Below are 1,143,689 nucleotides of genomic sequence, written 5' to 3' on the forward strand. Positions count from 1 at the left end.
TGAGTCCAGGGCATCCTCTGAGCCCAAGGACATGGGCAGGGGTATCTTCTGGGTGAGGTACTGGCTGGGTGAAAGTGTATGTGTCTTTGGCAGAGGAATAGCCTGAGTGGGGGATTCATTCCAGGTGAGTAACTCAGCTGATGGGAGAGGTCACATTCCTGAGGAGAGTCAGTTTGCTTACTGAGGAAGTAACATTCCTGACAAGAGTCAGTTGCCTGCTGGTCTTGGAGCAAGAGGAAGCAACATGCTTGTATTTCTCTCCTAAAGAAGATATCAAGACAACAAGGAAATAAAATAAATAAATAAATCACCAAGGAAACAAAAGGGGAAGCCAAGTTTGTTACAGCTGGTGATTTTCTAGGGTTTGATTTCTGGCTGGGTGGAAGTGTTTGAGGAGATTCTCACGATCGGGCAAAAGCAGGCTAAGGGAGCCTAGCCTGCTTTTGCCCAATCGTCTGCTGCCACGGGAGCTGTGCAGCTCCCAGCTGCAAACCCTCCTAATTCCCCCTCCCCTTAGACAGGGTTAGTGGAGCGGGTCGACATGTTTCAGATAAACCAGAAGGGGACAGAGTAGAGCCAGGAGTTGAGAAACCAGGAGTTGAGAGCCAGAAGGAAACACATGACAGCTTGCCAAATAGGTCAGATGATGGTAAGGGGGATAGCACATGCCAACACCAGGTGAGGTGTTGGACATGCTCAGCACATATGCAAGTGGAGAATTGCCAAGGAAGTCCAACACAGATGCGCTGGACTTCAGAAGAGGAAACTTCTGAAAAATGAGGGGACTGGTAATAAGGAAGTTGAAAGGGAAAGTCAGGAGGCTCAAATCACTCCAGAAAGCATGGAACTTATTTAAAACCATAATACTAGAAGCACAGTTGGAATGTATACTATGAAGGAGGAAAGGTACCACCAGGTTCAGAAGGATGCCAGCATGGCTAACAAGTAGAGTCAGGGAAGCTACAAAAGGGAAGAAGACTTCCTTCAGAAAATGGAAGTCCTGCTCAAATGAAGAGAACAAGAAGAAACTCTGGCAAAGAAATGCACAAAGACAATAAGGGATGCAAAAAGAGAGTTTGAGAAGCATATAGCTAGAAGTGTCTTGGGGAATAACAAAAACTTCTTTAAATATATGGGAAGTAGAAAACCTGACAGGGAGGCAGTTGGGCCTTTAGATGATGAAGGTGTGAAAGGGATTATTAATGAGGATAATGAGATTACAGAGAAGCTGAATACATTTTTTGCATCTGTCTTCACAGTGGAGGATACTGACCCTATACCCTCTCCAGAATTGAGCTTTTCAGGTTTAGCAGCTGAAAAACTGGGCCAATTTGAGGTGACAAGGGACTATGTTCTAAAGATGTTGAAAAACTAAAAATTAACAAATCGCCAGGGCCAGATGGTATTCACCCAAGAGTTCTGAAGGAACTCAAATGTGAAAATGCTGATCTCCTAGCAAAAATATGTAACTTGTCCCTTCAATCAGGCTCTGTACCAGTGGACTGAAACCTGCCAGGGAGGCGGTTGGACCCTTAGATGATGAGGGTGTGAAAGGGATTATTAAGGAGGATAAGGAGATTGCAGAGAAGCTGAATGAGTTCTTTGCATCTGTCTTCACGACGGAGGATACTGACCATATACCCTCTCCAGAACTGAGCTTCTCAGAGGCTGAAGAACTGGGCCAATTTGAGGTGATGAGAGAGGATGTTCTAAACTGAGTTGAAAAACTATACATTAATAAATCACCAGGGCCAGACAGCATCCACCCAAGAGTTCAGAAGGAACGCAAATGTGAAATTGCTGATCTCCTATCAAGAATATGTAATTTGTCCCTACAATCAGGCTCTGTACCAGAGGACTGGAAAGTAGCCAGTATTACTCCAATTTTCAAAAAGGGATCCAGGGGTGATCCGGGAAATTACAGGCCAGTCAACTTAACTTCGGTGCCAGGTAAACTGATGGAAAGCATTCTTAAGGACAAAATTGTTAAACATATAGAAGAAAAGGCCTTGTTGAAGGAGAACCAGTATGGCTTCTGCAAGGGAAAGTCTTGCCTCACTAACCTTTTGAAGTTCTTTGAGAGCGTCAACCGGAATTTGGATAAAGGTGATCTGGGTGACATAGAATACTAGGACTTCCAAAAAACTTTTGAAAAAGTTCCCCACCAAAGGCTCTTGAGTAAACTTAGCGGTCATGGAATAAGGGGACAGGTTCATGTGTGGATCGGTAACTGGTTGAAAGACAAGAAACAGAGAGTAGAAATAAATGGACAATTTTCACAATGGAGGTAGGTAGGAAGTGGGGTTCCCCAGGGACGGTACTAGGACCAGTGCTCTTTAACTTGTTCATAAATGATCTAGAGGTTGGGGTAAGCAATGAAGTGGCCAGATTTGCAGATGACACTAAACTATTTAGGGTAGTCAAATCCACAACAGATTGTAAGGAGCTCCAAAAAGATCTCTTCAAACTGGGGGAGTGGGCAACAAAATGGCAAATGTGGTTCAATGTAAGCAAGTGTAAATAAAGTGATGCACATTAGGGCAAAAAACACCAACTTCACATATACGCTGATGGGATCTGAGCTGTCGGTGACTGACCAGGAGAGAGATCTTGGGGCCATGGTGGACAGCTCACTGAAAGTGTCAGCCCACTGTGCGGCAGCAGTGAAAAAGGCTAATTCCATGCTAAGAATCAATAGGAAGGGGATTGAAAATAGAAATGCTAATATTATAATGCCCTTTTTACAAATCTGTGGTGCAGCCACGTCTGGAGTACTGCGTACAGTTTGGTCACCGTATCTTAAGAAGGATATTGTAAAACTGGGAAAGGTGCTGAAGAGGCCAACCAAGATGACCAGGGGCCTAGAGCACCTTCCTTATGAGGCTAGGCTACAGCATCTGGGGCTCTTTACCTTAGAAAAGAGGCGACTAAGGGGAGACATGATCGAAGTGTATACAATTATGCATAGAGTGGAGAGGGTAGACAGAGAGACATTTTTCTCCCTCTCTTTCTCAGCACTAGAACCAGGGGTCATCCAATGAAATGGAAGGTCGGGAAATTTAAAACCGACAATAGGAAGTACTTTTTCACACAGCACATAATTAATCTATGGAATTCTTTGCCATGGGATGTGGTGATGTCCACCAGCTTGGATGGCTTTAAAAGAGGCTTAGACAGATTCATGGAGGACAGGTCTATCAATGGCTACTAGTCTGGTGGCTGTGGACTACCTCCAGCCTCAGAGGCACGATGCCTCAATACCAGTTGCAGGGAAGCAACAGCAGGAGAGAGGGCATGCACATACCTCTTGCTTTGGGCTCCCCAGAGGCATCTGGAGGACCACTGTGTGAAACAGGGTGCTGGACTAGATGGGCATTGTGCCTGATCCATCAGGGCTCTTCTTATGTTCTTATGTACTGGAGATGGTTCTTCTGGATCAGGTATCTCTTGGGTTCTTCATCCCCAGGGATCTCATCCCTTGGTCCAGACTCTGCTGGTGATACAATTGGGTTCTTGGAGAGAGCCTCAGGACCAGGTTGGGCAGCTGATTCTTGGGGACCTGAGGTCCATAGTGGCGCTTCATCCTCAGAGCTCTCAAGGTCTGACCCCAATGGGTGTGGTGACAGGTTCGTGCCCATGTCAGGGATTTGGGTTCATTCTCTACTTGTGACCATTTCTACCATGTTGATGTTCCAGTTCCCAATGACCACATGTTCTTTAATTTTTCATTGTTGATAGTCCCACCTCTTGGCCATGACTGTATTTTCTAACTTCTAGAACACCGATTTCTGTCTCCATGCTCAACTTGTCATAAAAGCTAATTGCTGGAATAATTTGCAGTTTTGACTCTGTTCAAGAGTCAATAGGGAGTTATTTGGCTGTTTTACAGGTAAATTCTCACAGGGGCAGCAGCAATGGGCTTCCATGGTCCTTGTATTTGTGTGCGTGCTTGGCTGAGCTGAAATCAGGTATTCCACAAACAGCAGAGCCTTGAAAAGGTCTAGACCTTTAAAGATTTCAGGCCTGAAAATCAACTTTATATATATCAAATCCACAGTACTGAAGATCATAGTGGCTTTGTGACACCTCCTGGAGAATGCTGGTACCACAAATTGACACATGAGATGTCAACTGCTTACAAAGAAATGTGTAGGTTGAATTTGAGACTGCTGGGACAAAATCTAGTTTTTTCTACAGCATTTTAATATGAGGTCAAAGTATGCTTTTCCTGCTTTATTACAGACAGAGTGCTAAATAAGTCTCTGTTTGAAGAACTGGCCACCATTTCTCATTTTCTTTGCATTTTAAATTAAAGTATGTAATAATCAAAGTTGTAAAACACATACCAGATAAAACTTTAAAGAAGTTAATTCCAAACGTCTTCCCTCAAGCAATCCTTTTCACATGGATTTGTCTCCCAAGGAACCTCCTATTTAATGTGGGCTCATTCTTCTCATGCAGAGGATTGTGAGACATGTTTTAGGAGTGCAGTCACTATTCATGCAGCGTGCCTGACAAGCCTATTGCCTGCAGAAAATAATAGTTCAGTTTCATGGAAGGGCTCTCCCCCGCCCCAGTCTTCACCTGTATCTTGCAGAGGCAATGGGGAGAGATGACCTCAGGGGAAAGGAGCAGAATTTGACTCACCTAGTTCCTGATCTTACAAAGTCTTCAGCTGGAGCTCTCACATTTTTCTGGCCGGCTCTGCAGACACTTCATATATAGTGTCCCAGAGTCCCCAGCACCAAGAAGGCAGGAGACAGTTCATCCTAGTCTGAGCGTTCCCTTCCTCTCCACCTTGGCACCTTCAGTGAAGTTGGCTTTAGTTCCTAGCCAGGTACCTAGTGGCCAACTGCCTCACATCTCTAGAACATGCCCACTATTCCTCTGTGTGGCTGTGCATAGCGGGAGAAGATTGAGAAGGTTAAAAAGGGTGCCCAATCTTTGCATTGTGGAACTGCACATTAGCTTCTGCGGGACCCAAGGGCTGCAAGGAGCTGGAAAGCCAGTGCATGAGGTTGTTCAAACGACCGGGTGGGTGGGGTGGCGGGCAGATGGGGGGAAGGCTTGTTTAACTCACCTTCCCCCCACAGACGGGCACTTGACAATGCTGGGAGTGTGGACTGAGCCCCCAGGAGCTCTGGAGTCCAGGAAGACACATCCCGGCTTCCAGAGATCCTACAGTGCACCATGCAATACATGTGATGCATTGGGAGAGTCCAGTGCTGGTCTGGCTGGGCTTTAGGTGCTCATCTCTGTGAGCAGAGATGTTATATGCATGTGCTCTCATATCTGCATGTTTGTGTACAAGCATTGTTAGGGAATTTTGCAAGATGAGAAAGTGAAGCAAGTGAGGTCCTAGCATAGGAAACTCCACCACCCCCATGTCATTTAATCCAGCCTGGTCAAAATGGTGATTCAAATTGTCTCCCACTAGCCATTAAAACTAATGCAACCGCATTGAAATGAATGAATTACACCAGTATAAGATTGCCTTATTAGATTTTCTATTATTCCACTGGGCAGAGAAGCCCGCTCCACAGGTACAAGCATTCTTGGGGAATGCAAGCAGAAGGGATAATAAACATATTTGTTTCATTACGACGTCTTTAAAAATGTAAAAATTCTTTTAAAAAACTCAACCAACTGTAAGCTGACCTCCAGCCAAAGTACACATTAATTATCCAGCTTAAGTCAGGCGGATGCTCAAGGAAAAGGGAGATAAAGTTACCCTCAGCTGGATACTTTGTAGTTAGCACAAATGTAATATAAAGCGTTCCAGAGTTTGTCAAGTGTCTGTCTGGATTTTCAGTTTTCATTAGTGCTCTAATTAAAGCCACATTTCTCGACTATATTACCTATAACAAGAAAGGAATGAGAAATGAGGTTGTCAAGGTCAGTCGCTCTCTGCTCTTTATGCTGAAGATCTGCAGGCCACGAGCCGGAGTTTGGTGTAAACCAGAGCAACTGGGGTGGAATGTCGCATTACAACTAAATCTTTGTGGTCCAAAAGACAAACCTATGAGGTCACTTCCTTCTAATCACCAACAGAACATGTTTATCTGAATGGCATACATAAGGCAGGGAAATGGACAGGCCGATGACAGGCGGAAACAACAGGCTTCCTGAACCCATGCCTCCCGACCTCTTAAGGTCTAAGACAAGGGACAGCAAGGCCTTAATCAGGACTAGGTCTAACTAGGATTTAGCCCTAGTACCAGTTTTCAGTACTAAAACTCAGCCTGAAAGCTGGGAGCAATGACACATTTTCATCTGTGTATTCCATGTATCTGCCCTTTTCCCAACTAAATGTTGAACTTCAGAATTCACCAATTTCTTTCACACACACACACACACACACACACACACACACACACACACACAGCTTATTTGGGTAAACAAATGAAGGAAACTGAGAGATAATGACAGATGCTAGCCACTACACACAGCCCTGCAAAACTGTATTGCATTTGAAGTGCATCATACAGATAAAAATGAGAATTCCCTTTTATTATAGGCAGTGCCTGCCTTTTTTTTTTTTAGCAATTTATATTGCCCAAATAATTTGGCTCTTAGTCGGTGATTATTTACACACAAGTAAAAACTGCAGAGCTGCACCCTGAATTCCCTAAATCTTGTTCTATGAGCTGTGAACTGGGCCCCTTGTTCTAGGGTGATCAAATGCAAAGGAAAATGAGATTCCTACACTTTTAACAGCTGGGGAGAAGAGAGAATGTTGACAGGGGTTGACTTCACTCAGATTCATTGAAATTTTAATTTGATGAAATTAAATGGATGGAACTGATTTTGTTTTGCTAGGAGCTTTCCCAGACAGCATGCTTTATTGCGAGTTCGAATTTGCCCAAAAAACCCAAAGCAAAAAGTGGATTTTTTTACCCTGGATATAAATCGGGCTAGGCTCTAACACACAACAAAAAACCTAAATCATGTGTGAAGTGCTCCTCAATATCTCACATGGACTTCAGCATGAATCTGGTCGATGTGCAAACACACACCCTCCATTCTGGTGGATGAGTGAACTAAAAGCCCTGTCTGGGAATGCTCTTGGAGTTTTTGGCTTCTTCTTCTCCTCCTCATACAGATTCAGGATAGCATTCAGCATGCTATCAGTCTTAATAAAGGAACACAAAAATCAACATAAGAACAGCCCTGCTGATTCAGGCCCAAGGCCTATCTAGTCCTGTATCCTGTTTCACAAAGTGGCCCACCAGATGCCTCTGGGAAGCCCACAGGCAAGAGATGAGGGCATGGCCTCTCTCTTGCTGTTGTTCCCTTGCAACTGGTATTTAGAAGCATCTTGCCTCTCAGGCTGGAGGTGACAAGGCACATGTGATATCCTAAAAGGGTTGCAAAACATCTGTAGCCTTTTTTCCCTCCATAAAAACTAGATGTAGTTTGGAGCATGTAATTTGTTTTAGTAATATGAGGTCTAGCAGCTCACCTGGGTGCTTTCCAGATCATCCAATACAACGGTAGTAAAATGCTTCGGCTTGGCAGATAGGATTCAAAACGTAAAAAAAGGATTGAAGCTGTTTGTTGTGCAAAACCGCCAGCAGGGAGAGAACTATTGTCTAGCTTGTGCAAAACTCCTACAATGAGAAAATGTAGCTTTTTTTTCTTTTCTTTTCTTTTTTTTTTGCGACACACATGTGACATTATAGGATTGTAACAAAGCAATAAAACCCAGAAGAAGGCATCAGAAATGTGAACGGTACCTTGCTAACAGTGCAGGGACTGCGATGTCGAAACACAGGCTGTACGGAAACACACTTGGAGGACACGTAGTGACTCTGTTGTAGCGGGGAATCTGGAAAGTGCCCTGGTGATGAATGCACAAAGCCACTTGGTCTCTATGAAGGCAAATGAGCTGCACCACTATTACTGCAGATGACCTCCCTTGACAAGCATTTTTGTGAATTAATCTGCTTACAACTGGACATGGTCTTCCAATGCTCATTTTCCTCTCTCACAACTCTGTAATGCTTCCCTATGTCTCCAGGAAGAAGCAATCTATGGCAGTAAAAAGATTAAGATAAGAATGGGAAAAGTTACAGCAGGACTGGCAGAGCCAGCCTGGGGGAAATGAAGACACATACTTGCCCACTGAAGAATCACCATCCTTTGGGATTTGAGGCCCAGGAATCAAAGCTGACCTCATAGGCAAGAGGGACAGAGAACAAGATTGTGATTTATGACAAATAAAGTCAAAGCAGCCTGCCCTCTGAGCCTTCTTTACAATGCATCTTTTGCATTTGGGTCTTTCATCGTATTCCCGGCACATTATTTGGTAGGGTTTCTTTTTTAGCTTCCTAATACTTCACTCACCTCTTCTGTGTAAAGAAGTCTGGGCACAATTTAGCCAAAGTTTAAAAACTTGTAAATCTCATGTCCCATTGATTACAATGACAGTTTTCAGCATGCATTTAAATCCCTTCTACTAAAATTCACAGGACTTAAACATATTTCTCTTTGTCCAAATCATAGTCACATGATTTGGACAATCTTTCCAAATCATTCTGTCCCTCTCACCCTTCCTTAGAAGGCTAGCCAGGAATAGTTTTGTTTTTCATTGATTTTGAGGCTCATGTGAGCTGGAAATAATGTCTATGGTTGGAGACTTGCTTTTCAAGATGGAATTAGTCCTTCCCTCTTCAGAGAAGCCATAGAACCACCAACTGTCGGGCGGGGAGAGAAGAGGAGGAAGAGGGAAAGAAGTGAAGTGAAAGGTCACTATGGCCACCACCACCTGCTGCAACTTTTCAAGTTGAAATTATTATTATATTTTATATGTGCATGATGTTGTAAACCATTTTAGGGTCTTCAGACAAATGGTGATATCTAAATGTAATCAATCAATAAACGAGACAGTGTTCACACTTGCAGAGTTGACATTATGATTCCATTCCTGCTCTTCCAGTCCTTCCCCTCCTCACTCCCACTTACATTCTTGCATAGCCAGCAGGATGCTGGGGCTTTGGTATGACTTTCAGCTTCCCAAGCATGAGGCTGCCCACAGAATGAGCAGCTGCATCAGGGTTGTTTGTGGCAGGTGGAGAGGTGTCTGGCATGGCTGGGGGCTGGGAACCCTAAGAACAACTTAAGTAGAAAGAATGAAGCACATCAACTGCTCTGCTACCACGACAATATCACAAAGCCCATTGTAGCTCCTGGCACTGAGCCAGTGCTATGATGGGCTTTCAGACAGATAAACTGGTGAAAATGTTCACGATTGGTGAGCCGTCAAGCAGTCTTAGAGCCTTGCACTGGGATAGGACAGGAAGTCCATGCAATGGTTGTTCCAGTTGTTTGGGCTCCAAAGAGAATTTAGGAAACATAGGAAACTGCCATATACTGAGTCAGACCATTGGTCTATCTAGCTCAGTATTGTCTTCACAGACTGGCAGCGGCTTCTCCAAGGTTGCAGGCAGGAATCTCTCTCAGCCCTATCTGGAGATGCTGCCAGGGAGGGAACTTGGAACCTTCTGCTCTTCCCAGAGCGGCTTCATCCCCTGAGGGGAATATCTTGCAGTGCTCACATATCAAGTCTCCCATTCAGATGCAACCAGGGCAGACCCTGCTTAGCTATGGGGACAAGTCATACTTGCTGCCACAAGACCAGCTCTCCTCTCCAATTTAAAAGTAGGGATGTGCATGGAACAGCTCGTACAGAAACAGACGGGGTGGGGAGTGGTTTTCCGGGTGCAGTGCTTGCTCTAGCAAAGGCTGCACGCAATTGCGGCACTGCTCCCCGTAGGCTGCGTGAGGCATCAGCGCATGCATGGATCAGTATTGTGTGTTGCCTGCAAGGATCAGTGCTGCAGTTGTGCACAGCCTTTGCTAGAGTGAACGTTGCACCCGGAAAAGCTCAAATTGAAAAATAAAATGGGGAATTCAAAGTAGAAAGAAGGAGATTGCATTATATTCTTAGCACCAACTGTGTCATCTTAGTGTCAGGGTGTACAAGAAAGAACCTTCTTCTGAACTCAGTGTCTACTCAGAATCAGACCTTCTTACACTAATGGCTGCTCCTGAGTTAGGGAATGGCCAAGATGCAGGGTCTGATGTATTTGTTTTTGAGAGGGCCTTAAAAACACATCCCTTTAGCCAGAAATTTAATCTGTTGTTTTGACTGTTTAAATTGTGTTTTATTAATTTAAATTGTTGTTATAATTCTCCATTAATGTAATAATACTGTAAATAAATAAAATCTGCTGGTAATCTGCAGCAATGAGTGAAACAACCATGAAACAGCCATCCTTTTTCAAGTTAGAATAAAAGGAGTGTGAGAGAAAATGGGGGTTTCACTGACTGTCATAGCCAGCAGAGCGTTTTCCAGATTACACACTAAAACGGTTTTGCAACATGTCCGCTAAGTGTGCTTCCGTATTGCTTGTGTTTCGACACTGCAGGTGCTGTGCTGTCAGCAAGGTGCAATTCATATTTTTGATGCCTTGTTTCAGATTTTATTGCTATAACATTGTATATGCATTGCAGGAAAGTAACTGTATTTTTCCATTGTAGGAGGCTTGCCCCATCATTTATGCGTTGCAGTGTGGTGTGGTATGGATGGTTCAAACTGCAGTGCAACTACTGGTTGATTTTTACAGCCCCTTTATTATGAAATCATATGAAATAATTTTTCCATCTCATTCATGAAATGATGTATTTTTCCCCCACCCGAATTCTTCCACAAAGGTACAACCTGATTTTCACCTGCTTTCAGCTTTTGATTTCGATCATATTTGCTTTCGTTTTTCATCAGACTTATTTTTTGGACACATTTATGTTTTCCTGTTCTAGCATGCTATGGATTGGCTGGCTCAATTTGCAGATCAAGGATGTGTTGATATATAAAGTCACATTTTAAAAAATATATTATCGCTCTGTCTCTTGCACAAGGGCGCAATCTTCTCTCGATTCCATTTCAGCTTTTGGCCACATTTGTCTCTGCAAATTGATATGTAGAGCCACATATGCTTTTTAAAAATATATTATCACCCCGTTTCCTGTGCATGGGTGCAATCTCTGCTCGGTTTTGTTTCAGCTTTGTGCAAAGGCACTGAGATTTTTTTAAAAAAAGAGTTCATTGCCTCAGTGGTTCCCCGCCCCCTCCATGACCCCATTGGCCTGAAATGGAGGAGGGGGCAGTGAATGCAATTCAGGTAGAATAGGGACACCCCCTGCCTGGAAAATCCACTGCAGTGGTGGGCAATATGAACGTCCACAACCCTGTCATGATGCATTGAAAAACACATTGAAAAATGCTGTATTCACGGTTTCAAGCCACTGCCTCATACCATCACACTTTGCCACACTTTTACCAGCACAAAGCTCGTAATCCGGAAAACGCCCAGATGGCACTTAAGAATACAGCATAATGTTACCTCCCCCTCCTGACTGTGGATTCCCCATTTTATTTTTCATAGTAATTTGACCTGATGTTGGAAAATATCAGCATCTCAAAGATCCTGATTATTGTGTGAATAAAGTGCAATAGTCCCATGCATTTCAGTCTGAGCCCCGTGGAGGCAGGATGGAATCTAAATTTTTAAACATACACACACTAAAAGAAATAGTGAGGATGGGAATTCATATTAGTTTAAACATGATAAGTATGACAATAAAGCATTATTTGGTGTGTGTGTGTGTGTGTGTGTGTGTGTGTGTGTGTGTGTGTGTGTGTACACACACATACATACATATCAAGACAAAACATTCTCTCTTTTGAGGGGCCATGAACTAGGGTTACAATGCAGTTTTCCCTTTGTTCTCTCCAGAAGAATGGAGAAAATTACCAGTTCATAAGAATATAAGAACAGCCCTGCTGCTGGATCAGGCCCAAAGTCCATCTAGTCCAGCATCCTGTTTCCCACAGTGGCCCACCAGATGCCTCTGGGGAGCCCACAGGCAAGAGGTATGAGCATGCCCTCTCTCCTGCTGGTGCTCCCCTGCAACCGGTATTGAGAGGCATTGTGCCTTTGAGGCTGGAGGTAGCCTTTGAGGCTGGAGGTAGCCAGACTAGTAGCCATTGATAGACCTGTCCTCCGTGAATCTGTCTTAGCCCCTTTTAAAGCCATCCAAGCTGCTGGCCATCACCACATCCCATGGCAAGGAATTCCATAGATTAATTATGCACTGTGTGAAAAAGTACTTCCACTTATTGGTCTTAAATTTCCCAACCTTTGCTTTCATGGGGTGACTCCTGGTTCTAGTGTTGTGTGTGAGAGAGAGAAATTTCTCTCTGCCTACCCTCTCCATTCCATGCATAATTTTATACACTTTGATCATATCTCCTCTTAGTTGCCTCTTTTCCAAGGTAAAGAGCCCAAGATGCTGTAGCCTAGCCTCATAAGGAAGCTGCTCCAGGCCCCTGATCATTTTGGTTGCCCTAATCTGCACCTTTTCCAGTTCCACAATATCCTTCTTAAGATATGGTGACCAGTTGTACGCAGTACTCCAGATGTGGCCACACCATCGATTTGTATAAGGGCATTATAATCTGTTCTTACAGAACTAGCCACATCAGCCCACCTAGCCATAAGAGCAACTTAGCAACATAGGAAGCTGCCTTATGCCAAGTCAGACCATAAGCTCAGCATTGTCTACACTGACTGGCAGCAGCTCTCCAAGATTTTGGGCAGGAGTCTTTCCCAGTTCTATCTGGAGATGCCAGGGATTGAACCTGAGACCTTCTGCATGCAAAGCAGATGCTCAGCCACTGAGCTATGGCTCCATCCCTTAAACAGCTTGCACGAGATATGAAAGAACATGTAATCTATTGAATGTTATTGTTTTGCTCTGGAAAATAATCTCTTAGGTTAAACATTTTTAAACAAGTAAGTGATCTGTGTGGTGATGTGGATTGCTCAGATTAGTACAGATGAGACCCAGGTTCAAATCCCTGCTCAGCCATTAAGCTCCCTGGGTGGCTTTGGGTAATTCACTATTTCTCAGCCTAATCTAACTCACAGGATGTTATTTATTTGAGAGAGAGAGAGAGAGAGATACAATTTTTTATGTAACACATTTTATACCATCCCATACACAAGTCCCTGGGTGGTTCACAATGAGAATAAAATGTGATAATCCTCGTGCACGAGCACCTTAGAGAAAGGCAGAATACAAATCTGAAAGCATATTGGAATAATCAGAGCTCCTGAGCATCACAGCAGCAGCATCACACAGTCCAGAGTCAGTTGAATTCAGCAAGGTGTCATATGTTGTATATGTATTAATGCATCAACAGTAACCACCCACTGTGGCTACAGAGAGCAGATGGAAATTTGCATTCCTATCCAAATCACCAGACAACTGGGAAGATGTTTTCCTATCCACACAATACATTTGGAATGGAGATGACGTGCATTGGATGTGCTATATAGAAATTTTCACTGGCACTATTACCCTATTCAGACTATGTTGCACATGCATACAGATTTCTGCACACATTCAGATCAGATTCACTTGGCTTGTATAGTTTTGCCACTAACGCTTGCAAAATTTCTGAGGAGATCATAGTAGGGATGTGCACAAAATGGATTTTGTGTTTTCTTTCTAGCTCGAAACAAAACGCAGATGGTCGAAATGTTTCATCGAAACAGTGGCTGAATTGGCTGTTCCGACAGGAAAAAAACTCAAAATGTTCTGAGTGTTTCGGCCATAGGGAACAATGGGGAAACTCGAAACACATATTGTCCCCCATGGGTAGCTCCTAGGGACACCAAAGTGGGTTGCGTGGTAGGGCATGATGGTGCTACCTACCACCCAGGCCACAAAAGAAATGGGCAAGCAAGCAATTTTAAACTCATTTTTAACCTTTCGCTCAAACCCCTTATGGGGGGGTTGGGGGAAAGGTTCACATTTGGTTTAAAATTGCCCACTTGCCCATTTCTTTTGTGGTAGATGGGTGGTAGGTAGCACCCATCACGTCCTACCACTTAATCTACTTTGGTGGCCCTAGGAGCTACCCATGGGGAACAATGGGGTGTTTCAAATTTCCCCATTGTTCCCTATGGCTGGAACAAACTGCACTCACAGAGTGCACACAAGTTTTGCACTGTAATTTGCAAGGCATTTTGCAACCTTGCCTTGAAAAACACTGCAGAAGCACACAGTAAAGGGGAATCTATCCTCCCAACACATTTCAAACACAATCCAAAAATGGCCCCAAAATAATTACTGACCCAGAATCTACTGCCAGCCACAGGGCCTGCGCTGCAGTAACATCATTGGCACAAGCTGCTCTCTCACATGCAATTATGACTCCTTACATTACTTCCTAGCATTGCAACAGCTGCCACTGTAGCACCCTTAGCAGCAAGCATAGCCATAAGCTTAGGTAAAGCAACTTCCTCCTATGGAAGGAGGGAAGGAGACTCAAGAAGCAAGGAGATTGGAAGCCAGTGCCAGACAACCAATCAGCAAGAGAAAAACAGGCCTCCAAAATGGCGCTCAAAACATCAAAACGTTTCAACTCAAAACGAGGTTGTTTTGTTCAGAGCTCAAAACAGACCATTTATTTAAAGGGTGTTTTGTTTCAAGCTTGAGACACTCGAAACAGCCCATTTCAAGTTCTAATGTTTCAATGTCTAAATATTTTGTACATCCCTAGATCACAGTTCTTGGCTGCTGAATATTAAAAACAGGGTGTGGGGGAGGGGAAGAAGGCTGCGGGGGACTATTATCATTTGTCCCATGGCTCTCTCTGACCTTGCTACACCCATGTGTATAAGCACTCATTTTAAAAGTGAACCTGGGTAGAGGTGCCCTCAAATGCAGGGTACAGATAGGAAACATATTACTGTATGTATGTTAAACATGTGTGAATAACTATACATGCATATAGATAATAATAATAAACTTTATTTTTTAGTCGCCCCATAATAAATTATTTTCTGGGCAGGTCACAACAACACAATAAAAACATCCAATTAGAACACATAACACAAAACAAATTATAGTACAAAATACAGTCCAAAGCATTTTAAAACTTTTTAAAAATCAAATTTAAAAAACCTGAGTGAACAAAAAGGTCTTCACCTGATGTCTAAAAGAACAAAGTGATGATGCCAGGTAAGCCTCTCTGGGGAGGTTATTCCATGTGTGTATATGTATGCCTTGATCTGTATGTGTGCATTGTGCACAGATTGTACATGCGCTGAACAGAACATGTAAATAGGGCTTTTGTTAGCAGCTGATTCAGTATCAGGATCTGCTTGTGCAGCCCTGATTCCAGTGTGGGCGCGTCTAATTTCTTATGTTGGCATCTTCATTTATCCCGAACATTTATCCAGCAGTGTGACGCAGCTGCTTAAAAAGCAAACGCAATTGTAGGCTGCATTGACAGAGGCATAGTGTCCAGATTACAAAAAGTAACCACTCCACTCCATTATGTGCTGGCCAGTCTCACTTCTAATACTGTGCCCAGTTCTGGGAACCACATTTTAAGAAAAAAACACTGAAAACTGGAATGGTTTCAGAGGACAACAAAGATGTTGTGGGATCTGGAAACCAAGTCTTATGAGAAATGGTTAGAGAAGCTGGGTACATTCAGCCTGAAGAAGTGAAGACTAAAGGGGGCATTTTCACTCTCTTCAAAGCATATAAAAGAAAGACAGGACTTGTTCTCTGTTCCTTCTGAGGGCAGGATTAGAACCAATGGTTTGAAATTACAAGGAAACAGATTTAGGGGAGACATTAAGGCCATATTTTTAGGGTAGTGGCTGTTGCTGGTGTCTCTCTTATACATCTTTAAAATGCATGGAAATGTTTTCTCCTTTTCTGAGAAATGATAATGCTTATATGTCAGTTTTCATATATTTTTGTTTCATTCAAAAGATAATAGCTATTGACTGTTCATTTGTTTTCTTTTTCTTTTTTTAAGGATAATATAGGGTAGGTGGAAACTGTTCTAACTTTTACACTAAAGTGGGTGATGTAAAATGTAACAAACTGTGAATGGTTTATATTATTTTGAATATCATTCTCCTGTAATTGTATAGAATCACACATATTTATAGTTACATTTATATTTATAAAGCAAGGGTGCCCTCTACTGTTACAAAAGTATTGTCACAAAATGCACTATTCTATTTACAGTAATTAATAAAAAGAGGAGAAATAAATAAATCCTATAGTTCTGAAAACCTAGAAACCTATGATGGGTACTTTTCGATCACAGGGCTCTTAAGTTGTCTGAAATGTTAAAGATGTTCTGTAGAAACAAAAATCAATTGCAGAAAATAATTTTGTAATTGAAAGAGAGAGAGAAAGAGATCTGAAAAAGAACATTTTTATCGCAGATGTTGGCCTACAGTTATTGTTGGACCCAGTTACTGATGGAATGTTTTGACAAAATGAAAACCAACTAACACAGCTGTGGGGGAAAGCTAGAGCAGGTGTTCCAGTCTTGAATCTCCAGTCGCTATTGGACTATAACTCCCATCATCCCAAGCTACAATGGTTTCTGGTCAGCCACAAACCGCTGTGTTTGAGGATCGGATAATTATCAGCACTTTCTCCAAACTAGAACTCCCAGGATAAGAGTGGTACAAATAGTGTACTGTAGATAGGTGCCCACCAGGTACATCTCTCTCCAGTGCTGAAGGATGACACTTTGCCCCCACCACTGCAGGCGGCAGTTATGACATCACCTGTGATTTCTCTGCTATAATGTGCTCATTGAGACTCTTCACACAAGCAGTGTGAAGAGCCTAAAGGGGGGTTGCGTGGAGAGTGGGTTCGACCCGCTCTCCCTGCAGACGATTGCTCAGTCGTCTCAGGGAGACCATTATGAAGCTATGCTGAAAGGGGGGGTTGGGGGGGCCTCCTGGCCCCTGAAAGTCCCTGAAAGCACTGCACAAGTGCTTTGTTGTTGTTGCCCTCACGTCCGAAACCCGGGTTAAGAGGTGGGCTATGCAGGAGGGTTTGCCACCAAGCCACCACTGGGAGCCACATGGCTCCCGTTGGTTCTCACACGGAACTAAAATCAGGCTGGGCTTCCCTAGCCCAATTTTAGCCATGCATTAGAATGGCCTTATTGTCTCTTTGGTGATGACTAAAGCTCAAAGCCAAAGGGTCAGACTCAGTGGTGTGGAGGATGCAGAAGAAGAAGTAGCATCTCACAGGGGCAGTTTGCTTCTCCTCCTCCTCCTCCTCCTATACCAAGAATAGATGGGCTAATCATGGCAAAGTTGTTGTGTTCCTTTTAAATATACAAATGAGTGGTAAGGCTGCCAGGTAAGAAGTATCTTTCTGTTCTAGAACAGGAATTTGTAACAGCTGGAGGCAGTTTGAGACCAAGCGATGGTCTCAAACTGCTCTCCCTGCAGACGATTGCTCAGTTGTCTCAAGGGGACCATTATGAAGCTATGCTGAAAGGCGGGTTTGGGGGGGGGGGGCTCCTGGCCCCTGAAAGTCCCTGAAAGCACTGCACAAGTGCTTTGTTGTTGTTGCCCTCACGTCCGAAACCCAGGTTAAGAGGTGGGCTACGCAGGAGGGTTTGCCACCAAGCCACCGGGCTCCCGTTGGTTCTCACACGCAACTAAAATCAGGCTGGGCTGCCCTAGCCCAATTTTAGCCATACATTAGAATGGCCTTATTGTCTCTTTGGTGATGGCTAAAGCTCAAAGCCAAAGGGTCAGACTCAGTGGTGTGGAGGATGCAGAAGAAGAAGTAGCATCTCACAGGGGCAGTTTGTTTCTCCTCCTCCTCCTATACCAAGAATAGATGGGCTAATTCATGGCAAAGGAGTTGTGTTCCTTTTAAATATACAAATGAGTGGTAAGGCTGCCAGGTAAGAAGTATCTTTCTGTTCTAGAACAGGAATTTGTAACAGCTGGAGGCAGTTTGAGACCAAGCAATCCAGCAGATGAGGCAAGTATTTAGCATTTCTACATGCCAAATTTTCCATTTCCTTTCTTTGTTTGGCTCTGTAAATAACCTTTGTCAAGACTTAATTCTAGAGACAGTAGGGGGAAAGTTGTCTGGAGAAGTATCTTCACCCTAGAAATAAACTAACTCAAGCATAGAACTACAGACAAATTGACCACAATAAGACAACCATTGTTTTGGGAGTTATCTGGAAAAGCTAAAAAAAAAAAGGGGGGGGGAGCAAAACAAAACAAACTCCATAGATTTTGTCAAGTTTAAGAAATTCATAAGAAAAATTATGATGCAAGGTAAGGAACATAACTAGTTGCACTGTTTTAGAAAAAGGGATGTGAAAAACTTCAGATATTAACATCACTAACAGAGGTAAGTGGTTTATTGCTAAAGAAAGAAGCTATTTGGTTTATTTCCTAGGGAATGAGAGGGAATACTATCACAATGTGCTTCATTAGCAGGAAATGCCTTGGCTTGAAATGCATGGTTTTCAATCAGCTTAAAAGAACACACTGATAACAAAAAGTCCAATGATACACATTGTTGCACTGTTTCAGGAAGGAGGAAGTTTAAAAGATCATAGGTGGTCACCATCAACATGGAGGCAAGTTCTTTCTTGCCAAATAAAATGGCTACTTGGTTTCTTTTCTGGCCCACTGGCCTTTTCCAACCAATCACAGAAGACATCTATCATTGTTAAACATTGATCTGACCATTTTGATTACTGTTCTTGCAAGAGAAAAAGAGATATTTCTCCAAGGTAAGAAAAAAAAGAAACATTAGTGTTACTGTGAAGAGTTCTTTTTTTAGGTGGATGAAGATAATCAGCTTAGTGTGGGTTCATCAGTCATCATATGGCTTGAGACAGGCTAGAGTTACCTTTTTTCTGCAGGCTAGCTTCTTATTAGACAGTAGGTAGCACCAGAAACCCAGTTCCAGGCCTGTAGCGTAGAAAGGTAAGATAGAAGAAACAGAGGCAAAGCAGTTATCCATTCAAGGTGAGAAAGAAAATACTATGAAGTCATAATAGTGGATAGATGACTCAATTGTCCCTGAGGGTTGCTCCCTACACCCAAAACTGGCACCCCAACCATCAAGTTTATATAGGGTGGGTCTGATGACCTTCGTCCACCTAAGAAAAAGAACTCTTCATGGTAAGACCAATGTTTCTTTTTCCTTATGTTGGATGAAGGTCATCAGCTTAGTATGGTACATACCCAAGCTAGCTAAGAGAAGAAGGAAGGGAGTGGATGGTCTAGACCACATTCTGTAGAACCGTGCGGCCAAACACCGCCTGGGCTGCATGGAATGAAAAGATCTTATAGTGTTTCATGAATGGAGAAACAGAAACCCAGGTGGCTGCTCTACAAATCTCCATGAGAGGGACATTTGCAGAAAAGGCAGCTGAAGTAGAAGCACTATGAGTGGAATGAGCTGTAATGCCCGTTGGAGCAGGCAAGCTCCAGAGATTTGTATGCTAGCGTGATAGTTACAGTACCTATATCCATTGGGACATGGTCACTTTGGATAACCTGTTACCCAGAGATGAAGGAAGAAATGACACTAAAAGAGAGTTCATTTGGCATAACATGGCAGTATGTCTTAGGTAAATTCTGAGTGCCCTGCACACATCTAGAGAGTGCCGTAATTTTTCTTTGGGGAGCTGCAGAGAAGGGCAGAAGGATGACCTCCTGCATCTGGTGGAGCGTAGAATTAACCTTTGGGAGGAAGGTAGGGTCTAATCTTAGCACCACTGCATCCTGATGTAACGTGCACAGCTCCTTACGACTAGAGAGCACACCCAATTCGGATACTCTTCATACTAAAGTAATTGCAGCCAGGAAGTGCACCTGGAATGAGAGAGGTTTTTAAAGGTACATAGAGGAGCGGTTCGAAGGGTGCTCTAGTGAATGCATTAAGAACCCCATTGAGGTGCTGGGGGAATGTTGACGGCCCCCTTAAGGAACCTCAAAAGGTGAGGATGAAGGAACATCTGAAGCAGACCATTTGAGCACTGAGGAAAGGGCTGAAGTTTGATGTCTCAGTGCACTAGGTCATAGTTTAAGTTCCAAACCAGACTGTAAGAAAGCCATTACTTTGGGGACCCCTGCAGTCAACAGAGATACGTGCATCAGGTGCACCCACCACGAAAAAGCTGACCAAGTAGACTGGTAAATTCTACTGGTGGACGATCTTCTAGAAGCTAAGATAATCTTCTGTACTTAAAGTGAGTATCCAGCTTGAGCTAGGGCCAAGCGCTCAACCTCCACACGGAGAATTGGACCCATTGAGGGTCTGGGTGGAGAATGCGGCCCTGTGACAGAAGGCCTTGTCGTGGAGGAAGATGCCAAGGGGGACGAATTGAGAGATTCAATTGGTTGGAAAACCATGGCCTCTGGGGCCAATAAGGTGAGATGTTGATCAGGTCTGCCCTTTCTAACAGCACTTTTTGAATGACTCTTCAAATAATGGCCATCGGGGAAAACACATCTAGCAGGCTGTGGGGCGGGGACATGGTGTCATTAATGTATCCGTGGCTTCTGCCCAGAGGAACTGGAACCTTGTGAAGAAGCATGGAAGTTGATGGTTGCTTGCTGACGCAAATATGTCCACTTCAGGAAGGCCTAGTGCCTTGGTCATCTGATGGAACACATCCAGGTGAAGTGACCATTCTGTGGGATCTATCATCTGATGACTTAGCCAATCTGCATGTACGTTTGCCATCCCACTGAGGTGGTCTGCTGATATGGACAGGAGGAGGTGATTCTCTGCCCTGGCAAAGAGATTAGATTCCGCCATGATTGCTCTTGACCTTGTTCCCCCTTGGTGATTGACTGGGACTTTGCGGTGATATTGTCCGTCTGGACAAGCACATGGGTGTTTGTGATTTGTGGTAGGACATGAATGAGTGTTAGGCAGATTGCACGGAGCTCCAGCAAGTTGACATTGTACAGAAGCTCTGGGGGAGACCATTTGACCTGTGCATAATGGCTCTAGTAATGAGTTTCCCAGCCGGAGAGGCTTGCATCTGTGGTGATGGTTGTTTGCTAGGAGATTGTGAATGAAAGCTCCTTGTCGAGTGCCGGAGACAGCCACCATTCGAGTGACCTGAGGGGTTTGTTCGTGAGTGGGAGCTGCACCTGCCTGCGTTCCATGATGGCCTCCTGATGTAGTAGGATGTGCCATAGGAATGTTCTTGAATGCCATTTTGTCCAAAGGGCGCATTCCATGCAAGAGATTATTGAGCCTAGGATCTGCACCAGGAGCATCAGGTCTGCCGACTTTTGACACAGGAGAGGATGAATTAGTGGTCTCAGTTTGTCTTTGCGTTTGGAAGGTAGAGACACTGTTGCATTTTGAGTGTTGATGAGGGCTCCCAAGTATTGCAGGGACGGGGAGGGCAACAGATGATTTTTCTGATCACTGATGACAAATCCGTGGTTCAGGAGCATTTGTGTGGTCTGCTGAATGTCCTTGTAGGCCTGTTGATGGGTCTGAGAACTGATAAGCATAACAACCAAACAAGGGTGGATATGAATGGCTTGCAGGCGTAAGCATGTCACGGGGGCCGCCATCAGCTTCGAAAAGCACCCACAGGGCCAATGAGAGGCCGAAGGGCATGGCCCTGTATTGAAACTGGGGATTGTTGTAAGCAAATCTGAGGTAGTGAGTGCATATCAGGACATGTAGGTAGGCCTCCAAGAGGCTTCCTTGATGGATGGCACAGATTCCATGCAGAATGGCTTCTTTTTAATGAATCTGTTCAGGCGCTTGAGGTCTAGGACTGCCCTCCACAACCCGTCTTTCTTGGGTTCCAAAAACAATATGGAAAATATAACTTGCCATAATTCTATTGATGGTAAAACAGGTTGCTTACGTGTAACAGGTGATCTGGTAGTGATCCGTTGAGTCCATAAGTGAATGGACCCTATCAGAGCGGTGGCTTCCCTGGTTCCTTGGAGTCGAGGAAGACTGTTGAGGAGTGTGTGCAGGGGAGAGGGAGACACGGTGTGCAGTCTCTCTCGGCGCCGAAGAGTCACGGTTGCTCTTCGCCTTCGATGTCGAGCTCAATGGCAAAATGACCCCGGTGCGCTCACTCCTCGATGTCGAGGGCTTCGGCGTCGAGGGTGTTGGTACCGATGATTCGCCTTTTCGTTCACCTCTTGATGTCGAGGGTGTCCTCGACGTCGAGGCTCTCGGTGTCGAGACCGGGCTTGAAGTGCAATGCTCTGTATTCCACTCACCCTCCGATCCTTGCACTGAGGAAGGTGATGGAGTTTTCAGCCTATGTCCAGTCTTCTCACCTTCGTCTCGTCGATGTCTTTTTTTCCTTCCGCTTGTGCTCCTTAGAAGTGACTTCCAAAGGTCTCTTGAAAGCTTTATCAGACACGGTTTTAGACTGTACTGCGACAGCTCCGTGACTCCCTGCGCCCGATGCCGTAGCCGATGTCGATGTCGACTGATCTATAGGGCGAGGGGTCGGCGGGCGGAGTGCGTCTTCATAAAGTGCGGCTCTAAGGTGCAACGCCCGATTTGTTCTCGTTTGTTTCGAGAATGCACAGCAAATTTTACAAGCTGCCGTGTTGTGCTCCTCACCGAGACACAACAAGCAGGCATCATGATGGTCGGTGGATGGCAACTTTGCCCGACACCTCACACAACGTTTAAACGTAGTTTTATTCTCCATTTTCCGTAAAGCAGTCCAGGTTGAGAAGCAATGAATAAGTCTGTTTGATCTTTCATCAACACCGTCCGTGAAGCAGTTTGCAAGATCCAACAACAATCCAAGTAAAGCCAGAGAAATCAGTCCGATCTGTCGTCTAGACTAGTCCGTTAAACAAGTTTCCGATTCCGTTTAGCAGTCCAGGTAAAGCCAGATAAATCAGTCCGATCTGTCGTGTAAACTAGTCCGTTAAGCAAATATCCAAGTCCGTTTATCCTGTCCAAATTCAATACCAATTTTCAAGCCGTATAAGTAAAGTTTGTTATTTCTGTCTACCGAGGAGCCCAAACGAGGTCTGAACGCTGTGGCGGTCAAACAGAAACTAACGGAAGACGCCCAACCGCACTATATAGATGGAATGCAGGAGCACGTGCAGAAAGGCGGTTGGGCGTCGCGAGGAGCTACCTAGTCGGCCCGAGAGGTGCCTGCACAGGCGCAGAACCCATTCACTTATGGGCTTAACGGATCACAATCCAGATCTGATTGTATTGCCTTGATCTCCAGCAGATGAAGAATAGCCAGGTGCATCTGTAATTGTTTGGGTCAGTTTTGGGGGATGGGTGTGGGTAAGAAACTGTCATGGCTCAGACTTCTGACTCAGAAGAGTCAGAGCAGGAGGATTCGCCTGCTAGTGAGGGCTCAGAGGCACAGCAACAGGATTTTGCAGGGAGACCAGACTCTGGAGCTGAGGATTTACAACAGCTGCCAGACATGATTTCTGATGAGGAGGAGCTTGGGATTTCACCTGTCTTGAGAAGGCGTCTCAAGAGGCAAGCTCAGTGGCAGTCACGCAGGCGCAGGAGATCACAAGAGAGGAAGCTGAAGTGCTGACTCAGGGAAGCCTGATTGGCTGCTGGTTCTCTTGAGCCATATATATTTAGCAGTCTCTCAATTGCTCAGATGCTGTTTGCAATGTTTCGCTGGCTGCAGACAGTGTGCTATTCGAATTCCAAAACTTTGTCCGAGTTCCAGTTTGCCTTGTTTATCCTTTCCTGCTTTGTTCTGTTAATTCCTTGCTTCTGTCGTCCTTCGCTATTTTCATTCCTTGCTCTGTGTTTTCTTTTCACTTATTACTCAGTTATTGTTAGAGGAGGTTACCTAGTTCAGTTCAGGGGACTTAATTCATTTACTGTTTTCCTTTGTGAGCCTTTTATTTTTCATTCGTGCAGTTCCGCTGCCGCTTTCTGTTAACTCACCAGGGAGTTTTGAAGGGGGTTGTAAATCCTGTTGGGTTAGCCGAGCTAACAGATTTATGACAGAAACTGGTCGGGGGGAGGCATCTCAAACTCTAATGCGTAGCCATTTTGGATTGTGTCAGTAGTGGAGGCCCACCAGGCTCACAAGTGTAGGGCGAGTCTGCCCCTGACCAGAGCAGAGTGATTGTTTATGTGGTTGGTAAGCAGGGGTGGAGGGGAATCGTCTGAACTGTTGTGGTCTGGAACAGTGTTTCTCAAACTTTTTGGAGTCAAGGACCGCTAAATTCTTCGTGCAGAGTATCAAGGACCGCTACATTCTTCATGCACAGTTTCCCGGACCAGCAGTTAGTAAAGGGGTTTCAAGTCTGTCTATCTATCTATCTGTCTATCTATCAGACTTCTATACTGCCCAAAACTTGCATCTCTGGGCAGTTTAGAATGAAAATAATATAAGCATTAAAATAATTAAATTTGGAATCTTTTGCAAACATGGAATATTAGGGGTTCTTAACCTTGGGTCCCTCAGTTAAACTCCCATAACCCCTAACAACAATGGCATTTGGCCATTATGGCTGGGGATTATGGGAGTAGAAGTCCACCAACGTCTGGGTACCCAAGGTTGAGAACCCCTGAATCTAAAAGCCTGGGTGAACAAATTTGTCTCCAGTATGTCTGGAGTGGAGGTGCTTGTGATTACTCAATGGAGAGGGGATGTTGGGCCATTAGAAAAATTCAAAAGCTACATGGGGCCAATGAAAACAACATACAAGCAAGCCCCACTGATGCAAGAGGGAAACAGCGTTCCCTCTCAAGGCGCCTCGACCACAACAGGCAGCTGGGTTTCAATCAACCAACCTTTGGCTGCAAACAATGAGCATGCAAGAACCAGCAGCCCTTCAAGTGGCGCCCACTGCCATACTTTTTCCTCCATGCCCCCGCATCGCATACAGTTTGAAGCTGTAAAGATAGGGAATAAGATAGCTGTAGGAAGATCTCAGCAGCACGTGGAGGCAAGGCACAAGAAGGGTCCCATGCCTCCGTGATACTTTTCCTCTTCCGTGCCATGTGCAAAATTGAGGAAGTGAGTGCCTTGATTTCAGTTGGGAGGGGGTGTTGACTCCCAGTCAGGGACCAGCACTCAACCCTTCAGGGACCGGCAGCGGTCCAGGGACCGGTGGTTGAGAAACACTGGTCTGGAAGATCCCCTTGCACAATGCTGCCATGCATTGATTCCAAGATCCCCTGGTGCATTGATGCCAAACAGGTTAGTTGGTTATGGGTCTCTGATCTCTGAAGGAGGCTCCTGTGTTTCTAGAAAATGTTCTGTAGGGATGAAAGATATTATTGAAACGGAAGGACTTCTGTGAATCTTGGCACCCTAGGGGAATAACTTTTTTCTTATCCCTGGTCTCGACTATGATAGACTCTAGAGATTCACCAAATAGCTTGGTCCCCATGAAGGGGAGGGCTGCTAGGCTGAGTTTGGATTTAGCATCTGCATTCCAATGTTTTAGCCAGAGGCTCCTATGCACTGCCATCACAAAGCCATAGCCCTGGATACATATTGGATAGAATCCCGGCTGGAGACAGCCATGAGTGTGGCTGCCTTGGCTAGTTTATTAATGCCCTGGCATAACTTCTTATTTTCCAAAGGAATGTATTGCACTAATTCTTTTGCCCATGGAACGGAGGCTTGTGCAAAGATTGAAGTGGTAGTGGATGTTCTAATTATTATAGCTGACACCTCATGAGCCTTTCTTAGGAAAGAAGCACACTTTTTGTCCTCTGGAGTTTTTTAACTGTTCCTCGCCTTCTTTGTGTATGATTGCTCCTGAGACTAACTGGGCCGCTGGTGCATCACTTTGGTGACCAAGAGCAGGTCCATTATATCAGGTGAGAGGTTAAAAAAATTTTAGGGAATGATGTGGAAGGATGGGAAGACTTGTAGGTATAGGCCAGGAGGAGGTCAAGGAACATCTGGAACGGAGACATCATTGATGACTCTCTTAGCTTTGCCAGTAAAACTTCAAGTCAGCTGGTGCAAAGAAGTGTGAGGAGCTTGGTACTTGTGGTGTGGAGCCCTTCTCAGACAATTTCTCATCTTCTGATGAGGAAGAGGGAGGGTTCTCTCCCAATATACTTTTCTTTTACCCAATGGTGCCTTGGCCCGAGGCTTGAAGCACCCTCTCTTTGTGGAGAGAATGGTCCCACTACCCTGACTGGAATCTGGAGAGGAGTAGGCTCCCAGGTTCTGTCGCCATGTGGGTCTAGCCCTAGGGGCTGGAACCGGTTGGGGTAAACGGGGCTGAAGTGGTACAGAGAACTAGAGTCCTGCATTCAATTGAAATAAATGCCTTTAGCCATTGAGACATGTTTTCTGTGGAGATGATTTTTTTTTTCTTTTACTGCCCCCCTGGCAAGTTCTTATTCATCTGCGTGGCGCTCTGTGAAGTTCGTATAGGAGCAGAGGCAGTTTGCACAGGCTGTGTTATCTAGGATTGTGCAGCGTCAGGGACTAGCAAGCTAGAGCCATGGTCTAATGCAGAAGGAAGCCTGGCATTTTGGGATATGGGGAGCAAAAATGGCACAGCCGCAGCTCCCTCCCCAACTTCCACAGGAGCAGCAGAAATATCTTTGGTTAAAATGGCACCCTTGTGCTGTGTGCACCTTTGCCCATGTTGTCTTGGGGCAATATGGGAGGTGGGCATCTGGGCTGCTTCTGCTGGCAGAGCGCTTGTAGCAGGAAATGCTCACTGAGGCACAGAGCAGAGGAAGGAGGCTGTTTTTTGCAGGGTTTGTTTTTTAAAACAGTGTGTTCCTTGCTAAGTGTTTGCTATTCTTCGCAACCCTTCTATGTTGCTTAGGGCTCACTGGGGGCCCAATCAGCTTGGGGGGAGAGAGGCAACATTTAGATCCTTAAAGGGCTTTTAAAAAACACACACACATGTGCGCTTTTTCCTCCTTTGGGTCTGAGTGGGGACCTTCCAAGCAGGAGTCCACTAACATCTCTCCCAGCTGAGCCGCCTCCATAGGCTTGAAATGGGGGGTGAGTGTGAAAGAGTTAACGGGGGGGGGAGGAATAAAAAAGCTAACCAAGGCAAAACTGAAAGTAACTGACCAGTTTTAACAAACAGACCAAATTAGAACATAAAGCAATGTTTTTTAGAACAAAATGAAGTTACTCCCTTCCCACCCTGGCACATAAGAAGAAATAAAGCAGGTATGAGGGTGGGGAGGAAGAACAAACTAGCCTGATTTTTTAAGAAGTTGAGCAGGAGCTCTTCAAAATCACTGTCTTTTGAGCCACACAGAACATGAACTGGGTTTCTGGCACCACCTACTGCCTAACAGAAAGCTAGCCTGCATTAAAAAAAATTAACCCTATCCTCTCTCAAGCTATGTGATGACTGATAAACCCATGCTAAGCTGATGAACTTTGTCCACCATAAGGAAAAATACACCTTTTCCTCGCAAAAGGAACAGACTTCTGCAAAGAACTAGATTGAGGGCAATCTTTATTTGCGGGAAATGGCTTAGCTTGGCTTGAAAAGCATGAAGCTATTTGTGGTTTCTCACAAGCTCAAGAAAGCAACAAACAAAAAGTCTGGCATGAAATAAGGAACATAAAAATTGTTGCTTTGCTTTGGGAAGAACGAAATGTGAAACATCACCAACATGGAAATTGACCCTTAAGAAGTAAATCCTTTATTGCTAATGAAAGTGGCTACCTGGTCTTTTTCAATAATTAAACCTATCATTGAAGCACCTATAATGTTGTCATTAATGTTAAGAGTCAAGTGCAGAGTGCTTTTCAGTGCTCTTGCTGCTGGCTGTTTGTTAGTCCCTCCTCCATTCCAGGACTGAAATACAAGTAACTAAAGCCCCATTCAAAAGCTGGCCTGGATCAAGGAATGGGTTAACCAAACACACCACACACAGCATGAGACAAGCACCACTGCCATCACCAAATGGTACAAATATTTTGAATAGTTCCAACAGAGACATCCTGAAACCAAAGCAGAGAGAAGATTCCCAGTTCCAAAAGAAGGAAGTATGAAAGTTCTTCAGAAGGCTAAAGAAGGAAATCCTTATCCATCTGATAGTACAGAAATCTGTCAAATATTGATAACTGCAGAAGATCATCAAACTCCAGAAGAATAGTTTTTATAATTCTCAATTATTAGCTTTTAAAATAACATATTAATTTGAAATGTAATTCTGATTGTGGTTTTAGCCTCACTGTTAACTTGTTTACTTAATTTGGTTAATTTTATTACTTTTATTTTACATTGTATCTATTTTATTGTTGTGAGCTGCCCCAAGCGGTAGTGTACTGGAGGGGAGAGGTATAAATATTTTTATTTATTTATTATTAATTAATTAATTAATTAATTTATATACCACCTAGTATAAAAATCTCTAGGCGGTTTACAGAATTAAAACATACAATAAAACACATTTAAAATTCATAAAAAGATAAAAATTATAGATAAAAACCCGTTAAAAACACATTACAATCAATTTTAAAATACAATCTCAGTTGAAGGCCTGGGAAAACAGGTGCGTCTTCACTTCAGGGTCCTCCTAAAAGCAAACAGAGGAGATGCTCTTATTTCAGCAGGGAGCGTGTTCCAAAGCCCTGGGGCATTTATTTTAAATAAATAAATAAATAAAATAGTGAAGGAAAAAAAGCAGAACCAGTCACAACCAATGAGATGAGCAGAGAAGATCAGCTTTTCTGTTGGTCAGAGAAAAAGCCACAGTACCCTCTGAAGTCAAATGAAGTCATTGCAGTTTACCAGGCTAAATTGAAGCAGAAATGACTGCACATTCCTCTGTATTGCATGAGTGTGCATGGAAACTATTCACCTCAGCAGCTCCATTCATTTCTGGAACGCCCGTTTTGTTTATTCCTGGGCCCAGAACAATCCATTTGGGGACCCATTTGGATGGTGCTGACTTGTTCCTCTTCATTTGCTCCTATAAAATAACAACAGCAACAATAAAAACTTTGCTAGCCATGTTGGAAAGTTAAAGGACTTTGCGCTGTCTCTTGTCTCAGACAGTGGAGGACAGACTAGTAAATCAGAGGGCTAGAGGGTCAAGACATTTGTCATCACTTCTCCACTGCTCTGATGCTATCCCTTTGATGTGTAGATTGCTAATCTCAGGGGATTCAAACTTCCTTCCTCCTCCTCTCTCTTGCTACCTGCCCACCTACCTTGCAACATGGCAAGTTCCTCTCCCTGCACCAAATGTGCAGAGAGGATGCAGAATCCATCTGCATCTAGTTAGATAGATAGATTAGAGATCCTAAATCCTCACTTTCCTATCTAGAATGGAGTTCCTTAATAAATGCCTTTTATATTGATTTGAAACTATGAATTGGCTCCAAGTTACTTTACTCTCAGCACACACGCATGCCTAACTAATCTACCGCTGTGTTGTGCCTCTGTGCACTCTACTATATTGAGCAAGGGATTCTCTCACCACAAGAGAATTTCCAACAAGCTACCCCATAACAAATTGTGGATGAATGAATTTATTATTACAGTCAGTGACCAGCAATCAAAAAATAAAATGGAAAATAAAATTAAAGTAAAATATAATCAAAAACGACTGGGTAATAAGAGTATCAAAACATATACATACAGAGGTCTCAGTTATAATTAATCAACTGCTCCCATCTCAGTTTGCATGCTGTGGCACAGAATCTTGCTACTCCGTCTAATAGCTGTATACTGGTCTGCCGGAAGGAAGGAAGTCTTCTGATCGACCTGGCATGTTTTTTAAAAGTGGTTCAATCCAGGCAATGTGAATGTTCCTATAATATAAACAGTATAAAACCACATGTGAGATGGACTCAATATTTGCCCGAACCGCATGGACATAGCTGGTTCCTGAGCGGTATTCTCTTAAACTTGCCATCCAAAATGGCAAAAGGCAGGGCATTAAACCGCGCCAGCGAGAACGCTCTCCTCTGATTTAGAGTGGTCAAATTTGTAAGGTATGCCGCTGGCTGAGGGTAGTATGAGAAGCCACCTGGAACCATAACAAATTGTTCTCTGGGTGGCTCACAATAAAACATCAATATAATAAAATGTACTGTACAATTAAAATACATTTTAAAAATACAAAAAAAATACAAAATACAATCACAAAAGCATTTTTTAAAACTTAAAAAAACCCTATTTTTAAAGTGAACAGAAAGGGAAGAGAGCTGGTCTTGTGGTAGCAAGCATGACTTGTCCCCTTAAGCTAAGCAGGATCCGTCCTGGTTGCATACAAAAGGGAGACTAGAAGTGTGAGCTCTGTAAGATATTCCCCATATTCCCCTTAGGCCTTAGGGGATGGAGCTGTTCTTGGAAGAGCATCTAGGCTCCAAGTTCCCTCCCTGGCAGCATCTCCAAGATAGGGCTGAGGGAGATTCCTGCCTGCAACCTTGGAGAAGCCACTGCCAGTCTGTGTAGACAATACTGAGCGAGAAGGACCTATAGTCTGACTCAGTACATGGCAGCTTCCTGTGTTCCTTCCTTCACCTGGGCACTTTCCAGACTAGACCCTACAATGGGGTCAGGACAAATCTTGGAAGTGTGCTTCCATACTTCCTATGTCATAACATCGCAGTCCCTACACAGACAGCAGGGTGCTGTTCACATTTCCAATGCCTTGTTGCGAATTTAATCGCTGTAATATAGAGCAAGGACCTCGCATATCCAGTGTGAAAAAGTTGCTGTTTTTTCGGGTTGTTAGTTGCTGCAAGACTGCTCCCCCTGCTGTTTTTGGCCCAAATGCGACTTGCCCAAATGAAGGCATTTTGCTGCTAATGAGCAGCTAGTCTGGAAAGTGCCCTGGCGTCTAAAAGAAGAGTGATGATACCAGGTGAGCCACACTGGGGAGGATATTCCATAATGGGGTACCACCACCAAAAAGGCCTGCATCCTAGTAACCACCCACCTCACTTCATTTAGCGGGGGCACTTGGAGCAAAGCCTCTGAAGATCTCTAGGTTCGGGTAGTGATATATAGAGCTAGGCGCTCTCTCGGGTAACCTGGTCCTAAGCTGTTTAGGGCTTTAAAGATTAAAACCAGCACTTTGAATTGGGCCTGGAAATTGACTGGGTGTGAGAACATTAACTCTGGCAGGTCTTGGTTAAAAGGGGGGGGCAGTATCATCCACAAATAAGTTTATGAGGTATTTTCTGCCATCTGTCTTTAAAGCTATTAGTTATGGTTGCTGTGTATGAAGTTTGTAAGTTGCTTCATCCAAGTACAAAAGCAGCAGGGATAAGAAGCCCCTGTTTTGGGCCTCTGTTAATCCGAAAACGTGGGGAGTCTAAGTTGTTGATTCTGAAGCATTATGGTGGCAAAATTGAGTTACTGCCTTAAGGAAGCACAAGCCAAACTTCATTTTTTCAAGAAAGGCCAAAAGAAAAGACTGTTCCAACTGGTCAAATACTTTTGCAAGTATCTAGTGATAGGATGGCTAAGGGGAGTTTGGTTTTATTCCAGTTATAGACAAAATTAGAATGCAAACAGCTGTCAACATGGCATACATTCATTCTGCATAGTCATTATTGGCATACAATGTTACAATCTCATTCAGTCTTGCTGCTAATAATGCTGTGAATATTTTTGCAACCTGATTTCACAGGGCTGTAAGGATTTCTGTAATTATTTCAAGATTTGTACCCTGCCTTTCTGCTCAGAAAATAAGGATACATTGCAATGATAAAATCAACAATAAAGCCAATGAAATAAAGCAGCAGGAAAACCAGTAACAGATGTTACTACAACTACTTCAGCTGCTGTTATGCTATGGGGGGATGATGTAAGATGTCAATTCACCAGGTCTTAGGTGTTACTGTATAAAGGGATTCATTAGACTAAGGTGAGGCAGAGATGGATCCACCCAAAGAAGCAGGGGGTCTTCTTCACTATGAGCCCTGACCATTGAGATAATCAAGAGAGGTCTATATGCAGCTGCCACCTGCTCATCGGATGGCTGCTCAGGGATGAGCTTTCTCTGTGGCTGCCTCGAAAATTTGGATACGCTCCATGCCAAAATAAGAGCCTCCCCATCTCTGACAACTTTTAAAAAAGGCTCTAAAGACAGAGTTATTCACCCAAACACTTTAACTAGAATTGTGGTTTTAAATTGTTTTTAACGCTTTAATTTCTGTTTTGTCTTGTGTTTGTTGAAGGAACACTGGGGTTCCTGCACATTTGCTAGTTGTGTAAAAGTGGGAATTTTGTCATGCACAGCTTTTCTCACCTGTATTAGTACCTGCCAAAATTCCCTCTCTGATGAAACTACTGAAGGGAGAAGAGCAGGTTGCTATGAAAACAAGAACAGGAAGATGGACATGCATAAACAAAATTAAAAGTGGGTTTCATGTTGCAGGTCATAGATAAGGACAAGGGTAAAGTAAAAGGTAAAGTGTGCCGCCAAGTCGATTTCAACCTGGCGCCCACCGTGTCCTGTGGTTTTCTTTTGGTAGAATACAGGAGGGGTTTACCATTGCCTCCTCCCGCACAGTGTGAGATGATGCCTTTCAGCATCATCCTATATCGCTGCTCCCCGATATAGTACCAGCGGGGATTTGAACCGGCAACCTTCTGCTTGTTAGTCAACCATTTCACTGCTGCATTACTTAAGGTGTAAGGGTATGGGTATGGGAATATAAAGTTAAGGCTCAATAATTAACCAAGCTTTTCTCTCTCACTGCAGGTGTTAATTTGTGTTCTAAAGCTGAAAAGATTGCATCCTGTGGCCACTGACTACTCTTGTGAATCTTGTACACACTTGAGCGTTGCATAGAAATATCACAGGTTGGATCTCTTGCATTTCAGGGCCTTTTGGTCTCATTATATGTGTACAATTGTGTGTGTGTGTGTGTGTGTGTGTGTGTGTGTGTGTGTGTGTGCCCGCACATGCATGCATATGAATAACAAAACAGAGATCCATTTCAGCTTCCATCTTCCTCAGTAACACAAAATTGTGATTTAAATGAGCACTCCGAGCCATAGTGAATGCTGAGTGTGGTAGAATTCTCAGCATACTATAGTGGCACATGGAAAAGAATTTTACTCAAACACACATGCACAACACACACACACACACCTTCAAGACTGAAGATGTCAGGGTCTTAAAAGTCTATAGATCCAGAAGTACTATCTTCTTCTACTATCCTGCAACTAGATGGCTTTTCTATAAATTTTTGCAAGTCAGAAAAATTGTAGCTATCAGAATTAAAATGTTTTGCAATTTTAATTGTTCATGGTTGTTGAACCTTCTTTGTTGTGATCGTTCTTTTGTGGGTTCTAGATCATGTATGAAGGTCTGCTGTTTCTGCAATGTGGCATCCAGGGCGCTTGCATTTTATAAAATATATTAGGTTGTTTGACTTGCAGGTGATATTCTTTTTAATAAAGATATCTGTGCCAGTTATTTTTATTATTATATGACCCGCAGTCATATAATATTTAAAAGAGACACCTTTTAAAGTGGTAGCTCCCTTATCTTTGGCAAGGGGAAAGCAACTCCCCATTGATTGATTGATTAAGTGCCATCAAGTTGGTGTGGACTCTTAGCGACCACATAGATAGATTCTCTCCAGATGATCTGTCTTCAAATTGGCCTTTAAGGTCTATCAGTGGCGCATTCATTGCTGTCATAATTGAGACTATCCACCTTGCTGCTGGTCATCCTTCTCTTTCCTTCAACTTTCCCCAGCATTATGGACTTCTCAAGGGAGCTGGGTCTTTGCATCATGTCTCTGAAGTATGATAGTTTGAGCCTGGTCATTTGTGCCTCGAGTGAAAATTCTGGATTGATTTGTTCTATGATCCATTTGTTTGTTTTCCTGGCTGTCCATGGTTTCCTCAAAAGTCTTCTCCAGCTCCAAAGTTCAAAAGCATCAATGTTTTTTCTATCTTGCTTCTTCAAAGTCCAGCTTTCACATCCATATAGTGTTACGGGGAAAACCATGGTGAGAACGATTCTAATCTTTGTAGGTATAGACACGTCACAGCATCTAAATATCCTTTCCAAGGCCTTCATTGCAACTCTACCAAGTGCTAGTCTGTAGTGTATTTCTTGACTGCTGGATCCTTTACTGTTGACGGTCAATCCTAAAAGGCAGAAGTTGTCCACCAATGTCTTCATTGTCAATTACCCCCCATATCCAACCCCAATGTAGCATATTTGCAATGGATGTTGCTGATGTCTCCCTTGGTTTCTTTTTGGATTGTAAGCCCATTTGGAACAGGGAACCACCTTCTTCTTCTTTCCTATGTAAAACACTCTGAAAACCTTTTTGCTGGAAAGTGGTATACAAGTAATAACAATGATAATGATAATAATCATCTACTTTTGAAGATGACTACCCCTCAAGTAAATGCAGTTGATATGAGGCATAAATTCACAGTGATGTGATCGAGGATTCATAATGGGTGATTGATTTCAGTTCTCACACATAATCTATGTAAATTAAGAAACAGGTGTTGGCAAGGTAGCTTTTAGCCAAATAATAGGACATGCTGTGTGGAAAATCAACCACAAAAGGAATATGGTGTCCTTTGCTGGCATTCTCTGCTTTTTGGTGAGAGATTCTTGAGAACATGGATGTCCTGTAGACATTACAGTCAGTAATATACAGAGGACATCCCTTTTGAAGAAAACTCCTTATTAGTCTCTTGCAATATTTATTGCTGCACATGTTTAATTCTGAAAGCCAAACCAATGATGTTTGTTTTTACACGCTTGAGGTGGCAGGAACTCCAAACCAAGGAAAGCAAACATGAGTATCAGTTGGCTTGCTAAATCTTGTTTTGCTCAGTGATCAGAACATCAAGGAATATCCAGTACCACACAAGACTCTAATGTGTTTTTGGTATAACAGATAATCAAAGATGGTTTGTAATAAGGCAGATGACTCTCCAGCTGGCTTTTCTTAATCATAAAAAGAATGCCAATATATCGAAATGTCCCGGCAGGGGGGGATTCCCCCCTCAGTCTTGAGCAACTACCGAAGAGCTCTCTCTGCAGTTGAAAGCAGGGAGAAAAAGAAGGCGCTTTAAAAAAAATTCTTTTTTCAAAAGGCATCGTCCAATAAAAAGCGCCGTTTCAAACTGAATAGGGATGGAGCTTTATTTCCTGTTGTCTGGTAGGGTGAGTGAGAAAGGGTGTGTGCGTTAGGGTCGGCCAGTGGACCAATCCGCATTCTCGGGCAGGGGTGAGCGCGAGAACCCGGGGTTTGACACCGTTGGTGGCTAACGGCGTTTTTTAAAAGGCGGCGCGAGAGCAGACGTTGGAGGTGAGGAGGAGGAGATTGTAACCTAGCAACATAGCGCGGGGAAGGGTAGCTGCCAATCCGGTTCCCATGTTTTATTATATTGGCAGGAGATGAAAGGTTTCTTTCCCCGCTTTCTGTCGTGACAGGCACTTGTCTGAGCGACTCAGGGCAGGGCAATGGCTTAGTTGATTCTCAGCTCCACCGCATAGATATTTTCGGTACTGAGGCTTGCAAAGTACATTTATAAAGAGTGCCTCTGAGCATGTACTGCACAGTAAATTTCCCTCAGTACTGCGTGACCACAAACCACCCTTCAGAGTTTGGCAGGGATTATCGAAATTGGGTCCCCAGATGTTGATGGACTACAACTCCCATCAATCCCATCCTTTGACCACTGAGGCAGGGATTGATGGGTGCTGTAATCCTACATCATCTGGGAGCCCAAGTTTGAGGATCCCTGGACTAGGGATTGGGGAAATGGGCCTCAAAACCTCTCTTGAGAGTTATAACATTCTCATATGACTGCTTTTGTGTTCATATTTTAATTATATATTCCTCATTTTAAATAATTGTTATCTTGCCCTTCATAGCGTAGTGGTTAGAGTGTTGGACTAGGACCGGGAAGACCCAAGTTTGAATCTCCATTCAACCATGAAACTCACAGGGTGACTCTGGGCCAGTCATGTATCTCTCAGCCGCGCCTACCTCACAGGGTTATTGTGAGGATAAAAATAAGCATGTACAACACTCTGAGCTCCTTGGAAGAAGAGAGGGATATAAATGTAAATGTTTTTAAACCATATAATTTGCATAATATCAGGGTGGATTTGATTTAAATCAAATCGATGTAAATCACTAGTCACTAAGACTAGATTTAAATCATGGCTTTTTACATAAAGATTCATTCTGATGTGAACATGGTTCATCCCTGGGTCTGCCTCTTAGTCAATCAAACAGACTCAGTGGGCATAATTTAGAGGCTTTATTGCTACTGCAGTTTAGCAATAGGTAATCAATAGGCTTACGCTCTCAAACCGATTACAGTTTGGTTACAGGTGCATCTTACATTTATACAAACAATCTGAATGATGCTGATATAGTATACGCGACAATAAAATGGTGGTCTAAGTATCTAGTACACATGCGAATGATTCATTGTTCATCTGGTGATTACTCCTTATTTGGTTAAATCCTGTTTTCTTAACTGTCAGCGAAAAACAGTGAGAACCTTGTGAGAACCAAGTTTCATAGATACGGTTTAGTGGAGAGAGATAATGACATTGATCATGAGAGGCAGTGATGTCCCTGAGCTGGGCTGGGGTTACTTTAAGTTAGAATGAGGTATTCTGGGCAAACATGGAGTTTCTTTGGTTTTCTAAACACAGCAATTCTACATAATTAAAAACTAATCCATATTTCTTGATGAATACCTTTGGACTATAATGTATCTTAAATAGAAAACTATCTTTAGATAGATTCCCCCCCCCTCAAAAAGCATTTGATTTAAAAAGTCTGATTTAAATTTTAAAAATCTGATTTATTTATTTATTTTTAATCATTGATTTTTATCCACCCTGCATAATATGCAAACTAGACTGCCCAGATTTCTTAGCTTGCCTTCTCACTCTGTGTAAAACGCTAGTGAGTGAATGAGTGTGTATGTGTGTATACATGCATGTGCGCACACACAAATAAATAAAGCACACTAGTTTCCCTTCTATCCTATGCAATAACTGCCTATACAGCTAATTAGTTGTTGGGTGTATAAGCTGTAGCTGTCCTGCATATAATTCATAATAAATGGTGACTGGCATACTGCACAATGGTGTGTGTGTGTGTGTGTGTGTGTGTGTGTGTGTGTGTGTGTGTGTGTTGCAATGCAATGTTTGTGCAGTTGTGGGAAAGTGTTCTTGCGCAAGCACAAAAATGGCACAAATACAAGTTGCGCATCTTGTATGGCCACTGGAAAAAATGAAAAAGCGAACTGTTACAGCCATTATCCTATTAAACCTGCTTTGAAAACCAGTGTTGGGCTGGCTTTCAGAGTATTTACACCATGCAGGTGGACAGAGAAGATGTGATGAACATAAGGTTGATATGATACGGGGAGTCGAAGAGTGCAAGCTTTGGCTGTGTTCCTTGGGATGGGCAGCATCCAGACTAGTACTTGTGTGAACAGAAGATCTTCTGCTTGTGCAAGGAGAGGATTTTCACTGATCCCCCTTTCCTTTTGCAGCTCCCTACAAATATGTCCCTTAACCCTCAAGGGCATGTTTTCAATTGGCACAGGAGGAGTTCAAGAAAAGTGCATGCATCTAAAATCACACACACATTACACAAGCAAAACATCTAACATTTGTGCAACCTCTAGTCTGGATACTGCCTGATGAGAATAAGGTTGTTAGATGTACACAACATAACACAAACATGTCCAGTTTTTAAATATGAAATTTGATTTATTTTTTAATTTAACATATTTTATACCGCCCAAAACTTACGTCTCTAGGAGATTTACAACAAGATAAAAACATTAAAACATTAGTTTAAAACAAAAACAAATTTAAAACACAATTAACATTTTTTAAAACAATATTCTAAAACATTAAAAACAATCAAAACAGGATCAGTTAAAAGCCTGGGTGAATAGATGTGTCTTTAAAGACTTTTAAAAATTTTTCAGAGATGGGGAGTCTCTTATTTCACTAGGGTGCGCATTCCAAAGCCTTGGGGCAGCAGCGGAGAAGGCCCTATAAGGCTATAAAGGCATTAAACTAACAGTAAAATTAAGACATTATGAAATAATTTGGGCCTGGTTATTATTTAAAATAAACAACTCACTGGGTAACAATCCTTATTTTGATGAATGGTGGCCAGTGTTCAATAACATTTCATTGTCTAGTTTTGGGTTAATCAGCTGCTATGCAAAGGTATAATTCATACAGCTATTAAATGCTCATTAAGCTGCATAGACATGTTACTTTGTGTCCCTTAGGTAGTGTGTGCAGAAACTGTGTTCGTGGTGTAAATATCTTTTGTGCTCTTATCTTGAGGCTCACATGATGCAGGCAAACGAGTTCGACTCATCTGATGAGGAACTCATGGAGGAAGAACAGATGCCCTTTCAAGTTTCTTGGTAAAACCAAAAAGTGCTGGAGCAAAAATGCGGCTTATTTTTCCTGGGGAATCTCTACTAGAGCCTTCCAAACAACCATCACCTCATTTCATTACTGCTGTTTACACTCCTTAATTCTGTCCCATCTCAGTTTTTATGGTCAGGTGACAGTGGCTTCCCAAGGGTTCCGTCAGGAATCAGATACACACAGAGACGTTCTCAGCAGTTGCTTCCGTGGAACTCCCTGCTCCAAGAAGCCCGCGAAAGCTTGAACCTGTGTGTCTTCTGGCTCTTCATCTTATTCGAGAAAAGCATTTAGCATCCACGCATTTTGTTATTAAACATTGTTCCCCTTACTGAACTTCTGCAGAAAGCACAGCAGAGTAAACAAGAGTAATGGACAAATCTAGGCCATGCAGTAAAGTAGAATTCATTAAAGCCTTCTATGTCTCAAACACTTGGCCTCCTCCATTAAGTTATTTACATGGTAACTTTCTCACTGAAACAACTTCAGCAAGCAGTACCCCACAATTCATTTGGCTGCCTGCACAAGAAGTTTCCCCTGATCCCCACATTTTCTCAGGGTCGTATATCAGTGTAAAGCTAGTAGTTCTTGGATTGTGTTAAACAAGTCTTCTCATATATCTCTATCCTAGGCAGCCCTGAAGGCAAATTTTACATCCCTCTGCGGGCCTGGCTAATAAAATCTTTGTGTGTAGCTATCTCAAGGACCTTTGAACCAGATTTTAAACCCTCTGCCTCCTGAACAGTGGACAAAACATATAGTAGTAGTTAAGAAAATCTGCTGCTTGCAATTTACATACCATTGTAAATATTTTTAACTTTCTTCTGGTAGGTTAGACTTATCGCCAATCTATTGCCAGTTCCGGGAAATATGTTCACTACCAGGTGCTCACATGGTTCTAAAAGTCTATGAATTTATTTGAAAGAAGAGATTAAGAAAGAAAAAGATTTCCCCCAAAAACAGTATGCATGGAATTCCTGCAGTAATCTTCCTAACTGTGAACACGGAATGTTTAGTTCCTTGGCATGGAATTTGAGCCCTGTATTCTCTCTCCTTGGTCTTGTGTCAATACGTCCTCTAGTCCTGACCCTCTTTGGAGGGTCTGAAAACATACAGTTAAGTCACTCTGTTTAACCATTCTTTTTATATTGCTAGCAGTATTTGTACCTGAACGCTTTTTTCCTTGTATGGACATTGCTTCCTTTGAGGTTGCTGATTCAAAAGTATTAGAAGCAGCCTTCAAAAAGTCACTGGTAACTATATGTCCATGCCTGAGGAGTTTTTGAGCTCAGCATCTGCTTGCCCTGGTTTTTCTATTTCTTATATCTTATCTCAACCCTGACCACAACAATCAAATTCCAGGACCAGAGGCGCTATAACCCCCAGACCTTGGGGCCCCAGTCCGTGGCCTCCAAGGTGTTTTATTGGGGGGAGGGCCTCCAAATGGCGGGGGGGCTCCTGTAGCCATGGTGAACCTCCTTCCTTTGTTTTATTTCAGCCACTGTGCGACCAGGGGGGTGGTTAGCCAAGCAGTCATCCTCCCCCGCCGCCCTCGGCGATGGCAACGGCAGCAGGAGCAACCACTGGCCCTATCCTTTCGGTCCAGCAGCTGTTGCTAACTGCGCGGCGGGCCTGTGCAGTTGAGAGAGATCATCGCAAGTCCGTGATGTCACAGGCTTGCAACGCTCTCTCTCAACTGCGCAGGCGCACTTCGCAGTTAGCAACAGCCACTGGGCTGAAAGGACAGGCTCAGCTGTTGTTCCCGCCACCGGGGCGGGGGGCGGGGAGGATGACTGCTCGGCTCACACACACCCCAGTAGCCACCCCTTGGCCATGCGGCGGCTGAAATGTTTTTTAAAAAAATGTTTTGGGGGCCACAGGAAGCCCCCAAAAGTAGGTTTCAGGGGGCCTGAAAGCAGGGGGGGGGCACCTCGCAGAGGGGGCAGCCCAGGCACCAAAATTACCCAGGGGCACCCCAGGCCAGGACAGAGTCCTTCCATTTCAGTTATTAGAATTAGCAAACTTCAAGCATAGTATCTTTAATTTGCTGAAAAATTGGGTCACAGAATATCCGGTTTCCTTCCTGCAGAGTCAATTTGGAATTATTTTTTAATTAGAATCCATAAGACCTTTCTGATTTAATCTAGTTAACAAATAAATATCTTGGGGTTTTTTAAGGAGAACTGAAGAGCTATGGAGTGCAGGATATCTTGGTACCAGAGTGGAACTCTCAAAGTACCGTGTTTTCAGCCTCCTAGGAATATCAGACCATGGGTTCACTGTGCACCATCACCCAATTCCTGATGGAGATGCACCAGACATTGCCATATGCTGCATGATTCTGCAACTACATGAAGTGAAGAACTGCCTGAAATATACTTAGAAAACCTTAATACAGTGAGTTCCATTGCACTGATTGTTTTTAATCCTCCTTCATACATGTGGATAGTCGAAGCATGCACATGCATGCACGCGCGCACACACACGTGCACGCGCACGCAACAGGATGCTGCAACCTTTAATTTTTCTGCTGTCACCACAGTTCCCAGATTTGCCTCTGCCTAGCTGCTGCCACTCCCCACTACAGCATCCCAGTATTGCTGGGAGAAAATAAAATAAGTACAGATATACCTTATGGAATCTTCCTGCATAAAGAAGATTCAATAACAAGGCAGTTTGGGGGGAAATGGAAGTAAAGTGATAGTAACATAGGAAGCTGCATTATACTTGGCCATACCCTTGGTCCATCTAGCTCAGTATTGTCTACACAGACTGGCAGTAGCTTCTCCAAGGTTGCAGGCAGGAGTCTCTCTCAGCCCTAAATTGGAGATGCTGCCAGGGAGGGAACTTGGAACCTTCTGCATGCAGGCACACAGGTGCTCTTCCCAGAGCAGCTGCATCCTCTAAGGGGAATATCTTACAGAGTTCACACAGGCATCTGCCATTCAAATGCAATCCAGGACAGATCCTTCTTAGCAAAGGGGACAATTCATGCTTGCTACCACAAGACTAGAAAGGATGTGAAGGAAGATGTCTGCTATTACAAGATGTATTCCTGTTGACTGCTGGTGGGTGCTTCAACTTCAAGTATATGCTGATGGGATCTGAGCTGTTGGTGACTAACCAGGAGAGGGATCTTGGGGTTGTGGCAGACAGCTCGTTGAAAGTGTCGACTCAATGTGCAACAGCAGTGAAAAAGGCCAATTCCATGCTAGGGATCATTAGGAAAGGGATTGAAAATAAAACGGCTAATATTATAATGCCCTTATACAAAACTATGGTGCGACCACACTTGGAGTACTGCGTACAATTCTGGTCACCACATCTAAAAAAGGACATTGTAGAACTGGAAAAGGTGCAGAAGAGGGCAACCAAGATGATCAGGGGCCTAGAGCACCTTTCTTATGAGGCAAGAATACAACACCTGGGGCTTTTTAGTTTAGAAAAAAGACGACTGCGGGGAGACATGATAGAGGTCTATAAAATCATGCATGGTGTGGAGAAAGAAATTCTTCTCCCTCTCACATAACACTAGAACCAGGGGTCATCCCATGAAATTTCCAGGAAATTTAGGACCAACAAATGGAAGTACTTTTTCACACTTTTTCACGTGATCCACTTGTGGAACTCTCTGCCACAGGATGTGGTGACAGCCAACAACCTGGATGGCTTTAAGAGGGGTTTGGATAACCTCATGGAGGAGAGGTCTATCAACGGCTACTAGTCGGAGGGCTATAGGCCACCTTCAGCCTCAAAGGCAGGATGCCTCTGAGTACCAGTTGCAGGGGAGTAACAGCCAGAGAGAGGGCATGCACATACCTCTTGCCTGTGGGCTCCCCAGAGGCATCTGGTGGGCCACTGTGCAAAACAGGATGCTGGACTAGATGGGCCTTGGGCCTGATCTAGCAGGGCTGTTCTTATGTTCCTATGCTTGTTTCCAAAATTGTTCATTATACTTGTAGCTTGACCTTCCTCTACAGAACTCAAGAGCAACATGCAAGTGATTTCCAGCAGCCTCCCAGCCAGACACTGGGCAAACCATTGGCTTAGCTTCAGAAATTAAGCTAAATCATGTGTCTTCTGATCACAGAGAAGCTACTGTTTTAGAACACGTATTATGAGAAATCTAGAGAGCACCTATTATTAATCGTTCTAGGATAGGACATTGCTTTCAAGGTGAAGCTCCTGACACTTGGATCCCCATCAGTATATTAAGGGTTGCCTACCAAAACCAATCTGGAAACCCGTGGCTAGAGCAACATAGAAATGGCTCTGACTTACAACACTGACTGTGATTGCAATTCAGTTGTTTAAAATATCTTTCAGCTGCTATGGAGTACTTTGACAATCCTATCTCCGTAATCCAAAAAAAAAAAAAAAAGAAAAATTCCTACTGCACATTTTAGTTTGATTTCACGACTATTTCCACCCCCTGCATGAACCAGTCTGAGCATGAACTAGTGTCCTCTTGATACAAAATTTCCTTCAGCATTACTCAGGGATGCATCCTCACAGAAGGCTCCCTTTCACTGCTGGGTAGAAGGAATTCTCAGTGTTCTCCTGTTCCCTCCTACAGACTCATTGTTTTTGTGTTTTGAAGAGCACCAGACCCTCTCCTTTCACAACAATTTACCGAGAGGCTGAAAACTATGAGGCTCTGGAACAAGAGAACCAGAGAGTTGTGTGCCTAGCTAAGCTCTGCCTCTCTGGGCCATTTCACACAGCCACCTTCAGCTAGCACAAAGAAGTGAGCCAAAATTGACTGCACCATGTGGTGAAAGAATGACTTTATCAACATGTGTCCAAATCACAATTTGATATGTCTGTGCACACCTCCCCAAAATTAGCTTAACGAAGGTTGTGGTTAGCTGCAGTTTGGAGAGTTTGAAACAATCACACAATTGATTTCACCTGGTGGACAACTTGGGGTGACATCACTATGTTAAAAAAAGGTTCAAAATGCTTCACCTTTGGATGACAAGTAGGCTTGTGAGAAGTCAGGGTTTGACCTGTCAGTTCTAACTTGGGCTGGTTTGTCTGTGAAAGGCAGGAGTGGAAGACAGTTGCTGTCTGGGCTGCAGTGTCCATGTATATATGCTGTGGCACATATTAACGTAAGAACATAATAGATTTTGTTTGCTGGACATTGTGACCAAATACTAATTGGAACTCCTTTGTGCAAACTAATGAACACAGGACTCCCTTGTGGACAGCACAGTAGTCAATGCACTCTACCAGCTCTTGGATCCAATTTAATATTCTACTTTGGTTACAAGTCACATAAATGAAGAAATAGTTATACTTTTCCGCTTGTCTGAGGTCATCCTTAACCATGGGTTGCGCACCGATCATGCCTCAAGAAATAGATTTTCAAAGCAGAACTCATATCTGGTAGTTAGGCTGGAGGTGCCAAAAACCCCAGTTCTGATCCTGTCTCACCTCAGTGAACAGCGCTTTGAGAGAGCTCCGACTCCTTTTGCAGGCTTGCCTTTCTCCCTCCCTAGCCCTCCCTCTTTCCCTAGCCTTCCCTCGTGCCAGGGTGGGGAGTCATGTTTCTGCAGTTTGGTTCCTAAACATTTTTTGAGTTTTCCTATTTGATCAATTGGCTCCATTACCTTTTAATTGGTTAATTTTCTTTTCTACCACTTCCATGGTAGTGTTTTTTCTGCCGCTCTACCATGGAGCTTTTTCACACCCACGTCAAAGCTTTCTGGCCACCAACTGGGGGAAGGGGAACCCATTTTGACTGTCATTCTCCCTCCCCCACCCATCCCAGCCAGCAACACCGACAACTGAATCTGCGGATACACCTGACCTGGGTGACCCGATCTTTAATGCAGCTCCACCACCCTCTGTTGAACAGCCACGCTTGCCTCAAGGGGACGTGAGTACCATCCCTTTGGGAACCCCCAGACCATGGAAGCTGGTTAAGGGAATTTATTCAAAGGAACTTAAAGCTATGGCATCTCCTCCCCCCCACCTCCTCCCCTCATTCCCGTCCCGGCCCTAGCAGCACCTGTCCTGCAGCAACTGAAATGACTCTCCAAGCTGGTGTTCCTTTCATCTTTGCTGGGCTCCAGCCCTACTAGAGGGGTCATTCCATTGGATGAAAGGGATGCTTTATACCCAGACACTGAAGGCTTACACACAAAGAGACCCCCCTCCCCCCCTTCATCACAGGAGGATCCTCCTCCCCTCCACAAGAAACCTCCCCTTCCGCCAGCTACACTGACTCTGTCCTTACTGGCCCCCCGTCTACCTACTAGACTCCTGAATCCTCCCATCCCTCCTGTTGTTCCACATAAAACGGCCTCAGAACCCCTCCCTCCAGTTCTTCTCACTCCCCTTCAGATTCAGATACTGAGGAGGGAGAGCTTTCTGATGAGGAACCTTCCCTTCAACCAGCTAATTCAGTTAGACTTTTCTCAGCAGCAGAATTTGAGATACTCTTAACCAAAGCAAGGAGAGCCATTAAGGATGTCTCTTCCAAGGCTGTGTCACAAGCTCAAGCGAGTCTGGACCAGGTTGTTTTTCCTTATACTTCTTCCTCTTCTTCTGTTCCCTTCCTCCCTGTTTAAGGATACCACGCTGGTGGAATAGAAGGTCCCCTTCTCTGCTAAGCCTTCCTCCCCCTGTCCCAAGAAGCGTTATACTCTCCCTGATGACGTCATGGCTTTACTAGTATCTCCCACTGTAGAATCTCCAGTGGCGCAGTTGGTTTCAGGAACACTCGTGAATAAGGACGGAAAGGAGCAGCTCTAGGTACCCGAGGATAAGAATCTCCTGATTGTTTTTGCACGGGCCTCAGTCTTATGGGCTAAGGAACTTGTGCTGCTCATTCCTCCTGAGAACAAGAAGCTTAGACAAGGCATCAACAAAATAGCCATGGCAGCAGCCTTCATGGTCAATTCTAGTTTGGATTGCATCCAACAACCAGGTCTATGGCGGTTGGTGTAGCAGTCAGGAGATGCCTCTGGTTAAAGAACTGGCAGGTTGCCTCAAAGTCCAAACTCAATCTCGCCTCCACCCACTTTACAGGGGCCAAATTATTTGGGGAGTCTCTTGAACCAGTTCTCATGGAGATGCAGGACAAGAGAAAGGCCATGCCCTCAACTAGAAGGGACTTTAGAAATAATTCCAATACTTTTCACTCCTACAGGGCTTTCCCCAGGTCCTCCTCTACTTCTTTTGGAGATAACAGAACATACAACCAATTCCAGACCCTCTTGGCGCCCCCAGTGGCAGCAGAGAAACAAGGGAAATCCCAAACCATCTCTGTCAGGCATGGGCTTGACAGCCTGGATTTGAATTAGATGCTGAATCACTTAAGACATCCGCTGCATCTTCATCAGATTTTTGGAAGAGGGAGTGGGTGTGTAAGAACTTGAGGGTGAGGAGGTGAACTCTCGAGGAGGCCTTGGGATACAGTCTTCAGGACACAGGAGGTGGAATGGCTCCAAGCTATAGAAAAAAAGACAGAGCCAGCCTCCGACCTGGAAGAAGTCATTGCTTCCATCCTTGCTGGAGGTTAGAGGCATTGGCTGCCTAAATGGGTGGTTTCTGGGATTTCCCTTGTTTATCTGCTGCCACTGGGGGTGCCAAGAGGGTCTGGAATTAGTTGTATGTTCTGTTATCTCTGAAAGAATCAAACCAAGGTACAGCTTTGTAAGAATCCCAGTAAGGAGTGGTCCACAAAGAATAGGCTAGCTATCCAGAGGATCATCACTAGCTAGCAGTGGGCAGAACCTAGGCTGCTTAATGCAAGAAGTCCTGTTTTCAGGCTGCTGGTATAGAGATTTGCTAAAAAAAAAAAAATCAGTTCAGCACTTTGAAAAACCCATGCAGAAGAAGCTACACTTTATTTTACTTTGAGGTTTTTATTGTATTGCACTAAGGAACAGCAGGGATAATTGCCCAACGTCGCATGTGCTTCTCAAACTGTCTGCAGTTCTACTTGCAAACACAAAATTTATCACCGCATTTGATCCAGGTTCTAAAGTAGTCTGAAACTGTTGCACGATGCTTGTTTCTTTTGTTTAAAAAAGGTGGTTTTCAAAATGTACTCCTTCACAGATAACTATTCCCCCTGGCACATCCACTGGAAAATTAAAGCAGGGGTTTTTTACTGCTTGCTCTAAATATGGAAAGTTTGAGCCATGCACATTACAGGGAGAAAATATCCAAATATTAAAAAATTGAACTACAATCCTTCCTGCAATTGTACTCATGTATTCATCTATAAGACACACAGAGGTTACCTAAGAGATAACATACAGAAAAGCATCCAGTCCTTCAGAAGCACTTGGTACCTACAGCTGACAGCTAGATGGAGGTCCATAACGCAAATGAGCCACTACAAAATCCAGAAAACAAAAAATAAAATTAAAAGATCCTCTATTATACTAAGGACAGCAATTAATACAATTATTTCGAGGGTACGGCTGTTCCTTATTAAGTCCAAGGTCAAAACTATTAAATTCCAGAGGCAATTGCTTTACATTATTTTGTATGCAATTCTTTTCACTTTAAACATCCCAGTAAATAAGATTTAAAAAAAACCCAGTCTTTGCATGAGTAATAAACGGTGGACATTTTTAAGAGGGGAAGAAAAGGGTGTGATTTTTCTCTCTCTATTGAACTGTGATCGTCAGATTCCATAGCTAAATCTTGATAACAGATTCTTTTCGGAAAACGATCCTTTGTTTTGTAGCTTCTCTGCATGCACTGTGGTGGAACCAATCTGCTGGACGTCATCTTTTAAGAGCTCACCAAAACATAAATCATGCTGTGGTGGGAAGAAGGGGAAACTAATATTAATTTTAGCGACATCATTTCTCACAAGTTTTCATTTGTTGAATGTATAGGTACATCAAACACAAGGTATTTCCCCCTTGTTGGTCAATCTCCTCCAAGGAGTTTAAGGAGCTTGGCTGGGGTCAGACACTCGATTAGCGTCCCCACTACTTCCATGACCAAGGAAACCTATATCGACCCCCCATTCCCAACAACATGAGAACACTTCCACCCACCTTTTAAAATAGGGATGCTTTTTGTGCACAACCTGGGAGGCGGAGAGCACTTTGAGAGGAGGAAAGCAAGTCTTACCTGTTCTTCCATGGCTCCTCCACTGCCCCAGCGTGGCACTGTCAGGATTGAATGCCCTGCCGTGGGGCTGCAGGGCTGCTCCCAGCAGTGAGTGGGGCATTGTTGTCACAGAAATGGTGTCTGAGCATCAATCCACACCATCTTAAGTAGTCAGCCACACCATGCTAACCACTCAAGATGGTGTCCGCTCATGCTCAGATGCCATTTCCATGACAACGATGCCCCATGCACTGCTGGGAGCAGCCCTGCAGCTCCACAGCAGGGCATTCAATCCTGACAGCGCCACACTGGGGCAGCAGAGGAGCCATGGAGGGGCTGGAAAGACCTGCTTTCCTCCTCTTAAAGTGCTTGTTCATCCCTGACAAAGTGATTCAGCAGGGGAAGCTTGAAGCATTTAGTGCACATCCCTAATTTTAAACTTCCATCAACTCATTATGGCCTGTTTTTTTGTTTCCCTAGGGCTCAAAACGTGGCCCCGGACCACACATTTCATTTAAGACCCTCCTGGCAGAGTACCAAGCAACTCTGTCCTTTGGTCACGCCCATCATTTTAGCTCAAGGGATTTACCAAATCAAGTTATTACTGCTGGAAAAGCTGTACTATATGAGTTATAATCAAGAAAAATGAAATATTAGTCGTATGTAAATATTTGGCATATGTAATTAGTGACTTACCCATATAGGTAGTAAAAAAAGGATAGAAGGTAAAATGCTAGTTTGCACCATCCTTCCTTCTGGCAATATGCTAAAATATCTGCATTCATGATAGTTGTCGGATCATACAGTCCTGGTCCACTCATCACGGGCCTACTCATATACCTGGAAAAAGTGAATGTCTATTGATTTTTTTTAAGACTTCAAGGAAAGGAGTTTCTCTTTTTAAACATCAATATACATGCAAAAAAAAAAAAGAAGAAGAACTGCACCTACAATTATATGGCAGAAACACATGGTCTATCCCACAATTTATTCAGTGTCTGTGCAATGCTCATACATCAACTTGCTTTAATCAGCAGATACACAAAAATGCAGCTGCATTCATGGAACTGACAAATCTCTGCCTAATTCATCTTTGCCACTTTTCAAGGTTTCAAACTTATCAAAATGTATGAGCTGAGCAAAGCTTTGGCCAAAAGAAATTGCACTGATTTAGAGAAATGCATGCTATCAAACCTAACCTAGAAAAATCCTGTTATCTGCTTCAACATTAGTCACTTTTCTAGAGCTGGAATGGAATGGAGTCTCTTCCATCAGGCATTTGAGAGTTAGTCGCCCGTTAAAAGTGCTGAGCTGGCTTCTCTGTTCTTGGTTTTTCTTTTCTTTTAAAATTAAAATATTAAGTACACCTTATAATGGGTTTTTAAAAACATTTTATGTTTTAAGCCAATGATCTTCACTGTTTTTCAAGTGAGGGCCACTTCCGCAAAAAGCCTTCAAAGTGAGAGCTATTTCCCACTACGCTGACCTCTGCATAGTACTGGGCTTTTCTCAGTGCTGAGAGGGCCCTCTAAGAGAAACAGATCTCTCTTAAGAGTGCTAGGAGGAAAGCACTGGGGCTACCCTGGCCAGCACTCTCTTCATGTCTTCCGAGATGGTGCAGGGGCTGGAGAGAGCTCCGGTTCTCTCAAAGGGCAAAGCACAGCACTGCATGGAGAGAATGGTCACCTCCACAAGGTGCCACGGGAACTGTGTAGAGTATTCAGCTTTGGCCAAAGTTTCCTACAGACCCAATAAACAGTTAAGCAGGGAACTGCACTTCTGATTGATGAGGGCCACCAATGGGTCTTACAGTGAAGACCACCGATTTAAGTTGCTGGGGAGGGGAGAACAGAAAGCTAAAATGCAGGGAACAAATGGCTACCAACCATGACAGCAAAGTACAGCCTCTGTATTCAGAGGCAACAAATTTCTGATGACCAGATCCTGGGGACAAGCAACAGGCAGTTTTCTCCATTTTGTGAGCTTCCTGGGGCACCCAATTGACCACTGTTGCAGATATAGTGTGGGACTAGAGAGACTCTTGATATGACGCAGCACAGGCAATTATGTACTTATCTTTAAAAATAAGAATATAACCCCAATTGAAGCAATACCGACAGTGTGTAGGAGCTTGTGTTAAGGCCTTGCTCCTGTGCTGTGATTATCAGAGCAAACAGCTATCTCCGAAAACAAACATCATGGAAAGGACAGAGACCTGCATGGTGCACCAAAGCCTTCATTAGGCTGGTCCACACAATTATGAATAGTGAGGGAGAAACCTCCTACCTTAGATCAGGATCTGCTTGCTTGAGGAACAAGGCCGGAGGTGTCGGCAGTGAGCCTGTGCTAAGCAACAGGTTGGTGGAGGACTTCCTCCTACCCAGCAGCCGTACCCAAGCCTTGAACAAGGTAAGAGAAAAAGCCTGCTGCTTAGTACAAGAACACTGACACTGCCTTGACCTTGTTTTTCACTCACACATGAGTAGAGAACTGGAGCACATGCAGCTCCCAAACAAAGCTAGGAGGCTTCTCCTACCTATTCATAATTGTGTGGACCACCTATTCAGTTGCAACTTACATCATTTACGGTTTCTCTGCAACTGTGAGAGACTGAAACTTGCTTTTCCTTCAAAGAAATGACACAGCCCTAATTTCTGCACATACTTAGTTTCCACAGAAAGTCAACGGGGTAGTTCAAATGAAACAGTACAGCCAAAAGTGTGTTTCCATGCATAAAATGATACCCGCATTACCTCCAAATGTGGTAAGCCAACAATGGCATATTGAGACCCAGGGTAAGCCATTCTGTTGCACACAGAAACATTACACAGAAGAACGCATGGATGAGGTACTCTGGGAGTACAAGCTGCAAAGGAAGATACACCAGTCAGAACAGTCAGTTTGAGCATTTAGTGAATTAGGTTACATTTGGAACAAGAAAAAGTGTCACAACAAACAAAGCCAGCATCAGACAAGATACGCCAATGTCAAGAACTCCTGTTAAATGTGTCCTGATGATTTTCCTATGGTATAATCCATATAAAACTTGGGGACCTGTGTTAGCACCAATACCATTTATACAATCTGCAGTAAGAAAATAAGCAACCTTTGCATACTTCACAGAGGCTCATCAGTTATGTTGAAGGCGTATACACACCTTAGCTTTTCCAACTTCCATCCCAGAGGGAAACTAGGTTTACTCTGGAGCAGTTTCCATCTGTCGCCATATCACATTAGCAGATGGTCTACGGAAACAAGCTCTGGAAGATTCCTGATTACCTCTAACAAGCTACCTTCAAACCCACGGTTTACAAGAAGGATTTCAGTTACCTAGCAGCAAAAGCAACCTCTACTTCATCACAACATGTAATGGCTAACATAACAGCATACATGTCTAAATTGCATGTGCTTTCATGTCCAAGTTACACACAAGAGAAGAAACAATGTTTGACATTTCATTTTCAGAAAACAATTCCAGAGATAACAAACTTTGTCCATTGCATCTCTCAGTCAGGGCTAAACCACATTGTATCTCTCAATCAGGGCTAAGACACTGGAAGTAATGCATTTTCTCTGTTAAACAGTAGCAATGAAAGTCTTGATTCAGAGTGCAACTGTATGGGGAGGAGTGCTTTAATACTCTGCCCTGCCACGGTCTGGTTCCAGATTGGGGTTCCCCAATTGCAGCTTTCCTCATGGGTCAAACAGCCACGGTAGAAGTAGAAAAGACTGATGGGGTTGCAGCAGGAGCAAAGGCTGAAGGCACTCCCCCTCCACTGTCCTGATCCCAAGCAACTATTCGTCAAAGAAAAGTTAGGCATGTCATTCCTAGTGACACATGTAACATAACATGGTGGTTAGGCAAGACAATACTAGCAGGGCTAACTCTCTGAAAGACATGAAACAATGAGCGAGCTCGCTCTAAAAAAAAAAATCATTATTTATATTTATATTTAAACTTTTATTTAGTAGATTTTAACATTTTTGAGCTTTGTTTGCTTTCTGGATTCTAAGGCTTTAGGAAAGAACCTAAAGATGGAGTATCCTAAAGCCTACTCTACCATCAGCTTCTTTCCATTGACTCCACTGCCAGACTCAGGACTGTACAATACTATGCTACTCTTATACGTCTACATTTTCTGGGTGTTTTGGATGTCCCAGAGTACTCAGATAAAGCTGTGCTCTACTGTTTGTCTGCATTCTGAAATTAAAAGTGCTGTGTATGTTAATAACAAAATGCTTTCCAGAAGACCTTTTCCCCTTACAAAGAATTAGACAGAGCTGGGTCCACTACTATAGTACAAACTAGGGCTACTCAACTTCGACCCTCCTGCAGATGTTGGCCTGCAATTCCCATAATACCTGGCTATTGGCCACTGTGGCTGGGGATTATGGGGGTTGTAGTTCAAAAACAGCTGGGGGGGGGGGCTAAGTTGAGTAGGCCTGGTACAAACTAATGCATACAAATAATAAGTGCAACTTCTGCTGTGCAGAAGGGAGTAAACAGGCCTGGAAAAGTATTTCAAACTTGTCTGTGCAGAAATAAGCACTCAGGAACTATTCCTATATAAAATTGTGGGTAGTAGGCAGTGGGGAGAAAAATCACATTCCTAGACATTAGCAACAAGTATTTTGGTGCCGGGGGTGGTGGGTTATGCACTATGGAAAACACATATTCAACTCACATTTCTGATAACTACCTCCTTATTTATTTTTATTTTTTATTTATTTAACATATTTGTATACCGCCCAAAATGCAAGTCTCTGGGTAGTTTAAATAAAAACAACAAGAAAAAAAGGTTTAAAACATTACAACAATTTAAAATGTAAAACAATGATAAAACTATTAAAAACCATCAAACTATTAGAACTTCTTAACCTGATGCATTTCAATCAACACATACAGATTAGAGTACACTCTGTTTTTGTGGGTGCCCAACATGGACAGTCGTCTATATTCAACAAAACTGGCAATGATTCACAACAGATGATACTAGAGGATGCAGTTTTGCTGGATAATCTTCAATTTGAGTTCGCAACTATCAATACATCCCAAGTACAAGACAGGTTTGTGCACTGCATTTAGCACAGGGTACTCAGAGTCACAAGTAGAAATCCCAGCTACAGGTGCCAAACAATATGGAGACTAAACATGTAAAAGTAACATGTAAAGCAACTCAGCCAGGAAGCATTTGATGCTAACAATTTTGTCCAGTGGCTGGCCATTTCTTATTCTTGCAGGTTATTTCTGTCCTACATTCTGCACATCCTTCTTACACACTGCTTCTATGCTCCCGCCCCCACCGATCCAATTTAGTTACATGAAGGTGATCCAAAGACTCTCACCTGTTTAAAGTAATTAAACATATATCTCAGAAAGGCACTGATAGTCACGTCTAACATGCATATGGTAATTATTTTTTTGGTTTGTGAAATTTTCCTTCCCATCAAACAGTGAATGAGAGATGACTGAGTAGGGTAAACTGTTCCATGCACAACCACTGTCCAGACTCACTGAATTCTCTCTCTTCCATACACCTGCCTTCTAGTGGAAACACCTACACAGCCTGTGATCTCTTTTTAGGTCACACAAGAAAGTTTTTTTGTGCTAAAGCAAGTTCTTACAGCACCCCTTCTGCTTCAAGTAACAGGGGTAACATTAGAAGTTGGACTACTTTGTGTTGGCCTTCCAACACAAGTAAGTGTAGATTGATATATATAAATAATGTATTTTGCTCACTATCTGACCAACTCTACCCTCTCCAACAACTGTCAACTGTGAAAACGCCACAGTCTTCGATGGATAGCTTCTCCTCACAGGCCAAAGACACTGCAGGGTTTGAATTTCCATCAAGAAGGAACACCTCAAAAGAAGAGTCTTTGGACTGCATGTTATCCAGCTATGGCTTTAAACATTTTGCACAGATACAAGATACAAACTTAGATTGCACTTGTTCAAATGTTATGCAGACCCAGGATTAAACCTTGGTTTCATGCGATGACTCACAGCCCCAGGTGCACACACTCCCCTTTCACCTTCGCGTCTTGGAAGAACCCTTCTAATGAGGGTTAGAAACATGGTTGATTTGGACATCACAACCAATCCAGGCTCATTTCTACTCACAATCAGAATTCATTCAATGCTCATGTGCAAAGGGAGGAAGGAACATGTGCTCCTGAAGCTCTGAGTCTTTGCATGAAGCCAAGGTTTAATATCTTGGATCTGTGCAATGACCAGCCCAGTCCATTATGTCTCTTATTAAGGTCTGATGTAGATGCAGCACTTATTCCCTGCAGACCATGTATTGCAAATGAAGGCACCAATCTTGGGAGGCTATGTTCCCCATCATCCCCTCTCCAATCTGAATTTCCTTGTTAGATTTAATCCTGCTTAGCATTACATCTACTCAGACGTTAACTAAAAATTCCATCTTAACTAGGGTTTGAAACCAGGCTATGCAAATCCTGATTAGAAGTACCTGGTTGGATGGTTTTGTTTTTTCCATATAAAAACAAACCTTTTAAATATAACAAAGGTCTGTTAGCAACTTTGACTAATTATACAATCATTTAAGCATGTAACAGTTTTCCCCATCTCTTACTAAGCAAGTGAACTTACAATGCACAGAGTCCATGAAGTTATTACAACCCCTGAATAGACAAGACAGGCAGATGAACAAGCACACTGAACAAAAATAAGTTAACATAAGTCACACAGATGTTCCTAACAAATGGAAAGCAAAGAAGAGTGGCATTAAAACATTAAACTAAAAAGCAGTACACACCTTTAATGCAATTTTGACTCTTTTAATCTTTTTAACCTTTTCAATTGTCTTTGTGCCGAAAATGTAAAAAGCAGATTGAAAGAATGTTAGTATGACAGCTGACAAGATCACCAGAAGATAAATAAGTCAGAATTTCAAGCTTGGAAAAAAAGGGAGACAGAGAAAGAATTCTGCCAAGGCATTTTAAGTCTATTAGATATTAACAAACAACTTTTTACTGACATACATCAAATCAGCTTTAATTACGATTACAAAAAGAGAGAGAGAACCTGACTAGGAACTCATGCAAAGAGATCTCTCTCATGTAGACTTACAGGGTTGAGTGTATTACACTGGTCTATGGGATTCTTGTAGTCAGTCTTCAGCTCATCAAAAGCTATAATCTAAAATAAAATTACAACAGTTAGACAGCAGTGTGAGAGCAGTTCAACTGGGTGAGTAACCCCATCCAAAAGCACCACACCCTGACCAAACCAAGTCCTAAATCCAAACTCAGATGGAACCCTCCCATCAGAGAGGGCTAGACAGCCTCACAAACACGAGCCAGGCTCATTTTAAATACAAGAGAGGGAACTTCCTCTCTCATGAACACAAGCAGAGCCCTTGGCTCACTCCCCAGGCTTGAGCAGAATCGCTAAGCTCACAGGGCTGTTTTTTGTAAATGATTTGTAACCTGGCAGAATGAGAGGACAGGCAGAGTACAGGTTAGGTTTGAAAGCTGGCAATGTTTTTGAACAATTAGGTAGCCCAATGGCCATAGCTCAGCAGCAAGAGCATCTGCTTTGCATACAGAAGGTCCCCAATTTAATCCCTAGCAGCTGCCTGAAAGCCTGGGAGAGTCACTGCCAGTCAGTGCAGACACACCAATGGTCTGACTCGGTATACGGCAGGTTCCTATGCTCCTATATAATTCTACAGGCAGAAGACTGCTAAAATCCTAAAAAGGCTACTTCTTTACACATTTGTAGAACACAGACCCATGGACACATTTTATCCTGATGCAAATTAGTAAATGCTTTCCTTTTCTGTACAGTGTAACACCAGTCCAAACGGATTTGCTGGGAGAGCAAGTTTTTCAATCGTGTGTGTACTTCAGAAATGGGTAGCAAATGGCAGGTGAATAAGAGATGAGAGATTTGGAAGGAAGGTACTTGGGATAACTTTAAGACATAGCACCTAAAGCCTTATTCCATCTCTGCACAAGCCTAGGATACACACACCAAGTGATGGCACAGCACCACCCAGCAACTTCCTGCTGAATCAGAAATAGTATATGAAATAAATACATGACCATAGGCCATCAGATGGTAACCCTGTAAAAAAGTGTCACTTCTAACAACTCCCAGAAATGTGCTCCATCCTCCTTTTCTAATATTTGGACAAAGTTGCTGTAATGCATCCTCCAGCATCAGAGAGGACAAAACGACACTGTTCTGCTTGGGGAATGGAGAAGTGGGCAGAAGGTGTGTGAGGAAAGAACTCCCCACAGATACAAGAATAAGACCTCTTACAAACACACACCCTATAGCACTCCATATCTCCCTCTGACACACACTTACTTCCCCATTATTTCAGACAGCTTTTAGCTGCTGCTTACCGCCACCCACACCCACACACCCCTAAGCTCCCTATTCGCCTCCCCCGACCCCCATTGCTTTGATACTTCCCCCTTTACACCCCATCCTCCCATAAACACTATATTCCACCCCCAGGCAGCGCTCCCTGTAAGAGGGATCCCCAGATGTTGTTGACTGCAACTCCCACCATCCCCAGCCAAAGGCCACTGCAGCTAGGGATGCTGAGAGTGGTCCTGAACAGCAACTGGGAATCCCTGCTAGAGGGAACACTGCCCCCAGGTATTCCCCACACCTCTCCACCTAGACCCCTTGCTGGCACCCCAAATTAAACTTCTACCCTTCACACACAACTCAGAAACCACCACCCCCAGGAGCTCACACACACCCCACACAGGGACTGACCTTCTCTCCCACAACCCACCCCCCTTAGTTTTGTCATGTTTCTCATACCCCCCCCCAGCTCCGTTGCCCCCAGATACACGCATGACGCCCCCCACTCCTTCCCAGCTGCTTCCTCGCTCCCCCTCCCCAAGTCAAGCTTCCACCTTTTTCACGGCCCCCTCGCAACCCTCCCCCACCTGCCCCCCACCCCTCACCCCAACTGCCACACACCCCCAGCTGTCCCCCCGCCCCCAGCTCCCATCGCCTCTCAGCTCAGGACCCCCAACACCTCCCCCCGCGCTTCTTCCCATGGGGGGGGTGGTTCTTGCCTCCCCCTCCCGCCAGGGGGGCCCCCCTTGCCCTCCTCAGCCACTCCTCTCCCCAAGCACACAGGACCCCTCCCCTCGCCCCACATATCTCCTCCCCCCGCACCCGCCACTCACATGCCAGATGGCGAAGAAGATGAGGGCGGCGGTGAGGAGCAGCGCCAGCATGTAGCAGAAGGCGGCGAACGTGAAGGCCATGGCGGAGCGGGCCCAGCGGCGGCGGCGGCGGCGCGCGGGGGATGCCGGGCCGGATCATTCAGGGCCGCCGGGCCTGGAGGAAGAGGCAGAGAGCGGCGACTGCGCAGGCGCTGTGGCGGGCGGGGCGGGGCAGAGGAAGGGCCGCGCCACAGCGGCGGCTGGCGGAGGTGGGTGGGATTGCATCTGCCTCGCCCGCGCATGAGCGGATGGGAAGCTGCCCGCGGTCGCCAAATTGGCTCGTTCTAAGCCAAATCCCAGAAATCTGGCTTTTCCCTAAGGCGTCTGGCTGGAGGAGATTGCCCTGGCTTTTTCCTGCGGACACCTCTGGCTTTGAATTTTGGCTTTGTTCCTGGCGTCCCCCCGAAAAACTCCCCTCTCCTCCCCACCCCCAGAAACAAACAACCAATCCCGTAAGAGATTGTCTATCCCCAGGACCTCAAGTTTTGGCCCTAATTCGCCTCTTGGCTTATTTTTGCCTTATCTGGCTGTCACACTAACGTCCTATCTGGCAGCCACCTAAGGCGCAGAGGGGAAATGCTTGACTAACAAGCAGAAGGTTGCCGGTTCGAATCCCCGCTGGTAGATGCTGAAAGGCATCACCTCACAATGTGCGGGAGGAGGCAATGGCAAACCCCTCCTGTATTCTACCAAAAGAAAACCACAGGACACTGTGGGCGCCAGGAGTTGAAATCGACTTGACAACACATTTTACTTTACCAGTTGCAGGGGAGTAACAGCAGGACAGAGGGCATGCCCTCAACTCCTGCCTGTGGCTTCCAGCGGCATCTGGTGGGCCACTGTGCGAAACAGGATACTGGACTAGATGGGCCTCCTTGGGCCTGATCCAGCAGGGCTGTTCTTATGGCCACATTTGACCCTGCTCGCCTCTTGGCTTATTTTTGGCTTATCTGGCTGCTACATTAATTCCCAATCTGGCCACCCCCCAGCGGCTGCTTTCTGGTGCCTGCAGGGCCTGGCTGGCAGCGGCTGCTCTCTCTAGGCCCCAGGGGCCTTTCCTGGCTGCATGTACTGCCCGCCGGGGACTTGACTTGACTTGGGACATTGCACATGCAGAGCCTCTGCTCTGCCGCTGGCCCGCCTACAGTCCCCATCCAGCGGACTAACAGGGGTTCCCAGATGTGGTTGACTACAAATCCCAGAATCCTCAGCTGCAACAGCTTTTGCTTGGGACTTATGGGAGTTGTAGTCATCAACATCTGGGAATCCCTGTTAGAGGGAACACTCTGGTCCTTCCCGAATGAATTGTGTTGGAAACCAATCCAGTGATTGGCGGTATATAACTGGAATAAGCAAACCAATCAAAGCCATGTCCTACTGAATCAAGCCACCAGCCTGCTGTGCAGCTGAGTATCCTCTACTACTCTGACTGGCAGCAGCTTTTCAAGTGGCTTTCCTAGCCTTACCTGGAGGTGGCAGGGAATGAATCTCACACAGGCCTGCTCAATCCAGCCACCCCCCACTCCAGATGTTGCTAAACTACGACTCCCACAATCTCCAGCAACAGTGGCCAATAGCCAGGGATTATGGGAATTGTAGGCCAACATCTGCAGGAGGGCCCAAATGGAGCAGCCCTACTCTAGGACCTTCTGTCTGCAAAGCCTGTGCTCCGCTGCCACTGGGCTATCTACGGGCCCTCCTTCCTTTCTCTGGTTGTTCACACACGGCCACTAAAGGAGTGCTGGGTGTGCTTCCCTCTCCCACCGTGTCCCACTTCCCAAGAGCGCTGAGGGCACGCTCTGGCCTGTGTGCTGCTTTGGTGGCCATTCTGGTGGGATCGCAGACTGTGGCTCACTTTCGTCACGCGTGAGCTGATTGTGTGAATGAGCCCAGGGGGCAGGAGGAGCAGGACTGCATTCAGAGCAGGTGTGCACTGTAATTCCGTGGTGGTGGCCCATGATGAGTCACCACCTGATGTTTAGGGAAAGTGCAGCAGCATTAAGCAGGATGATTCCTGTGGCTGCGGCCATAAAAGCCTCCAGTTTCATCCAGGCTGATAAAACGTACGGTGGCTGTCGCACTGGGCCCACATTCATCCGACTTGGCAGACTCCGGCTCATTCGAAGCTTCTGCCATTCTACACTTGTTAGGCACAAAGGTACAACCATGGCTGTCGGGTGGGGGGACAAGGGGGAGCGAGCGAGCTGTCCATCCGTCTGTCCGTCCCCCAATTGAGCCAGTTCCCATTGAATTCAATGGGGCAGGGTGTGGCTTAGTGCAGGGTTTCTTAACCTTAGGCTCCCAGTTGCTTTTGACTACAACTCTCATCATCCTCTGGCCACAAAGGCCATATCTAGGGATGATGGGAGTTGTAGTCCAACAACATCTGGGAGGCCCAAGGTTAAGAAACCCTGGGTTATTGGATTGCTAGCTGCACCATCACCCCCACCACCGGCTGAAAGATCGGCAGACGTACAGCCAACTTCTTGCTGCAGTCCTGCAGCAAGTCAAACTTCCATGGGCTTTCGTAGCAGGAACCACCACACCCCTTCCCAGATTCTGGGGACAAAAAACTGGCACTGCTTCTCTACACCAGGTCTTGTTTATGAGCTTTACCTGAGCTGTCTTACAGGTAGACTTGCTCTTAGCTTTTCTGTAGCAGCTTAGACAGAAATCCCATCAACACACCTTTTTTCCAGTGTGACCGTACACCGCAGAGGGGAGCTGAAGCACATGTAACTCCTTTGAGTGCTTCCTTTTGGGACTGGAAAGGGACACTATTCATTCTCCAATAGATCCACGAATAGAGAAAGGGGACCATTTAACAACCCAATGGATGTTACATATTCTTGGGAAATGAGTGAGGAATAAGGCAGAGGCAAGGAACTTCCTGGCAGGAGGTTGGATGTTAACAGGCTAAATTCAAGATTGAATGTACTTGGTGGTGAATGATGAAGAAAAATCTGGTAGGTAAGTCACCACAATCAGTGTTTTTCCTGTAACAGGGACTCTCATAATCCACAGCTGCAATGGCCTCTGGCCACTGGATTATGGGAGTTGTAGTCATCAAGATGGGACGAACTTGTCTGCCGTTGCAGGGGAAGGAATATAGGCCAAGGTAATGGAATGTTTTTGTAAAAGGTGCAACTGGAGACATTTACAGCAGTGTTGCTGTTAAGGCTGGACTTTCAGGCAAAAGTCCAGAGCCCCCCAGCACTGCCCCAGCCCGGGTGCAAGGAAACCCCCCAGCTTGTTTCTGGAGGAGCACAGAGCATGCCTGAAGAAGTCCTCTCCCCCCCCCCACCTTCTTGCCTGAGATTCTGTTCAGGCTGAAAGGCAGCAGCCAGACGAGTCGCAGTCAGAGGCTAGGCCAAGGATCTTGCTCTGCCGGCAGCCACAACACCAAGGCCCCCTTGGGGGACCTTGGAGGACTGGGCTCCCCAAAGTCTGCAACAGAACTTTCTTCGATTTGTGGCTACACCCTGCAAGATACAGGTTAGGGCACCGCTTTGGGAACTTTTGGTGAGAAGCAAATATGTATATACTGTCGTATTTGCATTGAGGGTCATCACTGAACACGATGCAAGATTCATGCTAAGCCACAGCCTTGAGTTTAGCTAGCTAGGTAACCCTCTCTTCACTCTGATCGTATTATGTATGTATTAATTTCCCTTATCTGTAAAATTTTTTATTTAAATTGCTTTAAGAACTTTTGTTAATGAGGGCCCCTGTAAGGCCATTATGTCCAGAGTCTGAAATTGCCTAACTGCATCCCTTGTTTACAATCCTCTGCAACCGATTTTTTTCTCTCCAGGAAAATTACAAGGTTGGACATTGTCAGAGTTGAATATTGAAAGTATGACTGCAGTCAAAGGAACATAGGAAGCTGCCTTATTCTGAGACAGGCCACTGTTCCATCTAGCTTAGTGTTGTCTACACTGACTGGCAGCAGCTTCTTCAAGGCTTCAGCCAAAGGCTTTTCTCAGCCCGATCTGGAGATGTTGCCAGAGATTGAACCTGAGATCTTCAGTATGCAAAGCAGATGTTCTACCCCAGTCGGTCATACAGCATTAATTTGAACCATCCATGGCTTTAATTTATGGGCCAGTTCTTACATAAGAACAGCCCTGCTGGATCAGGCCCAAGGCCTATCTAGTCCAGCATCCTGTTTCCCACAGTGGCCCACCAGATGCCTCTGAGAAGGCCAGAGATGAGGGCATGCCCTTTTTCCTTCTGTTGCTCCCCGCCTCCAACTGATATTCAGAGGCATCTTGCTTTCTCTTTAAACCGATATCTACACATTTACAACCAAACAAATATTTGAGATATTAATATAGAGGTTCCTTCCAAGAATATGTAGTCAGTATATTGATCCAGGATGGATTTGTAATTACAAGCTCATTAAGTGCCCTGCATGATTATACATCTCCTGCTGACTACATGGTACCAACTATGTCCAGAAACAGGCTACCGAGTCAGGAGAACTTATGGCTGTTCATTTTTCCACAGCTTCAGTACAGGAAGTCTGTACATTTTACCCTACCAGGTGAAGAATAAGGACATCAAAAAGTTGATAGGCTTTTATTCATTAACATTTTAAAACATTTTTTCCATTATCTATACTGATACAAGCACCATGCTTAGCAAAAAAAAAAGTTAAATTTTGGTTTAAAATAAGACATGCAGAGTCAACTAAGCAGAGCATTTAAAAAACATATACAAGTGTGCGGACACCGTGACAGCTGTCAAGATGGATAGTTTCATGGAATTGTCAGGACCTTCTCATTTGGTCAATTCAGTTCATGGAACAATAAAATGGACAGTTGTGCAAGATCCAGATGTTTCCCACTCAAGGAAGTGCCTTCTGTTTCCATACTATATTGTAACTGGGGAAAGGAGATGTTCCCCCGCCCCCACACACTGAGAAAGGACATTGCAATAGAGAGGGGGCACCTACTGGATAGTGCCCATGACATCACCGATGACAGATACAACTCACTCCATTGCATCTATTGGCGATGTTTATTTTTGCTTAACACTTAGGCCTTGTAGTACATTTCATTTGTTCAAAATCCTGTAAACACCAGCTCAGAAACCCAACCCTATCAGGTGGTTGTAATGATTGCCATACTGCAGATGGAGGACAGAGAGCAGTGACTGGTCCAAAACCAAACCATCAAGTTAATGGCTGAGCAGAGACTGGAAGGTGAGGTGTTGTTGTCCACACTCACCCTTAACCCTTCCTGATCACTGGGCAAATAGCAGCTGGGGTGGTAATTAAGTAAGAGCTTCCACAGAAGTTCATGATTTCTGATCTGACCTAGTCTCATGTATCTTTATCACCTCTGGATGCACACAGAAATGGCTTTAGAAGCATTCCAGTGTCAGGTTATCCTTGCATATGGAAAGCTAAATTGTCAGTGTGAAGTGTCCCAGCCTAGCATTTTCTGCATCACAAAAACAGCAAGCAAACACTTGCTCTGTGTGGCCAGACTTCTCTTGATAGCTATATGCTATACATCCATTTGCCAAGCCCTACATAAACAATGGGGGGGATCTCTTGTCCCAGTGATCCAGTCCAGAAGATCCACAAGGCTGGCTTCCTACATCAGAAGTGGACCTCTGTACATTAGAGAGCAGCAGTGAGAGAGAGCATCCAGATCAGTTTGCTACAGCATTTTAACTCAAACCATTTTTTGTTTGTTTGTTAAGAGCATAGCAGCTTCATAAGTAGATGCTCAAACACACTCTTCACTCACAACAGGCTGGTAAACAAATCATTCCCATTGATCAGCATCACATGCTAGAGCCAACAACATTTTTAGGTCAACACGCCTTCTGTGCACAACAAACGGGGAAAACGAGAACTGCCAACTGAGCTTGGAACAACATTAAGAAAGCTCGTTTCTGCCAGCTAGAAAATAATTCCCTTCATTGCACAGCATAGGCCAAACTGTTCAGTTAGACCATGCAAGCCCCCCGCCCTGCCCCCACATCCCAAGCCTAATCAATTTGGATTACAGAAGGAATATGACAACCTAAGTGGAGGAAAAATTAAACTCATTCCCTAATCACCATCACATCCTGCCCAATTTAGTTTAGTTTGCTACACCCAGCGTCTGTAGTTCAAGTAAACAATCCTATAGCACAAAGGGGCCTAGTTAATACACAAACACATCTTGGGCGTACCAGTGAGCGTAGAGCATATAAGCACACTTGCTGTGAAACTAGGGTCTGCTGCAATTCCCTGCTGAGTGTTCATAACAACAAACCCAGGTGTGCCACCAAAAGGCAATAAGAGAAAAGGATTTCAAGCACTGACTGTCAGTGCTACACTATCAGCTTGGAATGGTGAATGGTCTACCCTGTGCCCAGTCCCCAATTCAAGCATTTACAAGTCCCTTCCAGGAGAGGCAGATACAGGATTGCCAGTTGCAACCACTACACCCTATGAAGTTACAAAAAGGCGAGCCTCCAATTTGGAGAAAGCGGGTTTGTTTTGTTTTGATTGGATCACCTAGTTCTAAAGCTCTCCCTTAATGCTCATTTTTATCTGCTGCTTACTGAAGCTTTCAAGATTAGGATTCAGTTTAACGCAAATCACTTCTTCAAATTTAGTTGCTGTAGCCTCAAAACTTGTACTGAAAATCTGCATGTGCGTTGGGCACTTCTGGTTTGACGCTGACCGGGGCAGCAAGGAGATAGGGTGCCACCCTGCGCAAGCGATTTTAAAGACAGTGCTGGTGGGGAAGGTAAAGGTAAACCATGCCCACATGCTGAACCGGTTCGGCGGTCTGCAAAAGGACTGCTGAACTGGTTCGTGCACATCCCTATTCCAGGGAGGTATAAGATCTTCACTGAGTGGAAGTCCCGGTTACAGCATGGTTAAGAACCATGGTTACAGCTGCCAACTGAATGTGGCAACACAATGGTTAGGATGGGGGAGAAGGGAAGAAAGAGAATTAACTGCAAAGGAGAGAAAGTTGTAGGAGGGGATAATCCTGCAGCCCACTCTCAAGACACTTGAGAACAGGGGATTCCCAGGCTTGGACCCCCTTGCTGTGGGACAACAACTCCCATCATCCCCACCCACAGTGGAGACCCAAGGCTGAGGACGACTGTCTCAAAACATGGTTAAGAGCAAGTCTACAACAGTCCTTGGAGTAATTGTGCAGAGACAGCAACTTGTCTGCCCCCACAGAAAGAGAACTCCAATCCTGGCTACAAGCAGAAGCTAGTCAAGAGTTTAGATTTTGCCAGGCTAGATTAGATTTCCGCTCCGTCCCACCCCGGGACTCTTCCACTCCAGTTAAAGAAGAGAGCAGGAGGGTTTAGGGGATGTCACATGGGCTGGAGAAGCAACTGCACAACTTGACCCTGCCATGTGTGAGTAAATGGATGCAGCTCACCACCACCAAGAGAGACATACAAGTGGTCAGAATGGATTCTCTGGAACGGCAGAGAAGAGCAGAGCCCAACCATTTTCGGATCTGAGACAGGAAAGCCAAAGGGTATCCTGCTGCCCATGACGAGGGAGACTTCTAGCAGCAACAGCATCACAAAACCGGAAGGTGGCCAACTCAGTGGGTCTACTGGCAAGGCGGACCTTGGTGGCAATCCACACGGAGAAGCCTCTGCTCTTATATGCTACGTCCCCTCACGCCAATATCAGGGGTGGGGCCCTCTCGGCGCCCTTGGCAGCCCTGCCCTTCCCCATCTGCCAGCTCACAAACATTTTCCCCTCTGCCCTCCTGGGGAAAGAGAAAGGAAGCCGCCCAGGCAGCCAGCAAAGCCCTTCCAAGCCAGCAGAGGAGGAGGAGCTGGCTCCACACGCCAACAGCTACACATCCCTTGCATGGGCCGCTCATCCCCACTTGCTGGCTTGCAATCGTCCCACCAGCTCCCTGCATGGCTGCCTTTCTCTCTCTCGCTCCCTCCACCTTGCTGGTGTGCAAAGCGAGCAAGAAAGCCATTCAGCCAGCGAAGTGGTCGCAAGCAGACAGAAGTGGGAGGGAGGTATGGAGCCACAGCAGGCGAACCAACGCCCGCAGGTGGTGGGATGGGATGCCTGCACTCGATGCTCCAGGGTGCCGGCGCCACTGAGGCCAGAGGGTCCCAATCTGTGGTACTCTAGATGTTGCCAAGCTCCCATCACCCGCAATCACAACAAATTGTAGAGGGTGGGAATTGTAGTCCGGCAACATCTGGAGTACCGCAGGTTGGGAATCTCTGGCTTAGGCCATCACCTCACCTCGTGGACAAGCCTCCTGGCTGTTGGGCATGTCTCCTTCACAAGCTCCTTGAAGCAAACCAACAAAAGAAACTCCAGTTTTAAGTAGGGCTTAGACCAGGGCAGGAAACTGTAGCTCTCCAGCTGCTGCTCAACTACAACTCCCATCATGCCCAGCGGCTGGGGATGATGGGAGCTGTAGTACTACAGCAGCTGGAGAGCCAATGTTGCTTAGCCCTGGCTTAGACAGAGGTGGTTCTTGGTGGATGATGGGGCACTGTGTTTTCCCAGCACAGGCTTCACAGTACAAGAGGGGACTCCTACTCCCCACACACCCCATTTTATTCCTTAAGAGCCCTAGAATTTAGGGACAACAGACTTCCCACATGTTTTTCCAGTGAAATTGCCCCTTTATTTATGTATGAGGCAGTTTTAGGCAATGCTTCAATAAATCCTTCAAAGTTATAATAGAGATACTATTAACAGTTTGTTTTTTGCCATTTGGGTGCATCTCTAGCAAAGATCTCCTGAACTACTGTTGTACATGTATATGAAAAAGCTACACCAACCACCCACACACTCAGTTTTCCCTGTAACAGGGATTCTCAGCTCCCATCATGGCCAGCTGCAATGCCCTCTGGCTGGAGGTGATGGGTTGTTGACTACACTGCTCCCCTCCCAATAAAAAGGTTTATCAAATTGGTTATAAAAAATCCTGCTTTCTTACTGGAATCTTGACGAAAGAAGACAAGGATCTTCCAAGGAAGGAATATATTCTCCCAATTAAGATTTTTTTTCAAAACTCAGTGACAAAGGCCAACAGTTACTCAGAGACACTGTTCTAAAATTAATGTCACGTACAAAAAGCTCAATGTAGTCCAATATTTTCTACTAAATTTTAAGAGCCTGGATTTTGTTTTATTAACATCTGTGTCAATTGCACCATTAGGTGCCTCCAGACCAATGGTGCTGGTTGCTGAATGAGCCAACTTCTTGCAGGATTAGGCAGCTGGAACTTAGCATAAAAAGGCACAAGCTAAAAGGTGGCCATCCAGCGTTAGGGGTGCGCACAAACTGTTTGGCTCAGTTTGGTTCAAATTCGGACTGAATCACACCAAGGCAAACTGGTTCGGTTGCACTGATTTGGCTGGGCCAGTCGGTTCAACAAACCGTTTCGTGATCGAACCGGCCTGGTTCATGGCAGTCCAGTTTACGAGTGAATCGGTTCTGCACATCCCTATCCAGCATCCTTGCCAGAAGGTACTGTGCCACGCTGGGGCAGAGACAGGCTGTCTTTAAGTTGGTATAAAGCAGGGGTTCTCACACTTGGGTCCCCAGATGTTATGGACCTACAACTCCCATCATCCCCAGCCACAATGGCCTTTGGCCACAAAAGGCCATTGTGGCCGAGGATGATGGGAGGGAGTTGCAGACCAACAACATCTGGGGACCCAAGTGTGAGAACCCCTAGAATGAGGAAAGGGCTCTTCATCCTACTGGTCTAGCAAGCAGCTTGCAGCTCTAGAGAATGCCCCTCCCTTGTCCTCTAGAACTAGGATGGCCACCTGGCAACCTGTCCCCACCCTCAAGCCAGACCTTGACAGTAGAGCCGTTTTATCCAGCTGCTGGTAGTCCTACCCAATTTTAAGCAACATCGGGCCAGAAAAACCACCTGCATTCTCAAGGTAAAAGAAATTTGGGCGTAAAAAGAGAGAGAGGGAGATTTCACGCTTTAGTATTACAGAACTCAAAGAGATGTGCATGGCACTGCATCTGGGGCACATGCGCTCTATCAAGAACACAGCCCTTACTGCTCGATCAACTGCGGGGGGCACAGTGGGATGGACAACTGAGGTCACAGACATCTTTGTAGCCTGCAGATTACTGCTTGGGGACTACAGAAGCTGCCTCGCCTTCCTTGAGCAGCACTATTTGCTCCTCTCTCCCCTGCAGCTCTACCTGGTGAATGGCCAGCCTGCAGGCAGTATGTGGGGCAGGAGAGAGAGAAGCAAACAGCACTCTGGGATGGAGAGGCAGCTGTGCCTTCTTTATTGTGCGCACCCCCCCCACACACACACACAAGCTGCTCCTGGCCATAGCGGCTAAAAACTCATTTTAAGGAAGGAAGAAGAAAGGTATCTATTCTAGCTTTTTTCCTGCTGAGACCACAATATACGGAGCCCTGCTTATAAAGCCATGGAGGTCAACACAAAGCTTTGCTGGACCCTGTTAAACATTTAGAGACTGGGGATAGAAGCAGTTTGTCAGGCAAAGCAAAAGATCTTGCTTTAATCTCAACAATCTAAGAGCCACTGTAGCTGAAAGGGGTTTGGGTGGGGTGGAGAATCAGGCCACAAGACAATGCGGGCTTCTTCTTTTAGACCAAGTTGGCCTGTATCCAGTTAAGCGTTTAAAAAAATGGCAGTGAGATTCTCTTACAATCAATTGGAGAGAAAAACGGTTTGTTTTATTTTTGTTGTGTTTTTTTTTAAAGGCACACAGATTGAGAAGTGCTTGTATAAAAAGAGACAGGACAATAGAAGTCGAGAGAGAGTAATTCATAAGCCTGTGTAGAAAGACTTCTGGAATGGATGTAACCAGAGAGTGTTACTGAGCCCTTAGAGATGTTTCGCTGAAACCGTTAAAACTATTTTCCATTGGACTAATAAAAAGGCTATCACACACACAAAATAGGCAGGTCAGACTTTTTTCCTGACATGCTATTATACTGACGTGAGATCAACTGAGATAACAACTGGAATTTGGGAGAAAAGCAAACGGTCAGTCCTGAAAGCTGGAGGACTTTAGGATGTTGCACAACAAAGTACCCATACTAAGGATTCAGGAGGACTGTATTTGGGTCAGTAAGGAATGTGTTATGCCTGGCGGGATTAAGCATTTGAACACAATGCTGTTTTCACATACAAGTCCTTAGTGTCCAGTATCTGTCAAAGAGATTCGTTTGTAGCTTAGGAGAAAAGCTATTGTCAATTGCTAGATTATGAATGTCATCCACTGGAAATATCTCCTGCAGAAGCCCCCAATGATATAAGCAGAAGCTAACACAGAAGGTTTCCATTTGTTTCGCTGGGGTTTGTGCAGGAGATGTTCCTTCGGGGACTGTGCCCCACACTTGTAAACAGTTACAAATTCTGGATCTAGCCATTATGGAAACATTAGTCATGAGTGCAAAAAAAAAAAATTAAAAAAAAGTCCCTGCAGAAGAGATTCTTCCCTTTTAAACCGTAACAGAGAGAGGAGAACCCTGGTCAAAGTTTGGTTATGCAAGAGACGCTTCCTCCCCGAGTTGGTAGAAACTCTACACGCACAAAAATATATATGTACATACATACACACTGCAGGAAACAACTGTGAGTACAGTGCATTCTTTGTAGGTCTATAAGGAGTCAGGTCTGCTTCCAGTTAACACCAGGGTGGAATGCTTAATACTGCGTTCAGTGGAAGAAGCCCAACTTCTCACGGAGCCACTCCTCAGTGAGGTCTTCTGTATTCCTTATTTCAAATACCTTAAGGACAGAGCGGGTGGGGGAGAGAGTGTATAAATGACAAAAGAAACTCTAGACAATTAACACCACTCATGCTACAATACGTTCAAGCTTTAGAGCTGCTACAGGACTGTGAAGATTATCAGACCAGAGAAGGATCTGAAAACCCCTGTGTGCGAGGCCAAAAACCTTTATTCTGTGGACCCTGCAGACCAGAAAGCCACCTTCTTGGGCCCTAGGAGGCTATTGTGCAGGCTGGCAGGGACAAACTGCAGGGTTACTCCGGCAGGTGGTTCTCATAGTGGTGGTAAACCTGTGCCTGGACCATTTCAGCTGCAGGTGTAGGAACACAGGAACATAGGAAGCTGCTATATATTGAGTCAGACCATCAGCCAATCTTACTCAGTACTATCTACACAGATTGGCAACAGTTTCTCCAAGGTTGCAAGCAGGGATCTTTCTCAGCCTTATCTTGGAGATGCCAGGGAAGGAACTTGGAACCTACATGCTCTTCCCAGAGCGGCCCCATCCCCTAAGGGGAATATCTTACAGTGCGCACAATTCTAGTCTCCCATTCAAATGCAACCAGGGCAGACCCTGCTTAGCTAAGGGGACAAGTCATGCTTGCTACCACAAGACCAGCTCTCTTTGTAGACTCTTAACTAGATACCTGACCCTACAAAATATCTCTGTGCACATGGAGAGTGAACATGTCAGGGAGAAGCTGGGCCAGAATCATTGCCGCCGACCCATTTGGTGGCTACACAGAGACGGGCCTTCTCAGTCACTGCCCCGAGATTGTGGAATGCGCTCCCTGCTGAGTTATGATCCTCCCCATCTCTGGCTATTTTCAAAAGACACCTGAAAACCCATCTTTTCACGCAAGCTTTCTCAGCTTCCTAAATTTGGGGTTTTTTAATATTTGGTCTATTTTAAAATTCAAAACCCGATTTCGTGGTTTTTAATTACTGTAATTGTTTAATTGTTGTTTTAAATTGTCTTTAAATTGTTAGTTGTTATATTGTTTTTTAATTTGTTTTAGCTCTTGACTGTTTTAGTGGTTTGTTTTAATTGGAAACCGCCCTGAGCCATTTTGGAATACAAACAAACAAAAACTATTCTAGTTTTCTATGTGCAAAGAATTTATTCTTTTTCTGTTAGGGAAGGACATTGAATCATCCAAGCCCCCACTTAGCCTGGGTTGGACCATTTCAGATTACAGGTTTCCCCACCTCTGTGAAGATCAAGCCTCTTGCCCTCATTTTAGGCCCAGCCAGAGATGAGGCCAGGGAGAAAGAACAGTAATAAGGGAACTTTAGGTTGCTGGGACTCGGACACCTCACCTTCACTGTGCCAAAAGGTAGTGGGAAAGCCACAAGAGCCAGCTCAGGCCTGAGCACCCCTTGCATTACCGGGGTGGGGAGGCTGGTCTGGACCAGGAATCACACTTGGGTCGCAGGAAGAGAGAGGGGTGCACCAGCTATTGTTCCCCCACCCCTCCAAATGGAGACCACGCCGACTCAGCCTACACTGTGACCATTGACTCAAAACACTGATCTTGGGCATTTTGCATCTTCATATTTCAATTCATCCTAGACACTGATCTCTCTTAACAGGAGGTGGCTATTCCATTCAGAGACAATCCAATCCAATTGAGAAATAGGAGAGGGGAGGGGAATGGATACTAGGCTAGGCAGGAGAGCAGGTTTGTTCCAAGAACAGAACAGCTATGCAGAGGCTGGAGTTGCTGCTTGGCCTGAGAATTAAGGGCACAGCAGACGAGACGCCTAAACAGTTTGCTCCAGCCTCCTGTCAGCTGCAGTGCATAACCAAGAACTCTCCCCACCCTGCCCTCCAATCACAATGCACTTGCAGTAAATGCAGGCTTAAGCTGGTCCCCAGTAGCCATGCATACTAGTGAGGACAAACAAGAGTAGAATCTCCCACCCATCCCCTCTCAACTTTGGAGATCAGAAGTGTGAAGACATCTTTCCTGAAATCCTTAAAACCAAGGCCACTTGGTTGTGCCTGCATCAAGAGAACGAGCCATTGACCAGGGCAGTATGCAATCCCCAAGTCATACCAGCTAGTATTGGGCACGGCATTCAACAGCCTGGCCTTTTCATTCACAGAGACTCACATTTCTGGACTTTAGATGAAAGACTGTGAGAATTCCTAATGGAATTCAGGAACTGTCCTCACAGTACTCCCCATGACTAGCAAAAGCAGAACTAACTTTGCATCGTTCTAGACCGAAATCTGCCTTGTAATGTGCATACAGGCCGCAAGGTTTTCCTTAAAATTTTAGGCATACAAGATATACACATCTTCCCAAAGACATCAGTGTCTAAAGAGAGGAATCCCAATGCTAGTTTAAATAAGGAAAACGTCACAAATGCATCAAATCTGTTCAATATTGCTTCAGTTTTACCTTTGTAAGTTCAGCTGTCTGTACTAGCTTATTTTTGCTGCCAGCATACATCATCTGTTGCTCAGGCTTACACCCTAAAGTTGTAGAGGAGAAGAGGGAGGGGGAGAAAAAAGCAGAGGCAAAGTAAGCCGCATTAAGATAGTTCAACTGCAAGGGTTCTTCAGCCCATACTGCATTTCCAAGACGTTCTGGAAGTGACCCGAACATTAATCTAGCTGGGAGGCTTTGCTTTCGCAAAGGGAGGAAGCTCAGCAACAGCCTAGGCCCTGGGTATTTAAGAGAATGTCTTCTTCTCATGAGCGCCATTGCTCATTGAGATCTTCTGCAGAGGTACGTCTATGGTTGATACTGGTCTGGTGGCTACTTAGGGATGGGCTTTCTCTGTTGCTGCCCCTAGGCTTTGGAATGTGCTCCCTGTTGAGATAGGAACATAGGAAGCTGCCGTATATTGAGCCAGACCCTTGGTCTATCTAGCTCAGTATTGTCTACACAGACTGGCAACGGCTTCTCCAAGGTTGCAGGCAAGAATCTCTCTCAGCCCTATCCTGGAGATGCTGCCAGGGAGGGAACTTGAAACCGAGATGCTCTTCACAGAGCGGCTCCATCTTCTGAGGGGAATATCTTACAGTGTTCACATTTCTACTCTCCCATTCATATGCAACCAGGGTAGCCCTGCTTAGCTAAAGGGACAAGTCCTGCTTGCTACCACAAGACCAGCTCTCCTCTCTGAGATAAGATAAGAGCCTCCCCATCTCTGGCAACTTTTTAAAAAGGCACTGAAGACATATTTATTCACCCAGGCTTTTAATAATCAGAGTTATAGTTTTAATACTTTTAATGTTGTGTTTTAAATGATTTTAATGTTAATGATTTTAACGTTTATATGATTTTAATTGTAAACCACCCAGAGATGCAAGTTTTGGGCGGTACAGAACTATGTTAAGTAAATAAATAAGCATAATCTGCAGTGGACAATGTGTTAAAAAGCTGTATGGGAGGGCAAGACACCAAAGCCTTGCTGCGCAGCAGGCTTGGATATCCAACAGAGGACAGGCCGGCCACTTTCCTGCTACATTAGCACTTGGAAAGGACAAGCTATGAATTGCTCGCTGGCCTGCTGTTAATGGAGATTGGGCTGGAGAGAACGAGAGACAGCGTCTGCTCAAGGGCACCATGGCAGTTGCTGAACTCTCCCATTCAGAGAGAGGGAGAGACAGGTGGGGGCTCCCTCCCCACCCCCCACATCCCCATTGTCAGCACATGCTGAAGTCCTGCTTCAAAAGGGCTTAGGCTCTGCTGTTTGAAGTAGTTTCATCTTTTGCTGTATTCCTAGACAGCTGCCAGCCATTCCTTAGGTTTGCTGATTTGTTTCACCCTTGCTCTGAAAAGCCACGGGTATGTTTAGTTTGGAAGCAGGCTATAAATGAATGAGATAAGCTGCTAAGAAGAGATTTGCTGACTGGGCGAGAAGGACTGCACAGATCCACAGTGCAGGCCAGTTCCATTGGTACCCATCATCAAGTACGTGTTTTAAAGGCAGGGATCCCCACCTCCACGTTCCCAGATATCGTAGGACTGCACTTCCATCGTCCCCAGGACCAATGGCCTTTGGCTGTCCAACATTTAGGGGCACGGGGTTGGGACCCCCTGCATTAGGATATTATACTACCTCCATACACACACAGGGTTGATTCAGACAACCACCAATGAGGAGGTGGGAACGGGCAGTTCTAGGCTACAGTCCTGCGACAAGCCAGTACTTCCAAGTCACCAGAACCCAAAGGAGTCAGGCTGAAAGTGTCGGATTCCCTCCACCCAACTTCAAATGCTGGTTACAGATGTCAGGCGGAAGAGGAAACCCAACATTTCCAGGTCTGGACAACATCTGGCCGGAAGAACCAGCTGATGCCAGGAGTGTACGTCCCTCAGGAACCTCCAGTTCCTCTCCTACTTGCTTAGCAGTGGTCACCTAAGCCTGGCCATTGTCCGTCATCCTCACAACAAACCTGTAAGGTAGGTCAGTATGAAATGTGGCTGGACTGCAGCCACGTGCAATACCATCTGCACCCCCAGCCCCCCAAAAGCACCACTAGTTTTGAGGGCCAGGGCCAGAAACTGGAAATAGCTACGGCTACTCTGCTCTATCCCTTTCCAACTGTAAATGCAGTCAGATGTTTGGGAAGCCCATCTAAGCAGCGACCAGAAAGCAAATGCATGCTTCCTGTGTTTAAGGGCCCTGCATTTTCCCTGCTAGTTTGCTTCCATCCCTCACATTTTAGTGCTGGTAACGTCATCTACGAGGGTTCTCTTGTACAAGCCCTGCTGGAATGGACAGAAATGGCTCAGACGACGTGCGCAGGAGAACCCAAAGCCATCAAGCATGATCCCCCCACCTCCTGCCCGCAAAAGTCAGGAAAAAGGAGTGAATGAAACACAAGGGCAAAAGGCGAGGACCAGCAAACCCAATTGGGGTTTCTACTCCACACCTGGTTTGCTGCCACTTGAACACCCAACAGCAATGCAGGGGGGAAGGGCATGGAATAGGAGTCACCCTCACACATACAGGTGGCCCTCGTTATCTGAGGGCCTCGTATCCGCGGCTTCATGTATCTGTGATGGGTCTTGAGCCATCTTATTTTTTGTTAGATTTATATACCGCCTTTCATCAAAAACAATCCCAAGGCGGTTTACAAAAGTTAACACATATATAATAAAAATGAGTTAAAAGTATTTAGCTTAAAATATAAAAACAAATCTGATATTAAAAATATAGTATACAAACACAGAAAACTATACATGGATAAAAACACACAGAAGCAGCAATAAAACAATCATGTAAAGGCCTGGATAAAAAGCCAAGATTTAAGAAGCTTTCTAAAAACTGTGACGGAGTCTGAGGAGCGAATGGCCACTGAGAGAGCATTCCAAAGCCTGGGGGCAGCAACAGAGAAGGCCCTGTCCCAAGTGCACGACAACCAAGCCTCTCTCATTGTCAGCACCCGGAGCAGAGCCCCCTCAGATGATCTCGTCAAGCGGGCAGCAACCCTTGGGAGCAGGTGGTCCCTCAGGTATCCCGGGCCCAAACCATTAAGGGCTTTAAAGGTCAAAACCAGCACCTTGAATTGGACCCGGAAACACACTGGTAACCAGTGCAGCTCTTTCAAAATAGGTGTGATGTGATCCCAATGGGCAGCTCCAGAGAAAATCGTAGCTGCCGCATTTTGCACTAGCTGCAGTTTCCGGATATTCTTCAAAGGCAGCCCCATGTAGAGTGCGTTACAGTAATCCAGCCATGACATGACTAAGGCATGAGTAACTGTGACCAGATCTGCTTTCTCGAGAAAGGGATGCAGCTGGCACACTAGCCGAAGCTGTGCAAAGGCACCCCTGGCCACCGCCTCCAGCTGAACTTCCAAAAGCAGAGCCGGGTCCAGTAGTACCCCCAAGCTGCGTACTTGCTCCTTCAAGGGAGCATCTTATTTATTTATTATTTCTCTATGTAAACCACTTTGAAAACTTTTATTGAAAAGCGGTATATAAATATTTGTTGTCGTCTTAGAGACCCCGTTTAATTATCCACAGGTAGAAAAAATAAGCGAAATTCACCTATCCATGGTTTTGAGTGGCTGGAAGTGACTTCCGATGTCATTTCCGGCTCCCATTTTCCAGTGGAGAGCCATTTTGGGGGTGCATTGTTGGAGAATAAGGTACTGTCCTTTTCTTCTCTTATTTCTGCCCCCATTTGCTTTTTTAGCCCTTTCCGACTGACTCAAGATTCCGTTATTTGCAGTTTCCGTATCCGCGCCTACAGGCAAGAACGGAACCCCTGCAAACAACAAGGGCCACCTGTACACATGTCTCAAGGTAGCGCACCCTTCTGGAGAGCACTAGATAGCTTGACTTGTTCTTCACTGGTTTATTGGTGCTTATGAAGCTGTCTTGCACCAAGGCAGAGCCTTTGTCCATCTCTCAATGTGGTCTATGTTGACTGGCAGCAGGTCTCGGACTTCCAAGGCCTTCTCCTGCCCAGAGATAGAGATGTCCATGAACCTGTTCGGAGGCCCTTTTATGGGCCTCCAAACAGGTTTGAACACTGGGATGGGGGGGTGGGATTGGAAGGTGAGCAAATTCCACGCGCCAGCTACTTTCGGCCAAGGAGCAGACGGGGCGGCAGGGAAGTACGCTGCTGCCCTGTAGGATGTTAACAATACCGAGCGTCAGTAGGGGGCAAGCAGAGGGAGGGGTAAGTGCACCCTCCCCCACCCTTAAAGTGAGACACATACACACCCCACCATCGAGCCACCCCCGCCTGGTTCCATGCACATCCCTACCCAGAGATGCTGCCAGGGGACAAACCTGGCCCTTCCTGCCAGCCAAGCAGGAGCTCTGCCACTGAGCAGCAGCCCTTCCCCTCCTAGTTCTCTAGCCAGCTAATGACCTTGGCCTAGTAGGCTTACCTGCCACTTACTGTTTAAGCAGGGAGGAAATGCATGCCTTCCCTGCTTGCTAGAGAGGGGGAAAAGCAACCAACCACCAAAGACCACAATTTTTCCTTCCCAGAGAGTCCAGATGTGTAGTTTTACCCTGAGGAAGCGAGTGCATGCTCAAAAGTGTACACAAGTGAGAAAAATTCCAAAGAATGGTTTTTTAAAGCACTAAAAGGCCCCCTGCTAACTGGGCAAAAAGCCACCTTTTTAACATGGTGATTCTTTTTACTGAGCATGGGGAGAGTAACTGGCCCTCTCCACCGCCAGCACAGAACCTCCAGTGACTGTTGCTGGTGTCTATCTTATGTTTCTTTTTAGATTGTGAGCCCTTTGGGGACAGGGAGCCATCTTATTTATTTATTATTTCTCTATGCAAAACACCCTGAACCATTTCTGGAAGGGCGGTATAGAAATCGAATGAACAACTTGTTGCAGCCTTAGAGGCTTCACATATATTGTTCCCCACTGTGTGCCATGCAGAGACAAAACCACTGCCTGCACCCAAGGTAGGAATGCATCTGAGCAGCAACGGAGAGGCGAAGTGGGGAGCTCCCCAGCCCCACCCGCTCCTTCGTGGACCTCCCCATTGGCAGCCTCCTCTTCCTTGCTCTACCAGCCTCCCATCTTTGGCATCGGTTCTGCTTTGCTCCAAAAGCCAGTGGCTAAGAAACAAGGGCAGCAAACCCTTGTTGGGTGGTCATCAACCTCGCAGGGCTCCCACCATCACACGCGGCTCCAAGCCACACATCCCTCCTGGGACAGTCGGGCGGCGGTTTTCGGCACGGCCAGCTTTCCGTGCGGCCTTAAGCAGCGTCCATCTTGGCCGACGCATGGCATCTGAACCAAAAGCAAACCTGACATCCGTCAGCCTGAGTGCCACTTACCAACAGGGCTGGAGAAAATGAAGCAGAGTGGGTAAGAGACTCTTCCATCATCATGCTGGCACTTGTAGCTATAGACAATGAATGTTTTCTCAAGGTTAAGGAAGCTGGGCAAGGAACGGGGGCAGAAGCAGAGAGAGCAAAGTTATTCTTCGAATTTAGCCTTGGCAAGGGCTCCCCGAATGCCAGGTTTACTTTTTAGACAGAGCTTGAAGTGTGGGACATGGACTCCTACTGGAGCTTTCGCAAGGCCAGGAGGAAACATTTTAGATGTCTCTTTACACCAGTATGGCAGGATTACTCCAAGCAACGTAGCGGGTGAATTTAGCAGGCTTCCTTCTGGATTCAGTTCCTTAGGCCAACCTGCAGCCCTCCAGATGTTGCTGAACGACAACTCCCATTGTCTCTAGACACAATTTATTGTGTTGTAGTTCAGCAACAGTCACCTTAAGTGGCACAGCGGGGAAATGCTTAAGTAACAAGCAGAAGGTTGCCGGTTCGAATCCCTGCTGCTACTATATCGGGCAGCAGCAGCAGCAATATAGGAAGATGCTGAAAGGCATCCTCATCTCATTCTGTGCGGGAGGAGGCAATGGTCAACCCCTCCTGTATCCTACCCAAGAAAACCACAGGGCTCTGTGGGAGACAGGAGTCGGAATCGTCTTGACGGCACACTTTAGTTCAGCAACATCTGGGAGGTCTGCAGGTCGGGGTCCCCTGGCCTAAGCAGAAGAGACCACTCACGTAAGCAGGAGCAGCTCAAGGAAAGCCCCCACCGGAGGCAAGGAGCAGTCTGCTGCCTCTGCCGAGTGGCCCCAACCCCTACAGCACACCAAGGACGGCCCTTTTCCCTCCCAGCTGGGCTCGGCCTACCCGCTGCTCACTCAACACTGCTGCAGCAACAGTTGGTATCTTAGTTCCTTTTACCCTTCTAGCTCGCTCTTCCTCCGAGGAGCCCTACGCGGGGTATGTGCTGATGTCAATTCCCACCACAACCCTGCGAGGCAGGTCAGGCCTCCAACTCTGCCCCTCCGGGACCCCTCACTGCCACTGCACGGCTGCTCCACATACCACTGCCTCACTTGCCTGCCGCTGCATGGCTGCCACTGCAGGGCTGCCACGGGCTCCCCAGCAGCTCTGCACTCGCCCGCTTCATCTCCACGCGGAGGAGACCGCCACAGCCCGAGAGCAACAGACACCGGCGGGCGGGCGGGCGGACAGGCAAGCCAGCCAGCTGCTCTCTGGCTGAAGCAGACAAGCGCAGTGTTCCTGGAGAATTGGCAGCAGCCAGAATTGGGCTCCCCTGCTTTTCTCCATCAGGGAATACTCCTGCGCACAAGAGCCATCCCCAACTCACGGGAAAGCACTGCCCTGTGCCCACAAAGCTGTGCATGCTCCTTACAACCTGCCCAGTGACTTCCGTTCAGCTGTACAGACCTGCGCACTCCGGTCAGGCTTCCCCATGGACAGAGAGCTCCCACCACCACCCGTAACGTGCCAAGAGCCTTAGACGGTGACTTCCAGCACGCCAGGCCCTGGCACCTCACTTCCTGAGCCACCAAGGCAGTGGTGCTGGCACCAAAGATGCCACCTAGGGAGCAATGCCAGCCAACTCTGCCACCACCGATAAAGCCCCATCCCCAGGACCCTTTCTTTAGTCTGAGCAACTGGTCCACTAGCAAAGACCTACGGTCCCCAGATGTGGTTGGACCCCACCCCCCATCATTCCTTCAGCCGCTGTAGCAGGGGAGGATAGGAGCTGTAGTGCTGGGAACCCCTGCACGAGTGAGAACACCTAGCCAGACAGACCTCTGGATGGGCACCCATCCTCACCTCCCTCTACCTGAGCTGCTGCTTCCGTAACCCAATCGGACGCCTGCCGTTAGGCCGTATCACTTGCCTCCCACTCTAATCTTGCTGACGGCTTGCTTCCACCTGACTTTGGGCCCTCGATTCTGTGATCACCTGGGACCCCGACCCCAAACAAATCAAGGTCCGAGGTCATTCACACGACCAAAAACTGGGCAGGAAAAGTATCCTACCCAGGTTTGGGTGCCGTGAGGGTTCGCAGATCTTGGTTGTGTGGGAGCAAACAATGAGGCAGGAGAAATGATTATGTGGAAGTAAGCTAGGAGGAAAAGATGCTTTTCTGCCTCCCTTGGTCAAATGCTGGGTAAGACAGTGCTGCCTCACCCAGCTTGTCCTCCTACCTTGCTTCCACACAATCCCTTCTCCCTCCTCCTACCTACAGTGAGGGAAATAAGTATTTGATCCCCTGCTGATTTTGTCCGTTTCCCCTTTGACACAGAAATGACCAGGCTATAATTGGAATGGTAGGTTTATTGTAGCTGTGAGAGACAGAACAACAACAAACAAACCCTCAAAAGCCCAGTGCCCAAAAGTCAGCGATGGATTTGCATTGTAGTGAGGGAAATAAGTATTCGATCCCCTATCAACCAGCAAGATTTCAGGCTCCCAGGTGTCCTTTCACTATATGCAGGTAACGAGCTGAGATGAGGAACACCCTCTGTAAGGGAGTGCTCCTAATCCCAGCTTGTTACAGTACCTGTATAAAAGACACCTGTCCATAGAAGCAAGCAATCACTCAGCTTCCAAACTCACCACCATGCCCAAGACCAAAGAGCTGTCGAAGGATGTCAGGGACAAGGTTGTAGACCTGCACAAGGCTGGACTGGGCTACAAGACTATCGCCAAGCAGCTTGGTGAGAAGGTGACTACAGTTGGCACGATAACTCGCAAATGGAAGAAACACAAAATAACTGTCAATCTCCCTTGGTCTGGGGCTCCATGCAAGATCTCACCTCGTGGAGTTGCAATGATCATGAGAACGGTGACAAAGCAGCCCAGAACTACACGGGGGGAATTTGTCAATGATCTCAGGGCGGCTGGAACCATAGTCACCAAGAAAACAGTTGGTAACACACTACGCTGTGAAGGACTGAAATCTTGCAGTGCCCGCAAGGTCCCCCTGCTCAAGGCAGCACACGTACAGGCCCGTCTGCAGTTTGCCAATGCACATCTGAATGATCCAGAGGAGAACTGGGCGAAAGTGTTGTGGTCAGATGAGACCAAAATCGAGCTCTTTGGCATCAACTCAACTCGCCGTGTGTGGAGGAGGAGGAATGCTGCCTATGAGCCCAAGAACACCATCCCCACCGTCAAACATGGAGGTGGACACATTATGCTTTGGGGGTGTTTTTCTGCTAAGGGGACAGGACACCTTCACCGCATCGAAGGGACGATGGACGGGACCATGTACCGTCAGATCTTGGGTGAGCACCTCCTTCCCTCAGCCAAGGCATTGAGAATGAGTCGTGGATGGGTATTCCAGCATGACAATGACCCAAAACACACAGCCAAGGCAACAAAGGAGTGGCTCAAGAAGAAGCACATGAAGGTCCTGGAGTGGCCCAGCCAGTCTCCAGACCTTAATCCCATAGAAAATCTGTGGAGGGAGCTGAAGGTTCAGGTTGCCAAACATCAGCCTCGAAACCTTTCTGACTTGGAGAGGATCTGCAAAGAGGAGTGGGACAACATCCCTCCTGGGTTGTGTGCAAACCTGGTGGCCAACTACAAGAAATGTCTGACCTCTGTGATTGCCAACAAGGGTTTTGCCACCAAGTACTAAGACATCTTTTGTGAAGGGATCGAATACTTATTTCCCTCACTACAATGCAAATCCATCACTGACTTTTGGGCACTGGGCTTTTGAGGGGTTGTTTGTTGTTATTCTGTCTCTCACAGCTACAATAAACCTACCATTCCAATTATAGCCTGGTCATTTCTGTGTCAGAGGGTAAACGGACAAAATCAGCAGGGGATCAAATACTTATTTCCCTCACTGTAGTTGTTTGCTCCCACACAAGTGAAAACTGGGAGCACACACAGCTCCCAAACCTGGGTAGGGCACTTGTCCTACCCAGTTTTTGGTGGTGTGAAGGACTAGTGTCTGTGAGCTTGATCAGCCATAGCAAGCAACAGGGGCCACGTTTATGTCCAGCACTGTTGATTACAGATGCCTTCTTTTTAGGAGGCTCAAATATTAGTTGCTCTATAGATTTGTTTTCCACACATCCAAAAGAAAATGCACTGATTCGTTGGCTTCCTAGGAGCCCTCTTTCTGTCGTTACACATTCCAAAATAGGCAGACTTACTCAAAGCCCAAGTAACACTCCCAGAAATGCAACAGCTCCTGAAAGGCCGAGACACCTCCTAGATGGGATTGCAGGAATGCAGAACAAGGACACACACACAGCCTGGCTTAATGTTTAACAGGGCTTCGGACTACGCCCTAAGTGCAGTCACGCCTGGTGGACTGGGCAGAGAAGTCTCAAGGTCAGCAGCCCCCCTTTCCTGCAGCTGCCTTAGAGAACTGCAGCAAAGCCCTATCCCCACAGAGAAAGAAGTCCTCCGCCTGCCAAGTATAAGCCTAGGAGCCCATTTCCCCTAGGGCTATTGCTGCAGACCTGGGGAAGCAGGAAGAAGGCTGGAGAAGAGGACCTTGGGCCTCTCCCTCCAACCACAGCCTCTCAACAGCCATTGGCCGAGAGGTCCAAGGGCCAGGAGCGGACTATACCATCTACTCAGAGCTAGGGATGTGCATGAACTGGTTCGGAGACCCATTTATGGATCTCCGAACTGGTCTGGGGGTCAAGCTGGTTCGGCGGGGGCGGGTAGGGGTTGGTTTACCTTTAAGGAGCAGGACAATCCACCAACCCCCCAAGTAACGAGGTTCTCTTGTACATCCATTCTTCAGGAGCACCCACAGCTGAGCAGCAGGACAAGTGCTTTGTATACGGATGACCCCAGGCTCAACCTCCAGCATCTCTGGGAAGAACCAGAGGTCCATATCCCTTCACCCATATCTCTGGAGAGTCACTGCAGACAATACTGAGCTAGATGGACCAGGAGAAGGCAGCTACTCAACTTTCTCCCTGGGGTTGGTGGATCACCTGGTGCCAACTTGGACTAGATCCAGGTGCCAGGTTAGCGCCTTTTAATTTACCCAGACTTTATAATAATAATACTGTTGGTTTTCACTGTTGTGTTGTTCGCTAGTTTAGTAGCCTGCCTTCCTCCCACTGAAATAAAAGAGATTTGCCAGCCTGCCCGCACGCGTACACATGTCTAAGCTGGTTATTTAAGACATTTCCATTGTGCTTTCCAGGCAAGCCTCCCAAAGCAGTTTGCACAAAAGCGTCAGGACTTAATAGACATCTGTAAAACGCTGCTCAATAAGTCAAGTGGGACTTGGGGAATTGGCATTAGCAGCTCCCAAGGCTGTGCATCTCTTCTCTCCGGACAGCCACAGCACGCGCAGACGTTCCCAGTTCACAGAAGCCATCCCTGCCTCGACACAGCTCTTACTGGGCAGAAATTTTCTTTACCTATGTGGGTGTTAGAATCTGCCTTGTACCAAGTCAGATCATTCGTCTGTCTAGCAATTGTGTACATTGACTGGCAGCAGCATTCCAGGGTCTGACTTGTCTTTCCTAGCCCTACCTGAAGATGCTGGAGACTGAACCTGTAACCTTCCTCATACAAAGCAGGAGCTCTTCCACTGAGCTACATACCCATCTCCATCTCTATGCCCAATCCTCTGTTCCAAAGCAAAGCACAGGTCCCTAGGATCAGGCCTTTATAGTCACCAAGAGCAAAAACAGAAACTGGTTTTCTTCAGTGAAAAGCCAAAACGTTAGCACCAGAAAGGATATCGAGGCTGCCTCTCTGGAAGCTCATCTTTTAGTTCATCAGGAGAAATGCCCTGCAAGATTAAGACACAAGAGAGAGTGTTTGACACAAGGAGTCACAGGCTTACACAACAGCTACAAGGCAGGCAACGTGATGGGTAAAACCCACTGCTATAGATCTGGCCCATTTTTAGCTTTGTCGATGCAAACATCTGAGAGTGGGGAGACTTGGAGGTCAGCATGATGTGGTTAGCAGCTCTCCATTTCTAAGTGCCATGTGTCACCTTGCGTGCTTATGGCAAGAGAAGACACAGCTGATAAATGCTAGCAATGGAATCAATGCACTGACCCCCAAACAAGTGGAGAGCTCGAATCTCTTATTCTACATTTGACAGCCACGAGGAAGGCAAAGAGCTGCATAAAGTACTGAAGCCCAGTCTAAAGACCACTGAAGTATTAGACTGTCTCCCTCCAATTGAAAAAAAAATGGCACCAGAAATTTTATACACTTATATATATATGCAGCAATGAGAACTAATCACTTATTTTTCATGGGGCAGAGGAGAGGAGAGTTACACCTGTCAGAATACTTCGTGCAGGGGTTCTCACACTTGGGTCCTCCGCAAAGGTTACACTAAAACCCCCATAATCCCCAGCCACAATGGCCTAAGGCTACAGTCCTGTAACGTCGGGGAGCCCAAAGTGGAGAACCCCAGATGTGCATGAAATGAAAATTGAAGACCTTATCATAATAGTGCCAATCATCATCTTTATTTCGGTCTGCTGGTCAGAGACCATTTTATTTAAAAAGATTCTACTGCAAATATTTATATACGGCTCTTCAACCAAAGTTCTCAAAAGTGGTTTATCGGGGGAGGGGGGGATATACATAAAGAAGATGGTCCCCTGCCCCCAAAGGGCTAACTACTACTACATTTCTGTCTCCAACCAGCTTCACAACCTGACACACACCAAAACCAGTAAAATTAGGACTGCTAACCTATCCTTCCCCTCACCCTTCATAAAGGACGATGAAACATTTTAAAAAAACCAAAGGGTCAACCCACGTTTCCCAGAACTAGCACACTCCCTGCAATACCGAAGTGCTTTTGCCTTTCCCATATGGAGCGATGCCTCTCAATACCAGTTGCAGGGGAGCAGGAGCAGGAAAGAGGGCATGCACATACCTCTTGCCTGTGGGCTCCCCAGAGGCATTTGGTGGGCCACTGTGTGAAACAGGATGCTGGACTAGATGGGCTTCCTGGGGCCTCATCCAGCAGGGCTGTTCTTCTGATCCTAAGTTGGTCTTGCAGTTCCTGGCCAGAATCTAGCAAAGAACTTTTCTTCTATGCTAAAGCAGGCAAGTTTCAAACCATTCATAATTTAATCTGGGGCCAGAGACTCCACCTTGCGGTAGGTAGAGTACATTTTATTATACAAGCCCATTCACAAACCTCATGTTCTTCATCCAGAACCACCAGCTGCTTATCCTTGTCAATCTTCACTAGAAAAAAAGGGGGGGGGATAGAGATGAGCAGCCTGCTTATTACACACACCACCACTATTCACTGCGCTTGCTTCTCTCTCTCTCTCTCTAAAGTGGGGAGGGGGAGTGAGGGAGGCAGCACGCCACAGAGAGCGGCATCAAGGATGGGGAACATTGGTGTCAATGCTTGCTCCATCACCTGTGAAAGTGCCTACTACTCACCAACAGAACTTGCCTCAAGCCAGGAATGACGGTTTCCACCAACTGCAAGCCGGAAACCCAGCTAAGTGTTGCCCTCCATCACAGGGCACCCTCACCCTCCCCCTCTCCAGCGGCTCGCAGGCGAGATCCCCTTCTAACAAGCAGGCCACCAAGTCTGTTGTCACGAGCAGTCAAGGCCAGGCTAGGGCAAAACCCAGCCCACGCTTGGCTGTCCATGGAAACTGTTGGGAATCATGCGACTCCTGGCATCAAGTCTCCCATTCATATGCAACCAGGGCGGACCCTGCTTAGCTAAGGGGACAAGTCATGCTTGCTGCCACAAGACCAGCTCTCCTCCTCTTGACACAGGCTGCCAGCCAAGCCCATTAGACCTTGCCATCAGCCCACAAGAACTGGGAGCAAAGGTGGACCTCGTTATCTGCAGGGGTTCCATTCCCACCAATTTCTGCAGATAATGAGTCAGTGAGCGAATGGGAATTGGGGGGCTAGGTTCCTGGAGGGCAAAAGAAGTCAGAAAAATTGGTGGAGATAAGTGCCGTGCTATGCTCCACGGGTCTCCAGCTGTCCAGCAATGCACCCCCAAATCGCCAATTCTCTGCAAAAAATTGTGGATTTTTTTTTTAACTGAACAGCCACAAAGTGGCTCCTTTAAACAAAATGGTGGCCAAAAATTATATCTGAGGTCATTTCTGGCCACCTAGGAACCGTGAATCTTAACCCTTTCTGTACCCACAAATATTGAGGTTGGGTGCATATTTTTGGACCATGTATACACAGAACTGTATGCAAGGTCCACTTGTACACCCCATGATTCCCCCAGTACTATGCCCCATTACTCCCTCTAGCTATGCATTGTAGGGGATGACTGACAGTAGAAGACAAAACTGTCAGTCAGGGAAGTGTGTCTACCATCACTGATCTGCCCTGCAAGGATCCCCTAATAATCTTGCAGTGATCCCCAATAGTACTCTCTAAGGAGCGAGTTCGAAAACCCCTGCCCTAGAGTTATCAGGCAATCACATTCCAAATCACAACATAATAGTTGGAGGAGTGGGTAAGAATGCACTCTCGTCCAGGAGATTGGGGTGATTTCTTTTTACACAAGAACTTGCCTTATTTTATTTGGCAGATGTCTAAACCGCCCCCATATACAGGTATCCGGGAGGTTTACAATTTAAAAACACAATTAGGACAATTTAAGAAATAGATTTAAAGTCCTAAAACTTTAAAACTATAAGTTTAAAGGCCTGTTTAAACAGGTATGTTTTCAGATTTTTCTTTAAAACATCCAGAGAAGAGGAGACCTTAATTTTGTTAGAGAGCGCATTCCAAAGTCCTGGGGCAATCCTAGAAAGGGGTTGGTTTTGAGCTGCCACCAACCAAGCCAGTGGCAACTGCAACCGGACCGCCCCCAATTATCTTAATAAGTGGCAGCGTTCATAGTCAAATTAATCAACTTCTGAATGGAAAAATACCACTGTTATCACTAAGAAGCTTAACATGATCCAACCCACCCAGTACTGCCTACTCTAACAGAAAGCAGATCTCCAGGGACTTAAGAAAAAGTTCCTCTCCAAGCAGTGCAACCCAAGGTCTTTTTAAATCGGACCCATCAAGGACTAAACCTGGGACATTCTATACACAAAGGTGCGTGTTCTCCCCTCTGAAGTACATCCCTTTGGCCCTTCCCTAAGCTGCTCATACTATTTGACCCTCAATTGGAGCAGTATAAACTCCCATTATTAGAAAAGCCCCCCAAATTAGCAGATACCACCCCAGCAAACTCTAGCTCAGATGTGTTTGTTCAGCGGGCGTGGGGAGGGCGAAGCAGAAGAAAAGTACACATTAGAAACAACAGGAAATTTATCTTTGTAATCATGAGGACTATAAACTTTTTTAAAAACCTTCAAGATTATGGTACTCTGCAGGCTGCACAGAAGAGCTTTTAGAGCTCAAAATCTGCCCTAGACTGACAGGCCCAAATTTTAACTACACAATTAACAGCATTCAGAAGGTAGAGTAGTCATGGTGGTACTGTTGCTCAGTTTCTGTTGGTGGGAGAAATTTGAAAACGTATGGCAAGCATTCAGAGCACTTCACAGGCATTTTCTCAAACAGCCACCCAGTAGAGTGTCTCAGTATTATCCCCATAATACTGGGCTGAGATGGAGAACTGGCATGCCAATGGGGAGGAGGGCATGAATCGCCTCCTTTGCTAAGTGGGGTCCACCCAGTTGTGCATCTGGATGGGAGACTACATCCGAGCACTGCCTACCGCAATATGTTCCTCTTAAGCGACGGGACCCAAGCTCAGTGGTAGAGTATCTACTTAACATGCAGAAGATCCCAAGTTCTCTCCCTGGCGGCATCTCCAAGATAGACTCCTGCCTGAAACCTTGGAGAGCTCAGTGCAGACAATACTGAGCTGGACGGACCAACAGTCTAACTCAGTTAAGGCACTTTCCTATACCCAAGGCCAGCCATGACAAAGAAGAGATTGGAGCCAAGGACATCCTAGATATGCTCTCCTCTACATTATACTAGCTTGACATCATTCACGGAACCAGTTTGCCCAACAAATTGATTGTTGGCATCAGTGTGCATGCTCTCTCTCTCTCTCACACACACACACCTTTGAAATTCGGAAACATCTTAAACTGGAAGCAGAGCACATGAGGCTCCGCTCCTCCACAGCTGACCCCCACCCCCTGAAGACCTAGTAACTCTGGTTGGCAGCTCCTTTCGTCTTACTGATAATCGCAGCATTGTTAGTCTCTTTGCGGAAACGGAATTTTCTCAGCTTCTCCACAAGGTCTTCAGCAACGTCACAAACCACGAGGGATTCACTCTGAGGGAGAGAGGCAGGGAAAAAAAGGTGAAGGTCACACCCATCTCTTAAGTGTGCAATCCAAGAGAGTAGAAGTATGTTGCTGGAAGGGAGAGAAAGAGAGTGCAATAAGCAGCCAGTTGAGGCAGAAGTATTTCACGGGAACACTGGCCTCGCCCCTCCATAGTATTGGCGGGGGTGGGGGGGTGAGGTTTAGAATCCAAGAAACAAATGTGAGTTTTCCAGAAACATTTCCCACACAATTTTCTCATTAGCATAAATTAGTATCCCCCCCAAAATATTACAGTGCAACATTTCCAAGTACCCTAAATTGAGTGGTATATTACATGCCCCTAGACATTCAGTAAGAAAATCTCAGCATATTCGTCTCCCATGCTGTATCTCAAGGTTTTTCCAAGTTGCTAAACTGAAATAGTTGATTAAATTTATATCGATTCCTTTGCCCAAAAATGGCTTAAATGTTACACTGAAACAAGTTCAAAGCTTTGTCTACAAAAGAAATTTAGAAGTAGAAAAAGCTTCCAGCAAAGTGTCAATTCAAGAAAATTTTCCACGGAAAATTCTTAACCTCACATCTTCACCAAGAAAGTACATTATTATGTCTTCACTGTAAACAGGTCACTGTTTTTTAAGCAAACATGCATAAAGATCACAGCTTCTGTATCATTTTAATTTATTTATTACATTTATATTCTACTCTTCCTCCAAGGAGCCCAGAGCGGTATACATAGTTAAGCTTCTCCTCACAACAACCCTGTGAAGTAGGTTAGGCTGTGAGAGAAGTGATTGGCCCAGAGTCATCCAGCAAACATCATGGCTGAATGGGGATTTGAACTCGGGTCTCCCTGGTCCTAGTCCAGCACTCTGACTACTACACCACGCTGGCTCATGCCTTCACTTCATTCCCCCACCAGAAGAGCCATAAACACGCAACTATTACTATGGACCACCAGCAAGTGAAACATAGCACAATCTTGGGCGGGTTTATGTTGCAGTGAATCACCTTGTAGGGTCTTCGGAGCCCAAAGATGGACTTCTGTATAAATATATGTATGTATGTATGTATGTGTATACACACACACACACACACACACGTTACTCAGATGCACGTCTGAATCCACACCTACATGGGAGTCTGTTCCACTGCACATATGAAACTGCCTTATGCAGGGCCAGCATAAGCTTTTGTGATTGTGAAAGTCCATTCTGGCTGGGGGTGATGGGCACTGTAGTCCAACTAGCTTGGAATTACCAGTATTCCCTGCTGTTAACTACAACTCCCACAATCCCCAGCTGCAATGGCTTTTGCCTAGAATTATGGGAGTTGTAGTCAACAACATCTAGGAAACCCTGTTAGAAGGAACACTGCTACCTACTCCAGGTGGGTTCTCTAACTTAGGTTCCTGGACAGAGTTGGACTACAATGCTCATCATCCCCAGCCACAGTGGCCTTTCACAATCACAAAAGCAGATGCTTTATGTCAGAGCTACCAGTGGATGTTCCCAGTGGGTCGTACTCCCCCAAGAGGCAGCTAAGACAAGACAATGCATCCTCCTCTTTTCTTCACAAGGGATAGCCATTTGGGACAGCCGTTTTCCACAAAGAAGGGTGAAAACCAGTATAAGTTATTAGCCATCATTCAGACTTGAAAAAACACTTGTGCAACAAAGATCACATCGCTGCACTAAGTCACAAGGATTTTCACATTTTTGCTCTTGCACAAAAGTTCCCTGCAAAACATGAGGCATGCCACAGGCTCCAAACGCTGTTGCCCTCGTGCAAACGAGTCTGCAATGCAAGCTCCCGACTTCGCACAACAGCCTTGCACTAGTGCAATATGTTTGCACAAGAACGTCATACGCCTGGATAGCAGCCACTGCAATACTGACAACTGTGTACGACATGCCAAGTAGGTCAGAAGGATGCGTGCCGATACCATCCTGCCCCTTCAGGGGAAGAGAAGAGTCAGAAGGTGATCACAGAATGTATTCTGCAGGGTTCCAGCTTCCACCTGTCTTGTTTGTACACAGACTGAAGAGCTCTTACTCTTGCCAGTGTTGTAAGCTGCAGGGTATCTTTTCATGCAATTACAAGTGTGCCCAATTAAGAAATTACATCAGATGAGCCCCAGCCGGCTTCCTGAACAATCTGCCTTCAAGGGTTTTTTTACTGGTGTGAATTTACCACTCAGAAAGCATTTGCTCAAAATAGGAGGTTTAGACACTGCAAGACGTCTCAGAACAGCGTATCACAACCCTGTTGCCAAGGGAAAGAGAAGAGGCAGAATTTGCAGGTCACCAATATACACAGCTATTTAGAACCATTTTTGCCCTACACTTTAATCCAGAGCAAGTGCCTGACCAGGGGGAAATTGTTAGCTTGGCCCCACTTTCCTCCTCCCACATTAGAAATCGAGATTGTAAGCGCCTCAGGGCAGGGGCTCCCCCCTCGTCCCTGTCATTACTCTAAAATGCACATGGTAGACACTTAATACTCCTCTAAGGGAGCTCGAGGTTTGGCAGAGTGCCCTCCCGGAACTATAGCACACACAGTTGCTCAGGAGGAGGAGAATTCGACAGCGAAATTGGATTCGGTTTGCAATACAGACATGCTATACATTCTTTTTCTTAAAGACAGCCAAGCTTTAGACAAAGAACTCCCACAAGTGGTTGGCCTGAAGCCACTCAAGTCTTGTCCTTCTAGGTGAAGCTGGTTGAAAGAGTTACCCCCACAAGGCGATACACCAGTCCTTTCGACAACCGGCTTCTGAGCATCACCAGTTAAAAAGTTAAGCAGAGTGAGACCCTGCTCATGGCACCCAAGTTAGAAGCAAAGCAGTGAAGAGACCAGAGGCCATCTGGCCCAACCTCAGAGGAAAGCCACTGACTCTTATCCACTAACTCAGGAGTCCCCATGATCTGTTGCAGGGTGGGGAACACAAGAAGCTGACTTATATAGAGTTAGACCCTTGGTCCATCTAGCTCAGCATTGTCCAGACCAGTGTTTCTCAACCACCGGTTCGCGGACCGGTGCTGGTCCGCAAGGCGCTGGGTACTGGTCCGTGAGGCATCGCCAATAAAAATCACTCCCCCAAAAAAACTATTTTAGGCCGATGGGGGCCGGCAGGAGCTCTCTGGAGCTCATTTCCAGGCAGCTAGATAACGTTTGTTTTGCTTGGAGAGCTGGTCTTGTAGTAGCATGACTGGTCCCCTTAGTTAAGCAGGGTCCGCCCTGGTTGCATCTGAATAGCAGATGATGTGTAGGCACTGTAAGATATTCCCCTCAGGGGATGGAGCCACTCTGGGAAGAGCAGAAGGAACCTGGCAGCATCCCTGGCAGCATCTCCAAGATAGGGCTGAGAGAGATTCCTGCCTGCACCCTTGGAGAAGCCGCTGCCAGTCTGTGAAGGCAATACTGAGCTAGATAGACCAATGGTCTGATTCAGTATATGGCAGCTTCCAATGTTCCTTGAAATGAACATTACTCAGCCGCTAGAGTTGCCTGGAAATGAGCTCCGGAGAGCTACCTGGAGTTGCTTTTTCGGGGGTGCCTGGGGGTAGGGTTGGGGGCGACCCCCTTACTAATAGCTGGTCCAGGAAACTGCGCACGAATAATGTACCGATCCGTGACTCCAAAAACATTGAGAATCACTGGTCTATACTGACTGGCAGCAGCTTGTCCAAGGTTACAGGCAGGAGTCTCTCTCAGCCCTATCTGGAGATGCTTCCAGGGAGGGAACTTGGAACCTTCTGCAAGCATGCAGATACTCTTTCCAGAATGACCTCCCATCCCCTAAGGAGAATAACCTACAGTGCTCACACATGGTCTCCCATTCAAATGCAAACCAGGGCAGACCCCAAGCGCAGGTAAAACCCATTCACCAAGACATCTCAGCCACAACAGCCATTTCTCAGCAGGGCCAAAACAAAAAGCGATTTTGAAGAGTCATGTTATGCTTCCTTCCCTTTTCTCCTGGAATCAGTTACCCAGCAGCAAAGCTGTTTCCCTCTCTCCCCATCCCCACCATCTGCTGTAGGGGTGTGCGCGAACCATTCGATATTGAACCGGTTTGCGTCGAACCGGGCTGGTTCGGCAGCTCGATCACATGGCCACGCAAATGGTCCCACACATCCGTGGAGGCCAGATCAGCCCTGCCGCCACACAGGCAACCTGCTTAAAGAGCAACTCAGCAGTGATTGGGCTGAACTGGGGAAGAGAGTGGCAGCACTAGCAGCTGTGCCAGACCAGGCTGGTTAGAACCCTACACTACCTTTCTTGCTGCTCCCACACCACCCTTCACTGGATTCCCCAACCCCTTGACTTGTAAAAGGGAATCCTCACCAGGCTCCCCTTTACAAGTATTGCTGCCCGAACTGCCAAACTGGTTCGACTGAATGGACCGGACGGTTCAACCAAACAGTACGCAGTTTGGTTCAAATACGAACCACGATTTGGGGTCCGTGCACAGTCCTAATCTGCAGCTGCAGAAAAGGAGCAACGGAGTGCTCCGGTATCTCAACCAACACAAAGCCACACCCTATAACCCTGATGCCCAAGGATAAGCAGCTGTATGTTACACAGAGATCTTGTCAGTTTGATCCAACACGCTGAAAAGTAAGGAGAAGAGAATAGTGTACAGGATTAGGACAGAGCTATGCTGCATGCTAGGAGAGGGAGCAAGGAATTTGACAACAGCATTTAGAGAACAGAAAGGGACTCTTCCCCAAGAGATCAGAAGCAGTAGATCAGGCATCCCCCCATGAAGTAATCCAGCCCCTCCCTTGCTGGGCTCCATGAGTCCAGAGGCAGGGAGGGAAGATCCTAGCTGCAAAGTAGTTTCCCAAAGTGCTGCAATTATTATTCAAGCTTAGTCTTCCTGGAGTGACCATAATACATGGACAGGATGCACAAATGGAACTTTTAAATGTTTGGGTTTTAAGACAGGTGGCACGGACCCCTGCTGCCTGGGCCAATAAACATCTATTTGGTAGCGACACAAGGCCTTTTCAATGGCAACACCCCCACTTGTGGAATTCTCTTCCTCTATGACTAAAGGGAGACATGATAGAGGTCTATAAAATTATGCATGGTGTGGATTGAGATAAATTTTTCTCCCTCTCTCTGAACACTAGAACTAGGGGTCATACCATTAAACTGATGGCAAGGAAATTTCGGACTGACAAGAAGTACTTTTTCATCCAGTGCATGATTGATCTATGGAATTCTCTGCCACAGGATGTGATGATGGCCACCAGCCTTTGAGTACTTTAAAAGGGGCTTGGATAAATTCATGGAGGACAGATCTATCAATGGCTATTAGTCTTGATTACTATAGGCTACCTCCTGGTTCAGAGGCAGGATGCCTCTAAATACCAGTTGCAACGGCAGAAAAGAGGGCACACTTTCATCTCTTGCCTGTGGGCTTCCTAGAGGCATCTGGCGGACCATTGCGTGAAACACGATGCTGAACTAAATAGGCTTTGGGCCTGATCGAGCAGGGGTGTTCTTATGTCCTTCTCCATTTTCAAACATAAGCTAAGCTCCACTTTTTTGCTTCAAAATATTTATTTGTTTATATGTATTGTTATGTTTATATACCGCCTTTCATTAAAACCATCCCAAGGCGGTTTACAGGATTATACAAATAACACAATTAAAATATAAGCTAAAAATATAAAAACAAATCTGATTAAAAATTTAAAACACAAGCATAAAAACAGTACAGAATGTCACACAGAAATGATTTAGCACATTTTAAACATTATCCTTGTAACCTCTGTGCTTAGTCTGCTGTTCTACTTGATCATACAAGCATGTTCAATTTTAACTTAAGACCTATCTAGTCCAGAACTCTGTTTCACACAGTGGCCCACTAGATGCCTTGGGAAGCCACAAAGCCAGAAGATAAAGGCCTTCCCCCTCCTTGAATTTGTCTAAGCCCCACTTAAAGCCACCCAAGCTGGTGGCCAACACCACAGCATGTGGCAGGGAATTCCATGGATTAATTACGAACTGTGAAAAAGAGTACTTCCTTTTGTCAGTCCAAAATGTCCTGGCATCTGTTTCACAAGATGACCCCTGCTTCTAGTGTTCTGAGGGGGAGGGGGGAATTCTCCCTTTCCGTGTTCTCCAAATCATGCATAATTTTGTAAACCTCTACCATGAATTCCCTTTAGTAGCCCTTTTTCCTTAACCAAAAAAAGTCCCAAATGTAAGGGCCTTGTACCTTGTAAGGAAGGAAGAGTGAATACTCAGAACCACTGAAAGTGGATTCCTCAGCCCAGGGGCCTCCTGCACTGGGTCTCCCAGCTGTTATCGGGCTACAACTCCAACCATCCCCAAGGTTGGGAACCGGCAACTTAGCCACATATTCACCACCCCTGGATTCATGCTTGCAGTGGGGTGACAAGGGGCAATTTAATCTACATTCGCAGAATGGGAGCAGAGAGGAAAAGCACTCATTCTGAATTAACCAAAAAGAAGTAAAGTTTGCATGCAGACATGCGGGGCAAAGAACACATCCACTTCAATCCTGCAAAGAGAGCCAGCGTGGTGTAGTGGTTAGATTGCTGGACTAGGACCGGGGAGACCTGAGTTCAAATCCCCATTCAGCCATGAACCTAGCTGGGTGACTCTGGGCCAGTCACTTCTCTCTCAGCCTAACCTACTTCACAGGGTTGTTGTGGGGATAAACATAAGCATGTAGTACACTAGTCTCCTTGGAAGAAGAGTGGGATGTAAAATGTAAAATAAATAAATAAATAAATAAAAGAACACTACGATTTATTGGGATTATTATTATTGGGAGGCAGAGTTCTAAGAGAGCCCTTTCCAGGGCTGAGGAGGCAGCAAACACCTTTGGTTTCACCCAAGGAACAATGCGGTGTGTCGAAGAAGAAATTCCTCCCGCCGCAGGGAGCCGTAAACATCAAGAATGGTCACATCATCCATGCAAGTCTGCAGTATATGCAACATTAATTTTTTTTTGGGGGGGGGGCGGTCCACAAAGCGACTCACAGGCTCCGCTGCACCACCGTGGCCGTCTTCTCTGCCCGTCCCTTTCCTACCAGGATCCCAACAGCTTTCCCTGTTTCGGCTCATGACTTCTTACTGTCTTTTTTTAGGGAAAGGAAGGGTCCCCATCCACCCCCTATTACAGGAAGAAGGAAGATTTCTGCATTTATAGCAAAGGCGACCCCCCACCCCAGGCAGTGAAGAGAGAGGCAGCCAGAGCCTCCCCCTCCCCCAGGAGGAACTCTGCCAGCAAGCAAGAAGCCCCGCACTCACCATCTTGCAGCTGCAGCCGCCTTCCTCCAAATCCCTTCAGCCGCGCTGTCCCTTTAAGAGCCCAAGATGCTCTCCCCGCCACTTCCAATCCGGCTCCAGGACCACTCACTGCGCATGCCCCCGCACAGCCTGCCAGCCAATCAGCGTTGTCCTGCTGGCTCGCGAAGTGACGTCACCAAGCTACGGCAAGCGGGAGATAGCGGTTTTGAAGCTCCTGTTATCGACGTCTCTCACCCTCCCGAGCATCCGCCCACGCCTAGAGAGGCCTAAAGTTGACAGGCACCCTCAGCCTCGTCGGTTTCTCCCTCTCTCGAGTCTGATTGTGGGCGGGGCGAGGAAGAGCACTTCCTCCCCATCCCCGCTCACGAGCTCATAGATGTATGACATGACTTCAATAGACTGACATACAGAACATAACTTCCGGGATCCGTTGACTTCTGAAGATCGCCAGAATTTGTAACGTAGTTCACAACAAGTTCTATTATTTTATTTTATTTTATTTTGCATTTATATCCCGCTCTTCCTCCAAGGAGCCCAGAGCGGTATACTACATACTTCAGTTTCTCCTCACAACAACCCTGTGAAGTGGGTTAGGCTGAGAGAGAAGTGACTGGGCCAGAGTAAGTATCCTGGCTGAATGGGGATTTGAACTCGGGTCTCCCCGCTTCTAGTCCAGCACTCTAACCACTCATTAAGAACTCATCTGCCTATTTTGGTTTCACTGTCCCTACAACTGGACTGACAGCCACCTACTGGTGCAGCGGGGAAATGTCTTGACTTGCAAGCCAGAGGTTGCTGGTTCTAATCCCTGCCGGTATGTAACACCTCTATCGGGCAGCAGCGATATAGGAAGCATAATCTCTACCAAAGACTATTGATTGATTAAGTGCCGTTAAGTCGGTGTTGACTCTTAGTGACCACATAGATAGATTCTCTCCAGGATGATCTGTCTTCCACTTGGCCTTTCAGGTCTCTCAGTGGTGCATTCACTGCTGTCGTCATCGAGTCCATCCACCTTGCTGCCGGTCGTAGTTGTCTTCTCTTTCCTTCAATGTTTCCCAGCATTATGGACTTCTCAAGGGAGCTGGGTCTTCGCATCATGTGTCCAAAGTATGCTAGTTTGAGCCTGGTCATTTGTGCCTCGAGTGAGAATTCTGGATTGATTTGTTCTAGGATCCATTTGTTTGTTTTCCTGGCTGTCCATGGTATCCTCAAAAGTCTTCTCCAGCACCAAAGTTCAAACGCGTCAATGCTTTTTCTATCTTTCTTCTTCAAAGTCCAACTTTTGGATCCATAGAGTGTTACAGGGGAAACCACTGTCTGATCTTGGTAGGTATAGACATGTCATGGCATCTAGATATCTTTCCCAAGGCCTTCATTGCAAGCCTACCAAGTGCTAGTCTACAGTGTATTTCTTGACTGCTGGATCCTTTACTGCTGACAGTCGATCCTAAAAGGCAGAAGCTATCTACCACTTCAATGTCTTCATTGTCAATTCTGAGGCTGGTGCTGTGCCTGTTGTCATTAGTTTAGTCTTCTTGACATTTAGTCACAGTCTCATTTTTTCACTGTGCTCCTTGACTTTCATTACTGGAGCCTGCCAACCATCCACATTCTCAGCTATCAGAGTGGTGTCATCAGCGTAGTGCAGGTTATTGATGTTTCTTCCTCAAACTTTAAAACCACACTTATCTTCTTCCAATCCAGCTTCTCACAGTATATGTTCAACATATAAGTTGACTAAAGAAGGAGAAAGTATACAGCCTTGTCTTACTCCTTTGCCGATCTGGAACCAGTCTGTTTCACCGTGTTCCATCTGGACTGTGGTTTCCTGCCCTGTGTATAGGTTTCTCATGAGAGCAATGAGATGTTCTGGGACACCCATTTTCCTAAGGATATTCCACAACTTGACATGGCTGACACAATCAAAGGCTTTTCTGTAGCCAATAAAGCACATATTGACTTCTTTCTAGTATTCTTTGGCTTTCTCAATTATCCAGCATGCATCAGCAATGATGTCTCTTGTTCCTCTGCCAGGAGCGTAGCTATAATTGAGCAAAAGGGTTCAAAGAACACAGGCCCCCAGCTCCTGAGGGCCCTCCAGCTCCACTCCTCCCTATTTTTTTCATTATCTCCCTCACTCTGGGCGGCCGCCACAGAGAGGGATGAACACGGGCCCCCTCTCCGCTAGCTACGCCCCTGTCCTCTGCCTTTTCTGAAACCAGCTTGAACATCCAGCATTTCCCTTTCCATGTAGGGCTCTAATCTGTGTTGGATGATCCTGAGCATGATTTTGCTAGCATGTAAAATTAAGGATATTGTGCGCGGTGGTTTGCGCAATCTGTTAAGTCTCCTTTCTTTGGTATGGGAATGTAGACTGACCTCTTCCAATCTGTTGGCCACTGTGTTGTTCTCCAAATTTGCTGGCACAGTTTGGTTAGAGCCTTGACTGTTTCTTCTTCTGTTGTCTGCCATATTTCTGTAGCTATTCCATCCATTCCTATAGCCTTCCAACTTGGTACTGACCGGAGTGTTGATCTAACTTCATCTTCCCGTACTAGAAGTTCTTGCAAGTAGGGAATATCTTCTAGAGTATATTGGATGTTGTTGATGTCCCTGCTGTACAGATACTCCTTCCATCTCTGTTTGATCTCTTCTGAATCAGTTACTATCTGTCCTTTGGCATCCCTTAACATACCAATCCGAGGTTGGAACCTCCTTTTGAGTTCAGAGATCTTTTGGAAAACTTTGCTAGTTTTTCCATATCTGTTTCCATCCTCACGGTCTTTACAGATGTCATTGTGGCACTGCTCCTTGTCTCTTCTAACAGCTTTCTGAAATCCCCTATTAAGTTCCTTCCTGAGGCCTTTATCTTTCTTAGCTGGCTTCTCTTCTTTTCTTGGCAATTTCCACTGTCTGTTCTGACATCCATTTTGCTGTCTTTGACAGTCTCTTTTCACATTCGTCCTTAACAACTTCTTTGATTTCATTCCACAGTTCCTCTGGTTCCCTATCAATGAGGTTCAGAACTTGAAAGCGGTTCCTGATGTTCTCCTTGAAAATGGTGGCCTCAGCTGCCACACCTCTAACATGCAGTATTAACAGTGGACTATACTGCAGGGCTGTCATAAGCCATTTTCAGTCATAGATTTCCCCCTTGACATTCCATGAAAAGTTCTCAGAGCAGTTTACACAGTTAAAAAGGCTCCCAATCTGAAAGAAAAACCAGGTACACAACAGCCACTAGATGGATTCAGTCAGTTGCTGAACTGATCCTTTGAAAGGTGTCCCCTTAAACAGGCAAGGCAATTTATAAAATATGTAAAAACTAGGAGGTCCTGTCTTTTGTTTGGAGATACAGGGCTGCCCCATCACAGCTGCGTCATTTTTGCCCCGGGAGAGGGGAAAAGTCGCTTCAAGTTCCATTCCCCTGTAAGGCAATGAATTTGTTTACTCTCACATTTTCTTATCTCTATTCACCAACCAGTTACCATAGGAACTACAGAGCTTTCCTGCAGACTGAACTGGATAAACTTCCAGATTGTATATATCTCCAAAATATGGGGCGGAGTCTTTTTTTAATTATTATTATTTTTGCTTCCTTTGTCCAAACAGCCCTTTGTGCCTTGAAACACTGATAACCCCTGCTAACTTGGCAAAGAGGCACCTTTTAACGTGGTGATTCTCTTTATTTAGCAGGGGGAGAGTAACTGACCCTCTCCACCCCCAGCACAGGACCTCCAGTGACTGTTGCTGGTATCTATCTTGTGTTTCTTTTTAGATTGTGAGCCCTTCGGGGACAGGGATCCATCCTATTTGTTTATTATTTCTCTGTGTAAACCACCTTGAGCCATTTTTGTAAGGGTGGTATAGAAATTGAATATATAACAACAACAACAACAACATGACCAAGTCTCAGTGGTCATGATTACTTGCATAAATACTGGGTTGCCAAAAACGAGCTATTCTGAGTGTGTTTTATTCACAGTAAAAGTCCTTATACCTCCCTTGATGTGGAAGCAAGGCATACCACATTCAATGGGCTTAGTCCTAGCTTTGAGGCCTACATCTGCAACCCTGTGCATGCACCCTGCCCTGCGAATAAGAACTCAGTGGAAGTTCCTTCTGAGTAAACATGCATAGGATTGGGCTGCAAAATTATTTATTGTCATGAATTAAAGCCTTTGTCTCAGAGCAAGCTCATGTGAGGGAAAGAAATCTGATTCAAAAATTCTGAATCATCCCTGCTGAGCTGCCTGGCTAGGCTTCGCCTGAAGAGAGTTGCCATATGTCCCCTGGAATTTAGGGTAGCCCCCGGATTTTGGCTCCTCCACCCGGCTGCTAGATTCCACCCGTATTTACACGGATTTCAAATGTGCTGCTCAGATTGCCCGGATTTTACGCTGGATCCCATCATATGAGAAGGTAGAAAAGGAGGGGGAAGTATACAAATCTGTCAAATTAAAATGCAAAATAGTTGCTGCATAATTTGCATGATATGCAAATTAGGCCACCTGGATTTGGGAAGCTTGAAAATGGCAACCCTAATCCTAAAACTATTCTGTATTATCTGTCACCCCTCTTATCAACAGAGCTTGAACCTCCCTGGGCTTGGGGTGGAATCCCAGGGAAAACTAACTCTATTTTGCTATTGTATAAATACAAACATCTTCCATGTGCAAGCTTACACGTGGTGAGAAACTGATAGCTGCTGAACGTCTGAGGACATGTTTGCACCAGAGAACTCTCCTCTTCACCCCTGCTTTTCTTTTCCTGAGTTAAAAACCAATTCGGAGATGCTTGTAAAAAGAAAAGAACTAAAAAAAATTACAATTTTATTCAATTACTACTGACTGCTTCCATCTGAGGCTTTCTCAGCTTTTAGGTGCAGTTAAGAATACTTAGTGGAGTTACTAAGATAGGTTGCCTTAATGCACATTTAAATTTTTATAGAGTTTTTTGCAATGTCCTAGGTAGGATGGGCATAGGCTAGTATTTTTTTTATTTCCAATTACATTACAGATAAACAATAATAGAACAGTATCAGGAATATGCAAAATACACACACCAAAGAAATATATTTCCCTAATGCAAAGTCTGTCTAAACAAACTTTTCCCTAAATTAATCTTCCTGAAGCCAAAGCCCAGGCTTCCTTTCCTTGAACTCACCAAACTCCAGCTGAGAATTCAAGTTTCCTGCCCTCCTGTCTTTCAAGGCTCTTCAGAGTTATTCTTCTGCAGCCAACTTCCATGGCAGCATGTCCTCCTGAACACCTCCAGCCTAACTCTTCCTCTCTGTCAAAGAACTCCCTTACTCCTGGCAACACCTCTCTAGGTCCCACCCACCTGGTGTGCTGATTGGCTGAATCCTGGAGTTCACCAGCCTGTCTGTCAAGACAGGGTTCACTTCTGGTTAACTATTTAGTGGGAGGGGAGTCTGATCACTACATTTGTCAATACTCCTGATATAGATAAATATTTCTGCAGTGTCATATTTTTTTGTAATGTAAAGAACCCAAGGAAACTGCCAGAGTTTGTTCAAACTGTAACACTATCCCTCACCCAACTTTTCCAATGGGAGAGTTTTTCTGCATTTTCTGGGACATGAATGAAATTTTCTGGAATTTATTTTTATTTTTTAGTAGTCTGGGTGAGATCTAGAACCTAATTGTGAAAATGGCATGATTCTGTCTTTCGTGGTTTGGTCTGGGAGTTTAATGTCAGCAAGTAAGTGAGGCCCAAGCAGCTTTATATTATAGATGTACTTCTGGGAAACATGCAAAAGATAGCATTGAGAACCTGCAATTTGGGGATAATAGAAAAAGTACCTTGCAGGGTTGTTGTAAAGACTGCAGTACTGTGAACTCTCAAAAATGCTACCCCAAAGCTCATTAATCTTAAGATTGTTATTTTAAATGAAAAATGTTATTGTGAACCGCCCAGGAACTTTTTTGTATGGGGCGGCATATAAATCTACCCAAAAAAAAAAAAATAAAAAAATGTTACTTTGGATATACTGATGTCATCTGATGGAAGTGAGATTTTAAAAAATAAAAATAAAAATCCTGAAGTGCTTTGCAATTGAATCGAATTGCAATCGAACGCTGAATCGTTACTGGATCGTTAATGATACATTTCTTAGATGTGTTGTCAGTCTTTTGATATGCTTATTATCGGCGGGGTTTTGTGCGGCTGCTGAAGAAATTGCGAGGTATCGTGTCTTCGTCTGTGTTCTGCAGCACAAGCCTCTGGTGGACTCAGAAGAAAGACCCCTTAAGCTGAATGGGGTTTTTCCTCCTCCTCCTCAAGGGGGTGGGTATACACGGCTGCAGCTTCAGGCGCTTTGGAGAAAATAAAAGCGGCTTAGAGACATTGCACTGTGGAAATGATGAAGCCTCCGTCCGCAGTCAGCGGGCCTGAACTGTGGGCAAGGCAGGGCGATAAAAAAGAGACGGGAGCGGCTTCTTTGCCCGGTTCTACGCAGGCGCGCACGTCGCGCAGGCGCACTCGTCTGACAGGAGCAGCCGGAGCCGGGGGGCTTGGCTGCTGGGCGGCCCGGCGGCGGAGCGAGGACCTCCGCGGGTTCTCCTTCCCGATGGCTGCCGCCCTTCTGGTGGCGCTCTACGAGTACTCGCCGCTCTTCTACATCTCCGTGGTGTTCGTCTGCTTCTTGGTCACCAGCGGCCTGGTCATGGGCTGGTCAGTGGGGCGAAGGCTGCGGAGGGGGGCAGTGGGGGAGGAGGGGGCTGAGAAGTCCATTGAAAAGAGTGGGAGGCAGCAGGCAGTGTTCCCTCTAACAGGGATCCCCCGATGTTGTTCACTACAACTCCCAGCTTCCCCAGCTGCAATGGTCTTCGGCTGGGGATTCTGGGAGTTGTAGTGAATATCTGGGGAGCCCTGTTAGAGAGAACAGTGATGGGAGGGCTGAAAGGGGTCAACGGAGGGAGGAGGTAGGGAGTGGGATCCCCCAGGGACTGATACTGGGACCTGTGCTCTTTAACTTGTTCCTAAATGATCTGGAAGTTGGGGTGACCCGTGGAGTGGCCAGATTTGCAGATGACACTAAACCATTTAGGGAAGTGAAATCCACAATGGATTGTGAGGAGCTCCAAAAAGATCTCTCCAGACTGGGGGACAGAATGGCAAATGCAGTTCAGTGTAAGGAAGTGTCAAGTGATGCATATTGGGGCAAAACCCCCAACTTCATATATACGCTGATGGGATCTGAGCTGTCGGTGACTGACCAGGAGAGAGATCTTGGGGTCGTGGTGGACAGTTCATTGAAACTGTCGTCTCAGTGTGCGGCAGCTGTGAAAAAGGCCAATTCCATGCTAGGAATCATTAGGAGGGGAACTGAAAATAAAACTGCTGATATGATAATGCCGTTATACAAATCTATGGTGCAGCCACATCTGGAGTACTGCGTACAGCTTTGGCCATCGTATCTTAAGAAGGATATTGTAGAACTGGAAAAGGTGTAGAAGAGGGCAACCAAGATGATCAGGGGCCTGGAGCACCTTCCTTATGAGGCCAGCTACAGCATCTGGGGCTCTTTACCTTGCAAAAGAGGCAACTAAGGGGAGACATGATCAAGGTGTATATAATTATGCATGGAGTGGAGAGGGTGGGCAGAGAGGAATTTTTCTCCCTCTCGCACAACACTAGAACCAGAGGTCACCTCATTAAAACTGAAGGTTGGGAAATTTAGGACCAACAAGAGGAAGTACTTTTTGACACAGTGCATAATTAATCTATGGAATTCCTTGATGTGGGAGCCAGCGTGGTGTAGTGGTTAGAGTGCTGGACTAGGACTGGGGAGACCCGAGTTCAAATCCCCATTCAGCCATGATACTAGCCGGGTGACTCTGGTCCAGTCACTTGTCTCTCAGCCTACCCTACTTCGCAGGGTTGTTGTAAGGAGAAACTCAAGTATGTAGTACACCTCTCTGTGCTCCTTGGGATATAAATGTAATAATAATAATAGTTAATAATATGAGATGTGGTGATGGCCACCAGCTTGGATGGCTTTATAAGGGGCTTAGACAGATTCATGGAGGACAGGTCTATCAATGGCTACTAGGCTGGTGGCTGTGGGCCACCTCCAGCCTCAGAGGCACGATGCCTCTGAGTACCAGTTGCAGGGGAGCAACAGCAGGAGAGAGGGCATGCACAGACCTCTTGCCTGTGGGCTCCCCAGCGGCATCTGGTGGGCCACTGTGTGAAACAGGATGCTGGACTAGATTGGCCCAATCCAGCACGGCTGTTCTTGTGTTCTTATGTAAGGTAGAGGAGGGTTATGTTAAGGGAAATGGGGGGGGTAATAATGGAGCCCCCTCTTTGAGGTTGGGTAGTATAGTGATTAGAGTCCTGCAAGACCCACGTTCAAATTACCACTTGTCTGCAGCATGGACCAGTTGGTCTGTTTCCTTATCCTACCTTGCAGGACTGTTGTGAGGACAAAAGGGAGGGATCTCCGAGTGCCCAGGGTTCCAAATCACACGAGTGATGCCTTTCCAGGTTTAGACAAGAATGCTAGGGGGTGGGAGGCAGTGTTCCCTCTAACAGAGATTCCCAGATGTTGTTGACTACAGCTCCCAGAATCCCCAAGCAAAAGCCATCGTAGCTGAGGATTCTGGGAGTTTTAGTCAACAACATCTGGGAATCCCTGTTAGAGGGAACTCTAGTGGGGAGATAGCAAATCATGCTCCTGTTCTCTGTGTGCAGGTGCTTGGGTGGTGGAGAGAAGGATGGCGAGTACTGTTCCCTCTAAGGCATTAGGGGTGTGCATGGAACTGCAGAGCTGCGGTCCGGCACTGTGGGGTGGGGGTTCCTTTAAGGGCGGGGAGGGTTTACTAACCCCTCCCGCCACTTGTCCCCCTCCAGCGCTCGTATTTCTTGTAATAATTGGGGCGGCAGGATACCTCCCTGCTGCCCCTTGTCCCTCTGCAATGCAAAAGGCTCCGGCAAGCCTTTTGCGCACGCGCACGTCGCGCGCGAGCTTCATGTCTCCCTGCGCGCTGAAGGGGGACAAGCGGCGGGAGGGGTTAGTAAACCCTCCCCGCCCTTAAAGCTACCCCCTCCACCCGAACCGAACCGGCCAGTTCTGCACTGGTCCGGACGATCCGGAGGCCTTTACAATGGCCTCCGGACCGGTCCGGACCCATCCCTATAAGGCATGCACACGTGTGCACGCTCACAAGTTTTTGGAAGTCTGCTCAGTTCACTTTAGATCCCACTCAGGTTGAATCAGGAAGGCCCCACTCTGAATGCACGTGCGCGCACCCTGCCTTGATACTGCCACCCTGAACAAAACGCATTCTGCACAGAGATGGAAAAAATTAGAGGGACCGCTGATGGCAAGAGACCTGGATTTAGTGGGTAGCTGGATAGGTGCACTGTTCCCTCTAAGAGGGATCCCCAGCTGTTGTTCACTACAACTCCCAGCATCCTCAACCACAATGGCCTTTGGCTGGGAATTCTGGGAGTTGTAGTCAACAAGATCTGGGAATCCCTGTTAGAGGGAACACTGGATAGGTGGGGAATTTGGTGGGGTCTGAGAAGCCTTTATGAATGAGGAGTACTCTCTTTCATGCTCTTCATGGAAGGCAGCAAATAAGAGAAAGTTGAGGGGCCAGACCATAGTGAAATCCTGATTGAGGGGTGACTGAGGGGAAAAGGTAAAACTGAAACTGGTGTAAATAAAAGTGAGCTGCAGTCAGTGTTCCATCTCCCAGAATCCCTAGATGCAATGGCTTTTGCTTGGGGATCATGGGAGTTGTAGTCAACAACATCTGGGAATCCTTGTTGGAGGGAACACTGATCACAGGCTGCTTCCGTTGATGGCTTTGACTTTCCTATGTTAGGAATGTAGGAAGCTGCCTTATACTGAGACAGCGGCCATACCATTGGGCCATCCAGTTCAGTATTGACTGGCTGGCTGTGACACGCCAGGGTTTCAGGCAGGAGTCTCTCCTGGCCCTTTGTGGCGATGCTGCCAGGGACTGATCTTGGGACCTTCTGCAGGAAGCATGTGGATGCTCTACCACTGAGCTATAGCCCCCCTCCGCTATAATCTTACAGGGCTCACGTGTAGTCTCCCATCCAAGTTCCACACCAAGGCAGACCCTGCTTAGCAAATTCTTGCTTGCGGCCACAAGACCAGCTCTCCGGTCCTAACCTCTGCTATTTTCATGATGTCCTGCTGCTTAGGTTTGGGTGGGATGTTCCTGTGATTCTGAGAAACTCGGAAGAAACTGAATCAAACGTGAAAGTGTTCCAGAAGCAGATGCGACAAGTGAAGAACCCCTTCAGCTTGGAAATTCAAAACCCAGCAGCAGCTTCAGCTGCAAGTCAGTGGATTGGTTTTTGTCATCGTCTCCTTTCCACCCTTTGCTCCCTGTTATTTATTATTTATTTATTCGATTTCTGTTATACCAAGCCTTGGTTCTTGATTTGCCGGTTGTTAACTGTTGGTGCTGGATGCTGTTGAAAGAAGCAGAATATTATAAGATGTTCCCTGCTGTGAGGAAAAATGGATTCCCTGATCCCACTAACTAACCTGAAGCATCATAAAGCTCTACAAGTGGAGGAGTGCCATTTATAATCGGGATGAGCATTCTGGCCAATGTAGGTTTTACTTCTACATTACAAAACCAACGGAAGCAAGAGCCATTTTAAGGGCCAACCCATTTGCACCACTAAAAAGCGCTCTCTCTGTCTCTTTTAAAGCAGCTTCAGGGTTGGGATTGGGACCTATGCCATTCCCCTCTTCATATAAATTGCACCCCGCTCCCAGCTGCTATTTGTCTCATTAGTAGGGTTGCCATGTCCCCCAGAATGTAGGGTAGCCCCCGGATTTTGGCTCCTCCGCCCGGCTGCTAAATTCCACCCAGATTTACACAGATTTCAAATGTGTTGCCCAGATTTTACTCTGGATCCCATCACATGGGAGGGCAAAGAAGGGGGAAGTATACAGATCTATCAAATAAATAAAATGCAAATTAGTTGCTGCATACAGAGGCGTATCTAGGGAAAATAGCGCCTAGGGCAAGCACTGAAATTGCGCCGCCTGTCCAAGCATCTGACACCCATCTTTCAGATAACTTTACCATAATATCAGCTCAAAAATACAAGTCAGGTTCGTTAATCTTTTAATATTTCAAAAACTATTTAGCAGTGGACTTAGCCAGACCAAAAAATGCTGGAAAACTACAAATTTCAGTATGTGGGGGCTCATGAAATACCCAAATACTATGTGGAGGTGTACTTGGAAAACTAAACAGAAGTGCCTGTCTAATTCTCTACTATGCATTGTAGCATCACCATTACATAAGTTTTAAAAATCAATGGAGAATTTGACTTTTCCCAGATACTCTGTAAATAATTAAAGGATATGCAGAGTAAACTGTGTCACTGCTTGGAATATATTCTAGTCTTTCAGAAAGACAGTTAAAATGAGAGAACGAGAGCAAGAAACTCCCAGTGGGCCTTAATATTAAGGGTTTCACATTGATTCAAAGACAAACTCACCATTAATAGCCATATTAGCAAGACATCACATTTAACTCACTTATCACAAGAAGCAAAGTAAGAGCAAATGAATACAATCCTAGCTCAAAAGCATCAGCTCAGTATTCACAAGCCCTGATTCTCTGTACATAGTGCCAATCTGAATATGTGTACAGTGTCTTATATTATATTTTTATTATTATTATTTTTACCTGTAGCCCCTTTGGGGGGCTTCCTAAAGGCTGGGGGGGTTTGCAAAGATTCCTCCTCACCCCGCTGGCCTCTAGGGCCTCGCAGGGACCATTTGAGCATGTGCAGTGGCCGTTTTTAAAAATAATCTTTTTTTTTTTTTAAAGGCCACTGAAAACAAAATGGCCACCGCGCATGCTCAAATGGCCTCTGCAAAGCCTGGCATGACCTAGAGCCTCACAGAGGCCATTTGAGCATGCACGGTGGCCATTTTGTTTTTGGCAGCCTTTTTTAAAAAAAATTAATTTTACAGAATGGCGCCCCCCTTCAAGAGGCGCCCGGGGCACGTGCCCTGCCTGCCCTACCCCTAGATACACCTCTGGCTGCATAATATGCAAATTAGGCCACCCGGATTTGGGAAGCTCGGATATGGCAACCCTACTCATTGGAGAAAGACATATTGCCGTAGGTACCACGCAGCCCCTTGCTCTTCCATCAGTGGGACGTGCACACTGGCTCTGTGAGTGTGGAGAGCCTGTCAACATTCTTTGCAAATACACAAAGCCTCAGTGGCGCTTAAGAATTGTGTCCACACTATCGGACACTCTCCCCAAAATTCCCAATGGGGGAACCGGGGTGGTTCAAGTCGTCTGGGTTCGAACCAGACCAGTCCAGGGGTCTATTGTAAAGGGAAATCCAGTGAGAATTCCACAGCCGATTCCTTACTGGATTTCCCTTTACAAGTAGACCCTGAATCGATCTGTGAATCGGTTTGAACCAGTCCATGAAGGGTCCGTCCAAATCTGGTTCGGATTCAAACCGAACCAGCCTGGCCAGTTCTGTGCACATTCCTTCTTGATGCTAGAGGACTGGATACAAACACATTAGCAAAGATTCTTCAACTGGTATTTAGACTGCCCCAGCCAAATCACAATTGCAACACGTTTTGCGCTTGACAGCTCCTCTGCAGGGGATGATATCTAGACATGTTTAGAACTAAGCCTCAACTGAAATAGGTCATGTGCTTTGAGGTGAAGCTGGTTGCTAAGAATTGTTTGCCGTTCATTACCAGAAGAAGAGGTACTGAGCTTGTAAGACTTGCGGGGGCTTGGTGGTTGTCATCTAGAGCAGGGATTCTCAACGTTGGGTCCCCAGATGTTATTGGACTTCAACTCCCATAATCCCTAACCAAAGGCCAATGGGGCTGGAGATTATGGGAGTTGAAGTCCAATAACATCTGGGGACCCAACGTTGAGAATCCCTGAGAGTGGTCTAGAAAAATAACATGCTCTGCGTGGAAATGTGAAAGAAATATTCTTGCTTTTTGCTTTTGGCTTGTTCATATTGACCAAACCTCTCATCATGCTTGTGTTCGGTTCTTTCCCCCAAGGTGGCATCACCCTAATGCTTGATTGTCTGGAAAACTGTCTCCTTACCTGCTACTGGGGTTGCAGTGTGCAAAAGCTCCACGAAGCCCTGCAGAAGCATGCCTATTGTTTCCGGATTAAAACCCCCCAGACGTTTGAGGATGCATTGCAGAATGAGTATCTCTACTGCCAGCAGTACTGGTATCCTTTTGCCACGCTTGCATGTTTCCAGTGTTGGGATCCAGCATGGGAACTTGAACGTCCATTTGTACACAGAAGTTTTGAAGTGGGTTTCTAGCCTCTGTCGTTGTAGAGCAAAGTTGGAAAAGCCAAGGGGTGCAGTTTCAGAGGATGGGTGTCCAGTGCTCTTGCTACCAGGCTAGCAATAATCTTCATTGTTTCTGTTCTGTTTTTTAAAAATCAGGTTATTTGAAGACCCAGCTGCCGCGCTTCTTAGATGTGGCTTCCTTTTCTCGCCTCTATACCAGCTGTTGGCAGCAATGTTGCCAGTGGCCTGCTCAGAGTTCTGTGTGTGGAGCCTGCTGCCGCCACCAGCATCACCTCCTGTTGCAAGCCAAGGTGTGGTGCCATAGCCAGCAAAGAGAAGCAAGCCAGGCCTGCGATGGCTACTAGGACTGAGGTCTTAGTGGAGCAGGCTTAGCAGAGCTGCTGTGGAAGTGACCAGGGGGCCCACCCAGAGGGGAAAGGTGGCAGGTCATCTCAGGGGGAACGGGGAGAGGGGGCCCTTAGTGGCCCCTTTTCTCGGGGTGGCGGTGAGTGTGGGTGGGGAGGTAGGTGGCTCGTGTTCTTTGAATACATCCGCCTAATTACAGTTATACTCCTGCTCTATACAAGGTAAGGTTGGGAGTCTTATACTTTTATTTCACCGCACGTAGAAGTGAATGTACAAACTGATATCTTCTGTGTCCGTCTGGTCTGCAAGTGATCTGACTATTGGACTTGTTTTGAGAGCAGGGTTCCCTCTAACAGGGCTTCCCAGATGTTGACTGCAACTCCCAGAATCCCCAGGCAAAGGCCATTGCAGCTAGGGATGCTGGGAGTTGTAGTCAGCAACATCTGGGAATCCCTATTAGAGGGAACCCTGTTGGAGAGCAGTCTGCCATACCTCCTGGCACATTTCCTCTTAACTGGCTGCTATTCTGCCACTGAACAACTGATGAGCAGAATGTAGGGCAGCCCCCTGGAGCTGTTCCCAACTGATAGTCAATATGATGTCCTTCATAGAGCTCCATGGATGTTTTAATATGGACTTTAGCATATTGTAAAGAATTATTGGACATATTTCTCTGAAACAGTCGATATTTCCATATGGATTTGGTGGGTGGTGGGGGTGGGGAGATATATCCATGGAGCTCTGTTAAGGGCATCTTATTGACTTCTACTGCACTGACTGGGAATCATAGAAGAAAGATTATCTGGACTCTTTTAGAGACTGTGTTTATATACTTTTTACAATAGGAATGTATTTTTTTTAATGTGTGATTATTAGGAAGGATTTTAGCATTTGGGATCAATACACTGGAATTCATGAAGCGTTATTATTTATCACGCAAATTGGTTTAAAATGGGATCATTTGTGGTTTAAACATACTTTTAGACTGAGATTTCTAGTTGGGGTTTTCTTGTGTACAGCTTACAACAAAATTCATTTTAAAACATAATAAAACACAACCTCTAAAATCATAGACATTCAGGATAAGCAGAATCATTAAATCAGGGCAATCACAGAGAAATGCATAGACTTGGGGGAAGGCCTGCTGAATTTTTTTTTAAAAAAAGTCTTCAACTTACATTTAGAATTAAACAGACAAGCCTAAGATCAAGGGGCAGGGAGTTCCAGAGAACCATGGCCACCACTGAGAAGGCTCGCTTTTATACTAACTTCATAAGGTTTATACTAAATTTTGTATAGAATGTATACAAAGTATACATATATACTATTATGTTGTTGGCATTATTGATTCTGTAACTGGTAGTCCTGAAGAAGGGGAGGAAACTTACAGTATGCAAATCACCAAAGCCATGTACCCTGAGTACTGGGAATTCTGCTCACCTTTGCTGCTATAAGGACTAGTAATTTCTTGGTTTTTTAAAAATACCGGGGTGTGTGTGTGTGGGGGGAGAAAGTGCATATTGTTAGAGGCTGAATTTTGCATCCCATACTAAATGGGATCACAGAGTAAAGCGGAGTACGCACGACTCTGCATTTTTCTGTCCCGGTTTTGTCCCAGACTAGAATATCTTAGGAGAGTTGAAGTCAGGCTGGTGTGTGTTTTTACCCTTGCCTTCTAAGTGAGTCCAAGAACACGAAAATGTTCTTGTCGCCAAAGATGGCATCTATCTATGCAGTGTGAGCATTCCTTGACACAAACAAAGCATTAAAAAACCTGACAAAGAGGAAACGTGTTGTCAGTTGCCGGAAGAGGCACACATCACTGACTTTGGCCCTGTGCCTCGATCGCGGTACCCACTGGTAGCACTGCTGACCTTAGCTGATGAAGACAACAGAGAGATCTATGATATTGTAGGTAATCTTTATCTTTATCTTTTTCTTTTTAATGAAATAGCAGTTTGTGTAGAACTGTGTGCGCTGACGGGGTTGCTTCTCTCCCCCGCCCCAGCCATTGTTGCATAAGGTTTGGAGCTGACATTCACAATTCCACATAAAGGTCACATCTCTGCCTGGAGCAGGGTGACTACAAATAAATGAAAAATGATGATGGAGCCTGCCGTATCCCGCAGGACCCTGGGTCTGTTTCGAGTAAGTTAGAACTGCAACAGTGCACGCAATGAATCCTACGTTTGTACCTGAGTGAACTTTAGCCTACCTCGTCAATTAATAACGTTGAATTAACTTGCTTGAGTTAGTCTTAAAATAGTCCAGATTTTACTTGGTAGAATTCACTGTCACCATGGCGTATTTCACTAAAAATGTATGGTAAGAGACTTGGTAATTGCAATGATTTCTAAAAGAATAAATGGAATGGACACTACTTCGAGTTTTCCTTCCTTTAAAAAAAATTTTTTTTAATGCCTTCAAAAATAAGATACTTCATATCAAATATAATCGCTAATATTAAATATCTATCAAATATGACTGTTGCACAGAACCAAAATGAGACAACTGAAGCAAATAAATGGTAGGTGCAATAAAATGGTAATTAAGTATAATAAAATGGTAATCTTAATTACCATTAAGACTGGTAATTAGAATTGGGTGAAGGGAGTGGGACCCTCTTCTTATTTACCTAAAACATATTATAAAATGGATTTCTATCAGGCTTTTGAGTGGTAACAAAAATGTTTTTAAAATGCCCTAGAGCTGACTTTCGTATGATTTATCGGGGGGAGAACGATTAAATTACAGGCAAGACTTGGGTATTGTAACTGATACTTGTTCTAATGATGAGATGGAAGTCCTTTTGTTGTTGTTTTGTTTGTTTGTTTTGTTTGTGTTTTTTTCCCTTTCTTTTTTTCTCTTTTTTCTTTGTGTGTGTGCGTGTGTGTATCATATGTTGTGAAAAACTGAATTAAAAGTTATTTTTTAAAAAAAGAAGAAGAATTGGGTGCACTCTGTGCACACTTACTGAGAGTAAGTCCCATTAAACTCAGTAGGTCTTACTTGTTTCATTTAGAGAATTTGCTAGCCATTCTTCAGTATAAAACAGCATGCAGCCAAAAGATAAAAAAAATATAACAAAGCTAGCAGAATCGTTAAGACATCATGAGATCACAGAAGCTGTTGTCACCAGATGATAAAGACCAATGGGAACATAAAATGCCAACTACAATCAGAACTTTTACATGCTGGAAGACTTGAGCAAATAAAAAGGTCTTCATTTGGCATTGAAAGGACATCAGGATTTGTGCCAGGGAAGTTTATCTAGGGAGAGGCTCCATATGGGGCTTTATGACTGAACTCTAGCACTGTTTAAGGTATGTTTCCAACAACTAATGTCAAAGCCTCATACAGATCTTGTTGGATTTTTTAGGGGTTGAAAGAGAGACCCAGTTTTGTTGTGCCTCCATGACATTCAAACTTGGGGAAACTTCCAGGCATTATTTTATTTGCAATTCCATGCTTCACAACTTATTATTAAAATGTACATATGACCTTTTCAACTAGACATAAACAAATTTCCTCCTGTACAATAGAGTCCTGTGCATACTTGCTCAGATGTAAATGTATCTACTACACAAGGCGCCTCTTTCCATCCACGGGACCCTCCTCTGAGTCCCCCTGGCATCCAAGATGAGTTGGGGGAGGGTGATCAAAGATATTTAATTCTTGGGAAACTGAAGCAGTTAAAAACAAAATCTGATTGGAATTATAGGGAAAATAAAGCAGAAATTGGGAATACCAAGAAAATTGGGAATACCAAGAGGAAACTTTTCCTTTTTTTCTTTTTTTTGGAAGATTGCGATGGTGTCCATAATTCACATTCCTGATGACAGTTACAGGCTTCCCTGCAGAATACTCTATCAGTACCTCCTCCTGGCTCAAGGTCAGCTTCATGATCTAAAGGTAAGCTTTGGGGTTAATTCTTTATTTTACATCTCAAAAGAAGGCAAAGGATCTTTAGGGTAAAAGTAGCTGCTTTGGCATATATATCACACCAATGGTTAGGTCTTCCTTAATTCTGCCAGCTTGGAACCTTAGCTGAAGAACACAGTGTTGGCAGGTAGAACATTTATATATACAGAGCATGCGTTCCATCACTGGAGCGGTGTCTCCTTTTTTTCCTGGATGTCAAAAATCAAAAATTTGCAACCCAGAAAAGCCAGTTCTCTAACTGCTGCAATGAAGGTAAATGAGACGCAGGCTGTGGAAGTGTTCAATGGAGACCTGGTCTACTACGCATGCAGCAGATTTAAGTGGGAGCAAGGTGGTAGAGCTTTGAGGTGGCAGAATGGATTGGGCACTTTAGCTGCAGGTGGGGGAGCCATTTGTTTTAAACACACACACCCCTTCTCTAAAATATTCCATACAAGTACAAACACAAAAACCATCACCTTGGGAGTGAGGTTCTAGCTCCGTTCACTTTTCTTGGGCTAACGTTCTACTTGCAAGGTGCTTTTCATGTTGGAGAATACTTTTTTAAAAATGCACACACCCCTTGCCGCCGCAAAGTGGTGTAGTCCATTCTGCTGCATGTTTTCTTGAGGCCTAAGTATTTCTTACTGGAGAGACAGGCAGACAGGCGCTGTAGAATCAGCAAACATGGAAATGGCTTATTCAAAACCACGTGGCCGGTGCTACTTTAAGATACTCTGTCCTTGTTATACACAGTTCAGTTTTAGAAGGGAAGGCAGGATGGGCATTTTGATTTGTTTGTGGATCATTGATAGGAGCAGATCAGGATCTGTGGAATTCTGAATAACTGAGTCTCTCACCATTGCCTCTAGAAGATCCTCTCAAATCTTCGTTTGTGCTTGTGCAAAAAAACAAGAACACCCCACACTTCACCTTCTACACATCTCCTCAATGCTGAGGGCTAGAAACATGTTTAAAATAGCAGCTGAGTAAATTTTAACAGGCTCTGAGTACTATGCTAGAAACCGGATTCCATACTTAAAGTTATGGAACCATCAGTTACCCACTGTGACATTATTAATGAGTTCTTTGTGGATAAAATATCATACACAGAACCCACAATTACTGCAGTGTCTGATGCGGAGGTGTCCATCACCTCCTCTTATGTAGTTAGGCTGGATCAGTTTCACTTTGTGACTCCTGAAGATGTGGACAAGTTGCTTAGAGTGGTGTGGCCTATTACCTGTTCTCTTGACCCTTGTCTGACATGGCTTATACTCTTTGGCAGGGGGTTGTTGTAGAAGGCCTGGCAGACATTATAAATGCTTCTCTGAGGGAGGGCAGGATGCCTTCCTGTCTTAAGGAGGCAATCATTAGACCTCTTTAGAAGAAGCCTACATTGGATCCCTCAGAGGTAAGCAACTACAGGCCTGTTTCCAACCTTCCGTGGTTGGGCTAAGTAATTGAGAGGGTGCTGGCCTCCCAGCTCCAGGCAGTCATGGAGGAAACTGATTATCTAGACTCATTTCAAACTGGCTTTTGGACTGGCTATGGGGTGGAGACTGCCTTGGTCGGCCTGACAGATGATCTCCAATGGGAAATTGACAGAGTTAGTATGACTCTGTTGGTCTTTTTGGATCTCTCAGAAGCTTTTGATATTATTGACTGTAGTATCCTTTTGGAGTGTCTGAGAGGGTTGGGAGTGGGAGGCACTGCTTTGCAATGGTTCCACTCTTACCTCTCAGGCAGATTCTAGATGATGTCGCTTGGAAACTGTTCTTCAAAATCTGAACTTTTATATGGCGCCCTCAGGGCACCATACTGTCTCCAGTGTTCGTTAACATCTACATGAAACCACTGGGAGAGATCATCAGGAGATTTGGTGCAGGCTGTTATAAATATGCTGATGATACCCAAATCTCTTTCTCCATGTCAGCATCATCAGGAGAAGACATAACCTCCTCAAATGCCTGCCTGGAGGGGGTGATGGGCTGGATGAGGGATAACAAACTGAGAATGAATCCAAATAAAATGGAGGTACTTATTGTGCAGGTTTGGAACTCAGGAGACAATTTTGATCTGCTGTTTCTGGATGGGGTCACACTTCCCCAGAAGGAACAGGCATGCAGTCTGGGGGTGCTTCTGGATCCAAACCTCTCCCTGGTGTCCCAGGTTGAAGCGGTGGCCAGAGGTGCTTTCTATCCACTTCGACTGATATGCCAGCTGCGACTGTTTCTTGAGATAAATTACCTCAGAACGGTAGTACATATACTGGTAACCTCCAGACTTGACTACTGCAATGTCCTCTGTGTGGGGCTGACTTTGTTCGTAGTCTGGAAACTGTAGTTTGTACAGAATGTGGCAGCCAGGTTAGTCTCTGCGTCATCTCGAAGAGACCATATTATTCCTATATTAAAAGAACTACACTGCCTACCAGTAGGTTTCCGGGCAATATACAAGGTGTTAGTTATAACCTATAAAGCTCTAAACAGCTTAGGCCCAAGGTACTTAAGAGAACATCTTGTTTGCTATGACCCCCATCACCCATTGAGATTACCCAGAGAGGTTCATCTGCAGTTGCCACTGGCTCGTCTGGGGCTACACATGGACGGGCCTTTTCTCTTGCTGCCCTGAGACTCTGGAATGCACTCCCTGCTGAGATAAGAGCTTCCCCTTCTAAGACAACTTTTAAAAACTCTCTAAAGATGCATTTATTCACCCAACTTTTTAACTAGATGTGGTTTTTGTTTTAAGGTTTTAATTTCTGTTTTAATTTGTTTTATGTTGCTGTAAACCACCCAGAGATGGAAGTTTGGGGCAGTGTACAATTATAATAAGCAAGTAAACCAGCAGACCTGGGCTTGAGAAAAATTGGGGTGGTGCCTCCCTGCCTGGGAACCCATTGTGTTCTTCTCTTTGATCTCCTTGAAGGAAGGATGGGACACGAAAATAGCCAACTAACAGAAGATATGCACACGTGATTTTCCCTTGATTTGGGGAGATATGGTCCTTGGTGGCGGGGCTGACCCTTGTGCATTGTTGAAATTCATTTTTAAACTATCTTGAAATTTGTGAGTTATGGGTTCGGTCAGACTTAAAGCAAATGAACATTCCTGCTGGTGGGGTGTTGCGTCCTTGTCTTCTTCCCACCAGTGTTCCCTCTAACAAAGATTCCCAGATGTTGTTGACTACAACTCCCAGAAGCCCCAGCTGCAATGGCTTTTGCTTGGGGATTATGGGAATTGTAGTCATCAACATCTGGAAATCTCTATTAGAGGGAACACTGCTTCCCACCCTGGGCCTGCTGGCGCTCAAGACTTGTTGTGCAAATATAATTTAAAATGTCTGCGTTTCCATTTTTCTGGTAAAGAGGGAAAGGAAGGAGAACATTATGCTTTAAAAAAAAAACACCAACCGGAGATTCTTTACAAAGCATCTAGGGAAGAAAACCTCTCCTGGGGGACACTTGGGGTTGGAGGATCCCTCGTGGAGGGTTGCCCTCCCTCCTTTTTCCAGGGTGCCAAGGAGTGGAGGTTTTCCCTACTGCTTGTCTCCTTTTGAAGGGCTGCACCCTGGGAAAGGGGAGGAAGCACAGCCCTCCATGACGGCTCAGAGGGTTTCCCATGGAGGGCTGCCCTTCCTCCTCTTATGGGCATTTTTAGTCCTACTTAGGCAATGCCAGAGTTCCACCTCTGAAGCAAACTGGCCCTCCAGAGTGGATCAAAGGAGCACAGTGCAGCGTGCCACTGAAGAAGCCGATCCCGTCCAAAGCGGCTTCAGAAGCAAATATATTTCCTGCATGTAGGCCTGCTCTCTACCAACAGGGCCTTGAATCCGAGCATGGACAAGGAGAAGTTTTTCTTAGGGCGGGTTCACACAGCCACCCCAAAGGTGGTACGCTGGGAACCAGAGCTCCCTGGCAAGCATACGTTCCTACCTGGTGAGTCATCTGAAGCCACCCAAGTCCTGTTCCCATGCTGTGTTGCCCAGATTCCCGCGACTTCTATAGCCAAGCTTTGAAATTGAGCGGAAGAGTATCTCAATTATGTGGCGGGGGGACTGGATTTGGGCAGCTTCAGACGGGAAGCCCATGGAATTCCTGGCCTGTGGGGCAGTAGTGTGAAGCTGAGCTTAGTCTCTTATAATACTAGACCTGGGGTCATCCACTGAAAGAGGCGATGGAAATGTACATACTTGTGCAGCACACACTGAAGAATTCCCTGCCACGAGGTCTGGTGGCCGCTAGCTTAGTCGGCTTTCAAAGCGAATTGAAGAGATTCATTGAAGAGTGTTTAAGCCTTAGACCTAAATGGAAAATATAAATGACACTGTATCTCGGAATAACCAATTGTGGGAAGAGACAGTGAGAGAAAGAGATTGTCTTCATAAACTACTGGTGGGCTTCCTGGGGGCATCTGGCTGGTTGGCCCCTAGGGCAAGGGTTCTCGACCTTGGGTCCCCAGTCATTGTTGGACTATGACTCCCATAATCCCCAGCCACAGCGGTCAAGATTGAGAACCCTTGCCCTGAGAGGAACAGAACAGAACAGGACTGGAACTGAAATTGAAACAGATCCAGTGGGACTTCTCTTGTTTTATATGTTGCCTTCAACTTTGTCCAGCACTGTATGGGCAACTAAAGTGTTTGCACTGCGGTTTCTCCTCTTCCCCTCTTGCAGCAACTCTTCATGTCTGCCAACAACAGTGGCTCCCCTTTGAACGTCCCTCCTCCAGGAGAGAGAACCAGAGTTGGCCAGCTGCTCGAAAAGGCTGGGTTGGAAGAGGATGAGCCGGAGTTGCCGGAGGAAGGCTGCAAGGACTGCATCGTCTGCCAGAACAAGGCAGTCAACTGGGTGCTGCTCCCTTGCAGGCACACCTGCTTGTGTGACGACTGCATCCCCTATTTCCAGCAGTGCCCCATGTGCCGGCAGTTTGTGGGAGAGTCCTTCCCCCTGTGTGGCCAAAAGGAAGGGGACCACAGAAGTTAGATGGAGGCGTACGTCTTGGAGAAGAGCTGAGATCCGGCAGCTGTGTTTGGAACAGGGGAAAGGCCCTTTTTGTGTGCTGTCTTCCACTTGGAGTGCTGGTGGTCCATGAGTAGACCAGATCGGAAGCAGTGTTTGCTGTTCCCCTTAGCAATCCATCCAGAAACAAAAACGTTACAGCTTGTGGATGCAGGAGCATGATTCTTGCCTTCTGGAGCAGTGTGAAAGGGCAATCGTGGCAGGCAAAAGCAAGATGTTGAACTTGTATGCACGTGTGCGCACACCACACACACACAGACACAGAGCAACGTCTTGAGTATTTTCATGAAGTCTTATTCAGAGGCTTATTCCGACAAACTGACACAGAGAGAACTTGCCAGAAAAGATACCCCCTTGGGGGACCTAGCTTAATATTCTTTATTTATATAAATGCTCAAGCAAGTAATGTTAGGATAGTTTGACTTCCAGCTGTTAGCAGCCTTGCGCTTTAAGTCTTAGCAAACAGAAAAGGAGAAATATATATATATATACACACACACTAGTAAAAGAGCTTGCCATCTGCAAGCGTATGAACATTATATCTCTCTGTAATTCTAGTCTCTTTCTATCATGTTTGCCAATGAGAAGGTTTTCCTGCATTTTCCAGGACATTAATGAATTTTCCCCAGGGTTTGGATTTTTGTAGTCTGAGCAAGGTCTGGAGCCTTCCTGCAAAAACAGCAGGTTAATATTTTTCATGGTTTGGCCTGGGAGTTTCATGTCTGCATGAATCAGTTCACAAGCATATTTATTTGTTTGTTTGTTTGTTCATTCGATTTACACACTGCCTTTCCTAAAGTGGCTCAGGGCAGTTTACATTAAAATCAAAAAGACATAACAATTAAACTTAAAAAACCATTTAAAAGCAAATTAAAATTAAAACTAGATATCATAAGCCAGGCTATAAAAAGTCTTTAAGGCTCTTCTGAAGGCCTCCAAGGACAATAATCCTCTTATATCCCTGGGGAGCCCATTCCACAACCCATGGCCAGCAACTGAGAAGGCCTGATTCCAGGTCGCCCCTAGATGAACCAGTGGCACCCGAAGATGGCCCCCTCCTGATGATCTCAATGAGCGGTGGGGATCTTGTAGAGAAAGGTGCTCTCTCAGATAACCCACACCTAAGTCATCCAGGGCTTTAAAAGTAATAACTAGCACTTTGTACTTGGTCTGAAAAAATATCGGTAGCTAGTGCAGCTGTTTAAGAACAGGCATAATGTGGTCTCTCCCTGATACTCCACAGACCAATATGGCTGCCACATTTTTAACTAACTGAAGTTTCTGAACTACGTACAAAGGCAGCCCTTTGTAGAGTGCATTGCAGTAGTCTAGCCCGGAGGTTACCAGCTGGTGTACCACTGTATTCAGGTCATTCTCCTCAAGAAACGGGTGGAGTTGTTGAATCAATTGCAGCTGGTAAAACGCACTCCTGACCACAGCCTCAACTTGAGGCACCAGGGTGAGACCTGGGTCCAAGAGCAATCCTAAACTATGGACCTGTTCTTTCTGGGGGAGTATAACCTCACCCAGAACAGGATGTTCTATCCCATCTTGCAGATAACAACCAATGAGCACCTCTGTCTTGCTTGGATTCAGCTTCAGTTTATTATCCCTCATCCAGCCCATTACTGCCTGTAGGCTGTCATTTTAGAGGCGAATGCCATTTCCTGATATTGATGACAAGGAGAAATTGATTTCGGTGTCATCGGCATATCGCTAACATCCAGCACCAAATCCCCTGATGGCCTCACTCAGTGGTTTCCTGTTGATGTTAAAAACGTGGAGCCAGCTTGGTGTAGTGGTTAGAGTGCTGGACTAGGTCCGGGGTGACCCGAGTTCAAATCCCCATTCAGCCAGGATACTTGCTGGGTGACTCTGGGCCAGTCACTTCTCTCTCAGCCTAACCTACTTCACAGGGTTGTTGTGAGGAGAAACGTAAGTATGTAGCACACCGCTCTGGTCTCCTTGGAGAAAGAGCGGGATATAAATACATCATCATAATAATTAATAATTAATAAAGCATTGGTGACAGAATGGAGCCCTGAGGGACTCCATATAGTAGCTCCTGTTTAGAAGAGCATCTATCACCAAGCACCACCATCTGAAATCTGGCTGAGACATAGGAGCAGAACTACTTTAAAACAATACTTCCTGTCCCCAAATCGCTCAGGCAATCCAGAAGGATAACATGGTCAATAGTATCAAAAGCTGCTGAGAGATCCAAAAGAACCAGCAGAGTCACACTCCCTCTGTCAATTCCCTGGTGAACGCCATCTATCAGGCTAACCCAGGCCATCTCAACCCCATAGCCCACTCTAAAGCCAATTTAAAATGGGTCTAGGTAATCAGTTTCCTCCAAGACCACTTGGAGCTGGTCAGCCCCCACCCTCTCAATCATCTTACCCAATCATGGGAGGTTGGAGACAGGCCTCTAATTATCCACCACCAGGGCATCCAGAGTGGACTTCTTAAGAAGGGAGTCTAACCACTGCCGCCTTCAAACAAGGTGGCATCCTGCTCTCCCTTAGTGAGGTATTAATGATATCAACTAGGCCAGCTCCAGCTACCTCCCTGCAAGATGAAGTCAGCCACGTTGGGCAAGGATCCAAAGAACAGGTGGTAAGCTCCAAGCAGTTTGTCCACATCCTCGGGAGTCTCAACCTGAAACTGATCAATTTCATCTTGCAATAGGGATTGCCTAGCTGGATGCTCAGAAATACTGGAGTCCAGGACAGCCTAAATGTGAGAAGTTTTGTCTGCAAAGAACTGATTGAATGTGTCACAGTGAGACATTGAGGCTATTCTCACGATCACTGGAAAGCGGGCCAAGGGAGCTTAGCCTACTTCCCAGGCATCATGGGAAACCCCGGGCTCTCAGGCGAGCCTGGTGCTCCAAAGACAGCTAGCCCGACTAATTCCCCCTCCCCTTACATGAGGTTAGTAGAGCAAGTGCTCCGATAAACTCATCTGGTTGCCCGTGGGTCGCCACGGTGTGCAGCAACACACGAGTAGACCCCCAACCGGGAGGCTAAGCCCACTCTCCCCGCAGACCCCATTGAGGTGCTTCACAGCAATCATGTAAAGTGCCTCGTTCTTTTTGGAAACAGATTTGAAACAGAAGGGGCTTGAGTTTGGTAAAAGCTAGTGCAGTGCCAAGTGTGAGCTGCCACGTTTGAAAAGACCCCACCCCCCGCCACCAAAGCAACCTGAAATCAAGATATTTATTGATCTGCAATAGATCTGCCTTGTTTATCTTTCACCATGAAAGGTGAGTTTCCAGCAGGTGGTTTTCTTTGAGTAAATCCCATGAATGAATTATATAGTCCCTGCCTAATATGGTGTCCTAACTCACTTTTGGTATGAGTTTTTACGTGGTATGACTACACAACAGTACATAATTTATTATAGACATATTACATAGCATAAATATTGCATATACATGTTATTGAAGAGACTTGTATTCCACTTTCTGACTAGAGCCCCCAAACCAGCCCACACCATTAAATAAACTGCTACGAATAATTGATAGCCATACACTTAAAACCCGTTGAGCTGAACTTTTCCCTGTCTCTTCCCTCCAGATTACACGTGCTAATTCTATTGAAAGGTCTCTCACTACTTACAGCAGGGTGGTAGCAAGCATGAATTGTCCTCTTTGCTAAGCAGGGCCTGCCTTGGTTTGCATTTGAATGGGGTGTAACGTGTGAGCACGGTAAGATATTCCCATCGGGGGATGGTGCCTCTCTCCTTGTGTGCAGAAGGTTCCCAGTTTCCTCCCTGGCAGCATCTCCAAGATAGGGCTGAGAGAGACTCCTGCCTGCAACCTTGGAGAAGCCGCTGCCAGTCTATGTAGACTACACTGAGCTAGATGGACCAAGGGTCTGACTCGGTAGAAGGCAGCTTCATCCTATGTTCCTACCTTTGTGGCTGGGGATGATGGGAGTTGTAGTCCAGCAGCATCTGGGGACCCAAGCTTGAGAACCCGTAACTTCCAGTGTCTGCTTCAGGAAGACCTTTTCACCACTCCTTCCACCCTGAACCACCCACCGCCACAATCCTATTCAGGCTTCTAATCTTTTAACATGTTTAAATCTGAGCACACATTGGCCTCTTAAGTGAACAATGAGCAGGGATCCACCAATTTAGGCTTAGCTCACTAGCCAGCCATTATGTGTGGCTGCCACCCTCGGATTCTTTTGTGGCCCACAGGCAGCAGAGAGCTTAGGAGAGAAGGGTTTCTTCTACCATTTGCACTGGGAGAGGGAGATGGCAAGGAACAGGGAGGACCCTCTCCAACTCAGAACAATTTCCTGCTGTTTCTTAGCTTCTAAAAATGAGATCTGGGAGGTGCTGGGTGTCCTGCTCACCAGAGAGCTGGGGACACTTGCCACTGGCAAGTGGATTTGCAGATGCCTGTCAATGAAGCAACTTCCCAGCATTTTTTGTACATTTGATTGATTGATTAAGTGCCGTCAAGTTGGTGTTGACTCTTAGCGACCACATAGATAGATTCTCTCCAGGATGATCTGTCTTCCACTTGGCCTTTCAGGCCTCTCAGTGTGCATTCATTGCTTTCGTAATTGAGTCCATCCACCCTGCTGCTGGCCATCCTCTTCTTCTCTTTCCTTCCACTTTCCCCAGCATTATGGACTTCTCAAGGGAGCTAGGTTTTCACTTTGTGTCCAAAGTATGCTAGTTTGAGCCTGGTCATTTGTGCCTCAAGTGAAAATTCTGGATTGATCTGCTCTATGATCCATTTGTTTGTTTTCCTGGCTGTCCATGGTCTCCTCAACAGTCTTCTCTAGCACTCCAATTCAAAAGGGTCAATGCTTTTTCTATCTTGCTTCTTCAGAGGTGCACATACATGCATTATTTTTTGGCAGTTGCACAGAGATCCTGCCTCAGGCCCCTTTTAATTTTGAACATTCCTGGAACCAACTGGCTCCCAGTGGAGCACATGTGTGACACTATCCATTTCAGTATGTGTTAAAAACATCATGTCTGGTGAACGCTATACTGGAAAGGGGACCTCATGTCATGCCTAACACACTGAGAAAGGAAAAATGCCTTTGGGGGGAGAACAGAACCCAAGTCCTTGCAAGGCAGAGGCTCTTGTGTGGTCCCAGCATTAAGCAATTCGGCAAAGCCAGGCTCTTCTCTTCCTGATGATGACTGCTAGTAAGAACCATCCTCTGGGAAGAACATCCCTGTGCTTCTTCCTGGCCACTCTGCTCCGGTTTCCAGCCTCCCTGCATCACTCCCTGCCTGCCTCCAAGAATCTCTGCAGCTGCCCAGTTTTCCCCACCCCACTGGTGCTGGGGCAGCATTGAAAGAACCCCACCCCACTGCACCACCTGTGGAAATTATCCCATTAGCTGCCTCCTTGGGGGTGGGGGTAGAGTTGCCATGTCCCCCGAAGTTCCAGGTTTCACCCGGATTTCAAGCATCTCAGCCAGCTTGCTTAGCCCCAGATTTCAGATTTCACTGTTTTGTTCTTTTTTTTTTATTTTTATTTTTTATTTTTATAAAGCAAAACTCCAGCCCTTGTAGAAGTGGAGTTATGGTGCAAAATGTGCAGTCACTCTTCTGCTCAGAAATTATTTCCAAGCCAATTTGCATAATTGGCTTGGAAATAATATGTAAATGAGGCACCCGGATTTGGAAAGCCAAAATATGGCAACCCTCCGGCCTCCATGGAAGGGGATTCCAATGTGCACCTTCTGCATCTTCCGAAGTGCACAGTCCTAACTGGGAGGGTAGGAGAAGCAGGGGGCGCTTCCCTCCACCCACACGCGGGAGCTGGGAACAAATGCTGGGCTCGCTGCTGCCATCCACCTCACAGACGAGCCTTTCCCCCTCCTACCTTGCTTGTAGATTTTTCGCGATGGCCAACTGGGAGCGCGTACAGCTCCCAAAATAGGGCCGGAGGCTTCTCCTGCCCTAGTACCCATCTAAGAACAGTCTTTGTTGGTTTCTATGCGGTGAGTGGCTCTTCTGCCTGACCTTATATCTGGTGGGAACAGAATTCAATGACAGCAGGGGAGATGCTTGAGACAACGAAACAACGATGCTTGAGACAACGAAAGAGACCCACTAATGCTTGCTGTTAAATGTGCATCCTGCTCTTCCTCCAAAGCCAGTGAGAGTCAGTGAGGTGTAGTGGTTAGAGTGCTGGACTAGGACTGGGGAGACCCGAGTTCAAATCCCTGTTCAAAACATAACCATGTATACCACTCTGGGCTCCTTGGAAGAAGAGCCAGATATACATGTAAAAAATAAATAAATAAATAAATAAATAAATAAATAATAACAAGAAGAAGAAGAAGAAGAAAGAAAGAAAAACAAGTGAAAATAATCGACATAGTAATACCAGGGGATAGCAGAATAGAAGAAAAAATAGAAAAAATCACCAAATAGAAAGATCTACAAATTGAAATTGAAAGGCTGTGGCAGAAAAAGACCAAAATAATCCCAGTGGTAATTGGCGCCCTGGGTGCAATTCCAAAAGACCTTGAAGAGCACCTCAGCACCATCGGGGCCACAGAAATCACCATCAGCCAATTACAAAAAGCAGCTTTACTGGGAACAGCCTATATTCTGCGACGATATCTATAACAATTGACAATAAAATTCAGCCATCCCAGGTCCTTGGGAAGGACTTGATGTCTGTGTAAAACAAACCAGTCAATAACACCTGTCTGACTGTGTGAACAAGAAATAATAATAATAATAAAATAGGAACATCGTTTTAGCCCCCTGGGAGCCCTGTGAGGTAAGTTAGGCCGAGATGGTGGCTTGCCCAAGCCTAACCAGTGGATGTCATATCTAAGCTGTAATTGGAACCCAGATCTGTCCACAGCTGAAACCCAGACATTCTACAAGTTGTGCTGCACCTAATATTTTCCTGAGTCATATTCATAGGAAATAGTCTTTCTTTGGAGTGACAAATGTGAAATTGTTTTGTGATGGGAAATCGTTGCCTCTCCCCATCCCTCCGTTCCCAAGAACAAAGGCGTGTTTGCTAACAGAAATGTTTCTAGTATATGTTTATTTCTTGTACTAAGGGGTCTCGGTTGCTTGCTTTCAGCCTGTTTTGCAATCTCATTGAACAACAGAGGTCACAACTCAGCCTCTGAACCTGCTTTCACTGCCAAGGCACTTCTCTAGAAGTCCTGCGCACTTTCTTCGCCCGATGGAGTGATCACCAACACCTCACAACCACGTGGAATTAGGGCGAGAGACTTCAGGGGCAGGGTTGTCGTTTCCCAGAGATATCAGCAGCTGAGGCCTTGCTTTGCAGGCTGAGGTTTGGCCTCTGGCATCTCCACGTGTCTGGTCTGACTTGGAAGAAGGAAGATGCACACGTTCAAGAGATGCAGCAGCAGGGAAATGCTTGACTAACAAGCATGAGGTTGCCTGTTCGAATCCCTGCTGGTATTTTCCCCAGACTATGGAAAACACCTGTATTGGGCAGCAGCGATATAGGAAGATGCTGAAAGGCAACATCTCATACTATGTGGGCGGAGGCAATGGGAAACCCCTCCTGGATTCTACCCAAGACAACCACAGGTCTCTGTGGGTGCCAGGAGTCAAAATCGACTCAACAGCACACTTGACCTTGACCTTTAGTGCCATCAAAGTGCTTCCCATGACAATAACCAAGCCAGTGCCTCGTCCAGGTAACCCTGCCTGCATTGTGTCTCTTGGTCATGCAAGAGGCTGACGCAAAGATGGAACCCTGGATCTGGCGCACAGGTGGGTGTCCAAATGTATATGTTACTACTGTAAAGGCCATGACATCTTTCAGGCAGGGCGAGCATCCTGATGTTGCTGCCTGCCACATCCCTTACTTCAGCCCAGGGGTGGCCCTTCTGTGTGACAAGCTGGGACAATCTCCTCCGGCAGCAGAGGATTGGGGCGCCAACAAGGCAGCAAGAAGCCCCTTGCTGGGGTGCCCAGGGCCGCTCTTGGAGACCTGTCTGAGCCTTGCAAGGAGCCCCTCCCCCCACTCTCCTTGCCATGCTTACAAGGAGCACAGAGAGAGGAGCCTGCTTGACTCCGAAAGGGGGCTGGCCCCCAGTGGAGTAGGGATGTGCAAACAGGTTCAATCTCCAACCCAACCCCCCCGGTTTTACTTTCGAACCAGTCTGGAGGTCCATAAAGGGCCTCCAAACTGGTACTGTGCACATCCCCATCGTTTGCTTTGCCAGCCTCTCAGGCTGTTCCTCAGCTGTCAACCTCTAGGCTGAGGAAATGCGGGGTTCCTTGAAATGAGGGATGAGAGGCTGAGCTGTAACTCTTCACAGATGGCTCTGTTGTGTTGGCAAGCACGCCGCATGTTTGCTTAATTAGTCGCATGTCATATTGAAAGCTAAAGCATGTTTGCGTGCCACAGTATGTGAGCACAGTTGGTCCTATAGCCCTCTGCCTTCCTATACAGGGATGGGTCTCCAAGCGGGAAGGAAGCTGGTCCTGGGCGCTGTGGCCCCTTCCTGACTCCTCCCAGTGTGGGAGATAAGGTGACAAGGTAGCAGCCCCTCCCATTTGGCACATTCGGAAGCTGCCTTCTACCTCGGTCAGGCCCTTGGTCCATCTAGCTCAGTATTGTCTACCCAGACTGGCAGCGGCTTCTCCAAGGTTGCAGGCAGGAGTCTCTCTCAGCCCTATCTTGGAGATAACAAGGAGGGAATCTGGGACCTTCTGCATGCAAACATGCAGGTGCTCTTCTCAGAGCAGCCCCATCCCCAAGGGGAATATCTTCCAGTGCCTCACATGTGGTCTCCCATTCAAATGCAAACCAGGGCAGACCCTGCTTAGCAAAGGGGACAAGTCATGCTTGCAACCACAAGACCAGCTCTCCTCATTCCAAGAGGCAGCAGACCCCACCAAAATATGGAGGCCATTCACCTGGTATTGGGGGGGGGGCTTAGCTTATGTGCCCAATGGAGTACATACTTTTTCCAGGTTCCATCTCCAGCTACTGAAGTCTGAGTAAGATCTCTGCCTCTAGTGGACAAACCAATGATCTGCCTCAATAGAAAGCAGCTTCAAGTGTTAAATGTTCTCTCTTGGTTGGTTTCCAGATTACACCCTGCAACAAGGTCATGGCGGATCTCAGAAGTGTGCTTCCACACTTCCTGCGTTGTGACACCACAGTCCCTGTGCTGTGACAGCAGGGTGCCGTTCACATTTCTGATGCCTTGTTTCGAATTTAATTGCTGCGATAAAGTGCTATGACGTTGGTATAAAACTATGAAGTCAGCATTAAAAAGTTGCTTGTTTTTTCGGGTTGTTAGTTTGCTCGAGACTGCTCCCCCTGCTGTTTACCTTTTGAATGCAATTTGTCTGAATGGAAACATTTTGCTGCTGTTGATCAGCTAATCTTGAAAGTGCCCTAGTGGCAAATTCCAAAACTCCTAGCTGTGTTTTTAGAAATGACATCTAAATCATTCTTTACTACTATGGTTAGAGTGCTGGACTAGGACCGGGGAGACTCGAGTTCAAATCCTCGTTCAGCCATGATACTTCACAGGGTTGTTGTGAGGAGAAGCTTAACTATGTACAATGCTCTGGGCTCCTTGGAGGAAGAGTAGAATATAAATGTAATAAAAATAAAATAAAATATTTATACACGGTTTCTCAACTAAAGTTTCCAAAGCTGTTTATGCAGAAAAATAAATAATAAAGTTGGCTTCCAGTCCAAAAGGGCTTACAATTGATAAAGAAACATAAGAAAGACACCAGCAGTAACCACTGTCAGGATGCTTGTTGGGGCTGGATAAGAACATCAGAAAAGCTCTGCTGGATCTGGCCAGAGGCCCATCTAGTCTAGCATCCTGCTGCACGTAGCGGCCATCCAGGAGTATCTGAGAAGTCTGCAAGTAGGGGAAAGAGGGCAACACCCTCCCTTGGGTGTTCCCTAGTACCTGGTGTTTAGGGGCATGTCTACTGATCCTGATGGAAATATAAAATATACAGCTATCCAGGCTAGTAGCCATTGATAGCCCTATCCGCCATGAATTGTCTAATTCCCTTTTAAAAAACTGTCTAGATTGGTGGTCATCGCCACATCTGGCAGCAGCAAAGACCACAGTTTAACAACTCACTGTAAAAAGAATAAGTTCCTTTTGTCTGTCCTGAGTCTCCCAACATTTAGCTTCAATGGATGACTCTGGGTTCTAGCAAGAGAGAAAAACTTCTATCAACTTGATCCATCCCATGCATAATTGTATACATCTCTATCATGACCTGCCCCTGCTTACCCGCCTTCCAAAATAAAAAGGGCCAAATGCTGTCGTCTTCCTTCCCACCCTTATAGGGGAGTTGCTCCAGCTCCCTGATCATGTTGGTTGCCTTTCTCTGCACCTATAGAGCCAGTTGCCCCCCCCCCCCCCTTAACTATAAGAGAATCCCCACTTTAAACACCACTTTTGCTCAGTTCTTGAGACACGCATCCCAAGATTTAGTGGGCTAGGTCAAGGAGTGCCATTCTTCATCTCTTTACTTGGCTGAACCTAGAATTCCCATCCTCTGAAGCTCCCTTGCCTGTTCCAAGATTTCATGTTAAATCCACCATCAGCAATTTGCACCCACGGGGGTGCAAGGCGGGCCAAAATGCTAGTGTTGCAGTAGTAATTGGGCACACCTCCTGTGCCATCACAATCACCATCACAGTCTCTAAAAGCACAGAAGAGGACATTCAAGTGGTGGGACAGGCGGGAAAATGTAGCTTCCCCTTCCACAGAACAAACTTGACTTGTGGCAGCAATACCTGACCAGTGCCAGAATGGCATCTTAGCCAATGTTTCTGGAATGCACAGACAATTGCCAATAGGTTTCTGGGCAAAATACAAAGTGCTAGTTATAACTTATAAAGCCCTAAACGGCTTAGGCCCTGGGTATCTAAGAGAGTGTCTTCTTCATTACAAGCCCCACCGCCCATTGAGGTCATCTGAGGAGGTCCGTCTCCAGTTACTGCCAACTCGTTTGGTGGCTACACAGAGACGAGCCTTCTCGGTCACTGCCCCAAGATTACGGAATGCACTCCCTGCTGAGATATGATCCTCCCCATCTCTGGAAATTTTTAAAAAACACCTGAAAAGCCATCTTTTTGCCCAAGAGTTCTCAGCTTCCTAAAATTTTTTAGGTTTTAATCTCTGGAACATAGGAAACTGCCATATACTGAGTCAGACCCTTGGTCTATCTAGCTCAGTATTGTCTTCACAGACTGGCAGCGGCTTCTCCAAGGTTGCAGGCAGGACTCTCTCTCAGCCCTATCTTGGAGATGCTGCCAGGGAGGGAACTTGGAACCTTCTGCTCTTCCCAGAGCGGCTTCATCCCCTGAGGGGAATATCTTGCAGTGCTCACACATCAAGTCTCCCTTTCATTTGCAACCAGGGCAGACCCTGCTTAGCTATGGGGACAAGTCATGCTTGCTACCACAAGACCAGCTCTCCTCTGGTTTATTTTTAAATTGTTAAATTGTTTTAAGTTTTTTGTATATGTTTTCAACTTTTTTTATGCTATTGTTAACCACCCAGAGACTAAAGTTTTGGGCGGTGTACAAATCTGATAAACATAATTAATTAATTAATTAATTAAAATTGCCTCCCCTCTCGAGTTGATCAATCTATGGACTTCATGATGTGCTATGCAGTTTTGTCCTGGGGTTCTGATTATCGCCCACTAGGTGGCATTTCTCTCTCACTTTACCTACATGAAGTCCCACAGTTCTCAGAGCACCTTTTCAAAAGTCTATTATTGCCCCATTCACACAACATATACCTGGGTAGGAGGCTGTACCCTGTGTGTACAAAGTTATGCAAATGGAGTCTGTATCTGTGTTGATTTCTGCACAGAAGGGATACTATCCTGTACAACTCTCTCTGCCACTTCAGAGTGAGGATTAAACTATGGCTGTTTCTCTTGGGCTCTCATTAACGCGGGGGAGAGAGGCGCAAACGAAGCTATGGGAAGCAAAGGCAGCAGTACCTCCTTTGGTGCACACACACACACACCCACTCAAGGGACCAACCGCTCCTGCCAGATATTAATAGTAATTATTTATCACTATTTATAATATTTACATATCACTTTTCAATAATCTTCTCAGAACACTTTGTCTTTTGCCCAGAAACACACCGGCCGCCAGTGCAACTATTTTAAAACAGGCATGATATGGTCACTCTGAGAAACCCCGGTGACCAATCTGACCGTTGCATTCTGACCTAACTGAAGTTTCCGAACGACATACAAAGGTAGCCCCACGCACAGCACATTGCAGTAGTCAAGCTGAGAAGTTACTAGTGAGCGCACCACAGTGGCTCTCCCCCTGCTAAATACATGAAAGCTGCTGCTTTAAAAGGTGCCTCTTGGCCCACCGGTCAGCAAAGGATAACATTGCTCATAAACAATGTACGGCCATTAGGGATGTGCACGGAACTGGCCCAGGGAAGTTTGAAGGCGGCGGGGGTGACTTTGAGGGTGGGGGAGGGTGCACTTACCCCTCCCGCCACTTTCCCCCCACTGGCGCTCCATTGTAAACCAGTCCAGCGGGGTGGCAGTGTACCTCCCAGCCACCCTGTCCATTCATCGGACCGGAAGTAAGCGGAAGCAGAAGTACCCAGCGCCTGTGTGCACGTTGGCTGCCTGTGCAACATGCACATGCATGTGCCCGGTGCACGCTGGGTCTGCTTACTTCTGGTTTGCCAAGGGGATGGGGTGGTAGGGAGGAATGCTGCCGCCTCACTGTACCGGTTCATGATGGAGCACCGGCAGGGGGGAAGCAGCGGGAGGGGTCAGTGCAGCCTTCCCCGCCCTTAAAGTCATCTCCTTTGAACCGACGGAACTGCCGGTCATTCGAACCTTTATGGGCCTCCGAACTGGTCCTGTGCACATCCCTAACAGGCATACCTCGTTATCTGCAGATCTTCACATATCTGCTGCCAGGGAACTGACATCCAACCTCGGCATACATGGGGGAAAGGCGGTGGAATGGTTTAAATTTGTGTATTTGCAGGTCAGGGTGGCTGGAAATGACCTCAGAGGTTTTGGCCATTTTCAGCATGGGAGCCATTAAAAAAAACCCACCTATTCCCCCACGGAAAATCATGGAATAATGGCAAAATGTGGTCTTCTGGAGGGCATTGCTGGACTGCTGGAAACCTGCAGAGCACAGCAGGGCACTTTGCTTTGAGTTTTTTGTCCGTTTTGGGGAAGATTTGCAGGCCTCCAGGAACCTAACCCCGCGACCCCATAGACCTTAATGCCTCAGTATCCGTTGTTTCAGGATTATCGCTGACTGGAACTCCCGCGGATACCAAGGTCCCCCTGTACCACATTTCAGTGCCAGCTTGTGCAGCTGCATCAAACACTCAATTCACAGCAACAAAGTGACATCCAGAAGATAGTCTTTGCCCATGGCACGACTCACACCCAGATTCACCCACCTGTCCATAGTGGTGGTTAAAAAACAAGCTCTTATAATGTTTGGTATTGTATCTTAGATTTAGTAGATTTGTTGTTTGCCTGTCTTGTTTTATGTGTTTTTATTGGGTGTTTTTTATTTGTGTGGTTGTAACCCGCCCAGAGGACAATTTGTGATGAGGCAGCTAACAAATAATTATCTTTAATTAATTAATTAATTAATCATGTATTTGCTTGCCTGGGCTAATAGGTTAGCAGCCAGACAAGGCAGCTGTTGTGGCGAAGCGTCTCTTTGCCACATGACATTCTCCTCCACGGAGAGAACTTGTACAAGGAGGGAACTGAGGGGTGCAGAATAACAGCTTACGGTTTAGCCCATTAAGGTTCGCCCTGAACTTCCCTCAAAATGATGGGCCTTATTACAGGCATTGCTGCCCAGGAAGGTGGGAGTTGTGTTCAATTCCTAAAACGTGAGGAGCCAGGACTTGGGCCTCTATGGGCGCTCTGCCCTCTTCTCTAGGAGGCATCCTTAATTCGAAATGTTTAGGGACAGGCTGCAGTAGGTTGGGATGAGGGACGGATCTCTGCACATGTTTACAAATATTTTTCTGTTATTTGTATTTGTTCCTGTAAAGAAAAGAAAAGAAAAGAAAGAAAGATCTAGGGATCATGGTCACAAACAGAAGTGGATGGTGCTAAATCAATGCAGCTAAGAGGGCTGGAGCGGTTTTAGAATGCAAGCTCCTTGGGGCGAGGACTTTCTCCTCATACTCTCTAACGCCTTGTGCACTTTGAGAGTGCTAGATAAACAAGGAAGCAAGCTACAAGCCCAACAGTAAAAGCAAGGGACTTTTCCCGTTATATCACTTGTGCAAACACAACTTTGCAGCCATGTGATGGGTTTGCTGTCTAGATTAGCATGAACGGGCCTCTCATGACGACTGACTGACTCTAACGGGCAGTCTAATGGGGGAGCCGACTCAAGAACATTAATCCTCCCTTACTGGGGACTTTGGGGACATTTGTCTCCTTGTATTTGCAAAGCTAGTGGGAACATAAGAAAAGAACAGCCCTGCTGGATCAGCCCCAAGGCCCATCTGGTGCAGCACCCTGCTTCCCACAGTGGCCCACCAGATGCCTCTGGGAAGCCCACAGGCAAGAGGGGAGGGCAGGCCCTCTCTCCTGCTGCTGCTGCTCCCTTGCAACTGGTACTGAGAGGCAGCCTGCCTCTGAGGCTGGAGGTGGCCCAGGGGAAGAGGAGAAAGAGTCTGCAGCCTGCGGGCTGAAGGTAAAACTCCTGGGGTGTTCGAGGTCTCCCTGGAAACCTGGGGCCGGATGTCCCTTGGGCCCCCCCTCTGCCCTCTCCTGCTTTCTCTCATCCCAGCAGAGAAAGGAAAGGCAGCAGCATTGCCTGCCCCACTGCTGGGGGGCCTGGGGAACACCCGCGAGAGCAGCTTTCCAGAAGGTGCCTTGGCACTGTCCCCTCACCTGCCGCAGGTGTGCCTGGTGCTGCCAGGTGCTGGTTAGGAGCGCGTGAACAGGGGGGTTCCCTGCTTTGGGCCAGGCAACCTGGGTCTGCAATGCAGCAGTGTGTGTGCGTGTGTGGGGGAGTCCACCCCAGGGTCCCATCCTGTGGGGCAGGAGGGATTCTCAAAGGTGGGTCCCCAGTTGTGCCTGGGCTAATCCTCCCGCAGGCCGTGGCGGCTGGGGAAGATGGGAGTTGTAGTCTGGGGACCCAAGCCAGAGAGCCCTTGCTGGAGAAGGGGGAGTCTGTCTCCCCCCTCGCGCTTCCCGGCTCCTCCGAGGCCGGCTCTGTTGCAGGCAAGGGCAGCTCTGGGGTCGCAACTTTCTTTTGCCCCCGGCTGGGCGGCGAGGGAGCTGGGGGCCCGGCGCCCTCCGTCCGAAAGCGCCTTGGCGCAGCAGCGCGTCCGACTCGCCCCCGAGATCCGCGCAGAGAGAAGCAACCCGGAGGTGGGCGGCTGGCTGCTGTCAGTGCACGGGCAAGGCGGGGGGCGCCGGGGGCTCTAGCCCGGGCACTAGCGCGCAACAAGCCGCCGGGCGGACGAAGCAGAGTCGCGCGAGCGAGGACGCGCGGCCGCCTTGCCCGCTGCCTCCCGCTTGCCCCCCCCTTCCCTTCGGCCCCCTCCCTGTCCAGCGGAGCAGCGGGGGGGGCTCCAAAGGCGGGACGCCGAGTGCCTTGCCCTCCCCCCTCCCTTCCGTCTAGCGTGTGGGACGCAGCTGGGCGCCCAGTGCCCATCGAGGGACGTTGCCCTGCTGTGCCGTGCCGACGCCCCCCCCCCCCGCGCCGCCCCTGCACCGCAGCCAGGCGCGCCCCGCCGGCCAGGGCTGAGTCAGCGGCGGAGGAGCGCGGGGAGGGGGAGGAGGCGGCTCCGCAGGCACCCCCTCCCCAGCTCCCTTCCCTCCCCCCTCCCTCCCGCTCGGGGGAGGGGGCGTTGCACCTCCCGGCCATGACGTCATGGCTGCCGGCGGGGCGGGGGAGCGGGGGCTCTGCCGGGCGCGCGGCTGCTGCTCACTCGCGCCTGAGCGCCGGAGAGGAGAGAGCGGCCGGCCGGCCGGCGGGTGCACAGACGGCGCGCACGGGGCTGCCGCCGCCGCCTCCGCTGCTGCACACACGCTCGTCGCCATGGCCCAGCCCGGGCCCCGCCGGGCGCTGCTGCAGCCGCCCCCTCGCCCCACTCCTCCTCGCCGCCGGTCCCCTCTGCCTCCTCCTCCGCTCCCGCCGCCGCCTCGTCAGTGAAGGGGCAGCCGACGAGCGACGGGGCGGCACGCAAAGCGACCCAGGTGGGCACTCGCGGCGGGGGGGGGGCAAGCAAGCAAGCGAGCGAAGAAGCTCCCGAAGGGCCGCGCGTGTGTGTGTGGGGGGGGGCACGAGGCAGCAGCGGCGAATGCGGGGTAGAGAGAGTGGGGCGCGCGGGTGGGGGGCAGCTAACCCTCTCGCTCGCCGACTCGGTCCGCTCCCTGGATGGCAGCCCGGAGGGGAGTCCCGCCGCTCTTAACTTTCCTGGGCGCCCGCTCGGCCTCCCCCCACGGCCAGCCCCATTCGCCACCCCGCGGAGGCGGGGAGGGAGGGTCCTCTCGGGGCATGGCTGGGCTGCGCCCCCAGGAGGGACCGAGCACAGCAGCCCCCCCCGGAAGGAAGCCGGCTCGCCGCCCTCCCCACTTTCTGCGCTGGTCCCGCCGTCGCTTCGCTCCGCACAGCCCACCTGCCCCTCGACGGCGCCCTTCCCCGAGCCCGGGCTGCCCGCCGAGCCGGGATTCGGGGACGGCCAGCTGTTGCCCAGCGGAGCTGCGTCTCCGGGAAGCTCCCGCAGGAGAGGGACCCGGAGCGGGGGGGGGGGGGGAGAGGAGCATCCCCCGCTCCGCGTGTGCGGATGTCGGCTGCGATGTCCTCGCTCAAATCGGCCTGGCTGCCGCCGCCGCCCCCCCCCGCCCCCCTGGCTCGAGCAGCTGATTGTGGGGTGGGGGCGGGGGCCTGATTCCTTTTTAGCAGCTTGAAAGGGGAGCTGGAAGAAGCCTCTCCCCCACTCGCCCCCCCCCCCCGCTCTGCTGTGCTCTTGAGCCGGCCGGAGTTTATTTTGGTCTCGCGCTGGTGCTGCCAGGGCTTGCTCGGGGCCTCCATCCGGGGGGCGGGCGGATGCTTTCAGGTCTGCCGAGGGAGCTGCGGCGCTTCTGGCTTGCAGGAGAGCCGAGCAGCCGCCGCCGCCTTGGGGCTGGCTGCAACATTCGCTTTCTGCCGCCGCCGCCGCAGTGTGGGGCTTCCCCCCGTCTCCCCCGCTCCCTTGTGCCTGAGTGATCGGCTGCAGTCCTGTCTCCCTCCCCACCTCGCCCAGCCAGGTACATGCCTCTCCGGGAAGAAGCATCTGCCCAGAATGTGCAATCAGCAACAGGGAGCTCCGTCCGCCGCTGCCGCCGCCTCCGCACTGGGGAGGGAGGCGGGAGGTTTCTTGCAAGCCAGCACCTCTCAATCACTCCCTGGCTTGCCTGCGTGTGGGCTGCATTGGGAGAGTCTCAGCGGCTCTCCCCCCCCCGCTCCTCCTCCGGCTTACCCGAGATTTTGGGGAGGGGCTTTGAAAGCCTCCCCCGCTCCGCCCGCCCGCCCGCAGTTATCCCTGATTCCAAATTTCCCTCTGTCATATTAGGAAGTGAGCTGTGATTTCGGCCCTGCTGAATCATAGCTTGGCTTTGCAAAGTGTGTCATCCTTACCATCAGGCAAAATTCTTTTCTCTCTCTCTCCCCCTTCCTCTGTTCCTCCCCCCCAACAGTTGTGGATGCTTCTTTTTTTCTTTTCTCCACTGGGCGAGGAATGTTTGCGGCTGTGGATAGTCCAGATCACTGCCCGAGGCAGGAGAGCTCCGGAGAGACGAGGCTTGGCTGAAATACCCAGACTGGGGAAAGAGCAAGGGGAGAAGGGAACTGAGGAGAAGCAGCAGCTACGCACTGACATACTCTTCACACATTGCTGTGCCTTGTTGAAAAATAGAGCTGCATAAGTACACACACAACCACGCATCGTGTCTGTTTTTCTTTGCTGTTGTCATCGTCTTGGAAGGAATTAAGAGACAGCCCCTGACATTTTGCCCGGAAGAAGGAGAATACGAAAGAAGAGAAAGCAAACCTCAAGACTGGTGGCCGGGATCTCATTTCTGCAATAGTCACACAATTGTAAACTAAACCTGAGGGGTAAAAAGGGAAGGAGGGAAATAAGACAACTTTGGAAGGATCTTTTTTTTAAAAAAAAACACCTTTCCCCCCTTGCAGAAATCTCTATATTTTTCGCCTCTTCCCAATATTCCACTTGCACGCACATTCACACACACAACTGCCAACCATGATGTTTCGAGATCAGGTCGGAGTGCTGGCAGGGTGGTTCAAAGGCTGGAACGAGTGTGAACAGACTGTTGCTCTGCTCTCCTTGTTGAAGAGGGTGAGTCGGAGCCAGGCTCGCTTCCTGCAGATCTGCCTGGAGCATTCCCTGGCTGACTGCACCGAACTGCACATTCTGGAAAATGAAGCCAACAACCCTGGTAAGTTTCTCCCCCCCCTCCTCCCCACCTCTTTTGGTGCAGACAATCAATTCTGAACTCTGCACTGTTCCCTGATTGATGAGGGCTATAAAGGATGGTGTGCACCACTCCGGGAGGAGGGGAGTTTAGGCGCCATACAGAAACAAAAATACAGAAATCATGCCCAAGTGTCCTGCTTAGTTTCCTTTAAAACCAACCAACCAACCAAAGGTGGGGGGGGGGGAACACTGGAAGCAACTTGTTGGATTCTTTTTTTCGATGCAGACTTCTTTAGCGTAAGCTTTGCTGAAACCACGGCAGCATGAATGATTAATATTTTTTCCCTTCCATGCAACTTCCTGTCAAATAAGAAAGTCAGGTCACGTAGAGTCTGGATTTCCTCTGCTTCTTTTGGACAGTGTGGTTCACTGAAGCTTTCAGCAGCACATGGAAGACCCAAGTGCTGCCTTGTGTGGGTTGTTGGGGGACTGCCCCCTTGGGGATGGGAGAAACTGAATGTCGTTTAATTTTCGTGCATGTGGGAATGCCTAATACATGCTTCTTCTCTTTGGAAAAACCCTGTATGTGTGTCAATCCTAGCCGCTCTGGGAATAGCATCATATCTTACAAGCACTCTTGCGGAATACTGCGGCAAAAAGGTTAAGTTGTGCATAGTAATACATCAAAAGGGCATATAGTTATGCAGTATATGCATTAGGGCAGTTTGATGTGATTTTTTTAATTATTTAAGTTGGTCTTCTTTCTTTTCTGTTAGGAGTAACTTCCTAGGTGGAGTTGTCAGGGGGGGAAACAAGCAGTGTGGAGGAAATGATAAGACTTGTGTTACAGAGCAGAAAAATCCCAGCTGCCTGGTCTCCCGCGTGCAAAAGAAATTAGGGCCGGTGCCACTGGGCAGAGGCTCCCAATCTTAGGTCCCCAGATAATGTTGAACTACAACTGCCATTGCCCCAGCCACAGCAGCAAGGGATGATGGGCGTTGTAGTTCAACAACATCTGGAGATTCAGGGTTAGAGATTCCTGATCTAGGGACTTCTGTGGGTTTTCCTTATCTCTGCATGGGACTGACGTTGAAAGATCAGAGGCTGACGAGTTTGTTTCTGCTGATAGAAAAACAGGCGGTGATGCTGCATCTGTGTAGCATGTCAATTACTCCTTTACATTAATTATGCCATCCGTCTTTGTTCCAGAGCCCTGCAAGGTAGATCAGTATTATTTCCCCCATATATTGCCCACCTGGAAGGTGGAGCCGGCTTCCCGAAAGACTTTTAAACGGGTCCCTGAAGTGAGACAAACTGGGGTCTTCCCAGTTCATGCACTTCACTTACCATGCAAGTGTTTTGCAACAAAGCCAGGTGAGGGGCGAGGAGAAGTACAGCCAATATGGAGCTGTTCGGACTTGCAGATGGAGATCTGGTCCAGGGTAGGGGCTGGAAGGCTGCGAAATCCTGAGTTGAATTTTGCACTGCTGTGAACTCACAGGGCATCCTTAGACCTCAGCAATATGGATCTGCAATAGGGGCTTAATAAGATCGATCCACCTTACAGGATTGTTGTAGGAGAGGAGAGCTGGTCTTGTGGTAGCCAGCAGGGCTTGTCTCCTTAGCTAAGGAGACTCCTTAGGGTCTGCCTGCTTGCATATAATTGGGAGACTGGATGTGTGAGCACTGTAAGGTATTCTGGGAAGAGCAGAAGGTTCCCAGTTCCCTCCCTGGCAGCATCTCCAAGACAGGGCTGAGAGAGACTCCTGCCTGCAACCTTGGAGAAGCCGCTGCCAGTCCGGGTAGACAATACTGAGCTAGATAGACCAATGGTCTGACTCAGCAGATGGCAGCTTCCTATGTTCTTAAGTTGTAAAGCTTGCGAGGTGATGGATTGGAAGTACTTTGAAAACTCAAAAGCATGTTTGTTATTCTTATTAGCCGACGAAATGGCCCTCAGGAGTAGGTACTATCTTGATGCCTCCCAATTAGCCCCTTTTCTAAAGAATGCGTGTGAGCCCTTTAAATGTCCCCAGATCCAACCACATGTGTCAGTTACAGCTCCTATTGAGTGCTGAGAGCACGTGTGCAAAATGCAGCTCGTTTTATTAATGGAGGGGAAGCCTATGGTAGTTTCTATTAAAAAATTGTTTATTTTCTTCTTCTTTATCATCATCATCATCATCATTATCATTTCATTAAATGCAAAGTTGGCTGAATGCCCTCTGCTCTGGGGTCTCAACAGAATCAGCAGCATGTGCAGGTTTTTGGAAAAGCCAGTGCAGTCTGTTAGCTGTGCTGTTGTGGACCATTTCTGTGCAGCTCTGATCTGGTTTTGGGACTTGCCTCCTCGTTTTTAGGGTGGTCTCTTCTTGGCTAAGGTTAAGAGACGTGGTTGACAACCTGTAAGAACTGAATTACCTCTGAAGAAAAGTGATAAAAGTATTAGATAGGGATGACACCGAGGAGTGCTTTTGTATGTCATTTGCTAGTTCTTCCTCCTTGCATTAGATGTGTGTGGTGGTTGAGGCACTCTGCATGTGCTCAGATGCACTGTATTCACTCACATGGCCTTAGGCTGGGTCCTACTTAGACTTGAGGTGACTCTGTGTGTGAGAGAACACTTTTAGCTTTCAAACATTGATATAAACAGGTTTGCATTATACATTAGTTGGGTTTTGTGGGGCAAGATAAGTAATTGTTTGTTTTAATCTCGTTAGCTGCCTTTAGCTCTCAAGTGGAGGAAAAGCAGAACAGATTACCATTAAGAAACAGAACACCATCAGCTGCCCTGTGATGCTTCATTTCCCTACCCCATAGCTGGTTGTAAATTGCCGTGTGTACTCTGATAAGTGTTGGAGTCATTTTGACCCCCAGTTGCTTCCAATGGGAAACTGACATTGGCCATCACCTATTTTTGAATATTGAAAAATATCCGCTCTATTCCTGTACTGCCAACGGGAAATATTTGAACCACCAGTGTTTCTCCCAAACACTCCCCCTCCCCGCCATTACAGATGGTGTCATGTTCAATGCAACCTTATTTTTTACTTTTGATTCTATTTGACCACAACACTGGGTTAGCAAAGTACGTATTATATCTGGGCAATGCTGTATCAGTATTGCATCACTTCTCATAGACATTTGCAGAGCAGTCTCTTCTGTTGGCATGCTCTAAATGGCTAAACTTAGGTCTGGGTTGGCAAGTGGACTACAAGAAAATTTGGGGGCTAGTAGCTTATTTGCAAGGTTGCCTGTGTTTACCAGATATTCTGATCTTGTGTGGTGTGCTGGTGTGTAATGTTTCACGCTTGTGTTAGACGTGACTTTCTAGGGTTTTTAATTGTTAATTATTTTTTATGCTTTATCATTTTTGTTTTAATTATTAATTGATTTTAATGGTGTTTTAATGTAAACCGCCCTGAGCCTTTTGGAAGGGCGGTATAAAAGTTTTAATAATAAATAAAAATAAATAAATAGAGGTTCTGGAGTTAACGTGGGACCAAAGCTGGCAGAGTTCAGACTTGTGGCAGTGAGGAGCCTTTCTTTGGGGGCTGCGGAAAGTGGGGGCAGTAGACACGTACAGCATCCCAGGGAGTGAGCTTGCAGGCCTGGCCACTGTCCTGCTGGGCTCTACAACCCCCATTCTCGATCCTTGTAGCATTTGTCTTTTCAAAGTGTGGAAAGTGGGTGGGGGGTAGCATTTGCCCTGGCAGGGGTGGGCGTTCTGAGCATGTGCCCAGAGACCGGAGCATAGCGGGCTTAGGGCTAGCCTGGGGGCAACCTGTGGCTTGCCCGTGCTAGCCACGCCCCCTGCACTGGTGACAGAGGCATGCTGATGCAGGAGTGTGGCCAGTACTGGGAAGGTGAGCCACGCAGCCCAGCCCAGCCGACGCCTCCTTCACCGGCTGAGTGCTTTCTTACCCTTTCTTGGAACAAACAAAGTGCTGTGGGTGAGGGGACATACCTGGCACTCCCAGCTGGCGAGCAAATCCATTCCCTGACTGGGTGTAGGAGGGGGGCAAGGGGGGCTCTGTGCAAGCCCCCTGACCCTGTCGGTCCAGGGACATTTGTTCCCCCTTGTCCAAGGGTAGCTGCACCCCTGCCTAAGGATGCTGTACAGAAACACCACATTCCCACCTTAATTTAAATCTCCTCTTCAGTCCTCAGATGTGAAGGCTGGGGAAAACTGGAGGGTGGGGGGCGCTGGGGGAAAAAAAGGGGATTTTCCCATGTTTTTCGGGGATGACGACCCCCCCCCCCATTTCTCCCCAGTCCTTTGCACCTCTAATTCAGACATTATGCTGAGCATGCATACAGGTGTCTGGACACATGTTTGTGTGAACAACTGCATGCATTGATTCTAAAAGTGAACCTGGCTGCAGGCCCCTTCAAATGCATGGTACAGATGGGAAGTAGACTGCTGCATGCGAGCTGAACGAGTGTGGAGGTTGCTTCATTGGCCAGCTGCCTGCATGCAGTGAGGACCTAAGTGTGCTCTCTCCCCTGCCCTGAGACCTCCTCTCCTCCCCAACTGCGTGAGAGCAGGGCTGGTTCATTTAAGCCACTCCTCCACACAGATGGCCCAAATATTTATTTATTTATTTATAAATATTACTTGAAACAAATATTTGGACCACTTGTAGAGGAACCGTGCAGATTCCGAACTGCCTCCCTCATGGAATTAGAGATTGGCTTGTCAGGAGACCAGAAGGACGTGTACACGCAGGGTGCTTGTGTATCCTCATTGCATTTGGCCCATCCATGGCCAAGTATCATCCGGATCAGCCCGATGTGTGAGTTACTGTAGAAGTTTCCAGCCTTTGCCCACATGATGGGAGTTGCAGTCCAGCAACTTCTAGGGACCCTCAAATACTATGCATGTGAGCTGTCGGTGACTGACCAGGAGAAGGATCTTGGGGTTGTGGTGGACAGCTAATTGAAAATGTTGACTCAATGTGCAGCAGCTGTGAAAAAGGCCAATTCCATGCTAGGGATCATTAGGAAGGGGATTGAAAATAAACCTGCTAATATTATAATGCCCTTGTACAAAACTATGGTGCGACCACACTTGGAGTACTGCGTACAATTCTGGCCACCACATCTTAAAAAGGACATTGTAGAACTGGAAAAGGTGCAGAAGAAGGCAACCAAGATGATCAGGGACCTAGAGCACCTTTCTTATGAGGCAAGACTACAATACCTGGGGGTTTTTAGTTTAGAAAAAAGATGACTGCGGGGAGACATGATAGAGGTCTATAAAATAATGCATGGAGTGGAGAAAGTGGAGAGAGAGAAATTCTTCTCCCTCTCACATAACACTAGAACCAGGGGGCATCCCATGAAATTGATTGCCAGGAAATCTAGGACCAACACAAGGTGGTACTTTTTCACACAACGCATAAACAACTTGTGGAATTCTCTGCCACAAGATGTGGTGACAGCCAACAAGCTGGATGGCTTGAAGAGGGGCTTGGATAACTTCATGGAGGAGAGGTCTATCAACGGCTACTAGTCGGAGGGCTATGGGCCACCTCCAGCCTCAAAGGCAGGATGCCTCAGTACCAGTTGCAGGGGAGTCACAGCAGGAGAGAGGGCATGCACATACCTCTTGCCTGTACGCTCCCCAGAGATATCTGGTGGGCCACTGTGCGAAACAGGATGCTGGACTAGATGGGCCTCCTTGGGCCTGATCTAGCAGGGCTGTTCTTATGTTCTTATATGTACATTGTGCAGAGGTTGTGCATATGCTGAGCAGAACACGCAACTACAGTTTGGAGGGAGGGTTGCAGCTGTGGGGGCACCAGGGGGAAAAAAGCTGGAGAAGCACAGAAGGGGGAAAGCACGTTTATGGGTGGTTGAGCTGCAACCCACCTATTAGATTTCTGAAACAGAAATGGGGGCAGGTGGCGGGGTGCAAACTACTTGTTTGAGGGGGCGCTTGCCTGCCCTCTTGCCTTCCCCCCTTTGGACCCACCCTTGGAGGGTGGGGGCGGTGCATGTGTATCTAGTGAAAGGCATCATCTGTTTCCCTTAAAGAAGCTTTCTGGAAAACCTTTCGTTAAGTGCTCCTGGTGAATGGGGAGTTGTAGCCTGCTCGTAGATAATTTGGCTCCGTCATTTGCCGAAGACCAAATGAAAACCCTGTTTTCTCTTCTTCTTAAAAGAGCAATGAAGCCCAGTCGGACGCTGGTTGCAAGGTGAAATGTTTACACCCTGGGGCTTGCAGGTGGCTGCTCGAGGGAGGGGGCAAGGTGGGTGGCAGAAGTGTGTGGGGCCAGCCCCACTGTGCAAGAGGGGGGGATGCTGGAGGCCCACCTGCAGCAGGAGACGGAACAGACCCCCCCCCCCGCCTTGACTCAGAGGAAAGAATGCTGGGTGTTCTTCCAGTTGTTTGTACGAGAACACAGGACCTGCACTGCTTTTGGCAGCTCCTGCCGGTGACATTCGGTGGTCGCTTCTAGCAGAACGCTACAAGGCTTAGGAGGCCACTCCGAAATCTGTTTTTGGGAAACCCATACAGGGGCTTTTTCTGGACAGCGAGGCTGCGGATGGTTGAGAAGACCACGAATGGGAAGGAGCCAGGGGTGTGTGTGTGTGCACGTCACACAAGGACTGAAAATGATCTAATCTCCTCTGTTTAGGTATGAGAGCTCTCTATAGATTGTGATAAGGTGTAGATAGAATTCTGTTCCGTGGGGAGGAGAGCTGGTCTTGTGGTAGGTAAGCTAAAGTGTGCCATCAAGTGGATTTCGACTCCTGGTGCCCACAGAGCCCTGTGGGGTTTTTTTGGTAGAATTCAGGAGGGGTTGGCCATTGCTATCTCCCGCACAGTCTGAGATGATGCCTTTCAGCATCTTTCCTATATCACTGCTGCCCGATATAGGTGTTTTCCCATAGTCTGGGAAACACACCAGTGGGGATTCGAACTGGCAACCTTCTGCACTACTTAAGGTGGCAGTCTTGTTGTAGCACGTATGAATTGTCCCCTTTGCTAAGCAGGATCTGCCTTGGTCTGCACTTGGATGAGAGACTGCATGTGAGAGTGGCAAGATATTCCCCTTAGGAGATGCAGCCATAGCTTAGCAGAAGAGCCCCTGCCTGCCTGCCTGCCTGCAGAAGGTGCCAAGTTCCCTTCCTGGCAGCATCTCCAGGTAGGGCTGAGAGAGATCCCTGCCTGCAACCTTGGAGAAGCTGCCGCCAGTCTGTGAAGACAATACTGAGCTAGCTGGACTCTGACACAGTATAAGGCAGTTTCCTGTATAATTTCTTCAGTCGTGAGCAATGCTGTGGATTTGTGAATGGGCCATCTCCGCTCTCATGCCACAGAGAGCACTTTGATATCTCCTTGCATCACCTCCGGCATAGGAGTCCACAAGTGCAGCAGTCACCAGGTTGCTCTGGGCAACCACAAATCTCTTCCTTGCAGTTGCTTACATGACGTGCAGACAGATTTCCCTGCCCTGAATTATCCATGCCTTGTACAGAGCTCAGGCAGGGGAGGGGGGATCTCCCACTTGGGGCCAGCTGGGTGTAGGGGCCAGGCCCTTCCTCACGTCCTCTGGTGTGCACATAGGACTCGGAAAAGGGGGGCAGTCAGCTTCTCATTTTGCATTGGGCTTTAACTTCCACCTTCATTTGTTGACCTTTCCCCGATGCCAGGCACAAAGCGAGAGCAAATCGCTTCATGCCAGGTGTTGAGAAAAGTCTGAAGTGGCAAGACAGAGAATATTTTGGGCCTTCTGGCCACCCTTCCATCTAGCACAGAGGAAAAGAATTAGGCTGCTCTTCCCCAGGTCCTGCAGGCAGACGCTCCCCAGCTCAGTTAGCACTGATCCTCAGCGTTGGAGGCTCAGTGCTAACTGGGAAGGTTTGCCCGGGTCCTTGGAGAGGTGCTACCTGTCGGTGGCTCAAAGGTATGACTCGGCATAAAGGCAGTTTCACAAGCACACCTGTTCTATTTAGGATATTTCTGTCCTCAGGTTCCGCAGCAGAGTTCAGAGAAGCATTTGTGAGGTTGGCTTTTTCCTTGTAACAACCCTGCATTGTAGGTCAGGGTGGGGGAAAGTAGCTTGCCCGAGACCACCCATCACACTTCACTGGCGTAGTTAATGCACCAGGTGTGAATGAGGGAGAAGAGCACAAGGAGGACCCTGCTGGGCACACACCAAAGAAAGGCCTGTTTCCCACAATGGCCCACCGGATGCTTCTGGGGAGCCACCAGCAGGCAGGGAGAGCGTGCCCCCTCTTGTGCTGTTGCTACCCTACAGCTGGCACTCAGAGGCATCCTGCCTCTAGGCCTGGGGGTGATGCTTAGCCATCAGGACAAGTAGCCATCAGTCAACTTGTCTTCCATGAATTTGTCTAAGCCTGTCTGAAACCATTGGGCATTACTACATCTTGTGGGAGTAAGCTGCACTCCTCCAAATGTGCAGTGGGCATGCACCAAAACTCTGCGTCTCCAAAACTTCATGCAACTCCAAGGGGAGTGAATTTGCTTTCTCCTCCCTCTCAGAGGAGTGCATTCTTAGAGTCATCTCGGGCTCTTCCCTATGCTTCTCCTGCATCCAGGCAGCTTTTGACTCCAGCTCCCTTCCTCATTTCCTGCAACAGGGAGAGGAGAGCTGGTCTTGTGGTAGCAAGCATGACTTGTCCCCATAGCTAAGCAGGGTCTGCCCTGGTTGCATCTGAATGAGAGACTTGATGTGTGAACACTGCCAGATATTCCCCTCAGGGGATGGAGCCGCTCTGGGGAGAGCATTTAGGTTCCAAGTTCCCTCCCGGGCAGCACCTCTGAGATAGGGCTGAGAGAGATTCCTGCCTGCAACCCTGGAGAAGCCGCTGCTCCCAGTCTGTGAAGACCATACTGGGCTAGATGGACCAATGCTATGACTCAGTATATGGCAGCTTCCTATGTTCCTAACACTTAAGTTTAGGTAAGGAAGATGAGGCTTTTACCCAACTCTGGTGGTTGTTCCTGTCTTGCTGCTTCCATTGCAGAATCTTTCGAAATCTCTTCCGGGGTCCTAGCTGGTGTAGGAGAAGAGATTCGGATGGAGGCTGAAATCATCTTCCTAGTGCTGAACAGAGTGACTCCGGGCGGGGCGGGGCGGGGCAGGGGGTTCAGCCTGGAAAAATAAGACTCAGCTGTTTCTTGTGGGTTCTCCCTCTTCCCCGCCAGTTTTTCATCCACCTGTTAGCTCTGATCTTATTCTTGGCTTGCTGCAAGTCATATTCGTAAGAGACGTAAGTTTTGGATGGTATAAAAATCTGCCAAATTAATTAAATAAATAAATAAATAAATTCAAGCTTTTTCATTCTAAAATGTGCCTGTTTAAGGTCCTGATATATGATTACGGTTTCTGGGCTCTACAGCTGTGGAAGTATTTTAGACGGCACTCCCGAGCATGGATGCATAGGCAGCTTCATTAATGCACATGGCATGATACTTTAAAGGTAAAAAGTGGCGCCGTCGAGTCAGTGTCGACTCCTGGTGACCCCAGATCCATGTGGTTGACTTTGGTAGAATGCAGGAGGGGTTTACCATTGCCTCCTGCCGCGCAGTATGAGATGATGCCTTTCAGCACTTTCATGTATTGCTGCTGCTTGATATAGGTGTTTCCCATAGTCTGGGAAACATACCAGCGGGGATTCGAACCAGCAACCTCTTGCTCTCCAGGCAAGTTACTTCCCTGTTGAGCCATTAGGTGGACCCATGCTACTTTACAGAGCAACAACAACAACAGAAGACCTTTGGCAAAAAACAAAAAAAGGTAGATCCTTGTCCCAAGCACTGTTCCAAATAAGGCGTGTGCACATGCACGCTTTCACACATGTTTGGATGTCGGTTCAGTTCATTTTAGATCTCGCTCAGGTTGAATCAGGAAGTTCCCATTCTGAATGCTGGTGCAAACACTGCCTTGATACAGCCGCCTAGAACAAAACTCATTCTGTATAGAGATGAAAAAAATTAGAAGGACCACTGGTCCCAAGGACCTTGCAGCCAAAAAGCAAAAGAAGTGAAAGCCAAAAGAGTAGGCACAAGTGACAATGGATTAATGTCAACAAATGGAGTTCCATGTTTCATCTGAAGGGGAGGACCAAGGGGCTAGGCCAAAGGCTTCATAGAAAAGGCCAATTTTGAGGGGAAATACATAGAAATGGATCATAATTTTTCAGGCTCTACATCTGTTAGGACCATCTCATTTATGTATTATTTATTTTTTTTCTATGTAAACCACTTTAAGAACATTGGTTGAAGAGTGGTATATATAAATATTAATACTAGTAGTAGTTTTGGCATTTAGTATGATTCAAGCTCATCAACATATGGGTGAAATTAGGGTTGTCAGTAGTGTTCTCTCTGACCTTTTCCATCTGTGTGCGGAATGAGTTTTGTTCTGGGTGGCAGCATCAAGTCAGTGTGTGTGCACATGTGCATTCAGAGTGGGGTCTTCCTGATTCAACCTGAGTGGGATCAAAAATGAACTGAGCCCGCATCAAAAAAAAAAAAGTGTGAGCGTGTGGACATGTGCATGCCTTAGAGAGAACACTGGTTGTCTACAATCCAGAGAATACAGATGTTCAAACTCCAAACTGTTTGGGGCATTGTGGGGAAAATTCTTTGGAGACATCACAGGCACCAGCCAGTCCACCCTGTCCATCGTTAGCTTTTCTTTCAAATTTATAGAGCTAGGGTTATTTTTCCCTCCCTCTTTTGATCTTGTCCCTAGAGAGGAAACATACATTGGGATTGCATACAGTAAGGGTACTGTTGACCCTGCCGGTCAAAAACATTATGTTAGTCTTCAGTCTTAAGTTATTGGAATGCTGCCTTTAGATCACCTGGGCATGTGGCATTCTGTCCTGAGCATGTGGCCCTCTTGAATCATCCACACAAGCCTTCTTCCCTGCCCCCAGTCTTGGGTCTGCCAATCCAGTGCACTTTATCCCTGCAAAATGCACTCTGGACCTGTTAGAACATAAGAACATAAGAACAGCCCTGCTGGATCAGGCTCAAGGCCCATCTAGTCCAGCATCCTGTTTCGCACAGTGGCCCACCAGATGCCGCTGGAAGCCACAGGCAGGAGTTGAGGGCGTGCCCTCTCTCCTGCCATTACTCCCCTGCAACTGGTACTCAGAGGCACACCCTTGAGGCTGGAGGTGGCCCACAGCCCTCTGACTAGTAGCCATTGATAGATCTCCTCCTCCATGAAGTCATCCAAACCCCTCTTAACGCCATCCAGGTTGTTGGCCGTCACCACATCCTGTGGCAGAGAGTTCCACAAGTGGATCACAGACTCTGCTTGGCCCTCGCCTCCCTCACAGCAACATCAGGAGCCCATAAGGGAAACCGTGGTGCTGGGTTCCTGCTCTTTCCTTGAGCTTTGCTCACATGAGCAGAGGAGACGTGTGATGCTCAGAGGCGCACTTGGGTAATTTTGGAGCATGGGCCTAAAGGCCTTTGGTGCCCCCCACCTGCAAGTTAGTGCAGTGTGCAATGCGGGCCAGAGGTAACCACACCATTCAGGACAGACTAAAGAGGATTTGGGGGCCCCCAGGAGGTGTGGAGGCTCTGGGCTTCAGCCCCAAGTCCAGTGGGTAAGAGCGCCACCGGTGATGCTCATGTGAACAACGTACTCCTGCCCAGTTTGTTCATGCACCCTTGGGGGATGAGAGTAGAAGTCTCACACGTCTCCCTCCCTCCCCCCAGCAGACCCAGTCCAGGGTGCCCACATTCAGATAGGTTGTGTGAGGGTCTCCCCCATTCTACTCTGCTCTCCAGAGGAGAACTTGCCTCATTCCTGGTTTTGTACAGTGGGAGTGCCGGGAACAGGACCGTCCCTTGGACTGAAGCTGGCATGCAGGGTAATCTCCTCCCTGGGGACAATTAGTCGACGTTTCCTCCAGCGCGGTAGCTGAACCTGTGTTTTGCAATCGCTGTTCCGGACTAATTGGGCCTCCGGTCAGGTCTCTTCCAGTGATTATTGCCTCCTGGTTGTGAAGCCGCCCAGCCGGCCTCTCTCCTTTTCTGCTTTGGTTTTCTTTCCTTCCTTGTGGTCCGCCAAGGTGAATCTGACATTCCTTCCACGCCAAGAATTGCATTACGCCTTGCAATCAGCCTGAGTAACTGAAATAATAATTAGTCTGAACGTTTTGCTCTATTTTTAGGGTGTGTTAGTCAGCGCTTTAGCTTCCCCTGTTCGCTGAGTGCTTCTGTTCAGCAGGTGCAGCTCAGGGTGCAGGCAGGGAAGTCCCTGGTTCGAATCTGGCTTCAGCTGCCATCTCACCGGGTGGCCTTTGGCAAAAAACCCCCCGGCTGATCATCATATTGCAGTGCTTGGAGCACTTGCATAGGGGGCTGCCTTATACGGAGTCAGACCTTTGCCCCATCCAGCTCAGAACTGTCTACCCTGACCCGCAGCAGCACTCCAGGGAGTCAGGCAAGAGTCTTTCCTAGCCCTAATTAGAGATGCTGCCAGGGATTGAGCCTGGGACCTTTTGAATGCCAAGCAAAGGCTTTACTACTGAGCTACAGCTCCATCCCCTAAAGAGCCGGGTGTCGCAGGAAGCTGATTTACATTCAGAAGAATATAAGGACAGCCCTGCTGGATCAGGCCCAAGGAGGCCCATCTAGTCCAGCATCCTGTTCCCCACAGTGGCCCACCAGATGCCTCTGGGTGAGAAGACCTCAGGCAAGACGGGAGGGCCTGCCCTCTCTGCTGCAGTTGCTCCCCTGCAACTATCCATCGAGCTTATATTAGCAGCAGCTTTCTAGGGATTCAGATGGGGTCTTTCCCAGCCCTACCTGGAGATGCTGCCAGGCCATGAGCCTGGGAACTTCTGCAGGCAATGCAGGGGGTCTCCCACTGAGTGGTGGTCCCAACCCCCCCCCCGGGGGGGGCCTCCTGCCCCTCTTCCTTTGGAAGGATGCTGTAGTCATGGTTAAATATTATTAGCTCTCTAGATATCTATTGCCACCTAATGGTGCAGTGGGGAAATGACTTGACTAGCAAGCCAGAGGTTGCCAGTTCGAACCCCTGCTGGTAGACTATGGGAAACACCTCTATCGGGCAGCAGCGATATAGGAAGGGGCTGAAAGGCATCGTCTCATACTGTGCAGGAGATGGCAATGGTCAACCCCTCCTGCATTCTACCAAAGACAACCACAGGGCTCTGTGGGTGCCAGGAGTTGACACCGACTCGACGGCACACTTTAGCTTTACCTAGATAACTATTAAGAAAAGGGGGAAATATTTATTTTGCTGTTATAGTGTGTGTGTTTTCTGGTAGAGCACAAGCTTTGCGTGCAGAAGGTCCTGGTTTCAAGACCCAACATCTCCAGTTGAAAAAAACCCAAATCTTTCTGTTTGAGATATCGGAGAGCTGCTGCCAGTCAGAGTTGACCATACTGGGCTGGTTGGAGCAATAGTCTGACTCGGTATAAAGCAACTTAATAAGTACATACATTCTCATCCTGCTCTTCCCCTGCTACCCCCCCAATATCATGGTAATTTCTTTTATGTCTGGAAGGTCAGGTTTCCTCTTGTGAGGATGCCCAGAAAAGCCTCTTCTGGTAACGTTGTGTGTGTGTGGGCGGGGGGGGGGGGAGAGAATCTACCATTGCATTTGCTCCCTTTTTATATAATAATAGATTAGATCACGGAATATACCAATGCCAAATTCCAGAGGTCTGACATGCAAGCTGCAAAAGAGAAGGCATTTACTGGACACTTACATAAAGTGTTGCAATCCTGACTCCAAATGTTTCAGATCTGGTGCATCTCTAAAAAATGTGTTCCACAGTAGTCTTAATTAGAAACACATCACATGGCAGTGATTGGGACCTGATAGCAGGACTGCCACTTTTTGAGCCAGTGGGTAGAATGAAGGTGAAGGTAAAGTGTGCCGTCAAGTCAATGTCGGGCGAGCGCTCTGTTAACCTTGTTTATTTGATTGTGTCTCAGCCGCGACTGACGCACTGGGGTGGGGTGGGGACCCCAGGAAGGCACCGTGCTAAGCCCGCTCTCCCTGCACAAACCCTGTCTGGCGCTTCACACCAATTGTGTGAAGCGACTCTCCAACAACCACCTCTGAAAAGATGCTGTCCTGAGATTGCTCTCCCCCTGCTAAATGTAAGAGAATCGCCACTTTAAAAAGTGCCTCTTTGCTCAGTTACCAGGGGTAGTCTAATTCTGGAGGGAAACGGTGGAGGACATCACTCCATAGTTGTGGAGTCTCTCCACATAAGCAGTGTTTGGAGCTGGATGGGGTTTGGCGGGCAGAGTGGGTCAAGCCTGTTGGGAACACAGCGGAATTTGGTTAGGTATGTGTGTATGCTGAGAGTAAAGTAACTTGGAGCCAGCTCATAGTTTCAAATCAATATAAGTGGTATTTATTAGAGAACTCCATTCTAGATAGGAAAGTGAGGAGTTAAGATCTCTAATCTATCTATCTAGCTGGATGCAGATGGATTCTGCATCTCTGCACACATGGTGCAGGGGACAGGAGCTTGCATGTTGCAAGGTAGAAGGAAGGGAAGAAAGGGGAAGAGAGGAAGTGCAAAGCAGGAAGTAAGTAAGTTAGTCCCTGAGAGTAGCAATCTACATTCCAAAGAGATAGTGTCAGAGCAGTAGAGAAGGGATGACCAATGTCTTGACCCTCTAGCCCTCTGACTCACTAGTCTGTCCTCCACTGTCATTGAGACAAGAGACAGCGCATAGTCCTTCACTTCCAACAAAGCCCGCACACGAGCGGCAAGCCCTCCCTGGGCGGCCGGATTGGCCACTAGGGATGTGCACGGAACTGGGCAGAGGAGGCTTGAAGGTGGGGGGTTTCTGCTTTAAGGGTGGGGGAGGTGCACTTACCCCTCCCTCTGCTTCCCCCCCGCCAGTCATCCGTGTTTTAAAAGTCCTCCCTGCAGCCCTGTTGCCTGCTTGACTGGAAGTAGGCGGAAGTATCCAACATGCCTGTGTGGGCACACATATGCCTGTGACTTGCCCGCGTATGCGTCTGGATGTGCAGGCGCATTGGATACTTCCGCCTACTTCCAGTAAAGGGGACAATGGGGCGTCAGGGAGGTACGCTGCCACCCCGGTGGACTTCTAAAACACGGAGTGCTGGCAGGGGGAAAGCAGAGGGAGGGGTAAGTGCAGCCTCCCTTGCCCTTAAAGCAGAATGCCCCCGGCAGAACCGCCCACCATTCGAACTGGTTCGGAGGCCCATAAAGGGCCTCTGAACTGGTTCCGTGCACATCCCTATCGGCCGTCCACATGATTACTGGCCCTGTCACGAAGCTGGTAGGGACGCTGGAAATTGGGGGCCATCCAGCGCCCGGAAGTTCCAGAATGCCCCACGTAAGTTTGCGGGCCATTCTGGGGCGACCCCCGACGCTGGGAGGCTTGCTACCAGCAGACGCAGAGCCGCGCTGCAGTGTCTCATGATAAAAACAAAAACAAAAAAGGGGTAGCGGAGTGCTCGCTCGGCTAACCCCATTTTAGAGGAGTGCTACTTTAGCTGCCGTTAAACCACCGGGCTTGCCAGTGAGCCCAGTGGTTCTCACGATGGGGGAAAACCGGGCTGGGCTCCCCGGTTTCCCCTCATTGTGAGAATAGCCTCGTGGTTTGGTAATTCCAGAATGAAGGGCCAGGAACTGTTCAGCTTAAGAAGAACAGCCTCCTCTCCCCTGGCTCAGAAAGTGAAGGCTACCCCAGATCATAAATGGATGTGTGGACCTGCGCGTGTGCTGCTGGCGGACATCTCCCTGTCTCTGTTCCATTCTTGTGTTCTGCGTTCATAGATCCAAAATAACCACTGCTCATGCTTGAGGCTCGCTTTCTCGCCCCCGTCATCGCTACTGACGAGAGGGTTCACTCCTAAGCCTGCATGTTTCCCACACTACTGAGGACAGTGGAACAGCTGGCGGGAAGCAAAGTTGTGCCAAGCGGGGTTTTAATACATACCCAGAGACTGGCTGATATATACACAGAGCTGGGTGCAATCTGTGCTATAAAACCAAAATAATGTTCTGCACTGATAGACGTTGACTTCTGTAACCTATGTGAATGTGTGTGTGTGTGTGTGTGTGTGTGTGTGTGTGTGTGTGTGTGTGTGTATGTGTTTGTTTGTTTAATTTAGCTAGCATATTTTTATACCGCCCAAAACTCACGTCTCTGGGCGGTTCACAGCAAAGCAAACAAAACAGAAAAGGTTAAAACACCAGTTAAAATAAATGACAACAAAAATTAAAACACCAATTAAAACAAAATAAATGATACAGCAAAAGTTAAAACGCTACAACAATTCAAAGCTTAAAACATTTTAAACAATGTTAAAACTATTAAAACAATATTTAGTTAAAAGCCTGGGTGAATAGATGTGTCTCTAAAAACTTTTTAAAAGTTGTCAGAGATGGGAAGGCTCTTATTTCAGCAGGGAGTGTGTTCCAGAGCTTTGAGGCAGCAGCAGAGAAGGCCCGTCCCCGGGTAGCCACCAGACGAGCCAGTGGTAACTGCAGACAGACCTCTCCTGATTATCTCAATGGGCGGTGGGGCTCATGGCGAAGAAGACATTCTCTTAAACACCCAGGGCCCAAGCCGTTTAGGGCTTTATAGGTTATAACCAACACCTTGTATTTTGCCCGGAAACCTATTGGCAGCCAGTGTAGATCTTTTAAGATAGGAGTAATACGGTCTCTCCTAGATGACCCAGAGACCAACCTGGCTGCTGCATTCTGTACCAATTGTAGTTTCTGGACTATACACAAGGGCAGCCCCACATAGAGCACATTGCAGTAATCCAGTCTGGGGGTTACCAGCATATGTACCACTGTTCTGAGGTCGTTTGTCTCAAATGGAGTATATCTGCTGCACTCAATACATTATTTAGATCAGTTCTCAAACTAGGGTCCCCAGAGGTTGCTGGACTACAATTCCCATCATCCTCAGCCCCAATGGCCAAAGCCAAAGTTTGATAACCCCTGCTATATATTGTTGAGCAAACATCTCTGCAGGGTTCCTGTACTGAGATTTCAGCAGCATTTCCCACAGACTTCCAGTCCTACCCTGGCAGTCTTAAGGACTAGAGCCTTGCTTTTCTATTTATAGTTTCATTTGAAATAACTATAAGTTGAGTTTCTCAGGGTGCAAAATCCATTCTGCATTTTATAAAGTAGCAGAGAGGCTGTTTGTTTCAAGCTTGGGAGGGAAGAAAAGTGATGAGGGAAGGGAGCTCGGGATCAGTAGTAAGTTGTCAGAGCGGAGCTGGAAGCCGGAGGGTCAGAACAAGCCAGGAACTGAGACTCGTTGGTCAGAAAGAAGAGTAAGAGGCTATTCACACAATTGTAGAAAATTGGGCTAGCCTCCACTAGCCCGATTTTCTACAATCGTGAGAACTACCGGGCACGGCTGTGAGCCTGGTGGTTCTTGAGCAGGTAACCCGCTCAAGTAGTCCGCCCCTTTAACTGAGTTTGCGGAGCGGTTAAATCCACATAGAGAGATGCTCTCCAGGATGATCTGTCTTCCACTTGGCCTCTAAGGTCTCTCGGTGCATTCATTGCTGTCGTAATCAAGTCCATCCACCTTGCTGCTGGTTGTCCTCTTCTCCTCTTACTTTCAACCTTTCCCAGCATTATAGATTTCTCAAGGGAGCTGGGTCTTTGCATCATGTGTCCGAAGTATGCTAGTTTGAGCCTGGTCATTTGTGCCTCCAGTGAAAATTCAGGATTGATTTGTTCTATGATCCATTTGTTTGTTTTCCTGGCTATCCATGGCATCCTCAAAAGTCTTCTCCAGCACCAAAGTTCAAAAGCATCAAAGGCCAGCTTTCGCATTCATAAAATGTCATGGGGAAAACCATTGTCCGAACAATTCTAATCTTTGTAGATTGAGCCTCCTGCTCAAAACCTTGGAGAGCCACTGCCAGTCAGTGTAGACAATACTGAGCTAGATGGACCAATGGTCGGGCTCAGTAGAAGGCAGCTTCCTATGATCCAGTCTTTCATATGAAGAAGAACCAGTGGCTGGCCTGGGTGAGTGGAACCACGCCTGAGAACCCTTCACAGCCCATAGAGCGGCTCCAGCCCGTAGCCTTCGTGGCTTATGGCACAAGGCAGCTGTGCAGAGAGCTGGAATTCCTGCCTCTGGTCCCAGCAGCTTCTAAGACAAGATTCAAAGGTCTATATCCTTTGACAGGTTAGAGCTGGAATTTTGAGCAGTCAAGTATGGTTGAATGATTAACTTTTATGAGAACGAAAAGGACACTTTCATTTTTAAAGGTTTGATATGTGGATTGTAGAGAGAAACTGTGGTGGTGATACAATGGCGGACATCCTTATTAATTGAGCAGGGCATTGCACTAGCAGAGGCGCTCTTACCCCTGGACTTTGGAGCCGACAGTCAGGGCCTCGACACCCTCTGGGGGCCCCCAAATCCTCTTTAGTCTGTCCTGGATGGTGTGGTTCCCGTGCTGGCCTGTGCTGAGCCGGGTAGCCGAGTGTGATTGTGACCTGCGCTGGGTGCTTTAGAGACGCGGGGTGTGTGTGTGTGTGGATAAATATGTGGGATGGGGATATGTTAAGTTGTGTGTTGAAATGTTTCTGCTAATGCATATTTGCATCCCGGTTTTATATTCTTACATTCTTGTGAGTTCAGTTGCGGTTTGTGCCCTCAAGAACCCACGTGTTAAAAATGCTGCGTGTGTCACTGTCTGTGTGTGTGTAGAAGGATGATGCAGGTGGGGTGGGCGGGCTCCAAAGGCCTTTAGGCCCAGGCTCCAAAATTACCTCTGTGCACTAAAATAGCAGTCCCCAGCCTTTAAAACAAATGTACCCCTTCTATCACAGACCTTCAGCTTGGGCTTGCAGTTTGTGGTTCCTCCTGCGCCGCAAAATGGCCATGGACTCTCCCTTCACTCCTTGGTAGTTGATGTGAGGAACAGGAGCGTAGGGAGGCCCCTTGGCCCCACCCACACATCTGACATCAGGCGCAGGGGGCTGTCTAGCCACACCCCTGCACTGCGGGGTTGTGGTCACCTTCCTGCGGCCCCGTTTGGAAGGGAGATTGATCGGCCAGGAGCAGCTATGCCTGCCTTTAAGGGAGGGAGAGTCACTCCGGCCACGCTGCCAATGCTGCGCAGGCTGATTTTGATTCCAAATGGGGCCGCACAACCCTGTTTGGGACCGAAATAATGCCGCCCCCGCGTCTGACGTCAGACACAGGAGGCATGTCTGGGGCTGCACTCGCGGCCCCTGATTGGTGGAGGCCCGGGTTCTTTGAACCCATTCGCCCAGTGGTGGCTCTGCCCCTGGTGAGGAAGTGTATATGTGTTTAGAAAAATGTATTCCTATCTCCAGCTTTTTTTCATTTGTTTTTCAAATTCTTAAGTGATTTTCGAGGAAATGTGACACGGATTGAAATGCAGTGAACTGGAAAAATATAGCTTATTTGTTGCTTCATAATTCAATCAAAGTCCAGACTTTCTGTCTCAAAAAGTACCTGAGTAAGCTGCCAAGGTTTGTTGGAAGGTATCATTCCCCATGTTTTTCCAATGGGGGAGTTTTTCCACATTTCCCAGCAAAGTAATCATCCCACCCCTTTATTCTTTATTCACGGGGGTTCCATCCGCCTATTTCCGCGGATAACGAGACCATGAAAAAAGACACCTTAACCCTAATGCTCCGATTAGTCTTTTTTGAAGTTTAAAAAAAAATTTTTACAGAAAAGAGCCACAACATTGCTCAGCATTATGAAATGGAGGCTGGAAATGACATCAAAAGTCCAGCCACTCAGGAACCACAGATAGGCAAAAGTAACCCTAATTTTGCCCCCCAAATAAAGAAACTGGGTCCCTATATCCCAACTGCAAATACGCGAAACTGCAGGTGCCGGGACAACCTGTATGAAGGCCACCCGTATAAGATCTCTCTCTGTCTCTCTCTCTCTCTCTCTCATGGCTACTCAAAACACTGGCTTACATCCAGACTAAGTTGTTCATGATGACTCTCATTGAAATTAGTGGGGGTACTCAGTTTTCTACAGCTGTCACCCTCCTCCCTCCCTCCCCTTCTGCAGCAGACACATCACTGAGGATGCATCGGCTTCAAGCCAGCAATCCTCATATGGGGCAGCTGCAGTGTGGAGAGGCAGGAGACCCCCAGTTCAAGTGCCCCATGGGGTTCTAGTACCCCTTGTTGGGAACCCCTGCATTCATGCAGAGCTGTTGCCTTAGGCACTTGCACTAATTCTGGAGACGGCTTTCCAGGCTAGTGTTGTGCAACCACAACCATACTTGTGCAGCAGTGGCAGGGAATCCTCGCACAAGAATGCTGCAGTGCAAGTGCACAACCCCATTTTTTAAGGCAACTCTGCAGTCTTCTTGTACTAGTGCAACTTTTTTAGGCAAGTGTTTTGTTAGTCAGGATGTCGGCCGATGTCAATAACTTCTTTAAAAAGAACAGAAATAAGGAATTACTGTAATCATGAGGCACCCCTTCTGTTTCATAAGGAGAGAGCAGTTGTCCACGCAGCCCAGCACAGCATCTCTTCAGTGGCTGGCACCGGTGTCTGAGTGTGTGTGTGGTTTCGGCGATTGTGAGCCCTTTTGAGACAGGGAACCATTTTCTCATACTTCTTGCTACACGGACCACTTTGAGAATGAATCGCGGTATATATGTATTTTAGCACTTACACAAGTGAGTGATATGTGTCTGTAATTCACACTTAATACACTGTAATTCACACTCTTGCTGGTGTCTATCTTATACCCCTGCTAACTTGGCAAAGAGGCACCTTTGAACGTGGTGATTCTCTTTATTTAGCAGAGGGAGAGTAACTGGCCCGATCCAGCCCCCAGCACAGTACTTCCAGTGACTGTTGCTGGTGTGTGTCTTTTATGTTTCTTTTAGACTGTGAGCCCTTTGGGGACAGGGATCCATCTTATTAATTTATTATATCTCTGTGTAAACCGCCCTGAGCCATTTTTGGAAGGGCGGTATAGAAATTGCATTATTATTATTATTAAATCATCATCATTATTTTAATATTGTTGTATTGCTGGTCTACGACCGAAATAAAGTTTTACTTACTTACTATTATTATTATTATTATTATTATTATTATTATTATTATTATTATTATTATTATTATTTCTTGTTTACACAGTCAGACAGGTGTTATTGACTGGTTTGTTTTATCCAGACATGGAGTCCTTCCCAAGGACCTGGGATGGCTGGATTTTATTGTAAATTGTTATAGATATCATCGCAGAATATAGGCTGTTCCCAGTAAAGCTGCTTTTTGTAATTGGCTGATGGTGATTTCTGTGGTCCCTATGGTGTTGAGGTGCTCTTCAAAGTCTTTTGGAACTGCACCCAGGGCGCCAGTGACCACTGGGATTATTTTGGTCTTTTTCTGCCACAGCCTTTCAATTTCAATTTGTAGATCTTTGTATTTGGTGATTTTTTCTATTTCTTTTTCTTCTATTCTGCCATCCCCTGGTATTGCTATGTCGATTATTTTCACTTGTTTTTCTTTCTTCTAAACTACAGTTCTATCTGGTGTATTGTGTGGCAGATGTTTGTCTGTTTGTAGTCGGATGTCCCAATATATTTTTACATCTTCATTTTCTTCAACTTTTTCAATTTTATGGTCCCACCAATTCTTGGCTACAGGTAGCTTGTATTTTTTGCAGATCTTCCAGTGTATCATCCCTGCTACCGTGTCATGCCTTTGTTTGTAGTCAGTCCGTGCGATCTTCTTACAACAGCTGATCAGGTGGTCCACGGTTTCATCTGCTTCTTTACAAAGGCGGCACTTGCTGTTTGTGGTTGATTTTTCTACTTTGGCTCTTATTGCATTTGTTCTTAGTGCCTGTTGTTGTGCAGCCAGTATTCAACCCTCTGTTTCTTTCTTCAAGTTGCCATTCTTAAGCCATTGCCAGGTCTTGGTGATGTCTGATTTTCCACTTATATTGTGCAAATATTGACCATGCAGGGGCTTATTTCTCAATTTTTCTGCTCGGTTCTTGACTTGTTCTTTCTTGTAGGCCTGCTTTGTTTCATTGGTGTTGAATAGTTTCGCGTTCTTGACCATTTGAAGTGCATCTTCTTCACTTTCCTTGATATATTCTTCAAGGCCTCTTTTCTTCTCCTCTACTGTTTGATGGACTTGCAGCATTCCTCTTCCACCTGAGCTGCAAGGGAGGTATAGCCTATCTACATCACTGTGGGGGTGCAGAGCATGATTGATGGTCATGATTTTCCTGGTCTTACGATCCAGCATCTCTAGCTCTGCCTGGGTCCAGTCTATTATTCCTGCAGTGTATCTGATAACAGGTATAGCCCAGGTGTTTATGGCTTGTATGGTGTTCCCGCCATTGAGTTTGGACTTGAGGATTTTTCTAACTCTCCTGATGTATTCACTTCCAATTTTTCTTTTAACTTCAGTGTGTGCGATGTTATCAGCCTGGAGAATGCCCAAGTATTTGTAAGGTTCTTTCTCTTCCAGGTTCTTGATCTTGCTTCCATTGGGCAGTTCGATTCCTTCTGTTTTTGTTATTTTTCCTCTGTTCATTATTAATGCAGCACACTTGTTTAGTCCAAACTCCATTGCTATATCGCTACTGAATATACGGACAGTGTTTAGCAGTGATTCGATTTCTGACTGGGACTTTCCATACAACTTCAGATCGTCCATGTACAGCAGATGGTTGATTTGACTTGATGTTTTAGATGTTTGGTATCCGAGGCCTGTTTTGTTTAGTATTTGTGAAAGTGGGGTATTATTATTATTATTATTATTATTATTATTATTATTATTATTATTAATAATATTACAGCACACTACTGAACTTAAATAACTGTTCTTTAAGATTCATATAAATACTGTGTTTACCTGAATCCAAATCTAGGTTTCCCCCCAAGTTCTTTGATATTAGAAATCAAGGGGTCATCTTGGATTCAGAGTCTTCTTCCTTCAGGGTATAAATGTCATCTTTTTAGCTTAATACTTTAAACTGTCATTTTTATTATATGTTTTTTAACTTTTGCAAACCGCCTTGGGATTGTTTTTAATGAAAGGCGGTATATAAATTTAACTCTCTCTCTCTCTCTCTCTCTCTCTATATATATATATACACACACTGTATATATATATTTAACCTCTATTTTTTAAGGGGCTCGTTGTAAATTCAGAGTCGTCTTGTATTCAGGTACATTATAGAACTGCAAAATATGATACAACAGCCATTCTTCACATAACCTAAAGTTACTATCCTTCTCAAAATACCTCTAATGACATCTCAGACAAAGGTCGTTTTGTATTTCTTTGTTCTAATGTGTGAGGAAGAGACAGCCTTGATTTCCTAAACAACAGGTTGTTGATCTGCCTCTCATCCCAAACCCTGTTGGTTGATTTGGCAATATAGACTAAAGATATATGTTGTTGGACTGCAACCCTCATCATGTCCTTTGGACATCATGGGTGGGGATTATGGGAGCTGTACTCCAGTAATATTTGGGAATTCGAAGTTGCGAACCCCTACCCTAGACAGATCATGGACACACCATCCTCATCTGGTGTCAAGAGCTTCTAAAGCACCCTGTAGTAAGACCGATTTAGCAGTTGTTAACTCTGATTCTTGAACAAGAACAGCATTCATAGTGTGGTGCAATTTCAAGATGGCATTCGGCCAAGGTTTGTTTGCATTGCCTGAGATTTTCAGAGGCCATGATGGGGAGTTGTCTCAACATCTGGGGACCAAAAGTTGAGAACCCCTGATCTAGACTGAACCATGTTCTGAATTATTATAACTTTCAACAATGCTGGGTACCGTTTCAGTAAAGAGAGCTGATTCCCTGGAGTGTCCTCCTCTTGAGGTTTTTACCTTGGGTCAGCCTACAGTTGCAAAATGTACTAAAAATGTCTCATTTTTAAAAAATCGGTTTTTGTCCCAACCTGTGTCTCCATCCTACAGTATCAGGTTGTGAAGGATCCATCCCTCGGCTCGTGGGGTTAACCTAGTAGCCAGTTACGATCATACAAAGAGCCAATGAACAGGCTTAAAGAGCTGCTCTGTGCCTGAGCTTCTGAAAGTCCCCTCTGTCTGCTAGTAACAGGTGGCGTGTGGTGGAGCACTGAGCTTCTGTTTCCTAGTAAAGCAAATGTCGAATTAATGCAGCATTTGAGATTGTGGGGGTGGGGAGGGATTTGAAAGCCCAGAGCCGTGTGCTGGTGTTCCGACATCTTTCTTTCCTTCCCCCCCCCCCCTTGGGGTTATCCCCAGTTTTGTTGAGGCAGAATACTGAGCGATCTCCTGGGAGGATAATGCCCAGCAACTGAAGGATCCGTCTTTCTCTGCAGCATTGAGGAATGTTATCAGAGAGAGTATTGTTCAGCTCTTGGAGTGCCTGGTTTGGAAACTCATTAACCTTTTCTCTGCTGCATCCAAAATAAATGTTGAACCATGATTGCTTCTTCTCTTTAAAACATTTACATTTTAAAACTATGTTCTTGGTTTGGAAAGCAGTAACTTTTAGATTCAGTGCAATATTCCAGCCCTCCCCTCTCTCATGAATTTCCCTTGCCCTTTCCTCTGTAGATTTAACCAGGGTTAAGTAGCCTTAACCACGGTTAATGCTAACGAAGGTTCTCTCTTAATCAGGGTTTGTGGAACTCTGATAAGTGTTAATTTTGATTGAGGGCGGTGTTGCTGTAATCCTTAACTGCTTAACTGTGCTTAATGCTAGTCAGGGAAGAGCATTGTCTGTAAGCAGACTAACCATGAAGTTCAACAGGTCTGGCCTAATCTTTGAGTGGGAGACAGCTTAGGACCCCGTGTATATAATTCATTACGCTTCTCTCTCTCTCTCTGTGTCTCTCTCTCTCTCTCTCTCTCTCTCTCTCCCTCCCTTTAAGAAAGTTAGATCGATGTTGTGGATTCCTGTGATGTATGATTAGTGAGTGTCATAGCTAAGTAGGAATTTGAACTTGGGTAGCCCCGTATCTGAACTCAGTGCATCTAAACTACTTTCTCTTAAGAGAGGACATATGACAATGCCTTAAGCACAGTGAGAACATTGGCCTTTCTAGCTCAGTCTGTCTACTTTGGCTGGTAATGGCTTTCCAGGCAGAGGTCTCACCTCTCCTGTGACTGAAGACTCTGGGGGTCTGAACTTCGGACCTACATGCAAATCATGCAGTCTTCAACTGAGTTAGGACCTTTCCAAAGGGCAAGATACAAACGTGGCAAAGAAAGGAAACCACTACAGACCAACAACCATCGGCACACAATTCTCTATGTGTCCACTTCTGCCCGGGGTCTAGGGATATAGTCTGTCATTGGTCCTGAAGCCAAACAAATGGTTCTCCACTCTGGTAAAGGTGTTCCAGTGGAGAAGTCTTCTGCCAGGTGCAGATCTTTCCCCATATCTTTTGGATTTGTCTGCGTGTTTTATTTATTTATTTGGCATATTTGTTTACCACTCAAAACTTGCGTGCCTGGGTGGTTTGCAATAAAACAGATGAAAAACAAATTTAAAACATTAATAGAGTCTAAAAAAACAATGAAAGATTCTATAAATTGTTTCTGGGAAACTTTGTCCAAAGCTTAAGGATAATGGGATATGGCTTTCTATATAATCAATCCTGAGATAAGTTTTTTTTGGATATTTGAAAAGTTTTGTTAAACTACAATGAATACTGCAACTTTTTAGAAAGCCTTGACACCATTTTTTATTTTAGATCGGTTAAGCTGTATATGGACAGTTGCTTTTATGATGAAACTTGCAGAAAAATGGAAGGAAGAGACTTTTTAAGTATGTTGAAAAACTGATTTTATTTATAATTGGAACAGCATTTCTTAGGACAACATATATAGCTCTACTTTAAAAATATGATGAACTTGTATATCTGTTTTTAAAGGAGTCTTTATATAATATTATATAATATAGAAATGTTTGTATTTAATAATAATTCAGAAACTATGGAATTGGAGAACATGTCCCTATGGAAAGGTGTGCCGTGTTGCACCTTGGAACTTCACATTTCAGCACATCTTTCCACAAGAATGTCTGCTACAACACAGTAATGGTTGTGACGCATCAGCGAAAGAGAAATGTGTTTTGGTCTGACCTTACAGTGCCCAGCATTGCGCTGTTTCCCACCAGAGGATGTGGTTAAAGCATGAAGGTCCACTCCAGGAGTTGGCAAATACTTAGGCCCCAGGATCATGTAAGATTTATGCACTGGCTAATCTGCCAGTTGTGGTTGAATGAGCCAATGGTTTGCCTGTCATTTTTGTGAATGAGTTGGCTGCCAAGCCACACTTAGCCGTACTTAATCTTAGGATGTTTTTTTTAAAAAAAAAATTTCGAGTGCCATCAGCGTGTATGAGGCTGCACTGAATAATATAAGCCCAGGACACAACAAAACTCAAGCAAATCCTTGTCTAAAGGAGTTTGCAATCTAATTTATTCTTCTAGAGCAGGGATTCTCAAACTTGGGTCCTCAGGTGTTATTGGACTTCAACTCCCATAATCCCCAGCCTCAGTGGCCTTTGGTTGGGGATTATGGGAGTTGAAGTCCAATAACACCTGAGGACCCAAGTTTGAGAATCACTGTTCTAGAGTGTGCTAATCTGGAATGAATGTCCTTATTACATTTATATCCCACCTATGAAGCTCAAGGCTGTTTAGTGGTCTCCCATCCAGGCACTGACCAAACCCAGACTTGCTTAGCTTCAGCAGGGTGGCTGCATCATGTGCCTTTAGACCATGCCTGGGTGGGGCCATAGCTCAGTGGTCGAGCATCTGCTTTGCATGCAGACGGTCCCAGGTTCAGTCCTTGGCAGCGTCTCCAGACAGGGCTGAGAGAGACTCCTGCCTGAAACCTTGGAGAGCCGCTGCCAGTCAGTGTGGACAATACTGAGCTAGATGGACCAAGGGTCAGACTTAGTTGAAGGCAACTTCCTATGCCCTGGCATAACAGTTGAGCAAAACAGTTGCTTGCAGGCCTGGAATTCACACAGCACTAATAACATGAAGGAATGTGGACTCCCCCCGCTAGTTGCCTTCTGTTGTCTTATGCAAGAGACAGTGGCGAGTGTGTGATCTTCTGCTCTTCATGCTCTGATGTTGTGGCATTAGTTTTTGTGGACTGTCTGTGCTCATTTGTATGTACCCACAAGTAACTTGCCTAGTGAGCCAGAGGTTGCTGGTTTGAATTCCCGCTGGTATGTTTCCCAGTAAAGGATCCAGCAGTCAAGAAATACGCCGCAGACTAGCACTTGGTAGGGTTGCAATGAAGGCCTTGGAAAGGATATTTAGATACCGTGATGTGTCTGCACCTACAAAGATTAGAATCGTTCAGACAATGGTTTTTCCCGTGACACTCTACGGATGCGAAAGCTGGATTTTGAAGAAGCAATATAGAAAAGGCATTGACGCTTTTGAACTTTGGTGCTGGAGAAGACTTTTGAGGATACCATGGACAGCCAGGAAAACAAACCAATGGATCATAGAACAAATCAATCTAGAATTTTCACTTGAGGCACAAATGACCAGGCTCAAACTAGCATACTTTGGACACATGATGCGAAGACCCAGCTCCCTTGAGAAGTCCATAATGCTGGGGAAAGTTGAAGGAAAGAGAAGAAGAGGATAACCAGCAGGAAGGTGGGTGGACTCGATTATGACAGCAATGAATGCGCCACTGATAGACCGTCAAGGCCAATTTGAAGACAGATCATCTGGAGAGAGTCTATCTATGTGGTCGTTAAGAGTCCACACTGACTTGACGGCACTTAATCAATCATCAATCAATGTTCCCCAGACTATGGGAAACACCTATATCAGGCAGCAGAGATATAGGCATCCTCTCATACTGCGGCTTCTCTGACTGCAGAACCTTATTCTGCAGTCAGTTTGCTAGTATCTAAGCTGTAACATCACACACTTCATTGCTGTAACAGACGAACACAGCTACCTTTCTGCAGTCATGACTCAGAAGTTTATATAGGAATACAGGAAACTGCCATATACTGAGTCAGACCATTGGTCCATCTAGCTCAGTATTGTCTACACAGACTGGCAGCGGCTTCTCCAAGGTTGCAGGCAGGAATCTCTCTCAGCTCTATCCTAGGAGATGGCAGGAAGGGAACTTGGAACCTTCTCCTCTTCCCAGAGCAGCTCCATCCCCTGAGGGGAATATCTTACAGTGCTCACACATCAGTTCTCCCATTCATATGCAGCCAAGGTGGACCCTGCTTAGCTAAGGGGACAAGTCATGCTTGCTACTACAAGATCAGCTCAGAAAACAGACTTACTTTGGATGGCTTTGTAAAAGGATGATGCACCACTTTTAAAATATGTAATATTTTACTAGTAGGTGAGGCCTGTTACTGACTGGGCAAAGTCATTTTGCATTTTTAAAAAAGTTATTTACAGCTCTCCCTCAGCATATTCCAGTATAAAAAGTAGTGCATCTGGCCCCTTTAAGTGGCAGGATTGCTTATGCAAAATTTGGAATCTGTAGGTAATTGGGAAGTTTGACTTCATTTTGTGCAAGCAAACGCTGAAATAAACAAACAAACATGTAAGATAAATTTTTATTATTGTGCTTGCAAAAAGGAACTAAAAGACCAGTTAGAAATGGGTAGGATGTCAACTAGAAACATAATTCATTTTATTGAATAATATGTGTGGTAAATTTGAATTGTAGTCAATTTGAATCTGAGAATGATTTTCTGTTTCTCTTGGGAATGAAAGTCTTTATTCATCTGAGAGTTAAAAATTTGTTCAGAACAATAATAGTTAAAATCTGGTAGTTATATTTAGATTTTTTTCTAAAAAATAAAAATATATATTTTGCCTATCATATTCCAGCATAAAAAGAAGTTCATTCAGCTAATATTCAGTGGCAGGATTGTGTATATGAAATGTGGTGTCTGTAGGTAATCGTGAAATATAATATAATATAATATAATATAATTTTATTTATTTATTTAACATGTTTTTATACCACCCAAATTCATGTTTCTGGGTGGTTTACAACAGAAAGGTTAGGACAGAATAAATAACAGAAAAGTTCAAACATTAATTAAAACAAAATAAATGGTAACAGAAAAGATTGACACATTACAACCATTTAAAATTTTAAAACAATGTCAAAACTATTAAAACACGATTGAATTAAAAGACTGGGTGAGCAGATGCGTCTTTAAAGACTTAAAAAGTGGTCAGAGATGGGGAGGCTCTTATGTCAGCAGAGAGCGCGTTCCGAAGCTTCGGGGCAGCAGCGGAGAAGGCCCGTCCCCGAGTGGCCACCAGATGAGCCGGTGGCAACTGCAGACGGAATTCTCTGGATGATCTCAATGGGTGGGGTTCATAACGAAGAAGACATTGAGGCGGTTCCCACGATCCGTGAGCCCCGCTTTCGCTCAGACTGCGGGGAGGGCGGGCTAAGCCGGATCGGCCGCCCACACAATTGCCGGTTCTGTGACGGAGCCGGTGGGGGCTGGGGGGAGAGGGTGCCGATCGCCCCCGGAAGCTCCAGCATGACCTGCGTGAGCGTGCAGGACATGCTGGCGAGACCCCCGGAGCCCGGAGGCATCTTTTCACCTCCCCTCCGGGAGTCTCCTTGTGAGGAGACTCTGCAAACCCGGTTTTAGGGGAGGGGTACTTGAGTGAGTTACCCGCTCTAGAACCAACAGGCTCGCAGCCGAGCCGGGTGGTTCACACGATTGCAGAAAATCGGGCTCACGGAGGCTAGCCTGACTTTCTGCAATCGTGTGAATAGCCTCCTTGTCACATAAACATGCTCTCAAACTCTTCAAAATACAGAATAGACTATATGCAGTAATTCTAACCACACCCTAGCTATGAGGAGCAGGATGAATAAAGTTACACTTGTGGCTTCCATGGCAAAACAAGTGTGACTTTGTGTGGGGTAGACCACAGGGTTCTCACACTTGGGTCCCTAGATGTTGTGGGACTACAACTCCCATCTTCCCCAGCCACAATGGCCAAAGGATGATGGGAGTTATAGTCCCAACCTTGGAGACTCAAGGTTGGGAACCCTTGTGGAAAGCAATGCTGTTTTATGTGTTTCTGCCACTTACCCCCCAGGACAGACCAGCAGAGCCAGCAGGAGACATGACTGAACGTCTAATGTAAAGGTAAAAGGTAGAGTGTGCCGTCGAGTCGGTGTCGACTCCTGGCACCCACAGAGCCCTGTGGTTGTCTTTGGTAGGATACAGGAGGGGTTGACCATTGCCTCCTCCCACGCAATATGAGATGATGTCTTTCAGCACCTTCCTATATCACTGCTGCCCGATATAGGTGTTTCCCATAGTCTGGGAAACATACCAGCGGAGATTCGAACCGGCAACCTCTTGCTCCCTAGGCAAGTTACTTCCCTGCTGCGCTATTAGGTGGCCCAAACTTCTAATATATGCAGTTTTTAAAACTGATGACACCAAGGCACGGGCCGGGCTTTGGGTTGCTAGTTGACAGTATTGCCTCTTCCCTGCATTCCACAGGTTAGCCTTTTGGTTTTTGTTAATGTTGCAATGTTTGACACAAACCCAAAGCTGTGCTGTGCAGAAATTAATTGCTGCTTAAGCTGCACAGGGTTCTCCCCCCCCTCACCATTTCAGTTGGCCCCCAGCGGCTGAAAGGAATATGAAGTTTATAAATAAAGAGCTAAAGATGCTTCAGCAGCTCTTGCAAATGAAAAGCAGCTCTGTTTCAGCATTAACTTTTATGGAAAGCGGTGAAAAATTCTAAGGGTAAGATTTCCAGGTTTGGTTTGCTTTGGCTGAGAGTGCAGTGGTGACTTAGGGTATCATTCTCATATTGGCTTTACATCCAAATATATGAGCAGAGCAGAAACAAATATATTCCTATAAACAGATCTCAAGATAGCAAACAGCTATCTTCTCAAATAGCAGATACCGAAACAACTGATCCTGGGGTAGGGTGGAACAAGAAAGAAGCCATGCAGGGTGTGGACGTCAGCCGGCTGCCAGCTTTATAAGACCCCAGTGTGGTTAACAACGAGATAAAAACAACCACAAAATGTCAATTAAAACAACCTGAACACAAAACAGAACACAGATACAATTTACAAGAAGAGCCAGGCGCAACTCACTGGCCAAAAGCCTGGATAAAAAGGGTAGCCTTCAGTTTCTTCCAAAAGACCTGGGGGAGAGGGAGCCATGCAGATCTCAACTGTGAGTGAGTACCACAGTCAGGGGGTAATCACCGAGAAGGCCCTGTCCCAGCATGCTCAACGAATGGGCTCAGCAGGTATTGGCACGTGCAGCAGAGCCTTCCCAGCCAATCTAGTCAGGTGGGGAGATTCAGCTGGGAGCAGGCAGTCCTTGAGGTACCTGGGGTCTAAGGTACCTCTTTACAGCTTTATAGGTAATCAGCACCTTATATTGAACTTGGAAACAGAATGGCAGCCAGTGCAGTGTGTTCCTTGAAATCAGTCTGGCAGCCTATAAGGGTAGAACTTACCTGCAACCCATAAGGGCTAGAAACTTGATTTGGCAGAGAAAATGTCACGATGTTGCCTAGTATGTGTCAAACATACTATCTCTACCCGAATACAAGGCAACTCTGAATTTAAGACGAGCCCCTTAAAAAGCAGCTTACATCTAAAAAATACATAATAAATAAGATGGTTCCCTGACCCCGAAGGGCTCACAATCTAAAAAATAAACACAAAGGAGACACCAGCAACAGCCCCTGCAGGGATGCTGGGCTGGGCTGACAGTTGCCCTCCCCAGTATCAGCTTGTCCAAGCGGGCCAGTGGGGCACCAAAGATGGCAGCTCGGGTTGCTCCTCCCTCCCCCTCCCTCTCCCCCCATGCACAGTTAACTGCGCAGCTCGACCTGACAGATGGCCAGCCTGCAGGCAGCGTGGCTCTCAGGGGTGATGGGGGAGAGAGGAGCAACCCCGACTGCCCCCTTTGATGCTCCCCTCTGTCTCGTTTGGTGTCCCCGAGTGGCTCCTGGCCCCTGCTAAATATAAGAGACTGGCCACGTTGAAAGGTGCCTCTTCACTTAGTTAGCAGGGGTTAGTATGAGCCCCATTGAATTCAGTGGGACTTGCTTCTGAATACGTATCATGACTCACATCTGTGATGCAGCACACAGTATTTTGTGGGAGGAAAGAGCAGGGAGCTTTCCAGATTAGCTTCTCAACAGCAGCAAAATGCTTCCGTTCAGGCAAATTGCATTCGAAACGTAAACAGCAGTGGGATCAGTCTCGTGGAAACTAACAACCTGACAAAAAAGCAACCTTTTTGATGCCGATACACCACATGCTAGCACTATGTCTCAGGGATTAAATTCGAAACAAGGCATCGGAAATGTGAACGGCACCCTGCTGTCCGTGTAGGGACTGCGGCGTCACAACACGAGAATTGTGGAAGCACGCTTCCGAGATCCCACGTGACCCCGTTGCAGAGTGTCATCTGGAAAGCACCCAGATCCATTTTGCTTCTTATTAAAACACCAAGTTCCACCGCTCAAAGCAGAGGTGCACCTAGGTAATTTTTGGAGGCCTTTGGAGCCTCCCACCCCACCCACACAGTATTTTTTAACATATTTCTAATGCCACCACACCCCCTGGGACAGACTAAAAGGGATTTGGAGGCCCCCAGGGAGTGTGAAGGCCCTGGACTTCGGCCCGGAAGTCCAGGGGTAAGAGCCCCTCTGGCTCAGAGCCAACTGCAAGATTGTAGCTTGAGAAATTCAGGAATGGTGATGGTGTGTACCTTGAGCTGAGCTCAAGGATTTGCTTTCAGTACCAGAACTGAGTCCACGATCCCTTCGCTCCAAGACCCGCCCCTACTTTCCCCCCAAACTCTGTTCATTTCAGCAGCCTAATTGTTGCTATTAGACAACTGGGACTCAAAAACCCTAGTCTAGTAAGGGAGGAGAACTAGTCCTGTGGTAGCAAGCATGACTTGTCTGCCCTGGTTGCATATGAATGGGAGACTAGAAGTGTGAGCACTGGAAGATATTCCCCTTAGGGTATGGAGCCACTCCGGGAAGAGCATCTGGGTTCCAAGTTCCCTCCGTGGCATCTCCAAGATAGGGCTGAGAGAGATTCCTGCCTGCAACCTTGGAGAAGCTGCTGCCTGTCTGTGTAGACAATACTGAGCTAGATGGACCAATGGTCTGACTCAGTATATGGCAGCTTCCTATGTGCCTATGTATCTATTGCAATAAATATAACCATGTACTCCACTCTGGGCTCCTTGAAGGAAGAGCAGGATAGAAATGTAAGAAATAAAAATAAAATAATATCACCCAGGGATCCACCAGTAGATCCCAGAAAATACTTTGGAATATGCGAATACAAACCTCCATACATGCCATCCAGCCAAACAGGCAAGAACTTGATGAACTTGTTGCAGTTGTCTGCCCTTTTTTTGCCGGGTTAGTTGCAGTCCTTTACTGTAAACCCAAAGGTTCTCAAACATAGGCCCTCGGATGCTGTTGGACTACAGCTCCCATCATCCCCAGCCGCAGTGCCTGCTCTCAGTTGCACTTCATGTGGGGTAATTAAACACCCAAACCAGCCTGCTGAGCTCTCTTTCTTAGGCAACTTTTGGGAGTGTCCCAAGTTCATTTGTTGCCTGTATGGTTTCTGATTTTAGTGTGTACTATGGGTGTGTGTATATTAGCCACTTTGGGTACCTTTGGGCTGGGAAAGTGTGGTGCAAATGCTTAAAATGAAAATGGCCAGAAACCTGTGGATTTTTAAAAACAAAGTGCAAATGAGCTGTTGGTAATTCTTGAGCAGCAAGCAGCTTCCAATATTTTATCCCCATCCTACCCCGCTCGTGAAATCCTTGACTAACAAGCAGAAGGGTTGCTGGTTCTAATCCCCACTGGTACTATATCAGGCAGCAGCGATATAGGAAGATGCTGAAAGGCATCATCTCACACTGCGTGGGAGGAGGCAATGGTCAACCCCTCCTGTATTCTACCAAAAACAAACAAACCCCACAGGGCTCTGTGGGCGCCAGGAGTTGAAATCAACTCGACGGCACTCTTTACCTTTACCCCCCTCATAGTGCTGCATGCAAAACATACAGTTTGTGGGTGTTGGAAATGTTTTTGAAGAGCCAGTATTTATACACCAGACTGTATATTCATGGAGATTCTGCAGGAGAACAGAGAAAGCAAACTGTAATGTTGGGTGCTGCACTCTGCTTCAGTCTCCGCTTTGGGTGACGAGGAAAAATTCCCTGACTGGGAAATGTTTTCGCAGCTTTGTGGAACTATGAACTGCATCTGAGCTGCAGCTAGGGACTGGGGAGAGTGCCGTTTCTGCTCCTTTGCCAGTTCAGCTGCCACACAGCCTGCCACAGTAGAAGCCATTCACAAGCGGGCTGCTTGCAGAAAGAGACGCCTGTGTGCCGCTGACACCGTAACCCAGTTTCCTGCCAAAGGGGGCTTTGTAGAGCTCAGTGGGCAAAGGCGAGAACGAGCATCTCGGCTGCTTCTCCTGCCACACAATGAAGAATTATTTGGTTCTTGGCGCTGGAGCTGACGGCAGTGAACGGCGGCTTGTGCAGCCAGAGTGCGCTGATCTCTAGGGGCGGAATTGCTGCAGCCAGAGGCCTCCGCACCAAACTGAGCCCCCCAAAGGGTGCTGCCTGCCCTCGCCCAATCGCCCACCCAAAGGCAAAGAGCAGAACGGAAGGGGGGCAGTTAGGGTGTGTTTTCATGGCTTATGGTGCGCCAAGGTGAATTCAGGTCCCCAGCCTTGGATTGGGGTCTACTGGGTGCTTTGTGCTGGGACTGCAAGACCAGCAAAATGCTCCCATTCAGGCAAATCGCCTTCAGAACGTTAACAGCAGGGGGAGCAGTTTCCTGGAAACTAAGGACCCGGAAAAACAGCAACCTTTTTACACCGGATATACGACGCCCTAGCTCTATATCGCAGCGATTAAATGCGAAACAAGACATTGTAAATGTGAGCAGCACCCTGCCGTCCACCTAGGGACTGCGGTGTCACAACGCAGGAAGTGTGGAAGCACACTTCCTAGATATGATGTGACCCCGTTGCAGGGTCTAGTCTGGAAAGCACCCTAGCCTTTACTCTCCCAAACTTTTTATATGCTTCCGATTCCTCCATCTTGTGCAGCATGTGAAAGAAACTGGTCCTTGTTTGGAAATATACCAGATCAAGAAATAAACGAACATGTGAAGAGGTAGAGAGGGTCTCATCCCCCTCCCCCCACCCGCCCACCATGACTTCATAATTTCCAGAAATTTTACATCCCTAGCCCTTGGCATCTCCAAACGAAGAGGATCTTGGGGCACCTGACAGAGATCTAGGGCCAAAGTAGACCTGGGATTCTCACACTTGGGACCTCCCTGATGATATTGGTCTACAATGCCCTCCATCCCTAGCCACAGTGGCCTTTGATGATGGGGGGGGGGAGGTTTCAGCACCCCATGGACCATACTGATCTGATTGGACCAATGATCTGAGTTGGAATAAGTCAGCTGCTGTTCAGATCTTTCAGCAACTTACACCTTAAGTAAGCAAGTACCTCCACCCGCTGAAGATGCAAGAAAGTGCTCCTGTAATGTACTTTGGTGTCATCTGTCTAACTGTTATGAAGCAGCATGGGCTGTTGGATGCAACGTTAATAGACCTGGCAGTATACATTATTGCTGTTCGTTATGTTTCTTATATTCATCGTAGATGGTTTGTAAATGCATCCCAAGGTAGTGTACAGCAATTTAAAACAATAAAATGAAACACAATTGAAAATATTTAATGTTATTATAGCATACATTATAATTATAGCCTTCATTCTCATGGCCGCCCCAACACACCTTCAAAAACATCCTCTAAGCAGTTACAGTCGCTGAAGGACTTGGGTCTCTTTGAACCCGGGGTAATCCTAGCCTGCCGTTCTCAACCCCTCTCCCCTTCTCAAAGACCACCACAACCCAAACCTCTGAAGTCTACACGCTGGTTATTTTCGAGCAGGCAAACTTTTTCCTTTGCAGGGAATGGGGGAAACATCCCCTCACTTGCTCGACAAGACTCTGGCATGCACCGCAAACAGATCTATTTATGTCCATGAACAATAAGGCCAGACGTTGGAGGGGAAAAATTCCTTTTCCAGCGCCCTGGGCCTCTCCGAAAGAATGTGTGCATTCCTCCGTTTTCCTCTCTTGGCAGTAGGTAGGCTAGAAGGGAAGAATCTGCAAAGGAAGAGTAGCACCAAAAAAAAAGAGAGAGAGAAGATTCTGTCTGAAGCTGTCCTTTCTCACAGGAAAGAGAGGTGGAGAAAGCAGAGGTGGATTAGCACGGGAAGTTCACTACAGATGTAGTGTTTAGGATGATTCTAGTTATCTAAACCAGGGGTTCCCAACCTGTGGTACTCTACTGTAGCTGTTGCTGAATTACAACTCCCATAATCCCCAGCCACAATGAACCGTAGTGGGGGTTTATGGGAGTTGTAGTCCAGTAGCATCTGGAGCACCACAGGTTGCATCTAAACCTATGAAGCTGCCTTATGCTGACTAGGAATAAACACAATATGATAGATTATTGCTATCATAGAAAATATATTCAGAGTAGATCGGTTGATAGGAATGGGCATTGAACTGGTTTGGAGGCCTTTATGGGCCTCCGAACCGGTTCAAAGAACCGGTGATTCCGCCGGTTCAACAGTGGGGGTTGTCTAACTTTAAGAGCGCGGCAAGGTGCGCTTAGCCTCCCACTGCTCTTCCCCCCCCCCCCGCTGGCATCTGTTTTTTGTCAAAGCCCATCGGCGTGTCAGTGTACCCCCCTGCTGCCCTGTTGTCCGGATATGACCAGAAGTATCTGATACGCCACAGACACCTCCGCCGCCTTTGAGCCTCTCCCGTGTGGTTCCACATCCCTGTCAGTCGATGAATATGGATAGAACAATTGTATTTTCAACAAGAAACAATAGGAACCATAGTGGAAATGAGTAAGACACATAGATGACAGAGTTTACAAATTATGCATCAAAATGGAGCAGTGGAGTCCACACGGTGAAAATATGAATGAAGACGTCCACAGACAGTGGACATTGGTCTTGTGAATTGACATTGGTCAGCGTACTCCAGATGCCCCCAGATGATGTTGGACTACAACTTCCATCATGCCCAGACATGGCCTTTGTGGCTGAGGATGATGGGAGTTGTAGTCCAAAATCATCTGGGGGCCCAAGGTTAAGAAGCCCTGCTCTAAATGACTATTTGGTTTAATTGGGACTAAAGGTAAAGTGTGCCGTCAAGTCTATTTGGACTCCTGGCGACCCCAGGAGTGGTTGTCTTTGGTAGAATACAGGAGGGGTTTACCATTGCCTCCTCTCATGCAGTATGAGATGATGCCTTTCAGGATCTTCCTATATAGCTGCTTCCCAATATAGTACCAGCGGGGATTTGAACTGGAAACCTTCTGCTTGTTAGTCAAGCATTTCCCTGCTGCGCCACTTAAGATGGGTTAATTGGAACTACATGGGGGTAATTTAGTCTCAATGTCAGCCAGAGAGCTTCATGGTGACTTGAACCCAAGTCTCCTAGATACTTTCGCTCTTTCTTTGCATGATTCTCCTTCTGACAGTCAGAGGGAGGAGTTCATAAGAACAGTCTTGCTGGATCAAGCCCAAGGCTTTTCTAGTCCAACATCCTGTTTCAAAATCCACACAGTGACCCACCAGATGACCCTGGGAAGCCTACAGGCAAGAGCTGAGGGCATGCCCTCTCTCCTGCTATAACTCCCCTGCGACTGGTCTTGAGAGGCATCTTGCCTCTGAGGCTGGAGGTGGCCTATAGCCACCAGACTAGTAGCCATTGATAGACCTGTCCTCCGTAAATTTGTCCGAGCCCCTCTTAAAGCCATCCAGTCACTCCTGTCACTTACATTCTGTTCAGCCATCCTTTCAGCTGGTCTCTTTTTTTTCTGGGCTGTAATCAATATGCTTGCCGCCCTCAAGACCAGGGCCCCAATCCAACGAGGGCCCCAATCCAACTGGGCAGTTTGTTAACCGCCCAGAGACGAAAGTTTGGGCAGTATACAAGTTAAATAAATAAATAAATAAATGTTCGGCACCTCTACGCCTCTTGTTTGTGATGGGTTTAAGCACTCCCAAACTCTGTGTTGGGTTGCAGCCTGCAATTTAGCACCTTTTTAAAATGAAAACCGAGGTTTTCCTGAAGCTCAGTCCTGCTGCCTCTGCACTCCCTTGCAGCAGAGACAGCCCTTCGTGTCTGGTGAGAAGCCTTGGCACCCGCTTCCTTTGGCAGCCAGCTTGAAGTCAGTGAGTGTTGTCGTTGTGTCCACTCCTACCCCTGCCACCCCAGGCGTGGCTCATCCTAAAGCGCCAGTGGGGCGCCAAGCAAGGTCTCGGCTTCCCGGCAGCTCTGCTTGCTCCTCTCTCTTATCCCGCTCCAGCATTAACGAGAGCCACACTGCCTGCAGACTGGCCATCCGTCAGGTAGAGCTGTGCAGGCTCTACCTGAAAAGTGGTCAGCCTGCAGGCAGCCGGCTTGTTAATGCTGAGGCGGGGCGGGGCAGGAGAGAGAAGAGCAAATGGAGCTGCCTGGAATCAGAGGCACCTGCACCTCGTTAGGCTCCTCCCTCCTGACCCGTCAGGGCAAGCCACTCCTGCCCCATACAAGCATCCGGCAGTCAAATTAGTGGGCGGAGTTCTGGCCAGAAACCACTTGATCCACCCTGAGAGTCGTAGCCACGTGTGAACATCCTCCATCCACCGCTGCCGTCAGCTTTCCCTGCACCCCAGCAGGCTCCCCTTCTCCTTTCGGGAGGACCCGCAAGACCTGCTGAAACGATCTTGACATTCACAGCGGCTCCGTTTCCTGGGCTGCGCCCTCTGCCCGTGCAAAGGGGAGAGAAGCCAGCAACGCAAACAGACTGAAAACCGGGAGAAAACCTGCCAGCAGAACGTCCGCTCTGTATTCCAGCTGCTCCCTCCCCTTCCGAAGTTCCAGGCTCCCCTTCCAAGCCCACAGCTAAGAGTCTAAAAGAGTTCGGATGTTGCACAAGCGGCTAGTGGAAGGTTTCCCACCCAGGATTTAACCTCCTGCAGTCCGTTGGCAGTGTGGAGATCTCCCTCCCTGGGCTGGCCGGCCGGCCTGCTGAGGTTTCCCTGCCTCCCCCTGATTTCAGTGCCCTTCGTGGAAAGGTCACAGGAGTTGGAAGCTGCCCAGTGAGAGCGAACCCAGCCTCCCTTCGCTTTGCAGCCCCAGGAACTCGGCCCTTTCTGGTCTGGTCTGCTACCCAGTGAACTTCCGCTCCACCTTCCCGTTGCGCCTCTGCCGCTTCCACCCTGTTCTAACCCTGGGTCCCGTCTTTGCCCTGCCTGGCACGATTGTAACAAGAAGGAGCTGGTCCCTGAGATGTGATGTTCAGCCAGAGTTCTGGCTCATTTTTACAGGGACGTAGGAAGCTGCCTTCGACCGAGTCAGACCCTTGGTCCATCCAGCTCAGTGTTGTCTGCACAGACTGGCAGCGGCTTCTCCAAGGTTGCAGGCAGGAGTCTCTCTCAGCCCTATCTTGAAGGTGCTGCCAAGGAGGGAATCTGAGACCTTCTGCTCTTCCCAGAGCAGCCCATTCCCTAAGGGGAACGTCTTACAGTGCTCAAATGCACTCTCTCCCATTCCATTGCAAACCTGGGCAGACCCTGCTTAGCAAAGGGGACAATTCATGCTGACTGTGGGAAACACCTGTATCGGGCAGCAGCGATATAGGAAGATGCTGAAAGGCATCATCTCATACTGCGCAGGAGGTAATGGTCAACCAAAGAAAAACCACAGGGCTCTGTTGTCACCCGCAGTCGACACCGACTCGACGGCAACCACAAGGCCAGCTCGTCTCCCATTGGGTTGCGTCATCCAAGCACCGTGTAAGCAGTTGTCAAGTGCAAAACCGGCCTCGTGAGCATCTGCTGCAGCCGTGTGATGGAGACGTTTTAGTTGTGGGTGGGTGACAGGTGATGCCAGCCCCACATGACCCTCCAGGCTGCTGCAAGAGCACCAAGGCTGTCTTTCAGCCGGAAAACCTGGCACCGGACATTCGAGAAGAGCAGTTGGCCCCTGGCAAACAAACTTGAAGGGACCTCTCCGGTGGATTTCATGGGACGTTTGTAAGGTTTCTTCCCCCGAGCTGTGAAATGAAAGGGGGGGGGGCCCTGAGATCCAGCCACTCCCTCCCTTGGCATCTGCTTAACGTTGCGATCGCTGGCAGTTGCTTCAAAGCTCCTGGCGCTCAGCTGTTTTAAATTCAGTAGACAGCTCACCCGGCTTTCTATTATCAGCCCTTGCACGGGAATAGAATTGGAGCGTCCATCTTTGTTGCCTTTTGCCCCTTGCCAGCCCAGAGAACCACCTGCCACTTTTTCTACCAGTGTATTTTGCAGATTTCACACACGGCCCCAAACACTGATGCTGGTCTCTCTGGAACAGAGGGAACTGCCTTCTACTGAGCCAGACCCTTGGTCTATCTAGCTCAGTGTTGTCTACACTGATTGGCAGCGGCTTCTCCCAGGTTGCAGGCAGGAGTCTCTCTCAGCCCTATCTGGAGATGCTGCCAGGGAGGGAACTTGGAGGAACGTTCTGCCTGCAAGCATGCCGGTGCTCTTCCCAGATCCAGTGGGCCCTCTAATTATTTCCATCTCTGTGCGGAATGAATTTTGTTCTGGGCAGCAGTATCAAGGCAGTGTGCGCGCACCTGTATTCAGAGTGGGGCCTTCCTGATTCAACCTGAGCGGGATCTAAAATGAACTGAGCGGACATCAGAAAATTTGTGAGCACGTGCACACACCTTAGAGGGAACAGTGGCCCCATCCCCTGAGGGGAATAGCTTACAGTGTTCACACATGTAGTCTCCCATCCAAATGCAAACCAGGGTCGGCCATGCTTAGCAAAGGGGACAATTCATGCTTGCTCTCTGCCTGCAGTGCTGAGTCAGTTGTGGGCTCATAGAGAGTTGGAAGGAACCAAAGGTGAGCGAGCCCAACCCTCCAGGTCCAGCTGACCATCCACACACATGCCTCTTCCCCTCTGCTAGAGAGTTCCACAGCCAAGGACAGGTACATAGAAGAAAGAGAGGGGAGCTGGTCTTGTGGTAGCAAGTATGACTTGTCCCCTTAGCTAAGCAGGGTCCACCCTGGTTGCAAAAGAATGGGAGACAATGTGTAGGCACTGTAAGATATTCCCCTTAGGAGATGGAGCCGCTCTGGGAAGAGCATCTCGGTTCCGAGTTCCCTCCCTGGTAGCCTCTCCAAGGTAGGGCTGAGAGAGATTCCTGCCTGCAACCTTGGAGACGCCTCTGCCAGTCTGTGAAAAGACTGAGCTAGATAGACCAATGGTCTGACTCAGTATATGGCAGCTTCCTATGTTCCTATGTAAAGCCCTTACCTAGCCAATAATGCAAGATGACTCTTGCAAATGACCCAAGTTTCATAATACAGTGAAGGCAGAAGTGTAGGGCGGTGGGGGGGACGACGACTGTGGGATAACTCCCCACCTCAACCCCAAAGGCAGTGAGCAGTCATGTTGACTAGGAGCAAAACGTATCCCCCGAGGCATCCCCAAAGGAAATCTTCATTGACCCAGCTCTGTAATCCCCCACGGACATTGCACAATGCAAGTATAGCATCACAGCTTGCAGGGTTTCTCTGAGGTTGCGGGAAACCGCATGTGGGAAACCTCTAGGTTGCTGGAAACCGCATCCCATTCAGAATGCTTTTCAGGGCTTTATGCAGGTGCGAACCCAGGTTTTCTAGACGTGTTCAGCAGGGGGCTGCAGCTAACACTTTGCTTGCTCCCTGAAATCACCTGTTCTCCATGCTTTGCACTTTTAGGTGTAAACTTTGTGGGGGGACATGCAGGTCTACACTCAGTGAATGTGATGCGTGAAGCGGGTCTTCGCATATGTCCGCATGGCCGTGTGCTGTGCGGTCCATTTCGCTTGTAGCCTGGAAGGGTGTGAGGTGCGTGTGTCTCTCTTCCCCTCTGCTTTCAGCCAGGGAGAACAGTTATGCCGGTGGGGGCTGCAGGGCCAGTCCCGTTCCTTGGCCGCTCTGTGGCACGAATCTGACCTGCTGGAAACCGGAAAGGTGACCCGCCCAGCAGCTCCTCAGCAATGCATGACGCCCTAGGAGCCGGGCTGGTTTTTTGGGACCTCTGGCTTCTGTTAGGAGATAGACTCCAGCTGCACCATGCATTCAATAGGGTTCTTCTTTGGCCCTGGGGTTGTATAAAATTTCCCCCTTCACATCTCGCTCTGACAGCTCGGGGAAAAGGCTCCTTATAAAAATGCTTTATTTGTCCTTCCAGTGCCATTGGGATGGGGTGGGTGGTGGGGATCTTGTTTGGTTTCTTTTTAGAACCACAACAAAGTTTCTCTCAATAGACGCCATGCTTCCTGGATTTGGGGTGGGGCAAAAGGTGTCAGAGACCAAACCTTCTGCCTGTAATTCAGAGCGTCAAAGGTACAGGGTGTGTGTATGTTTTTGATGACGACTTGGGGTTGTGTGGAGGAGGCAGGAGATTAATGGTTTTCTCTATATTTGAACGTTGTGTTTGAAGGCAGTAGGGTGCTCTCTCTAAAAGGTCATATTTATCCAAAATGGAGAGGACTCTCAATTTAAGACAACCTCTCGATTTCTAGTTACGAAGGATTTGGAAAAACCCTAGCCTTAGGTTCTCATAAATACAGTACCAAGTTGGACCCTTGATCCATTTAGTTCAGTATTATCTATTCCCTGACTAGCAGTGGTTCTCCAGGGTTTCAGAGAGGGATTTTTTCCAGCCCTACTTGGAGATGCTGCCAGGGAGTGAACCTGGTGTGAGCAGATGCTTTACCACTGAGCTACAGGCCCTGAGAGGGTCTCCAGTGATCAGCCTTTTGGACATAGTGCGCTCCTTCCAGAGCACACCTCTCCCCACTTTTCGCTGCAGACCCTCTTTTGTGCTGGAGCTGGTCTGATTGATTTATTCCAAAGTTTTAAAATGTTAAAGTCCACTTTGTGATGAGATATATTGTCTGTATAACAGCATTGTCCTCAAGCAAGCTCCCTCTATGAAAATAACACCATGGATTTGAACTGTTTTAAGGTTATTATTGAATTGTTAGGTGTTGAAAAGTTTATGGTTTTTAATCTGTCTTGTGGGCCATATTTTGGGTGTAAAGGTATTGCAGAAATGATTGAAGAATCCAGTTATATACAGAATAGCAAAATGGTGGAAGGGCCCATTCATTGGTGGGAACCCAAAACTTTCCCCAAACTGCTATGGGGGCAGGATTTGCCCGCTTTACTGTGATGTTTTCCAAGTGTAAAATTTCACACACACACACACCCGCAAAGTAAATGGCAGTCGTTTTTCTTGCTTGTGGGGAAGTAAAGGGTAGTGCATTTATTTCTGGGCTGGGGGCTAAAGTCATTCCGGAAAGGTTCAGTTTGCTACATGTTTATTGCAAAGTGTGAACAACATACAAACATACCCTGGGAGTTGTAGTCCAGCAACAGCCGAAGACCCCCAGGTTGCTTACCCCTGAACGGAAGCTTTAGTTGATCGGTACATTGAATAAACCGGTTAACATCTTGCTGCCTTCGTTATGACACAGAGAGAGAGAGAGAGAGAGAGAGAGAGGTGTATGCATATAGATATACATATGCATAAGAAGCTGCCTTATACGGAGTCCATTTATCTCAGTATTGTCTACACTGACTGGCAGTGGCTCTCCACGGTTGCACACAAGAGTCTTTTCCAGCCCTACCTGGAGGTGCCAGGTAGTGAACCTGGGGCTTTAAGCACACATGCACACAGATGCTATTCCGCTAAGCTATGGGCCCATCCCCTAAGGGAAATACCTTACAGAACTCACATGTCATCTCCCATCCAAATGAAAACCAAGGCAGGCCCTGCTTAGGAAAGGGGTCAATTCATGTTCCGGAGACCACCAGCCCCTTCCTTCCTTCTCTTCCCCTCTTTCCATCTCTGCTTGGTGAGTGGCTTCCTTTGACTCCCAACACCAGATCACACAGAGAAGGAAAAGTTGGAGTCCATAAAACGTCTTGACATTGCAGGGTTATTTTGAAGGCACCGTGACCTCCAGGCGAGGGTTCAGTGCTTTCCAACTCCTCAGTTTCCTGTCTGAATTTTTAAATAGCAACACTTGAGCTGCATAATCACAGGGTATGTCTTTGTGCTGGCTTGTGAGTGCCGATAATAAAACCAGTCCAGCCTTTTTATATTTTGAAAAAGCCCCATGCGGCGTTTGAAGTGGTGTTCTATGTTTCAAATGCTCGTCTGGAGATGAAAAAGCCTCTCTAGGATCGGCACACATGAAGGGCCTCTTGTTGCTCTCTCGCCTCTCTTTCCATCCAAAGATAATAACGGCTCTGGGTTGTGTCCCCCATGAAGCTGCAGGGAACTTCTGCTGCTCTGGGCTGCGTGTGTGTTTGGGACAGGAATGAACCCCAAGGTGCAAGTCGTCTTCCTTCAGAGCATCCGAGTGAAATCAAACCCTTCTCAAGTGGAGGGGAGGAGGGGTTCAGCTTTCCCTGCTGCCTGCTTTTGCAATACATTGAAAACAAAACGGGTATTCACACGGGCAGCCTCACCCAGGCCAGGACACCTCTGACGGGGAGGGTTAGGCTGTACCCCTACTAAGCCCTGCTTTCAAACCCGGCATTTAACCGAGGTTAAGCGTACCTGCGGTTCTCTTTGCTTCAGCCAGTGATTATCTGGGCTGTCGCCGGCGGGTTAAACGACTCCCCACTGCCTGCCGCCATTTCTGGCAGTGAGCCTGGGGGGGTGGGGTGGGGGGAGAAGCGGTGTGCTGAGTGCAGCCGCTGTGCTCGCAGCTAGCGAGAGCAACCGCTGTGCTCGTGCCCTGGGGCACCCTGGAATGCGGGAGGGGAGAAGTCCGCGGAGGGGGATGCTGGGAGCGAGAGGACTTCCCCCCTCCTGCATTGCGGGTTGCCCCAGCGCACGAGCACAGCGGCTGCTCTCGCTCAAGCAGCTCCGCACTCGGGACACCGCTTCTCCCCGCCGCCCCCACCCCGCTCCCGGCTCACTGCCAAAAATGGCGGCAGGCTGGGACATGCGGTGTGGCAGAGGGAAGGAGGGCAGCTGCTCGTCTGTCGGGGAAGGCAGGTGGGCTCCCGCCTTCCCCGCAGCCTGCCCCCCAGCGAGGGCGTGTGCATGACCTCAAATGGTTTTTGTTTTGTTCTTTTAATGGCTAGGGTTGGTTTAATTATGGTTAATTAACCACTCTCTCTCTCCCTCTCCCTCTCCCTCCAGTGGTCTAATTGAAATAGGTTGACGGGTGGGGGGAATAGATGTGGATCATGGTGGCAGGATGGCAAATTATTTGTCACATTGTTACAGAGCCAGCATGGTGCTGTGGTTAGCACGTTGGACTCGGACCAGGGAGACCTGCGTTCAAATCCCCATTCGGCCATGAAACTCGTTGGGTGACTCTGGTAAACTCATCTGAGTTCTCTCTCAGCCCAGCCTACCTCACAGGGTTCTTGTGGGGACAAATATAATCATGTAAATCCTTGGAGGAAGAGTGGGATATAAATTTTATACCTGTGGTAAATAAATGTGGTTGCATTTGAATTTCATTTTTTCTTCCAGTTGCTTCCTGGGGTGTTCTGGCTTGACAAAAACCCCATGAGGTAAGTTAGACTGAGAGAAAACCCAAGGCCCAAGCTGAGGAGGGCGATTAGAGCCGGTGCTTCTCTCATCCAAACACACAACACTCTAGCCCAGGGGGTCTCAAACCGAAGCCCTCCTGCTGGTGTTGGCCTACAACTTCCATCCTCCCTGGCTGCTGGCCATTGTGACCGGGGACAATGGGAGTTGTAGTCCAGCAGCAGCTGCGGGGCTGCAATTTGAGACTCCTGCACCACACGGGGCTCAAACATAGCAGCCTTTAGTTCAAGGCCAAACTAGCAGCCATGTTGGTTGTTCCTGCATCTGCCCAATTCCCTTTGAAGGCAAGGCCTGTGCAGATGCTTGTGTCAAGTTTTAACATCAAAAGGGGTGCATGATTCATGCGTAGGAGGTGACTGAGCCTCATACCTTCCTGCAGTCTCTCCCTCGGCCTCGGCTTTCCCACAACATGTGCACTGTCTTCCTCTGCCTAACATGCTGGTTTTGCAGGTACTTTTCTGTTTTTGATATGGAGGCAGCACATTCAAACGGACACCGGTAGACAGAGCTCGCGAGGATTTCACATGTGCCCCACCAAAAAGTAAAAGTCCCATTTGCGGGGTTCAGTCTGTGGTTTGTTCACACAGGCCAGTCCTTGCTTGATGCAGCGGTCCTCATGTGATGGCCTCTTAGGTGTGGATGTGGAACAGCCTAGAAAAACGGTCCTGAGAGCAGCTGTACCACTTAAACTGTGGTCGGGTTGCCGCGTAAACTCACCCTGAAATAAAGTTTCTTCATATGTTTAGCTATATCTTACTGAGCTTATTGTTTTCCACGTTTCACTTTTGACATTAAATCACCCCCCGTGGTTTAAATAATGGAAACTCACTTTTCGTGCCAAGTGCTTGGTTTTTGCTGCTGCTTCTGTTGCTCTTAGAGCTATTTCCTCCTCCTCCTCCTCCTCCTCCTCCTCCTCCTCCTCCTCCTCCCCACTACACCAGAGGCGTACTTAGCCACAGACCTTGGGGATGAGGTCCGTGGCCTCATGTCTCGGGGGGGCCCTCCAAAGGATCATCTGGGGGCCTCCCCAGAGCCCTGCCACTGCCCCACGCCTGCCTCGTTGCAGCCCTGAGCCTGCCACTGCCCCACCGATATTTACCATCCTCACCGGCTTGCGACACTCCGTACTCATACTGTGCAGGTGCACCCATCCATCACACCTACCAGCCGCTGCCACCACCAGGGAGGGGAGGGGAGGCCTGCTCCGCTCGGCTCAGCCCCCACCCCTCCGGCGGTGAGGATCGCAAATATCGGCGGGGCAGCAACGGTGCGGGGAAGTGGTGTGGCTCTGGGGAGGCCCCCCAGATGATCCTCTGGAGGCCCCCAGCAGAAACAGGAGCAGCAGCAGGGTGGTGGCAAGTATTTTAAAAAAATATTAAGGGGGGGCTCACAGTGGTGGAGGGGAGGGCTCGCGGGGTGGGGGGGGCTCCACAGCCCTTCAGGTCCGGGCTCATTTTGGACCTCGGTGTGCCACTGCACTACACAGCCACTGTATATAAAGCAGAATGGAAAAATTCACATTTTATGTTACCTCTGATCCATATTTTCTAGATATGACTATTTCAGGCCCAGGTTGTAACTTTCAGAACCCACTGGTAGTTTTTTAAAAATCCAACATAAAATACAAACAATTTTTAAAAAGGATCCCCCTTTCCACTTTTTTAAATGGGCAGGAAGTGAAAATATTATCCCGTGTCAAATCATCTTTTAATGGATGATTCCATGTAACTAAAACAGCATACATATTGCGAAGCCTCCATGAAGGAGCTCACTGAAGAAAAGGAGGAGTTTTCATTTACAAATTTATTTGCTTGGTGGATTTATAGTCCACTTCCCAATTATTCAGATTCTCAAGGTGAAGAGTAGAAGTTTAAAACACCATTTAAAACAATAATCACATACCTTTAAAAAAAATTATAATTCGCCAGTCCAGTTATCTGTTACATTTCCATAGACATGAGGAAGCAGAGAATCCCAGGTCTATTTATAGAGAATACTGAATCTAGGAGCTTTGTTGGAGGGCAGCTAATAAAGGCACTAAAACAAACTTTATATTAACATTTTTATTCTGCTTTTCTCCTGCGGTAGAAATGGCCAAAGCAGCTAACAATGATTAACCACAAAATAATGATGCAGTGACCATAATAAAAGCAGCTGAAATACAAAATACAAAAGACAGCAATAAAATAATTCTATTTTGTGCAGGAAGAGTGCAGAATCAAAATGCATGCTGTCAATTTCCCCCACATTTGGAGATTGAATCAGGCCAAGTGTAGAGATCTGGCAAATTTCAGGTAGCAGAGATTTTGCCAGTAGAGCCAGGTCATCACACACAAAAAAGCTCTGTCAGGTTTTGGCAGTGATTAATTTCTAGTAAGGGAGATACTTGCATCTGAGTCTCAGTTTTAGGCCCCGGAGAACTGGGAGGTGCAGTTATGGGAGAGGGTGTGCTTTGTTAGGTAATCTGGGCCCAGGAATTTGGACTAAGAACCTTGACTTTGCCCAGAAACAAATTGGTGGCCGGAGGAGGAGTTCTGGCAAATACTAGAGTTATGCCTGTGTGCAGGTACATAACTGTGGTTCATAGCTACTGTCACAAGTGGTAGCTGAAGAAGCTGCCAGAACCCAAGGGGTATACTCGTGGGTCAAATGGGCCGTAACCCAAAATTTGGCTTAAAATAAGCCAAATCTGGCAACAACCCGCCGCCAGCCCCATTGACCTAATCGCAGTTCTGCAAATACTCAGGAGCTGGACTTTGGTGCATTCTATGCATTTGGCAAACCTCTCCAAGAATGGCATGCTTTCCTCATTTTTACTTGCCACATAAAAGACCCCTCCAAGAGGACACTCCTTGACTGTAATGGTAACAACTGGATGCAGGGGACAGGGTGGTTTCAAAGAGGTGCAGGACCCTAACTGATTAGGACCTTGAAGCTCTTCTCACAATCAGTGAGAAGAGCTTCTGGCGGGTCTGCAGGCTTAGCCCACTCTCCCCGCAGACAATCTTGCCTGGGCTGCCGGATCGGCCACCCACACGGCTACCAGCTCCGTCACAGAGCCAGTGGGGGCTGCGGGGATCGGGGGCTGCCTGGCCCCTGGAAGTTTCAGGATGCCCCACATTCTGGAGAGACCCCCGAAGCTGGGAGGCTGGCTGCAGCCTCCTGGTCGGGGGTTTACTCGTGTGTCGCTGGAGGTCGCGGTGGCACACGAGAAAATGAGGATAGCTCCCTTAACCTCATTTAAGGGGAATTAGGTAGGCTAGCCACCTTGGAACCACTGGGCTCGCCTGCAAGCCCGGTAGTTCCGACAACCAGTAGAAAGTGGGCTAGGTTCCCTTAGACCACTTTCTACTGATTGTGGGAATAGCTTCCTTGTCTGTTGAAACCCATATCAACATTTGAAAAATAAAACACAGAGGTCATTCACACAATCACAAACTGTGTTGTACCCAGGTTTGGGAGCTGTATGTGCTCCCTGTTTTCGGCTGTATGGAGCCAGGTAGGAGGAAATGCTACCCAGGTTGTCCTCCTACCTTGCTTCCACACAGTCAAAAATTGGGAGCACCCACAGCTCCCAAACCTGGGTAGAACACAGTTTTTGATTGTGTGCATAGCCTCACTGTCTGCAGTGTGATTTGTTCCTTCTGTAAGGAACAAACACTGTGGACGTTTTGAGTGTTGAATACTTGTTGTATAGGCTTGAGCTACACATATGAGCCACACATTTTCCAAAAGCTGGTTCATACTTGTCAATCACTTGCCTTCTGGTAAACTCTGGGGCTATTCTGACGATTGGGAAAAATCGGGCTAGGAAAGCCTTGCCCGATTTTTCCCAATTGTAAGAACCAACGGGCTTGGCTGCGAGCCCTGTGGTTCCTAGGTGGGTAACCCACTTTGGTAGCCCACCCCTTAGCCCGGGTTTGTGGAGCGAGTGCTCCGCAAACCTGGGCTATTGAATTGTGAGTAGCCGCAGCTCGGCTTTGCGCCGCAGCTACTCACGAGGAGACCCCCAGAGGGGAGGGGAAAAGCCACCTCCCGGCTCTGGGGGTCTTGCCAGCATGCCCTGCGCGCTCGCGCTGGAGCTTGCGGGGGGCAATTGGCCCCCGCTCTCCCCAGCCCCCACCGGCTCTGTCACAGAGCCTGCAATCGTGTGGGCAGCTGATACGGCCGCCCAGGGCCCTACAGAGATCGTCTGCGGGGCAGTTTCTCCAAAAGCGGGTCTCATGGATTGTGAGACCCGCCTCTGTGTAGTGTTTGGGAGGGAATGTAGCTGTAAATGCAGGTGGTGGTGGTGGTGGGTGGGGTGCCTTGAGCCACAGCTTGGCTGTAACTTCTTGTTGTGTGTGTTCAGTGTGATTACAGACAAGGGGATCCTTTCCAGACATTTTGGATGTTCATAGGCATGTATGCATTGGACAAGGTGCCTGCCTGCCATGGGAAGCAGTGAGAGCTGTTTGAACGTAGGAGCCAAGAGGCTAAGCTGTGAGCCAGCAAGTCTTGAGTCCAGATCTTTCTGTTGCCATGAACTCACTTGGTGATTCTGATATGGGGGTAATACTCTTGGCCTCCCTTACTGGGGTCCTGTATGGATTATGGAGCTTTAACGCAAGTGCTATCTAGGTGCTAAGTGTTATTAAAAGATAAATTGGCCTTAAAACAAGTTTTGAACTGGGTCTTGTGAGGCTGCGTTCTCATTTAAAGTACATGTGCGAGGCCCAAATTCTGGGCCCTGGTGACTTGTGCTGCTAGTCTCACATTTCTCCAAAATGTAGGAAAAACAGGAGCCTTTTTACAAAAACAAATCCCAACCAAAAACATGCTCCAAAATGAGTGGCTAGTTTGCGCCAAGGACTGGAAAACCTGTGGGGTTCCTTGTTACGTGTGTGTTGCAACCAAGAATAGCTCTTTTCTGACTGGTTACTTAAAGGTCACTGACTTGAAGGTTTCCCAACATGCAGCCAAATGTTTTTCCACAAGAAGTTTGCCAGTGCTGGTTGCACTGCTTTATTCCTGTCCAGTTAGTTCCTCCTGTGAAGTTGTCAGGACTCACCTGAACTCTGACCCAGAGGAGGCTCTCTCAGGGGTAGGGGAGGATGAGCTCCCCAGCTGAGAGCCCCATTGAAGGCCCCTTACAGCGAATAGAGCTTGTTATCCCCTCGGAAGTGTTAAGAGAGCTTGGAGGGGAGATTTATCTACCCCATCTGCAGCAGAAGTGCACAGGTAAAGAGAGCACTGCTAATTAATATTGAGGCTGTTCACTCGATGGGGTGAAATCGGGCTAGCGGAGGTTAGCCGAATTTCGCTCCATTGTGTGAACCACCAGGCTCGGCTGCAAGCCCGGTGGTTCCTAGGCGGGTAACCCACCTAAGTACCCCTCCCCTAAAACCAGGTTTGCGGAACGAGTGCTCCACAAACCTGGTTTTGAAGATTGTGAGCAGCTGCAGTGTGGTTCCACGCCACAGTTACTCATGAGTAGACCCCCGGAGGGGAGGTGAACAGCCTCCTCCCAGCTCCGGGGGTCTCTGGAGCTCGCGCAGGGCATACTGGAGCTTCTGGGAGCTGCACGGCCCCTGAGCTCCCCAGCCCCCGCCGGCTCCGTCATGGAGCTGGCAATCGTGTGGGCAGCCGATCCGGCTGCCCAGGGCTCCCTCCCTGCTTGTGTGCGGGGAGAGCAGGCTTAGCCCGCTCTCCCCGCACACTCTCAAGAACTGGGTCTCACTGATTGTGAGACCCGGCTCATTGTCTGGAGACATAGAGGCTCTACTCACAATCAAGGTGTAGAGCCTCAAGCTGGGGAGAGAGGCTTTGCCCACTCTCCCCACATACGAGCAGTCACTCATTGCTGGGCAGCTGGATAAGTCGCCCAGACAAGCGACGCTTTCTGTTATGCGCTCCCGCACCCAATCGTGGCTTGCTGGGGAGCTCTGGGGGAAGGTGAGCACCGCTACGTGGTGCCTTCCTGGAGTCCCCGCTCCCCCACCTCACCCCACCCTGAGTGTGTCAGCTGAGGCTGCAAGCAGCCACAGCTGACACACGATCAGCATAACGAGGTTATCGGAGCACTCACTCCATTAACCTTGTTGAGTGGGAGGGTTACTCAGGCGGGCTAGCCGCCGTGGGCGAGCTCGGTGGTTCCGACGATCACTAGAAACCGGGCTGGGCTTCCTTAGCCTGGTTTCTAGTGATTGTGGGAATAGCTTCATGGATTTAAAGTTCTAAATAAATTAGTTTATTTAGGAAATCCATCAGGGAGATAGATTAATGCCTACATGCCTTGCTGCTAACTCCATTCAGGAAGTGGGAAGGGAGAAAGTGGAAGTGTCTCTCTCCTGTTCAAAGAATGAAACCTATCAGTCTAACAAAGGAGAGAAAACATGGTCAGAGAGGGAATGCCCATACTGGCTGTCTCGCTGTCATAAATCTGTCAGGCTAGCCAGACAGCGCGTAAAACAGGCAGAGGCAGAAGTAGAATAGCAAAGTCTTATAGGAAGAAATTCTCCAAACCAGGTTCAGTCTGAGTCAAATCCAATCAATCCGACAGAGTCCAAATCGAAGTCCATGGGCAAGGTCAACACGGTCCAGGGTCCAAACACGATCAAGGCAAAACACGAACACAGCCAATTGGCTCACTGGAAATTGACGTTGCTATCAGCAGGAAATTGACGTTGCTGTGTGGTGCAGTCATCTTAAATAGGCTGACCACCAGTGCTGTTAATCAAGAGTTCCTGAGTCAGCAGCTTTGCCTGTTGTTCTACGCATGCGGTTCCTTAACTCTTGCTGTCTCTCGGACCGACGCCTCTCCATAGCTTGACCGACTACGCCTTCACCCTGCCTCACCTGGCTCTAACTCATTTTCAACTCCCCGTGCGTCGGACCCACTCTCCCTTGCAACTTCTGGTCCGAGCCCCCCACCTCTACTGTAACCTGCATTCCCTCCTTGGAGTCTTCCAGCATGCCCATGACACTCTGCCCCAATGCCCCTCGTGGTCAGTAGTGTTGCTGGGTGCTTTCCAGACTAACTGCTTAACATCAGCAAAATCTCTCCGTTCAGGCAAGTCACATTGAAAATGTAAACCGCAGGGGGAGCAGTCTCGCAGCAACTAACAACCCGAAAAAACAGCAACTCCTTTATGCCGGCTATATGATGTCCTAGCTCTATATCGCAGCAATTCAATTCGAGACAAGGCATTGGCAATGTGAACGGCACCCTGCTGTCCATGTCGAGACTGCGGTGTCACAACACAGGAAGTGTGAAAGCACACTTCCAAAATCCGACGTGATTCTGTTGCAGGGGCTAATCTGGAAAGTGCCCTGGTGCTAAGAGTAGATGCCATTGGGAGTTGCAACTCCAACAGGAAGAACCCTGGAGCTGCTGTACTCCAGTGAGGCTCGTGTCCCCAGGAGTGGAGGTGATACTGCATCAGGGCTGAGCTCCAGAGGGAGAGTCCTCGCCTGGTTGCTTGAGGCTTGCCTTCCAGTGAGCCTGCTCAGGAGGAGGGGGAGGTCAGCTCAGGTGCCTCTTCTAGAGCAGAGGTTCCCAACATTACCCAGCAGGGTATTCCTGATTTTGTTGAACTACAACTCCCATCACCTCACCCGGCTACAATTTATTGTGGCTGGGGATTATGGGAATCGTAGTTTAGTAACATCTGGAGTGCCACAGGTTGGGAATCCCTGCTCTAGAGCAGGGCTGGCCAGGAGATCCAGGGAAGGGGTGGGGCTTTCGCTGGCTATAGAGCACCTTCAGGTGGCCCCAGCCTTTTGCTGGCTCAACAGCTCTCGTTGCGATCTCCTGCCTCAGCTGCCTTGCTTAGACCTGGGTGGGGACAGAAGTTCTGGGGACCACTTTTCAGTGTTAATTACAAAATCTGCTCACTTAACTCCTGTGCCAGGAAAGGTGGAAATAATGTGTATGTCTCGAGACCCGGAACCAGTTCATGGGACCAAACCGGAGCTCCACGTGTGTGGGTAAAGCAGATCTGGGCTGAGTTTGTTACCCCAGGATTGGGCTTAGTGCTTCTCTGTAGGATCTGCTCCTCTGGTGATCAAACAGGAAGGTGGAAAACACCGCTTGTTTTGAATCTTCCCAAGTATAAGCAACCAGGCCAAAGTGTTAGATTTGAGAAATGCCAAGTAGACATAGCCATGAAGCCCCGTTAAGGTGGGCACCAGACAAGCGTCCGAACCAGGGTGAGACTGGGTGTAGAGGAGTCAGTAATGGGACTGGCAGACCTAGAGGTCAGAGAGAGCTCTAGCAAATCTAGGAATGGGCAAGATCAAAGTGAGGTACTGAATCAACGCATAATCAACAGAAAGCCCAATTAACCTGTGGAGTCTGTTACCACAATCGTAGATAGGATAGGAAAAAAGATTAGACAAATTCATGGTAAAGAAGCCTATAACCTTGGCTGTTGGTCATAAGGGATAAACAGAACCTCCTGATTCCGAGGCAGTATACATTTGAGTTCCTGTATGCTGCATCAAGTTTCAAGGGAAGGCCTTTGCATTCATGTCCTGCTTCAGAGCATCCTGGCGCATCTAGATTAGGGGTTCCCAACGTTGGGTCCCCAGCTGTTGTTGGATTACAACTCCCGTCATCTGTAGCCACGATGTCTGAAGAGAATGATGGGAATTGTAGTCAAACATCAGGGGACTCGAGGTTGGGAACCCCTGATATAGTGGTCGCCACTGGAAACAGAAAGCTATAATTGGGAGAGGAGAGCTGGTCTTGTGGTAGCAAGCATGACTTGTCCCCATAGCTAAGCAGGGTCCACCCTGGTTGCATATGAATGGGAGACTAGAAGTGTGAGCACTGTAAGATATTCCCCTTAGGGGATGGGGCTGCTCTGGGAAGAGCAGAAGGTTCCAAGTTCCCTCCCTGGCAGCATCTCAAGATAGGGCTGAGAGAGATTCCTGCCTGCAACCTTGGAGAAGCCACTGCCAGTCTGTGAAGACAATACTGAGCTAGATAGACCAATGGTCTGATTCAGTATATGGCAGTTTCCTGTGTTCCTATGAATTGCTCGACCATGGTGTGATTCAACAGGGCATGCTTCTGACAGAGGTCAGAGGCTCAGAGGTGGTGGAGGACTCCGGTTGGCTGCTGTTGTGTGGCCAGATTCGGACCAGCAGAATAGTGGCCCAAGAGAGCAGCCCACGACAAGGATGGGCAGGGAGGAATCTGCTTTCTAGGGCCCTGATTTGCTGCCACTCTGGTGTCATGGAAAGAGCTGTTGTTGATGGATAATATCTGTTTGTATTATTCTTTAGGACTCTCAGAGATGTAACCTTTTCTGTTTCTATAATACTAATAAAAACATATTTAAAAACAAAAAGAAAGGGGGGGGGAGAAGTAGCTCCTGATTGCAGAGCTTGTTCCCCAGAGTTCTCGAAAAGGCAGACCCTGCCGGAGTGGGTTTCTTGAATGAATCACTAGGATGCTGCACTGGTTGCAGTGTCTCTGTTTTGGTTTCAGCCACCAGAGCAAACTGGGAACATCTGCAATTCAGGCAGGCAGAGATGACAAAAAGGAGGAAGCCCTTTCAAACTCCCCACTCTGTGGTTCCGTTGAGGGCGCTTTCCAAAACATTCGTGGTGTGTCCTAGTTGTGTATTCCTTTAAACTGGCTGCTACAACTCTGTATTTAAAAATAGATCTATTTCCCCCTTTTTCCTTTTTGTTCTTCCATGCCTTTAGAAGGGCGATGAAAATAAACATTTTTTTTAAGCCTTTCCTAAAACTTGGGCCAGTTGCTGTCTTTGTTAGATACTTTCTTCAATTGTAAAGTAGCATGAGGGAAGAAAGGAAGGTGAGAGAGTCAGGAGGAGAGGATTCCTATCCATGAAACATCCAAGAACTTCTCGAACTTGTGTGCAGCCCTGAAAACACAAACATTTGGGATGGTTGTGCACAGTCAGCGGGGCACGTGGGTTTGTTCCCCTCACCTGAATTCTAGGTGTGTTTTTAATCATTTGTATTCAAACCCACACGGTGGCGGGGGAGCCTGCTCTAACCGTTTTGGGGGGAATCCTTCCCCCAGCCCAACACACAAGGCCCCCTCATTGGGCTGGCCCATTCTGGTTTTCCCTCAGTGTTTGCTTGTTTGGGTAAGCACAAACCCAAGTAGATGTGATTGCAGCTGTCTGGTGGCTGACATTTTGGCTAACACTGCGCGCGTACTTCTGACATCAGTGTACATGCAGTACTAGCCACTGTGCTTATCTTCCCGAAGCATGGACGGTCTTGCACAAGAGCGCAACAACTTTCAGAGCTCTGGAAATGCTCGCTTACAGTGAAAACACATACCGGGGAAGTGTGGGGCCTGCATGTTGATGTCAAAAGCACGCGCACAGCGTTTCTCAGCCTGTGTGTCTAAATGCGGAACTGCCCTGGTTGCATAGAAAGAAGGTGAGAGATTAGATGTTAACTGTGGAAAAAGCATCCTGCACTCTCTCTCCTTGGGGTTTTCACCCAAGCACTTTTCTCCTCAGCTGAGCTCCACTATTTATTTCTTTATTTAAAATATGTATACCCCACCCCTTCAGTGCAATACTGCTTGGGGCAGCTTACAACATTAATAAAATAGATACAATATAGGATAAAACATTAACACAGTTATTAAACTGAAAAGGCCCCAAACCGTGTAGGACTTTAAAGGTTAAGACCAGCACCTTGAATCTAGCCTAGATGTGGACTGGTAACCAGTGGAGCTGCCACAGGCTGGGTGTGACACTCATGAAATGACATGCGCTCACAAGCATCCTAGCAGCAGCATTCTGGACCAGCTGAAGCTTCTGAACTGTCTTCAAGGGCAACCCCAAGTAGAGCTCATTGCAGTAGTCTAATCTGGACATCACCAAAGCATGAGTGAATCCGATTTCTCCAAGTGGGGTCACAGCTGGCATACCAGCCATAGCCGTTAAGGAGCACTTCTGCTGCACACTGTCAGCACCTGTGACTCCCAAGGAGAGAGTCGGGTCCAGAAGATCCCCCAAGCTGCGGACTTTGTCTTTCCAAGGGAGTGTGGCCCCATCCAAAACCAGATTAACGTCATTACTCGGATAATCAGTTTTACCAACCCAGAGCACGTCTGCCTTATCTGGATTCAGCTTATTTGCCCACATTCAGTCCAGGACAGCCTCCAGTCCCTACTGAAAGTGAGCCCAGCTACATTAGTGAAAGTGAGCTCAGTTGAACGAAAAGCGCTTGGGAAAACCATAGTATCATAGAAAGGTAGAATTGGAAGGGATCTGGGAGGTCTTCTACTCCACCGCCTGCTCAGTGCAGGAAACGCATCATTCCTGACAGGATCCTGTCCAGCCTCTGTTTGAAAACCTCCCGCTGTCGAACAGCTCTTGCATTTAGGAAGTTCCTCCTAAAGTCTAGGATGAATCTGCTTCTTTGCCACTTCAAGCCGTTGGTTCTAGTCCTACCCTCAGGAGCAACAAAGGACAAGTCAGCTCCTTTTTCTATGTGGCAGGCTGTGAAGGAATCACCCTTTCCCATTAGGTTCTGTGGCTTGTTTAATTTGTTCTGCGTCCCCTCCAGGCTCTGCCGGGGTTAAAAGGTCTTACAGCCAAGTCTGAGGTAAAAGTTGTCTGCTGCAGAGTTTTGGGGGGGGGGAAGTTACAATGTGTTGCGCCCAGCAGGAGAGCAGTCATGCAAAAACTAACAACTGAAAAATACAACCACCTTTTTACACCGGACAGACAACATTATAGCAATAAATCACAGTGATAAAATCCGAAACAAGGCATCGGAAATGTGAACGGCACCCTGCTGTCAGTGTAGGGACTGCGGTGTCACAACACAGGAAGTGCGGAAGCACACTTGGGAGTTACATCTTGACCCCGTTGCAGGGTCTAATCTAGAAAGCGCCCTGCAGGGATTTTTCCCCAATGCAGGGAATTCTAGCTTCAAAAATCAGGGGAAAGGGGAAAGGGAATCTCACCTCAAAAGTGGTGAAATGTAGGAAAAATACAGGGGGAAATTCAGGTGATGCAGGAAACTTTAGATAAAGTTTCTTTTCCTGTTGTTCCTTCTTTGACTAGAGGAAATGATTTTTCTCCTTTTGAGCGACTACATCTAGACGCAATACTGTTGCGGACACTTTCACTTTAATTTCCAAACTTGTGAGGCTTGAGTAGGCATCATATGATTGCATATACATATTTGCATTTGCTGTAATACTCTACATGTGGAAAAAGAACACTTAGACATTCATGAACAGGGGGATACAAAAGTACAGTAAGCTAAAAATTTCTCAGTAAGATCAGATCTAAATACTGATATAATGTTCCTTCATTCTTTAGTTTTACTATGATTATGTCCAGGAACATGAGGTATTGTTGTGTGTTCCTAAAGTGCACACATACACTACTTCTTAAATAAACATATCTTATTATTTTGAAATTGAGTATATATAATTCTCCTAGTGTGTTTTGATATGGGATGTTGATGGAAAATGTGTGGCCTTTTGCTGAGTCAAAATCATGTGTGTGTATACACACACAGAGAGAGAGAGAGAGAGAGAGAGAGAGAGAGAGAGAGAGAGAGAGAGAGAGAATAACTGATCAATTTCCTGTCTATTGCATATATAATTTTTAATTCCTGCAGAGAATTCCAAGGACAAAAAAAAACAATTCCTGCAGGGAATTCCAAAGGCAAATAGGGAATTTCTGGGCCTCTGGTAGGGAATTTTGGCTTCCGGTACCGCAGAACACTGAGGAGGAGGAGGAGGAGGAGGAGGAGGCGGCGGCGGAGGAGGAGGAGGAGGATCTCCTCCAGCCTCAAAGGCAGGATGCCTCTGAGTACCAGTTGCAGGGGAGCAGGAGCAGGAGAGAGGGCATGCACATACCTCTTGCCTGTGTGCTCCCCAGAGGCATCTGGTGGGCCAGTGTGCGAAACAGGATGCTGGACTAGATGGGCTTCCTTGGGCCTGATCCAGCAGGGCTGTTTGTATGTTCTTATGAGGAGGGCTGTGTGTGTGAGACAGTGCTGCTGAGGGTTGTATGAGCTGGAAGGCTGGAACACCAGGGAGGGGAGGGTCCGTTTGAAACAGCTAGTGAAGGTAGCCGTGAGGGTGCCGGTCCTACTGGAACCTGCTAGGCCATGGGAGAGAAGGCTAGCAAGCTTGTTTTATATTTTGTACTTTGTACTCTTGCCAGCTGAACTTTACATCATTTGTTCCTGTACTACTTTTTGATTTTTTTTGCAATTTTTTATTATAGTAAACCTGTCCTTGTTTTTATACCATTTCTCTGGTGTCTGTCTGTTGTTTTAATCCCACCTCATGCCTACCTGCGCATTTTATTTACTAGACTATTGAGTTTTGATACTGTTTTTGAAAGACAGAGGCTTCAGTGACTGAGAGTGGAACCAATCACACAAGCGGAAGATCTTATTTTGGTGGCAGAGGATGGTTTGACCGAAGGTCAGCTGCGACAGGCCTTCAGATATTTGAAGACGGTTATTGTATCTCCCCTGAATCTTCTCTTCTGCAGGCTAAACATACCCAGCTTGTTCAACCACATAGTTCATTCAGCATCTATCTATCTATCTATCTATCTATCTATCTATCTATCTATCTATCTATCTATCTATCAATCATATTTTTATGTACACCACCTGATATGTACATCTCTAGGTGGTGCCTAGATATATTGTGTTGATCCAGTAGATATTGGGGCTATTCTTACGATCACAAAAATCGGGCTAGGAAAATCCTAGCCTGATTTTTGTGATCATTAGAACCACCGGGCTCGCAGCTGAGCCCGGTGGTTCCGGAGCGCCTAACCCGCTCCTGTAGCCCACCTCTTAGCCCGGGTTTACGGAGCAAGCACTCCGCAAACCCGGGCTAACTGCTCATGAGTAGGTGCAGCTCCGCGCTGCGGCTACTCGTGAGTAGACCCCCGGCCAGGAGGCTTAAAAGCAGCCTCCCGGCTCAGAGGTCTCCCCAGTATGGAAGGGATGTGCACGGAACCACAGAAGCGTGGTCCGGCACTGAGGGGACTGTCACTTTAAGCGGGGGGGGGAGGTAGTACTTTCCCCCCCACCACCGCTCTTCCCCCTCTGGCGCTGGTGCTTTTAAAAATCTGCTTGGGGCGGCAGAGTTCCTCCCTGCCGCCCCTGCCCCCGTCGTCGTCCTTCTAAGCTTGAAACGATGAAGGGTTAGCGGCGCGCATCTGCCCTTCACGGCGCGTGCGCTTGTCTCCGCCGCTGGCGCGCCCGCGCTGCATGACTGTGGCGCGCCAGCGGCAGTGACAAGTGCGCACGCCGCGAAGGGCACATGCGTGCCGCTAACCCTTCATCATTTCAAGCTTAGAAGGACAACGACGGGGGCAGGGCCGGCAGGGAGGAACTCTGCCGCCCCAAGCAGATTTTTAAAAGCACCAGCGCCGGAGGGGGAAGAGTGGCGGGGGGGAGTACTACCGCCACCCCGCTTAAAGTGACAGTCCCCCGCCCTTCCGAACCTCCGGAGCGCCGGAATTCCAGACCAGTCCGGAGGGCTTTTCCATTGCGCTGAATCGAACCTTGCGCACTGCTATAGCACACTACTACTGCGCTCGCGCAGGGCATACTGGGGCTTCCGGGGGCCGTGCAGCCCCTGAGCTCCCCAGCCCCTGCCGGCTCCGTCTCGGGGCTGGCCATCGTGTGGGCAGCCAATCCGGCCGCCCAGGGCTCCGTGCGTGCTTGTCTGCAGGGAGAGCGGGCTTAGCCCGCTCTCCCTGCAGTTTTGACAAAACCAGGTCTCATGGATCGTGAGACCCAGCTCATTGTATACTTGGACTTTCAAAAGGCTTTGACAAAGTCCCTCATCAAAGGTTCTTGAGCAACTTAGCCGCCATGGAATAAGAGGACAGGCCTTTTTATGGACTGATAATTGGTTTAAGAACAGAATTCAGAGAGTAGGAGTAAGTGGAAATTTTCCTCAGTGGTGGGATAGGAACATAGGAAGCTGCCTTCTATTGAGTCAGACCCTTGGTCCATCTAGCTCAGTATTGTCTACATAGACTGGCAGCAGCGTCTCCAAGGTTACAGGCAGGAGTCTCTCTTTCATCTCTATCTGGAGATGCTGCCAGGGAGCATGCATATGCTATTCTCCTGAGCTGGTAGTCTCCCATTCAAATGGGAGGTGGACCCTACTTAGCAAAGGGGACAATTAATGCTTGCTACCACAAGAGACCAGCTCTCCTATACAAAACTGGGTCCCCTAAGGACCTGTATTCAGACCAGTGCCTTTAACCTGTTCATAAATGATTTGGAGTTAGGGGTGAGTCGTAAGGTGGCCAAGTTTATGGGCATTGGGTGCAGTGCACCACATTTATGGTTGAATACTTGAAATAAATGCTATACAGGAACACTTCTGTGTGTTCCTACGAAATAATATTTGTTCCTTGAAATAAATGCTATGCAGAAACCGGTTTCTGTGCACCCTTCTGCTACAGCAGTGGTGGCTATAGCGGTGGAAGGTAGGAGCTCTTGAGCTATACTTCAGTTCGTGTTGGAATGTAGGAAACAAGGAAGTCTCTCAGGTATGAAATATATATCTTAGGGGTACCATAGGGACTGCCTGCTCCTGGCTGAATCTAACCATCTGACTAGATCTGCCACCTGCTGAGGCCCATTTGTTGAGCACCAAGGACAGGGCCTCCTCAGTTGTTGCCTCCAAGCTGTGCAATTCTCTCTCAGTTGAGACTCTCTCCCAGTGCCTCTCTCTCTCTCTCCCAGCCTTTGGGACAGTGGTTCTTAATCTTAATGTGGGGCTCACCAGATGTTGCTGAATTACAAATCCCCACAGTAAATTGTGGCAGGGGATGCTGGGAGTTGCAGTTCACCAACATCTGGCGTCACCCATGTTAAGAACCACTGCTTTAGGAGGAAAGTGAAGACTGCCCTTTTTATCCAGGTTTTTGGCCAATGAGCTGTCCTTTGCTCTTTTAAAACTTTTCGCAGCATTTGTTCTGTTCTTATGTTTTTACTGATTTTTTTAATTTTTATTTTAGCCTACTTTCCTTAAGGAAAGTAAGCTTATGAGATCACCCGGGGTGTGTGTGTGTGTGTGTGTGTGCGCTCTCAACTTTGCAATGCCTGGACCAATATGAACCAAATTGGGTATAGCTGTAGTGAGTGACACATAGGGTCACCTCAACAGCCTAGTTTGTGATGATGTCATCTACCTCGATTCAAGACGGCAGACGCGAAAACATTTGAGGTGCAAGTGGGCTAACCTGTGGACCGTCTAACCAATTTGAGCCAAATTTGCTACAGCTGTAGGGACGCCTCAGTGGTGTAGTTTGTGACGATGTCATAGGGATACCTCAGTGGTGTAGTTTGTGACGATGTCATAGGGATACCTCAGTGGTGTAGTTTGTGACGATGTCATAGGGATACCTCAGTGGTGTAGTTTGTGACGATGTCATAGGGATACCTCAGTGGTGTAGTTTGTGACGATGTCATAGGGATACCTCAGTGGTGTAGTTTGTGACGATGTCATAGGGATACCTCAGTGGTGTAGTTTGTGACGATGTCATCCACCCCAATTCGAGATGGCAGATGCATAAACATTTGAGGCACAAGTGGGGCTAACTTGTGAACTGCAAAACTGATTTGAACCAAATCTGGTACAGTTGAAGTGAGTGACACATAGGGACACCTCAATGGCGTAGTTTGTGATAATGTCATCCACCCCAATTCAAGATAGTGGATGTGTGAACGTTTAAGGCTGAAGTGGGCTAATTTGTGAAGATGGTTATCATCGATTAAGATTATAGTGAAAGGACAGTAGGCGGGTTAGTTCTCAACAGAACAACTTGCTATCTGGTTGTTAACCGCCCTGGGGTCTTAGGATGAAGGGCAACATACAAACTCAATTAATTGATTGATTAATTAATTAATTAGAACGGCCATCCACCGAGTTTGCGGCAGAAGGAAACTCTGAACCAGAGAGACTTCCGAGCTCAGCCTCACGGGGGCAAGAGCTCCCGCCTGAGCTCCGTAAAGCACAATCTCAAAGCACTGTGTAGGTCCCAGGGCATGATCTGATGATGCAGCATCTTTGCCTAAGCTCAGCAGGGCTGAGCCTGGATAATACCTGGATGGGCAGCTGCCTGCGCACTCCACATGTGTTGGCTCAAATTCCAAGATGGAAGAAAGCAGGATGTCCATAAATGTGGAGCATGGCTATGGCTTTTTCTCCCTTGAGAATTGGCAACATGTTAGCTGGGCCATGGGGAGGCCAGAGGCTTCGAAAAAAGCTATCAGAAGAACAACCCTGCTGGATCAGGCCCAAGGCCTCGCTTGTTCAGCATCCTGTTTCCCACAGTGGCCCACCAGATGCCTCTGAGAAGCCCACAGACAAGAGGTATGTGCATGCCCTCTCTCCTGCTGTTGCTCCTCCGCAACTGGTATTGAGAGGCCTCTTGCCTTATAGCCCTCAGACTATGTGTGACAGAAGAATACCAAATGGTAGGTACTTTTGCAGGCCATGTCTGGCCAGAAACAAACCTGGCTGTAAGACCAGTGAAGCTTGGGCACTGGGAAAGAAGTTCCTGGCCTCTTGGAGGAACAAAATAGTATTTGGTTTGCATGGCTGCCCACGGAGCCTGAAAATTTAAGTGTGGCGTCTGAGCCACACTCGGGTGGATGCAACCAGGAGGATGGAGACACCAGATGTGATGCAGATGTGACCTCTGGGTCATAACTGGGGATGGGCAGGTGGGGCCAGGCTCTGAGTGAGCACACAGAGCAAGCGTGGGTTGCTCCCTCCTCCTCCTCCTCCTCCTCCTCCTCCTGCTGGTCTCATTGGTCCATAGGCTGCCTGAGCTGGATGGATGCTACCAGCCTCAGGAGGGGGTATCTTCCGCTTCCTTGCTTGCTCTCTCCTCCTCCTGGCCACATCCCTCTGACTCATGGAGGAGGTTTTTCACACATGGCTTTATGCCTCGGGGTATCTGAAGAGCGAATCTGCTTCGCAGGAAGACATTTTTTACTTGGGGGGTGGGGGCGGGATCAGTTTGACAGTTTTGTTTGGGGTATGGTCTGTACAGTTCACATAGCTGCTGGCCCCCTTCACGCCTAGACAACAAAGGGCTCAGTTCTGTTCTGCATCCGTTCTGCATATCTAAAGCTTATGTAAAACATAGCAAGACACACATTTTGCAGTCTGTGCTTGTGTTTAACTCAGGAATTTCTCCCTCCCGCTCCCTCAGCAGAGTATCACCAATCTACAACAACACACACACCCAGTGCTTGGAATTGCAAATCTCTTAGCGCAGACCATACCCCAAACAGCTGTCAAACTCCCCTTCATTGAGTTTTGTAAAAACCCTGATTTACTGGCATGACCACCCCAAACATAACAGAGAAAACTGCAGGGCATAAACACAAGCCCCGGGTTATTTTTCAAAAAGGCTCTGAAACCAGAGGATTTTTAAAAAACCAGACATACTTCGGGCTAAGCCAGAATTCGCAGCCTCCATTGGGGAAAATCAAAGTCCTGTCTGTCTTGGTCTCTGAGAGCCTGCGGGGAGGTCGGGGTAAATCCAGCGAATATGTAGACTCACTGGCACACTCCACTCAGGAGTGGATCCTATATAATAAAACCCTAAGTGAGTGTCCGTGGCCTTGGAACGTTGGGAATCTGCGTCCCTGTCTCCCTGGGCGAAGCACAGGCCCAGAACAGCCCAAGGGAGACAGGACCGCCGACGCCAGTGCTCCAAAGCCACCAAACACTCGACCTCCTGCCGTCGCCCGCCTGCCCTCCACCACCGTTCTGGGCCCACAGGCGGCCATTTCCCACCCAACACTGCCGTGGGCTGCCCGCCCGCCCTCCCTCCCTCCCAACTGCCGAGCCCTCCTTACCCCGGCTATGTCCGTCGGGCGAAAAACTCCTAAAATTCAGTGAGAGAGAGGAGCTCGCAAGCAGAGCTCCTCTCTTTGCAACGGCTCTGCCCGAACTGACACTATGGCCGTAAAGGACGCAATAGGCGTCCTTTGCGTCCAAACTGACAGTACGGGCAGAGGCTTTGCAAGAGAGAGCAGCTCTGCTTGCGAGCTCCTCTCTCTCTCTGAGTTTTAGGAGTTTTTCGCCCGACGGACATAGCCGGGGTAAGGAGGGCTCGGCAGTTGGGAGGGAGGGAGGGCGGGTGGGCGGCCCACGGCAGTGTTGGGTGGGAAATGGCCGCCCGTGGGGCCGTGCAAGGAGGACCTGGGATTGGTCTGAAATGGCCGTGGGTGGGGCCAGGACAGTGATGGAGGGCGGGTGGGAAGGCAGCGGTGGCGGCTACGTGGGCCAATTTGGCCCGGGCTAAGGATTCCAAACTTTGGAGGAAGGGCGGCCGGGAGGGCAGCGGAGCCGGCGGCAACGGCACCATTTCCATGGGCCGATCTGGCCCTTAATACTGAGGGGGGGGCACTCGGAGTAACACACAAGCACACACACCCCCTCAAATCAAATAAAGTTTCAAGCAGCGGCCAGGTCCAACTCCCCCCCCCAAGTGTCAAATGAGCGTCCACAGCCACCATTCCCTCCCCCTCTCCCCGGACAGCCAATAGCAAACTCTAACAAAGGGAACTAGCGCCCGTTATTTCAACGGGCTTAACAATACTAGTCCTATATAATAAAAGGCTAAGTGAGTGGCCGTGGCTTTGGAACGTTGGGGATCTGCGTCCCTGCCTCCCTGGGCTGTTCTGGGCCTGCGCGAAGCGCAGGCCCAGAAGAGCCCAAGGGACACAGGACCTCAGACACCAGTGTCCCACAGCCACGGGCAGCCATTAGCCGGTGTGTGGCGGCGGGGGAAAGTGGCCGAGGCGGTGGCGGAGCCGCCGCCTCGGCCATGAGCTGCAGCACGGCGAGAGGAGGCCGAGACAACCAGAAGCGGCCGCCCTGAAAAAGGCGAGGGCAATGGCGGCGGGGGAAGACCGAGACGGGGGACAGGGAAGCTGGGCGAGGTGGGGGCGAAGCCGCCAACAAGGCCCCCGCCCGCTCACAGCCGTCGCCCCCGCCTGCTCACCCGCCCTCCCAGCTGCCCAAAATCACCTTCCCCACTCCCCCCCAAAAAAGATTAAGGGCCAAAATGGCCCATGAGAAGGTCGCCGCCCCCGCCTATCGCCCTCCCAGCTGTCGAAGACCACCTTATCCGCTCCAGCCCGAGGGAAAAGAGAGGAGCTCACGAGCAGAGCTCCTCTCTGTGCTAAGTCACTGCTCAAACTGCCGCTATGGACGCAAAGGACGCCTATTGCGTCCATTGCGACAGTATGGGCAGCAGCTTAACACAGAGAATAGCTCTGTTTCCGAGTTCCTCTCTTCTCCTTCGGGCTGGAGCGGGTAAGGTGGGCTCCGGCAGCTGGGTGCACGGGAGGGCGATAGGCGGGGGTGGCCACCTTCTCATGGGCCATTTTGGCCGTTATTCATCCACCCCCCCCCAAAAAAAAGTAAAAGCAAAATAAGGAAGAACAAAAACAGAGACAACAACAAAACAAAAAACAAAAAGAGAGAGGAGACAAGGGGGAAAAAAGAGACAGAAAGAGAGAGAGAGAGAGACAGAAAAGACAGGATAGAAAGCTAGCGCCCGTTATCATAACGGGCTTAAAAATACTAGTCTGCAATAAAAGCCCTGTGTGAAAAGCACGGCCAGGAAAAGGCGTGCAAGCAATGCTGGGGGTGGGGGGTGGGGGGAGGCAAGCTGTTCTCTCCTCCTCCTGGTTGCATCCATCCATTGCTTGCCTGAGCCAGATGGATGCCACCAAAAGGAGCAAGCAAGCGGTGAATCTTGGTGTCCTCATGGAGTGGAGGACATAGATTGGGGAGACCAGTAAGTCCACCCCCCCCTTGGAGTGGAGGGCATTGCTGGAGGCAAACAGAGAGTCCTCCGCTCCCCAAACCCCCATAGAAGAGAGGACGGTCTGGCTCCTGGATTTTTGGGCTGGTGACTCAGCCAGTCACTTCTCTGTCAGCCTAGCCTACCTCACAGGGTTGTTGTGGGGATAAACCTAAGCATGTAGGCTACCCTGAGCTCCTTGGAGGAGAAGTGGGATCTCAATCTAACATAAAATAAATTTTTAATAAACAAAACCAAAGGCAGCGGAGGCCTGGCATCACCCTCTTCTGTTCCACCTGTGCTTGGTGCTTTGGTGGGTGGTGTTTTAGAGCCCTTAAACTGCTAGCTCCTTGCCCTTGGCCTCCCCTCTTCTTCTCCCCCGCTCCCTCCATCCCTGGTTTCCACTGCCGTGATTTCTAAATGGGAATCGGTGATCTCGGAGTAAAAGAATGCAGCTAACCACTGTCATTTGGGATCCTCTGAAGCACGATGCTACGGAAACGCCGCATTCTTCGGGCCAACTTGTGGTGCGCCAGCGCATTCCGATGCTGTGAGGTGGAAGGGAAGAAGTGGTCCTGTGTGCTGCAAGTTGGACGCTGGAGTGGAGAGAGGGGCCGGGCTTTTAAAAATCCTCTTAATTATATTCTTTCTCGGCAAGTTAGCTTCCATACCATTTTTAGCTCGTTGCAAAGGCTGTGATTCTCTCTCCTTTAATTTTTAAACCAGACCATTATCTTATTGACCTAATTCTCTCTTTAAAAAAAAAAAAAAAAATTCTAATCTTTCTGCCAGAATCCTTTTGTCTTTAGAGTCTAAGAAAAAGGGCAAAATGTGTGGTCACCACCAGCTGCTTCTTTCCTCTTTTGGTGGCGTTCAGTGTGGTTTTTAATCACAAGTCGCTGAACAGCATCCCTCTTCATTGTTCCACTTCTGGATTTTGCTCCCGGTCTCTTAATTTCTACACCACAAATTGGTCGTCATGAGATTCTACTGGGTCACTTTATTGCTGGCTCTTGGCCAAGGGTTTACACTAGGGAGGATTTGACAACTATTGATAGGGTAAATCAGGGGTTCCCAATTCTCATCATCCTCAGCCATAATGGCCTTAAGGAGTTCTAGACTAGCAACCAACTGACGACCCAAGGTTTGGCCATTGTGGTTGGGAAGATGAGAATTGTAGTCCAACAGCATCGGAGACCAGTGCTCCCTCTATTTTTTCCCCCATCTGTGTGCAAAATGAGTTTTGTTCTGGGTGGCACTATCAAGGCAGTGTGTGCACATGTGCATTCAGAGTGGGGACTTCCTGATTCAGCCTGAGCGGGATCTAAAATTAACTGAGCAGACATCAAAAAAACTTGTGTGTGCATTCCCTCGTGAGAAATCTATCTGTCTATCTATCTATCTATCTATCTATCTATCTATCTATCTATCTATCTATCCCATCCTTCATAAATGAATTCATGGTAGCTTAGAACAAAATTCTTTTAAAAGCACAGTAAAACACAACCTCTAAAATCATAGAAATATGGGATAAGGGGGAAAACCACGACAGTCACAGAGAAATGCATAGAATTGGGGTTAGGCCTGCAGGAATAAAAAATCTTGGACTGTCATTTAAAATTTAACAGGGAGGGGCAAGCATAAGATCAAGGGCAGGGAGTTCCAGAGAGTCGTGGCCACCACTGAGAAGGGCCTACCCACATATCACTGACAGTTGTGCTTCATAAGAACATAAGATCAGCCCTGCTGGATCAGGCTCAAGGAGGCCCATCTAGTCCAGCATCCTGTTTCGCACAGTGGCCCACCAGATGCCGCTGGAAGCCACAGACAGGAGTTGAGGGCATGCCCTCTCTCCTGCTGTTACTCCCCCGCAACTAGTACTCAGACGCATCCTGCCTTTGAGGCTGGAGGTGGCCTGTAGCCCTCCGCCTAGTAGCAATTGATAGTCCTCTCCTCCATGAAGTTATCCAAACCCCTCTTCAAGCCATCCAGGCTGTTGGCTGTCACCACATCCTGTGGCAGAGAGTTCCACAAGTAGATCACGTGTTGTGTGAAACAATGCTTCCGTTTGTTGGTCCTAGACCTCCTGGCAATCAATTTCATGGAGTGACCCCTGGTTCTAGTGCTGTGTGAGAGGGAAAAGAAGTTCTCTCTCTCTCTCCACTTTCTCGACACCATGCATGATTTTATAGACCTCTATCATGTCTCCCCGCAGTTGTCTTTTTTCTAAACTAAAAAGCCCCAGGTGTTGTAGTCTTGCCTCATAAGAAAGGTGCTCTAGGCCCCTGATCATCTTGGTTGCCCTCTTCTGTACCTTTTCCAGTTCTACAATGTCCTTTTTAAGATGTGGTGACCAGAATTGTACGCAGTACTCCAAGTTTTATATAAGGGCATTATAATATTAGCAGTTTTATTTTCAATCCCCTTCCTAATGATCCCTAGCATGGAATTGGCCTTTTTCACAGCTGCCGCATATTGAGTTGACACTTTCAACGAGCTGTCCACCACCACCCCAAGATCCCTCTCCTGGTCAGTCACCGACAGCTCGGATCCCATCAGCATATACTTGAAGTTGGGGTTTTTCGTCCCAGTGTGCATCACCTTACACTTGCTAACATTGAACCGCATTTGCCACTTTGTCGCCCACTCCCCCAGTTTGGAGAGATCCTTTTGGAGCTCCTCACAATTCATTTTGGATTTCACTACCCGGAAGAGTTTGGTGTCATCTGCAAATTTGGCCACCTCACTGCTTACCCCCACTTCTAGATCATTTATGAATAAATTAAAAAGCACCGGTCCCAGTACAGATCCCTGGGGGACCCTACTTCTTACTTCCCTCCATTGTGATAACTCTCCATTTATCCCTACGCTCTGTTTCCTGTCTTTCAACCAGTTAGCAATCCACACATGTACTTGTCCCCTTATCCCATGACTGCCAAGTTTCCTCAGGAGTCTTTGATGAGGAACTTTGTCAAAAGCTTTTTGGAAGTCCAGGTAGACTATGTCAACTGGATCACCTTGATCCACACACTTGTTGACACTGTCAAAGAACTCCAAAAGGTTGGTGAGGCAAGATTTAACTTTGCAGAAGCCGTGCTGGTTCACTCCCAGCAGGGCCTGTTCTTCTAGGTGCTTTACAGTTTTATCCTTGAGGATGCTTTCCATCAATTTGCCCAGAACGGACCTTAGGCTAACCGGCCTGTAATTTCCCAGATCGCCCCTGGATCCCTTTTTGAAAATCGATGTTACATTTGCTACTCTCCAGTCCTCCGTTACAGAGCCCGATTTCAGGGATACGTTATATATCTTCTGAAGCTTCAGAAGGCTTCAGCTTCTGTACATGATCTCCCGAGCCAGGCATAGTCGGGGGTTCTTCAGGTACCTTGGCCCTAAGCCAAGATAGAATTCATTGCTTTAATTGAGCTTTTGAGGGAAGAGACTGTGAGGGCCAGACCCCTTCTCATTTGCCAGAACCCCCAAATGCAGGAACATTGTCCATGGCAGGGGTAGAAGAAAGAAAGAAAGACAGAAAGAAAGCGGAGTGGGGAGCATGAAGGAGCCCCATGGGAAGCCGCGGTCTGCTTCCCAGGCAGCTGGTTCCCTTCAGCCAGGGGACCAGGACAGCAAGAGTCATCAGCATCTCTGAACCACTGCCGAGGGTCCACTGCCAAACCTTTGTGTCCATAGCCTTTGAGGCTCTACACATGATCTGTGCGTGGAGCCTAACCGGGCTCTCCCCGCAGACGAGCAGGGTGCTTGCCCTGGGCGGCCGGATTGGCTGCCCACACGACTACCGGCTCCGTCATGGAGCCAGTAAGGGCGGCGGGGAATGGGGGCTTCCTGGCCCCCACAAGTCCCAGAATGCCCTGTGCAAGTGTGCGGAGCGTTCTGGGAAGACTCCCGAGGCCAGGAGGCTTGTTGGAGCCTCCCGGTCAGGGGTCTCCTCATGAGTCACCGCGGCACGGAGCCACGCCATGGTGACTCACGGTTGCCAAAACAGGGTTAGCAAATGGCTCGCTCCGCTAACCTCATTTAAAGGGGTGGGGTGGGGATTAAGCAGGCCAACCGCCGGGAGCCACACAGCTCCCGGTGGTTCTCATGACCGCTCAAAAGGAGGCTGGGCTCCCTTAGCCCGCTTTCGAGCAGTCGTGCAAGTAGCCTCCCTGTGTGCTAGTGGTCCAGCCGGACTTGAACCAAACTGGGCCAGCCAGTTCCATGCACACCCCTACTGAGTGCCTGGGATTGCAGCCCAAGGACATGTCCCAGAAATGATTATACTGTGAGAGAGGGAGAAGTAAGACTTGCTTTTTTGTTTTTTTAAGTATACATACCCATATTTGTGAGAAGAAAGGAAACTAGTGAGCTCTCTGCGTGGCCAAATATAGGACCGGGTCTCACGATCAGTGAGACCCGGTTCAGCAGGGGGGCGCGGAGAGTGGGCTAAGCCCTCTCTCCACGCACACAAGTGGGGAGGGAGCCCTGGGCGGCCGGATTGGCCTCCCACACGATTGCTGGCTCCGTGATGGAGCCGGCGGGGGCTGGGGAGCTCGGGGTCTGTGCAGCCCCCGGAAGCCCCCGTATGCCCTGCGCGAGCACGCAGGGCATACTGGGGAGACCCCCGGAGGCGGATTTTCGCCTCCCCTCCGGGGGTCTACTCGTGAGTAGCCTGATCACAGAGCCACGCCGTGGCTACTCATGATCAGATAGCCTGGGTTTGCAGAGCGCTCGCTCCACAAACCCAGGCTAAGGGGAGGGGTACTTGAGCGGGTTACTCGCTCTAGAACCACCGGGCTCGCAGCCGAGCCCAGTGGTTCTCACGATCAGCAAAAATCGGGCTAGCGGATCGTGAGAATAGCCCCATAGTGTGGTATTTTCAATCAGTGTCAAACATGTATGCAGGCGCTCAAGGAGCCAGCGTGGTGTAGTGGTTAGAGTGCTGGACTAGGCCTGGGGAGACCCGAGTTCAAATCCCCATTCAGCCATGAGACTTGCTGGGTGACTCTGGGCCAGTCACTTCTCTCTCAGCCTAACCTACTTCACAGGGTTGTTGTGAGGAGAAACTTAAGTATGTAGTACACCGCTCTGGGCTCCTTGGAGGAAGAGCGGGATATAAAATGTTTTTTTTAAAAAGAGATTCACCACACACACACACACACCCATTGATCTGGGCTGAGATTGCAAGGAGGGGGAGAAATGGAGGCAATGCGGATAGAAGAAGGGATGGAGCTACTGAGGGGAAGGAGAGGCATCAGGAGTTTAGTGGGGGGGGAGAGGGGGGCATTGCTACTTTGCACACTGACACCCACAGGATTCATTTACTCACAGCCAACCGAAGGGTGGATTTAGCACTAAATCAGCACTCAACAGCCAGCTGCCAAGTGCTGCTGGTGTAAATGATGGAGCTTTGGTTGAGGCAAGTAAACAACTTTATAGATGGAGAAAACCATGGGCTGGTTCTTTCTAACTTAGGGTTGGACCTGCCTACTATTAGCCCCGCCTATGGCTACCCCCACTCCCCCCCCCCCCGCCCAGCCACAGGAGGCAGCAGCCACCACTGCTGTACTGCAGATTATTTACTTATTAAATGTAAGATAAATAAACTAAGGTGCTTTCTCTCACGTGCTTATTTAAATACTAATGTACTGATTTTCCTCATGCTTCAAGCATTTTGCATACAAATAAAATAACTACACGCCTCCATCCTAAAACTGGCTAATTTAATTCAAGTCAATTTGTGAAATTATGACCTCTGTGAACCTCTCAAGTATGCAGCCTGCCCCCGAAACGAAGGCCTTATGCACCATGGGAGGTTTTAATCCCACCCAGACAACTTGTTCTTCTTTCACAGAAGATGGACTGCAAACATTCTGACAGCTTTGTTTGCTGTTGAAATGCATATTCCCTTTTTGTACCACCACTTCCCTCAGTCAGTTGATTTCGGAGGCTTTATTGTCATAAGACAATAAAGCTTCCCACCAAGGCCTATTTCTTACCCCCTCCCCACCCCAATCATGGGATAAAAACAGAGCAGCGCTGTTACAAAGGAGCTGGTGTGCCCCTGGTTTATTCCTGGCTCTTGGTGAGGCTACAGATGTATTTTTAGGAACACAGTCATGTGTTTGCTATATCCAGTGTGTGGCTGTACATTTTCTCTCCATCTATGCAAGAGGTTTGTGGCCTTCCTTACTCTCGATTGCCATTCTCAGGGAATGCTCACACACACATTTGAAACAGCAGCAGCAGCAGCAGAGCCTACTCCTTGAAGGGATATGTGGCCATTTTCCTGTTAAATAAGCCATTTTAAAAAGCATCCTACTATTAAAAAGGGTACCTAGGAACATAGGAAGCTGCCTCTACCAAGGGAGACCATGGGTCCATCTAACTTAGTATTGTCTACACCAGGGTTTCTCAACGTGTGGGTCCCCAGATGTTATTGGACTTCAGTTCCCATAATCCCCTGCCCCAGTGGCCTTTGGTTGGGAATTATGGGAGTTGAAGTCCAATTACATCTGGGGACCCACATGTTGAGAATCCCTGGTCTACACTGACTGGCAGCAGCTCTCCAAGGTTTCAGGCAGGAGTCTCTCCCTCCCAGCCCTACCTGGGAATTATTTGCACATGGCTTCATGCTGCAGGGTAAATGTTGAGCGAAGCCACTTTGAATTCCACTCGCGGCATTGAGGGATGCAGCCCCTCCCCTCTGCTCTCGGGTTTTATTTTGGTGTAGGTTCACATTGCATGCCTCCGTGTTTTCCTTCTAGCCAATGGCGGAGGGGGAGCGATATAAGAAGCCAATATCTGCATTCCTAAAAGAGTGTATCCCTCTTATCATACTAATGATTCTACAGCAGTGCCTCTCCCTATTTGCTCTGGGTTTTTCAGAAAAACTTGCTTAAAACTAGCATTTTAAAAACCCAGAAATCCATCGAGATAAGCTAGAATTCGGAAGACAAAGCCCGATTTGTGTGCGGAGTGCTTCCAAGGATCTGGAATGGACTTCGGGTCGGGGTAAGTTTGGCTGGTGTGTGAACGCACACACTCTCTTCTGGAGGAGATTCGGGGTAACAGCCCTTTCTGTAAAGCCCCCTGGAAATGCTGGTGGTGGGGTGGGGGCGGTTGCCCTGACCTTCTGGGTGCAAGCAGACAGCTGCTCTTTTGCTGAGCTACTTACTGCCCCATCCTCTGAGGCAGTGGGTCCCAACCTGGGGGCCTCCAGATGTTGCTGAACTAAAACACCCATCACCCCGCCTGTAATTTATTGTGGCTGGGGATGATGGGAGTTGTAGTTCAGCAACATCTGGAGTGCCACAGGTTGGGGACCCCTGCCCTAAGGGAAATAACAGCACTCAGTCACCTGTGGTGTCCCATCTAATTGCAAGCAACGGTGGATCCTGTTTGGAAAGGGGATAGTTCATCATTACTACCACAAGACCAGCTCTCCTTCCCCAGTAGGTGAGCTGCCATACAATGCAGATTAACCATGCATGCTATGGATGTCTATATTTCAATTCAAGGAGGGGGTATAGTTGTGTGTGCTCTAGGCCCAGATGTATCATCTGGTGCAATCAAGTGTGCAGTCCACAGGGGTATCATCCTGTTTAAACCAAGTTCCAGGGATCCTCTCAATCATGGGCCCCAGGATGAAGTTGGTCTACTGTTGTAGTTCAGCTAGTCTCAGGACCTAAGTTTGAGATTCCTTGACCTATTGAGAAATAAATTGTAGCTCTGCAAGTCCTTCAGAAGCTTCAGCTTTCAGCCCCGTTCATTGTTTTGTGACTGTTCTGTGTGGTGCAGAGTGCATTGGTTCATGTTTCCTGGGAATTTCTGCCTCCAAATCTAGCATGGATCGACACCCAAACACTCCAGCTTTGATAGCTGTGATAGAGCCAGTCCTGGTTATAATCAAGGGCACTGCTCCCTCTAAGGCATGTGCACGCTCACAAGTTTTTGGATGTCCGCTCAGTTCATTTTAGATCTCGCTCAGGTTGAATCAGGAAGGCCCATTCTGAATGCTGGTGCGCATACACTACCTTGATACAGCCGCCCAGAACAAACCTCATTCCACACAGAGATGAAAAAAACTAGAGGGACCACCGCTCAGGAGCGTGTGTATGCTGGGATTTCACAAGAGTGCAGAAAATCTGTGATTTTTAAAAGTGTCTGTGTCTGTGTTTATAGAAGAACCATAAAGTAAACATACTTTATGGTAAAATACGGTAAAAATACTTTATGGTAGGGAGTCTCAAACTTGGGTCCCCAAATGTTGTTGAAAGTTGTGTGGGTGTGATGGGAATTGTAGTCCAGCAACATCTGGAGACCCAAGTTTGAAGGTCTCTGCTTAATGGAATGAATGTAATTTTCCCCTTCTCCAATCTAGATAGAGAAATATGTTTTTTCCCCTCCTGTCTAAGTGAAGAAAAGCCCTGCAGGGGAATGGGTGATAACAGTTTTTAACCTGGAGGCTGCTGCATTCTCTTCAGAGACATGAAAATTTTGCAAAGAAACAGTCAGCACTTGCAGGCAGAATATGTCGATAAGTGTAGCTATAAAACAGATTGTATCCGCACACTCACTGATGGAAAATCGTTCATTAATCACCCGGGAATAACATATTCCAAAAACAGCTGCCTTAGACAGGAGGAGTCTCTAGATGCCGAAGTCAAGATAGATGGCTCTGTTCGCATTTACTTAAGAAAAAGGAACAAAATAAAACAAAACTCTTGCACTGCACTCTTAACAGCAGTGTTTCTAAATTTCATTTCTATTGCTTTTAAAATAAGATGCAGAGCGGGGAGAAATACGTTTCTTGGGAATGATGTTAAACTGGAGGGGAGATTTCAGGAAGTCTGTCTTATTTTATCAGCCCTGTCAAAGTTGGCCTGCTTGTTAAGGCCGGAATTTGTTCAGCTATTAATGTGCACTAAATGAGATGGTATGGGACAGAATTTCTTCAGAAACCAGGCGTTCCCGTGACTGCTTCTGCTTTTTCACATTAAGGCAGTTCATGTGAGCATAATAATAATAATAAATAATAATACTGTATTTAACTGAATCCAAGACTAGATTTTTTCCAAGTTATTTGATGTTAGAAATGGGGGTCCTCTTGAATTCAGAGTAATATTCTTTTCAGGAAAATAGAGGTATAACCTGTATTTAACCTCTGTTTTTAAGTGGGCTTTCTTCAATTCAGTGTAATCTTCTATTTGGGTAAATAGAATAATAAACTTTATTTGTTAGCTGCCCCATAACAAATTGTATATGATCAGTATCCTCTGCTGTGAAGACAGATGTAAAGAACTCATTCAGTTTCTCTGCAATCTCCTTAGCCTCCTTAATAATACCTTTCATGCCCTCATCATCTACGGGTCCAACTGGCTCCCTGGCAAGTTTTCTGCTTCTGATATATTTAAAGAAGTTGCAGGGAGCAACAGCAGAAGTGAGGGCATGCCTTCATCTCCTGCTTTTGGGCTTCCCTGAGGCATCTGGTGGGCTACTGTGGCGAACAGGATGCTGTACTAGATGGGCCTTGCACCTGCAAAGCTCTTAATAGAAGTATTAAACCGTAGGGCAGTTAACACAATCGACAGTAGGATATGAGAAGCTTCCTACCCTAATTTGGGAGCTGAGCACGCTCCTGATTTTGATTGTTTGTCAAACAGCCAGGATGGTGTAGTGGTTAGAGTGCTGGACTAGGACCGGGGAGACCCGAGTTCAAATCCCCACTCAGCCATGATACTTGCTGGGTGACTCTGGGCCAGTCACTTCTCTCTCAGCCTAACCTACTTCACAGAGTTGTTGTGAAAGAGAAACCTTAAGTATGTAGTTCACCGCTCTGGGCTCCTTGGAGGAAGAGCGGGATATAAATGTAAAAATAATTAATAATAATAATAATAATAATAAACAAGGTTGAATGCTGGGAGCTTGATTGTGAACTAAATGCCAGCTGGGTAGGCTGATTTTTCTTCCTACCTCATTCTAAGGCTGGGGGCAGAATCTGGGTAGGGCATAATTACCTTATGCAGCTGTGGGGCTTAGCTCACGAACAAGCTCCGAGCATTCAACTTTGTTTTTGACGGACACACAACTGGCAAACATTAGCACGTGCAGCTCCTGAATTCGGGTTAGAGGCTTTTCCTACTCTAGTGTTGATCATGTGAACTGCCCTAGTATGTAGTCCGGGCTTGCTAACACTGACTACAAGGGCATGATCTTGTGTATATTGTTGTGGGAGACAGAAGCAAGTAGAGAAACAGCAGGTCTTCTTGCTGTTTGCTACATATCAGTAATAGGATTGGATGGCTGTGAAGAAATGGTGGAGGTTCATTTCTGGCCAAGGAGCAAAGGAGAAGGGATTGTGAGCCCTTTGGAGATGGGACCATTTTATTTATGTATTATTTATTTTTCTATGTAAACCGCTTTGAGAACTTTGGTTGAAGGGCGGTATATAAATATCTGTTGTAGTAATAGTAGTAGAAGAAGAAGAAGAAGAAGAAGAAGAAGGGGGGGGACCTCTAAGGCAGGGGTTCTCAAACTTGGATCTCCAAATGTTGGACTTTAATCCCTGCACTAAGGTGAACAAGAGACCAGCTTATTCCACCCAACACACTTATAATTGAAAATTACCCCTGCTAACTCAGCAAGGAGACTCAGTGAAGTGGCGATTCTCTTATAATTAGCAAAGGGAGAGCAACTGGCCCTATCCATCCCCAGCATAGCATTCCTCCAGTGGCTGTTGTTGGTGCCTACCTTATGTTTCTTTTTAGAGCCCTTTGAGGACAAGGAGTCACCTTTATCTAGTATTTATTTTTCTCTGCGAACCCTTTGAGAACTTTGGTTGATGAACAGTATATAAATATTCGTATAGTAGCAGTAGTAGGAAAAAAAATCATTGTGGCATTACAGAATGTACAAAAAACAAAACCAATTCATAACCAATTACACGAAACACTTTTAAAATGTAATAAATCTGAATACAGTCACTAGCACAGTTGTATACTGTGGATTTGGGCACAGTGTCCAGGGCATTGGGATTGTCAGATTTGGCTTTTTAAAAGCCAAATTCTGGCTTACAGCCCCTATTTCACACGAGTATACCCCTCAGGTTCCAGTTTACTACTGTCGCCCATATATAGTATCCTTGGATAATGCACAGCTTTATGTCATGACAGACTGTGTGTGGGGCTGAAGCAACAGTATCCTCTGATGGCTTGAATATTGATGGTCATAAACAGTTAAGGAGATCTGGATTCAGGTTTGTGTTCTACCATGACACTCTGCTCATTGAGTAAGGTAAGGCAAAGTGTGCCATCGAGTTGGTGTCGACTCCTGGCGCCCACAGAGCCCTGTGGTTTTCTTTGGTAGAATACAGGAGGGGTTGACCATTGCCTCCTCCTGGGCAGTTTGAGATAATGCCTTTCAGCATCTTCCTATATCGCTGCTGCCCGATATAGGTGAACAGATATAGGTGAACAGACCAGCGGGGATTTGAACTGGCAACCTTCTGCTTGTTAGTCAAGCATTTCCCCGCTGCGCCACTTAAGTAGCTTTGGGCAAATTGCTTCTTTCTCCTCTAACCTGCCATGCCAAGCTCACAGGCTTGTTGTCAGGATAAAAACGGGATTATCCCCATTTACATTGTCCTGATTTCCAAGTTGGAGGAAAGGCATGATGCCAAGGTGAAATATAAATATATAGCAAATATATTTTGTGTACTATCCTTTGGTCTCATGAATCTTTTAATTCAACTTAATCCCATAAAGGGGAAATGGGAAGGCAAGTGGATAGGCCTGTGCGCTGCAAAGAAGCTGTGATATGATTACAGAGCTGTGCATACATCACCCATCTATTTTTATTCTCACCTCCCAACGCCTGAGGTTCAAAGAGTCAGCGCTGGGTTCAGCTGGTCTGCTGCACATTTTTAGATCTTTTGCCAGGTGACTCTGCCATGTAATGAGAAGCGATCTTTCAGTGGTAAAGACAGTGCCAAGTCTCTCTCTCCCTCCCTTTGAAATGGCAACGGGTGTGAATTGCAGGCTATCGGAACTGCTGGGCAGAATGGGGGCTGCAGCCACTAATGCCAATTCTAATAATCTGCTGCCAAGATATGCATTCAGCTGACTGGCATCTCTCTCTTTTTTTTAATTCCACAAACAGCCCAAAGCAGTAAAATAAATGTATATTGAGCTGTCCTTAAATGGCATCTGCATTTATCTTAGTACACGAGTTACAGGTATTTACTACATTTACTGCTCTTCTTTGGAGAAGCCTAGAGTGGTATAGTACATGGTCGTGTTTATCCTCACAACAACCCTGTGAGGTAGGTTATGCTGAGCGAGAAGTGAGTTTCATGGCTGAATGGGGATTTGAACTCAGGTCTCCCTGGTCCGAGTCCAACACTCTAACCACTACACCACACAAGTTGCATGTATCTCAATATGCAGCATTATAGCTCTATGTTAGTATGGAGGCAGAGTACTCCTAATGTAGGGGCTCCCAACCAGTGGTGCTCCAGATGTTGCTGAACTACAACTCCCATCATTCCCAGCCCCAATAAATTGTAGCTGGGGATGATGGGAGTTGTAGTTTGGCAACATCTGGAGTACCACTGGTTGGGAACAGTGTTCCCTGTAAAAGGGAATCCCAGATGTTGTTGACTACAGCTCCCAGAATCCCTAGCTGCAGTGGGCTTTGACTGAGGAAGCTGGGAGTTGTAGTCAACATCTGGAATTCCCTCTTACAGGGAATACTGGTTGGGAACCCCTGTCCTCATGCCTTTGAGAAGTATCCATAGTACAGTGGTGGACACCTGCTTTGCATGCAGAAGGTCCCCAGTTCAAGCCCCACCTCCAATTAATGGGTCTCCGGTGGCAGGGTCAGCAGAGACCCCGCTCTGCCCAAGACCTTGGAAACCGTACTAGGCTAGGTGAGGCAATGGTCTGAGAGTTAACTTCAAGAGTTATGACATTTTAACTTTCTGTTGTTATGTTTTCTCTTGTTATAATTTTGTATCCCTTCAGAAACCAGTGACAGTATTATCAACTGGGGGGAAATATGTATTAAACATTAAGATTACTGGCTGAAAGAGTACTTATATCTTGAATTCACAGAGGCTGTTCTCACGCATACTCTTAACCCAGGCTAGGGAAGCCCAGCCTGTGTTAGGCTGTGCATGAGAACGGCCAGGATCGGGCCCAAACACAGCTGTGCTGCCTAGCCTAGCTTTTTAACCCGGCTTTTAGCCTGGGTTAAAGGCTCGAGCAAGCCCTTGAACCGGGCTCCGGGATTGTGTGCTTGCTGGGGCTGCGTTCAGCCCCAGTGGACACAGAGAGAGATGCCTAGAGTGCCTGTCTCCTGGGGGAATCCCCCAATGCACCACGCATATTGCGCGGTGCATTGTGGGATATCCGGAGGCCAGGATGCATCTTCCTGGCCTCTGGAGCTCCACGCTGTACCATGCAGTGCGGATTGTCTGGGAGCGCACTCCATGCTCCCAGCAACATTTCAGCAATCGTCTGTGGGGAAGGTGAGTTGGGTCATCCTCCCCACCACCTGCCCGGTCGTGTGAATGGCCCCACAATATTATGTTATCCTTCAACAATTTTGAAAACAGTTTAATAGTTTAAAACATTTTGAAACTTGAAAGAACAATTTGCTTAGTCTTTGGTTCAAAGAGCTTCCAAAGTGACAGTATTTTCCAAACGCATGTCCTAACTTTTTTGCTATACATATTCCTCACAGAGCAGCTTGGGTGAGGTGTGCTACACACAAGCAAATCACTGGTGCTCTTCACACCATTGCAGGGTCAGGAACACAGTGTCTGCTTAAGCTTGCAGCATCTTCTACTGTGGTGGGTTATGAGCAGTATTCCCTGAAGCAGGGATTCAATAATAATAATAATAATAATAATAATGATGATGATGATGATGATGATGATGATGCCAACCAACCATGTTCAAATTATTAACTGGAATAATAGCAGATGAAGTGATGCAACACTTATTAACTAACAAACAGCTTCTAGTTGAACAGAAAGGAAATTTCCCGAACACCAGAGGCACAAAAGACCAGCTGCTAATTGACAAAATGATTTTAAAAAATTGCAAGAGAAGAAAAACAAAATAAGTTTTGCATGGATTGACTACAAAAAAGCCTTCGACTCATTGCCTCACACATGGATACAGAAATGTTTAGAAACAACTGCTGTCAGCAAAAGCATTCAGATATTTATTTTAAAAGCAATGAGCATGTGGAGTACACAGTTAACAATCAATGGTGAGACACTTGGACAGCTTAGCATTAGAAGAGGCATTTTCCAAGGGGACTCGCTATCCCCTCTGTTGTTTGTAACTGCTATGACCCCACTTTCACAAATACTAAACAAAACAGGTCTCGGATACCAAACATCTAAAACACCAAGTAAAATCAACCATCTGCTGTACATGGACGATCTGAAGTTGTATGGAAAGTCCCAGTCAGAAATTGAATCACTGCTAAACACTGTCCGTATATTCAGTAGCGATATAGCAATGGAGTTTGGATTAGACAAGTGTGCTGCATTAATAATGAACAGAGGGAAAATAACAAAAACAGAAGGAATCGAACTGCCCAATGGAAGCGAGATCAAGAACCTGGAAGAGAAAGAACCTTACAAATACTTGGGCATTCTCCAGGCTGATAACATCGCACACACTGAAGTTAAAAGAAAAATTGGAAGTGAATACATCAGGAGAGTTATAAAAATCCTAAAGTCCAAACTCAATGGTGGGAACACCATATAAGCCATAAACACCTGGGCTATACCTGTTATCAGATACACTGCAGGAATAATAGACTGGACCCAGGCTGAGCTAGAGACGCTAGATCGTAAGACCAGGAAAATAATAACCATCAATCATGCTTTGTACCCCCGCAGTGATGTAGATAGGCTATACCTCCCTCGCAGCTCAAGTGGAAGAGGAATGCTGCAAGTCCATCAAACAGCAGAGGAGGAGAAAAGAGGAGGAGGATCAGTAGAGCAGGAGAAAAGAGGCCTTGAAGAATATATAAAGCTCAGGTGGAAGAGGAATGCTGCAAGTCCATCAAACAGTAGAGGAGGAGAAAAGAGGCCTTGAAGAATATATCAAGGTCAGTGAAGAAGATGCACTTCAAATGGTCAAGAACGAGAAACTATTCAACACCAATGAAACAAAGCAGGCCTACAAGAAAGAACAAGTCAAGAACCGAGCGGAAAAATGGAAAAATAAGCCACTGCATGGTCAATATTTGCACAGGATCACCGGAAAATCAGACATCACCAAGACCTGGCAATGGCTTAAAAAAGAAAAGCCGGCTCCGGGGGTCTCACCAGCATGCCCTGCATGCTCACGCAGGACATGCTGGAGCTTCCAGGGGCCAATCGGCCCCCACTCCCCCCAGCCCCCGCCGGCTCCGTCACGGAGCCGGCAATTGTGTGGGTGGCCAATCTGGCTGCCCAGGGCTCCCGCCCTGCTCATGTACGGGGAGAGCGAGCTTAGCCTGCTCTCCCCGCTTTGCTGCACAATCCGGGTCTCACTGATTGTGAGACGCAGCTCACAGTCTGCCTTCCTGTATTAAAAATGTTAACCTCTGAAACACTGCTCAAGATATGCATATAGGGTACAAAATTACTCCAGTGCTCATATGGGGTGCAGAACTACCCCATGATACCCTTTGAAGATAGCGTTGATAATGGTCATATATGCTCCACATATTTGTGGGTAAACCCAGGGATCAAGCAATCTTGGCTCAGTTCACCAGCCAGACAAAATATTTTACTCGTCAGATGGTTTCTCAAGCTATGTTGGTATATTACTGCTCGGGACTTTTTCTCACTTGTCAGGTATCATTTTTTATTCATCACTAGTGGATTTCTTGAGCCCTGGGTATGCTTGTCCTCCATAGATGCATGCTGAGTGGATCGGGTCTCAAGGGTGAAGGCATGACCAAATTCACCCCAGTGAACTTCACGGGGATTGTAACTCAGGGCTGTCCAGTTCTAGTCTAAGCATATTGGCTCTGTGAGTAACAGTGATGATTGCTCCGCTGTCGTTTTGCAGCAACAGAGTTATACGGTGATGCAAAGCTTTTCACAGGGTAAAGGATAGGGTTTTTTGCTACCTCCAGGCCCAGGGGTCATATGTACTCTTGCTAATTAACATTTCTCTCGCTGGTTAAAATTGGCCCCATCAGTTCTATCCATTTAAAGCTCTAATTGATTAATTTACCAATTTGAACCGCTTAAAGCTTGCAGCCCTGCTGTGAATGAATTTAGCTCCTAACTGGTACAGACAAAGGTGCTATCCTGGGGGTCTTAGCAAGCAACAGGCAGGGAAAGGCCCTGTGAAAGAATCCACAGCAAAAATGAAATGGCTTTCTGGTGCTAACTGAGCAAAGGGACTCCTTTTAAAAGTGGTGATTCTCTTTATTTAGCAGGGGGAGAGCAACTGGTCCTATCCAACCCCAGCACAGCACCCTTCCAGTGGCTGTTGTTGGTGTCAACCTTATGTTTCTTTTTAGATTGTGAGCCCTTTGGGGACAGAGGACCATCTTATTTATGTATTATTTATTTTTCTATGAAAACCGCTTTGAGAACTTTGGTTGAGGGGCGGTATATAAATATCAGTAGTAGTAGTAGTAGTAGTAGTAGTAGTACACAGGAACATAGGAAGCTGCCATATACTGAGTCAGACCATTGGTCCATCTTGCTCACTATTGTCTACCCAGACTGGCAGCGGCTTCCCCAAGGTGGCAGGCAAGAATCTCTCTCAGCCCTATCTTGGAGATGCTGCCCGGGAGGGAACTTGGAGCCTTCTGCTCTTCCCAGAGTGGCCCCATCCCCTGAGGGGAATATCTTCCAGTGCTCACACAGCAAGTCTCCCATTCAAATGTAGACCAGTGAATGGGGACAATACTGAACTAGATGGACCAATAGTATGACTCAGTACAAGGCAGCGTCCTAGGTTTCTGTGGTCTGTTGGTGGTCTCTGTCTTGCTTGTTCCGGGGCCATCACACCCATCCTTCGTTTAAATGCCTTGACTGAAACTTATTGCTGAGTTTGTTTTTATCAAGAGCTTGCGCCAGAGAAGCAATCCTGTGTGATGCTCCTATTCAGGAAGAAAGATAGCTGTGCTGGCCGTAGGTATAACACAGAAACTGCAGCATGTGTAGGTCTTCTGACGCATGTCAGTCCAAGAACTGAAAAACCCGATCTCCAGGCTGGCTGAGTGAAATGCAGATCAGATGTTAATCTCAAAATAACTTTCGTTGGATGTAAACAGTAGCAGCAGTTGTGAGGTTCAAGATCTAAACTTGGCTTTGGGTGGGTGACTTTATTAAGCTGCAAAGCTGTTTTGACTTCTGCTTTAAAGAAAATAACCATTAGACCTCTAATGGTGCTGGGTGCTTGACAACCCTTCTGTGTTTGCAGCCCTAGGTAGGCAGTGAAGACAGCAGATTTTATCAGGCTCCTACCAAATCCCATGAGTGTGTCCTGATGTGTCAACTTCCTTTTAAAAAATCTGCAACGCAGCCTAGGACTGCCCCTTTAGTGGACAAGTTGCCCCAAATCCCACTTTGGCTTAAAGCGTGTGTTTATAGATCCCTGCTCTAGTGCTGCGAATGTGCAGTGAGTGTGTGTACATTCACACAGCTGCAGAAGAGGGCAACCAAGATGATCAGGGGCCTAGAGCAGCTTCCTTATGAGGCTAGGCTACAGCATCTGGGGCTGTTTACCTTGGAAAAGAGGCAACTAAGGGGAGACATGATCAAAGTGTATAAAATTATGCATGGAGTGGAGAGGGTGGGCAGAGAGGAATTTCCCCCCCTCTCTCACTACACTAGAACCAGAGGTCACCCCATGAAACTGAAGGTCGAGAAATTTAGGGCCAGCAAGAGGAAGTACTTTTTCACACAACGCATAATTAATCTATGGAATTCTTTGCCATGGGATGTGGTGATGGCTACCAACTTGGATGGCTTTAAAAGGGGTTTAGACAGATTCATGGAGGACAGGTTTATCAATGGCTACTAGTCTGGTGGCTGGGGCCACCTCCAGCCTCAGAGGCACGAGTTGCAGGGGAGCAGCAGGAGGAGAGAGGGCGTGCACATACCTCTTGTCTGTGGGCTCCCCAGAGGCATCTGGTGGGCCACTGTGTGAAACAGGATGCTGGACTAGATGGGCTTTGGGCCTGATCCAGCAGGGCTGCTCTTATGTTCTTATGTTATGTGTGCCTGATAATGTAGGTCTCTGCTTTCCTTGGCTCTTGGAGCTGTAGATATTGTGTGCATCCGAGTTGGTGGGGCAAAGAGGAGAGAATAGGATGTTAACATGCCTGTTGATCTGGCATGTACTAATGATTCGTGGCTGGCTCTTGAGAGTGTGGCATTGTGATGAGGAAGATGTTCTCTCTTGCCATTGGGAAGTTGATTGGTTGATTGATTGATTAGGTGCCATCAACTCTTAGCGACCACATAGATAGGTTCTCTCCAGGATGATCTGTCTTCAGCTTGGCCTTTAAGGTCTCAGTGGTGCATTCATTGCTTTTGTAATCGAGTCCATCCACCCTGCTACTGGCCGTCCTCTTCTTCTCTTTCCTTCTGCTTTGCCCAGCATTATGAACTACTCAAGGGAGCTGGGTCTTCGCATCATGTGTCCAAAGTATGATCGTTTGAGCCTGGTCATTTGTGCCTCGAGTCAAAATTCTGGATTGATTTGTTCTATGATCTGTTTGTTTTTGGCAAGCTAGGTCTGTGTAAAGACAGGTGACCCCACAGCACAAGCAATGGAGATGACCTGACATTTTTTTCCTGCTTTGCCAGGAAAGATTATAGTAGGAATCTGTTCTGTGTCAGAGAGCCCGTCTTCCTCATAATCATCCAGCCAGAAACCACCTCCACAGTTTCCAGTCCCTCATTTATCGCCAAAGTAAAAGTACATTTTCTGCTTCTTTCCAGAACTTTGATCCTAAACTTTGGTCAGATCAGCTGTGAAAAGATTTTGTCCACAAATTCTGCATAATTTCCTCCTTAATTCATAGAGGTTAGGAAGGGATCTTTGAGGCCATCCATCCCACCTTCCCTTTCACCTGCCACTACCACAATTAGTGGTAGGGTTTCCTTGGTGTTAAACTACCCATAAGAGTTGCTCATCCTTTCTCCTCCAGTGCTAATTCCACTGGTTGCCATCGTGAATGCATAGTGGGCCACGAACTCCCCACTTTCCTGCCTGATTTGCCATGGTGGTTGAATTGGGCAAAGTATGGTGAACACTAACCAGAAATTGCCTCTAAACCTTGTCTTGAAACCCCTGATTTCAAAACAGTTCCCAGGAGACGATTTTGATCTGCCTGTTCTGGATGGGGTTGCACTTCTCCAGAAGGAACAGGTAAGCAGTCTGGGGGTGCTTCTGGATCCAAGTCTCTCCTTGGTGTCCCAGGTTGAGGCAGTGGCCAGAGGTGCCTTCTATCAGCTTTGGCTGATACACCAGCTGCATCCGTTTGTTGAGATAAATGACCTCAGAACAGTGGTACATCTGCTGGTAACCTCCAGACTGGATTACTGCAATGCGCTCTACGTGGGGCTGCCTTTGTACTTCAATTGGTTCAGAATGCGGCAGCCAGGTTGGTCTCTGGGTCATCTCGGAGAGACCACATTACTCCCTTGTTGATGGAGTTACACTGGCTGCCAATAGGTTTCCGGGCAAAATACAAAGTGCTAGTCATAACTTACAAAGCCCTAAACAGCTTAGGCCCTGGGTACCTAAGAGAGCGTCTTCTTTGTTATGAGCCCCACCGCCCATTGAGGTCATCTGAGGAGGTCCGTCTCCAGTTACTGCCAGCTTGTTTGGTGGCTACACAGAGACGGGCCTTCTCGGCTGCTGCCCCAAGATTACGGAATGCGCTCCCTGCTGAGATACGATCCTCCCCATCTCTGACAATTTTTTAAGAACTCCTGAAAAACCCATCTTTTCACCCAAGCTTTCCCAGATTTTTAAAATTGTCTGTTTTAATTTTATGGTTGATTTTAAATTGCTGAATTGTTTTAACTTTTTATATGGGTTTTAATTGTTTTATGTTAACTGCCCAGAGACAGAAGTTTTGGCAGTATAGATAGATAGATAGATAGATAGATAGATAGATAGATAGATAGATAGATAGAAGCAGCCAGGGAAGAGGCTGAACGAATCTGGGGGGGAAAAGTGTTCCAAAGAAGAGGGGCCGCCATAAAGAAGGCCCTCCTACGGGCCCAGGCACCAGCACAACTTGTAGCCCTACCTGGCCCTTTCCTCCTAGAGCTCTTCAGAGAGGGCTCTGTCTAAGGGCCCTCCCAGCACTGAGAAAGGTGCAGTACTATGCAGAGGTGAGCACAGAGGGAATGGCTCTCACATCTTTCTATCTATCTAATTGATCCGTCCGTCTGTCTTGTCTGTCTGATTTCTATACCGCCTGATATAGGAATCTCCAGGCAGTGTACAAGTTAAAACATAATATAAAAACAATATAAAACAGTTAAAATCCATAAAACAGATAAAAACAGTCTCAATAAGTAAAAACATATTAAAATTAAAATTTCAGTTAAAAGCCTGGGAAAACAGGTATGTCTTGAGGTTCTTCCTAAAAGCAAACAGAGAAGGAGATGCTCTTGTTTCAGCAGGGAGCATATTCCAGAGCCCCGGGGCAGCCACAGAGAGGGCCCCATTATTTCAGCCACATTGAAGACTTGTTTTTGCCAAAGTGGCCCCCACTTGAAAAATAGCGAAGATCACTGCTGTGGGAGGGAAGCGGGTTGGTGGGCTATGTGGTGGCAAAGTAACGAGGCCGTGAAAGAACTAATCCGCCCTTCTCACTACTACTTCTGTATTCCATAACACTCTCTCTTGAAGCTGCATCCCCCTAGAACAGGGGCAGGCCTTGGGTCGCTTGGGAGGTACTCCTGGTATTATCTGAAATTGCTCTCCAGGCTTTGGGGCTTGTTTCTCCTCACTTCTCTTCCAGCCCAAACTTCTGATTTGATTGGCTGGCGGTGCCATTTACAGTCTTTCTCTTTCTCTTTGAATGCTTGGAGTCGCTTTTAGTTCACAGAGGAACAGAGGAAACTGCCATATACTGAGTCAGGGCATTAGTTCATCTAGCTCAGTATTATCTGGCAGGGACTTCTCCAAGGGTACAGGCAGGAGTCTGTCTCAGACCTCTCTGGAGATGCCGCCAGGGAGGGAACTTGAAACACACAATTGTTGTATTTTAACTTTTATATGTGTTTTAATTGTTGTTAGCTGCCCAGTGATGTAAGTTTGGGCGGGGTATAAATAAAATAAAATAAATAAAGTAAAGTAAAGTAAACCTTCGATGCTCTTCCCAGAGCGGACTCATCCCCCAAGGTGAATATCTTCCAGTGCTCACATGTAGTCTCCCATTCAAATGTAACCAGAGTGGACTCTGCTTAGCAAAGGGGACAATTCTCCTCTTCCAGCCAAAACTGGAAGGACCTCCAGCCAAAACTAGGACCTTCTGCGTGGAAGCATGCTGGTGCTCTTCCCAGAGTGGCTCCATCCCCTGAGGGGAATATCTTACAGTGCTCACATCTCCCATTCAAATGCAAAGCAGAGCAGACCCTGCTTAGCAAAGGGGACAATTCATGCTTGCTACCATAAGACCATCACCTTAATTGGCTCAGCAGGGAAATGCTTGACTAAGAAGCAGAAGGTTGCTGGTTCAAATCCCCGCTGGTACTATATTGGGCAGCAGCGATATAGGAAGATGCCGAAAGGCATCATCTCCTACTGTGCAGGAGGAGGCAATGGTCAACCCCTCCCGTATTCTACCAAAGAAAACCACAGGGCTCTGTGGGCGCCAGGAGTCGACACCAACTCGATGGCACACTTGACCTTGACCTTACCACAAGACCGGTTCTCTTTTCTCTCCCATTAGTTTCTCTCGCATTCTTCCCCAAGAAAACAACCGCTCTTGCTCCCCTTCTGCCCTGCAGTAAAATTCTCCTGGAATTCCGGAGTTTTCATGTTAAAATCCCTTACTGTTGATGGAAATTTTAATATATTTTGTGACCAGTGTCCCCTGTAACAGGGATTCCCAGATGTTGTTGACTATATCTCCCATAATCCCCAGCTGCGGGTTGTAGTCAACAACATCTGGGGATCCCCGTTTCAGGGAGTGCTGTTTGCAACTGCCCCTCTCCCATGCCACCATTCTGTGACTGATTCCGCCTCCCTGCTGGTAGCTTCCAAGGCTCTGGCAAAAAAAGAGCCATAAGTCTGCCCACCTCTGCCCTAGAAGAAGCAACCGCTGGAGTTTAAACGTGTATTTGGTCCTTCCAGTCCTTGTGCGTCTATGGACCCCTACCATTCTGGGTTTGAAGAGGTGATCTAGCAGCAAAATCCATCCTAAGTGAGGATCGTGGTGAAAACAAGCCAACTTAAACGCCCAACCAGCCTGCTCCATGCGTTATTCCTCCTTGAGTTCAGCAAGCATTTTTAGCTCTTTTTAAAAAAAAATTGTGTGTTGAGATGCAGCTGGGAAAGGGAGAGGAATTTAGGATGTTCTAACCCTTGCTTCAGTTAACTTCCCTTCCAAGAGGTCCCCCCCCCCCCCCCGCTTTTAAATTTCCAATTGGCCAGGGAGGGCCCAGCCAATGGCGTTCCATTTGGCAGGCCTTCCTTCCAAACTGGCTTGAACACTGGAATGATTTCACCCTGTCCTTTTTTATGTGGAAGTCATCATGGCTTTTGCGTCATATGGCAGGGAGTTCAGGCAAATTTTATTCGCGTGTGAGTCATCCTTACTTCTCCAGCTCTAATGTCACTCGCTTGGAATTTCTGCCTGATAGTTTCCCCTCTGCACCATTTGCTACAGTTTTTGCTTGGGTGGTTGTTTCTTAGTGTGATCCCCTCCCCAACTTGGTTCTTTGAAGGAAGGCAAGGAGACCAGGGGAGACTAGGGTTGCCATCTATCCCTATGCTTTCAATAACGACACACACAATAAAATGTTTATTCACAAAAATGCACAATTAACTTGGGAAATTGGCTGCGCCAAGGTGATATGCTGGCCACTGGCTGTGGAGGCTTTCAGAAGGAGTCAGGCAAATTAATGGAGGAAGACCAGTCTATTAGAGTCTATTAGCCCTAGGACACACAACTGATTGCCAGGAAATTTAGGACCAACAAAAGGAAGTACTTTTCCACAGTGTGTAATTTATCTATGGAACTCTCTGCCACAGGATGTGGTGATGGCCACTAGTTTGGAGGGCTTTAAAAGGGGCTTGAACAAATTCACGGAGGACAGTTCTATCAATGGCTACTAATCTGGTGGCCCTAGGCCACCTCCAGCCTCAGAGGCAAGATGCCTCTAAATACCAATTGCGGGGGAGAAATAGCAGGAGAGAGGGCATGCCCTCACCTCTTGCCCTTGTGGGCTTCTCAGGGGCATCTGGTGGGCCAATGAAACAGGATTCTGGGCTAGGTAGGCCTTGGGCCTGATCCAGCAGGGCTCTTCTTATATACTAAGAAAGACCTTTGGTCTGCCAAGCTCAGTGTCTAAGCTGAGCCTAAGCCTAAGCTGACTGACATCAGCTCTCTAGAGTTTCAGGCGTGGGATTTTCCAAGCCATAGTTGGAGATGCTGCCAGGGATTGAACCTGGGACCTTCTGCATGCACAGCAGATGTTCTTCCACTGAGCTATGCCAGGGCTCAGAAAATCCACTAGTCTACTTGTCTGTGACAAGTGAAAAAATGATGCCTAATGAGTGAAAAAAAAATCCTGATGAGTAATGGACTAGGACCGGGGAGACCCGAGTTCAAATCCCCATTCAGCCATGAAACTAGCTGGGTGACTCTGGGCCAGTCACTTCTCTCTCAGCCTAACCTACTTCACAGGGTTGTTGTGAAAGAGAAACTCAAGTATGTAGTACACCGCTCTGGGCTCCTTGGAGGAAGAGTGGGATATAAATGTAAAATAATAATAACAATGTACCAACATCAACGAGTAAAATTTTTGTCTGGCTGGTGAACAGAGCCAACATATCTTGACCCCTGGCTGTGGCCCTCCCCCTGTGGCCTTTGACTATGAAGTTTCCGCTTCAAGCCCAGCTGCGCTGGCCGCTTCCATGTACTCTCTGTCCCTAGGATGGGCAATGTTTTGGACATAATTTAAAACTAATGGATGTATTTGTGTGATAGGTGTTGGCAACAGTGTTCCCTCTAAGGCGTGCGCACATGTGGGCACTCACAAGTTTTTGGAAGTTATTTTTAGATCCCGTTCGGTTTGAATCAGGAAGGCCCCATTTTGAATGCACATGCGCACACACTGCCTTAATACTCCCTCCCAGAACAAAACTCATTTTGCACAAAGATGGGGAAAAAATCAGAGAGAACCCTGGTCGGCAAGCATGTCCATGAGTGATGTTCACACCTACCTTAAGAAACAAGAAGGTTGTCCACACGACCAAAGTGGCTGGGGCTGGTGGGGGCTGGGGAGAAGGAAGAAGCCTGCCTCCCACAATCTGAGCCCCAACAGGGCTCTGCCATCCACACGCCCAGGTGAGTGGTGTGGCGGTGAGCAGTGCAGCAAGCAGGAGGCAAAGAAGCTGGGCCGCCAGGTAGCCCATAATGCGTGGTGCATGGGGAAATCTGCCTGCTGCTGGATCCTTCCCCCAGCCTCTATGGTTAAGATGGCTGCTGGCAGCTCACATGACCGGGGAGTGAGGTAGGAGGTGCATGCTCGTCCGGCTCCTACCCCACTTTCAGCCCGGGTTTCAAAACAGGGCTACCCAGTGGAGGATTGGCAGGGTCGGGAGTCATCCTGGCACACGGCCAGCCCTCTCCGAGGTAGTCCTGTCCTGCCCCCGTAGGATCGTCGGGATGGTCATGTGAATGTCAGAATTACCTCCAACATCTCCTCAGAAGAGGAAGATCCGGACTCTGAGATCAGAAGAGGGACTCCCGAGACCCCTGTCCGAGACACCAGCCCTGACCCAGGAGAAGCTGCAGATGAGCAGCACCCTCCAGAGTTCCCTGAGGAACAGGAAGAGAGGGAAGAAACCCAGCAGGACCCAGAGACCCCTTCATCAATAGCCTCCCCAGGACATAAAGCCCAGTGAGCAAGCATTCCCGGAGGAGAATCGCCCATCGGAGTGCAGGGGACCCTCCGCTGACCTCCCCTCCAGGGATTCTCCCCCTTCGCCTCCAGCGGAACCCGAGAGGTGAAGACATCGAGGCAGTCACGAGCCACAGCAGCGGCAGAAGAGTGCCAGATGGGGCGGTCGCCGCCTTGCCTACAAAAGGGCTACTTAAGAAGAAGGGTCATCTACTCAGGAGGAAGACTGATAAATACAAGCCAGTTGTGGGAGGACTGACTCTGGGAGGACCCGGGAAGGCTCAGAGCTTCCATTTAGCTCTCAGGAAGGGGAAGGGGAAGGTGCTGGTTCAACAACTCATTGACAGAGAGCCTTCATGTGGGCACTTGCCCTGTATCCGTGCTCCCGAGACTCTTGCTTGACTCGGGGACCTGCACTGCCAGTGTGAGTACTCCCGCCCTGCTCTTGCCGGACTGTGGCCTGCCCTCACCAGCCACCCTTGCCTCTTTGAGGGCTCGCTTACCTCTCAGGGGTTTGCAGCTCCATTTCCCCAAGGCCAGCTGAGTGGGTAAGCGAACCTGATCGTGAATGGCCTTCAGGTCTAAAACGGGTGGCTTTGAAAGGCAACCCCAGGTACTATTCAAGATGATCCCATGTTTTCAAGCTGTGTTCTGGGGAGCCCCACTTATCAGGGGCTTCTCACTGAGAAGGTCAGGAATTGCAAGCAAATTTCCCATCATGGCATTGCATGATGGGAGTTGTAGTCCAACAAGAGCCGGAGTGCCTCAGGTGAGCCACTCCCCACTCTATTCCGTACTGAGCATCCGAGGCTGTGACTTGCATAGTGAAAAGAGTTCCCGGAAGGCTGAAAGTTTAAAAACCCAGATCTCTAGATCAGCGCTTGCATTGAGGGCTGGGCCTGACAGCATGAAAGAAGAGTATTGTGATCATGGAAAATGGGAAAGTCAGGGGAGAGAGCCTCTCTCTGCTTGTGTTCTGCTTAGTGGGGCGGAGAGAGGCCAAGTGAAACTGTGATCTAATTTTGGAGCAGTGTTATTACAGGTCACAGAGTCAGCTTTGCTTTGAACACTGGCCGGGCACTCACAGAAGCTGCAAAAACTAGTTATGTGATGCTGTCGCACAGAGAGCTTGTGCAAGTTGTGTGAAAACAAACAAAAGCGGTGGGGGCTGGGAATTGTCCAGTTTGGTGTCCCGTCCCCCCCGCAACAACACAGCCCTCCCCCTGTGGCCTGTGCCAGCTCTCCGGACAGACGGGTTTATATATAAGTCCAGCTTCATCATTCTTTGCTGCTTCACTTGCATTATTTTTGTACCGGAGGAATCTCGCCACTGATTAGCAGGTTAAGTCACAAGCTGCATGGAAATATCCCACATACTCTTACTAGCTCCTTTTTATTTTTAATACCGTTCCTTTCCCCCAGTCCCTCTCTTGTACGTGTTAAGCTGAACCGTTCCAGACTGAGTGTCCCCAAATGTGGACACGTTGGGCACAAGGCCTGAAAAAAACCCCGGCCTCTGCCGGCCTGAAGCTGGGAATCTGGAGCCCAAGAATGTGGATGTATATTTATGAACAGAGGAAGCTGCCTTATACGGAGTGAGACCGTGGGTGCATCGAGGCTGGTATGGTCTGCTGTTCTGACTGGCAGCTGCTGTCCTGTGAAACGCAGGCACTGGCTTCTACAGCTGTTTTCGTTCAGTCCCTTGGAATTCCAGCCTTGCTTCCCTCCCCCCGCCCCCGGATATATACGTACGTGTGTGTGTGTGTGTGTGTGTGTGTGTGTGTGTGTGTGTGTGCGCACACAACACACACCTACACACCTGCATTGTAAGTAAAAAGATATTGTCCTTTTCTAACAGAGCAACCACATGCATATTTACTAGGAAATACATAGAAAGCTGCCATATACAGTCAGTCCATCAAGCTCAAGGTTATCTACTACACTGACTGGCAGAGGACCTCCCAAGGTTTCAGGCAGGAGTCTTTGAGATGCTGCCCGGGATTGAACCTGGCACTTTCTGCATGCAAAGCAGATGCTCTCCCACTGAGCTTCTGCCCCACCCCTGTAAATTCCATTCTGTTCAATGGAGCTGACTACCTAATAAATGGAAGAACATAAGAACAGCCCTGCTGGATCAGGCCCAAGGCCTATCTAGTCCAGCATCTTGTTTCATTGTGGCCCACCAGACATTGGTGGGCTTCCCAGAGGTAGGGGATGAGGGCATTCCTCTCTCCTGCTAGAATTCCCCTGCCACTGGTATTGAGAGACATCTTGCCTCTTGGGCTGGAGGTGGCCTAGAGTCATAGGAACATAAGAACAGCCTTGCTGGATCAAGCCCAAGGCCCATCTAGTCCAGCATCCTGTTTCGCACAGTGGCCCAGCAGATGCCACTGGAAGCCACAGGCAGGAGGTGAGGGCATGCCCTCTCTCCTGCCATTACTCCCCTGCAACTGGTACTCAGAGGCACCCTGCCCTTGAGGCTGGAGGTGGCCCACAGCCCTCCAACTAGTAGCCATTGATAGACCTCTCCTCCATGAAGTCATCCAAACCCCTCTTCAAGCCATCCAGGTTGTTGGCTATCACCACATCCTGTGGCAGAGAGTTCCACAAGTGGATCACGCGTTGTGTGAAAAAGTACTTCCGTTCGTTGGTCCTAGACCTCCTGACAATCAATTTCATGGAGTGACCCCTGGTTCTAGTGTTGTGTGAGAGGGAAAAGAATATATCTCTCTCCACTTTCTCGATACCATGCATGATTTTATAGACCTCTATCATGTCTCCCTGCGTTCATCTTCTTTCTAAACTAAAAAGCCCCAGGTGTTGTAGTCTTGCCTCATAAGAAAGGTGCTCTAGGCCCCTGATCATCTTGGTTGCCCTCTTCTGTACCTTCTACAATGTCCTTTTTTAGATGTGGCGACCAGAATTGTACGCAGTACTCCAAGTGTGGTCGCACCAGACTAGAAGCCATTGATAGACCTGTCCAGGGTCATAGCTGTGGGAGAGGGTCCCTGTGTTCACCCCTCTCCCCAGCAGTCTCTCAGAGTGAGGGAGATAATGAAGAAAATAGGGAGGGGTGGAGCTGAGGGGCCCAGGTTCTTTGGACCCATCCGCTCAATTATAGCTACACCCCTGGACCTGCCCTATTTGACCTTAAAGCATTTTTATATGCTTCTGTCCCAGAAATCTTTAGTGTCCCTGCAAGGCAGGCTAATATTATGATCTTCATATTCTAGCAGTGAGCTTGCCTACAGTGAGTTCATGGCGGAGGGGAGAGTTGAACTGAGCAGTTCACAACTCACTCACTTAACGGCTGTGCCAGAAGAACGGTTGGAGAAGCAATGTCTACGGCACACCAGAAATGGGTTATTTTTTGGGACCGACATGTCTCCATTTGGCACACATAATACAGAAGAGAGTTCCCTTCTGGAAGAGTCTTATCTTGAAATGTGTCAGATCTAATAAGTTCCACACTTCTAGTGCATCTTGGATGTCTCTCCTGTTGTTTCTGCTTTGGTGCCTTTTTTGCTGCTGCTGCTGCTGCTCTGATTCCAGGGTACTAAAGGTAAAGTTGATTTCAACTCCTGGCACCCACAGAGCCCTGTGGTTGTCTTTGGTAGAATACGGGAGGGGTTGACCATTGCCTCCTCCCGCGCAGTATGAGATGATGCCTTTCAGCATCTTTCTATATCACTGCTGCCTGATATAGTATCAGCTGGGATTCAAACCGGCAACCTTCTGCTTGTTCATCAAGCATTTCCCCACTGGGCCACTTAAGGATACTACAAGGCTAATAATCTTGGCCTTTGTAAATGCGGAAAAGCCGATGTCTCTCCCAGTTAGCCTTTCTAATAGGGATAAATGGCCAATGGCAGCCATAGGCCAGATCAGGCTTTTGAGGCAACTTCATTTGACCCATTTAGTTGTGTAAATCAAGCTCAGTCCCACTTGAAAGGCAAACAAAATTGTTTCCAGAAGTTGTGAGAGAGTCTGTGCTTCAGTGCGTATTATTCTCTCCCAATCTCCATTTGGCTGGTGTATGCAAACGCCCTGGGCAGCAGCAGTTTGGAGAAGCAATAAAGGACTCCATGGGTCCCATATGAAATGGTATTCCACTGCTTTGTTGTGCACAGCCTCTTCCTCCCGGGTCCGCCCCACCCCCCAAATGCATGGCTGGGTCCAGAGGACTGCAAATGGCAAACCCTTTCCTACCAGGGGTCAGCATCTTATTGCACTCAGTCCTGGCATGGCAAAACACACTTCCGGTCCCCGGGCCAAATGCCTGGAGATTAGGACCGCTCCCTCAGAACACTGAGGCGGGCTGAACCTCTTTTCAAACATCAAAGCATAGCCAGCCTCGTGATTTGGGCGCTTGCTACACAATTCAATTGTGTTTGATCCCTTTGGCCTCTGCTAGAATGTGGCTGCGCATTCTGATTGTGACAGGGCAGGGTGCGGTAGCCTCTTGCTCAAGGTCCAGCCATGTCTGTGTTCACTGTCTGGAGGAGGAGAACTCGCCACGTGCCTCTCATATATTAACTCTTACACGGACTGTATACTTTCACATGCTGCGTGCCTTTAGCTGGCATGCTGAATGGAGCACTGAGGGTGGTTTTGCGGCATTTGCTCAGTTTGGTTTGGGTTTTAGCTTACATGTTTTGTGTTAAAATCATCATCTGTAAGTTATTTTAACATCTTTTACGCATTAAATAAGTCATTTTGAAGGGGTTTTTTTTGGAGCAGTGCAATGTGTATTTCATTGCTGGTATAGCATCTTATTCATACTGAGTATATAAAGCAAATATGTAACGTACTGGTAGCATTCAAGTTGCTACCAGCAACCTGAATACTGTATTGGTGGGTTGCTTCCCATGCCAAGAAGGTTTCCAGTCCTTAGCTTTGCTCCATCACATGCATCAGGTAAGGGAGGTGTGTGTGTGTGTTTTCTGTTTGTTGGGGCTGGCTTTCCTTTTGGGGGGAATTGTGTTTGTCAATTCCTTCCTTAAACGACCAACCTCTTTCAGCCATGCAGTTGATGTCCCCCCACCCCCGAATACCTTTGTAGACATGCATGTCTAATTCCCAGCTGTTCCTCTCGCCTGAGGAAATCAACTTGGGAGGGAAAGGAGCATTTTATGGAGTATGTTGTTAAACTGAATTAAAGGGTGTAATAAAACAGCAATTTAAGGGCTGTTGGCTAACAACTGGAGCCCTTGAATGCCCTGCCGAGTTATTGTGGAGGAATAATACATTATTTAGTGCTGTGTGTCACTCTTGGATTCCTAGGGCCCTGTCTGTTTCTCTTTTAAAAAAATACTCATGGCATTTAATTATAGTCCTTGCCACTTGTTATAAATTGCTGTCTTGTTTATGAATTGTAGAGAAATCACTGTGGGATTTTTTGGGGGGGTGTATGTATCGGCATTGGAACTCCTGGCTGACACATTTGAATTAATTACTGATTTGTGTTCAGAAAAAAACTTTTATGAGTCTAAGGACTGCTGCCTCTTTGGTGCGAAGCTTTCAGTGAATGTGATTTTACGTAAAAACAACAAACCTCATCTCAGCTGGCTGCATAATCTTTAGATGAAGGTTTCCCCAAATTTTACCCAAATCTTCAGAGGTGGGACATGGTTGTGAGTCCAACCTTAACCAGATGGTAGTCCGTCCATGACAATGGGGAAATCACAGGCGTCCCCACCCACAGAACACCACCTTGATCAGAGTGAAAGACCAGCTGAAACGTGTGACCAGCAATGGGATGCCCATAGTTGTCACGGCTGCTATAAATTCCTGAACCGCCCCTGACAAATTGGTCCCAAAGTGAACATTGAGGTCCCCCACTACCACAACCTGGGAAACTCCAACATCAAGCCCAAAACCAAGTCCATCAGCTCAGTTAGGGACTCTGTTGGGCGGTGGGGTGATGGACCACCAACAGAAGTTCCAGTCTATCCTTGGTTAAATACACACATTCAATATGGCGGCCAGACACTTCAACCAAGATCCTGGCAAGGAAAATGTTGTACTTAGAGACCACATCCACTCCACCTCCCTGCCCATGTCCCCTCACCTGCTCCTCTCTGGAGAGAGAAGCTGAGACCAGACTGGGCCACCAACCTCCCCACCGCCCACGTCTCTGTGATACATACCAGGTCAGCTCCTTCATTCATAATCAGTTCATGGATGATTTCTGATTTATTCTGGACCGACCTGGCACTGCAGAGGAGCAAGGTGAGGCCTTGCGGGTGGTTGGCACTGCTCCCCGAGGTCAAAGAGCTGGCAGGACCGCCAGAAGGGGAAACAGCTCGTAGATTTCTGATTTTCCTTCCCCTGTGACAGCCTGCTGACTTCTATTGCCCACCATCACCACATATTAAACCACCCTGAGCTGTTTTTGGATGGGCGGCATATGAGTGAAATAAAGCCCAATTTCCAGCATACATTGTCTGTGCCGTTTAGGAAATTGCCTAGCTTTCTGAAAGGTGTCTTCTGAGTCAAACAGGCTGTGGTGTGTGATGCCTGGCCAGAAACTGTCCTGAAGTGGGCAGGTGAATTTTAAGCTCATTCTTTTACTGGAGGTGTGAAATTTGAGAGCTCTGTGGGATTTGGGCTTGTTCTGTTGGAGGCTGTTGCATGACAGTCATCGGACTGTGTGGGTCTCAGCTATTCAAGCACGTGCGTGCCTACAAAATGGGACGTTCATCATTCTTCTTTCCTACGCAGAGTGTCCAGCTTCCTTCCTCCCGCAGCAGCTACCTTCAATTAGCCCCCAGTTTATGTATGACCCAACTATAACCCACGTCCTGAGGCATTTGGCTCTCTGTCAGCTTGTCTGCCCTCTGCCTCCGGGTGGAATCTGCAACATGCTAGCACAAGGCAGCCGTGAATGGATTCCTGGATGACCCAGACTCGAGTCACTGCAGGCGCTGAGCCCCAGGACTCAAAACTATAACCAGGATTATGAATGATTCTGGGAAAACCAGAGTGGGAGGTTGAGTTGGTGGTTTGATTTAAATCAGGATGATTTTAATCGCTAGAAGAAAAGGGAGCTGATTTTTAAACCAATTTTCCTGTTCGTACTTCAATTGCGTCTGAAGTAAGAGGACATGTTAGTTCCTTGATGCCATTGCAACTGAATAGAGCCTTATTTGTTTTTCCAGACAGCCTGTGAGAGGTCACTGCAATGGAGTTTTCTTGAACGGGTTTATAAATAAATTGAATATTCCCTTGATGGGGATTCATATCGAAATGTGTTGGGAACACCAGTCATAGCAGCTGTGCTGCCTGGACACTTGTGAGTTCACAGCTGTCTCTGGTGCTTCTTGTTTGCAGAAAAAATTGAGACTGTTGCATCTCAATATCAAGTCTTTATTTCTTTTTAAAGCCCTGTACCCTACCTTTCCCTTTCTAAAAAGTAAGCTCTCAAAGCAGTTAACAGTAATCAAAATATACCAGAATTAAAACAGGCAGCAAAAACATCAAATCAGAAAGTAGCAGCCAGTTTGGAGAACCCTACAGCAAAATGGACACAAGGTGCAAAAACCGAAACCAAATCCAAAAGCAAGTCACAGGACAAATTCAGAGCAGTGTTCAGAAAGGCTAAATGGAGGTGATGATGGGTCTTCCGTTGTCAGTGAGGAGTCTGATCTCTTGGGACAAGGAGTTCCACAGAGTGGGCTGGCCTACCGTAGCCTAGAGAGGCAGTGGATGTCCTAAACAGGTTGCTGGAGGTGATGATGGAGTGTGATGTGGGCTAGTAAACTGAGACTGAGTCCAGACAAGACGGAGGTGCTGTTGGTCCATTGGAGAGCCTCTCGGAATGAGGGGATCCAACTGCCTCTGGATAGGGCTACACTCCCCTTGAAAGAGCAGGCTCACAGTTTGGGGGTACTTCTGGTACCGGTTCTTCATTTGATGGCCAGGGGTGGCTTTGCACACCTGCATGCCTTTCTTGAAGGCAGATCTGAGCGTGGTAGCCCATACCTTAGTCACATCACGGCTGGATTACTGCAATGCACTCCACATGGGGCTGCCCTTGAAGAATACTGAATTGTTAAATATTGGGGGGGTGCAGTTTGGGTACAGGTATAACCTGTATTTAACCTCTTATCTTTTAAGGCAGCATCCTTCTTTTGGGGTAAATACGGTATTTGGAAACTGCAGCTGGTGGAAAATGTGGCAGCTAGGATTTTGTCTGAAGCTGCTGATTTGCTTCTGGATCCAGTTCAAGGTGCTGGTTATTGCTTTTAAAGCCCATAATGGTTTAGGCCCTTTGAAGGTCTGCTTGCCACCAAATGTTTTTCCTCACCTGACAAGATAATCAGAGGGGGTTCTGCTCTCTGTGCCAACACTGAGGAGGCTAGATTGACCTGCATATGGGGCAGGGCCTTCTTGGTCATTGCCCCAGGTTCTGGCATGTCTTTTCAATGAAAATCTGCTCCTCATCCTCCCTCACTGCCTTTAAGAGGCAGCTTAAGACCTGGCTATTTAATTAGGCCTTTGTCCTCTAATGGGTGCTGTTTCTGCTTTTGCTACTGCTTTTCTGGGCTGTATTTTATGCTTCTATTGGTGGTTGCATTTTTATTGTGATAGGTTTTATCATTGTGTTTAATATTAGTCCTATAAACCAGCTTGAGATCTTTTATGAAAGGTGGCATAGAAATTTAACCATAAATAAATTCAAATTGTCTTTGAATCTGGGAACCAGCCCCAAAATTTAGGAACCAGAGCGGTCACTTGACAAAATCACTGGCCCTAGTGACAGACATTATGGGGAGCGAGGGTAAAAGGACTTCCCTTTATCCTTCGCAAGTAACACACTTAGAGAATCAGGGCTGCCTGGAACAAATAAAGATTTAATTAAATAACTCTACCGCCGAATATCCCAGTCTAGGCACCACGTTTACATTTCTAGGCACCACGGCTCCCTTGTGCCTGGGATTTGTGAAGCTCTGTGATAAGTAAAGAGGCCCCCTCATGCATTACCATGAGCAGGGCTTCTACTGGGAGTGGTCTATGCAAGCAGGCCGCACCAGGCTGATCTTGGGAGGTGGCTACTCCATATGTGGAGAGGCAGTCCTTCAGATAGACAGAGAGGCTGTTCACACAATTGTAGAAAGTCGGGCTAGCCTCCGCTGTGAGCCTGGTGGTTCTTGCACAGGTAACCCCGCTCCGCAAACCCGGTTTTTCAAATTGTGAATAGCCGTGGCGCGGCTCCGTGGCACGGTTACTCACAAGTAGACCCCCTGTGGGAGGCTGAAAAGCAGCCTCCCGGCTCGGGGGTCTCCCCAGTATGCCCTGCGCACTCGAACTCCCGAGCCCCCACTGGCTCTGTCATGGAGCCGGCAGTCGTGTGGGCGGCTGATCTGGCCGCCCAGGGCTCCCACCCTGCTCATGTGCGGGGAGAGCAGGCTTAGCCGGAAAGACCATATTATGCTTGTTTTAAAGCAGTTGCACTGGCTGCTGATTTATTTCAGGGCAAAATACAAAATGCTGGCTATTACCTTTAAAGCCCTGAACGGCTTAGGTCCACGTTACCTTACAGCACCTTCTTCTGTATGATCCGCACCACACATTGAAGTCATCTGGAGAGGTCCGTCTCCAGTTACCCTCAGCTCGTTTGGTGGCGACTCAGAACTGGGCCTTCTCTGCAACTGCTCCTGGGCTGTGGAATGCACTCCCGGCAGAAATTCGCCGTTTGGGCTCATTGTTGGCCTTTAAGAGATCCCTGAAAACTTATTTGTTTGGCCTGGCCTTCCAAGGGTTTTTTTTAATTGTTCTTGAATGTTTTTAACTGTTTTTTATATTGTTTTAAATGGTTGTTTGTTTTGGTTTGTTGGTTTGTTTGTTGTACACCTCCCAGAGCCTTTGGATGGATAGGGCTGTATAGAAATGTTATATATAAACAATGTGTGACCGTACATGCATCGAACTTAATGCATGAATAACTGTACAGATGTATGCACTGGTGGTGGGTGTGCTGAACATAATGGAGCTCTTCTCATGATTGGTGAGAAGAGCTCCTTTGAGGTCTATGAGGAGAGTGGGTTTGCTCAACCTTCCCCGCAGACAATCACTTACTCTTCGCTGGGTGAGCGGATCACCCGCCCAGATGATCAGCAGCTCGCCGCGGCTCTTCCGTGGCTCACCCGGGGGTCAGGTGCAGGGGAGGGCTGCCATGTGGCGCCCTACCCCCAGAGTCCCAATAATGCACAGTGCAAGTACACAGTTCTTTACTGGGATTTCTCCCCCCTCCCGTGTGAGTGTGTGTGTGTGTGTGTGTGCGTGCGTGCGTGCGTGCGTGCGTGCGTGTGTGTGTGTGTGCGTGCAAAACCGGGCTGGGCTCCCTTACCTTGGTTTTGCACGCTCGTGTGAATAGCCTCAATGTATGAATAGGTCTCTGAATCAATGGTTTGTTCTACCATCAATCCAAGGCTTACTGGGGTGACCTAGGAAAATTACTGAGTTTTCTCCACTCACTCCTTTACAAGATCAACCCCAGGAAAGTGGCTTTCTAAAAAAGACTTTAAAATGCTTGGCCTTTTGTCAAAAACTTTACTTAGTAAAGCACCCCACCCTGTTTTATACCCAGAAGGGATTGTTTTTTAACATGCACACATTCATCATAGCATCAGTATCCTCGATCGCAAAAGCAGCAGTCTTAATAATATGGTACAGGGGTCTTTTTAAATTGGACTATTGTCTGTTAATGCAGGAGCTCTGTGTGCAATTGCACATCGCCTGAAGGATCTGTGTGACTTGAAAGCCTGCATACTTCTGCTAGGAGAGTGATGTCCTTTTCGTGCATGTTTAATTTATATTTTTCCCATTGGGAGGGGGACATTTAGACTGTGTGTCTTGTTCAGCAGGTTTGTATCTGTCTTGTTTGAATCTGCCCATGTTTGAATCTGTCTTTGCATATTAGAGTTGTTTGCTGATTTCACAACTCTTGTTTCTCCTCCCTGCCCCCCTTTATTTTTCGGCACCACAGGAATCATTAACCAGTGGCAGCAAGAATCGAAGGACAAAGTGATCTCTCTATTGCTCACTCACCTGCCATTGCTGAAGCCGGGGAATATCGAAGCAAAAGTGGAGTACATGAAGCTGCTTCCCAAAATCCTGGCTCACTCGATCGAGCACAACCAGCACATAGAGGAGAGCAGGCAGCTTCTGTCCTACGCCTTGATCCATCCTGCCACGTCCCTGGAGGACAGGAGCGCTCTGGCCATGTGGCTGAACCACTTGGAGGATCGCACGTCAGGTACCTTCGGCAGCCAAAACAGAGGTCGGTCCGACTCGGTGGATTATGGGCAGTCGCACTACTATCACCAAAGACAGAACTCGGACGATAAGCTCAACGGCTGGCAGAGTTCGCGGGACTCTGGCATCTGCGTGAATGCCACTAGCTGGCAGGATAAAAATCTGGGGTGCGAGAATGGCCACTTGCCCCTTTATTCCTCCTCTTCCGTCCCCGCGACCATCAACACGATCGGAACCGGAACAGGCACAAGTAAGTCATCAATGTTGACACAGGTAGTGGTTTCAGACAGCCACCCCCAACCTCGAATCCCATCATCATTAAGGCCACAATGACCTTTGGCCGTTGTGGCAGTGGTTGATGGATGTTGTAGTCCGTCAGCATCTGGAAACCCAAGACTGGGACCCTCTGGGCTAATACCTGACAAAAGGGAGAGGTTGGCCCAGCAGCGTCCTCTCCCCAGACAGCTGACACAAGTCACACTGTCACATCCACGTGTCGGTTCTCAGCAAGCATCAGATCCTGTCCGTCAGGTCAAGATCCAGGGAGAACTGGAGTCCAAGTCGGCCAGAAGCAAGTGCATGCTCCAGATCAGAAACCCTAGTCACACATTATGTTCAACACTTGTACAATCTGTACAGATCTGCATGCAGATGCAATTGTTCAACGGTTAGGTTGAATGCAGATACGGCAGTACACTGCCTATCTGTATCCTGCATTTTATGGGGCCTGGGCCCAGGTGTACTTTTGGAATGAACACAGATGCAGTCACATGAAAATATGTACAAGTGCACAGACTTCTAAATGCAGGTACAACATAATGTCTGAATAGGACTAGAGTAAAAAACCCAACGAGCAATAAAAGACCAAGAGGCCAGAATCAGTCAAACAGGCAGGGGTCAAGATCCAGGTCAGTCAGGAGGACCTGGGAATAGGCCCTAAGAACATCATAGCATAAGAACAGCCCTGCTGGATCAGGCCCAAGGAAGCCCATCTAGTCCAGCATCCTGTTTCCCACAGTGGCCCACCAGATGCCTCTGGGGAGCCCACAGCCAGGAGTTGAGGGCATGCCCTCCCTCCTGCTGTTACTCCCCTGCAACTGGTATCCAGAGGCATCCTGCCTTTGAGGCTGGAGGTGGCCTATAGCCTTCCGAGTAGTAGCCATTGATAGACCTCTCCTCCATTATGTTATCCAAAACCCTCTTAAGGCCCTAGGCAGCATCCTTGCCCTGGAGACAAATCGCTCAGACTGAAGATCCAGCCCTGAGACCAGGGCGTTATAGGGTCTAGTGGGCTGGGATTGGCCCTCGGCAGGGTCAGCTGACCATGTGTTCAGGCAGGTTGGTGCCACCGTCTCAGTGGTAGCCTCCTAGCCCAGCCTGCCAGACTTTCAGTGAAAGCAGAGCCCCAGCAGGGCAGGAGGTAAGTTGCTGGCAACCCTAGGTTGAGACCCTCCTTGTTTCTTGACCTCATGTCTTTTCCTGAAAGGTTGGGTTCGCTCTCTGCTTTCTTGCAAACCAAAGCACAAAGCTTGCAAGCCGCTTGGAAGTCCTTCTGCACAAACCTCACTGAAATAGTAGTGCCTTTTGAGTGGCTCTTGTTTCAATGAGATTTCTGCAGGAGGTTTGCTCAGTGAATGGTTCCCAAAGAGCTTAACTAGATTACTGTAGATCAGGGGTTCTCAAATTTGGGCGCTTGGGTGGTGTTGGATTACAATTCCTATCATACCCAGCCACAATGGCCAGAGATTGATGGGAGTTGTAGTCCAACATGTGGGCACCCAAATTTGAGAACCCCTGTGGTGGGGATTGATTGGTGGTTTCTTATCTGACAAGGTGACCTAGAGATGTCCATGCTCCTGTATTTCTGTGCATCAGGGTTCATCCAACCATCTCTTCGTTGCATTTCATCTTTCCCCCAGTGACTCAGTACTAATCTCTGCATGTTTCCCATGCATATGGACTCCTCTTGAAATGTGAGGCTTGTGTTTGTGGAAGAGGAGGTGAAGGTGTTGGTGAGCCAATTAAAAAACAATCTTCTGTATATTTATTTCTCCTAGGCATACCCATCGCTAATCCCATGCGTGGCAGTTCTTGTGAGAGTTTGCGAGCAGCTGCTGATTAGCGATGGGGACGGGAGAGAAAATAGGGGTGCTGACCGCTGGCCAGCAGGCGGGAGCAGGTGGTGGCGGGCCGCCCAGCCAATGGGAGCAGGCAGCGGGGAGTCGGGCCGGGCACCGGGAGCAGCAGGTGGTGGGCCGGCCTGGCCACTGGGAATTGGCGGGCGGGTGGAAGGAGGTGGCGGCCCGGCTTTCTAGCTGGCCCGCCAGCCAGAAACTGTGGGGCGGGGAATGGGCTGGGCAGGCCGGCGGATGCGCAGATGCTCTGCGCCGAGCCCAGCTAGTTGCTTACTAATCCTCCAGCCGTTCTGAAGAGGAAGCTATAAAAACAGGCTGAGCCCACAAGAATGTTTTTATTTTTAATTAATGGCACGGTAGCCTTTAAAATTATTGTCAGTTCTTTGCCTTTGGACACTGGACAGGCTGGCTCTGTAGTTGCATTTTGCAGGAGAACATAGGGAGCTGCCATATCCCGAGTCAGACCAGCTCACTGTTGTCTACACAGACCGGCAACGGCTTCTCCAAGGAGGCAGGCAGGAGTCTCCCTCAGCCCTATCTGCCAGGGAGGGAACTTGGAACCTTCTGCATGCGGGTGCTCTTCCCATCCCCTAAGGGGAATATTTTTCCCAGTGCTCACATGTAGTCTCCCATTCAAATGCAAACCAGGGTAGACCTTGCTTAGCAAAGCAGACCATGCATGCTTGCCACTACAAGACCAGACCAGTTCTCCTCCAGAAAGAGCACTACAAATTAGTATGAAAAACCATAAGAGGAAAGCACAAAAGGGTTTGCGTAACTTCTGTCTACCTGTAAACACACACACATACCTGCCTTTTTCTTGCCAGTGCCTCTTTCCCCTCTCTGTTGAGCACAACCTTTTCACTTTAGCAGAAGGAGTTGTAATATCCAGCAAGAGGGTAGCACCCAATTGATGCAGCATAAAAGAAGTCAGTCAGTCATTAGTTGCAAAAGCAAATGCATTGTTTTCAAGGCACACACAGCTCTTCCTTGGGCTTTCTACACAGAGCGCAAACAGACAGTGATCAGTTTAAGACATTTTCTCCTTTCTGTAATACAAATTTGCTTTGGTGAAGCGCTGTGTTCCGCTCAGAAAACACAACAGGCATTCTCTCTCAAAACACTCTCCTCAGCAGGATGGTGTGGGCAGGAGCATGTGGTGGACAGAAGCCGATTGATGTTTGCATAAGTGATGTCAGGCAGTCAGAGGTAGCCCGGGCCGGCTCTTACCAGTAAGCAGATGATGCACCACATTGGAGGGCAGTCTGCAGGAGGGCGTCGAGCTGATGATACCTCCTTAAAAAAAAATTTTAATTCCAGCTGCCGCGTGACTGAGGAGATGGCTGCAGGGGTGCATGTGTGTCCTGCCGCCTACACACACACCCCAATGGCAGTGGCGGCCGATACAAGAGCAACGCTGTGGCCTTCCCAACTGTGAGGCGCTCTTGGCAGTTAAGTCTCTTAACTGCGCAGGCACGCCACGCAGTTGGGAGGCGACGCCGGGCCAAGCAGCAGGCCATGGCGTTGCTCTGATATCTTCTGCTGCTGCCACCGGGGTGGGGGTTGTGTAGAAGGACACAAACGCACCCCCGCAGCCATCCCCTCGGCCGTGCAGTGGCTTGAATTGGTGGGAGGCGGCGAGAAGAAAATGGCACCAGACGCAGTGATGAGAGAGAAGGAGGAGGTGGCCGGCGGCCCCACGAGGGAGCCTGGCGGCAGGTGGGTGGAAATGGCAGGGAGGGAGGGAGCCCGGTGGGGAGAGAAAGCGCTGCTGGGGGGAAGGGGAAGCTGCCTGTGGCGGGAGGAGGACGGGGACCTCCAGAATGACGGGGAATGGACTCTCTCTCTTTTTCACCAAGACTGCTCCTCCATTCTCATTCTCTCTCTCTCTCTCTCTCTCTCACTCACTCACTCAAGCCAAGACTGCTCCATTATCTTAAATACCCAGGGCCTAAGCTGTGAAGGGCTTTATAGGCTACAAGTGAATTTCGGCCCGTTAAATAACGGGCGCTCCAGCCCCCCACCGCCATTCCCCCTGCCGCCGACAGCCTGCATGCCGCGGCCGATCTCCCGGCCGGGCAAGGGCCCCAAGGTCTCCGCGGTGGCCGCCACCCGCCCTCCCTCCCAGCTGCCGAGACCTCCTTACCCGAGTATGCCCGCGTCAGTCGGGCGATAAAAGTTCCTATTTAGAGAAGGAGAGAGGAGCTCGCAAGCAGAGCTCCTCTCTCTGAAAAGCCTCTTCCCGAACTGGCGCTTTGGGCGCAAAGGACGCCTATTGCGTCCTTTGCGTCCAAAGCGCCAGTTCGGGCAGTGACTTTGCACAGAGAGGAGCTCTGCTTGCGAGCTCCTCTCTCCTCCTCTAAATAGGAACTTTTGTCGCCCGACTGACGCGGGCATACTCGGGTAAGGAGGACTTGGGCAGCTGGGAGGGCGGGCGGTTGGCGGCGGCGGGAGCAATTTATTGCTACGATGATGGGGACATCAACCGTCGTTTGGGGCACTTCAGCTACTTTGGCCAACATGGCCGCCCGTGTCTGGGCGGCCGTATCTTTCTTGCATGGGCTCCGCGCATGCCCAGAACTGCCGAGAAAGACACAGGCGGCACGAATGCACGCCCAAGCCTTTTATTATAGAGGATAACCAGCACCTTGTATTTTGCCCAGAAGCGTATTGGTAGCCAAATAGCTCTTTAAGTATAGGAGTAATATAATTATGATTATATTATATACAATGTTATGTACATAATTAAGTAAAATCTTTGTGTATTAAATTTTGAATGCACACTAATTGTATTTATTTTGAATTTTTATTTTTTACTATAACTGGGTGGGGGCGCTCAACAGAATGTTGCGTCGGAGCGCCGGATCCCCCGGAGCCGGACCTCAGGTAGCTTGTACAGCCACCTCCAGAGCAAAAAAGCCAACATGCGGTATGTAAGCAGGCAGGGAAACCTTTATGGTTGTTAGGCTCTGTCTAACCTTTCTGTCAGCGTGTGGAAATCCACAATGAAAAGAACCAGTGTCCCCTCTAAGGCATGTGCATGTGTGCGTGCACACAAGTTTTTTAAATTTCCGCTCAGTTGATTTTTAGATCCCGCTCAAGTTGAATCAGGAAGGCCCCATTCTGAATGCATATGCACCCACACTGCCTTGATATTGTTGTCCAGAACAAACCTCATTCTGCGTACAGAGGGAGAAAATAGAAGAGACACTGATGAGGATGTCACAGTTGCTCAGGGAAGCAGATTTTTGCCTTATACAAACACCACTCTCTGTCCACCACCTTGAAACCAGCTTTTTTAGAACTTAGCATTTTAATTCTGCATTTGTAACTGATTTTTTACCTCCCTGTACCTGGGAGCAAAGTTCTTTGTGGTTTATCTTTACTCTTTTAAAACTGATATACTCTGCTGCTTTCAAAGGCGAACAATTCAAATTTAAAGAACAAATTTGTTAGGAAATTTTTCATCTTGTCATCACTGGTATACAATGAAGCCGTATTTCTGTAAGAACATTTTAAAAGGCTTTAAACCAAGGCTTCTCAACTTGTATTAAATCAAAGCCTGTCCTGGCACCTAACATCATGATGCCGACCTATGACTGAAATTGGCATTTTTAGGGGGCAAAAAATGAATTTTAAACACCCTATTAATGAAATACCTAAATTAATATCCAATTATTGAAATGTTAGCCAATTCATTGCACACAACTTAGGTGATTGATTGCTCAATTAAATACACATTTGCATATTGGTAAAAAATGATAGTTCTAAAGCAAGAATCATCCTTTGTTTTTAGAGGATGCTCTTCTGCCCCAGGCAGGGTCAATGACCAAGCCAGGGTTTTTGCTGAGGCAGGAATCCAGATACTGGTAGGAGTTCTGGCAGGGACAACAGGGCTCAGACAGCTCCAGGGAAGCACAGTCAATGGAGGGATCAGGACCTTGGATAGTGCCAAGCAGCGGAGGGGAAGAGAACTGGGTACAATAGGGGAAGTTAGATGTTGCTCCAGCAGATGCCGAGAGCTGACTGCTGGTTGTTGCTGCCCAGACAGAGTGGTTTGGTCCCACCCCGTCCATGGAGAAAGCTCTGTATTTTAAAGAAGTCTGATGCAGGAACCTCTACTTGAACTGTGAGATCTTCAAAGGACTCCTCGGAGAATGAAGGCAGGTCTGTGTTCTGGGATGTGCTGGATCTGGCTCTTCGAGTTCCCCTGTTGCGGGGTGCAGGCAGTGGCATGGGGTCACTCGGGGCCTCCCACCCTGCCCCATCCCGCCCCCTGAACTCTCCATCCAGGGTTTTAACAGATTCGTGTGTATGCCAGTGGAGGCGTTTCCTGATTTTTGAGAGAAAAGGCGGAATGCCTCTCTTAACATAGTACTTGCTATCTGCACTTTTTATAAGTAATTGTGTTGCATATACTTTTAAAAAAATCTGATGCTTGATTAGTCAGGCTAATTTTCCCAGTCAATTGATAGCTTTTTTAAAATGGCTTAATCATGAGTTATTATGGTTAAATGCTGCAGCCCTACTTTTTTTAAAAAAAAAGAACAGAAGTGCTGTGTCTTATGGCAGGCAGGCATGACAGGTAAAACTTCTTTTCTGTACTGAATACAAATACGATGGATATTTATATACTGCTTTTCAACAAAAGTCCCCAAAGTGGTTTGCATACATATAAACCAAATGACTCCCTGTCCCCAAAGGGCTCACAATCGAAAAAAAGAGCATAAGATAGACACCAGCAACAGCCCCTGGAGGGATCCTGCGCTGTTGGGGGCGGCTGGGGCCAGTTGCTCCCCCTTGCTAAAGAATCTTTACCACTTTACAAAGGTGCCTCTTTGCTCCGCTAGCAGCGTTGCCGGCTTGCTCTTGTGGGGTAATGGAGAGAGGTCTGGACTGGGAAGCTCGGCTCCAACTCCCCTCTGACATATGAATCCATTTTTAAAACAATGTTGTTTCTTAAGATCCCCAAGACATTCTGCTTAGCCCCCTTGACAGGCAGACAATATTTTAGATGACTAAAGAACAACAAACCCCAAACCCCTCTGTAGTCTGATCCGTACAATTTTCAGAAGAGGTGCAACAAAACTGGTTAAAAAAATCAGGCCCTTTCCTAAGATGAATCTTCTAGAGTTTGGGGATGGGGGTTTGGCGGGATTCCGTTGAGGGTTATTTGGGGTTTTGTTGGGGGGCTCTTGGCCATCCCTTGCTCTGCCTCCTGCACAAAGCTCTCGACTGAGCTGCGCTTCTGGCATCCACCAGCCTTTTCCACCCAGGCAGCTGCCTCTGGAGGCTTTCCCCTCTTTTGCCTCAGTATTCTCTCCGCGTGGTTCCTGCACAAACAGCCCTTCTCCCAGCCCAGGGTCCTTCCTGGCGGCGTACAATAAGGGCATTTTGCTCTCGCTTTGCAGGATGGTGCTCTCAGGCCAACACACAGCTCTCCTTCTGCTGAAAGAATCTCTGTCTCTTGCTTAGACCTTTGCAAGCAGCATTTCAAAGACACTCGGAGCATCTCCAGGCTCTGGGAAGGCGGTTTCCATGCGCACAGTTCCCGTCATCAGGGTCCTAGCCAAGGGGAGGCCTCTGTGGGCCTGGCACCTTCCTGAATTCTAAGTTTTTAACAAAGGGGGGTGGAAACAGCTCTCTTGCTTGCAAGGAGCATTCGCAGAATGTCACCAACGTGGCAAGCAACAACTAGAAGGAGGAGTGGACTTGTTCTTGAGGGTAGGAGGACAACCCATGGTTTAAAAGTACAAGGCAGCAGATTCAGGCTAGACATTAAGAAGAATTTTCTTGTTTTTAAGAGATGTTTGATAGTGGAGCAGTCTGCCTAATGTGGCGGTGGAGTCTCCTCCTCCAGTGTTCCTTCTAAGGCGTGCGCATGCGCACATACACACAAGTTTCTTGATGTCTGTTCAGTTGACCTTAAATCCCGCTCGGGTTGAATGGTGAACTCTGAATGTGTGAACTCTGTGCACACGAACGGCCTTGATACTGCTGTCCAGAACAAAACTCATTCTGCGCACAGATGGGAGAAGAGCTGATCTTGTGAGAGCAAGCATGAATTGTCCTCTTTACTAAGCAGAGTCTGCTTTGGTTTGCATTTGAATGGGAGACTCCATGTGGGAGCATGGATCTTCCCCTTAGGGGTTGGGGCTGTGCTGGGAAGAGCATCAGCATGCTCGCATGCAGAAGGTTCCAAGTTCACTCCCTAACATCTCCAGGTAGGGCTGAGAGAGATTCCTGCCTGCAACCTTGGAGAAGCCGCTGCCAGTCTTTGAGGACAATACTGAGCTAGACGGACCCAATGGTCTGACTGAGTATATGGCAGCTTCCTATGTTCCAGATGAAATAAATTAGAGGGAACTTGCTTTGCAGGTCTTCAAACGTCAGCTAACTGACCACCTGTCCAGGATGCTACAGCAGATTTCTGCACTGTGGAGTCAATGGTCTCTCAAGTTCCCTTTCAACTTTAAGATCTACAATCCTACCTTTCTGCAGCAGCATGGAGATAAATATACTGACTGGCCTTCTCTAGTCAAGAGTTTGGGCATATCTGCACCATTCTAGGTGCTTCAGACCGCTTGATTGAACCTTAGGGTTCCTGAAAGGCTGGTGAAGACCAACAGTCAAAATTGTGGCTGGTGATGAAAGGAGTTGTAGTGGCACAGGTTGGCTACCCCTACAATAAACCACTGAGCAAGAAATATATAAGTTCTGCCTTTGGCCATTATGGGTGGGAATGATGGGAGATGTAATCCAACACTGGAGATCCAAGGAGAAGAACCTCTGAATTAAAAGGTCTCAGGAACATAGGAAGCTGCCATATACTGAGTCAAACCATCTATCCATCTAGCTCAGTATTGTCTACCCAGACTGGCAGAGGCTTCTCCATGGTTGCAGGCAGAATCTCTCTCAGCCCTATCTTGTAGATGCTACCAGGGAAGGAACTTGGAATCGTCTGCTCACCCCAGATCAGCTCCATCCCCTGGGGGGAATATCTAACAGTGCTCACACTTCTCGTCTCCCATTCATATGCAACCAGGGCAGACCCTGCTTAGCTAAGGGGACAAATCATGCTTGCTACCACAAGACCAGCTCTCCTCTCTGTCTTAAGTAGCAGAGCTGGGAGAGATCTCTGCCTAAGATCTTACAGACAGGACTGAAGTAGAACCTATGGTTTGAGTCAGTATCAAGCAGCTTAATATATTCATAATCAAGCCACTGTGTACGGCTTGCTTGTGTTTTGAGTCACCATCTGCTTGATACTTGAGCCTTTCATAAGACCAGTTCAACACACACAAATCCACAGAGTGGATCAACCTGTGTTCCCAGCAACACAGAGAACAACTGTTCATGGGAAACAGCCCTCAAATGTTCCAGCCCAGGGCCAGACGCGCAGAGTATGTTTTGAACGGGTCTCCTCACTTTCACAAAGACTGGCTGTTTTCTCCTGCCTTCAGGAACTCCTCCTAAGCTATTAATACATCATTTCAATATCCCCCCACCCCACCCCCAGCATGAGGCAGTGGAACGGCAGAGTCTTTTAAAGAGCTCAATTTAATAAAGCCAGCATCAATCTTCGGTTCTTCCCTTGGCGACCTGTTTCATGGCAGCAGACCTGCTTCAAGAGCCAAAGAGACTGTGGAAGTTCCAGACCATCAGGGTTTTTGAAACACACCGTCATCCTAGGCATTTCCTGCTCCTGCCGCTTAGTTATAATTGGTTCTGTCTGAATAAGATCTTGCTGCTTTTGAGGTTGCATTTGTCAAATGGCGATATGGTAACAGTTAGCATCTTTTTGTGGCTTGTGGGTCTCATCTAGGGATCCCATAAAACCAGAGCTGGGAACCTGACAACATGTTCAATGTAAATAGGAGAAAATAAATAAATAAATAAATAAATAAATAAAGGCCTGCTCAACTTAGGCCCCCCAGCTGTTTTTGGACTACAACTCCCATCATCCCCAGCCACAACGGCCAATAGCCAGGGATTATGGGAATTGTAGGCCAACATCTGCAGGAGGGCCAAAGTTGAGCAGCCCTGATCTAGTAGGAGCTGTTGCCATGTTGGAATACAATTTTATTCCTGACTACCAGTTAGAGTATGGGTGTCAAATTGCGGCCATCATAAGAACATAACAACAGCCCTGCTGGATCAAGCCCAAGGCCTGTTTAGTCCAACAGCCTGTTTCACACAGTGGCCCTCCAGAGTGCTTTCCAGATTGCAATGGGGTCACGTCGGATCTCAGAAGTGTGCTTCCGCAGTCCCTACGTGAACAGCAAGGTGCCATTCACATTGCCAATGCCTTGTTTCGAATTTAATGGCTGCAATATAGAGCTAGGACGTTGTATATCCAGCATAAGGAAGTTGCTGGTTGGGGGGGGTTGTTCGTTGCTGAGAGACCACACACACACGCGCGCGCGTTTACGTTTCGAATGTGACTTGCATAAATGGAGGCATTTTGCTGCTGTTGAGCAGCTAGCCAGGAAAGCACCCAGATGTAGAGTTGTAGTTGGCCTACAACTCCCATCTTCCTTGGCTACTGGCTGTTGTGACTGGGGATTATGGGGGCTGTAGACCAACAACAGCTGGAGCCTTGCATTTACAATCCTGAGTTAGAGGGTCTGTCTCTCCATTTTCTTCCTTCATTATTTTGACAATATCATAATAAGTATCTTTTCAGGGATGGATAAGTGCACTAATTTCTTTCTCTCTCCCTGCTTGAATAGATCTGAAATGTTAACTTTCATAAATATTTGTGCTGTATTAACATCAGTAGATTACATTCATTCGAGTGGCACGGTCCCAAGCGGTGTGTGTGTGTGTGTGTGTGTGTGTGTGTGTGTGTGTATGAACCAACCACATGGGCGGGGCTAAACTGTCATGAACCCAAGCCTGCTGTCTCATACATCTGGCTCAAGTGCAGAGAGCTCAGGGGAGGGGGGTGCAGAATGGATCACAGACCCCCTTGCAGACTCAGACAAACAGCCCTCAGTACTGGGATACCAAGAGGGGGAGTCAGAACAGACACCACAAGAGACAGCCGGACCAGAACCACCACTGCTGCCCCCCCACGCCCTGAGGACACCCCTCTACCCATATCATCTAATTCCAGGGACTCCCTAGAAACCCGCTAGAGGTTTTTGGGAGGAGAGCTGGTCTTGTGGCAGCAAGCAGGACTTGTCCCCTTTGCTAAGCAGGGTCCACCCTGGTTTACATATGAACGGGAGACTACATGTGTGAGCGCTGTAAGATATTCCCCTGAGGGGATGGGGCCACTCTGGGAAGAGCACCTGCAGGCTTGCATGCAGAAGTTCCCAACTTCCCTCCCTGGCAGCATCTCCAAGAGAGGGCTGAGAGAGACTCCTGTCTGCAAACTTGGAGAAGCCGCTGCTAGTCTGTGTAGACAGTACTGAGCTAGATGGACCAGTGGTCTGACTCAGTATAAGGCAGCTTCCTAGGTAGAGGAATCACCACCCCGTCGCAGGAGCCTGTGGTTAAGAAACCAATCACAGCCCCTTTAGGTGACTGCTGCTGCTGGAACTATAGGGAGAAACCAGAGACTGAAGGCTGGCCTATACAAGACCTCAGTTTAGCAGAAGCAGTTGCTAAAGGAACATTGTTTTGAAAGTCCTGTCCTGTCTTGGCCCGGCTCAGCCGAGCTTCGCTCCTGCTGGTTCCTGACCTTGGTCTGTGTGACCTATATTCTCGTTTTCCTCTCTGAGACGATGACTTCCCAGTTCCTGACCTCAGCTTGCTGGCCACGGCTACACTTAATTCTCAGAGATCAGCCCCTACAGCCTGCCTTCCACCTGGGTGCTTTCCAGATTAGCCGCTCAAAAGCGGCGAAATGCCTCGTTCAGGCAAATCGCAGAAAACCTGTAGGGGGAGCAGTCTTGCAAAAACTAACAACCCGGAAAAACGACACCTTTTTTAATGCCGGATAAACGACTTCATAGCATTAAATTGCAGCGATTAAATTCAAAACAAGGCATCCGCAGGGGTGTATCTAGGGTGGGGCAGGCAGGGCACATGCCCCAGGCGCCACTTGAAGGGGGGGCGCCATTTCTTAAAATTAAAAAAATGGCCGCCAAAAATAAAATGGCTACCATGCATGCTCAAATGGCTTCTAAGAGGCCCTAGGCCATGCCAGGCCTCACAGAGGCCATTTGAGCACGTGCAGTGGTCATTTTGTTTTCTGAGGCCATTAAAAAAAAAAAATTAAATGGCCACTGCATGTGCTCAAATGGTCCCTGTGAGGCCCTAGGTCCTGCTAGGCCTCACAGAGGCCATTTGAGCATGCATTGCAGCTTCCAAAATGGCCACCAAGCCGATCTTTGCAGGCCCGAACAGGCCCGAAAATCAGCCCGGGATGGGCTGTGGCGGTGAATTAAAAGGCCGGCGGGGGGAGGGGGAATGGTGAGTTTGTCTTTGCATCAGTGTGAAATCCTTAGTATAAGGCCCACTGGGAGTTTCTTGCTCTCTTTCTCTCATTTTAACTGTCTTTCTGAAATACTAGAATATATTCCAAGTGGTGACACAGTTTACTCTGCATATCCTTTAATTATTTTCATCTGGGAAAAGTCAAATTCTCCATTTATTTTTAAAACTTATGTAATAGTGATGCTACAATGCAGAGTAGAGAATCAGACAGGCACTTCAGTTTAGTTTTCCAAGTATACTTCCACATAGTATTTGGGTATTTCATGAGCCCCAGCATACTGAAATTTGTAGTTTTCCAGCATTTTTTGGTCTGGCTAAGCCAGACTGCTAAATAGTTTTTGAAATATTAATAGATTAACGAGCCTGACTTGTATTTTTCAGCTGATATTATGGTAAAGTTATCTCAAAGATGGGTGTCAGATGTTTGGACAGGGGGCGCAATTTCAGTGCTTGCCCTAGGTGCTGTTTTCCCTAGATACGCCTCTGGGCATCCGACATATGAACGGCACCCTGCGGTCAGAGTCGGGACTGCGGTGTCACAACAGAGGAAGTGTGGAAGCACACTTCGGAGATACGTCCTGACCCTGTTTTAGGGTCTAATCTGGAAAGCACCCTGGCGACTCAACTTGGCAGCTGGGAGTGAGTGTGCCACAGGACTGCTGTGCCCCATCTCGGCAGGCCCCAATACAAGCAGGTGGTTGCTTCCTACCCAAGTGTGCCTGGACCTGGGTCTGGCAAGGGAATGGCTGGAGGCAAGATCTCAAAGAAGTCGCTGTTCAGCCCGCAGAGGCTCACAGGAGTTTATATAGAAAAGGCATGACTGTCCCCAAAGGCCTCACGGTCTGAAAAGGAGGACGAGATGGACCTCAGCAGCAGCCGTTGGAGGGATGTTGTCTTGGGATGGAATCCCACTGGAGGGGGGTTCTGTTGTTGGCAGTTGCATATTTAGTTTCCCTGAGACTTGTGTTTTGGGTGGCACGCAAATATGTCAAATAAATAAAGATTATCCTGACCAATCGGGGATTATACAATGAACAGGATAGCATCAATGTTTGGTAGCCAGTCAGATATGTGAGGAGGACATGGTTGCAGGGGCCTTCCTGTCAGGGACGGATCCTCCTGCAAGGACGGATCCCCCTTCTCCTCTGAGTTGTCGCCATTCTCCAGGTTGGTATCTGGGCCAACTCTTGACACCTTGGCTGCTCCAACCGCACAGGTTCATTCTCCTTTGTGATCTTTTACCCTTAATGAACAGTTCCAAATTTATGACCCTATATTTGTAAAGGTAAAGTGTGCGGTCAAGTCGGGGTCGACTCCTGGCGCCCACAGAGCCCTGCGGTTGTCTTTGGTAGAATCCAGGAGGGGTTGACCCTTGCCTCCTCCCACGCAGTATGAGATGATGCCTTTCAGCATCTTCCTATATATAGGTGCTTCCCATAGTCCAGGAAACATACCAGCAGGGATTCGAACCTGCAACCTCTGGCTTGCTAGTCAAGTCATTTCCCCGCTGCGCCAGTAGGTGGCTATTCGTAAAGGTAGATGATCTAATTTCGCATTCCAAATTATTTTGTGCCTACCATATTAGGCATTTATTGCGGTGGTGGGGAGGGCAGACAATCTTGAGGTATCTTTCCCTATTATAATTCTACTTGAAAAGGCTCCCATCAATCCAAATGAGCAAGAATCCATCTTATTTATTTATTATTTCTCTGTGTAAACCGCCCTGAGCCATTTTTGGAAGGGCGGTATAGAAATCAAATGAATGAATGAATAAAAATAAATCTGTGGGGGGATGTGCAAGAATGTGAAATACGGAGTTTTGGAATGAACTGCAGAGACCATGTCGGGGCCGGGGGGACAGAAAATGCTGCAAGGAAAGCACGCTATAAATAGCCGGTGTGATGGCAGCTGTCACAAGGGCTTTCCAAATGAATGAAACGAGGCCACCCTCTTTTAATGCCGCGGCTCCTGTGAGTCCACAAGCCAGAGCTTAATTAAAGGCTACTGTGGCCCCCTTTGCGTGCCGAGATGTGTGGGAGCAGCTGCTCTGAGCGGCAGACCCACACTTCTTGGGAGTGTGTGTGTGTGTGTGTGTGTGTGTGAACGAAGCAACCACCTGGCATGGCAGACCGTGTGGGTCTTCCCGAGTTTGGCTGTTGCTTTCCTTCCTAGCAGGGATGGCTGCTCCTAGCGAGCCGGGGGAGTGCAAAAGCAGCAGCAGCTGCCCCTGCTCCCTGGAACTCCGTTTGCTCCTCTGTCTCCTGCCCTGCGCTGCCTGCAGGCTGGCCATTCATCCGGTAGAGCCAGGGGCGGATTAAGCTTTGAGCTGCCCAAAGGCGGCCAAGATTTGCCACTGGGCAGGGGCAGGGAGGGAGTTAATTTTTTCCAGATCGGATGAATTTGTAGTCCACAAGTCAGAACAATAAATGGGCACGTAGGGGCGGGGGTGGGGTGGGGAAACGCCTGCTATATTTTACAGGGAACTTTTATGCAAGAAGTGCAATTCCAAAAATCCCTGTGCTTTCATAGGAACATAGGAAGCTGCCATATTCTGAGTCAGACTATCTCGCTCAGTATTGTCTTCACAGACTGGCAGCAGCTTCTCCAAGGTGGCAGGCAGGAATCTCTCTCAGCCCTCTCTTGGAGATGCTGCCAGGGAGGGAACCTAGATGCTCTTCCCAGAGCAGCTCCATCCCCTAAGAGGGGAATCTCTTCCAGTGCTCACACATCAAGTCTCCCATTCAGATGCAACCAGGGCGGACCCTGCTTAGCTAAGGGGACAAGTCCTGCTTGCTACCACCAGACCCGCTCTCCTCTCACTCACTCCAACACAAAGGCTGGACTCCTTGGGGTCTCCCTCCCAATATGTGCTTGCTCAGAGTCCCACAAGCGAACTCCTAGTATTGAAAATAATGGGGGGGGAAGTCAGGTCCCACTTAATTGGTGGCACCTTTCCCACCATCGAAATGTTTTTTAGTGGATTAAACCAACTGATTTACTGTCCACCTGTTGCAGCCCTGCCCATATATGAGCTCTGTGATGAGAATGACTGTATATTTTGATATTTTATTTAAGGGTGTACGTATCCCGCGCAGGCAAGTCTCCTCTCCAACCCAATTTTGTTACTCATTTATTTCTTGCAGAGAGCAGTAAGCAGGTTGCAAGGAAAACCCGTCTTTTCCCACCTGCGTAGCGGATGTTCCTGTACTGCATCCCAAGGAGAACCGTTGGGAAGCCCAGAGAAGCCAAGCAGTAACTGAGCAGTTCCGAAATTGGCAGCCAAGCCGTTGAACTGCTGGCAGCAGCCCCGCCCCGCCCCCCCCAGCACTGTAGCACACGCAGTGGGTTCGCGCAGGGAGGTGCGTGTCAGGGAAGTGCCTTGCCGGGAGTCGGGCATCCAGAGTGGGCCAGCAGATCCTTTTGTAAGTTAATTATGGGCCAGAGGATGTTTCTGAATGGCTCCGTTAATATCGAGGTCAGATGCCAGACTTGGCGTCACAAGGAGGCGGAAACTACCTGGCACAAGCACGCTGAAAACCGGGGAACAGGAACATGGCGTCCTCCTTAGCTGCATGCCCCTGTCCTCCCTGAGTTAGCCATACCCCTGCTAAGTGAGTAAAGGGGGACCTTTTTGAAGTGGCGAGGAAGAACAACTGGCCCTCTCGTAGGGTTTCAATTCAAGCTTTCCAAATCCAGGTGGCCTAATTTGCATATTATGCAAATTAAGTGGCAACTGATTTGCATATTATGCAAATTAAGTGGCAACTAATTTGCTGTATGTTTCTTTGACAGATCTGTATACTTTCCCCTCCTTCTCTGCCCTCCCATGTGATGGGCTCCAGAGTAAAATCCAGGCGATCCAGGCAGGGAATTTGAAATTTGTGTAAATCCAGCTAGAATTTAGCAGCTGGTTGGAGGAGCCAAAATCCGGGGGCTATCCTAAATTCTCGGGGACATGGCAACCCTACGGCCTCTCCAACCCCAGCACAGCATCCCTCCAGTGGCTGTTGCTGATGTCTACCTTCTGTTTCTTTTTGGATTGTGAGCCCTTTGAGGACAGGGAGCCTATTTATTTATTTATTTATTTATTTTTCTACGTAAACCGCTTTGACCAATGGCACAGCAGGGAAATACTTGACTAACAAGCAGAAGGTTGCCGGTTCGAATCCCCGCTGGCACGATATAGGGCAGCAGCAATATAGGAAGATGCTAAAAGGCATCATTTCATTCTGTGCGGGAGGAGGCAATGGCAAACCCCTCCTGTATTCTAGGAACATAGGAAGCTGCCTTCTACCGAGCCAGACCCTTGGTCTATCTAGCTCAGTATTGTCTTCACAGACTGGCAGCGGCTTCTCCAAGGTTGCAGGCAGGAATCTCTCTCAGCCCTATCTTGGAGAAGCCAGGGAGGGAGCTTGGAACCTTCTGCTCTTCCCAGAGCGGCTCCATCCCCGGAGGGGAATATCTTCCAGTGCTGACACATCAAGTCTCCCATTCAGATGCAACCAGGGCAGACCCTGCTTAGGTATGGGGACAAGGCATGCTTGCTACCACAAGACCAGCTCTCCTCTCACAGGGCTCTGTGGGTGCCAGGAGTCGAAATCGACTCGATGACACACTTTACACTTTATTACATTTCTATACTGTCTAATTTTTAAAATAAATTCTCAAGGCGGTTTACAATGCAACCAATGAAACAGTTAGAACAAATGAAGAGCTTTTAGATTCCGCTTTTCAAAAAAGAGGTCCACAAAGCATTGTCTGTAGCAAAAATAAGAAGAAAAAGGTCCCTTGCCCCTCAGTTCATTGATTGGAGTTGAAACAGCAGAACACTCAAGTCCATGGACAGAGTCCCGTGAGTAAACGAGCCTTCATCGTGCTTGTAAATCTCTGCCACCGTCCCACTGGGAGGTTATCACAAGTCTCTGATAGGGACTTGTCTAATTTATAATTTGGAGGGACTGGAATTTGCTTATTTGATACTGCAGGAATAGTAGATTAAAGTGGGGAGAGACTCTATCAGAGACTTGTGATAGTGGCTTTTTTATTTTGGAAAAGAGGCGGCTATGGGGAGACATGGTAGTGGTGTATAAAATAATGCATGGGAGTAGAGAGAGTGGGCAGAGAGAAATTTTTCCCCTCTCTCACTAGAACCAGGGATCATCCCATGAAACTGTTTGCCAGGAAATTTAGGACCAACAAAACGAAATACTTTTTCAAACAATTCATAATTAATCTGTGGAACTCTCTGCCACAGGAAGTGGTGATGGCCGCTGGCTTGGATGGCTTTAAAAGGAGTTTAGACAAATTTATGGAGGACAGGTCTATCAATGTCTACTAGTCTGGTGGCTATAGGCCACCTCCAGCCTCAGAGGCATGATGCCAGTTGCAGGGGAGACCAGTTGCAGGGGAGCCACAGCAAGAGAAAGGGCATGCTTTCATCTTTTGCCTGTGGACTTCTCAGAGGCATCTGGTGGGCCACTGTGAAACGGGATGCTGGACTTGATAGGCATTGGGCCTGATTCAGCAGGGCTACTCTTATGTTTTCTGTGGGCGAACCCTTTGGCTATAAAAATGACAGTGTTTAAATTTGCCTGCCAGGCTTTTTCAGCAATCAGCTTTCCTCCCTGATTGTTCCGTTGGGAAGCAATTTGCCCTTTCGTATTATTTGCTTTCCCTTTTCTTTTCTTTTTTGAGTACGCAGCTGCAGAACGATAATTTCAGAGGAGTCATTTCCCACACACACGCGCACACTCCCTAATGTTGGCATGCCTAATTTGGAGAGGCTGGAATTTGCTTATTTGATACTGCAGGAATAGCGGATCAGCCCAAACAAGGGGATTATAGGGGGGAGAGGCAAGGAGAAGAGAATGGGAGGACATTGGACTCCTCATCATTTCAAAGAGAGGCACTGCTGAACCTATTGTGGGGATGGGATGGTGGGCGGGGAGCAAAGCCCTGAGGGGGTGTCATCATAGGGAGGGCCCCCCAGGCCAGACTTTTCCTTTGCTGACCGGGAAGCTGGAAGGTGCAGTCAGGAAGGTGTATACAGTGGAAGCACAGTTTGGTGCCTGCAGGTTTTGGCTATGGTCAGACTTATTAATTGATATTTCCCCTTTGGGATTGTAATGCTGGCATCTGCAAGAGAAAGGAGACTTGGATGCAAATAGTTTTTCACACCCAGAAAATCTTCTTTGCAGCCCCGAGTGGCTTAATCTGCTGAACCGCAAGCCACATACTTTGGACCTGCCCCCTCAGAGTAAGGGGGTGGCAGCTTGTGAACCTCTACCATAAGTTACAGCTATCTCTGCACTAGTTCTGCAGTGCAGGCTATGAGTGGCTTGGCTTTGCATCAGAGCTTCAGGGTGCCACATGGGCAGAGCACCCGCTTCGCCTGTGGGAGGTCCTGGGTTCAATCCCTGACATCTTCAGGAAAGGCCCCTGGCTGAAACCCTGGGAAGCCACATCACATCCTTGCAGACAACACTAAGCGACTCCTCATCCTTACCCCCCCAAAGTTGTCCACACTCAGATTCAGTTTATACAGCCACCGAGGACATGGTGGCTTGCATTGTTTTAATTAGAGCTTTTTGAAAGGCCAGGAGAGCTGGGCTTGTAATAGCAAGCATGGGATTGTCCCCTTTGCTGAGCAAGGTCCATCTTCTTTTGCATTTGAATGGGGAACTACATGTGAGTGCTGTAAAATATTCCCATTAGGGGATGGGGCCAGTGGGAGAACATCTGCCTGCTTGCGTGCAGAAGGTCCCCGGTTCCCTCCTTGGCAGCATCTCCAGGTAGGGCTGGGAGAGACCCCTCCCTGAAACCTTGGAGTGCTGCTGCCAGTCAGTGTACCTCTTTATTTATTTAGGACAGAATTTCTTAACCTTGGGCCCCCCAGATGTTGTTGGACTACAACTCCCATCATCCCCAGACATGGCCTTTGTGGCTGAGGACGATGGGAGTTGTAGTCCAGCAACATCTGGGGGCCCAAGGTTAAGAAACCCTGATTTAGGATATTTGTCTACTGCCCCAAACTCATGTCTCTGGGCGGTTTACTTTTAAAACAACACAGACTAAAACAATAAAGTTAAAACATTCAAACAATTTAAAGACATGATCTTATGTGGTATAAGACAGCTTCCTACGTCCCCTAAATGTTCATGGAGAGGGAAATATAGGATAGGTATTGGCAGCCACCAAGCCAAAGAATGGTGACCCCAGTGGCAAAATCAGAACCTTCCTTATCCTTTACTAGAGAGTGGGGGGGGGAGTGTTGCAGGAGGGGGGTGGACTCTCCCGCCCCACCATTTCTGTGATCCAGGGTGTGAGCATAACTCAGTGCTTTGCTGGATCTGTGTAACCCAACAGCCTGTTAAACCCAACGCCCACACTTAACAGGGGTCCTGTGCTGCAGTACAACAGCAGAGGATGATGGGAGTTGTAGTCCAGCAGCAGCTGGACAGCCCGATGTTTGCCACCTCTGACCCTGGAGCATCTCCTGGCCTGAGACATTTGTTCTTTCAGTTCACGTCAGGTAGACTTTATGGCTAACTCAGAAGGTAAAGGTAAAGTGTGCCGTCGAGTCGGTTTCGACTCCTGGCGACCACAGAGCCCTGTGGTTGTCTTTGGTAGAATATAGGAGGGGTTTGCCATTGCCTCCTCCCACACAGTATGAGATGATGCCTTTCAGTATCTTCCTAGATAGCTGCTGCCCGATACGGGCACTTCCCATAGTCTGGGGAAACATACCAGCGGGGTATGAACCGGCAACCTTCTGCTTGTTAGTCAAGCATTTCCCCGCTCTGCCACTTGCAACTCAGTAAGTTGCCATGGAAATCCAGCAAAGGAAATCCTTTTGTCCCTTCCCTACTCTCAGCTGCATTGAGGAGTGAAGAGAGCTGGTCCTGTGATAGCAAGCATGACTTGTCCCCTTAGCTAAGCAGGGCCCGCCCTGGTTGCATAAGAGTGGGAGACTTGATGTGTGAGCCCTGGAAGATATTCCCCTCAGGGGATGAAGCCGCTCTGGGAAGAGCAGAAGTTTCTACCTTCCCTCCCTGGCAGGATCTCCAAGATAGGGCTGAGAGAGATTCCCGCCTGCAACCTTGGAGAAGCTGCTGCCAGTCTGGGTAGACAATACTGAGCTAGATAGACCAATGGTCTGACTCAGTATATGGCAGCTTCCTATGTTCCTATGAGAGAGGAGCCTACAATTGTTGTGGGTAGCTCAGGTGATAAAGCCTTAAGAACCTTGAGAAGCAAAGCTTTTGAGTCTAGCACAAGGGTGACCCACCCCCCACCCCCCGCCAGCCAGCCACTGCTGTGGTCAGACTACAACCCCCATCATCCCCATTGTAATACATTGCAGATTGCAGTCTAGCAACAGCCGGAGAACTTCAGGTTGTCCATCCCTGGCCTGGTGTTTGTGGGGAGGCAACACAAAATGTACCCAGGCGCTCTGTTTTGTTCTCCAAAGTGATTGTTAAGAAACAGCTGCTGGGTGATAAAAACACCAACGGATAGGATTTGAGCTTGGAAGTGGTTGTGCATTTGGATTCCAGCTCACAGATTCTCAGGCACCCATCAGAAAACTATTGACCACAGCAGGAAGGAGGAGGAGGAGGGCTGGTCTTGTGGTCTCAAGCATGAATTGTCCCCATAGCTAAGCAGGATTTGCCCTGGTTTGCATTTGAATGGGAGAGCACTGTAAGATGTTCCCCTTAGGGGATTGGGCCGCTCTGGGAAGAGCATCTGTATGCTTGAATGCAGAAGGTTCCAAGTTCCCTCCCTGGCAGCATCGCCATGATAGGGCTAAGCGAGACTCCTGCCTGCAGCCTTGGAGAAGCCGCTGCCAGTCTGTGTAGACAATACTGAGCAAGATGGACCAATGGTCTGATTTGGCATATGGCAGCTTCCTGTGTTCTTATGAGGAGAAGGGGTTGAGGTTGTTAGGAGAGCATTCCAAAAGTGTACTAGCTTTGCCATGAAAAACAATATCACTCATGTAACATTTCTGTGGGTTTGGTTTTATCATGGGATGCCTTGATGTCAAAAGACTCTTAACCTTAGCAACAAGGAATGGAATGGAATCTAGGGTGGAGCCTGATCTTCTCCTAGGGCTTTGGGTTGTAGGGAGGGGGATTTCTTACAGGAGCCGCAGAAGTTTACCTCTTTGATGCTTGCCAGTTTAATGCTGTTTTCAGTTCCAACTTGGATTTCACTTTTGCCTGAAAACTAGCCTTTCCTCCTCGCAGCACTGACACTCAGCCAGTTCACATGGTGGTAAATTGGGTAGGACGAGTGTCCTATCCTGCTTTGGGTTTTGTGTACGTTCCTAATTTTTGGCCATGAGCTGGGAAAAACCTAGGTCAAAGGAGAGTGATGGTCTGAGTCAGGAGTTGGGTAGGACCCGCGCTTGTAGCCAGCATTTTATCAAGGATGGACAGAAAGCCACCTTATCCAGCTCCTGGCTCGCAGATTATCACTCTCCTCTCCTCTGACCTAGATTTTTGCTAACATACAACCAAAAATCGGGAGCATGCACAGCTCCTGAAACTGGATAGGGCATTTGTGCCACCCCATTTATAAACATGTGAACTGGCTGACTGTCATTCACTCCATCAGATCTGACTATGGGATGACACTTCTGAGAGCAAACTGAGCTAATACAGAGTGAGGGCAGCGTACATTTATGTTTGCATGAAGTTGCCTTATATTGAGTCAGACCTTTGGTCCCTCTAGAACAGCGGCTCTCCAGGATTACAGACAAATATCTTTTCCCACTCTCCCAGGTGATGATGCCCTGGATTTGTTTTGTTTTGTTTTGTTTTGTTTTGTTTTATTGATTGACCGATTGTTAGATTTCTGTACCGCCTTTCATTAAAATAATGTCAAGGCGGTTCACAAAACATTCAAAATATAAAACCATAAAAACTACACAAGATATCAAATGTAATATAAATACAAGTCTAATTAAAAGTTTTTAAAATATGTACAATAATCATAAGATACAGAGCAGCAGTAGACCTTAAGTGGCGCAGAGGGAAATGCTTGACTAACAAGCAGAAGGTTACCAGTTCGACTCCCAGCTGGTGCTATATCGGGCAGCAGTGATATAGGAAGATGCTGAAAGGCATCATCTCATACTGCATGGGAGGAGGCAATGGTCAACCCCTCCTGTATTCTACCAAAGAAAAGCCACAGGGCTCTGTGGTCACCAGGAGTCGACACCAACTCGAAGGCACACTTTACAGAGCAGCAGCAAACAAAACACTCCTCTAAAAGCCTGGGTAAAAATCCAAGATTTCACTTGCTTTCTAAAAACTGTGATGGAGACTGGGGAGTGGATACCCACCGGGAGAGCATTCCAGAGTCTGGGGGCAATGACTGAGAAGGCCCTGACCCCCGTGTGCATGACAGGCGAGCCTCCCTCATTATCAGCACACAGAGCAGGGCCCGCCCCCTGTGACCTTGTTGAGTGGGCAGAAACCCTTGGGAGCAGGCAGTCCTCCGGGTATCCAGGCCCCAAACCATTTAGGACTTTAAAGGTCAAAACCAGCACTTTCATTTGGACCCAGAAACAGATTGGGAGCCGATGTAGCTCTTTCAAAATGGGGATAATTTGGTCCCAGCAGGCAGCTCCAGATAACATCCTGGCTGCCGCATTTTGCACTAGCTGCAGTTTCCGGATATTCTTCAAGGACAGCCCCACATAGAGCGTGTTACAGTAACCCAACCGTGACGTGACTAAGGTGTGGGTAACAGTGGCCTTCTCAAAAAAGGGATGCAGCAGGCGCACTAGCCGAAGCCTTCCTCGAGCAAAATACGTGCTGTGCCACTGAGTTCTGGCCCCTCCCCAAAACAAATGGTTTGCCTCTGCTCTCCACTCTTTTGCCAATGTGCAGAACCCCACTGTGCTCCCCAGGCAAGCAGCTCCAGCAGACCAGCCACCAGGTCACCCAGGCTTCCTAAATAAGCATTGCCCTCAGTCTGAACTTTCACTCCAAGCAAGCTTCACTTGCCCGCAGTGACGTACGCCTGTAGCCAGATTTGAGTGGCTATGTGCTGACATCACCGCTATTAAGAGGAAGGGCTATTTTCAGACGTCAAATGGCGCCAAAACTGCAGCCAATGGGGTTTCCAAGAGCCTCACAATGGAATGCTGCATGGCCCTTGGGGGTGGGGGGGCGGCTGGGTGATTTTGCAAGCGAGAGAAAGGTTTGCAGAGGGATCAGAGCAGCCAGGTGGCCCCCTTTGAAGCCTGATATGTTATCTTGATGATAGGAGCCCTGTTCACAAATTATGTTCAGTACATGTACAGCGTGCGCATGTATGCAGTTACTGTATTTACCTGAATAGGAGACGGTTCTGAATTTAAGGTGAATCCCTTAAAATACAGTGGTTAAATATATGTTACTAGCTGGGCCGTGCGCATAGCATCTGCGCCTCTGGCCGCCCGGCCCACCCACCCACCGCTGCCTTCGTCCCCTGCCAGCCCGCACCGTGCCTTTCTTGTTCCCCTCCCCCCGCACCACTTTCTGGCCGGCTGGGTGCCGGCTTCGTCTCCCCCACCCACTTTCTGGTTGGTGGGCGGGCCGGCTTCTTCTCCCCACTCCCACCCTGGTTTCTCGCCGCCGCCACCTCGCTTTCTGACTGGCCAGCATTTTCTTCACCGGCCACAGCCACCATTTTCCTCCCTCCCACCCGTCCTGTGGCTGTCCGGCAGCTCTCTGAACTCTCACGAGAGCTGCCACACATGGGATTAGCCACGGGTATGCCTTAGAGAAATAAATATATATATAGAAGATACCTGTATTGAGCCAAAAGGAAGCGGACTCTGAATTTAAGATGAAACCCCAGTTTCTAACATCAAAGAACCAGGGTGGGTGGGGGTGGAATCTAGTCTTGGATTCGGGTAAATACGGTGTTCACATGTTACCTGGAACACACGTACCGTGGTACACTCCTTATCTCTACCATGCATTTGAGGGGCCTATACCCAGTTTCACTTTAAAACAGGCATAGGTACAGTCATGCACAGAAAAGCATGTACGTGTGTGCAGACATCTGAACGCATGTACGGCATAATGTCTGAATAGAGCTGTAGTGCTTACACTGTTGTACTTTGGTTATCCAGTGGCCTGAAGACGAATAATGGAACACTTTCTACCTTCTTTTTTTATCCCGTTGCTCCCACCCCTTCCATACCTGTTGGGCTATCCAAGGGCCTGATAGTACTTTCTCAGGGGGGGAAATGTATGTGGAAGATGGCCAGTGACCTAATGCTGTATAGAAAGATAGGAAGCTGCCTTCTACTGAGTCAGACCCTTGGTCCATCTAGCTCAGCATTGTCTACACAGACTGGCAGCAGCTTCTCCAAGGTTGCAGGCAGGAGTCTCTCTCAGCCGTTTCTTGAAGATGCTTCCAGAGAGTGAACCTGGAACCTTCTGCATGCAAGCAGGCAGGTGCTTTTCCCCTGAGCTGTGGCCCCAGCCCCTCAGGGGAATATCTTCCAGTGCTCACACATGTAGTCTCCCATCCAAATGCAAACCAGGGTAGATCCTGCTTAGCAAAGGGGACAATTCATGCAGCTTTCCTCCCTTCCATGGCTCAGGATTGAGAGTAGGTGTAGGCCAGGCCTGAACAACATCGGCCCTCTGGCAACTCCCAGAGACATTGGTTTTAAACCGCCCAGAGATGTAAGTTTTGGGTGGTATAGAAATACGTTAAATAAATAAATAAATAAATAAATAAAAATTCCCATCATCCCTGTCTTTTGGCCACTGTGGCTGGGTATGATGGGAGTTGTAGTCCAGGCCGAAGATGTACAGCCCTGCTGTAGGCTTATTTATGCATTTATTGTAATTGTAGGAACATCTTTCTGTTGATATGACAGTGCCCAAAGGTGGCTTACAACAGTAAACAAACAATAAAACCACAGTAAAACAATGAGAGACAAGAAACAACTCAGCAGCAAATTGCACAATAGGAGAGATCTCATCTGGCCAGCAAGTCAAACAACTGCCTTGAGATTGAGTCTTCACGCAATGTCAAAAAACCATAAAGTAGGAAGAAGCCATTTGGGTCTCTCTGGAAACAGGGTTCCAGAGCCTGGATCGCAACCAACGAGAAGACGCCCTCCCACATCCCGGTCAAAGACACCTTAGAGGACCACCTCTGAGGATGTGGAGAAGGGCCTCCCCAGCAGACCCTGACGTATGGGCAGGTTCATATGGGAGGAGGCCACCCAGTTTGGCTAAAGTCTGGAAGTGAATGTGGGAAGGATCATTCCGTGCCTCTGGATGTTAGATGTAGGTGGGGATTCTGCAGTGGTGGTATGATTTGCATCCTGATAGAGAATCATGGTGTTTTAGAGGAGGAAGGGATTCTTAAGGCCTTCTAGTCCAACCCCTTGCTCAGAGGAGCATCTAACATCCCAGACAGATGGCCACCCAGCCTTTGTTTGGACACCTCCGGTGAAGAAGGGCCCACCACTACATGAGGAAAACGGTTCCACTGTCGAGCAGCAATTACCGTTAGGAAGGTTTTCGTAATGCCTCGCTCAAATCTGTCACCTTGTGATTTCAGTCCATCAGTTTTAGTCCTGTCTGCTGTCTGGAGCCACAGAGGACAAGCCCACTCCCTCTCCCATATGACAGCCCTTCAGATATTTGAAAACCACCATCGTGTCTCTCGTCCCCTTCATCTTCCAGTCTCCAGACCAACTGCTTCAAACATTCCTCATAGGAGGAGAGTTGGTGCTGGTGTAGTAAGCATGAATTGTCCCCTTTGCTAAGCAGGGTCCACCCTGGTTTGCATTTGAATGGGAGACATGTGAGCACTGTGAGATAGAGAATGGAGCTACTCTGGGAAGAGCATCCGCATGCTTACGTGCAGCAGGTTCCAAGTTCCCTCCCTGGCAGCACCTCCAAGATAGGGCTGAGAGAGACTCCTGCCTGCAACCTGGGAGAAGCCCCTGCCAGTCTGGGTCGACGATACTGAGCTAGATGGACCGGTGGTCTGACTCAGTATATGGCAGCTTCCTATGTTACTAGGACTTGGTTTCCAGACCCCTCACCATCTTCATTGCCCTCCTATCAACCGATTCCAGTTGATTAACATCCGTCCTAAAATGCAGAGCCCAGAACTGGGCACAGCATTCTGAGGGAGGTCCGACCAGCACAGAAGGGAGTGGAGCTCTCAGTCACCGTGACCTGAGCAGGATGCTTGTGTTAAGGCAGCCCAAGCGTGCCTTCGCTTTTTTAGCAGCTGCATTGCACTGCCATATCCAAATTGCAGCAGAGACACAGAAGTCAGTGAGGAGCCGCCATTTCTTGGAACAAACAGCAATGCAGTTAATTACTAATTAATGCTTTTTAAAAACCAGTTTTCTAGATGCCAAGCACTAGTACCTATAAAAACATCAACAGCACACCTTACATAACATTCCTTGACTGTCTCTGGCTAGATTCCTTCTTCTCCTGAACCACTTTGCCAGGGCAGGTGGGCGAGACACCCACTGGAAACTGGCGGGGAGATAATTGCCTGTGTTGGGGGAAACTGGCAACATCTGCCCTCCATAAAGCCACAGCTGCACATGCATGGAGCCTTTCTTCCACAGAGTTTCACGGGGATATGTGCTTTCTCCTGCTGCAAGGAGAAATCAGTATCGTTGTGACATCTGCCGCCATGAAACCCTTCTCCCTGCCTCTTCTCAGTCCTATTTGCATGCCTAGCCACCGACATACCTCACCCTAAGGAAAGGTGGACAGGCTGCATGCTCAACAGGCCTGGAGGCAAGTGCTCAGGAATGAATCCAGGCCTACAGAGGTGAGCAACAGCCGGCTCATCTCCTGCCTGGAAGCAGACCTGGACGGGTAGTGCATGGGTCCGAGGAAGCAGAAAGACATTCTTCCCATTTTGGAGAATTTGGTGGGCATCTTGCTAACGTAGCCACAGAGACAGGAGGCGGGAAGAAGGCAGTGAGGTAAGGAAGCCAATGAGTTAGTGGACTGAGGGATGGGGCGGGGAGCAAGGGCCAAGAGAAAGAGAGGCTAGGACGGGGAGTTGGGGCTGGCATGTGTCTACCCATCAGCTATAATCCATCTCGTTGGCCACATTCCCACCCCCTTTCGCCGTCAGGTCGGCTTCTCGTCGGCATTGTGTGTCGCAAGGCATCAAGCTTTGGGGTTACACAGAACCTGTAGCCAGGCAAAATCAGTCTTGGGAGGACCAAGGTGGAGACTACATCATTCCCACCACCCAAGCGGCTAAGGTTGAAAATGGAACCACCAGAGCCACTGACACTTTGATCTGCTAAGAACTGGGGACGGGTATCTTGTTTTAATTTTTTTTTCTCCCACTTTTTTTTTCCAGTTCTCTCAAGCCAGACCCACCACAGCCCTTTGAAACGGTCTGTGTCCCTTACCCCGCCCATGACTGTGCCCAACCAGCCGCTAGGGCACGGATGGATGTCTCATGAGGACTTGCGAGCTAGAGGAGGACCCCAAGGCCTCCCTTCCGATCACGCCCCCCTGTCTCCTCAAAGCAGTGTAGCCTCTTCGGGAAGTGGTGGGAGTGAACATTTAGAAGATCAGACTTCTGCTCGTAACACATTCCAGGAAGAAGGGAGTGGTATGAAAGGTGAGTGGAAAGAGAAATATATATATATATAATATATCAGAATTTCCCTTCCGTCTGCTGCTTGCTTATCAGTATATACACAGACAGATTCAGAGAGGAGAGGCCTCTTGGTTATTGAGATCACCATGTGCGTAGCACAGTCCAAAAAAGGCAAGTACTCTTTCCCCCAAAGAGCTTGCCATCCGAAATTCAGCACGGGAGACAGCAGAGGAAAGGGAGGGAAAGAGAAGCGAGGGGAGATCGTAGAATGTGTCATTGCTGCAGTTACAGGTCTTTTGGCTAAGTTACACTAGGACAGAGGGGACCCCTTAGGAACATAGGAAGCTGCCATATACTGAGTCCATCTGGCTCAGAATTGTCTACACAGACTGGCAGCAGCTTCTCCAAGGCTGCAGGCAGGAATCTCTCTCAGCCGTTTCTTGGAGATGCTGCCAGGGAAGCAACTGGAAACCTTCGATGCTCTTCCCAGAGCGGACTCTTCCCCCAAGGTGAATATCTTCCAGTGCTCACATGTAGTCTCCCATTCAAATGCAACCAGGGTGAATTCTGCTTAGCAAAGGGGACAATTTGTGCTTGCTACCACAAGACCAGCACTCTGGCCCCATTCTCTAAGGGGGAACATCTTACAGTGCTCACACATTCGGATGCAAACCAGGGCAGACCTTGCTCAGCACAGGGGACAATTCATGCTCACTACCGCAAGACCAGCTCTCTCCTCTCTTAAGACTCTCCGGGGGATGGTGGGAGTGTCAGTCCAACAATGGCTGGGGAACTTCAGATGGCCCCACTCTGTCCCATGCGAAGGTATGGGAACCCAAGAAGGGTGGTGCTTCAAGCTTGACAGAGAAGATGGGTTTTGAACCCATAACCCGTGTGGCAGGTTTTTAACTACTGACTATTTTACTTGATTGCCTTACTCTAGTTAGTTGTTTTACTTCACATTTTAGCTATTTCGCCTTATATGCTAAATATTTTATACTTTTTAAGATGCCTTTACTTTCATAGATAGTTGTATATAACTATGAAGACCTTATAGATTTACCCTTGCCTTATCTCTATTTTATTAGTCTCCCCACAATTTTGAGTGTTGTTTTTTCCATAAATCATAATGTTACAGTCTAATGATAGCATATTAGTTTTTAGTAATTTAATTTCATGATAATTTTGTTTATAATAATTTTAATGTAATGTGATTTCATTGCCACATGATTCTTTTATTTTACTGCATCTGTATGATATCCTGTGCTGGTCTTCGACCATAATAAAGATGATTGATTGTTGGGTTTGGAGGAGTTACGTTAAGGAAGTGAGACAGAAGGAATCGCCCAGGTGCTCTGGGAAACTGTTCCAGGCATAGTGGGGCTGCAGGTGAGAAAGTGCGGAGGCCTCTGTGAGAGTAGGAGTCCTCTGGACCAGGGATTCTCAACGTTGAGTCCCCAGATGTTATTGGACTTCAACTCCCATAATCTCCAACCAAAGGCCACCGGGACTGGGGATTATGGGAGTTGAAGTCCAATAACATTTGGGGACCCAACGTTGAGAACCCCTGATCTAAATGGAACCTCCAAGTTCTGAGGCAGTATAGTAGGATTGTGACCAATATTTAAGGGGGTCACCTGTAATTAGGAGTTTTGCTTCGGAGAGGCTAGTATAAGTCCCCAAAAGAAAACAGATCCTGGACACCAGCTGGATTTAGTTCATTAGTTTATTGTTACATCCTAAACATTAGCTAAACTATAGTCCATTCATTCACACACACATACATACATATATACTCACCAGCCCCATTTAAAAGGTGATCAGTCTTTAAAACGGGGTGTTGGAAGAAGCTGTGGGCCCCACGATCTCCGATGCTTCTCCGGGGAAGCATCTGTTGATGCCTGGCTTTAAAAAGGGTTGCCTAGCCTTTGAAGCTGTTTGATGTTCTGTGTTTACATCCGTCTGATCCCAGGATCGACCTTAGTCCTTGTTTTCCAAGCAACTCCTTTTCTGCTGTCTCCGGCATTTTATCCAGTTTTCTCTGGTTGTTTTGGGCATTTCTTCCCAACATTTCACCATGGTTTTTTTTGGGGGGGGGCTGGTATGTTGCTTACTCATGCACTCTTTCAAACACACACAGAGTTATTTAACCAGAAGTAAATCATTCTATTAGGTTTGCTGACAATCCTTGAAGTGGGAGCAATTCCCCTTATCAACATCAATACTTCCTTCGGTTATACACATAGGCTATAGAACTATGATATAGTTCTTTTAATCAAATAATTATACTAGTTGTATTACATGTCAGGATGCCAGTTGCTGGTGGCAAGCAAAAGAGGGTGGCTTTTGCCTTCGTCTCCTGCTTGTGGGCTTCCCGGAGGCATCTGGCTAGCCACTAGAGGAAGCAGGTTCCTCTATTGGATGGACCTCCACCCCAGTGGAGCTGTTCTTACTTTTTCGTGTGACACATTTGCATAAGCTATGAAGGTCTCAGAATTCCGCTTTTCTGGGTGCAGAATGTGGGTTGCTGTTGTGCAGAATGTTGATGGTGATGTGGGGGTTTGTTTTGGAGTGCACTGAGCATCCGCAGCCCTGGCTTAGAGAGTAACAGGCGTGCTTGCTTAACTGCCTTCCAGGAGTTCATCAGTCTTTGCTGCTTTGTCGGCACATCAGTCAGATTTTTGCAGATTGCCAACTGCTTGCCTCTCGTTCACAGCCTGGCTTGAAATGGAAACAGGCCCTTCCAGGCACGGCGGCACCGAGTTTAGAGAGCTGGCTTTTTAATCCAAACTTGTATTGTTTCATTCCACATGGATGCAAGTAACGCTTAGGAAAGCCTGCCTTGCTTCTCTCTGTTTGATAATGTGGGCCTGCACCAAAATCCTTTGGGAAAGGTGTTAGAAATGAATGTTCAGGATGGAGAACACCCTTGCAAGATGATCAGCAGACAGCTGCTAATTTGCATGTTGTAATTAGCACTGCTGGTGCCAGAGAACAGCTGCTTGTGGACTGTGTGGATCTCGCTCTCCTCCTGTTCTGGGGTTTCCCAAACTTGGGGCCTCAGATGTTGCTGGACTACAAGTCCAGTTTGAAGGCCATTCTGGCTGGGGATGATGGGAGTTGTAGTCCACCAGCATCATGGTTGGGAACCCCTGTGTTAGGGCAACCACAAACGTCTGATTGTCCCATTTCTCATGGGAGTTCAGAAGCACCAACTTTCCCTTCTTTAAACTGCTACTACTGTTGTGGATATTTATGTGCCACGTTTCAAGAAAGTTCTCAAATGCTTTGCATAGGAAACAGATAAATAAGATTCTTCTCTTTCCCCAAAGGGCTCACACCAGCAACAAGCACTGGAGGGATGCTGTGCTGGGGCAGGATGGGGCCAGTTGCTCTCCCCCTGCTCAATATAAGAGACCCTGCACTTTGCAAGGTGCCCCTTTGCTCAGTTAGCAGGGGTCTGCTAACCCCTAAACTTCTCCCTGATTCCTTCTTTCTGGCTGGCTGACTCCCTTTCGCCAGGCTCCGTCCCTGCTGAGGTGAGAGCAGCGTACATCTGGCTCCCAGGCAGGCCCCGTCCAAGTAGATTCTAAGGCCAGATTTGCTGAGTTTTTGCAGAGCTTTACCCACTGAGTTTTGCAGATCCCTGCTCACTGCCTTGAGACGACTTCAGCGGGTCTGCATATGCTGTTTCTGCATGCTGGGATGTTTTTGCCAGCTTCTGATCTCTTTTGGTCACTTCCCGCTCTCCCCCTGAGCACACTGGAAACCCCCTATGAGCTAGAGTGGAGACAGGACGGCTGTCTCCACAGTACCTGCTAGTGAGCTTCCTAGTGGAATTTGGCTGCCCACTGCTGGAGACAATGCAGTCAGCTAGAGGGACTGTTGCTATGATCTGGCAAGGCCGTTTGGACACTTCCCTGCAGATAACAGCAGGTGTTGTTTCCCCCCCCCCCCATGAAACAGCCAAGCACCTGGGCTGAGAAGGCCAAAGGAGTAGGGGTTGGGGGAAAGGCAAGGGAAGACGGGATTTTAAGAGACCAGTCTTATAATAAATGGCCAACCTGACTCTTTCCGACTGCTGTTGGACTACAACTCCCAGCATCCCCATCTGTGGTGGCCATTGTGGTTGGGAATGATGGGAGTTGTCGTCCAGCCACAGCTGGAGAAGCTTGGTTTGGCCATTCCTGATCGATACCAGGAGTGAATATCAGGAGGAGGGCTGGTCTAGTGGTAGGAAGCCTGAATTGCCCCCTTTGCTATGCAGGGTCTGTCCTGGTTTGCATTTGAATGGGAGACTACATGCGAGGCCCTGGAAGATATTCCCCTTTGGGGATGGGGCCATAGCTCAGGGGTAGAGCACCTGTATGCCACTCTGGGACTTGCACTTGCATGCATGCATGCAGGAGGTTCCCTCCCTGGCGTCATCTCCAGATAGGACTGAGAGAGACTCCTACCTGAAACCTTGGAGAAGCTGCTGCCAGTCTGTGTAGACAATACTAAGCTAAATGGACCAATGGTCTGACTGTATAAGGCAGGTTCCTATGATCTTACTTTGCATTGGAAGGGGTGCTATTTATATTCATACCCATTTATGTCGTGCTTGTTCAAGAGTTCAAACCACTTCACTAATCACAGTCTTTGTGACAGCCCTGTCAGATTGGTTAGTTTTATTACACCCATCGAAGACACCAGACAGAGAAGTTAAGGCGAAGTGGCTAGCCTAAGGCCAGCCTGAGCTGATGGCTGAGGCGAGATGTGATTTGAAATAGGCTCTTCCTCACTTCAGTACGCCAAGGAAATTGGATAGCTGCACGCCAGGAGAGGAGAGCTGGTCTTGTGGTAGCCAGCATGACTTGTCCCCTTTACTAAGCAGGGCCCACCCTGGTTGCATCTGAATGGGAGACTTGATGTGTGAGCACAGCAAGATCTTCCCCTCAGGGGATGGAGCCGTTCTGGGAAGAGCAGAAGGTCCCAAGTTCCCTCCCGGGCAGCCTCTCCAAGATAGGTCTGAGAGAAATTCCTGCCTGCAACCTTGGAGAAGCCGCTGCCAGTCTGTGAAGACAATACTGCGCTAGATAGACCAGTGGCCTGACTCAGTATATGGCAGCTTCCTATGTCCTGCAGTACTGCAGTAGGACCAAATACAATGAATAGGCTCTCTTTTATTTTGGACGTCATCCCTTCTCTTTGCTGCTGCTGATGCTTTTTGCTGCCTGTTGCTGGTTGTCCTCTGCAGTCACATCCAGCCCCCTGCCTCCAAAATCCAGATAGACCTTGCTGTACAGCACACCACTCTAACTACTCCACCACCCAGTGACTCTCCATACTCCGTTGTTCGAAGTGTGTGGTATGCCTAGAGCCCCAAGGAGAGGCTTTTCCCTCCTGTGTCCCCACAATGAGTGCAGGTAGCCAGCCAAGTGGATCGTATAGTATGTCTTTGCTTGCTTGCTTGCTTAATTTGTTACTTAAATGTCTATCCTGCTGGGATTCTTGAAATGGTTTAAACAAATAAAAGGACATAAGTAAGCTTCGGCAAAACTCACACATTTAAAAAACAGCAACACAGCATTACAAATTGGCATCCCGTTCATTCAGAGCCTTAGTACAGCCAGTGATAAAAATCTGCAAAACTAGCCGTTGTAGCCTATTCCTCTGTCTTTTCCCAGACTAGCAAGTGCATTCTTAAATTTTTGTTTTAAAAATACTTTTTGGAAAGCGAGGAACGAGCCATCCCAGTGGAAAATGTCAGCCCTGTATCGAGTGCACTGCGGTAATCCAGAGCTGACCAAGGCATGGGTCATGGCAGCCAAGTGGTGCTATAAATAGTTATTGTAAGGGAGTTGGTGGTGCTGCTGCACCAGTTCTAGCTGGCTATGTAGACTCACGGGAAACAGGGCCACCCCACCCATTTGGCCGGTGGGGGTCCTAAACCCTGAAGCAATGGTCCCGCTCTCCAGCACACACACATTGCCTGGATGAGATCGCAACCTGGGAGCTCCCTTAAGGAACACCAGGATTAGAGGGTGGACTGCAGGCGTTGCATATTTCCATGGTCATGGCTTATTGCAGAGGTCCCCATTGTGGGACCATGGGGGCTGGGCATGATGGGAGTTGCAGTCCAACCATATCTCGGGGACTCGAGGTTGAGAATCGCTGGACTGCTGCACAGTTGCTGTTGATCTGCATGCGAGACTGCTCAGCTGTGCCACAGAGCTGGGGTCCCCAGACTTTGGTAACGAGTGTACCCCTTCTGTCGCAAACCTTCAGCTCAGGTGCCACACAGACTTAAACCTTGCAATTATGAGACGGGCTGCTCCAGTCACTGGTTTACATCCAGGCTACGTTACTTACTTACTTATTAAAATTTTCCTTATATACTGCCTCCTCCAAAGACTCTAGGCGGTGAACAACAATACCAATAACAAATAATTTAAAACGCCTGGCAAAACAGGTGGGTCTTAAGAAGGGCCTTAAAAGCAGCTGGGGAGGGGGCTGAATGAATCTGGGAGGTGGGGGAGAGTGTTCCAAAGAAGAGGGGCGGCCATAGAGAAGGCCCTCCTATGGGCCCAGGCACCACACACTACACCGGGGCCCGGGACGCTTATGACTACAGGAGAAGTTACTTGTCTTGAGTTTCAATGGGAGTGCTGAGTCAGGCTGAGGGGAGGGGTCTGCTGGGCTTCAGCACACAGCCAGCCAATCAGGAGCAAAGGGGGAGGATCTTCACGCTCCTCCCTCCCCTACTACAGTGGACACATCGCGTCGGCTTCAAGCCAGCAATCCTCAGACATGGAAGAAACAGTGCAGTTACAGCATGGGAGGGCAGGAGGGCTTCGAGTACCCCCGGGGAGCCCTTCCAGTATCTCTAGGGGTGCTAGTACCCCCTGTTGGAAACTCCTGCTATAAAGGATGCCGTATTTAACTGTCATGGTTGCCTCTGTGACTTGCAGATGTTCCCGCCTGGCTGAAAAGTCTCCGCCTCCACAAGTATGCCGCCCTTTTCTCCCAGATGACGTATGACGAAATGATGGCCCTGACCGAATGTCAGCTTGAGGCACAAGTATGTCTTGCATCGGCTAGGAAAGAATTTCCACGGGTTTGCTATGGATGCGTGAATGCAGCACATACACACACACACACACACACACACACACACACACACACACACACACCAGCAATCAGAAGCTAGAGTTGGCATTCAGTTAGCATTTATTCATCATTGGGGTTTTAATTAACTGTTTAAATATGCATAGATTTGCATTTGAACAATCAATTCTTTTTTTAAAAAAAAAAAGAAGCATGTTCCTTGTTCCGTTTTGCCTGCACACCTTGGAGAAGGCACCACTTCTGAAGAGGCATTTCCTCCTAAGAGAGAAGGGGAAAAGCTTCCCTTAGAATGACATCTGACAACCATAGTTTTTGTAAAGCATTTGAATTATTTTAATGTGTATTCAATTTTATTGAAACCAATTGAAATAAATAAATATATTTAAACCTGCTGTCCAATTAAAGAACACCTTTTTAGTCAATCAAAAGATTCTTGATTTGTGTAACCCAGAGGTTCTCAACCTTAGGTCCCCAGATGTGGTTGGACTACAACTCCCATCATCCCCTCATGCAGTTGCCACTGTGGCGAGTGATGATGGAAGTTGTAGTCCAGCAACATCTGGGGCCCCAGGTTTGACAACCTCTAGATGTAACCAATTAATTGACTAAATATTCCAGCCCTGTCAGCATATTGTTCACCTCCAAAGGAACACATTCATGGAGGAGAGCTATATCAATACCTATTAATTCATGATGGCTAGATGGAACCTCCATGTTCACAGACCTTACTTCCTCATTGCCTTACTGGGGAGCAACAGCAAAATTTATGGTGCTTTCCTGTTCTGCTTGTGGGCTCCCCAGGGACATCTGGTTGGTCAGTGTGGGAAGAAGCAGGATGCTAGGATTTGATGGACTTTTGATCCGATCCAACAGGGGCTCTTCTTTTGATCCATGATGCAGTGGTATTCTTGTGTGTGTGTATGTGCTAACATGGGGGTTTCCAACCTTGGGTCCCCAGATGGACTACAGCTCCCATCATCCTCAAACACAATGCCTTCATCCATTGTGGCTGGGAATGATGGGAATGATAGTCCAATAACATCTGGGGATCAAGGTTTGGAATCCCTGAGCTCACACATACTGTGTTCTGTGTTGCCGTTGCAGAATGTTACCAAAGGCGCAAGGCACAAAATTGTGATCAGTATCCAAAAGCTAAAAGAGAGGCAAAACCTTCTGAAGTCCCTGGAAAGGGTAAGTTGACTCACCTTTTCTTTCAGAATGGATGAGTTTTTGGGCTGTGACTTCAGTTAAGTATATTGGCCATGTTTATCCTTACTTATATCTCCTCTCGCCCTTTCTCTGCCCTAAACAAATCATTTGCTGCCCTCTTAATGCCTTTCGCTTCTGTGCCCATGATCCCATTGGCTAAACTGCTCTGATGTCACAGCATGTTTTTTTTTCTGCACAGGAATGAGGGGAAGAAATAGAGAGATAGAGAGTTCAGGAAAGCAGAAAATGACTCAGGAACCGAGGACATAGGGAAAGAGGAGAAGTGAGAACAGGGGATCTAGGAAAGGAGACACAGAGGTCTGAGCAAAAGAAGCAACAGAAAGGAGAAGTGGAAGAGAGAATGGTCTTCCATGGGGACAAGGCAAGAAGAGAAATTCTGAGTGAGACTTGTTAGGGCACTTCTCATGACCATAAACTGGGTAGGAGACGGGTCCTACCCAGTGTCAGAAGCTCCCATTTTGCTATTGTGTGTTAGATAAGAGCAAGGTTGGAGCAGAATCTAACATTCTAAAAAGAAACATAAGATAGACACCAGCAACAGTCACTGGAGGGGTACTGTGTGTGCTGCGGGTGGATAGGACCAGTTGCTCTCCCCCTGCTGAATAAAGAGGATCCCCACTTTTAAAAAGGTGATTCTTGAAGTCATCTTATTGATTACTTTATTAGTTGCTTTTAATCTGTGAACTGCTATGGAATTCCCAGATGAATAATGGTATATAGATGTTTTTAAATGAGAGTTGGAGTAGCACATAGGCTAAGAGACTAAGCTATAAATGAGGACCCATCCAGTTCAAATCTTACCTCTGCCATGAACTCACTAGCTGCAAGCTATTTAACCTCAGCTGCAACATGAGGATACTCATTCTTCCTTACTTTACAGCAGGGCATCTCAAACTTGGGTCCCCAGATGATGTTGCTAAATGCCTTTGTGGATGGGGTTGATGGGAGTTGTAGTCCAACAACATCTGGGGACCTACATCTGGAAACCCCTGCCTTACAGGGTTGCTGCAAATATTACAAGAAGATAATTAATGCAAACTTTGAGCATCAAAAGCTCTATAAAAATACTATTAAAGCACTATTAAAAAAACAGGTAGTTACAAATTTGGTTTAATTTTAGGCTCATTGGTATTTTTAACTCTCTGCTTCAGTTCTGGTTCAGACATTAACTTTACAAAGTGGCTTGGTAACCAGGTCTGAACTGGTGCAGATACAACCCTTTTCCTGCAAGATCCCCACCACTCACTAAGATCATTGGGGGAGGTTCATCTCTGGTTGCCACCAGTTTGTCTGGCGGCAGCTTGGGATTGGGCCCTCTCAGTAGCCGCCCCAAGGTTGTGGAATGCGCTCCCTGTGGGAGTAAGTGGTCCATCATCCCTTTATGGCTTCCAGAGAGCCGTAAAGGCCTACTTTTTCCGCTTTGTTTTTTGCAATGTTTATGTGGCTTTTAATGGGTTTTATGTTAATATTTTACATGGTTTTATTTTGTATTGTGAACCACCCTGCATCATTTTTGGATGGGCAGCATATGAATGAATGAATGAATGAATGAATGAATGAATGAAATTTCATGAGGAATTATACAGAACTCTTTTGCTGGCACTAAAATGAATACAGTGATTCTTTAGAAAGAATGGACGGTTTCCCGTGCAATGGAACGCTGGTGTCAGGGACCCGCCAGGGTTGCTGTGCAACGTGAAAATTCACCTGGGGTATTGCAGAGGCAGGAAGTTGTGTACTGACCTTGCACTTCCGAAACACTATTTCCATTTGAAAGAATGAAAGTAGCACAACATGAGTGTGTGCACGCTGTTGTAGGTCATTGTGCAAACTCGCTGCCTTGGCAACCCCACTGGGACTGCCTTCACATTGTGAAGCAGCCCAGGTGGGGCCAGTGTGTTCCACTGCAAGGAATCTTGACCAATACATATAGAGTGGTTTATTTTTGAGCTGTTTCAGGCAGGGGTTTCCAAACTTGGGTCCCAAACTTGATTTTGGAAGCAACTCCTGAGAAGACAAGGCTCAGGCCGAGGGAGGCAGCAAACTTTTGTTTTCTTTCCTAAATAAGCAAACAAATCAATCAATCAATCAAGAAGAATGCAAGGGAAAGGTGAGTTTGTTAGGGCTAGTCTTTCCTAGGGTTTGATCTCTGGCTAGCTAGGGACAAGTTACATATTTTTGATAGGAGATAGGCAATTTCATATTTGAATTCCTTCAGAACACTTGGGTGGATGCCATCTGGCCCAGGCGATTTGTTAATTTTTAGTTTTTCAAGGCAGTTTAGAACAGCCTCTCTTGTCACTTCAAATTAGCCTTCAGCCTCCAAGCCTGAGAAGCTCAGTTCCGGAGAAGGTATATGGTCAGTATCATCCGCTGTGAAGACAGATGCAAACAACGCATTCAGCTTCTCTGCTATCTCCTTATCCTCTCTCGTCATCTAAGGGTCCAGCTGCCCCCCTGGCAGTTTTTCTGCTTCTGATATATTTAAAGACGTGTTTGTTATTCCCCTTGACACTTCTAGCTATATGCTCCCCCAACTCTCTTTTTGCATCCCTTACTGTCTCCTTGCATTTCTGTCTTTGATGCCTCTCTGATTTATCACTCTTTGTGTTTTGATCCGGAGGGCGATAGCACATCCCTAGTAACACATTTCCTTTCATTCCTTGTATGGTCACCCATAATGTTTCTATGGAGGGCCCTGATCCTCCTAGGTTTTCTAGCTTGTTGGATTCTATCCCTTCTTTAATATACAGTGCTACTCCACCCACAATCCTCCCCTCCCTGTCCCTTCTGTAGAGTTTGTATCCAGGAATAACTGTGTCCCACTGGTTCTCACCATTCCACCAGGTTTCCATTAAGCCCACTATATCTATGTTTCATTCAAGCACTCCAGAACACACATCTTGGTTCAGAGGCTTCTGGCATTGGTGTATAAAACACATATATGCGGAGTCTCTTACCCGTTGTTGATACGTGCTAACTCACTTACCGTCATTTGACTTTTTTGACCAGCTGTCACGTGCTTCCGTCTTGTCTGCTCTTGGTTCTACTCTGTCCCCTTCTGGTTTATCTGAAAAGTTTGCACCCTTGCACCTTAGGGGATTTTGCTTGCCCAACCAGATACCACCTAGTTCTTGTTGGCCTCCGAAGAAGATCTCAGGGTCTGAGTCGGGACATATGGGGCAAGGCACTCTCTCAGGTAACCCGGTCCCAAGCCATTTAGAGCTTTAAAGTTAAAACCAGCACTTTGAATTGGGCCCGGAAACAGACTGAGAGCAAGTGCAGCTGATGTAGCACTGGCGTGATATGATCAAAACATCCAGCCCCAGTTAATAAACTTGCAGCCCTATTTTGTACCAGCTGCAGTTTCCGGACCATTATCAAAGGCAGCCCCATATACAATGCATTGCAGTAATCTAAGCGAGAAGTTACCAGGGCATAAGTAACTGTGGCCAAGCTATCTCTGTCCAGGTAAGGTTGCAGTTGGCGTATCGGCCAAAGTTGATAAAAGGTGCTCCGAGCCACAGAGGCCACTTGTCTCTAGCCACAATGCTGGATCGATTATCACCCCTAGATTGTGAACCTGGTCCTTCAGGGGGAGTGGAACCCCATCTAGAACAGGCTGAACATCACTCACCCAGGCAAAGGATTTGTATAATGCCCTTATACAAATCTATGTTGCGGCCACATTTGGTGTACTGTGTACAGTTCTGGTCACCATATATTAAGAAGGACATTGTAGAACTAGAAAAGGTGCAGAAGAAGGCAACCAAGATGATCAGGGGCCTAGAGCACCTTCCTTATGAGGCTACAGCATCTGGGGCCTTTTAGTTTGGAAAATAGGGATGTGCAGAACGGTTTGCGGTCGGAATGTTCTGACCGTGAAACTGGCCATTAAGAGTGTTCCGAGCTCCAAAATTGCACTCTTTTGGCCTCTGCGCATGCACGGCAGCCATTTGCGTGGTCAGTACCACCATGCAAATCATTCTTGTGCGTATGCAGAAGCCAGAAGAGCGCCAGTATGGAGTTCAAAATGGCACTTGGAATGGGATCGTTAAGTCAGAACAACCAGTTTGGCCGGTAGTTCTGAAGGAATGGTCCAAGCATTTGTGTTCCGTTCTGAGCTTGGAACAGAATGCAAATGCTGTTCCGTGCACATCCCTTTTGGAAAAGAGGTGACTAAGGGGAGACATGATAGAGATGTATAAAATTATGTATGGAGTAGAGAGAGTGGACAGAGAAATTTTCTCCCTCTCTCACAACTCTAGAACCAGTGGTCATCCCATGAAACTGATAGCCAGGAAATTTAGGACCAACAAAAGGAAGTACTTTTTCACACAGCACATAAGTAATCTATGGCATTCTTTGCCATCAGATGTGGTGGTGACCACCAGCTTGGATGGTTTTAAAAGGGGGTTAGACAAATTCATGGAGGTCAGGTTTATCAATGGCTACTAGTCTGGTGGCTGTGGGCCACCTCCAGCCTCAGAGGCATGATGCCTCTGAGTACCAGTTGCAGAGGAGCAGGAGAGGGGGCATGCAGATACCTCGTGCCTGTGGGCTCCCCAGCAGCATCTGGTGGGCCACTGTGGGAAACAGGAGGCTGGACTAGATGGGCTTCCTTGGGCCTGATCCAGCAGGGCTCTTCTTATGTCCCGAGATGCTGGACTGCAATTGCACTCCATGGAATTGCAGTCCAACAACTTCTGGAGACCCAAGTGTGAGAACCCCTGCTTCGAAGGTTTCTACAAACAAAATACAGACACTGGGACCAAAACAAACAAACAAAACCCAAGAAAATTACATTCCTTAGGGTGAATGATGGAATAGCAGCAAGGAGGAAATGCAGTTCCAAGGAAACACAAGAAGATCCCGGCCCCAGTTTGAGAGTTCTCCACACTGAGGCCCTGTTGCTGAGCTGTGAGTGGGCAAGCCTTGAGCCTTGAGCTTCCGGAGCACGACCAGACCCAGGCCCTGCCTAGCCGTCTCTCCTGCCTCTCCCTTTCTTCTTTTCAAATGGCTCACGGGGCCATGCCCCCCTCACCAGCCATGCCCCCTTCACTGACATGCTGCTGGCGCAGGGGAACAGAGCGTGGCCGCTGCAGGTAGCGTGCCCAGCCGCAGCAGTGGGGAACCATGAAAGGGGTAAGAGAACAGAAGGACAAGGGGGCAGCTTGGAGTGGGTCTGAGTGGGTGCCTTGGTGTCCCCTCTGACCCAGACCCCCACCACCACGGCCCAGGGACATTTGCCTGCCCTGCCCTCCTGCCACCCACTCCATTACCCCTATGCATCTGTATAGTAAAATCAATAAGGACATAGGAAGCTGCCATATTCTGAGTCAGACCATTGGTCCATCTAGCTCAGTCTTGTGTACCCAGACTGGCAACGGCTTCCCCAAGGTTGCAGGCAGGAATCTCTCTCAGCTATATCCTAGGAGATGCTGCCAGGGAGGGAACTTGGAACCTAGATGCTCTTCCCAGAGTGGCTCCATCCCTTAAGGGGAATATCTTGCAGTGCTCACAGATGTAGTCTCCCATTCAAATACAACCAGGGCAGACCCTGCTTAGCTAAGGGGACAAGTCCTGCTTGTGACCCCGAGACCAGCTCTCCTCTAATAAAGAGAAGCAGAAGGAGGGGGTCTGGCAGCGATCCTTGTGATGTGCCACAGTTTGATCCCCTGTCTCCAGGAGGGATTCTAAATCATCTTGTAGTCTTAAGCATTCCATAAATAATATTGAAGGTGATGATGAGTGTATCATTCGTTAACTTCCCACCCTCCTCTCTTTGGGCCTCTTCAGTTTCCCTGCAGGTTGTTACTATAACTGTTTAGCTCATAACTTCATTCCGTGAATTTATAATATGAGGCTGTATTTAGGAAACCTGCTGGAGGTAATAAAGTTGTAATGGATCCCTTTCTGAGTTAATATCAGCTCTTCAGGGCTGAGGAACAATCTGCTTGCTTTGTGGCTGTGATTTCTGAGCAATATCACAGCCTCCCTTCTCCTCTTTGCCATGATTCTCCCCTGTGATGCTTTGAAATATGGGATTCATTTGACTGTAATGAGTACGCAAAAGCCGCTGGAATCTGCTGTGACGTACACTGGAAAACAGAAGATGGTGGATAAAGACATTGGGCTTCTAAGCAGGATTTGCCCCGACTACAAAGTAAATGCAAGGTGCAGGCTGTGAAACCTCTTTAGCTAATGGTTGTAGGAGCTTTGAGTTCAGCAGAAGGAAATGAGCCATCCTTAGCCATGGCCTCAGCTGCTGAGGCATTACGGAATGCTCATGAACATTCCAACTGCTCAGATATTTGCTTGTTGGTTTCCTTGCTTGCTCGTTTGCTTTTAAAACACCCTGCCAAGATGCAAGGCCTGAGGACAGATGGGACTTTATGCAGAGAAGGGAGGGAGTTGCCAGCAGCACTGCCAGAGTGTTGCTCAGCTGTTAGACTGTGTGTGAATGTTGCGTGGTATGAGAATGGTAAGCGAATGCTGTGTCTGCATATGAATCATGTGCATGTGGCAGTGTGGATGTGGGAGCATGTGAGAGTTAATGAGGAATGGAGGCAAAAACAACAACAACAAACCCACACACAAATGGCAAACAGGGCTGGTCTCCGTGTGTGCCTCTGCTGATTGGGTTTCCCTCTTTTGCTCTGCTACGCTGAGTGTGGCTGGGAGGGTGTTGAGTGGGGGGTACCCTCTCTTTTCTATTCCCAGTATTCCTGCTTTGCTTGTCCACAGGATATCCTAGAAGGAGGCAATCTGCGTGCCCCACTGCAAGAGCTTCACCAAATGATCCTCACCCCGATCAAAGCGTACTCTTCTCGGAGCTTGAGCGTGGAGGAGCACGGCCGGGATTCTGAGCCACGTCGCCGGGCTTCTCTGATGGGCTCCGACAGCCAAGGGTCTGACTGCAAGGACTCCGCCTCGGGGGGGATGCAGCATCACCACTTGCCCGGCTGTGAGGGAGAATCTGGTGGCGCCCCTTTGCCAGAAGGAGACATCCCGGGACAGTTTACAAAGGTGATGGGGAAAGGTAAGGAGCAGCTTCTTTTCCAGTGGCGTGCAAAATCCTTCATCCTCCCATTGTTAGTGACTGACCTCCAGACTAATGAAGCACTTGTGAAACAAAGTTAAACTATTGTAGGGAGATCATGTAAGTTGCGTGAAATCACAGGGGGTTTGGGATGGCACTTTTGCACATAAGTTCCCTGCAAAACACATGAGGCATGCCCCAGGCTGTGCATCTGGTTGCCCTAGCACAAAACCCCAACTTCACACATATGCTGATGGGATCTGAGCTGTTGGTGACTGACCAGGAGAGAGATCTTGGAGTTGTGGTGGACAGCTTGTGAAAGGTGTCAGCTCAATGTGCGGCAGCTGTGAAGACGGCCAATTCCATGTTACGGATCATTAGGAAGGGGATTGAAAATAAAAATGCTAATATTATAATGCCCTTATACAAATGTATGGTGCGGCCACATCTGGAGTACTGCATACTCCACATATGTCACAGTATCCTTTGGTCACAGTATCTTAAGAAGGATATAGTAGGACTGGAAAAGGTGCAGAAGAGGGCAACCAAGATGATCAGGGGCCGGGAGCACCTTCCTTATGAGGCTAGGCTACAGCGTCTGGGGCTCTTTATCTTGAAAAAGAAGCGGCTAAGGGGAGACATGAACGAAGTGTATAAAATTATGCATGGAGTGGAGAGGGTGGACAGAGAGAGATTTTTCTCCCTCTCTCACAACACTAGAACCAGGGGTCACCCCATGAAACTGAAGGTCAGGAAATTTAGGACCAATAAGAGAAAGTACTTTTTCACACAGCGCATAATCTATGGAATTCTTTGCCATGGGATGTGTGATGGCCACCAGATTGGATGGTTTTAAAAGGTGTTTAGACAAATTCATGGTGGACAAGTCTATCAGTGGCTACTAGTCTGGTGGCTGTGGGCCACCTCCAGCCTCAGAGGCACGATGCCTCTCAAAACCAGTTGCAGGGGAGCAACAGCAGGAGAGAGGGCATGCACATACCTCTTGCCTGTAGGCTCCCCAGTGGCATCTGGTGGGCCACTGTATGAAACAGGATGCTGGACTAGATGAGCCTCCTTGGGCCTGATCCAGCAGGGCTGCTCTTATGTTATATTCTTATGTTCTGAAATGCAAGCTCCAGACTTGGGAACATAGGAAGCTGCCTTCTACCAACTATTGCTCCATCTGGCTCAGTATTGTCTGCATAGACTGACAGTGGCTTCTCCAAGGCTGCAGGCAGGAGTCTCTCCTAGCCCGATCTGGAGATGCTGCCAGGGAGGCAAGTTGGAGCCTTCTGCATGCAAACGAGATGCTCTAGGGAATGTACTAAAATGTACGACAGGGAATGCTCACTGAAAAGCCCTGATTCCTTCAAAATGACCATGGAATGCATTGAATTTCCAAATGGCCAACCGCCATTTTGAAATTCCGTGCTTTCCTATGGCCCTTTGGAAGGAGGAACATAGAACGCTGCCTTATACCAAGAGACCATTAGTCCGTTTCGCTCAGTATTGTCTCACAGACTGGCAGCAGCTTCTCCCAGGTTGCAGGCAGGAGTCTCTCTCAGCCCTCTCTTGGAGATGCTACGAGGGAGGGAACTTGGAACCTGCTGTATGCAAACAGTTAGGTGCTCATGCCCTGAGCTGTGGCCCCATTCCTTAAGGGGAATATCCTCTAGTGCTCACATGTAGTTTCCCATCCAAATGCAAACCAGAGTAGGCCCTGCTAGTTGGCAAAGGGGAAAATTAATTCATCCTACAGACTATGGGAAACTCCTATATTGGGCAGCTGTGATATAGGAAGATGCTGAAAGGCATCATCTCATACTGCACGGGAGGAGGCAATGGTAAACTCCTCCTGTATTCTACCAAAGAAAACCACAGCGTTCTGTGGTTGCCAAGAGGAGTCGACACCAACTCGACGGCACAACTTTACCTTTACCACAAGACCAGCTCTCTAGCAAGTGCATTAGCTTTGTGCTAGAGCAGTACATTAGTGGAAGCATGTTGTTAGTCTGGACGTCAGTCACTCCGATCTGGGGGACAAATGGTTTGTTAGCATTGAGTCACAGAGAGCCAGACAGAGTCACAGAGAGCCAAACAGCCTAATCAAACAGATTTAGGTTGTCAAGAGTCTTCAGCATCTTCAGACCCATCAAACCCTTTAAATCCCAACCTTGATGCTGCTCCCACTGCAGGCATGATGCAGGAAGCCCTTAAGCTAGTCCTGCTTTGCGTGCAAAAGATCCTGGATTCAGTCCCCAGCACCTCCCCTGAAAAGGCCCTCAAGCAGCAGAGCTGGGAAAAACTCCCTATGCGAGTAAGAAAAAACCCCATCATAGGTAATCTTTATGGTCATAAAAACATATGAACAGTCCTGCTGGATCAGGCCCAAGGCCCATCTAGTCCAGCTTCCTGTTTCGCACAGTGGCCCACCAGATGCCGCTGGAAGCCACAGGCAAGAGTTGAGGGCATGCCCTCTCTCCTGCTGTTACTCCTCTGCAACTGGTACTCAGAGGCATCCTGCCTTTGAGGCTGGAGGTGGCCCACAGCCCTCCGACTAGTAGCCATTGATAGACCTCTCTTCCATGAAGTTATCCAAACCCTTCTTAAAGCCATCCAGGTTGTTGGCTGTCACCACATCTTGTGTCAGTGAATTCCACAAGTGGATTATGCGTTGTGTGAAAAAGTACTTCCGTTTGTTGGTCCTAGACCTTCTGGCAATCAATTTCATGGAGTGACCCCTGGTTCTAGTGTTATGTTAGAGGGAGAAGAATTTCTCTCTATCCTCTTTCTCCACACCATGCATGATTTTAGATAGACCTCTATCATGACTCCCCGCAGTCATCTTTTTTCTAAACTAAAAAGCCCCAGGTGTTGTAGCCTTGCCTCATAAGGAAGGTGCTCTAGGGCCCTGATCATCTTGGTTGCCCTCTTCTGTACCTTCTCCAGTTCAACAATGTCCTTTTTTAGATGTGGTAACCAGAATTGTATGCAGTACTCCAAGTGTGGTCGCACCATAGTTTTGTATAAGGGCATTATAATATTGTGCAATATAATAGTGGAGAGGAGAGCTGGTCTTGTGGTAGCAAGCATGACTTGTCCCCATAGCTAAGCAGAGTCTGCCCTGGTTGCATATGAATGGGCGACTTGATGTATGAGCACTGCAAGATATTCCCCTCAGGGGATGAAGCCGCTCTGGGAAGAGCAGAAGGTTCCAAGTTCCCTCCCTAGCTTCTCCAAGATAGGGCTGAGAGAGATTCCTGCCTGCAACCTTGGAGAAGCCGCTGCCAGTCTGTGAAGACCATTCTGAGCTAGATAGACCAATGGTCTGACTCAGTATATGGCAGTTTCCTATGTTCCTATGAGCAGTTTTATTTTCAATCCCCTTCCTAATGCTCCCTAGCATGGAATTGGCCTTTTTCACAGCTGCTGCACATTGAGTCGACACTTTCAACGAGTTGTCCACACACACACCCAAGATCCTTCTCCTGGTCAGTCACCGACAGCTCAGATCCCATCAGCATATACTTGAAGTTGAGGTTTTTTGTCCCAATGTGCATCACCTTACACTTGCTAACACTGAAGCACCACTTTGTCGCCCACTCCCCCAGTTTGGAGAGATCCTTTTGGAGCTGCTCACAATTCATTTTGGATTTCACTACCCGGAAGAGTTTGGTGTCATCTGCAAATCTGACCACCTCGCTGCTTACCCCCACTTCTAGATCATTTATGAATAAATTAAAAAGCACCAGTCCCAGTACAGATCCCTGGGGGACCCCACTTCTTACTTCCCTCCATTGTGAAAACTCTCCATTTATCCCTACCCTCTGTTTCCGGTCGTTCAATCAGTTAGCAATCCACACATGTACTTGTCCCCTTATCTCATGACTGCTAAGTTTCTTCAGAAGTCTTTGATGAGGAACTTTGTCAAAAGCTTTTTGGAAGTCCAGGTATACTATGTCAACTGGATCACCTTGATCCACACACTTTTGACACTCTCAAAGAACTCCAAAAGGTTGGTGAGGCAAGATTTACCTTTGCGGAAGCCATGCTGGTTCACTCCCAGCAGGGCCTGTTCTTCTATGTGCTTTACAATGTTATCCTTGAAGATGCTTTCCATCAATTTGCCTGGAACGGACGTTAAGCTAACCAGCCTGTAATTTCCCGGACCAGGTCCCTTTATGAAAATCCAAACGCCATTTTGTGTGCTACCTTTGCCTAGGGCCAACTAAAAGGTTGCAAAGTAGAGAGAGACCTTTAATGTTCTCCAGAACTCTTTTTCAGGGTAGATGATCAGTTTTAGGGAGGGGGGGGAACAAAAGTGGAGGTAAGGGGGAGAAAATTGTTCAGGACTTGATGGGCAAGGTGGTCCAATGGTCTGCGGCAGCTTCTTCTGTTACTATGGGCTTCATAGTCCCTGGAGGGTGAAACTTTTCTTGGGCAAGGGACATAGTGCAGTGAGAGAGAGCCACCAGCCTGGATGGTTTTCAAAGAGGCTTGGACAAATGCATGGAGGACAGGTGTATCAACAACTACTAGTCTGAGGGCTATAAGCCACCTCCAGCCTCAGAGGCATGATGCCTCTGAATACCAGTGGCAGGGGAGCAACAGCAAGAGAAAGGGCATGCACTCAGCTCCTGCCTGTGGGCTTCCCAGCAGCATCTGGTGGGCCACAGTGGGAAACAGGATGCTGGACTAGATAGGCCTTGGGCCTGATCCAGCAGGGCTTATGAGAGAGCACATGCTTTCCTTATTAAAGGTTCCAGGTTCTTGTCCCTGATATTTTAAGTGAAAGGTTTTCAGGTAGTAAGGTTGGGAAAGGCCTCTTTGCTGGAGAGCAGCATGCTAGATGGACAGTCTTGTCTTCATGTGTTCCTAACTGCCCCCTTGTGGCAAGTTTGGAGCTTTATTATTATTGTTGTTGTTGTTGTTGTTTACACAGTCAGACAGGTGTTATTGACTGGTTTGTTTTATCCAGACATCGAGTCCTTCCCAAGGACCTGGGATGGCTGGATTTTATTGTCAATTGTTATAGATATCGTTGCAGATTATAGGCTGTTCCCAATAGAGTTGCTTTTTGTAATTGGCTGATGGTGATTTCTGTGGCCCCTATGGTGCTGAGGTGCTCTTCAAGTTGTTTTGGAATTGCACCTAGGGCACCAGTTACCACTGGGATTATTTTGGTCTTCTTCTGCCACAGCCTTTCAATTTCAATTTGTAGATCTTTGTATTTGGTGATTTTTTCTATTTCTTTTTCTTCTATTCTGCTATCCCCTGGTATTGCTATGTCGATTATTTTAACTTGTTTTTCTTTCTTCTCGACTACAGTTCTATCTGGTGTATTGTGTGGCAGATGTTTGTCTGTTTGTAGTCGGAAGTCCCATTATATTTTTGCATCTTCATTTTCTACCACTTTTCCAATTTATGGTCCCTCCAATTTTTGGCTACAGGTATCTTGTATTTTTTGCAGTTGTTGTTGTTGTTGTTGTTGTTGTTATAAAAGCTATTGCATCTCATCCACCCACTCCAGTAGCTTTTCCTTATTGGATCAAGAGAAGACAGAGGACCCAGCTGTTTCTTTTTTATAAATAGACTTAAATGGAGTTATTCCAGATTGACGCCACAGTAACAGAGCAAAATATGGAGCTAAACACAGAAAGGCATGAATGGAATTCAGGCTGTGTGTGCGCGCGCGCATTTGTGTTTTCTTTCTTGAGACTGTTCCATTGATGGTAACTGTTTTCAGGTCACTGGAGAGCATGGATTGAGTCCATTCTTAAAATAAAAGGCTTGAAGCAGGTGCTATTTTCTCTGGTGAATAAAGGTTTCCTTTTGTCTCTCCCCTCCATCCCCACCTTTTCTGGGGGTATTATTTTGCAGTGTGTACTCAGCTCCTGGTCTCCAGGCCGGATGAGGAGAATATAAGCTCCTATTTACAGCTCATAGACAAATGCCTGATTCATGAGGTGAGTAACTTCTGGTGGTTCTTCGCAAATCTCTCTTCTTCCCCCTTTAAATAGAGAACGCCGCTGGTTTTTGTCTTGTGGATAAATATACCAGGTTCATGCACAGATCCTGCAGTTGTAGTAGGGAAAATAACTTGGGGATAATAGTAACTCCATCGCAGCTAAGCAACTGGACTAACATATTTCACTGTGATCACAGTTTTTTTAAAAACTGATTTTAGAATGCTTCAAAATGCAGCTTCTGCACTGATGTACCACAACCAGAGACCAACTGGGATAAACCCCTCACTAGCAACAATTATTTGTTTTCAGGACTTCCACCATTTAAACAGGGGTTCCCAACCTTGGACCGCAGAAGGTGTTGGACTACAACATCCATCACCCCATGCCACAGTGGCAGAGGATGATGGGGTTTGTAGTCCAACACCATTTGGGGACCCACAGTTAGGCTAATAGTTTTAAAACCATTTTAACCAACTAAAAAGTTGTCCTTGATTAATGGGACAGCAGATTTTTTAAATGTGTTTATTCTGTACTAGAAGTACTCATACAAACTGCAGGTGGCCAGCCTCAGATTAAAAGAAACACCCCTGCATGCATGAGAAAGAACAGGGAATTCCTTTCCTAAGACTATATCTGTTGTGTATTGGCTAAAAATGAAGAATATGCCTTTTTGCAAAACAAACAAAACTGTTTGCAGTGCAAATTAGTCCTGGCGTCTGACTTGCATTTCTTCTTAGATTGTGAGCCCTTTGGGGACAGAAAGGAAACCATCTTATTTATTATGTATTTATTTTTCTATGGAAATCATGTTGAGAACTTTTGTTGAAGAACAGTATCTCAATATTTGCAGTTGTCATATTCTAGAAAAGGGGCATATCGTTCCAGAGTAGAACAAAATGTTCTCAGAGTGGTTACAAGGAATGATGTTGAGGCATCATCTCATACAGAATACAGGAGGGGTTTACCGTTGCCATCTCCCGCGCAGTATGAGATGATACCTCATGGTTCATGGTTGAACCATGAAGAAGGTGCTGGTTCCCTGTTCCAAAGGGGCCCCCAATCTAAAAAGGAATCCCAAGAGGCACCAGCCGCAGCCCTCAGGAGTAGCAATGTGCTGGGATGGACAAGGACAGTTGCTCCCCTCAACCGACACGAAATATCAGGGAGCCGGCCCTTTAAAAAGAGCCTCTTTGCCCAGTTAGCAGAGATATAGTAGAGTAATTCAGGTGCTTGAAAACATCTGAGGGAAGAGAATGAAAGCAGCTTTTCATGAGTGTCTGGTTGAGGTGGAAGTGTGCCCTCCATTTCAAAGATTTCATGCTTCAGCTATATTTAAACTGCACTTGTGGCAAAGATGAAAGTGGGGAAGCAGCAAATATCACCCCCTCCCTCCCCCCAAAAAGGCGAGCTCCCTGTGTGTTTGTTCAGGCCAAATGGTGGCATACAGTCTAGAAAGCTACACAATAGCTGGCTCTCCAAAAGAAGACCCAGTATATTGAGAAGACTCCCCCTGCCCTAAGTTTCATTTAAAACAAACAAAGAACACCCTGAGTTGCTAGTCCTCATGGTTGAGGAGAGCTTGCCACCACTCGACTCCTTGGTCTTGGATACCTGATAGCCACCTAGGTGCACCTCTGCCTGCAGTAAAGGAATAAGAGAAAGAAGACGGCTCCCTGTCCCAAAGGGGCCCACAATTAAAAAAGAAATCCCAAAGAGACGCCGACAACAGCCCATTCACAAAGTCCCTGCTCAGCATGTGTGCGGAGGATGAGATCACGCGACAGAGTCAAGCCGGAGGTTGCATCAGTGTCTGTACGGGGAATTGGATCCTGCTTGGAACTTGCACAAAAGCTTTGAATGTCCCGCACTTGCTTGTCGTATGGAAGTGGCGCTGAGCGCACAGACAGTGGAGAAAGCATGCTTGACTGCAATTCTGCAATGCCATCCAGTGGCACAACTATGTCCAAAATGAGCCCGGACCTGAAGGGCTTCAGAGGACCCCCCACCACAAGTCCCCTCCCGCCACCATGAGGCCCCCCCCCCTTAAATTTTTTAAAAAATATTTGCTGCTGCCCTGCCGCTGCTCCTGTTTGGGGAGGGGCTCCAGGGTATCATCTTGGGGGCCTCCCCAGAGCCCCGCCACTGCCTCACACCCGCTGCTGCCCTGCTGATATTTGCTATTGTCACTGGTGGGCGGTGAACCTCCCCTCCCCTCCCTCCGTGGTGGTGGTAGCTGGTAGATGTGATTTGTGGGCACGCCTGTGCAATATGAGTATGGAGCGTCTCAAGCCGTTGAGGATGGCAAATATCGGCGGGGCAGCGGCAGGGCTATGGGGAAGCCCCCAGATGACCCTTTGGAGCCCCACCCCCACCGGAGACAGGAGGCCTTGGATCTGATCCCCAAGGTCCGTGGCTAAGTACGCCTCTGAGTCCATCCAAGCACAAAAAAGTTGATAACGTGGGTCTGAGCGTAGAGTTCAGCTCTCAGAGGACTGCCATTTAACCCGGAGAAGGTGCAGAAGAGGGCAGCCAAGATGATCAGGGGCCGAGAGCAGTGTTCCCTGTAAAAGCGATTCCCAGATGTTGTGGGTTACGACTCCCATAATCCCTAGCCCAAAGTCATTGCAACTGGGGGTTGTAGGAGTTGTAGTCAACAACATCTGGGAATCCCTCCCTACAGGGAAAAATTGGCCTAGAGCACCTTCCTTACGAGGCAAGACTACAACACCTGGAGCTTTTTGCCTTAGAAAAAAGACGACTGAGGGGATAGAGGTCTATAAAATCAGGCATGGTGTGGAGAAAGTTTATAGAGCGAAACTTTTCTGTTGCACAACACTAGAACCAGAGGTCATCCCATGAAACTGATTGCCAAAGGTTTTGTACCAACAAAAGGAAGTACTTTTTCACACAATGCATAATTCTCTGGAATTCTCTGCCACAAGATGTAATGACAGCCAACAGCCTGGATGGCTTTATGGGGGGTTTAGACAAATTCCTGGAGGACAGGTCTATCAATGGCTACTAGTCTGAGGGTTGAAGGCCAACTCCAGCCTCAGAGGCAAGATGCCTCTCAATGCCAGTTGCAGGGGAGTAACAGCAGAAGAGAGGGCCTGCCCTCACCTCTTGCCTGTGGGCTTCCCAGAGGCATCTGGTGGGCCACTGTGAAACAGGATGCTGGACTAAATGGGACCTGGGCCTGATCTAGCAGGGCTATTCTTACATTCTTAATAAAAAACGCCTGGCCAATATTGCTGTGAAGTTAGGTTTGAAACTATATGGGCAAGCCTTCTGGGGTGTCAGAAGCCACAGCAAGAGCTGATTAATGTTTCCAGCTGTTGGAAGAGGGAGCTTTGGTAGCCCTGCATAGTCCCTTGATGTTTCCCATGGCTAGCAGGATAGAAACTGGTTATGCAAAACAGGAGAGCTGTCAAACGACTGAAGAAATCTTCGTCAGTTACAATTAGATTTGCAATGTGTTCAGGGGCGTAGCTAGGAGAGTGGGGGCCGTGTTCATCCCTCTCTTTGGCGGCCCCCCAGAGTGAGGGAGATAATGAAGAAAATAGAGAGGGGTGGAGCTAGAGGGGCCTCAGGAGCTCGGGGCCCATGTTCTTTGAACCCAATTATAGCTACGCCCCTGATTGTGTGAAAATTTATGAAACAAACAAGCATCCTGTGTTTGCCTTAAAGGCAGACGTTCTCCAGCCTGGGTCCCCAGATGTCATTGGAATACAACTCTCATCAGCCCCAGGCACAATGGCCTTCGACTGTTGGGGTGAGAAATGATGGTAGGCCATTGTAGCTGGGAATGATGGGAGCTGTAGTCCAAGACCATCTGGGGACCCAGGATGGAGAATCCGTTTTAAGGAGATGCACAACTGTGTTATAGCAGGCATAGTTTAGGAGAGGGATTCCTTTCTGTGTATGCAGCAATGCTTCTGTTTGTTTGTTTGTTTGTTTGTTTGTTTGTTTGTTTGTTTGTTTGTTTTTAAAGCTGCTGCCTGCTTAACTAGGGGCACTTGTATCAATAATTTTAATAAATATAGCTTGCCTTAATACAGAGGTTCATAATCCATCTTATTTATTTATTATTTCTCTGTGTAAACCGCCCTGAGCTATTTTTGGAAGGGCAGTATAGAAATTGAATAAATAATAAATTGATGATGATGATGATGATGTGTCCAAAAATGGCTCATAATTTTAAAAGAAATATAAGGTAGACACAGCCACTGGAGAGAAGCTGGGTTGGATAGGGCCAGTTGCTCTTTCCATGCTGAGTAAAAGAGAATCGCCCAAATCAAAGGTGCCTCTTTGCTCAGTTATCAGAGATTAAACTCAGCTACCAGATTAATCGGTGAAATGTTACAACTCTATAAAACAGGGGGAAATGTCTTTCCCCAACCAAGAAAGAACTGGATCCCACTAGGTGCCTAAAGTAGCTCTCATCCAGTATTTATAGCCATCATGACTGCAATATTATGGTTCTGCGTTTTTGATCCTGGGGCAGGGGGACCAAAGAGTTTTGCTGCTGCCCAATGCTGGCAAAAGGCAGGCTGCTCCAGCAAAAGCTGCAGGAACCAGAGCATCCTGGCTGGTTGCCTGCAAAAGGAGCAGTAATTGGTGTCAAGGACTCAGGGGAGTCCTGTGTCCTGCCCCCTCGCTAGAGAATGTCAACAGGGCTTTAGTATCCATGCAGTTCAGGACCTTGGTTTGTGGGGTCTCCTCCGTGCCAGCAAAGCAGCAGAGACTCAATTTGTCTTTCTCCAAAGGGTAATCGGTGGGGTCAAGCCTGCTTGGAAATAAATGTATGGATGTATCACTCCCAGGAGTTCAGGCTTTGCATTGAGAACATGTTGCCTGTTTGGCTCGCTCAGATGTCTACAGCAGATGCATTTTTAACAGCACCATCTTATTTGTTTGTTTTACAAATAAATAAATTTAGTTTATGATGTTTTAAAGCTTTATTTATGGTCATTTTAATCTGTTTTATATGATTTTTTAGGTTTTGGTTGCTGTTTGTTTAAATTGTAAGCTGCCCTGAGATTCTAAATAGGGCGGTATATAAATGCGAAAAACGCCACCTAATGATGCAGTGGGGAAGTAACTTGCCAAGGGAGCAAGAAGTTGCTGGTTCGAATCCCCGCTGGTGTGTTTCCCAGACTATGGGAAACACCTACATCGCGCAGCAGCGATATAGGAAGATGCTGAAAGGCATCATCTCTTACTGCGCGGAAGATGGCAATGGAAAACCCCTCCTGTATTCTACCAAGAAAAACCACTCTGTGGGTGCAAGGAGTCGACACTGACTCAACAGCACAACTTTTCCTTCACCTTTATAAATGCGACAAATAAACAAATTTATTGAAAGGACTTGCCATTAACTCGGGTACATCATTGTGTGATATTTATTTATTTATTTGATGTTGTTGTTGTTGTTAATAATAATAATCTCATTTCATCACATCTTCTGGACAGGCATTTACAGAGACACAGAAGAAAAGGCTGTTGTCATGGAAACAGCAGGTGCAGAAACTCTTCAGGTCTTTCCCTCGGAAATCCATCCTAGACCTCTCGGGGTACCGGCAGCAAAGAACGTAGGTTTGGGACTTCACTTCCGAAATCCGTTGACTGGGGGTGAGGGTGAGGCGCAGGGAAGGCGCTACTGTGGTGTGTGGTTATACTTGGTCTGAGCAGCCTGAAAATTCGGCCAGCTGGAAAGCAGCAGAGCAGACCCAGGAACTTATCTGTGAGGGGACCCTGGCAAGATCCTCAAAATGGACTGTTGCCCTTACTAGACCCAGGCCTGACCCTGGCGTTTTTATACAGCTATGAGGTCAGAGGGAACCAATACACTGCCTACCTGAATGGACAGAGTCATCCTGGATCCTAGGAGGACATCATAGCCCTGAAAACGTTCCATTCTGACATCCTGAGTGGCTCACCACAAGGACCAGCTGGACATACAGTAGATCTGGCGGTTCCCTGAAGCCCTATTCACACATTATGTTGAACACACATACAGTCTAGGCCCATTCACATGTTACGTTCAACACTCGTACAAACAGGTATAGTCATTCATATGCTATGTTGAGCATAGGTACAGAAGTACAATTCCTCTCTGTACCGTGCATTTGAAGGGCCCGTACCCAGCTTCACTTTTAAAATGAACACAGGTAGAGTCATTCATACAAAAAAATGTACGAGTGTACAGATATCTGTACACTCGTGCAGCATAGGGTCCAAATCGGCTATCTGTGTGCAGTAAATGCATGTTCAGATCTATATGCATGTAAGGTTATTGATGCATTACATTGAACACACATACAGCAGTACACTTCCTGTCTGTAACCAGGATCACTTTTACGATGACTGCATGTACATTCACACAAAAGCGCGTACAGACATATGAACACGCATTGAGCATAATGTCTGAATAGAACTAGTCTCCCCACAACCAGAATCTCCATTCTTATGTGATCTGTGGGAGAGAAAGAGAGAGGACTGGAGAATCATTAACGTCCGCATTTTAAAATATTTGAATTCTGGTCCATTATGCTTTTGCAAACATTTATTATATTAGTGGTAATACTCATAAGGTAATTTACGTAATAAAACATACAGTAGAGTAATCTGTTAGAATATTTAAACATTAATTCGAATTATCTTTAATTTTAAGTGTTTATGGTTCAACTTTAAGGTTATTATCTATAAAGGCCTAACTGCTTGGGTCCAAGGTATTTAAGAGAACACCTTCTTCTTCATGAACCCCGCACCATCTGCTAAGATAATCAGGGGAGACCTGGTTGTGGTTCTCACCAGCTCAGTTGGTGGCGATTCAAAACCAGGCCTTTTCTAGGGTTGCCCCAGGACTTTGCAACATTCTTCCTACCGAAATAATAGCCTCCCCTTCTCTAGATGTTTTTAAGAAAGATCTGAAAACGTACCTGTTTAGTCAGGCTTTTAGTTTATAGTTTTTACAATTTAAGTTTTTAGAGGGTTTTTCCCCTGCATTTTGCATTGTTTTAATTGTATTAATGTTTCAAGTGTTGTTATATCTTTGGAATGTGAACCACCCAGAGACTTACATATGGGACAGTATTAAAATGTGCTAAATAAATAAAGATGCGGTGGTGCTCATTAGCTAAATCTTTGGTTCCAAATCTCTGGTGATCAATGGTAATGCAGCAGCGTTCAAAGGAGGCACAGATTTTGAATTTATAATTTGCTCCTTGATAGCCACTGTTTCTCCCCTCCCCTTTCTTTCCCTCCAGCCGTTTTGGCCAGTCGAACTCCTTGCCGACAGCTGGATCTGTAGGTGCAGGAATGGGCAGGCGGAACTCACGCCAATTCCAGATCCCCTCCCGGAATCTCCCCACCACGCGGCTGGGCCTGCTGGGCCCCAGTGGACTTTTGGGAGCCACCCAACGCAATGCGGCCGCCAACCCCAGCATCCTGAAACAAGGAAGACAGGTCTGTACTAGTCCGGTGGTGAGTAGCCCTTTCAAGTGAAAGGCACAGTAGTGGCCAGTGAGGCCTGCCCTGGGGGCAGGGAGACAGCGGTGAGGGCGGCAGAATAGAACTTTGAAAAGTGGCCAACTTACCTGCGGCCGGCACCTGGCATCCTAGATGCCACTGGGGTGGTTGACCCCACATCCCATGGAGAGGGTGTCCCACAGCAACGAGTGGCGAGGCGGGACACAACCTCCCCACAGGGTGTTGATGGCAGGTAACTTTGCCACTTTTCAAAGTTATATTCTGCTGCCCTCACCACCCCCTGGAGCAGGGCTCAGCGGTCACTACCAGAGAGGCAACATTTGTAGAGTGAGACAAGAAGAGCTGGCCCAAACCAGAGAGGATGAGTTAGAAACAGGCCACAAGGGACTACAAGGAGAGGCATCCCTCGGAGTCACTGGCAATGCCTCATGGGAGGCCAAAGCCTCTGGGTGGATTACCCAGTGTGCCTACTGGCTCTGAGGTCCTTAACCCAGGGGCTCTCAACTGTGGGTCTTCAGATGTTGTCGGACTACAAATCCCATCATCCCCAGCCTTAGTGACTGAATGGCTAGGGATGATGGGAGTTGTAGTCCGACAACATCTGGGGACCCAAGTTTGAGAACCCCTTCTTAGTCTGATCTAGCAATACAATTCTTCTGTTTCTATGTATTGGTTTCTCAAACCCAGGAGAGGAAGGGTCTGTTGAAACAATATTTTAATTGAGAGAAGGAATGTGTTGGGAAAGGCAGCCATGCACATTTGCTTATTCCTTCTACACCCCAAAGAGGATCCAAATCCAGGCATGGCCCATGATGTCCAATATAATTTCTCTCTCTCCATCAAATATAGCAATCTAATTTTCTAGTCACCAAAAGCTAGTTTAGAACCATCTAAACTAATGGTTAATTTATTTTCTCTGACCTCAAGTGGGTCATTTTTTTAATTGAGAGAGAGAGGGAGAGGGAGAGAAAGAGAGACATCCAGCCAGCCAGAACAGTCTGCAGTCATTTCCTGTTTTCACTCACTTTGGTGCTATAAAGAGTCCCATAAAGGGGACAAAAGAGCCGAGGGAGTGGGAGGGAGGGAAAGAGAGACAACGTTTCATGGAAAGAAGAGAGAGGACTTTGTTGGGGTGGGGGTCTTGTGCATGTGTTCGTGTAAAAACGAGTGCAGCAGTTAGAGGGTTAAAACAACCTGGTATAAAAGAAGTGATGATTCTCTGATATTTAGCAGAGGGGAGAGCAACTGGCCCTATCCAGCCCTAGCACAGCATCCTTTCAGTGGTTGTTGTTGGTGTCTACTTTAGGTTTCTTTTTAGACCGTGAACCCTTTGGGGACAGGGAGCCGTCTTATTTATTTATTATTTAATAAATAAAGAAGATGGACCTTTCCGTTGCTGCCCCGAGACCTTGGAATGCACTCCCTAGTGAAATAAGAGCCTCGCCACCTCTGAAAAAGACACATCTGTTCAACCAGGCTTTTAACTGATACTGTTTTGATTGTTTTAATGTTGTTTTTAGAATATCGTTTTTTAAAATTGTTTTTAAATTGTTGTGTTTTAAATTTTGTTTTGTTTTGTTTTGTTGTTTTTAACTAACGTTTTATCTTTGTTTTTATCTGGTTGTAAACCACCCAGAGACGTAAGTTTTGGGCGGTATAAAAATATGTTAAATAAATTAAATAAATAAATAAATAAATTTTTCGATGCAAACTGCTTTGGAAACTTGTTGAAAAGTGGTATATAAATAGTTGAAGTTTATATACACTTGTTTGTATACAAGTGGTATATAAACTTGTTGAAAAGTAGTAGATAGTTTTGTGTGTGTGTGTGTGTGTGCGTGCTATTTATATACCACTTTTTGACAAAAGTTCTCAAAGCAGCTTACGTAGAAAAATGCACAATAAACAAGATGGCCCCCTGCGCTTTCCAGGTTCACTGCATGCCCCTGTCACCATGCAGGGAGAAGTGGTGGTGACGTAAGGCTGAGCCCCGTGTCCAGAGGCTACAGAAACTGTCTGCCACATTCTGGGGAGGGGTGCTCTGCAATAAGCAGCAGACCCTGGATGTTGGAATTCATTCCTGACTCTCAGCCTTGCAGGGTTGCTGTGGGGACAAATGAGAGATGAATGCAAGGCTCGTTTGCACTTGAAGAAGCACAGAATAAATGGTAAACAATGTGCCCCCTCCCCAAGGACCCCCCCCCAGTTGAGATCGGAATGGGTTGATCCTCGTTGTGCTATATCTGGCTATCTGCTCCTTTGGATTGCAGGCAGAACAGAGGAGTGCAGCCTACATTTGCACAGCAGTTACTTCGGTCCTGTGCCAGAATGGATGCGCTCGGTTTTTGTGGGCTGGGTTTTCTTCCGTGGCTGTCCTCAGAGCTAAATTAGACATAGTGCAGGAGACTCACGGAGTGTCGTCAGACAGTGTTTGTATTCTAAAGCAGACACAGAGAGGGCTCAGAATTTTGTTGGAGTAATGGCACAGAGTCCTAGGGCATGATCTAAGGGCGCACGATGGGGCCGCCATGCTGAAGCTAAGCAAGTCCTGGTGTGTTCAGCGCCTGGGTGGGAGATCCTTGCATGCCACCTCCATCGGCCAGTGGGAGGGCATCTGTGTTGCATGTAGAAGATTCTGGGTTCAGTTCTGGCAGCATCTCCAGAAAGGGCTAGGAAACCGGAAACCTTGGAGAACCTGCTGCCAGTCAGTATAGTAGACTGTCCTGAGCTAGATGGACCAAGAGTCTGACTCAGTCTAAGGCAGCTGCCTAGGTTCCAGAGAGGAGAAGCTGCTTCCCCCAGGGACTCTCAAGCTTGGATTTCCAGGTGTTGTTGGACTACAACTCCCATCATCCCCAGCCCCACCCACAGACTCCATTAATGCATTTCCTGTGTAGCCTGCCGCCGTAGTCCTACTTTCGCAGAACTTGCTGAGTTCTGGATGCACACAGGCAAGGCCTCGGGTGTCCTCTCCTTCCTCTCTGCCTCGATCGTTTTCTTCGCCTTCAAGATGCGTTGTGTGCCTTTTGCCCACAGAACCTTTGGTTCGCAAACCCTGGAGGGAGCAACAGCATGCCCAGCCGGAGTCACAGCTCGGTGCAGAGAACGCGCTCGCTGCCGGTCCACACTTCTCCGCAGACGATGCTTATGTTTCAGCAGCCAGGTAGGCCAAAGCCGTTTGCCGTTTCTCTCCCTCCCCCCACCCTCAAAACACACTGCTGACGTTTGACGGCATGCCCTGTTTGAAATGCAGCCGTCTGTGCCCCAGATGGGTTGTGAGGTTTTCTTTACGCACCCACTAGGGCTGTTCAGACAGCTGAAAAGTGGTTAGGGCAAGCGTTCTACCCAGCTTTGGGATCTGTGCAGTCTCCCCATTTTCGATCTTGTGTGAGCAAATAGCTAGATAGCGGGGTGTGGGAGTGACTGTGTGTGAGGGAGGAGCTGCGGGCGGGGTGGGTGGGGGTGGCTCATGTGAACAGCTCTACCGTAACATTAGGAAGGTTATTGTGGATTAGCTGGTCCAGCCCTGGGCTCAAATGGTCTGGGGCCACTTACTTGCTAAACCCTCTCTCATTTGGGCTGGCAGGCTGGTAGTGGAGTTCTCAGAAGGAAAAGCTCTTAAACAGGCTTTGGGATATCGTTGCTGGAGAACTGCTTAAACTTTAAGTTAAGAACTTAACTTCCAAAGTTAAGAACTTTAGAAATCCCATTGCTTTTGGTGGGAGATTCAAGTAAGTGTTTAACTCTCCGACTGAAATAAACCGGTCTTTATAAAAGTGCTTAACTTCCACGGATGGTGCCCAGCGTCTAGAAGCCCTTCTTAGTCTATGACCTAAATCAACTTCCTTGCAGTTCCATTGCGTCTTGCTCTATCTTCAGAGGAGGTGAAATGTTGCTCACCTTCTTCTGAGTTCCTTTTAGTTTCCAGGAATTTAAAGCATATTTCCTTCCTTATCTCCCTCTTCCTTCTTTTCCTTCTTTTCCTTGACTGAGCTTAAATAATCTCATTCTTTTGGTTACCCCACATTTGGCTGAAGATATTTGTGTGCGTGCGTGTGTGTGTGTTTACTTTTCATCTTTAATATGCTAAAATCATCACAGTTGATAGTGTTGCTACCTGCACTGAGCCTAAAGTAAAGGTGCAACTAAATTATTGTTACTGTTGTTTTATTTATACAAACCACACATGTCTATCTATCTATCTATCTATCTATCTATCTATCTATCTATCTATCTATCTATCTATCTATCATATTTTATACCGCCTGATACGTACATCTCTAGGCGGTTTTCAAAATTTAAATATAAAAAACAGATTAAAAATCCTTAAAACACAATTAAAACAATCTCATAAAATAAGTTGTTAAAACAAATTATTAAAATTAATTCCAGTTAAAAGCCTGTGAGCACAGCTGCGTCTTGAGAGTTTTCTTGAAAACAAACAGAGAAGGAGACGCTCTTATTTCATCAGGGAGCATATTCCAAACCCCTGGGGCAGCCACAGAGAAGGCCCGGTTCCGAGTCGCCACCAAACGAGCTGGCGGAAACCTTAATCTGAGCCCTCTAGATTATCTTAATAGGTGACAGGTTCATGCCAGAGATGGCACTCTCTTAAGTACCCTAGACCCAAGCCATTGAGGGCTTTATAGGTAACAACCAGCACTTTGTATTTTGCCAGGAAACATATCGGCAGCCAGTGCAGTTCTCTCAAAATCAGTGTTAAATGGTCTCTTTGGGTTATCCCAGAGACCAGTCTGGCTGCCGCATTCCATGCCAATTGTAGTTTCCAGATATGTACGGAGGCAGCTCCACATAGAGTGCATTACAGTAGTCAAGCCTGGAGGTTACCAGCATATGTACCACTGTTTTAAGGTCATTTACCTCCGGAAATGGACATAGCTGACGTAATTCTAATATATAGAATTTAATATATAAGAGCAGCCTTGGTGAGGCTACTTAGAAGTGCTTAGCCCAGAGGTTCTCAGCCTTGGGTCCCCAAATGTTGTGGGACCACAACTCCCGTCATTACCAGCCATAGTTGCAACTCTGTCTGTTGCTAAGGAGTAGCAGCCCACCGACATCTGGGGACCCAAGTTTGAGGGCCCCAGGCTTAGCCCGAATGACCGCTGTGCACCTCTGCATGCTAAAAGGACAGCCTCTCCTTTTTTAAAACCTTGCATCTCAGGCATGCACAGGGGGGGTTGTCTGGCTGCATGCCAAGATATGCCGGCTTGGAGCCTGCTGAGAGAGGAGCAAGATATTTTTGACACCAGACAGATTAACTGGGATGATTAAAAATGAGAAGCTGTTCTGTGGGGATCTGGATCTGGTGCATAGGAGGCAGGAGTGGAATAGCGTCGTGCTGTGAACGGGTGATGTGACTTGCATTTTTAAAGTCCAATTATCAGGCTCAATTTAAGAAACTAAGCATGAACACAGTTCTTCCAAATCTGGGTTTGTAAATAGTTTGAATATTGGTGTTTTTTTAAAGTGTGCATCGTGTAACTATTATGGAACCCCTCTCCATCTCATAAAATGCAGTGCTAAAATTCCATTTGCATTCTGCAAATGTAGATTGACCAACATACTAGAGCATTCCATATCATCATCATCATCATCATCATCATTATATGCATGCTAGAGAAGTGTTGCTAAGTGTGCTGCTCCTGCTGAAAGTGGCACCCACGTATCTGGCTCCCATCTCCCCCTGCCTAGAATATCTAGACCTAACCGTGTCCTGAACTCATCAAGATGTCCCATTTCCACCCTCACTGTGCATCACTGGCTGCTGCTAGCATGGATGAATTACATTGTACCATTGCAGCATGGAGAAATTATTCTAGGCCAGGGATGTCAGACTGCAGCCCGCCTGGGCGCATTCCAGATTAGACCCTGCAACAGGGTCACAGCGAATCTCCGAAGTGTGCTTCCACACTTCCTGTGTTGTGACACCGCAGTCCCTACACGGACGGCAGGGTGCCGTTCACATTTCCAATGGCTTGTTTCAAATTTAATCACTGAGATATAATGCTATGACGTTGTGTATCCAGAGTAAAAACGTTGCTGTTTTTTCGGGTTGTTGGTTTTCACGAGACCGCTCCCCCTGCTGTTTACGTTTTGAAAGCGATTTCCCTAACGGAAGCATTTTGCTGCTGTTGAGCGACTAATCTGCAAGGCACCCTGAAGATGTTGGCCTACAACTCCCATCATCCCTGGCTACTGGCCATTGTGACTGGGGATGATGGGAGTTGTAAGCCAGCCACAGCTGCAGGGCCGCAGTTTGACACCCCAGTTCTAGACATTACAGAGAGGAGCAGAGAGCTAACCCTGGCTGCTGGCAGGAGCAGGTGGCAGTCCACTGCGAGAGTGCGATCGACGGATCTCCAACATCATTACGGAACACAGGAGAGGGGAAAGTAAAGAATGCCTGATCTGACCAGCTTACACAGAATGTGTGATTAATTTATGGAATTTGCTGCCACAAGATGAGAATGGGGTCACAACTCAGTGGAAGAGCATCTGCTTTGCATGCAGAAGGTCCCGCATTCAATCCCTGGCAGCATCTCCAGGTAGGGCTGACAAAGATCGCTGCCTGGAACCCTGGAGAGCCACTGCCAATCAGAGTAGACAGTCCTGAGCTAGGTGGACCAACCATCTGACTCAGGATAAGGTAGCTTGCTATACCTATGTACCTAAGATGGTATAATGGCCACAAACTCCAGTAACTGTAAAAGAGGATTAGACTAATTCATAAGAACACAAGAACAGCCCTGCTGGATCAGGCACAAGGCCCATTGAGTCCAGCATCCTGTTTCACACACGGCCCACCAGATGTTGCTAGAAGTCTACAGGCAGGAGTTGAGGACATGCCCTCTCTCCTGCTGTTACTCCCCAATAGAAGAGGGGTTCCCAACCGTGGGCAGGCATCTACAAATCCACTTGCCAGCTCACCAGTGGAGAGTGCAACCAGCCCTCTGGCAAGCAGGGCACCCAGCACCACCCAGATCTCCTCCCCAGAGGTCTCCTTTCCACGGCCATTTTTGAGAAGGGAAGAAACAGCAAGAATCCTTCTGAACACTAGGAGAGGGCTCTCACTGTTTCTTACTATCGCCATTTCCCAGTGCAAATGACAGAAGACCTGCTTCTCTCCTAAGCCCTCTGCCTGTGTGCCGGAAAAGGATCTGAGGGAAGAGAGGGGTTGATGATGACCACAGATTATGGCTGGGTAGTGAGCTACACCTAAATTTTGGATCTCTGACCCTGGGGTCTCCAGATGTGTTGAATACAGCTCCCATCATCCACAAAGGCTGTTGTGGATGGGGATGAAGAGATTTGTAGTCCAACGACATCTGGAGACCTAAGGTTGGAAACCACTATTGTAGTTAGTCAGTGGTTGTTATTCAAGATGGCTATTTGGAATCTCTCTTCAGTTTCTGGAGGGGGGCAGGAGACTGTGGCCTTCCTGGTCTGCTTGGAGACATCTTGGAGACCTCTGTCTGGCCACTGTGGGAAGCAGAGTCCTAGACTTGATGCACCCTTGGCCTGACCCCGCTGGGCTCTCCTTATCTTTGAGCAGAACAAGTCTCAAATCTTTTTTGAAGAAGTACAAAAACTTTCTTGACCAAAGATGGCTACCTATAGCTGGTGGAGTGTGCCACCTCCTGCTTGCTTTGTGATGTTTTTCTCCAAGAAAATAAAGGACCACTCCTGGGAACAGCCACCGCCCAAAGTTCCAGCCACAGGAAATGCCTTAAACCAAAAGGGCATCTTGTTGGGAACATAAGAAGCTGCTTTATACCGAATCAGACCATCTAGTTCAGTACTGTCCACACAGACTGGCAGAGGCTTCTCCAATTTTGCAGGCAGGAATCTTTCTCAGCCTTATCTTGGAGTTTATTTTATCTATCTATCTATCTATCTATCAAATTTGTACACCGCCCCAAACTTTCGTCTCTGGGCAGTTAACAATAGCATAAAACAAGTTAAAAACATATACAAAAAACTTAAAACCTTTTAACAATTTAAAAATAAACCAGAGATTAAAACCTAAAATAAATACAGGAAGCTGAGTTGCCAGGGAGGGAACTTGATGCTCTTCCCAGAGCGGCCCCACCCCCTGAGGGGAATACCTTCCAGCGCTCACTTGCAGTCCCCCCATTCAAATGCAAACCAGGGTGAGCCCTGCTTAGCAAAGGGGACAAATCATGCTTGCTGCAAAAAGATCGGCTCACCTCCCCCAATGGCCTTTCACATGCTTCCCATTCTCTTTGCAGAGTTCCAGGTCCCAGTGACAGAACCAGACATCAATAACCGGCTGGAGTCCTTGTGCCTCAGTATGACTGAACACGCGCTGGGTGGTAAGTGACGCCTTCCTCACTCCTCTGGTCTCCATCCTTATCAGAGCCCATCTGTACCTTATGCATAGATATGGGGGGGGGGGTGTAAGTTTGGAAAAGAGGCAACTATGGGCAGGCATGGTAGAGGTTTATAAAGTTATGCATGGAGTACAGAGAGTGTGAAGAGAGGTGTGTTTCTCCCTCTCTCACCACAGTTTCATGGGGTCATCCCATGAAACTGAAGGCCAGGAAATTTAGGACCGACAAGAAGCAATTCTGGTCTGTGCACACTGCATCCACAATTTTGCCGTCAGCAGAGTTATCCTAGGTTGTGAGGAGTTTAGTTCATGCTCCTTCTGTTTTAAATCTGCCCCCAGTGACTCTATTCTGCTAGAACACTTTTAATGGGTTCTTTGCAGATAAAATCTCTTGTATCCAGGCTGGCTTGGACTCCACTATTTCTGCAGAGTCTATTAAGGGGGTGCCAGCAATCCCTCTTGCAGTATTAGACTGGATCACTTTCAATCTGTGACTCCTGCGGATGTGGACAAGCTGCTTGGGGTGGTTCTTTGGATCCTTTCCCAACCTGGCTGCTTTAATCTTGTAAGGAAATAGTTGGAGACAGCCTAATTGACATCATTAATGCATCACTGAGGAAGGACAGAATGCCCCCTTGTTTGAAGGAGGCAGTGGTTAGGCTGCTTCTTAAGAAGCCTACCTTAGATCCCTTGATGACGGATAGTTATAGGCCAGTCTCCAATCTCCCATGACTGAGTAAGATGATTGAGAGAGTGGTGGCTAATCAGCTCCTAGAGGTTTTGGAGGAAATTGATTATCTAGATTCATTTCAAACTGGCTTTATTGCTAGCTATGAGATAGCCTTGGTAGGCCTGATGGATGACCTCTACTGGGGAATAAACAGAGGGAGTATGACACTGCTTGTTCTGTTGGATCTCTCAGCAGCTTTTGAGACCATCGACCATGGTATCCTTCTGGATCCTATAGGGTTGCTGGGGATAGGGGGCACTGCTTTGCAGTGTTCGCTCTTATCTCACAGGTAGATTCCAGATGATGGTGCTTGGTGACAGTTGCTTTTCCAAACAAGAGCTATTATATAGAGTCCCTCGGGGCTCCATTCTGTCACCAGTGCTTTTTAATATCTACATGAAACCGCTGGATAACATCATCAGGGGATTTGGTGCAGGGTGTTATCAGTATGCTGATGACACCCAAATCTATTTCTCCTTATCATAATTATCAGGTAATTATTCATTCCCTAAATGCCTGCCTACAGGCAGTAATGGGCTGGATGAGGGACAACAAATTGAAGCTGAATCCAAGGAAGACAGAGGTTCTTATTGTGGGGGATCGAAATTTGAGGAATGGGATAGATCTTCCTGTTCTGGACAGGGTTACACTCCCCCAGAAGGAACAGGTACACAGTTTGGGGGTCTTCTCACCTGATATCTCAGGTGGAGACTATTGCCAGGAGCTCCTTTTATTAGCTTTGGCTGATTTGACAGCTGCATCCATTCCTTGAATTAAACAATCTCAAAACAATGGTACACCAGCTGGTAACCTCCAGGCTTGACTATTGCAATGAGTTCTACATAGGGCTGCCTTTGTACGTAGTTCGGAACCTTCAGTTAGTTAAAAATGTGGCAGCCAGATTGGTCTCCAGGCTAACCTGGAGGGACCATGTTACGCCTGTACTTAATTAGCTGCTCTGGCTGCCGATACGTTTCTGGGCAAAATACAAAGTTTGGGTTATTGCCTTTTATAGCCCTGAATGGCTTAGGTCCAGGTTACCTTAGAGAGCGCCCTCTTCAGTATCATCACCACCGCATGTTGATGACCGCATGTTGAGGTCATCTGGAAAGGTCCGTCTCTAGCTGCCACCAGTGCGTCTGGTGGAGACTCTGGCTCAGGCTTTCTCTCTAGCTGCTCCTGGTGGAATGCACTCACTGCAGAAATTCATGGTTTAGAAACATTACTGGCCTTTAAAGAGAGCCCTAAAACTTTTTTTGGTCTGGACTTCCAGGCTTTTAAAACTGTTTTAATCGTTTTAACTGTTCGAGGTGTTTTAAACTGTGTTTGAATTCTTTAGATTGTTTATGGTTTTAAGTATGATTTTTAAATGATTATATTTTGTTTTGGTTTTGTAAACTGCCCAGAGATGTTTGGATGGGGAAATGTAATAATAAATAAGAGGAAGTACTTTTTCACACAGTTGCACCATTAGTCGATGGAATTCTCTGCCACAGGATGTGGTGACAGCCACTAGCTTGTATGGCTTTAAAAGGGGCTTATACAAAATCATGGAGGACAGGTCTATCAGTGACTACTAGTCTGGTGGCTATAGGCCACCTCCAGCCTCAGAGGCAGGATGCCTCTAATTACCAGTTGCAGGGGAGTAACAGCAGGAGAGAGGGCATGCCTTCAACTCCTGCCCGTAGGCTTCCAGCGGCATCTGGTGGGCCACTCTGTGAAACAGGATGTTGGACCAGATGGGCCTTGGGCCTGGTCCAGGAGGACTGTTCTTAATGTTCTAAAGAGGGGATAGAATTCAGACTGTACCACTTCAGACTGTACCACTTCACTCGCAGAAGGGGGGATTGCTTTTCTAATGTTCTTCCTCTTCACAAAAAGGATTGCTGACAATTTAGCACATCCCAGGGAAAAGAGTAGCATATCCCTTCTCCCTAGTTTTACTACATGCAGGGAGCTATCTACAAGGGGGCATAATTCTGTGTGGCTCACATTCTGCACACTGCAACAAAGGTGGTATGAACCCTGCCCACACTGTTGCACACAGGTAAACCGTGTCAGCGAAGTGGGACCCAGCACAGCTCCACTCCAGCTTGAAGGTGCACAAACACTGTTACCCAACAGGACACCCATTATTTCTAATGGGTGTCCTGTTGGGCAGCTGTTTGCAGATGTGAGCCATATGACATTAGTGTAGTCATTGGCTCCCCCCCCCTCCACACACATACACACACACACACTCTGGGACCGGACATTCTTGTCCTGGCTGGAGCCTTGGAATAATCATTTACCAGATTTTTCAGCTAGATTTTTTCAGCTACTCTTTCAACAGCAGCTTCTCCCACAATGGAAGCCCTATCTAGGGCCACCTTGCTTGACTGCCCACCATGTGGTCCAACCACAAGAACCACATGGTGTGGAAAAGCTTTAATGTCCTTTTTCATTAATTAAAGCGCTGGGATTCCTAGGCTTATACAGCCAGTGGCATGTGCATCCAGTTCTTATCAGGTGTCATGATCTAGGAGTCGGACCTCCCAATATCAGACAAGGAGTCTGAAGACACAGAAGACTGGGTGCAGGAATCCGCTCCAGAAGGCGCTTTAGAAAGCGGCAGGAGCTTTTGCTAGCATGTGTTGAGGAAGTGGCCCTGCCTCCTTCCTTGACTCCAAGGAATCCTCCTCAGAACTCTCAGAAATGCAGGTACCTCCCAGCAACACCGGAGCCTGCATTTGAAAAAAGGGATGACTCCTTTAAGCACCAACAATTCCTGCCAAAGGGGTGGAGCTGGAGGTACCAGTCTGAGGGGAGAGTAAAGCTGGTCTTGTGGTAGTAAGCATGACTTGTCCCATTAGCTAAGCAGGGTCCACCTTGGTTGCAGATGAATGGGAGACTTGATGTGTGAACACTGTAAGATATTCCCCTGAGGGGATAATGGTGCCACTCTGGGAGGAGCAGGAGGTTTCAAGTTCCCTCCCTGGCTTCTCAAAGAGAGAGATTCCTGCATGCAACCTTGGAGAAGCCGCTGCCAGGCTGTGAAGACAATACTGAGCTAGATAGACCAGTCGTCTGACTCAGTATATGGCAGCTTCCTATGTCCCTATGAGGACCAGAGTATTTAAGCCTCCAGTTAGCAGCAGACTATTGCTGGACCAACAACCTAACTTGTTATCTGGGAATGCCTTGTATCCAGCCTGCTCTCATCCTCTGATCTGATCTGTCCATGGTCCTCTTCTAGTCCTGGGAGCCGTCTCTGTTCCCGTTTCTCTGCCTCTTCCCTGCTGGGATCCCTGCTAATATCTTCACCAGATTCTAGCACTGCTAATTCTACCAAGCTCCAACTTGGATCAGGATATCAGATGCAGACGCATCTATAGATGCAGACAAGTGCCCTAATCATTTCCCCACAGGAGACAGCCCGCTCTTTTAAGATAAACATGTTGGATTGGTTTAAATTTACATTCACTATCTACCTGTGGCTGTGCCTGCTTCTATGATCAAGGAAATTTACCATCGATGTTGACTTAGCTGCAGTTCCAGCTACAAAACTGCTCCCTTCTAAGGGCCCCCTCATTAGAAAATTGTTAGGAGATGGCAAAGACACAAGATTAAAAGCTCTTTCTTTTAAAAAGCGGAGATTTTGAGGAATCCAAGATTTGTACCAGGTAGGGCAGAACTCAAACTGAAAATGTGATGGCGGGAAAATGCCCTGAAATGTGCATGGCTTCTGAAAACCAGGTGCCCAGATGTTGTTGGCCTACAGCTCTCATCATCCCCAGCTACAATGGCCAGAGTTGGCCTACAGTGGCCAAAGGTGGGTGCCCAGATGTAGTTGGCCTACAGCTCTCATCATCCCCAGCCTCAATGGCCAATGGCCAAAGTTGGCCTACAGTGGCCAAAGTTGTAGACCAACAACATCTGAGCACCCAAGTCTGAGAACCCCTGTTCTAGAACCTTAGCTGTGTTGGTAGGAGAGAGAAACCTGTTTCCAGCAACTGCTCAAGGGACATCATGCTAAACTATTCCATGACCAGTTTTTGTTCCCCATCGTTTGTTTTCATTTGGTAATGCTGGACCAAGGATTTCCAACCACGTAGTGCTAAAAATAACTATTGGGGGGGGGGTAAGTTTGGGTTTTGTTTTTTCAGATCACACTGTAGCAAACTTGTTTATTTGCTGAAGTCTTAAAAGTCCCCAGGTGGATGGAAGAGGCCATACGTGTCAGCCACGTCCCATACTTTTTTTGACCAGCGGCGTTGAACAGGGAGTGCCGTCATTGCTTGTCTTGGCAAGGTGGTCGCGGGGCAGGTTGCTGTCTGCAGGCCGTCCGCCGGCTGTCCTTGTGCTCCGTCCTTTAGAAGCCCGGCTGTGTCTCTCCACCATCTGTGCTTGTGTAACGTAGAGGCCACAGCAGTCCTGGCAGCTCCCAGAGGTATTTCCTCTGTCTCACCCGGGTGCTAAATGGAGAGCATTCTGTGGCTCCCGGGAGAGTGAGGTTTAAAGGGACAGCTGCTCCTTTCCCCTTGGTCCTGCTTGAACCTCTCCTCCAAAGGTACCATGAGGCCTGTGTTTCGGCCAAGGACTCGGGGAAGGAAAGTGCTGAGGCCGCAAGGCACACTCTGAAAGGTGCCAGCAGTGGGGTTAGGATGACAACTGTGTCTCTGTCGCTGCGGCTCTTGGACTTCGGAGGGCAGGGTGTGTGACGTCCTAACCCCTGTGTTACGCAACCGTGGGGAGGAGAGCTGGTCTTGTGGCAGCAAGCATGAATTGTCATTGCTAAGCAGGGTCCCTCCTGGTTTACATTTGAATGGGAGAACTAACAGGCTGTTCTCATGAGCAGCTAAACCTGGGCTTAGGCAGTCAGGCTGCCCGTGAGAAATGCCGGTATCCACGCGGATCCTGCCTGGCGGTCCCGCAGCGCCATACCCAGTGCCAAAGCCTGGCTCTTAGCCCAGGTGATCATAACTTGGGACCTTCTGCATGCAAGCAGGCATGTACTCTTCCTAGAGTGGCCCTGTCCCCTAAGGGGAATATCTTACAGTGCTCACATGTAGGGTGTATTCACATGACTGTGCAGACGGGGAGGGTGGGGGAAGGTAGGGTTCAATCTACCTTCCCCAAGACGACTGCTCTTTGTCCCTGCAGCATGCAAGCTGCGCGTTCACACAACCTGTCCTGCTGGGGGCAGCACAGATGACGATCCACGCTGCTCCCGGCAGAGCAGATGATCAGAGGCCGGGACTTGTTATCCCAGCCTCCGGGTAAGCTCTCTTGCCAGATTTGGCTTTTTTAAAGCCAAATTTTGGGTTACAGCCCATTTGACTCACGAGTATACCCCTGAGGTTCTGGCCACCCACAGTGCACTGCACACCACGCACGGTGCACTGGGGGGTTGCCCCAGGGGGTGGGCGCTCTAGGTGCCTGTCTCTGGAACCTTCTGTGGGATAACAAGTCCCGCTTGAACCCTGCCACATGTGAATAGTCTCTACACGTGTGAGCCCTGTCAGATCTTCCCCTCAGGGGATGGAGCCACTGTGGGAAGAGCATCTAGGTTCCAAGTTCCTTCCCTGGCGGCATCTCCAAGACAGGGCTGAGAGAGACTCCTGCCTGCAGCCTTAGAGAAGCCGCTGCCAGTCTGTGAAGACAATCCTGGGCTAGATGCACCAAGGCTCAGACTCAGTAGAAGGCTGCTTCCTACATTCCTATATTTTTAGATAAACGTTACGGGATGCAAGTAGACAGTAGTTCTACCTGACGAATGGCCAAGCTGCAGGCAGCCTGGCTCTTGTTAACAATGGGACGGGACGGGATGGGTGAGAGAAGCGCAACTGGGGCTGCTGGGAATCAGAGGCAGCTAGACCTCGATTGGCAGCCCCACTGGAACCCAATGGCTGAGAGGCACTGTGTCAACTCAGAACCCTGAAGCTTGGAGGGGCAGAGCCCCTGGACCAGACCCTGTTGCCACGCAGGGCCATTTATCCAGGAACAAACATAAATCCAAAAGGTGCAAGAGACGAATATTTCAATCCAAGTAGCAGGCACCCAAACACATACTGAGCAATTAGCTCTTCATCAGGGGTCTGGTCTGGCTTGGAAAATGCATGAGACGTTGTGATTGGAAAAAGACATGAGATTAGAAATGTAGCATCAGAATGCTAGCGAGATTATGATTGATTTATTTTTAACAAAATGCATGTTCAAAACAAAACTAAAAGCTAAGAGATCAAGTTGCATCCCCCTTCATCCATCAGCCCCACACAGAACCACACAAATTGTCATGGCTGGATCCCCTCCCCACCCGATAGCGCTTGAATAGCGAGAGGGTCTAAGGGAGCAGATAAATCTGAGCACAGGGAGGCCAAGGAGAGGAACCACGCCAAGCCAGCCTGCCCTGTCCTTAAGGATGCATCCACTGGATGTCAAGGCAGGGGGGGATGGTGCAGGAGCATCAAGGGCAGCTGCACTGCTGTGGACAGATCCTGGTACTGTAGGAGAACCCAGATCTGCTGCTCTGCTTGTGGCCCTAGCTTGCCACCTGCTGGGTTTAGATGAGCAGCGTTTCTGCTGGGAGATCTGGCAGCCTGTGCCAAAGGCGCCCAAACTTGGGGCCCCAGATGTTGTTGGATTACAGTCCCCATCATCTCCAGCCACAGTGGCCAAAGACCATGATGGGAGTTGTAGTCCAACTCCATCTGGGTCCCCGAGGATGGGAACCCCCCTGGTCTAGGCTACGCAATTGGTTTTAGTCTGGTTTAGTGCCTTAGCAGCCTTCTCCTTCTCTGGTGCTTTCCAGCAGGTGCCATTGAATTGAAAAAGGGTTGCTCAGGAGAACTTCCCAGTGGAGTGTTCCTTTGGTTTTCATTTGTTTGTTTGTTTGTTTGTTTGTTTGTTTGTTTCTTCGTTCGTTTCATCATATTTTTATACTTGGCAAAGAGGCACCTTTTAACGTGGTGATTCTCTTTATTTAGCGGGGGAGAGTAACTGGCCCTATCCGTCCCCAACACAGCATCCCTCCTGTGGCTGTTGCTGGTGTCTGCCTTACGTTTCTTTTTAGATTGGGAGCCCTTTGGGGACTGGGTTCCATCTTATTTATTTGTTATTTCTCTATGTAAACCCCTCTGAGCCATTTTTGGAAGGGCGGTATAGAAATCGAATGAATAATAATATTATTCTGTGTGCTCTTTGGGGCCGGCTACCTCTCCCCCCGCCCACCCAGTCTCCAGCGGGGCCGAGAGCCAAGTGTGGCCGCCGCCAGCAGGCCAAGTGCCACGGCCACGAGCGGGCCAAGTGCCGCCGCTGCGGCTGCTGCCACCGCCAGACCGAGTGCCGCCGCCTGTCAGGCCCGCTGAGAGCCACTTGCCAGTCTTTGGGGCCGGCCTCTATGGGGCCGGCCACCTCTCCCCCCACCCCCACCCCCTGCCCCAGTATCGGGGCCCGCTGCCGCCTCCTCGCCCCTCGGCCGGTCCTCCTCCTCACCTCGTCCCTCGCACCACCCGTCGCCACCAGGCTGGGCCCGCCAGCGGCCCTGGCCCGTGCTGCCGGCCAATTGTCCTCTCTCCTGGGTGCGCCAGCCAATCAGGTGCCTCTACAGCCCAGCCAATCAGCTGGGCTGCCGGGACGCATTTTTCCCTGGCACACCCAGGAGAATTATATAGAGAGAGGAGAAGAAGAAGAAAAAGTGCATCTCTAGGCAGTGTACAGAATTAAAAACACAACAAATATAAAACAGAATAAAAACAGTTAAAATTCCACAAAATAAAAATATAAACAATCTCATAAGATAAAAGCAAATTAAACAGTTTAAAAGTGATTTCAGTTAAAAGCCTGAGAAAACAGCTGCATCTTGAGCCTTCCTAAAAGCAAACAGAGAAGGAGATGCCCTTATTTCAGCAGGGAGCATATTCCAGAGCCCCGGGACAGCCACAGAAAAAGCCCAGTCCCAAGTCGCTACCAAGCAAGCCGGGGGCAACCTTAACCGGACCCCTCCAGATGATCTTAATAGATCATCTATTAAGGGTTCATGCCAGAGAAAGCACTCTCTTAAGTACCCTGGACCCAAGCCATTCAGGGCTTATAGGTAATAACCAGCACTTTCTATTTCGCTCAGAAACACAGCAGCAGCCAGTGCAGGTGTTTTTTTTTTAATGGTGTTATATGGTTGTCCCAGAGACCTGCATTCTGTACCAATTGTCGTTTCCAGACTACATACAAAGGCAGCCCCATGTAGAGTGCATTACAGTAGTCAAGCCTAGACATTACCAGCATATGCACCACTGTTTTAAGGTCATTTACCTCCAGAAATGGACATCGCTGGTGTATCGGCTGAAACTGCGGGGTGTGGGGGAGCGCTCCTGGCCACTGCCTCCACCTGAGAAACCAGAGAGAGTTCTGGATCCAGGAGCATGATCCACACTGCTAGGTGGACTGGAGAGGGATTGGGACTGACCGTGGGGGGTGATGGGAGTTGGAGTGCAACATCTGGGCACCCACGGCTGGGAATCCCCGCAAAGAAAGTCCACCCAACAAACAGTGGGCCATCAAGTTCCATTTGGTGCCCACTTCAGGCTAGGGGTGTCCACAAAACTGGCTGGCCCAGTTCAGTTCAAGTAAGAACCAGATCTGGACCAGGCCAGTTAGGTTTTGCCCCCCATCAAAAAAAACCCCAGGGTTTTTTTTGGGGGGGGGCGTTCTTGAGCCATGGGGGGGAGGTTAGCACTTATCTCCTCTGGGGAGCTTCTCTGAAGCTGCGGGGGGGGGGAGGTGTCCACGGAGGTTCCCCCTCCCCCCACAGGCATCCCTTATGTCAAAAATCACCCAGTTCAGGTGTTTTTTGCCCTTCGTGGTGGCCATTTCAGAGGCCACCGTGCATGCACAATTTCCCCCCTCAAAATGGCGCGTGAACCCAGCAAACTGCTGGGGGGGTTCGGTCTGGGGTTGAGCTGAACCAGGGGTAGTTTATCTAGACCTTCGAACCGGTTCGACCTCGAACCTGTTCAGTGTTGAACCGGTTTGCACATCCCTCCTTCAGGCAGGTGCCCTGGCCAGCCACCTGTCTCACCCCACCCTCCCTCCAGAAGGCCAGCTGCGCATCTAATTGTGAACAAACCTTTTCAGATGGTGTGGACAGAACCTCAACGATCTAGAAGACGGAGGTGTCTGCAGTGACAGCGCTGGCCGTGAGGAAGCACCTGCTGCTGGACCAGTGGCCAATTCAGCACCGAGCCCCTGGATGTGCTAAGGATCCCCAGAGATTATTTGCAACCTTTTCGTCGCTGTTTCCTTTTCTCTTGTTCTCTCCCTGTCTCCCCTTCTCTTTCTTCATCTTTTTTCCTTTTCATTTTGCGAAAGGGTAGCTGCTAATCAACAGTTGTGCGTTGCCAGAAGCAGGGCTGAGATCTGCCAGCTTTATTGCAAGGCACAAGAGGGGGTGAAATTGGTGGGAGAGATGGGAGGGGTTCACCCCAAGGCAGGTATCCTGGTCGCGGGGGCTAAGGTCACCTAAGGGCCGGCATCTTAGTAGCCAGGGAATAGTTGAGGAGTCTCCTAGGGGAAGGGGGGAAGATGCTACCCCCGTCAACTGATCAAGAAAGAGGCTTTTTAATACATCATTACAGAAGTGGGATTGAAAAGGGGGGAGGGACGCCTTGGCCCTATGTAAATATGTCTTGCATTTCACTGACATTCAAACCAGAATTGGAGCTCGGTTATTGTGGGAGGCGGGCGGGGAAGGGAGCAGAAGGGAAAGGGGAATGGCCAAGCAGCTTCCCTCCCATGAAGTTCAAAAGAGCGGCTTTCATTTTTGTGCATTGTTTACACAAAGGTGGGTAGAAAAGTGTGCATCCGACGCAGGGAGCATGCCACTCTCCTGCTCTTCCTGCAGTGCACGGACAGGCCACCTTGGCTCTCCACTTGCATTGAACTACAACTCCCATCATCCCCAGCCACAGTAAATTGTGGCCGGGGGTGATGGGAGTTGTAGTTCCACAACAGCCGGAGAGCCAAGGTGGCCTGCCCCTGCTGCAGTGTTACTCAATGAAACCGTGGCCTGGTCGGAGACACTCACCACTGCCTATGAGAAACCGGGGTCTTCACTGTCTCCTCCTTTCGCTGTTGTAAAGGATCTTTTGCATGGGATCTGTGTGCGTGCGTGCGTGTGCGTGTTTTGCATCTTATAGCAGCAGGTTTGCCTTTTAAAATAACTGCCAAGCTGTCGCTTCTAGGGGGCCTTTGGCATGATGACTTTTTCTTGACTTCCCTAGCTGGGCCAGAGAAGGGTGCCGAAGGAAGAGGTGAGAAAAGCCGCTGAGCAGACAGAGTGATGTCTGGAAGGGTGTGCTGAGAAAATCATGATGTGTGTGTGTCTGTGTGTGTGAAAGAGAGGGCGGGGTGGTGTAGATCAGGGGTAGGCAACTTTGGCTCTCGGGTGGTTGTTGAATTACAGCTCCCAACACTCCCACTTTTGTGGCTGGCGAAGATGGGAGTTGCAGTTCAAGGACAGCTGGAGAGCCCCGGTGGCCTGCCCCCGATGTAGATAATGTTGCGTTTGGAATGGACACATCTGGTTCCCCCTCCTAGGAGGAAGGATTTCTCTGCGCGATAAACTACGCTGCCTAGCACCCAGTTTGTACCCCTTTCCCCTTTGTGCTGCTTTTTGCCCATGGAGCAGGTGACCTGAAGGACACGTGCACCTGAAAGTCGAGTATCATCAAACTTCCGATGCCAAGCTGAAAGTTGCTGTTTAGGTGGCGGATGGGAGAGTCACGCCTTCCTCTCGTGTCTCTGATTCAGGCTCTGCTTGCTTGGCATTGGTCACCACTCAAGTAGCCCTATTCTGTTGGCGCCCAGGAGTGTCAGTCACAGTACATGCCGACCGGGGCACCTTGGCTTGAATCACCCAAGCTGGACCATATAGTCCCCTGCAGTCTCCTTGCGTGGACGGCTGAAACTTCACCAAGGGTTGTGCACAAGGTTTATGCAGTGTATGAGGATGGGATGCATCTGTTCAGCATGTCAGGGCCTTCCTCATTCAAAGAACTGCACACCAACATGCTCTGAGCCCTGCTCATTTCGGCTTGTCACCTCAGTCGCAGGGGAGCCACTGAAGCTAGTGGGATGGTAGGTTTGTCCTCAGCTCTTCTGTGGTGATGGCCTCTGGCTTAGAGAAATTCATGGAGGAGAGGTCTATCAATGGCTACTAGCCTTTGGGCCATAGGCCCCCTCCAGCCTCAGAGGCGGGATGCCTCTCAATCCCAGTTGCAGAGGAGCAACAGCAGGAGAGAGGGCATGCCTTCATCTCTTGCCTGTGGACTCCTCAGAGGCATCTGGTGGGCCACTGTGTGAGACAGGATGCTGGACTGGATGAGCCTTGGGCCTGATCCAGCAGGGCTGTTATGTGACCTGGGAGATCCCTCCTGTGGTGACCCCCACACCTCTGAGATAACTTTGGAAGTGAGCCCTTCCTCCCTAGGAAATGCACCGACGACTGCCCTATGCTAGGTTCACCTGCTAAGAAGTTCCCTTCATACCAATGGGGCCTAACTTCCATATGAGCCTGGGAAGGGAAGGGCTACCGGGCATGCAAGTCAGTCAAAGTGCATGTGACCGACAGGCTTCACCCTCCCCTCCCCCATGAGGTAATTGGAGGATGCAAGTCCTAGGGCAGAACGTGCCCTTCCTGTGCTGAAGAGCCACGCAGGAGGGAAGGGTAAACAAAGCCATGCGAGACGCCGGTGGCTCCCGGACTCAATGGAGAGCTTGTTCTGGGGCCTGTTGATGCTGGAAGGCAGACACTGCTGCCTTTCTCTCTCCGCCTGGCCAGTGGGGCCTGTGCAGGAGGCCAAGAGGGGAAAGCCAGCCAGCCAACTTGAGCACAGGCGAGGTCAGCAAAGTGGCTGGATCCCAGGAAAGGTTTCCAAGAGGAGGATGGGGCTCTTGTGGCTTTTGCGCAGGGCAGCCGTTCCGTGCAGCTTGGGTCCAGCCAGGTTTAAGATGCAAGGTCAGAGTGCCTCTGAATGAAAGCGACATGAGGTCATGTTGAAGATTTGGTGGTGCATGCATGGAATCCTCTCCTGCTCAGCCTGAAAAAGAGGGGCAGTGTGTGGGGCAGGTTGTTTTTTTTTAATTGCTTGTAACTCCTTGGAAACTTCTAGAAAAGGCAGGATAGAGGAAGAGAAGGCGCGCACACACGCACACACACACACACCAACCCTGGATGCCTGGGAAGAGAGTAGGATTACAGCCTCACCAACTCCACACTTTAAACCAGGGCTGCACAACTTCAGCGCTCCAGCTATTGCTGGACTACAACTCTCATCATCCCCTGCCACAGTGGCTAATAGGCATGATGGGAATTGTAGTCCAACACTAATGAGGGATGGAGTTGTGTAGCCCTGGTTTAAACCGTCGTTTCTCTGTCGGTTCTGCACTTGTGTGCTGCTACCACCTGAAGAAGGCTATAACTATATATATAAAGGAAAGGTTGTGCCCTTGAATCAGTGTCGACTCCTGTGTGATTTTCTGTGTGTCGACTCCTGTGTGATTGGATCACATGTGTGAGCCCTGTGATTTTCTTGGTAGAGTACAGGAGTGGTTTGCCATTGCCTTCTCCCGCACAGTATGAGGTGGTGCCTTTCAGCACCTTCCAATATTGCTGCTGCCCAATATAGGAGTTTCCCATATTCTGGGAAACACACCAGCGGGGATTCGAACCAACAGCCTCCTGCTCTCTAGGCAGGTTGTTTCCCCGTTATACATACTGTATTTACCCAAAGCCCAGACTAGGCTTTTTCCAAGTTTTTTGATATTAGAAATGGGGAAGTCTTAAATCCTGAGTCCTGTTCCTTCTGAGTAAATGCAGGAATAACCTTTATTTAACCTCAGCTTTTTAAAGGTGTCATCTTAATTTTGGTGTTGTCTTCAATTTGGGTAAATATGGTATATACCACATAATTTGGTGCATCGTATCATACCAGTATGAGGCATAATCCTGATAAAAGGGCTCACCCAGACAGTTCTCCTTTTGCAGAACTGTGCATCATTTCAGTGCTTCTGCGTACAGGAAAGTAGCATCTTTCAGCCACGCTAGTCTCCACCAACCCATGTGACTGACATAAAGACTGATACAGGCCTTTTTACACATCTGGTTTTTTGTTTTCCTGTTCCCCACATCTTGTTCCCCAGCAGTTTCCACAGATCAAGGATATCCATGCCATTTTTCATTTCCCAGAATCTTCCCTCGATTCTTGGCCGTGTGCTACTGTGCCAAAAAGTGGGTATCTCTTCACACTGCAAATGGTCTTGAAACTGGTTTAACTGTCATGGCTTCTCCCAGAGAATTGTGGGAGCTGTGGCTTTGTGAAGCTGCCGACTGGTTGTTAAGAGCTTGTACTGCAGTTTCAAAGTGGCTCGAGACCCAGTTTTCAATGAGTGTGGCTTCTCCATCACAACCTGCTCCAAAATTCTGGAAGCTGTGGCAACTTTACACAACACATGGCAAGTAAGGCTGCGCAAACCACTAGTTCCTGTTGAGCGTGAGCCACACAAATAATCTGTGTCGTCTGAACCCGGAAATGTCAGGTTGCCGAATGGCACCTCGCTCTACCACGCAACATCCAGTTGACACTTCTGGGTTCCGATGACACAAAAAAGCTCTCTTCAGACATTATACAGAGACGCTGTACTCAAACACTGCGTCCTTGTGCAACAACTGAAGGTGGCTGAAATGTGCAGCTCTTGCAGGAATGTGCACTCCCTGGGAACCAGCGGTTTGTGGTGGCTTTCCTTTCCGCGTGCCATCTGAAGCCACCCTATAGTTTTGACACATCTCCTCTTCACACAGAACTACAGTTCCCAGAGTCCACTGGCTGGAAGCCATGACAGTCAAAGCAAGCTGATCCTGGCTTAAGTGTGTCGTGTGGATGTGCCCAGGGAGGCAGGTGGAAAGTCTCCCTCTAGATCAGGGGTTCCCAACCTGTGCCACACCAGATGTTGCTGAATTACAACCCCCATCGTCCCCAGCCACAATGAACTGTAGCTGGGGATGATGGGAGTTGTAGTTCAGCAACATCTGGAATACCAAGATTGGCAGCTGCTCCCAACATCTGGAATACCAAGGCAGATAATCCTGTTAATACGTTTTCCCAGCAATGCACCCATACACCTGTTTGTTTTGTTTTGTTTTGTTTTGTTTTGTTTTGTTTAGCATGGAAAATAAAAACTCTCTTCATCTGATCAAAGAAGAAGTTGACTTAGTGCCAAACATTTGTTGTAACATTTCCTAATAGATAGGTGTGGAGCAGTAGGAAGGGACGGGTCTCTCCCTCAACGTCCACAACCGTTTCTGGACAAAGGAGATCCATGCAAGTGCATTTACAAGGCAGCATTTTAAAGAACTTGGAACTATTTTTTTCCCCTAAAACAAAAAGTGCCAAAATACATTTTTCATTTCTCAGTTTCATGTTTACCAGAGTGCATGTTAACAATGAAAGGGAGCAGGTTTTGAGTGTAGCAGAGTCGGAAAACCGTAGGGGAGCGGAAAGCATTGGGAAGTGGTGTTGAAGGGGGCTTGAGAAGAGGGCTGCAAGCTGCCAGGGTGCTTTCTGGCGCACGTTGCACTATAGTGGTGGGTGGCAGGTGTGTGTGTGAACTCTGCTCTGCTCACATGCAACTCCAGTGCATGGCAATGCAGCTGGCAAGCCAGAGATTCTCCAGGCAGATTGTGCCCAGGACTGGTGGTGGGAAAGGCAGATGGCTCAGAACGTGGAGGAAATGGGTCGGATACAGAAGCTGAGAGCCTGGCATTTGGCATGTTTTGGAGTGTCACACAGAAATTGGGGGCGGGGGGGTAGGTAGTTTGGGGAAAGGAAGGAAGATGTTCTTCAAGGCATTTGCAAATTGAAACCTTGTATTTATTCCTTTGATGAATATAGAAAACAGAGGTTATCTGATTATTAAGAGATATTATTTTGGATAAAGATGACATAACTTGCTGTGGCTGGTAACCATGATAAAATCCTGATATGAACAACCATATTTGTTTCCCCTTTCTTGTTTCCCTTTTAGAGAAAAAAGATAGCTTCTCCCCCCCCCCCATTGACATGTATGGGTACATTATCTTAAGGGGTGTGTGTGTGTGTGTGTGTGTGTGTGTGTGTTGCTGTTCCTTGTTTTATCAAAAGGGGCTTCAGATAAACTTTTAGAAACCCACCCAAGTCCCCTCTTGAGTCCTGTATTGACTGCAGGTAGAGAACACAGATTTAAAGACAAACAGAAATATCTAAAGTAAAAGTAAATCTATTTATAGGGGGGAGAGTTGCATGCAGAAGGCCATGGAAGTCAAATGTTTAGTATTTTTTTAAAAAAAGTGGCAGTGCCTTTCGTTTTGTATTTACCCATTTATTGCCAAATGCAACTGTTTTATAAGAAGCGATTATATGATAGTGTCAGAAATTGCGAAGTATTTCACTACATCTAAATGTGTGGAGTTCTTTTTTCTTTTCCTTTTCCTTGCTTTCATTACAAGAGTGTGTAAGCTGGTTATCTCAGCCTGCTCTGCCAGAGACAACTTGTACTATGCGATTATCACATATGGAATTTATATTGGTGCTTTTCTTTTTAGAGGTTTATGGCAATTGTTGAATAGGGGAAATGCAGACAGATGCCCAGACAGCAGGGGCAAGTGGGAATTCTTGCTTTCCTGCTACTCTGGATTTCATCTGGCAGACCGTAGCTGACAAGGGGGGGAAACAGACAAAGCAATGGGTTGGGGGGTGGGGGGCTCACTTTTATTTCCTGCACTGTGATACCGTCTGCATTGCACCATGAACCATTTTATGATTTCCAAGTGCCCTTGGCTTTTTTACACACTGCAGAAACAAGCTGTGGGGACCTCAGGTCTAAGCACCATTCTCTTGACCATCAGCTGGAATGGAAACCAATTGCACATGCTAAGTGGCCCAGGCATGAGGTAGTAGTGAGGCAGCTGGGGCATACCCGTGTGTCATGTTTGGCTTGACTCTTCTTGGATAAGCTGGAGGCCCACATGTAGCCATCAAAACATTGCCCTAAACATATGGCCCACTTGGGTAGCCAGCTCATTTCACGATGAGAGCCCTGGTTCCTGAACGACTTCCTTTTCTCACACTGATCCAATGCCTTTGGGATGCCCAGAAGGGCATCTGTGCCCTCGTGGAGTTTCACATGAGCAGAGGCCGCCACTGCCCATGCAGAGCTCCCTGTATGCAATGGAGCACTCTAGGACCTGAGATCGGACAGGGAGACTGGATTCAGCAGGATTTGGGTGAGCACCCCTTGCCTGGTAAGCAGGGCCCAGCACAAATTTTTCTGGCAGGCTTGGGTGTTGAATCCCATCTGACTAGATGGGCTGCAAGGGCTCTGCTCTGTGTGCCGACACCTGCTGAGGCCTGTTTGTTGAGCACGCGGGACAGGGCCTTCTCAGTGGTTGCCCACAGGCTGTGGAACTCACTCTCAGCTGAGACCCACAGGGCTCCCTCTCTCCAAACCTTTAGGAGGAAAGTGGAGACTGCCCTTTTTATCCAGGTTTCTAGCCAATGAACTGTTCTTTGCTCTTCTTAAACTTTTAGCTGTATTTGTTCTGTTTTTATTGAATTGTTTTTATCTTGTTGTTCACTGCCCTGGGGACTTAGGACAAAGGGTGGTATATAAATATAAGTATAAAGAAATAAAATCTGGATCCTCACAAATGCATATCCTCGCAAAAATAGTTTCCAAGCTCTTGATGGTCAAGATGCCTGCAATATGCCTGTCGTCAAACAGTTTGTTTTGCTAGCCCTGACGCTCACAACCCCTCTCCAGATCTCCGACAATGGCAGTGCCTTTTCTCTCCTCTCTTACTGGGAAGGCCCAAGGATGAATGACACTGAGGAAAATGAGCTTTTTTCTTTTGAGGTGACATTCACTGCCCGTTTTGTGCTGTTAGCAGCTGTTCCGGCCTGAGCTGGGGATTTGATCTAGGCTGTTGCAGGGTGAGGGGGCGACTTAATACAGCACTGTGACGAGCGACGTACAGATCTGTAGGCACTTCAGAATGTGCCTGGCCAGAGTGTTATGTTCTGCATCTCGATGGCTCAGCTGCAGACCCCCAGAGCTCACATCTCAGCCAGGGCTTAGCATTCCTTTCATCCTGTCTCTTGTCAGCTGCTCCTTCCGTGGGTTTCACGGGGCTAAACTAGGCATTACGGAAGTCTTAGAGTTGCGGCCACTCAGAATTGCTTGGTGCCCTCTTCCTTGCATAGTCTCAGTCGGGGATGGGGGCTCTCCAGCTGCTGTTGCACTTGCAGCTGGGGATGATGGGAGTTGTAGTTCATCAACACCTGGAGGGCCAGGTTTGCCCACCCTGACTTAGACGCTACAAAGAGGAGGCAGAAGCAAAGCAATATGAAGTGGTAGCGGCTCCGTTTCTCCTGTACTATTTAGCTAAGCTCCCAGGTACAGCTGCCCCTACTCGCGCCCCCACCCAGTATTAGAGGTTTCTGGATGTGCCTGATTCAACGAAAACGAAAGAGAGTAGATCTTGTAGAAAGTATAATTTGCACACAGCTCTGATAACACTAAAGTTGATTTTATACAAGTCATCAAAGTTTGCAAAGTGAGTTTTATTTTTTTGTATTCCTTTAATCTTTACTTAAAAGGTGAATGTGTATTCCTCTGGGAGGAATTGCAAGAAAACAGGAATGTTAATAAATGTTTAAAAAACACACAGAATACTTCCTCCCTTATTAATATATAACCTTTATGTATTTATGCCTATTGTAAGCAAATGAAAAAGCTTGGATTTCCATTCTGTTGCATGCCAGCTACTCAAAAGGAAAATGCCCTATTGTACATGCATGCATTTTAGTCTTGACCTCTTCTTTTTTTTCTTTTTAATTTTTTTTTGGGGGGAGGGTGTATTTCCCCTTTATAAAATTAGTGCACAAAGAGATATTTTTGCCTAGTTAATGTTGCCAAGCAATGCATATTTTTTAAAAAGAAAATTTGTCATATATGGAAATAGCATGTTTGTTTACATGTATTTGCTTCCGGAGTATACAGAAGGAGGAGGGGGGAAAGGACACTAAATGCCTGGAGATGCTATTCTTTCTTTGCAAGTGTACAGTTTTCAATTTGTTATTTCTGGTGAACACCCTTGTGAATTCAACTTGCTACAGTATATATTTATTATTCGTTCTCCTCCCATGTAACTAGGAATCATGCCTATGTTTCATATCAACGTTATATTGAAAGTCAAGGGAGATGATTAATACAAGATTTTGTAACACGGGGGTGTGTTGGCTCTTTATTTCGGTTTAGGTTTTAAGGGACGGAGGATATCTTCTTCCCAATGCTTCATTTAAAGGGGTGTGAAGGAAGACGCTTCTCCATTATGGGCACAATCACTCGTGAAGTTCTCATCCGTCTCGCAGGTTCAATCCCTGTTGTCTCCAGTTTAAAAAGCTCTCCGGTACTGGACAAGACCCCTTCCCAGTGGTGTAGTCCTCCAGGGATGCAGTCCCGGAACTTTTTTCCCTTTAGGGTCTCAGCAGGGATGCAAAGCTCCTTGCCTTCTAAATGGAAATAGTATGCTGGGCTTGCTACTCCAGCAGTTGGTTATCGGGGTATGCATGGAGCCACTCCAGGCAGTTCGAGTTACAACCAAACTCGAAACCAACCGCCCAGTCCGTAAGCCGTTTCGTTAGAACTGGCCAGCGCTTCGGTTCTGCACTAGAACTGGGTCAAGCATGTAGAACTGGTTCGGCCCAGTTCTACATCTTGCAAAGGGGAATCCGGGAAGGATTGCCATTTACAAGCAAAGTGAGGGGACCCTGTGGGGTTGAAAAGGGAGGGCAAGAAGTCACCTTACGCAGCCAAGCAGCAGTGGTGGGCCAGAGACAGCTCCCCTAGGCCCTGATGGTGCTTCCCATGCATCAATGGGTGCCTCTGTTCAGGCCTCTGTGCAAGCGAGGCCGGCATTTAAGGGGCTCATGTCATTTCCCGATAGTGATGAAAAGGAGAAATAGACTTGGGTGTCAACATATTTGTTTGTTTGTTTGTTTGTTTGTTTGTTTGACATATTTTTATACCGCCTAAAACTTGCGTCTCTGGGTGGTTTACAACAAAAACAGAACAGTTAAAACATTAGTTAAAACCGATAAATGACAACCAAAAAATTAAAACACTGGTTAAAATAAATGACAGCAGAAAGTTAAAACATTGCAACAATTTAAAACCTTAAAACAATGTTAAAACAGTATTTAATTAAAAGTCTGAGTGAACAAATGTGTGTGTAAAGATGTTTTTTAAATCGTCAGAGATGGGGAGGCTCTTATTTCAGCAGGGAGCGCGTTCCAAAGCATCGGGGCAGCAACTGAGAAGGCCCGTCCCAGAGTAGCCACCAGACGAGCCGGTGGCAAATGCAGACAGACCTCTCCTGATGATCTCAATGGGTGGGGTGGGGGGCTCATAATGAAGAAGACATTCTCTTAAATACCCAGGGCCCAAGCCATTTAGGGCTTTATAGGTTATAACCAGCACCTTGTATTTCCCCCGAAACTTATCGGCACCCAATGTCGCTCTTTAAATACAGGAGGAATATGGTCTCTCCTAGATGACCCAGAGACCAACCTGGCTGCCGCATTCTGAACCAGCTGTAGTTTCTGGACTACATACAAAGGCAGCCCCACATAGAGCGCATTACAGTAACAGTACGTTAGTATTGTGCAGTACAGTACATTGTATTGATAACACCCAGCACCAAATCCCCTGATGACTTCACCCAGTGGTTTCATGTAGCTGTTAAAAAGCATCAGTGACAGAATGGAGCCCTGGGGGATTCAATATAGTCGCTCCCGTTTAGAAGAAGAGGCACTGTACCCAAGTGCCACCATCTGAAAATCTGCCCGGGACATAGGAGCGGGACGACCACAATAGTAACAGGTCCCCCTTAATGTTCAGGCAGTCCCACCATTTCCCCCTCATAACCCAAAAGGCAGCTTTCTGTGTTTCTCTGTTCCCTTCCATTATTTTTGTGCAGGAAGCCTTGTGGGTCACAGCATTATCTAAATCGTCTTTATACCCTTACGTCTAAGGCTCTCAAGACACATTTATTCAGCCAAGCATTTTAACTAGAATTGTGGCTTGACACTGTTTTGATCTGTTTCACCTTTGTTGTAAACCACCCAGAGACTGGAGAGGAGAGCTGGTCTTGTGGTAGCAAGCATGACTTGTTCCCTCATAGCTAAGCAGGGTCCGCCCTGACTGCATATGAATGGGAGCCTAGAAGTGTAAGCACTGGAAGAGATTCCCCTCAGATGATGGAGCTGCTCTGGGAAGAGCTTCTCCAAATAGGGCTGAGAGAGATTCCTGCCTGCATCCTTGGAGAAGCCGCTGCCAGTCTGTGAAGACAAGACTGAGCTAGATAGACCAATGGTCTGACTCAGTATATGGCAGCTTCCTAGGTTCCTATGAGCTTGGAGCAGTGTACAAATATATTAAATACAAATAAATAAATAACCCTAATTTTGGGCCACATGTCCCATTTAGTTTTAATCTCCAGTTACTTATCTGTTGCTGGAGCAGGTCTTTGTTCCCATTAGAGCTGCTATGCAACCGGACTCCCAAAATGCAGGAGAAACACCCCCTTCTGTCTATACAGCACTGGAAAGTTTTCCCACAAAACATGTGCCCTACTGTTTGGGTTTCAGAGGGAATACTTGGGTGTGTGAACCCCATGCGTGTTTTTGTTAACTACCTTGATGGGAAAGTGGAGGACAGTCTTCCAGATCTGATGGGGGCCTGGGCTTGTTCCAAATAGAGCAGGGATGCCTAGAAGTAGGAAAGGGGTTTCTCCAAAATAGGTTTCCATTCTACCATCCACACCTCAAAAATGAGTTGATTGAATCGCTAGCCTTGAGAGATGAGATCATTTCCTTGCCTTCAAGGGTTTCTTTATTTCATTGTATATTTGAGGCTCCTCCCAATACTTGTGCAGGGCAATCCAAAGCATCTTTCCTCATAAGTAACTCCCTAATTGCTGTTTGGAACTGCAGGTTACCTGCTTAGCTGCTGTAAACATTTTGGAAACAGAGGAAGCTGCCATATACTGAGTCAGACCCTTGGTCCATCTAGCTCAGTACTGTTTACACTGACTGGCAGCGGCTTCTCCAAGGTTGCAGTCAGGAGTCTCTGAAGATGCCAGAGAGTGAACCTGGGACCTTCTGTCTGCAAGTAGATGCTCTAACACTGGGCTATGCCCCCATCCCCTAAAGCAGGCATCCCCAAACTGCGGCCCTCCAGATGTTGCTGAACTACAACTTCCAGCATACCCAGCCACAAAAAATTGTGTCTAGGGATGCTGGGAGTTGTAGTTCAGCAACATCTGGAGGGCCGCAGTTTGGGGATGCCTGCCCTAAAGTTAATATCTTACAGCCGACAGGGCTCACATGTGGTCTCCCATTGAAATACAAACCAGGGTGGGCCCTGCTTAGCAAATGGAACAATCCATGCTTGCTACCACAAGACCAGTTCTAAACACCTCTGGCCAATGGCAGCTCATGAGGCAGAATGTGCAGCTTCATCACTTCTCCCACTTTTTAAAATAAATGGAGCAAAAAGGCATATTACCATCTTTCTGGGCCCCCGATGATCTGCTGCTGGAGGCCTCAGTCTCACATTACCTCATGAAAGGGCCGCCCCACCTCTGGCCACATGCTCACTTCTCCCCTGCTTGTGCTGTACCTACCTAGGACTCTGGCCCAACAACAAACAAACATATTTTTAAAATAACAGCAAATGACAAACAGCAGAATGTCCGGTTTCCCTTGCTTTGTGTCTGTGGAATCCTAGCAGGCATGATCTGAAGATGCAGGATACAGCTGGGTCTCCAGATGTTGTTGGACTACAACTCCCATCATCCCCAGCCACAATGGCCAGAGCAGGCATTTCGTCGTTTTATTGATTGTAAACTACCCAGGGCTACCGGAACGGATGGGATAAAAATGTAATAAATGTAATATCATCTGGGGACCCATGTTTGAACACCCCAGCTAATGGGACGTGGGAGATAACCAGCTCTGCCTCCTGACCCATCATTTTTCACCTGTCTCCAGTAGATTTTGGGTTTCTAACAAAATGTCACAGTGGATCTTATAAGCCTGAAGTATGCCCTTCCCTGCAATAACTGATGCAGCCAGCCCGAGGGTGGGAAATTCATTCCAGGAAGACTAATCTCCAGTGTGAGCAAAATGCTGAAGTAGCCAATACTCCAATGCTGGATGTCTTTCAAGGAATCTGTCATGCATATACATCATAAAGGTACAGTACGCTGTTGAGTCGGTGTCTGTGGTGCCCACAGAGCCCTGTGGTTGTCTTTGGTAGAATACAGGAGGGGTTTACCATTGCCATCTCCCATGCAGTATGAGATTATGCCTTTCAGCATCTTTCCTATATCGCAGCTGCTGAATATAGGTGTTTACCATAGTCTGGGAAACATACCAGCGGGGATTTGAACCGGCAACCTCTGGCTTGCCAATTAAGTCATTTCCCCACCATTAGGTGGTGTCATAGAATCACAGATTCTAGAGTTGGAAGGGACCTCTAGTCCACCTCCCTGCTCAATGCAGGAATCTGTTACAACATCCTTGAACAGTGGCCATCAAGTCTCTGCTTGATATCCCCAAGAGTAGGGTTTCCTGATCACCTTGGGTCCCCAGGTGTTGTGGGACTACAACCTCCATCATCCACAATTTTTAACCGTTGTGGCTCCACAATGGGACCAGTGTTCCCTGTAAGAGGGATTCCCAGATATTGTCAACTACAACTCTCATAATTCCCAGCCAAAGGCCATTGCAGCTAGGAATGATGAGAGTTGTAGTCAACAACATCTGAGAATCCCTCTTACAGGGAACACTGAATGGGACCATCTGGGGACCCAAGGTTGGGAAGCCCTGCTCTAGAGAAGGAAAGCCCACCACCTCATGAGGCAGATGGTTCCACTGCCATAGGCTCTTGCATTCAGGAAACTCCTAGTGTCCACCCTGAATCTGCTTAAATGGAATTCCAGTTTCAAGTCCTTGATGCCCAGTGCTAATGGGATACCCTTGACTGCATCTCCAGATACTGGGGTGCTTGGAGCCTTGTTCTTTGTCAAATTGCAGTCAAAACTCTGGTCCTTGCACATCACAGCATGAGATGAACAGCTGAGCTTATCCTGGAGGAAGAAAAATCTTTATTAAAATCTCTTCCACATACACACCCCATTTCCGGTTGGCTCCTTTATCTCCCTCAGGAGCAGCATTATCAAAGAGAGTGGTCTTTGAGAAGAGGCTGGTACATCTAACACAGAGGAAGCATTGGTTGGAAAAAGAAATAACCAGCCTTCTACCATGATAATAAATACAGCTGAAGATAACTGTCCATTGGAGCATCTCTAATGGACTATTCTTTTCACACACCTCTTACCCAGCTCAGCAGTATGACAGGAGAGGGATGAATACATGAAGCTGCCTTATGAGTTTTTTTTGTCTTGAAAGGTAGGAAATCAAATCCTTTCAATCAAGGGTTCCCAACCTGTGGCACACCAGATGTTGCTGAACTGTCTTGCAATCTAATTATTTGTACCTAATATGATACTGTGTGTATCTGGATGTATGTAATGTTGTGTTATGCTGGTCAGAGACCATAATACTACTACTATGATTGTTTAGATACTACTTTTCAACAAAAGATCCTAAAGTGGTTTACAAAGAAGAAAGAAAGAAAGACAGAAAGAAAGAAAGAAGCTCCCTGTCCCCCGAAGGACTCACAGTCTAAAAAGAAACATAAGATAAGACACCAGCAAGGGCCACTGGAGAGATGCTGCCATGCTGGGGGTATATAGGGCCAGTTGTTCTCCCCCTGCTAAATAAAGAGAATCACCACTTTTAAAAGGTGCTTCTTTGATCAGTTTGATTGACTGAAAGATTGATTAAGTGCCGTCAAGTTGGTGTTGAATCTTAGCGACGACGTAGATAGATTGCCGGGAAATCTAAGACCAACAAATGGAAGTACTTTTTCACACAATGCATAACCAACTTGTGGAATTCTCTGCCATGAGATGTGGTGACAGCCAACAACCTGGATGGCTTTAAGAGGGGCTTGGATAACTTCATGGAGGAGAGGTCCGTCATCAGCTACTAGTCGGAGGGCTATAGGCCACCTCCAGCCTCAAAGGCAGGATGCCTCTGAGTACCAGTTGCAAGGGAGTAACAGTAGCAGGAGAGAGGGCATGCCCTCAGCTCTGCCTGTAGGCTTCCAGTGGCATCTGGTGGGCCACTATGCGAAACAGGATGCTGGACTAGATGGGCCTTCTTGGGCCTGATCCAAAAGGGCTGCTGTTCTGTTCTTATTCTCTCCAAGATGATCTGTCTTCAACTTGGCCTTTCAGGTCTCTCCATAGTGCATTCGTTGCTGTTGTAATCGAGTCCATCCACCTTGCTGCTGGTTGTCCTCTTCTCCTCTTTCCTTCAACTTTCCCCAGCATTATGGACTTCTCGAGGGAGCTGGGTTTTCGCGTTGTGTACAAAGTATGCTAGTTTGAGCCTGGTTATTTGCGTCTTGAGTGGAAATTCTGGATTGATTTGTTCTATGATCCATTGGTTTGTTTTCCTGGCTGTCCATGGTCTCCTCAAAAGTCTTCTCCAGCTGTTAGCAGGGAAATAATAAAAATACAACTACTACCACTACTGTGGTTGAACTACAACTCCCATAATCCCCAGCTACAATTTATTGTTCCTGGCAATGATGGGAATTGTAGTTCAGCAACCTCCCAAGTACCACAGGTTGGGAACCGCTGCTTTAAATAACAACTGCTGAATCAGACAGCTAGTCCACTGAGCTCAGTATTAGTTTCAGCTGGGTTTCTTAACCTCGGGTCCCCAGATGTTGTTGAACCACAACTTTCATCATCTCCAGCCCCAAAGGCTACTGTGGTGTGGATTATGAGAGCTGTAGTCCAACAACATCTGGGGGCACAAGATCAAGAAACCCTGATCTGCACTTGGTTTTTGAACCAGCAGAAGAGGAACGGTGCTGGTTTTGGCCATAATGGGAGGAGTATATTCTGGCCATCTGAGTCAGTCTTGCAGCAGTAAGCACAAATTGTCCCCTATGCTAAGCAGGGTTCACCTTGGTTTGCATTTGTATGGGTGACTACATGTGAGCACAGCAAGATACTGTATTCCCCTTGGGAAATGAGGCTGGATCTCAGTGGAACGGCATCTGCATGCTTGCATACAGAAGATCCCAGGTTCACTCCCTGTTATCTCTAAGTAGGGCTGGGAGACTCCTGCCCAAAACCTTGGAGAGCTGCTCCCAGTCAGTATGCAGACAATACTGAGCTGGATGGACCAAAGGACTGACTCAGTATACAGCAGCTTCCTATGTTCCTATGAGTAGGGTCACGTAACACAAAATTTGGCTTGAAAAAAGCCAAATCTGGCAACAGAGGTAGGGTGCTGTTATGCAGCAGAAATCAGGCTGGTGGAGCTATAGCACAGGAACTAATACTCTCGAGTCCTGCTGTCGGGGTCTCCAAGACTCACAGTGCCTTTCAGTTGTTAACCAGAAAAATGTCATTCAGTACCCTTTGTGGCTGAGCATGAATATAAACTCAGGTCTAAGCCCAACACTCTAACCATTACACTACATTGCTCTGTTAATACAGGGACTTAATAAACCAAATTCTATCACTTGATATATATTTTTTTAATTGTTCATTGAATCTCTTACAAGAAAGAAACAATTATTTAAAGTCTCTTATTTTGGAAAACAAGGTAACAAACAGCACCTCTTCCCCGGCTCTGTCCTGCAGCTGCTTCTCTCATAAACAGTTTTTGCATTCCAAAATGAAGCTAAAATGTGAACACAATTAGTTTGAGCATAATTTTCCAAAGATGAAATTACCATAGAAAAATATCCTGTGTTACTGCTGTTTCAAGATACAACTGCACATTTTCATCAGGCTGGAGTTGAGAAATGGCCCTATCTATCTTTTGACAATCTAATCATTACTGGTATCAGCACTTACTTTCTAAGATAAAAGCTGCTGGGGTTTAAGGTGTTGATCTTTAATCCCAGATGGGTGGGAGCAGCTATGTTTCATCAGAGGCCCTCTAGGGTTACATGTTTCTGGCATTCAGATTAGGTTGCAGTCAGACCTGAGCCCTTGTAAGCCTGAGCTATAATTAAGTCCTGCTCATAACACAACCGCGGGATTAGATTGGAGGTGTGCAAACGGGCTGCTATTAGCATTTCCCCTCTGCTCCTTGAATGCAAACATGAAACCAAGACCTGATATTTGGGAGTGTTGTTTTCAGAAGGGGCAGTTACAATATGAATATTTACTGCTTTTCAACAAAACAAAAGTTCCCAATGTGGTTTACATAGATATAAATAAATAATATAGTTCCCTGTCCCCAAAGGGCTCACAATCTAAAAAAGAAACACTAGATAGATACCAGCTACAGCCACTGGAGGGATGCTATGCTGGGGATAGAGACAGGCCAGTTGCTCCCCCTCTGCTCAGTAAAGATAATCACCACTTTTAAAAGGTGTCTCTTTGCTCAGCAGGTAGGAAACTCCTCCAGCTTCCCAGGAGCCAGGCCAATCTTTAGCTTCCTTCTTAGACAGGAAGTGGGCTGGATCAGACCATGTGAGTAGCAGGGTAGTCTCCCCTGCAGATTTCAGCTGCCCTGGTACAAGTTTCAATCAGTGCACAGTCTCATGCCAGTTGAAGAAAAACGTGACTTTGGCATTTACCATTGGAGATTATGAATTATTTTGCTAACTGAATTGATACAGGGGAGAGATATGGGCATATCTGTAGCCCTCTTTCTAACTTTACTGGTTACTCCAACAACTGCATAAAGATAATTTATGAAGTCCCCAGCGTGTGCCTGAAGGCAAATGATGCAGTACCTTTTCTGAAGCTAAGCAGGTCTGGGTCTGGATGGGAGACCACCTTGGAACTCGGTGTACCATATTTACCCAAATACAAGAAGACTCTGCATTTAAGATGAGTCCCTTATAAAATAGATGTTAAATACAGTACAGATTAGAGCTATATTTACCCAAAAGGGAAAAGATTCTGAATTTAAGATAACCCTCTGATTTCTAACACCAAACAACTTGGGGGGAATCCTAGTCTTGGATTCAGGTAAATACAGTATACCATCTTGAGTTCCACAGAAACATGGTGGTACTTAAAGAAAAAGTTCAACTTGATTAACCTAGCTGAGCCTGGGGACATTTTTCCTTGAGCCTAATTACGTTTTTGCCTAATTGGTTGCATTTAATTGTAGGCTTGTTTTCCTGAGACTTCCCAGAAGTACAAAATACGTAAAGCAATACGGTTGTTGTAGGATCACCTTATGCTGGCATTATACCAGAAATTACCCTGACCTGTTAGAAGCATAGTGGACAGATCTCCAACTTCTCCTCCAGCAACTGACAGGAAAAAGATTGAAAACTGAGCCGTGGTTCCAGGTTAGCAACAGAACTGTTCTGGCCCAATTCCACAAGGAAATGTCTATGGGGCCCTCTTTGGACTGCTTGCCTTCATCCACAGACAAGGCTCAGTTCCAAAATAATGGAGGTCCCTGTTACCTCCCCACACCGTAATCAGGTGGGGAAAGCCACAGGTCTATCTCCTCATCTAAGGTCTGTGAGTAGGGGAGATCTTAAATCTGTGGACAAGAAAATGGGGGAAACTCCACCCAAAACAGATCTGGCCAGACTGGGACCTTTAAATGAGCTTTGATATGCAAAAATCAGCAGGTGGTGCTCACCTGGTGCCCACAATTAAGCAGAAGCCAAGTGCATCAGCTCTCTATACAACCCCCACAGATTTTCCTGGACAATACTGTGGAATGTGTTTTGTCTTCGGGCTCACACTAACTGCACAAGAAGATGGTCGGGAGAAGCCACCAAGAGGGTCTCTGAACCAGTGCGGGAAGGGGAAGAGAATGTTGGGTTTGGGGGTGGGGTGGGGTGGGAACTGGGAAAGATGTTGTAAAATACAAAATGTTTTTTTAAAAACCCATTAAATAAAAAAAGGAGAGTCATACTCCTCCTTTCAAAGGGAGAGCACCTGGTTTATTTCTCTTAGGTTCTTAATGCAACCCAGATGTGTGCATATGTTCCATCCCTATCAGCTGAAAATGCATAGCTCTAATTATCTCTCTTTCTGGGATAGCCACTTTCCTCTTCAAAAGGACCTTTGGAGAACTGGCTTAGTTTATTGAAGTGGAAGAAAACATTGGTGGGTTGTCTTTTCAGCTACTATGGATTAGTAAAATAAGCCATGGATGGGGACTTCTCACTGGAGAACTACCTAGATCATTGCACAGACCAGGTAAAACGGAGGAGAGTGGATTCAGTCTCCTTCTAAGAGGACTTTGAGATGGCAGGTTTCCTGCTGCTTGTATTTTCAAGGGAGTTGAAGGGAAAGTGCATTCTCTATTACAATTGGGCTGAAGATTAGTAGCTTTCCTTTATTCTAATACTCATGATACCCCCAGTTATGCTACTGGAATAAGAGAAGTAAACGTCATATTCTTATTTATACTTTACCTTTTTTCTGGTTTGATAATATTTCTATAGTACCCCTAATGATAATACTTGGCATTTACAGAGTATTAAGTAAGATCAATTAGTACAGTTATTCCCATGATATTTCAGATGTGAGGGCCGAGAGGTGCGCACCGTGGCTTGTCTAAGACCCTTTTCTGAGTTCATAGCCAAAGGTTGCTGCTTTTAGGAGCATAGGAAGTTGTCTTCTATGGAGTCGGACCATTGTTGCACCTAACTCAGCATTGTCTGCACTGACTGACAATGGCTCTCCAAGGATGCAGGCAGGAGTCTTTCCCAGCCCTACCTGGAGAGGCTGGCAGGGATTGAACCTGGGACCCCCTGTATGCAAGCAGATACTCTTCCAGATAACTACAGGCCCATCCTTTGGGAGGAGTAACTTACAGCAGATAGTGCTCGTGTGTTGTCACCCATCCAAATACAAACCAGGGCAGACACTCCTTAGCAAGGGGACAATCCATGCTTGCTACCACAAGACCAGCTCTCCGCCCCAGTTAGTAGCCTTTTGTTGTAGCTCTCGAGCCCCACTCATGAATAGCCATTGATGAAATGTCTTCTGCTAGAAACATCAACTGGCAAGTACAGAAAATGGTCCTGTGTAATAGGAAGTTGCCATATAACGCGTCGGACCATCGGTCCATCTAGCTCAGTATTGCCTTCACAGACTGGCAGCAGCTTCTCCAAGGTTGCAGGCAGGAATCTCTCTCAGCCCTGTCTTGGAGATGTTGCCAGGGAGAGAACTTGGAACTTCTGCTCTTACCAGAGCGGCTCCATCCCCGGAGGGGAAGATCTTCCAGTGCTCACACATCAAGTCTCCCTTTCATATGCAACCAGGGCATACCTTGCTTAGCTAAGGGGACAAGTCATGCTTGCTACCACAAGACCAGCTCTCCTCTGAGACAATGTTTATGCTGAAGAAAGCCCACTTAACTTAATGGGTCTACTTCCTAGTATGTGTGTTTACAACCAGTCTGGTTCCAGAGAGACAGTTTAAAGTTGGTAATGGTATCTACTTAATATAAGCACAGCAGGGGGTTCAAGCCATCTAAGAAACCAAATCTGTGGTCCCGGAAGGCCTGGGACAGGGGTCATAGTCGCTCAGTGAAAGCACGCCTGATTTACATGCAGAAGGTCCCAGATTCAGTCCCTAGAACCACTGGGAGCTTTCCCAGACATCAGGCTTTACAGTCCAGAATTTGTCCAGAAAAAAACGATGCAAAAAGTGGATATATTTACCCCAGATATGAATCTGGCTAAGCTCTAATACACGATGAAAAACCCGAATCATGTATGAAGTGCTCCCCAAAATCTTACCCGGACTTTGGCATGAATCCAGCCGATGTGCAAATGCACACCCTCGATTTCGAACTAAAAGCCTCGTCTGGAAATACTCCAGGTAAGGCTGGGAAAGACTCCTGTCTGGAACCCTGAAGAACTGCTGCTGCTGGTCCACCTGTAGATAAAATACTGACCCTGGTTAAGTAAAAAACATCTTCCTATCCCAGATTTGGGGGTGAAAGTTAGAAACATAGGAAGCTGCCACATACTGAGTCAGACCATTGGTCCAACAGGTCTGCTCAACTTCGGCCCTCCTGCAGATGTTGGCCTACGACTCCCATAATCCCTAGTTACTGGCCACTGTAGTTGGGAATTATAGGACTTGTAGTCCAAAAACAGTTGGAGGGCCAAAGTTGAGCAGGCCTGGCACAAACTGGCAGCGACTTCCCTAAGGTTGCAGGCAGGAGTCTCTCTCAGCCCAATCTTGGAGATGCTGCCAGGGAGGGAACTTGGAACCTTCTGCTCTTCTCAGAGCAGCTTCATCCCCTTATGGGAATCTCTTCCAGTGCTTACACAGCTAGTCTTCCTTTCATATGCAAGCAGGGCAGACCCTGCTTAGCTAAGGGGACAAGTCATACTTGCTACCACAAGACCAGCATTCCTCTCCCACAATAACAAGTTATTGTTGGTGATAGAAGAAATGAACTTGCATTGTGCTCAGACTTACTCTTCTGAATTTGCCACACATGGTCCAGGGTTGAACCTCTCCAAGGATGGGCATGCTCTCCATGCCATTACCAGACGGCCACTACTGAACCATTGTAAAATGCTCATAGTACCTTTTATTTGTTGCTAACAATATTTATATACCACTTTCTAACAAAAAGTGGTTCACGTAGCAAGAGGTATGAGGAATGGTTCCCGGTCTCAAAAGAGCTCATAATATAAATCTTTCAAAATAAATATTTGCTGCATGTTGATACCAGGTGCAAATAATCCACTGTTGCCAGCCCAGGAGGTAGCAAAAATGGGAAGTAAAATGCTGTAAAATGCTGGGTGGACTGTGTTCAAATTGGTGGATCATAGACTGTGCAGGACTGTTCTTAATGAGTTTCCCACTGAACCTCTGGGATAGGGTGGGATATCTATCCAGGTAAACTCGGGGTCCCCTTCTAAGTGAGCAAAGAGGGATGATTCTCTTAATTTAGCTGGGGGAGAGCTACTGACCCTAACCAACCCCAGCATAGCATTAAGAACATAAGATCAGCCCTGCTGGATCAGGCTCAAGGAGGCCCATCTAGTCCAGAATCCTGTTTCGCACAGTGGCTGACCAGATGCCTCTGAGAAGTCCACAGGCAGGAGTTGAGGGCATGCCCTCTCTCCCGCTGTTACTCCCCTGCAACTGGTGGGAGTACTTCTTCTAGTGCACGCTTGCTCAACTTAGGCCCCCCAGAGGCGTAACTATAGGGGGGCAGGGGGGGCACGTGCCCCGGGCACCATCTTTTCTGGTCACGTGGGGGGCGCCGCCATGACAAAAAAATTTTTTTAAATTTTTTTTAAATTTTTTTGTTAATACAAATGTTTCCTGCTCAGTGCAGCAGCGCTGCAGCAGTCAAGGGAGCGCGTCGGCGCCCCCTCCCCCACGAGCGGTCCCTTCCGCGCCGCCTGCGCCCCCCCCCCATTGCTTTGCTGGCACCTGGCGGCCAGTCAGTGGCCTGGCTTGGCGGCGGCGGGCGCTTGTGAGGAAAAACCTAAGTATAATGTAGTATGTTGGGGGGGCGGGGGGGCGCCATTTCAATGCTTGCCCCGGGCGCCGTTTTCCCTAGTTACGCCTCTGAGGCCCCCCCAGCTGTTTTTGGACTACAACTCCCATAATCCCCAGCCACATTGGCCAATAGCCAGGGATTATGGGAATCATAGGCCATCATCTTCAGGAGGGCCAAAGTTGAGCAGCACTGTTCTAGTGCCTGTTACGGGTATCTATCTTTATACTTATTTTTGGATTGTGCACCTTCTGGGAACCAGGAACTGCCTCTATTAATTATTTTTCAACCTCTTTGATAACTTTTGTTGACAAGCGGTATATAAATATTATGTTTGGGTTTTTTAACATTTATATCCTGCTCTTCCTCCGAGGAGCCCAGAGAGGCGTACATGGTTATTTTTATCCTCGCAACAACTCTGTGAGGTAGGTTAGGCTGAGAGATACATGGCTGGCCCAGAGTCACCCAGTGAGTTTCATGGCGGAATGGGGATTCGAACTCGGGTCTTCCCAGTCCTAGTCCAACACTCTAACCACTATGCTATGCTGGTGGTAGTAGTGGTGGTTATCCTTATTTCTCGCACCGTTGTTTAAAAGTGAACCAGTGTTGGGTATTTATGAGAGAGTCTCAGCAGAACCAGTGCAAAACCTATTCTGCTCCATTCAAGCTGTCCATATCAGGGGTTCTGTTGAAAAGCAGTGTAGCAGTAGTAATAGAAATAGTAAAATTTCGAGATGACATTTCCATGGCCAAAGGCTCACATCCGTGGTGTAGCAACATTGGTGGCGGCCTGTGGCTGGCTAGACCTTTGGGTGGCCCCCCAATGCCACCTCCGCTGCCCTCCGCCTGCGACACGCCTCTGTGGCCCCCACTCGGCTGCTGACTCACTGCCACCAGTCATGACACGGCCTAAATGCATCCCCAGCCTGGAGCGGGCACATTCCAGCCAGAGCAGGTGCCAGGGTGGCGGCGTTGTTAAACCGTGCCGCGACTGGCAAAGGCAGGCAAGCCAGCGGTGGCGGCGGCAGCGACCAGTGAGCAGCTGAGCCGCCGCCAGGCAGGCAGGCAGGCAGGCAGGAGTTGGGCAAGGGCTGAGGGCCCAAGCGGCAGGCAAGCTCCCTTACCACCACGGGGTGCAAGGCGGCTCCCACCATCGCTTGGCAACCCGTGTGCTCCTCACATGTCTACGCAATATGGATCTGCTCCTGGGCTCACCCTGTCACTGATGTTTATGTGATGCTCACTGGTTACAGGCGTCCCAAAATATTACGTGTGAGAGAGTCAAGGAGGCGATTCTCACAACTGCCAAAAAGCGGGCTAAGGGAGCCAAGCCCGCTTTTTGGCGAGCGTGAGAACCACCGGGCTTGCAGGCGAGCCCAGTGTCCTCAAAGCAGGTAACCCACTTAACTAGCCCTCCCTTTAGACGAGGTGAGCGGAGCGAGTGCTCCATTAAACCCGTCTTTTCTAACATGTGTTGCCCCGGCAACAGGGCTAGAGGGTCAAGACATGGGTCATCTCTTCTCTACTACTCTAACACTATCCCTTTGATATGTAGATTGCTACTCTCAGGGACACTTCCTTCCTTCCACTTCCTTCCTCTTCCCTTCCTTCCACCTTGCAAAATGCAAGCTCCTCTCTCCTGCACTATGTGTGCAGAGATGCAGAATCCATGTATCCATCTGCATCCAGCTAGATAGATTAGAGATTCTATCTCCTTAACTTTCCTATCTAGAATGGAGTTCTCTAATAAATGCCATATATATTGATTTGAAACTATGAACTCGCTCCAAGTTACTTTACTCTCAGCATACACGCATGCCTAACTAAATTCCGCTGTGTTGTGCCTCTGTGCACTCTGCTATAATGAAAAAGGGTTTCTCTTATGAGAGAGAATTCCCAACAGAGGAGACCCCCACCGGGAGAGCTGGTCTTGTGGTAGCAAGCATGACTTGTCCCCATAGCTAAGCAGGGTCTGCCCTGGTTGCATATGAATGGGAGACTTGATGTGTGAGCACTGCAAGATCTTCCCCTCAGGGGATGGAGCCGCTCTGGGAAGAGCAGAAGGTTTCAAGTTCCCTCCCTGGCAGCCTCTCCAAGATAGGGCTGAGAGAGATTGCTGCCTGCAACCTTGGAGAAGCCGCTGCCAGTCTGTGAAGACAATACTGGGCTAGATAGACCAATGGTCTGACTCAGTATATGGCAGTTTCTTATGTTCCTATGAGGCTGAAACAAGCCTCCTGGCCCTAGGGGTCTCTCCGGGATGCCCCGTGCCTGCCCGCACGTGGGACATCCTGGAACTTCTGGGGGCTGCGCAGCCCCCGATCCCCACAGCCTCTGCCAGCTCCGTGATGGAGCCGGCAGTCGTGTGTGCGGCCGATCCTGCCATCCAGGACTTCAGCCTGGATCATCTGCGGGGAGAGTGGGCCAAGCCCGCGCTCCCCTCAGAACTCCCCTCGGCGAGTCTCACTGATTGTGAGACTCGCCTCAAGGTTTTGCTAATACTGTACTACTAAGGTCTACAGCAGGGATGCTCAAACTCAGATCTCCAGGTAGTGTTAGACTACAACTCCCATCATCCCCAGCCACAATGGCTAATGACCATTGTGACTGGGGATGATGGGAGCTGTAGTCCAACACAACCTGGGGAACCTAGTTTGAGAACCCCTGGTATAGAGGACTGTGCACAGGATTTTCAGGATCCGTAAGCATGTGGTGTAATGTATACCTCCTACATTTCCTCCCTACATTTCTAAAGGATGACCTTCCCTCAACCAGCCTACAAACCTATGTCTCCATGAGCCCCTTTGCAACGGACTTGCCTATTTCCTCAACCCCTGGCACACTTTCTCAGCTTGACCAGATCAAAGATTTCTCTACCAGCTTCTCTTCAGTGGACCTTAGCTTCCTGCCCGATGAGCTTGGCCTGGAAAACAGAGAGGACGGCAATGGGACACCGAGAGAGCAAGGAGGCGCTCGGGCAGCAGTGCAGGACAGTGGAGCATTTTTGGATGGCAGTGGGGATCTGTCCCAAGAGGGTGACGAGAGCACAACACAGTCATTTCCAGACACATCTGGGGCCCGTCCCCCCATGACCCCGATGACACCGATGACCCCGATGACTCCAGCTTCCGAAGGCTCGGGCATTGTTCCACAGCTGCAGTAAGTCAACCCAAAGGTTGGAATAGCAGGTGGTTCTCACTCAGAAAGTCAAGAGTTACCTGTTGCTTTTGCAGGTAGGAAGGCTCAGAAAGCAGGGGGAAAGTTACCTAGCAAACGAGGATCTTAATAAACTGTCTGCATTATAGCAGATGTGCCTAACTTGGCTCTTGCCTTCCATCATTATTTTTTCTGTCTTGCTTTATGTAACTTTAGAGTAAAGCTTAGTTACCATGATCACTCATGACCCGTCTGAGTATCTTCAAAAGCCAGTTCTGCCAACAGTTTGAACCCATCTAAATACCCAACCCTAAGAAGACTTATTCCGAAACAAGGCCCTGTGAATTTGATGGGACTGAAGCCTAGTCAAAAAAATTAAAAAGAATGGCATTCTATGACTGGAAGGGGAGCGAAAAGACTTGTGTACAGCTTCTATTTCTACAAGATATTAAGGGCCAAGCTCTGCATGAGACTCCGAGATGATTCCAAACAATACTAAGCAGAGCGAGTGGAAAGTCAATTTTAAGTAACATGCAGCGTGGAAAGGGGGTGGGTGGGGGAGGGAGCCAAGTTCTTATCCAGGCGGGAAGCCTGACCGCCAGCGACCCATGTCTGGCCAGGGTGGCGGCCCCACTCACCCTGCCCCCACGTCTGATGTCAGACGCGGGGGGCATTGTCTGGCTCCTGAACAGAACTGTGTGGCTCCATTCGGGAGTTGGAGTCTGCAGCACCAGCCATTTAACTCCCGAAGGGGCCGCGCAACCCCTTCAGAAGCTAGACTGGGGCTGGCCCTCCTGCGTTCACAGCGCAGCCAGGAGTGGCTCTTCCTTGCCTTTAAGGCATGGCCCCCGCTCAGTAGCTAAACCAGCACGCCTGCATCTGACATCAGATGCGGGGGGCATGTCGGGGCCATGAGGCGCGGCCCCTGATTGGCGGTGGCCTGGGTTCTTTGAACCCATTCCCCAATCATGGCTTCGCCCCTGTTCTTATCTTGTCTGCACACGCCCCCCCCTTCGAGACAGCGCATTGTTACCTTGTTCTCTCTCAAGGGTGGTCACTTCTGGAGCAGGGGTGACTCCAAGGGAGTAACAGGCCCTCCTGAAAACAATATTTCCGGCTCCCCTTTTCACTCCCCCATCTACCAGACTTCACAGCAAAAGACAATAATCATAGTGTGCATTACGGTCCTATAGCTTGAATTTAAAGGCCTCCATTGATTAAAGAGCCCTCTTTCACTCACGCCGCTACCCCAGAACCAGCAGCAGAAGCCAGTGCAACGAGCTAAGCAGGAGACTCCTCCAGCCTCCCAGCAGCCAGGCCGTTCTTTAGCTTCCTTCCTAGCCAGGAAGTGGGCTGGGTCAGACCGTGTCTGCAAGAGCAGAGTACAGGGTCACCTCTCCTGGGGATTTCTGCTGCCCTGGTACTAGCCTCTTTCCCCACCCCAGTCTTCCCTGCCACATGGTCCTGGACAAGAAGGGGAAACTAGTCTAGAAAGCAGACTGGGAGGTTGGGCATAACCCAAAGAGACTGTGTAAGAGGCATCTGGCCCATTTTCTGAATAATTTGAAAATGTCAAGCAAGCAATTTTTCGTATCATAAACGAACTCACAACATTACTTGCCTTGTCAGGGGAGTGAGAATTCTGCTATGCATTAAATATTTACGGTATGGTGAGGACCTTAGCAGACTGTAAGTATTTATTTAATGCCCATCTTATTTCTTTATTCTCTATGTAAACCGCTTTGAAAACCTTTGCTGAGAAGCAGTATATAAGTAGTAGTAGCAGTAAGAATGTGTAGCAGAATCCTCACTCCCCTAATAATGTTCTTTGCTCTCCCAAACCAGCTGTTTTAGAGTTGGTCTTGTTCTAGAGTCTGACTGTGAGAAAAATTGTGGGGGCAAAGTGTTTGGGGCAGGGGGTGAAGGAAGAGCTTTCTTGCCCATCCTGCCTTTAAATTGCCCCTTCAGCAGCAACCTAGGTTGTCCTTTGCTAAGCAGGGAGATTGTAGTCTTGGGAGGGGCAACATGTTTGCCTTATTGGATTTGGAGCCAAAAATATCAAGATGTGGCCACCAGTTACCTCTGGTGGCGACAAAACTCAAGGGTGCTTTCCAGACTACAATGGGGTTGGGACATATCTCTGAAGTGTGCTTCCACACTTCCTGCATTGGGACACCACAGTCCCTACATGGACAGCAAGGTACCATTCACATTTCCAATGCCTTGCTGCAAATTTAATCGCTGCAATATAGAGCAAGGACGTCGTATATCCGGCGTAAGGAAGTTGCTGTTTTTTTCGGGTTGTTAGTTGCTGCGAGACTGCTCCCCCTGCTGTTTACATTTTGAATGCGACTTGCCCGAGCGGAGGATGGAAAGCGTCAAGACTTGTTCTGATGGCAGAAAACCTTGAAGGTTGGCACCTTCCCTGTCACCAGACAGTTCCTAACAACTTCCTGGTCCTCTCAAAGCTGGTGGGAGCATGTGGTGAAGCTGCTAAGCAGCAGCAAAGTGCTACCTTCTCCCCTCCCCACTTATTAAACCATCAAAATTTGCAGCCAGGGGCTGTATCTGGAAGAGTCCTGTGTATGAAGGGAGGCGGTCTTAATAATAAACCCAGCAGTAGAGGGTAAAGGAGGGTCGGTGTGTGTGTCCCTAGTCATTTTCTGGGCAACAAAATGGCTAGGATCAATCTTGCTAGATAAAAATTCCTTGAATTTATTTTTTTTAAATCTTATTTTCTTTTCACTCTGTCAAACACTTCCCATGACCACCTTCCACTTGGCAGTGAAGAAAAGTGTGGGGCAAATTTAGCATGAGCATTAGGCTGTCGTACTGAAAGGAACGGACATTTACAGTCTCTAGGTGTTCTACTGTTGTGCTTCCTAAATATGCTGTCCCCCATTCCTCCCCCCCCCCAGGAATATTGTGGCCACCGTCAACTTGGCTTGCAGGCTGGACCTCAAAAATATAGCCCTCCATGCCAGGAATGCAGAATACAACCCAAAGGTAAGCTCTGAAAAGTCTGCTAAGAACCTGTCTTTCCTCCAAGGAATTCAGTTTTTTAAAAAATATATCTACAATTCAACTTTTTAAAGGCCCAAAGTAGGTTCCTAGGCAATCAATGGAGGCCTGGGAAGCAGATCTTTCCACGGACAAGGTTCCAGGTTCAGTCCCTGGCAGCATCTCCAGGTAGGGTTGAGACTGATGCCTGTCTGAAACCCTGGAGAACTGCTGCCAGTCAGTGTTGACAATACTGATGGACTAACTCTGACTCTGTAGAAGGTAGGTGCAAATGATTTGGCTAACCCCATCATTCAGTGACTGAGATATATGAGGCAGCGCCAGCCTGTATTTAGTCTGAAAGGCCTCTGGGGTTTTTCTTAAACACTGTAACACTTGTGACCAGTGACAGATTTCACTTTGGTTCTTGTTCTTCCATTGCCAGATATTTCCCACACGTTTCTTTCTCCTTAAGAGCTTCTGCCAGTAGTGCTACCTTACGACTACCCTGCTCCGTTCTTGCTGCCTTCTGATGTTCCCTTTTTTTTTTTTTGCTTTAAATTTTTATTGATTTTAACAATATCTTGAAAATCTCATTACATCCAATTAAACAAAAATTGACTTCCAGCTCACCAATCAGCACGAATCACTAACTATACAATTAACCCTTGCTATAATAATTCAAAACATACCGTGTTTCCCCGAAAATAAGACAGTGTCTTATATTAATTTTAGCCCCAAAAAATGCACTAGGGCAATTAGTGGTACATCAGAAATTACTGCTAGGTTTTACTTTCGGGGTATGTCTTATTTTCGGGGAAACAGGGTATATCCTATATCTTACCAAACTCAGTTTTAGTCTACTCAACCTGCTAATATTACTAAATTTCAAACCCGGTTGAAAAATCAATATTAGGAAAAAAGATTTTTTTAAAAAGATTTTTAAAAATGGCCACTGCACATGCTCAAATGGTCCCTGCGAGGACCTAGAGGCCAGTGGGGGGAGGAGGAACCTTTGCAAACCTCCCCAGCCTTTAGGAAGCCCCCCGAAGGGGCTACGGGTAAAAAAATAATAATATCCTCTCTAATAAAACGCTTGGTGTCCGTCTGTGGACGGACACCAAGCGTGTGTCCGTGCCTCCCTGGCCTGTTCTGCGCATGCGCGGAGCACATGCACAGAACAGGCAAGGGAGACACGACGCCCGGCACCCGGTGGCCATCTTGGGCGGCCAGAAGCGGCCGCCCCGAAGAAGCCGGGAATGTGGGGAAGGGGGAGACTGGCCGAGGCGCGGCCAAGGCGGCGGCGGAGCCGGGCCGCCGAAGCCGGGAGGGGGGAGGAGGCGGCGGGGGAAGCCAGCTGAGGTGGCTGCGGAGCTGCCGCCGAGGCCTGGCGCCGCCGCCGCAGCCAGGCGGCTGCGAGTCCTTGGGGCCCTTGCCCGGCCGGGAATACCGGCCGGGAATGTGAGGTGGGGGCGGACCGGACCGGCAGCGGCGCCCCCAGAGTCCGCCCGGCTGCCGCCACCGCCCACTCTCCCGCTCTCCCAGCTGCCCAAATACTCCTTCCCCGCTCCCCCCCCAAATGATTAAGGGCCAAAATGGCCCAGAAGAATGCCTCCGCGGCCGCCGCCATGGCCGCCAACCCCCCTCCCAGCTGGCCGAGACTTCCTTACCCGAAGCAGCCCGCGACAGTCGGGCGATCTAAAATCCATTTTTTTCGAAGAAGAGAGGAGCTCCCGAACAGAGCTCCTCTCTGTGCTAAGCCAATGCCCAAACTGCTGCTATGGACGCAAAGGACGCCTATTGCATCCTTTGCGTCCATAGCAGCAGTTTGGGCATTGGCTTAGCGCAGAGAGGAGCTCTGTTCGGGAGCTCCTCTCTTCTTCGCAAAAAATGGATTTTTGATCGCCCGACTGTCGCGGGCTGCTTCGGGTAAGGAAGTCTCGGCCAGCTGGGAGGGCGTGGGGGGGGGGAAGGCCAGAGGAAGTGGGGCGGGGGGGAACTCTCCCCTACTAGCGCCCGTTATCACAACGGGCCTGAAAACACTAGTATAATATAAGTCACTGTACACATATTCAGATTGGCACTATGTACAGAGAATCAGGGCTTGTGAATACTGAGATGATGCTTATGAGCTAGGATTGTATTCATTTGCTCTTACTTTGCTTCTTGTGATAAGTGAGTTAAATGTGATGTCTTGCTAATATGGCTATTAATGGTGAATTTGTCTTTGAATCAGTGTGAAATCCTTAATATTAAGGCGCACTGGGAGTTTCTTGCTCTCTTTCTCTCATTTTAACTGTCTTTCTGAAAGACTAGAATATATTCCAAGCAGTGACACAGTTGACTCTGCATATCCTTTAATTATTTACAGAGAAGAAAAAGTCAAATTTACAGAGAAGGTAAAAGTCAAATTCTCCATTTATTTTTAAAACTTATGTAATGGTGATGCTACAATACATAGTAGAGAATTAGACAGGCACTTCTGTTTAGTTTTCCAAGTACACCTCCACATAGTATTTGGGCATTTCATGAGCCCAAGCATACTGAAATTGGTAGTTTTCCAGCATTTTTTGGTCTGGCTAAGTCCACTGCTGAAATAGTTTTTGAAAGATTAAAAGATTAACGAGCCTGACTTGTATTTTTCAGCTGATATTATGGTAAAGTTATCTGAAAGATGGGTGTCAGATGCTTGGACAGGGGGCGCAATTTCAGTGTTTGCCCTAGGCGCTATTTTCCCTAGATACGCCTCTGTCTCTAGCTCTGCCTGGGTCCAGTCTATTATTCCTGCAGTGTATCTGATAACAGGTATAGCCCAGGTGTTTATGGCTTGTATGGTGTTCCCACCATTGAGTTTGGACTTGAGGATTTTTCTAACTCTCCTGATGTATTCACTTCCAATTTTTCTTTTAACTTCAGCGTGTGCAATGTTATCAGCCTGGAGAATGCCCAAGTATTTGTAACATTCTTTCTCTTCCAGGTTCTTCATCTTGCTTCCATTGGGCAGTTCGATTCCTTCTGTTTTTGTTATTTTCCCTCTGTTCATCATTAATGCAGCACACTTGTCTAGTCCAAACTCCATTGCTATATCGCTACTGAATATACGGGCAGTGTTTAGCAGAGATTCAATTTCTGACTGGGACTTTCCATACAACTTCAGATCATCCATGTACAGCAGATGGTTGATTTGACTTGATGTTTGGTATCTGAGGCCTGTTTTGTTTAGTATTTGTGAAAGTGGGGTCATGGCGATTACAAACAACAGAGGGGATAGTGAGTCCCCTTGGAAAATGCCTCTTCTAATGCTAACCTGTCCAAGTGTCTCGCCATTGATTGTTAACTGTGTACTCCACATGCTCATTGCTTTTTTAATAAATATCTGAATGTTTTTGCTGACACCAGTTGTTTCTAAACATTGTAGTATCCATGTGTGAGGCAATGAATCGAAGGCTTTCTTGTAGTCAATCCATGCAACACTTAGATTGGTTTTTCTTCTCTTGCAATTTTCTAAAATCATTTTGTCAATCAGCAGCTGGTCTTTTGTGCCTCTGGTTTTCGGGCAATTTCCTTTCTGTTCAACTGGAAGCTGTTTGTTAGTTAATAAGTGTTGCATGACTTCATCTGCTATTATTCCAGTTAATAATTTGAACATGGTTGACAGGCAGGTTATCGGTCTATAATTACTTGGAACTGCACCTTTTGCTGGGTCTTTCATGATGAGATGAGTTTTCCCAGTTGTTAGCCATTGTTCATGTTCAATATCACCTCCTTGCAAAATGTGATTGAACTGTTTTGATAGTTGTTTATGAAGGCTTGTTAGGTGTTTAAGCCAAAAGCCATGCAGTTCATCGTCACCTGGAGCAGTCCAATTTTTATTTTCTTTGCTCTTTCACTTATTAATTCTGGTGTTATTATTAGATCTTGCATTTGTTGGTTACATTTTTTGACCTCTTTCATCCAGCCTGCTTTTTTATTATAATCTATTGGATTGTCCCATAATTTCCGCCAGAATTGCACTGTTTCTTCTTTATTTGGTGTTTCTACGTTTCTTGCAGTTTCTCCTTCTATGCTTTGGTAGAAATGTCTTTGATTCGACTGGAATTGGAGATTCTGCCTGTGTTGTGTAGTTCTGGCTTCATATCTGCTAATCTTCTTTGACACTGCTGTTATTTGCTGCTTTATTATTTCCAGGACTTCTCTAATTTTCCTTGAATCTAGGTGGTATTTTTGGATCAGATACTGTTTGGTGTTTTCATTCTTCAGCTTCTTGTCTTTCATATCTTTAGCATCTGATCATATTATTATTAAGATTATTCATAATCTGATGATGATGATGATTATTATTATTAAAAAAACTGTTATACCACCCTTCCAAAAGGCTTAGGGCGGTTTACATTAAAACACCATTAAAATCAGGTTTAAAAAGGTTTTGTAAATTGTGGACGATGCAAGTCATTTGATGGTACTAGAGAAAGACATGCTGTTCTGGTAGCTCCAGGTCTTAACACTCACATCAATTTCAGAGGATGAATACAACTGAAGAAAGCCCAGGCAGGTGCGTGGCTGGGGGAGTCAGTCATGTGACTTGCCTCGGGGGGGGCCCCAAGGCAGTGGGCCCCCAGACAATTGTCTCCCCTTGCCCTATTATAGTTACACCCTTGCTGGGTGAACAGATGCATCTTAAAAGACTTTTAAAAAATTGTCAGAGATGGGGAGGCTCTTATTTCACTAGGGAGCACGATCCAAAGCCTCAGGGCAGCAACAGAGAAGGCCCGTCCCTGAGTAGCCACCAGACGAGCCGGTGGCAAATGCATACGGACCTTTCCTCATTATCTCAATGGGCAGTGGGGTTCATAACGAAGAAGACATTCTCTTAAATACCCAGGGCCCAAGCTGTTTAGGGCTTTTTAGGTTATAACTAACACCTTGTATTTTGCCCGGAAACATATTGGCAGCGTAATTCTCATTTGGCCATGAGGATAACTTGATAGTCTTGAGCGAGTCACAAGTTCTCTGTCAGCCTGCCTTGCAGTGGCATCGTGAGAACTGAGATCTTGCTACACAATGTATGTTGCTCTAGAGCAGAGGTATCCCCAGAAGTTGTAGTCCAACAACTCCTATCGTCCCCAGCCAACATCATCATCTAGAAGTTTCTCACACCCAGCTTTTAGTTCACATCTCCTCCGGAATGGAGGGGGTGCGTTCACATATCGGGCAAATTTACCCCTAAGTCCGTGCAAGCTATCGGGGAGCACTTCACACACAATTTGGGATTTTCATTGTGCGTTAAAAGTGTAGCCTGATTTTATATCCAGGGTTAAAAAAATCCACTTATTTGCATTGGGTTTTTTGGGCAACTTCAAACTTGCAGGAAAGCCTGCTGTTTGGGAAAGCTCCTCTGCACCCAGGGTTGGGAACCCCTGCTCTAGACATACTGTACTCTCCTGGGGCTTTGGGGGAAGTGTGGTAGGGTGAAAACATCAAAAGAACCCTGCAAGTTCATGCCAAGAGTCCATCTAGCCCTGGGTTCCCCACAGTGGCCAACCAGATGCTCTTGGGAAGCCCACAAGGCATGAAGGCATCTCTCCTCTCCCACCATTGCTGTGCTGGTATTCGGAGGTAGACTGCCTCAGAACAGGGAGGCTCATTTAGAAATCATAGCCATAGCAGGACCTGTTCTCCATGAACTTGCTAAATAGATGATTCTGGGTTACTCTCCTGGGCACTTTCCAGATTAGATGCTGCAGGGGTCACAGATCTCGGCAGTGTGCTTCCACACTTCCTGTGTTGTGACACCGCAGTCCCTACGCAGACAGCAGGGTGCCGTTCACATGTGACTTGCTTGAACGGAGGCATTTTGCTGCTGTTGAGAAGCTAGGCTGGAAAGCGCCCTGTACTGATCACTTATTCCACAACATCTAATATATTTTTTAAAAAATCTTCATGAGTAATCTTATTTTTTCCCCAGTTTGCAAAAGTGCAACTAGATCAGTGATCCTCACGATTTTTCAAGCGGGGGCCACTTTGGCAAGATAGCTTCAATCTGAGAGCCATTTCCCACTGTCCTGATCTCCACAGAGTACTACACTGCACTCTTCTCGGTGTGTGGAGGGCCCTTTAAGGGAGACGGAGTCCTCTCTTAAGAACTCTATGGGAAAGTGCCAGGAGGGGCTAGCACTTTCCCATAGAGAAAGCCACACACCTTCTAATATGGCTCAGGGACTCAATGGCTCAGTTTTCCTTAAAGGAGAATATTACTTGCACTTATTTGCATTGGTTTTTTTGGGCAACTTCAAACTCGCAGGAAAGCCTGCTGTTTGGGAAAAATATATTAGATGTTGTGGAATAAGTGATCAGTACAGGGCGCTTTCCAGCCTAGCTTCTCAACACCAGCAAAATGCCTCCGTTCAAGCAAGTCACATTCATAGGAACATAGGAAACTGCCATATACTGAGTCAGACCCTTGATCCATCTAGCTCAGTATTGTCTTCACAGACTGGCAGCAGCTTCTCCAAGGTTGCAGGCAGGAATTTCTCTCCGCCCTATCTTGGAGATGCTGCCAGGGAGGGAGCTTGGAACCTTCTGCTTTTCCCAGAGCGGCTCCATCCCCTGAGGGGAAGATCTTGCAGTGCTCACACATCAAGTCTCCCATTCATATGCAACCAGGGTGGACCCTGCTTAGCTAAGGGGACAAGTCATGCTGGCTACCACAAGACCAGCTCTCTTCTCCGCTGGTGCTGGAGGGCAAAGCGTAGCACTACATGATGGGAATGGCTGTCTCTCCACATGGTGTAGCAGCAGGGACACTGCACAGTATTTACCTTTGGCCAAAGCTAAGTTCGCACTGGCCCAATAAACCATTAGCAGGGAGCTGCAATTAGGATTGATGGCCCTGGACCTTGCAATGAAAAACGCTGGATTAGATTGCAAAAGAATAAAATACTTCTACAAAAAATAGAAAATATTATTGAAGCTTCTTTCATACACTGAGATTTTTGCAAGGACATGTATCTCCCCTCGTCACCCACATGTTTGTCCTGTTAACTCGACAAAGAGGCACCTTTTGAATGTGGCAGCTTTCTTATATTCAGCAGTGGGGTTTAGCAACTGGGCCCCGCACAGGGACCCTCCCAGTGGCTGTTGCTGGTGTCTTCTTCCTTATGTTTCTTTGTAGACCGTGAACCTCTTTGGAATAGGAAGATATTTTCTCATTCCTCTTACTGTATAAACTGCTTTGTGAATTCTTTGTTGCAGAAAAGCAGTACCTAAATATTCATAATTAATGTGGGTGAATCTTCTGCAGCTAATTAGAAGTCACTCCAAGCAAGCAAGCGAATAAATAAATCTGTGTTAGAATTTTAAAAATGGTTACACCACTGAGGTTTTCATCTCCATTGTTCATTACTGGATTCACAAGGTAGTAATCTAGACTTTCGTGCATTTTAGAGGTTTGCTGCCGTGATCATGAGAATTAGAGAACCAAGGACAACAGCCCTTATATTTAGTTCCGGCAAAATGGTCTGCACCGGAGCAAAAAGGTAGGACTACTCGGCTTCACTGTGAACTTGGGGGAAATGTAACACACGTCTCAGGGTGGAAAAGTAACCACTGTATGGCTAATATGATGATATTTATATACCACTTTTCAACAAAAGTTCCCAAAGCGGTTTACATAGATAGAATTTTTTTTAAAAAATGGTTCCCTGTCCCTGTTTTTTTGCTGCGCCTCTGCAGCATCAAGCAGTGATGTAGCTGCAAATTCAGAAGTGCTGAAGTTGCTCTCTATGATGGCCCCCATGGCCATGCCCTCCCCAACAGCCAAAGAAGCTGAGAAGGACAGAGAAGCTCTGTCCCTACGCACCCCCCACCCCACCCCACTACACCCCTGGCTTTGAGTAATCCAGTGTTTCACTGTGTGTGCAGCGGGGGGGGGGCATTTTTGCTACTGTCTCCTTCCCCCAGAAGCACGCTAACCTGCAAAAATGTGTCCCTGAGGGTTGCACAACCCTCAGGGACACATAGCAAAAATGCACCTACATGCCCACACACATAATGGGACTCTGGATTACTAAGCACTGCAGAGGCGCTTTGCATACAGCATCTCTGTACTGTTAGGATGAGTCACTACGGCTGACACCCTCTGTAGTGGTCAGCCACCCCTCTCCCTAAAGAGTTAACAGGAAGTGAACCCTGTCCTGACTGACAGGCTGGTGGACTCCAGGGCTCAGCCAATCAGCACACCAGGTGGGTGCAACCTAGAAAGCTGTTGGGAGGAAGAAGGCAGTTCTCTGTTAGATGAGGATATGCGGCTGCAGGAAAATGACTCTGCAAGTCCTGGAAAGCCAGGAGGGCAGGAGGCTTGAATCTCAACTGGAGTTTGGTGAGTTCAAAAAAAAGGAATCCTGGGCTTTGTCTTCGGGAAGTTTAGTCTAGGGAAAAGTTTGTTTAGTCAGACTTTGCGTTGACAGTTATATTTCTGTGTGTGTGTATTTTGCATATTCCTGACACTGTTCTATTATAGTTTACCTACAACTTAACAGAATTAAGAAACACTAGCCTATGCTCCATACAGTACACCTAGGGCGTAGCAAGAGTCTGTATGCATTTAAGTGTGCTATTGCATTTTCCTACATACCTGTTCTTTGTAACTGGGTAACCAAAATTTTTAAAGTGTACTGCCCCAAAATCTTTCAGGGTGCTTTTGAAGTATTCTTGTAACCTACTAGTATTTTTATCTGTAACTAAAAGCTGAGTAAGCCTCAGACGGAAGCAGTCTGTAGTACCTGAATAAAACTGTTCCCCTTTTTGTTCCTTTTCTTTTACAAGCCTCTCCGAGTTGGTTTCTAACTCAGGAAAGTGGGGGCTGAAGGGGGATTTCTCTAGTGCAAACCTGTCTCCTCAGGTGTTCAGCAGCTATCAGTTTTCTCACCACATGTAGGCTTGCACGTGGAAGATTTTTGCACTTGTCTAATAGCAAAATAAAGAGAGTTTTCCCTGGGATTCCACCCCAAGCCTGGGGAGGTTCAAGCTCTGTAATAAGGAGGGGTGGCGGCGGCAGCCATTTTTGTACCTACCAAAAATGCAGAAGAGTATTAGGAGAAGCCTAGTCATGCAGCTCAGCAGGGATGATTCAGCATTTCTTTCCCTCATGTGAGCTTGCTCTGAGACAAAGCCTTTAATCCTCTACACCCTCACTAATGAGCCAGGGTGGGGAGGGGGCAGAGGAAACGCAGCTGCCTTTGCTTCCTGGCAGCTGCTCAGCTTGCTGCTTGTTCTCTCTCCCGCCCCGCCTGAGAGCTGTGCTGCCTGCAGGCTGGCCATTTGTCAGGTAGAGATGCATGGTTAACTACACAATTCTACCTGATGAATGGGCAGCCTGCAGGCAGCAACTTGAGCTGCCTTCTTTGGTACCCCTCTGGCTTGTTAGGACAAGTTGCTACTGCTCCCTTCTCTGAGATCTAACCTCTGTACAGCCTAGGGCCAAACCCAGTAAAATGACAATTCTACTAACTTGCGCTCACGCATTTTAATGAGACATCTCCAGAAGGAAAAAGTTGTCAGTGATTTATCAGGACTCAAAAACCGGGATAGATGGAGCATATGCAGAGCTGTTATCTCTTCAACATGGTGAATGTTGCAGAAATTTTAAGCAACAGCCCTGCTTAAAGCTTTCTTGACTTCCCCCCACCCACCCCCTTGTGTGAACTTGCAGCGAGGAACAGTCGCGGCTGGCAGCCAGGAAGTATGCTCGTGTGGTCCAGAAGATGGGGTTCCCTGCAAAATTCCTGGACTTCAAGATACAGAACATGGTGGGCAGCTGCGACGTGAGATTCCCCATCCGGCTAGAAGGCTTGGTTCTCGCACATCAGCAGTTCAGTAGGTCGGTCTGTCCACATCCGGACAGGGAAAACAGAGAAGCTTTTCTGTTTATACTTGCCACTGTAATAGAGACCCTGGGAAATAAAGGGGGAATGCCACCTAGGTTATGGATGCAAACCGGGCAATGATTTTACTCCTCGATAACCAGGTTGGGATAGGGTGGTTAGCTGGTTGGTAGTTTTCTGCTTAACATGAGGAGCTCAAACTGATTGTGTTTGATGAGAGAGGAGGCCCAAGTCAGGATGGGACATTCCAGAAGCCCTGTTGGGACATTACATTGTACATGCATACAGGTATCTAGACTTCAAGATACAGAACATGCATACAGGTGTCTGTACACCCACACACGTGTTTGTGTGGATGGCTGTACCTGTGTTCATTTTAAAAGTGAACCTGTGTACAGGCTCCTTGAAATGCAGGTTACAGATAGGAAGTGTACTACTGCATTGAACACGATGGAAGTAACTATGTATACAGAATTGGATGTGTATATATACTGTACACAGATGGTGAGCTGAAAGTCACCCGTGACTGGGGCTAAAATGTTCCACTTTTCTAATTTCACACAAGTATCTTGGCAGACAGCCACCTAATGGCACAGCGGGGAAATGACTTGCCTAGCAAGCATGAGGTTGCTTGTTCAAATCCCCACTGTTATGTTTCCCGGACTATGGGAAACACCTATACTGGGCAGCAGCGATGTCGGAAGTTGCTGAAAGGCATCCTCTCATAATGCGCAGGAGACGGCAATGGTCAACCTCTCCTGTATCCTACAAAAGACAACCACAGGGCTCTGTGGGCGCCAAGAGTTGACAACGACTCGACAGCACACTTTACCTTTATCTTAGCAGAAGCACCAATACTTCCTGGGACCTTTCACACAATCATGTGGGGGGGGGAGGCAGGGTTAAGCCGGCCTTCCCTGCGGATGATACAGCCCCAGCCATGCACACAATCACCACGGTGGTGATCGACGCAATGTCCCGGAGGCCAGGGAATGTGCTGCACAACGCGTGTGGTGTGTTGGGGGATTCCCCCAGGAGACCAGCGCTCAGCTCTATGTCAGCACGGGTTGCAAGCAGCCCGCGCTGATGCTCGAGCCTGGGTTAACGGTGCGCTTGCTCCATGAACCCAGGCTAAGAGCCAGACTTTGGGGCTGGGTTTGGTGCTGCGGCATTGCTGGGATCGCTGTGGAACCCGGCGGTTCTCATGGGCAGCTAAGCCCTGGCGTGTCTGCCAAAGCCTGGCCTTGGATGCTGGGGAGGACAGCCTCCCTCTCTGCTTAGCAAAGCTTTATGTCTTGTTTGTGGCGACTTGGTTAGTTCTCGGTGGAGGATGCTGCCCTTTGGAGACGTTGACGATTGTCATCAACATGCTCATATCCAGTTATATAGCTTTGCATATTCTAGCTAATAAAGCTATGCTATGCAAAGCTATACAACAGGATATGAACTTAGCATACCATCAAGGGTTCTTGTGAAAGATCATCAGTTTTGCAGGCTTTAGTTTAAGTCTCCCCCCCCCGCCCCGCCCAACTTCCATCGCTACAAGAAGCCTGTGCAGCTCCTCCATCCCCAATCTCTGAGCACCCCTCTAAACTTTTCTAACTGAAAAAGAATAAGAGCAACTTAACAGGAGAGGAAATGAGGATCAACAGAGACTTAAGAGACACTTAACAGAGACAGAACATAGGAAGCTCAGCTGCCTTCTACTGAGTCAGACCATTGGTCCATCTATTATTATTATTATTATTATTATTAATTCAATTTCTATACCGCCCTTCCAAAAATGGCTCAGGGCGGTTTACAAAGAGAAATAACAAACAAATAAGATGGCTCCCTGTCCCCAAAGGGCTCACATTCTAAAAAGAAACATAGGACACACACCAGCAACAGCCACTGGAAGTACTGTGCTGGGGGTGGAGAGGGCCAGTTACTCTCCCCCTGCTAAATAAAGAGAATCACCATGGTAAAAGGTGCCTCTTTGCCCAGTTAGCAGGGGTTCTAGCTCAGTATTGACTACACAGACTGACAGCAGCTTCTCCAAGGTTGCAAGCAGGAGTCTCTCTCAGCCCTAAAATGGAGATGCTGCCAGGGAGGGAACTTGGAACCTTCTGCATGCAGGTGCTCTTCCCAGAGTGGCCCTGAAGGAAGGAAAGGGAAATAAGAGAAGGGGAAAGATGCCTTGCAAAGAATGGATGTGAATATCTTACTTCCCATACTATAGCTGATTGGTGCAGTTTTCTCATCTGTTTCTACAGCTCTGTTCCTCTATATTCCCAACTGCACAAAAGTCAAGTTCCCACTGCACAACACTTTCCCCCGTTGCACAGAATGTGTCCAGCTGCACATTAAAATAAACCCTGCATAGAAAGTCCTGCATAAAAAAATACTAAATGAAAAGTAGTGTCTGGAACTCTTAATTCATGCTCAGCAATGTTAACTAACCCTTACGTCTGCCCCATACTACTGAAAAGTTTGCCATACAGAGTTGCCTTTGTACAGAGTCAGACAACTAGTCTGTCTCTAGACCAGTACTGTCTGCTCTGATTGGCAGCAGTGTTCATAAGAACAGAAGAACAGCCCTGCTGGATCAGGCCCAAGAAGGCCCATCCAGTCCAGCATCCTGTTTCACACAGTGGCCCACCAGATGCCTCTGGGGAGCCCACAGGCAAGAGATATGTGCATGCCCTCCCTCCTGCTGTTACTCCCCTGCAACTGGTACTCAGAGGCATCCTGCCTTGGAGGCTGGAGGTGGCCCACAGCCCTCTGACTAGTAGCCGTTGATGGACCTCTCCTCCATGAAGTTATCCAAATCCCTCTTAAAGCCATCCAGGTTGTTGGCTGTCATCACATCTTGTGGAAGAGAATTCCACAAGTTCCAAGGAGCTCTGGCAGACAGAGGTCTTTTCCAAGCCCTCTTCAGTGAGATTCTTTTTACTGAATATGCTGGAAACTCAGCCTGGCTGGCTGTTCCTGAGTGCAAAGCATGTGCTCGGACACTAATCATATTCTTGCAAGGATATGATCACGCAGCTGCTCTCCTGAGAGATTGAAATTATATAGGAAGTTGAGAAATGGAATCTATACATGCTCAGGACCAGACCAGTTAGTTCAAGGCAGATGAACTACTATGGAAGAAAATGTGCAAAAAAAAAAGAGCTAGGAAAGGAACAGACATAAACCATGGAAACCCAAAAGCCATAAAAAAATGTCACTTGTGCAAGTTGCCTTATGGCTGGGGTTCACAACCTTCCATCTCCAGATGTTGTTGGACTACAACTCTCACCATCCCTTCAGCCGTTGTGGCTAGGAGTGATGAGAATTGAAGTCCAACAACGATTGTGGACCCAATTTTATTTATTTATTTAAAATATTTTTATACCGCCCCAAACTTGCATCTCTGGGCAGTTTACAATCAAATAAAAACAAAGGTAAAACATTAGTGAAAAACAAAAACAATAAATTTAAAACACAGCCATTTAAAAAATAATAATTAAAAAAAACGATATTCTAAAAACATTAAAACAATATCAGTTAAAAGCCTGGGTGGTGGTGATGATGATGATTTTACATTTATATTCCGCTCTTCCTCCAAGGAGCCCAGAGCGGTGTACTACATACTTAAATTTCTCCTCACAACACCCCTGTGAAGTAGGTTAGGCTGAGAGAGAAGTGACTGGCCCAGAGTCACCCAACTAGTATCATGGCTGAATGGGGATTTGAACTCGGGTGAACAGACGTGTCTTTAAAGACTTCTTTAAAATTGTCAGAGATGAGGAGGCTCTTATTTCACTAGGGAGCGCGTTCCAAAGCCTCAGGAGAGCAACGGAGAAGGCCTGCCCCTGAGTAGCCACCAGACGAGCCGTGGCAAAAGCAGACAGACTTCTCCTGATGATGTCAATGGGCGGTGGGGTTCATGACGAAGAAGACATTCTCTTAAATACCCAGGGCCCAAGCTGTTTAGGGCTTTATAGTTATGACCAGCACCATGTATTTTGCCCGGAAACATATCGGCAGCCAGTGTAACTCCTTCAATAAGGGAGAAATATGGTCTCTCCTAGATGACCCAGAGACCAGCCTGGCTGCTGCATTCTGGACTAACTGTAGTTTCCAGACTATGTACAAGGGCAGCCCCACATAGAGCGCATTGCAGTAATCTAGTCTGAAGGTTACCGGCAGATGTACCACTGTTTTGAGGCTGTCTGTCTCAAGAAACAAGTGCAGCTGGCATATCAGCCAAAGCTGATAGAAGGCACCTCTGACCACCGCCTCAACCTGGGACACCAGGGAGAGACTCGGATCCAGAAGCACCCCTAGACTGCGTACCTGTTCCTTCTGGGGAAGTGTGACCCCATCCAAAACAGGCAGATCAAGATCACCTCTCAAGTTCCAACTCCGCACAATGAGTACCTCCGTCTTATCTGGATTCAGTCTGTTTGTTATCCCTCATCCAGCCCATTACCGCCTCCAGACAGGCATTTAGGGAGGTTATGCCCTCTCCCGATGATGCTGACATGGAAAAATAGATTTGTGTATCATCAGCATACTGATAGCACCCTGCACCAAATCTCCTGATGATCTCTCCCAGCGGTTTCATGTAGATGTTAAACAACATCGGAGAAAATACGGAGCCCTGAGGGACACCATATAAAAGTTGAGATTTTGAAGAACAGTCTCCAAGGGACACCATCTGGAACCTGTCCGAGAGGTAGGAACGGAACCACTGCAGAGCAGTGCCTCTCACTCCCAACCCCCTCAGACGCTCCAGAAGGATACTATGGCCGATAGTATCGAAAGCTGCCAAGAGGTCCAAAAGGACCAAAAGAGTCACACTTCCTCTGTCCATTCCCAGTTGGAGATCATCCATCAGGCCGACCAAGGCAGTCTCCACCCCATAGCCAGTCCGGAAGCCAGTTTGAAATGGGTCTAGATAATCTGCTTCCTCCAAGACTGTTTGGAGCTGGGAGGCCACCACCCTCTCAATTACCTTGCCCAGCCACGGAAGGTTGGAGACAGGCCTGTAGTTACTCAGCTCCGAGGGATCCAAGATAGGCTTCTTCAGAAGCGGTCTAATAATTGCCTCCTTAAGACTAGGAGGCATCCTACCTTCCCTCAGAGATGCATTTATAATCTCTACCAGGCCTTCTACAACAACCCCCCTGCCAGATAGTATAAGCCAAGTCGGGCAAGGATCAAGAGAACAAGTGGTGGGCCGCATCGTTCCAATCAGCTTGTCCACATCCTCAGGAGTCACAAACTGGAACTGATGGGAACCCCTGTCTTGGGAGACTCCAGTCTATACATAACTGTTGAGAGAGTTGGTGTAGCACAAGAGCTAAGATTAAGCAGAACTCCTTGGCTAGCGCCTAACCTCTGCCGTGAACTTACAAGGTGGTCATAGGCAATGCATTCCCCCCCCTTGCTGCTAACCCTCCCGCCGAGTACAAGGATGATAATACTCGCTCACTTTACAGGGTGGTTGTTGGTTGGTTGGTTTCCTTTTTCAAATTTGTATACTGCCCCAAACTTCCGTCTCTGGGTGGTTTACAACAACATAAAACAGATTAAAAACTGTTTCCGCACCGCACAAAATATGTGCAGCTGCATATTAAAATAAAATCTGCAGTTTTGCATATTAAAAATATGAACCTGCCAGGGCCCTCCACTTGTCATCTCGGGCTGTACTCACGACCCTGTCACTAACAGAGATCTGAGTGACGGGAACCAGAGACGGGGCCTTTTTGGTTGTGGCCCCTCAGCTTTGGAACACCCTCCCTGAAGAGCTCTGCCATGCCCTCTGCCTCAGTGTTGTTGTTTTTTTTTAAAAAAAACCATTATAAACACCTCTTTTTAAAGAGGCTTTATATCTGGTAGGTTCTTTAGTTTCCATAGTCCTCAGTTTTTAGCTTTCTAAATAACTTCTAATTTGAATTAAAAATGTTTTAAATGTGGTTTTAGCCTGGTATTTTAACTTAACTTGTTTAACTTGATTGGTCTTATTTTATATAGTATCTGTTTTAGTAATGTTCTGAGCTGCCGCAAGCAGTAGTGCACCAGAGGAGCAGGATATAAATATTTTAAATATAAATAAATAAAAACCTTAAAGCAATTTAAACCCACAATTAAACTGTTAATCTTGAACATGTGAAGCTCTTTAAGCACTTGAAAGCGTGATACAAATAGCAAGTAGTAGTACTGACTTCAGGGACTTGTGAGTATCAATGTTAACTCATGTTAATTAACACTAGAGTAAGATGTGTGTGATGTCTTTTTGAAAGCGTATTTAGCTGACATTTTCATTCTCAAGTGAAACGACTTCTCAATTGCAGCTATGAACCAGAACTGTTTCCTGGCCTTATTTATAGAATGGTCAAGCCAAGGATTGTATTGCTTATCTTTGTGTCTGGAAAAGTTGTCTTAACTGGTAAGTGGGGTATACATCTCAAACTCCAGCTCTAGTTGTTTCTTGTGTGAACAAAAAAACCCAATGAGGACACAGTTCACTGACTGCATTGCCAGGGTGAGCCCTCTTGAAACAGAAACCATCAGAGCAATCATTTTTCTTTGTTCTTCTTGGCATTGCGAGAAGAACTAAAGGCATGTTCAGAGGTGCTTAAGAACACCTCTTAATCTTTTAATCTGAAATATATCTGTGTGAATGTGGAAGAGAATTGCATTCAAATCAACACATGTTGGTATTGACAGCTTAACGTGGAAAACGTAAAAAGGTTTAAGCATCACTTGTGAAAATGGCATAAAAGAGAGGCTTTAAAGGCCTTTTTTTGAAGCTTGGAAAAGATAGTAGGGTTGTGGGGACGGGACTGAGCAGGGGAGAGGCCGTCCTGGTAAATACCGGTCTGAAACCATGGAAAGCTGATGCCACTCAATGAAGTTGGGGGTCCCCAATCTTGGCCAATGAAGGCCATCATGGTGGGAGTTGAGATATCCAAGAATATCTGGGAGGCGATCCAAAATTGAGAAGCCCTGCGGTAACATATTGTTCGGGTAGAAAACCTTTATTGGAAGGCAGAATTTTATGCATTATTTCTCTGTGCTTGCAGACACACAATAGACATCAGCAGCTTTTATGGCTGAGACAGTTACTGAAGTTAGTTCTGAAACCATTTTTCCTAGGTGCCAAAGACCGTTCAGAAATATATGAAGCATTTGAAAACATCTATCCGATCCTGAAGGGTTTTAAGAAAGCCTCTTAATTTTTGTGCCAAATTATGAAGAACTGATAGGTTTGTATATATTTCTATAAAGTCTCAAGCACCAATTACCATTTGTGGGTGTAACTTGTGGGCACACATGTGGGTGTTGATAGGCGAACAATCGCTTGTTGTGTTATGGCTTGCATTGGTCCGTCTGTTATCACATTCTGCTTGTTGGGAATTATTTCAGCAGAAGTCAACACCTTCTGAACAGAAGTTTTCAGATGTGTAGAATATGGTGTATAATAGAAGCATGATTTAAAACAAACACCAAATCCCCAAGTGTGTTAAAACATTTGAAAGGCTTGAGTCAGCATCTTGTAGTACTTAAACATAATTTTGTACTCTTAATCCAGGATAACTCAATCTTGTCTAAAATAAAAGAAACAACACAATTTACAGTGTTCTTTATTTAATGAACAGCAACTGGATACTGGAATCAGGGTTTTTTAAAAATCTTGTGGAGGTCTGCTTAAGATCTTAAGCAGGCAATTAAATCACGGTTTAGCTTGCCAAGCTGAGACCAGCTGAGGCCTTGCGAGTGGAGAATCAAAACCTCCCAACTGTGATTTGCTTTTGCTATGTTAAACATGGTTGTGTCTATATTCACGTTCTGGTCTGCAGCAAATCTCTAACCACTGTTTTAAGTCTTCAACTTTAATGCTTAGTCACGACTTGTCTTCCATAATCCTAGTTGAGAATTGTGCTTACAGTGGAGCTGGAAATAGGAGTTGTTGGTTGGCAGATCTATGTGCAACATCAGTGTACTAAAGGCCAGAGAGAGAAGATTAGAAAGTGGCCAAAAAACAGCCACCAAAAACCAGTCACTGTTGGTAACTGTGGACACTGCCCAAATCAGGGGCATAATTATAATAGAGCAAGGGGAGGCAGTTGTCTGGGGCCCACTGCCTGGGGGCGGGGGGCCCGAGGCAAGTCACATGACTGACTCCCCCAGTCGCGCGCCCGCCTGAGCTTCCTTCAGTTTTATTTATCCTCCAAAACTGATGTGAGTGTTAAGACCTGGAGCTACTAGAATAGCATGTTTTTCTCTAGTACCATTAAATGATGAACATCGTCCAAAATTTACAAAACCTTTAAAAAAATAATTTAGGATGATGTTCTATTGTGGCACATAGGAGAGAGAGAGAGAGAGACTTTGCTATGCTTTTTGTTACCACTCTTCAGCCTCATTTAAGATTTCTTTACTTCATGAGCTGAGCTTCAGTGAGGGGGGTGCATTTTAAAATCTTGTTTCTGGGCCCACTCCAACCTTGCTATGCCCCTGGCCCAAATACTTCCTTTTTAAGCATTGTGGCCACAGTGCTTAGGGGTGCTGCCATATACTGAGTTAGACTATTGGACTATCTAGCTCAGTATTGTCCTCACAGACTGGCAGCAGCTTCTCCAAGGTTGCAGGCACTACAGGGCCGGACTGGGGGCACTGAGAGGGCAGTGGAATGTATGTGGGGCGGGCGCCGGGTTTTGAGCAGAATGGGTACTGAAGGGTGGGAGTATTCATTGCTGCCAAGTGCAGTGGGGCGCTGGGGCACCAGGAATATGCCTTATTTATGTTTACCAGTCCAAGCTTGGGCAGGAATCTCTCTCAGTCCTGTCTTGGAGATGCTGCAGGGGAGGGAACTTGGAACCTAGATGCTCTTCCCAGAGAGAGCGGCTCCATCCCCTGAGGGGAATCTCTTCCAGTGCTCACACTTCTAGTCTAGTCTCCCATTCAGATGCAACCAGGGCAGACCCTGCTTAGCTAAGGGGACAAGTCCTGCTTGCTACCACAAGACCCGCTCTCCTCTCCATGCACAGCTTGCACCACCCTACTTGGGTAGATGTTTGTCCTGCTTTCTGGTCCAAGTTCCCAAAGCAGCTTTCAGTGCCGATAAAAAGCAGGGCCCAGCCCCAAGGGGGCCTTATAATCATTCAAGGAAGGGGAGTAAAATGGAGAGAGTGGAGTCCATGGACAAAGAAAGAATAAGCCTGTATTGCAGCTACATGTCCTTAGATTCAGTCACAGGAGGGTGTGGAGAGTAAGGGAGCATTCACTTTCCAGCCTAGCTGCTCGACAGCAGCAATATGTCTCCATTCAGGCAAGTCACATTCAAAACATAGACAGCAGGGGGAGCAGTCTTGCAGAAACTAACAACGGCGCTTTCCAGATTAGACCCTGCAACGGGATCATGGTTTTATCTCGGAAGTGTGCTTCCACACTTCCTGCGCTGTGACACTGCAGTCCCTACACAGACAGCAGGGTGCCGCTGACATTGCCAATGCCTCGTTTCAAATTTAATTGTGGCTACATAGAGCTAGGATGTCCTATGTCCGGCATAAGGAAGTTGCTGTATTTTCAGGTTGTTAGTTTCCACGAGACTGCTCCCCCTGCTGTTTACATTTCAAATGCAACTTGCCTGGAGGCTTTTTTTCTTTTTTCTTTTTGCTGTTGAGCAGCTAGTCTGGAAAGTGCCAACCCGAAAAAAACAGCAACTTCCCTTATATACGACGTCCTTGCTCTATATCACAGTGATTAAATTTGAGACAAGGCATCGGAAATGTGAAGGGCACCCTGCTGCCCGTGTAGGGACTGTGGTGTCACAACACAGGAAGTGTGGAAGCACACTTCCAAAAATCCGACGTGATCCCGTTGCAGGGGCTAATCTGGAAAGCACCTTGAGCTGGATTATGGCCAGTCATAAACTTTGTCAAGCTTGAAAGGCTCCCTAGTCTCTCCCTTCCTCTCTCACACACACTCTGTCTATATTTATAAAATTTCCTATTTATTTAACAAATTTCTATACCCTCAAAACTCACGTCTCCGGGCCGTTTACAGTTTAAAAAAAAAAAACCATTAAAATCCAAGTTCTATTAAAAGTGTTAAACTATTACCGAACAAAAGGAACAATGAAAACAGAAACAGCATTTTAAAAAAATCTTTACTTGGCAAAGGTGCAATGAAAAACGAAGAACCTCTCTGCATTAGAAATACCCTTGAAAAGGAAAATGCTGCTACCCCCAGCTTGAAGTTCTCTCTCTCTTTTTAAAGTTATTTTAGAGAGCTTTACCGGGCAAGGCGCTCAGCGGCAGCTTCTCTGCCTAACCCCGCAGCGCCCCAAAACCTTTAAGGCGCGCACCGCCGCCGCCGCCGCCACAACTGAGTCGAGGACCCCTCGATGGGGAACTCCGCCTCTCCAGCCGCCCAGGGGCACTGGCCCCGCCCCCGAGCGCGCCGGCCCCGCCCCCTCGCTCCGCTCGGCTCCCCTCCCCGCTCCCCTGCCTTTTTTCCCATCATGCTCCCGATTGAAAACAAAGTCCCACGTGACCGCGGGGCCTCGCGCGCCCGTCCGCAATATGGCGTCTCCCAGGAGCGGCGGCGGCCGGCCCGGCCCGGGCTCGGACTGGCGGCGGCCGGCCGGGCCCGCGGAGGGCGCCGCGGAGCCGTGCGAGGCCGAGGCCGGAGCGGAGGGCCTGTACGTGGCCGTGGAGCGCTGCCCGCTCTGCAACACCACGCGCCGCCGGCTGACCTGCGCCAAGTGCGTCCGCGGCGGGGACTTCGTCTTCTTCGACGGCCGCGACTCGGAGCGGTGGGTGCCCGGGCCGGCCGGGAGCCGCCGCCTCTCCTCCCTTCCCTTGGGGCCCCGGGCGAGGGCGGGCTTGCTTGTTGCTGGCCCTGTGTGTGAGGAGGCGCTCTGCCCATGCTCTGAAGCACCCTCTTCGCTACCCAGGGCTGTCTCTAGAGCTGTCTCCAGCGGTCGAACCACACCCCCCATCACCCCTGGCCACAGTTTAGTGTGACTGGGGATGATGGGTGTTGTAGTTCAGCAACAGCTGAAGAGCCCACCCCTGCTCTGGATGGTTACCTTCTCGGAGCAGAGACCTACTGCCTCATTTCTCTAAACCAGGGCTGCTCAAATTTGGGCCCCCAAATGATGATGTTGGACTACAACTCCATCATCCCTAAACACAATGACCAAAGGCCATTTTGACTTGGGATGATAGGAGTTGTAGTCCAACATCATCATTTGGGGGCCCAGGTTTGAGAAGCCCCTCTCTAAAGGTTAGCACTGGATGCCCGCATGTAGTAAGTGCTGTATGTTTTAGAGTTGACAGGTGTTACTGAGCACAAGGGCCAGGCTAGAAGCCCCTAGCCTTCTGAAGGAAAGATTTGTGAGCAGCTGTTCGTTATGGTGACTCAGTGGATCACACCTCCATGTTCCTAAACACTGTGTCCCTGAATGCCAGTTTCAGGTAGGGAAGTAGATCGGGTTTGTTGCCTTCCTGCTCTGCTTGTGAGCCTCCTGGAGGCAGCTGGTTGACTGCTGTGAGAAGCTGGATGCTGCATTAAGTGGGTCTTTGGGCTGATCCATTGGGGAGGTTTATTTTGGCATTTATATCTAAGCAGCCCAGAGTGGTGTACATGGTTGTCTTTATCCTCACAGCAACCCTATGAGGTAGGTTAGGCTGAGAAAGAAGTTACTCTCTCTGCCTACAGCCCATACTCACCCAGTGCGTTTGATACCTGAATAGGGATTTGAACTGGGGTCTCCCTGTTCAGTACTTGGATCCCTAATCACACTGGTTCATGTTAGTACTGAGAGAGGCTGGTCTGGCTGGGTCAGTCACTTGCAAGACCTCACCCATATTCCTCTTCTTGGGTTAGAAGTACAGGCATTTCCCCCTTCGCTGCATTTACTCTGGAAGTAGTGTTCCCTCTAAGGTGTGTGCATGTGTGCGCACTCACAAGTTTTTGGGTATCCGCTCAGTTAATTTTAGATCCTGCTCAGGAAGGCCCCACTCTGAATGCAGGTGTGCACACACTGCTTTGATGCTGCCACCCGGAACAAAACTCATTCTGCACAGAGATGGAAAAAAACTAGAGGGACCACTGTCTGGAGGCTATTAGACTTTTCCTCTGTCAAGACAGGTTTGGGTTCCCTATGTGGCACTAGACAGCATGCATCCATCAGTGTAATAACTATTTCTTGTTGGCAGTTCAAACACTGTTCTGGTGATACTTTCCCATCCTGGACCCAATGCTGACTTGACACTCTCTGTTGTGCATATGAAGCCTGAACAGAGGTTTGCTTTTGTAGTTCACCTCTGTTGCTGTACAATAGATTTCTGTGGGAGTGGGGCACATCTACTAGCACAAGTAGCTCTGTTTGCAGGGGTGTTCAGTGTAGTACAGTCAAGTGTTTTTCTTATATGTCCATGTGAGAGGTCTGGAGTGCACATCTCTCTTTAGCCTGGGCATGTGTTAAGCAAGAGTAAAGCAAACAGCTGCTTTTTGTATTTGCATTATAGTTCAGGAGGAACAGGAATTTTCCAAATTAAGATAAGCAACTGACTAGAGGACATCAGAATGTTAAGAGTTGGAAGGGACCTTGGAGGCCTCCCTCCAATACCTGCTGTATTCAAACACATTCTTTGTCTATCTAGGGTAGGTATTTGTCCTGCATCCCTAGGAATCCATTTCTCAGATGAGCATTATCTCCATTTCCTCTATCCTTCACGCACATGGAAAGCAGCATGAGAATCACTTCCTGTGATCTGATTCTCCCTGCTCAAGAATGTATGGGAATGACACAGCCACATGGGTCTTGCCCTTCTTCCTGCCAGGTGCCAGTTAGGTGGGAAAGATCCATATGATTGTCCTGCATACTTTGTGGCTTCATTCACACTGAAAGAGGAGCAAAAATCCAGTCGATTTTTGATGCAAGTAATTTCCATCCCAGTCCTGTGTTTTTTGAGTACTAGGCTCTTGATTGGTCACAGTCGCTCAGCCTAACCTGCCTCAGAAGATTGTTGTGAGGATAAAAGGTGATAACCCATGTAAGCTGCCCTGAGCCCATTGAAGGAAGGGCGAGATAGAAATGTATGTAGTTTAGAATAATCAAGAAACAAAAATGCAGACATCTAGAGATTGTTCTATAATGGTCTGACTCCCCCTGACTATCTTGGTTACCCTCTTCTGCACCTTTTCCAGTTGTCATGTCTCCCCGCAGTCGCCTTTTTTCTAAACTAAAAAGCCCCAGGTGTTGTAGTCTTACCTCATAAGAAAGGTGCTCCAGGCCCCGATCATCTTGGCTGCACCATAGATTTGTATAAGGGCATTATAACATTAGCATTTTTATTTTCAACCCCCTTCCTAATGATCCCTAGTATGGAATTGGCCTTTTTTCACTGCACTGAGTCAACACTTTCAATGAGCTGTCCACCACGACCCCAGGATCTCTCTCCTGGTCAGTCACCGACAGCTCAGACCCCATCAATGTATATGTGAAGCTGGGGTTTTTGCTTCTTCTCCCTCTGACAGAGTGTTACTCCCTAAATAGAATTGGGAGCTGACCAGCCATTTGTCATTTATGCCCTCTAGCTAGTCTTTTCAAGAATACACGCCCCCTCCAGATTTCATGGCCACCCTGCAATGGTTGAGTGAATTCTGACCTCCATTCGCTGTGGGTATTTCTGTTAAGAGCTGGACTTGTCCCTCAGCAGTAGTCTCAATGGAAAACTTGCAACCTCTTCTTTTCTCGGTGTACAAAATAACTAGGATTGGCCCTTGTTTGCCTCTGGATTTTGAGGCTGTGCTGGAAAAATTATGCTGTTATAAGTGCTGTGGTTTGTTAGTGTAATTCAGCGGGATAGAAGATGGTGGTAATTCCTCATGAGTGTCAGTAAGCCTTAGTGTCTGCCTTGTGAAAGCTTTGGTTTGGTTTGCTGTGCCTTTTTGCTGGTGGCAGGATCCCAAGGCTACCAGATTCTGTGAAGCTTCCTCTGCCATGTGCTGCTTAAACATATGCATGTTCACTCAGAAGTAAGTTGGGAAGGGATCAGAGCTCAGTGGTACAGTACATGCAGAATGCCCCAGGTTTCAAGCTGCAGCATCTCTAGCTTAAAAGGAATAAAAGGTCAAAGAACAGATGATAGGAGACTACTCTTACTGAGATTCTGGAATGTCAGTCAGAGTAGACAGTTCTGGGCTCAATGGACCAATGACCTGAGTTCTTATAAGGCTGCTCCATGTATGTCCATAACACTCGCTGAGTTCAGTGGGCCTGAGTTCAGTGTTGGTTCCTTTCCTAAACATATTTCTATCCTACCTTTCCATAAGAACAGCCCTGCTGGATCAGGCCCAAGGCCCATCCAGACCATCATCCTGTTTCATGCAGTGGCCTACCAGATGCCTCTGGGGAGCCCACAGGCAAGAGGTGTGTGCATGCCCTCCCTCCTGCTGGTGCTCCCCTGCCACTGGTATTCAGAAACATCCTGCCTCTGAGGCTGAAGGTGGCCTAAAGCCACCAGACTAGTAGTCATTGATAGACCTGTCCTCCGTGAATTTAAATAAAAATGTTCAAGGTGACTAACAAGATTAGAGAAAAGACTATAGAAATAGCAAACAAACTAATAAAAATCGCAATCAGCAAGAGCAGTCAAAACATGGCAGCAGTGAAAAACGGCACACCAAAGCTCTACTTCAGCAGAAGCAGGGCGAAAATGCCAACTTGTCAAGTCAAACATTGATGTGCAATGTCAGCCAGTGGTGACATTAACAAATGTTCTGTAGGGACAAAAAGGTCTGGACATGGTAGCAAAAATATTCCAAAGAGAGAGCAAGCTGTGCCTTCCTTGGGAGAGGAATGGGCTCTCTCCAGCGTCCCAACTAAACACACATCAGATGTTGGAAGGCAGAAAAGAACCTGTCCAGCGGATCGCAGCTGTTTGTGTAGGTCATGTTTTTTAACCCTAAACTTTGTGGACCTTTGAACCGTGTGGCACTTCATAGAATTCAAGGGGTCCTTCCTTGCTGTTCTGTCTCCTAGGCTACAGTTCGTTTGGAAATGCAGCCTTTGTTTCCTGCTAGCAGAGATGCCCTTCCTGATCCTTTTGTTTGCTTATGAAGTTTGAGCTTGGTTAACATTTAATTAGCAGCAGTGAGTCACGGTGTTGCAGGAAGTCTGGCTGTTGATACAAACAGTGGTGGCCTCCTCCCTTGACTTGTGCTGTGTGTTTTAGTATTGCAGCATAGGTGTGGGAGCAGCATCCAGCGGATGGGAGGTTTATTGTGAGAGCTGGTGTCATGGTGGTGGCAAAAAGCGTGAGCTCTGGAAGGCTGGGGTTCAAGTCTTGCATTTGCCATGCACTTGTTAGGCAGGCCAACTGCACGGCTGGAGATAATCTGACTGGCCTCCTAAAAGGTTTGTTGAGAGGATGCCGGTGGTGGAGTACTTGGAGCAGCTGACGCATGCTATAGAAATGCTGTTTGTTGTCGTTCGTCGAAGCCCTGGCTGTCAAATGCTGCCTTAAATGCACTTCGTAAATAGAGTGCCTTTTTTGAAGCAGGCCTTTATTTTGCACGTGAAAGCTGTCAGAGGAAAACCACTGGTCAGCAGCTAGTTGTTCCGGAAGGTCTCACTGAGAAGCTACTGAAGAATGGCTCCAGTCCCCAGAATGGCCTGCCCGTAAATCCAGTGGGCACATGGATGCCCTTCTCTCCGCAATTCTCTTACCTCTGGGATAGCAGTGGGGTAGGGTGGGAGATGCAGCTGCTTCTCAGTTTGACCGGGGGTATCCTGTTGGCTGATCTTACTCCAGCCCAGGGGTCCGCAACATGCAACTCTCCAGATGCTGCTGAACTACAACTCCCATCACCCACAGCCGCAGTTTATTATGGCTGGGGATGAGGGGATCTGTAGTTCAGCAACATCCGGAGAGCCACACGTTGCCTCCTCGTTGCTCTAGCCCAGAGATTCTCAACGCTGGGTCCCCAGCTGTTATTGGACTTCAACTCCCATAATCCCCAGCCCCAGTGGCCTCTGGTTGGGAATTATGGGAGCTGAAGTTCAATAACAGCTGGGGACCCAGCGTTGAGAATCCTTGCTCTAGCCTTTCTCCAGTCTGATTCTAGGCCAGGGCTCAGCGGTTCCCAGGTGCCAGCTCGCCACAGTGCCTGCAAATCGTCTGAGCCAGGTGCTGAACCAACACCGCGAGGAAGAGAGGTGAGCAAGCAAGGTGGGGATAAGTTGCTCTCTCCTTTTCCTGTTACTGTTGGACCTTGCTTGGGTCAGTGCTCCCTCTAAGGCACGCATGCACCCGCTCACACCTTCCTTGATGTCCACTCAGTTCATTTCAGATCCCGTGCTCAGGTTGAATCGGGAAGGCCCCACTCTGAATGCCCGTGTGCACACACTGCCTTGATACTGCCGCCCAGAACCAAACTCATTCTGCACACAGATGGAAAAAATGAGAGAGAACACAGTCTCCTGCTTGCGTCCACCCGTTGCCTGCCTGAGCAGAAGGCAGTCTGGCTTGTAAACTCTTGGGCTGGCTCCTAGAACATTGGCCGAAGCCTGTCCTTGGCAGGTTTGCTCAAAGGGAGTTCTGCAGAGTTCAGTGAGACTTGCTTCTCAGTAAGTGTGCTGGGGGTGTAATCTTATCTCTCTTGTTCATAGGCTTGAGGTTTCTTAATCCTACCACTGGAGGGAGTAGCATTAGTGCAGAAAACTCCATTTGCTCCTTGTTGATCTGGTCAGGGGCAATTTACAAATATTTACTAGTAATGGAGCTTGGGATTTATGTGCAAGTGTCTGTACACAGACACTTTTCTGATACTAATGCATGTGCCTTAGGAACATAGGAAGCTACCATATACTGAGTCAGACCATAGGTCCATCTCTCTCAGTATTGTCTTCACAGACTGGCAGCGGCTTCTCCAAGGTTGCAGGCAGGAATCTCTCTCAGCGCTATCTTGGAGATGCTGCCAGGGAGGGAACTCGGAACCTTCTGCTCTTCCCAGAGCGGCTCCATCCCCCAAGGGGCATATCTTGCAGTGCTCACACATCACGTCTCCTATTCATATGCAACCCAGGTGGACCCTGCTTAGCTAAGGGGACAAGTCATGCTTTCTACCACAAGACCAGCTCTCCTCGCCTTCCTCTATACAAAGCCAGTTAGAACATTAGAACAGCCCTCCTGGATCAGGCATGAGGCCCATCTAGTCCAGCATCCTGTTTCACACAGTGGCCCACCAGATGCCTCTGGAAAGCCCACAGGCAAGAGGTGAGGACATGCCCTCTCTCCTGCTGGTGCTCCCCCACACCTGGTATTGAGAGGCATCATGCCTCTGAGGCTGGAGGTGGCCCAGAGCAACCAGACTAGTAGCCATTGATAAACCTGTCCGCCATGAATTTGTCTTAAGCCCTGTTTAAAGACATCCAGGCTAGTGGCCATCACCACATCCCATGGCAGAGAATTCCATAGATGGGGCTCTTTACTTTGGAAAAGAGGCAACTAAGGGGAGACATAAGCCACCTAATGGCTCAGTGGAAAATGACTTGACTAGCAAGCCAGAGGTTGCCGGTTCGAATCCCCACTGGTATGTTTCCCAGACTATAGAAAGCATCTATATCGGGCAGCAGTGATATAGGAAGATGTTGAAAGGCATGATCTCAGAGTGCATGGGAGGAGGTAATGGTCAGCGCCTCCTGTATCCTACCAAAGACAACCACAGGGCTCTGTGGGCTCCAGGAATCGAAATCAACTCGACGGCACGCTTTACCTTTAAGGGGAGACATGATTGAGTTGTACAAAATCATGCATGGTGTGGAGAAAGTTGATAGAAAGTAATTTTTCTCCCTCTCACATAACACTAGAACCAGGAGTCATCCCATGAAAATGATTTTCAAGAAATTTAGTACCAGCAAACGGAAGTACTTTTTCACACAACGCATAATCCACTTGTGGAATTCTCTGCCATGAGATGTGGTGACAGCCAACAACCTGGATGGCTTGAAGAGGGGTTTGGATAACTTCATGGAGGAGAGGTCTATCAGTGGCTACTAGTCTGAAGGCTATAGGCCACCTCTTGCCTCAGAGGCAACATGCTTTTGAGTATGAGTTTAAGGGGAGTAATGGCAGGAGAGAGGGCATGCCCCTAGCTCCTGCCTGAGGGCTTCCCAGCGGCATCTGGTGGGCCACTGTTTGAAACAGAATGCTGGACTAGGGCCCGATCCAGCAGGTCTTTGGGCCTCATCCAGCAGGGCTCTTCTTATGTTCTTAACTGAGTCACAAATGACTGTGGCTATTTGCACATTTTCTGGGAATACAAAACACTGGGAGAGCTGGTCTTGTGATAGCAAGCATGAATTGTCCTCTTTGCTAAGCAGGGTCCACCCTGGTTTTCCTTTGAATGGGGGACTACATGTGTAATTACTGGAAGATATTCCCCTAAGGGGATGGGGATGGTGCTCTGGGAAGAACACTGTCTGCTTGCGTGCAGAATCTAACTTCCCTCCCTGGCAGCATCTCCAAGATAGGGCTGAGAGAGACTCCTGCCTGCCTCCTTGGAGAAGCCGCTGCCAGTCTGGGTAGACAATACTGAGCTAGCTGGACAATGACCTGATTCGGTAGAAGGCAGCTTCCTAGGTTCCTATTGTCCTGCTAATCCTTCCACAACCCTATGACATAGGGCAACAGTATTACATTTTTTACATGGCAGAGGTGGGGATTGAGATTGAAAGGCCCAGTATAACCCCTAAACCATTGTGTACTACTGGGATGGGATGGGACGGGGCTGTAGCTCAGCAGTAGATCATCTGCTTGCATGCAGGAGGTCCTGGGCTCGGTCCCTGGCAGCATCTCCAGCTCAGGCTGGGAAAGACTCCTGCCTGGAATCTTTGGTGAGCCGCTGCCAGTCAGTGTAGGTGATACTGAGCTAAATGGACCAACCAAATGGCCATGGAAGGCACTGAATCCCATGCATTTGTGTGGGAAGACCCCGTGCATTTCAGTGGACATTTCCTGTCATTCGTTTTAGGATAGGAGAGCCCCTGCTTGGCATCCGGGAGGTCCCAGGTTCTTTTCCTGGCAGCATCTCCAGTGAGGTCTGGGATGATCCTTGGGAGCTGCTGCCAGTCAGAGCAGATGATACTGAGCTAGATGGACGACGGTCTGACTCGGCATAAGGCAGCTTTCTGTGTCCCTAAGATGAAAGTGCCATGGAGAGCCTCCGGTTTGTGTGCTGCCCTCTCTTTCCCCCTTCTCCTTCAAACATGGAGGAAGGAATTCCAAAGGAAGTTCAGTTTGTAACAAACCACATTGTTCTGTTTTGTTTGAGCTCAGGAAACTGGATAGTACAAACTGTGGCTAGCTAACCAGCCAGGCTGTCGGGCAAAGATCCTCTTGGCTGTCTTTGGGCAAAATGGGAAACTGCGCTTCATTACCAATGGTGAATGGACGCTAGACTCCCTCCTTCCCTTGCGCACAAAGGGAAGAGGCGTACCTGAGGCAGTGCCCCTGAAGCAGGTCAGAGAGCGGTTGGCTTAAGACCCTTAGGTGAGGTTGGAACCAGATAAACCTATGAGCTTGATAAGATTTGTTTGCATAACCCAGTAGCTGTAAACAGCCCTCCCTTTCTTTTCCTTGTGTCTGCAGATCTAGATACAAATCAGTGACGATATAATAGAGAGCGCAAAGTCTTATCTGTCCATGGCATCCTCAAAAGTCTGCTCCAGCACCAAAGTTCAAAAGCAATGCTTTTTCTGTATTGCGTCATCAAAGTCCAGCTTTCAGAGAGTGTCTTGGGGGAAACCATTGTCCAAACGATGGGACTTACTTATGTGTGAATACGCATAGGCGCAGGCTGCATGGAGCATTATAGGAAACTAGCTGGGCCAGACACAGAGCATCTGCACCTCCGCCAGTCCACTTCCCCCCCCCACACACACACACCGCCGGCCCACTTCTCCCCCCACTGTCTGTGGTTTCTGGCTGGTTGGCCAGCCGGAAAACCGGCCTGCCACCTCCTGCCCACCAATTCCCAGCATCCAGGCCAGCCTGCTGCCTGCTGGCCGGCTGTGCTTCTCCCCCCTGCCCGCCTGCAGATTCCGGCTGGCGGGCCGGCCAGAAAGCCGGCCTGCCACCTCCTCCCTCCCTCCCTCCCCTCCCACCCACCAATTCCTGGCAGCTGGCCCGGCCTACCGCCATTTGCTCCCGCCAGCCGGCCCACTGGCGGGAGCAGCCTGCTCCTTCTCCCCCCACTCCCGGTGCTTTCTGGCTGGTGGGCTGGCCGGAAAGCCGACCCACCATCTCCTCTTGCCCACCTGCCAATTCCCGGTGGCCGGGCTGGCCCACCACCACCTCCTCCCCCGGCGGCCGACATCCCTATTTTCTCCCAGTCCCGTCGCTAATCGGCAGCTGCTCGCAAACTCTCGCAAGAACTGCCACGCATGGGATTAGAGACAGATATGCCTAGGAGAAATAAATATGTAGATTATCTTATTTAGTTAGCAGGGGGTACGTATTCAGTCAGCAGTGGTTAGCATACCCCTGCTATCTAAGCAAAACAGGTACCTTTAAAGTGGTGATTCTCTTTTATTTAACACGGGGAAAGCAATGTTCCCTATCCAACTGCAGCAGAACAGCCCTTCAGTGGCCATTGCTGGTGTCTGTCTTATGGTTTTTTTAAGATTGTGTGCCCTTTGGGGACAGGGGACCGTCTTGATTACTTTTTAACTGCTTTGATAACTTTGTTGAAAAGCAGTATGTAAATGTTCATAGTATTTGTTATCATTATTCTATTGCACAAAGATTTCTCACAGTGTCGGTTAAAGTTTGAACCAGTTCCTTTTTCAAGCAAGTGGGCTGTTGTGTCAGTCCAGTTTCTGTGGCTGTTGTGTTGAGTATTTATAGGAGAGTCTCGACAGAACCAGTGCAAATCCTATTCTGTTCCATTCAAGCTGTCCATATCAGGGGTTCTGTTAAAAAGCAGTGTAGCAGTAGTAATAGAAATAGTGAAAACCTGTTTATATCAGGAGTTCTCAAACTTGGTCCCCAGATGTTGTTGGACTTCAACTCCTATAATCACTAGCCACAATGGCCAAAGGCAGATATACCAACATCATTTTCCATCAACAGCAAACTCCTTAAGAACTGATTTAGGAATCGTTAAAGGCCCAGGAAAGCAAAGCGGTATATACCTGGCACCTGAGGCAGGGCTTGACAGATCCCAGGCGCCAGGGAGCAGTGGCACCTAGAAATTTAAATATAAAGCGGACACCCCTTTTCCTCTACAGTATCCGTCACTAAGTGTAGCAGTTTTGTCAATGGCCTTATTGTCTGGCTCTTGAATTTGGGGGGCTGGTTTCTTGATACAAAAGGACAGTTCTCATGATCAAAACTTGGGTAGGAGGAGCATCCTATCGAAGTTTGGGAGCTCTGTGCACTCCTGATTTTTGATCATGTGTTAGATTAAAAGCAAGGTCAGAGTTGGGGATCTTGATCATGTGCTAAACCCAAGCTGGATAGGGTGAGCGTGCCCCTCCAGCACCCTGTCCCCAGCTTTGGAACAAGGCAGGGGGGAAAGCCTCCCTACTCACCTGGGGCTTAGCACACAGTCAAGGTCCCACCTCCCAAATTTGTTTTACAGACAATCACAAATCAGGAACATAGGGAGCTGCCTTATGCTGAGTCAGATCCTTGCTCCATCCAGCTCAGTATTGTCTACACAGACTTCCTTTGCAGGTCTTCCAACATCAGCTAAATGACCACCTGTCCGGGATGATACAGCAGATTTCTGTACTGTGGAGTCGATGGTCTCCCAAGTTCCCTTTCAACTTTAAGATCTGCAAGCCTACCTCTCTGCAGCAGCATGGAGATAAATATACTGACTGGCCTTCTCTACTCAAGAGTTTGGGCATATCCCCACCGTTCCAGGTGCTTCAGAGCACTTGACTGAACCTCAGGGTTCCTGAAAGGCTGGTGAAGACCAACATTCAAAGTTGTGGCTGGGGATGATGGGAATTGTAGTCCAACACTGGAGATCCAAGGAGAAGAACCTCTGAATTAAAAGGTCTTAGGAACATAGGAAGCTGCCATATTCTGACCATTGGTCCATCTAGCTCAGTATTGTCTATCTAGGCTGGCAGCGGCTTCTCCAAGGTTGCAGGCAGGAGTCTCTGTCAGCCCTGTCTTGGAGATGCTGCCAGGGAGGGAGCTTGGAACCTTCTGCACACAAGCACGCAGATGCTGTTCCCAGAGAGGCCCCATCCCCTATGGGGAAGACCTTACAATGCTCCCACATGCAGTCTTCCATTCAAATGCAAACCTGGGTGGATCCTCCTTAGTAAAGGGGACGACACATGATTGCTGCCACAAGACCAGCGCCCGAGCTAAGGTAGGAGGCATTTCTTACCCTAGGAATCCTCATCTGAGTTGCCCTAAAGCACATTTGCCAAGGCCTGGCCTGAGGTATGGCAAAGTTGGTGACAGATAAACTGACAGAGGAGTCAGGAGTTCCGTAGGGGAGACCTTCTTCCTGGTAACCATTCTCGCCACCTTGGAAGGTTGGGGGCACCAAGAGATGGCCTTGGTGATGGGGGAAGTTTCTATGGGTTTATGTTGGAGACACAGCATGTTGTCATATGTTGAAGTGTACCAAGTTTATAAAGAAATGAAGGTGGGGGGTGAGAAGAAGAGCTGCCCTTTAAAAATAACGTCGTTATCCATCCAACTTTTAGTCCACATTTGCTATGTCAATGGACCTTTGCAATTATTAAATACAGCTAGCTTATAATTTTTAAAAACTTTTTTTAAAAAAATGGTAACCTTCCTGTAAATGAATAAAAGGAAAATAACACAATCAGGAAAGACTTCACAAAACAGAAACCAGTTTCCTCTCTTAAAAGGGTTTCATTCTGGATACCTTCAGTGAAATAAGAGGTGATGCAACTTGAGCCTTGCAGAAGATACACTAATGATTAGTATATTAAAATGTAGAGACTCATAATAGCTTCTCTAGGTTATGGGTGCATTGGCCAGTTTTGCACAGCTGACTTTGAAAAACAAGCAGCAACAGAACCTAGAATCTGCATGCTCCCCTGATTGGAGTATTCTATTGATAAAGCTAGAAATGTTACAAAAGAACATTTCAGAGTCTCTGAGCAGTTAATGCATTAAGCTAATCTGGGCCCATTGACTCCAGGTTTGCACTCTTTTTTGGAACCTAAGAAGTATCTTGCTGGATCAGGCCGAGGTCTGCTTATCCTGGTGTTCTTGCAACTACCCCACCTAAGCAGATACTGGGCAGTGGACTGGAGTCTCCCTTCTTTCCATCCTTACTCTAGCTTATGTCAAGCAACTGTGCATTAAATGTTCTCAGTGTCCAGTGCTGTTTCATCGACTTGTTACGCCGCCACAGGTTAGAATGCCTTGTTCACATTCACAAGTTACTCGCTACTCTCTTCCAGGTTTTCTGAAAAGAAGGAGAGATTAAAGACCCTTAAAAGCAAACAGAATGAATTCCAGTCCCAGTAAGTCCCAGTTTCGTTTCTTGTACCTTTTAAAATTGGTTTAAATACAGGCCGAGAAATCATCTTTCTAACATCTGATGTTTCTAAAAGCCTGCTTCTAGTTGCCAGCTAAATTTCTTCTTTTCCCTCACCACTTCTTGCAGGTTGTTAAAAGCTATGGAAGGGAAATGGAAAACTGATCAGCTGGTGAGTGCTTCTGAAGTCTTCCAAGGGCCAGGTCACATTTAATTGGATCCGTTTCCTTGCCGTGTGATCCCACACGGCAACCTTTGGGTGGGCAGTAATCCCCTAATTGGCTCTGCCCTTGTGGTTCTTGTAGTTGCATGCTCCAAGAGTAGCCTGGGGTTTCACCATAGGGAGTTGGCTCTCCCATCACGGTAGATGAGTCCCGTTTGGACCAAGGCACACAGATGCATAGTGCATGTAGCTTAACTCTAAATTTTACCTGTGGGGATTTTGTTGTCCACTGCATGAAGGCAGTTGTTTTGTTTTTGCTGGTAGTCATTCTGCTAACGTTGTTTTGATTGGTTTTGTCTCTGTTGTTCGCCATGCTGTGTTTTCCTTGGACAAGTTAAGCACAGCACCAGTATTAAATGAAATGACAATGAAATGAACCACCAATTTAAATGAATCCTGTTTGGAAGAGTTGGTGTGGTGTAGTGGTTATATTGTTGGACTAGGACTGCAGAGACCGGAGTTCAAATCCCTGCTCAGCCATGAAACTTACTGGGTGACTCTGGGCCAGTCACTTCTCTCTCAGCCTAGCCTACCTCACAAGGTGGTTGTGAGGATAAACAAATCTGTATATACACAGCTCTGGGCTTCTTGGAGGAAGAGTGAGATATAAAGGTAGAAATAAGGAAGTTCTGGTAAGAACTAATCTGACTACTTTCCTTTCACTATAATCTTAATTGATAATTACTATCTTCACACTTTAGCCCACTTGTGCCTCAGACATTCACGTTTGCCATCTTGAATTGGGATGGATCACAGGCTATGCCGTTGAGGTGTCCCTACAACTGTACCAAATTTGGTTCAAATCGGTCCAGGCATTGCAAAGGTGATAGAGGGGCAGACACAGACACGGACACACACACAGAGCTGGGTGATCTCATAAGCTTACTTTCCTTAAAGAAAGTCGGCTAATAAAACTCCTAGAATGTTCCAAAACTTAACACTGTTCGGATTCTAATAATGAGGTTCATCATTAAACCTATGTTTCACTAGACTGAAGGTATCGGGCTCCTGTTGTCTTAGACAGCATATTTTTTCAGTGCTCAAAGTGCTATGCCTACGTTACCTCAGTAATCTATACAACACACCTGTCAGGTAGGTCAGTATTATCATCCCCATGTGGCTGATGGGATAGGGTAGGGCTGAGGCCTAAGCGACTGTGGTGTACCTGAGACTAGAATGAGTGTTTGACTGAGGTGAGATTTGAACTAGTTTCTTTTGTTTTATATTTTTGTATTATTGAAATGTTGCTGGGATTTTAGGTATACAATAATAAAAATAGTCTCCATGCCGCTGGCCCTCTCCCTGCATCCCATAATCCTTATCCTTGACTCCAAAGCCTGTTTTGGACATTTACACAAAAAACAAAAAAACCCCTTTGCAAATTGGGAAAAAATATTGGTGATGTCCAGAGTCCCTTGCAGACAGGTCTATCAATGGCTGCTAGTCTGGAGGCCTATAGGCTGCCTCCACACTCAGAGGTGGGATGCCACTGAATACTGGGAGCAGCAGCAGGAGGGAGGGCATGTCTTATTCTCCTGGTTTGTGGGCTTCCCAGGGGCATTGGAACATAGGAAGCTGCCATATACTGAGGCAGACCCTTGGTCCATCTCTCTCAGTACTGTCTTCACAGACTGGCAGTGGCTTCTCCAAGGTTGCAGGCAGGAATCTCTCTCAGCCCTATCTTGGAGATGCTGCCAGGGAGGGAACTTGGAACCTTCTGCTTTTCCCAGAGCGGCTCCATCCCCGATGGGGAATATCTGACAGTGCTCATACTTCTAGTCTCCCATTCAAATGCAACCAGGGTGGACCCTGCTTAGCTAAGGGGACAAGTCCTGCTTGCTACCACCAGACTCATCTTGTGGGCCACTGTGAGAAACAGGATGCTGGACTAGGCAGGCCTTGGGCCTCACCCAGGAGGGCTGTTCTTGCATTCTGTTCTGAGTTCAGTGCCATAGAGCAATATCACATGCCCAGTGGCTGAACAGTTCCATGCTGCCTACTGCCACTGCAGATGTAATCCTATATTTCAGAAGGCTCTGAAAAGGAAGACCAGGTGCCCTTTCATTGATCAGCAGATGCCTCGCATCTGTTAGAAGTGATTCCCGTTGCTAAACTTAGCACATCCTCATCACATGGTTAAAGTTTTTGATTTCCAGCGTCCAAGGCTGAGCAGTCAGTGCTCTGTGCTTTCTGTGTTTGAGGCAGTGCCTAGATGGCTGGCAAGTAATCAAGGTCTGTGATGGACAACTTGGCAGAGGGTCGGATTGATCTGTTGTATCACTTCCTCCCAGAAAGAGGACACTTGTGGCACATCCAAAATGCAGTGCATTCTCTTTGGAATGCTGCACAGCACTAGCTCGGGGATCAGTCTAGGGCAGAAGAGGTTTTCACATTTGGGTCCCCAGATGGTGTTGGACTACAATTCCCATCTTTTGAAAAGGGGATGGGAGTTTTAGTCCAGTAACAGCCCTGCTGGCTCAGGCCCAAGGCCTATCCAGACCAGCATCCTGTTTCACACAGTGGCCCAACAGCTGCTTCTGAGAAGCCCACAGGCAGGAGGTGAGGGCAGGCCCCCTCTTCTGCTGTTGCTCCCCTGCAACTGGTGCTTGGAGGCATCCTTCCTCTGAGCCTGGAGGGCAGCCTAGAACCATCCAGACTAGTAGCCATTGATAGACTTGTCCCCCATGATCTTGTCTAGGCCCTTTTTAAAGCCATCCACGCTGGTGGCCATCACCACATCCTGTGGCAGAGAATTCCATGGCTTGATTATGCACTGTGTGGAAAAGTGTGTGGGGAAGACACAGTTGGGACAATCCATGTGCCTGTTACTTTGAGCCCTGGAGCAGAACTGCTCTTGCATTCTGGGGATAATAAGGCCATGGGGTTGGGACCATTTCTGCAAGTTGCTCTCTTTCTTCCAGAGGTGGAAAATAATGTCTTGCAAGATGAGGATTGAGCAGCTGAAGCAAACCATTTGCAAAGAAAATGAAGAAATGGCAGGAAGTAAGTAGTGCTCATGTGGTAAGAGACCTGGCAGATCCTAGCTCTGCCATTCAAAAAGCTCACCAGCGTTTCCTTTGTATGAAAAGACAAAGCACCTGCAAGTCTGCATGTGCTAATCTTGCCCTGCAGTGCTCAGCCACAGAGGAGCGTGAGGCACCTTGGGGGGGACGGGACTTCCCCTTTGCCTAAGAGGGACAGTCTGGCGGGCACACTGGATGGTCGAGATCAGGGATTCTCAGCACTGGGTCCCCAGATGTGATTGGACTTCAACTCCCATAATCCCCAGCCCCAGTGACCTTTGGTTGGGGATTATGGGAGTTGAAGTCCAATAACATCTGGGGACCCAACGCTGAGAACCCCTGGTCTAGATGCCTCTGTGATGCCCAAAAGTTCTGTGGGGGGTGCCAAGGGGCCAAAAGGCCATTATGGCTGGGCATGGTGGGAGTTGTAGTCCAACATCATCTGCGGATCCAAGGTGGAGAACTCCTGCTGTCACCCAAAGAGAGTTATTTGAAGTCCCCACCCCCCACGCCCAGCCTCCATTCCCGGGTCCACAGTATGAAAGAATGTCGTTGGTGTGAGAGGTGAATGGACTCCATTGCTATGAGCTTTGTAGCTCAAGAACCCACCTCCTCCCCTATGGAGTTGCCCAAGACCTAAGGCCAAGCCAAAGGGGAGGAGAGCAGGTCTTGTGGCAGTGATCATGAATTGTCTCCCTTGCTAAGCAGGGCCCACCTTGGTTTGTGTTTGGATGTGAGCACTTGTAAGATATGAATATGACGGGTATTTATATACCGCTTTTCAACTAAAGTCCCCAAAGTGGTTTACATACGTACATACGGTGACTCCCTGTCTCCAAAGGGCTCACAATCTGAAAAATAAACTTAAGATAGATACCACCAACAGTCACTGGAGGGATGCTGTGCTGGGGGATGGATAGGGCCAGTTGCTCTCCCCCTGCTCAATAAAGGGAATCACCACTTTAAAACAGTGCCTCTTGGGATATTCCCCTTAGGGCACGATGGAGCCATAGCTCAGTGGAAGAGTGTCTCCATGCTTGCATGCAGAAGGTCCCAGCTCCAGTCCCTGGCAGCATCTCCAGGTAGGGCTGGGAGAGACTCCTGCCTGGAACCTTGGAGAGCTGCTGCCAGTCAGAGTAGACAGCGCTGAGCTAGATGGACCAGCGGTCTGACTTGGTAAAAGGCAGCTTCCTGTGTTCCTACTTTTGGGGTCCTGCTGTGTGTCCCACTGCAGTTAGAGATTCAGCAGGCCAGCAGAAGAGACAGGGCCAGTTCTGCAGTGGCCCCTCTATTGTGGAAGGCCCTCCCTTGGAACGCTCTTTCCCTTGTTGCACTTAAGAACCATTCATTACAGCAGGCTTTTGAGGAAGCATAGTTGCTGTGGTTGGGTTTTTAACTTCTATGTTAGTGTTGCTAACGAACCTGCTGTCATTCAAGTTTAAGGCCTGCTTTATTTTACTGATGTTATATGATGGGTTTTAAAAATCGATTGATAGATTGCCCTGATAGTGAAGTGTAGAAAACTGGAATATGAATATGTCAGAATAAACCGTATGGGAGACTCTTGAATATTGTGGGGGTCACATTCTAGGAAAGTACTGTGAGAGTTAAAACCATCGTATTGGGATCTCTGTGTGAGCTGCTTCTGGGGGTTTACAGTTTAAATAGCTGTCCCAGCACAGCTTCTCAGCTGGCATTTGGGGATGGATATTTAAACTTTAAACTTCTCAGCTGGTGTGCCGAGTGCGCCGGGTAGACCAATTCAGTTAGGAGTTTCCTAAATGGAAAATCCTGTGGATATCTGAAACCATCTCCATGATAACAACAACAACAACAAATATTTATATACCGCTTTCCCACAGTGGAAATACAGAGAGAAACAACAAACAAATAAGATGGAATCCTGTCCCTAAAGGGCTCACAATCTAAAAAGAAACATAAGATAGACACCAGCAACAGTGCCTGGAGGTGCTGTGCTGGGGGTGGAGAGGGCCAGTTACTCTCCCCCTGCTCAGTAAAAGAGAATCGCTATGTTAAAAAGGTGCCTTTTTGCCCAGTTAGCAGAGGAGTAGGGGGATAACTGAATTGATCTACAAGGAGGTTGCCCGTGTATGGGCGAAACTGTGGGACCCTGTTAACTTACATTTATATACACATTTAAATGAATTTCTGGTAGCTAGGGTCTGAAGCTTCAACCCTTTGCATCTTTTTTCCTCCTCGTGCAAAAGTAGACTCCATTATGCAAAATAAGTGCAAGTTTGCATCCTTAATCTCCATGATGTGTTCTGTGTCAAGAACTTGAAATTTTGGAACAGGATTCAGATCTCTCTCAGTTGGATCAAGGCTTCCGAAAGTGCCTAGGAGTGGTGTTGGGGTTACATACCCTCTGTAAGCAGAACTCTTTCCCCGGCAAGAGTGTGGGTTGTTTTCCTTTAAGAGCCCAACTGGGGCAGCAAGCAGCTTCTCTGATGTGGGGGTGGGAACTCGAAGCAAGAGGCTTAGGGTAAGGAGCAGGTGGCCAGGGGTTCTGCAGCTAGCAAGACAAGGCTGTGCGTGTTCAGAGCAAGGAAACACAGCATTCTGGGAGTGGGGTGGTGGTGGTGGGTCCCCTTGCTGGTTGACCTGTTGGGATCTGAGGGGTGGCTCTGAATCCACAGGATTTCTCTGTCAGGGAGAGAGAGAAGGGCATCCAAAGTGCCTCGAGGCTCAAGCTGCTGTAGGTCCTGCAAACCCGGAGGGAATCTCCTCCCGGTGGCCTTTAAAGCTTTGGCTAATTAACTTTAAGTCCTGCCTTTGGAGCGAGTGGGAGGAGAAAGCCCCCTCCGGATGTCCTCCCTCATGGTGAGTACCAATGATCTGTTTAGTTGGGTTGGGAGAATTCTACCATGTCTGTCCCTGCTCCCTGGCAATAACGACATTCTGCGTGTGTTGATAAAGGGGAAGAAATTGTGGAATGCAGGCCATCCTTGCTTTGATTACCCTGCCCAGGGGACCCAAATGCTGCTCTATTCCAAGAGCAGCCTGGATAGAAACCACCCGCTGGTGATCTCTGATCTGAAGAGTAACTGCTTTGAAGAAGCTGCAACGCTCAACACCATTTTGACCCGTAAGGACAGGGCAGCTCATTTTTCAAAGTTTACCGTTTGCTGTTCCAGACTCCGAGTGGCTTCTTAGAATTAAGGATGAGAACCAGAAGCTCTACCGCAGGGCTCAGCGCCATCAGGAGAAGAAGGAGAAGATCCAGAGGCACAACCGCAAGCTTAGCGACCTGGTGGAGAAGAGGAGCTACGACTTGAGAAGCCAGCATGAGCATCTGGCCAACCTCCGGCGGTCACACATCTTGGAACTAACCTCGGTTATCTTCCCTATTGAGGAGGTGAAGACTGGTATGAGGTAGGCAAGGGCCAGAAATGTGGTTGATGCCGTGAATCGCATAAGCCAGAGATTCTCAAGGTGTGGGTCCCGTTCCCTCCCCCCCCGGATGAGGGTGGACTACAACTTCCATCATTCCCTGCCACAATGGCCTTCACCAGTGATGGGAGTTGTAGTCCAACCACATCTGGGGACCCACGTTTTGAGGACCTCTGGCATTAGCAAAAAGTGGTGAGCTGCTTAGGATCAAGGATGAGGTAGGGGTGTGTGAGTGTGTTCTTTGTGGGTTTGAGGGCAGGAAAATGGATGGTCTTCAACTCCTTATTTATTTGCAAAGAACCTGATGCTTTCCGGGTGCTGCAGATTAAGAAAATGATGCAGGCTCTGCCCAGAGTTTTATAATCAAATAGTTACACGATGAGAGGATAAAGGAGTGGAGATCAAAGAAGGAAAACCAGTAAGTTGAGCAACTAATACTTTCAAGTGACAGAATGTAGCCCACTTCAGATATTACGCTGTATGAGTGTACAGATAGCTGTACACTTGTACATGTGTTTGTGTGAATGACTGTACCTAGGTTCATTTTAAAAGTGAACCTGGATACAGGCCCTTCCGATGCATGGTACAGATAGGAAATGTACTGCTGTACGTGCGTTCAGCATAACATGTAAATGACTGTACCTGGGCACACTCATTGTATGAGTATTGAACATAACTTGTGAAGAGCCTTATTTGTAGATGGAAAGAGGTGTTATGTTGAATGGGGCTATTCTGCCCCCTTTTTCTACCCAATTTACAGCCCAAGCCTAAGCACGTTGACTTAGAAGTAACTCTGTTAGTGTGCTTACAAATTGCATGCTTAGCCCCTTTCAAGGCAGGGGTTCTCAAACTTGGGAATGACCTTGGACAACAACTCCCTTCATCCCCAGCCACAGTGGCCAAAGGATGATGGAAGTTGTGGTCCAGCGGCATCTGGGGAGCCCAGTTTGAGAACCCCTATGTGATGACATCCTTGCCATCACAGAGTGTAAAGCTCTCGCCTCTTTGCTTTGCACCTCCCCTGAGTTTGTGTTGGGCCAAACGTTGCAGCCAAAACCTTGGATGCCCTGCAGAGCAGAGAGCCCCTTGCAGTGGCTTCCTGGGCCCTATCGCCAGGAGTGCCTGTGGCTCGGGGAAATCCAACTCAAGCGAAGAACTACTACTACTACTACCACCACCACCACCACCACTACAGATATTTATATACCGCTTTTCAGCAAATGTTCTCAAAGCAATTTGCATAGGAAAATCAATAATAAATACATTACTAAAATAAGATGGTTCCCAGTCCGCAGAGGGCTATCTATCTAGGAGGAGTCAGTCTGCCTTGTAGAACTTGGAGACCTGACATGCAGCCTTCCCTTCCTCCTGGAGTAGGCCACAAGGACCTGATAGTTCAAGCTAGTTAGCTTCCTTATTATATGTGGGTGAATGTGTGGTGATGTGGCTTCTCTCTCTCCTGCTCCTTTTCAAATCTTGGCCTTTATCTGTTTGGTAAAATAAACCACCTTTTGGTTTTATAACTGCTGGTCTGGGTTTAGTGTGTCTCAATCCCCAAACTCCCCACGGCCAAGATGCCTAGGGCATACCGTTGTAAGTAGGGGCTAGCTATCCTGTCCCTGTGAGGAGGGCCGTTATACCCTATGAGGAGGTTTTTCTGTGAAAGCTGTTTCCAAGAAAAATAAAAATGGCACCCATCTGTTTGAATTGAAGCACATGGTTAACCCTTCCATGGAATTGAGAAAGTGCTTAACATTAACCAGATATGCTTCTTTTGTCCTCCCCCTCTGAAGATTGGATTTTCCTTTAATAGTGGAGGTTCTCCAGGAGTAGGTTCCTCTTCCCACTTGCTTCAGAGGCTAGGCTATGCCAGTGGCTTTGCCTGGACCTCTTCAGCCTCCTGCAGTTCTTGCCCTGTCTGCTTGAAGGCAACACAGAGGTCTTTCACAGAGCTCTGGTCCTGTGGGCTCTTCGTTGTTGTTGGATCCAGCTGCTAACCCAACGTGTGTTTACTTGACAGCTTATCTGACTCTCTTTCATGGCTCTTGTATGCAGCAGAAAACCAGCTCTATGCCAAGTAATAATGAATTGTTAATAATTGTTGTGTGATGCCTTGCATTCCGTGCCCTCGGGGCAGACTCCAGCTAACGCTAAGCACCACTGTTCCTTTGATTTCATGTCTTCAATTCTCTCCCATTGAGGTTAGTGGGATTAGAAAGTGCTGGAGTTTGACTGGATTGTGCCCCATGTCAAACACACACACCTGTGAGATTGCTGATATTCCCATTTATAGGAGCGGGGAATAATGCTGAAAGAAAGCAGCTTTACTCTTGAGAACGAGGGAGCTGGTGGATGCACAGAACCTGAGCCACAGTGTGGTGGTGGTTTATTTTTATTTTATTTTATTTTACTATTTATTTATTCATTCATTCATTCATTCATTTGATTTCTATACTGCCCATCCAAATATGGCTCAGGGCGGTTTACACAGAGAAATAATAAATAAATAAAGTGGCTCCCTGTCCCCAGAGGGCTCACAATCTAAAAAGAAACACAAGATAGACACCAACAATAGTCACTGGAGGGATGCTGTGCTGGGGGTGGAGAGGGCCAGTTACTCTCCCCCTGCTCAATAAAAGAGAATCGCCATGTTAAAAGGTGCCTCTTTGCCAAGTTAGCTGGTTTATGTGGTGATGGACCATGAATATACTGACTCTCACATCCAGCCTCATCTCCGCTAAGTCACTCGGGCTTTTGGATCTGACCCCGCTTGGCTCTACAGATTCTTGGGTCTCCTCACAAGCAGAGACCTACTGACAAGGTTTAGCAGACTCCTGGTTAGCAGTGGGCATCCAGGTGGTGGCTGCGGCGGCTGCTGCTAATAATAATAATAAATAATAAGAATTTAGTAATAAACTTTACCTAAGTCTTGGAAGAGTTGGAACCAAGAAGCTGGCTGGTGGTGGGTTGTAAGGCATGAGGATGCAGCGGAGCGATTCAGAAAGGGAGGCAGGGAAAGGAGCCAGAGGAGGGAGGATGGGTTTGCAAAGACCCCTGGAGAAAACGAGGGAAGCACTTAAGCCATGCCAGGGTCTGTCCCCCAGGGAATATCCAAGGCTGGTGTGGCAGCATTTACAGCCAGGCCAGGATGGAGCAGTGGACTGGCTGGGTGTGTGGAAGTGAAGCCGTGTTGGGACCTGGGGGGATAGAACTGACTGCCCTCCCTCCTCCATTCTGTAGCCTGGAGTACAGCTTGCTTCCTTCCGCAGGGCGCCCCCGACCCGACCTCGGCCTGCTTGCTCTTGCCTACACCTGCCTTCCGGAGCTTTTCACATCAGCCAGGACAGCATCCTGGCTCCTTTGCTCACAGCCTCTTCTCTTTCCCCCAGAGACCCTGCAGACGTTTTCTCCGAGAGCGACAACGCCATGACTTCTAGCACTGTGAGCAAGCTTGCCGAAGCCCGAAGGACCACCTACCTTTCTGGGCGATGGGTGTGTGACGATCACAACGGAGACACCAGCATCGGCATCGTCGGACCTTGGATAACCCTTCCCAACAATGGAGACTATTCGGCATATTACAACTGGGTGGAAGAGAAGAAGACCACGCAAGGGCCAGGTAAAAGGCCAGGCGGGATTTCTGCTGCCTGGAGCCCGTTCTTAGCTCACACTTGGGAGTCTGCCTCTCTCTCTGAGGAGAAGTCATAGCTCAATGGACAGAAGTGCTGTTTTGCATCCAGAAAGCTCCAACTTCCTAAGAACCACGGCTTTCCGTCATTCTCTTTAAACTAAGGGCCTTTAAACTTTGGCCATTGTGGATGCTGATTATGGGAGTTGAAGTCCCACAACTTCTGGGACCCAAGTTTGAGAACCCCTGGTTTAAACAATTAAGTTACTAGCCCTTATGGTTGCAAAGCTATGCTTTGAAGTGTTTGCGCAGAGATCTCAAAAGCTGGAAAGTCAGCTGAATAAGATTTCTGATGCTTGTGGAGAGGGCTTCCATTCCCTCTGGTTTCATTCTGACTAGCAAGACCAGAATGGATTCTGGTTGTACACTTACCTGTATCATTTCAAAATGTATCTTTTTGTATTGTATCTTTATCAGTTATCAAAAAACATACCTTTTTGTAAAATGTGTATTTATCATTTCAAAACATTGGGAATATAGCTTGTGCCTCTCAAGAATACTGACTTGCTTCTTGAAGTTGCTGGACCGAGGGCTGTTACAACTGCTGTGCAGAACAGGAATGAAAATAAGTAACCATTGTATTTATTTTTCAATAAGGCCGTTCACATAATTGAAAATTCAAAAATGGATGTCCTACCCAGGCTTGGGAGCTGTGTGTGCTCCCAATTTTCCGTTGTGTGTGAGCAAACCACTTGGTAGGAGAAGGGAGAAGGCATTGTGTGGGAGACACGTTGGATGGCGCCATCCTGCCCAGTTTTCATATCCAGCTTTTGCCCCAGGGAGGAGGCAAAGCTGTCCTGCCCAGCTCCTGCCTCCTACACAGTCACTCCCCGCTCCTGCTACCTCATTGTTTGTCTACACAAGCAAACATTTGGAGCACACACAGCTCCCAAACCTGGAGAGGACGGTGGTTCTGCTCAGTTTTTGACTGTGTGAATGGGCTTAATATCTATCTCGCCCTTTATTGGAAGAACCTTCTCAGGGTGGCTTACGAATGAAGATCTGCAAACAATGAAGCAACTGCAGTAATAAAACAACAATCAACAGCATGAGAACAGCCCTGCTGGGTAAAGTACCAGCTGTGAAAACACTTTTCATCACAGATTAAAAGGCCTGGCAAACTGAAAAGGTCTTTTCCTGATGTTGAAAAGGGCAGCAAGACAGGCGCCAGAGAGAAGGTCCTCTCCTCGACTGTCACCCGCTCCTCTTTAGACGGCCCGGGGAGGGGCATGCACAAGAGGCCTTTCCAAGGTTGTCTGAGTATACGGAGAGGTTTGCGTTTGCCTCCTCCAAGGGTGCCTAATCTCGGGTCCCCAGATGACAATTCGCATCATTCCCAGCCACCATGGCTGAAGGAGGCCCTTGGAGGTTGTTCTCCACCAACATCTGGGGGTCAGTGTTCCCTCTAAGGCAGGCACACATGCGTGCGCTCACAAGTTTTTTGATGTCCACTCAGTTAATTTTAGATCGGTTGAATCAGGGAGGCCCCACTCTGAATGCAGGTGCGCGCACCCTGCCTTGATACTGCCACCCGGGAAAAAACTCATCTTGCACACAGATGGAAAAAAATTAGAGGGACCATTGCTGGGGACCCAGGTTTGAAACCCCCTGGAGTAGGCAATCCTTTGTGGCACCAGAGGCCTTTGTAATCTCTGTACAGCAACTGTTGCTAGTTTCCCCATTTCTTTTTCAGACATGGAGCATAACAATCCTGCTTACACCATCAGTGCTGCTTTGTGCTATGCAACTCAGCTTGTCAACATTTTGTCTCATATACTCGACGTCAACCTGCCCAAAAAGCTGTACAACAGGCAAGTGACTGGGGTCTCTGAGAAGCTAGGGTGGCTGTCGGGAGCGTTCTGCGCAGCTCTTTGAGGCAGATCGAAAGAGATCCATCACGGTTTAGCCAACTAGTGAGCTCTAGCATACAGTGCCCTGAAGGAAGAAAGCTGACTGGCCTGAAGCCCGTGCTTTTCCCGCCTCTGTGTGTGTGTGTGTGTTTGAAACATTTCAAGTATTTTGCCTTGCAGTGAGTTCTGTGGGGAAAATCTCAGCAGAAGGAAGTTCACGTGGGCGGTGAAAAAGCTAAATGCCAATATCCTCTACCTTTGCTTTTCTCAGGTATGACGGGTTGTTGTTGTTGTTTGTTTCTGTTTGTTCCTTCAAACAGACTTCATGCTTCCACCTGGCTGTGTTTACAAGTCTTGCCTGATAAATATTCTTCCTCTGGCTCTTGTAGCATGTAAACTTGGACCTTCTGCATCCTCTGCATACACTCAGGAACCTGATGTACCTGGTCAGTCCCGAGACAGAAAACTTGGGGAGGTAAGGAACGGGTGATACCCTGCCACCCACCCTTTGCTCCCTCCCATTATCCTCTTGCCTTCTTCCATCCTGAAGCACTCTTGTGCTTGGAGGGGGCCTTCCTCATCTCCATTCCCTTTCCTCCCCAAGCCCATTAACAAAGCTTTTCCTGAACTCTGAAATGCCTGCTGGAGACAGCATTGAAAGCTGAGCTTGGAGCTGCCATATCAGGAGCTGCCAAGGAGTCAGACCTTTGGCCCGTGTGGCGCAAGCAGCCTCTCGGCCTTGTCTGGCAGGGGTTCCCCAAGATGGGGGGTAGAATTCTTTTGTGGCCCTGAAGTCTGCTAACTGCTTAGCTGGAGATGCAGGGAACTGAACCTGGGCCCTCCTGTGTGCCAAATGTGTGCTCCACCGCTGAACGAGGTCCTCAGAAGATACAGCATAGTCAGGAGGATCCCCGACCCCAGACAACTGCTCGCCTGAGTTCCAGATTTCTATTCACAGTGGTGAGGGCTAGTCTTGAAAGAGATCCTTGGATTTCTGCAGGTGCTGCCAGTTAACATTCGTTTAACTCAAACTTACTGCATTCTATGCAGCACAGTTCGGTGGTGGCCTTGCGGCCTGTTTCCCCCCTTTCTCGTGAGCTCCTGTTGTGATCTTGGTCCCGTTTTTCAAAAACAAACCTCCTCTCCTTAATCACAGTTTGCTCTGCATCACTGCTTTCTGGTATTTTGATTTGAGTACGCTTCTCGGCCAAGATGCAGGACTCTTTTAACCAGCTTTGCTCCTTGGATTTATTTTTATTTATTTATTGTTAGTTTTATATACTGCTTTTATCAAAATTACCCCAAGGCGGTTTACAAAGAGTTAATACAATAAAATCCCATGAAATCACATTAATGTGATATTAAAATCAATTCAAACCATAAAAAAACACACACACACAAAAACCCAGCCATAAAAACAAAAACAGAGCAGCTGGAAAAGAGAGACCAGCAACAACCTTTAAGAGGTAAAAGCTCAAACAAGTACAAGTGTGTTGTGGTGTTGTTTTTAAAAAGCAGCTTTTGGGCAGCTTTGGGGTTTGGCTTTTGCCTCTCTCCTTGCAGCCTGGCAGGCCAGCTTTTCTGCCGACATTCATGCATTTGTGCTTACAGGTCTGGGCCATTTGAGATCAGTGCCGATCTGGAGGACTCCATGGAGTTTGTGGACCCCAGTGGTGCTGGTGAGACGGATGAGAGCGGAGACGAGCACGTCAGCGACGAAGAGACGGACCTGGGGACGGACTGGGAGAACCTGCCAAGCCCACGCTTCTGTGACATCCCCTCCCAGCCGGTGGAGCTGCTCCACAGCCAGAGCACCCAGGCTTCGCAGCCCATTGCGGCCAGCAGCAGCGCTGGCGGCATGATCTCCTCTGCAGCCGCCTCCGTTACCTCCTGGTTCAAAGCATACACTGGACACCGCTAGAGAAGGGAGGACCTTGTGGGGGCACCTTCTGCCCAGCATCCCCCCTCGCTGTAGTCAACCTTCTCACGTATTCAGTTAAGTAGTGCCTGGAACAAAAAGGGTCCGATTTCTCACTGCATACGCCCGAGATGCTTTTTATTTTACCTGAATGGCTGTGAGGGTCATGGATTTGTAAACTTCTCTAGACATGCATTTCAGACCCCTGAAATGAAACTTGGCACATCTGGAGTCCCACCTGTCTTGCTGAGGAGGGAAGGAGTAGGAGAACCTTGTCTGTGCTTCTCTTTTTTAAAGTTTGTACTTCCTAAAGAAAGAAACCGACTTGGGGTATGTGACCTGGCAATCCTTTGAAGCATGAGGAGAGAGAGAACTGCTCAAGAACGCGATAGGATAGTCCTGCACGTTCATAAGCTGATTCCTTTTGATCAAATCCCTAACAGGGTTTTTGGGTTTCTTAGCCTTTTTAATATGTGTGTATCTCTCTCCCTCTCCCTCTCCCTCAAAATACACAGGAAAATGTCACAACACAAATGCAAATTTCCAGAGACGTCTGGCAGGATGTGCATAACTGTGCGTTTTTAAAATGTGGTTTCTAATCTGCGTTGCCATAATTTTAATACAGAAATTCATCATGGTTCTTCAAAATCAACAGATATTTTTAAACGAAAACAAAATTGATGTTAGGTTATGCCTTTTTTGTGCGCGCACACTGTATTCATCTTGTAGTAGGTTTTGTCTTCAAAGTTTTCCCTGTTAAGCTGTCCAGAGTTCCCAGCCTTTGGTTACCAGACACCAAAGAAAGGCTGGCCCATAGTAACTTGCCAATACAGAGCAATCCTAATGTCACAGATCCTCTTGTGGGGAAGGGAGCTTTGGCCACACATCTTCTGTGCTCCGCGTGCTTACTGGGAAATCTGTGTTTCCAGGGGTGGGAGTGTGAGGAGCATTTTCCTTCTCAAAATCCCACAAGATCGTCGTGCTTATTTCACAGCACAGCCAGACCTTGCTCATTGGATTTTGGCCCACCTGGGACCTCATGCCCTTGTTTGGAGTAGGCTGGTTTAAAACTGGGGGTTACGCTGCCTTGGGTGATGTCCCCTCTTTGTTTAGGTCTCTTCAGAAAATTCAAACTTTGGTTTGTATTTCCAAGTCTGGTTCAGAAACTTCCCATGTTGCGAATTCCTCTGGTGGAGTGAGGACGTCTCCTCTCGTCCCCAAGACACCCAGTGGGTTCTCTCCGTTGGGAGACCCATTTGCGTAGAGGTCTGTTGTGTGCCATTCTTCCCCACAAAAAGAGGAGGGGAAGATTGTGAGAACTGGACTTACCTACTGTAGCATCTGATCCATATGCATGCAAGTGGAGGCAAGTGTGGAGGGATGCTTGCTCACTCTCTTGTGGGAATTGCCCCCTGCTGGGCATCTTACCCAGGCCTTAGCTTGGCATGTGTGGATCAGGGACATCTACAGAGAATGTCCAGTGGCAATGGATGTTCTAATGCCAAGTGACACGATGTCCAATGAAACGAGGGGGACGTTGTGTAACTGTCTGCAGTGCTGCAGTTGCCTGCACTCTCTTTCTTTTTTGCACAGAGACTTGGGTGGGTGTTTCCCCCAGTGGTCTAGAGCATTAGTTGTATGTCTGTGGGTACCGGTTTGAAAGACCACCACCCTTGCTCCCCGCAATTCCCCAGCACGAGAGTCTTCTCTGCCTTGGAGCCACTTCAGACTTGCAGCAGAGATACAGTGCCATCCTGTGGAGAATCACTGGCGTGAACAGCACGCTCCGTCCAAAGAAGCATGCCAAGCAAAGAGCTTTCTCTGGGGGGATCTTATCATGGGGCACGCTCGTGTGCACTCTCTGGCAGTATGGCCTTTTGAGGACTGTACCGCACGCCATTGCTAAGCATTTGGGAGGGAAGGGGAGATTGTGCCATTGAGTCAGTGTTTGGACTGGTTCTTAAATATTTATTGCCGAATCCTTTATGTCAGGAGTTCTCAAACTTGGGGTTCCCAGATGTTGTTGGACTACAACTCCCATCATCCCCATCCACAATAGACAAAGGCCATTGTGGCTGGGGATGATGGGAGTTGCAGTCCAACATCTGGGGACTTAATGAGAACCCCTGTTTTATGGTTTTCTGCTGTGACCAATTGTTCCATTTTGGCCCTGGGTGGGTGGAAGGGGATCCCAAGGAGCTTGACTCTACAAGTCTCTTGTTGCTAAAGCAAAGATCCTTAATGCATTTGGTGGGATTTCTCATCATGCAAAGAGTAATTTAGGAGAGCAGCACCTGTATGATCCAGTCAGCATCTTTGAAGATTCCTGTTGGGAACCAACCACAAGATAACTGGAGGAGAGTGGGATTAAGCATCTCAGGGGCTTTGTCCTGGAGTGTGTGTTTGCCTACCTGGGGTCATCCTACGAGTCACTCCTGTGTCTCAAAACATTACATGGAAACACGCTATTAGGCAAAAGGCACTTTATTTGTTGCAGACGGGCAGGCTGTGTGATGTGGAGTTCACAGCTGGCTTTCCCCAGTGAAATCCTTGGGGCTCCCAAGGCCCTTCTGTATGTAAATATTTGTGTGTGTGTGTGTATCTTTGTTTCTCTCATCCTTGTCTTTTTAACCTTTGCACTATTTGTTAATGGTTTGGGTTTTTCTTTTTCATTTATTTTTGCAAAATAAAGCAAAAGCCAACACTGTTTTCATATACATGCAAGAAACCATTTCCCGGTTAAGCCCGGCAAACTGAGACGAATATATTTGAGTAATAAGCCATGAAGCCACCTGTGTCATGATTTCCTCATTTTGAAATGATGCCTCTTGCAGTAGTGTAACCTCCATTCAGAGTCCATACAGGGCACCCCAAGCGCTTGTAATAAGTTAGGGTGTCTGGTCCTTGAAGAAAAACTTTTTGTAATGATGGTTTTGGGAGGTTTTTTGGGTGCGTTTTTAAAGAAATTTTTTTACAGGTCTGTAGCTGTTTGTTAATACCAGGAGGAGTCCAAAACCTTCAGTGCAATTGAGAAGAGATGACCATTCTGCTTAAGAAAGGGAGAAGCTTCCCTGATAAGAGAGATGCTGGTTGCAACCAGCCAGCAGAGCGATTTGCAAGATTGCAGTTGTGATGCCACAAAGGCCGGACTGTGTGTTTAGGCCAAGATTCTCAAAGATGCCTCGTGGAGTCTGTGAAATGGTGTGGCTTGCTGTCTGAAAACACAGATTCCATTTGAGTATCTCCCATCTCCAATCTCTTTCCAGAGGTCTTGGCCTTGCTGTGCCACTTGCAGACAAGTAGGGTTGTAATTAAACACAGATGTGTGAGTGTTTTCTAAAATTTATTGTATTGCTGCAATAAATCTTTTAACAGGAGTTTTTCTAACGTTGGCTGGTTTTATTTTTGTTCGGTTTGGTGTGTTAATATTTACAGAGACCCTGTACTGAATGCCTTATTGTTCTCTTCCACAGAATGACCTAGCACAAATTCCCAGTTTTACCAAGATCTGTTTTGGGCTTAGTGCAACAGCTGCACTGGAACTGGGTGTTTTTCTGCCCCTGGATGGTATGATATCTCTTGCGTTCACTTAGTGCATTTGAGCTAGGGATGTGAATGGAATGACACCTGCATTCTGATCCATGCTCGGAATGGAACGCAAATGCATCAGAACAAGTGGTCGAGGTTGTTCTGGCCTGTTTCAAGTCAGAACATTCTGAGCTGCACATCCCTAATTTGAGCAAATAAAGTATTTCTCAGTTATCCTAACAGCAGGTCTGCACAACTTGAGTTGGACGGGCTAGGTGTCTTGACTCGAAGACAACTTAATCTCATGAGAGAGCCACTAAAGCAGGGGGCCCCCAAGCGTTGGGGCTCTAGATGTTATTGGGGCTCTAGATGTTATACATCATTCTCAGGCTAGTCCAACATCATCTCAGACTGGGTCTCTGGAAAGATTCTTCAGGTTTTCATCAGCCGTAGATCTGCTTCTGAGAGGTCACCCTGCCAGTCAAGCAACTGCTGACTCCTTCACAGAATCAATTGGCAGAGGGTAAGACAACTCCATGTTTAAATGCCTACACTGTCTATTGTAAGACTTGTTATGTAAATACAAAGATGGAAGAGATGAAGGTAATGGAGTTCATAATTTTCTCCTCTCTGAGCACACTCCATCCTTGTCTGGAGCAATTTGACCTTCAGAACAATCAGGATTGATAACATTAGCATCACCTTGATCACATTAGCAGGGGTTTGGATGACTTCATGGAGGAGAGGTCTATCAATGGCTACTAGTCAGAGGGCTGTGGGCCACCTCCAGCCTCAAAAGCAGGATGCCTCTGAGTACCAGTTGCAGAGGAGTAATGGCAGGAGAGAGGGCACGCCCTCAACTCCTGTCTGTGGCTTCCAGCGGCATCTGGTGGGCCACTGTGTGCAACAGGATGCTGGACTAGATGGGCTTTGGGCCTGATCCAGCAGGGCTGTTCTTATGTTCTTACCTATCACATGTAAGGGGCAGGTACCCTCAAACAGCTGGGGTGATCATGGACCACATGTGCTTTTCAACAGGTGCCTCAAGAAGCAGATATACTGAGGGGCTTTGACTCCCCAGACCACATGCAGCCTAGCTGTGCAGCAACATACCTATAAACTGTGTGCTGCAGTGCCATCACTCCTTTTCCTTATGAGTGAAAAGGTGAGCAAAATGTTTCCACTATGCTTTGATGAAAAGCTGGCCGGGCTATTGTGGGCCAAAGTTGCTTTGGGGGGCAGGATCTCGATGGCTGCTTGCCCACCCAACTTGGCCCAACCCCTAATGTGAAGGCCGAGTGCCACATGTCTAAAGTGCCGTAAGGGAAGCATCTACATAAGATTCAGCAGCAGCTTATTCTGAGTTACATTTGAAGACTGGCCCAAGGTTTCATGAAACTGGCCTGCTAGGACCTGCCTCTGTAGCAGCGGAAATGCTTCTCCAAGCTGACTCAAACCCAAGGTTTGCTTTTCTCAGTGTACCCTTTCAACCAACGGAATATCCTGCCTAGTTGCCATTTCTCACACTTGTGTAGGAAGCTTGGCTCCAGAGCGAACTCCGGCCACTGAATCCAGTGTCTTGCCCCATGTGGGAAAATGTGTTAATTTTTGGAACAGCAGGTTAGATCATAAATATTAAATAAAGTATTTATTTAATAGGCAAGGATCAAACCATCGTTGTTGGTAACAGATAGCAATTTCAAACAAGATTCATGGAGTGCCTACAGTGGGAACTAAGAACATCCACAGGGGCTTTTACCAAGCAGTGCATCTTCAGGGCTCATGGTAACCTGCTCCTCAAAGCAGAAGCTACTTTCTCTGCTTTATCCCACTTGTGCAAATGTGAAGCTGGCTTGATGTGAACTCAACCACTAGCTTAGGGCCCCTCCCATGTGCTTCTGCTTGTCCCTCTGTTAAAAAATGGATGTGTGTGTTCAAAGACTTTACATTTCACCTTTTCATCCTGTCACTGTGATGCTCAAGGCATCGGACCACAATTTACACACACCCACACCCTTCCTCCCTCCCTCTCATGGGCCAGGCCCACAAATCTTGGCCCGCTGTATCATCTCAGGGGAAGAATGCTCATCGTGATTTTTGCAACATCTACCCTCATCTAACAGAGATGGAAAACAGGTGAGAGCATGGTTGCACGTACTGTTCCCTCTAAGGTGTGTGCATGTGCGCTCACAAGTTTTTCACTGTCCGCTCAGTTAATTTTAGATCCCGCTCAGGTTGAATCAGGAAGGCCCCACGCTGAATGCAGGTGCACACACGCTGCCTTGATACTACTGCCTAGAACCAAACTCATTCTGCACAGAGATGAAAAAAATTACGAGGGACCACTGGTTCCACTTACAGCTCTCTGTGTGATCCCCTTCTTTATCCCTATCCCTCAACAGTTAAAACTGCAGTTCTTTTTGCCCAGGGTCAGGGTAACAATGGTTGCGCTCCCTCCATGAGATAATCTTTGGAGGACATTCCTGCCCACTTCCATTTCCATTCCCCTAACATCATCAATACAATTCAATAGCAGTTTCTGTGTTATTAAAAGCTATTAAAACAGCATTGCAAATGTGGCCATTGTAGGCCTGGGGAATCAGGGCCATAAAAGCACGATCACACACTGAACGCTGAAAGTTTTGTGACGCTCTTCCCTCTTTTCCAACGCTAGGGGTGGTGATCTTGTCAAAAGCCACAATGAGCATTTGCCTGCCCAGATGGTACTGACCACTAGCTGGCTCATGTAGTAATGAGCCAAACGCAGCAGATAAAATTTACAGCGAGCCAGGAGAGAAGAGACACTACAGATGTACCACTGCAAAACTACTGTCGGAATGCCACTGGGGAGGGGGCCAGCCAGATAGCCCAGGGACAGCAACTGCCGGAGCACCGATCAATGTTGATAGTCACATGAGAATGCTGATAAGTCCGGATGTGTTTTGTTAGTGTCTGAACACTTGAACAGGCTTCAGTGAATGCTGAAGGTCACTTGTGTGAGGGCTGGTATTCACTGACATGAGTCCAGAACAAGGGGAAATGTAGATGGGTTTCTGGATATTTGCAGCTTTCATCTGAGATTGCTGACAGTCATATGTGAATGCTGTTAATTGCCAAATGCAGGCCGTTTGCCACACAGGCTTAAAGAAGATACCATATTTCCCCAAATAGAAGATGACTCTGAATTTAAGATCACCTTAAAAACAGAGGTCAAATAGAGGTTATAACTGTATTTACCCAAAAGGAAGAGGATTCTGAATTTAAGTCAAGCCCTTGATTTCTAACATCAAAGAACTTGGGGGGGGGGAGTGAGTCTCAGAATCAGGTAAATACGGTATATATAACTTTATAAAAACAACTTATTTTCTACACCTCAAAAATCCCCCATCTGTTTACCTGCAGAACATATTCATGCAGTGTGAATGTTTCCCAGATTTTACTGTAGGGCAGGGAGGGGAAGAGTGGAGAAAAAGAAGAGATTTACCAAGAGGCCCGTTTAGAATGCACATTTTATTTAAGTAAAAAAACAAAAACCAGATAAGGTGAGCAAAGTAGATGAGAGCTTTCCTTAATACTCCTTACTAAACAATACCTTCCCTGTTTGCTGCCATTGGAAGAGATAACAAATATTTGTTCTAGTCTAGTTTTAAGGTTGTCCAGTTAAACCATCTTTTTTGAAGAGTCACCTTTACCTATTTAGAGTTTCTTTTCAGAAACATTTTTAATATATATATATATATATTTGTGTGTATATATATATATATGTATATATTATACAGGATATACAGATTCCAAAACGTGACATTTTAAACACGGGACTGTAGCCGCAACACTGTAGCTGCATTGTAGCACGTAGCGTTGTTCCACCAGCAGTCAAGACACTCTTACAGACGTGGAGATTCTAGAGTGTTATGTACACGGAGGGGCTAAACACGATCTCTCCTCTAAACGGTAAAGGCTCTTGTGATTTAAAGGATGTAGAGTTTCCTAGCCCTGTGGGAGGAGGAAAGAAAAGCCACCCACAAACTATATACAGTGTAAACAGCACAAGGCGTGAAATTCTCCTCCCACTAAGGACTGAGGCTCCCGTGGAAATCACACGGGGGCAAGCTAACAGTCCTCATCCAGCTCCCTGGGCTTCTTGTGAAGAGCACGGTTAAAGCTGTGGCAGGCAGGGACCCAGTGATTGTCGTGAAGGCCGAGCTTGCAGCCGGGGATGTTCTTCTGGGAGCGGTGGCAGCACATCCAGTACCCGGGCCCGTACGGCAAAGCTTGGCAATAGGGCTTGGGGTGCCACCGGCACAGAGAGACGTCCCCTTTGACGTACTTCTTCTTGCACTGCTTGCAGGGGTCCTCCCGGTAGCGTGGGTCGCGGACCCAGCGGGAGTCTGCCGGCCTGATATTGTAGTACTCAATGATAAATCGGAAATAGCCACAAGTGCATTTGAGGGCCACCAGGCTCCTGGTGGGCAGCAACCCAAAGATCTTCACGATGATATGATGGGGCAGGAAGACCAGATACTGCTGGGGCTCCAGGAGCTGCTGGATCTTAAACCTGGTCTCCAGAAAGTCATGAGACCTCTGCCTCTTTAAGCGGGAGGAACCCAGGGCCTGCACGGCGTTTTCTGTGGGAGATGCCCGTGCCTCCTCGGAAACGCCGTTTCTTGTGCAAGGTTGATCGGCAGAGGGAGCTGCCTTTCCTCGAGCACCCACCTGACCCTCCTCCACCGCAGCCGCCTCTGGCCGCACATGCTCTTGGTGGCTTTCTGATTCAGACAACAGCAAGAACAACCTCCCCGGAAGAGAATCCTCGGCAAAGCTGGCGCCAGAGAGCTGGGTTTTCTTGCCCCCTTGATCTGTCTTGGTGACAGAGATGCTAATACTTAAGGGCTCTTTCGCCTGTAGAGCTGAATTCAGATCAGGAAGAGCTATTGGCTCTTTGGGGGTACAATCAACAGTCACAGCAATTTTGCTATGCAAGGAATGTGGAGGTGTTAGAGCAGCTTCGGGATATGTGGCGTGGGGAGGCTTTGTGGTCTTCCGAGAATCGCACCAGCTGCCAGGTGTGGCGGAGGCACCCTGGTCAAGCTTTGAATCGGCCTTCCCCATGTGGGAACCTGCAAGTGAAGATGACTGGCCAGAAGACAGATCTGCCCATAAGTTGTCTTCCACTGAAGAACCATGCTTTGCTCGCCACCCGTCTTCCTCCCCGCCATTTTCTTCCTGGTTGAGGACCCCAGAGGACACTTTGCCGGTCTCATTGTCCGATGGTGTTCCACTCACCAGCAGCACGCGGCCCACGTTCCGCCGGAAACTGTTGTTTCGGGATAGGCCCCCGGCTTCGCGTTCGCTCTGGCGCCTCAGGCACTCGGATTCCAGCTTTGCCACCATGTCCAACACGCGCACGGGCTCAGTTGGCTGCTGCTCTCCATCACCGCTACTGCTGACGACAACCCTAGAAGTTGCCTTTTCGGAGTGAATCTCATAAGCCCCCAAGTTGGGAAATGGGCCTGAGGCGAGAACAGCAGATTTGGGCTGCCCTGGACACCTGGTCACAGCAGAGGCACTGGGGCAGTTCTTGGTGCAGTCTGCCAGCAAGACACCTGCTCTTTGTTCCAGGAAAGCGACCATCTCAATGACCGACAGGGGTCGGCCCGGGAAGCCCCCGTCCCCACTGTCGTTCACATTATGGACAGAGCAGTGCTCAATTCCGCAGGCAAATGGCTCAGGTTGGTAGCACCTTCCGCTGGCCTCTCTCATCCTTTCCAAGTGGACTTTCGCCTTCTTGAGGTCCAGTGACTTTTTCCGGCGTTTCGTCGCCCGCCCATCGATGTCCCAGGTGCTCTTGTTCTTCATGGAGAATACCCTGTGGTCGCTGCATTGCTGGGTCGCAAAGAAGGCAATCTTCTCCTTGGTATTGCCTGGCTTCACGACTGCCCAGATATCCAGTGGCCCCTCTTCATCATCCCCCTGGTGGATGGTGGCAGGCAAGGAAGGCTTCTTCTCCTTAACACTCGGCCCTTCTGCATGAGCTTTGCTGCTGTTCCTACTGCAGATCGTGTTGGGAGAAAGACTCCCCAGTGGCTTCCGGAGAGAGGGGTTTGGGAAGAGGCTTGGCTGGGTGCAGTTATGTTTCTCCTCTTTGGCCAGCCTCTGTTGGCTCATGGGTGGGCTCTGTGGAGGGTCCTGGCTTATTTCAAGAGACCACTCTTTCTTCTGGTACTTGAGATATGGCTTCAAGTGCATGCCAGATATTCTAGAAAAGAAAACGAGAGAGAGAGAGAGATGTTCAGAAAAAACAACACATGGCAACTGTTGCTAGTTTCCAGGTGTACTGGGACCAGTTCAGGCCATGCTCCATCTGCCTGGCCCACCCTATGCATTACGAGGACACGCACACTCCAGGAGCATCCACATCCTTCCCCGCTCTCAGCACATGGGGTCACGTCTCCCTAACTGCGTGGCAGGACACTAATCTGAACCAGTGTTTCTCAACCTTTTAAGTACCTCTCAACTTGCACCGAACGTCTTGCCACTGTTTCGAGAGGAGGAAAGGGGGGGGGAGGGGGAGAGCGAGAAAGAGTGCAGAGGTAAGACAGGGACAGGTAGCAACCCTAATTGTGGGGCTGATCCTTAGTAAGAAGGAAGATTGTGGCTGCGCAATAACTGGGATTGTAGCTACGTGCCTGTGAAGGTTTTGAACTTTCTCCACTAAATGCCTTTTGCAGGGAGGGGAGATGCATGTTCCTCTACTCCAACGCTGCACATTTGACTGGGAATTACTTTCTTCTAAATCTGTAGATGTTCTTTTTTACAAGAAAATGATCCATTTGAGCACCCTCACAAGGAGTGGAACCCAAGGTCTTGGGCTTCAGGGTAGGCCACAAGGGTGCTTGCGAGAAGCAAGAAGACATCCTGGATGGGGGGGGTGGGACGGAGGGAGCATCAGACACAGACACAGACAGGCCCACGCTGCCCCACTCTGAAATGACTGTTGGGAGCAGCGACAGGCTGCACCTCGCTCTCCACGGTCAACGGGGACTGTGCCAAGTATGAGTCAATGCTCGCCCAGAGAGGATGGCAGTGTTGGGTGTCAGGGGCTGGAATCAATCGCCAGGTGAGCTGCAGCAGAAAAACAAAGCCCTTTCTAAACTGGACCAGAACTCTTTCTAAATGAAACCCAGAAAGGGTTTGCACCCTTTCTAAACTGGACTAAACGCTTTCAAAACTAGACCACAGCAGAAAAGTAATCCATATTACTAGCACAAGGGAAAATAAGTTCTAACCCTAACAGACTCTCTCTCTCTCTCTCCCCCCGCCACACACACACCAGATTCCACCCCCCCCCCACCTCCGCCACAAAGCCCCTCAGCTCATGTCAAGTGAGAAGACCAGGGGCGTAGCAAGGTTGGAGTGAGCCCAGAGACAAGATTTTAAAATGGGCCCCCCCTCCCTCACTGAAGCTCAGCTCATGAAGTAAAGAAATCTTAAATGAGGCTGAAGAGTGGTAACAAAAAGCATAGCAAAATCTCTCTCTCTCTCTCTCTCTCTCTCTCTCTCTCTCTCTCTCTCTCTCTCTCTCTCTCTCTCTCTCTCTCTCTCTCCTATGTGCCACAATAGAGCATCATCCTAAATATTTTTTTTTTAAGGTTTTGTAAATGGTGGACGATGCAAGTCATTTAATTGTACTAGAGAAAGATGCTGTTTTGGTAGCTCCAGGTCTTAACACTCCCATCCATTTCGGAGGATGAATACAACCAAAGGAAGCCCGGGCGGGTGCGCGGCTGGGGGAGTCAGTCCTGTGACTTGCCTCGGGGAGGGGGGGGCAGCAAGGCAGTGGGCCCCCAGACAACTGTCTCCCCTTGCCCTATGATAGTTACACCCCTGGAGAAGACACCACACCCGAAAAACTCCAGACGTTTGTTTACTACAGCTCTTGTTAAGAGCCCTCTGAAACCAAAATACTGAGAAATGCAGATGTTGAAATGATACAAGGTCTTAGCTCGGGGGTTCTCAAACTTGGGTCCTTACCAGACGTTGACTGCCTACAACTCCCATCATGCCCAGCCCCAATTAGGGGTGTGCACAGAATCGCCAACTGCGGTCCGGCACTGGGGTGGGGTGGGGTACCTTTAAGAGCGGCAGGAGGGTTTACTTACCCCTCCTGCCGCTTTCCCGCTCTGGCACCCGTAATTCTAAGAGTAATTGGGGCAGCAGGACACCTCCCTGCCGCCCCTTTCCCGACGTTGCTTGTAAAAATTCCCAGGCGTCCTTTGCGCGCGCGCACATCTCTGAAATGAACCGGTCTGGGCCCATCCCTAGCACCAATGGCCTTTGGCCACGTCTTATCCCATGAAAAGGTTGGTGTTTCTGTTTATACGGAAGGTAAGCCTTTTTTTGAAATGTCAGTTCAGGTTGCATTTTAAAGGCTGCACATGAATGCGATTCCAAAGGGCAAAGTGGAAAAGGCTTTTAATGAAGGAGGAGCTGGTACTGGGTCTTAATTCCGGCTTACCTAACCCTCTGGGGTTCCCAAATCCTTACCAATGTTCTATTTTCTGATGGTGCTGTCAAAGTAACCCCTCAGTAGAAAAATGGGATTTGTTAATTGCTCAAGCATATGGATATAGTGGGTGCCCCAGTTCCTTCACATCTCTGGGGCTTTCAGCATGGAGATGGGGCTACAGGACTGCCTGCCTCTGCATGGTCTGAAGGGGCAGGAAAGAGGAGAAGTCTCTTGGGGCACACAGTGGTCCTTTTTACCCTCAAAGAAGTGAAGTGGAGGGGGAAGTGTGCAACTCCAACCGCCTTCCGAGTGGGCAGACCACGGAAGTGGAATCCGTTAATTCTGTAAGTATAATCCACTGCTACTGCTTGTATTTTGTACTGTTTTTATGCTTGTGTTCTAATTTAATTTTTTTTTAAATCATATTTGTTTTTATACTTTTTAGCTCAATATTTTAATGTGTCTTTTTTATAATCTTGTTTTTAAATTTTATTGTGAGCCACCTTGGGATTTTCTTAATGAAAGGTGGGGTATAAATTTAACAACAACAATTTGGATGAAATGGATGCCTTTAAAGTGTATTGATTACAGACCTCTTTGTGGAGTCTCTTGTGCCCTCTAGTGGTGACAAGGGCAACAGTTATTGAAGAATTGCTAGCAGAATGTTTGCCCAGAAAAATCTAATAATGCCTCTAAAGCAGGGACTGCACGACTTTGGCCCTCCTCTAGATGTAAGGCGAGAACTTCCACAGTTCCTGAGGATTGGCCACTGGGGCCTTGGAATGTTGGGAGCTGCAGTCCAGAAACAGCCGGAGGGTGGAAGTTGAATAGCCCTCCTAAACCAAGGGTTTCAAAATCTTCAAGTATCCAGTTAATCAAGGAGCTAGTGGTGCATAGAAATCTACAATTAATAGCTAAATGGAAAGAGGGGGGGAAACCTACACCTGTAATCAGAGGAGAGCTGGTCTTGTGGTAGCAAGCATGACTTGTCCCCTTAGCTAAGCAGGCTCTGCCCTGGTTGCATTTGAATGGGAGACTAGAAGTGTGAGCACTGGGAGACATTACCCTTATGGGATGGAGCGGCTCTGGGAAGAGCAGAAGGTTCCAAGTTCCCTCCCTGGCAGCATCTCCAGGACAGGACTGAGAGAGGCTCCTGCCTGCAACCTTGGAGAAGCTGCTGCCAGTGTGTGTGGACAATACTGAGCTAGATGGACCAATGGTCTGACTCAGTATATGGCAGCTTCCTATGTTCCTATAAATCTTTATACAACAGTCGTGAAGCACTGGCGAGCAAAAGTGGGGAGGGGGGACCCTCTGTTGATTATTGCAATTGTGCCCCCAAACAATACAGGCCAGAACATACAGAACCACTTAGTGGCAATTCTTTGAAAATTAAATGGGCACTTCTCTTCTACTACCGTCAGAAGAAGAAATGACTGTAACCGAACCCCAATGCCTGATGTTGAAACAAGAAATAGAAAGTGAAAGGCCTGTGATTAATGGAGTATTACAAAAGTGCAGACACAAAGTAGAAAATTTAGTTATTTATACCATAGATGTAAATAATACCGGCACATGGTGTGCAAAGATTCATTTCATTCTTTTTATTTCTGCCAAGTATAATACCGCTCAGAGTACAATGGAAGTATGAGACGCACTGCTCATGAACCCATTTTATGGAAATGACCTTATATCTATTCTGAGATTCAATGGAATAGTTAAGAGAGTGGTTTACTGTGATCATACACTTGTGAACCTTAAAGTTACTGGAATACCATTAAGATGGATCCAGAAACCTTTACTGTATTTACCTGAATACAAGACAATTCTGAACTTAAGATGAGCTCCTTTAAAAATAGAGCTTAAATACAGGCTATACCTATATTTACTCAAAAGGAAAAGGACTCTGAATTTAAGATGACTCCCTGATTTCGAACATCAAAGAGCCTGGAAAAAACCCTAGTCTTGGATTCAAGTAAAAACAGTAATCTAAGCTAATAAGTGGGCGGCGGGGGGGGGGATGCTTTAGGAATATAAATGGCTTTGCTTATGGATTAGCTACAAATGGTTTTGCAGTAGTATTCATTAAAGACTACTGAGGCACAAACAATATGTGGTTAATATGTTAGATGAAGGGGTGGAAGGATTATATAATTCAAATGCAGATTCTGAAGTTCCTATAGATGGACCAGAGAAGCAAAGAAATGTTTAAGCTATGTTTTATTCACAAATGTGAACAATGAAGAGAAGTAGCTTTCTTTAGAATGGCATAGGAACATAGGAAGCTGCCATATACTGAGTCAGACCATTGGTCCATCTAGCTCAGTATTGTCTACCCAGACTGGCAGCGGCTTCTCCAAGGGTGCAGGCGGGAGTCTCTCTCAGCCCTACCTTGGAGATGCTGCCAGGGAGCGAACTTGGAACCTTCTGCATGCAAGCAGGCAGGGGCTCTTCCCAGAATAGCCGCTTCCCCTAAGAGGGATGACTACATGACTACAGTGCTCACACATGTAGTCTCCTATGCAAATGCAAACCAGGGTAGACCCTGCTTAGCAAAAGGGACAATTCATGCTTGTTACCACAGTGGACTTGCAATGGATGAAGGTATGCTATAGGAAACACACACAAGTCAAAATTGGCCATTGCATGAAGCAGGATGCTGGACTAGATGGGCCTTTGGCCTGATCCAGCAGGGCTTTTCTTTTAAATTATTTAAGAGCTCCTTGGAACAAATTCTTTTGAGAAGTCCATAATGCTGGGAAAAGTTGAAGGAAAGAGAAGAAGAAGATGACCAGCGGCAAGGTGGGTGGACTCGATGACGACAGCAATGAATGCACCACTGAGACACCTGAAAGGCCAAGTGGAAGACAAATCATCCTGGAGAGAATCTATCTGTGTGGTCGCTAAGAGTCCACACCGACTCGAAGGCACTTCATCAATCAATCAATGGAACAAATGCAGATTGATAAGATAAGACTTGACACCGACTTGAAGGCACTTAATCAATCAATCAATCAATCAATCAATGGAACAAATGCAGATTGATAAGATAAGACTTTGATGAATTCACAGTCTTATCTGAATGGAAGAACAAATACTTTAAAGCTGCAACAAGCTTTTATTTAAATGAATGCTAAACAAAGGTTAACACAATGAAGATTTTGAGTAAACCTTTTGGGATCACATGAAATAACAGTATCTTGTAACTCCAAAGGTGGGGGCGGGGTGTGATACATAATTATCAGTGGAATTGTGAAAGGATTTACTCTTATGATAACTTTGAGTAGTTAATCATATGCAATGCTGAGTGATTTCTTAGCCTGCAATGAGTACAGTCAACAGACCTATCCTGTCTATTGTAATACCAAGAAAGAATAGAAGGGCTTAAGAGGCCCCTGCAATATCTTTTGTTGATTGGTATTACTGCCAAGTTAAGGAAATGAAACTCGTGATATTCTTCAAACTCAGAAGCAATTAAATCAGAGCTTCTTAGATCAGATCTGCATGAAGGAGATGCCCCGACAAGGAAAATGTTGGGAGTTGGGGATTTGCCGAGATATGGTCAACCACTGGAGATATAGTAGAATCCATGTCACACAGAACTGTAAAAATAAAGGAATGGTGAAATTTCTAACATTTTAGTTGTTGAGTACATTTATATATTGCCAATTATTAGATGTCAAGGCAGTTTGCAAAGAGATGTATTTAGCATATATGAATAATATGTTGAATATAACATATTTGTTGAATAATACTTATTGCTTATTGTTATTGTTATGTTAACTGATTAAAATGCTTAGGAAGAATAATTAATAATTCCATTATCAGGATATTATAATAAAGAAGAAGAATCTTTGTTTTAATAACCTATAGGAAGGATAGAAGAACATGAAGAATTGGTCCTGCTTTTAATCACCTCTCCTCACTTTAAATATTGAGGCTCTGAACAAACTCTTATTGTGAAATATATTTTGACTATGATTAGACATTACCAGAGGGAGATGCCTGCTAATTTTGAAGAACTGGAACTTGGACTTTGCCTCTTATGTTACCTTGAACAGGAAATTCAGCTACGACCCAGTTAGGTGCGATGTGAAAGCATGTTGCTGGAATTTGGCATGAAGCAGATACAGAAAGGAAGGGAATTTCTACAGTCAAGATTAATATGATTATGCATGAAGACATATGTAACATACACAGTGTAATCTTTGTATTAAGAGTAAAACTGAGAGGTATTAGAACTACTGGCTGACCTGCAGAGCAAGGGCGCAGGGGTGCAAGCAAGAGGGCAGCCTAAAAGCACTTTCCAACGAACTGCACTGGTGCAGTGGGGAAGGGGCAATCTTGGACCGCCTCTCCTTCCCTAGGAAGTCCTCTGTGCCACCCAAAAATATGAACCCAAGGGCTGCATAATCCTCAGGGACTTATTTCCGGGGGGGGGGGGGTGTCCAGGGGGCTTCCTGGAAAGGATGTGTGTTTCAAAAATGCTGCTTCACTGGTGAACTTCACTTGGGAAGTTCTGTTAGGCTGTTCTCTCACTGCCCCTACAGTGCATCCATTAAATCTGAGCCACAGCGAACAAGGAGACTGTGTCATGGGTACTGAAATAAAACCACCCTTTCTTTCCTTTTTCCATTTGAATCAACCATGGGCTAGATTCTAGAACAAGGATGCTAGAAGGAGGATGACCTATTTAAGCATAACCTTTTTACCTAGAACTTTAGGTTTCTGTTTTTCAGGATGGTCTTAAGATAAAGTTAATTAATTCAATCTAGTTAATGCTGATTGCTCTCTGCTCCTCAAACATAAGGATTAGTGAAAGAATTTAAGTCTTTATGAAAGGTTTAGATTGCCAGTAACAGCAGAACAACAGACAATGAATGATGTGTCAATCTCTACTGAGAGAGGATTGGAGATGATGAATTTCTCTTAGTTGGGATTTTCTGTGTGCTCACAAGAAATTTTAGCATCCTACTTGACTTTTCTTGATAGTTTATATGACTGAAATAAAACTGGATGAAAAACTATGCTATTTATTTATTTGTTTGTTTAACTTACTTGTATACCGCCCCAAAAGCAAGTCTCTGGGCAGTTTACAACAAAACAATGAAAACAAATGAAAAGGTTAAAACATTACAACAATTTAAAATTTAAAACAACGTCAAAACTATTAAAAATCATCAAACTATTAAGTAAAGTAAAAGTTGTGCCGTCAAGTCGGTATTGCCTCCGGGCAACCACAGAGCCCTGTGGTTTTCTTAGGTAGAACACAGGAAGGGTTGACCATTGCCATCTCCCACGCAGTATGAGATGATGCCTTTCAGTCTCTTCCTATATCACTACTGCCCGATATAGGTGTTTCCAGCGGGCATTCAAACCAGCAACCTCTTGCTCCCTAGGGAAGTTGCTTCCCCGCTGCGCCATTAGGTGGCTCAAACTATTAAAACAGTATCTAATTAAAAGGCCCTGGTGGCTGGGGATTATGGGGGCTGAAGTCCCACAACATCTGGGGACCCAAGTTAGAGAACCCCTGAGGCAATACACCACCACTGGCTCCACCCCAGCACTCTCCACCAGCCTAGGTAGATATCTACAACTTTTGCAACAGGCCGAAGGTCTACACACCCATCACAAACTCATCTCTCTTATGCTCCTAATGAATGAATCACCCACTACCAGGAGCCCAGCACCCCCAGAAGAAAATAAGGGTTCATCATCCAAAGAATGGGTCTCTCCAGAAGGTGCAGCTACCTCTTCTTCAGAATGATGCCCTCCTTCCCCGAGACCCTCAAGGTCTTGGCCACATCCCTCTCTGAGCTTCTCCCAGTCAAGCGACCTCGGCTTCGCGAGATTGTGTTGTGAGAGCCAGCAGCTCGCTGCACTGAGCACACACCCGCAACTGCTGCCCAAGAAGCCAATGGCCATACACACAACCCCCTCTGCAATGCACCGGGTAGCACACACCCACCCACTCCCCTGTTGGCTTTCTGCTTCTTAACTAATCCTTGGCTGTTTAGGGATACAGGAATTGTTAACTCAAAAGTTATTTGTTTGTTTATTTATTTTATTTTATTTTATTTATATACCGCCCTTCCAAATTATGGACAGCTTCAGCTAAGACAACAAATTAATTCCCTCAAGACGCTTTTTTTTAAAGCCTGGCTTTTAGTAATTGTTGAATGTTTTAAATTGTTTTAGTAGCTGTTTTGTTTTGTTTTAATTGTATTTATTTGTGCAAACCACCTAGAGCCTTTGGAGTTCAGCGGTATATAAGTTAAATCAATCGATCACTCTTTTAAAAAGAATAAACAATTAAAAAAATTAGGTAGTACTTACCTTCTCCTCATGAAAGTGCTGCTGGGGTTCTCTTGTGCTCACTGAAGGGATGCTTCTGAGCTCCCACACACAGAGTCACATGCAAAATTCCTGGTCACAAACTCCTGTTTCTACGCTTCCCTGTCCTTTGCCTCAAGAGAGCCGGCTTCAGATACCCAGCTTTGTGGCTCCTCCTCCAAGCCGCTCGGTGAGACACCTCTGCAGCAAGCTCCACCCGCTCTCCCAGGCAGAAACCGAAACAGATCCAGCACAACCCCACACAGCCACTCACATGGGCAACTTCTCTCTAAAAAAGGGATCAGCCCCACAAACGCACTCGCTCCTTCTCCTGGCACCAACTCCCATGCAAAACGGTTCTTGTCAGTGAACGCCTGTTCACTAGCTCTGGGTCACAAGCTCACCTGGCTCCAGTGTTCCCTCTAACAGGGATTCCCAGATGTTGTTGACTACAACTCCCAGAAACCCCAAGCAAAAGCCATTGCACTCCGGCCATGTCTTCCAAGATGGCGCAGGGGCTGAAGTGGGCTCCTTTTCCCTTAAAGGAGCCGCCGGGCGCTTGGCAAAGTGCAGCACAGCACAGTGGGAACAGTAGTCTCCACATGGTGCTAGGGGGAGCGTGCAGAGTACTTGGCTTCAGCCTAGGGTTGCCATATTTTGGCTCTCCAAATCCGGGTGCCTTATTTGCATATCATGTAAATTGGCTTGAAAATAATTTTTGAGCAGAAGAGTGACTGCACGTTTTCCTCCATAACTCCGCTTCTACAAGGGCTGGAGCTTCGCTTTCCCCCCGCTTTTTTAAAAAAATGAAAGCTGAAATCCAGGCGAATCTGGGTGGGCTAAGAAATCTGGGTGAGATGCTTAAAATCTGGATGAAACCTGGAATTTCAGGGGGCATGGCAACTCTACTTCAGCCCAAGCTTTATCTAAGCCCAATAAACAATAACCAGGGAGCCACACGCAGAGCTGCTGGGAGCCGCTATGAGCTCCCAGACCTTACAAGGAAGAGCAGGGCCTAAGCAAACCCAGCTCCGAGCCAAGAGCACGGGCAGAATCAAAGGATTTCCGGATTCAAAGACACCCTCTGAACAGTTTCTGATTGCTGCGACTTCCTGCGGTGTTTCGAAATCTGCGGTGTGGAAGGCACTCACTCCAGCCCTCCTCACTTCGTATGATCTGGATAAAAACACTTCACTGAGGAAAGTTCAACCTCTCAGAACTTTCTGGAAGATTCATTGACTCACCCATGTGCAAACAAACAGATGAGAAGGCAGAGAAGAAGAGCTGGTCTTGTGGCAGCAAGCATGACTTGTCCCCTTTGCTAAGCAGGGTCCACCCTGGTTTGCATTTGAATGGGACACTACATGTGTGAGCACTGTGAGATATTCCCCTTGGGGACAGGGCTGCTCTGGGAAAAGCAGAAGGTTCCAAGTTCCCTCCCTGGCAGCATCTCCAAGAGAGGGCTGAGAGAGACTCCTGCCTGCAACCTTGGAGAAGCTGCTGCCAGTCTGTGTAGACAAGACTGAGCTAAGTGACTCAGTCTATGGCAGCTTTCCCTATCACTGGGAAATCCACAGATTAGCAAACTAGTTTTCCATGCCCATCTATCGAACTTTTCCTTTAGAAAAAACTTTTTTTAAAAAAGGAGTGGGAATTACAACTCAACTAATACTTTTACTTGGACCAACAGTGTTTAAAATGAGGAAAGGAAATCATGGCGAGAGGAAGCTCGTGCAATATGAACCAAACTGGGTACAGTGGTAGGAACACACAGGGACATCTCAATGGCGTAGTTTGCGATGATGTCATCCACCCCAAATCAAGATGGTGGATGTGTGAACAATTGTAGCACAAGTGGGCTAATTACCAGAACAACTTGTTACATTTATATCTTGCTTTTCCTGAGCGGTGTGCATGGTTATGTTTATCCTCACAACAACCCTGTGAGGTAGATTAGGCTGAGGGATAAGTGACCAATCAGAGGGCTGTGGGCCACCTCCAGCCTCCAAGGCAGGATGCCTCTGAGTACCAGTTGGAGGGGAGTAAAAGCAGGAGGGAGGGCATGCCCTCAGTTCCTGCCTGTGGCTTCCAGCGGCATCTGGTGGGCCACTGTGTGAAACAGGATGCTGGACTAGATGGGCTTCCTTGGGCCTGATCCAGCAGGGCTGTTCTCATGTTCTTATGACTGCTGGCCCAGAGTCACACAGTGAGTACCATGGCTGATTGGGGATTTGAACTCGGGTCTCCCCAGTACCAGTACCAGTCCCACCATCCAACCAGTTCACCACGCTGGCTCTCTTATCACCTGCTACCTGATCCTTTCTTGCCTGGGGATGCCAGGGACTGAACGGGCGACCTTCTTCCTGCAAGGCATGCTGGTAGCCACTGCCTTCTGGGCCAGGGTCCTGCTTTGGAACACCTTCTCCAGAGAAACCCGCTTGTGCTAGCTATGATATCTTCCCCACACCAGCCAGAGATGTCTGTTTTGCTCAGGCTTCCCAGTACATGGCGCAGCTGGCTTTGGTCACCCTTTTACAGTTCTGATGGATTTTATTGACTCTTGACCCTTTTTCTTCTGTGATTTTTATCAAGCTGTATTGATTTTGGGGTTGATTTTATTGTATTGCTTTTTTATCTTTAAATGTCATCCTGGGAGCTTTATGCTGAAGCGCAGTTGATAAATATGCTGTATCGGAGGGTCTCAAACTTGGGTGCCTAGATGTTGCTCGACTACAACCTCCATCATCCCAGCCCCAATGGCCAAAAGCCGTGGAGAACCCTTGTACTATATAAATAAATATAGGCCAGGAAAAAGGAACTTCCTGACCTAAGAGGACTGTTAGGGAAGATATAATAGGCCCATAAACACCAGGTCTATTCTTCAAATGCACTCATCTTTTAGGCTTTATTAATAAGGCAGTTGCTAAAGCAGAAGAGCCAGTGTGGTACAGTGGTTAAGAGTGTTGGACTAGGACCGGGGAGACCTGAGTTCAAATCCCCCACTCAGCCATGGAACTCACTGTGTAACCCTGGGCCAGTCACGTATCTCTCAGCCTAACCTACCTCACAGGATTGTTGTGAGGATAAACATAACCATGTACACTGCTCTGGGCTCCTTGGAGGAAGAGTGGGATATAAATGTTAAAATTTAAAAAGATTTTTTTTTCCTTCAAAAAAAGTGATGGTCTGGCATCCTGTTGGGAGAACAGAGTAGAGGATTCTGACCCAGAATGCAGCTTTGTATTGTTTGGCAAGGATCCATTATTTTCTGGAGGAGTGGAATGTATTTGGACTCCTTGGACTAAAAAAATAAGAGCAATTACTAGATATTAAAACAAAGAAGAGATGCAATACCTTTGTCTTTGTATAAGGAGGCTTAGCCTAACCTTGCCTTGGATCAATATGACATTTAAGACTCTGAATAAAAAGGGAATAATAGCCAAAGTGGCGCAGCGGGGAAATGCTTGACTAACAAGCAGAATGTTGCTGGTTCAAATCCCCGCTGGTACTATATCGGGCAGCAGCAATATAGGAAGATGCTGAAAGGCCTCATCTCAGATTGCGCGGGAGGAGGCAATGGCAAACCCCTCCTGTATTCTACCAAAGACAATCACAGGGCTCTGTGTGCGCCAGGAGTCAACACCGACTCGACGGCACACTTTACCTTTACCTTTAATAGCCAAAGAGCAGGAAAGTGATAGAGCTGCGTTTCAGACAACAAAAGATAAACGGAGAGAAGGTGGCAGCCACTCACACCAGCTTTGACACAAGTGCTGGCACACCAAGATGGCCTTCAGTAGATATTAAGCAAGGTGGCCGCTTACCAGAGCACCTCCATAAATATGTCCATACTGCCTCCCTCTGCCCTGCCTTAGAATCGGGATTTGGAGGGTCTCATGGAGGTGGGAGGGATTTCTCCATGCCCCACGTAGGGCAAGACTGCCATGGAAGCACTCCTGAGAAGTATGAACGGAACCCTCCGGCAGTTTTAACTGATACTTCTGAGCATTCTTCAGCTGTTGGTGCTCAGAGTGGAACCTTCATGAGAAAACACCCCGTTTCCATGGCTTCTGTTCTAATGATTCCCACTGAATCTCAGCTGCCCTGCTATGGGCCAGCCAGCCATGGGCTCCTTCACTGTCGTTTGGGCTTTTACCTTCAGGAATAATTTGATGTCCTCTGTACTAGGGACATGCAGATTTCTGCCCATCCCCTGTGGATAAGCACATGTGAGGAAAAGGGGACTTTGCTTTGTGTGCAGAGGGTGGCATGTAAGGGGACCAGCCAGGACACTGGATCACAGGAGCCAGACTCAGGCATTATGCATAATGCATAAATACCCTGGCTGAGGTCCGGGCTAACGCTGCACCAGTGCAACTAACAAAGATGCACTTAGGCAAGGTGGCCACGTAGCTGAGCAGATGCTCAAAGTGGCTCAGTCTTGGGCTCTCTTGATCCACACTTGTGCGGGCACGGTGCTTGCACAACAAGGACGGCAGACAGCTCTGCATCATTACCTGCAGTATATAGGAAGGGTTTTCACAGCAGGGGGCATGCCACAGGTGGTGCAAGCATGAAACGCAAGCTCACAAGTTAGGGGAACTAGCTAGGACATCAGCCACTGCTCCCAATGCTGCTCTTTAGCGGGGCCAAATGGTACTTCCTTCTGGTGTAAAACCTTGATTTACATTCCTACCTTCTGCTTCCGTTTTCTGATTAGTGACCAATTCGTTAAAGGACCCACCTTCTTAGCTCACAAACTAAATTTACTGAAGAGCATGAGGTGGGGAACTTTGTCAAAAGTTGTTTGGACATCCAAATCTCTAAGATCTACCAGCTCACCCTATTGCATGCTGCCATCTGAGCAAAGAGACACCTTTTAAAGGGGCGATTCTCTGATATTTAGCAGGGGGAGAGCAACTGGCCCTATCCAACCCCAGCACAGCATCCCTCCAGGGGCTGTTGTTGGTAACTGCCTCATGTTTCCTTTTAGACTGTGAGACCTTTGGGGACAGGGGACCATCTTATTTATGTGTTTATTTTTCTATGTAAACCACTTTGAGAACTTTGGTTGAAGACTGGTATATAAATACCATCAGCAGCAGCAGCAGCAGCACTGAGAAATTCTAAAATGCCTATGGGAGGCAAAGACCAACTGGCAGAAGTCACCAGTTTTCCTTTGCAAACCTTGCTCCGCTGTACCTCTGACCCAGGTCACCACAAGAATGCTTTACACCAGCTTAACTGGGACCCAAGGTAGGCTGCTAGGCCGGTAAATTCCAGCTCCTGTCTTAAACACAGGCATTGCAACGGTACCTTGCATTGTTCTGGAAAGGAGGGCGATATTAGTGATGTTACAGTTTTTAGTATGAAATATTTCAGGGGTTCTCAACCGTGGGTCCCTAGGTGTTGGTGGACTACAACTCCCATCATCCCCAGTCACAGTGGCCAAAGGGGATGATGGGAGTTGTAGTCCAGCATCTGGGGAGCCAAGGTTGAGAACCCCTGACTTGTTTGACAATCAATTTGACACCAAGGCAGCCACAGAATAAATAAAGTTCTTGGGCATTTGACGTGTGTGTGTGTGTGTGTGTGTGTGTGTGTGTGTGTGTGTGTGTGTGTACACCATACCGTTTGACCGGGTGGAATGTGGTGGATGTGGAATTCAGTAGTTCCCGGTGGAGACCAGCTCGACAGGAACTCTTCATCATAACTCTCCCCACCACCTCCACCTCTCGTAGGTAGTCACAGCCAGTCCATCTCAGACCACAGGCACGGCTCCTGCATCAGCTTGTCTTGCCCCACACAGCGGCCGTCTCTGTCTTTGGCACCTAAAAACCGCTGCAAAAAAATAAAAGAGAGAGATGCTATTCGATCAAGCCAGGGACCCACGCCAACTCTACCGGTGGCATTACAGCCTGTATTCAGGAAACTGCTCTCAAACTTCTCGTGACTGCTGGTCACACATTTCCATCTGAACAACTGTGCCTGGACCCTATGAGGCCTGATAGTTCGCTAAGTTCTTTCTTTCAAAATGAGTCAGTGTTGCAATAAGCCGATTGGGAGGAAAGCTGGTCATTTGTCAGCAAGCATGAATTGTTCCCTTTGGTAAGCAGGGTCTGGATGGGTGACTACCTGTGAATGCTGCAAGATGTTCCCCTTAGGGGAGGGGGCCACAGCGCAGTGGAAGAGCATCTGTTTTTCATGCAGAAGGTCCCAGGTTCAATCCCTTGCAGCATCTCCAGGTAGGGCTGGGAGAGTCTCCGGCGTGAACCTTGGAGAGCCATTGCAAGTCAGAGTAGACAACAGGGATGTGCAAAGAGGTTCGATTCCGAACCTGTTTGACATCGAACCGCTTCGGTTCGATGGCTCGATATTGGGCCGACACCCAGCCCCTCCGGTTCGGTTTGATATCGAACCGAACCCCATGGCCTGTTCAGGGGTGTGTGTGTCTAAGTAAAAGTATTTTTTATAAAAATAACTCACTGCTCCTGCTCCAGGGGGCTTCTCCAAGGCCACGGGTGTCTGTGTGTGTGTGTCCTCTGGAGGTTCCTCCTCCCCCCACCGGCCTCCGTTAATGTCCAAATTGCCCGGTTCCGATGGTCTTTGGCCCATTCTGGGCCTGCCCTCCGTGGCAGCAGCCATTTTGGAGGCCACTGCGCATGTCCAATGGGCCTCTGCATGGCCAGGTCATGACCCAGGCCACAGGTCTCGACTCGAACTGAACCGGACAACGCATTTTTGTTCACATCCCTAGTGGACAATACTGAGCCAGATGGACTGATGGTCCCTATAAAGCAGCTTCCTATGTTCCTAAGGTATCTTTTTATTCCTTTGACAACCCTTGCGGCATAAAGGGAAACATTAGTGCAGCAAAACTGCCAATGATGCTGGGAAGCAATGCTGACTTTTCAAATCCTAATAACATATTGGATTTCAGAAAAACGGACAGACTGGAGCACAGCAGCAGATCTTGAGAGCCGCCTGCCTTTGGTGGCCTCATCTGCTGCAGAGACTGCAGAGCAAGCTCAAACACAGCTGCTGGAGAGACTTCCCAACCTGCCCCTTGGGATACCCTGCATCGCCTCCCTCCCACCCAGCCCCAACTGCACTGGCAAGGTTCACAGGCGCAGTTGCCTCCACCCTCAAGCCCCCAAAGAAAATGGGAGGTCTGGAAAACGTCAGGCACAAGCGTAGGGTCGGCAAGTGGAACTCAGCAGAGAAAAGCAAGCCCTGGGCTGGAATAAAAATGGGCCGGTGCCAAGGCCATGACCTGGCCAAATGCTGGCTTGCACTGAGCGGTGATGCTGGCAAGTTAGATAGCCTGTGAGGCGTGTTCTTGCGAGTCTCCAGTGCTAGGCTATGGGACCAGAACCATGCCCCAAATCCCAGAATTGCAACCTTGTTTGGAATTTCCTCCTGCTCTGATCCCAGATGCCAACCTAAGCACATATTGACATGGTGGCCCAGAGTCCCATCTCCTACTATTTCACAGGCTCCCGCCTACATTTTCACTTTTTAAAAACAAGTGTGTCTAGTCCTCATGGTGGCAGAATGAGGCAAAGAAGTGCTTTGGCCATGCCTGGTGATTAGAAAGCCAAGAAGGGCTTGCATGGGGGGGGGGGTGTCGTACAACCCTTTGCCACTACCTCCTCTTCCTATATACTGTCCAACTCCACTCAATATCCACGCGCTTCCCTCTCTTTGGACTCAGGGCTGCAGTCTGTTTCAAGCAGCTGCTCAGAATATCATCAGAGGGTGTCTGAGAGACTTGAGACCCTGACCACCCACAGGGCTTTGAGTTCTTAGGAACATAGAAAGCGGCCTTATCCCGAGTCAGACCTTTGGTCAATCTAGGTCAGCATTGTCTACACTGACCGGCAGCGGCTTCTCCAAGGCTGCAGGCTGGAGTCTCTCTCAGCCCTATCTCGGAGATGCTGCCAGGGAGGGCAGCTGGAGCCTTCTGCATGCAAGCAGGCAGGGGCTCTTCCCAGAGCGGCCCCATCCCCTAAGAGGGGACCTTACAGGTTGAATGCTGGTCAGTGCTCAGTGGGTAAGAACCGACCATGGACCATCAGGGGCGTGGAGAAGATGCTGCCATCCCCGAACCCCTTCCCGCCCTCATCGGGCCCTTTCTCCGCTTACGCTGATCTGTACCGTTACATGATGAAGCCAGACCCCACGGAGCAGCCTCAACGTGCCTCCTCTCCTTATGCCGCGGTCTCACTCAACTGCCAAGAAGAGCGTTGTCCTGGAAACCCCTTTGTCGATTCATTCCAGGGCAGAGGGAGGTTCCACAATGGAACGTGGAACCTCGGGAGCTCTTCAGGAAATGGACAGCATCTCCGGGGTGTGGAGGCCGAGACAGAAGTGGAGAAGAAACTCCTAGCATCGTAAGGACGTAAGAACAGCCCTGTCGGATCAGGCCCAAGGAAGCCCATCAAGTCCGACATCTTGCTTCCCACAATGGCCCAGCAGCTGCCTCCGAGAAGCCCACAGGCAAGAGGGTGAGGGCATGCCCTCTCTCCTGCAACTGGTATGTGGAGGCATCCTGCATCTGGCAGAACGGGCAGCTACAACTCTGCTCCTGCCAAGGAGAGCTGGTTCCAGATTTCATGAACTCTTTGATGAGGTTTCAGTACTTTGAAATGGACATTGTAAAACAAAAACAAACAAACTTGCAGCACATGTTTGTTTATTGATCATATGTATTCTCTGCTGCTCTCTGCTGCCTTCTGTGGAGCCAGTCACTGGTTCATCTAGCTCCACACTGGCTGACCTGCACCCCTCTTTCGTGAGCAGTGCTGCTGCGCCCCACACAAAAGTATCTCCAGGGCTGCTCATGTGGACGTGGAGTGGGGCCTGATGATCTCCCCTTCCCCTGGAAGCACTCAGTGCCACCTGGAGGGATGTCTGTCTTCAGCGGCTACGTGACCCGGTGGGGCATATTTCTAGGTTGCATGGAACACTTCCAGGGAAGGGGAGATCAGCCAAAGCCACGTGCATGAGTGCCCACGCTGCATCAGTCCAGAACGCAGCACCAGCACATGCATGAAGCATAGGGGCCTTGTTAGTCTGCAGCTCAGCCATTTACCCTAACCGGCCACAACTCTCTTGCCTCATCCTACTTGGAGCTGGCCAGGATTGAACCCGGGACCTTCTGCAGGCAAAACAAATCCTCTGCCACTGAGCTGCTCAAAATCACTTCATGTTGATCACTTAGCCTTTAGTACCATTTGACATCCATGATGGATGCCAGAAGGGTAAATTTCCTCCATCGTGCTCATGCATGTTTATGGGGTCAAAGAACATCCAGCCCAATCTCCTTTTGTTTGGTGGGACGATCCCTTTGTAAGCTACTCACAGTCTGGTCCATGCCAGGGCTGCACAACCGGGCCCCCTGCAGATGTTGGCCCATCATCTCTCCCTATTAGCCACTGTGGCTGGGGACTATGGAAATTGTAGTCCCAAAACAGCTGGAGGGTTGACATGATGCAGACCTGGTCTATGCAAACGAGACCACAACATGCCATAAGCAATCTATAAAGGGGCCCAATCCTATTGTTATTAATTGAATTTTTAAAAAGCATACTAGCCTCAGTCACCTGCTTAAAGTAACATCTAATTTGACCCTAAGAAGTTAAACCAGAGATAGAAAAACTGGGCTCTTCAGTTATTGTTGAATATAACACCCATCACCCCCAGTCACAATGAATTGTGGCTGAGGATGATGGGAGTTGTAGTTCTACAAGAGCTGGAGAGCCAAGGTTGCCTACCTCAATGCAGGACAGAAAAGGTGGGGTTTGAGGGGGGATTTAAAGGGGGGAGGGACCCAGTGTTCCCTCTAACAGGGCTTCCCAGATGTAGTTGACTACAATTCCCATGATCCCCAATCCAAAGCCATTGCGCCTGGGGATCCTGGGAATTGTAGCCAACAACACCTGGCAATCCCTGTTAGAGGGAACACTGCTCCCGACGTAAAGGAGCAGGGATGAAGGGTCCAGCAAATACTCAGGCTATCTGGCAATAACTCCACCTCACGCAGATCTTAAAACCTTTTGCATCGGTTGGCCTGCTGATGCCTTCTCCAGCACCCGACAAGAGGCTTCACTGATCTGCATTAGGGCTCCACCAACTCCTCTCCCAGAAGAGCAGGCTTTTGAAGCGTGCAAAAAGCGACCCTTTGCTGTCTGTCATACCTGCTTGCAGGGAACATGCAGGGCACCTGATGTGGTCACAGAGCCCATCAGATTTGGCTCTGGAGGGAGTCCAGAGCCAGTTGCGCCAAAATGTACCTGAGAATAAACATCTGGGCATGCCTTCTCGTGGAGAGCAATCGAGTAATGGGCAGACAACGCTGGCCCTTGGATGTGCCGTTGCATTCCCTTCTGCTCTTGAAAAACTGCCTAAAATAAGGGGGCACTTTTCAAGGAGCATGAATAGCCTCATGAAGCTTGGCCTCCACTTCGGCTCAGCGCTAATAATTAGGGATGTGCACGGACGGCTCGTGAAGGCATGGGCGGTGTGGGGAGTGGTTCCCTTAAGAAGCCGGGAAGCAAGTCCTTACCCTGCCCCACTGCCACTTTTCCAGGCGTGGTGCTCGCTCTAGCAAAGGCCGCAGAGGCTGTGGCACTGTTCCCTGCAGGATGCGTGCACACAGGCTGCAGGGAACAGTGCCACAGCCACTGTGGCCTGTGCTAGAGCGAGCACCACGCCCGGAAAAGCGGTGGGGTGGCAGTGGAGCAGGGTGAGGACCTGCTCACCTGCTTCCTAAGGGAACCGCTCCCCAGCCTGCCGAACTGGTTAGGCTGTGGGCACCCGAGCCAGTTCAGCGTTTCCCAAAGGAGGCAATGAACCAGAGTGTGCACATCCCTCCTAATATTTTGCCTCCCATAACACATAGTACGGGGCGGGGTCAGTACCATCTGGGCGAACAAATGCTCATTGTGGTTTCTGACAAGCTTTAGGGTCTCACCCTAGAGGTGGAAAATAGGTGATAGCCCTGCAATACATTCTAGTCTCAGTCTGTTCTCATGCTTTTATTGTCCTGACCATCAGGCCTGCAGTGGCCAGACTCTCAATATTCATTCATTCGTTCATTCATTCATTTTATGTACCACCCTTCCTAAAGTAACTCAGGGCAGTTTACATTAAAATCAAAAACACATAATAAAACAATTAAAGTCAGAAAACATTTAAAACTCATTAATATTAAAATTCAAGTGAGATATCATTAAAAGCCAGCCTAAGAAGATAGGTCTTTAAGGCTTTAAAAGGGTTTGTAAAAGGTTTCAAAAGCTTTGAAAGGGTGTGTTGTGTTTTTTTAAAAAAACTACTATAAAATTTCATCACTGCTGTCAGAAGAATGTGAACAAAAATTGGCAGGAGTGTTCTTCAAGGAGTTCAACCATTTGTTCATTGTTACCCTCACCCTGACCCTAACTCTTTGCTCTGTGCAAAAATGACTGCAATTCTACCCTGATCGTTTGGGGATAGGATAACACACAGAAAGCTGTAAGTGCATCAGTGCTATAGTAAGAAGCTGTGTTGTGCAGTTACATGTTAGAATTAAGTATTGATCAATATTGACAGAAACTTTAGCTTAGCCAAAACTTTAAGGGACAGCTGGCCTCTACCCTTTTGCCTTTTCTCTTTGCTCTTTCATAAAACTTGCAGTCAGCTGTTGCTCACAACTAGGTGTCTCTGCTAAGGTTATGGCCAGGCCCAGAAGAGAATGCTTACTTTCCGATTTGATGAATTCAATTTCTTACACTATCACTTGTTCTCTACCTCAAGGGGCACAGACATTGCTAAAATCACAGTGAGCATTCACTCCATGAGACGGTACCGGATTTGTGGGCCTGGCTCCTGATCTAACATGTGAACATCCAGACCAGCAGTTCCATCTCGCACAACACTGTCTAATCCAGGAGTTCTCAACCCTGGGTGTTAATAGACTACCACTCCCATCATCCCAGTCACAATTATTTATTTATTTATTCATTTCATTTAACATATTTGTATACTGCCCAAAATGCAAGTCTCTGGGCAGTTGACAATAAAACAGAACAAGTAAAAATGTCAAAACATTATAACAATTTAAAATTTAAAACAACATCAAAACTATTAAAAACCATCAAACGTTTTCTTTTAAAAGATGTTTTCTTAAATACTCAGGGCCTAAGATGTTTAGGGCTTTATAGGATATAACCAAGACCTTGTATTTTGCCCGGAATTTTATGAGCAGCCAGTGTAGATCTTTTAAGATAGGAGTGATATGGTCTCTCCGAGATGACCCAGAGACCAACCTGGCTGCCGCATTCTGGACCAGCTACAGTTTCCAGACTATGTCCAAAGGCAGCACCACATAAAGCGCATTGCAGTAGTCACATCTGGAAGTGACCAGCAGATGTACTACAGTTCTGAGGTCATTTATCTCAAGAAACAGCTGCAGCAGGCATATCAACCAAAGCTAATAGAAGGCACTTCTGGCCACTGCCTCAACCTGGGACACCAGGGAGAGTTTTGTGTCCAGAAGCACCCCCAGACTGTGTACCTGTTCCTTCTGGGGAAGTGTGACCCCATCCAGAACAGGCAGATCAAAATCATCTCCCAAGTTCCGACCTCACACAATAAGTACCTCCGTCTTATCTGGATTCAGCCTCAGCTTGTTACCTCTCATCCAGCCCATCCCTGCCTCCTGGCAGGCATTTAGGGAGAGGAGAACTGGTCTTGTGGTAGCAAGCATGACTTGTCCCCATAGCTAAGCAGGGTCTGCCCTGGTTGCATCTGAATGGGAGACTAGAAGTGTGAGCACTGCAAGATATTCCCCTCAGGGGATGAAGCCGCTCTGGGAAGAGCAGAAGGTTTCAAGTTCCCTCCCTGGCAGCATCTCCAAGATAGGGCTGAGAGAGATTCCTGCCTGCAACCTTGGAGAAGCTGCTGCCAGTCTGTGAAGACAATACTGCGCTAGATAGACCAATGGTCTGACTCAGTATATGGCAGTTTCCTATGTTCCTATGTAGGGAGATTATGCCTTCTCCTGATTACGTGGAGAAAAAGATTTGGGTGTCATCTACATACTGATAACACCTCCCACCAAATCTCCTGATGATCCCTCCCAACGGTTTCATGTTAAACAACATCATAGACAATATGGAGCCCTGAGGGACACCATACTGAAGTTCAGATTTTGAAGAACAACAGTCCCCGAGAGACACCATCTGGAATCTGCCCGAGAGATAGGAGTGGAACCACCCCAAAACAGCGCCTCCCACCCACAACCCCCTCAGACGCTCCAGAAGGATACTATGGTCGATAGTATCGAAAGTTGCCCAGAGGTCCAAGAGGACCAACAGAGTCACACCTCCTCTGTCAATTATGATGATGGGAGTTGAAGTTCAACAATGCCTGGGGAACCTAGGTTGGAAACCCCTGCTCTAATCTGACAGGCAGTGATGCTCCAGCATCTCTAGGTTTCACCCATCCCTGCTCCCTGAGGTATTTTTACCTAGAGATATGGGTGGATGGATTTGGTTGGGACCTTCTGCATGCAAAGTATGTGTCTTGTCATTTATTTATTGTTAATTGTTAAATTTATATACCGCCTTTCATTAAAACAATCCCAAAGTGGTTTACAAAAGGGCCATTGGACTATGCTCCTCCTTCTCCTAAGTTTTCTTCGTATGAATAGATGCCTTGTGCTGAGTCAGGCCTTTGGTCTACCCAACACAGTACTCCTTACCCTGACTGGCAGCAGCTTCCTAGGCTCTCGGGCAGGGCCTCTCCCCCATCGCCTACTACCAGGTTGGTCTCTGGGTCATCTCAGAGAGCGAGCATATTACTCCCGTACTGAAATATCTACACTAGCTGCCGATAAGTTTCCGGGCAAAATACAAGGTGCTGGTTATAACCTATAAAGCCCTAAACGGCTAGGGCCCTGGGTGTTTAAGAGAACGTCTTCTTCGCCATGAGCCCCACCGCACACTGAGGTCATCAGGAGAGGTCCGTCTGTAGTTGCCACCGGCTCGTCTGGTGACTACTCAGGGACGGGCCTTCTCTGCTGCTGCACCAAAGCTTTGGAACACGCTCCCTGCTGTAATAAGAGCCTCCCCATCTCTGACAACTTTTTAAGAGTCTTTAAAGACGCATCTATTTACCCAGGCTTTTAATTAAATATTGTTTTAATAGTTTTAATGTTGTTTTAAAACATTTTAAAATTTAAATTATTGTAATGTTTTAACTTTTTCTGTATCATTTATTTTGTTTTAACTAATGTTTTAATTTTTGTTGTCATTTATTTTAACTAATGTTTTTACTTTTTCTGTTTGCTTGTTTGTTTTGTTGTAAACCACCCAGAGACCTGAGTGTTGGGTGGTATAAAAATATGTCAAATACATACATACATACATACATACATACATACATAACCAGAGCCTTTTAACTGGGACGCTGGAGACTGAATGTGGGACTTTCAGTATGCTCAGCTTGTGGTTTGTCGGAAAAAGTAACGAGAGGTTACATTCCAGAAAAGCAAACAGACTTCACATTTATTCAAGCTAGCGAGAGGGTCAGGATCAACAACTCATATCTGCACAAGGAGGTGAGTTTCTACCATGAAAAGTTGTGTACAATTTTCCATATGCCCTACGACGGTATTATATGAATTCATTGCTTGTCTCCTTCCCTCCAATACAGAAGCGTTTCCTACAGAAGGCTACAAGTGCCCTATCTGGTAGTATAACACAAACACCCCAGTGCCCATTTGTAGCGTTCACCTGTGTGTACACAGCACAGACTCACCAAGATGGCCCCACAAACCACAGCACAGAACTCAACCTCCACTGACTCCTGTGATCATGTATCCCAGAAAGGCAGGGAGCTTTCATTTTATTAAATTATTGAGATGATTTGAAATTAGTTGGCAATGTAAAATTCTTGATTATATAACTAGTAACAGCAGCAAAACGTGTTTTAACAACTAACAGGAAAAATAAAAAGCCTCCTATTAGAACTTGGTTTTGCAAGATCGGAGGAGAGGTCTATCACTGACTACTAGTGGGAGGGCTATAGGCCACCTCCAGCCTCAAAGGCAGGATGCCTCTGAGTACCAGTTGCAGGGGAGTAACAGCAGGAGGGAGGGCATGCCCCTTACAACTCCTGCCCGTAGGCTTCCAGGGGCATCTGGTGGGCCACTGTGGGAAACAGGATTATGGTCAAGATAGGCTTCCTTGGGCCTGATCCAGCAGGGCTGTTCTTATGTTAAGATATGGGATCTTTCAGAGCAATACAAATTGTGAGAATGTATCAAGGTAACCTTAAACTAAGCCATATTGATAATTTTCTAGTAACATGTCACCATTTTTAAATTTTATTGTCAGAGGTAGTATTAACTATAAAAGACCAGAAAGAATCTAGTCTATTTATATTTTGCAATACAGTTTAAAATCTGGTTTTGTCTATTGATCAAATGGGTTCTTGATCAAATGGGATAAATAAAAACTACAGAAAGTTTTACATATCTCTAGGTTTTCTAGAATTATCATATTCTTTTCATAGCATGTGTAAGTTTAATGATCTGTGAATTTTCTTATAACGGTGTCAGGGTGTGTGTGTGTGTGTGTGTGTGTGTGTGTGTGTGTGTGTGTGATTTTAATTGCAAATCTGTTTCTAAAAAATAAATGGAGGAGAAGGAGGAGACCCAGTATGCACAGAGGGCAAAATGCTGAACTTGGATCTGGGAGAACCAAGTTTCAGTCCCGTTTTCAGTCAGGAAGACAAGTTCTGTGGTAGCACTTCAGTGTTCAGTTTCCTTTTCATTCCCTTGTGGGATTTGGGCCAAGTTTCAAACTCTCCAAGTGATTCACCTGGGAGAGCCAGGAAGTCCCAATTTTGATTGTTCCTGGCAAGAGCCGTTAAAGAGTGTTTTTGTTATCGTTTTTTGTTCTTAAATCCACTCAGTTGCCTAGAAATAGCCTATATGTTTTAAATATTAAATTCTTGGTTTGTTTTATCCTGTAAACCGCCTAGTGACTTTGGTACTGAGCGGTATATAAATGTAAGTATAAATTTATACTTAAGTTATTATTATTATTACATTTATATCCTGCTCTTCCTCCAAGGAGCCCAGAGCGGTGTACTACATACTAGAGTTTCTCTTTCACAACAACCCTGTGAAGTAGGCTAGGCTGAGAGAGAAGTGACTGGCCCAGAGTCACCCAGCCAGTCTCATGGCTGAATGGGGATTTGAACTCGGGTCTCCCCGGTCCTAGTCTAGGACTCTAACCACTACACCACGCTGGCACTCGCTGGCTCTTAATATTTAAATAAAGTATTAATACTTTATACTTCTTTATGTAGTATAAAGGGGGGAGGGGGGAGGGGGAGGGAGGGAGGGAGAGGGAGAGAGAGAGAAAGAAAGAAAGAAAGAAAGAAAGAAAGAAAGAAAGAAAGAGTTGGTTCCACTTGCCAGTCCTTCTCCAGATCCTCCTGACCCCGCCAGCTGAGGTTAGGTGGGTCTCCTCTGTTGTGGCACACCCTCTCTGGGAAATGCCTTCCCAGGGAAAGAAGAAATTTTACAATCCTTTCAGCACCAGAGGAGGACCTTTTTATCCACCCAGCCTCTTGAGAACCTGTTTTGGTTCTGGTGGCTTATACAGGCCTTGTTTTTTTGTTTTTGTTTTTTGCTGCAGTGTCTCTTTTATTATTTTGATTGAGGACTGTTGTTTTTTCTGTTTCCTGCCAACTGTGGCATTGTTAGGTCCTAAATACCGACATGCATGTGTTGCATTCCTGCAGGTCTGCTCATCCTTCCCGCGTGCAAGAGGAAAGGAGGGTCATGAACAGTGCAGTGGCATTTTGAAGCCAACTTGGTTTCAATTACAGCTCCCAGACTTTCTTGCTGTTCCACTGGATTATTTATTTTGCAGGCCACATGGTGCATGGAGTCATCAGCCTGCCTGAAGCAGAAGGAGAGCTAGCCAGCTAGCCCTCCAAAGCCATACCTGGACCAAGCAGCCAGCCCCACTTCCTCAGAGCCCCCACCCCTTCTGTCTCACAGTAGCAGACCCAACCAGTCTTTGGCATATATGCCCAGTTTTCTCTCTAATTATTTTCATCTGTGTGCAGAATGAGTTTTGTTCTGGGTGGCAGTGTCAAGGCAGTGTGCGCGCACATGTGCGTTCAGAGTGGGGCCTGCCTGATTCCACCTGAGCAGGACAAGGGGGCGTGGCGGGGGCGTGGCCTGGGCTGCCCGAGCTCTCAGCCCATCATTTCAGGCAGGGTCGGCTGCCTGATAGGATGTTTTCCCCTTTCTCTCCCTCCAAAGAGGGAGAGGCAGGGGAAAACGTTCTATCGGGCAGTCGGAGCTGCCTGAAATAATTGGCGAAGAGTTCAGCCGGGCTCTCAGTGGCCCGGGCATGGGAGTGGGGAGTTCGCTCTGGACTCCTCCGGAGCCACGACCCCGTGCACATGGGCATATTGGAGGGGACCACCGCTCAGCTAGCTCCACACCTGGTGAGTGCACACACCTTAGAGGGAACACTGTATATGCCCCACGCCGCTTTCTCTCTCCTCACCCTTATTTTCCTGCATCTCCTCTTTGCAAGTGCCTCTTTCCTAGGGGTGCAAATTCCCTTCCAAAAATCTGAGCCCCTCCCCATTTTGCTGAAACCCCACTTGTTACCTTTTCGCCTTCCTTGAAAACGTTTTTCCTCTTCCCCATGTTAAAAAGTGCTTTCCTTTCCCCCCCACCCCACAACATGTTCAGCCCCTCCAAAAGCCCCTCAAACAATAAAAAGATATTTTATTTTTTTTAAAGTGTCTTTCCTCGGGCTCCCCCTCTGACTGTACCCCCACTCTTTTCATCCCTCCAGTGGCTGTTGCTGGTATCTCTCTTATGTTTCTTTTCAGATTGTGAGCCCTTTGGGGACAGGCAGCCAGCTCTCTCTATTGATTTTTATTTCTCTATGTAAACCACTTTGGGAACTTCTGTTGAAAAGCAGTATATATAAATATTCTTCTCCATCATTGTCTCTCCCCCTTCTTTCATTGCAGGCTGTTCATATACATACTTGCCCCCTTTTATTCTCCGGTCTCAGAGGCCTGATCTACACAGGCGGTAAGTAGAGTGAGGTGGACTCCATCAGACCACAAGAGGGAAATACCATTTCCTGAATGTTCCTCTGAGCAAAGAGAGGTGTTTTTTAAAAGAGCCTTGCAAGCAGAAACACAGCATATCAAGGTTCCAGCTCAGCCTGCTCCCCGACAAACTATTTTTCTATTTGCAAGGACTGATCCCCCCCACCCCACACATATAGGTTAATGTGAAAATGTGATTGCCCACCTGAAGTCAGAAGCTATTCAGCCACTTTCTACCATCTTGGCCCTCTCCCACCTCTTTTTCTTCTCATTCTGCTGCCTGTGAAGGCTAAGCCTCAGATACCTGTTGCTAGAGTTCTGTCTCTTTCCTTTCCCACTGAGAGAAAGGAAAGTAGAGAGCTGGTCTTGTGGTAGCAACCATGACTTGTCCCCTTAGCTAAGCAGGGTCCACCCAGGTTGCATTTGAATGGGAGACTTGGTGTGTGAGCACTGGAAGAGATTCCCTTCAGGGGATGAAGCCGCTCTGGGAAGAGCAGAAGGCTCCCAGTTCCCTCCCTGGCAGCATCGCCAAGACAGGGCTGAGAGAGATGCCTGCCTGCAACCTTGGAGAAGCTGCTGCCAGTCTGTGTAGACAATACTGAGCTAGATAGACCGATGGTCTGACTCAGTATATGGCAGCTTCCTATGTTCCTAACCACAGTTGGAATTCTTTGTGCTGGGCTTCCCTTGTGACAGAGGGAAAGGCATTTTGTCTGCACACACAGAGGTATCTCAGGTTTGGAAACATTCCCACCAATTTCTCAGAGAATCTGTATAAAGTCTTTTGCACATACAGACAAACAACTTTAATTTTTGGAGAGAAAAGGCTCTTCTGGTTTTCAGTGGATATGTCCATTTATGGCACAACTGCTCTCACAGGTGACTGATGGGCTGAATTTTCCCTTTGGCACAGCTTCCCTTTTTAGAAGAGGGGAGAAAATCCTCTGATGGGATCGAGGGAAAGCCTTTGGTGGCGGCTGTTGGGGAAGATGGGATTTGTAGTCCAACAGCATCTTGGAATCCGACCCTGGAAACTCCTGTTTTAAAGGACTTTTTGGCACTGGCTTCAGCAAGCCCCTTTCTTTCCACCCCAGTGATCCCTTCTCTAAAACTGAGATTGCACGTGAGAATTCTGTGCCATGGATTCCCTGACTGTGTTTGTTTTTGCTTTGAGACTCAGCTTACCGCCCTCTGTTCAAGAACTCTCTGGCATGGGCTTGGGCTAGTCACTTATCTTTGTGCCTCAGTATCCCTCAACTGTGAAATGGGGCCACTGTCTTCTAGAAGGTCCACTGCACCCAAAGGTCCTTGAGTGACCCACTTGGTTTTTTCAAGGCAATGACAGCAGCTCTGGCTGCCTTGCCAAGTCCTTTATAGGATGTTGTGTGTTTGGCAACCATGGCAGGAGGTGCCAGCGGCCACTGCCTGACCTCGGCAAAGACAGAAGCAGCAGGGCCCAGGCCTGGCAGCCCTGCAGGAGTGTGCCCGACTCACAGGTCCGCAGAGCTAGCAGTTGAGGGTGGGATGCACCCTGCGGCACAATGCATTCGTTTAAACGTGGGGGAGTTCCAGCGAGGCTGATACTCCTGTCTGTGATGAGTGGCAGCAGCTCACCAGGGCTAAAGGTCAGGATCTTTCCCAGAGCCTGCTCCCTGATCCTTTAATGGGAGCATTTAGACACAGGCTCCATCACCAAATCATACTCCCTCTGAAGCGCATGCAAGGAACTGTATGCACAGGACGGGAGGAAGCATGGTGGGCTAGGACTGGACATTAGCAGCCACCATCAGCAGGAGAGAGTGTGCAGCGGCCATGCAAAGGGCAGGGCTGGCTTGACCATAGTGACAACTGCCTAGAGGGGCTTAACTCCAGGGCCACAAGCCCCAATGGAATTCCGCACAGGAGAAGAGAACCATACCAGGGCCAGCACAGGGATTCTCAACGCTGGGTCCCCAGATGTTATTCGACTTCAGCTCCCATAATCCCCAGCTCCAGTGGCCTTTGATTGGGAATTATGGGAGTTGAAGTCCAATAACATCTGGGGACCCAGCGTTGAGAATCCCATTCCATACAACCAAGGCAACATTTGCACAGACTGAGATCCTGCTTTAAAGCCAAGATTGGCTCCAAGGAGATTCCTAACAACTAAAATACAGACTTCAGTATTGTGGTGCTGGCAAGAACAATTTTTAAAAAATCAAGTTTAAAGGATATATGTGCCCTTGCTCTATACCTGCTTTCTTAGTAAACTTCAAGTTTGACACTCTGTTGGCAAACCAGCAAAGGAAGAATTTCAATACAGACACATCTTTGTTATCTTGCTTCCCCCCCACCAACCCTTTTCACGTTTCTGGATTATTTCTCTAGATTGGATGGCCAGAAATCATTAAATCCACAGTACAGCCAGGGGTCAACTGGAGAAATAAAGTTCATATTCAAGGATTACTAAGTACAGATAACACTCACGTCTCAAACCACAAAGCGGGAAGCAGAATTATGTGCTTTTACGCCCTTCCATCCAGAACAGCCCCACTGGATTAAATTTAAGGGCCATTTAGAGACCATCATCGACCCATTTCCAGCACGAAAGATTCTTCCAAGGAAGCTTAAAAGCAGATTGTGAAGACAACTGCCCTCCATGGCTGTGTGTCCCCAGCATCCGATATTCAGGGGTCCACTGCTCAGGAATATGGAGGCTTCATTTAGACACAGCCTCCATGAATGTGTCTAGCTCCTTTTAAAAAACGGCTAAGCTAGTGGCTGTTCCATAACTGGTAGAGCCAAATTCCATCATTAATTCTACGCTGTGTGGAACAGGGTTTTTTGCTTGTTCTGAACCTGCTACCAATCCATAGCAATGGCACTGTGCTAAAAGGAGGCAACGGTCCACTTCCTCCCTTTCCTGCATCCTCAGATTTGGGTTGCTGAGTCCATGGGAAAGGGGAAGGGCAAAATTAAGGCAACAACCCACAGCGTATTCCTGATCAACTATTCCTTTAAGTTGCAGTTGGGTTCTGGAGTTTGCTTTTGCCCCATTCATGTGCCTCTCAACCAGGGGTTCTCAACCTTGGATTTGCAGGTGTGCTTGGACTACAATCCCATCATGCCCTGCCAAAATGGCACATTTGGCCATTGTAGCAGGGTATGATGGGAGATGGGAGTCGGATCATACCTGGGCAGCCTGGTTTAGACAGTACTGACCTGTATAGACCAATTGGAGACTACATGTATGAGCACTGCAAGATGCTCCTTAGGGGTGGGGTTGTTCTGGGAAGAGAAAGTTCCAAGTTCCCTCCCTGGCATCTCCAGATAGGGCTGAGAGAGACTCCTGACTGCTACCTTGGAGATGCTGCTGCCAGTCTGGGTAGACAATACTGAGCTAGATGGACCAAGACTCTGACTCTGCATAAGGCAGCTTCCTACGTTCCTACAATGGTCTGGCCTGTGTGGAGCAACTCTCAGTGAGGGAAGCTGCAATCCATCATCATCATCTAGGGACCCCTTCCACACCCCGGTTGAAAATCCCTGCTCTGAACTGGCTTGCTCCTGCAAAAGGGTCAGGAACCAGCTTGGCAGGCTAGTTGTGCGACCTCACAGAAGGAAATGAAAGCTGACCCGACCACAACAGGCAAGGTTATGACGGGGCTGGTGAAGACGGAAGGAAGACACAGGCGAGTCACGGCGTTGCTTCATCCTCACGTGGCCGTTCAGGCAATCGCTCCGAATGGAATAAACTGATGAATTATGAGCAGCAAACCTCTGAATACATTAAGGAAGGCAGATCTGCTGAGAAACTTGCTGAGGCAATGCTGAAGATGCCAGGGTGCTTGTGGAAGGCACGGAAAACACACTGAGTTCTACCCCAGAGGGAAGGGCTGAGGCCCCCTGGCAGAGCATATGCTTGGCCTTGGCATGGGCAAGGCTCCAGGATCAGTCCTTGGAGGACCCAACTGGAGGGTTTTCAGGATCTCCTCCCCAAGGTCACAGAGAGCCATTGCCAGTCAGATTAGCACAGCATTGGGCCAGATGGACCTATTGCTATTATTAAATTGTTTTAAGATTTTTATGTCTGTTTTAACTTGTTTTGTGTTATTGTTAACCACCCAGAAAATTCCCTATCCAGAGGAGCTGACGATCTAAAATTCAACACCGAGGAGTTAAGAGGAAGGAGAGGAACAGGAGAGGCAGGGGGGAAGAAGGAAAGCATATGTTTCAGGGATACATACTGCTTCTGAGAAACAGTAAAGAATGTGGGAGAAGAGCTGGTCTGGTGGTAGCAAGCATGAATTGTCCCCTTTGCTAAGCAGGGTCCACCCTGGTTTGCATTTGAATGGGAGGCTACATGTGTGAGCATTGTAAGATATTCCCCTTGGGGGATGGAGCTGCTCTGGGAAAAGCAGAAGCTTCCAAGTTCCCTCCATCCTGGCATCTCCAAGAGAGGGCTGAGAGAGACTCCTGCTTATATCCTTGAAGAAGCTGCTGCCAGCCTGTGTAGACAATAATGAGCTAGCTAAGACCAATGGTCTGACTCGGTATATGGCAGCTTCCTACGACTGGGCAGCCAGAAGACCAGCTTGCTGCAAGGCAGCTGCTTGTTACCCCATTTTAACTCAAATTCTGCATCCAAAATGAAGACTGCAAGTGAGCAAAAATGGAAGGGGACTACAACAACTTTAATGTTGGCCACCATGAATTCTGCCCAGTCCTAGACAGATGGACACCCCCTGAGAGAGGGCAGGAAGAGGCCAGTACTCCCCCTCATCGCCACTGTTTCAAACGGCACGCGACTATTCCTCAGCGACACCCATACCTTTGGGCTGGTTTAATGGCTCTGCTCAACAGGCGGCAGGTAGGATAAGCCAGGCTCCCCAACCTGGGGTCCTCCAGATGTTGCTGAACTACAACTCCCATCAACCTCAGTCGCGATAAACTGTGGCTGGGACTGATGCAGTTCAACAAGGGCTGGAGTACCCCAGGCTGGGAATCCTTGGTACAGAAGAACAGCCCCGCTGGATCAGGCCCAAGGAGGCCATCTAGGCCAGCATCCTGTTTCGCACAGTGGCCCACCAGATGCCGCTGGAAGCCACAGACAGGAGTTGAGGGCATGCCCTTCCTCCTGCTGCTGTTACTCCCCTGCAACTGGTACTCAGAGGCATCCTGCCTTGGAGGCTGGAGATGGCCCACAGCCCTCCGACTAGTAGCCATTGATAGACCTCTCCTCCATGAAGTTATCCAAACCCCTCTTAAAGCCATCCAGGTTGTTGGCTGTCACCACATCTTGTGGCAGAAAATTCCACAAGTTTATTATGTGTTGTGTGAAGAAGTACTTCCATTTGTTGGTCCTAGATTTCCTGGCAATTAATTTCATGGGATAAGCCCTGGTTCTAGTGTTATGGGAGAGGGAGAAGAATTTCTCTCTATCCACTTTCTTTCCATTGGTACAAGCAACCAATGGCCCTTTTTGGCCTCTGGCTGTGCACCAACGACATCAGCTCCGGCTTCAATGAGTGTGTGGCCTGTGCTGATAACACTGCCACAGGCAGAGGTTCCCTAACCGTGGGGCCCCAGCTGTGGTGGGACAACAACTCCCATCATCCGCAGCCACAAGGGCCTTCGGCGAGAATTACACCTCTAGGCCGGGGCTTCCCAGCCTCGGCTCACCTTTGGCCGTCATGGCTGGGGGCGATCATGGGAGCTGAAGCTCAACACCAGCTAGTTGAGGACGCCTGCTGTAAAGCTGAAAGAAAAACAATCACAAGGAGTCACTATATTTGTCTGGTTAAGCCACCTAATGGCTCAGTGGGGAAGTAACTTGCCTAGGAAGCAAGAGGTTGCTGTTTCGAATCCCCGCTGGTATGTTTCCCAGACTATCGGAAACACCTATATCGGGCAGCAGCGATATAGGAAGGTGCTGAAAGGCATCATCTCATACTGTGCAGGAGATGGCAATGGTAAACCCCTCCTGTATTCTGCCAAAGACAACCACAGGGCTCTGTGGTCACCAGGAGTTGAAACCAACCCAACAGCACACTTTACCTTTACAAACCTGTAGATCACTACATTGCGGCCAAATTGCATTGAATGTATGCAAATTGAATACATTGAACTCAATGTGTGAAAAGGGCTTACTTATCTCCTGCTAAATGAGCAAAGAGGTACCTTTTAAAAGTGGTGATTCCCTTTATTTAGGAGGGGGAGAGAAACTGGCCCTATCCAATTCCAGCACAACATCCCTCCAGTGGCTGTTGTTTGTAAATGCCTTATGTTTTTTCCCCCGATTGTGAGCCCTTTGTGGACAGAGAACCATCTTTAATTAATTAATAAATATGTAAATTGCTTTGGGAACTTTGGTTAAAAAGCGGTATACACATATTCATCATATTCCTACCTCAGTAGCCTGGAAGGGATGGAAGTCCAAAATGCCTTCCAGGCATTTATTATAATTAATAGTATTTATATATTATTTTTCATTCCAAAAAAAGTTCTCAAATTGTTTTACATAGTATGAGAAAATGGTCCCCTGTCCCAAAAGGGCTCACAATCTAAAAGTGACAGAAAGACATTTCCATATATGATGAGAAACTCCTATGATCGCACAAATATTTGTCAAAAAATATTTGGCATCAATTCGGTCCCAGCCTTTGAGGGGGTGGGGGTCTGAGGGAAGGCGCTTGGAAGCATGCAACTTTCTTTCCCCTGAGCCTATGGTGCAGGCAGAAAGGACTTTGCAGAGAGGTGGGATTACCCCTGCTAACTGGGCAAAGAGGCACCTTTTAATGTGGTGATTCTCTTTATTTAGCAGGGGGAGAGTAACTGGCCCTCTCCACCCCCAGCACAGTACCTCCAGTGGCTGTTGCTGGTGTCTGCCTTGTGTTTCTTTTAGATTGTTAGCCCTTCGGGGACAGGGAACCATCTCATTTATTTATTTATTATTTCTCTATGTACAGGTGAAACTCGAAAAATTAGAATATCGTGCAAAAGTTCATTAATTTCAGTAATGCAAATTAAAAGGTGAAACTGATATATGAGATAAAACGCATTACATGCAAAGCGAGATAAGTCAAGCCTTAATTTGTTATAATTGTGATGTTCATGGCGTACAGCTCATGAAAACCCCAAATCCACAATCTCAGAAAATTAGAATATTACATGGAACCAAGAAGACAAGGATTGTAAATAGAACAATATCGGACCTCTGAAAAGTATAAGCATGCATATGTATTGAGTACTTGGTTTGGGCCCCTTTTGCAGCAATTACTGCCTCAATGCGGCGTGGCATGGATGCTATCAGCCTGTGGCACTGATGAGGTGTTATGGAAGACCAGGATGCTTCATTAGCGGCCTTCAGCTCTTCTGCATTGTTTGGTCTCATGTCTCTCATCCTTCTCTTGGCAATGCCCCATAGATTCTCTATGGGGTCAGGTCAGGCGAGTTTGCTGGCCAATCAAGCACAGTAATCCCATGGTCACTGAACCAGGTTTTGGTACTTTTGGCAGTGTGGGCAGGTGCCAAGTCCTGCTGGAAATTGAAGTCAGCATCCCCATACAGCTCGTCTGCGGAAGGAAGCATGAAGTGCTCCAAAATCTCCTGATAGACGGCTGCATTGACCCTGGACTTAATGAAGCACAGTGGACCAACACCAGTAGATGACATGGCTCACCAAATCAACACAGACTGTGGAAACTTCACACTGGACTTCAAGCATCTTGCATTGTGTGCCTCTCCATTCTTCCTCCAGACTCTGGGTCCTTGGTTTCCAAATGAGATGCAAAAGTTGCTCTCATCAGAAAAGAGGACTTTGGACCACTGAGCAACAGACCAGTTCTTTTTTTCTTGAGCCCAGGTAAGACCCTTCTTACGTTGTTTGTTGTTCAGGAGCGGCTTGACAAGAGGAATACGACATTTGAAGCCCATGTCCAGGATCCGTCTGTGTGTGGTGGCTCTTGATGCACTAACTCCAGCCTCAGTCCACTCCTTGTGAAAGTCCCCAACACTTTTGAATGGCCTTTTCCTGACAATCCTGTCCAGGCTGCGGTCATCCCTGCTGCTTGTGCACCTTTTTCTTCCACACTTTCCCCTTCCACATAACTTTCTATTGATGTGCTTTGATACAGCACTTTGGGAACATCCAACTTCTTTTGCAATTACCTTTTGAGGCTTTCCCTCCTTATGCAGGGTGTAATTGATGGTTTTCTGCACAACTGTCAAGTCAGCAGTCTTTCCCATGATTGTGATTCCTAATGAACCAGACTGAGAGACCATTTAAAAGCTCAGGAACCCTTTGCAGGTGTTATGGATTGATTAGCTGATTGGAGTGGGACACCTGGAGCCTAGACTGTTGAACCTTTTCACAATATTCTAATTTTCTGGGATTGTGGATTTGGGGTTTTCATGAGCTGTACGCCATGATCATCACAATTATAACAAATTAAGGCTTGACTTATCTCGCTTTGCATGTAATGCGTCTATCTCATATATCAGTTTCACCTTTTAATTTGCATTACTGAAATTAATGGACTTTTGCACGATATTCTAATTTTCCGAGTTTCACCTGTAAATCGCCCTGAGCCATTTTTGGAAGGGCGGTATAGAAATAATACAAGGAGGATGGAGCTGGCTTGGCAAACTGGGAAAAGCTGTTCTGTGCATTGCAGCCAGGAAGGTGAAAAGGTATAAAAGCAGGAAAAACAGATGAGGGAACAAAAGGGGGACTGGTAGCAAAAGCCTGTATGGAATCAACACGAGGAAAGTGATTATTTTGTCCTCTGCCTACAGGGAGGCTCAAGGGACCTCTCAAGGATAAGCATACAGCAAGGAAAAGGTAAAAGCAGATAAAAGGAGAGCTGGTCTTGTGGTAGCAAGCAGGAATTGCCCCCTTTGCTAAGCAGGGCCCACCCCAGTTTGTACATGAATGGGAAACTACACTTGTGAGCATTGTAAGATATTCCCCTGTAGGGGATGGGGCTGCTCTGGGAAGAGCACTTGCCTGCTTGCATGCAGACGATTCCAAGTTCCCTCCCTGGCAGCATCTCCAAGACAGGGCTGAGAGAGACTCCTGCCTGCAGCCTTGGAGAAACTGCTGCCAATCTGTGCAGACAACTAACCTAGATGGACCGATGGCCTGACTCAGTACACGGCAGCTTCCTATGTTCCTATGATAATACTTAACACAGTGATGAAAGAACTGACATGTCACTCTGAAAGAATGATGACATCACCACTCACAAACAGCAGCACATGGATTGTTTTCTGCAAGTCATCAAGGAGCTAGTCCTGTGGACTTCCAGGAATACAAGGAGATGAGTGAGAGGTCCAGGGGAGGGCACAGAGGGGGCAGCCTGCCATCTAACTCAGAAGAGCTCCTCATGAGCCAGTCCCAGGTCAGGCCCTCAGCCTCCCCTCCCCTACTATGAAAGCGAGGAGAGCTGGTCTTGGGGTAGCAAGCATGACTTGTCCCCTTAGCTAAGCAGAGTCTGCCCTGGTTGCATCTGAATGGGAGACTTGATGTGTGAGCACTGGAAGATATTCCCCCTCAGGGGATGGAGCCGCTCTGGGAAGAACATCTAGGTTTCAAGTTCCCTCCCTGGCAGCATCGCCAAGAGAGGGCTGAGAGAGATTCCTGCCTGCAACCTTGGAGAAGCCACTGCCAGTCTGTGAAGACAATACTAAGCTAGATAGACCACTGATCTGACTCAGTATGTGGCAGCTTCCTATGTTCATCCTAAACACCCCTGAACTTGACAAAGCAGCTGTTGCTGTTGCTGTTGCTGTTGAGGGAGCAGCTCTTTCCACAAGTTAATGGTGCAGTTAACTGGGACGGAGAGGGAGCCACCTGCTAACTGGATGTTGCAGACTTATTCCCAGCCGTTGAGCCTGGCCTCATGCCGTGCTTGCTGCAGCATGACTCACAGGGAACAGATGCGCTGTACAGCTCCAAGGACGCAGGCAGAGAACACGTTCCCCAAATGCTCCAGCCGGGCACTCTCTCCAGAGCTCCAGTTCCACACGCCAACAGCAACCTGAGTCCCTGGTGCTCAAGCAGCATGACACAGCGGCGGTTTCTGCAAGGGTCTTTGGGAACAGCTGCCTTTATGGATTTGGTGGCTGCTCTAGCAAGTCATAAAACTGGAACCAGGGCCTCAGCGTCATCCCACGAAACCCACCGAGAGGAAACGGAGGGCAGTCAAAAGGAAGGAGAGGAGAGGAGAGCTGGTCTGGTGGTAGCAAGCATGACTTGTCTCCATAGCTAAGCAGGGTCTGCCCTGGTTGCATCTGAATGGGAGACTTGATGTGTGAGTACTGGAAGAGATTCCCCTCAGGGGATGGAGCCGCTCTGGGAAGAACATCTAGGTTTCAAGTTCCCTCCCTGGCAGCATCTCCAAGATAGGGCTGAGAGAGATTCCTGCCTGCAACCTTGGAGAAGCCGCTGCCAGTCTGCGAAGACAATACTGAGCTAGATAGACCAAGGGTCTGACTAAGTATATGGCAGCTTCCTATGATCCTATGAAGTACTTCTTCACACAGCATGCAGTCAGTCTATGGAATCTGTTGCCACAGGGTGGGGTGATAGTAGGCTTGCCAATGTCGTGTTGGCCAAAATTGGGACAGTGGGGGTGGGCATGGGGGCACGACGGGCATTCACTGCCCCAGGTGGCAGCCTCCGGGCACACTTACCGGACACCGCCAGGTCCAGGTGGCAGCTGCTCCTGGGCGGCGGTGGTGGAGCAGGGACAGCAGCAAGAGCTCCTCCTGCCTCCCCAACGAGGTGAGGTTGGAAGGCACGCAGGCTGCTGCTCGGGGCGGGTGCACCGAAGGCACCGCGGCGGCGGGGGGGGGGGGGGCTTGGGAGAAGGTGGTGAAGGAGTCCCTACCTGACCCACCTTCCTGCCCCAAATGAGGTGACCCAGGCCAATTTCAGGCTTCTGCACATGTGTGGGGGTCAGGTAGGGACTCCTTTACCGCCGCCTCCCAAGCCCCCCCTGCAGTGCCTTCGGCACGCGCGCCCTGAGCACCAGCCTGCGCGGCTGCCAACTTCACCTAGTTGGGGAGGCGGGAGGAGCTCTCGCCGCCGTCCCTGCTCCACCACCTCTGCCACACAGTGGCGGCTTTAAAAGTTAATTTTTTTTTAAAAAAGTGGGAGAAAGCGAGTCCTGAATGGGACGAGCATTTCCCCGCTGGAAGTAGTGACAACCTGCCCAGTGCGGGACAGTTGGCAACCCTAGGAGATGGCCACCAGCTCAGATGGTTTTGAAGAGGACTTGTCCAGATTCATGGAGGACAGGTCCATCAATGGCTGCTGGTCTTGGGGCGAAATGCTATGCCCCGGTCCAGAGGTAGGATGCCTCTGAACGTCAAGAGCAGGGGAGCAACAGCAGGAGGGGGGGGCAGCAGCCAAGCCACCACTGGACAAGGGGGGCAGGACACAAATGTCCCTGGGCTGCCGGATCGGGAGGGGGGGCTACCCTGGCTCCGCCATTACACTTCCCCAGGACACCCCCTTGTCGCCTTCCCACACCCAGCCAGCAAATCAAGCCGAATGGGAGCACAAGGTGCAGCCTCACTCCCGCTCCTTCCCAGCTGGCAAACTTCCTTATGAGGCAAGGCTACAACACCTGAGGCTATTTAGTTTAGAAGAAAGACGACTGCTGTGAGACATGATAGAGGTCTGTACAATCATGCATGGTGTGGAGAAAGTGGAGAGAGAGAAATTCTTCTCCCTCTCCCATAACACTGGAACCAGGGGTCTAGGACCAACAAACGGTGGTACTTTTTCACACAACGCAGAAACAACTTGTGGAATTCTCTGCCACAGGATGTGGTGACAGCCAACAACCGGGATGGCTTGAAGAGGGGCTTGGATAACTTCATGGAGGAGAGGTCTATCAAGGGCTACTAGTCAGAGGGCTATAGGCCACCTCCAGCCTCAAAGGCAGGATGTCTCTGAGTACCAGTTGCAGGGGAGTAACAGCAGGAGAGAGGGCAATTCCTCAGCTCTTGCCTGTGGGCTTCCAGCGGCATCTGGTGGGCCACTGTGTGAAACAGGATGCTGGGCTAGATGGGTTTCCTTGGGCCTGATCCAGCAGGGCTGTTCTTATCTATGTTTGCTTGCTTGCTCTCTCTCTCTCTCTCTCTTCCTTGCTCCAAGCAAGGGAGGGAAAGCCGCTGCCAGTCTGTGAAGACAATACTGAGCTAGATAGACCAATGGTCTGACTCAGTATATGGCAGTTTCCTATGTTCCTAAAGCACCAGGCCAGCAACAAAGCACTGGCTGCGAAGGAGCAAGGAGTGGGGCGGGGGATGTGGCCCCTACATCTGACATCGATGCAGGGGGCATGGTTGGCACACACACGACAGTGGGGAGGGCCCGGAGCCTGTCCCCTGAGAGGGGGCCCTGCCTTCATCTCCTGCTTGTGGGCTTCCCAGAGATATCTGGTGGGCCACTGTGGGAAACGGGTTGCTGGCCAGGACAGGCCTTGAGCCTGATCCAGCAAGACTCTCCTGATGTTAAGTTGACTCAGAAGACTAACTAGTTACTTGTGTGAGAACAAGGCCTCTGTTGAGGGTGGGGTGTGAAAATACTCACAGCCATTCCATGCAAAATCTGCGGTGGGTATGGTTATGCAGAACTCCAAGAATCACAACTTTTTAAGGGCAGCAAATTTCTAGGCAAGAGAGCTTCAGAGAACGAAACTGAAGAACAAAAGAAAAGTCTGGGTAGCGCTTTCAATAAAAGCTGCCTCCACACCCAATCTTATGAATTCTACTGGTACTGATGTCCCATCACACTCTTCCTCTTCACACGAGCACATTTTAATCTATTTTTAAAATTTTATTTATCTATTTAATTTATATTAAACATCACATGTCTCAGAGAGGAAGACCTGGAAGGAGGGGCAGACCAGGAGATAAGAACAGAAGAACAGAAGAAGAGCCCTGCTGGATCAGGCCCAAGAAGGCCCATCCAGTCCAGCATCCTGTTTTGCACAGTGGCCCACCAGATGCTACTGGAAGCCACAGGCAGGAGTTGGGGTCATGCCCTCTCTCCTGCTGTTACTCCCCTGCAACTGGGACTCAGAGGCATTCTGCCTTTGAGGCTGGAGGTAGCCCACAGCCCTCCGACTAGTAGCCGTTGATAGACCTCTCCTCCAAGTGATCAACCATCACACACAGTGGCATGCACACCACAACTATTTAGTACATGAAGAAACATTCTCTGTTAAAAGAGAGAGAGAGAGAGAGAGAGAGAGAGAGAGAGAGAGAGAGAGAGATTTCAGAAGTGTCCTTTAGTCCTATTGTTAATCTCAACAGCGAGATCCACCCCATGGCTACAGTGCCCGTTTGTATTCATGCAGTACAGCCTCTGTGCAAGTCTGATGTGATACAACTTGGGCCCCATCCAACCAGGATACTACACTGTCTACTTGATTTATCAAAGCTGATGGGCCATTCAGAGGAGCCACCAAGTTCTTTGATATTCAAACTTCTGGTTTAGGTCTAGGAGATGCCTGGAGGCTAAGAAGTTAAAACTGCTGCTTAAGCACCACCAGAAAGGACAGAAGTTTGGGCTGAAGCACAAGCAGCCGCAAGAGAGATAAAGGTTAATGTTAAAGAGCTATGGTCACTCTATTATGTTCTCCTTAATAATGTGATATTAACAAAACAGAGGAAGCTGCTTGGCCTTTAAATGGTAGTGGTTTAGTCTAGATCATGGTTCTCAGACAGTAGATCTCCTATGTATGTTAGGCTACAACTCCCATCATCCTTGAGGCTGGGGCCACTGTGGCCGGGATGATGGGAGTTGTAGTCTGAATGGTCAAAGGGGCAGAGTTTGAGACCCCTACTCGATTCTAGTGGTTCGAGTTTTATTGTTAATTTTATTCATTAAAAACACATTGGGATATTCCGTCATGAACCTTCCTGATAATGTCTTCACTATTTTTTCAAGCAAGGGCCACTCTGGCAAAAAACAACAACCCGCCCCCGCCCCAGGAAAAAAACAACCCTTCTGTGTGTGAGAGCCACTTCCCACTGTGCTGACCTCTGCACTTTTCTCAGTGCTGGGAGGGCCCTTTAAGAGAGAGAGAGAGAGAGAGGCCTCTCTTAAGAGCTCTAGGAGGAAAGTGCTGGGAAGGGATACCATTCCCAGCACTCCGTGAATGTCTTCCAAGATGGTGCAGGGGCCCGAGAGGGCTCCGTTTAGAGTTGCCGTGCCCCCCGAAATTCCGGGTTTCACCCGGATTTTAAGCATCTCACCCAGATTGCTTAGTCTACCCAGATTTCAGATTTCATTCAAACAACAACAACAACAACAACAACAAAGCTCTACCCCTTGTAGAAGTGCAGTTATGGAGCAAAACATGCAGTCACTATTCTGCTCAAAAATTATTTCCAAGCCAATTTACATAATATGCAAATTTAGGCACCCGGATTTGGAAAGCCAGAATTTGGCAACCCTAGCTCCATTTCCCTTAAACAACAACAAATATTTATATACCGCTTTTCAACAACAACAAAAAAAGTTTCCAAAACGGTTTACATAGAGAAATAATAAATAAATAAGATGGATCCCTGTCCCCGGAGGGCTCACAGTCTAAAAGAAACATAAAAGACAGACACCAGCAACAGTCACTGGAGGGGTGCTGTGCTGGGGCTGGATAGGGCCAGTTGCTCTCCCCCTGCTCAATAAAGAGAATCACCGCGTTAAAAGGTGCCTCTTTGCCCAGTTAGCAGGGGCCAAGTGCAGCACTGTAAGGGAACAGCCCCTCCACAAGGGTGCCTGGGCAGAGTACTTAGCTTCGGCTGAAGCTCCACAGAGGCCCAACCAACCAACCAACCAACCATGAGTCAGGGAGCCATACGTGGGGTTCATCGGGAGTGCCTCTGACGGCCCAGGCCTTGCAATTAAGAACACGGGTGTCATGGGTGCCTCGGACAGTGTTTTCCAGCCTGCAATGGCTTCTTCCTGCTCCCTTTTGCAGGGGATCCTGGGAGGCTGGGGCAGTCAGGATTAGGCCAACTGTGCCTTATTCTAGGCGCTGCTGGTGGGAAATTTGAGGAGTGTCTCTTAGCCGAGGTGCAGGGAAAGTTACTCTCCACCTGTATGAAGTTAAGCCTCCGAAGCGTTTTTATTGCCTCTATAAATATTTTACAAGACTCCAGGCACTCCCTCCTCCTACCTTTCCTGCAAGAGGTGGGGGAGCAGCAATCCGAGACACTTGTTTTTCCATCCCGCGCTATCCCAGCACGGTTTTACAATGCTGATACTGGAGCGCTGACTTATCTCCAGCTGGGGCTTGCCGTTTTTTATCACCACTACTAAAAACAGACCCTCCCAGATCACACTGACAGGAATCTGGAAAGTTGCTGGAACTGTATCACACCCTGCAGAACTTGGAAAAGTCCACAGAGGAATGAAACAATGTGCTGAACCACCAGCAAGTCCAACGGAGTGAGAAGAGTCACTTCCCAAAACACAGAGGCCAATCTGCAGCAGTCACAAAGTATTGTTTGGTTCTCAAGATTTCCTTGCGAGCGCACAGTTCCCCTTGATTACTGCCGAGGTTGAACACAGAAAGCTGCCTTCTACGGAGTCCATACAGGTCAGTAATGTCTACAGCAGGGCTTCTCAACCTTGGGTTGCCAGATGATGTTGGACTACAACTCCCATCATCAGGTGACTCCAGGTTGGGAACCCCTGGTGCACACTTACACTTCAAACTGCTTTACAAAGTCTGAGGACCTCTAAGTAAACCACAGGGGAAGACAGAGGGAGAGAGACCTGAATAGCAAGGCATGAATCAATGAGAGCAAAATGCCCCACCAGTGGAAGTACAGTTTGTGGCAGGGTCTTCTCAGTTGTGGCACCAATACTGTGCAGCAGCCCCTTCCCTAGAGGAATGCACCTTGTTTCCTCCCTGTTGCCTCTTCGGTGGCTGGTTAAGACGACACTGCTCTGTCATGTTTGAGGGGTTTTGAACACTGCTGCTCTTCACCTGAGGTTCAGATAAACTGCTGATTTTGTGTTCCTTCAAGTAACTTGCAGCTTGAGCTGTTTTTTAAGATGATTATTGGTTGCCTTTTGGGTTTGTTTGTTTGTTTGTTTTTAATTCAAAAGCAAGATTTTAATTAGTTAATGCAAAAGCTAAGGGTAAGAAGCCTTTCCCCATCCCCCAAATACCCATAGAACAAAAAATGGTTTCTTCTTCAAGACAACCGTGGACGCAGATTTCTTGGCACAGGAATCCACACATCTCTGAAATGCAGGGAGCCAAACCACCAGAAGAGCTGAACCAGGAAGCTGGTTCTTTAAGCCACAAGAGAGGGAGCAAAAACAACACACACTCAACCTAAAAACCCTTAAAGCCTTCATAATCTCTTAGGCGAGACTACTAAAAACCAGACATCCTTTTCACTGCTGTTGCACAGTTTTTGTTGACAAGCCCCACAAGGATCAGTTGGTGCACAGACTGTGATCACAAGTTCATCATGATCCGACTTTTTAAAAATACATTACATTTTAGGGAATGACAACATCCAAACGGGCTGCTTCATGCAGTCTGTGGGTTGTCTAAAATTGAAACTATGGATCTAGGAAAGCTGAATTCTAAGACTTACATGAAGTACGCAAACCTGCACGATTTCTCTTATTTTGCATTAAATTATCTTGCAATTTGACAACTATGTTAATTAAAATATTTTCACTGCACTGTTCCTCCAATAAACCCAAGCAAGTAGAAATTGAATGAATGAATGAATGAATGAATGAGGTTCCTTCTGCCCCATTGTAACCTCACAACAACCCTGCAAGATGTCTTGGGCTGAGAGTGTGTGATTAGCTGAAGGCCACCCACTGATCTTCATGGCTTAGTCGGGATATGAATCCAGGTCTCCTTGGTGTTAAGTCCAGCACACTCTAACCTCTACATCACATGGCTCAGATTTACATAGTTTATTCTGGTTCTGCAAGCCATGGACAGAAGCTAGAAGGCAAGTACAGTGAATTTCCACCCTACCAGAAATCTTACCAGTCACACACATACTCCTCTTGTGAGATTTCAGCAAGCATGACCCACACCCTTACAAGCACTTGTTCACAACCACAAGGACTAGAAGCTTGATTTTTTTAAAAAGCAGATGTTCTCAAAAAGCAGGATTCTGTGCTCAGTAGGAGATTCTGCCTCTTTCCCGCATACTCTGCTAAGGCACCTTCTTGTGTTCACCGCTGGGTGTGAAATTCTGTGCTGCTTAACACGCTTAGGACCATTTGCTATGAAGAAGTCTGAATAGTGGGTCAGGGATCAATTGTGCAAACGTGCTCATGAAAACCCTAAGTGAATTTCGATTTTAATTTTATTTCTTTGTTTCTCTCAGCCAGGAATGCTTTATTCCTAAAAGTCAGCTCCCTTACAACATGTAAGAACACTGACACAGTAGGTGACGTCATGTTGAGCATCATCACAGGGTAAATATTCCATTACAATAAAAGGGAAAAGAGGGAGAACTCACAATGGGATGTGCTCCTGGGCACCCCTCCCTTGGCACATGCAACATGCACATCCAATACCTATCTTCCGTTTACAAATCTTTTGTCACTTTCTACCTTGGGAGGCTATTGCGTTTCAAAGAGGAGTTTGTTTTTTAAAGGGTGGTTTAAAAAAAAAAATATGGAAATGATCAGCTTTAGGGGCTGTTTCACACTTTACTTGGCATTTGTGTTTGCAGTGGGTATATTGCCATTTCCCACAGCAAAATACGAAGTGTGAATGACAACACTCTCCTGGAAGGGCCAGTGGGGCGACAGTTCCTTAACACAAGGGGGTGCAGCTTGTGAAGGATGTGCAACAGTTATCCACACAAGAAGTTAGTATTTATTTTGTGGGTAATGGTTAAGCGGAGGGAGGGGAGAAGAGAAAGATCTACCATTGTGCTGCCATCAGGCAGACCTCCCCTGCAAGCCCAATATCTGGCTTATACAAATAATGTTTGTACAGGTTTCTACTCCCAGTTTTTACTACTCGCTCTTTGGCAAACTTCTGAACTTGACATAAGAACATGAGCAGCCCTGCTGGATCAGGCCCAAGAAGGCCCATCTAGTCCAGCATCCTGTTTCACACAGTGGCCCACCAGATGCCGCTGGGGAGCCCACAGGCAAGAGCTATATGCATGTCCTCTCTCCTGTTGTTGTTCCCCCTGCAACTGGTATTGAGAGGCATCCTGCCTCTGAGGCTGGAGGTGGCCCACAGCCATCAGACTAGTAGCCACTGATAGACCTCTCCTCCATAAATCTGTCTAAACCCCTTTTAAAGCCATCCAAGCTGGTGGCCATCACCACATCCCATGGCAAGGAATTCCATAGATTAATTATGTGCTGTGTGAAAAAGGACTTCTACTTGTCGGTCTGAAATTTCTCAACCTTCAGTTTCATGGGGTGATCCCTGGTTCTAGTGTTGTGAGAGAGGGAGAAAAGATAATGACAGATTACTCTCATGTTCGATAGTTTGCCCCTCCTACAATGTGGGAGGAGAGCTGGTTTTGTAGTAGCAAGCATGAATTGTCCCCTTTGCGAAGCAGGGCCCACCCTGGTTTGCATTTGAATGGGAGACTACATGTGTGAGCATTAAGATATTCATTCCCCTTTGGGATGGGAATGCTCTGGGAAGCATATCTGCATGCTTGCATGCAGAAGGTTCCAAGTTGCCTCCCCAGCACCTCCAAGATAGGGCTGAAAGAGATTCCTGCCTCCAACCTTGGAGAAGCCGCTGCCAGTCTGTGAAGACAATACTGAGCTAGATGGACCAATGGTCTGACTCAGTAGAAGGCAACCTCCTATGTTCCTATGCTCCAATGCATCTGGCTGATCTTCTGTCAGAGACAGGATGCTGGGCTAGATGGATATTTATCATGTATACAGTACATCATTTTTCTCTGCTGGGGAAAAACACCAATGTACCACTAAGACGGCTGAGTAAACCGACTCAATTTTAGTCACTTTGTGACTATGTGGTTGCCAAGTAAATACGTGACCTGTCAAGTCACAACTCTGCTAGTGATTTCAAAATCAGAAATATGGGGGCGAAGTATCTTATGAGCGTCAGGACCAGGCAACCTACAATTTTAAAAACAATGCACATTTATCGTGTCTTAACGAGAGCTGTAGATGCTCAAATATGTTTCCTGTGACTTAGGGAAACTTGCCAGACCCTGGATGCAGAACTGTTCCCAAAGGACTCACAATCTACGACGAGACAAAATCCCCACCGGAGGGATGCTCTGCTGGGGTTGAAGAGGGCCCGTTGCTCTCCCCCTGCTAAACGGAAGAGCCTCATCACTTTAAAAAGGTGCCTCTTTGCCCAGCTGAGCTTCAACCAACCAGAGATCTGGGTTATAGCACCTGATGCATTCACCTCGAATCGAGACAATCTTAGCTTTATGCATTAAGAAACAGAAGCCAGATTTCTGGTCTTTTTTCTTTTCTCTTTTTAAGTAGGGCCAACAGCTAAAGGCCGTGAAATTAAAGCCACACTGGGCCATCCAATCACATCTTACATATGATCCAAACCATTAGTCCGGGTTTGTTTGTTTTTTGCTGCTCCTAAACATTCATTCCCCAGCAGATCTCATTCATAAGAACAACCCTGCTGGATCAGACCAAAGGCCCAACTAGTCCAGCATCCTGTTTCCTCCTCCAAGAACCCCACAGGCAAGAGGTGAGGGGCATGCCCTCTCTCCTGCTGTTGCTCACTTGCAAGTGGTATTGAGAGGAATCCTGCCTCTGAGGCTGGAGATGGCCTATAGCCACCAGACTAGTAGCCACTGACAGAGGAGAGCTGGTCTTGTGGTAGCAAGCATGACATGTCCCCTTAGCTAAGCAGGGTCCACCCTGGTTGCATTTGAATGGGAAACTAGAGGTGTGAACACTGTAAGAGATTCCCCTCAGGGGATGGAGTCACTCTGGGAAGAGCATCTAGGTGCCAAGTTCCCTCCCTGGCAGCATCTCCAAGATAGGGCGGAGAGAGATTCCTGCCTGCAACCTTGGAGAAGCCACTGCCAGTCTGTGAAGGCAATATTGAGCTAGACAGATCAATGGTCTGGCTCAGGATATGGCAGCTTCCTATGTTCCTATGACCTGTCCTCCACGAATTTGTCCAGGCCCCTTTCATAGCCATCCAAGCTGGCGGTCATCAACACATCCTGTAGCAGAGGATTTCACAGATTAATTGTGCGGGATGTGAAAAAGGACACACATTCCTCCTTCCTCACTGCTATTCAGAATACCTTAAGCATTTAAAAGCATCAGGACCTCTTGGGGAAGACCTGCACAAGTGCACACCTTTGTTTGGGTTACGCCACAGATAAAGGCCAGCACACAGTGCATGCACTCAAACAAAAAGGCCGTCAGCATGGTGCCCCTGGGAGGTCTGGGTGAGTTGCAAAGCTTCAAGGTACTCACCCAGAAGTGACTGCTTTTGCTCCGGGTAAGGAGGAGTGCATGGAACTGGATAGACCTACCTGTGGCCTCTGCTTCTAACACACTCAGTGGCCGCCTGAAGGCCTGCTGCTCCCTGAAATGGCCCCACCCATTCTCCACTGGTGCCTGCTACCCATGTCCAAGGGGCCACCTCCTCCCCTTCCTTCAAACCCCTCCTTTTTTCGAATGGCCTTTGGCTTATCTTCTTAATGCTCAACCCAACTCTAAAAGGTAAAGTGTGCCGTCGAGTTGGTGTCGACTCCTGGCGACCAAAGAGCCCTGATTGTCTTTGGTAGAATACAGGAGGAGTTTGCCGTTGCCTCCTCCCACGCAGTATGAGATGATGCCTTTCAGCATCTTCCTATACCGCTGCTGCCCGATATAGGTGTTTCCCATAGTCTGGGAAACACACCAGTGGGGATTCGAACCGGCAACCTCTGGCTTGTCAGTCAAGTAGCCAAGCTTTAAATGTGTATCTCAGGATCAGCCCACTTTCTTTCCTCTTTTCCCACATTGTTTCTTTTCGACTGTGAGCTCCATAGGAGCAGGGAACTCTTTACACTGTCTGTGCAACTCTGTAAGGCATCGCTTATACCAGGGCTTGACAAATCCCAGGCGCCAGGCAGCTATGGCACCTAGAAATGTAGCCATGGTGCCTAGATTAGGATATTCAGGGATGGGGTTATGTAATACAATCATTATTTGTCCCAAGCAGCCCTATCACTTCTAAGAATGTTACTTGTAAAGGGGATAAAAAGAAGCCCATTTACTTTCCCTTTTCACAATGTCTGTCACAAAGTCTGGTAATTTCGTCAAACGTCCCTTGTCTGGTTCCTGAATTTTTGGGCCAGCTCCTAGTCCAAAGAAATGCTGTCAAGGCCTGGCATATACTGAGGGAACAGCATACATGTAAAATAGTTTCTGAGAGCAAACCGCCACATGGCCGAGAGACCTTGACGCAGGAACTCTGGCCTGAACTTGGCAACTTCAACTGTCAGACTCCTTTGATTTTTAGCAGGAAGGAAAAGGTCAGCGTAGGTGAGAACATTTCTCTTGAAAATTATAAGTTCCTGTGATGAACTCAGGGCATCAACCCTGAACTCGCCTGCATACAGAGATGCCAAAGAAATGGAGTCGACGCCTGAGAGATAGCAAACTGGGAAGGTGGTGGAAAAAATCACACAACGCTTTGAATCCACTGAGCGGCGATATTTAGACTAAAGCCCCAGCAGGCGACTGCTAAAGATGAGAACACAAAAAAACAGGGAGCGCTTGTGGGAAGTTGTATGGAATGAAGGAGAAGGGGGAGAGGAGTGCTCCCATTATCTTGACTGCCCTGGGGCTGCACCCTTTTCATCTGTGGCCACTTCTGCAAGCCAACAATGGGCAGCCGGATTGTAGGCACCTTTATGCCGTGCCAAAGCACATATACACAGGGACACAGAACAATTGGCCCTGCGAGCATGGGAGGCAAAGGTTGCAGCCAAATTAAATGGGTGGGGACCCCGCTCAACTATCTTGGAATCTACTAATAGGATATAGGAAAATGTGACCATAATGCAGAGGGCAGGAGAGAGTTCCCTTTCCTAACGCATAAAAGGAAAGCGGAGGGCGGGGGCGGGGGGGGGAGCCCGCCTCAGAGGACAAAACGACAGGCGCCTTGAACAGAATTAAAGGCAAGAAAAGGACGCTGGAAAGTTCTGCAGCAGCAAATGAAAACATCCGACATGCGAGGGAAGGAGAAATCCTCCCGCCCGGCCCAGATCAAAGTCCTTTCCCAAAGAGAGAGATACCTGCAACACGTCATCGGCTCTGGAAGGAAAGTCGCTGGGCAGAGCAGCAGCCGGGCTGCACGTTCGTCGCCCGCTCTTCCCAAACCCAGTCCCCACACCTGGCGCAGCACATCGCCCTGCCGAGATCACACCCTCGGCTGGAGTTTCAGCCCCGTAGAGGTCCATCGGCTCCCCCCACGCGCGGCGCAAGACTCCCGGCATCGTCAGGCCCCGGCATCACGTCCTTCAGGCTCTGACATCAGCCTGTTACCATGGGAATGAGAGGGGCTGTTCAAAACCTAGTATTACGGGAGTGCTGCAGGGTCAGGCGATGCAGCCGGCTTCCAGGCAAGCATGACACCAGCCGGTCCAGAATCAGAGGAACCTGCGGAGCGGCCTTCTGTCACCCCTGACCATTGTGCCCTCTCGCCCAGTGGTGTTGACTCCGCGTGGCCATTCTTCTCCAGGGTCTCGGGCACAAAGGTCTTGCCCATCCCCTGCCACCTGGTCCTTTTCCATTAGCAGTGCTGGGACCTTCCGCACGCAAGGCCTGCGTTCTGCCACTGAGCTATGGCTCCCCTGTTCCTTGCCGCCATGCGCGAGCCATTTCTTTGGCAAAACGTGTCCAGATAGGGAGCCACCTGCTGCGAGCTAATTAAAATGCCTCCTACTGCACAACAAGCAGTGCCTCGGGGCTTACCCAGCCTGACCAGACGCACCAGCTTAAGGTGGGATCCTGGATAGAAGTCTGTAAAAGGAGGTCAGCGCTCCTATTACTCCCTGTGTGAACCATCAGAGAGGCTCGGCTGTTGTGCTCGAGGGACAGGGCCTTCTCAGTGATTGCCCCCAGGCTTTGGAATCCTCTCCCCGGTAGGCACCCACTCCTCAGTCTCCACCACAGTTTTTAGAAAGCAAGTGAAATCTTGGCTTCTGTTGTTGCTGCTCATATTTTATGGTCCTACTGTGTATGTTTTTTAAACTTTTAAATTTGTATTTTTATATTCCAATTTAATATTTTTATTGTGAAAATGTTTTATGGTCTTGTGTTTTAAATGTTTTGTAAACCGCCCTGAGATTTATTTATTTTTAACGAAAGGTAGCATAAAAATCTAACGATAAATAAAATAAGTAAAAGAAAACTAAGCCATGTAGGGCACTGACAGATGCCCCATCTGCTGTGCACTGGTAGTGTATCAAGCATCTCTGCAGCAATGAGGACTAGGAACTTGCCTTCTTTTCTTTAATAAAAGAAGAAATTTCCAGGATGCTGAGTTTGGCACCAGATATCACAGTCTGCTTTGGCAGAGAACACAGAAAATCCTGTTTTCCCCTCCAGGCTCAATGTACTGGAGGAGAGTCCAAGAGCGGCTGTTTTCTTCCAAGCTGTCCTCTCCAATGAGTGGGGAGAGAGCTCAAGAGAAGGCAGAGTAGTACTGTGTTATAGGAGACTGTTGTGCAAATTCCTCTTTCTGGAGTTTGAAGGCAAAGACCCGTCAACAGAGTCCTTGCCACGCCGTGGTGTCATTTATGAAGGATTCCAGGACGGAAGAGAGGGCCCCATTCATAGCTTGGCTCACAGAGCAGGGTCTACTTTAGATCAGACTTCTTCTCTGCAGAGTTTGAGTGTGTGTAGTAGTCACACAACAGCCAGTGTCCCAGCAACCACCACCACCCACCATTTCAGAGTTCACTGCCATTGTGATGCCCAGCATAGACCCTGCTTTGCAGCAGAGATGAGACTGTCCAGCTGCTCTCCGCCTCAGAGATGTGGGGGGCTGTGGGGCTCCATGTCCATTCTTCCTCCCACTTGCTTTGGGGGTAGTTGCACAATCACAGAGCTGCAGACATCCTGAAGGCCACCTAGCCTAGAACTCTGCGACATGGCAAGGCTATCAGGCAACCCATCTCCCCCAACACACCTCGCAACCCAGGCAGAGAGTGGATAGTGCAGCTGCTTACAGAACACATGCATTCCCAGTGACTCATACAAGTGACCCCAAGCTGGCCTTCTAACAGCTAGGATGAGGAATTCCCTCCTGACCACACATCTCAGTCAGACCCTCAGCTCTGGTATAATATCTTGAGTTTAGAGGGCAGCTCCTGGACTTTCTTCACATGTGTGAAACACTACTTCTACTTCTACTAATTATTATCATCATCATCATCATCATCATCATCATCATCATCATCATCCATAATGATGATGATGAACTTTGTTAGCCACCCCATGACAAATTGTTCTCTCAGGGGCTCACAACACAGCATTAAAACATAAAATAAAAACACATAAAACATTAAATCATGACAGACCAAAAGGGGGGTGGGGGGGGAGAGAAAAGAAAGAGAGAAAGAGAAAAAGAAAAAGTGGGGAGAGAAAGAGAAGAGAAGCAGGGGGAGAAAATGGGGGGGGGACCCGCTTAAGGGAGCATCCATACCATGCCTAGCTCTAGCAAACCAGATATTTCTGGGAATCTAGCCTCAGCTCACAAGATCACCTTCAATCAGGCTGTGCAGATGACACATTTGAAGTAGCAGCATTTCCACAGGAATGGAAATCAGTTTGAGTGATCTTGTGAGAGCAAAATGTTCCGTGGGTCTGAGTGCTGGAATGAACTACAGGCCATGCTGTTTTAACTGAACGGGCTTCATTCTCTTCTGGCAAAGGTCCCCCATTTACAGTAATTGGGTGTGGTGTGCTTCATTTAAAAAAAAAAAAAAAAAGGAGGGGGGAATTCTCTATCCTTAAGCACATTCACATCACAATCTTCTGAGGAGGATGCCCTCTAAAAAAACCCTTGCAAATATACCAGACAGTTCTACCTGCAGTTCATTCACACTTACAGCTGTGCCCTGAGCAAGTAAGTCCCCAATTCATTCCTAGAGACTGGCCATATAAACAGAGGGGGAGGGGGGACCTGGGGGGGGTGGAGAGAGAGAGAGAGAGAGAGAGAGAGAAAGAGAGAGAGAGATCTTTCCAGAAAACCCACACCCCTGCTTCATGCCAAACTTGAAAGAGACAGTATCCACCTCTCTCCAGGGTATCAGGCAGCAGAGGGCTTGCTCGAATCAACACAGGAAGCGGCCCTATACTGAATCAGACCATTGGTCCATCCAGCTCAGAATTGTCTTCACAGACTGGCAGCAGCTTCTCCAAGGTTGGAAGCAGGAGTCTCTCTCAACCCCATCTTGGAGGTGCCAAGGAGGCAACTTGGAACCTTCAGTATGCAAGCAGGCAGATGCGCTTCCCAGAGCAGCCCCATCCCCAAAGGGGAATAGCTTACAATGCTCACACATGTACGATGCTCACCCATTCAAATACAAACCAGAGCAGAACCTGCTCAGCAAAGGGGACAATTCATGCTTGCCACCACCAGACCGGCTCTCCTTGAGAGTCCTGAGAACTCTCAAACCCTGAAAGCTCCGAGAGTCAAGCTGCTATGGCTTCTTACCTGCTGTGCCTCAACAGTGATGCAATGGAAGGGTGGGACCTTCAACCCAACGGGCCCAAACCTTTCTAGGCCAGAGAGAGATCAGAAGGAACCAGCCACCTCTCACTGCATCCTTTCTCAGCTGGCAGGATCTCCTGTGATCTGAGCAACAGCTCTGCCAGAGAGGCCACTCGGTTGGTTCTGCCTGAACTTCCTTGCACCAGCTGTGAACATTTGATTTGGCCACTGTGCCACACAGATCCTGCATGGCCAAAGCACTGGGCACCTGACAGTGGCAAGAGAGACCCCAGACCCCGAAAGGAGAATGGGCAACAAACAATCTGGGCAGTTCACAGCCTTCAGAAAAAGAGGCAGGCACACAAACTGCCTTGGCACCAGGATAACCTAGTAGTATTATTTTAACACCATAGAGCAGAGGCACTCAAGAGGCCAACTGGGCACTTTCTGTCGGCATGGTCCTGCTTGATCTGGTCCTCCTAAGTAACTCTCAATACAGAATTTACAATGCGATTTCAGCTTCCACCTTAAGGAAAGACAACCTAACATTGCAACAACTTCTCCGAATCACAACCACAACTTTGGCAAAGTTAACCCAAGCCTCTACTTCAAGCCACCACTTCCCCATGCCCTTCAGTTGGGCAGTGGTAAACCAAGAAACTGGCTGTGATCTTGTGCATGATGCTCTGTTCTCTGTCTCACTCCTCCCTGAAAATCACATTCTTAATCTTCTGCTTTTCTCCCCTTTGCTGCCTTTTACTTCTAGCCTGGACTGCTCTTCTAATTCTAAATAGTAACACAAGCTGCCTGTCTAGTCCTGAAGGAGAAACCTTTCTGGGTGTTCTCCAATCCCCCAGCTCAACTCACCTTTTGAATCTACTGGGGATCACTCTTTCTGGGATCTCAACTGCTGCAAACACACCAGCCCAGACAAGGCCATCCACAATGGGAAATGCAAAACTAACTCCAGCATTCCTTTGATGTAAATGCCAGGTATCAGTAGTGAGATACATCAGTGATATTAATGGATTTGCAAGGATTCTCTTGCTCTCACACCCATAATTAGCACCTTCTACAGACTGCCTATTGTACAGGAAGAAACTGGAATGCCGCATATAAGCCGCTTTACCTGAGGATTCCCTCCCTGCACAGGGCAGGGAGACAAACCCAAAGTTCTATCTAGGTTTATGTGTACATGAAAGTGCCTTAGACAGAGTCAAGACAATTGGTCTATCTTGTCAGTATATTTTGAATATGTAAGTATATATTTTGAGTATATTTGGCAGTGGATTTTGAACCCCTGAGGCGTATAGATTTATGCATGGAGTAGAGAGAGTGGACAGAGATTCTCCCTCTCTCACAACACTAGAACCAGGGGTTATCCCATGAAACTGAAGGCCAGGACTGGGACCGGGAAGACCCGAGTTCAAATCCCCATTCAGCCATGAGACTTGCTGGGTGACTCTGGGCCAGTCACTTCTCTCTCAGCCTAGTCTACTTCACAGGGTTGTTGTGAGGAGAAACTCAAGTATGTAGTACACCGCTCTGGGCTCCTTGGAGGAAGAGTGGAATATAAAATGTAAATAAATAAATAAATAAATAAACTACTTTATCACACAGTGCATAATTAATCTATGGAATTATCTGCCACAGGAAGTGGTGAAGGCTACCATGGTTCCCTCTAAGGCATGCTTGTCTGCGCATGCTCACAAGTTTTCTGATGTCTGCTCAGTTAATTTTAGATCCCACTCAGGTTGAATTGGGAAGGCCCCACTCTGAATGCAGGTGCACACACAGTGCTTTGATACTGTCGCCCAAAACAAAACTCATTCTGCACAGAAATGGAAAAAAAATTAGAGGGACCATGGGCTTGGATGGCTTTAAAGGGGGCTTAGACAAACTCATGGAGGACAGGTGTATCAATGGCTACTAGTCTGGTGGCTATGGGCCACCTCCAGCCTCAGAGGCAAAATGCCTCTAAATACCAGTTGCAGGGGAGCAGCAGCAGCAGCAGCAAGAGAGAGAGGGCATGCCCGCCTCCACCTCTCGCCTGTGGGCTTCTATGTGGAACAGGATGCTGGACTAGATAGGCTTTGGGCTTGATTGAGCAGGGCTGTTCTTATATATTCTCCAAGGATACAGGCAGAGATTGGCCTTTCCCAGTCTGAACTACAGATGTCAGAGGTCAAGCCTGGAACTTTCTGCCTGCCAAGCAAGTATACAGGGGCCCCGTGCCAGTGACTTTGACAGCAGTGCCAGTGGGGCAAATGTGGCAGGGGAGGTAAGGACACCCTCCCTGCAACTTAAAGCAAAGCCCCTCCGTCATCCTCCCAAGAGTGCACGGAACCGGTTCCATGCACATCCCTAGCTCCGGCTCAGAGCTGTGGCCCCTCCCATAATGTTCCTTCGGGGACTGCATCTGGCTCATGAACTGGTAAAGCTGCCTTGTCCTCCCAGATCACTGGTCCGTATGGCCCAGTACTCTCCAAGGTCTCAGGAGGAGAGGGATCTTTCCCTGTCCAGCTGCCACAGACCCCTTCAACGGGCACGTTGGGTATTGCACCTGGGACATGGAGTGATGGGCTCCCAAAGCGTTGTCACGATCAACCTTGTGCAGGGAAGAGGCTGCAGCTCAGTGGTGGAGCATCTGTTTTGCATGCAGAAGGCCCCAAGCTCAAACCCTGGCAGCCTCTCCAGGTAGGGCTGGGAAAGACTCCTGCCTGCTTGAAGCCCTGGAGAGCCACTGCCAGCCAGTGGAGACCCGGACTGCTCAACTTTGGCCCGCCAGCTGTTTTTGGACTACAGTTCCCATAATCCCCAGCCACAGTGGCCAATAGCCAGGGATTATGGGAGCTGTAGGCCAACATCTGCAGGAGGGTAGTTCGGCAGCCCTGGTGTAGACCAGGGATTCTCAACGTTGGGTCCCCAGATGTTATTGGACTTCAGCTCCCATAATCCCCAACCAAAGGCCACTGGGTCTGGGGCTTATGGGAGCTGAAGTCCGATAACATCTGGGGGCCCAGTGTTGAGAATCCCTGGTATAGACAATACTGAGCTAGACGGACCTATGGTCTCACTCAGTAAAAAGCAGCTCCTTAAGTTCCCAACATAGCTCAACAGGCAGCATGCTGTGTATACTAGTGCACCATGAGCAACAAGTGCATTAACTATTTCAAGGTTTTGTGATCCCACATCACCCACCCACCCAGGAAACAGCAGGCAGAGGAGGCTGCCTGCTGCTTCTCTGTGTGATTTGCTCCTTTGGCCTTGCCTCCTTCCAATCAGGTTCTGCTGAAAGCAGAAATTCTGCAGCCCCTTCGCCCGGGGTGCCACTGGAGGATCTAATCATGATCAAAGCCGAGATGCAGCAGAAGTATCTTTCTTCAGAGGAGGCCTCCCGACGTGTCTCTGCATAAAAGTCACTGCTCCAGGCTTCCTTCCTTCCAATAAGGAGGCACACACGTTTCAGCAACTATTGAGAAGTCAGAGGGAAGTGTGTCTCTGAGAGGAGATAATTCACACTCTTAAGAGCATGCCTCAGCTATCTAACAGAAGTTTGGGCAATACTAATTTCGGGGTCTACAGGAAAAAGGTGGTATGTGCATGCAAGCAATAAATACATTTTGTTGTTTGTTTATTTATTTAACGTATTTGTATACTGCCCCAAACAAAACACTAAACAAAACATTAAAATCAGTAAACAATCTAAAATTGAAAAAGTTAAAAAGCCTGGTTAAAAAGATGAGTCTTCAGACATTTTTTAAACGCCGCTAGAGACGGGGAGACCCTTATTCCCACGGGAAGTGCGTTCCAAAGTCTAAGTTTCAGAACTTTTGATCTGTTGGGGTCTGCCACTAGCATCTGTTGCAGTTCATGTCACCTTAGAATTTAAACCTTTCCTATCCCACACACGAGCTTTGACTGCTCCTCTCCAATGTAGGCTGGCTGAAGAGGCAAGCCAATTCTGTACAAGCAGAGAACACCCTCCTCTCACAACTGAGCAGCTGCAGGCAGCTCACAAGAACTCGAGATCCCAGCTGGATCAGACTCAAAGTCAACCTCCTTTCTCAGCATCCTGTTTCCAACAGGGCCCAACTATTTGCCTCTGGGAAGCCCAAAAGGCAGGGCACCAAGAGAACAGCTCTCTTCTGCTGTGGCTCCCATGTAAGTGGCACACAGCTGCCTCTGAACCACGAACTTCCACAGAGCCACCACACTAAATAGCCATTGATAGACTTAACCTCCATTAATTGGTCTAATCCCCTTTTAAAGCCACCTAAGCCTGCAGCCATCACATACTGAAGCAGTGAATTGAACAGATTAATTATGGGCAGGGGGAGGAAGGATTTCCCTTGGTCTATCCCGAGCCTCCTGCTAATCAGTTTCCGTAGACAACCCCCCAGGTTCAAGCATGATGAGAGGAGGAGATCTCCCATCCATGTTCTTCACCTCAGTCATTATTCATATATGTATATACAATTTATAAGCCTTTACAAGCCTCTGGCATGTCCAGAAGTTTTATCCTGTAAATTCCAGGTGTAGGAAAGTTTTTCTTTTCTGTCCTTTTAGATAGATGGGTAGGTAGATGGGTAGGTAGATGGGTAGACAGAAAAAAGGCAACTTTTAAAAAGAAAAGAAAAGTCACAAAAAAACAAGAAAAACTTTCCTACACATGTGACATTTACAGGATAAGGCTTCCAGGTCAAAAGTCACAGCTTCCAGGTAGGCTCGCTCCACCTTCCCCTTCTTTAAAAGCAAACTAAGCCAGTCTTGCAGGTAAATCCACAAACATTACCCACAACAATTTTTGCTAAGCTAACAGACAGGAAAGAGCCAAACTCCCTTTCAGCTACTCTGTCGGCATCCCAGCAATTACTGACAAGTCCAACGACTTGCCCAGCATGCTGCTGCTACGGCATGTCCAGACTGAACCTCTGGGACTCGTGGTCTGAAGACCACCCCTTCCCCCTCATCTGGTAGCATCAGCAGAGAGCGCCTAAAGCAAGGTCGGAGTACCCGTTTGGCCCCTGGGTTCATCTCTTTGTAAGCTGTCTCTCCAAAGTTCAACTAAGACCACCATGAAGAAGATAAGCACTGAGCAGCATTTCCCAGCCACTGGCACACAATCTTCCGAATTAAGTCTGAATACACACATTTCACTGTTCACATGTCCCAAGAAGGGCCTGAGCAAGGATTCCCTGCTCACGGCAGAGACCACTGCCGGCTGCGGAAGACCAACCTGGGCCTGCTTCCTAACGGGAGGAAGAGAGCCCAGAACAGCAACTCATGCAGGGACACAAATGGCAGAGTCATTCTGCCACGTCTTGCATAAGGAGTGACTGAATTATCTCGTCTGATGCAGAGATACGAAAGAATTAACCACCCCACTAAGGGAGGCCAACGAAAAGTGGTCTGGTCTGCGCAGGAAAACCATACAGGCCACATCCTTTGAGCATCCAAATCATAAGGAAGCCACATCCTCTCTGGATGGCTGCTTTGGGTTTAACAGTTGTCTCATGGTACCCTTGCAGGCCCTAGCAATAAAAGTCTACAAATTACTATCAGAGTCCCTCTCCAAAGTCACGCAGGCAAGAGTGGACTCAAGGGTAGCATCTCTTTGAATACTGAAGATGTCTAGGGAAAATACTTCTTTCCCAACTTTCCTCTCATGGTGAATACTCTTCCCCACCCCTCCAATATACACATTTATTCATATAAATGAAGTTTCAGGCAAAGTTTCAGTTCTGATAAACCAAAGAATATAAAGAAAGCTATATAATACCCCCAAACACCAGGTAAAGTATTAGAATATCTATGATCCACACCAGGGGTAGGTAACCTGGGCTCTCCAGCTCTTGCTGAACTACAACTCCCATCATCCCCAGCCATGGTTGGGAACCACTGGCCTAGGCATTCCACAGAATAACTGGCATTGAATTGGTAATATGCGGAACAAAAGGTATCTCAGAGGCAAAGTGTGGATCTCATATATTCTACAGACATGAAGAAACTATTAAATTAATAGGAGGCATTTCCAATATGGATGGTTCCTCAAGGTTATGCCAGCCTCAAGGTTATGCAAGAACCCCAGGCATCGCCTTCAAATTAAATCGACTGCACTACTTGCTCAAAGGAATGCAGTGGAGAAGGGTCTCACGGCTGGGGACAAATTAAGCACCGTACCTTCAGAGAGCAGCTCCTCTGCGCAGTTTCAGACATTACAGCTCCCTCAGTGTGTTGCACAATCCTCTGAAGGGCATTTCTGAAATCCAAAAGTAGAAAAAAGGAGGTTAGAGGGCAGCAGGCAATTAGCAGAAGGCGAACATTTTCTCTCTCTCTCTCTCTCTCTCTCTCTCTCTCTCTCTTTTTAAAGGACACACCATCAAATTAGCAGAGGACAAGATCAACCAAGTGTATTAAAGAAGCGACACCCAGAACATCTGGACGACGTTGGGAGTGACAACTTAGTGGATCTTGGTGGACAAATCTAAGTGGATAAAGGCAGCAATGACCTTCCAAAAGCCACAGTGGGAGCAGCCACATGGGCTCAGTGTCTAGAGGTTTCTAGCTCACCACAACTGCAAGAACTCCAGGGGAGTCTGGACGACTGCGAATCAAATTGCCCAAGGAGAACAGGTTTGTCATGCCAGCTTATCTAGTGTCAACAACAGGCAGCCTGACTGCATTGCTTCGTAAAGATGCCACCGAGAGAGACTCACATTTCCAAGAAGAAGTCGGCTGTTTCACAGTAGCACAGCAGCAACCAAGAGTACGTCCTCTTTTTGCTGCCTGAACATGGTGTACAGGAGGACTCAAGAAAGCCTTTCAAAGTTTCTCCCCAGTTGGAAGCAAAATGTAAGAAAGTATTTTGAGGATCAGTAAAGAAATTCTGGATGTTGTCCATCACACTCCCGTTTCTAATCTCTCATAAGCCCATCACCACCATATTTTGGGAGGAGAGCTGGTCTTGTGGTAGCAAGCATGAATTGTCCCCTTTGCTAAGCAGGGCCCACCCTGGTTTACATATGAATGGGAGACTACGTGTGAGTGCTGTAAGATATTCCACTTAGGGGATGGGGCCGCTTTGTGAAGAGCACCTGCAGGCTTGCGTGCAGAAGGTTCCGAATTCCCTCCCTGGCAGCATCTCCAAGACAGGGCTGAGAGAGACTCCTGCCTGCAACCTTGGAGAAGCTGCTACCAGTCTGTGTAGACAATACTGAGCTAGATGGACCAATGGTCTGACTCAGTAGAAGGCAGCTTCCTATATTACTATTTAATTAGTATTGCCACCATCCTAGTCCTCTTCAAGTGTTATAAATCCTGAGCAACACTCACGCTTACAGTGGGGAGAAGGAGGGGGAGAATCCCTGCCCCCTGCTGTCACCCACCCCCTCGCCTCAATGACCACACTTATGGCGTTATTTGTCTGAAGGGGGTGGCACCGTAAGCATGGCCGTGGGCAAATGTGTGAGTTGTAACCTCACTCAATCGAGGTTGCAGCTGACATTCACCAGCAAACATGTGTATGGCACCATCCCCTTCAGACAAAAGGCATTATTGGGGTATTTAAGAGAACTTTGTCTTCACTGTGAGCCCCACCGCCTGTTAAGATCACCCGGAGAGGTTCATCTCGTTTGGTGCCTATTTCGGAATGGGCTTTCTCTGTTGCTGCCCCTGGACTTGGAAATGCGCTCCCTGTGGAAATAAGAGCCTCCCCATCTTTGGAAACTTTTAAAAAGGCACTGAAGACATATTTACTCACCTAGGCTTTTAATTAGACTTATAGTTTTAAAATTTTAATACTGTGTTTTAAATGTTTTTAATGGTTTTAATGGTTTTAACTGATAATTGATTTGATGTTTTAAATTATTTTAATTGTAAACCTCCCAGAGACGCAAGTTTTGGGCGGTATAGACATAAATAAAATAAAATAAAATAAAATAAAATAAATCACGAGCATGATCACTGAGACAGGATCTCCTCACCCTTCTCCCCCCCTCCCCCGTAAGTGTAAGTGCTGCTCACAATTTATAATGTCTGAAGAGAACTCCTTTGTCATGTTATTTCATGGAACACAGGCCCCTTAGAAACAGAAGTTTTAGCATGTACACAGCAGCTCACAAAAATATATAAAATACAATAAAATAATCAAACAATGTAGCGAAACTGCGAAAAGAAATCCAAATTAAAATACAAAGAGCAGAGATAAAAATCATTTTAAGCAGAACAAAAGCGCCTTCCATAACAGGAAGGTTTTCACCATCTACCCAAAATGCCACTTAAGCACCTTAGGGGAAGACAGGCAGTATACAAATACAATACAATAAATAAAAAAAACATTATTTGGATTTTCCTTAGCAACACTGAGGTCTAGAAACATTTTTTAAAATTTAACGAAGTCCACAGCTCACTATGATTGGGTGGGAGTCACAGATGTGTGGTTAGGGTTATAGTCCAGATTGTGAAGCACATCTGGGCTCATTTAGACACCTACGTAAGTAGGTCATCCCAGCTGCACCCCAAGACACACACACACCCCAACAGAGATCTGGCAAGCCTGAAGGCTATGCCTACCCTGGCCTAGATACCTGAATTATCAGTTGCACAAATCTAACTTAACATTGCAAATGCCTCAGCGGGGACATTGCTCAGTGGTGGAGCATCTGCTTTGCATGCAGAAGGTCCCAGGTTCAATCACTGGCAGCATCTCCAACAGAGCTGGGAAAGACCCCTGCCTGAAACCTTAGAGAACTACTGCCAGTCAGTGTAGACAATACTGAGCTAGATGGACCAACAGTGTGACCTGGGCTGCTTTATATCTCCATATATGCCCTGAACATGGAGGAGAATGCAATGCAGCTCTCTCCTGACGGAAGGCTATGAAGTTGCACTCCTGATCCTGCTTAGACACTCTGGAGACCACTGCGTAAGAGTACCAGGCAACACATCGACCCCCTTGCTTGCTTGCTAAGTTTAGACCTGCAGCTTATTAATAGACTGAGATAGAGAGATGGAGGAGGCAGCCATCAAAAAACCTCCTTCCACCCAGTCAGCACAACACAGAAAATCGTGTTGCCTCCATGCAGGTCAGCAGCATTTCACATTTCAACAACTCTGCTCAGCATTTGGATGTCACATTGCTAAAACAATAAAAACTGAAAAGGTCATCTAGGGTCACAACGAAATCCCAAGATGATGAACACCACCATCACAAACAGCAGAGAAGCAGAACAGAATCCACCCTCCCTGAAGCAAGACGGTCACTCAAGACAGAACTACCCACATGTACTCAAAAGTATATCATGTGGATTTAAACAGGGTATGCTACGATTCTGTATAAGCCAATAAAAAGCACAATGTGATGTGGAGCGTAGAGTTCAGCTTCGTAAGGACCTCTTCTTTTTTTCATTAAAAAAGAAGCAGCAAGGATCTAATCGTTATGGCTGCAAGACAGGCATTGTCTACACACTCCCAAGCCTGGTGAAAATTCAGAACCTAGAAACGCAGTTGGACAAGGTTTCCAGGGGCCTGGGTACAGGGCCCCTACATCACTTTAAGCCCACCTTGTAAGCTTTTGAGTATTGATGCTTTTGAGCTGTGTGCTGGAGAAGACTTTTGAGGATACCATAGACAGCCAGGAAAACAAACCAATGGATCACAGAACAAATCAATACAGAATTCTCACTCGAGGCACAAACGACCAGGCTCAAACTAGCATACTTTGGACACATTATGTGAAAACCCAGCTCCCTTAAGAAGTCCATAATGCTGGGGAAAGCTGAAGGAAAGAGAAAAAGAGGACGACCAGCAGCAAGGTGGATGGACTCGATTACAAGAGCAATGAATGCACCACGGAGAGACCTGAAAGGCCAAGACAGATCATCTTGGAGAGAATCTCTCTATGTGGTTGCTAAGAGTCAACAGCGACTTGACAGCACTTAATCAATCAAACAATCAATGTAAGCCTAGAAAAGCAGAATAAGTTATGTAAAACAAGCAAAAAGAAGAAAAAAAGCTTAATTTACTTAAGTTTATACAGAATTCAGATTTTTGAAAATTTTCAGATTTTCAGCCCAGAGCATTCTCTTTCAACCCAGCACCTTGTGTTGTGTCCCAGCTTGATGAACATCAAAGGCTGAGCATTCTGCGCTGCCTACATACAAATTCCCACAAATTGGGCCAAGAGGGACCCTTCAAGTGGTGGCTCTCGTACTGAGCAGGCAGAGAACAACTGCCTCTGTTCAGTCCAGCAAAGAATCTCTCCCGCAGGGGCTGCTGCTGGTGTCTCCCTTGTGTTTCTTTTTAGTTTTCTTGTTAGCCCCTTTGGGGCAGTAGCGCATCCCCCTACTCCCTATTCGATTACGAAAACGGCTTTGCAAGCTTTTTGTTGAAAGGCAATATATAAATGTTATCAATTAACAATTGACACCCAGGACCTGGTGCGTGACGTCAGTGTCATCGACCCTTTAGGGAACAGTGACCACAGTGCCATCAAATTCAACATACATGCAGGGAGAGAATCACCAAGGATGTCTAACACAGACATTTTGAATTTCAGAAGAGGAAACTTCTCCAAAATGAGGAGTATGGTGAAAAGAAAGCTGAGGGGGGAAATCAGGAGAGTCACTTCGCTCCAGAGTGCATGGCGTTTACTCAAAACCACAATACTAGAAGCCCAGTTAGATTGTATACCCAAAAGGAGGAAAGGTACCACTAAGTCCAGGAGGATGCCAGCATGGCTAACGGGTACCGTCAAGGAAGCCATAAAAGGGAAGAAGACTTCCTTCCAAAATTGGAAGGCCTGTCCAAATGAAGAGAACAGAAAGGAACACAAACTCTGGCAAAAGAAATGCAAGGTGACAATAAGGGAGGCAAAAAGAGAGTTTGACGAACATTTAGCCAAAAGTATCAAGGGGAATAACAAAAACTTCTTTAAGTACATCAGAAGCAGGAAACCTGCCAGGGAGGCAGTTGGACCATTAGACAATGAGGGAGTGAAAGGGATTATTAAGGAGGATATGGAGATTGCAGAGAAGCTGAATGAGTTCTTTGCATCTGTCTTCATGGCAGAGGATACTGAGCATATACCTGTTCCTGAACCAGGCTTTTTAGGGATGGAGGCTAGAGAGCTGAGTCAGATAGAAGTGACAAGGGATGATGTTCAAATTGTCTGGAAAAACTGAAAGCTAACAAATCACCAGGGCTGGATGGCATCCATCCAAGAGTCCTCAAAGAACTCAAATGTAAAATTGCCGACCTACTTGCTAAAATATTTAACTTATCCCTGAAATCGGGCTTTGTACCAGAGGACTGGAGAGTAGCAAATGTAACAACGATTTTCAAAAAAGGATCCGGGGCGATCCAAGAAATCACAGGCCGGTTAACCTAACGTCCATTCCAGGCAAATTGATGAAAAGCATCCTCAAGGATAAAATTGTAAAGCACCTAGAAGAACAGGCCCTGCTGGAAGTGAGCCAGCATGGCTTCCGCAAAGGTAAATCTTGCCTCACCAACCTTTTGGACTTCTTTGAGAGTGTCAACGAGTGTGTGGATCAAGGTGATCCAGTTGACATAGTCTACCTGGACTTCCAAAAAGCTTTTGACAAAGTTCCTCATCAAAGACTCCTGAGGAAACTTAGCGGTCATGGGATAAGGGGACAAGTACATGTGTGGATTGCTAACTGGTTGAAAGACAGGAAACAGAGGGTAGGTATAAATGGAGAGTTTTCACAATGGAGGGAAGTAAGAAGTGGGGTCCCCCAGGGATCTGTACTGGGACCGGTGCTTTTTAATTTATTCATAAATGATCTAGAAGCAGGGGTAAGCAGCAATGTGGCCCAATTTGCAGATGATACCAAACTCTTCCGGGCAGTGAAATCCAAAACGGATTGTGAGCAGCTCCAAAAGGATCTCTCCAAACTGGGGGAGTGGGCGACAAAATGGCAAATGCGGTTCAATGTTAGCAAGTGTAAAGTGATGCACATTGGGACGAAAAACCCCAACTTCAAGTATATGCTGGGATCTGAGCTGTCGGTGACGGACCAGGAGAGGGATCTTGGGGTTGTGGTGGACAGCTCATTGAAAGTGTCAACTCAATGTGCGGCAGCTGTGAAAAAGGCCAATTCCATGCTAGGGATCATTAGAAAGCGGAATGAAAACAAAACGGCTAACATTATAATGCCCTTATACAAAAACTGTGGTGCGACCACACTTGGAGTACTGCATACAATTCTGGTCACCACATCTTAAAAAGGACATTGTTGAACTGGAGAAGGTACAGAAGAGGGCAACCAAGATGATCAGGGGCCTAGAGCACCTTTCTTATGAGGCAAGGCTACAACACCTGGGGCTTTTTAGTTTAGAAAAAAGACGACTGCGGGGAGACATGAAAGAGGTCTATAAAATCATGCATGGTGTGGAGAAAGTGGAGAGAGAGAAATTCTTTTCCCTCTCACACAACACTAGAACCAGGGGTCACTCCATGAAATTGATTGCCAGGAGGTCTAGGACCAACAAACGGAAGTACTTTTTCACACAACGCGTGATCCACTTGTGGAACTCTCTGCCACAGGATGTGGTGACAGCCAACAACCTGGAAGGCTTTAAGAGGGGTTTGGATGACTTCATGGAGGAGAGGTCTATCAACGGATATTAGTTGGAGGGCTATAGGCCACCTCCAGCCTCAAAGGCAGGATGCCTCTGAGTACCAGTTGCAGGGGAGTAACAGCAGGAGAGGGGGCATGCCCTCAACTCCTGTCTGTGGCTTCCAGCGGCATCTGGTGGGCCACTGTGCGAAACAGGAAGCTGGACTAGATGGGCCTTGGGCCTGATCCAGCAGGGCTGTTTTTATGTTCTAACAAGGAAAAACAGGATGGCCAAAGAGCTGACCTCTCAGGAGCTGCTCTCCAATTATGGAGCTCCCTCCAGCTGGAGCTTCTTCTAGAAATACAAATCCTCCTGCTTTGGCCGAGTTTCAGTTGCAAGCCTGAAGGTGAAACTGGAGAGAAGAATGTCAAAACATATTCAGTCTTTCCCCCTTTCACATTCTTCATTCTCCAAACCCTCCTCATGCTTTAGTTTTAGCTGTTATTTGCTCATCTCCCTTGAGATTTCAATGAAACGGCAAGAAACAGAACCCTTCTCTTTCGAAGACTGCACTATCTGCTGCTCTCTCAGCCAACCTTTACCACCCACCGCAGCAGCCGGGCTGTGCTGACAGGCTTCTCTGGTGTCACCACCTTTGGCTCCTTCCAGGTTCTCAAGGCTGGAGTGACGGTGGTGGGGTAGTGATGGGGAAAGGGCCTGTGTGCATGATCAGGGCTTATTTTCCTCTCCTTTCTGCCTCCAGAACAACAACGACGCTTCTATTTCAGCTGCATGTTGCTAATTCAGTTATGCTGGTATAATAGTCCTTTTGCACCAATTTCTCCCTTCCCAACCTTTAGGCTAGAAAGAGCTATCCTAAATAATAGACGTTTCCAAAGTAGATGTGGCTATTCCACTAACTTGCTGGAAGGACAGAGGCACTTAACTCCAGATTATGAGAACCATCTGCTTTGCACTGCTAAAGTCAATTCCCCCCGAGATCCACAGAACTACTGCTGAATCTTGCAAAGGTAACCAATTTCGATTTATCAGCACCAGTGAAGTCTGTACTCTATAGTAAGGGGAGACAGATGCGTAGCTAGGGGAGAGGGGGCCCGTGTTCACCCCTCTCTCTGGCAGCCCCTCAGAGTGAGGGAGATATTGAAGAAAATAGGGAGGGGTGGAGCTGGGGGCCCCGGGTTCTTTGAACCCTTTCGCTCAATTATAGCTACACCCGAGGGGAGATATGCTTCCAGCAAACCAGAAGTGAAGTTGCCATGTGGACACAATTTGCTGGTTTGTCACTCTTCAGGCACAGTTGGCTTGCCTTTGAGATCAGAGCACGGGGCGGGGGGGACATCTTTACTTTCTGGTGCTTAGTCTGGGGCCCTAAAAGAGCCCCCACGGCGGTGAGTGCCCAGTTAACTGCCAGTCTTCTGGGGACAGAGAGTCTTCCAGCCACGTACAGATAAAGCCTTCCTGTAAAGAGCTCAATTAACTTCCCGCCGGAAGTTGGGTCATACAGTTTTTACCTTTCCAATGGCATTCGGTTTTTTTGTATGCAGGATGGAGAACACCGTGTGCTTGTGCAGTGCCATTTGAGCCCAATGAGAAAGCCACCTCTGATCTCTCTTGGTCCAAGTTCCCAGCCTGAGTTTCCCAGAAGTTCTTACAGCTCCCATCCTCCCCAGCCACAATGGCCTTGGGCATCTGCGGACCCAAAACTGAGCACCTCAATCTAGACGAAAGGTAAATAAATCTCAAGGGGGTGGGATGGGGGGAAGAGGGCCCCTTGGCTTTCTGGAGTAGGGAGGGCCACCGTAGGAGCAACATACAGCTTGGGCAGTTTCCTGACCGGTCCCCACATCTGCAACAGGGGCACAGACGAGGCCCTCACTGAGTTGTGTATGCAAAACCCGGAAGTCAATGCAAGGAAGTGAGTGGCATCTCAGACAAGTCCGCCCTGGTGTGGTGTTTGTGTCTTAGTTCTGACGGACAGGTTTTTCTATTATGCTCCACAGGTGCTGATGTATTGTTTTTATGACGACAATGCGTGTGTGTGAGCAATATAACTAGTTAATGGTTTAACACTGTTTTTATATGCTGTCGTAAGCCTCCCTGAGGGCTCCACAGAGTTGTGTTGGGCAGGGTACAAATTCTAAAATGAAACTAACAAGGAGAAGCTGTCCCTTGTCCCTGGAGTGCCTCACCCACACCTGCAGCCAGCCCTCTACATCCCCATAGGGTCCCAAATAGGAACACAGGAAGCTGCTTTCTACAGACCGCTGGTCCATCTAGCTCAGCATTGTCTACCCAGACTGGCTTCTCCAAGGTTGCAGGCAGGAATCTCTCTCAGCCCTGTCTTGGAGATGCCAGGGAAGGAACTTGAAATCTAGATGCTCTTCCCAGAGCAGCGGCTGCATCCCTTGAGGGGAAGATCTTACAGTCTCCCATTCATATGCAACAAGGGCGGAACTCGCTTAGCTAAGGGGACAAGTCATGCTTGCTACCACAAGACCAGCTCTTTTCTCCTAAAGTATCATAGGAACATAGGAAGCTGCCATATACTGAGTCAGACCATTGGTCCATCTAGTTCAGGATTGTCCACCCAGACTGGCAGCAGCTTCTCCAAGGTTGCAGGCAGGAATCTCTCTCAGCCCTATCTGGAGATGCCAGGAAGGGAACTTGGAACCTTCTGCTTGCAAAGCAGATACTCTACCAGTGAGCTGCGGCCCCATCTCCCCAGTTAATGGCCACATTTCATATGAAAGGAAGGGGGCAAATATCCCCTTCGGGGAGGCTGGTCCCTGCCCTTTCATCACCATCCCTCCCTCCCTCCCAACAGAATGAGGGGGTGAGTTCATGTATGTATTTATAACATTTGGTATCCTGCCCTTCCGTTCAGGTAGAACTCCCAGAGTGGCTTACAGTTCCAAAACACACACATCAAGATACAGTACAATAATTAAATCTTAACAGAAGGGCCGATTCTGGGAGTTGGCATCTTTACCATCAGCCAACCCCCAAGTCTGTCTGTCCGTGGCCCCTTTCCTCTGAAGGGAAGAGACTGGAAGCCAGACTATAGATCACCAGCTACCCTGCTAACTGAGCTTTGAACGGGGTGATTCTCTTCTATTTAGTGAGAGCAATAATAATAATAATAATAATAATAATAATAATAATAATAATAATAATAATAATAATTCGATTTCTATACCACCCTTCCAAAAATGGCTCAGGGCGGTTTACAGAGAGAAATAACAAACAAAGCAACTTGCTCCATCCAACCCCAGCACAGCATCCCTCCAGCGGGTGTTGCTGGTGTCTATTTTATGTTTCTTCTTAGAACGGGAGCCTTTTGGGCACAGGGAACCACTTTTATTTGCCATGGGACACTCGTCTGAGGCAGTTTAGAAATGCAATAGATAAATCTGCAGGCAGGGCTTGCAAAGAACCCCGTCTGAAGCCCTGGAGAACTGATGAACAATACTGCACTAGATAGACCAAAGGTCTGACTCTGCAGAAGGCAGCTTCCTATGAGCCAGCGTGGTGTAGTGGTTAGAGTGCTGGACTAGGACCGGGGAGACCCGCGTTCAAATCCCCATTCAGCCATGAGACTTGCTGGGTGACTCTGGGCCAGTCACTTCTCTCTCAGCCTAACCTGCTTCACAGGGCTGTTGTTGTGAGGAGAAACTTAAGTATGTAGTACACCGCTCTGGGCTCCTTGGAGGAAGAGCAGGATATAAAATGTAGATGATAACAGAAACTGGTCTGAAAAGTTGAATCCTCAAAAGCCTCACGTGATGCATTTGACTTCATGAACTGAGCTCCCTATACCCCAAACCTGCTGCCACTCAAGACATGGAAAAACATGGCTAAGCAGCTGTGACTTGCTTTTTACCCCCTTATCTTAGCGCTGAAGAGGAATCTGGCACAGCAACAGCCAGACTGACTCCCGAGCGACCAGCCTGCCTTCTCTGCTGGATTCTCAAAAGGAGGATCTCTACTACTGTCACTCAGGGATTCGGTCCCCAAGGGCTGCTGCTGCTCTGCCTGAGAAAATCTGAACCCAGGAGGAGAACAACACTCCCAGCAGTACATTGTCTGAAGAACTACAGGGAGAGGGAGATTCCTTCCAACGTCTCCTCTTCCTACACAATCGCCAAACCACCGCCAAGTGGGACATGCACCTTTAGGATGGGTAGTACGGAAAATGTTTCTGCCTCCACTGCTAACTCAAATCCAAGACTCAGCTATCAGAAGATAAGCTATCACCACTCCGTCTGCCAGACTTCCGAGAACACCTTGCGAGCTCCTTTCTGGAGGCTGTGCGCACTGTATGCATGGGGAATATGCCAAGATTCCAATGGACTTAGAGCTACAGGAAAGCAGGGCGGATAAAAACAAATGCTGCTTTTCAAGGAGGGGAGGGAGGCGGGCATCAGGATTTTAAAAATTCAAAGTTAAGTGTTTACAACAATTTTCTTCATTTTTTTTTTTTACCAAAAAGATTCAGCTAGAATTCATTTCTCTTTTTAAATAACCTGGTTTATAATGAAATCAGAACTTAATGCAAAAATAATTCCCTAAAACTGTACCTTCGTGAGTATGTATAAAACATTATTTTCCTTTGTAAAGAGGAACGTCAGGAAAATATCGTCGCTGCTCAAAGTCCTACTGTAGGGAACATTACATTTGGAGAACCACCAAGCATGCAAGCAGCCTTTTCTTTTTTTACTGGATCAATGGGCTGGTTCGGAGGATACAACCAGCCAACCAGCTCCACTCACCATGCCATTAGGGATGTGACTGTTATTTAAAAAACAGTCAAAGGAAGGTTCTCCTTAACGTAAAGAGAAATTAGAATGCTCTAGATACTGAAAACAGGCTGCACGGTGTCCTAAGGCTGAGAATCAGAAGCCCTGTACTGGTTTCACCATGTGAGAGTTAGCCGGCGGAAGCTTTCTCCTCACTTCAGTAGCTGTACACTCCTCCACTAAAGCTGCAGCCCTCCACACGTTTACTGAAGAGTAAGCCCACTGAGCACAACGGGACCTCCAAGTAAACATGCCTAGGACTGCATTGCAGGACTTCATTTCAACAGGAATGGAAAAGCTTTGTCTGAAGAATTCAATAACGACTTCTTCCCCACAAACGCAGTGTACAGTTAACCTCTGACCTTGTATCAATATTGACAATATTACTGTTTCTTTCTTGGACTCTCTCTGCTTTGCCCAGTATCTAAGTAGACTGGTCTTGCTCTGCTAGAGATAGGGGGGAAATCTGTCCAAGAAAGATACTGCCTTTTAAAACATGTTTTAAACAGGACTTTGTTCTGATTTTTGCCTCCCTCGCCTTTTCACCTCTCCTTTGGTGACTGGAGGGCTTCTCTTTCCCGCACCTTACCAAGCCTTTCTTCTTCCTCTCTCTCAGTAGCTGCAAGCTGGGGCAAGAACCACTGCCTCCTCTGCTTCACTAGGGACATCTCACCTCTGCTTGTGTGTAGCTCTACCACCTCTTCTGCTGGGCTGCTTGGTCCCTCGACTCTGCTGGAGTTCCCCGCCGCCCATCTCACAGTGACTCAGGTGAGCCAGGGCTCTTATGGGACTATTCGCTTCCAGCCTATGCATTTCAGGCTACAGAGCCAAAACAGAGAGCGCCCCGCAGCACAGACCATTCCTAATGATTCCTGCTGATCTTCATACCACCCAACATTGACCCAAGGGCCATTGTACCGCTGGTTGAAAGGCACCAACTTAGATCATGGTTTGGGACAGGAGGCCAGCCAGAGATGGCAAGTCAGCAGAGGAGTCATCGATGGAGCTATCCGGCCTTTTACTGCTCTTTCATGTCTAGTGACTACACAAATCCCTGAAACTGGTTCAGAACCAGCACTATATTATAGTTATTACTCTATCTACTAATTAAACAACATGGATATTTACCTTCCATCTCATGAGGGAGTGAGGACCATAGCTCAGAGGAAGAGCAAGCAGAAGGTCATGGGAACATAGGGAGCTGCCATATACTGAGTCAGACCCTTGGTCCATCTAGCTCAGTATTGTCTATCAAGACTAGAAGCGGCTTCTCCAAGGTTGCAGGCAGGAGTCTCTCTCAGCCCTATCTTGGAGATGCTGCCAGTGAGGGAACGTGGAACCTAGATGCTCTTCCCAGAGCAGCTCCATCCCTTAAGGGGAATGTCTTACAGTGTCTACACAGCAAGTCTCCCATTCATATGCAACCAGGGCAGACCCTGCTTAGCTAAGGGGACAAGTCATGCTTGCTACCACAAGACCAGTTCTCCTCCCAGGTTCAATTTCTGGCAGCATCTCCAGGTGGGGCTGGGGGGAAACACCCTGCCTGAAACCTTGGTGAGCTGCTGCCAGTCAGTGTAGACCAGGAGTCTCAGCTGGTGGTACTCCAGATGTTGCTGAACTACAACTTCCATCATTCCCAGCTGCAATTTCTCAGCAACACCTAGAGGCCACCGGCTGAGAAGCCCTGATGTAGACAATACTGAGCTAGATGGACCAACGGTACCATTCAGTAAAGGGCAACTTCCCATGTTATGGAGAACACTGATCTGCCCAGGATGTACTTTTGCACATTTGGGGGATGGGGAGTAAGGCAGGTAGGGCTATTAAGGGACAAAGAACACAGGCAGATAAAACAGAAGGAAGCCTGGAAGAAGCAGCAGCACCTTCAAGTGTTGACACCAACCTGCATCTCTCTAGAAATTCACCTATCCTGGCTGCAAGAAAGAGACACCCTGTTTGGGAATTTATGTATTTTTAAAAATCCCTTCTGGGGGGTGGGGGAGAAAAGTGCGGCAAATTTAACCAGTGCAACAATCAGATGCAGGGCCGGATAGTTAGAAGGATGCAGGGCCGGATGGTTAGAAGGAAGCAAATGCAGGTAATTTGGTTATTATTTTAAAAATAATATTTATTATTTTAAAAATAATATTTATATTCTGCCTTTCAACAACAACAAAAAGCCCTTCAAGTGATTTATGTAGCAAAAGAAAGAGAAAATGGCTCCTGTCCCCAAAGGGCTCACAATCCACAAGAAATAGAAGGGAGATATCAGCAGCAACAGCCTCTGGGGGAGGGGGGAGCCTTGCAGGTATCAACAGGAACAGTGACAGGAACATCCCTGGCTAAGGGAGCAAAGAAGCACCTTTTCAAAGTGGTGATTCTCTTTGTTGAGCAGGGGGAGAGCAACTGGCCCTCTCCAGCCCCAGCACAGCATCCCTCCAGTGGCTATTGCTGGTGTCTATCTTTCCTTTCTGTGAGCCCTTTGGGGAGAGGGAGCCTTCATTCATTCATTCATTCATTCATTTCTATGTAGACCGCTTCGGGAACTGTTGTTGAAAAGTGGTGTATAAATATTCGTCGTAATAAAAATTAATTTGCCTACTTTCCTTTCCCTATCCCTACAACTGGACTAAATTTGTTCCAGATCGGTTAGGCGGTCCACAAGTTAGCCCTTTTACTTGTGGGAAAGAAGAAGACGGAACTGGGAGAGGGTTGAGAAAAGCATCAGTTAAGATGTTCTAACACTAGCATCCACAATTCTGAAATTAAACCCTGTATTTGACTAAAAATCAAAAATCAAAAAATATTGGCCAAGGCTTGAGGGAGAGGAAGACAACGTAAAATGAGGAACATGGGATATGGGAGGAGTGAGATGAGCTGAGGTCCAGATAGCGAAAAAAGTCAATATCCACCACCAAAAAAGTAGAAAGAAAGGATGCTTTTCAACAACAACAACAACAACAAATCCAAAAGTCTCGACTTTGCATAATATTTGCATATATTTGTTAGTATTATATATGTGTATTTTGATAAAAATTGGATAACTTGAGAATAAATACAGCTCACTACTGTGAAGCTCATGACCAGGTGAGCTGTGTGTCTGCTGTCTAGGTGCAGACTGAGGGGTCTCGAGGCCCCCATTTTTTAACCCTAAATCCATCTCCTGGTCAGGTTGACCATGCACACAGTCCTCTGTTCTCCTCCGGCCATGGGTCACCCAGCCTGCTCTCCCCAGCCAGGCCAGCAACTTCACCTCTTGGCTCGAGGAAGGGCAGCCACCTAGCTACTGAGCCAGCCTCTTTGCATGCTGGTGCAGAAATGCAGGCACGGTCTCCCACTCACTTGCTGCTCTCTATGACAACAAGCATTTAGAGACCGCTTTTCAACAGAAGCTTTCACAGTGGTTTTCAAAGAAAAATAAATAATAAGATGACGCATGGTAACACCAGCATCAGCCCCTGAAGGAATGCTGTGCTGGGGCTGGGTAGGGCCAGTTGCTCTCCCCATGATAAATAGAAGAGATTCGCCACTTTAAAAGGGGGAGCTGCTAACTGCTAACTTCTCACTGCTGCCGCCACCACATGAAGGAAGCAAGTGGCACCTGTCAGGCTCACCTATTTCTGCTCCTGCATCACGTGGCTTTGCAACAGGCCACTAAAGTGAACCTTCACTCTGGCTTCCCCATTGGATGGATGGTCAGTAGGATGCGGGCAGGGGAAGAAGACCAAGGAAGAGAAGCTGCTCATGAGAGGAAGTGTTCTCAGCTGCTCCCCAGAACTTCGGACACCACAACAAATGCAAAAAAAGTTGTCCAGTTCCCAAAATAGTTGCCTAAAAGTCCCTAGGTAACAACCCTAACTGTACCCACTTACGATTTGTGGTATAGTACAGGGGTGGGCAAACGTGGCCCTCCATGAATTGTGGCTGGGAATTATGGGAGTTGTAGTTCAACAACAGCTGGAGGGCCAGGTCTGCACACCCTGGTACAGTATCACTTGACTGAATGCTTCCCAATAGGGAGAAAGAAAGAAAAAAAGAACCTGTACTTGGAAGTCCATGAGAAGAGTCAGTTTTCTGTGGGTCAATTTTTCTCCCCCCGCCCCCCACAATATTCAGTTACGAAGAGTCTACCATGCACAACCACCCCCACTCCCAGAGTCGGCCGGGAATTGGGACCAAGCCCAACTGGGTGTCGGCCTGGCCTTGGCATCCAAGAAGCATTTCAACCAGCCACTGTGCTGACGGGTGAGAGAATTTCTTTGTTGTTTTGCTGAAGCTCAGAAATGTCTGGAAAAGAAAAACAAAACCCACCCGATGCCCAGTGACCTGCATTCCCAGCCAGACCAGAGAACTTGGCACCGAACAGTTCGCAGGCTCAAATTACTGCGCAAACAACAATTAAACAGGCAGCCATGCACAACATGTATTTAAACACACCGTGCCTCAAAAAGGCAGGCGGGGCGAGATAACATCTGTGTGGGTCTTAATAAAACGTTGGCATGTTAAATTCCTCCAAATGCAGTGTCTGTTCAAGAACTGCCAACTTATTTATTTTAACGTGATGCACACTGCAGACCAGATTTCCCAGGAATAAGGAAGTCAAGAAGCAACACACAGGTAGTTACTGATCTACTAGATGTAATCTAAGCTTCCTTGTTGGCTTCTACCCACCTTACTTCACAGTTTTCTAAACAGCCTCCACACAATGAAAATTAAGGTTGGGCAGTGAAACCAGAACATCGCAGCTCTTATAAAAATTGAAAATGTCTCTTTCCTCCTTTGCAAAACATGTTAATGTGCATATGGTAGGGGCTCTCAAATTTGGGTTCCCAGATGTTGTTGGACTACAACTCCCATCATCCCCTGCCTTTGGCCAATGTAGCAGGGGATTCTGGGAGTTGTAGTCCAACAACTTCTTGGGACCTGAGCAGTGTTCCCTCTAACAGGGATTCCCAGATGTTGTTGACTACAACTCCCAGAATCCCCAGCTATGATGGCTATTGCCTGAGGATTCTGGGAGTTGTAGTCAACATCATCTGAGAATCCCTGTTAGAAGGAATACTGGACCCAGGTTTAAGAACCCTTGCCATACGGAATTACACTTTCTTAGGAAGCATCCCTTGCTAACCCCTGCTAACTTGGCAAAGAGGCACCTTTTAATGTGGCGATTCTCTTTTATTTAGCAGGGGGAGAGTAACTGGCCCTATCCACCCCAAGCACAGCATCCCTCCAGTGGCTGTTGCTGGTGTCTATTTTATGCTTCTTGTTAGATTGTGAGCCCTTTGGGGACTGGGATCCATCTTATTTATTTATTATTTCTCTGCGTAAACCGCCCTGAGCCATTTTTGGAAGGGTGGTATAGAAATTGAATGAATGAATGAGCCAGGAGGTGCCTTTTAAAGTGGTGATTCTCTTATATTCAGTAGGGGGAGAGCACTCCAGTGGCTGTTGCTGGTGCCTACCTTATGTTTCTCTTAAAATTGTCAGCCCTTTGGGGGCAGAAAACTGTCTTAGTTATTTACTTCATTTCTCTGTGTAAACTACCTTAAGAGCTTCTGTTGAAAAGTGGTATATCAAGAGGAGTAGCAGCAGATTATAAAATCGCAGGTATCTCAAAACATGGGAGGTATATTTATTCTGCCCCTGAGGTGGAACAGATCTAGCAGGTTAATAGCCGCAGTTTGCTGCAAGCTGCCTGCAAGTTCGTACATGTAAATTGGTGGGTGTGGCGGAATGATAAAAAAGGGAGCCCGGCTTTGAAGTCTGCTTAGACACGCAGAGTACAATTAAGTGCTTCTCTGAACTGGGCACCACCGACTGGTGGAGAATCTCATCATGCCACATATTGTAAAACTGGCCTCCTTGCTTGCTCGAAGCACAGTCACCTGCTTGCAAGTCTGCATGATAGGTTCCCACACTGGCTCTGCCAGGAAAGGCCAGCAGGAAATAGTTGGGAAGAGCCTTCCCTGCATGCTCAAACCGTCAGATCCCGGCATTCAGCATTTTTGCAAAGCCACTGTAATAAACATGCCACATAAAAAGAATCACTCGGAATTCAGGAAGTCCTGAATCGAGACTCCGATGGTTTTCCTTGCTGAAAGCTCATCTAACCTCAATCAGTGTTTGGCTACCAGGCTGCTATTCGAACACAGAAGTATTTGCCAAATATTTAAAAAGACCACAAAGGCAGTTTCTTCTCAATCTCCCTTTGGCTTATCTTGAAAAGCTGACTTCAGAATCGGAGAGGGCGATCTGGAACGGCTAACTGCCACTTGCAAATTGAGCAAAGAGGCCCCTTTGATTTGAGCAAATTTATTTAACAGGGGGGAAACAACTGGCCCTACCCAATGCCAGCACAGCATCCCTCCACAGTGGCTGTTGCTAGTGTCTATCTTGTGTTTCTTTTTTAGGTTGTGAGCCCTTCGGGGACAGGGAGATATATATTTTATTGATTTGTATCTATGTAAAACGCTTTGGAAACTTTTGTTGAAAAGCAGTCTATCTGTAGTAGTCGTCATCCTCCTCCTCTGCAGAGCATCCCTTACAAAACCTACTGGGCTGCTCAGCCTCTTCCCTCTTCCTCCATCTGCCATCTCACCCAAAAGATGCACAGCAGTGCCCTCCGTAACAGGGATTCCCAGATGTTGTTGACTACAACTCCCATAATCCCCAACCAACAACCACTACAATTGAGGGCACTGGGAGTTGTAGTCAACATCTGGGAATCTCTGTTACAGGGAACACTGCTGCACCGTTCCTTTCGATCATGAGCTGCCCCATCATGAGGCCAGGCAAGGCGATGGCCTCAAGCAGCAAGTGCAGGCCCTCTGCCACAGGGGCCACCCCACTGGCCTGCTACCACCCCACCTCCTCTTTGCTGCTGCCCTGCCTATGTACTCCTCCCCCGGCCAACCCCACAAGCCGTCTGGCTTGCTCGCTCTCCTTCTCCTGCTATCTCTCCCCTCCAGCACAAAGCTTGTCCACTTTTCCTCCGAACACGTCTGGAGCAGGACGCAAGAGACAGGAGGGAGGAGGAGAGGGAGCTGGGACTAGTGCATCAACCGAGAAGAGAGGCCAGCACACAAACCTACCGGCTACTGAGGCACACTAACTGCTGCAGCAAACAGCAACAAGCCGACATAGCTTCGAGCTCCGGAGTAGAAAAACCTTGGCTCTCCAGCTTTCTCCTGTGGCTGGGGATGATGGGAGTTGTAGTTCGGCAACAGCTGGAGAACCAAGGCTGCCTACCGTGTTTCTAGCTTTAAAAACGGTGCACGCAGGTCAAGCAGAGTCCCCAGAGACACCAAGCGCTTTGTACATGGCCCCTCCCTGAAGAAACCTGGATTTCCTTCTTACACCTAAGGTGACAGTTGATTGCCCCATCCTCAGGGAACCTTTCCTGAAAGTGTGTCGTTATTGTGCACATTTTATGTATCCATCTATCCATTCAGTTTAGATACCGCCCTTCCAAAATGGCTCAGGGCGGTCATTTTGCTGTTAGTGTATTAGTCCAGGTCTTGACCAAGTTTCCTTGCCTCTAATACCACTACAAATATTTATACACTGCTTTTCAACAGAAGTTCTCAAAGCTGAGCAAGCCCCAAAATTTAGCAGTCCAGGAGTCAGACACCCTTCTGCTCTGGGGGGAGGCAAACCTGCCACTCACCCCACCACAAAGCCACCCTCCACGGCATGGGACAGCAGATTCCCTGCCTTATCAACCGCCAACCTGCTTTCTCACACTTGCTCCTGGCCATGTCCAGCCAGCACCTGGTCCAGGGGTCATGCTTAAATTTCCATGGCAAGCTAGCACCTGGGAATTGCCAAGATCTGTATTATTTTATTCGTTTATTTATTACATTTATATTCCACTCTTCCTTCAGGGAGCCCAGAGCAGTGTACATAGTTAAGTTCCTCTTCACAACAACCCTGTGAAGTAGGTTAGATTGAGAGAGAAGTGACTGGCCCAGAGTCACCCAGCAAGTCTCATGGCTGAATGGGGATTTGAACTTGGGTCTCCCTGGTCCTAGTCCAGCACTCTAACCACTAGTTCCATGTGGAGGTCCAGCATCCTGCTAATTTTGATCTTTTCTTCCAATCATGTTCCATTTCTCTCTCTCAGCTTCAAAGGACACCGCACACGCATCTATTGAAGAACCTGGATTATACATTGAGTCCTTTACAACAGAGAGTCAGCCAAGGTTACTTTGACCTGCAAACACTGAAAGCCGGGGAGAAGGGGACATAGCTTGGGGCAGAGAACCTGCCCTGCACAGATAAGGTCCAGACTCAAAAAGGAAGCTCCCAGCTGTGGTGTTATATAGCACTGGGTTACATGGACATAGGAAGCTGCCAAATACTGAGTCAGACCCCTGGTCCATCTAGCTCAGTATTGTCTACACAGACTGGCAGCAGCTTCTGCAAGGTTGCAGGCAGGAATCTCTCCCAGCCCTGTCTTGGAGATGCTGCCAGGGAGGGAATTTGGAACCTTCTGCTCTTCCCAGAGCAGCAGCTCAATCCCCTGAGTGGAATATCTTACAGTGCTCACACGTGTAGTCTCCCATCCATATGCAACCAGGCAGACCCTGCTTAGCTAAGGGGACAAGTCATGCTTGCCACCACAAGACCAGCTCTCCTCTCAGTGGTCTGGCTCAGTAGGAAGGAGCTCCATCCATGCTTCGGAAATTAAAGGAAGCCCAGAGACAGGAGAGGTGGAGGGCATCTCTCTGTTCTCCAGCTAACAAACGTAACAAGAGATTAGGACACAGAGAAAGAAATTAATAAGCTGCTTAGTACAAACAGTGCAGGCCACACCTTTACGGAACTCTTCCAATGATCTGGAACCATAACAGCACAATCTAAACCTTAAGTTCCTGGAACTGGAAGACCAGTATCTGATAAGGCCTCCCTTTGACACAAGTTGCATCTTGACCTTGGAACTCTTTCTACCTGTACCAAGGTGAACTTCCTTAAAACGGCACAACGTTCAGTCAGCTATGAACTTCGAAGGAACCTTATTGGAGAACACTCCCAGCGCTCACTTCCGCAGCAGTTCTCAAGCATAAACAGATGAATCAGACTGATCACGTTTTATCCATTCACTCAGCCACCCTACAGAGTGAACCCACAAGGCCATCCAATGGCTCCATCCTCTTCACCACACATTTTTTTGTACAGAACATTAAAGCAAACATTTTTAGGTCCAACTCCACTTTTCCTACTTTTCAAGCATGTTTTTACGTGGCACAGAACTGCTGATCCAAGCTAGCAGCTGCAGTGACAGAATCAGGGCAGGGACCGTCTGCCATTCTCCGAAACATGAAATAAAATACCGCTCTCTCGAAAACACGACTGTGCTCCCATCTAGCTCAGGAAAACCCAAAGCACATTGCTATTCTCAGTCCATAGCACCAGGGAGCCCAAATACCAGCTTGCTCAAGCTCCTGCACAAGTGCCAAGAATTTGGAAATAGTCCTTCAGTCACTCTTGGAGCCTGCTGCCCTCTGCTTAAATCAACAGGTCCAAATGTAAGGAAGGAAACAACCAGCTCAAGTGTAACATTTTAGGTGGCAAAGCATTGCACTTTTCAGCACAGGCTATTTCTATGCAGCTACCAGTAAAAGGATGCTTCCTTTGCATACAGCCCTCTTGGCTGCATTGAATCCAGGAAGTCACAAGCTGCACAGACCTAGTGATAATGAAGCTGCCTTCTATGGAGTCAGAACAAGGGTCCTGCTAGCTCAGTACTATCAATCCTTACAGGCATCAGCTCTACAGGGTCTCCAGCTGGGGCCTTTCCGAGCACAGGAACACAGGAAGCTGCCTTCTTCCGAGTCAGACTATTGGTCCATCTAGCTCATATTGTCTAATCAGACTAGCAGCGGCTTCTCCTAGGTTGCAGGCAGGGGCCTTTTCCAGCCCTATCTGGAGATGCCAGAGAAGAACCTTCTGCATGCATGCACCTTCTCCTCCATGTCTTACAGTGCTTAGTCTCCCATTCAAATGCACAACAGGGTGGACCCTGCTTGGCAAAGGGACAATTCATGTTTCCTCCCACAAAACCAGCTCTCCTCCCTACCTGAGATTTGTTTAGCTGCAGATGCCAGGGACTGAACCTGGGACCTTTTTCATGCAAAGAAGATGCTCTACTGAGCCATAATCCACTGCTATCTGACTGGTTCAAATAAGAGAGGAAGATTTTAGAACAAGATACTATCCCAATCTAGATTAGCATCTATCTTCACTCAGGGTGGACTGGGCAAAGATGAGGTTTTAAGATCTTCAGATGCAAGTTGGTTTCCAAAGGTTCAGAATAAATGCAATCCTCTAACCTTCCACGGAAGCATTTTAGAACTGCCAGGTAAAGGTAAAGTGTGTCGTGAAGTCGGTTTAGACTCCTGGTGCCCACAGAGCCCTGTGGTTGATTTTGGTAGAATACAGGAGGGGTTTACCATTGCCTCCTCCTGCGCAATGTGAGATGATGCCTTTCAGGATCTTCCTATATCGCTGCTGCCCGATATAGTACCAGCGGGGATTCGAACCAGCAACCTTCTTTTGCTTGTTAGTCAAGCATTTCCCTGATGCACCACTTAAGGTGACGTTAGAACTGCCAGAGAAAGGTATAAAAACACCTAGCTTCTAGCATCCAAGTTTAAGTAATTTGACTCAACTCATAGGCACAGCACACAGGCAGAGAGAATGTTTCAGAGGCTACACAGTTTAAAAGTAGCAAGAAACTGATCATGTGCCAAGCCCTGAAAAACACTGCTCTGCAAGGTGACAAATTTCTGTATTTGGAGGTCTGGGCTATGGTGGCATTTCTGAAAAACAGCCCCAGCAGCGAGTATAGAATCAGATGCAAGTCTAGGAAAGCAAAGAGACTGTAAACACTCAGGCATGTACAGTTTTGTTTTTTGCATTTTGCAAATGTGTTCAACACCCTCCAGCATAAACCTCCCATGGCAGCAGGAGGTTTAAAAACAAACATGCCACAATAGATAAGATAGAGAACCACAGAAGCAGCAGCTCCCGTCAGATACTGCAAAACCATAAAACAAAACTGGATACAGTGCTTGATGAAAGGCCCAAAGAAATAAAGACACCTCCACTTGGTACCAAAAGGACATACAGACTGGTGCCAGGTGGACTTCTCCGGTGGGGGCATTTTAGACATGGGGTGTCAAAACCAAACCTGCCCTTCCTCTGGTCACTATCCACCAACCTCAGATGGTGGAGGTGATACAGAGGACTCAGAGGGCCTCTGCTGAGGACTGGGCGTTCTAGACAGGCTCAGATGTTAGGCGGCCATCCTTCAGGTCGGCCGGTTCCAAACTATTGAGGGACTCATAGGCAGTGCAGTACAGGTATGTGGGTGCTGAAGGATAAGGCCAATGATTGTTAGGAGGACCCACTGTTAGGACCAGGAATCTACAAATCCACTTGCCAGCTCGCCAGGGGCCCACGTCCCCAACTCTCGGGCAAGAGGACACCCAGCACCACAGAGAACTATTTGTTATAGGGTGGCTAATAAATAAAGTTCATTATTTTTATTATTATTTCTTGTTTACACAGTCAGACAGGTGTTTTTATCCAGACATCGAGTCCTTCCCAAGGACCTGGGATGGCTGAATTTTACATCGTATTATTATTAATTATTATTATTATTATAGATCTCCTCCCCAGGGGTCTCATTTCCACTGCCAGGTCTGAAAAGGTAAGGAACAGCAAGAACTCTTTCTGAGCAGGAGAGGCCTCTCCCTGTTTCTTAAAGGTAAAGTGAGCCATCAAGTCGATTTTGAATCCTGACGCCCACAGAGTCCTGTTGTTTTCTTTTGGTAGAATACTGGAGTAGTTTACCATTGCCTCCTCCCACGCAATATGAGATCATGCCTTTCATCATCTTCCTATATCGCTGCTGCCCAATACAGGTGTTTCCCAGTTTGGGAAACATTTATTATTTATTTATTTATCAAATTTGTACACTGCCCCAAACATACCAGCAGGGATTCAAACCGGCAACCTTCTGCTTGTTAGTCAAGCATTTCCCTGCTGCGCCACTCTCTCCTTATTCCAGCACAAATGGCAGAAGACCCACTTCTCTCCTAAGCCCTCTGCCTGTGTGGGGGAAGAGAAGGGATAGGTGGCCGCCACACATAATGGCTGGCTAGTGAACCAAGCCTAGATTCGTGTATCCCTGCTTATGACTTTCGGGCCAACATTTGATTTTTGAGGGGGGAAACCTTCTTTTCCTTTGAATATGCTGAGTAGCACTTCCAAGTTCTACCCAGAAACAGACTATCAACTGGTACTGCTAATGAAGAACTAGTGAAATAATACGTAGCCAGACCCCGTCAGTAACCTCTCAGTCGCACTTTGTAGTGACTGAAGTTTGAGAAAATATAACTGGCACAGGACAATTTTATCGATCGTCACTTCTCTTTACCAGGATATGCCATTTTGTGTGTGCAGGTCCTTAAGCATGGAGAACGCTGCATTAGAACAAGACGAGAATTCTGCCAAGTGCTTGTAGAACTTCCTTTCATGAAGTACATTTAATGTATGTAACCTGAAAATGACAGATGGTATTTTAAAAGTCCCCAATGAATTGCCATGTTAGCATAAAGAAGCAACTTGATCAAACATGTTGCGGCACCTTTGAGACTGGTGTGCTTGAGTTGGTATGAGCTTTTCACAGGCCCACCGCTCATTGTCAGAGGTACAGAGTGGACACAGAACTTGTACAGATATATGGAGCTGAAGTGCCCTGAAGGATAAAGCCAATGACTGACTTTAATGTTATGGCATTTGGACTACATACCAGATTTGATTTTAAAGGGTGGGAAATCCGCTTTGAACCTGTGTGAAGATGAGTCCTATGCAACTCAGAAGCTTCGATTTCCAGCATGTTAGGGATGAGGTCACAGCTCTGTGGCAGAGAATCTGCTTTGCATGCAGAAGGTCCCAGGTTCAATCCCTGGCAGCATCTCCTGGTAGGGCTGGGAAAGACCCCTATCTGAAACCTTGGAGAGCTGCTGCCAGCAGTGTTCCCTCTAACAGAGATTCCCAGATGCTGTTGACTACAACTCCCACAATCCCCAAGCAAAGGTTATTACAGCTGGGGATGATGGGAGTTATAGTCAACAACACCTGGAAATCCCTGTTAGAGGGAACACTGGCTGCCGGTCAGTGTAGACACTACTGAGTTAGACGGGTTAGGGTCTCAGGCGGCTTCCATGTTCCTAAATATCCGGCTAAAATGGAGGTACTCATTGTCCGGGGTCGGAACTCGAGAAATGATTTTGATCTGCCTGTTCTGGATGGGGTCACACTTCCCCAAAAGGAACAGGTACACAGTCTAGGGGTGCTTCTGGATCCAAGCCTCTCCCAGGTTGAGGCGGTGGCCAGAAGTGCCTTCTATCAGCTTCGGCTGATGCACCAGCGGCATCCGTTTCTTGAGGTGAATTGACCTCCAAACAGTGGTACATCTGCTGGTAACCTCCAGACTGGATTACTATAATGCACTCTATGTGGGGCTATCCTTGCGTGTAGTCTGGAAACTACAGCTGGGTCAGAATGCGGCAGCCAGGCTGGTCTCTGGGTCATCTCGGAGAGACCATATAACTCCTGTATTGAAGGAGCTACACTGGCTGCCGATATGTTTCTGGGCAAAATACAAGGTGCTGTTTATAACCTATGAAGCCCTAAACAGTTTGGGCCCTGGGTACTTAAGGGAACGCCTTCTTCGTCATGAACCCCACCGCCCACTGAGATCTGCTGGAGAGGTCCGTCTGCAGCTGCCACCGGCTCATCTGGTGGCCACTCAGGGACGGGCCTTCTCTGCTGCTGCCCCGAGGCTCTGGGATGCGCTCCCTAATGAAACAAGAGCCTCTCCATCTCTGACAGCTTTTAAAAAGTCTTTAAAAACACATTTCTTCGCCCAGGCTTTTAATTAATGTTGTTTTAATGGTTTTAATGCTGTTTTAAAATATTATTTTAAATTGTTTTAATGTGTGTGTTCCCCCCACCCCCCACCCCATTTTTGTTTTAACAAATGTTTTACTTTGTTTTTATTCTGTTGTAAACTACCCAGAGATGTAAGTTTTGGGCGGTATAAAAATGTTTAAATAAATAGATAGATAGATAAAATGTTTAGGAGATGGTGAAAAGTGTTCCTTAGGGATGGGGCCATTGCTCAGTGGGAGCGTCTGGTTTGCATGCAGAAGGTCCCTGGTTCAATTCCTGGCAGCAGCATCTCCAGGTGGGGCTGGGAAAGACGCCTGCCTGAAATCTTGGAGAGCAGCCACCAGTCAGTGTAGACAAGAATGGTCTGAATTGGTATAAGGCAGCTTTCTATGTCCCTATGTTCAATATTATTTGGACTAACAAAAGGTTGTGCCTCACCCATTCCACATTAATGTTACGATAAAGAAACAAAACAAAACAAAAACCTGAGCATTAAGTAAACAAGCCTTTCATACGCCTACATGTGAATGCAGGCGACACATTCAAAAGGGAGACAGTTCAGTTTTTGCAGGGTGCAAGAGGTAACTGGAGAGGGGGAAAGGAGGAGGTCAGAACCAATTTAAATCAAGTGTTGCATTTGGAGAAGCAGCAAACTTCATGGGAAAACTTTGCATTAAAACCGTTTAACCTACTTTCAAATTTATTTTACGGGCTGCTCCAAAACCCTTGCAATAAAGGTCACTAGAAGCAACACAAAGGTTTTAATGAAAATCTGCATTTGTTCTGATTTGAAGTGCGTGTAACTAACACCCTTGCGGAAGAACAAAGGAATGCCAGTGGACTTTAATAATTAATAACGATCAAGAACACCTAGTCCAGAATGACAAGCCAAGCTAAAAATAGTTCTGAACTGCTGGGAACATCTGAAGAAAAAGAAGAAATCAGCAACCCCTCAATTAGGGAGATTTAGTGCTAGCCAAAAGGTTATGCAAATTCCTCAGCTTGCGAAGTGTCAAGGAGCAGAGAAGCAGGAAAAAGGTTTCATGGAAACCAAAAAATCATGGAAGTAACAAACCTGCAATAACCACTACAGAGGAAATACGTTCTATTCTAATTTGTTTAAAGAAAGAAGTAACAGAATACAAATACGATATGATGAATATTTATACACCGCTTCTCAACAAAATTTCTCAGAGAGGTTTACAGAGATATACTAAATTTGTATTTATTTGATTGATTGATTGACTGATTTCTATACTGCCCTTCCAAAAATGGCTCAGGGCGGTTTACACAGAGAAATAATAAATAACTAAGATGGAGCCCTGTCCCCAAAGGGACAAAATAAATTTGTAAAATAAATCTGAAATTTAAACAGTCCCACTGTTACTAACATCAGGGGTTCCAAAGTTTGATTTGTTTGTACTTCCTGTCACAGGAAGTGCATAGATAGTGTTTAGAAAGCCATGCATGTGAGAGGCTTTTCCTTTTCTTTTACACATCTTTTATGGATGGAGGAAATTTGTAGAAATGGAATTTACCACAACTTGTGGTCAATTGTGTCTTTGGAAAGTGGCGTGGTGGTGAGGGGTCTGTTCAATGAAATGTCTCCATATTTCCTCCTTTAAGATAAACAAGCATACCTAAACTCAAGACTGTATCAAGTACTTGCAGGAAGAGGAGGAAGGAGAGTACTTCAGGAATTCCAGCTGAGGTAGGTATAAAGTGTTTTCTGTGTGCCCATCTCGAAAAGGCTACCCAGGTGGCTTGGCATATCCTATTGGTGGAAGATCTTCGTGACGCAAGCATGGTGTCCTGAACGACAATGGAATATCCGCTGTCCCTTAATGCTGAGCGCTCAATGTCCAAGCACAGAGCTGGAGCCATTCCGGTTCCGGATGAATGATGGGCCCTTGAGATAGAAGATCCGGATGGAGAGCTTAACCAGATCCGAAAACCACGGCCTTCTGGGCTAGCGTGGAGCGATAAGGATGAGTCTTGCCTTTTCCTGAATGAGTTTTTAGAGAACTTTGGCAATGACAGCTGTTGGAGGGAACATGTGTAGGAGCCCCTGGGGCCAGAAGCGCATCTGTGGCTTCTGCCAAGGGAGAGTAGAACCTGGGAAGTTGATGGTTGCGCGGGGAGGCAAAGAGGTCTACGTTTCAAAGGCCAAGCTTGGCTGTCATCAGGTCGAATACTTCTGGGTGCAATGACCATTCTGCAGGGTCTATGCTTTTTCGGCTTAGCCAGTCTGCTCTCAGGTTTACTGTCCCCTTGAGATGTTCTGCAGATAAGGAGGCCACATGTGCCTCCACCCAAGTTAAGAGAAGGGATGACTCCATCAGGATGAAGAATCTGATTCCCCCTTGATTGAGACTTCGCTGTCATGTTGTCTGTGAGGATGTGTATGTGTCGGAGATGAATCAGGGGCAGGAAGTGCAACAGGGCCAGACAAATCGCCCTTTGTTCAAGCCTGTTGATGGTGTTCATCACTTCCTGCACCGACCAGGTCCCCTGGGTGAACTGGTTGAAGCAATGTGCCCCCCATCCCAAGAGGCTGGCATCTGTTGTTATCATTATCCTCTCCCCTTGCCTATCAGGGGTAGACCTAGAAGAATGTTGGGAGAAATCCACCACTCGAAGGAACAACGGACTTCCTGAGGAATTGTGATCGCTCTGTGGGTCTTGGCCATGATTTGGTCCTGGAAGGGGAGGAGGAGCCATTGTAGAGGGTGAGAATGCCAGCAAGCCCAAGGCTTGTACTCTAGGTATGGAATCATGGACCCCAAAAGCTGTGCTAGGAGCATGAGGTCCGCTGAGATGGTCAGGAGGGGTAGGATCATGGCTGCAGTCTTGTCCCTGCAATCAGGGGGCAGGGAGACTACACTTTGTCTGGTGTCGAATAGGGCGTTGAGATGTTGGAGGGACTATGATGGAATCAGTTGGCTCTTTTGTAGGTTCACCACAAATCTGTGTATATCCGTAGGAGATGTTGTGTCTTTGGTACATCCTGTCTGGCCTGGGAAATGGAGGAGAGGATCAGAATGTCATCCAAATATAGATGGACGTGAAGGGCTTCCATATGCATGCGAGCAATCAAGGCCACCATAATCTTCGTGAAGACTTGCGGGGCCAAGGAAAGCCCAAAGAGCATCACTCTGTATTGAAAGTACAGATTGCCGTGGAGAAACCGGAGATATTTTCAGGATGTGAAGGTACACTTCTGACAAGTCGATGGAAGCTAAGAACTCTCTTTTTTCCACCTCTTCCTTGATTGTGCGAAGCGATTCCATCCTGAAGGGTCTCTTTTGAATGAAGGATTTAGATTCTTCAGATCCAGGACACCTGTCCAGGAACCGTCCTTCTTGGGCACCAGAAAAATAACTGAATAAACGCTCAAACCCTGTTTTGACAGGGCGACAGGTTTGATCGCCTGAATCAGAGTCAAGTGTTGAATCGCTAAAGATATCTAATGCACCTTCATCAGATTCTTGGAGGATGGGGTAGGGATGAAGGAATTTGAAGGGTGTGAGGAGAACTCTAGAAGGAGGCCCTGTGGAATGGTCTCCAGGACCCAGGCATCGGAGGTAGACTGGCTCCAAACCTTTGAGAAACTTAGGAGCTGGCCTCCTGACTGGCAAAGTGTCATTTTTTGCGACCGTGTTGGGGAGAGAGTACATTGGGGGGTCTGAATGGCTGGTTTCTGGAATTGTCTCAGTTTTGTTGTTGCCACAGGGGGTGCCAGGAGAACCTGGAGTTGAAATTGTATGATCTAGTATATCTGAAGTTAGTAGGAGAATGACCTGTAGGAACGAAAATTATTAGTCATGTTTCTAAAGGGTCTACGAAAGTCCCTCCTGGTGGAGGGCATGGCTTTTTTCTTATCTCATGTTTCTACCAGGACAGGCTCGAGAGAGTCCCTGAACAGTTTGGCTCCTGCAAAGGGTGAAGAAGCGAGGTTAAGTTTAGATTTAGGATCAACTCACCAGTTCTTCAACCAGAGACACCTTCTAACCCCCACCCCCACTGCAATGGATCTGGAGGCCTATTGGATGTAATCCAAACTAGAATCAACCATGAAGGCTGCGGCCTTGGCTAACTTATTGATGCCCTGTTTAAGCTTCTTGTTACTGGAGGGCACAAATTTAACTAAATCCTTAGCCCACAAAAGAGAGGCTTGAGCGAAGTTGGAATTAGAGGCAGCAGCTCTAATTACTAAGGACAAAGAGTCATGTACCTTGCAAAGAAGAAAATCACATTTTTTATCCTCTGGCACTTTCAACTCGTTGTCCCCGTCATTAATGAGTGTACCAGAAACCAATTGTGCCACTGGGGCATCAACAACATGAGATGCCAGCAGAGCCATAACATCATTGGGCAGAGAGTAGAGATTTTTAGGACAGGTAACTGTGGGTTTAGCCATGAAGGGAACCTTCCATTCAGTCATCATAGTCTCCCTAAACAGGGGTGGGGGGAGATATGGCACAAAAGGGAGAGGAGGTGGAGGGAAAAAACTTCTGGTCTACATCCACCTGCTGTTGTGAAACTGCCTAAGGCAAGACATCTTTGATAGCTCTCCTTGCCTTGGCTAGGAGTAGTTCAAAGTCTGTGGCTGTTGGCCAACAGTTTGAAGGAGCAGCCGTTCGCTTAATCTGGCCACTGGCGTTTTTGATTTCTTCTTGTGCTTTTTGGAACGCTCGTGCGGCTGTTTCGCCTTTTTGGGAGGCTTAGAGCACTCCTCTTTAAGGTGCCTCATTTTTTGGAGGCTTTCTTGGAAGTTTTAGCTGGCTCCAGGCTCGTGGTGGACAGAAAAGAATCCGCTACAGGGGTGGGAGGAATCGCCATGTTTGCAGTGTCAGCAGGGAAAGGAGAGCGGGAGTGCTTGCAGTCTCTCAGAGGAGATGAGCGCTTCCCTTCTGGTTTGGTTGGGGCTTTGCTCTCCGAGTGGGGAGAAAGGGGAAACACACACACACACCGGAGATCCCCGGCATGATCAGCCTCCATAAGGAACAACAGAAAAAGGAGAGGGGGGAAACGGAAGAGAAAACAAAACGCAAAAAGGAGCCAATTGACTAAATTGATAAACTTAAAAAATGTTTTGAGTTTTTTTTTAAAGTAAAGAGAAAAAACGACTCCCTCCCCACCCTTACACAATGGAGAGTGAGAGAGGAGGGTAGGGGGAAGGAAAATACTAGTCCAAGAAAGGAACTGATCGGAGCTCTCTCAACTAGCTGTTCCTTGAGACGAGACAGGAACAGAACTGGGGGTTTGGCGCCTCCTACCCAACTACCAAGTACGAGCTTCTGCTTTGAAATTCTACTTCATGTCTTCTTAAGGCACGATTGGTACACAACCCATGATTAAGGATGCCCTCAGACAACTGCGGAAAAGAATACAAGCAAACTTGCATCAATGTGGTGAAGGAAGAACGCCCAGCATTGCCCGAGGCCAGATGTTTTTGGCATCAGATCATCTCCTACTTATGTCAACACAGAGCATACACTTACATAATTCTGCGGCAGATTCCAGCACAAGGTGTGGCAATCCCAAGAGGCAACCCAACACAGGGCAGACCTACAGCGAGGACAAGCCCAGAGGCCAGAGGATGGTTCATCACGCCATAGGGCAGCACTCTACCCTGTCTCTGGAGGCTGCTCTGTGACAGACCCTGCAGAATGGCAGGTCTTTGCTCCCCCTAGATTGCACACACTGCCACTTCAGGAGGGCGACTCTACTCCCAAGTAGGATGACTTTATTCCCATGCTGAGAAGTAAAGAATGGCTAATCCTTGCATTCAGCAAAGGTATAAACAAGATGCTATCTTGGGAAGAGGTATGCTCTCCAGCTCTTTCCACCAGGACAGAAGTAACTACTTCGAACTCCATAAGTGTCCAAGATGTTTCTTGTGGCTTGAAATTACTACTGGAGTTTCCATTGGTTGATTTAAGCACCATTCTGCTGTCATGTAACAGAACTCCACGTTCAGCGTTAGTGTGCCTCTGAGGACATAAGAAAAGCCCGGCCAGCCAGAGACCTCCCACAAACAAGCCTTGATGGCAACAGCCTAATGTTGCTCTCCAGTAACTGGTATTCAGTAGTATGCTGCTCCTGAATATGGAGGTTTTGTAGAGTCATCATGACCAGGCCACTGATAGGCCATTCATGAATTCTATGAATGAATTCATTCTATGAATTTGCCTTTTAAGCCATCTAAGCCTGTAGCCATCACCTTCTCTTGCAGCAATGAATCGCATAAATTAACTGCACTTTGTGCACATATGTATTTTCTTTCATCTGCGCTGAATCCTACTACAGCCAATCAATTTCACAGGGTGACCTTGGGTTCTAATATTATGAAAGTTGTCGGTGGTGGTGGGGCTTCTTTTAGCCACTTTCACACCAGGCAAAATGATATAAGCCTTTATCATGTCCTTTATCAAGGCTTAGCTGCCTTTCTTAAGCTAAAAAGTCCCAAACACTTTAACCTTTCCACACAGGGAAGGCGCACCAAATCCCCTAATCAAGTAACAGCATTTAGGGATAAACTATGGAAGAAAGCCATCCTCTTCCAGCCCCATTAGTGAGCTTCTGCAAGGATCCAGCTGACCAGAGTTGCAGAGAATGTTGGCCGAATGCCTTCAGTCACTGTGATAGGGGATGATGGGAGTTGTAGTCCAACAACATGCCAGGGCAGACAACCTCCAAGAGCTGACAGAAAGCATCAACACTCACTGGGATAAGCTCATCTGGTCCAACAAGATCAGCACTAGGCAGAATGTCTGGAACACTCGCAACAGAGCATGAATAAAGCCCGTACAAGCCAGCCCCCTCACCTGCTGAATTTTTCATCACTAATGTCTTCTCTGGCTTCCCGGCACCACCGTTGCTGCGAATTACAACCAGGAGCTTTAAAATCTGGCAGGGATTCAGCTCCATCACCACCGAAGTCCATTTATTCGTGCAGGCGCTGCTCTCACCGAGCCTGTTGTTTCCTAAATCCTCATGACCCAAGCGGCATTATGCTCACTCTTCCCCAAGTTATCTGGTTCTAATCAGTCGAAACTTTCCTGCAGCAGGCTGCCACTTGATGTTATTTCTGAAGGCTAAGCACTGAACAGAACTACAAACCAATAGAAGCAAAGATAAGCATTAGCACAAGGGGGGAGGCAGGGAGGGGCGGTGAGAGTGCTGAGCTGGGCATGGAAACGAGAAAGAGGAGGAAATAAGGGAAGGCAGGAAGGGGCCGGGTATCTCCCGTTTTCGAACTGGGGACCAGGGAGCCCTGGGCCTGCCCAGAAGCTCACCAGGGACTCTCAGCGAGAAGAAGAGTAGTAATGGTGGGAAGGATTCCCCAAGGAAGGGCTCTTCTTCCACTGCCAACTTTCATCAGCAGTGCACAGCCTCAGGAAAAGGTTAGGGGTACCCCATAGGAACATAGGAAACTGTCATATACCGAGTCAGACCATTGGTCTATCTAGCTCAGTATTGTCTTCACAGACTGGCAGCGGCTTCTCCAAGGTTGCAGGCAGGAATCTCTCTCAGCCCTGTCTTGGAGATGCTGCCAGGGAAGGAACTTGGAATCTTCTGCTCTTCCCAGAGCGGCTTCATCCCGAGGGGAATATCTTGCAGTGCTCACACTTCTAGTCTCCCATTCAGATACAACCAGGGCAGACCCTGCTTAGCTACGGGGACAAGTCATGCTTGCTACCACAAGACCAGCTCTCCTCTCCTACCCCAAGACGCACACAGTTCACACAGGGAGAAAAGAGATCCAAGGCCTGGCCCATGCTCCAGCTGAACTGACTAGGCACCACAAAACCCCTCCTGGAACCCTCCGCAGTTCACAAGAAGCTCCTGGACAGACAAATCAACACAAAAAGAGTGCCCTGAGTTACACAGTGAGAGGATGCTATCATAGGAACACAGGAAGCTGCCTTCTACCGAGTCACACCATTGGTTTATCTAGCTCGGTTTTGTCTCTACACAGACTGGCAGCGGCTTCTCCAAGGCTACTCTCTCAGCCCTATCTTGGAGTTGCCAGGGAGGGAACTTGGAACCTTCTGCGTGCAAGCATGCAGGTGTTCTTCCCATCCCCTACATCAGGGTTTCTTAACCTTAGGCCCCCAGATGTTGTTGGACTACAACTCCCAGAATCCCCAGACATGGCCTTTGTGGCTGGGAATTCTGGGAGTTGTAGTCCAACATCTGGAGGCCCAAGGTTAAGAAACCCTGCCCTACAATGTTCCCTCTAAGGTGTGTGCATGTGCATGGACTCACAAGTTTTCTGATTTCCGCTCAGTTAATTTTAGATCCCGCTCAGGTTGAATTAGGAAGGCCCCAATCTGAATCCATGTGTGCACACAATGCCTTGATACTGCTGCCCAGAACAAACCTCATTCCGCACAGAGATGAAAAATATTAGAGACCACTGATCCCCCATGGCATATATCTTACAGTGCTCAAACATGCAGTCTCCCATTCATATGCAAACCAGGGTGGACCCTGCTTATCAAAGGGGACAATTCATGCTTGCTGCCATAAGAATAGCTCTCCTCCCATCCTGAGAGTGTGTGCTTCAGCTTCCATTTTAGGTTCCAATTGGCCAAGACTGGTCGCGCCATCCAAACCCCATAGTTGGAAGAGAAATATTACACACGGGGTGGATTTAGATGTAACTGTGGCGTCCAAGATTGCCACCACTCTGGGAGCGTGTGCTCCCCCCACCATCCCCACGTGAGCCTCTACTTCCACAGTAGGTTCCAATAAGGCTTCAGACAACAGGACCAATCTCAGCATCTCCAGCCATTCTTCCCGCAGGGAACCTGGCAGTTGTAACTCAGTTGAAATCTCAGTTACAGACGCCGGGTTCCCAGAGGTAAGAAGGGCAGGATATGCAGAGATTGGTGGGTCCCGACAACAGGACCAATCTTGGACTATCGGGACCTGCAACAGAAGCAGAGGTCAGCATGGGAATGGTGGTGAGCGTGCACAGACTTCTGGGACCCTGGCAACCTCAGAACTCCGCATTATGTCTGAACCCCGCCCTCAGTATCACTGAGCGCAGTCATCTCCAGTCTGCCTTACACTGCAAGTCATTATCCTTTCTTTTCTTTTCTTTTCTTTTTTTACGTTGCAAGACATTATCTTGAACAGGGACTCGCACAGGAAAACTTCCTGCCGAGTCTTGCTCTGTGGGTCAGATGTGTCTCCCCCACTCTGGCCCCCAGCATTGTTACCTTTATACCCCACCTTCCTTTCAGGGTAGAACTCAAAGCGGCAAACGTGGGGCTCCCCATCCAGACCAGACCCAAACCTGCTTAGCTTCAACAAGATGGCTGCATCAGGGGTCACCGTCAGGTCACCTAACGACCCCTGAACCCCCACTCTTGCAATGGTCTTGGTTTTGCTTCTAGGAGTGCTCCTTGTGACAGCAGGAAGACTTCCACAAACTGTAAGAGGGCAGACCACAGCAGAAATCTACCCACCAAGGATGGCTGCAGAGAGGGGGCATGGTTGGGCAAGCACCCCCCCCAGGCAAGTGGCTTTCCCCCATCTGACCCCCATTTCTGTTTCAAAAATCGAATATATGGGACATAGCGTGTCCCCACTAAATGCACTTTGCTCCTTCTGTAACCCCCTCAAGTTTTTTTTTTTTTCTGGGGCTGCCAGTGCTACCCAGGATTGGTTGAAGTCCAGTCACCCAGATAACTGGGCATCAAGAAATCGCAGACTGGCAAGCATGTTTTTGCCCCCAGCTCCAACAGTGGAAAGAAAAAGAAAAGCAACACACACCATTAATTCAGCCCAGTTCCAACCCAATTCTAGCTTTGCCATGATGAGTTCTATTCATCACCAAGTTTCCTGACTCCTCCAGACAGCGAAGTGTACAGAAATGCAAACATGTTTAAGTTACTGCGACCTCTGAACCCTCAAACTGCTCACAAGGGGACAAGATGCTAAGCTTTCAAAAGAAAGACGCACAGCCACACAAAGATACCAAGATCAACTGTTGTCGAGGAAAAAGCAAGCTTTTGAGGAACAAAATGGAACCCCTGCGGTTTTCACACCTTTCTTTTAGACTTGTAAAGCAAGGAGCCAGCTTCAAAGCCTCCTGTGTTTGCTTCAAAATATCGGCTGGAAAAACCACTTGAGATAACTCCCAAAGTCGTAAACAAGGCTGCTTTATGTGCTAGGCGAAAAGTCGCTGTTGCTGGAGGGCATTTGAAAAAGATACTCACTGTTAATGATGGTGCATTTCTCTTACAGAAACCGAGGTTTGGATTTTCATACGCCACTTTCTCAAGTCCAGAATATGAGGGCATGCCAGCTATATTTTACTTGCCTAATCTTTTCAAATCAACAAGGCATTTAAGAGGGGAAACAGATACATCTCTAAGAGAAATGTGTACCGTTGCTAACACCAAGCTCTCAAAATACAGGACCCAGCCTTCTCTCTCCCTCTCTCTCTCTCACATGCAAAACATTACAAAGCAGAGGTTTTAAAGCAGCACGATTTATGCTTTGCTGTTATTACTACCACTTCTACGCTCAAACTGCCTCTTACAAGGTTCTTTCTGTGAAGCTGCCTTGAAGATGGCTTAGAAAATGCATTTGGTACAAAATGTGGCTGCCAGAATGCTGGTTGGAGCTCAAGGGTCAGCGCACAAGCCAATTTCATATCAACTACCTGTTCTTTTCTGAGCCCAACGTAAAATATTTCAGTTGACTCTGAACAGGGGGAGAGTAACTGGCCCTATCTATCCCCAGCACAGTACCTCCAGCTGTTGCTGGTGTCTATCTTGTGTTTATTTTAGATTGTGAGCCCTTTGGGGACAGGGATCCATCTTATTTATTTATTATTTCTTTGTGTAAACCACCCTGAGCCATTTTTGGAAGGGCGGTATAGAAATCAAATAAATAAATAATAAACAACCTGGGACAAAGTTATCAGGAGGACTGGCTTCACCCACATGTCAGATGCTTAAAACCAGCACTCCGAATTGTGCTCAGAAACCGATAAAAAGCTAGTAAAGCTATTTGAGGATGAGAAAGGTGGGAGGTAGTTGTTCTTCTCACACACCCTTCTCGCTTGGGGACAAGATGCTGTCATTAAGACATGCATTCAACCCCTGTGTGCACACCAAGCTATTCATTCAGAGCACAATTTCATGTTCTATCAACATGGAAGTCTCCAAGTCTGAGTGCAAAGGGACATATCTGTCCAAATGCTACAGCTGTGGGCCCATTGCAGAAGATTTATGGATCCGCCATGCAGGAGCATTGGACGTGGGAAGAAACCGTGAAATTAGGAAACCATTCACACATTATGTTCAACACTCGTACGATCTGCACACGGGTACAGCCATTCACATGTTATGCTGTTAAGTGTTATGTTATGTCAAAAGAGGGATTATTGATGGAGATTTCTAAAAAAGAAAGAGAACTTCTATGGGCTAAGGACAAGAAGAAGACTATTCAAGTCATTAAAGTGCTTCAGCAGCAGCTCTCTATGTTATTATTAAATGAAGTTGAACGGAACCTAAAATATGCAAAGCAAAAGTCATTTGAATTTGCAAGCAATCCAGGCAAGTTGTTGGCTTGGAAAATTAGAAGTGAGAAAACGAATAAGTATATATCCAAGATATTAACAAAAAATGGGCTTTCCTATGACGAAAAGGAAATAAAAAGGGAATTCTTTAGATACTATTCTGAATTATATAAAGGAAACAAAGCAGAAGATATAAAAATCGACAAATTTCTCAAGACACAAAATATTCCAAAACTTTCTAAGGATCATATAGAAATTATGAATGCACCGATATCAATAATGGAAATAACAGAAGTAATAAATCAAAGCAAAGCTAATAAGGCGCCAGGGCCCAATGGGTTACCAGCTTCGTATTACAAATCTTTTAAAGATCAGATATTACAGCCTTTACAATGGACGATGAATGATATTTTGCAAAGAGGAATTATGCCGGAGTCTTGGAAGTATGCCAATATTGCAGTAATTCCAAAACCAGATCAAGATTTAACGCAAGTCAAGAACTACAGGCCAATCTCACTCTTAAATAATGATTATAAACTTTTTGCTGCCATTTTGAAGGTTGTATTAAGACTCTTTATTCATGAAGATCAAGCAGGCTTTTTGCCAAAACGGCAATTAAGAGATAATGTGAGAACTGTCTTGAATGTATTGGAGTATTACGAAAAACACAATGATAAACAGATAGTTATGATCTTTCTGGATGCAGAGAAAGCATTTGATAATGTCTCCTGGCAGCTTATGTGGAGGCTACTAGATGTAATGGGAGTTGGTAATAATTTTATTAGGGCTATTAAGACAATATATTCGGAGCAATATGCTAAAATTATTATAAATGGGGAACTATTAGATAATTGTAAAATACAAAAAGGAACTAGACAAGGCTGTCCACTTTCCCCATTACCTTTTATATTAGTACTGGAAGTGCTTTGTAGAAATATTAGAAAAGATGATCAAATACAAGGCCCAAAAGTTGGGAAACAGGAGTATAAGAGCCTTTGCGGATGATGTAGTGTTTTTTCTAGAAAATCCATTAGAGAAGATCGGAAGACTCTTGGAAAAAATACAACAATTTGGCCAACTGGCCGGGTTTTATATAAATAAGATTAAAACGAAGGTGTTGACAAAAAATATGGAACAGAAATCTAATGAAAGATTTTTTGAAATAAGTGAGCTGAAAGTGGAGAAGAAAATTAAATACTTGGGCGTCTGGTTGACAAACAAAAACTCTTTGTTGTTTTTAAATAATTATATCAAAATATGGAATACAGTAAAAACTGACTTGCAAAGATGGACTAGAATGAACTTATCTTTAATGGGAAGAATTTCAGTTGTGAAGATGAATGTTTTACCTAAAATGCTGTTTCTTTTTCAGACTATTCCTATAATTAACACCTTAACTTGTTTCAAGCAATGGCAAAAGGACATAACCAAATTTGTTTGGCAAGGGAAAAGACCAAGAATTAAATTTAAAAATTTAACAGATGCTAAAGAAAGAGGTGGTCTTACCCTGCCAGACTTAAGCTTGTATATTGATGCTGTTTGTTTGACATGGTTAAAAGAATGGATAACATTAAGAAATCCCAGAATACTTGATCTGGAAGGATTTGATAGAAGGTTTGGATGGCATTCATATCTATGGTATGAGAAAAGTAAAGTGCATAAAGATTTTCTTAATCACTATGTAAGAAGGAGTCTAATGAGAGTGTGGGTAAAATATAAAAAATGGTTGGAATTTAAAACTCCATTATGGCTATCCCCAATTGAAGCTTTAGCATGTAAAGAGATAAATATGCAACCTGAATGGGGTACCTATAGGGATTTGTTATGTTTCCAAGAAAAGGGCTGTAAGTTAAAAAACCTAATTGAAGTACAAAATTTGGTTAGTAACTGGTTTCAGTGCAATCAGTTAAATGAAATTTATAAGAAGGATCTTAAAGTTGGATTTGAGGATCAAATGTCAAGATTTGAGAAGGAGCTGTGTGAAAATGATGAAAAATTAGTTTCTAAGATGTATAAGCTGCTGCTTCTGGAGGAGACAAAAGATGAAGTGGTTAAAACAACTATGATAAAATGGGCTCAAGATGTGGGTCATAATATAGATATGGCAGCTTGGGAAAAATTATGGAAAATGGATTTAAAGTTCACTGCATGTTATACTTTAAAAGAAAATTATTACAAGATGATGTACAGGTGGTATTTGACACCCCAAAAATAGCATGAATGTATAAAAATGTTCCAAACAAATGTTAGAAATGTGGACAATGTGAAAGAACTTTTTTTCATATGTGGTGGTCATGTGGGAAGGCAAAGGCCTTTTGGGACATGATATATAATGAGTTGAAGAAAAAAATTTAAATGACATTTCCTAAGAGACCAGAATCCTTCCTGCTGGGAATAACGCAAGGAGAGTTTTCCAGAAGAAATTTAACATTTTTAATGTATGCAACCACGGCAGCCAGAATAGTATATGCGCAGAAATGGAATGACAATGAAATGCCCTCAAAAGAAGATTGGCTGATAAAAATTTTGGAATATGGCGAGATGGCAAAACATACAGTACTGATAAGGGATGAAAACTTGGAATGTTTTAAAGAAGATTGAAAACCATTCTTACTATACTTAAAGAACTATTTTTCTAATATCGATTTTTCAGCAGGGTTTGAAATTTAGTAATAATAGCAGGTCGGATAGAGTAAAATCGAGTTTGTAATGTGTAGGATATATGTTTTGAATTATTATAGCAATGTTGATTTGTAAAGTTAATGAATCGCACAGATTGGTGAGCGGGAAGTCAATATGTACATAAATTAGATGTAACAGGATTATTAAGATATTGTAAAAACCAATAAAATTTTAAAAAGCAAAAGTGTTATGTTAAGTGTACAGGAGTACACTTCCTATCAGTACCATGCATTTGAAGGGCCGGTACTCAGCTTCACTTTTAAAATGAAAACAGGTACAGTCATTCACACGAACACATCTATAAGTGTACAGACATCGGCACAATCATACAGCATAATGTCTGAATCGGGCAAATATATTTCCTAAGGACTGAAGGCCAGTTTATCCACTCAGCAGAATCAAGTGGCAAAGCTTTTCCTGAGCTATACCACTTCAGGTAAAAGGGTGGAGGGGGGCGTGTTTTATGCTTGAATGCTCCCACGGATAAAAATTTCCTTCACACAGAATACTAGAAACAGAGAACATCAGAAAAAAGATCAAACAGAGCCCTTCTTCCTTGCTTGCTAGCTTCCTGACTGAAGGGAGTTTGTCTGGAGAAGAGTATTCCACTGAGTCATTGCTGGAAAACTTTAAAAGCTCGTGTCACTGGTGTTGGGTTTTAGGCCAAAGTCCTCTACCCATGCCTACCTACCAATCCTGGTACAAAATAGCGAGCTTTGCAGCCAAAATTAAAAAATTAAAAACTGTTAACCCCTGCTAACTGGGCAAAGAGGCACCTTTTACCGTGGTGATTCTCTTTATTTAGCAGGGGGAGAGTAACTAGCCCTATCCACCCCCAGCACAGTACCTCCAGTGACTGTTGCTGGTGTCTATCTTACATTTCTTTTAGATTGTGAGCCATTTGGGGACAGGGATCCATCTTATTTATTTGTTATTTCTCTGTGTAAACCACCCTATTTTTGGAAGGGCGGTATAGAAATCGAAATAATAATAATAATAATAATAATAGTAAGTAAACAGTTCCTAGGAAAAGCCACAGAGAAAAATAATTTCACATAAAGTCAAGGTGCCTACAAAGTATTACAGGGTTGGACAGAGTTGAACTATCTGCCACCTTCCCCAGGGGAACAATCGGACCAACGTACATATATATGAAATGATAGCAAATTCTTCCTCCATTTATCCCTGCCTTTTCTTTCTTCCTCTTCTTCTGTTTCTTCCCGTCTGTTGGTTTTAGATTGTGAGTCCCATGGGACAGAGTCCTATCTTCTCATATTTTATAAAGCACCATGCCCAGAGAGGACACTATATAAAGAGCAACAATAATATCATATTTACCTGAATCCAAGACTACTTTTTCCCCAAGGTCTTTGATGTTAGCAATCAGGGGGTCATCTTAGATTCAGAGACTTGTTCCTTTGGGGTAAATACAGGTATAAGCTGTATTTGACCTCGGTGTTTGAGGGGTTGTCTTAAATTCAGAGTCGTCTTCTATTCAGGTAAACACGGTAGTTCATTTGAGTTTGAAGGTCTTATTCCACAAACACAGCAGGCACAAGGGCTTTCTGCAAGTAGGAAAATATTTGCATTCAGCCTTGCTTTAGATACCCCCAAAATTTAGATATATCCACCTCATCTATCATCCGGAAAGCTCAGAGCAACTTCCAGTGGTCTCCCACCTAGGCACTGCAACTAAGCTTCAGCAGTGTTGTGTGCTCCTGGGTTATTAACGGAGCCATTATTAATGGGAGAAGTACCTTCCTACACTGTCTGCTGAAGAGCTCTGTGTAATTCTAGAGCTGGTACGTTCCTACAACATAAGAAGCTGGCCCAACAAAAGATATCCTCCTATCCACTTCGTATGACTGAAGAGACCGAAGAGGTTTAGGCTGCAATCCTATTAAAACCATCTTGGGAATAAGCCGCACTTACATCTGTGTAAGCATGCACAGGACTGCACACTTAATCACACTTGCAGGGAAATAAGTCAACCAGATTCATGTGATGGAGCTGCCATCTACATTTCTAGGAGGAGAATGTGCATGCTATTAACCTGGCCCCGTGGACAGCTTGTGATTTCCAGCTTGTCCTTTTTGGTTCTGGGCTATTCTCTAGCAAAAGACAAGCATGAAGGGGCCTGGAGTTGTAGAATCTCATGACGGCCTTATTCTACAAGTGCAAGTATGGACCCACCACAAAATGTTGAAGTATATCCCTGGTATGCATGTGTTACCTAAGCCTGTGCCTCAGCATGGTGAATGTTTGAGGCACCTTTCCCCCTCAGAAACAAAAGGGATTGTGACCATTTTGAGGAAGTATTCTGCAAGCTGAGAAATTTCCCACTTTTTGTCAAGCCCTCCTTTCTCCCGCTCCTCACCACCAAGTTGCATTAGCTCAACCTATGTGGTTGTCTGTTAACTACACCCCGAGTTGGCAAACATTCTGTTCCATTTGGTTAAGTTGAGGCGGTTTGGGGAGCCTTTTACCCCCTTGGGCCCCCCCTTCAGATTTGTGAAACCGACATATCTACAAGTTACCCCGAGTCTGCAGGTACCTCCCTCATGCTCACAGGTGCTCTGTTTATGTGCCCATCAGGACAACATTTTAGGGAAACGCACAAAATAGATTTTGCATTTTGTTTCGAGCTCAAAAGAAAACAAAGACGGCAAAAGATTTCGTCAAAACAGTGTTCAACCTGGTTGTTTCAATGAAACAAAACATTTTGAGTATTTTGACCATAGGGAACAATGTGGAAACCCAAAACACCCCATTGTTCCCAGTGGGTAGCTCCTAGGGACACCAAAGTGGGTTGGGTACTAGGGCATTATGGGTGCTACCTACCACCTAACCCACTTTGGTATCTCTAGAAGCTACCCATGGGGAACAAAGACATATTTCTAGTTTCCCCATTGTTCCTCATAACTGGAACAAACTGCACTCACCGAGTGCACACACAAGTTTTGAACTGCAGTTAGTCTCGAGGCCAGACATGGAGCTCATCACCAGTGTACCCTCTAACAGGGATTCCCAGATGTTGACCACAACTCCCAGCATCCCCAGCTGCAATAGCCTTTTCTTGATTATGGGAGTTGTAGTCAACAACATCTGGAAATCACTGTTATAGGAAACACTGCTCATCACAGCAATCATGATGAAACACACACAGAGCTGCCACTGTCCATTTCTCACCACAACACTATCTCACAAAGAAATCAAATCACAACTCAAGGAAGGCAGACACCCATGTTCTGCCTTTGTCAATTCCAACAAAACCAGGAAGTTATAGCAGCAACAGTACAGCATATTATACTCAGTGCTGAGAAAAGAAAACCACAAAATCAAACCTTCTTTCCTCCTCTCCTGATGTATCCTCTTCTTCAAGAGAGGCACAGTATAAGGGTTCTCTCTGCCTCCTAGTCTCTTTGAATGCATTTCCTCTTTTTGAATGAATTTTCCTCCTTTTGGACTCTGGGCTCCCCCCTTCCCTCCAGCCAATGAGGGCACAGCTGCCCATGACAACACTTGATCTGTATGATAACAAGCCAACCAAGAAGCAAGAAGATCACAAACCAATTGGAAGCCAGTGCCAGAAACCAAATCAGAAAGGGAAAAATAGGCCTCAAAAATGGAGATCAAAATGGGATTGTTTTGTTCCGAGCTCAAAACAGGCCCTTTATTTAGAGGGTGTTTTGTTTTGGGCTCAAAAACAGCCCATTTCGAGTCAAAACGTTCTGATGTGGAAACATTCTGCACATCCCTATAATATTTCCAGTTCTTTAGAAAATAGATGTAAGATGCAAGACACCACTATATCAAGCACAGCTCAGCAGTAAGAGGAAGCACTCACAAGGGCTGCCTGTGAGAAAGGAGGTATCAATTGTCTTGTACGTACTCAAGGCAATACTGTGGGAAAGCAATTGATATCATACAGAGAATTAGTGTTACAAGTGATTTTGCTTGGTTTCTATAAAGACTCAGTGGACAGAAGGTAGCAGACACTGGAATGGCACTAAAAGCATCTGAAGTGCTACCAGCTAAAGACTCAAAAAGCCAAAAGCAACAAACCAACAGCAAATAGACTGGCCAATAAAGGTAGAATTTCTACAAGCAAAATGACATATCAGAGATGGAAAAAGGAAATCTTTTACAGAGGTACAGAGACTCCCCCCCGCCATTTCTGGAATGTTCTATATAGCTGTTTGTAATAAATGTAAGTCAAATGTAAGTTAACCTTTCAGTATGTTAAATGGTTAATTTAAAAAAAATCAAATACACAACTAAATAAAAGAGTGAGCTTCAAAACAATCAGAGTCCTGCTTTGTTTTGCTCTAAAAATATTTCCTAGAGAGGAGCAAATTATGCAGGACTGGGAAGCAGGGTAGGAATAAGGAAGCCATGATGATTGTTTAATCAACAAATAGCCACACCTGTTTGTGATCGGTTGTTTCAATAAAGGAGCAGAAATAAAATCTTGTTTGACACAGAGCGACACAAATCTTTCAAACAAGGTTTTATTTCTGCTCATTTACTAAAGCAACCGATGATCAACAAAGCCATGTAGCAGCAAGCAGCAGTAAGCTGGGTGGGATGCCAGCAAAACAAGTAAGGCCTTCTCACTCCATAGTTCTGTGAAAAGCAACACGAGATGCTCCCTCCCTCCCTCAGCTCAGTATCCCAAACACACCCAGTCCCTGAAGCAAAGATTAGCCATTTATGAAAGAGGAAATGCACTGCAGAAAGCTTTGCCAGCTACGATTTCAAGGGCCAGAAAATCCAAAGGACAAGAAGGTTGAGGCCAGAAACAAGTGCATGTAAAACTGGGGAAATAGAAGTCCAGTGTCAGAAAACCTATATTTATTTACAGGCTGAGAAATGTTGCAAGTTATTGTTGACTATCTAAAGGCTCTGTCCTGGGACCAACACCTAGGCTTTGCATCCAAAGAAGAGTTTATCCTCCTCCTTGTGATCTAGTTATATGACGTTATCAGAGGGCTCAGAGGCTCATCTGAAGACACCCAATGCAGTTTCCAGCTCTGAAGCGAAGCACATTTTATCCAAGTTCCTTGGAAGAAAAGTGGACTGTAATCAATGAGAAGCAGTGAAGGAAAAATATGTGACTTTCTTTTGCCCCTCTTTCTCCTTCACAGTCAGAGTCACTTCCGATGCAATCGTATCCGTCAGATCAGAAGTATTTAAGAACTCCTCCTTTTTCATGAGCCCCACCACTCATCACAATCATCTGGGGGGGGAGGTCCATCTACAGTTGCCACCAACATGACTGGTGGCGACTCAGGGTTGGGCCTTCTCTGTGGCCACCCCGAGACTTTGGAAAGTACTCCCTGCCAAAATAAGAGCTTCAAAATCTCTGGCAGTCTTTAGAAAAATGCACCAAACGTATCTTTTTAACCAGGCATCATGTTAATGTTTATTTTACTTATTTATTAGATTTTTATATCACCTCACCCAAATGGCTCCAGGTGGTTCACAAATATAAACACAGATAAAAATAAATAATTAAAAACTAATAAAATTAAAACCAGTTTAAGATCATTTCAATAATCACTAAAGTCCAGGCTAAACATATGTTTTGAGGGCTCTTTTAAAGGCTGCTAAAACTCTCAAGCCTCTAATATCCCTAGGGAGTGCATCACAGCGCCCAGGAGCAGCTACAGAGAAGGCCCAATCCTGAGTTGCTGCAAGGTGAGCTGGCGGCAACAGGAGCCAGACCTCTCTTGATGACCTCAAAGTGCAGTGGGGGGATCATACTGAAGGCGGCACTCTCCCAGGTAACCCAGTCCTAAGCCATTTAGGGCTTTAAAAGGTAATTACCAGCACTTTTAATTTTGCCGGAAACATATGGGCAGCCAGTGGTTTTATTAGGTTTGTATTGTTTAAGTGTGTTTTTGTATTTTAATTGTTACGGCTTTTGAATTTTAACATGTGTAAACCACCTTGGGAGGTACGTTCAGGCAGTATATAAATATGTCAACATAAACAAAAAAAGTGACCACACTTAAGCTAGTCTCCAGTTCTTGAGAATTCTGAAGCTTCTCCAGAAACAGTCTGGAGGAAACTGCATATAGGCAAACAAACAAGGAAGCCCAAGTTGCCAGTCACCTTTACCCTATCCTGTTCCTCTCCCCTGATCTTTTTTCTTAGTTGGCTTGTTCCCTGTAGCAGTTTGGAGGAGGAGGGGGTGGGTGGGAATTAGCTGTTAGAGAGAAGATAAGCAGAGATAAACAATGGTTGGAAAAGGGCAGCCAGTTTCCCTGTGCCTTTGTCTAGGATTCCCCTCCAGCCTTCACTGCCTGTCTTAGCAGAGCTTCATAATTCTCAAATACAGCCAGAGCCTGGTTTGCATGTGGTTCCTCTTGACATACTAAAGGCAACATATTGCCAGAACCGCAGAGCTGATAAGCTTCATATTTTTTTCTTAAATAGGAGCCAGAGAGCCTAATCCAGAAGCTGGGAGGAGGGGAGCTGGTCTTGTGGTAGCAAGCATAAATTGTTCTCTTTGCTGAGCAGGCACTGCTCTGGTTCTCATTTGAATGGGAGACTACATGTACGAGCACTGTAGGATATTCCCCTTACGGGATGGGGTTGCTCTGGGGAGAGCACCTGCCTGCTTGCATTCAGAAGGTCCTAAGTTCCCTCCCTGGCAGCATCTCTAAGATAGGACAAGATTTTTTTATTGAACCAACAAACTACCAAAGCATACAGTACGTTGCCAAAGCACAATTATATACAAAGTGGTTGTTTGTACATGATATATCTACAAAGATTTACACACAATGATTTGGAAACCCACAAGGTTATGAAGTATATGCAGGTGCCTGCAACCTTGGAGAAGCCGCTGCCAATCTGTGAAGACAATACTGAGCTAGATGGACCAAGGGTCTGACTCAGTATAAAGCAGCTTCCTATGCTCCTATGACTACAGCATGGGGGAGGAGTCCTTTAGCACTTTGCCTCTGCCAAGCACCCCAGTCTGGATCAGGCCCCTATTAGCCCTGGGAGGACAGCGCTCATCGGCAGGAAGAAAAGGATGAACCCCTCCTTCCTGTGTTCCATGGTTCTGATCTCTCTCATCATGACACATTCATTGTAATCTGCAATTTAGTTGGTAGGCTTAGTCTCCATAGGGTATGGCAACTAGAAAGGTCGTGCGAAAAGTTTTGTGGTAAAGCGGGTTTTGAGAGAGTTAGAATGGAATAAGAGAGGAGGCATCACAGGGGTGTTCTGGGAGGCAGTTCCAAACATGAGGAAAGAAAGGAGAGCATTTGTTTGAGGGAGCAGGTACCTTCAGGTGGCTGATGGTGGTGGAGCTGGAGAGTGAAGGCTCCAGGAATGGATGTATTGGGATAAAAGAATTGAAAGCACCTTCTCCAAGGTTCCAGGCAAGAGTCTTTCCCAGCCCTACCTGGAGATGCTGCCAGAGATCGAACCTGGGACGGTATGTGCGTAAACACAGCAGATGCTCTACCAGCAAGGTCAGCTCTATTTCAGCAGGCTTATCCAGAATCCTGCGGTTGACTGGGACCTATCTGCCACTTCTTAATCCATTTTAGTTTGTTTTGCTTTCCAAGATTCAGTTCTAATTTCTTGTTGTATTTGTTTTTGAGGATGTTATTGTACCACTTTTTAATTGTTGTAATGGTTGAACGTTACATTTTCAACATAATATTGAAACTACTACTCTGCCTTGAAACAATTATATATTCGCTTTGCAAAACCTTTTATGCCCACTTTCTCAGCCAGCTCTTACTGCATCCCTGTTGGCATCAGCCATTACAATTCCCACCTGTAAGATGAGAACAAGAGCTCTGGGAAGACAGGATCAATTAGCAAGTCCACAATCAAGCTGGGATTTCAACTGAGGTCTCCAAGGTGTATATGCCCCAGCCTTCCAGAATACCTCCCACAAGCAACATTTCTTGGGCTACGAGCAAGAGTTACAAAAGGCAGAAACACAGAGAATGTACTAAGTGTTTACACCAGGGCAGAACAACTCAAATGCCCTGGTGGGCCGGAACCATCCACAACTTGGCATGCATGGGCCAAGGTCACATTTTTAGCACATTAAAATTAAAAATATCATTAGTTACTTGTGCGTCTATTCCCCCTGTCAATGGACCCATAGTTTCTACCAAGGATAGTGGCCAGAGAATAGGTCCTGTCCCTGCTCAATCAGTGGGGCCCCTAGAGTGCATGCCAGCCCCAAACAAATGCCAAGTCCTGTCCTCTCCCTAAATCGTTGTTGCTTTCAGGCTCCAATGCTAGGCATGCTTACATGGGCATAAGCCTCACTGGGCACACCATAGAGCATATTTCTGAGAACACATGCATAGGATGGCACTATAAGGCAATTTCCAGCTCCTGAGGATACCTGGGGGCCAGTAAAATAGTGCTTGCAGGCTGAATCCCCCCCCCCCCGCCTGTCTTATGTTGTGCAGGCCTGGTTTACACTCTCAACCAGCACCCATATAATGGACCAGGGGTAAAGGATCTTGCATTTCCTCTCTTAATAGAGATTCAGCATGTGTGTCTACCGAGACCATCTGGGGAGGTCTCTTTGTCCTGCCCCAGGGTGCACCAGAAGGAACAAAAAAGGATGTGATAACACACTCAAAGGCCTCCTCACTAGACAGAGAGCAAGGAACTAATCTAGTAAACAAGCATGTGACACTCCACTCCAGGGTGACAGGTTATACTGCTACCAGACAGGAGACAAGCTTGGGCTGAAAAGGAAAATCAAGTGCCTCCTCTGGAGAAGATCCAACACGCTCTCTCTTACTAAGATACAGCTTTCCAGCTGGTAACAGTCATGAATTCTCATCACTCTGTCTGCAGGAACATACTGGCTTGTTAGAACTATTGGAGCAGAACTGAACTTTGAGCTTCCAAAGTGGTGGTCCACTGCATGAAACAGGAAGCTGGACTAGATAGGCCCTGGGCCTGATCCAGCAGGGTTGTTCTTATGTTCTTGCAGGGGGAAAAGGCCAACCTAGCAACCTGGACTCCATTTGTTAGCCTTCCATTTGTTAATCAAAAATTTAGGCTGGCAACCTAATAGCACCTTCCACACACAACTCAAAATGCGCCTCATAAACATTCTTTGCAGCCTCAACGCCAAAACAGGCATCACCAGCTACTATCATTATCTCCTTTGTCTGAAAAAGTGACATAAGCACATTTAACCTGTATTTAACCATGCAATTAGTATGAACACGACACCAAGTCTTTATGAAAACGAAATGCTAAAGAAGCACTAACATGCTGAATATCTTAAACGTGATGCCATCTAACTCGGCACACACTGTTCTGAGCACATTAGAGCATTATCAGTGAATTCAGATTTGTCGCTGTGCATCTGACAACACTCTGTCCAATCCAGTTGCACAATACCCTCTTTATGTAACTGTCACACAGCAAGGAGGCAGTGCAAGGAAAGAGGAAAAAACTGGTCATACAAGCACAAAAACAGGGATGAGGATTCAAAGCACCAGTTTTTTTTAACATCGAATGCATTTTAATAGAATATGTTTATACGAAAACAAGGTTTATTAAGACACTGTAATACCCATTTGAACTGCATGGCACAGAAATGAGCAATTCAGAACAGGCAGAGGGATACATAGTGAGGTCATTCATACAATCAAAAACTGTGTTCTACCTGGGTTTGGGAGCTGTGTGTGCTCCCAATTTTCAGTTGTGTGGAAGCAAGGTAAGAGGGAAACCTAGGTAGCTTTTCCTCCTACCTTGCTTCCACACAATCACTTCTACCCAGGTTTTCCTCTTACCTTTCTTCCATACAACTGAAAATCAGAATCACACATAGCAAACAAACCCAGGTAGAACACAGTTTTTGATTGTGTGAATGACTTCTTTGTATGCTACAATAAGAGCTAGAGTCAAGTGGTACTGTTGGACTGGGGAGACCAGAGTTCAAATCCCCATTCGGCCATAAAACTCAGTGAGTGACTCTGGGCCAGTCTCTTATCTCTCAGTCTAACCTACCTCACAGGGTTGTTGTGGGGGGGGACACACAAACCATGTACCCTGCTCCGGGCTCCTTGGAGGAACAATGGGATATAAATGTAAAAACAACTAACTAAAGGAGGAGGGTTTTTTGCATATTTGAATGCTTCCCCATGGCGGGGCCGGAAATAGTATTCCAGGGAAAGGAAGTCTAGCTTTCAGTCTAGCTTTCTTGCACATATTGTTCTATGTGTAGGGAGCTTTTCCTGTGAGGGAACATTTAAAATGTGCGCATACCAAATGCTTCCTTGCTAGTTTTTTTCCTCACACATACCATTTGCTCATTCACTGATTCCTGAGAATTTAGGTAATGCTTTTCCAAAACCATTACATGCCTGTTCCCTTGCACACTCATCCAGGTATTGTGCTGATTATTTAAAATACTGGTTTAAAGCTAATTTTGCCACAACTACAGCACAATCCATTCAGGTGTAGTGCTATTGTTTCAGCTGATTTGGAGACTTAATTGATTTAGCGTATTTATATACCACTTTTCAACAAAAATGTCTCAAAAGTTTTACATAGCAAAAGGATGGTTTACATAGCAGAGGATGGTCCTCTGTCCCCAAGGGGCTCACAATCTAAAAAAAAAAACAACCCACAAGGGAGACATCAGCAACAGCCACTGGGAGACACACTACACTGGGCTGATATGGCTTATGCTGCGCTTGGTGATGGTGTCTAGTCTCACCCCCTTTCTGGCCACCTCTGGACACTACCTGATCAACGGTGCTATGGAGTTCCCAGAGTGTTTTGTCAAGTTCACCTCATTTTGCCCTGAAACTGTAACAGGACTGCAGAGATGAAGCGAGGAAAATAGGTCAAATTTCATGTATTAAAAAAGAAAAGATGCAGTATGCACAGCCTTACTCTGTATTCGACTTATACAGCGACTACATCATATTCGTCTGCTTCTGGTGTGCACAAAATGACACTGATAGGCAATCTCTGCAGCCAGTTCTGCTACAAGGAGAAAAATGAGGTGAGACTAGCAAAACCTTTGTCAATTTTAACCTCCATTTTGCTTGCAGTCTCTATGGCGGGGGGGGGGGAGCAAAAAATGGCGCAGGAGTAACAGGAAGGTAGGCAAGATTATCCCAGCTGCAGTGGCAGGAAATGCTCTTTACAGGTGGAAAATTCCCCCAACAGAAGCAGTGGTGGGCACTCTTGTTAAAGCAGCAGATGGAAGTTCTCCAACAGAGCTATCCCTTCTGAAGCAGGCATTTCCTTTGTAGGGCCTCCATAGTGAATCAGGATAATGCAGGAGTTCTCCAACTTGAGTCCCCAGAAGCTGCTGGATCACAACTCCCATCATTGTGACTGGGGATGATGGGAGTTGTAGTCCAACAGCATCTGGGGACCCAAGTTGGAGAACCCCTGGGCTAATGCTTATCTACATGCAGCCATTCAATCCAAGAGAAATCTTGAGCTCTTTCTTATGCTAAATGTAAAATAAAGGTGAAGTGTGCTGTCCAGTTGGTGTAGACCTCTGGCAACCACAGAGCCCTGTGGTTGTCTTTGATAGAATACAGGAGGGGTTTACCATTGTCTCCTCCCGCACAGTGTGAGTTGATGATACCTTTTAGCACCTTCCTATATCGCTGCTGCCCGATATAGGTGTTTCTCATAGTCTGGGAAACAAACAAGCGGGGATTTGAACCGGCAACCTCTGGCTTGCTAGTCAAGTCATTTCCCTGCTGTGCCATTAGGTGGCTCTATGCTAAATATATAGACTACTAAATTGAGTCTGCTAAATGTATGGACTACTCCTAACTGAAGGAGAAGCAAGTGCCCCAGAACACTCCATAATCTATAAATAAGCATCAGTAAATTCCTAATTTACATGACTGCACAATATAGAACAGACTGTTCAAAGGCAATAGACACCTCCCTGATGGATCCTTTGGAGCTGAAACCTAATGCCTAAATATACCCTGAGCTCAGCAAGGCAAAAAGGACACCTTATGCAGAAAGAGTGTCCACTCCCAAACCTTCGGGTGGGAGACAAACACACATTTCTCCTGCACAGGTAAGGGAAAAACCAAACACATGACAGGGCTTTCCCTACAGCCATGCAGAGAGAAGTTGTCCTATTAAGCAAAGGTGTCTGTCTCTTGGCAATCACGCCTATTTAACTGAAGGCACACACAGAAAAGGAGTCACATGTCATGACTACATGAACTTTCATGCTTTTTCCTGCATGGAAGTGCATTCTGTGGTACAAATCTGTGATATTCGAAACTGCCCTTAGGACATGGACAGCAAAGCACTAGGTAGAGCATTCCCTAACTCCTTGGGAAAAGGAAGGAATATAAAACCAATGAAGGGACTCAAAGGACAGGAAGAGAGAGCCTCTTAAAACTCTAAAAAGGGAATGGGGGGGGGGGCAGCAAAAAAAATTTTTAAAGGAGCCTCTGCTCTAACCCAGCCTTGAAACCGCTTGGCTTAGAGGCAACATAATCCTGAAAGGGCAAGGTATGCCCCCAAAGCCTAGATACAGGGAAAAGACCCAGATGTCGGACAGTCCCAATTATAAAAACCTCTTCAGCCCCAGAAGCATACTCCCCAACCCTACACGGCACACGCGTATGTTTACCCTACACTCCAAAAGAAAACCATAAGGTGGGGGCTCCCTATACAGTCCCTGCAGAATAGATGGGGGCAGCAATCCTCCACCCAACTGATCCTGCCGCCTTAAAAGCAAATACAGCCCCAAGTCTTTAAACCAAAGCCTCAAATGCAGAGGAATCAGCCTCCTTACCACCTCCGGGCCAAAGGGCAGAATTCTGACCCCAAAGGAGGGCTAAACCCTAACCCTAACCTGACCCCCCCAACCTCACAGGCCTGGGGGTGCATTCGTCTTTGTACACCCCCACTCCCGTTCCCAGAACAAGGAAGGGCTCCAATCCTGAGACACAGCAAGAGCTGGGGGGGGGAGAAGAGGCGCTCACCCCCCAGCCCTCCCCATCCCAGATCTACGACCCCACAACCAACAAGATCGTGTGTGGCTGGTCCCAATAAAGGGAGTGCTCGGGGTTTATTCCACACACCCCTCCCACGCTAATGGATGGACCCACACGGCTGCCTACCCTTTTTTAAAAATACACGGGTTCCGATTTTTTAACGGGGGGTGGGGAGGAAAAGCCCGGAACACCCCACCCCCACATGTGCCTTGAAGGAATGGGAGAAAGAAGTCCCTCCAGAGCGGGGGGGGGTCGAAGACAAGCACAGACCCCCTCCCCAAAATGCCTCTCTGCCTCCCCCCATCTCCGGCGAGGAGGGAGAAGCGGGCTCTGCTCGGGCCCCCTCCGCGGATGCCACCCCCACCCCCGGGCCCGCCTGCTGCCTCTGCCCGGCGCGGGCCGTCCTACCTGGCGAGGGGGCGAGCTGGCTGGGCCGCCTCCTCCTCCGCCTCCGGCTGCTGCTGTTGCTCCGGCTTCTGCCTCTGCCTCTGCCGCCGCCTCCTCCTCCGCTCAGTCCCTTCCCTCGCTCGGCCCCAACGCGGCGGGGAGGAGCCGCGGCCGAGGCCTCTCGCCAATCCAGGCCCGGGGCGGAGCAGCGGCGCCGAGTAAGGGGCTGCCCGCCCGCCCGCCTGCCCCCCAGGGGAGGCTCTAGGCCGCCAGTCCTGGGCGGGCGGCGGCGGCGGCGGCGTGGGGCCAGGCAGGCACCCTCCGAGCAGCAGCAGCAAGCAGCAGCAGCAGCAGGCGGCTTCCTCAGCGCCCCTCCCGCCCTCGGCCGTGCCAGGGACGGGCCGGCCGGCCGGCCCTCGCCTTCCTCCTGGCTGCGTGGGTTTCAGGCCGGGGAGGGCCAAGCACAGGCCGGCACACACATTGCTCTGCTGCCGCTGCCGCGCCTCTCCGGGGAGCGACCTCCTGGGAAGGATGGCCTCTCTGCCCAGCAAGGTGCCAGCCCCACGGGGGGCAGCAGCAGCAGCAGCAGGGTTGTCATCTGAACGTGGCAAGGGCTCCACCTCCTTAATGCCCGGGGTGCACGAGAGGCCAAGAAGGCGGGTGGCAGCCTCGTCCCAGCCACGATGCTGGGCCTGCCTGAAGAAGGCGAGCTGCTGGTCTCGGGGTCGCAAGCAGGACTTCTCCCCTTAGCTAAGCAGGGTGTGCCCTGGTTGGATATAAAAGGGAGACTAGAAGTGTGAGCACTACAAGAGATTCCCCTCAGGGGATGGAGCCGCTCTGGGAAGGGCAGAAGGTTTCAAGTTCCCTCCCTGGCAGCATCTCCAAGATAGGGCTGAGAGAGATTCCTGCCTGCAGCCTTGGAGAAGCCGCTGCCAGTCTGTGAAGACAATCCTGAGCTAGATCGATTCAGGGTCTGACTCAGTATATGGCAGCTTCCTACGTCAACGCACTGAGAAGGGACTGGTCTGCAAGGCGTAGAACATCCCCCAACCCGCGGCCCTTTGACTGCTCTCTCCGAGGCCCTGCTATCTCCCCGGGCTTGAGGGAAACAAATGATAAGAGAAGGCAGCCCTGTTTATCCGGGGCCAGGAGCTCGATTCCGTCGGAGCAATTACGAGAGGAGCCAAACCACTGAATATCTCTCGTGGGGCCAACAGATTATTTAATGGCTGCCCTTATCAGGGCTTTTAATGGGGGGGGGTGTAATACCACCTTATCATTGCCATGTGCTCTTTGCTTTTAGCAGAGAAAACCATTGTCTGCAGATAATGCTCAGTCCCTCCCCCCACCCCAAGTGTTTTTTATTTTTCTAAATTGGCTGATTGGCTAAATTGCCCAAGGTAGGCCTGGGCAGGAGGTGGTATGGGGCAAGGGGTGAAGAACACGGAAGAACCTGGCTAGGTCAAAGGGAAGGTCCATCTAGTTCAACATTCTGTTGCTTGCAGCCGTGGCAGACGGCATGCTTCTGGGAGAGTAGACTAGAGAGACAACTGTCCCCACTGGTTGTTTGTCCACAGCACCTAGTATGCCTCTGTATAGGGAGGCTCCGAGTTCAAATCGCCAATCAGCCATGAGAACTTGCTGGGTGACTCTGGGCCAGTCACTTCTCTCTCAGCCTAACCTACCTTCACAGGGTTGCTGCAAGGAAAAACTTAAATATGTAGTACACCGCTCTGGGCTCCTTGGAGGAAGAACGGGATATAAAATGTAATAAATAAATAAACTGGCCAGATGGAAATACTCCTGTCTAAACCACATACCTAAAAATAAAAATCAGTGGTCTCATCAGTCCAGCTTTTTGACCTAGCCTTTTAGATTTGCCAATTCTATCTGCTTGGAGAAGTGGCATAGCAGTGGCAGATCAACCCAGGACCTGGACAAGGTTTCAGGTTCAGTTCCCAGCACCTCCAGCTAAGGGATCTCATGTAGCAGGTTGGAGAGATCTTGGAGAACGATTACCCATCAAGAGTAGTTAATATTAGTCTAGATGGAGCAATCATCTGATTTGGTAGAAGGCTGCTTCATATGTTCATATTAAGGCTGACCGCTGTTGTCTTAAAGCCTTTCGTCTGTGTGCTTTCTGATCAGTTATATCTAGATTATATAGGTAGCTGCCTTCTACAACAGAGTCAGACCATTAGTCCATTGTCTACTGACTAGCAGCAACCCTCCAGGGTTTGATAGATATTTCCCACCCTTACCTGGAGATACCAGGGATTGAACCTGGGACCTTCTGCATGAAAAGCAGCCACTATTCCACTGAGCTACAGTACTTCCATCTGTCTGCAATGAATCATTTCAACATTGTTGAGCTTTCAGGGAATCAGCAGCATATGAATCATAAAGTGCCCACACACATTGATAGTGTGTAATAACCTAGACTAAAGCTTGGGAGAATGCTGCTTCAGACATTAAGTGGACTAGGATAATGGCAAAGAATATTCACAAACATTCCAACTTTTGGGGGGGCGGGCTATCAAAATATACATATTCTATGAAGGGAAGACTTTTAGCAGATCAATTTAGAAACATTGTTCCAATCAAGTTGAAAAGCATCTTGCAAAGGAGAGAGGAGCATTAGCTTTAATCCAGCAAGCATAGCTCTCAGACAGTTTACTTCAGTTGCTAATATCGTTTAAGAAGCCTTTAGGAAGGTGAGGTTCTTAGACTAGAACATAAGCAACCAGAAAATCAGATTTCAAAGGGTAGGAGATCACCTATGTATTTCCCACTCAGAGCAGAAGATGTGGCAGGCACTAAGTTGGTAGGACAGGTGACTGCTGGCTGAATGTTAAGGTATGAAGACATGATAGCAGGGTGCATGTGGGGAGGGACTACAAGACCCACAAGCTTCAAAATTTAGGGCAGATAGAAATTTTGCAAAACATGTTCATGTTTCTGTGCTCCCTCCCCATGCACGCTAGCTGGTTTTCTGGAACTCAAAAGGGTTTAAGAGCAGCAGTCATGCATGTTTTGGCCTTGGTGGATCTTAAATAATGTCATTGCGATATGAAATATGCACTGAAATGACCAGGACCTAACACTATCCTTATAAAGCATGCATCACTACTACTGCATTCCTGTCCTCTGCCAGATCAAATCCATTCATCACCTCCAAAGGCTTACAGAGGTGGAATGTGATCAACGAGGGAAACTAGAGGAGGCTGGATTGAGAGCAGCTCATATGCACTATCCCACTGGCCTTTTGGCCACAACAGAACTGGGTATGCTGGCATAACCCCTTGTGCTTGAAATATGATAGTAATGAGTCACAGACTGTGCTATCAGGCAGCATTGCAGAGAGGACTTGCCTCACCTCCAATGCAGCTGCTGTCAGTGGAAGCCACCTTGATTTGCACCAGTCACATAGCTATGCGCATCTATAGATCCAGTGCCAAATACATAGCAGTACATGAAGCTTTTCTGGAAACAGGCTCTCTCTTCACAAAAAGGTAGTGAAAATAGGGCACCAGCATGTAACAGCTCTATGAGAAACTGAACTGACTTGCAGACTTTTAACAAATTGCACGACAAGAAGAAATAAGCAGAAGCATTTTACCAGTTGGATTTCTCCAATATAAAAGGCATCAACAGCCACGCAGTCTGAAGCATAGCAGAGAGGAAGAAAGACCCTTCCCATTGGCCTACCTGTACCAACAGCCACTTTGGCCTTCACCTCTCCATCAGTGGCCAACCCTCTGCAGGGAGAGAAAAGGACCATTTTGGCAGCAACTCACCGGGCTTTCCCTGAATAACTCTTTCCTTTTACTCTTTTCCACCCTAATGTGTCATATTTTTCCATAAGCCTGGAAGGCAAAGTGTGCTGTTTTCAATTTCTGTAGCTCACCTAGCAAATGTAGGTACTTTATTATTAATAATGTTTAAGGAAACACATTTTTTGTCCAGAAAAATGTAGGAATCGTAGTTTCATTATATGGAGGAAGAAGTATAAACACAAATATTTAAGGTTAGGAATATACAAACATTGAGAATTCTTCACTAGACATATACAGAATGTCTTGACACACTTTAAAGGTTAGATGAGCCTGATTCAGACATAATGCTATATAAGTCTGTACACACGTGCACAGATGTCTGTACACTTGTACATGTTTTCATGGGAATGACTGTGCCTCAGTGTTCCCACTTAACAGGGATTCCCAGATGTTGACTACAACTCCCAGAATCCCCAGCTGCAATGGCTTTTGCTTGGGGATTATGGGAGTTGTAGTCAACATCTGGGAATCCCCGTTAGAGGGAACACTGCTGTGCCTATGTTCGTTTTAAAAGTGAATCTGCATACAGTCCACTCAAATATATGGTACAGCTAGGAAATGTACTGCTCTACCTATGTTCAACATAACTTATCAACAATTGTACCTGTGTGCGCTATACACTCATTGTACAAGTGTTCAATGAAACATGTGAATAGGGCTACACTGACATAAGCTTTTCAGAAGGAAAGCCCACATCATACACCTAACGAAGCAGGCTCTGGTCCAGAGGTAGGCAACGCTGACTTTCCAGCTGTTGAAGAACTACAACTCTCATCAACTGCAGCCATGTGACTGGGAATGATGGTAGCTGTAGTTCAGCAACAGGTATGGAGAGCCAACATTGCTTGTCCCTCTAGCCCACAAAAGCTCGTGCTGCAACAGATATATTCAACTTTAAGGTGCCTCAAGGCATTCTGTGTATGCCTGTCAAAGAATTCTCTGGATGTTTTCATATTCCTAACCTAAAACATTCACCTTTAAGGGCCCACAGGTTCTTTGCTGTTTGTGTAACACAATAATGCACTACTAACATACTAATGACAACGGGTACAGCAACCAGCCTCAGAACTGACAATGAAGACATTGAAGTGGTGGAGAGCTTCTGCCTTTTAGGATCAACCGTCAACAGTAACGGATCCAGCAGTCAAGAAATACGCCACAGACTAGCACTTGGTAGGGTTGCAATGAAGGCCATGGAAAGGATATTTAGATGCTGTGACATGTCTACACCTACAAAGATTAGAATAGTTCAGACAATGGTTTTTCCTGTGACACTCTAAGATTGCGAAAGCTGGACTTTGAAGAAGCAAGATAAAAAAGCATTGATGCTTTTGAACTTTGGTGGAGAAGATTTTTGAGGATGCCACGGACAGCCAGGAAAACAAACAAATAGATCATGGAACAGATCAATCCAGAATTTTCACTTGAGGCATAAATGACCAGGCTCAAACTATCATACTTCGGACATATGATGCAAAGACCCAGCTCCCTTGAGAAGTCCTTAATGCTGGGAAAAGTGGAAGGAAAGAGAAGAAGAGGACGACCAGCAGCAAGGTGGATGGACTCAATTGCCCTTGCATGTGTGTACATACGTGTGTACTGGGTGCCATCACTGGCCCACCTGCTGTGCAGCAAGCTGCCAATCCAAGCGATAAGTGTGCTTGTTGCTTCAGTTGCTACTGCATGGATGCACTTCATAGTAGGCATGCAGAAACTCCACCACCAGAAGCAGCGTGATGTGCTTTAGGGTGTGCCTTGGAAGCAGTGAGTGCACCTGTCACTTGAATCAGCAGATCGCTACATAGTACTGGCTTGCTACGCAGTTATTGTGTATGAGTTATTAGACATTATCAACATATTCAACAAGCCTCTTGCACCCAATCCTATGTATCTTACTTGGACATGGAGAAGAGAGCTGGTCTTGTGGTTGCAAGCATGACATGTCCCCATAGCTAAGCAGGGTCTGCCCTGGTTGCATCTGAATGGGAGACTTGATGTGTGAGCACTGGAAGAGATTCCCCCCAGGGGATGAAGCCGCTCTGGGAAGAGCAGAAGGTTCCAAGTTCCCTCCCTGGCAGCATCTCCAAGATCAGGCTGAGAGAGATTCCTGCCTGCAACCTTGGAGAAGCCGCTGCCAGTCTGTGAAGACAATACTGAGCTAGATAGACCAATGGTATGACTCAGTATATGGAAGCTTCCTAGGTTCCTATGTACTGAGTGTATTTATGTTACTTGAAAGTCCTACTGCGCTTAACTGGGCCTACTGCCAAGTAAGTCATGCACAGGATTATAGCAGAGGATTAAGCCCCTTTTAATCACAGAGAGAGAAGCATTGGCACGCATAGCTCCCCGCACTCACCCAGCATGCCAGCACACCATTCCTCTAAAGGCAGCTCAGCTACTACTTTAGAGTTTGGTCTATACCCAGAAGAGGGGTTCAAATTAACCACTCCCCCACAAGCAATTAGGTAACCTTTTAACCGTATTAAAGGGGACCAGTTTCACCGGAAATGACCCATATACAACCATTTGTAACCACCTGCAGGCCAGTGTGCTTAATTACAAAGCCTTAGCACTCCAAACACCTCAGCACATTGATGGCCATGAGTAACTAGTCATTTTGCAGAGATAAGAAAAAGCAGTCTCTCTGTGCAAACAGTTGTGTGGCTTTGTTGTAGGCAGCCATCCAGTCCCTGATCACAAGTGAGGGCCACAAGGTGCATTTTAATTAAAGCATTCAAGAAGATGGATTAGAAGTCTGGGGTTGGTGTTTTTATTCCAGGCAGATACAACCTAGTTATTTACCCCTGTAGCCCTGGAAGAGGACTCTGCTAGAAGCACAACAAAGGTTTGATCAAGGGCCTTTTCCACACAGCCTGTGAGCAATTCCTTGCTCCGGACTTGCTCAGAAACCCTTTGCCTACCACCTCCCTCTGGCGGACACTGGGACAAATACCAGCAGCTGAGTTCGGTTTTCAAGTCCCTGCCTGAAGTTTTTGTTCTTCTCCAACAAACTCAAGAGAAGGCGCCACGATGGCAAAATCGCCCTCAGAAGAACACGAAGCACCGTGTCCAAACGGCCTCCCCCCATCTTGGAAGGCCAGGTCAGGGACCCAGAAGGAACGTGAGGCAGGAGGCGTGTCGCCCTCCGAGAGGGGATGCCCGATTCCCAGTCCAAAGAAGCGGGCGACCCAAAGGAAAGCACCGAGGCGAAACCTGCGGGGGGCCCACGGAGGCCACCTGGGCGAAGCGCGCACGTGACTGGGGGGGCGCCAGCCTAGCAAGCCAGGTCGAAGTCGTCGCGCTCCTGGTTGTAGTCGAGGACGTGTTGGCGGATGCGGGAGGAGTCGGTCCAGGTGATGAAGTCCTCCATGGCGCGGGTGACCAGCAGGGCCGGGTCGGTGACCACCTCGGGCCCGACGCGCACGTGGCCCTGCTCCACGAAGGTGACAGCGGCCTTCATGGTCTGGGCCATGCGCAGCTTGAGCAGCAGCGAGGGCAGGCGGCGGCGGCAGAAGGAGGAGGCCGAGACGCGCTCGCACTGCTCCAGCGAGCGCTTGGAGCTCACCAGCCCCAGCGCGTAGAGCTTCTCCAGCAGGGCGGCCGTGCTGCGCGCGCGGAAGGCCGCCGAGGCCGGCGCCTCGCCCAGGTCCCGGAGGCGGCGCGCCAGCTCCCGCACCGCCCGGCTCAGCTGGTTGTAGCGCGTGTAGTCCTCCCGGCGCGGCAGGCGGTAGCGCCGCAGGACCCGCACCTCGGCCAGGTTGCCCGCCGCCGCCTCCCAGTTCACCAGGTCGAGCTTCTTGAGCAGCTTCTGCTCGTGGAACTTCAGCTTGCGCACCATCCTCCTGGACCAGACGCAGCGGGCGAGGGAGAAAGGAGAAGGCGGCGATGCAGCGCGACGGAATGCGGCGCGAGACGCTTCGGCCGCCGGGACAAAAGCAAAAGTAGCTTGCTCCTGCAACGAACGAGGCCCGTCTGGCTTGCTGGCTAGCACCAGCCACGTGGGAAGGCCCCGCCACCACTTCCGTTTCCGCTTTGCCCTTCTAGGCTCGCACCCGCCATAGAGATCATCATACCATAGTGGTCCATCTCAGAGGAAGCTGCCATATACTGAGTCAGACCCTTGGTCTATCTAGCTCAGTATTGTCTTCACAGACTGGCAGCAGCTTCTCCCAGGTTGCAGGCAGGAATCTCTCTCAGCCCTGTCTTGGAGATGCTGCCAGGGAGGGAACTGGGACCCTTCTGCTCTTCCCAGAGCGGCTCCATCCCCTGAAGGGAATATCTTCCAGTGCTCACACACCAAGTCTCCCCTTCATCTGCAACCAGGGTGGACCCTGCTTAGCTATGGAGACAAGTCATGCTTGCTACCACAAGACCAGCTCTCCTCTCCATATCCATCTCATGGTTTGTCTTCTTGTTTGGGGGTCTTTTAAAAAGCAGTCAGAGATGAAGAAGCTCTTGTTTTGACAAGAAGCTTATATCAGACCCCTGGAACATAGGAAGCTGCCTTCCACCGAGTCAGATCATTGGTCCAGCTAGCTCAGTATTGTCTGCACAGACTGGCAGCGGCTTCTCCAAGGTTGCAGGCAGGAGTCTCTCTCATCCCTACCTCGGAGATGCTGCCAGAGAGGGAATTTGGAGCCTTATGCATGCAAGCAGGCAGGTGCTCTTCCCAGAGTGGCTCTGTCCTCTAAGGGGAATATCTTACAGTATTTCCCGCACATGTAGTCTCCCATTCAAATGCAAACCAAGGCATATCCAGCTTAGCATGGCTGGTACCACAAGACCAGCTCTTTCCCCCCTTGTTTGGGGATTTTATTGCATGTTTTTTCATAGCTGTCAGCTGCTTTCCTTTATATTTACAGAGAAGTTGAATATGTAATATTTTAATTTATGTAAACCACCGCGAGTTTAAGGAAGTCGGGTGGTCAATAAATTTGCTAAATAAATATTTTTCTGGAGAGGCAACTTCCGAGTTTCTGTTGGAGGCCAATTTCCCAGGACGTAAAGAGCTGCTAATGGAAATCAAGAAAGAAAGAAAGAAACCCACAGAGTTGAAGTGGGAGATATTCATCTAAATCAGTGAAGAAATCCAGTACTTTCAGTCTGGATTTCAGAAGAAATCCAGTACTTTCGTGACTGCGACTGGGCTGCAGAGGTGTTTTCCTTTTCTCCCACCTGGCAAAGAGAGGAGTACATGGTCTTTCTCAGGCAGCTCTTAGTTCTGCTTTTCGCTCCAAGTATTAATCAAAATCACGATAAAGTCCTGAATTGTTAATATCTCCTGTACTGCTCCGGGGGGTGCGGGGGAGAAAAATGTGGTGGGCTCTACCGAGCCTAAAATCTTGGTTTTGTCACTCTAGCTTTTTCTTCTTCTTATCTCTATGATTGGTATACTGAGAACTCAGAGGAAGTACAGACTAGCCAATCAAACCCGGTACGGAGGAGAAATCTTCGAGAGCCAATAAGAGGCCATTATCGTCTCCCAATGAGAGCCTGCGGAAGGCGCAGCCAATGAGTGGGTGCCCTTGGGCTCCGTCCGACCAATCAACGACGGCGGTTAAAATTTAAACGTGATCTTTGGCGGAGTCTAGTATATTGCTTTGCGCAGCGGTTTGAGTTCGTGGGGTGTGAGGTAAGTGGAGAAGCTTCCTCAGAATTTGGGGGTCAAGGAAGCTGGCCCGGTGGAGGAATGAGCTGGAGCAGGCTGAGGGGATGTGAAGGGTGGGGAATCCTACTGGGGATCTTTCAAGGCTTTTCTTGTTCAAAAGGGAGAACTCAAATGAAAAGGGTCTTGTAATGAAGGTTCTTTATTTTTATGTGTCTAAAACGTTTATACCCCGCTCCTCCAGTACACTACTGCTTGGGGTGGCTCACAACATTAGTCGTACTTATTTACTTACTTTATATTTTATCTATTTTATTAAACAAGCTAAAAGGCCAAGCTGAAAACCACATTTAAAATTACATATTTTAAAAGGTATTAGTAAGAAGCTAGAAATCTTTGTCGTATATGCTTGTAAAATGGCTAATCTGTTTTGTTTTATTTTAATCACAAGTCTTTAAGTGTTACAATAACTGTACTGGCTGGTATGCTGCTCATTTATTTAATTGCCCAGTCAATAACAGGTCTCAACTACTAGTAAAATCATTTTCTGTGGATTAGACTTCTATTTAATTTTGTAAACTTTCCTATATGTAATTGAATTTCTTATTAATGTGCTTATAAAAGGGAAGTCAAACAAATACTACTATGAATATTTATATACTGCTTTTCAACCAGAATTTTGAAAGTGGTTTACATAGTAAAGTAAATAAATAAGATGGTTTTCTTTTCCTGAAAAGCTCATAATCTAAAACAAACATAAGGTATTCATAGTAGTGGTGGTTAACACCACCAGCAGCCACTGGAGAGTTGCTGTGCTGAGTCTGGATAGGGCCAGTTGTTCTCGCTTTCTTAAATATAAGAGAATCATCCCTTTAAAAGATGTCTCATTGTTTAGTTAGCAGGGTTTAGAACAGTTTAAAATTTGTAAGATTTCAACTTTCATTTTATTGAATAATGACCATCTATCTATCTAATTCTCTTAAATGTACCTATCGCTAATCCCATGTGTGGCAGCTCTCGCGAGAATTCCACTCAATGGCACAACTTTAAAAGTTTGGGAACCCTTGTTTCAGCACATAAGGGGAAATCAGCTTCCTGAAGGCTATTGTGGCTGGGGATAATCTATATATATAATTCTCCTGGGTGTGCCCAGGAGAAATGCGTCCCGGCAGCCCAGCTGATTGGCTGGGCTGCAGGGGGCGCCTGATTGGCTGGCAGCACACCCAGGAGAATTCGCTTGCTGGGCGGCTGCGGAGGCAAGGCGGCGGGCCCAGGGCCGAGGCGGCGGAGCCCAGCGCGATGGCAGCGGGCCAGGCCGTGGTGGCGGGGCCCAGCGAGCGGCGGGCCCGGCGAGGCGGCGGGGCCCAGCGAGGCGGCGGGACTGGCCGGGCTGGGCCCGGCCGCGGAGGCAAGGCGGCGGGCCTGATGGCGGCACTCTGGGGCCGGACGCGGCATCGGCGGCGGCACTCTGGGGCTGGCCAGGCCCGCTGGTGGCGGCGGCCGCACTCTGCCCCGCCAGAGACGGGGGGCGGGAGGAGAGATAGAGGTGGCCTGGCCGGGCCTGGCCGCGGAAGCGAGGCGGCGGGACTGGCCGGGCCCGGCTGCGGAGGCGAGGCGGCGGCGGCTGCACTCGGCCCCCGCAGGGCGGCGGCGGCCGCACGGGTCAGCTAGTAGGAATTATAGTATAACATCAGCTGGGGACCCAGGATTGGGAATCTCTGCTCTAATGCATAAGGGGAAATTCCCTTATAAGCTCCCAAAGAGCTTATGGTTTCCCATCTTGAAAAGGGAAAGAGTGCAGAGGCAGGGATGAAAGAAGCCAAGATTATGATTACCTGTACTTGAGCTGAAATCCTACACACAGTTACTTGGGAGTGAAGTCTCATTTAAACTTAGTGAAATTCTGAGTAAGTGTATTTAGGAACGTACTGCAGGATTTTGTTGAAGATGGGGCGGAGAGTAGGGATGTGCATGGAACTGGCGGGGGTAGGTTCGACGTTGGGGTGTGTGTGTGTCTTTAAGGGCGGGGGAGGATGCACTCCCCTGCGTTTCTCCCTCCGGCACGCCATTCCCTAAAAGTCCGGCGGGGCGGCAGCATACCTCCCTGCCGCCCCGATCTGAAGTTTACCAGATGTAACCGTAAGCACTAGCTGTGACTGTGCATGCTGTGTATGTGTGCACATCTCGCACGCGCACCTGACAAGTGCAACATGCGAGCACGCATGGTGCACGCAGTCGCAACTAGTATTTCCAGTTACATCTGGTAAACATTGGAACCGGGCAGCATGGAGGTACGCTGCCACCCCGAAGGGTTTTTAGGGAATCTTGCGCTGGTGGGGGAAACGCGGCTGGAGGGGGGCAGTGTAAGTGCATCTCCCTCCCCCCTCCCTTAAAGCCATCTCCACCACTCACCGTGGAACCTTTGAGCCAGCTAGAGTTCGAACCGGTTCAGAGGCCCGTAAAAGGGCCTCCAAACTGGCACATCCCTAGTGGAGAGGAGGGGTTATACATTGAGTAAGTGCCAGTGCAAAATTGTACTGTTCCTCTGCCCTGATGATATGTCTATTTCTGCACTGTTTTTTTGCTTCTTTAATGAACAAAACTTGAAGATCACATGTAGCCTCCCATTCTGTTTGTATTTATTTGCCATTTGGTGTATGTATGCCTTGCTCCATTCAACCCCTTCGGCTGTGTGTGTTGATACACATAGAAACTTTTGAATCTTTGGTCTGATCCAGCAAGGCTCCTGTTAGGCCTTTCAGCTGCCTATAGTGCTGCGGAAGGCTGAATCTTCTTTAGACAGGACTCCAACAGACCATATTATGCTCTTTTAAAAAACCTTTGGGTTAGTCTGGGCATAAAGCACTCCCATATAATCATGAATGTTTCCAGTGGCCAGGATTCCCTTTGGAATTAGGTGGGTTGCTTTATCTCTGTGGTGATTAGTCTTTATGCCTTGCATTGGCTATTAAGTAGCCATGAGTTCAACTGAATGCCAACAGGTGTTAAATTGTAGCAGAACAGCATTCCTTTTGAGTCAACTTAGTTCTTCTGGCCTTAATTCAATTTAATGTCAGCAGGACTGCTGCAGAACCTTTGACTAAAAAATGAAGACAGCGTGTGCATTTTTTGTTTGTTTGTTTTACTGGCTTTTGTTTTGAAAACAGGACCCCATGAGGCAAAACCACTTTGCTCTTCAAGGAAACTTAGACACGCTGCTGTACTGAGCACAACTTCTGTCTATTTTCAGGGGCTGGATTTGGAGCCAACACCCGCTTGCTTGTGGAGAACCTGTACTCCCTTTCAGGCAAGTGGTTATAGTAGAACTGCAGTGTGTCAGTTGTTACTCCAAGAATTTTAGTGGTTTGCCCACAAAATCTGTTCACTTTTTGCTTGTGGCAAGAAGGATGCCCAGCAGTCTACACACCCTGCCCTGAGCTCCTGTATGCATTGCAGTATGGATCAGTTAAAGAATTTTAGTGTCTCCTGCTATTTCTTTATTTCTCCATACCCCAGTGCGAACAAGAGAAGTCCCTGCTTCTCCCCTGTGCCCTCTGTGTGTGCCAGAGGACTTGAATGAGGGGAGGCGGTTAGTTGCCAGCACAAATGTGGGTTGCCTAGTAGGCCAAGCTAATATTTGGCAACCTCTGCCCTGAACATTTTGTCAGGCTCCCTGTATCGTATCAATTAACCCAAAAACCAGAGTTGTCAAGATGCGCCATCTTCAGCACACAAGCTGGGGTAAAGTATTTATTTTTATAAAATGTTATGTTCCACTTTTCAACAATGAAAAGTTCTCAAAGCAGTTTACTTAGCAAAATGTGAGAAGATGGTCAGTATTTCACCAGAGAAACTGCGGTATCTTGTCTGTGATTCCTCCCTCTCAACTCACCTGAGCCAGCAAAAGCATGCATTTAGAGATTAGACTGTCTGATTTCATTGTACTGAGGGCTATACTATGTATTGGAGTGTGTGTCTATACACACAGATGGGAGGTCCCTCTGCAGTTGGCACCAGCTTGTCTGATGGCCACTCAAAGATGGGCCTTGTCCATCGCTGCCCCGAGGCCTTGGAATGCACTCCCTGTTGAAATAAAAGCCTCCCCATCTCTGATAACTGCTAAAAAGGCAGTTGAAGAAACATTTGTTCACCCAGACCTTAAATTAGACTCACAGATTTTAACATGGTTTTAAATTTTTAATTGTTTTAATGTGTTGATTTTGTTTTAGTTTGTGTTTTACTGTGAACTGTCCAGAGACATGAGTTTTGGGCAGTGTATAAATCTGTTAAATAAAGAAACAAATAAAAATATATGTGGACTAAGATTACTTTGATGCAAGCAGCTTAGCAGTGGAAAATGCACCAGGAGGGAGAACAAAAATATCTAATATAAAATATTTCCCACTTCTTTGTGTATTTAGAATAAATAAGATGGCTACCAATTTTGCCACTCTGTATAAAAAGGATCTGAGTACCAACTGTCTCAAGACAAAACTTGTCCGCCGAAAGTCCATTAGGCAGAAGGAAAACCGGTACATTCAGTTCAATAAGGGCAGGCAGTTTGGACTGATTGATGTGAATACCCAGCCATCAAGGGACCGGGAACTTTCTTGCCTGGAGGAAACTGATGGAATTCCTTCCCCAAAGAACAAGACAAAGCCAAGTAAGTAGAAGCTGGTGGCTAGTGCTTCTAACCAAACCATGGTTTTATAGACCCGGTGCTGCTCTTCCTAAATTCATAGAGTCATTAATCAGCGTGTGCCACTTTGGGAACCATTATAGTTGAAAAGTGGTATACAAGTATTGTGAAATAACACAATAAATCATTACTTCCCCCCCGCCCCCCAACTTGGATCTCTCAGATTTAGGCAGCTGTACTTGGGAATCAGTCCTGTAAAAATCAGTGAGACTATTTGAAGTAAATATGTATAAGACTGCTTTTTTTCAAGATCTCTTTAATGCACAAGTAAAATAAAACATAAAACAGATGTTAAAAATAGCAAACGTTTCGATGTCACACATCAGCTTCAGTGCTATACAGTGGTGGTGAAATGTGCTCTTAAACACAATAACTCAACATCATAACTCAGAAAAACTGACAGTAATTACCCAATCCTGTTACAGTGTCAACCAGTCCTGCTATAAAACCTCCAATGTGGAGTAACACCAAGGCAGAGTATTGAATAAAAAGATATTCACCTTGGCTGTGGAGGCAAATGTGAGGAAGCAGAAAATCAGGGAAGCTTATATAGAACAGCTGTGTCCCACTATAAATGTTAAAGAAGAAATAAGGAAAGTGATTAAATTCATTAGCTGTTGAGTGAGGGTGGGAATTCTTACTCTCTCCCTCTGCTTATGAGACCATGGGGTTTTTGTAACAGGACTGGTTGACACTGTACCAGGATTGGCTAATTACTGTCCGTTTTGCCAAGTACTGATGTTGAGTTACTGTGTTTAAGAGCACATTTCACCATCACTGTATAGCACTGAAGCTGATGTGTGACATCAAAACATTTGCTACTTCTAGCATCTGTTTTATGTTTTTACTTACACATTAAAGAGGTCTTGAAAAAAGCTTGTGTTATTTTGGAGAATGTGTATTTCATTGCCATTTTACCATCTTATTCAATGTATAAAACTTGGCTATTTATTCCAGTGTAGTTAGTGGGAGGAACTTTAATTATCCCTCTTTACCACATAGTTCAAACCGGAAATGTCTCAGTCAAGACTCGTGGTCAGGCACGCATAGAAATGCTGCAGCGTTACAAAGCTGAAAAAGAACTTCGAAAATTAAAGGAGCAGCGAGATAAGCCTTTGTTCAAAGTTGGGCGATACAAACCAGAAAACCCTTCCTTCCTTCCTCCAACATCACAGATCCCAGTTCTGAGCAAGACAAAGGAGAAGGTAATGACTGATGTATCTTAGCAACTTCTATATGTTACTTTTTCTGTCGTTCACTTGGATCTGGTTCATGTGTAGTAACCAAATCATGCTTTGGACTCTCTCTCTTTTCTGCATGCTGATGCCCATAGTATGCCTCCAAACTAGAAATGGGACTTGCAGTTTGAACTGTTTCAACTTGCAAACTTTCGCATGGACATTTTGTTTCATGTATGGAATGTTCTGATACCTACCATCCAGAACCGTAGAGGGAAGCACCTCAAAGTGGGCCTTTTGAAAAGGCTCCAGTCAATTTTGGTATCATTAAATTATAGAGTTAGCTGGTTTAAGATCTGTCCTAGTACCCTCTAGTCTTACAAAACTGGAGACCAAGCTTAAATCCTTTTGACACTCTATATCATAGATATGCTGTCTTAGTGAGGATTTAGCATTATTATACCCTAAAGTAACCAGATGTTCCATGGTGAAACCATACGCCCCAGGTTTCTCAGTGAGTATTTTTAACCAGTAATCGGTTAAAGGGGTCTTTTACAACAGTGGTTTGTTAGACTAGCTTTTTTTGCAGTATATAAAATAACTTCCTGATATAGTATAGCAGAAATAAATAGGATTGTTTTGAAGATACATTCTTCATCAAAAGTGAAATGCAGTAAGGAAGTATCCTTGTAACCTGACTTGTTTTCTTTCAGTTCAGATCAAAATAGATAACGTGTTCAACAAGATCAACTTTCTGCTCTGGCTTGCTGGTTATGGAGGAGCCAGTCTCTTACCAATGCTGGAGATTGCTGCTTCTCCATGGCCAGCAAATCTGTCTGCCTCCTGAAATAATCAGGAAGAGAACAAATCATATTATAAGGCTACCTTAATTCTCTCCCCCAGAACCATCACCAAAGAATAGGGATGTGCACAAAACAGATTTTGCATTCTGTTTCGAGCTTGAAACAAAATGCAAATGGTCAAAACAACCAGTCCGACTGGTTGTTCTGGCGGAACAAACAAAAAAGTGTTTCAGCCATAGGGAACAATGGGGAAACTCAAAACACCCCATTGTTCCCCATGGATAGCTCCTAGGGACACCAAAGTGGGTTGGGTAGTAGGGCATGATGGGTGCTACCTACTATCCAACCCACGAAAGAAATTGGCAAGCAGGCAATTAACAAATTCTTAACCTTACTAAAAAACTTGTTTACAAACACCTGCTTGTTGGGTGGTAGGTAGCATCCATCATGCCCTACCAGCCAACCCACTTTGGTGTCCCTAGGAGCTACCCATGGGGAACAATGAGTTTGCCCCATTGTTCTCTATGGTTGGAACAAGCTGCACTTGCAGAGTGCAATACATTTTGTAACCCTGTCTTGAAAAACACTGCAGAAGCACACAGTAAAAGGGAATTTGTCCCTTCCAACACAGAACATTCATTTCAAACAGGCCAAAAAAGAATCACCAGTGCAGAGTCCATTGCTAGCCACAGAATCCATTTCTGCACTGCAGTAGAGTCATTGGCACAAGTTCCTCCCTCACACACAATTATTATTCTTTGTGTTACTTCCTAGCATTGCAACAGCTGCCTCAACAACACCCTTAGCAGCAAGCATAGCCATAAGCTCAACTAGAGCAACTTCAGCCACATTTTGGAGTACACCTTGCAGTGCAGATTGCAGTGCAGACCAGAGCAGTGAGTGAAGTACAAGTTAGTCTTGAAGCCAGACATGGAGCTCATCACAGCAATTGCCAAGAAATAACACACAGAGCTGCCACTTTTCATTTCTTACCACAACACTATCTCACAGAGAAACCAAGCCTCAACTCAAGGAAGGAAGACACCCAAGTTCTGCCTTTGTCAATTTGAGATCCAGCAAAACCAGTTAGTTAGTTATAACAGCAACAGCACAGCTTATTATACTCAGTGCTGAGAAAAGAAAACCACAAAATCAAACCTTCCTTTCTCCTCTACTGATGTATCCTCCTCTTCAAGAGTGGCAAATGGGCTTTCTCTGCCTCCCAGTCCTTTTTAATAATCTTGAAATCCCCACCCCAGCCAATGGGGGCACAGTTGCTTATGACAACACTTTGCAAGCCAATCGGAAGCCAGTGTCAGAAAACCAATCGGACAGGGGGAAAGGGGCATCCAAAATGGTGCTTGAAACATTGAAACGTTTCAATTGAAATGGGGGTGGTTTTGCTCTGAGCTAAAAACCCTTTATTTAAAGGGTTCTGTTTTGAGCTCAACACTGGAAACAGCCTGTTTAACCAGTGGAACATTCTGCACATCCCTACCAAAGAAGGTCCTGAGTTTTTGTAACTCACTAGGAGTCCTCTTGACAATGAACATTCTGCACCTTTTCATTGGTGTACTTGCACTATCTTGAGTTGCTACACCAGTGCAAGACCTTGGATGTTTTGCTGTTCAAGTGCAGTGCCACAGCTCTGGATGCTGCCCTGGCACATATCTTTTGGGGGGTTTTTGGTACCCCATTCTTATTCATGTTTTACTTCTGTACAGCAGTCTGCAGGAGTAGGTTGTAAAGTCAATATGGTACAGTGGTTTGAGTGTTGGACTTAGACTGTTGGACTAACCCTGAGGGCAGGGCTAGGTGGATGTAGATGATGACCCTGAGTGGCTAGGGGGAACATAGGAAACTGCCATATACTGAGTCAGACCATTGGTCTATCAAGCTCAGTATTGTCTTCACAGACTGGCAGCGGCTTCTCCAAGGTTGCAGGCAGGAATGTCTCTCAGCCCTATCTTGGTGATGCTGCCAGGGAGGGAACTTGGAACCTTGGGGGAAAGACCTGATTAAGCTATGGCTCGTAATGCCTCTTGATTCCACTGAAGTTGCCAGGCAGACACAAGGCAAGTGCTCTCTCTGTTAATGGGACATTTCTCAGGCAATCGCTCCAGAACATTTGTTTAGCTTCTGAAAGAAAGGCGCTGGGATGAAATGGAATACTGTACTTGCCAGAGAGCATTGCTATTTGTATTGTTGCCCGATCACGCACTCACTAAGGCTGAGGTGCTGATTTAGTGTCCCTACCCTTATCTGTTGTCCAGTTAGCCATTTCCTTAGGGTGTTATCATACTGGTATGGCCATTCTTTCTTACCCCTTTTTGACTCTTGCTCTTCTTCTGTGGCTCCCATGCTTAGAGCCAGATCATGAAGGCAAAGTGTCTGTGGGAAGAGAGAGTGAGGAGGTGCAGGCAGGCTGCTCTCAACAGAGCTCACTGAGCAAAGGATGGAATGAAAAAAATCTAGTAAGTGGTCTCATAATGTTGAGACATAGGAGTGGGGTTGAACACTCAGTTCCCTGAAGCTATGTAGAAGTCTCGGTTAGAGGGCTTGTCAGCCTTGGAACACGATGGGCAGATCTCTAAAATGCCACATAAGGAACATCTTCATGTACACTTTTAACACAGTATACAAACAGCCTGTATTACATTTTAAATGAAGCCATCAATATTACTTGGCATTTGGCTTAAAAACAACTTCCTCTTTTGTCTCTGGCTATTCCTAGGTGGCGGCGGCAGCAACAGCACTTCCAGTGCGAGAAACAAGATCAAAAGCCAAAAACCAGTTGGAAGGAACAAGTAAACTTCCAGCTAGGCCACAACCTTTAGCGGTTTGTCTCCTCATTTTTATTCTTGGTCATACTTCTGAATGTTGAATGCAGAAAGGCGCTACCAAATGCATAGCAGTTGACTTGTAAACCAGAGGCTGATGGTCTCTTGTTCTTGTGGGGTCTTTTGCAGCCCCCATAGCAACTTCTGCATTGATAATTAATGTAGTTACCATCTGGAATGAAACCTGGGGAGGGAATTCCCTTTTACTTGAGAAATGGGCTTTCCCTCCCTGTTCTGTTCTCTCAGTTAAAGACTTCTACATAGTCCACCAGCAAAAATAAGGTGGCATTTTTAGGGACATATCCATTTCATATTTTGCATCCGTTATGCGTTAGCCAGCTGTTTCTGCCAGAAGGTTGGATAATAGTTAATTTGAATCCTTAATTTGAATAAAATATTACTTTTTATTCCCTTGAGCTCCCTACTGTGAGTTAATGGTCTAGACCAGGGTTTCTTAATCTTGGGCCCCCAGATGTTGGATTACAACTCCCAGAGTCCCCAGCCACAAGGGCCATGTCTGGGGACTTTGGGAGTTGTAGTCCAACAACATCTGGGGGCCCAAGGTTAAGAAACCCTGGTCTAGTCCATTTGCAATGTTCATGGTTAAGAGTGAACAAACCCAGAAATCGCAAACAAATCTCAGTCCAGAAACACCATGACTGCAACTCAAAGGGTTACATGAGGCATGTCTAGTGCAAGATTCTCTCTCTCCTCCTCCCCCGCCCCGCCATGCCACATTAGGAACATAGGAAACTGCCATATACTGAGTCAGACCATTGGTCTATCTAGCTCAGTATTGTCTGCACAGACTGGCAGCGGCTTCTCCAAGGTTGCAGGCAGGAGTCTCTCTCAGCCCTATCTTGGAGAAGCCAGGGAGGGAACTTGAAACCTTCTGCTCTTCCCAGAGCGGCTTCATCCCCTGATTCAAACTGCAGGAGCAGGATTGCCTGCAGGAACTGATTTTGAAGCTCCTGCACGGCTTGTCTTGGGACATAGGGGCTGCTGTTCAAGAAACATGGTAAAAACTCTCTCCCTACCAGCGCATAGAGCTAGTTGCACAGGTCTCCAGGTTCTAGCCCTTGTAGATTTGACTTCCAGGAATCTGATATTGTAAACAGTTGCTTTTAAATGATCTTGACTAAGTATTTGTCCTCTTAAAGGTCTTTACGTAATTCTTTACTTGCATTTTTCTGGAGAAGAAAATAATGGAACTCTTCGGGGGACAGAATAGTAGAAATCTCATATGTTCTGTGCTGACTTTATCATATAAAAAAACACAAACAGAATAAAGGCTTGCCCCATTTTCCTTGTAGTTCTTAACAAGTATGGGAACTGGAAGTCCGAGTCAGGTCATGGAACAAATTAATTGTTCTAAATTCCCCAATAAATTGTCAAAGGTGCCATTTATTTTTACCTGGTAACCTATTGGGGCAGGCATGTAGGCTCCTTGTGTTTAGTCTGCAGCTGGAACAGTTGAAAAAAAAATCTCCCTGTGTCTTTCACATGCTGATCTGATGACCAAACTTGAATAGGAGCTTACAGTCGATACTGTAAAGCCTCGTAATCTAAAAACTAATGTAACTGTTGATTTTTGAAAAGCAAAAGCGTTGGTTTGAGCATGGACCTGAATGATCGGCTACAGTGTCGAGGGGGGAACAAAGGGAGGCACATAAAACAGCCAGTTCGTAATTGAAAACTACACAGGGATGTTTAGACTACTATATTTCTGGCAGTCTTTTCTGCAGATCTTCACCAAATTTGAGAAGGTAATGGCAGTGATCATGTACTTGACCTAGGTCAAATTTGAGAAGGATTGGACAAGTGGTTTGAATGTTAAACTTCATAGAAGCTTACGCCTTTTCAGCATGAGTGCAAAACTTCAGCCCTCCAGCTGTTAGACTACAACGTCCATCTCCAACCAAGTTGCCAAGGATGATGGGAGTTGTGGTCCAGTAGCTGAAGGCCAAAGTTGTGCACCCCTGCCTTTCAAAAACATTAATGCGGGAATTTTAAGTGTTTGTCTGTCTCCTTCCTCTTAAAGTATATGTTATAGAATTTCTTCTGCCTTCCTCTTTGCAGACAGCACCCAACTATACCAGCAAGGGCTGTGGTCTGCAGCCAGCTCAGCACAGACAGAAGCAGAGCTGTGTAGACAAACCTCCCCCAAAAGAAAGAAAAGGTATGGATTTCACACCCTGTGATAGGACTGACCTGGACCTTTAGATCCACTTTGAATGCATAACCCATGGTTGTGTATGTGTGGAGACTGAATATTCAAGAGGCTTCCTGCCCTATTCAGAGGGCTCAGGTTGGATTACAGTGGCTGGATGCAGATATAACATGAAGTCATGGTTTTGTGTAATATCTGAATCAGAGCCTTCCCATCAACCATGGCTTGTTTGAAGCTGACAAACCAGGATCCGTGAGTACAGTTTGAAGTTGGCTTACAAAACACAGTTTGTGTAAACCGCAGTTGCACTTTGAATTTACAGATCTTTGGCAAATCATAGTTGGGACCATTGCTCCTCCTTGGAGGGCTGCTACACAATGGAGACTGGAGGGAACACGCGAGTCTTCTGCAAATGGGGAAACACGAACAGTGAGCGGCTCTAAACCCTAGTTTTGCCTGTTGTGTGTCTGGAAGCTTAAGCTGGCATGCATTCTTAACTATGGTTAGCGCACACCATCATTTCATGTTAAAACTGAACCCAGCCAATGACTAGGTCTACCTGACTTAAATAAGAACAGCCTTGCAGGTCAGGCCCAAGGCCCATCCAGTCCAGCATCCTGTTTCTCACATAGTGGCCCTCCAGATGCCCCTGAGAAGCCCACAGGCAAGCAGCTGTGGGCTTGTTTGCAACCGCTCCCGGAGATGGACATGTCAGCCTTGTAATGTGACCTGAGGCTACTCCTGTAAGCTTTGCACTGATTTAAAGCTTAAGCATTTTGAAGATGGGAACAGCACTTTCCCAGGGGTCCTGTAAGAACGTGCTATCACTTAGCCTTCTTCCCTTGCCACTCTCCCAGTTACATTAAGAGCAAGGGACCCAGCCAATATACTGTGAAAAGAATTGTTCATATTCATCTAAAGAAATAATAAGGCAGGGGCACTCAAACTTGGGCCCCCAGATGTTGCTGAACTACAACCCCCATCACCCCCTGGCCACAAGGCCATTGTGGCGGGGAGGTGATGGGAGTTGTAATCTGGCAACATCTGGGGGCCCAAGTTTGAGAACCCCTGGAATCGGGGTGAATGCCCTTGATCCGTGCTTTGGATGGAAGCTTGTGGGGTGGTAGTAGTGTAGTGTAACACTGTGCTTGGCACTCTGGAGAGCCGAGTTGAAGTCTCCTGTCAAACACCAAAGGGCACGAAATACTGTGGCTATACTTGGAACTGGTTGTATTTGTTAATAAGGTGAATGTGACTTGCAACAACTGCATACCAAAATCCAGCAGCCCCTGCCAACAGTGCCTGTCGAGTTATCGGAAGTTCTGTGCAATGGCGTTATTCACTGTTTTCTAGAAATACAGATTTAGGAGAATCCACATGCATGCACCGGATTTCAGACCTAGAAATACTTTCCATTAGGAGTATCAAACTGTAGAGTTTAATCCGCAAGGAAATCTCCTGTAGTATCCTCATGAAAATAACGGGAGGCTGCAGAAGATCAGTCTGAGGCAGAAATCCTCTGTCCACCTAATTAAGAACTCTTATTTGAATATGGGTGAATATATGAAGCTACCTTCGATGAACAGCCCTGTATTGCCTGCTCAGTACTCAAGCCATTCAGAGCTTTATAGTTAATAACCAGCACTTTGTATTTGGCTGGAAGCTCATTGACAGCCAGTGTAGTTCTTTTAAAATGGGTGTAGGTAATATAATCTCTTCAGGTACCCCCAGAAACCAACCTGGCTGCTGCATTCTGTACCAGCTGCAGTTTCTGGGCTATGTACAAAGGCAGCCCAATGCAGAACCCATTGCAGTAATCAAATCTGGATGTTGTTGGCATGTGCACCTCTATTTTAAAGTTGTTTATCTCCAGAAATGGATGTAGCTGGTGTATCAGCCAAAACTGATAGAAAGCCCTCCTGGCCACTGCCTCAAACCAGGGAGAGGTTTGGGTCCAGAAGTACTCCCAGGCTATGTACCTGCTCTTTCTGGGGGAGTGTAACCCCATCCAGGCAGATCTAAGCCACTTCCAAAGTTCAGACCTCCCAAAATGAGTACCTCCCTCTTGCTTGGATTCAGCCTCCAGTTTGTTCTCCCTCATCTATCCCATTACCACCTCCAGGCAGGCATTTAGGGATGTCAGGCCATTTCCTGATGAAGTTGACATGGAGAAATAGATTTGGGTGTCGTCAGCATATTGATAACACCCTGCACCAAATCCCCCGGTGATCTCTCCCATCTTGATCTTTGCAAGACAGGACTGTGTGTGCAGTACACACAGCCTAGCACAAAGGTTTCAAGCTCCTTGTCTTCAGGTAGCCCTTTCTACAGTACCTGTCAAATAGCCCCTGCACATTGCAGAGGATTCTGGGGTGTATCCTACAGGTGTATTCTCAGTTCACACGGGATGTGAGTCAAGCTGTCTCAAATAAATGAAGTGGAAAGTCATCAAATGTGGGATTGGGTTATTGTTATGCCCCCACTTGAGGACTCTGAAGAAGGCGGGGTGGGCAGTGGTCTTACTGGGAAGCAGGGAGACGTTTGAGGAGAGTCAGGTTCATGATCCGAGTAGGGAGGCATCCAAGGCAGGCCAGGGTGAGTCTTTGCCGCAGGAGGAGCCGACAGGGAGGAGTTGGGGTCTGAGCAGGAGGTCTTCTGGGAGGCTGTTGTCTCCCAGAGAATGCAGGCAAGAGAAGTGTCATCGGCAGGTTATGGAGTTGAGAATAAGCAGCCAGTTATCGGCAAGGCGGCAGCAAGAGACTGATTGAATTGATAGCAGCTGCTGGGGGATGAAGTGATTGTGTGCACCTGGCTGTTGGTTATAAATTCTGCATAGGCAGCTGCCATATACGGAGTCAGACCATTGGTCTACCTAGCTCGGTATTGACTACACAAACTGGCAGTGGCTTTTCCAAGGTTGCAGGCAGGAATCTCTCTCAGCCCTATCCTGGAAATGCCAGAGAGGGAACTTGGAACCTAGATGCTGTTCCCAAAGCGGCTCCAAACCCTAAGGGAAATATCTTACAGTGCTCCCATGTAGTCTCCCATTCAAATGCAACCAGGGTGGACCCTAAGGGGACAAGTTGTGCTTGCTACCACAAGACCAGCTCTTCTCTCCTCTCTGAGCACAACACTACTCAGTTTGTGCCCTGAGTAGGGATGTGCATGAACCTGTTAGGAGGCCCTTTTACGGGTTCAGAGGCACAAAGGTGGGGGGGCAACTTTAAGGGCGGGGGAGGGTGCACTTACCCCTCCCTCCACTTCTGCCCCACTGGTGCTCTGTTTGTAAAGATGCCGTTGGGGTAGCAGCATTCCTCCCTGCCGCCCCGTTCCCTCCTTGGCGCGCTCGCCACTTCTGGCCAAGGAGAGGATGGGGCGGCAGGGAGGTATGCTGCCGTCCCGGTGGGGTCTCTACAAATGGAGCACCAGTGAGGGGAAACCAGAGGGAGGGGTAAATGCACCCTCCCCTGCCCTTAAAGGTGTCCTGCCTTCGAACCGTCCCCTGCCGGTTCCATGCACATCCCTAGCCCGGAGCAGATTGCTGGAGACAACACATCCAACCAGCCTCCATGGCTATAGTCTGCTGCACAGTGACCCTAGAACTCAGATCTTTGAAATTCTGCTAGAAGGTCTAGTAGTTTATTGGATTTCTGTTGGAACATTGGTGCCCTGACTATTTGCTTCTGTGTTCCAGGAGTGACTGGTTGCTCAGACCTAGTTTATCAGTAAAGCTGAAACCTGAGATGCTCTTATGGCCAGCTACTGTGTCATAAATTCATGATCAAGTAATCCAGCTTGGCAGGCTCATGACAGATATGTTAAAGAAATGGATGTGATAGAATTATGGTTGGCCCTCCTTCCACATATTTAAATGATGTCAACACAGATGAAGACACTTAAACAACAGGGTCAGAAGCAGGATACGTCCTGAATCCCTGATGTGTTGCCCTCTGATGCAGCTGTTCTGTTACAGCTTGGTACCATTGATTTCCCCCGCAAAGATCTTTATACTCTCTTCTTACATCAGTTTTTAAATTATGTTCATGCTAAATGTTTCTTTAAGTCAAATGTGTGGTTCTGATGCTGCTGGACGCTTATAAAGCTTCCTAATGCCCAGAAGTGCAACGTTTCAAGAGCACATGACCTTTTCTTCTTCTTCCAGGGGTGCAACCTTCAGCCCCCCCAACCACAAATGGAAGGATAACCAGATCTACAGCTGCAGCTCTGACCAGAATACCCCGGGCATCACAAATGCCTACAACTGCAGGTGGGTGAAGAGCTGAAACGGTTACACTGTCAAACTAGCAAGTCTATAGCTCTCTGTCACTTCAACATCTGCCTAACTTCACTTACACCATTCCTTTTTCTCTTTAATTCATATCAACTTCATAACATCTCTGTAAAAGACTTAGCAAATGTTTCTTACTTGCCTTCCTGTGCTTTTGTTGTTGACATGGCATTGGGCAACAACCTTGTGGTGAAAAAGCTCCTTTAGAATAATGCAGAGTATGTCCTTTTTAGGTAATCTGTCACAGAAAAGAGTTACAAATAAAGGAAAGCAGCAGAAAGAGATAAAAAATGAAAGTGAAATGGTAAGTTTCTATTTGATCTTTCCTATGGTTTTTGTTAGGCATGAGTAGATTTCCTTAGATCTGGACTGTGATCCGTTGTAACCATAAGGAATGGGTTCTGCGCCTGTGTAACTGTCCCAACATCCTTGTGGTTCTGCAGTTCATTTTCAGGAGTACTTCCAGATTTCATAATGTCAGACCAAGTGTGCATACATTGCACCCTCAATCAGAGGGGGAAATGAAGCTCTGGCTGTTAAAAGTGTTTTTGTTTAATTGTGTGCTTGTTTTTATATTAAAAAACACATTTTTGCTACTTCACTATTGTGCAATTTTTTAAAAAATGAGGTGCCTTTTGCAGAGGGAGAACTTCATTTTTAATGTTTACCTTCCATGGGGTGGGGGGGATGACAGAAGAGAGATCAGAAATACCTTCTTGTCCAGCTTGCAAAATTTCAGAAATGTGCCTCTGGAACAGTAGTGGGTTCTAGCATTTTGTTGGTTTGTTTGAGTTTCTATACCACTTAATATAGAAATCTCTAGGCAGTGTACAGATTATAATATAATATAATTATAATAAAATATAAAACACTTAAAATTCATAAAAACAGATAAAAATCACAATAGATAAAAACACATTAAAATTTAAACTTCAGTTAAAAGAAAGGGAAAACAGGTACGTCTTCAGGGTCCTCCTAAAAGCAAACAGAGAAGGAGATGCTCTTATTTCAGCAGGGAGCACATTCCAAAGTGCTCTGTGGGGCAGCCACAGAAAAGGCCAGGTCCCAAGTTGCCACCAAACGAGTTGGCAGCAACCAGAAGAACTCTCAAGATGATTTTAATAGGCAACAGGGTCACGACAAAAGGTGCAGAGAATTCCACAAGTTGATTATGCATTGTGTGAAAAAGTACTTCCATTTGTTGGTCCTAAACTTCCTGGCAATCAATTTCATGGGATGACCCCTGGTTCTAGTGTTATGTGAAAGGGAGAAGAATTTTCTCCACACCATGCATGATTTTATAGACCTCTATCATGTCTCCCCCACAGTCATCTTTTTTCTAAACTAAACAGCCCAAGGTGTTGTAGCCTAGCCTCATAAGAAAGATGCTCTAGGCCCCTGATCATCTTGGTTGCCCTCTTCTGCACCTTTTCCAGTTCTACAAGAAGTGGTGACCAGAATTGTACGCAGTATTCCAGGTGTGGCCGCACCATAGTTTTGTATAAGGGCATTATAATATTAGCAGTTTTATTTTCAATCCCCTTTCTAATGATAAGTCTAGCAAATTCTCATGTGTTCTCAAATGTGTCAGGATTGCATGAGAACTGCGCATGGCCTGGTCCTTTAGGGCAGACAGGTGATAGAGAACATGACAGATAAATGTAGCTTTTGTGTCCTGTTGCAGGCTTTGCATGATATGAAAGAGAACACGCTGGAGCCAGTCAAAAGAGAGGACAACTCCTATATCCCACTATCTGTAGACAATGGGCAGGATGAGGCCTTCCTGGAGAAGGAAAACATGCCAGCATCTCGCCTTCCAGATCCTGCACCACCGAAGAGAAACCGCTCGTTTGCCCCTCAGAACTTCCTCTTTAAGCCTCTGGAGGGCTTGGCCACCTACAAAGTAAAGCCAATGACCCCTTCCAGGGCAAATGTCTTCTTATCACCCAATCTTACCTGGAGCCCCACAAAGACCACCAGGTGAGGACTTCTCCTCTTTTGCAGTCTGAATAAACAATGCTGTCTGGGTCCTGTGCCCTGGATCACATACCATTTTAATGTAAAATTTCAAGGAGGCATACAGTCTAGCAAATAACAGTGGAATGCTTCCTCCAGTATTGCTGTTCAGTTTGTGTGTGTTTTTATTTAAAATTGATAGCCACCTTAAACATCTCCATGTGAGAGGGGAAAGGTTATATGTGCATGCACACACTTGTATGCACAAAAGCAGTCATGATCGCTAGCTCAAGTCTTTGAGGTTCCTCCAATGTAGAAGGAATCCAGGGCTGTGGTTAACCCCTGAGCCTGAGTTGTTGGAAGCCATTGCACTTGAAGAAAGTAATCCGCCACAAACGTATCCACTGCGTTGTTGGCTTCTGACACAGGAACGCAGTGCAGCTTGGGGTGGAGCAGTTCCCTCCATCTCTCAACCTGCAAGGAATTGATTGGTTGACCTCTTATTACCTGACACAAGAAAAGAGAAGATGGCGCAGATCAAGAAGCCTCTTCCTTCCCCCACTATAGGCAACAGCACGTGCCTTCTGCAGAAGGCCTGCCTTAAACTGAGAACTAGATCATTAAGTGCATCTGAGCTATGATATTATGCCAATTCAAAATGTATTAAGTAGATGGTTCTTCCCCTACCTAGTAAAGACACAAAAGAAACCAGGCCACTGGACTGTCCTCTAAGAAGTCAGTCTTCCCCCATTGAAGAAATAACGGAGAACCTTCCAGAGTGTCAGCCTGCACTGGAGTCGCTGGAGAACGAGATGGGTACGTAAGACAGTTTTTATAGCATGCTGACTAAGCTGTGAGCAGAGGGTCCCCAATTCCAATCTTGCTTCTACCATTAATTCACTTAGGCAAACCACTATTCTCTTCACCTCGGTGCCTCATCTGCATTATAGCAATAATATTGATATATTAGTTTAGAAAAAAGACGACTGCGGGGAGACATGATAGAGGTCTATAAAATCATGCATGGCGTGGAGAAAGTGGAGAGAGAGAGAGAGAGAGAGATTCTTTTCCCTCTCACACAACACTAGAACCAGGGGTCACTCCATGAAATTGATTGCCAGGAGGTCTAGGACCAACAAACGGAAGTACTTTTTCACACAACGCGTGATCCACTTGTGGAACTCTCTGCCACAGGATGTGGTGATGGCCAACAACCTGGATGGCTTTAAGAGGGGTTTGGATGACTTCATGGAGGAGAGGTCTATCAATGGCTACTAGTCGGAGGGCTGTGGGCCACCTCCAGCCTCAAGGGTGTGCCTCTGAGTACCAGTTGCAGGGGAGCAATGGCAGGAGAGAGGGCACGCCCTCAACTCCTGCCTGTGGCTTCCAGCGGCATCTGGTGGGCCACTGTGAGAAACAGGATGCTGGACTAGATAGGCCTTGAGCCTGATCCAGCAGGGCTGTTCTTATGTTCTTATATATCTTTCAGGTATGTTGTGAGAGAAGCCACTTAATGGCACAGTGGGGAAATGACTTGCCTAGCAAGCATGAGGCTGCCTGTTCGAGTCCCCGCTAGTATGTTTCCCTAGATATAGGGAAACACTTATATCGGGCAGCAGCAATATAGGAAGATGCTGAAAGGCATCATCTCATAATGCGTGGGAGGACGCAATGGTCAACCCCTCCTGTATTCTACCAAAAGAAAACCACAGGACTCTGTAGTCACCAGGAGTTGACACCGACTCAATGGCACACTTTAACTTTAATATTGTGAGAGACAGTCCATGTGATGTGAACATTCTAGAGCATTATTAAAAATGTGAAGCATTATTATTTGTAAGGCTGCACACGTTTTAGTTCCATAAAGCACAATTTAATTGTTTGGATGATGGGTGATACCGCGTTTTGTGTCTGTATAGGAAATGAGTCTCTTAAAGGCTGCTTTTCCTCCCAACGATGACAGTTAACACCAACTTCCATGTCAACTGAGTGTTTACAGTTATTGAAACTTCAGTACCCTTTGGAAAGCACCTATACTGTGGTTATGATAGCATGCACGTTGAACATTTTAATTGGTTGAAAGGCAAATGATCAGCTAGAAATGTTTGATTGGTGGAACGTTATGAGGTGCTGTCCTGTGACCTGGATTGTTTCCAAGCTGTATGCAGAGTTTGACTGTGTCTCCTATAAAATATCCCGTTTTCCAGAAAGTGCAGTGGGTGCCATTTCCTGTGGAAGCGAGACCTCTCTGCAGCCTGTCGTCCCCCCTGTAACTGAAACGCCAGAGCCAGCGCCAGCAGGGGAGCTGCAACACGATGTGCCCTATTTCAGGTTTGTGCAGATAAAAAGGCAGAGGAGTCTGCATTGCTCCCCTGCCATGTGGTCAAAGGAATGCTTGGCAATGGAACGCCAAGGGATGCCCCTAGCCCCTCTGTTGGAGATTTGCCTTTGCAAAATGTTCTCCAGTCGAGAGAGCCTCTTTTTGCCACCTCAGTTGTGCTGTCCTGTCTCTGGGTTAGCCACTAAAGGCCACTGATCAGCCATCAGCAGGACACTCTTCCCTCCTGCTAACGCGGAGCCATTAGCACCTTGGTAGATTTGTTCCCCCTGCCGGCTGGCGGCATCCCGTCACTAATGGGCAGCTGCTCGCAAACTCTCACGAGCGCTGCCACACATGGGATTAGCGACAGGTACGCCTAGGAGGCATAAATATACAGATTATGAAGGAGATTCAGAAAGTTCTGCCCTTCTTTAGTGAGAAGTAAGCCCGAATGGGGAGAGAAGCAGCAGAGGTGAATGTGTGAGTTGTGATGTGTGGCTCCCAGCCATGCACAGGTTCTTCTCAGTCAGCACTTAGTTTGGCAGAAAAATCTTGCTAGAAGATGATGATGATTATGTATTTCTTTTAAAGAAACATCCTTCAATCTGAGACAGAGAGGCTGACATCTCATTGTCTGGAATGGGACGGAACAGCTGAGATGGACATACCAGAGGATGGTAAGAGAAGTGATGTCAGGAGTAGCAATGACAATTGCTCTTCTGGAATGGAACTAGAGTTTCACTTGACTATTTTGGCCAAGCAGTTTTGGCTGGGATGCTGTCAAGCAAAACACAGATGATACTTTATGAGCATACTCTAATTATAACACAATACCTTTGTCTTCAGCAAAAGATCTTGTCCGCACCACCGTTGGGCAAACTAGACTGCTGATATCGGAGAGATTCAAGCAGTTTGAAGGGCTAGTAGATAACTGTGAGTTCAGACGTGGTGAAAAGGAGACAACGTGTGGAGATCTGGATGGATTCTGGGACATGGTGAACTTCCAAGTAAGGATTTTTTGTGTTTAAAGTTTCTGTCTGGCATTCAGGTGCCTCTTTCAACTTGGACTGTACACATCTGTGCAAAGTCAAGGAATAAAAGCCCTGGTTGTGTGCCAAAGTGACATATATTTCAACCTGCATAAAAAGTGTAAATTAGCAGAATTATTGAAAATGGGCAAATGTGTCAGTCATGGTGAAGACAGCAAGTTGTTCAGAGCTCTGCAGCTCTGTCTCCTGGGAACAGTGCTGTGGGGCTTCCTTGTATCCCACACTCCCTCTGACTTCTGAGATCTTACAAGTCATTGTTGCCCACACAATCTAGGCCTATTTTGATAGTGATGTGGGCAAGAAACTGGCTTAAAAAAACAAACAAACCAGAAATGTTGATTCTTGCGGTGCTGAATTCTTTACCTTCTCTAGACTGTGCTGGGTGCTGAATTTCAGAATCTATGGAGCCCTGCTTTGAGCAAAGTAGTTTACATAAGAACAGCCCTGCTGGATCAGGCCCAAGGCCCATCTAGTCCAGCATCCCGTTTCCCACAGTGGCCCACCAGATGCCGCTGGAAGCCACAGGCAGAAGTTGAGGGCATGCCCTCTCTCCTGCTATCACTCCCCTGCAACTGGTACTCAGAGGCATCCTGCCTTGGAGGCTGGAGGTGGCCCACAGCCCTCTGACTAGTAGCCGTTGATAGACCTCTCCTCCATGAAGTTATCCAAACCCCTCTTAAAGCCATCCAGGTTGTTGGCTGTCATCACATCTCGTGGCAGAGAATTCCACAAGTTGAGTATGCGTTGTGTGAAAAAGTACTTCCGTTTGCTGGTCCTAGATTTCCATAGATTTCTATAGATTGTTTTCTTTCTGTATCGGGTTGACTTCCAAAATACTCCAAGGAGTGTTAGTAGTACAAATGGAAAATATATGTACTTGTCAATGTCTATGTCAATGTCAAAAAAAAAAGCCAGACTTCAGACAGGCTGTCCAGCCACTGAACACCTTGTTTTCAGTATTCTCAAGTGAAGCTTGCAGTTGGTCACGCTCCACCTCCAGACACAACCTGGGTTATGCTGGTTTTCTGGATCCCTGCCAACCTGGTGGTGTTTATTGTACAACATTTGTGTACCACTTTCCAGCCATAATGGTTCTCAAAGTGGTTCCCAGTCATGTAATCACAAGTAGAGACGAATGAGCTTGCCCTCCCCTTTTAGTGCTCTGCATTCAGAATATCCAGTCCTGTCAATCATGTCAAAAGAAACCTATGGCTCTGTTGCTCCCATAGGCAATGGCAGCAAAGGGGGATAGATGGGTGTGGGTGGCAATGTTGCTCAGAGTCCTCTTCCCAAGCCAGCAGATATTCTGCCATTGCTGCTGCTCTGCTCCCAACCCTTAATGATGTATAAAGTCCTCTCCCCAGTCCTCCTACTGGTGTCGCTGTCTCTCCAGGTCTGCAATAATGGCTACGGGGGCGGCAGGTGTTGTGCCCACCAGCCAGCAAAAAAACAGGGCCTTGTGCTCAGCAGTCAGATGCCTCCGTATGCTACCTTGCAGATCCTGCAGGCCATAGCCTTGTTGCTCTGCCCATAGGTCAAAATTGGCACCACCACCACCACTCCCGGCCAAATAGTATCTGTTAGGGCTTTCTATGACCTTGGACACCACTGGGCATGAGGTCGCAGCTGAAGGATCTGCTGGCAGGACTCTCCTTAAGCAGTTCTGCTTAGTCTTGAGAAGAAGATTCCGCAGGGTTATGCCTGGTTGTCGTTTTGCCGGCAGCTGTTCTTGTGGGTTCCTATAGGAGTCTATTCAGCTCCTGTTCAATGTGTATATGTTGTATGGTGCCATGCCATTCGGGTGGCAACCTAATCATCTCTGGGTCCCTGGCCCACCAATCAACGATGTCCCAATATTTCTGGGGTGGTGTGGTTGGTTCATCCAGCGTGCTGATGTTGCTTTGCACTGCTCTGGTTTGGTTGTGGGTTGATTGCAACAAAATTCATGCCTCAGATGTGTGCCACAGTCTGCTGGCACGCTTTCTTCTCCTCTCGGAACTGTCGATGTAACTTGTCAGCCGCTGTGATGTTCTTTTTGGCTCCGCTCACCTCTGCTCCCAGTGTCACTGCCACCACTGGTGTTGAGGAGTTGCTATCCGGATCTGTGGCTACATGGATGATGCGGGAGCATTGGGATGTCTCTTCGCCTGGTGGCTCAGGTTGTAGTGTGTGTTGTGTTGCGTGGTTGCTGCTGCTGCTGTCAGGTGTGCTTGGTTGCCTTGTTCTCTCCTGTTGTTGGCCTCTGTTCCTCATCTTGCGCCCTGGGGGTTGATACTTCAGGGCAGCAGGGGATGTTGAGGATGAGGCACAAGGCGAGTCTCTCCAAGGCCTCTTAGCCTCTTTCTGGAGCGCTGCTCTCGCCTAGGTCTTCTCCCTCGTGCTGCTGTATGGCACTCTCTGGCATTGTTAGCGCCCTTCCTGCTGCTGCCGTCGTGACTGAAGTCAGCGAAGTGGCTGGCACTGTTGTCCACTCAACTGGTGTTAAGATGTCTATTTCTGCCATTGGTATTACATCTACAGTGGCTGCTGCTGCTGCCATCATTGTCACGGTTATTATTGTGGCTGGGACTGCATTCATCATGTTTGCTTGTGTCATGGTCTCCACTTCTACTTGTGTCATCTCCATCATCATCTCTGGTGTCATCTCAACTTCAGTGAGACTGTTCTCAATCTCAGTTGCTACATCTCAGTAAGTCCTCAAGATGTAACTCTTCCCCCAGTACTATGATTGGTGGTGGTGGTGCTGCTGTCGTCATCTGGTCTTCTTGTTGGCACTGTATTAGTTGTAACTGTCATGCCATCTGCTGCCATTGCAAGAGCTGATATGCTTGTTGGATTATCAATTGTTGCGGCTATCAATGCTGTTGCAATGACTATGGCAATGGCGGTGGTTGTGACAGCAGGAACGCCGCTGTCTCTGTCTTTTGGTATTGCCACCATGTTGCCAAGTCTGCTAGGAATTGTGATGGTGGTGTTGGTGGCACCACACCCGGCGTACTGTTTTCCTCTTCTTTTCACCATTCCTACTGTTACTACTGCTACGTTCTCTGTATCTCTGTCTCCGCAGCCTTTGTCTTGATCTCTGTCCTCCACTGTTGCTTCCACTATCACCATCTCCTTATTCTCTTCTTCCTCCATTACCTCCTTTGCATGCCGCAGAGCCAGCCATCCCAGTCCTCTGCTGAGACGGGGTTCAGGTCGTTGCCTCCAAACTGGGTTGGCCACTATCGGAGCATGCTATTGTCTCCCTCGGCGTTGGCTCACCAAGTCCAGCTTGGCACTCCATTTGTATTCGAGCTGGTCTGTAGTGTGAAATATGGTCTTGTCTTTTTGCCCAGCTCAGCAGACTCATGCCCAGCCTTATCTTGCTCTTACTCTGGCCTTTGTTACTCATTGTCTTGAGTCGCTCAGAGATCACCGCAGTGGATGTGACAGCTTGGGCGATGTGTTTTGGCTGCTGCATCTCACCGGTGTGGAAGGAAGTGCTGATAACATTCCAGTTATTGCTGAGCTGCTGCCCGATCTCTCGGTGGCTGCTCTTGCTCCAGGTTAAGTTCGAGACTATGACTGCTGGCACAGCGGCCCTGGCCTCCAGGTAGACCCAGGTCTTAATTGCATCCAAGATCAGGTAGGGTTGAGTACAGATCAGACTATGGACTTGGTCTAGTGGCCAGTGGAGGCACTGTTGCCATTGTTCTTTTATAGAATGGCCTTCCTCCCTGTCACAGCGGACCTTGGGACTCATCTGCTCACTCGCTTTTAATTCATTAGACGCAGGCTTCTCAGCCTCTAATAAATAGCCTTGTTAGTTTCATTGGTTCCATCAACAGTTGTCCCACCACCACCTCTGGTTTCACAGGTTCTACAGGCCTATTGTGTTCCACTAAATATCCCTTCTGTAGCTGTACTAAATCCTCAAACATCATGGACGTTGTAGGCATTCTTGTTTTTGAGGAACGGGTCTCTTTAAGAGACTCGGGTTCCCCAGGTGACATAGTTTTCACTAATGTCTCTGTTTCTGTTACCCATGTCAGTCCTTGCAGCCCCTACGAATTCTACCACTTTTCAGACTCTTCCCCCACCATAGGGTCCTCATGCACCACAAGCCCCTCAGTCTCCAAGGGCCCCTGCAAATGTGCAGGTTCCCCAAACATTGTTGTGATATCCCCCAGATATCACAGATATCCATTAGACACTTCAAAATCTTTAAACACTACAGAGTCTCCCGATTCTCTCTTGCTTTTCCTGCCCCGCCCTTTTCAGTGTTTGGTCACTGTCCTCAGCCTCCATTTTGTGTTTGGGCTGCTCTCCTTCCACGTCCACCATTAAGTCCTCTGCTTCTTTCTTTACTGATCCCACAGGTCCTACAGACGCCGTAGATTTTAGTGAGTTCACAACTCTTACCGGTTCTACCTTAGTGATTGCTATGTCCATAGATTCAGTTGTTTGGTGTGTGGTAAGGTCTCCAGCCCCATGGTTTGGTTGTCTTTCTGAGAGTCCCTTGGTGTCTCCCTCGGCCCTCTCCCCACTCAGCTTTCCTCCCTTCACTCTCCACCCCTGCTGGCAGCTGTTGTTCCCAATGGATCTGGGTGTTTCTGGGGTGTATATGGGTGTTTGGGGTTTGGTTCCCTCAAGGCAAGCACTTCCCACCCTGCTGACCTGCTTCTAGTTGGTCACGGTGTTGTGGCAGCAACTGTTCTGGACTTCCATCTTCTTTCTCTTCCTCCTCCTTCCTCAGTGGGGGAGCTATCTCCCAGGCCTGGAGGTCGCCTGACAGCCCAGTTAGCTGGGCCAGAGCAGGAGCCCCATTGCTGGGAAAGCTCCCCCTGCCCACCCCCAGGAGTCTACTGCATGTCTGAGGGTTGGTGATAAGTGGCTAATAACGGGAGGTGAGCTGGGACCCACCTTGGGATGGGAAAGGAAGATGTCCCCTATTTTACAGGTGGCTTCCGTTTACTTGGAAATGAGTTCATAGCCTTGAAGTTCTTTGGGGTCTTTTCTTGTGTCTGGAAATCCAGATTATGATGGTGAAAAATCACCAGTTTTGCCTGGAGAGAAGGCTGCAAATCTTGACAAGAAAGGCTGCAATTTTGTGCACATCTACTCAGGAGGAAGCCCTGCTGAAAAACAGCAGGCTGTCCTTCTGAGTAATAAGAAGATTGGACTATAAGTGCCTTTGATTCATGCCTTTATGATTTCAAGGTTAGATGGGTGTGCTGAGTAGAGAGTAGCCCTGGGTCCTTCTAGGAATATATGAGAGACTTTCTGCACACAGTTCGTCAAGTCAAGGATTCCTAAAGAAAGTAATCTTCTCTATGTTAATTGTGTGAGGTACAGGTTATTAGCCTGCAATTTTAATATTGGGAGGATAATTGTCCTCAGTGTGGCTTATGCTTCCCACTTAAGCCTCTTAAGCTGATGGGAGTTGGACTATAACTCCCATCATCTGGTGACTCAAGGTTAGGACCCTCTGGTCTGCACTGACTGTCAGTGGTTCTCCAGGGTTTAAAACATGGGTCTTTCCCAGCACCTTAAGTGGCGCAGCAGGGGAAACGCTTGACTAACAAGTAGAAGGTTGCCGGTTTGAATCCCTGCCGGTAAGTTTTCCAGACTATGGGAAACACCTATATTGGGTAGCAGCAATATAGGAAGATGCTAAAAGGCATGATCTCATACTGCGCGGGAGGAGGCAATGGTCAACCCCTCCTGTATTCTAACAAAGGAAAACCACAGGGCTCTGTGGGCACCAGGAGTCAAAATCACTTGGTGGCACACTTTACCTCTACCTTTAATGCAATATTGAGAAATGGAGCTTGTGTTTTCCTGGTCCTGTGTATGTTTAGCCCAGTATCTACAAAGCCTTCAAGTGCACAGTAAAGTTATGTACAACGAATACAGCCAGCTGGATGGTGGTTGTTATACTGCTTTCCTACAAAAAAACAAAGTTATTAAAATGGTTCACTCAGAAGAAGATGCTTTCCTGCCCTCAAAGGACTCACAATCAAAAAATAATGCTAGGAAGCCACTAGCAACAGCCACTGGGAGGGAGACTGTGCTGGGGTTGGGTAGGGCCAATTGCTCTCCCCTTGCTAAATGTAAGAGCCACTGCTTGAAAAGGGGCCTCTTCACACAATTCACAGGGTTTTGGCTGGTTAGCATGGCCTACTCTTGCAGGTTCTCTCTCTCTCTCTTTCCTTCATAGGTACAGGATGTGAATAAAAAATTTGAGAACTTAAGGAAGCTTCAGGAGAATGGATGGCAAATAGCGGCTGATGTCCTGGCGAAGAGACCTGCCAGGGTGAGTAGCTTCCGTGATTCTGTTTCCGAGTGGCTGTCCTGCATAGTGGAAAGTGACAACTTCTAGTTCTCAAAGGCAGACTTTCCTGAAGCAATATAGTGCTTTTAAAGATAGAAATATCTTCCCTTGGCTTCTTTCAGATCAGTTCTCAACAGGACCTCAAGCCTGTCTTTCCTCTCTCTAACTGCAGCTTGAGAATAGCCTATGGCTGACGGGAGCCAAGCTTATCAATCAAGGGGTATACAAAACACAGCTATTTCTATTAACTTATGCTCACTCACAAACATGGTGCTCGTCACAGTACATTTACCTGCAATAGACCTGCCAGTAGGGAAAATACAACTTGCCTAATGAGACAGTTATATTAGACAAGGACGTTTGTGAAGCAAGTTGCATTGTGAATAATAATGTGATATATAAGAGGTACATGGGATTTTGTTAGTATTGCCTGATTTCCCCTGCCCACAGACCACCTTCAGTTCACAGACCACCATTTGGGAGCCACCTGGTGTCGGGAGCTAATGTGGCATATTTGCGAAGAGTGGGAGCTGCGAGGAAGCAAGTTCCCAGTTTGTGGCCTCTGCTGTGAACTCCCCGGGTGGCCTTAGACAAGCCCCAATAGAGGGATGGTGATACTGGCCTTCTTGTAGGGCTATAGTGAAGCGTGCTGAGAAACATTCGTGCACGGCCTGAAGTGTTCGGAATACTTGAGATATGCTCTACAAAGGCTAACGGGTTGTGTTTTCAAGGAGGAAACCAGGGACTGACTTTGTATAGTCTTCAGTGTACAGCCTTTGAAAGAAAGTCAGGACTCCTTTTGTATGGCTAGGAGGGAAACTAATTTTCCCTCGACTGTTCACGCTCTAGGGATTCCATTTAGAATAAAATAGTCTCTCTGTTTCCTGGTTGAGAAGCCAGTCCCCAATCTTTCAAAACTGCTTAGAGTAGGAATTGGTCACTGGAGCCAAAGAGCCAAATCTGACCTCCAAAGGTTTATTTTCTAGCTCGCCGTATAGTCCCTGGTTCCATGGGCACCCGCATGCATGCATGCATGCATGCATGTGTGCACACGCACACACTCGGTCTCACTCTCTCCTGCCACTTTCTCCCAACCTGGGAGACAGACGGAAGGTTCTTCAACCTTCTTGGCTCTGCAAGAGTGCTTTGCCTTATCGAGCTCAGCTGCTTCCTCTCCTGTGCAAGCCAAGAAAGGGTGGCATGAACAGATGTGGTGCCTTAAAGCCACACTGGGCCGCAGTGTCCCGGGAGCATGGATTCCCAGATGTTGACGACAGCTCCCATCATTCCTAGGCAAAAGCTCATTGCAGCTGGGGACGAAGGGAGCTGTAGTCAGCCATGTCTGGGAATCCCTGCTACAGGGAACACTGCTGGGCTGGAATGAGGCTTTTAATTATTTATATATACCCCTTTTCAGTGAGCACGCACACAATTCTCAGAGTGGTTTGCATAGGAAGAGGATGGTTCCCAAAGGGCTCACCATCAAAAAAGAAACACAAGGTAGACACCAGCAATAGCCACTGGGAGGGAGGCTGTGCTGGGGCTTTTAATTAGATTTATAGTTTTGATACTTTTAATGCTGGGTTTTAAATTATTTTAATGTTTCAAATAGTTTTGGGCAGTATGGAAATATGTTTAATTAATTAAGGACAGTTGCTCTCCCCTTGCCAAATATTGAGGCTCCCACTCTGAAGGGTGTCTCTGTGCCCATTTATTAGCAGTTAGGAGTCCTTGCTTGACTTGCATTGGTGGGAAGGTCAGTGGACGGAGCCAGTGCTGCTTGTCTTCCAGCCCCTTCACTACAATTCCCAGCACCCCTAGCTGCAGTGGCCTTTGGCTGAGGATTATGGGAGTTGTAGTCAACATCTGGGAATCCCTGTTAGAGGGAACACTGGCCCCTTCTTATAAATCAGTTACCAGTTACAGAGTTGAGTAGCCAGAGTTCCCTCTAACAGGGATTCCCAGATGTCCCCACAACTCCCATCATCCCTAAGCAAAAGTCATTGCAGCTGGGGATGCTGGGGGATGTAGTCTACAATATCTGGGGTATCCCTGTTAGAAGGAACAGTGGTAGTCTATCTCATTCCACAGCTTACCACTAGGGGGCTTGGTATTCTGCAGCCCCTTGAGACAGTAAACAAGAAAAAACACCAAAAGTCAACAGGTTGGCAGGCAATTCCAAACTCTGGGGTTGTGGTGGGCTGGTATTTTAGAAAGAGGTTCTTTCTCTCATTCCTCCCAGCACAATGCAGAGTCTGCTCTGAGTCACTTTCAGTTGTAGAATATACTTTTTATGAATAAAAAACATTGAATGTTGCTAAGCTTGAGGCATTTATCTCTTATATGCATTTTAAGCATCTCCTGGAACAATGCCCGTTTCAGAGGTTCGCTGACCTGTCAAAGTAGCTAGAGTCAATATTCTCTCTTGTGACCTGAAGCAGCAATGGGATATTTATTCTCTGGAAAACAGACACACAATCTGATTGGATCGAGCCTCTGCTGCACCCCCATCTCTTGCTCAAAAGCTGGCCTCTGTCCGAAACCCAATTTTTCCATTTGTCTGGGAGAAGGAAGTTTTAGCACTTAACTGTTCAATACCATGTTATTTTGGTAGTCCTTAAGATGACTCCTTAAGATGTCGGAGGTGCGGTTTGAACTGGATCTTCCCAACGCACTGTCTTTGTCACTGCACAACAGAAACCCTCACAGGGCAGATGTCTGAACTTCTGAAGCAAAAGAGATAAGTTGGGCAACCCCATAAATTAGTCCAGACACCTCTTCTCCCTCCTCCCCCGCCCCCATAAAAGGTCCCTGCAACACTAAGCTCTTAGGAGGCATGTCAGAGGAAAATGTCATCTCCTCTTTTGCCTTCCAGAAGAAGGCCTCTCAAAGGGCAACCAAAGCAAAGGATGGCTCTGCTGAAAGGACTGCTGCCCGAAAACGCCTTGCAGCTATCAAAGCCCTCATGAAGAACCAGATGAAGCAGGACGGGGTAGCAACGGAGGCTGCAGGTCCAGCAATGCCCTGGCAGGTGGAGAAAGTGACATTTGATGGCGGGTTCTTCCAAGTCGAATCTCCCGCCAAAACCTTCGCAGGTCAGACCAGAGTGGTTCACTTTGGGCTAGCCTCTTGTCCTGGGAATGGGAGATTCTCTGCTTGAGAGGGTCTGTCTTAATGGTCTAGTGGGCTTCAGATGCTTTGGTTAAGAGAAAAAGAGCCTGGTTCACCCCCAGGGAGCTAGAAACTGCTGAATGAAAATCGCAGCTGAGGATTCTCGGTGTGATCCAAGCCTTCCTAGACACGGGGAATGATTGCTAAGGAGGCCACAGGTTCTTCTCAACCAAATGTTGGGTACATTTTGGGCTATGGATCATGGTGTGCACCCAGTTCACCACCATCCCGCCTTCCCATACAGTGCAGTACAATGAGTCATGTGACTTCCTATTACCGTATTTTATGGACTATAAGACTCACTTTTTTCCTCGAAAAATATCCGCCAAAATTCAGGAGCGTCTTATATGTTTTAACAGTTTACTATGTTAAAACTCTGAAAAACTTGATTAAAATTAAGGTGCGTCTTATAGTCCGTAGCGTCTTATAGTCCGTAAAATACGGTACATTTATTTATTGCCATTTCCTCAGTTTATACTCTGCCTTGTTCCAATTTGGTCTGACTCAAAGTGTGTTTATGAAAACAATAGTCAAAAGCAATGCAGTGTTAGTGCTGATTTTTTTTCCATTCTGATTTGTTTGTATTTTATTTTTGGGGTGATAAGCTGCCCTGAGTTGTTCTAACAAGAAATATGAGGTATAGGTATTTTAAAATAAAATTGAGGCAGTACCACATAGAGTAAATACCCTATCAGAACAGCGTTACATTAAAATGTTTTAGAAGCCTTGTGATTCAGAGGAGCTCTGGCCAGTCTCCCAAAACATCTGCTTGGTTGAGTTGGGTGGGCCATCTGAGAAACCTACAGAAGTGGCACTACCCTCAGAGAAGGCTTTGCTCCATGGCACTGTCAGCCGCCTCATCAGTGGTGGCTCCTGGAGCAAGTAGGCATGTATGGAAGCAGGCATTCCCTCCAGGATACAAGGCCCCAACCTGTTCAGAACTCAAAAGGGTTAAAGCCATTTTCTTGAGTTGGTCCTGGTGACCACTGAAGATCTCAAGACTGACGCTGCTGCATTCTGTACCCACTGAAATGTCAGGGTCACCTTCAAGAGCAGTCCCATAGAGCAGGGGTTCTCTGACGTGGGTCCTCAGATGTCATCGGGCTGCAACTCCCACCATCCCAGCCGCAACTGCCAATCATGATGGGAGTTGCAGTCCAACACTGGGGGACTCAAGGTGGAGAACCCCTAACCTACAGCATACGTGTGCAGTACACCTTGTGAGGTTGCCAGAGCATGAATGACAAAAGCTGGGTCCTGGTTCTCTGAGTGGACATAGCTTTGGCTGGTGTGCCAACGGGTGGAATGGGCTGCTAGCCACAGATGCTATCCAGGTGACTGGCCAGGCGGTGAACCTGATCACTGGGGGAGAGTGTGGCCCTCCTTGTCGAGAGCAGGCAATGATCTAATGCTCAAATCCAAGGACCTGCCGACTATTGACTTCTGTCTTATTTGAGTCCTTGCGTTTGGTCCTGAAGGATAGACGAGGTTCCCTTGAAGAATATTGTGGGGGGTGATTGGTTGGATTATTGATTGTCTAGAGCAGGCCTGCACAACATACAGCCCGCGGGCATTTCCTCGGCTGCATGGTGACTGGAATTGGGGGGGGGGGGCGGTGGACAGTGGCCCCACGAGGGAGTCCAGTGGTGGGGGGGGCAAAAATGGCAGGGACGGAGGGAGCCCAGTGGGGAGAGAAAGCGTTGCCGAGGGATGGGGAGGGAAAGCTGTTAGTGGGGGGAGGAGAATGGGGACCTCCGGACGGGAAACGGACTCTCTCCCACCAAGACTGCTCCATTCATATTCATTCTCTCTCTCTCTCTCTCTCTCTCTCTCTCCCACCAAGACTGCTTCATTCATTCATTCATTCTCTCTCTCTCTCAAGCCAAGCCTCCTGCTGCATCCTTTCCATCTTTCTTTCCCCTTCTCCCTTCTTTTCCAAAATTATGAGAAGAGGTTCTCATTTTTTTCTCCTTAAAAGTGTTCCATGTTTTGTGTGGTGATTTGGCAGAGGTGGAAAGGAAGAACAATGCATTTTATTATGTATTTTGTACAGATTGTATAATATTTATATTATTAGAATGAATTTTAATTCAACTTATTTCATATTAATTTAAATCAATCTTGGCCTGCCAGAACATCAAAAGTTAAATATTGATTAAATTCATTTTTAATTCATTTCACTTTAATTTGGTTGATTGATTAATATTAAGTGTTACTCTAATAATCAGCACCCTAAGAATTGACCTCGGCCCCCATGAACCAAGTTACGGTTGGTTTCGGCCCGCCAGGTCACTTGAGTTGTGCAGGCCTGGTCTAGAGTGTATGTTGAGCTGTTCTGCTCATTCCTCAGAATGAGGTGGCAGGCTGTGATGGCAGAGAATGTTATGGTCAACCACAGCTTTCTGTGTAGTGAGCAGAATGATTCTTGGAGAAGCTGGCATCCGCTTCCGGTTAGGTACAAACTGCTTTGTTCAAAACATTTTCTCAAAAGATCTTAGTGAGGGGTGAACACAGATTTTTATGATGTCCTTTTGATAAGCATCTCTAGATTGCTAAATACTTAATTTCCCTTCTAGGCCGGACTCCTAAATCTACTGGCAGAACTCCCCGACGGATTTCTACACGTACAACTCCAAGATCTGCCAGCAGGACGTTGCTTCAGAGTTGCGCAGACACTTGCGTCGTAAGGCTAGGCACTCCAGTCGTATCCAACTCTGTCCCTCCGCAACCAGATCTGAATACCTGCTTGACTTTTGCTGGAGCTGACCACCTCAGTTGCATTCCTGAACAAAGGTATACAGCTGGGCTGAATGTGAGCTCATTGGGCTGGTGCAGAAGTGACAATTTTGTTGGCAAGATCCACATGTGTCTCCTAGTCCAGCGCTTGGCAACAGCATAACAGCCTTGCTGGGTCAGAATGAAAATTCAGTCTCCTCTAGCATTTTGCTTTCCACAACAATCTCCAGGTGCCTTCTGGGCATCCATGTGCAAGGAGGCAGAGTACAACTCCCAAAGGTCACTGTGGCTGGAGATGATGGGAATTATATGTCTGGCAGGACCCAAATTTGAGAGCCCCTGGGGTATGCTGCCTTGAGAGAACATGGATCTTTGCTTCCTCTCGGTGTATAGCAGGAGGAGCCTTTAGTCTAAATTAGTGGCAGGTAGATGTTTTCTAATTTGTATCCCACCCTCTTCTTTGGGCTACAGGCAGATTCAAAAATGAAGCATGACCCTGCCCCATCAGGCTGAGGGGTGCAAGGAAGAATAAAAACACAGAGGAAAGGCTGTTTACATACAAAAATCAGAAAACCAAAGGCCATTGTGGCAGGGGATCATGGGAGTTGTAGTCCAACATCTGGCAACCCAAGGTTGAGAAGCCCTGCCTTAAGGCAAATATGTGCTGGTGCTTCTGTGCAGGACAGCTGGATGCTAGCTCTGAACTGGTCCGCCACCCCTTGGTCGGATTCACCCTAAGCCAGAGGAACTAAATCAGTTGATTTGTCTCTCTATCTGTTGTACAACCATTGCTGGTTCATCTTCTGCTAGAGGGCCCCTTCTCAATACCTGTTTCCTGCAACAGAGGATGTCCATGAACTTATAGCCATCCCTCAAAAGCGTCCATTTAACTTGTACTAACCCCACCTTGCAGAGTGTCTTTTCTTAGTTCACTTCCCTCCTCCCCACTTCTTTATTTCTTCCAGCAACGATGCCCGCCCTGCTGTTCCTTTGTCAGGCGTTGCTAGAACATCATCTCGGTCTTTCCCAGTACTAAACAGCACACCATGGGGCTTAATTCCAGCCTTGGGGAAGGCGTTGCAGCTGGTGGCAGGGAATGTGGCCGGCTGCTTGCCTGTGAGGGGGAATGGCCAAACTCTGTGCTCATTCAGGGGATCAGTGTCGCCCTTCTAATTGTTCAGTGACTTGGGCACCAATTGTGGGGCAAAGGAAAGGTTTGGGGTGTCATGGTGATATGGGCATCTGCAAGACTTGAGGAGGGGGACAAAGCCAGCAATCCAACACTCCCCTGCCTGGGACTATGCCCCATTGAATTCAATGGGAAGGTGAGTCCTAATTCACCCAGGTAAAGGTTGTAAAAACACGACGTGTAAATAGCTGGAGAGTGATGCAGCCTGCAAGCAACACGTGTGATCTCTTTGTGTCTGCTTCCTCCACCCTCCAGTGACACCCAAGCTGCAGAGGAACCTTGTGCCATGACAGAAGACACAGCAGAAGAACCTAACGTAAGTGGTGCCTTTGTGGAGGTGCTACTGTTGTTTGAAGGTCAGATATTCCCAAATAAAAGTAAAACAGTGAGGATTTTTTTACTTAACTGCAGTGTTCCCTCGAACGGGAAACCCCCAACGTTGTTGACTACAACTCCCATAATCCCCAGCCAAAGGCCATTGCAGCTGAGGATGCTGGGAGTTGTAGTGAACAATATCTGGGAATCTCTGTTAGAGGGAACACTGCTTAACTGTTCAGCTGAAATTTGCTAAGGCCACTGGTCTAGGTAAAGTTCCTTCTGAAGGCTAGATGCCGTTCACAAGCTGCCAGTTGGCCAATCCTGGTGCTGGTGAATCTCTAAAGCTGGGTGACAATTCTTGGTAATACTGTACAAAGACCAGTTGGCTTCTCCTCTTTGCTCTTATCTGCTTCTCTTCTGAATCCTCAGGAAGCACAAACTACCACCAGTGACCGGGGATCGCCCTCAAAAGAGATGAATGGCTCAGTTTCTGTCCGTTCTCAGGAGCTGGAAAATCCCGAGTCCAATTCGGAAGTCCCAGATGCTGAAGAAGATGAACAACAGATGGATGCCGATCTGGGTGGACAGGATGTTCTGTGCAGTCCCAAGAGGGATTCCCCGTTTGAAGGAACTTGTGATCAGGGTGGAGAATTGCATACTCCAGGATGCAAAACAGGTAGATGTCCCTGTGAATCTTTAAGCAGTGAGACTGTTCCCATGGCCCTAAAGAGGGTCAAAGGAGTGCCCAGGCAGGGTGGGAGAGTTTTGTGCATGCTATTGATTGGCTGCTGTGCGTTTGCAAAGATCAAGGCAGGAGAAGGGGAGAGTGATCGTGTGGGAGCTGGGTAGGACAGCTTTTCATCCACCCTCAATAAAATACATGGGAGACAATGTGGGTTGGCCATGCCTGTGGGAGTTGTAGTCCAACAACATCTGGGGAGCCAAGGTTAAGAATTCCTGGCTTGCTTAATCAGTTTGTTTCATCCTGTGGACGGAATCTTTTAGACTGCCATCCCAAGCATATCTACCTCATTGATCACAATGCAACTTGTATTCTGGAGTCGGGGCAGGTGACTTCTTTGCTTCCCTCCCCTCCACCTTGTTCCTGACAGTGAACACTTTGGTTCCCTTCCTTTTGAGAGAGGACAGGTTTAAGTTGCTCTAGTCACTTATGGACTGTCAGTGCTTGATCATGGAAAGAGGGAAGGTGTGCCATTAAAGCTCTAAAGAGCACAATCTACAGGGAGCTTCTCCTGCACAAGCCCCCATCCACTTAACTATGGGATCTGCCAGGCACTAAGTGATACATGAACCAGCCCTGGGTGACATTAAAACCCCACTCAACCATTATTTTATTTTCCAGGCTCTCTTCTTGGGGACTTCTTTTCCTGTGATGAAATGGAACTTGATCTCCGGGTATGTTTGCCTGCAATTGTGTCCATCAGTTGGAACTTCTGAATGTCAGCTTTTGGATCGATGTTCTAATTATTGCCCTGAATTTGGTGCCATGGAATGTGGGGTGGAGGGCAGAGCACCTGTGTTCCAATTCCTCTGTATGTTGTTTCTCAAAAGGCAGCTGGCTGGGGTGTGTGTCATTGGGATACTTGCATGCCAGAGATGGAAATTCCAAGGCTAGCCCTACTGATAATGATAGTGAGGGACGGACTCAGTGGCATAGCCACCACTGGATGCGGGGATGGATATCAAATATCTCTGGGATGTGGGGGAGGCACCACTATGCACCCCTCCCCCAGGACACTCCCTTGTTCTCCTCCTACACCCAGCTGGTGAGCAAAGCATTTGGCTGGGAGCACAAGGTGTAGCCACTTGCCCAGGGAGGAAGGGGCCCTGCGCGCGCACACACACAGGAAGTAGGGTAACCTTTTTTAAAAAAAGAAATCCAGCCCAAAAGTGTGTTCTGTATTTAACAGAAGCCAATGAACACTGCCACAAACAGAGGTACATATTTGTCTGCTGGGAACTCAGATTTTTGACAGTGTGGGAGGTTTCTTGACATCTCTTAAGACTGTTTATTGTTCAACCAGTCTGGTTGGTTTGGGGAGCTTCTGTAATCCTCCCTGAGGCAGGACCGTTGAGCAAGAAGGCATCTGCTGCTGCTTCTGCTCAAGAAGCCATCAGGCAAGCCGTTATGGATGTCGGCATACTGCAGCCAGCCAAGTAAATAATTGTTTTGTGTGTGTGTGTGTGTTTTAAAGCAATTAATCCTTTTCATGTCAAGTTGACCTCTTCTCTCCTGCCCCCGCATACACTGAGGGGAAACCAAGGTCCCATGCATGGGGGGGAAATGGGTTTTTATCCTGATTCCAAGGCTTGGGTTTATCAACAATGTGGTGTTCTTACCAAGGATAGGGTCTAGAATGGGGGGACGGACTTAGCCCCCCAGCTGTTTTTGTACTACAACTCCCAGCCACAGCAAAATTGTGAGAGTTGTAAAACCGCAGCTGGACGGCTGGACTTACCCACCCCACCCCAATCTAGGATTTTTATTTCATTTTATTTATCTATTTAACATATTTATATTTAGCCCCAAACCTGTGTCTCTAGGTCAGGCCTGCTCAACTTAGGCCCCCTAGCTGTTTTTGGACTACAACTCCCATAATCCCCAGCCACAGTGGTCAGTAGCCAGGGATTATGGGAATTGTAGGCCAACATCTGCAGGATGGCGGAAGTTGAGCAGCCCTGCTCTAGGTGTTGTACAGTGTGCACTCCTATACACCGCTATGCGTACAGCAGTGTACAGTGGTGTAAAATATGGAACTTGTGCTGTTAGGTGATTGGTCCATCAGGTCCATCTTGACCAGTCCTGTAAACTCTTAAGCAGCTGCTCTCATTAGGTCCTGAGGCTGAGGTCTTAGAGCTGTCACAAGATCCCTTTTAATGGAAGATGCCAGGAATTAAACCAGAGACTTTCTGCATGTCGGGCATCAGCTCTGCCATGGAGCTCTGGCTCTCCCCCAATGCAGAGGCAGGCCAGGCCAGGTTGCATTGGAAACAGTGGCTCAGTAAAGCCACTGGCCAGACTGTAGGACCCCAGCAGCCCATATTCCGAGATCTACTGGAAGCCTTGCCTGAACTGTTCTTGTTTCAAAGTCTCCACCAAATATCCGCCTCTTTCTATACCTTCTGCAACAATGAGCTTTAGTCAGTTGACTTCTTCCTTCCAAGAAAGAAAAGAAGAGAAAAAGTAGGGATACTCAGGAGGCCAAGCTGTGCAGTGAAGCTGCAGGCCTGCCCCTCTGATGGTGGCTTATCCTAAGCAGGGCATACCTACCCTGTCCAGTCCCCTGCCCAACTGAAGAGATGGGTTAGCAAGTCTGGTCAGGTAAGCCATGCAAAGTCAGACCGTCTAGCTCAGTATTGTCTATACTGACCGGCACCAGCAATCCAGAGTTTCAGGCAGTCATCTTTCCTAATCCTACCTGGAGATGCTGCCAGGAATTGAACCCGGGTCCTTCGGAATGCAAAGTAGATGTGGGTAGGCCTTGGGAAGCATTTTGAGTGGCCAGGAGGGCAAGCTTTCTGCTCGCTACTAGGAACCTCTATGCTGCTGCCACTGCCTCAATCTGTAGCAGATGGTTCAATCTAAACGCTTTGCATTGCACCAAGAGAACTGGAAATGTGGGTCTTGTTCTGTTCTTCAAGTGGCAGCAGAGTCTAGCACTTGATCATGCAGTGGGGTTCTCTTTACCTTGGTTCTAAGCTCATACGTTTCCCCACAGCCAATCCCAGACAGCAGCCTGGTCTTCACTCCTCTGAGAAACGAAGCTGAGAGGTTTGCAGCAACTGCTGTCTACAGCGACCTCATCACTTTCTCACCTCTTCCAGATGGGGAGAAATAAAGGCAATGTGTACTCCAGGACAACCACATCCATGCACTGAGTAAATGGTGGGAGGGGTGGCTGTGTCTCAGCCTCACGCATGATGTCAAGGAAGTAGGCTTCAACATCTTAAGACACCTTTTCGCTTGAGTAGCTGTATGACCAGCACATTGCAGTGGAAAATGGCCTATCGATAGTGGCTAGATGTGAGTTTCTCAAAGATGGGTGCTTCTTCTAAAAGTGAAACCCCAAGTTCTGTGTGATATGAAATTCAAGTGTTGAGATCGTCTGTGTATCCACATGTTTTACTATCTGTCCTTTATTTAGATGTAGTGCTTACAAGGGCTTCTGTTCTAACAGGGCCGACACAGGAAAGGAAACGTTTTTAAGTTTTAAAGGTCTTAAAGGTTGTGGCTTCCCCTTGAAAAATGCCTGTACAGAAAAATTAGTTTTGCAAGCATTTTTTTAAATTTGTTTTCTGTTCTTTTAATCCTATTATTGTCAATCTTTGGCATACTCAGTATTCAATATATTATTAAAATACACTTGCTCTTTGTATCCTGAGTTGTCTTTCAGTGCACAAGTTTGTTTTTTTAATGGAATATTTCTTCATCGATCCTATCCTTCCACAAATCTAACAGTTTACTTTGTCTGAACAGGTAGACTAATACTACAGCTACAGTTGAGGGTGTTTGGGGTGTAGGGTAGGAAGGCTCTCTCCCTGTCAGCATGGCATATGCTGCTGCAGACGACATATACTGTAATCCAGGCTATATGTGTTCTGTGCTGGGGATCCAAAATAAAACTCTGCACCCAGGCTTCTGTGCCAAGAAATCCTGTGTGCTGCCGTGTACACATTATGCAAATGGAGAATCTGCATTGTCTTATGTACAGAATTCAGGTTTCAGGAAGGAGAGGAAGAAATCTTATTCCCTTGCCCTTCAAAGTTTTGAGGCTTCTGTGGATCTGAAACGAAATGCTTTTCAAGCATTTCTTTGCAGCAGGGAGAGCTAGGTAGAAAGAGAAATCTGAGATTCTGAACAAGCTTCAGTGATTCTCAAACTTGGGTCCTCAGGTGTTATTGGACTTCAACTCCCATAATCCTCAACCAAAGGCCACTGGGGCTGGGGATTATGGGAGTTGAAGTCCAATAACACCTGAGGACCCAAGTTTGAGAATCACTGATGCTAGATTCTGTGCTTCTACAAGACTGCAGACTCCATGCATTCATGGCTGCTCTGAAATGATCTTCACACTGGATGCATATTGTAATGATGAGTTAGATCTCCCTGTGCTGGGTGGTGTCACCCTCCCCCAGAAGGAGCAGGTACGCAGCTTGCGGGTACTCCTTGATCCAGACCTCAACCTGGTATCTCAGGTGGAGGCCACGACCAGGAGTGCTTTTTATCAGCTTAGGCTGATTCGACAGCTGTGTCCATTCCTTGAGGAGGATGACCTCAGAACAGCGGTGCACCAGCTGGTAACCTCCAGGCTTGACTACTGCAATGCACTCCTTTGTATGTAGTTCGGAAACTTCAGTTCAAAATGTGGCAGCCAGGCTGGTCTCCAGGGCAACTCTGAGAGACCATATTATGCTTGTTCTGAAACAGCTGCACTGGCTTCCAATATGTTTCTGGGCAAAATACAAAGTGCTGGTTATTACATTTACAGCCCTGAACGGCTTAGGTCCAGGTTACCTTAGAGAGCGCCTTCTTCGGTCTGATCCCCACCGCACGCTAAGATCATCTGAGGAGGTCCGCCTCCAGTTGCCACTGCTCCGTCTGGTGGCAACTCGGAGATGGGCCTTCTCTGTAGCAGCTCCTAGACAGTGGAATGCACTCCCTGCAGATATCCGTAATTTGAATCCTTTATTGGCATTTAGGAGAGTCCTACAGACTTACCTGTTTGGCCTGGCCTTTCCAGAGTTGAAAAGGGTTCTCAATGTATTGGGTTTTTATAAGGTTTTGAATTGTTTCAAATTTTTAGCTGCTTTATTGTATTTTAAAGTCTTTGTTCCCAGTCATTGATTGATTTTAACTGCTTTGTGATATTTGTGAACTGCCCAGAGCTATTCTGCAAGGACGGTCTAGAAATCAAACGAATAAATAAATGTACTCAAAGGGGTGTTGGGCAGAGGTGGGGACTGAAGCAATAGAGGTGAGCTGACAAAAGAATCTCAGGCTGCCATAGGCTGAGCTGCTCAGGAAGCAGGGCCATCTGGCAGAAAGGCAGAGGTGGTGGGGCCAAAAGGAAGCTGCCCCAGGACAGCAGGTGGAGCCTAAGAAAACATCTGTAGACGGGGGATAAAAAGGCCAGCGAGGAGGAGAGCCTGCATATGCAAGACCTCGGAGGCTGAGGAACTGCATTGATGTGAAGCAACTAGTCAGCTCTACCTGCAGCCCTCAGTTTTGAATTAACACAGAACCCACACCTTTCATACTGAAATGGTCACTATTTTGACAGGGAAAGGGCTGTCTGGTTCCTGTTTAAAGGTGATAGTGTCCCCATGCCTCTGCCTAAAAATATTATTGCAATCAGTTTGACACACACACACCTGCTACAACCTTCCTATCTGCTACATCCTTCTCAGACACAGCTGTCCTTGGGGAACAGCCCCTGCATTCACTTCATTCTGTAGCTTCTTGAATTCAACATCTGGTTCCCAAAGTGACTGTATATATACCCATCTCTAGTAACATAGGAAGCTGCCATATACTGAGTCAGACCATAGGTCCATCTAGTTCAGCATTGTCTACAAAGACAGGCAGTGGCTTCTCCAAGTACAACCAGAGGCTCTTGAATTTTCCTTTCCCCTGCTGTATGCACTGACCGGGAGAAGGCTATGGTAGACCTACAAAGCTCAGAATCATTTGGACAATGTTTTTCCCCATAACACTCTATGGATGCGAAAGCTGGACTTTAAAGAAGCAAGATAGAAAAAGCATCGACGCTTTTGAACTTTAATGCTGGAGAAGACTTTTGAGGATACCATGGACAGCCAGGAAAACAAACGGATCATAGAACAAATCAATCCAGAATTTTCACTTGAGGCACAAATGACCAGGCGCAAACTATCATACTTTGGACACTCCCTTGAGAAGTCCATAATGCTGGGGAAAGTTGAAGGAAAGAGGAGAAGAGGATGACCAGCAGCAAGGTGGATGGACTCTATTATGACAGCATTGAATGCACCACTGAGAGACCTTTAAAGGCCAAGTTGAAGACAGATCATCCTGGAGAGAATCTATCTATGTGGTCGCTAAGAGTCAACACTGGCTTGATGGCACTTAATCATTCATGCACTGAGCATGTGTGTCTTTCCTCTCTCCTGGCCCCTTTATTTTTTTTTTCTCCCACAACCAAACTAGATATGGCCACTCTCAACTCTTGATGGCATAGTAGGGACATGATTCGTTTTCTGCTTATCAAGGCAGGATCCAGAATCGCTTGACTCAAATGTGTGCAAAATATTTTGTGAAGAAATAGCTTGAAAACCAAAAATCTTGAGGGAATCTTTTTTGGACTAACTCGTTTGCTGAGGGTTACTGGCCTATTTGGCATGAAATCTCCTTTATGTTACAAAAGTTTCTAGGGACATATTCTAAGAACACACATCTGTGTGCAGCATGGGTAGGGCCTATTGAGTAAGTGGGTGTGTGGGGCAGGGGGTCCATTGTACAGGAGGATCAGGAGGGAAGAGCAGGTTTCAAGAACATTTTGCCTGCTGTCTGCAGCGACCTCATCACATTCTCACCTCTTCCGGATGGGGAGAAATAAAGGCAATGTGTACTCCAGGACAACCACATCCATACACTAAAGAGCTCCAAAATACAGTTTATAAACCTACCCCAAATAGCTGTGGGTTACCCCTATGTGAAAAGCTGCAGGCTGTTTGCAGTAAGCTAACAGCTTCCCCTGGTCTTCCTCCGATCATCCGTAGTTAGTTCTCATTTCTCTTTTTTAAAGTTTTGTTTAGTAACTTATGCAAGAAATATCTCCAAAAAATGTTCCAATTCAATATTTTCTCAAAACCCAATTGTGAAGATGGCAACTAGGAACTTGCTTTAAAAACAGATGAGAGCTAAGATTCTTTAAATACTCCCTTCAGCATTTGTGCAATATAACCCTGAAATGTTCAGATAAGAGGCCAAACTTTGGACGTTTTCAGTTTTTATTTATTTATTTTAGCCCTGCAAGGATGATAGAATCAGGCCTGTAATGGGGGTAGGGGGAGAAATAGCTGCAGCTTAAAACACAGAGATGGGAGTATTAGGTGGTTGAATGCCGAAGGCTTGCATTAGATCATGGCAGGTGTGACGTTGGTGACGGTGATGTCACCTCCAATGCACAGTTTGGTAATTTGATTCAGCTCCTTTACGCGGTGGTTGTACTGCAGAAGGTGAGCGTCGTTGACGGCTACCTTCAAATGATTTGCTTCACACAGAATTTGGATCTGGAAAAAAAAGACAAATAAGTACTGAAAAGATGCCCAGTTCTCTAAAGCAAGAGGCACAGGTCCTAGTTGTGCGAATGCCCCGGATCACTCAAGGATAATCTGTTACAGGTAAACAACCTGTTTTTTTCCATGTTGGGCTACATTTCCCATCATCCACTCTGGCACTGTGGCTTGAATTGTAGACTAACAGCATCTGGGAATCCAAGGTTGTGAACCTCTGCTCTAAAGCAACTCAGAAGGGAAGCTCTTTTTACCTTGAACTGCTTGCCAGCTTCGAAAGGGAACCGGGGGGCCGTCCGCTCCTCCTTCCCCCAGTTGTTTTGAAGCATGGTGTTGCACACAACCACTTTCCTTCCATCTTCATTGAAGCGGGGGTTAAAGTGGAAAGCGATGTCGTTGCCTTTCTTCAAGTCCACTTGGAATCTGCAAGAAACAGGGAGACTCCACTTGTAACCCTGATGTCCAAGAGCAACACTCTGTCATTTTGCCTTTTATTTATTTACAAGTATTTTTCAGGCCGTTAATTTAACGGGTGCTAGTCTCCGCCCTCAACCGCCGCCTCCTCCCGCCCGGGCCCACCGCCTGCTTCGGCCGGGGCCGGAGCCATCCAGGGCTGCCACCGGCCTCCCCGGCCGGGCCGGGCCCCCCACCACCTCAGGCCTCCTACCTCAGGCCCCCCGCCACTTCAGGCCTCCATTACCCTCCCCGCGGCTGGTCCGGTTCCGCGGCCGCCACCTCCGGACTTCCCGCGGCGGCCACCGCCGCCAGCGGGCCCAGTCTCCCTGCCACGGCCGCTCGGACATAGCGTGTTTTCTGGCCGAGGCCGCGGCTCCGCCGGCGCCTTGGCCAGCTTCCCCCACCTTCTCCTCCCCCCCGCCCGGCTTCGGCGGCGGCCGGGCTGGTCCCGCCGCTGCCGCATCTGCCCTTCCCGGTCCCCGCTTCTCCTGCTCCCGGTCCGGGAGCCAACATGGCCGCCGTGTCCCTGTGGCCGTATCTTTCTCGGGCGTTCTGGGCATGCACTCCGCGCATGCCCAGAACGGCCGAGAAAGACACGGGCAGGGATACAGGATCACACTCAGGGGCTTTATTATAGAGGATTTATTTTTTAAGGGTACCATTTTAAATGATGGGAGTTAAGTAGTTTAGGTAACATAATTATCACCTCAGGCTGAGTGTCTTGAAGCTTCCACCATGGAGGTTTTATAGTCCTAGAAAGAACTGAGCGGACCCTTCTGACTAGAGTTAAGTTGGTTCTAAAAGTTGTGCAAGCTGAACCCAGGAAGTTTTCTTCTACCAAGTCAGAGCTTGGCCCATCTACAGTGAGGGAAATAAGTATTTGATCCCCTGCTGATTTTGTCCGTTTGCCCTCTGACACAGAAATGACCAGGCTATAATTGGAATGGTAGGTTTATTGTAGCTGTGAGAGACAGAATAACAACAAACAACCCCTCAAAAGCCCAGTGCCCAAAAGTCAGCGATGGATTTGCATTGTAATGAGGGAAATAAGTATTCGATCCCTTCACAAAAGATGTCTTAGTACTTGGTGGCAAAACCCTTGTTGGCAATCACAGAGGTCAGACGTTTCTTGTAGCTGGCCACCAGGTTTGCACACAACCCAGGAGGGATGTTGTCCCACTCCTCTTTGCAGATCCTCTCCAAGTCAGAAAGGTTTCGAGGCTGATGTTTGGCAACCCGAACCTTCAGCTCCCTCCACAGATTTTCTATGGGATTAAGGTCTGGAGACTGGCTGGGCCACTCCAGGACCTTCATGTGCTTCTTCTTGAGCCACTCCTTTGTTGCCTTGGCTGTGTGTTTTGGGTCATTGTCATGCTGGAATACCCATCCACGACCCATTCTCAATGCCCTGGCTGAGGGAAGGAGGTGCTCACCCAAGATCTGACGTTACATGGTCCTGTCCATCGTCCCTTCGATGCGGTGAAGGTGTCCTGTCCCCTTAGCAGAAAAACACCCCCAAAGTGTAATGTGTCCACCTCCATGTTTGACGGTGGGGATGGTGTTCTTGGGCTCATAGGCAGCATTCCTCCTCCTCCTCCACACACGGCGAGTTGAGCTGATGCCAAAGAGCTCGATTTTGGTCTCATCTGACCACAACACTTTCGCCCAGTTCTCCTCTGGATCATTCAGATGTGCATTGGCAAACTGCAGACGGGCCTGTACATGTGCTGCCTTGAGCAGGGGGACCTTGCGGGCACTGCAAGATTTCAGTCCTTCACGGCGTAGTGTGTTACCAATTGTTATCGTGCGAGTTATCGTGCCAACTGTAGTCACCTTCTCACCAAGCTGCTTGGCGATAGTCTTGTAGCCCAGTCCAGCCTTGTGCAGGTCTACAACCTTGTCCCTGACATCCTTCGACAGCTCTTTGGTCTTGGGCATGGTGGTGAGTTTGGAAGCTGAGTGATTGCTTGCTTCTATGGACAGGTGTCTTTTATACAGGTACTGTAACAAGCTGGGATTAGGAGCACTCCCTTACAGAGGGTTTTCCTCATCTCAGCTCGTTACCTGCATATAGTGAAAGGACACCTGGGAGCCTGAAATCTTGCTGGTTGATAGGGGATCGAATACTTATTTCCCTCACTACAATGCAAATCCATCGCTGACTTTTGGGCACTGGGCTTTTGAGGGGTTGCTTGTTGTTATTCTGTCTCTCACAGCTACAATAAACCTACCATTCCAATTATAGCCTGGTCATATCTGTGTCAGAGGGCAAACGGACAAAATCAGCAGGGGATCAAATACTTATTTCCCTCACTGTAACTCAGTGTTGTCTACACAGACTGGCAGCAGCTTTCTGAGGTTCCAGGCAGCAGTTTTTCCCAGCCCCATTTCAAGATGCCACCAGGGACAGAACCTGAGACCACCTGCGTGCAAAGCCTCTCCCCCATCAAATACAAAAGATACTGATACATGTAATACTTTTAACACAAATGTGCATGGATATATCTAATTTTGGGAGGGGAGAGGGAATGTCAAGGAGCTACTACATACTTGGACTTCTGGCCCAGAACTTCTGGGTATTCTCCCCACTCCCTCATCCAATGTTGTCTATTCTTCACACACACCTACATCATCATAAGGACTAGGAACTTGCTTTCTTATTAAAATTGATGCTAAGAATCTTAGGAACATAGGAAGCTGCCTTTTACCATTGGTCCACCTAGCTCAGTACTGCCTACACAGATTGGCAGCAGTTTTTCCCAGGTTGCAGGCAGGAGTCTCAGCCCTATCTGGGGATGTCAGGGAAGGAACTTGGAACCTTCTACGTGCTCTTCCAAGAGTGGCCCCATCCCCAGGAGCATATCTAGGGTGGGGCAGGCAGGGCATGTGCCCTGGGCGCCATTTGAGGGGCACCATTTTTTAAATTTTTTTAAAAAATAAAATTTAAAAATTTAAAAAATAAAATAAAATGGCCACTGTGAGGCCCAAATGGCCTCTGTGAGGCCCTAGGCCATGCCAGGCCTTGCAGAGGCCATTTGAGCATGTGCGGTGGCCATTTTGTTTTCAGTGGCTATTTTTTAACAAAAAAAACTATCTTAAAAAATGGCTACTGCACATGCTCAAATTGTCCCTGTGAGGCCCTAGAGGCCAGTGGGGGGAGGGGGAACCTTTGAAGACCCCCCCCATGGCCTTTAGGAAGACCCGCAAAGGGGCTACAGGTTAAAAAAAATTTTTTTTAATTAATATAATATGTCACTGTACACATATTCAGATTGGCACTATGTACAGAGAATCAGGGCTTGTGAAGACTGAGCTGAAGCTTATGAACTAGGATTGTATTCATTTGCTCTTACTTTGCTTCTTGTGATAAGTGAGTTAAATGTGATGTCTTGCTAATATGGCTATTAATGGTGAGTTTGTCTTTGAATCAGTGTGAAATCCTTAGTATTAAGGCCCACTGGGAGTTTCTTGCTCTCTTTCTCTCATTTTAACTGTCTTTCTGAAATACTAGAATATATTCCAAGCAGTGACACAGTTTACTCTGCATATCCTTTAATTATTTTCAGAGTATCTGGGAAAAGCCAAATTCTCCATTTATTTTTAAAACTTATGTAATAGTGATGCTACAATGCATAGTAGAGAATTAGCCAGGCACTTCTGTTTAGTTTTCCAAGTACACCTCCACATAGTATTTGGGTATTTTATGAGCCCCCACATACTGAAATTTGTAGTTTTCCAGCATTTTTTGGTCTGGCTACGTCCACTGCTGAATAGTTTTTGAAATATTAAAAGATTAACGAACTTGACTTGTATTTTTCAGCTGATATTATGGTAAAGTTATTTGAAAGATGGGTATCAGATGTTTGGACAGGGGGCACAATTTCAGTGCTTGCCCTAGGCACTATTTTCCCTAGATACGCCTCTGCCCATCACTTAAGGGGAATATCTTCCGGTGCTTACATTTAGTATCCCATTCAAATACATACCAGGGGCAGACCCTGCTTAGCAAAGGGGACTATGCCTGCTTGCTACCACAAGACTTGCTTTTAGGATCCGGGATCTGTCCTGAATATTACATTCTGTGCTGATGAGATGCAAGTGTGGGTGCCTACAATCGAGAAGGCCCTCTCTGTAAGTCAAGCGAGTCTCTTCCCCTGCAAGACATTGCCGTCAGTAAGATCTTTCTGTTCAGAGATGGGGAAACTAACTCCGCCACAAAGGCCACTTCAGAAGCATGGCCGCGGGCAAGTCGCTACCTCTTGCCTTTCACCTACATCTTCTTGTGAGGATTGCGGTCATCAGCCATCCTGATCCCCCAAATAGGCTAAAAAAGACCCACACTTAGAAAACAAGCAACAAGTCTAGCCTCTCACTCACTCTGTAGTACAGTATATTAATTTGCATTATTAATATACTGCAATATTTAATTTGCATTATTATATTAATAGGACTGCAGCTAACTGCATCTAATGTCTTTTGGTAGCAAGCATGAATTGTCCCCTTTGCCTAAGCAGGGTCTGCCTTGGCTTGCATTTGGATGGGTGTCTACATGTGAGTGCTGTAAGATATTCCCTTAAGGGGATGGGGCCATAGGTCAGTGGAAGAGCATCTGAGGTCCCAGGTTCACTCCCTGGTATCTGCAGGTCAGGCTAAAAAAAATTCCTGCCTAAAGCCCTGGAGAATCTGCTGCTGCCAGTCAGTGTAGATACTCAGTTAGATAGACCAATGGTCTGACTCAGTATAAGGCAGGTTCCTATGTTCCCTATGTTCTTCTTCAGTGCCCATGATATTATTATATACTGTTTTTCAACAAAAGTTCTAAAAGTGCTTTAAGCAGAAAAATAATAAGATGGGTCCCTGTACCCACAGGGCCCACAGCTGAAAAAGAAACATAAGACAGACACCAGCAACAGCCACTGGGGGGGATGCTGTGCTGGGGATGGATAGGGCCAGTTGCTCTCCCCCTGCTAGATAAAAGAGAATCACCACTTTTTAAAAGTTGCCTCTTTGCTCAGCAGGGGATCCTAAGGTGTATCTATACTGCCACCAATTTAACCGGCACAATCTCTCCCAAATAAACTTTTGGCACAGTAATATTGTGAAGAGAATTCTCTGACATTTAGTCATAACAACACCAAACCTGCTTATAGAACTCCAGTTACCAGAAACCAGTGGGGGCGGGGAGAAGTTGTGACTGTTAAAAGGGATTGGATCTGCAGCACACACATGCTCCTAACATCCAACTTAGTATGAACAGCACAGAAGCGGATTGGAGTGACTTGTGTGGTTATTTCATTCAATGTCAGTGGGCGGCCCTGCTGCAGTTTTTAATTTGTCTTAAAGGACATTCTGGTTAAAGGAATGAGATCTGTAGTAAGGATGTTTAAAATGACAGAAAATTAGAGATAATCCATGAGCCGGGCCCACACATATTGGCCATCACCGGTACCATCTCAAGAGACAAATGCTCATAATGATTTTGGACAACACCTCCGTCCCTAGAGATGGAAGGTAGGTGATAGAAGGTAGGTGATAGCAAAGTTGCCACTTAGAGCTTTCTCTGTGTTATCCCTCCTTTATTTCTCCACCCAAACTATTAAGTAAAATTGCAATCATTTTTGTGTAGAGTTAGAGTTAGGGTCAGGGTTAGATTAGGTTGTGCCATCGAGTCGGTCTCTGCTCCTGGCAACCACAGAGCCCTTTTCTTTGGTTGAATACAGGAGGAGTTTACCCTTGCCATCTCCCACGCACTATGAGATGATGCCTTTCAGCACCTTCCTATATCGCTGCTGCCCGATATAGGAGTTTCCCATAGTCTGGGAAACACCCCAGCAGGGATTTGAACCAACAGCCTCCTGCTCTCTAGGCAGGTTGCTTCCCCGCTGCGCCATTAGGTGGCATTAGGAGCTATGAGCAAATTGTTGTCCTCTCTCCATAGAGCAGGGCTGCTCAACTTCAGCCCTCCTGCAGATGTTGGCCTACAATTCCCATAATCCCAGGCTATTGGTCACTGTGGCTGGGGATTATGGGAGTTGTAGTTCAAAAACAGCTGGGGGGCTTAAGTTGAGAGGCCTGCCATAGAGTAATCTTTGGAGAACAATCCTGCCCATTTTCATTTCCATTCCTCCGCCATCAGCATCAAAATTTTTATCACGGTGTTGATGTTTTTAAAAGCTATTAAAACAGCATTGCAGGTGTGCTGCTGCAGGCCCAATGGCCAGGGCAATAAAAGCAAGATCACACACTGGAAGCGGTGCAATGCTCACCTCTTTTCCATCTCTAGGGGTTTAGACCTGGTCAAAAACCACAGTGGGCATTCATCCCCCACAGCTAGCACTGACCACCCCAGCATGGGTAAGTGCTGCAAACAAGCAGGAAGGGGGGTGGAGAACAAGCTGCAGGTGCTCAGGGCTCCACCTCCAGCCCAGATCAGAGAGGTCGCCAGAGTGAGGTGGAAAAGGAGCACTGAGCACCGCAGCCCGTTTTCCGCCACTGAACACAAGGGCAAGGGGTGCAGGGGAGAAATGGCACCACCCGGCAGAGATCTCCAAGTTGCAATTCAATCTGCATAACATGCAGCCCCGCCCCCGGCAGAAAAGCATTGGCTCAGGTCATTTGGTCTGCTTACTTCTGTGCTCTTGGATTCACTGTTCCCACAATGGTGATTAGCAGGCGAGGCACGAATCCCGCCTGCAGCGGGATGTCACAAGGCACTTTCTGCAAAAGAGCACAGGATGGGTGTCTTATTTCTGCTGGCCATCTGGCTGGTGAGCTCAAATCACCATTCAGTCACTTCCCTGCTACTCTTAAGCCTCACTGCCCTAAAGTTCTCCAGCATCTAGACACCCCTCACCTGCCTGCTCCCTCCCCACCAGGGCCATACAAGTTTTCCTGCCCCTCAGGCGCATATCTAGGGTAGGGCAGGCAGGGCATGTGCCCCGGGCACCACTTGAAGGGGGGCACCATTCGTAAAAATAAAAAATAAAATTAAAAATGATCGCCAAAAACAAAATGGCCACCACGCATGCTCAAATGGCCTCTGTGAGGCCCTAGGCCATGCCAGAAGGCACTATTGCCCTAGGCACTATTTTCCCTGGATACACCTCTGCTGCCCCTATATATGAATCCTGCCCCCAGCACCTTTTTCTGTTGGCCTCCGTTCTATCCTTCCTCCATCCTTCTTTCCCTCAGGTCCCTGCCTCCTCCACCCACTGTCCCATTATCCAGGTTGGATTTGCCAGACACAAAATGAATTCACAAGGAATTGGATATTTGTGCTTATCCCAAGTATTGCTGAATGGGGCTTTTAGCTGTTGACTGGTGACAGAAACAAAGGTCTCTATGCTGTAAATATCTCAACACAGTCACAGTGGCCGACATACAGAGCAAGGGTGCACAAATGCAGCAAGAGAGCAGCCTAACAGAACTTCCCAGCTAACTGCACCATTTTAGATGCCCTCCCCTTTGAGAATATGTCCCCGAGGGCTGCACAGCCCTCAGGGACATATTTTTGAGGGCACAGAGGGCTTCCTGGGGAAGCAGAAGGCATCTAAAAATGGCCACCTCCACACTGCACTAGTGCTGCAGTTCTGTTAAGCTACTCTCTTTCAAGAAAAACAGAAGGCTACATTTACCGTTTAACAGAAACATTATTGATATATTTAATTCTCCTAAATGTCTCTCTCTATCTGTTCAGTCGTGACTGACTCTCGGTCACTCTATGGATCAATGCACTCCATGCCGTCCTATCTTGTACAGCTTCCTTTAATTCCGCCATGGTCATACCAGTGTCCAGAATACACTCCTAAATGTACCTGTCGCTAATCCCATGTGTGGCAGCTCTCGCGAGAGCAACTGCCTAAGGATAGTGACGGGTCAGGAGAAAATGGCAGTGGCAGTGGTGGCGGGCTGGCCTGGCCTGGCCACTGGTCGGCCAGAGGAGGAGGTGGCGCCGGGCCAGCTGGGCCCAGCCGCCAGCCAGGAGGAAGAGGAGGTGGGAGGAGGCAGTGGCGGGCTGGCCCTGGCCCGGCTGGTGGTCAGCCAGAGGAGGCGGTGGCGGGCCAGCTTGGCCTGGCCACCTGCCGGGAGGAAAAGGTGTGGGGGCAGGAGGAGGCAGACCGGCTGGCCTGGCCCACCCAGCCGCCCGCCCACCAGGAAGAGGTGGCGGCAGCCCCAGCCCCAGCCCGGCTGCCAGTTGGCCGGAGGCTGTGGCAGGAGAGCCTGGCCCGGCCGCCCACCAGGAGGAGGAGGCCGGCCAGCCTGGCCCAGCCGTTGGGAGGAGGTGGCAGGCTGGCTTTCCGGCCGGCCTTCAAGCCAGAACACGTGCTGGACAGCAGGCCATCCAGCTGGCCCACCAGAAAGCACCGGGCGGGGCAGAAGCTGGGGAAGGGGGAATGGCCAGCCAGAAAGCCAGGCATACCGGCATGGGGGCGGGCGGGACACAGCGGCGGTGAGCAGGCCGGCAGGAAGCACAGATGCTCTGCACTCAGCCCAGCTAGTTCAGAATAATCCACAATGCCACTTACACTGTCGCAATACTAATATATATCAACTATTTTCAGTAGAGTCTCTTCAGAATTACAGGGTAGTTTCTCAATTCCTTCCAGGACCATCCTATGTACAAACTATGGCTGCCAGCAGTTTACTGCCAGACGCATTTCGGCTGCTACACAGTCTTCTTCAGTGGCTGCTCTGCCGCTGCTGATCGGAAACACACTTAGTGGTACGCAGGATCCATTATTCCCTTCCAGAAACGAATAGTTCCCCTCTTTTCACAGGGTTAGTTGTTACTGCTTATCCGGCCTGGAACCCAGTTTTTTTGTCTCCTTTTCTAAGAGCTTCTTGTTACTTCTACTCAAATAGACTGGCTGAGGCTATAAGCTAGACGGGTTTCCCCTTAGAGGGCTTCCTGGGGAAGCCAGAGGCGTCTCCAATGGCTGCTTCCCCCCCACCTGCCGGCTCCAAAGGGGCCGTTAGTTGGGAAGTTCTGTCCGGCGGCTCTCTCGCTTCACCAGTGCATCCTTCCTCTGTATTTCAGCCAGTATTTATTTAGCGTCAGTTTTCCCATAATGTCACAAATACTCATATTTCATAATTACATGCATAATGTAATCCAGACATAGCTTTTGGGGTGTGTGTGTGTGTGTGAAGGATTTGCTGCTGTTTTTGCATACGTTCTTCAACACTGCCACACCCCAAAACTAGACACACACATACACACACACACACTTCTCACCAGTGGAACTGATGGAGTGGGAGCTCCAAAGCCAGGCCCACTCTGTGGTGCAGTTGGCTGTGCTTGGGGGTTGCCGCCGCCACTTGAGGGCTGCCCAGGGGCAGGATACATGCCTGATGCTCCCGGTGGAGCAATTGCACCAGGGTATGAACCGGGGGCGGGTGGGCCTCCAGGAAATGGAGCTCCGGGATATGCACCAGGGGCTCCGGGAAATCCACTGGGTGCCCCGGGATACCCTGCTGGTGCCCCAGGATATGCCCCCGGTGCCCCGGGATACCCCGCTGGTGCCCCGGGATACCCCCCCGGTGCCCCGGGATACCCCCCTGGTGCCCCGGGATATCCTGGAAAAGCCCCAGGCTGGTTTCCCCAACCAGCGGCAGGCTGTGCATTTGGGTTAGGATTGTTGGACCCGGACAGGGCATCGGAGAGCTGTGTGGGAAACAAAACAACACATTAACAGGCAATCATTTCTGAGCACTTTGCTGGCTGGAACTGGGAAGTTTCCTGGATGAGCCAGAATGAACCCAGGTTACCCAAAAGGGCAATGAGCACCCCTAATAACAATAATTAATAATAAATAAATAAATAAATAAATGTTGTTAGCCACCCCATAATATGTTGTTCTCTGGGCGGCTCACAACACAGCATTAAAACATGAAATAAAAACATATAACATGTTAAATCAGACCAAAAATGTGGGGGGAGGGGAGAATATACAAAATACAATACAAAGCAAATTAAAAACTCTTTTTAAATTCAGTTAAAAATCAAATTTGAACATCAAAATATAAAAGGCCTGAGTGAACAAAAAGGTCTTTACCTAGCATCTGAAAGAACAAAGTGATGAAGCCAGGCAAACCTCACTGGGGAGGCTATTCCATGAATGGGATGCAACCACCGCAAAGGCCCTCTCCCTAGTAACTACCCGCTTCACTTCACCTCACTTGGAGGAAACACCCCAAAGATGTTTCCTCCACAGCCAGTGTCCTGGAATGAGTCCATAACAGCTCGAGCAGAGAATACCCCTTGTTAAAACAAAAACCTCATTCTTTTTAACATTCATCATTCAAAGCCCCACCACCTCCCTGAAAAACAAATAGACACTTACCGAAAAACCATCAGACATCTTCCTGAAACAAAAGAGGGCAGGGGGCAGGGGGACGGGACAAAAGACAACAGATCAGTACAGCTCTGGCTCCTTAGAGTTCACGGGCCTAACCCACATCTTTATAGAACCCGGAAGCAAGACAGGCAGGCAGTGTAGTGTAGTGTAGTGTAGTGTAGTTAGAACTTCGGAATGGAAAGAGAACCCATAGATTCAAAACCTCATGGAGCCATGAAGTTCACTAGGTGTGCTCAGGTAAACTTTTAGCATAACCCACCCACCTCACAAGGTTGTGGTAAGGATAGAGGGCATAACTAAGTGGGTTCTATCCTGAATTCCTTGGAGGAAGAGCAGAATACGAACAAGACAGGACTGATTCAGATAATACTTCCCACTGCCCCGAACCAGCCTATTTGATTAAGTAGGGGGGGTCTATCCTGATGTCAGGTTATCCTCCCAGCTCATTCCTTTATCGCGTGTGGGGGGGGGGGACATTCATTCAATGTGGCCCAAATACTAATTTAATCTAGTTTTGGGGTTGTGTGTAGAGCAGCTGTTCAAATGAACATTCCCCCGCACGATAAAGGAACATACCTTGAAGACATCAAGACGTCTGGGAAAGATGTCAGGATCAACATGCACTCAGATTGTCCCAGCTCTAATGACATGGGCTGGTTCAAGGGGGAAAGTATTGTCTGACCCCGCCCATGGAGAACTACAATACAAACCTATTCACAAGTAAAAATGGGGTCTGTATACATAGGGATATAAAGTGCAGGGTAATTCAAAGCTTTTGTCCATGTTCCAAGCTCTCTCTTACTCCCTGTACATCAGGCTGCTGCTGCAGGCTTCTGCACTACATTCTAGTGCAATCTTACACTCTGTACACAGGCTAAACAGGGATTTTGTGTGATTTGTGCAGCTCTACCTGCTAGCCAGCGCTTGCATTCCAAGAAGAACCTGCTCTTGTCCCCATTCATCACAAAAGTAGTAATGAAAAAGGGTGGGTTCTTCTTGGAAATGCATGAGCTGGCCAGCAGGTGGCGCTGTGAAAATTGCACAAGGTCCCTGCTCAGCCTGCACACAGAGGTTAAGACTGCAATAGGAAGTAGCATAGAAGCCTTCAACAGCATGTGTACAGGGAACAGAACTGAGTTTGGAACTTGGGCAAAGACTCTGAATAACCTGTACTTTATAGCTATTCCTGCTTGTATAAATCTGCTCCCGTGGGTTGTGCAGCTCTCAGGAACAGATCGATACAAATCTAAAGGACTTTTGGAGGGAGGGAAGAGATGCAAAAAGCACTACCCTTCCCCCTCTGCTCCTAGCCCACTGTGCAAAGCAGCCTTCAGCGCAGGGATGCCAAAGGCATCTTGAGAACTCACAAACCTCTGCACCTCTCCTGTTGCCAGAGAGCAGCAGAGCATGTTGGCCACTAGGTCCAGAGTTCAAATAACAGATGGCAGGAGTGGGGAAGGCTCATGGGACACTGAACCCAGGGTTCCCAAACACAGGATACAAGTAAAGGATTTTGAAACCGGGATCTTTCTGTCGAGCTGGAAGAGTAAAACCACAAGCAGTGTGCCGAATAAGGTGCTCTTTATTTGCTCACAATAGCTCAGGTACAAGTCTGATAACGCAAAGCCACAGTGTTTCAAATTTCCCCTAAATACGAGCAAAAGCAGCACAGTGACAGCTCTTGTTATAGCACGTGATTCCTTGTCAAGCACTCACACAGACCTTCGGTGCCTGAAGTCGCATCAAATTAACCCTGTTCTGGAGCGGTTTCTACCCACTATGACGTACTGCCCTTCACTGTGATGCCGGCCAGGCAGCAAGTTGCCAGCCAGGGTCCTTGCTTGTCAGAGAGCATCACACATGCAGCATGCTCACCTTACAGGTGGGGTCGTTTTTCTCCTTTGAGCAGTTAGGAGTCTCCCCTCCCTTTTCAAAATAAAATCTGGGCGGCTGGGGTGACCTTGATTGGCCCAAAGTTACACCATCTCTCTTCTTCTGCCCCCGCCCTCCCCAGCCTGTGAATTAAGGAAGGCCCACGGCCAAAACATGCCCCGTAACCATCACAGACAGGGCTTCTGTCTGCTGTGTGTTCTTCTGATGTCTGGCCCTGCTTATCACACACCAACATACGAGGTTGACAGCATTAGCTTCTTCAGCAGGTTTCCGTCTCAAAGGATGTTTCCTTGTCATATCAACATTTCATCCTTCCTTTTAATACTCTTGATGGGTTTTCTACCAGTCTTATCGGTCAGTGGAGTAAGATCTCAGCTGCTAGCAGGGCCGTCCCCTGAGGGACTGAACTGGGGTCCTTGTCCCAAGCCCCAAACCATCAGCCTGCCTTCCTAGGCCTGGTGAGGGACAACATAGCCCCTTCCCCAAACTTCAGCACTCCGGTGCCATTCTTTTCCTGCCCAGCCTAGCTGCTGTCCTCTCGCCCTGGCCAGCTTCACCTTTGGAGGAGGCGCGGAACCGCCGAGGCCCACAGGTGGACAGCCTCCCACTGGCTTGGTGCAGCAGGAAGACCAGTGACTGAGTGGGGGGTCAGGATGGTGCCAGCATGGCTGGCATCACGGGCCAGGGTTGGGGCCCCATGGGCATTCCCATTTGCCCTGGGCCCCACACCCAGCATGAATTGCCCTGGCTACTGGTAATGACTCCAAGGCCCTCACTTAGCCATGAGCCTTGCTTGGTGACTTTGGGGTCCTCCTAGCCAAAAGGATCTCACAGGGTGACTGGGAGGGAGGCAGAAGCCCTATTCACACATGATGTCGGACACAAGTGCGCTGCTACACTTCTTAGCCGTATCCTCCATTTCAGGGGACCTGTACCCAGGTTCACCTTGACAGTGAATGCACCTACAGTCGTTTCACACAAAAACACGTACTTGTGTACAGGCATCTGAACACAGGTACGACATAGCTGTGTTGCCACAGGAACATCATAAGTTTAGAAAGCATAACATCACATTTTTACTTGCATGCATGCTTTCGACACCCATGGTGCTCCCATGTCAACACAATAACAGCTCACATTCTGCACAGTGTTAGTAGGGCGGGACAGAGCTGCGTGCCTGCAAAAACGCTGCTCGGAGCTCAGCCCAGAGTGTTGCTTAGCAGCCAAATTAATGTGGAGAGGGGGTGACTTTTGCTGCTTTCTCCTTCCTCCAAACGTGCCTTTTAATTTCAGGAAAATGTCCCTGAGGGCTGAATAGCTCTCAGGGGCATATTTCTGAAGTCCAAAAGTACTTTTGGGGAGAGAAAAGTGCAGCAAACATCATTCCTCCTGCTCCACACACATTTTTGTGTTGTGCTGTGTTATGATTTATGTGTTTTTATTCAGTCTGTTAATGTTGTGTTGTGAGCCACTCTAAGAACAATTTGTTATGGCGCAGCTAACAAAGTTTATTATTATTTGGCTGCTCAGCAATATGCCGCTGAGCTCCTATCCAGTGTTTCTGCAGGCACACTGTCCTGCTCCACCCTACTAACGCAATGCACAAAATATGAGCCCATGTCTGAATAGGGCATGTGAGGGGGGGGGTTAGACTTTCTACAGAGTGAAGTCTGTACTCAAAGGCTACTCAGGGCAGCCCTCAAACACTATGAATCCTCTGATTCAAATACTGTTGAATCCTCGGAACAAAGCGGCTCTATTTGCCCAAAGAAATCCAAGCGTGTTCTTGGGGCACCTTCTCAGCGTTGACTCATCTTAGGATAAACTATTTGGATGCAGTTAACTGAAAACCTCTGTAGCGTAGCTGCCAACTCAAGCTCAATTGGTGCCACTCAGGAATGTGCCTCCCTCCCTTTGTTCCTGTCTCTCTCAAAGCCCTACCTGACCCACCTGTAACTCATCTCATCGCTACCTCTCACTCTCCACAAGCCTCTCTGCTTCTTGTCTAAAATAAATAGAAGTTCTCTGGGCAGGAATCCACTCATGTCCAGACACTCTCTAATGCTACATTGGATGTACATTGGTTCTTTCTTGATATTGCAATATGACCACCCAGACGCTCAACAGCAACTTTCTTTGGATCGCTAAATCAAGCAGGGCTGAGCAACTCCAGCCCTCCAAGTGTTCTTGGACTACAACTCACATCATCCCCAGTCACAGGTTGGGACTGATGGAAGTCGTAGTCCAAAAAAAGCTGTGCAGCCCTGAATCAAAACAATCCAATTAACATGTAATATTCAAGGTACTTTGAATATTGAATATTTGAATTTGAACTTTGGCCCTCTAGATCTGTACGCACATACAGTTATTTACACATTTTGCTGAATGAACATACAGTAGCACACTTCCTATCTGTGTCCTGCATTGAAGAGGGCCTGCACCCAGGTTCACTTTTAAAATGAAAATATGTAAAGTACATAAGAACATAAGAACAGCCCTGCTGGATCAGGCCCAAGGAAGCCCATCTAGTCCAGCATCCCATTTCACCCAGTGGCGCACCGAATGCCAGGCAGGAGTTGGGGGCATGCCCTCTCTCCTGCTGTTACTGCCTTACAACTGGTACTCAGAGGCATCTTGCCTTTGAGGCTAGAGGTGGCCTATAGCCTTCCGACTAGTAGCCGATGATAGACCTCTCCTCCATGAAGTTATCCAGACTCCTTTGAAAGCTGTCCAGGTTGTTGGCTGTCACCACATTGTGGCAGAGAATTCCACAAGCAGATTATGCGTTGTGTGAAAAAGTACTTCCCTTTGTTGGTCCTAGATTTCCTGGCAATCAATTTTATGGGATGACTGCTGGTTCTAGTGTTATGTGAGAAGGAGAAGAATTTCTCTCTACCCACTTTCTCCACACCATGCATGATTTTATAGACCTCTATCACGTCTCCCCGCAGTTGTCTTTTTTCTAAATTAAAAAGCCCCAGGTGTTGTAGCCTTGCCTCATAAGAAAGGTGCTTCAGGCCCCTGATCATCTTGGTTGCCCTCTTCTGCACCTTTTCCAGTTCTTCAATGTCCTTTATTAGATGTGGTGACCAGAATTGTATGCAGTCCTGCAGGTGTGGCCACACCATAGTTTTTTACAAGGGCGTTTGTACAAGGTAGCAGTTTTATTTTCAATCTCCTTCCTAATTATGCCTAGCATGGAATTGGCCTTTTTCACAGCTGTCGCACATTGAGGCTACACTTTCAACGAGCTGTCCACCATGACCCCAAGATCCTTCTCCTGGTTGACAGCTCAAATCGCCTCAACGTATACTTGAAGTTGGGTTTTTTCGTCCCAATGTGCATCACTTTACACCTGCCAACATTGAACCACATTTGCCATTTCTTGCCCGCTTACCCAGTTTGGAGAGATCCTTTTAGAGCGCCTCACAACCCGTTTTGGATTTCACTACCTGGGAGAGTTCGGTGTCATCTGCAAATCTGGCCACCTCGCTGCTTACCCCTGCTTCTAGATCATTGATGAATAAATTAAAAAGCACCGGTCCCAGTACAGATCCCTGGGGAACCCCACTTCTCACTTCCCTCCATTGTAATAACTCTCCATTTATCCCTACCCTCTGTTCCCTGACCTTCAACCAGTTAGCAATCCACACATGTACTTGTCCCCTTATCCCATGACTGCTAAGTTTCCTCAGGAGTCTTTGATGAGGAACTTTGTCAAAAGCTTTTTGGAAGTCCAGGTAGACTATGTCAACTGGATCACCTCGATCCACACACATGCATCTCAATAAAAACATTCACATGTATACAGATATCTGTGTGCACGTAAAATGTAACATCTGAATAAAGGTTCATTATTGCCAGGTACACTGCTCAGATACTTTGACCAGCAACTGGCATTTTGCTAACTACCTCAACTGTATTGGACAACACACTCACCGTACTTTGCAATGTGAGTTTTGGAACCAATTTGCACTTTGCTGGCTACTTTGAGTTACCAAGCTCCACCACAGACAATTATGAATCCTTGCAGAAAATAGCCTGTTTGATTAAAATTTTGCAAGCCCTGGCTATAGTATACATTTGCTGAGAGAAACTCAATAAGTTTGAATGCTAAATACCCAGAGTTGAAGCTTTAGACATCAAACTTGTAGGAAAAGTTGAACTAAGCATTTGCAAACACAACAGCACGTAAATTTGCTGAGGAACCTCAAACAATATAGTAGTATATTTACTTTTGGTGTTCACGTAGAAATACAGCTTGCCTTCTGCAAGCATGGACATGTTCTTGGTTGCTGCCAAACAGCCCTCCTTCTACTCCTCTAATCCAAAAACACTTTAAGGACAAATGGATATGGATGGTCCATTTATGTTCCTGGCTGCCCCATCTGAAGCCATTCCAAATGGATATACAGGAAGATTCCTGGAGCCCAGCATCCCATCTCTCTGTGCTTTGGCTTTCTCGGAACTGGAATGCTGACCAGTACTATGAAGCAGATTATATATTCTGTAATTTCAGGTGTCAAGCCACCTAATGGCGCAGCAGGGAAATGACTTGACTAGCAAGCCAGAGGTTGCCGGTTCAAATCCCCGCTGGTATGTTTCCCAGACTATGAGAAGCATCTATATCGGGCAGCAGTGATATAGGAAGATGCTGAAAGGCATCATCTCATACTGCATGGGAGGAGGCAATGGTCAACCCCTCCTGTATTCTACTAAAGACAACCACAGGGCTCTGTGGGCGCCAGGAGTCAACAACGACTCAACGGCACACTTTACCTTTAATTTCAGGTGTCACAGCAAGTCGCTGTGCTCTAAATTTTGATTCAAGGGAGGAGGGGCATGGACTAGTTTCCTCACAGCCCTAGACAGCTCTGCTGGACGTGAGCTTGCAGATACAATACCCACAGAAAATAACTGTTTCTTTGCTGCACATGTTACCCGAGCATAGATCTTCCTATGTGCTCTGTGCTGTAGGATTCGAGTCGGGTCTTTCTCCACCTGCGCTCTAACCACCTGCCTTGCTGCTTCAGCCCCCGTAGTTCTTCTGTATACCAAGGGGCTAATTTAGAAGTGGGTCAGGAAAGGCGCTTAGGAGCAAGCATGTCAACCGCCCTAGTTAGCACCTTATCCCAAGTCTGAACCAGAGCATCAACAGGATCGCTGGTGGAACCAACCTTAAAACCCTCCATGGTTTCTTGGAATCCTTCTCAAGTGGACCATCCCATATTACTCCTATATTAAAAGAACTATTCTGGCTACCCATAAGTTTCTGGGCAAAATACAAGTTGCTGGTTATAACCTATAAAGCCCTAAACAGCTTGGGCCCTGGGTATTTAAGAGAACATCTACTTCTCTGTTGCTGCCCCAAAGCTTTGGAATGCACTCCCTGCTGAAATAAGAGCCTCCCCTTCTCTTTTAAAAATTCTTTAAAGACACATTTATTCACCCAAGCTTGTCAACTAGCCAAGCGGTTTCAATTTTTTAAATTATTTTTAAAAAATTAATTAAAATGTGGTTTTAAATTGCTCTGAGGTTTTAATTTCTGTTTTAATTTTGTTATGTTGCTGTAAACCGCACAGAGACGGGAGTTTGGGGTGGTGTACAAATACAACAAACAAAGAAAGTTGGGCCTCCCTTGTCAGTGATGAAGGAAAGGCATTTTGCACATGTTCAAATTCACTCTCAGTTTTATTATTCCTCCATGAATCTGTTTATCTGCCTTGTAAATAAAGTCACAGAATAATTGGATCAGAAGAAAATAGGACTAATGCATTTGCCCTCATATACCTACAGCACAGCGGAAGACGGTTTTGTTTTGCTTTGGTTTTAAAGAGAGACAACTGGGCAAGTGATTCTGTACAAGCCTCATTAAAGCAAATATCTGCCAGAATGTTGTCCAGCTGAAGAGATCTTAGTGAAGTATGAGTTAAAATCTGCATATATTTGCATTTGAGAAGAAGCAACCTGAAAGTGGCACTCTCTTCTCCATGAAAGACAAGAGGGAATGCTGCTTAAGACAGTGCATGCCATCTGCAGTGTTTATTTGGACTAGGACCGGGGAGACCCAAGTTCAAATCCCCATTCAGCCATGAAACTCACTTGCTGATTCTGGGCCAGCCACTTATCTCTCAGCCTAAACTACCTCACAGGGTTTTTGGGAGGATAAACATAACCACGTACACCGCTCTGGGCTCCTCAGAAGAAAAGTGGTGTGTGTGTGTGTGTAATCTGCAGCCTGATTAACTGGAGCACCTTTTAAGGTTTTGAAATCAGCTGATCTAACCAATTAAGTCAGGGATTTTCAAACTTCTACACTCCAAAATGCTGTTGGACTACAGATCCCATCACCCTTCAGCCCTTGTGGCTTGGGATGATGGGTGCTGTAGTCCAACAACATATGGCGGCCCCAGTTTGATAACCCCTGAACTAAGTGATTCAAGGTCAGAGCCCTAGAAAAATATATATGTCACCAAAGCAGTTCTGTAATTAAACCACCTAGCCTAGGAGGCTGGAATTTTTCAGGCAAATGTTTGGGCCGAGCAGGCATCTGAAAGGAATACTTTTTGAAATTATTATTTTTTAAAGAGATGCAACAAGATTATTCCCTGGATGGCTCTCTCTTGAGGATTCTACCATTCTTCCTGAATACTGTTTACTCTGAAAATTTGGTCCAGACTAGTAAAGACAAGCCTAGGCACACACACAAAAATTCCTTCCACTGAACACAAAGCAAAATACTCCAGAGGCTTAAGTAATAACAGCTCTCTTGGGACATCAAATATTTAGACAACAAAGGCCTGTTTCTGGTGTTCTGCAGCGCCAAACTAGTCATTCAACCTTGTGTTTCCAACACACAGCAAGCAGGATCAGAGGGGTGTTTGGCCTGCCCAACTTTTTAAAATGCCCAGTTTGCCCTGCAACTCATGATGTAAAATACCCATGTGGGGCTTCCCATGTGGGAGGTACATGATCAAAAGGGGACTGGTTTGTTATTTTTATTGATTGATTGATTGATTGATTTCCACAGTCAGACAGGTGTTATTGACTGGTTTGTTTTACCCAGACATCGAGTCTTTCCCAAGGACCTGGGATGGCTGAATTTTATTATCAGTGTTGTTGCTGTTATGATAGATATCGTCGCAGAATATAGGCTGTTCCCAGTAAAGCTGCTTTTTGTAATTGGCTGATGGTGATTTCGGTGGCCCCTATGGTGTTGAGGTGCTCTTCAAGGTCTTTTGGGACTGCACCCAGGGTGCCAATGACCACTGGGATTATTTTGGTCTTTTTCTGCCACAGCCTTTCAATTTCCATTTGTAGATCTTTGTATTTGGTGATTTTTTCTATTTCTTTTTCTTCTATTCTGCTATCCCCTGGTATTGCTATGTCGATTATTTTAACTTGTTTTTCTTTCTTCTCGACTACAGTTATATCTGGTGTATTGTGTGGCAGATGTTTGTCTGCTTGTAGTCAGAAGTCCCATAATATTTTTGCATCTTCATTTTCTACCACTTTTTCAATTTTATGGTCCCACCAATTTTTGGCTACAGGTAGCTTGTATTTTTTTGCAGATGTTCCAGTGTATCATCCCTGCTACTGCTACCTTGTCATGCCTTTGTTTGTAGTCAGTCTGTGCGATCTTTTTACAACAGCTGATTAGGTGGTCCACGGTTTCATCTGCTTCTTTACAAAGGTGGCACTTGCTGTTTGTTGTTGATTTTTCGACTTTTGCTCTTATTCATTTGTTCTTAGTGCCTGTTCTTGTGCAGCCAGTATTAAACCCTGTTTCTTTCTTCAAGTTGCCATTCTTAAGCCATTGCCAGGTCTTGGTGATGTCTGATTTTCCACTTATATTGTGCAAATATTGACCATGCAGGGGCTTATTTCTCCATTTTTCTGCTCGGTTCTTGACTTGTTCTTTCTTGTACGCCTGCTTTATGTCATTGGTATTGAATAGTTTTGCATTATTGACTATTTGAAGTGCATCTTCTTCACTGTCCTTGATATATTCTTCAAGGCCTCTTTTCTCCTCCTCTACTGTTTGATGGACTTGCAGCATTCCTCTTCCACCTGAGCTGCAAGGGAGGTATAGCCTATCTACATCACTGCGGGGGTGCAGAGCATGATTGATGGTCATGATTTTCCTGGTCTTACAATCTAGCGTCTCGAGCACTGCCTGGGTCCAGTCTATTATCCCTGCAGTGTATCTGATAACAGGTATAGCCCAGGTGTTTATGGCTTGTATGGTGTTCCCGCCATTGAGTTTGTACTTGAGGATTTTTCTAACTCTCCTGATGTATTCACTTCCAATTTTTCTTTTAACTTCAGCGTGTGCAATGTTATCAGCCTGGAGAATGCCCAAGTATTTGTAAGGTTCTTTCTCTTCCAGGTTCTTGTTCTTGCTTCCATTGGGCAGTTCTATTCCTTCTGTTTTTCTTATTTTTTTCTCTGTTCATTATTAATGCAGCACACTTGTCTAGTCCAAACTCCATTGCTATATTGTTACTGAATAAACGGACAGTGCTTAGCAGTGATTCAATTTCTGACTGGGACTTTCCATACAACTTCAGATCGTCCATGTACAGCAGATGGTTGATTTGACTTGATGTTTTAGATGTTTGGTATCCGAGGCCTGTTTTGTTTAGTATTTGTGAAAGTGGGGTCATGGCGATTACAAACAACAGAGGGGATAGCGAGTCCCCTTGGAAAATGCCTCTTCTAATGCTAAGCTGTCCAAGTGTCTCACCATTGATTGTTAACTGTGTACTCCACATGCTCATTGCTTTTTTTAAATAAATATCTGAATGTTTTTGCTGACACCAGTTGTTTTTAAACATTGTAAAATACCCATGTGGGGCTCCCCATGTGGGAAGTACATGATCAAAAGGAGACTTATTATTATTTTTTATTATTGTTGTTGTTGTTGTTGTCACTTCCAGTGACTGTTGCTGGTGTCTATCTTATGTTTCTTTTTCGAATGTGAGTCCTTTGGGGCAGGGTTCCATCTTATTTGTTTGTTATTTCTCTGTGTAAACTGCCCTGAGCCATTTTTGGAAGGGCGGTATAGAAATTGAATTAATAATAATAATAATAATAATAATAATAATAATAATAATAATAATAAAACCACCCCATCCAGAGGCTCTGGGCAGTGTACAACAACTTTTTTAAAAGACATAAAACCCACAATTCAAACACAGTGCTAAAAACAATATGAAAACAATTCAAAAATGATTAAAACCATTTAAAACCAATTAAAATACTTTTTAAAAAAACACTTTACAAGCCTTGGAAGGCCACACCAAACAAATAGTTTTTTAGGGCTCTCTTAAAGGCCAACAGCGAGCCTAAACTGTGGATATCTGTCAGGAGTGCATTCCATAAACCAGGAGCAGCTACAGAAAAGGCCCGGTTCCGAGTCGCCACCAGGCGTATCGGTGGCAACTGGAGACGGACCTCTCCAGAGGAGCTCAACGAATGATGGGGATCATACTGAAGAAGGCGCTCTCTAAGGTAAACTGGACCCAAGCTGTTCAGAGCTTTAAAGGTAATAACCAGCACTTTGTATTTCTCCCGGAAACATATCGGCAGCCAGTGCAGCTGTTTTAAGACAGGCATAATATGATCTCTCCGGGTTGCCCCAGAGACCAATCTGGCTGCCGCATTTTGAACTAACTGAAGTTTCCGAACTACGTACAAAGGGCAGCCCCACGTAGAGCGCATTGCAGTAGTCGAGCCTGGAGGTTACCAGCTGATGCACCACTGTTTTGAGGTCATCCTCTTCGGAAAGCACTCCTGGCCACATAGCCTCCATATATGAAAGAGGCACGGCAGACACAGGATTCATAGCACCTAAAACACAGGGAGGCAGTTCACACATGCAGTGGCGCTCTTACCCTTGGACTTTGGGCCCAAAGTCCAGGGCCTCCACACCCTCTTTAGACTGTCCCAAGTGGTGTGGTCACTGCTGGCCTGCACTGTGCCAGGTGGCCGAGTGTGATTATGACCTGTGCCGGATAGTTTAGAGACAGAGAGAAGAAGAATGTGGGATGGGAATATGTTAAGCTGCATGTTGGAATGTTGGAGAGGAGAGCTGGTCTTGTGGTAGCCAGCATGACTTGTCCCCATAGCTAAGCAGGGTCTGCCCTGGCTGCATATGAATGGAAGACTTGATGTGTGAACACTGGAAGAGATTCTCCTCAGGGGATGAAGCCACTCTGGGAAGAGCAGAAGGTTTCAAGTTCCCTCCCTGACAGCATCTCCAAGAAAGGGCTGAGAGAGATTGCTGCCTGCAACCTTGGAGAAGCCGCTGACAGTCTGTGAAGACAATACTGAGCTAGATAGACCCATGGTCTGACTCAGTATATGGCAGTTTCCTATGTTCTGCTATTGCATATTTGCATAAATATACCTCACGGGTTAAAAAATACTGTGTTCGTCGCAGTGTGTGTGTGTGAGTGTAGGAGGAGGATGCTTAACTTGCAGTGGGAGGGGGGCCTCCAGCGGGGGGAGGGCGGCTCCAAAGGCCTTTAGGTCCAAGCTCCAAAATTACCTCAGTGCATCTCTGCACACATGCAGGTGGGAGTGACACATTCAGGGGGCTGAACAAACAAGTGCCTACCATGCAGCCTCTGAGCATGTCCAGAATGCTTTCTACACTGAAGCTCAAACTGGACATGGGAGTGGCAGATCTATTTATTTGAATTGTGGTTTCCCCAGTCATATAAGAAGCTAAGAACAGGATCTGATTTTTAGGGCAAAAAGAGGTGTGTGGGTTGCAAACGTTTCATTCCCAGAATGAGAGGCACAAGTTTGGAGGGGCAGGGGGGGCTGGCTGCGGGGGCCGGGAGGTATATGCAGTGGTAAACATGAGCCTGAGCATTATTGACGGATATGTAATTGAATGATATGCTATTGAATAATGCCAGCATTGTTATTATTTAGAACATATTCAAGTTATACCACTTTTCAACCACCAACATTTCATCCCTGAAATGAGGGATGTCCTACGTAATGAGGGACAGCTGGCAACCCTACAGAGAAGGTGGTGGGAGTTAAGGCATCCCAGCACCAACTGCTTCCTTCCTTGTAGACCCCACCACTACCACCATTCCACTGAATGCTTTCCTCTCAGCTGGGCTGATCTCAGAGTGAGCACAGCGAAGGAGGAAAGCATAGGGCACGGGCAGACTGTAGGGGGAAAGCTGGGGCTGAGAGGCGAGGCGTGGGGTTAGGGCCCCACCAACTCATGCACACATATTGGCAAGTTTCCAGGTAACACAGGAACATGGGAAGTTGCCTTAAACCATCTTAATCTGGCCCATCTTAAAATGGCCTATCAGTCCATCTAGCTCAGTATTGTCTACACTCTACACAGACTAGCAGCAGCCACTCCAAGGTTTCCGGCAGGAGATGCCAGTGATAGATGCCTATCTGGAGATGCCAGCGAAGGAACTTGGAACCTCCTCCTCCAACAAATATTTATATACCGCTTTTCAACAAAGGTTCCCAAAGCGGTTTACATAGATAAATATAAATATAAATATAAATATAAATATAAATATAAATATAAATATAAATATAAATATAAATATAAATATATGATGGCTCCCTGTCCCCAAAGGGCTGACAATCTAAAAAGAAATGTAAGGCAAATAACCAGCAACAGGGAGGCAGCGTGGTGTAGTGGCTGGAGTGCTGGACTAGGACTGGGGAGACCTGAGTTCAAATCATCATTCAGCCATGATACTAGCTGGGTGACTCTGGGCCAGTCACATCTCTCTCAGCCTAACCTACTTCACAGGGTTGTTGTGAAAGAGAAACTTAAGTATGTAGTACACCGCTCTGGGCTCCTTGGAGGAAGAGCGGGATATAAATGTAAATAATAATAACTGGAGGGAAGCCATGCTGGGGGTGGATAGGGCCAGTTGCTCTCCCCCTGCTCGATAAAGAGAATCACCACTTTTTTAAAATTTACAAAATTTTGACATTATGTGATTTACAAACATTTCCCCCAGTTTCCCCCCTCCCCTACCCCAGCCCCACCTTTGCATCCCAAGCCAGCCGTTGCCCTCTGTGCTGGTTGAGGGGAGGGGAGAAAAGAAAGGAGAGACAGAGGGCCTCTTTGCCCAGTTAGCAAGGAACACATGCAAGCATGCAGATGCTCTTCCTCTTCCCAGAGCTGCCTGATCACAATGCTCACACATGTAGTACTAGTCTCCCATTCAAATGCAAACCAGGGCAGACCCTGCTTAGCAAAGGGGGCCATTTGACCACAAGGCCAGCTTATCTGGCACTTTACTGGCTTTAACAATCTGTTTCTGCCCATTGTTCCTCACTACCTCTTTCTTCACACCGCCTGCTGCTGCTGCTGCTGCTGCTGCTAGAAATTGCCCTTTCATTTCCTCTTCCCAGTTTCCCAGCAGCAATTATGACGGCCTGCCGGGGGCTGTGTCTTCTTGCTGCCATGCTTCCTGTGCAGCTAGAGTTGGCAGCTCCTTTTCTACTCGCTTGTCCATAGGCCAAAAAAATAATAATAACTACAAGAATGACATTTGAGGAGAGCAAAGGACAAATGAAACCTCACCCAGGACAGCAACCAGCTATCTGTTCCATGGGCTGACTCTTAGTATTGTGTTTCTCGCCCTTTCCCAGCATGCTGGAAATCAGGGTCACTGAACAAAACCAGCAGGCAAGACTGCTTGCCTTCTGGACACACAAAAATGAAGTGCGTCTTTACACAAGGCGTAATCACGTTTCTAATTTCCTTTGCTATATAAAATGCTCTCAGAATGTTTTTATTGAAATGCAATATATAAATATTTGATGATGATGATGATGATGATGATGATAAATTATTATTATTTATTAGTAGTAGTAGTATTAATGGATTGTTATTAATGGATTGTTGTTAATTATTATTATTATTATTATTATTATTATTATTATTATTATTATTAATGGCCCCTGCTAACTTGGCAAAGAAGCACCTTTTAATGTGGTGATTCTCTTTATTTAGCAGGGGCAGAGTAACTGGCCCTCTCCACCCCCAGCACAGTGACTGTTGCTAGTGTCTATCTTATGTTTCTTTTCAGATTGTGAGCCCTTTGGGGACAGAGATCCATCTTATTTGTTTGTTATTTCTCTGTGTAAACTGCCCCTTTTGCTAAGCAGGGTCCACCCTGGTTTGCATTTGAAAGGGAGACTACATGAGGGCACTGTAAGATTTTCACCTTAGGGGATGGAGCTGTTCTGGGAAGCGCACCCACATGCTTGCATCATGCAGAAGATTCCAAGCTCCCTCCCTGGCCTCTCCAGATAGGGCTGGGAGAGTCTCCTGCAGCCTGCAGCCTTGGAGAAGCCGCTGCCAACCTCTGTGAACAATACTGAGCTTGATGGACCAAGGGTCTGACTCGGCATATGGCTGTTCTCAGTAGCCAAGAGCCCTTCCACGCTGCCAGCAGGGATGGGGCCTGGTCTGTGCACACTAGCAATTCTTTTGTTACTTTAGACTAGACTCTGATATTTTTACTCTGCTGTTTTTAATGAATTTTGTTGTCAGCTGCCATGACTTCATTTATGAAGAAGTGTGGCACATACATCTTATAAATGAATGAATAAATGAATGAATAAACAAACCAGTACACTTTTGCATCCGCATGTAAGCCAATAAATAATCATTCTTCATCTTTGGAACTCACTGACACAAGACGTGGTGATGGTCTCTAGCACAGATGGCTTTAAAAACTGATTAGACGGAATTCAGGGAGGAGGAGAGATCTTTGACTATGGCTGTTAGTCAGGGTAGCTAAACAGAAGTCTCATGTACTGAAGCAGTTTTCTTCTGGGTTCTCCAAATGGGGTCCCCAGATGTTGTTGGATTACAACTCGGATTTTAGTGGACTTCAATTCCCATCATCCCCTGCCATGATGGCAGGGGATGATAGGAGTCGGAGTCTTAACCCAATCTGGGGATCCAGCCTTGAGAACCTCTGTCTGGACGCTGAGGACAAGCAAGAGGGGAACCCTGCCCCAGGCGTGTCCTGCTTCTGAGCTCCAAGAGGCTGGCTCCTGCTGGAAACAGGTTGCCAGCCTCCACAGACAGCCCGTTGGCATGATCTAGGAGGGCAGCGACTCTTACGATAAAGAGGCTCAGGTTGGACCAACCCTGGCTTCTGGGTGGGCTCCGGAAGCAGAGGGAGGCCTGCTATTCATCCCTTAACTCCCCCAGGTGGCCGTAGCATCGTCTCTGGGAGGGACTCTTTGGACCTCTAATGCCTGGGAGATTAGCAAGCCTAGCCTATTTGCGGGCGGCACAAAGGGAAGGGGCCTCCCGCCCTCACTGGCCTCGCTTCAAAGGGAGAGCGGGCTTTGTGTTGGCTTGATAGGGCATGAAAAGGCCCCACCAAAAGCTGGGAGACACACAAAGCCCAGCCCAGCCCCAAGCACCAGGAAGTAATATCTGGCTGCTCAGGTCATGTGCCACAGACGGGTGAGGTAGCCCCAGGCAAGCTGCTACTTCCTGACCTCAAGCCCCCAGCTGGAAAATAGGGATAATTGCCCTGAACTACCTTGCAGGGTTGTTGTAAAGACAGCTGAGACAATGTACGTTAAGTGCCTGGAACACTGGAAAGTTCTCCCTACAGACCAAGTAGGAACATGAGAAGCTGCCTTATAGTAAGTTAGATGGACCTGGGTCCTTTTAGCTCAGTCTTATCTACACTGACTGGCAGCATCAGTGTAATTCTGCACCATGGCTTGTCATGCAAGGAAGCAGCAGGTTAAGTCAATTATTAGCCAGCATGGTGTAGTGGTTAGAGTGCCGGACTAGGACCGGGGAGACCCGAGTTCAAATCCCCATTCAGCCAGGAGACTTGCTGGGTGACTCTGGGCCAGTCACTTCTCTCTCAGCCTAACCTACTTCACAGGGTTGTTGTGAGGAGAAACTGAAGTATGTAGTATACCGCTCTGGGCTCCTTGGAGGAAGAGCGGGATATAAATGCAAATAATAATAATAATAACAACAACAGTCACTGGAGGAACACTGTGCTGGGTGTGGGTAGGGCCAAATGTAAAAATAAACAAATAAAAATTAATTAATTAATTAACTGTACATAGAGTACATACCTAGCCACCTAATGGCGCAGCGGGGAAATGACTCAACTAGAAAGCTGGAGGTTTTTTTATTTATTATTTATTTATTCGATTTCTATACCACCCTTCCAAAAATGGCTCAGGGAGAAATAATAAATAAATAAATAAGAGGGATCCCTGTCCCCAAAGGACTCACAATCTAAAATAAACATAAGACAGACACCAGCAACAGTCACTGGAGGTACTGTGCTGGGGGTGGAGAGGGCCAGTTACTCTCCCCCCACTAAATAAAGAGAATCACCATGTTAAAAGGCGCCTCTTTGCCAAGTTAGCAGGGTAACTTGGCTGCCGGTTCAAATCCCTGCTGGTATGTTTCCCAGACTATAAGAAACACCTATATCGGGCAGCAGCGATATAGGAAGATGCGGAAAGGCATCATCTCATACTGCGCAGGAAGAGGCAATGGCAAACCCCTCCTGTATTCTACCCAAGACAACCACAGGGCTCTGTGGGCGCCAGGGGTTGACACCGACTTGACGGCGCAACTTTACCTTTAGAGGACATAGAGGCTGTTTATCTGGGGGTGCTGGGGGTTTGTATTGGGTGGTATGAGTATTCCCATAATTTTTCTTGTTGGGTGGTCTTGGACCATAATAATAAATGTTGATCGAGCTCTCCAAGGTTTCAGGCAGGACTTTTCCCCAGCCCTACCTGGAGATGCTGGCGGGGATTGAACTGGGACCTTCTGGATACAAAGCAGTTATTCTCCCACTGAGCTACAGTACTTTGCCTAACATTTCAGTCAGTAGGTTGAAACTATATAGATTACATAGGAAGCTGCCATATACTGAGTCAGACCACTGGTCCATCTAGCACAGTACTGTCTACTCTGACTGGCAGCAGCTCTCCAAGGTTTCAGGCTGGAGTGTCTCTCAGCCCGCTTTGGAGATGCTGCCAGGGATTGAACCCGGGACCTTCTACATGGTGAGGAGATGCTCTGCCCCTGAACTCTGGTCCGTCCCATCCATTTTGCGGATTGGCACCTCAGCCCCCTCTTTCATGATAGCAGGGCTGGATCTGGAGCAGGCGTTCTCTGCCTTGGGTGCCCAGATGTTGTTGAACTATCACTCTAAAGGCCATTGTGGCTAGAAATGATGGGAGTTGTAGTCCAGTCATATCTGGGAACCCAAGGTAGAGAACCTTTGCTTAACACCAAATGGCATCAGAGGCATTTCTCTCTCCATTTGTTCAACATGTGAATATAAGAACATAAGAACAGCCCTGCTGGATCAGGCCCAAGGAAGCCCATCTAGTCCAGTATCCTGTTTCACACAGTGGCCCACCAGATGCCACTGGGAAGCCCACAGGCAAGAGCTGAGGAATTGCCCTCTCTCCTTTTGTTACTCCCCTGCAACTGGTACTCGGAGGCATCCTGCCCTTGAGGCTGGAGATCATTTGTTTTAATTCCATTTGTAGTCCCTGTCATGACTTTGACACACAATCGACATGCATGATTTATCCTGTCATACCAGAGGATAAACTTGCACGAATGGATCTGTAAATCTGTATGCACACATGCCATATTTGAACCAATAAACACACCTTGGTTTCCTTTAATCTGACAGAAGCTTTGTAATTTTCAGCAGAACTGAAATGCCTGTCACCCCCACCCCTTGCCCTGAAGCCTGGCGTCCCAGACAACTGCCGGAGTCACTTGCCTCCAAATCCAACCCCGAGTGTTGAGGTGGGAGGCTGTGTCAGCGGGTGGGCCATCGCACACTCCTCCCTGCAAGGGCGTTGTAGTTGTTAGGTATTTAGAAGATCCAGGGCCCAAGCTCACAGCCCCCCACTGTGTTAATTAAACTCAATCATACTCACCCACCAAATAATATTTATGTATGTTTTTTTAGGTCTCAAATATTACTGCAATACAGTGCCTATGAAGGGGGCGGCTGCAGAGAGCTGGGGAGGCCAGAAGCTCTCTCCCCTGCTCTGTCTGGACAGAAGCCTTTCTGGAAGAGGTCAGAGGGGGCTCATGAGGGCTCTGAGCAATTCACTGTGGGCCTGGCCCCTGCCCCATGGGACACCCCCCAATAATGCTCCTGCCTCCCTGCTAAGAAGAGTTGAGAAGGAAAAGAGGGAGAAAACCAGAAACCGAGATTCAGCCTCAGAAAGCTGCCAAGAAGTACAAGTTACTTCTTTGCAATTATCATGTGGTTTTACTTTAAATAATTTCCACCCCGCCCACCCATAAAATGTCCAAGACAGCTCCGAGAGCTGAAAAACACAAAATACTGTACGTAATAAAAATTTAGCTGTTGCATAAGAAGTGAGGATGCAATAGTGGCGAAACAGAGTTCTGTGGGGTTGCCTGTGTGGGATGGCAAACTTGAGCAAAGCCACAATCTTGTTTATTTCCCTGCACAAACTACTCTTCCACCAAAGGCCTCCAAGTGGTACACAGCAAAATGCAAAAACAGGCAGAATCAACGGCCAAGCGACCCCACCCACCCCACACCCACCCGATCTTTAAAATTAAATGGTTTTAAAAACTACAGAGAGCATGGAGATTACACAAACTGCAGCTAATGGTAAAATGATCCACAGGCAGATGCCTGCCAGAACAGGTAATGTGATTGCTAGTTCAGGGATTCCCAGCCTTGGGTCCCCAGATGTTGTTGGACTACAACTGTCATCATCTCCAGCCACAACGGTGGTGGCCACTGTGGCTGGGAATGGTGGGAGTTGTAGTCCAACAACATCTGGGGAACCAGGGTTGGGAACCCTTGTGTTAGCCCAGGGGTTCCCAACCTGTGCCCCTCCAGATGTTGACGAACTACAACTCCTGGCCACAATACACTGTTGCTGGGGATGATGGGAGTTGTAGTTTGGCAACATCTGGAGGCCCACGGGTTGGGAGCCCTTCTGCTTGACAATAAAAAGCAATCAGTGTGGAGGCCTACAGGGTCCATCACCATAACCTTGGGGCCACCAGCAAAAAGGCCCTGTCCTGGGTCACCACCAGCAACCACACCTCTAAAGGAGGCAGGGCATGAAGCTGCGGAAAATCTCGACGTAGGCATGTTCATATATGGGAGGAGGAGGAGGCAGCAGTCGCGAAGAGACTCTCAACTATTCCGGGCGTTAACGGTCACCCGCAGCACTTGTGGCTCCGTGACCCTCTCGGCGCCCTGCCTGCCTGGGGGCTCTGCAGAGATTCCCTTGGGGTCGATGGTTATCGGGGATGCTGCAGTCAATGAGCCCTCCTCCCACGCACCCACCCACCAGGCAGGCCTCTTCTTCTTCTTCTTCTTCCCGCTCTCCGATCGCGCACACAGGCGCGCGCCCCCGCATCCCCTGCCTGCCCGCCTGCGCGCCCCGCGAGAGATGCCCGGGAGGGGCCCCGCCTCTCCCATCCACACGCTCCGCGGGGCGGCGGCGAGCTGGAGGAAGAGCGCTGGACTCGAGCGTGGCTCCCCGGCCTCCTCAGTGGGCCGCCCACCCCGCGAGCGCAGTCCTCCCCGGCTCCTCTCCGGTTCGGGTGCCTTCTCGAAGGGGCCCCCAGGACGGGGGCTTCTCTCTCCCTGGCGGGCAGCCCTCGAGGGCCGCGGCTGGGGAGGGCAGCCCAAAGCGGCATCCTCTGCCCGGGCAAGTCGTCGGATCGCGCCCCGCCGGGGAAGGAGGGAGAGAGCCGGCAAAGACAGACGGAGGGGGCGGCCGCCGGGCACCGTCACCCCGCCCGCACCCCTCCCTTACCTGGGCGGATTATCTGTCAGGAGCCTCGGCGGACCAGTACTAGTAGTAGCAGCAGCAACAGCGACTGGCTCGGGCGGGGCAGCAGCAGGCGGCTCATATATGGACGCCCGTCCCGGGACCGCCCCGTCCCGCCCCAGCAGGCAGCCGCAGCTCCCTTCCCGATGCCTCCCTCCTGCTAAGCCTGGTACCATCCGGCGGCCGGAGCTCTACGTGTCTGCCCCCGCCCCGCCCCCGGGCACCCCCAAAAGCAAGGCGCCCCCCCCCCGCCCGCTTTGCACCAGGGCACGACCCGGAGGGGGTCTCTTAACTTTATTTTCCTCAAGGGGTTCTCAACTGGTCCCCAGATGTTGTGGGACTACAACTCCCATCACCCCCAGCCACAATTGTGAGCGGCAGTCCCACAACATGGGGGGCCCCAAGTTTGAGAAGCCCTGCCTCAGTCCTTTTCCAAAAGGGGATCCCAGGCCAGTGGTGGATGCGGATGATGGGAGTTGTAGTCCAACATCTGGGGATCTGCCCACCCCTGCTTGACAGGCACAACCCCTCTCCTTTGGGGGGTGGGAAGCATCACCTGTTGGATTTCTGCATGCCTCGCAGTCCATCAAGCCCAGTCAGGAATAAAAGGGGGCTGCATCCTCACCTCCAACAACATTGGCCATTTCCCACTTGATTTTTGTAGCCCTGCAGTTGGGCTCTTCGTCCAAGTTCTTCTGGGGAGAGGGAGAGTGCCAAGATGCTCCCTGGGGCCCAAGCAGGGCTTGAAACTGCAATCCTTCCTGCATAGGAACATAGGAAGCTGCCATATACTGAGTCAGAGTCAGACCATTGGTCTCTCTAGCTCAATACTGTCTTTACAGACTGGCACCGGCTTTATTATTATTATAGGCCAAACACACAGATCCAATATACAATGATGAAAAACAGACACAGCAAATGCAAAAGAGTGTAAGAAATATAAATAGGATACAAAAATGCAAAAACGATTTCTAATTGCTTTTATATTTACAATTATGATTAATATTGTGTGTTCTAATTAATTAGTTATGAATTCCTTATTATTTAATAATCACTTATTATGTAATTACTGCCGGAATTCAGTAGATTAATTACTGAAAAGCTTCAGCCAGCGCTCGGTTCCCAGCCTGGGCCGGAATGCATCTCCCTGGCCGCTGCCTCTACAAGTAGAGAAATCCGCTACCCCGCCGCGGCAAACTAGCGCTGGTGGCCTAAACGGGCGAGCGGCCCTATTTGCATGCAAATACGACCACGCCCCCTTCACGCCTGCATCTGACGTCAGACACGGGGGCGTGCCCGGGGCGGTGGGAGGGAGAGGGGCCGCCAGCGTCCTCCCTACGCCGCTGATCATGAGACTCGGATGCATTTTGCGTCTGTTGTGCGTCTGTTTTTCAGGGTAGTTTGGCTCTGCTGCTGCGTGTCGTGTCGTGTTTGTGAGTTGTAGCCCAACCACCTCTCCGGGGCGACCGCTGCGTTATAGTCTCTGTGCCATTCTGTCCACTCCGCAGGCTGCCCACCCCGTCCTGGGGCCTCTTCTAACACTGACTGGGAGCAGCTTCTGCGCCCCTTCTCCAGCGGCCGAGCTCCATTCGGGGAGCGCGGAAGAAGAAGGCGCCTTCCACCCGCCCGCCAGCCTGGCTTCCAGGCGCAGCTCTCCTGAGCGCAACATGCCGCCTAAGGCACGCACGGGAGGGCTTGGCCAGCCGCCCTTTGCCCTCTTCTTGGAAAGAGGCTGTGAGGTGCTGCCTGCCTGCCTGCCTGCCTGCCCGCTGCCTCTCGGCCGTATCGTGCCGCACATCAGCAGATGACATCCAGCCCGCCTATCAGCAGGATACCACACGCTGGAGCCTTGCACCCAGGGAGCCCCTCCCGTGTGGGTGTGGCGCCCCCTCGTCATCTTTGTTTGACGTCTGGAAAGGAAACTCTGCAGTCTGGCTGGCACCGGCTGCCTCCAAAGCTCTTGCCCTTTGACTGGTGATTAAGTGCCATCAAGCCTGTGTCGACTCTCAGCGGCCACATAGTTCTTCTCTCCAGGACGGTGTTCTGTCTTCCACTTGGCCTTGAAGGTCTATCAGTGGTGCCTTCATTGCTGTCGTCATCGAGTCCATCCACCTTGCTGCTGGTCGTCCTCTTCTTCTCTTTCCTTCCACTTTCCCCAGCATTATGGATTTCTCAAGGGAGCTGGATCTTCGCATAATGTGTCTGAAGTACGATAGTTTGTATTGTTGGTCTACGACCAAAATAAAGTTTTACTTACTATGATCATTTGAGCCTGGTCATTTGTGTCTCGAGTGAAAGTTCTGGATTGATTTGTTCTAGGATCCATTGGTTTGTTTTCCTGGCTGTCCATGGTCTCCTCAAAAGTCTTCTCCAGCACCAAAGTTCAAAAACGTCAATGCTTTCTCTATCCTGCTTCTTCAAAGTCCAGCTTTCACATCCATAGAGTGTCACGGGAAAAACCATCTACCCTTTAGGGTAGCCAGTTATCTCCTGGCTGCCTCCTCTAGCGCTTGTTCCGTGGCAGGCAGCCTAGCACTTCTGTCACCATCAGGATTATCGCTTTGCTTTGCAACTTGGCACCCAGACTGAGCCCAGGGGCATTCCCCGTGGAGGAGCACAGTGCCTGGCATCTGGGCATCATCCCCAGGGGAATGCTAATCTTTGCTGCTTTGTACTTGGGCACAGTGAGGAAATGACTTGACTAGCAAGCCAGAGGTTGCCGGTTCAAATCCCCGAACACCTATATTGAGCAGCAGTGATGTAGGAAGATGCTGAAAGGCATCATCACCATCTCATACTGCGCGGGAGGAGGCCATGGTAAACGCCTCCTGTATTCTAACAAAGACAACCACAGGGCTTTGCGGTTGCCAGGAGCCGATACCGACTCAAGAGTGGAAGTCCGACTCGGGAGTCAGCACACTTTGCTTTACTTGGGCACAACCTGTCTCCACGTCTTCCAACCAGAGATTCAAAATCATCATCATGGAAGAAATTTTGTTGGATCAACTTCTATCGGCATAGGCCTGCGTGTTTTAGAGTTGCACAGAATGCTTCATGAGGCAGAACAGAATGAGAGCTAACTTCCAGACTCAGAGAGAGAGAGAGAGTTGGTGAGAACAGATGAAGGTGAATCTGCATTTACTGATAGATCTCTGGGTGTGTTTAAGTAAATCAGGAAGTGTTCCTGATTCCCAGTTATTTCGATACTGCCCACTGCTTTAATTTAGCTGAGTTGTGGGAGCTACCTTGACCACTTCTTTCTGGAACTGGAAAAGCAGGATAAAAGTTGTCTAATAAATACAACAACCCTGTGAGGTCAGCATTATCATGCCTATATTGCAGGGGGCAGCCTTAGCTAATGATATCTAGTAAGTTCATGCAGAGGCCAGATTCAAATGGGGAACATCCTGATTTATAGCCACCATAATAATCTGTTCATTGCATTTGTAATTGCACCAGTGTTCCCTCTAACAGGAATCCCCAAATGTTGACTACAACTCCCAGAATCCCCAACCAAAGGCCATTGCAGCTGGGGATGCTGGGAATTGTAGTCAACAACATCTGGGAATCCCTGTTATAGGGAACACTGAATTGCATCTTTCCCCCAAGGAACGTAGGATAGTGTACATAGTTCCCCCGCCATCATTTATCCTCACAACAACCCTGCAAGGTAGAGAAGGCTGAGAGAGAGTGGCTAGCCCACAGTAGCTCAGTGAGCATCACAGCTGAGGGGATTTGAACTCAGATCTCTCCAGTCCTAGTCTAATGACTAGTGTGCCATTAGAGCCAGCGTGGTGTAGTAGTTGGAATGCTGGACTAGGACCGGGGAGATCCGAGTTCAAATCCTCATTCAGCCATGATACTTGCTGGTGATTCTGGGCCAGTCAGTCTAACCTACCTCACAGGGTTGTTGTGAGGAGAAACTTAACTTAATGTACACTGCTCTGGACTCCTTGGAGGAAGAGTGGGATGTAAATGTAAATGTAATATCAATGTTCAGCTAACCAGTACTCTGGCTATCCATCACCATGCTGAGAGAAAAGTGGCTTCCCTGCATCCACCAAGGGGGGTTTGGTGATATCACTTCAGGTGATATTCAAATTCGGAGAGCTTCTGGGTCAGTGTGTAGCTCAGGCTCTGCCTCATGATAAAGGAAAGGAAAGCCGGTGTTGACTCCTGGTGCCACAGAGCCCTGTGGTCTTCCTTGGTAGAATACAGGAGGGGTTGACCATTGCCTCCTCCCACGCAGTCTGAGATGATGGCCTTTCAGCATCTTACGCCTCTGAGTCCCAGTTGCAGGGGAGTAACAGCAGGAGGGAGGGCATGCCCTCAGCTCCTGCCTGTAGGCTTCCTGGTGGGCCACTGTGTGAAACAGGATGCTGGACGAGATAAGCTTTGGGCCTGATCCAGCAGGGCTGTTCTTATGTGCTTATATGTTCTTATCTTCAGGAAACATCCCTCCAAAAAAACAAGCCCGTGACCATCGAAATATATGGGGAATTGTTTCCCCAGGGAGCAGGAGAGAAGCAAGGAAAGACGACGACAACGTGGGCAGTCGGTCGTCAGCTCGACCCACTCAGCCACCCGGGGCGGGGCCAGAAGGGATGATGTGCTATCGCTCACGGGGCTTGTGGTGGGTCACAAGAGTTTTCATCAGGCCTGCAGTCAGATGCCAAAGGCGTGGCTCTCGCCGAATGAAAGCCGGGCCCCTGGAGGGTTCCAAACAATAGCAAGACTGAGTTGCTTGCCACGGAAAACCGCACACCGCTCTGAGGATGAGTCAGGACTTGTTTTCCACTCTGGAGGCAACACGAGGAGCAACATGATGGATGCCAGATGAGGAGTTCTTTAGCCAAAGTCACCATGACTAGTTCTAGGCAGGCGTTGCCAGCCCCGAGGCCCAAGATGTGTTTGGACTATAACTCCCATCATCCCTATCCACAGTGGCTGTTGTGGATGATGGGAGCTGTAGTCCAGGTGCAACTGGAGAGGCTGGGAACCCCGACTCCGAGGATTCATGCACGGAGGCAGGATGGCATCTTCAGTGGGAATCCGTTGATGGTTTGCCGAGAGCACAGTTCCCCTGGGGCAGGGGCTCTCAGGTGAGGGCTGTTGGACTACAACTCCCATCATCCCTAGCCACAAGGATGATGGGAGTTGTAGTCCAACAACAACTGGGGGCCCAAGTTTGAGAACCCCTGTTGCCCTAAGGGCAAAGGTGATCTGGCACCATCCGGTTCAGAAGTACCGCCACGCACTTTAATATTTTCAAATATTTTTTGGAGTGAGTTCTAGGAAGGTTACCAGGGAAATGATTGAGGTGGTGATCAAGGCAGTGTTTAATTTCGTCCCCTTCAACCTACGGCCCTTTATCTTGGAAATAAGCCCTCAAGTCCATGCAGGGACAGCCTGTAGGGACGATGCAGAAGATATCCTTGCATGCTCAGAGTTACTGTTTTTGATTGTATTTTGTATCCGTTTTGTCAAAGGAGCACAGCTGAAGATGGAAGGTAGTGTACGCATTAAATGGGTATGCTTAAAGAAGGGAGGAGAGCTGGTCTTGTGGTAGCAAGCATGCATTGTCCCCTTTGCTAAGCAGGCTTTGCCCTGGTTTTCATTTGAATGGGAGACTACATGTGTGAGCACTGGAAAATATTCCCCTAAGTAAGGGGATGGGGCCGCTCTGGGAACAGCATGCAAAGGTTCCAAGTTCCCTCCCTGGCAGCATCTCCAGATAGGGTTGAGAGAGACTCCTGCCTGCAACCTTAGAGAAGGCCGCTGCCAGTCTGGGTAGACAATACTGAGCTAAATGGCCATCCTAAACCTCTGTTATATATTCCGGTTAGCTCTTTGGGGTCCCCAGTGGTGGCACTGCAGGGGTCTTTCCCAGGCCTTTTGACTGGACATGCCTGGGATTTTTGACATGCAAAACCCACCCGCCACCCCCATTTCAGATGCAGGGTGTGGCCAGAGTCAAACCCTTTGCACTGTCTTCTCAATGGCAAGCCGTCTCTTTCTCCCCCACCCCCCACCCCCATACCAGCGGCTTCAGGCTTTGAAGGCAGTTTACGTGTCGGTGCTGGAAAGCATAGAGTTCCAGCAGTTTAATGGAGTCCTTCAGGCTCCCCCAGGATATACGGGCAGGCCTGTTTCAAGGAAGTCTCCCTGCTCTCCCTCCTTTCCTTTGTTAAGTTTCACTGCAAACATTCAAAACAGTTTTGCAGGCCTGCATGAGTCACACTCCAAGCAGTTATGCACACAGGCATTTTTGGTGAGGGTGTGAAATGTGGCTTCAGTCAATCTCCCCTCCCTTCTGAGGAATGGGGCGCCTTGTTTCCCAGCCGTGGATCATTTCTCTCCAATAAATTCTGGAGTAATAGACTTTCTGCAGACTTCAACAGCATCACTAGTATTATTTATTAATTCATTATTATTAATTATTTTTAAAAACAGAAAGAATTGTAATGTATCCGTCCTGAAGCTTCTGCATACCTACCAGCCTCTAGAAATCCAGAGGAGGGAGCAGCTCTTTCATGCTGACCGTGAAAGTTTCCCTATCTCCTGCTGGAACTCAGCATCACCCATTGACACCAATTGGCAGTCAGTTCTGAGTTCTGAGCCCACCCAAGGAAACATTTCTTTAGTCTACACAACACAAACACCTTATGGAATTCACCATCACAAGACATGCCAGGGGCCACTTGTTTAGGGTTGTTGGGTTGTTGTTTTTAAAGGATTGGACAAATGCAGAGGAAAGGGCTGGAATAATGGCTAGCACTCAATACGTAGAACTTCCATGTCCAGAGGCAGTGTACCAGAGGCTGGCAAGAAACAAAAAGGGAAGGCACTTGCTTTCTTGCCCTGCTTGTGCATTTATTATAAACAGTGGTTGACATCCAAAGCAACAGTATGTCAATCTGGTAATCTTCGTTGGAGCGTTGGGGAGACCTGAGTTCAAATTCAGCCATGAAACTCACTGGGTGACTTTGGGCTGGTCATGTATCTCATAGCCTAACCTATCTCACAAGGTTGTTGTGAGGATAAACATAACCATGTGTGGGCTTCTTGGAGGAAGAGTGGGATATAAATGTGAAAATGAAAATGTAAATAAAATTAGTGCAAAATGTGTTGCACAAAAGTAAGCCCATTATTTTTGTGCAACAGAATACATACAAATTTGGTGTTTTTGCAACATGCGCAAATTGTGCAGATGCAGCATTAGTAGGCTGGCGTACTGTTGCACTGTATGTCAGGCACCATTTATATACAGCTTTTCAACATCATTATAAAAGCAGTCTGCATAACCAACACGGTTAAATGATGGTTCCCTTTTCCAAAATAGTGTGAAAAAACACACACCCCCAATAATCAGCCACTGGGAAAGTGCTGTGCTGGGCTGATTAGGAACAGGTGATTCCATTTCACTCTGCTAAATATCAACATACCACTTGAAAAGGTGCCTCTTGGCCTTTGTGTCCAATGTGTTGTCTATGGCAACGTAACTTGCAAGCTTGCGCCAGTACAGATGGAGTAGTTACCTCACCACTCCTCACGCCCATCTCAAAATGGACAGCCTGGACTAGATGGGCTTCCTTGGGCCTGATCCAGCAAGGCTTTTTTTCTTATGTTCTTATAAACGGCCACTAGTCGGAGGGCTACAGGCCACCTCCAGCTTCAGAGGCAGGATGCCTCTGAGTACCAGTTGGAGGGGAGTAAAAGCAGGAGGGAGGGCAGGCCCTCAACTCCTGCCTGTAGGCTTCCAGCGGCATCTGGTGGGCCACTGTGTGAAATGGGATGCTGGACTAGATGGGCTTCCTTGGGCCTGATCCAGCAGGGCTGTTCTTATGTTATGTTCTTATGAGCTGCCTGTTTACCACAGCTCTTCTCTGAAGGGGTCACCCAGGCAGCTGAGCAGGGGTCTGCAGCTTCTGAAAACAACCTTGGCTTCAGTGATGCTCTGCTGGTTTCAGCAAATGGGCTCTGGATTCCTGGGACTAAATTCTTGTAAAGGAGCGACTGAGTCCCTCTTCCTGGGAATTGCATTCCAGAGACGGAAGGCATACTGCTCGAAGCAAAGGATCTGGCCAGCTTCTGTTGGTGGCTGAGCTGGATCTGGAGGTTTCATCCTGCAGGACAATTTGGGGGTTCTTACGTAAAGCACCCTCTTTCTCATAATTTGGCCCATGATGAAGACCAAGGCAAGAAAGGCGTGATTTGTCTGTCGCAAGAGGTCCCAAACTTTGATGCCCAGATGTTGCTGGACTACAACTCCCATCACCCCCAGCCACAATGGCGGGAGATAATAGGAGCTATCATCCACAACATCTGGAGATACAAGGTTTCCAGCTATCGGTTTACTCGCCACGTATAGGCTTGCATGTGGAAGATTTTTGAACTTATCCAATAGCAAAATAAAGAGAGTTTTCCCTGGGATTCCACCCCAAATCCAGGGAAGTTCAAGCTCTGTTGATGAGAGGCGTAGTGGTGGCAGCATTTTGAACCTATCGATAATACAGAAGTGTTTTAGGAGAAGCCTAGCCAGGCAGCTCAGCAGGGATGATTCAGCATTTCTTGCTCCAAGACAAAGGCTTTAATCCGGTACAGTGTCTATGAGTCGTACAGGAGCTGGGTCAAGTGCCTAGTATAGAATTATTTAATTGGCTTATTTTATTTGAAATATTTATACCCTGCCTCTCAAGCACACTACTGCTCAGGGCGGCTCACAACATTAATAAAACCGATACAATGTAACATACAAGATTAATAAGAAGTTAAACAGGTAAAAAGACCAGGCTAAACCCACATTTAAAATGACCAATGTTTTTTACAAGTTTCAAATTAAAAGTTATTAATAAACCGCTAAACACTGAGAACTATAAGGAACTTATATGGCCCATTTCCAGGTATTTGAAGCACTTGACAGACCCCAATAACCCTTACAAGAACCCTGAAAGGGAGCCAATTTTATTGTGCCCATTTGCTCTTTGCTGTAGTGTTTATTTGGTCGTTGACTGTAAATAAATGAGTTCAGTTATTGTGCCCATTTTAGAAATGGAGGAGTGAGGCTGAAAGCCCCACTTGGCTGAAGAGAGACCCGGCCAGTTCACACTTTAAGTCACTTTCAGATGTCCCAGCTGTGTTCATCTACCCTTTCCCTACACTCTTCATGTATGGGAATCGCTGCATTACTCTATAGCCAAATTTCTGTTCCCATACAGCACATCCCTACTTTGTAGCACTGAGGAATATTATTTCAACCAATTGTTGTTAAAGCATCAACCCTGATTTACTAGGTTTTACTTTTACTCAGTGGGTGGAAGTGTTGGAGAAAATCTCCTCTCAGGCTAGAGTTCTTTATAGGCAGGACCACACCATTCTGTCAGATTCAACGCTTTATTGACCACGGTATACCAGGCCTTCTCCAACCACCGAGAGGAGGAATAAGACACCGCACAAAATGGTGGTTACAGATTATATACTCAAGAACATAAGAACGGCCCTGTTGGATCAGGTCCAAGATGCCGCTGGAAGCCACAGGCAGGAGTTGAGGGCATGCCCTCTCTCCTGCTGTTACTCCCCTACAACTGGTACTCAGAGACATCCTGCCTTTGAGACTGAAGGTGGCCTTTAGCCCTCCAACTAGTAGCCGATGATAGACCTCTTCTCCATGGAGTTATCCAAACCCATCTTAAAAGCCATCCAGGTTGTTGGCTGTCACCACATCTTGTGGCAGAGAATTCCACAAGTTGATGATGCGTTGTGTGAAAAAGTACTTCCTTTTGTTGGTCCTAGATTTCCTGGCAATCCATTTCATGGGATGACCCCTGGTTCTAGTGTTATGGGAGAGGGAGAAGAATTTCTCTCTCTCCACTTTCTCCACACCATGCATGATTTTATAGACCTCTATCATGTCTCCCCGCAGTCATCTTTTTTCTAAACTAAAAAACCCCAGGTGTTGTAGCCTTGCCTCATAAGAAAGGCCCCTGATTATCTTGGTTGCCCTCTTCTGCACCTTTTCCAGTTCAACAATGTCCTTTTCTAGATGTGGTGACCAGAATTGTACGCAGTACTCCAAGTGTGGCCGCACCTTCTCATATATGTTAATAATGAGCAGGAAAGATGCACCAATACACTGTCAATTTTCCAACCAGCCTTGACCAATCACCATTAAACTAACAGGATACATTTCTTCAGAGTTATTACACATGTTTGGTCTTGTACTACAGTAAGGCCATTGTAAGGTAAAGGTAGAGTGTATCATCAAGTCGATTCCGACTCCTGGCACCAACAGAGTCCTGTGGTTTTCTTTTGGTAGAATATAGGAGGGGTTTACCATTGCCTCCTCCCATACAGTATGAGATGATGCCTTTCAGCATTTTCCTATATCACTGCTGCCTGATATATAGTACCAGCGGGGATTCGAACCGGCAACTTTCTGCTTGTTAGTCAAGCATTTTCCCGCTGCACCACTTAAGGCTATTGTACATTGTTCAAAATCTGCACCTGCAGCATCTTAACAAATACCAGACAGTAAAGGAGTGAGGCCTCGCCTGCATACTTTGATTCAAGTCTCTTCTATCTTTTATTTTGCCCCAGCAGCAGCAAAAGTCTTTTATATGTCTTTTCCTTTTTTACAGGACGATTTCTTTTGTGTATTATTATTCAATTAAAACAATGCACACACAAACCACTCTGGAACTTCCTGCCTCTTGATCTAACACTCTGGGACTCCCTGCCCCTTATTTAATTTTAATTAAACAACCCTCCCCCTTGATTTAATTTTAATTAAACATCCCTCCCCGTTTAATTTTAAACTAAAGCGGAAGACTTTGTTATTCCTGCAGCCTTTCCCTAACTCTATGCATTTCTCTGAGACTGTCCTGTTTTAATGATTGGCTTATCTTGCATTTCTATCACTTCAGAGATTGCATTTTACTCTATTTTTTAAATGAATTTTGTTGTAAACCGCCATGAATTCATCTATGACTAATGGCAGCATAGAAATCGTTCAAATAAATAAATAAAACTAAGCAAACACATGTTGTGAACTGCCCAGGGACTTGCATATGGGACGGTGTAAAAATGTGTTAAATAAAATAAAGAAATAAACATTCACACACATATGCAGGTTCCAAGGCTTCCTGTCTGTTTTGCTCACACTTTTCTTCTGGTTTCTTTCCACTCAGTGGACCGTTTGCTTTCCAGGGAGCAGCGGCCTTCATTTTTGCAGGCTAGTGGGCTCCTAGACATTTCTCTTTTTTCAAAGAGCAGAAACCCTTGCAAGAAGTCATCCTGAAAGCCACTCGCTGTCCTTAACAGAGTGAAATGGCAAAAAGGTGAAACCACATGTTCAGAAGTGCCAGGTTCCTCACCATGGCACACTCCCCGCGTACATTTCCAAATAGATGCCTACGGTCAGACAGCTCTTACAATTAGCAGGTTCTTCCTAATGTCTAGCCTAAACCTGCTCCCTTGTCATTTCAGCCCCTGGATTCCAGTCCTGCCTTCCGGAGCGAGAGAGAACAAATCCGCTCCTCCTCCTGTGTGCCAGCCCTCCAGATATTTGAAAGCAGCTCTCCTCTCCAGCCTGGAAATACCCAGTTCCACCAACCATGCCTCACAGGACTTCGTTTCCAGACCCCTCCTCACCTTCTTGGTTGTCCTCCTCTGAACACATTCCAGTTTATCAATGCCATTCTTACAACTGAGTCTCCGCAGTATTCTAAGTGAGGTGCATAGACCAGTGCAGCACAGACCAGAACAATTACTTCTTGTGATCTAAATAACACACCTTTTTTTAATGCAGCTCAAGATTGCATTTGCCTTTTTAGCAGCTGCATCACACTGCTGGCATATGTTCATCTTGTGGCCCACTAAGACCCCTAGACCCTTTTCACATGTATTTTGTACTGGCAAGGCAGGTCAGAAGTACACATGAAAAGGATCTAGGGATCTAAGCAACACCATTTGACATGCATAGTTTGTACAGAAGCTCCCTAATCATTGGACTGAAATCCCTGGTCAGCTGTGACGCTCACTGACTCAGATACCACCCTTTTGAAGCAAGTTACTTCACAGGGCTGTGGGGATACATGAGCTTTTTAAAGGAAAGGGAGAGATGTTTCGTTAATTTACTACAACTTGTACCAGGGAAACAATCTGCATAAATCAAGGTAATTTTATTTATTTATTTAGAAGGTTCCAAGTTCCCTCCCTGGCATCTCCAAGATAGAACAAGATTTTTTTTTATAGGACAAGATTTTTTTATTGAACCAACAAACTACCAAAGCATACAGTACGATGTGTGGGAGAGATTCCTGCCTGCAACCTTGGAGAAGCTGCTGCCAGTCTGTGAAGACAATACTGAGCTAGATGGACCAAGGGTCTGACTCAGTATAGGGCAGCTTCCTATGTTCCTATGACTTCCAAGTTGGTTCTGTTGCATTCAAAATGCAAAACAAAGGGCCCCAGTGCCCTCTGCTGCTTGGATCAGGAAGTTGCAAGCTGTTCTACCTGCTTCAGGAAGACAGAGAAAGAAAACAACCAACACACACACACACACACACACACACTGAATATATCCACTTATCCTCCATCTCTGCAATTTTTACAATAACCTTGAAAAGCAGAACACTGTACTACAAGACAGAAATAGTGCCTAGCAATAGTCACGAAGCAATTTCATGGCAGAGGTGAGATTTAGCTCAGGGAACCTTTGGCTCACAACATTAGCTACTGCAGCACAAGATGCTGAAAAGCGTCACCATCTCACACTGCGCAGGAGGCGGCAATGGTCAGCCCCTCCTGTATTCTGCCAAAGACAACCACAGGGCTCTGTAGGCGCCAGGAGTCGACACTGACTCAATGGCACAACTTTACCTTTGCACAACAGCTGTCTTGCTGGATCAAACCCAAGGTCCAGCTATCCATTTCCAAGTGGCCAGCCAGGGCCATCACAAGCAGGCCATGAGGACAATAGCATCCCTCACGCTTTATTTTATTTACATTTTAAAACTGTCTGATTTCTGTATCTCTAGGCGGTGTACGTAATCTAAAATAAAATATAAAAACACAACAATTGTGTAGAATAAAAATAGCAAACCAGCTTAAAACTAATTTCAACTAAAAGCCTGAGAAAACAAGTGCACCTTGAGGGTCTTTTTAAAAGCAACCAGAGGTATTATACAATCATGCATGGAGTGGAGAAAGAAATCTTTCTCCCTCTCTCACAGCTCGAGAACCAGGGGTCATCCCGTGAAACTGATGGCCAGGAAAGTTAGGACCGGCAAGAGGAAGTATCCCACCCCCACCCCCCTTAATTAATCTGTGGGATTCTCTGCCATGGGATGTGGTGATGGCCACCAGCTTGGACGGCTTTAAAAGGGGCTTGGACAGATTCATGGAGGACAGGTCTATCGATGGCTACTAGTCTGGTGGCTGTGGGCCATCTCCAGCCTCAGAGGCAGGATGCCAGTTGCAGGGGAGCAAGAGAAAGGGCATGCCCCCAGCTCCTGCCTGTGGGCTTCCCAGCGGCATCTGGTGGGCCACTGTGTGAGACAGGAGGCTAGACTAGATGGGCTTCCTGGGGCATGATCCAGCAGGGCTGTTCTCATGGTCTTGATCAGAGATTGAGCAGCTAGTGTTTCGACATATTTAGTTTTAAATCTCCAGAATCAGTATTCAGTTACACTGTCACTGAACAACAGGGAGGAGGGCTGGTCTTGTGGCTCTCCTCTCTTTGCTAAGCAGGGTCCACTGTGGTTTTTATTTGGAAGAGTGACTACATGTCAGTGCTCTCTGGTGTAAGGTCCCGTTCCTGTAGGGAATGGGGCCACAGGAGCAGAGCTTACAACTTGCATGCAAAAAGCCCCAGATTCAATCTCTGGGTAGGGTGGGAGAAACGTCTGCCTGAAAAGTCGAAGAGCTGCTGCCAGTCAGTGGAGACAATACTGAGCTAGATGGACCAAGGATCTGACTCCGTATATGGCAGCTTCCTACAAAATATGGAGCTCCATTTTTGGCTATAATGACTTACTCACAGAGATTAAAAACTCATCCCCCATGAATATGAATCCATCCATCGTAGTGTAGTGGTTAGAGTGCTGGACTAGGACTGTGGAGACCCGAGTTCAAATCCCCATTCAGCCAGGATATTTACTCTGGGCGTCACTTCTCTCTCAGCCTAACCTACTTCACAGGGTTGTTATGAGGAGAAACCTAAGTATGTAGTACACCACTCTGGGCTCCTTGGAGGAAGAGCGGGATATGAAATGTGAATGTAAATATAGAATTAGATTGTGAGCCCTTTGGGTTCAGGGGACTGTCGTTATGTATTCTTTTTCTATGTAAACCACTTTGAGAACTTTGAAGAGCGGTATATAAATATCCGTAGCAGTAGTAGTAATGAGTTTCCTGGAGAGTTCCATGAACTGTAGCTCAGGTCCAACATCCCTGTGTCATCTCAGACGTGGCATGCAGACAAGTCATGATGAAGGTGTTCTTGACAGCTGCAACAGCATCGCCATGGAACACCAAGGAAAGACAGAGCCTCTTAGCCCAGGAGGGCAGTCTCGGACCAGTTTTAACACAGGCATATGCCACAGGCTAAAGAACGTGGTTTGACAATCATTCTTTTTTCAAAGGAAACCTGTGATTTAAAGTTCTGTGCAGGATTCGATGCACCAAGCGTCGAATAGATCAGGGGTTCTCCAACTTGGTTCCGCAGGTGGTGGTGGACTACCCAGTCACAATGGGAGTTGTAGACCAACAAGTACCTGGGGGACTAAGTCGGAGGATGCCTGTAACAGAGGTTTCTCAAGAGAGATGGGGCTGTAGCACAGTGGGAGGGCACCTGCTTCACATGCAAAGGTCCCAGGTTCAATCCCTGGCAATCCCTCCAGACGGAGCTGGGAGAGACTCCTGCTAGAAACCTTGGAGAGCGACAACCCATCAATGTAGACAGTACTGAGCTAGATGGACCAATGGTCTAATTTGGGATCAGGGAGTTTCCTAGGTTCTCAAGGTTCTTTTGGGGAGGAAAGCCGGTCTTGTAGTAGCAAGCATGCAACGTCCCCTTTGTAAGCAGGGTCCACCTTGGTTTGCATTTGGACAGGTCACTCTCCATGTGAGGGCTGTCTGCAGTGATTTAAAATGTTCAATGTTGGTTTTAAATGATTTCAGTGTTTAAATGATTTTAAATGTTTGATTTAAATTTGAAACATTTGATAAAATAAATAAATTTAGTTTTGATTCTAATTGTTTTTATTTGGATGTAAACCACCCTGAGCCGTTTTTGGAAGGGCGGTATATAAAAATAAATAAATAAATAAATAAATAAATATAGGATTTCTCCTTTGGGGATGGGGCCACAGCTCAGTGGTAGAGCATCTGCTTTGCATGCAGAAAGTTCCAGGTTCAATCCCTGGCAGCACCTCACGGTGGGGCTGGGAAAGAGCCTTGCCTGAAACATTGGAGAGCCGCTACCAGTCAGTGTAGACAATACTGAGCTAGATGGACCAGTAGCTTGACTCAGTATTGGGCAGCTTTCTATGTACATTACCAAAGCTAAAATTCCCACAGCTCTTTGTGGGGTGTGGGAAGCCATGACAGTCACAGGAGTTAAATAAAAAATCTACACAAGTACCCAAAGTCAGAGCAGTTAAGCAGCATAATGAACACAATGATCTTGAAAATACGTTTAATGTCTAGTTGTATACAAAACGTGACAGCATTTTCAAAAAAATATCAAATCCTGTATTTAAAGCCTCTTCACTACCATAATACGGCAAATATTTTTGTCATCTAAAAAGAAAAAAAAAATTACAGCAGCAAGTGATATGGTCTATATACTTCAGAAGTGTGATTGCTTAATAATTCCATATTGTAAACAAATGCAGTTAATGTCCATCCCAGAAGCACAAGCGAAAAACACAACCCCAAACTTCTCAGCTGTTTCGAAAACTCACAAAGAACACAATCTGAACGACACAAACTCCATGGCATGACAAGCATCGGGGGCCCAAAGTCGCTCACGCTCTGGACAGAATGGCTAAAAGGTTTTACTACACGGTATCAGACAACCTATTTTTAAGAGCGAGGAGCCTTTCATGGCTAGGGGGCCAGGTTCTCACAAGATTGAGGCAAGAGGGGTGCAGGGTGGTGGTTCAAGCAGTTCTTGGGTCATCAAGGACTAATATGAAGCCAAGATGCTGATCGGCGTCTCCCCAATGAGCAGACTTCATTTCCAGCCCTGCAGTCTGTGGATGAATCGGGCCCATTTTTCAAAGTCTGGCTCTGGTTTTGGAACTTTTTCAATAGGAGCTGGACATGAGCAGACAGTGGACACTTACAGACATTTTAAATAGCAGTAGTTTTCACTCTCTTCTTCCACACACACCCACAGGCCAGAAGCGGGAACTATTCTTCTCTCAGCCAAAAGGTGGGAGGGCTTTCAGCACTCAAATGGTGCGACTGCAATCACTTATCATTTGATATATCCCTATGTAGGGCAGGGCTGTGTTTATGCAGCAATTCTGTAAAGGGGGCAGAATGGGGCACAGGATTTGGCTTCTTCAGAATCTCATCTCTCTCTCTCTCTCTACTAGCTCAATTGCTGCTGGAGTGTCCGGAGCCATGAGGGGGTTAAAGAAGGTCTTCAGCAGCCGGCCTCACTCCCAGTCCTTCCTCATGCCAAATACACCAGTATAATGCAAAAGGGTAACAATGGAAGTTATGTGCACCTTGGCTCATCTGGACCACAGAATCCAGGTTTGTCTGGGTTGCCTGGTTGCAGAATTCCAATTAGCGCCCACAGCCCTGCATTAAGCTGTTACCGACTCATATTTGGAGCGTATAAAGCAGGGGTGACCAACCTTTCCATCAAACCCAGAGTTTAAAACAGGGCACCACTACCACACATGCACACCCTGCTTTGCTCTGGAGGGGCTTTATTTTCTGTCTAGGAAGGGTGCAGACACAACTCTGCTTCGTTAGGCTGACAGGTCTGCCTGCTCCTGTCTAGGTGGGCCACAGACCCCCTGTTGCCAGAGAATGACCCCCATGATATGGTAGCCTCAGCACAGAGAGGAAGAACATCCGAAAGATGGGTGTTCCATGAGCCTAAATTAGGTCTGCTGCAGGAAGAGGATTCTGCTTTAGCTTTTGAGAACTCCAATGTTCTTTTGCAGTTTTCATTCCCAAGAACTCACAACGTGCACATTTACTATTAGGTGATACAAAAAGTACGCACAAACGTATCTGGTCCACATTATGCAAAGTTTCAATATTTCATAGAACTCTTCTGCTCTGGGCATCTCCAAGGCTGACAGACTGGTCCATACTATTTTCTCACCCTTATCCGATGGAAACAACCTGGTACAAATGAACTGAACTACCCTAATTTAGATTAGACTATTGGCAATGATCCGAGGAATCTACCACAATCAGTCAAAGAAAGCCCAAATTGTATTTTAGCTTTTCTGCAATATGGCAAATCCCTTTTCAGTGCCAATACTATGACCTCCCATCTACATGTAATTAGCTGGGGGGATGGACACAGATATCCCTGCAGGCGATTACGGGAGCACATGCACACACGGGGTGGAGGAAATGGGCATGGGAGAGGGGAAGGACACAGCCTTCAAAGAACTGCATTAGCAGACAAAAAACAAGATGGTTTCTAAGACAGCAGGACCTCACTTGCAGCCTACAACACAATGATCCTGGTGGGGATGCAGGAGACAGGGAACGGGTCATTATTCATTACTAACCACATCACAAAGCAACATGCAATAGTCGCTTGCGAGCTGCACAATGACATTCCACACGGCAGTCACAATAGCAATGCATGTGCAATCTGGGAAAGAAGTGCATTTCCCCAAGTACAAAACAGTGTGCCTTTTAACTGCTGGGAAAATGCAAGATATTCCCACGAGAGAAGCTCAACCTTGAAGGAAGACCTGCAGACGGCATGCAATGAACAAGAAATGAACGTGTGCTGCAAACTCACATGAGACTGACAGACAAGAAAGGCTCTGCATGCGCGGGGTGCCATTTCCCCCGCTCTCTGTTACAAAATTAGCATTCACATCCATATACCGGAGCTACTCCAGGCTTCAATTAGAACCTTTGCCACCACCATGGAAAGACAGCTTGTGGCGTACCCACCCCCACTGTTCCATTTTAGGTGGTTCTGCCAGTTCTTGGGAAGAGAAACATCAGTTGGCTGAGATCCTCCTGCAAAGCAATCTCCTAAAGCAAGCTTGTCAATCAGCTCCTCCCTATGGAGAGTGTCTTCGAGCAACCAGACAGAAGCTTCCGTGAAGCAGGGAGGAGATGGGCCTTGGACACACCATCTGGGCTGCTGAGGGGGCCACAAAAATGCAAGTACGTGCAGGCAAATGGACTAGCAATTTTTTTAATGGGCTTTTAACTTGTGGACTTATTTACAAGGCTGTCCTAAAGAGAGAAACTGCTCATCCTAGCAGCAACAAATGGAGCTCCGAATGCCACTCTATTGGGGCCCCATGAATAACAGATTTAATAGAGCAGAGTAGTGAGGAATTCCAAGACGGCAGAGGTACATGCAGGAAAAGCAAAACTGCCCTTGCACCTCCTCTTGCATCTGCCGTGAATGTTTTACTCAGTTAAACAGAGGTGGTTTGAGAAAGAATTGCAGAAGGAGGCACCTCCAACATCAGGAGGACATTCTATGAGCCAGACCATAGAGATTTCCAACTATATAATCTTAGACTGTACCTTGCCATCCAGTCCGGGAGAAAATTACCCCCAAGAAGAATGGAACCCTGATGTCAAAACAACTAATTTCCTAGAGAGGGCGAGAGTTCAGCTAGGTACAGATTTTTTGAGGATAACTGGAAAATAAAGGATGTTTCTAATCTTCCCCATCCTGCCCCCAATGCTTAAATTCAGATTTTAGTTTACAGGAGTCGGGCACAACACACCAAAGAGCTTTTGGGGCACACTGGTCAAGCTGATATCCAAGAAGCTTTATTCCCAGATTTAGCACGGCTCTCTCTTTAACAAAACTATGGAGAATAATTCAGCCGGCAAACTAGCCTCTTACAAGTATGGATCTCAACTGCCTGAACACCCAGTCAAACTGACCTGCAAAACAACACCCAGGTTCATGCCATATGAAGAGTCAGATCTACATGTCTGCAACAGCCCCCCCCAAATTAGGAGAAATCAAGTTTGAAGTTAAGAATCCCCTTCAAATTCACAAGCTTTGCTTCTCGTTCAATTTGATGAATCGTTATAGCGTGCCTAGCCCATTTCTTCAAGAACTCCTCCAGAATATATTGACTGAAATGACTTGAATAACCTGAACACAGACAAGGAGGATGTGTTATCAGGATGACAAACACCGCAAGTCCAGCATTTAAAGCAGTCGTGGCGACAGTCCAGGGTTTCCAACCAATCCCTGGAGGTGATTCCAGAGCAGTTCTTACCCACTGGGCAAACACCCACCTATTCTAAGATGGAATCCTTACTCAAGTAAGGATCAGAGAGCTGGGGCAGGCGGCTTGTTTCTCTCCATTCATCTTGACAAATGAAAAGGTTACGTCAGCATCTGGATGGAGCTCGGCTTATGCAGAGGCTCCTTGACACCGCAGAGGGGTGTGCAGAAGAAGAGTGTGGTCTTCAGGACTCCAAAAGGTTACCAAAAACAAATGTTTTTTTTAAAATTTCTGTAAATAGGAGATGCAGGTGGAGAGGATTCTTCTTCAGCCTGCCACAAGTTCAACGGTAGGGCTGTGAAAAAAAGAAAATTGAAAAGGTCTCAGGTTCGGAGATCAACAGATTTTAGCATCTTACAGATTCCAGTTCCCTTCCCACTACAAACTGCTGCCAATTTCTATAGCTCAGGAGAAGTCAAATGGAGGCTTCCAGCTGCCGTTAGACTACAACTCCCAACACTGCCTGCTGCACAAAAAGACACAAGTGCATTTCATGTGTGCAGTATGCACAACACACGTGTGCATTTTCTTTCTGTGTGTGTGCGTGCGTGCACATACGCACACACACAGAGTGACATTTAGAAGCTGGCACATAGGGACACAGGAAGCTGCCATATACTGAGTCAGACCATAGGGCCATCTAGCTCATTATTGTCTACACAGACTGGCAGCGGCTTCTCCAAGGTTGCAGGTGTCTCTCTCAGTCCTATCTTGGAGATGCTGCCAGGGAGGGGACTTGGAACCTTCTGCTCTTCCCATCCCCTAAGGGGAATATCTTCCAGTGCTCACACATCAAGTCTCCCATTCATATGCAACCAGGGTGGACCCTGCTTAGGTAAGGGGGCAATTCATGCTTGCTAGAGTGAGTGAAAATCCTCAGAACTGGGAACTTGACAGCAGAGTGTTAGATTCATCGGTGAAGACTCCATGGGGAGCAGAAGTGGAGTCTGCAGGAAGCATTTTTGGCAGTGGGTTGCTTGATCAGGGGCTGGGTTCCAGAGGAGCCTGGACTACTCACTTGACTTCGGTCACTTTTCACAACATCTCTCTAACATAATACAGCTTTTGCAATATCTGGAAGTTTTGAACTGCACAAATCTTCTAGAACGGCACATTTTGTGTCTTGTAAAAAGTCCCAGCTTTTCTTGCAAGGCACTGATCAGCAGCCCTGAGAATTGTAGTGAACCAAGCAATGAACCAAGGAGGGCCAAAGTTATGCAGAAAAGCTATCTAGGCAGGCACCTGGGAGAAAGATGCCCCCATACTGCTTCCCTCCCTTCTGCTCAAATTTATAACAAGGGCTAGCAAGCTCACAGCATTCCTTCCTACTGAGTTTCTACCCCCAGGGCATAGGGCAGCAACAGCTCCTGCACTGAGCAGTGGGTTGAGATTAGATGGCCTGCCAGGCTCCCTCCAGCTCTATGGGAGCAGAGCTGGTCTTGCGGTTGTGAGCATGAATGGTCCCCTTTGCTAAGCAGGGTTTGCCCTGGTTTGCATTTGAATGGGAGACTACATGTATCAGCACTGTAAGATATTCCCCTTAGGGGATGAGGCTGCTCTGCAGAAGATTCCAAGTTCCCTCCCTGGCATCTCCAAGATAGGGCTGAGAGAGACTCCTGCCTGACACCTTGGAGAAGTTGCTACCAGTCTGTGTAAAAAATACTGAGCTAGAGGGACCAATGCTCTGACTCAATATAAAGCAGCCTCCTATGTCCCTGTGATTCTTCACCTTTGTGGCAAAGGAAGGCAAGGAGAAGGAAGGAGAAACCTCCAGGCATATGGACGGACTCCCCAGAAATAAGACTGCAGGAATCAGCCTGTCCTTTTTCACTTTCTCCTTAGCTTTGGACGGGGGGTTTAACTTGCGCAAGCCCACACAGTAATTTCCAGCTGTACTCTGGATTTATTCAAGACCTGCTGATTCCAACTGCAAATTGTCATGGTAATGGTGAAGTGTGCTGTCGCGTCCGTGTCAACTGTGGCACGCACAGAGCCCTGTGGTTGTCTTTGGTAGAATAGAGGAGGGGCTGACCACTGCCTCCTCCCGTGCAGTACGAGATGATGCCTTTCGGCATCTTCTCGTATCGCTGCTACCCGATACAGGGGTTTCCCATAGTCATGGTATCCACTGTTGAACAGAGAAAAGCTCAGAGGACTCACATGAGGGCCACCAGGCATGGACGGAGCCCCAGCCGGTGCTGGTGGCACTTGGTAAGGATTAGGTGGCGTTGGGTACAGTCCTGGAGCTGGGTAGCTTCCTGTGGGTGGCGGAAACGGGCCTGGTGGTGAAGGTCCCCACGGTCCTGGTGGCACAGCACCCCATGGCACTGTGGGTGCAGCCCCTGGGGTCTGGGTTGGAGTAGAATAGGGCCCTGGGGGTGGATATGGCATGCTAGGCGCAGGATACTGGCCGCCTACTGTGGGCCCCCACCCTCCGGACGGCATGGATCCCCATGGCCCAACAGCGGTGGGGGGCGCAGCCGGCTCTGCTGGACCCCCATAGGGCCTCGGAAGCTCTGGAAAGGGCATGTTTGGTGGAGGGTACTGCCCTGGCGGAACAGGGCCTGGGGGTGGGTAGGGGGCACCTGGAGGAGGACATGTGGACCCAGGAGGCGGAGGCGGAAAAGGAGCCGGGGCTCCAGGGGGAAGGGAAGGATACATCCCTGTGGGGGGCGGGCCAAAGGAGACGTTGGAGGTGGACGTGCTGGGAGGCAACCCAGAGGGAGCTGCAGGGGGGGCGCTTGGAGGGTTATTCCAGGGGTTGGAAGCTGGCCAGGCTTGTGGGGGTTGGCCGGGCTGCTGAGCAGGTTTTGCGTTGCCGACTCCTGAGGTCTTGGCAGGGGAGCTGTCTGGTAGAGCATCCGCCAGCTGGAAAACAAAACACTGGTCAGCATCTTCCGTCACCGAGACCTCCCCTCCCTATGACAGGCAATCACCTTCTCCTCTGGCCACCACCTGTGCCGATCAGCAGATTCCGAACAACTCCGATCAACTCGTAGTGCCTTTCCTGAAGCTAGCATCTCAAGACTGTCTGGCTTCAGGGAAAGCCACACCAGCTTCGCTGCTGACCAACTCCGGAAGACCTGCTATACAACTGCTACGCGCTGCAGGATTCTGGGGCACGCTGGGGGCACACAAGGATCAGAGGGCAGGCATGTAGGCCTCTCTATCCACCCATGTCAGGTCAGAGCACACAGCCTCGATCCTTCCGATACCTGCCCCCCACACCGATCCACACACTGTGGGTGAAGACGGACCAAGGAAGACCGGCTGGGCTTCACAGGAAAGTTTGCCCACCATCCCTGGTCTTCTCTGCTGCAGAACCACACTCAAGCCCATGATCATGTGGACAAGCTACCACTAGAAGTCGCACCATACGGGCAAGCTTTGCAACCCCTTCGATGACTGAGATGGTCCTTTTTTGGAACTACAGTCATGGAAATCATCTCTCAACACGGCTGCATACCCAGGGACAGTTTGTAGGGAGGGAAAATGGCCAAAGGTCATGTGTCTTCTGAAGTTCTCCCCCATTCGATTCCAGCTCTGCACAAGTTTATTTTGAATACACGTCTCTTGCTTTCCCAGAAGCTCAAGTGGCTTACCGCAACCTTGAAGTGACAATAAAACCAGCCATGGCCAGAGCGACACATTATGCAGACCTTTGTTGCCATGCAACGCTCACAAGCAAGCAGCGGCGAACTTGTGACCCACCAAGCTGAATGCAGCCAGCCAGCTGTGAGCCGGGGTCTTACGGAGACTTGGCAGCCCGTTTCCAGCCCCAGGAAAGCAGTAGCCGCAGGGGCCAGCATCCACACTTGTTTGTCATGACTAAGCACCACTGAAACCAATAAGACAAGTCAGTCAAGACTAACTGAAGTCCCATTAATAATCAGTGGGACTTAGGTCAAGCCTAACATAAGCCTGGATGTTGCCCAGGGACTTTACTGCAAGCTTCTAGCAGGTTTGATATATAGTTGGTGAGCTGGCTAGGATTTGTTGGTCATATAAGAACAGCCCTGCTGGATCAAGCCCAAGGAAGCCCATCTAGTCCAGCATCCTCTTTCACACAGTGGCCCGCCAGATGCCGCTGGGTGAGAAGCCCACAAGCAAGAGGGGAGGGCATGCCCTCTCTCCTGCTGTTGCTCCCCTACAATTGGCATATAAAGGCATCTTGCCTCTGAGGCTGGAGGTGGCCTATAGCCATGAGACTAGTAGCCACTGATAGGCTACTCTCCTCCATGATTTGTCTAAGCCCCTGATACGAAGGGGGCTTAATTCTGCAGACCCTCCCACATGCCTCTTCCCTGCTCACTCTGACCCAAGTATCTTTAGCTGCGATCCACTCCCCCCATTTTTACGCCTCCTGCTCTGATGCACTCTGCATTGGGTACAGTCAGCCTCAGTTTTTGTCAAACCATTTTTCAATACTGTTTTTTTTTAGCTAAGCTAATCACCAGACTCCCACAACACGTGTCAGACAAATGCTGATCCCTCTACCTGCAACGCAGATTATAGTCCCAGTGGGCAGATTAAAATATAGCACTTTTTAAAAATCGCTGTAAGAAAATGGTGTTTCAACCATCAAATTCAAGAGCCAGCATAAAAACATTATCTGCGTAACAGAAAAGTGTGCTCCCCACAAAATGCAATTTTCCATTCTTTAAGGCCACTGTATAAAGTCATCTATCTAAATATCTGAATTATTCTAACTGAAGCCAGAAATAAGTTACAGTTCATAAGACAACTCACCGAAAATTCATCAGCAGCTGACATTTTCCTGTAAAAAAAAAAAATGAAATTGGTTTAATTCAGAGTTTTAGGCCACTGTGTGCAAGTAATTCAAATGGAGCCTATGTTAACAGTCTGACTTCGGTGCATGAATGAAGTGCCTGTCTTCATTCAAGATGTGCTCGCAAGGTTTTTGAAGGATAACCTGTAAGGCCCCTGCAAGCACCAGCCACACTAAAGGGAAGGGCACACAACTGCAGGTGAAAAGGGCTTCATGTGTGCCACAGACTGGTGGGATAACATGAGCGCGGCACGTGTCTGCAACAGACTGGCGGAATGAGATCTAGACTGAACCATGATGGTCATTCTGGGAACACAGAATCCCTTGTTCCCTTAGGGCTGGAGAGTCCAGCTCCATGTGCCTCAGGAAGGGACCAGGTCCCAAACATTCAGTTAAAGTCCGACTGGCCGGAGAAGGGTGGGGTGTGTGTGTGTGTCTGCACCACAAAATATCCCAGAAGTTAAGGGACAAACTCCCACCCACATTGGCAAAAGCGACTCCCATCTATTTGTGAGTAAGTGCTACGACTGCATCAGGCAAAGTGGGCAGCACGACGTCTGCTGAGGAGGCATCAGAGCAGACCTTCCGCTTGCCCTGTGCAGTATGTGAGCTGGTCTGTCATGGGTGGAAGCAACTTTCTGGAAAGCTTAACCAGGAAGAAGAGGCATCTCTGCCAAGCACACCACACTTTGCACAACTCCAAAGGTTTCGTTGCTGCAGGCTAACTGGGGCCTTTCCCCGACACGGAAACTTATTTGCCTGAGTGAATTCCTGGACAATCCGATTTTGGTTTCCAGCAGGGCAGTGACAGAAGCACAGAGGAATTCCTGAACCCAGAAGAGCAGATGCCATCAAGGGCACCCAACCCCCAACAGCGCTGCACACCTAAAAATAGAACCGTTTCGGCAGCAAGTGCTATTTCAGTCACTCCCATTAATTGTGTTGCCACACCCCCGGCATGTGGAATGGGGAAGGAAAACGGTGAGCTGGGGAAGGACCTTTCAGCCAGTGGCTGACTCAGCCTAGGATGGGCACAAACGATGGCCAGGATAACTGCAACGCAGGGCTCTTTGGCATCTGCAGGACAGCCCCACCCAGAAGCTGGTGGCAAGTCTCAAAGTCTGCAATGAGCAGGCCAAAGTCATAAAGCAGCACCCTCAGGTGACTGGAACCTGTTGGGCTTCCTTTGACCGGGCTGAGCAATTCCCTCCCAGCTTTTGAATGTTTCCTTTGCTTGGGACAGGGCAGTGGTTGGAAGAGCTGGGATGCAACAGAAATTTGAAGGTCAAGTCAAAAGAGCGAGGTGCATGAGAAGAAGAGCAAAGCAGAAGCACAGCGCAAGCAGCCAGCAGCCTTTCCTTTAGTGGGAGGGCAAAAGCATGCCTGATCTGGAGGACTGAGGGGCAGATGTGTGCAGGCACTACCACACCACCGACTGCACCGGCCTCTTGCTGTTTTGACAGGCTTCTTTGGCGGATTATCCAGTAGTTACGTCCTCAAAGCAGCACTAAGGGACAATCTGCAGCTTGAGTCCCTGTCAGATACCCCCCTCAGACGTTGCCTCGGGACCAGCCTGAATCCTGACACAGAGTTCAATTTCTATCGATTCGAGCATTCTGTCAAATGCCACCAAGGACTCCCCTGCCCTTTCCAACTAGACAGCCATATAAATAGTGATGCTCAGGGCATCAAACGGCATCAAAGCCACACATTAAGCTTCCTAAATCACCTCATCCTGGCTGCAGTCTGTGCCGCAGTCAGAAAGCAAAAATGAACGTTTGCACAAGACCACATGCTGGGAGCCACAGCCAGGGGAAAGGAACTTCCCAGCAACACTGGCAAGGGCTGAAATCTCAATTCCTTATGCAAAACAGAATGAAAAGGCCGCCAACTGGCTGCCACCTGCAAATCTGCTTCTCCAGCTGGGGGGCTGTTGGTGTCACAGGATGCGCAGAAATGGCCAATTGGCAGAAGGGAAAGTGTCACTCAAGGGAGCAGACAGCTGAGTGCAGCAGTGGTTGTGGTGGAGGAAAGCAGTCAGCTGGACCGGAAGAAACCCTCAAGCAGCCTAGGTAATAAAGGACATTTGTACACGGTTGGCAGAAATGGTGGGGTGAAAGGAGAGAGATATACACAAGCTAGAAAGGTGAGCAGGGAAGTTGACCAAGAACACGGTCCAGGAAGAAAGCCGGCCGAAGGAAAGAGAATCTAGCCAGTATTAGACTGAGTAGCTAGAGCAGAATAAGGGGAGGTGGCGGGGTGTGTGTGTGTGTGTGTATAAAAGCAAAAAGCCAGCATGGTGAGGTGGTTAGAGTGCCGGACTAGGACCGGGGAGACCCGAGTTCAAATCCCCATTCAGCCATGAAACTAGCTGGGTGACTCTGGGCCAGTCACTTCTCTCTCAGTCTAGCCTACTTCACGGGGTTGTTGTGAAAGAGAAACTCAAGTATGTAGTACACCACTCTGGGCTCCTTGGAGGAAGAGTGGGATATAATTGTAAAATAAAATAAATCAAGGCCAGTGATGTAGGGGGCAGGGAAGGGTTGTGGACAAAGCACTTTCCACTGGACCTAAAGACATGAGAAGCTGCGTGCTGATGAGAATGGGGAAGGGGGCGGGGAAGCTAGGGGGATTATGGGCCAGGGAGACAAACAACGGATCACGGTGGTGGCGAGACAATTTCATATACTGATTTGATATAACTGGTGCAATTTTGAGCAGAGGTCTCCAACAAGAAGGAAGCCACTTCAAGCAACATAACTGGCAAGTTATGAGAACTAGACCCCTGGCTCACATCTGCTCCAGCATGCAGCTTCTATTGTACTGTAAGTTATCTTGGGGATCTTTTAGATCAAGAGGCCAGGGTATCCTACAGGCAGGAGTTGAGGGCATGCCCTCTCTCTTGCTGTTACTCCCCTGCAACTGGTATTCAGAGGCAGCCTGCCTCTGAGGCTGGAGGTGGCCTAGAGCCCTCTGACTAGTAGCCGTTGATAGACATCTCCTCCATGAAGTTATCCAAACCCCTCTTCAAACCATCGAGGTTGTTGGCTGTCACCACATCTTGTGGCAGAGAATTCCACAAGTGGATTACGTGTTGTGTAAAAAAGTACTTCCATTTGTTGGACCTAAATTTATTGGCAACCAATTTCATGGGATGACCCCTGGTTCTAGTGTGTTGTGTGTATGAGAGAATTTTCTCTCTATCCACTTTCTCCACACCATGCATAATTTTATAGACCTCTATCGTGTCTCCCCGCAGATGTCTTTTTTCTAAACTAAACAGCCCCAGGTATTGTAGCCTAGCCTCATAAGAAAGGTGCTCTAGGCCCCTGATCATCTTGGTTGCCCTCTTCTGCACCTTTTCCAGTTCTACAATGTCCTTTTTAGATGTGGTGACCAGAATAGTACGCAATACTCCAGGTGTGGCCGCACCATAGTTTTGTATAAGGGCATTATAATATTAGCCATTTTATTTTCAACCCCCTTCCTAATGATCCCGAGCATGGAAGCAAACACAATGCTGTGCTAATATTTTCAATAGAATATTAAGAACAGCTTATTATGCTTATCAATTGCTGCAGTTATGCACATCAATTGCTACATCCCAAAGACGAGGAGAGGGAGATGCACTGCATTGTTTTAGCATGGCTTTATCCGGGCAGGGCACAGTAACTGCATCACACCGTTGTTCAGGCGGAATTATAGGCAGACCCCCTACAACAGCCACAAGTGGCCTCCATTCCTTCACTAGAATTCACAACTCTCACCAGCTACTCACACCTTGGGCAAGTGTGCGGGCAAGTGTGCGGGCAAGTGTGCGGGCAAGTGTGCGGGCAAGTGTGCGGGCAAGTGTGCGGGCAAGTGTGCGGGCAAGTGTGCGGGCAAGTGTGCGGGCAAGTGTGCGGGCAAGTGTGCGGGCAAGTGTGTATTTCTAATGCCATGTTACTCCTATTAGCTAATTGGCTGATTGCTGAAATCCCACCTGGTTTGATACAGCACACAGCTAAATTGCTTCAACTCCTCTGAGGACTACTTTACATTGTTCAGTGTTGGCAGTCATTTAGCACAATTTGCTAGAGGCACAAACAGCAGTTCTAGTCAACTAACATCTCAGCAGGGGGTACAGATCCAGCTTTTAAGCACCTCATTAAACTTGCCATACAAAATAAATGTGGGTGGAGGAAAACTCCCTATCAGAATGGAAAAAATGTGGTTGGTTATTTATAGATTAACAAGCAACCATTATGTCACAATGCTAAATAAGGAAATCCACTACCAGGTTGCACCCAGCCAAAAAAATCCAATATATCCCTATGTTGAGAAGAGATGCTAACAGCAGCTTAAGTGTTGTGACATATTTAGTAGCTCATTTCAACATCAAGATCTCAAAATTGAGAGAAAATAAAATTAAGGGAAATCCCATCATTTAGTTGAAAAGTCCTAAAATTTGAAATCTCTGAAGTTCCCCAAACCTGGGCTATAGGCATAAAAGCAATTCCTATATATTTCATTTAGAGAAACTCAGAAGTTGGGTGTTATCAGCTTGTGATCCAGCAGTTAAGTGCCATCTCCTATTTCAGAACCGCTGCACAACCTTGACCATTGCTTTCTTCCCCAAATGATTTGTGCACAGTCAGCCCCTTGCCACGCTGTTTCCTTTCAGTCCTCCCCTTTTGTAAACTCCTTGGGGCAAGGACCTGTCTTTCCCCCCTTTGTGTTACTCTGGAAAGCACCCTGACAGCATTGCATGAATGACAGACTACAGGTTAACATAGACGACTGTTTTAGCACCCCAGGGTAAGGGGCCATATCCTGTGAAATTTATTCAGTTGCGGTTTGTGGGTGTGGGGTGGTGGTGACATTCTATATAGATCCCAGCACCTACAGGGAGACGACAGACTCTCCGCAGAACGAGTGACCCAGTGCGATCCATCAAATGAATACCTTCAAACCTCCTGTCGCCACACGAGGCCCTTCCCCAGCTCTGCACATGCCAGGCAGCAGGTAGGGGGGATCTGGGCAAGAAAACTGGGGGAGGCAATCAGTGGGGGAGGCGGCAGCTGCCTTGCCTCCTACTTCAGTGGTGTCCAGGTGGCAAGACCCCACACAGTAGGCAGCACAAGCCAGCTGAGGAGACCCAGGCTTGGTTGTGGCAGGGGAGAGAGACTGTCCCATCAGCTCCATGATCCAAGACATATGCGCACCCACTCTAATTCCATGGGCAGCGAGACTCAGGGGGTACATTTGGTATGGGAAGCAACAGGAAGGAGGACTACTTCTTTTAAAACTCACACCGGGCTGATGAGTATCCTCTTGCTCACCAGAGATGCACAATGGTTTTTAACCTCCCTCCAACACACAGTCCCTCTAGCTACACTGCTTCCATTCCCAAGTTGGGGACTAATCTTGCTTTCCCCAGTCCTCCCTGTGCTGCCTCCTCCTCCTCCACAGCGGCTGCTCCTGAGTGGGTCCTTTTGCTGCCATGGGCTGCTGCTCCGGTCCCGAGTCCCCCTGCCCCTGTGGGCTCTTGCTGCAGCAAGATTGGGCAAATACCTCCTCTCTGGTCCTCCCCCCCCCACTGTTTTTAGAAGAGAGAAAAAGCTGACCAGGGCCCTGCTACATGTGGGCAGTGCCACAGCCAAGGGAGGAGGTATTCCCCCGATCTTGCAAGAGCCCATGGGTGACAGGAGAAAGGCGGGGGGGGGGGGAAACTCGGGACGGGAGCAGCAGCCACAGAGGCGGTGGAGCGGCGGCAGGGGCAAAAGGGCAGACTCAGGAGCAATCCCCAGAGGCAGTGGCACTGGGAGGGCCAGATGGCAGGCAGAGGAACCATTTGTGGCAGCAAAAGAGCGGGGGGGGGGGAGGAACCTGCCCAGAGGCAGCGAGTGCGAGACTGAAGTGAGTGGCTGTCTGAGATCGCTGCGCAGGGGGGCTGGGCTTTGTGCATGCACGCAGCCATACGGGAAGACTGATCTCCATGCAACTGGCAATTACCTAGAAGTGCCACACAAATAGAGAAACAGAACTGTGTATCCGATCTCTACTACGCCATGGAGAGAGTGAGTGTAACTCCATATAATATGTGCGGTGCATGGGGACGGGTAGGAAAGTACATGCCCTCATGTTCCCTTGGGTAATTCCCATCACTTGATAGGATGTTTTGCCTCTCTTGATCTGTGTGAGAAAGATGCATTTTTTAAAAAAAAAATGCTCCACAGCAGAGTGTTGATGGATTTCTGGAACTGTGTAACAAGACCTCAATCTTAGGCAAGTATACAGCATCAGAGCCCAGCCGAGGGATTTAAGCAAGAGTGGTTAGGAACAAGTTACTGGGATATTTATAGACCACTTTCCCACAAAAAAAAGCTCTCAAAGCAGTTATCCCCTGCTAACTGAGCAAGGAGGCACCTTTTATATCTATGTAAGGTGCTTTGGGAATTTTTGTTGAGAAGCAGTAAATAAATATTCATCATTCATTCCTTTTTAAAGTGATGATTCTCTTTATTGAGCAGGGGGAGAGCAACTGGCCCTATCCACCCCCAGCACATCATTCCTCTAGTGGCTGTTGCTGGTGTCTAGCTTATGTTTCTTTTTAGATTACGAGCCCTCTAGGGACAGGGATCCATCTTATCTATTATTACTCTATGTAAACCACTTTGGAAACTTTTGTTGAGAAGCAGTATATATGTATTTGTAGTATTAGTTTATATATCAGAGAAATGAGGGGGAAATGGCTCTCTGACCCAAGAATGCTCACGATTATACCAGCAACACAGCCACTGGGAGAGATGCTACACTGAGAACAGCTGTTCTCGCCATTATATATTAGAAAGATACTACTTTAAAAGGCACCTCTCTGCCTCATTAGCATGGGTATTGGAGTAAAATTCATTTTAGTAATGCCCACCCCTCATATTCCTTCACCTGTCTCACCCACCACTTCTAAAATAAAATAAAATATATATATTGTATAGATTTGCTGTTGAACAAAAACCTTTTCAAAGTGGTTTACATGAAGGAAAAAAAAAAAACACCAATGAGAGTGTTTTCCTGTCCTAAAGGGGCTCACAATGTAAAAGGAAACACAAGCAAGACACAGCAACAGTCACTGGGAAGAGGGCTGAGCTGAAAAGAGATAGTTGTTCTCCCCCTACTAAAAGGAAGAGAGCCAGCACTTCAATGCTCCAGTCCTCCCACACACAGCCCTCTCACCTGTGGCTGCATCTGACTGGAACTCCCAGCGCACCCTTATTTCCACCCCTGGGCTGATGACACTGACTTATTTGGGGCTGTGCTAGAAGAGGGTTGCGCCAATAAGCATAGTGGTCCATTGCTTAATTTTGCAAGACAGTTCCAGCCCTGCCACAGTATTTGGAAATCACCACAACCGCAATTTAGTGTGCCAAGACATTCCAAGCTAAGTCAGGATCACTCTCATCACCACCAAGAGTCTCGTATGGCAGGAGGATAATACCATCTATCTTAATGGGTTGGTGAGATGGGGATTTCCTGGTGCTCAACTCAGGCTTCATGTGGTCATGAAGCTATTCCCCCCTTCAAGCCACCACACCAACTAGGCTGCAACACAGCATTTTAGAGCTGGAAGAGACCCTGAAGGTTTCAAGTCCTGCTCAGTGCAGAAATCTGTTGGCCGTATAGCCTCTGTGTGAAAACCCCTAGAGCACGAAAATCTGCCACTGCATGAGGCAGACTGTTCCACTGTCAAACAACTCTTACAGTCAGGGAAATTCCTCCTAATGTTGAGCTTAAGTCTGCTTCCTTGTGTAATTACAATTCACTGGTTCTAGTCCTGTGCTGCATATGGTGGCCTTTGTGGAGAGCAGACAGGACCACCCAGACAAGTAATGAAAGGAGGGCTTCTTCCCCTATACTCTCTTTTTATTGGCAAAACATACAAAAAGCAAGCCACCAAACCTTTGGCAGAGTGATGCCAAGGTACATGAGTTCATGCACAACAGTTACACTGAGAAGCAATTGCAAAGCTTGCAGGCATGTTTCAAAGCAGGTTATAGTCTACTTCAAAAGCGTCAAAAAATAAACTTACAGAGTAAAAAGCACTTCATTACTCTTCAGTAAAGCCCAGGAGGAAAAGGTGTCATTTTCAAAGTCTCTTAGTTTTTCTCTTTGCAAACATGGATTTCTCTATGTAAATATGGATTTCTGTGTATGCCCCTGAACACATGCTGGCAATTATAACAGTTCCTCCCGTTTCCACACACCTTGCTAATAGGGCTAATTAGCTGCAAATGATCTCACACTACTGTTCTGAGTTGGGCCTCTGTGTTCAAGACCAATAAAACAGGACACAATCCCAAAGAACAGTGTTCCCTCTAACAGGGATTCCCAGATGTTGATGACTACAACTCCCATAATCCCCAAGCAAAAGCCATTGCAGCTAGGGATTCTGCGAGTTGTAGCCAACAACATCTGGGAATCCCTGTTAGAGGGAACACTACTGAAGTAGTAAAGGTAACAACCCAGAACATCTGCAAGCGGCAGAAATTCATGCAGTGTCATTATGAAAATGAGGGGGGGAAACACCCAACATGGCTCTCCACCTTAGGCAATATGGCCAAAACTAATGTCAAAACAGTGCAGAAACACCATCCACACACCACAATGCCCTCAAGACAAATCCACTCTCCTATTTATTTATTTTTACATTTTTTTATATCTCACTCTTCTTCCAAGCAGCCCAGAGCAGTGTCCTACATGCTTAAGTTTCTCCTCCCAACAACCCTGTGAAGTAGGTTAGGCTGAGAGAGAAGGGACTGGCCCAGAGTCACCCAACAAGTCTCATGGCTGAATGGGGATTTGAACTCGGGTCTCCCCGGTCCTAGTCCCTCACTCTAACCACTACACCTATGTGACTGTCCAGATATTTGAAGCCAGCTTTTATCTCCCCTTAGTCTTTTCTCCCCCAGGCTAAACACACCCAGCTGCTTTAAAACGTTGTGTCATGGAAACAGATTTCCAGACCTCTTCCCATCTGTGTCACCCTCCACGGAACCAAGTCCTATTTAGCAACATCCTTCTTAAAAGGTGGGGCCTAGAACTGGACACAGTACTCTAAGGGAGGTCTGACCAGCACAGAAGAGAGCGGAATCTCATGATCCAGAGAAGCCACATTTACTCGGGTGCAAGCCCTCAGGATTTAGTACTCCTCGGACTCCTGCCTGCAACCTTGGAGAAGCCACTGCCAGTCTGTGAAGACTACACTGAGCTAGATAGACCCATGGTCTGACTCAGTATATGGCAGTTTCCTATGTACTCTATGGGCTGGTGTGGGGTGGGAGGACTAAGGAGAACAGGGAGGACTGGGGAGAATTGGTCTTGTGGCAGCAAGCATGAATTGTCCCCTCTGCTAAGCAGGGCCTGCCCTGGTTTGCATTTGAATGGGAGCCCACATGTGAGCACTGGAAGAGATTCCCCTCAGGGGATGGGAAGAGCACCTGAACGAAGAAGGTCCCAAGTTCCCTCCCTGGCAGCATCTCCAAGATAGGGCTGGGAGAGGCTCCTGCCTGCCTCCTTGGGGGGGGGGGAGTCGCTGCCAGTCTGTGTAGGCAGTACTGAGCTAGATGGACCAAGGGCCAGACTCGGTGGAAGGCAGCTTGGCGGGGAGATAGAAGCCGCGCCGCCTTCGGGCTGAAGGAAACGCCCCTCCGGCCAGGCCCAGCAAGCCCGCGCCGGGGAAGAACGGGGAGACCAGGCCGCCCCCGCCCGCTCCTGCGCTGCCTCCCCGCGGCAGCCCACCCGCCTCTTCCCTCCGGGGCCCTACCTGGGGGGCGCCAAGAGAGCAGCACCAGCAGCCACTCCTCCTCCTCCTTCCTCCCTCTCGCAGCTCAGCGGAAGCGGAAATGACCTTCGCAAGGCCTCCTCCGGGAGAGGAAAGCACCTCGGGTCACGTGATGCTCGGGCCGCGCCCACCCAATCGGGAGCCCGCGGAATAGCAGGCGGGAGGCAGTCATGTGACACAGGCCGTCTTCCTGAGGGGAGGGGGCGCTGTCGCAGCGTCGAGCCGCGGCCCGCCGTGCCTTCGAGGCAGCATCTCTGGAGCGCTCCCTCCTGGTAGGAGGATAGGACTGCAGGCACATATCTCGCCCTCGGCAAGCACCACTCGGTGGGGTGGAATTTGAACTCACGACCTTGGAATGGTTCCCAATTTCTTAATGTATGTATGTATGTATGTATACCTCTTGGTCTGGCTGCAAGATTAGGAACTGACATTGGGTGCAGGGTTTTATATGCTGGGGATCTCAGCGTTTTATGTATGCATTTTCTTAGGCATGCATTATTTGATTTGGTTGCCATTTGTTCTACTGTAGCCTTGCCTTCCAGAAGTTGGATGTGTGGATATTCGCTGCAAAAAAACCTTCATCCTCTAATGAGATTGCTGCAAATCTAGATGTCAAAGGCACAATAACGGGCCAAGTTGGTTTTTCTCTGATCAGCTGGCATGGCAACCCTACCAGGATGAGGTAGGTACTCCTAGTACAAGGTCTGAGTGGTTTACCATTGCCTTCCTCCCACGCAGTGTGAGATGATGCCTTTGCTATTGTCACTGAAGTGAGCATCCACCTTCTCCAGCACCTTCCTGTATCACTGCTGCTGGAATATAGGTGACTACAAATACATATTTATACCGGAAGGGCGGCATAGAAATTGAATTATTATTATTATTATTATTATTATTAATAATAATAATAATAATATTTACTAGGCACAGATGGGAAGCAGGGGTGGAGCCACCATTGAGCCAACGGCTTCAAAGAACCTGGGCCGCGCACAATCCGGTAGTGCCTCGCAGCCCCGACACCCACCCCCCACGTCTGACATCAGATGCGGGGGTGCTGGTTTAGCTCCTGAGCAGGGGCCATGCAGCCCCTTCGGGAGCTAAACTAAGGCTGGTGCTACTTTTGCAGCGCAGCCAGGAGTAGCTCTTCCCTGCCACGCAGCCCTTTCAGGAGTTAAAAGGCTGGTGCTGTGTTCATAGCGCTTAGTTTAGCTCCCAAAGGGGCCGCGCAGCCCTGGAACGGAGCCTTGCCAGACCACGCCCCCCCCCGCATCTGACATCAGGCGCAGGGAGCGGGGTCAGTGGGGCGGCCGCTGCGGCCACACACGGGCCTCTGGCAGTCAGGCTCCGTGCCTGTTGGGAAGCACACCAGCGGGAATTCAAACTAACAGCCTCTCGCTCCCTAGGCAAGTTGTTTCCCTGCTACACCACCACAGCTGATATTCTGTGCATCGAACAGACATGCTATGCAGCCTCTGGAAGTGGGCAGTTCTGTCTAAGAGAGAAAGTGCCAATGTTGACTGAAGCTATCCCTGGAGCTCTCCCCCCCCCAATATTTTTTTCACAATTTCAGTCCATTAAGCTCCCCAGGATTGTTTTGAGAAGTCACCTGGAGACTGAGGCTGATCCCTGGGGACCTCAGGCAAATCCTGCAGGGTTAGCAACCATAGTAGGGCAAAGAAGCGTGGGCTGCACCAAACATCCCCCCCCCCACCATACACCTTGTGTCTGGAAGGCACTTTCCAGATTACACCCTTCAACAGGGTCATGGCAGATCTCTGGAGTGTGCTTCCACACTTCTTGCGTTGTGACACCGCAGTCCCTACGTTGACAGCAGGGTGCCGTTCACATTGCCGATGCCTTGTTTCCAATTTAATCGCTGCGATACAGTGCTATGATGTTGTGTATCCGGCATCAAAAAAGTTGCTGTTTTGGGGGGTTGTTAGTTTCCATGAGACTGTTCCCCCTGCTGTTTACGTGTTGAATGTGATTTGCCTGAACGGAAGCATTTTGCTGCTTTTGAGGAGCTAAACTGGAAAGCGCCAAAGTGTTCCTAGAAAACAGGAGTCCCTGTCATGATTTGCTGTAGCACTAGGGGGCACTGTAATGATACTAAAACTTCTTAAAGGAGTCAACACCCAACCAGCAAGAAGTATACCTAATCCAACTTGAGGGCACTTAATCAATCAATCAATTCATTTATTTATTTTAACACATTTGTATACCACCCAAAACTCACATCTCTGGGTGGTTTACAACAAAACAATACAAATTGAAACAAAATTTAAAATGTTAAAACATTAAAATCAGTTAAAATTTAACACAGTGTAAAAACTGTGTTATTAAAACTATTAAAACTGTAAATCTAATTAAAAGCCTGTGTGAACAAATGTGTCCTGTCTTTTAAAAAGTGGTCAGAGATGGGGAGGCTCTTATTTCAGCAGGGAGCACATTCCAAAGCCCTGGGGCAGCAATGGAGAAGGCCCATCCCTGAGTAGCCACCAGAGTTGCTGGTGGCAGCTGCAGACGAACCCCTCCTGGGGGCTTCCCAGATGACACGCTGTTCAGCAGTAAAATGCTTTGGCTTGGCAGGATCGTTTTGAAAACATAAATAGCTTGTGCAACCCACCTGCAACGGGAAAATACAGCTATTTATTTGCAATGCACATGCAACGTTGTAGGACTAAAACAAAAGGATAAAATGCAAAAGAAGGCATCGGAAATGTGAACAGCACCTTGCTGTCAGCTCAGGGACTGTGATGTCGAAACACAGGCAGCAGTTAAGTGGAAGGACACTTAATAGACGTAGTGATACTGTTGTAGTGGGTAATCTGGAAAGTGCCCTGATGATCTCAATGGGCAGTGGGGTTCATAGAGAAGAAAACATTCTTTTAAATATTCAGGACCTAAGCTATTTTGGGCTTTGTATAGCCAGCACCTTGTATTTTGCCTGGAAACTGATTGGTAGCCAGTGTAGCTCTTTCAATACAGGAGTAATATGGTCTCTCCGAGATGACCCAGAGACCAGCCTGGCTGCCACATTCTGGACCAACTGCAGTTTCCGGACTACATACAAGGGCAGCCCCACATAGAGCGCATTGCAGTAGTCAAGTCTGGAGATTACCAGCAAATGTACTACCATTCTGAGGTCGTCTGTCTCAAGAAACGGACGGAGTTGGCGTTTCAGCCGAAGCTGATAGAAAGCACCTCTGGCCACTGCCTCAACCTGGGACACCAGGGGGACGCTTGGATCGAGAAGCACCCCCAGACTGTGTACCTGTTCCTTTTGGGAAAGTGTGACCCGATATATTTATTAGCCAATGGCTACTATATTTATTAGCCAATACAAATATATAATTGTATAGACATAGATAGAATGAGACTCTATCTATGTGGTCACTAAGAGTTGACATCGACTTGACGGCACTTAATCAATCAATGTCTATATTAACAGTCATTCACAAAACTTCCCTTCAAATAGATACTCAGATTACTCATCAAAAATGTTTTGATGCACATAAAATATCAGTAAAGAACCTTACAGTTTTGATGTTCAGAAAACTAACCCAGGCTTTTAAACATCAAAAACTGTTAATGCAGTCCTACAGGTCTGCAGGCTATTTGAAATACAGTTAGATACTAACTCTCTATGGAAAATGGAATCAAATTGTCCTCTCTTGAAAAGAAGCTAGGAAGGTTAGTGGAGAAGACATCTGGTCAAAGTGCATCTGAATTATACTGGAAATTGGAAGAATGAAGGATTTGCTATACAATTAAGACCCATTTGAGGACTTTCTGATACTGAGGTGGTGAGTAGGAGAATCAAATGGAATCTCTGGCTGGCTTTGGGGATCAGGGGAAGGGCTCTTCCCTACCCCAGACCACCCCCCAGATGATCGTGTGCAAGGCTTTCATATCTGAAGAGGGCTCCAGTTATATCTGAATAGGGCTCCAGCTTGCTTATTCGCTTCCAAGTTCAATTTTTAGGTCCTGGTTTTGACCTCCAGAGTCTTGCAGGGCTTGGCGCCTGTCTACCAACAGACCCGCCTCTCCCATCCAGTTACATCCCGTCTGGTCAGATCTTCTCAGACGGCCCTTTTGTCGGTCCCTGATTTCTGAGAGGTTCGGGGTGCTAGGACACATGAAAGGGCTTTTTCGGTTGCTGCCCCACTTCTCTAGAACTCCTTTCCCCTTCAGATTCGTTTAGCCCCATCCTTACTGATTTTTAAATCTCTACTGAAGACTTTTCTTTTTTGCCAGGCTTTTGCCCTGTAGTTTACTTCATTTGTTTTTTGTTAGTTACTTTAATTTTTAATTTAGAATGTAATTTTTAATGTTGTCTTGCTTTGCTTTGCATGTTTTTGTACACCGCCCAGAGTCTTCGGAGTGGGCGGTATATTAAATGTTTCAAATAAATAAATAAATATCATAAACAGTAGTCCTAGTGATCAGCCTGTATCATTTCAGAGAGTGCCGGTGGGGGCACAAAAGGCTGACCACTCCTCCAATTAAAAAGAAAAAGAAAAAATCCCTACACATAGATGGAATGAAATTGGATTATATTCCGTCTTTCCGATGAATTACAGCAGTAATTACAGTTTGGCCAGGATCAGAAGTACAGAGCACATGGAGGATGCATGTTCCCCTCAGCCCATGGTCCCAGTGAAAATAGCTCCTGCCCAACTTGGAATTTGTCCCAGGAGGAACTTAGGGACATAGGAAGCTACCATATACTGAGTCCAACCATTGGCCCATCTAGCTCAGTACTGTCCACACTGACTGGCAGCGGCTCTCCAAGATTTCAGGCAGGAGAATCTCACAGACCTACCTGGAGATGCTTCCAGGGACTGAACCTGGGACCTTATTATTTATTTATTTATTTATTCGATTTCTATACTGCCCTTCCAAAAATAGCTCAGGGCGGTTTACACAGAGAAATAACAAATAAATAAGATGGATCCCTGTCCCCAAAGGGCTCACAATCTAAAAAGAAACATAAGATAGACACTAGCAACAGTCACTGTGCTGGGGATGGATAGGGCCAGTTACTCTCCCCCTGCTAAAGAGCATCACCATGTTAAAAAGTGCCTCTTTGCCAGGTTAGCAGGGGTTCTGACCTTCTGCCGGCAAGCCAATTTATTGTGGCTGGGGCTGGGCATTATGGGAGTGAACATCAGAACAGCCCAGCTGGATCAGGCACAAGGATCATCGGGTCCAGCATCCTGTTTCACACAGTGGCCCACCAGATGCCTCTGGGGAGCCCACAGGCAAGAGGTATGTGCACGCCCTCTCTCCTCCTACTGCTCCCCTGCAACTGATGTTGAGAGGCATCGTGCCTCTGAGGCTGGAGGTGGCCTATAGCCCTCAGACTAGTAGCCATTGATACACCTGTCCTCCATAAATTTGTCCAAGCCCCTCTTAAAGCCATCCAAGCTGGTGGCCATCACCACATCCCATGGCAAAGAATTTCATAGATTAATTATGCGCTGTGTGAAAAATTGCTTCCTCTTGTTGGTCCTAAATTTCCCAACCTTCAGTTTCATGGGGTGACCCCTGGTTCTAGTGTTGTGAGAGAGGGAGAAAAATTCCTCTCTGTCCACCGTCTCCGCTCTATGCAAAATTTTATACACCTCAATCATGTCTCCCCTTAGTTGCCTCTTTTCCAAGGTAAAGAGCCCCAATTGCTGTAGCTGGCCTCATAAGGAAGGTGCTCCAGGCCCCTGATCATCTTGGTTGCCCTCTTCTGAACCTTTTCCAGTTCTGCAATGCCTTTCTTAAGATACGGTGACCAGAACTGCACTCAGTACTCCAAGTGTGGCCACACCATAGATTTGTATAAGGGCATTATAATATTAGAAGTTTTATTTTCAATCCCCCTCCTAATGATTCCTAGCAACAAATTAGCCTTTTCACAGCTGCCGCACACTGAGATGACACTTTCAATGAGCTGTCCACCATGACCCCAAGATTCCTCTCCTGGTCAATCACTGACAACTCAGATCCTATCAGTATATATGTGAGGTTGGTGTTTTTTTGCCCCAATGTGCATCACTTGACACTTGCTTACGCTGAACCGCTTTTTCAATTTTGTCGCCCAGTCCCCCAGTTTGGAGAGATCTTTTTGCAGTTCCTCACAATCTGTTGTGGATTTCACTACCCTAGATAGTTTTGTGTCCTCTGCAAATCTGGCCACTTCGCTGCTCACTCCAACTTCCAGATTGTTTATGAACAAGTCAAAGAGCACTGGTCCCAGTACCAAGTTAGGCTTGACCCTCTCTCCCTGCAGACGATTGCATAGCCTGTCCTGGGCGGCTGGATCAGCTGCCCAGACGATGATCAGCTCCGGCATGGACCCAGTTGGGACGGTGGGGTTCAGGGGCCTCCCAGCCCCTGGAAGTCCCAGAATGAGCGCAAGTGTGTGGGGCATTCTGGGGAGCTTCCTGACACTGGGATGGTTGTTGTAGCCTCCCCATCTGGGGGGCTACTCGTAAATCGCTACGGCGCTGCCTGCGATGACACATGAGCATTTAACCTGCATTTGGGAGCAGGAGCAGCAGGCCACTTAAGAGCCTTGCCACCGTGGTGCCGCCAGGAGCCGCTTGGGTCCTGGCGGGTCTCATGACCAGCCGAAACCGGGCTGGGCTCCCTTAGCCCAGTTCCGGCTGGTCGCAAGAATCGCCTCGTGGCGTTGTGCTCCTGCCTAGGTTCTGTTCCCAGGTCCCAATCCAGCCTTGGTGCCTGGCTCAGACCATCTTTGCCCTGCTGGGCTTGGGCATGGACACCCACAAGGGAACGGCAGTATTTAAACCAGAATACAAAAAGAAGCTTCAAATGAGCTCTTGAATGCATAAAAGATATTAAAACAACTTACAGATTTCCCCACAAAACATAAGCTAAAATAAAACCAAGCAAACATTTTGGTGTAATACCCCATCCTCCGTTTAGCTGAAGGCACTTAAATGCAGAAGCTGAGAACCAAAAGCAGCAAACAGACCATATGTAACACATGAGGGAGATTAACTCTTTCTGTGACCGATGAGGTATCTCATGGCTTCTTTCACTTCATCCTTAACCTTAATATTAGGTTTCGATTGTTCTGTGGACATTGTGTCCTTGATCTTATGTCTCATTCAGTTCCCTCCAGCGGTCAATACTGATACTTTTGTTTTGGCCGCTTTTCCATTCTGTTCGTCTTTCATATGTATTGCCCATGGATTTGTTCAACTGCTATTATGCCGCATATCAGCCAGGTATTCTTTATATTTTTTCATTAATGGTCTTCCTGTTTCTCCAGCATAGAACGCCGGACATTCCACACATTTGGTATTATACACTACCTGCTTCACCTCACCAGTCCTCATCCTCATCCAGTGTAAGGTGGTGAAGGTGAAGGTGGTAGTGTATAAAAGCCGGGTCTGCCCTCGGAAGACTACGGGGCTGTTCACACGACCGCGCTGGTGGGCGGATGAGTGAGAGGGAAGGCAGGGTTCAACTTCCCTTGCCCCAGACGACTGCTGCTGTCTCTTGGGATTCCCCCAAGAGATGGGCGTCTCTGTGTACATCAGGGCTAGTAGTAGCTTCATAGGAACATAGGAAGCTGCCATATACTGAGTCGGATCATGGGTCTATCAAGCTCAGTATTGTCTTCACAGACTGGCAGCGGTTTCTTCAAGGTTGCAGGCAGGAATCTCTTTCAGCTCTTTCATCTTGGAGATGCCAGGGAGGGAACTTGGAACCTAGATACTCTTCCCAGAGCAGCTCCATCCCCTGAGGGGAATATCTTACAGTGCTCACACTTCTAGTCTCCCTTTCATCTGCAACCAGGGTGGACCCTGCTTAGCTAAGGGGACAAGTCATGCTTCCTACCACAAGACCAGCTCTCCTTAGTAAAATCCTAAGTAAAATCCTGATATATTTCACATTAATTCTTCCATTCAAAATATATTTTCTCTGCTGCAAATCCAAGTGATTTGGATGGAGTCAGCCTTTCAAGTCAGCATGTTTAGGATTGCAGCCTTATTCTAATTATGTTTACATGTAATTTAATTTAAGCGATGTTTCCAGGAGGGTGCTTGCCCCGCCCTCCTCTCTTTTAGATTGTGTGGGCACAAACCTATTTCACGTTTTGTAATTGGTTTAATATGCTTTTTATGTGCAACATCATATCATAGTATTGTTGTTATATCACCTCGGTCACAATCTTAGCCCTATAATCCTGACCGCTTGGTAACATCATTGCCTTTGAACTGAGCTGACTCTGTCAAATGTGCTTTCCAAATATGGCTTTGCTAATAACATATAAATAACTGGATTGTATTTTGTTGTTTTTGTTCTATCCCCAGGGATCTTTATGACGACGACAACAGAGTGAATTCCATGGAAATCGCCTAATTCGTCTGACTCTTAGAGTTATTAAGGAAATGCCCACTGGTTCCTCTTTCCATTTACGAAAGAAGGAAGAGATTATGCTGGAGAGCCTCATTTGCGAGAGAGCAGCCGGTCTCCCTTGGGGAGTTTTATGGACATTTCAGTGATAAATTAAAAGACGGGAGCTTTCAGGCTCAGTGCACGCAAGCCTTGTGTGTGTTTCAAGGGGCCCACATGCTTTGGAGAACAAGCCATTTGCACCACAGGAACCCCAACTCCAGTGGCTGGTTCTTGGGGTGTGGTGGGGGGTTGCGTTTGCCACTGGGTTTGATTTCTCTCAGCCCAAGACCCGTTCCATACGGCTCACCCATGGGAGATCTCCCTCCGATGCTGCCCACGATAAAGGATGGTTTGCCAGGGCAGAAGTGGGGAATTGCGGAAATACTCTGGTGGCCTTGGCCGACATTTGAGGAAGTCCAATTGTATAATTGAGGCAATCAATCTCTTCTTCAACTCTGTAAGGTTGCTGACTGTACTGCTAAACTCATTTCCATCATCGCTTGCCAAACCCATTGTCCTCATTATTCTTCACCACTGCTTTACCCATCTGATGATAGATGCCAACAGCCTTCTTCTGTGACAGTGTTTTCTCTCTCTCTCTCTCTCTCTCTCTCTCTCTCTGTGATGCAAATTAAAGTTGCCTCCTTCATAACTGTGTGTTTTTATTATCATTATTACTCCAGTCTCAGTATATATGTATGTACAGAAAATACATGTACAAAATACAGGAGGCCCTTGTTATTTTATTTATGCATTTATTTATTTAACACACTTCTGTACTGCCCAAAACTCACAGCTCTGGGAGGTTTACAACAAGCAACCAAAAAGTTAAAATATTAGTTAAAATAAATGACAACAAAAAAACTTAAAACAGTAGTTAAAACAAAATAAATGACATGGTAAAAGCTAAAATATTACAATTTTAAATTTTAAAACATTTTTAAATGATGATAAAACTGTTAAAACAATATTTATTTTATTTTATTTGTTTACATTTATATCCCGCTGTTCCTCTAAGAAGCCCAGAGTGGTGTACTACATACTTAAGTTTCTCGTCACAACAACCCTGTGAAGTAGGTTAGGCTGAGAGAGAAGTGACTGGCCCAGAGTCACCCAGCAAGTCTCATGGCTGAATGGGGATTTGAACTCAGGTCTCCCCAGTCCTAGTCCAGCACTCTAACCACTGCACCACATTGGCTCTTTAAAATCTTGGGTGAATAGTTGTGTCTTTAAAGACTTCTTAAAAGTTGTCAGAGATGGGGAGGCTCTTATTTCAGCAGGGAGCGTGTTCCAAAGCTTTGGGGCAGCAGCGGAGAAGGCCCGTCCCTGAGTAGCCACCAAACGAACCGGTGGCAACTGCAGACGGACCTCTCCTGATGATCTCAGTGGGCGGTGGGGTTCATGACGAAGAAGGCGTTCCCTTAAGTACCCAGGGCCCAAACTGTTTAGGGCTTTATAGGTTATAAACAGCACCTTGTATTTTGCCCAGAAACCTATTGGCAGCCAGTGTAGATCTTTCAATACAGGGATAATATGGTCTCTCTGAGATGACCCAGAGACCAACCTGGCCATCGCATTATAAACCAGCTGTAGTTTCTGGACTATACACAAGGGTAGCCCCACATAGAGTGCGTTCCAGTAATCCAGTCTGGAGGTTACCAGCAGATGTACCAGTGTTCAGAGGTCGTTTATCTCAAGAAACAGTCACAGCTGGCTTATCAGCCAAAGCTGATAGAAGGCACCTCTGGCCATCGCCTCAACCTGGGAGACCAGGGAGAGGCTCGGATCCAGAAGTAACCAGAGAACGGCACCCTCGGGGTTCCATTCTCACCATTCGGAAATTTGCGGGGGTTCTATTCTGGTTTCATTATTCGGAAATCACAAATAAAGAAACCATGAATAATTAACTCTATGCGAATCTGGAAGTAAGGCTCCTGCACATTTTGTTTTTTGTTTTGCCCCAAATCACAAAAACCGTGGGAGGGAAGCAGAAATAAAAGCAGTACACCAGCACAGTGCCTTACGTTACAGCTCTCCAGCAATGCCCCACCCAGTCAATCGTGGGGGGCGTGGGGAAGCAATGCCCACCTCCAAATCAGCCCCTTTTTTGCTGATTTTCACAGGCTTTTTTCTTTCTTTCTGTTTCTTGTAAACATGAGCCACAAAATGACTCTGCGCTGCCTCCAGACAGGAAATGCCACTGGAAGTGACACCAGAAGTCACTTCCAGTGCCCAGGAACTGTGGATAGGTGAAAATTGCCTGTTTTTAATACCCTGGATAATGAAACTGGGTCTATAAGACCCATCTACGGATACGTGAAAATGCAATTGCTGAAATCATGGATAACAAGGGCCACCTGTATCTAGCCCTAATAACAAAGTACACAATAACCACATATAGCGTATGTGAGTGATTAATTTATTATAACTATTGTTTTTAAATGTGCATAATGAAAATATTGGAAACTTTATACAATTCATCTGGAAGGCCATCTCTTCCAAGGGCTTTATCATGGTTTGCCGAAAATTTACTTCCTGAATTCATGGCAGAGTGCATATGAACCCAGGATTTTCTGGGTCACATACTTAGCCACTATGCTAAATGACTCTACAGTTCTTGCCTTCCTGTCCTCTTGCCCATTTACCTTCCCTACATCCCACTCTGTTGTAAGCTTATAAGCACATGGAGAGAGAGAGAGAGAGAGAGAGAGAGAGAGAGAGAGAGAGAGAGAGAGAGAGAGAGAGAGAACAAACAAAAGGGGGGAAAGCACAAGCACATAAATGTATAATAAAGTATACATCATACACGACACTTCCTCTCCCCTGATATGATCCAGGTTGTAGCTAGATCATATACAGTTCCAACAACTCATCCCAAACATCCTCATATGTTTCCAGATTTCTGCATTGGTACTACATTGAATGGTTTCCTCATTGGTACTACTTTGAATGCTTTTAACTTTTGCCAGAAAGCATGTATTTAACCTGCTCAGCCCTAAGAAAGGACCCGTAGTATCTATCACACAGGACACCACAAGATACCAGCCAAGAGTAGAACATTCCAGGCACTCAGGCACTAGATCATCTCTATACACATAAGGACTAGAAACTTGATGAGTTCATCATTGCAGGTACCACACTCCATTCATGGAGAGTGAAATGTAACCGAGATTTTGAGCACAGTGTCGCAGGGAGGGGAGCAGCAACTAGGAGCTTTAAGAAAGAGGGGAGCAGGTCCTTACCTGCATGCGTGGGTGCCATTTGCATGGCTAGCATGGTTTTGTTGACCACGCAGATGGTGCCCATGCATGTGCAGATACCATGTACAGACACCATGTACATGCTGGTGCCATGCGTGCATATTTGGAACGTGCACTGCCCCAGCAGGAAGCGGCATGGGACTGCGGAGAGCGGGTAAGGACCTGTCCTCTTCTTTCTTAAAGCTCCTGCTCACTGCTCCCCACCTTGCGGCACTGAACTAGTTCGGACCTCGTCCAAACTGGTTTGACATCGAACCTGAGCTCGAACACGTGGAGTAGATTATGGCCATGTTTGGACCAGGGAACCATGGGTGTAGCGTCCCTTGGACAAGCAGGGACAAAAGTACCTGGGCCCAGAGTGTCAGGGGGCCCCCCAAGGGCCCCCAAGCTGACCACCCCTGCCCTCCACCCCTCCACCCTTGCCCAGCCATCTCTGCCCTTGCCTCACTACTGCTTCTTATCTTTGTCCCCATGCAGTGGCAGGCACTGTGGCTGGGCCAGGTCTCTCTGGCCAGCCTGCATGCCTCGCTTTCTCTCTCTTGCTGGCCGGCCAGACTGCAGACCTGCGCGGTTTGACTATGGAAGCCGCATGCCCATGATGACATTCGTTGGGTACAATGGTCATACAATCAGTGTGGCACAGCTGCTCCAACAGGCAACTGCATTCTCTCCTTACAGCAGGGCAAGGGTAGAGGGGGCAGATGTTTGTTGTCCCCCTCCGTGTGTCTGATATCAGATGCAGGGTGTGTGGCTTGGGGTACACATGATGGGGGGGCCCTACAAAGATTTTGTCCCTGGGCCCCCAGGGGTCTCACTATGCCCCTGCAGGGAAGTGATCTCTTTCGGTTGGTCAGTGTGTGTGTGTGAAGAAGAGAGGGATATGACCAAAATCCACTTGCAAATTTGCACAGGTTTCCAGCCACATAATATGAAATGTGTGTACATGATAGATAAAACCTATTCTTGCATATGAGAACGTTGCAGCCCAACCAGGAAATAGCCTAATCCAATTTTGTTTCCAATTACAAACAAAAAATTGGATTAGTGTGTGAGCGGAGATCTTTTGTGTCACTCCCTCCAACCCACCCCCTGTCCGCTGCTAACAAACCCCCTGAAAATGGGAGTGGCGTAAAGCAACTCAGGCTGCTGGGTTGATCAGAAAAAATACATTAGCAGAAGATCAAACAAGGGTAATAAATCTCTTGCTGCAGCCCCCTCATTATGCTGGATAATTTGAAATTGCCTCTTGGGCATTAAACAGTTCATTATTTTTGTGGGGGAAGGGGATGAAGGAAGCAAACACATACGGGGACAGAAGAGAGAGCAGTTGTTTTAATTGATATTTAAACCCTGACAAATTGATACAACAAACTGCAGCCGGGTGAACAATCAATTGGACTCCACAGGCAGCGGCGGCAGCGGTAGCAACAAGCAAAAGAATCTGAGTTGTACTTTGGGTTCCTAAGCATCAGGAAATAGCCTAGAGTGGAATTTCCCAACTTTGGGTCCCCAGATGTTGGACTACAGTTCCTATCATCCCCAGCCACCCTGGCAATATCTGGGCCCCAAGGTTGGGAATTGGCGAGATAGCCTGGGCACAGTTACCCCTGGTAACCTCCAGGATTGACTACTACAATGTGGTATTTGTGGGGCTGCTTTTGAAGACTATCGAGAAACTGCAGAGTTCACAACACAGCCACTTGGCCTCTAGTTTGGAACATTTCCCTATGGCAAGAGTCAGCAGCCTTTTAGAAATGATGTGCTAAGTCTTCAGGGGTGGTTCAAGGAGGGCTGCCATTTGAAGAGGAACTGGCATTCCCACCCTACTAGCCTGGCACCTGCATCTGCTGAGCTGCAGCACTGCCCCACCACCCCACATTACTGGCCACATCATTGGGCACAGCCCCAGGTTGCGGGCTGCTGCCTCTCTTCCCGGTGGCATTCAGCATTCTTCTCCAGCTTGTATTATTATTATTATTATTATTATTACATGTATATCCTGCTCTTCCTCCAAGGAGCCCAGAGCGGTGTGCTACTTACTTAAGTTTCTCTTTCACAACAACCCTGTGAAGTAGGCTAGGCTGAGAGAGAAGTGACTGGCCCAGAGTCACCCAGCTAGCATTATGGCTGAATGGGGATTTGAACTCGGGTCTCCCCGGTCCTAGTCCAGCACTCTAACCACTACACCACGCTGGCTCTCACTAAGTATTAAGTATTAAGTATTAAGTATTAAGTATTAAGTATTAAGCATTGCCTGCTGGTCTTTCTGCCTATTCTTAAGCACATTTTTGAGCTTTGTCTCCATTTCAGGAGCAGACAAAGCACAGAAGTTAGTTGCTGAAGTGGGGTGGGTGGGGGGAGAGAGAGAGAGAGAGAGAGAGAGAGAGAGAGAGAGAGAGAGAGCATGCAAGGCAGCCACTATGATTGTCTGCTGCCTCTCTCCAGCAGGCAGCAGACATCTAGGATCAACGGAGGAGGTCTCTCCGGCTATGCTGACTGGATGGCTCTCTTTTGCATGTGCATGTTCATTTTGTACAAGCATGTGCATGAGAGAGAGAGAGAGAGAGAGAGAGAGAGAGAGAGAGAGAGAGAGAGAGAGAGAGCTAGCCGACACACAGAGGCATATCTAGGGAAAATAGCGCCTAGGACAAGAACTGAAATTGCGCCCCCTGTCCAAACATCTGACACCCATCTTTCAGATAACTTTACCATAATATCAGCTCAAAAATACAAGTAAAGCTCGTTAATCTTTTAATATTTCAAAAACTATTTAGCAGTGGATGTAGCCAGTCCAAAAAATGCTCGAAAACTTCAAATTTCAGTATGCTGGGGCTCATGAAATACCCAAATACTATGTGGAGGTGTACTTGGAAAACTAAACAGAAGTGCCTGTCTAATTCTCTACTATTCATTGAAGCATCACTATTACATAAGTTTTAAAAATAAATTGAGAATTTGACTTTTCCCAGATACTAGGGCCTTGCCGAGGCCATTTGAGCATGCGTGGTGGCCATTTTGTTTTCAGTGGCCATTAAAAAAAAGATTCATTTTAATAAATAGCACCCCCTTCAAGTGGCACCCAGGGCACATGCCCTGCCTGCCCTACCCTAGATACGCCCCTGCCGACACAGCCAGAGAGACCTCCTCTGCCAATCCTGGATGTCCACTGCCTGATACAGCAAGCGGTTTCCTTCCATCCAGGGGCAGGCAGCGGGCATTGTAACAGGTGGTCTTCCTAGCAGTGTGAAGGCCACTCATGTGCCGCTTTTGGCACATGAGCTATAGGTTGCTGACACTTGCATTAAGGTTTACAGAACTGCACAGGCTCCGGTTCTGTTTCTGAGCACAATTCCATGTGCGGTGTGCTGACCTTCAATGTCCCACACAGCTTGGGACCTTGGGTATCTGAAAGAACAGTGACTCTCACATTAAATCCTTCATGCACTGAAATCTGCTTTGATAGGATCGCCAACTCTTGACTGACAGCTATTCGGGATGATCTCCAGGAAGCTTTTAACATCTGGGTTTTTGTTTGCATCTCCTCCGGAATGGAGGGGTTGCATTCACATATTGGCTAAATTTACCCCAAAGTCCCTGTGAGCTATTGGAGAGCACTTCACACACAGTTCGAATTTTTCGTTTTCATACTGGGGCTAAAAAAATTCCACTCTTTGCATTGGTTTGAGGGGGCAGCTTCGAACTCACAGTAAAGCCTTGCAGAAAACCGGTAAAGTGGGAATGCTCTCTCTGGGAAAACTCCAGAGGCCCTTCTCCAGCTGGTGATCAGATGGGTGGCAATCGATGAGAGAGCAACCAATTAATGCTCATATTTTACAGGTGAGGAACTCTGAGGACAAGAGAGAAGCAATTAGCACAAAGCCAGTCATGACAGAGAACTGTGCTTTCCCCTTGTGATTCTACTGATGGTTGTTCAGCTCCAGGGAGTCAGAAAGCCTTGATGATCTCCTGCAAACCACCCAGAGATCTACCAGCAGAACTTGCTCTACCTGTTTCTGGAGTAGAACGCACTTGTTAGAAGGACCAGAGTGAAAACAGTGTCACATGTTTGCTCACAGAGTGATGCTGCTCCTAACATTTGTGGCTGATAACACAACCCCTGGTGTCTCCAGGTGGGTGGGAGTTCTGAGACACCCTGGCAAAGTGAGGGGAAGATTTCTCTCCTGCTCTGTTTTGATAGCACATCTATCAGCTTGTTTTTCTCCAAAATCATCTTAGTGGGGATATAGCAGGAAGGGGAGGCAGAATCTGGACCCTTGCAAAGCTTCACAACAGATCTTGATCTCTCCACTTAGGGCCCAGCCTTGTTGTGGTTTCCTTCCAGAGTCTGAAAGAGGCCACCTTGAAGGTTGTTATTGCTAGCTATTCAGGGTCACACAGGCAAGAGGTGAGGGCATGCCCTCTCTCCTGCTGTTGCTACCCTGGAACTGGCATTTAGAGGCATCTTGCCTTTTAGGCTGGAGGTGCCTTTGGCCACCAGCTTAGTAGCCATTGACAGAGACCCTCCATGAATTTATCTAAGCCCTTCTTAAAGCCATCCAGGCAGCTGGCTGTCACCACATCTTGTGGCAGAGAATTTCAATTATGCATTGTGTGGAAATGTACTTCCTTTTGTTGGCCCCACATTTCTTGGCAATCAGTTTCATGGGATGACCCCTGATTCTAGTTTTAAGTGAGAGGGAGAAAAATTTCTCTCTTTCAACTTTCTCCACACCATGCATGGTTTTATAGATCTCTGTCATGTCTCCCCTCAGTCGTTTCCCCCCTCTAAAGTAAAAAGCCCTAGGTGTTGTAGCCTTGCCTCATAAGGAAGGTGCTCCAGGCCCCTGATCATTTTGGTTGCCCTCTTCTGCACCTTTTCCAGTTCTACAATATCCTCCTGAAGGTATGGTGACCAGGACTATAGGCAGTACTCTAAATGTGGCCACACCATAGATTTGTATAAGGGCATTATGATATTAGCATTTTTATTTTCAATCAATTTCCTAATGATTCCAAATGTGGAATTTGCCTTTTTCATAGCTGCCACACACTGGGTTGACACTGTCAATGAGTTGTCCACCACGATCCCAAGATCTCTCTCCTGGTCAGTCATGGACAGCTCAGACTCTAACAGCGTACAGGTGGCCCTCATTTTCCGTGGGGTTTCTGTTCTTGACTAGAACCGTGGATAAAGAAATGGGACCTTGGAAGTCATTTCCAACCAATTAGGAACGAATTTCCTAGGCAGGTAAATTTCAAGTATCTTTTGATCCACGGATAACGAGGTCAGGTGTACATGGCCTGACTGTGATTATGCAAAACCATGGGTGCCGGGTCCACAGATAACGAGGGCCACCTGTATATGTGAAATTGTGGGTTTTTCATCCCAATGTGCATCACTTGACACTTGCCAATATTGAATCACATTTGCATTTTGTTACCTAGTCCTCCTGTTTGGAGAAATCCTTTTGGAGCTCCTCACAATATTTTGGATTTCAAGACCTTAAATAGTTTACAGTCATCTGAAGATTTGGCCACTTCACTACTTAGCCCAACTTCTTGATCATTTATGAACAAGTTAAAGAGTACTGGTCCCAGTACAGATCCCTGGTGGACCCCACTTCTTAATTCCCTCCATTGTGAAAATTGTCCCTACCCTCTATTTCCTGTCCTGCAACCAGTTACTGATCCACACATCAACCTTTCCCCTTATCCCATGACTGCCAAATTTACTCAAGAGCCTTTGGTGAGGAACTTTGTCCAAAGCTTTTTGGAAGTCCAAGTATACTATGTCAACTGGATCATCTTTATCCACATACTTGTTGACACTCTCAAAGAACTCCAAAAGGTTGGTGAGGCAAGAAGCCAGGGCCTGTTCTTCTATATGCTAAAAAATATATATATCTCTGAGAATGCTTTCCATCAATTTACCCAGCACAGATGTTAAGTTAATCGGGCTGTGATTTCCAGGATCCCCCCTGGATCTCTTTTTGAAAATTGGAGTTACATTAGCTACTTTCCAGTCTTCTGGTACAGAGCCTGATTGTAGGGATAAGTTACATGTTTTTGCAAACAGCTCAGCAATTTCACATTTGAGTTCTTTAAGAACTCTCAGTTGGATGCAGAAGCGTATCTAGGGAAAATAGTGCCTAGGGCAAGCACTGAAATTGCGCCCCCTGTCCAAACATCTGACACCCATCTTTCAGATAACCTTACCATAACATCAGCTGAAAGATACAAGTCAAGCTAGTTAAACATTTAATATTTCAAAAACTATTTAGCAGTGGACGTAGCTAGACCCAAAAATGCTGGAAAACTACAAATTTATACTGGGGCTCTGAAATACTCAAATACTATGTGGAGGTGTACTTGCAAAACTAAACAGAAGTGCCTGTCTAATTCTCTACTATGCATTGTAGCATCACTATTACATAGGTTTTAAAAATAAATGGAGAATTTGACTTTTCCCAAATACTCTGAAAATAATTAAAGGATATGCAGAGTAAACTGTGTCACTGCTTGGAATATATTCTAGTCTTTCAGAAAGACAGTTAAAATGAGAGAAAGAGAGCAAGAAACTCCCAGTGGGCCTTAATACTAAGGATTTCACATTGATTCAGACAAACTCACCATTAATAGCCATATTATTAAGACATCACATTTAACTCACTTATCTTAAGAAGCAAAGTAAGAGCAAATGAATACAACCCTAGCTCATAAGGTTCAGCTCAGTATTCAAAAGCCCTGATTCTCTGTACATAGTGCCAAATTGAATATGTGTACAGTGACATTTTTTTTACCTGTAGCCCCTTTGGGGGGCTTCCTAAAGGCCATGGGGGGTCTGAAAAGGTCCCCCCTCTCCCCGCTGGCCTCTAGGGCCTCGTAGGGACCATTTGAGCATGTGTAGTGGCCATTTAAAAAAATAACTCTTTTCTTTTTAAAAAATGGCCGCTGAAAACAAAATGGCTGCCACACATGCTCAAATGGCCTCTGCAAGACCTGGCATGGCCTAGGGCCTCACAGAGGCCATTTGAGCATGCGTGGTGGCCATTTTGTTTTCGGTGGCCATTTAAAAATAAAAATAAAAATGGTGCCCCCCTTCAAGTCGCGCCCGGGGCACGTGCCCTGCCTGCTCCACCCTAGATACGCCCCTGGTTGGATGCCATCTGGCCCTAGTAATTTGTTAATTTTTTCAGACAGTTTAGATCGTAATCTCATCACCTCTGACTCAGTTCATTAGCCTTTGTCCCTGAGAAGCTCGGTTCAGACACAGGTCAGGATATGCTCAGTATTCTCTGCCTGAAGACAGATGCAAATAACCCATTTAACTTCTCTGCTATCTACATATCCTCCTAAATAATCCCTTTCACTCCTTCATCATCTAACCACTTCCCTGGCAGGTTTCCTGCTTCTGATATATTTTTAAAAGTTTTTGTTATTCCCCTTGATGCTTTTAGTGAAATGTTCCTCAAACTCTCTTTTCACCTCCCTTATTGTTTCCTTGCATTTCTTTTGCCAGAGTTTGTGTTCCTTTCTGTTATCTTAATTTGGGCAGGACTTCCAAGGAATTATTCTTCTCCTTTATAGCTTCCATGACTTTACTTGTTAGACATTCTGGCATCCTCCCAGACTTGGTGGTACCCAGGTGCAGAGCCCGCCAGTGCCTCGTGTGTGGCCGCGGCCCCACTCACCCCACCCCCCTGCATCTGACGTCAGACGTGGGGTGTGTGGTCTGGCTCCTGAATGGAGCTGTGTGGCTCCGTTCGGGAGCGCCGGCCATTTAACTCCTGAAGGGGCCGTGCAGCCCCTTCGGGAGCTAGACTGGGGCTCGCTCTATGTTCACGGCGCAGCCAGGAGCAGCTCTTCCCTGCCTTAGCAGCTCTTCCCTGCTCTCAGGAGCTAAACCAGCACCCCTGCGTCTGACATCAGACATGGGAGCATGTCTGGGCTGCGAGGCGTGGCCCCTGATTAGGTGCAGCCTGGGTTCTTTGAACCCGTTTGCCCAATGGTGGCTCCGCCCCTAGTGGTACCTTTCCTCCTTTCTGGTATACATTCTGCCTGGGCTTCAATTGTTGTAGTTTTAAATAAACGCCATGCATTTTGGAGCGAAGTGACTCTCTCGATTTTCCCTTTCAGTGTTCTTTCCATCAAACGCCTTATTTTAGAGAAGTTTCCTCGTCTGAATCTCAAAGGGTCTGTGTTAGACTTCCTTAGCGATTCTCTCCTCGCATATATACTGAATTTGATCACACTGTGAAACTGTTCCCTAAAAGTTCCATGACACTGACATCTTGTACCAGGTCTGTGCACCATTCAGGATTAAGTCCAAGGTTGCTTTCGCTCTGGTTGGTTCTATGACCAACTGTTCTAGGACACAGTCGTTCAGAGTATCTAGAAATTTGGCCTTGTTGTCCTTACTTGAATGTGAATTTACTATGTGTGGGTAATTAAAGCCACCCATTGCCACAGCTCCCGCTTTAATGCCTCCCTGATTTCCTTCTGCAACTCCCAGTCACTGTCAGTGTTTTGATCAGGAGTACTTGCCCACCAGCAAGTACACAGTATTTCTTCTCCCTACTAATTAAAGAAAACCTCGACTATACTAGAAGTCATTTATTAGTAGTATATATTCTAAAGGTTAAAAAGCCCACTGATTTCATGGGTAATTTTGCTCCATTGAATCAATGTTCAGGTTCCTTATTGGATTTTTATTACAGCTAGAATTGACAGAGAAAATGACTAGGATAGACTTAAAAATGGGAAGGAAATGCAGGTTCATAATAAATAGGTCATCAAAGGTCTCCTGTTTCATAGGAAGGAAGCTGTCTTTGTATTACGCCAGCTATAAAAAATGATTAAAACTGCAGCGAGACAGGAAACTGATAATTTGATTTATCTTCTTAATGGCTACAATTCATGAATAAATAATAGGATGGGTTATGTTATCTCTTGTAAAAGAAAAGAAAAGGGGGGGGGGGGGCAGGGAGGCCAGCAAATGCCATTTCTCTAATGATCGGCACCACGAACGACGTTTGGAGTCTTGTTTGCCACATTGGGGCTCTTTAAAAAGATGAAGGGAATGTCTGATTTCTCATTATTTAGTAGATCATGTCTTGGTCCAAAAAGCTTAACTAAGAGCCATTCAACTCCCATTAGCTTTACATCCAGGAAAGCCTAGAAGATTGATCACTAAGTCATCAATACACTGGCCAGAGAACGGACTAAAAGCTTCCTTTCGCCTCCTTCCTACTACCTCCCCCACACCACACCCCAGGGCACGTTTTCAAAACTGAGTCACTCCCCCTTGTTTAATTATTTAAGAGCATGCCGGCTTTACAGTAAGGTCATGTGTCAATGCATCATGCATGCCCTCTCTCCTGCTGTTGCTCCCTTGTAACTGGTATTGAGAGGCATCTCTTAGGTTGGAGGTGGCCTATAGCCCTCAGACTAGGAGCCACTGATAGACTTGTCCTCTTTAAATTTATCTGAGCCCTTCTTAAAGCCATCCAGGCTTGTGTCCGTCGCTACATCTTGTGGCAGAGAATCCCATAGGCTAATTATGCATTGTGTGAAAAAGTACTTCCAGTTGTGGATTCTAAATTTCTTGGCAATCAGTTTCATGGGATGACCTCTGGTTCTAGTGTTATGAGAAAGGAAGAAAATGTTCTTACTCTCCACACCATGCATGATTTTATATACCTCTATCATGTCGCCCCTCAGTCATCGTTTTTCTAAACTGAAACCTTGAATTGGAAAGAAGTCTGGTTTAGTTAAAGAGGCAAGCCACAGCTTCAGTCTTAGAAATGATGAAATCTGAGAGATATATGTACTAAATAAATAAAATTTAAAATATCTCTGTGTGTCTGTGTGTGTGTGTGTGTGTGTGTGTGTGTGTGTGTGTGAGAGAGAGAGAGAGAGAGAGAGAGAGAGAGAATGAGTGTTTGTGTCTGTATGTTATTATGTATTTATTTATTGAATTTCTATGCCACCTAATATAGAAATCTCTATGCAGTGTACAGATGAAAACATAATATAAAATATAAAACATTTAAAATTCATAAAACATGGAAAAATCACAATAGATAAAAAGACATTAAAATTTAAAAATTAGATTTCAGTTAAAAGCCTGGGAAAACAGGTACGTCTTCAGGGTCCTCCTAAAACAAACAAAGAAGGAGATGCTCTTATTTCAGCAGGGAGCAAATTTCAAAGCCCTGGGGAAGCCACAGAGAAGGCCTGGTCCCGAGTTGCCACCAAACAAGTTGGCAGCAACCATAACCGGACCTCTCCAGATGATCTTAATAGGCGAAAGGGTTCATGATGTTAAAGTTAATGTATGTTTATTTATTATTTAACATATTTTTATACCACCCTAAACTCACATCTCTGGGCGGTTTACAACAAAGCTAACAAACAGAAAAAGTTAAAACATTAGTTAAAACAAAATAAATGATATAGTAAAAGTTAAAACATTACAACAATTTAAATTTTAAAACAACATCTTAAAACGATGTTAAAACTGTTAAAACAATATTTAATTAAAGGCCTGGGTGAATAGATGCATCTTTAAAGACTTTAAAAGTTGTCAGAGATGGGGAGGCCCTTATTTCAGCAGAGAGCACATTCCAAAACTTTGGGGCAGCAGTGGAGAAGGCCTGTCCCCTGGTAAAGTTAATGTCCAGCATCTGTCTGTTGTTGACACAGATCAATTTCACGAATGTTCAAAAAGCAGGTGTATATTTCCTCAAATTTTCAGTACACAGAACACCATACAGGTCCTTAGGAAGCTTAAAGGTTTGTGGGTGGGTTGATGGAGACCAAAAAGTAAGCAGGGTGGGTTTTACTACCTTAATTGCTCTCCATTACATTACAGTATAGCTGTTTAAAAATTGTGTATAAAGACTTTAGCAGGGGCAGAGAAACATTTAGAGGGAGTGCAGGCCTGTCCTAGCCCCAGAGGCGTAACTAGGGAAAACGGCGCCCAGGGCAAGCACTGAAATGGCGCCCCCCCCACATACTACATTATACTTAGGTTTTTCCTCACAAGCGCCCGCCGCCACTGCCAAGCCAGGCCACTGACAGGCTGCCAGGCGCCAGCAAAGCAATGGGGGGGGCGGCACGGAAGGGATCGCTCGTGGGGGAGGGGGCGCCGACGCGCTCCCTTGACTGCTGCAGTGCTGCTGCACTGAGCAGGAAATATTTGTATTAACAAAAAATAAAAATAAAAATAAATTTTTTTGTCATGGCGGCGCCCCCCACGTGACCAGAAAAGATGGCGCCCGGGGCACGTGCCCCCCTGCCCCCCCTATAGTTACGCCTCTGCCTAGCCCCCTGACTACAGGTCTGAACACCACCAACGACTGAAGCATTAACTGGCACATCTCTGAGTTTTCGGGGCGGGGGGGTGGGGGTTGTGGTTTTGTTTTTTTTTGCAAAATGTATCAGAATCTGAACATGAACGTGTGAATTTAATTTATTTATTTACTTACTTCCAGTTATTTCTATCCTACTTTTAATGCAAAGAGTTATCCAAGCGGTCTATATACAAAGAATAAACACAGTCTAGCAATAACAGCACAGTAAAGTGGTGAATTAGGCTAAAAAAGCAGTGTTGATACCAACACTGAAACAGATGGAGTACCTGTTTTTAAAAAGCAGAAATCAGTTATAAAATATAAAGTATTTTCAGTGTCTGTCTAAAAATGAGAAGAGAGGGAGCCTGTTGGATCGCCTTGGGCCTCCTTGGAGACAATTCCACAGCTATGGGGCCACCACTGAGAAGGTCATGTCCTTGGTACCTGTACACTGGGCGACCACACCACCTGGGACAGATTAAAGAGGATTTAGGGGTCCCCAGGGGCTGTGGAGGCTCTGGTCTTTGGCCCCGAAGTCCAGGAGTAAGAGTGCCTCTGGTCCCACCAGCCCCAATGGGCACCAGCCAGCAGTTTTTCAGTATTCTCCTGAAAATGGGCAATAAAGGGACAAGGGAAGCTTATCTCTTTTGGAAGGCCTGTCCAAAATTTGGGTGCCAGAGCCAAAAAAAACACACCTGTCTCTCATACCCACCCCTCCAACTTCTAGCAGTAAGCAGGATGGAAAGACATGTAATATACAATACTAGCTGGGCCAGCGCAGAGCATCTGTACCTCTAGTTGTCTGCCTGCTGCCATTTTCTTCTCCCCGCCATCTTTCCGGTCTCACCTGCAAGACAGTCTGCCGCCACCACCACTTTCCTCTCCACCTGCTGGCAACCTGCTTGCGAACTCTCGTGAGAGCTGCCACGTATGGAATTAGCAGCAGTTACGCCTTAGAGAAATATATAGATATAGATAAACAGAAAATAAGAGAAAGTTTACCAACACAGCGCCTGCTACCATAACATGAGCATATTTAGCTGCCTTACACTGAGTCAGGCCACTGGTCCATCTGTTTCAGTATTGCTTGCACTGACTGGCAGCAGTTCTACAGGGTTCCAGGCAGGGGTTCTTGCAAGTCTGTCTGAAGATGCCACCAAGGACTGAACCTGAGACTTCCTGTGTGCAAAATGTGGGGTCTGCAGTTGAGCTGTGGCCCCCTTCCTTCATTTACTTCCACTCCTTCACATATGAAGCTGCCTTATGATGTATTAGTCCATCTAGGTCAGCCTTGTCTTTCTCTGACTGGCAGAAGCTTTCCAGGGGTTCAGACCTTCCCAGCCCTACCTGGAGATGCTGCCAGGGATTGAACCGGGGACCTTCTGCCTGCAAAGCAGAGGCTCTGCCAAACCTCACCAAAAAGTCACAAAACACCAATTCAACCACAAAGGCCTTGCCTTTTTTTAGAAAATTCCCCCAGAAGAAAGCACCAGGCCGCCATGAGTCAGGAGGTGGCCTATGGGGCATGGGCCCCCTATGAGTGGCTTGGAGCCCCGAATCTCCTCAGCCACCTCCCTCCTCCATGACCTCTTCTAGAAAAGAAATGCTGCAAGGATCGGGGAGAGAGCTCCTAAGCCTAAAGACTCTGTTCCTTCTCCCTGCCTCCATTCTTCCTGCCCTAACCAATAGACTATTGGGTCAGGGGATTGGAGGCACACATCTCTGAGTTAGGCTAGTCCCAGGCCAGGAAGGGCTTTGTGGGCCAATGGAGCAGTGAGTCTGGAAACTCACAGATAGGGTTGCCAACTGTCCCTCATTACGCAGGATGTTGCTCATTTCAGGGATGAAATGTTGGTCCCTATAGGGACAGCATTTGTCCCTTATTTATTCAATAGCATATAATTCAATTAAATATACATCAATGATACGCAGGCTCTTGATTACCGCTGCATACACCTCCCAGTCCGCCCCCACCCCCGCCAGCCCCCACACACTTATGTCCCTCATTCTGGCAATGAAATGTTGGCAACCCAACTCACAGAGGACCGGTGCAATTGCAGCGATATGAATTCCATACATCCCCATGTCCCTTCACCTGCAGTGGCAGCCGGCAGCAGGCAAAGCTTTGGAAAGGTTCTCAAGGGCAACCCCACATCGAGTGCATTGCAGCAATCCATCAACGGGGTTACTAATGCAGGGAGGACATGGCAGCAAGATCTTGTTTTCCAGGAAAGGGCACAGCCGGCAAATCAGACATGATTGATAAAATGCACTTTGAACTGGGCAAGGAGGTTTGTGCCTGACAGACCTGGGGCTGAATTAGTTTGCCTGGAAGATTTTTTTGCACAGATGCCTCTCAAGGGCTGTGTGCAATTCCTTCATTTGTTTCAATAGGACTTGGGCAAGAGACTGTGGTCATTAGTTCAAACCCCTGTCCTGTTTGGGGCGGGGGGCACTCGTGCAGGGATTCCCAACCTTGGGTCCTTGATGTTGGACTACAACTCCCATTACCTTGATGTTGGACTACAACTCCCATCACCCCCAGCCACAATGGCCTTGTGGGAGTTTTGTTTGACAACATCTGGGAACCTGAGCTCTAATAGAAATGGACTCATCCGTTTCCTTGCTCTTGTTGAAATTGATGAGTCTGATTTTCACCTTAGCGCTTTCCAGACTAGACCCTACAATGGGGTCAGGATGAATCTCGGAAGTGTGCTTCCACACTTCCTGCATAATGACACCACAGCCCTACGCAGACAGCAGGGTCCCATTCACATTTCCAATGCCTTGTTTCGAATTGAATCGCTGTGACGTACAGCTAGGACATCGCTTATCTGACATGAAAAAGTTGCTGGTTTTTTGGGTTGTTCGTTTCCACGAGACTGCTCCCCCTGCTATTTACGTTTCAATGCAACTTGCCCGAACGGAGGCATTTTGCTGCTGATGGGCAGCTAGTCTGGAAAGCGCCCTATTGGTGTTGGAGATAGAGTTCCAGTGCACCAACTATCTTAACTGCACCAACTATCATCCTAATTGGGAGTAGAGGTAGTTAGTGAGAGTCTCCTACCTGTCCCTGCTTTGCCTCTACTCTATGACCCCTGCCTTGACTCCTTAGGTACTTCTTGAAGTGAGTCAGTCCTCTTCTTTTCCTCCTAGAAGATGGAAATCTCTCTCTCTCTCTCTCTCTCTCTCTCTCTCTCTCTCTCTCTCCCTGTCTCCCCCTCCCTAGAGTCAGGGCCTTTTCGGTTGTGGCCCCTCGGCTTTGGAATGCCCTCCCTGAATAGCTTCGCCATGCTCCCGCCCTCAGTGTTTTTAAAAAAACATCTTAAAACACACCTTTTAAAGGAGGCTTTTAAATATCATTATTATTTTGTTATATCTGGTAGGTTCTTTAGCTTCTTTAGCTTTTTATAATGTTCAGTTTTAATTTGAATCTAATAGTTGTTTTTAATCTGACTTTTTTTTTAAAAAAAATTACTTTTATTACTTGTACCTGTGTCTATCTTATTGTTGTAAGCCGCCCCGAGCAGTACTGCACTGAAGGGGTCTCAACCTCAACCTAAAACTCCCATCACTTCTGGCTACTGGCCATTGTGTCTAGGGATAATGGGATAATGTATTCCAGCAACAGCTGGCGGGCTGCAGTTTGAGAACCCTGACTTAATATCGATTTCCAATCGAACACGAAATGTCATCAACCTTATGGACACATAACGGGAGCAATGCAGGTGAGAGGAAGGTACTGGCAGATTCAGGGTAATCTGCAGATATGTTGGTTTCATAACAATCGGAAGGGGGGCAAACCCTAAGGGGGCACCCCCTCCAGACTACCCCAAGGTAACACAATGGAGCGGAATGTTCATGGACTCAGAGGGCACTCAACAGAAAACCAGGTGGGTCGGGCTAATGGAATTCAGCGCTGAGGCAGGTGGGGGAAGAAGGGTTTGAACAAAAAGAGTGGGATATTTCTAACCTTGAAAACTCCCTCAAGACATAAGAACAGCCCTGCTGGATCAGGCCCAAGGAAGCCCATATAGTCCATCATCCTGTTTCGCACAGTGGCCCACCAGATGCTTCTGGAAGCCTACAGGCAGGAGTTGAAAGGAGCATGCCCTCTCTCCTGCTGTTGCTCCCCTGCAACTGGTACTCAGAGGCATCCTGCCTTTGAGGCTGGAGATGGCCTATAGCCCTCTGACTAGTAGCTGTTGATAGACCTCTTCTCCATGAAGTTATCCAAACCCCTCTTCAAGCCATCCAGGTTGTTGGCTGTCACCACATCTCGTGGCAGAGAATTCCACAAGCAGATTATGCGTTATGTGAAAAAGTACTTCCGTTTGTTGGTCCTAAATTTAAATATAAACCTGACAGACCCCAGCAACTGGTGGGAGAAGATAAAACGACCAGCAGAGTAGAGGTGGAGAAGGATTCTCTGCACCTGTTCTCCACTCCAGGGAAGTTGATGGTTAAGGGCTGCAAAGAGATTTGTATGAATGGCCCCACCCCTAAGGTGGCCCCGCCCCCAAGATCTCCCACCTGCTTGCCTCCCTTATTTGGGGACACAATGTTGGCAACCCTACCCTGGCACCATGTGGAGGCAACCATATGCCCAGCACCTTAAGGGGAATGGAGCCCGCTTGAGCCCCTCCATCACCTTGGAAGGCGTTGTCGAAAACCCGCCACACTCGATGAGCCGTCCGTAATTTACGAGACGGCAGCAGGTGAAGGGATGTCTCTGGTCACATCGTTCTTTCAGGCACGCATGAGGTGTTCATTCAGCGTCAGATTCCTCAGATCCCGAGTCCAAGGCATCCCGGAGGGTGGTATCAAGGCAGTTGATGAGTTGTCTCCAGCAGCATGGCAGAGGGAAGCTGCAGGAATTATAGCAGGTTGCCAGCTGGAATCAACCATCGCTCTGCCCAGCCAGCTGCCTTCGATCAGTCTTGTGCATGCTGCACGCAACTGTTGAGTCTCAACTCTCTGCCTTGGACACGCCGCTTCTCGTCCCTGCGTGCCCTGGAAGAGAACACCGGCAGCGAGAGTTCCTCTGGGGATTCGTCACTCTGCTCGGCCTCCTGCCCCAAGCTCTCCTCGAGTGCCTCCTCACTGTGATCACAAAGCTGGCCCTCGGGATCCCTGGGTAAATTCACTGCCTCCCACTCCTCTTCCGAGTCCTCGAACCAAGGCCTGACAGGCATGTGCAGAGGGCTGGGGAATGTGGCCCTTCCCAGGGCTTTCCTCCCAGAGCAAGAGGCGGTTCCATCGCTCTTAAAGGGCCCTCCCAGTCCGGAGAAAAGCGCTGAACTGTGCGGAGGTCAGCCCAGTGGGAAACGGCTTTCACATTGAAGTTTTATTTATTTATTTTTTACACGTATAGCCCGCTTTTCCTCCGAGGAGCTCAGAGCGGTGTGCCTGGTTATTTTTATCCTCACAACAACCCTGTGAGGTAGGCTAGGCTGAGAGATACGTGACTGGCCCAGAGTCACCCAGTGAGTTTCATGGCTGAATGGGGAGTCGAACTCAGGTCTTCCCGATCCTAGTCCAACACTCTAACCACTACACTATGCTTGCTAAAGTGGCACCCCGCATGAAAAATAGTGAAGATCACGGCACTAGGGAGTTGGCCGCTGGTAGTTCATGTGACTCATTGCTGGACTACAATCAAGCCCATGATTGGGGTTGAGGGGCTTGCTTTTGTATGTTTACATAGCAGCCACAGGGGCATGGATCAGGATCAGGAATGTGTCATGGGAGGTGTGGGGCTGGTCCAGGTCCTTGTAGGTGCTATTTGTTGGGGAGGAAAGTTCCCACTGGCACCAATGGCAGCTTTCCTCCTAGGTGAAATAACAGCCATGTAAGGGCCCAATCCAGACCGGAAAGCTCCCCCGGTCCCGCATGCCATGGTTCCAATCCTGCTCAGGCCTCCCACAATTTTGTAAAAATCACCACATCAGCTACAGTCAGAGGTAATTTGACCCTTATTTCTGAGTAAACATACTTAAGATTGTAAGAGATGTCGAGGTTCTCAAACTTGGGTCCCCAGATGTTGTTGGACTACAACTCCCATTATCCTCAGCCCCCATGGACGCAGTCCTCACTGTGTAGTGGTTAGAGTGTTGGACTAGGTCCAGGGAGACGAGTTCAAATCCCCTTTCAGCCATGAGACTCACTGCATGACTCTGGGCCAGTCATTTCTCTCTCAGCCTAATCTATCGATCTATCGATCCATCGATCGATCGATCCATCCATCCATCCATCCAATTTCTATACCGCCCTTCCAAAAATGGCTCAGGGCGGTTTACACAGAGAAATAATAAATAAATAAGATGGATCCCTGTCCCCAAAGGGCTCACAATCTAAAAAGAAACAGAAGCTAGACACCCAGCAACAGTCACTGGAGGTACTGTGCTGGGGTTGGATAGGGCCTCCTCTGAGGCTAATCTACCTCAGAGAGTTATTGTGAGGATAAACATAACCATGCATACTACTCTGAGCTCCCCGGAGGAAGAGTGGGATATAAATACAGTGGTCCCTCGACTTACGAAGCACTTGACATCCGAAGATTTCGACATACGAACGACAAAAAATACCGGAAGTCGTTGCCGGTTTAGATGCGGCTTCCTCGACCTACGAATTTTCAGATGCGGTTTCCTTGACTTACGAGTGTTCCGGACCTCCGTGGATGCGCTTTTCGACTTACGAAAATTCCGACCTACGAACGTGCGTTCGGATCGGATTATCTTCGTAAGTCGAGGGACCACTGTATAAGAATACATGCATGCACGCACACACACACACACACACACACACACACACACACACACACCATAAAAGCTGAACAATAAACTTGAGTTAACAAAGCAGACCACTACCGGCTAGATCATGGACATGAAATGCTTCAAAGACATCAATCTTAAGGCAGGGTTTCTCAAACATGGGCCCCTAGATGTTATTGGACTACGACTCCCATCATCCCCAGCCATAATAGCCAAAGGGGTGATGGGGATTGTAGTCCAACAGCATCTGGGGACCCAAGCTTGGCGACCCCCTATAATCTGGACCGTTTTGTGGAAATATAAAGCCCAACAGAGCTGTGTGTCTGCAGTCCACACTCTGAAAATGGAAATTGCTATGTGGAATAATTGAAATCAAATGTGACTAGATGCCCATTATTCTTTGCTGCAGTTTGCCTAACTGGCCCCCTGAATGGTTGGACTATCCCCAAGAGCATCACTGGGGGTAGCCCATGGGGTCCCAATGCATTGCTCGGAGACCCAAATCCCATCAGCCACTTCTTCATGCTGCGTTTCCAGACAGGAAGCACACCAGTGGAAGCCACTGCCCAGAGCATGGGGGCTGAGAAAAGCTCCCAGTCCTCTCTTCCAGCTTCAGAGGAGGTGCATTGTAATATAAATAAACAAATTTTTAAAAAATCAATAAATGCATAAATAAATAAATAAATAAATAAATATTTAACATATATTTATATCGCCCCAAACACACGTCTCTATATTAAGGACTATAAAAAGCATAATTATTCTTGGGAGGGGTATGATTGAAATTAATGATCAGAAGGGGGCTGTGGGCCCAGGGCTCAGATCCTTTAAGTGCCTAACAACGCCCCTGACGATCGTTATTTTCCATTTTTAAAAGGTAGGAACTTTGTTTTGACTGATCTGGCCTGAGTGGTCCTGGCAGTGGGGAACACCTTATAATCTATTCTTGAAAACAAGATGGTCCAGCTATTTTGTTGATGTAGCAGGAGCTCGTGACTGGCTTTTGCTTGGATTTCTTTTCCTTTCCTTTTTTTGCTGCTCTGTCTGGCATTTTGCTTAATTCCTGCAAGAGGGCAAGTTTACATAATTCCATGTGGGTTTGTTTCTCTTCACTGCATTTCACATGGCTCTGTGTTTGCATGCAAACTTGCTTGGGGGAAATGGTCTCCCACTGCAGTCTGGGAATGCTCCTTGTTTTCGGAAGGGCCTTTTGCCCGGGTGAGTGTCTCTGGCTTTTGGCCCAGGCTTGCTTGTTTGTGTAAAATGCCTTCGGTTTCCTCTCAAAGAACTGGAACAGACTGGCCTGCTCTGACATAGACAGCTAGGGAACAAGCTGCTGTTTTGGAGGCTACACAGACATCTCTTATTCTTCTCCTATGAGAGTTATACTTGTATTATTTCACAAGTTAGAAGGGGGGTTCTCAACCTTGGATTCCCAGGTATTGTTGGACGACAACTCCCATAATCCCCAGCTAAAATGACTGCAAGCCATTGGATCCATATCAGTAGCTACTGGTCTGGTGGCTGTGGGCCACCTCCAGCCTCAAAGGCACAATGCCTCTCAATACCAGTTGCAGGGGAGCAACCGCAGGAGAGAGGGCATGCAGATACCTCTTGCCTATGGGCTCCCCAGAGGCATCTGGTGGGCCACTGTATGAAACAGGATGCTGGACTAGATAGGCCTCGGGCCTGATCCAGCAGGGCTGTTCTTATGTTCTTATGATCTTCCTGTTCTTTGTTCTAAAATTCCCTAAACCGATCCAATTGCCAGCAGTCCGAGTATATAATTTAAAGAAGAATTTGGGGCAGATGGCATAACATTAGGGTTATATCTCAGATTTCCACCTTTTGGGAACCAAGATGCTGTTGAGGGGTGTGAGGAGAAACATTAAAGTCCCTTGCACAGCAGAGTATGCTCTAGTGGTAAAGAAGGTCAGCCCAAGAGATTATTGGGAGACATTAGGTTGAGTTCAAAAAACAAATAAAGATGTATTAAGAAACTAAAGCATCACATACCCAAACTGGGACTAGCCTTCAACAACAACTAACGGTTCTAAGTGTCTCTAACTGACCAAGAGAGACCTATTAACATACCTCCTCATGCCTCTAGTGGCAAGAAGTAGTTACTGCAGTGCTAAGAGCAATCCTTTAGAACTCTCACTTCTGACAGACGCTACATAGAAAGGTCGTTCACACGGCCATACTTGCTGAGGCTGGGGGAAGGCAGGATTGTACCTACCTTTCCCCACATGACCACCCATTGCTGCCAAGCTGCAGCACACTCATGCCCCCATATGATTGCCACTGCAGGGGACAGCATGGTGAACTGGAGGGGTGGGGTGGGGTGGGGAGTGAAGCCTGGCCACCTGGAATCCCACAATGCACTTCGTGAGCAGCATAGTGCATTGTGGAAATTCCTGAGTTCGGATTGCTCCTTCTAAAAAGATTTGGAGGATAGAAGACACTGTTTTACGGTGGTTCCGCTCTGATGTTTCAGGTAGATTTCAGATGGTGGCGCTTGGTGACCGTTGCTCTTCTAAACAGGAACTACTTTATAGAATCCCTCAGGGCTGCATTCTGTCACCAATACTTTTTAACATGTACATAAAACTGTTGGGTGAGGTCATCAGGAGATTTGGTGCTGGGTGTTATCAATATGCTGATGACTCCCAAATCTATTTCTCATTGTCATCAGTACCAGGAAATGGCATTAGCTCCTTCAATGCCTGCTTACAGGCAATATTGGGCTGGATAAGGGATAATAAACTGAAGCTGAATCTAAGCAAGTCAAGGGTGCTCATTGTTGGAGATTGTAATCTGAAAGATGGGACAGAACCTCCTGTTCTGGATGAGGTTAGGATGAGGTTACACTCCCCCAGAAAAAAACAGGTTTGTAGCTTGGGAGTGCTCTTGAACCGGAGTCTCATTCTGGTGCCTCAGGTTGAGGCTGTGGCCAGGAGCGCTTTTTACCAGCTGAGAATGATTCAACAACTCTGCCCGTTCTTTGAGAATGACCTGAAAACAGTGGCACAGCAGCTGGTAATCTCCAGATGGGACTGCTGCAATGCTCCCTAGGTAGGGCTGCCTTTGTACATAGTTTGAAAACTTCAGTTACTTCAAAATGCAGCAGCCAGATTAGTTTCTGGGGTATTGCGGAGACACCACATTATTATGCCTGTTCTTAAACAGCTGCACTGGCTGCCGATATGTTTCTGGCCAAATTACAAAGTGCTGGTTATTACCTTTAAGGCCCAGAATGGCTTGGGTCCAGGTTACCCGAGAGAGCACCCTTATCTGCAAGATCCCCACTGCTCATTAAGATCATCAGGAGGGGTCCGTCTTTGGGTGCCACCAGTTCATCTGGTGGCGACCTAGGATTGGGGCTTCTCAGTTGTTGCCCTTGAGTCATTAAAAGTGCTCGCTGTGGATATAAGAGGATTATCTTCCTTCAAGAGAGCCTTAAAGACCCATCCTTTTAGCCTGGCTTTTAATGATATCTCATTTTAACAATCTGGTTTAAAGGTTTTTTATTATTATTGTTCTATTATGAGTTTTTGATTTTAATGTAAAACCACCCTGAGCCACTTTAGGAAGGGTGGTATATAAATTGAATATAAATAAATAAAGAATTCTGGTCTTTGACCATAAATAAACTTGACTGACTGACTGACTAAACAAAGACATAAAGAAATAATATGCAAGTTCGAGTTGAATGATTTTACACGTTTGTGAGACAACCCCACAAATATATAATCATCACTGTGCTCCAGTTTCAGCAACTTTACTATTTCTTCATCATACCATTTCCTTCTGGACGTGATTATTCCTTTCCTCCCCGTACAATAATAGTTTATGTGTAAAATAGTGTAAAATATCTAAATTCTGTTGCCAAGTATGCCATGGTATTTAAGAACAAAGTGAGGACAGACAGCAGGAGCTTCTTGATTTTGCAGCTACCTGGTGCTTCAAATGAGGTCTGTGTGGTCACCACCTGAAAATCAATGCAGGGCTGGGGGCTGTTTTGGTGGGCTGAGGGCATCTTGACCATCAGCCTCTTGACCCTCGGCATCCATCTGCAACTCCTTCCACTGCCTCCTTCTGGAGGGAAGAGCTTGAAACCTGGAACCGAGGACCAACTCATTTGGTGGCTACACAGAGACGGGCCATCTCGGTCGCTGCCCCGAGATTGCGGAATGCGCTCCCTGCTGAGATACGATCCTCCCCATCTCTGGCAGTTTTTAAAAGACACCTGGAAACCCATCTTTTCACTCAAGCTTTCTCAGCTTTTTAATTTTTTTAGGTTTTAATCTCTGGTTTATTTTTAAATTGTTAAATTGTTAAAAGTTTTTGTATATGTTTTGAACTTGTTTTATGCTATTGTCAACCAGCCAGAGACGAAAGTTTGGGGCGGTGTACAAATTTGATCAAACAAACAAACAAACTGCCAGGCCCATGCGTATCTCGTGTACCCCCATTATGATGGAACCTTTTGTGTGCCTTTTGCACGTTTAATTGCAAGCTGTTTGGGGAGCCAATCTTGCCTGGAAAGTGGGGTGTATATGTATATAACAAACACACAGCCTCCTAGGAATAGCCTAGCTGGCTTTAAAAGATTAGACAAATTCATGGGAGGACAAGTCTATAAATGGCTGCTGATGGCCATAGGCTGCCTTCAGCGTACAGACAGACCTCTGAATATCAGTTGCAGAGGAGCAGGAGTGGAAGGCGATTTCCTACATGTCCTGCTTCTGGGTTTCCCAGAGGCACTTAGGTGGTCATTGCAGGAAGCGGGATGCCTCTTGTCTGATTGAGCAGGACTCTGCTGCCCAAGTGGACCAGGCGGGAGCATCCACACAGCAGAAAGAGTACCTGTCGTGTTTCAAACGGTCTCCCTCTTCAGACATGAAGAGGGCTCATGGGTTGCCTGTTCTGAAAAGCAACTCTCTCTTCCTTCTGGTCCAGTTCTGGGGCGGCTCCTCTGAGCAATTTCTTTCCCTGAAAAATCTCCATTGAGAAATCTCAGTCCCTGGAAGGGCTTAACTATTGCTCACTAGGCTTCAGCTGAGCAGAGTTGTAGCCATGGCTGCTGGAGGAGGAAGGGCTGGGGAGTCGTCACTATTTTTACGAAGGCAATTGCCAATCTGATGAGCTGTTTTGTCTGTTGAGATGGTGAAGCGTGACTGAGAAACTGCTGGTGTCAGTTGCTGTTGTGGAAACAGATGCCACAGGAAGGAATGCGGCATGAAAGACACATAAACGTTGTAGAAGGTTGGAAGATCATCCCTTGACCTTTTGCTTTTAGCCAGACCGTCATGTTTTCCCTTGCTGTTGAAAACAAAAGTTGCTTCCATGTTAGCCCATTTCTCTGCAATGGATGTCCTTTCACACAGTCAGAATCCACACATCACTGCTAAACTGTTAGGAACATAGGAAACTGCCATATACTGAATCAGACCATTGGTCTATCTAGCTCAGTATCGTCTTCACAGACTGGCAGCGGCTTCTCCAAGGTTGCAGGCGGGAATCTCTCTCAGCCCTATCTTGGAGAAGCCAGGGAGGGAACTTTTATTTTATTTTATTTTTTTATTTTTACATTTATATCCCACTCTTCCTCCAAGGAGCCCAGAGCGGTGTACCACATACTTGAGTTTCTCCTCACAACAACCCTGTGAAGTAGGTTAGGCTGAGAGAGAAGTGACTGGCCCAGAGTCACCCAGAATCATGGCTAAATGGGGATTTGAACCCGGGTTTCCCCGGTCCTAGTCCAGCACTCTAAGCACTACACCACTTGAAACCTTCTGCTCTTCCCAGAGTGGCTTCATTCCCTGAGGGGAATATCTCACAGTGCTCACACATCAAGTCTCCCATGCAGATGCAACCAGGGCAGACCCTGCTTAGCTACGGGGACAAGTCCTGCTTGCTACCACAAGACCAGCTCTCCTCTCCTTTCCTCTCGACTGCTAGTTGCAGTCTAGCGTTGTCTACCCACCCTTTTTTAAAAAGGAAGAAAGAGTTGGTTTGTGATTTTCTGCCTCTGGAAAGCACGGCAGTGCCAATTTGTATAGTTTGCACTTGCAAAGTGCTATTTATGCATTTAGTGGGGAGTCAAAGTCTGTGAGGCAGTGGGGTGACAGAGCACCAAGGAGGGCTGGGCTCCCCTCTCTTCATTCCTAGATTTGCATTTCCTGCTGCACCCCCCCCCCATTGCTGGAATGTTGCTTTTTAAAAAGAAACCCAATTCATTTGTGCACTAACCCTTCCCCCCACTAAAATAAGACAACACTAACCAAAATTAAATCACACGCATGTAAGAAAATAAGATGGGCTTTAAATAACTGGTGGCCAGGAGGCAACTACCGCAGGAAACACCTAATTAAAAGGCTGATGTCAGTAGAGAAGTCTCTTTGTTTGGTGCAGCTTAGAGCAGCTCTTGTTTCTTCCAGCTGTTGGTCCTTTAATTAGTCATTTCCTGAACTGGGAAGGGAGAAACCCTGATAAAGCTTCTTCCTCATTCACCCACGACTTTGCCTAGCTAGCAAGCTCAGGAGGCAGGGTACTGCAAGTCAAGGAAGAGAATGATTGTTTCAGAAGGGAAGAGCAGGGAGCCTCTTGCCTCCTGAATTTGGCTAAAACCTGACCAGATTCACTGCACCCAAACCACAAGTGTCTGTGTCAGCAATTATCCTGTGATAGGAACATAGGAAACTGCCATATACTGAGTCAGACCATGGGTCTATCTAGCTCAGTATTGTCTTCACAGACTGGCAGCAGCTTCTCCAAGGTTGCAGGCAGGAATCTCTCTAGGGAATTGGAACGTTCCCCTTCTCGTAATCAGGTTAGTAAACTTGTATGTCATTTATGCAATGCTCGTGCATAGGAATAGGGAGGGAAGACGCGACCAAGAGGTTCATGCAGATGAGACAGTAAATCTCTTCTGGAAAAGTTTGTATGGTTATGTGCAGAAAGACAAGAGTATCTCTTCTAAACAGCAATGGGACAAATTGTGGAAATGGACATCGGACATAACCCCCCCCCCGATTACCTAATGTGCCTTGTAATCCCACACCCCCGAGTTACAGTACTACCTGCATATACTTCATAACTTGTGTGTTTCCAAATCCTTGTGTGTAAATCATTGTAGATATATCATGTACAAACAACCACTTTGTATATAATTGTGCTTTGGCAACGTACTGTATGCTTTGGTAGTTTGTTGGTTCAATAAAAAAAATCTTGTCCTATTAAAAAAAATCTTGTCCTATCTTGGAGAAGCCAGGGAGGGAACTTGAAACCTTAAACTCTTCCCAGAGCGGCTTCATCCCCTGAGGGGAGATCTTCCAGTGCTCACACATCAAGTCTCCCATTCATGTGCAACCAGGGCAGACCCTGCTTAGCTATAGGGACAAGTCATGCTTGCTACCACAAGACCAGCTCTCCTCTCCGGTGATGAGATTGACATACCCTTGGGGTTAGGATGGATTTGGCCTTCCTCTTCATCCCCACTCAAGCTCGTCCTCCTGGGGACAGAGGGGTGGTCCTACTAGTTCCGTGTTCCCAGTTCAGCTTTGTGATCTCGGCCAGCTGCTTGATGCACAAAAGTCTCCTTCTTTCCTCTTCTAATTCCCCTGTCCTCTTTCTGAGCCAATGCTGTAATCCTAAACACACTTTCAAGTGAGTAAGTCCCAGTGAACCAAATGGGACTTGCTTCTGAGTAAGCAGGCTCTGGCCTGTGGAAAAGGCCATGGGAGGGTTGTAATGTGAAATGAGAGTAAATTCTGTGATCACCATACAAATATAATGGAAGGGGCAGGAGAGTCTTCTTGCTACAGTAGGAAGTCACCCTGTAGGTTGCTTTCACCCTGTATATACTAATAAATTGAAATAAGCAGCAGCAGCAGCCACCCTCTCTTCCAAACTAGTACAGATGTGATGCCATGAAGGGCCAAACAAGATAGTGTGATGGAGGCAGGGGAATTGCATGCAGGGTTCCCCCGCCAATGTCTAAAGTTGTAGGGAGAGTTTAGACTGGAGTTGTGGCATGAGGGGGAGAGGCAGGCATCCAACTCTTTGGACTTCATCAGAGTCATAGCTTAAATACTTCACAAAGGTGCGGCTTGCCACAGAAGGGAAATGCATGGGCACAAAAATGGTGCCTGTACGTTTGCCCTTCTGCAACCAATAGCCTTATGGGGGTGGGATAAGGACCATAGTACAGGGCAAAGGGTGAGACTCTTTCCCCCGGCACCACAGCCCTGATCCTAATTGCACCCCCACTCTGTTTTTTTGAGATTAAAAGGGGGGAAACCCACAGAGTGTTCCTGATGCTAGAGTTAAAACAAAACAATAGCTAATAAACAGTTATTAATAAAACATGATTGAGGAAGAAGAAAGTGATTTATAGGGAAGCAGCGATAAGGAGTGTGTATCAACACCAAACCAAGATCTATTCACACAATTCCATGTAGGCAGTGCAGCAAATGACAAATACAGCACAAGGCCAAAGGTCTGCAGCCTATCTGGGGAGACTTCTGGAGCTCTAAAACAACTTTAAAAATAGCAAGTGAGGAAAAAGCCTGATAATCTAGTTTTTAGTCCTGAGGGAACTTTGTCCTCCATCTCAAGGACAACACTGAGCGCATATATAGTTCAGCTTATGCTTTTTGCTCAAGAAACTTGTGCCCAAAAGAGAATGGTGTTTTTCCTGCAAGACATGCCTTAGGTCCATGAGATAACCACATTGTCCGCAATGAAATACTTGGCTGCATACGCAAATCATGGGCATGGAGGATCTGGACTCCATAAAGCACTGTGGATGCCTCTGAGACTGTGTGTGTGTGGGGGGGGGGGAGAAAGCTTATTGCAATGATAACTCCACAAGAGATGGGCAAGGGATGGACCTGGAAGGTGTTGGGAGTGGATGAAGAAGTGAAATAAATGATTATGTAGATGAGAGGGGCTGGGCTCTGTGTGTGTGTGTGTGTGTGTGTGTGTGTGTGTGTGTGTGTGTGTGTGTGTGAGAGAGAGAGAGAGAGAGAGAGAGAGAGGTTGCTTTATTTAGCAGGAAAGACAGCAGAAACAGGTGGCTGGAGTAGAGCAAGAATGGATGAATTTTGGGAACTTAACATATGTCTTCATCAGCTGATTGTAAACTATGGCCGACGTGATGGGCCATCCTATGATAACCTTAGGGAGCCGCTGAGGGTGCTGCACAACTTGAAAGCCAGCCCTGACGGAGTAGCGTGATGCAGAATCTCACTGTTGGGTCTGCCTTTCAGGTTGCACAGCAGCCCCAGTGAGTTCCTACCATTGATGTAGGGCTGCTGTCATCTTGACTATTATCTCCTAACGTGTGGCTAACTGCTGGCGAAATCTGCACCCCATTTGAAGACCTGTCCTGCCTACTGCTCCACCAGGACTGAGTTTCTTGTAAAGCAGGTACTAGCTTCAGTGTGATGTCCTTTAATATGATGAATGCTCATCTTAGGATTCTCAGTAGTTTACCCAAACTAGGCATACATACATAATTTTTAAATAAAAAGCCAAAATGATCAGAAAACCAAATAAGAGTTGTACTAAATACCGGACGGTTGTTGCACATACTCTCAAAAGGCAGGCAACCTTGGTCATAATAAAATGAAAAGCTATTAAAAACCCCATATAGCAGCAGCACCAAAAATAGCTTGTTAATTTTACTTTTTATAGCTCGAACAAAGTTCTCACTTTCAAAGAAAGGTATAAAATACAAATTCGTCACTGCTGAGTAGCCGTTGCATACAGTGTTACAAACATGCCTGTACCTTATATAAATCACAGTATGTAAAAGACAAGTCAAATTCCATTTTGACTTAGCTTAAAATCTAAAAGATTAGCCTTGAGTGAAAACTAAAAAACCCTACTTGAGAGTCCATAAAACCCTATAGAATATTATTACCAATAAAACCACAGATTGTGTCTTCACTAAAAAAATCTGCCTGTTAGGGCAAGGGAATATAAATCTATTTCGGACCATAAGGCTCAGACAGAGTTCAGTTTGGAGTATAAATAACTGGGGCGGGGGGCTATTAAAGAGAAAAGACAGACTTTCCTTCCAGAGTCCAATTAACAGAAAATTCTCAAAATGTATTCTAGCTTTGTTGTTCTGGTATGTCAATCCTGAGGACTCTAACTTTTGACTTATAATGATATTCTTTCAGGTATAACTTCACAGATGGAGGAATTGGGAGGGCGTCTATACCATCATAAGTTGTACAGTTACAAATAACAGTCCTGCATATATGTTGAAGAGAAAACGGGAAAGTCCTATTTAAGGGAGTAGAGAGGAGTGGCTCAAAAAACATACAAGAGCTCGGATCTTTGTAATGTTCTAAGAGACCAGTAATGTCAGGAGAATGGAAGACACAGGGGTCATGAGCATCAAAGCTGAAGTTGTGATTCCACTGCTCAATCCTGGCATGAAGGGAACGGCTGTAACGTCTAAAACTAACAGAGAACAAGTAATCTTCCTGGGCGGAGTCTCGTAGCAAAAATGTCCCTTCTGGCTTTCCATCTAGAAGTGCTTCTGCGGCATATTTATCCATCACTCCCCAATAGCATGGATTATTATTGATCTGAAGGAGGTCAGGGACAAGACAATGCACATAATCAATCTGGGTGTGATATTTAGGAGGAGTTTCCAGTTGTAGCAGCTCATCGTCCGTTTCCCACCGTGGCTTGTTTCTCTTCCTGGAACTAGTACAAAGTGTCACCACTTCATCATCAGAGTCCATGTCACTTTCCTCTTGGCTACTATTTACTTGCTTATTTGCAGCAGAGTCACTCCGAGGATCACACCGACAAGCAGCATTATCAGCAAGGTCGCATGCCTGCAAAACAGTGGAGCCTCCTCCATTGGCACTCTCAACTTCCTGCAGTTCCTCTCCTTCGCCTTGTGAGGACGCCATGCTTAGCCAACTTTCGGATTTTTGCTTTACAGGGGCTGTGTGCCGTTTGATTAAATGCCACCGAAATGCCAGCTCGGATCGGGGTGGAAAAGGACACTTGTCCAGCATAAGTTCGCTGATATGTATTTTTCTCTTTGATGGAAGCACTGAAGAATGCCGACTGCTACAATTCTTGATAGGGAAACACTGTCCCATAGCATCCTGCAGTTTCTGCTTAAGAGATCGGCCTAACAACCTGTGACCGCATGAACGTTCTAAGTCCAGCTCAGTTGATGAACAGCTGTGCTTCCTCTCCTGGTTCCTTAAACCAAATGTAGATTTTCCTGAGGTGTTGGCCATTTCAGCATCAGAACTGTTCTCACTCCTTTTGGACCAGGAAAGCTTCTTTCCACTCCAGACATAGCCATCCTTTCTGTCTGCGCTTCTACTCCGGCTGGTTTTAGGTCTTACGTCTGTATTTTTAGTATTCCTTTCTTTATTATCTGCCATTTTTGAAGTGATTGGCTTCACAAAGTCCCAGGGCTACTGATGCCAAGTCCTTCAGTCTCAGCTTTTACCACAGAAAGCTTCTGTCAGGCACTTTTTGGATGCATCTATTAAAACAGAAAAAGGATAGCACTCAACTTATGATAGCCACATGTAGAGACCAAGTATACAGCCCTAACTGTCCCACATGTATTATATAGCTCAGCCCTCTTTGGGCAACCACCAGGCATGCGGCAGCAATGCCTAGCTGCTAGCAGCCCTTCCACACCTCTCTAGATGTTCCACATTGTTCTTCCCCAGGCCTCCAGCTACTTTTAGGAAAAGCAGGAGCAGACATATGCAAAGGGATCGGGAAAGATCAAGCTGCTGGATCTTCCTAGGGGAGATGCAGAAGAGCATGTTGGAGCAGATGGCTAGGCAATGATGCTCTATATCTGGCAGTGCAGTGAAAGCCCTGTTGGGAAAGAAAATACAACAAAGGGCAAGGCCATCCTTAGAAGGCCCCAGTAGGATGTGGGGTCTGGGGCAAATCAGCCAGTGCAGGCTTCCTTCCAGCTAATTTTAATGGTGGCAAGAAGTGTGCAGGGCCCCTGATGGCAGGGGTGTGCACAGACTGTTTGCCAAGGTTTGGTCCGAATTTGGAACAAACTGCAGGTCCCTGAACTGGTTCAGTCAAATTCACCAGCTGGGCTGGTTGGATTGATGATCCAGAGTGAACCACTGCTTAAACTGGCTCAGTTCACAGTGGACCAGTTTGTGATTGAACTGGTTATGTGGTCACCCTGCTTGCCCTAAGAACAGCCCTACTGAGCGATGAGCAAGACTGAACTACAACATAATTAAAATTACTCAACTATCTAAAACAAAAATAAATGAATGACTTTATCCTCAAGGAGACTGGCTAGCAATGGGAAGGAGAAGGCCATTGTATTTTGTCCTGCTCTTCCTCAAAGGAGCTTGGGCTAGCACCTACTGTTTCCACCCATACAATTTTACTCACAACCATCCTCTCAAAGTTTCCATTAGATGCTTGTCTCAATGATCACTCACACTTGTATAGTTCCACTAAGTCAATACACATACTAGCAAAAGAAATCATGAATGAATTTCTATACCATGTAGGCAATGATTCTACAATCATTTGTGCCAACATACCACCATTGGTTTTAGCAGCATTTTTCAAATGCCCTAGCTTATACAGAAAGTTCACAGAATCCAATAAGAGACTTTTTGTGCTGAAATGCCTGACATACTAAAACAAGCTGAAGATCTTAGTCAACACTGAACATATCAGTGGCCTTCATTGAAGAATGACAGTTCAAGTGTGAGGTCTTGGAAAAGGGGAATACCCTTTTGTGTTCTGTCAGGAGAGGAGAGCTGGTCTTGTGGTAGCAAGCACGACTTGTCCCCTTAGCTAAGTAGGGTCTGCCCTGGTTGCATATGAATGGGAGACTAGAAGTGTGAGCACTGGAAGATGGAGCCACTCTGGGAAGAGCAGAAGGTTCCAAGTTCCCTCCCTGGCTTCTCCAAGATAGGGCTGAAAGAGATTCCAGCCTGCAAGCTTGGAGAAGCCACTGCCAGTCTGTGAAGACAATACTGAGAAGCCACTGCCAGTCTGTGAAGACAATACTGAGTTAGACAGACCAACGGTCTGACTTAGTACATGGCAGCTTTCTAAGTTCCTGTGCCACATACTGTACTAGTGGTGAGGTGAGGGGACTATCCCCAAAGCCACCCCAGGGCAAACTGCCTCATGGAGCCAGTGTGGTATAGTGGTTAGAGTGCTGGACTAGAACCAGGAAGACCGGAGTTCAAATCCCCATTCAGCCATGATACTTGCTGAGTGACTCTGGGGCAGTCACTTCTCTCTCAGCCTAACCTACTTCACAGGGTTGTTGTGAGGAGGAACCTAAGTATGTAGTACACTGCTCTGAGCTCCTTGGAGGGATATAAAATGTAAAACGAATAAAATAAAAAATATAGACAGGGCACTCATGAGAGATCCTTCTTCCTAGGAGACTGTGAATATTTTCATTTTTATAAGTGGTGTACTGGCACACTCATAGGTGTCCACTTCTCACATATTAAAAGATGTAACTTTAAAAATAAATGGTGGTGGAGCCTTTTAGCACCTCCACACAAATGGATTCATGGGCAAGTGGTGCTCTGAATTACATAAGGCACAAGTTTAGCTTAATTAGTCTGCAAGGGTTTTCTCAATCATCATCTTAAGACAAAGAAATTCCAGACAGGGCTTAATGCCATGTCCTTTCCCAGGAACATCTTCTCTTCTCTTTGTCTTTTTTTGGGGGGTGTGTGTGTGTGTGTGTGTGTGTGTGTGTTAGAAATTCAACCTGAGGTGTAATGCTGTGTAACTTGAAAGCCTATTCACCACATGATACCCAATAAAGGTACTGTTTTGCTATATGTGATTTTTGCTTTGCTTGTTCCTTGAACAGAAACTATGCTCTTGCCAGTAAGCTATTCAAGAGCAAAAACCCCAGAAGAGATACAAAGTAGGTCAAGAAGTGTAACACACTCAAAGATTCATGTTACCCTTGTTCAATATTAGTTCACATAAGCGTGATGTTAAGAGATGCTATTCTATACTGACACTTTCAGGTCACTCTCAAGACGGAAATTAATTAAAAATACATAAGTCACAGACTAGGAATCTCTTGGCACTGCTGTCACTTGCTTTTCGAAATGGAGTTTAAAAAAAATTGACGCCCTCGAGGCACTTGAACTATCTAGGGCTTTACATATTGAAGAGGATTATATAAAATCCCGTTCCTTTACTGAAAGCAGTTTTTAGAGACCATGATAGATGGAAATGCTCTTTACCTATTGCAGAGAGAGAGAGAGAGAGAGAGAGAGAGAGAGCAGTACAAAAATTAAGCCTTCTCTAAGATTTAGCATATGCTTGGTATTGTTGTATATGAATATCTGAAACTAGATGTTTTTAATATTACTATTAAAATATTTATAAATCAACTTTAAGGCCAGGCTTGACTGAATGTGGCATGCACAGAAGTAAAACACAGTATAAAGGCAAGATATTCCCTACAAATGAGAGAGCAAGTCAATTATCAGGCAGAAGGTATAAAAGAGGCCTTTTTAAAGGCCAGACTTAGCCAGGGGCTATAGTGAAAGAGACCTTTCTCTTGTTTTGGGGGAAGTAGACTGGATCTCAAGCGATATGAAGACTCTGTAGGCTGGATCCAGGGCTTTAAAGGCCAACACCAACACTCTCAATTGCACCTGGCACCAAAGAAGGGGCCAGGAGTAGCATCACACAATGATGGTGACTAGGCCCCACTAGCAGGCAGGCCAACTGCCTACTCTGATTCAGGTGAAAACGTCCAAGTACTGGCTGACACCCTAACAAAGTGGGTGCACTTTAGGGCCCCCACACTACTCAGGCCAGAGAGCTCCCCGGAAGGGTTCTGCAAGATCGGAAACATGTCAATGAGTGATGCATTTTTGATCCCACACAGCCCTCCAGACTCTAAGGGCCCTGGTGCAGCAGCAGGCATGCAAGGTGACTGGGGGAATTGTGTGCGAGCTCCTGGCGCATCTCTGGAGTACGCCTGCTTTGTTAAGCCAGGATCTCAGCCAGTGTTTGAAGACAGTCCCTTTAGGGTATATTACAAAGTCGAACCTGGAAGACCCTGAAGAACAAATGATGGTTGCCAAATCCTGTCTATATAGTAAGCCTGCAAACAAACAAAAAAATATAGGATGAATGGGTAGAATCTGCTCCTGGCCACTGCGGCCATCTGTGCTCTCAGCAGCAGACCCAGTTCCAGAAGCACAACAAAGCCAGGAACTTATTTCACCAACAAAGGAGAAACACCATTCATAATCAAATTGTAATTGACCCTGGGGGACAAAGATTACTAGCCAGCATCACTTTCATCTTGCATATCCACCCAACCACGGCCTACAAGCACTGAAGCTGCTGCTTTCGGTTCAGTTCTCAATGAAAACAGAGCTGAGCATCATCTGCATTCTCTTAACCCTGCATAGCAAATTTCCAGACAATCTCATCCACCGTGCAGATATTAAACAGCAAGAGGGATAGAATGGTACTCCACAGAACTCCCAAAGATCCAAGGAGTAAACTTCCCACCATGGCCACCTGAGAATGAGTTAAACCAGTACAAAGCCACAGGGGGCCTAGACTATATCAGAGTTGCATGTAGAGGCGCCCTTGAGAAGTATTTGGAACTTCGTCTGATTTAGAAGATGACAGCTAGGCTGTTAAGGCACAGTTAACTTACATGTTATCAGAACAGATCTGAGCACAATTCAAAGCACTGGTTCTTATATATAAATCCTTGAATGGTTTGGGACCAGTGTGTCTACATAAGAACAGCCCTGCTGGATCAGGCAAAAGGCCTATCTAGTCCAGCATCCTGTTTCACACAGTGGCCCAACAGATGCTGCTGGGGAGCCCACAGGCAAGAGGTATGTGCATGCACTCTCTCCTGCTATTGCTCCCCTGCAACTGGTATTGAGAGGCATCATGCCTCTGAGGCTGGAGATGGCCCACAGCCACCAGACTAGTAGCCATTGATAGACCTGTCCACCATGAATCTGTCTAAATCCCTTTTAAAGCCATCCAAGCTGGTGGCCATCACCACATCCCATGGCAAGGAATTTCCCAGATTAATTATGTGCTGTGTGCAAAAGTACTTCTACTTGTTGGTCCTAAATTTCCCAACCTTCAGTATCATGGGGTGACCCCTGGTTCTAGTGTTGTGAGAGAGGGAGAAAAATTTCTCTCTGTCCACCCTCTCCACCCCATGCATAATTTTATACACTTCATTCATGTCTCCCCTTAGTCGCCTCTTTTCCAAGGTAAAGAGCCCCAGATGCTGTAGCTGGCCTCATAAGGAAGGTGCTCCAGGCCCCTGATCATCTTGGTTGCCCTCTTCTACACCTTTTCCAGTTCTACAATATCCTTCTTAAGATACGATGGCCAAAGCTGTATGCAGTACTCCAGATGTGGCCACACCATAGATTTGTATAAGGGCATTATAATATTAGCATTTTTATTTTCAATTTCCCTCCTAATGATTCCTAGAATGGAATTAGCTTTTTTCACAGCTGCCTCACACTGAGATGACACTTTCAATGAGCTGTCCACCACGACCCCAAGATCTTTCTCCTGGTCAGTCACTGACAGCTCAGATCCTGTCAGTGTATATGCGAGGGTGGTGTTTTTTGCCCCAATGTGCATCACTTGACACTTGCTTACATTGAACCGCATTTTCTATTTTGTCACCCACTCCCCAAGTTTGGAGATATCTTTTTGGAGCTCCTCACAATCCATTGTGGATTTCTCTACCCTAAATAGTTGAGTGTCATCTGCAAATCTGGCCACTTTGCTGGCCACTCCAACTTCTAGATCATTCATGAACAAGTTAAAGAGCACCGGTCCCAGTATCGATCCCTGGGGAACCCCACTTCCTACCTACCTCCATTGTGAAAACTGTCCATGTATTATTCCTACTCTCTTTTTCCTGTCCTTCAACCAGTTATCGATCCACACATGAACCTGTCTCCTTATCCCATGACTGCTAAGTTTACTCAAGAGCCTTTGGTGGGGATCTTGTTATCAAAAGCTTTTTGGAATTCCAAGTATACTATGTCAACCAGATCACCTTTATCCACATGCCTGTGCTGACACTCTCAAAGAACTCCAAAAGGTTAGTGAGGCAAGACTATCCCTTGCAGAAGCCATGCTGGTTCTCCTTCAACAAGGCCTGTTCTTCTATATGCTTAACAATTTTGTCCTTAAGTATGCTTTCCATCAATTTACCCCGCACTGAAGTTAAGCTGACCAGCCTGTAATTTCCCGGATCCCCACTGGATCCCTTCTTGAAAATTGGAGTCACACTGGCTACTTTCCAGTCCTCTGGTACAGAGCCTGATTGTAGGGACAAGTTATATATTTTTGTTAGGAGATCAGCAATTTCACATTTGAGTTCTTTCAGAACTCTTGGTGGATGCCATCTGACCCTGGCAATTTGTTAATTTTTAGCTTTTCAAGACAGTTTAGAACATCTTCCCTTGTCACCTCAAATTCATCCAGTTCCTTAGCCGCTAAACGTGAAAAACTACATTCTGGAGAGGGTATATGGGCAGTATCCTCCGCCGTGAAGACAGATGCAAAGAACTCATTCAGCTTCTCTGCCGTCTCCTTATCTTCCTTAATAATCCCTTTCACACCCTCATCATCTAAGGTTCCAACTGCCTCCCTGGCAGGTTTTCTACTTCTGATATATTTAAAGAGGTTTTTGTTATTCCCCTTGACACTTCTAGCTATATGCTCCTCAAACTCTCTTTTTGCATCCCTTATTGTCTCTTTGCATTTCTTTTGCCAGATTTTATGTTCCTTCCTGTTCTCTTCATTTGGGCAGGACTTCCATTTTCTGAAGGAAGTCTTCTTCCCTTTTATAGCTTCCCTGACTCTACTTGTTAGCCACACTGGCATCCTCCTGAACTTAGTGGTACCTTTCCTCCTTCTTGGTATACACATTCCAATTGTGCTTTTTAGTATTGTGGTTTTAAACAATTTCCATGCTTTCTGGAGTGATTTGACCCTCCTGACTTTCCCTTTCAACATCTTTCTTATCAATCCCCTCATTTTTGAGAAGTGTCCTCTTCTGAAGTCCAACGCATCTGTGTTGGACTTCCTTGACAATTCTCCACTCGCATATAAGCTGAATTGGTTCACACTACCTAACGGACTGCCCCCTCCCATATGAATCTGCCTCACAGCTAAGATTGGGGGCTCATCCCTGGGTGCCCCTGTCTTCTGAAGTTAAGTGATAGGGCATCACCACAGAGCTCTGCTTATGGAATTCCATCCTAAGGGATGCTTGCCTGATGCAGTCTGTTATCTTTTAGGCAGCAGGCAGAGTCTGTCCTGTTTTCCCGAATCTTTGGTGGTGATGACAACTGCTGTTCTGAAGCTGGTGAATGGTTTTTATTGCTGCTTTTAATATTGTTCTTTGGTTAGCTATTTGAGGCTGTGCATTTAGTGTTTTGATCTTTCCTTCTTCTTCTTCTTCTTCTTATTATTATTATTATTATTATTAATTCGATTTCTATACCACCCTTCCAAAAATGGCTCAGGGCAGTTTACAAAGAGAAATAACAAACAAATAAGATGGCTCCCTGTCCCCAAAGGGCTCACATTCTAAAAAGAAACATAAGACACACACCAGCAACAGTCACTGGAAGTACTGTGCTGGGGGTGGATAGGGCCAGTTACTCTCCCCCTGCTAAATAAAGAGAATCAACACTGTAAAAGGTGCCTCTTTGCCCAGTTAGCAGGGGTTAAGTTAGCATCTTAAAACTGCTTGTATCTGAGGATTATTATAGTATTTTATTTTGTGATTTTTATGAATGCTATATTTTTATGAAATATAGCTACCTTGAATGCTATATTTAGAAAGGTAGGGGACCTTTAAAAAACAATTCTGTGTCAAAGCCTCTGAAAAGTTTTTTTAAAAACCCAATCAATGGAGAAACGTCCTTCTAAATCCCTAAACTAGTGAATGATCTAGACACAGATTTGATGCCTCACCTGTAAAATATTATTAATAAAAGTGCCACTGGTGGCAAAAAAAAATAGTATTTTTTTTAGATGTACATATCAGGCAGTATAAAAATATGATAAATAAATAAATTTTAAAAACAGCCTGTTTCTACCTCAAGTGTTTAGAACCAGGTAGATTATAAATAAAATTAAATTTATCCTTACCCTTCACAATGTTGTTCTACATCAAAAGACATTATCTTACCTATTTTGTAGTCTTTGAAGAAATAGAAGAAAACACATATTTTCTTCCTTGTAACTAGAAATCACATTTATTCCCAGGGAAAAAAGGAATTATGTTAGATAAGAGAAATGAAACAAAGCACTGCACTTAAAAGATGGGGTATCTACTCATAAAATAAATTTAAGCAGAAGGCCTTTGCATCAGATATTCAGAAAAAGTAATGATTTTTATACCAAACTGCACATGCCTTCTTTCCCCAGCCCCGCTTTTCTTATTAAATTGATCAAAATGATAAAAGAACAAAGCTCTCAGTTCTTTCCTCCATTTAATTAATTCATTATCACCACTCTATTTACCCACCAAAATATTGCTATGGAGAGACACCCAGGCTCTCTGCCCTATTCCCTGAGGGTACATATACTGATTTCTCAGACATGCTCTCCTCCTCCTCAGTCAGTGAATATGCAAAATAATGGGGCTATTTATTAACAGTCATGTTTAGTGGCTCCATTTTGAGGACTAGGAGAGTCTAATAATACAACAAAACAAAAACAAGTCCATGTTACAGAGTCAAATCTCATGAAAACACAAAATACAGTAAGCTAAACTGCATGATTACTAATGTAACCTCCACAACTTAAAAGTAAAAACACAGCTTGATGACAGAAAATTCCCAGCTCAGAGGAATACTCAGAAACTGGATTCATGCCAGTTGCAGAGACTTGCCTAATACTGTGCCTTTGCTTGTTCTCATTCTCCCCCTACTTCCCCCACTTCCATAAACTGGGCTTTAACTACCTCTTCATAACCCGAGGATATTTTAACTAAATAAATGGTCATAGCTTTATGTCCACTACTGCCAGCAATACAGATAAAAATGAAAGGCAGCATATAATATTAAGTATATTTTCACCCAGAGGGCAGAGTTAATGGAGTGAGCCATTTGCTAAGCCAAGTTAGGGGCATCTGCTTTGTAGGCTTTATTTTGCACAAAAAACCGAGCAGATGTAACACAAGCAGATGGCCCCAGCAGAAGGGATACTCACGTCTCCCATGTACAACTTACTTGTTAGTGGGCACACCGAAGGCATTTAAAAAGCACTTTGCATTTCATGCAACGAGCCTCCACACACAGACAATAAATTATATGGTGCCTTTTTGGCCATGTGATTCTGCCACAAGGGAAGTCATCAGAGCATGAAAATCATTGTGGAGGAGTTTGAGGGCAGAATTACCCATTGTCCCTTAACACAGAGTTGCCTCTTCTGCTGGCTACAATGTTACTGTGTGCAATCAGCCTGGGTCTCATCTCATCCACCCCACTTAAAGCGACAGACAGATTTTCACCCATAGGAGAAGCTACGACATTTACTCCCTTAGCTTATATATCTTTGCACTTTGTATCATGTCTAAACAGAGATATTTTCTTTCTGGCACCAAAGTTGTTGACAACTGAAAAGGGGCCTCTCCTTTGTATCCCAACATTGACAGAGACTCTATTTATTTATGTATTTATATTTTTCAATTTTTATAATACCTTTCATAAAGCATCCAAAGATGCTTTTCATAAAGCACCCCAGTTGTCATGTACACGGGACAGGACCTTCTCTGTTATTGCCTCCACATTCTGGAATGCTTCCCTGGTGGATAACCTTACCTTCCTGCTTTTAAGAAGCAAGTAATGACCCTGCTGCTTGTTCAGACATTTGTTCCTTAGTGGGTGTGGTGGTCTCTCTCTCTCTCTCATGGTTTGTATTGCTAGTTGTTTGAATGTGATTTTATTGCATTTATTTTATCCTTGTAAACCACCTGGAGATAAAGTAGGAAAGGTGGTATACACATTTATCTATAAACGAACAAACCCAGAAGTTGCATGTTTCTGATGGCATGAAGTTCATCCCTGGTAATACAGCCCTAGGAATGGATCTTGCTTGCCAATACACATGAAGGCTGCAAACAAACAGTACTTGCTGTCTCAGACTGAATTCGTCCGACCTCAGGGATCCAAACATTCACCACTGGGCAACAGCCTTGGACAGCGACTCTTCCCTCCACTGTCCAGGTGAGGGCTTTCTCTCAGATTAACTCACAAATGGGCACCAAAAGACAACTTGTTGCAGCATCCTTCAGTACACAAAGAATTCGAAATTCTATTAAAGGTATTCTGTATACTAAAACTGAAAACCGGTTGCAAGTAAAAACAAAGATGTTTCTCTTTTCTCAGGTCAGACATTTTGAATGCCTGTGCCAAACTTCCCCTCTATCCCAGCTTTAAGGATAATAGATATAAAAGACCATTTCAAAGTTTGGCTGCATTTTGAAGCAGGTATTCACTGAAACCTTACACGCTATTCATTAGCAGTCTTTATGGTGGCTGCAATTATTCAAATATTTAAATGCACCTAGCTAGTAAGTATCTTGCAAGGGTACTACACAATAGAGAAAAACTAAGAAGCCATCAGCTCTCCCAGCAGTGGAGACTAGGTAAATACATTACATAAGTAATGCATTTTTGGGACTGAAGACTTGGCACTCTGTTAATGTGTTAGGGAGTACAGAACCAACTGCTTCTGTAAAGGAACCTAAGGGACCACTTAAGGATTTGTTTTGGATTATTCACGTGACTGGGTACTTGGGCAGATGTGCTGTGTGAATGGTTCAGAAGCAAGAAACTGGGTTCTATGGATCATCAGAGAAGACATGCCAACATCATTGGAGAGAACAGGATATACAAACAAACAAAAACTTGTTAGCAAATGCAGCCATCCATAGAAACCGCTGCAGAGAAAAATCACATTATGCAAATAGGTGCTTTGTCACTGGTATCTTTGGCAAATGATTGTCAGTCTCTGTCTCATACAGAGATAGATCAGGGCTGCACAGCTTTAGCCCTCCTGCAGATGTTGGACTGCAATTCTCATTATCCCTGACTATTGGATGTGGTGGCTGGGGATCATGGGAGTTGTAGTCCCAAAACATCTGGAAGGCCGAAGTTGTGCAGGCCTGAGATAGATGAAACCAGTAGGTAGGTATAAGAAAGGTGCATGATGCTGAAGTGGGTCAGTCTATGATGTTTTGCTGCTTTAGGCAGAAAATCCAACTGGTATCCCTTGACTCACTATTTAACATGGAGTACCATGCACGGGAAAGTTATCTTGTGCTAGTTTCATTCATATGAAAGGAGCTGAGTAAGAGCATTACTCAATGAACAGTTCCTGTTCATTTCATTGGGGCATGCATTGGAGAACTTCCCAGCAGTCTATAAAGCATTCAGAAAAATCCTCTTCCCACCATATCCTAATGGCAACCGAAATCCACTGTTGGTACTAGACTGGAAAACCTACAAGAATCTGATCTGGAAATACCATAGGCAACAGAGATCATGATACAGGCAGACATGGCAAGCAGATGAGCACAACCTCAACTGCTATTTGGAAATTCAAGAACCAACACCAAGACAAGGATACATATACATGAAAAAATAATAATAAAACATGTAAAGACAACAGGCTGAGATGGGAACGCCCATTCTGAACCCAGCTGGATCAAACCAAATGACCATCTAGTCAAGCATCCTGCTTCCCTCAGTGGACAACCAGATGCTCGCAGGAAGCTCATAAAGAGGGCAGAGAGGCAAAAGCCCTCCCTGTTGTTTACCCCTTACCAACATATGGCCTTACCAGACCTATGGCTACTATGACTAATAGCCACTGGCAGACCTATTCTCCATGAATGTATCTAAACCTCCTTAAAAATATCTAAACCAGTGGACATCACCGCATCTTGTGGTAGCAAGTGCCATATATTAATGATGTGTTTGTGTGAAGGACCTTTTTGTCTCTCTTTAATTTATTGCTCAGCAGTGTGTGTGTGTGTGTGTGTGTGTGAGCTCTTTATCCTCTTTCTCCACATTATGCCTAATATAAACCTTCAATTGCACCTAGATCTTTCTGTTTGTTCACCTCACTGTAGACATACCTATAGTCTTATTATTGTACTGCAATTCAATGATGATTAGGCTCTACAAAAGCTACTTCTCAAAGTTCCATAGAAAAAAAGAGAAGAGTAGTTTCAGTACCCTAAAAAGGCATACAACTGAAATAATAACATGAAAATGCTGATGCTGTTAAAAATGTTTCCTTAAATAAAAGAGGATATTTGGTTGAAGTACCTTAAGTCTAACTTGAAAAGTCAAAAACATTATTCTAGCTAAAAAACAGGGCAATAAAGCTGTTGTATTCTGAAACAGATAAGGTACCAACATGTTTATTAAAAAGACTATAGCAGTGTATCCTGAAACATCTTGACACAGTTAAAAAAAACCACCAGGCAAGTCAGCATGAGAAACAACACATTTTCTTATGTTCTGTAAACACCGTCAGCCAGCTATCCAGACCTAGTTTATGTATTTCAGTCCACACTCAATAACAACAAAAATAGCTTTAATAGAGAAGAGGGTGAGGACAAAAATTCTTGGTCCTTGTGATTTCTTCAAAGTTAATTTATTCTTAAAAAAAACCCAACAGACATACACTGTTGAACAAATGGCTTCTGGAATATTTCCAAATGTACACTGTGGAAACCGACATGCATCTTAATCATTCTTAACTGACATGTGCATGCATCTTTCAACACATCAGACTGGAGATGTGTGCCCTTAAGTCCTGCTAGAAGCAGTCCATTAGGAAAAGAAGGTAGTTTATTCAAAAGTGAAAGTGCACCTAGCAAGTTGTACCAACCTTAAAGAATATGAATGCTAATGGCTGCTCTTCAGAAGAACTCGCAGCTATCAGTAATACAGTAATGTAGTTAAGGATTCTAAATATTTATTCAGCTCCCCAACCCGTGCATGTTTTAAGAAATATCTTTTGATTCTGTTATAAGAAAGAAAAAGTTTCCTGAATGGAGATTTATTCTAGAACACTATATTCCAATGTTCAAGAAAAGTTTTGCCTTTCACTGTTTTAAGAAGTTCTGCTGCTGGAACGATTCCAAAAGCTAAGAAGCAGAGACCGAAGCAAACTTGATCAGAATTTGCTTCCTTGCACAGGGCTTGGCATACAAAAATAATGGATGCTTACCTCTAACATGCAGGGCGGGGGGGGGGACTCCATCCCATATGCCCTCCTCTCCCCCATATGCATGCTGGAAAAGTGTGAAATGACCAAAGTTAAACCCCTTGCACAGTACAAGGACGGTCATAATGAAAGGATGCTGTTCCCCTGCAAATGCACACATGCACACAGCCTGCTCCTCCTTACCAGAAGCGACACTCGGAGGGCACACCTGAGAGCGGGGACCACAGCAAGACCTCATCCCACTCCACGCCAGACACAAAGGGAGACTGGATTAACTCCACAGCTGAGGAGAGGGAGGGAGGGAGGGAAGGAGGAGATGGGCTGGAGTGGGCTGGGCGGAGGCAGCAGCCAGAGATTAGGGGTGGGGGAAGGAAAAAGGAGAAAGGGAAGTGGAGGAGAGAGGAAGATGTCATAATAGGAGAGGAGAAGGATTAGGAATAAAAGTGATGGGGGGGGGCGGTGGAGAGTGAAGGCTGAGAAAAGGCGGGGGGGGGGGGACGAAAAGGGGATTAAGGCAAGAAAAAGTGGAGGCAGGCCAGGTGGACACAGGGATGGAGGCGGAGGCTGCGATCCTGGGCGCACCCACCTACCTGCGAGGAAGCCCCCCCTGCACACCAGGGCGCTGCTGGCTCCTGTGCCAACATGCACAGGCTTTTGTGCTGCTGCTGCCGCCGCCGCCCCCCTCCGCCTCCTTCCAGCTGAATTATGGCACTGACTTCTCTGGGGCAGTCTCGAGAGGCCAGAAGGGGAGCCGGAGGAGGAGGAGGAGGAGGAGAGGATGAAGGCGGCCTGGAAAGGCGGGGGTCACGAGAGGACATTGGGGCTGGGGGGAGGAAGAAGAGGGGCTGAAGGAGGCGGCGGGGGGGGGGACAGGCGGCGGGGGGCTTTTCCCCAGGGCGATATGGAGCTCCCAGAAGAGGAAGGCCGGGGGGAGCGGGGGGGGGGGAGAAGGTTGCCAAAGGAAGGAGTGTGTGTGTGAGAAAAGTGTAGGTATATAAATATTATAATTGTGTGTGTGTGACAATTAAGTTTCTATGAGGGAGAGTTCGAGGGTGGGAGGTGAGGAGGCGGCAGGCGGAGGGGAGGGAATGGCGGAGGGAGCTGGGGGGCGGGGAGGAAGCCAAGAGAGCAAGAGAGGGGAGGGAGGGAGGGAGGCGAGGCTGGCTCTCCTCCTCCTCCTCAGGCGGGCGGCCACCCGGCCGCGCAGGGGCTCTGCCCCCTCGTCCTCCTCCCTCCAGTCCAGGCGGCGGCCCCTGCTGCTGCTCCTGCTGCTGCCGCCGCCGACGGGACCCGGCACAGCCGCCGGCGGCCCACGGAGGAGGGACGGAGCGAGGGAGGAGCAGGAGGCGGAGGCGGCGGCGGCCCAGCGAGGCCCGCCCGGGCCTGTGACGCGGCGGGCGCCACTCCGGCTCCGCCTCCGGCCCAGAGAGCGCGGGAAGCCTCGAAGCCGGCAAGGACGGAGGAGGCAGCCAGGCCAGCCCGCCAGCCAGCGAGGGTGGGCCGCCCCAGGGCAGGGGGGCCGCACGTGGTGGGTGGGGGCACCTGGGACCCCGGTGTGCGATTGAGGGGGGGCCGCCAGGATGGGGGGGCGCATCCTCAGTGTGGGGGATACAGAGACCCCCAGGAGGGAGGGGGGAGGAATGGGGTGTGTGGTGAAGCCAGCCTGACCGCCCCCCACCATATCAATGAAAGGTGGGAGGATGCCATGCAGAGCTCCTGCACCCCCGTCCTCGCCCCTCCGGCCGGCAGAAAGGTTGCGGAGCCGTAAACAGGCAAGGCCATGCCGTCGCTTTTCTTTGCTGCCTAAGTAGACACGGGTACGGGTTGAGCCCCTCGACTCGGATTCTTTCACACGTCAGCAGCAAACCTGGGTTGCCCATCTAACGCAGGCTCCTCCTGGAGGAGTAGACGCGTGTGGTTGGCCGTGTCTGCGAAGTCAGATTGGTTGCATCTGTGCTTTTGCTTTTTAAGACGTTTGCACTTTAAAAGACACCTGGGCACTGTGTGTGAATTGTCCTGCTGTGTCGGGGATGATCACCCCTAGCCGTTGTCAATTGGTATAGTCTGCCATGGTGTTGTTGAATCTGTTTGCTTTTTCAACTTGACGGTTTTGATTCTATGTATCCTTTATTCCCCTTGTCGAAATCAAGATTGTAAGTTCCTCAGGGTAGGGGCCTGTGTTCTTATTCTTGTGCTCCAGTGATGCTGTATAAATGGCACACGATTTTGAATGTAATTTTAGGTGCTATTTGAATAAAGGAAATATGGCAGAATTATAGCCTGCATATGTGAATTGGGTTTGATTAGCAGTTCTAACAGATCTCTAGATACTTTACAGCATACCACGGTGGATTATATTGGAAGAATTATAATATTGTTGCAAGTCTGTAATATCTATATTTCTCTGTTCTTCCACCTTTCCTGCTGCAGTTCAGGAGGAAATATATTTTGTTTTTCTTCTACAGTTCAACTTTGGGTTGGTTTGTTGGTTTCTTGCAGCATTTTGCCAAATCCCTTCCGCTTGCTTGCTTAAGCCCTTTTGTACTTTCTTACACAGGAAAAATGCCTTCATCACAAAAGCCAATGAGATATGGCCACACAGAAGGCCTCACGGATGTCTGTTTTGATGACAATGGAAGGTGAGTGGATTGCAAACTGCTCCACATGCAACAAGTCCTTGAGATGAAAGACACTTCTGCATGCATGGTGTATTTTTAAAAATGAATAAATTCTTGCATCTACGTAGTCAGTTAATATATACAGTGGTAAAAAGCACGTTGGATGCATGCTCGATGTGCGCATGCGCACGCACTACTTCTGGTCACTTCCGCTCCGAGGAGAGGACGGGGCTGCAGGGAGGTATTTTGCTGGTCTGCCAGACCAGTTTTCCCCAGCGCTGGCTGGGAAAACATGGCAAGGGTGGTGTCCCCCGCCATTAAAGTTACTCCCCAACTTTCGAACCAGCCCCCACGCACATCCCTACTCCCAGGCTGTTTCTGTTGTGTGTAAGAAACAGTGTGAAGAGTTCACATAGTTTCCTAAACAAAACTGATTTCATCGTGTCTGAAGTGACCCTCAGCTCTTGCCTCTGCTACAGCTCAAATTGATGCAGTGTTAGTTTTCAGGGCCTGCATCATCTTTGAAAATGCTGTCAAATCCCCCAAGAAGTTCACAACTGTATAGCATTGGATTTTCCCTTTTCAGCAAAAGGCTGAAAATAACGATAGAGCTGCTGATTAGCAACAGGGACTGCAGGGGCGGAGAAAAGCAGCGGCTTGGCGAATGGCTGGCTGCGGGGTGGGGGGGGCGGGGAGAAAACAGGCGGGTGTCAGACAGGTGAGCGGTCCCGCCAGGAGCAGACCAGGCAGCTGCGAACAGCAGGCGGGCCTAGCAGGCGGCTGGCCAGAGCAGCCGCGGGCAGCCAAGCATTAGGAAAGAAGATGGGGGGAGGGGGGAAGAAGAAGAAGGCTGCTGCTGGTGGGGGGAGAAGATGACGGGTGGCAGGGAAGAATGTGTGGGGCGGGCAAGCAAAAAGGTGGTGGGTGGGGGGACTAGAGGCACAGATGCTCTGCGCCGGATCAGTTAGTATTATTTAAAGTATCACAAGTAGATAGAAACCTAGAATGTAGGAAACTGTCTTATACCTAGTTGGACTTTTGGACCATATAGTTTAGTATTGTGTACACTGACTGGCAGCAGCTTCTCCAAGATTTCAGGCAAGATATCTTTTCTCCAAGAGTCTTTCCCAGCCCTGCCTAGAGATGCAGGGTTGAAAGCTGGGACCTTCTGCGTGAAAAACAGATGCTACGGTGGCGTACGTGAGTCTCCATCCAAGCACTTGCTCCAAGACCTGCTTAACTTCAGCAAAGTAGCTGTGTTGTGTGATTTCAGACCGTCCTCTGGGGTTCCATTGCTACTATGCTGAGGCAGCATAAGCTCAGGTTACAGGTTTGCAGTTGTGCATGGATACATGTGTATGCTCCAAGTGGAATCCAGTCTTATAGGTTCAACTTTGGTTTTCTGGACTGGACCAAACTATTAAAAATAACATTAAGCATGAAAATCTAGTTTAGTCCATGCTGACCCATGGTAGCCAAATACAGTTGGAGCATCTGCCCTTTTTCAGAGTGACAGAATTTGAGCCCCACCAAAGCAGAATTGGGAGGACCAAAGTCATTCATTCCTCTAGTTCTGTCCGTGTAGACTAAAACAACTCATGTATGCAGCATCTTCCTTTTTCTGGAATATAGTTCAGGGTTCTGGCTTCCACCTATAAAGCTCCCAATGGTTTAGAGCCAACATACCCACGAAGTTGCCTATGTACAGGTGAAAATCGGAAAACTAGAATATCGTGCAAAAGTCCATTAATTTCAGTAATGCAAATTAAAAGGTGAAACTGATATATGAGACAGACGCATTACATGCAAAGCGAGATAAGTCAAGCCTTAATTTGTTATCATTGTGATGATCATGATGATCAATTGTGATGATCATAGAACAATATCGGACCTCTGAAAAGTATACAGTGTACTGTGCTTGATTGGCCAGCAAACACGCCTGACCTGACCCCATAGAGAATCTATGGGGCATTGCCAAGAGAAGGATGAGAGACATGAGACCAAACAATGCAGAAGAGCTGAAGGCCGCTAATGAAGCATCCTGGTCTTCCATACCACCTCATCAGTGCCACAGGCTGATAGCATCCATGCCACGCCGCATTGAGGCAGTAATTGCTGCAAAAGGGGCCCAAACCAAGTACTGAATACATATGCATGCTTATACTTTTCAGAGGTCCGATATTGTTCTATTCTACAATCCTTGTCTTCTTGGTTCCATGTAATATTCTAATTTTCTGGGATTGTGGATTTGGGGTTTTCATGAGCTGTACGCCATGATCATCACAATTATAACAAATTAAGGCTTGACTTATCTCGCTTTGCATGTAATGCGTCTGTCTCATATATCAGTTTCACCTTTTAATTTGCATTACTGAAATTAATGAACTTTTGCACGATATTCTAATTTTCCGAGTTTCACCTGTACTGTTGTGATCTCCACGGCCTACAAGACCAATACTGAGATAATAACCTCATTGCTAGTTTAGGACATCTCCGTTATGGAAATAGTAATCCTTAGTGGCTGCCATGCCTCGGAGATCAGCATCTTTTCCTGGTGCTCAGTACATGTTTACCTTTGAGAAATGAATGAATATACTTGCAATTAAGTCCTCTATTGCTGTTAAGTTTAATGAAAACTGCTTTAAAATATGAATCTCGTGTGTGTAATGATTACTTTGTTTCTTTGCGACAGCTGCATTGTAACTTGTGGTAGCGATGGAGATGTCAGGATTTGGGAAAGCCTGGATGATGATGACCCCAAGTCGATTAATGTGGGAGAGAAGGCCTACTCATTTGCTCTCAAGGTACCATAGCTGAAGCTTTCCTATGAACTGTGCAGTTAATTTAGGTCGTACCCTGTTTCTTCTAATACATTCCCATGACCTGTTTGTAAAGGCAGACTCACTAGGTAGATCTGTACATTCATCACACACTTACTAAGGGTTGTTCACTTGTATAATTCTATGTGCTGTGGTGACTTCAAGTTTAGCAGTATTGAACAATTGAATCCTCTTGGTGCACAGGCTGTTGTTTGTTTGTTTTTGTTTATGAGATTTTTATACTGCCTCATCCAGATGGCTCTAAGTGATTAAAAAGTCCCTAAAGACTCATTTTTTCACCCAGGTTTTTTAACTTGACTGTGGTTTTAAAAATTGTTTTAAGGTTTTCATTTTTAATTTGTTTTATGTTGTTGTAAACCGCCCAGAGAAGGAAGTTTGGGATGGACTACAAATTTGATAAGATAGATAGATACATATAAATAGTGCATTGCCTAATTGCTTGTACCAAGTAAGAATTTATTTATTTATTTATACATACCACCACATCCAAAAGGCTCTGGAACATCCAAAAGGCACAGGAGCAAAACCAAACCCACAGCTCGATCATTTAAAAATAATCGTACAATCTGTTGCCCTCAGGTGACAATGCTCTCAGAAGCTTTTGTGAATGGCAACATTTTTATTTTATTTTCAGGCTGTCCGTACCACAAGCTACCACTTTAAAAAATTTATTTCACAATATTTGTACACCATTTTTCAACCATAATGGCTGTGGAGTTTTCATATAAGTAAGAGCATTTTATCTGAGAAACCTAGGCCAAGCCTGCCCTCTTGTGGTTATGGCAAGCTAAAGCAGCTCTGTTGAGATACCTTTGCTTCTTATAAGAAAAGTAAAGGTAAAGTGTGCCGTTGGTGTCGACTCCTGGTGACCACAGAGCCCTGTGGTTGTCTTTGGTAGAATACAGGAGGGGTTTGCCATTGCCTCCTCCTGCACAGTATGAGATGAGGCCTTTCAGCATCTTCCTATATCGCTGCTGCTTGATACAGGTGCTTCGCATAGTCTGGGAAACATACTAGCGGGGATTCGAACTGGCATCCTCATGCTTGCTAGGCAAGTCATTTCCTGCTGTGAAAAGCAGAAAGGCTCGTGGATTTATCTGAAGATCTTTAGCATCTATCTATCTGTCTATGATATTTATACCCCATCCCTCCAGTATAACACTGCTCAAAACAGTAAAAGTAATATAAAATTTAAAACAATAAAATAAAGAACAGCATAGAATAAAATCAATTAAAATTTTAAAAGCAATAAAATTTCATCAATTTATAGTTAAAAGATTTTAAAAGCCAGATGAGTTTTGTGATTTTTTTTTTAAATCCCAGGGAGGGAGTGTGGCAAAATTCTTAATTATTTAAAATGTTTAAATAAACATTTTATCATCAGCTTCACCCACATGCATAAATCCTAAACTCTGAGAGGGTCCCCGGAGGTCTTCTAGTCCAGCCCTCTGCTCAGTGTAGGAATCCCTACAGCATCCCTGACAGATTAGGGATGTGCACAGACTGGTCCGGAGGCCATTATAGAGGCCTCTGAACCGGTTTGAACTTGGGCCGGTGCGGCGGGGTGTGTGTGTGTGTCTCCCTTTAAGCGTGGGGGTTTTGCACTTACCCCTCCCACCGCTTTCCCCCCTGCCGGCGCTCTGTTTTAGCAACCAGTGTTCCTCCTTGCCGCCCCTGCCCCAATTATTGTCCAGAAATACTGGAAGTAACGAGTGCACATGCGCCTGCCGCGTGCCTGCCGTGCACGTCACACGCAGCGTGTGCATGTCACACACGCAGCGTGTGATGTGCACTGCACACGTGTGGCGGTGAGCACACGCGCACTTGTTACTTTCGGTATTTCCAGACAATAATTGGGGCAGGGGTGGCAAGGAGGAACACTGCCGCCCCAAAAACCGCTAAAACAGAGCGCTGGCAGGGGGGAAAGCGGTGGGAGGGGTAAGTGCAAAACCCCCACGCTTAAAGGGAGACCCCCACTGGCGCTGGACCACACCTCCACGGTTCCGTGCACATCCCTACGACAGATGCCTGTCCAGTCTTTGTTTGAAAACCTCCGGAGAGGGGGAACCCATTGTTGAACAACTTTTACAGTTAGGAAGTTCTTCCTGATGTCTAGTCTAAATCTTCTTGAAATCTCAACAACCCTCTGGTAGGGAGCGGGATCTGCAGATAGGGCTAATGTTAAGCACTCCTGGGAACATAGGAAGCTGCTATATACTGAGTCAGACCCTTGGTCCATCTAGCTCAGTATTGTCTACCTAGATGGGCAGCAGCTTCTCCAAGGTTGCAGGCAGGAATCTCTCTCAGCCCTATCTTGGAGATGCCAAGGTGGGAACCTGAAATGCTCTTCCCCTGAGCTGTGGCCCCCATTTTACAGTGCTCATGCATGTAGTCTCCCATTCATATGCAACTACCCTGCGGACAAGGCGTGCTTGCTGCCACAAGACCAGTTCTGCCCTGCAATTGGCTTCCCAACTCCAGTATTAGTGTTAACAAGGGTTGGTACCTTGTTTTTGTCTTATAAGTTTATAATACGTAGGTCCACCCCAAGGTTGCCTGCTATATTGATTAGCATTGGAAAAGTTAGTTGGAGGGAAAGTGTTTTTTCAGATCCCTTTATTATAACAAACCTTTCCCTCTTGAGGCAGTGGATGACTCTTTAAATCACTTCATCTTAGTATTACTTAACTTATAGAATGGAAGATTAATTACTGCAGTATCGAACAACACTGTCCAGATCCATACATTCCCGGAGGGTGTTCCAGATGGTATCCTGACTCGCTTCACTATGAATGCAAACCATGTGGTTTTCAGTGCTGATGGAAGCAAAGTAGCTGCTGGATCCAGGTAATTTTACTTCAAAGTGATGGAGGGAAATGAATTAAGTACTTCCATTGTGAATTCTGAACACTAATCTACTTCTTGGGTAGAAACATTCTGTTCATGTAAACTGGAAAAACCCGTGTGTGCTCTGCACAAAAATCCAACAGATTACTACACAGAGTGCACTGGAAGATCTATGCTCAGGCGATATGTGTGGCAAAGAAACCGTTCTTTTCCTCCCATATTGTGTCCGCAAGTTCATGTCTGGCAAAGTTGTTCAGGGTCGTGAAGAGGCTAATTTCCACCCCTTCCCCCTTGAATCAGTACTTTGAACCAACAATTGCTCGCTGTGACATTTTTAATGAGCTTTTTGTGGACAAAATCTCTCGTATTTGAGCCGACTTAGATTTAAACTCCACAATTGTTAGAGTCTGATGCCGAGTTGTCAGCAGCTCCTCTTATGTGATGACTCTGGATCAATTCCATTTGTGACTCCTGAGGATGTGGACAAGTTGTTTGGAATGGTGCAGCCTATCACCTGTCCTCTTGATGCTTGCCTGACACGGTTGTAGAGGGCCTGGTAGAGATTATAAATGCTTCTCTGAAGATGGACAGGATGCCTCCTTGACTTATGGAGGCAATCATTAGACCACTTCTGAAGAAGCCTGCCTTGGATCCCTCAGAGTTAAGCAACTACAGGCCTGTCTCCAACTTTCCATGGTTGGGCAAGGTGATTGAGAAGGTGGTGGCCTCGCAGCTCCAGGTAGTCTTGGAGGAAACTGATAATCTAGAAGATACCATATTACTCCTGTGTAGAAGGAACTGCACTGGCTGCCAGTAGGTTTCTGGACAAAATACAAGGTGCTGGTTATTACCTATAAAGCCCTAAACAGCTTGGGCCATGGGTATTTAAAAGAACATCTTTTTTGCCGTGAACCCCACCGTCTGTTAAGATCATCTGGAGAGGTTATTCTGTGGTTGCTGCCAACTCATTTGGCAGCTACCCAGGAACAAGCCTTCTCTATTCCTGCCCCTGGACTTTTGGAATGACAGCCTCCCCATCTCTGGCAACTTTTTAAAAGGCACTGAAGACACATTTATTCACCCAGGCTTTTAATTAGATTTATGGTTTTAAATTTTTAATGTTTTAAATGATTGTAATTGATTTAGTTTTGATTTTTTTTATTTTGATATAAACCGACCTGAGCCATTTTTGGAAGGGTGGTAAATAAATAAATGACTGGACTAAGTTTCGTCCCTGTTACTAACACATAGTAAGTAAACTCTCCACATCTAAGCTTGAGAAATGTGTAGGTAGAGAATGCAGAATGGACTCTTTTTTTGAGTTTTGACTGTTCTTATGCTTTTGAAGCAATTTGCAACTCTCCAGATTTTTAGCTTATTTTCCAGTAGGCTTATGAGATCATCCGGCATTTCGTGTGTGCCCCCCCCCACCCCGCCATCAACTTCGCAACGCCTGGACCAACATGAACCAAAGTGGGTGCAGTTGTAGGGACACTTTAATGGCATAGTTCGTGATGATGTCATACACCCCAGTTCAAGATGGCAGACTCGTGAACATTTGAGGTGCAAGTGGGCTAACTTGTGATCCACCTAACCGATTTGAACCAAATTTGCTACAGCTGTAGGGACATATAGGGATGCCCCAATGATGTAGTTTGTGATGTCATCCACCCTGATCCAAGATGGCGGACATTTTAACTTTTGAGGTGCAAGTACACTAATTAGAGGACTGTCTAACTGATTTGAACCAAATTAGGTAGAGTTGTAGTGAGAGAGACACAGGGACATCTCGGTGTAGTTTGTAATGATGTCATCAACCCTGATCAAAGATGGTGGGCGCATGAAAATTTGAGGAGCAAGTGATGTAACTTGTGGACCTTGATTTGAACCAAATTTAGTCAATTTGTAGCGATAGTGAAAGGAAAGTAGGCAGATTAGTTCTTACTAGAACAACTTATTAAATCTGGCCATACAGTTTCACTGGGGTGACAGTATATAATGCAGAGTATCTATCTATCATCTGCTAACTTGCCTGAGTCTCAGAGGACAGGCTTAAAACTGTTTTATTTCACTTGGCTTTTACTGCTTTTTTTTTAACCTGCTGCTCAGTTAACTGTATTTGTTGACATGGTTTTACATATTCTTAATAGTAACTTTAAATTGGATTGGTGTGGTCTGATTTGACTGAGTTTGTAATTTAGTAATTCTATTTTAATGACGTTTTGGTTTTTCTTTGGAAGAAAAATTTCTTTGAATGTTTTTTAAAAATTTTAAAGATCATTTCTGCCCAGTTGTATTTTCAGCTTGTTCCCTGTCCTCTTTTGGGTCTCACGTGTATCTAAACCAAGATCCACTCTGGTTTGACTAGATGTGAGTGTTGACTATTGTAAGATATTCCTCTTGGGGAGGGGTCCATAGCTCAGTGGTAGAGCATGTGCTTTTTATGCAGAAGGTTCCTGGTTCCCTCCCTGGCAGTATCTCCAAGATAGGGCTGGGAGGGACTCCTGCCTGCAGCCTTGGAAAAGCCGCTGCCAGTGTAGATAATACTGCGCTAGATAGAACAATGATCTGATTCTGTATAAGGCAGCTTCCTATACTCCTATCTCTTATTGAGGCATTTGCTATTTCCTTTGCTACTGTGACCCGGTATGGCTGTGACTCTAGAACTTCTGTTCTGCTTGACTGTGTTAGGGGAAGTCTATCACAATTGTTCCTTTTGACTGAGAATCAAAATGAGTGTCAAAATAGGTAGTGCTGGTTAATTTGTGAAGTGCAGAACGTTCAATAGAGAAAAACTGTGGCCCTCTGAATTCCCTGATTTGTTATTAGGTAGGTCCGCTCAAGCTTAAACAAGAAAAAAAAAAGCTCCACATCTGCAATGGTGCCACAGGACTGTAGTACTTGAAATAATCTTTAAACAAAGTTTGAGGAGTTACAGCTCTGTTTCAACAAAAACAAGATTTTACAGGCTTCACTGTGTAATGCAGTTGCTGACATTGTTGTTCCTTTCTTTAGTGACTTTGTGGTGAAGATTGTGGTGGTAACTGACAGCAGCCAGCAAAAGACATTTCGAGGCCATGATGCACCCATTTTAAGTGTGGCTTTGGATCCCAAGGATGCTTTTCTGGTAACACAATTTCCTCTGGGCTCTCTCTTAAACATCTTTGTTGTTCCCCACTGGTTTGTGCGTTCTGCTACTAGGATTCTGAACATCTCTATTGCCCTGCTTGCCTGGTTCATCCGTGTGGGGCTGCATTTTGGCTGGGAATGCAGAAGCAATCAGCGTATTTCAACCTAAGTTTAGCCCTGATCACTTTAAGATGTTTTACACAGTGAGTATTTCATTTGAAGGCATCTCTTGGAAGATGAAATTTTGTACTTACTGTCTTGAGCATTAAGGACTTATGAGGCTGCTATACAACATGGAAGGCAGACCCAGTGGTGGTTTGCAACAGGGCAGAACACAAGAACGGCCCTGCTGGATCAGGCCCAAGGAAGCCCATCTAGTCCAGCATCCTGTTTCACACAGTGGCCCACCAGATGCTGCTGGAAGCCACAGGCAAGAGATATGTGCATGCCCTCCCTCCTGCTGTTACTCCCCTGCAACTGGTACTCAGAGGCATCCTGCCTTTGAGGCTGGAGGTGGCCTATAGCCCTCTGACTAGTAGCCATTGATAGACCTCTCCTCCATGTAGTAGTTGTGCAACAACCTCAGACAGTGCCCAGGCAGTTGTGCAGTGCCACTTGCAATGGGAAAATGTGATTCTGCCCTTTGTATTAATGCTATGAGGATAGATGTCGGTTACACTTTCATAGTGGGGCAGTGGAAGGAATCAAGACAAAGACTTTGCATTTCTAACACTCATGTTGTTTTATTGTTGTTTAATTCATAAAAGAGATAGAGTTAAATAAGCAGGTCTGTCCTAGCTGAAGCTCACATTCAGCCCACTCTTAGACAGTTACCAAATTAATTGGAGTCGTGCCTTGGGTGGCCATGCTCCTGAAGCACAGGGTTGTGTCAGTGTGCTGACACCCTTTTCTTTCTTTCTCAGAATCTCTCAAAATCATCATGCTGCTGGGGTGTTTTTACAAGCCATGTCCATTGTGCATGGGTCTCCAGCTTCTTTTCATGTTTAAAACTATCTTCTTGCTTGTTGACTCTCACTCTGTCTCCCAGAAAAGTAAACTACCTGGTTGTTTCTCAGAAATTGCCTGACCTGGCTTCACCACTTTTGGGTTGCAAAGACCACTTTTCCTTTCCTTTTTTGACCTTGTCCCCTTGTTCTCTGGCACGAACTCCTCCTTCTGGTAACTTTCACTCACCCATCCACATACCCCCATTCTAGTTATACATGAAAATGGCTTTTGCAAGAATGAAGGTATTCTTGGTGATAAGGGTTGATGGGACTATAAAGGACTATAAAGCTGCAAGCAAATAGAACTACAAGCATGATGGTAAAATATACAGAATGGCAAAATGGCTCTGTGCATGACCAGTTCTGATGTCACAGGCTCCTATTAAAAGTTGCTGTGACATCACTGCATTGGGTCTCAGAACATGCCCTTTTGTATGCCTGGCTGCTTCAGAAAGGCTGGCAGTTGGAGAGAGTAATCATCCCTAATTAATTAATTAAATAAATTTTATGCCATCCCATACAAAAGGTCTCTGGGCTGTTCACAATCTAAAAACCATTAAAACGTAGACACAAAATTAAATTTAAAAAACATGTAAAAATACAAACCGAAGCTTTAAAACTAAACTAAAAGCCTGGCTAAACAGGGTAAACTAAAAGTTTGGTTAAATGCTAAAAGGGCAGTGTCTGAAAAGGTGCGTTTATGGGACCAAGCAATACTTTGAAAGTGTCCCAAGTGTGCTTAGCTTCTTTGAGCTTTTTCTTTATGCGAAATGGCTGATGATCAGAATTCCTTTTGGCCACAAGGATATGTTTCAGGACTAGCATGACCACCAGCTTTGTATCATGTACCAAATGCCAGTGATACTGACCATTGCCTTCTTTTAAACTTATATTCTAGTACAGTGGTTCTCAACCTGGGGGCCTCTAAGTGTTGCTGAACTACAGCTCCCATCAGCCCCAGCTACAATTGATGGTGGCTGGGGTTGGTGGGAGTGTGAAGACAACTGCCAGTCTGTGAAGACAATACTGAGCTAGTTAGACCAGTGGTCTGGCTCAGTATATGGCGGTTTCCTATGAGTGGAAGTTGAGCAACATCTGGAGGCCCCTAGGTTCCTGTGTACCACTGTTCTAGTACAGTAGGAGTTTGTTAGCCAGGTGTTGTTAACTCATTTAAAATGTTCCTTTTGTGCAGGCATCAGCAAGCTGTGATGGGTCTGTCAAAGTGTGGAAAATCTCAGAGCAGGTAAAATAATGCTTTTTGTAGTTCTAGAATTTTGTTGCAAAAGGTGCTTAGATATATTTTGGAATGTCTCTGCAGTGACTTCTTACGAACCCGTATTGTCCAAACATTACTGTTTTTAAAATTCTTGTGCTCCTAGAAATATCCCCTGCTATTAGAGAGGAGAGCTGGTCTTGTGGTAGTAAGCATGGCTTGCCCCCTTAGCTAAGCAGGGTCCGCCCTGGTTGCATATGAAAAGGAGACTAGAAGTGTGAGCACTGTAAGATATTCCCCACAGGGGATGGAGCTGCTCTGGGAAGAGCAGAAGGTTCCCAATTCGCTCCCTGGCATCTCCAAAATAGGGCTAAGAGAGATTCCTGCCTGCAACCTTGGAGAAGCTGCTGCCAGTCTGTGAAGACAATACTGAGCTAGATAGACCCATGGTCTGACTCAGTATATGGCAGCTTCCTATGTTCCTATGTTTGTATTCTAGTTTTAGGAGGGGCTATGTATGTTACTGGGTGAGGAGTATTTTCTTTTTTTTATGGTAAAGACCACTTCTCCGAAAGGCAGCAGTCTTGACGGAAGCGTATTCACAGAAGTATGTGTCTACAGGATAATTCAACTTGAACAAACCCCTACATGAAATTTCCTTTTACCAATACCCAGGGAGCTTTGTGGATAAAGGAGATCTGAACCTGGATCTTCTCCATTCAGTTTCTGTATCTGGGGTACCACAACTACCCCATGCTTACTTCCATACTAGGTGATTAGTTCTGGGGATTTATGTTACAACCCACTCTTGATTCTTGTAAAATTCCCTTTTCATAGGAACATAGGAAGCTGCCATATACTGAGTCAGACCATGGGTCTATCTAGCTCAGTATTGTCTTCACAGACTGGCAGCAGCTTCTCCAAGGTTGCAGGCAGGAATCTCTCTCAGCCCGATCTTGGAGATGCTGCCAGGGAGGGAACTTGGAACCTGGATGGTCTTCTCAGAGTGGCTCCATCCCCTGAGGGGAATATCTTACAGTGCTCACACGTCTAGTCCCCAATTCATATGCAACCAGGGCAGAACCTGCTTAGCTAAGGGGACGTCATGCTTGCTACCACAAGACCAGCTCTCCTCTCTTAATAGCAGTAGAGTTTATATCAAGCTAGATAACGGCTAATAATATGTTTTGCTTCCAGACCTGTGAGAGAAGCTGGCCACTGTTGCAGAAGTGCAATGATGTGGTGAATGCAAAATCAATATGTAGACTTGCCTGGCAACCAAAGAGAGGAAAGGTACGTGCCAGCCCTCTTGCTCTCTGTGTTCCAATCCACCTTATGTGTATGTGCAAATGCAGAAACCTCGATCTGGAAAACCAATGGGAAACGAGTTAAGCATCCCTCCTTCCCCTGCCCCACTGATGCTGCTTTGGAGTAGAGAACTGGCAGCTGAGCATTTAGAAATCCTAGCATCCTGTTTTGGCCTCAGTGTGATAGTGGCCCAAACCCTACTTGGAGATCATGACCAAGGGCTGTTGGAGTTGGTGCTGTACTACTTTGCCCATGCACTGTGTCTTTTAAGCAGTACTAATTTCAGGGCTTGCCATCCTTTTGCACGAAGCCTGTCATCCCCCAAATTCTTGATGCCTTGGACTGTGATATTGAAACAGAGGAAACCTGTGCGGAGGTGGGTCAGCAGGACTGTGCCTCAGGGTGGCCTGAGATCCAGCTTGAGGAAGAGCACTCTGCAAGCCACCTAGACAATAAGGGTTTGACCCCTGAGTGTTCCCCTGAGACCAGGGGCACAGATTCCTCAAAGGGGAAATCAGCATCTACAACTTGATCACACCCCCAGTTGTCCAGGGTGTCTCACTCCCCTGTAAGCTCTTGGCAGAAAAGACAGAGAGTACATCTGGAGGTCCCCCAGTCATGCCGAGTACCAGGTTGCAAGCCAGAGTACTGCCTCTTTAACTTCACAGGCAGGGCTTGGGCACTTGATGCAGCTGCTGCATTATTTAGGGCTTGGTTGAGCTTAGAGAAGAGAGAATTGGAGTAAATCGGGATAAGAAGAAGCAGAGGAGACTAGAGCTGGTCTTGTGGTAGCAAGCATGACTCGTCCCCTTAGCTAAGCAGGGTCCACCCTGGTTGCAAATGAATGAGAGACTAGAAGTGTGAGCACTGTAAGATATTTCCCTCAGGGGATGGAGCCACCACTCTGGGAAGAGTAGAAGGTTCCAAGTTCCCTCTCTGGCAGCATCTCCAAGATAGGACTGAGAGAGATTCCTGCCTGTAACCTTGGAGAAGCCGCTGCCAGCCTGTGGAGACAACACTGAGCTAGACGGACCAGTTGTCTGAGTCAGTATATGGCAGCTTCCTATGTTCCTATGAAGCGAGACGTTTGTCAAAGCAATTTCTGTTGCTCCTTGGAGTTTGAACTAGGAGCTGTCCCAGGCCCTGCCTTACCCAGAATGATCCAGTTTTAGCTGCCTGGAACCTTGATATTTGCTCCCTGTTGCTGTATTTGCACCACCGGTCAGTCTCCTTGAAGCCTTTGTTTGGCAGCTTGTTGACTCTGTTATGTTGGAACAAGACAGAGCCTACATAATGCATAATACATCTGCACTGCCCTGTCTTCTGTATTTACCTGAATACAAGACTAGGTTTTTTCCAAGTTCTTTGATGTTAGAAAATGGCGGGGGGAGGGAGGCATCTTAAATTCAGAGTTCTCTTCCTTTGGGGTAAGTATAGGTGTAACCTGCAGTCAACCTCTATTTTTAAAGGGTTTGTTTTAAATTGTATTGTATTCAGGTAGACATGGTATCTTGTGAGTTCTTATCTGAATAAAATGAGACCTCAATGCTTGTTTTTCCAACAAGAACATAATTCATTTGAAAAGCATTCTAAAAACTAGATTCATACACATGGATAAATAATTCTTTCTCCTCCCCCTTCGAATAGTTGCTAGCCATTCCTGTTGAGAAAGTCGTTAAATTGTACAGAAGGGAAAGCTGGGATCATGAAGCAGATCTGTCAGACGCTTTCATCGCCAAGGTTGGTGTGCTTCGACTGGTTACTATGGAATGTTGTACGGAGAATGCTGTCCTGATATGTCAAGGAAGGACCGCTTGCTAGGGCCTGGGAGATGTGTTCCTGCAGGGTTGTGTCTGTGTAGGAGTTTGAATGTGGGCAGAGACAGATGTGATGTTTTAGTGTTGAACACAAGAACTGCCTTGCTGGATCAGGCCCAAGGAAGCCCATCCAGTCCAGCATCCTGTTTCACGCAGTGGCCCACCAGATGCCCCCGAGAAGCCCACAGGCAAGAGGTATGTGCATGCCCTCTCTCCTGCTGTTGCTCCCCTGGAACTGGTATTGAGAGGCATCTCGCCTCTGAGGCTGGAGGGTGGCCTATAGCCCTTGATAGACTTGCCCTTCATGAATTTATCTATAAGAATAAGGTGAAATGCCAAATCCTCTTTGGGGATCTGTTGCAGGATCAGTAGTTGTGCTGCTTGCTGCAGGAGTCCAGTTGATTTTCTCTTCTTAAACAGATAATAAGAGTTCAGGCCCCAGGTGTTGCCATGATATCTCCAAGGCTTGCTCTGACCTCCAAAGGATGCTAAACCAAGTAGCCTCTACTTGTGGACTTCTTTCTGCTTGGGGAAGTGGGGAGTACATATGGCACCCCCTGGGATATTAATATCCTTTCAAATGTTTGAGATGTAAAACAGAATAAGGTAGACTGTATAGAACTGGGCAATCCTTGTGGCAACTAGAAATAGTTTTCTCAGTTTTCCTATTACATCGGTTGTAGGTGTTTAATTATGCAACATTTCATGGAAACGCCTCAGTTTTCATGAAAACAGTAAGTGAAAGTAAATACAGATGCCACATCTGTCCCGCCTTTCTGACCCCGACCCCCCCCCCCCCCGAAGGTCCCTGTGTAAAACTTTTAATTTCCATCAAGGATTTCCCATCTGCACAGCTCAATACCAAATATAAAAGCAAGATGGTTCAAAGTGTCCCACTCATGACATCTCCTTTTTCTCTCCCCCCCCCACTGCCCCCTAGCCTCTCAATGTTGTAGCCTGGTCTCCATGTGGACAGTATGTGGCAGCAGGAAGTGTTGGGGGATACATCGTCGTCTGGAACGTGGACACCAAGGAGTGCCTGGAAAGGTAGGTGCCTGTTGTGGTTTTCACAATGATTTGTGTAAAGGTGGCTTCCACAAAGTGGAATGATTATTGTATTGAGAAAACGCTCGGGAGTCATAAGTCTGTAAAACAAACATTTAGGTGCTCTCAACAGCTTTTATGTAGAATTGGTCTATGCCAGAGGTGAAGTAGCTTATGACAGGAGAGCCTCCTGTGTGTGTGGATAGGCAGAATATGGCTCAAAATCTGAATGATCAACACAAAGTCTGAACACTCTGTCCCTTTTTACATTGTCACACTGGTGAGACTTGCTAAGCACCGTCTGCCTTGGTTTGCACTTGGATCGGTGTCTACATGTGAGCACTGTAAGGTATTCCCCTTAGGGGACGAGACCAGAGATCAGCAGAGCATCTACATGCTTGTATGTGGAAGCTCCCAGGTTCAGTTTCTGGCATCTCCAGCTAGGGCTGGGGGAGATTCCTGCCTGAAACCCTGGAGGGCCACTGCTAGTCAGTGTAGACAATATTGAACTAGATGCACCAAGAATCTGATCTGGGTAGAAGGCAACCTCCTCTGTTCCTATGAGATGGGTGCACACACCTTCAATGGGACCTGACCAGGCTCATCGGCTGATCTCAATTAACCTTTGAGTTCTTGCCTTGTATGCTGGTGTCGTGCTCTGGGTAGAGTGTTGGGACCCCGAGGGGCCTGGATTGAAATCAAAATTTGCTCAGCCATAAAGTTCATCAAGTAGTGTTGGGTCAGTTCAGATGCCGGGTGGAACCACAGTTAGATCCTGTTTTCATATAATGTCTCCTGGCTTTGGGAATGTGTGCTTCTGCACCAACCCGGCCCCCATCCATTCAGACTTTGGAAGGATTCTTCAGGGGATTGCAGCAGCGGAGAGGGCTTTGCCGGGAAATGAGTTTTCGAGCACTGCACTGGGTGCTTTCAGAGCTTGGTGATTTTCTCCTGTGTGTGCGACAGAAGGGGCATGGCCAAGCTCTGGAATCACCCAAGACCCGCCGGGGATTGAAATCACGTTGAGTCTCAGGTTCAGTCCCTGCCAGTTTCTCCAGATAAGGCTGGAAAAGACTCCTACCTGAATTCTTGGCGAGCTGCTGCCAGTCAGTGACGGTGCTGAACTAGATGGAGCAGGGGACTGACTCTGTGTGAGGCAGCTTTCTATGTTCTAAGAACTTCAGAATGCATTGTTAAACTACGCTTTGAGGTATCCTGATTGAATTTTAGTTATTTCTGCTGCCTCTTTAGGGTGAAGCATGAGAAAGGTTACACTATCTGTGGAATGGCATGGCACCCCAAAGACAACCAAATAGCTTATTCCGACATGGAAGGCAACCTGGGACTGCTGGAGAATGTCTGTGTTGTAGCTGGAAAGAAGTCGCACCACCAGGTAATACAGATCTGAATTTTTCATGGCTTCTTCTGTATCTTTTTCCCCAGTCATGTTCATCTGCTCCATGCTTGTTTTCTTTCTTTGCCTAATTTGGTTTTTGAAATTGTTGACCATTATAACCTGGCTTCAGGCATCTGCTGCTGCTGCTGTCAAAGACTATGATGATCTTTTTGATGAGGATGACAATGAGGACTTCCTGAACGGAGACATGATTGAACCCCAGTCCTCCCCAAAGGCAGTAACAAATGAGGAGGAGGAGGAAGATGACCTTATGAGGGCATCAGGGCGTCCCAGAAATCGAGGCGCGATCATAGAAGATGATGAGAACTCTCTAGGTTAGGATTTCCCGGTGTGGGAAGGGGAGTCTTGGCAGGGCTGTAAAAATGACTGCCTCTGAGTAAGCTTATTTCTCTCTTGTAGATATTGGGTTGCTGAAAGCTAATTATGCTCTTGAGGAGGAGGGGGAGGAGGATCAGGAAAGCCTTGTTCCTGTCCAGCCACTATCCTCCACCCAGAGACCTTTCTATGAAGGACCAATGCCCACTCCTCAGCAGAAGCCATTCCAGCCTGGCTCCACTCCGGCACATCTCACCCACCGCTTCATGGTAAATTCTGTGTATTCTTAGCTTGCTTTTTATCTCAGAGGTTCCCAACCTTGGGTCCCCAGATATTGTTGGGCTACAACTCCCATCGTCGGTTGAATGTCCCATCTATTTAAGGGGAAGCCAGAGCCGCTTTAAGGACATACGGTTTGTGATTAGTTTGCTGTAATTGCTCCAGCTTAATTCAAAGCATGGATCTTTGCAAAGATCCACTGTGTGAATTGGATACATAGGAAGCGGCCTTCTACTGAGTCAGACCTTTGGTCCATCTAGCTCAGTATTGCCTACACTGATTGGCAGTGGCTCTCCAAGGTTTCAGGAGTGGACTTGGGACATCCTGCGTGCAAAGCAGATGCTCTACTGCTGAGCTACAGTCCATCCCCACATGCCAGGGAGTGAACCTGGTACCTGCTCTTCCACTGAGCTACAGCCCCGTCCCCTAAGAGGAATGTCTTACAGCATTCACGCATAGTCACTCCTCCAAATGCAAACGAAGGCAGATCTGCCAAGCATATGGGGCAGTTAATTAGGCCTGTGCGCTTTGGTAATATCAGAATCCCAAAGTTGGAATTCCTTGACTCCACCACCAGGAGGCAGTAGAATGCCGGACGAGTGACCCGGATAGCATCCTGGTGGCGGGGGCCCTTTAAATCATGGCCCAGCACTGGTGCTCGGGTGGCTGGACAGCACAGGTTTCCTGCCTGCCCCCACCCCGAACTCCCTAGGAAATCTGCGGGCCCCCAGCCACCCCCACACCAGTGCTGGGCGGTGGTTTTAAAGGGTTCCCTCCACCAGAATGTGACCCAGTTCGACTGATGGTGGGGGCAGGGAATTCTGAGTTCAGAATGCCGATATTACCGAAGCACACAGGACTACAATTCATGCTGGCTACTACATGACCAGCTCTCCTCCCGCAGGCTCAGCTCACCCTACAGTTCTCCTTAGTTAAAGAGTTAAATTAAATTAATAGTTAAAGCTATTCCAGGGAGGAGACGGAGTGGATAGTATATATGAAAAGACTGCCTGAGGCTTCACCTAAAGGGTGTTGCTCTTGCCTCCCTTGTAGGTGTGGAATTCTGTTGGAATTATCCGCTGCTATAATGATGAGCAGGACAGCGCGATCGATGTGGAATTCCATGACGCTGCCATCCACCATGCCATGCACTTGCCCAATTCTTTGAACCACACAATGGCAGACCTTTCTAGTGAAGCTATCTTACTAGCCTGTCAGGGCACAGAGGAACTATCAAGGTAAAGCCCTTAATGTGTTGAGGTGGTGCACAAATTGCAGGAACTTTCTGAGGTATGTTGTGGGTGTTGCACTTTTGAGCACAGGACTACATCTCTTCTTCACGAGCGGGGTACCTTCTCGTGCTTGATCCCCCCACCCCCTTCTCAGCCCCACAAATGCCAGAAGGGGAGCAGGGAACAAAACGGAAGTGGTTCCGGATAAAATTAATACCTGTCAGATCTAGTCGTGGTCACCTTGGTGATGTTGACTGACATCCCATGCAGCAAAACACAAGGTGGTACAGACACTCCTGCACTGCATCGTGTGTGTGTGTGTGTGTGTGTGTGTGTGTGTGTGTGTGTGTGTGTGTGTGTGTGTGTGTGTGTGTCTGGAACGCCCACAGTATTGTGGGAGGGGCTGGTGTGTTGCTGCTTAAAATTGCTCAGTTTCAGCTGTGCGACACTCTGCACGTTACTTCCAGTGGATGTAGCATCATGCTACTTTGATTGCACCAGTCCTGTCTTGCAACACTGGAGGCATTGTTTTAGATGCATGCAGCCGCACCAGAGGACCACTGCTCAGTCTCCATCACAACTTTTAGAAAGCGAATGGAATTATGAGCATTGTTTTCTTCTTGCTGCTGCTGCTCTCCTCTGTTCTTTCATGGTTTCATTGTATATATGTTTTAACTGTTTAATAGTTCTGTACTGCTATGTAAATTTATTGAGATCATTTTTCTGAAAGGCAGCATATAAATCTAACAATAAATAAAATAAATCCTAGACATTGCTGTGCTCAACCTTTTTATGCTGCTTACTAGTCATAAAGAAGCAGCTCTCAGCAGGCTTGGCTTGCTTGTTTAACAGTGACCGTGTGTGTGTGTGTGTGTGTGTGTGTGTGTGTGTGTGTGTGTGTGTGTGTGAAAACCCAGCTGTATTGTGTTAGAAACCACAGTTTTTCTCTCCCCGCCCACTTTGTGTGTTAGCAAGCTTTACTGCATCCATTTCAACTCCTGGGACTCCAACAAAGAATGGACGGTCGACATGCTGCCGGACGAAGAGGTTGAAGCGATTGGCTTGGGCCAGGGCTGGGCTGCCTGTGCCACTAGCAGCCGTCTGCTTCGCGTGTTCACCACTGGGGGAGTCCAGAAGGAGATCTTCAGCCTCCCTGGCCCAGTGGTGTCCATGGCAGGACATGGAGAGCAGCTGCTGCTGGTCTTTCACAAAGGTGCTTCCCTTGTTTCTCCACCCCACATTTCAAACCTGTGGCTCAAATGTGTATTAGGGTTAGTTGTTGTTATTATTATGTTATTATATTAATAATAAATAATGTTAGTTGCTGCCTCTCCCCTTTACCTCATTGATGTTGTTTGCTGCGGTATCTTTTTTTTTTTTAAAGCCCAGAACCATATTGCGAACCATGTACTGGTCAAAGTTTATCTATCTATCTATCTATCTATCTATCTATCTATCTATCTATCTATCTATCTATCTATTGTGAACCACCCAGGGACATTTTTGTATGGGGGTGGTATATACATATACTTAATAATAGTAATAAATAACCAATAGTCTTCCCCTGTTTCCTATCTTAAGAACATAAGAACAGCCCTGCTGGGTCAGGCCCAAAGCCTGCCTGCTCCAGCAGCCTGTTTCACACAGTAGCCCACCAGATTCGTCTGGGGAGCCTTTAAACCAGGAGGTGAGAGGGGCCTGCCCTCTCTCCTGCTGCTGCTCCCCTGCAACTGGGACTCTGCGGCATCCTCCCTCTGAGCCTGGAGGCGGCCTACAGCCATCATAGACCTGTCCTCCATTAAGCCCCACTTAAAGGCATCCAAGCTGGTGGCCAGCATCTCATGGTGATGATTTATTTATCCATTTATATCTCTGTAAACCGCTTTGAGAACTTCTGTTGAAAAGCACTATATGAATATTCATATTGGTATCACATCCCATGTCAGAGAATTCCATAGATGAATTATATGCTGTGTAAAAAAAGTCATTTTATCAATCTAAAATTTCCTGGCAATCGGTTTTATAGGATGAACCTCTGGTTCTAGTGTTGTGAGAGAGGGAGAAAATTTTGTCCACTCCCTGCACCATGCATAATCTTATAGACCTTGATCATGTCTCCCCTTAGTCGCCTTTTCCCCTAAACTTTCTTCTTCTTAGGTACTGGCTTTGAAGGGGATCAGTGTCTTGGGGTACAGCTAATAGAGCTTGGAAGAAAGAAGAGACAGATCTTACTCAGTGACCCACTTCCCCTTTCCAGGAAATCTCATCTGACGTGGGTAGGATTTTCAGCAGAGGGTAAGATAGTTTTATGTGTCTCTTGGGTCAAAGGCACCCATGTTGATTTGATTTCTAGTGACAGAGACTCGCTTGATCATCAAGTTCATACACTGACCTGGTTGATGATTCTCATCAGATGATGGTAGAGATGTCTCCAGACTGTTATGGGGAAACATTTAGCATTGTGGGTGAATGCCTTGATGTGGAAAAGGATCTAGGCTTGCAGATAAAATAACATTTTGGGTCGTGGACATGGATTGCTCTGGCTTATGAGGCTCGCTCTTGGCATTTATGCATTTTAGGGTGGGGGTCCCCAGATGTTGGCCTGCAAGTTTGGGAACCCTTTTTTAGGCTATAATCCAAGGTTCTGCTAGTATAACAAGTTTTGGATGCACAGGGGTCCCTTCTATGAGCTGAGGAATACTCTGAGGTCCCTCAGAAAGAGGGAACATATTCAGTTGTTGCTTGTTATTCAATACCCATTTCTCTAGTGCTTTAAAAAAATGCCCTACCTCATTAACCCTCAAGACAACTTGCTGTTTCTCTTCTGCATAAGTGGAGCTGAGGTTTGAGGTGAGTGACTTGTCCAGAGCCAGCTCAGTGAACATTCACATGAAAATGTCTGACCTGTCCTATCTCTAGAGTTCAGTGTGTTACAGCATCCTTTTTGTAAAAAGGCTAAAAGTATATTGTGGCTGAATGGAGATTTGAACATGCATTTCCTAGGTCACAATTAGACATGCTATCCACTTCTGGTGCACAGAATGGTTTATACCAGGGGTTCTCAAATTTGGGTCCCCAGATGTGGTTGGCCTACAACCCCCATCTCTTCCAGCCACAGTGGCCAAAGACCATTTTGGTTGGGGATCATGGGAGTTGTAGGCCAATCACATTTGGGGATTAATAAACCATAAATCCCTGGTTTATACTCTGCCTTTCGGGAGCTTCATTCACCTTTTACAACATCCCTGTCCACCGAGTGCTTATATACTTGCGCTATACATAGTGGGTGCTGAAGCTGCACAAGAATGATTTGCCATGGGACACAAGTAGGGTCTGCCCTGGTTTGCATTTGAATGGGAGTCTATATATGAGCACTGCAAGATATTCCCCTTAGGGGATGGGGTTGCTCTGGGAAGAGCATCAGAAGGCTCCAAGTTCCCTCCCTGGCATCTCTAAGATAGTAGATGCCTGTATCCTGGGAGAAGCCGTTGCCAGTCTGTGTAGACAGTGCTGAGCTAGATAGACCAAGGGTCTACTTGGTAGAAGGCAGCGTCCTATGTTCCTGCTTGCCAAAGTGAGAGAGCTCCATATCCGGAGCAGCACCAAGTCAGTATGTGATGTGTTGACTGAAGGTGGCATGTAAGTGACACTTCTTAAAGTGTTGGAAGTGTTTGAGGTTGAGAAGGAGCATGGGAGAGATGATCTCTAAGCCGTTTCACTCATTGTCAGCACTTCCATGACTTAATACGGACTACCAGAAGGTAGTGTCATTTCAGCATTCAGAATGTTTTGGGTGTTGAATTCTGGGAGATGTACTTAATCTCATGCTAGCTCATAAGTCTGTCCGGGTGCTTCAGAGGGAATTGGCTGTCCAAACAATGCTTTTTGTTTCTGACAAGCAGGTACCCCTTCTTACGTGGATTCAGGGGACATTGTGCGGATGTTGAACAGAGGGCTCGGTAATACCTGGACTCCGGTCTGTGACACAAGGGAGCACTGCAAAGGAAAGTCGGATCACTACTGGGTTGTTGGCATTCATGAAAGCCCTCAGCAGCTTAGGTAGGGAAAGAACTCTGTAGGGCTTGGTCATAGTAGGTGTATTCCTACCACCCCTTAACTCGTCCTAATGAGCTGGTGGTGGTGCCAAAGTCTGCCTCTGTTTCCCGGCAGCTCAGGTGGCTCCTCTCTCCCCCACCTCGTCTGACAGCTGCGCTGCTTGCAGGCTGGCCATTCTTCAGATAGAGCTGTACAGTTACCGCACAGCTCTGCCTGACCAATGGCCAGCCTGCAGGCAGTATGGGGGAGAGAGGCGCAACCTGAGCGGTCTCCTTTGGCATCCCGCCCCCAGCCCTGGCTCGGTTCATTAGAACTAGCCGCTACTGCCCTTCCCACAGTCAGAATTGTGGAAAACAGCCTTGTTGGGTCAAACCTGCTTCAAAACCTTGTTCCAAAGACCGCCCTGTTCCATGGTTCTCTGCTGCTGTCCTCCTGTTGCCACCACATTCCCATTACTGCCTGCCCAAAGCCCACCAAACCTCTTTCTTTCCGTATTGGTTGCTTCTGCCCATCCCGCCTTAATTTCTTGACAGAAATCTTGCTATGATGCTAGCAGGGGATGCCCCTCTTGCCTTGCAAAGCAGGGCTGTCAAGCCCCTGGCCCTGGGACTGGATCCAGCCCGCTCAGCTCCTTCCTCCGGCCCTCAGACCTTCCTCTTTTCCTCCCACTGTGCCGTGCCTCTCCTTTCCGTGCTGAAGTGCCCTCTGCACCGGTCAGCTCTCCCCCCCACACTCCATCTCTCCTTCCTCTCCCCCCACCCTCTGCCCGCATTGAAATGGCAGCATCCAAAGTGCCGGCCACCTTTCTTCTTCCCCTTGAGCTGCTGTGCCCTCCTTTCCCCTCGCCCCGCTGCCACGAGCCGACCGGCTTCCTTCACTTCCTCTTCCAAATCATTCACTTCTGGAAAACTTGTTAAAAGCCCCGGAACATGTCAGACTGGGAGGATGAATACCAATGAAAGTCATTGTGGCTTCCCCCCCACTCCCAAGATAACAAACGACAGAGAACATTTTATTTAAATATAGCCAAGAACTGCCACCAGCGCCCAACGAGAACATGGCATTGCAGTGTAGGTTTGCTTTTCTAGCGTGATTCATTCATAAGGCTGCACCTTTTAAACGCAGCCAGCGCTTTCCAGCTTTTCATTCGGCTCCACTGTGTGACTGGATCTGTCTTGCCCCTAATCCCTAGGCTGGTTGCCATTAGTGGCCTGGCATCTTGGTTGAGCAAGTCACCAGTGTGAGGGCCAAAGGCTGGCCACCTGACAGCTTCCCTCCCTCCCTCCAGTAGTGCAGTCCCTGTCTCTTCCAACAGAGCACTTCTGGACACTCGCGCCCAAGGTTTGTGAGAGGTTTTGGCACTCTGAAAACCCCCTAGCTCTCTTGCTTTTCTACATGCCAAGAGGTCTCTTCCCCTATGAGGGGAAAGATGCATTGCCTCCTCCCTGGCACACAGTTAGGGATGAGCACTGACCATGCAGGCACGGTCCAATGCCGGTGGGGAGGGTCTCACTTTAAGGGCGGGGGGTGGTGGTTTGTACTTACCCCTCCTGCCGCTTCCCCCCCTCCAGCACTCTGGTTTTTTGTGACGTTTTCAGGGCAGCAGCGTTCCTCCCTGCCGCCTCTGCCCCCATTGTTGACTGGAAAAAGTGGAAGTAGCTTCCGCGCATGTGCGAAAGCTACTTCCACTTTTTCTGGTCAACAACGGGGGCAGGGGCAGCAGGGAGAAGCGGCAGGAGGGGTAAATACAACCCACCCGCCCTTAAAGCGAGACACCCCCCACCTCCCAGCGTCAGCCCACCAGACCAGGCCATGCTCGAACCGGCTCGCAGACCTTTAAAATGGCCTCCGGACCAGTTCATGCACATCACTACACAGAGTCTGAAGTAGTACAATACAGGAGAACATTCCTCCTTGATTCTGCTGAATGTCTCAACCTATTAGACTCTGTGTGTTGTGGGAAGGGGAGTGGAGAGTTCCTGCTTTTAGACGTAGCTCTGGATTATTTTATTTCCCTTCCACAGGTGCGTTCCTTGTAAAGGTGCCCGTTTTCCACCTACGCTTCCCCGTCCTGCGGTAGCAGTGTTGCCGTTTAAGCTTCCTTATTGTCAGACTGCAACAGATAAAGGTCAGATGGAGGTATGTAGCAGGGATGTGCAGAAGGTTCTGAGGGCAAAATATTCCAGCTTGGAATGGGCCGTTCTGAGTATTCAGAGCCCAGAACAAAATACCCTTTAAATAAACGGCCTTTCCCGGGCCCGGAACAGAACAACCCCGTTCCGACCCGGAACGTTCTGCTGTTGCAGGCAGATGGTGAGGGGCCTGAGAGAGAGCGAGAGAGAGAGAGAGAGAGTGTGTGTGTAGAGGTACCTTTTTAAAAAGTTGTTTTTACTGCTGATACTTGTGATACCTTAGGAGGCCCCTCCTATGATACTCAAATGGGCACTACACATGGTCTGAGCTCGGAACAGAACACAAACCTTGTTTGGTGCACAACCCTGGTATGTAGGTTCCATAGCTACTCAGTGAGTTGATCCTTTTTAGGAGTGTCCTGTTGGTATGCATTAATGTTATTAAAGCCATTTTAGCAATAATACGCCTGATCAGAACTTACCTTTTGATCCCTAGATCTGTCTTGGGAAGGGCATTAAGGTCAAAGATTGCTGTTTGTCTTGATTGCTCATACCCATTTTCTTTCCCTTTGGGCTTTGCTTGTATGTGTGAAAATGGAACTCATGAATATTTTGAGCTGTTTTTTAAAAAATCCTGATACTTCCATTGAATACAGTACAAAATGTTTAGGATGCAAATTTATTTTATTCTCTATTTATAGTTATTTTATTCTCTATTTAGGTTAATTAATTTATAATTTCTATACTCCCTTTTGATGAAACTTATCCCAAGGTGGTTTATAAAAATCAATACAATAATACACCATTAAAATCCGTTAAAAACAATAAATACCACAAAACACGAGACCATAATAAAAGCCAACATGGAACTGGCACTCAGCTCTGTGTGTGGAGGTGATTTCAGTTTAACTTGTAGCATTCCTTTCAAATTGCATGTACTGAGCAGATTATTATCTATCATATTTTATCATACAGAAAGAATGTCCTAAGGATATGGGACATATAGAAAATATAGAAAATTCAGTAATCTAAAAACCTGCAGTTTAGGATGAAAGTTAAGATGTTTTACATTTTCACTTGTGCTAAAAAAAGAATGGAAATTGCAAGTTAAGGCTCCCATCTTAGACTTTTTTGCAATCTGGTATATGATGATGGCTTTAGAAATGAGGCTCCATGCACCCACACTTTGTCTTGGTCTTTCAGTTGGGCATTGGACTGGGGAGGGATACGTCCAGGCCGGTGCAACTTCCCTAATCACTACTACTACTACTACTACTACTACTACTACTTCTTCTTCTTCTTCTTCTTCTTAATAATATCATCATCATCATCATCATCATCATCATCATCACTTCCTAGAAATACCCCTGATAAATTCGGCCTGATGCATCTCTGATCAAAGCAAAGTTTGGGTGCATGGAGCCTCATTTTTAAAGCCATCATCATATACTTCCAATATTTTAATTATGTTAATATTGTTTTAAAATATTATTTAAAAATTTTTAAATTATTGTAATGTTTTAACTTTTGGGTGTGTGTTTTTGTTTTAACGAATGTTTTACTTTTTCTGTTTTTCCTTTTTGTAAACCTCCCAGAGATGTATGTTTTGGGCGGTATAAAAATATGTTTAAATAAGTAAATATACCAGACTGTACAAAGTCTTTACACCTTATATGGTGCAGAAGTTAAGGTGGGCACCTTGACTTGCAGTTTCCGTTCTTCTTTGTTGTTTCTCTATGGAAACTGCTTTGGGAACTTTTGTTGAAAAGTGGTACATAAATATTCATAGTAGTAGTAAATCATGAAAACTGGAAATGTTCATCTTCATTCACTACCACATTTTGCACCTTTTCTGTGTTCCTACAAAACTCTGGCATGTAACTTGCAGTATGTTAAGCCATGTTCTCTTTCTTCTGCCTTGGTGCTTCAGGAGCAGTTCTGGCGCTCCATCTTGTTCCACAACTACCTGGACTACTTATCCCAAAATGGATACGAATGTGATGAGAGCGTGAAAGGCCAGGCAGTTCAAGAGCAGCAGAATCTTCTAATGAAAATGTTTGCAGTAAGTGGGCGATGTTTTAATGGGAGGTATTTGGACAACTTGTTCTAGGGTTGCTTTTGTTTTGGAAGTTCTTTGCCGTTCTTCCCTTGCCATTTCTTGGTTTGACTTGTCCACACTGCTCTCTGCAATACCAGTTGCTGTTGGTCTTTGCTAGCCCTGACATAGAGGAGAGATGTGTAGGTTTAAACACACAGTGTGACAAAGTGACATTTTACTAGAGTCTATATGACTTGAGTCCAAGCATAGGCAGATCAGCTTCCTGGGAGATACCTGGCTGTCTGCCTGATCAGCACATAAGCTTGTGGTCGTGGTTAGGGAGAAATAATGGAATTGTGTAGCTAGATTTTTCTTCCTTTCTTCCTGATATCCTCAGAAAAACATTAGAAGAGTCCTGCTAGATCAGACTCAAGGTCCATCAAGTCCAGCATTCTGTTTTCCACAGTGGCCAATCAGTTGCCTCCGTGAAGCCCACAAGTGGGCATAAAGGCAAAAGCACTGCCTTGCTCTTGCCCCTGCTGCTGCAATCAGTATTTAGAGGTATACTGCTTCTGAATAAGGGGGTTCTATTTAACTACCATGCCTAACACCCATTGCTAGACCTCTTCTCCTCTGTGACTTCATCTAATCCACCTTTCAACCCACCTAAGCTAGTGACCCTCACCACTTGCTCCAGAGCTTTGCATCGTTCTGTGGTCCTCTACTGTGTTTAAATTTGGGGAGGGTCCACTTCTTGCATTACAGTTTTCGGGTGCAGGATCCTCCTGTATGTGCTTCATATTCAGCATGCCCAGGGCTGCTGCAGGGCAAATCATGTTCACACCTGTGAAGTGACTCCTTCTTGCAAAGTGACTGGACTCACTCCATGTGCAAAGGGTGGACTAGGTGAGCTACTTAGGAACATAGGAAGCTGCCATATACCGAGTCAGACCACTGGTCCATCTAGCTCAGTATTGTCTACACAGACTGGCAGCGGCTTCTCCAAGGTTACAGCCAGAGTCTCTCTCAGCCCTCTCTTGGAGATGCTGCCAGGGAGGGAACATGGAACCTTCTGCAGGCAAGCAGGCAGGTGCTCTTCCCAGAGCGGCCCCATCCCACAGTGCTCACACGTGTAGTCTCCCATTCAATCAGTCTTTATTCCGGTCTTAGACCAGCATAAAGTGCAAGGTGTAAAGGGCATAAAATGTCACAAAGAGCATGAATAAGGCATTAAAAGGGCATAAACCTCCCTAGATCTTAAGGTCCCAGCCCCAAGGACCTAAATCTCTGAATTTCAGTGTCCTGAGATCCCAGAGTCCCAGTGGCTTACAATTCCATGGTTTAGGTCTCTACTATAAATACAGGTTATGAAAAGCTACTATGAAACGTTGAGGAGTGTGCTGCAGCTGAGCTATGCATGCTGTGTCCGGCCTGATTAGTTCTTGGTGCCTGTCGGGACCCAGCTGACTTTACATGCTGCCGCACAGAACATGGCAGTGTTATGTGTGGTGGCAGGCTTGAAGTCAGAGAGCAGGAGAGAGGGGTAAAATTGACTTGAGTAGTATTGGGAAGATGCGGGTGGTACGGATGTCTCTGTAGAACAGGCAGTAGAGGGGAATATGCGCTGTTGTTTCAACTTGCCCGGAGTCACAGGGGCACAGGCTTTCCGAGGGTGGGGACTTCCTGTATCTGCCTTCTAACAGGGTTGCTGGGAGGGCATGGCATTGGGCCAGGGTAAAGGCCCTTCTGTGATTTGGGACTTCCAGCTCCGTTAGATATGAAGCGGGGGATGCAGTATATCGTAGATCTTTGTTGAGAAGGAAGTTCAGGGCCCTGCCTAGGTCGGTTTGTTGCTCTATGTCCATTGTCCACTGTTGGATGAGTACTTTTGCCTGTCCATTGCCCATGGCAAGTAGAAGGGACAGTCTCCCATTCAAATGCAAACCAGGGCAGACCCTGCTTAGCAAAGGGGACAAGTCATGCTCGCTACCACACGACCAACTCCCTTCTTAAGCGGCTACCATTTAAGACCGAGTGCAGGCTGAAGGGTGGGCACGTCACCTTCCCAGTGAGATAATGAGGCAAAACCCCTTTGCTTTCTGTTCGTCTTTTCTTGAGACTCTTCCCTTGCTCAACATGAAAGGGCTTTTTCCTCTCTCCCCCCGCCCCCCCCAACAATAGCTTTCCTGCACATTGGACCGTGAATTTCGCTGTCTGGAGCTTGCGGAGCTCATGACTCAAAACGCCACGAGTTTAGCCGTCAAGTATGCTTCCCGCTCTCGGAAGCTGGTCCTTGCCCAGAAGCTCAGCGAACTGGCAGCGGAGCGAGCAGCTGAGTTAGCAGGCACTGAAGACTATGGCAGGGAAGAAGAAGAACAGCAGCAGCAGCAGCAGGATTTCAGAAGCCACCTAAATGCCGGGTAAGGGGGAATGCAGGAGTGCCACAGTCACTGTGGGCGGGCCAGGGGACGCACGATTTCCATGGTGAGACAGACACAAGTGGACCTTATTCGAACTGCCTTCCTACAGGTGGCCAGTGTGTGTGTGTGTTCATGTGATCTTATCTTTCTGCAGTTTGGAGGTATTCCCTCCCTGTTGGGATTTTGGGAAATACAGATCCTTAAACTGTTACTCTGGGGCATGTCTTTCAACACCTGAACTTATTTAGAATCACTCAAAACTCACAGCTTTCCATAAATCGTGCTTCTTTTCATTACTGATAGAACAGTTCTTTTTCCTTATTTAGAAGGTGCCTGCCTTCTAAATAAGGAAGAAGAACTGTTCTATCAGTAATGAAAAGAAGCACAATTTATGGAAAGCTGTGAGTTTGGGCAAGAACTGACTATTTGTAGCATATTCCATGTAAATTGCTTTGAGAACTTCTTTGTTGAAAAGTGGTATGTTGTTTTAAGTGGTATGTATTCAGTGGAGACCACAGTAGTTTGTTCAATGGAACACTAAAGTTCTGGTGAGAAAAGATGTGCTTTTTCTTCATTTTTAGAACAGAATCACACTTTAACTTGGATGTAAAGGTTCATGCAATGGATACAAATTGTTACCAGAACTGTCCCGGAGCATTGGCTAGATGCTCGAACTGTACTTTTGGCTTAAAGTGGAGAAATTAGTTTGGCCTGAGGGAGCAGTTTGGTTCCAGTATCAAATTTGAGCAAGTTTGGTGTTTTGGAAAAGATGAGGAGATAGAAATACAGTTCAACAGGTTTTGATCAAGGTATATGGGGGTACAGGGTTCAATGAGTCAAGGCAATAAATCTTGGCTGATATTCTAGGCAAGAAGATTGATTGATGAAGTGCCATCAAGTTGGTGTCGACTCTTAGCAACCACATTGATAGATTCTCTCCAGGATGATCTGTCTTCAACTTGGCCTTTAAGGTCTCTCAGTGGTGCATTCATTGCTGTTGTAATCGAGTCCATCCACCTTGCTGCTGGTCATCCTCTTCTTCTCTTTCCTTCAACTTTTCCCAGCATTATGGACTACTCAAGGAAGCTAGATCTTCGCATCATGTGTCCAAAGTATGATAGTTTGAGCCCGGTCATTTGTGCCTCGAGTGAAAATTCTGGATTGGTTAGTTCTATTATCCATTTGTTTGTTTTCCTGGCTGTCCATGGTATCCTCAAAAGTCTTCTCCAGCACCAAAGTTCAAAAGCGTCGATACTTTTTCTGTCTTGCTTCTTCATACTCCAGCTTTCACATCCATAGTGTCACGGGAAAAACCATTGTCCGAACGATTCTAATCTTTGTAGGTATAGACACGTCATGGCATCTAAATATCCTTTCCAAGGCTTTCATTACAACCCTACCAAGTGCTAGTCTGCGGTATATTTCTTGACTTCTGGGTCCTTTACTGTTGATGGTCGATCCTAATAGGCATAAGAACAGCCCTGCTGGATCAGGCCCAAGGCCCATCTACAGGTGAAACTCGGAAAATTAGAATATCGTGCAAAAGTCCATTAATTTCAGTAATGCAAATTAAAAGGTGAAACTGATATATGAGACAGACGCATTACATGCAAAGCGAGATAAGTCAAGCCTTAATTTGTTATAATTGTGATGATCATGGCATACAGCTCATGAAAACCCCAAATCCACAATCCCAGAAAATTAGAATATTACATGGAACCAAGAAGACAAGGATTGAAGAATAGAACAATATCGGACCTCTGAAAAGTACAAGCATGCATATGTATTCAGTACTTGGTTTGGGCCCCTTTTGTAGCAATTACTGCCTCAATGCGGCGTGGCATGGATGCTATCAGCCTGTGGCACTGATGAGGTGTTATGGAAGACCAGGATGCTTCATTAGCGGCCTTCAGCTCTTCTGCATTGTTTGGTCTCATGTCTCTCATCCTTCTCTTGGCAATGCCCCATAGATTCTCTATGGGGTCAGGTCAGGCGAGTTTGCTGGCCAATCAAGCACAGTATACTGTATACTTTTCAGAGGTCCGATATTGTTCTGTTCTACAATCCTTGTCTTCTTGGTTCCATGTAATATTCTAATTTTCTGGGATTGTGGATTTGGGGTTTTCATAAGCTGTACACAATGATCATCACAATTATAACAAATTAAGGCTTGACTTATCTCGCTTTGCATGTAATGCGTCTGTCTCATATATCAGTTTCACCTTTTAATTTGCATTACTGAAATTATTGGACTTTTGCACGATATTCTAATTTTCCGAGTTTCACCTGTAGTCTAGCATCCTGTTTCATACAGCGGCCCGATGTTGTTGGAAGCCTATAGGCAGGAGCTGAGGGCATCCCCTCTCTCTCTTGCTGTTACTCCCCTGCAACTGGTATTCAGAGGCATCCTGCCACTGAGGTGGCCTGTAGCCCTCAGATGCTCCTCCATTAAGTTATCTAAACCCCTCTTAAAGCCATCCAAATTAGTAGCCAACACCACATCTTGTCGCAGAGAATCCCACAAGTTGATTATGTGTTGTGTGAAAAAGTACTTCTTTTTGTTGGACCTAAATGTCTTGGCAATCAATTTCATGGGATGACCCCTTGTTCTAGTGTTTGTGTGTGTGTGTGTGTGTGAGAGAGAGAGAGAGAGAAAGAGAGAGATTTCTCTCTATCCACTTTCTCCACTCCATGCATGATTTTATAGACCTCTATCATGTCTCCCCACAGTCGCCTTTTTTCTAAACTAAATAGCCCCAAGTGTTGTAGTGGTTAGAGTGCTGGACTAGGACTGTGGAGACCAGAGTTCAAATCCCCATTCAGCCCTTACACATGCTGGGTGACTCAGGGCCAGTCACTTCTCTCTCAGCCTAACCTACTTCACAGGGTTGTTGTGAGGAGAAACCTAAGTACACCGCTCTGGGCTCCTTGGAGGAAGAGCGGGATATAAAATGTAAAATAATAAGAAGAAAGGTGCTCTAGGCCCCTGATCATCTTGGTTGCCCTCTTCTGCACCTTTTCCAGTTCTACGATATCCTTTTGTGGTGACCAGGCAGAAGCTATCCACCACTTCAGTGTCTTCCTTATCAAGTCTGAGGCTGGTTGTTGTACCCCTTGTCATTAGTTTAGTCTTCTTTACAGCTAGCGATACTTTAGCTTGAAGTCGTAATTAGAGATTGATCAGCTTGGCTAAGGTGCTTAGAGCAGAGCCTGGCTTAAGGATTGCCATGGAAAGTGCTTGAAAGTGGGGAGGCTGCAGTGAGGCGGGGGCGAGGAGGCTTAGAAGGGCAAGAGGGTAGTTTACCTATCCTTCCTGGTTTCCGTTGGTGTCTTGGTTGCACGTTGGTTGGCCTCTTCACCCACCATAGACGAGTGGGGGGAAAGCAAGGAAGGAGTGAGGAGCAAAGGGCTCCAACTTGCTTCTATGAGAGTCCGAGATGCTGGGCTCAGGACTCCCAAGATGATGGGGTGGTGATGGTGGTGCAGGACTCTGAGACCATGTGCTTGGCTTGCTAAGGGCAGATATACTCAAAATCATGCCCTGAGGGGAGAATTGAATCCACCTGGGAACTTCTCCTTCCCTGCAGGGCAAGGAGTGTCTTGCAAGACAAAGAGATTCATTGTTACCCAAGTCTCATCACTTGGGATGCAGCTTGCCCAACAAAGGCAAAGGCATAGTTGTGTAGATGTGTGTTGCAGGTTGAATAGAACTGCTGGATTGACTATCTCAAGAACAGGATGTCCTACAGGCATTTGAGGTAAAGACCTTTTTGTTCACTAGGGCCTTGTAAATTTTGATTTTTAAAGAGTTTTAAAACTGCTTTGTATTGTGTCTTGTCTTTTCCCCTTTTGGTCTGTTATGATTTAATGTACTGTGTGTTTTTATTTCCTGTTTTAATTGTTGTATTGTGAGCCACCCAGAGAACAATTTGTTATGGGACAGCTAACAAAGTTTATTATTATGACAGGATTACACATCTCCAGTTCTGATGTGTCCATTTCCCTGAGTCCTTGCCCACTAAATTGTTAATTGAGAATGGATTAAGGAAATGCATTGATTATCTGTGTGCCTGCTATTGCCTGTGAAAGGGAGGATTCTTTCCCTTGATCAATCTACCTTTTGAAATGGAGTCTGCTCACCAGCTATTACCTTCTTTTGTGAAAGAGAGGGGTGGGGGCGTCTCATGCAGTCTTTGCTACTCCACGCTTAGCTCATACGGAGCCAGAAGCTGTGGGCCTTGTCACACCCAGGCAGGTGGAAAGTTCACTACAATCCTGTAGTCTTGGGCTGTATAGCCTTCGAAAGTTATATGGATAGAGGGGTGCTCTCTGGGCTGGCTCGAAATTGGGCTGTCTGGCCACAAAAGGTACATGCAGGCATTTGCATAGGGCCTGTGCAGACATGCATGCTTCTGATCCCATAACCATGGCTAAGGGATTAGGATTGGGCCACGGGGTTGTGTGCTCCCTTCCCTCTCATACGTGAATTCCCCCACTCTCTCCCTGCTGGCCTTATCCATGGTTAAGGATCATGCTGGCACTTATCTTAACCATGTCAATGCTAGGCAGGGTTCCTTCTCAACCAGAAACTTGAAACCAGCTTCAGGACAGAAATTGAAACCAGGACCAATTTTTAAACTGGTTTCAGAAATTGAAACCAGAAATTTGAAACCAGCTTCAAGATAGTCTGGGGTAACATGCATGAAAAACCATTATAGCAAATAAGGCCAGATTTATGACTATGCTTTGTGAGCAGTTCAGGACACTCATAAATGTTTCTGTCTAGAAGTGTTTATCATTGGCATCTTGTCTGGCTTCTTTTTCTGTGTTCAATTAGAGTGGGGGAGGCTGGTGTGTGGGGAATATGCTGTTGCTGGTTTGATATTTTGTTCCCTCAGCTTAAATGAGGTTCGCTTCTGAAGCCTTGGTTGTCCTCTAGGAATAGCTGGGGGATTACACCCTGAATCAAACTCTGGTTACAATCCATTGATGGTAAAATTTCTTTTGTTGCAATCTCTTGCCATCAGTTTTAATCTTCTTGCACAATGCACAGTATTTTTGCAAACTCTTTATCAGCATCTATTTCCAATTTATTGAACTTATCTTCCAGGAATATTTGTACATCCGCACCTCTCTCTGAAATATTTAAGGCAGGAGTTCACAACCAGAGATCCCCAGATGACGTTGGACTACAACTCCCATCACCTTCAGCCACAGTGGCTGGAGATTATGGCAGTTGTAGTCAAACAACATTTTGGGACCCAGATCTAAAGAATCTTTGTGTTTTCTCTCTGCATCCACTTGTTAATCGTTCTGAGCCTCCAAGCCACAAATGCTTTAGAAATTCGTGGTGGATCTTGGTAAATCTGAACCATTGTCATGATGTCTCTGGATAATTGCAGAGTTCAGAACAGTCCACAGGTTGCTGGTACAGTGTATTGAGATTTGCAACATCTCATACTTTGAGAGTAGTCAGGAAGTAAGTTGCTTTATGTTTTGTGTAATCCTGAGAACCCACCCTCGATGAGAGATGGCTAGCAGCAAGTTTATTAAGAGTTACAATAAATTTATTTGAATGTATGTATTTAATTTATTCAATCTATAAAATAAAATAATTTAATTTATTAAATTAAATTTATTTAAAAATAATTTAAAATAAATGTTCCTTAGAAATTATTCTTGCAGAGTTCAGTATCCTAGTAAGTACATGTAGAACTGAGGCATTAATCCAGGGTTCTCAGCCTTGGGCCCCTAGATGAACCCTCATGGCAGTTCTGCCTTAATCCGTGTTTTGTTTTGTTTTTGGTCTTTCCTATATTAATGCCCAACTTTTCCTATGTGAGCTGGGGTAGCTGTGTGCTGCTTTTCCTTCAAATAAGCAGATAGAAGCCATCATCCTGATTGCATGTTTCCACTTCAGTTATAGTAACACCCCCACAGAATGGAGCCAGACTCGGGTCAGAAACCTTCAACGCCAGCAAAGCCTTGAGGCAGATGAAAATGCTAAGGACGAAGAGGAAGGAACGCCAGAAGTGTCAAAACCTAGTAAGACACACACACACACACACACACACACACTTCAGGGCAAAAGGTTTCAGTATCTATTCCTGCAGGAGGGACAGAAAACACCGACTAGGAAGGCTCTTCCCCTCAGAAGCAGGCAAATGATGGTTGATAGGCCCACTCAAGGGATAAGGGTTTCTTGCCCTCTTTCTTTACTAAGCCCTTCGTCCTAAGGATTCTCAAATTTGGTTCCCCAAATGTTGTTAGACAACAACTCCCACCATGATGGACTTTGGCCATTGTGGCTGGGGATGATGGGAGTTGTAGTCCAACAACATCTAAGGAACCAAGTTTGAGAACCTGTGTCCTAGCGGAAGAAAGGGGGCTGTTTCTTTCTCTCTTTAATACTTGGAGTAGCCAGGAGGAGAGGAGGAGAGGACAACCAGCAGCAAGGTGGATGTACAACAGCAATGAATGCACCACTGAGAGACCTTAGAGGCCAAGTGGAAGACAGATCATCCTGGAGAGAATCTAATCAGCCAGGCGGGTCTTTGCTTTTCTACATTTCCTAGCATTGGGTTATTTCCCTACTAGTCTGCTGGCTATAGGCCAACTCTAGCCACAGAGGCCTCTATATACCTGTTGCAGGGGAGCAACAGCAGGAGAGAGGGCATGCGCTCAGCTCTTGCCTATGGGCTTCCCAGAGGCATCTGGTGGGCCACTGTGGGAAACAGGAGGCTGGACTAGAGAGGCCTTGGGCCTGATCCAGCAGGGCTGTTCTTATATCCCTAGCTCCCTTGTCATCTTTTCTGTCTAGTTGGTGTGTTTATCTTTATCAAAATATTTCAATGACAGAAATATGCAGCTTATTCATTGTTATGCTGGAAGACGCTTAACATTTCACTGCCCTTTTTAGTGTTTGCATTTAAATATTGACCACTTTTTATCCTTCCGAAGGATCCCCTGCACCCTCCAGAACTGCATCCACTCCCAAATCTGGTGAGTCAAACCTGAATTTATTCTGGGCAAGAAAAAACTCTTAATGGTTGGGGGGGGTGGGGGTTGACCACATTTTTGGTGCCAGCTACCCAAATGTGCTTCCACCCTTTATTCAGTGGCCGACACCCTGACTGAGGAAGTGCTTGCAGAAGATGTTGCACAAGTGCAGCAAAGCTGTTGTGCTGGTTACTTGGGCCATCTTATTTATGTATTTATTTTTCTGTGTAAACAAACTCTGAGAACTTTGGTTGAAGAGCGGTATATAAATATTTGTGGTGGTGGTGCTGCTGCTGCCTGGAGCTTGTGCTCCAGACTTAGTGTTGTGTTTGTGCAACAGTTGAGCAACTTGTGGCACACCTCATCTGTGTTGAAGGGAACCTTTGCACAGGGCTCAGTTCTGCAAATCCCTTTTTAGTACAACAGTGTTGTCTGCTGGCATGACTGTATTCATTCCACAAGCACTCCGTCAGGATGCGACCAGTGTGCCATTTCTGAAAAAGCACGTGCTATCTCTACTAAATATTTTCACTCATGTCTTTCTTTTTCTCTCCCTCCCCCCCCCCCCGCTTCTTGATAAAAAAAGCTGCAGTCATACCAAGTAACCAAGGCCGAGTCAATCCCTTCAAGGTGAGGATGTTGTGATTAATTTTCCTGGTTTCAGGCGAATATGTTGGAATCGGGGGCAGGTGTGTGTGGGGGGTTCTCTTCTAAAACTTGCTCAAACATTTGGCTCTGCAGGTTTCCAGTAGCCAAAAGGATCCAGTGGCTCACTCAGCTCATATCTTAGACAACATGACCAAGGCCTCCAGGAAAAATCCCACGCCAAATGGCCGAGCTGCCCCGAACAAGGAGAAGGGTCCAGTTATAAAGCCGCTGGTTCCCAAGCCCAAGTCAAAACAGGTGATGATCTTCATCTTTTCATTGCTCAGTGCATTTAATGTTGCCAGTCCATACTGAGCTCCAGAAATGTTGCACGGCTAAGCTGATCTTCACCCTGCCATGTGTCCAGATTATCATAAGATCAGCCCCGCTGGATCAGGCCCAAGGCCTATCTAGTCCAGCATCCTGTTACTCACTGTAGCCCATAAGATGCCTCTGAAAAGCCCACAGGCAAGAGGTGAAGGCATGCCCTCTGTCTTGATATTACTCCCCTGCAACTGGTATTCGGAGGCATCTGTTCTCTGAGGCTGGAGGTGACCCATAGCTACCGAACTAGTAGCCATTGATAGACCTGTCCTCCACGGCTAAAGAAAGTCAGACTAAAGAAACAGAAAGTTAGTCCAAACATAAAACACACAGGCACATGGACACACTCAGAATGACAGGTGATGTGTCTGATATTTAACGTGTCTCTGGGAAGGGTCATAAGAACATAAGAAAAGCCTTGCTGGATCAGGCCCAAGAAGGCCCATCTAGTCCAGCATCCTGTTTCACACAGTGGCCCACCAGATGCCTCTGAGAAGCCCACAGGCAAGAGCTGAGGGCATGTCCTCTCTCCTGCTGTTACTCCTCTGCAACTAGTACTCAGAGGCATCTTACTTCTGAGGCTGGAGGTGGCCTATAGCCCTCCAACTAGTAGCCATTGATAGACCTCTCCTCCTCGTTGATAGCCCCTCTTAAAGCCATCCAGGTCAAAGCACATGCTATTCAGATTCACTCCCTGACCTGGGGAAGGCCTATCTTTGCCCGAGGAGCCAGATGCCTACTGCCAGTCGGAGGCACTCGTGTGCACACAGAGATCATCAACACAAATCATATTCATTCAGCATACCTTGCCTTGTGAATTAATTAATCAAACATTTAAAGCTGCTGGCTGAAAAATGCATTCCTTTGTAGAGGAGCATTGTTAACCTTGTGAGATAAGTTCCATGTAGTGCATGGATTTACTCTGAATCTTAGAAATACGTATCTGATTGCCTAGGCTACAGCAGCTGCATTCTTTCAACCCCGAGCCTTCAGCTCTGAAAAGAAGGCCACAGAAGGGAGAGGAGAGAGAGCTACAGCGACATCTTCTGAAACTAAAACTTTGACTGAGAACAGTGACAAGAAAAGCTCAGCTGTAGCAGCACCATCTGAAACCCAAACTTTGACTGAGAATGGTGACAAGAAAAGGTCAGTGTCCCTAGGGGACTTGCCCATTCCTATTGTGGGGTGAGTTGCTCCTGGAGGAAACAAGATATGGGAAACGGTCCTGGAGGGTGATTCACTTCGTAGTATTTCCCTACCTAGAAGTCCTCCTTTTTTAGGGCAAAGACTGGATTCCAGCTGTGGCTAGAAGAGAACAGAAGCTGTATCTTGGCAGAGAATCCCAACTTTGAAGAAACGGAGATGATAAAAGAAGGCATGAATCGGTTTAGAATTCTGTCTCCTGAAGAACGGCTGGTAATGCAGTCCTGTGTGTGCAGGATTTTGACTTGTATCAATTTGCCTGTCCTTTAGCTGTCCAGATTTTTCCGTTTCCCTTGCCCAGACCAGCACCAGTTTGTTACCCCGTCTTGTCCCAGAATAAGAGAACTTCACAGACAGCTGCTCCAAACCTAATTTGATGTTTGGCACAATATGATCTACATCAGGGGTTCTCAACGTTGGGTCTCCAGATGTTATTGGACTTCAATTCCCAGAATCCCCAGCCCCAGTGGCCTTTGGTTGGGGATTATGGGAGTTAAAGTCCAACAACATCTGGGGACCCGAGGTTGAGAACCCCTGATGTAGACCATATTGTGCCAAACATCAAATTAGGTTTGGAGTCCAATAACATCTGGGAACCCAACGTTGAGAATCCCTGGTCTACATGCTTGTAAGGGTTCCACATGGTGGGGCTATCAGCAGTGGGCACATCTGGCCTCAGAGTATTGGTTGTGAAGAGCAGCCACCCTTCGTCTTTTGCAGCTTGCCTGTTACCTTCACTGACGAGCTGCCTGGTGTGCTGCCTTCCTCGTCTCAAAAAGGACTCATCGGGCTCTTGCCTCCTCCGACCCTCATCCTTGACTGGCCTCTCATCATGGGCCAGGCCTGCCTTATATAGCCCCCATCACATGGGGTCTGTCTCGCGAGACTTTGGCTCAACGTCTTGCAAAGGTTTTTCAGCTTCCTGCGAGATTACGCCGCCTTGCCGTGGCATAGTCTCGCAAGCATGGGAGGGCCAGCCACAGTCTTTCCCCATCAGGGAGGGAGCCAGAACAGCTCCCGTGGGGTCCAGGAGGGGCGGCGGCGCCCATTCGGGCAGGGTGAGTTCCTCGCTGCTTTCCTCCTCGTGCCCGCCCCAATGTCTGTTCCCCGACGATGCAGTGGTGCCCAACACTACATACCCCAGGGCTTCTCTGACTTGGATTCCCAGATGTTGAACTACAACTCCCATCCTCCCCAGTCAATGGCCAAAGGCTATTGTGGCCGGGGAGGATGGATGTTGTAGTCCAACAACATCTGGGATCCCAAGTCAGAGAAGCCCAGGGTTACCCAGAAGGAAAAGTTAGCTGATGAAATTAACAGGAGAAGACAGGTGCCAGAGTGAACATTTACCATAAAAAGGGGTCTGGTGTAATGGATGAGAAAAGGCAGGAAAATGGCCACAAAACAAGACAGTGCAAGAATGCCAGAGAAAAACTTGTACCTTTTTTTTTTTTTTTTTTTAACGGTGGGACAAGATCTTTCATAGAAAAACCAGGAGTTATGTGAATACAGAGATAGGCCTGATCTAAATATATCTGTTCCAGGCATATCTTTGCCACATCACCACTGCGTCACTTTTCCAAGGTCCGTTTCTCTGTCCTGTGGTTGGTGTGTGGTGGAGAAGCCAGGAGCAGCGCTGGTGCAGGATTATCCCACTCATTGCATAATACGGCTGAATGACTGTCTCCCTCTTTCTTTTCTGTCTCTGTCCTGTGGGTAACCAGGAGTGCAGAGATGGTTCGCCTGGGCTCTTCTAGAGCAGCTTCAGTGTTGGCTCAGACAAAGCTATAACCTCTCTTGCCCCCATTACAATACTTTATGGTATAGATTCTCAAACCTGGATCCCCAGGTTCTGCTGGACTACAACTCCTGTCAACCTTTTGGTCATTGGGGCTGGGGACATTGGGAGCTGTAGTCCAGCAGCATCTGGGGACCCAAGTTTGAGAACCCATGGCTTATGGTTTTGTGTTTGGTTTGGTTTTTTTAAGGCTTGGACTGAGAGAGCCAAAGGAAAAGAAGTGGGCAATTCAGAAGAAGTTAAAAAGCGGAAGCGCCTGGAAGATGTTAACAGTGATGAGCAAGAAGGCCAAGAGCAAAAATCAGAGGAGGACTCGAGCTCTGCCAAAAAACCCAAACCCTTTAACCAATCTGCCAGTGCAAAGTTATCAGCGTTTGCCTTCCAGCAGAGCTAAACTGGCTGCCTGCCTTCCCAAGGACCACTTGCTGATAGTTGACCTTCAGCCTGTTGATTGAAGAGCTCGGCCAATAGGCAGCCAAAGATGACTCTTCCAAGAAAGTGCTGTCCTGTGCTGAGCATCTAGGTGAAGAAGCTCTCTGTGGAAGCATGAACGCTACAGAGAGGTGTTGCTTAACTGTGTTGCATAGAATAGCTTCAAATCTCGTTGGCCATTGCAGGTGTGGCATTTTGCCACATGGGGATATAGTCGCAAAAGTTGGTTTCAATGAGCCAAGAGATCAAATAATTCTCCAAGTAAGATTTGTTCTTCTAATAGGCCAACTTCTTTCATTTTTGACAATATTACCATGGTAAGGAATAGCAGAGTCAACAAGGAGACAAAGAGGGTGTGGGTGCAAGAGATTACCCAAGTGTCAAGTTACATCTGGTTTTTGTTCCGTTCTAGTTTGCAGTTTGCAGCCTGGGAAGTGGTCCAGCACATCTTAAGGCTGCTTCTCACATTTTGGGGGGCAAGCCACAGAAGAGGCTACTCCATCACCAGCCTTGGTCAATTGCTCAATTCATTCATCCTCCCAAGAATGACCTTGTATGTTCATTATGTTCAGCTCATCTGTGTGGACAGATGAGTGTTGTGCGGTGGAGCTGTTGGACGACTGCTTCGCCATGTGGTCAGATTGAATGAGATTAACCCCACCCATGTTTAGTTTGTGTAACCTCATCAAGGAGAGACTTGAACATATGGAGTATCACGGGGTATGCCTGTAATTTGTACAGCAAATAGACACATCCAGGACTTGGAATTTTGTACGTATGTTATTGGTGTTACTCAATAAAGTGATGACACTTTTGTGTCTTGGTTGTCTGTATGCTTTGGCTTTGTTCTCATTTTCAGCACTTGCTGCTACTTCAGACGACTTGAAAGCTCGTTTATATGCCACTTTCTACCTTTCCTGTGCCTGTAGGTACCCTTACACAGACCTTAAAATGGTTTTTGTTTTTTGTTTAAAGTCTGGAAACAAACTGGTGATTGATTTTCCCCCACCCTCCTCCAATGTAGCCTATAAGCACTGACATTTGTAATTCTTTCCCCTCCATGGAAAAATACTTGAAAATCATATCTGTGACTTTAACTGTATCATTATAATCTAGCGTTTTGAGAATGCCAAATGTCCAGTGTTAAGTCAATGTTTCTGCAGAAAGTGGGAAGACCCAGAATTGCAAAAGACAAGTCCTTTGTTAAAAACTTCTAGCACGGATGAATCTGATGTTGATTCATTGTTAGAAAAGCCATGTCAAGGAGGACACCACCACCAACCACAACAACTACTACTACTTATGTATACCACTATTCAAAGTCCACAAAGCGGTTTAGATAGAAAAATAAATAATACATAAATAAGATGGTCCCCTGTTCCCAAAGGGCTCCCACTCTAAAAAGAACCATTAGGCAGATAACCAGCAACAGCCACTGGAGGGATGCTGTGCTGTGATTGGATAGGGCCAGTTTCTCTTCCCCTGCTCAATATAAGAGAATTGCCACTTTAAAAGGTGTCTTTGCTCAGTTAGCAGAGGTAGCTAAATGCAAGGTTCAGTGGTGCACACCCTGCCGAGGAATTTGTTTAGGGAAATACAGGAAATGTCAAAAGATGAAGACACAATTCTTTTTTACTCTTAAGGAGCCACTTAGGGTGTTCTCTCCTCTGTTCTAGGCATCACTGGCTGCACAATCTTCTGCTTGTTTAACAATTAAGCTGTTACATTAGAGCACCTGCTTTGCCTGCAGAAGATTCAATCCCTGGGATTTCGTGTTCGTGGTAGGGCTGGGAAATATTTTTCTTTGTCTGAAACCTTAAAGAACTGCTGTGGTCAGTTTCGGCAGTAGTGAGCTAGATGGGACCTGACTCGGCTTAAGGCAGATCTATAGGCTCAGTTGCACAGGACATCTGGATATGTTTTATTTATTTATTTATGTATTTATTTGAAACATTTAATATAGCAATAGCACTTACATTTATATACCGCTCTATAGCTGGAAGCTCTCTAAGCGGTTTACAATGATTGAGCATATTGCCCCCAACATTCTGGGTACTCATTTTACCGAGCTCGGAAGGATGGAAGGCTGAGTCAACCTTGAGCCCCTGGTCAGGATCGAACTTGTAACCTTCTGGTTACAGGGCAGCAGTTTTACCACTGCGCCACCAGGGGCTCGATCTATAATATACCACCCACTCCGAAGACTCTGGGCAGTGTACAAAAACATGCAAACAAGGCAACATTAAAAATTACATTCTAAATTAAAAACAAAAGTAGCTAACGAAAAACAAACTACAGGGCAAAAGCCTGGCAGAAAAGAAAAGTCTTGAATAGGGATTTGAAGATCAGTAAGGAAGGGGCTAAACGAATCTGAACGGGAAGAGAGTTCCAAAGAAGTGGGACAGCAACTGAAAACGCCCTAGAGCCCCAAACCATCTGAGATTATCTAACCGGATGGAATGTAACTGGGTGGGACTGAGACAGGTGGGTCTGTAGGTAGACAGGTGCCAAGCCCCACAAGACTTTGAAGGTCAGAACCAGGACCTTAAATTGAACTCGGGAGCGAATGGGCAACCAGTGCAGCGACTGCAGGAGAGATGTTACCCCGTCATATTTTCTGGCACCCATGAGTAGGTGAGCCGCTGCATTCTGGACCTGTTGTAGCTTCCCGGTCGTCTTCAAAGGTAACCCTAGAGAGAGAGCGTTACAATAATCTAAGCGGGAGATAAGGTTATAAGATAACAATTATATACGTCATAATTGTACAAAACGATGACTGGCAACAAAGATACAAGTAAAGGAAACTAAATTTTAATGGAACGTTTCACCTTACACCGTATATATTTTTTATTTATTTTTTATTATTTATTTACAATATGTATACCCCGCCCCTCCAGTGCACTACTGCTCACAACAATAAGATAGACACACAATAAAAGTAATAAAATTAACTTTTTTTTAAAAAGTCAGATTAAAAACCACAATGATTAGGTTCAAATTAAAACTGAAAATTATAAAAAGCTAAAGAACCTACCAGATATAACAAAATAATAATGGAACACTAAAAAGCCTCCTTAAAAAGGTGCGTTTGGAGATGGTTTTTAAAAACACTGAGGGAGGGCGCATGGCGAAGCTCTTCAGGGAGGGCGTTCCAAAGCCGAGGGGCCACAACCGAGAAGCAACAAGGTTGTGTGAACTCATACATCCACCACCCTGCATATTTTCTGTTACCAATCACCGCTTTTGCTTCCTGCAAGCCAAGCTTGCTAGTATCTGCCAGGACCATAACAGCCATTCAGCGGCAGATTCTATCAGACTGGGGAAGTTCAAGACATTTGTGGCAAGGATATTATCTCTAGGTACAAACTGCATCATCGATCCCAGGATAACTATGTCATGAAGTAAGTGAGGCAAGGGAGGCAGGAACACAGCTGGGTTCAGCTGCCCTGGGCTACGAAGTGAAATCTAGCTCTCCTCTGCCCCTGCCCGCTTCTTCTTTTGGAGTAATTTTGAGAGGATGGCAGTATAAAAAAGCAAGGAGGGATTTGTTAGTACTAACAAAGAGGCTCATCTTAAAAAGGTGCTTACCTTATATTTCGCAAGGGGAGAGCAACTGGCCCTCTCCAACCACAGCACAGCATCTTTCCAGTGGCTGTTGGCATCTGGATTATATTTCTTTTAAATTGTGAGCCCTTTGGGGACAAGGAACCATCTTAGTTGTTGTTTTTCTATATAAATTGCTTTGAGAACTTGGGTTGAAAATCAGTATTTTTGTTTTATTTATTTATTTGATTTCTATACCACCCTTCCAAAAATGGCTCAGGGTGGTTTAAACAGAGAAATAATAAATAAACAAGATAAGATGGATCCCTGTCCCCAAAGGGCTCACAATCTAAAAAGAAACATAAGATAGACACCAGCAACAGTCACTGGAGGTATTGTGCTAGGGGTAGATAGGGCCAGTTACTCTCCCACTGCTAAATAAAGAGAATCGCCATGTTAAAAGGTGCCTCTTTGCCAAGTTGGCACCTGGTGGTGCAGTGGTAAAACTGCCGCCCTGTAACCAGAAGGTTGCAAGTTCAATCCTGACCAGGGGCTCAAGGCTGACTCAGCCTTCCATCCTTCCGAGCTCGGTAAAATGAGTACCCAGAATGTTGGGGGGCAATATGCTAAATCATTGTAAACCGCTTAGAGAGCTTCCAGCTATAGAGCGGTATATAAATGTAAGTGCTAAGTTAGCAGGCATATAGACATATTTGTAGTACACAGTAGTGGAGTGGCTAAAAGGGAACTGAAAGCCAGATGACATCTTCCCTCTGCCAGGCATTCACAAAGTGTCTCTCCATCTCTATATAAAAGCTAATATTAGGGTGGTTCTTACAATGGACATTAGGGTGGCAGAAGTCTTCTACCCTAATCCGAGAATAGGGTGCACTCCCATCTTGCGATCATTAGAGGAAAAATAAGGTTGGAGGAGGTGGGGAGCTTGATCAAGCCCCAGCTGGGTAGGATGTGTGGGCCCTACCCAGATTCCATCCCTATTCCCAGAATGAGGTAGGCAGGAAAGTTATCCTACTGAGCTGGTAGGGTAGGTGTTGATGATCAAGATCCCTGCCTCTGACATTTTTAAAACTAACACACAATTGAAAATTGGGAGTGTGCCCATCTTCCAACATAGGCTAAGAGACTCTTGCTACCCTCATGCCGATGATGTCAACTGCCCTATTGTTTCTCATCCTCATTAGGAAGAGAATCTTCATGGTGGTGTGGCTAGAGCAGAGGTTCTCAAATTTGGGTCCCAGATGTTGTTGGACTTCAATTCCCATAATTCCCTTTGGCCACGGTGTAAGAATTTTATTTAAATAATTTAAGTGTATTGCTCTGGACTTGGCCACAACCTCAGAAGAGACACTTCGGTTCAGAAGAAAAGGTCTTTCCAGGTATTTTTAGCATTAGCATTAGCCTATGTTATTTCCCTGCCTAGATAGCTCACAAAAATCTGTAAGGTCCCTCTTGAGGACAAGAGGCCTACTATCTTATAACTGCTAATCAGGCCTGTGCTAAAGTTTGGTCAAACTAAAAGCTCTGCATATCAAGAGCTATCGCCAATATACTTCCAGCAATTGTGCAATTAAAACCTCCAACAGTGGTGACTGGGGATAATGGGGGTGGGAGTTCAACATCATCTGGGGACCCAAATATGAGAAACCCCAACATAAGAACAGCCCTGCTGGATCAGGCCCAAGGAAGCCCATCTTGACCAGCATCCTGTTTCGCACAGTGGCCCACCAGATGCCGCTGGAAGCCACAGACAGGAGTTGAGGGCGTGCCCTCTCTCCTGCTGTTACTCTCCTGCAACTGGTACTCGGAGGCATCCTGCCTTGGAGGGTGGAGGTGGCCTATAGCCCTCGGACTAGTAGCCGTTTGATAGACCTCTCCTCAGGTTAGAGTGTTGGACTAGCACCCAAGAGATTTGAGTTCAAATCCCCATTCACCCATGAGACTCACTGGGTGACTGGGCCAGTCATTTAAGTCTCCGCCTGACCTACCTCATAGGGTTGTTAGGAGGATAAACATAACCATGTACACCGCTCTGGGCTCCTTGGAGAAAGAATGGGATAGAAATGTACAAATAAAACAAAACCACCTCTAGCTTGAGTGACTGAAAGTGAATGGAATTTAGGATTGGATGGATGGAAATAATATAAATATAAGCACTGCTGAATTCAGACTCCTGCTCCAGTTAAATGCTGCCTCAAACAGTAGGTAGCTGGATGAATGTCTCTGGGAGGTTCCCAAGCAGAAGTTAGTGATTGCATTAGCCCTTTTCAATCGGGATGCTTCCTTTGTTTTGTTATTCGGATGAGGCAACTCCTAAACTTCTGGTTTCCTTGAATTGATTAAATTGGTCACCAAAGAGGTTTGTCTGACCTTATCTGGAAGCTCCATGGCTTAGGTTATCCTGGGATCATGAGCTTCTTAAGTTAATTAGTTTGATGGGTGCTGATGAGACATGCAGATTGGGAGCAGAGCTGTTGTCTGGAGTTCAGAGATACCTGGGATTCCTGAGACAAAGTGATTCTTCTCTTATATGACTATACATGCACACACCTTCTTATGTCCTCCTGTGACCACATTCCAGAAACTTTTAACCCATCTTTGCCGAGAGAGGGAGAGGCTGTGTGTGTGAGTGTATGGATTCAAACCCTTTCCAAAAACCATGTCCTGGTTTCCTGGTTGCTGCAGCTGCACCCATTAAATCTGGTGTCTTCCTTCAGCAGGGAGACAGACATGAGTGGGGCACACTTACAGCAGGACTGCTCTCAACAGGTGCTGAACATAAGAACAGCCCTACTGGATGAGGTCCAAAGCCTGTCTAGTCCAGCAGTCCCCTATGAGCAGGGACATCCCTTATTTCAGCCCCAAATTGTATCAAGTCATTTTCACTAATAATTAGAGCATGACCTTTATTTAACTAATAATGAAATAATAAAGGTCATGATCGTGAGCTCCAACTCCTTTCCAAGGGAGCAACGGCAGGAGAGGGGGCATGCACATACCTCTTGCCTGTGGGCTCCCAGAGGCATCTGGTGGGCCACTGTGTGAAACAAGATGCTGGACTAGAGAGGCCTTGGGCCTGATCCAGCAGGGCTGTTCTTATGTTGTTATGTTCCATTCGGCCTCCTCAACCAGAGTACTCTGGTGGCCTGCAGGATGAAGGTTGCCAACAGTCCCATATTGGGGACATTAATGAAAACATTAACAGCCATCAATGATTGGCTAAGTTACCATTCTCCAGGTATCAGGATCATGAAAATCATGCAAACAGTGACTACTAGAGCATGCTCAAACACTTCTCGTTCTAGAAAAAGTAACGTTGGCAGATGAGCAGGCCGTTCCAGAGGAAGGGCAGTCAGAAACTGAATATCCGTCTTCCCCTCCAGTTGTCCTGCCAGCTCTTTGATTTCGGGGAGCACTGCCGACAACCCACACAGCCTCACCTTGCTCCTTTCCAATGCCAGGTTGGTCCAGAATAAACCCAAACTCATCCATGATTTGATTTTGGATGAAGAGACCTACCTGGTGTGCATCACCGAGACTTGGTTGGGGAAGACTAGTAGCCCAGTCTGGTCCCAGCTTCTCCCTCCATAGTACTCTGTAGAGGAGCAGGTGAGGGGACGTGGGCAGGGAGGTGGAGTGGCTGGGGTCTATAAGGATAACATCTCCCTCACCAGGGTCCCTGTTAGGGTATCAGACCGTATTGAATGTGTGTTCTTAAGTTTGGGGACCAGGGTTAGATTGGGACTTCTGTTGGTGTATCAATCGCCCTGCTGCCCAGCGGAATCCTTTACTGAGCTCACGGACTTGGTCGCAGAGCTTGCGTTGGAGTCTTCCAGACATTTGGTGCTGGAGGACTTCAATGTTCATTTGGGGACCAATTTGTCCGGGGCAGCTCAGGAGTTCATAGCAGCCATGACAACTATGGGCCTATCCCAAGTGGTCTCTGGACCGACAGTTGCAGGACACATGTTGCAGGTCACATGCTTGATTTGGTATTTTACTCTGATCAGGGTGGTGTTCCGTGACTCCTGTGATCTCCCCATTGTCACGGACAGACCACCATCTGGTCAAGGTTAGGCTTACAACCACTTCCCACCTTTGTAGGGGTGAGGGGTCTTTTAGAATGGTCTGCCCGAAGAGCTTATTGGACTCCAGCATGCTCACCAGGGCAGTGGACACGATTGCTCCCAAGTGTCCCCTCTGACCCACTTTGACCCACCCAGTTTGGCTAACCGTGGTTATATATCAATAAGCAGAGGAGAAGCAATCTAAGTTGTAAGAAATAGTTTAAGTTGAAAGTGGTAAAAACTCATAACCACTCATGTCCCTTATATGGGTAATGGAATGTTGACAACCCTAACTTCCATCATCCCAGCCACAGTGGCTGGGGATGATAGGTTGTAGTCCAACCAGAATGTGCTTCCTAATGAAATTAGAGCCTCCCCTTCTCTGGATGTTTTTAAGGAGGACCTGAAAACAGGCCTGTTTAGTAAAGTTTATAGTTTATAGGGGGTTTATTTGTTTAGACTTTTTAATCTGGTTTTAAAACTGATTTAATTGTGTTAAAGTTTTAATTGCTGTGTTTTTAGATTGTGAACCGCCCAGGGACTTGCGTATGGGAAGCTATAAAATGTGTTCCACAAGCAAATATCTAGGGAGCCAGGGTTGAGAACCCCCTGCCGTAAGGGATCCAGCTTCCGTTTCTTCCCCTCGCCCCACAAGTTGCAGAAGCACAATCTCTCAGCTGCTTTCTCACCTTTTTAGTCACTACGCTTTGGGTAGGGAGAAACTTTGCTTTTATTCTGAACTGAAGATTGCATTTTGCAGAAAGTTGGTGTTCAGGGAACAGACCCTTCTGTTTATTGATTAAACACGGTTACATAATATTTGACATTAGACTAGCCTTCATCCTGAACTGAGGCTAAAAAGTTATCAGTTACAACATACTATTGATCAACCAAGAAACGCAGAAGCAGACAAATCTATTCCCTGCACACTGTAAACAGTAAAGAATTCTGGGCTATATATATGGAGCGGGGTTTCCCTGAACAGTTAATACTCTAATAAATTTATTTTATTTATGCATTAATGACATATTAGTCAAATTGTTGCTTATATGTTAAATTTCTAAACATTCAAGGATGGGGCTGTAGCTCAGTGGAAGATCATCTGTTTTGCATGCAGAAGGTTCCCAGTTCCATCCCTGGCAACATCTCCAGGGAGGCCTGGGGAAGACTCCTGCCTGGAACTTGGAGAGCTGCTGCCTGTCAGTGTAGACAGTACTGAGGTAGATGGACCAAGGGTCTGACTCAGTATATGGCAGCTTCCTATGTGCCTAATCTCTTTTTCAAGGGAAGCAAAAGTCCAAGATATTCCAGGCCTCTACGAGGCTGGTCATCTCAGACTGGACTACTGCAATGCACTCTATGTGGGGCTGCCCTTGTATGCAGTCTGGAAACTACAGTTGGCACAGAATGCAGTGGCCAGGTTGGTCTCTAGGAGAGAACTACACTGGCTGCCGATGAGTTCCCAGGCAAAATAACTCCAGACAATAACGTGCTGGTTATAACCTATAAAGCCCTAAATGGCTTGGGCCCTGGGTATTTAAGAGAAGAGTCTTTGTCATGAACCCCATCACCCATTGAGATAATCTGGAGAGGTTCGTCTGCAGTTGCCATCAGCTCGTCTTGTGGCTACTCGGGGGTGGGCCTTCTCCGCTGCTGCCCCGAGGCTTTGGATCGTGCTCCCTGCTGAAAGAAGAGCCTCTCCATCTCTGACAACTTTTTAAAAGTCTTTAAAGACGGATCTGCTCACCCAGGCTTTTAATTAAATATTGTTTTAATAGTTTTAACATTGCTTCAAAATTTTAGATGGTAATGTTTTAACTTTTTCTGTCGTAATTTATTTTGTTTTAACTAGTGTTTTAATTTCTGTTGCACCACACACCTTTCCAGTGGCCCTCTGGTCTGAGTGAAAGAACATTTGAAATGCTTTTGAAATGGCTGGCATGTTGCAAGATTCACAAAATTTCCCTCCCCGTCTGGCTTTTGAAGATGTGAAATGGAGCCTACTGCTAACTTTTCAAGATGTTCTTCTCTGGAACGGAATCCCTTTCTCCCCCTTATTATTATTATTAAGTATTATTATTATTATTATCATTATTTTATTTTAACCAAGAAAGCTTTTTAATATGAGCAAGAAAACCAAGACATCCTCAGGCTAAGGAAATGGGCTTCATCTTACTCTTACTTGCTTAAACGGGCATGTTTTGTGTTAACATGGCAAGGGGGGGGGGGCTGAATGGAAATTGTTCTTCCAAAGTTCTGCCAGTCGCTGAGACAAGTCTGGTTTTCCAGAGCCATGCTAATTTCTTATGCTATTGGCAAAGCCCAGAAATTTGAAGGAATGCACCATAAATCCATCACTTCTCATTGTCCATACCAAACAATCTATGTAGTGGTGATGCAATCCCAAGACCTGCCCCCCACCCCCCACTGGTGTTATTGCTATTTGCTGCCATGTTGCAGGTAACTGTTTTCACAGAGATGTACCACCATTCCTCCAAAGACCTCAAGGTTTCCTCCCACTTGATCCTCACAGCAACCCTGTGAGGTAAGTTAAGCGACAGGGACTGATGCACTGTTACTTTGTTGAAAATCTCATAGGAACACAGGAAGCTGCCATATACTGAGTCAGACCCTAGGCCCATCTAGCTCGGTGTTTCCTACACTGACTGGCAGCAGCTTCTCCAAGGTTGCAGGCAGGAGTCTCTCTCAGTCCTAGCAGCCCCATCCCTCGAGGGGAATATCTTACTGTGATCCCATGTAGTCTCCCATTCAAATGCAAACCAGGGCAGACCCTGCTTAGCAAAGGGGGCAATTTATGCTTGTGCCACCTAATGGTGCAGCAAGCAAATGACTAGCAAGCCAGAGTGACTACTGGATGAGGAGAGCTGGTCTTGTGGTAGCAAGCATGACTTGTCTCCTTAGCTAAGCAGAGTCCACCCTGGTTGCATATGAATGGGAGACTAGAAGTGTGAGCACTGCAAGATGTTCTCCTCAGGGGATGGAGCCGCTCTGGGAAGAGCATCTCGGTTCCAAGTTCCCTCCCTGGCTTCTCCAAGATAGGGCTGAGAGAGACGCCTGCCTGCCACCTTGGAGAAGCTGCTGCCAGCCTGTGTAGACAATACTGAGCTAGAGAGACCAGTGGTTTGACTCAGTATATGGCAGCTTCCTATGTTCCTAATATGTGAGCTGTTGTAAGATATTCCTAGGGGATGGGGCTGTAGCTCAGAAGTAGAGCATCTGTTTTGCATGCTGAAGGCCCCAGGTTCAATCCCTGGGAAGCACCTCCAGGTAGGGCTGGGAAAGACTCCTGTTTTGAAACCTTGTAGAGCTGCTGCCAGTCAGTGTAGGAAACACTGAGCTAGATGGGCTGAGCGTTTGATTAGGTACAAGGCAGCTTCCTATGTTCCTAGGTCTGGAACAACCCCCTTGTGGGTAGAGTGCCTGTGTTTTCTGGCAAGGGATCATCTCAGACCCAAGTCCCCAGACATTGCTGGACTACAGTTCCCATCATCTCCTGCCACCATGCCAGCTGAAGTCCAGCAATGTCTCAGGACCCCAGTCTGAGTTCTCCTGTCTTGTGGGGCTACCCCTGCTGCCATGGGGACACCCAGTGTAAGAGGGCTAGTTGATGCAATCAGCTGGTCAGGAGACGGGAGGAAAGCTGGTCTTGTGGTAGCGAGCATGAATTTGCTAAGCAGGGTCTGACCTAGTTTGCATTTGAGCGGGAGACTACATGTGAGCCCCATAAGATATTCCCTTTAGGGGATGGGGCCACTCTGGGAAGAGCACCTGCAAGCATGCCAAAGCCCCCAGATTCCCTCCCTGCCATCTCCAGATAGGGCTGGGAGAGACTCCTACCCACAACCTTGGAGAAGCTGCTGCCAGTCTGTGCAGACAATACTGAGCTAGATGGACCAGTGGTCTGACTCCGTATAGGGCAGCTCCCTATATTCCGGCATCAAGTACCTTTCCTCGATGCTCTCACTTCAAGCTGCAGATGGGGGTGCCTGATGAATACTCCCCCATGAAGATGTTGTGTGCCCCAGTAACGATGATGATCTTTCCCCCATTGCAGCTGAGTTTCTGCCTGTGAGGTTCCTCTGCAATGCCACACAGCCAGCTCTAAAGCGGAGGCGATTTCCCTTCTTTGCTTTATGCATTGGTGCCCAAAGGGTGGAGAGGAAATGAGTCAGGGATGAGAATCGGTGGCATCTCTCCCTTGGCCTGCCTTTATCTCTGTGCCAGCCGACAATTTCCGGGTTTCCATGTGGCAATGCTGAGCACCATGCTGAGACAGGCCAGGTGGAGAGGGAAGAGGCCAGAAAGAGCTTGAGTTGCCACCAGAACTCTTAAAAGTATAGACAGCATATATAGAGAACAGAGTTATACAGAAAATATAAACATTTTAAATTAAGTAAGTAAGTAACTAGCCTGATCAGATTCTTACTGACAGGAGTTGCAGATCTGGGAGACTGAAGAGATGCTTTACCACTGTGCTATGGTCACACCCTCAAAGTGGTGGACGGCTTGACCAACATTTTGACTGGTTACATCGGAACCTACTTTATACCCAGTCTGACCATTGGTCCATCCAGCTTCGTGTTGGTTTCCTGGAATAGCCTCTTGGAGTCGAGGAGAGGAGAGGAGAGCTGGTCTTGTGGTAGCCAGCATGACTTGTCCCCATAGCTAAGCAGGGTCTGCCCTGGTTGCATCTGAATGGGAGACTTGATGTGTGAGCACTGGAAGATCTTCCCCTCAGGGGATGGAGCCGCTCTGGGAAGAGCATCTAGGTTCCAAGTTGCATCTGAATGGGAGACTTGATGTGTCAGCACTGCAAGATCTTCCCCTCAGGGGATGGAGCCGCTCTGGGAAGAGCATCTAGGTTCCAAGTTGCATCTGAATGGGAGACTTGATGTGTCAGCACTGCAAGATATTCCCCTCAGGGGATGGAGCTGCTCTGGGAAGAGCAGAAGGTTTCACGGTCCCTCCCTGGCAGCATCTCCAAGATAGGTCTGAGAGAAATTCCTGCCTGCAACCTTGGAGAAGCCGCTGCCAGTCTGTGAAGACAATACTGAGCTAGATAGACCAAGGGTCTGACTCCGTATATGGCAGCTTCCGATGTTCCTATGAGTCAGATAATTGGTCCATCTCGCTTAGCGCTGTCTGCACTGGCTGGCAGTGTCTCTCCATGGTTTCCGGCAGGAGTCTTTCTCAGCCCTACAAGTGCTGCCAGGGATTGAATTTGGGACCTCCTGCATGCAAAGACCTCCTCTGCCACTGAGCAAGTCTCCATCCCCAAGTCTGTAACTTGGGCAGGAACCAGAAGAGATTCCCCTCCCGACTCCAACACATTCCTAATTAAATTGCATCTTTTTGTGGACTTTAATGTAAGCTGCTTTGGGAGCCAAGCTTGGCTGAAAAGTAGAGTACAAAGAGAACAAATCTCTGCAGCCTTTTATTATTGTTGTTACGATTATAATCATGGTACATATTGAAGAAGTCCACCACATTGGAAAGTACACGGAAGTAGCCCGCAGTATTCTACTATTTGCAAAAGAGATACCTTCCATAGTGAGTGAGAGTTATCTCTTGGGAAGAGACACCCTTCGAAAACTTGCCCTAGATTCAGAGAAAGGTCAGTGCACCACTTAAGCCCATGAAAAACAATGAGATGAATTAAGAACTACTTAAAGTCCAAGGGATTTCCATGGCATTGAAGCATGCACAGCTTTTTCTAGACCAGGGCATTTTTGTGCAATAAAGAGGTCTTCAATGGAAGAATTGCTAGAATTAATATATGCATAGCATCACCAACTTATTAGCTGTAACCTAAATATCTCCTCCCCACAATTCTGATCTCACTTTGACCCTCTCAGGCTGTTGCATTGCTTGCAGGCCTGCTCAACTTTGGCCCTCCTGCAGATGTTGGCCTACAACTCCCACAATCCCTGTCTACTGGCCATTCTGGCTAAGGATTATGGGAGTGGTAGTCCAAAAACAGCTGGGGGGCCACAGTTGAGCAGGCCTGGAAGGAACCTAAAATGTAGGGCCAAGCCATCCATTTAACCTAACATACAGTTTGGACCTAAGTTAGTGGTTATCTCCACATCTTGTGGCAGTGAATTCCATAGACTGACTGTGCACTGTGTGAAGAAGCATGTTATTTTGTCTGCCCTGGAACTATGGCCAAGGAGTTCATTGGTTAGTCCCAAATTCTAGCATGAAAGTATTTTAGTATCCCTATCCACTAAGTCATGAAGCTATCCAAATTATAGCTGTGTATAATGACAGCACTCCACATATATCATCTCACTGATCTTTACAACAGCCTGCAAGGTAGCGCCATTATAAACCTGTCACTTTGCTCTCTGGTACTTCTTCCAAAGGGCTCAAGGCAGCACACAGAGGCCTGTTACCTTTAACCCTCATAACTACATCAGCATACAATTATTAGGAGTTCTCAACCTTGGGTCACCAGATGTTGTTGGACCACAGTCCCATCACCCCTAACTACACAGCCAGAGGTCATGTTGTTGTGTACTCCAGCAACATTTGGGGACTGCAGAGCGAGAACCCCTGGATTAGGACAACAAGATTTTTTTTTTAACCAACAAAGTACCAAAGCATACAGACAGTATGTTACCAAAGCACAATTATATACAAAGTGGTTGTTTGTACATCATAATATATACAAAGATTTACACACAAGGATTTGGTAACCAACAGGGTTATAAAATATATGCAGGCAGTACTGTAACTCGGGGGTGGGGAGGCATTTCAAGGATTTCAAGGTAATTGGGGGTGTGTGGTTTACATCCAACGTCCATTTCCACAATTTGTCCCATTGCTGTTACACTCGTCTTTCTGCCCATAACCATACGGACTTTCCCCGAAGAAACTGACTGTCTTATCCACGCGAACCTCTTGGTCGCGTCTTCCCTCCCTGTTCCTGTGCAGGAGCATTGCAGAAATGGCATACAGGTTTACCAGAGCGAGATCCCGGCCGGCTGGTAAGCAGGGATCGGAGGCAACTGTCCCAGGACTGGCGCTCTGGCCAGTGGCCACTAGCGCAGCACTGCTGCTCCTGGAACAGACCGAGGCTGAGTCTAGCGCCGGCTCGTCTAAAACTTCTCCGCGGAGTTCGGTGGCCACCACGCGGCCCCTTCTGGAGGGCCCTGCCTGCCTTCAGTTGCCACCTGCCCGCAGCAGCTAGTCTTTGCTAGCGTAGGGAAGCTCCGAGGCTCTGCTGCCTGGGGGTGGCGGCGCACAGGCGGCGCCAGCTCTCCGCCCCCCGCCCCGAGTGCCGCTGACCGCCGCTTCCGCCTGTTGATCTCGCCGGCCGCCTGATCCTCTTACAGGCTGCCCGGCTGAGTGACGCACGGGCCGGGGCGCCCAATGGGAGAGGCGTCGGGCCAGGGGCACAAGCCCGGCGCCGCGCTATAAAGAGGCGGCCAGGAAAAGTCGCGGGGCGGGATTCTGGTGCCCGGCGGCGGAGGTGGTAGCGGCTGCCGCCTGCTTCCTGCTCTCTCCAGGGCGCACGGACGCGGTCCTCCCAAGCCGGGGTGAAGCTCCCAGAGCGGAGCGTGCCCTCCTCCCCCGCCACGAGTGGGCGTCGGGGCCAGTCTCCTTGGCCGCCGAACGAGCGCTCCCTTTGGCTCCAGGACGCCTCCCCGCCCGGGCAGGGCTGGCGCACGGCGGGCTCTCCAAACCCTTCCCTGCGGGCAATCTCCTCTTACGCACGGCCGCCCCTCCTTGACCCGCCGCCAGGAACTTCCCGGGGCGCTGGGGATCCCCGAGCCAGACTTCTGGGGCGCCCCACCCGCGGGAGCACAGACACCGCCCGCCTCCTTCCAGTTGGCCGCTCGGCGGGCTTCCCAGTCCCGACGCCACCAGGCAGGCGCCCCCGCGGGCAGATGGAGAAGCTGAAGCCGCGGGCGCTGCTGGAGCAGCAGCCGCCTTTGCGAGCAGCCCGCTGCAACGGGTACGCTCCGGCCGAGAAGCAGCAGCCGCCGCCGCCGCCTCCACAGCCGGCAGCGGCGCCGCTAGCGAGCCGTGCTGGGGATGCACCCCGCTGCTTCCCCAAGCCTGGCCCGGTCGGCGGCGGCGGCAGCGGCAGAAGCAGCGGGCACCCTTTGGAGAGCTGGAAAGAAGAGCGCACCCGCAGCGAGGAGGACAACGAGATGAACCTGCCCAGCCTGGCCGCCGCCTACACCACCATCCTGTGTGCCTTGGGCGAGGACCCCCAGCGCCAGGGGCTGCTCAAGACCCCCTGGAGGGCGGCCACCGCCATGCAGTTCTTCACCAAAGGCTACCAGGAGACCATCACAGGTGAGGCGGGCGGGCGCACAAGCCCCAGGATGGATGCCCGCGGCTTGTCTCGCCCGCTTCCACTGGGCAGGGCTCCCCCTCACTCACAACAGCCCTGTGAGGCAGGCAGGTCACTAGCCAGCTGAGTGCTTGTACTGGCCGCACGGAGGTCTAAACGAAAGTCTGCCGTCCAGTCGGTGTGGACTCCTGGTGCCCACAGAGCCCTGTGCTTGTCTCTGGTAGAATACAGGAGGGGTTTGCCATTGCCTTCTCCTGCTCAGTATGAGATGAAGCCTCTCAGCACCGTCCTGTATCGTTGCTGCCCGATATAGATGCTTCCCATAGTCTGGGAAACATACCAGTGGGGATTCGAACTGGCAACCTCTGGCTTGCTAGTCAAGTCACTTCCCCACTGCTCTATTAGGTGGCTTCTGGTTCTAAACGAGCCAGCGTGGTGTAGTGGCTAGAGTGCTGGACTAGGACCGGAGAGACCCAAGGTCAAATCCCCATTCAGCCACGAGACTAGCTGGGTGACTCTGGGCCAGTCACTCCTCTCTCAGCCTAACCTACTTCACAGGGTTGTTGTGAAAGAGAAACTTAAGTATGTAGTACACCGCTCTGGGTTCCTTGGAGGAAGCGCAGAATGTTAATGTAATAATAATGTAGTAGTAGTAGTAGTAGTAGTAATAATAATAATAATAATAATAATAATAATGTAGTAGTAATAATAATAAACAACTAAACTACCTGTTTATCTGAACTTCCAGTGAGTTCAGCTAATAACCTCACATTGTTTGAAACGCTTCAGGACAACATCCAGGCAATCTTAACAGCATCCCTGTAAAGTGGGCTAGGTTATTGTCTCTGTATTGTAGAGGGGTGTGTGTGCATGTGCGCTGAGGCTGGGAGAAGAGCGACTTGCCCGAGGTCATGGGTGAGTGTGCAGCAGATGAGGTGAGCCGCGGGACCTCCTGGAAGGATTTCGGAGTGAAGAGTCAAGCACGTTAAATTCTGCAGTCTCCATGATTAGCATTGTTGTTCTGCTGATTTCAGTGGGGAAGTGAGGCCTGCTTTTAACACTCGGAGAGGGAAGCTTTTGTTGGTGCCCATGGCTGCTTGTCTGCTGAGCAAATATAGCAGTTACAGGGGCAAAGGGCCTGCAGGTCAGTGTGGTGCTGTGACAGGGGCAAAGGGCTAAAGATGCCTCCTCCCTCGTGTGGATCACCCACGGCTGGCTGCTGTTGACTAGAAGGGTCCTCAGCCTTGGGTAATCCGGGGTGGTTGGATTATTCCACTCAAGGACGGACTCCCATGCTCTAACACTTGTCGTCCAAGAGGACAGAAACTTCCCAGGAAAAGGAGAGCACAGGTGTTCCTGACCCGGAGTCCCCAGATGTTATCTGACTGCCAACTGAGTTAGTGCCCTGTTAACTGAGCAAAGTGACTGACCAGGAGAGGGATCTTGGGGTCGTGGTGTTGGGTCCAGTGGCATCTGGTGGGCCACTATGTGCAACAGGATGCTGGACTAGGTGGGCTTCCTTGGGCCTGATCCAGCAGGGCTGTTCTTCTGTTCTTGTGAGGCACCTTTTTAACGTGGTGATTCTCTTCCATTTAGCAGGAGGAGAGCACCTGGCCCTCTCCACCCCCAGCACAGCATCCCTCCAGTGGCTGTTGCTGGGGTCTGTCTTATGTTTCTTTTTTAGGTTGTGAGCCCTTCTGAGGCAGGGAACCTATTCTGTCTAAACCACTTTGGGAACTTGTTGAAAAGCAGTATGTACATATTCATTGTATTCATAGCTTCCATTATCCCCAGCCACAGAGGCTGAAAGAGGATGGGAATTGTAGTCCAGCAACATTTGGGGACTCAAGCTTACATAGGAAGCTGCCTTATAGAGTCAGGGGCTAGCGACCACAACGGCAGGGGCGAGAGATCCAGTTTGATACACAGAGTGCGTATATCAGTACACCTGAGTGGCGCAGTGGTGAAATGCTTGACTAACAAGCAGAAGGTTGCTGGTTCAAATCCCTGTTGGTACTATATCGGGCAGCAGCAATATAGGAAGGTGCTGAAAGGCATCGTCTCATACTGCACGGGAGGAGGCCATGGTCAACCCCTCCTGTATTCTACCAAAAGAAAACCACAGGGCTCAGTGGGCACCAGGAGTCGATCTCGACGGCACGCTTTACTTACTTACACCAGTATTGTCTTCAGCAGGGTTGCACAACTTTGGTCCTCCAGCTGTTCTTGGACTGTGGCTCCCATCCTCTCCAGCCACAGTAGCCAAAAACGGGGGATTATGGGAGGTGTAGTCAAACCTCTGCAAGAGTGCCCAAGTTTCGCAACCTTGTTCTACACTGACTGGCAGCAGCTCTCCAAGGTTTCAGGCAGGCGTCCTACGTGGTGATGCTGCCAGGGATGGGACCTGGGACCTTATGTGTGGTGTTTGGAACACATGGACTAAATAAAAAGTAAACGGGCCAATGATGCATTCAACATTGCAGGTAGTTTGGCCCTCAGACTGGACCACCCCCCCCCCCGATGGTCGCTAGGCCCTTCCTCAATGGAGATATTATGGGACTACCTCATGCTCCCTTCCCTGTGTTCTATGTAGAACGGGGCTCCCAACCTGGGACCCTCAGATAATGATGGATTACAACTTCCATCATCCCCAGCTACAAGAGCATGTGGCCATGCCATCTGGGGATGATGGGATTTGTAGTCCATCATCATCGGAGGACCCCTGGTGGTTCGAGTCAGAGTGCAAGGTTCTGGCACAGTTGATAAAGAATTGCCTAATCTTCTTTATATATATATTTCTCTCAGGCATACCCATCGCTAATCCAGCGACATGGAGTGGTTAGAGTGGAGCCAGTGTGGTGTAGTGGTTAGAGTGCTGGTCTAGGACCGGGGAGACCCAAGTTCAAATCCCCATTCAGCCATGAACCTAGCTGGGTGACTCTGGGCCAGTCACTTCTCTCCCAGCCTAACCGACTTCACAGGGTTGTTGTGAGGAGAAATTCGAGTATTTAGTACACCGCTCTGGGCTCCTTGGAGGAAGAGCGGGATATACATGTAACAAAATAAATAAGTAATCCCATGCGTGGCAGCTCTGCGAGAGTTTGCGAGCTAGTTATAGGGACGGGCAGGAGGGAAGAAAATGGTGGTGGTGGCCGGCGGGCAGGGAAACAAAATGGCGGTGAGCAATGGCAGCAGGCCAACCGGCCAGTGGGGGAAAGGGAGGTCGGGCAGAAAATGGTGGCAGCGGGCGGATGGGGGAAGCATGTCGGGATGGTGGTGGAGGCTGGTTGGCAGTGGGGGGAGGACGGGGGGGGGTGACAGGCAGTGGCAACTAACTATGTGCCCAGCCCAGCTGGTATGCTTTATTTTAGGACCATAAGAACAGGAAGCTGCCAAAGGTTGAGCCAGACCATTGGTCCCTCTAGCTCAGAATTGTCTACACTGACTGGCAGCGGCTTCTCCAAGGTTGCAGGGCAGGAGTCTCTCCCAGCCTTATCTGGAGATGCTGCCAGGGAGGGTCGCGGAGTAGCCCCGTCCCCGTCCCCTAAGGCAGTGGTTGCCAAACTGGGCACCTCCAGATGTTGCTGAACTACAGCTCCCATCGTCACCAGCTGGCAATAAATGGTAGCTGGTTCTTTAAGTACTAGCTGGTTCTGATGGGAGTTGTAGTTCAGCAACATCTGGAGGCTCCCAGTTTGGCAACCACTGCCTGAAGGGGAGTATCTTACAGTGCTCACATCTGTAGTCTCCCATTCAAATGCAAACCAGGACAGAAGATGCTTCATAAAGGGGGAAATGTATACTTGCTACCACAAGAGCTGATCTGGTTTGCATTTGAATGGGAGACTACAGGTGTGAGCACTGTAGGATATTCCCCTTAGGGGATGGGGCCTGTCTGAGAAGAACATCTGCATGCTTGCAAGCGGAAGGTTCTGCGTTCCCTCCCTGGCAGCATCTTTCCAGATAGGGCTGCGAGAGACTCCTGTTCTGCAACCTTGGAGAAGCCGCTGCCAGTCTGTGTAGACAATTCTGAGCTAGAGGGACTGATGGTCTGACTCAGTATAAGGCATCTTCCTATGTTCCAGCTCTACACACAGTGCATCTCTTGTGTTTAATTTTTGCTCTTGCACTGACTTACAATGCGCCTCTCATGCACCTTTTTTGGTCTCTCCTCCCACCTATATTTTCTGGCTTTTCAGCATCTGATTGTGGGGAAACCTCTGCCATGATCAGCGATTAAATCTGTAAGGCGAGCCAGAATCCCTCTGGATTTCAGAGTCACTGCCGGCTTCTTTGCATTTAAAAGCCTGTCATGGCTGGGGTGTATCTTTTTTAGTAGAGCTTTACTTGATGGCTTGCCTTGAGGCAAAAAAATCTCTCTGCTCCTGTTTCAACCCTTCTGTTCTGAACTGATATTGTCTAAAGGTTTTTTTTTGATTGACCTTGTCTGTGCAGTACTTATGATATGAATGGTATTTGTTCATCCGATTGCCAATGCAGGGTTCCTGCTTCATAAGAACATAAGAACAGCCCTGCTGGATCAGGCCCAAGGCCCATCTAGTCCAGCATCCTGTTTCACACAGTGGCCCACCAGATGCCACTGGAAGCCTACAAGCAGGGCATGCCCCCAATCCTGCTGTTACTCCCCTGCAACTGGTACTCAGATGCATCCTGCCTTTGAGGCTGGAGGTGGCCTATAGCCCTCTGACCAGTAGCTGTTGATAGACCTCTCCTCCATGAAGTCATCCAAACCCCTCTTAAAGCCATCCAGGTTGTTGGCTTCCTTAAATTCAACAGGTTCATCACTATAATATATTCAAAGCTGAGAAAGCTCCACTTGTTAAATGCTTGTCCATGATGCAAGTTAAGCTCCTACCCCCACCCCCATGTTTCCTATGCCTTTAACACTTTCTACCATAAAAGTCATAATTAAGATTGCTGTTTCAATATACTTTCCCTGGATTAAATGCTATGGTTGTTATTTTTGTGTGGTTTTTATGCAAAGAGGGTGTGAAAAGAGAATTTAGCTGCTGTGTAACTAGTGTAACCTGTTAACGGAACAAGAGAGGCACCTTTTAAAAAGTGGTGATTCCCTTTATTTAGCAGAGGGAGAGCAACTGGCTCTATCCATCCCCAGCACAGCATCCCTCCAGTGGCTGTTGCTGCCGTCTTTCTTATGTTTCTTTATCTATGTAAAATGCTTTGGGAACTTTTGTTGAAATGCAGTATATAAATATTAATCATATTTGTAATCCAAAGAAGGAAAGTGAAAATGGGAAAGGTTTCTTGTTCTTTTCTTCTGCCTGTTAGGTTTGTAGTGGATTAAAGCCTTTGTCACAGAGCAAACTCACGTGAGGGAAAGAAATGCCGAATCATCCCTGCTGAGCTGCCTGGCTAGGCTTCTCCTAAAACTCTTCTATATTATCAGTAGGTTCAAAATTGCCACCAGAACCCCTCTTGAACCTCTCTGGGCTTCAGGTGGAATCCCAGGGAAAACTCTTCTTTATTTTGCTGTTGGATAAGTAAAAAAATCTTCCATGTGCAAGCCTACACGTGGTGAGAAAACTGATAGCTGCTGAATGTGAGGACGTGTTTAAACCAGATAAATCCCCCTTCACCGCCTCCCTTGACTTAAAAAAACAACAACTCAGAGGCTTGTAAAAAGAAAAGAACTAAATAAAGTGTTATTTAAGTATGACAGATTGCTTCCGTCTGAGGCTTTCTCAGTTTTTTTTAATACAGTTAAAAATACTTAATAGGTTACAAAAATAGATTGTCTTAATGCACACTTAAATGTTTATAGAGTCTTTTGCAATGCCCTAGGTAGGATGGGCATAGGCTAGTGTTTCTTATTTGAATTATTTGAATTCCTCATCAAAGACTCCTGAGGAAACTTAGCAGTCATGGGATAAGGGGACAAGTACATGTGTGGATTGCTAACTGGTTGAAGGACAGGAACAGATTGTGAGCAGCTCCAAAAGGATCTCTCCAAACTGGGGGAGTGGGCGACAAAATGGCAAATGCGGTTCAGTGTTAGCAAGTGTAAAGTGGTGCACATTGGGACGAAAAACCCCAACTTCAAGTATATGCTGATGGGATCCGAGCTGTTGGTGATGGACCAGGAGAGGGATCTTGGGGTCATGGTGGACAGCTCGTTGAGAGTGTTGACTCAATGTGCGGCAGCTGTTAAAAAGGCCAATTCCATGCTAGGGATCATTAGGAAGGGGATTGAAAATAAAACGGCTAACATTATAATGCCCTTATACAAAACTATGGTGCGACCACACTTGGAGTACTGCGTACAGTTCTGATCACCGTATCTTAAGAAGGACATTGTAGAACTGGAAAAGGTACAGAAGAGGGCAACCAAGATGATCAGGGGCCTAGAGCACCTTTCTTATGAGGCAAGACTACAACACCTGGGGCTTTTTAGTTTAGAAAAAAGACGACTGCGGGGAGACATGATAGAGGTCTATAAAATCAGGCATGGTGTAGAGAAAGTGGAGAGAGAGAAATTCTTTTCCCCCTCACACAACACTAGAACCAGGGGTCACTCCATGAAATTGATTGCCAGGAGGTCTAGGACCAACAAACGGAAGTACTTTTTCACACAATGTGTGATCCTGCCACAGGATGTGGTGACAGCCAACAACCTGGATGTCTTTAAGAAGGGTTTGGATGACTTCATGGAGGAGAGGTCTATCAATGGCTACTAGTCGGAGGGCCGTGGGCCACCTCCAGCCTCAAAGGCAGGATGCCTCTGAGTACCAGTTGCAGGGGAGTAATGGCAGGAGAGAGGGCACGCCCTCAACTCCTGTCTGTCGCTTCCAGCGGCATCTGGTGGGCCACTGTGCGAAACAGGATGCTGGTCTAGATGGGCCTTGGGCCTGATCCAGCAGGGCTGTTCTTATGGTCTTATGTTAGTAATAGAATAGTATCAGGAATATGCAGAAGCACAGACATCAAAGAAATATAACTTCCCTGATGCAAAGTCTGACTAAACAAACTTCTCCCTTCTTCCTGAAGCCAAAGCCTAGGCTTCCATCCCTTGAACTCACCAAACTCTGGATGAGAATTCAAACTTCCTGCCCTCCTGTCTTTCAAGGATCTGCAGAGTTATTCTCCTGCAGCCAAACTCCATAGCCACATGTCCTCCTCAGCACCTCCAGCCCAGCTTCTTTCTAACAAAGAACTCCCTTCTTCCTGGCAACAGCTCTCTAGGTCCCACCCACCTGGTGCGCTGATTGGCAGAACCCTGGAGTTCACTAGCCTGTCAGTCAAGATGGTTCATTTCCGGTTAACTCTTTAGGGGTGGGGTGGGCGGTCTGCTAAAATCATAGGGCCTATTGGGCTAAAACCAGCAAGGTGAAGCTTTCTCATTATGTTTCTGTGCTGGGCAGATCTTCACCTTGCTGATTTCTGCCTGTCAGGCAGATGTTGCAAGATAGAGGCTCTGAGTACAGAAGGTGGCAACCCTTAGTTGGCAACCCTTAGTTGCCTACACTAATTTTATGCAAAGTTGTTGGAGTGTTAAATACTCCTGTCATTTCCTACCCTCCTCTGTGAGACAGGGTTGTTTACCCAGTCAAATGGCAGTATGCCGAGAGAAGCAGGGGGCTCCAGATGCCAGGAAAACCCCAGGAATTACCTTTCAGAAGTCAGGAAGGGCTCAGAGAGGTGGCTAACAGCTGCTGGGGGGTGGGTGGGTGCAGCCCAAGAGGCAGCAGAATGGTGGAGAGGGAATGGTGATGATATCAGCTCCACAGCTGCAAATGGGAGCAGAAAGGCTAAGGAGTTGGAGAACAAGTCCCAGCTGGAGGCCAGGGATTGGGTGGCCAATCCACTTGCGTGGCCAGGGAAGAAGGAGCAAGTTGGAAGCGGGGAGGAGTCTCCTAAATGTAGGGCTTTATTTAAGGCAGGGGCTGCCGCAGATGCTGATCAGCAGGGATGGGGTTGGTTGGTCTGGGGGACTCCCTGAGAGGAGCCCAGGCTTTTTGCTCCTGCTGATGGGCGTGAATGTGCTTCCATCCTCCCTCAACTCTGAGGCACTGCCCGCGCCTATAATTTAGTGCGGGAGGGTGGAAAGTTTGTTTGGAGAATTCCTCCTCCCCTAAACACGGACAACTCCTTTTACCTTGCACAATAGTTGAAATCCCAAATGTGATGCACCTCTGTTTAAGAGACAAGTTAGGCGGTTGCTGTTCACCAAGTGTTCTGCAATTTTGTACAACGAGGAAAGAGCTTGAAAATAAGGTTGGCAGTATTGTAATATGCAAAGAAGTACAACCAAAAAAACTAAAGAGTTGGAGCACGCTTGTACACCACTTGCAGGGTGAGACAGAACAGGTTCTTATGCAGATCTGTCTCCATGTCTGGCACCAAAGTGTCTGTCCTGATACCTGTGTATCTGTTCAAGGAAACATGTGGGTGATTCGAGCCCCCTTCAGACATCACATTGTACAAGTGTACAGATACCTTGTGTGAATGACTGTACCTGGGTTTCTTTTGAAAGTGAACCTGCAGACAGGCCCTCCAAAAGCATGGTACAGATAGGAGGTGCACTGCTGTACCTGTGTCCAGCATAACATGTGAGTGACTACCTGTCAGAGGGGCTCTAACCCCCGGTCTTGGGGCCCCGGTCTGTGGCCTCCAAGGTCCAGGGAGGCCTCATACTCCCACCCTGCACCTGCCCGCAGCGGCGAACCTACGTGTTTTATTATTTTTTTTCAATCAAAGCCGCCGAGGGGTGGCTGCTGGGGTGAGGTTTCAGCTGAGCAGCCGACCTCCTCCTCTCCCCCACCCCGCCCGGAGGTGGCAGGGAGCAACTGCTGAGCATGTTGAGAGGATGTGCCCAGCAGTTGCTCCCCCCCCCCGGCCGGGAAGGAGTGGGGAGGTCGACTTCTCGGCTAACTCCCCCCCACCACACAGTGGCTTTGATTAAAAAAAAAACAACCCAGGAGGCCCCCAAAAGGTTTGGGGGGGGCCTCGTGGCGGGGGTGGGGCCTTGCGGAAGGGCTGAACCAGGTGCAAAAATCACCTAGGTGCGCCCCTCATACCTGTGTATATACTGTACACTTACTATTTATTGAATTTTTATCCTGCTCTACCCAATTTGGCTCAGGGCGGAATTATACAGTGTTATACAAGTGTTGGACATAATGTGTGAACGGGGCTTCTTTATTCTAGATACAGACTCAACACAAATGTCTCCCTGAGCTTCAGAAATGTCTGGTGTTAAGCTTTAGAATGAAGGCCTACCCCAAGTACTTGTCCATTTTCACAGTGGCTCCCAACCTGACTTTCCAGATCAGAGGGCTGCAGAGACCTGTTGGATCAGATCCAAATTCCATCTAGTCAGCATCCTGTTTCCAAATGTGGCCAGTTGGATGTTATGGGGATGCTCACAAATGGGGCCAGAAAGCCATAGCACCCCCCTCCCCAAACATGCAGTTTTTCTTCTGGCAACTAGTATTCAAAAGTGCACTGTCCCTGAATGTGGAGGTTCTACTTGGCTATCGTGGCTAGTTGCTGTTGGACAAATCCCTGGAGAATAGGCCTAGTCCTATTTATCGCATCTTGTGGCAGTGAGTTCTATTCATGATGTACTGTGTGAAGTACTTTCTGTTTCTCCTGAATGCTCTGCCAATCTGCACACACCACTGAGGGAGGCAAAGTGAGAAAAATGTTAACTGTTTCCCCCACACGGCACAACTTTATAAATCTCTATCATATCCCCCACTCCTTAGTTATTTCTTTTTCGGTACGGGGGTAGGCAACCTTGACTATCCAGCTGTTTTTGAACTACAACTCCCATCATCCCCAGCCACAGTGATTCTTGTGACTGGGGATGATGGGAGTTGTAGTTCAACAGCAGCTGGACAGCCAGGGTTGCCTACAACTGTTATAAACTCAAAAAGCCCCAGAGGTTTCAGTCTTTCCTTGCAGAAAAGAGGCTCTGACGCCCTGATAATTTTGGTTGCTCTTTTCTACAACTCCTGCAGCTCTAAAATGTGCTCTTTTGGAGATGATGTGACCGGAACTGCGCACTACATGTTCTCAAACTTGGGTCCCCAGATGATGTTGGACAACAGCTACCATCATCCACCATCATAAAGGCCTTTGTCCTTTTTAGGACACCTCTTAAGTTCACCAGCTGCGGAACATCGGCCAGGACCTTACTAGTCCAATGGTGCGCTTGGGCAGGTTTTCACAGGAGGAAGTGGTTCAAGATTGCCTTCAGACAGCATAGCAAGGTTAGAGGGGGCCCTGGGGTAAAAAAACAACAATGCCCCCCTCCTTTGCCTCCCCACCCTGGATCTTTGCTGCTGAAGAACTGTATGGACGTGGTGAAAAACAAAATATTCTTGGCACAGCCTTGCTCTTGCTCCTATGCAGATTATGTTGCACACTCACACTTGTGTGAGTGCATTCCTCTGCCCCATACATTAGTAATCATCTCATATATTCGTTCTGCATCAGCAACACTTCTGTCTTTGCCCATTTATGCTGTCTTGTGCATCTCCGCCCCCGGCCAGGTTTTCCATGGGAAACAGTCCCAGATTTTGCCCCAGGAACCAAGGATAAACAGAACCCAGTTGTGAAGGATATTTTTTTGGCAGTGGGGGAAGCTGGGAAAAAAAAAGGAGTATTATGGTTTTGCCCTGCTCTTTTCATCAAAGGTAGGATTAGAAAATGGCTCATAAGCTCCTTCAGTTGAATATATTTTTAGCTGTGTCTCAGCTTCGGAAGGGAAGGGGAGAGGAGAGGAGTGTCAGGTGGCATCCTTCCTCCTTTCTCTTGTGACTGTCTGTCTGTCTGATGCTCAGCAACATTTCCCTCACTGTTGAGCTTGTCAGTCAGGTTGAGGGTGGGGTGGACTGAACCTGAGCACTGGCTAGTCAGTCAGGAGAGGAGGAATAAGGAGGAGGGACAGTACCTGACACTCCTACCCACCCACCCCGGAGAGAACTCACCTTGCTTAAATATGAGATGAGTCCTCTGATCAGAAGCCACGAGTGTGTCAAGGAGGTAGAAGTGGGGAGAGTAAGCCGTTGGCCAGTTGGTAGCCCCACTCTGAGTCCCAGGGGGACATTTATCCCCCTCTTGTTTGGTTATAGCTATGCCCCTGCCTTCAGATGTGTGTATTTAATGTTTGCTTGGAGTTAACAAATGTCTACCTTGTGGGGTTTGTGTGTTCTTGTAAAGGTAACCATGTTAAACAAAAACACGACGTCTAGTATCAACAGACAGTCCACTGGGTTGCTTCTTCGGATTTTATCTCCGTGCAAAGCTTGCAGAGAAAAACTGGAACAAGTATATGAGACAAATATTAGCTCTGTTAGCTTTTTTAAAAACCCTTCTGCTTCTTCCTCTCAGCATGTGCTTAAGTTCAGCCTAAAACAATCCTATGGCAAAGCTCATAAAACCTTAAGCCGAGTCAGTGTACTCCGGGATAGGGTTCATTCTATGATAAATATAAAGAGCACCAGGGCAGAGCAGATGTGTTCTGTTGAAGCTCTCATTTGGCAGAGTCTCACAAGCATCTAACTTTCAATGTGCAGCTTTAAAATGGAACTTAAAGTGTTTCTGCTACAGAAAATCAGTGTACCTCTAAATAGAAGACTTGCAGAAGACAAGAAATATTAAAACGGTATGAAGCTGCCGTGCTGAGTCAGAGCCTTGGTCCATCCAGTCCAGAATTGTTTGCACAGACTGGCAGTGGCTTTTCAGGGTTTCAAACGGGGGATTTTCTGTCTACAAAGTTTGTGCTCTGCCAGGAAGCTTTAACCTTAGCTTGCTTTGATCCTAATTAGGTCCTGCACACATGCTCCTTACAGGAAAAAAAAGTACGCATTGGTGAAATGTCTAAGTCCTATCTACTCTGATCCTCTGTTATTGCAGAACAGGAATCCTCCTAACAACAAACTGGCCAGCAGAACTGCACAAATACCCTGTTAAAGGCAACTAATTAATAGGCATGTTTTTCAGAAGGGGAGTACACTTGAGGATGATAGAAGCAATTTTTTTTTTACACTGACTTGCTGTTCCTTAAGATTATATCTGCATATGCATTAAGCATAAAGTCTTTATTGACAGGCTCAGAAATAACAGGCTCAAAAATACTGAGGCTCAGAAATACAGCTGACCCAGGGATCCCCCTGGATGCATATGAATGGGAGACTAGAAGTGTGAGCACTGTAAGATATTCCCCTCAGGGGATGGAGCCACCACTCTGGGAAGAGCAGAAGGTTCCAAGTTCCCTCCCTGGCAGCATCTCCAAGAGAGGGCTGATTAGAGAGATTCCTGCCTGCAACCTTGGAGAAGCCGCTGCCAGTCCGTGAAGACAATACTGAGCTAGATGGACCAATGGCCTGACTCTGTATATGGCAGCTTCCTATGTTCCTATTAGGCAAGCAAGAATGCACACAACTGCAGCTTTCCTGCTGCTGCTGCTGTTCAGCAATAGTGGGTTGGAAGCGACTGATGATCTGCAAATAGCCCAGATCTTGATCTGTTTTCTGCCAGATCTGCTTTGTGCCCAGATCATTGACCGACTTTCTATTATCCCAGCTCCCCTCTTCAAACCAGGGGTTCCAACCTTGGGCCCCCACATGATATTGGACTACAACTCCCATCACCCCCAGCAATTATGGCTTTGTGACTGGGGATGATGGTAGGCCAAGAACATCTGGGGACCCTAGATCGGGAACCTCTGGTTTAAAAGAGATGACACCTGGGACTCTGTCTCAAAGGCCAGACCACATGGGAGTGTGTGGTGGTCCCCCAGGGTCTTGGTTGCCCACTGGGACTCCTGAAGAAGGGTTTTGGCAAGCTGTGGTGTGCTGCATTCGAGGAGGAGAGCTGGTCTTGTGGCAGCAAGCATGACTTGTCCCCTTTGCTAAGCAGGGTCCACCCTGGTTGCATATGAATGGGAGACTACATGTGAGCACCATAAGAAATTCCCTTTAGGGGATGGGGCCACTCTGGGAAGAGCAGAAGGTTCCAAGTTCCCTCCCTGGCAGCATCTCCAAGATAGGACTGAGAGAGACTCCTGCCTGAAACCTTGGAGAAGCTGCTGCCAGTCTGTGTAGACAATACTGAGCTAGATGGACCAAGGGTCTGGCTCAGTATAAGGCAGCTACATATGTTTGGTGGACTGCATGTTAGGCAGGTCTGCTGCACTACAGACCTTGCTTTTTTTTTTTAAAAGAAGAGGAAAACTAATTGTGGGTGACTTTGTCTTGAAAGTAGCAGAAGAGAGTGCAGCCTATTCCTGTTTCCGGCTTTCCAGTGCACCATCATCTGTATTAAATTATACCTCCTGCTCCCCACCACAGCCACTGCTGATGGAGAAAAGCACAGATGCCTTCCAAACAATTGCCTCTAATTGGGGCTGAGTGCGTGATTCCAGGCCTCATTAAAGCCGATGATGACAGACCCAAACCTTGCTGGCTCTTGAATGTCGCCCTTCTTGTCAATACGCTTTTGGCAGCTAAGTGACGCTGAGAAGCTTCCATTTCAGGCAGGTGTCTCCCTCAAAGCCTTTTATTGCTTCTGTGTTTGTCCTGCCATCTGTGGTGCTTTCACCTTGTTTCGTTCATTGATGTTTCAGGAAAGTGTCTTATATTGGCTGCCATGAACACAATAAAAACACATAGAGTCACATCATCATACTGTGTCAACAAAAACACCTTGAGAAATTACAGCTTAACTCAAGGATGAAAAATCTCCACAAGCAGTGAAAAAGGACCACAGAGAAGAAGTTGTCTGTTGTGGGAGGAGATTGCACAATTCTGGGATCATTCCCAAACAGGGATGTGCACGAACCTTGGTTCGTGCACTGGTTCAGTTTGCATGAGATCCAAACCAGGGTGAACCCTGCTTAGCTAAGGGGACAAGTCATGCTTGCTACCACAAGACCAGCTCTCCTCTCCTGGCGTCTGTGCATGGTGTTGCTGACCACACAAATGGTACCTGTGCATGCACAGACACCCATGTGTGTTCTGGCGTTGCACGTGGCTTTTTGGGACAAGCGCCACCACAATAGGAAGCTGCAAGGGGCAGTGGAGGACCTGCTCTCCTCTTTTTTTAAAAGCTCCTGCTTGCCACTTTCCCGCGGCACTGAATCGGGTTGGACCTCATCTGTATCGGTTCAGCGCTGAACCAGTGCATGAACTGGTTCGTGCACATCCCTATTCCCAAAAGACTTGACCTGTAAGTGCTGGTGTCCAAACAAGCAAAGCCAACTAACTTGACTTGGGCAGTGTGCTCAAATGGTCTTTAAGCAAGATGGTCTTTAAGCCGTAAAGGTCTTGGGCTGTGAAATCATGTGTTGATTCTCATGACCAACCCTACCTGGGTAGGTTGGTTGTGAGAACCGCCAGGATCGCTCCTGATCCCAGTGCTCCTCTGCCAGGTAGCCCAGGTTTTAAACCCAGGCTAAATGTGAGGTAGGAGGATGCACACGTGCTTCCTACCTCACTGCCTGGTCATGTGAAAGCATGGGCTACTGGCAGCTCCAGCTTCCATAGAGCCCGGGGGAAGGAGCGGCTCGGTCGTGGGGAAATGTCCCAGTGCATTGTGCTTCTCCTGCAGTGCATTGTGGGATTCCTGTGGCTGGGTGACCTTCCCCCTGCCTCTGGATTGGTGCGCTGCTTGCCACAGTGCTGATCATGTGGGCGCATGGCACGGCAGAACCTGGGAGAGGAAGGGGTCATGTGGGGCGAGGTAGGTAGGATCCTGCCTTCCCCCCAGCCCTCCCCAACTCCAGCCCAAGCGGTTGTGTAAACAACCTCTGTGCGTTATGAAGCGAAGTTTGAATAAAAGCATCGGGCAAGATCTCTAAATCCAGAGAGACTTTTCAGTGATCGCAGGAAGAACTTAATGCCTCACGCGGTGGCTCTTTGTCCTGCTCTTGGACTACCAGAATAAATTATGCAAAGAAGCAAACTAATGGAAACTTTCTACATTTGACTAGTTTATCAAAATTAGGGTTCAACTTGTGGCGTAGAATATCTTTTTTTTTTTTAGCACACAGCCTGGGATACGGTGTTTTGCAGTACAGAGAGCTGTAGCATCTTGAGGAGATTACTACAGTGTAGAGCTGTAGCAACCCTCACGGAGAACACTGAGAAATTTACACGAAGCCACCATTTCGTCACTCAGCAGAGGATACGGAATTTGGGCAATGCAATCATGGAACAGACACTGACCTTTAGATGATATTAATCTCTCCAGTGGATGCTACTCAAATACCAAGTTTGTCCAGACAGAATCTCCTTGGATCGGTACTTGTGTGTTAAACTGGAAGACCTGAGCAAACAAGTACCTTTGGGGGGCGGGGGCATACTTGAAAATACAGCTACTTTTTGAGCAATCTGCATAGCTCATGTTGGTGCCATACCCAAAGCCCAAGCATGGGATGGAATAGGAGTTAAAAGGTTAAACATCCTGCCCCCCCACCCCGCCAACTGCTGCACAGGGGCTACTTTAGTGTAAAAGGAAGCACCCAACTAGATGCTGGCAAGCTTAGCATAACATCTAGTTTAGTCTTAAGCTGGTGCTCAGTAGCATACCTTATGACAGAAGATGCCATGCATTTACTTATATATTGTGTGAAGAAATACTTTCTGCTGTCTGTCTTGTCTCCCTGGCCAATCCATGTCTTTGTAATATTATGAGAGAGGCGTGAACGTTATCTTTCCCATTTCCTCCATTTCCCCATAATATTATGGATCTCTACCATGTGCCCCCAGTCCTTTAATGCCATTTCTCCCTAACATCCCAATATAATTTAGCACAGAGATTTCCTGTGTTGAGTCCCTCAGATGTTAGGCTAGAACATTCGATGGAAGTTGTAGTCCAACCTCATCTTGTGACCTAAGGCTGGGAACCCTGATTTAGGCTATAATGTGGCATAGTCCTCCTAGGATTGTACTACTTCAGAATGCAGATGGGGGTGTCTTATATTCTGAAGTGGTGCAGTCCTCTGAAGACTGACCCATATGGTATTTCCCAATGTGTAGTTGAAATGTTGGAAGCCCTCCCAGTGCCCATTCTCCAGATTTGTGGTCTGGTCTTTTCCCTTTTTTCCCTTCAGGTCAGGGAAATTGGAATACTTGCTACAGAGTGTGTAGGAAGTTGCAGTGGGTTGGGGGAAGAGGAGAGGAGAAACAAGTGGAAGGAGTCTAAAGCAGAAACGTTTATTCTGGGCCCTTCGGAGCCTGGGGTGGGGAGCAGCCTGAGTCCCAGTGAACATCACCAGTTGACATTTCAGCTCTAAAGTTGACACAACTTCCAGAGGCTCTTCAGAGTTTGATTATCTAGTCCTGGCTGGAAGAATCAGATGAGGATGCAACCTGTGAGATGCTCAAAGGCCTTTTGAGCGGCATCCTTTATGCATTCCGTTGACCTGCCCACCTTGCTGTCAAAGCTGCTTCTTCTTGTTTGTCTCCAGAGCAATATCCAAGCCATGCAAACAGTTTCCATAGCAACAGGCCCTCTTACCTCTGACGCAAAATCTCCCAATCATCCGTGCCTGTCTTCCCTCTCTCATTCAGGTTTTTATCTCTCTTCCTCCCTTTCCCCCATTGTGCTCTTTGCTTTTGCTCCGCGTCACTTCCGTTGGTCGGGGTTTTGCATGTTCTGCATTGAGCGTGTTCCAGTTCCTCCAGCACTAAAGACAGAGGTTTTTAATATTTACTAGGCGTGACAATTCCACAGCTCCTTCACCATGGGTCCAAGGAGACATTGTTCCTGGAAGACTTAAGAAGATTAAAGCAGGGGTTCTCCAACTTGGTGTTGGACTAAAACTCCCCTCATTCCTTTGGCTTTTGTGGGGACTGTAGTTCAACTCCATCTGGGGACCCAAGTTTGATAACTCCTGGACTAGGGTACAATCCAGCCAGTTACAAGCATTTAAGCTTCACAAGAAAGGCTTAATATGGACCTTAAATGTTGGATCTTGCCTTTTCCTTTCCTACCCCATTGAGTCTGGTTTCTAAGGGCCAAACTATCATTAACTTAATTAATAACTCGATTGGCCGGGACCTGCTTAGTTTTCCTTTACTCAGTGGGAGCCATGGTGGTGTGATCCACATCGGATCATGGTGTGTGGGGCAAGAGTGCCCCTTTGCCCCCCATTTGACTCCTAGGGAAGAAGCTCCAACAGGGATTTTACTTCTGGGGCAAATCACAGCTTTTGGGGTGAGGGGAGGAATCTGAACGCCCCCCTGGCTGCTGCTGAACCCCTGCTAACCGAGCAAAGAGGCACCTTTTAAAAGTGGTGATTCTCTTGTCTTGAGCAGGGGGAGAGCAACTGGCCCTATCCAGCCCCAGCACACCATCCTTCCAGTGGCTGTTGCTGGGGTCAACCTTATGTTTCTTTTTAGTTGGTGAGCCCTTTGGGGACAGGGGACCATCTTATTTACGTATTTATTTTTCTTTGTAAACCACTCTGAGAACTTTGGTTGAAGGGCGGTATATAAATATTCGTCGTAGTAGTAGTAGAAAAAAGAAAAAGCGAAACTGTTTCTGTTTACATATTTTGCCCCCTCCTCCTGGAAAAACGTTTTGTGAACACCCATGTCTGACATGGCTTTGTTAGGATGTTAGCTGCAGACAATACATTCGACACACAGCAAGCCCCTAAGTCCCGCTTGGCACCCCCTTCCGATGGGCACCCTGGGCACTGCAACCTCCCACCTCCATCCCTACGGCTGACCCTGTCTGGAGCCTTCAGTGGTTTGATGCTGTGAAAAGTACGCGGGGTGGGGGAAGAGAATTTCCAGGAATAGCTTTGGTCAGAGTTGGCAGTCGTGCTTGCACCCCATGATTCTCTAGGCAACCAGAGGGGATGGGGCTGTAGCTCAGTGGTGGAGCATCTGCTTGGCATGCAGAAGGTCCCAGGCTCAATCCCTGGCAGCATCTCCAGGTAGGGCTGGGAGAGACTCCTGCCTGCAGCCTTGGAAGAGCCGCTGCCAGTCAGTGCAGACAATGCTAAGAGAGACTGGCCAGTGATCTGACTCTGTGAGGAAACTGGGCTGAGGGAGACCAGCCCGCTTTCCTGCGGACGTGTGCTGCTGTGGGGGCTGTGCAGACCCTGCTAACTCCTCCTCCTGTTAAACAAGGGTAGCAGAGTGAGTGCTTCGCTCACCCGGTGAGCGCTCTGCTAACCACTAACCCCAGAGAGGAGCGCTGGTCTGGTGGGAGCCAGCATGACTTGTCCCCTTAGCTAAGCAGGGGCCACCCTGGTTGCTTATGAATGGGAGACTTGCTGTGTGAGCACTGGAAGAGATTCCCCCTTAAGGGGATGGAGCCGCTCTGGGAAGAGCATCAGAAGTTTCCAAGTTCCCTCCCTGGCAGCATCTCCAAAATAGGGCTGAGAGAGACTCCTGCCTGCAACCTTGGAGAAGCTGCTGCCAGTCTGTGAAGACAATACTGAGCTAGATAGACCCATGGTCTGACTCAGGATATGGCAGCTTCCTACCTTCTGATCATGAGATGCCGCAGCATGGCTTGACTCATGAGGAGACCCCCAACCGGGAGGCTCCAACAAGCTTCCTGGCCTCGGGGGGTCTCCTCAGAACTCCCCCCCACACTTGTGTGGGGCATTCTGGGACTTCCGGGTGGCCCCCGATCCCCGCTGCACTCACCAGCTCCATGATGGAGCCAACAGTTGTGTGGGCGGCCGATCCGGCTGCCCAGGGCAAGCTCCCTATTCATCTGTGGGGACAGCAGGCTAAGCCCACCCTCCCCGCAAACAACCTTGAGGTGCTTCACTTTGATCGTGTGAAGCACCTCTGTATAAGGCAGCTCCCCATGTTCCTCAGATAATCAGCTGTCTGTATTAGCTTGCAGTGACCTTATGGTCAGGATGAGGCGGCCAGTGGCTCTGGAAGCTTGCAAGTAGGTTTAGGGCGGATGGAAGCCAGTGGCTGTTGGGAAGGGAAATGCCGAGAGGCCAACTTAACCAAGGCTGCCCTCTGGAGCCCAGCCTGCTCAAAGGGCCCCCCCCCCTCCTGACATCATGGTGTGCTGGGACACCAGAAGAGAACAGCATTGTGCCACCCGCCCTGGTCGCCAGGGTTACCTGCGTCCGTCTGGCAGCGCACAGGAAATTAAAACCACCCGTGATAGCATATCGCTCTCGGCCCCAAATGGCAGTTTGTAGGTATTTGGGCGCCTGTGTGTGTCAGAGGAAGCTATAAAAGAAAAGGTGACAGGCCCAGCTGGGCTTTTAATATGAGCTGTTTAGTCACTCGGAGACCAGACTGAAGTGTCTGATGAGGGATGGTCACTGCAGCCCCACCGGCATTTGTCTTTATTCCGTTTGGATCTCTTAAACGTATCCAGAATCTGTGTAAAAAGCATAAAAGGAGGTTAAGCACTCTTTCTTTCTTTCTGTTTAGGGCAGGTAGTCATGCCTGGGGAAACCTCCGGTCCCAGGAAACGTGGCTTGCTGGTGCTATTCATTTCCAAAGGGTTTCACAGCCGTCTGGTTTGCCCTGACAATCGCCTCTGTGAGCTTGGCTCCTGATTGCTATTTTATAGTTGGGGACTGAGGGATCCTTTGCCCAAGGCGGTACCACGAGGCCACGATGCAGCTCAGACAGACCCCAAAATCAAGTGGTAGCCACAGGCTCATATTGGTTCTTTAGACTTCACCAACACTGTCCATGTGAGTGCATCCAACCAGACACTTGTTTTAAAACAGGGAATAAAGCTATAAATCTTAGGAGGATTAATTTTGTGCTGGATACTGTAATCTCTCTGTGTACCACAGAATGAATGAATGAATGAATGTATTTATTTATTTATTCATTCATTCATTCATTCATTCATACAAACAAACAAACAAACAAACAAACATTTCCATGCTGCCCAAAACGCATGTCTCTGGGCGGTTTACAACAGAATAAAAACAAAGTAAAACATTAGTTAAGACAAAAATGAAAAATTTAACACATTTCAACAATTTAAAATTTCTAAAAGAATGTTCTAAAACAGCATTAAAACAATTAAAACAATATTAATTAAAAGCCTGGGTGAACAGATGCGTCTTTAAAGACTTTTTATTATTATTACTATTTATTCACACAGTCACAGGTGTTATTGACTGGTTTATCCAGACATCGAGTCCTTCCCAAGGACCTGGGATGGCTGAATTTTATTGTCAATTGTTATAGATATCGTCGCAGAATATAGGCTGTTCCCAGTAAAGCTGCTTTTTGTAATTGGCTGATGGTGATTTCTGTGGCCCCTATGATGCTGAGGTGCTTGCTCTTCAAGGTCTTTTGGAACTGCACCCAGGGCACCAATTACTATTGGGATTATTTTGGTCTTTATTATTATTATTAATTCGATTTCTATACCGCCCTTCCAAAAATGGCTCAGGGTGGTTACACAGAGGAATAATAAATAAATAAGATGGCTCCCTGTCCCCAAAGGGCTCACATTCTAAAAAAAACAAAAAAACAAACAACCAAAAAACCCCAAGATAGACACCAGCAACAGTCACTGGAAGTACTGTGCTGGGGTTGGATAGGGCCAGTTACTCTCTCCCTGCTAAATAAAGAGAATCACCACGGTAAAAGGTGCCTCTTTGCCCAGTTAGCAGGGGATGCTAACTTTTTAAAAAGCTGTCAGAGATGGGGATGCACTTATTTCACTAGGGAGCGCATCCTAGAGCCTCGGGGCAGCAGCAGAGAAGGTCCGTCCCTGAGTGGCCACCAGACGAGCCAGTGGCAGCTGCAGACGGACCTCTCCAGCAGATCTCAGTGGGCGGTGGGGTTCCTGACGAAGAAGGCGTTCTCTTAAATACCCAGGGCCCAGACTGTTTAGGGCTTTATAGGTTATAACCAGCACCTTGTGTGTGTGTTCTGAATTGTGTGTGTTCAGAATATATGTCAACGTAATGTATAACTGGGCCAAATCAATCCATTATTTAATTAATTAAAATGTTCTTGTATACTGCCTCCTCCCAAGACTCTAGGAGGTGGACAACAACAATACCAAGAACATTTTTAATTAAAAAAATAAATTTAAAGGGCAAACGCCTGGCAAAACAGGTTGGTCTTAAGAAGGCCCTTAAAAGCAGCTAGGGAGGGGGCTGAACAAATCGGGTTGTGTGTGTGTTCCAAAGAAGAAGGGCAGTACTTGCCCAAGATGATAGTTTGACTTGTTAATGGTCCAGCTGGGATTGGGGTATGGAAGAAACTGACCAAATGTAATTATTAGCTTTACCTTGCTAATGCAATTGGTTTAATTTCAGATGTACTAAACGATGCCATATTTGATGAAGACCATGATGAAATGGTGATCGTGAAGGACATAGACATGTTCTCCATGTGCGAACATCACCTGGTACCATTTGTTGGAAAGGTAACTTTTAACTCCGCCCCCCCCCTTGCAGACAGGATGAATTGGCCAGTAACTTTAAATGTTTGGCTCATGGAAACCGTTAAAGGTTGTCACCAAGTTATCAGAAGTGTCTTGGGGGCAATATGTCATCGGGGAGGGACATCTAGGCAAGGAGGTGGCACCATCAAAAGGGGGTATCCTGGGCTGTGTCCACAAAACAAGCCCCTCAGGGGTGAGATGTGCCTCCAACTGTGTAGAGCCAGTTGTGCACCCATTTGTCCATTTGGTAGATGTGTGTTGTTTCAGGATTAGTGTAGACAGTGCATTCCATGTGGGTATCATTTTTAGAATGTATGTTATGAATCCAAGGAGAGGGAGAGTGAATCAGCTTAAAACTTTGCATAACATTCCTGTGTTTGCTTCTCCATTGCACTAATCTTGAACAGTGTTACTCGGTAACCAACAGGTGCTGTCCCTTAAATCCCCTCTTTTTGTATAACTTTTGACCAAGCCTGTTCTGTTCCATCTCCATTTCCCACTGGTCAATTATGTTTTATGTTGCTTCTTCCCTTCCCCTGCCTCCAGGCTCACAGCTTATCTGTTAGAGAGGCAAACGTTTATCTGACATCAGTACTTGCTTGCCCCAGTGATATAGTTCCACGTTAGAGCTGTGTGTCATGTTAGCTAGAGCTGTGTGTCATGTTAGCCAGTGCCTTTTCCCGCTTCTCAAAAAGTGGCTGAGGGGGGAAGCAATTTAGATTGGGTCTGTAGTGTGGTGGGGAGCGTGTTTAACTCTTACCCCAACATGCTAATTCTGCAGACTTAAACCACATACCCCCCCAAAGCTGTTGTTGGACTCAGAGGGGAAAACCTGTGGGTACAATTTGATAGCAGCTTTAGTGGGGAGTACCATTTGAGTCAGGACATCAACCTGGGGGAGAGGGGTTGGACTCCATCCCTTGCATGCCATGCCCCTCATCTAAATCACCCTCTTCCCCATTGCCCCATACCCCTTATTGCTTTCTGAAAAAGGAAACAGACCTTGAGATTTCCAAACACAGAGCGGAGTGCTGAATAGGCGATCATGTTTAGCTCTGCGACTTCAAATGCTTCCCTTGCTGACTTCTGCATATCTGATCAAGCAACCCAGGCCTGGCCTTCTCTGACTAGCTGCAAGCCTAGTAAAGGGAAGGGACACATCGTGGCAAGGGGGAACATGAAGAGTGGTGTTAAAAATCGCCATTTTTACATGCTTTTAGAAGTATCATTTTCTGTATTTCTCAGTGGGTTCCCCGCGTGGAGAGGCACTTGGATAAATATTCAAGTATCTGTAGAGAGCTGTTTTGCGGGGAATCCCTTTCAGTGCTGCATTGATTGGCACTAGCAAAAATTCAAATTAAGAACCAGGGGGACCCACTTTATTTTTCAGAAATTATGTGAGCCTGAATGTCAATATTCCCTTGTCTAGCATCATTTCATTTGCTCCAGAGATTCAGGTTTTAAGCACTGGAGTTTCACTGACTGAAGAAAGAAGGTAACAAAAATGAAATGGGGGATGGGGAAATTGGGTACAGAATCAGAGCCCAGAGCATAGCTCCTTGTCAGGACAAGATGCACAACAGCTTCTTGGTTGTGCTTTGAAAATCCAGGTTTTTGGAGGTGGTGTGTGGCTGGGGCAGAGGTGGGTGATTGTCAGCTAGAGGATCTTCAAAACCTAGTTCCTGGGGACCTTTCCTCCACAAAAGCCTTTGCGTTGCTTTCCCTCTTGAACTGCTGCACTGGCTTTGCTAGCTTGGCCGTCCTGGATAGTAATGTGTCCTGACATTTCATTTCAAAGCCTGTGTGCAGCAGTACCAGAGACACACCTCAGGGGGTGGGCGTCTTTGATTTTTAAAGTGGATCACCCTGGATGTAAGCTTTGATCTCTTCCAGATCACACGGACCATCTGAGAGAGCCGCCGTTGGCACACTGTGGCACTGTACCTCCTGTGAGCTCTTCTCCTCCCACCCCCCAATGTCAGGGTTGGGTCACCTCATGTTCTCTCTCTTTTTCAGCCCCCCACACACCAAAAGAGAACTTTTTCAAAAACATGCATTCTGCCTAAAAAGGTGAAGTGCTGGACGCTGGGCATTGATCGTGTAACCCGAGGGTTCTCAGACTTGGGTGCCCAGATGTTGCTGGGACTGCAACTCCCATCATCCACAGTCACAGGAGAAACAAAGTTGCTGTGGCTGATGAGAGTTGTAGTCCAACAACATGTAGGCACCCAAGTTTGAGAGCCCGTGGTGTAACTGGCTTTACCTCATTCTCTCACCTGTCACCCTCTGCAGGAGGAGAAGCTGGAAGAGGGGAAAATGACTTCCTTCCAGGTCCTCCTTGCACTGCCCCGATAGTCGGCTCAGCCTCCTTTTTCTCTCCACACGCTATGGGAGAAGAGAGGATGGGCATAGAAACAGCAGCCAAAAATCCCTGGCTAGGCCCGGCATGCTGCATGTTGCTTGCTGGTTGGTTTGCTCCAAACTCTGCCCACGTATGGGCGGGGCCTGATGTGCATGAACAGCGCCTGGAATATTGTAAGCTGGAGCCATGACTGTGTGGGAGCACCTTTCTTGCTCCTGAGCCCCTGTTTAACCTCCATCTCATAAAGACTGCTGTGGCACCCAAGTGTGAACAAGAGAGCAGCAACGACAAAAATGTGTAGGCAAAAGTGGTGATCTGCACAACTTTTCACACAGGGGCCACTTTGGCCAAAAAAGCCTTCCATGCGAAAGCCATTTCCCTCTCTGTCTACTGATCCATCTGTGCACAGTACTGTGCTTTTCTCCGTGCTGGGGGCGAGGGGGCTAGAGGCGGAGACCTCTTTGAAGAGGGGAAGCACCAGGAAGGGCAATGCTCCCCAGCTCTCCATGCGTGCCTTCCGAGACGGTGCAGGGGCTCAAGGGCTCCTTTCCCCTCAAAAGAGAAGCCTCCTGGACTCAGCAAGGCACAGAATGGTCATCTCTGCAGGATGCCAAGAGGGCAGTGCAGAGTATTCTGCTTTGGCCAAAGCAGAAAACTTTGCACAGACCTAATAAACAATTAGTCAGGGAGAGAGCTGCTCTTGGGCTTGGTGGGGGCTGCCACTGGCCCCCAGGCCTTGCAATGATGAACACGGTGCTAGAGGGTATCTTATGCAGCAGGTAACCCCTGCCTCTTTCGTCTTGAATGGGCAACCGCATCCTGGTTCCCCCCCCAAAAAACTCAGTCCCTCTTCTTCCAACCCTGCAAAATTCAGTGCCGATTTCCCATTTTTTGTGTGTACATGCAAACCATACCCCATGTGGTTGCTGGAATGATTCCTTGGGTTTTAGGAATCTGTGCATAAGCTGAGGATTGGTGGTGGGGAATGGGATCCTGCAATTCTCTCAGTGTTTCAGAGGGCCTGTAAAGCAGAGCATCAACTCCTGTCTGAGGCTTCCAGTGGCATCTGGTGGGCCACTGTGTGAAACAGGATGCTGGACTAGATGGGCCTCCTTGGGCCTGATCCAGCAGGGCTGTTCTCATGTTCTTAACCAGCCTCCCCCCACCGCCCCCAATTTTCCAAATGTATGATTCAGTATGGGAGAGGAGTGTGAGTGTGTGCTGCTTATCCCTCCCTACACACAGCAAGAAACCCCTCTGTTTTCTCTGCAATCAATGGAGAACCCAAAGGGTGCAGTGCCTCATAGCATGCAGGTGGTTGCCAGGATGAGATGAACTGTCATCAGTGGCAACCTGGGGGATCCCATTTGAGGAACATTGTGTAGGATCTGGCAGCTCCAGTGCTCTAGAACCTGTGGAGGAAGAATTTGAGCACCACCACCCCCACTATGCCATCCAAATTAGATGCAGACTCCTCCCCAAGTCAAACTGCGGAATTTTCTGTTTCTTTTCCCCTTCCACATAAGTCTGAGACATTGTGACGCCTTCAGGACTCATTTCTCTGAAGAAAGAACATTCTGTGGCTTTCTAAAGTATTTTCTGGTTGGTGTGTGTCTGCTTGCCCCACTCCTGCCTTTCTAAGCAGTTCCAGTTACTTGGAGAGGGGACAATGTGTCCCTCTTTTATTGCACAAATTAAACAAGTTTCATGTTTTACTAGGTCCATATTAATCCTGAGCATATAAATATATCCACATATTAATGAAGCCTCGAAGGCTTATACTTGCAAATAATGTGAGCCATTGCAGAAGAGATAAATGGGGTATATTTTACTGGACCGTTCTCTTTTCTTGTTAAGACATGGGTTCTCAGGCTTGGGACCCCAGATGTGGTTGGACACTTCCCATCACCCCCAGCCAAAATACCCTTCAGGATGATGGGAGTCCAGCAACATCTGGGGACCAGTCTTCTCTATAACGGGGATTCCAAGATGTTGTTGACTACAACTTCCATCATCCCCAGTTCCAGTGGTCTTTGGCTGGGGATGATGGGAGTTGTGGTCAACAACCTCTGCAAATCCCTGTTCCAGGGAACGCTGCTGGGGACCCAGGTTTGACAAGCCCCTGGGTTAAGAATATGCAAAGCTGTACAGAACTCTTTATCAGGCAGGACAGAGAAGTGCCCCAGGCAGAAGAAAAGTAGAACTTGAAGGCTTCTGCATGCTGGACACATGGATCTGTTAAAACAGGTGGAGTGAAATCTTTTGGACCTCATATTCTCTGGGAGTTACGTGGCAAGAATGGAGGAAGCCAAACGATGAACGCTCCATTACTGCTGGTTCAACCATACAGGCAGACGAAGCAGTTGTGAAGGGCGATAACAATCCAAGCGGTGCACCCCCTGCCAGTAGCAATGCAAGAAGAACCGGCTGTTTCTCGTGGGAATAGAGGGCACCTACCCCAGGATCCTCTGTGGTGTCGCAGAGCCAGTGGGATGCATTTGCCCGGCCTCTCCACTGCCAAGCCCTGCCTGGCTGAGCCAAAATGACTTGAGCCAGCCCTGTGCCCTCCAGCTTCATGTCGGATGTCTGATATTGTTCATCTTATGCCTGTGGGGTGAAAGGCACTTCACCTTGCTTCAAAAGCCTAGTCCCCCAGGGTTATATTTTGCATGGATCTGCATAGCTATTGTTCGGCTCAAACAAAACATCATGTTAATTGTGTCATTTGCCTTTTGCATGTTTTCCTTTGTTACGTACTAGTCTTAGGGGGCTGTGGGATGCATGACAGGATAGGGATGTGGGGATGGGGCCCGTAGCTCAGCGGCAGAGCGTCTGCCTTGCATGCCGAAGGTCCCGGGTTCAATCCCTGGCAGCATCTCCAGGTAGAAAGCCTGGGAGAGACTCCTGCCTGAAACCTTGGAGAGCCACTGCCAGTCCAGGATTCTCAGGGATTCTCAATGTTGGGTCCCCAGATGTTATTGGACTTCAATTCCCATAATCCCCAACCAAAGGCCGCTGGGGTTGGGGACTATGGGAGTTGAAGTCCTATTACATCTGAGGACCCAATGTTGAGAATCCCTGGACTAGGGGATCTATTGTGGCTGGGGATGATGGGAGTTGTAGTTCAGCAACATCTGGAGTACCACTGGTCCAGAACCCTCAGTGTAGATGATATTGAGCTTGATGGATCAATGATCTGACTCTGAAGCTCTGTGTTCCATGACAGAAATTAAGGGAGTTGCTAACAACCCCCCCCCCCCAAAAAACATACAAGGGTAATCAACTTCACTTCTCCTTCAGCCCTTGAACTTAATATAACCTTAATAAAGCTTGAACTTTGGAAGCTTTCTCATGGCCTCTTCCCTTATTTGCAGGAAGGACAGAAAAATGGAAAGTGAGTTCAGCAAGCACGTTGAATTTCTGCTTATTCATGACCTTTCGGTCTTGCATGGTTGCATGGCCGTTTCCATGCGTTAAAATGCACACGTCTGGGTTATGTCTGAAATGGCACAAATGCGCACACACAAATTCTGCAGGTTTGTGAAACAGAACTGTGCGGGCTAATAATCATGGCTTCCCCTCCGCTCCTTCTGTCCTAGGTGCACATTGGTTACCTTCCTAACAAACAAGTCCTTGGACTCAGCAAGCTTGCCAGGTAAGAGCTACAGGTAATTAATGCAATGCAGATTACTAAAACGGATTCTACTCAGTTAAGTATATTGGAGCTGCATAATCTGACTCCTCTTGAAATGCCTGCAAGCTGTGCTATTGCTTGTAAGCCTCTTGGATCTGGGGTAAGACGCATCTGCTGTAAGATAATTTGCAACTGGAGAATGTACTGTGGATTTCTGCACAAACTGTGCCAAGTAACAGAACACAACTACGTGGTCCTAGAGCACTTCTTAGCTGCAAACTTCTGAATAATCTTTATGATGTACAGTGAAGAACAGGGCTTTAAAAAAAAAAAAGTCGGAACTGCACAATGGTGTGTGAGTGATTCGTGCGCAGAGGTGTGCTTCTGCTACAGTGCACATCTGTGCATCTTCCTTCTCTGTGTGCTCATCTTTTGTTGCTTTGAGCCCCATTCCATGATACCGAGATGTCCACATGGAGTGGGAGAAAATACTCAGGACTGGGAATTTGACAGCACTCTTGGAGAAGAGTGTTAATTCGTGAAGTCTCTGTGGGGAGTAGCAGGAGAGACTGCGGGAAGCAGCTTTGGCAATGGGCAGAGAAATGGGTATATGCTGATTCGGTCTGGGTTCCAGAAGAGCCTCGACTGCTGGACTTTTCTCACTGTTATCAGTCAGTTTTTGCATAATCTAACAACATAATGCACTGTTTGCATGACTTGAATTTTGAATTGCACACATGTTTTTAAATAATAATAATAGTAACATTAAAAAATGTTAGCTGACCTAAAACAAATTGTTCTCTGGTTGGCTCACAACAACACAACAGTAAAAAAAAAAAAAATCCAATAAAAACACACAAAACACAGCAAATTACAACACAAAATAAAAAAAAACACAAAGCAAAACATGTTAAAATAATAATTAGGTGGTCCTTTTTTTTTTTTTTTTTTGAACTGCACATTTTGAGTCTGGCTGCACATTAGAAAAAGCCCTGCTGAAGAAGCGGAAATTGGGAGACCAGCTTGTTTACTGTTCCACAATTAACCTTTTGGTGGAGGCAGAACACAGAGTCATGTACATTGGAGCTCCCAATGGAATTTTATTTTTATGCAGGGGAGCAGGCACTTTTTAGACTGTGAGCCCTTTTGAGTATGGGAATAATCCTACTCCTTTTTTCTATTTACTTTGAGAATTTTTTGTTGAAAAGCAGGGTATACATATTAATAAACAATAATAATGTTTACACATAAAACATAAGAAAAGCCCTGCTGGATCAGGCCCAAGGCCTATCTAGTCCAGCATCCTGTTTCCCACAGTGGCCCACCAGTTGTCTCTGAGAAGCCCATGGGCAAGAGGTGAGGGCATGCCCTCTCTCCTGCTGTTGCTCCCCTGCAACTGGCGTTCAGAGGCATCGTGCCTCTGAGGCTAAAGGTGGTCTATAGCCACCAGCCTAGTAGCCATTGATAGACCTGTGTCCTCCATGAATTTGTCTAAGCCCTTTTTAAAGCCATCCAAGCTGGTGGCCATCACCACATCCCATGACAGAGAATTCTATAAATTAATTATGCGCTGTGTGGAAAAAGTACTTCCTTTGGTTGGTCCTAAATTTCCTGGCGTTTTCTGCATCCTGGATCTCCTGGCAGAACAGGAGATTTCCTATTCTTAACAATAATAGTTTTTGATGGGGTGGGGACTTAAATTGGGGCATCAGAACAGAAGAAAGGGTTGGGCCCCACCCCATGCCCCAGCTCTGGTCCAAATCTCTCACATGCGCACACACACCATGGCTGGTTTTGCAAGCAGAAAATTAGGTTAGGCATTCCAACCATGGAGCCTCCATCTAATGCTTGCCCCTCTAACTGAATCTGGGACATCTGGAATCAGACAGATCCAGTTGACTTGTCATCAGCCCAGAAGATTCCTGACCCTCCAAGCCATGGCTTGGGAGACTATGAAGCCTTAACCAGGTTGAAGGAAGGACATGACAATTCATAATGTAACCTGGGGATGACGGGGGTTGTAGTCCAGCAGCAGCTTTTGGGGACCCATGACATAATGCATTTCCACCAGATGGGGCGATGTCATCAGTATCTTAAGCAGGTTTAGAAAAGAAATAAGGAGAGCCAAATAAACTCATGGCGATAAGGCCTCTTATTCTACACCAATGGCTATTAGCTATATTAGCTTAATGAAACCTCAGTGCCCAAAAGCAGTGCCCCTTGGAATACCAGATGCTGTGGTCGAATGGGGAAGACCACCAGTTCTTGAGTGTGAACACCCAGCGGCATCTGACGATTGCTGTTGGATGCTGAATACTGGACCGGGCGGACCCTGAGAGTAATCTGTCAAAGCTGTTCTTATGAAATGAGATGACCCCATCTATGCTACCCTAAGCTCTGTGCAAGATGCATGTTGTATACCTATGTTTAACATATGTACAATCTGGGTACAGTGTTCAAATGTATAGAGCTGTACTTGCATACAGATTTAGCTGAGCATACTGTAGTGGTCAATGCACACATCATAGTCCACTTCTTAGCTGTACTCAGGGGTGGATTAAGCTCTTTGCCACTCATAGGCGGCCAAAGGTTTGCTGCCCCAGCGGCAAGGGAGGAAGGAGGGGGGAGTTCAAATCAAATTTCCTAATGTTTAAAACTGCTGTCGCGAAGGAACACGGCGGCAAGAGCTCCCTTGCACCTGCTAGCCCACCTTCCAAATTATGATGGTGCCGGTTTGGGGCAAGACAAGTTTGTGGGTGTGCAATCTAATTTGGGAGGCAGGCTGGTGGGTGTGAGGGAATTCTTGCTGCCGTGCTCCTGCACGGTGGCAGTTTTAAATATTACATCCCCCCCCCACCCAATGAACAAAATTTGCCACTGGGAGAATTTTGGTGCCATAGGCAGTCACCTCTACTGCCTCTCTGTTAATCCGCCAGTGTCTGTACCATGCATTCGAGGGAGCCTGTCCCCAGGACCAATCTTAAAAGTGAAAATTTAAAAAAATTGTGTCCTTCTGTACAGAAAACATCTGTATGCATTATAATATCTGAGCAATATAATGCTCAGCAGGGCTATGGACTCTGCTTGTTATGACCTTCTGGTTTAGTCAGTTCTCAATTAAATCTGACTTTTCATATTCTTTTGTAATCTGCAGGGATCAAGCCCTATTTAGAGATTCCAAAAACGCATTCAAAGCCATTTATGAGTCACTTTGGAAACTTTGCTTATCAGTCTCACAAATACCATTGAGCATGGAGAGGGAGAGCCTCGGTATAAGCAGAGCGTTGGACTCTCTGTAGGAAAGCTGACATTTGAGATAGATTATGTAGTTCCAGAGAGGGGTAAAAACTGCAGTTCCCACATTCATGCTTTGAAGCCAGAAGTGATGAGGCTTGACCTCGGGGCAGCCCCCCGTTTAAGAAGCCAAAATACAAGATTAAAACCAAACCACCACCATAGAATACTGGAAGGGAGAGCAGCAAATAAAAACAGAGGAGATGAGACCATCAACAGTGATCTAAAATGGTTGGAAAAACAAGCGCTTTATAACATCATAGCAAGATCTTCCATGGAAGTCCAATATTTCTACAAAGACCAGGGCAACCTGTTGGGCCTCCTCTGTCCAGAAAAATTGGAGTCTCAATTCTGTGAGTAGAAAACACAAGTCCTGCGGTCAGAATACATGATTTTAGAAATTGCCTCCTCCTCTGTATCCTATTATCTTTAAAATCATAGGAAGCTGCCTTATACTGATGCAGACCATTGGCCCATCTAGCTCAGTATTGTCTACAGAGACTGGCAGCGGCTTCTCCAAGGTTGCAGGCAGGAATCTCTCTCAGCCCTACCTTGGAGATGCTGCCAGGGAGGGAACTTGGAACCTTCAGCATGCACGCAGATGCTCTTCCCAGAGCGGCCCCATCCCCTAAGGGGACTACCTTGCAGTGCTCACACTGCAAATGCAAACCAAGGTGGATCCCACCTAGCAAAGGGGACAATTCATGCTTGCTACCAAAAGGCCAGCTCTCCTCCACAAACATCCTCTACTAACCTTTTTGAGTCAGCCATTTGGGTTTCATGTCTGAACAGCAAGGGGTACACAAACAGTACAGTGAATCCCTTCCCCTGGAGACTCAACCAAGGCTTTTTTGGCTTGCTCATTTTGTTCCACAACCCTTTTGGAAGATGTGCATCCCCACCTCTGGCTAGCAGGATGTGGAACATAGGAAGCTGCCTTATCCCATCTAGCTCAGTATTGCCTACACTGACTAGCATTCATTCTCTAAGGTTTCACCCAAGAGTCTTTCCCAGTCCTACCTGGAAATGTCAGGGAGTGAACCTGGGGCCTCAGATGCTCTTCCTCAAAGCTACGGATGGCCCCCTCCCCTAAGTGGAATATTTCCCAGTGCTCACACATGTAGTCTCCCACTCAAATGCAAACCAGGGCAGACCCTGCTTGGCAAATATGACAATTCATTCTTGTTATCAAATGACCAGCTCTCCTCCCTCACCCTCTCTCTTTTGCAAAGCTCTCCCACTACTGGTAAATTTCTCAATGAAGCCAGTTTAAAGCTTGCATCTATGTCATAAGAGCGGGAAAGATCAATAATAACAAGCCGGCCTAGGTGCAGAGCATCTGTGCCTCTAGTTCTCCCCCCACTGCCTTCTCTCCCCATCCCCCACTGCTGCTTTCTCTCCCCATCCTCTGGCCTGTCCATTGGCCTTATGTTCTCCACCGCCATCGCTTTCCTCTCTCCCTCCCCTGGCTTGCGAACTCTCGTGAGAGCTGCCACGCATGGGATTAGCGATGGATAATTAATAACTGTATTTATATGGCCATCCCACAACAACATTTTCTCTGGGTGGCTCACACACTAAAACGATAGCAAAACAAAACATACAATAACATATACAGCAAACAAAAACTACCAACAAATGCACCTAAAAAGACAAAAATATTTAAAGACAGAGGGAAAAGGGCAATGAAAATGAATTTCCCTATGAGGAAAGATTAAAGTCTTTTTTTTTTCAGTTAGAAAGATGACTAAGTGGAGTGGATGATGGGTTATAAAGTTATGCCTGGAGTGGAGAAAGGGAGAATGGCGCCCTCCACTTTGCCAGAATACTAAAATTGTGGGAGAAAAAGAGTGTAATGGTTTGGCTTCACTGCAAAGAAGTGGGATGGTTTTGAATCTGCCTGAAAGGAGGCGAGGCCAGCAAGTGGGATGAGCTGGCAGCTGATTCTTCAGCAGATTCTTGGGCCTGTTTGAAGCTTTGGGGAGTACTCTGCACAGAGATTCCCCTTAGGGGATGGGGCCACAGCTCAAGGGAGGAGCACCTGCATGTTTGCATGGAGAAGGTTCCAAGTTCCCTCCCTGGCAGCATCTCCAGATAGGGCTGAGGGAGACTCCTGCCTACAGCCTTGGAGACGCTGCTACCAGTCTGCGTAGACAACACTGAGCTAGATGGACCAATGGTCTGACTCTGTATATGGCAGCTTCCTATGTTCCTATGAACTAGCTCTGAAGTCCTCCTAGACTTATGGCCTACTTGCCTCTTCGTGGTCTTGGCTGTCTGGCCTCCTGCTTGCCATTTACATCATTAGGAGCCTTCTTGCCTGTTGGCATTTGATGATTCACTTGCCTGATGACTATTGACTTTTCCAGGCACAGGAACTTCGAGGGCAGCTTGCTTAATCACAAGTTTTTGATGATCGGCATATGAGTAAATGTTGACAACATTTTCCAGCGTCTCGCCCACCTGGTGGTGTGTTTCCATCCTGCAAGGTTTCATTCCAGGTCCATTATCAGACCATTCATTGACCCAGAGCAGATCGATGGGTCTGTGTTGATTCGCCTGCCCACAATTATCTCTAAATTGCGGAGATGAAGAAAAGACTAGAATTGTCGCTCACGTCCAATGACCCTTTGTAGCATCTGATAATGGTTCTGGAAATGGGTAATTTTCTTTCAATCTCTTAGTGATCAATAAGTTGCTTAAGTGGCACAGAATGTTGGCTGGCTGGTTCCTCTCTCGGGTTGAGGAGGAAATTCCTGCTGTTGATAGGTAGGGTTGGTGACAGTGTGTAGTGGCAGAGCTGGGAAGCCCCAAGTTCAAATCTCACCTGGGTGGTCTCTGAACCGTAGAACGTTGGAGTCGAAAGATGCATGGGAAGTCTTCAGGTCTAACCCCCTGCCCAGTAAAGGAAACTGTTACAATACCCCTGACAGATGGCTGTTTCAGAACCTCTAGTGGACCTCCATGGCTTGAGGCAGACTGTTCCACTGTCAAACAGCTCTTACGTTTAGAAACCCTCCCCAAACGTCTAGCTTAAATCTGCTTCCTTGTAAAATTTCAACCCTTTAACCAGGGACATAGCGAGACTCCTGGGGCCAGGGGACAAAATCTTCTTTGGGGGCCCTCTTTCGCCCCAGCACCCTAAGACACGCCACCTGCATCTGACATCAGATGCAAAGGGAGGGGCAATCAACATCTCCCCGCCAACACCCCCTATCTGCTGCCACTATTTCTGGTTTGTTTGTTTTTTACATTTTTATATCCCGCTCTTCCTCCAAAGAGCCCAGAGCGGTGTACTACATACTTCCGTTTCTCCTCACAACAACCCCGTGAAGTAGGCTAGGCTGAGAGAGAAGTGACTGGCCCAGAGTCACCCAGCTAGTCTCATGGCTGAATGGGGATTAGAACTCGGGTCTCCCCGGTCCTAGGCCAGTACTCCAGCCACTATACCAAGCTGTTTACCTCCAAAGGTTGTGTGTGTGGGGTGTGTGTGTGTGTGAGCCAGGCGGCGTCAGACGCTGTAGCTCTTCAGCCAAACTGCACACCTGCGCAGTTCGGACAGGGACGCCACATGCCTGTGATGTCACAGGCATGCGGCATCCATGTCCGAACTGTGCAGGTGTGCAGTTTGGCCAGAGAGCTATAGCGGCTGCCACTGCTGCCGCTCGGAAGCCACCCCCACCGGAAGCCAAAAGAAATAGCGGTGGCAGAGCAGGGGCGGTGGCCTGCCTGGAGCCCCCCCCCCGACCTCTGGGCCCAGGGACATTTTCACTCTTTGTCCAATAGGCGCTATGCCCGTGCCCTTGACTCTTGTCCTGCCCTCAGCGGCAACAGAGAACAAGCCTGTCCCTCCTCTTTTATGTAGCAGCCCTCTGGGTATTTGAAGACAGCTCTCCTATCCCGCCCCACGTCTTCCTGGCTTCTCCAAGATCGGGCTGAGAGAGACTCCTGCCTGCAACCTTGGAGAAGCCGCTGCCAGTCTGTGAAGACAATACTGAGCTAGAGGGACCAAGGGTCTGACTCAGTATATGGCAGCTTCCTATGTTCTCTTCTCCAGGCTAAATATACTTGGCTCCCTTCAACCACTCCTTACAGGACTTAGTTGCCAGAGCTCTCCTGGTCTTTGTTACTCTCTCCTGATGCTCAGTCTTGGTCTCCCTCCCCTAAATCTCTTAATATGGGGTCAATGTTGATTTGCCATGCAGAGTTGCTTAAAGGCAGGGATTCTTTAAACTTCAGGCCCTGGTTGTTACCGAACTGCAATTCCCGTTACTCCCAGCACTGCAGTTGGGGATGATGGAAGTTGTAGTCCAATGACATCTCGGGACCTAAGCTTGAGAACCCCTGCCTTTGAGGATTACTGAGACTAGTTTTGTATATATCCCTCATTTTCTCCAAGGTTTGAGTGGTGTGCACCATTACTTCCCCCCTGTCCTCCCCATTTAATCTTCACAACAATCCTGTGAGGTAGGTTAGGCTAAGGCAGAGGATGGTTAGGCTAAGGTACACTGGCCCTGAGGAACTTCATGGCTGAGCGGAATTCGAACTCAGGTCTTCCCTGTCCAATTCTGTCTACTACACTGTGCTGACATGAGGCTTTTGAAGTCTATTTTTTTTAAAAAGCCCACAATCTTAAGTATTATGAGATATCAGAGGCTTTGAGAAGCTGGGAGAGGCATTTACCTGGGGCTCAAACCTTCTGACTTAAGGAATCAACCTCCTTAATTTTCTGGTGATACTATTTTCAACTCCATCGAGGGCAGGTGTGCAGTCTGGTCCCCAAAAGATGGCAGGTCTGGTCCCCGGCTCCCTGGGGTTGCCTGGGAGAAAGCGAAGCAGGTCTAGCAAACATTCAGGGGTGAACAATGAGAACTGGAACCAACGAGACAAACTGAGACAGTCCTGAATAAAGACCCCAGAGGTGAGAGCAAGCGCTAGGCGGAATGCAGTCCAAGAGTCGGGGCCTGGAGGAGTCAGATGGTGGGATACTGGGCTTTCAGGACCCTGGACAGGCCACCGGGAACTTGTTCGTTCAGGAGAGCTGGTCTTGTGGTAGCAAGCAAGACTTGTCCCCTTAGCTAAGCAGGGTCTGCCCTGGTTGCAGATGAATGGGAGACTAGCACTGTAAGATATTCCCCTCAGGGAATGGAGCCACTCTGGGAAGAGCATCTAGGTTCCAAGTTCCCTCCCTGGCAGCATTTCCAAGACAGGGCTGAGAGTGATTCCTGCCTGCAACCTTGGAGAAGTCACTGCCAGTCTGTGTAGACCAGGGATTCTCAACGTGTGGGTCCCCAGATGTAATTGGACTTCAACTCCCATAATTCCCAACCAAAGGCCACTGGGGCTGGGGATTATGGGAGTTGAAGTCCAATAACATCTGGGGACCCACACGTTGAGAAACTCTGGTGTAGACAATACTGAGCTAGATGGACCAAGGGTCTGACTCAGTATAGGGCAGCTTCCGATGTTCTGACAGAGCCTCTGCTCCTGGCCCTAACTAGAACCACATTACACATGAGGTCGACAACACACTTAACTCGGAAGTGGACTGGAATTGGTCCTTTTAGCATTAAAAATAAGATGAACAGGGCCTTGGTCTGGACTGAGATTGTGGCACAAGTGAAAGGGAGTTAGCAATTTCTCCCTGGGCTGTTTTTACCCTGAAAATTGTCTCTCCAAACTGGCAAGTTGCTCCCAAAGTGATGATTCATAGCAAATTGCTTTGGGCATTTTTAGGAAGTCCTAATGAAATTACATCATCCTTCAGAGTAACTCCTGAGCAGCACAATGGAGTAACAGTCTGGATATCAGCCTGTGAGTCTTCTGCCTTACTACTATTATTGTTCTGTAAAGTGCTATGGTCACAGATGAACCTATAGAAATAATCATAATGTAAGTGCTCTAACAGATCAGGCAAAGCTGGCTTTGACTTCAAAACAGATATATAGAAGATGCTGCTGCTGCAGGAGAGAGAAGCTGCATATCTTTGCCCAAAAGCACACTTTTCCCTTGCCCTATTTTACTTAAAGCCACTTATAGGTCAGACTCTGGTTTGGCAAGTACGGTTGGTATGATAGGACTAATCTCTCTTAATAGGATTTCTCTAGTGTGTCGGGTTTGTATGCCAGGGGCATGACCCTTGCCCAGTAAACAAAAACATCCGTGTGTGTCCCTGATTTTTTGAGTGGTTAACTTTGGAGCTATTAGAGAACCAATTTATAGTTTGTCAAATGCCACATTCAGCATACTCTGGAACCAAATTCTAGCAGCCACTATTTTATTTATTCACTAATTGTTCAATTCTTATACCGCCTTTCATAAGGCATCCCAAGGCAGTTTACAAAAGTCAAAATTTAAAACTTTTAAACCAGTTAAACAGTAAAAACCATAAAACACACCAAAAAAAAAAAAATAGAAAAAAGAAAGAAAAAAACCCAAACCACCATTAAAAAGACAAACAGAAGCAGGAGAGCTGAGAGGCCTGGCAACCCCTAAGGGGTAAAAGTTTGAACAAATAAAAAGGTCTTTAGTTGGTTTTTAAAAGCAGCCACAGATGTCACAGAGCGGACATTCACTGGGAGAGCTGTGACCGATTTTCTTTGCAGAAGAAAAGTGTATTAGTTTGGACGGAGACCACTCTTGCCAGCAGACAGCTGAACCCAGATCGCAGCTAGGCAATGTAGAAAGGACACCTGCTAGTATAAAATACAGCAACAGGTTTCTTTCCAAAACTGATTCAGGGTGGGCTTTTCCCACCCGCACTAAGGAAAGGTCAGCCTTATTTTAAGAACTAAAGCTGAAATGTGTCTGGAAAAGGTGCCCCAGTGACTATTTGACCCTGCCAGTTGGGTTAGTAGCTTTTCTTACTAAGCACTTAGCACAGCTCCTTTTTTGGACGGCCTGGACTGTCCCTGTTGATTGATGTGCCAGGAACACAATCCAGCCAAGGTGGAAACATCCTATTCATTATACTGGGACAGAATTTAAGGGTGTGCTCAATTCCCCTGTTGAAGTCAGCAAGGCTGTGAAAAGTAGGCAGAACTGAAACAGTGCTTCAGTTCTGGTGTCCCATTTGTGGGTGGCAAAGTGTGTGTGTATTGGGGGGGGAGGCTTTTGATTATTTGCCTGAGAAGGCTTACTGGTGGCAGTAGCTTAGTCATCCCAATGGCCACCAATTTTCCAACCCCTGCTAACTTGGCAAAGAGGCACCTTTTAATGTGGTGATTCTCTTTATTTAGCAGGGGGAGAGTAACTGGCCCTCTCCACCCCCAGGACAGTACCTCTAGTGACTGTGGCTGGTGTCTCTCTTATGTTTTGTGTTAGATTGTGAGCCCTTTGGTGACAGGGATCCATCTTATTTATTTATTTATTTATTATTTCTCTGTGTAAATGGCCCTGGGCCATTTTTGGAAGGGCAGTACAGAAACCGAATGAATGAATGAATAAGATGGAGGTGTTGGTGGTCAGCAAGAAAGCTAATCTGGGAGTGGGGATTCAGCCAGTTCTGGATGGGGCTGCATGTTCTCTGAAATACCACATGTGCTTGGGGTTCTCCTGGCTTTGCTGGCTGGAAAAAGAAGGAATGGAAAAGAGTGCCTCTGCATGGCTTCAACAGGTATGTCAGCTGCAGCCTTTCCTAGAAAGCGGATGTAGCTATAACCATCCATGGCTTATTAACATTTTGGTTGCATTACTGCATGGCTCTCTATACAAGGCTGCCCTTGAAAAGCATTCAGAAACTACAGTTGGTGCGGAATTCTGCGGTCAGGGAGGGGTCCATCTTGCAATGCACTTCGGAGTTCTCCTAGAAAGGAGCATAGGCACTCAGCAGCTGCTGAAATTGCTTTGCACCAGGACAGCTTGCAAAATAACACCAGCCAACTTCTACAATCTGGAAATTACCCATAAAGTATCTGCCTTTGCTGTAGATGTACTTAAGAGAACACCTTCTTCGTTATGAGCCCTGCCACCTATTAAGATCATCTGGGTAGGTCCATCTGCAGCTGCCACCAGCTTGTCTAGTAGCTACTCAAGGCCAGGCCTTCTCCTTTACTGTCCCCCAGGCTTTGGAATGTGCTCCCTGTTGAAATAAGAGCCTCCCCATCGCTGATAACTTCTAAAAATATTTTAAAATGCTTCATTTTTATTGAAAATAAAAATTATTATTATCATTACATTTAATATTATATAATATTAAATTTACATTATTACATTTAATATAATATTATAGTGCCCTTATACAAATCTATGGTGCGGCTCACATTTGGAGTATTGCTTGCAGTTATGGTCACCGTATCTTTAATGATCAAAAGGGGACGGAAGGACAAAATCCTTCCTATCTGTGAGGAGTCCTGGGTAAGCTGAGACCATCCACTTTTTAATATGAGTAGATTCACCCTTCCAAGGGAATATTCTGGGAGAGTAAAGTAGAAAACTCCTCCCTACAAGAAAGGCATGAATAGTCTTAGGCTTTCAGGAATATGTCTAGGTCAGGACCCAAAAAGGAGTGACACTCTATAACAATAACAAGGATTTATTAATAACTGGATGATCAGGAAAATGACAGAGGCATCACAATTGCTGCTTCCAATTCAAGGGAGACCCTTCTCCAGGAACTACAAGACCCATGAAGTCAGATCCAAGCACTTAAACAAAAATAAATCCCCTGCTGAATTTATTAATTCAGTATCTCTAGCTAAATGGTTCCCTATCCTTCCTACTTGCTTCCAGGCAATGTTCTCTCCAATTTTTCTCATCTGTGTGTGGAATGAGTTTTGTTCTGGGTGTGCGGGCAGTATCAAGGCAGTATGCATGCACATGCATTCAGAATGGGACCTTCCTGATTGAATCTGGATGGGATCTAAAATTAACTGAGTGGACATCAAAAAACATATGAGCGTGCGCACACACACACGCACAGCTTTATCTATTCTATCAATTAAATTTGTTCACTGTCCCAAATTTGCGTCTCAGGGTGGGCAGTTTACAACAATATAAAATAAGTTAAAACACAGAAAATAAAAACCTTAAAGCAATTTAAAACCACAGTCAAATTAAAAAGCTTGGGTGAAGAGATAAGTCTGTAAGTACTTTTAAAAACTTGTCAGAGATGGGAAGGCCTTAGAGGAAACCCTGCTTCCAGGTAAGGAACTCCCAGTTGCTTTCCAGCTCAAGGCTGTTAGTCTCTGCTTTCTTACAGTAGTTGCTGATCAGACCTGCTTCAGAGGCCTCCAGGGAAGAACTGAATTCTAACACACCCCTCCTCTCACTTTGGACTGGGCTACAAGAATTTCCAAGCAGTTAGACTATCACTACTATATCTTAAGAAGGATACTGTAGAACTGGAAAAGGTGCAACCACGATGATCGGGGGCTGGATCACCTTCCTTATGAGGCAAGGCTACAGCATCTAGGACTTTTTAGTTGTTAGAAAAAAGGTGACTAAGGGGAGACATGGGAGGGAAGTCTATAAAATCATGCATGGAGGAGAGAATGGACAGAGATACATCTCTCTCTCTCTCTCTCACACACACACACACACACACACACCACTACTAGAACCAGGGGTCATCCCATGAAACTGAAGGTTGGGAAATTTAGGATTGACAAAAGGAAGTACTGTACTTCTTCACACAGCACATAATACCTGGGAGAACACCGCCTTCTGCATGATCTCCACCAGACATTAAGGTCATCGAGAGAGGTCCATCTCTATATGTTGCCAGTTTGTCTGGCAGTGACTTGGGAGCGGGCTTTCTCTGTAGTTGCTCTTGGGGTGTGGAATGCACTCGCTATAGATATTCGTAGTTTAACATCTTTATCTGCTTGTAAAAGAGTCCTTAAGATACATTTATTTTAGTCAGGCTTTTAGTAATCTTTGAATGTTTTAAATTAATTTTAACAGCTTGTGAATGAATGAATGAATGAAAATAACTTGTGGAATTCTCTGCCACAGGATGTGGTGATGGCCACTAGCTTGGATGGCTTTAAAAAGGGGCTTAGACAAAGTCATGGAGGACAGGTCTATTGATGGCTACTAGTCTGGTAGCTACAGGCCACCTCCAGCCTCCGAGGCAAGATGCTGCTAAATACCAGTTGCAGGGGAACAACAGCAGGAGAGAGGGCATGCAAATACATACCTCTTGTCTGTGGGCTCCCCAGAGGCATCTGGTGGGCTACTGTGGAAAACAGGATGCAGGACTAGATGGGCCTTCGGCCTGATCCAGCAGGGCTGTTCTTATCTTCTTAAAAAGGTTAAGACACATTTGTTCACTTAATTAGACTATAGATTTTAACTGTTTAACATTTTAAATTGTTCTAACATTTTAATTTTGTTTTAATTCATGTTTTACTGTAAACCACTGAGATGCAAGTTTTGGGCAGTGTAAAAACGTTAAATAAAATTAAAAAATAAATAAAACTCAATGATGAAAAGAGCTTAAGTGCCAGAAGGTGGCACATTTTAATGGGTTTTATATGTTAGCAGGAGAAGGAGCAGGATTGTGTACATTTAAACTTTGCTCTTGCATTGTGAAAGTGAATCAAATGTTTACCTAGAAACTGCTAACAAAGAATGCCCTTTCTCCCCTCTAGGATTGTGGAAATATACAGCAGAAGATTACAAGGTAAGCAATCTCCTTTTTGTTCTACCAATAGACAACAGGAGGGGGTGGTTTACACAATTGACACTAGGGATGGAGAGCTGGACTTGTGGTAGCCAGCATGACTTGTCCCCTTAGCTAAGCAGAGTCTGCCCTGGTTGCATATGAAAGAGGGACTAGAAGTGTGAGCACTGGAAGATAGTCCCCTTAGGGGATGGGGATGCTCTGAGAAGAGCACAAGGCCCCAAGTTCCCTCCCTGGCAGCATCTCCAAGATAGGGATGAGAGAGATTCCTGCCTGCAAGCTTGGAGAAGCCGCTGCCAGTCTGTGAAGACAGTACTGAGCTAGCTAGACCAAGGGTTTGACTCAGTATATGGCAGCTTCCTATGTTCCTAAGCCTCAGTCATGCCCCAGCTGGATAGGAGGGGCCATGCCCTGCCTAGATTCTGTCCTTGGCTCCTGTATGAGGTAGGCGGAAAAACAGTCCCGCCCAGCTGGGGCCTGGTTGACCATCAAGTTCCCCGCCTCCAACCTTGTTTTTATCTAACACATGATTGAGAGCCTGGAGTGTGCCCTAAAGAGAACTTTTTACCATTGAAAATGGCTTGCTATCTAACACCTCAGAGACACAGAGGAAGAGAGGAGATTCTGGCATCTTGAGACCTGGGAAATGGCTTGAACCCTTAGCAGGCATAACTGCAGCCGGGAAACAAAGGTGGCGGCGGGGGTGGGGTGGGGGTTGTTCCCCCCATTTGTATTCATTCCTGCTGAAGTTTTACAGGGTGAATACTGTTAGCCAGGTGTGAAAGGCACGGGAAGAGCCGACTTGTTTGTCAGGCTTCAGTAAAATGGAATTGTAAAGCCAAAGAAGCAAAGAGGGGATTCTAGCCAGCGTTTAAAGGGAAGCCATTTCTCTACGCCCAAAGCCTATCTAGTCCAGCACCCTGTCTATCACAGTGGTCGACCAGTTGCCCTGGGAAGCCACACAATCAGGAGGTGACGGCCTCCCCCCTCTCCTGCTGTGGCTCCATTGCCACGGGTATTAGAGGCACTCTACCTCTGAGGCTGGAGGTGGCCTATAGCTACCAGACTAGTAGCCATGGATAGACCTGTCCTCCATGAATTTGTCTAAGCCCCACTTAAAGCCATCCAAGCTGGTGGCCATCACCCCATCCCATGGTAGATAATTCCATCGATTAATGATGCCATAGGTTCTCGGGACCTCATGCAAGATCCTACTACTGCTACGACTATCTATGTACCCTCTTCAACCAAAGTTCTCAAAGCAATTTTTGTGCCGCTTGTGTCTCTCTGGACAATTTTCACTCCCTTGCATTGAGAAGTGTTGCTTTCTGCCCAGGTGGTGAAAGCCACCTATTTCTGGCTGGCTTGAATTGTGAATTGTAAAATAGACACTAGTCTTCTTTTTTGCCCCATTCTGCAGTTCAGGAGCGCCTTACAAAACAAATCGCAGTTGCCATCACAGAAGCCTTACAGCCTGCTGGGGTTGGTGTGGTTGTTGAAGCGACGTAAGTTCACACAAGAGTTTCCATCGGGCTGGGAGTGACTCCTGCCTTATAGCCTTGGAAAGCCACTGCCAGTCAGTGAAGACAGTACTGAGCTAGATAGACCAGTGGTCTGACTAGGAATATGGTTCTGGAAGTAGGTTCTGAATGTCAACCTTCAATGGTATCGAACTATAATTAACTAACTAGTGTTAGCTAGGGTCATTGGATATTCATGTAAAATCTATAATATAAAGAATTTAAAAAATATTATTGGGAACAGTTGTACAGAGACTGGGTCGTTAGCATGAGAGCCGGTCTTGTGGTAGCAAGCATGAGTTGTCCCCTCTGCTAAGCAGGGTCTACCCTGGTTTGCATTTGAATGGGAGACATGTCTGAGCACTGTAAGAGATTCCCCTTAGGGGGTGGGGTTACTCTGGGAAGAGCACCTGCTGTTAGGGCTGAGAGCAGGGGCGTAGCAAGGTTGGAGGGGGCCCAGAGACAAGATTTTAAAATGGGCCCCTCGCTGATATACACGCACAAACACACTTCACAATATATAGTGCACTCACACTCACATCCCCATTATGGATACGGTGAATATCTAGTTCACATTGAATCTAGTTTTTTTACTCTCTGCTCCTGCCGATCTCCAAGAGACTCAACATAATTCATAGGGGGTGCAACATGGGCGGGTGGGGAGTCATGTGATGTGCCTCTGGGGGGCCCCAAGACGACTGCCTCCCCTTGCCTAATGGTAGTTACGCCCCTGGCTGAGAGAGACTCCTGAATGTAATCTTGGAGAAGCTGCTGCCAATCTGAGTAAACAATACTGACCTAGATGGACCAATGGGCAACTTCCTATGTTCCTTTAGATTGTGCAGTTAATTTCAGCTCTTCACACATGCACAGACATCCTCTCGTCTAGTGATCTTTGCCTGATGGGAGTCTGTCTCCTCCTCTCTCTTTCTCACAGACACATGTGTATGGTGATGAGAGGTGTGCAGAAAATGAACAGTAAAACCGTAACCAGCACGATGCTAGGAGTGTTCCGGGAAGACCCAAAGACACGGGAAGAGTTCTTGACGCTCATCCGTAGCTAAAACTGTGCCATTCCTCACTGGATTCCTTTTGTCTGATGTTGCGGTTCGTCCTTTGCTGCTTGTTCAATGTCTTTTTCTTTTTAAAGTAACTGCAATTTGAAATTATCTGTTTTAGTTATCAGTTCTGTAAAAGACTCTTTTTATGGCAGAACACACACATACTTTTTTTTTTTGCTACAATCATTCTTCATGTCAGAGGTTCTAATAGTCTTGGAAATGTTTGTATCTATGTTCTAGGAGACCTAAAATGTGTTCAGGGCAGATTTTCACATGGTGGGTGGGCGTTGTGCAGGTTAGCAGACTTTTAAAAGAACATTGGGGTAATCCGTAGTAGCAGGGAACTGGCCTTTTTCACAGCTGCTGCGCACTGAGTTGACACTTTCAACGAGCTCTCCACCACGACCCCAAGATCCCTTTCCTGGTCAGTCACTGACAGCTCAGACCCCAATGTGAAGTTGGGTTTTTTTTGCTCCAATATGCATCACTTTACAAACTTGCTTACATTGACCTGCTTTTGCCATTTTGTCGCCCACTCACCCATTTTGCAAAGATTCTTTTGGAGCTCCTCACAATCTGTTGTGGATCTCATTACCCTAAATCAGGGATTCTCAACGTTGGGTCCCCAGATGTTGTTGGACTTCAACTCCCATAATCCCCAGACCCAGTGGCCTTTGGTTGGGGATTATGGGAGCTGAACTCCAATAACATCTGGGAACCCAACATTGAGAATCCCTGCCCTAGTTGAATGTTGTTTGCAAATTTGGCCACTTCACTGCTTGCCCGAACTTCTAGATCATTTATGTTAAAAAAACACTGGTCCAAGTACAGATCCCTGGGGGACCCCCCTTCTTACTCTCCTCCATTGTGAAAACTGCCCGTTTATTGCTACCCTCTGTTTCCTGTCCTTCAACCACTTACCAATCCACAGATGATCTTGCCCACTTATTCCATGACTGCTAAGTTTGTTCAAGAGCCTTTGATGAGGAACTTGGTCAAAAGGTTTTTCAGGTATACTGTGTCGACCGGATCACCTTTATCCACATGCCTGTTGACACTCTCAAAGAACTCCAAACGGTTAGTGAGGGAAGACTATCCCTTGCAGAAGCCATGCTGGTTCTCCTTCAACAAGGCCTGTTCTTCTATGTGTTCAACAATTTTGTCCTTACGTATGCTTTCCATCAATTTACCGGCACCAAAGTTAAGCTGACCAGCCTGTAATTTCCCAGATCCCCCCCCGGATCCCTTCTTGAAAATTGGAGTCACATCGGCTACTTTCCAGGTCTCTGGTACAGAGCCTGATTGTAGGGACAAGTTACATATTTTTGCTAGGAGATTAGCAATTTCACATTTGAGTTAACCTGGCATGTTTTACAAGGGAATTACTATTGGGGTGATACAAGCAGGGAACATGCAGCCACCCTTGGAGACCCGTTTAAATTTGTCATTCTTTGAGAGTTGTGTTTGCTACGCTCTTTAGGCTCTCCTGTGACCACAGTTCTGAAGGGCACCTGATGCACTGTATTTATTTATTTTTACTACAACTTGGTGCCAATTTCAGTTTACAGCTAACCTGTGAGTCCTGCATTTAATGTGTGCATTGGCTGTTTGACATTACTGGTGAAAGGGGAAATGATTTTAAATGTGCCAGTTAACAAAGTAAGAGATGGTTTGCATAATCTGTGCAACTTGCACGCATCCAACATTACTGGGCTGACAGACCCTTGTGTGGTCTGTCAGCCATTATCAGGAAACACCTCCAGGTCTCTCTAGTCCAAGTCTAACAGTCTTTCCACTACAAGCCTCTAGCTCTCTTTACCAATGTAGTGTAGTGTTTAAAAGCTCCAAGTAGCACTTTAGCTAAAATGTGGAGAGGTCAATCTGTTTTTGCACATTTCCTTGAAAGTGTAATGGACACACCATGCTTTGCTTAAAGGTGGAGGCAATCGTGGAGATCTCATGCATTTCATTCAGGACAGAGTTTGTACCCTCACTGAACAACCTCTCTTTGTTCATTGTTTTGCTGTGCTTGATGGTCCTTCTGACATACCTCTTACTTGGTACTCGGATGGAGCCTTCTGGTGCCACTCTCCTGCGCAAGCTCTACGGGAGTGAAGAGGAGACACACAGGAGCCCACCATTGGGATCTTGCAACTCCCATTCATTTCCGCCGAGCAGAGCAAAAGGAAGTCCCAGAGGCTTGTGTCCTTTGTGGCCTTAGACCTTGTTCAGATACTTTGTATGGCTTGGTGAATAATATTTATGACTTTTCCTCTTGTGAAAATCTTGTAACTTGATTCTTAATGACCTTTACTGTGCCCGGGGGGTATCCTAAAAGCACACACAGTCTGTCAATGTGTTCTCCCCCTGAAAAATGTGGATCTGTTTAAAATATTAAAATATATTATTGGTCATTTTTGGAGGTTCTCATCTGTGTGGTTTGTGAGTTGGCCACTGGCAACTGCATTATTAAAATGTGTTTTTCCTGTACTTTCTGTCTCGACAATAAGACTTCCAGGATGGCTAGCAATAAAAACAATACAAAATAAAACACAGGGAAATGCTATTTAAAAAGCTGATCTAACAAGATGGTAGTCACCAGGAAGATGAGGAGAGCAACATGAGGATTGAGGGCTCCAGGCTAAAAACACTGTAAAAGAAAGCCCTTTTTACCAGGTGTCAAAACACCATCAATGATAGGATCAACTAGTGGGGAAGAACTGTAGTTCATTCAGTGTTAGATCATCAGACACAGGAGGACTCTGGTTCAATCCAGGCATCTCCAGGTAGGGCTAGGAAAGACTCCCATCAGAAACCCCTAGAGAGCAACTGCCAATCAAAATGTGTCCACAGGCAGTAGAATGTACCCCAGGGGAGGCTAGCTATACAACAAATGGGAAACTTTGCTGAACAGACCAGGGAGGTGGGCCATAAGGTAACTTCAATCTCCCTGATATGGAAGGGTTTCTTTTGCAGATCTCCATAATTCCTGACACTTCCCCTGGTAGCCCTTTCATAGGAACATACTACTAAGACTATGGTGGCAGGCCTGCTCAACTTTGGCCCACCTGCAGATGTTGGCCTACAACTATAATCCTATAATCTTTGGCTATCGGCCACTGTGGCTGGGGATTATGGGAATTGTAGTCCAGAAACAGTGGGGGGGGGGAGTTGAGCAGGGTACTGCTTTTCAACAGGTATTCTAAAAGCAGCTTACCTAGAAAAACAACAAATAAGATGGCTTCCTGTCCCAAAAGGTCCCGCAATTAGCCGCCACTGAAGGGATGCTGTGCTGGGTTGAATGGGGACAGTTGCTCTCCCCCTGTGAAATGTAAGAGAACCCCACTATAAAAAGGTGCCTCTTTGCTCAGTTAGCAGGGGTAACTGAAACAGGTTCCGCAAAAGAGCATGGTGTGTTCTGTTAGCTTTCCTCAAAACACAGACCATCATTTTATAACTTTGCCTGAAAAGAAGAAACTCTCAGGCTAGAAAAGGGCTTCATTGTGTACATATAATAAGAGCAACCATAACAGAAAACAGTAAAACATGGAGGCTTAAAAATATATATTATTTTTAAAAGCAGTGTCAATATTAGGCTGGTCAAGCAGCACTACTTGGCTTAGGTGATGCATCTAATACTCTTGGAATTACTGCACTCGGCTTCGTTGAATCCACAGACTAACCGGAATGTTGACCTTTCATTTCCAGAAGAGCCCTTGCCCTGCTGGAACTGCACCAGGGTTGTATTAGCTATTTCGTCAATGGAAGAAAAACAAAACTTGCTGCATTTCCCATTTGTACCCATTCTTTTTCCAAGGAGCTCAGGGCAGCTCCTTTACTCATTTTTATCCTTGTGACCATCCTGTGAGAGGTAGGCCAGGATGAGAAACCGGGCCTGGCGAAACCCTGGTGGTGGAGCAGGGAACCGGGCCCAGGCCTCTGTGACCCAAAATCCAACACTTGGTCTGCCACACCATGGCTGGCTCTCAAAAGCAAACTTTCTGCTCATGGTGTGTTAAGGGAGGACAGCTGGTCTTGTGGAAACAAGCATGAATTGTCCCCTTGGCTAAGCAGGGCCCAGCCTGGTCTGCATTTGAATGGGAGACTACACATGTGAGCACTAAGATATTCCCCTTAGCAGGATGGGGCTGTTCTGGGAAGAGCACATTTATTAATTTAATTTAATTTAATTCAATATCCCACTCTTCCTCCAAGGAGCACAGAGTGGTGTACAACATACTTAGGTTTCTCCTCACAATAACCCTGTGAAGTTGGTTAGGCTGAGAGAGAAGTGACTGGCCCAGAGTCACCCAGCAAGTATCATGGCTGAATGGGGATTTGAACTCGGGTCTCCCCGAAGATTCCATTGTTCTGGGAAGAGCACATGCAAGAAGATTCTTCCCTGGCAGTATCTCCAAGATAGGGCTGAGAGAGGCTCCCGCCTGCAACCTTGGAGAAGCTGCTGCCAGTCTGTGCAGACCACACTGAGCTAGATGGGCCAATGGTCTGACTCGAAATAAGGCAGCTTCCTATGTTTCTATGGGTGTTTTCAGCTGGAACCTGGCAATAACGTCATGCCAGATCTCTGCTGCTGAGAAGCAATGACACGGCCTCTAAAACCATTAGCTGCTCAAGTATGGCGCTGAACACGCAACAGAGGAAGTGGGGGTCAGGCTAGGGCCCTAGCCGTCTGTGCCTACTGTCCAGGCAAAGGGACTGGAACCAGGGACAGCTCAATGTAGAGGCAGTCCTCTGAGGATGTGGCCAAAGTGATATGGGAAATGTGTTTTGGGCAGTATACAAATGTGTTAAATAAATAAAATAAATCCATGATGACCAGTTCTCGCTTTGAAGTTTCCCTTGATTCAGACTCCAGAAGCAGAGAAAGCTGTCCTATACCGAGACAGACCAGTGGTCCATCTAGCTCAGTATTTATTTATTTTACACACACACACACACACCTTCCCCTCCAGTACACTACTGCTTGGGGCAGCTCACAGCATTAATAAAGTATACAATATAAAGCAAAATAATAATAAAATTAAACACATTAAAAGACCAAGCTAAAACCACATTTAAAATAACAAATTGTAAACATTTCAAATTAAAAGTTATTTGTGAAAAGTAAAAAACTAAGAGCTACACAGGACCAGCTCTTCTCAACTTCAATTCATAATCTAAATTGCCATGAAGCAGAACTTGGATTTTTTTTTTTTTTAACTTGGTGCACAATACTACCCTCAGGGATGGAGTCAGAGATTGGGCGGTTGAGGACCCCTTGTAATCCAAGTTTCTAATCCAAGCTCCAAAAGGTATAAGTAGCATCGATGTGCATCTAGGAACCTGGAGTGCTGGTGGGGGCCCAATGCACTGTGTGTGTGTGTGGGGGGGGGAGAGTGCAAAGCTTTGCCCCAGGACTTCCCCTACAACCCGCAAAGGGGTGGTGGTTAGGGATGTGCACGGAACCAGGTGGGGGAAGTTTGAAGGCGGGCGGGGCGGTCTGACTTTAAGGGCAGGGGAGGGTGCATTTATCCCTCCATCCGCCTCCCCCCACTGGTGCTCCTTTAGCAAAGGCTCCTTCGGGGCGGCAGCATACCTCCCTGCCGCCCCGTCTCCTTTTCCTGGAAGCACCAGGAAGTACCCAGTGCCCAAAGCGTGCCAGGTACTTCCGGGAAAAGGGGAGACATGGCAGCAGGGCGATATGCTGCCACCCTGAAGGAGCCTCTGCTAAAGGAGTACCAGTGGGGGGAAAGCAGAGGGAGGGATAAGTGCACCCTCCCCTGCCCTTAAAGTGAGAGCTCTCTCGCCTTCGAACCGGCCGAACAGCCGGTTGTTCGAACTGGTTGGGAGGCCCTTAGAAGGGCCTCTGAATGGGTTCGTGCACATCCCTAGTGGTGGTGTCTTGTTTCTCCCTTGCACATTAGCAAGGAAGTGTTAATTATGACCCACAAGCCGGATGGTGAGCTTTTGCTGCCTTGATGATGTAACATGGAAAGACCTGAGTGACCCTGGCTGTGAGAGAGGTGGGGCTATGCAAGCGGAACAAGGCTCAATTTGACGTTGGCTTTCTCATTCACTGGGCAGGCCTGATGGTTCGCTTGCCCTGCATGTTTACCTCTAAGCAATATCCTCATCCCACCTCCACTTGCTCTTTTGCAAAATGGTGACGTAGGAGGAAACTCTGAGTTGCTATTTTGGAAGCTTCGGCTCAGAGTCCAGCTTCAGCAACAGTCTGGCTTCAGCAGCTGAAAGTGCTTGTAAGGCTCGGCCAAGCATCATCCTTCAAGTTATGGCTTTCTGCTTGGGGCAACACAGTGGACAGATTACATAAGGTGCAGAGGTGGGCGAGAAGGGGAAGAGAAAATCTGAATTCAGGGCTGCCTGAAGGGTGAGAACACAGGCACGCAGGTCTGAGAAGCTGATTGCATTTTAGCATATTTTTATACCGCCCAAAACACAAGTTCTTTGGGCGGTTTACAAGACAATAAAATCAACCAATAAACATAGTTCAACAATTAAAATTTAAAAATTTCACATTGTGTTTCTCTTTATTTTCTTCCTTGCAAAATGCTACCGAACACAAGATGACACTGAATTTAAGACGAGCCCCTTAAAAAACTGAGGTTAAATACAGGTTATACCTATATTTACCCAAAATGAAGAGGACTCTGAATATAAGATGAATCCCTGATTTCTAATATCAAAGAACTTGGGGGGATAACCTAGTCTTGGATTCACGTAACTATAATAGTTATTTCTGAGGATTCTGATTATCCATGAAGTTGTGCAGGGGCAGAAATGCCATTGGGCGACTGTGTTCAATGAACATGGGCTGCCCAATGGGGGGGGACGGGACTGTGCACTGCCTGCCTCCGTAGCCACCCGTCTTCCCTCCTCTTCATTGCCAGTAAACAGCCTGTGAAGCTGCCTGCCTGCCTGCCCTCCTCTCTCCTTCTGCCCCTTTGGCTTTGCCAGTGCTGATGAGGGCCAATGATATCATTGCCTAATGTGTTCTGTTGGGCGGTGAGGTCATTTGCCCACGGCTGTGGAGGTAGGTAGCATGCAGCTCTCCTGGCCCCGGCCCCGGCCCCACGAGTGCCAGTTCTTTGCCGGCACTGAGGAGTGTGGGAGGGAGGCTGTAGCGATGGGAGCTGCCCAAAAAATTGCGCCATAAGTCACTGCCCACATTGCTACTGAGGTTGTGACATTCTTTTCAGAGGTCATCATTTCCCTCCATCCATTATATGTGTGCACCTTAAAACACACACACACACAAAACAGATAAGTGCTCAATGTTGGGAAACTCTTTGCAATCTCAGTGCCCTTTGAGCATTGGCTGGGCTGTCCTGTCAAACTCTGGCATCAACAGACCTCTTTCCATTACCTACCAAACACCCAGGCATGAACAGAAAGAAAAGGATTGGACATTTCTGTATCTTGTACTAGACTTGCACGTTTCTAAAGAAATTGGTCAACCAAAAAGGACCATGTTTTTGTTTTTTTTAAACAAGTCTTGAACGCCCTTCACAAGAAAAGAAAATAACTGGGCAGGAGAGGGGGTAATAAAAATAATATTGATTTTAGGGCCAAGTTTGCGTAGGCCTCTCTTTATCTCAGCTGAAAATTTTGGTCTGGACTGACCTGATGGGCCTGGAAGGGGTTGGATTGTGCAACCAAGTACTATTCTAGATGGACATTCAGGAACAAAGAGTTGGAACAAGGGGAACTTGGAATACCTGCCCATGATTTGGAACCTTTAACTGTGTCTGATAATGTTAAAGTGGAAATGTTACCTCCTAGAACATCACAGGTCTATAAAATCGTGCATGGTGTGGAGAAAGTGGATAGAGAATAATTCTTCTCCCTATCCCATAACACTAGAACCAGGGGTCATCCCATGAAATTGGTTGCCAGGAAATCTGAGACCAACAAATGGAAGTACTTTTTCACACAATGCATAATCAACTTGTGGAATTCTCTGCCAAAAGATGTGGTGACAGACAACAACCTGGATGGCTTTAAGAGGAGTTTAGATAACTTCATGGAGGAGAGGTCTATCAATGGCTACTAGTTGGAGGGCTATAGGCCATCTCCAGCCTCAAAGGCAGGATGCCCCTGAGTACCAGCTGCACGGGAGTAACAGCAGGAGAGAGGGCATGCCCTCAGCTCCTGCCTGTAGGCTTCCAGTGGCATCTGGTGGGCCCCTGTGCAAAACAGGATGCTGGACTAGATGGGACTTGAGCCTGATCCAGCAGGGCTGTTCTTATGTTCACAGAGAAGAACAAAATGGGTACAACCAGTGAGGTGGGTGCAGGGAATTGCAAACAAAATCCACAATAGTAGCAACGCGGGGACTGGTGTTTTTGCGAAGATTTAACCATGTTTCAGTATTGGGTTCTTAATTAGTCTAAAGATGGGGTAATAATAAAATTGTGAGGGGGAAATATGAATATACATGAGCCCAACATTTCATGCAGGAGACAGTGGCAGGTAGACTGAAAAAACACAACAGACTCTTTATGCTGGGCTGACCAAGGGCTGAAAAAAAAGATGGGTCAGGACATGATCGTGAGCTGTTTATTTTTCAGTGTTACATAGTTATTGTACTGAGTTATTGTTATTATAATAGGTCATGACATAATGGTGAACTCTTCATTTATGTTAAACAATATTTAGTTTTTCCACCTGGAAAATATCCCTGTTTTTTCACCAAAACATGGGAGGAAAGCGGGACTTAGAAGACTTTATATGTTCCTCAATAGGTTCAAGATACTGACAAAGCAAGAACTAATGCTGAAAGCCAACCACATACACCTGCCGTGATAGGAATATCTGCAGATATCACATTTAGTATACTCAAGATCCTCGCTTATGGGTCTACCTCTAAGATGGTTTGTGAGGCACTAATAATAATATGAATGTCTATTATAAAGAACTCTTAGCTCAAATTTACAGTGCTTAACTCACAGAAAAATTGAACTCCAAATTATTATATAAAAACAGATGGGGAGAAGGGATTGTGGAAATAAATTAATTCCCACCAGTAAAATCAATTATTAGGGGTATGCAAAGTCAAAACTGCAATGTGGGAATTGATCCGACATTGCTGAAATTGGTGTTTAAAAATTGGCTAAATTCTGGTTTGATATTGGGTCCCTGAATTCCCAGAATTCATGTTGGAACGTAGGAATTCATGTCAGAAGTACAAAATGGCAAAAAACATTTTGAAACACAAACAAAATCAGATCCCCCCCGCCCACAGAGGTCAATGGGGGGGGGGGAAGGGGGGGGGAAATCACACACACGAAATAATGGCTGGGCCAAGGACTCTGAAATTGCAGACTGACCTGCACGGAAAATGGACAATTGATGTATATCTTCTCTCTCAGCCTAACCTACTTCACAGGGTTGTTGTGAAGACAAACTTAAGTATGTAGTACACCGCTCTGTGCTCCTTGGAGGAAGAGCGGGATATAAAATGTAAACAACAACAACAACAACTGCAAGAAAATAATAATAACTGCAAGAAACCTAGAAACACCAAATAAAGAAGAAACAGTGCAATTATGGGACAATCCAATAGATTATAATTAAAAAGCAGGCTGGATGAAAGAGGTCAAAAATGTAACCAACAAATGCAAGATCTAATAATAACTCTAATAATAACACCAGAATTAATAAGTGAAAGAACAAAGAAGATTAAAAAACTGGACTGCTCCAGGCGACAATGAACTGCATGGCTTTTGGCTTAAACACCTAACAAGCCTTCATAAACAACTATCAAAACAGTTCAATCACATTTTGCAAGGAGGTGATATTGAACAATGGCTAACAACTGGGAAAACTCATCTCATCATGAAAGACCAAGCAAAAGGTGCAGTTCCAAGTAATTATAGACCGATAACCTGCCTGCCAACCATGTTCAAATTATTAACTGGAATAATAGCAGATGAAGTCATGCAACACTAACAAACAGCTTCCAGTTGAACAGAAAGGAAATTGCCCGAACACCAGAGGCACAAAAATATCAGCTGCTGATTGACAAAATGATTTTAGAAAATTGCAAGAGAAGAAAAACCAATCTAAGTGTTGCATGGATTGACTACAAGAAAGCCTTCGATTCATTGCCTCACACATGGATACTAAAATGTTAGAAACAACTGGTGTCAGCAAAAACATTCAGATATTTATTTAAAAAGCAATGAGCATGTGGAATACACAGTTAACAATCAATGGCGAGACACTTGGACAGGTTAGCATTAGAAGAGGCATTTTCCAAGGGGACTCACTATCCCCTCTGTTGTTTGTAATCGCCATGACCCCACTTTCACAAATATTAAAAAAAACAGGCCTCCGATACCAAACATCTAAAACATCAAGTAAAATCAACCATCTGCTGTACATGGAGGATCTGAAGTTGTATGGAAAGTCCCAGTCAGAAATCGAATCACTGCTAACACTGTCCGTATATTCAGTAGCGATATAGCAATGGAGTTTGGACTAGAGAAGTGTGCTGCATTAATAATGAACAGAGGGAAATAACAAAAACAGAAGGAATAGAACTGCCCAATGGAAGCAAGATCAAGAACCTGGAAGAGAAAGAACCTTACAAATACTTGGGCATTCTCCAGGCTGATAACATCGCACACACTGAAGTTAAAAGAAAAAATGGAAGTGAATACATCAGGAGAGTTAGAAAAATCCTCAAGTCCAAACTCAATGGCGGTGCAGTTCCAAAAGACCTTGAAGAGCAAGCACCTCAACACCATAGGGGCCACAGAAATCACCATCAGCCAATTACAAAAAGCAGCTTTACTGGGAACAGCCTATATTCTGCGACGATATCTATAACAATTGACAATAAAATTCTGGCATCCCAGGTCCTTGGGAAGGACTCAATGTCTGGATTAAACAAACCAGTCAATAACACCTGTCTGACTGTGTAAACAAGAAATTATAGGGCCATTTCCCATCACGGGACAAATTAACCCTGTGACTTTCAGACTAAAACTACCTCCGACTTTAAAAATCCACCCACTGATCCCTTCTGGCACCTGCACCAACCCCCATTCCAGGGCTGACACCACTAACCCCACCCCGCCCCCAGTACTAGTTGAAAGGGAGGAAGAGTATGAAGTAGCCAAAATCCTTGACTCTCACATACATCAAGGGTAATTGCAATACTTAATTGAGTGGAAAGGTTACAGCCCAGAAGAATGGTCCTGGGAGGCAGCCAGCAATGTTCATGCTCCATGCCTTGTGCGGCATTTCAATTCCCAGTACCCCCCGAAAACTGGATTGGTTGTTCACCAGAACAATGGCCTTGATGGGGGGGAGGGATGGTGTCAGAGCCTCTAAACCCTGGGGATATCTATTGGGTGACACAGAACTGGGCTCCAATGAGGAACCTCAGCCCGAGGAACCAGCAGGGAGCGACTCAAAGACCCCCGTGGCAGAGACTCCTCTCCCAGATCAAACTCAGGAGCTGCCAGGTGAAACCCAGTTAGAAGATTCACCAGAGGAGATGAGAAGGCTTTGAACACTCTTCAATATGCTGACTGGGACAGAAGAATATTGTCAGTATTGACCCCCAGGCAGCAGAGATCACCTGGTTATGGCTGCAGGTACTAAGACTCTGTGTGTTTCTAGTGATGCACACAGCATCTCCAGTGATCATAGTTTTTCATTGTTTGATGAAATGGCAGCCACAGAAATTCCAGGCTTCTCTTTCTTTTTAGAGATGGCAAGGCATCAAGTTAATGGTAAGCACTTGGCTCTTTTCCAGGTCCACCAGCAACCGCAGGTTTTACTGATACAAACTCATAGTGGGGGACTTCCGTAAGAGCAGCCAGTTAGTAGGACTTGCTGGCTAGGAGACACTTCTCTGGCTTCCTGCAGTAATCTGTATTTAGCACGGAAGAACACACTCACTCTTTCTCCTTTTTTAGCCTATTTCCCTTAAACTTAAACTTTCCTTAAACTTCCGAGATCACTTTGCTGTGTCTGTGTGTGAGACCCCCTCTATCAACTTTGCAATGCCTGGACTGATTTGCACCAAATTTGGTACAGTTGTAGGGACACATAAGGACACCTCAACGGTTAGAGTCTTTACTCGTCTCAGAAACAACTACCTTAGAGCCACCAGTTGACAGCCTTCAAGAGGAACAGAAAAGTGATCAGGCCTCTGCTAATTAGCATATTGTTTAACAGTAGCTCTTGGACATGGCAAATTTTCCTAGGAAACTGATTTCCATAAACATTAATGGTATAAATACTCCATCCAAACGAAAGAAGATTTTCTTAAAATTGAATAAAGAAAGAGCGGACATAATTCGTCTTCAGGAGACACATATTAAGACAAGCAATGCCAATTTACTGACTTGCAAAACATTGGGTCAATGTTATGTTGCCTCTGATTCTAAGAAGAAAAATGGCGTGGCAATTTATATCAAAAATTTGAACTGGTCTTTAGAGAAACAAATACAAGATGATTGTGGTCGGTTCATTATACTAAAATTTCAAACTACCCAGCAAAACAAAATTACCATAGCTTCTATTTACACTCCAAATGATAATAAAGCCCAATTTTATCAAAAAAATTTCCAGCTTTTGTTGGACACTGTGGAAGGTGAACTGTTAATTGCAGGTGATTGGAACGCTGTTCTTTCCCCATTAATGGACAAATCGGGTCAACATAAAAAAAATTCTGGAAAGCTGCCTAGGAATGTATTGGACTATATGAGAATTTTATCGATTGAAGATGCATGGGGAAATAAACACCCATTGGAGAGAGATTTTACTTTCCCCCCTCAACCTCATCAAATACATTCTAGAATTGACATGTGTATGGTCTCAAAGTCATTGCTCTCTAGAATATATGAAGTTGAAATCGCACCTTCAACATATTCTGACCATATCCCACTGATAGTAAAATTCCAGTACGTGGACACCGGACAGAAGAGATGGAGATTGAATAATTTTCTTTTACAACAAGAGAAAATTCTTTTGAAATGCAATGATGAATTGTTACATTTCTTCCAAAGAAATAAGACACCTGATGTTTCTATCTTTTCCGTTTGGGACTCCAGCAAGGCTTTTATGAGAGGAATCTTTATATCTGAATCTTCCAAAAGGATGAAAGAATTACAAATACAAAAAGATTGGATAGTTACTGAATTATCCCGTTTAGAAGCTCTTCACAAGATCAATCATTCCCAAGATATTTGGCAAAATATTAGAGAACTTCGTAAGCAAATGGATCTTATAGAATCCAAAGAGACATTTAGGAACATGACTTATGTGAAACAGAGATATTTTGAGAAAGGTAATAAGCCAGATAAGTTGTTAGCATATCACTTAAGAAAAGAACAGGAAAACAGAATTATAACATCAGTTTGGAATGGCAAGGAATTTATTATTTCAAATCAAGAAATGTCTGAACAATTTGTACAGTATTATTCAAAACTATATAAAGAAGACAAGAAAGATCCTGAGAAAATGAAACAATTTTTAGAGGAAATACAATTGGAGTCATTCTCAGAAGAACAGAGGAGCTGCTTAAATAAACCTATTTCTAGGGATGAAACCAAGGTGGCAATAAAAAATCTTAAAAACAACTCGCCGGGTTCGGATGGATTATCTTCATTGTACTACAAAACATTTCAGGACAAATTAGCTGGACCTTTAACAGAACTAATGAATGCGATATTATCTCACTACACTTTACCGGCCTCCTGGCAAGAAGCATTCATTTCATTAATTCATAAAGAAGGGAAGACCCTACACGACCAGAATCATACAGACCTATATCCCTTTTAAATGTAGATTACAAAATTTTTACTTCAATCTTGGTGGCGAGATTAAGAAATTTCCTATCTGAAATAGTCCATACTGACCAATCTGGTTTTATCCCGAAAAGACTTGTGAAAGATAATATACGATATATTTGAATGCAATTGATAAAGTAACCATGACTTGTACAAAAGCAGCTATGATTTTTCTAGATGCCGAAAAAGCCTTTGACAATTTGGAATGGCCTTTCCTGTTCTCAGTGTTGGAGAAAATGAATTGTGGCCCTCATTTTTTATCCTGGATTTGTAGCATATTTCAACAGCAATCAGCAAAAATTATTGTTAATAGATCCTTGTCTTCAAAATGCATCATCAATAAAGGTACTAGACAAGGTTGTTCGCTTTCTCCGTTGCTGTTTATACTTGGCTCCTGAACCTCTGGCAGTGAAAATTAGACAAGAACAGCGGATTCAAGGTATTAAAATGGGGGACTGTGAACATAAAATAAAACTATATGGTGATGATGTATTGCTTTCTATCACACAAGTCAAAGACTCTTTGGATACATTAATGACACAGATACATAAGTATGGCTCAGTTTCTGGCTATAAGATTAATAGAGATAAAACTCAAATTATGACATGGAATCTTTCAGAAGAAGAGATAGAATACTTTCCTAAAGTTTTAAGATTACAAGTAACAAAGAAGCCAATAAAATATCTGGGGATTAATCTTACAAGGAGCAACAAAGATCTGTTTTAAAAATACCTATGTTCCAATTTGGAAATCAATTATGGCTGATCTAGATAGATGGAAGAAGCTGACCCTATCTTGGCTTGGGAGAATCTCTACAGTAAAAATGAACATATTACCTAAGATGAACGTTCTTTTTCAAATGATCCTTATAAAGATAGACGACAAGATATTGAATAATGGCAGAGTCGGCTCAATTCATTTATTTGGAATTATAAAAAACCCAGGATTCGATTTAAGGTGATGCAAGATTCCAAAGAAAGAGGTGGTCTTGGAGTTCCTAACTTGAAACTTTATTATCATGCTAGTAGCATGACTTGGATTTTGAATTGGATTTTATCCCCATACGGAAGCCTTACCCGAATGGAGGATTTGGTCTTACCAGAGGTTTGCATAATTACTTATGGATTTCTGGTTCGAGAAAAGAGCTAGAAAAGAAAATGAAGCCATTTGCAGCCCAGCCGGGGAAGGGGACGGGGTCGGCAGGGGAGTTCTCCTGCCGACCCCTTGAGTATGGGAAGGGAAGGGGCGGCAGGGGTCCTGGGGCTGCCGGGGGCGGCCGCCAGCCGAGCCGGGGGCATTGAAGAGCCGGGCGGCAGGGACTGGGAGATACCCTGCCGCCCGATTGAGAATTCATTCAAAAGGAGGAGGAATGGATTAGCAGCCGGGCCAAGAGGAGGGGGAATGAAGCGGGCGGCAGGGAGGTATGCCGCCCGCTTACTCAATGAAATACGGCGGCATTCTTGAGGGGGTAAGTAAAGCCCCCCCCCCGTACTCCTTTGGAACCCCCCACCCCAGTGCTGGACCGCAACTCCGCGGTTCCGTGCACACCCCTACATTGCACAGACAGGAAATATTTTTCATTGTGTCGGCCTCCTCAGTTTGAGTGTGCTTCATCAGCTCTTCACCTTGTGCTTGCTGTGTTTTATAAAAGGTATGTATTTAATTAATATTTTTAATATACTGCGGCCCTAATATACTGTGGAGACAATGGGGGCCCACCCACAACTATAAGGCTATCATTTACTGTGGAGTGTTAAAATTACTGTGATTGTTAAAATTGTTCTCAGTAGATCAGAGCAGAATACGACAGCACCCAAGCAGTGATTTCTCAGGACTCCCTCTTTCCCTCCAGAACTTGCCTGATGTATCTATTCCAGACGCACCCCTTCTCTGGCTGTCAGTCACAGACTCTGATTCTGCCTGCCATTAACTCTTTCTGGGCAGGTTCTGCTGGGTGACACACAGACAGAACATTTTTCTGGCTTTACTTTTCACTCCCATTTGTGGGATCTGTCACATGTCCCACCCTTTCTCTCATTGCTTCAGGGGAGGTTTTCCCAAACCTCTCCTAGGCAATGGGTGAAGCATGTGGTTTTTAATATACAGTACATTTAATACTTTGCCTTTTTCTTTTACCAGTTACACTTATAAAAATTAATAAACACTTTTTATCACCTTTGCAATATCAATACACACATCATAGTTATATTCAGAAATACATTTTATGGACATCACGTCCCATTACCTGAGCTTTAGGTAAACCTGGAGAGTGCATCAGCACCTTCCAAATCTGGAACACCCTGGCCGGGCCTTCAGGAAGTGTGCTTATAGCTTATAGATGATGAAGGAAATTCCTCAGATTTCTTGCTGATTTTCGAGTAAATGTGTTTGACCTAATAATGGACCGCATTGTCCAGTCACTAGATTCCTGCTTTGTACAACACAAAAAGTTGTATAAAGATTTATCTGGCTTGGACCCAGCAGAGTTTAAAACTAATGCAGAGGAGTGCCTTGAAGATGAAGCATTGGAAGGTATTATTAAGCTGTCTCCACAAATCAGCAAAGATCAAGTAATACTGGAATTGTTTTCTTTTGCTTCAAACGTAAGATTGGTATTTTAAGATCCAGCTGAGCCAGGGGCAGGTTGATGGGCAGAGGGCTCTGCTGAGCAGGGCCCTGAGTGCTTGCCTGTGTTCCACTTCTTGCAGCTAACCAACAACTAACTGCCATTTCAGATCCAGCGGAGCCAGGGGCGCGAGCCGAAGGGCTCTCGGCCTTGTGGCTCTCAGCCGAGTGGAGAACAGCCGGTGGAGTGCAGTAGTCAGAGGGTTGAAGAGTCCCAGCAAGTTTGATGGACTTCTGAACAGGAGCATCAATGACAACAGTCGCCCTATATCTCCCTGGAGTGTTTTTCCTTTCTCTATCTTCTTCTTTCCCCACAGCAGCATCAACTATGGGGCTCCTTTAAAGCTCAGGCTGGGCCACGGGCGCAAGCCTCTTGACACTGAGAGATCCTTGTGGCTCTCAGCCTTAGGGAGAGCTGTCTGGGGTCAGAATTCAGCATAAGTCTCTGACACCTGGTTTTGTTAGGTAATGGAGCTGTGGTTGTTTTGGGACTGAGGGATGTGTCTGGGAGAGCAGGAAAGTAGGATTGGTGTGGGGGCAGCAATGCCACACTGGTAGCAGGCAGAGGGAGATATGGCGGTGGGAGCTGGGCTGGCCGTTACAGGGGGAAACGGTCCAGGCAACTGAGGCCTGTTCCTATTTCCAGCTCTTCTCCCAACCCTGAGACCCCTGGGAGCTCTGAGAACACTCCCTTGAGGATTAGGGAGTGCTGCTGAATGCCAGGTCAATTAATGCTAAAACATCTCTCATCTACGATTTGATTATGGATGAGCATGCTGACCTGGTATGTGTGACGGAGACCTGGTTGGATGAGCTGGGCAGGGTTGGTCTCTCTCAGCTCTGTCCTCCAGGTTTCCTGACTGTGCAGCAGCCCCAACTGGAGGGTCGGGGAGGGTGCGTTGCGGAGACCCTACCCATTTCCAGGTGCCTGGTCAGGCAATCTCAGAATTTCGAGTGTTTGTCCTTGAGGGTGGGCCTCCGAGATAGGCTGGGGATTCTGTTGGTGTACTGACCACCCCGCTGCACTTCAGTCTCCCTCCCTGAGCTGGCGGGGGTGATCTCGGATGTAGCCTTGGGTTCTCCCAAGCTTATTGTCTTGGGGGATTTCAATGCAACGCTGAGGCCCCACTAGTGGGTGAGGCTCAGGATTTCATGGCCTCCATGGCAACCATGGGCCTGTCTCAATTGGTATCGGGCCCTACCCACAGGGTGGGAAATACTCTGGATCTGGTTTTTGCAGACCGGGGATAACTCCCTTGTCATGGACAGATCATCATCTGGTGGGGTTTAGTTTGACTGCTCCGTCTGCCCTCTGCAGGGGTGGTGGACCGATTAGAATGGTCCGCCCCCGGAGGCTTATGGATCCGCTTGGATTCCAGAAGGCCCTCGGGGAGTTTCCAGTGTCCAGAGCTGGTGACCCTGTCGAGGCCCTGGTTGATCTCTGGAATGGAGAGATGGCCCGGGCTGTTGACACGGTTTATAGAGGATAAATAAAATTTTCAAAAATACACAAGTGGGGGAAAGGTACAATTAACATTTTTGTGAAATAAATGTATTTTTTTTAGTAATTACAGTGTACATATATTGTACATTTTACTGGCAGTATACAGTATAGATTGTTATAATTGAATTTTTATTTTTAAATTTTTTTTAAATAAATGGCGGATATTTTTAAATAGTTTGCTTGTACTGAACATTTTACACATTAACAGGTAGTTCAAAAGCATATTTCATGCAGTCCACTATATTAAGAGCAATCGTTTGAGTTCACTAGATGATTGTGCGAATCTGTCAATATTGCTTCTGCATCCAGTTCATCCAACAATTCTTTTTCAATGGAGAGCAACATGTATGATTCCATGTTCTCCTCAGACAGTGAATTTCTTAGGCCTTGTCTTTATGATCTTTAGCTTTGAAAATGTCCTCTCACATTGGACTTGAGTAACTGATAGTGTGCAGATAACTTTATAAAGTTCATAAAGATTATCGTATGCCTTGTCATGAAGTCTGTTGGATGCCAGAATTTTTAGTACACACAATGGGCAAGTGCTACAAATTTTACACTTGTTGAAACTGGAATCCATATTCTCACCATCATTAAGCAATAGCTTTAATACATCAAAGTTTGTTTTATTGATTGATTGATTGATTGATTGTTAAATTTATATACCGCCTTTCATTAAAGCAATCCCAAGGCGGTTTACAGCAAAAAAAATTTAACACAAGATGATAAAAAAGACACAATTAAAATATTAAGTGGGGTGAAAAAATTAAACAAATCTGATTTAAAAATTTAAAACAAAAAGCATAAAAGCAATAAAGATTATAAAGAGCAGCAGCAGAGAATCAAATAAATGCCTGGGCAAAAAGCCAAGATTTTACATTTTTTCTAAAAGCTGTGATGGAAACTGAGGAGCGAATAGCCACCAGGAGAGCATTCCAGAGGCTGGGAGCAGCAACAGAGAAGGCCCTGTCCCAAGTGCACGACAACTGAGCTTCCCTCATTGTCTGCACCTGGAGCAGAGCCCCCTCAGCTGACCTTGTCAAGCAGGCAGCAATTCTTGGGAGCAGGCAGTCCCCCTTGCCGCCAGCCGCTGCCGCCTGTGTGGATGTGGCAGCTGTGGCAGCATAGACCTTGGGAGCAGGCAGTCCCTCAAATACCCTAGGCCCAAACCATTAAGGGCTTTAAAGGTCAAAACCAGCACCTTGAATTGGACCCGGAAACAAACTGGTAGCCAGTGCAGCTCTTTCAAAATGGATGTGATGTGCTCCCACCGGGCAGCTCCGGATAAAACCCTAGCTGCTGCATTTTGCACTAGCTGCAGTTTCCGGATGTTCTTCAAAGGAAGCCCCACATAGAGCGCATTACAGTAATCCAGCCTTGACATGACTAAGGCATGAGTAACTGTGGCCAGATCTGCCTTCTCAAGAAAGGGGCGTAGCTGGCACACTAGCCGAAGCCGTGCAAAGGAACCCCTGGCCACCGCCTCCACCTGAGCTTCCAAAAGCAGAGCCAGGTCCAGTAGTACCCCCAAGCTGCGTACTTGCTCCTTCAAGGGGAGTGCAACCCCATCCAGAACCAGTAAAATCTTCTTATCCGATTGGCTCTCCTACTGACCAACATTACCTCCGTCTTGTCTGGATTAAATTTCAGTTTATTAGCCCACATCCAACCCATCACGGCCTCCAGACCCCGATTCAGGACATCCATCGGCTCCCTAGGATCAGGTGACAAGGAGAGTTAGAGCTGAGTGTCATCCGCATGTTGCTGACAACTCAGTCTAAGTCCCCGGATGACCTCTCCCGGCGGTTTCATGTAGATGTTAAACAGCATGGGGGATAAGACCGAACCCTGCGGGACCCCACAAGCCAATGGCCATGGAGGCGAGCAGTAGTCCCCCAGCACCACCTTCTGGACCCTTCCTCTAAGAAAGGACCGGAACCACTGCAACACAGTACCTCCGATTCCCATACTCGAGAGGCGGCCCAGAAGGATACCATGGTCGATGGTATCGAACGCTGCCAAGAGGTCCAGCAGAACCAACAGGGACGCACTCCCTCTGTCTAGTTCCCAGCATAGGTCATCCACTAGAGTGACCAAGGCAGTCTCAGTCCCATATCTGGGGCAGAAGCCAGATTGAAAAGGGTCCAGATAATCTGTATCATCCAAGACCCTCTGCAGCTGGGACGCCACCACACGCTTTATCACCTTGCCCAAAAAGGGCTGGTTAGAGACCAGTCTATAGTTGTGCAGGTTGGAGGAATCAAGGGAGGGCTTTTTTAATAATGGTCTCACCATAACCTCCTTGAGGCACAATGGCATCTTGCCGTCCCTTAATGAGGCATTGATAATCACCTCCAACCATCTACCTGCCCCCTCCCCTGGCAGCTTTTATTAGCCATGAAGGACAAGGGTCAAGAGCACACAATGTCGCCCGCACAGTGCTCAGGATCTTGTCTACATCCTCAGAATGTACCAACTGAAAAGAATCCAATACAATAGGACCAGATGGTACCAGAGTCACGTCTGCCAGAACTGCCAAAACTCTGGAGTCCAAATCAGCACGGATGCGAGCGACTTTATCCGCAAAGTGACACGCCCTGCCGCTAAAACACTCACAGACACCAGGACAAGCAGAAGCGGGGACCAGCACAAAATGGCGACAGCAGCCCGAAAGCTAAGCACAAAAAAGTTTTTAAAAACCCACTAAAAACTAAGACACAAGTATGCACTAAGCACAATACCCCCCGCACGCCCAAACTCCCGATAGCCAACACACACAATAATAAAACAAGTGCAAACACACAGAAACCACCCCCCAATTCCAGAAACAGAGCAGAAAAAAGCCCCGCCCCAGCCAAGGGTGGTAAAACAAGAACCGTGAATCACGCATGCGTACCAGAAAAAAACGGACCAACGGTCGCTGACGAGAGTGCCACAAGCACAGAGCACTCAGTCCCTTAATTAGTTGCCCTTTGAAATTGACAGAGTCGTTACGGAGCACTCAGTGCCTTACTCAGTTGCCCAGTGTAATTGACAGAAGACTTCGCATAGGCAAAAGCATAAACTGGGAAGAACCATCTGTCCTTCCACAAGAGAAAACCCCCTTTTTCTCCCTCAACCTCTGAGCCAGAGTAGAGAGAACTCCCTGTGAGGAAAAAAAACACCCCGTCTTCGCTCAACCAGTTGGGCCACGAGTGGGGGAGAAAGCACAAAAAACCCTATCCATAACCCCAAACACAACTGCTGGCCATTCATAATAGATTTAAGCCTCTTATCAAGCTACAGAAACGAGCCTGGCACCACGCAAGTACACTACATGGCAGGGATAAGTGCAGTTAAATGATAAGAAAAGAAGAATTGCTTCTGGAAGAGAGCAAAGGGGTGGGGGAGACAACACAAAATAACCATAAAATTCACTATGAAAAGAGTGAAATGAGTGCTTAACAGCAGTGCTTGCTCCTCATTAAACTGACGTGGATTTAACAAAAAAACTTGAGAAAAAAGCATTAAAAAAATCCAGGGGGAAAAACCACATATATTTAGAAAGAAAATAGAAAACAGAAAGATTTGAGGGGGGAAAAACCTACTTCTAAAAATTTAAAAAGTGCCTCAACACCCCAGTTTCTAATAAAAGAAACCTAAGACTTCAACTCTCAGGCCTAGAACCACAAGACAGTGAGCAGTAAAAGCTAAGTAGAAGAAAGAAAAAAGTCAAAAACTAGAGAAAAACAAAGACACATAAAGCAGTGCAAACAAAGAAATATGGCCTCCCAAAATCAAAAAGAGATCAAAAAAATCAAACCCAACAGACCAAAGCAAAAAAATATGAACAGCCAACATATAGAGGAAGAGAAGACAGCTCACCAGGTGCAGTTGAGCAAGAAAAAGGCCGCAAGAGAGAAACAAAGACGAGCAAATAGATCAATTGAACAAAAGGAAAATGAACAGCACAGAAACACACACAGACGCAGAGATAGGAGAGCAAAACAGACTCCAGAGGAAAAACAATTAGTGCAAAAACAGCACACTGACAAAGAGAGAGCCAGAATAAGGGAGGAGGCTAACGAAAAGCAACATTCACCAACTAGCCCAAAGCAAAAGAGTCCAAATCACAACATCAGGGACAACAATACACGCAACAACATTACAAATTGAAAATGCAAATAAAGAAGAGAACGACATCAGACCACACACATGTGGAATTACAGATCAGATAAAAACCAGAAACCAGAAAACCTTGACAACAGACACACATGAACTGGCAGAAAACACAAAACATATGCACCGGGCCAAACAAACAAGCACGGCCTCCAAAAAAGACAAAGAGGACCAAAAAACCAAATCCAAAGGACAGAGACAACCACACATAGACCAGCAGCATATAGAGGATGAACCAACAGGCCACCAGGAACAGACAAACAAGAAAAAGGCTGCAAGAGAGAAACAAAGACGAACAAAGTGAACATTTGAGCAAAAGCAAAATGAACAGCAAAGAAGCACACAAAGACGCATAGAGAGCAGAACAAAGCAGACTCCAGAGGAACAACAAATACAGCAAAGACAGCACGCTGAAAAGCAGAGAACCAGAAGAAGAAAACAGGCTACTGAAAAACAAAAAATGCAACGACAGCAACTGGCCCATAGGAAAAGAGTCCAAAGCCAAGAATATCAGGCAGCAATACACGCAACATCCATTCTAAATGACATTACAGAGCTGAAGGAGGACTACATCAAACCACACAATTGTGGAAACTTAGATCAAAGATGTGACTTCTGTAATGCAAAACATTTTGAGGGAGAAAGACCCACAGATCGAAAATTTACACATTGCTGCTCAAAAGGAAAAGTAGATCTACCCCCCATAAAAACAAATCCATTCATCCAGCACCTTATGACAGGTCAGCATCAGCACAGCAGGAACTTCATGGAAAATATTAGATCAATAAATAGTGCCCTAGCATTTGCCTCCATGGGAGCAAACACTGCTCCACCACCAGGCCATGGGCCATACTGTTTTCGGATACACGGCTCAATTTGCCACAGAGCAGGCACGCTGCACCCACAGCAGTGCCAAAACAGACAATTTGCACAATTATACATTTTAGATCCCACTGAGGCCGCAGAAAAAAGAATGCAAAATATGGCCAACACAAAAATAAAACCTCAACTTATGCATACACTAAGCACACTTATGGCAGAAAACAATCCATTCGCAGAAGCCTGCAAAATGCTACACCAGGTAGAAAAAGAGTATCAAGAGGATGCCAACAAAGCAGGCAATGCTATTAAGGAAGTGTCCATGACAATACTGCAAGATCGCGAAAATGACCCAAGACGGTATAACGCACCAAAGCATAATGAGGTTGCTTTTATTTTCCTCAATAACGATGGAGAACCACCACTTGAAAGAGATCTTCTAATACACTGCAACCAAGTGCAGGCGACCCAGACCAGAAAAGAACACAAAGGGTTAGTGTCCTAGATCCCAATCTAGAGCCAATGGTGTACCCATTGCTCTTCCACTATGGAGAACAAAGCTGGGGAATTGACATTCCTTTACAACTCAGACCACTAGCCTTAATAAACTTAACAAAACAGCCACGAGCACCAAGAGTGAGAGTCAGCCAGATGCAGTACTATGGCTATCGCCTTTCCATCAGAGACGACTATAACGCCTTCTTAAATGGTGGACGCCTTACACAACAATACATAGTAGATGCATATGTCAAAACAGAAGCCAACAGACTCAATTATGTACGGCAAAATCAGCCAAAATTGTGAGTAGAGAAATACTCGGGATTAATGGACCATTTAAATGAAGAAGCCAATGCAGCAGGCCTGATTCCTGGAATCCCCCTCCCCCTGGCCCCGTGTTGAGGGGAGGGTGCTTGTCCCAGCCCAGCTCAGCACGAGGCCAAGAAGCGGCCTGATTGGCTGGCTGGGTTAAGGGGGCGTGGTTTCGGCCACAATTGGCCGTTCCACGCCCCAACTGCTTCAGTTAGGCTTTGCATTTCGACGAGGAAGGAGCTCCTAGCGCTGGCTCCTTCCTAGGCTTGCAGAGAGAGGGATTCGCTCGACAGCGAGCGCGGCCGTTTTTCGGCGGTTTTAACCGCTTGGGGCTATAGGGGAGTCGTGTTGGCTACTCGCTGTCCTGGGGGCTTGTTTTTCAGAGTCTGTTTTTTCCCCGTCGGGGCCTGCTACGGCCCGAGAATCCTTCTCGTTGCGGCGTGGCCTTCATTTAGGGGCATCGGCCCCGTGGTTTGTCGGGTCCTTGGGGGTGTCTGGGTCACGCTGGGGGGGGGGGTGTTTCCCTGAGTGGGGTGGGAGTCTTTTGTGTCTGGTCCCCTTTATATTTGGCACTAGTTTGATCTGGCTGGCATTTGAAGCCTTGTTTGTGGGGAAGTTGGGCAGTGTTTTTTTTGTTCCCTTTTTCTTCTGAAGCTTTTCAGCTCCTGGTTAATTGGGGAGTGTTTCTTTTTACATTTACTGAGGCTTGGCTATTTGATTGGTGTGGCAATGCCCAGAAAGGCGAAAGAGAAAAGAGGGGGGCGGCCTATTCGACAGCCTAGGGGGCCTGCCCCTCCACAGTCTTCATCTGATGAGGAGGATGAGGAGATGGGTGTGATTCGTAGTCTGATTAATAGAATGGAGGCTTTGGAAAAAGGCAGAGGTGCTCCTTCAGATAAAGGTGTAGGTCCCTCTGGTGGTGGTGGGGTGCCGCCGCCCAAGGTTCCCCGCTGCACTAGGGGTTCTGTTTGGAGTCAATTGTTAACTTCCCTTTCCGCCAGGTTGGAAGCTTTAGAGAAAGGGATGGATCCGGCCGGCCCGCCTCCTCCTGGCCGGCCAGTGGCGCCTTCTGCACCTGTTGGACCGCCTCCTGGACAGCCTGTCCCGGTACCACCGCTTCCATCTCCTTCGGATCCGGTTCCGGAGATGCCGTTGCCGTCACAGCCGCAACCTGCTGCACCGGTGGATCAGCAGCCCGCGAACCCAAATATGCCTGTGCTTCCTGGTGAGCCAGCAGCACCCACACCTCCCGGCGGCACCGGCCAGTGGCCTTCTGTTCCCTGGCCGATGCCTGCCATGGGGGCCTGGGGACCAGCTTCGTACTGGTCCCCCTACACACAGCCTTGGGGTTTGGGTTTCCCTTTTGCTTTCCCTGGGGTCACAGGGGATACGCAGGGCGCAGCAGAGCAGGTCTGGTTGGGTAATAGGCCCTTGGGCGGTGCTTTGCCTCTTACTAGCGGCATTAACACTGCAGCCCCGGATGGGGCTAACAGGCCAGGTTACTATCCTATGGGGATTTTGCCCACCCCGCAACACTCCCCTTATGGGGGCATGGGGCTCCCTCTTGGGGATCACCTGCTGCCTTCCACTAAAGAAAAGATATTGAAAGGCGAGTACGTGGACATCTTTAGTTTACTTTTTAGGGAGCCTGAGGTCAAGCACAAGGAGGGGGAGTCTTGTAAAGAACATGAAGCCACAAAGCGAAAACCGGTCGAGAAGACCTGGAATAATTGGCTATCTGGTTTCACCATTTATATGGGGGTGATAGTGCAGGCCAAGCCCGCGCGTGGGCCGTCACTCTTAAAATACATGGATATTATCCATCGTGCAGTTTCGGATTTTGCGGGATCCTCTTGGATACGCTATGACGAAAGTTTCCGCATGAGGGCGGCTTTGGATCCCAACCTTCCCTGGGACACACCCCTTCAGGAATTGTGGCTAGTCATCATGTCCCCGGCTCGTCCAGTGGAAGGGGACCGATCTGATAATGGACACCTGTTGTCCAAGCCATCAGGGGCCTTGCCTCCATCGGGGGTTGGTCAGCAGTGGGTTCAACCCCACCTGGTTTGCTAGGAGTACAATTCCAGTGGAAAATGCTCCCACTCCCCCTGTCGGTTCAAGCATGCTTGTAGCATCTGTGGGGCCAAGCACCCAAGTGCCTCTTGCCCCAGGGCAAGGTTTGGTGGCCCTGGCTCCAGGTTGCGGTCCGGTACCAACTGGAAGGGCGGTCCCCCCCCCACCCCCTGCGGGAAAAGGGGCCCAGCCCCATCAAGCTTGAAATTTTGGAGCAGCTGTTGCTTGACTACCCAGATCGGGCGGTGGCTAGGTACATATGGGAAGGTTTTAGGGACAGGTTTCGGATCCCTTCTTCCGCTCGCTGGGGGTTGGGTAGTTCCCACAACCTTAGGTCAGTGATAGGTAAGGAAGATATAGTTCTGAGAAAAATTAATAAGGAAGTGGCTGCTGGCAGGGTGATGGGCCCTTTCGACAGCCCCCCTTTTCCTAAGTTGCGGGTTTCGCCTCTAGGCGTCATCCCCAAGAAGGTCCCGGGTGAGTTTTGGTTGATTCATCACCTTTCTCACCCCAGGGGTGCATCAGTCAATGATGGCATCCCGGAGTCTTTGTTCGGTCCGCTATACTTCCTTTGATGAGGCCGTTAGAGTAGTTAGGGGGTGGGGCCCAGGCGCACATTTAGCAAAATGTGATATAGAGTCCGCTTTTCGCCTGCTGCCCATTCACCCTGACGATTTTGAGTTGCTGGGCTTCGCTTTTGCCGGTCAGTTTTACTTTGACCGGGCCCTACCTATGTGCTGTTCAATTTCATGCACAGCCTTCGAGGCGTTTAGCTCTTTTTTAGAGTGGGCAGTCAGGCGGGCCTTGTGTCCACGTCTCATCACTTAGACGATTTTCTTTTTGTTGGCAAGGCCGGATCTGGGGAGTGCCATCATTTGCTGCGCTCCTTTGTGGAGCTCGCGGCGGAACTGGGTGTGCTGCTAGCGGGCGACAAGACTGAGGGCCCAGTTACACAGCTTTCATTTTTGGGAACAGAACTTGATACGGTTACGGGTTGCTCCAGGCTTCCCCAGGTGAAGCTGGTAGTGCTGTTAGACTTAGTGGGGTCGTTAGGGCGTGCCCGTAAGGCCACCCTCAGGGAGCTACAGGTAGTGGCAGGACATCTTAACTTTGCCTGCAGGGTAGTGGCTCCGGGTCGGGCCTTTCTACGTAGATTATGTGACCTCACGGTGGGGCTTCGCGCCCCCCATCATAGGGCCCGGATTACACACGGTGTCAGGGCCAACTTGGCCCTCTGGGAATCCTTCCTGCTGGGTTTTAATGGGGTCACCTTTTGGAGGTCCGATATGCTGCTCGAAGCAGATCTACAGGTCCATTCAGATGCGGCTGGAGGTGTGGGGTTCGGAGTATACTTTAGGGGCCGGTGGTGTGCTGCACGCTGGCCTGCGGACTGGGTAAGCCAAGGAATAATTCGCGATCTGACCTTCCTAGAGCTGTTCCCTATAGTGGTAGCGGTCCACATTTGGGCTGATGAATTTGCTAATTCATCAGTTAGGTTTTAGTGTGACAACCAGGCCGTGGTCCAGGTGGTCAATGCACAAACTTCCCACTCCCCCAGAGTTATGGGGCTAGTGCGAGCTTTAGTTCTGCAGTGTTTACGGGCTAATATCCTCTTTAGGTCCCGTCACGTCCAGGGGATTCGAAATGACATAGCTGACGCTCTGTCTCGTTTCCAGGTGGACAGATTCAGGGAGTTAGCGCCCGGGGCTGCGCCACATCCGGATCCCGTGCCGGTCTTTTTGTGGCAACTTGGCAGGTCGAGGCACAGCAGGCCACAGCGGCGTCTTTGGCGCCCAGCACCAGGGCGAGTTACTCAGCCAAGCTTGCAGCCTTTTTCGGAGGGAAGAAGGCTTACCTGAGGTTTGGCCGGTTCCGGTAGAACAGTTACAGCAATTTTTGGTTACCTTGCATAGGGCGGGGTGCGCCGTGTCCACTCTTAGTGGCTATTTGGCAGCTCTGGCCTTCCAGGCTCAGGTAAAAGGAGTTAGTGATTTTTCTGCCGACACTCGCGTGCGGCACATGCTGGAGGGCTAGGCTAGGGGGGACCCTGGGATAGAGGACTCTAGGCCCCCCTTTACACTGGATATGGTTGCGGCCACAGTGGGTAAGCTGGCGGGCTGTTGTGCTGACACCTGGGAAGCGTCTCTGTTTCACGCGGCGGCGCTGGTGGCTTTCTTTGGTGCCTTTCGGCCCGGGGAATTATTGCCACGCAGCAAGGGTTCTCCTAGGGTTTGCTGTTTGCGATTTTCAGACCTTTCTTTTTCCGGTGGTGAGGCTCAGCTGTTCCTCCGCCGCTCCAAGACAGATCAGCGGGGCAAGGGTCAGGTCGTCCGCTTAGCGGTGGCTGGGGATCCTCAGCTGTGTCCTGTTGCTGCCTTGCGGCGCTACATGGACTTGGGCACGGCCTCGGAGGGATGCCTGTTCGTTCACAAGGATCGGACACCTTTAACTCAATACCAATTCCTGGCGGTGCTCAAGAGAGCCATGGTGGCAGCAGGGGTTGCCCTGGAGGATTTTACTTTGCTCTCTTTCCGCATTGGGGCGGCTACTACTGCCGCACGGATGGGCCTTCAGGAGGCTGAGGTGCGGCGGATTGGTAGGTGGAGGTCCGTGGCGGTCAGACGCTATGTGCGCTGACAGCGGACTTCAGAGGGCTTATGTGATTTCTGTTCTCTCGACAGATGCTGGTGGAGCTGCAGCTCCTGTACGGGTCCTGATGTGCGGCCACTCGCTGGTCTTCTGGGCCTTCAAACGAGCCAGCACTTCTCACTGGGGATCGCAGTTGGGTTTCGGGAACAGGACCTCGGTGTACTGGTTGGGCATGCGGGGCATGCTATGGAACCAATTGCTGCCTGCGATCAGGCAGCATCTAGTTAGCTTTCCCATTCCCAATATTCTGGTTTTACATTTGGGGGAGAACGACTTAGGCCGGTGGACTGGCCTGTCCATTGTTCAGCAAGCCTCCGCTGATTTAGCCCTGCTTCGGAATTGGATGCCTAGGGTGCGGGTGTTATGGGTTAACTGGATTCAGCGTAGGGTCTGGCGGAATGCCCGTAGCGGGCTGAGCCTGGAAAAGGCCCACAGGAAGACTTCGGCTGCAATCAGTAAATTAATATTGGCAGCCGGGGGGGCTGTAGTTTGGCAACCTGACATAGTTGCCCGCTGTCCTGAGTTATATCGAGCGGATGGCGTTCATCTCTCAGTCCAGGGCTGTGATTGTTATCTCGGTAACATTAAGCGTGGGCTTGCTGAGCTTCTGGATGGGCGTGGGGCAGGGGGGTCAAGCAATGGCTAACCCCCCTGGGTGGCAATAACAGTGCGGGCTGAAGGGTAAGGGAGGTTAGAGTATCGGTGAGCACCCTTGGATATTTAAAGGTGGATTGGTCAATCGCTCCTTTGTTGCCTGCATGGCAGGGGGAGTAATTTCATTGCCATGAAACCTGTTTCAGGAATTCACCAACCTTTGGGCTGTGCGGTCCGGGGCGGGTGAAGACCTGGAGATGTCCAGATCACCTCTGATAAAGGGTGGTCGGCGTTGAAGGAATGGGGCGGGATGTGCCTGCCTCTTTCCTGAGCCAGGGTGTGTCACCCAGTGAGGCAATGGGTAGATGGGGAAATCCTAACCTATGCCAAAGGGCCCGCTCTGTTTTCTGTTTTGGTTTCATGAAGGTGATTATCACCTCATGTTCAGTCCACCATGCCTGTTGTTCTTTAATAAAGCGTGGCCCTTTTCACCCAACTAATGTCTCCGTGTCTTCTTGGGCTGGGGTCTGGGGACAATCCCCCTCCCCTTGGCCCCGTGTTGAGGGGAGGGTGCTTGTCCCAGCCCAGCTCAGCACGAGGCCAAGAAGTGACCTGATTAGCTGGCTGGGTTAAGGGGGCGTGGTTTCGGCCGTAATCGGCCGCTCCACGCCCCAACTGCTTCAGTTCGGCTTTGCATTTCCCCTCCCTCCCCTCCCTGATGCAGAGCGGGTCTAGTGACTGGTCGCCTTTGGGGCCGAGTAGGAATTTTTTGCTCTCAACGGATTGGCCATGGTTGAGGGTTTTTTCGCCTACTCCATTCTGTACTCAGTGTTTGGCTAGGATTAGGTTGGCCACGTTGGCAATAACAGTGCGGGCTGAAGGGTAAGGGAGGTTAGAGTATCGGTGAGCACCCTTGGATATTTAAAGGTGGATTGGTCAATCGCTCCTTTGTTTCCTGCGCGGCATGGGGAGTAATTTCATTGCCATGAAACCTGTTTCAGGAATTCACCAACCTTTGAGCTGTGCGGTCCGGGGCAGGTGAAGACCTGGAGATGTCCAGATCACCTCTGATAAAGGGTGGTCGGCGTTGAAGGAATGGGGCGGGATGTGCCTGCCTCTTTCCTGAGCCAGGGTGTGTCGCCCATTGAGGCAATGGGTAGGATGGGGAAATCCTAACCCATGCCTAGGGGCCCGCACTGTTTTCTGTTTTGGTTTCATGAAGGTGATTATCACCTCATGTTCAGTCCGCCATGCCTGTTGTTCTTTAATAAAGCGTGGCCCTTTTCACCCAACTAATGTCTCCGTGTCTTCTTGGGCTGGGGTCTGGGGACAAAGACCTATATTTTGCCTTCCTCATTTGCAGGTAGCCCCAGAAACATGCTCCAAAACTATCAGGACGCAATGGCAATTGTCAGAAAGTATGGTAAACCAGATCTCTTTATTACCATGACGTGCAACCCCAAGTGGGAAGAAATTGTTGATAACCTGCAACATGGCCAAACTGTTGCTGCACGACCAGATTTAGTGGCTAGAGTCTTCCACCTAAAACTGAAAGCACTAATTGATGACATCTGCAGAAAACATATTTTTGGGCCACCCAAAGCCATTGTGTATGTCATAGAATTCCAAAAGAGAGGTTTACCACATGCACACATACTACTCATTCTAACAGATAACTATAAACCAAAACCCGAAGCGTCCATAGACAAAGTAGTATCCGCAGAAATCCCGGACATGCAGAATACTCCTAGACTATATGCAATCATAACAAAACATATGATCCATGGACCATGCGGAACACAAAATGTATGTATACACCATGTATGTCTAATGAGAAATGCACAAAGGATTTCCCAAAACAATACCAGCAACAAACTATTGCAAATAGCAACGGCTACCCCAAATACAGAAGACGAAACACTGGCCAAAGCAGAATGGAAAACGGCAGAACAATTGATAACAGCTGGGTTGTACCATATAATCCATATCTAGCCCTGAAGTACAACTGCCACATTAACGTTGAAGTCTGCGCTTCAGTTAAGAGCGTAAAATACCTATTCAAATATGTGTACAAGGACCACAATTGTGCAAAAGTAGTGATCCAGGAACAAGACACTTTGAACCAGGATGAAATAAAAACCTTTATGGATTCAAGGTATGTCAGCGCACCAGAAGCAGCATGGTGTCTGAATGGATTTGAAATGCATTATCAATCCCATACAGTCCACAGGCTAGCAGTTCATCTCCCAAACGAACAGGGAGTAATTTTCAACCCCGATGACATTGCCGCTGCAGCCGAGAAAGCTTCAAGTCGCAATACTCATTTGACAGCTTGGTTCAAATTAAATCAACAAGAAGAAAAAGCAAGAAACATTTTATACTCAGACATTCCTTTGCACTATGTCTTTGACTCTGCAAATTGCACTTGGAAATTACGACAACGTGGTGCAGACAAGGTGATCGGACGAATGTATTCTGTAAATTTACCATCGGACCCAGAGCGCTACTGCCTACGCCTCCTATTGCTGCATTTACCAGGTGCAGAAGCCTTTGAAAATCTCAGAAGTGTAAATGGAAATGTCTATCCCACTTTCCAAGAAGCTGCTCATTAACAATGAGCAAGTGTGGGAGAGTACACTGGAAGATGCTGTCCAATACAGCATGCCCAAACAACTCAGAGAACTGTTTGCCTATATCTGCGTCTTCGCATCCCTGCAAAACATGCATGAACTGTTTCAAAAATATGAACAATACCTCATTGAGGATTATGTCCACAAACATATTCGACACAATGATGAGTGCACAATATGCCGTGACCTCGCCCTTCAAGAAATATCCAACATTCTGACACTCCATGGAAAAAAATGCAAAGACTTTGGATTGCCATACACCATGCAAAATACAGAACAGCTTACAGATGCCTACAACCAGGCCTGTGAAAAACACCCTGGATATAAATCAGGCTACAATCTAATGTGCAATGAAAAACCCAACTTGTCTGTGAAGTACTCCATGATAGCTCACAGGGACTTCTGGGTAAATTTGGCCAATATGTGGATGCACACCTTCTATTCTGGAGGAGATATGAACTAAAAGCCAGGTGTGGAAAACTTCCAGCATGTTACTACTACACAGACCGCAGTACTCTTATTTTTTCAGAAAATAATCAACATGCTCAAAAGGCCTATTTAAACAACTGCAGAAGTCTGTTTCTTTTGTTCCCAAAGAGTACTTCTCAGTCTTTTGTTTGGAATGAACCTGGAGGCCTTACACACAGGGCTTCTACCCCGAATCTACTTCAGAGGAGAGTGTGTACGTTCACACACCAGACAAACATACCCCAAAAGCCTTTTGAGATCCTTAGATCCACTCCACACACAAACTGGGCTTTGTGATGCGAATTCTAGCTTATTAATGTATTTTCGGATTTTTAAAATGTTGGTTTTAAGCTACTTTTTCTGAAAACATGGAGCAAATAGGAGAGGCACTGACATAAAATCATTAGCATGATAAGAGGGATCCTCTCTTTAGAAATGCAGATGTAGCTCTTTAGTAATCTCTCCCCTCCACCCCCACTGGCTAGAAGGAAAACACGAAGCATGCCATGTGAACTTGTTTCAAAACAAAATCCGAGAGTAGAAAGGAGGGGCTGCTTCCCTCAAGGCCGCAAGTGTAGTTCTAAGTGGCTTTGCTCAACATTTACCCCGAAGCATGAAGCCATGTGCAAATAACTCCCTGGCGTGCCCATGTATCATTATTTGAGGGGATTTCCCCCCCCCTCCATCACACTTCCGCTAAGGTAGCCGACCCCGATTCTTTCAAGCAAACACTGACATGTAGAGTATAACAGGCAGAGGTGCACCTAGGTAATTTTGGAGCCTGGACTTAAAGGCTTTTGCAGAACCCCCTGCCCTGCAATTTAAGTATCATAATGCTCTACTGAGTGACTGCACCACCCAGGACAGACTAAAGAGGATTTGGGGGGCCTCAGCAGCTGTGAAGGCCCTGGACTTTGGCCCCGACATCCAAGGGTGAGAGTGCCTCTGATAGCAGGGGGCTATTTGGAGATCAGAAAGAAGGAAAAGTGGGGGAGGGCACTGTCCCAAAAGGAAAGAGAGAATGCACCCAAAGCTTCTCATGGCCTAACTCAGAAGCGCAATTTTTTGTGCAAGCAACTATAAGTGAAACACAACAAGATATGCACATAAATCCAAGAGGGACATTTGAAGGGAGCAGAATCCTTGACTTGGGATACCATTTTTACTTCCGGGCATCACATTGCAAGGCAGCAAGGGGGTGTCACTATAACTGGCTTGCCCTTAGAACAGAAAGTGACCTAACTGATAAGCAACCACATTCCATTCACTTGCCGATTCATCTGGCCGAGCACCAGCACCATCTGCAGTTGAATTTAGAACAAGCACAGAGCACCCCTCCTCCCTCCCAAATCACTTGCACTGAATTTCCAAGTTCTGTTAACCGAGTTGCTCAGTTAGAAAACTGCCAGATCCTACTTTACGACCATACAGAAGCAAGCAACTGGGTGTTGCTCTGGGAGAACCTCAAAAATTCCTCTTTCCATGAAAACTCCTTCCATATTTAAAGCTCATAGCTCACAGCTGTTCCCATCCAATTTGGGAAAAGGAAAAGATGTTCATGAATCCATGCTGTAGTCCTATCTAACTCAGTTGCACTTTTTTAAAAAAGGAAAAATAAACTCTGCTTGTGCCTAAAAGCCTGTTGTTGCTCCTGCTGGGCCCATAACCCTCTTGGGGGATTGTTAATTTTGCCCCCAGTAGGCAAACAGCAGAGCACTAAGGAAGAGAGCACACACTCCAGTCACAGAGTAGGTAGCAGAGGGTGGTTTAGTTGTTGCAGCTATTTAGAGAAAACACATGGGGATTCTTGTAGAACTAAATACTAAGTATATATTGGTTAGGTACACTTGGATAGGAAAGTCCTAATCCTAATCTAAAGGACTACATAATGAACAGGTATGGAGGAACATAGGAAGCTGCCAATTAGTAGAAATTGGTAGCCTTGGGGTTGGATTCTGGACAAGCAGTGCCCCTTCAGGTGGGAATGGGGGACTAGAAACACATTCAGGAGAAGACCCCATTTTCATCTCCGAAATGTCAGATGGCGTGTTTTTCAGGAAGCATCAGAGCAGGTGAAATGTCACTCTGATGGTGAAGGCAGACTCACTTCTACATGGAGCCCTCTTTGGAAGAGACACTGCTCTTGGAAGGAGGCCGTTGTATTTGGTACCCAGAAAAGGAGGACTCCTCCTTGGGTCCTATGGGGTTTACAGCAGCAAAGAAGGGAGGTCCTGGAGGTGGGAAGGGTCTCCCAGGAGGGATTTGGGACAATGCCCCTCTAGCCATGGTGGGGAAGAAGGAGACCTCTCAGGGGAACAGGGATGTGGACGGAAAGGGAGACACGCGTAACAACGATCGAGCAAGGGGAGACAGTTGTCTAGGGGCCCCACTACCTGGAGGGGCCCCCCAGAGGCACCTCATGTGACTCCCCATTGCCCCCTGCCCAGCCCCAAGGCCCCTCAGCCACTTGCCCTCTTCGCCGTCTCTCCAGCTTGTTCTCCTGGCTGGCAATCCAGGCAGCAGACAAGCTGCCAAGAGCTCCTTTTCTCCCGCCTCTCAGCTGATCGGCGGGTGGGCGGGGCTTCCACGGAGGCCTCCGTGTAGGCCTCTGTGAAGCCTGAACTCTAGTAGGGCCCAAGCAAGCCAGGAAGGAGGAGGCAGCCAGAGAGCCCACCACTGTTCTCTGCAGCAGAAGACCCCTTGCTGCCCTGCCCTGCCCAGCCCAGCATTTGCCAGGTAGAGTGTTAACTCCTTTTTGTGGTTACCTTTCCCTTTGCCATAGGGCTTTACTTTTGCCATAGGGCTTTGATATGGGGGGTGGGACTGAGAAGTCTCTGAATATTTATTTTAAAACAGCTTGGAAAATTTGCTGGCTTAAAAAAAAACTATCTAAAAAGTCCTATAAGTGGCTTGTTTCATGGCAGAAAATTACAAAAACTATTGGAAGAAACAGTATTATATTTATTTTATTCATTCATTTATAAATACACTTATGTTCAAGTTGTTTTGCAACCCAGAAGGTCTGAGTGAGAACTGTGAAGCATGTGTGGTGCTTTTATTTTATTTTTCTTGTGTGTGAACTGCTCCCCAATAACTCGCAGGGACTTCAGGGTCAATCTGGCCAACATGTGAATGCAGCACCTCCATTCCAGAGGAGAGGTGTGTTGTTAAAAGGCTTTAAAAGCCCCATGTGAAAAACCTCCTGGAATCAAACTTGACTGAATTTGTTCAGAATTCTGAGAAAACAAACATAGGCTCACACTGCATGGTTGAAAGTCTCCTTTGCTAATCTGCAGCGAGGGGGCCATTTTAATAATTTGTCTTTCTAGTGTGTTCTAGGCATTAAAAGTAGCACAGATGTATAGTACTCAATGAATATCACTATATATTGTGACGTGTGCATGTGTGTATTCAGTGAAATGTATTTCCAGGCAGCATACTTATTTTGGAATATCAGACTTAAATCCTTGGGGGCCTGGGGTGTGCGGAGGCCCTGGACTTTGAGTGGGGGGGCCCACTCCAACCTTGCTACGCCCCTGAAGGAAGAGTTCCCCGGCAGAACCACAAGGGCCCCAAAGTTCCAAGGAGGGACCTCGACACCAGAGGACCAGCGGCCGTTGAGTTGGCAGTTAGCTGGTGATGTGTCCCCTTTTGTGATGTCACCCGTCACTATGGTGTCCTGTAAAAGGAATCATCGCTGGCTCCCTTGAATGAATGTGAATGGAAGCGAGAGAGGATGAGAGGGCATCTGAGAGAGCGAAAGTCCTTTAGAGCGAGATTGTGAGAGTGAAAGAGAGAGAGATTGAGTAGAGAATAGAGGGAGAATATTGGAGTGATTAGAGGCGGAGATTTGTTTGGGATGGGAAGGTGGTTGTGGCTGGGGTTAGTTTCTGGTAGTTTTTAGTTTTTTGCTTTTCAAGTTAGCTTTAGTTAGTTAGGTCTGGGTTGGGTTTCAAAGTATTCATTGGAGAGGGAGGGATTGGGAGTTAGTCTTGGTTTTGTTCGGGGCATTTTGGTTTTTGCTGTTCTGTCTGAGTTAGATTTAGTTAGGTTCAGTGCTAGTCTTAGCTGTTAGTGTTAGGTTAGGTTGAAATCCTTCATTGGAGAAGAACGATGATCCTGCTGATTATGTAAGTTTTGCTTTAATTCTTCCTCTCCTTTTCATTTCTAAACCACCATATAATACCCTTGCTAACTGGGCAAGGAGGCACCTTTTAACGTGGTGATTCTCTTTGTTTGGCAGGGGGAGTGTAACTAGCCCTATCCACCCCCAGCACAGTATCTGCAGTGACTGTTGCTGGCGTCTGTCTTATGTTTCTTTTTAGATTGTGAGCCCTTTGGGGATAGGGAAGACATCTTATTTATTTATTGTTCCTCTATGTGAACCACTTTGGAAACTTTTGTTGAAAAGTGATATATAAATATTTGTTGTTGTTTCAAGGTAGTGTGCACAACTGAAAGCAATAATAACAGTTAATAAAAGCAAACCAACCAATTTTAAAATCACAGTGTTTTAAAGATGGTTTAGAAAAAAAATCTGTTAATGGAACCGCTCGGGGGTGATGGGCAAAACACCCTTAAAGGCATTCGGGCTTCTGCAGGGAGGAATTAGCCAACTACAGTGGAGCAGTCCCACGTGAATTTGTGCAAAGCTCTGGACCCAGGGAAATGAATTGAGAGAGAGTAGGTTGAGGTTCACAAATACAATTGGGTTATTGAAGGGTTTAGGGCTACAGTAGAGAAAGAGTTAAGGCAAAATTATTACTCAAAAACATCACCGAGATTAACCAGGTAACTTCCAAAGAGGCCGTTTGAGCTTGGTGTCCAAATGCAATGAACTTCAGGCTGGCGAGAGGAAGAAGGCTTCAGAGAAACAGGTTTTTAGATGGAGGAGAGAATAGCGATAGGGGGAAGCCCAGAGGGGTGCAGTGGTTAGTATATACCACCTCACTCCTTATGGCTCCGATGCAACCGAAGGACCACTTTCCTCTGGACTGAACAGGGAGTCACAGGAGGTAGCAGCAGAGAAGCGAATGCCGTTGGGGGGTTAAGCAGCAGGGGTGGATCCCAAAGGGGTCTGATCTCAGTGTAGCCAGTTTCAAATATTGGGCCCCGCCATGACCCCTCCTGGCATTTAAGGGCAAGCCCCCTGCTCCAGCACCCACCCCCTTCCTGAGTCTTTTCTCAGCCCAAGAGCCCTGGAGGAGTTAAGCCTGTCCTTGGAGGAAAGGTTCTCCACCCCCCCACCCAAGAGGCTTTGGAGAGCTCATTTCTGCCCCTCCCACACAGCCCTGAGGTGTCCTTTTGGAGATGGGCTGGCCAGAGCTGTGCCCAAGTGGCCCAAAGGGGTGGTGCCCAAGCAGGTAGGCAGCTCCCCGCCCCCCTCCCCGATTCCTGACCAAGGAGTCCAGAATCCTAGTGGAGATTTGAGGACTGAAGAGTGGAAGAGTTTAGGCTCTATTAATGGAACTGGCCCAGGGGGGATTGGTCAGCACCCCAATGTTCGGACTGTGTGGGGGAATGAGTTCTTAAGGGGGTCATTGCCACCAGCTTTAAGTTGTGCAAACTTTTGGACTCGAGAAATGACTGGATTGAGACAGGATATCATCTCAAAATTAAAAGAATTAATTTGAGGGCGGGGAATACAGGAAGATAATTCTGTGGTTAAAGCAATAAAAATAGGTTACATCGCAAATTAACTATGCTGAGGTGTTTCTAACGCAAAGAGCAAAACCGTCCGTTTCGAAATAAACCAACTGCAATGAGGCGTTTTAGCTTAAGCTCTAATTGTGCAAGTTCTCAGTTGGGCAAGAGAAAGAGGCTTGAGAGATGGGGGCAGCTAAGATTTTAGGGAGCGTTCACCTTCACCTGATGTGGACGACAGCCAAATCTAGCGGGGACGGGCCCATTGCCAACTAAGTGACCGGTTCCCCTTGTGTACTATAAACGGAGAGCTCACGTTGCTGTGAAGCTCCTGAGCATATCCAAAGTGCAATCTCCAAGCCTGGGGAGGCAGCTGCAATCAGGGAGGCTCCTGGGAGCCAGGCAGAATCAGCGTAGCTGGTAACATCTCCCTGGCTGCTCTGCAGTGCTCCCCCCTCCGGGCTCCCTCTCTGCCCCCAACATTTCTGCCCAAGGGCCCCGTTCTCACAGTCTCCCTCTTCTCTTATAGGCTGAGCAGGATCCGAGCCTTCCTGGCCAAGAGGACTAGTAGAGTGCCCCCCCCCCCGGATGCCTCAGGGGAGTCCGCAGCCTCCTGGCCAGCTGCCGCCCAATGGTGGTGCATCTGTGGGCGGAGGAATCGGGTGGCCCCTGCTGCCTCCCTCGCTGCTGCCCTGCTGCCTCCCTCACTGCCACCAGCTGGAGAGAGCAGCAAGCCAGGGTCCTCAGAGTCACCTGCGCAGGATGCTGGAGGTGAGGAGGAGGTGCCCCATTCCACAGGGGACTGGGGGGCCAGGGAAGTGGGGCTGAAGGGGAGGGGGTGGCTTGGCTGGAAAGACAACCCGCTCACAGTTCTGCCTTCTTCACCTCTCCCCTACTCTGCAGCTTTCAGAGCCTGCCTTGTGATCACTGCCAGGCTCCAGAGGGTGAAGCGATTCAGAACTCTGAAGGAAGAAGGAGGGAAAGTACGGAACAACCTTCACCCATAACGGCCCCTGGGAAGCCCAGACCTTTGTCTAGGATGCTGAAAAACAGTCGGATGGCAGCCACTCCTAAAAGGGTGCTTGCCTGGTCCATTCCAGAGAAGGGAGGGGGAAATCCTGCCCCACTCAACAGCCCCACACTTGCCCTTTTCAGGAGAGGAGGGCCCGGATGGACTTCCTGATGGCTGTCATCCAGGCATGTCAGGAAGCCCACTGGAGAGGGGAGCTTCTCCAATTCTCCAAGGGATTAGCAGCCCAGGCCGTGCTGGTGAGTGATCTGGGGCAGGGATATATGGGGTGGATAAGGGGGGTGGAATCCTAGATGGGGCTGCAGGCAGCTCTTGGAACTGGGTGAAACCCAGTGGGCGGATCTGGGGCAGGACTAGGGAAGCCTCCCAGGGCCTCTGGGGTGACTCCCTCCTGCTCTCTGTTCCTTCCCAGGAGGAGATGGACAACATTTGGGAGGACCCCATGCCCCACCACCTGTTCTCTCTCTGCATGGAGGCCATCACCTCCTTGAGGTACGTGGGGGGGTGGGTGGGGAAGTGGTGTGGAAAGTGGCAGGAACCCCTCCAGGAGAATTCCAGGGAGGCTGGGAAGAGTCCAGGTGGGGGTGAGGGGGGAACCCGGGGGGGAGCAGGGGGGACCAGCCTATTGGTGGCCCTCCACACTCTTGTTCACCAGGGAAAGGCCTGGGGAGTTCCAGCAAGAAGCGTTGGCCTCCCGCCTCGGGAGAGACGGCTTGAGTGCCACCAGATCTGGCTTTCTGCTCCTGGCTCGCATGCTGAAGAAGTCTCGGATCGGGGCCCGGGGTTGGGGGTGATTCCTTTTTCCTCCTGTCCCTTTTTCTTGATGGGATTATCTCCCTCGTCCCCACAGGCCCAGCTGGCTTTCTAACCTTTCTCCTTTTCTATGGCAGTCGGATGAAGCCCTGCTTTGGAGGGAAGACTGAAAGAAAAGTGATACTGGAGTCCCTCTTCTGGATTAGCCACATGGATGGAGAAGGGAAGACAAGGAAGTAAGTATTGATGGAGATCCCCCGCCCCCCTCTAGGCAAAGACCCTATCTGGGCCGGTGTTACTTTGGTAGGGGGGCCTGCATATCCCGTCCCCATGGAGACAGGCACCTTGAGCCCCCACGAGGGAAGAGGACAGGCAGGGCTCCTGGGAGTCCCCAAGGGGGGGCCGGGAAACCCCTCAGGCCAGCAGCAACCACACCCTGGCTCTGTCTCTCTCTCCAGAGCCCATTTTGGGGGCCCCAAGAAGGCCCTGCAAATCATGCTCCGAGGCGTCCTAGAGGAAAAGCCCACCCTGACCCACTTGGCCGATGTAAGTGGGAGAGAGGAGGGTGGCATCTTCCAAAGAGCGAGAAGGAGAGAGATGGCCCCTGGGCCGAGGAAAAGGGGCTCCTTGCCCTGCCGGGTTAGGGCGGCTGGGTTTTTAGATTATCTCTTTATTCCAGGGTGTTTGCATATTTCCACCCTCCACAGACTTGATCACTTTCCAGAGTACTTTTGAAGCATCACTTTTTAGGCGATTATCTGGTGGTGGGTTCTTCTGGGGTCCATTCGCAGACTTGATGGAACCCACCCGGGTCCTTTGCAGCTTCTCATCTGGAGGGACTGTTTCCTCCCATAGGCCATCAACGTGGAGATCTACAGTGAGGATGAATGGGAGGCAGCGGTGGCAAAGAGGGCTGGCCTGTTCCTCCTCAACCTGGCCATTGGGCCCCGCTTCCACTTCGAAGTAAGTCTCCCCCACACCAGCCTGGCTCTGCTCTGGCACCCCCCAGCTCCCCTCTTCCAGGTTTCAGGGTCCCCAGAAGAGCTCCAATGGGCCTTCCTTTCCCCCTCTCTCTACAGGCGGAGCAAATAAAACCTCTGCTCCCGTTAGCCATACGCCAGGTAGGAAGGATGATGGGCTGGGCCAAAGGCGACGGCAGCCATTCATCAAGTGAAGGTAATGTCCATCCCGAAGGAAAGGGGGCCGGCAGAACCCCCTCCCTCTTCTGGGCCTCGGCGGCTCCCCCTCTTGGCCTGCCATGGGTCTCCGAGAAGCCCACTCCCTCCCTTTCCCTGGCCCTCCCCAGAGCCCTCTCCAAAGCCAGGGCCCTGACATCCCAATCCCCCACCCAGGGAAACATGGCGCTCCCTGGGAACGCCTTGTGGTCAAACTGCAGCTGGGGAAGCCGTCTCTGCCATGCCCCCTTCGAAATCCCTGTCCAGAAGCCGCCTCCTTTCCTCGGAGGTGGGCAGCGCCCTTTTCCCCTTTCCAACGTCAAGCTCTGTTGTAATTCATTCTCTTGCCTTCTCCCCCAACCAGACAACCTCTTCTGGGGAGCTCTCTAATTCGGGGATGACTGAGAACTCCTGGCAGACCTCGTGTCTCAATTCAGGTGGGGAAGCCATTTCTCTAACCCTTTGGGAATTCCAGCCCCAAAGCCTCTTCCTTTCCTTGGGGGCAGGCAGGGCCCTCTGTCTGTTTCCCAAACCAAGCTGTGCTCTCATTCACTCTCTCATCTTCTTCTTTCCCAACCAACGGACTTCTTCGAGCAAGAACAAGAGGACTCCAGGAACGATGGTGTCCAGGAATAGTCCACAGCCACCGCGAGGCCCAGAGCAACCCTGGCCAAAACATAAAACCCCAGAAGAAGAGCTCCATCAGTGTCAACAAGATGGGGAGCATTCTTGCCTAGCTGCAGGCACACCACCATCTAGCAGGAGACCATCTTTGAATGCAGCAGGCACAGCTCTGCAAGCTGGTTGCCAAACTTGGCAGAGAAGAGGAGCCACTCCAGCAAGAGAGAGAGAGCAGCGAGAGGCAGAGTGCCCACCGGAGGAATAGAAGTGCCTTCACCCCAAGCAGCATGAAATCCATTCTTTCATCCGACTTCCGGTTGGATTGCTAACTGTGTTGAAGAACGCAGTTCTGTTTTAAGTTGAACGGTGGGGGCTGGGTTCAATCAAACTAACTCCTCCATCGGAAATCTTTCTGACTGAGGCCGGCTGCCATCTAATCTCTATGGTTTGGATATAATTAATTACTTAAAGTTCAAGAAGCTCACCTTTCAATGTGATTAAGGGCAATTTGCTGGATTTTCGCCTGCTTGTGCTGCAAAAACATCACAGAACAACTCAAACCGTGGCTGTAAGTCTTTCTGACTATAAATCAAGGAGGGAAACTCAATCTTCTTGCTAAATGTTTGAATTCAAGAACTGAACTGATGTTTAAAAGCTTTAAGGCTTTTTAAAAAAAGTATATTAGTGGGAATTACTATTTTTTCTCTTTTCACTGCTGTTTGAGAAAGTTTATGGAAGAGGCGTTTTGCTGTTTGCCATTGAATATGTCTATCACTAAATTAGCCAATTAAAGTAAGGAACAACAACAACTCTCTATGTTAGTAGCAAATGAAGTTGAACGGAATTTAAAGTATGCTAAGCAAAGGTCATTTGAGTTCGCAAATAAACCAGGCAAGTTGTTGGCTTGGAAAATTAGATCTGAGGAAAAAAATAATTACATATCTAAAATACTTACAAAAAACGGGCTTTCTTATGATGGTAAGGAAATAAGAGGAGAATTTTTTAAATATTACTCAGAATTATATAAAGGTAAAATAGCAGAAGATACAAAAATTGAGCAATTTCTTAGGACCAAAAATATTCCAAAACTCTTTAAGGAACATATAGAAATTATGAATGCTCCAATAACAATAATGGAAATAAGAGAAGCAATAAATCAAAGTAAGGCTAATAAGGCCCCAGGACCTGATGGACTGTCAGCTTTGTACTATAAATCATTTAAAGATCAAATTTCACAGCCTTTTTAATGGACTATGAATGACATTTTGCAAAAAGGGATTATGCCGGACTCCTGGAAGTATGCAAATATTGCTGTAATCCCAAAACCGGATCAAGATTTAATGCAGGTTAAAAATTACAGACCAATCTCACTCTTAAATAATGATTACAAACTTTTTGCCGCCATTTTGGCAAGAAGAATGAAGGTTATATTAAGATTTTTTATTCATGAGGATCAAGCTGGCTTCTTGCCAAAGAGACAATTGAGAGATAATGTGAGAACAGTTTTGAATGTATTGGAGTATTATGAAAAACATAATGATAAACAGATGGCGATGATTTTTTTGGATGCAGAGAAAGCTTTTGATAATGTTTCTTGGCAGTTTATGTGGAGACTATTAGATGTAATGGCCGTTGGTAACAATTTTATTAGGGCAATTAAGACTATTTACTTGGAGCAATATGCTAAGATTATTGTAAATGGGGAACTATCAGACGATTGTAAAATACAAAAAGGGACTAGACAAGGATGTCCACTTTCTCCATTGTTTTTTATATTAGTTTTAGAAGTGCTTTGTCGAAGTATTAGAGAAGATGACCAATTACAAGGCCCTAAAATTGGGAAGCAAGACTACAAACTAAGAGCTTTTGCGGATGATGTTGTGTTCTTTTTGTAAAATCCAATGGATAAGATTGGAAGACTCTTGGAAAAAATACAACTTGGCCAATTGGCTGGATTTTACATAAATAAGGCTAAAACGAAGGTTTTGACTAAAAATATGGATCAGAAATCTAAGGACAGATCTTCTGAAATAAGTGAGTTGAAAGTAGAGAAGAAAATTAAATATCTGGGGGTCTGGCTGACATAACAATTCTTTGTTGTTCTCAAATAATTATGTTAAAATATGGAATACAGTGAAAATTGATCTACAAAGATGCTCTAATATGAATTTGTCTTTAATGGGAAGAATCTCAGTGTTGAAAATGAATGTCTTGCCTATAATGTTATTTCTTTTTCAGACTATTCCTATAATTAACACTTTAACTTGTTTTAAGCAATGGCAGAAGGATATAACTAAGTTTGTTTGGCAAGGGAAAAGACCAAGAATTAATTTTAAGAATTTAACAGATGCAAAGGAAAGAGGCGGTCTTACCCTACCAGACTTAAGGTTGTATTTTGATGGTGTTTGTCTGATGTGGTTAAAAGAATGGATAACATTAAGAAATTCTAGAATACTTGATTTGGAGGGATTTGATAGAAGGTTTGGATGGCATTCATATTTGTGGTATGTAAAAAGTAAAATACATAAAGACTTTTTGAATCATTATGTGAGAAGGAGTTTAATGAGGGTATGGTTAAAATATAAAAATTGGCTGGAACCTAAAACTCTGTTATGGTTATCTCCGATTGAAGCTTTGACACATAAAGAAGTAAATATGCAATTGCAATGGGGTACTTCTAGGGATTTATTATATTTTCAAGAAAAGGACTGTAAATTAAAGAGTTTAACTGAAGTTCAAAATTTGGTTAGAGATTGGTTTCAGTATCACCAGCTAAATGAAATGTATAAGAAGGATCTTAAAGTTGGATTTGAAGATCAGATGTCGAGATTTGAGAAGGAGCTATGTGAAAATGATGAAAAGTTAGATTCGAAAATGTATAAGCTTTTGCTTTTGGAGGAGACAAGAGATGAAGTGGTTAAAACGACTATGGTAAAGTGGGCTCAAGATGTGGGGTGCAATATAGAAATGGCAGCCTGGGAAAAATTATGGAAAACTGATTTAAAATTTACAGCATGTTATGCTTTAAAAGAAAATGATTACAAAATGATGTATAGATGGTATTTGACACCAAAAAAGTTGGCATTAATGTACAAAATTTTTTCAAACAATTGTTGGAAATGTGGACATTCTGAAGGTACTTTTTTCCATATGTGGTGGACTTGCAGGAAGGCTAAGGCCTATTGGGATATGATATATAATGAGTTAAAGAAAATATTTAAAATGACATTTCCTAAGAAGCCAGAATCCTTCTTGTTGGGAATAACACAAGGAGTATTTTCTGCAACTGATTTAACATTTTTTATGTACACTTCTACGGCTGCCAGAATAATATATGCACAGAAATGGAAGAGCAATGAACTCCCTTCAAAAGAAGATTGGCTGATAAAAATTTTGGAATACGCAGAGATGGCAAAACTTACAGTATTGATAAGAGATCAAAATCTAGAATGCTTTAAAGAAGATTGGAAACCATTCTTATTGTATTTAAAGAACTATTTTCCTACTATGGATTTTACAGCAGGGTTTGAAATTTAGTAATAATAGCAGGTTAGGTAGATTAAAATTGTGTTTGTAAGGTTTAAATTTATGTTTTGAATTATTATTATAGCAAAGGTAAATTTTATAGTTGATGATTCACGAAGAGGTGTGAGCGGGAAGTCCGTATTTGTTTATTTGTTGTGAATGTTAATAAGAATATTTAAATTTAATTTGAAAAAAAAAATCCATTCTTTCATCCAGCTTAGGCATATTGCTTCAAAATATAACTTGAAATTCGGTAACACAATTCATTGGCTTGCTTAAGGTTATCACTGGTTTAAAAAGAGATTTTACCAACAAACTGATGTCTAGCACATGATGCATGTGTGGAGGGAAAAAGGAAGAAATCTATTAGTGTATACAAAGGCTCCCAGTCTAGGACACAAGATTTGGAAGGCAATGTTGTGCCAGAAGAATCTGTCTGCAGCGGAGAAGTTGGCAGGAAAGCCCCTCTGAAGATAGTAGTGGAAATCCTAGAAGGGCCAGACTGCACTGAGCCCCAAACCTGTGCCGAGACCAGGACCAGACACTGTCCAGCAAGCCGGAGGCGGAGAAGAGAGAAGGGACTGAAAACAAAAAAAAGGTAAGCCAAGTTGTGCTGTCGAGTCGGTGTCGACTTGTGGTGCCCACAGAGCCCTGTGGTTGTCTTTGTAAGAATACAGGAGCGGTTTGCCATTGCCTCTTCCTATGCAGTCTGAGATGATCCCTTTCAGCACCTTCCTTTATCGCTGCTGTCTTGCCTTAGATCAGGAATAGTCAGATTTGTCCCTCCAGGTGTTGTAAGTTCAACAACAGCTGGAAGGCCAGGTTAGAGGAATACATTTTGGGACAAGCAAAGCCTGTACAAAAGGGACAGGCTCCACTTGAACTATGATGGAACCAGACTGCTGGCACTTAAAATCAAAAAGGTTGCAGAGCAGCTTTTAAAATGATGCCTGGGAGATTGCCAACGGAACTGGGTGGTATCACTATCTGGTCTGGCAAGCCAAATCCCCCAAGGTGTGAGGCTGCAAACGTTTCTGAAAAACCAGAACTTGACAAAGCAGAATCAGGAGTAGAGCATACGGAAACACATGACAGCTGGTCAAACAGGTCCAATCAAAGTAAAGAGACAGCACACACCAATGCCAGGTAAGAGACTCGGTGTAGAGGTGTTTATCTCCCGATGCCAGAAGCCTCTGAGCCAAGATGGGTGAGCTGGAGTGTTTGGTTGCGAATGAAAACATAGATATAGTGGGCATAATGGAAACCAGGTGGAACGGTGATAACCAGTGGGACCCCGTTATTCCTGGATACAAACTCTACAGAAAGGACAGAGAGGGGCAAAAATTGGAGGTGGTGTAGCACTTTATATTAAAGAAGGGATAGAATCCAACAAGCTAGAAAACCCAGGAGGACTGGAGTCCTCCACAGAATCATTATGGGTGACCATATGAGGACTGAAAGGAAATGTGTTACTAGTGACATGCTATTGCCTTCTGGATCAAAATGCTGAGAGTGTCCCGGAGTTGGAGAAGAAAAATCAGAGAGGTGTCAAAGAGAGACAAAACTGTAATAACGGCTGGCTTCAATTACCCTCACGTAGATGGGGCAAATCCACGTGCCAGTATTGACAGAGAGGCCACATTTCTAGACATTCTAAGGGTAGTGAAAGTCAAAGCAGATTGTGAGGAGCTCCAACAGGATCTCTCCAAACTGGGGGAGTGGGTGACAAAATGGCAGATGTAGTTCAGTGTAAGCAAGTGTAAAGTGATGCATATTGGGGCCAAAAATCCCAGCTTCACATATACACTGAGGATATCTGAGCTGTCGGTGACTGACAGGAGAGAGATCTTGGGGTCATGGTGGAGAGCTCGTTGAAAGTGTCGATTCTGCTGTGAAAAAGGACTGGGAATGCCTCCTTGCTGATGCCTACCTCACTCCACCCGTTGACACTGAGAAGCTTGATCAGCCTCAGAAGTCACACCCACACCACACACCCCTTTCCATCAATAGATCAATAAATACACATCTGGCTGATCATGCCTGCCTCCTTCTCGGAATTACAGTTCTTTCCAGGACCAGGTATCCAGCCCAAGACCCCTACAGCACAGTTAGTGCCTCCTGTATGAAGTGGGGCTTGCTTCTGAGGAAGAGTGCACAGGAGAAACCCCTGGCAGCTTGGACCCACTCCCAATGCCCCAGGCTTCCCGAATGATCCTGCGGGAGGGAGAAATGACTGCTGGAGAACAGGAGGGCCAATCCAGTTTCAGAATACCTGCGCGGACCCAAGTGGCTTCCAAAGAGGCAAGGCCACTTATTTATATATTTAATATAAGATAAGCACCAACCACTCTACTGGCAGCTGTATCTTGGAGAAACCAGGGAGGGAACTTGAAACCTTCTGCTCTTCCCAGAGTGGCTCCATCCCCTGAGGAAATATCTTACAGTGCTCACACTTCTAGTCTCCCTTTCATATGCAACCAGGGAGGACCCTGCTTAGCTAAGGGGACAAGTCATGCTTGCCACCACAAGATCAGCTCCCCTCTCTTTTCCATCTTCTCTCCAAGAGAAAAGGAAGGCTTGTGACTCAGCACGGGAAGTGCTGTAGAGTAGGAACAGATGAGGAGACCCTTACTCATTGTTGTTACTCCCAATGCCCCAGTGGTCATTAGGATAGATGGTGCAAAAGGTCAATGCACTGGACCTCCATCTCCAACACATCCATAGGACATGGGCTCCTCTATTAACAAAAATTCAAGGGGGTGGGGGAGAAAGAAGACATCCTGTCAGGTGGTTGGACTTCTGGAACACCAGCTGCCAGCCTCATAACACATAAATTGCACTTCTCTATTTTATTGATTGATTGATTTGATTTCTATACCGCCCTTCCAAAAATGGCTCGAGGTGGTTTACACAGAGAAATAACAAATAAATAAGATGGCTCCCTGTCCCCAAAGGGCTCACAATCTAAAAAGAAACATAAGATAGACACCAGCAACAGTCACTGGAGGTACTGTGCTGGGGGTGGATAGCACTTACAATAGCAATAGCACTTACATTTATATACCGCTCTATAGCCGGAGCTCTCTAAGCGGTTTACAATGATTTAGCATATTGCCCCCAACATTCTGGGTACTCATTTTACCGACCTCAGAAGGATGGAAGGCTGAGTCAACCTTGAGCCCCTGGTCAGGATCGAACTTGTAACCTTCTGGTTACAGGGCGGCAGTTTTACCACTGCGCCACCAGGGGTTCTTAGGGCCAGTTACTCTCCCCCTGCTAAATAAAGAGAATCACCACATTAAAAGATGCCTCTTTGCCAAGTTAGCAGGGGTAACTTTTATCAGGAAATACTGAACAACCACACCAACCCTATATAAATAATTGCACAGGTCTCTTGCATTTGGAAAGGCACAATAACAGGGAGCTAGTTGAAATTATAAAGAAGGATGGGGGGAGGGGAGGACATGTACTGCAATTTTCTTGCCTAAATGTTCCAAGGGTGATCTTCCCTAATAGATCCAAGGATTATCTTTCATAAAAGGTCCAAGATCCAAGGAGGGAGTGTGACTCTCCCAAAAAGGCAGTGTGAGAAGAGAGGGAATGCACCCATAGCTCAACATGGCTTTGCTCCAGACCCCCCCCCCATGGAAGCAGCATAGACTTTATTTATAGAATTTATTTATTACTGCAGAATTTATTTTGAAGGCAAAACAGGCAACCATAAGTGAAACACAACAAGAAATGCACTTAAATCCAAGAGCTGCAAGATTAAACACAAGAGCAAAATACAACACACACATTAAAGAAGGTGGATTTCACAATGTTGCATAGGGGGTCACTCAAGGAGAGTAAAGATTGAGCTGGAATAGAAATGTGCAAAAAGAACTTTCTTTTAATGACACCAAAGTTGTTATGCTTGAAAGAACAATTGCTAGCTATTTACTTTGTCACCCCCCAACCCCAGAATCTTTTGAGATTATACAACAAGAAATTAGACACCGTTGCTCCTTCAGTTAAACAAATTAAGCAAGGGTGATCCGATGGCCAATGTGCACGCAGAAGCACACACAGGTAAAGTGTGTCGTCAAGTTGATTTCGACTCCTGGCGCCCACAGAGCCCTGTGGTTTTCTTTGGTAGGATACAGGAGGGGTTTACCACTGCCTCCTCCCATGCAGTATGAGATGATGCCTTTCAGCATCTTCCTATATCGCTGCTGCCCGATGTAGGTGTTTCCCATGGTCTGGGAAACACACCAGCAGGATTCGAACCGGCAACCTTCTGCTTGTTAGTCAAGCATTTCCCTGCTGTGCCATATGCAGCTGCTTAAAAAGCTAATTTTATTTGTGTTATTTAACACATGCAATCTTAGGCTGTATTAACAGAGGATCATGTCTAGATCATGAGAAGTAATAGTTCCTTGCTGTTCAGTCTTCGTTTGGAATACTGTGTCCAATTCTGCATTTAAGGACATTGACAAACTGGAACAAGTTCAGAGAAGGGTCACAACAATGGTGAGCAGTCTGGAAACCAAGTCTTATGAGGAATGGTTGGGTGAGCTGGATATGGATATATGTATTGAGCTTGGAGAAGAGAAGGTTGATGATAGCATGATAGCTTTTTTCAAATATTTGAAGGGCTGTCTCATAGAAGTAGAAGTAGATTCATTTATTTATTAATTACATGTATATCCCACTCTTCCTCCTAGGAGCCACAAGTTCTGTACATAGTTTATGTTTATCCTCACAAGAACCCTGTGAGGTAGGTTAGGCTAAGAGACAAGGAAACAGATTTAGACTCAATATGAGCAAGGATTTCCTAACTGCAAGAGGAGGAGTTCAGCTCATGTAGTGTTGGGGTCTTCTCTAGGTATTTTCAAAAAGAGGGTGGATGGCCATCTATCAAGAATGTTTTAAGAGTTCCCTGCACTGAGCAGAAGAGGTTGGATTAGAAGACCTTGAACGTCCATTTCAGCTTTACCTAATTTTGAAAATGTGTTGGAAGCAGGGAATATGGAGGCTGGATGTCAGTAAATCACCGGAGGAGGGTGTTTTTCCCCAAATGACTTTTTCTCAGCTGCAGCAATTCCAGCAAACCAGATAGGAATGGGTTAATTGGATCCTTCACTTGAGCCTTCTGCCTTAAGTAAAGTTATTTCCTAAACTAAATGCACCTGAGGTAAGTTCTGGCCAGCTTCTGGAAAACCACCTGTGACGAGAAGCTTGTTTTGACTGGCCACCTCTCAGCCAGGTCTATCTTTTGCTAACTATAAATTGGTTTCCCAGAGGCACAGCTTGTTTGGTCAGTACCTGAATTTGTGCTGGGTGGTCTACTTAGAATAGTTAGTGGGGTACATTTACTTCTAATCAGCTGAAAAATAAGGGAACCATTAATATATTATGACTACCAGGGAAGCTTATGTTCAAAATTGAACAGCATCATCCTGACTCTATATCTTATTTTCTATTCTTGCATTTTTGTTTGTTCTGTCCTTTGTTTTGTCATCAGTTTCATTTAAATAATTTATAGCATTTTTTATTTTGCTTGACCCCCTTTGAGTCTCAGGCATGCTGAAAAGGGGGGAAGAGCTGGCAGTAAGCCTGAATTATCCTTTTTGCTAAGCAAGGTCTGCTCTGGTTTGCATTTGAATGGGAGACTACATGTGAGCAATGCAAGATATTCCCCTTAAGGGGTAAGGTTGCTATGGCATGCAGAAGGTTCCAGGTTCCCTCCTTAGCAGCATCTCCAGATAGGGCTGAGAAGGACTCCTGCCTGAAGCTTTGGAGAGCTGCTGCCAGTCAGTGTAGACAACATTGAGCTAGATGGACCAATGGTCTGACTTGGTAAAAAGCAGCTTCCTATGTTCTTATGATGCATATATTCAATTGCTAGTCTCTGGTCCTTAACTTTAGAGTTTGTTAGATCCAGGAAAGATACTGGGTTACTTAACCAGATAAGAATATAGCTGAATGGTGATTGGGAACCTCTTATCTGTCTCTCCTCCTATTTTACTCTCAGCTTCTGTTGAGGCTTTTAAAAAGTTCATTTGTTTCTACTAGAGCTAGTGTACTAACATACCAGCAATCTGAAAGACGGTATTTACATGTATGGTGGCTTCTCAAAATGAAGAACCATGTGAGAAGACTTATTATTATTATTTTGATCTCTATACTGCTCTTCCAAAAATGCCTCAGGACGGTTTACACAGAGAAATAACAAATAAGATGGCTCCCTGTCCCCAAAGGGCTCACAATCCAAAAAGAAACATGAGATACACACCAGCAACAGTCACTGGAGATACTGTGCTGGAGGTTATGGGGGTGGGGTCTGTATAAAAAGCTGCATTATGCTTGAAAGGCATCTGTGCAAACACTTAAATTGCTGCGTATGTCTGAGATAGAAAGCAGCACTTACTGCTCTGTTCTTTGAGCACGGGATAGATGGAGGTTTTCTCTACACTCTACAGAGGCCAGGCATTCAAGCCCCATGAGGTACTCTGCTTGTTGATAGGCAATCAGTGTGGCCCTGTACTGTAGTGACCAAAGAGATGAATGCCTCAGGTTCACTGTTCCTTCTAAGGCATACACGCTCACAAGCTTTTGGAGGTTTGCTCAGTTCATTTAAGATCCCACTGAGATTGAATCAGGAAGGTCCCACTCTGAAAGCATGTATGCACACACTGCCTTGATACTGCTGCCCGGAACAAAACTCATTCCACACAGAGATGAAGAAAATTAGAGGGGCCATTGCTCAGATTGCAGTTTTTGCCACTCCCTCCTTAACCTGTTTTGGGCAAACTTCTTCACCACAGAGCATGCCATACCTAATAGCTAAATAATAAGAAAGGCAGTTCTTAAAGGCAAATTACCTTCACTGAACACTAAACCCAACCACTTCCCTCTCATCAATGATTACAGAAAGAGTGTGCTTTGCTTTTATTCTGTTTCTCCCACCCCCAGCCAGTAGCGCTCCATATATGGAAGCTTCTAGACTCTTCTTTGCCATATATGGTCATAGGCCGGCCCACCAGTTGGAGTTAGGCGGGCTCATTAGCAACTGCCTTGTTGCATTTGCAAACTGGTTCTAACCAGTTTTCAACGCTTTCTCTTTCCATGCAATCCTGAATGTGTGAGGAAAATTTTGCAGGGTAGGTGTTTATTCAGGCATTTAACATTTAAGAAAAACGTTTTTAAAAATGATTGGAAAACAAAATAGGATCTAATCTGTTGATTTTTTAAAAATCAGAGCAGTAGCATGCTGCTTCTGTAATACACAGTCTGAAACGGCTGAGGCTAGATTCCTAGGTCTGCAGAATGTATAACACTAATTGGTTCTTCTAAAAAATCACAATTCTAGAGCTGGAGGGTACCTTGGATATGTCCCCCCCACCCCACCCCGCTCAGTGCAGGAAACTGGACTTCGCTAATGTAGGCTGATTCCTCATTAATTGTATTGGGGTGGTGGTAGCTGGATTGGGGAGCTCTTGTGAACATCCATTTTATCTTCTCCTTGAAGGTCATGTCCAGGGACTGTCTAGCATCTATGAAAGCTTTAGGAGTTCACTGTAAGATTTCAGATACCAGGGACCCAACTGTGGTTGTAATAGCACAAAATGATCATTATTCATGTCACTGCATTAGTTCTGGCTGTAGCGTTTAATAACACAGTCTCTCCCCCTCCCCCATTATAACATGAGAATGTAAAGGTTGTCCTAAGCAATCCAAAATATAATCACTACAACACAGTACTCCTCCAGTTGTGTGGTGGTGGTTGTTGAATAGAGGTTGCCAAAGTTCCTTCAAAACGACAGGTATAGGTTGATTGACAAGGAAATTCCCTATTTTGACACTATAGCCCAGATTATCAACTTCAAATCCTCATATTCTCCACAGTTTTGCTCAAAATTCTTATAAAGTTATAAGAACAGCCCTGCTGGATCAGGCCCAAGGCCTATCCAGTCCAGCATCTTGTTTCACACAGTGGCCCACCAGATGCGACTGGAAGCCACAGGCAGGAGTTGAGGGCATGCCCTCCCTCCTGCTGTTACTCCCCTGCAACTGGTACTCAGAGGCACCCTGCCTTGGAGGCTGGAGGTGGCCCACAGCCCTCCGACTAGTAGCCGTTGATAGATCTCCTCCTCCATGAAGTTATCCAAACGCCTCTTAAAGCCATCCAGGTTGTTGTCTGACACCACATCTTGTGGCAGAAAATTCCACAAGTGGATTATGCGTTATGTGAAAAAGTACTTCCGTTTGTTGGTCCTAGATTTCCCGGCCATCAATTTCATGAGTTGACCCCTGGTTCTAGTGTTATGGGAGAGGGAGAAGAATTTCTCTCTCTCTCCATTTTCTCCACACCATGCATGATTTTATAGACCTCTATCATGTCTCCCCCCAGTCGTCTTTTATCTAAACTAAAAAGTTCCAGGTGTTGTAGTCTTGCCTCATAAGGAAGGTGCTCTAGGCCCCTGATCATCTTGGTTGCCCTCTTCTGCACCTTTTCCAGTGCTACAATGTCCTTTTGTAGATGTGATGACCAGAATTGTATGCAGTACTCCAGGTGTGGCTGCACCGTAGTTTTGTACAAGAGCATTATAATATTAGCAGTTTTATTTTCAATCCTCTTCCTAATGATCTCTAGCATGGAATTGGCCTTTTTCACATCTGCCGCACATTGAGTCGACACTTTCAACGAGTTGTCCACCATGACCCCAAGATCCCTGTCCTGGTTAGTCACTGACAGCTCAGATCCCGTCAGCGTATACTTGAAGCTGGGGTTTTTCGTCCCAATGTGCATCACTTTACACTTGCCAACACTGAACCACGTTTGCCATTTTGTTGCCCACTCACCCAGTTTGGAGAGATCCTTTTTGGAGCTCCTCACAATCTGTTTTGGATTTCACTACCCGAAAGAGTTTGGTATCATCTGCAAATTGGGCCACCTCGCTACTTACCCCTGCTTCTAGATCATAGATGAATAAATTTAAAAAGCACCAGTCCCAGTACAGATCCCTGGGGGACCCCACTTCTTACTTCCCTCCATTGTGAAAACTCTCCATTGATACCTATCCTCTGTTTCCTGTCTTTCAACCAGTTAGCAATCCACACATGTACTTGTCCCCTTATCCCATGACTGCTAAGTTTCCTCAGGAGTCTTTGGTGAGGAACTTTGTCAAAAGCTTTTTGGAAGTCCAGGTATACTGTGTCAGCTCGATCACCCTTATCCATACACTTGTTGACACTCTCAAAGAACTCCAAAAGTTTTGTGAGGCAAGATTTACCTTTGCAGAAGCCATGCTGGTTCTCTCCCAGCAGGGCCTGTTCTTCTATGTGCTTTACAATGTTATCCTTTGAGGATGCTTTCCATCAATTTGCCGGGAACAGACGTTAAGCTAACCTGCCTGTAATTTTCTAGATCGCCCCTGGATCCCTTTTTGAAAATTGGTATTACATTTGCTATTTTCCAGTTCTCCGGTACAGAGCCTGATTACAGGGATAAGTTATATATTTTAGCATGGAGGTCGGCAATTTAACATTTGAGTTCTTTGAGGACTCTTGGATGGATGCCATCTGGCCCTGGCAATTTGCTCATTTTCAATTTTTCTAGACAGTTTAGAACATCACCTCTTGTCACTTCTATCTGATTCAGTTCTTTAGCCTCCATCCCCAAAAAGAACGGTTCAGGAAGAGGTATATGCTTAGTATCCTCTGCTGTGAAGACGGACGCAAATAATTCATTTAGCTTCTCTGCCACCTCCATATTCTCCTTAATAATCCCTTTCACTCCCTCATTGTCTAATAGTCCAACCACCTCCCTGGCAGGCTTCCTGCATCTGATGTATTTAAAGAAGTTTTATTATTCCTCTTGATGCTTTTAGCTAAATGTTCTTCAAACTCACTTTTTGTCTCCTTTATAGTCACCTTGCATTTCTTTTGCCAGAGTTTGTGTTCCTTTCTGTTCTCTTCCTTTGGACAGGCCTTCTCATTTTGGAAGTCTTCATCCCTTTTATGGTTTCTTTGACGGTAGCTGTTAGATATGCTGGCATCCTCCTGGATTTAGTGGTACCGTTCCTCCTTTTGGGTATACAATCTGGGCTTCTAGTATTGTGGTTTTGAATAAACTCCATGCATTCTGGAGCGAAGTGACTCTCCTGATTTTCCCTTTCAGTTTTCTTTTCACCACACTCCTCATTTTGGAGAAGTTTTCTCTTCTGAAATTCAAAGTGTCTGTTAGACTTCCTTGGTGATTCTCTCCCCTCATGTATGCTGAATTTGATTGCACCATGGTCACTGTTCCATAAAAGGTCGATGACACTGACATTCCGCACCAGGTCCTGGGATCCACTCAGGATTAAGTCCAAGGTCGCCTTCTCTCTGGTTGGTTCTGATATACCGAAAATCCGGTTCTTCTTTGTCTGGGTGATATCGACGCCAATAATTGATGCCACACAGGGAAAAGTGAAAGGTTTTTACTTCTGCAGAAAGCAAGGCAAAAGGGGCAATGCAATGCCCAGATCAAATGCCCTGAGCCAAAGTTTTAGACAACTATTTATACATTTCTACGCTCTTTGTTCTAAACATCTATGACAGAGTAATATATCGAAAGAAGACACTTTGGCAATTACATACGTAGATCAATCTCCATCAACATCAAACAGTGCTCTGACACCAGTATTGACACGCAAGACCTCTGTAATTCACAGTTTGTCCTGTCTCTTATGTGTGATTTCTGGCTTTGTTTAGTTTTTGGGTTCATATCTCACTTCTGTGTCAACAGGGTGAATCTTGGAGCCTCCCAGGACTCCTGGCAGTTAGTGCCCTTTGTTATCTCACAAGGCTGAGCTAACTTCCTCAGAGGAGTGAATTTAGTAATTTAGAGGCTAGCTCTATTTACATTCTAAAAGCAAGATCAGGGACATCTCTGGAGTGGAAGGAAATGGAGAAGGGAGGGTCATTTAGTCCATCTGCATTTCTAAAGGCAACTATGGACTCAGTGCTTCTGCTACTAAGATGGCTAAGCTCTGGTTCAGACCCTCTAGGTCTACAACTAGTTTGATTCTAATGTTAGAAACAGTTTATGGGATCCCAGGTTATATCAGTTCCAAGACCAACTGTTCTAGGGCACAGTCATTTAGTGTATCTAGAAATTTGACCTCTTTGTCATTACCTGACTGTGAATTTACCCAGTCTATGTGTGGGTAATTGAAGTCACTCATTCAATATGTACCTATATACTTTGATAAAACTGACTGAAAAGACATTAAACTCCTAACAAAGGGCTGTTCACCCACCCAGTACAATATTGTGTAGACAATGTGTATAAGTAAGACTGGGATTCTGTGTGGTGTTTGGAGTAGTAAACACAACTTACAAATAAGTCACACAAATAGCTGTCTATTGAGCCCTGAAATCTGACTATTCTCTTTCGCCTCCTTTTGAGTTAGGGAGAACAGAACAGAGAACCTTCATGTTCTCAAAATTTGATTTTCTTGATGCACATAAAGTCTGATTTGTGTTGCATCCCCTATGAGGAGCAATATTTTGGCATTATGGAAATAGAAAACAAATACAGAATCTGCATGCTCCTATTTCCACGCTACTGGGGCACTCTGTATGCACTTTTCTATAGTAACTGCAATTTTGCAAAGCGCTTCATGAATTAAATATACTTTTAAAAGTTTTAATAAAACTCTCTCTCTCTCTCTCTCCCTCTCCCTCTCCCCCCATTCAGTCGTGTCTGACTCTTGGTCACTCTATGGATCACTGCACTCCATGCCGTCCTATCTCGGACAGCTTCCTTTAAGTCCGCCATGCTCATTCCAGTGTCACCAATCACTATGAGATAAATACATCTGGGGGAATGAAGTCGTTCCCTGGTGACTTTCCTCTTTTTAATTGGGAGATCAGTTGATTGATTTCCTGGGTTGTAACCGGAGGCCACTGTGGTAATGAATCCAAAGGGTAACTCTAGATGTAAGGGCGAAATCTGGTTGTTATAAAGTACCGAAAAGTAGGAAACCCACTTCTCGGCTGATATGGGAATAGGTTTATAGGTTTGAGAAAGACCCGATGAAGCTGAAATCAGCCACCAGAAACCCACCGAATCTTTACTTCTGACTGCGTTAATAATGGCTGACCAGTGATTCTGCATAGCGGCTTTCTGTTTATACCTTAAAAGGATCTTGTAATCTCGTTGACTCTGTATCAATTCCCGTTTCGTCACTGAAGATGCATTATTTTTAAAGGAGTTACCAAACTACTGTAAGCACTGTTGATTCTTCTTTGTACATATATTTTGAATTCTGGTCTTTGCTGTAAATAAATTTGACTCTACTTGACATATCAGAAATAAATAAGTTTATATAAAACTCATCAGCATTATCTGGATATCTAAAAACAAGAGGGGCAATAAGTCTAAGATGCAGAGCATGATAAAATGAGCAATACAGGAGCACATGACCTGCTGTTTCAGCATCGCCTTTCCCACAAAGACACAATCTCTCCAAAAAAAGGAACCCTCCTAAATCTACCCTATAATACAACAGAGGGCAACATATCCATCTAGGCTTAGCATCGGGACTCTTCTGTGGGTTGGATATGTCAGATTATACAGATAGTTGGCTGGTTTTTGCAAGGGCTTAACTGCTCCTAACCACGTGTAACTTGAGGCCTGAACTAAATCTATCTGGTGTCCCATATCGATAATACACTGCTTAAGGATCACTCTGGCATTATCATAGCCCAGCGGGAGTAGAAATTCTATTGACAGTCTATATATTTTTATTTTTTCAGTGATTAATAGAGTCCAATCAGAGGGGTGGTCATCCTTAAAGATTAAGGGAGCTAAACCAGAAGGGAAAACATCAATTTCAGCCAGAAGTTGAAAATATAAATCCAGGCAGAGGACTCCAAGTTTAACAAACTAGCTTCCAATCGCAGCTTGACATTTGACACACAACAGGGGGTTTAAAAAATAGCTCTGAGAAATTTGGATTGGATCAAGTGGACAAAAGTAATATGTGCAAATCTGTGAGTAATAAAGAAGCTGCAAGATTATCTTAGTTTGAAATACCTTAATGGCAGCTGGAACATATGTGCTCCCTGCCGAAAAGAAGAATCTCAAAATCTCCGTAGTAGACCTCAGGGCATTTGTTACAATGGCCTTAGTTTGCTCTTTCTAGCTACCTGTCGCCTTGAAGATGACCCCCATATATTTATATTGCAATGTCTGTGCTACATCAACCCCATTAATTTGCTATTTATGTATAATAGGTTTCTTGACAAACATTACGACCTTAGTCTTCTGGTAATTGATGGAGAGCAAGTTTTCATGACAGTAGTCAGCCAAAGCTCTCAACATTTTCCTCATCCCCATCCCTAAGTTAGAAAGAACCAGCCCATGGTTTCCTCCATCTGTAAATTTGTAAACCCCTAACCCTTAAGTGGTGCAACGGGGAAATGCTTGACTAAAAAGCAGAAGGTTGCCGGTTTGAATCCTCTCTGATACTATATTGGGCAGTAGCGGTATAGGAAGATGCTGAAATGCATCATCTCATACTGCGTGGGAGATGGCAATGGTAAACTCCTGTATTCTACCAAAAGAAAGCCACAGGGCTCTGTGGGCGCCAGGAGTCAAAATCGACCTGACGGCACACTTTACCTCTTAAAGTTGTTTACTTGTCTCAACCAAAATCTCCATCATTCACACCAGCACTGAGCAGTTCGCTATCTAGTGCTAAGTTCGCCCCTTGGCTGCGAGTAAAGGAATCTTGCCCTTAGTGGTTAATTGTAAGTGTCGGTGTGGAAAGTAGCAATGCCACTTCTTCAGTAGCTCCATCCTGTCTTCTATCAGCATTGCCTCCATTTCTCTTCTTCTCTGGCATCTCAGCCCTCTCCCTAGTCCCATGCAGGACTAGGTTAAGAAGATCAACTGAAGTGGTGGGTGGGTTGGGGCCTTGAGAACCTCTTTGCAGGTAGCACCTGCATGCACATGTTTCAATAAAAACTCATGAATTTTCTGGGGATGTCCCTGTGGCCTTGCGATCTCATGCCTGGCCATTGAGCCCAGGGGAGGGTGTCTAGATCTTTGAAAAAGGATCTCAGTTGACCCAAGACTGACCCTGCTGCCCGGCCTTGATCATGAGGAAGCCACAAGCCCCACAATAGGGAAGGGGCTTGGGCCCTTTCTTTCTGTGAAAAGAATAGAACTTGGCTGCTCCAGCTTCCCTGCTTAGGTCTGCCTTTTGTGCCCCCCCGCCCAGCCATTTGCCTCCCTCCTGGTGCCATGATGGGGTGTGCCCTGCTTGTGCTGCCACTTGGAGTGTTTGTGCTTGTGAACATACATCATTGTTGCTTCATTCTCAGGGAGCAAAGCACTGAGTGGTTTTGCAGCTTGACAGGCTGACCCGTCCGGGATGGGGCGTGGCGGCGTTCTTGTAGCCTGGCAATGCCATAGCTGCATAGCTAATGAGGAGTATGGCCAGTTTTTCTGAGAGGCTGCCCGCGAGAAGTGCCAAGAGCATGGAGCAGCCACATACTTGGGAGGTTCTCCGCCACTGCCTCTATGATTGCGGTTTGAAAATCGGCACAAAACTCAGGTTATAGCTGAGTCTTCGGTCGGGCGTAACGTTCTGGCGGCAAAACTGCAGTTGTTGGTGAAGCTTAGAGAAAACTGAAGGTTCCAACTGCAGTTTGGCAAGGCAAAACAAAGTTAGCTTTTGGCCTGTAGCAGTGGGTTCGGGCATACTGCAGTTACACACTCTGCCAAATGTAACTGCAGTTATCCTGTACATTTGAACTCGGTCTGAAATTGTCCATTTAGTAATTAAAACTCCTCCTTCTTCTTCACCCTCAAGGGGGGGGTGTGAGAGACTAAGAGAAAGATAAGGGAGTTAGCAAGGGGCTAGTGCCAGTCCACCATTCTCCCTCACTTGCCCCCTCCATTCTCTAGATCTCCAAATGTTGCCAAGATTTGCTAGTGGCATGAAAAAAAAGAAAAGATCTCCAGCAAACGGGCCTTAAAGAGAGGCCCATCTTTTTAGCCTGGCTTTTAATGATATTTAGTTTTAATTGCAATTCTAATGTTTTTAATTTGATTTTCTGATTTTGTTATGTGTTTCTGATTTTAGTGTAAACTGCTCTGAGCCACTTTAGGAAGGGCGATATATAAATAAAATGCTGGAGAAATCCAGTGCTTCCTAAGGGCTTCGACAGGGTTTTTGAGTAAAGAGAAAAGGGTTGGCTTGCCTTTGGAAAGTTTGACACCAATTGTGATGTCACATGCAAAGGGGGCGTGGCCCGGGCTGCTGAGAGCCCGAAGAGCTCTCAGCACGTCATTTCAAGCAGCGTCCAGAGGGAGAGGAAGGGGGAAACATTCTATTGGGCAGTCTGCGCTGCCTGAAATAACTATCTACTGTATCTATTTCTATCTAGCTATTTTTACATTTATATCCCTCTCTTTCTCCAAGGAGCCCAGAGCGGTGTACTATATACTTGAGTTTCTTCTCACAACAACCCTGTGAAGTAGGTTAGGCTGAGAGAGAAGTGACTGGCCCAGAGTCACCCGGCAAGTCTCATGGCTGAATGGGGATTAGAACGCGGGTCTCCCCGGTCCTAGTCCAGCACTCTAGCCACTACACCACGCTGGCTCTCAGTTTGCCCAGGTTCTCGGTGGCTTGGGTGTAGGAGGGGGGAGTTTGCTCTGGGCTCCTCTGGATCCTGAGCCACAGGGCTTTGGTGGCTTTTTCCATTGGCGGCCCAGGTTCTTTGAACCTGTTCGCCCAATTGTGGCTCCACCCCTGGAACCCCCCTAAAACAGCCCCTCTTCTTCAGATGGGTTCTTCCTGACGCAAGCGGAGGGGCTGCAGTGATGGCTTGGCTGCCCCTACAACAGCTTCAGGAACTGAAAGGGGGCAGGTTTCCTCTTTGATGCCCAAAGTCATTCAAGAGATTTACGGAAGCTTGAAAGGGGTAAACCTGGGGAGAAAATGTACCTTATAGTATGTGCACCCCCTCCCAACATGAGAGGGGTGTCCCAAGGACATCATCACAACTTAAACAATCATACCAGGGCAAGCATTCTTAAGAGCATGGATCCTCTAAGACCCATTCCTTCCACTTTGGACCCCAGCCAGTGACCAGCTTGAGGGCTCACACCTGAACAAAGACAGCAAGAAGGTAGCACATAGGTACAACTCTTAGTTTCCACTGGTGGTGATAAAGCAGGATATTCCAGTATATCTTGGTCCTGCTTGCTTGTAGGAACACACTCTGGGTTCTCCTTCCTCCAGTCCAGGAACCCACTGCATCCACATGTGGGACATGCAACAGGGAAAGTGATGCCAAGGAAGAGACAAACAAAAAATGCATGGTGTTTTAGAGGACGTTGTTTCATAGCACGTAGTATTGTGAGACATAACTTAGTCCAGGCATCCCAGACAAGGCTGTCAGAATTCTGAGATTCCTCCAGATTGCAGCAGCATATGACAAAAGCAATGTCAGATTCAAGACAGCCTTTCCAGCTGTGCAAGTTCACCTCCCCACAACCTGTAAACTGGCTGGCTTTAAATGTGTATTTGTAATGAATAATTTGCAAAGGGTATATACATAAATTTGGAAGCAGTTGTTTGACAGCTGGGCAGGAGGGAGGGAGAGGGAGGGTGTGGAGTCTAATTTTCTTATAAGTAAGAAAAGATTTAAAATTCACCAAAAAATACTGTGAAATTACAATAATACTAGAACATAAGAACAGCCCTGCTGGATCAGGCCGAAGGCCCATCTAGTCCAGCATCCTGTTTCACACAGTGGCCCACCAGATGCTGCTGGAAGCCTACAGGCAGACGTTGAGGGCATGCCCTCTCTCCTGCTGTTACTCCCCTGCAACTGGGACTCAGAGGCAGCCTGCCTTTGAGGCTGGAGGTGGCCTATAGCCCTCTGACTAGTAGCCGTTGATAGACCTCTCCTCCATGAAGTTATCCAAACCCCTCTTCAGGCCATCCAGGTTGTTGGCTGTCACCACATCTTGTGGCAGAGAATTCCACAAGTGGATTATGTGTTGTGTGAAAAAGTACTTCCATTTGTTGGTCCTTGATTTCTCGGCAACCAATTTCATGGGATGACCCCTGGTTCTAGTGTTATGGGAGAGGGAGAAGAATTTCTCTCTATCCACTTTCTCCACACCATGCATGATTTTATAGACCTCTATCATGTTTCCCCGCAGTCTTTTTCTAAATTAAATAGCCCCAGGTGTTGTAGCCTTGCCTTATAAGAAAGTTGCTCCAGGCCCCTGATCATCTTGGTTGCCCTCTTCTGCACCTTTTCCAGTTCCACAATGTCCTTTTTTAGACGTAGTGACCAGAATTGTATGCAGTACTCCAGGTGTGGCCACACCATAGTTTTGTATAAGGGCATTATAATATTAGTGGTTTTATTTTCAATCCTCTTCCTAATGATTCCTAGCATAGAATTGGCCTTTTTCACAACTGCCGCACACTGAGTGGACACTATCAACGAGCTGTCTACCACGAACCCAAGATCCCTTGTTGCCCACTCACCCAGTTTGGAGAGATCGTTTTGGAGCGCCTCACAATCAGTTTTGAAAACCTGAAAATGTTTGATATCATCTGAAGATTTGGCCACCTCACTGCTTATCCATACTTCTAGGGGGTTAGACATTGTTAGGCAGCACAATTTCCAGGCACTCTGCACATGCTCAGAGCCCAGCAGCTTGTGCTGAGAAATCTAATTGCCCTTATCAGATTCGTTTCTACAGATAAGGTTTGCTCTAGAAAATGACGCTAGAGATTACACACAACAGGAGTCTTTCAAAAGTTTTAATATTAAAAGATATCAGTCTTATAAGGCAATACATGGTATAAAAGGCAAGGCACAATGCATCACACTCTTGAATAGACACACATGCCTAACTCAGTTTCCAACATATTTTAGAAACTTGGCTCTGCTATTCATTGCATATATGGATGCAATATAAAATCAATATCTATTTAAATATGTTTCAATGCTGCTATGCGGTTAATTGCATGTAAAATATGAGGCAATATCTTTTTACTGTAAAGCTGCTATGCTGTTAAATACCCACAAGATGGCAAAGTGCTACCGTAATATAGTTGGCTAGCCATAAGTCTTTAAGAGTCTGGCATAGAGAGAGTTCAGGAGAGAGACAGGGAGTGCATAGGAGGATGGGACCGAGGGGAGACAACAGATGGAAAAACCGGAGAAGGAAAAAGGGAGGGTGTGAAGCAGCGGAAGAGAGTACAGTACTGCAAATTATTACAACTTGAAGAGAACTAACCTGGTGCTTGAAGAGAACTAAGCCTAGCTGTAGCATGGCAGAAATTTGGGATAAACTGCTCCCCACTGCTGCAGTACACAATAAGGCAGGGGGCAGAGTTGATTTATTTTTATTTATTTATTGTTAAATTTATACCCCGCCTTTCATTAAGAAAATCCCAAGGCGGCTCACAATAAAACTTAAAAACAAGATTGTAAAAAAGACACATTAAAATATTGAGCTAAAAAATATAAAAACAAATCTGATTTAAAAAAAATTAAATTAAAACACAAGTGTACAAACAGTACAAAATACAAGAAGCAGTAGTGGAGACAATCATATAAAAGCCTGGGTAAAAAGCCACGATTTGACATGCTTTCTAAAAACACTGATGGAGACTGAGGAGCGGATACCCATCGGGAGAGCATTCCAGAGTCTGGGGGCAGCAACAGAGAAGGCCCTGTCCCAAGTGCACGACAACCGAGCCTCCCTCATTGTCAGCACCCGGAGCAGAGCCCCCTCAGATGACCTCGTCAAGCGGGCAGCAACCCTTGGGAGCAAGCAGTCCCTCAGGTATCCCGGGCCCAAACCGTTAAGGACTTTCAAAGTCAAAACCAGGACCTTGAATTGGACCCAGAAATGAACTGGCAGCCAGTGCAACCCTTTCAGAATGGGTGTGATGTGCTCCCACCAGGCAGCTCCAGATAAAGTCCTAGCTGCTGTGTTTTGCACTAGCTGTCGTTGCTGGATATTCTTCAAGGGCAGCCTCACGTGAAGCGCGTTAGTAATCCAGCCATGATGTGTCTAAGGCAGGGGTCCTCAAACTTTTTAAACAGGGGGCCGGTTCACTGCCCTCAGACACTGTCGGGGGCCGGACTATAGTTTGGAAAAAAATGAACGAATTCCTATGCACACTGCACATATTTTATTTGTAGTAGTGCACAAAAAACAGGAAAGAGAATGCAATATTTAAAATGAAGAACAATTGTAATCAACAAAAACAAATAATATTTCAATGTGAACTATGGGCCTGCTTTTGGCTAATGAGATGGTTGATGTTAGGTTCCATATTTGTCACTGCAAGTCGTAGCAAGTGATGCAAGTGTTCATCAGTTAGTCTGGATCTGATTGGAGATTTCAGATGTTTCATTCGGGGAAAAGTCTGCTCACAGACATAGGTGCTGCCAAAGATGGTTGCAATTTTGAGTGCATGGTTCCTGAGATTATGATATGTCTCTGAGGGGAGAGATGCATAGAAATTAGTAAGGCTGCTTGATTTGACTGCATCTTTCAGCGAGTCACAAGTCTGTAGTTCGGCCAATTCCATTTGGTAAATCGGATCAACAGTTTCAAGGTCAACAGAAAATGGGTTCCGGAAAAGATGTATGTCCTGTTCATGGAGACGAAGCTCTTTAAATCTAATTTGAAACTCCTTTTGCAACATTTTAGTACAGCCATACATGTTTTGTTTGGGAATGCAACTGCTGGTTTTTCTGCAGACAGGTTTTGAGTTGTGGGGAGATGGCAGAAGTTTTCCTCCTTTACTTGGTTAATGAGCAGGTCTATTTTGACTTGAAATGCTTTCACATGTGAATACATATCAGAGATGAGCTTCCCCTTTCCTTGAAGTTGGACATTGAGATTGTTGAGTAGCTCTGTTACATCTGTCAGAAACGCAAGGTGCCATTTCCATTCTGCATCTTTGAGCTCTGGTACTTCTTTGTTTTTAGAAAGCATAAAATCATAAACCTGTGGAAGTAAGTCATAAAATCGTTTCAAAACTCTCCCTTGACTCAGCCAACGGACTTCTGTGTGGTACAGAATATCTTCATAGGCAACATTTAGCTCAGACAGAAATTCCTGAAACTGTCTGTGGTTTAGTGCATGAGCTCTAATGACGTTAACACAAGAAACCACAATTTTCATGACAGAGTCCAGCTTCAGTGATTTTTTACAACACAGTGCTTGTTGGTGGATGATGCAGTGTATGGCTATTGGATGTGAATGGTAGCGTTTGTCCATCTCTTTGTTAATGCGTGCAACCACTCCTTTCATGGACCCCACCATGCTAGGAGCACCATCAGTTGTCACACTGAATAGTTTACCCCAGTCTAGCTCCAAATCATTCATAGTTTGGCAAACTTTCTCATAGATATCCTCTCCTGTAGTTGTTCCTCTGATGCTTTTCAGTGCAGCAAGCTCCTCTGTGACTTTGAAAGAATCATTTGTCCCACGAATGAAAATTAGAAGTTGTGCAGAATCACGAACATCATTGCTTTCGTCGAGTGCCAATGAGAAATAGCAAAGTTTTTTTGAGTTTTGCAACTGCAGATTCAAATTTCCCCCCATTTCTTCAATCCTTCGTGTAATTGTAGGTCCTGAAAGACTCACTGTACTAAATAAATCCGCCTTCTCTGGACACATCTCTTTGGCAACAGAAAGAAGGCATTCTTTAACAAATTTTCCCTCTATGAATGCTCTGCCAGTGTGCGCTATGAGCTTGGCAACTTGATAGCTTGCTCGAAGTGATGATATATTGAGCTGCTTTTGCTTCACAAAAGTATTTTGCTGAGTTGTCAATCCATGTTTCAGTCTTAATATTTTATCTTTTCTCACTTGTCCGACCAAAGAATCATATTTATCTTTATGTTGAGTTTCGTAGTGTCGACGCAAATTGTATTCCTTGAACACAGACACTGAATTCTGGCATATCAGACAAACAGCTCTTTCTTTGTACTCCGTGAAAAAATAATCAGAAGTCCACTTTTCTTGGAATACACTGCACTCGGAGTCAATTTTTCTTTTTTTTGACATGATGGTGCGTGCACTTCCCACTGGTGCTGGCTTGTTTGTCCTGCCTGGGAGCTGGAGGGAGAGACGGGGGAGCCGTCCACCTCGCTGATGCCACCGCCCCCCTCCTCAGCCCGGCCGTGCAGTCCGGAGAGGGTGGCCAGAAGGGACTGAAGGAACTTCGTCGCGCCGGGGCTCTGGCGATTCGCCCGAGTTGGCTGGACCTCGCAGTCCAGAGGCTGCCGACTGAGCTTGCCCGGCAGAGGAGATGCCCGCGCCTCTCGCCCGCCGCGCATCGCAGAGGAGGAGGAGGAGGAGGAGGAGGAGGACGGCTGGGGGGGGCAGGTCGAGGACGAGGCGCTAGTTCCAGCCCAGTCCCAGCAGGTGCTTGGGGGCTGCGGAGGCCGGCGCGCGGATTAAGTGGCAGGAAGTCATCTGCGGCTGCTTGGTCCCCCCCCAACCCCCCAGCGGGGGGGAGGCGGGGGAGTTCTGTAAATACCGGCGGGCCGGATTGAGGACCCTGGGGGGCCATATCTGGCCCGGGGGCCGTAGTTTAAGGACACCTGGTCTAAGGCATGGGTAACTGTGGCCAGCTCTGCCTTCTCGAGAAAGGGAGTTGTGAGCCTGGCCTTATCGACAAGCACAGGGGGCCCCTGCCCTTTTGTTCCCCTGGCATGTGAAGGTGGCTGCATAAGCAGCCGGCTCCCTTTGCTCATTCTCAGTTGCTCTGTGGGGAGGCACTCCAACCCTAAGCCATCCCATTTCATTGAGGGTTATCCAGTTGCCTTTTGGGGGCCAAGTAGGAATTTTTTGTGTCACACCCGACTGGCTTTGGGGTGGCTTTTTTTTTTTTTTTTGCCTACTTCTCACTGATTCTCCTGGGGGTTATTCATACATGCCTTCATGCCATGGGGTATCTGAAGAGAGAGTTTGCTTTTGCAGTAGATTTGCAAGATGTCCATTTAATCCCCTGAATTAAACAGTTCAGGTAGGGTTGGCTCCTTTCTGCAATCCCTGACAGATCTTCTTCCTGTGCGTTCCCACAGACTGGCTCTGGGTTTTTCCTCCAACCGATCACAAATCACATCAGAGAGGAGGCGGCAAGAAACCTTTGTTGTTAGTTTGAGTGATGGAGGAACAGAAGACCGGCATGACAAGTTGCCCAAAGCTAGATCAAACAGCAGAATGCTTAACCATTGCCTTTGTGAGTGACTGCCTTCATCACTTCATGTTCCTTCACCACTACCCCACCCCCGACAATTTAAGAGGCAGAGAAGTTTAAAGCAGAAACCAGAGCTTTATCTCTGTCATGAAGAAAATTTCAGGCTAATGGAATCAGTCCACAAAATCAGTCCACAAAAAGGTTCAGGTCGCATCCATTCTGCATATCTAAAGCCTGTGTAAACTCCCCTAGCCGAATTACTGGCGTGGCCACTCCACACATCAAGGGAGAAGTGGTGGGGCCTAATAGAAGCTTTGGATCCCCCCCCCCCAAGCTGCTGAAACTAGAGGATTTTTAAAAGCCAGATATATTTCAGGCCACGCCAAAATGTGCAGCCTCGATTTGGGGGAAAACAGAGTCCTGTCTCTATTGGTCCCTGATAGCCAGCAGTTACTTTGGGGTAAATGCAGCTAATATGTGGACTGGCACACTCCATTCCAGAGGAGATTTGAAGTAAAAGCCCTGTGTGTAAAGCCGCCTGGTAGGGTTTCATTGTCTGAGATGTTTTGGTCACTTTGCAGAAGAGTGTGGGTTGGGGTAGGTTGTCTCGTATTGGTGTTTGACTGGAGGACTGATTAAGGCAAGTGGGAAGTTGAAGAACAGCCCTTGTAGGTTCTGCTACCCTTGGGCTGGGATCTGCCCCTACTTGGAGGCTGGCTGGGCCCACCACTCAGTGTTTTGCGGCCTGGGCAGGGCAGGCTGGCCTCCCCTCAGCAGGATTTATTTATTTATTGAATTTGTACACCGCCCCAAACATCTCTGGGTGGTTAACAATAGCATGAAACAAGTTTAAAAATATATAAAAATTAACAATTTAAAAATAAACCAGAGATTAAAACCTAAAAAATTTAGGAAGCTGAGAAAGCTTGGGCAAAAAGATGGGTTTTCGGGTGTTTTTTTTTAAATTGCCAGAGATGGGGAAGATCGTATCTCAGCAGGGAGCGCATTCCACAATCTCGGGGCAGCAACTGAGAAGGCCCGTCTCTGTGTAGCCACCAAACGAGTTGGCGGCAACTGGAGACGGACCTCCTCAGATGACCTCAGTGGGCGGTGGGGCTCGTAGTGAAGAAGATGCTCTCTTAAATACCCAGGGCCTAAGCTGTTTAGCGCTTTATAAGTTATAATTAGCACTTTGTATTTTGTCCGGAAACCTATTGGCAGCCAGTGTAGCTCCATCAGTAAAGGAGTAATGTGGTCTCTCCGAGGATCCAGAGACCAACCTGGCTGCCGCATTCTGAACCAACTGAAGTTTCCAGACTACGTACAAAGGCAGTCCCACGTGTAGAGCACATTATAGAAGTCAAGTCTGGAGGTTACCAACAGATGTACAACTGTTTTGAGATCATTGATCTCAAGAAACAGGCGCAGCTGGCATATCAGCCAGAGCTGATAGAAAGCGCTTCTGGCCACTGCCTCAAGCTGAGAGACCAGGGAGAGGTGTGAATCCAGAAGTACTCCCAGACTGCGAGCCTGTTCCTTTTGGGAAAATGTGACCCCATCTAGAACAGGTAGATCAAAATAGTCTCTACAGTTCTGACACCGCACAATAAGTACCTTCATCCTATCTGGATTAAGCTTCAGTTTATTCTCCCTCATCCAGACCATTACTGCTTCCAGGCAGGCATTTAGTTCAAATTAATATTTGAACCAGATAAAATAAAATAAAATAAAAATATTAAAATTTTAACTGCCTAATAGTTTTATATTCTAAATGTTCTGTAAACCGCCTTGAGATTGTTTACATGAAAAGCGGTTTAAAAATCTAACAATAAATAAATAAAACAAATTAGGGGAGAGGTGAGAGGAAGGAGTGAGGAGGCGAGTCTTGGTTGCAGAGTTCAGTTACTGGAAAGATGGCCAGCTTCCATTGATCATCTGCTTCGGTGTCGTGTTAACTCCACTAGATGCCTTACGTATGTAGACCTTCAACTCTCAGTGCTCAGTCTAGCATATTTAGCTGGCAAGGGTGGTCAAATCTTGAAGCAGGCACTCCTCTGAGATCCAGGTCAGCTCTGGAACTTCCAAGACAAGTCTGGCTACACACCTTCTCCTGGTCTTACATTGCTGTGAGGTCCCAAGAGAGTCCAGCTGAATGCGCCTGGTCAAGTCTTCTCATCTGGTCTTATAGATTGTTCTTTTGATTAAACCATTTTCCTTTGCCCCTCAGGTTGTCAGACACACAAATTTTTTTTACATCTCTAGTTACTCATCTAGTGACACCAGAATGTGCCAGTTTCCATACTGTTCTTGGCTCACTTGTCCCGAGATCCAGGTCGGCAGGATCAGCAGTAGACGCCTTGCCGCCAGCCGCTGCCGCCTGTGTGGATGTGGCAGCATAGACCTTGGGAGCAGGCGGTCCCTCATATACCCTGGGCCCAAACCGTTAAGGGCTTAAAAGGCCAAAACCACCTTGAATTGGACCCGGAAACGAACCGGCAGCCAGTGCAACTCTTTCAAAATGGGGGTGATGTGTTCCCAATGGGCAGCTCCGGATAGCACCCTCGCTGCTGCGTTTTGCACAAGCTGCAGTTTCCGGATATTCTTCAAGGGCAGCCCCACGTAGAGCGCATTAAAGTAATCCAGCCACGACGTGACTAAGGCATGGGTAACCGTGGCCAGATCTGCCTTCTCGAGAAAGGGACGCAGCTGGCGCACTAGCCAAAGCCCCGCAAAGGCACCCTTGGCAACCACCTCCACTTGAGCTTCCAAAAGCGGTCCAGTAGTACCCCCAAGCTGCGTACTTGCTCCTTCAAGGGGAGTGCAACCCCTCCCAGAACCGGTAAAATCTCCTCATCCTGATTGGCTCTCCTACTGACCAACAGTGCCTCCGTCTTATCCGGATTCAATTTCAGTTTATTAGCCCACATCCAACCCATCACGGCCTCCAGCCCCCGATTCAGGACATCCACTGCCTCCCTAGGATCAGATGATAAGGAGAGATAGAGCTGAGTGTCATCTGCATATTGCTGACAACTCAGTCCAAGTCCCCGGATAACCTCTCCCAGCGGTTTCATGTAGATGTTAAACAGCATGGGGGACAAGACCGAACCCTGCGGGACCCCACAGGCCAATGGCCACGGGGTCGAGCAGTAGTCCCCCAGCACCACCTTCTGGACCCTCCCCCCAAGAAAGGACCGGAACCGCTGCAACGCAGTGCCTCCGATTCCCATACTCGAGAGGCGGCCCATAAGGATACCATGATCGATGGTATCAAACGCCGACGAGAGGTCCAGCAGAACCAACAGGGACGCACTCCCCCTGTCTAGTTCCCGGCGTAGGTCATCCACTAGAGCGACCAAGGCAGTCTCAGTCCCATACCCGGGGCGGAAGCCAGATTGAAAAGGGTCCAGATAATCCGTATCATCCAAGACCCTCTGTAGCTGGGACGCCACCACACACTCTATCACCTTGCCCCAAAAGGGAAGGTTAGACACAGGTCTATAGTTATCCAGGTTGGAGGGATCAAGGGAGGGCTTTTTTAATAGAGGTCTTACCACCGCCTCCTTGAGGCACGATGGCATCCTGCCCTCCCTTAATGAAGCATTAACGATCACCTCCAGCCATCTGCCTGTCCCCTCCCTGGCAGCTTTTATTAGCCATGAAGGGCAAGGGTCAAGAGCGCACGAAGTTGCCCGCACACTGCCCAGGATCTTGTCCACATCCTCGGGCCGCACCAACCAAAAAGAATCCAACACAATGGGACCAGATGGTACCAGAGGCAGGTCTGCCGGAACTGCCAAAACTCTGGATTCCAGTTCAGCACAGATGCGAGCGACTTTATCTGCAAAGTGACAGGCAAACTGATCACAAAGAGCTGTCGATGACTCCTCCCCCATTATCTGGGGGGATGTGTGGTGCAAGGTTTTTACCACACGAAACAGCTCTGCTTGTCTGCACTGAGCAGACGCAATGGAGGCGGAGAAAAAGCATTTCTTTGCCGCCCCCACCGCCACGGCATAGTCCCTAAAATGGGCTCTAGCCCGTGTTCAGTCGGATTCGTGACGACTCTTCCTCCAGCGTTGTCCCAGCCGTCGTCCGAGTTGCTTCATCGCCCTAAGCTCCGAGGAAATCCAATGAGCAGATCGGGCTCCACCAAGCCGGAGAGGGTGTTTAGGAGCAACCGTGTCAACAGCCCGAGCCATCTCTCCATTCCAGAGATCAACCAGGGCCTCGACAGGGTCACCAGCTCTGGACACTGGAAACTCCCCGAGGGCCTTCTGGAATCCAAGCAGATCCATAAGCCTCCGGGGGCGGACCATCCTAATCGGCTCACCACCCCTGCAGAGGGCAGACGGAGCAGTCAAACTAAACCCTACCAGATGATGATCTGTCCATGACAAGGGAGTGATCTCAAATTCCCCCACCTCCAGATCATTTATTTCCCGGTCGGCAAAAACCCGATCCAGAGTGCGTCCCGCCATGTGGGTAGGGCCCGATACCAATTGAGACAGGCCCATGGTTGCCATGGAGGCCATGAATTCCTGTGCCGCACCCACTAGGGGGGCCTCAGCATGGACATTGAAATCCCCCAAAACAATAAGCCTGGGGGAACCCAAGGCCATCTCCGAGACCACCCCCGCCAGCTCAGGTAGGGAGACTGAAGTGCAGCGGGGTGGTCGGTACACCAGCAGAATCCCCAGCCTATCTCGGAGGCCCACCCTCAAGGACAAACACTCAAAATTCTGAGATTGCCTGACCGGGCACCTGGAAACGGGGAGGGTCTCTCGAAAGATGACTGCAACGCCTCCTCCCCGGCCCTCGAGGCAGGTCTGGTGCACGATCTGGAAACCTGGAGGACAGAGCTGAGAGAGACCAACCCCACCCAGTGCATCCAACCAGGTCTCTGTCACACATACCAGGTCAGCACGCTCATCCACAATCAAATCATGGATGAGAGAGGTTTTAGCATTAACTGACCTGGCATTCAGCAGCAGCACCCTAATCCTCGAGGGAGTGTTCTCAGAGCTCCCTAGGGTCAGAGGGTTGGGAGAAGGGCCGGAAAAAGGAACAGGCCTCAATTGCCTGGACCGTTTCCCCCTGTAACGGCCTGCCCAACTCCCACCGGCATACCTCCCTCTGCCCGCTACCTGTGATATTGCTGCTCCCACTCCAGACCCACTTTTTTGCTCTCCCAGACACATCTCCCCAGACTAACCCACCACGGCTTCTTGGCTTAATAAAAACCAGAACCAGACTTGTACAATCTCTTGCTGACTTCTTGATTACAGGAAGAAGGATCCTCAGGGTAGAAGGAGAAAGGTCTTCAGGGCCCGGCAGCTCGCCCCATGGCTGAGAGCCACAAGGACGAGAGCCCTTGGGCCAGCCTGCCCTATATAGCAGCAAAGCCCCAGCAGCAGCCCAATGGAGATCCAACACACCTTTGATGACACCTTTTATAAGCGGAGCAATGCAGGTGCTGTATAGCACTTCCTGGTCGGCAGACGGGTCTAATAGGTAGTCGAAAGTAATTTTCTCTTTGACAACTACCTGTTGCTCTTCATGGACAAGAGAGGCATAGGTGGCAGCCCTTTGAAACTTCTTCCAGGAGAAGGGGTCGGCACCTCAGTGCTACCTTTATAGGAGGCATTTTGATCCTGTTATCAGAAGCAGACAAAATAGGGAAAGAGATGGAGATGAGATGGAGCGGGGAGGAGGAAGGGAGGGAGAGACCGACATCTGAGACTCAAACTAGATGGCAGGTCATAAATCCATCCTAACATACCTACAGCCATCCAGACAGAGAGGGGAAAACTAGGATGTATTCCAAGGCAAAAGGTTCATACATAGTTCAGTAGTTCAGCAGACAAGAAACCTCCCAGAATCCCACTGAAGTCTTGCCCATGGACCAAAGTTCTGCTCACTGTTCTTTTGCTGTGTGGATTGGCCTTTGAGGCCTAATACCCCCTCTGGCCCAAATGTGGAATATCCATTGAGTGGAAGAAAACAGAAATTGGATCTGACCCACTTCAAGTCCGCTATTTTCAGAAGCAAAGCTTATTCAGTTTACTTCCAACAGGATGCTGGACTAGATAGGCCTTGGGCCTGATCCAGCAGGGCTGTTCTTATGTTCTTTAAACTTTTAATGTACTTGCAACTTACTTCCAGGGCAGCTATACTCCCAGCTGGGCTTCTCAGCCAGCTCCAACAACTGTCTCATGGAGCGATAGTGGGGAGGAGGGATGGTAGGCTGCTGGTGGTTCGCCTAGGAAGCCCTGCATGGCGTCATAAAAAGAGGCCTTTAGTCTTTTGAATTTTGATCTGATTTGCAACAAGGTCCAGTGGTAACCTTGTAGCTCAAGCCCCCCCGCCCAAACCTTCATAAAGATGGCCTCCGAGGGGAGGCAAGAGCTGCCCATGAACTGCGGGGCATTTCTTTTCTGGCGGAGCAGGAGAGCAAGCATTCTCTCTATTTCCTCGAAGAGCCAGTATTGCCCCTTCCTGGTCGCCATTTTTTTTTAGGAGTGGTGCGATTGCGGACCTCCCTCCCAGACAGCCTAGCGCAAAGAGACATTCCCTATGCAAGGCAGACAACAACCGGAACTATACCGCACTCACATAAATGCAGAGGCTTGGAAACCACGCAGTGAGCTCCCCACGCAAAGTCCAACACAGCACACACACGGGCAGGGCTACATGACATGCCCCCCCCCCCCAGTTTGCTGTCAGTTCAAAATACGGTCCTCGAAATCGCTGTGTCTGTCAGTGACGTGGGTGGAAAGTCCCACATCATATCACTAACAGACCGATTAAATGACTGTCCACAAATCATTGAATAATCTTCCTAGAAAAGATATCTAGTGGGGCTCCACACCCGATGCACAGGGGCAGATTGTCTCATATTGCACACTGCGAGAGTTCTCGGTCCATGTTTTCCTGCCAGCAGAGTTTTGATGTACAGTATCTTGATTAGCCACCGAAATCCCTCTGTGCTGTTATAACAAATTGTTATAACAAGTTGATCTGTAAAACCAGGCTGATTGAAGATGGGATAAGCAACTGGAATGTAGTGGTGTGCAATGTATGCAGTGACATATGTGATGAAATTTATTTAACTCCAACCCACCAATTATGTGGGAACAGGGAGACATGGTTAGGACGACGGGAAGCGGCACTACGGAGGTGGTCCATCTGGCACCGTCATCACACCCAGTGTGTTCCCATAGCTCCGTCTTGTGCTAAGACGCAAAGATCAAATTGCGCTTCCCCGTCCTGGTTGGTTTGCACAAGAGCACCGATTCGAAACCCACCCACCCCGGGCTGCCATGTCAGCAGCTCCACCCCCCTTCCCCTATTGGCCCCAACTGGAAGAGGAGGAGGCATAAAATGCGATTCTAGTGGAGTATGGACAACCCCACTGCTTGGAAAACCTGATGCAGCGTTTGGATATGGACGGGCAAAACCATGTAATGATGCTCTGCGCTAAGATGCAGAGCTAAGCATGTCTACTCCAGAGGGAGTCCCACTGATCACAAAGGCAGTTACTCCTTAGTAGGAGTGTTTAGAGCTATAGCAAGGCAGCACACTCTTATACATGGTTACTCAGAAGTAAGTCCCACTGAATTCAATAGGGCTTCCTCCCAAGTAAGCATGCATAGAATTGCTGCTGCAAATGTGTACGTCAGCAGGACTTTTCCAAAAGGCCCTACAATGTGGAATCCTCCAGGGTTGTGTCTGAGACCTCTGGATCATCCTGAGCTGCTTTCGAAACCAAGGCTTAAAACATTCCCTTTGTCTTTGCATTCCCAAATATTTGCATTAACTCATTATGGATTTTCCCCAGTTGAATTAATTGACCTAGGACTAGGTGAGGCCATGAAAGTGGTTGAACACCACATTTTAGATATAGAACTACAGGAGGAATTGGCTGGCTTCAAGAGTGGCATATATATACAGGTATATGTAGGGAACCAAACTATCAACTTTAAACCAGCACAATATTTAAGTGAGATATCTTTGTCTAAATTTAGACGTGCCCTTACTTTAGCGTGTGTTAATGCACTACCTACGGCAGTTCTTGACGGCAGGTTTCGAGGGATACCTTTTTCCTCCTTACTGTGTCCATGTGGCACTGGGGCCATAGAGACCATCTCACATGTTATCTATTTATTTATTTATTTATTTATTTATTTAATGTATTTGTATACCGCCCCAACCCAAGATCTCAGGGCGGTTCACAACAAAACAAAAACAAAACATTAAAATCAATTAAATGCTAAAAACAGTTTAAAACAAATCAGTAAACAAGCTAAAATTTTAAAAGTTAAGTTAAAAAGCTAAAAGGCCTGGGTAAAAAGATGAGTCTTCAGACACTTTTTAAAAGCCGCTAGAGATAAGGAGACTCTTATTCCTACGGGAAGCACGTTTCAAAGTCTGTTGTGCTTTCTATAAGGATATTCATAATGTCCTTCTTCCTGGAAGCAGCGCTCCTCCGCCGGCTGTCCCGGGCAGTGTGAGCACGCCGTCTTCCTCCGAAGACTCAGCTCTCTACGCACAACATCTTCGGGACAGGCGCCCTGGAAGCGCTCCAGGAACGCCCTGGAGGGGGTCCCTCCACGTCCCGGGCTGATGGAGGCCTCTCTGTCCGGTGCTCTGTTCACTCTGCTCTCCTTCTTCCTGGCCGTAGATGACCATCCGCATTCTCCGTGGCATGCCAGGGGTCGAGGCGTGTGTCGGCCCCTGCCCCCCGTGTACGGCTCTCCACCCTGGAGAGTTTATAAACCGCCCTGAGCCATTTTGGAAGGGCGGTATATAAATCAAATCAAATCAATCAATAAATAAATTCATTTACCTCCCTGGACGTCCTGATGACTTTTATTTAATTTTTTTATTAGCAAACACCAATAAGAGTATTTGCAGAATGGCTAATTTTTGTTATATTGCCTGTAAAATTCATTTTGAGTCTGTGTAACTGTATTCTTTTACTGGTCAATGACTGAAATAAAATCTAATCTTATCTATCTATCTATCTATCTTGCATTCCCTTAGTTTGAAACTCAAATGTAAAACCTGGACTGGGCTAGAATGCCCTAACAGACAGCAGAGAGATCATGGGTTGCCCAGCACCACCCAGGGTGCTGAATGCCCAAGTAAGAATTCAACCCCAATTCCTCCATATCCAAACCCAGCATTCATTGTTCAACATCAGCAGTAAGCAGCCACCGTTTATCCTCGCCAGTCCCTTCCCCCTCCTGTTCTGTAGCCTGTGGAATTGTGAAGAAGTGAATTAAGTTTTAACTGCTGGAAACGTTTCTTTGTATTCACCGAATTACTTCAGGTCCAAAAGTTCTACAAACGGAACTTTCTCAAAATCCCCAAACCGCACTTCCATTTGCACAATCAGAATGTCAAGAATTTGGCAAATTAGAACCTTCAGGGAACAGAACGTTGTGTCAAGTCATTGCAATTCTGCTATTTATTATGTGACATTTTTCAAAGCAGTCATGTATCGTACTTTCTGATATCATGTGCTTTAAAACTTTCACTGTGTTATCTCTGCAATACAGAGAGCTATGTCAGTAATATTCTCATTTTGCAAGAGAGCAAACAAGTGATCAATATAGACTAAGATTTCACTATACAAGCAAAGTAAATACAGGAACTGTGTTTTTTCCTGTAGGATGTTCAGCAATCCAATTGCAGCATTGTATGATTCACCATGCCACTCTTCATTGTTTTCAGTGATGTGTCCAAAAATATTTTTCAGATCCTTGTAGTGTGTTATGATAGTAGTCACGGCTCTTGAATGAAAATTCCAACGAGTTGTGGAAGCCTAAATCCTTTGCTACTTTATAAGAAACTGTCCTTTTAGATGATTTACTAAAGAAAGTGTGAAATGCTGTTAAATTGTAAATAAACAACCCCACCGGCTTAATTTTGAACAATGTAGTAGGACTAAGTTCAGTTTATGGACATAACAATGCAAGTAAGTTGCTCGTGGGCAAATTTGTTTCATGAAGCCTTGAACACCACTTCAGTCACCAGCCATAACTGAAATGCCGTTGTACGTCTTAGACACTTAACTTCTCAATCACTTCCCATTCTTTCAAGACAGTAATTATGATTTCTGACAGTCCCACAACAGTCTTCTTCTTCGAGACATCATAAAACTCAACAAACCGCTCTTTAATTTGTCCTGCATGCAGTACCTAAAAACAACACTCAACTGAGATTTGCATGAAATAGCTAAAGTTTCATCAGCTTGGATGGAAATGAAATCACATGAGTATATTTCCTTTTTTATTTTGTGGTTAACATCTGTTATTGTTTGAATGAGCTCATTTTGTATATTGCTGGATGCACCAATAAAAAAGAAAGATGACTGACGATAATCACGTGGAAACTGCTCCTGCTTTGCTAAGAGCTCTAAATAATTCCGGGTAGTTTCCTTTATTGTCTGAGCTGTCATCTTCAATACTCTCATGGAATACAAATTGTTGTTTTCCAAGGAAGCACACAACTTCTATTAACCTTCGAATGACAAGTCAATTTTGCTTAACTATTTGATTGTGTTTTATAGTTTGAAGTCTTTCTCCTTCAGATAATGCGTGGTCAATCCTTCCGTGACCTAGAAGACGATACTTCTCTTGATTTCGAAGATGCTTTTTTGAATTCTGATGCTTTACAATTTTCCCCTCAAAGTTTTTTGTTAAGGCTACTCCATTCCAACTCCACTCTTTTTCTCCTCCAAATAAGATGTACAGATAGCAAAAAGTGTTTGGGTTTATTTTTTTAATTCCGCTAACCAAGAATACTTACTGTATCAAGAGTCCTGGAATTTTCATGTTTCCTGTCTACAAATTCAATGTCTAAATGTGGTGTTGATCTTTTGTTCTTGGCAGCACACATCTCCTCATAAGACCAAGATGAAAATGGCCTGCTTTTCAAAGTGACCAACACATCACATAATATACTTTCTGCTTCGCTAATTTCTGAGAGTTTAAAAGTGCACTTCGGAAATAAATTTGGAAACTTTGCACTCAATTTGCACAGACCCAAGGTGTAAGATTAATGAAAATGTAAGGCGAGAATGAAAAGTAATACACTCAAACCAACAACACAGCTACTGTTTCCTTGCCTGCCCCCTATCTTTCCCCCTCTCTGCCAGAGGGAAGTCCAGGGTCCACTAGGGACGTTCCTTCCCGCTCTGTCCCTTGGCAGGAGTTGCTACTTGTTGTTCATCGCCTTCTGCCCCTTGAGCAGGGCGGGGTACAAAATGGAGGTCAATAAGGAGCTGAGATGGGCAACAGAAGGGTCTTCCTGTTCTGGCACCGTGAAATCTCTCTACACTTAGTGGAGATCTTGGAGCAACAGTGTGAGGTGGCAGTTAATTATCGGGCCTTTCTGGTTTTGCTATGGCATCGAGCAAAGCTAAGAAAATAAAGGGTTTAAACAACAACTTAAAAAAAAATATTCATTAACCCACCAAACATGACGACCCTCTCATTACATCAGCATTGACATGTTTCTGATTTTTGGTCTTCTATAGTGTAAATAGAAGTGATCTTCTATTGTCTAAACCAGTGATCTTCTCTACTTTTCAAGCAGGAGTAAAAAGAAAAAACCAAAAACCCTTTCAGACGGATCCATTTTCCACTGTGCTGACCTCCCACACAGTACTGCACTTTCCTCAATGCTGGAAGGTCTCTTTAAGAGAGACCGAGCCCTCAGGAACAGATTTCTAGGAGGAAAGCACTGGGAAGGGCTACACTTCCTAGCATTTCATGGATGCCTTCCAAGTTGGTAAAGGGCCCAAAGGGGGCTCAGTTTCCCTTAAAGAAGTCCCCTCCCATCAGTGCTGGGCAAAGCTCAACACTGCACAAAGAGAATGGTTGCCTTTGTATGGAGCCAGGGGGATTGTGCAGAGTACTCAGCTTTTTCTGAAGCTTCACACAGGCCCAATAAACAATTATTCTAGGATTTTAAAAAATAAGTCTGTGGGTGCATTTGCAGGGTTTCTCTGGCTTGGTTTTCCAGATGTTGCTGGACTTCAATCCTGAGCCTACACTTATTAAGGCCTAAGCTCAGTGGGACTTACTTCTGAGTAAACATGCTTTGGCTTGCACAGCTTGCCTGGCCTGATTTCTGGCCTTTAAGTCAGAGGTTTCCAATCATGCTGGGAACTGTAGTCTAGCAATGTCTGGGAGCCTCTATTTTATTATCAGGTATACCCCGTGTCAATGCTTTTTCCATGTAGAAGCTTATTTCAGTGTGTTCAGTTGTTCAGACAGCTACACTAGCCCATACGAGGGGTACCTGGAGCAGGCCTGAAAAGTATAGGCATGAAACACCCAATCAAGATCAGGTTTAGAGAAGTAAAATTGTTGAAGCAACTCCCAGGTAGGGTAAGGAGCTTCCCTTCAAATACTGGATATCTTGATCTTTTAAGTTCTTTTAATCAGTTGTTCAGTTTGAGGTGCTCCACATCCATGGTTGTCTGTCTGCACTGAAGACCCCTTTCTAGCAGATGCACAGAATGAAGAGGTAGCCCAAGCATATTTACAGGCAGAGGCAGAAGAGTGGGGAGGTAGGCGGTATGTGGCATGAGATCATTTGCCTCCTGCTTTTTGCAGATGCTCTTTGCTTTTTGAGGATGAGAGATGCGGTAGAGCCTCTGTCTCTGCAAGGTGTTGAGACTCCCTTGCAAAAAGTGTCCACCTAACTGTTTGCCACCCCCGTCCTGCCAGCAAGGTGGGCTTTTCTTGAATCAAAACTCTTGGCATGAGTACACTGACTCCTTGTTTCAGGAGTGGGGTACAGAACCTAAGTGGGGAGGAAAGGTTGCCAGGTTGGCATTTAATGTAAAAGCCAAAAAAAGCCAACAGGCCAAAACGCTAAGCATATCTTAATGAACTGGTTATGTTTAATACTAGAAGGGAAACCAAATCTCTGCAGGGCACAGGCACCCTCACCTGGTCTACATATACAGCAAAACGAAGTCCCTGACGTGTCCTCCTCCATCCCTGTGTCTTTGCTGTGGAAGAAGAGAAAGGGCACGATGAGAAACAAAATATTCTTGGGCTGCAGCAATCCTATGCCAGTAATATCACACACACTGCACACAAGCAGAAGCTTGCACACACTTGCACATTTTATTTATTTATTTATTTATCTATCAAATTTTTGCACTGCCCAAAACGTATGTCTCTGGGCGGTTTACAACCAGATTAAAAGTAAAACATTAATTTTAAAAAAAATTAAAAGCAAGAAATTTAAAACACAATTTAAAATTTTAAAACAATATTCTAAAAACAACATTAAAACAAAACAGTATCAGTTAAAAGTCTGGGTGAAGAAATGCATCTTTAGAGACTTTTTAAAAGATGTCAGAGATGGGGAGGCTCTTATTTCACTAGGGAGCTCATTTCAAAGCCTCGGGGCAGCAACGGAGAAGGCCCGTCCAAGTCGGCCTGAATATGAGAGATTTCCCCCACAAAGAATTCATTAAACACATCACAGCAAGTAACAGATGGTTCTAAATTGTGCTTCTTTGCCGCACGTATCGCCTGAGCATAGGTCTTTAAATGAGCTCTATGTTGCATTCTGTCGGATTCCAGCCGTGTCTTTCTCCACCTGCGCTCCGGTCATCTCCCTTGCCGCTTCAGCCCCCGTAGTTCTTCCGTTTACCAAGGGGCTAGTTTTGAAGCGGGTCGGAGAGGATGCTTAGGAGCGATCATGTCTACCGCCCTGGTGAGTTTGCTGTTCCAATTCTCCACCAGGCCATCAACAGGATCACCAGCAGAGCCAGCACTAAATCCCTCCAAGGCTTCTTGGGCGGACCATCCTAATAGGTCCCTTGCCCCTGCGAAGGTGGGAAGTGACTGTGAGTCCAACCTTAACCAGATGGTGGTCCGTCCATGACAATGGGGAAATCACAGGATTCCCCACCCAAATCAAGCGTGTGACTTGCAATGTGTGTTGGTCCTGAGACCACTTGAGATAGGCCCATAGTCGTCATGGCCGCTATGAACTCCTGAGCCGCCCCGGACAAATTGGTCCCGAAATGAACATTGAAGTCACCCAGCATCACAAGCCTAGGGGACTCCAACACCAAACCCGAGACCAAGTCCGTCAGCTCAGTTAGGGACTCTATTGAGCAGCGGGGCAATCGGTACACCAACAGAAGTCCCAGTCTATCCCTGGTCCCCAAACTTAAGGACACACATTCGATATGGTCTGACACTCTAACAGGGATCCTGGTAAGGGGGATATTATTCTTGTAGACCACAGCCACTCCACCTCCCCGCCCATGGTCCTTCACCCGCTCCTCGAATTCTGTGGCTGTTCATCACTCAGTTCTGTTCATCACTCCATATTTGATCCAGCATCCGATGCAAAAGACTCTGGCCACATCTTTTTATTTCCTCATCAATCCAATTGAAAATATTTGTTCCTGTGGCCTCTTGAACCAGAAGCTATAAATCCAGTCACAATTGCCTTCTTCCTATCACTGAAGAATTGAACTAGAATGCAGAAGTGTTTTTGTGTTGCAATGTCAGTTGATTCATCTATAAGGATGGCATATTTCTTGTCCTTAAAGTCAACAATGAGCTCAATTTTAGTGCAGGTGAAATGACATTTCAGATCAAGCATTAACATTTTGTTCTATGTAGCTTTATGTGCTCATGTGGTCAACTGAACGTATCGCACAATGGCAAGTCATGCTTACAGCAATTAGGAGTTCTGCTGCCTTAACTTTATCATTGGGTTGCCAGATTGGAATTTAATATAAAAGCCAAAGAGCCAAAAGAATTGAGTCAAAAAAAGCCAAATGGAAATAAGCCAAAATGAGCCCAGAAATCTAAGAAGGCCAAAACACCAAGCACATTTTAAGGAATAATAGTATTTTTAATGAATAATATTCATTAATAAATAATATTTTAATGAATAATAGTACTCCGAGAAACCAAACCAAATCTCTGCAGGGCACAGGCACACGTCTACACATGCAGCAAAATGAGGTCCCCAGACGTGTCACCTCCTCCCCTGTGTCTTTGTTGTCTGTGGAAGGAAGAAAGAAGAGAAAGGGCATGATGAGAAACAAGATATTCTTGGGCTGCAGCAATCTTATGCAAATAATATCACACAGTCTGCACACAAGCAGAAGCTTTCACACACTTGCACATGAAGGCCTTCTCAGTTCTCACCCTTCCGTGCAGGCCTTTAAAGCCAGACAGTACTATAACAAAAAGCCCCTTTCCAAGCAAAAAAAGGCCAATCATAGTTTGGCATGTTTTTCATACTCACACATCACATGAGAAGCTCCAGATACTGGTCAGCATCAGCATCATCAGTAGACTCATCACTGCCTGTCACCTGAGTGGTGGACGTGGAAGTGGATTTGGAGGCAGAAGCCGCATAAATCTTGTCCGCTGTGAAATTCCTGAGCATTTCAGGAGAGGCAGTAAAGTCTTTGCAGCATTTGACCGAAAGCACCAGTTCTGCCCTGATTCTCACAATGGCATCAAGCATAGTCAGCTGCATCCTGCTTCTTGCCTTTGTTTTCACAGAGGGTACAAGGGAGAAGAATACCCTCTCAACTGCAGCATTGCTGACAGGGGTTGTCAGGCAAGTGAGGGCAAAGTTGGCCAGCTCCTTAAAAGCTGGATGTTGGAAGACACCAAGCCAAATTTTTTCAGTGTCTGTTGAGAGTCCATCTTTCTCAAATTGAGCTTCTTCTTTCCATTCGACAAAAGGCCAACCTGTGTTGGCCCCACAGCCTTCCTGGGTTATCACAGGTTGCTAGGGAATGTGGCTGTGGCTCAGTGGCAGAATACCTGCTTTGCATGCAGAAGGTTCCAGGTCCAATTCTTGGTCTCTCTAGGTAGGGCTGGGAATGACCTACCTGGTGCAGCCACACCTGGAGTACTGCATACAGTTCTGGTCACCACATCTTAAGAAGGACACTGTAGAACTGGAAAAGTTCTCATTTTGTTTAGAAAAAAGATGACTGTGGGGAGACATGATAGTGTTCTATAAAATCATGCATGGTGTGGAGAAGGTGGCTAGAGAGAAATTCTTCTCCCTCTCCCATAACACTAGAACCAGGGGTCATCCCATGAAATGGATTGCCAGGAAATCTAGGACCAGCAAACGGAAGTACTTTTTCACACAATGCATAATCCACTTGTGGAATTCTCTGCCACGAGATGTGATGACAGCCAACAACCTGGATGGCTTAAAGAGGGGTTTGGATAATTTTATGGAGGAGAGGTCTATTGACGGCTACTAGTCGGAGGGCTGTAGGCCACCTCCAGTCTTGGGGTCATGGTGCCTCTGGGTACCAGTTGCGGGGGAGTAACAGCAGGAGAGAGAGCATGCCCTCAACTCCTGCCTTAGGCTTCCAGCAGCATCTGGTGGGCCACTGAGCAAAACAGGATGATAGACTAGATGGGCTTCCTTGGGCCTGATCCAGCAGGTCTGTTCTTATGGAAGGATCAGTGTGTGTGTTGCAGTGAGTGAGCAGAGGGGAGAGGCAGGCAGGCAGCAGCAGTGGGGCTCTGACCCGGGAGGCTTGTGAGGCTCGCAGAGCCGCTGAGGATGGTGTGACAGCAGCGCCGGTAAGGTTGGAAGCGGTACCCAGACGCCGCAGCCAGAGGTGGCAACTGGGCTTGGGGCCACTTCCTCTGCACGCCGTCGCTGAAGAAACACAAGCCAACCACCCACCACCTCTTCCAGAGGTACACACCATGCCCCAAACAGCCTGCCTGCTTCTTTTCCTTCTCTTGCCAACGAAACACAAATGCCACCCACCCACCCACCACGGTCTCAGTCACCCTGGCAGCAGCAGTATAAGGAAGGGAGCAACAGCTGCAGAAACACCCCCTGGGCTTACTCTGGCGGCGCTGTGGGGATTTGTCTAAGTCCAAGAAGGCTTCTGTTCTGAGTGGAGAGTATATGGGGATGGCTGGCATTGGGGGGGGGGGCACTGACTGCTCCAGCCTGGCTGGCGTGTGATGGGGCTTCCCCGGCAAAGGGCAGGCGGGGTGTGTGTGCAGAAGGCAGGATTACCCGAGGGCTCCGCGTCCTCCATGTCTCTCCAGTCCTGTGACTTCCTCAGCAGCCACCCTCCAAAGCAATGAATACAAAGCAAAACCCGTGAACAACCTTAGGCAGGTAGAAATGTCAAAAATGCAGAATACACATGTCAGGGTTAACAAAATACTCCAAGTGTAATCTGATCCACAAACCACAAAAGGCATCAACAATACAGAAACATGTAAATGCAAGCAATGTGGGCTAACGAAAAGCTCCACAAACTCAAAGATATTGTTCTTGACAGAAGCTGATGTAATGCTTGTAGTGCCAATATGCTTGAAGTAAATCCTCATAGGTGAGAGGTCATCATCCTGACCGAGAAACTTGACAGACCACCTTCTATCCAGAATAGCCTTGCCTCTTAGAGCAGCACAATAACAAGTGCCTGCTAACGCATGGTCATCTCCTACATGTCTCTCCTGTCCTGCTCAGCAGCCACCCTCCAAAGCAAGGCAGTGAAACGCTTAGCACAGAACAGCCACAGCTTGGGCGGGGGAACAGTTGTGGTGCAGCCAAACGGAGCATTCTTCAGGCAGGCTGCGGCTGTGTCTTCTCTCTTGCTCACCTACTGGCCGCCGCATGCTCCAGGAACTTCCTGGAACTTCCTGTCTGGTGATGCAGATACACATGCGGTCGGTGCCCAACCAATGAGAGCAGGACAAGGGGATCAGGGACGAGCCAAGGCAAAAGGTGGTGGACGGAGATGGGGAAAGGAGGGACTGGAGAGAGAGGGGGGCGGTCTAGAAGTAAAATGGAGTGGTGCGTGGAGAAAAAACACAATGGAAAATTGGAATGCTTCAGGAACAGGCGCAGGGGAGTCACGTCACGTGACTTGCCGCTGGGGGTGGCGGGCCGGGAGGCAACTGTCTCTCCTTGCCCAATGATAGTTACAGCCCTGCTGCTGAGACAGCAGCAACCCTGACCACCAAATATCCTGACTATGCCATCCTGGCAGTGAGAATTGCTGTCTCTAACTTGCACAAGGGAACCAAGGAAGCATTCAGTGGTGAGTGGAGGATGCTGGCGCCGACAGAGGCAAACCGTGTGTGCTGTGTTAGGGGACTTTGGAGGTGGTGGAAGGATACTACTGCCCAAATATTCTTAGATATAGGAGAGCTTTAATCCCACTAAAAGAGAGAGAACTGAGGAACATAAGACAGGGACACACTGAATTGTGTGTCAAGCAGGTGGTTACAAATAACTTCTAACAATGCATTCCTGGTAAAAGTTGTGTCCCAGATTAAGTAAGTGTGAGCTGAAGTCCTCACTTAAGAGTCCTCATGAACGCTTTAGCCTTAGGGAAGCCATTTGGATCCAGCCAGTTCTCACCTGCAGTATGGGAGTCATTGCACTGCTCTGTTGTAATGATAACAAGATAATGTGTATGAGCAATTTGAACCCTTGGAGTTTGCTATCTAACTGCTGACAAAATGTCATCATTATGATTAAACATGGTCTGTACTGATATAAGGGTAGGGAAGGATGTGAAATGTGATTTTATCTAAGGGCAGAAATCTGAAGCATTTTGTGCTTAAGAACAACCCACTGGGAAGTTCTGCTTAAGACCCACCAAAATGGTTGGGAGCTACTGCACACTTCTGTTCCACATGACCCAGACAGCACCTCTTCTTTTTAATATAACCTTGCTTACTCTTTTGTTTAGGGTATTGATCTACCACTTTTCAACAACAGTTCTCAAAGTGGTTTACAGAACAAAAGAAAGAAGATGATGATCCCCTGCCCCAAAGGGCTCAATATCTTCTCTATTTATGCTGTATGTTTGGAAAGAGGTATATAGGACATATGTGATGTGACTACCATAGGTAATTTGACAGTTTGAAGTGAATCCTCTGTGGCCCTTCATATCTCCTCCACTTCCTTTTTAGATGGCATGGAAGATGTATACAACTATGTGTGAACCCTTTCAACAAGGGGCCAGGTGTAGCGACACTTTCCCTTGCCCCTCAAAGAACCCTGCCTGGTTTATCTGAGCATGCTCAGAAGCATTTGAGCTACATTCGAACATGTTCAGTATGGTCAAACAAAGCTCCTTTTCGTTTTCTGCCCAAAAAAGGGGTTTCTGACCCTTCGATAGGCATTAATATTTCAGCGTTATCGTGGATACGCTGCCAGTCATTGTGTTCAGCAAACTCTGCTGATCTAGACACAATGATTTTGTTTCCATCTATGAAAAGGTACCCTTTTGTTTATTTCTTGTTTACACAGTCAGACAGGTGTTATTGACTGGTTTGTTTTATCCAGACATAGAGTCCTTCCCAAGGACCTGGGATGGCTGGATTTTATTGTCAGTTGTTATAGATATTGTCGCAGAATATAGGCTGTTCCCAATAAAGCTGCTTTTTGTAATTGGCTGATGGTGAGTTCTGTGGCCTCTATGATGTTGAGGTGCTCCTCAAGGTCTTTTGGAACTGCACCCAGGGCTCCAATTACCACTGGGATTATTTGGGTCTTTTTCTGCCACAGCCTTTCAATTTCAATTTGTAGATCTTTGTATTTTGTGATTTTTTCTATTTCTTTTTCTTCTATTCTGCTATCCCCTGGTATTGCTATGTCGATTATTTTCACTTGTTTTTCTTTCTTCTCGACTACAGTGATATCTGGTGTATTGTGTGGCAGATGTTTGTCTGTTTGTAGTCGGAAGTCCCATAATATTTTTACATCTTCATTTTCTTCAACTTTTTCAATTTTATGGTCCCACCAATGTTTGGCTACAGGTAGCTTGTATTTTTTGCAGATGTTCCAGTGTATCATCCCTGCTACCTTGTCATGCCTTGGTTTGTAGTCAGTCTGTGCGATCTTTTTACAACAGCTGATTAGGTGGTCCACTGTTTCATCTGCTTCTTTACAAAGGCGGCACTTGCTGTTTATTGTGGATTTTTCAACTTTTGCTCTTATTGCATTTGTTCTTAGTGCCTGTTCTTGCGCAGCGAGTATTAAACCCTCTGTTTCTTCAAGTAACCATTCTTAAGCCATTGCCAGGTCTTGGTGATGTCTGATTTTCCACTTATATTGTGCAAATATTGACCATGCAGTGGCTTATTTTTCCATTTTTCTGCTCGGTTCTTGACTTGTTCTTTCTTGTAGGCCTGCTTTCTTTCATTGGTGTTGAATAGTTTCGTGTTATTGACCATTTGAAGTGCATCTTCTTCACTGTCCTTGATATATTCTTCAAGGCCTCTTTTTTCCTCCTCTACTGTTTGATGGACTTGCAGCATTCCTCTTCCACCTGAGCTGCAAGGGAGGTATATCCAGTCTATTATCCCTGCAATGTATCTGATAACAGGTGTAGCCCAGGTGTTTATGGCTTGTATGGTGTTCCCGCCATTGAGTTTGGACTTGAGGATTTTTCTAACTCTCCTGATGTATTCACTTCCAATTTTTCTTTTAACTTCAGCGTGTGCAACGTTATCAGCCTGGAGAATGCCCAAGTATTTGTAATGTTCTTTCTCTTCCAGGTTCTTGATGTTGCTTCCTTTGGGTAGTTCTATTCCTTCTGTGTTTGCTATTTTCCCTCTGTTCATTATTAATGCAGCACACTTGTCTAGTCCAAACTCCATTGGTATGTCGCTACTGAATATACGGACAGTGTTTAGCAGTGATTCGATTTCTGACTGGGACTTTCCATACAACTTCAGATCGTCCATGTACAGCAGATGGTTGATTTGACTTGATGTTTTAGATGTTTGGTATCCGAGGCCTGTTTTGTTTAGTATTTGTGAAAGTGGGGTCATGACGATTACAAACAGAGGGGATAGTGAGTCCCCTTGGAAAATGCTGCTTCTAATGCTAACCTGTCCAAGTGTCTCGCCATTGATTTTTAACTGTGTACTCCACATGCTCATTGCTTTTTTTAATAAATATCTGGATGTTTTTGCTGACACCAGTTGTTTCTAAACATTTTAGTATCCATGTGTGAGGCAATGAATCGAAGGCTTTCTTATAGTCAATCCATGCAACACTTAGATTTGTTTTTCTTCTCTTGCAGTTTTCTAAAATCATGTTGTCAATCAGCAGCTGGTCTTTTGTGCCTCTGGTGTTCGGGCAATTTCCTTTCTGTTCAACTGAAAGCTGTTTGTTAGTTAATAAGTGTTGCATCACTTCATCTGCTATTATTCCAGTTAATAATTTGAACATGGTTGGCAGGCAGGTTATCGGTCTATAATTACTTGGAACTGCACCTTTTGCTTGGTCTTTCATGATGAGATGAGTTTTCCCAGTTGTTAGCCATTGTTCAATATCTCCTCCTTGCAAAATGTGATTGAACTGTTTTGATAGTTGTTTATGAAGGCTTGTTAGGTGTTTAAGCCAAAAGCCATGCAGTTCATCGTCGCCTGGAGCAGTCCAATTTTTAATTTTCTTTGCTCTTTCACTTATTAATTCTGGTGTTATTATTAGATCTTGCATTTGTTGGTTACATTTTTTGACCTCTTTCATCCAGCCTGCTTTTTTATTATAATCTATTGGATTGTCCCATAATTTCCCCCAGAATTGTACTGTTTCTTCTTTATTTGGTGTTTCTATGTTTCTTGCAGTTTCTCCTTCTATGCTTTGGTAGCAATGTCTCTGATTCGTCTGGAATTGGAGATTCTGCCTGTGTTGTGTAATTCTGGCTTCATATCTGCTAATCTTCTCTGACACTGCTGTTAATTTGCTGCTTTATTATTTCCAGGACTTCTCTAATTTTCCTTGAATCTAGGTGGTATTTTTGGATCAGATACTGTTTGGTGTTTTCATTCTTCAGCTTCTTGTCTTTCCTGTCTTTCAATTTACTAGCATCTGATCTAAGCCTGGAGATTTTATTTTCTAATCTAATCTTCCATTTAGGTGATGTACTGCTTTCTTTTTTTACAGGTCCATTGATCTTATATCCGAGCTCTTGTGGTGTTATTGTTGCTGCACTGTACATTAGTTGGTTTGTTTCTTGCAAATTATTGGTTGTTATTTCTGCAAGTGCAGCATTGACATCTTTTAATGCCTGAGCAAGTTGTTTTTTGGCAACTGTTTTGAGAGCTGGAAGTCGAACCCTGGTGGTTGTTTGGTTCATGTGCTCAGTTATTTTTTGCTTTAGTTCTTGTTGCTTTTCTGTTAAATGGCATTGTCCCCAGACCCCTAGCCCAAGAAGACACGTAGATTTGGTATGGGTGAAAGGGCCACAACTTTATTAATTGTAACAAAACATGGCGGACTGGAACACCAGGTGATTAATCACCCTTAGAGAACAGTGCAGGCCAATAGGACCGGGTCAGGACTCTGATGTCCTACCCGGCACCTTACTGGGCGACACACCCTTGCTCGGGAAACGGGCAGGTACGCCCCGCCCAATTCCTTCAAAGCCAACCCCCCCCCCTTTCGTAAGAGAGGGTCTGGATACTTCAAGGCCTTCGCCCACCCCGGACCGCTCAGCCCAAAGGTTGGTGAAGTCCTGAAGCAGGTTTCATGGCAATCCATTCTCCCCGTGCCGCACAGGCCACAAAGGAGCGATTGACCAATCCACCTTTTAAATATACAAGGGTGCTCACCCTCTAATTACCACCCCGCCCGAATGGGGCGGAGATCAGCCGATCCCGCCCGAAACTCCACCCCCTGCTTAAAGAGGCCAATAGGCCTCCTTCTTGGGCCTCATGCGGAGCGGGGCTGGGACAAACTCCCTCCCCTCTGCACGAGGCCAAGGGGAGGGGGATTTTGGTTTTTGAGGTGAAGGCAAAGGGGAAGTTGCCTGGTTTTGATTTTGAAACAGTTCAGCAACAGTGGTATCCTCTATTTCCAACACCTCCTCCACCTGCGCCTGAGCAACTGCTTCAGTTGGTGGTAATTCTTCCATATCTTGAGCCTGTGTTGCTTTCTGCAGTTCTTCCAGCTCTACTCCTGTGAATACTTTATTTCTTATTATGAATCTTCTCTGGTCTGCTAGCCTTTGTTCTGTTATTTCTGTATCTGGATGCTTCTCTTTCCAAATTTGGTACATTCTTTTTAAATAACCTCTTCTAGTTGGACTAGACTTGTAATAGCAGATCATTATTTCCTTGTTGGCATTTTTCATATATTTTTTTCAGTTAAGCGACGTTTCTTCCAGTAACTTTGCTGTCTTTAGCCCTGGTTGCTCAACTGAAGATCCTGGGTCCTGTTGCCCACTTGCCACCAGATGTCCAGGGACTCCAGCACCTGGTGCGGTCCTTGTTGACCCAGGCGACGACCGATCCGGTATAGATTTATTAAAGTTATGTCTCACCATATTGTTGATGGGAGAGGCACTCTTTGTCTGGCTCCTCTGGTGAGACCTGTCCAGTATGGTTGGACCTCTGGCATAGCTCTCACCTTCCTCAGAGCACACAAGCCCCAACCACCCCAAGGTAGTGCCTCACTGGGGGTTGTTGTTGTTGTTGTTATTATTAAAACTTTTATACCACCCTTCCAAAAGGCTCAGGGCAGTTTGTTTTGGAATATGCACGTAGGCATATGAACCAAACACATGCAGATGCTTTATAGAAGGTTTTCTGCCATACAATTTGGAATAGGGAGTCTGGTTTATTGTTGAACTCCACAGTCTATTCACTAAGTAATTGGCAGTAAGCATTGCCTCTCCCCAGAGCACTCTTTTAATATTTGCGTCTATGATCAAGGTGTCCTTCATCATTTGCAATACGCCGTTTCTCCTTTCTGCTACCCCATTCTCTGCGGGGTGTAAGGGTTTGTTTTCCGATGAAAACACCCATTTCCCTTAACCATGCCTGAAATTGGTGCGACAGGAATTCTGTTCCCCTGTCTGTTTGGAATTCGGCTATGGAGGTATTAGATTTCCTCTCCACATACGCCAGCCACTCCTTAAACCTGGGGAACACTTCTGTTTTGTCCTTTAACAAGTAACAAAATCCAAACCCGGAATAATCGTCTACTATGACCATCACATATCTTGCCCCGCCTTTTGTTTGTTTTAGGGGTCCAATTAAATCAGCATGTACTAACTCAAACGTGTATGAGGTAACTCTATTACTCTGTTTGCTTATAGGGTACGCTTTGCTTTTGGCTTGTTTACATACTGCACAGTCTAGATACTTTGCACATTGCTTTGTTTCACACCCTTTAGCATATTTTGGCATTTTCTGTATGGTTGAGAAACAGGCATGACCCAATCTACGATGTAGCAAGTGAGCACACCCATCATGGACACGCGTGTTCACTTGTACAGCTGTGGCCATCTCATTTGGCTGCATGTAGTACAAGTGGTCACACATTCTTCCTTTTGCTACTATACTGCCGTTCTTAGTGACCCTGCATTCTCTGTTACCAAAATATACTCCATATCCAAGTGAGAAACACCCACCAGGTTCTGTTTAAGTCCTGGGACATACAACGCATTCACGGTCTTACACAGACCAAGGATACACACAGTTCCTTCTCCCATGATCTCAGAATGCCGTCCGTTGGCCATGCTCACATGTCTTCCCTCAGCTGGCCGCAATTCAGGACACAGGTCTGGTGTGGAAAAAATGTGCTGTGGACATCCGCTGTCAACAAGCCAGTCACAGCTGCTCTCCTTTTTCTTCTCTTGTACGAAGCATACACGCTGGCCCCTCCTCCTGTCGTGGAGTGACTCTTTTTGTTCCCCAGTTGTCCTCTGGTTACAGTCTCTCTGCAGGTGCCTTCTGGACCCACAGACGAAGCAACGTCGCACCGCATGGACACTTTCTGTTTCCTCCCGGCTGGGGGTTTTCACACTCTCTGATTGACATGAAGCTTTGTCCTCTCTTCTTTTCTGTTCCTTCATCAACCGGCCTGACAATAGTTCCACTGTCAGGTCTTGCTCTTTCAGGGCTTCCAGAGACATGACCAACACGTCTCACGACTCATCCAGGGAGGACAGGATGACGTATGCTTTATGGCTTTCCGTGAAATCCAGTCCACGTTCTGACAATTCTGAGAAGGTGGCAATCGTGTACTCCAGATGTGCTGCAATCGACTCACCAGCCTTCAGCTGGTCAGCGTGACCTTGGAGCAAGCTGTTCTTCACAGAAACAGCCTCTTTAACGTTTCCCAGCATTCAGCAGCATTAGTCAGACCTTTCACATGAACTAGCAGTCTGTCTTTTAAACTTAGGATTATGCTGGCTAGTGCCTTTTCATTTTCTCTCTTGTTCCTCATCCAACTCCTCTGGGGGGTTCCGCACTATCTCCCACAGGCCTTCTCTATGTAAATACATTTCTGTCTTTAGGCTCCATGCCATGTAGTTCATCTCATTCAACTTACTCACAGGGAGATATAAGGTTGTCTGTGCACTTGCCATGGTTCTCACCCTTCTGTCCACTTCGCTCGGGGGGGTTGACCTGTGCTGCTGCTGCTTCACTCTTCATCTGTGGCGCAGCGGAAGCGTGCTGGGCCCATAACCTGTTGGAACTGTGCAGTAGTTGAAGAGCAAAGTTGCTAGCCCTCAGCAAGGTCTTAGTATGAACACACAGAGACGCGAGTAAAGTCATAGCCAAGTTGTATTTAAGTTGAAGGACAGTTACAAGATACAAAGTCCAAAGCCGGTCCAGAAGTCAGATACATGTAATACAGGAACACAGATTGCAGCAGTAGGTACACAGTGTGATGTGAGTCACAACGGATTCTTTACATAGGGTCTGTATATATACTGACCCTAGCCAATCATATTCGGTTTCAGTTTCACTTACATGATCTGTTACATAACTTCTGCATAGTTTCACTCCGTCAGCAGTTTCTATCTGAGTTACATCATCAGTGATTTGCACTTTCTGTTCTAGCACTGCCTTACAGGAAATCCGTTCTTTTATACATCCTGACAACCCCTCTCAGATTTTAAAACCTGCTGAAAATATCAAAGATGTGGTTGTATGTGTAATTTTGTAACATAATGAGCCCCTGGTGGCGCAGTGGTAAAACTGCCGCCCTGTAACCAGAAGGTTACAAGTTCGATCCTGATCAGGGGCTCAAGGTTGACTCAGCCTTCCATCTTTCCGAGGTCGGTAAAGTGAGTACCCAGAATGTTGGGGGGCAATATGCTAAATCATTGTAAACCGCTTAGAGAGCTTCCAGCTATAGAGCGGTATATAAATGTAAGTGCAAATTGCTATTATTACTCTAATTATTGCTATAATTACTCTGAGACATAAAAAAGAATGACTCCAATAGTGCATCCAAACAACAGATGTTAATTTCTGTGGAATGCCTGGAGAACTGGCAACAAGAGAGCATGCTCAGTCTCTCAAGTTGAAGCCAGTTCCCTTACCCTGAAGGCCAATCTAACAGAAACTCTTACACTCATCTTGAACGACTGACATCTTGAGTGCTGGCAGGAATAGAGCATGCTCAGAAGCTCTTACCCTTGTTCAGAACTTCAGAATTAGTAAAGAGACTTGTGTACTCCACAATCTTGCAATTAGTCAACATCAGAATTAGTAAATATACTTGTGTAGTCCACTAGCTTGCAAGTGATTGTCTGTGAACCCAGCTGAACCTATTAGACACATATTCAGCTATTGGAGGTTTTGTTATTAACATTTAGTAATCTGGACATTGTCTGAGAACGATTGTGCAGCTCTGCTAATGCCCCCAACATGTCACTACCCCCAACAGATTTATTGGACACAGGTCCAGCTATTAGAGGTGTGATTATTCACAGCACAGGTGTTTAGTGATCTGGACAGGGGCTGGTGTTTCTGATGGGTCCTCATCTCTGATGCACAAGGGTTTCAGTTTTCCCTAACCCTGTCAGATTTCACTACCCACAACATATTTCTTGGACACAGGTTCAACTATTAGAGGTGTGGCTACTCACAGCACAGGTGTTTATCGATCTGGACAGGGGCTGCAAACGTTTCGTGCTGCAGGAACATGCCCAAGCCTAATCAACTGTGCAGCTTTACTAACTGCATCTGTCACGTCCCCTTATGAGCAGGGGAGGAGCTCTCATTGTGTGGGGTTGCAGCAGAGGCCTTTCTGTTTGCACGCACAGGTTCTGAGTTCCAGTCCTCCACTGGGCTCCAATCAGTTTCCAGGGACCATGCTTCCACTCCTGGGCTGGGACACAGCAGATCCCACTCCCCCTCCCTGTCCCTTTTCATCTCCAATGGGCGCTCTTTTCTGAAGGACTGCCAGTGTTCAGCACCCTCTCATATTCCACTAACCCCACAGATTTCAACCTGGCGGGCTTTTCTGATGGGTCCTCATCTCTGATGCACAAGGCTGTTAGTTTCCCCTAACCCTGTCAGATTGCACTACCACGGTCAATTAAACATTTCTAGCTCCTTTCTTTTGAGTGTTGCGAAGGCTTAGTCACAAAAGCCAGCATGTTCATCTCTAAGGATGTTATCTTGCTCTGCCCAATCAATGAGCTTCCTACAAAGATGTCTAGCGTACACTTTGCTAACTATGCTCAACAAGCTTTTTGGGCAATAATTTGATGGATTGGAATGCTGACCATTCTTATACATAGGGACAATAACAGCTGCGTTCCACTATTCCGGTTTACAGCCTACCCGATCCAGTGATTTTTGTTACATGCACACACACACGTCTTTTAATAATCCCATAGTTCTTTATTCTTGATTGTCATCACCACTGCACTAGGTAGGGGGAGCTCAGAAACAAGTCATCAGCGGTGCAGGAACTGCTTGCAGATTTGCTGGGTCACCTGCATGTGCCACACTCAGCCTTCTTTTCTTTCAAATTGACTGCCACTCCTGCAGGCACACATCCACTCTGTGTGTAGCAATTGCACGATGGACATTCCACGGTCAAGACAGAAAAGATAGCATATGTATTGGGTGTACCTGTGCTGCAGTGTTGCATATTTTCTGTGTAGGGTGTGCTGTTGCTAGAACTTGGAACTAAGAAGATGCCAAGGAGAGAGGGCGGGATTACAAGCACTTCTAATCTGTTGCACTCATGCAAGCATAAGGCCTCCAGAATACAGTCCTCAAATGTGGCTCATGAACAGACAAACTTGGAGAAGAAGTTTTCATAGAGGGACAGTCTGCATTGTCTGCACAACATCATTGTCCAATCCCATGCCAGACCTGCATTCCTAAATGTCTTAAGATGGATTATGATGTCCTTCTTTCTATGGACTTAATAGAAAGTCCATAGGAGGGCCTGATTTAGGAGTAATGCTGCCCATTCCTACATTCACTAGTGACCTTGATGAAATGCTTGCAAAAATTGTATTGCTTTGCAGGGGAAAGGCAGGTGATATTTCAAATGTTGGTATCCCGTGTATTGAGGAACAATTACACAACTACCCCTTCCAGCCAGCGTCTTCATTCTTGAACTCTGATTACACTGCTGTTGATTGGTCTCACCAAGACGCTTCTCCTCCTCGTTGAGTAGTCCTCATTGCTTTCGTTGCCACACATGACGCAGTATTTCCTCATATCGTCTGCATGAAAAATTGCTCTATGTAACTTTGGTGCAAAGATTGCTCCCATCAACAACACAGACATGGTTCCAGTGCACATAGATCGGCCCTGTGCTTGGATAGTTGTGTCACTGCCTACCTCTGCTCTCCTCATCCTCAACCAGTTCAAACCACTCCTGCATCTGGAACGAACTGCTGTGCTTGGCCCCTAACCAGGTTATGTTGGTTCAAATAGTGTTCTGATTTGAAAAAATCTGGCCAGGCCAGTTGCTTGCACAACGCTAGGATGCAGTATTTCAGTCTGGCCTTTGACAGTTCCTTGCAAATAGCTGAGATGTGGGATTAGGATCTGGAAGGAGAGATGCAACCTGTGACTGGGAATAATGTTTGCGGGGTTATAGGCAGCATTTGATAAGCTTCTAGGTTAAGGAAGTGTTTGGTGGAAGGGCTGCAGGTAAGAATTGGCGATTTAGAAGCGTTAGGTTGTGTGTTTGCAATGGAATCCCTCTGATATTCAACAATAATCTTGCAACCTTGACTGTCCTCACCTCCAATTCCTCAGAATTTTGTTCTCAACATTCTTTTCATTCCCTAGAGGGTCTATTATGACAATTCTCCCCTGACTAGGATGCATTATCTGCAAGTGAAATGGGAAAGAAAACTTCATAGGAATGAGAATTGCTTAATCCTACTAAAAGTGCATGCAAAATGGTTTTGTGCACAGATGGTCATCAGACAAAAGTGCGTAGCAGCTTCATGAACCCATTGATCACGGATGGCTAGCAGATGCCACTTTGCACCTAATTTCATATGTTGGCAGAGAAGAATCTACCTCTTGCCACAACAATCCAGTGTCCTTCACTGTTGTAAGGCATCACAACCTTCTCACATTCTAGAAGTCCAACCTTCAAAAATATAAATCAGCAGCAATCAGAAAACTGACACATCCATATCAGGTTCTCCAGTGGAACAAAAGCGTACTCTCTAGGCACCCTGCTGGACAAGTCCACATTTTGGTCCACATGGAGCAGCAAAAAGCTCCAGCTAAAAATTTCAGGCATTGGATAAGTTGATCTACCCATGAACACGGCTGACTGCATGGGAGGAAAGTTGTGCTCTGGCACTGTCCCTTCTCAGCAGTTGCCAAATTGTTACATTGGGAAAGCAAGATAGATCTTCTGATACTACCTTCTCCATGCTGAATTTTTCGATTTCTCCATTCAGGCATGCTGTGGCTGCCACAGTATTGACTGCCAAGACCTGTTGAAGACAGCATATCATTGCAATCATCCATCTTGTGATGTATCAATCATCACATTGCAGAGGTGAAATTAGGCATGGCAGGATTGTGCATCCCTAATCAAAACTGGCTACAGTTCCTTTAGCAGATGATCCCAAAAGCAATTTATGTAGCTTATGTAGATGTTGATGCTGCGATAGGAGACATACTTGCAGCTCAAACAGCATCATTGCATACCTTCTCACCCAACTTTCTTATGATGCAGGCCAGGTAGGCATCGATCACCTGTCATTGAGGCAAGCACAGATTTACTCATCATTTCTCAGACAGAAACACATGCTTCATAAACTGAGTCGTACTGACATTTGTTTATATGCACTTGCCTCATCTCCAAGCCATCCATTCTGACTCAGTCCATGAAAAGATGACCCATATAGCTTTGTGGACTGCACAACTGCTTCCAGTCTGTCGTCTTCCTTGTGCTCCACGATCACTTGTGCTGGACATATTAAGCAAAAAAAGTTATAAAATTTGATGAACAGCTGAAAGTCCACCACCACACCTAGTTCCCTGGCTCAGCGTTCCCATCATGAACAGACTTCTTTATGACCCATCCCACAGCATGACGATACTCCATACCAATTTCCCATCAGCTAAATTGGACAGTGCTTGCAGAGTACAAACTTTTCTTAGCCCATATCTCCATGGGAGCATCTGTAGTGCCTGCTGCAGATTGCCACAAATTGTCGTGGCGTTCGTTCCTGTTGGTACCCAAGTCATCGTTGGGTACTATTGCTGCTTCTGATAGCTTTCCATTATGGGACCCAACAGCAATATATTCGTGGCCCACAGGAACACACAGCTCTTTGTAAGGCTTCAATGAAGAAATATTGTATTTAGTTTTAATTGGCTTTCCCTGAATAGTGCAAAGTGGGACCTTTTCACCTTCAAGATTGCCCACAATGGAGGGTCCTAGGTAGTCCGGCTCTAGTTTTGCATTTTTTCATGTTCTCTTTCTGTTATTTAGAAGCAGTACTTTACCACCAACACAGACATTCATAATACCCTCTTTGGATGTTTTCTTCTCCCTGTACTGCTTCTGCTGCCTTTCTTGAGCTTTCCGAATGTTTTCCTGAGCTGCTTCCAAACTTGCTTTGAACTACACAGCCTGTCAAATAACTTCCTGGGTAATATCTTCATCTTGCCAGTGGACTTTGCAATCCTGTTTCAGCAATGGAGCAAGATAAAGTACCTTAGTGAGAGCATCGTTTACATTTCTGCATGTCATGTACACTAATTGCAGCACAATGCTGCCCAACTATATTTTCCTGTGACAATATAGCTCAGAAGCACCATACTCACTGATTCTAATGGGATATCACTGGCAAACTTTGCCTCACGCCTGAGAAAAAGCCAGAAGGGTGTGGATTTTGTGGAGCAGTGTGTTTTTGCATTATGTGAAAATACAACGTATTGTAGACACTCGTCCCAGTCCTCAGCTGTCTCCTGAATCATCTTTCTCATAGTTCTAAGAACACAAGCAATAAATATGGGACAATAAATAAGTGAGAAGTCCAACTAGTGGCTGCAGTACTGTTTGTGCTGACTTATCTTTAATTCCTGTTGCCTGCACCCACTTGGCGATATAATCAGTGCAGAGAAATATATACTTCTTTCCAACTGCAGTTTCTTGGAAAGGCCCATGAGATCCATTCCCACCAACTCCCATGGCTGCCAAACCTGGATGTTGAAGCAAAAGGAGAAAGTAATATGCTGCAGTTCCAGTGGAGAACATGCAGACTGAATGGTAGAGCAGTAAAATGGCATATCTTCCCTAAATGCCTGCCTGGAGGCAGTAATGGGCTGGATGAGGGAAAACAAAATGAAGTTGTTTTCAGATAAGAAGGAAGTATTGACTGTGGGGGGCTATGACCTACAAGATGGTTTCAGTCTTCCTGTTCTGGATGGGGTTGCACTCCCCCTGAAAGATCAGGTACGTAGCTTGGGAGTGTTCCTGGACCAAAGGCTCTCCCTGGTTTCTCAAGTTGAGACAGTGGCATGGAGTGCTTCTTATCAGCTTGGGTTGATACATCAGCTATGGGTGGCTACAAAGACAGCACATAACAATTCTAAAAGAACTGCAATGGCTGCCAATATGTTTCCAGGTGAAATACAAAGTGCTGGTTATTACCTATATAGTCCTCAATGCCATGGGGCCAGGCTATTTGAGAGAGCGCCTTCTTTGTCATAATCTCTGCTTCCTGTAACAATCTTCTTGAGAGGTCCGGTTACAGCTGCCATCAGCTTGTTCTCTGGCGACCCAGGACCCAGCTTTCTCTATGGCTGCCACTCTGTGAAGAGCATCTAGGTTCAAAGTTTCCTCCCTGGCAGCATCTCCCTGACATGGCTGAGCGAGACTCCTGCCTGCCACCTTGGAAAAGCTGTTGCCAGTCTGGCTAGACAATACAGATCTAGATGAACCAATGGTCTGACTCAGTCAATGGCAGCTTCCTGTATTCCTATGGCTTGCTTCTCACTTCCTATGTTCCTATCTGGTATAAGCCCTCCAAATCGATTGGGCAGTTCACAAGTTCTCACCAACCCTGTGTGGTCCTTGAAGCACCTCAGCAAGCTCTTAGGAGGCATGCTGCCTCCCAGTGCCCTTTCAGTATATGAATATCGGATTATACGTACAAAAATCCCTCAGTGGGTTATAATACCAATATACTGAGTAACGTAGCACAGTGTGAACAAACCGAGAGTTCGTAAAGGAGTTGGGGAAAGGGGGGTGGTATAGCCTGGCATTAGTATTAATGAGGGAGAGGGCACTAATATAATGGTTGTAGGAGGGGCACAAAACTCCTAGCACTGGCCATGGTGGTTACGGGGGCGGGGGGAGGAAATGTTCATCTCCTGAAGGCGGTGTACTTGAATGCTCTCATCATGTGCTGAGCATACTGTAATTCATCCAATAATGGTTAATTGGTACTCACTTGGACACTATGCAGCTCTGGATCAGCATTAGTGGGAACACCAGACCTCTGGCACAAATCACAAGTGGTTGATTAAGAAATCACAAGTCTTCGTAATCAAAACCTTGATTTCATAGCAACCGAGGTAAATTTCAACGGATGGTTAAACAGATTGGGAGCCTTTGGGAATGACACTGTGAACAAAACTTTACATATAATCTGATGCGGGTCTGCGATGCATTGGTAAAGTTGATAGAGGGAGTGATTTCCACATTTCACATAGACCTAGAATCAGCAATCATCCCTTGAAATAGATTGACACGAAATTCTTGTCCAACAAGAAGTAGTACATTTTTAAACAACGCATACTAAACTTGTGGATTTATCTGTCACCAGATGTGGTGACAGCCACAAGCCTTGATGGAGGAGAGGTCTATCAATGGAAGTGAGTCTGAGTGCTATAGGCCACCTCAGGCTTCAGAGGCAGGATGCCTTAAAGTAGCGGCTGCAGCAGAATAGCAGTAGGAGAGAGGGCACGCCCACATGTATTGCCGGTGAGCTTCTCCTGGTTTATGGAACGGGATGCTGGACTAGATGGGTCTCTGATCCAGCAGGACTATTTTTATGTCCTCATGCCTTTGAAAGAAAGCAGCAAGCAAGGTGGCATTTTTGATACGAGTGATCCATACAAGACACTAGAAACCCAGCTGGTAATTAGACAAGTATGTATGTATGTACCCATTTCTCTATGTCCTTTGTTATCCCTGGCCAATAATATTTATTGCTGAAGGTTGTCCTAGTTTTAAAGATGCCATTGTGACCACCGCGGTAAGTGTGATGAGCATTGAATCTTTCGACAGCCTCTGGAACTGTCATGACAACTGCACGTTGCATTCCATTTTTAATATAGAAAAGTTTCCCATCTGTGGACTGTACAACATCTATACGTCACCTGGACAGGACATGTGGTGCATTTCCCCCCTCTCCATCTGCCTCCCACTTCACCTTTCACAGCAGGTCATACAGCATAAATAGTAAAAAAAACAAAAACAAAAAAACCTCCAATGTGAGTTTAGTCCAGTAAAGAGTGGCTGATCGGGATAATGCTTGCCCATATTTAAGACTGAACAAAAGTCTCTTTTTTGTTCTTGCTGAAGTATTTGGTGGGGTAATTATTATTCCATGACTCAAGGATGTTAATTTATGATACATCGCTAGTCCCTCCCTGATGGCAGCCTTGCTTTCTCCAAACACCTGCAGCCTCATTCTTCCCTAATAACGGAGCAGAGTGGCACCTTTCTGAGGTAAAGAGTCCAGCATCCGAGTCAAAGAGTTGCAGGGGAGCAGCAGCAGGAGGAGAGAGGGCATGGCCACATGTATTTCCTGCAGACTTCCAAGAGGCATCTGGTGGACCATTCTTGGAAACAGGGTGCTGCACTTGATGGTCCTTGGGCTTGATCCAGCAGGGATATTGATCCAAGATATCCCTGGATATTAATCCAGCAGGATAACCGAATCATGGTTAAGAAACAGCATTGATGTGAATAGCTTTTCATATGTCAGCTGTAGCTGCTTCCTACTCTGTACAGAGGAAGTAACATGTTGAAGCAGTGGACATTTCAATCATTATTGGAAGTGCATGCATGCTGACATATTGTGCAGTGACATGGTAATGCCTGCTTATGAGACTGTATTTACCAGCAAGCAATCGGAACATATGTCTGTGATTTACTCAGATTTGGGGGGTACCCTTTGGATGTCTTGTACTGCAGAATGTGCAAAAGCTTCTCTTCAAAGGGCATGGTGGTTGCACCCACAGCTGAATCTGTATGTTGATGATGAAAGCAAAGCATCGGCATCAGCATTCAAGAGGCATATACGGCACATGGAGAAAAAAGCAGGAGCAGGGACCACAATCCCCTACTAACTGGACGAAGAGGCACCTTCTAAATGTGAAGATTCTCTTTATTTAGCAGGGGGAGAGCAACTGGCCCTACCCCCTGGGATTGTGAGTGGGTGTCACCCTATGTACACTACGCCACGGCCCGCTCTGGGCCACTCAGGGGCCCCCCAAGTTGAGTTATGGGGCTGATGAAATACCGATTATTTCCTATGGGGAAAACTTAAAGATGCATAAATTTCAACCTTTTTTTTTTTAAATCACCCCTCTGCCCAATTTCTTTGAAATCTGGGTGGCAGATTCCTGCCACCCATTAGGCATTGCCACCCAGTACAACCCACTATGGCCCAGCCTGGTGCCCCCCAAGCAGAGTTACAAAGCTTCTGAAATTGCCATTATTCCCTATTGGGGAAAACTTGGAGATGCGTCAACTGCCATATATTGAATCAGCCCATACTGTAGCTGTCCATCATTAAGGAGTCCAGGGAAGGCTTCTTTAAGAGTGGTCTAACCATTGCCTCCTTCAGGCTGGGCGGCACCCCACCCTCCCTCAGCGATGCATTTACGATATTAACCAGGCCACCTCCAACAATCTCCCTGCTAGATAGAAGCAGCCAAGTCGGGCAAGGATCGAGAGAACAGGTGGTAGGCTGCACCGCCCCAAGCAGCTTGTCCACATCCTCAGGAGTCACAGACTGAAACTGATCCCATCTAATACTGCAAGAGGGATTGCTGGACACCTCCTCCATAGACCTTGCAGAAATAGTGGAGTCCAAGTCAGCCCGAATACAGGAGATCTTATTCGCAAAGAACCCATTAAAGGCATCACAGCAGAGCAACTCCGGGGACTGATTAGTAGTAGATGGAGCAGAAACCAAACTCCTCACAACCTGGGATAGCTCCGCCGAGCGTGAACCTGCAGGTGCAATGCGCACAGACCAGAATCTCTTTTTCGCTGCACGCACTGCCACTGCATAAGCCTTCAAATGGGTCACATGCTGAATCCTGTCAGATTCGAACCGAGTTCTCCTCCACTTGCGCTCTAGTCGCCTACCCAACCGCTTCAGCCCCTGCAGCTCCTCAGTATACCAAGGGGCCATTTTTGCAGCAGGTCAGAAGGGACGCTTGGGAGCAATCGTGTCTGCTGCCCTGTTGAGTTCCCTGTTCCAGGTTCCCACCAGGGCATCGACAGAATCACCGGCTGCACCAACATCAAAATCCTCCAAGGCCTTTTGAAATCCCACTGGGTCCTGCAGCCTTTTTGGACTGACCATCCTAATAGGTCTACCACCCTTGCAGGGGTGGATTGCGGCTGTGATAAAACATCTTAAACATAATTTTAAAAAATGTAATTCATAATGTTTTAAAGAGAATGAATTAAATTGTTCAGAAAAAACCTTTCAGACATCTTAAACATAATTCTTAACAATCTTAAACATCAGCTTTAAAAAAGATAATGCATTCCCATTGCTGAAAAAGCCAAAGACAAAACATCTTAAACATATTTTTTTAACATATATTTTTTACATTAATTAATTGTGTTAATTACAAGTAATTTTTAATGTGTTAAAGACAATGAATTACATGGCTCAAAAAAAAGAGGCTCAAAAAACGAATCCAAACATCTCTTCAAAGTATGGGGCACTGAGTGGCTACAAACAAGGAGACTGAGCATGAGCAACGACATGGAAGTTTATCAGGAAAAGAAGGAGAGAGTAGGGAAATCTGAAGTGGTAGGGGAGAATGACGCTCTAGCATGTCAGAAAACCCAACTGGGCAGGCTTCGTGAGGGGCAGGGGAAAGTGCTGCTACAGTGGTCAATCCTTCCGTGACCTAGAAGATGATACTTCTCTTGATTTTGAAGATGCTTTTTTGAATTCTAATGCTTTAGTTTATTTCCTCAAAGTTTTTTGTTAAGGCTACTCCATTCCAACTCCACTCTTTTTCTCCTCCAAATAAGATGTACAGATAGCAAAAAGTGTTTGGGTTTATTTTTTTAATTCCGCTAACCAAGAATACTTACTGTATCAAGAGTCCTGGAATTTTCATGTTTCCTGTCTACAAATTCAATGTCTAAATGTGGTGTTGATCTTTTGTTCTTGGCAGCACACATCTCCTCATAAGACCAAGATGAAAATGGCCTGCTTTTCAAAGTGACCAACACATCACATAATATACTTTCTGCTTCGCTGATTTCTGAGAGTTTAAAAGTGCACTTCGGAAATAAATTTGGAAACTTTGTTTGCACTCAATTTGCACAGACCCAAGGTGTAAGATTAATGAAAATGTAAGGCGAGAACGAAAAGTAATACACTCAAACCAACACAGCTACTATTTCCTTGCCTGCCTCCTATCTTTCCCCCTCTCTGCCAGAGGGAAGTCCAGGGTCCACTAGGGACATTCATTCCCGCAATGTCCCTTGGCAGGAATTGCTATTTGTTGTCATTGCCTTCTGCCCCTTGAGCAGGGCGGGGTACAAAATGGAGGTCAATAAGGAGCTGAGATGGGCAACAGAAGGGTCTTCCCGTTCTGGCACCGTGAAACCTCTCTACACTTAGTGGAGATCTTGGAGCAATAGCGCGAGGGGGCAGTTAATTATCGGGCCTTTCTAGTCTTGCTATGCCATCGAGCAAAACTAAGGAAATAAAAGGTTAAACAACAACTTTAAAGAAATATTCATTAACCCACCAAACATGACGATCCTCTCTTTACATCGGCATTGACATGTTTCTGATTTTTGGTCTCCTATAGTGTAAATAGAAGTGATGTTCTGTTATCTAAACACGTGATCTTCTCTACTTTTCAAGCAGGGGTTTAAAAAAAAAAAAAACACCCTTTCAGATGGATCTATTTCCCACTGTGCTGACCTCCCACACAGTACTGCACTTTCCTCAATGCTGGAAGGACTCTTTTAAGAGAGACCGAGCCGTCAGGAACAGATTTCTAGGAGGAAAGCACTGGGAAGGGCTACACTTCCTAGCATTTCATGGATGCCTTCCAAGATGGTAAAGGGCCCAAAGGGGGCTCAGTTTCCCTTAAAGAAGTCCCCTCCCATCAGTGCTGGGCAAAGCTCAACACTGCAAAAAAAGAATGGTTGCCTTTGTGTGGTGCCAGGGGGATTGTGCAGAGTACTCAGCTTTTTCTGAAGCTTCACACAGGCCCAATAAACAATTATTCTAGAATTTTTAAGAATAAGTCTGTGGGTGCATTGCAGGGTTTATCCAGCTTGGGTTTCCAGCTGTTGCTGGACTACAACGCAAATCAGAAATTTTTAAAAGGAGGGAAGGTCTCCCAAAGGTGCTGAAGAGTTTCAATAGGTTTATTCAGTATATCTCCTTGCTCATAGATTTCAATAGGTTTATTCAGTATTGCATGTTTCAAGCAAAAAATGCTCTTCCTCTGAGGTAATTCTAAAAAATAAAATATTACAAGGAGTTTGTATATATGAAATATGATAAAATATAAAAATTTAAAACTAGGAATATAAACATATAGTATAAATAAAACCAATGTTAATACAATATATTATCTCTACAAATATTAAATCAATGTTTTGTATCTTCAAACCTCATACTGTTTATTATTTATTTATTTGATTTATATACCGCCCTTCCAAAAATCGCTCAGGGCGGTTTACAATTAAAACAAACTTGTAAAACAATGAAAAGCTAAAACAAATTAAAAGCAATAACACAACAATTAACAATTTAAAAACATTTTAAAACAAGAATTAAACATTGTCCCCAGACCCCAGCTCAAGAAGACACGTAGAGTTAATATGGATGAAAAGGGCCACAACTTTATTAACTATTACACAGGCATGGCAGACTGGAACATCAGGTGATTAATCACCCTTAGAGAACAGTGCGGGCCAATAGAAGCAGGTCAGAACTCTGAAGTCCTACCTACGCCCCACTCAATTCCTTCAAAGCCAACCCCCCCTTCTGTAAGAGGATCTGGATACTTCTAGGCATTCGTCCACCCCGGACCGCGCAGCCCAAAGGTTGGAGAAGTCCTGAAGCAGGTTTCATGGCAATTATTTTCCGCGTGCCGCACAGGCCACAAAGGAGCGATTAACCAATCACCCTTTTACATATCCAAGGGTGCTCACCGATATTCTAACCCTCAAATTACCACCCCGCCCGCACTGTTACTGCCATTGTGGCCGACCTAACTCTAACTACGCACCCAGAACACAGAACGGAGTAGGCGAAAAAAACCCCAACAGTGGCCAATGCGTTGGGAGCAAAAAATTCCTACTCGGCCCCTTCAGGCGACCAGTCGCTAGACCCGCTCTGTACCGGGGAGGGAGGGAGGGAGGAAAGAGCTCCTTCTCCTGTGACTGCCTGGCCCCAACTGAAAAGAGAATGGGGTGGGGATTGGCCGATCCTGGCCGAAACCCCGCCCCTTGACCAAAAGGGCCAATCGGAACCTTTCTTGGGCCTCGTGCAGAGAAGGCTGGGACAAACTCCCTACCTCCTGCACAAGGCCAAGGCGGGGGGGGGAGTTAAGTGATTAAAACCCCTATATCAAGTTAAAATTTAAAATTTAAAAATTTAAAAACCCTGAAAAACAAGGCCAAACAAAAATTTATATTGTCATATAAAAGATATAAAAACAATTCTCAATTATAAAACCGTATAAAGCTAAACATATATCAAAGGTTAACCATATAACGTGTCAGTGCAATCAAGCAGTGCTTGAGATGCTGTATTAAAACAATGTCTTTGCAATAAAACCACTTCAAGAAGACCTTTCCCTCTTAAGAAAAAGCCTTTGCGATAGTGCAGGTTAGAAGACTAAGGCTACAATCCTAAGCCTACACTTAATAAGGCCTAAGCTGAGTGGGACTTACTTCTGAGTAAACATGCTTTGGCTTGCACAGCTTGCCTGGCCTGATTTCTGGCCTTTAAGTCAGAAGTTTCCAATCATGCTTGGAATTGTAGTCCAGCAATGTCTGGGAACCTCTGTTTTGTTATCAGGTATCCCCCGTGTCAATGCCTTTTCCATGTAGAAGCTTATTTCAGCGTGTTCATTTGTTCAGACAACTACACTAGCCCATACAAGGGGTACCTGGAGCAGCTAGGGCTACATAGTAATTTAGTCTGATTTTAGTTTTTTTATTTAATTCAAACCTCTCTCTCAAGCTGATTTTCTTGAGTTCATACGCTTGCACAAATTAAGGTTGATTGGTACTGTCTCCCCTTCGGAGCTAAATTCCCCACATTCACCCAAATTAGGGGGGGCAGGCCAATCACCCTCAAGGCAGTTACATTAACAAGGGAGGTTCTTGGCAGCCCAGGGATGAAGTTGTTTTGGGGGGCCCCCCTGCTTCTAAGTCCCGCCCCGCTTCCCCCTCTATTTACCTGCAGCGGCTGGCAGGATTCTCCCTGGCCCACTTGCCAGCTGGGGAGGGGGGAGAAACCTAGGCCCCGCATAGATGGGAAATGGTGATGGGGCGGGGCAGCAGGGCCCTTAAGAGCCCTTTGGGCCCAGGGACATTTGTACCCCCACATCCAAGGGATGCTACGCCCATGCTCTGCATCAGTTCTAGCTACCGAGTCCTCACATTTTTCTGCTACTTCCAGCAAGGCATTCCTGATACCACCTGTCTGGTAACAGATTGCTTTCGCACTCAGACATTCCCAATTAGTTTCTGACAATGGCTTCCGAGTTAGAGATGGAGCATGTGCTCGCAATATTTGCCATCTGTTTGTTGAAGCTGAGAATTTACAGTAAATTCTCTGTACAACCCCCCAAAATGTAATGGCTTGGGAATTACTTTGCCATGTCTCCCAATAACAAAGCTTGGCTAAAGTGTAAATAATGTGAAATGTAAGATTGTGCCACAGACTTCACCCACTGGCAGATGTTCTACACAGTGTACCTGGACAGAAAGATAAACTATATGACTGAGGTAGCCACACAGTTGGACCGCCTATCACCTATAGACATAGATCCTGCCCTGCCCAGTCCCTTCCTGGAACCCCATCAGTCCCAGAACAGACCCCTCCTCTCTAGAGATCCTCTCTCTAGCCCTGTCCGTTCCTATCTACAATTCTGAGCTTACAGTAAGGCAGTTTAGCTGCCACTCTCTGCTCCATTCTAAAGCTCGTCCCTGAAGGGTGGTTCTTTGGGCTTCAAAAGGTGATTGACAGGACTGGTGCTGCTGACCTCCACACTGCCACATGGAGTGAAAAAGGCTTGGCGGTTGGTCTGAAAGATGCATGCTGGTCCTTCATATTTGTCCCATTGTCATATCCCTGCCCCCTACAATCACTAATATGGTGGCCACATCCTATTAGTGCAGATATGAGAGTTTCTGATAATCCTTCTCCACTTTTGTCTTGGAAGACTATCAGTAAATTTGTATCAACATAATGGAGCACTATAGACATCTGCTCTTAAGGACTCAGATCGGGCATGCAGTCAAGAATAACTGCATATTTTGCAGGGTTTTTGCTTCCTTCACCTTCAGTGCCATCAACAAAATTAGCATGTGTCCAACGGAAACGCACAGTTTTGCTCAGCTAGGTACTGTGCAACTGCTATAATGTCTCAACATTGCTGCCTATGGGTGGGCAAGACCTTAAATCAAAGCTTTTACCTTTACCAATCAAAGAAATCTGTCTCTCTCTCTCACACACACTGTAATCAACTCTCACTCTCGGTGTAACCAAAAGGGCAAGACTAGGCCATTTTGATGTGGGAATGTCAGGAATGTTGCAGACTTGCTCTGGAGGGGTTTGAGCAATGGAGACGGTGTCTGAGGGAAGTCTCAGGCTCTTGGGAATGAACCATGTGGTCAGCCTGATTGTAATGGATCAGAGAGTCTGTATCGTACTCTCCTGGGGGGTAAAATACATTTATTTCTGCTTTGGCAGGGTCTGTCACCTCCTCTTCTTCCCATCTCCCATTGGGATTTGCCATTGACTACCCTTCTAGTTTGGCAGGGGTAGGCATCTTATTTGTCACATTCGTAGACTGCCCCAAAGTTTCATATCTGGCGGTTTGCAACAACATAAAGCAAGTTTGAACAAAAATGAAAACCTGAAAACCATTTAAAACCACAGCGAAGTTAAAAGTTAAAAATCACGGGTGGAAAAATTGAGTCTGTAGGGACTTTTAAAGAGTTGCCAGAGATGGGGAAGCCCTTATCTCCTCAGGGAGTGCATTCCAAAGTCTTGGGGCAGCAATAGAGAAGACCTTTCCCTGTGTAGCCACCAGATGAACTGGTAGCAACTGTGGCCAGATCTCTCCAGTCAAAGTCACATCACAGGAAAAGGTCCAGATCCAGGTCGGCAGGATCAGCAGTAGACCTCTCGCTGCCGGCCGCCTGTGTGGCTGTGGTGGCTGTGGCAGCATAGACCTTGTCTGCCATGAAATTCCGCAGCATTTTGGGTGAAGGGGTGAAATCTCTGCAGCATTTGCCGGAAAGCACCAGTTCCACCCTTATCCTCATGATCGCATCAAGCAGATTAAGCTGCATCCTGTTTCGTGCCTTTGTTTTAATGCAGGATACAAGCGAGAATGTCCTTTCAACCACTGCATTACTCACAAGCGTGACCAGGCAAGTGAGGGCAAAGCTGGCGAACTCTTTAAAAGCTGGATGTTCACGTACACCGAACCAGAACTACTAGGTGTCTGTAGGTAGACCATCTTGCTGAAATTGTTCTTCTTTAGCCCAATCCACATAAGGACATTTTCTGTATTGTTCCTCGATTGCGTTGATGTTGTCCCCTGCCCGCTGCTGCACAAAGGGCAACTCCGCAAACATGGGCCTTGTGGCCTGATTCAAAACCACTGAGGGGCTGAGTTTTTCTAGGCCCATGAATACCACTGCCCTGGTGGCGCAGTGGTAAAACTGCCGCCCTGTAACCAGAAGGTTACAAGTTCAATCCTGACCAGGGGCTCAAGGTTGACTCAGCCTTCCATCCTTCCGAGGTCAGTAAAATGAGTACCCAGAATGTTGGGGGCAATATGCTAAATCATTGTAAACTGCTTAGAGAGCTCCGGCTATAGAGCGGTATATAAATGTAAGTTCTATTGCTATTGCTATTGCTATATGTCTCCGGCTGGAGGAAGCCTCTTTGTGACTTGTTGTAGAGCTTCCTCCAGCATGGAAAGACATCTTTCCTTAATGCCGACTATGTCCCGATGAGCCTGAGCACGATTCTTCCTTTGCTGCAGGTATGTGTTGCATGCTGCCAGGAACTTGATGCCAAAATCCACTTGGCCAATAGGTTGTTTTTGTCCTCGGTCATCATGAAGTCTGCTCTCAAGACTCTTCCGGTGAATGAAGAGTTGGCTGTGCAGGTCGTGTGGATCAGCTTTAGTTTGTTGGAAAAGGCGGTTTAGTCTTTCGAACTCCTGGACGACAGGTGTGGCAAATTCAGAGTACAGTCGATTCCTGTCGTCCTGAAGCATTTCCTTCATCTGCCTTGCTCTGAATTTCACGTCCAATGTAGGTTGGGCATCTTCACAGGCTGTGAAATACACACGAAGCTCGTGCCAATTCACCAAGATATTGTACATCACCTTCCCACACACAAACCACCAAGTCTGTGGTGTTTTTTCAAAGGGGAGGGGGACAGTCCGTGTTGGTGCAAAATCGGTCGGGACGTTCATCATGCTGAACAGCTGCTTATAAGCCTCCCGTCTCAAGTCACTCTTGGAGAACCAGCGGGGTATCTCCGCCAGCATGTGACCAATGTTCGAGGGGAGCTTTGATGCGGCATTCTGGATGGACAGTGCCAGCGAGTGGCAGATGCATCTAAGTTGCAAACAGTTGGGAGATGCTGTCTTCAGTCTTGACCAGACGGAGTTCTTGCAACTGACCATGTTCGAGCCACCATCAGAGGCAAAGCCAATGCAATTAGCTAAATTCTGGCCACATCTTTTGATCTCCTCAGATATCAAATTAAATATATTCTCTCCTGTGGCATCAGCAACTGGGATCAAGCCAACAAACGCGGTCTGAATTGTCGTCTTCGTATCGCTGAACAGAACATACTTTATTTCGATCGTTGACCAGAAACATTATCACACACAACAGAACATAATTTGCATAAAATATAACAAAACTTAGCCACTGTGTTGGTGTATTAATGATTAAAATTTGACAATAAAATTTTTAAGAGTGACTCATCTGGATAACCAGGAAACATCACAAGATACGGCAAGATAAGTGTTGATCGATCATTCTTGTAGAGGTCACAATGTAAAATAACATGTTCAGTTGTCTCAATATCACCTGAACCGCAAGGGCAAAGTCGGGATGCGTAAGGAACCCCCCTAAACCTCCCTTGGAGCACCGCTGTAGGGAGCGCATTTAATCGAGCTAAAGATAGCGCCCGTCTGAACTTGGAAAAAGAAATATTATTTAAGTATGCAGTGGGTTTTGTGTTAAAAAGCTGATCTTCAAGGTAAACACCTTTTGGGATTTTGGCAACTTCTAACTGTAAATCAGTGTCAGAAATATGTTGTTTAATAGACTTCCTAGCACAATCATAGCCCAAACTAATAAGCATATCCAGTGAAAACCCATAAAATTGGGATTTTGTTTTAACAAGACACTACCAGGCAGAATCGAAATTCTCAGTTAATACCAAGGGGGCAAGTGCAGATTGAGAAAAGACTAATTTTAACCAAAATGCAAAAATGCATTTCCAATACTCCACTTCCAAGGAGCCAAGGCCCACCTCACGCCTAATGACAGCATTAGGAACACATCTGGGAAGCTGCAATATAGATCTAATAAACTTTGTTTGGATAGCTTCCAGTGTGACGAAATTGCCAAAAGGGCCCAACTGAGCACCATATAATAATAAAGGGTAGACCTTGGCACGAAATAGTTTAAGAGCGGCTGGAATACAAAGAGCCCCCTTCGTAAAATAAAAGGATCTGATTAGGTGGGCTGAGGCTTGGGCGTTCTGCACAATATAATTTAGATGTGCCTGGTGCTGACCCGAGGAGTGGAAAACCATGCCCTGGTACTTAAAGATTTTAACTTGTTCCAAGTGATGACCATTCATTCGCCATATGTGGCGCAGTGGTAAAAACTGAGCCCCTGGTGGCGCAGTGGTAAAAACTGCCGCCCTGTAACCAGAAGGTTACAAGTTCGATCCTGACCAGGGGCTCAAGGTTGACTCAGCCTTCCATCCTTCCGAGGTCGGTAAAATGAGTACCCAGAATGTTGGGGGCAATATGCTAAATCATTGTAAACCGCTTAGAGAGCTTTGGCTATAGAGCAGTATATAAATGGAAGTGCTATTGCTATTGCTATATGTGGCGTTTGGGGCACTTGGCAAAAACTAACACTTTAGTTTTTTGATAGTTTACTTCGAGAAGATCTTCAGCACAATAGGAGCTGAGCAATGAAAGGGCCCGTCTCAGTCCTACCGGTGTCAGGGACATAAGGACCATATCATCGGCATACAGCAAAATGGCAAGATGTTTATGGGCCAGTTTGGGGGGGCGGATCGAGGGGACACTCATGATGGAAATAATAGAGTGTGGCTAAAGAATCGAATCAGAACACATAGGTGTTTTTGGACTGCAATGTCTGTTGACTCGTCGATCAGAATTGCATATTTCTTGCCCTTCACATCTGCAATCAGTTCATTTTTCAATGCAGGGGAGATCACATTTCGAATCAAACAGGAACATTTTGTCCTATGCAGCTTAACGTGTTCGAGTGTGCTGCCCTTCCCCAGTGCTGCCATGAGGTTGGTCAGGTGGTCTACCTACCGCACGTATAGCGCCGTGGCAAGTCATGCTGACAGCTAGCTGGATTTCTGCCGATTTGACTTTGTCATCTGGCCTGGGAGGAGTCTTGAACATAGTCAGTTTGGCCCTGTCCCTGTACTGGAACACGCTTCTTATGTTTATCAGACTTCTCATGGGTCTGGAGGTTGCTGAACCGAGGCAAGATATTACAGTGGCATGATTTGCAATACGCTTCCAGCGGAAGCCTCCATTACCCACACGAATGTCTTCTCTCAATTTGTGTTATATTTGCGGTTGCTGTCATATGTTGCCTTCCACTTCGGCAACATGGTTTGTCACAGGAGGAGCTGCACAAAGAACTGCTGCCTGCTGCTCCCGGGGGCTGTGCTAACTTGCTGTTGTCCTCTGTCTGTAGTGCAGTGCAGCTGCTGCTGCTGCTGCGCTGACTGTTCCAGCACCCACCCACCCCCGAAGTCTCCCAGCACTCTCTCCCTCTCCTTGGCTCTCTTGGCTCTCCTTGGCAAGAACTTTTTTGCCCCCTCCCGGCAGGGCCGCAGCAACCGGCTGGCATGGCTATTCTCGGGGGCTGGCTGGCCCGTTGATCAAAACATTTAAACAGCAACAAACGCATGTGGCTGCCCTCCGTCGCCTGGCTCTTAAATGCAGTTGTCTATTAATAAATGTGCAGCATCCCCCGCCCTTTTAAATTCTTCTTCAAATTGCTGCGCCGCGGCGGCGGCAGGCCAGAGCCCACCTCAGTCACAGACAGTCCGTGGACCACTCAGCAGCCCCACCCTCCTTCCGCGTCCAAAGTCTCCTACTCTCCCTTCAAACTCCCCTGCCCCCTCCCGGCTGGGCCGCAGCAACCGGCATGACTATTCTTGGGGGCCACCGGGCGGGCCCGGCTGCCAGCACCCTAAGTTAAGCAAAACATTTATGCACGTGGCCGCCCACCCCTGGCTGGCCCTGGCCCCTTAAATTCAGTGCAACCACCTTTGTCAGTTGAAATTAAGTCGATCAGTGAATCAAAGTCCAACTCCAAAGTCTCCAACAATCACTCAAAAGTCTCCAACAATCTCACACTCGAGTGTGTGTATTTGTCTGTGTGACTATCAAGTGAGCTCCTCCGTTCTTCTCCTCCTAGTTCAACTTCTCAGCTGAGCGGCGGGGGTGGGGGAGAGGGAGAGGTGCGAGACACTTGGAGTTGCTCTCTGTGTGTGTGACAGTGTTGTAAGGCAGTTTCCAGAAAGGAGATGGGTCCACCTTGGAGAAGAGGGAACTGACAGGAAAGAGTAGCCTCTGCCTTTCTGGGGTGTGCTCTGTCTGTTGCTGCAGCTGCTGGCTTGCTCATTGGTCTATCACTGCCCCATGCATCTCATCTGGTTTCAAAGACCAACTGTACTGAGCTGCTGCTGCAGATCAGTGGGACAAGCCAAGAGTTCTTCATGGCGGTGGCAGTGGCTGAAGCAGGAAATTCCTATCTGGAGGCCAGCAAATAGTTCCTTGAGGAACTTCTGTTTATGGGTAGATCTTGGAAGTGCGAATTTAGTAAATTTAGACTCCAATACTCCTTCAGTCTTTCTCAATAGGGAGCAATCTCTCCTTTCTTGTGAGATCACATCACCCATTTCATCATGCACTAAAAAGCCCAGACTTTAAGACCTATGCTAAGTTGAACCCTCTCTTATTTCTCTAGAGACAGGTACCCCTATAGGTACACAGAGGATCTCCTGTTGCTTCTCCTCAACTGTATTATTATTATTTATTTATTTTATTTGATTTCTATACCGCCCTTCCAAAACGGTTCAGGGCGGTTTACAATCAAAACAAGCCACTAAAACAATAAAAAGCTAAAACAAATTAAAAACAATATAGCAATTAACAATTTAAAAACATTTTAAAACAGCAATTAAACAGTTTACAGTAATTAAAAGCCCCAAAATCGGGTTAAAATTTTAAAACCCTGGAAAGCCAGGCCAAAGAAATACGTTTTAAGGGTTCTCCTGAAGGCTAATAGAGAATTCAAATTACGGATTTCCGCAGGGAGCGCATTCCACAGCCCCGGAGCAGCCATAGACAAGGCCCGCCTCCGAGTCGCCACCAGACGGGCTGGTGGTAACTGGAGACGAACCTCCTCAGATAACCTTAATGTGCGGTGGGGATCACGCACAAGAAGGCGCTCTCTAAGGTAACTCGGGCCTAAGCCGTTCAGGGCTTTAAAGGTAATCACCAGCACTTTGTATTTTGCCCGGAAACATATCGGCAGCCAGTGCAGTTGTTTCAAAATAGGTGTAATATGGTCTCTCCGGGTTACCCCAGAGACCAATCTGGCTGCTGCACTCTGAACTAATTGAAGTTTCCGAACTACGTACAAAGGCAGCCCCACGTAGAGCGCATTGCAATAGTCAAGCCGGGAGGTTAGCAGCTGGTGCACCACTGTTTTGAGGTCATCCTCCTCAAGGAATGGACACAACTGTCGAATCAGCCGAAGCTGATAGAAAGCACTCCTGGCCATGGCCTCCACCTGAGACACCAGGGTGAGGCTTGGGTCCAGGAGTACTCCCAAGCTGTGCACCTGCTCCTTCTGGGGGAGTGTAACCCCATCCAGCACAGGGAGAACTAACTCACTCCTCAGATTCTGAGCCCCCACAATGAGCACCTCCGTCTTGCTTGGATTCAGCTTCAATTTGCTCTCCCTCATCCAGGCCATTACTGCCTGTAGGCAGGCATTTAAAGAGTGAGTGCCATTTCCTGAAGATGAAAAGGAGAAATAGATTTGAGAAATAGATTAGACTGTAAAAGAACTGTTGCCATTTTTATCATCAGGGAGGGAAAGCCTTGCTCTAACTGCTGTTCTACTGGCATTTTTGGTTCGTGGCATTCCTTCCTGTTGGTACCCAAGTCATCGTTGGATGCTATTGCTGCTTCTGATAGATTTCCATAATGGGACCCAACAGCAATATATTCGTGGCCCTCAGGAACAGGAACACACAGCTCTTTGTAAGGCTTCAATGAAGAAATGTTGTATTTAGTTTTAATTGGCTTTCCCTGAATAGTGCAAAGTGGGACCTTTTCCCCTTCAAAATTGCCCACAATGTAGGGTCCTAGGTTGTCCGGCTCTAGTTTTGCATCCTTTCATGTTCTCTTTCTGTTATTTAGAAGCAGTACTTTACCACCAACACAGCCATTCATAACACCCTCATTGGATGTTTTCTTCTCCCTGTACTGCTTCTGCTGCCTTTCTTGAGCTTTCCGAATGTTTTCCTGAGCTGTTTCCAAAGTTGCTTTGAACTTGACAGCCTGTCGAATAACTTCCTGGGCAATGTCTTCATCCTGCCAGTGGACTTCGCAATCCTGTTGCAGCAATGGAGCAAGATAAAGTACCTTAGTGAGAGCATCGTTTACATTTCTGCATGTCATGTACACTAATTGCAGCACAATGCTGCCCAACTATATTTTCCTCTGACTATATAGCTCAGAAGCACCATACTCACTGATTCTAATGGGACATCACTGGCAAACTTTGCCTCACGCCCGAGAAAAAGCCAGAAAGGTGTGGATTTTGTGGAGCAGTGTGTGTTTGCATTATGTGAAAATACAACGTATTGTAGACACTCGTCCCAGTCCTCAGCTGTCTCCTGAATCATCTTTCTCATTGTTCTAAGAACACAAGCAGTAAATATGGGACAAGCTGTCAATGGCACAAAAGACCCACCCCAAGGGCTAGATCCTGCCTGTGGAGCTCCCCTCACCCTTTCCCCATAACAAATATTCCTGTGGGATGGGTAGTGTGTTCAGCTGATGTGAGTGGCAGACCAAGGACACAAAGTCGAAAGGAAGGAAAGAAGAGACTGAGAGCAAGATGGCAGTGCAGGACAACATAAGGGGGCAAGAGACTGTTTGACATCGGGATTGAGTCACACAAAGTGAGGCAAGACTGTGTGCAGAATCACTCAAGTCATTTGGAATCAAACTGCCCCAAATGATGATCAACCCCCCCACCACCACCAAGGATGATCAAACCCCAAGATAAGGTGCAGGGAAGAGTTTATAATTTCTGACAAAGTAGTTACTGCTTAAGAGAAGCATTGGCATTCTCCACAAGTCCATTGGACTGGGGGTGATAGGCAGAGGCGAAGCTCCGCTTGATCTTGAATGTTTCGCACAGGCCTCTGTTCAGCTGCTGATGAAAGGCAGCACAAAGGTCATTTATGGGACAAAATGCTCATGCACACCACAACATACAGTGTTTAGGGCCTGCTGGATATTCTTCAATGAATATCCATTGACTGATGCTCTTTGTATTATTGGTTTTCCGAGCGAGTCCACAGTGATGTGTGCTGGCAGCATAAGCTATGAGCAGTGTAGCTCTTCAGATATCCAACATACCATACCTGGTTGTTGAACTCTGATCCTTGATTTGGCAAGATGCATCCTGGAAAGCGAAAAGTTGTGAGAATTCCAATTAGTGGCTTCAGTACTGTTTGTGCCGACTTATCTTTAATTCCCGTTGCCTGCACCCACTTGGCGAAAAAATCAATGCAGACAAATATATACTTGTTTCCAACTGCAGTTTCTTAGAAAGTTCCCATGAGATCCATTCCCACCAACTCCTATGGCTGCTTTCAGAATTCTGGATGAAGAGCAGTGTTGAAGTAGTTGTAGTAACAAGAGCAGTGAGCAATGAACAATTATACTCCGATATACTTACATGGTGGCAAACAGAAGTTCACTTTGAAACCACAGCATATATCTTCCGAAGTGCATTATACCTGATTCTTGGAGTAAACTCATTGCTATTTCCTTCCAGAACTGCTCCATGCTGTCCACATCAGTTTTTACAAATCTGATTTCCTCACTCTGAAGGTAAGGTTCTGCAAACTAAGCAAATATTTCAGACAGAGGAAAAGTTACCATGTTGCACCCACACTATGGGTCCTCTGGATACTATGACTCATGCAATGATTGGCTTACCTTTAGAATCAGAGGACCACAGTTGTGGCCATCCTTCTGAAGACTGTGACTCAAGAAACTGGTTTGGCACCCTGTTGTTTCTTCAATCTGTTCAGCCCTCAGGAGGACTCTGCACATAGAGAAGTCTAGAGCTATTGATACCATTATCGCAAATCTAATTTTTGAAACCCCCATCCACCGCTGTTAATGCTAAATATGATTTCACACTGTCAGGTGGTCATTTGGGTGGATGTAAACATATGATCGCGAACCTACCCATCACTTCATTTTGCCATTCCTAGCTGAAATTATTGTGAGATCAATGGGAGATTATAAACAAAAAGCAACCAAGCTCACAACTGCTTATGCCTGCTAGTCCAGGAGATTCACCAGGTCCCCCTTTATGAGTAGGCACTCAAACCACTCCTGCATCTGGAACAGACTGCTGTGCTTGGCCCCTAACCAGGTTATGTTGGTTCAAATCTTGTTCTTATTTGAAAAAATCTGGCCAGGCCAGTTCCTTGCACAACGCTAGGATGCAGTATTTCAATCTCGCCTTAGACAGGTCCTTGCAAATAGCTGGGATGTGGGATCAGGATCTGGAAGGAGAGATGCAACCTGTGACTGGGAATAATGTTTGCGGGGTTATAGGCAGCATTTGATAAGCTTCTAGGTTAAGGAAGTGTTTGGTGAAGGGCTGCAGGTGAAAATTGGCGATTTAGAAGCGTTAGGTTGTGTGTTTGCGATGGAATCCCTCTGATATTCAACAATAATCTTGCAACCTTGACTGTGTCCTCACCTCCAATTCCTCAGAATTTTGTTCTCAACATTCTTTTCATTCCCTGGTGTTTCTCAACTTTTTTGGAGTCAAGGACCGCTAAATTATTCGTGCAGAGTGTCAAGGACCGCTACATTCTTTGTGTGCAGTTTCCCGGACCAGCAGTTAGTAAAGGGGTTTCAAATTTGTTAAACAATAAACGGTATTTTATTTACCTACTCATCAAAAATACACACAAGAAATTAAATTAATGTGAACATTGGTCTTGTCTAGTTTTCACCAGTGGTGAAAATTGGTGCAATCTTCGTCAGGGCCAAGCGTAAAGAATTAGTAATATCAATTCGGTTGCGTCTTTTAGTTTTGATAAGACTCATACTTGAAAATCCAGCCTCACATAAATATGTTGATGAAAATGGAAGGAGAATTTTCATTGCCTTTTTGTGGAGAATCTCATACTCATCCTTGAGTTTTATCCAAAACTGTGCTATGGGCATTGATTGAAAGGCAGATTGGAGACCAGCATCTGATGACACCTCCAGCAACATTTCTTCTTCTTGAATGGTCAAATTATTTTGGCTATGCGTCACAAATGGATCTTTCACCCATAGATTTCCCTTTCGCTGATCCTCACCTGCTGGATAGTAGTCATCAAACTGTTGCTGTAATGATTTGCGGTGATTATGTATCAAAATCTTGATGCTGCTATGGTCAAAGTCGAGACCCTCATCAGAATAAATTAGAGAGGAAAGTGTCTCAAACATGTCATAGTTTCCTCCTTCAGACCGATGTATCCACAATTCCAATTTTTTTTTACAGTAAAATGCACTAATTTTATTGCCCATAGTAAAAATTGTTGCCAGTGGGCCTTGTAAGCTTAAATTAAGAGAATTTATCGCATTGAAAATATCAGACAAGTATGCAACTTTTGCAATCCATTCAGCATTTTGCAGGCATGTTATGTAACTGCTATCGCATTTTTTTTACATCAAGAACATTTTGATTTCTTTCCTTTATTCAAAGAACCTTGTCAAAACTTTTCCTCGAGATAGCCAGCGTACTTCTGCATGCAGTAATAAATGAGTATGCTCAGACCCCATCTCATCACAGACAATTGTGAACAACCTTGAATTCAAAGCATTACACTTGATGAAATTGATGATTTTAACCACCTGTGCCAATACTTCATGCAAATCTGGTGACATTTTCTTTGCCGCTAAGTGCTGGCGATGAATAAAACAGTGAGTGTGCACCATGTTTTCAGAAGCGACTGCCCTAATCTTTGCCAAAACACCAGAATGTTCGCCCAGCATACTTGCAGCACCATCCGTGCATATAGCAACACAGTTTTTCCAGTCAAGTTGAGATTGTTCCATGTACTCATTCAGTGCTTTGAATACTTCAGCTCCCGTTGTGTGTGATGGTAATTCACAGCAACATAACAATTCTTCCGACATATCTTTGGTTTCATAATCAATGTAATGCACATAACACAGTAATATGGCATGGTTTGAAATGTCAGTTGATTCATCCAACTGTAATGAAAATAACTTTGACAATTTAACTTTTCCAATGACTTGTTCTTCAATATCAGATGAAAGTTCGTTAATTCGCCTGCTCATTGTGTCATTCGATAAAGGCAAATCTTTCATTTTCTTAGACGCAGAAGATCCTAGAAGCTCATTACAAACGTCGATCAGACACGGCTTTATCAAAGTCTCACCGCTGCTGTAAGGTTTTTTAGACTTTGCAATATGCATTGCAACCAGATAAGCAGCTTTCATCAATGAATGATCAACAGTAGCTGATCGAACTAATACCTGCTTTTGAAGTGACAAATCTTTACTTTTTCTTACAAAAAAATCCTTAGGTTTGTTCACAAATTGTTTGTGCTTTGTTTGTAAATGACGAAGAGGTTTTGCCTGTTTCATAGCTTCATTGGATAATACAGTGGAACATAACACACACTGAGGTTTTGGTACCTTTTCAGAACCAGGGCTGCAAATAAAGCCATACTGAAGATAGTCTTCATTGTATTTACGAATAAATGCACCTCTTGCTTTTTTGCTGGGAGGGGCATTTTCATTCATTGACTCCGAGTCTGAATCAGAACTGTCTCTGTGTGTGCTCGTGTCTGCAGAAATGTGGTCATCATTTGAGATGGTAGCCAAACAGCTTGTGCTGGGAGAAGCATTATCTTCATTTTCCACAGACAAATCTTGGTTTGATGGTCTACTTGATCTTTTATTCAAAAACTTGAACAGACTTGTCTGCTTATTCTGTTTGGAACTCATTGTAATAATGACAAAGGTACTAGGGCAGTGCTTCTGTCTTGAGCAGTCCAACGATAGGACTCAAGCAAAGTGGAAAGACTTGCAGTTCTTCCTGCTCTTTCGCCTCTTGCCAGTTTTACCCCTGCAAGAAAATAAGAATTTTTTTTCTTAGAGGACTACAGGCCCTCAACTCCTGCCTGTGGCTTCCAGCAGCATCTGTTGGGCCACTGTGTGAAACAGGATGTTGGAATAGATTGGCCTTGGGCCTGATCCATCCAGGCTGTTCTTATGTTCCTATGACATGCAATAAGGTGGGGGGGGAGAAAGGGGAGTTGCAGGGTGGGGAGTTTACTGAAAGAGAAGTGGCTCACGGGATAATGAAAGAGAAGACCCTGCTCGTCATAGTAAGCTCAAGGACATTACTGCCCTCTCGTCCAGAGGTGTATCTATGGGAAAATAGCACCTATAGAAAGCACTGAAATTGGGCCCCTGTCCAAACATCTGACACCCATCTTTAATTCAGAGAACTTTACCATGATATCAGCTCAGAGATATGGTAGGCATACTAATTTGCACATGCAAGGCTAAGCAGTGCTGCCTGTATTTCTGGGGGCTCAGGGCAACAGTGTCCCGTTCTCCTCGGTTCTCACAGGGAGCAGTCGTGCGGAGGCAGTGCCCGGGCGCTTCCCCTCCCGGCAGCTGCTGTGTCTGAGTCTGTGCCGCTGCTGACCCGCACAGCTGATAGGCGGCGTCCACGTGGTCCTGGGGCCGCTGGGCAGAAAAGAGAGGCACTGGCGAACGTGGGCACGAAGGCTGTGTTGTGGGCAGCTAGCAAGGATATGAGTTGAAGCAGGATAGTCCCCCCACTTCTTCAAAGTAATTGGCTTGCTTGTGCCTCCCCTCCCCACCTGCCAGGCACCGGGTCAGAGAGGAAGGTTCACTTGCATGCTCCCCTTTCGTGCAGAGCCCGGGTTTTGGAGCTGCTTCCCCGGTGATGTGCGTGCAATGGGTTGCTGCCATCTCCTCACCTAGGAAAATAAGCCAGCCACCAATACCATGCCCCCCACTTCTTCAAAGTAACTGGCCTGCTTGTGCCCCCCACCCCATCTGCGCTCCCTTCCTGCAAAGCCTGACTTGGAGCTACAGTGTGGAACAAGACTCTCATACCGGTGTTTGTCTGAGGCGGTGACGGGAAGATGAGGCAATCCTGTATCGGCACCTTCTCCTCCGGTGATTTTCCTCCTAAGCACACCGTCTTGGAGCTTTCTCAGGAAAAAGGAAGCACTGCAGGAGTAGCCTTGAGTCCACGCCACGCGATAGATAGGATTGGTCAATCCCAGGCTTTCCAGCAACACAAGTAGAGATAAGGCAGACTCGGGGGAGGGGGGAGGATCCTGCACCTGAAGATCCCGCGCCTGCATGATACTCTCATCCTCTTCCTGTTACTTGTGCCATTTGCAAAACTAAAGGTTTGTAAGCACGCACCAGATTGTAGTTGTTGTGGGGGAAGGGCTTGACTTTCGGTCACGGACCGGCACTCAACCCTCTGCGGACCGGCAGCGGTCCGAGGACCAGGGGTTGAGAAACTGGCCTGGAGGGTCTATTATGACTATTCTCCCCTGACTAGGATGCATTATCTGCAAGTGAAATGGGAAAGAAAACTTCATAGGAATGAGAATTGCTTAATCCTACTTAAAATTCATGCAAAATGGTTTGGTGCACAGATGGTCATCAGACAAAAGTGCGTAGCAACTTCATGAACCCATTGATCATGGATGGCTAGCAGATTCCACTTTGCACCTAATTTCATATGTTCGCAGAGAAGAATCCACCTCTTGCCACAACGATGTAGTGTCCTTTACTGTTGTACGGCATCACAACCTTATCAAGTTCTAGAAGTCCAACCTTCAAAAATATAAATCAGCAGCAATCAGAAAACTGACACATCCATATCAAGTTCTCCAGTGGAACAAAAGCATACTCTCTAGGCACCCTGCTGGACAGGTCCACATTTTGGTCCACATGGAGCAGCAAAAAGCTCCAGCTAAAAATTTCAGGCATTGGATAAGTTGATCTACCCATGAACACGGCTGACTGCATGGGAGGAAAGTTGTGCTCTGACACTGTCCCTTCTCAGCAGTTGCCAAATTGTTACATTGGGAAAGCAAGATAGATCTTCTGATACTACCTTCTCCATGCTGAATTTTTCGATTTCTCCATTCAGGCATGCTGTGGCTGCCACAGCATTCACTGCCAAGACCTGTTGAAGACAGCATATCATTGCAATCATCCATCTTGTGATGTATCAATCATCACATTGCAGAGGTGGAATTCGGCATGGCAAGATTATGCATCCCTAATCAAAACTGGCTACAGTTCCTTTAGCAGATGATCCCAACAATTTATGTAACACATACATTATATTGGATGTCAAAAAATTCACTAGATGTTGATGCTGCGATAGGAGACATACTTGCAGCTCAAACAGCATCATTGCATACCTTCTCACCCAACTTTCTTGTGATGCAGGCCAGGTAGGCATCGATCACCTGTCATTAAGGCAAGCACAGATTCACTCATCATTTCTCAGACAGAAACACATGATTCAGAAACTTAAGAATACTGACATTGGTTTATATGCACTTGCCACATCTCCAAGCCATCCATTCTGACTCAGTCCATGAAAAGATGACCCATATAGCTTTGTGAAATGCACAACAGCTTCCAGTCTGTTGTCTTCCTTGTGCTCCACGATCACTTGTGCTGGACAAGTTAAGCAAAAAAAGTTATAAAATTTGATGAACAGCTGAAAGTCCACCATCACACCTAGTTCCCTGGCTCAGCGTGCCCATCATGAACATACTTCTTAATGAGCCATCCCACAGCATGACGATACTCCATGCCAATTTCCCATCAGCTAAGTTGGACAGTGCTTGCAGAGTACACACTTTTCTTAGCTCATATTTCCATGGGAACATCCGCAGTGCCTGCTGCAGATTGCCATAAATTGTCGTGGCATTCCTTCCTGTTGGTACCCAAGTCATCGTTGGGTGCTATTGCTGCTTCTGATAGCTTTCCATTATGGGACCCAACAGCAATATATTTGTGGCCCTCAGGAACAGGAACACACAGCTCTTTGTAAGGCTTCAATGAATAAATGTTGTATTTAGTTTTAATTGGCTTTTCCTGAATAGTGCAAAGTGTGACCTTTTCGCCTTCAAGATTGTCCACAATGTAGGGTCCTAGGTAGTCCGGCTCTTGTTTTGCATCTTTTCGTGTTCTCTTTCTGTTATTTAGAAGCAGTACTTTACTACCAACACAGACATTCATAATACCCTCTTTGGATGTTTTCTTCTCCCTGTACTGCTTCTGCTGCCTTTCTTGAGCTTTCCGAACGTTTTCCTGAACTGCTTCCAAAGTTGCTTTGAACTACACAGCCTGTCGAATAACTTCCTGGGCAATATCTTCATCCTGCCAGTGGACTTCGCAATCCTGTTGCAGCAATGGAGCAAGATAAAGTACCTTAGTGAGAGCATCGTTTGCATTTCTGCATGCCTTGTATACTAATTGCCACACAATGTTGCCCAACTATATTTTCCTGTGACAATATTTTATTTTATTTATTTATTTGATTTATATGCCGCCCTTCCGAAACGGCTCAGGGTGGTTTACAATTAAAACAAGCCTCTAAAACAATAAAAAGCTAAAACAAATTAAAAACAATATAGCAACAATTAACAATTTAAAAACATTTTAAAACAGCAGTTAAACAGTTTACAGTAATTAAAAGCCCCAAAATTGGGTTAGAATTTAAAAACCCTGGAAAGCCAGGCCAAACAAATACGTTTTAAGGGCTCTCCTGAAGGCTAATAGAGAATTCAAATTACGGATTTCCGCAGGGAGCGCATTCCACAGCCCCGGAGCAGCTATAGAGAAGGCCCGCCTCTGAATCGCCACCAGACGAGCTGGTGGTAACTGGAGATGAACCTCCTCAGATGACCTTAATGTGCGGTGGGGATCACGCAGAAGAAGGCGCTCTCTAAGGTAACTCGGGCCTAAGCCGTTCAGGGCTTTAAAGGTAATCACCAGCACTTTGTATTTTGCCCGGAAACATATCGGCAGCCAGTGCAGTTGTTTCAAAATAGGTGTAATATGGTCTCTCCGGGTTACCCCAGAGACCAATCTGGCTGCCGCATTCTGAACTAATTGAAGTTTCCAAACTACGTACAAAGGCAGCCCCACGTAGAGCGCATTGCAATAGTCAAGCCGGGAGGTTACCAGCTGGTGCACCACTGTTTTGAGGTCATCCTCCTCAAGGAATGGATGCAGTTGTTGAATCAGCTGAAGCTGATAAAAAGCACTCCTGGCCATGGCCTCCACCTGAGAAACCAAGGTGAGGCCTGGGTCCAGGAGTACTCCCAAGCTGCGCACCTGTTCCTTCTGGGGGAGTGTAACCCCATCCAGCACAGGGAGTTCTAACTCACTCCTCAGATTCTGAGCCCCCACAATGAGCACCTCCGTCTTGCTTGGATTCAGCTTCAATTTGTTCTCCCTCATCCGGCCCATTACTGCCTGTAGGCAGGCATTTAAAGAGTGAGTGCCATTTCCTGAAGATGAAAAGGAGAAGTAGATTTGGGTGTCATCAGCATACTGATAACACCCAGCACCAAATCTCCTGATGACCTCACCCAGCGGTTTCATGTAGATATTAAAAAGCATTGGTGACAGAATGGAGCCCTGAGGGACTCCATATAATAGCTCCTGCTTTGAGGAGCGACTGTCACCAAGCTCCACCATCTGTGATCTACCCGAGAGATAGGAACGGAACTACTGCAAAGCAGTGCCCCCTATTTCCAACTCCTCCAGGCGACCCAGAAGGATACCATGGTCGATGATATCGAACGCCGCCGAGAGATCCAAGAGGGCAAAACCATAAACTAAAGAATAGAAAGACCGTGTAACAAATCTATTTTACATATAAAACATGCAAAAATTGTAATACATATGTATGGAGAAGCAACAAACCCTGAAAAAGTCAAACTTGACTCCCCATAATAATGGTGGGAATGGAGATATACAAATCCACTGACTGTTGATGACAAATAAGGGGTTCTTCCAAACAAAATGTGTTAATGAGTTATGTCCAAGGTACTGGTAAGTTATTCCAGCTATCGTCCCAAAAATAGTTCATACTTCTTCCCAACACTTGGGTCCTGAGCCAGCTCCCTGGGCAGAACGTAGCTCCTTAGGTGAATGATCTTTATCCTGAAGGTGTTGAACCTGGATGTGCTCTATCCAGAAGATATCCAAAAGGTATTATTCATTTGCTCAACAGGTGTCCTAGGCTATATAAACCTGTTTCTTCCTGCAAACGCAGGGCTTCATCAGGAGAAAAAGAGCTAAACGTGTAATGGAACATATATTAGTACACAATGCTTTCAACAAATTATTTAAACTTAGGGGTTGTACAGACCAAGAAATATTTACTCACATTCACACTCTTCCAATAGTGCCCCTGCACTACCTGGTGGCTTCCGAATTCAGATATCCTACCCGATACTAACTAGTACAAACGTTGTAGTGCTAACGAAGTCTTTATATATCTTGTAACATCCCACAGATGTGTTCACCCTCTAATCAAGAAGGGAGTAGTGCTGCAATATCTAATTACATCTTAATGACCAATTTATACGTGTGGAAGGAAAACACTACAAAGCGCCTCTCAAAATATGCCGTTAAACAGTATAGTACATGAAATGCTCTATGCTGTAAAAGTAATATAGGATCAAGGTACAAATACAAATAAGGTATATCAAGATTATGACGGTGTGGTGAACAATATAACATTGGCAAGGAGGGATCTCAGTTATTTAAAGGAGACTCTCTACACATCAAAGGCATGTGTAGAGAGTCAAGGGCCATAATCTCCAATTTAACGTGTAGAGTCTCTCAAAAAAGGAGAGGGGTCAACAATAGGATGACATATAATTACCTATAAATAACAGGAAAAATCATTCATCTGATTGAGGCCCAGAGGCTCCAGAGTTCGGAGCTGGTGTATAAAAAATGCCTCCTTCTGTAAAAGGATGGTTTTGATGTTATCGTGGGAAAATTCTTTCTGTATATATTTATAAATCACAAAAAATTAAAGATCATTAGGCGAATGTCCTGCCTGCAAGAAATGTTCCACCATAGGGCAATCCAAATTCCGGTTCCTGATACGGGAACGGTGTTCTAGAATCCGAGATCGAACTGTTCTAGTTGACATGCCAACATATCTCAAAGAGCATGGGCATTGTATTATGTATATAATATTTTTGGTGGCGCAATTAGCAAAAAAATTTAGTCTGTGTTCTTTATCATTGTCATCCCTGTATTTAGTGATTTGCAATGCCATAGGGCATGCCACACAATGACCACACCTGAAGAAACCCTTAGATTCCATGGTCTCCCTCCGAGTCGGGTGATCTGCTCTAACCAAAAGATCTTTTAGACTGGATCTTTTTCGAAACGCTATTATAGGGAAATTGGCACAGCCTGGTAAGTCTGATACCAATCTCCAATGACGTCGAATGATGTTCTTGATATTATAACTTGAGGAGTACTGCATAGACCATGTAATACGAGATTGTTTTCTGTCAATGGGTGAAACAGTCCGTAATAAGGAAGATCTGTCACAGGATTGTGTCCTACGTCTGGCCTTATGAATAACTTGGACAGGATAACCCCTAACTCTTAATTGAGAGCTCAATTTATCTTTTGAGGGTTTGTTTGTTGTTATTCTGTCTCTCACAGCTACAATAAACCTACCATTCCAATTATAGCCTGGTCATTTCTGTGTCAGAGGGCAAATGGACAAAATCAGCAGGGGATCAAATACTTATTTCCCTCACTTGTATTTCCTTCCAGAACTGCTCCATGCTGTCCACATCAGTTTTTACAAATCTGATTTCCTCACTCTGAAGGTAAGGTTCTGCAAACTAAGCAAATATTTCAGACAGAGGAAAAGTTACCATGTTGCACCCACACTATGGGTCCTCTGGACTCATGCAGTGATTGGCTCACCTTTAGAATCAGAGGACTGCAGTTGTGACCATCCTTCTGAAGACTGTGACTCAAGAAACTGGTTTGGCACCCTATCGTTTCTTCAATCTGTTCAGCCCTCAGGAGGATTCTGCACATAGAGAAGTCTAGAGCTATTGATACCATTATCGCAAATCTAATTTTTGAAACCCCCATCCACCGCTGTTAATGCTAAATGTGATTTCACACTGTCAGGTGGTCATTTGGGTGGATGTAAACATATGATCGCGAACCTACCCATCACTTAATTTTGCCATTCCTAGCTAAAATTATTGTGAGATCAATGGGAGATTATAAACAAAAAGCAACCAAGCTCACAACTGCTTATGCCTGCTAGTCCAGGAGATTCACCAGGTCCCCCTTTATGAGTAGGCACTCAAACCACTCCTGCATCTGGAACAGACTGCTGTGCTTGGCCCCTAACCAGGTTATGTTGGTTCAAATCTTGTTCTGATTTGAAAAAATCTGGCCAGGCCAGTTCCTTGGACAATGCTAGGATGCAGTATTTCAATCTGGCCTTAGAGAGTTGCTTGCAAATAGTTCGGATGTGGGATTAGGATCTGGAAGGAGAGATGCAACCTGTGATTGGGAATAATGTTTGCGGGGTTATAGGCAGCATTTGATAAGCTTCTAGGTTAAGGAAGTGTTTGGTGGAAGGGCTGCAGGTGAAAATTGGCGATTTAGGAGCATTAGGTTGTGTGTTTGCGATGGAATCCCTCTGATACTCAACAATAATCTTGCAACCTTGACTGTGTCCTCACCTCCAATTCCTCAGAATTTTGTTCTCAACATTCTTTTCATTCCTTAGAGGGTCTATTATGACAATTCTCCCCTGACTAGGATGCATTATCTGCAAGTGAAATGGGAAAGAAAACTTCATAGGAATGAGAATTGCTTAATCCTACTAAAAATGCATGCAAAATGGTTGGTGCACAGATGGTCATCAGACAAAAGTGCGTAGCAACTTCATGAACCCATTGATCATGGATGGCTAGCAGATGCCACTTTGCACCTAATTTCCTATGTTCGCAGAGAAGAATCCACCTCTTGCCACAACCATCTACAACAGTCCTTTACTGTTGTACGGCATCACAACCTTTACCACCAACACAGCATAGGAGGGATGTTCTCTTTAGAAATGCAGATAGCGCTCTTAAGGAAGCTCTCATTCTCCCCCCCCCTCCATTGGCTAGAAGGAAAACACAGAGCATGCTATGTGAACTTGTTTCAAAACAAAAGAGCAGAGCAGAGGGGAAGGGCTGCTTCCCTCAATGCCGTGAGTGTAGTTCAAAGTGGCTTCGCTCAATATTTAGCATGAAGCCATGTGCCAATAACTCCTTGGGAGACACTTTGAGGGTTACTTTCTGGAGCCTTTCAGCACTTGCTTTTGCTGTGGCTACAATTTTTTTGGTGGAAGCAGCAAGCATATTTTCTCTTTTAGACTGTTTAACCAGTGTCATGCCCAGGGTGGAATCACAAAAGTCGGCGGGTGGGGGGGTGGGAGGTTATATGGCCTCTTAAAAATAATTTTCAGCCTGGGGCACTTATATTGAAGTAGTGCAAAAGTCAATTTTCAATTGCAATTTTCTGAATCAATGTCTAAAAAATGCAATAACACTTCACATTTCACAATAAAATTTCACTCCCCCTCTGTCTCAAGAGCCCAAAAGTGCACTTTTGCCTTTAATATTTTTATATAAAAAGATAAAACTTTGGTAGATGACATTTTTCTTAATACACTGTTGCAGTGTTGAACTTGTGCACAGTAGCACTTAAGGCTTAATTAATGCATATTAAAACATCTAGAAATTCATTGTAACTACAGCTGCTCCCCTCCATCACTGATTTATGTAAGAGCTCTTAGGTCTATTTATTTATTTATTTATTTATTTTTACATTTCTATACCGCCTTTCGTTAAAAGAAAACCCCAAGGCAGTTTACAAAAATTAAAACATACAATAAAAGCAGTAAAAACATCAAGCAATAAAAACATCAAGCTAAAAACATATAAACAAGCATAAAAACATGACAACAGATAACAGATAAAAACAGAGAAGCCGCAGTAAAAACGATCATGTAAAAGCCTGGGTAAAAAGCCAAGTCTTTAAAAGCTTTCTAAAAGCCGTGATGGAGTCTGAGGAACGAATGGCCACCGGGAGAGCATTCCAGAGTCTAGGGGCAGCAACAGAGAAGGCCCTGTCCCGAGTGCACGAAAGCCAGGCCTCCCTCATTGTCGGCACCCGGAGCAGGGCCCCCTCAGATGTCCTTGTCAAGCGGGCAGCAACCCTTGGGAGCAGGCGGTCCCTCAAATACCCCGGGCCCAAACCATTAAGGGCTTTAAAGGTCAAAACCAGCACCTTGAATTGGACCCGGAAACGAACCGGCAGCCAGTGCAGCTCTTTCAAAATGGGGGTGATATGTTCCCAACGGGCAGCTCCGGATAAAACCCTCGCTGCCGCGTTTTGCACTAGCTGCAGTTTCCGGATATTCTTCAAGGGCAGCCCCACGTAGAGCGTGTTACAGTAATCCAGCCGCGACGTGACTAAGGCATGAGTAACCGTGGCCAGACCTGCCTTCTCGAGAAAGGGACGCAGCTGGCGCACCAGCCGAACCCGTGCAAAGGCACCCCTGGCCACCGCCTCCACCTGAGCTTCCAAAAGCAGAGCCGGGTCCAGTAGTACCCCCAAGCTGCGTACTTGCTCCTTCAAGGGGAGTGCAACCCCATCCAGAACCGGTAAAATCTCCTCATCCCGATTGGCTCTCCTACTGACCAACAGTGCCTCCGTCTTATCCGGATTCAATCTCAGTTTGTTAGCCCACATCCAACCCATCACGGCCTCCAGCCCCCGATTCAGGACATCCACTGCCTCCCTAGGATCAGATGATAAGGAGAGATAGAGCTGAGTGTCATCTGTATATTGCTGACAACTCAGTCCAAATCCCCGGATGACCTCTCCCAGCGGCTTCATGTAGATGTTAAACAGCATGGGGGACAAGACCGAACCCTGCGGGACCCCACAGGCCAACGGCCATGGGGCCGAGCAGTAGTCCCCCAGCACCACCTTCTGGACCCTCCCCTCAAGAAAGGACCGAAACCACTGCAACTCAGTACCTCCGATTCCCATACTCGAGAGGCGGCCCAGAAGGATACCGTGGTCAATGGTATCGAACGCCGCCGAGAGGTCCAGCAGAACCAACAGGGACGCACTCCCCCTGTCTAGTTCCCGGCGTAGGTCATCCATTAGAGCGACCAAGGCAGTCACAGTCCCATACCCGGGGCGGAAGCCAGATTGAAAAGGGTCCAGATAATCCGTATCATCCAAGACCCTCTGCAGCTGGGACGCCACCACACGCTCTATCACCTTGCCCAAAAAGGGAAGGTTAGACACAGGTCTATAGTTGTCCAGGTTGGAGGGATCAAGGGAGGGCTTTTTTAATAGAGGTCTTACCACCGCCTCCTTAAGGCATGATGGCATCCTGCCCTCCCTTAATGAAGCATTAACCATCACCTCCAGCCATCTGCCTGTCCCCTCCCTGGCAGCTTTTATTAGCCATGAAGGGCAAGGGTCAAGAGTGCACGAAGTCGCCCGCACACTGCCCAGGATCTTGTCCACATCCTCAGGCCGCACCAACCGAAAAGAATCCAACACAACAGGACCAGATGGTACCAAAGGCACGTCTGCCAGAACTGCCAAAACTCTGGAGTCCAGGTCAGCACGGATGCAAGCGACTTTATCTGCAAAGCGACAGGCAAACCGATCACAAAGATCCGTAGATGACTCCTCCCCCATTGTCCGGGGGGATGTGTGGAGCAATGTTTTCACCACACGAAACAGCTCTGTTTGCCTGCACTGAGCAGACGCAATGGAGGCGGAGAAAAAACGTTTCTTCGCCGCCCCCACCGCCACGGCATAGTCCCTAAAATGGGCTCTAGCCCGTGTTCAGTCGGATTCGTGACGACTCTTCCTCCAGCGTCGCTTCAGCCGTCGTCCGAGTTGCTTCATCGCCCTAAGCTCCGAGGAAAACCAAGGAGCAGAACGGGCTCCACCAAGCTGGAGCGGGCGCTTGGGGGCAACCGTGTCAACAGCCCGAGCCATCTCTCCATTCCAGAGATCAACCAAGGCCTCGACAGGGTCACCAGCTCTGGACACTGGAAACTCCCCGAGGGCCGTCTGAAATCCAAGCAGATCCATAAGCCTCCGGGGGCAGACCATCTTAATCGGCCCACCACCCCTGCAGAGGGCAGACGGAGCAGTCAAACTAAACCCCACCAGGTGATGATCTGTCCATGACAAGGGAGTGGTCTCAAATTCCCCCACCTCCAGATCATTTATTTCCCGGTCGGCAAAAACCAGATCCAGAGTGTGTCCCGCCACGTGGGTAGGGCCCGATACCAATTGAGACAGGCCCATGGTTGCCATGGAGGCCATGAAATCCTGAGCCGCACCCACTAGGGGGGCCTCGGCGTGGACATTGAAATCCCCCAAAACAATAAGCCTGGGGGAACCCAAAGCCACCTCCGAGACCACCCCCGCCAGCTCAGGTAGGGAGACTGAAGTGCAGCGGGGTGGTTGGTACACCAGCAGAATCCCCAGCCTATCTCGGAGGCCCACCCTCAAGGACAAACACTCGAAATTCTGAGATTGCCTGACCGGGCACCTGGAAACGAGAAGAGTCTCATGAAAGATGACTGCAACGCCTCCTCCCCGACCCTCGAGGCGGGGCTGCTGCACGATCTGGAAACCTGGAGGACAAAGCTGAGAGAGACCTACCCCGCCCAGCGCATCCAACCAGGTCTCCGTCACACATACCAGGTCAGCACGCTCATCCACAATCAAATCATGGATGAGAGAGGTTTTTGCATTAACTGACCTGGCATTCAGCAGCAGCACCCTAATCCTCGAGGGAGTGTTCTCAGAGCTCCCTAGGGTCAGAGGGTTGGGAGAAGGGCCGGAAAAAGGAACAGGCCTCAATTGCCTGGACCGATTTCCCCTGTAACGGCCTGCCCAACTCCCACCACCATACCTCCCTCTGCCCGCTACCTGTGATATTGCTGCCCCCACTCCAGACCCACTTTTTCACTCTCCCAGACAAATCTCCCCAGACTAACACACCACGGCCACTTGGCTTAATAAAAACCAAAACCAGGCTTATATAGACTCCTGCTAGCTTCTCGATTAAGGGAAGACGGATCTTCAGGCAGAGGAGAAGCTCAGGAGATGTAACACACCTGGAGAAGAGGTGGACAGAAGCAAAAGACAGTCAGTGCCCCACCCAAGCTGTTCCCCTCTTCCTTCTTCTTCCCCAAGCCCTGGGCCAGCCTGCCCTATATAGTGGCAGAAGCCCCAGCTCAGCAGCAGCCCAGGAGATGTAACACACCTGGAGAAGTCTTAAGTTGCAGTACAGAAAACAGCTTGCATCATGGTGCAGTCTGCACGCTCTCAGGAGCCATGCAGCCTGGTATCTGCTAACAAAGCTGAACACAGACCTAAGTGACATGTTGAAAACAGCAACCTCTAGAGTCGCTCCACTGATGAACCCCACCTTACTCTCTCTTTTAGCTGGCTGTGTCCTTTATATGGAAAGATTTGCAGATTTAGCCATCTAGTGGTAAAGCTAGTGATTGCCATCTTCCCTTGGAGATAGGCAAAACAACCAAAAGCTTAAATTTTTCTCCTTGAGGGTAGCAGGTTTCCAAACTATAAGAGCAAGATTTCTAACAGAATAGTAAAAGACAAGAAATCCACAAAGGAATAGCAGTTCAGCCTTTGACTGCAACAGTTCGAAACAGCATCAACCTGTCCACCCCGCTCACCCAAACACCCAACACAGAAACAGCATATGGATATGCAGATAGCATTTTGCATACACTGAGACATCTACTCTCCACTGAATATAAGTTTGAATTTACTAAGGGCAACATATGAAAAATGAACATAGCAGTAGTTCTGGAAATGTCACTGTCTTAGAAACTAAGGCTGCAGCTATGCCCATTCAATACAATTTATTTCTTAGCATATGTGCAGGATTGGGCTTTCAAGTTACAAGACTGCTATATTGTTCCTTTCTGCAGTTATTCACACATGGCTTCAGGCTGCGGGGTAAATGTTGAGCAAAGCCACTTCGAATTCCACTTGTGGCATTGAGGGAAGCAGCCCCTCCCCTCTGCTCCTGGGTTTGCTTTTGATGCAAGTTCACATAGTGTTTTCCTTTTAGCCAATGTGGGGGTGGGGGAGAAAGAATACTAAAGAGCTACATCTGCATCTGTAAAGAGAGTATCCTTCTTACCATGCTAATGATTCTACATCAGTGCCTCTCCCTATTTGCGCAGGTGTTTTCAGAAAAAGTAGCTTAAAACCAGCATTTTAAGAACCTGGGAATACCTTGAGATAAGCTAGAATTTGCAAGACAAAGCCCAACTTGTGTGTGGAGTGGGTCCAAGGATCTAGAAGGGACTTCAGGGTAAGTTTCGCTGGTGTGTGAACGCACACTCTCTCTCTCCAGAAGAAGATTCGGGGTAGAAATCTTTCAGCTCTGCCCTAAGAGGAATTCCTTTAAAATGCAAAATGGGACAATGCATTTAATGCCAGCACAATGCCAGCACAAGACCAGCTTATCAGCCAAAAATGCTATTTGCTCAATATCAAATGGATTTTAAAGCAAAAAAAGTATGAAACAGAGCTGAAAACTAATTGGTACGAAAGTTTAAGGGCTCTTTTAAAAGGGGTACACAGCTCCAGTGCTCTAGTGGGCCAGAATCAACTTAGTGTGTGTGGGGCAGCAAGGTCCATTTTCAGCACATTATTATAATCAAACTAACAATATCAATGAAAGCAAGTATTAGCTAACTGTGGGAACCTACCACCACCACCACCATTTTAACCAAGGATAGTGACTGGAAAATAGGCCCTAGAGTGCATGCCAGCCCCAAATAAATGCCAAGTCCTTTCTAAAGTGATGTTGCTTCCAGGCTGCAATCTTAGGCATGCTTACTTGGGAGTAAGCCTTATGGGTACACTGTGGGATGTATTTCTGAGTAAACATGCATAAGACTGTGTTGTAAGGCAATTTCCAGAGAGGATGCTTCCATACTTGGAGAAGCGGGAACAAGTCAAGAGCATGGTTCATGCTGTTGCTGCAGGATATTTCTATCTGGGAGGCAGCAAAAAAGTCACCACAGGCAGAATCTGGCCCCTGGGGCTTATGTTGTAAAGGCCTGTTTTAAAACAAACAGCAAGAGGCATCGCTTTGGTAGAGCAAAGCTTGCTTCGCTTGTATGCAGGAGGTTCCAAATTTCCTCCCTCCCATGACGATAATCATGAATATATATTATATATATCGCTCCCTCCCTCATGACTGTAATGGCCTGCATTGGCTGACTGCCCAGCAGCTGCGAAACCACTCTTTTCAGAGAGGAAGGGAGAGCCAACAGACAGGCACAGAGACAAAGCGTAGTCACAAAATGTTGCAAGAAGTCAGTACCGGGAATTCCACAGCTGTCAGGATTGGGATGAACACAAATTGTTTGAACACAAATCATGGTCAGTCACAACAAACAGGTCCAGATTTCCAGGCCAAGGTTGCTTACAGTCAGGGCTGGTCACCACAAAGGTTGTTTCCAGCACAGACCCAGCTTTCAGGCTGCTCTAAATAGGCAGTGTGCTGAGAGCCCGACCCATCACTGCAACTGGGCCTTGTCAGGGAGATGCAGCTGGGTCAGAGCTGGGACACCTGTTCCTTCTGGCCAGCCTCTCTATTACTCCCTCTGAGCCTGTACTCTGGCCAAACCGCTGTCAGGGATCTGGGACAGGTACCTCGACTTCAGCAGCCTCGGAGGCTTCATCAAGAGGAGGGAGGGAAGGAGGCAGAGGGGCCTGCAGACCTGTCAGCTCTGGCTCTGCTGAGTCGGCCGGAGTTTCAACCTGCTTCCCCCAGCTCTGGGTCTTCATCTGAGGAATCCTCTTCCATGACCCCTATGGGAGTCATCACAGTGGCCATTCTCCAACTCACCCCCCACACTAGTCAGACTCACTCCCCAGTTTGTTGCTGCAGTGCTTGCCTGGTTTGGGGTGCACCCAAGGAAGCCACATTTTGCTGCAGAGTGCAGAGATGAATTCAACTTTGCCCTGCACAGAGAGCCAATCAACTGGCTCCAGGGATAGGAAGGAGGACAAATCAAGGCACTTTGGAGAACGTGCTCTCCACCTCCTATTTAGTTTATTGGGTCTCTCTGCTGCCAATCAGATGGTCAGCCCTCACCCTACCTTGATGTTGGAAATTCTCTGTGGTGAGAGAATCCCTTTCTCATTATAGCAGAGTGTACAGAGGCACAACACAGCGGTAGTTTAGTTAGGCATGCGTGTATCCTGAGAGTAAAGTAACTTGGAGCCAATTCATAGTTTCAAATCAATATAAAAGGCATTTATTAAGGAACTCCATTCTAGATAGGATAGTGAGGAGTTAGGATCTCTAATCTATCTATCTAGCTGGATGCAGATGGATTCTGCATCTTCTCTGCACATATGGTGCAGGGAGAGAGGCTTGCCATGTTGCAAGGTAGCAGGGCAGGTAGGGAAGAGAGAGAAGGAAGGAAGTTCCCCTAAGAGTAGCAATCTACATTTCAAAGGGATAGCATCAGAGCAGTGGAGAAGGGATGACCAGTGTCTTGACTCTCTAGTCCTCTGACTTACTAGTCTGTCCTCCACTGTCTGAGACAAAGAGACAGCACAAAGTCCTTTAACTTCCAACACTTGATTACTCAGCACCACAGAACAGAGAGGAAAGGAATGGCAGACCCTGTCCACAGAGGTGTAACTAGGGAAAACGGCGCCCGGGGCAAGCACTGAATTTGCGCCCCCCCCGCCGCCCCCCCAGCATACATCTGACTGACACACATGTTTCAGAAAACTTTTATTTTAAAAATTCAACTACAAAGCTCACAGGGGTTTATTTCAACTTAGACTTCTCTTATGCGGTTTTTGAATAAAGAAGTATAAGCTTATATGCGCCACCCCCAGTTTACTGGATAAGGACAGGATGCGGGTGATAATTTAACCTGTGATTGGATAATGACAGGATATACGCAATGATGTAACCAGCAAATGGCCCTCAAACTATTTCCTTTAAATGAGACCCAATTTTAGTTCTATTAATCTTTTCTCTCCTCTGACTTTGAACCTTCTCTTCCTCCCATCTGTATTAGGTACACTGTACCAAGCTCTGTAAGACAATACTGCTCTTTGACCTCCCTGCCAAGTGTTAGACACCTTATATGCATGATACTAAAAATAAAAAAACAATGCAGAAGACACCCATCTTTACTGAAGTCAGCCAAACTATGCCAAGTGCAGTTACATAGGACAATACACCTTGCCTATAATGTATTCTTTACTTCTGACAGTCTTAGGCTGCCAAACAAACAATTCTCATGTGATGCTGAGTTTCTCTCAGTGTGGCCAAAGTATTCAGAACTTCAGCTGTCAACAGGTTTTTTAAAGCCTACTATGGCTATACATTTGTTACTGCAGGCAACACTCTCTACAATTAGGGTTTCTGAAGGTGTAAATATTCAGTTTAACCACTGCAAAACTCCATTTTTTTAGAGTTAGGGGGAAACCTAGCAAGACACCCAGTTAAAGAGTAAGACAAAAAACATCCAGGAGGCAGCCTGATCAGATGACTGAACAGATCAGCATTTCAGCCTTTGTATAGTTCTTCAACTTGATCAAACACTACAGGACTTTCAACATTTGCTTCCAACTTCATTCAATGTGTGCTCCACATGAGCTGCAATTCACTTGCAGATGGCTTCTTTAAAGAGGACAAACTCATGCACCTAACAGTAGCTATTAGCCACACAAGCAAAACAGAACCTCCAAGTTCAAATGCAGTATAACTCTGAAAACTAAATACTGGTAAAAAGCAAGGGAAGGTCACCTTCTTGTCCTGCTTGTGAATGCCCAGAGACATCTGTCTGGCTGCTGTGGGAATCAGAATGCTGGAATGGAAGGACCTTTACACTGACCCAGCAGGGGAATTTTTGTTTACTTTTAACACCATTTGAGCTGAGGAATTTGTGAAGTGCTAATCATATGTAAAGACTTAATACTCCTCTTCTAGCATAGACAACCAGTCATATAAAATGAAGACAACAGAAGAGGTAGCAAAATCAAGATCCTTATCAGTAGCAAGTTTGCAGTATTAGAAAACACAGATTCACTCACAATACATGGGTGATGGGAAAGGAAAATCCAAGCACAACATTGCTGTAGGATGTGAAGCAACTCTACTAGGCTCACTAATGAGTCTCGTTCATTCCTCTGATGTTTTAATGTAGAAAAAGCCTCACTGGGATTTCATTGAAAAAGTTTGCCACAAACATACATGCACAGATGTGCACTAAATCCCATGCATAGAGTTGGAATGTAGTTTAGAAAGCCCATAGCATTGAGCAGTATACCATATGCAGAACATATGCAGTTGCTTTAGATTGATGACGTGACAAAGAACAATGTAATTAAATTCTTCACATTTGAAGTCCTTATAACCAAGCACAAACAGGATTTGTGTAATATTTTTTAAAAATATATTAAGAACCAACACACTCTTGCTCTTCTAGATTTATACTGGGTTTCAGCCCAGATCCTGTGTGTGTGTGTGTGTGTGTGTGTGTGTGTGTGTGTGTGTGTGTGTGTGTGTTAGAAGCTAGCAAATTAAACTAACAAGACCTGGATACCAGAGGAATGAGGGAAAGAAAATCACTGCATGTTTACTACACAAAACGTGGGGAAGGGACATCTACAACACAATGGCCCTGCTCATTAGAATGCCTTTGCCAAAAGGCTTCCCATAAGGACAAAAGCAGCATAGATAATTATGCAGTGCTAAGAGGACCCCCACCCCTCTGGATTCTCCCCACATTTCTCAAGCAGAGTCTTTGTGTGCCGAGACTGAGAGAGCGAAAGAGAAAGTCAAAAAGAAAAGCCTCACCTCGGCTTTAAGCTGCCCAGCCCTAAGGAAGAACTAGGGGTGTGCATTTCGGGTTTTCGGTGATTCGGCTCGGGACCCAAGCCAAATCACCCTTGTTCTGTTCTGTGCCCGAATTTTGCTGACCCAAATCACCCCCAATTCGTTTCGGATTCGGATTTAAGCCCCGAACACGCTTCTTCGATACCTCCTTGAGGCCAAGCGCACCCTTCACTACGAGGTTCAAGGTGTGCGCAGCGCAAGCGATGTTCACACCATAAACCCGCCTAGCAGCCTTGGTGATGTTGGCTGCGTTGTCCGTCACCATGAAGCCTCCGCGGAGGGTTGGCTCCCCGGCCAGCCACACCCCCACCTGCCGCTCCATGACGGCAGCCAACTCATCTGAAGTGTGGTCTGTGTCCATCGCCTCCACATGCAACACTGCCCAAGAAAGCGTGCATGCATGGGAAGAACTGGATACAGCACCAGCAGCGCCAGATGTCCCCTCACCCCCATGCCCCCACCAATGGGCTGTCAGGGACATGAAGGCAGTGTGCAGCCCACTGCAGCTAGTCCAGATATCCGCAGTGAAATGCACACTGGTGTTTGGCCCAGCTGCACGCAGCTTGGCCAACACGGCCCCCCTGCACGCACGGTACAGGGAGGGGACCACCCTCCTGCTGAAAGTGGTCCTTGAGGGGATCTTGTACTCCGGAGAAAACAGCTGGAGCAGACGCCGGAAGCCGACATTGTCGACAATGGAGAACGGCTGGTCATCAAGAGCGATCATCTCACCAATGGCCCGAGTCACGAGATGAGGCTTTGGACGATCAGACCGCTTTCCAAGAGATTGCACCCACTGATGATCGGTCAGCTTTTCCTGCCTGTGGGCAGGAGCCGCTGGCCGCTTGCTGCTGCTGTCACTACTACTGCTTCTGCTACCAGGTGAGGCACCGGGCCTACTGCCAGTGCCAGCAAAGGTCTCCACACCTGGGTGCCGCCGACGCATGTGCGACCACAGCCCCGAGGTTGTGAAGTGCATAGGGTCTCTGCCTCTGCTGACCAGTGCCTTGCAGTGGGTGCACACAGCATGGGTGGGATCACCAGGGCGAAGCTCAAAGTGATCCCAGACCACACTGCCAGACTCCCCAGCGACACGAGGTCGCTTTGTTGGTGGAACTTTTGCTGGTTCCTTCTCGGGCATACCACCACCAATGCCCTCAGCGCTGGCATGGGAAGGCCCAGGGGCAGGAGAAGATCTCCCCTTCTCCTGAGCCCCCTCAGATGCCAGACTGAGCCCCCCCACCCCCCATAGTGACTGTTTGGGGGGTCCGCAAGGTGGATCTGGCTGGACTGCCAACCTCCTCCACCAGCACCACCTCCTCAGCTGCCACAGGAAGATCTTCCCTGGCAATCTGGGAGGCCCCCCCCCCCCAAATTCCGCCCGGCCGCAGGCCCTGGCATAGGGCCAGGCTGAATCAAGAAGAAGTCAAGCCTGCGCGCCGAAGCAGGGCTGGGGGTGACTTGGGGAGTAGGCCCCTCTTGCCGCCCCCTGCCACGACCAGCTGTTGGGAAGACAAGCCTCCCACTTACTTGCGCCCTCCCTTTTCCTGCTGTCCTCCCAACCATTGCTTTTAAAAACTTTTTTAAAAAATTTAAATGTGAAGAAGGGGTGTAGTTGTCTCAGGGGGCAGGTATACTAGAGGGCCAGAAAAACAGTGGATGTGCTGCGGTGACTTTACAATGCCTCCTTGCTTAAGGCTTGTTGTTGGCACAAATGCTGTTGCTGCAAGATCTCAGTCAGAAGTTGCCGTGCAATGAATGTATCACAACACAGTCACAGAGGGACTGGGAGTTACTTGATGCGCGATACAACAGAAGCAGGCTGTGCAACAAAAAAATATAAAAATTAAATTATTAGCTCAGCTGCTGTGCACAGGTGCAGGGCGTGGAGGAGTTATTTAAGGCTGGAGCCTTGCGCACACAGTGTGCAGTGCACTTAGTCAGTAGAAGTGAAAGTAAGTTTAGTTATATATCTTTCTCTGACTGTGGTCGTTTTGAATGGACTGGAGAAGTTGTTGCAAGTAACTTGTTACTAATGTATCGAACACACTCCACCCACAGGGGAAGTTACTCTCTCTGTGGTCTGGAAGTAACACACAGTTACAAAAATGTTTCAAAAAATTATCTCTGTGTCAATTTCACAGGCAAACAAGATGGAAAAGTAACTGTGGGCAGACTAGGCCCTTAAAAAATATTTTTGCAAAAAACACGAAAGCAGCAACAGAAATATAAAGTTGCAGCACTACTAGGCCAGGCTATTCTTACAGTCTACTCTACAGTTGAACCTCCTAAAATAGCTAGCTACCGGGGAAGGCTACACACACAAACCCTAGTTATTTAAAACACTATTTATTTAAAACACTATTTATTTAAAACCCAATCTTACAACTATCACAAAACTTATAGAGAAAAGTTAAAACCCCCAAAACCTTAAAACAGGGAAAAAATAATAAACCCCAAACACACAGTTAAAGGAACGGAAGACTACAGATTAGAACGCCGTGTGTGACGTGCGTGTGTCTGTGTGTGTCTGTTGTGTGGTGTGTGCGTGTGTAAAATATAAATGGCTGGGCCAATCTCACTCAGGTGTAGGCTTCTCCAACGAAGGGTCTCTGTCGTCCACCTCTGAGGGTCTGGTCTGGTGGTCACACAGGCGGGCCTGGAGTGCAGGCAGGCAGGGACAGGCAGCAGTGACTCTCCGCAGGAAAAATTTGCCAAAGAAGTTTTTTGGCAAAAAATAGGGTGGGGGGATTTAAAAGGAGAAAAAAAACCCCTCCTTTTCCACCAAGGGCTGCAGGCTGGCGATGCTTGCAGCCAGGCAGATGTTTTTAAAAAAATTCTAAAATCTATTCCTCTTCTCTTCCCAAAAAAGGATTTTAAAATGAGAAGAGGTTTGCTCTGCAAGGAAGAGGTTTCCTTTCCTTAAAAAAAAATCTCCCCCTCTTCTAGCCCCAACAAGGATTAAAAAATGAGCAGTGGTTTGCCTCTGCAAGGCAGAAGTTTCTTTTTTAAAAAAAATCTCACCCTCTTTTAATCCAAAAAAGGATTAAAAATTGAGAAGAGGTTTGCCCCTGAAAGGAAGAGGTTTCCTTTAAAAAAAACTCCCCCTCTTCTAGCCCCAACAAGGATTAAAAAATGAGCAGTGGATTGCCTCTGCAAGGCAGAGGTTTCTTTTAACAAAAAATCCCCCCCCCTTCTCTCTTTATTTAAAAAATTGCTGAAATAAAGCAGAAAACCAACCAACAAGGCAGAGCACTGGCGTAAATGCAGAAAAACAGCACCCACAAAAATCCAAAATCAAAATGGAGGCAAGGCTGAGTAAGCAAGGCAGCAGATCTCTCTCTTGTGTCTCTTCTCCCACGCAAGGCAGCAGAAAGGAAGAAAATGGCTACTGGTGGCCCCTTAAATACCCTCCTGCAAAGCCCTCCAAAAATCACCCCCACCCTTGACCCTACCTCCACCTCTACCTGGCCAATGGGAGGGTGTGATTTACTATCAAAACCTTATTTGGTCATTTTCCTCTGCAGGTAGCAACTTTTATTTTCAATAGAGGTGAATGGGAAGAAATTTTTGCATTGAAGTCAATGGAGAAAAAAAGGCGGGAAATTCAAAGAGCTGTCAGAATGAAAATGGAGGGGGAAGAAGACGGCAATTCTGCTGCCACAAAATGGAGGATGCTTGCATGCCCACGGAGGTCCGAATCACCCGATTTTCCCCCCACAAAATCGGGGTGATTCAGCTCGGGCACAGAAAATTTGGGGGGTCCTGGGGGGTGATTTGGCTCGGCGCCGAATCACCCGAAATCCGTTGTTTCGGGCACAGAACGATCTGTGCCCGAAACGAAATGCACATCCCTAGGAAGAACTTCCTTCCAAACAAGCCTCCGTGTTCTCCTGCCTGCTGCAGCCCCAGCAACAACATGATGGCGCGGCTCTCCTTCGCTCCGCGCCCGCGCCACGTGGGTGCAGCGTGCTCCAAAGTTACCGAGGAGAGCTGGGAGGATGCCAGGACAGAGACCCACGCATGCGCAGTGCGAGTTGGCACGCTGGCCGAGTCGCGCGTGCGTGACTACCCTAGAAAGGTGCCCGCCGCCGCCGCCAAGCCATCCTGATCCAGGCCGCAGGCCAGCAAAGCAATGGGGGGGGGCGCGGCCGCGGAAGGGACCGGAGGGGGCGCCGATGCGCTCCCTTGACTGATGCTGCGGCTTGGCTGAACCAGAAATTTGAATTTAATTTTTAAAAAAAACAATTAAAAAAAATTGGGGATTGGCGGGGGTCATGGCGGCACCCCCCACGTGATCTGCAGCGATGGTGCCCTGGGCACGTGCCCCCCCGCCCCCCCTATCGTTACGCCTATGCCTGTCCAGCAGCCCTTCCCCTCTCTTCCCTGCCTGCTTCCTGCTGGAAAAAGTCAGGGGAAGCGGCCCTTCCTGCTCTGAAAAAGGTGGGGGGAATGCAACTCTTGAATGTTCTGGCAGCACCCCAGGCACTTCTGGGGGTGGGGATTGCAGCTGGGAGAAAGAGAAACTTGCAAGTGTGAGTGTGTGGCTGTAAACCAAGCGGCACCACGAGGAAAAACTTTGAACAAGGCCAAAAAGCAGAGCTCTCTCTGGGGCCTGCTTGGAACCGGAGCCCTGTGTGAGCCAATAATGGAGGGGTCCATCCCTTGCCAGCTTTTTTTGGCCTTGCTCATATCCATGTTTAAAGGAGGTGCCCCCAGGCCTGCTTGCTTTCCCATTGACTTATTGTGTAAAGTATGACTTTTCCACAAAAATTCAGGAGATACAGGGGTTTCCCACAAGCTGCTCCCCATCCCTCCTGATGTCCCCCCAGTCCTCCCCTCTCCATAAAAAGCCTCCCTTCAATGATTAGGGTCAGGCAGTTGTGAGTTGTTCAATAATTCAGAAGGGTATGAAACCTCTGCCTGTTCATTCTCTCTCCAATTGCATACAAGTGCATCTTTGAGGCAGAGGCGTAACGATGGGGGGGCAGGGGGGGCACGTGCCCCGGGCGCCACCCTGGCTGGTCATGTGGGGGGGCGCCAAAAGTGCCCCCACCGATCCCCTGGCTTCCGCTTTCCTGGTTTGTTTGTTTTTTTTTAAGTGCAGGCAGCAGTCGAGTGAGTGTGAACAGTCCGACCGGGCGTGGCGCCCCCCGGTCCCGGCGCCGCCCCCCACCGCTGCTCGGCTCTGGTGCTGCGCGTGCCGCGCGGGCGCCTAAAATTTGTCGACGGACAATCTTCGACATCATACAACAACAGCTTAGCATGCAGAACAGCAAGCAAGTACTCCGCAGCAGTCCCCGCCCCGCCACCAGTCGCGCATGCGTGGTGCTGGTGGTGTGGTGTCCGACTCCTCCTCCCAGCTCGCTGTCTGCAGCACAACATGTGCGACGGCGGCGAGGCAGGGAGTCAGACTCGGAGACTCAGTCGAGCGACGGGACACGGGAGCATTTTTCTGCTGCTGCTGCTGAGGCCACTCCGCTGCACAAGAAGCAAGTTCTCTTGCTGCACAAGAAGCAAACACTAGGGGGGAGTTAACGGCTGGCCGCTGCCGCGGCAGCCCACATAACACAAGCCAAGCAAAAGCAGCACCAGCCAGGAGTGGACAAGGTGTGTGTGAGATCGATGTGATAGATCAGTGAAATTTGTGTGTGAACTTGGGCGGGCGGGCGCGGCATTGTGATTGTTTGCATTTGCTCCACTGGTTTCTTTCCTTGGTCAGGATTGGGCTCCTCCTCCCCAGCCTCCCCCTGCCAGCCTCCCTTCCCAGCCTCCCCTCCTCCCCCTTCCCTTCTTCCGCTGAACTGGATGATGGGTGGGTCCTTTTACTTAGTTTCTCCCTTCCGTGGTCTGCTTGCTCTCCGTGCCTTTTCTCTGCATTGTCTGCTCCTTAGTGTTCCAATTGGCTTTGAAACAATGCCTTCAGCTGCATCGTGTGATTAGGGTTTTTCCCTCGCTATCTATTCTTTTGGTATTGTAATCTCTGGAGACCTAAAGGAAGGGAGGGGAGTGGGGGAAGTTCTCATTTCCCCTCTCTGTTACCTTGATGTCTATCCAATTCATTTCAATAAGACTCTTATTAGTTACGCCTCTGCTCTTATTGTAATGAATTGGATAGACATCAATGGTAACAAGGTTACCATATTTGGTAACCAAAAATGGGAGAAATATGATTTTCAGCATTTCCCAGAACCTTGCTTAGTGGAGCTTAGGGTGAATAACTACAGTGAAAATAATTCGGTTCTAACAGACATTCAGAACAGGGCTCTTCTTCTGAGTACTATGCTGCTATTTGAGAAAAAGTCCTTTCTCTTCTCAACATATTAAAAAGTTTTAGTGGGGTTTTACTGAGTTCAATGGTCATTTGGAGTAAGAGGGAAAATGGAAAGAGGGGACACTTCTGTCTAAAACTGAAACTATTTTTAGACTTACAAAAATGGGAGAAATATGATTTTCAGCATTTCCCAGAACCTGCCTAACTGTTGCTTAGTGGAGCTTAGGGTGAATAACTACAGTGAAAATAATTCAGTTCCAACAGACATTCAGAACAGGGCCCTTCTGCTGCCACTGCAGTCATAAATGCAGTCACAGCACAGAGAGAGAACTCTGTGTTGCATCTTCCCATTTCCTTGCAGTTGTGAAGTATACAGAAAGCGAGGCTATTTTTACTCCACTCATAGTAGCATATCTCTTAGTGTCAGGAACAGTAGTTATATTTTATATATTTGCAGGGATCAGTGGAGACAGATTGTCATGCAGATACAAAACAAAACAAAACCCCAACTTCAAGAAGATGACACAATAGTTGTTTCTGATAAGCATGGGAACCAAAGACTTGATACCTGTGTGAACAACCAAGAGTATGAAGGCTAATAAATTGACTACACCAGTTCCCCAGAGAATGGTCCTGCACCTCAAGTTGCTTCTGTTCTTTCGTCAGCTTTTCCATTCCAGGCCCTCAAAAACGGTCACTCTCTCAATCTCCACACGGAGGCTGCCTGCCTGTCTCAAGCTGCTTGTTTTGTTCTTTAGACACTCACATATCAGTCCCTCTCACCAAAGGAAGGATACTGCTTTCTTACAAGATACTGATCAATTCCCTCACCTTCTAGGGAAGTCCCTCATTAAAAGATACTCCCAGTCAATTTATCAACTATTATCTCACCTTAAGAAACATCCATTGGCCTCCTGAACTATTAGCCTAACAAAACAATAGACAGCCAGCAATAATCACCATCATAACCTCAAATTCATTACAGTATAATTTGGACAGTACACTAACACCAAACTGAAAACACAGTAGACTGTACATCTCACTTCACGATATATACATGATGAACAAATCATAATTGGATATCAATCCAGAGAAAATTCCGAGTTCTGTGGTTGATGTCTTTGTTACACGGAAGTGATTTCTGACTGGCAGATTCTAAGTGGAACAGTCTAGACTTTCCCACCTGTGATTATGTCATTTTATATTCTTTTTAGCTGATGCAGAATACAATTTCACTGCAGCTGTATGAATGTTGATGCTGCACTGCTTAATGGAAAAGGGTAGCAGCTCAGAATTAGTGTAATGCTTAATTACTGAGGCATTACATATTTATATAGAACTTCTGCTATTTCTGAATGCTTCACTTGCTGATAGTGCCCTACTAGTCATGCGTATTTATTTGTTGTAGACCCAGGTCCATGTGGCAGTGTTTAAGCATCCATCAAATCCCACTTCCCTTATTTCAGGTTGTAGGCATCTTTGATTCCATCACTAGCTTTCACCATGACATCAGGAATGCCCAGCATATTCAGAAAAATATCTTCTCATCCACACGGGATGTCCATAAGCATTAGTATCATTTTTCATTAGGTAGATTATTCTAAAGTCTTCTAGGCTAATTCTGATGTTTGAGATACCAGCCAACTTCACAGGGTTGTTGTGAGGAAAAACCTAAGTGTAATGTAGTATGTAACATTCATTGCATCATAATTCTGATGTTTGAGATACAAGCCAACTTCACAGGGTTGTTGTGAGGAAAAAACACATGTGTGTCAGTCAAATGTATGTTGGGGGGGCGGTGGGGGGCGCAATTTCAGTGCTTGCCCCGGGCGCCGTTTTCCCTAGTTACGCCTCTGCTTTGAGGTAACATTTTTGGAGGGCTCTATAGTCTGCAGACAAGAGAAGGACACCCAGGTGGTAGTAGGAGCTGCAGAGGCAATGGAGCCAAGCCTTCAACACAATATCTGGCTGGATCTCATCCGTCATGTTGCCAGCGATATATTAATTGCCTGGAATGTAAAGTTAAGAAAGCCTGACACCACAATCTCTCCTCCAAAATCACAACTCTGACACGTAACGTCTGTATATACAAGTCCAAAATTGTCAAACAAAGTATAATCAAGAATATGAAGTACACCCGGACCAAACTCACTGGTACAAAAACAACCTGGAGTTCCAAGTTTCCAAAGCTAAAACAAACAGATACAGCTTCAAAAAATTTAGTTCAAAAGAAACAAACCACTACATGAAGGAAAGAGGGAACAGAAACGGCACTTAAAGGAAACAAGCCCAGTCTATCGTAGTATTCAGTCCATGTGGTTCCAAAGTAGAGCATTAATAAATTAGAAATGCCTCTTTCTGTAACAATATTCTCTGTATATCTCTACAGCTATACCTATCAGCTGTAAATTTACATAATACAAAGAATCTCATGTCTTCTGCTTTATGTTGTTTCTCTTTTAAATGACTCACCATAGGTGCTTGTTCTATTTGATGAAAAATCCTGGATTTATGCTCCAAAATACACACCTTGACAGATCTCTCTGTCATCCCTATACAGGGCTGGTGCTAGGGTTTTTTGCGCCCTAGGCGAGATCACCTTCTGGCGCCCCCCCCCCCCGGGCAATCATATTTCAAACACAGATGTATTATAGGAAGAAAAGCACAGAATTTGAAATTGTTAATTTATTTTTTAAAAATTGTGAAAACAAGTCATAAAACAATTTCTGATTTATTTTCTTAAACAGAACACAGTTTTAGCACAGAAATCACTTTGAAAAATGTTAAATGTGATGCTGAAATTTAAGTCTCTTTAATGTTTCAATTTCAAGCAAATCAAAATCTTATTTTACGTGCCTTTTCCTTTGCAAATTTTGTTAACAGTTCCTTCAGGTCAAGTGCTGATGCTTCAGCATGTTTGATTGATATAGTTGCCAAACCAACTAGTCTCTTTTGGAGCATAGTTGAGCGTATGTGTGTTTTTATAAGTTTGAGTTTTGAAAAACTGCGTTCACCACTTGCCACTGACACTGGAAGTGTGAGAAGGATCCTAAGAGAAACAAAAACATTAGGCACACTATTCTGGATTTTGTGTTGTAGTATGAAGAGAAGTACTTTTTGTGGTGGCATAGACTCTGGAAGCCTTCGAGCAACTGCTTGAAGTTCACAGCACAGATCTTCAGCATCAATATCTTTGTTTTCATTGTGTGTCAATGACTGCTCCAAAGTCTTGCAGGCCTTTCGTACATCTTCAGTACATTTTTTGTTGATGCTGTATATATCATACAGGAAGCCAAATACGGAATTATAGTGTTGTAGTTGTTGGAATCTCTCTTCAACAGATTGAATGGCCATATCTAAAATAGCATAATAGAAATCCACTTTGAATTTTTGCTTTGGATCTTGTGGAGCCTCATCTGGGGCCTCATACCCAAACTGTTTTTTCTTTCTCCTTTGTCTAAATTGTTCTGTCTCAAAGTTTGGTAATATTTCTAACTCCTTTGCAATCACACTAGTGTTACCTGGGAGTGCGCATGATCGTCTCAAAAAGTTCCAGCATCTCCCTTGGGTCTTCAGTTAGGGACTTGGTGGTGCGCTTCCAATTCAGTAGGTCCGCAGACGAAAAAGGCACATACTGGTATTGGTACATAGCTTCTCCTTTGTCCCCGTGGAAGGTGGTTACACGCAGGGGGGCCATGGTCACTCCCTCTCCTTCGTCTGGGTTTAGCTGTTCCTTGCCCCCCTTCTTCTTCCTTTCCTTCTCCAATTCTTCCACCCTAGCCTGTAGCCGCTTGAGCTCTTCCTGTTCAGCTTCTTCACGTTCTCTGAGCTCAGCCTCCTCCTTCTTTTCCCACTCTAAACGTTCCTGTTCCTCCTTTCTTTTAGCCTCTTCTTCTTCTTTTTCTTTCGCATGCCGTATGCGCTCATCCGTTTGCCTGAAATGTATGGAGGATCGCTCGGGCGGGGAACTTTGGGGTAAAGCGGGTTGTAGGGTGGAGGCAGTAGGGACGATTCTGGCTCTTCCTCAGGCTCCAGGAGCTGGGGTGGAGGCGGGGGTAACACGCTTGGTGGTGGTGCCGAGGCCTCTTCCCTCTCCAACTTCCGTAGCTTGCCCTTGCCTTTGGTGCGGAGCGCTAGCACCGTCTTTGCTCCCTGTTTCTTCCTGCAGTCCTGTAGCCATTTCGGCCCCTCTATAACGTTCAACATCCACTGGTCTATGTATGCATACTGGTCAGGGTGGCTTTCAGTCACTGTTATGTGAACCTTGCGAATCTCATCTATCTCAAAACTTCCATCTGCTGGCCAAGTTGGACTTTGGGCTGGCCAGTTCAGTGTGCAATGTCTGACCAGGATTTCAGGCTTACAGGGTGGGTCGCCATAATCTCTAGTGAAACCTTTCTTAAAGTTCTGGACCATACAGTTCAGTGGGGTGCATACCTTTGACCCACCCCCACCCATAATTACAGAATTGTGCTCTCTTTCACTCAAGACAAACAGACAAATAGGAGAGGGAAACGGACTGCGGGTAGGGGGTCCCGCAGTGAGCCACAGAGGGATTTATAGACAGACAACTTCACAGCCCGCACCTCCGATTTGGGTCCCCTTCTCGTCGCCGAGAGAGAGGACTTACTCAGGAGTCCCGCCTTGCCACTGCAAGGACCACTTTCACGGTGGGTTCCCCTCTTTAGGGTCCCCCTCTGCACTCACCAAATATCTTTCAAACTGCACACATTCGCACAACCTCCCCTTTCCTCCCAGAGCCCGTCCTGCTTCTAGGCAGTGCCCTCTGCCTACAGCGGCTCTTGGCACAGGGTGGGCGATTCCCTGGCTCCCCTTTGTCTCGAGACCCTTAATACTCCACCTGTCCGGACTCCTGCGTTGGTGTGCCTCGTTCCGCGCCCGTCTTCGGTGGGCTTGGGAGTTTAGGTCTCACGTCGTCGGGGGTCAAAACCTACCTCCTTTCAAAAGGGAGGAGTGGCGCCTGAAGGGTTGCTCTCCCACGGCGTGAGAAAGGATCCCCCAAGCAGTCACCGATGGGCAGGTAATTCACCAGCCGACCATCCGAGTCTGCACGGCACCAGTTTATGTTACCTGGGAGAACCCAGTTACCACAAACCAGACGGACAAGGATGGTTGAAGGAAGCAATATCACCGTTTATTGATTACAGCGCTGTGGCCCTTCCTGGTGCCTCACAGCCCTCCAGAAAAGAAGCCCCGAATCCCCCGGTTTTTGGGGTTTTAAACCTTGGCATTGTTACACATCTGGGCGTTAACATTTGGCCCAAGAACCAATTAGTTTATTTCATTAACACATGTGTTTGCCTCAGGGCTGGACTTTGCTCTGAATTCCGGTTTTACAGAAAAGAGATAAGCAAATTAAGAGAAGATTCTTTCACATTCTAAGAAGCAGGGCAGTTTACAGTTTAAAAGTAATCCTATCATCTGGCGCCTATGTTAATGAAGTTAGCCCGTTCATACCCACTTCCCCCACCCTGTCTGCCCTTGGTAGATAAGTGACTCATCACCAGCTTCAGCAGTAGAAAACAATAGAAAAAAACAATAGAGGAATTTTCCATTCTACACTAGCATCTATCAAAACTTGTTCAAAACCATCATCACACCTACAGCCCACAAGATAATTCTTGGTTACTTGTAATTGACTTGTAGCTGAACTTAAATCAGTTTCCTTATTTTGTAGTAGTTTGCTTGTCAGATTTATTTCAAAAAGCATGTTGTACCATACAACAAGGGATACCACAAACTTGAACTTACTAATGCCTTCAGCAAGACCCTTAGCTACAACAAGAGATTCACTTGTTGTTTTATGTGGGTGTGGTTCATTATAGATCTCCATTAAAGCATCATATATACTACCAAGATGATATCTCAGTGGTTTCAAAGCATCAATCCGACTCTCCCATCTTGTTTGACTCAAAGGCTTAACAGTAATGGTAGGTACATGGCTAGTTAGTATTTGCCAATGCTGAGTTGATGCAGAGAAATAATTATAGATCTGTTGAGCCAACATGAAGAAGCCTGTTGCTTCCCGGCAACTCTTAGCAGCATCATTGACAACCAAACTGAGAGAGTGCACACTGCAGGGCACGAAAAAGGCACGTGGATTTATATCAAGTGATATACCCATGCAAATCATCCGTGCTGGGAAGGCAGTCTAACCTCAAAACTAAGGAACCACAGCGCAGCCATCTTAATTCTCTCCCAACACTGGAAACTAAGGGGTAATCCCCCAGCATCTTTCTGCATAAAGAAATAACTTTTGCCTCTTAAGGAGTAAATTTGCTGCAGCTGCTGGTATCTTACTCTTCCTCCTTTAGAGAAACCTAGATAAGAGGCAAGGGATGGGAAACAGAATAAGCTATGAATATCGGATGTTGGGAAACTGATATGAGTTAAGGGATTGTCCATTGTTTCATCCCAATGTAAGCAAAAGTGGATTTGTGCTGATGATTGGCTTTGGATCTGTGCTGATGATAGGCTTTGCATTCCTTCTAAGACTGTTACACCATGATAAGATGACTAAGCCACACTGTATAAATACTTACCTGTAACTGGGGGTCTTCGCTCTCGATTTGGGTGCGCCCCGAAAGCCTTACTTGCTAGCAGTAAACATCCCATAAGCTTTTCCCTGTGTGTGTGTATTATTTGGCGTCGTACACCACCCAGACAAGAACCGGCTTTCATGGTTATATCAGTTGGTGCGTTGGCCGGGAAACCGGGGGAGCACCAGCCTCCCAGTCTGGGAGCAGAGGGGCCGACGAAGGATCCACTAGGACTCTGGACCAGCGCGCATCGGTGAAATTTTGACCGAGGGAAGGACTCCTGTGGATTCCTGAAGTCTGTCACTCGCTACAAACTGGTGACGCATCAGGAAAAGCTTGGTTCGTAGAGGAACTTGGTTCACAGAGGAACCGTGGGGCATCCCGGTCGAGAGTGAAGACCGAGGAACGGTGAGTCCAAAGGGCAGAGGGGGGCACAGGTACTGGCAGACGGGCAGTCCGGCGTAAAAGAGGACGCGTCACCTTCGTAGAAGCCATGGGCAACACCCAAAGTGCACAGAGTGTAAATGGGAAAAGTAAACGGTGTACACCTTTGCAACATGTCTTAAAAATTGGGGTTCGAGTCCCCACCGACATGGGAACAATGCAGAGTAAGAAAGGGGTGGGATGTACCCCCTTGGAATGCGTTTTAAAGAATTGGCAGACCCTGACGGGGGGACCCTCTCAGGAGAAAAAGATGATTAATTTTTGCAAAAGTATTTGGCCTTGCTACCAATTAGAAAGCGGGGCTGTATGGGCCCCCTGCGGATCGATCGATTATCAAACCATACTGCAGTTATTATTGTTTTGCACCTGGGAAGGAATATTTGAGGAACATCAGTATGCGCAAGCGTTTATGGAGCTCTGGTCTAGGGATGAAATCCTTAAAGGCTGTGGGTTGAAGAAGACACAGGCTGCTCCTCCTGTCTTCGCAGGGGTGGCAAATCCGAAAGCCAAACCCCTGCCCTATGTACACCCTTGTGATCAAATGGATCCCCTTCCCGTCCCCAGTGCACCACCCGCCGCACAGGCCTCGCCGACACCCTCACCTCCCCCAGTCCCGCGGGTAACAAGAGGGATGGGGGTGGGCATAGGTTGTGGGCCACGCGGCTTAGGGGACATGGGACACAGGGAGGGGGAGGGCATAGGTTCTGGTTGTTCACAGAGGAAAAAAGATGAATGGGGCAAAGATGAGGAAGAGGGCAGAAGCCAGTCTTCAGAGAGTGAGGAGGACAGAGGCAGGGAAGAGGAGGACACTTAATTTCTCTGAACATGAATATGCTGGTGGTTTTAGGAGTTTGTGGGCAAAACCTGAAATGTGTCAACAATATGGTTTAACTCCTACGGGATTAATGATGTCTGTTGATGAAATGGGTGACCGATTGATATCAAGTGGGAAGGCATCCACCCTGGTGGCTCAATTTAAATTGGCTTCCAGAAAGGGGTTAACCCCCTCAGCTCCACCTCCACCTTATGGAGGTGAGGGGGAAGATTTGCAGGGAAAGGGAAGAGGAAGGCAGAAGGGGAGTGAGGGAGAAGAAAGGGAAAAGGGAGAAAATGAGAGGAGAAAAAGGTGCTAGAGAAAGGGGAAGAGACTGAAGAAGAAGTAGTACTTTGGGAGGTCCAGACGCCCTCCAAAATTCAGTCTGATATGAAGGATACCAGAGTGGTGCTTCAGAAAGTAGAGGGAAAGGATGATAGGCAAGAACAGAGAAAGTTGAGAGAAAGGAAAGTGAGTGCCAAAGCATTTCCAGTGAGAGAAGTGGCTTTTGAAGGAGGAAATGTGGCTTATGTACATGTTCTCTTTACTAGTATAAATATCCTGGATACCCCAACACCATATTCTGCCCAAGGTTATTTATTATTGCAGTTTATAGATGATCTGTTTTTGGCTACAGTGGATAAAAAGGCCAATGAACACTTAACTGTTTTTTATTTTGACCCATTTGGCACAAACAGGTTTTAAAAGCCTCAAAATCGAAGGCTCAGTGGGTCAAATCTGAAGTAAATATATGGGACTCCTGTTGTCAAAACATGCTAAGACTTTATTGCCAGAGAGAGTGCATACGATTGTGGGAATGAGGCAGCCCACTGCTGTTAAGGAGTTTGCTCTTTCCTTGGCATGGTTGGTTTTTGTAGACAATGGATTCCTGGTTTTAGCCAAATAGCTCAAATACCTTGTATTGATCTAACTACGCAACCCCACAATCTGTCTTGGACAGAAGAGGCCCGAGATGCTTGGGAAAACCTGAAATCTTTATTAGTTTCTGCACCTGCACTAGCATTTCCAAACTATGAGAAACCCTTTTACTTGTTTGTAAAAGAGGACAAAGGATGTATGGCTGCAGTGGTGACCCAATATTTGGGTCCAGCATCACGACCAGTAGCCTACCTTTCTGGAAAATTGGAAAGAAAAAGGACCACCATGTTTCTTCCTATTGTAGCTAAATATAAAAAGTGTAATTCCTGCATTTTAACAATAGTATGTGGGTCTTGGGGAGAATTGGAGCCTTTTCCTCTCCCCCTGCTTCAATAACATCTTTTGGGAACCCAACCCAGCCAAACTTTTAGTTAGATGCCAACCAGTCAGAGGAATAGCTAGTTGAGAACTCCAGTTTGCAACCTATTGGAATTCATTGAACTTTTATCAAGAGATTTAAAGCATATTTCACCATTAAGATTATATACACGATAACTAGCTGCAGGAAATAGTTTAATACTGTGCTGTGTATGTTATGTTTGTAACGTCTTTGTACATTCTCTTATGGGAAGGTTGGGTGAATTTGGTGGATGGAGTTGTTGTTTGGAAACACTTTCATGAGGAAGCAAAAGGGAGCTTTTATGCTCTGAAGATGGGTAACACCTTGGTCATATACTGAATGATTCTTCTGTAAATGATTGTGCTTCTCTTAAAGTTGAAATATGGCAAATTAACCCTTGATTCATAGTAGTAGTAGAAAATTAGGAAAGGATTCTAAGGTCCAAATGTTGTAACTCAGCTGAACTCCTTTAAATATTTCTCTTGTTTATTTTGGGTTTTGGTATTGTCTTATCAGATGTCATTAGTCTGTTCAGTTATTGATAAAGTAATGAGAAAGAGGGGAACTGTAGCGCCTCCCTGGTCCCACACCCACCTCTGTACAGGTGGGGCTTTCATTGTGTATAACTATACTCTCCTGACTGTACACCTTTAGGATAAGGACTATTATTCATGGTTATCTGGGGGGAAAGGAAAAGGTTTTAAGCTGAATGGATAAAAAAGCATTGTAAACACAAGCTGATACAATGAGTTGTAAACACTAGGGGTTTTTATGTCTTTGCAATATTTTTGTTACCATGTACACTGAGAGCTACTATAAAATGGTCTAAGGCTTAAATTTAAAATTTTCCTCACAGCCAGCCCTGCTTTGCCTCCACAAAGAACTTTTGAAATTCAGATGCCACTCCCATAGCCAGTTTTACCAAGTGGCAGGGAGTTCCCAAGTACTGGGTTGCAGTCACCTGAAAGACTTCCCAGCTTAAAAGGATCTAGCGTTCTGTGTGCTACTGTTAAACCCATACTCTGTTTTCACAGCTCCTGATTAGAGACTTGATAATAACTTGTGTTTATCACAGGCTTCACCCCTCTGCAAGATTATGGACAATTTTTCTGAACACATATTTTACCACAGAAGCCTGTTTGTTTCATGAGATACTAGGCCTCGTGAAGGAGATTTCAATCCTATTTCTACAAGGTATAGTAATTTGCCTGGGGGCAGAGACTGTTTCCTTTTACATAGGTTTTTGTGAGGATATTGTTGACGGAGAACTGGAGCACTAACTACACATGGCTTAGATGGGGACGGTGAAGATCCCAAAGGCCAGATGTCACTGATGAATCACCCTTTCATGGAGAATGAAGTCAGGTACACTGGACGGAGATTGATTGCCCTGACAGAAGTCCGTAAGTATGCTGGCAGCCAGCATGCTGGTTAGAGTGCTGGACTAGGACCAGGAAAACCCGAGTCCAGTTCCTCATTCAACCATGACACTTGCTGGGTGACACTGAGCCAGCAACTTTAAACGGCCTGGCCTGCTCTGAAGGATTGTTGTGAGAGGAAACTTAAGTATGTAGTACATCACTCTGGGCATCTTGGAAGAAGAGCTGCATGAGACTACAGGAGAACAGGACTTTATCAGCAGTTTTACCCAACAGGCCTTTGCGAGATTCAAGTGCTGAAGTTTATGTTGTGGCCTCTCGAGTGATAAGACTATGTTTGACCTGCCAGGTTTTTAAATGTCTCTTCAAAGTCACAAACCCACGAGAGTGGGATGAATGTGAACATTATCATCATCATTTCTTTTTTCCTTTTGACTTTTATTACTTTTGCCTCCTGCCCAGGATTGTCGCTTGCAAGCTGACCCATTGAGTTGAAGCCCTTTCTACAGCCCACAAGCGATAGCGGCCATTGCAGGCCCCAATAGTGGACATTATCCCCTGTTTTGGACTTTAGGAAGCAAGGGAAAGCAAGGAAACAAAAACATTATTGGGAAAAATAATAATAATGCCAAAAGACCAATTTGAAGTGGCCTCAGGTTTTATTTATTGTGTTGCTTGCTTTGAGAACTAGACCTAAGAAAGGTTATGATCTTCCTCTTTTGGGAATGTTGGTTGGCCAGCCTGATCCCAGGATGCTGTCCCTTCGTGGGGGAGGAACTGATGTCTTGTATGCCTATCTTTTTCTCTCAGTAAGCAGGGTCCTCTCCAGGTTCTGTTGGTGACCCAAACAGTGGTTAAGTGTAAGGGAAGAATCCCAAGGGAGTCTCCAGAGGACATCAACCCTGACCCAGAAGAAGGACCAGCAGTCTACCATCAGCAACAGCTGCAACAAAGGAGAACCCAGAACGCTGGGAAGTTGAACCCCTTGATGGGTTAAAAACTTTGTTCTAAAGGGTAAAAGGAGATTGAACCATGGGAAAATCTGTTAATCATGACTATGTATGCTTCTAAATCTTGGTAGCTTTGTGCACAGAGTAAAGAGGAAGAGTGAAAACCCCATAGTGGAGTGGAACTCTGGGTTTCATCAAGCCTAGTAACTGAAGGACTCCCTAAAGGTGTTTCACAATATAGGGAAACAAGAAGCTTGGGCTTTGTCGGGGTGGCTGACAAGCTGGCTATCTGATTTGGGATGGCTACGCTCTCTGGTAATGGAACTTTTAGCTTTTGGTGCTCTGATGCTTTTTGGGTGTTGTTGTATTAATATGATCCCCTCTTCCTACTCTGTTGTTTTATACAATGTGTCTCCTCCCTTCTGAATGTCCTCCTATCCAGCTGTCGGAAGGCTACACAGACCAGAAGGTCTGACCTCCAAATGTATATGGCTGCCATGAGGTTGGAGCGACGAGTCAAGGAAAGCCATGACTCTGGCTCCAAAGGGGGGAGTGATATACCCATGCAAATCATCCGCTCTGGGAAGGTAGTCTAACCTCAAAACTAAGGAACCACAGCGCAGCCATCTTAATTCTCTCCCAACACTGGAAACTAAGGGGTAATCCCCCAGCATCTTTCTGCATAAAGAAATAACTTTTGCCTCTTAAGGAGTAAATTTGCTGCAGCTGCTGGTATCTTACTCTTCCTCCTTTAGAGAAACCTAGATAAGAGGCAAGGGATGGGAAACAGAATAAGCTATGAATATCGGATGTTGGGAAACTGATATGAGTTAAGGGATTGTCCATTGTTTCATCCCAATGTAAGCAAAAGTGGATTTGTGCTGATGATTGGCTTTGGATCTGTGCTGATGATAGGCTTTGCATTCCTTCTAAGACTGTTACACCATGATAAGATGACTAAGCCACACTGTATAAATACTTACCTGTAACTGGGGGTCTTCGCTCTCGATTTGGGTGCGCCCCGAAAGCCTTACTTGCTAGCAGTAAACATCCCATAAGCTTTTCCCTGTGTGTGTATTATTTGGCGTCGTACACCACCCAGACAAGAACCGGATTTCACGGTTATATCACAAGAACTCTCTTTTGTACTCCATGTTCTTTACCTCTCATGTTACTCCCATTATCATAACCTTGACCACGCAGATTCTCAAGTGGTAATCCCATTTGCTCAAGCAGCCAAAGAAGAGTTTCTGCCATAAAGGCACCAGTAGTCTTCTTTAGAGGAACAAATCCCAAGAAATGTTCTTTTATTGTAACCTCAGGCTCAGATGTTTCAGTATCTGATGGCATGATTACATCGACAAAACGTACAATCATAGTCATTTGTTCAGTATGACTAACATCAGGTGTACAGTCCAAAATAACTGAGTAGTATTTGGCGGAGTTTATACGTGCTAAAATGTTCTGTTTTATGGAAGTTGCTAGAAGCTCTATAAGCTCATTTTGGATCTCTTTTCCTAAGTAGTGAACCATAGTTTCTTCATCTTTAACTCTACGCACATGTTCAGTCATGATAGGGTCAAAAAGAGCCAAAAATTCAACAAGCTTCAAGAAATTTCCATTGTTCTCACTGTACAACTTTTCAGTTGTACCACGAAATGCCATGTTTTGCATGCCAAGAAATCTGACCGCAGCAATCAAGCGTTCCAAGACTTGTCGCCAATATTGCTCTTCTTCTCTTATTTTCTGTTGGTTGATATTATCAATTGTTTTTCCTTTCTGTAAGCGCAATGCAAGTTCTCTCCACGCCTGGTAACTGTATAGATGGAGAGTACTCCTCTCATGCGCCAACAGAATTGCTCCAATGTTCTTCCAGTCTTTTGAACCTGGGTCTTGTAAAGCTGTTGCTCCACCATCTCTTTTGCTGAACAGCCTACAGCAAAAACAAAAAACCACATCTTTTGAGGTAGAATATATCAGCCAATGACGGCACATTTCTTCACCATTTGCCAGTTTCCTCTTGTAATAGACAGGAGAGAATTTTCTTTTTTGGGAGTCTTTTGGAAATTTATATGATACAATCTTCCGTGGGCCATGCTGAACAATAAGCTGTCGCAAATTTTCACTGCAGTAGTTAGGCCAGTTAGCAGGGTCACTGTAATCCAAGCTAGGCACAATACCAACGTGTTTTGTAGTAATTGCAGTACTCTCAGTTTCCTCAAAATCCTCGGTTTCCTCTGTGTGTTCCACTGGAATATCTCCAGACTGTGAGACTTTGTCCTCAGAAGTAATACCACTTGTAGTAAGACCAATACCACTTGTACTAGGAGTTTCCTCAGTGGTAGTTTCACCAATGGTACTGTCATCTTTTTGTTCTGTACTTGTTTTACAAAGGTATTTCCGGAAGAACACCTCTTGCTTGGCGTCTTCCTTGGCTCTTTCTGCCTTTCGTTTGCGGAACTGAGCTCCAGATGGTTTTTTCCTGTCAGCCATAATTCCCTTGGAAAATAACCATATTTAAGAATGCCCAAAAGCCTCTCCCCGCGGAGTCCCCGGGCCGCGCCACGGCCCGCCCGCGTGCCCGCGGCCAGGCCCCTGCTGCCGCGCCTTCCCCCTCGCCCGCTGCCCCTGGCCCCAGGTGGCCTTGATGAGGCCCCTGCCGCCTCCTGGCCTGGCGCCGCCGCCTTCTTACCTCGTCGTCGTCCGACCAGCCCGCAGCTCCGCCAGCAGCCCAGCACCTCCGCTCGCGACTCCGGGCCAGGCGCCAAGGAGGGAAACTGTGGTCTACTGCTGCGCCTGCGCACGAGCAGCACAGCAGCAGCGCCTGCCTCGGCCTCCGGAGGGCGGGCCGCGGGTAAAGAGAAGTGGGCAGGCGCCAGCAGGCTGTGTGGCGCGTGAAAGAAAAGGAGCGGCACCGGGCGGCGGCGGGGGGTGGGGGGGCGGCAGGCTGGCCAGCGCCCCCTCCATTTTGGCGCCCTAGGCAACTGCCTAGTTCGCCTTAATGGACGCGCCGGCACTGGCCGTGAGGCGGGGTTGGGTTTTTTTTTCCTAGCGTACATATCTGCGGTAAACCGCAGACCGCCAGTGGCCCAGGCCCTGGATTGCAGCACCCGGGTAACAGGTTCACTGCCGCAGAAGCTGCCCCAATCCTGAAAGAGTGAGTTGACAAGAGGTGCGTAGAGACCCAGCCACGTGGAAGGCCCTCCTTATCACTGCCCTAAACTGGTACTGTGACAAGTGGCTGCCATCGGCATGCACAAATAGGCACCCCTCGGCCGTGCCCCTGGTTGCCATGTAGGCAGTCAGGGCCCTAACCGGGCACATAAGGTGATCGTCCGCCCTATGCAGCGTGACTAGTTGCCCCCTGCCCTTTTGATCTGACTTTGAGAAGCGGAGTCTCAGCGATATGGCTCCTGAGTTTATGGTTAGGTCGTGCTTCTGCACGACCCTCCCATCAACGCCCCGGGCGCCTTTGGGGAACAACTCCCCGGCCCTGAAAGCCCCGTAGAAGGCCACCAATGCCGCTGCTCGGAACAGGGCCCCCTCATAAGGGGAAGAGCATACTTCCCCCAGCCTTTGCACGGCACTCCGCAGCGCCTCGGGGGTAATGGGCCGGCGCTGGGCAGGCGTCTCCCAGGCCCACCCCTCCAGCATGTGCCGTACCCTGAAATTACCAGTGTAGCCGGGCAGCCCTCTGGCCTTAGCATAAAAGGCCACCGCTGCCAAGTGCCCGGCCATGGTGCTTACTGCAAGACCCCCAGCCCGGAGGTGCACCAAGTACCGCATCAGGTGCTTGGGGGGCGGGGCAGGCCAAGCCTGCTCGATCCCCTCCAGCAGCCTGAAGTTTTGGAAGGCCACGACCCTCCTGCTATACGCCGCCCGAGTCCTGGGTGCTATAGAGGCCTCAATTGCCCTGCGCGCCTCTCCGCTCCAAGGCTCTATAGCCAGGCAGGCATCTTCTCGGGCCGCGGGGAGGCATCGGGAGCCAGCTGCCAGAAGCGCCGCATCTGAAAACGAGACAGAGCGTCTGCAATATCATTTTGTGCTCGTGGCACATGCTGCACTCTGAACAGTATGTTTTTGTGCATACAAGTCAGCACCAAGGCCCGGACCAGGCCCATGATCCTCGGGGACTTGGAGGTCTGTCGGTTGACAACCTGCACCGTCGCCAGGTTGTCGCACCCCTTTCTCCCCCAACCCCACAGCCCTTTCTCCCCCGACCCCGCAGCCCTTTCTCCCCCAACCCTGCACCAGGCCTGGCCTGTCTTGCCACGCTCGAATGCCGTCCTCTGCAGTTGTCGTGTCTGGAGTTGGGGGTGGGGGCAGCCATGGCTGGCTCGCAACCGGAGGACCAGCTCACCGCTCCCAAACAGGTGGGGAAGCCGAGCCACTGGGAGGGGCGCTGATGCCCACAAGAGGCTGCCCCTGAAGAGGTGCTCCGGGGGGTGCAGGCCCCCAAATGCCGCTGCTCCTGGGCTGCGTGGGCCTGCAAAATGGTGCCTAGAGCATGTGGTGAGGCCCGGATAGCCCCCCAAAATGGCGCCCGGGTGGCCGGAGACCAGCTGCCGGCCGCTGCGGCTAAGTGCTGGCCCACAGCGCCCCGGATCCGGGCCCCCGATCTGGGCCACGTGGGCCCGTGGGAATAGCCCCGGCACCCGCAGTGAGGTGGCCCCCAGGTGGCTGGAGCCCCGCTGCCTGGAGCCCCACTGCCTGGAGCCCTGCTGCCAGCCGCCACGGCCAGCTGCCACGGCCGGAAGCCGGCCTGCGGCGCCGCTGATCCGGGCTGCCTGGGCCCACAAAAACTGGCACCCAGGAGGCCGGAGCCTGCCTGCTGCCGGCCGCCGCGGCCGAGTGCCAGCCCGCAGCGCCGCCGATCCAGGCCGCGAAGGCCCGCGGAAATGGCACCTGGCGCCTGCGGCAAGGTGCCGCCCCTGCGGTTGGAGCCACCGCTGCCGGTAGCCGCGGCCGAGTGCCGGCCCGCGGCGCTGCCGATCAGGGCCACGTGGGCCCCCACAATGGCGCACGGCACCTGCTGCCGCTTGTCAGCGGGGTGGGCTTCGGCCCGCACCCGCGAAGAAGCCCTGAGCCTGCCGCCGGCCACATGCCCGGCAGAGCTCCTCTCCGGCACGTCAGACTTCTCCAAGATCGAGAGGCGGACTGAGCCGGTGTAGGTGCGCTGCCTGCTTTGCGCTTCCGGTCCGCCCCAGAAGTGACGCCGGGGCCAATCGGAAGCAGCTCCCAGCCCCGCGTGCTCCTGGGTAAGGGGCTGGGACAAACCGGCCACACCGCCGAGGAGGCGGCAAGCGGCCCCCTTCTGCCCATGGATGAACTGCCAGGTGTACTGTTTCATAAATATGGCTTCGTATAACTCATTCTCATCAATTTTATTTTAATCATGTGGGTTTCATCATAATCTCTTGGTAGCTAGTAGCTACTGAGACAGGCACATTGACAATGCCACCCTTAATACCAAACTGTTTATCAATACTCAGCCAGTGATGTAGTCACAAATTCAAAAGTGCAGGTGCTCCACTCCATCCTGACAGCCACACCTTCCCCAACAATCACACCTCATGTCCATACCCATCCCAATGGACACACCCCTCACTTAAACAGATGCAATAATTTGGTATGCTCTGTTACAATAAGTCAGGAAAAGGCACTCTGCACATGTGTTGGCACCATTGTTAGTTATTCTTGGGCTTTTTCTTTCAACATTTCCATAGCATACAGTAGAATGCTGTGCATACAGCAGAAAGAAAGCAATACATTAACTCACAATATGGTTTGTTTTTTTTTTAATGAACAACATGCCAGAGTAAAATAGATAAAAAGATTGAAAGAATCAAGGATTTGGAACAGCTTCCAGAGAAGGCAGGTTTCTACCAGCTGCCAGAATATAGGGAGAAGCCACCCAAATCTACTGGAAGTTATCCAGACATGGCTTCATACTACGGGGTATCTGAAGAGTGAATCTGCTTTGCAGCAGATTCTCAGCTGTTTAATCCAGGGGATTAAATTGACCATTCACATAGGGTCAGCTCTTCTCCGCAATCCCTGTAGATCTTTTTCCTGTGTGCGTCCCCACAGCTTGCTCTGGGTTTTTTCTCCAATCAATCACATCCCAGAGGAGGAGCCGAGAGACCTTTTTGTTGTCGTTAGTTAGTAACTAACTGCTGTACTTCACCAAGATGTACAAGTGGTAAAGAATATTTTAATTTGACTGCATATTTAGCTCAATTCTCCCGACAGGCATTATATAACATAACCATTATGACTAGATGTGCTATATTACAATTAGGGAACTTAATGAAGCTAGAAGAAGACTTACAAGATTGTACCTTGAGTCAACACTTTCAACGAGCTGTCCACCAGGGCCCCAAGATCCCTCTCCTGGTCAGTCACCGACAGCTCAGATCCCATCAACGTATACTTGAAGTTGGGGTTTTTCATCCCAATGTGCATCACTTTACACTTGCTAACATTGAACCGCATTTGCCATTTTGTCACCCACTCCTCCAGTTTGGAGAGATCCTTTTGGAGCTCCTCCTGATCTGTTTTGGATTTCTCTGCCCAAAAGAGTTTGGTATCACCATCACCAAGAAGCACAGGGGAAACTTGTACACACACACACACCCTGCCCCAGACCGTCAGGGTTAGATTTTCTGGCACGAACACTCCATGGGCCATTGTGTCCCACAACTTGCAGTGTTTGAGGACAAATATGTCTTTATTTATTTATTACATTTATAAACCGCCCCATCCAAAGGCTCTGGGCGCGGTGTACAACAAACTTAAAAATACACACCATTTAAGACACAGTGCTAAAAATAATATAACAACAAAAAACAATTAAAAACCATTTATAACCAATTAAAATACTTTAAAAACAAATTAAGAACCTTGGAAGGCCAGGCCAAACAAGTAAGTTTTCAGGGCTCTCTTAAAGGCCGACAGCGAGCCTAAACTGCAGATCTATGCCGGGAGTGCATTCCATAGGCTAGGAGCAGCTACAAAAAGGCCCAGTTTTCAAGTCGTACTGATGGTAACTGGAGACAGACCTCTCCAGATGACCTTAACGTGCAATGGGAATCATACAGAAGAAGGTGCTCTCTAAGGCAGCCCGGGCCCAAGCCGTGCAGAGCTTTAAAGGTAATAAACAGCACTTGGTATTTCACCCGGAAACATATCGGCAGCCAGTGCAACTGTTTTAAAACAGGCACATCGACATCCATGAACAGCCCTTCATGATCTGTGGTGCCTTGGAGGAGGAAGGTGCAGTAGTCTTACCTGTTGGTAAACTTTCTCTCTCTGTGTGTGGAATGGCCCACACACTGGAATGTGACTTCCGTCCACCACACCAGGAGCTCCGTCTCCAACACATGTTCCAAAACATGCAGACCTTTCCCCTATAGAATACTTCTGTGCTGCCTTTGGGTTCTCAGTGACTTGCCTCAGCTGTTAAGTGTAAGAATCCCAGAAAGGCAATTTCTATGGCCAAACTGACCTGTCTACTTGACATGGGTTTCAGGAAAATCCAGGCTTTGGGGGCCTAAGGAGTCAAAAATGTGCCTTTCTGGCTATTTCAGATATAAGTTGTTTTTCAGACAGTTTCCCAAATGTCAGAAGGTGCATCCTTTCAGAAGGCACACCTTAGTAGCTTTTCCGCCGCAGGCGAAGTCCTACATCAAAGAAAGCGAGAGGATATGACATATATATTGACAGAATGTCTGGTTCTTTTATTTTTTGCGGTTCTGAACCACCTGTGCTGCACTGTGGGATATCTCAGCCATTTCTGGAAACTTGTATGCTTTTGTCAGGCTCTGACAACCTAAACAACCTAACCCAGGCTGGGCTGCCCCAGCCTGGATCAGGCTGCTTGTGAGAATAGGCTTACAGATAGTTTGCGCTTGCCCGAGCTCGTGTGTGGATGTAAACCAGGATTTCTTAACCTTGGCCCCTCAGATGTTGTTGGATTACAACTCCCATCATCCCCAGACATGGCCTTGACATGATGTGCATAGGCTCGCTCTTTCTCTCACTGAAATGTTACTGGGTCCACTGGACCATTAAAAACATCCACAAATCATAGGGGAGATGGCTATGGACACTCTTGAGCTCCCACTAAATCTACCACAGGCTTTAAGGAGGCTTGCTCCAAATGAATAACTTCTCCTTTCTGCTTGTTCCCACTGACATCCAAATAAGCACTTCTGCCATCTTGTGGCAATGCTGAGGAGTTGCCTTTCATTTTTAAATCCAGGTGTTTCCTTCCATATCAGAATTGATTTGTTACCTGAGAGTTTTTCACACAGGGAGCTAAGTTTTAAAGCCCTTTATCTCTCATCTACTCTGGAGTGGAAGGTGTGCATTTGCATATCAGGCAGATTTACCCCAAAGTCCCTGCAAACTATCAGAAAGCACTTCACACACATTTCGGGTTATTCACTGCACATTAGAATTCAGCCTGATTCCTATCCAGAGTAGAAAACAATCCATGTTTTGAGTTGGGTTTTTGGGATAACTGAGTTCACAGTAAAGCTTGCAGGAAACTCATGGTAAAGCCTGCTGGATGGAGAACTCTTCTGCCAAGTTCTTCCACCCATAGGTGGGTTAGCGTATCTTCAGATCGAAAGGCAATAGTCTGAACAACAAAAATTCCTTGTGATCTATTTTGTACGCCTTCTTGGCTCACACAGCTACCTTCACTGGCTGATTGTGGGTATTGTGGTGACAGCAAAGGAGGCATAGTCTGCATGACTGAAAGGGATGGTATTGGTGAGGTTTCTTTGGAAGCACATTCTGTTTTAATGTGGAATATTTTTGTCTTGTTTAGCTTTGATAGTAAAGTATTTTATTTATTTATTTATTTATTAAATTTATATACCGCCTTTCATTAAAATAATCTCAAGGTGGTTTACAAAACATTCAACAATATAAAACCATAAAAATGACACAATAAGAATTAAAATGCAATATAAAAATACAAATCTCGAAGTTTTAAACAACTTTTTAAAAAGTGATATCTGTGTGAATTAGTGCTTGGCTTTAAATGTGTTGTAACATGCATTAAGGATGTGGTAAGATTAAAATCTAACTAAATGGATGAAACTTCTGACAGGTGCCCAGAAGACCTCCAAAAGGAGAAGTCCTCCCAGGTACTGAAAACAGCACACAGTGATGATGATGAGGAAGTCTACAGTCTGAGTGACAGTTGTGATGAAGACCTGAAAGAAATCATTGAGGAGGACATCATGGAAAAGATTTCATAAGGTCCCTCCTATCAGTCCAATCTTTCTTAGCCATCGTCAGGTACAGAGTTAATGAGGTTTATCCAGATGGCTGCATCCCTAGATCCAAAGTCTTACATTAATAGTCTCAAAAGCAATAATGCTATAACCACTCTAGGCATTATAGAGAATCTTAGGGGAGTGGGATAGCTACACTGCTCACTCTTTTTAAAAAATATAATAATCTGGTTAGATGTTCACTCCAGTGCTGGGGAGGAGTGCACAGCCTTCAAAAGACCAAATCAAGGCATTGCTGGGAAAGGAGGCCATGGCCTTGCTAGTGTTCCTCACTCTTCTCTTCTTTTTAAAAGCCACTTCTACGCTGAAGTGATACAGCAGAAAAGCGTTTAGCCTCTGAAAGTATTTAGCCTGTGGGTTCCTCAGAGGCATCTGGTGGGCCACTGTGTGAAACAGGATGCTGGATTAGACAGACTCTGGCGCTTTACAGATTACCCGCTAAAACTGTGGTGAAATGCTTTGGCTTGGCAGAATCAAATTGAAAATGATCCCCAGAATCTACAACAGAAAATACAGCTACTTTTGGGGAGCAGCACGAATTTCCCGGTGCGTCCTCCTGTGTACCCTGTCGCTGTTGGAGTGCGAGCACCACCTCCCTCCTCTGTGGTCGCAGGAGCCTGCTGTCACACTCTGGCGACAGGGTGCACAGGAGAAGGATGCACCGGGAAATTCGCGCTGCTGCCCGGTAACCCAGTCTGAGCCTGGATGAACATACATTATAGTACTAAGCTGCTGCAATAAAATCTGAAACAAGGCATCTGAAATGTGAACAGCATGGTATAGGGACTGCAGTGTCACAACACAGGAAGAGCGGAAGTACACATAGCAAATATGTTGTGACGCTGTTGTAGGGGTTAATCTGGAGAGCGCCCTTGATCCTGATCCGTCAGGGCTGTTCTTATGTTATATTCTTAAAGTTAAAGCATATTAAAAAAGCTTCCACAGTAATTATTGGGTCACAGGACTTGTGGCAAGGAGACCAGGAGACCCATTTCAGGACCAGCTGCAGATGGATCAACAAATGTTAGGTTTGGCTCCCATTCTTGTGCCAGTATCACTAGAACCAATAGAATAAACATGTCTCCCAGGGATCTGTACTGGGACCGGTGTTTTTAAATTTATTCATAAATGATCCAGAAGTTGGGGTAAGCAGCGAAGTGGAAAAATTTGCAGATGATACCAAACTCTTTAGGGTAGTGAAATCCAAAACAGATTGGGAGGAACTCCAAAAGGATCTCTCCAAACTGGGTGAGTGGGCGACAAAATGGCAAATGCGGTTCAGTGTTGGCAAGTGTAAAGTGAAGTACATTGGGATTAAAAACCCCAACTTCAAGTATACATTGATAGGATCTGAGCTGTCAGTGACTGACCAGGAGAAGGATCTTGGGGTCGTGGTGGACAGCTCGTTGAAAGTGTTGACTCAATGTGTGGCAGTTGTGAAAGGCCAATTCCATGCTAGGGATCATTAGGAAGCGGAGTGAAAATAAAACGGCTAATATTATCATGCCCTTATACAAAACTATGGGGCAGCCACACCTGGAGTATGGTGTAAAATTCTGATCACCACATCTTAAAAAGGACATTGTAGAACTGGAAAAAGGTGCAGAAGAGGGCAACCAAGATGATCAGGGGCCTAGAGCACCTTCCTTATGAGGAAGGCTACAACACCTGGAGCTTTTTAGTTTAGAAAAAAGGTGACTGCAGGGAGACATGATAGAGGTCTATAAAATCATGCATGGTGTGGAGAAAGTGGAGAGAGAGAAATTCTCCTCCCTCTCACATAACACTAGAACCAGGGGTCATCCCATGAAATGGATTGCCAGGAAATTTAGGACCAACAAACGGAAGTACTTTTTCACACAATGCATAATCAACTTGTGGAATTCTCTGCCACAGGATGTGGTGACAGCCAAAACCTGGATGGCTTTAAGAGGGGTTTGGATAACTTCATGGAGGAGAGGTCTATCAATGGCTACTAGTCGGAGGGCTATAGGCTACCTCCAGTATCAAGGGCAGGGTGCCTCTGAGTACCATTTGCAGGAGAGTAACAGCAGGAGAGAAGGCTCGCCCTCTGTTCTTTCCTGTGGGCTTCCCAGAGGCATCTGGTGGGCCACTGTGTGAAAAAGGATACTGGACTACAGGGGCGTATCTAGGGTCGGGCAGGCAGGGCACGTGCCCTGGGCGCCACTTGAAGGGGGGCGCCATTCTTAATTAAAAAAAAAAAATAAGAAATGGCAGCTGAAAACAGAATGGCCACCATGCATGCTCAAATGGGGTCTGTGAGGCCCTAGGCCATGCCAGGCCTTGCAGAGGCCATTTGAGCATGCACAGCGGCCATTTTGTTTTCAGTGGCCATTTAAATTTTTTTTTTAAAACGGCCACTGCACATACTCAAATGGTCCCTGCGAGGCCCTCGAGGCCAGCAGGGGGAGGGGGGGACCTTTGCAGACCCCCTACACATGGCCTTTAGGAAGCCCCCCTGAAGGGGCTGCAGGTAATTTCTTTTAAAAATATATAATACTAGTGTTTCAGGCCCGTTGTGATAACGGGCGCTAGTAGGGGAGAGTTCCCCCCCCGCCCCACTTCCTCTGGCCTCCCCCCCCCACGCCCTCCCAGCTGGCCGAGACTTCCTTACCCAAAGCAGCCCGCGACAGTCGGGCGATCAAAAATCCATTTTTTGCGAAGAAGAGAGGAGCTCCGGAACAGAGCTCCTCTCTGTGCTAAGCCAATGCCCAAACTGCTGCTATGGACGCAAAGGACGCAATAGGCGTCCTTTGCGTCCATAGCAGCAGTTTGGGCATTGGCTTAGCACAGAGAGGAGCTCTGTTCCGGAGCTCCTCTCTTCTTCGCAAAAAATGGATTTTTGATCGCCCGACTGTCGCGGGCTGCTCTGGGTAAGGAAGTCTCGGCCAGCTGGGAGGGCGGTTGGCGGCCATGGCGGCAGCTGCGGAGGCATTCTTCTGGGCCGTTTTGGCCCTTAATCATTTGCGGGGGGGGAGCGGGGAAGGAGTATTTGGGCAGCTGGGAGGGCGGGAGAGTGGGCGGTGGCGGTGGTGGTGGCCGGGCAGACTCTGGGGGCGCCGCTGCCGGTCCGGTCCGCCCCCGCCTCACATTCCTGGCCGGTCTCCCCGGATGGGCAAGGGCCCCAAGGACTCGCAGCCGCCTGGCTGCGGCGGCGGTGCCAGGCCTCGGCGGCGGCTCTGCCACCACCTCGGCCGGCTTACCCCGTCACCTCCTCCCCCCGCCCGGCTTCGGCGGCGCGGCTCCACCGCCGCCTTGGCCGCGCTGCGTCCTCTGGCCGAGGCGGCGGCTTTGCCGCCGCCTCGGCCAGTCTCCTCCTTCCCCGCATTCCCGGCTTCTTTGGGGCGGCCGCTTCTGGCCACCCAAGATGGCCACCGGGTGCCGGCCCTCATGTCTCCCTTGCCCTGTTCTGCGCCTGCGCTTCGCGCAGGCGCAGAACAGGGCAGGGAGGCACGAACACACGCTTGGTGCCCGTCCACGGACGGACACCAAGCGTTTTATTAGAGAGGATGTCACTGTACACATATTTAGTTGGGCACTAAGTACAGAGAATCAGGGCTTGTGAATACTGAGCTGAAGCTTATGAGCTACGATTGTATTCATTTGCTCTTACTTTGCTTCTTGTGATAAGTGAGTTAAATGTGATGTCTTAATAATATGGCTATAATAGTTAAAGCAGTATTCCTGGCTATGCTAAATTTAACTAAAACACTGCGATAGGAACAATAGTTCCCTGTTAGTGTTTGAACCACAGTCCTGTGAATGATGGGATCAAACGGCCACGTAATGTGAGGTCTAGTGCTGACTTTTCTTACAGGAGGCTACAATACATGGGATAAGTACAGTGGTTGACATTCTCCAATCCATGTGCTGAAAGCTTTTTTGTTCAGCAGACCAGGTGCAGAGGGGAATGGGGAGCAATTTTCATCTCTATCCCCTTCCTCCAATGTTCTGTCCATCGGTATAAATATGTTCCTCTAGTCTGGACTCTGCAACAAGTAGACAGGGCTTTTGGAGGTGGGGAAAGCTGCAAAAATCACTTCCCCTCCCCACACCAGGTCCACTGCAGAAAGAAGCAATCAGTGCAGGGATGCTGAAGGCTCCTCACAGACCCTCAGCTTTCCTTGCATCACTGGAGGGCTGTAGAGAATACCAACCTCTAGTAATCTGATTTGATTGATTAAATGCCGTCAATTTAGTGTCAACTCTTAGCGACCACAGAAATAGATTCTCTCCAAGATGATCTTTCTTCCACTAGGCCTTTAAGGTCTGTCAGTGGTGCATCCATTCCTGTCGTAATCGAGTCCATCCTTCTTGCTGCTGGTTGTCCTCTTCTTCTCTTTCTTTGCACCTTTCCCAGCATTATGGACTTCTCAAGGTTGCTGGGTCTTCACATAATGTGTCCAAAGTATTATAGTTTGAGCCTGGTCACTTGTGCCTCAAGTGAAAATTCTGGATTGATTTGTTCTATGATCCATTTGTTTGTTTTTGTGGCTGTCCATGGTATCCTCAAAAGTCTTCTCCAGCACCAAAGTTCAAAAGCGTCAATGCTTTTCCTATCTTGGTTCTTCAAAGTCCAGCTTTCTCATCCATAGAGTGTCACGGGAAAAACCATTGTCCGAACGATTCTAATCTTTGTAGGTATAGACATATCACAGCATCTAAATATCCTTTCCAAGGCCTTCATTGCAACTCTACCAAGTGTTAGTCTGCAGCGTATTTCTTGACTGCTGGATCCTTTACTGTTGATGGTCAATCCTAAAAGGCAGAAGCTATCCACCACTTTAGTGTCTTCATTGTCAATTCTGAGGCTGATTGCTGTACCCGTTGTCATTAGTTTAGTCTCCTTTACATTTGGTTGTAGTCCCATTTTTCCACTGTGCTCTTTGACTTTCATGACTAGAGCTTGCAGATCATCCACATTCTCAGCTATCAGAGTGGTGTCATCAGCATAGCACAAGTTATTGATGTTTCTTCCTCTGACTTTAAAGCCACGCTCATCTTCTTCCAATCCAGCTTCTCTCAGTATATGTTCATCATATAAGTTGAATAAATAAGAAGAAAGTATACAGCCTCGTCTTACTCCTTTGCCGATCTGGAGCCAATCTGTTTCACCATGTTCCGTCTGGACTGTGGCTTCCTGGCCTGTGTATAGGTTTCTCATGAGAACAGTGAGATGTTCTGGGAAGCCCATTTTCCTAAGGATATGCCACAACTTGACATGGTCGATGCAATTGAAGGCTTTTCTGTAGCCAATAAAGCACATATTGACTTATTTTTGGTATTCTTTGGCTTTTTCAATTATCCAGCTTGCATCAGCAATGATGTCTCTTGTTCCTTGGTCTTTTCTGAAACCAACTTGAACATCTGGCATTTCCCTTTCCACATAGAACTCTAATCTGCGTTGGATGATTCTGAGCATGATTTTGCTAGCATGTGAAATTAAGGATATTATGCGGTGGTTTGCACAATCTGTTAAGTCTCCATTCTTTGGTATGGGTATGTAGACTGACCTCTTCCAGTCTGTTGGCCACTGTGTCATTCTCCAAATTTGCTGGCATAGTTTGGTTAGAGCCTTGACTAATTCTTCTTCTGTTGCCTGCCATATTTCTGTAGCTATTCCATCCATTCCTGTAGCCTTCTCACTTGGTAATGATCGGAGTGCTGATTTAACTTCATCTTCCCGTACTAGAGGTTCTTGCAAGTAGGGAATTTCTTCTAGAGTATCTTGGATGTTGACGTCCCCGCTGTACCGATTTTCAGTATACTTCTTCCATCTCTATTTGATCTTCTCTGAACCTGTTACTCTCTGTCCTTTGGCATCCCTTAACTTACCAATCTGAGGTTGGAACCTCCTTTTGAGTTCAGAGATCTTTTGGAAAACTTTACTAGTTTTTCCATCTTTGTTTCCATCCTCACGGTCTTTACAGATGTGATTGTAGTACTGCTCCTTGTCTCTTCTTACAGCTTGCTGAAATTCCCAATTATGTTCTTTCCTGAGGTCTTTATCTTTCTTGACTTTGGCTTCTCTCCTCTAGGAAATTTCCACCAAGTCTGTTCTAACATTAATTTTGCTTTCTTCTGTTTCTTGGTCTTTGGCAATCTCTTTTCACATTCATCCTTAACAACTTCTTTGATTTCATTCCACAGTTCCTCTGGTTCCCTATCAATGAGGTTCAGAGCTTCAAAGCGGTTCCTGATGTTCTCCTTGAAAATGGTGGGTACATTCTCAAGAACATATTGTGGAAACTGGATAGCTTTGTTTTTCCTCTTTAGTTTGACTTGGCACACATTCTCTCCCGAAGGAGATTTGGGGCAGAAGTCCTGTGTGTAAAGCCTCCTGGTTGTTCATGTAGGAAGGTATGATTTCCAAGCAGCCTTCATTTTTGGCGCCTGCCTTTTAGAAGTTGGCCACTGTGTTGGTGGCAATCAGCCCACCTCTTTTCTTCCTCTCAGTACTTAGTTCCCTCCCTTCCACTGGGAGGTCTTCCACCAAAAACGGTATTTACAGAATGATTTGGGATCTTGTCTTAGCAGAGGACCCATTGGCACTCTGTTAAAATCTAGTTGCCTTTATTCTTACTGCACTACACACACTCTAGCTGAGCAGTCTCATGTTCTCAGGTATCGGGCATCTAGATGTATAGACATGATTCTGTTCCTCTTTGTTGGATCCAGTGATAAGGGTTTTCAGCCGAACACAAGATGCTAATATTAAATAAATAAATAATAATAAAGAATACAAAAAGTCCTCAGCATATGTAGTAATATTGTATTTCTAAGTGGGTTGAAAATCTTGTCAAGTCAGAAGTGTTTCGACTAAATGACTTCCTCAGTTACTCTTCATATATTTTCACGAGGGCATAATGCCTCTAGACTCAAAGTCCCCTTCTCACTTAGTGGCACATTTTTCTTCTGTATGTTTTGCCCTTATTATAAACATCTATCTATCTATCTATCTATCTATCTATCTATCTATCTATCTATCTGATTTCTATACCTCCCTTCCAAAAATGGCTCAGGGCAGTTTACACAGAGGAATAATAAATAAATAAGATGGCTCCCTGTCCCCAAAGGGCTCACAATCTAAAAAGAAACACAAGATAGACACCAGCAACGTCACTGGAGATACTGTGCAGGGGGTGGATAGGGCCAATTACTCTCCCCCTGCTAAATAAAGAGAATCGCCACGTTAAAAGGTGCCTCTTTGCCAAGTTAGCAGGCAATTGGATTTTTAAAAATCCAAATGTATTGGCTTAAAATACAAACATCTAATGCAAAGTTTACAGGGCATATTTGAAGAGTCACTGAGGAAGATGTTTAGCGTCTGACTTGACAAGATTTTAAGAGGACTTCAACTCACTTGGAAATACAATATTACTACATACGTCTCAGGACTTTTACAATACTTAATCAACATATGTATGAGGATTTTTAATGTTTTATCTTTTTTTTTAAAAAAAAGATCTTAATTGAATTTTAAGCCATTTCATGCAGAATTTTTAATTTTTATCGTTAAAATACCCATTTACATTATTATTTGGAGTTATATATTATAACCTAGAATTATATTAGTTATTTCCTGATCTTTTTGTGTTTTCTCCAAGCCAGATGATCTTGTAAATATGTCAAATGTTCTGTAACATATTTCTCCAGTTTAGATTTAGATGGATATAGAAGAATTTATTTATTTTTTACACAAGCATCCTGAGTTTGTAGAGAGCTTGGTCTATTTTCAACTACATTTTTACTCTGTATTAGAATATAATATGAAATACTAGCAATTCTTGTAAAGTGTGGGCCGGTTCTAGGGATGTGTGGAACCGATCTGGGGGTTCGGGGTCGAACTGAACCCCCACGCAAGTCCACAATATTTTTTTACCTTCAGCCCCTTTGGGGGGCTTTCTGTAGACTGGGTGGGTCTGCAAGGGTTCCACTCCCCCCGTCAGTCTCTCACATCACCGCCGCGGCCCATTCAGAGCCTCTTTTCTGGTCCTTTCGGACCTCTGTAGATCAGCATGGCAGCCATTTTGGAGGCTGCCACGCATGTGCAAATGGACATTGCAGAGACCATTTGTGCATGCACGGTGGCCATTAAAAAAAAAATTAATGGCTGCCAAAAAAAAAAATTGCCACCGCACATGCGCAAATGGTCTCTGCGACGCCCTGGGCCATGCCAGGCCTCACGGAGGCCATTTGCACATGCGTGGAGGCCTCCAAAATGGCCACCATGCCAATCTATGGAGGGCCAAACGGGCCAGAAATAGGGGTGACCACGGAGCTGCGGTCCGGCACTGGGGTGGGGGGTTCCAATAAAGATAGGGGGGCTTTACCTACCCCTCCCAACAAAGGCACCGTATTTTTGTGAGCAATCAGACGGCAGGATATCTCCCTGCCGCCCAGAGGCGTAACTAGGGAAAACGGCACCCGGGGCAAGCACTGAAATGGCGCCCCCTGCGCCCCCCCCCATACTACATTATACTTAGGTTTTTCCTCACAAGCGCCCCCCGCCGCCGCCAAGCCAGGCCACTGACTGGCCGCCAGGCGCCAGCAAAGCAATGTGGGGGGGGGGGGCGCGGGCGGCGCAGAAGGGACCACTCATGGGGGAGGGGGCGCTGACGCACTCCCTTGACTGCTGCAGCGCTGCTGCACTGAGCAGGAAACATTTGTATTAACAAATTTTTTTTAAAAAAAATTAAAAAAAAATTTGTCATGGCGGCGCCCCCCCATGTGACCAGAAAAGATGGCGCCCGGGGCACGTGCCCCCCCTGCCCCCCCTATAGTTACGCCTCTGCTGCCGCCCGCTTCAATCCCCGCTCGGCGCGGCGCGGCTCCTCGTTTTGTATACAGAATCGGGCGGCAGGATAGCTCCCAGTCCCTGCCGCCCCCTATAAAGCCCAGCTAGGCTGGCGGCCGCCCCCTTCAAGCCCCCTGCAGCCCCCAAGAAGACCCCTGCCGCCCCCTTCTTGCTAATTTTCTCTCCATTGCAAGAGGACGGCAGGAGAACTCCCTGTCGTCCCTTTCCCCTTTGCCGGCTGGGCTGCAAATGGCTTCTAGGAAGCCTTTTGCACACGCGCGCGCAAAAGGCTTCCTAGAAGCCATTTGCAGCCCAGCCGGCAACGGGGAAGGGGACGGCAGGGAGTTCTCCTGCCGTCCTCTTGCAATGGGGAGAAAATTAGCAAGAAGGGGGCGGCAGGGGTCTTCTTGGGGGCTGCAGGGGGCTTGAAGGGGGCGGCCGCCAGCCAAGCGGGGCTTTATAGGGGGCGGCAGGGACTGGGAGCTATCCTGCCGCCCGATTCTGTATACAAAACGAGGAGCCGCGCCGCGCCGAGCGGGGATTGAAGCGGGCGGCAGGGAGATATCCTGCCGCCCGATTGCTCACAAAAATACGGCGCGGTTGTTGGGAGGGGTAAGTAAAGCCCCCCCTATCTCTATTGGAACCCCCCACCCAATCTATCCGAACCAAAACCACCCCGTGTCCGGACCGGTCTGGAGGCCTTTAGAATGGCCTTCGAACTGGTCCGTGCACATGACTAGCCAGAAAAGAGGCTCCGGACAGTCCGCGGTGGTGATGTGAGAGGCCAGCAGGGGCAGGGGCAGGGGGAACCTTCACGGACCACACACCCCAGCCTACAGGAAGCCCCTTGAAGAGGCTGAAGGTAAAAAATATATATAATTTTTTAAAAAAAAAAAATCACAATCTCCCCGCCTGGACCGGGGGGGTTGGGTTCAAAGGGGTGCTGGAGCAGACTGGTCCGGTCAGGTCCAGACTCGAATCGAACCAGGCCAGCCGGTTTTATGCACACCCCTAGCTGGTTCACACCTATCTAGGCTGTTGTCAAGGAGCTGGACCTATCCCCAGGTATTATGTAGTCACATGGATAAAGCTAACATGAATTGGGCAATCACTGATTTGGCTGACAGTCCGGGAAAATGTTGCTGTCCCCATAAGCACTGGGACTGGCTATATCGGGGAGTGCCCAGTTCGCATGTGATCTTTGTCCACACAGATTCCAGGGAGAGGCGAGGCTGCTTGCAAGCAGATCAAAGCTTTTTGTGAATTGGCACTCAGGTGCGTGGATGGGCAATTATTGTGAATATTTTGGAACCAAGTACTGTAATTTTTTTAATTAGTGCCAAGGTATTTTCAGGGAGTCTGTTTATAATACATGAATTATGAAGTAATCCATCTCTAGGCCAAATTGGAGGTGGCAGCAACATTTCTGTGTGCTTAAATATGGAACGGCTTCATCCCATAGAAGTGCAAAGTGCTTCACATGAGCTTCAAAAACAGGTGGGGGGAGACTGGATGCTGGGGGTGGGGGAGCAGTAGGCACACTCCTCGCCCACACACCTCTTTTGCTTTTCAAATCGGAACACCCCCCCTCCCGCCCCTTCTTTCTGTGCAATTGGGGCAATTCTGTGTTTATACTTATGTCTAGTTTACCCAAATTATTTGCCGTCCTCATTTGTCGGGGGGGGTGGGGAGACAAATGTACCAGCGTGGTATAGTGGCTAGTGTGCTGGACTAGGACGGGGAGAGCCGAGTTCAAATCCCCATTCAGCCAGGAGACTTGCTGGGTGACTCTGGGCCAGTCACTTCTCTCTCAGCCTAACCTACTTCACAGGGTTGTTGTGAGGAGAAACCTAAGTATGTAGTACACCTGTCTCCTTGGAAGAAGAGTGGGATATAAAATGTAATTTTTTTTAAAAGGGACAGGCCTGTTAAGGCTAGCACATTAACAAATAAAATTGAGCATCTCAGCTGACATGCATGATGATCAAGCAACTCCTGGAAGCATATTCACAACATGTTAATGTGCTTCTCCTTTTCTCTGCCCCCTAAAGCCTTTCTTCCTCACCTTTCTGTGATGCTGCCACTGCCCATGACAGTGCATCTCCCACGCAGTATGAGTTGCATCTTCCTATATCACTGCTGCCCGATATAGGCGTTTTCCCTATAGTCTGGGAAACATACCAGTGGGAATTCGATCCAGCAACCTCTTGCTCCCTAGGCAAGTTACTTCCCAATGTGCCATTAGGTGGCACTGTTTGTAATAAGTAAAGGTTTTCCCAGCATGTGAATGCACCGGTGAGAATAAGTGTCACTTTCTGAATAGCTAAATAACTGGCATCAATTGATGTCCTCAGAAATCATATGCTAAGTGGTGTAGTGGTTAGAGTGCTGGACTATGACTGGGGAGACCCGAGTTCAAATCCCCATTCAGCCAGGAGACTAGCTGGGTGACTCTGGGCCAGTCACTTCTCTCTCTGCCTACCCTACTTCACAGAGTTGTTGTGAGGAGAAACATAGGTATGTAGTACACCGCTCTGGGCTCCTTGGAGGAAGAGTGGGATATTAAATGTAAATAATAAATAAATAAGCTTGCAACCGTGGTTTTGTAGAATTTGGCCAGTTGAAATGTCACAGGCGCCTAAGCAAAACCAAACCTTGCGCTAGTACAGTGAAATTAAAAGCACTAATTTCTCCGCAATGCCAAATCACTCGCAAACACTACCAAAAGACAATACACTTTCCCTGCTTGCTAAATTATAAATAATTCATTGCATGCTATAGTGTGTCATTAGTATTACGGGAACCCTCAGTCCTGCATTGGGCTCTCCTGTTGCTTTTGCCAGAAGTACCCTTTGTGGTTTGCTGACAACTTCAGTATCAGCAGACCTTGAGGACTGTACTAACCCACCCTTTCTTCCGGGGGCGCCCTTGATTTGCAGCCTCCTGATTGATGGGCAGTCCCAATGCACAGAGCGTGGTTGGCAGGGAATGGCGGGGTGTGGGCGGATGTACCATAGCTTAACAACGGGGGGGGGGTTTATTTGCAGGAAATGCCTTCCTCCTGGAGTGGTTTTTGTCCCAGCTCTCCCCACCTCCCCTGCAGTGAGTCAGCCCAGTGGCAGTATATAGCAGTGGGCGGGCCTCTTTGCTCTGCTTTCCTTTCGGTGCAGACGGTGTGTTGCAGGTTCTGCTCTTGTGCGTCTTCCCTCGTGCAACCCAGACAATGGCTTGGCAGCCCATGGAGATCAACCCCGAGGTATTCAGAAGCGGAGGCTCACTTCGGGATGGGTTGGGCGGTGGTCCTGGAATCCTAGGAGACTGGGGGTGGGGGGAGAGGGGTTGGTGGAGGGATGCAAAAAAGGAGCGGGGTTGGGGGTTGCGCCTTTAGGATCAAAAGCGCAGGTGCTGATAATGCCTGCTGCGTGGAGATGCTTTAGAGGCGGGGCGTGGTGGCTGTGAGCCTGCAGACAGAGGCCAGAGGATGGGGGGGGGGGTGTTCTCTGCTGGAGGCGGATGGGGGGAGAGTCGCTTCTCGGGATTGGAAATATTCTTGGCTCTTCTATAGTCTATTTGGAGAGGAGGGGCGCCCTTCCTGGGGCAGGCTGACCTCTCTCCTCCTCCTCTGCTTCTTCCAGATGCTGAACAAAGTGAGTGCCCGCCGAGACCTGGCAGGAGACGACGCAGCATCTGTGCCTTCGCTGGGCGTTGCCTTGCTCCCCGTCTCTCTTCATTCATTTTTTAGCAGTTCCGACGGAGCTGGGAAGGGAGTGGTGGTGCTGGGGCGGGGGGAGGCGTCTGCATGGGGACTTGTAGGCGCCCCTCTCTCGACATTGGCAAGGGGAGTCCAGGCGTCGTGGGGATGGGGGAGCAAGACGGTGATACGGGGGGTGGGGGGTGCGAGGTGTCTGGGGTCTTAGCATCATGCCCTGCAAACTGTTGCTGGGCTGCGCGGCGGTCCACGGGACGGGCGGCAGGGGGCGCTGTGGCCCCGCGTGCTTCTGCAGTGTCACAGCAGGGACGGCCACTGGAAAGGGGCGAAGTGGGGAGGCTGATGGGAAAGGGGGGCTTGCCTCGAAGAGGGGCGTCTCCTGCAAGGATGGAGCGCTGCTGCTGCTGCAGGCACTCTGGAGGGTGGCTCAGACCAGGAGGCTCTCCAGGGGATCGTCTTGCATGTTGGCATCTGCAGGAGGAGCCTTTGAATTTCCCTTTCCCCTCCCTTGTGTTCTGGGACCTCTTCTGGACTGTTTATTGAGGAGCCAGGATTCGTAGCTGCAGGAAAGCTGTAGCGGGTGAGCGATGCTCTCATCTGCTCACGCACAAAATCAACATTGACTAAGGGCTCTTGATGTGGGTAAAAGAGATGTTTCTGGGATGCTCTCTGGCAGCCAGGTGTGGAGGTGCCAGCTTCCCCCCTCGTCCTAGATGACTTAGCAAAAGACTGAGCTAATCCTTGGAAGCTCTCCACAGCACCAGTAATCCCCACCAGATAATGCAAGACACTTGGGTTGAAAATGGATTCTGGAGCACTGAGTGTGTGTGTCTGGCCCACCACAGACACACATTCAAGTTCATCTAAAATGTATTAACTGGTACCTTGGTACCTCCTGCGGTGCAAATGGGAGAGCCAGCGTGCTGTAGTGGTTAGAGTGCTGGAGTAGGACCTTGGAGACCCGAGTTCAAGTCTCTCAGCTTAACCTACTTTGCAGGGTTGTTGTGAGGAGAAACTAAGTATGTAGTACACCGCTCTGGGCTCCTTGGAGAGAGAGTGGGATATAAGATGTAAATAAATAAATAATAATAATAAATAAAAATAACCAAGTGGCCGAAGCATAGTAAAAGGATGGCTTTTAAAGTACTACTCTTAAGAACATGTTAGAATCCCATGAGTGGTACTCTGCAGTTTTTGTCAGAGAAAATGTGTTGGGCCACCATGGTGGGGGCGATGGTATACCCCTTTCTCTGGGTTTTTGTTCCCTGTGGAACAGCTCCCATCACCCCCTCACACAAGGCTATCTGTGCTAATTGTCAAAATGTCTGAGATCATGGGGCCCATGGTTCTCTTTTTTTATATTAAAAAAGCAAATTCTGGGGTGTCCCAGTTGCAGTGTTCCATCTCCTGGCGATATTTATTTTCCCTCTTAACAATCATTGGTTACTGAGCACAGGAACAGGGAGTGGTACCCCCAGACTGATAATGCCGGGTGCCAGGGTGGCCCTCATGCATGCTGATTCTCTGCCCAGGGCTCTGTCTTGCTTAACCATGCAGGTGCTGTCCCGCATCGGAGTCGCCCCTGGCTGGCAGTTTGTGGATGTGCTGGGGTTTGAGGAAGATGCCTTGAACTCTGTGCCTGGCCCAGCTTGTGCTCTGCTCTTACTCTTTCCCCTGACCGCTCAGGTGGGTATTAAGGCTGGACAAGGATGGCTTATAAGCAGGATTTAATAGGAAGATAAGTACCTATTTGGGAGTTAGGGTTTGAAAAACCACCTCTGCTGATGTGGGCACTCTAGTCCTGCTTCCTCACTTCTGTAATGCTCCAGTGTCATTGTGGATGTATCTGAGCTGTGGTCTTCTCATGAAGGGAGCTTAATGTAAAACCTCGGGTACATCTGAATTCTAAAAGCAAAATAGCCAATATTGTACAGCTATCCCGTAGAAACCGGCTCCAGGACAGGTAAGATGCTTGCTTGCCTCTTTTGGCTAGCAGCATACAAATATTGCAATGCTGCCTTTGTACGTAGTTCAGTGACATCAGTTCAAAATGCAGCAGCCAAGATGGTCTCTGGGGCAACCCAGAGAGACCATATTATGCCTGTTTTGAAACGGTTGCACTGGCTGCCGATATGTTTCCGGGCAAAATACAAAATGCTCGTTATTATCTTTAAAGCCCTGAATGGCTTAGGTCCAGGTTACTTTAGAGCAGCCTTCCCCAACCTGCGGGCCTCCAGATGTTGCCGTACTACAACTCCCAGAATCCCCAGCCAAAATGAATTTTAGCTGGGAATGCTGGGAGTTGTAGTTTGGCAGCATCTGGAGGCCCACAGGTTGGGGAAGCCTGCCTTAGAGAGTGCCACCTTCTGCATGATCCCCAGCGCATGTTAAGGTCATCTGAGGAGGTCCGTCTCCAGCTACCACCGGTGCGTCTGGTGGCAACTCCAAGGCGGGCCTTCTCTGTAGCCGCTCCTGGAGTGGCATGCATTCCCTGCAGAAATCCATAATTTGAATGCTTTATTGGCCTTCAGGAGAGCCCTTAAAACTCATCTGTTTGGCCTGGCCTTCCAGGGTTTTTAAATTGTTGTAAATGGTTTTAACATTGTAACCTGGTTTTTAAACTGTTTTGAATTTTTTAACTGTGTTTTATGGTGTTTTACAACCTCTGTTTTTAACTGCTAATTGATGTTAATTGTTTTGTTTTAATGTAAACCGCCCTGAGACATCTTGGAAGGGCAGTTATTGAATGAATAAATAATAAATATGACAAATATTTATATACCACTTTTCAACAGAAATTCCCAAAGTGGCTTAACACAGATATAAACAAATAAAATGGCTCCCTGTCCCTAAAGGGCTCACCATCTAAAAAAGAAACACAACATAGATACCAGCCACAGCTGCTGGAGGGATGCTGTGCTGGGGACGGATAGGGCCAGTTGCTCTCCCCCTGCTCAAAAAAGAGAACCGTCACTTCAAAAAAGGTGCCTCTTTGCTCAGTTAGCAGGGTTCCAGTTCCATAGGAGCCATTTTTGGAAGGGCAGTATAGAAATCGAATTAATAATAATAATAGGAACGGTGGTATCCAACAATGTGGGACACCTCTGCTTTGAGCTTAAATAAGCTGACTAAAGAACTACTGGCTTCCAGTGAGACAGTCCACTTGCAAGCTAAGGGAGTACTTGCCTAGACAAAACATGTATACTAACCTGAGGGCTGTTCCAGTTTTTCTGTTGTCTAATGAATGTCCTTGCACACTTGCAGCATGAGAACTTCAGGAAAAAGCAGACTGAAGAACTGAAAGGTCAAGAAGTGAGCTCAAAGGTCTATTTTCTGAAGCAGACTGCTAGCAACTCATGTGGAACAATTGGTCTTGTGCATGCCGTGGCCAACAACCAAGATAAAATATTGTTTGGTAGGTCCTGGGAGAGTGTCTTCAGAGGGGTAGAAGTCCTTTGGGCACTGCATTCCCTGGAGATAGAGGCTAGGTTTCTGGCACAATCCTGAATTATTCCTGGGTCCAGAGGGATCTTCCTTTTCCTCGCACTGAACACAATGCTTCCCAGATCACCTAGGACAGGGATTCTCAGCGTGTGGGTCCCCAGATGTAATTGGACTTCAGCTCCCATAATTCCCAAACAAAGGCCACTGGGGCTGGGGATTATGGGAGTTGAAGTCCAAAAACATCTGGGGACCCACACGTTGAGAAACCCTGACCTAGGACGTGCCTGAAGCTGGTGGGGTGCAGAAAATACCTTGGAGCGCTCTGGAAAGGAAAAGGGGTGGGGTGGTTTAGTAGCTGCTATAGATCTAGCTGTTTGCTGCCAGGTGGACGAGTAGCAGCTTAAGAACATAAGAACAGCCCTGCTGGATAAAGCCCAAGGAAGCCCATCTAGTCCAGTGTCCTGTTTCACACAGTGGCCCACCAGATGCTGCTGGGGAGCCCACAGCAGGAGTTGAGGGCATGCCCTCTCCTGCTGTTATTCCCCTGCAACTGATACTCAGAGGCATCCTGCCTTGGAGGCTGGAGGTGGTCTATAGCCCTCCAACTAGTAGCCATTGATAGACCTCTCCTCCGTGAAGTTATCCAAACCCCTCTTAAAGTGATCCAGGTTGTTGGCTGTCATCACATCTCGTGGCAGAGAATTCCACAAGTTGATCATGCATTGTGTGAAAAAATACTACCGTTTGTTGGTCCTAAATTTCCCAGCAATCGATTTCATGGGATGACCCCTGGTTCTAGTGTAATGTGAGAGAGAGGAGAATTTCTCTCTATCCACTTTCTCCACTCTATGCATGATTTTATAGACCTCTAGCATGTCTCCCTGCAGTTGTCTTTTTTTCCTAAACTAAATAGCTTATAATGAGAGGGCAAACACCAGTTGTCATAGGAGGCACACTCTTTAAGATGGCTTGAGTTCTGCAAATTGGTATCTTATCCAGTTGTATCCAAATCTTTCTCGAAGACAGTGGCTCCCAGCCAGGGTCCTTCCAGATGTTGCTGAACTGCAACTCCCAGCATCCCCAGCTACAAATACATCATAGCTGGGGATGCTGGGAGTTGTAGTTCAGCAACATCTGGAGGGACCCTGGATGGGAGCCCTGCCACTGCTCTAAGAAGTCAAGCGTGGTGGTCTGTCTCCAAAACCCTGTGAGGTAGATAAGCCAATGTAATTTTTCTGAGGCCACCCAGCAAGCATCACTGGCCAAGCCGTGACTAACCTGGTGCCAACTTCATATATAAGCAAATGGCTCAACCGAAAAGGAATTGGATCAGTATGTCTAAAGCTGTAGATGGGGAAGAATTGCTACAGATACCTGTACTCGCGTAAATGGCTGGTGCTTGATGTTGGGTCTCTTCCTGCACAATCAGCATGTCCCCAACTCCATTCGAGATGCCCATATACCTGGCTGCAGTGAACACGGCATGGTAGACTGTAGGTGGGGAGATTAACATGCCTTTAACTTGCATTTATGCATATTCAGTGTAGCAAAGTTAAGTCGCTTATTTAAAACATGCTTGTCCTTCGGAAATGACTAAAGCAGCTTACAGAAATGTAGGGACCCAAGCATAGAAAAACAAAACGCCTGTATAGCAGAACACCAAGAGAAGCATATGACCAAAAAAGATGATGGGAGAACCTGTTGAAATGGGAGCATCTTCAGCTGCCACCAACACGTAGGCAAAGAAGGAGAGAGCCAGTCTTGTCCTCCTGCAGAAGGGCTTCACAGAGTGGGTGCCAGACAGTGTTCTTTCTAACAGGGATTCCCAGATGTTGTAGACTACAACACCCAGAATCCCTAAGCAAAAGCCATGGCAGCTGGGGATTCTGGGAGTTGTAGGCTCCAACATCTGGGAATCCCTGTTAGAGGGATTACACTGGTGCCAGAACAAATGGGCATAAGGTTTACTATTGGTACCAGAGTATGATGCATGCTACAGATAACTTTTTGCATCAAGAGGCATTGGGCCAAGACTTGCATCAGCTCTGTAGAATAAGCTTTTATGTCTTCAAAATGAAGTAGAGTACGAGATGTATTGAATCTAAACGCTGCAAATTGCCAGTTGCATCTACCAAAACATTTTCAAGCCACCTTGCATCCTAAAGGTCCTCACCTCTCTGCTGTAACCTTGTAGCCTTCGTTTCTTGCAGATGAAGGGTCTGTGCTGAAAGAGTTCCTCAGTGCAACAGCTAATCTCTCTCCAGATGAGAGGGCAAAACGGCTTGAAAACAATAAGGTAAGAGGGTAATTTATTGTGGTGGGGAGGTCCTAATGAGGTGTAGCCTGGAGCTTTAGGTGACCATTTCTCTATCCTCTCTAGGCCATTCAAGAAGCCCACAATGCAGTAGCAGAAGAAGGCCAGTGTCGGGTAAATATATCCTAACGAGAAAGGCTTCCAAAAGTTGATGCCAAGAATTGCTCACATTTTGGAAAAATTGTTCCAATACAAAAGAAATTAGGCACACAGCCTCAATTTCTGAATTCCTTAGTATCTATCCTCCCAATGTCGGGTTGACGTCGAGATTTGGCCTTGCCACACTGAACTGCCTCTTCCTCTCCTGGGTTCAAATGTGTTGAGTTTGGGGGGCTGAACCCGGCTGCGGACAGCACAGATTGGCTTTGCCTACCCCGTGACTTGTACCAAAACACATTTCTCTCCTGTCGCGTTCTGGGAATAGCTTGGCACTTTAAAGTTTCCTTTGCTTAAAAAAAACAACAAAAAATGATGGATGTCAGGAAGAGAGCTGGTCTTGGGGTAGCAAGCTTGACTTGTCCCCTTAGCTAAGCAGGGTCTGCCCTGGTTGCCTATGAAAGGGAGACTAGAAGTGTGAGCACTGCAAGATATTCCCCTCAGGGGATGGAGCCGCTCTGGGAAGAGCATCTAGGTTCCAAGATTCTTCCCTGGCATCTCCAAGATAGGGCTGAGAGCTATTCCTGCCTTCATCCCCAGCTAACTTGGCAAAGAGGCACCTTTGAACGTGGTGATTCTCTCTATTTATCAGGGGGGGAGTAACTGGCCCTGTCCACCCCCAGCACAGTACTTCCAGTGACTGTTGCTGGTGTCTGTCTTATGTTTCTTTTAGATTGTGAGCCCTTTGGGGACAGGGAGCCATCATTTATTTATTTATTTCTCTGTGCAAACTGCCCTGAGCCATTTTTGGAAGGGCAGTAAAGAAATCGAATAAATAATAATAATAACCTTGGAGAAGCTGCTGCCAGTCTGAAGACCATACTGAGCAAGATGGACCTATGGTCTGACTCAGTATATGGCAGCTTCCTATGTTCCAATAAATGCATAAACTGCTTCAGGAGGACTGTCAGGGTTGGATATGCACACTGGTGAACTTAACATTTCTGTTGGGAAGCGAAATGACTTGAGTGGATTCAGGGGTCACAAGGAGCCAGGACTGAGGCTTCACACAGAGCCAGGATTCAAACACACATGCTTCCTTCTCTCTGCATACAATGAGAAGGATTCTTCTTCTGATCTTGACTTGGAATAAGCTACAATCTACTATAACATCTGAACCAGACAATCTTGGCTTTTTAAAAGCCAATTCTAGGATACAAACCTTGTATCCCAGCTTCCGATGCTGGCTTATTGGAAAAGCTACATGTTGGATTATGTACACCACCTAGAGATACATAGATCAGGAACTGTGGGGGCGGGAGGGTGTACATAAGCCAAACTACAAAAAATAAAAACAATTAAAACACTTTCACAGAATAACAGTTTCAGAGTAAAACAGTTTACAATTAAAAGCCTGAGAACAGGTATCTTAAGGGTCTTTCTAAAAGCAATCTGAGATAGAGAAGCATTCCAAAGCCCTGGGGGCAGCCACAGAGAAGGCCCAGTTATGAGTTGTCACCAGACGAGCCAGTGGCAATTGTAACCAGACCTCCCCAAATGATCTCGATAGGTTGCAGGGTTCATGACAAAGGAAGCGCTCTGAACCCTAAGCTGTTCATAGCTTTATAGGTAATAATCACCCACACTCTGTATTTTGCTCAAACATATCAGCAGCCAGTGCACTTGCTTTAAAGTTGATATTATATGGCCCTTTCAGGTTGTCCCAGAGACCAACCTGGCTGCCACATTCTGTACCAGTTGTCGTTTCCAGGCTACATACAATGGCAGCCCCATATATAATGCATTATAGTAGTCAAGCCTAGAAGTCACCAGCATGTATACTACTGTGTTAAGGTCACTTACTTCTAGAAACTGGTGTAGCTGACATATCTGCTGAAGCTGTTAAAAAAAGCGCTCCTGGTCACTGCCTCAACCTGAGAAACCAGAGTTTTGGATCCAGGCACACTCCCAAGCTACATACCTGATCTTTTGAGGGGAGTATAACCCCACCTGGAACAGACAGATCTAAACCAACTCTTGGGTCTTGATTCTCCCCCCCACCCCACAATCAGTACCTCCGTTCTAGTTGGATTCAACTTCAGTCTGTTATCTCTCATCCAACCCATTACCACCTGCAGGCATTTAGGGAAGTTGTCCCATTTTCTGATGAAGTTGGTAGGAATAGTTTTGGTTGTTGGCATATTGATAGCACCCTGCGCCAAATGCCCTGATCTCTCCCAGCGGTTTCATGTAGATGTTAAAGAACTTTGGAGACAGTATGGAGCCTTGTGGAACTCCATAAACTTCCTATTTGAAAGAATGGCTAAGATAAAACTTAATATGCTACACTAGGTGAAACCTAGGGCCTCCATGGGTTGGGTAGAAGTAATGTCAGAAGACAAAGCACCAACACTAGGCTTGTGTATATTGGAATATAGAAGGTTATTCGAAGGTTCTATCTTGGTCTAAAAAGTGAGAATGAGTACAAGTGTGCCACCTGCAGATGGTCCTCATTGGTCTAGGTAGACTCCCACACTCTTGCTTTTTATCTTCCCTTAGGTTGAAGATAAAGTGAACTTCCACTTCATTCTGTTTGCTAGTGTGGACGGTCACCTCTACGAACTGGGTAGGTTTGTATTTTTAAAAAGCCAATTGCGTTTGCAATGATGCCATTATAGCCCTCCATCAAAGTAACTGCTTGGACAGGCTGTCCACTGCATTCAGAGCGGATGGCAGAATCTTCAGGAGCACATAGCTGCATTTTTGTGCAGGGAATGAGAACAGAAGCTCTTGGGGGAACAGGAGATGGTTTAATGGAGGGGAAACTGCTAGCACTCACATATTCTGAGATGGTGATCCTTAATTATGAATTAATGCATTCAGAGTGTGTTCTCTATTTAATAAAGGCAGCTTCCTGTACTAGGAGAGAAAGGATTCTGCTCCTTCACACAGACCTTGGCATCCCAAGTGCCAGGAAGCCATGGTACCTAGACTATGATATTCAGAGGCGGAGTTAATGAATAAAGTCAACTCTTGTCTCGACACCCTGTTTCTGTTTAAGTAAGTTAGTTTAAAAGGAGATAAAGAGAAGCCCAGTTCTTCAACGTGGTCTCTGTCTTTTACATCAGTGGGCTATGTCCCTGCGCAGAGACCTCGTTGGAACCTAACAAGCTAAATTCTCCTGATTTTGGCGGGAACCCTGCCCCCAGCCGCTATATGCTGCTACACCACTCCACATCCCCACAGTCTGTTTCTTCTGCGCTTCAGTAGATGTCGTGGAATCTTTGGCTCTGCAACGAGTAGGACTATTCTTGAATCCTCTTGTTGGTTTTTCTCCTGTTTTCACGCCTATTGTTTTTCAAAACCCTTCCTCTGATGCAGAACGCAGGTTGCACCATCTGGATGTTCAAAGGGCATTGTCCTATGTTCAGAGATTGGCAGAGTGGAGGAAAACGCCTTCTCTGTTTGTTCTGTATGATGGGCTTGCAAGTTTCTGCTCAGTCCCTGTCTAGGTGGATTGTCTCTGCTATTGAACCTTGTTACAATTTGGTACATAAACAGTTGCCTGCGACCATTAAGGTGCACTCAGTGCAGTCCATGGCGGTCTCTGTTGTCTTTGATTGTGCAGTCCCTTTGGACACGATCTGTCAAGCAGCTACTTGGGCTTCGCCCCATTCCTTTATTCATCATTATGCCATTGATGCCAGGGCACGGAATGATGCTAGGTTTGGCAGGACCGTATTTGCAGTCTGTTTGCAATTGATGTACCTCGTTTCTTTGAAATAAATTCTTCTTGCAGAGTGCATCCTTGTTTCCGTTTGTTCCCTCCTCCCTGGGTGCTAGCTTGTTATGCGCCCACCGGTATAAAAGACAAACCACGTTGAAGAAGGACAGGTTGCTGACCTGTAACTTTGGTTATCCTCCACCCCAACACCTGATAATTGGGCAAGCTCCCTTGTCTGGCTCCTAGATAAAAAGAGAACTTGTCAAGGCCTGCTCTAGGAATCTTGTTCCTACTGTCTCAAGTAAGAGCAATGTTCATTCTTACTCTTGACTAGTCAGTCTTTTAGATGACTTCTACAAAGGCTTTTTTTCTGAAAACGTGTTCTGTCAAATGTCTGGTGTCGCATTTTTAATGTTGGCATAAACATAATGCTAGATATCAGAAGTGTGCATTTCCTCTTGAGACATTTCTTGGTATTTGAGTCTGTTTTGTTAGCCAGTATTATTATTTTTTGGTATGTGTTTAGTCCCCTGACGAACTACTGTTGCAGTGTCCTGGGACTGCTAGTGACCTTTGGCCATTAAACTGTTGCCTGCACCACTTATCTTCCAGTTTGTGGCGTGCCCCCCCCCCTTTAAAGTATGTGGCCTCTGAAGAGCATTTTCTCAGACTTAAATGGCTGATCACTGGGCTTTGCCTCAAAAGAACATGCCCTTGAACATGTTTCGATCATGAAGGGGAGAAGCATCTATCCAACCATGTAGTTCTATGTGAATGTCCCGGAATTGTTGGGAGAGCTGGTCTTGTGGTAGCAAGTATGACTTGTCCCCTTAGCTAAGCAGGGTCTGCCCTGGTTGCATTTGAATGGGAGACTTGATGTGTGAGCACTGGAAGATATTCCCCTCAGGGGATGGAGCCGCTCTGGGAAGAGCAGAAGTGCATCTAGGTTCCACGTTCCCTCCCTGGCAGCTCCAGGATAAGGCTGAGAGAGACTCCCGCCTGCAACCTTGGAGAAGCCGCTGCCAGTCCGTGTAGACAATACTGAGCTAGATGGACCAAGGGTCTGACTCAGTATATGGCAGATACCTGTGTTCCTAATTGCTTCTTGGGATACAGCTTTCTCTTACACTTGTTTACCATGAGCAGTGGGTTGCTGGGTGAAGCAACACTGAGAACGGCATGCATGCTGCTTTGCTTTCCAGTGAAGAATTGACTGGTCGGGTTTTCTCTTGATTGGTTGGATAAAAGCAGTGGAGGTCTTGCAGATAGTCCAGCTGTGCTACCACTGTGGTAGTAATGGCTACTTGGTGGAATGTATTCATAGAAATGAACTCTGATCTAGGTTCTTGATGGTGTCTGGCTCTGCTTGGGTACAAAGAGAGTCCTTGACCAGATTCTGCCCATATTCTCTAGAAATCCCTGGCTTAACTAGAGCTGAGCTATAAAGTTTGCAAGGGTGAGCATCGGATTCCTTTCTAATCAAGCACCTGTCTCAGGAGCTTTCCCAGACAGCAGGCTTTACTACAAGTTCAAAGCTGCCCCCACGCCCGATGGAAAAAGTGGATTTCCCCCCCCCCCTGGATATAAATCAGGCTACACTCTAACACGCAGTTAAAAACCCAAGTTGTGTGTGAAGTGCTCCCCGATAGCTCGTAGGACTTTGGGGTAAATCTGGCCCCTTCCGGAGGAGATGCGAACTAAAAGCCGGGTGTGAGAAACTTCCAGGTCTTCAGAACACAGCATTGTTGCCAACCAGTTCCTATATTCTTGCCCTGATCATTACTGCAAACAAATACCTAACCTACATTAGTAACCAGTCATGGTGGATGGGCTTCTTCAAAGGAAGCAAATCTGTAGGGTAGGAATCTAGGTCCCCCAAATCCCAGTAAACTTGATCCTCTTTTTGCCTTGCCATAAACTAGGAATATTGAGGTAAGCCGGGCAGCAACAAGAACAGAACTGCTCAGGAGTAGCCTCTCAGAGAACTTCATTCTCCAACCACTTATCTGCTTACCAACCACAGACATTGAGGCAACAGAGAGGGGAAAGTGGTGTGACCTCTGACACCAGCAATGTCTTCCTCTAGCATTTGTTCTGTCAAAACATTTGTTGGCAAGGGCGGGGATTCTTGCTAAGAGGGTGGGGACTGAGGAGATGGTCCAGAGCTTTCCCACTCCCGACTGTAATGCAAAGTGGACAAATATTGCACAAACACTTCCTCCTGTTTTGTGGCTGTTCTTGTGCATCTCTCTAATGACTTCCTCTGACATATAAGTAACTCAGCCTTATGTCGTTCATTTTTGTAGATGGACGAATGCCCTTTCCTATAAATCATGGAGCTAGTTCAGTGGATACCTTGCTGAAGGTAAGTTTTCTCTTAGATGGTGGGGTCAGTATCTTAACTTCTAGGAATAATCTAATCCTTGGTTTGCACTATTTGTGTGTGCTGTTCATGACTTGGGAACTCCCATTTTTTTGCTCATGGATTTCCCCTTAAATTGAGACTGCTTTTGCCTAGAGATGGGACTGCCAAGGAGTGAAACTCCTTCTGCTGCTAGCTCGAATCGGTGTTTAAATGCTGCCTATTCCAGCACTGACAAAAACATCCGTTGAAGTATGGAAGTGGTGCAGACAACATTAACAATTGCAGAAACTGTAGTGCATACATCTGATGTTCTCTTTTAGGGATGTGCACGGAACTGCGGCGGGGGTGCTGCTTTAAGAGCGGGGAAGGGTGCGCTTCCACCACTTTCCCTTCAGTAAGACAGCTGACCGGGGGCAGCAGTGTACCTCCCTGCTGCCCCATTGACCGGACACGGCGGGAAGTCCCTGGCGCTTGGTGGAACTGCCGGTTCCATGCACATCCTTATTCTCTTTTGCTAGAACTCGGTCCTTGTTAACCTAGCTTGCAAACATGCTGTTCTGAGTGGGTACCATGTTGCAGCTTTTCTAGTGAGTGCAAGTGTGAGATACTTGCTTTTTTGCAAGTCTGCAGTGGCTGTGTGGTCCTAAACTTGGTATGCTAAGGTGCTTCTTGTATGTTCTCTTAAGGCCTCCGCCAAGATCTGCCGGCAGTTCACAGAACGTGAGGAAGGAGAGGTCCGTTTTTCTGCTGTGGCGCTGTGCAAGTCTGCTTGACGTTCAAGAGGATAAAACAACCTTGGACATCAAGGGAAGCAGTTCAGACCTTTAGTGCTTTGGTACTTGTTAGAAACACAGCTGTTCCTGATCCAAGTTTAAATGGTCTTGCACAACTTGTTCTGTTCTCGTCCCCTGGCCCACCCCCCACTCCTTATACACAGCAGCTTCAGTGGCGCTTGTCCTAAAGTCTAATCCGTGGTGCTTCAACCCTTCAGATGGGTTGGATCTGGGGACTCTTGACTCGTTTTAATGCTTCACAGGGCTTTCCTGACTTGTGCCTCCAAGTTTCTTTTTAAGCTGTTGTGACTACTTGTAAATCACAAGAATAAACATCTTGCGATTCGAAAAGCAAGTGTTGAGTTTTCCTATCGTGGTTTGAATGTTGAGTGTTGGAAGGAGACAGTGCCCATAAGTTAAAATGGGCAATTGCTAACCAGCGGTTGGTATTTAGTCATCAAACACAGTTTTAGGCTAGATGGTGTTTGGCTTGCTAGACTTTAAAATTGGGCAACATTCATGTTCTGGCCCTGACCAGGACTCTAACCTTATAGCAAGTGGCATGACAGCCCAAGAAGCTGCTAAATGAGTAACTTGGCTTATTGGCTACTGCACAGTGAGGATGAAGCCAGGTGGTGTTCTTTCAGCAACAGCTACTCAGACTTGAGAGCAGTATCCCCTCTAACCTTTTTCATCTATGTGCAGAACAAGTTTTGTTCTGGGTGGCAGTATCAAGGCAGCATGTGTTGGAGGTTGTTGATTTTTACCCACAGTAGGTAGAACAGCAGAGCACTAAGGAGTGAGCACACACTCCAGTTACAGAGTAGGTAGCAGAGGATGGTTTGGATATTGCAGCTATTTAGAGAAATCACATGGAGATCCTTGTATGACTAAACACTAAAGACTTATTGGTTAAATACATTTAGATAGGAAAGACCTATACCTAATCTAAAGGACTACATAATGGATAGGTAAGGAGAGAGAGAGAGATGTTTCCATCTGCTCTCTAGGAGGAAAGGAAGGATTGTGACTCAGCACAGGAAGTGCTGCAGAGTCAGTCCGGGGGTCATAGAGTAGGGACAGATACGGAGACCCTGACTCACTGTCTCTACTCCCAATGCCCCTGGTGGTCATTAGGACAGTTGCTGCAAAAGGTCGATGCACTGGAAGTTCATCTCCAACAGTGTGTGCTCATGTTCCTTCAGGATGGGGCCTTCCTGATTCAAGCTGAGCGGGATCTAAAATCAACTGAGCAATCATCAGAAAACTTGTGTGCACGCACATGCCTTTGAGGGGACACTGTTTGAGAGCTCTTTCCTTCCTCCCATCCCTGAAGCTTGGCCTGGGACTACTCTCTGCGGCTATTTTGAAAGTTTATATTGCGGAATGCATAAATGAACTGGGTGCCAAAGCAGAGTGCATGCTGGGCCTAAGCTAGTAATTCCTGGACTAGATTATCCTAACACTAGTGCTTATCTTGAAAAAGCAGCTTGTCTGCTGTGGGGTTCCATCAAGCAATCCTTCCAGTTAAAAGAAGCTAAATATACATAGAACCTGTACTGTCGGGCTTCATAGTGGTTAAAAACTGGAAGTCTTTAATTTGGATTCTCCTTGATGGTATCGGCTCCATTCTGCTTATGAACCTACCCTACAAAGTTGATTGCAAGGATACCAAAAAAATGAAGTACTAGAAGGTTGAATACTAAGCATGAAATGCCACCGAGGGTGGGGAAGGATTGCTAATGACGGGAAGAGTTGCAGTTTTGAAGATCCTGCATAGAAGTTGGCTTCTCAAGCAATCTGTAATGCCAGCACCTCTTCATGTTTCAATTGGAATGTGTTTTGCAATTAGAAATGCTAGTCCTGGCAGACAAACACACTTACCTGCCAAAAATGGTTTCTAAAGCAACTTATAGCGATTAACATTCATCATAGATTCCATGCTATATAGAATTAGCTTTCTCTTGGCTTGGCTTCTCTCGCTGCTTCCGCCTATACAGTTCTTTTCGAGAACATAATCAATTTTATGCCATTAAAGGAAAAATCAAAGCTTCACAAACAAAGCAATACAGTAACCCTGGTGCATGTTTAAATGGATTTTTCATAACATAAGAACAGCCCTGCTGGATCAGGCCCAAGGCCTATCTAGTCCAGCATCCTGTTTCCCACAGTGGCCCACCAGATGCCTCTGGGGAGCCCATGGGCAGAGGTATGTGCATGCCCTCTCTCCTGCTGTTGCTCTCCTGCAACTGGGATTGAGAGGCATTGTGCCTCTGAGGCCAGAAGTGGCCTATAGCCCTTGGACTAGTAGCCACTGATCGATCTGTCCTCTATTAAGTTGTCTAAGCCCCTGATTGGCAGGTGGTCATCACCATATCCCATAGCAAAGAATTCCATAGAACTTCCAAGGTAAAGAGCCCCAGATGCTGCAGCCTAGCCTCATAAGGGAGGTGTTCCAGGCCCCTGGTCATCATGGTTGCCCTCTTCTGCACCTCTTCTAGTTCTACAATGTCCTCCTTGAGATACTGTGACCAAAGCTGTATGCAGTACTCCAGATGTGGCCGCACCATAGATTTTTATTAAGGCATTATATTAGCATCTTTATTTTCAATTCTCTCTCTTCCTAATGATCCCTAGCATGGAATTTGCCTTTTTCACAGCTGCCGAGCATTGAGTTGACACTTTCAATGAGCTGCCCACCACGATCCCAAGATCTCTCTCCTGACCAGTCACCAACAGCTCAGATCTCATCAGCGTATATGTGAAGTTGGGTTTTAAACCCCAATATGCATTACTTGACACTTGCTTACATTGAACCACATTTTCCATTTTGTCACCCACTCCCCCAGTTTGGAGAGATCTTTTTGGAGCGCTTCACAATTTGTCGTGGATTTCACCACCCTAAATAGTTAGTGTCATCTGCAAATATGGCCACTTCACTGCTTAGCCCAACTTCTAAATCATTTATGAACAGCAGGGCTTCTCAACTTTGGCCCTCCGGCAGAGGTTGGCCTACCATTCCCATAATCCCTGGCTATTAGCCACTGTGGTGGGGGATTATGGGATTTGTAGTCCAAAAACAGCTGGAGGCCCCTCAGTTGAGCAGGCCTGATGAACAAATTAAAGAGCACTGGTCCCAATACCTGGGGGACCCCACTTCTTACTTCCCTCCATTGTGAAACTGTCCATTTATGCCTACCGTCCTTTTCCTGTCCTTTAACCAGTTACCAGTCCACACATGTGCATTAATACAACTGCAGTGATGGGAATAGGTCAGTGCTGAAACACTGTTCTCTGGTATCTGCAATGCATCCCAGTGCTTTGGGGCTGCAGTTTGAGAGTTGGGGCTGTCCTGGGGTGTTGCAGGCTGTTCTACCATTTTGGTCCGGTTTTGACAGTGAATGGGGTTGATAAAAGTGCACTATTGGAAATACTGCAGTGCTCTAATATTGTTCTCCAGTGTCTCCAGCACAGCCCACTGCTTTGGGGATGTAGCTTGGTGTGCGTGTGTGTGTGTTTCAGGCTGTGGTGCATCACAAAGGAATCACAAGGTGGCCCTGCAGCTACTCAGACACATCAGCGTATATGTGAAGTTGGGTTTTCAACCCCAATATGCATTACTTGACACTTGCTTACATTGAACCCTATTTTCCATTTTGTCGCCCACTCTTCAAGTTTGGAGAACCTGGCCTTCAGATACAGCTGGAGCCCCCATCGCAGGCAGACTGAAAGGGCAGGCAAAGAAGTAAATCTGGAGGGAGAGTTACAAATCCGGAGTTAACCCTCTGCCGCTTGCCATGTGAGCACTGACTTGAATTATGCACTGCACCACAAATCTGATCTGACCCATTCCGTATTGTATGAAATAAGGCAGTCATTGATGAAGTGTTTCCTGTGATGAAGTTAATTTCATTATAATTAATGAACAATAGTTTAAGGTCTGTTATGCCCCTAATCTCAAGGATCTCTTTAAACCAAAGGACTCCAACATTATGACAAGGAGGCTTCTTCCATAGGGCCTCTTAGATGCCCCCCAAATGAGGGCTTACTCATTCACTCTCTCATATTCCTGCCTGTGGAGACTACAAGCACACTCTTTGGTACAGATTCTGTACGCAGTGCTCCTGCAAATCTTCCTCCACCTAGAAACTGGAATACACCCAACAGCCAGCAGGCCTACTGGCAGTCTTAATCAGAGGCGTAACTAGGGAAAACGGCGCCCGGGGCAAGCACTGAAATGCCCCCCCCCACTGTGCCCCCCCGTCGCCCCCCCAACATACTACATTATACTTAGGTTTTTCCTCACAAGCGCCTGCCGCCGCCGCCAAGCCAGGCCACTGACTGGCTGCCAGGTGCCAGCAAAGCAATGGGGGGGCGCAGGCGGCACGGAAGGGACCGCTCGTGGAGAAGGGGGTACTGACACACTCCCTTGACTGCTGCAGCGCTGCTGCACTGAGCAGGAAACATTTGTATTAACAAAAAAAATTTAAATTTTTTTTTAAAAAATTGGTCATGGCGGCGCCCCCCATGTGACCAGAAAAGATGGCGCCTGGGGCACGTGCCCCCCCTGCCCGCCCTATAGTTACGCCTCTGGTCTTAATGCCTTTTCTTTGGCACAATTCACTGGCAAAGTAATTATTTTCAGTAGAAGCAATAGGAAAAAGCCCAGAGGAAACAGGAAAAATACAATACATGTAACAGAAAACTCAGTGGTTCAGGCTACATGGAACTTTTAAAACTATTCCGCTTACTACAGCTAGATTCTAAGAGGATTGATGGAAGCAACAGAAATGGAGGGTTCTCAACTCTTTACTCACTGAATAACACTCATGTATGTAGGAATGGGCCCTTGAAAAGGATAACTGGTGGGCCGTGGACTGGCTTTGGTCTCCCCCACTGCCATTTATCCCCCACAATTACACCCAACTTCTTTTAAAGGATTCCCCCCAAACAAGACTCTGAAGTCAGCATGGCTGAGAGGAAAATGGCCCAGTGGGTATATTTCCAGGGGTGAGTCTGTAAGCATGGGAAGGAGTGGTCTCCCTTCTTACCTTCCGCTTGCCACTGAATTCCTATTATTTTATTTATAAATATGTACACACACACACTAATAAAAAATACATTGATAACCCACTTTCCCATCTGATTTGAGTCCTCAGAGAGGCTTACATAAAAACAATAAATCAATAGTTAAAAGATAATAAAACATTACAGCCAAGCACAGTAACAGCATAAACCAAAACCAAACAGCAAACTCATCATTAATAGGCAACACTAAAACATATCCAGGCATAAACAGAGGGTTTTTGGGCGAGGGGTGTTAAAATTGCCTTCTAAATGTTCTCAGTGAAGCCGTCCTCTCTGCCTCTAGAATTCCACCGTCTGGGCACAGCTGTAATTTCAGCATTGGCTTTAAATAAGTTTTATAGATCTCTGCTTTTGAATTTAAATGCTCTTATGTATTCTCCTTGTTCTGCTGTTCAGTAGTTTTTTCTGAGGTTGTTGCTTGCTTTGTACTGCTTGTATGCTACTTTGAATCGAGATGACACAGAAATATTTTCAATAAAACCACAGCACATGAAAGCTTAGGGATGCATGTTCTGCCCTCAGATACTTTAAAAGTAACATCTAATTCTGTCCTTAGAAATTCTAAAAGATAAACTCAAGTCAATCATTTTTAGGGTTACTGTAGAGATTACAGAGATGATGTCTGTGAAGCACTTTGAAGCTGAACACTCTTCCAAGGGTTGCCAGGTCAGATGCATCCAAAACCCTGATATTTCTGAGGCAGGGTCTAAGTGATATCACAAGATCATGAACTCTTGCAAAATGGGGGGAAAGAGCCCCCTGGTAAACAGAGCCTAACAGCAGAGCAAAAATGGTCTGCGATTAACCTCTGCTGCTGCCCATCTTTTTTCCACCTGAGAAAAAAAGCCACAAACTGGAGAAAGAGGGACATTTTTAGCCTTCCCTGGTTCTAAAAAGGCGACTCATTCAGACGTTCTAAAAGCGCTCAGCTGAGGCCATGTACAGAGGAGCAAAAGGCGAGGAAGTCCTACCCCTGCCATCAACCAGCAGCATGCCCCACCGCTCACGCTTATAGCGGGTGCTTCTGTGATTGAGAGCCAGCATGGTGTAGTGGTTAGAGTGCTGGACTAGGAGCGGGAAGACCCGAGTTCAAATCCCCATTCCACCATGAGACTTGCTGGGTGACTCTGGGCCAGTCACTTCTCTCTCAGCCTAACCTACTTCACAGGGTGGTTGTGAGGAGAAACCTAAGTATGTAGTACACCGCTCTGGGCTCCTTGGAGGAAGAGGAGGATAGGAAATGGAAATGGCGAAACTTGGTCAATCCACAGAATCACAGAAGCGCCTGCCATCAGACTTTCAGTTTCCCCATCTCTCAGACAAGCCCTGTTGTAAGCATGTGAGGTGGGTGTGCTGCTGATTGTCATGGCAGGGGTGGGCCTTCTTCTTCCTCTCCCTTTGCCCCTCTGTATACATCCACAGTGGGGTGATTCTATAACCTCTGAATGAGGCTTAAATGCTAACACTATTCATGATATTGATTGTCTTGCCTACAGAAAGGTGGGCTATAAATAAATCAAATAAATAAGCAATAGAAATATTTAGATACACAAAGTTTGTGTGCATAAAAGCATTACACATTTTCAATTTGATGAGTATATTTATTAAAAGTATTTCATGAAAGGTTTCCTATCATTCCTTTGGAAGAATTGTGACGCATTAGCAGCATCAAGACAGCTGTGAGGGCCCAGACTCCTAAGCCAGAAGTTTAGCTGTTAGGAACAACAGTCTCTCAATCATCACTCGGAGGACCAGAAAGACAAAGTTAACCATATGGTGGAATTAATACACCTTCTCCCTTGTGGAGAAGAGTGGCAAGGAACAGAAAAGTCATTTCTGCCACTGCAGCTGTAGCTCCAAAAGGCCAACCCTTTGTACTAAGTACGTATGTTGGATTTCATAGCAAGTAGCCTTGGAAACCAATAATTCTCCTATGGATAAAAGGATTAAAAAGCCAACCATCATCATCATCATCACACAAGATTATTTTTACTGGGAGTTAAAAATGCAAAAAGCATTCTTATTTGGGATGCTTTGTTCAGTAGCTCCTGAGTCAAATCGGCTCCAAAGTTGTGCCATTAATTAAATCCAACCTCATTGTTGAAATCTAAACACAACTGAAGGCATGATAGTTTTGAGATTTTCTTCTTCAGCTGTGCTGGGATTTCAGAAGAGCTGGCTGCAGCATCCAAGATAAGGGCACACACAAAAGAGTATATGTAGCAAAGGGCTGATTCAGACAAAGCATTCCTCTGGTTCTCTGGGAGTTCTTATCTGATGTATTCATTGCCAAGTGGGAAGAATGCCAGATCTTTTGGATGCATGGAAGTGAAGCAAATAATGGGGACAAAAATAACAGGAAGCTAGAAAGCAAAGAGTAATATTAGGGAGTCTAGCTTTTGGCACTAAAGTTTAAATTCTACTCTTCTGCAATCAAAATATAAATTTGTACACAGCATTTATTAAATGTATTTTGGATGCAAATTCTCAATCTAGGAAAAATTGTCTCTGTGGGCAAAAAATGACCAAAGTGGAGGAGACAAATGAATTATGGAGAGGTGGAGACATAAGAAAAGGTTGGCAGGAGGAATGGAAGATTGAGGTCAGCTAGGGGATGCTGTCAAAAGTATCATTTCTGAGAATGCTGTTGATTGTAAAGTGGACAGTGGACTTCCCTGCTATTGTAACTGGTGTGACATTCAATGTGTGCTGCTTTGCTTTGTTGGTTCTATTTTGATTGTAATTGTCTGCAATTTTGCATGCTTCAGGGCTAAATAAATACATTTATCTGAAGAATGGGATGGAGAGACATGCATACGTGTTACTGATCATTTTGCAAACTGTGTATGAGTTTTGGAGTCTTCCTTCCTTCGCACATAGCTCCCAATCCAAAGAGCAGAAATGCACATTATGGAAGACACCAGCCTGTGTCTCCATGCTGAAAATGGCATCCACACATCAAGTTATCTCCCTCCATAATATCTAGTTCAATTGATCCTGTTTCATGTCATCGTACATTTTCTGCCCCATAACACATCATTGATGATGATATCATAAGAAACAAGGTTCCTCTACATAATGGTTGATATACAGAGCAAGGAGCAAAAGAGAAGACTAACAGAACTTCCCAACTAACTGCACTGTGCCACCTGGAAATATGTCCCTGAGCGGACATATTTTGTAATTTTGTATTTGGTAATTCTATAAATGAAGCAACTGGAATAACTATGGAGATAATTGGGCTGCTTGAGTCAAAACGAAGGTCTTGCACAATTTGGATTTTATGAGGGAAGGGTGTGGGTAACAGGGAAATAGACATGGTGGCTGACATGATAAAGAAGCCCTATGTAGGTGGTTGGGTTTGCAGCACTGCTGCTCTGGACCCAGAAACAGCAGCAAGGCTGGAGAGATTGGGTGGCAGCTACAATTGGTACAGAATGTGGCAGCCAGACTGGTCTCTGGGTCAACTCGAAGGGACCATATAAAACTGATTCTGAAAGAACTGCACTGGCTGCTGCTATGTTTCCAAGTGAAATACAAAGTGCATTGGTTATTACCTGCAAAGCCCTGAACAGCTATTTGGGTTATGGCCCATTTGTCTCACGAGTATACCCCTTAGGTTCTGGCCATGCTTGGTCATGAACCCAGCTGCCTATTAAGATCATCTGGGGAGGTCCGGTTACAGTTGCCACCGGCTTGTTTGGTGGCAACTTGTGACCGGGCCTTCTCTGTGGCTGCCCCAGGGCTTTGGGATATGCTCCCTGTCAAAATAAGAGCATCACAATCTCTGATTGCTTTTAGAAAGACCCCCAAGACACACCTGCTTTCTCAGGCTTTTAACTGAAATTAATTTTAAACTGTTTGTTTTTATCCTATGAAATTGTTTTAACTCTTATTCTGTGAAGTTGTTTGTACTCTGTTTTATATTTGTTGTTTTAAATTGTGTACACTGCCGAGTGGTACACTGAGGGAAATAAGTATTTGATCCCCTTCTGATTTTGTCCATTTGCCCTCTGACACAGAAATGACCAGGCTGTAATTGGAATGGTAGGTTTATTGTAGCTGTGAGAGACAGAATAACAACAAACAAACCCTCAAAAGCCCAGTGCCCAAAAGTCAGCGATGGATTTGCATTGTAGTGAGGGAAATAAGTATTCGATCCCCTATCAACCAGCAAGATTTCAGGCTCCCAGGTGTCTTTTCACTATATGCAGGTAACGAGCTGAGATGAGGAACACCCTCTGTAAGGGAGTGCTCCTAATCCCAGCTTGTTACAGTACCTGTATAAAAGACACCTGTCCATAGAAGCAAGCAATCACTCAGCTTCCAAACTCACCACCATGTCCAAGACCAAAGAGCTGTTGAAGGATGTCAGGGACAAGGTTGTAGACCTGCACAAGGCTGGACTGGGCTACAAGACTATTGCCAAGCAGCTTGGTGAGAAGGTGACTACAGTTGGCACGATAACTCGCAAATGGAAGAAACACAAAATAACTGTCAATCTCCCTCGGTCTGGGGCTCCATGCAAGATCTCACCTCGTGGAGTTGCAATGATCATGAGAACGGTGACAAAGCAGCCCAGAACTACACGGGGGGAACTTGTCAATGATCTCAGGGCAGCTGGAACCATAGTCACCAAGAAAACAATTGGTAACACACTACGCCGTGAAGGACTGAAATCTTGCAGTGCCCGCAAGGTCCCCCTGCTCAAGGCAGCACATGTACAGGCCCATCTGCAGTTTGCCAATGCACATCTGAATGATCCAGAGGAGAACTGGGCAAAAGTGTTGTGGTCAGATGAGACCAAAATCGAGCTCTTTGGCATCAACTCAACTCGCCGTGTGTGGAGGAGGAGGAATGCTGCCTATGAGCCCAAGAACACCATCCCCACCGTCAAACATGGAGGTGGACACATTATGCTTTGGGGGTGTTTTTCTGCTAAGGGGACAGGACACCTTCACCGCATCGAAGGGACGATGGACGGGACCATGTACCGTCAGATCTTGGGTGAGCACCTCCTTCCCTCAGCCAGGGCATTGAGAATGGGTCATAGATCAGCATGACAATGACCCAAAACACACAGCCAAGGCAACAAAGGAGTGGCTCAAGAAGAAGCACATGAAGGTCCTGGAGTGGCCCAGCCAGTCTCCAGACCTTAATCCCATAGAAAATCTGTGGAGGGAGCTGAAGGTTCGGGTTGCCAAACATCAGCCTCGAAACCTTTCTGACTTGGAGAGGATCTGCAAAGAGGAGTGGGACAACATCCCTCCTGGGTTGTGTGCAAACCTGGTGGCCAACTACAAGAAACGTCTGACCTCTGTGATTGCCAACAAGGGTTTTGCCACCAAGTACTAAGACATCTTTTGTGAAGGGATCGAATACTTATTTCCCTCACTACAATGCAAATCCATCGCTGACTTTTGGGCACTGGGTTTTGAGGGTTTGTTTGTTGTTATTCTGTCTCTCACAGCTACAATAAACCTACCATTCCAATTATAGCCTGGTCATTTCTGTGTCAGAGGGCAAACGGACAAAATCAGCAGGGGATCAAATATACTTATTTCCCTCACTGTATATAGATATCATAAATAAGTCACATATTTTGCTACACACTGACCATGCAACACAGTAATGTGGTGCCCCCCACATGGCCACCTCACACTGTGGCAGACAGACATGGTTTATATTCAGTCACTGCCGAATGCCATATTCCAAGGCTGTTGTGATGTGTCTGCTAGGGCACATGCACAACCCTGTGTGGCTTGGGGCTTAAACCCACACAACAAATGGCAGTTGACTGACTGCAAAATCCAGCACATGCAGAATTATGTACAAGTTAGCTGGTGGTCAGGAAGCCGCCTCAGCCTGTGAAAGTGTGACTAACAACTGCAGCTGTCACAGGAGAAGGCAATCATGTCACTCTCCCAATAACAAGGCACTTTGCACCTACAGCAAATACCAGGCGGAAATGCCTGATTCGCCGCCATCCTTTGGCTGTTGCCAACTAAACATGCTGAGCCGTCTGCATCAATGCAAGAGCCAGATGCAACCATCCACAGAATCAGGCACATGGCTGCAGTGCTGCAAATGGTGACTTGTGCTGCTCCTGCAAAAGTCCCACGTCTTTCCTTGCTGGTGGAAAACAAAGTCAGTTCTTTCCTTTGCTTTTAAAAATCACACCATCGGATATCATACTGCAACTTTTGGCACAGCAGAGGGAAGAGGAAGTCAAAGATGAACCACTTTGCTTCCAATGTTATAAATGTTGGAAATTCTCTGTAGTGAGAGATTTCCTTTCTCGTTATAGCAGAGTGCACAGAGGCTGTGTTGTGCCTCTGTGCACTCTGCTATGAGAAAGGAATTCTCTCACCACAGAGAATTTCCAACAGGTTATGGGCCCAGCACGCTTCCACTGCGCAACTCTGCTCCCCCCCGCATTGAGAGGGGGAAGCAGAGTTGCGCAGCGGAAGCGTGCTGGGCCCATAACCTGTTGGAAATTCTCTGTGGTGAGAGAATCCCTTTCTCATTATAGCAGAGTGCACAGAGGCACAACACAGCGGAATTTAGTTAGGCGTGCGTGTATGCTGAGAGTAAAGTAACTTGGAGCCTATTCATAGTTTCAAATCAATATAAAAGGCATTTATTAAGGAACTCCATTCTAGATAGGAAAGTGAGGAGTTAGGATCTCTAATCTATCTATCTAGCTGGATGCAGATGGATTCTGCATCCTCTCTGCACATATGGTGCAGGGAGAGAGCCTTGCCATGTTGCAAGGTAGGCGGGCAGGTAGCAAGAGAGAGAAGGAGGAAGGAAGTTGAATCCCCTAAGAGTAGCAATCTACATTTCAAAGGGATAGCATCAGAGCAGTGGAGAAGTGATGACAAATGTCTCGACCCTCTAGCCCTCTGACTTACTAGTCTGTCCTCCACTGTCTGAGACAAAGAGACAGCGCAAAGTCTTTTAACTTCCAACAACAAAAAGGGGGTCCGCTCTCAAGCCATTACAGATTCCCCCCTTGCCCCTCTCACAGCTACAAACCCATACAATAAAAGGTAAAGCACAATATCAAAAAAAGTTTTACATAGAAACTTTATTAAAATGCAGATACTGTATAAAACATTCGTGAACAATTCTGTCCATTCTCACCCATGTCTTCCCAAGTTGAAATACAAATCATAAATACAAAGTTCTGAGATGAGAATGCTATACATATATTAACAGTCAAACCTTAGGTTTTCTTCAGCAAATGCCCTGGAGAGATGAGATTTTCTAGTATTCTAACAACACTGTAACAAATACCTCATAGGTAATTTTTGATGTTAAAGGTAAGATTGCAAAGATATTTAATTTTAATACTAAAAGCAAAATACATAGAGATCCATGGAGAAAACAAATAAAATCTTGGAACACCCTAGCAAAACTACTGAACCAAGGAGAATACAAACCCCATATCTGAACAAATAATTTATGGAATTCCTAATTATCTGGACAGCACATTATACACACCCTGCTCCTTTTATCACTTTTGCCTCAAAGTAATATCTTCTATCTATCTTCTATTTATTTCACTAAGACGGTCCATGTGTGGATGAAGGGGGATGCGTCGTGGGAATCTCGCGAGAGCCTCGGAACTCTTGCAAGGAACTCTCCCGGAGAGGCAGCGGGAGACGCAAACTGGCCCAGAAGGTTGTGGGGCAGGTGGGGAGGGGGTGGCCCCGGAGGCAGGGGGATAAGCAAGCGAGAGGTGGAGGGAGACCCCAGGGAGAGCCAACTGGCCCAGAAGGTTGCCGGGCAGGTGGCAAGGGGGCGGCGGTGGGGAGCGGCAGAGCCGTGCTGCACCCGGCGGGGAAGGAAACCACTGCTGGGCTGGCGGGCAGAGAAGGAAAGGTGAGAGCAGGCGGGCAGCAGAGCTGCGCCACCGAGAGGAGCCTGGCTGGGTGGGCAGAAGAGCTGCACAGTGCCCGGCGGGGAAGGAAAGCGCAAGGTGAGAGGAAGCGAGCGGCAGAGCGGGTTACCTGAACCAGCAGGTAAGTGCTCAAAATAACAGCATGCCAACATTTGTAATGCTCCAGCATCGTAGGCCACATACTATGTCTGCATCATTACCTATAGGTGGCTAGGAGAGCACAAATGTTTAGAGTAAGGGTTACATTTTTTAAATTATTATTATTACATTTATATCCCGCTCTTCCTCCAAGGAGCCCAGAGCGGTGTACTACATACTTGAGTTTCTCTTTCACGACAACCCTGTGAAGTAGGTTAGGCTGAGAGAGACATTACTGGCCCAGAGTCACCCAGCTAGTTTTCATGGCTGAATGGGGATTTGAACTCGAGTCTCCCCGGTCCTAGTCCAGCACTCTAACCACCACACCACGCTGGCTAATAACACAAGCAACTTCTTAGTGTGTGTGTGTGTGTATGTGTATGTATATGTGTGTGTGTGTGTGTGTGTGTGTGTGTGTGTGTGTGTGTGTATATATATATATATATATATATATATATATATATATATATATGGCTCTCACTGTACTACAATACTGAACTAAAACATAACACTGTCTAAGATTGCTGCCCTCATGTGACAAGACCTACATGCTAGTTGCAGACACACACCATCTACATGCAGATGTGCAGTACAATCCAATTTATGTTTACACAGAAATGAGACCATCCACAGGAGGTGGAGGAGCGGAGTGCAGAACCCCAATGAGAGAAGATGGCGGCACTGAGATGTGGGGCCCCAGCTGCATGAATCTCCTGCCTCACCACCCCACCACCACCACCACCTGGAGCGCAGTTTCAGCCTGCTTCACCAGCCACCCTTTGACCCAGCTGGCCCTGTGGGGCGCGGCCTGGTTTGCCAAGCACAGCGCATTGTGGGGCCCAGCTGAGCTGGAGGGCAACCACTGCTCCAGGTAGGAGCCATGTGCTGGGTCAGGAGCCATGGGCAAGATCTGTGCTACTACTGCAGCAGCCACCCTGCGAGGCGTTCTGGTTTGCTCATGATGAAGAGCTTATTATGATGCCCAGCCAAGGTGGAGGGCAGCTGCTGAGACACATGGGATCTGTGCTCCAGGCTGCCATCAGAGTGCACCATGTCACAGCTGCTGTGACAGGTAGAAGCCACACTCCAGGCCAGCAGTGGTGGGAAATATCAGTGCTGCTGCCACTGAGAGTGCAGATCCTCCACCCCCACTGGAGCAGCCACTCTCTGACACAACCACCTCCACTCACACTGAGGATGGCACTGAATGCTAGGAATGTGCAGCACAGAACACAAAATGCTCGGGATGTTCTGTCGGAGCAACCAGGAAGCTGGTCGCTCCAATGGTACTACCCCTTTCTGGAAAGAACTTCCTGGCTGCCATTTTGGATTCCAAAGTGGCCCCTGCACATGCATGGTGGCCATTTTAAAATCCAAAATGGCAGCCAGAATGCTCCAGCCAGAAAGGGGTCATTCCATTCCGTGCTTGGAACAGGAAACTTTTTTAAAGGCGTTCTGTTCTGAGCTTGGAACAGCCCATTCCAAGCTTGGGACATCCCTACAGAATACGACCAATTTTGTTAAACTGGGCTTTCTCTCCAGCAAGTGTCTTTCGAGAACTGTAACCCTAATCACAGGTCTTCCATGATTACAACTTCATTCCCCCGCCCCCAAATGTAAATGCCCAGCTAATGTAATGTAAACGTAACTGCTCTACAAAATGTAACTGCTTTCCAAAAATGCTTTGTTCTCAAAACATACAAAAACACAGACTGGATAAAAAGATTGAGTTGAACTTAGTGCTGCATCTATTTATATATTTATTTCTCTAAGCCAAGCGTAGAGATGCGTGGGAATGCCGCAGATTCTGGTGCCAGCCATTGGTTGGGAGAGCTTCGGCAGCCGGATTGGCTGGGCAGCAGAGGCTTGCTCTGACGGGCTCTCAGACTTTGGGTGGCAGAGGAGGCGGATGGGCGGGCCAAAATGGCGGGGAGGGAGTGAGCCTGGCGGGGAGAGAAAGCACTGCCGGGGAGCAGAGAGGGAAAGCTGCTGGTGGTGGGAGGAAGACGAGAATCTCTGGAACGACAAGGAACGGACTGGGCCAGTGGGGACGAAAGAGAGCAGCCAGGCAACGGCTGGTGGCGGCGGGAGGTGGCGGCGGCGGAAATGGAGGCCAACAAGCTGAGAAGACTGGAGCAGAAGGCGAGAAGGAGGGCAGGAGAGACTGGGGCAGGAGGAGGCGGCAAGAGAGAAGGGGGGAGGGAGGGAGGGGGGACCCGCAAGCCCCAAAGAGCGCACAGATGCTCTGTGCGGGTTCAGCTAGTACATATTAAAAGGCTAAAGCTAGTTTTTATGTAAAGGCAACCTATAAACAAGGCATTTGATGTCTCATGTTGATTAAAAGTGCAAAATTTGGAAATTGCATAGGACACAAATTGCATCACCATGGAAAATGTTCACTGTCGGCAAAATTCACTGGTAACATTTGGAAGTGGATAAGCAAACAAAGAGAAATCCAAAATGTATTTTGGCAACAGCTCTTTTAAAAGTCCCTTTGGAGAGTTACAGAGATAATAATGCAAACTTTCAGGAGTCACCGGCTTATACCATGATTGTCTTTCTGGGAACCGTACGAAAGAGGGGGCTTGGACCCGTTCGAGAATATAACTGGCATCTTCATTCAGTCTTTCATAGGAACCAATGAAATCGTACCTCATCACACAGGGCTGGCACAAGTTGTAGATGGGCATCCAGTGTTCGTTCATTCTCTCCACCTCTTCATCTAAAAGGTACCGGAGAAATTCAGAGAAGGTGACATCATCTCCTGTGCTTTTCCCAGGGTTTTTCCTATACCTTTTGACGATCTCCACACCATACTTTAGTTGGTATTCTTTGATCTCTCCAAATTTGTTCCTATAGGCTGATAAAAGCCTCTCCATTGGATCTCGCACAAATAAGAACTTGAAATAGTGCTTTAGTCGGTAATGGATCTCATCGGGCTTCATGTCACTTAGGAAGACCAAATCCCTTTTATGATCCATTTTAAGGTTCACATTCACATTCTCCAGCGCACCATCTAGAACTTTAAGGATCCGTTTCCAGTTGGAGCAGGCAACTTTGGGGACGTAGCAGTACAAGAACCGATGTTTGTCGCTAACCAGGATGTGCTTGAGCACCGTCCTTCTCTGGCCTGCGGAGAGGTCCCCAAGGCCGCGAGGCATGTTTCTTTGCCCACACATGGTGCGGATGGTCCTATTACGGATATCCTGCAGCACCTGGTAACTCACGTCCTCCGAGGCGGGCGCCGCTCTGGCGTCGCCGGCGCTCCTCCAGGACGGCTCTCCGTGCGAGGGATGAAGCGGTGGGGACTTCACTTCAGCCAAAATCCCCTTCTCGATCATGAGCAGCAGGCCGCTGGAGGCCACGATCACGCCAAACATCAGCATGGAAGGCAACAGGATGGTGCCACTGGAGCCACGGGAGCGGGTCCTGGCGGGTGCCGAGGGCCACCGCCGCTGCACGGAAGGGGCTCCCCTCTCTTTCCCTCTGGCCACCATTGGGATGAGAGGCTGTGGAAACATGGCCCGAGGTGGGGTGGTCGTCGCGGAGGGGCCGGGAGGCCAAGAGAGAGCGCCACGCCTGGGATGATGATGATGATGATGGCGGGGTTGGGTCTCCTCTCCTCTCCGCGCGTCTGTGGGCAGCCCCCTGGACCAGCCTCGCCCAGCACTACATGCTGCTTCTGCCGAAGGGGACCTCCCTGGTTGCTGCCTGCCATGCACCGCGGAGCAGGAGCGCGCGGCGGCCAGGCGGAGGCTTGCGCAGCTGCTGCTGCTTCTCGTTGCCCGCCAGCAGCGAGTGGGGCGCAGAAAAGAGCCGGATGCGCCGCGGCGAAAAGGGGAAGGGCCGCCCGGCAGTGACGGCTTGGCCTGGGGGGCGGGTCCCCCCTCCAGAGCCTCCTCTTCCTCCTCCTCCCCCGGTTTGTAGCTGCCCCCCCTCGTCTCTCTAGCAAGCGAACCCTGTGGGCTGGGGGGGTGGGGCTGCTGCTCGGGAGGGAGAAGGCGATACTCGCCGGCCCCCGCCCGCTGCGACTCTTCCTCCCTCCCTCCCTCCCTCTGCGGGGGGAGGGGACTGGAAAGGAGGGGCTCAGCCCCCAGGCAGCTGATGCTGGGGCGGGGGCGGTGTTTCAAGAGTGCCCGCGTGGTCTCTTCCTTCCCCATCACATCACTAGGATTATCCTTGGCTAGTTGGGACGCCGCGTGGATTTGGGTCTGTCGTGCTGGGTGGGCCGGACTTTAGGTGCCTTTCGGGGATGGCAACGCTTAATGGGCAGCTCTTGGTGGAGGGGCGGGTTAGGGCTCCGTCGGAAGAGGGGGGCCTTGCCGCCTGCTCTTCTGCAGGTCACGGACAAGGAAGGACCACCATGTTCCGCGCGAGGGGCCTCCTGGTAGGATCGCAGTCTTTTCAGTGAGACCCAGGGGCGTCTTTATGGCAGGCGCGGGGCTCAGGGCCGTGGGAGAGGGGGCCGCGCCTCCCACCGCAACCACCCACCACCAGCAAGGGCGAGCAGGAGGAGGGTGAGTGGGTGGGTGACAGAGAGCGTGAGCGTTCTTGCCTCGCCCCCACCGCTGCCCACTGCTTGGCGGTGGCGAGGAGGGTGGGCAGGTGTCATGGCCCACCCTCCCCCGCTCACCCATCCTCCCGCCGCCGATGCCTCCACCCGCCGCTTTCATGGTGGAGGCGAGGAGAGCGGGTGGCTGTCTTACCCATCCTCCGCCGCCCCTCCCTCCTCCTCGCTGCCGCTGCAAAGTGGGAAGTGGCGGCGAGGAGACTGGGCATGTGGCCTGCCAGCACACACCCTCCTTGCCCGCTGTGGCGGGTTGCTGCCCTTGGCGGCTTTGTGCCCCAAGAAGGCACTTAGACAGCTTTAATGGACAGAGTCCTGAGCGGCGTTCCCTCTAACAGGGGCCCCCAGATGCTGTTGACTGCAACTCCCAGAATCCCCAGCTGCAATGGCTTTTGCTTGGGGATTCTGGGAGTTGTAGTCAACAACATCTGGGAATCCCCTGTGAGGAAATGCTGGTCCTCAGGGTAATCGCTGCTGCAGGTGGGAGCCGAAGCTGAGGGCAATGGGAAATATCTGCTTCACTAGCAAGCATGACTTGTCCCCATAGCTAAGCAGGGTCTGCCCTGGTTGCATATGAATGGGAGACTTGATGTGTGAGCACTGCAAGATATTCCCCTTAGTAGGGGATGGAGCCGCTTTGGGAAGAGCAGAAGGTTCCACGTTCCTTCCCTGGCAGCATCTCCAAGATAGGGCTGAGACTGAGAGAGACTCCTGTCTGCACCCTTGGAGAAGCCGCTGCCAGTCTGTGAAGACAATACTGAGCAAGGGCCTGACTCAGCACATGGCAGCTTCCTATGTACCTCATCTTTCAATTCAGCCAGCCCTGTGGCATGCCCTGGTTTGCTGAGGTGAGCTCACCACAGAGCCCGGGCAAGTTGGAAGGCAGGTGGGAGCTGCATTCCCGGCCAGCGTGGGTGGGAAATCTCCATCATGATGACACTGGCAGAGTGCGACTCCTGCTCACTGTAGCAGCCACCCTCCAACTCAGCCAGCCCCACAAAAGCATGACCTGGGGCCTTGGCCAAGTTGGAGGGCAACTGCTCCAAAGAGGCAATAGTCACGCTTCAGGCCAGAGGCGGTGGGGGGAAACCCCCCTGCTGTTGCAGCTACAGCTGCTGCCTTTCGCGTCCAGCAGCCCCTGGTGTGCTCCGCTTTGGTTTGCCAAGAACAGCGTGCTGTGGGGCTTGGCTGAGTTGGGGGGCAGTGGCCCTAATGTGGCTGTGACCAGTAGGAAATATCCACACTGCCGCTGGCAGAGAGCAGCTCCTGTCTGCTGCAACAGCCACCCACCAACTTTGTCAGCTCCCTGGCAGGCTCACTCCGAGGACAGGGAGATTCAGGTCTGGACTCTCTCTGCCACAGTAGCTGGGAGTGGGGGCACAGGGTGATGCCTACCCCTGTGGACAGCACCCACCCCTAAGGACGGCACTCAGGAGACATAGCCGTGTGTGTGTGTGATCTTCTTAGGATGCTATTCTTGGTAGTAAAATGATGGTCTTATTCTTTTATTTTCGAAAACAGTATTTTTTTTTTTTAAGAGAGAGAATGTAGTCTGCTACACATTATTTTGGTCCCTTCTTATTTGTGTATCCTGCAAGAAAAAAGGAAAGGGAAAAGAAAAAGAAAAAGACACAGCAGCAATTTCCTGTACACCAGCCCACTGAAGTTAATGGCAGCTGTCTGGTGGGAAACCAGCTAGCTTTTCTTCTTGCTTGGTATGTTATCAACAGAATAGGGAAGTGCAATGATGCTTTCCATCCTAATGAAAGCAGATGACTCGTAGGTGACAAAGCACGCAGCTCTTCCTTGGAACCCAGGAGTGAGTTTGCAAGCCTGGGCTGAAGCCACCTTTCTTTTGAACGGAGAGTAAACCTGATCAGAAGTAACTACATTGGGATCTACACACTATTGCTGATTGTGATCAATATGAGAGCACAAGAATCATGCTGAAGCAAGTTAAAGCTGCCCAGTTGGATCAAATTAAAGATCCACTGAATGCAAGAGTACTCAACTTCGGCTCACCAGATGTTGGACTACAACTCCTATCACCCCAACTCCCATGATGGCTGGAAATGATCATCTGGGGAGCCAAGGTTGAGAAGCCGCGATCTAATCCACCATTCTGTTTCCCACAGTGGCCAACTCTGTGAAGGTCAGTAGTAGAACATGAAGGAAATAGCCCTCCCTTGTTTTCCAACCCCAGTATCTGGGCAAGAGATAAACTGCCTCTAAACATGGAGGTCGGCATTCTCTTCTGTTGGACAGTTCATCTAAAATGTAGATTGGGTTTGAATCAGCTGCATCTTCCAGACTCAGGGCTGCTCAACTTTGGCCCTCCTGCAGATGTTGGTTTGTTTATTCGATTTCTATACCGCCCTTCCAAAAATGGCTCACGGCGGTTTACACACAGAAATAATAAATAAGATAGATCCCTGTCCCCAAAAGGCTCACAATCTAAAAAGAAACATTAGATAACCAGCAACAGTCACTGGAGTCATGGTGGCCTACAACTCCCATAATCCCTGGATACTGGCCAATGTGGCTGGGGATTATGGAAGTTGTAGTCCAAAAACAGCTGGAGGGCCAAAGTTGAGCAGGCCTGAAACATATCTAAATGAGGCTGGGTTGTGCCTGTGCAAAGTAAATAGTTCTAAAGCTAAGAAAGGAATTACAGATGTAATTTCATCATATAGGGAGACTGGGAAAGAACACAAAAAATGACATTTATTACAGATGTAAAGTTGGCCAATCCTTTAATGGCCAGCCAATTCATGTTCTGTCCCTAGCATTTAATTGAGGGTGGGCGAGAATTTTCAGACTCCCACACGATCATTCACCCTTCCTCTACTTCAGAGCTGCTGAACTCTGGCCCTCCTGCAGATGTTGGCCTACAACTCCCATAATCCTTGGCTATTGGCCACTGTGGCTGGGGATTATGGGAACTGCAGTCCCAAAACAGCCGGGTGGGGGTGGGGTGGGCCCTCTGTTGAGCAGGATGGCTCTACCTCAATCCTTGAGTGCACAGGACTGCCAACTGGGAGCACGAATGGATCTCCTGCCCTGGCTGGGCACTCCTCCAACCCTGATTAAGGTCATGTGAACAAGCCCTGTGTATAACTTCATTTATTTATTTTTACATTTATATCCCACTCTTCCTCCAAGGAGCCCAGAGCGGTGTACTACATACTTGAGTTTCTCCTCACAACCACCCTCTGAAGTAGGTTAGGCTGAGAGAGAAGTGACTGGCCCAGAGTCACCCAGCTAGTCTCATGGCTGAATGGGGATTTGAACTCGGGTCTCCCCGGTCCTAGTCCAGCACTCTAACCACTACGCCATGCTGGAAGGGTTGGTATGAATACAGTTGCAATAAGGTCTTAGGAACCTTTCATGAGACAAGAACATTTGCTGCCTATTTCATACATGAGCCAACTGGGGTGATCAGTCCCACTGGCAGGAGGCAAATGAATTCTGATCTTTGACAAAGTCTACACCCCAGCGATGGAAAGTAGGTGACAGCATTGCAAAACTTCCAGTTGTCAGTGTGCTAGCATGCTTTAATTGTTCTGCCCACCAGGCCTGCAGCAACCAAATTTGCAACTGTGTTTAAAATATTTTAAAAACACAAAAACTCCTATAAAATTTTATTAGTGTCAGAGGAATGGGAATAAAAATGGGCAGGAACATTTTCCAAAGATTACTCCAAGGAGAGAGAGGAACAATTTGTTCATTGTTATCCTGATCCTAACCCTTTGCTCTGTGCAAAAATGATTTTATCCTTACTGTTTGGCGTAATGCGCCACAAAAAGCTGTATGTGCAACGATGCTATCACCTATTTTCCATCGTGGTGGGGTTTGGCCTTGTCAAAAATCACCATGAGCATTCTTCCTCTGGGCTGATACCAGTGGCCAAAGTTTCTGGGCCTGGCTCATGGGTTAATGTGCAGTCTCACCTAGATCTACCTCCATGCAGCTGGTTGCCCCACCTCTGCCATGGCTCCCACCACCTTGAGCCAAGGGACCACCTACTCTTCCTACCTTGAGGCAAGGAGGATTCTGGATGGAACTTCATGGATATGGGGGGATAAGGGAAGAAGCCCGGTGAGGTCGAGATTATCCAGTAACCGTGCCCAAGAAGACACTTGGCAACATTCATCTCACTGCGTCTTTTCACAGAATTCCAGGACGGGGGTGGGGAGGAAACAAACACACTTAAGTTGTTGTTTTTTAATTATCTGAACTAACTAATGTGAAATAAAGCATTACACTGAGACTGGCAAAGAAAGATGTGCATGTGGTTTCATGTTACAAACAGCAGCTTCTTTTCAATATGCTTAAAGGCTTTAAATAATAATAATAAAAAGGCCGTAGTCTTGGGCACTTTTATCTTGCTATTACATAAATACACATCAGTGGGGTATTGCCTTAAACTAGCACAGCTGACATCCGGAGGGCAGGAGTGGCCATGACGGTCCTGCTGCCCCGGAATTCCATTCCATGGTGGGACAGGTTTGCCTCTTTCAACGCCATCACAGTCTGTGACATCCAGAGAGGGAGCAGAGGCCTACTTCTCCGTGGAAAAGGCCCTTTTCATCAGCGGGGGAGGCGTTTTTCCGACGTCAAACATCATTTCCAGAGGAGGATTGTTGAGGCAACACCAGTCAGGGATGCGCCCGGTTTGGCTGTAGTATTCCTTTGACACCGAACGGCTCCCCAGGATGTCCTGGAGAGCTCCAAAAATGGCTCCTGCGTAGTTAAAAACACAAATACACACTGCTTTTGACTCTTGGGACAACAAACAGGATCGTGACCAGGGTCAGCACAGCTCATGATTCAGATACTTTACTGATTCACTCCGATTTGAGTCCACCCAACAAGCCCCATCCCAGAGTCTTAGCTGGGGATGATGGGAGTTGTAGTTCAGCAACAGCTGGAGGGCCACAGGTTGAGAATCCTTGGAGGAGATAATAGTGTGCTAGATAGACCAAGCAGCTGACTTGGTGTAAGGCGACTTCCTAGGTCTATGAACCAAAGGACAATATTCTGCCCTGCCGCCTGGGGAACAGCTACTGTCACTGCTGTTACTTTCCGTTTCGGTAGATGCACCTTTGCACCTGCGTCTGCTGCTCCAGCTAATCTCTGCATGCCTTCTGGAATCCGAGCTGAGGTCACAAAAAGGAAGGGACCTTGTAGACCTGCTGCTGAACTACAACTTCCATCGTCCCCAGCCACAACTGGGGGATGATGGGAGCTGTAGTTCAACAGCCGCTGGAGGGCCAAGATTGCCTACCCCTGCTGCAGAATATGCACAGCCCCAAATAATCCCCCGAGCCAGGACATCCACAGATGCTTCAGACTTACCTCCCAGCCAGGCCACACAGTTGGGCTTGGAGGGCGGCGTGTGCACTCGGAAGGTCTTGGACGCCAGCGTCTCCTTGTACTTGGGCTTCTCCACCAGGTCTCTTATTTCTGCCATCAGCCTGTGCAGGAATCCCGGCAACATGGCAGTGCCGCCCGTCACCACCAAGTTCTCCGCGAGCTGCTTCCTGGTGTCGATTGGGCACTGACAGGAAGAGCAAGAGAGGGAGAAACAATATTTCACTTGAACAGTAAGAGGAATTAGACTCCTTGTACAGTAGGCCAGGATGCCCGTTTTCCACGTTGGCCCTGGAGAGCAAGAATATGTAACCACTAGCATAGTGTATCCAGCATTGCTTGGGCTTCTGTGGCTATACCCGCTGTATATCCGTTCATCCATGTGGGGTGGCTGTCGGCCTCTAAGGCAGAGAGCCACAAATACATAGTAGCCACAGAAAGGTCAGGTCCAGAGAAGGTGATATCATGGAAGCGGAGGAGTGGGAGGGAGTTTATCAAATCAGAGCAGGGGATGTGCAGTCAACCCCTTGGAAACGGCACCGTTTGTGGGCAGTACTCCCTGATCAAGGCACTGGCAGCTGGGGATGCTGGGAGTTGTAGTCAACAACACCTGGGATTCCCTGTTACAGGGAACACGGGTTGCAGGTATTTCGGCAGTCTAAGTGCTACACAAAAGGAGGACCGGCTGTTTTGAAAGGGGTGTGCGCACATGTGTTCTGATGGGCTAGGATGAAGGAGCAACAGCTGGACAAGAGGCCCACCTGTGCATGCCACCTTCTGTGTTGCACTTAGTGGCCATGTAGGAGTGGGCGAATTCTGCAGCGGCCCCTTTCTATGGAACTCCCTCCCAGCCAATACAAAGACTGGCATCTTCTCTCCTGAGATTCCGATAACTTGCGAAGGGTTGGTGGTTTCGTTTGGATATTCCCACACTCTGACCAGCTTCCATATGCTAGTCTCCTATTTGTTTTATTTATGTATATACCGCCTGATACATGACTCTCCAGGCGGTGTACACAATCCAAAACACACATATAAAACAGAATAAAAACAAAGCGTTACACAGAACGAGGCACAGTTTAAAATTAGCTTTAATTAAAAGCCGGAGAAAACAGGTATGTTTTCTTCAAGCAACCAGAAACGGAGAAGCTCTTATTCTGACAAGGAGCATATCCCAAAGCCCTGCAGCAGCCACCAAGAAGGCCCGGTCCTGAGTCATCACCAGATGAGTTGGTGGCAACCATAACCAGACCGCCCCAGATGATCTTAATAGGCAGCAGAGTTCATGACAAAGGAGGCACTCTCTTAAGTACCCTGGACCCAAACAGTTGAGGGCTTTATAGGTAATAACCAGCACTTTACATTTCACTCAGGAACATATTGGCAGCCAGTGCAGTTCTTTTAAAAATCAGTGTGATCTGGTCCCTTTGGGTTGTCCCAGACTTCATTCCCATATTTAATTGTATCAATGCCTGTAAGCTGCCCTGAATTTATTGTAAAGAAAGGTAGGATAGAAGTATTTTAATTAAACTGAGCAAAACCATTATTGGTGCAGATGGACAGGCTCAAGAGAAGCAAAGTGGTAATGAATATCAACTGCAGTACCTCTAGAAGTGAGTCCAGTATCAAAGTGGCCACTGATTTCTCTTCGTTGTCCTGCTCAAAGAGAATTTCAACAACCGAATCTCTGTGGGCAAGAAGCAGAAGAAGGTCTGAGTAGTGTACATGCAGAATAAGACAGTGCTACTGTTGAAGAGGCTGGAGGACCCCACCCATCATCTCTCAGCTGACTGGATAATCAGAAAGGCTAGAAATGACTTTAGAACAGAATTGGTACCATCGAGGGTACCGGATACATTGTTCTGAGGCATCCATTGCTTTGACCTGCTGCTGCCGCCTGCTGGACAGTCTTAGGAGATGCACTTTTACGCAGCTGTCTTCCTACTTTAAGGAAGGGATACATTTTTGAACACATGTGACTGTGCCTCTTCAAGAATGACCAGAAATGAAAGCACAGGAAGCTGTCCCATAAGGTATCTCCCACACCAGCACTTTGTTTTGAATTTTCTTGTCCTGGTACATTCCTCAGTTTGCCACCTTTGTGTCCTATAATAGTTGTGCAAAATCCTGTAACATTTCTAACCTGATGGCTCCATTCACATGTAGTATCTTCTCTCCATCCAGTGGGTAGTCTACATCCGGAGGGGGCGTTGGACGCTGAAATGAGACAAACGGTATTAGAAGACAGACAGGTCGCTTTCGTTAAACAACCGACATCCTTGAACCAAGCGGGAAATTTAGTTCGTTCCACACCTACCTCTGCACTGCCATCCATATTGAATTTTGCTGCCTGGATTTTCAGCCCTCGCTGGAGGTCGCTCACAAAACAAGTGCGAACTTCAGAAACAGAGAGAAAAGGCTGGAGATGATATTTCTTCATTTCTGAAGCCCTTTTGATATACAAACCGCTTTGCCACCCACTGCCCCAAATGCAGCAACTGGAGGAGAGCTGGTCTTTCTGTAGCAAGCATGAATTAACCCCGTTGCTCGGCAGAGTACATGTGTGCACTGTCAGTGTAAGATATTCCTTTAGGGGGATGGGGGCCACAGATCAGTGTGAGCATCTGCTTACCGGCAGAAGGTCCCAGGTTCAATCCCTGGCACCAACTCCAGGTAGGTCTGGGAAAGGCCCCTGCTTGAAGCCCTGGAGAACTGCTGTCAGTCCGTGTAGACAAAACTGAGCTAGATGGACCTTTGACCCGATCCAGCAGGGCTTTTCTTATGTTCTAATGGTCCAACTATGTAGATAGCAGATTCTTACTGTGCGGCTATGATGTTTGGAATCAGGCCTTAGGCCAGTGGTAGACAAACAGAAGGCCTCAGATTCACTCCGACAGCATCTCCAGGTAGGGCAGGGAGGGGGCTCCTGCCTGAAATATGGGAGAGCTACTACTAGTCAGTGCAGACAATCCTGAGTTACAGTGAGGGAAATAAGTATTTGATCCCCTGCTGATTTTGTCCGTTTGCCCTCTGACACAGAAATGACCAGGCTATAATTGGAATGGTAGGTTTATTGTAGCTGTGAGAGACAGAATAACAACAAACAAACCCTCAAAAGCCCAGTGCCCAAAAGTCAGCGATTCCAATTACAGCCTGGTCATTTCTGTGTCAGAGGGCAAACGGACAAAATCAGCAGGGGATCAAATGCTTATTTCCCTCACTGTAGGTGGACCAAGGTTCTGACTCAGCATAAAGCAGCTTCCTATGTCCCAGGTACAGGAGCTCCAGCATGTGCCAAGATCACCTCATTCATTTCAGCAGAGGAAGCTGCCTTGTATGTGTAGGCCCCTTGGGAATACGGATGTCCTCCTTTCGGTGGAACAAAATGCAGATCCCGCATGTGTGCAAAGATTTGCTAAACTGGATGCAGATCTTTACAAATGCCATAGGGCATGGACACTGAGCGACATACATTTTCCGAGGGAGAGAACACACTGCCTTCCCTGGTAGAGCAGGGAAAGGGTAGCATGAAAGAGTTTGGAAGTCCAAAAAGAGTGATGCTCACACTGAATGATGCTCAAACTGGACATATTGTTAAAAATACAATATGCATGCTGGTGCATTGCATTTTTCAGAGCAAGATTATTCTTATTCCATTCATTCATGGAAGAGATTAATTCATTTAAAAAAGCAAAAAAATTGCATGACAGATACACAATCTCCATATATTGTACATACTCAAAAACCAAACGAGGATCAAATCAATAGTGGTTTGAAGAAACCATAGCTCTCTGACTTGGTATGTAACCGGAAATTGTAGTTTAACGTGACTCAAAGGATCCCCAAACTGGGTCCTTACATGTTGCTGGGCGATAACTCCCATTGTCTCCAGCTAGGGATGTGCACAAACCTGTTTGGAGGCCCTTTTATGGGCCTCCGAACAGGTTCAAACAGTGGCCGGTTCGAAGAGTTTGATGGTGGGAGCGGGATAACTTTAAGGGCGGGGGAAGGTGAAGTTACCCTTCCCTCTGCTTTGCCCTACAAGGACAATCGCTGGAAAACTGGTCAGGTGGGGTGGCAGCGTAGATCCCTGCCACCTCATCTGCTCCTCGGACTGGAAGTAGGCGGAAGTAGCTCACGCATGTGTACACGTTGGGAAATGGCCAATTGGAGATTTCATGCATTCCTAGGGCCTTCTGGAAGCTCCCTTCTACTGAGTCAGACCCTTGGTCCATCTAGCTCAGTATTGTCGACATAGACTGGCAGTGGCTTCTCCAAGGTTGCAGGCAGGAGTCTCTCTCAGCCCTATCTTGGAGATGCCAGGGAACTTGGGACCTTCTGCAGGCAGATGCTCTTCATAAGAACAGCCCTGCTGGATTAGGCCCAAGGAGGCCCATCTAGTACAGCATCCTGTTTCACACAGCTGCCGCACATTGAGTCAACACTTTCAATGAGCTGTCCACCACGACCCCAAGATCCCTTTCCTGGTCAGTCACCGACAGCTCAGATCCCAGCAAAATATACTTCAAGTTGGGGTTTTTCATCCCAATGTGCATCACTTTACACTTGCCAAGACAGAACAGCAGTGTTCAGTGCTGTTACATGGAGTAACAGCAGGAGAGAAGGCAAGCCCTCAACTCCTGCCTGTGGGCTCCCCAGTGGCATCTGGTGGGCCACTGTGCGAAACAGGATGCTGGACTAGATGGGCTTCCTTGGGCCTGATCCAGCAGGGCTGTTCTTATGTTCTTAACTGCATTTGCCATTTTGTCACCCAATACCCAGTTGGAGAGATCCCAGAGTGGCCTCATCCCGTACGGGGAATATCTTACAGTGCTCACACATGTAGTCTTCCATTCAGTTGCTAAGTAGAGTGGACCCTGCTTAGCAAAGGGAACAAATCAAGCTTGCTACCACGAGACCAGCTCTCCTCCCTGGGAAGGGAAGGACAAGACCACAACTCTCTGAGGTTCATTCTTATAACTGGAAACCATATTCCCTCTTATTTCTGAACTGAGTCAACATCTGGGCTGGACTGCAGTGTTAATAATAATAATAATAATAATAATAATAATAATAATAATAGTAATAGTAATAGTAGTAGTAGTAGTAGTAGTAGTAGTGTTAGGTGATGTGGATCAGGTAAAATATGGAGAAAAACATGATTTGAAGAAAAAACATCTGAACATTTTGTCAGAATGTATTACAGAAGCCTAATTACATTTGATATCTGGAGGGAAGCCAGGCTAAGGTTTGTATGAAGAGAGAACTTTTACCTTTGATGTCCTCTACGATGTCTTCGGGAACAGAACCTAAAATACAGGAAACAGTTTCACACAACAGGCCTGGAACTAGCATGATCTAAAGGCAGAGTGTGCTAGGACGTTAAGTAGGAAAATGCTGGCTGACATCCTAGAGTTGCAGCTGCGCAAGGCTGTTGCGCTTTGACAAGAATCGCACTAGTGCAAGCACCACTGCACAAAAAGGGTTTGTACATTCCCCAAACCCCCTGTGTATCAGCACAGCTACACGGTCGTCTTGCACTCGTACGGCCTTGTTCACTGCACAAGTGTCGCGTCAGGATGCCGGCCACCGTTTCAAGATAAGCCAACATTACACATACATTCTCACCAACAGGGCAGATGCATAGGGTCTAGAACTCTGCACTTAAAAAAAAATCTAATTTCTGCAATGACAGTGCAATGTTTTATCTTGGACTGCTGTTTGTTTCAACAAGTCACTATCAAATACTGCTAACCCCTGCTAACTTGGCAAAGAGGCACCTTTTAATGTGGCGATTCTCTTTATTAAGCGGGGGAGAGTAACTGGCCCTATCCACCCCCAGCACAGGACCTCTAGTGACTGTTGCTGAAGTCTGTCTTATGTTTTTTTTTAGATTGTGAGCCCTTTAGGGACAGGGATCCATCTTATTTATTTATTATTTCTCTGTGTAAACCGCCCTGAGCCATTTTTGGAAGGGTGGTATAAAAATAAGATAAGATAAGAATATCATCACAGTATCCAAATATCCTGGTTTGTTAACAAACCAGTTTCAAGTTTGGGTATTGTGGGAGACTGTGGCTATTTTATTTTATTTATTATACACGTACACCACCCTAAACATACATCTCTGGGCAGTTTAAAGGTCAAGTGTGCCATTGAGTCGGTGCGCCATTAGGTGGCTCTGGGCAGTTTACAACAACATATAACAAATTAAACTGAAACGTAAGTGAAGGCTTTCAGTCTCCTCCTCTGGCATGCAAAGGAGGAGGAGGAGGAGACAGAGGGAGGGCGAGCACGGGAGCCTGCAGGGAAGGCAGACTCATTTGTGAGCAGGCTCATTCGTGAGAATCCAAGTAATGGTTTAGATCAGGGATTCTCAACGTTGGGTCCCCAGATGTTATTGGACTTCAACTCCCATAATCCCCAACCAAAGGCCACTGGGACTGGGGATTATGGGAGTTGAAGTCCAATAACATCTGGGGACTCAACATTGAGAATCCCTGGTTTAGATGATGGTCCGAACTGGGTCTCTGGAGTGTTACCAATGTTACAAGGAAAAGAGAGAGAGAGAGAGAAGGAGAGAGAGAGAGAGAGAACGAACATGTATCTTCTTTTCTCCAGAAGAGATCAAAGAAAGATAAGTTACCCATCACCGAGGGAAGGCTCTGTCCTTTGGTAGTTCCTGTATCCACAGTGCTCAGCTCCAGCAGCTGGTTCTCTAGCTCTCTAAAGGATTACAACCACATTGAGAGTTATTTTTCTTTTTTAAATGGATTGTATCCCGTAGCATTCATCCAACACAGGGCTGCTCAACTTCGGCCCTCCAGCAGATGTTGGCCTACAACTCCCATAATCCCTGGCTATTGGCCACTGTGGCTGGGGATTATGGGAGTTATAGTTCAAAAACAGCTGTCGGGCAGCTCCTAAATTGAGCAGGCCTAATCCAACAGGATGCATCTGCATAATAAATCATTTCCGTCTCCAGCTTTAGAACATAAGAACAGCCCTTCTGGATCAGGCCCAAGGAAGCCCATCTAGTCCAGCATCCTGTTTCACACAGTGGCCCACCAGATGCCGCTGGAAGCCTAGAGGCAGGAGTTGAGGGCCTTCCCTCTCTCCTGCTGTTGCTCCCCTGCAACTGGTACTCAGAGGCATCCTGCCTTTGAGGCTAGAGGTGGCCTAGAGCCCTCCAACTAGTAGCCGATGAAAGACCTCTCCTCCATGGTTACCCAAACCCCTCTTAAAGCCATCCAGGTTGTTGGCTGTCACCACATCTTGTGGCAGAGAATTCTTTACACCTCAGTACTTAATAGACACTGTAGTTCGTATTGGACTTTTGTAAGTATTTGAATGAGGGGCTTTGTAAGCATGCTCCAGCTATGTCAAAGTTGATAACCACTAAATATGAACACATCAGTCAAATGCATCCAGTTAACTTACTTGTGAATAGCTTTTCCTCCCAAAGGAAGGGCACCCCAGCAGCTCAGAACCGGTATTCCCTCATAGATCTGTAAGCAGCTCAGGAAGTTTCATTGGCTATATCCATTGTTTATGGAGGCCCATTTTTAATTTACATAAAAGCCAGGCAAAAGCACTATAGTCCAACATTGCAAATGGCAGCTATACAACAGGGCAAGAAGACTGTTATTTTGGAGTGATGGATATTTTTATATTCTGGATGTGCACTTTTAAAACTTGTTTTTCTCATTTTAATCTGCTAGCTTTAGTTGGTTAGGATTAACAATTTGTTAGGAACCACTTTGAATTAGTTTGTCTAATTGGACAGAAACACTTTAATAATTCAAAAGATAATAATCTAAGTCCTCAAAAACAAACAGCAAATTCTTACAGAATGGTAGAAAACTAGGATGCTCACAACTGAACTGCAGCTTAATTGATAATGTCTTCTGCAGATTTCTCTCTACCTTACTTCAATGGCTGGATTTGCTTTGCCTACAACTGTTCTGTGTAATTCACATGGAAATGGAGATTTTAAAAACCATCACATATGAATAAAGCATTTTAATTTTAAGGACTACGTAAAGATCTGATCTCTAAGCAATTTCTTTCTGGGCAGATTCATATGAGTCATAATTCTAGCAACACAGAATCTGGATCAGATATTACATTTTCCTCTCACACTAACCACCCAAGCTGTCTCCAAGTATAAGCTTTTAAAAAACCAATAAAAGACGTGAACAGAGCTTCTGCCCATGTCTGAACATCTAAGATCAAGTTTCCTGTCTGAGTAACTGGCATGGCTAATGATCTATAATCTTTTGAGGTTTACAAATAATATTTTTGGAAGCATCTGGGATTACTTGCTGAAGTTTAAAAATCCTCCAAGAAAGTAATGTCTGAACTGAACAGTTTCCAGGATTGTCTTTTTGTCTTCAGAATCACCAGGTGACAAGCCAAAAGGTTTGAAGAGGCAAGACCTCTCTCCTCTCATTTTGCTCTAAACACCTTGAGCGATCCAGCTAATCAACATTTCTAGAAGTGGTGCAGTTTAAAATATCTGCATATTCATGGGCAGGAAAAGAGAGGAAAGGCATCATATTGAAAGAGAGTTATTGAATCTTAGATGCAAAAGCAGAAGTGACTCTTCAAGTGCATCAAATAGGATGTGAAATAAAAAGGCATTTTCCCAGAATGCAGCAGTATTAATTTGGGTGCAAAACGCTTTCTTACTCAGCGTTTTCTTTTGGCTTATTCATGCTGTGGGAAAGCAAAGAAAAAGATACAGGCAGCACCAGACTCTCTGTGTAGCCGCAATCTAATACCATTGCCGAATTAATCCCAAGGGTCAGGAGAGACATCAGGTGGCTTGGAGCAAACAGCACGGAAGGAACCTGGAGGAAAAGCAGAAACAAACACATGAACACACACACACACACACACGTAAAACGGCTTGCAGTTTGCAAGCATATTAATGTTTTGTATCCCCGCAACTCTTCACTTTTTCTAGCTCTATGAGGTCTCATGACCCATGCAGACCAATCACGGGGGTCTTCCTGCATTTTCTGGGGCATTAATGCACTTTTCCAGGATGTCGGATTTCTTTGGTAATCTGGACATGGTCGTAAGCCTACCTGCAAAAACCCAGTCCCTTTTTTTCTTTTGCAGTTTGGCCTTGGAGTTGCATGTCACTCAGTGAATCAGTGAAGCCCAAGCAGCTTTATATTACAGAGGAAGCTGCCTAATCTTGGGCCCTTTCTCACCATCAGGGACCCAGGTGGGAGGGCACATGGGGAGGAAGGCTACAGAAGCTTACTTACCCCGCAGATGACTGGGTCCCAGTTGCTGGGTGTGCAGAACACGCTCCCAGACAATCCGCTACTGCCCGAGGCAGTGTGGAGCACCAGGGGTTGGGACACATCATCCTGTCCCCTGGAAATCCCACAATGCACAGCGTGAGTGCAGGGTGCATTGTGGGTATCCATCCCCCTGGCGACAGGTGGGTGACCCAGTTCATTTTATATCCCGCTCAGGTTGAATCAAGAAGACCCCACTCTGAATGCATGTGCGCGCACACTGCCTTGATACTGCCGCCCAGAACAAAATTCATTCTGCACACAGACCAAAAAGATTAGAGAGAACACTAAGAACACAAAGCTATGGCCCCTTCCCCCTGTGTTTCAGATGGAAAAGGAAAGGTTGTGCCATTGAGTCAGTATGACTCCTGGCGTCCAGAGCCCTGTGGTTTTCTGGGTAGAATACAGGAGGGGGTCTACCATTACCTTCCTCCCACACAATATGAGATAATGCCTTTCAGCATCTTCCTATATCACTGCTGCCCGATATAGGTGTTTCTTATAGTCTGGGAAACATACCAGCGGGTATTTGAACCAGCAACCTCTTGCTCCCTAGGCAAGTTGCCTCCCTGCTGCACCATTAGGTGGCTCTTATGACAAATTGCAAAATGACTTTGAAAACTGGGACGCTCTCCCACTTTCCCATGCTTCACATGCAAACCAAAACCAAACAAAAAATTCAGCAAACTCACTCATTTATTTCCATATTGATTTATTGGTTTTTCCAAACCAATACTTTCCCCCCATTCTATTTTGTCTGCAGAAAATGAAAGCAGCAAGCAAACTGACTGGCCAAGAGAGAGAACGATAGCCTGAAACTGCAGCCACTCTCCTTAGATTCCAGGGGTTCTAAAATGCAGGCAAGAAGAGGCAGCTGTCATTGGATGGTGTTCACCTGGAGCATTTCTACAACACTTTGGCTTTGCTCTCTCTCTTTCAGATAACCATCACAGGAACATAGGAAACAGCCTAATACTGAGTCAGACCCTTGGTCCAGCTAGCTCAGTATCATCTACACTGATTGGCAGCAGCTTCAGGCTAGTCCTACTTGGAGATGCTGCCAGGGAGTTAACCTGGGACCATCTGCATGCAAAGCAGATGCTCTACCAGTGAACTACAGCCCATCCCCTAAGGGGGCGATCTGCAGACTGTGCCCACGTTTAATCTCCCATTCAAATGCAAACCAGTGTAGACCCTGCTTAGCAAAGAGGGCAGTTCATGCTCACTACCACAAGGCCAGCTCTCCTCCCTGCATACAGTGAAGCAGCCCACTGTTGCTCTTGGTATGTGTATAGGGCAGTCTCCACAATCCAGCAAGCCTCTACAGATGTAAAAGCTCTGATGCACACACGCTGCTCCCCTGCCTTCCAGAGCTTCCCGTCTAATCCACAAAAGTAGGCAGGGTCACAAAAGCTCCCAGAGCAGCACAAGAGGCTCTAGATTGGGCAGGCAAGGTCATGACTGAACTGGGAATTGAAACCAGGTCTCCAAGCACTTAGGCGACCTCCTAGGCTAAAAGGCAATCACTTTGCAGATCATGCTGCATGTGCATCAAGGGATCTTAAATACAGTCTCAAGCTTTTAGCATTTCAATGAGATTGCAGAAGCTACCAAAGAACCTGGGTGAGGCCAGCAGTTTCTTTGCTTCAAGCAAGCCAAGGAAAACCAGCAATTAGGAAGGTGGTCAGCTGCAGCTGATGTTTGAATGCATACCTCAAAATACTTGAAGAGAACCTTTGTAAGCGTCTCTCTGAAATGGGAAGGGCACAGCACCGATTCCACAATCACAACACGGCGGTCTCGGGGGTTGACAAGCAGATGCCTGGGGGGGGGGATCAAAATGAGGGCAGGGGATGAGACAAGCAAGCTGAATGGAAACTGGTAGCTCTTCTTCCCTGACTTTTTGTAAAAGCTCATCTCTAACTTCAATTTCAGTAGAGTCAAAACCAGCAGTTTATACACTTAATCAACAAGCCAATGGGGACCATAAAGAATGCTGCACTGAGAGGACAGGAATGGGAAACAGAAGAGACATGTTGGAACACTGCCCCTTAGCACATAGAAGAGGAAAAGAGGAGATCCCATCTTCCATCACTTACTGCTCAATTGACAGATTATGTTGTTTCAAGACAACCAAGATGGCCTCTTTAGGACTATTCAGACTGACCTGAGCTGCGACACTTTCTTTATTGTACAATGGCCCAGCTACTCTGTTAAAATAATATGATTTTGACCCAATCTAGTCTATAAGCACATGAGCAGTTCCTGGATCTCTGGTTACATCGGACTCAAACAGCGCTGTGGGTCAGATCATCACATGGTATGTGAACATGCAGGCTCCTGTTGGCCTTTGAGGAAGGTGAGGAATCTGCTTGCTATCAAGAAGTTCAGCACCAGAAGTAGCTGTCTCAGAGTCTGGGAGCCTCTTCACAGACTTCACAGTAACAGATTCTGTGCAATTAACAGCAACCACTCATCAGAGGACAAATCAGTAATGCAGCATCGCCCTACCTGAAATACAGCATGTGGATGAACTCCTTCAGGTATGAATATAACTCTTCTGTATTAATGTTGTATTGAACAACTTTGACTGGCTGCAAAAGAGACAAGAAATCTAACATCCCCCTATTAATTTTCAGCATAATATACACTTGTAGTTGTATCCTCTAATCAATAACTCTTTAGATTTTGTGAGGATTTAATGTATTTTTGCACATCTGAAAGATGTGCACAGTCCAGCTAACAAAAGGTGAGGCTGAGCAGATTATCTATGCAGTATCTGGCATCCAAGCCTGCCTAGTTTTGAAGAGGATGCCAACACAAACCATCATTTCCCACCCCACAGTTTGTCTTTACCCACTAGAGATCTCCACAAAATGCTTTACATGGTTTAGCTGCACCTCTTAATTTCTTACAATGGTGCAAGGAGCAAACCCTCTGGTTACACTTGAGTAAGGACACTTACTCATTATCATATCAAAGTTGGGTGGTTTTTGTGTGTGTGGCCACATACACAGATGCAACATTACTTTTTTCAGTGGTTCTACATTGCAGTGACTGTTTTAGCTGCTAAAGGACTACAGTTACCCTACACAAGGGATAACCGGAGAACTGGAGTAGAATGGCTAAAAGCTGAAGCTACAACTCAGCAAGTCTCCAGTTCGAATCTTTTCTCTACAAGAAGTCACAAGACAGCCTTAGGTAAAACACTTCTTTCTACCTTAGCCTCTAACAAGCTTCATAATCCAATCAGCATCTCTGGTTGTTTAAATAACTTTTGAAAAAAACATCTGCTTTATCAGGCTTGTAGTTCATGATGTTTTTAAAAGTTAAAGTTTTATTGATGGCAATTTTAATTTGTTTTCATATGATTTTTAGGTTGTAGTTTGGTATAAAATAGTAAACCACCCTGAGATTTTATATAAGGCAGTATATAAAAATATGATTAATAAATAACGATACAAGATTGTTGTAAGGATTGCAAATGTGCACTATGAATGCTAAATATTGTTATTATTAGGATCAGAAGCAAATTAAAAGACATTTTAAGAACACTAGAAGCAAACACTCTTTAACATTTATCAAGTGTTTGATCTCAAACAAAATGTTAACAACATTACATTTTTAAATGACTACCTTTGGAATACCGGGTTTCTTTATTTCACTAGGAATAACACATCTTGGTCCTGTTTCTCCGGCAAAACCACATCTGGAAGAATGAGGTTACAAGAATATACCTGTTTAATTTTTGAAATATCATCAACCTATTCCAACAGCATAATTGACTGAAAATATACATAGATCAATTTAATTGCAATGGTAAACTTGCTACCTTTTGGATCTGGGAGGAAAAGAAGGGGCCAGCACTTAGTGGTTGACCAGGTTATGTACATACTTTGCATGCAGAAGGTCCCAGGTTCAATCCCTGATATTTCCTAGTAGGGAAGGAAAGATCCCTGTCCAAAACCCTGGATTACTGCTGCCACTCAGTAGAGACAATAGTGGGCAAGATAAATCCAGTCATTCCTCCACATACAGCAGTTTCATACAAGCCACTATATTTTCCCCGAGCATATTCAGATCTCCCTTGCCACCTCCTTCATCCACTCAGTGACTACAACCAGCAATCACAAACAACAGCAGCAACAATTTATACACCACTTTTCAACAAAAGTTTCCAAAGTGGTTTACACAGAGAAATAATAAATAAAATAAGATGGTTCCCTATCTCCAAAGGGCTCACAATCTATAATGAAACATAAGATAGACACCAGCAACAGTCACTGGAGGTCCTGTCCTGGGGGTGGATAGGGCCAGTTACTCTTTCTCTGATAAATCAAGAGAATCACGATGTTAAAAAGATGCCTCTTTGCCCAGTTAGCAGGGGTAACTATTTTAAACACTTTGTAAACTATATTTAAAAACCACCCTTGTGGGGGTCAAAGAGGTTAACAACTACAGGCTGATCACAAATATTGTGACCCATTTACAGGAAATATGGGGAAGGTGCTTGAGAGGGTGCTGGCCAACTCCAGGCCTTCTTGGACGAGACCGATTACCTGGACCCATTTCAACCCATCCTCAGGCCCAGTTTAGGCACAGAAAAAACTGCCTGATGAGTGTCCTTTATCCACGGGAGAACAAGAGGGATAATAGGGGTATACTGCCTCCGAACAGGGAGGCTCCACACAGCCATCGTGGCACAAGGCTAATGACAGGCCTCTCCCTCTCCTCTCCCTCCTTGGATTTGCCTAAACCCCTTTGCGGGTAGTAGCGGCCATCGCCAGGGAGGGATCAGGCGTGAGGGTGGGCTGCGGGAGAAGAAGCCTCTCACTTGGTGAAAGCCGCGCCCAGGTCGATCACCACCGCTGTCTTCTCGCCACCGCTGCCGAGACCTTCGTAGAGCGGCATGGCGGCGGCTCCCTCAGAAAGAGCCGCGCAGAGGGACCAAGAATGGGAGAAGCAGCCGAAATCCCCAGCAGCAGGGGAGGAGGAAGAGCTTGGCTGGAACGGGGTCTTCCCTTGCTGAGCGGCGCGCAGCTCTGAATGGCCAAGAGAGGCAGAGGGGGCCTTCCATGGTGTCGGACGCGCTCTTCGTTGGAGCTGCCCAACTCGCGCCTGAACTCAGGAATTGATAAGCCCTTCGCACTTCCCTCGCGCGTGTACGCCTCCTTGTTTCTCTCTCTCTCTCCCGTTTGTAGTCGGCTCTTCTGCGAGCCTCGGGAGTTCGGCTGCGTGCGGGCAATGCTGAGGACAGCCCTTCCTTCCGTCCAGCGCCGGTGGGTGAGGCGTCGAGATGGGCAAAGGAAGCACAGTACAAAAGTAGTGCCAGTCGCACTTCTGGCTGTCAATGGAACAGCGGTTATTCAACTCGCCCATCTGCGGGAGGAGAGTGGCTGTGCTTTCACACGAGTGTTTGGAACTTTGGGCGCATGGGCAGTTCAAAGCACTCCCATGAGCAAAAAATCTGAAAATGGAATAGAAAGCTTTTCCACAGAAGGGGGTGGGAGATATTAAATATAAATTATCTATTATATATTATGAAAGATTTTTCTGTTTGAAATAAAATCATACTTCCCGATGACCTATAGATACCAAATTTTGCATACGCACAATTCTGACACTGAAATTAGATGAATACATTTTTTTTAAACACAGGAATATGCTTGGGGGAAATTTAAGTTTTGGTGGGGTTTTTTTGGTAGTTTTTAAACAAAATTCTGAATATCATACTTTCTGATAACCCACAGATACCAAATTTTACATACTCAGTCCTGCCACTGAAACTGAATGCACTTTTTATCCTAGAAAATGCATCATGACCATTTAAATTTTTGGGGTAGTTTTTAAACGAAATTCTGAATATCGTACTTCCCAATTACCGACAGATACCAATGTTTGCAATTTAAACTTGCCAAATGCAACACCTTTTACATTGGAATATGCTTGGGGACATGTTTAAATAATTTTGGGGGTTTTTTTTAGCAGCCATTTTGAATTAACCATATTTTAACTGTTATTGTTCTCAACAGATTTTTAGCACTCAATAATGAGATCAATAATTCCAAAACAACATAATGTCCAAGAAAAGCAGAACATCTTTCTCAGATTCAAATTTATTATTATTCAGTTTTACCATATATGGCTATTATACAATAAAATGAATAATGTTTGAAGTCTAAAGCCTACCAATTTCAAACTGTACTTTTACTTCCCTTTTGGTAAAAATATTACTTTTACACCTTAATAATAATAATAATAATAATAATGTAATAATATGTATTACATAAATTTAATTTCTTGAACTTTCCTATATGCAAAATGATTTTTCCTGCCTCGCTTACTAGTAGTTTATAATATTACCAAATATAATTAAAATAACAAGGGGTTATGTGCCTAAAAGGGATTCATGTATGTTGCTTTAGGTTCCACTTTTTTGCAAGTGCCTGCAGGTGACTAACAGTATCAACAAGATTAAGCCCTCTGTGGGCTCCCTCCTTCAGCCTGGCCCTGAGCTGCTGCTCCTGCTGCTACAACTACTCCTACTAGAACATAAGAACAGTGGCCCACCAGATGCCTCTGGGAAGCATCCCTTGCCCCAAGCAAGGGAGATAAGTTGAACAGTGAAAACTCAGGAGGGCCAGGCTAGCCCTAATAGGTGCTGGCTACTCCCCTTGTATGTGACATCACATGCAGGGGGCGTGGCTAGTACGGGGGGGGGGCACTGGGGAGCGGGGCAATCACGTGCCCCCTCTCCTCTAGCTACACACCTGGGGACAGTGCTTGATTTCAGCACAAGCTAAGCAAGTTTCAGCTGCCTTGTGTTCTGCGGGGCCTCTGAATACCACAAAATGACTCAATTTCAAGTTTTATGTAATAGGTTGAAAAATAAAGGAGAAAGGAAAAAAAGACTCTAAAACAGACATTATCATTCTGATAAGACAAAAAAAATCTTATATGGCTATGCAATTATTTATCATTTTGAGTGTACAAATCTGTGCAGAAATAACAGCAAATTATATATACTAGCTGACCCCGTATGACAGTACACTCCCCCCACCTTCAGGCCCTCCCCGCCTGGCCCTCCTTTGCTGAACGGTCGGCAAAGCCCCGCTGCCCATTCCCCTCCCACCGACCTGTCTGTCCCACTCTGCAACGGGCGGATGAACTTTGCAAGCCGCCCATTCCCCTCCTGCCCCACCTCCTGCCCCAGTCTCCCCTGCCCTCCCCTGCCCCACCACCCACCCCACCTCCTGCCCTCCCCCATCCCACTTCCTGCCCCAGTCTCTCCTGCCCTCCCCACCCCACCTCCTGACCCAGTCTGTCCTGCCCCAGTTTCTCTTGCCCTCCCCCACCTCCTGTCCATCTCTCTTGCCCTCCCCCACCTCCTGCCCCAGTCTCTCCTGCCCATGTATCTCCTGCCCACCCCTGTCCCACCTCCTGCCCGTCTCTCCTGCCTTCCCTGCCCCAGTCTCTCCTGCCCCAGTCTCTCTTGCCCTCCCCCACCTCCTGTTCCTGTCGCTCCTGTCGCCCACCTCCTGCTGACCCCGCACAGAGCCTCTCACCTCACTGGGTGGCAAGCCAACATTTTTGTCCAGTTCTTGTCAGACATTGGGCAGCCCAGCTCCTCCCGAAGGCACCTCTCCTCCCTGCTTGTCGTCCCTCAGCTGGTCAGCCCTTCACCTCCCTCAGCCACGACCCCTGTGGAGTCTCACCAACCACCTCCTGTCCTGGCGTGTGCTCCTCCATCCCGCCCTTGCACGTGTCGCCCCCTCTGGGCCCACCATTGGTCGTGGCTGCAGCGGGGGCGGAGCTTGCTACATCCCCACGCATCCCCCGGTCCGTCTACAAGAATTAATAATATAGATCTATTTATTTATTTAGCACATTTCTATACTGCCCAAAACTCAAGTCTCTGGGCGGTTTACAACAAGGAAACAAACACAAAGTTAAAACATTAGTTAAAATATATGACAACAAACAAACTATTAGTGACTCACATTGGAATGGAATACTGAAATGGAAGCTGGTGTTTTCTACTTCTTCCCGAATTAAAGAGAACTTTGTTAAGCTTTTTCACAGGTGGTATTTGACCCCTTCTAGAGTATCCCACATTAATAAGAGTATGTCCCCGTTATGCTGGAACGGCTGTGGAAACAGGGGAACATACTTCCATCTATGGTGGTCTTGTCCCAGTGTTTTTGGCTTTTGGACAGAGGTATTTTTAGAAATGGGTAAAATTACACAACAGAGTTTAGATATGAGACCAGAGCTGGCTCTATTAAGTGTATTTTCGGGAGCTAATTTGTCATTATTGTCTAAGGACCTTATAGTTTTTATGTTAACTGCGGCTAGATTATCCATTGCTCAACACTGGAAGTATAAAACCATGTCTTTGACATCTTGGTATCAGTTTATGTGGCATATTGCCATATCTGAAAAATTGACCCATATTATCCGCCTTCAAGCAGGTCAAGCTAATTCTAATGATTTTTTCATGATATGCGGATGCAATTCGGGCAGAAAAGAATTGCTCCTTTGCCACACGTATTGCCTGAGCATAGATCACTTACCTCTCTATGTTGTAATCTGTTGGATTCGAGTCGAGTCTTTCTCTACTTTCTCTACTTGCACTCCAATCGTCTACCTCGCCGCTTCAGCCCCTGTAGTTTTTCTGTTTACCAACCGGCCAATTTTGAAGCGGGTCAGAGAGGACACTTAGGAACGATCATGTCTACTGCCCCAGTGAGTTTGCTGTTCCAGTTTTCCATCAGGGCATCAACAGGATCACCAGCAGAGACAACACTAAATCCCTCCAATGCTTCTTAAAATCCTATTGGATCCAATAACTTTCTTGGGCGGTCCATCTTAATAGGTCCCTCACCCCTGTGAAGGTGGGAAGTGACTGTGAGTCCAACCTTAACCAGATGGTGGTCTGTCCATGACAATGGGGAAATCTCAGGAGTCCCCACCCACAGAACACCACCCTGTGTTCTACCCAGGTTTGGGAACTGTGTGTACTCCCAATTTTTGATTGTGTGGAAGCAAGGTCAGAGGAAAACCTGGGTAGAAGTGATTGTGTGGAAGCAAGGTAGGAGAAAAAGTTACCCAGGTTTTCCTCTAACCTTGCTTCCACACAATCACTTCTAGCCAGGGTTTCGTCTACCCTTGCTTCCACACAATCAAAAATTGGGAGTACACACAGCTCCCAAACCCAGGTTTTTGATTGTGTGAATGACCTCCGTGTGTCAGTGCCGGCAGCTTTCAGCCAGCACTGAGACACTGAAGGGTGCCTGTCCATTTCAGGGAGATACCCACAATGCACCCTGCTCTTGTGCAGTGCATTGTGGGATTTCCAGGGGTCGGGACAATGCATCCCAGCCTCTGCAACTCCATGCTGCCTGGGGCAGTAGTGAATTGTCTGGGCACATGATCTGTGCACCCAGCAACTGGGACCCGGTCATCTGTAGCCTTCCTACAGCCCTGATCATGAGAAAGGGCCCTAGATGTGACAGGGTGATTTTGTTATTGGCCCTCCCAATATAGATATAGGTTTTCTTCCAGAAGGCTCCCAGAGGAGAAGGGCCTTGATGAGCCACAGAACAAGGAGGTCTAACCCTTCCCTGCCCAGACAGCACCTCTGATCCAAATCACAGTCCAAGTAGCTGTTAGCTGGGAAGTGGGAGACATATGGGCAGAAACTGTGTCCTTAAGTCAGGGGTTCCCAACCTTGAGTCTCCAGATGCTGTTGGACTACAATTCCCATCACCCCCAGCCACAACTTGGGAGGGGACAGGGTATGGGAAATCAGCGTGGGGCAAGAGATAAAACTCTCCCTCTCCCTGTACCATGGCCCTAATCGGAATTGCTCTCTCCCCTTCCCTTTTTTTTGAGGGGGGGAGACACCCAACATTGGGAATTCTTCCAGTCACAGAATTCCCTTTCCCATCTCATTTGGCCCTCAGATTTAATCTGGATCAAATCAAATGGCTTGGATTCTTCAAATTATACGGTCCTTTGTAGTAATCATCAACATAGTAATTATCAACAAAGAGGAGAGCTGGTCTTGTGGTAGCAAACATGACTTGTCCTCTTAGCTAAGCAGGGTCCACCCTGGTGGCATATGAATGGGAGACTAGAAGTGTGAGCACTGCAAGATATTCCCCTCAGGGGATGGAGCCACTCTGGGAAGAGGATCTAGGTTCCAAGTTCCCTTCCTGACAGCATCTCCAAGATAGGGCTGAGAGAAATTCCTGCCTGGAACCTTGGAGAAGCTGCTGCCAGTCTGTGAAGACAATACTGAGTGAGATAGACCAATGGTCTGACTCAGTATATGGCAGCTTCCTATGTTCCTAAAGTCTAATGTCTGGTTCATTACAATTAATTAATAGGTGTGGAATTGCAGATCTCTAAGGTGCCTTTGAGTACCTCTTTGGGTCCTTTTAGCTTATGCCTTTTCTCTCTTATTCTTCTCAAGACTGAGCTAGACTAATGTTGCAATTCATTATGTAGGGCAGAAGGGGAAAAAATAACTTAATCCTACAGAGAATTGACAGATGGTGGTTTAATTTTAAACCGAGATTCTCTCTCTCTCTCGGCGTGTGAGTCTGTCTTCAGTGATTTATTTCTGGGACAATTTTCGCTGTCCCAGGTCATTTCTTAACACCATTGATTTTATGCTTTTCGAACAGGCTCTGCTTACAGGAACGGAGCCCTGGAAATCTGAAGTCCCACTTCTAGGCCTTCTTGGCCGTACTGTAACTTACTTGTGTGACCTTGGTCAGCACAGAGGAGGGCCTGGGAGTTTTTACTCAGCAGTTCCACGTCCCTGGTTGTATTTGCTGACTAGATTTATCAAAGGAAAAAGGTTTCTACTCCTGTCAGCAATGCAGATCTCACACACGCCTCAGGAGCTTTTGGGATCAATATCAACAGAAATGAGCTGCGGGTTGCGGCACTACAATCCACAAGTAGGGCGCGGGAGGCATATTGCCTTTCAAGTTCTGCTGTGCCGCTGATGATGATCCCGTGATAACGAAAGAAAAAGTTCATATGAGATTATGCCAAAAACCCACCAACATTACGCAGCCTTACGGGGGGTGCCCCCTTGTCCCAGAACGGACCCTTGCAGGCTTTGCAAGTGTCATGTGGTTGTGTGGAGGAGGGACGGTTGCTCCTCTTCTTCCTTTTTGCTCCTTGCAAATTTTGCAAGGAGTGTGATGAGTGTGATGAGAAGCACTCTTACATCCTGCTGGCGCACCAATAAACTGCTGCCTGAGACAACTGCCTCACCATGCCTCATGAAAGGGCTGCCCCGATTGGTAGTGTGCTGTAGTGGTGGATATATGTCTGAGCCAGTCCCTGTTTCAAATCTCACATCAGCCACAAATTCAGGGCCCTTGGATAACTACCATTTCCAAGACCCCCCCCCCCCGTGATATATGATAATACTGGTTTAACCTGAAGGTCTGTTGACAGGGTTACTGAGATAATATTTAAAATGTACTCTAGAAGAGCAAAGGCCATAGCTCATGCCTTGCACAGAAGGTTCCCAGTTCCTAGTTTGGTGCTTATATGAATAAGAGGAATATTTATATACCACTTTTCAACAAAAGTTCCCAAAGGAGTTTACAAAGATAGAGAGATAGAGAGATAGAGAGATATAGGCTCCGTGTCCCCAAAGGGCTCACCATCCAAAAAAGAAACTTATTTTAGATGGTGAGCCCTTTGGGGATAGGGAGCCTATTTATTTATATCTATATAAATAAAGACTCCATCAACAGCCACTGGAGGGATGCTGTGCTGTTGGGGATGGCTAGGGCCAGTTGCTCTCCCCCTGCTAAATAAAGAGAATCGCCACTTTTAAAAATGCCTCTTTGCTCAGTTAGCAGGGGACTAATGATGAGATGAGATGAGATGAGATGGAGAGAGAGAGAGAGAGAGAGAGAGAGAGAGAGAGAGAGAGAGAGAGAGAGAGAGAGAGAGACTGTCCATCTGCCCCCCCCCCGCCCGTCCCCAGGGCTAACTGTACTGTGTGACTGCCATGTTCTTCATGTACTTCTACTGCTAAACCTCCCTCTGCCTAGGACCACATCAGTCTAGGCACCTAACTCCCCATCATCACCACCACCACCAGTCTCTCTGAAGTATATGGCAGCAACATAGCAAAGTTTATTATAAGTTATAGTTATTAAAGGTAAAGTGTGCCGTTGAGTCTATTTTGACTCCTGGTGCCCACAGAGCCCTGTGGTTGTCTTGGGTAGAATACAGGAGGGGTTTACCACTGCCATCTCACATGCAGTATGAGATGATGCCTTTCAGCATCTTCCTATATCGCTGCGCTTGCCCGATATAGGTGTTTCCCATAGTCCGGGAAATAGACCAGCGGGGATTTGAACCGGCAACCTTCTGCTATTATGCATTATATTATATGTTTTAATTCTGTAAACTGTCTAGAGATTGTTATACTAGGCGGTATATAAATTCAGTAAAATAATAATAATAATAATATAATAGGCTAGAGTTTATTTTAGAGCCTATTCTGTTAGTGTCTATTTTGCAGTGATGGCAGCAAAGAAAAACAATTTCTCCTCCCTCATTGCATCTGCACATGGCCATCCAGCAGGGATGAGACATTTGCTATATGTAGTTTTCCAGGGCAATTGTACTGAATGTTTTGATTTATTTGCCATGAATTTGTGCAGAGAATCGCTGGCGTCTGCTCTGAGTCAAGTTGCCTCCAGCTACATTAGGGCCGGTTAGCACTGCTGAGGCATGGCCTCTTAGAAGCAAAATTAAAACGAGCCAGCGTGGTGTAGTGTAGTGTTGGACTAGGGCTGGGGAGGCCTGAGTATCAAATCCCCATTCAGCCATGAAACTCTTTGGGTAACTCTGGTCCAGTCACTTCTGTCTCAGCCTAACCTACCTCACAGGGTGGTTGTGAGAACAAACACCACTATGTACACCTTTTCTGGGGGAAGAGTGGGATATAAATGTAAAAACAAATATAATGGTGATTCTAGACCACACTTAATAGAGTGCCAGATTATCCAGCAATGCCCATCCCCATGGCCCAGGTCCTTCTAAAATGTCTACTCAGAAGTAAGTTCAATTCAGCAAAGACCCCTGCCACTTTTGTTAGAAGCTTCCTCCTTGCAGCTCCTGCTTCCAATGGCTTCCTGTTCAGTGCAGCATTAGTGATGAACCCCTTTTAATTCTCCCTTAATCAACCAGTGTGTGCTCCCTGAAGGGCATGGGGGCATAAGAACAGTCCTGCTGGACCGGGCTCAAGGCCCATCTAGTCCAGCATCCTGTTTCACACTGTGGAATAACAGTAGAGAAAAAATGGTAAACCACGAGGGATAATAATAATAATAATAATAATAATAATAAATTTATTTATTTATTTATTTCTTGTTTACACAGTTAAACAGGTGTTATCAACAGGTTTGTTTTATCCAGACATCGAGTCCTTCCCAAGGACCTGGGATGGCTGAATTTTATTGTCAATGTTGTTGCTGTTATTATTATTATAGATATCGTCGCAGAATATAGGCTGTTCCCAGTAAAGCTGCTTTTTGCAATTGGCTGATGGTGATTTCTGTGGCCCCTATGGTACTGAGGTGCTTGCTCTTCAAGGTCTTTTGGAACTGCACCCAGGGCGCCAATTACCACTGGGATTATTTTGGTCTTTTTCTGCCACAGCCTTTCAATTTCAATTTGTAGATCTTTGTATTTGGTGATTTTTTTCTATTTCTTTTTCTTCTATTCTGTATCCCCTGGTATTGCTATGTCGATTATTTTCACTTGTTTTTCTTTCTTCTCGACTACAGTTATATCTGGTGTATTGTGTGGCAGATGTTTGTCTGTTTGTAGTCGGAAGTCCCATAATATTTTTGCGTCTTCATTTTCTACAACTTTTTCAATTTTATGGTCCCACCAGTTTTTGGCTACAGGTAGCTTGTATTTTCTGCAGATGTTCCAGTGCATCATCCCTGCTACCGTGTCATGCCTTTGTTTGTAGTCAGTCTGTGCGATCTTCTTACAACAGCTGATCAGGTGGTCCACGGTGTCATCTGCTTCTTTACAAAGGCGGCACTTGCTGTTTGTGGTGGATTTTTCGACTTTTGCTCTTATTGCATTTGTTCTTAGTGCCTGTTCTTGTGCAGCCAGTATTAAACCCTCTGTTTCTTTCTTCAAGTTGCCATTCTTAATCCATTGCCAGGTCTTGGTGATGTCTGATTTTCCACTTATATTGTGTAAATATTGACCATGCAGGGGCTTATTTCTCCATTTTTCTGCTCGGTTCTTGACTTGTTCTTTCTTGTAGGCCTGCTTTGTTTCATTGGTGTTGAATAGTTTCGCATTATTGACCATTTGAAGTGCATCTTCTTCACTTTCCTTGATATATTCTTCAAGGCCTCTTTTCTCCTCCTCTACTGTTTGATGGACTTGCAGCATTCCTCTTCCACCTGAGCTGCGAGGGAGGTATAGCCTATCGACATCACTGCGGGGGTGCAGAGCATGATTGATGGTCATGATTTTCCTGGTCTTACGATCTAGCGTCTCTAGCTCTGCCTGGGTCCAGTCTATTATCCCTGCAGTGTATCTGATAAGAGGTATAGCCCAGGTGTTTATGGCTTGTATGATGTTCCCGCCATTGAGTTTGGACTTGAAGATTTTTCTGACTCTCCTGTTGTATTCACTTCCAATTTTTCTTTTAACTTCAGTGTGTGCGATGTTATCAGCCTGGAGAATGCCCAAGTATTTGTAATGTTCTTTCTCTTCCAGGTTCTTGATCTTGCTTCCATTGGGCAGTTCTATTCCTTCTGTTTTTCTTATTTTCCCTCTGTTCATTATTAATGCAGCACACTTGTCTAGTCCAAACTCCATTGGTATGTCGCTACTGAATATACGGACAGTGTTTAGCAGTGATTCGATTTCTGACTGGGTCTTTCCATACAACTTCAGATCGTCCATGTACAGCAGATGGTTGATTTTACTTGATGTTTTAGATGTTTGGTATTGGAGGCCTGTTTTGTTTAGTATTTGTGAAAGTGGGGTCATGGCGATTACAAACAACAGAGGGGATAGTGAGTCCCCTTGGAAAATGCCTCTTCTAATGCTAACCTGTCCAAGTGTCTCGCCATTGATTGTTAACTGTGTACTCCACATGCTCATTGCTTTTTTTGATAAATATCTGGATGTTTTTGCTGACACCAGTTGTTTCTAAACATTTTAGTATCCATGTGTGAGGCAATGAATCAAAGGCTTTCTTGTAGTCAATCCATGCAACACTTAGATTGGTTTTTCTTCTCTTGCAATTTTCTAAAATCATTTTGTCAATCAGCAGCTGGTCTTTTGTGCCTCTGCTGTTCGGGCAATTTCCTTTCTGTTCAACTGGAAGCTGTTTGTTAGTTAATAAGTGTTGCATCACTTCATCTGCTATTATTCCAGTTAATAATTTGAACATGGTTGGCAGACAGGTTATCAGTCTATAATTACTTGGAACTGCACCTTTTGCTGGGTCTTTCATGATGAGATGAGTTTTCCCAGTTGTTAGCCATTGTTCAATATCACCTCCTTGCAAAATGTGATTGAACTGTTTTGATAGATGTTTATTATTGTTATTATTGTTATTAATAATAATAATAATAATAATAATAATAATAATAATAATAATAATAAATACATTTATATACTGCCCCAAACCAAAGTCTCGGTGCGGTTCACAACTATAAAACAACAATACAAATAAATAAAACATTTAAATCAATTAAAACTCCAAAAGCTGCTTAAGGCATAATCAGTTTACAGTATTTAAAATTACAAAAGCTAAAAGGCTTGGTTAAAAAGATGAGTCTTCAAAGATCTTTTAAAAACCGCTAGACATGCGGAGAGTCTTATGTCAATGGGAAGCGCCTTCCAAAGTATCGGAGCAACAACTGAGAAGGCCCGTCACTGAGTGGCCACCAAACAACTTGAAGGTAGCCACAGACGGGCCTCCCCTGACAAACGCAGTGGACGATGGGGATCGTGCAGAAGAAGACGCTCTCAGAAGAAGACGTTCTCTCAAATGGCCTTGAGGCAGAAGACATATACGCCCCCTTCAGTTGTTATCAGACCAAAGGCAAGTCTCGCCTCCACTCCGATGCGTCCCACAGCTCTACCCCCTCCACAACCAGATAGGGATGTGCCCTTTTACGGGGCCTCCGAACAGGTTTGAACGACCAGCAGTTTGGCCAGTTCTAAGGTAGGGGGGATACCTTTAAGGGTGGGGGAGGGTGCTCTTACCCCTCTTACCGTGTTTCCCCCACTGGCACTACACTTTGAAAGGGTCTGGTGGGGCGGCAGCGTACCTCCTTGCCGTCCTGTTGCCTTGTTGGACTGGAAGCACGCATGCACATCGGGCACTTCCGTTGCTGACAAAGCAACGGGGCAGCAGGGAGGTACGCTGCCGCTCCGCCAGACCCTTTCAAAGTGTAGCGCCAGCGGGGGAAACCCAGCAGGAGAGATAAGAGCACCCTGCCCCACCCTTAAAGATACCCCCCGCCTTCAACCCCCCCCCCCGCCCGTTCCGGGCACATCCCTACAATCAGATGAGGTGGCACGGTGTTTGTGAGAAAGGCTGTATCCACATAGGGAGGGTGGAGGAGGGCTATGGCCCATGTCGGTGTGGGGGGAAAGTTTTCTCAGCATGCTCCTGTTGGTTCAACTATGTACAATGTACATCCGAGGTTCTCAGCCTTCGGCCCCCAGATGTAGTCATGAGCCTACTTTGTGAAGCTCTTCTCACGATCTGGGAGAAGAGCTTCTGTTGGGCTTGCCGACAGCTTCTGTCGGGCTTAGCCCGCTCTCCCTGCAGATGAGCAGCCGCTCATATCTGGGCGACCGGATTGGCCGCCCACAAGGCTACCGGCTCTGTCATGGAGCCGGCAGGGTCTGCAGGGATTGGGGGCCACGTGGCCCCCGGGAGTCCCATTATGCCCCGCGTGAGTGTGCAGGGCATCCTGAAGAGACCCCCGAGAGATCCCAGGAGGCTGTTTGCACACATTTTGATCATATCACGCCAGTGCTTTGTCAGCTGCACTGGGTCCCAGTCCATTTCTGGACCCAATTCAAGGTGCTGGTTTTAACCTTTAAAAACCTAAATGGCTTGGAACCGGGTTATCTGAGAGAGTGCCTGGGCCCATATGTCCCGACTCAGACCGTAAGATCTTCTTCAGAGGTCCTCCTCCAGGTGCCCCTGCAAACAAAGTGAGGCGAGTGGCTACCAGGGAGATGGCCTTTTCGGTGGTTGCACCCCATTTATGGAATAGCCTCCCCAGTGAGGTTCACCTGGCTTCATCACTTTGTTATTTTAGATGCCAAGTAAAGACTGTTTTTGTTCACTCAGGCTTTTTAATTTTAAAATTTCGTTTTTTAAAATTTTGATTTGATTGTAACTGATTTTTAAAAAAAGATTTAAAATTTGTTTTTGGATTGTATTTTGTATTCTCTCTCTCCCCCCCCTTCTTTTGGCCTGTTATAATTTAATGTGTGTTTTTATCTCATGTTTTAATGTTGTGTTGTAAGCAGAGGCGCTCTTACCTCTGGGCTTCGGGGCCAAAGTCCAGGGCACCCACACACCCCAGGGGCCCCCCAATCTTCTTTAGTCTGTCCTGGGTGGTGTGGTTTGTGCCCTCAAGAACCTACATGTTAAAAAAAAGATGCTTAACTTTCAAGGGGGTCCTCCAAAGGTCTTTAGGTCCAGGCTCTAAAATTACCTAGGTGCACTTCTGGTTGTAAGCCACCCAGAGAATAATTTGTTATGGGGTGGCTGTAAAAATGAGACCTGTACCGCCCTTCCAAAATGGCTCAGGGCGGTTCTGTTTCCTTCTTCAGTGTCCCCTTCTATAACCACTGCCATGTTGTGCTATTGTTGACTTTGGATTGTATGTCATTAAAGAACTGAGCACATGCAATGGTTTGTTGTGCCATTTTTCTCGTCGATTCCTCATCTGCTGTTTTTTGTATTCATCCTTTGATTCTTTAATTAAATTACTACTACTACAATTAAAAGTGCCATACATACTTGAAAGTGCATACAAACGCTCACTATTTTATGATCAGTAATTATTTTATGATTATCATCATCACCATCATTATTATTGCCACGAGCTCTTTCCCTGCAACGTGCTGCGTATACTTGGCAGCGCCAGACACATGCTAATCCTCCTCCTCCTCCTCCTTATTAAACCCGCAGGAAAAAACAGCTGGCGGACGCTCGACCCTCTCCTCTCCTCCCCCCAGCATCTCCCCCAGGCACACAAAGCAGGAGGGCGGGGGCGACGGTGGGAAGGCGAAGGAGGGATGCGAGGGGCGTGTCTTGCTCCTGCCTCTGGCCAATCGGCGAGCCGGGGCAGGAGTGCCTCATGAATATGCAGACCCCCTGCGCTTCCCAATCCCCTGGCCGTGAAGGCAGCGACTGAGACTGAGAGCGGGATGAGGAGGACCAGCGAGCGAGTGAGGAGCTCTTCCGCCTCCGAGGCACCTTGAAGATGCTGCTCGGCTAAGGGGACGGTGCGGGACGCTCAGGTGTGGCCGGGCTGGGGAGTGGGGGGCGTCTGGGCTGCTGGCTGGGGGGGGGAGCCTGCGGAGGAGTTCGGAGTCTCCCGAGTCGCTTCGCCCCATCTGGGCTAGAGTCCGCGCGGACAATAGATGCACGCGCTGCCCTTGGCCTATGGGGGCTTGCCGGGATGGAGGGCGGGAGTGTGTGTGTGTGTGGGGCGGGGGGGGAGTACAAGGAGGCCTTGGCCAGGGTTGCAGCAGAGCAGGGACTTCTGCAAGAACGGGCTCCAGGGTTGCTGCTGAGCCGCCTTTGTGTGACATGAATGGAGAGAGGATGCCACCAATTTGCTGCTGGGTCTGCCTGCCTTTTGTCTGGGGATTTGCGCCTCTCTCCCCTCCTTCCCCATCCCTCCCCCCCCCCCGCCGCCGCCACCCCGCTTTCTTGTACAAAGCTCGAATCCCCCCCCCAGTCCAAGGCTTTGATTGCATTCATTGTTCCACCTCCCTCCGGCTGGGGGTCAAACGGCTCGTGAAATTCCAAGGCTGAACGGTGGCCAGAAACATGAGGGAAGGGCTTCTTGGCTTCTTCTGCCTTCCCCACCCCCCTCCCTCGCTTCAGATTAAAACCAAGCGAGGGGGGGGGGGATGCTGCTTGATTTTCCAGGACTGCCATTGCATGGAGGGAAAGTGGAGATTTAGAAAACAAGGCGGAAGATTATTTCACAAGACTGCTCCCCATGATATGTCTGTTGTGCATGGATGTTGGCTGGGGTTGTTGCCACATTCACTGAAAAGAAAAGGAAAGACACCCTGGTGCAATGGTATATAATAGGAGACACGTTACATTCTTTGGGGTTGTGAAGATTTGGACTAAGAGGTGGCCTTTTGCTGATAAACCTCTGTTTTTCCACCGGGAGAGAAATGTTTTAAGTTGTCAGCTGCAGTATGTACTTATTCCTGTAACAAATGGATTGCCAGATGATTTGGGGGGAGGGGGGAGATTGAAGAGTCTGTGCCCAGAGGTAGCCAAACCAGCTTCCTTCTTTCAAAAAATATCCTGGCACCCCTGCCTACCCCAAATGCTATGCCGTAAATTGCAGAAACTCTGAGTCTGTTGCAGGTTCAAGGCCTGCACTGACCTGAATTCAGCCCTCCTGCCATATATTGTCCCAAGCTGGTAGCAAAATAGGAAACGTATTAAGTCTTTGGTGGACCTCCATATGTGGCTGATTGGTTGGATTTGGCTTGGTGGGCCAAACATCTCTGAATGTTTGTGGATCACCGTTGTATCCTTCCTTCAAGCCTAGGGCAATGTGTCTATGGCAGGGCTTCTCAGTTGTGGGTCCCAAGATGTGGTTGGACTACAACGTCCATCATCAATTGTGGCAGGGGGTAATGGGAGTTGCAGTCCATCTTGGGACTCCCATTTGAGAACCCTTGGTATAAGGCAGGATTCCATAATATCTTCACATCAACCCTATGAGGCAGGCTAGGCTGATGGTGACTTGCCCAGTGCCTCTCAGTAGGCTTCATGGCAAGGATCTGAACCCAGGTCTCCCTGCTCCAAGTTCACTGGCTTCTGTGCAATAGATGCACTTTAGGGATTTAGCTCTGCCAAGGATTCTAGGTCCATGCAGCAGCTCTGCTGGCCCCAGGGGGTCTAAGGCTGTTACCAAAGAAGGATTGACCTTCTCCTGACCTCCCCTTCTCTCTGCCATGTGGCCAGCTGGCCCCAGGAGACAGAGTCCCGCAGCAGGATCTCTCTCTCTCTCCCCCCTGAAAAACAGGAGACTGTGTTGCCTGCCTCTGTGTAGACAGGCAAAGCTGCAAGTGAAGCAACTCTCTCTTTTATTTATTTGTTTGTTTCATTTTTATACTGCCCTATAGCAAATCTCAGGGCAGTTTCTTACTTCTTTAGAGGCAAACTGCTGCATCTTACTTCTTTTTGCTTCTTTTGGGGCAAACTGCATATTACTCTTGCATTCAGCAAAGCCCTGACATTTAAAAAAATGAAAAGCAGCCATGGGAGGCTGGGATTTTTGAGCTGGGAAGTAGGCTGGGCAGGGGGTGAGGGAAGAGGGAGGCGTGCTGAAATATTTGCCATCTTGACACTCAATATCATCACCTCCATGCTACTTTCTCTGCCACAAGACTCCCATGCTGGAAAGACTCCCTGCAAGGGGGAAAGCAGGTTGTGGGAGGGAGGGAAACATTCTGAATGAGAAGATGGTTGGTGGGAAGAGGGTTAACCCCATCTCCTCCCCACGCTTTGAAACAACAGCCTTCTGAGGCTGCTTTTCAGTGAAGCACAGCAATGCCTAGTATAGCTAGAACTTGGCAGGAAGGAAGCAGGACAGCAGAGCCTATGATGGAGAAATATTCAAACATTTGAGATTCTCCTACCTGCAGTCTGAAGTGGGGCAGTCCATGGAGAACTGTACCATGTGTTTGTTCCTGCATGTTTGAGTTGGTGCAAAGTCACACTGGCATCCTTGCTGAGAGAGGTCTGGTAGAACCAAGGGGAATACAGATAGGAATATGACGGATATTTATATACCACTTTTCAACAAAAGTTCCCAAAGCAGTTAAAATAAAAGTAAAGTTGTGCCATCGTGTCGGTGTTGACTTCTGGTGACCAGAGAGCCCTGTGGTTGTCTTTGGTAGAATACAGGAGGGGTTTGCCATTGCCTCCTCCCGTGCAGTATGAGATGATGCCTTTCAGCATCTTCCTATATCGCTGCTGCCCAATATAGGTGTTTCCCATAGTCTGGGAAACACACCAGGGGGGATTTGAATCAGCAACCTCTTGCTCCCTAGACAAGTTACTTCCTGCTGTGCCATTAGGTGGCTCCAAAGCAGTTTACACAGATATAAATAAAATGGCTCCCCGTCCCCAAAGGGCTCACAAACTTAAAAACAAAAACATAAGATAGACACCAGCAACAGCCACTGGAGGGATGCTGTGCTGCTGGGGATGGCTAGGGCCAGTTGCTCTCCCCCTGCTAAATAAAGAGAAGCACCACTTTGCTCAGTTAGCAGGGGACTAACTGACTTCCAAGTCTCTTTCTGGGTGCAGATAATTGATCCAGGCTCCAAGTACATCCCACTGTTACAGTAAAGTTCAGGAACCAGCCATGAGTGCAGAAATATTATGCTATCCACAGGTACACAACTCCATACGGAAAAAAGGAAAGCTGGAAGTGGAGTGGGCTGGCATCAGGAATTGGATTCTCCAATCCAGGGAGTAGACAACTACAGAGTCCAGTTGTGTGCCAGTCTCCAGAAACAGCCAGCAAAGGACTCAGATTTTTTCAGACATGTATCACTTGCCAGTGGTTGCAAACCACTGCCCCCACCAGCACTGGGTGATGCCAGCTGAAAAAAATGCACAGGAAATGAGTGAAACCCCCATGCACTCTGATCAGGAGGAAGGGCAGCATTTAAAGGTAATACAGATTACTGAGCCTGGGCTTTTCCTCTGCCAGGGTTGTGCAGCTGATTCATATTGCACACTTTTCATTCCGTGGTGCCTACCCATGACTGAGTCCTGTGCTGGTCGCTCATGAAAATGTAGGAGCACAGGAAGCTGCTTTATACTGAGTCAGACCATGAGTCCATCTAACTCAGTATTGTCTACACAGACTGGCAGCGGCTTCTCCAAGGTTGGAGGCAGGAGTCTCTCTCGGCTCTATCTTGGAGATGCTGCCAGAGAGAGAACTTGGAAACTTCTGCATGCAAGCAGGCAGGTGCTCTTCTCAGAGTGTCCCCATCCTATCTAACAGTGCTCAGTTTAGTCTCCCATTCAAATACAAACCAGGGTGGACACTGCTTAGCAAAGGGGACAATTGATACTTGCTGCCACAAGACCAGCTCTTTTTTGGTGTAATGGGTGCTTTGTGCAATTTGCTTCATTCGAACTCTAGACCAAGAGCCCCTGGTGGCGCAGTGGTAAAACTGCCGCCCTGTAACCAGAAGGTTACAAGTTCGATCCTGACCAGGGGCTCAAGGTTGACTCAGCCTTCCATCCTTCCGAGGTCGGTAAAATGAGTACCCAGAATGTTGGGGGCAATATGCTAAAATCATTGTAAACCGCTTAGAGAGCCCCGGCTATAGAGCGGTATATAAATGTAAGTGCTATTGCTATTGCTATTGCTAGAATAGGGGTTCCTTCCTGACCAAGTGTTGCAGGTTACAGCTGTCCCATTACCTGCAATGGTCAAAGCTGGGTATGGATGTGGATGGTGGGAGATGAAGTCCAGCAACATCTGGGGACCCAAGGTTGGGGACCCCTGCTCAGAACAGGCATTCTCTTAAGAGATGGGCTGCGCCTGGCCGTTCATTAATAACAAGCACGGGCTCTCCCTCCGCCGTGCTCCGTCTCAAATTGGGAAGCACTAAAGAGGACAGGGGAAGTGTGTCAGTGATCTGCTTGCCTAGAGGAAAGGCGGACAGGTGTCATCCTGGGGCAGTACTGACGAGTTAATTTATACAATATACTTGTCTCCATCTTTTCGTAATTAGAAATTGCAAAGGACAGAGATGGTTAGATGAGCTGACACTGCTTCTTGGAGGCCCGAGGGATTGCTGATTATTTCAGATCGATATGGGAAATCCAGCCCTCACCATCTTGTGCATCTCTGCTCACAGCACACGCCTCTTGTCTGTAGGCCCTATATAAGGCTTTTGCCCATATCCCTTATTCTGCAGCCCCACACCTTCCAAACACTTTGTTTCCTCAGCATTTCTTCAGTAAAAAACCTGTGGTCTCTGCGCTCTGTGAGTGTCCCCCCAGATCTCACTCCCACGTACAGAAACTCAGCTTCCACTTCTGTCAGAGCAGTTGAATTGATAGTCAGTATTCTGCAACTAGCCACCTAATGGCTCAGTGGGGAAGTAACTTGCCTAGGGAGCAAGAGGTTGCTGGTTCAAATCCCCACTGGTGTGTTTTCCAGACTATGGGAAACACCTATATCGGGCAGCAGCGATATAGGAAGATGCTGAAAGGCATCATCTCATACTGCTCGGGAGGAGGCAATGGTAAACCCCTCCTGTATTCTACCAAAGACAACCACAGGGCTCTTTGGGCGCCAGGAGTCGACACTGACTCAACAGCACAACTTTACTTTATTCTGCAACTAACTCTCTCCCTCAGCAGTTAAAATGTTTGTGGGATATTCTATGACCTCACTGCAGTTCAGCCAGTGGCATAACAGAGTGTTTCATACACAAGTATGACAAATATCTTAATACCACTTTTCAACAAAAGTCCCTAAAGCAGTTTACATAGATAGAACTAAATGAATAAAGTGGCTTTGTTTATCATATAGTTACAATATCTATATTCTCGTAGTCGTTAATTATTGTGTGTGTATTTTAGCCTACTTTCCAGTAGGCTTATGAGATCAACATGTGTCCATCCGTCCGTCCATGTGTCTGTCCGTGTGTGTGTCTCCCGCATCAACTTCGCAATGTTGTTTGCGAACAACAGGGACCAATATGAACAAAACTGGGCACAGTTATAGGTACACATAGGGACACCTCAGTGGTGAGGTTTGTGATGATGACATCCACCCCGATTCAAGATGGAAGATGCGTGAATGTTTGAGGTGTAAGTGGGCTAACTTGTGGACTGCTTAACCAATTTGAACCGAATTTGCTACAGCTGTAGGGACGCATAGGGACATTTCAATGACGTTGTTTGTGATGATGTAATCCACCCCGATTCAAGATGGCAGATGTGTGAACTTTTGAGATGCAAGTGAGCTAACTTGTGGACGATCTAATTGATTCGAACCAAATTTGGCACAGTTGTCGTGAGTGACACATAGGGACAGCTCAGTGGCATAGTTTGTTATGATGTCATCCACCTCAATCCAAGGTGGCGGATGTGTGAATGTTTGAAGTGCAAGACTTACGTCCTGCCTAGCTCATTTGAACTAAATTTGGTACAGTTGTAGTGAGTGACATGCAGGGACACCTCAACAGCATGGTTTGTGATGATGCCATCCACCCCGATTCAAGATGGCAGACACATGAACGTTTGGGGTGCAATTGGGCTAACTTGTGAACTGCCTCACTGATTTGAACCAGTTTTGCTACAGGTCTAGGGACACATAGGGATGGCTCAAGGGCATAGTTTGTGATGGTGTAATCCACCCTATTCAAGATGGTGGACACATGAATGTTTGAGGTGCAAGTGGGAACCGATTTGGACCAAATTTGGTACAGTTTTAGGGATACATCCATCTCAAATGCATAATTTATGATGATATCATCCACCTCAATTCAAGATGGTGGACACATGAATGTTTAAGGCACAAGTGGGCTAACTTGTGAATGGCCTAATGATTTGGACCAAATTTAGTACAGTTGTAGGGATATTGAAAGGAAATTAGGCAGATTAGTTCTTACTAGAACAACTTGTTTTTAAAGAAAACAGCTGCAATCTTATGCAATTCAGTGGGAGTAATTTTCACTGAACTCAATGGGATTTACTTTTGAGTTAATATGCATTGGATTGGGCTATACCATGGGTTCTTAACTTGTGTTCCTAGATGTTGTTGGACTACAATTCCATTTTGAGTTAATATGTATTGGATTGGGCTATACCATGGGTTCTTAACTTGGGTTCCTAGATGTTGTTGGACTACAATTCCCTTTTGAGTTAATATTATTGGATTAGGCTATACCATGGGTTCTTAACTTGGGTTCCTAGATGTTGTTGGACTACAATTCCCATCATCCCTAGCCACACTGACATTTGGCCATTTTATCTAGGGATGATGGGAGCTGTAGTCCAACAACATCTGGGGACCTGAGTTTGAGAACCCCTGAGCTACACGATGGTTATAACAACTACTAAAATTTCAGCACCATGTATCAGTTGCCCAAAAGATGTGGGTTCAGTTTTCAGGGCCTTTACAGTGGTGGCTCTCATCTGTGGCTTGTCTCTAAAAAATCTATGTGTCTGGTGCTACTCTTATGAATTTCTGGTACCTGGTAAAGGTGCCCAGACATTTTTATTCATTGTACTTTTGTTTTACTGCTGATGCTTCTTAGATTTTGTGCTTTGAAATTGTGAGGGTTTTTTTCATTAACATTTTATTGGTTTTCCAGTAATGAACAATTAGCATCAATCATTTTGACCATCATTAATGTACATCAAGATATGCTTCCATTTTGGTTCTGCCGTTGTTGTTGCTTATGGCTTATTCATATACAAGCGGAACCCGCACAGAGCATCTGTGAGACAGTACACTCCTGCTCCAGGCCCCGCTGCTGCGCCTCCTCCTTACTGGGGCAGCGGGTCATTCTCTCCCTCTGTATGGCGACGGGCCATTTTTGGCCTGGCCCTGCCGCCACTGTGACTCTTCTTCACCGGGCGGCAGGCCGCCATTTTCGGCTGGGCCCCACCGCCGCCGCGCCTCCTCCTGAGCCCACCGGTGGCCTCCTCTGGGTGGCGGGGCTTTGCCTTCCACTCGGCTTCCTGCCTCCCTCCCTGCCAGCCATTTTTGGGCAGCCTGCCTCCTAAGCCCATTATCTGGGCAGTGGGCTGCCATTTTCAGCTGGGCCCCACCGCTACCATGCCTCCTCCTGAGCCTGCTGGTGGCTTCCTCTGTCCGCCACCCGGCTCCTTCTCTCCTTCCCTCCCTGCCAGCCATTTTTGGGTGGCTGTGCTGCCGCTGTGTCTCCTCCTAAGCCCATTGTCTGTCCTGGCATTGAGCAGCAGCTCCGCCCCCGGGTTTTCATTGGTCGTGGCTGCAGCGGGGGCGGGGCTTGCCAAACATCCCCACGCATCCCCACGCAGTTCCTTACTCAGTCCGTAAGACAATTAAATATATAGATAGCTACAAACATGTATGAGCGCTCATGAAATTCTCTTCCCAAAGCCTTCTTGTGTGAGAGGAGGAACAGTTGAAGCTTCTGGTCATAGTTTGGAACAAACCATGGTTTTCTCTTTTATCTGAATATGTGAAACTGGCTTGCACAAACCTTGGTTAGCAGATCAAGATGCAAACCATCACAGTTTTTAGAAAACAAGTTATAACGTGGCTCTTCACCCAGGCATATGAGAGTACAGTTTTTGCTACTGCTTTGTGTTTTTTGTGTTACTGTTTTATATAGGTTTTAAAACTTTTAAATATAGAGACCTTATTTTTATATTTAATATTTGTTCTTTTAATTTGTATTTTAATTGTGCATTGTTTTAAATATATTGTAAACTGCTTTGGGAGTATTTTAATGGAAAGCAGTTTAGAAATGGAATGATAAATAAAATAAAATAAACAAACCAGGATCAGGTCTTAGTTTGATAACCCAGACTAGTTCACACTATCAGAAAGTGTGAAGGAAAGGACAAGCATTTTACCAAAGTTAAAGCTGTGCACATTCAGTTTTCCTATTGTGTGTGAGTAAAAAAAACCCAAGGTGTTGGGAGAACTGTTTGTCTGCTAAGTGGCCGCTGAGTCAAAGGGCTCCATCCTACCCAACAGCTGTACCCAGCTGTTTAATAAGGTGGGAGGAAAAGCCCTCCTACACAGCTGCCACGTAACAGACAAGCAATCACTGCCTGTACCTCCGACCTTGTTTTTCACTTGCACAGGGCTGATGTTTAAAGCAGGCCAGTATTTTGCATGCCATGGCGATGATGATATTTCATTTTATGTCCATTTTTATCTGTAAGCTGCCTACATCTGTTTTTAAGAGGTGGGATACAAATATAAATAAACAAAATAAATGTGATTGATTGATTAGGTGCTATCAAGTCGGTAAATTAAGGATATTGTGCAAGGGTCTGCGCAATCTGTTGAGTCTCCTTTCTTTGGTATGGGTGTGTAGACTGACCTCTTCCAATCTGTTGATGACTGTCTCGTTCTCCAGATTTGCTGGCATAGTTTGGTTAGAGCCTTGACTGATTCTTCTTCTGTTGCCTGCCATATTTCTGTAGCTATTCCATCCATTCCTGTAGCCTTCCGACTTGGTAATGACCGGAGTGCTGATCTAACTTCATCTTCCCGTACTAAAGGTTCTTGCAAGTAGGGGATGTCTTCTAGGGTATCTTGGATCTTGACGTCCCTGCTGTACCGATTTTCAGAGAATTCTTGTTGCTTTAGATCAGGAGCTCCCAAACTTTGGTATTCCAGATGTTGCTGACAACTCCCAGCATCCCTAGCCATAATAAAACCCCTCACCAGGACAGGGGTAGGCAACCTTGGCCCTCCAACTGTTGCTGAACTACGACTCCCATCATCCCCAGCAACAATTTATTGTGGATGGGGGTGATGGGAGTTGTAGTTCAACAACAGCTGGCGAGCCAGGGTTGCCTACCCCTGACCTAGGAGGAGGGTGAGAGGAGGAGTCAGCTCTGCAGCTGCCCTCCAAGCCAAAGCTGCCCAGGGATGTGTGTGGTGCTCTTGCCATGAGGGGCCCTGCAGACTGGGAGCTGGCCCTGAATGAAAGTAGGTGTCTTTCCTGCTGTACTTTAGTTTAGAAAAAAGGCGACTGCAGGGAGACATGATAGAGGTCTATAAAATCATGCATGGTGTGGAGAAAGTGGATAGAGAGAAATTCTTCTCCCTCTCACATAGCACTAGAACCAGGGGTCATCCCATGAAATGGATTGCCAGGAAATTTAGGACCAACAAATGGAACTACTTTTTCACACAATGCATAATCCACTTGTGGAATTCTCTGCCCCGAGATGTGGTGACAGCCAACAACCTGGATGGCTTGAAGAGGGAGGAGAGGTCTATCAATGGCTACTAGTCAGAGGGCTACAGGCCACCTTCAGCCTCAAAGGCAGGATGCCTCTGAGTACCAGTTGCAGGGGAGTAACAGCAGGAGGGAGGGCATGCCCTCAACTCCTGCCTGTGGCTTCCAGAGGCATCTGGTGGGCTGCTGTGCGAAACAGGATGCTGGACTAGATGGGCTTCCTTGGGCCTGATCCAGCAGGGCTGTTCTTATGTTCTTGTTTAGATTTTGAATTGCCAGGCTGCCTAGCATTTCTGAACCAGCCTCTTGCCAAAGGGCGGCATGATGAGGGATGGCAGCTCACAGCTGCCTGCTGTTCTCTCCATCAAGCGAGCCAAGAGCATGTCATGTTCGCTGAGCCGCAGGGATGAAGGTGTTTTGTGCTGAACGTACCAAGCTGTCCTGGTGCTCCAAGGGCAGCAGAGCCTGTAGACCAGCTCCCCTTTTGGCAGCCGCTCTGCTCAGCGCCGTACCTGGGGCTGGCTTCAAGTTGTCCTCTGTGAGCCGGCTTATTCCCAGCCAGTGGCTGCATTCCTGGGAACTTCAGTTCATGGTGTGGAGGGCCAGGCTTTGAGATCACCTGCTCCTTCTTCCCCCTCTGCTCTTCCCTGGGTTGGGGAGGAGAGCTGGTCTTGTGGTAATGTACATGGATTGCCCTCTTGGCTAAGCAGGCTCTGCCCTGGTTTGCATTTGAATAGGGGACGACTCCATGTCTATTCTACAATCCTTGTCTTCTTGGTTCCATGTAATATTCTAATTTTCTGGGATTGTGGATTTGGGGTTTTCATGAGCTGTACGCCATGATCATCACAATTATAACAAATTGAGGCTTGACTTATCTCGCTTTGACTCCATGTGTGAGCACTGTAAGATATTCCCTTTAGGGGATGGGGCCACTCTGGGAAGGAATTCTCAACGTTGGGTCCCCAGATGTTATTGGACTTCAACTCCCATAATCCCCAACCAAAGGCAACTGGGGCTGGGGATTATGAGAGTTGAAGTCCAATAACATCTGGAGACTCAACATTGAGAATCCCTGGTCTAGATGGATTAATGGTCCATACGGAGAGGAGAGCTGGTCTTGTGGTAGCAAGCATGATTTGTCCCCTAGCTAAGCAGGGTCCACTCTGGTTGCATCTGAATGGGAGACTTGATGTGTGAGCACTGTAAGATATTCCCCTCAGGGGATGGAGCCGCTTTGGGAGGAGCAGACGGTTCCAAGTTCCCTCCCTGGCTTCTCCAAGATAGAGCCGAGAGAGATTCATGCCTGCAGCCTTGGAGAAGTCGCTGCCAGTCTGTGAAGACAATACTGAGCTAGTTAGACCAATGGCAGCTTCCTATGTTCCTATGGTCTGACTCGGTATAGGGCAGCTTCCTATGTTCCTATTTTCAAGGAATGACAAGGGGTGCAGTGTGGGGGATTGGTGAAAATTGTTCCTTGTGTGCATTGCCCCTTCCATTCACAAAACTACTAGTCCGGATGTGATTTGTGGTTGATGGGTCTTCACTGCCAGTCGTATGATCCATGCATTTACTCTGTCTTCTGCTGATTTTAATGCCAGGAGGGTGATGGCGTTTTTGTTAGAGATATACTGGGAAAGCGTAATTCTCTCACAATCTGTTCTATATTCCACACAACATCTGCCATGTGTGATATGTCATCCTAGACCTGTTTTGAAGCCTTATGTTCATGCAGACACATTTATTTTAATGTACGACTCACACAAGCAGCATTTTAACAAGGCATTCCCCCAAATGCAAAAAATAGGGACCATGGCTGACATTCAGCCGGCTTGGTGTAGTGCTTAGAGTGTTGGACTAGGACCGGGGAGACTAAGGTTCAAATCCCCACTCAGCCATAAAGCTCACTGGGTGATTCTATACCAGTCATTTCTCTCCCAGCCTAACCTACCTCACAGGGTTGTTGTGAGGAGAAATACAATCATGTGCATCCCTCTGGGTTCCTTGGAGGACGAGCGGGATATAAAAAGAGTAAATGTATATAATGCTGCACTTCACTAGCGCAATGAGCAAAGTTGTGCTAGTGAATGACCACACAGTTGTGGCTAAAGTGCGGGGCATTTTTGAAACTGCATTATGGTGCTCTTGCACGAAAGTTCCCTGCAAAACATGGGAGGCATGCCACAGGTTGCGCACCTTGTTGTACAAGCACAATCATGCTTGCATTCATGCAACGCTGGTGTGAAATGCGAGCTCCAGACAGAGTGCAAGTAGCTACTGCAACAACCTTGTGCTCATGCAATGTCCTTGCACAATTGCAGCATTAGGATGTCGGCCAGTGGTAGGGGTGTGCACAGACCGTTTGCTGAATTCGGTCCCCGAACCGGTTCCGTCAAACCCACCAGCTGGGCTGGTTGGGTGGATGAACCAGCTCAAATTGGTGTGAATTGGTTCGCAATCGAACCGCTCAAACCGTCCTGGTTCATGGCGGACTAGTTTGCGATCGAACCGGTTCTGCACACATCCCTAGCCTGGCTTTACCAGAGAAAGGTACCTGAAAACAGGGACGGCTCTTGGTAAATAGAGACAGTTGAAGTGATTTAATATCACTACCTAGTTATCAGAGGCATCCTGCAGGCTCCATTCGACTACCGCGACTAACAGTCATTAATGCAGTAGCAGCTCATCCTAATGAGCCAGTGGGGTCCCAAAGAAGGCACAACTGCCTCTAGTTTCTGTGAGCCTCTTCCCTCCCCCCGTCACCCCACCCTGGCATAAATGAGAGCTGTGTTGCCTGCAGGCTATCCATTGGTCAGGTTGAGCTGCAAAGTTCTACCTGATGAATAGCCAGCCTGCAGGCAACACAGCTCTCCTTTATGCCAGGGTGTGGTGGGATGGAGAGGACCAGGCAGCAGGTAATGGGTAACAGAGAGACCCCTGCCGGAGGAAGCTGCTGCCAGTCAGAGTAGAAAATACTAGGCTAAATGGAGCAGTGGTCCGACTCAGTTTTTAGGCAGCTTCACATGTGTGCCACATTGCAGACTCCATCCAGTCCACTGGTGCATCTCTAGATGTGTTAGGATATATCAATTTGTGATTGGGAATTTGTTTCAAAAAGCAGCTCATCTCTGAAAGTGAGGGCTTATTGGGGTTAGAATGGGATGCCATGTAGGTTCTGATTCCCCTACAAGCCTAGAAACTTTAAAAAACCTTGCCAGGGCATAGTGTAACTCATCCAAGGCTGCCTTCCTTTGCATGGTTTCTTGAGTGTAAGTTCCCTGAATTCAGAAGGCTGGACTTCCAAGTAAGCATGCATAGGATTGGCCTGCACATAAATTTCCTTGCAGAGCAGCTGAGCTCTTGCAATGGGCTCTGCTTCACAGCCTTGCAGCTTAGCTCTTGCAAAGCTTATCCAGTGAAGCAACGCATCTTCCTGTTGAAACTGGCCAGAGCAAACGCATCCCGGGGAAAAACTGACTTCCCCAACTGGTAGGGAGAGCGTGGATAGGACTGTATCTCATGCTTCTGTTTCACTCAGAGTGCTTCTTCCCAAGGAAAACTAAACGAGAGATCTATTTTGCTTCTTGTTTCCAGGACTCCTTCACCGCTGCCATGTGCTCTGCTTGTATCCATGCACAGCTTTCCTCCGCTATGAGCCAACTGAGGGGGCTTCCCGCGTGCACCACCATCTGCCTTCTTCTGCTCAGCTCCTGCAGTCTGCAATGCCTCGCTTTCCGAAGCCCGGAGCTGCAGGAGGCGGCAATGACAGGGAACAGTTTAGAAAGCGTTGGAAATGCAAGTCTTCCAAGCCCGGAAAGCAACCTCGGCTTGCCTGTGCAAACAGTTAGTGCTGCCGCCCCCAAAAGCCTTTTCAGAGCCTCAGCAGAGCCATCTGGGACACCATTAAGCACAGCCGTCTTCATTAAAGCGACGCTGCAAAGCATTCTGGGCATTCGCGGTCACTTGGGGAGCCAGAGTGTAGATGTTTACACCACGGAAGTCCCAGGGGTCGATACAGCTGAAAGGCAGTTTGGTTCCAGCAGACCCGATAAAGAGCTGGGTGAAAATGTTCCACACCAGACCCTGCTTCCCACAGTTACGGCACCTCTAAACCCTGACGTTAAGGGGAATGTACGTAGTAGCGCCCTGGATGAGACAGTGGAGGGGGATAGTGGTGTTACCCGGCCTGGTTCTACTGGGATTCCAGGGGGTGAAGTTTTTGTGCCAGGAATCCCAGAAGAAGGGAAAAGTGTCGTCCGTTCAGGCTCACCTCTCTCAAGCACGGAAGATTTGCGGTCCTTGCTTCCTACATCCGTACCCCGTGATCACTCCACGGGTCTTTTCCCTTCAGGGGGTCCGTCCGTTGATTCTGAGCCCGGATCAAATGGAGAGGGCCCCACCATTTCAACAGACACCAACGTCACTGTGAAATCCCTATTAGTTCCCACGGAGGCCGTCTTGAATTTGGAAGATTCCGGCCATCGGGGGCGCCTGGAAGTCACGCCCAGCTCAGCCGTAGCTGTTGTGGCTGCGTCACCACAAAGTGAGGATTGGGATGATACAAAATTAGGGGTGGCTCACCAAGTGGGAACCACACAAGCTCTGCTGGTGAGCCAGGTGGGAACGGAGTTCGACCCTGCCGTGGGAGGAGTGGAAGAGGACAATGTGAAAAAGGCCCTACCGCCAAGTGCATCAGCAAAAGGACGCAAAAATACTCAGGCTGCGTCAGGCCCGGCATCAGTGCAGGAGGGAGAAGCTACAACAGCTTCCTCCAGCCAGAATCCTGCCCATGCCATCGATCCATCCGTGAAAGCTCCTGGTGGAAGAGCGACGGAAAATGCAGACACAGTTGGGACAAACGATTCCATTTGGTTTCCAAAGACCCCTGCGACAACAGATGTGACCAAATCCGATGTCTTCCAAACCCGGAGAAATCCATTAAGAGGTAATTCGTTCCTCATCTCTAATCCCTTCCGTTTTTCTTCTTTTTAGGAAGTGCTTAATGAGCAAATGGGTTCACGGGCACTGGGGGCCTATATGCCAAATCAACCCTGGCGAATAATTTGTCCTTCCTTCCATGTCTCAATTGGCCTCAAAGGTCCTGCAGGGGTCTGATCTAAGTGCGTTGAATCAATGACACTCATCTGTTGTCATTATCCGTTGCTCGGAGAGGTCTGGGAGAGGCCTGACAGCCACTAGCTTACATGACTTTAAAAGAGGAGGAGATCTGGTCTTGTGGCAGCAAGCATGAATGGCCCCCTTTGCTAAGCAGGGTCCACCTTGGTTTGCATTTGAATGGGAGGCTACATGTGTGAGCACTGTAAGATATTCCCCGTAGGGGATGGGGCTGTTCTGGGAAGAGCATCTGCACGTGTACATGCAAAAGGTCCCAATTCCCTCCCTGGCATCTCCAGGATAGGGCTGTGAGAGGTTCTTGCCTGTAATCTTGGAGAAGCCGTTGCCAGTCTGTGTAGACAGTATGGAGTTCCATGGACCAGTGGTCTGACTCAGTATAAGGCAGTTTCCCATGCTCCTAAAGAAGAGTAGACAAATCCATAAAGCAGGGGTTCCCAACCTTGGGTGCCCAGATGGCTTTGGACTACAACTCCGATCGCCCTCAGCCACAATGGCTGGAGTGGATGATGGGAATTGTAGTCCAACAACGTCGGGGGAGGGGACCCAATGTTGAGAAACCCTGTTGTAGAGTGTTGTTTAATTTTTTTTGCGTGAGCCTCTTTGATTATGTTTTAGAAAGGCAAGGTGGGAGCAACAGTAATCTACAGAGTTTAAAAATATAGGCAAGGGTAAGCATATGCGTGCATCTTGATTCCATCTAGTGCCAGTAGGCTGTGGACTATTAGGCAGTGCAGGGGTTCAGGGTTGTCTAGGGCTTATCTCCATCACAGGAACATAGGAAGCTGCCATATACTGAGTCAGACCATTGGTCTATCTAGCTCAGTATTGTTTTCCCAGACTGGCAGCGGCTTCTCCAAGGTTGCAGGCAGGGATCTTTCTCAGCCCTGTCTTGGAGATGCTGCCAGGGAGGGAACTGGGAACCTTCTGCTTTTCCCAGAGGAGCTTCATCCCCTGAGGGGAATATCTTACTGTGCTCACATGTGGTCTCCCATTCATATGCAACCAGGGCAGACCCTGCTTAGCTAAGGGGACAAATCATGCTTGCTACCACAAGACCAGCTCTCCTCTCAGTCTGTACCAGGGTGGGTAAACGTGGCTCTCCAGCTGTTGTTGAATTACAACTCCCATCATCCCCAGCCACAATGTATTCTGGCTGGGGATGATGGGAGGTGTAGTTCAGCAACAGCTGGAGGACCAAGTTTCCCTACCCCTAGTCTATGCCATTTAGGTTTCCCTTTTTTTCTGCATGCATTTGAGATTTGCTCATGGAATGTCAACATTGCAGTTTCCTCTCTGGGCACTCTGTGCTTCATTCCTCAGTTTCAAAGAATAGATCGACGTGTGGCTCCTTTCAACACACAAATGAATTGTGGCAGGAGCTTCTGTAGGAAGAAGCCCGGAGCTGCCAGGGAGTGTGTGAGCAAGCAGTGGTGATGCTGAAGGCTGCAAAGGGCTCTTAAATGATGCCTGACGTGATCCGTCACGACAGCAGCTGCTGCGGTCACCAGCATGCTTCTGAACCTGCGGCGTGGCTGATGCGCAAGCTCTTTTGTGCCCCGGACCTATGGAAAGTGCTTTCAAAACTCACTAGTGTGATATAAATGCTAAATGTTACCAGATGCTAGGGAAGTGCATGAAACACATTTTACGTTGCGTTCCAAGCTTGGCACAGAATGCAAAATGCATGGAATGTTTCGTCGGAACAACTGGTCGAGCTGGTTGTTCTAACAAAATGACCCCATTTTGTCAGAATATTCTGACCCATTCTGAGCACCATTCCAAAGTGGTGCTTGGAATGGGTTGGAATGTTCTGCCTCAGAATGGGTTATTGTGTTCTGAGCTCGAAACATGCCCCCTTTTAAAAGGGTATTCTGTTGCGAAAGCAGAATGTTCCAACTGCAGAATGTTCCGCACATCCCTACCGAATGAAGATGCTGCAGATCAGTGTTTCCTCTATTTTTTTCCCCCATTTGTGTGTGGAATGAGTTTTGTTCTGGGTGGCAGTATCAAGGCAGTGTGTGCATACATATATTCAGAGTGGAGCCTTCCCTATGCAACGTGAGCGGGAGCTAACATTAAATGAGTGAACATCAAAACACTCGTGAGCATGCGCACGCCTTAGTGGGGACACTGCTGTAGATGGAATGTGATGCTTTCCTGCATGCACAGGATGTGTGCTGCCTCAGAGCTGTGGCCCTCCTGTGGGGCTCTTCCTAGAAGGGGTCCTACTGTGGGGCAAGGAGAAGCAGTTGCCTCAAGCGGCGGATTACTGGGGCATCAGCAGGGAGGCAAAATGTTTCCTGATGTCTCAGTTCTCTCCTTCTGTTGCCCTCTGCCATCAGAGGAATTCCTCATTGAGTGGTGGCTGTGCCATCACCCAACCTCTGCTCTCCTTTTTCTCCTCCTGCCTCCCGCAGAGTATAGGCACATCCTCCTCCTCCCCCTCCTCCTCAAATGCCACTGATGAGGTCAATTTTCAGCACATTTTCCCAGTGTGGTGTAGTGGTTAGAGTGTTCGACTAGGACTGGTGAGACCCAAGTTCAAATCCCCATTCAGCCTGAAAACTCACCGGGTGACTAGGCTACCTCACACGGTTGTTGTGAAGATAAACATAACTATGTACTTCCTCTGGGCTCCTTGGAGGAAGAGCGGGATATAAATGTTTTACACACACACGCGCACACACACTAAGATCAAGCATCTACAAATTCACTGGCCAGCTCGCCAGTGGTGAGTGCCTCCAGACCTCTAGTCTCTGAACACAGATCTCCTCCCAGAGGTCTCGTTTCCACGGCTATTTTTGAGATGGCAAGAAACGACAGGAATCCATTCTGAGCAGTAGGAAAGGGCTCCCACTCTTTCTTATCATCTCCTTATCCCAGTGCAAATGACCCACTTCTCTCCGAAGAACCCTATTTGTGGGCCAAGAAAGGATCTGCTGAAAAAGAGGGTATTGGTGGCAACCACAAATAATGGTTTGCTAGGCTGCTGAGCCTAAATTTGTGGATCCCTGTCCTTTGGAGCCTCTCCCTCTTCATAATCAGCACAGCAGTGCACAAGGGAGGAGTTGGAGGAAGGTGCAGGCATCAGATGGTGGCGGATATTGCTTCCACAAAGCCGCAGGGGGCAGAGGTGAGTGTGTGTGTCCATGTGCACACACACAAACAAAATCAAGGAGCTTGCATGCAGAAGGTCCCAAGTTCCCTCCCTGGAAGCAGCATCTCCAAGACAGGGCTGAGGGAGATTCCTGCCTGCAACCTTGGAGAAGTCTCTGCCCGTCTGTGTAGACAATATGGAGCTCGACGGACCAAGGGTCTGACTTGGTAGAAGGCAGCTTTCTATGTAACTTTGTTCCTATGAGCAGCAGTGGCTATTTCCACCACTGCCACTTGAAAAAAGTTAAAGAAGAGAAAAACGGTGTGCATCCTGGGGGGCAGCATTTGGTCTCAGCCCGGTCTTGGGTTACTCCTGGTTTTTCCAAACTTTGCACGTGATGCTCAGCATGTTTAACTGGAATAGAGAGAAAACTCGCAGGCCAGAACATTATTGGATCAAAGGATTCCAAAAGAATAGAAGGAAGTAACCACTGACCAGGTACTGAGAGGCAGGCAAGAAAACTGAAAAGAAAGAAAAAAACAGGAAAACATGTGTTTGGGAGGATTTTTCCATTCTATTTTAGTGGAAAAATAGGAATTCATGGGAAGTGTTGGGGGAGAAACTCCCCTTTAATGGATACTTTCTCTTTCAAAATGATGACTGAAATACAGGAGAACCTTGTTATACGTGGATTCTATATCCATGGTTTTGTATATTCACGGGTATCTAATTGACACCCTGTTTCAATATCCACGGATACAAAAGGGTTAAAACCCACATAGGAGTGACTTCGGAGGTCACTTCTGGCTGCCATTTTGGCTGTGGGAGCCATCTTGTGGCTCATTTCAGCAAAAATTGGTGGAAATTAGTGATTTGGGGACCGTTTTGGACTTTTGCGAGGCATTGCTGGACACCAAGAGACCTATGGAGCACTTTATTTGGCCTGTTCTGGTACTTTTTGGGGTGTGTGTTTTCTAGTGCGTTTTTCTAGCCTGGGTACCTAACCGGCATGTTCCCATAGACCAGGCCTGCTCGACTTAGGCGCCCCAGCTGGTTTTGTACTACAACTCCCATAATCCCCAGCAACAGTGGCATAGCTAGGGATTATGGGAATTGTAGGCCAACATCTGCAGGAGGGCAGAAAGTTGAGCAGGTCTGCCATAGACTCAATTTCTCATTATCTACAGTTTCGTTACCTGCAGTAATCTGCAGGAATGGAAACCCCCCCCCCCCCCCGTGGAACATAAGAACAGCCCTGCTGGATCAGGCCCAAAGCCCATCTAGTCCAGCATCCTGTTTCGCACAGTGGCCCACCAGATGCTGCTGGAAGCCACAGACAGGAGTTGAGGGCGTGCCCTCCTGCCATTACTCCCCTGCAACTGTTACTCAGAGGCATCCTGCCTTTGAGGCTGGAGGTGGCCCACAGCCCTCCGACTAGTAGCCATTGATAGACCTCTCCTCCATGAAGTCATCCAAACCCCTCTTAAAGCCATCCAGGTTGTTGGCTGCCACCACATCCTGTGGCAGAGAGTTCCACAAGTGGATCACGCATTGTGTGAAAAAGTACTTCCGTTTGTTGGTCCTAGACCTCCTGACAATCAATTTCATGGAGTGACCCCTGGTTCTAGTGTTGTGTGAGAGGGAAAAGAATTTCTCTCTCTCCACTTTCTCCACACCATGCATGATTTTATAGACCTCTGTAATGCAGGGGTTCTCAAACTTTGGGAACCCAAGTCTGAGAACCCCTCAAGTAATGCATGAAAATAGTGGTGAACGTGACAGGCAGCCCTCTGTCAGTGGTAGGGACCCAATGGGGCTGTTGTGAAATGACCTCAAACCACTTCTGAGCAGCAATGCAGCCACCTTTCTATTGGAAATAACTGCCCTGAAGTGGTTTTAAGTTATTCCACAGCGGCCCCATCACTGCCCTGTTGAGACTGCCGTTGCACAGCACCCTGGCGGGTTGCTAGTGTCAATGGAGGGCTGACCATCATGTCGGCCAGTATTGTTACATTGACACAGTTGCAAATCTCCTAGCTCCAGCAATCGAAAGTAGTTTGATTAATGTTAGGAATGAGTGCATTGCTACTGCATTTGTCCAGATCACTAAACAAACAACATTCTCAGGCCTCTGTGTTGGAAATATACTTTCAAAAGTTGCAGAACTAAAGGGAGCGTCTCAGGGAGCAACCCTAACCCCTGCCAGCTGGGCAAAGAGGCACCTTTTTAAAGTGGCGATTCTCTTTATTTAGCAAGCGGAGAGCAACTGGCCCTATCCATCCCCAGCACAGCATCCCTCCGGTGGCTGTTGCTGGTGTCTGTCTTGTGTTTCATTTTTAGATTGTGAGCCCATTTGCGAACGGGGAGCCATTTATCTATTTATCTCTATGTCAACTGCTTTGGGAACTTTGGCTGAAAAGCAGTATGCAAATATTGTTCATATTCGTATTTAGCTCAAACTGGGAATATGCTCCTGCAACCATGAGTGTCCCCTGAGTGGCAAGGGGAGCAACCCCCTCCTCCGATTCAATCTGTATTCGAGGGACTGTTCAGCCCTCTCCTGATCCTCGCTAGTCCACTCTTTGTTCAAGAGTAGCTGGGAACTTCTTTCTCTCTCTCAGCAAGGCAGAGAAAGACGCTTCCAACTAAAGACCAGGATGGGACAGAGCTGCCACTCTTCATGATACTTGCCACCCTTCCCTGCATCTGACATTGATGCAGGGGGTGTGGTTAGGGCGTGTGCATGCTAGGGGCCACTGGGAGGAGCTCCCCACCCCTGGAAGAATTCCTACGGATGCTGCCCATGCCTGCAACATGGTACCATCGATCAGTTTAAAGATAACGCTAAACTATGATTTGGTACTGCAGGTTCTACAGGAATGAGGCCTGTGCTCATGCACTGCCACAAACTGCTACTTCCCCACCTCCCGTGCACCCTGTTTAATCAGTGACCTTTTGCAATGACCTCCAAACTCAGAAACCATGGCTTGTGTTTGCCCTACACACCAGGATTGCAAGCCAGTGCAAACCATAGTTTCCCAGTCTGGATGCAACTGCAAACTGTGGTTTGCTGCAAACCAGGAAGTAATGGATTAAGTGGCATATGCAAAGGGAAGCCCAAGGCTAGTTCATCTAACACAGCTTCTGACCCCTCTTGCTTCTCAGCTGATCCTGAATCTTCTATATTTTGCATTAAATGGAAGAATGAATGTTTGAAAATATACAGGCATAAATGCGCATGCACACACACACAATCAAGGAACAATCTAATGTGTGAGAGAGTGGAGAAGTTTCAACCAATCCATGCATAAGAACAGCCCTGCTGGATCAGGCCCAAGACCCATCTAGACCAGCATCCTGTTTCACACAGTGGCCCACTAGATGCCGCTGGAAGCCTACAGGCAGGAGTTCAGGGCATGCCCTCTCTCCTGCAGTTACTCCCCTGCAACGGGTATTCAGAGGCATCCTGCCCCTGAGGCTGGATGCAAACCTCCTCTTTTCTGCAGCTCAAAGTAAAAGTTCTGAAGCAGAAGTGCTGGGTTTCTCAGACATTGTTTACAGTTAGCAAAATCTGCTTGAATTATGCCAGCATTTTCAAGGATATCTTCTTTATTGGGAGTAGAATATTAAGAAAATATAAAAATAAGGTTTCAAGCAGTGCTAATTTTCTCTGCTGTGACTATGATGATACCTGTGTATGTTTACTCGGAAGCAAGTACCACTGAGTTCAAGGGGCTCAGCTTCTCTGATTAAGTGTGTGTGCAGGAAAATTGTAGTCTTACTGTGTATAATGATGATTCACTATCATAAAATTTGACTGAAAATCCAAATGTCTTGCCAGTCCTTAATTACACGACAGGAACATTTTATTTCCCAAGCCTTTTATCTAAAAATGTGAGTAGCTTAAATTTCTGAATAATCAAATAATCATATGCTGCTTTGTTTACTACATTGTTGATCTTTCTTAAATTCAACATTTCCCCCTGTTTTCTCAACTGGCAAAACCTAAGATATATTTAGGTATATCTAAATATGGAGCAGTTCGCAACTCTTGTTTTAGCTATTTAGTGGTGCACGCCTATGAATGGATATCCCCTGCTAACAGGGCAAAGAGGCACCTTTTACCGTGGTGATTCTCGTTAATTAGCAGGGGGAGAATAACTGGCCCTATCCACCCCCAGCACAGTGCTTCCAGTGACCGTTGCTGGTGTCTATCTTGTGTTTCATTTTAGATTGCGAGCCCTTTGGGGACAGGAATCCATCTTATTTATTTATTGTTTCTCTGTTTAAACCGCCCTGAGCCATTTTTGGAAGGGTGGTATAGAAATCAAATTATTATTATTATTATTATTTATCATAATAATAATAATCAAAATAAAAATAAAGTAAAGATAAAGTGTGCCGTCAAGTCAGTTTCTACTCCTAGCGCCCACAGAGCCCTGTGGTTTTCTTTTGATAGTATACAGGAGGGGTTTGCCATTGCCTCCTCCCGCGCAGTATGAAATGATGCCTTTCAGCATCTTCCTATATCACTGCTGCCCGATATAGTAGCAGCGGGGATTCGAACTGGCAACCTTCTGCTTCTTAGTCAAGCATTTCTCCGCTGAATGTATACTCAAAGGTAAATAGGGGATGGGGCTGTAGTTCAGTGGAAGAGCATCTGCGTTGCATGCAGAAGACCGCAGGTTCACTCCCTGGCAGCCTTTCCAGGTAGGACTGCGAAAGATTCCTGCCTGAAGCCTTGAAGAGTCGCTGCCAGTCAGGACAGGAGATGGAGCCACCTAATGGCTCAGCAGGGACATGACTTGACCGGCAAGTGAGAGGTTGCCAGTTCAGATCCTCGCTGGTATGCTTGGAAAAGACCTATATCGGGCAGCAGCGATACAGGAAGGTGCCGGAAGGCTTCATCTCACACTGTGCAGGAGGCGGCAATGGTCAACCCCTCCTGTATTCTACCAAAGACAACCACAGGGCTCTGTGGTCGCCAGGCGTCGACACAGACTCGTCGGCACACTTTACTTTAGGAGTTGGGGCTGCTCTGGGAAGAGTACCTGCCTGTTTGCATGCAGAAGGCTCCAAGTTCCCTCCTGGGCAGCATCTCCAAGAGAGACTCCTGAGAGAGAGAGACTCCTGCCTGCAACCTTGGAGAAGCTGCTGCCAGTCTTTGTAGACAATACTGAGCGAGATGGACCAAGGGTCTGACTCAGTAGAAGGCTGTGTTCCTGTGACTGCCCTGTTCCCATTTCCCCACTCCATGCATTGGCTCTGCACACAGATGATGATGATGATGATGTCTGCAGAGAGCTTAAGTAATGCATATCTTTCACACACCCCACCCCAAACTTTCTTTCCCCCTCCCTTGAGGGGGAAAAAAAGGAGAAAAATGATTTTCTCATGACTAGAAAATCCCTGCGAGTGTCACATCTCTGCTTGGGTACTTCCCCAGATGCTGTCCTGGCAGCATGGAAAGCTCCTGACCTTCCTTAGGAAACTGCCATATACCGAGTCAGACTCTTGGTCTATCTAGCTCATTATTGTCTACACAGACTGGCAGCGGCTTCTCCAAGGTTGCAGGCAAAAGTCTCTCTCGGCCCTATCTTGGAGATGCTGCCAGGGTGGGAACTCGGAACCTTCTTGCTCTTCCCAAAGTGGCGGCTCCATCCCCTGAGGGGAATCTCTTATAGTGCTCACACTTCTAGTCTCCCATTCATATGCAACCCAGGTGGACCCTGCTTAGCTAAGGGGACAAGTCATGCTTGCTACCACAAGACCAGCTCTCCTCTTCCTCTCTGGTGGAAGGACGGTGCTGTGTTGTTTCTGCAGACGGCTCCAGCTCCTGCAGCCTGGCTCCCATTTGTGGTTTTCTTGGCTCTTTCTGTGCCACTGCAGTGAGCCGTGGGTGCGTCCAAGTGCAGCAAGTTTTGCTCTGGCAAAACTGCCCCCAGTGAATAAAATATAAAAAGAATCCTTGCAGGCAGCAAGCCTTAGTCATCATGCTCGACTCCAGCGGACCATAGACAGAAACCCCGCAGTTTGCAGTGCAGCCTCTTTCCAGAGAAGACACAGAATGATCGATGGGGCTCATGTGACCAGTGGGTGTACTGGAGCAGAAGATACACCTGTGAAATGAAAGAGATTGGTGCATTCTTCTCCGGCACTACAGCTAAGGGGATTCTTTTATCCTCCCATCACCCCCTGCAATTGCAGCAAGTCCACTCCTGGTGTAAGCCATGCACCAGCCACCAAACCGGCTTGGTTGGTGAACCGTGGGTTGGGGCACCTCCTTACAAGGAAAGGCAACCACATTTGGGGGTTATTAAAAAGCTCACTAAAGGGAGACATGACGGAAGCATATGAATGTCGGAGAGGAGAGGTTTAGTTCACCCCAATTATAGCGGAGCAAGCGTGTGTGAGAAGAGCAAGCCCATTAAAGAGGATATTGAGACAGGTATTTAAGGTCTAAGAGCAAGCCAGATCTCCTGGGGAAGTCACGTACTTGGATAAAAAAGCCTGTCTCCCTGAGCTTTTTGTTTTCAGAGTGTAGAGCAGAGAGGGACTGAAAAAAGCCGCATGGCTATGGGAGAATGCAGCGGATCAGGGAGCAAGGAGGACGAAGTGAGAGTATCGGAGAAAGAGTATAGGAGAAAGCCAGAGCAAAGGGAGAGACCACAAGAGCGGGAATAAAGAGGAAGACCCTTCCCCACTATCTCTACTCCTAATGCCTTTAGAGGTCACTAGGATAGAAGGTGTAAACCGACAATGCAACTGGACCTGCGTCTCCAACAATAAATATATGCCTGGGCCTTTCCCAGACATAGCAGGCCCCTGGCATGGGACGGAGCCCCATCCCTATCCAAACTCTGAGGCCTGGCTGGTCCATGGAACCCCTTTTTGGGAGCGGAAACCCCTGGCCGTGCCTGGAGATGTGACCATTGACACGCAATGACATCATCCTGGCCAAGCGCTCACATCAGTCTGTGTGTGTGAGAGTGACTCCAAGCAATAAAGCTTGACAAAAGTATGTCTTTTGCAGTGTCAGGTAACAGAAAGAATGTGAACACTGACCTACAAAATGTGCCTTCTCCGATGTTTACTTACCTAGAATATTAAATAGAGTGGGGCGGGGAATATGCATCTGTTGGCGCCCCTTAAAGCTCAGCACCCTAGGCAACTGCCTAGTTCGCCTATATGGCCGGACTGACCTCGAACCCCTGTGCTAATGCACAGAAGGCTTAAATCAGCTTTGCAAACCAGAACTCCGCTGTGTAGCATCTTCAGCTTCAGAAAGATGCTTTGCTGCGAGCGATGCAGCTGTTTGTTTGTTTTTACCTCGTTTGGTGAATGTGCTCCGAGATCTTGTTGCCCTTCTCTTCTGCTTCATGAAGACGTCTGTCAACCCCCAAACTCTGATATTCTGCACCCTCCCCGAGTTTCTCCCATAATGGATATTTCATCTACTTTGTGTGTCTCACGCCCTCAGGTGTTACTCAAGGAAGAACAGCAGCCTTCCCTGACATTGGTGCAATGTCACCAGCTGTGACGCCCGGGGATTTCGCTATCCAGGAGGCAACAGGAGATGGGAGGGCGATGGGGGAAGGAAGAGAATTGGCCACCCAAATACCAACAGTTTCTAGCACATCCCAGTTCCTAAAGACGTCAGAAAATTCTGCAACTGCTACGTCCCCCGTTGCTATTCATTTTTCTGCTGGTAAAACAACGGATACTGAAGGTTGGTTGCTTTCTTCTGCTTTATTTATTGATGCATTTAAAACCAAGAGTCTTCCTCTTCCTTCAGCAACATGGAAAGAGAGAGCAGGTTAGATAAGAAACTATATCGAGTCACAACTTTTGTTCCATCTAGCTTGGTATTGCAGTGTCTACCCTGACTGGCAGGGGTCCCCAATCTTGGTCCCCAGATGTCCCCCACCACAATGGCCAAAGGATGAGGGGAGTTGTAGTCCAACTCCCATAATCCTTTGGCCATTGTGGCGGGGGATGATGGGAGTTGTAATCCAACAACGTCTGGCAACCCAAAGTTCGGAACCACTGCTCTAGGGTCTCAGACAGGGATGTGCATGGAACCACGGTGGGGTGGTTCGAAGGTGGCGGGGGTTCCACTTTAAGAGCAGGGGAGGGTGCACTTACCCCTCCCTCTGCTTCCCCCCTGCTGGCGTCCTTTGTCAGAAAGCTAATTGGGGCGGCAGCATACCTCCCTGCCGCCCTGTTGCCCAGATATGGGCAGAACTCCCTGACGCATACGCTGTCACCCCGATTAGCTTTCTGAACAAAGGATGCTGATGGGGGGGGGAGCGGCGGGAGGGGTAAGTGCACCCTCCCCCACTCTTAAAGAGGTACCCCCGCCGCCTCCGAACTGGTTCCGTGCACATCCCTAGTTTCGGGCAAAGGTCTTTTCCAGTCCTGAAATAATAGTACTACTGCTATGAATATTTATATACCACTTTTCAACAGAAGTTCTCAAAGTACTGTAAAATGAGTTCTGGTAAGAACTGATCCACCTAATCTTAATTGGTAATTACCATCTTCACAAGTTAGCCCACTCCCACTTCAAATGTTAACACATCTTATTTATTTTTAAGCCATTTTATGTCTCCCTTCCCTTCCCTTCCCTTCCCTTCCCTTCCCTTCCCTCCCCTTTCCATCCCCAGCACAGCATCCCTCCAGTGGCTGTTTCTGGTGTCAACTTTATGTTTCTTTTAGATTGTGAGCCCTTTGGGGACAGGGAGCCATCTTATTAATGTGTATTTTATTTTTCTATGTAAACCTGTGTTCTAGGTTTAGCAAAGTTCTCTATGCTTTGATAACTTTGAAGAGCAGTATATAAACAATTCGTAGTAGATGTATGTGTCTGTCTGTGTAAACTGCTTTGGGAACATTAGTTGAAAAGTGCTATATAAATATTCATCATATTCGTATTTGTATCTGCCATCTTGAATTGGGGTGGATGGTGTTGAGGTGTCCTTATGTGTCCCTACAACTGTACCAAATTTGGTTCTGATTGGTTAGGCCATTAACGAGTTAGCCCACTTGCGTCTCAAACAGTCACACATCCGCCATCTTGAATCAGAGTGGATGACATTGTCACAAACTATGCACTGAGGTGTCCCTATGTGTCACTACAACTGTACCAAATTTGGTCTAAATTGGTCCAGGCATGGTGAAGTTGATGAGGGGCACACATGCACAGACACACGGACACAGAAAGCTGGGTGATCTCATATGCTTACTTTCCTTAAGGAAACTAGGCTAATAACCAGTAATCAGGGGTAGGCAACTTTGACTCTCCAGTTGTTGAACTACAACTCCCATCATCCCCAGCCGCAGTAAATTGCGGCTGGGGATGGTGGGAGTTGTGGTTCAACAACAGCTGGAGAGCCAAGATTGTCTACCCCTGCAATAAATAAGATGATTCCCTGTCCCAAAACGGCTCACAATCTAACACAAGGTAGACACCAGCAGCAGGCACTAGAGGGGTGCTGGGGTTGGATAGGGCCAGTTACGCTTCCTCTGCTAAATATAAGAGAATCGCCACCAAAAGGTGTCTCTTGGCTCAGTTAGCAGGGTTAATACATAACATTTATATAGCATTTTTGAGAGATCAAAGGGATTCACTCATCTTGTAATCCTTACAACAACCCTGCAAGGTAGGCCAGCCTTTGAATTAACGTTTTGAGGCAATCTTATAACTATATTTAAGATGAGAGATTCAGAGTCTTGCCTAAAGAAACTGAATGATCGCATGGCTAATAGCAACTTTGGGGGGAATTTAATTTGGGGAAACAGCATAGAAGAGAAGGCATAATCCCCTCTCCCAGTTCTATGACCCCAATTTAAATCAGGGCCTTCCATAGGCCCATTCACACATTATGTTCAAGACTCATATGACTAGTGTACAGTGTACACTGGTACCCATCTGTAAACAGGTATAGCCATTCCTGTACCTGTATCCAGGTTCTCTTTTAAAAAGAGCACAGGTACAGTCATTTACACAAACATATGTACAAACAACTGTACATTTGTACAGCATAATAGCTGAATTGGGCTCAAGTTGCTTGCAACAAGAGAAAAAGATGGGGAGAAATGAGATCACGGATTGCCCATGTAATATATACTTTTATTTATTTATTATTTATTAATTATTAATTTTTAAAATATGTATATATTTATACCGCCCTTCTAAAAGGCTCAGGACTTTTTTCTCTTCATCTCTCAACACTAATGTCATACCAGCTCCCTTTTAAGATGCTGTAACTGAAAAAGGCAGGTACTGAACCTGAAAATCATGTACAGCAGTGTTCTCAAGTAGGGATTCCCAGATGTTGTTGACTACCACTCCCAGAATCCCCAACTTCAATGACTTTTGCTTGAGGATTATGGGAGTTGTAGTCAACAACCTCTGGGAATTCCTGTTAGAGGGAACACTGATGTACAGTATGTAGAAAAGTCTTAAAATCAGGGGCGGAGCCACCATTAGGCAAACGGGTTCAAAGAACCCAGGCCGCCGCCAATCAGGGGCCGCGTATCGCGGCCCTGACACGCCCCCAGCATCTGATGTCAGATGCAGGGGTGCTGGTTTAGCTCACGAGCGAGGGCTGTGTGTGGCCCCTGTTTGGGAGTTAAATGGCCGCTGCGTTCATGGCGCAGCGAGGAATAGCTTTCCCCTGCTCTTCCCCATTCAGGAGCTGGACGGCCAACGCTGTGTTCGCACTTCGCAGTGTGGCCAGAAGCGGCTCTCCTCTGCCTAAGGTAGGGAAGAGCTGCTCCTGGCCGTGCTGCGAACGCAGCGCCGGCCAGACTCAAACTCCCAAACGGAGCCATACCACTTCCCCTGCATCTGATGTCAGATACGGGCGCGTGGCTAGCCCCTGCTTCTGACGTCAGGAGCCGCCGTCGCAGCTGGACACAGGCCGTTGGTGGTCTGGCTCCATGCCTGCTTAAAATACTGGATTCCTAGCCATGGTTACATGGAATAACCCCATAATTCCTTTTCCAAAGTACAGTGAAACTCTGAGGATAACAGATTATTTTAGACCATGCACCCTGTCTGTTTTGAGTCTTGGAAAAGACTGTCATTCTCAGGTATATACACCTGCAAACCGCAGAGTAAACTATGTTTATAAATGTCTTGATAACATCATTTGTGCTGATCCCAGAAAAACAGTTTGTGTTAGAACCAGGCTCACTTCCTTCCAAATCACACACGATCCCAGCGCAGTTAGTTTCCTGCCCACAGGCTTAATCATAAATGCACCCCCTTTAATATTTTAGCAACGTGATAAGGAAGGTGATCTCCTTGGCTTGCAGTTCTGTGTTTCCAAAGAGTTCTGATTGTGTAGCAGACCAGTGAGCAGGCGGCCATATTTTTATTTTATTTAACATATTTTATTTTATAAAATACATATGGAGGAAAGCTGACCAAAGTCTCACTGCGCTGATTTAACATGCTCAGAACTCGTTTTGGTTTGAGTCCTTTCCCATTTCACTCAGAACTTTGAACATCCTGTTAAAAGGCAAAGTTGAGAGTCACAGGATTTTTATTTCTGGGACATGACCCCTGGGAAAACTGTCATATAACTGGAAATGCATTGTAGAAGATGTTTCAAATAACAAATTGGAAAATCATTCATGCAACCAAGACATGGGTGTTCTAACTAAGGGTTTCTCAAGCTTCAGTCCCCAGATGCTGTTGGACTACAATTCCCATCACCTCTTACAACAATCCCCCATTGTGGCAGGGGATGATGGGAGTTGTAGTCCAATAACACCTGTGCCGCTACTACTTAGTATTGCATAATCACACATTCCGGCATAACCTATTATTCCCAATGCAAGTTGTCCTAACTTGTAACTGTGCAAGGGTAAGTAGTAGCAGAACACCCCTGTTGTGCAGCACTGTGGGCTTGTGTCCTGGACCCCCACAGTGGTATGGGCAGTTCAGAAATGCCTATGTCACACTGTGGGTCATGTCGGCCAGATTGCTTGACATGGTGGGCCTCGGTCCAATCCAAGAAGACAATTCTTACGGTCTTATGATGATGGCAAACCCTTAGGGAGAATGTTTGCTTACTAAATATTAGGAATATTCTCCCTCTACTTAGCCAAAGCTCCAGTTAATAACATCACCATTAGTCACTGCTTCCAATTAATGTCGGAAGACTGATTTTTTAAATGATTACCCACGACACACCAGTTCCCTGTTCCTTGTGCCTCTTGCAGGGATTATTGCTGCAGTGGTCGAGGAAGACGCCGCTTCCATTTCGGATGCTCTTGCGACCCTGGCTGGACTGAAAACGTGGACTGAAGAGATTCTTGGCAGCACGGTAGCCATGACAGCTCCGCCTTCCTTAGCCTCCTCTGCAAGGAGAACCACGGTGCCAACTGCCCACCGGATTACCACAGCTGCAGCTTATGGGCTGGACAGGCTGGAATCGGAAGGTAGCCATGTTAAGTGGTCAAAACATTTTCAGTGTGTGTTGACTGACCCCTTTAGGAGTAGAAGAAGTTGGGTCTTTCACATCGCCATAAACTTGGCCAAAGATTATCCTATGATTGTTAGTCACTTTGGATATGGTTGATAAAATCTAGAATAAAGGATAGCTGCAGGGTTGATGGTTTCGCACAAGCTTTCTACCCTGATCTAAGTAGTGGATAAAAATGAAAGACAACCCCGCAGACCACATACTGAGAGCTTGGGTGATGGAATAGTTGGAGAGCTATCCACAAATCTGAGAGAACCATCTTTCAGGCCTCATCTCTGCGACGGACTCTTTGGGGAAGCCACTATCTTTAACAACTTCATCTGAAAATAAAGAGTGTTCTAGGGATGTTGAGTATGAGAACTCTTATGCTTAAGAGGGGTTTTCTTGTCAAGCACTTGTACTTTATCTTAATGCCTTTTTATTATAAAATATTTTATTATTTATTTATATCCTTCCACTTTAGTACAATACTGCTTGGAGGCAGCTCACAATAATGAAATAACAATAAAACAACAATAAAGTTAACAACAAAACAGTAAAACAGATAAAATACCAGATAGTATAAAATTAATAAATCTATTAAAACAGACCCAATTAAAAACCCATCAGACTATAGTAAAATACATTTTAAAGCCTCTCTAAACAAATGAGTTTGAAGATTTATTTTTTTTTTAAAACCACTCAGGAAGGGAGCATGGCAAAGCTCTTCTGAGAGGGCATTCCAGAGCTCAGGGGCCACAACCGAGAAGGCCCTGGCTCTAGTCCCTCCCAAATGAATTTCAGTTAATGGCGGGGCCCCAAGCAGGGCCCAAGATGATGAATGGAGGGAAGATTTGTATGGGCGAAGGCGGGCCAGTAGTTACCCTGGCCCCAAATGATATAGGGCTTTAAGGTCAAAATCAGCACTTTGAATCTAGCCCAGAAGCAAACTGGCAACTTGTGAAACTGCCCCAGGATGGGTGTAATTCTTGAGACGTGACTAGCACCCATAAGCACCCTTACAACAGCATTCTGGACCGGCTGAAGCTTCTGAACTATCTTCAAGGGCAACCCCACATAGAACACTTGCAGTAATCCAATCAATCACCAATGTGCGTGAGTGACTGAGATCAGGTCTTACTCCTCCAAGCAGGGTCACAGCTGGCGTACCAGCCATAACTGGTAAAAGGCACGCCTGAACACCGCCAGCACCTGTGCCTCCATGGACAGCATCAGGTTCAGAAGCACCCCCAAGCTGTGTACTTTGTCCTTTGGGGGAGTGCAACCCCGTGCAGGACCAGATTTACCCCACCACTTAGATAATCAGTTTTACTGACCCAGAGCACTTCTGTCTTAATCTGGATTAAGTTTCGGCTTGTTTGCACTCATCCAGCCCACAACAGTTTGCAGACGCTTATTTCGAACATCCACGGTCTCCCTGGTGTTGGGTGGCTTAAATGACAGATTGAGCTGGGTATCATCAGCATATTGATGACACCACACCCTGCACTCATGGATGACGTCCCCCAAGGCCATTCCTATTCTCATTCAAATGAGGCTTGATTTTGATTAGTTTACATCAAGAAAATCAACATTAAAAGTGGTTTGCAAGCTTGCATCTGAACAAGTACATAAGTTACAGCAGATCCCCTTTGAATTAAATATTACATTCTTGGAATACCATTTTCTTTCTCATTTGACCTGGAAAAAATAGTGGAAAATAAAATTCTTAGCCAAAAAAAGGCTGGGTCCAAATTCGATACAGGTCTAGCCCCAGAGGGCTGGTTCGAGCTTAGTTAGTCCATCATAGCTGCTTGGAGATCTCCCTTCTGGAAAAACTCTTAAAATAAAATTTAAAAAATACTTAGCTTAAAGGAGAGGTAGGCACAAATGTTACTCTCTACTAGTTGGGTGCTACTCCTGGTTAATTGATTGATTAAGTTCCGTCAAGTCGGTGTCGACTCTTAGTGACCACATAGATATATTCTTTCCAGGATGATCTGTCTTCCACTTGGCCTTTAAGGTCTCTCAGTGGTGCATTCATTGCTGTCGTGATCGAGTCCATTCACCTTGCTGCTGGTCATCCTCTTCTCTTTCTTTCCACTTTTCCCAGCATTATGGACTTCTCGAGGGAGCTGGGTCTTCGCATCATATGTCCAAAGTATGCTAGTTTGAGCCTGGTCATTTGTGCCTCGAGTGAGAATTCTGGATTGATTTGTTCTAGGATCCATTTGTTTGTTTTCCTGGTTGTCCATGGTCTCCTTAAAACTCTTCTGCAGCACCAAAGTTAAAACGCTTCAATGCTTTTTCTGTCTTGTTTCTTCAAAGTCCAGCTTTCGCATCCATAGAGTGTCACAGGGAAAATCATGGTGAGAACAATTCTAATCTTGTAGGTATAGGGTAGACACATCATGGCATCCTTTCCAAGGCCTTCATTGCAGCCCTACCAAGCGCTAATCTTTAGTGTATTTTTTGACTGCTGGATCCTTTACGGTTGATGGTCGATCCTAAAAGGCAGAAGCTATCCACCACTTCAGTGTCAATTCTGAGGCTGATTGCTGTACCTGTTGTCATTAGTTTAGTCTTCTTTACATTTGGTTGTAGTCCCATTTTTTCCACTGTGCTCTTTGACTTTCATGACTAGAGCTTGCAGATCATCCACATTCTCAGCTATCAGAGTGGTGTCATCAGCATAGCACAAGTTATTGATGTTTCTTCCTCCAACTTTAAAACCATGTTCATATTCTTCCAATCCAGCTTATACTGAGAGAATCTCAGTATACTATGAGCATATTATATACTATGTAAAGCATATAAATTGAATAAATAAGTAGAAAGTATACAGCCTTGTTTTACTCCTTTGCCGATCTAACCGGTCTGTTTCACCATGTTCCGTCTGGACTGTAGCTTCCTTGCCTGTGTATAGGTTTCTCATGAGAACAGTGAGATGTTCTGGGATGCCCATTTTCCTAAGGACATTCCACAACTTGACATGGTCGACTCAATTGAATGCTTTTCTGTGGCCAATAAAGCACACATTGACTTCTTTTTGGTATTCTTTGGCTTTTTCAATTATCCAGCTTGCATCAGCAATGATGTCTCTTGTTCCTCTGGCTTTTCTGAAACCAGCTTGAATATCCGGCATTTCCCTTTCCACATAGAACTCTAATCTGCATTGGATGATTCTGAGCATGATTTTACTAGCATGTGAAATTAAGGATATTGTGCGGTGGTTTGCGCAGTCTGTTAAGTCTCCATTCTTTGGTATGGGAATGTAGACTGACCTCTTCCAGTCTGTTGGCCACTGTGTCATTCTCCAAATTTGCTGGCATAGTTTGGTCAGAGCCTTGACTGATTCTTCTTCTGTTGCTTGCCATATTTCTGTAGCTCCTGGTTACTTACTCTCTGTCTATACTCCTGAACACTGACAATTAAAAGACTCCTTCCCTTCTCCCCGTTCCAAGGAAACCAAAGCATATTTTTTAAAATTCAGTTCTGGGTTTCCAAGGTTGGGAATGCAAGTTATTATTGTGGCTAAGTTCCATCTCCTCATTAAGGCCAGGTCATTCTTGTTAGCTGAAATACAAGGTCCTAAGTAGCTAACAAAGTATCTTGAAGAAAAGCCCATAGGAATAACAGGGGGAAGGGTTTTTTCAATTCTTTATCCATGCTGCAATTTGCAAAGGAAATGGCTTAACTTCGGTCCAAAACTAATATTTAAAGCCAGCAGGGTGGCCTCCAAAAATGGAATAGATACGTCAAAGTGTCTTATTTCACTGCTGAGGAGGCTAATGATTAAAACCTTTGTCAAAAGTGGCTAATGATTAAAACCTTTGTCAAAAGTGTTGATTCCCACTTTGTGATCTGAAGAAGAATTTTGTTTGATTTTTGGGGGTGATATCTTTTTAATACGGTGCGATTGTTTTTCATTTTTTGTATGCCAGCATCAATAGCCTTCAGGGTCATGCTGTGTGTGGTGTTCTTAAAAGAGCAGCCCTGCTGGATCAGGCCCAAGGCCTTTCTAGTCCAGCATCCTGTTTCACACAGCGGCCCACTAGATGAAGCCCACAAGCAAGAGATGAAGACATGCCTTCTTTCCTGCTGTTGCTCCCTTGCATCTGGTATTGAGAGGCATCCTTCCTCTGAGGCTGGAGCTGGCCTATAGCCATCAGACTAATAGCCATTGATATACCTATCCTCCATGAATTTGTCTAAGCCCCTTTTAAAACCATTGGGTTTTTGCCCCAATATGCATCACTTTACACTTGCATTTGCCATTTTGTTGCCCACTACCGCAGTTTGGAGATATCTTTTTGGAGCTCCTCACAATCTGTCATGGATTTCACTACCCTAAATAGTTTGGTGTCATCTGCAAATTTGGCCACATTGCTGCTTACCCCAACTTCTGGATTATTTATAAACAGGTTAAAGAACACTGTTCCCTGTACAGATTCCTGGGGTACCACACTTCCTATTTCCCTCCATTTAGAGAATTATCCATTTTTACCTACCCTCTGTTTCCTGTCCTTCAACCAGTTACTGATCCACACATGAACCTGTCCCCTTATCCCATGACTGCTAGGTTTCCTCAGGAGCCTTTGGCGGCAAACTTTATCAAAAGCTTTTTGGAAGTCCAAGTAGACTATGTCAACTGGACCACTTTTATCCACATGCCTGTTGGCACTCTTGAAGAACGCCAAAAGGTTAGTGAGGCAAGACTTGCCCTTGCAGAAGCCAGGCTGGTTCTCCTTCAGCAAGGCCTGTTCTTCTATATGTTAACAATTTTGTCCTTAAGTATGCTTTCCATCCATTTACTCAGCACCAAAGTAAAGCTGACCGGCCTGTAATATCCCAGATACCCCCTGGATCCCTTCTTGAAAATCGGAGTCACTTTGGCTACTTTCCAGTCCTCTGGTACAGAGCCTGATTGTAGGGACAAGTTACATATTTTTGCTAGGAGATCAGCAATTTCACATTTGAGTTCCTTCAGAACTCTTGGGTGGATGCCATCTGGCCCTGGCGATTTGTTAATTTTTAGTTTTTCAAGGCAGTTCAGAACATCTTCCCTTGTTACCTCAAATTTGCCCAGTTCTTCAGCCTCTAAACCCGAGAAGCTTATAAGAACATAAGAACAGCCCTGCTGGATAAAGCCCAAGGCCCATCTAGTCCAGCATCCTGTTTAACATAGTGGCCCACCAGATGCTGCTGGAAGCCACAGGCAGGAGTTGAGGGCATGCCCTCTCTCCTGCCATTACTCCCCCGCAACTGGTATTCAGAGGCATCCTGCCTTTGAGGCTGGAGGTGGCCTATAGCCCTCTGACTAGTAGCCGTTTGATAGACCTCTCTTCCATGAAGGTATTCAAACCCCTCTTAAAGCCATCCAGGTTGTTGGCTGTCACCACATCTTGTGGCAGAGAATTCTACAAGATGATTATGTGTTATGTGTAAAAATATTTCTGTTTGTTGGTCCTATATTTCCTGGCAATCAATTTCATGGGATGACCCCTTTTGTATAAGGGCATTATAATATTTGAAGTTTTATTTTCAACCCCCTTCCTAATGATCCTTAGCATGGAATTGGCCTTTTTAACAGCTGCCACACATTGAGTCAACACTTTCAATAAGCTGTCTACCACAACCCCAAGATCCCTTTCCTGGTCAGTCACCGACAGCTCAGATGCAATCAACGTATACTTCAAGTTGGGGTTTTTCGTCCCAGTGTGCATCACTTTAACCTTGCCAACATTGAACCGCATTTGCCACTTTGTCGCCCACTCCCCCAGTTTGGAGAGATGCTTTTGGAGCTCCTCACAATCTGTTTTGGATTTCACTACCCTAAATAGTTTGGTATCATCTGCAAATTTGGCCACCTCGTTGCTTACCCCAACTTCTAGATCATTTATCAATGAATTAAAAAGCACCAGTCCCAGTACAGATCCCTGGGGGACCCCACTTCTTACTTCCCTCTATTGTGAAAACTCTCCATTTATCCCTACCCACTGTTTCCTGTCCTTCAACCAGTTAGCAATCCACACATGTACTTGTCCCCTTATCCCACGACTGCTATGTTTTGTTTTCATTATCCCCCTTGATGCTTTTAGCAAATGTTCCTCAAACTCTCTTTTCGCCTCACTTATAGTCTCCTTGCATTTCTTTTGCCAGAGTTTGTGTTCTTTCTGTTCCCTTCATTTGGGCAGGCCTTCCAATTTCGGAAGGAAGTCTTCTCATTTATGGCTTCCTTCACTTTACCTGTTAGCCATGCTGGCATCCTCCTGGACTTAGTGGTACCTTTCCTCCATTCTGGTATACATTCTAACTGAGCTTCTAGTATTGTGGTCTGAAATAAGTTTCATGCTTTCTGGAGTGATTTGACCCGACTTTCCCTTTCAGCTTCCTTTTTACCAGTCCCCTCATTTTGGAGAAGTTTCCTCTTCTGAAATCTACCACATCTGTGTTGGACTTCCTCGACAATTCTCCACTCACATATAAACTGAATTGGATCACACTATGGTCACTGTTCCCCAGGGGTTCTGCAACTCTGACATCTTGCACCAGGTCCTGGGCGCCACTCAAGATTAAGTCCAAAGTTGCCATCTCTCTGGTTGGTTCTGTGACTAACTGTTCTAAAGCATAGTCATTTAGCATATCTAGAAATTTGGCTTCTCTGTCAATACCCACACATGAATTTTCTAGGCTATGTGGGAGTAATTTAAGTCACCTATTATTACAGCTCTCTCTTTCTGTCTTTGACACCTCTCTGATTTGCTACTACAACTCCAGGTCACTCTCAGCGCTTTGATCCGGAGGGCGATAGCACGTCCCTAGTAGCACATTTCCTTTCAGTCCTCGTATTGCCACCCATAATGATTCTGTGGAGGACTCCCTACTCCAGTCCTCTTAGGTTTTCTAGCTTGTTGGAATCTATCCCTTCTTTAATATACAGTGCTAATCAACCTTCAGTCCTCCCTTTCTGCCCTTTTGTAGAGTCTGTATCCAGGAATAAGTGTCCCACTGGTTCTCACCGTATGACCAGGTTTCTCTTTCTCCCACTTTATCTATGTTTTCATCTGTAACCAAGCAATCCAGCTCACCTATCTTCACTCGAAGGCTTCTGGCATTGGTATATAATTACCTATACGCAGGGGTGCTCCGAGGCAATTCTGGCGCCTGGACCACCCCTGCTGTGAAGGCCTCCCCCCCCCCAGCTCGGCACAAGGCCCCCTGAAACCTACTTTTGGGCGCCTCCTGCCACTCCGAACCTCCGTTTTGTTTTTATTTCAGCCACCACGCGGCTGGGGGGGGCTGCCAGGGGGTGAGCCTAGCCGTTCCCACCCACCCACCCACCCACGGTGGCGGCTAGAATGACGCTGGGCATATCCATTCAGTCCAGTATCTCTTTCTAACTGCGAGGCACGCCTGCTTGATTATCGCAAGCCCGTGACATCATGGACTTGTGATGATCTCTCTCAACTGCGCAGGCGCGCCTCGCAGTTAGAAAGAAATGCTGGGCCCAATGGAGAGACTCAGTGTCGTGCTGCTGCCAGTGGGGAGAAAAGGACTGCTTGGCTCACCCCCCCGGCAGCCACCCCTTGGCCACGTGGCGGCTGAAATAAAAACAAAACAAAACGGAGGTTCGGTGCGGCAGGGCGCGTGTGGGGTGGCTGCCGGGGTACCCCCCCGGACATTTGGAGCCCCCCCTGGACTTTGAGGGCCACGGACCAGGGCCCCAAGATTCAGGGGTTAGAGCGCCTCTGCCTATACACCGAGTCTCTTACTTGGCATTGGCATGTGCTGTCTCCCTTACTTTTATTTGACCTTTTTGACCAGCAGTCATATGTTTCCTTCAGCCCTACTCCTGTTTCTTCTCTGTCCCTTTCTGGTTTATCCAAAACACGTGTACCTCCGCACCTTAGGGGATTTTGTTTGCCAAACCAGATCCCACCGAATTCCTGTGTGCAATCCCCCAGGCGTCCTTTTAAAAGCTGCTCTGTCACCTTTTTTTATTTTAAGTGCCAGAGGTCTGGTTCCATCTTGGTTCAAGTGGAACCAAGTACATCCCTTTTGTACAGGCTTCGCTTGCCCTAAAATGCATCCCAGTGCCTAACAATTTCCCCCTCTCTCACATATCACTAGAACCAGGGGTCATCCCATGAAACTGATTGCCGGGAAATGTAGGACTGTCAGGGTCCCAGCCGGATGCCCCTCTCAATTCCAGAGAGGTGATTAGTTTTTATTGTTCTTGGCCAGTTTAGTCTCGTTCTGGGAATTCATTTAATTTTTTTAAAAAAACTTTCTCTTGGTGCCACCATATACATTCTTGCCACCCTGCTCTCTGTACTCAATCACCTTGGGTTGCGTAGCCTTGCGAGTGCAGGATAGGCATATTTGTTCAGGATATAAAATGAAACAAAACTTGAGGTACATAGAATGAAAACAAGACTAAGTTTATTATTTACAGATTAAAATAGAGATCTCTGCAAAGCAGGGCACACAAGTTTCTTTTTCAAGTCCCTAGGTACATCAGCTGCTCTAGATAAAAGTTAACACATGGGGAGGTGAGATAACTGGGACAGAGGGAATTAAACTTGGGTTTGTGAGCTCAGTGAATTCCTCCAGACCTTCTTGTCTGTTATTAGGAGCTGCCCAGGACACTACGGGTTCTCTAGGGTGCTTTGCAGACTAGCTGCTCAACAGCAGCAAAAGGCTTCCGTTTGGGCAAGTCGCATTCGAAACTTAAACAGCAGGGGAAGCAGTCTCGCGGGGAGAACCCGTAGTGTCCTGGGCAGCTCCTAATAACAGACAAGAAGGTCTGGAGGAATTCACTGAGTTCACAAACCCAAGTTTAATTCCCTCTGTCCCAGTTATCTCACCTCCCCATGTGTTAACTTTTATCCAGAGCAGCTGATGTACCTAGGGACTTGAAAAAGAAACTTGTGTGCCCTGCTTTGCAGAGATCTCTATTTTAATCTGTAAATAATAAACTTAGCAGGGGAAGCAACCTCCCTGAACGAACAACCTGAAAAAACAGCAACTTTTTTACACTACTCTATATTGCAGCGATTAAATTCGAAGGAGGGCATTGTTTCCAATGTGAATGGCACCCTACTGTCCGTGGAGGGACTGCGGTGTCACAACTCAAGAAGTGTGGAAGCACACTTCTGAGATCTGGCGTGACCCCGTTGCAGGGTCTAGTCTGGAAAGCGCCCTGTCTCTACACATTCACTCTTCCAGTTCAACACAACCTCCCCGAACAATCTTTCCTGTTCAGAACACACCAACTGATCTTTCTACCCTCAGCCCCCAAACACCTCCTACTCCCATGCAACTCAGTCCAACTCCCCCCCTCTCAGCTGTCTTTCCTTTTAAATCTCTCCCCCTCGGAACCTTCTGTGTCTGGTTACCAGGGTAACCTCCACACACTAACTCACCAGCTCCTATATACGTCTCATCACAAGGACCAGCAAACGGAGTTACTTTTTCACACAACGCATAATCAGCGTGTGGAATTCTCTGCCACAAGATATGGTGACAGCCAACAACCTGGATGTCTTGAAGAGGGGTTTGGGTAACTTCATGGAGGAGAGGTCTGTGCCTCTCAGGCATGCCCTCAACTGCTGCCTGTGGCTCCCAGTGGCATCTGGTGGGCCACTATGCGAAACAGGATGCTGGACTAGATGGGCTTCCTTGGGCCTGATCCAGCAGGGCTGTTCTTCTGTTCTGTGTTCTTATGCTCCTGGCACCATCTTCTCATCCACACATTGAGACCCTTCAGCTCTGCCTGTCTCACTGGCCCTGAGTGTGGAACAGGCAGCACTTCAGAGATTGCTACCCTGTGGGTCCTGGACTTCAGTATGCTACCTAGCAGCCTAAATTTGGCTTCCAGGATCTCCCTACTGCATTTCCCAACATCATTGCTGCCAACATGCACCACGACAGCTGACTCCTCCCCAGTACTACCTAACAGTCTACCTAGATGCAACGTGATGTCCGCAACTTTCACTCCAGGCGGGCAAGTCACTGTGTGGTCTACACGTGGGTCACAGACCCATCTCTCTATGCCCCTAATGAGCAAATCACCCACTACTAAGAGGCCCCCTCCCCCTGGAGGAGTATCCTCTGTGTGAGAGGATATGGGCACATCACCCAAGGAAGGGGTCCCTGCTAAGGGAGTGTTTCCCTCTTCCTCAGAATGATGTCCTCCTTCCCTGAGTCCCTCATTCTCCATGACAGCAGAAGTGCTGTCAGCCTGGGAGTGGGATGCCTCTACCCACATCCCTGAGGGTCTCATCCACACACCTCTCTGCCTCTCTGGGCTTCTCCAGGTCAGCCACCTTGGCTTCGAGGGAACGAACTTGTTCCCTGAGAGCCAGGAGCTCTTTGCACTGAGTGCACACTCACGACTTCTGTCACTCAGGCAGATAGTTATACGTGCAACAGTGTGCAATACACTGGGAAGCACCCTCTCACCTGCTGGCCCATAGCCACCAGACTAGTAGCCATGGATAGACCTGTCCTCTGTGAATTTGTCTAAGCCCCTTTTAAAGCCATCCAGACTGGTCGCTGTCACCACATCTTGTGGCAGAGAATTCCATAGATTAATTGTGCATTGTGTGAAAAAGTACTTCCTCTTGTCAGTCCTAAATTTCCTGACCTTCAGTTTCTTTCTTTCTTTTAATAAATGCTTTTATTAGTATTATAGGTAGAAACAGAAAGGTTGCATTTCTGAGAGTCCAACAAAACCATACAAGTTTACATACAAGATCTTATCCATCAAAACCAAAACATAAGAAAAATACAATAGTATTAATTGTGTTCTAAAAGATCCAAAACTAGGCATCAGTAACTATCAATAAAGAATCTTGAACCCCTCAAGGGGAAAAAAAAATCTCCCCCAACCTGATTGGTCATCATACTGTCAGGCAGTCTAAAGAGGAGAGAACCAACCCAGCTATGACATACAAAATAGAAATAATGCAAATAATTTGAGCACAGAACCAGACATCCCCAATGCTCTGTGGTATGGGCTCCACCCCACAAGCTAAAAAATGTTGTTAAGTATTAATGATTAGTTTCTATATTCTATAGGAAAAAGTATAAGTTCCCTTGCTCCAATTTTGTCCTACATCTGATTTGAAACCTGTTTAAATAGGAATAAGAAAACCTAAAATTTATTCAAAAACTTTCATTAGGTGAATTAATTGAATCTTATAATGTATATGTTTAATAAAATATGTTTTATTATGTATTATTCTCCGATACTAAACAAAGAGGAGATTTCTAAAAAGCCTTGGATCTTCTGATCTTTTCTGTCCCAGCTGCATTAAATGAAAAATATAGTATACTAGTATTTTTCAGCCCGTTAAATTAACGGGCGCTAGTAGCCTTTCTTTCCGAAGGCTAAGTAGCCTTTCTTTTCGAAGAGCGAGACCTCTTCGGCCCACCGGGGCCTTGGCTGGCTGGCTGTTGGTAGGCAGGTAGGTGAGCCAGGCCGGTCTCCGCGCCGCTGCCTCTCGCCGCGCGCCTGCCTCCCGATTCCCCGTCCCTGCCTGCCGCTGCCTTCCAACCCACGGCTGCTGAGGGGGGTGGGTCTGGCCGTTGTTGTTGTGGCGGCGGCTGGGTCCCGCTTCGGGCTGGCCTTTGCGCCACCGGGAGCTCTGCACTGTGTCTGGCCTCTTGCGCTGCCAGCGAGGGAAGCGCGGGGCTCGGCCTGGCTCACCTACCTGCCTACCAACAGCCAGCCAGCCAAGGCCCCAGCGGACCTTCCCCCCGCTCGTCCGGCCTTCTCCTCCTCTGCTCGCCCGTCTTTTCCCTCCTCCTCTCACCCGGCCATCTCCTCCTCCTCTCATCCAGCCTTTTCCTCCTCCACTCGCCCGGCTTTCCCCTCCTCCCGCCGCTTCAGTTTTTAATTTCCGCCATTGCCATCTCTGCTCTCCCGGACCCCCCGCGGGCCTGTCTTTTTACTCTTCTCTTTTCTTCCTGCCTTTTTTTTTTGTTTCCCACTGCCGCCTCTGCTCTCCTGGTTCCCCCGTTGCTGCCTCTGTCCTCCCGGTCCCCCTGCTGTCGCTTTTGCCCGTAGGCAACACGTTGTCAACATGGCCGCCCGTGTCTGGGCGGCCGTATCTTTCTCGGATGTTCTGGGCATGCGCGGAGCGCATGCCCAGAACGGTCGAGAAAGACACGGGCCAAAGAAAGACATGGGATCACGCTTTAGCTCTTTATTATAGAGGATTATCTTATATATTAAGCTGATGGACAGAAAGAATCTATAATGATCAAAAAACATCCATGTATCAAGAAAACCAAAAATGAGTTCAGTGAATTTTAAAATCCTTGTTCTATCAAAACAAGGGTGTAACAGGTTTATGACAGGAACCTCAGCCGCAGACTTCACCAGCAAAATGCTATAAAGTTCTGTTGCACCTACCTTCCACTTAAATTTCAATGTTATAAATAACAGATGAAGGAATCTAAATGGAATTCATGAATTCAATCCTGCTAATAAAAACTCTAAAATAGATATGTAATTTTAGATGTATCTCAAATGTATGTCTCAAATATGTCTTAGTATGTAATATTAAATGTGCTTCAATACCCTTTATAATACCAATACGATAAAGGGGGAGGATCCCTCAGGCAGAACATCAGCTGGTTGTGCATGGCTCCGTGCCCAAACCACACCACAGATCACACCAATCTCTTCATACTGGCTCTCTTCCCCAAACACAGTTCAGCACAGCTGCTTCTTAAAAAATCCATGAGAGGTTCAGAAAACAGCAATACCAAAAAAACATATTAGTATCTGTGGGCTTGACTATAAATCTAATCGTCAGAGAAAATAAAGCTTGAACCTCTCACAGAACACTCCCCCGGAGTTATTAGGCAACTATATATTCAGACGATTCCAGACAAGATTAATCAATGGAGAAGAAAATAAAAATTAAAAAAAACAAACAAACACCAATTCTGCCATAACAGAAGTTGTATGTGTGTTGTAAATACAAGGCCACATATCCACCAATATATAATCAAAATTCTCGTCTCGTCACAAACAGGTGTACAAAGCACCATAATAAAGTAATTAACAGAGATCAGCCAAACCTTTAATAAACCTCCAGTTTCATGGGGTGACCCTTGGTTCTAGTGTTGTGAGAGAGGGAGAAGAATTTCTCTCCGTCCACCCTCTCTACACCATGCATAATTTTATACACCTCTGGAATAGTGTATAGTTTGCACGTTTCCTCCTTTTATGTAACCAGCACCTTATTTGGGCTGCGATAATTAAGTGTGCGAATGGCTTTCTGAACAAGATTCGTTCTGAGGACTGGCATCTCTCAGGCAACTTCATTACGGTCTACCGCTGTCTGCAAGCCCAGCGGGGCTGCTTGCTGCTCTTGGAGTTGCACAATACCATCCAACATCTTAATGATGCAGAATGCTTCCTTTGCTGTTGTAGCGAGCGCGGTTGTGGCTGGCCAGCGTACACTGCTGACTGATGCTGCTGTGGGACTGAACATTGCCGCTTGCTGCCACTTGCTACCTGGCCTGCGCATGTGCTGCGCAGTTGGGATCGGGGTGCATATGCGCCCTCCATTTCCCAGCTGGCTTGAAAGAGGCAAGAGGCAATTCAGGTCCTCACTGCTGGCAAATGGCGGCAGGCAGGTGGCCCACCGTGGAAAAAAAGGGCGAGTGTGCAATGCTCATTTATTGAACATGCTCATGTATTGAACACGGGTCCCTCTGGCCTTGCTGTGCCCCTTTTGCCCGTGCTGCATTTCTCCACCTTACTAGGCCCATTCATACATTATCAGCAGCAGGGGCGTAACTATAATAGAGCAAGGGGAGACAGTTGTCTGGGGGCCCACTGCCTTGGGGGGCCCCCCAGAGGCAAGTCACATGACTGACTTCCCCAGCCGCGCACCCACCCGGGCTTCCTTCAGTTGAATTCATCCTCCGAAATTGATGCGAGTGTTAAGACCTGGAGCTACCAGAACAGCAGGTCTTTCTCTAGTACCATTAAATGACTTTTATCATCCACAATTTACAAAACCTTTTTAAAAAATTAGGATGATATTCTATTGTTTCAGCCTCATTTAAGATTTCTTTACTTCATGAGCTGAGCTTCAGTGATGGGGGCCCATTTTAAAATCTTGTCTCTGGGCCCACTCCAACCTTGCTACGCCCCTGATCAGCAGTCGTACAATGAGTGTACTGAGTGTACACCGGTACACATCTGTACACAGGTACAGGCATTCACAGGTTATGCTGAATGCAGCTCCAGAAGTACACTTCCTCTCTGTGCCATGCATTGGAAGGGCCTGTATCCAGGTTCACTTTTAAAATGAACACTGGTACATTCAATCACACAAACGCATGTATGAGTGAACAGACATCTGTACACTTATACAGCATAATGTCTGAATTGGGGAATGGGCCACACATGATCCAGAGAGAAAAGCATTCTGACTCTTCAATATGTCAGCTCTTCTGGCTTGTAAAGTATTAGGGAGATCCGAGCAGGGGTGGATATTCTGCGACAACAGTGTAGTCTAGCTCCCTGCACTTTAACCTGTGTTTGGGCGGTTCTCCCTTGCCCTCTGGGGAGGTTGAACGGCTCCCGGCCAAAAACCCTCACTGATCCACATTAGATTTGTGGGTCAGGCAGTGCGATGCTGGGTTGTTCTGAGCGCCATGCTGTTGGGGGAAATGGCAGCTGCAAAACGAAGTACCACAGTGCTGGCAACAAGTTTTCTCCGGTGTCATTATGGGGGAGGCATTTTGGTTCATCCCCCGGCTCCATGTCCAAGAAACGGGGTCTAAATGACCCCAACATGGTGAAAATACTCACTTAATAGAACAATAACTACTTTTAATACAATGGTTAAGGTAAAAGAGATGTGGCTTATGGTGAAGATGTGGTGATGGCCACTAGCTTGGATGATTTTAGAAGGGGCTTGGGCAAATTCATGGAGGACAGATGTATCAATGGCTACTAGTCTGGTGGCTATACTAATCTGGTGGACAGATATATCAATGGCTACTAGTCTGGTGGCTGTAGGCCACCTCTAGCCTCAGAGGCATGATGCCTCTCAATCTCAGTTGCAGGAGAGCAGCAGCAGGAGAGAGGGCATGCCCTCAGCTCTTGTCAGTGGGCTTCTCAGGGACATCTGGTGGGCCACTGTGTGAAACAGGATGCTGGACTAGATGGGCCTTGGGCTTGAACCAGCAGGGCTGTCCTTATGTGAAGCGGTTCATACAGAAAATAAATAACGGATAAGATGGCTCCATTTCCAAAATTGTACCCCCAAGGGCTCACAATCTAAAAGAGAGATCAGTAGAAACCAGCAACAGCCACTGGAAAAACACTGTGCTGGGACTGGATAGGGCCAATTGCTCTCCCCCTGCTAAACATAAGAGAACCACCACTTTTAAGAGGTTGAGAGGATCCCCTCTTTGCTCAGTTAGCAGGATCCACAATGGCCGAAGGATGATGGGAGTTGTAGTCCAACATCATTTGGGGACCTGTGCTTTACTAGTCATAGGAACATAGGAAGCTGCCGGTTCTCGCCGCACTTGGGCCCACCCACGGCTCACTGCAGTGGCTCAGAAAGAGCCAAGGGAACCACAAATGGGAGCCAGGCTGCAGGAGTTGGAGCCAGGCTGCAGAAGCAACACAGCACCGTCCTTCCACCGGAACACAGAGCCGGAAGGTCAAGAGCTTCCCTACTTCCATGCTGCCAGGCCAACATCTGGGGAAGTACCTGGGCAGAGATGGGAAACTTGCAGGGATTTTCAAGTCCTGAGAAAATACTTTTTTCTCCTTTTTTCCTGAAGTGGGGTGGGGGGCTGAAAGATATGCATTACTTAAGCTCTCTGCAGACATCATCATCATCATCTGTCAACGGCTACTAGTCGGAGGGCTGTGGGCCACCTCCAGTCTCAAAGGCAGGCTGCCTCTGAGTATCAATTGCAGGGGAGTAACAGCAGGAGAGGGCATGCCCTGAACTCCTGCCTGTGGGCTCCCAGCAGCACCTGTTGGGCCACTGTGCGAAACAGGATGCTGGACTAGATGGGCTTCCTTGGGCCTGATCCAGCAGGGCTGTTCTTGTGTTCTTATGTTCTCCTTCTCCTCCTCCTCCTCCTCATCAGTGTGCAGAGCCAATGCACAGTGTGGGGAAATGGGAAGAGGGCAATACATAGGAACCTGCCTTCTACTGAGTCAGACTCTTGGTCCATCTAGCTCAGTATTGTCTACACAGACAGGCAACGGCTTCTCCCAGGTTGCAGGCAGGAGTCTCTCTCAGCCCTATCTTGGAGATGCCAGGAGGGGAGGGAACTTGGAGCCACCTTTTCCCAGAACGGCCCATCCCCTAAAGGGAATATCTTACAGTGCTCGCACATGTAGTCTCTCATTCAAATGCAAACCAGGGTGCACCCTGCTTAGCAGAAGGGATAATTCATGCTTTCTTGACTAGAAAGCTAGAGGTTGCTGGTTCGAATCCCTGCTAGTATGTTTCCCAGACTATGAGAAACACCTATATTGGGCAGCAGCAATATAGGAAGATGCTGAAAGGCATCATCATCCCATACTGCACGGGAGGAGGCAATGATCAACCCCTCCTGTATTCTACCAAAGACAACCACAGGGCTCTGTGGGCGCCAGGGGTCGATACCGACTCCATGGCACACTTTACCTTTTCCACCAGACCAGCTTTCCTCCCTCAGCCTATTAAGTTGTACAGTCACTGGGAGATGGTTGGTATGGATTCCAGGAGGAGACTCTGTGCCAATCCATGAGGGTTGGCAAATGACCAAGATATCTATCTTGTCTCAGCACTTGTGCTTTTCCATGCCAGAAAGGGTTTATGAGAACGCGCTGCTCAGCTGAGGGTTTGGTGGAAGCCTCAGGTCCTCTATCAACCCCTTGAATCCTCAGTTAAGCAGCCCCGCAGTTCTTCATTTGAGCTTGCCATCAATTTTCTATTAGTGGAGGAAATGCAGCCCTTAATCTTGTTTAATGCAATTGGTTAATTTGCATGTTCTGCTTTTCTCACGCTGCTTTAGTTTGTTACTTCCTTGAAGGCTGCACTACTTCCCAGTTTCCAACAGGTGGCACTGTTTCCTACTTTTTCTTATGCCAGTGAATGTACCTGCTTGAGTGGCCTTGAGGGAAAGATGCTTTAAGTGAAGGCAGGGCCATCCCACACATGTCACAGGTGACCAAAAATAATGGCTGCAGAATGCACACTCAGCATGGAGCTGCAGCCAACCGTGGTTTCAGCTGGCACCTCTCCCAGTAACTGCAGCGGTGTCCTAGAATCTGGTCTCTTTTAGAATTTCTGGCACTTTTGCAGATGCTAAAGTTCTCCTGGTGAGTGTACCTGTATAATGCACATGTTTGGGGGCCTTCACATTTTTGCACATGTGTCGCTTACATGTTTACACTTGTATCTTCTGCTGTCCAAAGCTCTCCAGCTGAAAGAACCAGGGCCTGGAGAACTGCTGCCAGTCATAGTGTCAAGAGACCCAGAAGTAGCCTTGCCGTGTCCCCCAGAATTTAGGGTAGCCCCCAGATTTTGGCTCCTCCACCCAGCTGCTAAATTCCACCTGGATTTACACAGATTTCAAATGCGCTGCCCAGATTGCCCAGTTTTTACTCTGGATCCGATCACATGGGAGGGCAGAGGAGGAGGGAAAGTGTACAAATTGGGCAAGTAAATAAATAAATAACATTCAAATTAGTTGCCACATAATTTGCATAATATGCAAATTAGGCCGCCCAGATTTCGGAAGCTTGAATGTGGCAACCCTACCCAGAAGGGGTCTGGTGGTCTCAGTAAAGAAGACCGAGGGGAGATGTAGGAGAAACAGGCTAGTGATCAGGTACTTGATCAGGTAGCTGAGAAAGCGATCCAGGCAAGAGACATGGCTGTCTCTTGGTTGCATATTAGGCAATGCAAGCCTGTGTTGTTACCTGAGTTGCTCAGTCTGAGATCTGAAGCTTGGAGCAACCGTTTTATAGAGCCAGGAGCTTTTCCAACCAGTGACTGAACCAGTGACTTCGCTATACGTAGGCTGGGGGCGGTCCATACAAGGGGACCATTTACAACTACATCAGGACAGCAACAGACGGGGCTGTTCATACGGCCAATGGCATTATTCAGCTTCCCCACCCCTGACAATTGTACACATACACATAATGTGTCCGAAGTATGATCGTTTCAGCCTGGTCATTTGTGCCTCGAGTGGAAATTCTGATTTGGTTTGTTCTATGATGACAGCCAACAACCTGGATGGCTTTAAGAGGGGTTTGGATAACTTCATGGAGGAGAGGTCTATCGATGGCTCTTAGGCGGAGGGTTCTAGGCTACCTCCAGCCTCGGGGGTGGGATGCCTCTGGGTACCAGTTGTGGGGGAGTAACAGCAGGAGAGAGGGCATGCCCTGAACTCCTGCCTGTGGCTTCCAGCGGCATCTGGTGGGCCACTGTGCGAAACGGGATGCTGGACTAGATGGGCCTTCTTGGGCCTGATCCAGCAGGGCTGTTCTTATGTATGGTCCATTTGTTTGTTTTCCTGGCTGTCCATGGTCTCCTCAAAATATCCTCTCCAAGGCCTTCATGGCAACCCTACCAAGTGTTCGTCTGTGGCGTATTTCTTGACTGCTGGATCCTTTACTGTTGATGGTCGATGCTAAAAGGCAGAAGCTATCCACCACTTAAATATCTTCATTATCAATTCTGAAGCTGGTTGCTGTACCTGTTGTCATTAAGTTAGTCTTCTTGACATTTAGTCGTTGTCCCATTTTTCCACTGTGCTCTTTGACTTTCATGACTAGAGCTTGCAGATCATCTGCATTCTCAGCTATCAGAGTGGTGTCATCAGTGTAGCGCAGGTTATTGATGTTTCTTCCTCCAACTTTAAAACCATGCCCACTTTTGCTTAGGAATCTGTTAATTCTCACTTCAGCTTTGGGCCTTGGGTATGCAAATGTAAAGTGTAAAATGCATGAATCTTCGCATCAGATCAGAAGGGTGTGTAGAATTAGGAGAATCAGAATTAGCTATGCCTCTGACAAAGATCAGTTATCTACACTGATAACTGATTGATAACCAGTTCAGAGATTCTGAACCAGTTGAAATGTATTTTGTGCAGAATAATATAGATTTTTTTTTGGTTGCTATGAAACACTATATATTTAAATGTAACTTTTATGGAATCTTATTGTATTTTAACTTTTGTAAACCACCTTGAGATGCATTATGAAAGGTGGTATAAAAAATGAATACATACATACATACACTGGTGGCAGCTTCTCCAAGGTTTCCTGCAGGGGTCTCTCCCAGCCCTACCTGGAGATGCTGCCAGGGAGGGAACCTGGGACCTTCTGCATGCAAGCAGGCAGGTCCTCTTCCCCTGAGCTGTGGCCCCATCCCCTAAGCGGAATATCCTACAGAGTTTGCATGTAGTCACCCATCCAAATGCAAACCAAAGAGGACCCTGCTGAGCAAGGGGACATTTATTACTTACTTATTTTTATTTATTTATTGAATTTGAATTTTATTATATTTCATTCTGCCCTTCCGGTCTTGCTAGTCCGTCCTGTTGCCAGGGATTTAACTTTAGGACCTTCATTATGCATTCCATGTCCTCTACCACTAAGCCATGGTTCCTCCCCACACCACATATGTGGAGCCAGGACATGGAGCACCAGATATGGGGCATCAGCTGCAGAGGAGGACTGCCTGTCTTTCCAAGGGGATTTGATTGCTGGGACAGAGCAAGGTCTCTGATAAGCAGGGGGGAGACGATTTGCTCTCGCTTCTTTGGTTGTGTTTTGTATTCATGAGCACTGAATTACTTCACTGTCCACACATGCAACTGAGTTGAATACAGGGAATGGGATACTAGCTCATGTAAACATGTATCCAGAATCCTGTGTTTGTGTATTCTGATATTTCCAAAATTTGGCAAGCAGATATACAAGTTTACTCCTGAGACACAGTTGTGGATTACAGATATGTGTTCCTTAGCACTGTTTGAACAAGGTGAAAAGAAGTGGAATCTTTTGCAGTTTGGTCTAATTTTAATGAACTATGCGAATTCTGAAGATTATATTTTTAAAAGAAGGTCCTTTTCTTTTTCTTTCTTTTTTTTGCTCCACCTTCCTCCCCATCCCCATCTATTGAGAGAAATTGGTTATTTTAAATCTGGAGATTAGGCAGGAGGGAGGAAGCGTGTGTGTGTGTGTGTACTTCTTTTTAAAATTTTGATCATATTATGACTTTTAGTTGTATCAATATTTGAAACAAAGAAAAGGTTTTTAAAAAGTAGATACACAGAGAGAAATGAAAGCATTAGCACAAAGTAGTGCTATAGAAATGAGAAATGAGCCCCCCTTGTTTCAATTCAGCCCCCCCTCTGACATCATGGCTATTTGGAAGGTAAAAAGGTAAAGTGTGCCGTCAAGTCAATTTCGACTCCTGGTGCCCACAGAGCCCTGTGGTTGACTTTGGTAGAATACAGGAGGGGTTTACCATTGCCTCCTCCCATGCAGTGTGAGATGATACCTTTCAGCATCTTCCTATATTACTGCTCCCTGATATAGCACCAGCGGGGATTTGAACCTGCAACCTTCTGCTTGTTAGGCATTTCCCCACGGCGCCACTTAAAGTGGAAGGAGGGTGTTCAAAACACATGCATGGACCTTTGAGGTTATTGATGAGTGAAACTTCTGTATCTTTCTCAGTATTGTCTTTGTTTTGTTTCTGGCCTGTCTAGAGGAAGAGGAGGAAGAAGAAGAGGAAGAGGAAGAAGAGCCTGATGAGGATGATGAGGAAGAAGAAGATGAAGAAGATGGAGACGATGACCAGGACGCAAACTCTATGGACGAAAGCATGGATGGGGGTGCCGATCTCTCCAGCTTCACTGTTCCTGGGGAGACTTCTCAAGAGCCTGTGGACGGCCTTGAGAACCCTGCAGGGGAACTCTCGGGAGTATCGTATCAGGTTCCAAGCGCCATTGAATGGGAACAGCAAAACCAAGGTCTCGGTAAGCAAACTCCTTCTCTAAAGCTTGTGTGTTTCCTTGTGCTGCCCCCTGTATCCTTGCAGAGAAGCCTTCAGATTGAAAACTTTGCAGTTTCCCAGGCATTATTCCAGGACTCCACACTTGGCCTTGTGACTGAGAATTATTATTATTATTATTATTATTTTATTATTTTACATTTTATATCCCGCTCTTCCTCCAAGGAGCCTCCTCCAAGGAGCTATCTGGCACCAGAGCTTTCTTTCTTTAGAAGATATATTTCATTCATTCATTCATTCATTCGATTTCTATACCGCCCTTCTAAAAATGACTCAGGGCAGTTTACACAGAGAAATATAAATAAATAAGATGGTTCCCTGTCCCCAAAGGGCTCACAGTCTAAAAAGAAACACAAGATAGACACCAGCAACAGTCACTGGAGGTCCTGTGCTGGGGGTGGAGAGGGCCAGTTACTCTCCCCCTGCTCAATAAAGAGAATCACCACGTTAAGAGGTGCCTCTTTGCCAAGTTAGCAGGGGTAAATATATATACTTTGCTTTTCTCGTAATTTATAAGCCACTTTTATCATAAATAATGGCTGGTATCCAGACTAATACTGCACTAGTTCATTGAAGAATGATGCACCCCTGCAGGACAAATTCATGGAAGCCTCAATAGTTGTATGTTTCCATCAGAATCGAGTTGGCAAGCCCCTGAAACCAGGTGCTAGGGAACACCAACGGGCGGGGGGGGGGCACTGCCCTCTTTTCCCTGCTTGTAGAATTCCCAGATGCCTCAGGTTGGCCACTGCATGAAGCAGGATGCTGGACCTGATGGGCCTTTGGTCGGATCTATCAGGGCCTTTTCTCTATTCTTAACACTGCACAATCTCTGGTGGTCCTGGTGCACATGTGCAAGCGCTGCGCTTGTGCAGTAAGGATAGGGGATAGGATTGTATCCTTCCCTGTCACATAGATGGGCTGAGGAAGAGGTTTCGCAACAGGGGGCATATCACAGATTGTGCAAGAGCACCCTGTTAACACCAGCGCAACTCTGGTCTGGAACAAATGCTCCTGACTTGGTGGAGTGAGCGGATGCAATCTGCTTGCACTAGGGCAGCATTAGTCTGGATGTCTGCCAGGAGCGGAGGGAGGCTGGTGGTGGCCTATGTTTGGCCGTGGTGCCCTGGCTCTGCCCCCCACGTCTGACGTGTGGCCCCATTTGGAAGGGAGGTCAGCCTGCGCTGCGTTGGGCAGCGTGAGCTGGAGCAACGCTCCCTGCCTTTAAAGGTAGGGAGAGCCGTTCCGGCCATGTTGCCAACGCAGTGCCGGCCAATCTCCCTCCGGTGTGGCCCTGTTTGGGAGGGAGATCGGCCCCGCTGTGTTGGCTTCTTTAAGTAGGGCTGGGAGAGACTCCTGCCTGCAACCTTTGAGAGCTGCTGTCAGTCAGTGTAGACAATACTGAGTTGGATGGAAGAACCGACCATCTGACTCTGTATAAGGCAGCTTCTCTGTTCCTATTCCGTCCGTATGTACCTTTCAGCTCCAGGGTCGCATTCGGGTGGGGCGGAATACATATACATATAAAACATATATGACATCAGATATCATGTATGATGATATATAACATCAGAACAACTGAAGAAGGCAGAAGCCCAAACGTCTTGCATGTTATAGTTCTGGTTGTTAATCAACATGTACATATACATATGTAATAGGGATGTGTGAAACGATTTGGGTTCAAAATGATTTGTACCCGAATCTGGCTGATTCAGGTGATTTGTAGACGAAACAAATCACCCCTATCCTCAAATGCCCAGATTCGGGTATAAAACATATCACCCCAGATTCAGACCCAGAAAATTTGGAGTTTCAGATCTCCATTTTGTGGCCAAAGTGGGTTGGGTGGTAGTGTCCAGTGTGTGGAAGCTACCAGCCAAATGTCAAATAAATTTGGCAAAGGGGTGATTTTAAAAGAATTTTTGGATTTGGTGCGTCTTTAAGCTTTTCCCCATAGGGAATAATCGGGATTTCAGAAGCCTTATAGCTGCACGTGTGGGGCACCAGGGTGGCCCAGAGCGGAGTGTGGTGTATTGCACATAGGGTGCCAACCACCCCCCAAATGACAAGCCCATGGGGCACTGGGTTTTGTTGTTTCTGAGGTGTTCTTCTGAGCGTAGATTCTCTGTTAGGAAATGACAGTGGATTCAGTGTTGGAAAATATGGCAGTTGCTAACAGCTATTTGCAGCTGTAGGATTTCAAGCAGAACCTTTTTTGCTTGAAAACCTTTGGTGCAATCTTAAAATGCAAGCATATTCACACAGTGCTTTAAAGTGTAAAAACCAGCATGATGTATGAGAGGAGCAAGTGTTTCCCCTTCCCCATCATCATGGTACTCCCCCCCCCCCACACTTCTTTTGAGCCAGGGAAATCAAAGCTCCCACAGAAGCACTCCAGTTCAGTAAACAAATAAATCACATTTTTGCTTTGGGATCCAGTGAGAGGAGCATCTGTTAGGAAGAGATATATAATCGCGTTGTTGTTCTCAGTTTCCAATAACATCATAATTGCTTCTATCCTCAAGCAACTCTTCTCTCCTGAAACTTTGAAATTGGCATTAATCAGCAAGCGGCATCAATAGAGCAGATATTACTGGCGAGGTCATTTTTGGCTCTGATTTTTGATAAATCGCAATCAGATCTCCTTCTGAACTCAAAAGTGTAATAAGGAGCCTCAAAGGAAATTCTTCCTATTAACCTGTTAGTAATTTGAAAGCTGTAGTGGTTTGTCTCTCAGCATGGTGAGAAGGTTTATTAATCCCCAGTGATAGAAGGGATTGAATTTTCTCGTTCTGTTCTTTTACTCCTGACCTGCTCTCTTGGACAAAGCACTTCACAGGATTGTGTAAATGCTCTAGACAACAATGCTGGTATGAAGCGGGCTGTACTGCTGGTGGTACGGCTGGCGGCTGCCGAGTTGCAGCTTCTGGGGAAAAGTGCAGCTGAAATGCAGAAATTGTAGGCAGCTCTTGAGCTGTCACAAACCACAACAGACTTGAAAGAATCCGGGTTGTAATAAGAGACTGACTTCTAGTGAATCAGGCCAGGAGCATCTCTGGAAGAACATGGGCTCCTCCCTCCCTCCCTCCCTCTCTCAGTACATGGTTCCCATCCCTCACCTTTTATCCTCACAGTATGGTATGTTCCACATTAATCTCCCAGCCTAAACGTGGCGCGCGCACACACACACACACACACACACACACACACACACGATTGATATATTGATACATGATGCGAAGACCTAGCTCCCTTGAGAAATCCATAATGCTGGGGAAAGTGGAAGGAAAGAGAAGAAGAGGACGACCAGCAGCAAGGTGGATGGACTCGATGATGACAGTAATGAATGCACCACTGAGAGACCTTAGAGGCCAAGTTGAAGACAGATCATCCTGGAGAGACTCTATGTAGTCGCTAAGAATCAACACCAACTTGACGGCACTTAATCAGTCAATCAATCATTGATATATATCTCTATCTATCTATCTATCTATCTATCTATCTATCTATGATTGATATCTATGATTGATATATGTGATATATTAATCACATATATTGATTCATTAAGTGCCGTCAAGTCGGTGTTGACTCTTAGCGACCACACAGATAGATTCTCTCCAGGATGATCTGTCTTGAACTTGGCCTTTCAGGTCTCTCAGTGGTAGGCATATATACATATGTATACATATATACATTGTGCAAAAAGATGATTGCCAACAGAGATATAATTAGAGGAAACCAAATTCTACATATATGCACAAGTATAAAGTAAAGCATATTGAGTATGTTAAAAAATGCCTTTCCTTTTGTTATTGCAGCCATATGTTGAATGTATCTACAATTCAACACCCTTGTGTACAATTCAACAGCTGTACATTGTAAATACAAAATTATATGCCTAGGGTTGTATGGAGGCCAGAAATGTCAGCACCTTCCTTCAGAAGCCAAGAGGCTGGCATTTCCAGGCTGTGATGGGGAAAGAGGTGCTCTCTGGTCCTATGCATGTTTATTCAGAAACAAGTCCCGCTGATTGCAATGAGGCTTACTTCCAGATAAATGTGCATAGGTTTGCAGTGTTAATTTGCTGAATGCCTGTATTATGTAAAGTAAAGTAAAGTTGTGCCATCGAGTCGGTATCGACTCCTGGTGACCACAGAATCCTGTGGTTTTCTTAGGTAGAATACAGGAGGGGGTTACCATTGCCTCCTCCCATGCAGTATGAAATGATGCCTTTCAGCATCTTCCCATATTGCTGCTGCCCGATGTAGCTGTACCAGTGTAGCTGTTACAATAAAGGCAAGGAGCCTCTGTCCTTAAAATAGTGGTAACCATAGGAGGAGCTCATACTGAAAACTGCCCACTATTTTTTAGAGTATGGCTCTAGTGCCTTTTGGCAGCTACACGATAGGCAGAGGTTTACCAGGTGAAGCATGCTGCGGTTCACTTGCTACGTGGCTACATGTCAGGCCACTGTTAGTCAAAGGGAAAGGAAAGAGTTGGAAGTCCTAACTCCGTCCTCCCACAGGAACCAGTTTGGACTTTTTATCTTGCCCTAAACTTCTGAAGCCACTAGCCTTGGCTTCCTTTTTCCTTGAACTCACCAAACTCCTGTTGAGAAATCAAACTTCCTGCCCTCCTGTCTTTCAAGGATCTGCAGAGTTATTCCATGACAGAAAACTCCATGCTGGCTTCCATGAGGGAGCATAACTCCTTTGCCCCTCACTAAGCCTTTCTGCACCCACTTCTCTCCAACAAAGAACTGCCCTTCTTGATCCCAGAATTCCCAGCATCTGCTCTCTAGGTCCCACCCACCTGGTGTACTGATTGGCTGCCCCGGAGTTCACCAGCGTGTCAGTCAAGACAAGGATTCACTCCCTGTTAACTCACTACCATAGGCCATGAGTTTCTTTCTATTTTCTATTTCCCCCCCTTAGCTCAATTGTATAAGCTTGATTCTAGTTCATTATCCCTTTGAATACTAATGAATAGTTGTGGTTGTAATTACTGCATGGGTGGGAAATTGCACATTAACACTCTTCCATGTTTACAAAGCGCTGGTGTTTCTCTAAGTGGAGAGGTGGCGTAATTATGGCTTTCACCTTGCATGGTGGTGAATATTTTCAAAGCAGGTGCCAGTGAGAGAGAAGCTCTCACAATTCTGCTGTGCGTATGGCACACAAGGAAGCGGCTGTCACAGCTGGTTTTCTGGGAGGTGTTTGAACAGATGTTATCAGAAAACCTGGCTCTACTAATCTGTAAAGTGTAAATAAACTGACTTTGAAAAGTGTAAATAAACTGACTTTGAAATAAACTTACAAACTGGTACAGGGCCAGAGGCGCTCTAACTCCCGGACCTTGGGGACCCGGTCCGGTCCTCCAAGGTCCGGGGGAGGGGGGGGCTCCAAATGGCCAGGGCCAGGGGTCTCTGGCAGCCACCCCACACCTCACCAAACCTCTGCTGTTTTTTAAAAAAATTCTTACCGCAGCCGAGGGATGGCTGCGGGGTGGTGGTGGGTGTGGAGCAGTCTTTCTCTCCTCTTCCCTGGCAGCAGCGGGGACCAGACCAATGCTGGGCCTGTCCGTTCGGGCCAGCATCCTTTACCAAGTGCGAGGCGCGCCTGTGCAGTTGAGATCGTTGCAAGCCCGTGACGTCACAGGCCTGCGATGATCTCTAAAGTGTACAGGCACGCCTCAAAACTGGTAAAAGATGCTGGCCCGAATGGATGGTCCGAGCATCGTTCCTGGTCCCCGCTGCCACGGGGGGAGAGGAGAGAAGGACTGGTCTGCTCCCCCCGCCCCCAGAAGCCACCCCTTGGCTGTGGTAAGACTTAAAAAACAAAACACCGGAGGTATGGCAGGTTGGGTCCCCCAAAGGAGGTTTTGGGGGGCTCATGCACACGTGCGGGGGGGGGGCCTCTGGGTGGCCCAGGCGCCCAAATTACCTAGGTGTGACCCTGTACTGGGCTTCTTAACCTTGGGCCCTAGATGTTGTTGGACTACAGTTCCCATAATCCTCAGCTACAGTGGCCTTTGGCTGGGGAGATGGAAGTTGTGGTCCCAACAACTTCTGGGGATTCAAGTTTGGGAATCCCTAGGTTAAAATCCCTCCTCCCCATGCACCGTCTTCCCAATTCTGATTCCTTCACTCCTACCCCATTGCTGCAATTCAGGTTCACAACACACACACACACACACACACACACACACACACACACACACACGGCCAAACAACACATCTTATTCTGTTTCCAAAAGAGCTGGAAATGTTATGCTCCTTATGGACACATAACCAGCGCACCTGCAGGTGAGAGAGAAGTACCAACCGACTCAAGATATGTTGGTTTCACCAAAATCTGAAAAGCCTAAAAAAAAAAACCTCTGCCAAACTGCCTCAGTGTAACTCAGTGGAGTGGAATGTTTGCAGATTCAGAGGGTAGTTAAAAGACAGGTGGGTGGAGCTAATGGAAATCAGTAATCAGTGGTGAGGAGGGCTTCAGTAAAAAGAGCAGGACATCTCCCAGCTTGAAGAATACTCCCTCAAGACAGCCACAACTGCTTCTCTACACATACATACCAAGGATACACTGCAAAATGTTGTTGCAGGTTCATACATATAGTTTGGCTTTAAAACAGGAACTGTCCCTCGACTGACTCCTCCTGTGGGGAGTGATAGGTACAAACTGGAGTGTGCTGAGGACATTTAAGGTGCTGAAACTGCATGTTCAGATAGACTGCCCCTTCCCAGAAGCTATTGCACAAAACCACTTGACTGATGCTGGCCTGAATCACATGTCTCCCATTTTCTCTTCCCACATTAGCAGTATCCAATGGTTGGATGTGAGTAACTGGGTTAGGCTGCAGGGCCAAGTCCAGTGATGCTACTGTGCCTGGTTGGCTGCCCTCACTGAGCCTCCCAGCAAGTTACTACATGCATGGCTTTCTATCTACCACTTTGAAAAGACATTTAATTGTTCCCTACTGAAAAGAAAACATTGCCTGACTTGACATTGCTGTAATATAATACTAGTCCTTTGATGCCCATAGAGCTGTAGGTAACATGTGCTTCTCATGGTAATACATGGTCACATGTGCTGCTTCTAATTAGACTACCGATGAAGGTAAGGTCCATCTGCTATTTCAGGTCCTTAAAATCTGATGCTTAGAGGTAGATGGTCTTTCTTTTTAGCAACCAAGGCTAAGAGTTAATATTTGAAGTTAGTAGCTAGTATGAGGTATACATCTTCCATAGGTTGTGTGCTTGTGATCTGTCCTGAACCTATTTGAGGTCAATTTCATTGGATGACTCAGAGTTCTTGTATAAAGGGTGAAAAAAAATCACCTTGACTGATAGATCAAGCACTAAATTTAAACTCCCAAGCAACAGGCTGTAGTGTTTGAAACCTCTGTGGTGTTTGGCTGTGAGTGCTCCGGCTCCATCTGTTTGAAAGGAGTCTTCTCTTTGCTAGTCATCGTTCAGCTGTTGAAGAGCTATGGAATGTTCACAAACTGCATTCTTCATGCTGAACTGCATATCCCAATTGCTCAGATGTGTAGCAAACTGGAAATGCACAAACCCTAAGGACAGACATGTGCTGTTGATAGAGTGGGCAGAACTATCAAAATATTGGCAAGCCGTGATGTGTGAACAAGAGTGGCATAGGAATGACATACATGAGTGGAATAAGAGAATCGAAGCAGTAGAGTTGGAAGGGACCTTAGAGGTCTTTTAATTGAACGACCTGCTCAGTGCAGGAAACTACAATGGCCAGGGGCGTAGGAAGCTCACCAGCAGCTGTGGGGCCAGCTTGACCAGCACCCCCCCCCTGGGCTGATGTGCATGTGCACTAGCATGCACCAGCTACACTCGCTGTGCATGACATCATATGCAAGGGGGTGTGGCCACCGTGGCAAGACAGTTCTGCCTATTGTACTCAGTAGGGGTGTGCATGGAACCGCACAGCTGCGGTCCGGCACTGTGGAGGGGGTTCCTTTAAGGGCAGGGAGGGTTTACTTACCCCTCCCGCCGCTTTGTCCCCTCCAGCTCTCGTAATTACTGTAGAAATTGGGGCGGCAGGATACCTCCCTGCCGCCCCTTCTTGCTGCTCAATGTAAAAGGCTCCGACAAGCCTTCTGTGCACGCGCACGCCGCGAGCGAGCTTCACGTCTCCCGGAGGCCCGGTCTACTGGTCTGTAATTTCTACAGTAATTACGAGAGCTGGAGGGGGCAAAGCGGCGGGAGGGGTAAGTAAATCCTCCCCGCCCTTAAAGGAACCCCCTCCACTTGGACCGGACCGGCCAGGACCGAACCGGTCCGGACGGTCCGGATGCCTTTACATTGGCTTCCGGACCGGTCCGGACCCATCCCTAGTACTCAGCGCTTTGCTCCCGTGCTGTTTGGGTCGGGGCGAATGTGTTCTTTCTCTGCTTTGCGCTTTGCTCCCCAGTGGTGCAGGAGCAAAGCGCCAAGTGCAACAAGCAAAAGTGCAGTCCCCCAAAGGTGTGTGTGTCGGGGGAGGAAGTGGGGACGAGCCTCTGGTGGTCTCCGTAAGTGCTTCGGGCCTTCATGGCTGGAGGATGTCCCTCCCCCATGCTCAATGGAAGCCATGCGCCTGATTGTAGCATCCCTGATTGATGAGCATCCAGCCTGTGTTTGAAAACCTCTAGAGAGGAAGAGCCCTGCACTGCAAGAGGCAGACACAGGACTAGTACAGACGATACTGTCCAGGCACATGTTATTAGGGAAAGGGCCACGCCGAGAGTGTGCCCTTTGTGACATAGGAGCATCTCCTGATCTCTGCATCATGTGGGGGTAATACCTGTTTAAACCAGGTATTTGGGGAGCGTGTGCAGGAGGGACTTAGAGGAACAGCTCTCTTATGCAGCAGTGGCTGCTGGAACTAGGTGGGTGCTAGGCGGGGCAGGTGAAGGGCGGTGCCAGAGGTAGTAAGAGGCAGAGCCAACTGTGGGCGGTGGAGGAGGCGGAGCTAGTCATGGGTGGCACCGGAGGCAGAGCCAGGACTATTTTATTGGTTGATTGACTGACTGACTGACTGATTGATTTGATTTCTATACCACCCTTCCAAAAATGGCTCAGGGCGGTTTACATTAAAATAAAACTCAAATCAATTAACTGTTAAAATCAAAAACTGTAGAAGCATAAAACCATTATTAAAACATGTAAAACAGTTTTTAAAACCCAGGAAAACCAGGCCAAACCTTTACAGTTTAAAACCAGTTTTAAAACCCTGGAAGGCCAGGCTGAACAGTTAGGTCTTAAGGGCTCTCCTGAGCTATCAGAACATGGGCCAGCTGTGTGTGTGTGTGAACGAGAGTGACATTAAATGACATACATGAGTGGAATGAGAGACTAGGCAGGTGCATTAGTAATAACTGGCAAAGGCAACTAATTTTTGCTTTCTGCCCTTCCTCCTCCTGAAAAAACCCAACATTGTGGTTGGAGATGCTGGGAGTTGGGGTCCAACGACATCTGGGGACCGAGCAAGTTTGAGAATCCCTGCCAGAAGCAAAAAGAAGCCCACAGATTTTTAGCCTATTGTAAGATATGAGGAACGAAATGAAAACAGCAAGCCACATCTGGTATCCTCCTCTGAATGAGAGCACTCTAGGAGGCTGGGCCACATCATACCAAAAGTTCCTTAGAAACCACCAAGGAAATAGATTTAAGTGATGCCTTCAGCCCCACGTCACCGTTTGCCATGGGGTCAGCAAGCAGCACAAGGAAGATGATGATCAAAGCAGCCAACATTTAATTTGAAACAGTCAAGGTATTGTTGTAGAGGACTGGGCTAGAGAAAGACCCAAGTTCAAATCCCCACTCAGCCATGAAACTCACGGGGTGAGGGAGGGACAGTCACTTTTCTCTCAGTCCAACCTACCTTACAGGGCTGTTGTGAGGATAAATGGTTTTTAAAAACACAATGCACATCACCCTGGGCTCCTTGAGTGGAGAGTAGGTTATAAATGTAATGAATAAATAGCTCATTAACAGGCTCTGCTTGCCTGATTCTGTACGTATCATGACCAAAACCACCACCACCACCCCCCAGAATAGGGATATGCATGGAACTGCGGAGGTGTGGTTCGGTGCCAAGGGGGGTCTCGCTTTAAGGGTGGGGGGGTTGTACTTACCCCTCCCGCTGCTTTTCTCCCTCCAGCGCTCCATTTTTCAACAAGGTTTTGGGGGTGGCAGTGTTCCTCCCTGCCGCACCTGCCCCCATCGTTAGCAGGAAATGGTGGAAGTAGCCATCGCGCATGTGCTCGACGCTGCGCGCGTGCGTCCGCAGCAGCTACTTCCACCGTTTCCTGCCAACGAAGGGGGCAGGGGTGGCAGGGAGGAACGCTGCCGCCCCCAAAACTTTGTTGAAAAATTGAGCACCGGAGGGGGGAGAGTGGCAGGAGGGATAAGTACAACCTCGCTGCCCTTAAAATGAGACCAGACTGGGCCATGTCCGAACTGGTTCGGAGGCCTCTAAAATGGCATCCGGACCGGTTCGGGCATATCCCTACCCAGAAATGCAGGTTTATCCAACATGCACGTCATCAATCTTTTGTGAAAGGAACAAGAGGAGACACAACACCCCAAGTGAACAGGTGTAGCACCAGCAACTGCTGGGGGTCCCCATCTTCTTACTCTGTGCCTCGGAGTACCACTCCTTGCTTGCCTCTGGCACCTGCCTCTCACCAGCCACTCGGCCCCGCCAGCCCCTATGGTGCCGCTAGGTTTTTGCAGAGCCTCTGGACCGCAGTAGACAAGTTTTATTTTAAAAAGGAAGAAGCTGCTATGATATTTGTAGTAGAACAACTACGTTATCCTAGAGTATCCACAGAATTATTCTAGGGTGCCCGTAACAATTCCCTGCGTCTAGGGAAGGAAGGGAGGGAGGGAAGGCAGAAAGATGGGCAAGTGAAAGAAAGGCAGGAGAAAGAGAAAAGGAAATAAGGGAAAGGGGGGGGAAGAGAGGGAAAGATGGATGAGTAGAAGGAGGGAGCGAAGGAGGAGGAAAGGAAAGAAGGAGAAAAAGAAAAGAGAGACGAGTGAAAGCAAGGAGAGAGAGAAATGGAAGGAGGGAAAGAGAGAGAGAGAGAGAAGTGGAAGGAAGGGCGGGGGAGAGAGAGAGAAAGAGAGAGAGAGATCCAGCCTCCCTACCCAGCCCAACAGCAGCACAGATTTCTTTTTTCAAACTGCCTCGTTTTGGATTATTCTTCTGGTTTCTAGTATGGTTTTTGCGTGGGTGTCACATGAATAAGGGTCATGCATGTGAATGCGGGGTATGTGTGAAGGAAGCGTGGAGGCTGCAGGGCAGACGGAGACGGACAATGCATTACGCACCCACACAAAAACATATCCACATATTTCCGTTGGCCTCTGCTTGTCCTGAATAATTTGGCATCCTCTGCAAGCTTCACTACCTTGTTACTCATCCCTGACTCCGGATAAGTCATGAATAACTTAAATCGCACCAGGCCCTGCACAGATACCTCCAGATAGGCCTCACGCCTCCTCGCCTCCTGCACTCTGCTAAAAATATCCTTTCAGTTCTGGTAGCTCCTGACAGCTCTGGCCACCCGGCTTTGGAAAGTCTTGGTGATTTGACAGGAAGGGGAGAAAAACAGAGATCAACGCCCCACGTCATGCTATAGGGCTGAGCAGTCTTCGGAAGTCACTTGTTCATCTCTTTCCAGCTGCCACAGCAAGAGCTCACTGCCTTGGAATAAACAGACTCCACATGCTGCCGGAACTTGGGGCCAAACTAGACATTAATGCAGGGGTTCTCGAACCTGTTGGATTACAAAAGGATGTTGCTGCACTACAACTCCCATCATCCCTAGCCACAGTGGCCAAAGGCTTGACAGCTTGTTTCTCTGCCTTCATGGAAAGAGGGAGCAATGCAGAAGCAGAGCAGGAGGGCTTTCTCCTTGAAGCTCCATTGACAGTAACTTTCACCTCTGCAAGTATCTAGACCTGTGTTTACTGTAGAAACACAGATCTGGAACCCTTTTGGGGAGGGGAAGCAGCTGGATGGGAGTTCAGGTGAGGAGTTGGTGGGTGGGGAAGTGGGGAGAACCCCCACGTCCCTTCACAATTGCAGATTGCTTCATCTAGAGCAGGGTCCCCAGCTCTGGGTCCACAGATTTTGTTGGACTACAACTCCCATCATCCCCAGCCACACATTGTGTGTTCAGAATCGAAATTCAAAACAACATGTCATTGATGAATCTGAAGTTGCTCCCTAGTTTAATGTGTTTGAGTACAAGTGTGCCTGCTGACATTGAGAGAGGCTTGGTTGTGTGCACATGACACAGGGCCTTCTTGGTTATTGCCCCCTGTCTTTGGGATGCTCTCCTGGAGCTTTACCAGACAGCAGGCTTTACTGTGGGTTTACTGAGAAGCTTTACTGCGAGTTTGAAGTGTCCCCCCCCAATGACACAAAACGTGGGTTTTTTAATCCCGGATATAAATTGGGCTACACTCTGATGCACAATAGAAAACCCGAATTGTGTGTGCTCCCTGATAGCTTACAGGAACTTGGGGTTGATTTGGCCGATATGTGAATGCACACCTCTATTCTGGAGGAGATGTGAACTAAAAGCCAGGTGTGGAAAACCTCCTGGTGATGATTGTTCTCCAGCTTCCCTGGAGTTTTTATACACATGGCTGTTAGTTCAAATCTCCTCCAGAATGGAGGGTGTGAGTCTGCATATCAGCTGGATTTACCCTGAAGTGGCTGTGGGCTGTCAGGGACCACAGTTCAAACACGACACTGTTTCCCCCCGAATTATGGCTGCGCATTCTGGCTTAGCCCGAATTATGTCTGGCATTAAAAATTCCTCTATTTTCAGCAGCTGTTGGGGAAAAAAAACACCCCAAGGCTTCTGGTATGCCCCGATGCTTATCTGTGATGTGTGGAAGGGTCATTGCCGATAATTCAGCTTTTTTCCAAACTCGCACTTCCGTGTGTTTTTAAAAAAATGTTTGCTGGGTGGATTTCCGGAATGCCAAGTGTCAGCATGAAGGGGAGTTTGACAGCTGTGTTCAGTATTGTCTGCTCTTTGAGTGATTTGCAATTGTGAGCGCTGGGGGCGGTGGGAGGGGTTGTGGCAAATTGGTGAATTTCTGTGGAGGGAGTCCAGAAGGGGAGGGTGAGGGTTAAAGGGGAATGCAAAATGTAGGTCTTCATCTTACTGAAGCTTGGTCCCCATAGGAACATAGGCAATACATATTTTCTTTTCTTTCTTTATTATTTTATTTTACATATTTTTATACTGCTCAAAACTTACATCTCTGGGCAGTTTACAACAAGATTAAAACATTAAAATATTAGTTAAAAACAAAAACAAGAAATTTAAAACATAACAATTTAAAAATTTTATAACAATATTCTAAAACAACATTAAAAACAATCAAAACAGGATCAGTGAAAAGCCTGGGTGAACAGGTGCATCTTTAAAGACTTTTTAAAAATTGTCAGAGACGGGGAGGCTCTTATTTCACTAGGGAGCACATTCCAAAGCCTTGGGGTAGCAACGGAGAAGGCCTGTCCCCGAGTAGCCACCAGACGAGCCGGTGGCAAATGCAGACAGACCTCTCCTGATGATCTCAGTGGGCGGTGAGCTTCACAACGAAGAAGACGTTCTCTTAAATACCCAGGGCCCAAGCTGTTGCAGATGTTGTAACCGTAGCCCTTTGTGTCTGAGGCTGCATTTTTCTTCATTACACAAAGAAAGCAATGATTTCTACTTTAAACTTCCGTGGTCTGGGGTGGGAAACATGAGGTGATCAGAGGCACTCTTACCCCCAGACCCTGGGGGCCCGGCCCGTGGCCTAAAAGTCCTGGGGGGGGGGCTCCAAAAGCCGGGGGGGCTCCCCTCCCACCATGAGCCCTCCTGCCCGCCCCCACTGTGAGACCAAACCGCCGATATTCTAGCTGCTATGTGACCTGGTAGGTTGTGGCGAGAGCTTTTTTAGCATTAACACAGTCTTTATCAAACCAAGGTTTGGAGTGATGATAAAGCTGTCGCAGGGGTGCACTACTTTTTATTTTAGGTGCTGTTGAAGCTCACTGACTAAGATGCTATAAATCTCCAGAGGTGTGCCGGGGGTTCGGCTGTTATCGGGGCCAGTTGGAGATGGTGGAAGTGCTCCAAGGCAAGCAGCCCAGTTATCACTTGATCAAGTTGGGGAGTCCATTTGGCAGGACAAAGGGCTCTCCCTGCTGAGGGTACTGGGGATTGATAGCAGTCTTCAGTGTGGGTTGAGTGGGTGAGAGACTTTAATTGAAGGAAGACCGGAAGGTGATCACTGTCAAATTTAGGAACAACCTCTAGGCTCTCAACAAAGGGAAGCAGATCCCTGGAGACGATTATGTAATCGATAGAGCTCATTCTTGAGCCTGAGAGATAAGTAAATTCCTCTGGCTGATCGCCATTGACAGCGCCATTTAGGATGAAAAGGTTAAGTTTAGTAGTTGTTTGTGCCAAACCGAGTCCCACAAAGTTTGACCTCTGGTCCTTTGCAATTCGATTGGGAATGAGTCCATCAGCTGGAGCGGGGCATTGATGTTTCATATACAGGGTATGATCATCAGGACTCAACCTAGCGTTGAAGCCACCACCCAGGACCACCAACGTGTCGGGGTAAGAAAGGCTGAAGTTGGCAGTGTAGGTTTCCAATTCAGCCCAGATGATTCTAAGCTGGGGTTTCCGCTGTCGTGGAAGGAGATAAGTATTAATTATCAGCAAGGAGCAGCGACTGAATTGGATTAACACTGCCATGGCATAGTGCTTGAGTGGTGGGAGAGATCTTGATGATGCATGAAGAGCAGTGGAAACTAATACTCCCAAACTACCTTTTGATCTTTCACGGCCCATCCCTGGCTTGGCCCTGAGAATAAAAGAAATCCATCTGTCTCTCTCTATATTTCTCTTGGGCATACCCGTCACTAATCCCATGTGTGGCAGCTCTCGTGAGAGAACCCCGGCAGGGAAAGAGGAAAGTGACAGTGCCGGACAGGCTTGCGGGCGGGCGGGAGGGAGGGAGGGAGGGAAGAAGAAAATGGTGACGGGGGTGAGCAGAGGGGGAGAGGAAGAAAACGGTGCCGGCGGGGTGGGGGGGAGGAAGAAGATGGCGGCGGTGGTGTGCGGGCTTGCAGGGAACAAAGAAAATGGTGACGGCAAAGAAAGTGACAGCGGTGATGGGCAGGTGGGTGGGGGAGAAAATAGCGGGTGGCCCAGCTAGTTAAGTAATATTTCCTCCATTGTCCATGATTCCTGTATTAGGATGATGTCCTAGCGGGCCAGGTAATCAGTGAAAGCTGCTCAGTACAAGCGTGCAGATGCTCTGTGCTGGTAGAGCTAGTTTTATGGATTTTACTGTTGATTTAAACCTTATAAAATGCCTTGGGATAAATTTTTGGAAGGGGGAATCCTAACTCACTAATTAATTAGTAAATAAATAATCTGTGATCTGTGTGGCTGCTCTCAGTGAGTGACCGACTCAGTCTGGGGGAACCTGTTCTATAGAGCCAGCCAAGCCCCTATTGGCTCCTCTGGTCACCTAGGCTGAAGAGGAACAGTTTGGTGCTAGAGTGCAGCAGAGATCAGTCCATTACCGCCTTCAGTCTGGGAGATAAAAGTTGGGGAATCCAGGTATATAAAATATTCTGCAATTTTAATAACCTCTAATGAACAATTTTTACAAAAAGACTTGATATGCAATTGCAGAACGTTCACTAGGTCCCAACTGCCCTGAGCTCCTGCCTTTAAAACAACTTCTGGGGGTCCTGCACAGATGCAATCCCAATTAATGCCTTGAAGTATGTGGATCCTGGAGTAATTTCTTGCTCGCAAATGATGGGGTGCTTGCTGGCTAAGAAATGGAGAAGCACCCATTTGCCTGCACAGGTGCAGAACAATTATCAAGTGTGATCTCCGAGGACCTGAATCCATCATTTATCAACAATTCCTGCTTGAAAAATGAAAAGGCCAAGGATGAGAAAGGCCTTTAATTGGTGGTAAAAGAGAGCATTGAAAGCCGGGGAACCAAACGGAGCTGTTAAAAGGCCTCTCTTGTCACTCTAGAGTGGCTAATTAGGCAATTAGTAATATGAAAAGTTGACAGTGTGCAAGGCTGAGGAGAAATGACGCCTCTCCAGATTTGCTCAAGTGAGCAGAGAGGGGAAGCTGGGAAATGCTGTTGGGAAGGCAAATTGACAGGCTTCTGTAAAAGAGGTCAGGACTGCCGGCTCAGGGGGTGGGTAGCCAATTCTTTTTAAATGGCGATTCTCTTATATTGAGCAGGGGGAGAGCAATTGGCCCCTACCAGCCCCTGCACAGCATCCCTCCAGTGGCTGTTGCTGGTGTCTGCCTTAAGTTTCTTTTTAGATTGTGAGCCTTTGGGGGACAGGGGACCATCTCATTTATCTGTGTTCTATGCAAACCTCTTTGAGAACTTTGGTTGACGAGTGGCATATAAATATCCGGTGTTGTCGTCGTAGTTCTGTGCTCTGGCTTAAGGAATGAGGCCAGGATGATGTAAACCACAGGCTTATCTGGAGGTGGAGAGTCATAGTGCACTGTGGGTGGGTGGGAGGGCTGGGAACCGGGAAAGGGGGCCCTGGGCTTCGGCCTGTTTTCTATCAGCTGCTACAGCTTTAGTTTGTGCCTGGTAAACAGAAAGCAGAAATCCATCAGATGCAGCATTAAGATACTGTAGCGGGAAAGCTCCACCTGCTGGATTTCTGCCTGTTCCACAGTTTTCAATGGCACATGAGCCCTGTGAATACAGGCGGCGGGGGATGGGGGTGGGACGGGAAGTGCAACATCAGTTTCTTTCTGTTTTTTGCCTGCTGACTGAGGGCTAGTTCTTTCTTAGTTCTCTGACTCTAGGGTTGCCCTATGCTGGCTTTTCAAACCCGGGTGCCTCATTTGCATATTATGCAAATTGGCTTGGAAATAATTTTTGAGCAGAAGAGTGACTGCCCGTTTTGCTCCATAGCTCCGCTTCTACAAGGGCTGGAGCTCAGCTTTTTTTCCTTTGCCTTTTTTTAAAATGAAAGCTGAAATCCAGGTGAATCTGGGTGGGCGAAGCAAGCTGGGTGAGATGCTTAAAATCCGAGTGAAACCCAAAATTCCCCGGGGGGCACGACAACTCTACCTGACTCATGCCAAGAGTCAGTGCTATGTGGCAAACCTACCTTCCCCCTGTCTCCTTTCCCTCTTACCTTCACTTGTTTGTACCACACTCTAGGCAGTGGTTGAAGGGACGTCACCCCTCTCCTTGGCAGCCCCTCGGAGTGAGGGAGATAATGAAGAAAATAGGGAGGAGTGGGGCTGGGGGATCCTCAGGAGCTGCGGACCCCAGGTGCTTTGAAGCCATCTTCTCAATTATGGCTACACCCCTGAGTGGTTGGGAAGGGATCCAGCATCACAGCCCAGAGAAAAGGGGCAAGTAAACCGGGGGGCCACTTGCAAGGCAAGGTTACAACATTTGCGGCTTTTTAATTTCAGAGAAAAGGTGACTAAAGGGAGCCATGATAGAGGTTTCTAAAATTATGCATGGTGTGGAGAACGTGGCTAGGGGGAAGTGTTTCTCCCTCTCTCACAACACTAGCACCAGGGGTCATCTCATGAAACTGACTGCCAGGAAATCTAGGATCTACAAAAGCAAGCACTTTTTTCACACAGCACATAATTAAACTGTGGAACTCCCTGCCACAAGATGTGGTGATGGCCACTAGCTTGGATGGCTTTAAAAGGGACTTGGACAAATGCATGGAGGACAGGTCTATCAATGGCTACTAGTTGTGATGTCTACAGACCACCGCCTGCCTCAGAAGCAAGAGGCCTATCAGTACCAGTTGCAGGGGAGCAATAGCAGGATAGAGGGCATGCACATACCTCTTGCCTGTGTGCTTCCCAGAGGCATCTGGTGGGCCACTGTGGGATACAGGATGCTGGACTAGGTGGGCCTTGGGCCTGATCCAGCAGGGCTGTTCTTATGCTTTTAGGCACTTCTTGATGCCTTCACGGCTTGCTTGCCTTCTCACTGGGCTCATTCTTCCCAGCTGGGTTGCCCAGAAAGAGGCCACTCAGTTGCCCTCTCCCTCTGGGTGGTGTAGTGGTTAGAACTGGACCCCCTGGAGGGTGTGGGGAGATTGATGGAGCACCAAGGGATTCTGCGGAGGACCCCCATATCCTGGAATTAGCTCTGGTTTCCATCTCCAAGACGAATCCAGTGAGTGAACTGGCCTTTCCACTTAGTAACCTTTCTGTTTAGAATGTCTGCTTGTAAGTGCGCTATTTTTGGTCATGAGCTGGTGGTACACTGGCAAGGCTGATGCTTGCAATTAACATTTCTATTGTTGCTTTTATAGTGAGAAGCTGGATGGAAAAGCTGAAAGATAAGGTAGGGGGTCTCTGTTTTTGTCTAATTTGCTTTTAAAAGACAATCATATGTTTTGACTTTCAGCAATCAGGGCTCTGGAATGGTGAGATTTTGATTCTAGTAAGGAATTCCAAGGACTTTTTCTGGATGAGCAGCTGACAGCAGGATCCTTTCATATGTTAAAATGATGGCTGCTGTTTCCTTTCCCTCCCAGCAGCGGTGGAAATGACCCATGGTGAAATGCTGAAATGGAGAACTCTCACCTGCTTTGGGGTTCTGGAGTTCCTCTAGACTCTGGCCCGGCAGTTCCCAACCTTGGTTCTCCCTGTGATGTTGGACTACAACTCCCATCATCCCCAGCCTTGTAGCAGGGGGTGATAGGAGTTGTAGTCCAATAGCATCTGAGGACCCAAAGCTGGGAACACTTGCCCTAAGAGGATGCTTAGCAGCTATCTGCTCATGTTGTCTGGCAAGAGAAACCTGCCCTTCGGGGATCTCAGGCTTTTAGCATCTCTTTATGGTACTTTGGCTTTTCAATTTGTGTGAGAAGGGAAAGTGGGGAGAGGAGGGGAGCGAGGAAAGAGCAGTTGCATTTCTCTGGAGTTCCTGATGCATCTCCAGCTTGTAAAGTCAGGAACAGAAAGTAATTTCATCTGATCCCTGGATCCTACAGGGTCTAAGTACTGAGAACAGAAAAAAGAAAGAGAGAAGCCCTAGGCTACTTAGCACTGCATAGTCAAAGATCACTTCTGTGAGCCCGTAGAGATGGGTTATTAAAGAATCATCCTGTGTGCAAAAAGGGTTATGGAATTACAATGTGTAAGACTTTTGAATCGTTAATGACACTGTGCAAAAATGCAAGTGCTGATGATTAGGCCAGGATATATTCCGTATTTACCTGAATATTATTTTTATTTATTTATTTATTCGTCTGTCTGACTGTCTGTCTGTTTATTTATTTTATTCAATTTCTATAGCGCCCTTCCAAAAATGGCTCAGGGCGGTTTACACAGAGAAATAATAAATAAATAAAATAAGATGGATCCTGGTCCTCAAAGGGCTCACAATCTAAAAAGAAACACAAGATAGACACCAGCAACAGTCACTGGAGGGATGCTGTGTTGGGGACGGATGCGGCCAGTTACTCTCCCCCACTAAATAAAAGAGAATCACCACGTTAGAAGGTACCTCTTTGCCAAGTTAGCAGGGTTAGAAGATGGCTCGGAATTTAAGATGGCACCTTAAAAAAAAGGGCTAAACCTCTATTTAGCCACCTAATGGAGCAGCGGGGAAATTACTTGATTAGCAAGCCAGAGGTTGCCAGTTCGAATCTCTGCTGGTATGTTTCCCAGACTATGGGAAACACCTATATTGGCGGCAGCAATATAAGATGCTGAAAGGCATCATCTCATACTGTGCGGGAGGAGGCATTGGTAACCTCTCCTGTATTCTACCAAAGACAACCACAGGGCTCTGTGATTGCCAGGCGTCAACACTGACTCAGTGGCATACTTTACCTTTATACCTGTATTTATCCAAAAGGAAGAGGACTCTGAATTTAAGATGGCCTCCCTGATTTCCAACATCAAAGAACTTGGGGAGGGAACTAGTCTTGGATTCAGGTAAATAGGATATATACATATCCAGGACATGCAGATGAGCTGGAATTCCAGGATATGTTGGAATACAACTCCCATCATCCCCTGCCTTTGGCCATTGAGGCTGGAGATGATGGGAGTTGTAGTTGAGCAATGTCTGGGGACCAAATGTTGGGAACCTCTTGCTTGTGGCATTCCTTAAAACAGCCGCAAAATAAGCCCGGCCCAATACAATGAACATTTCCAACCTGGACAAAGTAATGTAGCACACACTGTATACAATCATATTTATTCAAATAATAGTTTGGTAAAACACCAGTGGCCAGTAAAACAAAGTGAAATCTCACCAGAAAAAAACAAGGCAAAAGAATTGGGTTTGGGTTTTTTTTTTTTTTGGTTTTTTCTTAAGACAGAAAAATGACAGAATCCAATAAAGAATAACAAAAGGGAGGGTCCTTCTGGGGCCCCTCCACAAGCTATACTGGTTCCATTGTTTGGGGAATACAGAGCAACTCACTCTTTAGCCTATTGTAGAGACTTGAAGGAAAACTGTCATCACAGTGGTGGCAACCTGTCAGTAACGTTTCTGGTAATGTGTGTGTGTGTGTGTGTGTGTGTGTGTGTGACAATCCTTTGTTTGCCAATGGGAAGTGTTACTGTGGTGTATATTGTGGCAGTGGACAGCAGATCAGTTGGTATAGTGAAAAGAACATGGTAATATATTTTAACTGTTTATATTTTCTCTCTCCACCCAATGGGTGCAGTTAATATCGTTTAGTTTACATTATTACAAGCTGTATTACTTTTCTGTGTTGTTGTTCAGAGCAAGGAGTGGCAATTGATGCAAACCAAAGGTCTGTAAACTCCCATTAACTCATTGAATGGGCCACTGATGAAGACCAGAAAGGTTGAAACGCGGCTGGCCAGTTTATCACTAACAAGCGTTATGATAATTCCATTTCCTTTTTTGCACATAGGACGATTCCTATGTAACATCCCATGAAACTAAAGGTTGGGAAACGTAGGACCAATAAGAGGAAGTACAGAGGCGTAACTAGGGAAAACGGCGCCCGGGGCAAGCACTGAAATGGCACCCCCCACCGCGCCCCCCCACCGCCCCCCCCAACATACTACATTATACTTAGGTTTTTCCTCACAAGCGCCCGCCGCCGCCGCCGCCAAGCCAGGCCACTGACTGGCCGCCAGGCACCAGCAAAGCAATGGGGGGGGCGCAGGCGGCGCGGAAGGGACCGCTTGTGGGGAAGGGGGCACCGACGTGCTCCCTTGACTGCTGCAGCGCTGCTGCACTGAGCAGGAAACATTTGTATTAAGAAAAATTTTTAAATTTTTTAAAAAAAATTTGGTCATGGCGGCGCCCCCCCATGTGACCAGAAAAGATGGCGCCCGGGGCACGTGCCCCCCCTGCCCCCCCTATAGTTACGCCTCTGAGGAAGTACTTCTTCACAAGGCTCATAATTAATCTATGGAATTCCTTGCCATGGGATGTGGTGATGGCCACCAGCTTGGATGGCTTGAAAAGGGGCTTGGACAGATTTATGGTGGACAGGTCTATCAATGGCTACTAGTCTGGTGGCTGTGGGCCCCCTCCAGCCTTAGAGGCAAGATACCTTTATAGGCTAGTTGCAAGGGAGCAACAGCAGGAGAGATGACATGCCCTTGCCTCTTGCCTGTGAGCATCTTGGAGGCATCTGGTGGGCCACTATGTACAACAGGATGCTGGACCAGATAGGCCTTGGGCCTGATCCAGCAGGGCTGTTCTTACATACCTGTACTTTGGTTTTGAATGTCTTCTATAGAGCATAATAAGGTCGTTCTCATGACCAAGCTGGGGAGGGCTGGCAAGGAGGCAGACTCCTACCTGCCTCCCCTGCACATGGTCTACCCTCCCCAGTAGGCTCAACCAGTCGCTAGGCACACGGGCGGCGCCACCACCAGCAGCAGCAGAGCCAGGGGTGGGAGGAGGAAGTCCATCGGCATCCCACAATGCAGTGCGCCAAGAGCACGGTGCATTGGGAGATTCAAGGGCACTGTGTGCAGGCACGCGCTGCCGGGAGCCTGAGCGTCATTAGCCCAGATAAAAAACTTGGGCTACCCTGGCGAAGCGCACTGTGATCGGGACCAATCCTGGTTCTCCACATGAGCAGCCCTTCCCAGGCAGGGCTGTGTAATCCCAGGTAGGGCTGCTCATGTGAAGAAGCTGATGGTGTCGATTATTTATTGGATGCTTCATTTTTATGTTTGTTTGTTTTTTTAAACCCGGTTGTTTTGCCTTGGGTTTTCCTGGTGAGATTTAATTTCGTTTTACTGGTCTTTGATGTTTTACAAAACTATTATGTAAACAAATATTGTAGTATATTTTGCACATTATTTTATCCTGGTTAGAAATGCCTTGTTTATGGCAGGGCTGCTCAACTTCGGCCCGCCTTCAGATGTTGGCCTACAATTCCTATAATCCCTGGCTATTGACTGCTTTGGCTGGGGATTATGGGAGCTGTAGTCCAAAAATAGCTGGGGGGGGGGAGGCCTAAGTTGAGCAGGCCTGGTTTATGGCATTCCCTGCTACAAGATTTGACAATGGGCATGAGCTTGAACAGCTTAAAAGGGACTTAGGAATCCCCCTTTGAAAGGGAATTCATGGAGGATACCGAAGTCTATCGGCCATAATATTGGTCTCTCATTTAGCCATAATCCTATATAATAAAAGGCTAAGTGAGTGGCCGTGGCTTTGGAACGTTGGGGATCTGCCTCCCTGCCTCCCTGGGCTGTTCTGGGCCTGCGCGAAGCGCAGGCCCAGAAGAGCCCAAGGGACACAGGACCTCAGACACCAGTGTCCCACAGCCACGGGCGGCCATTAGCCGGTGTGTGGCGGCGGGGGAAAGTGGCCGAGGCGGCGGCGGAGCCGCCGCCTCAGCCATGAGCTGCGGCACGGCGAGAGGAGGCCGAGGCAACCAGAAGCGGCCGCCCTGAAAAAGGCGAGGGCAATGGCGGCGGGGGAAGACCGAGACGGGGGACAGGGAAGCTGGGTGAGGTGGCGGCGAAGCCGCCAACGAGGCCCCTGCCCGCTCACAGCCGCCGCCGCCGCCTGCTCACCCGCCCTCCCAGCTGCCCAAAATGAAGCTGGGCGAGGTGGCGGCGAAGCCGCCAACGAGGCCCCCGCCCGCTCACAGCCGCCGCCGCCGCCTGCTCACCCGCCCTCCCAGCTGCCCAAAATCACCTTCCCCGCTCCCCCCCAAAAAAGATTAAGGGCCAAAATGGCCCATGAGAAGGTCGCCGCCCCCGCCTATCGCCCTCCCAGCTGTTGAAGACCACCTTACCCGCTCCAGCCCGAGGGAAAAGAGAGGAGCTCACGAGCAGAGCTCCTCTCTGTGCTAAGTCACTGCTCAAACTGCCGCTATGGACGCAAAGGACGCCTATTGCGTCCATTGCGACAGTATAGGCAGCAGCTTAACACAGAGAATAGCTCTGTTTCCGAGTTCCTCTCTTCTCCTTCGGGCTGGAGCGGGTAAGGTGGGCTCCGGCAGCTGGGTGCGCGGGAGGGCGATAGGCGGGGGCGGCCACCTTCTCATGGGCCATTTTGGCCGTTATTCATCCACCCCCCCCCCCAAAAGTAAAAGCAAAATAAGGAAGAACAAAAACAGAGACAACAACAAAACAAAAAACAAAAAGAGAGAGGGGACAGGGGGGGGGAAGAGACAGAAAGAGAGAGAGAGAGACAGAAAAGACGGGATAGAAAGCTAGCGCCCGTTATCATAACGGGCTTAAAAATACTAGTAGTTACATAAAACTTCAACTTTCATAGGAAGTGTGCCTCCGAATACCAGTTCCTGCAGGACAAAAATAAAGGGGAAGGTTGTTACTTCCATGCACCCTTCTTTATGGACTTCCTGAAGACTGCTGGTGGGTCCCTGTTGGAAACAGGGCTGTGTAATTCCAGGACTAGATGGAGGACTAGATGGTCCTTGGGGCCCCTCCAGATGTCACTTTGAAATTTGAAATAGAGAGCTTGTTCAGCATCCACCCATTCTTCCAGACTTCCATCAGCTTTTCCACTGGAATTTCATGTGCATTTTGGGCAGCCAGCAGGGACCTTGCACGATTTTCACAGTTCCACCTACTGGCCAGCTCCTGCTTTGTGTGATTAATCACCATTTTTCAATACTACTTTTCTGATGAATAGGTAAAAGAGCAGGTTCATCACAGAAATCAAGGGCTGGCCAGCAGGTGGCGCTGCAGCAATCACACAAGGTCCCTGCTGGCTGCATGGTTTGAGGGTGAAGTCCTGCTGGGAAAGCCAACAGAAGTCTGTGAGAGTATGTGGATGCTGAACATGCTCTTGCTTTCAACTTACTCGCAAGCTGTTTCCAAAGCGCTGCTTATTGCTGCATGAAAGAGCCCTTGGACTGATGCAGCAGGACTCCTCTTATGATTTTAATAAAACATACAGTTTAATCGACAACAGGATTGTTCTGTAATTGATGTAGATTATAGAAATCTCATGTGAAGATCAACATGTATCTATGGGATACTGGACAGACTGCAAATTTCATTTGCTTGTCACTCGAAATCCCCAAAGACAGAGGCAGTGCATGCATCTGAAGGGGAGACGGCTTTATTCCGGCACATGTAAACGTAATATCCAAATAATCCTATAGCTCTCTGATAATTCCCTCTCCACCCCACTCCACTGCATTTTTCCTATGCATCAAATGTTAGAAACACTGCTATATTCTGTAGCTACAGAAATAAGGCATTTTAATAAATGCAGTTGTTAAAAAAAGCAAAAAATAAAACCTGTATGAGTTGCCTATTCTGTGTCCCTGTGGCTTCCTCCTTTTTCTCCTCTTTGCAGGCAGGTTACATGACTGGAATGCTGGTGCCAGTGGGGGTTGGCATCGCTGGAGCCCTCTTCATCCTGGGCGCGCTCTACAGCATAAAGATTATGAACCGCCGACGCAGAAACGGCTTCAAAAGACACAAACGAAAGGTAGCCCATCTCTCTCTCTCTCTCTCTCTCTCTCTCTCTCTCTCTCTCTCTCTCTCTCTCTCTCTCTCTCTCTCTCTCTTTCTCTCTCTCTCTCTCTGTCAGTTTGACTTCTAGTCTACCTTTCATCCATAAGGGTCTCCAAGGCAGCTTACATTAAACCAGAAATTCTCAAACATGGGTCCTCAGATGTTCTTGGACTACAACTCTCATCATCCCATCTGAAATCGTGGCAGGGGGTTATGGGTGTGGTAGTCCAGTATCCGAGGACCAAAATTTGAAAACCTCTACATTAAAAACAGAGCAATTAAATGCAACTATTCGAGCTGTTTCTGCTCCCCTCTGCCATGTGGCATTGCTATGGGGTATCATCTCCTCCCTCTAAGAATGCAGTTCTCCTAAAGCAGTGTTGTTCATTGTAAGGCCTGGAAGCCATTGACAGCCCCCACCAACCCTAAGAGCTTATTGGATCTGTGTGATGTTTCAGCCAAAGCTTCACAATCTTCCTGGCATCACATGGAGGAGACAACCCTTCTCATTGTACAGTGCTGTGCTTTGTCCAGTGCCAGAGGGCACTCCTTTAGGAGAACTGCTTTAGGAGAACTGCATTCTTAGGGGGAGGATATGATACCCCACAGCAACGCTACATGGCAGAGGAGAGCAGAGATCGATGTAATTGCATTTAATTGTTATGTTTAATGTGGAAGTTTTCAAACTTTGATGTTCAGATGCTGGACTACAACACAATAATTCCCTGCCACAATTTCACAAGGGCTTATGGGAGTTGTAGTTCAGTTGAGCCCTCTTGAGCCTTGCACCATCTTGGAAGGTAGGAACATAGGAAGCTGCCATATACTGAGTCCATCTAATTCAGAATTGTCTACCCAAACTGGCAGCAGCTTCTCCAAGGTTGCAGGCAGGAATCTCTTTCAGCCCTATCTTGGAGATGCTGCCAGGGAGGGAACTTGGAACCTAGATGCTCTTCCTACAGTGGCTCCATCCCCTGAGGGGAATATCTTGAACTGCTCACACTTCTGGTCTCCCATTCATACGCAACCAGTTCAGACCCTGCTTAGCTAAGGGGACAAGTCATGCTTGCTACCACAGGATCAGCTCTCTTCAGGTATGCATGAAGTGCTGGGTAGTGTAGCCCTTCCTAGTGCTTTCCTCTCAGAGCGGGGAGGAGAGAAGAGCTGGTCTTGTGGTAGCGGGCGTGACCTGTCCCCTTGGCTGAGCAGAGTGTTCCCTGGTTGCATTTGAGTGGGAGACTAGAAGTGTGAGCACTGGAAGAGATTCCCCTCAGGGGATGGAGCCACTCTGGGAAGAGCAGAAGGTTCCAAGTTCCCTCCCTGGCAGCATCTCCAAGATACGACTGAGAGAGACTCCTGTCTGCACCCTTGGAGAAGCCGCTGCCAGTCTGTGAAGACAATACTGAGCTAGATAGACCCAGGGTCTGACTCAGTATATGGCAGTTTATTTTGTTCCTATGTCCCTTAAAGGGCCCCACATCACTGAGGAAAATGCAATACTCTGCAGAGGTCAGCCCAGTGGGAAATGGCTCTCACATGGAGGGTTTTTGGGTTTTTGGCCAAAGTAGCCCTCGCTAGAAAAATAGTGAAGATCTATGGCCCAGAGTGATAGTGGCGTTCCCCATCAGCTTTTATCCCATCGCAGCGCTGCAGTGTCTGGCAATAGGGTGGCCCTTTTGCCCACAGTGCAGGCCTTACTCCCTTTCTCCTAGGACTGGAGGTCTGTTCACTGTCCGAGGGCACTGAGGGAGGCACCAGCTGCTGCAGCTGTGGCTGAGGTGAGCCGCTGAGCAATGGCCCTGGGATGCCTTGAAGACTGTGGGGTTGCTTGGCTGCCTCCTGGACACTTTGGGCTCATAAAAAGCACCTCTCATTTATTCGGGAATCCACAGGCAGGTGCTTTGATGACCCATATTAGGATTGTGTACAGTCGTCCCTCGCCAACCGCGAGGGTTCAGTTCCGGGAAAACCTCGTGGTTGGAGAATTCGTGGTAGGTGAGCCATTGAAATCAATGGCAAACAAAGTGTTTGGGGAATCACAGGCATGCGAAATACAGTAGAAGATAGTAAAAGAACAGTAAAATACAGTTTACACCCCACTCCCCAAAAAAATTACCCCCGATCCCCTAGAAATCACCCCCTGACCTCCGGAAAATCATGGAAAAAAACCCCGAAGTTGCCAAAAAATCTCACCAAACCACAGATACTTGGGTCATGGTTGGTGAGACCTGCCACAATGTCCTAGTTACGGATACTCAAAACCGCAATTGGGAAACCTGCGGTTGGCGACTGTATAGTCTGCACTTAAAATATTATAGGGCTGTTTTCACAACTGTGTGCAGGCCAGGAGAAGCCTCCCACCCAGATTCAGGAGCAGTGGTCCCTCCTCTTTTCCAATTGTCTGTGAGTAAAAAGCGAGGTAGGAGGGAGAGAAAGTGATTGTGTTTGCTAAACAGCAGCTGAGTCGGAGGACTCTGTCCCACCCAGGGACAAGGTGGGAGGAAAACCTTCCGACTCTGCTGCTGCTGCTTAGCAACAACAACAAGAACAAATATTTATATACCACTTTTCAACAAAAGTCTCCAAAGTGGTTTATAGAGAGAAATAATAAATAAATAAGATGGCTCCCTGCCCCCAAAGGGCTCACAATCTAAAAAGAAAATGTAAGACAGACACCAGAAACAGTCACTGGAGGTACTGTGCTGGGGGCGGATAGGGTCAGTAGCTCTCCCTCTGCTCAATAAAGAGAATCACCACATTAAAAAGGTGCCTCTTTGCCCAGTTAGCAGGGGTTTAGCATCCCCAGACTATGTACCTGTTCCCTCTATCCAGAACCAGCAGATCAAAATTGTCTCCTGAGCTTCTCCCCCAACACGATAAGTACCTCTGTGTTATCTGGATTCAGTCTCAGTTTTTTATCCCTCATCCAGCCCATCACCCGCTGAAGGCAGGAATTTAGGGAGGTTATGTCTTCTGATGATGATGTTGACATGGAGAAATAGAAATGCAACAAATGTTAGAGGGAAGGTTTTGTGGGAGGAGAAAGAAAAGAAAGGAAATTAGGTTTTATTCATTTGCAGCTGATGTTATTTTCTATCTGTCTGTCTTCTTCTTCTTCTCTCTCTCTCCCTCCCCACCCCCACCCCCATAGCAGAGGGAATTTAACAGCATGCAAGACCGAGTGATGCTTTTAGCAGATAGCTCTGAAGATGAATTTTGAATCAGACTGCAGTGCCACGTCCTGCTCTCCAGTGACTTTTCCTTAGGTTTTTTTCCCTTTTCTTTTGTTTTCTCTTTGCAAGGGGAGGTGTGCAAGCAGAAAGGATTTTTGCTGCATCACAGCTGCTGCATTCACAGGGCAGTGGTGGTTGATACACTGCCTAAAAAGATTACACACACACACACACACACACACACACACACCAATCTCAATAACAGCATGCTGTATGCCCAAGTGTAATGCGCAGTGTCATTTTTAAGAAACAAAAATAGAGTACTGCAATTTTCTTTTGCGCACCGCACCTTGTTCGAATGCAAAGTAAACGATGTTTCCACGGCACGGAAGCAAGTCGGGAAGAATGACAATAATCAGCCTTAGGTTTTAATGCTCCTTCCAGCCCTTGGCAATCAAGCTGTCATCATTACCGTGAGAGTCCCTTGGGAGGCCCATCTTCAACCCAGATTATTTCTGTCTATCTCTCACTGGGGAGCAGCATCGAAAATGTTGCGTTACCTGGGCTGGAGTTCACTGGTTTCTAAAATTAGCTGCTCTGTTTAATTAATGAAGTGCCAACTTGAGGCAGATTGCCTGCATCAGCAGAATAGAAACTACGTGGAGTACAACCAAGAGACACAATACTATGTATCGTACATTACATCTTGGGCCAAAGTCGACAGTATGCGGGAGATGCACAAACAGTTTCCCAAAGGGGTTTTACATCTGAACTGAAAACCAGCTTCGGAGTCTGCAGTCAGGAGGAGAAGGGTAGCAAGGAAGGGGAGCTTCTTTACCCTTTCCCTTCCTGCCAGTTTCCTGCTCAAAAATTGCAAAACAACAACAACCCTTCATTTGCTTTTCTACCTGTTGGGGGAAAGATACAAGGCCTGTTCACACAACTGTCAATATCAAGGTAGGAGGCCTTGTACCCTGCTTTGCATGGCTGTGTCAATTCATGAAAATCCCTCCAACCCAAGTTGCTCAGAACAGGGTAGTCCAGCTTTTATACCCTGTTCTTAACCAAGGTAGGAGTGAGGGCTCTTCTACCTGGCTTTCCTGGTCACATGTATCCACTTACCTTTACTCGTGTTTGCCTTTTCTTACCTTTTTAGTTGCGTTTCTACTAGGAACTAGCAGGCCTGCAGACAATCAAGAGCTCTGGTTACAGCAGCTGCCATCTGTGAATGTACCACTCTACAAAGCACACTCTGTGTTCCTATCTTTGCAGCAGCTTCAGCAGGGCTGGGCCCATCTCCTGCCCCTTCATGACCAGTCAGAGGACAGGAGCTCTCTAACCACGACACCCACCCCCATGTGGTTGTGTGAAAGGCCCTACAGGATCCTTGTATCTTTTCCCCTGCAGGGAGAAAAGCAACGGAGAGGGCAATTTTTGTCTGGCATGGAAAGGGTTAAGTGAGCCCTCTTCCTGTTACTCCCCCCGCCCTTTCAAACTGGCTGCCTTCTGTGATTGATTTTCATTTTTAAAAGAAATCAGTTGATTGTTTATGTATCTCTTGTGTAACAAATTAGTTTGGCCCTCTAAGCATGCTGGCTTACAACAGAGAGCTGTTTATAGTAACAGCCAAACAATGATAACCAATTGCCGTAGATTAAGGCTGAAATCCTGTGCACCCTTACTTGGGAGGAAGTGTTACTCAACCCAGTGAGACTGGCTCCTGTGTGAGCCTGCCTAAATCGGAGCCCTCGCAAGGGCCGCCCACATGCATGGATGTACAACCTTTGATTATTCAGTGCTCACCACTGACAATGTGTGAATTGCCTGCATGGAAAAACTGTTGTGGTTTCAGGTGGTATTAACATTCTGTCGGTGGCCTTTGATCTGCGAGGGCTCCTTCACACACTCAAGTCATCATTCGGTGTTGGTGTCATCAAGTGATGAGTGTGCATGTGTAAGCCTGCCCTTAGTCGGTGGCTGTGGTCCCCCAACTGTTGGTACCTGGGGCTCAAGTTGTAGGTTTTTTCCTGGATTAAAACTGAGAGTGCACTTCACTTGTACACAGATGCAAAATCCTGCATATTTGTTTTCTTCATCAGCTTCCAAACCAAAGGACAGACACCCTCAGCATTGTCCATATACCGACAGGGTGGCGAGGATCAATTTGTACAGGGATTTCCTCCCATGAGGGACACAGACTTTCAATCTAGGTTGAGTGTGGGTTACTGACATTACTGTGATTGTGTGAATCCATGTCAAGGTGGTTTATGAGAATCTGAGATTCTCGCCTTGGTGTGGATTCACATGATCACGCTAATGTCGGTGGCCCACAATAAACCTAGATTCAAATGACTGTGAGAACCAGGACACAGAGTGATGGATATTTCCATTATGGTGTGTTAATTCTTTAAGGCTAATTTCGAACATGGAAGCTTGGTTTTTCAAAGCCTACTCCAGCCCTTCTGGTAGCACACAGTTTGGGAATCACTAGTCCAAGGCTTGTTCATTGTTTCACAGCAAGTTCACACCACTTTGTCCAGTATAAGTGCACCTGTGTCTACTCACAATCACTTGAACATTATCAAAACGATTCTCCTCTGGTATTTTAATTTTTAAATGATCTTCCTAATGCCTACATTGAAGTGGACAGGAGAAGGACACCAAAATGTAAGAAATAATGAAACTTGAACCCTGTAAAATGCAGTTCAGGGCCTGAGCACATGACTAAGCTTTGGAGGGGTCAGATCCTGGCAACAGTCAGTGACCTTCCTGAAGAGTGGGGAAAGTTATGGGTTGCTCTGTGGGGTTTATATCTGTCATTGCAAGGGTTCTCAAACTTGGGTTCCCAGATGTTGTTGGACTACAACTCACATCATCCCCTGCAACAATTGCCATTGTGACAAGGGATGGTGGGATTTCAGCTTCTGGGGAGAGACAATTGCTCTGATTGCAGGCGGGGGGAGATGGCAAGGGAAAGCTCAAAAACAAAAGAAGCAGGATGAAGTGGGTAAGAACTTGGCATTTGAACTATAATACTGTTCCAGTCTCTCAATCTGGCCATCATAGTTATGCTGTTGAACATTGGGTGGTGAAGGTGCACGTGCTTCTGATTCATAGGAACATAGGAAGCTGCCTTCAGACCACTGGTCCATCTAGCTCAGCATTGTCTACACAGACTGACAGCAGCTTCTCCAAAGGTTGCAGGCAGGAGTCTTTCCCATCCCTACCTGGAGATGCTGCCAGGGAGGGAACTTGGGACCTAGATGCTCTTCCCAGAGCGGCTCCATCCCCTAAGGGGAATATCTTCCAGTGCTCACCCATGTAGTCTCCCATCCAAGTGCAAACCAGGGTGGACCCTGCTTAACAAAGGGGACCATTCATGCTTGCTACCACAAGACCAGCTCTCCTCCCTGGTTGTCTGGGCAGTGAAAGCAACCGGGAAGTGATCGTGTGTGAGGGGCCATTTCCCCCCGAGGGATTTTACAAAACTCCAGTGCTGGTGGGGGGAACCTAGGGGGAGGGATAAGTGCACCCTCTCCTGCCCTTAAAGTCCTACCCCCCCGCCCCCGCCGAACGTTCGAGCTGGCCAGTGTTCGAATCTATTAGGAGGCCCATAAAAGGGCTTCCAAACACCATTGCACACCATTGTTTCCTGCCCAACTGGACAGGCATCAGGAGCGTGCACATTCAGCAGCATAGCCACCATAGCTGGATTGTGAGAATGGGCCCTCCGATTTCTAGTCCATAGTAGCAGAGGAGGAGCTTTGATTGGGTTGGTGGGTTCAAAGAACCCGAGATGCCAGGTTTGCCCCCACCTGCCTCCCAGCTCTGGCAAGCCTCATTCCCAGCTGGCCTCCTTGTTGGCTGGGTGTTTCCTTCACTCTCTCCCTCGCTTGGAATGAGGGAGAGAAAGAAGGAAGCACCCAGCCGGCAATGAAACCGCCTGGGAAATGAGCTCTGGAGGGCCATGAGGGCCTTCCAGGTGCTGGCCACGCCCCCTGCATGTGTCATCTCACATACAGGGGGCGTGGCTAGTCCGTGCCAGGGGCCAGCGGGGAGAGGGCCATGCACATGCCCATTCTCCCCCAGCTACGCATCTGCGTAGCAGAGATGCCTGTGATATTTGGTAAGCCCAGAAGTGAGCTTTGGGCACTTGTAACACTCCTTCACAGAAGAGGTGAGCTTTGTGAGCGTCCATGTTCTTCTCTGGCTCGGGTTTAAAACCCGGCAGGAGAGGAATTCATGACTTCCCTTGCTTCCCAATCCTGCTTCCCAAAGGCCGTTCCTGGTTTTCTTTCAACACAGCGCAGTTATCCAACCAGGTTAGCCACGCTGGCTCTCTTGCCTCTGGAAAGTAAGGTGATCTGATCTCTCCCTCTCTGCCCCTCTGGCTTCCCCTCCAGTTTGTCAGAGGGAGAAAAGCCCTGGGGGGCTGTTGGGGAGTGTAGTTTTTCCAAGGGTTACTGCCAGTGCCTGACAGGTGAGGTTTATTGAAGTGGAGAGGGGGCTTAGAGGGGACAAATTCAGATTTGGGTCAGAAATAAGCTGAGCTATGGTATTTTAATTTTTATTAAATTAAATAGCTCAGTTTATTTCTGGGACAATTTGAGACGAGTGGGGACGGTGTGCCCATTTCTACTCCATTGTGAACCACTGATGTCAAATGCAACTTTTAGCAGTTGCATTGCAGAAGGAAGCAAGATACTCCACATTTGCCAACCGCAAGTCACAGCGCAACGTCCCAGCATGGTGGGTGACCCGGCTCAGGGGGAGGTTCCTGGAAGGCTCCCAGCCAGTGAGTGATCAAGACAGTCTGGCCACAGAAAGAAGGCTGGTGTTTATGGGTAGACTATTGTCAAGGCTGTGGGCAGCCCTAATCTGGAATCACGGAGTGAATCCCCAGCAGCAATGGCTTTTGCGTGGGGGTTATGGGAGTTGTAGTCCACAGCATCTGGGAATCCCTGTTAGAGGGAACTCTGCTGCCAGTCACCATGGCTGTTGTGCTGAGAACAACCAAAGCATCGGGGAATGGGACTGTATCTCGGTAGAAGAGCATTGCATGCAGGAGGTCCCTGGTGCAACCCGCTGGCAGCACCAACAGGTACAGCTGGGAGAGACTCCTGCTTGCAGCCTTGGAGAAGCTTCTGCCAGTCCGTGAAGACAATACTGAGCTGGATAGACCAATGGTCTGACTCAGTATATGGCAGCTTCCTGCGTAGGCTGATACTATGCATCTGATCATGTAGAAACTAGGGAACATCTTGAAATGAACGAAAAGGAATGCCCACTGAAATGCACTGGTTCCTTCCAAAAGGCCATGAAATGCATGGAATTTCTGAATGGCCGTTGGCCACTTCATGCATTCCTATGTCAATTTGGAAGGAACCAGTGCACTTCATTGGGCATTCCCTGTTATTCATTTTAAGACGTACTGACACTAGTCCACCGTAGAATTTGCATGCTGACAGTCCCAGATTCTATCCCTGGCAGCATCTCCAGGTAGGGCTGGGAAAGACTCCTGCTTGGTTAGATTAATTAGCTAATCAATTAGATCAGTTAGCTTGCTCGATTAGGTCCTAGCCTCAGGCCCTAAGACAGGGATTCTCAGATGTGGTGCCCCAGATGTTGGACTACAACTCCCATCATCCCCAGCCACAATGACTGGCTGGTGGCTGCCATTTCTCCCCAACCCTGCTCCTCTGAATGATGCAAGTGAACCACTGTTGCCAGAACCTGAGGGGTATACTCAGGTGTGAAATAGGGGCCGTAACCCAGAACTTGGTGGTTTCCTTTTCTTCCTCTTCCTTTTGAGTAAAAAGTATGACCTATTTTTAACCCATGTTTTTAAAGGGGGTTGTCTTAATTTCAGGGTCATCTGTTTGGATAAATACGTTAAAATAGCATATAGTGTCATTCTGGTGGGCGGGGAAATGGGAGTTGGTAGCTGTTTGGAGGACTGCCATATTAGGCTTTCCATGTTGAGTTTTGCACCCCACCCTGAATTTCAACCTCATTCCATGCTAGCCCTAATGTTCAGGGTGCAAGTGTGTGTGCGTGTGCAGGGAGATCACCCATGTTGAAAATTCCCTGCAAAAAAATAACCCAAGACTGAGTGTACTCAGCTAGAACCTTTCTTCCTTAGCAGCTAGATTTTTAGTGACTGGGAGGTTGCTTTTCAACATGGGGTAACCTTCAAAAAAGGTGTGTACTGCTGCAATGGCACAGTCAATTTCACTGTCTCAAGATTATACCTCTTTCTTCTGCTGGTTGATTGGTTGTGTGTTGCGGGGAGAAGGTCCTCCCTACACATTCACCAGTGAGGCTATAATGAAGAGGGCCATCCAAATTTTGGTGATACCATTGGTGGGAAAGCAGATAAGGTTTGGGGACAAGATATCCCTCCCCAAAATATGGGTATACAGAAGTTTGTATCCTGACTAATGGTGAGCTCGTGCAACCAAGTTGTGCTTGTGCAAGTATATTGCATAACTGTGCAAAATCACAGGGATTTCTAAAACTGTGCTATTTCACCCTCATGCAATTGCATCAATGTTTTGTTTAGAACATATCAGGCATGCCAGACCAGTTGCACAAGCACAAACTTGCTTGTGCTCATGCAACACTAGTCTGGAACCAGAATATTGCATAGCTGTGCGAAGTCACAGGGATTTTCAAAATTGTGCTATTTCACCTTTGTGCTATTGCACAAATTCCCTTTTGACCATATCAGGCATGCCACAGGTTGCATGCCGGTTGCACAAGCACAAATGTGCTTGTGTGAGCACAACACAAGTCTGGAACCAGAATATTGCATAGCTATGCAGAGGTCACAGGGATCTCAAAAACTGCTATTTCACCCTTGTGCTATTTCATAAAATTCCCTTTAGAACATATCAGGCATGCCGCAGGCTGCATTCCTGTTGCACGAGCACAAATGTGCTTGTGCGAGCACAACACTAGTTTGGAATGCGAACACCAGGTTCCATGCAACTAGCTAGCCCAACAGCCTTTTGCTAGCTCAGCATCCTTACGCAAGCACACCTAGTGAGGCTGTCAGCCATTAAAAATGCCCTTCAGGGCCGGTTCAGACGTTAGTAGGTCAAGTAAGGAGCTGTACCTCCATGCTAAGGTACCCGCTGCTCAGTGGTAGAGCATTGGCTGTGCATGCAGAAGGCCCCAGGTTGAATCCCTGGCAGGTTCTCCAGGTAGGGCTGGGAGAGAGTCCTGCCTGCAACCTTGGAGAAGCTGCTGCCAGTCAGACAATGAGCTAGATGGACCAATGGGTATAAGGCAGCTTCCTATGTGGAGTAGGGGTGTGCACGGAACCGGCTGGCCTGGTTTGGTTCAAGTCTGAACCGGAATTGAACCAGTTCCGTCCGGCACCCCTTCGGAACCCCCCCCCCATCTGGTCCAGTTTGGGGGGTTTGTGGCCCTTGAAATTTTTTTTAACCTTACCCCCTTTGCGGGGGGGGGGGTTGTTGGAGGCGGAGGGGGTGTCGACGGAGGTTCCCCTCCCCCTGCCGGCCTTCCTTGCAGCCCAAACCGGCCCGTTCGGCCAGCTCTTCGGCCCATCCAGGCCTTCTCCCTCCAGTGCAGTGGCCATTTTGGAGGCCACCGTGCCTGAAATTGACCTCTGCATGACCCAGGCCATGCAGAGACCAATTGCGCAGGTGCGGCAGCCTCCAAAATGGCCCCTGTGCCAGAGGGGGAAGGCCCGAATGGGCTGAAGAGCCAGCCAAACGGGCCGGTTTAGGCTGCAAGGAAGGCCGGCAGGGGGAGGGGGAACCTCTGTGGACCCCTTTGCCACCTCCAACAACACCCCCCTCCCGAAGGGGGTAAGGTGAAAAAAGAAAAGTCCGTGAACACCCAACCAGTCAGGGGTGTTTGGTCCAGGGTCAGACCGAACCGGGGATGGTTCAGTTTGGCCCCAAACCTTTGAACCGAACAGGTTCGACGCCAAACACATTGAACGTCGAACCTGTTTGCACATCCCTAATGTGGAGTTGAATGCAGGATGGCAATTGGAGAACCACTACTTCTGAAGAGTTCCAGACGAGCACAGCACTGGTGCTAGTGTGCGGGGGGGGGAGGGGGGCGGTTGCAACAAGCTCACCTGTCCATGGAAGGCCTCTGTCTCACCCAAAATTATGTCCCCCAGGGACCTATTTTTAGTGGCACCGAGGGCTTCCTGGAGATGGGGAGGTCACCCAAATTTGCCCCCTCTACTAAGAGGTGGAGCCGAATTAGCTGAACTTTTCAGACGGACCCGTGCTTTGTTAGGATGCTAGATGCATTCGACACACAGCAATCCCCTAAGTCCTGCTTGGCACCCCCTTCTGATGGGCACCCTGGGCATTGCAACCTCCCGCCTCCATCCCTACGGCTGACCCTGTCTGGAGCCTTCAGTGGTTTGATGCTGTGAAAAGTACGCGGGGTGGGGGAAGAGAATTTCCAGGAATAGCTTTGGTCAGAGTTGGCAGTCGTGCTTGCACCCCATGATTCTCTAGGCAACCAGAGGGGATGGGGCTCTAGCTCAGTGGTGGAGCATCTGCTTGGCATGCAGAAGGTCCCAGGTTCAATCCCTGGCAGCATCTCCAGGTAGGGCTGGGAGAGACTCCTCCTCCTCCTGGTGTAAGGCAGTTTCATATGGTCAGCCTTTTCCAAATGGCAATGTGCAGGAGAAGGTCTCAAGGTTTTCCACACTTGCTGTTACACAGGGAAAAGAAAACTGGGCAAATTACACACTGGTCCTCCTGCTATGCTCACTCACATCTGAACTGGCTCTTAGTCTGGAATGGGGTAGTTACGGATATTAATATATGGTAGAAAGCAGATGATTAGCAATTTTATAGCAAATTGTGTATTGTAACTAATATAGGTTTTGCACTGAGTTATGCATATAGGAAAGGCATACAAGTGCATAAAGCAGGGATTCTTAAACTGGGGTACCCAGATGCTGGACTACAACTCCCATCATTCCCACAGGGGTGTCCAACCACATCTGGGGACCCCGGTTGGAGAGGCCCTGGCATCAAGGGTTGGAATGGGGCCCAGATCCAAGTCTCGCCACTTTCACAGACTCTTTGTAGGACCTTGGACACCCCACTGTTTTGTCGGCCTCAGTTCCTTCTTCATAAAATGGGGAGAGTAGTGACCTACCTCACAGGGTTGTTGTGAGGGCAAACAATAAAGCTTGTAAGGTACTTGGCAAATCAAAGTGCTGTCAAAGGAATGCAGTAGCGGATTTCGACGCCGCCTGTGGCGATGGCTGAAGAAAAGGAGGCAAATGGCTTCGGAAGCAGATTCACCGCAGTGCTGGATCAGCTGCCTGCTGCATTGACACAAAGGACTAGCAGCAATCCGTGCTGGTAAGCAGGTAAACCCAGGGGTGCTGGGGGGCAGCTAAGAGGCAAGTGGCACAGCAGGGAAATGCTTGACTAACAAGCAAAAGGCTGCCGGTTCTAATCCCTGCTGGTACTATATTGGGGAGGAGTGATATAGGAAGATGCTGAAAGGCATCGTCTCATACTGTGTGGGAGATGGCAATGGCAAACCCCTCCTGTATTCTACCAAAGACAACCACAGGCTCGGTGGGCACCAGGAGTCCGAATTGACTTGACAGCACACTTTACATTGCCTGATGATACCTCTGCTCCTTGAGTAAGGTTGCCAAACCTCCAGGATTGACCTGGGATCTCCAGCAATCAGCCTCAGTCTTCAAAACATGATTGTGAGCAACCCGGGAGATTTGGTGGCTTCATCTTGGGGACAAAATTCTCCAGGACTAGCTTCAGTTGGAGTCAGCAACCCTCTCCCTTGCTTGCAAAGCTCCAGTTTTTGGGTGGGGACACTTTACCTTGGCCTGTCATGGATCTTGTCCTGCTGGAGGTCTTGGTTGGTTCTAGCAGGACTCTTTTTATCTTCTCATGAATGCTCCGGAGAAGAGTTCATGAGAATAAGAAGAGTTCAGGAGTGAAACCATGCAGAGGTAGAGCTCAGTGGTAGAGCATCTGCTTTGCGTGCAGAAGGTCCCAAGTTCAATCCCTGGCAGCATCTCCAGGTAGGGCTGGGAAGGACTCCTGGCTGAAACCCTGGAGAGCTTCTGCCAGCCAGTGTAGACAATAATGAGCTAGATGGACCCATTGATGATCCGACTCAGCAAAAGGCGGCTGCCTATGTTCCTTCCTACATTTTTACCAGTGCTTCATACCAGACTCCTGAGAAAACCTAGCAGTCATGGGATAAGGGGACAAGTACATGTGTGGATCAGTAACTGGTTGAAGGACGGGGAACAGAAGGTAGGAATAAATGGACAGTTCTCTAAATTGAGGGAAGTAGGAAAGTGGTGTCCCCCAGGGATCTGTACTGGGACCAGTGCTTTCAATTTATTCATAAATGATCTAGAAGTTGGGGTAAGCAGTGAGCTGGCCAAATTTGCAGATGATACCAAACTATTTAAGGTAGTGAAATCCACAACAGATGGTGAGGAGCTCCAAAAGGATATATCCAAACTGGGGGCCTGGGCAACAGAATGGCAAATGAAGTTCAATGTTAGCAAGTGCAGAGTGATGCATATTGGGACAAAAAACTCCCAATTTCACAGCTGATGGGATCTGAGCTGTCGGTGACTGACCGAGAGAGATCTTGGGGTCATGGTGGACAGCTTGTTGAAAATGTCACCTCAATGTGCGGCAGCTGTGAAAAAGGCCAATTACATGCTTGGAATAATTAGAAAGGGGATTAAAAATAAAACTGCTAATATTATAATCTCCTTATACAAATCTATGGTGCGGTCACATCTGGAGTACTGTGTACAGTGCTGGTCACCATATCTCAGAAAGGACGCTATAGAACTGGACAAGGTGCAGAAGAGGGCAACAAAGATGATCAGGGGCCTTGAGCATCTTCCTTATGAGGCAAGGCTACAACACTTGAGGCGACTGAAGGGAGACATGATAGAGGTCTATAAAACCATGCATGGTGTGGAGGAAGTGGATAGAGAGAAAATTTTCTCCCTAGAACCAGAGGTTATTCCATGAAACTGATTGCCAAGAAATTTAGAACCGACAAAAGGAAGTACTTTTTCACACAGTGCATAATTAATCTATGGCAGGCTTGCTCAGCCTGGGCTCCCCGCCCCAGCTGTTTTGACTACAACTCCCACAATCCCCGCCACAGTGCCCAATAACCAGGGATGATGGGAAGTGTAAGCTAACATCTGTAGGAGGGCCGAAGCTGAGTAGCTCTGATCTATGGAATTCTTTGCCATTGGATGGCCACTAGCTTGGATGGCTTTAAAAAGGGTTTAGACGAATTTCTGGAGGACAGATCTATCAATGGCTACTAGTCTGGTGGTTATAGGCCACCTCCAGCCTCAGAGGCAGGATGCTTCTCAATACCAGTTGCAGGGGAGCAATGGCAGGAGAGGGCATGCCCTCAGCTCTTGCCTATGGGCTTCTCAGAGGCATCTGGTGGGCCACTGTGTGTCTGTGAAACAGGAGGCTGGACTAGAGAGGCCTTGGGCCTGATCCAGCAGGGTTGTTCTTATGTACCAGGCCAGTTAAAATGATGCTTTGGCACGATTGCCACTCCTCTTGCCCTCAGAAGTATGAGGCCCCTGCCCTATAACCTCTTCCACTTTTCGTGGGAGATAGGAGCACAGTTCCCATTATGGAACTCAAGGGTCTTCTGGGAACTCCTTCAGCCAGGATAAAAATGTGCCCAGAGAAAAATCAGTTTTCCTCCTCTTGGTGACTTCCCAAAGGCTTTAATGCCTGCTGTTTTCACCCCCCTCTGGATGATCGACAGATTTTGAGATGCTGCTGCTCAGGCAGAGCCAAGCGCTTGCATAATGGATACAGCAGGGCTCTCTGGGGAGTGAATCCCCAGCTGGGACAGAAGTTGGTTGCTACCAGATGCTCTCTCCAAAAGAAAACAGGAAACGCTTGCAGGGAAAGGTGTGTCCCTTCACTTGTGTTTAATTATTGATTTTAATTTTTAAACAAAATATCCAAGCGTGTCTGAAAGCTTAATTGAATAAAATATTCAAATACAGGTGTGGTTTTTTTGGTGTGTGTGTGTTTTTTTATATCTTGCAAGAAAGCTTGCCCTAGGCTAGGCTTCATCTTATTCATGCCAGCCTTATTAATGCATGCTTTCTATTGACAGGCTGCCACCCAGAGAATGTGTGTGGAGTTTGAAATCCTTCCATGTAGTGAGAATTCTGTTTCGAGTGGCCAGGTTGCTACCTGGAGATTTGCATAATGCCTTTAAAACCTTCCATGAAGCAAGAGACAGCCATAGTTCCTCCTGAATGTGCTTCCTCTCCCAGGCTGCTGGTCCATTCCCCACCCCCACCCCTGCCACCTTCCAGGAGTCCTGCGCAATACAGAGGGTGGGGGAGATGCCATATGATTAACATGGGGGGGGGAGGAATGGGGGAGAAGCCACCACTGCCTATTATTTCCCTGCTACACTGGGAAATTTAAAGTGAAGCCAGAAGGAGAGCTGGTCTTGTGGAAAGCGAGCAAGAATGGACTCCTTTACTAAGCAGTGTCCACTCTGGTTTGCATTTGAATGGGAGACTACATGTGTGAGCACTGTGAGATATTCCCCTTAGGGGATGGGGTCGCCCTGAGAAGAGCACCTGCCCGCTTGCATGCAGAAGGTTCCAAATTCCCTCCCTGGCAGCATCTCCAAGTTACGGCTGAGAGAGACTCCTGCCCGCAACCCTGTAGAAGCCACTGCCCGTCTGTGTAGACAGTACTGAGCTAGATGGACCAATGGTCTGGCTCATTAGAAGGCAGCTTCCTATGTGTTCTCTGGCGTGAAGGCTGGAAACCCTAATCAGAATAGTAGGTTGGTGAATTTCCCTGTCCTTTTGCTAGGGGCGAGGCTAGATGGCCTTTGGTGCTTCCATGAGCATGTGATCCATGGTACCAGAGGAACATTCAGAAGATCCCATTACATGCAAGTTACAAAACAGGTTCTTGGTGCTCTTTTGGCTTAATTCTCACTGAGCTGATAGACCTGTGCCTGGGAGGAAGGGGGCACGCGCATGGCCAATTGCTTCTCCAGGCATTGTTGAGCAGAAATGCTCACTGCTCACACAAGCATCAGCATGTCAGCACATGTCAAGGGTTGCAAAGTCTCAGGGCTTGACCTAAAGCTTCAGGGCATTTATCCTCTGTCTTGGGTCCTCCCAGAGAAGGAGCAAAATCTCAGAATGAGAGACCAGAATCAAGGGAGCAGGCTGTCGGCAGAGGGTGGGGATGGGGCCATAACCCAGTGGTAGAACACCCTCTTTATGTGTTCAAAGTCCCAAGTTCAATTCCTGGCATTTTCCAGCAGGCAGAGGCGCTCTTATCCCTGGACCTCTGGGCTGAAGTCCAGGGCCTCCACAGTCCCAGGGCCCCCCCAAATCCTCTTTCGTCTGTCCCAGATGGCGTGGTCACCTGACCAAGCATGATGATGCTTAATTTGCAGGGAAGTTGATTGATTGATTGATTAAGTGCCATCAAGTCGGTGTCGACTCTTAGTGACCACGTAGCTAGATTCTCTCCAGGATGATCTGTCTTCAGCTTGGTCTCTCAGTGGTGCATTCATTGCTGTCATAATCAAGTCCATCCTCCTGCTGCTGGTCGTCCTCTTTTCTTTCCTTCAACTTTCCCCAGCATTATGGACATCTCAAGGGAGCTGGGTTTTCTCAGCTGGGGAGTGGGGGCCCCCAAAGGCCTCTAGGTCCAGGCTCCAAAATTACCTAGGTGCACCTCTGCCAGCAGGGCTGGAAGTGTCCCTGTCTGAAATGGAGGAGTGTTGCTATCAGCCAGAGCAAACATTACAGGCCGGTTTGCTTAATGTCTGTTCCAGTCAAATTGATGAAAAGCATTCTCAAAGATAAACTTGCTAAGCATATAGAAGAACAGGCCCTGCTGAAGGAGAACCAGCATGGCTTCCGCAAAGGTAAATCTTGCCTCACCAACCTTTTGGAGTTCTTTGAGAGTGTCAACAGGCATGTGGATCAAAATGATCCAGTTGAAATAGTATATTTGGACTTTTAAAAAGCTTTTGACCAAGTTCCTCATCAACAGCTCTATGGAAGTGTCAACATAATGTGCAGCAGCTGTGAAAAAGGCCAATTCCATGCTTGAAATTAATATAATATAATAATGCACTTATACAAATCTATTGTGTGGCCACATTTTGAGGATGGTGTATAGTTCTGGTTACCATATCTCAAAAAAAGGGCATTGTATGACTTGAGAAGGTGCAGAAGAAAGCAACCAAGATGATCAGGGGCCTGGAACAACTTCCTTACAAGGTAAGCTACAACACCTGGGGCATCTTGCTTTAGATGCCCCTCAGCTTTAGACCGCTTTAGACCGCTGAGGGGAGACATGGTAGAGGTCTATAAAATCATGCACGGTGTGGAGAGAGAGAATTTTTTCTCCCGCTTGCTTAACATTAGAACCAGGGGTCATTCCATGAAACTGACTGATTGCCAAGAAATTTAGGACTGACAAAAGGAAATACTTTTTCACACAATGCATCATTAACCTATGGAGAAATTTGTGGAGTACAAATGTATCAGTGGCTACTAGTCTGAGGGCTATAGGATGCCTCTGAATCCCAGTTGCAGGGGAACAACAGCGGGAGACGGGGGCATGCTTTCATCTCCTGCTTGTAGACAGAGGCATCTGGTGGGCCATTGTGTGAGACAGGATGCTGGACTATATGGGCCTTGGGCCTGATCCAGCAGGGCTGGTTCTCATGTTCTTATATTAAAGATAGGCTTAAAGCAGGGCTTCTTAACTTTGGGTCCTCGGCTGTTGTAGTACTACAATTCCCAAAGGCCACTGTGGCTCTGGATAATGGGAGTTGTAGTCCAACAACATCTGGGGACTCAAGGATAGGAACCCCTGATTTAAGGGGCCCCATGAAATTGATTGCCAGGAAACCTAGGGCCAGCAAAATGGAAGTATTTTTTCACACAACGCATGATCCACTTGTGGAACTCTCTGCCACAGGATGTGGTGACAGCCAACAACCTGGATGGCTTTAAGAGGAGTTTGGATAACTTCATTTATTTATTTATTTATTTATTTATTTTTGCATTTTTATACCGCCTTTCGTTAAAATATAGCCCCAAGGCGGTTTACAAAAGTTAAAAACATACAATAAAAACAACATGCTTAGAGTATAAAAACATATAAAAAAGGCATAAAACAATACAACAAATAAAAACACCCAGAAGCAGCAGTAAAAACGATTATGTAAAAGCCTGGGTAAAAAGCCAAGTCTTTACAAGCTTTCTAAAAGCCATGATGGAGTCCGAGGAACGAATGGCCACTGGGAGAGCATTCCAGAGTCTGGGGGCAGCAACAGAGAAGGCCCTGTCCCGAGTGCACGACAGCCGGGCCTCTCTCATTGTCGGCACCCGGAGCAGGGCCCCCTCAGATGTCCTCGTCAAGCGGGCAGCAACCCTTGGGAGCAGGCGGTCCCTCAGATACCCCGGGCCCAAACCGTTTAGGGCTTTAAAGGTCAAAACCAGCACCTTGAATTGGACCCGGAAACGAACCGGTAGCCAGTGCAACTCTTTCAAAATGGGGGTGATATGTTCCCAACGGGCAGCTCTGGATAACACCCTCGCTGCCGCGTTTTGCACTAGCTGCAGTTTCCGGATATTCTTCAAGGGCAGCCCCACTTCATGGAGGAGAGGATCTTCATGGAGGAGAGGATCTATCAACGGCTACTAGTCGGAGGGCTGTGGGCCACCTCCAGCCTCCAAGGCAGGATGCCTCTGAGTCCTAGTTGCAGGGGAGTAACAGCAGGAGGAAGGGCACGCCCTCAGCTCCTGCCTGTGGGCTTCCAGCGGCATCTGGTGGGCCACCCACTAGATGGGCTTCCTTGGGCCTGATCCAGCAGGGCTCCTCTTATGTCCTTATGTTCTAAGGTATGGTGTCGTTTGACTCTTAGATGAAAGGACCATCTTAATCCCGCAAGGCAATTTAGTTATATAAACCCTTCTGAATCTTTGAGGGAGGCATTTGAGTTCAAGAGCCTGAACATCAGATCGAGACAAAGACTGAATTCTTGGAAATGGTGGGAAAGGGCTGGCCAGTTGCCAAGCAGAGCGGCCAGAGGCTCTGCAATGCAGCGAAGATGAAACCCGAGGAGAGGCCACGGAGCAGCTGGAGACAGACTACTCCCCTCGCCCATCCGAGTGTTATGGGATCAGAGGCGCTCTTACCCCTTGACTTTGGGGCTGAAGTCCAAAGGTCCACAGCCCCTGGGGGCCCCCAAATCCTCTTTAGTCTGTCCCGGGTGGTATGGCTGCCCATCAGAACATGATGATGCTTAATTTGCAGGGGGGTAGGCTCCAAAGGCCTTTAGCTCCAGGCTCCAGAATTGCCTAGGTGTCCCTCTGTATGGGGTGATGGGTTGGGTGGCAGAAACATCATTACAGACTGTCTTCTTTCTGCTGGGAAACCTGTGCAGAAGACCAAGGAGGCCTCAGAAACTGGCAAGTTGCTTTGAGATCGGAGATGCGAGTGTGAACACCCAAGACAGCAAGTGCTTTTTCGAAGTGCTTATTCGAATCTTTAAAAAACGATGGCCTCTCTGCAGCAAAGGTAGTTGCAATTACAGGGGCCAGGTGAAAAAGAGCTCCTGTACCTTTAATACATACAGGACTGTCACCTTTAATGCATGCAGGAATTTCCCCAGGTGCTCCCCCCTCCCCCCCATGACAAGCAGCACCTGCTGAAATTCCCTCTTCTGTGGATCTGTTAAAACCACATGCCCCAGTGGGATGAGGAAGGGTGCCAGCCGGGGCTGGGGCAGGGGGGAGAGTCTGCCATCGCCTGCACCCTTCTTGTGCCTGAGGCCACCTCACCCGGCTCATGGTGAGGATCATGTGGCTGCAGTCCAATGACATTGTCCCTGTGCTGCAGCATCTCCAGTAGGGCTGGGAGAGATTCCTGCCCGGAACCCTGGAGAAGCTGCTGCCAGTCAGAGTAGACAATACTAAGCCCGACAGACCAGGGGTCTGACTCAGTATAAGGCAGCTTCCTGTGAAAGTGCCATCCCTGGCTTTGCCATACAGACAAATTCTCTCCGCAGAGAAAGACAGATGCTACGGCAAAGCTTTTAGCCTAGATGTCTCTTTGATATAGTTTTCTCTGTGGATGTTTCTTCTTCTTTTGTATGGGGGAACATTCCATTTGGTGAAACCACCCCCCCCCCAGCAATCTGATGTGGTACAGCCCAGGAGCAGCCTTACTCCCTCAGTGAGAACTAAAAGTAAAGTTGTGCCATCAAGTCGGTGTCGACTTCTGGCACCCACAGAGCCCTGTGGTTGTCTTTGGTAGAATACAGGAGAGGTTGACCATTGCCTCCTCCCGCTCAGTATGAGATGATGCCTTTCAGCACCTTCCTATATCGCTGCTGCCCTATATAGGTGTTTCCCATAGTACCATACCAGTGGGGATTCGAACCAGTAACCTCTTGCTCCCTAGGTAAGTCACGTCCCCACTGCACCATTAGGTGGCCAGTGAGAAGTAGGCCTCATGAAAAATGCCTGAGAAGGATCTCACTGCTCTCCAAAGCTCTGAAAGATGGGACTTTGTTCTAAGGTGGTGGGACCCATTACTCCCAAATTTGATTTCAATTGACTGCGTTTCCCACAGCCAACGCTTGAGAAGAGAACTGGTCTTGTGGTAGCAAGCATGACTTGTCCCCTTAGCTAAGCAGGGTCCGCCCTGGTTGCATATGAAAAGGAGACTAGAAGTGTGAGCACTGTAGGATATTTCCCACAGGGGATGGAGCCACTCTGGGAAGAGCAGAAGGTTCCAAGTTCCCTCCATGGCAGCATCTCCAAGATGGGGTGGAGAGAGAGACTCCTGCCTGCCACCTTGGAGAAGCCGCTGCCAGTCTGTGAAGACAATACTGAGCTAGATAGTCCAATGGTCTGACTCAGTATATGGCAGCTTTCTGTGTTCCACATTGCAGAGGGTAGAGAAGATGGACAAATCTAGAATGTGGGTTAGCAGTGTCTCCTGCAGTAGTACTTCCATATTGCCCTGTCCCCAGGAGAGGAGCTGTTCCTTTAACAGCTGCCTCGCTTTCCAGGATCCGACAGGTGCAGCCTACCTGTCAACACCATGCCAGTTGGGGGGCCAGCGGCACCTGTTAGGTTTCCACCTCTTCTACCTGGCGCAGCCGCAGGGGCCCGGCAAGAAAACAAGGACAGCAGTCTGGCCTGGCAGTCAACTCTGCTGAAATGACCACCTCTCTGGTCTGTGCCGCTGAATCCCTGTTTGTTCACATGACAGCCCGCGAGCGCTGTAAAATAAACAGGTGTGGTTGATGGCAGTCTCTGTTGGCTGGCCATTCGGAGATGCAGGCAGCTGGAAGAGCGTGCCACTCCGCATGAGAAATGCTGCGTGCGCTGGCAGGACCGGGAGGAAGAGGCAGCCAGACTGGGGACCGGGATGCCAGTTTGAATGGCAGGACAAGCAGCCCACCAGCTGCTTTTCTCCTTTTGCTGTGTTTAGAAAACACTTAACTAGGCTCACTTTGGCACCGTTTCTGGCTCTGCTGCTACCTCCTCCTCCCTTTCCGGAAATGCAATTTAACCTTCACAAGAGATGAAATGGAATTCTGCACATAAAGGAGCCTGTGCTTCAGTGGGCTTTCGCGGCTCTCCCCTTTACAGATGCACAGAAGAGGGAATTTCAGCAGGAGCCGCTTTTCTCTCCCCTGCATGACAAGCCACACTTGCTGACGCTACCACTTCTGTCCACCCATTAATAAACCCCATCCTCTTTCTTGTTAGAGGTTGTTGATTTTTACCCACAATAGGTAAAACAGCAGAGCACTAAGGAATGAGCACGCACTCCAGTTACAGGGTAGGTAGCAGAGGATGGTTTGGATATTGCAGCTATTTAGAGAAAACACATGGAGATCCTTGTATGACTAAACACTAAATATTTATTGGTTAAATACACTTAGATAGGAAAGACCTATCTCTAATCTAAAGGACTACAAAGTGGATAGGTAAGAAGAGAGAGAGATATATGTTTCCATCTGCTCTCTAGGAGGAAAGGAAGGATTGTGACTCAGAGTCAGTTCAGGGGTCATAGAGCAGGGACAGATAGGGAGACCCTGACTCACTGTCTCTACTCCCAATACCCCTGGTGGTCATTAGGACAGTTGGTGCAAAAGGTCGAGGCACTGGAAGTTCACCTCCAACATTTCTCACCTGGCCTCTTTATGCATGAGGCTTAACTGGATTCTTGTTCCAATGGCTTTTAGGGGCTGCCAGGTCACACGGTCCAGTGTGTCCTTCTGTAGAATCCAAGGGAAAGAGTTGTGGTCTGCAAGGACAAGGCTGTGGAGTGGAATCGGGAATATTGATGGTTTAATGAAACAGATATGATGTACAGAGAGGCCAGTGCCGTCTGCTTCTCAGTGCTCTTGCTGCTGGCTGTTTGTTAGAGTAGAGACCCTGCCTCTACTGGGATGCAAGGAGCTAAAGCCTGGATCAAAGAATGGATTAACCACACACACCACGCTTCCCTGTACCTTTAAATCCACTCCAGAAGATAACTTAGTCACAGTTTCTCAGGCTGCTTCTTTCATCTGCTCCTCCTTTGACTCCATCTTTCAGCAGCTCCTTCTCTACTAGTGGGGCAGCAAACCCAAAGTCTGGAGTGCTACATCGGGCAGGGGGCACATGAACGGACCAGCTTGGTGGGGGATTGGACAGGAGAAACTGCAATTCAGGGGGAGATTTATGTGGTGGGGGGGGGCTTTCCCCAAGTTGCAACCTGGCAAACCTAATTGCTTTCCAATGCGACTAGGGAGGAGATCTGGTCTTGTGGTAGCAAGCATGACTTGTCTCCTTTGCTAAGCAGGGTCTGCCTTGGTTTGCATTTGAATGGGAGACTACATGTGTGAGCACAGTAAGAGATTCTCCTTAGGGGATGGGGCTGCTCTGGGAAGAGCACCTGCCTGCTCGCATGCGGAAGGTTCCAAGTTCCCTCCCTGGCAGCATCTCCAAGACAGGACTGAGAGAGACGCCTGCCTGCAACCTTGGAGAAGCCACTGCCGGTCTGGGTAGACAATACTGAGCTACATGGACTAATGGGAGGAGAGCTGGTCTTGTGGTAGCAAGCATGACTTGTCCCCTTAGCTAAGCAGCATCTGCCCTGATTGCATTTGAATGGGAGACTAGAAGTGTGAGCACTGTGAGATATTCTGCTTAGGTGATGGAGCCACTCTGGGAAGAGCATCCAAGTTCCCTCCCTGACATCTCCAAGATAGGGCTGAGAGAGATTCCTGCCTGCAACCATGGAGAAGCCGCTGCCAGTCTGGTTAGACAGTAGTGAGCTAGATGGACCAAGGGTCTGACTCGGTAGAAGGCAGCTTCCTATGTTCCTATGAATACAGAAATCTACACTGGGCACCCTCTTTGCATGTCTTACAAATTTCTCTTCTCCATTTTTTGGTCCCAACAATGATCAGGCTGTCATAAATAGCACACACAGAGGCAATTTAAGCCTCAAGCGTGAAAATGCTCTAAAATGGCACAAGAGCCTAATTCTAGTGGAATGTTGTGACTCAGCAGAACAGCTGCATTTACTGAAAGGGATGAGAAAGGGGGAGCTGACTCAGCAAAACAGCTGCCTTCCCTGAAAGGGGAATTGAACTGACAGATTGACAGAGTCGCACTACAGCAAATGTGATGAGAAAAAGCACTTAGACCGTGAGCCTGGCCAACACAGTTTGGCCACCATTACCATCTCAGGGGATGAATGCTCACAGTGATTTTTGGCAACATCTACCCCGATCTAGCAGAGATGGAAAAGAGGCGATAGCATTGCCACACTTACAGCTCTCTGAGTGTTTTCACCCCTGCTTTATCCCTACTCCCAAATGACTAGGGTAAAATTGCAGTCATTTTTGCACAGAGCAACGGGTTAGGGTCGTGTTAGGGTAACAATGAACAAATTGCTGTGCTCTCTCCATGGAGTAATCCTTGGAGGATATTCCTGCCCATTTTCCTTTCTGTTCCCCTGACAACATTGATTCAGTTTTATAGTAGTTTTCGTGTTTTAAAAACGTTTGAAAGCTTTTAAAGCAGCATTGCAAATGTGGCAGGCTAGGCATGTGCACGGACCGGTTCGGCGGTTCTTTTCCGGACCGCTGAACCGGTTTGGATCGGAGGTCTGGTGTTTGGACTTCTTTGGCGGGGGGAGTTACCTTTAAGGAGCAGAGAGGGTGCCCTTACCCCTCCCCGCCGCATTTCCTCCATCAGTGCTGCCACCAAAACTGCTGGCATGGGGCTGCTGCATACTAGGGATGTGCACGGCACCAGGCAAGGAATGAGGCAGGTTCGATGGTGCCAGGGGTGCTGCTTTAAGGTGCTGCAGGTGCAGCGGATACTTCCAGTTGTATCCAGGCAACATGGGCAACGATTAACTTCGGAATAAAGGAGTGCCAGCGGGGGAAGAGCCGAGGGAGGGGTAAGTGGACCCTCCCCTGCTCTTACAGCAGAACCCCCGGCGCCATTGAACCGGCAGAACCGGCCACCTTTCGAACCGGTTCGGAGGCCCATAAAGGGCCTCTGAACCAGTTCTGTGCATATCCCTACTGTGTGCCTCCTTGCAGCCCCGGTCAGCGTCAAACCGGAAGTGCCTGACGTTGGGCACTTCCAGTTTGACGCTGACCAGGACTGCAAGGAGGTACCCAGCAGCTCTGGGCCAGTGGTTTTGGCAGCAGCGCACCCTCCCTGATCCTTAAAGGTAACCCCCCCGCTACCGCCGAACCATCGACTGACGGTTCATGCACATCCCTACTGCAGGCCCGATGGTCATCAGGACAATCAAAGCACAATAACTCCCTGGAAGCTGAAAGTCTTGAACTGCTCTCACCTCTTTTCCATCTCTCGGGGTGTAGACCCTTGTCAAAAACCACCATGGGCATTCATCCCTCCCAGATGGTACCGATCACCCCAGATGCCTCATGCACTAAGCTGCCAAGAGAACAGCAGCCAAAAAACCCAAACATGCATCTAACAGTCAGAGTCCAGTTTATTTCCTGCTCTGCCCATTCATGCTATTCTGAGTTTGTAGAACTCTTTTAAACAGTGTACTTAGTTGCCTTTGTAAGGTAGCTTCCAAAGGGGTGTGTGGCTGGGGATGATGAGAGTTGTAGTCCAACAATGTTGGGGACCCAAGGTTGGGAACGCCTGGCCTAGACCGGGGTTGGGCAGACTTGGCCCTCCAGTTGTTGTTGAACTAACAATACCCCTGCTAACTTGGCAAAGAGGGACCTTCCAATGTGGTGATTCTCTTTATTTAGCAGGCGGAGAGTAACTGGCCCTATCCACCCCCAGCACAGGACCTCCAGTGACTGTTGCTGGTGTGTATCTTATGTTTCTTTTAGATTGTGAGCCCTTTGGGGACAGGGATCCATCTTATTTATTTATTATTTCTCTGTGTAAACCGCCCTGAGCCATTTTGGAAGGGCGGTATAGACATCAAACAAACAAACAAATGAAAAACTACAACTCCCAGCATCCCCAGTCAGAATACATACACACATAGTGGCTGGGGAGTGATGGGAGTTGTAGTTCAACAACAGATGGAAGGCAAGTTTGCCCCACCTGGCCTAGACACTGGTTTAGTACCTCGGGAGGAATTAGGCCTCCATTCTTTGCTGCTGATATCGGAATGATACTTCATTCTCCTGCTGTGTTCCAACCTGAATTTAAGCTGCGCCCATCGTATTCACCGCTAATGGTTATATTGGGTGTCCAACCTGACAGATGAATCGGACGTGATTTCTGCTTTGGCATTCTTCTAGGACACTTGTGATGGGGAGACCTTCATTTCCAGAACTACCACTACAGACAGGTTCCAGGAGCGGGAGGAGTGTGGTAAACTTGAGCCCCATGATCTGGGATGGCGTGACGGAGTTGCCATGAGTGATGGGCATTTTTAACAACCCCACCAAGAGCACCTCGATGTCAGCAGCAGGAGAGATCGCGGAACTGCTGCATTTTGTCAGCGCTCAACAGCACAGCTCTTATCGCTGTGAAGGGACTGATGTACTTCCCTTGCTTGATGAAAGCTACTTAGCTCCTGAACATGATTATCCAATTCACAAGGCTGAAAGCATTAATCGGTCATGGAATGAATCCATGCTAATGAAGGATTTGTTGAGCAGAAGACCCAAGAGGAGACAGATACTTGGAGGGGCTCTTAATGAGAGTGTCCACAACGAAAGATCGGCCGGTGCCAATCCCAGTTAGGCTTGTGACGTACCCTCTCCAGCATCTCAGGGATGGAAACAGGGCTGTGCTTGCAGCCAGGACCCTTTCGTGAGGCAAGGCGAGGTGATTGCCTCAGGTGGTAGATTATTGGGGTCCCAGCAGGGTGACAAGGGTCCGAGCAGCTCCTCGGGCCTGATCTGAGCCCTGCGAGCTTTGCAAGGAGGATCCCCCCCTCCCATCGGCCACAGATGTCACAGAGCTGACACTCACTGGGAGAGCATTCCAGAGCCTGGGGGCAACAACAGAGAAGGCCCTGTCCTACATGCACAGCAATTTAGCCTCTCTCAGCTTTGGCACATACTGCAGAGGCCCTGCTGACAACTTTGTTGGGCAGGCAGAAACCTTTGGGAGCAGGCCGTCCTTCAGCTATCCAGGGCCCAAACCGTTAAGGGCGGCAAAGGTAATAACCAGCACCTTGAATTGGATCCAGAAACAAGTTGGCAGCTCTTTCACAATAGGCGTAATATGCTCCAAGTGAGCAGTTCCAGGGAGAACCCTGGCAGCTCCATTCTGCACGAAATGAAGTTTCCGAATATTCTTCAAGGGCAGCTCTGTGTAGAGCACATTGCAGTAATCCAGCTGCTGCGATGTGACTAAGGCATGGGTAACCGGGGCCATGTCTGCCTTACCGAGAAGGGGATGTGGCTGGCACACTAGTTGAAATTAGTAGGGGGCAAAGCACCATTTTGCATCTTGCCCAGTATTTATTTATTTATTTATTTATTTATTTATTTATTTATTTATTTATTTATTTGATTTATATACCACCCTTCCAAAATGGCTCAGCAGCTGTTCATAGGAACATAGGAAACTGCCAAATACTGAGTCAGACCATTGGTCTATCTAGCTCAGTATTGTCTTCACAGACTGGCAGCGGCTTTTCCAAGGTTGTAGGCAGGAATCTCTCTCAGCCCTTTCCTGGAGATGCTGCCAGGGAGGGAACTTGAAACCTTCTGCTCTTCCCAGAGCAGCTTCATCCCCTGAGGGGAATCTCTTCCAGTGCTCACACATCAAGTCTCCCATTCAGATGCAACCAGGGCAGACCCTGCTTAGCTATGGGGACAAGTCATGCTTGCTACCCCAAGACCAGCTCTCCTCTCGAACCTCCTAACGAACTGGGGTGAGGGGTGGCAAAGGAGGTGCCGTGCCGCAGCCACCTTGCTAACTAACTAAGCAAAGAGGCATCTTTCAAAGTGGAGATGCTCTTATATTTAGCAGGGGGAGAGCAACTGGCCCTACCCAACCCCAGCACAGCATCCCTCTAGTGGCTGTTGCTGGCATCTGCCTTATGTTTGTTTTTGGATGGTGAGCCCTTTGGGGACAGGGGGCCATCTTCTTGCTGTATGATTCATTTTTCTATGTAAACCGCTTTGGAAACATTTGTTGTTAAAAAGTATATAAATATTGTAGTAATAGTAGTAGTAGTAGTAGCAGCAGCAGCTTCTCCTTCCTCGCAACTCAGTTTGCTCCTTTCTCTCCTGCCTGCCCCACCAGAGAGCCACACTACTTCAGGCTGGCTATTCATCAGGTAGAGCCGTGCAGCAGTACCATCCAGCTCTACCTGCAGGCAGCACGACTCTTCAGCTGGGCAGGAAAGAGAGGAACCATCCGAACTGCCTCCTTTGGTGATTATTAGGACCAGACCCCACTCATCTTGCCTCAGTACCTTGAGTTGCCCCTGCAGGCTCGTCACGCCCCCTTCTCATATCTAGGCCTCCTTGGTGAGCCTCTGTTACCCACGGCTGCTTTCTCTTTGCTGCCTGCTTGTGTTCATTTATTTGGCAGTAACCCTGTTCTCTACTGATTTAAAAGCCAAGCAGGCCGCTTTAGTCAAGATATATTCGGAAAGCAAGAGGTACACTGTACGATCAATAGTTCAAAAATAAACCTCAGCAGCTGCAATGTATAATCTGGTAGGCGGCACACTGCCTGCTGTCCTTGGGTCCGTGTACACATGCCTTCTGCACTAGAGATGAGCTGCATCCACTCACCAGCTCATAGGCTCTGGGGAGAAGTTCAGCCTCGAAGGACAGCAGGGGCACCCACTTGCACTAACGACATGTGGTCAGATTTCCACAAAAAGCCAAGACAGGGACAGTACATAGGAAGCTGCCATATACTGAGTCAGACCATTGGTCTATCTAGCTCAGTACTGTCTTCACAGACTGGCAGCGGCTTCTCCAAGGTTGCAGGCAGGAATCCTTCTCAGCCCTATCTTGGAGATGCTGCCAGTGAGGGAACTTGGAACCTTCTGCTCTTCCCAGAGCGGCTCCATCCCCTAAGAGGGGAATCATTGACAGTGCTCACACTTCTAGTATCCCATTCAAATGCAACCAGGGTGGACCTTGCTTAGCTAAGGGGACAAGTCATGCTTGCTACCACAAGACCAGCTCTCCTCTCCATCATTTACTAGGATTGAAAATAAGGACTCCCCCTGGCAAACAAGGGCACCTGTGTGGTATGCTTTGGTCCCCCTTTTCAATATGCTGAGGGGCAAATGTGTTGTTAATGTTTAGCTCCACGGAGCTGTCCACGTTATTCAAACCAGTGCTTTGCAGGAATTAGTGGCATCCCTGCTAACTGGGCAAAGAGGCACCTTTTAACGTGATGATTCTCTTTATTGAGCAGGGGGAGAGTAACTGGCCCTATCCACCCCCAGCACAGCATCTCTCCAGTGACTGTTGCTGGTGTCTATCTTGTGTTTCTTTTTAGATTGTGAGCCCTTTGGGGACAGGGGTCCATCTTATTTGTTTGTTATTTCTCTGTGTAAACTGCCCTGATCCATTTTTGGAAGGGCAGTATAGAAATCGAATGAATAAGTAAGTAAGTAAATAAATTAAATAAAAACTCTTCTTCCTCAGATTGTGCAAAGCCTTTCTTTGCCTATGTTTGGCAGGACACTGGCATCTGCCCTTTAAAGGGGTACCTTTGAAGTTTGGAGTACCTGTTGCTCTGTCTGGAGCTGAATATGAAGTTGAAATGTGGTGTTTCTCTGGAATCATGCAGCCATGATTCCAAACCTGGATAGGACACTTGTCCTACCTAGTTTTTGTTTTTGTGAATGACCTCACTAATTTGCTGGTGGAAGTGGCCAGGGGAGGGAGGGAGGGAGAATGAGGCAGTGCTTATGCTCTGTTTGGCAGGCTCTTTTTCCCATCAGTTGCCTTCCTCACTCTGCATTGTCAGGCATATCCTGTATCTTTCCCCTTGTATAAAGAAAAACAGCTGGGGATGGATAATTTTAACTGGGGAAAAGAACCTGCAAGGACAGAATTAAACACCCCTCCCCACTGCCTGTGCTCTGACTAAATTTGCAGCCGTCCACTTCTGCATTTCAATTTGTTTTTTAAAGCTAAGAGTCTATGTACCTGTCTTCTGTGCATCACTGAATTTGGCCCCAAGTTACCACACCTGAGCAGATGTGTGGACTGTACTAGTTGTTCTGCTGATTGCTGAGACAATGTCAGAGGAGTGTTCTGAATGAGTTGAACGATGCTATATAACTGCTACATATTTATTGCTGTTTCTCTTTCTGAAAACATCTGGCACAGATGTACCCAAGTTCTTCTGGTTGACTTACCTCAATTCCCACATCCATCCAGACACATCTAATTTGGGATCCTGTTTTCTTTCATTCTTAGATCTTTATTAAAGATCCAAGTTCTTTAATATTTATCAGATTTATTAGATCTTTATTAAGATCCAAATTCTTCTCAATTCCCACACCCATCCAGACACATCTAATTTGGGATCCTGTTTTGTTTCATTCTTAGAGCTTTATGAAAGTCTACAAAAGATTCGTTTCTTACCCCCCATGGGATAGTTGTGTTAGTCAGCTGCAGCAAAAATGAAGAACCTTGTGGCACCTGGAAAACTAACAGAATGATGTCAGCTTTCATAGCAGTTCACTTTGTCAGAGGCATGAAATATTATCCTCAGAAGCAGATGTATCAAAGTCCTGGCAAAAGGCTCCCCAAAGAGAACTGCTAGTCAAATTTGGGGGAGAAGGATCCAAGGGTGAGAAGAGGCGACAGGGATGTAGCTATAATTTGAGCGGATGGGTTGACCGGGGCCCTCACCCTCCTGAGAGCTTCCAAGCTCCACCCCTCCCTATTTTCTTCATTATCTCCCTCACTCCAAGGGGCCGCCAGAGAGGAGTGAACACAGGCTCCCTTTCCCCCAGCTACGCCCCTGAGAGGGGATAAAATCAACCTTCCTTTTGTGCTGTTCTTTTGCCACCATCACACTGGTTTAATCCCAAGGGCATTCTGGGAGATAGATGACATCTGTCAGCCAGGAGTCACCAGAAGGAGCCCTGGTGCTACCTGGAATATTTTGCCTCCCCCATGCCTGAAAATTGCCCCCCCCCCTCCATTGGACCACCCAATATTAGAAGTTGAGTGGTTCTATTTTCTATTAGAATTAAATATTGATCTGGAGTGATAGAAGCTGCAGCTTGGCCAGTCTCTCAGGCCTCATAAGCTTTGACGCTTTTGCCCTTTCACCTTGCTCTTTCGTAACACCTACAGCCAACCATTTCTCAGCCATGTCACAATACTGTCTGGAGGTAGTTGCCATCCAGGCAACCAGGTCTTGCTCCATATGTAGCCATAGTATAGTTAGAACATTTTGCCAAGAGGGACATGCTTATATCACTTAAATAAATGGGAGGGCGTTTGGGCTCTGCCTAAACGGGATCAAATGTTCATTAAACACATGAGCTACAGACTGTGACAATTGTATGTGAAGTTTAAATGTATACCAGATTATCCCAGTGAGCACTCACCACATCAGTAATGGGTGACAGCACAGTCACTGTTAACTTTGCTAAGTTAATTAATCCCTGTATTGTGACAGGAAACCATTGTTTTGTTTCAGGCTTGAATGGATACAATTTCCTTTAACTGTTGCCAAAGTGGTAGTAGAATTAATGTATAAATCCAGGTGTGTGATCCTATCCAAGAGCCCCTGGTGGCACAGTGGTAAAACTGCCACCCTGTAACCAGAAGGCTACAAGTTCGATCCTGACCTGGGGCTCAAGGTTGACTCAGCCTTCCATCCTTCCGAGGTCGGTAAAATGAGTACCCAGAATGTTGGGGGCAATATGCTAAATCATTGTAAACCACTTAGAGAGCTCCGGCTATAGAGCGGTATATAAATGTAAGTGCTATTGCTATTGCTATCTGGTGTTCCGCACACTGCATTTCAGTAGGCAGAGATGGCCTGGCAATTTAAAGGCCGGCTATGTGGAGCAGAACCCACAGGGTCTCCAGGATCAGCCCTTGAAAGACGACTTGGATCTCATTCAACAAGATAACGGAGATGGTGGCACAGCCCGCATGGGTGGGTTGAAGGCCAGATGAGGAGTAGCAAAAGGCTGACATCCTGATTGCATAGGAACATAGGAAGCTGCTTTCTACTGAGTCAGAGACCTTTGGTCCATCTAGCTCAGTATTGTCAGTTTCGCTGTCTTGGCATGCTCCTTCTGTCCTAGAGACAAACAAAAAGCTTTCTGGGGCTCTGGGGCTCAGTGAAGCCACATGGCCATGGAGAACCACCAGCAGAACCCATTTGCTCCAGTGGTAAAAAGGTAGACTGTACGCTGACTGTAAGCCACCCAATGGAGAAGCGGGGAAGTAACTTGCCTAGGCAGCAAGAGGTTGCTGGTACGAATCCCGGCAGGTATGTTTTCCAGACTATGGGAAACGCCTCTATTGGGCAGCAGCGATATAGGAAGATGCTGAGAGGCATCATCTCAACTGCACGGGAGGAGACAATGCTAAACCCCTCCTGTACTCTACCAAAGAAAACCACAGGGCTCTGTGGGCGCCAGGAATCGACACCAACTCAACAGCACAACTTTATCTTTAAGCTGACTGTGAATCACCGCCATGTGTTTTAATTGTGTTTTAATAGTTTTAACGGTTTTAAATTTTAATTGTTGAAATGTGTTAATCTTTTTATTGCTTGTTTTTATTGTCTTGTAAATGGCCCAGAGAACTTGTGTTTTGGGTGGTATAAAAATGTGATAGATAGATAGATAGATAGATAGATAGATAGATAGATAGATAGATAGATAGATCTTAACCATAACCAGTACTAATCCCTCCTTGAAGCCAAAGCTGCTATATCCAACTCTGAATGGCCGCAAGGTCAATTGTCTGTGTACCTGGCGTGCCCACCGGTTGGGTCCCAACCACAGATGCTTGACATTCCTAACAACATTTTCTAAGGAAGGATATGCCTACACTACAAACATAAACCTACTTAACTTCCATACTTCTGGTCCCTAGGAATGTTAGTTCTGTCGATGGGCTTGGGGTGTGTGTCATTATTTCTTATACCAAACTGGCATTTTATATGTTTGTTACACTGTATTAAAGCATTTTTCTGTTCTCAGTAGTACTCATATTGTACTTTTGCTTGGGGGTCTCTAACAAAGACTACAGTTCTTAAGCTTTCTATTGCATACATAAGAATCCCAAGTTCTTTTTGTTCACCAGGCATTTTAAATGCTTTTAAAATATTTTAAAATGTGTTTGTCTTTGTAGTCGTATCTGTTGGCACTTTTGTTTTGTTTTGCTTGGTGTTTGGTGGGGTTTTTTTTTGTGTGTGTGTGTACTTTGTTTTGCTGTTTTGTGAGTTGCCCGGAGAACAATTTGTTATGGGGCAGCCATATAAATGAAGTTGTTGCTGAGGAGCTTTAAAAAGGTCCAGATAGTATCTCTAGTCCATCTACATCTGAAGATCTATCTAGTGGCACATCTGTACACCACATCTGTAGTGTACAGATGCGCCTCTAGTCTGTAACTTCCCTAGAAACTTGTTCCACTCTTTAATTAATTAAAAGGCCCCAATAATAATAAAGTATGACTGGGTCTGTAAAAAAAAAAGTAGTACTCCCCCCGCCCCACCGTAAGCCATAGCAACAGTATCAAAATATATGAAATTAAATCCAAAATCAACAGGACTTGCACTGGTAACACATCCTAATATAGACAACTCCGTTATCCAGATAAGAATCAATGACATGAGAAGCACAATACATTTCTTTTCAAAGTACATTCATTTATTCATTTAAAGTAGTTTTGCCTCTTTAGCCGACAAGGCTTCTCGTGCAGATTATGCAAAATCAGTTAAAACAGCAAATAATGAAAATAATGAAAAGGCTTCTTCTTAAGAACATAGGAAGCTGCCTTATACTGAGTCAGACCTTTGGTCCATCTAGCTCAGCAATGTCTACACAGACTGGCAGTGGCTTCTTCAAGGCTGCAGGCAAGAATCTCAGCCCTATCTTGGAGATGCTGCCTGGGAGGCAACTTGGAACCTTCTGCATGCAAGACTGCAGGTGCTCTTCCCAGAGCAGCCCCACTCCCTAAGGGGAATATCTTACAACACACGTCATCTCCCATTCAAATGCAAACTAGGGCAGACCCTGCTTAGCAAAGGGGACAATTCATGCTTGCTACCAGAAGACCAGCTCTCCTCCCCATTGGCGACTCCTTCTCCTCCATATGGCCTTTCAAAATACATATATAGGTCTTGGTAGCCAGTGATTAAGCATCATCAGTATGACTGTGTGAAATATTGGGATGTTTTGGTTTGATTTCAGTAAGTAAAGAAAAGCATCTACTTCCTTATGACAGCAGCAAACATCTTCTGCAGTCCTTGACTGGAGATAAAAGAAAACCCTGTAGCACTGACATCATAGTATTTCTGGAGAGGAAGTCCCAGAGGATACCACGTTATTTATCTAGCTTCCTGATTACTGAAAATGCATGAAAAAAATTACCCCTCTCTGCTATTTCAAGTAGCCAGCTGCTGTGCCTTTCCTCGAGAAAATTTACTTACGACTGGGAACACCCACTCTGCCACTTACACCAGCTCCTTGGTATCTTAACATGCCTCTTGTCCTTGATTTTATTCTGCTGTAAAATCTGAGTGCGTATGTGTGCATACTGCAAAAGTTCAAAGTACATAGGAACATAGGAAGCTGCCTTCTACCGAGTCAGACCATTGGTCCATCTAGCTCAGGATTGTCTTCACAGACTGGCAGCAGCTTCTCCAAGGTTGCAGGCAGGAGTCTCTCTCAGCCCTCTCTTGGAGATGCTGCCAGGGAGGGAACTTGGAACCTTCTGCATGTAAGCAGGCAGGCGCTCTTCTCAGAGTGGCCCCATCCCCTAAGGGGAATAGCTTACTGTGCCCACAATATAGGAACACAAGAGAACCAACAAAGTCAAATCGAAATGAATTAAGGCCAGAATCCTAAGCATCCATACTATGGCGGAGCCAAAATACCTCCTCTGAGAACAGGGGTGTAACGATGGCGGGGCAGGCAGGGCATGTGCCCTGGGCGCCACCCCGGCGGGTCACGTGGGGGGTGCCAAAAAGTGGCTTCCCCCCGCCCCCCCCGGATCGCCCGCCAAGTGTGGTCACTCGCAGGCGCGCCTGCGCAGTTGGGAAGCGACGCCGGGCCGGAAGGCAGGCTCGGCGTCACTCTGCCTGCACTCCTCGGTGGGCGATCTGCCACCGCTCGGGCCGCGCTACAGCTTGCCGCCAGCCACCAGCCACCGCCACACTCAGCGGGCAACCCGCCGCCCGCCACCGCCAAATCGCTGCCGCACGCCCGCGGGCCACCGCACTCGGCGGGCAACCCGCCACAGCCGAATCACTGCCACCCTCACAGGTATGTGGGGGCTAGGGGGGCGGGGGGCGCCATTTCAGGGCCAGAGCTTGCCCTGGGCGCCATTTCCCCCCGATACGCCACTGTCTGAGAACGTTCAACTCAAAACGTTATTACATGGGGGCGAAGCTTCTCCAGAATTGCCTCCCAGATCTCACCTTGTTTCCTCCACTGCCTGTATTTTGTGATGGCAGTGAAAGTGCTCCTCTGATGTCGCATCACACAGAAATGATTTCTGGAGCAAAAATGGAAGCCACTCACTCCTGCCCATGGGGAAGAGTGCTGCTGTCTCTGCAGTTGGCTCCAATAATTTTCACGCTCTCCGGATTTCGTCCTCAGTCACCCATTGATATAGTGCAGGGGTGGGCAAACCCGGCTCTCCAGCTGTCATTGAACTACTGGGGATGATGGGAGTTGTAGTTCAACAACAGCTGGAGGGCCAGGTTTGCCATGCCAACCCCTGATGTAGTGCCAAAATGTCCCCATTTCTGCTGCCTGCAAATCAAGTGGTGAAATGTTTGTGTGTGTGTGTGTGTTGAGGATTTTGGCTCAGCTCAGATGGACCTACTTGCAAGTAGATATGGAAACATAGGCATAGGAAACATACGCAGCGGCCATATGGTGAGTCAGGCCATTGGTCCATCTAGCTCAGTATTGTCTTCACAGACTGGCAGCGGCTTCTCCAAGGTTGCAGGCAGGAATCTCGCTCAGCCCTGTCTTAGAGAAGCAAGGGAGGGAACTTGGAACCTTCTGCTCTTCCCAGAGCTGCTCCATCCCTTAAGGATGTAAGGATGCAACACACGTGAAGGTGTGTATCCTTTTAATGTGGTGATTCTCTTTATTGAGCAGGGGGAGAGTAACTGGCCCTCTCCACCCCCAGCAAAGTACCTCCAGTGGCTGTTGCTGGTGTCTGTCTTATGTTTCTTTTTAGATTGTGAGCCCTTTGGGGCAGGGATCCATCTTATTTATATTTTATTTCTCTGTGTAATCCGCCTTGAGCCATTTTTGGAAGGATGGTATAGAAATCGAATTAACAACAACAATAATACCTGGAGCTTTTTGTTACCACTATTCAGCCTCATTTAAGATTTATTTACTTCATGAGCTGAGCTTCAGTGGGGGCACATTTTAAAATCTTATCTCTTGGCCCACTCTAACCTTGCTATGCCCCTGAGCACAGTCTAAAAGGCCCTCTCTGTGCTCATCATCTGTCCCACATTCAATGGCAGGGACACCCAGAAAAAGGCCTCCAAAGATGATCTCAGTACACCATCAGGCTAATATAGACAGCCCTTGTCCCAAGCTGTGTAGGGCTTTAAAGAGAAGCATCATCATTCTAAACTAGGCCCAGAGAGATATTTTCCTGATACCTGCTCTAAGTAATAACCTAGCAGCTGTGTCCTGGACCAACTCCTGTTTCTGGGCTGTCTTCAAAGGCAGCCCCAGAAATCACACACTGCAGTAGTCTAGCTTGAAGGTCAGCAAAGCATGAATAACGGTACCTTGGAAGGCCTGGGAACTCTCGCCACCTTTGATCGATAGCAAATGCTCAGCTCTGGTTCAGAAACTGGGACCTTTAAGATAGGATATTGTTGTTGCCCAGAGACTCTTTTATTAGAACATGAGTAATGTATCGTTTGACAGCATGGGTTATTTTGTTATATTACTTACGACCTTCCTGAATGAAATATTTATATCAATTGCTCCCTGGGGGGTGGGGGAAGAGTGCTTCGTTGGCAGTTCTAACTGCAGGCCCAATATGGCCGAGCTGTGTTTTGCAAAACTGAACAGAAGCACCAGAGCACGGACGGGCTCCTGTCCAAGCAAGCCTCAATGGCCTCTTCCCGCCCCTCTTTTGTTCTGCCTCTCTCCCCATTTTCTTCCCTGCTCTTCAGTCATGCCTGTTTTTGCGTTTCCGTTCACCCTCTGCCATTTCAATTTGAAAATTAAATTTAAAAGCTGGTTTGAATAATTCCTGCCTCCTCAGTGGGGTGACTGCCTACAGTGTTTGTGATAAATCCATTCCTTGGACCCCATCCAGTACTTCCAAATGCCCTTTCCCTTGCTAACTGAGCAAAGAGACACCTTTCTAAAGTGATGATTCTCTTTATTGAGCAGGGAGGAGAGCAACTGGCCCTATCTGTCCCCAGCACAGAATCCCTCCAGTGGCTGTTGCCAGTGTTATCTTATGTTTCTTTTTTAGATTGTGAGCCCTTTGGGGACAGGGAGCCTATTTATTTATTTATTTAAAATGCTTTGGGAACTTTGTTGTAAAGCGGTATATAAATATTTGTCAAATATGAGTTAGTCACAGGCTAGTCCATCCCAGGACATAGACTGGCCTGGGAAGGCAAGGGAGGTTCCTGAACCAGGTTCGGGTTCGAGTTCCCTCTAACAGGGCTTCCCAGATGTTGTTGACTACAACTCCCAGAATCCCCAAGCAAAAGCCATTGCAGCTGAGGATTCTGGGGGCTGTAGTCAAGAACATCTGGGAAGCCCTGTTAGAGGGAACATTGGCTCCCAGATGTTATTGGACTGCTGTTGCTACTACAGATATTTTCAAGAAATGTTCCCAAAGACATAGAGTAAGAAATGTAAGACATATTACGCGGTGGACATCAGCAACAGCTGCTGGAGGAATGCTGTGCTGGGGCTGGCTAGGGCCAATTGCTCTCCCCATGCTAAATGGAAGAGAATCACCACTTTAAAAAGGTGCCTCTTTGCTCACTTAGCAGGGGTCTACAATCGTCATTATCCCCAGCCACAATGCCATTGTGGATATAAAGTGGAACGTCCTCCCGGAAGAGCTTTGCCATGCTCTCTCCCTCAGTGTTTTTAAAAAGCAATCAAAGACGCATCTTTTCAGAGAGGCCTTTTAATATTTTATCCACTGCTTATATCCTGGTTCTTAGTTTCTAGCCTTTTTATTTATAAGTTTTAATTTGGAACTTTTAAATGTGTTTTTTGCTGGTCTTTTCACTTTTTAAATTTGTTTTACCAGTTTTAAAATGATTTTGTATTGTATCTATTTTATTAATGTTGTGAGTTGTCCCAAGCTGTAATGTACTAAATGGGTGGGCTATAAATATTTTGAATGAATGAATGAATGAATGAATGAAGTGAATTTCTTTCCATTGTTGCAAAAGGGGGAAAGTGCTACCACCTGATCTCTCCAGCCTCACTGCTGCTTCTGGGCCTCCCCCAGCAGTACTGCAAGCCCTGCCATCTACACAGGGCTTACATATCATGTCAAATCATCATCAATCATCATCATCATCGTCATCCTCCACTGGAACTTTTGTAAGAATTACAAATTGCCAGAAAGCAAGAATTGGTGGAATCATCCGATTGAGAAGGTCACAGAAAATGAGGAAGCAAAAAGCCTTTGGGATTTTCGAATACAAACTGATAGGCATTTAGTGCACAATACGCCAGATCTGACAGTCACTGAGAAGAATCGGGTTCTGATAATTGATATTGCAATCCCAGGAGATAGATGACTCGATGAAAAACAATTTGAGAAAATAACTAAATACAAGGACCTTCAGACTGAAACTGAGCCACTCTGGAAAAAGAAAACAATAGCAGTGCCAATAGTTGTTGGTGCCCTTGGTGCAGTACCAAAAGAACTTGAACACCATCTCGACACCTTGGGCAGCAATAAAATTACAACACATCAGCTACAGAAGGCCACACTACTCGGGACAGCATGAATACTACAACACTATCTTTAATTTTTCTTTAGTTATCCTAGATTTTTGGAAAGGGCTCAATGAGGTCCACCTAGGAGAGGAGAGCTGGCCTTGTGGTAGCAAGCATGACTTGTCCCCATAGCTAAGCAGGGTCTGCCCTGGTTACGTATGAATGGGAGACTTGATGTGTGAGTACTGCAAGATATTCCCCTCATCAGGGGATGGAGTCGCTCTGGGAAGAGCAGAAGGTTCCAAGCTCCCTCCCTGGCAGCATATCCAGGACAGGGCTGAGAGAGATTCCTGCCTGCAACCTTGGAGAAGCCGCTGCCAGTCTGTGTAGACAATACTGAGCTAGATAGACCAATGGTCTGACTCAGTATATGGCAGTTTCCTATGTTCCTAATTAAAGTACTAAATCCAGCACAGCATGGTGACCACAATGCCACCCAGGAAAGCCTAAAGGAGATTTGGGGGCACCTAGGGGGTATGGGGGCCCTGGACTTCGCCCCCAAAGTCCAGGGGTAAGTGCGCCTCTGCTGAGCTCTGCGCAGTACTGTGCTTTCCTCAGTCCTGGGAGGGCTCTTTATGAGAGATGGCGCCTTTCTTTACAAGCTCTATGAGGAAAGCACTGGG

At 47.0% G+C, this 1,143,689-nt stretch overlaps 19 protein-coding genes, 3 long non-coding RNA genes and 2 other non-coding genes across 56 annotated transcripts; 14 read left to right on the forward strand and 10 right to left on the reverse strand.

The window, feature by feature from the left end:
• Positions 1 to 14,863: 14,863 nt before the first annotated feature.
• LOC128339946 (uncharacterized) lies at positions 14,864 to 34,866 on the reverse strand. Of its 5 annotated transcripts, XR_008313353.1 has the most exons (4): positions 32,947 to 34,866; positions 32,098 to 32,160; positions 29,476 to 29,647; positions 14,864 to 28,803 (listed from the first exon to the last, which is right to left on the reverse strand). It is a non-coding gene; the product is annotated as an uncharacterized LOC128339946 (long non-coding RNA). The 5 variants fall into 5 exon arrangements; XR_008313352.1 differs by lacking the exon at positions 32,098 to 32,160; XR_008313351.1 differs by having other exon boundaries at positions 29,476 to 32,160.
• A 479-nt stretch (positions 34,867 to 35,345) lies between these two features.
• CDKN3 (cyclin dependent kinase inhibitor 3) lies at positions 35,346 to 44,322 on the forward strand. Its single transcript, XM_053283657.1, is given in 4 exon segments — positions 35,346 to 38,254; positions 38,888 to 38,899; positions 40,435 to 40,467; positions 40,470 to 44,322. Coding segments are annotated over 4 exon segments (294 nt in total). The 5' UTR covers positions 35,346 to 38,175; the 3' UTR covers positions 40,640 to 44,322.
• Positions 44,323 to 46,113: 1,791 nt separating this feature from the next.
• CNIH1 (cornichon family AMPA receptor auxiliary protein 1) lies at positions 46,114 to 56,718 on the reverse strand. Of its 2 annotated transcripts, XM_053285834.1 has the most exons (6): positions 56,527 to 56,718; positions 54,440 to 54,508; positions 54,126 to 54,173; positions 50,094 to 50,206; positions 48,037 to 48,180; positions 46,114 to 47,041 (listed from the first exon to the last, which is right to left on the reverse strand). In XM_053285834.1, the coding sequence occupies exons 1-6, from the start codon at positions 56,605 to 56,607 to the stop codon at positions 47,014 to 47,016; spliced, it is 483 nt and encodes a 160-aa protein (XP_053141809.1). In that variant the 5' UTR covers positions 56,608 to 56,718; the 3' UTR covers positions 46,114 to 47,013. The 2 variants fall into 2 exon arrangements, with proteins under 2 accessions (XP_053141809.1, XP_053141810.1); XM_053285835.1 differs by lacking the exon at positions 54,126 to 54,173 and having other exon boundaries at positions 56,527 to 56,714.
• A 4,412-nt stretch (positions 56,719 to 61,130) lies between these two features.
• GMFB (glia maturation factor beta) lies at positions 61,131 to 93,967 on the reverse strand. 2 transcript variants are annotated; one of them, XM_053285833.1, is made up of 7 exons: positions 93,656 to 93,967; positions 86,271 to 86,367; positions 83,266 to 83,315; positions 81,834 to 81,885; positions 76,104 to 76,184; positions 70,733 to 70,806; positions 61,131 to 68,322 (listed from the first exon to the last, which is right to left on the reverse strand). In XM_053285833.1, the coding sequence occupies exons 1-7, from the start codon at positions 93,656 to 93,658 to the stop codon at positions 68,251 to 68,253; spliced, it is 429 nt and encodes a 142-aa protein (XP_053141808.1). In that variant the 5' UTR covers positions 93,659 to 93,967; the 3' UTR covers positions 61,131 to 68,250. The 2 variants fall into 2 exon arrangements, with proteins under 2 accessions (XP_053141808.1, XP_053141806.1); XM_053285831.1 differs by lacking the exon at positions 93,656 to 93,967 and adding an exon at positions 93,386 to 93,556.
• Positions 93,968 to 100,128: 6,161 nt separating this feature from the next.
• Positions 100,129 to 116,836, forward strand: CGRRF1 (cell growth regulator with ring finger domain 1). Its single transcript, XM_053285830.1, has 6 exons — positions 100,129 to 100,354; positions 103,865 to 104,004; positions 106,743 to 106,920; positions 109,117 to 109,264; positions 111,158 to 111,265; positions 115,953 to 116,836. Exons 1-6 carry the CDS (start codon positions 100,251 to 100,253, stop codon positions 116,259 to 116,261), a joined length of 987 nt encoding a protein of 328 aa, XP_053141805.1. The 5' UTR covers positions 100,129 to 100,250; the 3' UTR covers positions 116,262 to 116,836.
• A 15,375-nt stretch (positions 116,837 to 132,211) lies between these two features.
• On the forward strand, positions 132,212 to 322,138 carry SAMD4A (sterile alpha motif domain containing 4A). Of its 2 annotated transcripts, XM_053259567.1 has the most exons (13): positions 132,212 to 132,524; positions 134,007 to 134,768; positions 237,433 to 237,951; positions 265,652 to 265,918; positions 272,851 to 272,960; positions 274,112 to 274,198; positions 280,985 to 281,279; positions 287,160 to 287,245; positions 292,721 to 292,839; positions 294,517 to 294,715; positions 297,776 to 297,902; positions 303,013 to 303,096; positions 312,955 to 322,138. In XM_053259567.1, the coding sequence occupies exons 2-13, from the start codon at positions 134,573 to 134,575 to the stop codon at positions 312,981 to 312,983; spliced, it is 2,118 nt and encodes a 705-aa protein (XP_053115542.1). In that variant the 5' UTR covers positions 132,212 to 132,524; positions 134,007 to 134,572; the 3' UTR covers positions 312,984 to 322,138. The 2 variants fall into 2 exon arrangements, with proteins under 2 accessions (XP_053115542.1, XP_053115548.1); XM_053259573.1 differs by lacking the exon at positions 265,652 to 265,918.
• Positions 322,139 to 332,071: 9,933 nt separating this feature from the next.
• TBPL2 (TATA-box binding protein like 2) lies at positions 332,072 to 359,167 on the forward strand. 2 transcript variants are annotated; one of them, XM_053293445.1, is made up of 7 exons: positions 332,072 to 332,152; positions 338,278 to 338,681; positions 341,597 to 341,684; positions 349,122 to 349,213; positions 351,388 to 351,555; positions 357,886 to 357,980; positions 358,691 to 359,167. In XM_053293445.1, the coding sequence occupies exons 2-7, from the start codon at positions 338,317 to 338,319 to the stop codon at positions 358,768 to 358,770; spliced, it is 888 nt and encodes a 295-aa protein (XP_053149420.1). In that variant the 5' UTR covers positions 332,072 to 332,152; positions 338,278 to 338,316; the 3' UTR covers positions 358,771 to 359,167. The 2 variants fall into 2 exon arrangements, with proteins under 2 accessions (XP_053149420.1, XP_053149417.1); XM_053293442.1 differs by having other exon boundaries at positions 332,090 to 332,245.
• A 2,916-nt stretch (positions 359,168 to 362,083) lies between these two features.
• Positions 362,084 to 392,581, forward strand: ATG14 (autophagy related 14). The gene is made up of 10 exons (XM_053284479.1): positions 362,084 to 362,354; positions 375,015 to 375,077; positions 375,221 to 375,263; positions 378,236 to 378,317; positions 381,493 to 381,730; positions 385,138 to 385,367; positions 387,130 to 387,251; positions 387,471 to 387,557; positions 387,676 to 387,761; positions 388,898 to 392,581. The coding sequence occupies exons 1-10, from the start codon at positions 362,122 to 362,124 to the stop codon at positions 389,205 to 389,207; spliced, it is 1,494 nt and encodes a 497-aa protein (XP_053140454.1). The 5' UTR covers positions 362,084 to 362,121; the 3' UTR covers positions 389,208 to 392,581.
• Positions 392,582 to 396,223: 3,642 nt separating this feature from the next.
• FBXO34 (F-box protein 34) lies at positions 396,224 to 511,010 on the reverse strand. Of its 7 annotated transcripts, XM_053276200.1 has the most exons (5): positions 510,395 to 511,010; positions 498,324 to 498,550; positions 457,578 to 457,656; positions 413,203 to 413,412; positions 396,224 to 398,988 (listed from the first exon to the last, which is right to left on the reverse strand). In XM_053276200.1, exons 4-5 carry the CDS (start codon positions 413,280 to 413,282, stop codon positions 396,843 to 396,845), a joined length of 2,226 nt encoding a protein of 741 aa, XP_053132175.1. In that variant the 5' UTR covers positions 413,283 to 413,412; positions 457,578 to 457,656; positions 498,324 to 498,550; positions 510,395 to 511,010; the 3' UTR covers positions 396,224 to 396,842. The 7 variants fall into 7 exon arrangements, with proteins under 7 accessions (XP_053132175.1, XP_053132167.1, XP_053132207.1 ...); XM_053276192.1 differs by lacking the exon at positions 498,324 to 498,550; XM_053276232.1 differs by lacking the exons at positions 498,324 to 498,550; positions 510,395 to 511,010 and adding an exon at positions 507,894 to 507,915.
• Positions 511,011 to 516,504: 5,494 nt separating this feature from the next.
• Positions 516,505 to 518,267, reverse strand: IMP3 (IMP U3 small nucleolar ribonucleoprotein 3). Its single transcript, XM_053284053.1, has one exon. The coding sequence runs from the start codon at positions 518,048 to 518,050 to the stop codon at positions 517,487 to 517,489; it is 564 nt and encodes a 187-aa protein (XP_053140028.1). The 5' UTR covers positions 518,051 to 518,267; the 3' UTR covers positions 516,505 to 517,486.
• A 1,392-nt stretch (positions 518,268 to 519,659) lies between these two features.
• DLGAP5 (DLG associated protein 5) lies at positions 519,660 to 559,247 on the forward strand. Of its 9 annotated transcripts, none has more exons than XM_053284049.1 (20): positions 519,661 to 519,844; positions 523,068 to 523,124; positions 524,239 to 524,480; positions 525,519 to 525,721; positions 529,232 to 529,336; positions 531,417 to 531,516; positions 535,670 to 535,774; positions 536,029 to 536,099; positions 537,480 to 537,775; positions 538,443 to 538,567; positions 539,959 to 540,082; positions 540,663 to 540,748; positions 540,918 to 541,078; positions 547,323 to 547,418; positions 550,312 to 550,531; positions 553,184 to 553,400; positions 554,788 to 554,848; positions 555,280 to 555,526; positions 556,214 to 556,266; positions 558,591 to 559,247. In XM_053284049.1, exons 3-20 carry the CDS (start codon positions 524,249 to 524,251, stop codon positions 558,708 to 558,710), a joined length of 2,622 nt encoding a protein of 873 aa, XP_053140024.1. In that variant the 5' UTR covers positions 519,661 to 519,844; positions 523,068 to 523,124; positions 524,239 to 524,248; the 3' UTR covers positions 558,711 to 559,247. The 9 variants fall into 9 exon arrangements, with proteins under 9 accessions (XP_053140027.1, XP_053140024.1, XP_053140022.1 ...); XM_053284047.1 differs by having other exon boundaries at positions 519,662 to 519,844; positions 522,985 to 523,124; XM_053284044.1 differs by lacking the exon at positions 519,661 to 519,844 and adding an exon at positions 519,885 to 519,933.
• A 3,595-nt stretch (positions 559,248 to 562,842) lies between these two features.
• On the reverse strand, positions 562,843 to 594,850 carry LGALS3 (galectin 3). Of its 2 annotated transcripts, none has more exons than XM_053286955.1 (6): positions 594,702 to 594,850; positions 573,945 to 573,962; positions 572,837 to 573,265; positions 570,230 to 570,318; positions 563,400 to 563,568; positions 562,843 to 563,142 (listed from the first exon to the last, which is right to left on the reverse strand). In XM_053286955.1, the coding sequence occupies exons 2-6, from the start codon at positions 573,960 to 573,962 to the stop codon at positions 562,987 to 562,989; spliced, it is 861 nt and encodes a 286-aa protein (XP_053142930.1). In that variant the 5' UTR covers positions 594,702 to 594,850; the 3' UTR covers positions 562,843 to 562,986. The 2 variants fall into 2 exon arrangements, with proteins under 2 accessions (XP_053142930.1, XP_053142929.1); XM_053286954.1 differs by having other exon boundaries at positions 573,945 to 573,966; positions 594,702 to 594,847.
• A 15,546-nt stretch (positions 594,851 to 610,396) lies between these two features.
• Positions 610,397 to 628,901, reverse strand: MAPK1IP1L (mitogen-activated protein kinase 1 interacting protein 1 like). Its single transcript, XM_053283324.1, has 4 exons — positions 628,783 to 628,901; positions 618,944 to 618,971; positions 616,355 to 617,062; positions 610,397 to 614,489 (listed from the first exon to the last, which is right to left on the reverse strand). Exons 2-4 carry the CDS (start codon positions 618,965 to 618,967, stop codon positions 614,478 to 614,480), a joined length of 744 nt encoding a protein of 247 aa, XP_053139299.1. The 5' UTR covers positions 618,968 to 618,971; positions 628,783 to 628,901; the 3' UTR covers positions 610,397 to 614,477.
• A 17-nt stretch (positions 628,902 to 628,918) lies between these two features.
• LOC128339426 (uncharacterized) lies at positions 628,919 to 637,876 on the forward strand. The gene is made up of 3 exons (XR_008313031.1): positions 628,919 to 629,175; positions 629,330 to 629,482; positions 637,140 to 637,876. It is a non-coding gene; the product is annotated as an uncharacterized LOC128339426 (long non-coding RNA).
• Positions 637,877 to 668,289: 30,413 nt separating this feature from the next.
• Positions 668,290 to 684,818, reverse strand: SOCS4 (suppressor of cytokine signaling 4). Of its 3 annotated transcripts, none has more exons than XM_053271905.1 (2): positions 684,779 to 684,818; positions 668,290 to 670,144 (listed from the first exon to the last, which is right to left on the reverse strand). In XM_053271905.1, exon 2 carries the CDS (start codon positions 670,038 to 670,040, stop codon positions 668,736 to 668,738), a length of 1,305 nt encoding a protein of 434 aa, XP_053127880.1. In that variant the 5' UTR covers positions 670,041 to 670,144; positions 684,779 to 684,818; the 3' UTR covers positions 668,290 to 668,735. The 3 variants fall into 3 exon arrangements, with proteins under 3 accessions (XP_053127880.1, XP_053127869.1, XP_053127861.1); XM_053271894.1 differs by lacking the exon at positions 684,779 to 684,818 and adding an exon at positions 683,502 to 683,734; XM_053271886.1 differs by lacking the exon at positions 684,779 to 684,818 and adding an exon at positions 683,095 to 683,352.
• Positions 683,825 to 726,857, forward strand: WDHD1 (WD repeat and HMG-box DNA binding protein 1). 5 transcript variants are annotated; one of them, XM_053271854.1, is made up of 26 exons: positions 683,825 to 683,897; positions 685,469 to 685,550; positions 688,222 to 688,333; positions 691,065 to 691,216; positions 694,232 to 694,343; positions 696,545 to 696,595; positions 697,763 to 697,858; positions 699,521 to 699,613; positions 700,631 to 700,737; positions 701,986 to 702,127; positions 702,261 to 702,465; positions 702,551 to 702,735; positions 703,799 to 703,983; positions 704,949 to 705,190; positions 706,135 to 706,272; positions 707,880 to 708,036; positions 710,058 to 710,172; positions 712,096 to 712,227; positions 714,385 to 714,623; positions 720,544 to 720,668; positions 721,584 to 721,625; positions 722,209 to 722,252; positions 722,364 to 722,525; positions 723,547 to 723,737; positions 723,872 to 724,007; positions 725,783 to 726,857. In XM_053271854.1, exons 2-26 carry the CDS (start codon positions 685,474 to 685,476, stop codon positions 725,984 to 725,986), a joined length of 3,444 nt encoding a protein of 1,147 aa, XP_053127829.1. In that variant the 5' UTR covers positions 683,825 to 683,897; positions 685,469 to 685,473; the 3' UTR covers positions 725,987 to 726,857. The 5 variants fall into 5 exon arrangements, with proteins under 5 accessions (XP_053127829.1, XP_053127819.1, XP_053127811.1 ...); XM_053271844.1 differs by lacking the exon at positions 683,825 to 683,897 and adding an exon at positions 684,270 to 684,406; XM_053271836.1 differs by lacking the exon at positions 683,825 to 683,897 and adding an exon at positions 684,284 to 684,439.
• A 14,245-nt stretch (positions 726,858 to 741,102) lies between these two features.
• GCH1 (GTP cyclohydrolase 1) lies at positions 741,103 to 788,286 on the forward strand. 2 transcript variants are annotated; one of them, XM_053284944.1, is made up of 7 exons: positions 741,103 to 741,980; positions 763,250 to 763,359; positions 769,114 to 769,133; positions 769,339 to 769,394; positions 783,260 to 783,291; positions 784,712 to 784,796; positions 785,749 to 788,286. In XM_053284944.1, the coding sequence occupies exons 1-7, from the start codon at positions 741,566 to 741,568 to the stop codon at positions 785,763 to 785,765; spliced, it is 735 nt and encodes a 244-aa protein (XP_053140919.1). In that variant the 5' UTR covers positions 741,103 to 741,565; the 3' UTR covers positions 785,766 to 788,286. The 2 variants fall into 2 exon arrangements, with proteins under 2 accessions (XP_053140919.1, XP_053140918.1); XM_053284943.1 differs by lacking the exon at positions 769,114 to 769,133.
• TRNAA-GGC (transfer RNA alanine (anticodon GGC)) lies at positions 759,835 to 759,906 on the forward strand. Its single transcript has one exon. It is a non-coding gene; the product is annotated as a tRNA-Ala (tRNA).
• Positions 788,287 to 837,801: 49,515 nt separating the features above from the next.
• On the forward strand, positions 837,802 to 896,754 carry LOC128339247 (uncharacterized). Of its 2 annotated transcripts, XR_008312924.1 has the most exons (3): positions 837,851 to 837,920; positions 895,129 to 895,257; positions 895,802 to 896,754. It is a non-coding gene; the product is annotated as an uncharacterized LOC128339247 (long non-coding RNA). The 2 variants fall into 2 exon arrangements; XR_008312923.1 differs by lacking the exon at positions 895,129 to 895,257 and having other exon boundaries at positions 837,802 to 837,920.
• Positions 896,755 to 963,361: 66,607 nt separating this feature from the next.
• On the forward strand, positions 963,362 to 977,054 carry LOC128339245 (ubiquitin carboxyl-terminal hydrolase isozyme L1-like). Its single transcript, XM_053282824.1, has 9 exons — positions 963,362 to 963,534; positions 963,914 to 963,925; positions 965,545 to 965,673; positions 967,252 to 967,402; positions 969,642 to 969,727; positions 969,812 to 969,859; positions 972,401 to 972,467; positions 975,872 to 975,930; positions 976,617 to 977,054. Exons 1-9 carry the CDS (start codon positions 963,502 to 963,504, stop codon positions 976,701 to 976,703), a joined length of 672 nt encoding a protein of 223 aa, XP_053138799.1. The 5' UTR covers positions 963,362 to 963,501; the 3' UTR covers positions 976,704 to 977,054.
• An 11,555-nt stretch (positions 977,055 to 988,609) lies between these two features.
• On the reverse strand, positions 988,610 to 994,574 carry LOC128343038 (carbohydrate sulfotransferase 14-like). Its single transcript, XM_053291444.1, has one exon. The coding sequence runs from the start codon at positions 993,993 to 993,995 to the stop codon at positions 992,232 to 992,234; it is 1,764 nt and encodes a 587-aa protein (XP_053147419.1). The 5' UTR covers positions 993,996 to 994,574; the 3' UTR covers positions 988,610 to 992,231.
• Positions 994,575 to 998,611: 4,037 nt separating this feature from the next.
• On the reverse strand, positions 998,612 to 1,014,124 carry ACTR10 (actin related protein 10). Its single transcript, XM_053286531.1, has 13 exons — positions 1,013,924 to 1,014,124; positions 1,012,726 to 1,012,798; positions 1,011,601 to 1,011,683; positions 1,010,803 to 1,010,911; positions 1,008,520 to 1,008,627; positions 1,007,216 to 1,007,283; positions 1,006,422 to 1,006,501; positions 1,005,049 to 1,005,084; positions 1,002,093 to 1,002,172; positions 1,001,919 to 1,001,992; positions 1,001,381 to 1,001,462; positions 999,761 to 999,962; positions 998,612 to 999,145 (listed from the first exon to the last, which is right to left on the reverse strand). The coding sequence occupies exons 1-13, from the start codon at positions 1,013,998 to 1,014,000 to the stop codon at positions 998,964 to 998,966; spliced, it is 1,254 nt and encodes a 417-aa protein (XP_053142506.1). The 5' UTR covers positions 1,014,001 to 1,014,124; the 3' UTR covers positions 998,612 to 998,963.
• Positions 1,014,125 to 1,027,338: 13,214 nt separating this feature from the next.
• On the forward strand, positions 1,027,339 to 1,113,244 carry ARMH4 (armadillo like helical domain containing 4). Of its 2 annotated transcripts, none has more exons than XM_053282756.1 (8): positions 1,027,339 to 1,027,665; positions 1,040,944 to 1,042,294; positions 1,053,063 to 1,053,311; positions 1,057,817 to 1,058,035; positions 1,078,834 to 1,079,103; positions 1,097,531 to 1,097,562; positions 1,104,010 to 1,104,144; positions 1,107,325 to 1,113,244. In XM_053282756.1, the coding sequence occupies exons 2-8, from the start codon at positions 1,040,962 to 1,040,964 to the stop codon at positions 1,107,388 to 1,107,390; spliced, it is 2,304 nt and encodes a 767-aa protein (XP_053138731.1). In that variant the 5' UTR covers positions 1,027,339 to 1,027,665; positions 1,040,944 to 1,040,961; the 3' UTR covers positions 1,107,391 to 1,113,244. The 2 variants fall into 2 exon arrangements, with proteins under 2 accessions (XP_053138731.1, XP_053138730.1); XM_053282755.1 differs by having other exon boundaries at positions 1,027,341 to 1,027,665; positions 1,107,322 to 1,113,244.
• A 2,615-nt stretch (positions 1,113,245 to 1,115,859) lies between these two features.
• On the forward strand, positions 1,115,860 to 1,115,940 carry TRNAA-GGC (transfer RNA alanine (anticodon GGC)). Its single transcript has one exon. It is a non-coding gene; the product is annotated as a tRNA-Ala (tRNA).
• Positions 1,115,941 to 1,143,689: the final 27,749 nt, after the last annotated feature.

The sequence above is a fragment of the Hemicordylus capensis genome, chromosome 1, assembly GCF_027244095.1.
Source record: "Hemicordylus capensis ecotype Gifberg chromosome 1, rHemCap1.1.pri, whole genome shotgun sequence".
NCBI classification, from domain to species: domain Eukaryota; kingdom Metazoa; phylum Chordata; class Lepidosauria; order Squamata; family Cordylidae; genus Hemicordylus; species Hemicordylus capensis.

What these genes read in the sequence shown, in the direction of transcription:
- GMFB (XM_053285831.1), bottom strand. Translation starts at nt 93,469, where the DNA reads ATGAGCCGAAACAGGGAAAGCTGTTGGGATCCTGGTAGGAAAGGGACG. An exon ending in TTCTGGATGAAGAACATGAG is followed by an intron (nt 81,886 to 83,265) that starts GTTTGTGAATGG and finishes TTAATCTTGCAG; the next exon opens with GGCATTTCTCCTGATGAACT. An exon ending in CATTTTCTCCAGCCCTGTTG is followed by an intron (nt 70,807 to 76,103) that starts GTAAGTGGCACT and finishes CTACAACTTTAG; the next exon opens with GGTGTAAGCCTGAGCAACAG.
- LOC128343038 (XM_053291444.1), bottom strand. Translation starts at nt 993,995, where the DNA reads ATGGGGAAGGAAGAGACCACGCGGGCACTCTTGAAACACCGCCCCCGC.
- DLGAP5 (XM_053284044.1), top strand. Translation starts at nt 519,902, where the DNA reads ATGAGCTGGAGCAGGCTGAGGGGATGTGAAGG. An exon ending in GATGGACATACCAGAGGATG is followed by an intron (nt 540,749 to 540,917) that starts GTAAGAGAAGTG and finishes CTTTGTCTTCAG; the next exon opens with CAAAAGATCTTGTCCGCACC. An exon ending in AAATGGAACTTGATCTCCGG is followed by an intron (nt 556,267 to 558,590) that starts GTATGTTTGCCT and finishes GTTTCCCCACAG; the next exon opens with CCAATCCCAGACAGCAGCCT.
- MAPK1IP1L (XM_053283324.1), bottom strand. Translation starts at nt 618,967, where the DNA reads ATGTCAGCTGCTGATGAATTTTCG. An exon ending in CAGCTGCTGATGAATTTTCG is followed by an intron (nt 617,063 to 618,943) that starts GTGAGTTGTCTT and finishes TTTGTTTTCCAG; the next exon opens with CTGGCGGATGCTCTACCAGA.
- FBXO34 (XM_053276192.1), bottom strand. Translation starts at nt 413,282, where the DNA reads ATGATGAAGAGTTCCTGTCGAGCTGGTCTCCACCGGGAACTACTGAAT. An exon ending in ACATTCCACCCGGTCAAACG is followed by an intron (nt 398,989 to 413,202) that starts GTATGGTGTACA and finishes TTTCTTTTCTAG; the next exon opens with AATATCTGGCATGCACTTGA.
- IMP3 (XM_053284053.1), bottom strand. Translation starts at nt 518,050, where the DNA reads ATGGTGCGCAAGCTGAAGTTCCACGAGCAGAAGCTGCTCAAGAAGCTC.
- LGALS3 (XM_053286955.1), bottom strand. An exon ending in CCACTCCATCAGTTCCACTG is followed by an intron (nt 570,319 to 572,836) that starts GTGAGAAGTGTG and finishes GCTCTTTTGCAG; the next exon opens with AAAGTGCCTTGTGACATCCC. An exon ending in GTGAATCCAAGAGCACAGAA is followed by an intron (nt 563,569 to 570,229) that starts GTAAGCAGACCA and finishes TGTTTCTTGCAG; the next exon opens with ATTCCAAGTGGACTTGAAGA.
- WDHD1 (XM_053271854.1), top strand. Translation starts at nt 685,474, where the DNA reads ATGCCTTCATCACAAAAGCCAATGAGATATGGCCACACAGAAGGCCTC. An exon ending in ATCCCAAGGATGCTTTTCTG is followed by an intron (nt 694,344 to 696,544) that starts GTAACACAATTT and finishes CCTTTTGTGCAG; the next exon opens with GCATCAGCAAGCTGTGATGG. An exon ending in TGTCTCCTGAAGAACGGCTG is followed by an intron (nt 724,008 to 725,782) that starts GTAATGCAGTCC and finishes GGTTTTTTTAAG; the next exon opens with GCTTGGACTGAGAGAGCCAA.
- ACTR10 (XM_053286531.1), bottom strand. Translation starts at nt 1,014,000, where the DNA reads ATGCCGCTCTACGAAGGTCTCGGCAGCGGTGGCGAGAAGACAGCGGTG. An exon ending in CATCGTAGAGGACATCAAAG is followed by an intron (nt 1,002,173 to 1,005,048) that starts GTAAAAGTTCTC and finishes CTGTTTCTGAAG; the next exon opens with TTCGCACTTGTTTTGTGAGC. An exon ending in CTGTGTGGCCTGGCTGGGAG is followed by an intron (nt 999,146 to 999,760) that starts GTAAGTCTGAAG and finishes TTAACTACGCAG; the next exon opens with GAGCCATTTTTGGAGCTCTC.
- ARMH4 (XM_053282755.1), top strand. Translation starts at nt 1,040,962, where the DNA reads ATGTGCTCTGCTTGTATCCATGCACAGCTTTCCTCCGCTATGAGCCAA. An exon ending in GGACAGGCTGGAATCGGAAG is followed by an intron (nt 1,058,036 to 1,078,833) that starts GTAGCCATGTTA and finishes TGGCCTGTCTAG; the next exon opens with AGGAAGAGGAGGAAGAAGAA. An exon ending in TGGAAAAGCTGAAAGATAAG is followed by an intron (nt 1,097,563 to 1,104,009) that starts GTAGGGGGTCTC and finishes TCCTCTTTGCAG; the next exon opens with GCAGGTTACATGACTGGAAT.
- ATG14 (XM_053284479.1), top strand. Translation starts at nt 362,122, where the DNA reads ATGGCGTCTCCCAGGAGCGGCGGCGGCCGGCCCGGCCCGGGCTCGGAC. An exon ending in GACGGCCGCGACTCGGAGCG is followed by an intron (nt 362,355 to 375,014) that starts GTGGGTGCCCGG and finishes ACTCTCTTCCAG; the next exon opens with GTTTTCTGAAAAGAAGGAGA. An exon ending in AAATGAAGAAATGGCAGGAA is followed by an intron (nt 378,318 to 381,492) that starts GTAAGTAGTGCT and finishes TTGCTGTTCCAG; the next exon opens with ACTCCGAGTGGCTTCTTAGA.
- SOCS4 (XM_053271905.1), bottom strand. Translation starts at nt 670,040, where the DNA reads ATGGCAGATAATAAAGAAAGGAATACTAAAAATACAGACGTAAGACCT.
- SAMD4A (XM_053259567.1), top strand. Translation starts at nt 134,573, where the DNA reads ATGATGTTTCGAGATCAGGTCGGAGTGCTGGCAGGGTGGTTCAAAGGC. An exon ending in CGGAACCGGAACAGGCACAA is followed by an intron (nt 237,952 to 265,651) that starts GTAAGTCATCAA and finishes TTTTTTTTCCAG; the next exon opens with TTCTCTCAAGCCAGACCCAC. An exon ending in GCTTATGTTTCAGCAGCCAG is followed by an intron (nt 297,903 to 303,012) that starts GTAGGCCAAAGC and finishes TTCTCTTTGCAG; the next exon opens with AGTTCCAGGTCCCAGTGACA.
- TBPL2 (XM_053293442.1), top strand. Translation starts at nt 332,195, where the DNA reads ATGGATGGGGACTTCTCACTGGAGAACTACCTAGATCATTGCACAGAC. An exon ending in GTCTGCACCGGAGCAAAAAG is followed by an intron (nt 349,214 to 351,387) that starts GTAGGACTACTC and finishes GTGAACTTGCAG; the next exon opens with CGAGGAACAGTCGCGGCTGG. An exon ending in GCACATCAGCAGTTCAGTAG is followed by an intron (nt 351,556 to 357,885) that starts GTCGGTCTGTCC and finishes TCTCAATTGCAG; the next exon opens with CTATGAACCAGAACTGTTTC.
- GCH1 (XM_053284943.1), top strand. Translation starts at nt 741,566, where the DNA reads ATGGAGAAGCTGAAGCCGCGGGCGCTGCTGGAGCAGCAGCCGCCTTTG. An exon ending in CTACCAGGAGACCATCACAG is followed by an intron (nt 741,981 to 763,249) that starts GTGAGGCGGGCG and finishes GTTTAATTTCAG; the next exon opens with ATGTACTAAACGATGCCATA. An exon ending in TGGTACCATTTGTTGGAAAG is followed by an intron (nt 763,360 to 769,338) that starts GTAACTTTTAAC and finishes CTTCTGTCCTAG; the next exon opens with GTGCACATTGGTTACCTTCC.
- CNIH1 (XM_053285834.1), bottom strand. Translation starts at nt 56,607, where the DNA reads ATGGCCTTCACGTTCGCCGCCTTCTGCTACATGCTGGCGCTGCTCCTC. An exon ending in AGTGTAATACACTCAACCCT is followed by an intron (nt 54,174 to 54,439) that starts GTAAGTCTACAT and finishes TTCGGCACAAAG; the next exon opens with ACAATTGAAAAGGTTAAAAA. An exon ending in GAGTCAAAATTGCATTAAAG is followed by an intron (nt 50,207 to 54,125) that starts GTGTGTACTGCT and finishes CTTCCTTTGCAG; the next exon opens with CTTGTACTCCCAGAGTACCT.
- CGRRF1 (XM_053285830.1), top strand. Translation starts at nt 100,251, where the DNA reads ATGGCTGCCGCCCTTCTGGTGGCGCTCTACGAGTACTCGCCGCTCTTC. An exon ending in AGCGGCCTGGTCATGGGCTG is followed by an intron (nt 100,355 to 103,864) that starts GTCAGTGGGGCG and finishes CCTGCTGCTTAG; the next exon opens with GTTTGGGTGGGATGTTCCTG. An exon ending in ACAGAGAGATCTATGATATT is followed by an intron (nt 109,265 to 111,157) that starts GTAGGTAATCTT and finishes TTTTTTTGGAAG; the next exon opens with ATTGCGATGGTGTCCATAAT.
- LOC128339245 (XM_053282824.1), top strand. Translation starts at nt 963,502, where the DNA reads ATGGCTTGGCAGCCCATGGAGATCAACCCCGAG. An exon ending in TCTTTCCCCTGACCGCTCAG is followed by an intron (nt 965,674 to 967,251) that starts GTGGGTATTAAG and finishes GCACACTTGCAG; the next exon opens with CATGAGAACTTCAGGAAAAA. An exon ending in CAGTGGATACCTTGCTGAAG is followed by an intron (nt 975,931 to 976,616) that starts GTAAGTTTTCTC and finishes TGTTCTCTTAAG; the next exon opens with GCCTCCGCCAAGATCTGCCG.